The sequence below is a fragment of the Heptranchias perlo genome, chromosome 25 (genome assembly GCF_035084215.1).
Source record: "Heptranchias perlo isolate sHepPer1 chromosome 25, sHepPer1.hap1, whole genome shotgun sequence".
In the NCBI taxonomy this organism is placed as follows: Eukaryota; Metazoa; Chordata; class Chondrichthyes; order Hexanchiformes; family Hexanchidae; genus Heptranchias; species Heptranchias perlo.
In genome coordinates, this window is record NC_090349.1 from 31573564 (window position 1) to 32680144 (window position 1106581).

General features: G+C 42.8%; 6 protein-coding genes, 1 long non-coding RNA gene and 1 pseudogene across 13 annotated transcripts; 2 read left to right on the plus strand and 6 right to left on the minus strand.

Annotated features, from left to right (window-relative positions):
• Window positions 1-53190: 53190 nt before the first annotated feature.
• mn1b (meningioma 1b) lies at window positions 53191-150439 on the minus strand. 5 transcript variants are annotated; one of them, XR_010967212.1, is made up of 3 exons: window positions 149829-150439; window positions 125566-125730; window positions 121949-122032 (listed from the first exon to the last, which is right to left on the minus strand). XR_010967212.1 is itself a non-coding variant. In XM_068005924.1 (3 exons), exons 1-2 carry the CDS (start codon window positions 149588-149590, stop codon window positions 125705-125707), a joined length of 3681 nt encoding a protein of 1226 aa, XP_067862025.1. In that variant the 5' UTR covers window positions 149591-150439; the 3' UTR covers window positions 121949-122032; window positions 125566-125704. The 5 variants fall into 5 exon arrangements, 4 of the variants coding, with proteins under 4 accessions (XP_067862021.1, XP_067862022.1, XP_067862025.1 ...); XM_068005924.1 differs by having other exon boundaries at window positions 145936-150439; XM_068005920.1 differs by lacking the exons at window positions 121949-122032; window positions 125566-125730 and adding an exon at window positions 53191-54474 and having other exon boundaries at window positions 145936-150439.
• A 15359-nt stretch (window positions 150440-165798) lies between these two features.
• Window positions 165799-165968, minus strand: LOC137342456 (U2 spliceosomal RNA; annotated as a pseudogene).
• Window positions 165969-325763: 159795 nt separating this feature from the next.
• ttc28 (tetratricopeptide repeat domain 28) lies at window positions 325764-952670 on the minus strand. Of its 3 annotated transcripts, XM_068005925.1 has the most exons (23): window positions 952427-952670; window positions 917056-917340; window positions 579304-579451; window positions 577542-577814; window positions 562839-562969; window positions 519903-520410; window positions 486351-487692; window positions 476358-476881; window positions 474805-474914; window positions 473068-473197; window positions 471556-471774; window positions 465601-465766; window positions 428216-428359; window positions 400745-400889; window positions 378744-378923; window positions 376473-377193; window positions 370952-371076; window positions 361729-361960; window positions 354575-354651; window positions 350251-350274; window positions 342041-342170; window positions 336965-337072; window positions 325764-327773 (listed from the first exon to the last, which is right to left on the minus strand). In XM_068005925.1, the coding sequence occupies exons 1-23, from the start codon at window positions 952454-952456 to the stop codon at window positions 326107-326109; spliced, it is 7419 nt and encodes a 2472-aa protein (XP_067862026.1). In that variant the 5' UTR covers window positions 952457-952670; the 3' UTR covers window positions 325764-326106. The 3 variants fall into 3 exon arrangements, with proteins under 3 accessions (XP_067862026.1, XP_067862027.1, XP_067862028.1); XM_068005926.1 differs by lacking the exon at window positions 350251-350274; XM_068005927.1 differs by lacking the exons at window positions 917056-917340; window positions 952427-952670 and adding an exon at window positions 779699-780094.
• LOC137342394 (uncharacterized) lies at window positions 591415-617877 on the plus strand. Its single transcript, XR_010967249.1, has 3 exons — window positions 591415-591494; window positions 607440-607556; window positions 617615-617877. It is a non-coding gene; the product is annotated as an uncharacterized lncRNA (long non-coding RNA).
• A 7321-nt stretch (window positions 952671-959991) lies between the features above and the next one.
• Window positions 959992-987781, minus strand: tfip11 (tuftelin interacting protein 11). The gene is made up of 13 exons (XM_068005929.1): window positions 987625-987781; window positions 983019-983224; window positions 979761-979920; window positions 978504-978660; window positions 976621-976748; window positions 975459-975617; window positions 973267-973770; window positions 972571-972677; window positions 970648-970816; window positions 969815-970058; window positions 964348-964490; window positions 963158-963323; window positions 959992-960738 (listed from the first exon to the last, which is right to left on the minus strand). The coding sequence occupies exons 2-13, from the start codon at window positions 983216-983218 to the stop codon at window positions 960383-960385; spliced, it is 2493 nt and encodes an 830-aa protein (XP_067862030.1). The 5' UTR covers window positions 983219-983224; window positions 987625-987781; the 3' UTR covers window positions 959992-960382.
• srrd (SRR1 domain containing) lies at window positions 987586-994650 on the plus strand. Its single transcript, XM_068005930.1, has 7 exons — window positions 987586-988474; window positions 989699-989739; window positions 989814-990040; window positions 991103-991201; window positions 991453-991604; window positions 992119-992164; window positions 993660-994650. The coding sequence occupies exons 1-7, from the start codon at window positions 988311-988313 to the stop codon at window positions 993864-993866; spliced, it is 936 nt and encodes a 311-aa protein (XP_067862031.1). The 5' UTR covers window positions 987586-988310; the 3' UTR covers window positions 993867-994650.
• On the minus strand, window positions 994467-1065620 carry LOC137342180 (clustered mitochondria protein homolog). The gene is given in 27 exon segments (XM_068005928.1): window positions 994467-995842; window positions 995844-996017; window positions 998821-998894; window positions 999191-999325; window positions 1000360-1000453; window positions 1002569-1002690; window positions 1003765-1003890; window positions 1005434-1005514; window positions 1006325-1006464; window positions 1009881-1010034; window positions 1013344-1013428; window positions 1014125-1014363; window positions 1015744-1015806; window positions 1016728-1016880; window positions 1018531-1018631; window positions 1019382-1019486; window positions 1025003-1025100; window positions 1027187-1027881; window positions 1032997-1033089; window positions 1034606-1034753; window positions 1037197-1037322; window positions 1042802-1042956; window positions 1043423-1043568; window positions 1044186-1044329; window positions 1048221-1048392; window positions 1049287-1049465; window positions 1065460-1065620. Coding segments are annotated over 27 exon segments (3981 nt in total). The 5' UTR covers window positions 1065545-1065620; the 3' UTR covers window positions 994467-995748.
• Window positions 1065621-1076383: 10763 nt separating this feature from the next.
• Window positions 1076384-1077172, minus strand: LOC137342315 (testis-expressed protein 26-like). Its single transcript, XM_068006255.1, has one exon. The coding sequence runs from the start codon at window positions 1077170-1077172 to the stop codon at window positions 1076384-1076386; it is 789 nt and encodes a 262-aa protein (XP_067862356.1).
• Between the last annotated feature and the right edge of the window lie 29409 nt (window positions 1077173-1106581).

Below are 1106581 nucleotides of genomic sequence, written 5' to 3' on the forward strand. Positions count from 1 at the left end.
GGAATTCTCTCCCGCCCCTCTACCTCTCCCTCCTCCTTTAAGATGCTCCATACAACCTTTGACCAAGCTTTTGGTCAGCTGTCCTAATATCTCCTTGGACTCAATTTTGAAATGGTAGCGGGTTGACAGCGGGAGGGTAAAGGTGCGCGTGGCAAACCCGAATAAAAAAAACTTACTGTTTCCGACGCGATAGCAATGTAATTGATGGTGATTAAAGTTCTTTCGGGGTTTCGCGCCTGGCAGTCAACCTGATTGACAGACTGGCTGCCGACAGGAGCTACAATGCCAAGTCGGGGGGGAGAGAAAGAGAGAGAGAGAGAGAGACATCATCCGGTGCTGGAACGGAAGATCGGCAGGGGGAGAGTGGAAGATCAGGGGAGAGAGGGAAAGATCAGGAGGGAGAGGGGAAGATCAGGAGGGAGAGGGGAAGATTGGGGGAGAGGGGAAGATCGGGGGGAGAGTGGAAGATCAGGGGGAGAGGGGAAGATCGGGGAGAGAGGGGAAGATTCGGGGTGGAGAGGGGAAGATCGGGGGGGAGAGGGGAAGATCGGGGGGAGAGGGGAAGATCGGGGGGAAAAGGGAAGATCGGGGGTGGAGGGGGAAGATAGGGGAGGTGGAAGATCAGGGGGAGAAGGGAAGATTGGGGGGGAGGGGGAAGATCAGGGGAGGGGAAGATCGGAGGGACATGGGGGGGAGAGGGGAAGATCGGGGGGAAAGGGGAAGATTGGGGGACATTGGGGGGTGAAGAGGGGGAGATCGGGGGGACATCGGAGGGAAAGAGGGGGAGATCGGGGGACATCAGGGGGGTAAAGAGGGGGAGATCGGGGGACATCAGGGGGGTAAAGAGGGGGAGATCGGGGGGACATCAGTGGGGTAAAGAGGGGGAGATCAGGGGGGCATTGGGGGGGGAAGAGGGGGAGATCGGGAGGACATTGGTGGGGGGGAAGAGGGAGAGTTCCTAGAGGGAGACATCAGACATCGGAGCAGGGTGGAAAGGTAGGTTGATTTTGTGTTTTAACTTTGTGCAATGGTTTGTTATTTAATTTATTTTGTTTCTTTTTGCCTGATCTGGCCATTCACGTCTGGTGAAACCAGGCTTGAATCAGAAGCCGTGGGAAAGCCGCCCAGGTAAGTTAAAAATCGTTCGAACTACCTAATATATCACAAGTAAAGTGCCTTAAGCACCTCAATGTGGTACATTTGGCTCGTTAGCCATCATCCCACTGGCTTTAATTGCCAGCGGGCATTTCCGGATTCAGGAAGCGCACATGCACAGAGGTGCGTCTGTCGGGAACTCGGAAGTCGGTGGGTTGGAGCCGGCTTCCAAACCCGATCTGTATTTCTGTAATTTTCGCAGCCCCCCCCGCCCCGGCAATTTAAGTTTAAAATTGAGCCCCTTATGTGGCTCGGTGTCAAATTTTGTTTGATAATCGCTCCTGTGACGCGCCTTGGGATGTTTTACTATGATAAAGGCGCTATATAAATGCAAGGTGTTGTTGTTGAGACCAGCTAACACAGCAAGAACATTTCTGGTCTGTACGAGTTAGCAATAGTATGTGGTGCATTTCTAGACTAAGCCATCAAAGGTCGCTCACCCAATCAGCTTTTAATATGTGATATTTCATCTGTTGAAATGTTGAAACTCATTTCTTATATCAATATTTTCATCAATGTGTGAGTGTATCAATCATAGGGGGAATAGAGAGGAGCAGGTGTACAGTTTGCAGGAATTGCACTGAAAATCCAATCCAATTATAGGTTTACATTTGAAGAATCAGAAGCAGGAAGCCCACAGATTTAGGATGGTACAGAGCTCCATTGAGCCTGTCATGGAGTAGCAGGGCAGGAGTCTGTGCCCTCTGCCCTCTGCATGATAAGTTATTGATCCCAGAAGTACTTCCCTGCAAAAGCACCAGAGACCAGGCAAAATTGCAGGGAGAGTTACTCAACCTGCTCTCAGTTACCTCCTAGCGTCGGAAGAGGCCTGGGAATGAGTCTTGGCAAGGATCTGGAGTCCTTCATGCTTCATCAGGAGTTAGCTTCAAAGAGGCTGATCTCTGTCTCACTATCACCCCATTTTTTGGCAGGGAAAAGAGGCTGGTGACACCAAAATCATTGTGCAGTACTTAGGACTGCATTCTCACCACTGTCCAAACTGCTGCTATTTCTGGAGTGGGCCAGCAAATACTCCTCCAGCACTCCACCCTGAAACAGGCGGGAGAGAGTCTCATTAATCTATGCAAACTGAGGTCCTATGATGTACACTGGGCTCCGATGCAACTTTAATGTTCAAACAGGCTGCACACATGCTATGCAAGCCCCATCCTGTAGAACTTAATGTAGGGTGACCTAACAATGGTCCTTAAAGGGACTGCTGGAGCTCACTCCAAAAATGCCCCAGGTACATTATTTAGATGATTGTTGTGAAGATGGAAGAGCATGAATGTTCCTTCTGGTCTCACAAAAATCATCCTGCCTGCTGCCTGACCCTCTTCAACCCCTACCACCACCACCCCCATCCCAACCCACACGTGATCGCCAACCCCTCTTTCAATTATATACTGACGTTCATGTCTATAGCCACTGGACTTCCTGCAAACCCCCCCCCCCAGTCCCTCCAACCCTGATTGGCAAGTTGCATGTCAGTGCTCGGCAGCTTGCCGAGAATATTTTAATGAGGCACCGTTCAGGCCACCAACATAGTTCATGGGGCAGGCAGTAGGGTCACTCCACCCAGGAGGGTGACCTGATGAACAGGGTCACTTGAAAATTGACTGCAAACTGTCTTCTCCTGGTTTACTTACCCTTTTTAATACCAGTTAACACAAATCCAGTGTAAACAGGCTGTGAAAAACCATATTAATGATAGTCAGATAGGTTGCAAGTTCTTTCTTGTTAAGGAATGTCCTAGAGTGGAAAGGGTTAACCTTCAGCCTGAATGTCCTGGTTTGTACTGCATTAGGGCCTCTCAGAACTGCTGACAATGCAACCCCTTTTGGCCTCAGAAATACCCATGATATCACTTCATGCAGAGGGGAAAATTCCACATACTTCCAATGTTAAAATTAGCAGAAGTGCAAAAAGAAAGAACTGGGGACACCTCTGATGTCCTTCAGTTTGTGACTAATGTTGATTGGTTATGTTGTTTGCTGGGGAACTGTGGGGGAGGAGTGCTGTGCTTACCCTGTGCAGCAACACTGTTATTCCATTCATGAAGATTTCCTCTCGTTGCTATTTCTAGCAAAATTGTAAATACATTAAAACTACCAACTAGAAGAAATCTTCATCAACACATTTATCATATCACTACATATAGCGATGACAGCAGTTCTTCCCCTCAGCTATCTTATTACCCCTCTCTGTTACTACCATTAGACTTTGCTTAGGCACTACCCAGATGCTGGCTATAATTGTTCCTCACTTTAACCATTACCCCAGGGTTGGTTGACCATTACCTTATCTTTTGTTTAACTCGATCCTGGATCTTGATCTTGATCCAACTAATATCCATCAATGTATTAGATACCAATGGCCACCACCTCAATGTTGGCTGTACTGCCATTCTCCACCTACTCTACAATTTCTGTACCAAACACTGGACCTCTGTATCAGTGAATAATACAACTGGGATACAAAGAACGCTTGCATTTAAATAATGACTGATCATGTGGAAACATCTCAATTAACAATTTTTTTGAAGTACAAATGACTATTGTTGTGTAGGCAAACACAATAACCACTCTGCACCAGCACAACCGACAAGCAGCAGTTAGATGAATGCCAAGTTAATCTTTTCTTTTGGGGAGGTGTGCTATTGGTTGAGGGAGAAGTATTGATCAGGGCAACTCTCTGCTCCTCTTCAAATACTGCCAGATGTCAGCGTCTCATCCACATAGTCGCTCGATCCACCAACCTCACTCACGTTAACTCTCAAGCCCACCAATTTTGATTGTAATAACTCTCAAGCCATCTAGGTTCCACAATATTCATCTCAAGCCAACCAGCCTCAATTGCAATGGAAAAGCAATCAGTCTCCAAAAAGGTGAAAATTCAATCTCAGGGGGAAAAAAAACTGGCATTCTCGCCATTTCATCCTGACCATCAGACTGTACAAATCACAAAGTAACACCATCTGCAAACTAGATACATTAGGATCCAGCAAGCAAAAACTTTGTGAGATGTGCATGGTGGGGCAATGGAAGAAAAATAGAAAAGCAACAAAATGAGTTTATTTATTGAAAGATTGAAATGCCTTCTAAGATGTGTTTGTTTTATGGTTCTGAAATACAGCGAATGAAAAGCAATACACTGGCATGAAAACAAGAGTAATTATTTAACAACTTGTTGGCTGCAAGCACAGATTACATTTATCAATATAAATAGTCAATGTCAACACCAGGAAGAATTGGGCTGCTGTTCCTTCACTCCACCAATCTGAATTCAAACTCCTGCAATCTAAAAGAACACATATTTACTTATGGGGATGTGGCACCACAGAAATTGCATTGGCCTTATCAACAAGAACTTTCATACAAAACAATACACAGGCTTTGACATTTCCCAAAGGTATATGGTCTCTGTTACTGTCAGTTCAGTGTGCATCTCTTAGTTGGCATACAAATGGGACTGGGTTTCATCAAACAGAGCGAGGACTCATTAATCAATTCAAGATTAGTTCGGGCACAGTTTAAGTGCAGAGTAAAGCTTTGTCTGCACTGTCCCATTATGCACTCTCAGGTCAGATGTAGCACAGGTTAGATGCAGGGTACAGTTTTCTCTACCTTCCCCCAACCATCAACATTCACCCCAGTCTCACAAGAGCATCTTCTACTGCCCTCCGTGTCAATATAATTATTTATCGCAGTTTTCCTTGCGGCCTCTCTGAGTGCAATTGGCAATTTAGAGGTGATTTATACTGAAGCCTGGGCAGTTTAGTACTGTGGGCTCATGTCTACTAGAAACTGGGCTGAGAGCATCCAAGCTCATTTTACTTAGGACCCTTACAGCCAGCAGGCAGAGTCTCCATACCATCTTTCATACCATCAGTCTGAGTTGAATTGGCATTCAGGCTGTAGAAGGAAGAGGACAGTATGCTAACCAACCACTCCTGGCGCTAATTGACAACAACCTGACCTCTGACTGACTACACTCTAAATCCTGACTGACAACACCCCAATCCCTGACTGACAACACCCCAATCCCTGACTGACAACACCCCAATCTCTGACTGACAACACCCCAATCACTGACTGACAACACCCCAATTACTGATTGATTACACTCCAATCCCTGACTGCTTACATTACAATTACTGATTGATTACACCCCAATTCCTGACTGATTACACCCCAATCCCTGACTGCCTATATTCTAATTCCTGACTGATTACATCCCAATCCCTGACTCCCTACACTCCAATTACTGACTGATTACACCCCAATCCCTGACTGATTACACCCTAATTCCTGACTGATTACACCCCAATCCCTAACTAATTACACCCTAATTCCTGACTGATTACACTCCAATTACTGACTGCTTACACCCTAATTCCTGACTGATTACACCCCAATCCCTGGTACTGCCTACACCCCAATCCCTGACTGATTACACCCCAATCCCTGGTACTGCCTTGACTCTAATTACTGACTGATTACACCCAAATCGCTGACTGCCTAGACCCAAATGCCTAACTGACAACATACCAATCCCTCAAATGATTACACCCCGACCCTTCACTGGCGAACCCCAATCCCTGACTACCTACACACAATGCCTAATTGGCTACACCTCCAGTCCCCAACATGCTTAAGACACTTTACAGCTCCATGCTTGTTTTCTGATGGTGGACTTGTAATTTGTTGATTGTACACTTTCAGTCCAGCAACACATGGTGCAAAAGCTGGAAGCAAAACAGAAGAAAAATACCACTGGAACTTGGTATCCAAATTATTTGTGAAAATAATCATTACATTTTGAGGTAATTTTAGTGGTAAATTAATCTTTACATGTTTTTAAAATTGTGGTTACCAGCTGACTGTGCAATACAAGCAGAACTCAGATTAACCATGTGTAATTGGGTGTGTTGCTTCGTAAAACTCAGGTGCTCCCTTAAACATTTGAGCGCACTTTTCTCAGATGGCTCCTCTGTGCAGTTACCTGGATTTACCGTGCTGTTAAAGTCCTTCTTCACAGTTCCTTAATATAAATTTTTAAAATTGTAAATGTAGGGTGTGAAAAGGATCATGGTGAAGAATGAAGCGAAATATCTCTCCTAATTTACAGATTAATCTTCTACACTTGAGGACCTTAAGATTGTCGGATCCACTTGTTCCCCCTTATTTTACGAAGCTAGCAAATACTGGTGGCCTCATTCCTTTGAAATCCTATATTACCCACAGGAGGCCTGACCTGAGCTCTCACTCCCTTCCACCCCACCCCCATTCCTAGAGGCGGGCCTGCCAGCTCCATTGAACACGAAGTTAACAGCAGCATCTGGGAGCCATCAGTCTGGTACTATGGGAAAGGAGGACTGCAGAACCTGCTCACTCCCCCTGACCTGCCTATCATCAGTGCATTCCTCAGCCAAACTTCTAATCCAAACATATTTTCTAACTCTTTAAATAACATACTCCCATTCCCATGTGCTCTACAGTAACATTTAACTCCTTCAAGTCTCGTAGCTGCTTTAACCCCTTTAGTGCTTCTGCATGAACCAAGCTATCGTGGTTTGAAAAGATATTTTCAGAAGAGGCATCGAGACCTGAAATTCCTCTACACAAACAGTGTGCAGTCCGTGGGTATCACATAGCATCATTTTGTCATTTAAAAGCTTTAGATCAAAGATAGGCCCTGAATTTCTTCAGTGTCAATTATGCCATTGCTGCACCAGAAAGCTACGCTGTGGCAGTTACACACAAGTTTCCTGGGGTAAGTTTATGCACTGCTGCAACGTGAGTGTAGAAACTGTGTGAATTGCAACAATGGTGTAACTCTTCAAAAGCACTCCACAGACTCCCAACAACAGCAGAATCCTGTCCGACTGCAAGGTAAGCAGTCGACAAGTGGTTTTGCTGGCAATTTCCACCAAATCACTGGAATGCATCCCTTGCCCACAGCATCAGTCCAGATTGGCACCACCATGCCCACTTAGGTGAATTTGTGCCCACTGGTTACCATGCCAAGGCAGCGGGCAGAAGAAGCCCAACTGGCTTCTCCAATTTAAAAACCTCTGCACCCTCCTCCAAGAAGTACAAGACGGGAACTTCACACTCCAGGGTCTTCCTTTCATCAAACCTGACACCAACAGCAGTCGTTCTGCCTGCAGGGAGCTGGCACGGACACTGACTCCAAAACCCCTCACACCCAGGACTGATCAACAGTGATCACGAGGGCAGGTAAGGGCAGCATGTCGCCATGCTTGCCCTTTCCTCCCTGCCCACCTTGGGCACCGCCACAATCTTCACCCTCTTAAAGCAACACTCACACTATTAACCCTTCACACTACACTCTGGGTAATGGTCCCTACAACTCCCCTAACACACACCAACTGCCTTGCACAACCCCAAAAACATTCCTCCATTCTAACATCCTCACACTCCCACACTTCTCACTTCACCTCTCCCATCACAATTGCCGGACACTCCTTAATTGACAGCCTTGTCCTCACACACACACATTGAAAAACCTTCCATCCCCTTAGCTTGCAATAAAAGAAACGTTTGCTTTGAAATATACTGGGCACATGTCTTGTGATTTTTATTATTGATGAACACCACAGTAAGTCAGGAAATAAACCATGCAGGACATTAGGACTTCTTCACACAGGTGAAGATTCCTGGCAAGGTCCTGCTGGGTTAAAGAGATCTGCTTTGGTGTCATCTGGTAGAGTGTGTTGAAGAAGGTAGGGCTGAGGTGCTGCCACTCCAGTCAATGAAGATATCCTGCAAAATCTGTCCTCTGATACTCCTTGCAGCAGTGAGTGAGGACACAGGCTGGTTTGCAACACAGACGAGCTGGACCTCCTGGGAATGGAAGCCCTTCCTAGTCGCATACGTCAGCAGCTGCTTGGTTGGCGCCTTCTGTGCCACGTGCGTGCCATCCTGGCACCCTGCATTCGGGAATCCAGCTATCCTGTTCCTGGCCCTGTGCCTCTACTGTCTGGGGGGGTGATGTCGAAGAGCCTGATTCACACCCTGACAGTTCCTGGGTTAATGCTGCACGGATGCCCTGTGGCAGCCTGGAAGGATCTGAAGCCATAAAAGCTAAGGGCTGTTGTCACTCTAATTGCCACAGTTATGGCAGTGGACCAAGTCCATAAACCTTCATGCCAAAGCTGGCAGAGATGTCAAACGGCATCCTCGGAAAGACACAGCCATCGGATGCACAGCTCCTCAGAGAGGCCTTCATAGGACTGCTGCGGTCTGTACACACGTTGGTGGGGGTCGTACCTGGTGGGCTGCTCTCCCCAGCCATGATGTCTGATTCACCTAGCCTGGAGGTGCTGCTACTGCAATTCCTCCTCCATTACAATGGCATAGAGTGGTAGGCCAGCCTACAATGGCATAGAGTGGTAGGCCAGCCCTTGTCCAAAGTCAATCAGAGTGAGGGTTTGGAGGTGGGGAAAGTCGGACGACCCAAAATTTTATCCTGGGAAGAGAGGAAAGCACAACAGCAAAATGAAATCCAGGTGTCAGTGATTTTAAAAATGTGAAGGAAGGAATTAAAAAAAAAACAGTTCCTGGGAAGCCTGTAGGTGTAATCAGTAAGTGAAGTTGATGCCCTCTTCAATTCACCAGCTCCTCAATTACACTTGTCTGAAGGGCTAGGGGGAGCTGTTAGACCGTTTTTTTGGGGGGTGTAAAGTTACACTAATTGCAGAAGCAGCATAAACGCAGGAAACTTCCATGCACTTGAATACTGAAGCTATTCAAATGAATCCTGAGGGGTTTTGATGGGCGTAAGATTTGCACTCTTAAAAGATCAAGAAAATTTGAGTTTAGCACAATGGCTGCACGTAAGCGGTATAATGTGCTAAAACCCAAATTTCCTTGATCTTTTCGGCGTACAATGACTAAAGACAACCAGGAAATTTAGGGCATTATTTCACTGAATGGCCGGTTACAGGGTAATGAATATGCGAGCATGGAATTCCAATAGGCCAAATTCCTTTTCATTTGCACCCACTATATAGAATCTCAATGAACCAAACTCCCTCCCATTCACCCAATTGTATATAATTTTATTGGCTTAATGCTTTTGGCCAGCAATGCTCTGTTGTGAGTGCAAAGTCAGAAAATTACCCCTGTAGAGGACACATAGGGTAAAAGGAACAATTCATTCCTGCCTGGTTCCATACGGCTTGTATGTGTCCCACTTTATGCCCCTTTACATGTACAGTACACACTGAGCAAAAGGTCAGTTCATGTGTATCTCAGTGTCAGCTCCTATACATTTAGTATACACACTGGGTAAAAGACAACAATTTAATCCTCCGGTATTGAATGATGTGTGTGTGTATGTCACATCAGCTCCTGTATACGTATAGTACACACCAGGCAAAAGGTTATGATTTATTCCTGCCTGGTACTGTAACTCTCATGTATCTCAGTGTCAACTCTTGTATAAATGTACAGTACAGACAGGGTGAAAGGAAATGCTTCACTCCTGACTGGCTTGCATGTGTTTCAGTGTCAACTCCTTTATGTCACCTTCAGAAAAGATCCTTGGACTGTTAGTGTCAGTATATGCACTGTTATATGTCATTTTAAAGGTACTTCTCTAATTCATAAAGTTGTGACTAGAACCTAGAAATAAATGTCAGAAGTAGGGAGGACATGACCTTCAAAGCTCCTTAGATCTATTTCCTTACTCCAAGCCACTTAGTAGGCAGCAAAGTGGTTTGAAGGAGTGAGGAGATCTGCAGATTTTACTCAAGTGCTGACTGTGACATGGTCTGTTGCAAAATGTGTGAAAGTGGCAGAGGACGTGGGCAAAAAGCGTTTCGCTGAATCAACGTACTGGCAGCAACCAACAAGGGACCAAACTAGCACAGGTCCTTCGCACAGAAGCTATGACTCAGCCATTGCCGCCAACAGCTGCTCATTTCAGGAGTTTACTGACAAGCGCTGTCATTCCATCTGCTGCCACGGTCCAAAATGCTCTGTCGAAATGCGTATTTTGGCATCATAATTTTACTTAGAAACGCAAGGAAAGTCAGGGATGAGAAAGCAGCATGTAACGGCCCTAGGGATATTTGCACATGTTCATGGAGCAAGTGCTCCTCTCCCAGATCCAAATGATTGGAGGGAAAAAGCCTAGAAGTTCAGATCTGCTTTGGACGCAGAATTAGAACAATTTGGGTGGAGGGGGAGGAAATTGGGATGGACCATATTTCCACTCAGCTTCTGCACGTTTCCATGCACTCTTGACAAATTCTGACTAAGAGGAGTGGGCCATCCCTGTTGTGACATCATATTTGGAGGAGGGGCTGGAAAACCTGCTGCTTCTGCCCAGCATACATATGGCCCATTGAAAGGACAGCTGCGTGAAGCAAATCATAATGGAGCAGCCAGCAGTACAAATTTTGAAGTTCAGTTACTTAGGCCAGAATGGTCCATGCCCCCCTCCCCCGCCCTCCCTCCCTGAGAGAGCAGCAAGAGCCCAAGCAGCAGCATTAATGGCAGAGGTGCCCGCCCCTATTATGCAAATGAACCCATCCCTAGGATTTGGGAGAGCGTCGGGGCTTGGGCAGATGGGCAGGCGCAGGTGCCACCTCACCGCACTGGTAGCGGCAGAGCAGGGCTCTCAGTACGTTTCATTCTTTCCGTGCAACGTTATTCTCTACTACAACTGCTGCAACGCAGGACAAAGTGGAATGTAGAACTGTTATGGATAAACCACAAAGATCAGAGAAGGTTGGGAGCCATTCGAGAGCTGCTGTGTGTACACGTCAGAGTTCTTAGCATAGGCAGGGTGGGGGAGGGGTGTCTGTATTTTGGACTTAGTAGTTCTGTACTTTTATTTTTGTCAAAACTTTTTTTTAAAAATAGCAGAATTTGGAACAAAAATACTTTGTATGTTTAGAAGAACAGCGTTATTTGAAACCTTAAGCAGCTCACTGGGACTCCAGATAAGCGGAGGCAGCAGAGACATGAATCTAAAGGCTGGCCCCAGAAAGAAAATAAATACTTGGCCCTTCCAGAATGACTCGATAGGTAAATGTCCCACCAGGGTGAGCTGCACAAACCAGAGGTTTTCCAGGTTCGATTTCCAGTCTGCGCTGAGTTAGCCGATCTCAGCAAGGGCAACAATTGGGACACTACAATTGGCCTAAATACTCTCAGCCAGATAGTGGAATAAATCTGCAGCATTCCCAATCCTGCAGACTGAACGGACCGAAGTTCTTTTCTCTAAAAAAGAGAAAGCTGAGTGCTGTGGAGGCCAAGTCACTGAATATATTTAAGAAGGAGCTAGATAGATTTCTAGACACAAAAGGCATCAAAGGGCATGGGGAGAGAGCGGGAATACGATATTGAGAGAGAGGATCAGCCATGATCATATTGAATGGCGGAGCAGGCTCGAAGGGCCGAATGGCCTACTCCTGCTCCCATTTTCTATATTTCTATGTCTATGTTTCCATGTGACCTGATAGATGTCTTTAAAATAATGAAGAGGTTTGATAGGGTAGACATAGACAAGATGTTTCCACTTGTGGGGAATCCAAAACTAGGGCTCATAAGTATAAGATAGTCACTAATAAATCCAATAAGGAATTGAGGAGAAACTTCTTTACCCAGAGAGTTGTTAGAACGTGGAAAACACTACCACGTGGAGTAGTTGTGGCGACTAGCATAGATATATTTAAGAGGAAGCTAGATAAGTATATGAGGGAGAAAGGAATAGAAGGATATGCTGATAGGGTTCGATGAAGTAGGGTCGGAGAAGGCTCGTGTGGAGCATAAGCACCGGCATAGACCAGCTGGACCATGTGGCCTGTTTCTGTGCTGTAAATTCTATGTAATCCTGATCATTACACAGTGATCTCTGCTGGAAAGTGTGTGTGTGTGTGTGTGGCGATGTCAGGTGAGGACAGAATGTGCCTTTGCTATTATATCCCCCCACAGCCAAGTCCCACCTGATACTCCTCACAATGGTTTGTTGGATGAGGTAGTGGAGAGTGCACAGTGCCTGTGGAGCTGTACCCTGACAAGAGTCAGTACCTTCAGGTGAGCTGGGGAGAAAACAAAACTTGTTTCTAAAAGAAAAGCCTTTGGATCCTGGAAGAGCGGCAGCAGCTCATGGTGACTCTCCTGGCCTTTACAGCTCAGAGCCGTCAATAGCACTGCCCACGCGCGGCAAGCAGAAAAACATGCAAACATAGGTTCACAGCACCAACTGGCAGACAGCAGACTGGGCAGCACAGAGACTCCTGTGGTCCAGAGACTGGCTTCTTAACGAAGCAATTGAACGTCTTGAGGTAAAAAAAAACACTTTAACACACTTGTCACAAAGCCTCTGCTCGGGTCAAGATGGTCCTCGTTCCTAAGTGACAGGCCCCAGTCTTGTTTTCAGTGGGAGAACCACAAGTGGTTTCTGCCGATTAATTGCTGGCAGCACTCTCACCACAAACACCAGACACCTCAGTGACAGCCAGCTGATTTATTACAGCCCACAGCCACACAACAAAATCAATCAGCTCTTAGCTCACCGTCAGGCTCATCACCACCCCCCAACCAGGTTCCTAAAATAAAACACACGCGTGCAGACTCGCACACACACACACATATACAGAATAATAAATAGCTGCACACTTGTACTCACACTCACATACAGAGAACTGTTCAGGTACGATCACGAAGGGTAGCTCCATTGTAACCAAGATAAAGTGAGATAGAAAGGATATAGAACGTCAGAAATAAGCAGAAAATAAAAAAGATACTTTCATTTTTAATAGGAAATAATCGCCTAATCGCTCAGTGAGTAAATGCACTAAACGTGACACCGTGACACATAGAATGCAATTGAGTAGGAAAACAGTTAATGCAGGAAATACACAGCAGGTCAGGGGTGTGTGCGTGTATGTGTGGCTGTGTCTCTGTCTATGTGTTTGTTTCTCGTACACATTGGGGTAGATTTTCATCTTCCTGCCTGGGGGGTAATCTGGCGGAATGAATTGCTGTGTCGGAATGAGTTGCCGCCCATTATACAACCTGTTCTGATTTTAAGTTCCATTGAAATCAATGGAATGAAAATCAGGTGGGTTCTTTAAAGGTCAGGCGATCCACTCCCCAAGATCACTGCCCAGGAGCTGAAAACGAAAATCTACCCAACGCTCTGAGAGTGAAAAGGCAGCTAAACATTTCAACGAGGACCCTTCCCACATGGGACAGCACTGATCCTGCCCCAGACTCCTTTCACATAGCCAGCAGGAGCCCATTTCTCTCCCAGGTTCGTGTAAGGTTGGTGGGGTAGACTTCCACCTGTCCTGTGGCTCACCCAGGCCCCAGCGGTTCCCAGAAGGATTCCCTCGGGGAGCCCACCTTAGATGAGGGAACTTTGGGTCCTTGCTGCACGTTACTGAGCCAACTGCCTCCAGGGAGGCTGAAGAGCAGACTCCAATCTTTTTTTAAAAATTAAACGATTGTGGGTCTGAGAGAGTTTAAGCAATCCTCACTTGGGGGCTTCTAAATCCTCTCTATCCCACGTCATAGCTACTCTCCAGGAATGCATGGCATTCCTAGTGCCCAACGTCACCAAGGCGCAAATGAGGGGAAATATGTCGTACGCTTGCCAATATTTGTATGAAGGTTTTGTGTGCCCCATATCAATTCCAGCGGGAGATCGTGGATGTGGTGTTGGGTGCCGAGAGGTGCAAGAACTCCTCCCTGCCCAATTATCATCTCCTGCCTTCACCAGATACACTCAAAAGCAGGTGGGATGGGGCAGGAAAATCTGCCCCTCTCATCTCATCGGTCCGAGCTGAATTCAAACCCAGGTCCCAGGGGTGAAAAACCAGTGTCTAACCAGCTGTGCCCGCCTGTTTCTCATGAGCATTTAATGCAGTGTGTCATATCGAGGTTCCTAATTTTTTTTGTAAGCATCCATTGAGGACAGCCACTGAGTGCTGAGAGATCCACTGCAGACATGCGGTGATGAAATCTGTTTGTTAATGCTTGCTATAAATCACATTTTTGTTATCTAGTTAGGACAAAGAACAACAATAATGACTGATCGTTGCAACCCACAAGCAACCTGCACCCTGCAGTCAGTGCCATTTACACTTCAGTCATAGTCCCACGAAATGGGGGAACCCCAGTGAGGTGTTCCAGTGTCATCAGCGACACCAGCATTAAATGTCGGCATTATCCCGCCTCCCACATAATTCCAGGTATCATTTCAACCAAGAGTTTGAAATTTGCACTTGATATAAGCAAGCAATGCTCCTAATAAGGCTCACAGGCTATTTCTGGACCCACTTTCCCCTTACCTGTGGACTTGCTGCTCCGTGCATTTCTCAGCCTCCACTCCTGGTCTGGCCGATTGCAGGATGTTGACTGGTTCATTGCTGATCCCTCTCCTTTCCTTATTGCTCTTCAACAAAACAAGGAATGCTATTAGCAGGCAGGGTTACCTGAGGTTTCGTGCAACAAGTGAAAGGGCCCTCTTAAAATAGAACTATGAGACACATTGGTGCTGTAGATATTTCTCTTCCCACAGGAAGCAACTCTCCACAGTGCAATATTGAAATCAGGAATTCACAGTGTGGGGGATTCGCAGCCAGACCCGTGTCCCATCATTGTCTGGTGCACCATGTTGTAACATTCCTGATGGCAGATTGCTGCAATGATAGACATACCGTTATTCTAGCATTGATGGCACTCTATAATATCAAGTGGGAGGAACTCTGGAAATCCAACCACATTAGAGGCCCACATTCCCATGCATTGAAAAGGTAGTGCTTGGTCTCCTTCTACAACCTAATCTTAATTAGGATTGTGGCTCCCAACAAAAAGCTAACGAGTAACGTAACACTGCAATAAACACCATGCACATCTCGCATCTTGTGTGAAGCAAACTGTCACCAAAGCTGGACATTGGACATACGCACACAACTTTGCTCATGGTATTAATAATGCAAATTACTGATAAGAGCCACTCTCTGTATTCCACATGCAAGAAGCCCTCCATTCATAAGATAGTTCATGTTGAATGGATTTGATAGTTGATCTCGATTCCACACCACCTGAGAAAGGGGGAAGCCTCCGAAAGCTTGTGGGATTAAAAATAAAATTGTTGGACTATAACTTGGTGTTGTAAAATTGTTTACAATCGATTAAAGAAAGCAGATGGAAATAGAATCAACTGATTAGAATGAATCTGGATTAACTGCTTCATTACTGATCAGCTAGCCCAGGAGCATTGGTGCCAAATACAACACCACTACCAGCACATGAACTGAGATCAGACTGGGAATTCCACAACAGGTGACGGATTTAATAATTGAGCTCTCAGAGAAGTTCTTTATATAAAATCAGTTTACCAAATCTGTAATTATATAGCATGAGCATTATAATGGGAGGTCTCAATGTTTTGTATTAGTTTGGGTTTGCAATCTAGAAACAGTCTCTTAACACTCAGTATTTGACAATGCTTCAATTCAGCAATCAGTTAGACCCACACTGGCCAAGTCAAGCTGTCTGCACAATGGAGATTGTAAGCTACCAGAAGCTGTTGTAAGTATGGTTCTTTTAAAACTTAATAAAGCTCATCTTTTTCCATTCTACCTTGGATTATAATAGATTCTAAAACAAGTTCACCTTAATTCTATGATGGAATAATCTTACATGGATTCTTGATAGAATGGGTTTGATGAGTTGAATGTTTTTCTTGCTTTGAATTTTCTTATGTTCTTATTAGAATCACACAAAGTCCCTGTTTGAGACAGTGGTGGTTTTAAAATAAAAACATGGAGATAGCGATGTAGGAGAGTGGTGTAAATGTAACTACACTGAAATGACTGGTATGAATGAATCTATGGGTGGTGGTTTTATTGGCCAGTTAACATAAACAAGTATGACAGCAGAAGTGCGGGGGGTATTTTTTTTTGGAGAGATGATGTTTATTTTTGCACAGTTACTGAATACAGTACACATGACAAGACACTTGTGGGCACACTTACAGGATTGCCATTGGCTGTACGCAGAAAAGGACATCCTGTATTACAAACCCTCCCCATCCTCCATTTCTCCCAGTACAGTTATATTGGCTAATTAAATATACCTATTTAGCAATGAAGTAAGTTCCTCAAGTTACACAAGGCCTTGGTTCTTATGGAATCAACTGTCTGTTGTCATTGTAACACTATCATACCTAGAAAGGAGCAGGACCCTGCTCTCCGTTCGCAGCATTCCTTCCATGCCCAGTTTAATAGATAATAGCCAGGAATTTGCTCTGAGCAGTGAACGAACGGTGCCAGCCACTCATTAGATTTAAACTTGCCCACAAACGATCCACAGGCTTTAGTGCAGGAACTTCCTCTAATGGTGAGTTGCGAAAAGTGCAGCATCCTCTCCCGGGCATCTGTGAGCTGTGTGAGCCGGGAGAGGATTTCTCTGTCACCTCAACAATCAGACTGAAACATCCTTGGCAAGCCACGGAGAGTCAGAACCAGGAAGTATAAGCTACAACAGTTAATTCAATGTAAAATCAGTTAGAGAAAGTAAAATAAAGAGGGGAAGTAATATTGAATTAAAAGACAGAGATAAAAGTGACCAATAAAAAGCATAAAAATTAAAAATGTTTTTTTTAAATTTCCAACAATAATTGAAATCGGAAGGAATGTGTACTGTATCTGGGTTCCAGTTCAGGTTTATTTTACTATAGCTTAAACAGTGCATTAGGTCTGAATGATTGGAATATAAGGTTCTCCACAGTTCCAGTTATACCACACATTTTGCATTAATGCGAATTGATTTGCCTCGGCACCAATGTAAATTCACCAGTCGTGAATGGTGATGGGCAATTAAACAATTAACGGGAGGAGGAGGCTCTGTAAACCTCCCCATCCTCATTGATGGCAAGCTCCAGCACAAGAGTGCAAAAGACAAGGCTGAAGTGTTTGCAACCATCTTCAGCCAGAAGTGCCAAGTGGATGATCCATCTCAGCCTCCTCCCGATATCCCCACCATCACAGAAGCCAGTCTTCAGCCAATTCGATTGACTCCACAAGATATCAATAAACAGCTGAGTGCACTGGATATAACAAAGGCTATGGGCCCTGACAACATCCCGGCTGTAGTGCTGAAGACTTGTGCTCCAGAACTAGCCAGGCTTCTAGCCAAACTGTTCCAGCTACAACACTGGCAGCTACCTGACAATGTGGAAAATTGCCCAGGTATGTCCTGTCCACAAAAAGCAGGACAAATACAATCCGGCCAATTACCGCCCCATCAGTCTACTCTCAATCATCAGCAAAGTGATGGAAGGTGTTGTCAACAGTGCTATCAAGCGGCACTTAATCACCAATAACCTGCTCACCGATGCTCAGTTTGTGTTCCGCCAGGACCACTCGGCTCCAGACCTCATTACAGCGTTGGTCCAAACATGGACAAATGAGCTGAATTCCAGAGGTGAGGTGAGAGTGACTGCCCTTGACATCAAGACAGCATTTGACCAAGTGTGGCATCATGGATCCCTAGTAAAATTGAAGTCAATGGGACTCATGGGGAAAATTCTCCAGTGGCTGGAGTCATACCCAGCACAAAGGAAGATGGTAGCGGTTGTTGGAGGCCAATCATACCAGTCCCAGGACATTGCTGCAGGAGTTCCTCAGGGCAGTGTCCTAGGCCCAACCATCATCAAGCTTCATCAATGAGCTTCCCTCCATCATAAGGTCAGAAATGGAGATGTTCGCTGATGATTGCACAGTGTTCAGTTCCATGCGCAACCCCTCAAATAATGAAGCAGTCCGTGCCCGAATGCAGCAAGACCTGGACAACATCCAGACTTGGGCTGATAAGTGGCAAGTAACATTCCTGCCAGGCAAGTGCCAGGCAATGACCATCTCCAATAAGAGAGAGTCTAACCACCTCCCCTTGATATTCAACGGCATAACCATCGTCAAATCCCCCACCATCAACATCTTGGGGATCACCATTGACCAGAAACTTAACTGGACCAGCCACATAAATACTGTGGCTACAAGAGCAGGTCAGAGGCTGGGTATTCTGTGGTGAGTGACTCACCTCCTGACTCCCCAAAGCCTTTCCACAATCTACAAGGCACATGTCAGGAATGTGATGGAATACTCTCCACTTGCCTAGATGAGTGCAGCTCCAACAACACTCAAGAAGCTCGACGCCACCCGGGACAACGCAGCCTGCTTGATTGGCACCCCATCCACCACCATAAACATTCACTCCCTTCACCACCAGTGCACCATGGCTGCAGTGTGTACCACCTACAGGATGCACTGCAGCAACTCGCCATGGCTCCTTCGACAGCACCTCCCAAACCTGCAACCTCTACCACCTAGAAGGACAACGGCAGCAGACACATGGGACCAACACGTTCCCCTCCAAGTCACACACCATCCCGACTTGGAATATATTGCTGTTCCTTCATCGTCGCTGGGTCAAAATCCTGGAACTCCCTACCTAACAGCACTGTGGGAGAACCTTCACCACACGGACTGCAGCGGTTCAAGAAGGTAGCTCACCACCACCTTCTCAAGGGCAATTAGGGATGGATAATAAATGCTGGCCTTGCCAGCGACGCCCACATCCCATGAACGAATAATAAAAAAAATTGGGAGGTGCACTTCAGCTGTGAAGTTGCCCGAATCAAATTTAAGTAAGCAATGTGAGAGCACTCCCAGGAGGTAGTCACAGCACATGAACTTCATTGCGGTACAAGTGCGTCTGGTGCAAAGCCAGTTTTAAAGAGCTACCAGGCACTCCATTGGCAATGTTTTAAATTGAATTTATTAATCTTTTTACTATGAGTGGAGCTTCTGATGGGGGCGGGGCAGAGCGGTCAGCTTTGTAACACTAACGCCAGGGTTTTCCTTGGCAGTTCTCCCAGTCGGCCGCCCATAACTTCAGCAGAAGATGAGCGGAAACCCCATTTACACAATTCAGCGGGGGTTTCCGCCGGAGTTACAGTGGCTGATTGGTAGAACCTTCAAGGAAATTCCCAGTGTAAAACTTAAACCCTATTCACATTCAGGGAAGCAAATGTCTGATTCTGCATGTATGCACACTCCAAGTTCCCTAGCCAGAGAGCAAACCCAGCAGTATAACTCAGGTCTGCCGCCTTCCTCCCTCCCCTGTCAATCTAATCAGTTACCACTCTTAAACCAGTACCTGATTAGATCTGATTAATACCTAATAACAACCCCTTCACTTCAAATCTGAACAACATTTTAGTGCATGGCTCCCAACTCAGCTGGCAGTTCCCCGAGAGGTCACAGCATTAATTCATGAAAAGATTGAATTGTAATTTTTGGAAATATTCCAAAAAATGTTTTAGTAATCTGAAGAGTGCTTGTAGAGACATGTAAGGATTGTAGACAGACAGGGGATGATGGCTTGGGTCTGGAAACTTTTGTTTGTAAAGGAGCTATTGTACACAGTAGCCTACATTTTCCAATCGGTTACTCAGGCATAAAGAGGGCATAACCCATGAGAAAAAGAGAATCCATATTGTCGAACCTCTGCCCATTTAGTGCTTCGCACACATTTCTAGTGGGGGATTTAGTAGCATAGGAAGTTTTCGCTTGAAACAGAAGGGAGTTTCATTCCATATGTTAATAACATCAGGCCAGATTTTCCTCTGAAAGTAACAGCGAGGCGACCAGGGCTCACCGTTATTTCTGTGCATCCTGTACAGCAACTTCCGGTGACCGCACATGCGCAGTCAAAAGCAGAAATTCGGAAGTTGCTCTAACTGATGCCCTGCTCCTCCGTAAACTCTGCGAGAACGACATCTTGCCGGCTGATTCCCTATTCAATTGAATGGGACGGTGTGAAGTTCCTACAGTGCCCAGATGGATACGAACTAATCTCGCCAGAAAAAGGTACATCAAGTGATTTAAGCCTAATGACGTGGTACATTTTGGTTACTGCCAAACAACCTCTCTGGCACTGAAAATTAACTTTTACAACTATGGAGTCTCATTCCTTCAGATTTTAATTGTTGGTGGACATTTGAAAAAAAATGTATTTTTATTTTTTTACCTTTTCTTTCTGTCTCTTATCATAGTAGGTACAGGTACAGCACAGGAGCAGGCCATTCAGCCCATCATGCCTGTGCCAGCTCTTTGAAAGAGCTATCCAGTTAGTCCCATTCCCCTCAATCAAAAGCAAAATACTGCGGATGCTGGAAATCTGAAATAAAAACAGAGAAGGTTGGAGAAGCTCAGCAAGTCAGGCAGCATCTGTGGAGAAAGAAACGTTTCAGGTTGAAGGCCTTTCGTCACTTCTGACGAAAGGTCTTCGACCTGAAATTTTAACTCTGTTACTTTCTCCACAAATGCTGAGCTTCTCAAGTAGTCCCACTCCCCTGCTCTTTCCACATAGTCCTGTAATTTTTTTCCCTTGAAATATTTATCTAATTCCCTTTTGAAAGTTACTATTGAATCTACTTCCATCACCCTTTCAGGCCGTGCATTCCAGATCATTACAACTCGCTGCGTAACAAAATGTTTCCTCATGTCGCCTCTGGCTCTTTTGCTGATCACCTTAAATCTGTGACCTCTGGTTACTGACCCTTCTGCCACTGGAAACAGTTTCTCCTTATTTACTCTATCAAAACCTTTCATGATTTTGAACACCTCTATCAAATTTCCCCTTACCCTTCTCTGTTCTAAGGAGAATGATCCCAGCTTCTCCAGTCTCTCCACATAACTGAAGTCCCTCATCCCTGGTACCATTCTAGTAAATCTCCTCTGCACCCTTTCTAAGACTTTGACATCCTTCCTAAAGTGTGGTGCCCAGAATTGAACACACTACTCCAGCTGAGGCCTAACCAGTGTTTTACAAAGGTTTAGCATAACTTCCTTGCTTTTGCACTCTATGCCTCTATTTATAAAGCCCAGTATCCCATATGCTTTTTTAACAGCCTTGTCAACTTGTCCTGCCACCTTCAAAGATTTGTGTATGTGCACCCCCAGATCTCTCTGTTCCTGTACCCCCTTTAGAATTGTACCATTTAGTTTATATTGCCTCTCCTCATTGTTCCTACCATTGACGTGCATCATTTCTCACATCTCTGTGTTAAATTTCATCTGTCATGTCTCTGCCCATTTCACCAGTCTATGACCTCCTGAAGTCTGTTACTATCCTCCACCTTGTATACTATATTTCTTAGTTTCATGTCATCTCCAAAGTCTGAAATTAATCCCTCTATACCCAAGTCCAGGTTATTAATATATATCAAAAAGAGCAGTCCAATACTGACCCCTGGGGAACACCACTGTATACTTCCCTCCAATCTGAAAAACAACTGTTTGCCACTGCTCTCTGGCTCTCTGTCCCCTAGCCAATTTTGAATCCACGCTGCCACTGTCCCTTTAATCCCATGGGCTTCAATTTTGCTAACAAGTCCATTATGTAGTACTTTATCAAATGCCTTTTGAAAGTCCATATACACAACATCAACCGCACTGCCCTCATTAACCCTCTTCATTACTTCATCAAAGAACTCAATCAAGTTAGTCAAACACAATTTTCCTTTAACAAATCCATGCTGACTTTCATTTATTAGCCCATACTTTTCCAAGTGCCAATTCATTTTGTCCCGGATTATTGTCTAAGATCCCCCACCGACGTTAGGCTGACATCCCTGTAATTGCCGGGTTTATCCCTCTCCCCTTTTTTGAACAGGGATGTAACATTTGCAATCCTCCAGTCCTCCGGCACCGTCCCCATATCTAAAGGAGGATTGGAAGATTGTGGCGAAAGCCTCTACAATTTCCACCCTTACTTCCCTCAGTGACTTAAGATGCCTCCCATCAGGGCTGGGTGATTTTTCTACTTTACGTACTGCCAATCTTTTAAGTACCTCCTCTTTATCTATTTTTATCCTATCCAATATCATTACTATCTCCTCCTTTACTGCTACAATGGCATCATCCTCTTCTCTAATGAAGACAGATGCCAAGTATTCATTTAGTATCTCAGCTTTGCCCCCTGCCTCCACAAGAAGATCTCTTCTTTTGTCCTTAATTGGTGCCACCCTTCCTTTGACCACCTTTTACTATTTATATCTTTATAAAAGACCTTTGGATTCCCTTTTATGTTAGCCGCTAATCTATTCTCATACTCTCTCTTTGCCCTTCTTATTCCCTTTCTTAGATCTTCTCTGTATTTAATTCAATATTTCTTGCCCTCTCTTTATTTCGCTTTCTGTACCAGATCTGACATTGAATTCATTATTCTAACTTACACTTTCTGGTTCTGACTCTTCACTGCTCATCAGATGCTTTAATTTGATTGGTTAAGGGGATAGACAGTTGCTTGCCCCGATCACACAGGTCCCAGATGTCCGGGAGAGGGCATCGTTTTGGATTCAGCACCCCATGGGAGGAACCTGAAGCGAAAAAAACAAGAAAGGTTTGAGCAAGTGCAAGTCTAACGAATGCCGGGTGCTGTTCGTTCGCCACTCAGAGGAAAATCCGGGCCAGTATTCACACATCCAGGCAATTTCCCATTGTTCATGTGTGCCCAACACTAATTCATCTACCCATAAAATGAGCATCCAAGGTCCCACTTTAGACTGTCCTGATGGTCCTCACTCTTTTCTTTTCCATTTTTCTCTTCTTTTAGTCCCCCCTACCTCTAAAGCAGTTAACCCTTGCTGAAGGTGCCATTCCATGGGCATAGGCTACCCTCCGACATCTCACCAAAATGGCCATTCTTCATGTGTGATTGTAGATAGCAGGACAGCTGGTTAAGAATCACTACATTGGGCTCAGCATTCCTGGGCTAGACAGGGGAAAATGAGCGAGGGTTCCTGCTCCTGATCACTATCCAGTGACTCCTGCTAGAAAGTGTTTGTGTCTGGATTTCGAGAGAGACCAAGATTGGGCTCAATTGTGATGTCCTTCTGTCACTTTATGGTCTGTTGTATGAAGAAAGTCCACTTGGTTGAGGTGCCAGATGGTGACTGGCTCTTGTTGAACTTTATCCCGTCAGGAATTCTGCACTTTCAGGAGAGAGGAAAAAAATGGTGGAAAAAGGAAGAAAAAGGCAAGAGACGGTGTCAGCAAGTTATTCAACAACAACTTGCATTTATATAGCACCATTTAACATAGGAAAAGGTCCCAAGGCACTTCACCGGAGAGTAATCAGACATAAATTGACACCAAGCCAAAGAAGGTGATAATAAGTGTAGTGACTAAAAGCTCGGTCAAAGAGGTAGGTTTTAAGGAGCGTCTTAAAGGAAGAGAGAGGTGGCGAGGCGGAGAGGTTTAAGGAGAGAATTACAGAGCTTAGGGCCTAGACGGCTAAAGGCATGGCTAACAATGGTGGGGCTCAGGGAATGAGGCCAGAGTTGGAGGAATGCAGAGTTCTTGGAGGGTTGTAGGGCTGGAGGAGGTTACAGAGATAGGGAAGGGTGAGGCCATGGAGTGATTTGAACACGAAGATGAGAATTTGAAAATCGAGGAGTTGGTGGACCGGGAGCCAATGTCAGTGGCAATGGGTGAGTGGAACTTGGTGCTGGTTAGGATAGGGCAGCAGAGTTTAGGATGAGCTCAAGTTTATGGAGGGTAGAAGATGGGAGGCCAGCCAGGAGAGCATTGGAATAGTCGAGTCTGGAGGAAACAAAAGCATGGATGAGGGTTTCAGCAGCAGATGAGCTGAGGCGGGCAGTGGCAGGCGATGTTACAGAGGTGGAAGTAGATGGTCTTTGTGATGGAGAGGACATAGGGTTAGAAGCTCAGCTCAGAGTCAAATAGGATGCCAAGTTTGCGAACCGTCTGATTCAACCTGAGACAGGGGCCAAAGAGGGGGATGGAATCAATGGTGAGAGAACGGAGTTTGTGGCGGGGGCCAAAGATAATGGCTTCGGTCTTACCAATGTTTAACTGGAGGAAATTGCGGCTCACCAGAACTGGATGTCGGACAAGCAGTCCAACAACACAGAGGCAATGGAGGAGGATGATGAGATGGTGCTGAGGTAGAGTTGGGTGTCGTCAGAGTACATGTGGAACCATACGTCATGTCTTCAGATGTTGCTGAGAGGCAGCATATAGATGAGAAATAGGAGGGGGCCAAGGATAGGTACTTGGGGGACTCCAGAGGTAATGGTGCGGGTGGGAAGAGAAGAGATTCTCTTGCTACAACTGGATAGGTAAGAGTGAAAATAGGCGAGGGCAGTCCCATTCAGATGGACAACAGAGGAGAGACGTTGGAGAAGGATGATGTGGTCATCCATGTCAAATGCTGCAGAGAAGTTGAGAAGGGATAGGTTACCATGGCCACAAGCAAAGAGGATGTGATTTGTGATTTTGATTAGGGTCATTTCAATGCTGTGGCAGGGGCAAAAACACGACTGGAGAGATTCAAACTTGGAATTGCGGGAAAGATGGTTAAGGATTTGGGAGGGGATGACATGTTCAAGGACTTTGGAGAGGAAAGGGAGGTTGGAAATGGGGCGATAGTTTGCAAGGACAGACACATCAAGGATGGGTATTTTGAGGAGGGGGTGATGACAGCAGATTTGAAAGGGAGGGGGACAGTATCTGAGGCGAGGGAACCATTTTACGATATCAACTAGCATGGGGGCCAGGAAGGGAAGTTAGATGGTCAGCTGTTTAGTGGGAATAGGGTTGAGAGAGCAGGAGGTTAGTGGGGAAGGGGAGATGCAGCAGAGGCAGCTTAAGGATGGTCTTAATCTTAGTGACAAAAAAAGTCCATGAGCTCCTCGCACTTCTTGTTGGAGGTGAGAGTGGAGGGGACAGGGGATAGTGGTTTAAGGAAATGGCTGGTAATGGTGAAAAGAAGCCGGGGGTTATTTTTGTGTTCTAGGATGATCCTGGAGTAGTGAGCAGTTTTGGCAGAGGAGAACAGGGCCCAGCAGTGCTTGATGTGGTCCTGCCAGATCTGGAGATGAATGGCAAAACCACTGTGTGCCGTATACGTTCAAGTCTGCCCCCCTTGGACTTAAGGGAGCGAAGATGGAGGCCATACCATGGAGAACGACCAGTTTGGGTTTTGGGGTGGGGGGGAGATAAGGGCATTGAACGAAGAGGTGAGGGAGTGACTGAGCAGGTCAACAGCTGAAGAAGTATTGTGAAGAACAGAGGGCCAAAGACTGGACAGTTGGGATCTTGAAAGTGCCGTTGTAAGAATTCAAGCATGGGTAGTGGAGATCCAACCCTGATCCTGTCCTTATCCAATGTCCACACACACTTTCCAGCAGGAGTCACTGTATAGTGATTGGGGGAGGAGAATCCCTGGCTGAGGTTTATACCCCTTTCTAGCCCAGTGGTGAGAAGGGCAGCTGTACTGCCCAGACCATTACCCTGGCTGAGAAAAGCCAGCTGTGCACAGACCAAGATTGGTACCTGGGATCTCTCTGCATTATATCGCTCAGTTCCACACCAGGCAGTGCACTTACAAACTAAGCCATCAATGGAACTGCACTCACTCTTTAAAACAGATCCTGATCCAAAGACCTTCTCCCCCAAAGTCTCGGGTAAAGTAGAATTCTAGCACCCTCAATTTAGTAAATACACCGGCAACCTCATTTCACGCATTTCTTGCACGAACCCTCCAGTTACTCGTGCCATGAGCACATTAGCATGTGACTAGTCCTTGTCCAATGAGGGTAATTGTACCTGTTTTGTAGTCTTTCTGTGCTTCTCCTCTAATGACTTAACACATATCGGTCATATATCAGATTTCCATTTTGTCGCACTTTTGTTTTATTGTAGTCTGTATAAAGCGATTGTGAACCCGACGTTTGGCAGGGAGGAGTGAATCAGTGGTGGGTCTCCAGCCTCCCTCAGGATGTAATAACACTCCGTCTGTATTGAAAGAGGCCCACAACTTGTGATGGAGGAAGAGATTTACAGCACTTCACATTTTCTAACATGATGTGGTTCTGAGACCCGGGTTGAACTTTACTGAGCACAATAACATCCAATAACATCATTACCCAACGTAACAAAATCAGTTAGCGATTAAACAGAGTGGTAGCATTTTGACAGAAGCAGTCAATGAATGGACCTCTTGTACTGCACTCTCGAGAGAAAATTGGAGCTCTTGCAACACCAAGAAAGTCAAACAATAAAAGAACAGGAGAGCTGAGCAATTCCATGGAACTATGCTGTTCAGGAAGGGTCAGCACTGAGCTAACTATAGACATTTTGGAATAACTCTGTGGTTCTGAGTGTATGTGTGGGCTCACCCACTGTCTGTTACAGTGTAAGTGGTATTGCAGTGTGTTACTGCCTATGCATGTATTTCTCTCCATCACTGTGTGACTTTTTTGTGTCACAGCATGTCTGTTGCTGTTTTTCTCCTCTGTCACTGTCTATTTGTCTGTTACCTCTATGTCAAGGTATGTGTGCAGATCTGTGTACATATCATATCATAGTATCATAGTACGTACAGCACAAGAGGAGGCCATTAGGCCCATCGTGCCTGTGCCAGCTCTTTGAAAGAGCTATCCAATTAGTCCCATTCCCCTGCTCCTTCCCCATAGCCCTGTAATTTTTTTCCTTTCAAGTATTTATCTAATTCCCTTTTGAAAGTTACTTTGAATCTATTTCCACCACTCTTTCAGGCTGCCCATTCCTAATCATTACAACTCGCTGAGTAAAAGAATGTTTCCTCATGTTGCCTTTGGTTCTTTTGCCAATCACCTTAAATCTGTGTCCTCTGGTTACCGAACCTTCTGCCACTGGAAACAGTTTCTCCGTATTTACTCTATCAAAACCTTTCATGATTTTGAACACCTCTATTAAATCTCCCCTTAACCTTCTCTGTTCTAAGGAGAACAACCTCAGCTTCTCCAGTCACTCCACATAACTGAAGTCCCTCATCCCTGGCACCATTCTAGTAAATCTCTTCTGCACCCCTCTAAGGCCTTGACATCCTCCCTAAAGTGTGGTGCCCAGAATTGAACACAATAATCCAGCTGAGACCTAACCTGTGTTTTACAAAGGTTTAGCATAATTTTATGTGATAGTGATATTTCTGTCACTGTGGAAGGAAAATACAACCTGCTCTTGACTCTGGCCGATGACTTCGGGCACAATAGCCCGTGGTCAAGGGGTGGAGTGATGTGGGGTAATTTTCCATCTTCGCCTGCCGGGTGTGCATGACAAAATTTCGGGCACAATCTGGGAATGATTTCAGAATCGTTTAAAATGAACAGTCAGAAGATCATGCGCAGCACATGCCAGAATTTCCAATATGCTCTCCAGGTGGGTGAGGCTTCCCACCAGGAGAGCAACATCAAAACATTGCCTGTATGGTCTCTACACTCATTTACAACTGTACTAATCTGCAGGGCCAATATCCCGGCATAAGTTCCGGGATGCGTCTGCTCCTGACCCCACCACAGGATACAGGGTCAAGGGGAGGTAACTCTCTATTGCCCGTGGGCACTCAAGTCACATGGGGCACATCGTAGTCACCCACCTGACTGCGGAGGCCAGCAATTGTGGCTGAAGCTGGCTGCTCCAGGGAGGGTTCAAGGCCACCTCCCCAAAAAATGACTGCACCAAGTCCCTTTTAGAAGGGCTGACTGTGAAATGAAAGATGTGCTCACATTTTCGTCAAGGGTCCATCTACGACCCAGGACTGAACCCCCAGATGGGCCCAACTTGCACTCCTCCAGCAGCCAGTACTCCTTCTTTCACCCGACGCAATGGCCATCACTCATCCGCTGGGCCAGGGGTGAAGAAGCTCCCTCTGAACACGGGTGACCATGTCTGGAGCTGGCAGAGGTTCTGCTCCAAACAAGACCTCTGTCAAAGCAGAGGAAGGCGGCCAAGAAACAGTTTTTCTGGGTCCCAGCCTAGGTCTGGGTCTTCCATCGTATTCCTGAATTTCCATGATCCTTTTGGTGCAGGATTGTAAATTATCATCAAATGAACCCGAGACCTAAATTCCTGACTTTTTGGAATTAGGACTGCACTAACCCATGGTCAGTCTATCAGTCACACAGGGTCACTATCCTATGGTCATTCGCATTGCTGCATTACACTGCGGTCAGTCAGTCACACAGCAACAGGCACTATCATGTGGACAGTAACATAGAATCATATATCATAGAATGATACAGCACAGAAGGCCATTTGGCCCATCATGCCTGCGTTGGCTCTTTGAAAGAGCTATCCAATTGGTCCCATTCCCCTGCTATTTCCCCATGTTGCTGCAAATTTTTCCACTTCAAGTATTTATCCAATTGCCCTTTGAAAGTTATTATTAAATCTGCTTTCACCACCCTTTCAGGCATTGCATTCCAGATCATAACAACTCACTGTATAAAAATTTATTTTTTCATCTTCCCTCTGGTTCTTTTGCCATTTACCTTAAGTCTGTGTCCTCTAGTTACTGATGCTTCTGCCACTGGCAACAGTTTCTCTTTATTTACTCTATCAAAACCATTCATGATTTTGAACACCTCTATCAAATCTCCCCATAACCTTCTCTGCTCTATGGAGAACAACCCCAGTTTCTCCACTCTCTCCATGTAACTGAAGTCTTTCATCCCTGGTACCTTTCTAGTAAATCTCCTCTGCACTCTCTCTAAGGCCTTGACATCCTTCCTAAAGTCTGGTGCCCAGAATTGGACACAATACTCCTGCTGACGCCTAACCAGTGTTTTATAAAGGTTTAGCATAACTTCCTTGCTTTTGTACTCAATGCCTCTATTTATAAAGCCAAGAATCCCATATGGCTTTTGGACAGCCTTCTCAACTTGTCCTGCCATCTTCAAAGACTTGTGTACATATACCCCCAGATCTCTATGTTTGTGCACCCCCTTTAAAACTGTACCATTTAGTTTATATTTCCTCTCCTCATTCTTCCCACCAAAATGAATCACTTCACACTTCTCTGCGTTAAATTTCATCTGCCCATTTCACCAGTCCATCTATGTCCTCCTGAAGTCTATTACTATCCTCCACATTGTTTACAACATTTCTGAGTTTCATCTCATCTGCAAACTTTGAAATTATACCCTATGTACCCAAGTCCAGGTCATTAATATATATCAAAAAGAACAGTGGTCCCAGCACCTAACCCTGGGAGATACCACTGCACAATTCCCTCCAGTCTGAGAAACAACCATTCACCACTACTCTCTGCTTTCTGTCCCTTAGCCAATTTCGTATCCACCCAGCCACTGCCCCTTTAATCCCATGGGCTTCAATTTTATTAAGAAGTCTATTATGCAGTTACAGTGTGACTGACTGACGGACATTATGATAGTGCACACCTGTCTCTGAGTGACTGACTGACCGTAGGGTCATGCAGCCATGTGACTGACCATATGATAGTGACCCAGACCGACCACAGTCAAAATGGCTGCATTACCCTGCGGTTAGTCAGTCACACAGAGTCAGGTCTGCACGATCCTAGCTTCCATCAGTCAGTTACACAGTGATGGGGTTAAACTATTGTGAAGTCCTACAGTCACACGGTATCTCAATAAAATATCCGTTATGCAAATCACATGACTCTCATATTAGGTTCACTGCTCTGCCTGACATTAGCACTGGGCAAGAATAGAAGGTTCACTGACTATTTTCTGTGTCCCATTTGGCGTTTGCTTGTTAAGTTACAGCTCTGTCATTAGGCACGGTGATGCAATTACTACCTTTTTACTCAGACTCTTAGCCCTGCACCTCCATATAAGGGTCTGAGGAGAGATGGGCTTCCATTCCATCTGTGTTTTCAGCAGCTAGCTCCCTGCCAGCCTTGACATGAGCCCAGGCAGCCTATAATCCTGTGACAAAAATACACTTGCAAATCCCAGTCATAAAAATACCTGCAAAGTAACCGACACATGTTTGAGATAGCTTCCAGTGGGAATAAAAATGCTATAATAAGAGATGAGTTCAGAGTCCCTGACTCGGGGAGGAGGAGGGCAGGGGTGGGGGCTGGGAGAAGAGGAGGGGAGTATACATTATCATTCTTATAGCGATCAAACAGGAATAGCCTGTGCTTTAGCCAACCCTCAGAGCTCTGCATGACCCATTGTAATTATTTTTATACTGTGAGTGAGATTTAAACATTGGTCTATCTTCACAAAGCCATTGTAGATTCACCAAATGATGGGGTGGAAATTGGACCTTGTTGCACCCGCTTTTCGGAGGGGCTATCTCATCCGGTCCAAGGGAGCCTGAAATACCTCTGACACCATATTAGCTTGGGCAATATTCAGACGTCCCTGGTGGCCACCTGAAACAGGCATTGGGCCCTTTGCATAAGCTAATGAGGGTCTAACACCTATATAAGGACCCATATGGGAAATTGGTCAGTGGTGAGAGGGGCTGGGCCTGCTCCGCTTGTTTTTTTGGCTCCCTTCTGCAGCCTAACCAGCGGTCCTTAAAGGGACTGCTGGAGGCCGCCATCAAAAACATACTTTTTTTAAAAAACTTACCTTAATGTGGAGCCGAGGGAAGCAGGAGTGCTCCTCCTAGCACCACAGCACTGCTCTTGACTCTTCCTGTTCTACTTCCCCTCCCCCAGGACATGGCAACCAACCCAAATTGGAGCACTGGAGACTGGCGAAATGCCCCTGGAGACCTGAGAGGCGTCGCAGCTTGCCAGAAATTTTTAGATGAAGCCCAAGGCCCAATTTTGGATGAGCTTCAGGTCTCCGGATTCTGGCATCCGCTCTGAGTGCATCACCCATTCCACGCCCAAAAATGGGCCTAAACCAATTTCTAGACCTGTGACATTTGTGATTTTCTTTGTCAAATGACTATTTGCAGGAAACACTACAATTAATATGAGAATGTAGGAATTTATTGGCAACAGGAAAAACCCATCCTATCTCGATAGATCTCAACGCCCACCTGCCCACTTTCTCACCATCTCAAAAAAAGTTCTGCCTGACTTTCCTACTTATTCCTAATGCCCTAATTTTTAGTTTGTGCTCCTAGTATGCAAACTCTTCAACATTTTATTTTAAACAAGGGTAACATTTGGCTTGCTTTGAACATCCATTGCACCCACATTTATATAAACGGAAAGAATAAACAAGGCTAACAGCCCCATACCCCAAGGTGTGCAAACTATTATTCCACACATCTTACCATCATGCAGTTAGAGTGAGTAAGACACAGCTTGTAAAGAGTTAGTGAGGGAGGGGGGAGAGCAGTTGGTAGTGATACCCATCAGATCCAGAAGACCAGGGCATGGTGAGGAGAGGGCGGGGGTGGGGGAGTTGTTTGAGTGGATCAAGCAGGCTCCCTAGCAGTTTTTCTGTATACATCGGGCTTTACAGATTTTAACGTTTTTTGGGGCAGCTTTAAGGTCACAGTACTGTACTTGCTCGTTGGGGGAGCAATGCTGCGACATTTTCCATTCATGTGGATCATCTCTTCACAATCATTTAAACTAGTACTGCCGTCGCACACACTTTTACAAGATTAGTAATGCTGCTGAATAAAGTGAATTAATATCTAGTTAAGAATGGGACTGAAACTTGTGTTATTTAGGGAGGATTTGGGCTGAAGGTTGGATTATCTGGAGAGGAATAGGACTGAGAAGAGTACCTTATCATGTCTGTTGGAACCATCTCAAAACAATTGATCTTGAGATGTGGGCCATACCAGCAAAGCAGCATTTATTGCTCATTCTTGGTTACTCTTTAGATTCACCACGTCAGTGGGACTGGACTTGTTTGTAGGCCAGACCCGTAGGGGTGGCAGACTCCCTTCCCTGAAGGACATTAGTACACCAACTGGGTTTTTACAACAATCCAGCATGATGGCCAGATTTACTCAATTTCATAATTTACCATGGGAATGAACTCACGGTCTTAGGGTTCCTAGTCCACTAGCATAACCACTAGGCTACCGTACCCATTCTATGCCGACAATGAATTACCCTTAAGTGCAGTGACTGTTGTTACGTAGGCAAATGTGGCAGCCATTTTACATACAGCCCATGAATGAGGTCAAAATAGAAGTAAGTACTGCAACTTCCAGTGTCTCTTACTGATACCAATATCAACAAAATCCATTCTTTCACATAATGCATCAGCACTGAAGCATCAAATATTTAGGAAATGAGGAGACAGAGGAGTCACAGAGTACCAGGTATGTCAGAATACAGCAGTAAGTGAAAGTGATGCACCTTGGGGATAAGGGAATTTTCCTGTGTGGGACTTGTGTTTTGCTATGTTAATTCTAAAATGGAAATTGACTGCTTGCATCAAGTCAAAATGGACAGGAAGCATAAGTGATGAAATTAACTGTTTATTTTATGTCTTCAAATTAAAGTACAAAAATTAGTTGTATTTCCATTTTAAAAGTTGTAAAAGCAAAATTTTAAATAATATTTACTTTACCAATGAGTTAATTTATAAAACGCACTATGTACAATGGATATTGTGCCATCATTTTAATGTGATTCTGTGATAGGAAGCTTTAATGGGACAGTCTCAGAGCAAAGGAGCCCATCATTCACAATAGTACTCAACACTGTTGCCTTAATTCCACCTGATTAATCCACGTCAGATAACATCATAGTGCTTTATCCTGTGACGTCCCAAGACTGCATGTAGGAGAGTTTCTGGTTTCCCACTGAAATAGGTAACAGACTGATTACAGTATGACCATGAGAAGCTATGTGCTCCAGCCTTGTTGTATGATGTTGTATAATGCAGCTGTTCTAAGGTCAAGAGTTAGAACCTCAGCCCACCTGTCCCATGCTCAAGGACAGCTGAATATAGAGAGTGCCCCTATGACTTATTGAGACTAAGGAGCTCATCTATCCAGTCTCCATAGCTGTTGTCTCAGTTTCTTTTGTGCCAAGCTGATCAGCCAGTGCCCTATATGTTCCAGAAATGATCCAATGGAGATGCCTGCCCTGGCCATGTCTTCCTCCCAACATGCCCAGCTAACTCTTGGCTACGTATTCAAAACTTTCCACTTTCACAAAGTCTTCAGAATCCTCTTCCTCCTTCTCTTCAGGATATGCAATGGCTTCCTCACCAGAGGTAATTGCCCCTTGGAATGTAGTCAAATCTGCTGAGGAGATATTAACATCAAAATAATGAATTTATGGGTTTAGAGGTTTTATGAACTATGAACTTTTTAAGAGCATTTGATTTGAAAATCAATTACCTATTCAAATGTATTGACTGCAGATAGAACATGGGAAATAGCATAATATATTTTAAAATGTTGTCACTGTCTCAAGTTAAATAACTATCAAATGTCTGCAAAGAGTAATTGATGGAATATTCTATGTGTTTTGTAAATGGTTTTACAAAAAAAAGTTTGATGTTTGGCTTTCCTCTTTCACATAATGCGAAATATTACAGATAGTCTCTATTCAACTCATAATATTTTGGGGGGATGAGAAATGGGGCATAGCTAGATCCTTGGAGATTTTACCATTGCTGCAAGGGTACGGTAGTGTAGTGTTTATGTTGGACTAATAATCTGGAGAACATGAGTTCAAACCTACCATAGCAGTCCGAGAAGTTGAATTCAGTTTTTAAAAAAATCTGTAAGTAAAATGCTAGTATCTGTAAAAGTGACCATGAAGCTGTCAGATTGTTGTAATAACCCAACTAGTTCACTAAAGTCCTACGGGGAAGGAAATCTGCCGTCCTTATACAGTCTGGCCAATGTATGACTCCAGTCCCACACCAACGTGGTTGACTCTTAACTGCCCTCTGAAGTGGCCCGGCAAGCCACTCAGTTGTAACAAACTGTTCCACCACCTTGTCAGGGCAACTAGGAATGGGCAATAAATGCCAGACTTGCCAGTGACGCCCACATCCCGAGAATGAATTTTAGAAAATTGCTCAGTGCAAGCCAGCTCAGAAAAAACAGGTCAATTAAGCAATGTTTGCATTCTTCCGTATATCTGGGTGTGTGGGATACTCTGATGTCCTTCTTGCCACTTCTACGCAGGCTTTTTGACTCTCTGAAAAGATAGGAAGACCCAATAACCTGCTCTTAATGATGTTTGATAAATTCCGTCTCCAATATTTCAAAGGGCAGGCTTTGCTGTTCCTGCATCTGAGTGCAGTGCATAGAGGCAAATCCGTAAGGGAGTCACCCCGATTTCCATCGAAAATGATCCACTACTATGGGGAAGATTTCCTCGGTGGACTATATGTAACAACATTATGTAAACAGGGTTTTTGCTGCATTTCTGGTGAAATAATGCCAGCGGAGCAGGAACAACTCCGAGCTACCATTCAATCTGTATTCGTTGGCTCCTGAGATGGGTTTAAAATGTGCACTGGGCATTGACGGCTAGTTGCATAACTATGGTTGGATAGTTGCGCAAAAGACATGGATGGATAGCTGTGCAATGGGCATGGATGGCTCGTTGTGGTTTGGGCATGAATGGCTGGCTGTGAGATAGCCACAGGTCGGTAATGTATACTGCGCGTGGATAGCTGGAAATGAGGTAGGCATTTATGGCAAGTTGTGAACTGAGTATGGATGGTTATTTATATGCTGAGCATAAATGGCTAGCTGTGCAGTGTACATGGATGGCTGGTTCTGTGATGGCTATATACTACACATGGGTGACTGGCTGTAAGGTGGGCATAGATGACTGGATGTGCACTGGGTATGGATGGCTAACTCTGGGCTGGGCACGGATGGCTAACAGTGCAGTGGTCTGGCCACCAATCTATTTACCAGCTGGGGATTTTCTTCCGAACCTTTTATCACACTATTCTGTGCATCCTTCCCCAGGCAAGTGACCTACTCCCAGGTCTCATTTATTGATGTCTGACTTATCTGTTCCCCACTTTGGTGAAGCATCGGGCCTCTGCTCAAAATCTTTTCCAACAAGCACAGAAAGGCATACATGAGGAAGAAGGGAATAGATGGATATGGGACAGAGTGGGAAGGGTAATTAGAGTGGGAGGAGACTCTATCGGCATAGACCAGTAGGGCCAAATGGCCTGTTTCTGTGCTTTAGCTTCTATGTAATGCTGTGTAAAACTCACAGGTGTGGTCAGGATTTATGTAAAATAGCAGGTTTCTGCAGCAGAGCAATTTGATACCTATGTGATTTCTCTAAAGTGTCTGCAGATGAAGTGAGCACAGAAAGCTCTGTGATGGTACATAACCACTTTGGAATTCCCAAAGTGTAACAGAGACAATTACAAGATATAAGCCTTGAAATTAAAACAATTGTCGCAATAAAGTGTCACATGACAGAAAGGAGAATGTTACAAGGATGCTGACTATCTTCTATAGTAAAAGAAATGATCTTCCTACTTGCAGGCTTTTACTGTCATGTATTATTTTTGGTACAATGCATCTTTGAAAGGCCAGTGATATACGTAAATTAATATTAACAACCATAGCCTAACAAGGACCAAACAGTTAGACTTCTCTCACTTTTCTTCGTGATTAAACATTGTTCATTGAACCAGATAGAAATTTATGATGCTCTTTAAAATTTAACAGCTAACATTGTACTTTATTTTTATTTCATACTTTATGGTCGTGACACCCAATGGAATTAGGAAAAGAATTCCTTCTGTTGAAAGCGCACGAGGCCCATAAGTCATGCAAAAAGTGCAGTCAAGCAGATGAAATAGTTCTTAATGTAGTTTGGTAATTTATACCTATCTCTTTAGCTTCCCAATCTGCAGGAAACCTTTCAATGAGACTGTCTTTCTTCTGTCCCCACCCCCCAGCTCACAATTCATAGTGAATAAAGTGTTCCTCCAGCCAATTGTCCTCACTGGGCAATCGTCATCATCAGCACGTATAACAGGAGCACTATATTTGGCCTCAGTGCCCCACAGGTTAGGAAAGAGAGAAAAGCTGCCAGAGGTCTTGCCCTTGATCATTGTCCAGTGACGGCCTGCTGGAGGGTGCATGTGTGGATGCTAAATGGTGAAAAGTTTGGGTTCACCCCAAATTCAACAACAAGAACTTGAATTTATATAGCGCCTTTAATGTAGTAAAATGCCCCAAGCGCTTCATAGGAGATGATTATCAAACAAAATTTTACCCTGAGCCTCATAAGGAGATATTAGGACAGGTAACCAAAAGCTTGGTCAAGGAGATAAGTTTTAAGGAACATCTTAAAGGAGGAGAGAGAGGTGGAGAGGATTAGCGAGGGAATTCCAGAATTTGGTGCCTAGGCAGCTGAAGGCACAGCTGCCAATGGCGGAGTGATTAAAATTGGAGATGCGTAAGAGGCCAGAATTGGAAGAGCCCAGAGATCTCGGATGATTGTGGGACTGGAGGAGGTTACAGAGATAGGGAGGGGCCCATGGTCAAATAATTGCTAACGCCCAGTTGCTTTTTCACACACGAAGAATGCGGTTGGTCATCACCTATGGAGAGGAAGCGTAAGGGAGAAATGGAAAGAAAACAATGCATGTAGTGAACTCAGGTGGAATGAACATGTCCTGTTACCGCCTGAGAGCTAAAACATTAATTTGTCTCTACAGTCAGGTCCGCATTAGGTTGCAGTGCGTGAAGCTGTCTCATTACACTCCTTGGGGCTGTGTGTACCAAACAATCCATTGAACGACTCGTGGCCAGGTCTATGGGAGTTAAACTGTCCCATCGAACTCTTCAGGGAGGAACCATTGTTTGAGGCCCACAGGTGTCAGCACCTGAATGCGCCAGGAATTTTTTGACCAGGATGGTTGCTGAGAATGCCTCATGGTAGTGACACATATGAGAAAAAGAGAAAGAAAAAGCTCTTGAGTGCATTGTCTTGCCTTGTAACATGTAGAGAGAAGTCTACAGCACGTTCACCTGTAGCACCTGGCTGAAAGAGTTAGTGTGGAACTGGGAACTCTTCAGGGGGAAAATGGGAAGTGAGCAAACTATGGTTAACCAATCTCTCAGGATTAATGATTGTCAAGGCTGAGGTGAGCTAGATTTTAGAGCTGATCTGCTTATTCCTTATCATTAGATGCCAGTAATGCACATTTAATATTGTAAACTGCTCGCTAAACATAATGAAGGAGTTGGTGTACAAACTCTTTGCTTGAATCTCTCCAGTCAGGTTTCCACCCCTCCCATGGCACCGAAACAGTTCTAATCAAACTCACAATTTCTCTATGACATTGACCATGGTGCATAATCCCTCTTCAATTCTCAACCTCTCTGGAGCTTTTGAGATGGTTGACCACAAAATCCTTCTCCAATTCCTTTTCTCTGTTGTCCAGCTTGGTGGCTCTGCCATCATTAAATTCCACTCTAGCTTGTCCGATGCTAGCCAGAGGATCTCTAGCAATGGCTTCTCTTCCCATACTGTTAACTCAGGAGTCCCCCCAAAGATCCATCCTTGGCCACCTCCTCTTCAACTACACGCTGCCCCTTGGCAAAATCATCCACAGACATGAGGTCAGCTTCCACATGTTCACCCAGCTCTACCTCTCCATCACCTCTCTCAACCTCCCCTTCACTGCCCCTGAGTTGAACTTCCAACCCCAGATCATTTCCATCAGAGAGACTTCCTACTGCAACTCACACAACATCACCAGTCTCCACAACTGCCTCGGCCCATCTGCCACTGAAACCTTCTTGCCTCCATGCTTTTATTGTCTCCAGACTTAACTATTCCAATGCTTTGTTACCCAACCTTTTATCCTCAGCCCTCTGTAAACTTCAGCTCAGCCAAAACTCTCAAGTCCATATCCTATCCAGCACCAAGTCTTGCTCACCAATCACCTCTATCCTTGGTTCCTGTGGTCTCCCATTGCCTTAAGTTTAAAATTCTCATCCTCATGTTTAAATCCCTCCATGGCTTCACCCCTCCCTTCTCTGTAACCTCCTCCAGTCCTACAACCTCACCTCCGAACGCTGCATTCCTCTGACTCTGGCCTCGTGCATCCTCCCCACCCTTCGCTCCACTATTGACGGCCATGCCTTCAGCCGCCTTGGCTCCATGCTCTGAAATTTCATCCCTAAACCCCACTGTTTCTCCACCTCCCTCTCTTCATTTAAGATTCTCCTTAAAATCCACCTATTTGACCAAATTTGTTTGACCTTCAGATGTGTTACTCCTCCTAATATCTCCTTCTTTGACTTGATGTCCATTTTTTCTTTACACCTTTGTGAAACGCCTTAGAAATTTTTTCTATATTGAAGGGCTATTGAAATGCAAGTTGTTGTTGCACTCTTCAGAACAAAAACTGATTACAGTTTGAACAGTATATGAATTTTAAGCACCCCCAATAATCTAGGTATTTGCAAAGTAGCAGTCAAGTTGCTCTAATATTTGCTTTAGTTTCGGTGTGTGTGGGTGTTAGTCTCACACACAGTCAGTAACACATTACTATCTTACAGTTTATATATAAAAATCTATTTGCTGTTTTCCAATTTGATGTTACTTGCATTTAGTTTTGCAGAGCCAACCAGGTCATTTGGCTTAAGTTTTCGAAATGTCCTCCTAACCAACCTCCAGGAGGAAAAAAATGAAACAATGGTTTATTAGTGTTACAATGGAATCCGCAGAACCTTCATCATTATATTTGTTTAATGTATAGGGGAATCTGGATCAATGGGCATATAGTCCCAGCGCAAAATTCCCAGTGAACATTCCCGTCATAGGATGCTGATCCAAGCATAAAACTGAGACAAAAAAAGCATTATTGGCTGAAATTCAATCTATAACATCCCCACTGCCTTAAACTTAAACAAAATACTAAAGCTTCTATATTGTTAATGGCCCAGAGATTGCTGGAGCGAGGCATCTCACAGTGTGCCCCGTTTGTTAGATTTTTTTCCTCACCCTTCACCTGGACAGTTTTTTGCGCCGCAAATTGCTGGAAGTGCGAGCTGATAAGGACACGGCGAGGGCAACGGGGCATTTGGGATCTTGGTGAACGATGGGGCCAACAGTCTATCTCCTTAACCAAAGAGATTTAAGGATAGAGAAAGAAATGAAGGAGAAGGAAATAGGGTGAATTGGAGTCAAATTGGAAACAGAAAGAGAAATAAAGAGAGGGAAAGATTGGATTAAAAGAGAGAAAAAAGAGACAGAAAGGAAAAGTAAGAAAAATGTTTGAAAATTTTAGATCTTAAATACCTCCAGGAACAATATACCTGCAGGAATGAAACTCCACAGATTCAATTGTTCCCTTTCTGGGCTGGAGAGGTTGAGTGGCATTGCCGAGACATCAAACCCATCATTAAAAGAGTCCTTACATCATTAAATACCTCCCCTAACTTTCTGCAGCGTGTGTAATTCATTTTAACAGCACAAATGCAGCAATTTCTTGAAACTCATGAGGAGCTTGACGGTGAGCTCCTGTTTTCGCGAAGCTAACGGCACAAATCGTCCAGCAATTTGTGCCAATTCACAACTCACAGTGGATCTCTTCCTCGCCACAAATTGCTGTGTTATTTACACACTAATAATGGCGAGCACAATTAAACTTGCAAATTTCTGTGAAAATATTTAGAACTGAATCACTACTCGTCTCAAAATATCGGATAGTGGATTAGCTTGGTTAAGCGAATAACTGTTCCAGTCACAAATTAAGTAAATGTTCAATGGCATAACTACAGGAATCTTTGGTGATTATATTTTTTAGAAATACTAGTCGATCTGCCGTGGCATGACACGCAGGAAGTCGAGACCAAGGACAGTACTCATTTAAGCAGGGTTAAAGGACAGGGAGGATAATTGGACAAAGGCAGGGAAGGGGGATAAGAGAGGGAGGGAGCGGGCAGAGGGAGGTGGTAGGGGAAGGGAAGGAGGAAGAGGAGAAGGGTGGGTGAGAAGTGGGGGGGTGGGGTCATGAGAATTCAGTCAACAGGGGAGGGTTAGGCACAGGAAGCCAGCCAGCAGAGGCCGGGGGTGGGAGGGGGGGGAGAGGGAGGGTGATCAGGTTATCAGGAGGCGTCAAGTCATGGGAAATCCAGCCTGCAGGGGAGTGGGGTGCCAAGGAAAGGAAATTCAGATCAGCAGACGAGGGGATTGAGGGATGGGAAGCCCAGCTAGCAGAGGAGAGGGATGCCGAGGAAGGGGAATACAGGTCAGTGAAGGAGATGGGCGAGGCATGGGGAAAGTCAGTCAGTGAGGATTCAGGTCAGTGGGGAAAGAGGGGTCAAGGCAAGGGAAAGCTAGCCAGCAGGGATGGGGATATTTGCAATGAACGGGAAATCCAGCCAGCGGGGGATGGCAAATGAGATGCACCGAATGGGACATCAATCTCAAAGGAAGGCATAGGATATGAGATCAAAAATATGGAAGGGAGGGCAGCTCTGGTATGGACTGGTGGCTGAGGAGAGTGGAACAATGGCTTTTCTGAGGTGGGTATGGGGAGACTGACTTCGGGATCAGGAGCAAGAGTTGGGCAAGTCATGGCTGTCAAGAGAGTTGGGGGCTCCAGTGCTCCCATTAACTTTTCTACTGGACAGTCCCTCGTCATTGTTTACCATTTCATTAAGTCCCTGGGAAGGAGAGGATGCAAAAAGCAAAAAAACTGTTTTTAAATGACACAGAACATCAGAAGCTGATGGTCCGTCCCAGTCATTGTTAGTTTACCATGCTACTCACAACAAACTTTTCATATATATCAGGTAGTTTGGGATGTTGTTCGGAGATCAGCGATATTGCTCACTAGCACCAGCCGATTCACAAGGAAGCTGCTTGCTGTGTATCAGCAAAAGTGGAGGATCCAAAATGCCTGCACCACAGTATTGGGACATAATTGAGAACAGAGGTTTCTCTTAAGGGAATTGGAGAGCAGGGCAGCAAGGGAAATAGAGACAACTTGCATTTTAGCTTTCTAGTACTTTTTATGAAAACATAAGATAAGGAACTATATCACAGGTTATAAAAAATGACGGTCAACAAGGAATTGCGAAATACATTGTGATTTTGAATGTCTGGGTGGTACAGAGACCATCGGATTCTGTCACGTAACGTTAGGTGGTGTCCCACTCCAGTTAATGAGTCACATAATGTTACGCTCACAGCACCACCTATAGGCATACTACCATGAGAAATTTGAGACCACTCACCATTTTAAATATATAATAGATAATATATCATACTGTGAAAAATTATTCCAATATGACACACTCTCCTCCCACAAAGTGAAATTATTACTTCACATTTAGTGCTAAAGAACCATCATTGTTAAATTGGAGAGTTTCTGAGCTAGCTCAACTCCTCACAGAGGGTCCTCTGAAAATGTTCTCTTCAGAATGACTATGTTGGTTATCTGGAAAGGGCCATACTGCACTCAATGCCAAGTTATTGTTTGTATTAAAATATCAAAAAAATTATCCTCCAATACAATTTGTAGTGTAATATTACAAACGTACAATTGTATGTTTCTCTATTTACAAACCTGCAAAACCAGCTCAATTGACATGTCATCAGGATAATCAATTGCTTCCCCCATTTCTTTGCTAATTTTCTTCTCCCTCCTCTTCTGAATATATTGACTTTTGCTGGGGAATGGTTCCACAGGTGTCAGTCGCTCTCTGGTGTCTTGGTGAAGTGTCCATTCTTTATGTGTGAGCGTAGACAGTGCGTGTTGGCAGGCTACATAACTGGATGGTAGGGGGCAACACAATCAAACCCAATCCCTTCCTCACCTGATGTCCACACCTGCACACTTCCCAGCTGGGTTCATTGGATAATGATCAGGAGCAAAATCAGTTGCCCTCTCCAATCCCGACAATTGATATTTGTATAGCAGCTATGGGACATACAAGAAAACATTCCAAGGCAGTACTACAGAAGCAGTAATGAACACGAAGCAGGAAGTAGGAAAGAAAGCGTAGTCTAAGACATGGGTTTCTGAGGAAACTTTTGAAGGTCAAATAATTCCACCTTCTGACTGCAATCCTTCCCTTCTGAACACTGGAGCATTTGGAACAAATGACTGCATCTGGTAGAACATTTTCATGCTTTCCAGCCCGTGAATCTTTGAGACAAGAGCCATTCCGTCAGGTAGAAATCGAGGAACACAGAGAGATACAAACATCACACAATACATCAACATTGATGTTAACAACAATCAAATTAACCATTTAATTCACCTGAGAAGGAAACCACTTTGGTCTCAAAAGCACAAAAGCATGTGTATTACACGGACTGAAAATGTAATTAAAAGGCATCATTTTTTCTGTTAAATATATATTTTCTGGCTAACACTTAATTACAAAATGAATAAAATTAAACATATATTCATTTCCTTCATTCCAGACAGACCAACCCAGATTACTCTTGTAACTCTTCAGCGATTGGGTTCCAGCTTATGGTGTGGTATCTATTTTTTAATCAGATATACAACTCTACAAACATAGGTTGTTTTGTTTCATTGGCTGGTTAGTTAGTTCTGGTTTCATGGTCGGTTGCATGTTCATGGTTTCATTGGTTTGTTCTGGTTTGGTTAGCTGGTTTAGTTTGGTTACTTGGTTGGTTGCTTGGTTCTGATTTATTTGGTTACTTCTGGTTTGGCTAGTTACAGTTTGGTTAGTTAGTTGTTTGGTTCTGATTTGGTTGGTTAGTTATGGTTTGATCAGATAGTTACTTGGTTTTGATAAGATTGGCTGGTTAGTTGGTTGTGGTTTGGCTAGTTGGTTAGTTATGGGTTGGGTGGGTAGTTGTAGTTTAGTTGGTTTGGTTCAGTTCATTTAGTTGGATCATTAGTTAGTTGTGTTCTGGTTAGTTGGTTGATTGTTGATTGTTTATGGGTTGTTTGGTTGCTGGTAGGTTGTGATTTAATCGGTTCCTTGGATGTGGCTTCATTGATGGTAGTTTGTTTAGTTGGTTGTGACTTGTTTTGATGACAATGTTAAACCTGCATTTAATCAAAGCTCCATCTCTCTCCATTGGCTGACACGGTTTATTTGTTTTTCTGCTTCTTTAAAAAAAATCATTCATCAATTAAATTTACATCTCTTTACACAAGCTTGAGTCCTCATGAAATATTTACAGGATATTAGAAAAACTTAAAGTTCCATCAAAGTACATTTTTGACAATACTTATAAAATAAAATGGCTGCTAATTACTATTGTTTTAATTTTTCGGATTCATGGTAGTGCAATATCTTAAGAGACTGCACAGAACATTTTTGTAAATGAATTGTACCTCACATGCATGGTTTGGAGAAGCTAAAATCAAGGTAGGTCAGGAGCTGGATGTACTGAGACAATCCCATAATATCACTCTGGCAATGTACTTAACTTCTTCCAACAGCTTCTCAAACGTATTTTTGACAAAGAATTATATTGACCATAAAAAATGGACACATGGTGTGAAATCACTCTTGTTGATATTAGTATACAAATGTGTTAACATTCAAATAAATGGGTTAACGCCTCTGTTAAAATAGCAGGCAGAGGAATTTCATACAAGTATGTAAACGTGTTATACACTGATATTGCACAGCATGATTTCACCCCAACTGTCTTATTAACAATTGAGATTCCAAATCACTAATGTTTTGAGACCAAGCTAGGTCAAGAACTGTTTCTTAAGTTTACTGTAAGTGCCCTGAGGACTCAGCATGGGCCTCAGCGCGTGCTCAATCAATAAGGGCCTTGGAAAATGGGGCACATTGTTGGACACAGGATGGGTTCAGTGTGGGACTGAGCATTTCAGACCCAGGGGGTGATTTTAACTCTACCTGCCCAGCGGAAACCGGGCAGGTGGGCAGTTTAAATCCTCTATGGTCACTTATCCAGCCTGGAGCCACTGGGAGCTGTCCTGCTGAGATTTTCACCTCCACCAAGCAGGCGGCAAGAACACCTGCCCCAAGCCAGCTGTGTCCTTTCTAGCATAAGCATGTCGGATCCCAATCATGTTATCAGGACCCGACTGCAATATTTACTAGGAGGCCCGAGAAGGCCAACCCAGCGGGAGACCCACAGAAGAGGCCCATTAAGGTAAGTTTGAAATTAGGTTTTTTTATTTCCTTGAGCAGGAGTGCTCCTCCAGGCCCCACAAGGAAATTTTAGGCCCTTCCAGCCACAATCTCGCGCCCACCCCGATCGCTGAGACTCCGGCGGGACAGCCCAGCAGCCAATCCCACGGACTTACCTGCTCAGCAGGTGGCCTCCGGGCAGCACGAATTTGCACCGCTACCGGAACAGTTGGGAAGTCAGACAGAGCTAAAATACCCTGGGCCTCTTTTTTCTGGAGCAGATGAGTTTTGTATTGACATCAAAACTCACCTGCCAAAAACTGGCCGCCAGTTAAGATCGGGGCCTCAGTATGGGTTTCAGCAAGGACCGAAGCATAGGTCCCAGTGTGGAGAGACTTCAGTATAGGATTCGTCTTGAGGCACACTGAGGGCTTCATCGCAAGATTCAGTGCTGTTCCCAGTGTATGACTCAGCAAATTCCTCAAGGCAGGATTGACCACAGTCAGAGGCTGTGTGAGGGCTTCAGTGTGAGACTTACCCTGGGACTGAGCATCTCACAGCTACCCACAGCTTCCCTTCCCCTACTCAATTTTACCACGGTGGAACCACATTCCCATCATTCATGCTTCAATTGAACATGATCAGTAGATCAATGAGCATCTTTAAAGGCCCCATGAGCCTCGGTCTGAAGAAAGAAAAACAACAAAAATGATTCGAAACTGGAACTTCAGGATATATGTTATTCAGGAAGAATCAATCACAACTGAACACCAAACTTTAAAAACAAAATTTAAAAAAAAATAACAACAATTTCCTCAGTGGTTCATCCAATCGGCCTCCATAACTTCAGCGGAAGCCCCCCTTTACTCAGTTTATCCGGGGTTTATCCGAGGTTTCTGCCGATCTTCCGCCAAAGTTACGGAGGCCGATCGGGAGAAGCCCTGAGGAAATTCCCGGCGAAAGGCTGTATTGTCAATGTTTGGAAAAAAAAGACAAATTTTCGTTAAAACTTTGTTCTCAGCAGAAAAGCAGGTGTTAAAACATAAGAAACGACAATAGAGGTCATGTGTGGACACTGAAGGTCCAGATTCAATGACATCACAATGTATCACGTACAGTCATGGAGATGATCTCATACATCAGGTCACGCTATAAATGTCAGATTCCAAATGATGGTTAGATTGTTGCAATGCAAGTTTAGCTCATGTGCTTTTATTTTCATTTAACCAGGCCAAATTTTTACATCTAAAGGGAACTCAAGCAGCCAGTGAATGGCTTTAGTATTCAGTTGGTATCTGTGATGAAATACTCACATATACAATTTGAACCATTAAAAAAGGATTTGAATGAATGAGATTTACATACAAAATAATTTTTGGTTAAAATAACACACTTTCAAAAGGAAGGCCTGAACCATGATACCAAACCAAGCTCAATCATGCTGGGTCCGCCTTAACTGTGATGTGTAAGTCCCTATAGTAGGGATGCTTGGCTTCTTGAAAGTAGATTATGGCCTGATTCTCAATTTGTGTCTCAACAGTGACCCACCCCAAATAATGGTATTTCAACTGAATTATTCAATATTTTATGGTATTAAATGTAATTGGAATATCACCCATAAAGAAAAGAGAATTAAATTGGTGCAAAGAGGGATCCCATTGTTTTAAACATGCATATGACCTGCTAAAGGTGTTCCAGCGATGCATTTAAGATCATCCAATTAGGATGGCTCATTTTGGTAATGTCTAGCTTAGATAAGCATAATTAAGTCCAACTTGGTCAAGCATAGTCTGACCAGCCCAAATTTGGTTGGGCCCAATCTGATTAGGCCTGGTTTGGTTAGACCTAGTGTGGTTTTTCTTTGGCCCAGTTTGGTTAGGCTTGGTTTGGTTAGGTCGAGTGTGGTTAGGCTGAGTTTGGACCACAGTTTATTGACTTTTAATTTTTAAATCCAGCTGCAATATTCCTTTTTGGGACAACATTCTTAAATTCAATTTCAGCTGCTAATCAGAAGTCAACTTGACATCTTCGTCTGGAGCTCAGAACCTCAAATAGACGATTGGGAGCCACATTACCCACTCCACAGTGGAAAACAATGTTCACCATAGGACAAACAACATTCCAACAGCTGGCTGCATCAAGAGAGTGCAAATTCCAGCTCTGTCAGGAGAGGCCAAAGTAGAATTTGTCCACGTGTACTATTGCACAGCAAAGTCACAACAAATTAGTGTCACTTCCTGCCTCCTATTCATTTTTGAAGCATTTTTCAGACGTTTCCTAAGGGTAAATTCTGTTGTCAGGGCTGAACTCCATGGCAGCTTTCACACCTGAACCTTCTTAATGTAAAACACAGTTAAAAATCAATTTTGGAAAATAATGTTTGCACAGTCCCAATTTGATTTAGTTAGAAATGCTTTGGGAAGCTATCAATAAAGTTACAAAGGACACATTTTTTAAAAATTAATTCATAAAACTTTATGGAAATGATACCATGCTGTTAATGACCAGTGTGCAGTGCACAAATTTCACTGGCCCAGTTTATAACTCCATCATTAATTGGTGTCCTTGTGAAATACGCTAACCCTTACCCAGTTCTTACAAGACACCATCTAATGCCACTCTGGGACCATTAACTGCAGAACAAACTGCACCAATTAGTTGTTTTTAACTAAAAAGTCAGGACAATGCTCAACCCCTCTCTACTGACCAAATGTTCCTGTTGTGCTAGCTGTTGCCAAAATGCTTTTTTTTAACAGACATGTCGTTTTATTGTTATATGAGAAATTTGATTTTATTAACATATATTTATGACTCTCACTTAACTTTATTGAACGGTGCTCATTTCCATATGTGGCACACAAAGCATTGCCTTGCTGACATCAGATATCATAGTAGATATGATTTGAAAGTGAGTGATAATTTTTGACAGCATTCAGTTTCAAAATTTTTAATTGATTATTTTGATCGGAGAGCTTTGTTACACAGTCAACTTTGTGTTTTAAAAATGATCACAGATTAAAGAAAGAGTTAGAGTGCGTCCTGTGTAACTCTCCAAAGTCTGCTGTTTACTCCGAATGGTAAAGATTATTCACTATAACTATGCGGAGTTGCTGTTTATTCAGTGGGGTAAGGACTGGTCTCTGTATAACTATGTAATAAATGGAGTTGCTGTTTATTCAGAGGGTAAGGGTTACTCACTGTATAACTGTACAGAAATACTGTTTATTCAGCAAGATCAGGGTTACTCACTGTGTAAAAACAAAATGCAATTTTATAGCACCTTTAACATGGAAAAAATTCCCAAGAAGCTGATTAGATAGAAAAATAAAAAGGAATGGTTGCTGAGCCATGTTCGGAGAATTAGGGAGGGAACTGAAAGCTTAGTTGATAAGGTGTGTTTTGAGAAGGTTTTGAAAAGTGGGGAGAGAAGAGTAGCTGAAGGGTTTAGGGAAAAAGTTCTAGACAGTGGGCTGAGGTGGCTAAAGACTGTGCTACCGAGCACAGGAGCAAAAGGAGGACGGGGATGCACAGGCAGAATTGGAGGACCAAAGTTTGAAGGCAAGATATAGACTGCAACAGTAATCATAGAATCATAGAAAGTTATGGCACAGAAGGAGGCCATTCGACCCATTGTGTCTGTGCCGGCCGAAAAAGAGCTATCCAGCTTAATCCCACTTTCCAGCACTTGGTCCGTAGCCCTGTAGGTTACGGCACTTCAAGTGCTCATCCAAGTACTTTTTAAATGAGTTGAGGGTTTCTGCCTCTAGCACCCTTTCAAGCAGTGAGTTCCAGACCCCCACCACCCTCTGGGTGAAAAATTTCATCTCAGCTTCCCTCTAATCCTTCTACCAATTACTTTAAATCTATGACCCCTGGTCACTGACCCCTCTGCTAAGGGAAATAGGTCCTCCCTATCCACTCTATCTAGTCCCATCATAATTTTATAATGTGGAGATGCCGGTGATGGACTGGGGTTGACAATTGTAAACAATTTTACAACACCAAGTTATAGTCCAGCAATTTTATTTTAAATTCACAAGCTTTCGGAGGCTTCCCCCTTCCTCAGGTGAACGATGTGAAATGAAGTCCTCGAAATGAAATCGCATTTATAATTCACAGAACAATGCTTGGTGAGTACAGACAGTTTTTTCAACTGCCCGTTGCCAAGGCAATCAGTGTGCAGACAGACAGGTGTTACCTGCCAGGTCTCACAGAATATACAAATCACCAAAAAAAAACAAAAAACCAACAAACAAAAAAAAACAGAGATAGAGAGGTAGAAACATAGAAAAGACAGCAACTGACCCGTTATATTAAAAACAGATAACATTTGTTCGCTGGTGGGGTAACGTGTAGCGTGACATGAACCCAAGATCCCGGTTGAGGCCGTCCTCATGGGTGCGGAACTTGGCTATCAATTTCTGCTCGACGATTTTGCGTTGTCGTGTGTCTCGAAGGCCGCCTTGGAGAACGCTTACCCGAAGGTCGGTGGATGAATGTCCATGACTGCTGAAGTGTTCCCCGACTGGGAGGGAACCCTCCTGTTTGGCGATTGTTGCGCGGTGTCCGTTCATCCGTTGTCGCAGCGTCTGCATGGTCTCGCCAATGTACCATGCTCTGGGGCATCCTTTCCTGCAACGTATGAGGTAGACAACGTTGGCCGAGTCACAGGAGTATGAACCATGCACCTGGTGGGTGGTGTCCTCTCGTGTGATGGTGGTATCTGTGTCGATGATCTGGCATGTCTTGCAGAGGTTACCGTGGCAGGGTTGTGTGGTGTCGTGGACGCTGTTCTCTTGAAAGCTAGGTAATTTGCTGCGAACGATGGTCTGTTTGAGGTTGGGTGGCTGTTTAAAGGCGAGTAGTGGAGGTGTGGGGATGGCCATAGCGAGGTGTTTGTCCTCATTGATGACATGTTGAAGGCTGCGGAGAACATGGCGTAGTTTCTCCGCTCCGGGGAAGTACTGGACGACAAAGGGTACTCTGTTGGTTGCATCCCGTGTTAGTCTCCTGAGGAGGTCTATGCGATTTTTTGCTGTGGCCCGTCGGAACTGTCGACAGTTCCGACGGGCCACAGCAAAAAATCGCATAGACCTCCTCAGGAGACTAACACGGGATGCAACCAACAGAGTACCCTTTGTCGTCCAGTACTTCCCCGGAGCGGAGAAACTACGCCATGTTCTCCGCAGCCTTCAACATGTCATCAATGAGGACAAACACCTCGCTATGGCCATCCCCACACCTCCACTACTCGCCTTTAAACAGCCACCCAACCTCAAACAGACCATCGTTCGCAGCAAATTACCTAGCTTTCAAGAGAACAGCGTCCACGACACCACACAACCCTGCCACGGTAACCTCTGCAAGACATGCCAGATCATCGACACAGATACCACCATCACACGAGAGGACACCACCCACCAGGTGCATGGTTCATACTCCTGTGACTCGGCCAACGTTGTCTACCTCATACGTTGCAGGAAAGGATGCCCCAGAGCATGGTACATTGGCGAGACCATGCAGACGCTGCGACAACGGATGAACGGACACCGCGCAACAATCGCCAAACAGGAGGGTTCCCTCCCAGTCGGGGAACACTTCAGCAGTCATGGACATTCATCCACCGACCTTCGGGTAAGCGTTCTCCAAGGCGGCCTTCGAGACACACGACAACGCAAAATCGTCGAGCAGAAATTGATAGCCAAGTTCCGCACCCATGAGGACGGCCTCAACCGGGATCTTGGGTTCATGTCACGCTACACGTTACCCCACCAGCGAACAAATGTTATCTGTTTTTAATATAACGGGTCAGTTGCTGTCTTTTCTATGTTTCTACCTCTCTATCTCTGTTTTTTTTTGTTTGTTGGTTTTTTGTTTTTTTTTTTGGTGATTTGTATATTCTGTGAGACCTGGCAGGTAACACCTGTCTGTCTGCACACTGATTGCCTTGGCAACGGGCAGTTGAAAAAACTGTCTGTACTCACCAAGCATTGTTCTGTGAATTATAAACGAGATTTCATTTCGAGGACTTCATTTCACATCGTTCACCTGAGGAAGGGGGAAGCCTCCGAAAGCTTGTGAATTTAAAATAAAATTGCTGGACTATAACTTGGTGTTGTAAAATTGTTCATAATTTTATATACCTCAATTAAATCTCCAAAGAAAACAACCCCAGGCTATCCAATCTTTTCTCATAGCTAAAATTCTCCAGCCCTGGCAACAACCTCGTAAATCTCCTCTGTACCCTCTCTAGTGCAATCTCATCTTTCCTGTAATGTGGTGACCAGAACTGTATGCAGTACTCAAGCTGTGGCCTAACCAATGTTTTATACAGTTCTAGCATAACCTCCCTGCTCTTATATTCTATGCCTCGGCTAATAAAGGAAATTAACCGATATGCCATTTTAACCACCTTATCTACCTGACCTGCTACCTTCAGGGATCTGTAGACATGAACACCAAGGTCCCTTTGTTCCTCTACACCTCAGTATTCTCGCATTTATAGGGTATTCCCTTGCCTTGTTTGCCCTCCCCAAATGCATTACCTCACACTTCTCTGGACTAAATTCCATTTGTCACTTTTCTGCCCACATGAGCAGTCCATTGATATCTTCCTGCAGTCTACAGCTTTCCTCCTCACTATCAACCACACTGCCAATTTTTGTATCATCTGCAAACTTCTTGATTGAGCCCCCCACATTCAAGTCCAAATCATTAATATATAGCACAAAAAGCAAGGGACCTAGTACTGAGCCTTGCAGGACACCACTGGAAACAGCCTTCCAGTCACAAAAAAAGCCAGAGAAGTTTAAATTTAATGTATTGGGAACAATAGAATAGGAGCTCTGAGTGTGTGGAATTTAGTGCAGTACAGCTTACATTTGGCAGTGTTAGAGAAATCAAGTCCAGAGATGAGAAAAGTGTGGATAAGGCTTTTGACAGTAGAAGTGAGATAGGGTTGAGGTGGGTGATTTGGTGGAACAAAGTGGTCTTGATAGACAGGATATGAAATTCGAAACTCAAGCAGGATGGCAAAGTTTTGCATGGCCAGAATTAACCTGAGGAAGGGACCATAGATCGAGATAGAATCAGCAGCAAGTTTACGGCAGGGGCCAAAAATAATAGCTTTGATGTTCAGTTGGAGGAAAATTTTCACTCATTCACAACTTGAGGCCAGTCAGGCAATCTGACAGCACAGGCAGGGCTGGTAACTCAAGGTGAAAGTTGGAGAGGTAGAGCTGGGTGTTATCAACACGTGTATGGAAGCTGGCCCCATGCCTGCAAAAGACACCACCGAGAGGCAATATGTAGATGAAGAACAGAAGGGGATTGTGAGATGATTGTGCAGAGGTGGGAGGAGAGCCATTGCTGGGGATGCACTGGCTACATTGGGACAAGTAGGAGTGGAATGTCCAAAGGACAGTCCCATGGAGCTGGATAATAGAGGATGATACATTGGAGGATGATGACATGTTCAACCATGTGTAACACCACGGAGAGATCAAGGGGGGTTTAATCTACGGCGATTGTAGAGAGAGAATGTCATTTGTGATTTTGGCCAAGGTGGTCTTGTGCCGGAGGTAGGTAGAATCTGGACAGAAGGGGTCTAAACAGGGAGTTTTGAGAGAGATGTACATGGGGCTAGGAGGCAATAACACATTCAAGGACCTTAGAGATGAAAGAGATGTTAGAGATGGGACACGATCTGGAGAGGGTGGATGAATCAATGGTAGGCTATTTGAGGATGGGGGTGATGATGGTGGTTTTGAAAGAAAGGGGGATGGTGCCTGAGCAAAGGAAGCCATTAGCAATGTCGGCTAGCATGTGGGAGATGAAAGGTAGTTGAGTGGTCAGGAGTTGGGCAGGGAGCAGATTGAGGGAGCAGGAGATGGGTATCACGAAAGAGATAAGCTTGGAGAGGCAGGGCAGAAATTGAGGAGATCCTACAGAGTGATGGGATCAGGGGTAGGATGAGTGGAAAGTGGGGGGTAGTTTGATGCCACAGGGGAGAGGACATGGAAGTCGCAGCAGAGACAGCTACACAGATGGTCTGTCTTAGATACGAAGAAGTCTATGAGCTCCTCATACTTGGGGCTGGAGATAAGGGTCAATGGGGAAAAAAAATTGGGCACAGTGTAAAACAGGCTACCAATCCGATATCAGCACATTTTGCGGTACTGGCATTGACCAATTTTAACTCCACTGTCTGCAAAACAGGGTCAATAGATTCACCCATGGTGAAGTTTTGGGTGGTCAGGTCGTATCTATGGCTCAATGAATATTCTGGAGGATGGTACAGACTGTTAATTGTATCCATGTGATTTATATCAATTAGTGTTAATTGTATTCAGGTGGTGGGTATCAACTGGGGACTCTCTTGTATCCATTTATAGGAGGGTGCTTATCTAGATACTGCTGGGTGTGTAATGGGGATCTCTGAGAATAAAGGCGAGGAAGCAATTAAAAAACTAGGCTCTTGTATTCTATCCTTCACCACCTAGCTATCCAATTTATTATACAGACTAGGGAAGACTGGAAGAATCAGAAGGGAGGGCAGTGGAAAAGATAAAGGGGTGGGCTGAGTTTAAATAGACCAGTTCATGAAGTGTGAGCTGGGAGTAATGGTTATGGGGAAGAAAGGATGAGACATTTGAGTTTGCTACTTGCTCCCCATTGGCTGCTGCTCCTCTGGGAGAGACAGTGACAGGTACTGTGATGGCTGTTGCAGAGAATACCAAGAGAAAGGCAAAGGGAGGCTGTGGGCCTGTTCAAGAAAGAATCAAGCCTGGGACAGAAGGAAGAGAGAAGATATGTTGCAGAGTAGTGTCGAGTTCAAGAGCCGGAGAAGGGGAAACAAAACTGAAAACATGAAAAGACCAGAACAGGGCCAGGAAATGACTTAGTGCAGCTCGGGGAACTCAGGTCCAGAGCAGGAGGCAATATGCACATGTGAGTAGACAGAGGGAGACCTTTGATTACATGGAGCAGTGACAGAAAGCTAAGAATGGTAAAGAAGATTCTTAGGGTATGATCTTGATATAAGGGGGTAGCTAGCCCAATAGCTTGAGAGCCTGGCTAGAAGGGGAAGCTGAACTTTAAACAAAAAATAAATAAACAACAACTCTGGACAGTTGCTGGATAATTGTATAGAGCTGCAGTTTATTCAGCAGTGTAACTACACAGATGTTGTTTATTCAGCAGGATGCAGGTTACTCACTGAATAACTGTATGGGGTTCTTGTTTATTCTGCAGGGTGAGGGTTACTTGCTGTGTAACTATATGGAGTTATTCAGCAGATTAAGGGTAAGAGGAATATCACTGCTTAAAAAATTTAATATGAATTTTAAAGATGTTGTTTTAGCTGGCACAGCACTGAGACCCAACCATTGACCGTGAATTTCATCGGAGCTGCTCCTGCTCTGCTGCCATAACTTCGCTGGAAGTGCGGTGGAAATCCTGCTAGTTTCGATGGATTTGCAGAGTAGTTATGGTGGTGGAGCAGGAGCAGCTCCAAAGAAATTCCCAACCATTGTGATTGCTGCCTATATTCCTCTGCAGCAACAAGCTCCATCACCACAGCTCAGTCAAGATTTACTGGAGCCTCACCAATGAGGGCGCTAGAGCTCCAGTGTCAATCAAGACCTGTATTCAGACTGTTGGTCTTCTGTAGAGACCAATATTCCACCACAGCAACTGGGCGATGACTGGGAATTTTTTGAAATTTTTATAAATCCTTCAACTTAATAAGCTATCATCATTGGCGCAGCATTACTCTGCAGTCATCTTGCAAACTATTCCTTATTTACTGGCCTAACATCACATTTCTTTCAATGAGCAAGAATGAGACTGTCACAAATATCACTATTAATTAATCTCGACGTAGGCAGCATGGAATGATTGGAAAATGGCGACAGCCATTAGTGACCATTTCTTGTACTATGTTTACCAAGGATCTTATCTAATCACAGCTCATCTTGCTTGGGGGCTGGGATATCTAAATAGCAGATCATGCCACTGCAGACTGCAGTTATCCCACATAGGCCAAGTGTAAGGGATATTGCAGCTGTTATTCTCCAACTTCTCCAAACCAATTTAGAAGCATCACACCACTCACAACATTTATGACCAAGCACAGAAACGCACCCTATAAGACTTAAAAGATGTTAACGTAAAAGTCTTGTTGCCATGGTTTCAGTAACCCGTTTCCGGTCCGCCTAACAAACGTGGTCTCTTTCTCTCCCTTTCTCGATCGTCCATTTATATACAGGTCAATGCAGCTGCAAAGGTCCCAGCTCGGTAAGTGATGTCCGAATGTGATGCCATCCACGACTGCACGGGGCTCTGCGGCTTAGAGTCAATGAGGTCAGTACTGTGGACTGAAAGATGCTGAGAGTGGTTGCCAGCTGGGCCCATCGATGCCTTGCTTTGGGAATTGTCCTGGGCTGTAATGGGTTAATAAATATAATTAGCAAGACATACACACAAACACACACACAAACAGAAATCTCATTTTTATTCAAAGCACAAATTGTTTATTTTGATCACATAACTTTTTTGTGAATTTTGTGTTCATTGAGGTGAGGGATGTTAGTTTTGGCAAATGGTATACTTTCCATTCAGGCCGCCAGTGTCTCCACAAGCACTCCCAGGTCAGGTACAGCATAGGTTAGATGGAAGGTAAAGTTCCCTTTCTATTACCTCAACTAGTACTCCTTGGTATAGAGCAACAGGGCATGGATGCAAAGTAAAGCTCCTTTCACACTGTTCCATCGAGCACTCATAGGTTAGCCATAAAACAGGTTAAATGCAGAGAAAGCTCCCTCCACTCTGCCTCAACAATGTGCCTTGCTCCAACCTCAGAAGAGCACCTCTTACTGCATCAGTATGATATTATTCCACTGCTCACACTAAACATCTTGTGGCCTGTCTGAGTGAGATTGCCAATTAATACTAAAGTAGGTGTATTTTTGTGCTGTGGGACCGATGCCCACTAAGAATTTTATTGCCTAAACTCATTTCATGTTGGACACTTGCAGACAAAAGAGATTTTCATCCCATCAGTGTGGGCTAGGTTAACACATACTGTGGAAACAAGACCCAATCCACTCTCAGACAACACTTGCCACTCTTTCCAGCCATTAGATGTGCTATCTAAAAGCTCCAGCAGTTGAATGCTTCACTCCTGAGGCACAGAACGAACATTTAAATCCCAGGCTGTGACTGACATTCAAGCATGTCTGCCCCTTCCCTGAGTAAAGAGGAGAGCGGCTCAGTGTTTCACCAGCTTTCAGCTAAAGTAATTCAAAAGTACACAGCACAGCAACAAGAGCCTCCCGTAATGAGAGGAAGGGAAGGAAAAGTAACTGTCAGGAATCCCCACACTGGAGCTTCCTCATCAGCTTATACAAAAACAGCATTGATAGACCCATGTCGACATCTATAACCCAGGCTGTACCATTCTCCCCAGCAGAGGAAGCACAATGCTAGGGGTCTAAACAAAGAGGCTGTGGAGGAGCAATAATGAGGCATCATTTATTAAAAAGTAATGTTCATGTTTTTAAACAGTCTCATTGACCGCCTGAGGAACATACTTCTAAACATATTTGGGGGAAAAAAAAGCAAAGTAATTTTTGAGGTGGTTTCTCTGACAAGGCACTATTGTCGCAGGTTAGGAATGCGCAGACTACAGAACTACACACTGCTGCACAGCAGAGGAGCCCCACAGCTTCAACACTGATGTGTCAGACCCCCAGCTAGGGGCCCCTTGTGACGTCACTCAACTCTGCATCTTGGTGGATCAATCAATGAGCAGTACCTACAATCTGGGGGAAAAATAATGTTTAAAAAAAATAGAATCCAGAGGCATTTCCATGGAAACAATTGAGATAGTTTGTATAGAAATGCTAGCCTTGACAACGTGTCATATACCTTTGTTCTGTTAAAAGATTTAACATGACCTACTCTTCACTATCAACCTTCCCCTAACCTCTCCCACCAAACAGCACACCCACAAAACACCCCCCGCAGGCCAAAAGCACAGAGCAGTCAGCATAGGACCCCTGTGTCTTTATCAATCCATCATTTGGTGACAGGTCCCTCCAAGTCCCTGTTGTGGCCAGCAGCAACACCCCAGCTTTACACAGAGGAACCCTCTCTCTGCTGGCAAGGGGCATTCTCTTCTTACTAATTAGAAACCCAGATTACTTAGATGCACATCAATCAGCTCTGCATAATTATATTAGTACATAATAAACTTATATAATACTCAGACACATCAACTCTACATAATAAATAAATATATATATATATATATATCACAATTTTGTTATAAATTCTAAATAATAAAATACTCTTGTTATTAGAGAAATATAGATGCATTGACTGGACAATCAGGGCACATCTAATGCAGATCGACAGATGGGCAGATACAAAGATAGATAAACAGACAAATTGGATAAACAGATATGCACTGCCCCTGGGCTAGGAAGGAAAAAAATCAGCCAATGTTCCTGCTTCGGATCAAAGTTGGGTGAAGACAGGATTGAGTTGAGCTGTGATGTCCTCCCCAGTCAACCAGCCTGAAGACACTCACTATCTCAGCTCGCACAGGGTGAGTAGACAAATGGGCAGTGATATCAAAGTGCTGCCTACACCTGTTACCCCAGGAAGAGTCGGCACCTTCAGGAGAGGATGGGAGAAAACTGCAGGGACATAAAAGAAATCTAATCTTTAAGTACTTCCAACTTAGCAGCAACAACAACCTGGCAGCAGTTTGCAGCCTGCTGTCACCCTGAGCATGAGTGTTTAATTACAATTAGGAGGCCTGCTCCCTTTACCCATCAATCTGACATTTTATGAAAAGAATGATTTATGTTTTTCCAGAAAAAAGGGTACTATTATGAGTCAGACAATATTTCAATATTAAAGTGGAAAAAGGATAATTTATTTTTGCCTACTTTCAGCACAGACTGTTCTTGGCTGTTCTCGGGACTCTGTCCCTAGAAACAACATTATCCAACAGCACAGCATGTCCTGCTGAAGGTCTTCTTACCACTCGCACAGAGTCGGTGAGGAATTCAACAATACTGAGATGACAGGGCAGCAATTCACTCAACTAGGAACAGGCTTTACATCCGGAAATTAACTTGACTTCGTTGCTGGCACTGTTGCCTCAGAGTTGGAAGGTTGTTGGTTCAAGCTCCACTCGGAAACTTGAGTACACAAGCGAAGCTGACACTCCAGTGCAGTACTGAGTTAATACTGCAGTGTCTGAGTTGGTGTACCTGCAGATGAGATATAAAACCAAAATTGGTGCCAGTATCAGAGTGGGTCTCCTTCAGATAAGATATTAAACCAAGACCCCCTGCTCAAGTGCATGATAAAGATCCCATGACACTATTTGAGAAGACCTCAGAGCCTAGATAGTGTTCTCGCTGGAGATGTGTCTCAGCGAGGCTTTTGCCTGCCAGTGTGACCCGCTCTTACCCTGTCTTATTTTATTTGGTCAGGATCATTATTGTGTTCATGAGGCCTCCCCATGCTAACACCACTCACGTTGGGTGCTTACCTCAGGGTTGGCAAAAAATCAGCGATGCTGCAGCATGTAACTGGCTGCAGATGCTTAAAGGGGCAGGCCACCAATGCAACATCTTGGTAGATATGGATACAGGAGTGGGTGATTGCCTGATTAGTCTCATTGACTTGCATTTTTCCTCCTCAGCCTCCTCCTCCTCTTCTAAATAGCACCAATAGTGGAAAATCCCTAATAACACCATTACATCCTCTGATGAATGATGAAAGGTACAAAAGGGAAGCCCCAGAGCACAAGGAACAGTGATAAAACTAACAGTAAGTTCTAGATGAAATAAGAAATAATATTCCCAATGATTAATTGGAAATAAAGTTTTACCAATTTAAATATCCTGTGAAAGTTCCCTTTAATTGTAGTTCCACCTGTCTGCAGCTGCTTAGCAACACTGAACACCTCTTATACCAGCGTCTAAAGGGACCACGTGGGAAATTGGACAGTTGACATCACAGCAGCATTTAAATGCAATTTATATACAGTATTTGGACACGCGCTTCCAGCCACTCATCTCAATTGTGGAAGAAAATAGCGAGGGATGTTTTTAGGGGCAGAGATTCGGCAGAAGGCCTCACCGACCTATTTTCCTCTACCGGCTGCCCAAAACCACGTCAAGTCAGGCAGAGGAATTGTAGTCCCCCACCCACCCCTCAACCATGACAACCAAAATCAGATCAACTGGTCGTTCATCTTATTGTTTGGATCTTGCCGCGTGTAAAACTGCTGCCACGTTCCATTGCATTTGGTATTGCATGTGAAGTACTTTGAGATGTGAAATGGTGCTATGTAAATGAGGCAAAGTTTTGGTTGATTCCATTGGGTACGGTAGCATAGTGGTTATGATACTGGACTAGTAATCCAGAGGCCTGGACTAAAATCCAGAGTCATGAGTTCAAATCCCGCCACGGCAGCTGGCGAATTTAAATTCAATTAATTAAATAAAAATCTGGAATTAAAATACTAGTATCAATCAGTAATGATGGCCATGAAACTACCGGATTGTCGTAAAAACCCATCTGGTTTACTAATGTCCTTTAGGAAAGGAAACCTGCTGTCCTTACCCGGTCTGGCCTATATGTGACTCCAGACCCACAGCAATGTGGTTGATTCTTAATTGCCCTCTGAAATGGCCTAGCAAGCTACTCAGTTGTAAAATAACCTTCACCACACAGACTGCAGCGGTTCAAGAAGGTAGCTCACCACCACCACCTTCTCGAGGGCAATTAGGGATGGGCAATAAATGCCGGCCTTGCCAGCAATGCCCACATCCCATGAACGAATAAAAAAAAAATCTGGAAAAGAGCATTGCTTACATGGTATGTGGTATAAATTAGACACAGGAAGGGGATACACAGACTTCAGGGCCAGCATTAGGAATACAAAGAGTTAAGCCGTTTGTTACGAAGTCAGTATTACCCGATGTGCCCTGGTGCGGTTTCTGCACTATACCTCAGCCAGAGGATTGGGATTCTACAGACCAGACTTAATTTGAAAGGAATCCTGCTTTTACTCAATAAAGAACCATATGTTTGTCGTCAGTGTGTCCTTTAAAGATGGGTCACACATCCCTTGCTGCTTTATGCCAACAGACCCTTAGAAAGCCTACAGGACCTGACAGCACAGGCAGCTTTTTCAGGCTTCGCTGATAGGTTGGAGAAAGCACACAGAGGCTAACTCTGATGCAAAACACCTGACAAAAATAGGCTGGCAGCTTAAAGAGTACAAGAAATAGGAGCAATGTTAGTGTACTAGAGTACACCAATCACTACATCTGGGAGTAATGTACATAGTACTGTCCTTTCTATAGCACTCTCTCCTCTATAGTATATCCTTCTCTATAGCACTTCCTTCTCTGTGATCTGCTTATTGTAAGTATGCACTGAAGGTAGGGAGGTACCAAAGAGGTGTCCTGCACTTGCCTGAAAGGAGGCCTTCATGAAGGCCATGACACTGTGTGCATGGGTCTGGGTGTTCCCCAGACATTCACAAATAGGTGTTCGTGGTCTGCAGGAACATAGATAAGGCTAGATGTGGGCAGTCTACCTCGGTTGCAGTCGAAATTGCCTCACATCTATCTTTTCATTCCTCTTCTTCCTCCTCCAAATTCACTAAATAACACAGAGAATAATTCTCAAAGGAATAATTCCCATATCCCAATTTTTGATTGCAACAACTATACTAAAAATCCAAGCCAAAAAAATGCAAAAATAAAATGGGTGTAGGGTGGTGAATTAGGATGACAGTATCTCTCATCCACTTCCCTTTGAGAACGGCTCAATGTTGGGAGTTTGGGATTTACCTAAAACAGTTCAAAAAACTAAATGCAACTCTCAGTAATCCACTTTGAAAGTCTACTTTATGAAGTGACCATGGGTTAAATACAGTTGGTCCCCCTTTAAAGAGTGACTTTCTATTTGATCTCAATGGGCTTGACCCTCATTGCCTATTTCATCTGGGTGAACTGAGAGGACAGCACTCCTGCCCGCACTCATTTTACTGATATTAGCATACATTGTAAAATTAAAATAAAGCTCTCAAAGATTGCATCTGTGCAAAATGTGTGGGGGATCCAGTGATGTGGATCTCCACCTGATTTCTCGACCCTGCTCACCCACTCGACGATGGTATCATCGGCTATGTAGGATGGAAAGATTGTCCCATAGTTTTCTGTTTGCTCTGAACTCACTGTATGGGCATCTTTTGCAAACAGTGTTTATGCCTGCGAGGCAGAATGGTATCCAAGCCACAATAATTCAAAAAGTGTTGGCATCTTGCATTGTTACTTGAGCAATGAGCTTCACCTCAGGAGTGTTGGCCAACCACCTTTGACACAGTGCTTCTCATCTAGCCTATTGCCTGCGATAAACTACCATTAATAACACTTCTCTCATTTAAATTATAACCTCTTCCCACTCAATAAAGAAACCATTCGAGTTTTGTCAAAAACTCAAGTTCTTCCCAATAAATTAAGGAGCCGCTCAAGTCCCAGTCAGATTTCATCACATTTACGCATCTGCAGCACTCTCTAGCCAAGGGCAATACAGTAAATTAAGGGACTAACACAGATTCCATTGGGAAGCCGACATCTAATGAAATGAAGACTAAACTCCCAAAGGAGTTAGACTGGGCTGAAGATACCTCATATCTAATGAGCACAGAGCAGTTACCAGAAGCAACAGTACCAGGGCCACTGCTCCAGCATACATGATTTACATTTTTCCGTTTCATTTTCATTTGCTCCTCTGAATAAAAGTATCATTAGAACATTCCGTTACCTCAGAGAAACACACTCCCACCCCCAAAGCATCTCATTATTTACCGCAGTTATAAGTATTGAGTGTCTCATTTTGATAATCTTTGTCGGAGATGAGTCAATTACACACACACACACACACACACACACACACACACAATCACTCACCCTATCTGTAGTGAACAGATTGGATAGCCCTTACCCTGCTGAACAAATGGCAGCTCCACACAGTTACACAGCAAATAATTGTTACCCTGCTGAATTAGCAGGAACGCCACACATTTATACAGTTACACAGCAAGTTACCCTTACCCTGCTGAATAAACATTTAACAAACAGCAACACCATCTCCTAACTACAATGGGAGAAGATATCAGAAGCTCAGCTGGATCATCCTGTTAACATTCTCTCTGTAGAGCGGCATATCACAATTGCAATCTCTGGAATGTAAATGATCTGTGTTTAGGAGAGTTCTATCCAGCTGATGTAACTCATTCGCTGGTCGAAGTTGATTGCTGAGTATTTGCTCCGTATCTATCTTAGGAACGAGACTATTGACAGCCCCGGCTGTTTATACTGAGCCAAATTTAAGGAGCTGGATGCGAGTCTTTGAATATTTCTGTAACAATTCCAATATCCATGCAACTCATTATTTAAATAAACTGTAACTCTCCATGTTCCACTTTTAGGCTCCTCTACTGCATGAGATATGCTCCTATTAGTCCTCTTTTTTTCCCCCCATTTTCTCTGCTTTTTCTCCCCTCTTCTCCCAAAGGTACTGACATGCTGTGGCCATGGTTCCACAGTTCCATAGTGCCAAGAATTTTTCCTTCCCTCCCACCACCTTTGAACACCGTCAAGATGGGAGACTGTGCCTCGAGTCTCTTCGGCAGGACGGTAACAGGCAAAGGCTATTGGAATGACGAGCCCATTGCTTTTTACCCACGAAGCGCTCAGGCATTGTAACTAACTGACCATTCCCATTCCTTACTGCTATCCTCTCACCCCATATTGCGCCACTTGTTTCTGTAAATGCCAGTCAGTCCTCACAGGGTTAAAGTGGCAGAGAAAAAACAAATCAGCTGTGCATATCAAAGTTTTAATAGAAAATTTCACTCTGGTCGCAAACAATACAGAAGCCTAATATCACTGGGTTGCTGGCACCAGCATTCTACCCCGATTACACAACTGCCTGGTAAAGATGGAAAGGTCACCATGGGTCAAACTGCGTCTGGGTCAAACTGTGCCTCTGAAACTCTGCTGGAAGAATCTCAATCCCAGTTTTTTCTCACTGCAAACAGAACCCTCTCAGGTTCCTGAGATCTGAGAGTACATCAGTGCCAGTGGTGGGACTCAGCAGTAAGGCTAAGCAACCAATGCACTAGTGACCCCCATGGTTTGACATAGGGGGGGGTGGGGTCGTAATCTCATGAATGCCCAAGTTTAACGCATTGTAGCTAAGTAAGACATGATTTAAAGCTGTAAAAACATTTCAGTAAGTGCTTCTGCACTTTCTTTTGCCTCAACGCATGAGGAGACTGATAGTTATTTGGCACAATGGAGGGCCAGCTAACTTAAGTTAAGCGCCTTGGGACATTTTACTCCATTAAAGGCACTATATAAATGCAAATTGTTGTTGTGCAGCCCGACAACCCTCCGAGATCTCTGCACTCTTCCAATTCTGGCCTCCTGCGCATCAGATTTTAATCGCTCCACCATTGGCGGCCGTGCCTTCATTTGCCTAGATACTAAGCTCTGGAATTCTCTCCCTAAATCCCTTGGCTGCTCTACCTCTCTCTCCTCCTTTAAGATGCTCCTTAAAACCTACCTCTTTGACCAGACTTCTGGTCACCTGTCTTACTATCTCCTTATGTGGCTCAGTGTCAAATTTTGTTTGATAACGCTCCTGTGAAGCGCCTTGGGATGTTTTACAACATTAAAGGCGTTATTTAAATGCAAGTTGTTGTTAAGTTATGCTGGCAGCTTAATGCTGCTCCCTGTGCGGAAAGAGAGACTGCCTGAATGCCTTTCTGCTAATAGTAAAATGCTTAAAAATTGCACTTTGAAAGTTCCTAGACGTGTCTCATGATACCATGGGAGGTGAGGAGCTCGAGTGATGTGAGACTCCCTCCTGGAAGACTCTCACCCAGAAGTTGGCCCCTGTAAATATAGTGGCTGCCCGAGCATTGGCATTGATGGGGCGGCAAGTCTAGCGATCCCATTTTAAGGCCAGTAACAACAATTTCGGCAAGTTAAAATCGCCTTCGATGAAAAGTAAAATCGGGCGTGTTGTAAAACGGGCGCCCAACCTGATCCCATCAGTTTCCCCGCCGGGTGGGTTCGGTTAAAATGGATCCCCATCTTTCGTTGCATTTCATTGAAATTGCTGCAAATTGAAAAATCACAAAAGATGTAGCTTCCACTAAAAGCAGCAACTCCTGCTCATGCATGGTGCGATTCCTTTAGTTTTAGCCTTAGAAAAATTATTCTATTTAAACACAATTTGGCAAACATCAAGATGTCTGGAGTCAGTTTTTATAATAATGAATTCAAATTCACACTTAAATTCAACACCATTTCCTCTCTAGCTACCAGTTTAACATATCTGCAAATCCTGTAGTCACAGGGGGCCCCTGACTCAAGGGAGTCTGACAGAGCTTCAATGCAGTGTGTCTCACCAGATACGAATCCTGAGAAAAAAATGTTTTGTGAAATTGAGATGGGTCTCACCATACCACTGGGAACAGGGCGAAGGGGACTGTCTCACCATTCTTTTATTGCCACGGGCTATATACCATTCTCCTCTTCCCAGCCTCAACGGATCAGGATGAAATTGTCTACCGATGACAGCTCCTACTTTGCCAGACATCTGCTGACGCCAAAACCTTCTGGTATTCGCACACTATGGGGTCAATTTTGAGTGCCCTCGCCTGGCATTAACAAGGCGGTAACGGCCTCAAAATGGGGTAGTCGTCTTACTACCCCATTAACACCAGCAATGCGGCCGGCTCCATTTTAAAAGGGGCCTATGGCCGGGTGTCCAAAGCACCCGCCTGTTTCAGAATATGATGTAAATAGGACCCCAATTACCATTTTAGGTAGAAACTGGTCACCATTGTTAATGGTACAGAAAGGGAGAGTTAGACTTGGAAGCTTGAGTTTGATTCCTAGTATCAAGTGATATTCAAGGCAAGATTTTCCCAGGTAAAGGATTTGTGAGTGAAAGTCAGGTTATGTGCAAGTGGTGAGGGTAGAGGAAAAAGTAACTGGAGCAGATATCATTTGTCACAGCAGTCAAGCATACAGCCTGGTAGCTCATTAAAGAAGAGCAGGTAGCAGATTTAAGGAGGAGCAGTAATAAAATAAAACATTTTCAAAAATGAAATTAATATGATATCATCTAGTTCCTCCCAGGTTCTATGGTCCCCTAAATCATTGGGTTTAATGAGTATATCAGAGACTTGCAGTAGGAGTGGGGCATATCACAATGTCAAGGACGGTGTGGGGTATATCCGAGAGTGTTACAGTGAAGAGTGTGGAGTAAATTGATGACTGTTACAGTGAGGAATTTTTAGTATGTAACAGCGTTACAGTGAGGGGTGTGGGGTATATCAGAGAATGTTACCATGAGGGAGGTGGATTACCTCGGAGAGTGTTACAGTGAGCAATAATTGGATTAATCGATGACTATTATAATGAGGCAGACGTGGTATATCTAAGAGTGTTATAGTAAAGCCAGCATGGTATATCTAAGAGTGTAACAGTGAGGCCGATATGGTATATCTGAGAATGTTACAATGAGGGATGTTGATATATCAGAGAGTGTTACAGTGAGGGATATGGGTATATCAGCAGTGCGGAATAATCCCAGTGGTAGTTATTGGTATTATCACGTTGATGTGAAATTTTCTCAGTTGTTTCTTATTTTTCTCCTCACCACATTCCCTTTTAACTTATTTAGTCCACCAGGGTACAATGATGCCTTTTGCCCTGTTCTCGAATTTTGAAAGAAAAGTGCTGTCACTGTAAACTGACACTTGCTTTGTAAGGTCATTGTCACTGGGTGGAGCCTTTCTTCTGGGTTGTGTGGCCTGCCAGACATGTCAACACTGGGGAAGGTTGAGATTTGTGATCAAAAAGAGTGGAGGAAAATTGTAGGCACGACGAACACATGGAGCTTGGTTCTATTTTTAAGAGGGAGCACCTTTTTGAACCAAATGAATGAGTCTCAGTCCACATGAGTTAGCCTCAACTGGTCTGAGCCTCCATTCAGCCATCTAACCATAATTCCCAGCAGCAAAAAAATGCCATGGCAACCCAAGTCACTTTGACAAGCAAGCACACTTTGGCCTGGATAAATAAGAAACAGCTGAGAGAGATGTACAATCATAAAGTAGAAGGAACACTGAGTTATAGTATTATAGAATTACTTCACTGCTGAGCTCAGTTCACTCCCCTTCTAAAAGGAGGGAAGGGTGAGTAATACGATGGAAAGAATTACTTCACCCCTCCTGGAGTTCCATTTTCCTTGGAATTAGACTTTTGCATAGCCCTGCAGAGGGGACGGTGCCTCTCACACTCCACTGCTCTATCTTAAGAACAGCCAGAGCTTGAATTAGAAACTATCGTCTGGAAAGTTAGATTGAAGTGTTGCAGGAAAATATAACGTGGGGTCTCGGAAGCTTTAGGCTCTGATGCTGTTCAGCATTAATTAAAATGAGATGACAAGAAAATTATGAATGCCAGAAATCTGAACCTAGAAATTATTGAGTATGACATTAGTGTATGGACACTTAGGGGGTTCCTAAAGCATTAGTGTATGGGTATTTAGGGGGTTCCTAAGACATTAGTGTATGGGTATTTAGGGGGTTCCTAAGACATTAGTGTATGGGTATTTAGGGGGTTCCTAAGACATTAGTGTATGGGTATTTAGGGGTTCCCAAGACATCAGTGTATGGGTATTTAGGAAGTTCCTAAGCCATTAGTGTATAGGTATTTAGGGAGTTCCTAAGACATTCGTGTATGGGTACTTAGGGGGTTTTTAAGGCATTAGTGTATGGGTATTTAGGAGGTTCCTAACACATTAGTGTATGGGTATTTAGGGGTTCCTAAGACATTGTTTCTTTCTTCCATATGAGGAGAGGTTGAGTAGATTGGGACTCTACTCATTGGAGTTCAGAAGAATGAGAGGCGATCTTATTGAAACATATAAGATTGTGAAGGGTCTTGATCGGGTGGATGCAGTAAGGATGTTCCCAAAGATGGGTGAAACTAGAACTAGGGGGCATAATCTTAGAATAAGGGGCTGCTCTTTCAAAACTGAGATGAGGAGAAACTTCTTCACTCAGAGGGTGGTAGGTCTGTGGAATTTGCTGCCCCAGGAAGCTGTGGAAGCTACATCATTAGATAAATTTAAAACAGAAATAGACAGTTTCCTAGAAGTAAAGGGAATTAGGGGTTATGGGGAGCGGGCAGGAAATTGGACATGAAGCTGAGTTCGGATCGGTCAATGCCCTGTGGGTGGCGGAGAGGGCCCAGGGGCTGTGTGGCCGGGTCCTGCTCCGACTTCTTGTGTTCTTTAGATTTGTGGTTGGGATCAGATCAGCCATGATCTTATTGAATGGCGGAGCAGGCTCGAGGGGCCGATTGGCCTACTCCTGCTCCAATTTCTTATGTTCTTATGTTCTTATGTTCCCTTTTTTGTTGGCTGTTTCAATGGAGACATTAACCTCTTTATTTTATATGGGACAACACCCCCATTAAATAGATGATAAAGTAATGTTACATGAGCAGATTAAATGCTCATATTTTAATATCACACATCCGAAAGCGAAAAGATGGATTTGTATTTCTGAAATGATGAAGAGTTCTGTCTGAAATATTAACCTATCTTTCTCCTTTGAAATGCTGACTCACCTGCTGTGCATTCCCACCAATATCTGCTATAGTTTTCATTATTGTTTGATTGGCATTGATTACCCGCTACCTATAGCCAGACAACAATACGTAACGACATAATTTTCGTCCCTGGGTTATCTGTGCCCTCACAAACCCAGAAGTATCCTTGTTTTAAAAAAGTGCTGTGATAACCAGCCAACAAGCCAAGTCTCGAATGAGATATGACGGGAAAATCAAATCCCACACTTACATCCTTTTATAATTTCCTCATTTTCTGGATCTGCTGCTATCATTGTTGCTGACCAGTGAAGTTAGCTTTAATCTGGCATTGATGGGTTTATGGAGCCTGAATCAACACTGGTTAAAGAAAATAGTTGTTCCCTTCTTCTGACACTCTGAACTCGACTACAGAAAGGAATATTTTTAAAAACCACAGTACCACAGAGATTGCAACAAACTCGTAAAAAAATGTCTTTAAATTGTTTGTTACACATCCTTTCCTCTCAGTGCACACTCTTTCTGTGTAACGCAGCTTACAGGTATTATTTATGGTCAGTTGAGTGTCTGACACGTGCAAAAACCTATTATCATGCTTAAGGGACTCCAAACCAAACTCTTGAGAAATCTACATAAGAAGTCTTTTTGCCTCATACAGAGTGCAAATTCATTTCTCCCCAAAAGGGACATCCTACTCACCTGAGAACAGAAAATGTAGACACAGGTTGGCGAGAGCCAAGGCTTAGGGATCCCTAGAGTCACAGTAAACTTCCTGCTGCTTGTACAGTCTACCCATTAGGGCATTGGCTTGCATGGTTATAAGGAGCAATGTGGAAAGAATACCAGGCCCCAGTGACAGGACTAGCCCATTAATATATTTTGGCTGATCAATGGAGTATTGGGGACCTATCTGGCTCAGGTATCAATTACTAAATTTTCCACAGGGGATTGATGGTTCCAAACTCCCGTTGCCAATTGTGTCATCTTGAAGCCAGCTCGGCTCCCAATGGACCCTGTTCACCTTGTCACTAGTTAGTTGTTACACAATTGACAAGTGCAGACCTGATATTGGGCCTCGGGTCTCATTAACATCAGACCAGCAAGCTGCAGACACCTGCTGGGCATCCCCAGGCATCTCATCAAAATCCCACAGGATCTTTGCCTGGCAGTTATCAATTATATTAAAAGACTTTCCAAAGTATTAAGAATATAATCCACACACACCAGCTTCACCGTGTGGACATAGCCACCAGTGCTCCCAGTCATGATCAGTCATTTCACTTGAAGTGTCGATGTGGCAAAATCCATAGGGGCAGCATAGTGACAGCCTGGTATGGGCATGCTCTCCAGAGAAAGAGGGTAAGAGTGCCAGAACTCAATCACTCTTGCTATGATTGTGAATTTGTGTACTTTCGCAATGGTGAGGTCTGGGAAAAGACAATGTTAGGATGGTCCATGTCGAGCAATTGACCATACAAGCAGTCACATCTTTTATTTCTCTCCTCCTCTTTAAGTTCTTGCCCATACCATACATCATTACTTGATCCACCAACACTGGGTTCAAGCACCAGGAAACACAATCGAAGTTAGAAATTAGGAGACAGAAGCGAAGTCACTCTTTTCTCCCACGTATGTTTTTGGAATAAGTTACCAGGGAAGGCCATTGAGGGTAGCAGCATATATTCAAGAGACAATTAGATGTGTTTCTGGAGAGCAATAGTCAGAAGGTTGGTAGATGGGGTTGAGATCCATCAAAAAGGAGCAGGCTTTCAAGGCTAATAATATTTTCCTGGTCCTAAATATTCTTATGAGTTAACTTATCTGCTCATTCTCTCTTTTCTCTCTTCCCCCCTTCACTCTGGGAAAGTTTTGTTCTTCTGTATACCCCTTCCCCAGACTGACCCAACCACATGGAAAATCAAGCATACCAGAGCACTTGCTTTTCTCAATAAGGAATGTATTTTTTAAGCTTTAGTGAGATTCTGATAAACAATGGCTGGTTTGCCAAGAATTATTCTGCTTGGATCCAGATCTGTACAGAGTGTTTGTATAAAACACAGCAATGTGGAATATTTGTATCTCAGCCCAGTAATCATTCACTGCAATCTAGTCTAAATCAAAAACGTTATTGAACACAATGTGATCTTTCAAAGGAGAGTTGTTTTATTGTGAGAGAAAGGAACGGTGTGCAGCAGGAGACCAATATTCACTGCACTGAGCAAAGCAATAGCCAATCACTGGGAAACCTTTCCTGAAACAGGATCTAAGAATCATTTTTTGAGTGTAACAGGCTGTGTCTCCCCATATCTAGGTATTTTCTATATCTATGTGTATCAGTGTTTGTCTACATCTGTGTGTGTTGGGGTGTGTCTCTCGACATCTGTGTGTATTGATGAGGTGTCTCTCTATACCTATGTGTGTAAGGGTGTGTCTCTCTATCTGAGTGTGGAGTATATCTTTACATCTATGTATATGTCAGAGTGTCAGTGCATAGCTCTTGATTTATGTGTGTCAGGGTGTGTCGCTCTTGAGCTGTGTGTGTCAGGTGTGTTGCTGTAGATCTACTTGTGTCAGGAGTGTCGCTCCAGATCTATGTGTGTCGGAATGTGTCGCTCCAGATCTAGGTGTGTCAGGTCTGTTGCTCTAGATCTATGTATGTAGGGGTGTGTCTCTCTACAACTATATGTGTCAAGGTGTGTCACTCCAGATCTATGTGTGTCTCCATATCTATGTGTGTCGGGTGTGTCACTCTCTATAATCTATGGCCGGGAATTTTCGCAGGGCTGCTCCCTCTCCGCCACCATAATTTCGCCAGAAGTGCAGCGGAAACCCAGTTTACGGTGGTGGAGCAGGAACAACTCTGAAGAAATTCCCGGCCTATTTCTGTCAAACTGGGTCTCACTAATTGTGTGTGTGTGTAAGAAAATCCCTCTATGTATGCAGACGATTGTTAGAGGATTTTTTAAAATTTGTTCATGGGATGTGGGCACCGTTGGCAAGGCCAGCATTTATTGCCCATCCCTAATTGCCCTTGAGAAGTTGGTGGTAAGCTGCCACCTAGAACCGCTGCAGTCCATGTGGTGAAGGTTCTCCCACAGTGCTGTTAGGAAGGGAGTTCCAGGATTTTGACCCAGCGACAATGAAGTAACGGCAATATATTTCCAAGTTGGGATGGTGTGTGACTTGGAGGGGAACATGCAGGTGGTGTTGTTCCCATGTGCCTGCTGCCCTTGTCCTTCTAGGTGGTAGAAGTCGTGGGTTTGGGAGGTGCTGTCGAAGAAGCCTTGGGGAGTTGCTGCAGTGCATCCTGTGGATGGTACACACTGCAGCCACGGTGTGCCGGTGGTGAAGGGAGTGAATGTTTAGGGTGATGGATGGGTGCCAATCAAGCAGGCTGCTTTGTCCTGGATGGTGTCGAGCTTCTTGAGTGTTCTTGGAGCTGCACTCATCCAGGCAAGTGGAGAGTATTCCATCACATTCCTGACTTGTGTCCTGTAGATGGTGGAAAGGCTTTGGGAGTCAGGAGGTGAGTCACTCGCCGCAAAATACCCAGCCTCTGACCTGCTCTTGTAGCCACAGTATTTATGTGGCTGGTCCAGTTAAGTTTCTGGTCAATGGTGACCCCCAGGATGTTGATGGTGGGGGATTCGGCGATGGTACTGCCATTGAATGTGAAGGGGAGGTGGTTAGACTCTCTCTTGTTGAAGATGGTCATTGCCTGGCACTTGTCTGGAGTGAATGTTACTTGCCACTTATCAGCCCAAGCCTGGATGTTGACCAGGTCTTGCTGCATGTGGGCACGGACTGCTTCATTATCTGAGGGGTTGCGAATGGAACTGAACACTATGCAATCATCAGCGAACATCCCCATTTCTGACCTTATGATGGAGGGAAGGTCATTGATCAAGCAACTGAAGATGGTTGGGCCTAGGACACTGCCCTGAGGAACTCCTGCATCAATGTCCCGGGGCTGAGATGATTGGCCTCCAACAACCACTACCATCTTCCTTTGTGCTAGGTATGACTCCAGCCACTGGAGAGTTTTACCCCTGATTCCCATTGACTTCAATTTTACTAGGGCTCCTTGGTGCCACACACGGTCAAATGCTGCCTTGATGTCAAAAGCAGTCACTCTCACCTCACCTCTGGAATTCAGCTCTTTTGTCCATGTTTGGACCAAGGCTATAACAAGATCTGGAGCTGAGTCATCCTGGCGGGACCCCAAACTGAGCTGATGATTGAGAGTAGACTAATGGGGTGGTAATTGGCCGGATTGGATTTGTCCTGTTTTTTGTGGACAGGACATACCTGGGCAATTTTCCACATTGTTGAATAGATGCCAGTGTTGTAGCTGTACTGGAACAGTTTGGCTAGAGGCGCAGCTAGTTCTGAAGCACAAGTCTTCAGCACTACAGCCGAGATGTTGTTGGGGCCCATAGCCTTTGTTGTATCCAGTGCACTCAGCTGTTTCTTGATATCACATGGAGTGAATCGAATTGACTGAAGACTGGCTTCTGTGATGTTGGGGATATCAGGAGGAGGCCGAGATGGATCATCTACTCAGCACTTCAGGATGGAATGCTTTACTACAGATCTACGTGTGTCGCTCTGGATCTAGGTGTCAGGCTGTGTCGCTCCAGATCAAGGTGTGTTGGGTGTTTCTCTCTAGATCTATGTGTGTCAGCATGTGCCACTCCAGATCTATGTGTGTCAGGGTTTGTCGCTCCAGATCTACATGTGTCTCTCTAGATCTGTGTGTGTCAGGGTGTGTCTCTCTAGATCCATGTGTGTCATGGTGTGTCATTCTAGACCTATGTGTGCTGGGTGTGTCGCTCCAGATCTACATGTGTCTCTCCAGATCTGTGTGTGTCAGGGTGTGTCTCTCTAGATCCATCTGTGTCATGGTGTGTCGTTCTAGACCTATGTGTGCTGGGTGTGTCGCTCTAGATCTACGTGTGTCAGGGTATGTCTCCATATCTATGTGTGTCGGGTGTGTCTCTATAATCTATGGCCAGGAATTTTCGCAGGGCTGCTCCCTCTCTGCCACCGTAACTTCGCCAGAGGTGCAGTGGAAACCTCGTTTATGGCGGTGGAGCAGAAACAACTCTGAGGAAATTCCCGGCCCATGTCTGTCTCGCTGAGTCTCACTAATTGTGTTTGTGTGTAAAAAAAAAAAATCCCTCTATGTATGCAGACAATTGTTAGAGGATTGAATGCTTTTCCACAGGGAGTACTTGAGGCAGAGACTACTGCATCTTATAAAGGAAAATTGTATAAACATTCAAAGGAGAGGAAGATACACGGATGTAGGGAGAGAGCAGGGTAGTGGAATTTGCATTGCATTGCTCTAGCAAAGTGCCAGCACATTCATCATAGGCTGAATGGCTTCCTGCTGTGCTGCAAACTTTTATGGTTCCATATCTGAGAGTATTGATGTGTGCAGGTCAACATATGTCTCTGTGTATGAGAGTGTGGGTGTCTATCTCTGTATATCTGTTTGTGAATGCTGTCTCTGTGTATATCTGTGTGTGCGTGCTGTCTCTGTGTATATCTGTGTGTGGGTGCTGTCTCTGTGTATATCTGTAAGTGGATGCTGTCTCTGTGTATATCTGTGTGTGGGTGCTGTCTCTGTGTATATCTGTGTGTGGGTGCTGTCTCTGTGTATATCTGTGTGTGGGTGCTGTCTCTGTGTATATCTGTTTGTGGGTGCTGTCTCTGTGTATATCTGTGTGTGAATGCTGTCTCTGTGTATATCTGTGTGTGGGTGCTGTCTCTGTGTATATCTGTGTGGGGGTGCTGTCTCTGTGTATATCTGTTTGTGGGTGCTGTCTCTGTGTATATCTGTTTGTGAATGCTGTCTCTGTGTATATCTGTGTGTGGGTGCTGTCTCTGTGTATATCTGTTTGTGGGTGCTGTCTCTGTGTATATCTGTGTGTGGGTGCTGTCTCTGTGTATATCTGTGTGTGGGTGCTGTCTCTGTGTATATCTGTTTGTGGGTGCTGTCTCTGTGTATATCTGTTTGTGAATGCTGTCTCTGTGTATATCTGTGTGTGGGTGCTGTCTCTGTGTATATCTGTTTGTGAATGCTGTCTCTGTGTATATCTGTGTGTGGGTGCTGTCTCTGTGTATATCTGTGTGTGGGTGCTGTCTCTGTGTATATCTGTTTGTGGGTGCTGTCTCTGTGTATATCTGTTTGTGAATGCTGTCTCTGTGTATATCTGTGTGTGGATGCTGTCTCTGTGTATATCTGTTTGTGAATGCTGTCTCTGTGTATATCTGTGTGTGGGTGCTGTCTCTGTGTATATCTGTGTGTGGATGCTGTCTCTGTGTATATCTGTTTGTGAATGCTGTCTCTGTGTATATCTGTGTGTGAATGCTGTCTCTGTGTATATCTGTGTGTGGATGCTGTCTCTGTGTATATCTGTGTGTGGATGCTGTCTCTGTGTATATCTGTTTGTGAATGCTGTCTCTGTGTATATCTGTTTGTGGGTGCTGTCTCTGTGTATATCTGTGTGTGAATGCTGTCTCTGTGTATATTTGTGTGTGGGTGCTGTCTCCGTGTATATTTGTGTGTGGGTGCTGTCTCTGTGTATATCTGTGTGTGAATGCTGTCTCTGTGTATATCTGTGTGTGAATGCTGTCTCTGTGTATATTTGTGTGTGGGTGCTGTCTCCGTGTATATTTGTGTGTGGGTGCTGTCTCTGTGTATATCTGTGTGTGAATGCTGTCTCCGTGTATATCTGTGTGTGAGGCCTTTGTGTATATCAATGTCTATCTCTCTGTGCATCTGCCAGTCAATGTTTTCTGAGGTGTTTTCCCCGCATTTAACCCCATGCCACATGCAGCCTCACATTCACAGAAATAATTTGTTTTTGATGCCTCACAGTGAAGTGGCTGAACCTGTCCTGCACTGTGCACTGTTCCATCAGCTACAAGCTGTGAGAGAACCCTGCTTATTTGTTAAATTCTACCTGGGGATATCTTCATGCCATATGGAATTACACAAGACTGCTTCTATAACATCGCTGCATTTCTGAGGTCTGCTTTCTGGCATTTAGATTAATGCCAGTGACTGAAAGAGAGAAACCGAGATGTCTGACACATACTCCCTCTGCTCATCCTCAACAAACAGTGGGTAATAGACAAAGACTCCCACTTCAAAATGTGTTGCTTTAATTTTTCTTTCTTTCCTTCTCCAACTAAATGTCTTATTTGTGTTTTTTAAATGAAATGCTTGTGCGTCATCTCTCTCTGTACCTTTGTCTTACCCCCTATACCTCCAACAATAACTTTAATATACATAATGCATTTAACGTAGAAATACATTCCTTTCTCTCTCGCTCTCTCCTCTCTTTCACTTTCTCTCTGTCTCTGTCTCTTTCCCTCTCACCACCATCTTACTCATTCACTCTTCCCACTCTGCTACACAACAGGGATTGAAGGGAGAATCAGCTGGCTCTCCACCTCCCCAGACATGAAGGAAACTGATATACAAGAGCAAACGGATTTAGAAATCCAACACCAAAGATCAGATCACATATCCTCTATTGTCCTTTGGGAATCCGGAACAAATATTACAAGGGATCTACAGCCAGATGTCTAAATTCCTACAGATTTATTGGTAGGATAGCAAGACATGTTGGGAAGGAAGAAAAAGAGTTGTAAAAACAACGAGGGTCAGCTGGTTAGGCAACCCAATTACTTTGCTGCTCATCAATCTGTTTAACAGTAAATGTTTGTACTCATCAAAGTGAGAGATGGCAACATTTTCTCCAATTATGCTGCCACTCTCAGCATCAGGCACTCCCTGATCGGGTACAACACCGCTTAGATGTACAGTAAAGCTCACACTACACATCCCAACCAAGCACACAGAACAGGTACAGCACAGTAAAGGTGTATTGACATTGCTCCCTCTAGGGAGTCCCACTCCACTTTGCTCTGATTAAACTGGCATTGTAAATGCACCTCTGGCTGTAGAGCCAAGGGGGTAGAAATTAGTCTGGACCTGCTTTCATAAAACAGGCGCAAAGCATACCAATTTAGAGTGGGACAGCTTGTGCCCAATCGGTGCAGGTGTTGGTCCCATTGCTAAATTTGGGGCCCATTTTTTAGAGGCCCCCCCCCGACCCCGGGACGGAAGGAACCCTCTACAAAATTTGTTCCTGATGAGCGGGCCAGGCATCAGGCCTGCCCTACTCAGGATTCTTCAGCAGCCCCCGTGGCCGTCAGGTACAAATAAGCTATAAGGACCAAGAGTGCTCCCCCTCGAGCTGTCTGTGGAGGCGCGACAGGCACCTGATCATGCAGATGATGCCCGAGGCCCAATTTCGGGATAGCCTTGGGCCTCTGTGTTCGGGTGCTTACATCCAGACACACCAAACATCACACCCAGACACACCAAACGTCACACCCAGACACACCAAACGTCACACCCAGACACCAAAACGTTACACTCAGACACACCAAAACATCACACTCAGACACACCAAAACATCACACCCAGACACACCAAAACATCACACCCAGACACACCAAAACATCACACCCAGACACACCAAAACATCACACCCAGACACACCAAAACATCACACCCAGACACACCAAAACATCACACCCAGACACACCAAAACATCACACTCAGACACACCAAAACATCACACCCAGACACACCAAAACATCACACCCAGACACACCAAAACATCACACTCAGACACACCAAAACATCACACTCAGACACACCAAAACATCACACCCAGACACACCAAAACATCACACCCAGACACACCAAAACATCACACTCAGATGCACCAACACATCACACTCAGACGCACCAAACATCACACCCAGACACACCAAACATCACACCCAGACACACCAAACGTCACACCCAGACACACCAAACGTCACACCCAGACACCAAAACGTTACACTCAGACGCACCAAAACATCACACTCAGACGCACCAAAACATCACACCCAGACACACCAAAACATCACACCCAGACACACCAAAACATCACACTCAGACGCACCAAAACATCACACTCAGACACACCAAAACATCACACCCAGACGCACCAAAACATCACACCCAGACACACCAAACATTACTCCTGAGCACCCATGCAGCAATACCCATGCCAAAAACATCACACACAGAGAGCCACATAAACATGCCCACATCCACTCACACAGAAACACCCACCATCACCAAAACATTATGTTAAAGGTTCGTTGAGGGTATTTGAAATCCCATCAGTGGGGCCGCTCTCCTCGCCTGCCACTGATTGAAGAGAATCTCTGACGAGACACACACTAACTGACAGGGACTGCAATCCAAAGATGCTTCTCAGCCCTAAATGTCAAAGCAAGCTCCCTTCTGCCTGACCTCTTACTGAAGGAAAGCCTCCGGTGATAGGCCAAGCCAGGGCCATGCCTCTCCAATTATTGACATCACAGCTCAAGAGGAAGGAAAAGGCAAATTGTTGGATGACAGGCATGTTGTGTACTGCAGGTGCTACAGGCTGAGGGCCATACAAGTCTTCCATCTCAGAGCGCCAAAGATTCCACAATGACTTTTAATAGCATGACGAATCAGCATCGATCATCCTGTTAATACTTGAGGAATCCAGTGTTTCAACCACAGCGTTTAAAAAAAATACAAGGCTACAATTTTTTAAAAACTCTTTTATAAGGCCTACAATATTTCTCAAGGCACGGTGCCAATTTGTGTGTATCAGACTACATTAGAGTCAATTTTTTAAATGAGAGAGGTATATATCAATGAATTATTCAAATGAATTGTGATTGAGATGCTTAATGTTTGTACCGCATATGTTGTCTCTGCTTTATTTTGTGACTGCAGTCTTAGGGGGAAAGATCGTGAATGAGAAATGTGAAGCCTTTAAAACTAAAATACAATTGTTTAAACAGATATTATTTGATACTAAATGTGATGGTAATTTAAAATCCCCTCCACTGAGAGATAATAAACAGTAAAGGAGTAATCCCCCAAAAAACATCAGGCTGGATAAATAAGGGGCTGAGGATAGGGGAGGGGGGTGGGGATTAGGGTTACTCATACTTATGGGAGTTTGTTTTGCCCTTTTTCTCCCCTCCTCTCCTGAAGGCACTGATTTTGCTGGGATTACAGTTCCATGGGTGCCAATTGCCTCCTGCTTCCTTGTCCAAGTCATCATTCTTCACGTCCGATCTAAAGCTTGTGTTCTGATAGGCGATCCCTCTCATAGCTCCAGTCTCCAATCTCTCTGTCTCTCTCTAACTCGCAATGTTCCTCATGTCTCTCTATTTTATCAATTCTACAATGGTCAGTGTTCCCTGAACTTTCATCTCTTGTTCCACTATAACTCCAGGTAGGCCATACTAGACAGACTCTCTCCTTGCTGCATCCTCACTATATTGAAATCGAGATACATCAAACAGCCCACCCAGGTCCTCCAAACTCCAGAACTCCTTACTTCCTTTGGTCGTCCCTTCCTTCTTTAATCTACATACTTTTAAACCCCCAAACTCAATGTCGCCTAATCGTAAATTCACCTAATGATTTACCTCACCTTTTCTTTTACTCTTTTCAACGTGTGGAGATGCCAGTGCTCTCCTATACTTTAAACTTTGGTCTGTTCACCTTTCTCAATTTACAAAAAAAATCAGTGAATGCCAGGAGACTATTTAATTGTGGGCAGCATCACAGCCAAACCCAATTTTGTCCTCACCCAAAGTTCACGTAGGTGCACTTTCCACAGGATAGCAATCAGGAGCAGAAATCCTGAATGATTTTCTCCTCCCTGGTCCAGCGATACAAGGGCTAATTGTTGGTCCTCAACTGCTATCACAACTAAAATTAGCTAACTCAACATGAACCTGGGACTTGCCAGGAAGGTATGTCTCAGTACCATATCATGCAGTGCATTCACCAACTTAAGCACTGGGGACCTTGTCTTTAATTACCTCCTAACTTTGTCCCCTTATTCCCCAACCAAGAGCAAGCAACATGTGCTCCCTGGTGTCTACTCACCACCACATTGTAGCTCTGCATGTTAGGGCTCCAAAGCAGCCCTGATCCACTCAGCTTTTTCGGTTTCTTCTTTTTGCTTGAGGAGTAACTCTGCACCCCCCGCCATTCAAGGAGAGAAACCTCACTCGGGTGATTGCACAGGTTTGATGCAGGAACAGGGCAGGGTGCTGATTAAACCACAAGATCAGAGTGGAGAGCGTGAACCACTTCACACTCCCTTTATAATCAGAATAAAACCATTATCTTTTGACACTTTCTATACACGGTTTTCCACGACAATGTGTTTAAATGTGCACAATTATATCAATTTAAGTTTGACACGGACTCTCAGACTGTTTTGGCATTGACTGCCACTATTCAAAAGTGAAATTAATTGTACTAATCCATACAAACCAGGAGCTCCTGTGCTGTGTTGAGCTGCTGATCTCAGCCAGAGCAGCGGTTGGGGCACTACAATTGGCAACAGCTTCTCGGCCCAGAGAGAGGAAAAGTTACCAAGCTTCCGTGGATTGTAGTTCTGCTGAGTGCTATTTTTTGCGTGTTGGTTAACACACTCCTGTAAAATTATTGTGTCTGCTATTTTAGTGAAGCCACCAACCTGTTTATTTTAAATGGGTTAACCAGTGTGCTAAAAACAGCGGCCATTAGAATTTCAATCCCCCAATTGCCATTCAGTGACCCCCCTGCTGGGAAGTGCTTGTGTTTTGGGTATCAGACGCAGACAGGACCAAGCTCGGCTGTGATGCCTTCCATCGAACAGACTGCTGATACTCGGACCGTTTCAGCTCACACATGAAGAATGGTGAAGTACAGGAGGGTGGCCAATGGCCAGATAAAACATTGCGCATTCAGGTTAGCTTGGTGCATGTCTCCGTGAGGCTCCCTAACACAAACCGGATTAACAAGTTACCATAGTATTCGATTTCCTTCTCGTCTGTATTCTCTCTCCTCTTTTGTTCTCACAGAGAATTAGACAGGGAGCCTCACTGTCCTGAGCTGGTTAGTAATCTGACCTTCCAGCCCTGTTTCAATCTCCTGTTACAGCATAACCTGGCTCCTACCATTTCCACAGTCAAATTTGTTGTTGTGTTTATGTTTTTATTTATTAAAAATGTTTCCTGAGCTGGATGTTCTTGGCTGTGATTGTCCTGTATTTCCAGAATCCCACGAAGGCAGGGAATATTTTTCACCTCACATGATATGTTAGGTGAGATTAAACCATGTAAGCCCAAGAAGAAGGTTCAGGTATGTCGGTCCCTTTAAAAGGACAATTACTTTCTGTGGGTTCTTGATCTTTCCCAAAGATCTTTGTGTACACGGAGGCTGCATTATCTTTTAATATAACTGGTACCAAGGTCAATCTGGGTTGTTGTAAAATTAAAATATGCAAGTGGGGGCTTAACAAGCAATCACTTTCCAGGAGTTTTCCTCAATCATTTAAGAAGTGGTTAATGGGTCATAATGGGGGCTTTTACTGAGAAACCAAGGTGAAGGGCCATAATACAGGACAGCAACAAGGTTGGAAAGAGTAGATGAGAAGATAAGGCAAATCATGAAGTGGAGGTCAATGGCTGCTTATCCATGTTTGCAGATAACAGTTAGTGCCATTCCTGGCTCTGCCCCCTCAGGACCGATCCCAGCTCCTACTTGAAGCTACGCCAGGTGATGAAACTTTGCTGAGGGCAGGAATTCTTGCCACAGTTTTGTTAGATTAGGAATTCCCACCCACGATAGAGGTTCAACCCCACCCCCCCCACACAGCAGCAGCACCATCAGCTAGGAGCTGGGAATGGCACTGAGAGCAGGAGATCAGTACGCAGATAGAAATAGCAAGCACCTCAGCTGTGTTGGCTTGTGGAATTGCAAGGTTTAAGTCACCTAACACTGTGCGGAAGGGGAAATCCAGTCCTTAAAGTCGTAAACACTTCATGGTCATCAGATATAAAAATATGTTCACCCAATAAGTGGGTATTCCAAAGCCTTTCAACAATTTAATAATTTGGTTCTTCTCTACAACATAATGGAGGTAATTTTGACTTTGGGTGATAGTGTAAAATGGGCGATATTGATTCAGCCGTCCGTTATACATCTCTCCGATTTTCATTTCCATTGAAGTCAATAGAAATGTATAATGAGCAACTGAATCGATATCGATCGATTTACATTATCACCTGAAGTCAAAGTTATCCCCAATGAGTTTTATGTCTGCACTTCAGTAAGTTTCATCTCATCCATGTCTTTCGCCCATAGAAACTCCATTCTTAACCTATTTGCTATTCTTGTCAATATTTCTCTGAAGGAATTTTTTTTAAAGTTATGAATTAAAAGAGTGATTCTTGTAGTCTCTCTGTAGAATGGACAGCTTAGTATGATGTACGTGACAGACAATGGCCTCGTTATCACAGTGTATTCGGCAATCAGAGAACACAAGGATCACTTTTTTTTCAGTGTATAACAACTCAAAATTAAATAACAAGTTAAAAAATAAAAAGCAGTAGGAAACTCACCTGAAGTGAGGCTGGTCCCTCCCTCCGCCAGTTCAAACATGAACAAATATATATACATATGAAAGAACCAAACTATTTTTAAACCATCTAAGACAGCACACTTCACACTGCAACCTACTTTATTTCACTGGATGTATAAAAGATTTCAGGAAGATATATGTTAGCGGAACGGGCAAACAGATGGCAGATGCAATTCAATATAGGTATGAGGTAATACATTTTGGGAGGAATGGGAGTATACACTTAATGAAAAGGCACTGATGGGTGAGAATGAACAGACCTACAGGTTCAAATTAAATGCAGAGAAGTGTGAAGTGATTGATTTTGGTAATTGTAAACAATTTTACAACACCAAGTTATAGTCCAACAATTTTTATTTGAAATCTACAAGCTTTCGGAGGCTTCCTCCTTCGTCAGGTAAATGTTGGTAGGAAGAATGAAGAGACGCAATATAAACTAAATGGTACAATTTTAAAGGGGGTGCAAGAACAGAGAGACCTAGGGGTGTACGCACACAAGTCTTTGAAGGTGGCAGGGCAAGTTGACAAGGCTGTTAAAAAGGCATACAGAATCCTTGGCTTTATAAATAAAGGCATAGAGTACAAAAACAAGGAAGTTATGCTAAACCTTTATAAAACACTGGTTAGGCCCTTGCTGAAGAATTGTGGCCATTTCTGGGCACCATACTTTAGGAAGTATCTCAAAGCCTTAGAGAGGGTGCAGAAGAGATTTACTAGAATGGTACCAGGGATGAAAAACTTCAGTTACTAGAGAACTAGGGTTGTTTTCCTTTGAAGGTTATGGGGAGATCTGATAGAGGTGTTCAAAATCATGAAGGGTTTTGATAGAGTAAATAAGGAGAAACTGTTTCCAACGACAGAAGGGTCGGTAACCAGAGGACACAGATTTAAGATAATTGCCAAAAGAACCAGAGGCGACATGAGGAAACATTTTTTTATGCAGCGAGTTGTTATGATCTGGAATGCACTATATGAAAGGGTGGTGGAAACGGATTCAATAATAACTTTCAAAAGGCAATTGGATAAATACTTGAAGTGGAAAAATTTGCAGGACTATGGGGAGAGCGCAGTGGGATTAGTTTTGGATTGTTCAACAAAAAGCTGGCACAGACTCAGTGGGCCGAATGGCTCCCTTCTTTACTGTAAACATCTCTGGTTCTCCAGGAAAATATGCCTGCATTCCTGGGGAGGTGATACAGGTGCAGAGTTGAGGCATGGACAATGGTTGTGATGCACTGTATTTCCCCAACCCCCTCCTTTCCCTCCATATACACAAGGTACAAGTTTTGTCAGGAAAATATTTGTGCACAAAAGTATATCACAGAGAATACTTTTGTATCCTTTGCTTTCTTCTGCTTTATTAGTTTGGTACTTTATTAAAACGCAACACTGTGAAGTGATCCTAGCAGTCTTGATCAAACAGGATAGAGTTTTTGCATTGTCCTTAGCATGGCAGGAGATCAGTGCTCAAGTAGAATCCCACAGCCCACAATCTGTCTCTGTGTTTGTCTTGCAATGTGCTGCTGAACCTTTAAGAAGACATTGGAAGGCCCACAGGATAGGGGCCCAAATTTTATGCTGCCTCCAATGGCAGCTCTTGGGTTGCACTAAAATTCAGGTCCTAGACATCAGAGGCTTGGGTGATTTTGGTCTTCAGGTGAAAATCCGTTTTAATTTCCTTTGCTTTGCTTTAAGACCAGCCTGAATCTCGAGTGTCAATATCACTCGTTGTTACAGTCTAACTTCCTTTGCAAAATCATTCACAGCTAGGTGCAAACTCAGGTGGATGACACCACTAGTAGGACAGTGAAATTGGGTGTAAGTTAAATTTAAAGTGATGGCCACAATTAACGGAGAGTGTCACAAGAAGGGGGTCTAAAATTTAGAAAGCTTCTGGAAAGCATTAAAAGGCATGTCAACTAAACAGCAACCTTTGCTGAGATAAAGGAACAGGGGCTTAAGAAGTGGAAAGCCAAGATGAAGGAAGAGAGATATATAGATGCAGGCATGAGTCTGCAGACAAGTGACAACACAGCCCAGCACCTGGCATCCCCATTAATCGATGTTGAAATCAAGGTGGTGCTACATGGGATGCCAGTGCAGTGGGTTGCCCTCAGTGCCGATTAACAGCACCATCCTATAGGTCAGCACTGCAGCATGTTTGCAAGAAGGTGCCGCCAAACATTAGGCCCTAGCTGATCATCCTGGTCCTGCTAATGTGCAGGCCCTAAGCTGCACGCTAGCTGCAGGTGTCCTTGCAGCAGATGGCACAACTCAACATCTGCCTCTCTGCTGATCCAGACCCAGAAAAGGCAGGTTGCCGCAGACAATCCTAGGTAAGTTTTCCAAGTCAGAGGCATTTGCCTATTGTGGGCAGTACCCGTGCCATTTCTGGTACAACTGGAGCATTCCCCTGGGCTAGAGGGAGGGATGTTGCGGTGGCACTTTTGCTGCAGCATAAGCAGGCCTGAGGAGTCTGTGGGGGAATAAAAAATACTAAGTTCAAATGGCTACTTCTTGGTTTTGCCAGTTTCAGAAATGCAATCAATCTCAGTGCGTTCAATCGCACCGTTGAAAGCAGCCTTTTAAATTTTAAAACACCACTGCCAGAGCTTAGCAATGCTCGACACCATGAGGGTGCATCGGTATCCCATGCACCCACTGTTATTAGAGTGCAAACAAGGGTGTCATAATACGCCCACTCCCCAAGTGGCTGGAAATTCCAGCGGGCAGAGAAAGGAGCAGTAACTCAACATTACAGGGTTTCGTTCCAAATTCCACCCAGAAAATGATACCGGGCCTGAAATTCCGGAAGGCCCGATCCGTCGCCAGAAGTCTGTCCCGACCTCTGTCCTAAATCCAAGAAATGGAGTCATCTGCAAAAGTGGTTGGGCACCTGCACCATCTACAATACTCCCTGTGCGTACACAGGGCGGTCTGGAATATTGGAGCTTGCCACTGCTCTGGAGGTGGCGGGCTGTTCTGTCCCAAGATGGAAGATCTTTTTTGAAACAAATCTATTCCATGGTAGCTGTTTTCATAGTATTATATTGGGTGCAGCACAGGAGGAGGCCATTCGGCCCATCATGCCTGTGCTGGCTCTTTGAAAGAGTTATCCAATTAGTCCCATTCCCCCTGCTCTTTCCCCATAGCCCTGTAAATTATTTCCCTTCAAGTATTTATCCAATTCCCTTTTGAAAGTTACTATTAAATCTGTTTCCACCACCCTTTCAGGCCGAGCATTCCAGATCATTACAACTCGATGCATAAAAAAATGTTTCTTCATAATGCCTCTGGCTCTTTTGACATCATCTTAAATCTGTGTCCTTTGGTTACCGACCCTTCTGCCACTGGAAACAGTTTCTCCTTATTTACTCTATCAAAATCGTTCATGATTTTGAACACCTCTATCGAATCTCCCCATAACCTTTTCTGTTCTAAAGAGAACAACTCCAGCTTCTCCAATCTCTCCACATAACTGAAGTCCCTCATCCCTGATACCATTCTAGTAAATCTCTTCTGCGCCCTCTCTAAGGCCTTGACATCCTTCCTAAAGTGTGGTGACCAGAACTGACTCAATGCCCCAGCTGAGGCCTAACCAGTGTTTTATAAAGGTTTAGTATTACTTTCTTGCTTTTGTACTCCATACCTCTATTAATAAAGCCAAGGATCCCATATACTTTTTTAACAGCCTTCTCAACTTGACCTGCCACCTTCAAAGATTTGTGCATATGTGCCCCCAGGACTCTCTGTTCCTGCACCACCTTTCAACTTGTACCATTTAGTTTATATTGCCTCTCCTCATTCTTCCTACCAAAATGCATCACTTCACACTTCTCTGCGTTAAATTTAATCTGCCATGTGTCTGCCCATTTCACCAGTCTGTCTATGTCCCCCTGATGTCTGTTACTATCCTTCACATTGTTTACTACATTTCCGACTTTCGTGTCATCTGCAAACTTTGAAATCATACCCTCTATACACAAGTCAAGGTCATTAATGTACATCAAAAAGAGCAGTGGTTGCCTAAAGGTAGTCAATTGCTGTGTTATCAATTGTCATTAGGAAACCGGCATTGTGGGCCCCAATTTTGTCAGCACATCATCCAGGCATGTACCACACAGGCCTAGGCTGGCTGGGGGGCCAAAGGAAGCAGAACTGACAGGTTATCCCACCAGTCCTGCCTCCTCTTTTGACGTTATCACAGGGGAGGGGGGGCAGCGGCGGAAGCAAGAAACGCCCGCACCCATCTCCCTTCAGAATTTCTCACTGTGGGGAAAAAAGGGGAAGAGAGCCAGGTCCTGCCTAAAACTCCAGACTTACATTTTAGAAACATCATATTGGCCCAGGAATTTCAGCCCCTTCATGTACAGAGAAATATAGCCAGCCTGAAATAGAGTAGGAAAAAAATCTAGCACAGAAGGTTGGTGTCAAACACTGTTACTACAAACCACTCATAACAAACTGCTAAAACAAAGCTCATGATAGCAAGCTGCTTCATTACAAACTGAGATTACACAACGAGTGACTCTTACCCTGCTGAACAAGCAGCAACTTCATCAGTTACACAGTGAATACGGCAGAAAAAAAGAACTTGCATTTTTATAGCGCCTTATCATGTCTCTCAGAAACACCCCAACGTGCTTCACGTATAATGACTTACTTTGTAGTGCAGTCGCTGTTGTAATGGAGGCAAACTCTACACAGCTACACAGTGAGTAACCCTTACCCAGCTGAATAAATCGGAACTCTGCAGTTACACCGTGAGTAACCCTTATGCTGCTGAATAAACAGGAAGTCTATACAGTTACACAGTGAGTAACCCTTACCCTGCCGAAATATCAAGAACTCTGTACAGTTACACAGTGAGTAGCCCTCACCCTGCTGAATAAACAGGAACTCTGTACAGTTACACAGTGAGTAACCGTTATGCTGCTGAATAAACAAGAACTCTGTACAGTGAATGCTCCGCTTAATAAACAATGACTAAGGGGTTCCTTTTTGGAAGAGAGGATACACCCTTATCCTTTTTAATGTCATTGGCCTAAATTGATTTCTTTAAAATGTAATTTTCAGCTAATTTATTTAATTTCATCTTGGGAAGCCCGCTGCTTGTTTTCAGTGCCAATTTTTCTCTCCTCTCTCAAGCCACTAATTCATAACTGAAATACAGTCCCACAGGTGCTGACCACCCTCCGGTACCTTGTCTTGCCCAAATGGCAATTCTTCATGCATGAACCTAGGCCGTTGAGTGTCAGCGGAGCTGAATATGGGGGGAGGGATGGGATTGCAGTTTTCTTAAATGGCCTTCATGCTTCACTGTCATATAACTGCACTATAGCGTAACCTCCCGACTCTCAAAACTGTCTATTCAGAAAAACATAATTTTCTTTAATGTGCAAAGTTTTTTTTTGAAAAAAGTATCTAAGGAGCAGTGCTGTTGCTAGGTAACCGGCCCGCAGGAGCAGACGGCGGGGCCTTGCTTCGTGCTCTGGTGACTCGCACACATGACTTGATTTGGAGCCGCTCTGACCTGTCAGCTCGTCAGTGCGCTCACTGCTAATACGATCTTGTGTCAAGCACAACATAGGCGCCAAAACCCAATCGTGGGGAGGCTCAAGCTCATGTCCTGGCATTAGAGAAACTGTCAGTGATCTGAGCGGATGTCGAGAGACTGAGGAGAATCCGATCACAACAGGTCGGACTGGTCAAAACCAGCCAACACAAAGCCCCCCGCCAGCAATCAAAGGCTGCACTATCCTGGTTGCTGGGCCTATTGCATGCCTCTCCTGAAGAGGAATGTGAAATCAGACTACTCCCCTGTAGTATAATATATTTTCCCTGGAAAAAAAAATCCACAGCTTGCAAGTAAACAAAGGTGCTCCTTGCATACCCTAGGCTGCAACACAACTCAAGGCAGTTCCAATTTGCTCATGAACAGCTCTATATTTTTCTATGAATGCAAGCCCCAAAGAACAATTGTGTTCTCTTCAAAAAAGATATTATCGGAGGAATGATTGCAGCAGACCAGAATTCCCAGACTGGGCCTAATTGTAGATTCTACCTCTACCTGTCACAAACAACCCCCCACACAAGTCTGCCGCCCCCTCACTTTGGTCTAGATTTCATTGTGGTGCTCGCCAGGTTTTAAGGAAGAGTTCCAAGTCTGAACTGGCACGACGAACAGGACACATGAAAAGTCTGATCTCCACTCCAGGACCGAGGTTACCTGAGGCCTTGCTTATCACAGCGATGGTAACCCTGAACCTGGTGAATAAACACTAAACTGGTACATTTACACAGAGAGTGACCCTTATTCTGCTGAATAAACAGAAACTCTGTACAATTACATAGTGAGTAACCTTTACCCAGCTATATAAGGCCTCCAGTGTACCCCAATTCTGTGGCTGCGTAGTGTGATCTTCCCCATAAAACTCCCCCCACCCCCCAAATGGAAGCAGCATAATCAGGAGTAGGGAGAACCAACAGGAGCAGGTGGAAGCAGTGAAAGAAAACAATCAGCTTTAACAGTAAATTTCTTCGTTACTATAGAAGTCTTGCATGTATAAAGGCTTCAGTACTGAGTCAGTGAGTGCATCTTTTTTACGTCTTCCATTCCTGCTGGCTCTCTCCCGCTCCTGCTGGTTCTCTCACTCCTGCTGGCTCTCTCCCGCTCCGGCTGGCTCTCTCCCGCTCCTGTTGATTATGATGCTTCCAATTTTGTTGCTTCTGTTTCTATTATGATCCAGCTGCTTCTGTTCCCACATTCCAGGGTTCCTGAGCACCCTCCCATGTCTGCTGCTATCAGGATGGCTTCTAGTAGCATGTTTTTTTTGTGCTTGCTGGCTGTTCTGGACAGGTAAGCAGGCTGGCTGCTGGTAGCTGGCTGGCTGACTAGCTGCAGGTGAGGGAGCTGGATTCTAGTGGAGGGGGAGCTGGCTGGCTGGTTGCCTGCTGCTGACTGGTTTCTGGCTGTAGGCTTAACGGCTGCTCTGCTGCTCTGGTCTCCTCCCCTCCTCCTCCAGTATAGTAAGTTTATGGGGCCAATTTTCCTGACCCTCTCAACCTTGACAGGCACAATGTGCCCAGAGTGCGCTGCACCTGTCCAAGTCAGGCTGTGTCCAAATTTGATGGGCTGGTTCATTAATATGCTTTGGTCAGGCCTCCTGGGACAGGCCTGCCCCTCTGGCACCAGGAAGCGCAGCCCAAAAGAGAAGAACAGCTGTGAGCCTGCAGCTATGGGCCTGACTGTTAGCACTGCGGACCTCTCGTTGCTGTTGCAGAACAGCAGCCAGTAGATCTCCAGGCCTGAAAATCATCATGGCCCTGATAAGAAAACGGTTGCCTACCTTCTGGACCCTCCAGTCTGATAGTGGTCCCGGCTCAAGACCCACCACCAGGTTCTTGGGCATCCCCGAGGCTGCAATCACAGGACATGGAGGTGGGAAGCTGGAGCTATCCATTCCAGCCTCACTAACATGGGTATGCTGGGCCTGTGCCTATTAAAGGCACAAGCACAGGCCCTGTCTGTCCTTCAAGGAAAACACTGGAAAGCCTGGGGACAATGTAAAGAGGGCAGAGATATGGCGTAATGGATCTGCACCCCCTTTTTCTTCAACCTTTATGCCCAAAGATTAGGTGTTCCCTGGGAGAAAAAAGCCCTTATAATTGGCCTTTCACTAAACTTGTGCCGTTTTAAAATCTATAAACTGCTGCTTTTCGTAAGATAGAAATGTATGCGAACCACTTAGTAACGCAGTGCAGAAACTGAATAGAGTTGCCGCAAAATCGACATTCTCTTGCCACAGTATTTGGTTGGGTTTATCGCAGAAATTGTCCTTAAGGTACTGGAGAATTCCAAAGGCCTTGCCTTTAACTTGCTGAATAACCAGGAACTTCACACAATTGCATACTAAGTAATCCTTATCTTGCCGAACAACTTGCAGCTCTATACAATCACAGTGAATAACCCTTACATTACCGAATATAAACTTCAACTCCATACAGTGTTAACTGCTTCAAAGCCTGTGTGTATGACTCCCATAATGGATTGCACAAGATCGCCATGAAGTCCAAGTTCACACGACACCACAGAAACTGACTGCGGAATTCGCTATCACAAAAAGTAGTTGAGGCGACTAGCGATCCATTTAAGGGGAAGCTAGATAAACACATGAGGGAAAAAGGAATAAAAGGGCATGCTTACAGGGTTGGATGAAGTAGGGAGGGAGGAAACTTGTGTGGTGCATTAACGCCGGCACGGACCTGTTGGGCTGAATGGCCTGTTTCTGTGCTGTACATTCTATGTAATTCTATGTAACTTGCATCTATTCCCTACCCAGAATGGAAATCTAAACTAGCATATGGCCCTGATTTTATTGGTTCCAGTCTCAGGCAGTTTGGGACGGCTCTGAGGTTGTTACTCTTGGCACTGGATATCAGCTGGCTTTGGCACACACAAGGTTGCAGAAATGATGGTATAACTGGGATATCAAATACAGTTGAAAGGAACAGGTCAGAACAGAAGTCAGACCAAAACAATCCCAATCAATGGAATGTGTTGTTTAATTCAATACAGTGTTGACGCCCACCTAATGTTTCATGTTCAGGGTTATTAATTAAAGTTAGATTTGCTTTGTTGACACTTTCACTGAAACACTTCCCCATTGAAAAGTCAACTGAATCTCCTTCCACCATTTATAAGTGAGCAATTTTAGAAGTATCAGAATCACTTCCCCAATCACTCAGTAGATAAATACAACTCCTGCTGCGGTGCTGTATCATATGGACCAGGAAGATCATTAGATCCAATCCCTGGTCTGTGCAGTTAGCTGTTCTCAGTTAGGGCACAGTAGGCCCTGGACTCGGAAGGGAAAATCAGCCAGGGATCCTGTAGGCCCTGCCACAAGGTGCACACATGTAGATGGAGGGCAAGACCAGGATGGAATCCCATAACCAGGACCCAATATCCTGCCGACTCTCTGTGTATGGGCTCAGAAATGGCCACTTAGTTAAGGTAGCAAAACTGTACTCCAGCAAGAGAAACACAATGAATGACACAATGTGCCCTATCTTTATTCCAGAGAGCCACCAGGGTAGCTCCTTACCATCACAGTTTATAACTTTATCAGAATCTTTCAGACATGTGACAGCCTCATTACAAACTCGTGACCAATAAAACACCACAGACTTATGGTACAGCATTACAACATGGCTGACAATCTCCCCTGCCCCCAACCTCTGTACCTGGGCCCAATCCAGAGGTTCAAATCCCTGTCGTCCTGAGTTGAGGATAAAGGCTGTGTCATGCCTGCTGCTGTGTGTTCCTTACCTGTGCTGCACCTGTCCAGGGCAAGGATTGCCCATATCTGGTGGTGTAAGACATTAATATGTTTGGTCACAGCCCCGGCACAGGCCTGCCCCCCACCCTGGCAGGGTCTTGTGTCAGGAAACAAAAGCAGAAGCAGGACACCAGCTGCAGACCTATTACGGGTGCAGATCCTACTCCGCCTCTCGGGGGAAACCCTGGAAATGCTGGCATAACAAGTCTCTGCCACCATTTTCTTAAGTCTTGCCTCCAGAAAATAGGTGTTAACCAGGGGCAATGGTCAGGAAAATCAACCTGGGGTGTCATGCAGAGGCAGGATAGGATGTGTGTGTATCATTCTCTACAGCCTGCGCTACTGATCTTGGCCGAGGGCTGCAGGGACCGACGCGGACCCAGGGATTATCCTAGCATCGGATTACAGCGTGCCATTGGCCTGGAAGTCACCACCTGCAGTCTTAGCCTTAGTGCAGTGTCGGAACAGGGGAGGTATAGGGAGATGGTAAATCCACCCCGGTGCATATTTCCTGTCGAATCAATCACACCATGACTAATGTTTATTTGCACAGATGCCATGGCCTGAAATGTATTGAAGGGATGGAAATCGGGATTGCTGCTTGCATCCAGAGCACAGTTGCAGAACCAGCAAATCAATTGATTTCATCAGCTCTTGAGACTGGTGCACTGCTGCTGTGTTTGCCAGTGGCACTGTTTACAGCTGGAATGCCCCGATTAAAGCAGGACAGTCAAGAGGTATGTGCGCACGGGGCAGGCAAAATCAAAGTTCAGATCAGGACCACGCACACAAATCATGCAGAGCAAAATCACCAGGCCATAAAGTTACGCATGGGCAAATGGACTTCCAGACCTAGTAGTACCTGCACTCCTTGCCCTCTCCTACAGGAGGCTTATTAGTTACCTCACTGGGCACAAAATCATGAAAGGTTTTGATAGAGTAAATAAGGAGAAAGTGGATCCAGTGGCAGAAGGGTCAGTAACCCAAGGACACAGATTTAAGGTAATTGGTAAAGGAACCAGAGGCAAGATGAGGAGACTTTTTTTTACACAGCGAGTTGTTATGATCTGGAATGCGCTGCCTGAAAGGGTGGTGGAAGCAGATTCAATAGTAACTTTCAAAATGGAATTGGATAAATACTTGAAGGGAAAAAATTTGCAGGGCTGTGGGGAAAGAGCAGGGCAATAGGACTAATTGGATAGCTCTTTCAAAGAGCTGGCACAAGCACAATGGGCCAAATGGCCTCCTTCTGTGCTGTATCATTCTATGATCCTAGGAAAGGCATTTTTTTTAAATCAGTTCTAAAAACAGAATCCATCCTAGAGTGTTCTTTAAATCTCTCTGCAATGTTAGTGCAACACAGAGCGCCTGAGGTGGAGAGAGAGAGAGAGAGACCCACAGGCCAGGAAAACCGATATTTTTATCCAAGTTATGTTTTCCCTCAGGCACGACAAAAATTAATTTTGCAGCGGTTTTGCAGGCGGCGTGTGAGCAGCCAGTGTGGATTTACCAGATCAGCCTCCTGGCAGCCATTCCCATTTACTTACAGATAATCTAGCTCCTGAGATATTCTGGTCACTGCAAGAGGAAAGGAGCCACAGTTTGCTGTGATTATCTGCCAGTTCTCTTAATGATAAGGCAAGGGAAGCTGGTAAGGTAGCTCGGCCACAACACCACCTTACATTTATATGGCGCCTTTAACGTCTTAAAAAATCCCAAGGTGCTTCACAGGAGCGTAATTAGGCAAAAACTGACACCGAGCCAAAGAAGGAGACATTAGGACAGGTGACCAAAAGCTTGGTCAAAGAGGTAGTTTTTAGGAAGGTTCTTGAAGGAGGACAGACAGAGAGGTTATGGAAATTTATTCCAGACCTTAGCGCCTAGAAAACTAAAGTTACGGATGCCAATGGTGGTTTGAAGGAAGGGGGAGATGAACAAGAGGCCAGAGTTGGAGGAACGTAAAGTTCTCGGAAGGTTGTAGGGCTGGAGGAGGTTACAGAAATAGGGAGGGGCGAGGCCATGGAGTGATTTCAACATGGAGGTTCCAGGTTCCATTCCTGGTCTGTTTTGAGTTTACTGGTCTCCAACGAGGCAGCATTGAAGACACTAAGTTGGTCTCCATGCCCCTGAGTTTTCCACTCCTGATGACATCCAGTGACTTCTGCTGCTGGAAAGTGAGTGGGTGTTGGGGGAGTGCAGTTTTGGGCTTGGCTCTGTTGCCAACCTTGGATGATTGCAACTTTTGGTGCGATACCGAAGTGCTGCCAGAGCTCGTACAACCATATTCTCAGGTTTGGGAGAGGAAGGGAGAAAATAGGCAAAAAAAAATCAAAAAGGGATAAGGGAAGGTTTACAATGTGACCAGCATCAACTATCCTGACAGGTTGCAGGAACCAGGAGGATCGTGTGTAGGATGGTGTATTTGAACCTTAGAAGGAAGAAGAGAGGAAAGTTCACAGAAACACTGACCATAATATTCGCGACAAGAGGTCAATAAAGAGAACCGAGAAAGGTTGTGATGGAGAAGGAGAACAATCAGAAAATAGAGTGAAAAATGGATCTCCATACATGCCGCTACATTTTCCTGCGAGTTACTTGGAACTGGGTCTTCGCCCCGGTTTGGTGTACTGCTGGTTGCTTTCATCCATGTGACCACTTGGCCAACAATCTCATTGAAGTTTTGAGCCCAAGGGGTCAATAAAGAGCCCTGAACGCAAGGGGACTGACAGCAATAAGGATATTAATTACTTGAAACCTTTACTGCTTAAGAGCGTCCTTTGTTGCTGCAGTGAAGCTGATTTATAAGCAGGGTCATCAGTAAACACATTACTGCGCTGAGACGTAAATAATTTTTAAAAGGAAAGCTCCCTTGATCGAAGCTCCACTTCCCCAACATTTTTTTCCCTCAGGTACAGATTGATCCTATCAAACCTGACCTCTCATAAATATGTTTTTCTTGCTCCATTTTCTTTAGCTCCAACCTGTATATTGGATTTTTTTTAAAATTCATTTCACGACTGTACTGCGCCCTGGTAGCACAAGAGGAGCTCAGTTTGGTCGAATATTCTTTTGTTCGGTTCAAGTTTCTCATCTCTGCCTGAAAGGAGAGATGGTTTCATTAATGTTTATTGCAGCTCGCTCTCCCAATGGCTCGGTGAGTAACTGCTTCACCAAGTGTAGAATTGAGCCATTCAGATCAGGAAGGCCTCAGGTTCAATCCTTGATCTGCACTGAGTTGGCTGATCATCAACTGGGGCAGCGATGGCGGTGTGACAGTTCGGTCTTAGCAGGGATGAGGAAATTAGGCAGGATTCCCTCTGCTGATAGCTATCCAGTGACCCCTGATGGAAGGGTGAGCGAGTAGATTTTGGGCGGGTACTGGAACAGGCTCAGCCGTGGTGCAACCCACAATCCAGTAGCCTGCCCACAGTCACACGCACCAGTGTAGGCTGACACTTGCATGAGGTACCAGAGGGTGGCTGGTGCCTGTGGAGATGTTACCTCGGCAAGAATCAGAGGTGGGGAGAAAAATGAAAGGCAGGAGGAAAGTACATTTGGACTTGGAGCTTAAATGTGACAAGCTTAGGTGGGTTGGGCAGAGGAGCATTTTAAGCACATACTGAAGCACAACCTGAATCCGTGTGACATTGAGAAAAACAACTGGTGGGCTCTTGGAGCAGAGAGTCCAAGGCGATGTTTGGTACTCCAGCAAAGACAGCACTTTAACTGCAGCAAGAAGATTGGTTGCTGTGGATACAGCATCAACAGCATTGGAGCCAAGTGACCAAAATGGGGCATTTGTATACATACACTGCAGGAAGCACTCTGCCCGCAAAATAAAACTTGCACTTACATGGTACATTTACTGCAGTCAAACATCCAATACACTTCACGATGTCAGGGTAGGACTCGTTTAGGATTTGGTAGGGGTTAGGGAAGATGGTCAAAGACACAGTTGAAAGGGGAGGTTTTGAGATGGTTTATGAAGTGGGGAGAATTGTAGCATGGCAAGAGACTTCGGAAGAGCACAGCAGTAAGATGGCCAAAGGCTCTGCCATCAATGGTGGAGTAAAGGAAGCTTCATGGATGCACTTCAGTGCCTTGCAACATTCGGCAAACACAGAAAAAAAGAAGCCCTACCAATGTTAATTTATTAAAGGGAGTGACCTTTTAAATAGAGAGATCAGTGTTTTACACATCGCTCCTGCCCAGACGCAGAGCCCTGCTGCACATTATCTCTGAAAATGCTTCTCCTCCCACTAAAGGATTTCAGCTAACGGGCAGGAGCAGCAAAATCAATTTCACCGATAGTGCATCAGCAGGGCCGAGCGACCATGCAATCGACTGGCTCCCCCCCAGAGCGAGCACAAGATCGATCCGCCCTCAGAACAAGAGCTCCTGATCACTGCACAAAGCAGCCCTGAATGCATCAACACCCTTCTGTCTCTGCTCCTGTTCAATAGAGTTATATTTCAAATCTCAGCTCCCTGGTGCCTTAGTCAGTAGATGCACCACCCAATATGGTACTGAACTTATATGGATCAGGATGGTACGAGGTTCAATCCTCGATCTGTGCTGTTAGCTGATTTCAGCTGGCGCGCTTCAATTGGTGTCAGCACCCCTAGGTTAGGGAAAGAAATCAGCCAGAGCTCCTCTTCTTGATGGCTATCCAGTGACCCCTGATAGAAAGCCCAAATGCGGGATGTTGGGTAAGAACATCCTTTGTGTCTGTCTCTCTCCCTCTCCCCCTTTCTGTTTACGTTTCCCTGTCTTTCCTCTATCTGCCTCAATCTTTCAGATTGTTTGCAATCTCAGCATATTATTTGACTCTGAGCTGAGCTTCTAACCCAATATCCTCTATCATAAAGACTGCCTATTTCAACAATGTCTGCTCCCACCCCTACCTTTGCTGCTGAAACCCTCATCCATGTCGTTGTCACCTCCAGACTCCACTACTCCAATGCTCTCCTGGTCGTCCTCCCATCCTCCACCTCCATAAACTCCAGCTCATCCAAAACTCTGCTGCCTGTATCCTATCCTGCACCAAGTCTCACTCACCCATCACCCCTGTCCTCGCTGACCTACAGTGGTTCCCAGCCCCTCAACACCTCAAATTGAAAATTCTCATCCTCATGTTTAAATCCCTTCTGGGACTCGCCCCTCCCTATCTCTGTAACCTCCTCCAGCCCTATAATCCTCCCTCTCCAAACTCTCCATTTCACCGATTCTGGCTTCTTACACATTTCCCCCTTTCATTACCTAGGCCCCATGCTCTGGAATTCCCTCCCTAATCTCCTCTGCCTCTCCACCTCCCATTTCTTCTTTGAAACCCTCCTTAAAATCTATCTTTTTGACCAAGCTTTTGATCACCCCTAATTTTTTGGCTTGGCATCCATTTTTTGATTATGCCTCTACAAAGCGCTTTGAGATATTTTTCTATGTTGAAGGTGCTATATAAATGTAAGTAGTTGTCCTTTCTCAGTTTATGTCTCTCTCTTTCTCCCTCTCTATCTTTTTCTGTCATTCTTTCTATCTTTTACTCTTTATCTCTCTCCTCTGTCTCTGGCTCACTCTTTCTCTGTCTTTCCCCCTGTCTATCTGTCCATCACTGTAATTTTTTGTCTGTCCTACTTTGTTTCTTTTGCCCTTTGTTGCTCACTCTTTCTCTGCATTTCTCCCTCCTTCTCTATCTATCCATCTATTCCAGGTTCTATCTCTCACTCTGTCACTCTCTGTCTCTCACAGTTTGTTCATCTATCTTTCCTCACCCTTACTATCTCCCTATCTCTAACTGTCTATCTATGTTTTCTTCTCTCATCTTCTATCTCCCTAACTCCATCTCTTCTCAATCTCTCCTCTCTTTTATTGTCTCTTTCCCTCTCTCTGTCTCACTCTGCCTATTAATCTCTATCTCTATCTCTCCTCTCTCTCATACACACTAACTGTCTCAGTCATTCCCCTCTCCCTTATTAACTCTGGCTCTATCCCTCCCTCTCTCACTGTCTCTTTCTATCTCCATCTCTATGACTCTCATTAGTTCTATCTCTCCCACTCCCTCTCTCCAACTCTCACTTTCCTCTTCACTTTCTCACACTCTGTCTTTTCTCTCGCTCGCTGTCTCTTTCTGTTCTTCCATTTTGTTGCATTTGCTAACTGCCTTGACAGCAAACCGCACTGAAAAGGGTTAAATTATTGAAAAGCCTTCAGCCCTCTGGGTTCACTGATATTTTCTATCAATGAATTATGCAGAACTCACCAGATAATGACCCACCAGGCAGAGCTGTTTAACAAAACCAGAAAAACAAAAAAAAGTCAATCAATGCTGAGACTGAAATACTCCAGGGAAGCGATAGCAAGGCACAGCTTGAGAGAGAAAGAAGAAAGAATTGGGGGAGGGGGAGGAGGAGGAGGGAAAGCAGCATCCCTTAACCCCCTCTCAACGTGTGGTTTACAGCCAGAATTTATGAGTATAATTTAGATGGTAATTGAGTGCACTCAGTACCTACACCCCGTGAATTACACTATGTACTTGATCCGTGTTTTAGTAAAATCATTCCCCCACTTGTCCACACGTACAATCCCATATGCGCACACACACACACACACACACACGCACTCCCCTCCCTTCCAAGATCGTGCATAGCAGCTTTGGGCCCATTCGAATATTCAAAGAGGGAACAGCAACAGAAAGGAAATAATCGCAAGGTTAAACCATCGCTAACAGGATAAAAGAAATCAGGTATATTCCTTTGCCCATTTGGTGCTGTTCCAAATAACAAAGCTAAAAAGACAGAGGGAGAATATGAAGGATTCAGTATGTCAAGTGTGATTCACGTTAACCTATCTGGGCAGCAAGTGCATGTTAGGGGGACCGCCTGCTGGGCAAGACCATCTCGGGGGACTTTATAGATGGGACTTGAAGGGAGACCCCCACCAGCTCTGTCTGCGGACAAATGCCTCTGGCAGTCGAAGGGTTACATACGGGTTACTGCCCCAACACATTGATGTTGTTAAAGCCTCAGCGTCGCCGAGCTGCACAGCTCAGTGAAGGGGAGACAGAAAAACCTCTGTTCATTTTTGTCTTTCCCAATAAATGAAACTGCATCATCCAATGGTTCAGTGGGTAAAAGCACCACCTGGTGTGGCACTGAGCCACGTTAATCAGGAAGCTCCCATACTCAACCCCCAGCCCGTGCTGTTAGTTGATCTCATTCAGGGCAGCAGTGAAGGTGCTACTATTGGCCTCAGTGCTCCTGATTTACAGGAGCTGGGGAACTCATCCAGGCTTTTCATTCCTGATCACTATCCAGTGACACCGACTGGAAAGTGTAGCTTTGTTGGCTGTCAGGAAAGGACAGGATTGGGTCAGTCTGTGATGCCCTCCACCATGGAATACCTGGCAACACTTGCAGTCTAGGGTTGCTCATGAAGAATGGCCACTTCAGCAGATGTGAAGAATCTTACAACACCAGGTTATAGTCCAACAGTTTTATTTGAAAATCACAAGCTTTCGGAGGCTTTCTCCTTCGTCAGGTGAGAAAGCCTCCGAAAGCTTGTGATTTTCAAATAAAACTGTTGGACTATAACCTGGTGTTGTAAGATTCCTTACATTTGTCCACCCCAGTCCATCACTGGCATCTCCACATCATCACTTCAGCAGAGGTATTGGGGGGCAGCTGAAACCCATAGAACTGTATCCCAAAAGAGGCAGTACCTTCAGCAGAAGTGGGTAGAATATTGGATCAGGGCAAACTATTTTTTAAAAATGAAGGGACTCCCCCTAAAGACACACACAGGCTTTGGGAATGTAAACTGTTAACTTTCTGTGATCACCCACAGGTTCAAACACCTGGGTTAGTCAGCACCAACTCCCTAATGTTACAGGCCAACAGATCACGATGTCCCTGTCATTTCTTAATTCAGGAATCAATCCTCAATTGTGAGAGAACAGCTCTCACTGAGAACACCTGAGATTAGGTCAATTATAAGCCTTTCCTTCCCTCATTCAATTGATTAAAATACCCCCCAAAAAATAGAGAGTATTAACACTGTATCAAATCACCAATTAACAAAGAGTTTCCATTGATCGGTCCTGACATTGCCAATTAAGGTCTTGCCATTTTGGGCCCAACAAAACAGCCTTCTGTTCATCACGCTCCATGTAAAAGATCTGTACAGCACAGCTGTTGGGAGCTCTGCTCACTCAACAGATAAGTCCTGGGCCTGACTGTAGGAACAGGAACAAGACTGGTTAATAAAGCTATCCCAGATAACAGCCTAGGAGCAGAGATTGCTTTATTTTTCAAAAATATAATATCTTGGTAAATTAGTAAAATAAAAGGTGTCTGGTATTATACTGTCAGTGGCCAGACTCATTTTAAAAGGGCAAATCTCTGAATTTGAAATCTCAGTCTGTTTTCCTCTATGAAGGTGTCTCTCAATTCTGATGGCCCTTTTCCTGCTCCTGGATCGTACCCTACAGTTAAGTATGAACAACACAAGCTCCACCAATGTCTTAGGTGATAAATGCAGTCCCAGAGCAGTATTGACCCACTGAGACAAGGACCCAGATTAGATCCCCATTCTGGGTTAAGTTAGTTGGTCTAAGCGCTACAGAAAGGATGCAGCAATTGGCCTCTGTGCTCCTGGGTTAGGGAGGGGTGAAAAAGTGCAGAGTTCCCATCCCCAATCGACATCCTATTTGACCCTGAGCTAAGCTTCCAACCCCATATCCTCTTCATCACAAAGACTGCCAACTTCCACATTGACCATCCCCAACCCTGCCTCATCTCATCTTTTGCTGAAACATTTTTGTTTCCTCCAGAATTGACTATTCCAATGCTCTCTTGGTCTCCCATCTCCCACCCTTCATAAACTTGAGCTCGTCCAAAACTCTGCTGCCCGTATCCTAAACCGCACCAAGTCCCATTCACCCCTGTGCTCGCTGACCTTTATTAGCTCCCGGTCCACCAATGTCTTGATTTTAAAATTCTCATCCTTGTGTTCAAATCATTCACCCCTCCTTATCTCTAATCTTCTACAGCTCTGCAACCTTCCAAGAACTCTGTATTCCTCCTACTCTGCCCTTGTGCCCTCTCTCACTCCCTTTGCCCCACCATTGGCGGTCGTGCCTTCAGCTGTCCAGGCCCTATGCTCTGGTATTCCCTCCCTAAATCTCTCTGCCCCTCCACCTCTCTCTTCTCCTTTAACCAAGCTTTTAGTCACTCCTCCTAATATCTCCTTCTTTGGTTCGGTGTCAATTTTTGTCTGATTATGGTCTGTGAAGTGCCTTGGGACATTTTCCCACATTAAGGGCGCTATATAAATACAAGTTGTTGTTGAAGTGACAGCACTTCTTCTCTTACCAAGCTGGTCTGAGTTTCAACACTATCACTTCCCAACAAAAGCTCCAAGCACTCAAACATTTCCATAATTTCCTTTACAATTAAGCATTGCTGGCACAAAGTAATTATGTTGGGTGGATCCTCAAATAAATATGGCAGATGTTATATATTATTATATGTATCTTGCTCTCTCTCCACTCCATCCTTCCCTCTATTTCTTTCTCTATTCCCTCCTTTCCTATTCTTTTTGCTGTCTCTGCCCCTCTTCTCTCTCCTTTCTCCATTTTTCCTTCCCTTTTCTCCACTCCTTACTTCTGTCTCCTTTTTCTATTCGTTCCTTCCCACCCTCTGATCCTTGCTGCCTCTGCATCTCTTGCTCGCTCTCTATCCATTGCTTCCTTCCCTCTCTTTTCTCTCTCTCCTCTCTCCCTCTGCCTCCATTTCTCTCTTCCTCTCCAAACCTCTCTGTTTCTCCCCTTCCCCTCCCTCTCTTACCATTCCTTCATTTCATCTTTCTCTGTATCTCCCCTCTTTTCTCTCTCCAATCCTCCCTTCTCTCTCTCTCTCCCTTTCTCAATTGTTTCCTTCCCTCTATTTCTCCCTGCCTTCTGACCCCTCCTAACTATTTTCATTAAATGTCCACATCTAAATGAATCTATCAGATGCTGGATGTTCTTTCACTTCCTGTCAGTTCAAGACATCACAAAATACAAGGCTAGAGATTACCGTTGGTAATAATATGCATGCATCCAACATTCATCTGTCTGCCCTCTTAACAAAGGTGTTAACTCATTTATTTTAAATTAGCAGACAGAGGAATGTCATACAAACCCGTTAAGCATTCATCCACTAATGTCACCAAAAGCAATTTCTAACCTATAGTCTTCAGTCACTGCTGTCACCATCACCCATGAGAGGCGGGTTGTGGGAAGAAACCACTTGGACACAGGCAAATGAAAAGAAACTTTTTTCCTATTAAAATGATCTAAATATCTCTTGACCTTTTTAAAAAGTGGACAGCATGTACTAACTACCTGAAAGGACGGTGAGTGCGAGACAACTGTTGTAACAGTGCCAGGGCAGTCCAACTAACTTTGGCAAAGCTTCTAAAGATGCCTCGACCAGATTGAAGTGTTAATCGCAGGGAGGGGCTCTCAAAATCTAAACACTGCATGAAGTCAACAAGGGTTAAACAGCGCTTGAGCCTCTGGTAACCAAGCTCTCTCTGATCAAGCACAGAAAGAAAATTCGATTAAAACCCTTTTGCAGTCCCCCACCCCCCAGTTAATGGAAGGTACTCCTCTCATCAGAATGCCTATTCTTCCTCCTTACAGATTTACATTTCCACAGACCCGCTATCAAAGTGCCCATTGTCTGATGTGACCTATGGCATTTCCCAAGGGCACTGGGAACTGCTCTCTCTGATTTCTCCAAAGCCCCTCTGGTTCCTGAAGAGTAGGGAGGTCCCGAAAGACTAAAGGCGGAATACGATTACAAAAAGGAAAATAAAAGAATGAAACAAATTTGCAAGCCAATAACTCCATCATGGTTTGGACTGCAAAAGCGATCAGCCATTTTGCTGGGAGGCAAGGAGGGGTGGAGGGGGAGGGGTGACTGGGGTATAAGCGGTTTGCTATTACACTTTGTCATCACTCAAGCTGTAACTATTCACCGATCCATCATAGGATATATATGAATCAGAAGTTAAATACAGACAAGGAAGATCATTTGACGCATGTTAGCTTATCCATCCGGAGAGGAAAATTAGCAGATCCTATCACAGCATCCAACTAGTTTTTGAATGACCCACTACCCTACCCAAAGGTCTATTCCAAGTCTTGATTGCTGTTTACATAATAAATTTCTTGCTGCGATCAGTCCTAAATTCACCTTTTACCAGTGTGAAGCAGTATCACTTTTCTTACTGCCTTGGAAGATGTGTTTCAGATTTATGTCTGTTACACCATTTAATATCTTATATACTTCTAAATGTTCCCTGCCCTGCTTCCAGGGCTTGAACATTTCCTTTACATCCCACGAACTCGAGGTGCGTTCAAATCAGAGCTCTGTAGAGTTTCAGTGCGATATCCTTTGACTTGTACTCTACCCATTTGGCTATATATTCTGTTTGTTTTGTTGATTGCTGCTACAATGACTGGACATTTTTGGGAAGAATTTCCACAGGGTTGTCCCAATCTCCGGCCATAAATCCAGTGGAAGATCGTGGAAATTCCAGCGAAACAGCGTGAATGGCCGTTTTTTACCCATTTACACTGTTTCCCTGGGGGTTCCGCCAATGTCCTGCCGGAAAATGCTCACCAAAAGTTCTGAGTCTACTAATAACCGTGGATCTCTTCCAACCTCACCTTTACCTAGTTCTACATCATTCTTAGAGTATGTCACCCATTCTTTCTTCCAATGTGCAGTACCTTGGCACTTATATGTGTTGAATTTCATATTCTGCCGTTTATCTAGCTCCTTTTGTAAGTGCTTCGCTGCTTCCTCCAACTCAACTTCTACCTCTCCCCATTTGGTATCATTTGCGAACCTGACCAGTGCAAATCGTGATTGATATAAATTGGAAACAGGAGGAGTTCCAGAAAGAGGTGGAGATTGAGTGGGGGCAACTCAGGGCCCGAAATTATGAGCCAATCAGCCAATGGTTTGATGGAATTTGGGTGACGGGAAATTGTGTTGAATTTGCAGAAATATTTGAGCAATCAAATGGAGGATCAGGGAAAAGCTAACCTTTGCGGCTGCCTTCAAGTCAGAGCAGGGATTGTGATTTCAGCCATTTGGATCAGATCTGAAATTTGCATCAAATTCGATGGGAGGTTGTCTCCTCTTCTGCAAAAGAACTGTCTGCAAGAGATAGACAGGTGAATGTGGATGACCACCTTTTGCTGTACACCATTCAATAGAGTGAGCTGGATCTTGTGTCAGACAAGTGCTAAAAGCTTCATATGTAGTAGAGATTGTCTGTTCAACACGACATCAACTTCCAACATTGTTAGCAACACAAGGATAGCTTTTCTGATTGGTTCCGCCAATTCACAGGTACAAGGTTGGCGTGGCCAATCAGAAAAATGGGCGGAGGTCATTAGACTTCTGCCCATTTAGCAACACATTCAGTTTTCCGATCAGGTTTCAGGTCCCTCCCGAAACATCTCCACCTCTTCTCCTTCAAGACGCTCTTTAAAACCTACCTCTTTGACTAAGCTTTTAATCACCTATCCTTGTATCTCCTTACATGGCTCGCTGTCAAATTATGTCTGATAATGCTCCTGTGAATCACCTTGGGACGTTTTACTACGTTAAAGGTGATATAGAAATGCTAGTTGTTGTTTTGTACTTGCGCCAGAAACACCGACCAACTTTGTAATTTCAATTCCTATTTCCAAACAGAATATTCGCTGCCGATAACTGTATCATTTTAGCTGCAGAATCCTCTTACAGGCAGCTGCCACTTGTTTACAGATTTCCTGTGTTTGCAGGCAGTGATAAAGAATTCCTGTGTTTACAGGCAGTGATGTGCACTGATAATGCAGTAATGTCTGAAACGGTTAAAGATCTGTGCAAAACTGACTCCCTGGAAGCTTTCCCTGTGAATCCTGTGGTCAGTGAATAAGGTTCAATACAAAGCAACAACAGAGCAGTGCGTACAGACTGACAGCCGCAATCCCTCATGCACGGAGTTACTGATCCTAACTGTGTCCACTGGTGGATGAGCCAGGCAGTGATCGGAGGGTAGGAAACAGAGGGAGAGTTGCCTCGGGTGGCCACATTCTGAGTGGTATTGGCAGAGGCCTAAGAGCAAATCAGCCAGGAAACCACTCACCTGCAGGGGGTGTGAGAGTCAGAGAATCACAGAAAGGGAGAGGGAACAAATAAAACCGATACTTGAGAACTAGGGTTTCAAATGATCTACTTTATTCAACTGAGAAAATACAAGTATTTCGAAATAGAATAGGTTATGATCAAGAGTAGAAGAGGTCAAGTATGATCAATATCTCCACTCGTCGATCCTCAGTGTAACTTATTGATTGAAATATTTTGAAAATACATCCCGGAATCATGATTTGGCCACTATCTTTGTTTATAAAAGTGATGTTGGATCAGCTGTAACTGATTTTCCAATCTGCAAGCTTTAAATTCCCAATGGTATAGATTGAATATTCAAGCACATTTTGCTTTACTTACTGGGGTGGTGGAATTTTTATTTCTGCCGATTTTCTCCCCTCCCACCTCCTCTCCTGGTCCATTTCTGGGGTATCGTTCCACAGGCAGCTGGCACTTCCAGCACCCGGGCCTCAAATGGGCATATGTGAGCCTACGCAGTGAGAGTGGGCAGAATGTTCGACTGTGGAGGTCATCACAACCTGACATCCTTCCAGCAGGGATTGTTAATCAACAATGAGGAGTGAGAGCACTGGCTGATTCTTTCCACTGTCTGGAGGTGAGTTGAGCACCACTATCACCCACCCCAGGTAAAATCACCTTCAGCGAAAATGCACTATTTTGGTGAACAGCAACCATGCAAGACCCTTGCCACACACAAATATCCTCAATTACATTCTTACACTCACACATACTCTTACACACCAACTCACGCATGCACATTCACACAAATATCCTCAATCACATTCTTACACACACACAAATACAGACTCACACTCACACATACTCTTACACACCAACTCACACATGCACATTCACACAAATACAAACTCACACTTACACACACTCTTACACTTGCATACTCTGTTAACAGCAACTCAGACACAAGGAATTACAATTAAAATGTAAAATATTAACAAGACAATCAGAAAACAATACTGCCCTGCAAACCTTTATTTACTGTATAAGCTGTATTAATATGTCCCAGTTACTGGCACAGGAACTGCATAACAAATGTGTGCCAGGACTGCAAGCAGCCTGCTCTGTGGAATAATATCCAACTCAATATTAGTTTAAATAATCAATGTCTGATTACTCTTTGGTTCCCCCCATAAAACACAGGAAAGCTTATTTCTCTCTAAAAGCACAAACCTGTTCTTGCTAAAGGACAAGAAACAAAGCAACTTCCCCACTCACAAAACAAAAAAGAAAGCCTAGTATCAAAGACCCATTGAGGAGCAAGGGGTCCCTCATTCATTCATCTCAACGCCAGGGAACAAACGCTTTCTATTGGATTTCACTACAAGGTCAAAGTTCACTCCTCTTTCCCATTGAAAAAGAATGTGAATTTGATGATGGTTTTTTTTCTTTCTTTCTCTGTCTGTCCCCACCCCCCCTCTCTCTTTCTCTTTTATTTGCCTGGTCACTAAAGGAACAAAACACAACCAGGCAATGGGTTTCCTATTAAAGTCGAACAACTAGATAGACTATTGCAGGAAGAAGTAGTGTCAGCGCACTGTAGAAAGATGGACAAATGGCTAGTATAACATCAGCCCCTTTCCACTTGGCCTGAAGTCCCAACAGTAATATATCACTTATCTACAGGCAATGAGGGAGTTCTTCAAAGACAAATCCTGCTCATGTATGTACTCACATATAAAACCTGAAATTTAGGCTGCATTTTGGTTGAAGGTAGGGGTGGGGCCCTCCTACACACGTGTCATTGTGGTAGGTGATACTATAACTCACTTTGGGGAGTGCATTCACCTGTCTCCTGGCCCATTCCCACCCTAGTGTCTATTCTGAATTATCATGTGCCACTCACCTCTCTCCAACTTCTCGGGCTCAATGTTACCATGGTGGCGGGTTGGCAGCGGGGTGGGGGGTGGTGAAGGTGAGCGTGGCAAACCCGCATGAACCAAACTTACCGTTTCCGACGCGATCGCACGTTGATTGATAATGGTTAACGTCCTCTCCGGGGTTCGCGCCCTGCAGCTAGCCCGATTGACAGACTGGCTGCCATCAGGAGCTGCAACGCAAGATTGGGGGGGTGGTGGGGTGAGAAAGAGAGAGAGTGAGACGTCATCCGGCGCTGGAACGGAAGGAAGTGGGGGGGGGGGGGTAGGAGAATGGAAGATCCAGCGCTGGACTGGAAGACCGGTGAGAGGCGGAGAGGGGAAGATCGGGGGTGGGGGGGAAGATCGGGGGGGAGAGTGGAAGATCAGGGGGAGGGGGAAGATCAGGGGGGAGAGGGGAAGATCGGGGGGGGGACATCGGGGGAAGATCAGGGGGAGGGGGAAGATCGGGGGGAGGGGGAAGATCGGGGGGAGAGGGAAAGATCGGGGGGAGAGGGAAAGATCAGGGGGAGGGGGAAGATTGGGGGGGACATGAGGGGAAGATCGGGGGGGACATCGGGGAGGAGAGGGGAAGATCGGGGGGACATCGGGGGGAGATCGGGAGGGTGAAGAGGGGGACTTTGGGGGGACATCGGGAGGGTGAAGATGGGGCATTGGGGGGACATCGGGAAGGTGAAGAGGGGGACATCGGGAGGGCGAAGAGGGGGACATTGGGGGACATCGGGAAGGTGAAGAGGGGGACATCGGGAGGGCGAAGAGGGGGACATTGGGGGACATCGGGAAGGTGAAGGGGGGGACATCGGGAGGGTGAAGAGGGGGACATCGGGAGGGTGAAGAGGGGGACATTGGGGGACATCGGGAAGGTGAAGAGGGGGACATCGAGAGGGTGAAGAGGGGGACATCGGGACGGTGAAGAGGGGGACATCGGGGGACATCGGGAAGGTGAAGAGGGGGACATCGGGAGGGTGAAGAGGGGGACATCGGGGGACATCGGGAGGGTGAAGAGGGGGACATCGGGAAGGTGAAGAGGGGGACATCGGGAGGGTGAAGAGGGGGACATCAGAGCGGGAGACATCAGACATCGGAGCAGGTTTCAAAGGTAGCTTCATTTAGTGTTTTCACTTCCTTGCATGGTTTTTTATTTAATTTATTTAGTTTCTTTTTCCCCGATCCAGCCCGAATCAGAAGCAATGGGCAAGCCGCCCAGGTAAATTAAAAATCTTTCTAATCCCTTCATCTGTCACAGGTAAAGTGCCTTAAGTACCTCAATGAGGTACATTTGGCTCTTTAACTGTCATCCCACTGGCTTTAATTGCCGGCGGGACTTCTGTTTTCGAGTTGCCTGCGTGCACACGTGGGTCCCTGTGAAACTCGGAAGTCGGTGGGTTGGAGCCGGCTTCCGAACCCAAACGGGATTTCCGCGATTTTCAGAGCCCCCCCGCCCCCAATGCACCCACAATTGCCTCCTAAAATCAGCCCCCAGTCTCCCACTCCCCTCTCCCTTGCTCCCAGTCTTCTGCTCCCCTCTATCAGGCTCCTGGTCTCTTTACACAGCGGTGACAGCACATGAAACAGTCAGTGAATTTCCCGTACTCTGGGCAGCCATGGTTACTGTTGGGCGTTTTATATGTTGGTCATAGATTTTTTTTTCAGGTTCTTTTGGCTGGAAAGAAAGGAAGGTTATCTTATTCAAAGGGGTCCTGAGATTTCTGCGGGCTGAATCCACCAATATTAGTGCAGCAAAGCAGAACGCCCACCCACCCTACTCTAGGCCAGAGACCCAATCCCAACTCCCAGGGAATAGGGTGAAACGCCTCTGCCAGCAGAGGCACATCAGCAGCAGCTGCCCCGGCCTGAGGTGCTCCGCCCTTGTAAGGTGGAGCGGAGCCCTCTGAGATCCCCCCGAGGCTCAAGTGGGTAAAACATTTTTTTTCTCTCATTATTCAGCATCCACTGGAGCTATTCTGCCATTAGACGAGATAATCGATCCACTCTGAAGTTTCAGGGGCCTTCAGAAGGCCTCAAAGGGACTCACGCCAGGAATCAGAAGTTCTGTTGAGACTGTTTAAGGGCATAAAGGGAAGAATTACCTGACACACCCCCTTGGCATAGGAGGACAGCCACCCCCCCCCCCCCGCCTCAACTGGAATTTAAATGTCTGATCTAACTGAGTCTGAATCCCAGTGGAACTAGTTTCTCCCCCATATTCTGGGCTACCCGAACAGAAATTGGACTTGTATCCTCTCCCAACCCTGGAATTTTGGGGACAGGGTGTCTTACACATGAATATTTATAGTATACCAATCTCTGAAACTTACTAAAACTCGTGTCTAAGTTATTGAATTAACCAATGATTCCCAACATGTTGATATTGATTCCCACATCATCCTGCCAGAGGAAGATGCTGAGTTTACGTAAGGTGCTTGTGAAGTTTTGCAGACTGAGGGAGAAATCAGTGACTGCGTTACATCAATGCCATTCTCATGCATGACCAGTTCAAGGGGCCTAGTAGCATGGCACCAGTTTATTCTTTTAAACGGAGAATAGGACAGGACATGGGAGAAGAGATTACATAATCCTGAATAACATAAATATTCTTAGGCAGTAAAGTCCTGGGATCTCCCCCAGTGTTTCAGGTACTTGCACTACCCGGCGCGGTACTGAGCCATTCAGACCAGGTCTTAGGTTACACGCCACTCAGTGCTGAGTTCACTGAACCAAGCCAGGGCAGGTGTAGGAGTTTTACAATTGGTCTCAGTGTCCCCGAGGAGGAAAAATCAACAACAACAACTTGCATTTATATAGCGCCTTTAACGTAGTAAAATGTCCCAAGGAGTGATTATCAGAAAAAATTTGACACCGAGCCACATAAGGAGATATTAGGACAGGTGACCAAAAGCTTGGTCAAAGATGTAGGTTTTAAGGATCGACTTAAAGGAGGGGAGAGAAGCGGAGAGGTTTAGGGAAGGAATCCCAGAGCTTAAGGCCTCGGCAGCTGAAGGCACGGCCACCAATGGTGGAGCGATGAAAATTGAGGATGTGCAAGAGGTGAGAATTGGAGGAGCGCAGAGATCTCGGAGGGTTGTAGGTTTGGAGGAGGTTACAGAGATAGGGAGGAGAGAGGCGAGGGAGGGATTTGAACACAAGGATGAGATATTTAAAATTGAGGCGTTGCCAGACCGGGAGCCAATGTAGGTCAGAGAGGACAGGAGATTGCCATTCCTGAAACCTTGAAGCCAGTGGCTCCTGCTGAAAAGTGCACATGTGGGCGTTAGGTAACGACAGGATAGCGATCAACTGTGATGCATTGTTGAATAACCAGCGAACACTTACCGTTCAGGCTCACACAGGAAGAATGGCCACTTTGGCCAGGTACTGGAGGGCAACTAGTACCTGTGGAACCACAGCCCAGCAAAGGGTCAGCATCTTCAGGACAGCAAAATTACTATAGTGGGTTAAAACAGGAAGAGTCCAGGTATATATTAGATACTGACCACTTAGAGCAGGTGGCTGCTTAACTAAGGGCGATGCCACCAGGTCAGGCTGTGGAGATTCTGGTCTGTTTAGGATGAATGGAACGTTTGTGTAATTAATGATGGAGAGACATTTTACACTTTAAATTTTAATTGCTAATTGAAATGGTCGTTATGGACCATGGTGGACAGCACGTAATCAAGATTTGAAACAAGGATAATTTAAAGAATGTTGTATTCCTATACATGACACACATCTGCAGCATGTTAGCTGTCAGCCATCACCACACCAGCCTGCTCCAAAACAACTTCATATATCCCAGTCGGCCAGTGGTTCCAGTGTGTCAACACAAGCTCTCCAGAACATTATTTAATGCCCTCCTTTTTAAGGCATTCAGTAATCATTACACTGAATGATAAACTGACACAGCAATAATGAATTTATCCCTTTAAGGACTACTGGATGATATGACCCAAAAGGATCACTTGGCCCCCACCGCCATCAGCATCCGCAACAAATAAACATCTCATTTACAGAAAGGTGCGGGATACATCAGAGAATGTTACAGATAGGGGTTTAGGGTATATCAGATTTATAGTGAAGGAACTGTGGCATATTGGAGATTGTTATTGTGAGATGTGTGGGTAAGATTGTGAGGTGTGTCAGAGTGTATTACATCGTGAAGCATGTGTGGTATATCAGAGAGTGTTACAGTGATGTGGGGGTAAGACTGCGAGGTATGTCAGAGTATATTACATAGTGAAGCACGTGTTCTATATCAGAGAGTGTTACAGTGAGAGGTGTGGGTAAGATTATGAGGTATGTCAGAGTGTATTATAGTGATGGATGTGTGGTATATTGGAGAGTGTTATGATGAGGGGTGTGGGTAAGATTGTGAGGTGTGTCAGAGTATATTATAGTGATGAATGTGATATATCGGAGAGTGTTACAGTGAGAGGTGGCGGTGTATTAACATTCCAATCACTATGAAGTGACTGAGAGTCTCTGTCTGAAATGTTCCCCACTCCCCATCACACAGATTTCTGTTATCTTATCCCTGAGGTATAGTTTTGTTGTAAATCATGAGAAAAGCAATTGTATCTGCACTGCTCAAGTCTGTCAGCAGCCTATAATTAATCACTTCTGTAGTTATAGGAAACAGTGTGCAAACCCCATCAAGAAAATATCAATTTAGGAAAATGAGACTTCCCAGCTCAGCTTGGCTGCTGGCTGTCTGGGGTCACGTCTCCTCTCCACACTCCAACACCCCCAGATAGACCATCAAAGCTCCAATATCTAGATAATCTTTTCTAATCCAATACAAGATATATATCTTCTGATAAACATTTAATTTAGCACGGTAGGCAAAAGAGCCAAAAACATAATTGTCATTCAAATTACTAGATACCATGATAAGAGAATTAATGTACAAGAGTGATGAGCCTCAATGGGACAAATGCCATTTTCTCTTCCCTGGCTTTTCTTATATTTCAGCTAAGAGGCTCAGCACTAGAGCATCATCAAGACACATTTCCACGTGACCAGGACCAACAGTAGGCAGGGGCTGACTCTATGACATCACAGTCCACGTCTGAGAGACTCTATGACATAACTGTGCACTTCTCACCATGGCCTAGGTTGTATTGTCAGAAACCCTTTTCAGCACTCTGCATCAACCAAAGTATGACACATAGTAGACTGCAACTGTACGATGTCTGAATTTTAAAAAGAAATATATAGAATCTTAGAATACACTTCCCCTAAGGAGTACAGTTATCCTGTCAGGGGTGGGAGGAATGAGAACTAAATATAGTTATAGCCTAAATTCAACTGGAAGAGAATAGGGGGTGAGATTACAAAGGAGCATACCCTTCAGGGATTTATGAATGTAATGTCTTGAGGAATTGCTATCAATGGACAGCTGAGAGTTAATGTTTATAATATAATGACTCTGTCCTTTCTTTCCCCATTTTAATTGGCTTTTACACTTCAAAAGTAACTCATTGGCTATAAAGGATTTTGAGACGTCCTGAGGATGTGAAAGGCGCTATATAAATGCAAGTTCCTTCTTTTTTCTTTCTTTTGCACCCAAACTATGAATTGAATTTCAATGCTTTATTTGTAGTATGCCAGATACAATTAGAATTTTACAGTACAAAAGGAGGCCATTCAGCCAATCACGCCTGTGCCAGCTCACTGGAAGAACTATCCGCATAGGCCCAATTATTTGATCTTTCATATAACCTTCAAATCTTGCAGATCACTGGGATTAAAATATTAAAATTCCACCATTTCCTAATGCACACCAGTCCACTTTGACGCCAAACTCAAAACGGGTGACTGACTTCATCACATATCTATGGGCCCACAACAGCCTCAACCATGGTAAATCCCCACTGAGAAAATGATTATATAGTCTCAATCGGTAAGAAATTATTTTGACTTGTAAAATCACCCAACTTGCATTAAAAACAGGATTCACAGCAATCACAGTGTGGTTTAGAGAACAAACAAACAAACTTTTTGCCAACGCTTAATTCTGTAAACTGTGTCCCATGGGTTATCCTTTAATTTCTCCCTTGCTTTGCAGGGCTTCCCAAGTCAGAGCATGTGTCACAAAGTAATATTTTTTCTATTGTGACTGCTATAACATTATTTTACAATCTCAGTTTATCTGAGGGCTGTGAGAGATTCTAACAACCACACACAGGAGAAGCTGTATTGAGTTTGATATGCACTTGCCAATAAGAGACAAACAGACAAGAGACTAAGAGCAAGCAATCTTGACAGTGTAATAGGCCCACTGGGGTCTATCAGGACAGATTCGTAGGCCCAGCCATTGCAATGGGTCTCCCATTCTAATCTTTGCATCATAAATCATGAAAAGGACAGTTTCTAACAGGTCAAATTAAGATAAAATGCCTTTAATTATCAAAGCAACAGCTACTTGTCCCATCACAAGCTGTATTTCATCCCTGAAGAGAGACCAAGCCCCAGACTAGATGTGCTTATTGTGTTGCCGTGACACCAGGCAGGCTTCAGCTAGTTTCCTTTCAAGAGACGGAGAGGAAGGTGGCTTCCTCTCAACTGCCATTCAACTATTCCAAGAAAGGGAATTCTAAACAGTGGCTGGGGGAAGGGCACAAATCAAGAATGAATGTTCTCCGCCTCCCACCTCAGCCCACAGCTTAAGGCCTGCTGATTAGGCCAATTATCATTACTTAATGACTTTTCAATACCACTCTATTCAGACAGAACAAAAAAATTTAGTGACACCCACAAAGGACTCAAGAAACAACTGTTTGGATTCAAGTTTCCATTACGGAACCCAACCTGAAATTGGAGTCTCTGCCTAAATAAGCATCATTCGAGGACTGAGATATGTGAGAAAGTTGAGATAGTACAAATGTTGAGAGGAAAAGCCTTTTGTGTGTGTGGTATTTGGCCTCGACTCTCAGTGCCCCTGGTGGGTTTTTTTTGGCAGCCTTATGCTGAGGGTGTGTGTGTGTGTTTTTTTTTAATAAACTATTGATTAGGTTTGTTTGCTGGCTGGCTGGAGACTCATTAGCAAACAGCTGAGAAGCTGCTTTTTCAGGATTTTAATCCCCCAAATCTTTAGCCTCTGAAAAGGCTATTGGGCTGCCCCCCTGCTGCTTGAGCTCAACCCTGGCACCTGGGTCACTGTTCAGCCAGGCCCAACGTAAGCATTGTGATATTCGCACAGAACGCAATCCAACTCTAATCTTGACTTCGGTGGATTGAGTGCTGAGTGGATACCTAAAGAACGGCTGTAGTAACCACTTCATTAACCTGTTGTAACCTGCACTGTATCTGCCCCTGCAGTCGGGGACAGCCCAGTAAAGGTTTCATCTTTTCATTAAGGAGTTAACCAGCTTCTACAGGACCAGTCATATAACATTTGCTATTTATTTGGGGGGTGGGGGAAACTCACCGCCCCCCCCCCCCCCCATGATTCTAAAAGGGTTTTCTATTGTATTATTATCCTCAATTGTCCCCCCTCCTCTCCTGAAGACTCTTGCTGGGAACAGTTCCAGGGATACCGATCGCCATACAGAATCACAGCTGAGCCTAATCCTGCCCTCACGCAACATGTGATACTCACATGTAATGTCCAGCTGAGTCACTGGTTATTGAAGTGGCCCATTCCCGCACCCCCCACCTCGCCCCCACCCTCCCTAGCCCAGAGCACTGAGGCCAGTTGTGGTGCTCCCACTGCTGCGAATAAACCTGATGCCTCCATGGTCTGTATGGCTCAGTGTGATGCTGGCTGATGCATTTGCCCACTGAGTTTTTGGAGGGATGGGAATTGTGTTTTTAACGTACTGGGAGCAAATGAGTGATTGTGCAGATCTACTTTGAAACCGCCACAATTCAACATTCATAAACCTTAAGCAGAAACATTTTTTTGACTGGCTCTGGAAGGACCCATGCAGTAGCTCAGGGTCGGATTTTTCACTCCCAGCTCCCGCAGATCACAACAATAGTGAAACATGCAGCTTGCACCAGGCCCTATGTGCCTTGTGCTTCTCTGGAGTCCCCTGAGTGCCATTAGTTTCATAGAAGCATTGCTTTCATTTATTTGCACACACGGGAGTCTGCAGGCTGTGGCATGGCAATATAATTTTTCTTTGTTAAGTTGAATAAAAACAAAAGAGAGAAAAGAAACATGCTTCCCCCCCTTCCCCAGCCCAGTGAAAGACATGGCACAGAATAGACAGCAGTGCTTTCCCTGAAATGGAATCTCCCAAAAATAGTTTTCTGAAGCAGCACGAACACTTCCTACAACTCGATGGGCCATTTAGGAATGAAGAATGCACAAACTGGTAAGGGAAAACCAAAGAGAAAAGTGTCAGAGCTGCAGTGCAGCCAGTTTCTGTATCACAGAAATCGAACTGAGTTCACGCTGCACAGTCTGAGCAGTCTTGGGATTGAAAGCAGCCACAGGATAGGATCACGTACAGACAAATCTCCTTCAACAGCTTCAGAAATAAACGGTATCATTGCAATCAAGTTAGACCCTCAACACTTCTCTGATTGGACAATAACACGGGTCTAAACCCACTAAGAGGATTAAAGAAATAATCTGCATTTGTATATCGCCGTTGACACCTTCAGGGCATCCCAAAATGTTTTGCAGCCAATGAAGTACTTCAGTGTAGTCACTGAAATGATGCAGCCAAATGGCACACAGCAAGATCCCGCAAACAGCAGTGAGACAAATGACCTGAGGTAACCTATTTTAGTGATGTGTGAGGAATAAATGTTGGCCAGGTCACCAATAGAACTGCTCTGCTCCTTGAATGGTGCCATGGGATTTTTACATCCACCTGAGAGGGCAGGCGGGGCCTCGGCTTAACATCTCACCCAAAAGATGGCACCTCCGACAATGCACTAGTCTCAGCCTACATTACATGCTCAAGTCTCTGGAGTGGGGCTTGAAACAATATTTTTCTGTATTTTCAATGCGTCTCTTACCATTTAGGAAATTTCTGGCCATTTTTAACCATTTGCTCCCTCAAAAAAATGGGAGACAAACAGACAAAGCTGAGCGGTCCTCAGGGATTGGAAGATAGAGAATTAACATGGCAGCCAAGTGCTCCACTTTGCGAGTGGGAAATAGTATTGAAAAAACTGACTGCACTCAGTCCCAATCACATTGAGGTAAAGGTATGAGTCACTCAAATATACAGAACTGTATTCACTTATTTTTTTAAAGACATAGTTGTGTCCCCTCATTGGCCCAATAGGTAAATTCCATTTGGACCAGTGTAGTACTGAGCCAGATAAGACCGATAGGTCCCAGGTTCAATCCCTGATCAGTGCTGAATTAGTTAATCTCAGCGAGGTTAGTGCTGGGATGCTACAAATTGCTTCCTTGTCGCTGGCTAAGGAGGGGGGCGAAAAATCAGCCATGGATCCTGTTCCAGCTCTTGATCGTTATCCAGTGCTGAAAAGTGTGGGCATTGGATGGGATCGGGATTGGATTCAGCTTAAGTAATGCCCCACATGGTGGAATATCCTGCCGATAACCATTGCTGTAGGCTCATATACGCGAAGAACAAAACTTTGATTTTACTTCCAACTCAAAGCAAGCAAATCCAACTCAAGCAGGGGAAGGTGTCGTTGCCCGCAAATGGAAATGTCAGTTTGTAACCAAAGCCTATCCAAATGAGACAATCCCAGAAGATCTCTGTGTCTGAGTGTAACAGTGTTAGTAAAAACTCCAGCCCTGGTCCTTCTATGTTATCCAAAGTCATGAATTTATTGAAGAGTCTGTTACTGTGGCTCATCATTCTCTGGGTCAACCCTTTCAGTCCCCCCTCCCGTGTCCTACCGCTGAGTTTCCTCACTCCTAGCAAACACACAATACTATTTGAACAATGGATCCCTGCACACAAAAGGCAAGTTTGCCCAGTGAAGTTTCAGGTGTACACACAGATGGCAGTGGACTTAAAAACCAGTGAGGATGAGAACTGTTTTAGAACCAGTCAAAAAGGTAAAATGTCACCTGAGCTACTGAATTGGAATCTTCACCCAGGCAGAGAAGAAAGACTCTGAACAAGCTCCAAATTATCCCATTTAAAAGGAAAGCCTCGCGACCAGGACCCTTTTACTAAACATTGCCGGCACAGGATAGCACTCGCAACTGCATTTCACTGTAATTCATTGTCCAAAATGCTTTGACATGTTTTGACACAATCAGGAACTATACAAATGCAAGAGTTATCATTTTAAATGTGACTTCCCCCTCTTTCACCACCCCCCCGCCAATTTGCTGCATTTTCACTGGGTAGGTGGCACGTTTTGATGGATTGTTCCCTCTTGGTCAAACAAGGCCCCTATTGCACCAGCAGGTTACCTCCCTCCTGTGGCCTCTTAGAGCAAGACTAAATAATAGATTGCAGATGAATGTGGAGTAGTTTGGAGCTCAGTGGCTCTGTCTCAATATAGACTGAAACAGAATATTGTAGATGGACACTTTGTGGGCTATCACAGCCTAGCGTGATCCTGTCCTCACCCAATATCTGTACACACAGTTCCATCAGGGGTCACTGTATAGTAACCCTCCCTAGCCCAGGATATAGTATCCCCACTGCTTCCCTCACTGCTATCAGCTAACGCCGCTCAGAACAGGGGTTGGAGCTGTGATCCGTACATTGAGCAGTGCCTTTACACACTGAGCCATTAGAGCAGGTGCCAATATTTTTGAAAGAGCAAATCACCGAGCTATGGGTTACAGAGTGGAGTTGGAAGTGGGTTCACTGTGGGTCAACTGCCAGGAGTCTCAACTAAGGAATGATGCGGAAGAGCTGAAAGTAAAAGAGACTTGACTCAGAGCAGACAAGAGTTGTCACTTGCATTATATTTTATTCAGTTTCTTGAGTCTCATTAAAACATATGTATACATTAGGCATGAATACAGGCGAATGCACCTACAGTACATAGTCCATATTTTTTTTTTCTTCCTGTTTCCAAAAACTAAGTCCTGTCGCACTGAACGAGACAAAACACTCAAAAAACTGTGGGAACTGCTCCAGTCAGTCAACAGGGACCAAAGCAGCATTGTGTGAGAGACAGAGCGAAACAAAAACTTAAATTTCAAAATGGCAATAACAGGATTTGTCAAACCACACAGAAAGGAGTTACATGTGCAACTATGTTTAACCTGCAGCTAGAACAGAATTGGTGATGTTCCACCCCATCCCAATATCTTAATGGATCTTTTTGTTAATCAGCAGATCGTGGTCCATGATGTGACAGGGTACGCAGTAATATTTCACTGTACAGGCTATTCTGTTCCCCTCCCACCCAATATGTTTTTTACCTCTACTCTCAAGAATGCCCAAAATTAGCCACAATCATAAAATAAACATAGCAATCGTATCCTAATTCTCACACAGTAATTCAGTACCAGATGGAACAATGTTTTTTTTGTTTCAAGACTGGATGATTTAGACTGGTAGCACACTGATCTTTGACCGCTGAATGGGAATCTAGCCCAGATAGAGGGGATGAAGGTCTTTCTCTGATGGCGGCTAGGCTCTGCAGTGGATCAGACACTGTCCTTTCACCTCTTTACTCACTGTTTGAATCCCAGCCCAGAATGGCAGCCGTTAAGGGCCCTAAATTACAAGAGCTCACAGTGTAGACGCTGACAGACAGAAATCTGTGGCACAGTGAGCGCGTAATACTTAAAACCAAAATGCTAATTGTGAAGCTTCGAAAGTAATCTCGGATTTCGTTGGGACGGAGAGCTGGAGCGTGAAAATACAACAATGTCCATTTCTTAAAGCTTGTGGGATATCTGAAAAGAGTTTACAGTGGGAGAGGAGCACACTGAGTAAGGGACATGTTAAAAGAGGACTTTACTAAGACACAAAACAAGATGGATTTTCAGGAGGCTTTATCGAAGGAGGGAAAGGAGGTGGCAAGGCCAAATGACATAATGACGGGAGGTGGCAAGGCCAAATGACATAATGACGGGAGTGACAGCTGATGGGTGATTAGAAGGGGGAGGGACTGATCGCTCATCCTGAGTCGGAGAAGTGGAAGGCGCAGGCTTCATGTGGTTGAAGGAGATTTGCTGAAATAAGAAGGGGCGAGACAAGGGAGAGATGTGGATATGAGATGAAGAGAGCATTGTTCAAAAAAAAATTGTACCAAAGAACATTTTGAATTTTTACCCTTCTAAAGCAAGTTATCAATAAATGAGAGCCAGTCGGTGAGAGGTGAGGATGCAGGGTTTATGCAATACTTTACTGTGGGAACAAGAACATGTTACCAGAACACTTCGAAGTACCACTACAATGCTCACAAAGGCACTGAAATATCCAGTCACTATTAAGCTTGTCAGACAACTTCACCGCTGCATGCTGAACTCTGGGCAGAATCTGAGCTTGACATTACATAACACAGTTTACAGATCGAACAAAGCTACAGGCAGGGTAGTTCTGTGGTACGAGTTACAGCTTTTGGAATTCAAACGCTATGAATGGGACAGTTATTATGTTTTTTAACCTACTGGAATTGGACCACACCAAACGGTGCCAAGAGTGGGATGATCTTCATTCAACAGAGTGAATAACAGTGTGAGGAAGTATGTGCGTCAAGCAGATTCTATGATAGGCAACACATAACACTTGGCATAAGTCACCATTTACGTCGTGATAAGCTGTAAAGGCTTGCTGCCGTTATATGCACCAAAACCACAATAGCAAGGAAGAACAGGGAATGGAAATAGAAACCGCTGTGGACTAAAGTTCCTTCACACTGAACCAACCCCACAAGCTGTGAGCAACACAGGCCACAACTTTCCATTTACAAGTTTTCAAAGATTAAGAATCCAAATCCCAAAACCAGCAAACCATGAGTCCAAATATTTGAGATGGGAACTAGTGTCAACTGGAGCACCTTCTTTTTAATAATTAGATGCTTTGTTTTGCTGAATATTAACTTTTAAGACACTAATACAACTGCTCACTAGTGTGTAACTGCTCGTGTAAGCTAGTGATTAAGACTGTTACTTGGAAGTGTGGGGTGAGTGTAAGCTCCATGGAACAACCAGAAGGGATCAGTGACGCTTGTTGCTATGTATTAGCCACCTTGGTAAACGCAATGGGGAGATTTCCTCTGTTCACAATTTCCAACGAAATTAGGATGGCATTTCACAGGAAAACATTTATTATTTTGCTGGAAATGGCAATAAGAAATGTCCCCGCTGCATTCACTATGTTACTAATATATCGTGGCCAGAGGAAATCTTGCCCCAGATTCAGGAGTTTTTCATCAATTTTTGACCAGATATTCAGAATGTTACAGAGTCCTCTTGGAAACACAGTGGTTAGCTGACTCTTTCAAAGCAGCCTATGGTACTGCAGATTTCTTCAGCAACACCCTGGCTAAACTACCATCCATTTTGCCCGTCCAGAGGCATAAAGGAAACATTCTGCGCATGGTTTATTTTATTGCTTGTCTGGTCGGTATTTCCTTAAAGCAGGTGAAGTATCTCAGTGTAAAGTCACCTCCAATATAAAGGCTCATTGCACAATGCTTCAAAACAGGTTTAAGAATCAAAGGATATTCCTGAGAACAGTGAGACCAAAACATTGTGTAGAGGCAGAGCTGTGCACTGTAGCAATTAAAATAAACAACCTCCCAGACTGGCTGTTGGGAACTTTTAGTCCATTCAATGTTTTAACAGTGATAAATTCATCCATTTAAAACAAAGTGTCGAAAATAATTCAGAAAACAATAGGATTAAGTGTGCATGGCTTCACCCATTTCAAAATAGAAGATGGAAAGAAAGCCAACAGTTGGGTTGGACTTCTTAATATCTTAAGAGTTTAATTGATTTATTTCCTTCATCCCACCTAACCCCCGCCCCACCCAAGTTTGCTATAGCTTTTCAAAGATGGCAATATTGCGACAAGGAGGTATCAAGGAATGAACTTAAGATGGACAGTTCAAATTGTTTGAGCAGGAATGGAAATTATGAACTTAAAAATTCAAAAGCTACAGGTGAAACGGAAAACCGGGGAAAGAAACTACCAGAAATGGAGCCATTTACCGCGAAAGCTAAGTGGGTTACGTAGTCTGAGCACCAGGATTGTTTTTATGTAATCCATAAAAATCTCTCCCATTGTGGGTTATTTGCATTGTTCAGTCCATATAAACCAACTCAGGGGTTCCAAAAGATCAAACTATTTTCTAAAACTTTTTGTTGATAAACAATCAATCACTAACAATATAATTTCTGACAGGGGCACCAGATGCAGGCATAATCGGTAACTGAAAACCACTCACCAGAGTATCAGCTCGCTCTTCATCCCATTTATCACCTCATTTTTTTGGAGTGATATGGATTAGGTCTAGTGACGACCCGTGGGAGAAATAATCCACTGTGCAACCCCAACTTCTCTAACAGATAAAAGCAGAATCTAGGTACTTAACCCTCAGTTTGCACCAGGTGGTTCCATTGCACCAAGATCAATGTAATGACGGAGAGGACTGCTGGACCATAGCCTTGGGAATGAGTATAACATAACACAAAACATGATGCTAATAGTCCACCCATGGAGGAATGACCTACTGGAACCAGATAACCAGGACCCCCCCTCCCCCACCCCCCGCCCAATGCTTCCACTGTGCAAAGCACTTTCAATTACATGTGCAACACAAGAAGCATGGCATGAGGATCAGATAGCTGAGTCTTTGTCCACTTTATTCTGTTCCATCCAGCAGCCCTCCAATACCTTGCTCTAGTGGCCAGTCTTCGTACACGAACCTAGCCAGTAAACGTCAGCAGACCATGAAGGGGAACATCACAGCCAAGCTTAATCTTGTCCATATCCAATGCATGCACACTGGTATACATATTCCAGCAGGGAATCAGGAGCAGGAACTCTGGCTGATTTTGCCTGCTCACACTTCAAGGGCACTGAGGCCAATTTTAGCATCCCCCCTATTGCCTGCAGCTAAGCTCATCTAATTCAGGACAAGCCAGAGATGGGACCTTGGACCCTCCCAATCAGTACACTAGGTGAAGCGTTTACCAGTTATCTTCATAATTTCAACACACCCTGATAATCCACCTTGTGGATTCTCCGCTCTTGTTTTTACCTGGAAATGTATTATTGGCCGGTGCAACTGTAGACAGAATTACAGTGGAAGATTGAAATACACACACGCTCAACCAAGGGATGGACTCCAGTCTACACTCAGCCAATTGTTAGTTCCCTTTCACAGTGATGCACCAACACGAGGTGGCCAAACCTTGAACAGAATCAAGCCCCTGGCTTCACACCTTAAACGCGAGATTCAAAAGAAAAACTCAGTTCCCATAAATTCTGAAGCAGCTCAGACTCCCATGTAATGCCCCTGTGCAAACGGAGGGAGGGAGGAAACACAGCAAATCCTGAGCACAGGTCCGCAAGCACAAATGTCAGATTATAGTATCACGCCCATTATTGCCGTGATGTTACATCATGCGAATTGGACTTGTGTGTATATGTGTCACTTTAGGAGGCCTCTCACAAATTCATGGAAGAGCGAAATGGGAACCATCTGCCTCTCAGGTGAATGCTCAATAATTCTTTCTGAATTTTTAGTTTCCCCATGTTACTTGGCCGGAGTGACAGCGAGCACTGTGCCGTTCTGCTGTCTTCAAGAATGCCCACCCAGAATTTAAAAAATGAAGTGATAGATTGCTGGTCACAGACAAGGCATTGGGACAAAGCTATATCGAGGTGTAACTGGGCTTATCTATGCATGCATTTAGCCCACTGAGGTCAGAGAAAAATCAGAGCGGGGCGGGACGCACACAGGAAAAAAGACACTCGCTAATTTGAGAAGATGTGAAGGAGCGTGGAGAAGGCATAGCTTAAGGGAAGGATAAGAGGGATGTGTTGCCCTAATTTGTTTTTTGGCATGGGTTATGGCCCCTTCCATACTCCCAATACTGGAATTGCCCTTGATGTTCCCCCAACTCTTTACATGTGATGGTGCCTCAGGGGTGGGAGGGGGAGGGGGTTGGTTGCAAATTATATTGCACAGGCCAGGGAAAACTGAATCCACCTTGGGGAAAATCCCACCCTTATTGTTCATTCCTGCTGTACTTTGTAAACTTCATCACCTAACCCAGCCCTGCATTTTAAACATTTTCCAAGTGAAAGAAACATGGTTTTAAAAACAACACAGCGATTCATAGGTTATGGGAAGCAAGTGATTTTTTTTTTCTGTGTTTTCTTTTAATACATTTTTTATTGCAGAAATTCAAACATAACGAGCTCTGATTGATCCAGGACCTCTACAGCTGTATATAGCTTGGTGGAATAGATTGCTTCGAACCTAAGGCTGCCATCTGTCCATTTTGTTTGTCCGGAATTCAAAACTCTTGAGTTTCTATTAACCCACGTTTGCTTCTGTGTCCCGTGACGTGGAGCCATTAGTAACTGAGGTTATCAACAAATTGTCACATCGGCAAAGAAAAGCATCAGAACTCAAGCCACAATCCCACCCCTTAACCTGCTTCTCTCCTGTTCCCTGCTCGTTTTTGGTCAAGGTGACAACCCCACTTGAGCCAGTGTTTATTGAGATTTACACATAATAGACTTTGGATTCCTGGTGAACAGGATTGAAAAAAAATATTGCCAACAATGCCTTGTTTTTGACTCCGAGGTTGTTGCCTGGGAAGCCCGTGCCTGGGGTACGTGGGCGGGGGGGTGGAATCAGGTATAAGTGCAAGGAATCCAGTGAGGAGAGCGTCGTACAATTCCAATAGCAAATAGTCTGTTCAGCTCAGCTTAGGATCGGTCACTGCAGCTTTTTTGAGCAATCCAACGGACCTGGTATCAGGCAAGCGACTGTGGCAGAAACCAGGGAGGCGCAGGCTCAGAATTAACCCTTTCCAGGCCACCAGCCAGCGTCGCAGGTACTGGACCAAAGTGCCAGCAGGAGGTCTGGATCCTTTCATGACTATAACTTTTATTTGTTTTGATGGTCTGTCTGTCTGTCTGCCTGTCGCAATGCAGCAGCCGAGAGGAGGAAAACAACAAAATAAAGAGAAATCAAAAGAAAATTCATCTCTGTTCAGGTCAAAGCAGCCACGAATGTCCCAAATCGATTAGAGATGTCCGAATGCAAAGATCTCCAAGTTTGCATGGGGCTCCGGCCTTTAGAGTCAGTAAGGTCGTCTGTGCAGTGGACCGACAGGCACTGCAAATGGCTGCCAGTCTGGACTGATGAAGCCTTGTTCTGGGAAAGCTCGTGGGCTGGAAAGGGTTAATAAACAGAATAAGTTTTAGTTTTCTGGATTAAGGATCATTTCGCTTTCTCTTTTTCAAAACAATCTGATTTTTTTTTCTTGACCTAAAGCAAATCCTTGATCCAATAGCAGCCCCTGTCAACGCTCCTCCATAAAACCGCAGGGTTCAACCACTTGCAGTGGACACCCCCTCCTTTTCACATGAACTGTTCCACTCGACGATGTCATGAGTTGAACAGCAGAATGTGACCTCATCAATGGAACAACTAAACTCAGACCAAGAAATTACACTCAGGATTTTGAAACTTTGAGAATTATAATTTGAGTAAGGAATCACGTGTTAGTTGTGAATACTTTAGATGGAGGAAGTGGATTTACTTTAAGTGAACGACCCATCAATTATATTTAAAGGTGACCAAACAGATCAGATTGAACTAATTTTGAGAATCCTCCCTTTAGTATTTCTCTGTGATGAGACTTATATTTAGTTCTCTGAAATTGAAGTTGTAACATTTTTACTTAAAGCAGTAGGTCGTCATTCTGCTGCTGTCACCCTGATGTTGGTTTCCTGTCCCTGCCCAATTGGGTCCATTCCTCTTGCAACTCTGGAACCCTTGGCCATTGCAGAATTCCCCCTTGAGGAGGGGTCTCACTCTCAGCACATATGGGACAAGTCTCACACAAGGGATACATTTTAGAATTCTCTTCAGCAAAAGGTGAGAGTTTAACATTTGTTGCTTTCCTTCACATGAGGTAAATCATCCTGACATGAAGAAACAAGCAGCAAGAGGTCTGTTTTTTTAAATAATTAATTTTGGCCAAAAAGATTAAAGTGACGACATCAAAGGATTTGCTCTGTTAAAGGTGCACGGTCTTGCCTTCTTAACAGGGCAAGTCAAATCCAATGTTATTTGCTCAGTTGTCCTTTTCATACCACACAGCACAATTACACAATACTCAAAAAGACACCATGGGGGTGAAATCGGACTTGGGCGGTAGTGCAGAACAGGTGACAGCAAATCGCCAGCCCGGTTTACATTCCGCCCAATTTTCTTACAGATTTTCTATCTGTAAAAGGTCACACACTGCAAATTATTTGATTTTTTTTATACTTTAGTACGATCATTTTATTCTGCTTCTCTTCTTGTGAACGCAAGATTGCAGAGAATAGATTTTCATTCACTTCAATTCTCAGGAAATTCCACATGCGAAGGGTGCAGAGCTTTGATCCCTGGTCTTTGCTGAGTTAGTGGATATCAGCTGGTGCAGCAATGGAGGTGCTGCAATTGGTATAAGCACCCCTGAGCTAAGGAGGGTGAAAAATCTGCCAGAGTTCCCACTCCTGAACACGCGTGCATGTCGGACGATGGCAGGATTGGGTTTGGTTGTGATGCCTGGTGGTAGTATAGTCTATCGATGCACCGTGCCCATACATGAAAAATGGCACTTGAGCAAAGTACCCAAGGCCTACCATTGCCTGTGGAACAGTACCCAGCAACAGTCAGTGCTTACAGGAGAGGAGGGAAGAACATTTTGGAATTTAATAAGGTGCAGCTCTCCAGATGAAATGATAAAGCTCAACGCCATCTTTATTTAGAACTCCACTAACATTACTCATTGTGAGACAAGCCCAATTTTACAAAGAGTGTCGGCAACGTTTTTTAACTGGAAATGCTGAGGCAAAATTGACAAGAATTATTCTCTAGTCTACTTAAGGCCAGAAGAAAGAGATACCACCTCCTTTAATCAACCACATCTTTCACCTTTGCATCAACTTAAACCAATCTGAAAAAATGTAATTCTTCTGTCAAAAAATATAATCCCACTCCCTGTCCCCAGCTCCACTGCGTGCAGAGGTTTGAGATGGTGAGGGGAATTACACAGTTAATTTCTTTAAAAAGATGTCAACCTGCCCACCAAAACTGGGATCCAAACTGCACGATCCAGGAGATACAAAACAAGGAATAAAATATCAAAATAGCTTTGAGGCTTTATATTTAACACCAGTGTGAGATTATGAGTTAGACAGATTACGACAGGATTCAGCTCAGGCTCAGCTGCTTTACTAATAGGTCAACTCATGAATTTGAGGAGGTGTGTAGTAGCAGGAATTGTGACCACTGACTGACAAAAGGAGTTCGCATCTCCCATTTATCTATGCGCCTGACTGATCACATCAGAACCTCAAGTATCAGAACATCTTGGGACTGCAAGGGTGTCTGTTACACTAATGCACCTATAACTCTGAAGGGACTGTATACAAAGGGTGATTCGGTGATCCCACATTCCCAGCGAAAAGTTGCACTCAGAGGGAATGTGTCTTGAGGACTCAGAGTTACAATGTTGTGGCTCTATCACTGACCCATGCTCCCCGCAAGAATACGAGTACGGAAGCATCCCAATGGAACACATTAATGATGGAAATCTATTTTTTTAAGTTCAGTAAATGTTCAAATGTATCAAAATAACAACATATGTACACCACAGTAAACTTTAGAACAGTGGGACTCCTAACATGGCACGGGAGCCATATGCAGGCCACTGCCCCTTCATCTCGGTGCCAACCCTCCTGGATTGTCCTGGAGTCTCCAGGAATTCAAGACTAATTTCCTAGACACTACTGCGAGCAAACCGGAAAAGAAACATCATAGGGACATAAAAAAATATCAGAGACAGGAAGAAAGGCTGTTTGATTGACAGTCAAGAATTATCCAATCGGCTAACAAAGAGTCTGTTTGCTTTCCAATTGGCGTGGGATGGCAGTGTGCTGTGTGAATGGACACGTCGGGTAACCAATGGCTGGAGCGTGGGGGTGGGCAGTTGGAGGTCATGTGATGTATCCTCCTGGAACGCGTCCAATCAGAGTTGGCAACTCTACCTTCAACTGTGGCCCTCGGCTGGCTTGCTGCTCCCTGGGCCTTTGGGCCTCCATTCACGACCTACCCAACTGCAAACTGGACTGCGGTGCTATTCCCCATTCTTGTCCTCCAGCAAAACAAAGTAAGTGGATGGTATCAGGAGGCAGGGTCATCCCAGCTTCCATAGAGCAAGTGAAAGGACCCTTTTAAAATAGAACTATTTTATAGAAATATCGATGCTGTAGTTTTATCCTATTCTTGGGAGGTGGGAGTGAATGGCCTCCACTTGCCAATTGTCTGCAGTGCCATGACTGAGATCAGGAACTACCGAGTGAGGGAAAGACAGGCTAAGACTCACGTCCTGTTATCAATTGTGCAACATTTGAAGCATTCTCGAGAGTGGATCCTGAGCAAGATGTTGATCAGGATTGTGACCCCAACAAAAAGTAACCCCCTACCCTAGAAGATAGTACATTATTATAGGTTATTGTAAATGTTTACGAGGAAAACTGGGTCCTGTTACACAAAATGGTGGCTGTTCCAGCAAAGTGCGTGTATCTCTGAGTTGTACTGTATGGTATTTCAACCTAATACTCAACGTAATCTGCTGCACAATTAAATGGCTAATCAACATTCAGCTCTACTGATATCAGCACAACACATCCTGGTTAGAAATACGCACCGTGCTTTTTTTCGCGCGCTCGCGCGCCGATGTCACGCTGAACACCTCGAACAGCTTTACGTTTTTTTTCAGCCCATGCGCACGCCAACTGCCCAGCTACAGACTACAAGTAACACGTTTGCTTTATCGCAACATTGTGTCAGCTGTCCTCGTGGAGAACGGCATCTAAAAAAAATAAAGAGGGCGGTCAGACGTGTCATCAGAGCTATACTCCTCCATCCCCCCCTCCTCCCCCCCAAAAAAGTAGCGCATTCCATTACAAGACCACTCACGATTAAATCGCGAGCCTTTAACAACTACAACGTGAGTGTATCAAATCTCTCTTGCACCAATTTCCTCCCCTCATCTCCTGGAGTTGCTGAATTTTCCTGGGCTGAGGTCCCGTGAGGGTTACCCACCATGAAGAACCTCACTCAAGTAGCCGTTCATTGTGTGTGAGCCTGGACAATGACTATCAGCATGCTATTCTACCACTAGGGGCATCATGGCCAAACCTGATCTTGGCCTCACCCAACGTGCACACTTACACACTTTTCAGAGGGAGGTCACTGAACAGCAATCAGCTTACTTGTTGACATCCCAGAGCCCAGAGGTTCTGGGCCAAGTTGTAGCACCCCAGCATGCCAGGTGAGATCAGCCAACTCAACACAGTCCAGGAATTTAACCTAGAAATATATAAATGTCTTCTAGGGGTTGTATATAAGCAACACAATTTGACCTCATCCTTAAATTTTCATTTCTTCTCCTTCTCTACCCCTCACCTCCATATCAACCCAGCCAAACCAGGGCCCATGTTTCCACCACTCCAGGACATGTACCTGAACAAGCTGTGCCACTGCTCACCCCGAGTACCCTCACCCCTAGTACCCTCACCCCTAGTACCCTCACCCCTAGTACCATCACCCTAGTACCCTCACCCCTAGTACCCTCACCCCAGTACCCTCACCCCTAGTACCTTCACCCCTAGTACCCTCACCCCTAGTACCCTCACCCCTAGTACCATCACCCTAGTACCCTCACCCCTAGTACCCTCACCCCAGTACCCTCACCCCTAGTACCCTCACCCCTAGTACCTTCACCCCTAGTACCCACACCCCTAGTACCCTCACCCCCAGTACCCTCATCCCTAGTACCCTCCCCCTAGTATCCTCATCCCTAGTACCCTCCCCCTAGTATCCTCATCCCTAGTACCCTCCCCCTAGTATCCTCATCCCTAGTACCCTCCCCCTAGTATCCTCACCCCTAGTACTATCACCCTAGTACCCTCACCACTAGCACCTTCACCCCTAGTACCCTCGCCCCAGTACCCTCATCCCTAGTACCCTCACCACTAGTACCCTCACCCCTGGTACCCTCACCCCTGGTACCCCCACCCCTAGTACCATCACCCCTAGTACCATCACCCCTAGTACCCTCATCCCTAGTGCCCTCATCCCCAATACCCCACCCCTAGTACCATCACCCCCAGTACCCTCATCCCTAGTACCCTCACCACTAGTACCTTCACCTCTAGTACCCTCACCCCAGTACCCTCATCCCTAGTACTTTCACCCCTAGTACCTTCATCCCCAGTACCCTCATTCCTGGTACCCTCATCCCCAGTACCCTCACCCCTAGTACCCTCATCCCTAGTAGCTCATCCCTAGTACCCTCATCCTTAGTACCCTCATCCCCAGTACCCTCATTCCTAGTACCGTCATCCCTAGTACCATCACCCCAGTAACCTCGTACCCAGTACCCTCATCCCTAGTATCCTCACCCCAGTACCCTCATCCCCAGTACCCTCACCCCTAGTACCCTCATCCCCAGTACCCTCAAACCACGCACACACAGAAACCTTTTTTTGAATCTATCTGCATTTGTGATTGAAAAGTACTTTAGTTGAGAAAAAGAAGCAGCGTCATTACTAATAAAACGTCAGATTCTGCGGCAAGAAATCTGCAGTGCAACTACAAGGACACCAGCAGGCGTACTGAATGAACAGACTGGCAAGTACAAACGTAAAGCACGATGGCATCAGTGGCATTGAACACGGACTCCCGTCAGTAATACTGCGGCACTCCTGAGAAAGTGACAAACAAGAACAGTTTAAACTGTTCTTAAAATTATTTAAAATCGGAACAATGGAGTGAAACTCTAGCTCCATTCGAAAACAACCAACTGCTGCTTGTCTGCGCATGTATGAACCCTACTGTCTGCACAACACAAACATCTTACTTGATCATTCTGTATATACACAAGGCTGTGCATGGGCACAGATTGCACTCTATGTGCACACAGATCATACTGTATGCACACATACATGGCACTGTACACACACAGATCATACGGTATGCACATATATGGCACTGTACACAAGTTGTACTGTATGTACACATACAGGGCACTGTACACACACAGATCATACTGTATGCACACATAAAGGGCACTCTACACATACAGATTGTACTGTATGCACACATGCATGGCACTGGACACACAGATCAGACTCTATGTGCTCATGCATGGCATTGTGCAAAGAGATCATACTCTATGTGCACATACATGGCACTGTGCACACACAGATTGTAGTGTATGTGGACACGCAGCAATATACACACATACAGATCATACTGTATGCATATATACATAGCAATGTGCGTATGTACAGATCATACTGTACGTGCATATACATAGTGATGTGCACACATAAATCATACTGTACACGCACATCCATTGCAACGTAGACATGTACTGATCATATTGTACACATACCAGCTCCAGGAACAGAATAAACATATTTCTTTCATGTTAAATTTCTTTAATGGCAGGAAACTCCCCATTTTGGGGGAGAGACAAAACCCAGAAGAGCCACACAGCTGCTATTTTTGGGTAAGAATGACCATACACGATGAATGATATTTTCCAATGAATTTCATGCAAATATAGGTTATGGTATCATTTATTAACAAAAAGAACAGAGAATGTGCCACTGGTGAGGAATGAGGTCACTGAACAAGCATCCAGTGGTGCAAGAAAGGGAGCAAGTTACAAAGAGTAAGGCAATGTCGGAGCAGAGGGCTGGTGCTGGGACATCTGGCTGGAGAAGATCACTGAGGTAGGGTGAGGAGATATCATGGAGGAATTTGAAAACAAGGATCTTAAAAATCGATTCTCCAGGGCACTTTTAAGGAAAAATACCAGCAGCTATGGAAGTGTTTGCAAAAACACAGTGCACAAAAAACTCCAAACTGGGCAGCTCTCTAGTGGCTGACCCTGAATCCACAGCCGAATACCTAGCTGATACTCACTGTCTTAAAAATTTTAAAGCTCTCATCCTTGTTTTCCAATCTCTCCACGGCCTCGCCCCTCCCTATCTCTGTAACCTCCTCAATCCCTGTAACCCTCCGAGATCTCTGTGCTCCTCTAATTCTGACCTCTTGCACATCCCTGATTTTCTTCGCTCCACCATTGGTTTCAGCTGCCTAGGTCCTAAGCTCTGGAATTTCCTCCCAAAACCTCTGTGCCTCTCTCTCCTCCTTTAAGACACTCCTTAAAACCAAGCCATTTTTATTATTTGTTCATGGGATGTGGGCATCGCTGGCGAGGCCAGCATTTATTGCCCATCCCTAATTGCCCTTGAGAAGGTGGTGGTGAGCCGCCTTCTTGAACCACTGCAGTCCGTGTGGTGAAAGTTCTCCCACAGTGCTGTTAGGTAGGGAGTTCCAGGATTTTGACCCAGCGACAACGAAGGAACGACGATATATTTCCAAGTCAGCATGATGTGTGATTTATATTGCCTTATGTGGCTCGGTATCAAATTTTGTTTGATAATCGCTCCTGTGAAGCGCCTTGGGACGTTTTACTACATTAGAGGCGCTATACAAATGCAGGTTGTTGTTTTTGTTATTGTCTAGGCTTCACCCAAGATTGGCCACTTGGGTGAAATAATGGCGGACAGCTGACGCCTGCAAAACCACACCACAAGGAGAGTTAGTACCTTTCGGGGGCGAAGGGAGCAAACAGGGAAAGAAAATTTTCACCAAAAAAAATCCAGGCTGCACGAGTTCAAATCACAAAAAAATTCCGGTTACCCTTCTCCAAACTAGGAAAAGTAAGGGGGAGGGGGAGTCACATACAACAAAGAGGAAAAATAAATGGGCCTTTTAAATGCTGGATGCACATATTCCTGTGCTGCAAAAACAGTCAAGTGTGAAATCTAATTCCCAGCCCCCGCCCTACATCAAAATAATTAAATTGAGTAAGTGCCGAGCAACAATACATTATTCAATTTTATATTTCAATTCGTTTCATTAGAATCTTCACTTATCAGGTGGTTACAATCGGTGAAATTGAGCATGTAGGATTTGGTCCCTTTATTGGCTGGCATCCAACAGCGCATCTAAACTTAATGCCTCACACTCTATCTTTTTTCCATAAAAACAAAGATGCGTTTGCCTCTTACTTTAAAATACGCCTTGACTGCTTCCATACAGTTTCATAAGGATACAGACTTTAAAACAAGCACCAAACTCCAAGGATTTAAAACACAACCAGGAACCATTCCAACATAAACCACAAGTAGTGGCTTTACTACAGGGAGGCACGCTTTGTTTTACTGTGTGATATTGTGTGGGGTTTTTTTTGTTTCCTTTCCTTCTGTGCTGGAAAGTTATTTGAAATTGCAATCTGCCGAGGGTCACTCCTGAGAATCAGATGTACACTGTAGTTAAGCACAACTGGGAGATTTCAAGTGACAGGACAGAGTTTGAATATCTGCCGCAGCCTCCGGGCTTGTCCGTTTCACCCACTGGAGCGTGCTGACAAACTGCGAGCAACTGCTGCACGACTGCCCGAGTTCCATCCACCGAACACAGCATGAGCCCAGTCTGAAGACGACCGCTCTCAATGGCTAGCCAAGCATGAGACCCTGATCTGTCTCTCTCTCTCTCTCTCTGCCCGCTCTCTCAGAATACGTGCAATCCATTCACTTTCCGAGCTATTGCCTTGAATGGAAACAAAATGAAAATATACCACGTACTTAAACAATCAAAGAGTCAAGAATTGGGCCTTTCGTTTTAGCTGGGTTGAGTTTTTTTTTATTCTTTAACAAATAAACCGGTTGTTCCAGCTGCATGCTCTGAGCTGATTGGATACCAACAGCCTACAGAAACTGGTCTTTCTACTTGGCTGCCCCTGAAAGAGGCCCTGCCCTCCCTACCCTTCCTTTCCCATCTCAGGCAAGCTGAAGCTGAATGGGAAGATATAACCCAGGGTCAATTGTGGCAGGAAAAGGGGGAAAAAAAGTCCTTTCTTTCCCCCCTTCAAATCACACAATACCTCAAATCACCAACTTGCTTGATGGAATTTAGCTGTTTAAGAGACTGCAGCAGCCATTTCTTCCTCTGTACAAATGCAATCACCACAAAGCACTCACAACAAAGACAGGATCTTCGCTCTATGCATTTTCCAATTCTATAAGTTTATAATCATCACACAGTTCAAGTGGCTTTGTTTCCCTCTTTGTCGTCCCCATTTTAAAATTACTATTTGACTCCCAATGCCCATTCCAATATAGGGTTGCCGACTCTGGTTGGAGGTATTCCTGGAGGTTTCATCACGTGGCCTCCCACCTCCAACTGCCCCGCCCAGTCAAACAGCCTTTTTTCCCGATCTCCAATGTTTTTATAACTAATAATCAAAAGTGTTCAAAGAAAATGAAAAATAAAACATTTATTTTACTACCATTATGATTTTTCTCCTGGATTGCTTGCAGCAGTGTCCAAGAGATGAATCTTTAATTCCTGGAAACTCCAGGACAATCCTGGAGTGTCGGCAACCCTATTCCCATATCCTGCACCACTTTCAGTTCTGTGGGATGGGTTCACAGTTGGTTTGCTGTGGTAAGCCCCCTGATGTCGGGTACCTGGCTGTGTGTTTACTTTCTCTCCTCCCACTTCTTTTCTAACTGCAGGACTAGGTTCCTGATCTCACCCAATTCAACAAAGGCTGGGACCAGCCATCCCAATTTGGGATCAGTATACAACACCCCAGATCGGTAGTTTTAAATAGACAACAGTCCTTACTTGTAGCCAGAGCTATCAATGGAGGAGATGCTCTGATTTCCACAAACATTTCCCAGTTTCCACTGACACTCTGGCACCCCCAGGTGACAGGAGATATCCAATGTCTTATGTGGTTTCCTGCAAATAAGGAGCTAACTGATGGGAGAATGGGGAGTGGAACAGGAGCCTTACTCATCACTGAAGTGACTCTCCTACAGGGTCCAGCATTTATCAGGGTCTAAAGTACAGATCGTGCCACACTCAGAATCAGGAAAACTGAATGTGAAAGAGAGTGGAGAGGGAGGCAAGTGAAGGATGTCCTGATTGCTGCATCGTAATTGAACCGTCCAGTGTGATAATGAACCAGAGGCTCCTAGGTCTGCACAGAGTTCGGAGATCTGAGCCAGGTGAGCAGTGGGGCCACTAGAACTGATCCCATTGGCCCTGGGGTTCCTATTGCTGGTCACTATCAGATGATTCCTCTGGAAAATGTTTGCGTGTGAGAATTGGGGGAGGACAGGATCGAGGTGGCTGTAATGTTCCCCACATTCAAATATCTTGCTGACATTTACTACCTGGGCTCACGCACAAAGAATGCCCACTCGGCATTCCCAGGACCAGTCAGTACCTTCTGGAGACGGGGGGGGGGGGAATAAAAAGAAAATTAAATTCACACCTTGTTCCCACACATTTACTGTCAAAGCAGCAAAACCGAACACGTGCTGCCTGCTAAGAATCTACGTCTTTAAGAAAAAAATTTCTGTACCAAGCCACATATTATTCCCTACACAGGCAAGAGAGTTACCTGCTCCCAGGAAACTTTTTAATTCTTTTAGGAGGCCAAAGCTGTACAAGAAATGTCACATTTGTAAACACCTTGAAGGAGTCACCGTCAGGCTGTGCTGGTGTGAGTCCAGCTCCGCGGAATCAGTAGAATCACATACACCTCCCCACATGGCAGTAGGAAAGTGGTGCAATGAAGCTGATGCCAGAAACATGCTTGATGCGAGCAGCGCAACACACAAAGCATTTTACACCAGTTGGCGAATATCAAATGGGGCACAGAGCGCACAATTGAGGGTCACATCAAGCAGCTCTAATGGAAGCAAACTTAAAAAGAAAATCATTCTATCCACCAGCCTGTCCAATAAAATACACCAGACACCAACAGATATAAATCATTAAATATACAGACACCAAGATGTAGATTTTAAACAGGATAACACCGACATTAAGATAACACTGATTGGGAAATCTGGGCTAGACAGACAGACAGAGAGAGTCAGATACAGATAGGCAAACAAAGACAGACTGGTACAGTTAGACAGATACAGAGAGACAGACATAGATAGGCAAACAAAAACTGACACAGTTAGACAGATACAGAGAGACAGACATAGATAGGCAAAGAAAGACAGACAGACACAGTTAGTCAGATACAGAGAGACGGACAGAGAGACAGACACAGATAGGCAAACAAAAACAGTCAGATAGATAGACACAGATAGACAGCCATAGATGAATGGACATAAATAAACAGACACGGTTAGATGAACAAACATCGACAGACAAATAGATCGACACAAATAGACAGACAGACACAGACAGATGAACAAAGACAGACAAATACAGGCAGTCAGATACAGGTAGTTGATCACAGGCAGATGGACACATATATGCAAACCAAGACGGATGGACACAGAGACGGGCACAAATAGACAGACAGAGACAGTCACAGACACAGATGGACACAGATGCAGACAGACCTAGATGGACAAATGTAGACAAATGAAAACAGACGACACAGATAGCTAGACACAGACAGACAAACAGACACAAACACACAGGTGCAAATATATGGATACAGTGGTCGCAGATGGAAACAGATAAAGAACACAGATAGATAGACGAATATAGCAAGACAGACACAGAACAACAGATATAGGCAGATGGACAGGCACACATCATTATCCAGTATATCATATTCTGAGTTTCATAGAGTTGGCAGCAACTGCACCATCAAATCCAATATTAATATTTATACTCAGCAGTTATTCATTACCAGTTTAAAAATAAAAATACAACTGTGAGGGTATTCTGGACATGCTAGTCACAGATACAATCAACACACAACAATGAACAGAACTGTTGATTGCAGTGGGAGAGTTTTTTTTAAACTGAATTATGAGACTCAGGCACTGGAAGTATTTGCAGCATTTCATCTGTTAAAATTAAAAGCTCCACCAGCTTATAATTGTGTTCAGACAGTTCCTTGTTATCCACTCCAATTATTTTCCATCCTCTCCTGAAGGCACTGACTCTCACTGGGGCCTCCCTCTCCTGAAAGAACTAACTTTCACTGGGGTCTCTCCTCTCCTGAAGGCACTGACTCTCACTGGAGTCCCCCTCTCCTGAAGGCACTGCCTCTCACTGGGGTCTCTCCTCTCCTGAAGGCACTGACTCTCATTGGAGTCCCCCCCTCCTGAAGGCACTGACTCCCACTGGGGTCTCTCCTCTCCTGAAAGCATTGACTCTCACTGGAGTCTCCCTCTCCTGAAGGCACTGACTCTCACTGGGGTCCCCCTCTCCTGAAGGCACTGACTCTCACTGGGGTCCCCCTCTCCTGAAGGCACTGACTCTCACTGGGGTCCCCCTCTCCTGAAGGCACTGACTGTCACTGGAGTCCCCTCTCCTGAAGGCACTGACTCTCACTGGGGTCCCCCTCTCCTGAAGGCACTGACTCTCACTGGGGTCCCCCTCTCCTGAAGGCACTGACTCTCACTGGGGTCCCCCTCTCCTGAAGGCACTGACTGTCACTGGAGTCCCCTCTCCTGAAGGCACTGACTCTCACTGGGGTCCCCCTCTCCTGAAGGCACTGACTCTCACTGGAGTCCCCCTCTCCTGAAGGCACTGACTCTCACTGGAGTCCCCCTCTCCTGAAGGCACTGACTCTCACTGGAGTCTCCCTCTCCTGAAGGCACTGACTCTCACTGGAGTCCCCCTTTCCTGAAGGCAGTGACTCACGGTTCTACAGATGCCAACCACCCTCCACTACTTTGCCCAAATGATCGTTTTATGTTTGAACTCAATCAATGTCAGCAGGCTATTTGACCATGTGGGTATCACAAAGAAGCCCATTTCGATCCTCCACCAACCTCCCTACATATACACTTTCCACCAGGAGTCATTGGATAGAGAACCCTCCCTATCCTAAGAAACTGAGGCCAGTGGTAACACCCATACCACCACTCTGGCTGAGGTTAGTTAACTCAGTACAGACCAGGGATGGAATCTGGGATATTCCTGGTCTGTAAAGCTCAGTACCCTAACAGGTGGTATAGTTGTCTACTAAACCTTTGGGAAACCCAGAATTTTGTTTTCCAGCAATTTTCATTTTCTATGCTTCTGTTTACAAGTTAATGTGACCCCAGTCCCTGCTTCCTTCCATAGATCCAGGAAAGTGGAGGCAGTTCCAGCTATGCACTGACACTAAACTTGTGAAGTATAAATAGGGTATCAAGGCCCACAGCTAACTCCAGAGCTAAGCAAAATGAGACTACTTTCTCCACAGAGTCTCACCCCACTTCGTACAGGTGTGAGGTTTGGCCCTGAGTCCAGTTTCAGAATGTATTTATGTTGTAACTACAGTGTCAGCGTGAAGCAAGATCACTTATACAGATGTTAAATAAAGTACCAGAACATCCTGTATATTAGGTCGTATTCAGCAAATAAATAGTCTGTGACAGGACTAACAGTGTCTGTAACAGGACTGACAGTGTTTGTAAGAGGACTTACTGTATCCATAATATGACTGACAAGTGACTTTGATAAGGCTGACAGTGTTTCTAAGAGGACTGACTGTATTTGTAATATGACTGACAAGTGTCTGTGACAGGGCTGACAGTGTCTCCAAGAGGATTGACTGTATTTGTAATATGACTGACAAGTGTCTGTGACAGGGCTGACAGTGTGTGTAAGAGGACTGACTGTATTCATAAATAGACTGACAAGTGTCCATAACAGGGCTGACAGTGTCCGTAATATGACTGACAGTGCCTTTAACAGGACTGACTGTGTCCGTGACGGGACTGACAAGCCTAGATTTTCCAATAATTGTTATTTTAACGTCAGCAGTAAGTTAATTAAAATAAATGGGTTCCAGCAGGTGTTAAAATAATGTTGACCAGAAAATCTAGGCCATTTTGTCCTTAACAAGACTCACATGGGTAGTGTTTCAACTTGCTGCCTGGGCAGTAATCTGGCCACCCGATTTTCATTTCATTGAAATCAAGGAGAGGAAAATCGAGCCAGTTTTACAACGGGCGGGTGATCCGCTCCGCCAGATTACCACCCAGGCGGAGAAATTGAAAATTCCCCCCACGATGCTTGCAGGAGGATTGATAGCGTCTGCAACAGGACTGACTACGATTGTAGCAGTACTGCCTGTCCCCATGATGGACGGGCACAAGTATGCACATTTAAAGGGCAGAAGAATTTTAAGTGACATTCCTCACTCCTAAACACATTAATGATGTCACACTTACCCTTGTCTGCCGTTTCCCATGGAAATGAGCAAATGAGACCCAGTGACATCCTCACTGTTGCACTCATACACTGCCCACAGGGTGGGGGAGCAGGGTGAGGGGGGGGTACAAATGACCAGCATCTTGAAATAGTAATTGAAAGTGAGTGTGTCAGTGGTGAATCACACTTGCTGCACTCTCAGGAACACAATTCACTGTTTTTTTCCAATGGAATAAATGACTGATTCTCCCCCCACTCCAATTTTCTCTCTTCCTCTCCTTAAGGCACTGACATTTGCTGGGGTACAATTCCCTGACATCAACAACTTTCCAGTACCTTACCCAAATGGCTGTTCTTCATATGTGGACCTAGGCAGTGAGTTTCAGCAGGCTATTTGACTGAAGGGATAGGGACAGGGAAGGTTTCACAGATGATCTTCTCCTTATCACATATGCATGCATTTTCCAGCAGGGATTGCTGCACTGCGGTCAGGAGCAAGTACCCTGGCCCAGTGGTGCTGAGGCAAATTGCAGCACTTCGTCAGCTACCTCAATGCAGAGGGGGTTGTACCTGGGATCTTCCTGGTTCGTACAGTTCAATTAGCTCCTAGAATGAACTCATTGAGCCCTCAGGAAGCCTTTTACAGCCATGTTTAATCTCAACATATTAAATTCTTCAAATAATTCCTGACAGCCCCCTCCGATCCCTATGTCTCCATCAACTCTTAGACTCATGCATGATTCCTGACCTCTCAGTGCACAGAAAATAACAGGTGGAAACACTTCATTATTATATTTTTGAACAAGGGTTTTGTTTAAAAACAAACTAAGCCTGCTTTGGTTTCAAAATAATACCAAATAAAGTACTAATTGAATTGGTCTGTAATAGGCGAGCTATTTATGGCAGGAGTAATTAACACCTTCACTGCAGCCTTCCTCAGCTAAGACTGGAACAAGATATCCAGCTCAGAAATACAGTCCTCACAGAGGTGTCATTATCAGCCCCGAATCACTAATTTGCATTGAGGACAGCATTTAACTTACCACACCAATTTTAAGTTTGGAAAAAAATCTATAGATTAAAAAAATAGAATATAAAGAGCCCCCTTAGTTTTGCTAAATGTGCGACTTTGGATTAGTTACAGGTGATGGTCAGCTGTATTAGGGGCTGTGATCATCGATCTCCAGCTATCCACCGTCCCCAAAGCAACTTGATCCCTTTTTACCTGACAGTGTGCAGTTAGGATTAGAAGTGTCAGGATCGGGTGCTGTGGTGGCACAGGATATCAGTGCATGAAGGCATCACACCGCTAGCCAGCAGAGCAAGGGTTGCCCTTTAACCCCAAGCAGTTCCTCACACTTGCAGCTCTCAGTCTCACTTAGACCAACCATTGAGAAGAAACATCTCAAGAGAGAGGAGGGGTGGAATCTAAATTAAATTGTTAAAAATCCAAGCATAGGTCAGCTTACTGTAAAAGAAACATTGAGCTGATCGAATCAGAGTTCTGGCAAAAGAACCAGAGGGGAGATGAGGAGAATTTTTTTTTTTTACGCAGCTAGTTGTTATGATCTGGATTGCGCTGCCTGAAAGGGCGGTGGAAGCAGATTCAATCGTAACTTCCAAAAGGGAATTGGGTATATACTTGAAAAGGAAAAATTTGCGGGGATCTGGAGAAAGAGTGAGGGGAATGGGACTAATTGGATAACTCTTTCAAAGGCACAATGCTGCTGTAAGATTCTATGATTCTATGATTTACGATTACAAAGGAAACTGATGAAACTGATCCAGGCAAAGTGGTCACTCTAAACACCATGCACAAAAGTTAAAATAACGAGGAAGTTAGGAGTAAGAAGAAAATTCCCACAAAACTTTTTTCACACATAGACTAATAAAATTGTAGAATTAATTATCACTGAAGGGCACCAAAGCAGATAGTATAAACAATTGGATGAATTTCCAGAAACGAAATGGATTAAGGAATATGGTGAAAAGTGGGTAGGTGGGGTTGATCTATTAAAAAACAAGGATGGGCCTGTTGAGACTTTCCCTGTTCCTACTAATTCTTCTGTTCTCTCAGACTTACCACTGACCATGTCTGATTGGGATGTGCATTTGACTGACAGGAACACAAATCACGTTGGGCTGGAGGGGAGGAGGGAGTTTCCGGCTGGATTTAGATTAAATTAAAGATAACAGCAATATATTTTTTTAAATATTCGCACTAATAGCATGACGCAGATCTTGTTTTATGCTGTGTGAAGATTAGGGTATGAATGCTTAATGCCTTCTATGATATCCTCGTTGCAGTATTTTAATGGAGGTGTTAAGCATTTCTTTTAATTTATTTTAAAGGGGTTAATGCCTCGAATAAAGTAGCAAACAAAGGAATTTCGTGAAAATGTATAAAGCATTTGGATGCTAATCTTTGCATAAAGTAATTTCAAGGCCAAAGTGTACATATTTACAATGTTTTAATTCAACAGAAATATATTTTCTGATAGTAGCATCTTAGTGATAATACTTGGAAATTCAACAGAAATACTACTGTGCTAAATGAGAAAGTAAGTTTTCACCTGTAGTTTGATTTCTGATTTTACATGCATATTACAGGAGAGCGGGAGAATAGAAGAGCTTGCCCGAGAGCGGAATCAATTCACCAACATAGCACCTCAAACATTCTACACCAGGCAGATCCCACTACATATCTATTTAGTTTTAATAAATGTCATTCATGATCCCATTCTGTTAGCAGTAAACAAGTGATGGAAATACCCGAAGCTTTTATGAGCCGTTTGCAACATCAATTGATCAACATTGACAGAGTTTAATTACATAAGCTTTGCATTTTTGTTTTAAAAATGACTCTGTCGGTGTGAACCAAATTAATTAGAAAACCTAACCGAGAGCCACACTGACACAAACGATCAGCAAACCCTGTATCGAGCCCTGGGTGACTGCAAACAATTTCTGCAGATAAATACTCCTTTATTGTACAGAAAATCAAATATCCCCACAGACCATTTCTTGGGATCTCCTTTACCGCAACCGTTCAATAGATGAAAAGGTATTTAATATGAAGCTGAAAACACTCTTATTCCCATCGCTATTTAATGATTACCATTGTGTGAAGTGGGGTTTAAAGATTCCATTCCCGTGTCGCTCAGAAACAACTTGTTTGTCTCACCAATGTAGTCTCTCCCCATAAACATTATCGCTACTCCGCAGTCTTTTGCATTCTTTCCCAAACAGTCTCAACTGTTTGAGTTGTGTACATTGTACAATCGCATTGCAGTTTGTACAGATTGTAATTGCATTGAGTTAGAGTTTGAAGCAAATTAAAATACACAACTAATAGGGAAAATGAATAAACATTCACCGGAGATTAAATACAAAGGTGAGGTTATTCAGTTAAGAGAAGTAAAAGAGTATGATACTTTCAATTTCTGTTCACTTCAGCTCCCACGCGGAAAGAGAGCTTCACCATCCTGAAATAATTCCCGACTCCAGGATTTGAATTCACACCGTGAAATATATCTCCATTAAAGATAGCTGTGTGGGTGGGTGAGTGAGTGCAGGAGTGTCACTGACAGTGAGATTGTGTATGTTTAAGAATGAGATCTGTGTGTAAGTGTCTGTATGCGTGTTTGTGTCTACATTGGGGGCATGGATCGCACTGTCACTCTCGCTCACACATATATACATACATACATACACATACACTCACACACATACATATACACATACATACACACATGCATGCACACATACATACACTCATACACATACACTCACACACATACATATACACATACACACACACACATACACACATGCATGCACACATACATACATACATACATACACATACACTCACACACATACATATACACACACATACATACACACATACACTCATACACATACATGCATATATACACACACATACATGCACACATTCATACACACATACAGACACATACATACATTCACACACATACATACATTCACACACAGATACACACATAAATGCACACATACATACACTCACACACATAGATACATACACATACACATACATACACTCACACACATAGATACATACACATACACATACAAACACAGCCAACAACATGGCGAAATGTTGAGAGTGACATTCAGATCAATCAGAGTTACAAATTGCAAACAATCCCTTTAAACAGACGGAGCTGAGTTAGTTTAGGAGTGAAATCCATTCGAACATCTTACATTTAAACCAGAATGAGCGACTATCGCTCCCAGTGAGCACTCTTCAACGGTTTGGGTAAAGGAGAAGGCGAAGGCCCTGATAGGAACCAGCCCCGAGCCCTGTGCTCCCTTACCGGGATAAAATCCGCAGCGCGTCACGGGAGAGGCGGCCTCTAACCCGGCTACTGAGGACACAGAGGTTCGGGACAAACAGCCCAGTCCAGTTACATTCAAACAATTGCACCCAGCGGGAACCAAGCGCCCACGGAAAGTAATCACCCATTCTTACTGTCTTTTTATATCGAATCATTCCGAAAACACAGCAAATTGCAGGAAGCTGTTTTATATTGTTCTCCCTCTCATTAATCTGGGATTAGGTTTAATACAATAAATTCACCGATTTCATAGCAGGTAACATAAAGGCTCCTCGGATTTTTCAACTATGTATAAAGTTGATTAAAAGGCATGCCGTCCAACCTCAGTACACAATACCCAGGAAACCAGAGGCTCCGTGGAAAACCCAAACCCTGAATTCAATTACCAAAAAAGGTCATAATATTTAAATCTACAGAACCGCGTGATTATATCACTTCAAAATAACTAAATAAATTCATTAATTTTAGAGTTAATAAGTTATTAGTCATTTTTAATCAGTAATCCTGTTATTTGAAAGCCGATCCGTGCCATTATTCAAAGACAATTTTTAAACAAGAAGTTCACGGGGATCGCTGCAGCTAATATAGGGAATTTTCAGGGTTTTAAAACTAAAGTTGATTAAAAAGCTGATTTGGGTCTCGACTCTCCCGGTTGTTGGGAGAGATTCTGGATTCATGTTAAATCTAAAAATCCTACGCATATTCCCCCAGATGTTTAATTCACATTCTTTACTTGAATCTATTAACCCAGCGAAGGTTCTTCGCAAAATCCAAAACGCCAGCATAATTTAATAATTAAATGTGTTGTTCTAATAAGATTCATTTCTCTGTGTATCTGCTCTTTGCTCCTCTCCCAGTTCCCAGTTGTTTCATACTCCTTTTATTACTATAGGTTTGCCCGGAGCCCGGTCCCTAGACACTGTCTAGCACTGAAGCAGCTTTTAAGGTTAAAGTCTGGCAGTATTGTAAGGGTTACCCCTCCGAGGACTCCAGGAATGTTTCAGTTCCTGAGAAACAGATGTGTTTCCCATCATTCCATTGCCCGAAACAAAATCAACCGGTGCGGAATATCACACCTGGAATATCACACTGAATACTACATTAAACTAAATCACACATCGGTGTACAATAATCCAGTCTCACTACTGCTAACCTATAATACATCACAGTATACTCTGAATATCACACCTGGAATATCACACTGAATACTACATTAAACTAAATCACACATCAGTGTACAATAATCCAGTCTCACTACTAATAACCTATAATACATCACAGTATACTCTGAATATCACACCTGGAATATCACACTGAATACTACATTAAACTAAATCACACATCAGTGTACAATAATCCAGTCTCACTACTAATAACCTATAATACATCACAGTATACTCTGAATATCACACCTAGAATATCACACTGAATACTACATTTTAAACTAAATCACACATCCCTGTACTGTACCCCAGTTTTACTATTAGAAAATAGAACACATTACAGTACACCCTGAATATCACACCAAGAATATCACTCTCTGAGGACTAAATCAGACAGCCGTGTACTCCTAATACCATCAGTTAGTAAACTATACCACACTTACAATATACTCAGAATTTTACAATAAATTGAATCAGGTTACTGAATCTGACACTGCGGTTAACACTGAATATAACACTCTAATAACATATTATAGTACTCTATGAATGCCATCTATCACACTCTGAATCCTACACCACCTGACAAACTGTGGCTATCACTGTGCAGACACTGAGTGTGTTTCCAGTTCCAGTAAACTGTACGAAAAATGACAATGCCGGAGTCATACAGTTACTGCAAATAAACACAGAGCCTATCTCAGCCCAGGATCACAGCGGGTCGGACTGCCTGTCCATTCACTTCTATTGTACCGAGTACAGAATCCAGACACAACACAACTCCTAAGCCACACAAAGCAAGAATCCAGACAGAAACATTCCCCAATTATTCCCAATTCTATCACGAAGTATACCAAATGCTGTCCGTTCGACCAACCCAGCAATCACCCACACAAGTAACGACTCTCCTGCAAAGGTTTTACACTCATGATTAGTAAATAGTGAAAAGTTTCAACTCTTTCAACTCGAATACATTTTAATGTTTGGAAGAATTTTGGGAAGCGAGAGTAAAGGGGACAATCCTCCCGCAAACAGGTGCGGGTATGCGGTAAGCATTGGATCAGTAAATGTTTTCTGGTTAGAATAGGCAGTTGCTGCTAAAGTAACAGCAGGGCCCTGGTCGCTTTCTGTGTGAATTTTGATAAGAGGATGATTTGTTTTTTACGTGTGTCTTGTAGTTTGTTCCAAGTGTCTAAAGATAGTTTAGACTCCCAATTGAACAGTGGGCAGCAAAGTCTTTAATATAAAGTCGAATCGGTTTGGATTTTGATGGAAAACGTCACACCGTATATTGTACTATTGATTATATTGTCCCCTGCTTGTTTTCTGGCAATGTCAATCGTTTCTAAAACATCCATTACACTCTCATATAGAAATGTAAAGCTCCTTACGCACAAAGCACAAGGTACAAGCAACTGAGACTGAGCTGAAAAGACTGTAACAAACGCGGCCATCGGTTTCCAGCCCGATTAACCGGTTACATGGAAATCAACTTTTATTTAATACGTTTACAATACCAACTTTTCACTGAATAGTCTTCTATTAAAATCCCAAAAGACTCAATTCAGAAAAAAAACCCAGACCTTCCCCAACTGAAGTTTTGTTTTATTATTTAGAAGGTATGTTTCGTTAGTTAACAAAAGATTTATAATGTTTTAACACTTCAATATATCCGTGCTTGGACAGCATGTAACATTTCTGGAGTAGGATAGAAGAGGAGAAACTAAAGAAGTACAGAGCACACGATGTAGGAGGCGGTGCGGGTGTCTGAGTGTGATTATGTGTGTGTCTAAATGTGAATGCGTGCAACTGTATGAGTGTGTTTATCTGAATGTTTGCATTGTCATTGTGGGTGTTTGAATATGCACGGGTGTGTGTGTGTCTGAGTGAATATTTGTGTCTGAGTGTGTATGTATATGTATCTGTGAGTATGTGTGTGAATGGATGTGTATTTGAATGTGTATCTGTGAGTATATGTTTGAATGGATGTGTATTTGAATGTGTGTGTGTTTGTGAGTGTGTGTCTGTGTGTGTATGTATGTGTATCTGTGAGCACGTATGTGAATGGATGTGTATTTGAATTTGTGTGTCTGAGTGTGTATGTATGTGTATCTGTGAGCATGTATGTGAATGGATGTGTATTTGAATTTGTGTGTCTGAGTGTGTATGTATGTGTATCTGTGAGCATGTATGTGAGTGGACGTGTATTTGAATTTGTGTGTCTGAGTGTGTATGTATGTGTATCTGTGAGCATGTATGTGAGTGGACGTGTATTTGAATGGGTGTCTGTATGTGTGTCTGAGTGAATCGATGTGGGTGTATCTCTGAGTTTGTGTATATGTTTATATTTGTGAGTGTGTCAGAGAGGGTGTGTTAAACTGGGGAAACACAAAAACAAAGCAGTTCGTCAATAGTGAATGTTACAGGTCAATAAGTCCACATGATGAAGGTTTATTTCAAATACATTCCTCAGCCAAACCAAGAAGGCAGCTGTACAGGAATCTTGCTAACTAGCTATTGATCCAGTTGGCCTTAACTGTTGTGAACATGAAGGGCCAGGGAAGATGCCGTGCAACTACATTTAAAAATGGAAAGAAGGTTTTCAACAAATCAATTTATGTCCTTGCCCGCGCGAAGCTCCGAGAATGCTGATGCGCTTCTCGCCAACACAAGCTTTGCATGTTAAACACGCCAGCTCCAGATCCCAACCCTCCTGGGCTGAGTATTAAATAGAACAAAGGAACTATCAGCAGGGCTACCTTTACACTTCCATACAGAAGCAGGAATGCCAGTCGGACTGCGGCTATCAAATTATGCGTGTCTCTGTTCCAAACTTCTCCTGACCGCCCCCCCTCCCACACACAGACAACCCACTCTCCAATATCAGAACGAGAAGCCGAGTCAGGCCGAAATGGCTATGAATTAGAAGAGAGGTAGACAAACTACAGATGTGAGCAGAGAACTAATTCAAGCAAATAGCACACAGCTGCAAGAACCTGTTGTGTAGTTTCGCTGACAAGCTGGAGGTGGTCAGCTTTAAACCGAGGGAAGTGAAAATTTTTGAGAAACAAAACAAAAAAAACAAACCAACGCAGCTTTAGTTTCCAACATAAGATTTTTTTCCTCAAAAATTTATTAAATTAGAAAACAAACTTTCACAAAAAGATTCAAAAAGGTGAAATAGAAAATCATGATATATTAGTCCCAACGGGAGCAATTCTTGGGAAAGACTGAATGAATCATTTTCACAATGAGTGCCTTGAAGTTAAATGAACAGCTTTAAAACTCAGACCTTATCCGAGGATAAACATAATTTTATCCCAGTTTAAACGTATGCGCTCAGCTGATTAACAGTAACCCTTGAAGCCCAGGCAGCTCCCTGCACCCCTCGCCTCTCACACAGCATCCGCGCCAACCGTATTCTGGCGAATTTCTAATGAATATTTATGGAGGTAGAACTGGAGATGTGTGCAGGGGCATCGATCAGGTAAGTCGAGACCAATCTGAAGCAACCCCGTGTTCTCCTTCTGGCCTTGGGATTTGAAGCGAAACCCACTAGGGCAGTCGTTGAAGGGTTAATTTAATCAATGTGGAAAGCTCACAAAGCTGGGGGAATGGGAGATCTGTAGACCCACACGGATACAACCCCGAGTAACTCCCTTGCTTTTCTATATTTATAACATGTCTTACAAATTCCCACTCAATTTCATTTCATTCGGAAAATTCACTTTTTTGATTGTGAACATTTGCTTTTAAAGGATTTCATGGGGGAAAGTAATATTTTTGTTCGTAAATGAATCGAATTAATTCAGTTTGTAAGAAACTCGGTAATGGTCTTTTCACTGTTTCCCAAAAGGCAGTAGAACCTTACTGAAGAACCTTACTGAAATTGATCCACCAGCCCTAGGACCTGCCCCACTTCAATAAACAGAAACGTTGGCTTCTTGTTATTACAAGAATTGTTCTTCAACCTGAAAGTGTGTTCAAACCTCACTAACATGATAAACCCTCTCCGTTCTCCGCTCCACAACCACTTTCTGTTTACCGGCAAAGTTACCCTTTCAGAACGCATTCGGATGTCCTGTAACCACCTTCCCCAAAGGGGAAATAAGTCGCAATTGCTCCCTTTAAACGTTTCTTTTCTGATTTGCAGTGTGAACTAGACATTATTAGAACCTCAAAAGCTCTCATCAAACAAATTGCCGACTTAGGAAGTTATTGTGTGGTATGTAGATCCATGTAAAGGAGAAACAAGAAAGTTACCTTCTTTGTTGGTACTTGCAGGCTTGGCCTTTTCCCATGGTGCCATTTGCTTGTCTTCATCCTGTGGATCCATCATGGCCTTGTCGTTAGGCATGTACCAGGTAGAGTTATGCTCTGCCATCAATGACTCAATGTCTATAGTGCTCATGGCAGCTTTACTATTGTCCGTGCCACAAGCGGCCAGTTCTGTGTCCCCATTCTGGCCGGTGCATTCACCTTTTTTGTTCTTCGTGGCGAGAGGCTGATCTTCAGATATGCTGAACTGTTGCCGCTGTAGCTGAATCTGTGCTTGCAGGATCTCCAGCGGGTGGATCTCGTCCTGTGTTGACGTGCTGGTTGGAGTGCGAACCTGCTCCATGCCCGGTGTGCCCGGGTGCCCACTCCCAGTGCTGCTAAGCCCAAAGCCGTCAGTGACTGGCCCTGTGTTGGAGGTAGTGTTGCTGCTAGGGTGTGCATTAAGCATGCCGTGACCCATCTGTTTCTGGCTGCTCATCAGCTCGTGGTCAGCCCGCTGCAGTTTGCGGGAGCTAGTCACTAACCGGGTGGGCTTGGACATGTTGTCAGAGCTTGAAGACACCTCGTCCTCGTTCCCATAGTTGTTGCTGACATCGTCTGAAAAGTCGACTTGAGGTGAGCTGCCGTCTGATTTTGTCACACTTTGAATCCCGCTGTCTAGGGAGGACATGAGGTCAGGTTGGTCGGGAAGAAGGAGCTCATTCCCTTTCGCCCACGATGGAGAGGTGAGGGATTTATCCTGCGGGGTCCCACCTCGATCTCCAACATGCGTGGACTGACCCTGCTGCCCCGGACTGACCACCGGGTTCACATTCTCCGCTGAATATTTGTCAAAGAAATTCCCTGGGCTGACGTGACCACTGTCCCTTTTTCTCCTCCCTCTCCCTCTCCCCGTCTGTCCTTTGCTTTCACTTGGGACGGCTTCCAAGCCATAGTTTGGGGACAGGTTGCATTCCGGTTGGGACGGCTGGTTCTGCCCCTGCGTGCTGTTCTGGGCTGCAGGTGTAGCCAGCTTGCCGCTCCCGTTGCCAGAGACACCCATCTGGCTGTTTTGGGGAGTGTTGCCCTGGAAATATTCCGACCCGTTGCCATTGCTTCCAGTGGAGGCGCCGCCAACACTCCCACCTCCACCGCCACTGTTTGGCCCGCCACTGCTGCTCTCCTGCTCCGTTTGACTCAGTTTGCGTTTCCCTTCACTCTGGTTCTTTTTGTTAAAGGTGACATTGAGATTTGGAGCCCCTAAACTCGCAATCATGTTCTGACAGGCCGTAGAGAGAGCAGCCAAGCAGCTCTGTCCATAAATGGTATTATCCTTTGCACCAGGCTTGCTGAAGGAGCCCAGCGAGAGGGACCCTATCTTGCTCATTGAGGGGCGTTGGTTGGGCTGAAATTCGGACTGGGGCGGGTAGTTACCGGGAGATGGAGGCACTCCAGGGGGATTGTTGTGTGAGTTTGCCGGTCGGTTTGGTCCCCCAAACGGAAAGCCCGGCTGTCCGCCCATTTGGGGAGCTGGGAAATCAGGCCCGGGTCTTCGATCAGATGTGGTGTTGGGGAGGCCCATGCCCCCACTAGGAGACTGCATCTGAGTGACGTTGCCCATATTATTGCCAAATTGAGAGTGCATCCCAGGAGAGTGCAAACCCTGTACATGTCCGTCGCCAGGCATTCTCATTGGCTCTTGCATACCTAGTCCATTCCCACCTGGCCTAAAGAGCATACTTGACCCATTCTGCTGCAAGTTCATCTGGACAGATTCATGGGGGCTCCCTTCGGGGGGCACAACAGAACCACCCATCCTTCTCTGAAGCATATCTCCTGGTGGGTGGGGGCCTGTAAACCAGGAGTTTTCCTGACCCATCTGTGGATTCTGAGGATCAAAATTCGGCATCCTCCCACCGCTCTCCCTCTCAAAGTTTGGCTGTGACATATTTCCCACTTGGTTGCTGTGCACCAGGCTGTTTTGATTGACGTCTCCATGGTGACCTAGGTGCTGGAGATCAGGCTGCCTCATTCTGTGCCGCTGATTCCTCGATACCATTTGCTTAAACATCATCAGCATGTTTTGGCGCTGCTGCAGGGACTGTTGGTCCGTTCCTGGATGCTGCAAAGGTGGACCTGGGGGGAAGCCCTCTGGACCAGGAGGCGAAAACTCATTGGGAAGGCCGGGGTATGCAGAGGGCGATAAATGGTTTTCTAAACTTGCATTGTGCATACTATTACTACTCCAAGAAGCACAATTGTCCACGTTGTGGTTATTTGGAAAGTCAAACCTTGGCCGCTTTGCTACATTGAGATAAGGAGCATCAAAATGCTGTAGTCTCTGATTGGGCTGCTGTTGAATGCTGAACATTGGCTCGCTGTAAGGGTGCATATTTCTGTTCTCTAATCTTTGAATTGGATATTCAAAAGGAGCATGCTGATTCTGCATCATTGCCCCATTGTCCTGCAGACTGGAGTTAGGAGCCCCGGCCTCTGCTTGCTGTTGCCTAGGTATCGCTGGGGGACAAGAGTTCTGTCGAGCAAGCAAACCTGCCTGTTGCTGCATTAAAGGATTCCTGGCAGCGACCCCAGGCTCCATGCCCACAGACATCTTTCGAGCATTCCCAAACCTTTCGTAAAATACACCGTGCTGTTGCTGTGGGTGGACTTTGCCCATACTCACCAGGCCAGGCGTCCTGGGCATGGCAGGATTGGCAGGGAAGTTACTGCTGGGCACCTGCCTGCTGGTGCCATAGTGAGGGAGCTGGGCATTGGACTCTGAAGGGGAAAACACTGGCATGTCAAAGGGCCCTGAAGGGGGGTCATTCTGGTAGTTGTATTCCATTGAGTCCACTGGTGGCTGGTTCTGCAGACGTCTCTGCTCTAGTCCATGTGCATCGGATGAGGAAGAGGACGGAAGCCCATGAAAAGAGGCAGCTCGATTGGGAGACTGGTCCAGAGGGAGGCAAGGTGTGTGGTTAGATGACGGGGTATGATGTTGGTGGTATTCCGTAAGGTTAGTCGATCTCCCCGGTGGTGGCTGCTGCTGCTGTCCGAAGGCTTCACCTCCCCCTCCTCCTCCTCCTCCTTGATTCTCGGCCATGGGATCATAACTTTCTCCAAAAGCTTGCTGCTGCTGCTGCTGTCCACTCAAGGGGTTGCTGTTGTAGCCGGGAGTCCCCAGGAGACGCCCCCCGTGGAGGCAGGAAGGGCCGGGGTCAGATCCGCAGAAGCTGCCGCTGAAGTGGTGGTGGGCTTGCGGATGGTGGTGATGGTGCCCGTTGGGGAAATAGCCGTGAGCTGGCGGGGGCTGGGGCTGAGGTTGAGGCTGAGGGGGAGGAGGAGGAGGCGGCGGCTGCGGCTGGGGTTGCGGTTGGGACTGGGGAGGTGGCGGCTGCTGTTGCATGGCCCCTGCTCCGTGCATATCCGAGTGTCCCCGGGTGTGGAAGGCGTATTGCTCCCCGCCCAGAGCCGGGCTCATGCCCATCCCTAACATTGGGGGCTCGCTCAGGGGATTGATGCCCTGTTCGCCCATGGCATTGCCACTCCCGCCGGGGAAACTTGGGCTTTTGTAGTGCCCCGACATACCCAGGGTGGCCTGACCGAAGTTTCTCTCCCCTCCTTGTCCACCGCTCCTGCTGAATTGATCCAGCCCGAACATACTTCCCAAAGCCCCCGATCAATACGGCATGACAGCCAAGCCCCTGGAGCCAATCTTCTCAATCGCAAACACAGAAAAAAAAACAATATTTAAAAAGATGTGGGAAAACCCAAATCAAAATAAACAATAAAAGTAAATGAAAATAAAAATAAAGAAGCCGATTGCTTCAGTATCTAATGTCCAAAAAATATTTTAAAATTCTCAAACACAATGAGGAAGGTTTTGCAGAGAAACTCACCCTGCCAGGATCACATTGTGATTCCGCACTCGCTACAGTGTCACTTCAGCCTTCATATCATCATTTTTTGTTCTGTTGGGGTGTTTAAAAATTATTTCTTGGGTTCTATTATTTATTCTTAATTTCCTCTCTCTCTGTCCCTCCTTTTTGGTAAAAGAAAAGGAAATCTCCCAGCGCTTTTATAATCAGGAAGGGGGTTTGAGTTGTTCTACTGTCCAGCGATAGTCCAGAGAAAGGCGATGGGATGAGACCTGGCAGAAGGCGCTAGGACACTGCACCCGCTGCCCGCTTACACTGGCTCCAAACTTGCATCCATCCACTGACTTGAGATCCCCGGAGCAAACAATCCTGGCTGGAATATTTTAGTTGCAATTCTCGTTCCCTTTTAAAAACATCTTGATCCAACACATGTGAGTGACTGTAAGGTTAGCACTGTCTCTGTATCTGTGCGCCTCTCTCTCTCTGTCTCGATCACTAGTGCTGGCTAGAGGAACACAGCCTGATCTCATCCCCCGGAAAGCCAGCAACAAGTTTGCATACTGGTATCTGCAATCAATTTCAGCCATTATTCCTCCACCAATCATTGCTACGCATGCTCCTGGCCAGAAGGCGGGGCTTGGAGTTAAGGTGGACTGAGATGCCCCCTCCCCCCCTTAAAAAAGAGAAAGACAAAGAGGCAAACGCACAAAAAAAGAGAGGAAGAGAGAGAGAGAGGGGGACTACAAAGTACATGTATGGTCCAGACCGCGGATCTCATTGATAAGCGAGGGCTGATCTCTATGCATTTATAAATCATCTGCCTTTAGAAATTTATATTGCAATTGCATTCATGCTGGGTAGTGTTTTAACATTGAAACACCCTCTGCCAAGTTACAATATTTTTCGAAATCCGTTTATGAAAGAAGTTAAAGATTACTTCGAGAAAGGGCAGGATTGCTTCTTGTAGCTGGGAGTTTAGCAGACCTCTCCCGCTCTGATAACAGCTCATTTGCAAAAAAAAAAGCAGAAATTATATTCTGTTGTCTGTCGCGTTTCCCATGGAGTTGTAAAATGGTGAATTAAATAATGTCGGTACGCGTTAATATTGTAGAACTTTTACCGAGGAATTAATGTTCTCTCAGGAAGAGGGATGGGTATCGAGTGAATATACTTACTTATCTTCTCTATCTCAGTTTATTCAAGTTATCCCAAACCTTCCCCCGACCTTTTCCAGATTTCATTCCGATGGTGTTCACGAAGCAAAAAAAAAACCCCGATAAATATAAATGTACGAGTAAGAGGCTCGGGCACCGGCCAAGCCTCCTTAAACAACCCAATTAGTCTTCGGGGCTAACGAATGTAATTCTGTTGTGATGCTAAAATCAATAGTGCAATTTAATATCTCCTCCTCACTTTATGAAATATTTATGCCAATAATCTCCAGTTAAAATGTTTAAATCTTTATGTGATCTGGGCGCGGAGTGGCGGGGGCTGAAATTCATCCCGCAATTAGACACAAGGAAAGGGCTTCTCTTCCTCACCGGCAACCCGATCCTCCTCAGAGAGACACACAGACAGCAGCTTCATTGGGAATCGGGAACTTAAACACACCGATGATATCAAGGCGAAAAAGATCGGCATCAATGCAATAATGCCAGCTATTAATATAATAAAATAATATAGTCCTGATTTTAAATACTGTTCTGTTTATTTCATTTTTACACACACACACACACACGCAATCAATTCTCTACAATACGTGTTAATTTCAAGTCAGTTTCACCTCGGCTGTAAAAGAAAACCGATTTTTTAAAAAGTTTAGAAATGGGAGTTAAAATGACCTGAACGGTGTCCGAATGCGGGAGGCAAAGGCGGGGGGGGGGGGGGAATTAATGTATTGCAGTAGATTTTTTAAAAAAGAATCTGTGCTCTGGCTGTTATGGAATCCAAGAAGCTGGAGCTGGTGATTAAATATTGATTCTGTGTAATTAGTTTTCATGTGAGCCATCCGCGTGGTGATGTTTTTAGGTATTGAGTAACAGCGTCGAAATGAACTTCGACACTGAAATTATTAGTTAGGATGTGACAGGCTGGGAGAGATTTGAACGAATTTGCATTGTGATCTAAGAGAGAGAGAATAGAATGAAATCTTTCCGAAGGGGACAGAAATGAATCATTTTTACTCTAATTTATTTAGTGCTTAAACTTTAATAAAGTAGAGTGGCTTAAAATACTCTTCTGGGGCTTATGCTGAATAAATATATTTTATTATGAAATAATATTTATAGATAAATATATTATCAACACAATACCAAAATAAACAGCCAGACTGTGTTTATATATATCACAGGGTAACACCAGTCGTAAACCTCTAAAGTGAGATTTTTATTATTTTTAAAAATTAATTTATTGTAAAACAACCCCACCCCCTTCTGAGAAGTTTAACTGCAATTCCTAACCTCTCGATCAAAGTTCTTAATTCCCCAGTCATTCTGAATTGTCCTTTGCAGCGATTTCCCTGCGATTACCTGAAGTCCTTTCAGTCACTATTAACGCGCCAACCCTAGAATAGGGCTTGGGATGTTTCTCATGAAATGTAATAAACATAAATACGTGTATATTTCTGTGCATCTTTAGCCGGGAGACAATTATAGAACATAAAATATAATCTCTGTTCCTGAGTACAGACGCCGTTTTCTCTCCCTCCCCCTCCCTCTCTCACACACACACACACACACACACAAAGCGCTGGTTCTTTGTGGTTTGGGCACGGATGTGAAGGTTTGCACACGTGGACATTGCCATCTTGTGGCGTTGGTTGGAACAATCCGTAGAAAGAGTGCGGATATGATGTGTTAAACTCTATTTATTTTCCATGGAAATTTGTGAAGGCGAAAAAGGGAAAGAAAAATTACAGGATAGGACCAAGAAGATGATGTTTCATCATTTTTGTTCTCGTTAGTTGAAGGTGCCGTTCCGGGAGTTCCTGTAGCTTTACTCTGTTGTTTGCGCGGACAGGCGCGCACCTAGGGATCTTTTAAAAGGGACATTGCCCTCTTGCTGGGCAATGGATGTTACTGATAGCCCAACTTCCTGCAGTAGTTTGTCACCCAGAATCTGGTGCATGTGCTTGATTTTTTAACCCCCTTAACAAATCAGGCTAAACGGGCTTAAAATAAACAATTCCCCAGGGATAGATCGTATTTATCCCAGACTGCTGAGAGACTTAGGGAGGAGTTTTGTGAGGCACTGACAATCACGAGAGTGTCAATGAACACTGGGGGAGAGACGAGGAGATTGGAAACGGGTTAATGTGGTGCCTACATTCAAAAAAACGGTGACAAAACAATACTGGCTATTACAGACCCATTACTTCATTTCATGTAAAATAATGGAATTGATTATTAAAAGTATATTTGAGGATCATCCGTACAACAATAACCTAGTTAACAGCAGCCGTCACGGATTCAGACAGGTAAGAGCCTGCCTGACCAACCTCCTCCACCGAGGAAGTGACACCCGTTTTTGTCAAAGTTCCACAGGAAAGGCTGTTAATTGTGGGGATTCAGGGTAAACCCTAGGAATCGATAAGAAACTGGCTAGAAAATAGGAAACAATGAGAGTTATGTTAGAGTGGAGCTGGCAAGTACTGAGGGGGGCTACCTCCATGATTGATGATCTGGATTCAGAAACTCACTGGAAGGTGATCAGATTCACAGGTGATACAAAACTAGGAGGGGCAACAGAATCAGAAGAGGCAACTCAAAAACTATAGAATGAGTTGGACAAGATATGTAAATGGGAAGAACAATGGCAAATGCAATTTAATACAGACAATGCAAAGTCCTACACAGACGAAAATAAAATAGACGAAACATACGCCCATGAATGGTATTTAAATAGATAAAAGATGAAACTGAAAGAGATTTAGGAGTCTTACTAGACTCGAACCTAAACATGTCCAACCAAAGCAGAGCAGCAATCTACAAAACCAATAGGATGTTGAACACAGTAGAATATAAGTCAGAGTCAGTGGCAATCAAGCCTAATACGGCATTGAGTTCTGGTCATCAAGAAACAAGAGAGATATTGAAGCAATGGAGGCAATGCGGAGAAGTCACGAGACTGATTCCTAATATCAGGAGACTGAGTTATGAGGAGAGTTAGACTGTTTAAATCTATAAAATAGGCACCTGAGAGATAATGTTATCGAGGTATTTAGTATTGTTAAGGGTGTAGAAAAAGTTAACCCAAACTATTCCTTTAAATTAAACTAGGAGACATAGGTTCAAACTAATAAAAGGTCATTTTAGGACTGGTTATCAGGAAATTGTTCTTCACACAGAGTGATCAACATGTGGAATAAACTTCCAGATGGAGTAGTGGAGGCAAAGGGGTAAATGTTAACCCCCAAGAACGGGTGGGTCAGGGGCAGGTGGGCAGTGAAAATTGTTGGTTTTGGGAGCAGGACCGCATCCCGGTTCCAACCCGCTGACTTCCGGGTTTGACCCAGACACACCTGGGTGTGCACACATTTCTGAAACCCGGAAGTCCCGCTGGCACTTAAAGCCGGCGGGCTGATATTTAAAGGGACAATTAACACCGTTGAAGCAGTTAAGGGGATTACATTTTTGTGTATTCAGCCAGACAAACGATTTTAACTTTCCTTGAACATGTCTCCCTCGGTCCCTGAAACATGCCATGGGGTCGGAGGCGAGTTGCAGCAAGCACCCATTTGGACCTTTAAACCAGTGATTGACACGTGAAGAAAAGGTGAGATTTTGCAGCAGGTCAATCATTTCTCTCAGACAAACCTTTGGCTGGGAGTTCTTTGTGCTTAGTTTGAGATTTCTTCGTTCACACTCAGAATTCTTGTGTTCACACACATTTACCCACACGTGGACCCCCTCAAACTGACACCATCAGGATGGGGGGGTGCAATGGATTTATTCAGCAGTACCTCTGAGGAGGAGGCACATCGCCATCTGCAGCAAGCACGGCGTGCAATTCTGGGAGTTGCAACTCCGCAAGACAGATATGCACCACAAGGACCTGCAGAAGAGCAGTGAGGGGACCAACAGAGGGGCCGAGGTCGCAGGAGGCACTACCCAGGTGAGAGGGTCTAACGAGAGGCTGAGCTTCCTGGACCTCTCTGAGGAGCAGTGCCTACGAAGGGTCAGATTGAGTCGTCAGCTATCTGCAGGCTCCTCCATGCAGAGCTGCTCCCGACTGGGCCTGGTGGCCACACATTGCCCGTCACAGTTAAAGTCACCAACTGCTCTCAATTTCTTTGCCACTGGATCCTAGCAGAGCATCACTGGTGACATCACCAGGATCTCTCAGCCATCTGCATGTAAATGCATACGACAGGTCACAGATGGCTTGTTTGCCAGGGCATCCGACTACGTCAACTTCCCCATCAACGACATCAGCCAGACTGAGAGGGCAGTGGGTTTCCACTCTCTGGCTGGCTTTCCATGGGTACAAGGTGCAATTGATTGCACACACGTAGCAATCCGAGGATCTGCACTGTTCATCAACCAAAAGGGATATCACTCCATCAATGCACAGCTGGTTTGCGACCACGAGAAGAGGTTTCTGCAGGTGTGTGCCAAATTCCCTGGCAGCTGTCATGATTCCTTCATTTTGCACGAATCCAATATTCCGGCCCTCTTCCACGCACAAAACAGACTTAAGGGCTGGCTCCTTGGAGACAAGGGATACCCCCTGCAGATGTGGCTCATGACACCACCAGCGAGGCACAGCAGCGGTACAATGACAATCACTCACCACCAGGTCTGCCATTGAACAAGCCATAGGAATGCTCAAGCTGCGCTTCAGGTGCCTGGATCGATCTGGGGCATCACTTCAGTGCTCACCAACAAGGGTGTGTGGAATAATAGTCATGTGTTGCGTCCTGCACAACATTGCTCAACAGAGAGGGTTACAGTTGGATGAGGTCCCATGCGCTCCTGAAGCATCTGCACCTGCCATCTGGAGAGGAGGCAGCATTGTGGGTATCAGTTGTGGGAGTGGGGGGGGTAGGGGCTATAGAAACATATAGAAACATAGAAAATAGGAGCAAGAGTAGGCCATTCGGCCCTTCGGGCCTGCTTCGCCAATCAAAATGATCATGGCTGATCGTCTAACTCAGTACCTTGTTCCCGCTTTTTCCCCATATCCTTTGATCCCTTTAGCATTAAGAAATATATCTATTTCCATCTTGAATACATCTAATGACTTGGCCTCCACTGCCTTCTGTGGTAGAGAATTCCACAGGTTCATCACCCTCTGAGTGAAGAAATTTCTCCTCATCTCGGTTCTAAATGGCATACCCCATATCCTGAGACTGTGACCCCTGGTTCTGGACTCCCCAGTCATCGGGAACATCCCTGCATCTAGTCTGTCTAGTCCTGTTAGAATTTTATATGTTTCGATGAGATCACCTCTCATTCTTCTAAACTCTAGTGAATATAGGCCTAGTCGACCCAATCTCTCCTCATACGTCAGTCCTGCCATCCCAGGAATCAGTCTGGTAAACCTCCGTTGCACTACCTGCTTGGCAAGGACATCCTTCCTCAGATAAGGAGACCAAACCTGCACACAATACTCCAGATGCGGTCTCACCAAGGCCCTGTATAACTGCAGTAAAACATCCCTGCTCTTGTACTCAAATCCTCTTGCAATGAAGGCCAACATACCATTCGCCTTCCTAACTGCTTGCTGTACCTGAATGCTTTCAGCGACTGGTGTACAAGGACACCCAGGTCTCATTGCACCTCCCCTTTTCCCAATCTATCACCATTCAGATAATAATCTGCCTTTCTGTTTTTACAACCAAAGTGGATAACCTCACATTTATCCACGTTATACTGCATCTGCCATGTTCTTGCCCACTCACCCAACTTGTCTAAATCACATTGGAGCCTCTTTGCATCCTCCTCACAGCTCACATTTCAGCCCAGCTTTGTGTCGTCTGCAAACTTGGAAATGTTACATTTAGTTCCCTCATCCAAATCATTGATATATATTGTGAATAGCTGGGGCCCAAGCACTGATCCCTGCGGTACCCCACTAGTCACTGCCTGCCACCCAGAAAAAGACCCGTTTATTCCTACTCTCTGTTTCCTGTCTGTCAACCAATTCTCAGTCCATGCCAGTATATTCCCCCCAGTCCCATGTGCTTTAATTTTGCACACTAACCTCTTGTGTGGGACCTTATCAAAAGCCTTCTGAAAATCCAAGTATAACACATCCACTGGTTCTCCCCTATCTATTCTACTAGTTACATCCTCAAAAAACTCCAGTAGATTTGTTAAGCATGATTTCCCTTTCATAAACCCATGCTGACTTTGTCCAATCCCGTTAATGCCTTCCAAGTGTTCTGTTATCACATCTTTTATAATGGACTCTAGCATTTTCCCCACTATTGATGTTAGGCTAACTGGTCTGTAATTCCCTGTTTTTTCTCTCCCTCCTTTTTTAAATAGTGGGGTTACATTTGCCACCCTCCAATCTGTAGGAACTGTTCCAGAGTCTATAGAATTTTGGAAGATGATCACCAATGCATCTATTATTTCCAGGGCCACTTCCTTTAGTACTCTGGGATGTAGATTATCAGGCCCTGGGGATTTGTCAGCCTTTAGCCCCATTAATTTCCCTAGCACTATTTTTTTTTTACTAATACTGGTTTCCTTCAGTTCCTCCCTCTCACTAGACCCTTGGTTCCCTAACATTTCTGGCAGGTTATTTGTGTCCTCCTTTGTGAAGACAGAACCAAAGTATGTGTTTAGTTGTTCTGCCATTTCTTTGTTCCCCATTATAATTTCCCCCACTTCTGACTGTAAGGGACCTACATTGTCTTCACTAATCTTTTTCTCTTGACATATTTATAGAAGCTTTTACAGTCAGTTTTTATGTTCCCTGCTAGTTTACTCTCATTCTCTATTTTTCCCCTCTGATTCAATCTCTTTATCTTCCTTTGCTGAATTCTGAACTGCTCCCAATCCTCAGGCTTGCTGCTTTTCCTGGCACTTTTATATGTCTCCTCTTTGGATCTAATACTATCCCTAATTTCTTTTGTAAGCCACAGTTGAGCCACCTTTCCTGTTTTATTTTTGAATAATTGTTGTAATTCCTGCACACGTTCTTTAAATATTAGCCATTGCCTATCCACCGTCATCCCTTTTAGTAAAGTTCCCCAATCTATCATACCAACTCGCACCTCATACTTTCATAATTTCCTTTATTTAGATTTGGGTGAGACGTGGGAGAGCTTTGAGTGGAGTCCCCACTTCCATGTTCCCTTTTGCCATCATCCCTCTCCTGGGCTAGGGCCACATCACTTCTACAATCTGCTGGACAACAGCTTGGTGGACATGTGTGATGCCTTGTAAGGCCACTGCTAACGTATCTGTCTGCCTGTTTAAGGGGGCAGAACATTGGCCGCCCCGAGTCCACACAGCCATTGTCAGGGCCCAAATGGACTCAACTGTGAACCGTGCTTGAAGCGCCACGGAGGCCGCCATTCTCTCCATTGCAGACATTTCCGCACTTACCTGTGCCACCTGTCCACTAATGCTGGAGGTGGACTCTTCCATCCTCTCCGCTAGTGTGGAGATTGAGCGTGGCAAATCTTCCAATACATCGCAAAGGTGTATCTGTACTTCGATCATTTCCCTTTTCAGGGATGGCCCCGGGGTTCAGCAACTGTGTCCAGCTGAGCAGAGCTTGGAAAGGAATGCACGCACTAACGCAGACTCTCCACAGCTGCCCCTGCCACTAGTGTCTGCTCGTGCTCACCTGTGAGTGGTGACTCACCAGGTGACAACCCAACTAACTCTCTAATAGGACCCACCGATGTGTGAGTATCTGCACTGGTACATGGCTCACTATAATGTGACGGTGTGCCCTTAAAGGCATGGAGCTCCTCTGAGGAATCGCCCTCATCCACGTCGTGGGCCTCTTCAGCACTCCTTGAAGGCCCTGGAAGAGAACATACAGCAATATTATGAATCATCGCAGAAGTGATGTTGCGATGAGCATCCTGAGGTGTGCAACAACTCAATCATTAATAACTTCAATTCATGTTGTGTGTGAGGGATGTTAAAGTTCTGTTACCAGACGTTTGCGGGGTGCCAGTCTCAGCATCTCCGACGGCCAGGCATTCCTGCGTCCGGCTGAGTTCCAAGGCCTCCCCGTCCGCCTCTGTCAGGGCCACTATTTTTGATGGCCCCCTCTCCAGTCCTACTCCTCTCCCGTACATTTTGTGCTCTCTTCTCCTACAAGGAGGGAAAGAACAGATGTGTGAGTGAGTGAGTGCTTTGGGTGAGGCTGCCCATGAAAGTGATACATCAGAGTGTGACTATCAGACAGATTCATGACATTGCATGAAGATTGGGGTGAGTGGGAGTGGTGGGTTCGCAAATGGGGAGGTGAGGAAGTGCACAGAAAGTGAAGGTAAGTTGATGGTGAGACTTAAGTGGGTTTGGCCAGTGATGTGATGGAGTAAGCTTGGCAAGACAGAATGAGAGGAGGAGTCATGTACACCACATGATGTAGGTGAATCAGTAACTGTACTCACTTTTCCTGACCTGGTTAGGTCATTAAAACGCTGCCTGCACTGCGCCCACGATCTTGGCATGGTGCTCTTGCTGGTCACCTCCTCTGCCACCTCAAGCCAGGCCTTCTTGATGGCAGAGGCAGGGCGCTTCCTCCTATCCCCCGGGTATAGGACTTCCCTCATGGTCCTCACACCGGCCAGTGGCAACTCAAGTCAATAAAGTGGGGTGCTGGCTTTGTTCTTATGTTTTTCCATTTCTTTAAATTGCTCCTTTCTCCCTCAAAACCTATGGTTGCAATGGCCCTTTAAATTCTCCAGCTGCCAGCACGTCATTCGGGTGTGCAGTACACCCGCTGCGCAGCTTGGTGACACGAAACCTGGAAGTCACATTAAGGGCCATCAATTGAGTTGCGATCGTTCGAGAAAACGCGCAAAAACTTTCTCCTGGTTTCCCACCCGCCTATTGACCACCCCCTGACGAGATCCCGCCTCATTGTTAAAATTTACCCCAAAGACTCTGGAATTACTGAAGCAACTATTGGATCCTACAATAGGGAAACATTCGTTCTTCATTTGTAATTATTTGGGGTTTTTCAATTGCAAACTGCTCTTAACCATACACTAAAGCACTGGTATCAATGAGTGTTTAATGATCCATCATATGTGGAATGTCACATGTTGAAGAAGTGACTCACAAAATGGTTTACATGCCATTTAAAAACAGCTCTGATGGATATCTAGGTGTGGGATTCTGTACCTTGCTTCCCTATGCAGTGATTTATCAATTTTAGCCACATTACAGATCTCAGTAATATCTATGTTTCACACACACACCATGTTCTTCCCTCCACAAATAAAGGAGCTAACAATTGCTGAGGTACGGTTTCATATATGCTCGATGCCCTTAAGTTCCTTACCAATATAAGCCTAGAAGGCTATTCAACAATGGGGTGCACCACAGTTGAGCCCAATTCTGTCCGTTCTAGCTGAAGTCACGGAATAGCAATCAGGGGTAGAAGCCCTGGCTGATTTCTTATCCTCCCTCCCTAGCCCAAGGTCACCGAGGACAATTCTGGTGCTCCAACTACAGTCCCGGCTGAGATCAGTTAACACAGGTAGAGAGGGGGAATGAAACCTGGGATCTTCTTGGCCTGTGGCTCAGCAACACATTGGATAACTCACCGAGCTATCAGGCGAGGCATGGGCAAAGCATTTGACTGAGACTCTTATGTTTCCGCTCTTCCATAGTTCAAGATGGTAAGAGAAAGTTACAGTCTCAACAGAGAGGTAAGTAACTCAGTATGCTATTATTAAATTATGATTTTTAGTTTCCCTGCAGTGAGTTACACTCCTGAAAGCTCAGAGCCTAATAATAAGGAACAAACATAAATCCATTTAAGGGGAAGCTAGATAAACACAAGAGGGAGAAAGGAATAGAAGGACATGCTGATAGGGTTAGATGAAGTAGGGAGGGAGGAGGCTCATGTGGAGCATAAACACTAGCATGGACCTGTTGGGCCGAATGGCCTGTTTCTGTGCTGTACATTCTATGTAAAATTACACTCTCTCCCCCGGTCCCACTGTGTGTTATCTATTATATGTCCATGTGTGTATTGTTTTAAACCAAAGCAAAACAGATGTTGAATTTTTAAAACAGAATTTGCAGTGGTGACATTGAATCACTACTGTCCTTGTGAGAGGGAACTGCACACATCACTCACGCTGCCATCCTCGTGAGTGCACTGTCTCTCACATTCATCATTGAGAAGTGGCAGCATCAACACCAACACCTTATATTACTGTAGAATGCCTGGCGAGTCATAAGACAGTGAGTTTAATACAGTTTCACTGCTGTTCACTTCTTTTCCTGGAAAGAACAACTGGGAAAATAGCAATAAACTGAAGCCATCCAGGATGGTTCTTCAGAAATCATTAAGCAGTAAAACAAAATCCCAACAGCACAAGGAATTCAAGATATGAGCCAGAGCTTAGAGTAAATCTCATATAGTGCCAGGTGTCTGACGTCATTCCAGCTCTCAGAGCAGTTGTCATTCATTGCTCCAGCCAGTCAGCATCCAGATTACTCATCAGCAAGCCCACCGAATTATGGCTTTCATGGAAAAATGGGCAGAATCACAGCATTCGGTCGCCAAAACACTGGTAAAAATCCAAAAATCTTACGTAATAAAAATGGAATTTGACTTATTAGGTCATTGCTCCTCTGACCTCAGAGTTAACTCTGGATTTTTCTATTTCAAACTGAGCTTTGGTGTAAGTGCGTAATTGCTAAACATAAGAACAGAAAAATATGAGCGATGTAGTGTGTCGGAGTTTAACTCTCTGAGGCCTTAGCCTCAAATCCAAATTCATCAGTAACTTGCATGTGATTAATTCCCCCCTCCCTTTTTTCCTCCCCCCTGCTGTCCTGAAGTTGCTGACTGCTGCTGAGGATTTTCTTCCACAAGTACTGGTACCCCGCCCAAGTGGCCATTCTGCAGCGTGAGCCTTGACAATGAATGTCAGCAGCCTATTTGATCATGAGGGCATCAGTGTCAAGACTGATCCTCTCATCAGTTAACATCCACTTCAATCAGGTGTGAATAGATAGCAATTAGGTGAAAGCTGATAGTTCCCCTCCTTAGCCCAGGATCACTGAGGGCAATTATAATGGCCCCAACCGCTGTCCTGGATGATACCAGCTAACTAAATGTAAACCGGTGAATCAAGGATATATGAATGTAATGGATGAAAACAAGAACTAAATGTAACTTATGAAGCAATGACTTCAGATGTAGATTGGTTAACTGATGGAACAGAATGCTCACAGCACAATGGATGTAAAGCCAGCTGACTCACTAAAAAGGAATTGGACAGAATCCTGATTCAGTAGGTGGCAATAAGACCTAGGCTATGGAGGTGAGAGAGAGATAAAGCTGATCAAAATGGCTTTGAGCGAGGACCTAAATGATAGAGAAAGCCATGAATTAATATCCCAAACACTGAAAGGTCACAAAATCAAAATATTGAGCAGAAGGGTACATGCATTATTCCTACCTATCAAATGCTGGGCTCCTAAACGGAGGCCATGTAACAAGCCACCATGATCTAGGGACAGGAGTATGCCATTCAGCCCCTCGTGCTTGTTCCGCCATTCAATAAGATCATGGTTGATCTGTATCCTAATTGCATTTACGCACCTTGGCTCCATATCCCTTAGTACCCTTGACTAGCAAAAATCTATTGATCTCAGATTTAAAATGATTAATTGAGCTAGCATCTACTGCTTTTTGTGGGAGAGTTCCACACTTCTACTGCCCTTTGTGTGAAGAAGTGTTTCCTAACTTCTCTCCTGAATCACCTGGCTCTGATTTTAAGATTGTGTCCCCTTGACCTGGACTCCCCCACCAATGGAAAAAGTTTCTCTCTATCAATTCCTTTCAAGATCCTAAAAACCTCAATCAAATCACCCCTTAACCTTCTATATTCCAGGGAATACAAGCCTAGTTTATGTAATCTCTCCTCATAATTTAACCCTTGGAACCCTGGTAACATTCTGGTGAACCTGCACTGCACTCCTTCCAAGGCCCATATATCCTTTCTAAGATGTGGTGCCCAGAACTGTACACAGTACTCCAGGTGTGGTCTAACCAGGGCTTTGTATAGCTGTAGCAAAACTTCCTTCCCTTTATATTCCAGCCCTCTAAATATAAAGACTAACATTCCATTAGCCTTTTTGATTAATTTTTGTTCCTGACCACTACATTTTAGTGATCTGTGTACATGGACCCCTAAATCTCTTTGGATCTCCACTGTTCCTAGCTTTTCACCATTTGAAAAAACTCAGATCTATCCTTTTTTGGTCCAAAATGAATGAACTCACAAATACTTGCATTGAAATCCATCTGCCACTGTTTTGCCCGCTCAATTAATCTGTCAATGTCTCTTTGTAATTTTACGCTCCTGCCTACACTACTTGCTATGCCACCTATCTTTGTGTCATCGGCAAACTTGGATATATGGCTCTCTATTGGGTTATCTAAGTCACTAATAAATATAGTGAATAGTTGAGGCCCCAGCACAGATCCTTGTGGGACATCAATGCAATAGTCACTTCCTTCCGATTCGAGTACATACTCACCATCCCTATCCAATCTCCTAACTAGGTCAATAATTTGTCTTCAATTCCATGAGCTCTAATTTTAGCTAACAGTCTCATATGCGGACCCTTATCGAAAGCCTTCTGGAAGTCCATATAAACTACATCCAGAGACATTCCCCTGTCTACTAGTTACTTCCTCAAAAAATTCAATTAGATTTGTTAGACATGACCTGCCCTTTATAAATCCATGTTGGCTCTCTCTAATCAACTCAAATTTCTCCAAGTGCTCAGTCACACTGTCCTCAATTATAGATTCCAATAACGTTTTAATAATTTAGCTGTAAGAGCTCTGGTTCAGAGGTCACCATTCTAACATTTATTCTGTTCCTGTAGGTGTCTCTGAAGAAGCCACCCCAAACCCCAATGGTGTCCATGAAGCCAGCACCTCTCAGCACTCAGCACACCCACTCCACCCATAGAAAGCACCACACAGGTACATCCACCCTGGGAGATAGTCAGTTTGAACCGAGTGCTACATAGAGTATGACTGACCAGGAGGAGAGGTGATGGCAGAAGAGGAGCTGGAACCTGGTAGCTGAAGGACCAGCTTATGTTCTTCATCTGCCTTGGGATCCAGACCTCACAGGGTCCGCATTTAAAAGAAGGATGTTATCCAACATTCTCTGCAGTCATTAGAGCATATGCCTAGCACCGTGCAAGGTCTGAAGGCAACTGTGGAAGAATTTACATGTGCAGTCCAAAATGTCTGCTAATCTGGAATGTATTGCACTATGGAGCATTTGGCAACTCCAGGACCAACTGCAGTCAAGCCCCAAATGACAGAAGTCCTAAGCCCAGTCATGAATGCTCAGAGTGCAATAGAGTCATTAGATTCCAATCCCCAAAGGCTATCTTGTCTGACTTCAAGATGCTGTGAAATCCAATGGGTAGGGCAATTATTGCAGGGCTTCACTGCCCTCATTACTGCCTAGAGATCTGCTCCCAGATCAGGTGAGTGAGGCAGTGCCCAGCAATAGGGACATGGTTAGAATGGGGACAGGGTTGGGATGGGGACAGGTGAGGCTGCTGCCTCTCAGGGTGACATCATCAAACCCCTTCAGCCATCCTGCTCAAATAACAGTAGATGTGCCAGAAATTGAACAGCACCAGGCAGCCACCACAGCACATGCAACAGAGCCTGTTGTGGGACCATCTTATGACAAGTACTAGAGGGCCACCTCAATTGCAATAGGCTCAAAACAGACACCAAGAAGCCACCCACCTCAATTACTTTGGGGAGTACCTAGAAGGAGCACTAGGTTAGATTCACCACTCCCTGATCTGCCCAGACATCTGATGCTCTGCATCAAAAAGCCTCTCATGAGTTGGTCATTGCAATGTGCACATGCAGAGAACTGTTTCTGCATTGGGTGAACGGAGCACTTAAGTGAAGGTATTGCCAGGGAGTCGTTGCCGTATGGCTCTTGTTGCCTGCAGAAGTGATTCAGTAGGAATCTCTTCTGATTCTTCATCTTCATTTTGCCCTGTTTGGTAGCTGGGAGGGGTGCCTTCTTCCTCCGCCTGCTCTATTCTTATGCCTGTTTAGATGACAAAGTTGTGGAACATGCAAAAGATTCAGATGATCTTGGAGACCCTGGCAGGACTGTATTGTAGGATGCCACCAATCTGTCCAGGCATCCGAAGCACATTTTGTAATGATTCTGGTGGCTGCATGAGCTTCATTATATCTTCACTAAACTGCTGGTTGTAGCTATCTCAATAGTATCAGGAACCAAGGCTGAAAATGGTGGCATTGATCTCCTAGCTGTCATTCTTCTCGTTCCATTAGTTCTAGCACTGTGGATTGCCTTAAAATGAAGGCATAATGATTGCTGCCTGAGAAACCTATGGGTCCCCCACATAATTCCATTAATTAAGCCATGGACTTTGGAGAATCCTGTTATCCTGAGAAAATTGCAAAGCCCTTTCATTCTGCTACTGGCTGCTCACAGTGAAATTGAAAAAAATTGTTTGCCCTGCCAAACAGTGCCTCAGTCACCTGCTTGGTACATCAATAAGGTGCAAATTGACTGATATTGCTGATGCTTGGAATGAGCTATCTGCATAAAAGCTTAGGGCTGTGGTGACCTTAACTACAATTAGCAGTGCCCTCTCTGTGGTGGAGATTGGCTGGAGGTCAGATTTGGACACAACTCTCCCACTGTTTTTTTTGTAAGTACAATATATCAGCTTTATTCTCAGTAATAATACATACAGACGTACAGTGACGCTGGGAAAGACCTGTTTTTCCTTTTGAATATCTCCCCACAGGGAGGTGCACCGTTCCCAGAGACACTGCAATACTGGGTCGATGCGTGGAGTGGAAGGAGCAAGCCCTTATTCCATCTCCCTGTTCCAAAAATCAATTTATGGTCCCCAGATAGGGGACATATCTGATATTAAACTGATAGAGCAGATTTCTTTTTTTTTCAAAAAATATACTTTATTCATAAAATACAGTTGTCATATCACATTCCAAACATACACAATACAGATTATACAATTTGCAGGTTACATCAAGTACAGTTCAATGAACACATTGTACATAATTACAGTTCATGACACTCTAGGGTACCTCATTGCATTACATTCAATACAGATTATTGATTACAGATTCATTACAGATTCATTACAGGTAAATTACATCAATTTGAATTTTACATTCAGCCCGAGGGGGTCTTTCCCTGATTGCAGCCCCTCGGTATACAATGGCGGGAAGGCTCTAAACGGTTGCCTTTCCCCACAGAGTTTTTGCGGTGGCCGCACTCAGCTTCAATGCATTCCTGAGCACGTATTCCTGGACCTTGGAATGTGCCAGTCTGCAACACTCAGTTGAGGACAGCTCCTTGCATTGGAAGACCAGCAAGTTTCGGGCAGACCAAAGGGCGTCTTTCACCGAGTTGATGGTCTTCCAGCAGCAGTTGATGTCAGTCTCGGCGTGCGTCCCTGGGAACAGAGTCCTGTGTTACGGAACTGCTCGGGACGAACCTGGACAGATACCACTGCATCTCTCTCCAGACCTTCTTTGCAAAGGCACATTCCAGAAGGAGATGGCTGACGGTCTCGTCTCCACCGCAGCCTCCTCGGGGACAGTGCTCGGTGGCACTGAGACTCTGGAGTGCATGAAGGATCTGATGGGAAGGGCCCTTCTCACCATCAGCCAAGCTAGGTCTTGGTGCTTGTTTGACAGCTCTGGTGATGAGGCGTTCTGCCAAATGACATTGACAGTCTGCTCGGGGAACCAACTGACAGGATCCACCGTCTCCTTTTCCCGCAGGGTCTCGAGGACGTTACGTGCAGACCACTTGCTGATTGCCTTGTGGTCAAAGGTGTTTTTCTGCACAAACTTTTCCACAAAGGACAGGTGGGGCGGAACTTTCCAACTGGATGGAGTGTTCCGTGGCAGCGTGGCCAGGCCCATCCTTCGCAACACCGGGGACAGGTAGAACCTCAGCACGTAGTGACACTTTGTGTTTTCGTACCGAGGGTCTACGCACAGCTTGATGCAGCCGCACACAAAGGTGGCCATCAGAATGAGGGGGCACGTTGGGCACGCCTTTCCCCCCCTATCTCCGGAGATTTGTACATCGTGACCCTGCGGACACGGTCTATTTTTGATCTCCAGATAAAGTGGAAGATGGCTCGGGTGACAGTTACGGCGCAGGAGCGAGGTATGGGCCAGACCTGCGCCATGTACAGCAACACCGAGAGCACCTTGCACCTGATGACCAGGTTCTTGCCCACGATCGAGAGGGATCGTCGATCCCACAGTCCCAGTTTCTGCTTGACCTTGGCAATACGCTCCTCCCAGTTCTTGGTGCACGCCCCGGCCCCCCTGAACCAGATCCCCAGCACCTTCAGGTAATCCGACCTGACGGTGAAGGGGACAAAGGATCAGTCGGTCCAGTCCCCAAAGAACATGGCCTCGCTCTTGCTACGATTCACTCTGGCCCCAGAGGCCAGTTCGAACTGGTCGCAGAAGCTCATCAATCTGCGGACCGACAGCTGATCCGAGCAAGAGACGGCGACATTGTCCACGTACAGGGACGCCTTGACCTGAGTGCCTCCGCTGCCTGGGATCATCACCCCACTTCTGCCCGCATCCCTCCTGATGGACTTGGCAAGGGGTTCGATGCAACACACGAACAAGACAGAGGAGATAGGACAGCCCTGAAATGCCTGTTTCCTTTGGCATTCTGCTTGTTTGGTAAGGGCAGATGCAGGCAGTCCACTTCTGATACATTCTGATCTGCCTTATATCCTTTCATTCTCTTCTTCATCCTTCAAATAATACAAATTAGTGGAATCCCCATTTTCAAAATTATTATTGCAGCAACAAAAATGTAGCATCTGGAAACTCGAGGCAAAGACCTTTCTCTTTTCTTGAACAGGGGTGTTTAATTTGCAACTCTTCAATCCGTACAATTCGTATTTCCAAAGAATTATAGAAAATTATGGTTAGTACCTCTACTATTTCATCTCCCTCGGTATATTCAACTTAATATTTTGTGAAAGGCTATAGGCAAATAGATGCTATGCCCAGACCTGCCCTGTGCAGCTGTTTTATCAATGATGCTTTGTATTACCATCTTCTTTGTCTCTCTCCATTTAGTTTCAAGCTATGTCCTGTTGGCACAAATGTCCGCTGTCCAATTACAAACATGCAGCATTTCGATTTTACATCATGATGTATTTAAACTATTCAGACTCTAAATGAAGTGTTTTCACTGACAGTACTGTTCTGCATTGTGTAACAGACTGTCACATCAATGAGTGACACACCAACATCTTAATCAGAGATCAGCTGGGTTTAAATTATGATGAAAATGGTTTGAGGCCATTGTGAGATGAGCGGTGGCAGTAAGCTCTGATGTGGCTTTGAATGGGATGTTGCTCAGTATTAGTTGCTTACACTTGCCACCTTATATTGCCTTCAGCATGTTACAGTTTAAAAAAATCATAGATGATAGAAGAGTCAGCCTGAATATTAGCTCTCCAGATTATTCCATTTTTTTGTTTTCTACAATTTTCTTCCTTGTTTTTTTTCCCTTCTTTCCCTGAAAGTCAAGATCCATACTACATTGCAATTCAATGGGTGGCTGCCACCTCCAATACTTTGCCTAAGCGATCATTCTTCATTTGTGAACCTAGACAACAAGTGTCAACAAGATATTCGGATATTCACCATGAGATGCATCACAGCTGACCCTGCCCTTACCTGATAGATACACACACGCACTAATTTTCCAGCAAGAGTCACAGGATAATTAGAATTACAGTTGAGGCTTTCACCCAACACTTTTGTCCTGTGTTCATGGCTAGATGGCAGTTTTCATAAGACCGAGTCAACTAGGAACAGAAATGTATGTCCTTTTATGCGATGTATATGGAATACTGTATCTAGCTTCAACAATGAACCCCTAATTGCTCATTAATTAATGCATGGGAGTTCCACCAAGTTCTCCCATCCTTTTGAAAAGCAGAAAATATCATACCAATGCATTCAGTATAAAACCACTCAGACAGATTTATTTACTGGTTAAATGGAAGCAAAAAGACACCACAATACTTAAAAGCAATGAAACTGGATTCAGACCACAAGAGGTTAATACACCTTTTATAAAATGGTATTTCTTAGAGGGTCTAAAAAGCAACAGGTCTTTTGGATGAAACAAGCAGGATTTGTCGCTTCATACACTTTCAAGGATAAGATGTTGAACATGGGTAAACTGGAATTCATGTCACCTATGTAGTTCAATGTCTTTACCAGAACTAAAGCCTAAGCTCTGACTTGTGCCAATGGATTTCCTTATGTTACAGCCATTTGTTCTCAAGTAAACAAACAGAGTTTAGCAAATCTTAAATGTTGCAAGATAAGGTATTAGTATCTGGATAGTTGCCATCTTCTGTATATATTGCACCTAGATGAAATTTTGCCTCTATAATGGATTACCCTAATGGTTCAGTATTCAAAATGAATAGAGTTGTTCTACTCCATTGTCTGTCAATCTGCATACATTAACATTTCAAATAAGCTGTTCCAGCTACCAGAACAACTTTGATTTAATTGGTTTCTCAATAAAGCCACTCGATGCATTTTCATAGACAAAGAATCTGTGGTCCTCCTTATTGAATATGGGTGAAAAGGTACATCTTTCATTTCAATTATTTTAAAAAGTGCATGAGGTACTGACATGAAAATCCCTATGTGTCACAATCAGGAGCAAGAACTCAGGATATTTTTTTTTCCTTTCCCTAGCCAAAGGACACTGAGGTCAATTGTAGCCCCTACTGCTGTCCTGGCTGAGATCCGTTAGCTCAGCACAGATAGAGAGTTGAACCTGGAACCCTTCTGGCCTATATAGGTCATTTATCCATTGCATTAAACAGCTGAACCATCAAGGGAAGTGGCATTTCTTTCGATGTTTTCTTATATTTAAATATTAAACTGTACAGTTCTGACATATCAACTCCTAATAAAAAGCTAGCAGCCTCTTTATACATGGTAATGGATCCCATTAACTCTGCCCTGTCATTTATAATGAAGGCTGTTTAACTATCATGTGATCACTGGCCCAGCTCTGGACAAAACTGTTCTTTTAACGTGTGTTGCAGACAGTTCATGTACATGAGAGGCGACCTCAGACGATTAGGTTTCCACCTCATTTAAAATTTGTGGCTGAGACCATGGCAAACAACAAAACCTCCTTTGTTAACTTAAAAAAATCCCTGAAGATATGAACAAAGAGCTGAAATTCAAAATGTTAAATGATTTAAATGTTATTTAATGAACATACCTTAGATATAGATGTTAAAACACCTAATGGAGGAAACTATTTTGACAATTGTTGTTGCTATCACAGTTTGGTTTATAAAGCTAAATGAAATAGACAGCTTAATGTGCATGTCCACTTGTTGCATCTTTGCATGCCATATCCAGTTTTCTATCGTTGCAGTCCACTTGTGATTTCCTGATCTGACCCTCACCTGTGCCCTCCATCATCACCAGCCCCTGCAAATGCTGTTTGCCAGGACATTGATGTGAACAAATCTCTTCCCTCCTTGCCCTCATGATCTCACCCCCGCTGACTTACTCTCTGTTATCCTTTGACTTCTCCCCCTTATCTCCTTTATACTCTACACCTTCTCTCCTCATAACGTGACTGGAATTCCTGCAGGAGGAATTTCAAACAAAGATGTGCCCAACAGCTCCACAGGACAACGAGTTGGTGCGATGACAACTATGCCAATGGCCCATCTTGAGTAGGACATATCCAATTATGAGCTGGTTATCACTACTCATTGATTATGGCCCAGAAATCAGGTATGATTTCTGAAAGGACTGTCCGCAAATACATAAATGAAAACTAGATACCACACAACGTGGTTTTTAAAATATAGATCCATAATTTTCCACTTCTTATGATATGGACACAATGGGCAGAACTTTCAACTTTGGTGGGGGCATAAAATGAGCGGCAGCAGATCAGTTGTCCATTATACAACCCGCCCAGTTTTGCTTTCCATTGACTTCGACAGAAAGAAAATTTAGGCTGGGTGTATAATGGGTGGCAAGTCTACTACCACCCTTTTTACGCCATCGCAGAAGTTGAAAGTTCTGCCCATTGATTAACAATTTTCATCAACAAAGTGAGCATCAGAACTCAATCTTGTTTTGGATTTGAATCTGGAGACAGCCAAGAAAGTGGAATACTAGCTTTTCACTGCTAGGTGGATTCAAATGCAACCCAGAAAGAGGAGCCAAAGGTCTCCCCTCATGCTGAGGTATGGAGGAACGGAGGAAAATAGAGGATCGTCCACTTATTCTGAATTTTCTAATTGTGAAGTTCCAGCCAGTATAAAAGCAGGTTGGCATTGTTACGTTTTCTACCCTTCTTACTCTAAATTATTTTGGCTCTCATATCTTAGATCACGCTCATGGGCAAGCTCCAACTCCTCATGCATTCAATTATGTACATTCTAGCCTTACGATCTAGGTAGGCCATCAGTCGCATGTCCGTGATAATGGACAGCAAGCCCTATCTGATAACTAATTACTTTTAAGCTACTGGGGTTTATCCTATGCCTCCATAGATCTCTTTCCAGTCTATGAAAGTGATAAAACAAAGCCCGATGTGATGCTCTAAGTTTAAAATATTAAGCAAATTTGATGAACAAACAACTAATCCAATAATGATATATTACAATTCTATATTTACAGTAGAAAGTCTATTATTTAACTCAAGTGGAAAAAAGAATCGCAATCTAATGCTAAGCTTTTGTTCTATAAATAATTTTTCTGTACACCTAGACATTTTTCTTCTTGTAATCAGAAGCATTGGGCCAGAAATTGCTCGGAGGGCAAGGCAAAGCTCACCGCAGCTCCTGCAAATTAAATTAATGAAAATACTTACTGCGGGCTCTATGGCGCTGAATTGCTTGAATTTGAACCATTAAAAAAAAAGCTCTTACAATCTGTTTTAGTATTTCTTGCTAGTTTACTCTCATTCAATTTTCTCCCTCTATCAATTTCTTGGGTTATCCTTTGCTGATTTTTAAAACCCTCCCAATCCTTAGGCTTACTACTCTTTTTGGCAACATTGTAAGCCTCTTCTTTTAATCTAATACTATCCTTAAATTCTCTAGTTAGCCACAGGTGGGTCATCTTTCCCGTGGAGTTTTTATTCTTCAAAGGAATGTACATTCGTTGAGAATTATGAATTATTTCTTTAAATGTTCGCCATTGCTTATCTACCGTCAGATCTTTTAATCTAATTTCCCAATCTACCAACTCGCCAACTCGCCCCTCATACCTACATAATTGGCCTTGTTTAAATTTAAGACCCTAGTTTCAGACTTAACTACATCACTCTCAAACTCAATATGAAATTCTCTCATATTATGATCACTCTTCCCCAAGGATCCTTTTTTACAAGATTACTAATTAATCCTGTCTCATTACACAATGCTAGATCTAAAAATAGTCTGTTCCCTAGTTAGTTCCTTGACATATTGTTCTAGCAAACTGTCTCGGATGCATTCCATGAACTCCTCCTCCAAACAACTTTTGCCAATTTGGTTTGCCCAGTCTATATGAGATTAAAGTCCCCCATGATTATTGCATTATCCTTGTTACAAGCTCCTCTTATTTCCTGCTTTATACTCTGTCCAACACTATAACTACTGTTAGAGGGCCTGGAAACTACTCCCACTAGTGTTTTCTGCCCCTAGTTATTTCTTAGCTCCATCCACACTGATTCTACATCCTGATTTTCTGAGCGAAGATCTTCGCTCACTACTGTCTTTATCTCATCCTTTATTATCAGGGCTACTCCCCCTTCCCCTCCTCCTTTTCCATTTTGCCTATCTTTTCTAAAAGTCAAGCACCCTGGAATATTTAGTTCCCAACCTTGATCACCCTGCAACCACGCCTCACTAATGGTTACTAGATCAAACCCATTGACCTCTATTTGTGCCATGAATTCATCTATCATGTTACAAATGCTTCATGCATTCAGTTACAGCACTTTTAATTTTAACTTATTACTTTTTTCCCCTGATGTGACCTTAGTCACTAATGCCCTATTATCTTTATTAAACTCTCTGTCCCTTCCTGACACACAGTTTGTTTTTACCCAAGTCGTTACTCTGCTCTACAGCCTTGACTTTTCTTTTTAGACTGATAAAATTACCCTTACCTGAACTGCCCCTCCCCCCGTTTATTAGTTTAAAGCCCCATCAACCGCTCTAGTTATTCGATTCGCCAAGATACTGGTCCCAGCCTGGTTTAAGTGGAGCCTGTCCCAACAGAACAGTTCCCTCTTTCCCCAGTACTGGTGCCAGTGCCCCATGAATTGAAACCCCTGCTTCCCACACTACACTATCAGCCACGCATTTATCCATCTAATCTGTTTGTCCCTATACCAATTTGCACATGGCTCAGGTAACAATCATCCAGAGATTACCAACTTTGAGGTTCTGCTTTTTAATTTGGACCTTAGCTCCTCAAACTCCCTCAGCAGAACCTTATTCCTATTTCTACCTATATCGTTGGTTCCTACTTGGACCACGACAACTGGGTTCCCCCCCCCCACTCAAGTTCTTCTCCAGTCATGAAGAGATGTCCTTAAACCTGACACCGGACAGGCAGCACAGCCTTCAGGACTCCCGGTCAAGGCTGCAGAGAACAGTATCTATCCCCTTGACTATACAATCCCCTACGACTACCACATTCCTTTTTATTCCCCCCATTTGAATGGTCTTCTGTACCATGGTGCCGTGGTCAGTTTGCCCATCCTCCCTGCAGTCTTTGTTCTCATCCATACAGGTAGCAAGTACCCGTTGGACAAGATCAAAGGCTGACGCTCCTCCATCACTGCATCCTGGGTCCCCATACCTGCCTGACTTGCAGTCACATCCTCCTGTTCCTGACCACAGGACAAATCTAAACTACTACCTAACCTAAGGGGTGTGACTGCCTCCTGGATCAAAGTGTCCAGTTAACTCTCCCCCCTCCCTGATGCCTCGCAATGTCTGCAGCTCGGACTCAAGCTCAACAACTCTGAGCCGAAGTTCCTCAAGCTGAAGACACTTACTGCAGATGTGGCTACTAGGGATCTCGCTGGTGTCCAACAACATGCTGCTGCTACGACACACCACCTGCACTGCCACCTCTATCTAACCTTGTTTTATGTATTTAATTAGTTGAAGTTTTTATTCACTCGATATTTCTAGTTTTATTAACTAATTAGTTTATCTAGTTTAAGTTATTGATTTAATAAAGTAATAGTTATAGTTTCCCAGCTCTTTAGATTAAACCACCGCCCTAGCTTAGAGAGCAAAAGATGGTAATACCTGCTGTCCTGTGACGTCACACCTCGATTATTTTTTTCTCTTTCCCGCCCTCTCCACACCCGGCCGCTGTGGGGAATTCCCGCGCTCCCTCCACACTCTCTCCCCACCCGGCCGCTGTGGGGAATTCCCGCGCTCCCTCCCTACTCTCTCCCCACCCGGCCGCTGTGGGGAATTCCCGCGCTCCCTCCACACTCTCCCCCCACCCGGCCGCTGTGGGGAATTCCCGCGCTCCCTCCCTACTCTCTCCCCACCCGGCCGCTGTGGGGAATTCCCGCGCTCCCTCCACACTCTCTCCCCACCCGGCCGCTGTGGGGAATTCCCGCGCTCCCTCCACACTCTCTCCCCACCCGGCCGCTGTGGGGAATTCCCGCGTTCCCTCCCTACTCTCTCCATACCCAACCACTGTGGGGGATTCCTGCACTCTCTCCACACCCGGCCGCTGAGGGGGATTCCTGCGCTCTCTCCCCGTTCTCTTTATACCCGGCCACCGTGGGGGATTCCCGCACTCTCTCCATACCCAACCACTGTGGGGGATTCCCGCACTCTCTCCATACCCAACCACTGTGGGGGATTCCCGCAATCTCTCCCCGTTCTCTTTATACCCGGCCGCTGAGGGGGATCCCCGCACTCTCTTTATACCCGGCCACTGTGGGGGATCCCCGCACTCTCTCCCCACCCGGCCACTGAGGGGGATTCCCACACTCTCTCCCACGCTCTCTGCCCGCTCTCTCCACACCCAGCCGCTGTGGGGGATTCCTGCGCTCTCTCCCCGTTCTCTTTATACCCGGCCGCTGTGGGGGATTCCTGCGCTCTCTCCCCGTTCTCTTTATACCCGGCCATTGTGGGAGATTCCCGCGCTCTCTCCCCGTTCTCTTTATACCCGGCCGCTGTGGGGGATTCCCGCAATCTCTCCCCGTTCTCTTTATACCCGGCCGCTGTGGGGGATTCCCGCACTCTCGTTATACCCGGCCACTGTGGGGGATTCCCGTGCTCTCTCTCCGCCAGGAGATGGACGACGCTCTCACCCTCTCTGCAGCCTCGAGGGCAGTTTACGGTAGCGCTGAGATGCTGCGCGTGCAGGAACGACACTGGGAGGGCCCTTCTCAGCACCATCCAAGCTACATCCTAGTGCCTGTTGGTCAGGTCCGGCGACGAGAGGTTCTGTCAAGTGGCTTCGACCATCTGGTCGGGGAACTGCTTGATCGGATCCACCCTCTCCTTTCCTTGCAGGACCCCCAGAAGGTTCCATGCCAACCACTGTCTGACGACCTTGTGGCCAAAAAGGTTCCCCTTCAGGAACTTCTCTACCTGGGACAGGTGGCGGGGTACGGTCCAGCTGGACGGGGCATCCTGGGTCTGCTCGGCCAGACTCAACCTTCTCAGTGTGGTGGACAGGAAGAAACCCAGCACGTAGTGACACGAGTGTATAGGTGCCTTCCTTTTGTTTAGGATTTGGGGAAAGTTCTACTGAATTTCCTTGAGCAGGTTGGATTTCCACAAGTCCCCTATATGTTCTCACATTCTACGCACAATGACTTCGGAATCTAAAACAGGTTCAGTCTGCAAACTGAGCGGCAGGAATGTGAGAGAAAAGTTCCAATCTGCATCCACTTCTCACACTTCATACAAATTGTACACCATACATAACATTTTTGACTGAATTAAATTTAAAAATGGGAAAACTTATTTTTTTCTTTCTCCTCTAAATTTACAATATACACCAGCAAACACACCCAATATGCACCAGCATAGTTTTTTTTTAATTCGTTCATGGGATGTGGGCGTTGTTGGCAAAGCCAGCATTTATTGCCCATCCCTAATTGCCCTTGAGAAGGTGGTGGTAAGCCGCCTTCTTGAACCGCTGCAGTCCGTGTGGTGAAGGTTCTCCCACAGTGCTGTTAGGGAGTTCCAGGATTTTGACCCAGCGACGATGAAGGAATGGCGATATATTTCCAAGTCAGGATGGTGTGTGACTTGGAGGGGAACGTGCAGGTGGTGTTGTTCCCATGTGCCTGCTGCCCTTGTCCTTCTAGGTGGTAGAGGTCGCGGGTTTGGGAGGCGCTGTCTAAGAAGCCTTGGTGACACAAAATACACCAGCAAGTCCGCCCAATGTACACCAGCAAACTCACTTAATGTGCATTACCAAACCAACCAAAATACACTAGCACATCCACCCAGTATATACTAGCAAACCTACCAAATATGTACCAGCAAAGTGACAAAATACACCAGAAAACCCATCCAACATACACCAGTGAATCGACACAAAGTACACCAGTATGACCACATAAATATGCCAGCAAATCAACCCGAATAGCCAACGTAATCAAAGTTTTTTGAAGTGATGTTTCAGAGAAAAACGCTTATCAGGTCCATATTTTTTTTTTACTTCAGAGACACACTGCATTAATGACAGAGAAAGACAGACAGACAGATAGGGAGGAGTGGGTTGTTACAGTAACCTGTACTTTTGTTAATATGGAGAACTTGAAACAATCTTTGTTTGCATGAAGATTGGTTTATACAGATGCAGTCGAAAGGGAAACACAAATTATTTATTTTCTCGGAACCGCAAAAAAAAGCACTTGCTTCACGGTCTCTGCAGAACTCTTACAAACCTTTTTCTAAGCTCTTCCACTGGAAATGTTTCCCCACTTCCATACCTTAGTACTCACATGAGAACAACGTAAAGCATGAATTTTTGAATGTTTTATGAAGTAATCTTTGACATGTAAAAAATATGTACTAGGAGTTGTTTATATATGGATTTTACATTTATTAAAGCAGCTGTCTGGTTATTCAAAACATTTACTTCACTATCTCAAGGCAGATCTTTTACAACTTCTTTCAAAATTCTTTCTCCCCCATCCCCCCACCCTCACCCCAGTGATGCCAGACTCCAGGGACAATTCCATTTAGACCCAGACATCACACCCCAACTCTATGCAGTGCTGTCAAATCTCACAGCTCTTCCCCCTTTGAGGTCCCCAACCTCAGGACACCCTCCCTAAAAGGATTGTCATGGAGAAATGGGCAGAGTTGTGGATTTGATCCCCAAAGCACAGGTAAAAATCCCAGATCATGCAATTTTGAGTAAAATCCATTAAATTTTTTTAAAAACTTTTTCAACCACAATTTATTTAGCCTCACAAACTATACATGAGTAAAAAAAAATATTTTACACAAGAACATAATTAAATTTATCAATAAAATTGTCTTTTGTGTATTTCAGTACATTTGTTAACACATATACTCAGACACCTCAACCTTCTGACAAACCTAGGGCTCGAGCTGATATTGTTCCAAGAGCTATTACTCTGTCAGCTGAAGAGAGGTAACGACGATATCTGTGACTGCAATTCCCAAAATACTGGAGTCTGAGTGTGCGCAATGCAGAGAATCTTCCAGCATGCATCTGTATGATTCTCTCAGCTACGCTGTGCAGCAATATGAAGCATGTCTTTTCTCCAGCTATAATAGCAATTACGAGCTTGTGAACAGTACACCCGGTGAAACACACAGCACCAATGAGCAGGGGCAGGTGGAGGTGGCACAAGAGGCACAGGAAGCAGCTGGCTGTAGGGCGCGACTGCTTCCATCCACAACGGATGAGAACAGGTTTCTGATCTCTGGAACCCAGCTTTTAAAAATTGGATGCTTTCTGACTACAATAGATTGTTGGAGTCATTGGGGAGCGTACCAACCAGCTTTCATCACATTTTATGGTCAGTGTAGAGGATTCCACAACCAATAACCCTGCGGTCCACCTTGGACTACGAGATAACACCAGAGACCCCACAGAAGAAACCCTAATGACGGTCTTAGCATCTCTCATGAATATCTTTGAGCTGCACTGTAAGCTCCTTCTTGGATACGTTGGGTGATCAAATGGAAAGAGTCACTGATAGGAACTTCAAAAATGTCATAGCTGCCATGTGGGTCTGCTGGCCTGCAGATCAGCAGGCGCACATGTATTGCTCCTTGGACAACACACAATATGTCCACTGTTGCTGACACATGTGGTTGGATGGATAATGGTGGGTAGGAGCTCTCCATCTATAATAAAACCTGGCTTCCCTTCCATCTTCTTCCTCCAAGTAATGCAAATAAAGAGGGATTCTCATAGGGACACCGAGGGGGAGAAATTCATCTTGCTCCCAAAATGGGCACGAAGTCAGCGGAGCGGCTGCTCCATGCACATGTGCCAGCCTGAGGCCTGAGCCAAATTCGGCTTCAGGTCTAATTTAAATGCTGCTGGTGAGCTGCGGGTGTCAAACAAGCACGCTGCTGCAGCTCACCAGTCGGGGAGAGCAGGAAATCAGCTGGCTCTCATGTGGAACCAACAGGCAAGTTGGGTCTGGTGGGGTGGGGGGGAGTGGGGGGCGGGAAAAAAGGGGAGGTGATCCGCCGGGGGTCCTCAAACATGCCGGCAGCAGGCCGCAGTTTTTTTTGTGGGGTCCAGGAGAGGCACGCCTGCTTCTCCTGGGCCCACAAAAATAAAAACTGACAGTTTTTTGGGCCTTTCTTTGAGCGACCTCCTGCGGTCCCTTTAAGGACCGCTGGTTACACCTCTCAAGTCCTGGTACAGCTAGGTGCAAGCTCCGCCTATTTGTACCTGAATTTTGCATCTGGGGGTCCTACAACCGGCAAAGGACCTGATTTGCATATTTAAGGAGCCAAATGCCTCTTTTAGGTGGCTGTTCTGAACAACTTAAAGTCACTCCAGTCAATATGGTGCCCGGCACACATCCGGTCCAGATCAAGCACGACAGATCGCAACGCAAAATTCGGAGGCCTAACACCCATTTTACAGGCGCAAAATGGGAAGCCAGAAGATGAATTTCTTCCCCCTTGTGTGTGAAGGGCATCATAATGAATAACCCCAAAGCCACCCTACAAAGGCCTGTAACTCACAGTTATGCAGAAAGAAAAAAAAACGCAAAAAACTTACCCACCATTGAAGAAGCTAAATTTAAATTGTAAGTTGCTGGCTGCCCCTCTAACTAACTTTTTATGTGAAGACATTATTGAACAACTGTCAACAGCCAAATTTATATGAGCAAGTTTAGGAAAGTGGCCTAACAGCTGGAAAAAGATGAAGTCATAATAATATCACGTCCACAACGTTACAGTATGATGATTCCTGCACCTAGCACCAGTCCCATCTCAAGTCAGTGTAATGTTCAAAAGGGACGTTACAGGTCTCTGTCCTATTGTCACACTGGGCATAACCAACATGAAAATCAACCCCACTGTGTGTTACATATAGGATGGAAGATTAAATCTGTTTGTAGTACAGAAAGTTAAGTATCACACTTTAATGATTGTTATTTGAGCCAACTATTTGCGAAGTTAACCACGGACGTATGAACAGAAAGTCCATCGCACATTCTGGGAATAGCCAGCCTTGCTGCTAAACATAAAAATGAAATTCTGGAACATTAAAAATGTATACTGATTTTCTGATTGAGACAAACAGATTTTTTTCTCCCGCATACAGCCTTCTGATAGAGAAAGAATTCTCTCAGAAAAGCTGCTCTAATGGGATATCCACTCGTACTATTTTAAAAAGTTCTCCTTGAGTTGTCTGGGGTAACAGCAACAGTCGAATATGCCAGCAGAGCAATGAGCAACCAGACTGCAGGAAATTCCTTCACTAAATCGAAAAATCAAAACCAAGTCGAATCCTCTGCTTAATTTCCAGAATATGAAGAATTGAGAATATTAGCCTAGAAATGACTGTGTGCTTAATGCATTTATATAAATTACTTTGCTCACTGTTTTAAAGTAGGTTCTGGGCAGTTTATTTTAAATGGGTAATGTCATACAAACGTGTTAGGTGTTCGTAAACTACAATCTCAGAGTAATTTCTAAACTCATGAATTTTTTCAAATGGAACGCAGAATTAGCAACCTTCTGTCCCAATCAGCCAATTTGAAGTCTCCCCCAGAAAATGACTCCTTAACTCAGGCCTCCTTGTTTTGTGGAACTCATGGCATTAAAGAAAAGGAACCTGGAAATTTTAGAATTAGCGTAATGCTTTTCTCGCTGTTCAGGCTTTTTATTGACTTGTTACAGATGAGATTCTTATGTTTAAGAGGTAAGCTAATTTCTGCAAGGCCTCTCCAATTGTAATAAGACATTAGTCAGAAAGCGTGTGTGTGTGTGTGTGGGGGGGGTGGGCGGGGGTGGAGGGAGGTCAGTGGTTTCATTTTCCTTAAGTATAATGCATCAAATTAATCAGTGTTTGCTCCGACAGTACTTGTGAAGACAAGCACTCACATCTCATTTACGTCTCCCACCACAGTCTGGGATCTCTGAAGCTGACAGGTGGTGTCTTGAGCTTTGAGCAACTTGGAATGATGTAATCTTATCTGAAGGCAAGATGGGCCAAGTGGTACATGAGCTGAGACACAAATTAATAAGAGTTGTAGACATAGTCCAGAACCTATCGAACAGCTCCTGCAAAATCTTGCACTTTCCAGAGTCCCTCTTATTTTTGTATCCATGAGGTGAACAGCAACTCATCAAAAAGGTGTGTTGTGTTTTGCACCATAATCTAAACAGCGTCACAAGAATCCCAGGGAAGATTTTGTCTATGCACTACTTGTAACAAAATGACAAACCTATTTATAAAGAATGTGCTAATAAAGAATTTGCTACATATACAGGGGAGAGGAAAACTTGTCCCCAGAATCATAAACCAGTATAAAGAAAGACCTGCATTTATATAGCATCTTATCGTGGCTCGCAGAAACAGCTCAAAATATTTCACACGCAATTGCCTACTAGACTTCAATGTAAGAGCCAATTTTGTACATAAGATCCCACAAATGGAGTGGCGTTACACCTAGCCCAGGTTTGACGGCTGGATGCGTTGCTGTACAAGGTGGGTGTGAGGCAGATCGCTCCATTTAGTATTCCAGGGAACTCCCCTGAAGGATGGCATTGCACCTCGCCTGACTGGAGATGGTAGTCCAGAATCGAACTTCAGTATAGTACATGGAAGACCCAAAGATCTACCGCCAACAGGCACTCTTGCAAACCTAAGAAAAATTTAAGTTGATGCCCACTTTCCACATCGAAAGTGATGAACATGTAGCCTCTTGCAAACAAGATTTTCTTCTTCAATTACAGCAATAAACCAACGCAATCAACCGTGCTACTTTTAGAATTTTCCACTGGATGTGACGCTGGCATACAAGATGTCGACCCAAATATGGGCAGGCATATTATAATAAGATGTAAATGATGGGATGATGTCATTTGATATATTTCCCATCATGGTACATTCCTGGTGCCCTTCATTGTAATTGACAGCAGAGGGGAGGTAAATTTTAAAAGCCACTGCAATCCGGGGTGTCACTCAATTTACTTGGTGGGCCTGATCCGACATCCTGGCACTTGGCATGGGCCACATTCAGCAAAAGTTATTTGGACACATCGGGGGTAGAAATTGATGTGTTTTGCCCATTTTTTGGGCATAAAACAGGTTCAATATGTACCAATTTCTGGGCGTGAAATCTTGCACCTAATCTGCATGGCCGCCGCCATATTGGTCCTCACTTTTTTTAAAATTAAGGTATCCCTGGCGGCCAGCTGGAATCAGCGTTGGATTAATTTCAATAAGCAAAGAAGGGTCCTGCGCCTGTTTCAGAACCCTTCAGCAAAAGGAACCACTGGAGACCGCTAAAGAAATGGTAGGGAAAGTTTTTTTTTACTTCCCCTTCTGTGGAATGAGGCGGAGCAAGAGTGCTCCTCTCAACACCACAGCACTACTATGGGCCACTGCCGGCCATACTCGGCCCTCCTGCATCTCCTTCATGTACTGGAGCCTGTGATGTTCCCTGAGTGCAGTGAGAATCCTCAGTCTCTGTCCCCTTGTTCCCCATTTGTCCACCAGTGGAAACAATCATTCACTGTTTGCCCATAGTAAGGTCCCCAGGTTTCACTCACCCCTTTACTGGCTGCCCCTCTCTCAGTGCCGTTCCTCCTGCTGCTCCTGGCTCTGCAGGAGATGCTGGGCTGAGAGAAGCAGCGCCCAGGAGGTTAGTGTCCCATTTTGGGACACGTGCCAACGCAATGCGCAGGGCACGGCGGGCCGGATTAAGCTGTATGTTTGACATCCTGGTCTAGGCTCATACTTGAAGAATGGCCACTTTGGGTAATGAAGATACTGGAGGGCTGCTAGTGGCTGTACCTCAGCAAGATTCAGCACCTTCTGGAGATGAGGGAGGAAAATTGGTACGGAAAAAACATGTTTTATTAAGGAAAAAACAAACTAAAATGTCAATTGATTTGGACAAAGATCCTGCAGCCTTTGAGCACTGCTTGTAAGGGAGCGTAGATTTATTGAACTGCTGCCCACATGCAATAACTGTGCAGCAGCTAAAACATTAATAAAACTCTGCCTTTGTGACCTTCATAAAATCATGTTTTTACTGCAATCCTGCGGCTCTGCTAAGATGGCCATGTGTACAGTATTGCCTTGGACGGATTAGTGGTTTGTGTGGATGACATTTCTAAATCCTACAAAAGCATAATTGATAGGTCAGCAGTAATTGGGCATTAAAATTAAAACTGCAATCCGTGTCTCACTGACAAACTGTCCCTAATTACATCTTTCATTGCTCAGGGGATCGTATATAGAAGCCTCCTGGGGAGGGCATCTGATGTTTAAATAATTTTCACATGAATTGCTGGTGAGTGGGTCAGGAACAGGCCAGTTCACACAGAGAAAAGTGGAAGAACTGGGAGCTGAATGTGGCAATAAGTTAACTAGGTATTAAGGGTGCCCTCCATAGATCCTCTTTTCAGTCTGATTCTGTTGACAACTCCCGGAAAAATGAATTCCAAGAGCTGAGCAAGCCCTCTGAGTTCTTTTCTACAGTGTGTTAGGAAACAATATGGACCACTGAATCCAACTGAGACAGATGGAATGCAAATCTCTTTTGGGACTCCAGCAAGGCCAGTATGGCACTAAGCATCAGTCCAGAAGTTCCCAGGTTTTACTTGTGGTCAGTGTTCAGTTAGCTGATCTCAGCCAGGATGGCATTGGGGGGCAGGGGGGGGGGGTGGGAAATCACAATTGGGCCTCAATGATCTTAGTCGACTGTTATCCAGTTACCCCATGCTGGAAACTGTATGTACGTGGCTAGTGAGTAAGGGGAGCATCAGCAGTTCCCACAGTCGAATAGCCTGCTTACCATAGGAGGAGTGGCCATTTTATTGAGACACTGAAGTATGCCCGTACCCTGCAGTGAATACTCAGGATAAATTTTCCAATCAGTAAGGGGTGATTTTCAGTTGTAAAGTGCGTTCGAAAGTTCAAAAGATGGGGTGAAGATTTTTTTCCCAGGTGAGAGCATCTTTGTACTATTTAGATGAAGTTGCAATGATATTTTGACATGCATGCAATTTCCTGATATCCATGTGTGCATTACAATGAATGATCAACCCTCCCTCCCCTATATAAAGTGGGCATCCAGAGTTGCTAGGGACTGAGTCGGAACTGAGCTGTATCTTGAAAGAGCCCAAGAAGAAGATTCAGCGAAAACTTTTCAGACCATTTCTGCACTTTTTTTTCTCCATTTTCATTGAGGTTTTCAGGAGCCTTCACGGCAATTATTGTTTTGTGGTGTTTTCTCCACCGAATATTTCCAATAGCCCTGCAATGGTTTTTCCATGGGAATCCCTTTGTATCCGCATTTTATGGAGACAAAAGAGGACGGCCAAAGCAGCGTTGCCAGGCAAGTCAGCCTGCACCAGAAGCACTTTACACCAACCCGCCAGTACCCCGACACCAGAATCTATAGTGAGAGGCACACATACCTCCATTTGTTAGAGGTGCCTGTGGAGGCTGCAATTTACAAGGGGATACCACGACCGAGTTATGCCTCACATTCCAACCAGACCTATAGCCAAACGCTTTCATAGGCACGGCATTGCCGGTGGCTGTCAAGGTCACAACTACCTTTAACTTTTGTGATTCAGGATTGTTTCAGGCTCTCATTTGCGTCATCAGCAACAGAAGCCAATCAGCTGACCATAGATTTGTAAAGAAAGTAACTGATGCTTTAATTTGCTCGAGCAAGATATTTTATCTCCTTTCCTACGGACCAACCAACAGCAGCATGAGAGGGCTGTGCAATTACGTGCACTGACCAACTTCTGGTCAGGTTCACACTCAATCAGAAAATCTAAGCATGGAGTTTAAAAGAAAGTGTGGAGGATGGTAGGTTCTCCCCAAGTACCATGACTGCCATCAGTGCCACTCAGTGACTGGGTGGCAAGAGGCATATTTTGCAGCAACATAAAGAATGTATTTCTGGGGTGTTCCTCCACCCTTCGGAGACCGAACAAGTGGCGTTCTGCTTTGGCACTGCAGTGCGAACCGACTCTAGTGGAATAAAAGACATTTATTTCCTCCCCTCCCACCCACCCAATAAGCAAACAGACAGTTCATGTGACGAGGATACCTAATGGGTTTCAAACCTTATGCCATTTGGGAGGCAGGCACTCTGCTGGCTGCATCATCAAGGATGCCCCAAATATCCATACAGTATAATCTGCAGCTGTAGATTTACCGGTCACTTTATATGTAGACGGCATTGATAACATTGCTGAAGAGACAGAAGTGAGTCTTGAGGCAAACTCTGCAGCGTAAGCTCACTTTAATAATCAGCCAAGAGAAAGGCACACCACAGCTTTAACTGTGGTGCAAAGTTATTTATAAAGTTGGTGCAGACTCATTCTACCAGAGGAAGTGCACAATGCATTCAGTGAGATTAGATACCTTGTTATTTTTGGTTGATTGATGTCCAAGCGTATTTCCTGGTCACTGCATTGTGAGCGAGTGATTCGGTGAAATATTTCCGTATTCTTGTGGCAGGATCAGGAGCACAACATGTGACCACACCACATCGCAACATTATTTATTTGCTAAATTTGACAGATGTGCTTCAACCTTTGACTTCTCCTGTTGTAATTGCAGCCACTGATAATGTTTCTAAAAAATCTCATCAGCCAAACTTTGAGAGGTGAAAATTCAGAGGTTGCGCAAAGCTTTTTAAACAAATTTTCTTTTGGTCTACCACTCCTCCGACTGGGATAAGCTAACTCAGCACAGAAAATAATCTGAAGTGTGGACCTTCCTGGTCCATATGACTCAACTACTCAATACCATTACTCATTTGGGAGAGAGCCTGGGACGGTTGTCACATTGATTACAATGAAGCCAGTGACAGAAATATCATCTCATACTCATATTTGTGATATATATCACGAGTACATGTATTTAGCTAGTGATATTGTTGTGCATTAGGAAACTCACCTGCATTGGCAGTCATCACTGACAAGTTGAGCTTCCAGATGAGTCTGCCTTCCTCTTCTTTATGGTGTACAGCTGCTGGCCACTACTTTTCAAAGTGTGCCACTTCTTTCCGAATGACACACGGGGTTAGAAATTGGTCTAGGCCTGTCTTCCGACCTGAAATAGGCGGTGCGCTCCAAGGGCACACCAGAAGCTGGAGGCCCAAGGCTCGTCTCAAACTGGGCCGCATTAGAAACCAAACAACTGATCAGAGCAGGCCCGGTATCTGCTCCGCTGAGCATACATAAATTTCCGGGAAAGGTCCTTTAATGGGTGTTAGGTCCCTCATTAACATATTCAAGGAGCCTTATGCCTGTTTCAGACGGCTGCCAGGACACCTGCAAAGCAAAATTTACCAATATGGCGGTGCCTGTATCGCAGGCGCAGTTCGGGTGCAGGACGCTACGTCCCAAAATTGTTCCTTTCTGCCTGGAAAATGGATGCAACGAGGACCAATGTGTCTCCAATGGGCGCTATGACTCAGTAGTGTATTTAGCAAATTATCCATTTGGGGATCTCTCAACAGTACTTCACTCTTCACCGCCAACAGCCCCTTCTTTTTGTGTAACACCTTGTAATAATAGAAGTTGTATCGGACTCTCAAAACTATAGGATGCAATTTGCATTTATCAAAAACTTTGTTACAATCGAAAACAAACCAGCAACTGAGCAACAGAAAACTCGACCCAATATTTCACTGAACTACTGAAGTAACAATAATTAACTGCACAAAGCACAACATTTCCCTGTATCTCTAGACCAGGCAGATTGATTGAAGTGATAATAGTTAGTGAACAGTGAGGTCTTGTTGGTAAGATTAGTGATTAATAATAGGTAAATAAATGAACTCAGCATGGCTACAGGGGAAGGCCAATTACACTATACAATTTACATCAATGGAAGGTGGTTTCAGCTTCACAGTATAGTGTAATTCAGGTGACAACTCATCTGAAACACATTTTGGTGAGAGATAGTCTCCCCACTTCAACATTACCATTGCTGCTGTATTACTAGCACAAGCATGTCTAAAAAGCTCCCGGGTGTCTTATTGTGCAGCCTGGGATCTCTTGGAACATCATGTTGTATGTTTTTGTTAATCGAGAACTGAACCTTCCTCCAACTCTCTCCTAACATTAAGAGGCATATTTTCTGCCAGCAGGATTGGTCCCACCAGCACAGAACATGCACGCAGGTGCCAGGAAAGCAGGCAGGAAATCCCTTTCTTCAGATCCCTGCCTGATCACACAGTGCACGATCTTCCGGCTGGCCTAAAGCGTTTTCACGCTAGATCTGCAAGAGCTTAATTTAAATATGACTGTTCATTTAAATTGATGTAAGTAAAGCCGTGGTGTGATTTCCCGTCCATTTACTAAAGGATTATTATGCACTGAACTGGAGTGAACATAATGGGAAGCTCCATGTACAATGGAGCTCTCAAAGGACCTGACACCTTTTTCCATTTTTAGAACTCGTTTTCGCTTTATTTTGTATTTTAAAAGTTATTTGTATCAGAACATGGAGAGTAGGTTTAAATAAAAAGAGCCAAGTGTCTCCAATGTTGCTAGCTAGCCTACTGCAATTGAAACACTTATTAGACTTCAGCAGAACAGTAAGAGCCTTAAAAGGAGACACGTAAAGGTGCTCTAGCATTACAAACATTCACAAGAGTTCTGGTGACAAGGCAATTAAGTGCAAGCTGTAGAGTGCCATGGTGGTCAAAAATCTAAAGATAGATTTAGAAAGAAAGAAGAAAGAACTTGCATTTATACAATGCATTTCACAGCCTCAGGATGTCCCAAAGCACTTTGCAGCCAATGAAGTACTTTTGAAGTGTAGTCACTGTTGTAACGTAGGAAATGCAGGAGCCAATTTGCACACAGCAAAGTCCCACAAATAAGGAGAAACTGTTTCCAGTGGCAGTCGGTACCCAGAGGACACAGATTTAAGGTGATTGGCAAAAGAACGAAAGGCGACGAGGAAACATTATTTTTAAAACGCAGCAACTTGTTATGATCTGGAATGCACTGCCTGAAAAGGTGGTGGTAACAGATTCAATAGTAACTTTCAAAGGGGAATTGGATAAATACTTGAAGGGAAAAAATTTACAGGGCTATGGGGAAGAGCAGGTAAGTGGGACTAATTGGATAGCTCTTTCAAAGAGCTGGCACTGGCATGATGGGCCGAATGGCCTGCTTCTGTGCTGTACCATACTATGAAATTAACAATTTAGTGCCAAACGATGTCCAATTTTGTGCTGTGGACTTGCGCTTACTCGGAACTGGCTTAAGACTGCCCTAAACTTATTTAATTTAGAAACCTGTCTCCCAGTCTCTCACAACTAAACAAACATCAACACCATTTGAACATGAATTTGAATGGAACTCTTCGTGTGCATGGCTCTGTGTATTACCGAGGGTGAAAATAGTGCTCAGGAAAATTTGAGACACATTTGGGACAGCTCACTCCATTATATTAATGGAGGTGGGCAAAAGTTGGTGGGGGGGGGGGCGCAAATTGGGAATACAGCACCCTGCCTCCTGGTTCTGTCTCCTGTCACAAGATCCACAGAACAGGACTGGTGATCAGAGCACTTGATGACACTTGGCAGAAAGACACACAATAAAGTAATCTTCTCCGACCCTTCTGTCAACAGATTTGATTCTGTACAATTTTGGTGATGTAACCATGATGAAACTGTGTTGAGTTTCTCCTACCCCCTGCCTCCCCCCAGCTGAGAAAGACTCACTCTTCCACTTCCACTGAACTGACTCCATCCTTATATTCCCCACTTTCCTTAGCTGCATCTCCACAGTCCTTGACCAGCTCTGGTTGAGAGGGTGAGCAAGTGACCCTCCCCCCAGTTTCCGTCAATGCTGCTCCAAAAAAGTCACTGGGAGATGCAGGAGGATGGAGCCCAGGAAGGGTTAGGGGTTGACTGTTACTCCAGTTTTCCCTTTATCCTAGTGAAGCCACTCCTAATCTATGCTCAGCACCTTTCTCATGGCAGTGGAGATACAGGAATAAAAATTAAGGATGAGAAAGGCCATTTGACTTTCTGGCTTTCCCTATAATGCACCCAGCTCAACATCCATGTACATATTAAGTACTCTTACCGCCTGCTACCTTACCTGGTAAATCATTCCAAATGTTTTACACCCTTCCAGCAAGAAATTTATTTCTAATGTGCATCTTAAATTTAGTCTTTATTAATTTAAAATTATGTTCTCTTGTCCCACTGGCCTGAATCATCTAGAAGTAATATTCTGGGTTCACCTTATCCAGATCACTATGAAAAGTGGGTGCAAACTTATATCCTCATACTTTGCACTACAGCAGGTCTGATTGAAATACAATGGACCACAATGCGTTGCATTTCATACTCATAAATCAGCTTGGAGCCTGTACACAGGGTAATGCAGTCATTACAATGCCTCGTTATTATAATCAATCAACCAATGCCACTTTGTTTCTTCTGATGCAGTGTAGTGAGGCAACAATCATAGGAGCAAACGTCTTGTACTGGATTGTGTGGCAGTAAGCATAGATGGAGGAATTCTACTCCATGTTCCCACCCAATTTTGGGCAGGATCACGGCACAGAAAGTCGGAAAATTCAGGCAGCGAGTTCTATTGCCGTCTCACTGGCCCAACTTGGATTTCCCTCCCCTGTCGGGAACCGCCACTAGCCGCTCCTTTCCCACCTGTTGCATGCAAATGGCAGTGGGGCCCGGGTTCCGGGTAGATTTTCCTTCTTTCTGCTCCACTTACTGCTGCTTCCTGAGGCTGCCATGTGGAAAGTGGCGGTAGACCCTGGGAAGTGGCAGAAAAGACTCAGAGTTTCCCCCAGTGAAGGGAAAGGGTAGTGGTTTTTTCTCCCTCCACAGGTCCCCAGGATTGCGGAGCAATTTTCGGGTTGCTCCTACCCCATTAAGGTCCTTTGCCGCCTCTTCTGGTGCTGTAGCGGCGTTCCCTTGCTCACACCAGCAGGCTCTCTCGAGACCGAGAATCCCACTGTGTATACATAATGAGCCCCAACCCAGGAAAATAGGTCAGGGCTGGGGAGGGAGAGACAGGCTTAAATCCTGCCCCACCAAAACTCCATCCTGAAGAAGAGCATGCCCCCAGATAATGTATATAACAGAAGCAAATGCTATAATAAAGAATGGCCACATGTAAAATACTAAATAATGCTTATCCTGAACTAATAGGTGATAATTTTGATTTTCTGCGAGTATAAAATAGGTGTTAGCATATCAGCAGCCCGTTTAACATCTCTCCCGATTTTTTATTTCGGTTGAAGTCAATGGAGGGTCTTGAGGTCTGGCAACATTGGAGGTGGTGGTGTACAAAGATCTGTTAACACTGAAAAGGATGGGGGTGGGGGGCACTGAGCAGCAATGGAAATGTTACTAGAGTCTGGAGCACAGGGGAGTTGGAGGAGGATGGTTCCTGGGTATGCATGTACCAATTGGGGTGGGCTCCAGTGGCACTGGGGAGGGAGACCTTGGTCTGATAGTATGGAGGTATGTGAATATAGAAGTATTGGTCAGAAAGGATCCTGAATCTGGAAGCATTGGGGAGGGAGATCCCTGGAACTGAAAGCATTGCAGGTGGGCCCAATATCTGAGAGCACTGAGAGGGGGAAAACCAGGGAATATGTTTGTATGCTCATAATAGGATATTGGTGTCCAGGAGTGCATGGGAGAGGGGGGCTCTCAAGGTCCAGAAGCGGACCGGGATTTAGTGACATTGACAGAGGCTGGACCCTGGTAATATTGAAGGGGATCCTGGATTTGGGAGCACTGGGAAGCAGAGTCTAGGAGCACTGAGGGGGTGAGATCTGAACCCATGGATCTGACAGCAATGAAGGCCCAAGAAGAACATGAGCTGGGCTGACTGGACTGGCTCAGGTCAACCCACTCCTGGCCCATTCCAGACCAGTAGGCACCCTTACTCCAGCTTCCTGACCTGCAAGTCCAGTTCCTAGCTGGGTTTAAGGGTAAAATGCTTTAAATGCTACAGTTACTGACTGTATGTATGCCATGGCTAATACAGCAGTAAATAATTACAATGTTTACAATTGGATAACACAAGTGGTGCAATTTGTTTCTTAAAGTCAAAGGGCTAAATATAAATAAGCACAGGTGATGTAATTAGCTTCTCAAACACAAAGGTTGAAACACAGGTGATGTCAATAGCCTGCTCCGCCAAACTGAAAAACTTTCAAAATTTAATTTGTTTGCCTTTTAAGAAAAAAGCCCTCATAAATAAACTTTGGGGATAATAAACAAAGAAAAACTGCACATTTCATAATTACATGATTAAACCTGTCCTTTGATTTTCTCTCTCTCTTGGTCTCCCTAGCTCTACCTCTTCTTTCCCGATCTTTAACTTTCCCAAGTCAGATGAAAATTTAATAATAGTTTAAATGTGAAGGATTACCTGAATTTAATGATTAAAAGTTTTCCGAGTGGTTTTCAAGTAATTTTCAAACACAAAGAAACAGAACTTCTATCGGAGAATGAGGAGATAAAGCCTGTAGTTAGAAAATCCAGAGAGAAACTCATCAAGTACAAAATGCATATGCTCAAGTTTTACAGGTGTGGCAGGTAACTCCCTTTTATTGTTCTGTGGGGAAAATATCCACTTGAAGCCCAGGCTTTTGAGACAGGGTAAGGCCTTGAAGTAAAAACTTTAATAAAGATATTAAAACCCACAAAAAGGTGATTTTTAATGTAAATTTAATCATTGTTACTGTTGAAAAAATGGCACACAAAAAGACTTGGAATTTTTTTTTGAGCAATTTCATTGGTTCTCTATCATCTTTCTTTTATTGGTAGCTTATCCTGACTGGGCCTTTCAGTTGTTGGCTGTTTTCATAAGTCCTTAGCTGTTCTTATTGATAGTTTCCGACCCTCTTTCCTTGCTTTTGATTTGTACGTTTTCAGTATCTTCAGTCCTGATTTGTTTACTGTTGTACTTTGAGGTAATGAACAAAGTACAACAGAATAAAGTGTGATAGAAAGGGTGACAAGGACGTGTTACACTTACAGGAAGTGTGCACTATGAACAAGATTTTTAATATCTTATTTTCAGAGCGATTGGTTTGTGGTGATTCTGTAAGTCAAATTTAGTTTTTGCCCCATGGGGATTCCAGGACCTTTGCCAGTGTTTTAGGGATTGCAGTGTGTGATTCTTTCCAGTTTTCTCATGAAAAAGGTAAACCAGTAGCCCTGACTAGAACATACAAGGCTATTCCTCATAATCAGGACTACTCGTTTACGGTGACTAGAGTCAGTTTTGCAAAGCCTCGAGGGCATGGGTCAGGGAGCAACTTGCGTAAGTTCAGCCGTCCAATTCACAAGGCGCCCAATTTTCTGATGGGCGTTTTGAGCCTTTGTTGTGGGGTTGTGATGGGCGTTATTAATATATGCAAGTTATTTGAAATGGGACCCATGCTTAATCTCACGTTTTCATGTGAGGCTGCTCACGACAATAGCCAAAGCTCATAAAAACTGGCCACATGATTGCTGAGCAGGTGAGGCCTGTTTAGTAGCGTTTCTTAAAGGGAGCTTATGGTCTCGCAAGCTGTGTTTAAAGTTTCTATTTTTGGGGCTGGGTGCATTTTAGTACATTTTTAATTGAACATTTTGCAAAGTATTTTTTCATTCCCTAATGCTGCCTTTCTACACAATCTTTCATTTCACTTTGCTACATTTGCACTTCCTTTGTCACTATCCTTTTACCGTACAAGTAGCACCTAAGAAGGTTTGGAGGATGGGACGCGTCGTGTTTCATGATTTGGGTACAGACGATCATTTCATTAGACAGTGTGATCTATCTACAGGTGGATTGAAACCTCAGGCACTATGTGTGCTCCCGCCACTACTCCAGGATCCTTATTTACAGACCAGGCCACTCCTACCTGAGTTTGTCAGGTGAAACTCGTCTTCAGTGCCTTCGCTTCACAAGACAGGCTGCCACACAGTTGTACCAACCGCATGTTCCATGGGCTACGAGCAACATCTGGATCAGGGACAGCTCTTCCCATACAAGTGAAAGTTACCACAGCATGAAGCTACTAGATCCTTCCAAGCCCACCCAAAGGGACGTCTGCCACATTGGGCAGTCAGCACTGCAAACATATTATGCAACTGAAAAATGTTATGTTTGCAAGCAGCAGCAAATTCAACACTTTTCCTCTGGAAAAGAAACATCAGCTGGACCGATATCGCAGCTTTAACTGGGTGGCAAAGTTCCTGTGAGTGCAAAGAGTTACACATGGTGCCCATGGTAGATATGTGGGTTCTTCATGTCAACCCCATTGTCTTTGTGGGCATAAATGATGTGCACTCAATTATCATTCATATGGTATCTGACTACTGAAGCAATATTATGCATGTCAGTGGCCATTATCCAGGTAGTCCACATCTCTGCCAAGCCTACAATTTACAGTTTAATGATGATCTGTAACCCTTTAAGAGCTACTACCTTGCTGGATATTATGCTCCCCAATCAAGTGTGCAACAGGACGAGATCCTGCAGATACTTTAGCAGAATGATAGAGTGTTACAGCCTATCGCACCTGTGTCAGATCGCTGAGAAAAAGCTATCCATTTAGTCCTATGCTCTGATTTTTCCCCAAACCCCTTGAAATTTTTCTTTTTCAAATATCTATCCACTTCCCTTTTAAAAACAACTATGAATTCTGCTCCCACCACTGTTTCTGGTGGGGCATTTTATGTCCTAACTTCCCTTTGCATAAAATCATTTCTCCTAACCTCTCCCTTCATTCTTTTGGTGATGGTCTTGAATTTATGCCTTCGAGTTATCCACTCACTGACCAGTGGAAATACTTTTTCCCAATTTACCTTATTAAAACCCCTCATAACTTTGAATCCAATTGTCAGACCTCCTCGTGACCTTCCGTTCCTCTAATGAAAAGAGCCCCAATTTCTCTAGTCTTCCCTCAGAACTAAAGTCTCTCATCCCTGGTAACATTTCAGTGAATCTCTTTTCCATGCTCTACATGGGATTGACATGCTTGCTAAAGTAAGGCGCGATAACTGGACACAGTATTCTAACTGCGATCTAACCAATAATTTAGCATTACCTCTGCTTTTGCATCTATAACCTTATTTATAAAACATAGCATCTCTTATGCTTCTTTACAGCTTTAGTAATTTGTCCTTTCACTTTTAAAGATTTTTGAATCTGAACCCCAAAGCCTCTCTGCTCCTCTACTTCTTTTAAAGTTGAACTATTTAGTGTATGTTTGCTCTTCTTATTCGCCCTCCCTAAATGTATTATAACATTTTCTGTATTAAATTTCATCTGACAGCTACCTGCAAGATCTACTAACCTGACCACAATGCCTTGAAGCCATTTACAATCCTCTTCGCAGTTAACCATGCTTCCTATTTTTGTGTCATCTGCAAATTTTGAGATTATTGCCCCTAAATCCATCTAGCTCATTATAGGGCCGATTTTAACCCCCTGCGCCCTATGAGAACAAGGTGTGAGGAGGGTTAAAATAGAGGCAGCGTCCTTTCCTCCAGCTTGGTGCCACACACACGCCAATTGCTATTTTAACTCTTGGGTTTCAGGAGGCTGTACCACCTTAACTCTTATGTCTAGTCTGCACCTTAATCATCTCCTGGTTGAATGTTTCCCATTGTTTGTGTTCTATCTTATTTGCCAATTTGTCTTTCCAGTTTATTTAGGCTAGTTTGCTACTTATCTTGGCTTTCTTTTTCCAGTCAGACATTTTTATCTTTGACTGTTCTCCATTTCAATTGTTACATCAAACCTGGTCATGTTATGGTTTCTGTTTATGAGAAGTTCCCCTACCTTTACATTACTTATTTGCCCATTTCATTTCCTAGAACTATATCCAGCATTGCCTTTTTCCTAAAAATATACCAATCTAGAAAGCAGTCCTGGACACACTGTATAAAATCCTCCTCTTCTTTGATACTTACATTACTTTTAGCCCATCTGACAGTAGCCCAGTCAAATCAGGGAGAGGAACTCCCATCACAACATTTGGTACAGCCTGGACTCCATGCTACCAACACGGGCAATGCCCACATCACGGGTGTGTGCAGCCCTGACATTGCAGAGATCGCAGAACTGGTGTGAACGAGTCAAGTTCTATTTTGTTACATAGGATTCTTAAACTGGTATTTTGTAGATCATTTTCCACAGATCTATCCATTTTTCTATGGAAACCAATGGCCTTTATTATTTTGCTGTGATTTTTAATTTAATATTCTATTCATACTGTTATTATAAGTATTAATCTCGTTATTCATTTACTTCTGTGCTTATCTTAGAGGAAAAATCCTTAAATAAAAAGGTTAACAAAAACGGGGAGAAGGTAATAGCTATGAAACACAACCTCTGGAAAGACACTCTGCCACCTTAAACTGGGAAGACATTGCGTGAGAACCTTTCCAAACAGGAGGTTGTGTGATCAGTATTCTCTGAACTGTGAGCCCAGCCTACAAACTGATGCCCACAGGCCAGGCTTTTGTTTAGAAGCTGGGTTAACAAACACTGCAAGTCATTCTTCCTGTTCCACTTTCTGAAGCATGTCCTGTTATGCTGAGAGCAAGATATGCCGCTGGCTGCGATTAGCACCAAGTGTCACAATGCATTATACCAAGGTTACGTTCGAACTCAAGTAGGGATGTGCTTCTGAAGATTTTTTTTTAAAAAGGCAAAATATGGCTCTACTTACGAAAGCTGGATGGGAGATAACTCGCTGAATCATAGTTGATAACGTAATCTCTGTCATCACAGGGCTCCTGCTCCCACTGGCAGTTATTGTGGCAGAGCAGCCAGCTACTCTTTTGGAATATACAAGATTTATTATATGGTTGACCTGGTGATTTTTTTTTGTTGGAAGTATGGGATGTCCATGCTGGGGAATGGAAATTTTTTTTAAAATTCAGTATCAGCATTAAGCATAGGTTAGAAGCAAAATAAAGCTCCTCTCTACTGTCTCATGACACACTCCCCTGTCAGGTGAAGTACAGGTTGAAAGCAAAGTAAAGCTGTTCCAAGAAGCACTCCGGCATCAGATGTGGCAGGGGTTAGATTTTATTTTTATTGATTCTCAGGACGTGGGCAACGCTGGCAAGACCACATTTATTGTCCCTCCCTACCTGCCCTGAGAAGGTGGTAGTGGGGTCACTTTCTTGAGAAAAAGCAACAATCCAGCATCTTTCACAGTCGTTCTTTTCTGGTGCCAGCCCACAAATTACCAAAAATAACAAATTTAATGTCACAGTTTGTCCTGGTAGGGTTATGAACTCATCACCTCTGGATTACTAGTCCAGTACCACCACCACTACACTACCAGATCCAACAAAAAGTGAAGCTTCTCTACATTGTTCTATCAAACACTTCCAGGTCAGGTTAAGCATGGGGGTTCAGAGTAAAACTGTCTCTCACTATCCTTAAAATGTGCCTTGAGTCATCTGTAACTAACCCTAAACACCAGTCTGTTAGTCTTGGGACCATGGCCATCAGATAGAGATAAATGTTTAGATCGCCAGGAACTGCTTGATAATGGGTGGTGAAAACTGGTGTAAAGTTCATCAAGACCATGTGAAATAATGTAGTTAGAAAGATATAAAAATGGCGAAATTGTACTGTGAGGTTGAGAAATGAAGACCTGAGGCATCTGGAGGGCTGAACTCAACCGACTGCACCTTCCGCGGCAAAGCATCCTTTGTAATCTCGGTGTTGGCTGCGAGTATGTAACATTTAATCTTTAATAAGCTGCGAGTGTTTCGCTCAGTGTCCATGAACTCATTCTCGACATATAGGCAACACAGTATTACAAAAATACATTGCTAACAATAGCAACAACACAACACCTACCCCTTTAAGTTGGTGCAAAACATTAAATCCTGCAGCAGCACACAATTTCCCACTCCCCATCAGGTGAGTTCCCTATCACAGACATTTCTGACACCTGGAGGAACCCATAACAAGCATGATCAGAAAATCTAGGCTCCGGTTTCGGAAGAGCAACCTTTGTCGCATACTTTTGCACTCAAGTCAGGTGCCGATCACTGTAGGCATGCTGGATTCTGCTGGTGAATACAGAGACCTAGTGAGCAAAGATGTGGAACTGGCTTCCGGTGTTTACTGAAACAGGCATCCCTAACCTGAAGACAGACTTGAAGACCCACATCTTCGTGGATCTACAATGCTGGCAGTTCCTTGACCATTGGGTACATCTGGCTGGGTTCGGGCGAGACTCCGATGAAAGTTATGGCAATCCAGGCCCGGCCGTTACGATCGACCGGTCCTCCTGGCCCCCCTGGGTGGGCCATCCACTTAGAGGCTCATGTGCACCGTACCCACCCTCCTTTAAAATTGCGGCCGTACACACAGTGCAACATTGAACTTCTAACCAGTCGACTGATTTCAGCTTGGATTTCCTCGCAAGCAGCAGCCCCGAGTGCCCTGAGCATCAACTCCCACACTCCGTCAGTTATAATCACACTACCCAATCAACAATAGTGATATAATCACTTTGGGTTTAGAAATAATCAGTCAATTACCAAATTAAAAAATGTTGTCAGTCTATCTAGCAGTACAAACAGAGCACACAAACTGGGAGAAGATACAGTGAGGTACAACACATTGAACACACTGAGTAGAAATTCCTAACATGCTACAAGTCTTTATTCACAAACATTGCCTCTAGCCAAAGAAAATCGATGTGCACTGAAACCCACCATGCCAACCTTGTCATCCAGCTGCATGAAAGGACCCTCTTCACAGTCTAAAGATGCCTCGGAGGCAAGAGGGTTTCCAGTATTTTATAAGCCAGCAGCGTTAAAATCAGAAATCAGCGGGCAATGGAAGCACTCCATTTGAACTTGGTCTCAAGTCACATGGGCTGGAGGAAGCCATTCCACTGCATGCCTACACATGTTCTGAGCCATGAAGGAGAACTGTTTGGGCACATCTTGTACACATTAACCTATCTTAGGACATTGCTGTTATTGAAGACAAACAAAACCAAAGTACCCTTCATCCCTTCTCACGCTGAAGTTGGCACCCAGAAGGACCCCCACAAACTGATATAAGCAACTAGAACAAAAAACCCTTATAGTCTCTAATCAATAACTTTGGGATTCTCTCGAGCCATGCAAAGCTGTAATACTGCATTTAGGGGCATCCATTATGATATCCCACAGGTTAGCCCATTATTAAAGATGATAGGTAGAGTGAACTAGATTCCCAGGTAAATCTGCCAACCACGCAGTATCATCTGCAAAATGGGGGCAACAGTACTTACAGAAATGCTCAGAAGGAAGGACTTACATTTATATAACACCTTTCACGACAGTTCAAAGCATTTTACAGTCAATTAAGTACTTTTGAAGTGTAGTCACTGTTGTAATAGAGAGAAACATAGCAGCCGATTTGCACACAGCACAGTCCCACAAACAGCAATGAGATCCATGAACAGACAATTTGTTTTAATATTGTTTGAGGGCTAAATATTGGCCAGGGTAACAGGAGGACTCCCCTGCTCTTCTTCGAATAGTGCCATGGGATCCTATATGTCCACCTGTGAGGGCAGATGGGGCGTCGATTTAATGTCTCATCCAAAAGACTGTGCAGCACTCCCTCAGTACTGCACTGAAGTGTCAGCCTGGATGATCTGCTCAAGTCTTTGGAATGAGGCTTGAACTCACGACCTTCTGACTCAGAGGCAAGAGTGCTACCCACTGAGCCAAAGCAGACAGGACAAGGCAATCCGTTACGATGTCATCCAATGCAACATTGCTGAAGATATCAAATAGGAAAGGCTACAGTGGCCAATCTTGCCTCACATCTCTTCTGAGATAGATAGGTGAGTCTCCCATATGACTTTACATGGATCTTGAAACTGGAGTATAGATCTCAGATAAAATCTAAGATTTGGCCATGTACTCCTATAGATTCCAGTTTCTTCATGAGGATCACGTGAGGCACAAGGTCAAAGGCAGTTTGAGGTACTTACCAGACCCATGGCTCCATCATTTGTGTAAAACTGTCCTTTTAAAATGCGTTTATTTTACTTTAAAAGCTGCATATGCACTGAGATTTATCCACTTAAAACCCAGAGTTTTATTCTGATGGGGTTATTCATTTGCAGTTTTACTCCCCTGAGGAAGGAGGGTTAATGGGATACAAATCCAGAAGCATGGTGTGCATAGAGATGCAATCCAATTCGATTCAATTAACTAACATGATCAGCAGTCAAATAAAACCATTAAAGATTATTTCTTCCAAGCAGAATATTTCGATTTACAAAAATGTTTCAATTACCAGGGAAGTAATATGGTGCAATGCAGGTTAAAAACATTAGAATATTATCCTGCAATGTGCAAGGAAATCAATGGGCCGGTCAAAAGAGCAAGGAGCTCTGTCATCCTTGACTAGAGAGAGATGGGACGTAGCTCTTATTCAAACGATCCTGAGGAGCAGGAAGCTCAGGGAGACCTGTGCTGGGTGTGAGGGAGAGCTTTGAATTACAACACATACAGCACAGTGATTATATAGGGGCAAATATCTCTCAACATCCAACGATGCATCCAAAACAGATGGAAAAGTTAGAATAGTGGGGGCAATGGGTAAAACTGGAAATAAGTTTAATATCGCCAACATGAATGTCCCAATCAGAAACCAATATATTTTTCAGGGGTATCTTTCATATTCCGTCAACCACCCAACATGCAATGGATTGTGAGGTTGCCATAACAGTTTTCAACTCTACTATGACCACAGTGCTAAAGCTACAGCTGTAAACAGAAGTTGAAAAGATGAGATCTTGCACTCATTTCAACGAAAACAATTAAGAGTTCTTCTCTGGAGATTTCAGTAACCCTTTTCATGGGAAAGTCTGAAGGCAATCAGTTCCATCTACAGAAACACAAGTAATATATATCCTTGTTCCAGATAGAGTTTTTTTTTGGGGGGGGGAGGGGTGGCAGTGGTGGTGATGGTGGGAAAAGTACTTTTAAAACAGAAAGTGCTTATCTGAGACTTTCTCTCCCTGTCAAAGGAGGGGACGGTGAATTTCAGGAAGCATTATTTTATATACAGAGAACACCTTCAGAAATCTCCACACTGAAGAAGAACATGTCAAATTCGAGAGACACCATAGAATTCAAAGACCAGCTCCAATATGCAGGGCGGAAAAGGCAGGATTTTCACAATGACCTGGAAAACAGGGAAAAGCAGCACACTTGTTCAGTCATTAATGAAACTGGAGGCAATGGCTGCCATTCCAGCAGTAGACTAGTATTCTCAATACTGCACTGAATGTGAGCTTAGATTATGTGCTGAGGTTTTGGAGTGGGACTTTAGAATCCACAACATTCTGTCTCAAAAGCAAGAGAGCAATCAACCAAACCCAAGCTGACCTTTAATCAATTTTTTTGCTCCAAACTTCTTTAGATGGTGGCATTCCAGCAAAAGAATAGCTAATACCTAACTGTGCCTAGCCACTGCCTCATACACTTTTATCATTACTTCTTTACTCATGTACACTATGCCCTGATTTGTCCTCTTTTGGCCTCTTTTATGGCTTTATCTATTTCCAGTTTCTCTTTCAGGGAATTGTGCTTGAACCCCTAGGTCCCTGTTCACCACACCTTTCAGCGTCTTTCCATTGTATACACTACCATTCCTTGTTTTTCAAAATATATTACCTCCCATGTATCCACATTAAATTGCATCTTCCACCTGTCTTCCATTCCGCAAATCTATGTTCTGCAATCTTTTACAGTGTTCCTCGCTGTTTGCCGAACTCCCTATTTTTGTGTTATCAGCAAATTTTGAGATTATGCTTCCTATGCCCAAGTCCAAATAATCTCTAAATACCAAGAACTAAAACAGACCCAGCATTGAGTCTTGGGGTACACTACTTCCAACCATTTTTGAGTCTGAGCAACACCCATTAACCTAGTTTCCTACCTGTCAACCATCTTTGTGCCTGTGTTGCTACATTTCCTTTTACACCATACACCTGAATTTTTTTTTTGGAACAAGCCTCCTGTGATATTCCAACTGGCCTTGGGATCGATGTCCCTGGAATTTCCACACACTCCATGCTAGACTCCATACAGAGAAGTCTTGCTGCATAACTTGACTGCTGGGCTCATCCGGACTCCGTGCCTGATATTGAAGGGCATTTCAGACAGATTCAAGTGACTCATGTGGATGATCTTGCTTAGACAGAACCCTGCTCTACGCATATACCAACTCGTCAGGTGCTATTGCTTAAGCGCATTACCTACAATCTCCAGGTTAAGTGTAGCTGTGTTGGTCCTTGTAACAATTGGTGAGAATGTTAGAGTACTATGAGGTGCTGGCAAGCTGTTTGCCCAGGTCTATAAAAACAAAAAAGGTACACGTTATAATGCTGGAAACAAGAGATACCTTCAATCAGTGCTTACATTGCAATGTATTGTATGTGAAAAGGCATTGCCCATTGGTGAGAGTGAGAGATGAAGAGACAATACACAACAAAAGCAGGAGAAAAGCCCTGAGATTGGGGAATAGTTCTGGCTTGACCCTTTCTGCAGAGATGTGCAGCATGGCCTCCTCAAAGGAAATTTCTCCTCCATTCCAGATCTGTTCCCTTCTGTTATGCAAGATCTTGTCCTGCAACCAGAGAAATAATATTGGGATGTTGCAAATTTGAACACCACATAACCAGCACACAAGTTCCTTCATTTATATAGTCTATGAATATTAATTGTGCAGCAAGGTTATGTTAGAAGGATTGGCTGTATGAAACTTTTAAGATTTCAACATAAAGTTGCAACTCATATTTGTGCCTTGCTACAGTATGGTCATAAATGGTAAGCATTCAAAGGGTTGTGAGATTGTATGAATGCTTTGAATGATGCATCAGTAAAAGACTAACAGGTTATGCAGAAATACTTGTGGCATTCATTCCTAGGTATAGCAAGCTTTAATTCAGCCTTATTTTGGCAGCTTTTCTCTGCCATCATCTTATGCATTTGGAGCCAGATCCTTTGGCTGTTGCTGGCAGCATAAATCTATCTCAAGTCAACTCCTCCTCTTTCACCTCCCCACTTCACCAAGCAACATGATAAAGGCCAATGTTGAGTCAGGAATGCAGAGTAGCACAGAAGGTGCATCAATACACACATCTCACTCTTTATGGAGGGAGCTGGCGATATTATGATGGCCTTTTTAAAAACCTAACAATCACTGTGCCTCAAAATTCACTAGGAGCTTTGAGACATTGATGATGTACCAAGGCGCTATAGATATTCCAAGCTTTTTAAAAGAATGAATCCGGTTTCATTTGAAGCCTACTGTTTCTACAGACCAGGTCTATAAAGAGCAAATAAGCATAGAGTTCAAATGGTTTTAACCCTCAGCTTTAACAAAGAACATGATGATTTTCACCAAAAGGAAAAAGAGCTGATTACTTTATCTGTCGTTTTATCCCATTTCCCCTTTCTCTTTAGTAAGGGACACATTCATTTAGATTTAATGGCTTTGCTTATCTCTCATTTGTGCAGTGCTGTTCATTATTCAGATGTCAAAGGAACAGTTTTCTATTTACAAAAACTATATAACACACATCAACTCCACCAAAATGTGTTTTTAAAATTCAAAGTGCCTTTATAATTGATCACTCATTATTGCAGGAGCACAGTACTTCCAACAAGGTTTGAAGGTGAACTCTGAGCCTCCAGGACTCAACTTTTGTGGTTTCCAAGAGTGACTCTTGGAAAACATATGTCTTCTTTTGATTAGCCCGCCAATGAGACAATAGGGGCCAGCGGTAAAATAAAAAGGGGAGTGCAGCACTTGTAGATCAAGGATCTTGCTTGAGCATAATTCCGCTTACGACAACAAAAAAGTATCTTTAGAGGAATTAGATGAGTGACAGATTCTCATGCAAACGTTCGTGCCCGCACGCACACACAAAATGCCACTGGAGCGACAAACTCAATGTTGTTACACCATTGTCACAATCACGTGAAGAAAGGATAACAAAACATTACTTGGTATCATATTTATTAGATCTTTTCAGTTCAGTTCCATGGTCTACAATACAGCTGATATGAGAAAGCGCAGAAAAAAATTTAACAACATACACATTCACTACAACTCCCCCAGTTTCCAGAGTCAAAGTCAGACATTAAACAGCTGTAGTGTAAAGAAATCAGGATCATCAGCAATTCATGCAAAATTTTTTAAAAATCTATGTACAGCAAACCCCATAAGTCACAATTTACTGTACAGAATAAAGTAAACATTGATCTTGATATCAAGTAGACTCCAGATAAGTAGATAACAATACAACACTGCATCACTGTGACAACAGTACAAATGGGAAAAATGCCAGTAATATTTGACAGCTTATAGATAGATGCAAAATATAAGATTAGATATAAGATGCAGAGGTTTTTTTTTTAAAAAAGCAGAGAATGAGCAGGGGAAGAGAGGATTCAAAAGTTCAATAACTAGCACAACAGATTGCAATGCAAAACAAAAATCTCAGATCAAATCCAAAAATAAACTGTCACTGAATAAATTCAATAATGATTTTTCTACAGATGACATTTATCTTCTTCCTATACAGCAGTTATCCATCCTCCACCCTAAAATTACTCCATTTATTTATAATATTTCAACTTTAAAAGCCTGGGTACAATACTGTCAAATTATGTATATGTATATAAATATATAAATAAAATAATCAGTTGAAAAGTAATGCCAGATATGTTTTCGCTGGGTATTACCTCACTCCTAAGCAAGAGCACTCATTTCTCACAATTCACCTTTATTAAATAACTGTTGACTGAAGAAAAGAAAAATTAGATTCTTCCAGTAGAATTAAAGTGGCTGGTTGCTTTTGGCCTACATTTGAAAAAGATCTTTGAATAAATTCCGTCATGTTTGTACAATTCAGCTAGGAAAATTACAAGTCACAATGTGCTCCCTACTAATGTATTTTAAAGTTGATCCTTTAAAAACCTCAAATGTTTAAAATGCTGAATCAAAACTCTACATCTCAACAGCAAAATTACTCTAACCCACATCTCATATAGAACATTCCACAATGAGGATAAATACTAGAAGGGGAAAAATTTGCAGGACTATGGGGAAAGGGGAGGGGAATGGGACCAATTGGATAGCTCTTTCAAAAGAGCCGGCACAGGCATGATGGGCCGAATGGTTTTCTTCTGTGCAGTATCATTCTATGATTCTATGTGTTGAACAGAAAATGCAAAGAGCGCAAGACTCATCACACCGTAACCATATCTGCTCAATGGAACAGAATCAAGTTTAAAATGGGCAATAAAACTGAAGGTAGGGGTTTGTGGGTGTCAGGATCGTAAATACTGAAGATGTTAGTTTATAAATTTTCAAAAAAAATGCATTCCCATCATCTCAAGACTTCTGATTTTCACATTCCACCGCCAGAAATCTTCCACAAGCAACAGCGAGTGAGAAGAATGCAGACTCCTTCATGACAGCTACATTACAATCTTAATTGAACAAAAATTTTAGGAAGATAAAGTGACTAGGCCCTTTTCAGAGATCAACAAAACTCACCTGCCTTCTCACTATGTCTATATAACATTCGATTATACCGTCTCCTTCAATGGCCTTTATCGATAAATTATTCCACAACTATTACCCTTTGGGTGAAAACATTCCACCTGGCTTCCCTTCTTCCTAATGACCAAAATATTTTAACTTGTGTTCACTGGAATTTGAACTCTTCAACATAGTGAACAATTTGCCTGGATCAGTCAATTCCCTTCATATACAATCTTGAAAACGTAAATCCAATCATCTCAAAGTCTCTGCCAAAAAAAACAAGTCCAAATTCCTTAACCTTTCCTTAATATGAATTCTTTTATTAAACTCTAAGTGTGATATTGGTCTGTGATACAGCTCAAGGAAATCCAGGGTAGCAGCAGGTTTCAGCTGGCATATGACACAAATGATCGACTACAGCCAATTGCAATACTAAAGCAATGCTGTTAAGCTTAGGCTATTTTCACTCCAAATTTAAGACCAAATCGTACTGACGTTTATAATTGCAGTTAAAACTGACCGTTGTCTCAGTTTGAATTTTATAGGTTGCAATACACAAAGTACATATTAAAAGTAAGTGAAACCTTTTGAGTGCATCAATATAACTGACGCCTACCGTACCAAAGTGAGGCCAGCTGGAATAAAACAAGCAACAGATCAAACCTAATCTTTCAATTTCTCTCCCATTTAGCAAATGGAAAGCGCATACCAATGAAAATTATTGCCATTCATTCAGATTTTAATTTTTCCAGATCATTTATCAACTGCTGATACATTTCCCCCTTCAAAAAAAAAAAGCACAACTGGGGAGTGAATGGTATCAAGTCATTCCAATATCTTAGTTGCCCTCAAAACAAGCTCAACAAAATCAGTTATGTGGTTCCAATCGGTCTTTGTATTTTTTGTAAGGAATCTTACAACACCAGGTTATAGTCCAACTGTTTTATTTGAAAATCACAAGCTTTCGGAGGCTTTCTCCTTCGTCAGGTGAGTGTGGGATTCCATGGAAGGTTACCGCATTTATAGTCAGAGAACAATACCTGGTGATTACAGATAATCTTTCCAACTGCCCGTTGTCAAGGCAATCAAAGTGCTCAGACAGAGAGATGTTACCTACAGGACCACCAAATATACAAACGGCCAGAACAAAAGACAGAGAGAGAGAGAGAAACATCCGAAAGGAAGAGAAAGACAGAGAATGACCCGTTGTATTAAAAACAGATAACTTTTTTTCGCTGGTGGGGTTACGTGTAGCGTGACATGAACCCAAGATCCCGGTTGAGGCCGTCCTCATGGGTGCGGAAATTGGCTATCAATTTCTGCTCGACGATTTTGCGTTGTCGTGCGTCTCGAAGGCCGCCTTGGAGAACGCTTACCCGAAGATCGGTGGCTGAATGTCCTGGAAGTGCTAGTACACCCATTCTAAATTGTCAGCACCTGCTGTCCGAGAGAAAATGGAAGTAATTTGGGATGGGTGCATCAGCACCTCCGGTAACAGGGAAGGTTGTGGGCTGGTGCTTAGGATGGGGATCCTATGCGGCCTGGCCCGCTGATTCTTTCCAGCATTTTCTCGTTTTTATTTCAGATCTACAGCATCTGCAGTATTTTGCTTTTTGGGAAATTAAAAGAACTTCTTTGTCCACAGATGGTTATTAGGACATGGAATGTTATACCACAAATGGCTGTTGAGGCAAAGTAACATTTAACATGGAACTAGATAAGTATTTGAAAAGGAAAAATGTAAAAGATCACAAGGAAGAGTTGGGGAAATGAAATTGGATAGCTCCAATTGAAGAGAACAGAAGTGATGGGCCTAATAGCCTCCTCCCGTGCTATGAATTCTGTAATGGGTGCCTCTGCATTGGGGGTGTGAGGAAGTGGTAGGAAGGTGGGGAGGGGGAAACAAAGTGTCTTTATGACATTGAAGACTGTAGAAATAATGCATTTTAGCCAGAACACCAATAAATATCCACAATGGCCCACAATTTCTTTGCAAGAACCCATTAGTGAACCCATCTGGTTCACTAATGTCCTTCAGGGAAGGAAACCCACCGTCCTTACCCAATCTGGCCTATATGTGTCAGCAGATCCACAGCAATGTGGTTGATTCTTAACTGCCCTCTGAAATGGCCTAGCAAGCCACTCAGTTGTACAAACCCGCTACAAAAAGTCATAAGAATAAAACCGGATGGACCTCCCGTCATCGGACCACTAGGCACCGGACACAACAAAGGCAAAGGCAAACCAAGCCTAGCCGACCCTGCAAAGTCCCCCTCATATCTGGGAACTTGTGCCAAAATTGGGAGAGCTGTCCCACAGCCTAGTTAAGTAACAGCCTGATACAGCCATACTTACAGAATCTCTGAGTACCTTTCAGCCAACATCCCAGACTCCTCCATCATCATCTCTGGATATGTCCTGTCCCACCAGCAGGACAGACCCACCAGAGATGGCGGTACAATGATATACAGTTAGGAGGGAGTGGCCCTGGGAGTCCTCAACATTGACTTCGGACCCCATGAAGTCTCATGGCATCAGGTCAAACATGGGCAAGGAAACCTCATGCTGATTACCACCAACCGCCCTCCCTCAGCTGATGAATCAGTACTCCTCCATGTTGAGCACTACTTGGAGGAAGCACTGAGGGTAGCAAAGGCACAGAATGTACTCTGGGTGGGGGACTTCAACGACCATCACTAAGAGTGGCTCGGTAGCACCACTACTGACCAAGCTGGCCGAGTCCTGAAGGACATAGCTGCCAGACTGGGCCTGCGGCAGGTGGTGAGAGAACCAACACGAGGGAAAAATCTCGCCCTCACCAACCTACCTGTTGCAGATGCATCTGTCCATGACAGTATTGGTAGGAGTGACCACCGCACAGTCCTTGAGGTGACGAAGTCCTGTCTTCACACTGAGGACAACGTCCATTGTGTTGTGTGGCACTATTGTGAGGAGCAAATATGTAAGGAGATTACAGACAGCTGCAAGAAAAATAGGGTGGTAATAGTAGGGGACTTCAACTTTCCCAACATTGACTGGGACAGCCATAGCATTAGGGGCTTGGATGGAGAGAAATTTGTTGAGTGTATTCAGGAGGAATTTCTCATTCAGTATGTGGATGGCCCGACTAGAGAGGGGGCAAAACTTGACCTCCTCTTGGGAAATAAGGAAGGGCAGGTGACAGAAGTGTTAGTGAGGGATCACTTTGGGACCAGTGATCATAATTCCATTAGTTTTAAGATAGTTATGGAGAATGATAGGTCTGACCCAAAAGTTAAAATTCTAAATTGGGGAAAGGCCAATTTTGATGGTATTAGACAGGAACTTTCAGAAGCTGATTGGGAGAGTCTGTTGGCAGGCAAAGGGACGTCTGGTAAGTGGGAGGCTTTCAAAAGTGTGTTAACCAGGGTTCAGGGTAAGCACATTCCTTATAAAGTGAAGGGCAAGGCTGGTAGAAGTAGGGAACCTTGGATGACTCGGGAGATTGAGGTCCTAGTCAAAAAGAAGAAGGAGGCATATGACATGCATAGACAGCTGGGATCAAGTGGATCCCTTGAAGAGTATAGAGATTGCCGGAGTAGAGTTAAGAGAGAAATCAGGAGGGCAAAAAGGGGACATGAGATCGCTTTGGCAGATAAGGCAAAGGAGAATCCAAAGAGCTTCTACAAATACGTAAAGGGCAAAAGAGTAACTAGGAAGAGAGTAGGGCCTCTTAAGGATCAACAAGGTCATCTATGTGCGGAACCACAAGAGATGGGTGAGATCCTAAATGAATATTTCACATCGGTATTTACGGTTGAGAAAGGCATGGTGCCTGAAGATTGGAGGGTAGCAAATGTTGTGCCTTTGTTTAAGAAGGGCGGCAGGGAAAAGCCTGGGAACTACAGACCGGTGAGCCTGACATCTGTAGTGGGTAAGTTGTTAGAGGGTATTCTGAGAGACAGGATCTACAGGCATTTGGAGAGGCAGGGACTGATTAGGAACAGTCAGCATGGTTTTGTGAGAGGAAAATCATGTCTCACGAATTTGATTGAGTTTTTTGAAGGGGTAACCAAGAAGATGTCGGATGTTTCTCTCTCTCTCTCTGTCTTTTGTTCTGGCCGTTTGTATATTCGGTGGTCCTGTAGGTAACATCTCTCTGTCTGAACACTTTGATTGCCTTGACAACGGGCAGTTGGAAAGATTATCTGTAATCACCAGGTATTGTTCTCTGACTATAAATGCGGTAACCTTCCATGGAATCCCACACTCACCTGACGAAGGAGAAAGCCTCCGATAGCTTGTGATTTTCAAATAAAACAGTTGGACTATAACCTGGTGTTGAAAGATTCCTTACATTTTCAACCCCAGTCTATCACCGGCATCTCCACATCATTTGTATTTTTTCACAATGTAATTGCAGAAAATTCCCAACCTGTCACAAGGGTCTAAAATTTGACAACAGCCCTTGACTGATCCATTGAAGTGAAATCGGCTGCGCTGTCACCAGCACGATGGGCAGCAGTATCGCCAACTCTTGAAGTACATGCACATACCAGCCCAAAACAACTAGCAAATGTGGGCTAACCGCTACAGAAACGTCGTTAGCGCCAAAAATCACTGACAACTCAAAACATAGGTTTGCCACATACTGGAACATTCAAACTGTAGTGGGGTACAAGCATGCCCTGAGTTGAGCTTAAGGTATACCCAATTACTTGTTTGAGTAAACTATGGCAAAGATTGCAGGGATTTTCCTTTATTTCTTTTTTTACTATTCATTCATGGGATGTGGGCGTTGCTGGCAAGGCCAGCATTTATTGCCCATCCCTAATTGCCCTTGAGAAGGTGGTGGTGAGCCGCCTTCTTGAACCGCTGCAGTCTGTGTGGTGAAGGTTCTCCAACAGTGCTGTTAGGTAGGGAGTTCCAGGATTTTAACCCAGTGACAATGAAGGAACGGTGATATATTTCCAAGCCGGGATGGTGTGTGATTTGGAGGGGAACATGCAGGTGGTGGTGTTCCCATGTGCCTGTTGCCCTTGTCTTTCTAGATGGTACGGGTCGCAGTTTTGGGAGGTGCTGTCAAAGAAGCCTTGGCGAGTTGCTGCAGTGCATCTTGTAGATGGTACACACCTGCAGCCATGGTGTGCTGGCGGTGGAGGGAGTGAATGTTTAAGGTGGTGGATGGAGTGCCAATCAAGCGGGCTGCTTTGTCCTGGATCGTGTCGGGCTTCTTGAGTGTTGTTGGAGCTGCACTCATCCAGGCAAGTGGGGAGTATTCCATCACACACTTGACTTGTGCCTTGTAGATGGTGGAAAGGTTTTGGGGAGTCAGGAGGTGAGTCACTCCCCACAGAATACCCAGCCTCTGACCTGCTCTTGTAGCCACAGCATTTATGTGGCTGGTCCAGTTAAGTTTCTGGTCAATGGTAACCCCCAGGATGTTGATGGTGGGGGATTTGCGATGGTAATGCCGTTGAATGTCAAGAGGAGGTGGTTAGACTCTCTCTTGTTGGAGATGGTCATTGCCTGGCACTTGTCTGGTGCGAATGTTACTTGCTACTTATCAGCCCAAGCCTGGATGTTGTCCAGGTCTTGCTGCATGCGGGCACGGACTGCTTCATTATCTGAGGGGCTGTGAATGGAACTGTATACTGTGTAATCATCAGTGAACATCCCCACTTCTGATCTTATGATGGAGGGAAGGTCATTAATGAAGCAGCTGAAGATGGTTGGGCCTAGGAACTGCACTGAGGAACTCCTGCAGTGATGTCCTGGGGCTGAGATGGTTGGCCTCCAACAACCACTTCCATCTTCCTTTGTGCTAGGTATGACTTCAGCCACTGAAGAGTTTTCCCCTTGATTCCCATTGACTTCTATTTTACTAAGGCTCCTCAGTGCCACACTCGGTCCAATGCTGCCTTGATGTCAAGGGCAGTCATTCTCACCTCACCTCTGGAATTCAGCTCTTTTGTCCATGTTTGGACAAAGGCTGTAATGAGGTCTGGAGCCGAGTGGTTCTGGCGGAACCCAAACTGAGCTTCGGTGAGCAGGTTATTGGTGAGTAAGTGCCGTTTGATAGCACTGTCGACGACACCTTCCATCACTTTGCTGATGATTGAGAGTAGACTGATGGGGCGGTAATTGGCTGGTTTGGATTTGTCCTGCTTTTTGCGGACAGGACACACCTGGGCAATTTTCCACATTGTCGGATAGATGCCAGTGTTATAACTGTAATGGAACAGCTTGGCTACAGGTGCGGATAGTTCTGGAACACAAGTCTGCAGCACTACAGCCGGGATGTTGTTGGGGCTCATAGCCTTTGCTGTATCCACTGCACTCAGCCATTTCTTGATATCATGTGGAGTGAATCGAATTGGCTGAAGACTGGCTTCTGTGATGGTGGGGATCTTCAGCCTTGTCTTTTGCACTCACATGCTGGGCTTTGCCATCATTGAGGATAGGGGTGTTCATGGAACCTCCTCCTCGCGTCAGTTGTTCACTTGTCCACCACCATTCACGACTGGGTGTGGCAGGACTGCAGAGTTTTGATCTGATCCGTTGGTTGTGGGATTGCTTAGTTCTGCCTATAGCATGCAGCTTCCGCTGTTTAGCATGCATGTAGTCCTATGTTGTAGCTTCACCAGGTTTGCACTTCATTTTTAGGTACGCCTGGTGCTGCTCCTGGCATGCTCGACGACATTCTCCTCATTGAACCAGGGTTGATCCCCTGACTTGTTGGTAATGGTAGAGTGAGGGATATGCCAGGCCATGAAGTTACAGATTGTGCTGGAATACAATTCTGCTGCAGCTGATGGCCCACAGTGCTTCATGGATGCCCAGTTTGAGCTGCTAGTTGTATTCTGAATCTATCCCATTTAGCACAGTGATAGAATCATAGAATCATAGAAGTTACAACATGGAAACAGGCCCTTCAGCCCAACATGTCCATGTCGCCCAGTTTATACCACTAAGCTAGTCCCAATTGCCTGCACTTGGCCCATATCCCTATATACCCATCTTACCCATGTAACTGTTCAAATGCTTTTTAAAAGACAAAATTGTACCCGCCTCTACTGCTGCCTCTGGCAGCTCGTTCCAGACACTCACCACCCTTTGAGTGAAAAAATTGCCCCTCTGGACCCTTTTGTATCTCTCCCCTCTCACCTTAAATCTATGCCCCCTCGTTATAGAACCAGATGGGTTCACTAATGGGTTCTTGCAAAGAAATTGTGGGCCATTGTGGATATTTATTGGTGTTCTGGCTAAAATGCATTATTTCTACAGTCTTCAATGTCATAAAGACACTTTGTTTCCCCCTCCCCACCTTCCTACCACTTCCTCACACCCCCAATGCAGAGGCACCCATTACAGAATTCATAGCACGGGAGGAGGCTATTAGGCCCATCACTTCTGTGCTCTTCAATTGGAGCTATCCAATTTCATTTCCCCAACTCTTCCTCGTGATCTTTTACATTTTTCCTTTTCAAATACTTATCTAGTTCCATGTTAAATGTTACTTTGCCTCAACAGCCATTTGTGGTATAACATTCCATGTCCTAATAACCATCTGTGGACAAAGAAGTTCTTTTAATTTCCCAAAAAGCAAAATACTGCAGATGCTGTAGATCTGAAATAAAAACGAGAAAATGCTGGAAAGAATCAGCGGGCCAGGCCGCATAGGATCCCCATCCTAAGCACCAGCCCACAACCTTCCCTGTTACCGGAGGTGCTGATGCACCCATCCCAAATTACTTCCATTTTCTCTCGGACAGCAGGTGCTGACAATTTAGAATGGGTGTACTAGCACTTCCAGGAATGGGGGAGGTTGTGGACTGGTGATGGGATGTAGAGACCCAATCTGTCCGTGGCCGGCAGTGTGGTCTGCACCCCTGGTTTCTACCTGTCTTTTTCATCCACCACACTCCATTGGCATCTTCTCCGCTTTGCCAGATTTTCCATGCTTTCCTCATCCTCTGCTTTTCTGCTATAATCATTCACATATCCTCTGGGTCTCATAGGATATATATCTTCTATCATTTTTGTCTTACACCATTATCACTTCTGTCATTTAATCATCTCCTGTCCTCCACCTAATCACTTTACAGACCTCCTCTTTTTTTTTCTCCCTACCCACATTTCTCTAACTCGGTTCCACCTTATAAGCTATAAACAATTACATAGAATGTACTACACAGAAACAGGCCATTTGGCCCACCAGGTCCATGCCAGTGTTTGTGCTCCACATGAACCTCCTCCCTCCCTACTTCATCTAACCCTATCAGCGTATTGTTCTATTCCTTTCTCCCTCATGTTTTTATCTAGCTTCCCCTTAAATGTTTCTACACTAGTCACCTCAACTATTCCTTGTAGTCATGAGTTCCACATTCTTACCACTCTTTGGGTAAAGAAGTTTCTCCTGAATTCCATATTGAATTTATTATATCTTATATTTATGGCCTCTAATTCTGGTCTTCCCCACAAGTAGAAACATCTTCTCTACGTCTACCCTATCAAACCCTTTCATAATTTTAAAGACCTCTATCAGGTCACTCCTTTGTCTTCCCTTTTCTAAAGAAAAGAGCTCCAGCCTGCTCAACGTTTCCTGATAGGTATAACCTCTCAATTCTGGTATCATCCTAGTAAATCTTTTTTGCACCTTCTCCAGTGCCTTTATCCTTTTTATAATATGGAGACCAGAACTGTCCACAGTACTCCAAGTGGTCTAACCAAGGTTCTATACAAGTTTAAAATAACTTCTTTGCTATTCAGTTCTATAATAAGCTGTACATCTATCACATCTTCCAGTTCAAATTAAGGGTCATAGACCTGAAATGTTAACCCTCCTCAGCCTGGTCTGCTGAGTGTTTCCAGCATTTTCTGTTCTTCTAACTTCCCCATGGTTCTTCTAGTGATAATCCTGGGTCAGTGCCCCGATACCAATTTATCAACCAGTGGAAACAACCTTTCACTCAAAACTTTTCATCATTTTGAAAACCTCAGATTCTTCCCCCTTAACCTCATCTGTTCCAGAGAAATAAGCTCTAATTGTCAGCTTTTCTTTTTAACCTTAAGCTCACATTTCTGTTATCACTAGTGAATCTTCGCACATTCCCCTTCCATGGTTTTAATATCCTGCCTATGATATCCTTTAATTTCCTTCCTATGGGATTTCCAGAATTGCAAAAAATATTCCAGCTGTGGCATAACCAATGTCTTGTACAAATTCATAATTATTTCCTTTTTAAAATTCTAGAAGTTTATCCACAACTGAGGCAAGACTAATTGGCCTATAATTTCCTGGCTCATCCTTTTCTCCCTTCTTGAACAGTAGTGCAACATTTGTCACCGTCCAGTTCTTTGGAACTATTCCAAAGATTTTTGGAAAATTAGTTCAGTGCCTACACTATGTCTTCTCCAACCTCCTTCAATATTCTGGGATGCATTCCATCTGCAACATCTCTATTCAAGGACACTGTATTAAGAGAGTTAATGGGGCTAAAAATACTCATCTCCAGTGACTCTTCCATATCCTTCTCATGTATTCCACAGTGCTATATTCACCATCCTCTGAAAAAACCGATGCACAATATTTCAGCAACTCTGCCATTCCCTCACTCTCAAAAACAAGATGACCTCATGTATTCCCAAGTGGTTTCACCCCTACTTTAACTATCCTTTTACTTAGGTTTATAAAAGCCCTCTGCCTCTCTTTTTCATTCTGTATTATTCATATATTTATCATGTCTTTCTTTTTTAAACCTCATTTTTGCTCTAATCTCTGAAAGGAAACTCTTCCATTGAAATACTTCCTTTACTGTTCGCAGAATGCATTTAAACTGTACCTTATTTTTTAAATATCCTCCACTCTTGGTTTGCTGTGTCACCTATCACTTTTTCCATCCAGTTAATCTCGACAAGATTCACTTTCATCCCACTGAAATGAGCTAATTTTCAGTCCAGCTTTATCTTCGAATTGCTCTTTTTCTTTATTTTCAATATGAACCTATTTATGTTATGGTCACTATTTCCCAGGTGTTGTCCTACCTTCAGATCATTTATTTGTCCTCCTTCAAAAACCAGAATAGACCCAGCACTGCATCTTTCCTTCTTGGGCAAGCAACATACTGATTAAGGAACAAGTCCTAGAACCTCTTCTCATTTTAAAACACAAACTGCTGGCATGTTCCAGCCTACTTTAACACGTCAGATAGAAGTTTGCAGCACAGAAGCAGGCCATTCAGTCCATTGCTTATGCTGGCTCTTTGCTAGAACAAGAAGGATCAAATGCCACAGTTCTCCCCATAGCCCTGAATCATCATTTGCTTCAAAATGTTTATCTACTCCTCCCTTAAAAGATGCAATTGTCTGCACTTCAACTACTCAATGTGGCAAAACATTCCACACTTTAATACTCTGCATAAAAACATTCTCCTAACCTCTCTCCTCACTCTTAGTGATGAGAGGTCAATTTAAACTTGTCATCAACTCCCACATCAGTTCAGCAAAATTCCCACCACTGATTGCCTTCTTGCTCAGCAGGCTTCTTCCAACTTCTCCTCACTCTTCTCACCCCTCCCAACTCTTATATGCTGCTTTGCTTGGGGATCCTACTCTGCTGTGCACTCTATGGAGGAATTCCTAGTCTTGCAAAGCTAAAAAAACGTCCAGCCCTCTCAGTCTCTGATGTCAATGTTTACGTTATAATTTAGTGCAGGCAGATGCGTTACTTTCTTTCAACGTAACTTCTGGTTGCCATCTTTTGTTTCCAGTTACCATCAATCCCCATGCACAGCATCAGTTGAGAGCTGGGAGCAACTGAGAGGCGGAGCTGGGAGGGAGAAGGACCACTGCAACTAACCCACGGTGGTTCACAAGGTGACCTGTGCAGTTTGAGAAATTTTAAATATCTGCTGAGTTTTACCTGCAAATGCAGACATATTGGGTGCAAAATGGGTGGCAGGCATGCTCAGTTCCCAGCAGAGTTTATGAATTTGCTTGGTCAACAATTGCCAGACTATAAACATCCTAATCCAGAATATGCAAACAATTGTATAATTTTTTTAAAAACAATGCATTTAAACTATGCAACAGTACGAATCGGCTTGATGTTAAGCAGTTCTTCTGTTCCCAGAGAGTTCTGAGTCTCTGGAATGCGTTTTCGGCTTGTGTGGGGTGCGTTGACGTGCTGTGTGCTTTCAAAAAGGAAGCTGGACCGGTTCTTGGCTGGGACAGAGATCATATTATATAAAAGGTAAGTGATTTAATAGTTAACACACGCATAGTGAATGTGATCTGCTGGATTAATTTTGATCACCTGATGGGGAGGGGGGGTCGGAGAGAAATTTTGTAGATTTTTTTTCCTCTTTGGCTCTGGTTTTTTGCCTCTTCCGTGAGATTACATGGTTGCTTGGAGTGGCGCGGGGGGGGGGGACAGGTGGCAATAGGGAGTGTCTAGTCAGGATGTTCCAGGCATCATGAGCGAGGGGCAAGTTCGATGGACCAACTGGTCTTTTCCTGCACGTCATTTTCGTATGTTTGTAATGAGGAGATTGGACAAGATGCCTGCCAAAGGATTTTGTGTCACCAAGTTTCAGAATTAGTCAAGACCAGAGAATTTTCTGGATCTTAATTTCAATTTATTTATGGCCAGGAGTCCTTCTGTTGTACAAGTTACATTACCAAGGAAGTTACACTAGACAGATTTTGTCATTAGGTGCAGCTGCCTTGCCAGAGAATGTAGCACTCATTTGGAAATTTCAGACACTCTGCAGTTAGTCAGCTGGAACTAAACAGGGGATTGAGTTGCTGCCAAGCACAATTCACCTACCCTGTGCATGCAGGCATTTCCCTGCTACACATAAAAAGTGTCTGCAATTAACGTCATTTAAATCTGGGTAAGCAGAACGACCAAGTTGGGAGGAATTGCCTCCCCCTCTCTCTTTGGTTCCAGCTGTGTCCTCAGAACACTTGCATAATCTAGTGAATAGAAGAAAAAAAAATCTGGATTCCAAGAGTAATAGACAGTAATTTATTCATGATCAATTTTTTTTCCTAATGAAATTGGTCCAAATTATATACAGCAACTACTCAAATTACAAGCAGAATTCAGCAATTTTAAAAAACAAATAAATACAAATTATTCAGCACTGATGAATTAAAAGCATAGTCTCAGATGATTCCCTTTATTCACATTATTCCTAATAAAGATTTGAAAGTGACTTTGGGCCCTATTCTCATTACGTAATCAGAGCTGCATATAAAATTAAATATAGATTAGTAGATGCACGACAATAAACTTTACATATTCAACACCTATTCTATTTTCTGGGAGCTACACAGATATTTGGATTTTCCATGTATTTTGGAACATTTTGAGTTACTGATTATCTTCTAACAGCAATTTTCTGTATCCAGTCCTACAAAACTTGAATCCAAAGATCTTTGGATGGGTTTAATCACTAGATGAAGGCAATAGTATATTCCATTGAACTAACTGCTGGTGGTAAATTGCTCATCTTGGCCAGGTCAACAACTGGTACTCTCTTTCCTCCTTTACACCTCCCTTCTCCTCCAACACAAAAAGTCACAAATTTCAAGTCAATAATATAAGGGTATACTTTCCTGACCTTACAACACAGGCTGTTGCCTTGATTTGCAGCTCTCACAAGCTAGGAAAGGCTGCTACTGAATGATCTTAGGTTGGTCAAGTTGTACACACAATACTGTCCCCTTGCCTCATTTGGGCCTCTAGCCATGAATCTGTTCACTCAATTGGTAGGGGGAAGAAGAGGAGAATCCAGCGCAGCTGCAGCTCTTAAGAGGACGCAGCTGCCAATTGAAGGGAAGGTGACCACTAAAAAGAAAAAATAGCACCATGGACTTATTGTTGCCCGACAAAATAACGCTGATGGCAAAAAGGATCTGACACAACCCTGGATGGCCGCAAATTGGTGGAAACAAGAAAAGAGGTCTTGGTAATTGATGGAGTGGCCGAAGAACGGAGTCCCCCATTTGATGGCTGGCAAAGTTGAAGTGCTGCTGCATGAGTTGGGTAGGAGGACGGTGGTCTCGGTTAGCTCTTAAGGGCACTCTTCCCTGACCCCACCATCAAAAGGAAAGCAGTGCCGTATGTGCGGCAGGAGGCGTTTGCCAGTGTCAGTACTCTTTAAACTACTTACAGAACCATGGAACAGATGAGGAAAAATATGTAGGTCTTAAGGATGCTGTTACTTCAAGACTACCCTACAGTACCACATACCAGCAGATGACCCAAGTATGCATGACAAGATGTTGCCCATCAAGCATAGTGCTAGCCCATGCCAAGCCCTCAGACAACTTTGCACAGTATCTTCCCTGCTCCAGCAGAGCACACATTTAGCTGCTTACCTAGAGGATTATCTGTTTTCTCACCTCTCCCAGGAGATCACATGGTTTTGGTTGAGGTGGAGAGGTAATGCTGGACGGACCAGATGATCATTTCCTGTCCGTCATTGCTCGTATAGGATTGCCTTGAAGATTGCCTTGGGAAAGCAGTCATTTACCTGCTTGAGTCTGTGTTGCTCGTCACTGATCATCTGAACATTGATGGACTGGAACCCCTCATGGTCCATGAAAGGCATGCGATGATGCGCAGGGACCCAAAAGACCACGTGCATGCTATCAATACTACACAGGACTTCAAGGAAACCTGCCATGCAGAACAATTGCACATTGCTTTGTAGACGGAGGTCACACAACGGCAGTAGATGTCTTCCAAAATATACATCATAAGGGGTAGGCAAAACAACAACAAGGGAAACTTCTAGAACAGCAGCATTCCTATTCCTTCACTCAGGAAAAAAATCATTTTAAGTCTTTTTTGAAGTCCAGCTTGAGAATGATTTAATGGCTTCCATTTACTATACAGGATTTTTTTTTGGCCAAAGCAATCGGCAAAGGCAGGACAGGCAGAGATTCATATTTGCCAGACTCCCACGTGAGTAGCACAATGCTTAATCTTCTGGCCATCTTTTATGCGCAAAAGTTTCATTCATGTAGCTCAATAAAAGTTATATTTAAATGAGGCTGTGCATGATTCCCCAAATTATTTTTCCCCTCTATTTCCTTTTCTTTCTTGGGAATGCTCTGTGTACTCAGATCACCCATATGAAATGAGCAATAAAGGCCAGGCACTTCTGGACTTTGAGGAAGTTAGTTAAAGCTTGAACTGCAAGATTCTTTGTGGATTCTTTATAGTGGCATTTTTGATGGGATTGTTTTTTGGCTCCATTTTTGTTTTGGATTGCTACAATTAAAAGTCAGAATATGATAATTCCTAGGGGAAATGTTTCTTGGAAGCAAAAGAGTTTGCACCAGGAGGCAGACTGCCTGTACCTGCCCGTACACTTGCAACCTTGTGCACAGACATGCTGCACCTACTTGGGAATGTCTGAGGATCCCTCTTTTCCTGAGGGGGAGGGGGAAAAGAAATTACCTACTTGGTGCACAAAAGATCATCATTGCACCAATATGGAGAGACACGTATACCCATAGAAAAGAAAAAAAATACCATGACCCCAGACATCTCAACCCTCCACAAATTCTAAACCAAAATCTCAGTAATTAGAATTGTAAGCAGAACAGGTAAATTACTTCCCGCAGCGATTAGCAAAAAAGGGGTTATTTTTAGGGGGAAAAAACAATTACCACAGCCTGACTGAGGACTCATTTCTTCCATCATAGTTCCTCACATATTACCCTTGGGGACACCACTGTTTACATCTCTCCAGTCCAAAAACATCCATCAACTGAGTAGAGGCACAGAGGGATTCAGATCCAAAAAAAATGTTTAAAGTGTGTGGACAAGTTGATTAAAAATAATACATATGGGATCCTAGATTTTAAGAATGGGGCATAGATACAAAAGCAATGAGGTAATGCTAAACTGCAGTTACAAAATGGTGTCCAGTTTTGAGCACCCTACTTTAGGAAGGATGTCAAGGCCATGGAGCGAATTCAGAAGAGATTTACTAAGATAACACCAGGGATTAGAGGCTTTATATGAAGAAGGACTAGAGCAAATGGGCCTTTTTTAAAAAAGAGTGTAGAGAAGACTAAGAGCAGATTTGACAGAGTGCTTAAAATAACAAGGTTTTGATAAAACAAATCGGGAAAACTACTTCCACTGGTCAGCAAGTCTGTAACCAGAGATCACCAAAAGAATAAGGGAGAGATTAGGAGATTTTTTTTTAAATGAAGAGGGTTGTTAGTACACAAATGTCTTAGCAGAAACAGTGGTGGAAGCAGAATCTGTAATCATTTTTAAAAGGGAAGTGGATAAATATTTGATAAACAAATATTTGAAAGGGTATGGGACTAAATGGATACTGGAGAGTCAGAGCAGGCCTGATGAGCTGAGTGGCCTTCTGTGTTGTAAAATTCTATGATTCTAAAGTCAATTCCAAACTAGGACATGCACAAATAATTTTACAGAATCCATGGAAAATGTGCATTTTAAGTTAATTAGAATGATAGTGCGGTAAGAAAATATAGTTAGAAGAGACTTAAAAAGGTTGTATTCACAATATATTCAAAGGTACAGGGAAAGAGCAAGGAAATGGAATCGATAGCTCTGATGTGACACGAGAACAGGCATGATGGACTAAATGGCCTCCTCCGTGCTTCAATGTCTGATCCCATATACAATATGGTAACCCTAGTATCAATGGCCCAGATTTTGCAGTGGCAGGACTCTAACAGCGTCTGCCATTAGTTAGACCTGCCCTTGCCCGTTAAATTTTTTGCACGGCAAGTTGCTGAAAGTGCGAGCTGTTAAGGTCGCAGCGAGGGAAGCAGGGCATCTGGGACCTGAGTGAACAGGGCAAGCAACTGGGTATCTCCTTAATCAATCAGATTGAAGAATGTGAAATTAACAGCACAAGGGCTGAGAAGGACGCGTAAATTAGAGTGGGTGAACTCACCGTCAAATCAGGTACAGAAAGGTAAATAAAGAGAAGGAAAGAAAGATTGGATTAAGAGAGAGAAAAAAAGAGACAAAGAAGAAGTAAAAAAATAAATTTAAATTAAAAATTTTACATTTTTAAAATCTCCAACGACAATTAAAACCTGACGGGATGAGACTAACACGTGTAATAGTTAATTTTCAGTGCCAGAGCAGTTGATTGGCAGTAATTAACACTTAGCACATCATTAAAAGAATCTCTGATAGCTAAAAAGCTCCCTTTGTCTGAATCCAGGCTTAATTAAATGTGCACGGACCTTAAATCTGATCATCAAGATATGTGATTCATCAAACAAAGAACTATGATTCCAAATCCAGCCCCACTACACTGTGGTACATAGTATTGGTACAGACTTTACTAATCCACCTATAACGAATGCTCATAATGTCAATTCTAATCAGAAGTTGTCTATAGTGCCAGCAGGGAGGTAGTTGGAGAACCTGACAATTGAGGTTTAACTGAAAATGTTATAGTGAGATCTAAAAATATCTTGAAGCACAATTTATAAACATATATTCAGGCTGCAACATATTTGAGAAAAACTATGAACAAAAACATAAATGAAAAAGCTGTTGAGTACCAGAAACAGAGTATAAATACAGCGAACAGTTTAAAAAAAAACACATGGCCTAAATCAACACAGGAACTGTTCAACTATAGACTGGTAATGCATATGCTACACATGTATACATTAAAAGGACAAAGTCAAACAATGCATTTTAAGGTACTTTAACCAGTTCTAATACTAATTTGTTTGTGAGCCTTAAAGCTACATTGATAGAAAGTGGCAATTTGCACTATTTGGTGACTTTCTTTTATAAAAGCATAAAACAGATGTAAAATCACTGTAGATGTGAACTGGACCTGCTCTTCCATTCCCAGCCCTCAAGAAACAAAAGCTCGATTGTGTAGGGAGGGTTTCAGCACTGTCAAGCATTTGTAATATTCAAATTGCTTGAAGGCTTTCACAACATCCAGTGGATTTTTGGGTGATATGAGCTGCTCTTTTGTGTGCAACTTCTGATCCCAAACTCATCCACTTTAGAGGTGGAATATCAGACAGGCATTTTAAAGTTTGAGAGGACTGCACCATTTTCAAAAGTAAGTTTTAGAAGAGTACAACATAACTTAATTGCTCCAAAGAATGCTATTTGTTAAACACTGTGGACTACTGAACCATTAACCCAACCAGACCCACCTGTTTCTGCATCATGTAGACACATAAGGAATATTAACCTACATTAATTAGAGGCTGTGCCAACTGCAATGGTCATTTGCACAGTGTTACAACTGAGTGTTGCTAAGGCCCAGCTTCATTTTCCTTCCCATCTTATTGTATCGTTACACATCTATTGGGGCTTACTGACTAGCACAAGCTTTGGAGCCACCATTCCTAGTTTTCATCATCCACAGCTGGTATCAAAAACATGGCATGAATATTCCATTTCAGCATGTGCAGCTTTATCTTATGAACAAGCAGGAATGAATCGCTCCTCATTTGGTCAAACAATTTTTTTTTATGAAGCACTCAAAAGACCAGGGACCCAAGTCGCCAAAGTTCAAAGATATACTCTGCGATCCAACTACAGCCATTGTTGGTGTATGTTATACACTCCTCTTATTCTACCCCTCCACCACCTAGTTATTTTCCTTTATTCCATAATGTACTTTCTATGATTCTATTGTAGTTAGACTCACTATACAATGAGCACTGGTTTAAATCCATCAATGCACAACCACACAAAAAGGAGTCCAGGATTTTTGGAAATGTTTAGAAACAGAGCAAAACTTTTCAAACAAAAAAAAACATTCTTAAGTGATCAAAGTTGCAGAAACATCTAAAAGGTCAAACAGAAAAGGCATAATGTGTCAGATGTAATTAAAAACAAAGCATTTACCCTGAAAAACACAAAAGCCCCCACACTACATGTTAACATTTACTGCATTCCAATCCTGATAAATGCATAATGGAGTCTGCCAAGAAATGTTATGCTTCAATCAGTATTCCTTTAAACTGAAGTTAAACAAGATCCAATTTGTAACTTTCCCCATTTAATCATTGTATTTCAGCATAAATATAGGAAGTTCTGAACAAAAACATGCTGGAGAAAAGTTATTCAATTACTAAAATGTGGACACTGGGATCACTTTTGGGGTCAGTGAAGACTGTACAGATGGGATGGCCTTCATCTAAACCGGAGAGGCACTCATATCCTTGTGGAAAGGGTAAATAGGGAATAGATTTAAACTAGTTGGGGGATGTGGGTGGGGGAAATCCACACTAGGTTGACAAGTGTGAGAAAAAGACCAGCAGGACACATAGGCTTGATGGGGATAGTTACCCCAAGAAGAGTTCTGTACACAAATGCATGTAGCATAAGGAATAAAAGAAATGAGTTAGAAGCACAAAAATTCAGCTTAAAGGGTACAATGTAGTAGCTATTACAGAGACCTGGCTACAAGGGGGGGCATAAGTGGGAGCTGAATATTCCAGGCTATAGGATCTTTAGAAAGGACAGGGAAAATCGGGAAGAATGAGGAGTAGTAATATTGATAAAAGACACAATTGCAACAATAGAAAAAAAGGATTTCGGGTGAGGATGATCAGGCAGTGGAAACACTATGGGTAGAATTAAGGAACAGCAAAGGATACAAGACTCTGGGAGGAGTTATATAAATGCTATAAAATGGAAGTTGTTGTTGAGTTGTCTACAGGCATCTTGATAGCAGTGATGTAGTGGAGGGGGGGGGTTGTATAAATATGGAGATCAGGGAAGAATGTAACAAAAACAATTTGGTTATAATGGGAGATTTTAATTTTCGTGGACTGCGAAAAACAGAACAGTTCCAGTACTAAAGACAATGAATTTCTAGAATGTTTTCCAGGACAGTTTTCGAGAACAATCTTAAAATTAGAGCTAGGCCTATCAGGAGTGAAATCCGGAAGCTCTTTTTCACACTATGAGGTAGTGGAAATCTGGAACTTTCTCCCCCAAAAGGCTGTGAAGATGCTCAAGACTGAGATCGACAGATTGTTATTGAGTGAGGGTATCAAAGGATATGGATCAAAGGTGGGTAAATGGAGTTGAGGTACAGATCAGTTATGGTCCAATTGAATGATGGAACAGGCTCGAGGGGCTGTGTGGCCGACTTCTATTCTTATGTTCCTACGTAGAATCGCCAAGGGAACAAGCTACATTAGATTTAGTGATAAGTAACGAACCAGAATTAGTTTATTATCTGACGGTAAAGGAACACCTTGGGAATAGTGACCATAATATGAATGAATTTGATAGTAGGATTGAGAGGAGGAAGGGGATGACAAACCAGGGTTCTAAATTTAAGTAACGCAAACATCGAAGGGATGAGAAATTAAGTGACCACAGTAAACTGGGTAAACCTACAATCAGTGGGAAGTATTCACAGGATTTGGTAAAATACAAAACCAGCACATAATCCTAAAAAGCAAAGGCTCTACTTGTGTAGTTAAGCAACCATGGTCAACAAATGAGTTAAGAGATAGTATCATGCTAAAAGAAAAGGCTTACACAAGTGCAAGGAAAAGTGGAAATCCAACAGACTGGCAGAGCTATAAAAAGCAACAAAGGGATGCAACGAAAATAATAAGAGGTGCAAAAAGGGAATATGAAAAAAATTTGCAACGATATCAAAGCTAACGGCTAAAGTTTTTATAAATATATTAAGAGAAAGAAAACGGTAAAGAGGAATGTCAGCCCATTAAAGACTGATGCAGATGAGGCTATAATTGACAATAGGGAAATAGCAGACCTGTTAAATGAAAACTTTGTATCTGTTTTTACAGAGAAAGAGAACAAAACACCAGCAGTAGAAGGGAACCTAAAAATAACTCGGAGATCTTAGTGGATTTAACATAATTTTTAAAAATGGTAATGGACAAAATAATGGGACTTAAGATTGACAAATCTCTAGGACCTGATGGTTTCCACGCCAGGGTATTAAAAGAAATAGGGGAGGAAATTGCAGATGCATTAGTCATCATTTTCCAAATCTCTCTCTAGAGTTAGGAATTCTACCTATTGAATGAAAAACTGCCAATGTCACTTCATTATTAAAGAAGGGAAGGAGGGAGAAACTGGGAGTAAATTTTAACCCCCAAGAACGGGTGGGTCGAGGGCGGGTGAGGAGTAAAAATACCCTGTTTGCAGAGCGGTCGGCATCCTGGCTCCAACACGCCTGCTTCTGGGAATAAGGGGGAAAACTCTCCAGTGGCTGGAGTCATACCTAGCACAAGGAAGATGGTAGTGATTGTTGGAGGCCAATCGTCTCAGCCCCAGGACATTGCTGCAGGAGTTCCTCAGGGCAGTGTCCTAGGCCCAACCATCTTCAGCTGCTTCATTAATGACCTTCCCTCCATCATAAGGTCAGAAATGGGGATGTCCGCTGACGATTGCACAGTTCCATTCGCAACCCGTCAGATAATGAAGCAGTCCGTGCCTGCATGCAGCAAGACCTGGTCAACATCCAGGCTTGGGCTAATAAGTGGCAAGTAACATTCACGCCAGGCACGCGCCATCCTGACTTGGAAATATAGCGCGGTTCCTTCATCATCGCTGGGTCAAAATCCCGGAACTCCCTACCTAAAAGTGCTGTTGAGAACCTTCACCACAAGGACTGCAACGTTCAAGAAGGCTGCTCACCACCACCTTCTCAAGGGCAATTAGGGATGGGCAATAAATGCTGGCCTTGCCAGTGGCACCCACATCCCATGAACGAATAAAAAAAATAACCCAGGCAGGTTTGCCTGCGTGTGGAGAGCTGACACCAGGAAGTCCCACCCCTACTTAAATCCAGTGGGCTGATGCTTAAAAGGGCAATGCCTCATTGAGATACTTGAGGTACTTAATATTTTGTGTATTGGAATTTTACCTTACCTGTTCGGGTTTCCGATTGCTTCCCATTCAAATCAGATGAAAGCAGACAAGAAGGGCTGGATCCTTGAGGTGAGTGCCTTTATTGCATTGCTTGTGGGCCTGGAGGAGCAGGAGTGCTTCATCCAGGCCCAACAAGCTCAACTGGCTGACAGGACCACCGCGATCAGCCAACCCCCCCCTCCCCCCCACCACCGATGATGCCCCCACTCCATGGTGGACCCCACCCACCTCTGACTCTTCACCTGACCTTCAGCAACCTCCGATCTTCTTCTCAGCCCCCCGATCTTCTTCTCAGCAGCCCCCCCCCCACCCCGATCTTCCCCGGCCTATGATACCTCCTTCCCTCTGATCCCCGGTTGCGACTGCTGAAGCAGGCCTTCCTGGCTGACAGCTAGCCAACCTGTCAATCATTAAGGTCGTGATCTTCATCCACATACCTTCCAGGTTTTGCACCTGGAAAACGCCCCCCACCCCAGCTCCCTTCCCGGCTCTCAGTTAAAATTTACCCCCAGGTATCTACAGACCTGTCAGCTTAACATCAGTTGTGGGGAAGTCACTGGAATCTACTATCGAGGCAGTGACTGAGCACTTGGACAAGTATGAGCTAATTAAAGAGAGTTAGCGTGGATTTATGAAGGGTAGGTCATGTCTCACTAACAAAGATAATTTTTTTAGGTCACTGGCATGGTGGATATGTAAGTATTTATGGATGTTACCTACATGGACTTTCAGAAGAGATTTGAAAAGGTTCCAACCAGAGATTATTAAAAATATAAGTGCATGGAATTGACCCGAGTTGCTAATTGTTGGGAGGTAGGAGAGTAGGTATACAGCGAACGTTCTCTGATTGGTAGGATTAACAAGTGGCATTCCCCAGGGATCTATACTGGGGCCTCAGCTTTTCACCATATATATTAATGACTTGGATGAAGGAATAGAGTTGTATGTCCAAGTTTGCAGATGACACAAAGTTAAAAGGCACAGTAAGTTGTGGTATATGAGAGCAGGAAGTTACAAAGAGAGATAGACGGAATAAGTGAGTGGGTAAAACTATGGCAGAAGGAGTTCAACGTGGAGAAGTGTAAAGTTATCCACTCTGGATCTGAGAAAGACAAATCAGAGTATTTTCTTAATGGGGAGAGACGAGGAGCTGCAGAGGAGCAAAGGGATTTAGGTGTCCATGTAAACAAATCACTAAAAGCTAGTTCAGGTACAATAAGCAATTTTAAAGGCTAATGGAATGTTGGCCTTTATCTCAAGACTGCTGGAATACAAAACTGAGGAAGTGATGCTTCAGTTGTACATAGCCTTGATCAGACCCCACCTGGAGTACTGCTTTCAGTTTTAGGCACTGAACCTTAGGAAAGAAATATTGCCCGTGGAGGGGATAAAGTGCAGATTCAGCAGAATTATGCCATGGCTTGAAGGACCAAATTATGAGTACAGGTTGCATAAACTTGGTTTTTATTCCCTTAAGTTTAGAAGGTTGAGGAGTGATCTAATCGAGGTATTTAAAATAATAAAGGGATTCCATAGGGAAAATAGACAAACCATATCCTCTGGTGGGGAATCCAAAACAAGGGGGAATAATCTTAAAATTAGAGCTAGGCCAGTTAGGCGTGAAATCAGGAAGCATTTTTCACACAAAGAGGAGGGGGAAATCTGGAACTCTCCTCCACCAAAAAAGGTTGTGGATGCGGAGTGAATTTAAATTTTGAAGACAGATCGCTAGATTTTTGTTAGGTAAGGGTATCAAGGGATATGGAGCAGGGACAGGTAAATGGAGCTGACGTACAGGTCAGCCATGATCCAATAGAATGGTAGATCAGGCTCGAGGGGCTAAATGACAATCGGACTATTTGCTTCTGGATCAGAAATACGAATGGACTTTCTGCTGTCAAAACCCACTGCATAGACATAGACAGGCTGATGGAATAGTCGGACACATGGCAGATGAAATTTAATGCAGAGAAGTGCAAAGTGGTACATTTTAGCAGGAAGAACGAGGAGAGGCAATGTAAACTACACGGTACAATTCTAAAGTGGGTGCAGGAACAGAAAGACCTGGGGGTACATGTGCACAAATCTTTGAAGATGGCAGGACAGGTTGAGAAAGTGGTTAAAAAAGCATACGGGATCCTGGGCTTTATAAATAGAGGCATAGAGTACAAAAGCAAGGAAGTTATGTTGAACCTTTATAAAACACTGGTTCAGCCACAACTGGAGCATTGTGTCCAATTCTGGGCACCGCACTTTGGGAAGGATGGGAAGGCCGCAGAGGGGGTGCAGAAAAGATTTACTAGAATGGTTCCAGGGATGAGGGACTTCAGTTACATGGATAGACTGGAGAAGCTGGGGTTATTCTCCTTAGAGCAGAGAAGGTTGAGAGGAGATTTGATAGAAGTGTTCAAAATCATGACAGGTTTAGATAAAGTAAATAAAGAGAAACTGTTCCCATTGGCGGAAGGTCGAGAACCAGAGGACACAGATTTAAGGTGATTGGCAAAAGAACCAAAGTCGACATGAGGAAAAACTTTTTTACGCAGTGAGCAGTTATGTTCTGGATTGCGCTGCCTGAAAGGGTGGCAGAGACAGATTCAACCATGGCTTTCCAAAAGGAATTGGCTAAATATTTGAAGAGAAAAAATTTGCAGGGCTACGGGGAAAGAGTGGGGGAACGGGGCTAACTGGATTGCTCTTATAAAGAGCCGGCACAGGCTCGATGGGCCGAATGGCCTCCTTCTGCACTGTAACGATTCTATGGTTCTATGCAGGACACAACACGGAGCACTGCAAGAGTGCTGCACTGTTAGAGGTAGCATCCTTTGGATGTGACATTAAACTAAGGTTCTGCCCGCCTGTTCTAGTAGTTTAGGTGGACGGTAAACATCCCTCGGTGTTATTTGAAGAGGACCAGTGTCTGAGGCAACATTCCTTCCTCAACTAACACCATTAGACAAATTAACTCAGTTAGTCATCCCATTACTGTTGTGGGACCTTGCTGCATGTAAAATGCTTTGCCTGTTTGCCTACATGACAGACACTTGACTTTGAAATAATCCATTGTTTGTAAAGCACAGACATTTGGGGCTTGAGAAGGCATTGTATAAATTCAAGTAAAAAAGGAGTGAATTCTCTATACTTGGTCAGATACAAGTTTATCTAGTAACGATGAACATTTACAAAGATTTCCAACAAAATCAGTTTTACCTCGATGAGCTCTTTCTGAGTTTCATCCTCCACGGTCAGGTCAAACCACTTGTCAATCCAACAGAAAAGCTGATGGTGAAAATCTGCTTTTCTTCCTAAAATAAAACCACAGTTCGTTAAAGTATCCACCTTTAGAACATTAGTAGGCAAAAAACTTAAGATACCGGGGCACTGGAGAGGGGAGGAGAAAAAAAAACATGTTGGAAGACTGGGCTTATTATTACTAGAGCAAATATACTTCCCACTTTGTCTTCCCCCATCTTACCCGATTCCCCAGTTAATGGGGGTGAAATTGGCCTTGGGCAGTAGTGCAAAACAGGTGATAGTGAATCCGTAGCCCATTTCACATCCCGCTGATTTTCTTTTACACTGAAGTCAATAGAAAAGAAAATCAGGTGTGACGATAATGGGCTGCGATTCCATTTCGCCCATTTTCTGCGACCGCAACTCTTAGGTGAGATACAGCACTGATTAGATATGGACTAAAGCTTCATTGCCATTGCAAGCAATATTTTAACCCAGCCTCAGAACAGCAACCCCAAGTGCAATTCTTCCATTTTCCCTACCAGCTCCCCTGGGGATTTCTAGTTTAAACACCAATTAAAGACTTTTGTCTATTAGGAATTGCATGGGAACATAGGATCAGGAATAGGTCATTCAGCCACTCAGGCCTGTTCCACCATTCAATTAGATTATGGCTGATCTGTATCTTAACTCCATCTACCCGCCTTGGTTCCATAATCCTTAATATCCTTGCCCAGCAAAATTCTATCAATCTCAGTTTTAAAATTTTCAATTGACCCAGCCCAACAGCTTTTTTTTTGGGGGCGGGGGGTGGTAAGTGTTCCAGATTTCCACTACCCTTTGTGTAAAGAAGTGCTTCCTAACATCACCCCTGAACGGCTTAGCTCTAATCTTAAGGTTATGGCATCTCATTCTGGACACCCCCACCAAAGGAAATAGTTTCTCTCTATTTACCCTATCAACTCCTTTAATCATATGAAACACCTCTATTAGGTCACCTCTTAATCTTCTATACGCAAGGGAATACAAGCCTAGTCTGTGCAGCCTGTCCTCATAATTTAACCCTTTTGGCCCTGGTATCATTCTGGTGAATCTGCACTACACCAGACAGCCCAAATTGTTGCACTCTGGCCTCTTGCAGACTTGAAGCATTTATCCCATGTGAGGGATCAGGATTTTCTCCTGTGTCTGAAGCATGCAACCCAGCCTCCCAAATCCAACTTTAGCCGTATCCTTTTGCTTGGCTGAAAGCATAACACTTGACAGCTCTAATTTCAACTACGTTACTAGACAATGGCTAACAGAGACACTCAGTAAAGATCCTATGCTCAGAGGCGGCCCTGTAAAACTTCCAATAGCTGAAATCAAACTCTGTAAAAAAAGATCAACAACAATTTGCAATTATATAGTGCCTTTAACATAGAAAAATGTCCCAAGGTGCTTCACAGACGCATAGTCGTACAAAAATGCACGTGAGGCAAAGGAGAAGATAATTGGATGGGTGACCAAAAGCTTAGTCAAAGAGATGGGTTTTAAAGAGGGCAAAGAAGAAGAGGGAAGTGAGGAGGCAGAGGGGTTTTGGGAAGTAATTCCAGGACGCAGGGCCGAGATAGCTGAAGGCATGGACGCCAACGGTGTAGCAAAGGGATGAGGTGATGATTCTAAGTTGGAGGAATGGAGAGTTCGGGACGGTGGGGAGGTTTGGAGGAGTGGAGGTGGTTAGATATAGGGAGGGCTGGATGATGGACAAGCAGTCTGACAACATGGAGATAGTGGAATTGTTGAGAGAGGAGGTGGAGGGATAGGGCTGGGTGTCGCCAATGTGCATGTGGAAGCTGACCCAATGTCTGAGGAAGAGGAAGGGGCCAAGGACAGACCCATCCCCGATTACAGGCCATGGAACTCAAATGTTCTTGATGCTTTGCACTGAAAGCATTTCCTTTACTGTTACCTTCTCCTTCAATTCTTTTGGGAGGTTACTAATGAAACCTGAACTTTTACCACTTCAGAACTGATTCATTTACAAACATCACAAATTATGCGATAAAGTGCAGAGTAAAAATGAATTATGGACTTTGAATTGAGCCTTGCCATTCAATTCAGAAAATACGATCGTCAAAATGTTCCTAAATTGGCGTTTATACTATTTGATCAATTGCTTACGGTACTGCATTTTTAGACGAAGTGAAATTTGGGAAGGTGAGGGGTTGGATGTTCCAAAACCTTTTAGCAAGTTTGACAATCTTAATCTTTGTTGCTAAATCCAAGGCATAACTTGGTTAAATACTAAATTCAATTGCACACACTTCATGGCAAGCATTTAAATCATCTTTGTCTGGGAGCCCTGCTATTTACAAAAGATTCTTTTAGCAGCATAAAAGTGGGAATTGAAAGTTCTGTGATTGTGCCTTCAATTTGTCAAAGTAGTAAGTTCCTGATCTCCAATGAACTGCCAAGAACAATACTAAGCAGGAGTGAGGTAATTGATAGAGGAAAGGGAGGGAGGGACAGACAGATTCAGATTCATCATCTACAAGCAAGTCATTAGTAAACTCATGACCCTCCAAGCAGCCAGTTATGGAGCAGCATCAGCAGGGCCTCTGTTTAGGTCACATGCTTGCCACTGCACGGTTTAAGAACATATGTCCTCAAAGTTTAGCAATACCTTGTGAATAAAGTCTTCTATTTTGTTCTGCTAGATCAACCATTTTAATTCTGTGGTCACCCCATTTTGTACACACACATCCGAGGACGTTCGGGGTCATTGGCCAGTATAAAAAAACAAAAATAAAGAAGTGGATTAATCCAGTGGTCGCAAGTATCAGCGCCAGAAAAAAAAAATTAGAATGCAGTAGAACAAGAGAAAACCAAACTATATTTGTGGAATAGTTAGGTTGGAAATGCATCATATTATTAAAGCAAAAGGTGCAACTTCAGAGACTAGATTCCAGCAGCTGAAAGCTCCTTTGTACTTTAACACCAAAACCTACAATTTGCTGCATTTAAAAAAAAAATCACTAAATTCCCAGAGCACCAGTATTGAGTCTTGCACATCAAACTCAATTTATTTTCTTCTATTTTATTTTATTCCATCTGTACAAGTCCGAACTTCAAAGTACAGAATCAAGTTGCATACGGTACCTTTACAACTTCCCATTCCGTTTATCATTAAGTAATGCCACTCTTGTGCCTACAGTAAAACCTCTCAATCTTGATATTCTACAAAGTTACAAACAAACTCATTGCTTCTCAGGTTGCTTCTCTTCCTATTCTCTGTTGCTTAACACGTTCTTGTGGTAAGTTCCTCCGCCTCTCTCTGCCCCCTCTGCTTTCCTTCTATTGCCGCCCCAAATATTGTCAGAAGCAGCAACATAAACCTACTGATAATCTGATTCTCAGCTGTCATTTTAATAGTCTACGTGGCCCTTGCAAAGCCATTAGACCTGTTGCTCTCAGGAGTTCTGAAAGTACTACCTTCTGTTCAGGTAAACACATGAAATGCAGCAATTCCTATGCAGAGGTATTCCTTGTGGCAAACACAGGCAGTCAAATAATTCACTTAACATGACAGCAATGCTAACACTGAAATGGAAAGCAACTTAAACCCTTGAACACAATAAATCATTAAATGTTAAACAGCAGTCATTAACAGGTTGGTAATCTGTTTCCAATTTGTCTCTCCCACAAACTGTTCAGGGGAGTTTTTGTATTGGATTAAAACATGAAAAGCTAACTGGCAAAACAAGGTCCTGGTCGTCACGCATACTGCAATATTTCCTCCCTCGTCTGCCCATATCCATCTCCTGTGGATCTCCTTTCTGGGTGGCTGAATGCATAAGGTAGGTCACTGGTAAATTTGCACTTCCGATATCAATTTTCTGGTACAGTACAACCACCCACCCATTTGATTCCAATTCAATTCACTTCAACAACTTCCTTACATTCAATTAAAAATTACTCAAGTCGCCATCAGGCCTCACTCTCCTCTGCCAAAACCACCCACTACTCGAGGATCATTCTAGAGATAAAATATAACCCTTGACTTCTTTCCTCCAATACCAACTGACTCCTTAAACACCTCTCTCTTGTTTCCTCCACCCTCACCTCCAACAAGTGCAAGGTGCTCATGGACTTCTGTCACTAAGATTGAGATCAGTCATTTGGCTGCCTCTGCTGCATTCCCCCTTTCCCTTGCCTACCAAGCAAAACCTTCTCCCAGGTTCCCCCGTGCTCTAGCCCTCAGCCTGTGTATCACTAGTTTTTCTCCCATCTCGCCTCATGCCCTCCCTGCACTCATCTTGTCCAGGAGACCCATCTCGTGCTCCCTTGACCCCATTCACACTAAGCTAACCATCCAACTTCCCTTCCTGGCTTTTCAAAACTGCCATCATCACATTCCTCAAAAAAAACATTTTTGACCCTCTGTCCTTGCAAACTACCATTCCATCTCCATTCTCCTTTCCCTCTCCAAAGTCCTTGAACGTGCTGTTGCCTCCCAAATCCATCTTTCCTGCAAATCCCAATCAGAATTCTGCCCCTGCCACAGGACCAAGATGGCCCTAACCAGTCACAAATTACAGTCTCTGTGACTGTGATGCATTACCCCTCCTTATCCTCCCTGCAGCCATTGACACTACCACACTATCCTCCTCCAATGCCTCTCTCCTATTGTCCAGCTCAGTGGGACTGCCCTCACTTGGTTACCCTCTTAGCTATCTTGACCATTTCTAGAAATGACTTTCTTTTCCAGCCCTGCAACTTCCGGAATCGTCCACGGATCGATCCTTGGAACCCTCCTCTTCCTCATCTAAATACGTCCCCTTGGCAACATCATGATCATCCATATCTGGGCTCATCTTCCCTATATATGTTGACAATACCCAGCTCTACTTCTCTCAACTCCTCTACTGCCTCCATCTTGTCAGACTGCTTGACCATCATCCAGTCTTAGATAAGTGGCAATTTCCTCCACCTAAACTTTGGGAAGACCAAAGCTATTGTGTTTAGCTCCCACCACAAACTCTGCAGTCTTGCTACTGATTCCAGCACCCTCTCCAGTCACTCTCTCAGGCTGAACCAGACTGCTTGCAACATTGGTGACTTACTTAATCCTGTGCTGAGCTTCCGATCCCATATCCTCTCCATCACAAAGACCACCTACTTTCACTTCTAACATCGCCCACTTTCGCGCCTTCCTCAGCCCAACCTCAGCTAAAACCCTCATCCATGCCTTTGTCATCGCTAAATCCTACTATTTCAATGCTCTACTGGCTGGCTTCTCATCCTCCACCCTCCATAAACTTCAGTTCATCCAAAGCTCTGCTGCCCATATTCTATCCCGCACCAAGTCTCACTCACCCATCACAACTATCCTTGCTGAGCTACACTGGCTACCAGTCCCCCACACTCCTAATTTAAAATTCTCCTCTTATATAAATCTCGGCATGGCATCACTCCTACCCATCTCTAACCTACTCCAGACATAAACCCCCTCCCCCCAAACTCTGCCTTTTGTATATCCTGTCATCTCTTTGCCCTACCATTCACGGTTGTGCCTTCAGTCAACTAGGCCCTACACTCTCGAACTCCCTTTCTAAACTCCTTAGCCTCTCCACTTCCTTCTCCTCCAAGATCCTCCTTAAAACCCACTTCTTTGAAGCACCTTTGGATGGTTTTCTACATTAAAGGAACTGTAAAAATGTATGTCATTGTTAATTTGAATGCTTTTGGTCATCAGTGGAAAGCGAAACTACTTATTACAATAGTTTCCACTTAATCAAACCCACTTTATCCCAAGCATCATTTAACAATGGAATTATAAGAGTTTACCAGGAGGACCCTCATACTGAGCCATTCATCACTAGCTTTATTCAATGTATTGGTAGCAGTACACTTATAGGGAAAAAAATGTTTCCATTGCAATAATTTTTAGCTGCTTTTACACTAACGTGCAACCGATGGCAGATGCATGGTTTCCCACCATCTGCTGCAGTCCATAAAACCCAACATTCAGGAAACTGATGACTTAGTCACATAAAACTAAGAGTCTACCTATCTGCCATTGCATTAAGGCTCCTTGTTCTAGTAAAGTAAATGCAGGAGCCAGTCCCACAGGTATGCACTATGGGTCTCTGAATGCTTTAAAGAGTAAGATAACCACAGAGGGCACTTTAATCAATACAAATCAGTTCGGAGCATCCAGGCGACAACACTAAAAGAAATCTGCAATCGCAACTAGTCAATCGTAAAATCATTCAAAGCATTTCTAAATTAAATGAAATATTCACTGGCTTCTCAATAAATCAACAGCAGTGCTGAGCCCAGTATATTTAGAGGCAAAACCCTAAACAAACAGAGAGCAGCACGGGGAGTCCGTGCACCTGAAACAAATGCCCAATAAACGTTAAAGTGTCTTTATACACATAACCTCCCCCCTCCCAGCCGAGAACCCAGGGCTAAACAAGTTACCTCAGCCCCATCCCCTCCCTCCCTGAACCCTTATTGTTCTCAGTGTTAATGTGGTTGTACTAAATTGTTACATTTGTTCCAACAGGCATTGTGTAATCGGGATTTGCTGTGACTTCACTGTGTTTGGGAATGCACATTTTCACACAGCGTGTGTGAGAAAATGAACATCTAAATATTCAGTGGTCTCAAAATATATGAAAACGAATTAATGTGCATCTTTATGTATAACAGCATCATAAAATATAGTATTCATTCTCCATGCTCCTGTGGCATTGCACAGAGTCAAGAGAAAGTGCAGTCTTCGGGTAAAATGGGGGATAATTGGACCAAGGCGTGCAGACAGAATCCAGGCTCCATTTTAAAGTCATACATTCTGACTTAATACTTGGCCTTATTATTTACTAGTAAACCTGCCACAGTGTTCACATGGGCAGTCAAGAGCATTTTGAATTTTTCAGGTCAAGCAGAATTAGAAGGTAGGGGATAATAGAATCTATGTCAGGAAAAAGAGAGAGAAAAAAAGAAAGAGGAAAGGAATGTCCAGGAAGGGAAAATTCAGATCAGCAGGGGTTGGGGGGATTGAAGCATGGAACAGCCAGCCACTGGGGGCAGAGAGGAAAAGGACAAATACAGCCAGTGGGAGGGGATGTGTGCTGTAGATGGGATATGCACAGAATCACAAATTATCACAACATCTTCAATGATCATGGCAGATCTGTAACCACCAATAGTTCACCCCACCTCAAAATGCCCTCTCAGAAAAATCTTGGTGTTCTTCACAGTTGAAATGAGCATAGCATGAAAATTTTACATCCATTATGCTTTACTGAAATCCTCAAACACTGCAAACACTTAAATATTGCCAGTAAACGGGTTAAACAAATGGGTTTCTTATCCTCTCCTCATACCCACATATTCATATCCATAATTATATTGCTGTAAAAGCTTTGCCATGGCTTAAACCCAGTTATAAATTACCATCATTGCATGAGTGATATTTGCTGGGTGTTGTAATGCATCTGTTAGCCTGGAGTCACAAACCATCTCCAGGGTAAAGACCATTGATCCAGGTCCCCAAATCTAAGACTAAGGATCAAATATGCCCCCTACCCCCAAGTCTGTGTGGCTCAGTACCATTCCAGTTAATGTGCATGACTATGGCAATTGAGTCATTTCAACTGGGTACATATTAATTCACCTCCTTCAGAATGGGCTCATTACAGAGCAAAAAACACCAAAATGACACTGATGGTGTGGCAATCAAAAAGTGGGTCTCAAAGGAATCAATGGAAAAGGAAAAAAAAACAATTAAATTGTCACCTCAATAACAAAGCTACACGCTTAAAATTATATAAAATACAACCGGCACAACTTGTCCTTTTAAACCAAATTACAGCCAGGCATTCTCAGTTCACTGCCTTTCCGGGTGAACACTGCACTCCAGCATATTTCAGGAACAAGAAAGAAATCAAGTCTTAATGAGACATTTGTTACATTTTGCTAACCATGCTGTCACAGTTTACCTATTTATGTTGGTGTTTTATGAGAAATATTTTGCACCACAGGTATACTCTCATTGATAAAGTGGAAAAAAGGGCGGCACAGCCTAATTTCTGAAGGCGACAGACCATGAAAGGCTGCAAATTCATGACCAACATTCCCAATCTTGATCATGCTGTTGAGGGGGTTAAACAAAACCTAGGCACTTACCAAACACAAAAAAATAGAAAAGTCGACTCCCCACAGATTACTCTAGTGCACTGCTCACTAACAGATTAAATGCTCTTTTATCTCATTGTTGTTTGTGAGATCCTACTGTTCACAAAAATGCTTCAGGGTTTACCAACATAACAGCCAGTCTATTTAAGAAGCGATCACTAAACATGAAGCATGTCTAGATGTTCGAGAGATACGATAAGACACTATATAGAAAGCAAGCAAGCTTCTTTTGGCTACATTCAGCATTGGTCCAGACTTGGGACTGGTTACCTCCCCACCCACACTCACAGGATCCAGCAAAACAAGGGCAAAAATAAAAACTTGAGTGGCCCAAACATTATTTGGTACAGCTGTGAATGAAGTCCAAAGCAGAACCTACAATTGATGAAAGGTTAACTGTGGTATTAGAGTTTGAGGTTTATTAACTATCATCTGAAAATGTACAATTAGCAATTAAAAGTACATAACATCCTACAATCCATTTGATCAGTCCTTTCATTTCAGCTTAACAGTACAGAAAAAATACACACTAGCCGTATCACAATGACCTGTCTGAGCAAGCACTCCAAAGCAGTAAACCAACACAAATTCCAGACGTGGAAAGCACTTTGTACACTGTCCACACAACATCCTGTCCTGACTGCAGTCTTACGTCTACACCTTATCTGGCATTTAGCCAGCAAGAGACCCTGAGAAAAGCACAGCAAAATACAACAGACAGTTCCAATGGCTCCAGAATTTAATAAAGCAGAAATACTTAATTATCCTATGGGAAAAATCAGCTCCCATAGGGTCAGTGAGCAGGTTTAGCACACTATCAAGATATTTTTAAAACAAGAACGAATAAAATGATCTTAACTGAGGCACCCATTGCCTGGCACTGGCCCACTATTAATCCTGTGTCCATCATTAATTCGATGACTGCACTAAATCTGGTTGGGAAAGCAAGTGCCAAGCATTTTCTCATCTCTGAAAAACAAGCAAGCCTATTGCAGAAAATTGTGTTATAGGCACCAATATCAGGTTTTCCATAAGTCCGTTCATTCTCTTGATTATCTCTTCCGTCTTTTCCCCAACCCCTCATCCAACATGGTAAAGAAAGAACTTCCATTCATATGTTCACATCCTCAGGATGTCCCAAAATGCTTCACATGTCAATGAATTACTTTTGAAATGTAATCACTGCTATTGTGCAGGCAAACATAGCAGCTAATTAGCACGGAGCAAGATCCTGCAAATAATGGTGGAATGAATGACTAGTTGTTCTTGGTGGTGTTGTTTGGGGGATGAATGTTAGGTCTGAACTGAATCAGAGGACTCCCTGACCTCCATATTCAAATATTGTCATGGGATCAACCAGGGCAGGCCGATGAGACGGCCGATCTCATCCACATTATGGCACCTCCAAAATGCAGCACTCCCTCAGCAATGCAATAAAGTGCCAGCCTAAATTGTGCTCAAGTTCTGGAATGGGACTCAAACCCATAACTTTCTACCTCAGAGACAAGAGTACCACCGCTTTAGCCCAACAATGTCATCAATAGTGTTGTTCACTGATGCTTTTTTTATTGTGGCAATGGAGCTCCAGCAGTAATCTAGGATGTTATTTGCTCCAGATTCAAACTAGAATCAAATCCCCAAGAAATGCCATGTCCCAAAACATGGAAATGGATGCGAGAAATAGTTTTAAATGGTGTGATAGCAACACAGTCAACAAATACACGGCACAGATCTGTTTGAATGGTCCTTTGATGGATTTAGGAACATAGGAACAGGAGTAGGCCATTCAGCCCCTCGTGCCTGCTCCGCCATTTGATAAGATCATGGCTGATCTGTGATCTAACTCCATATACCTGCCTTTGGCCCATATCCCTTAATACCTTTGGTTGCCAAAAAGCTATCTATCTCAGATTTAAATTTAGCAATTGAGCTCATATCAATTGTCGTTTGCGGAAGAGAGTTCCAAACTTCTACCACCCTTTGTGTGTAGAAATGTTTTCTAATCTCGCTCCTGAAAGGTCTGGCTCTAATTTTTAGACTGTGCCCCCACTCCTAAAATCCCCAACCAGCGGAAATAGTTTCTCTCTATCCACCCTATCTGTTCCCCTTAATATCTTATAAACTTCGATCAGATCACCCCTTAACCTTCGAAACTCTAGAGAATACAACCCCAATTTGTGTAATCTCTCCTCGTAACTTAACTCTTGAAGTCCGGGTATCATTCTAGTAAACCTACGCTGCACTCCCTCAAAGGCCAATATGTCCTTCCGAAGGTGCGGTGCCCAGAACTGCTCACAGTACTCTAGGTGCGGTCTAACCAGGGTTTTGTATAGCCCATGTACAAAGATAAGGCTATTGTGAAGTACATGGGAAGGCATTATGTGGCAACAAATGCAATCTACCATAACTACATTACATCCACACAGAATAGGTTGCGGGTGAATTGTTAAAGCAGTTTCCTTTGCAGCAGTTTCAAGATAATTATACTGCAAATGATAAAGATTACAGGTATGATGGAGGACTAGATCTCTCCTTTGCAGTGATTTAACATTCCCAAACTGAAACTCATCTCAGTTTTCAGTACAAGTGCACTTTTGAGCTTTGTGCCCCAGACAGAGGGCAAAGCACCCCTAAAAGGGTCACACCTCCACTAGGTAATCAGATTGTTTCCTGCTATTTATGCCTCTCACTTTCACTTGGAATTCAAAGAAATGGTTCATGTTTTGATTTTACTGCAGGGATCATGTTGCTCAGAATAATATGAAAATAAGCCCCGAGCAAGAGAATGGACTTTCTGACAATGGCAAAACAGGAACAAAAAGACAGTCTGTTGTACTAGCAAGACAATCCATCCCCAGTCCTACCACATTATATTCTGTCCAGGTGTTCTCTCTGCCTTTCTTCCCTGCCCCCTTTTCCAGTTCTTGCTATGTGCCCATGTCTGCAATATCAGAACATGGATTAACTTTATAATTTTCATTATTACTCACAAGCTCTAAAGTTTTGATCTTCATCCAATTCTTCTTTCTAATATTTAAACAGGTTAACATTTAACATGCAGTCCGTGAATTTCCTGCAACATTTCAACATACCAACGGCGTAAGAGCAGAGTTCCACCATTATTTTTTCTCCGAGGAAATCCGTGCGTAACTGATTAGCGCCGGTCTTATGTGAAAACATTGCTATTTTATGAGTTTCTTCGATCGCTTGCACCACTTCCAAGATACGTTCGCCGAAACCCTCTGTCGTTCATTTACATGGCTCCATCCCCCATGCATAAAACCAGCTTGCACGTGTTTCCTGCATTTAAGCAAACAATATGCTGGTGTAAATTTATGCCCAAAGATTTAGACACAGCACAGCTCAAAGTCATCCTGATATTGGCATAACTAAGATTTCTGGATTTTGAAAGCAATTTTCTTTTGAAAATAAGTTTTCTTACCGAGACCTGCACTATACTTAACCAAAGTGCTATCTGTCTCAGTGCACCAAACTGTTTTCCGACTCTTCCTCTCTCTCCACCCCTCCCCAGGCATTCAGAAGAACTAAGCAGCTGGAATGGTCTTCCCAATGGGACTGTCCATGTTCTGCATAATAACGCAAGATGAAGAGGAGCAGCAGAGGCCAGAGACTCTTTGAGTGAGGCGCCATGGTAGAAGACAGCAGCCTGATATATTTCCCCTACTGGTGGCACTGCATTCGCACTTACTTTATGTCTGTTTTTACGTTCCTGCGTAGGCAAATGAGTTCCACAGGAAATTTGGGCATAAATTCCCATTGGCAAGAAGCCAGCATAAATTTAAGCGTACTTTCTGCGTAAGTGCGATCCAGGAATTTCTAGAATGCTGATACCATCCTACACACGCCTCATCCTCCTCCCTATAGCACCACTGTCTGGAAATCAAGGCTCATTACAATTTTCTCCTTTTTCTGAGGACCTCAAAACAGTGCAACTCAACATTAGTCAGTCTTTCCTTTCTCCTACATACGACTACATTTTAAACCTTGAGCCACCTTATCACTATTTCTCGATTTACCATCTCTTCTCTAATTTCTTGATGTCACTTGATAAGGTCAAGGCCGTCGTCCAGACACCAACATTGTGTTACATTTCAGGAGTTTCATTTTTCCCCAAAGAATTTTGGGGGGGAAATGTTACTTTTCAATGTTGAGTTTTTAAAGAAGAGTATATTCACATAAGTTAAAAAAGGCACCTCGATGATAATGGTTAAAATGATCATGAGCTAGATTTTTATGTTGCTTCCCCATTGACCATAAATAATAAGAAATTTGCTAGCTTGTCTCGGTAACCAATAAATACTTATACCCAGTGTATTGGTAAGTCTCTGGTCCCTTCTGGCTGTAACTAGAATCATAGAATTCTTAGAGCACAGAAGGAGGTTATTCGGCCCATTGTGCCTGTGCCGGCTCTTTGCAAGAGCTGTCCAATTTATTCCCACACCCCAGTTTTTTCCCCCATAACCCTGCAAATGAGTCCTCTTCAAGTACATGTCCGATTGGCTTTTGAAAGTTCCTGTAGAATCTGATTCCACCACCCTTTCAGGTAGTGCATTCCAGATCTTAACAATCCACTGTGAAAAAATTTCTCCTCTTGTTCTTCTGACAATTATTTTAAATCTATGTCCTCTGGTTACCGACCCTTTTGTCAGAGGAAACAATTTCTCCCCACTTGCTCTATCAAACCCCTCATAATTTTGAATACCTCAATTAGGTCTTCCCTTAACCTTCTCTGCTCTAAGGAGAACAATCCCACCTTCACCAATCTTTTCACATAACTGAAGTCCCTCATCCCTGGTATCATTCTAATATATCTCTTGTGCACCCTCTCCAAGGCCTTGACATCCTTACTAAAGTGTGATGCCCAGAATTGTACACAAAACTCCAGCTGAGGCCTAAACAGTGGTTTGTAAAGGTTTAGCATGACTTCCTTGTTTTTGTAATCAATGCCCCTATTTACATAGCCAAGTATCCCATACGCTTTATTAACCGCCTTATCAACTTGCCCAGCCACGTTCAAAGATTTGTGAATATGCACCCCAGGTCCCTCTGCTCTTGCGCCCACTCAAAATAGCACCATTTAGATTATACTGTCTCTCCATGTTGTTCCTCCTAAAGTGCATCACTTCACACTTATCCGCATTAAATTGCACCTGCCATGTGTCTGCCCATTTCACCTGTGTCTATGTTCTCCTGACGTCGCCTACTATCCTGCTCACTATTTACTATGTTGCCAAGTTTTGTATTATTCGCAAACTTCGAAATTGTATCCCCCATACCCGAGACCAGGTCACTTATATCTAACAGGAAAAGCAATGGTCCTAATACCGACCCCTGGGTGACCCCACTGCATACTTCTCTCCAGTCAGAAAAACACTCGTTCACCACTATTCTCTGCCTCCTATCCCTTAGCCAATTATGTACCCGAGTTACCGTCATCCCTTTAATGCCACATGCTTCTATTTTCTGAATAAGTCTGTCATGTGGTACTTTATCACAGAGGGTGATATTTTTTAAAATGACACCCACACAAACAGGCAGTCAAATCTTCAAACAGAAAGCTGCGAGGGCAAGTTCTCACCAGATTCAGGAGTTTAATACATGAGGGTAGTTACGAGTTATTTTGTTTAAAGCAAGACCACATACTGATGTGGGGAAGTGTAGTACATTAACTATTTTGTATTCTATGAAGACAAGTTGTACTGATTGAACTAAGTGAATCTGATCAAAGCTGTTGCTCTGTACGTTCACTTGCTCTAAAATAAAGCACCTCAACGATTTGTATTCAGCCTCAGTCTGATTTTGAAGAGTTGAGAGGCACAAGAGGACACATGCAAAGGACATGAATGTCTGCTTCAAATCACAAGGCGATATTACCGTTATACCTCAGGTTACACTATTGGGCAGTATGTGCACACCCCTAATCGCAAGGTGCTCAGACCACTTATGGGAGTTGCTGTACCCGAGAGAATATTAAAAAGCAAGACTCTAAATTTGACATCTTGGCTTTTCAAATTTAAAAACCTGAATAAAATACAAGTTTCCCCATCCCTGGTCTGGAAGGAGTACTCCAGTTTCCATCTTTTTCCTTCTCTTATTTCTCAATCTTCAAATTATTCTTCACACTCTCCCTTTCACAATTTATCTAAACAAATGGTTCAGAAAGACCACCCAAACCAGGATCAATATTAAGATTACAGATCAAATCCAGTCATGAGATGGCTTTTGAAAGCGAGCATGCAGATAACTGTACGTACCAGTATAGGACTCACAAACACTGCAAGGTAGATTTACACTTTGTGCAACAGTGTAAACAAGGTAATAGCATCTCCCCCAACTTTTATTTCCAGTGAAGTCAAGGCCTACCACTGTAGCTTAGCAAATTTAACACCTGGATGATAACCAGATTTTACAAGTAATACCCTTTCGGGTAAAGGGAATCTGCTAAGTGAATGCGTACAATTCCAAGCATGCTCATTTGAGTTCCAAATCTAAAGGCACAGTGCTGTACAGTCTTGCCTTAGAACAGGTTATAGTGAAACAACAACTCTTGTGGTTCAGAATCCTACAAACCTAATGAACCAATTAAAGCTTTGTTATGCAATCCAGAGATGCCACATAGCAAAAGAGCAGTTTCCCAAATAGGCTCCAAGTCACAAATCTCCATTACATCAATTTGGAAGCAAGTTTCACTCTTATAACTACCATAGAAATACTGTGTTCAGCTTTGGGCACCGCATCTCAGGAAGGATATACTGACCTTGAAGAGGGTGCAGCGCAAATTCACCAGAATGATACCGGGGCTTACAGGGTTAAATTATGAGCACTGATTGCATAAACTTGGCTTGTATTCCCTTGAGTATTGAAGATTGAGGGGTGACCTAATCAAGGTATTTAAATGTTAAAAGGATTCAATAGGGTAGATACAGAGAAACTATTTCCTCTAATAGGGAAATCAAGAATGAGGGGACATAATCTTAAAATTAGAGCGAGGCCATTTAGGAGGGAAATCAGGAAGCACTTTTTTCACACAAAGGGTAGTAGCAATCTGGAATTTTCTCCCCCAAAAGACTGTGGATGCAGAGTCAATTGAAACGTTCAAGACTGAGATCGATAGATTTTAGTTAGGTAAGGGCATCATGGGATATGGAGCTAAGGCGGGTAAATGGAGTTGAGGTACAAATCAGCCACAATCTAATTAAATGGCGGAGCAGGTTCGAGGGGCTGAATGGCCTACCCCTGACCCTATATTCCTAAATATGGCAATGCCTCAAATTGTACCAAGCCTACCATTTTGTGCACAACAGCTTTACTCTCTTGTTTTTTGGGGGAGGAGAAAGGAAGGAGGGAAAGTGGAGAAGGGGAAGGAAAATCAACCTACCTAGGATCACCATATTGGACTTGGGCAATACTCAGTAGATCATGGTTTTAACCATAAGTGTCATTTCTGGATGTTTGACAAATGACTGGAGCACATATTATTAAAATAACAAATCAAAATTGAGACAGAAATCTTTGTGGAGGTCCTTCCCAGAGTCTGTCAAGTTGGGTCCATCGGGTGGAATGGAACTTGTATTATTTTCAGGAAGGACCAAGAATGTTTTCTTTAAGCAAGAAGTAAACATGATGGAACAAATTCTAACATTTCGTGGCTTATCCTTAGAAGTATTTGCCTTTACATTGCATGCCTTTAATATGTTCCACTCCAGTGCTCGAACATTTGTTAAGCATACCTGGTGGGCGAGTGCATGAAGTCAGCAAATGGTTCCTGAACATTTAGGAGCATTGTAACTATTGTTAAATAAAGTTAAATTGAAGAGACATTATATCCTTGAAATTAACACCAGCTACAATTTTACTTTTTTCTCCCCCAGGTTGTCTGGTCCAGGCAAGTCTTCAAATTCATTCTTTGAATGGCTTCTTTCTGAAAAAAGTACATAAGCCCAAATTTTGCACTAAAACCAATTTCCAGTATTGCATGCATTTTTTCATCTTATATTTTCCCTCCACAAAGTTCATACCTTGCTCTGAACAATTGTTTGTAAGGGGGAACTTAGTGCAACTTCAGACTCTTAATGTATTTGTGTGTTAAAACCATGTGTGTAAAAGTGCTTGTGGTTTACTCTAATGCTATAAAGTGTTATTCCATTGTATTTTTGTTTGGTAATAGCTTTAAAATTTGTCTGCTCTCTTTCTTCAAGGAAATTAATCAGATATAAACAGGGAACATCTGTAAATTCCTTATTGGATTCTGAAAAGTGTTCACAGAAGGAGCCGTAAGGACCTGGCTCACATTTTAGGGGACGCTCTCCACTCGAGAGTCGTAGCTCGAGGTGTAGGGAATTCCTTATTTCCTGTGATTCTTGGACACTGGGCGAATAGTCAAGCAAAGAAAGTCACCCTCACTCACGGTAGTTTCGTTAATCAAAAGTAATTATTTAATGATGTTAGCATTTATACGAACGTTCATTGAAGCAAAATCAAACCATACACATGACTTTCTTCTATAAAATCCCATTATACACTTAATAATTTGCAACGTTATTATGTAATGACTTAACAATTCATACACACATCAGGCAAATCATTAATACATATACAACCTTTAAACCAAGGCTTTTGCTCATCGGGCCTGAAGGTTGATCAGCTCTTCAGAACTCAAGGTTCTCTTCTTCTTGCGTGATATTCAACTGCAGTGTGCATTCCTCGTGACTGCCGGATGGTGAAGAGGCTGTTCTTCTTTCAAAGTCTTTTTATATATTTTTTTAAACCAATAGGACATTGGATTGGGGAGAGTCATTCTTTTTGTCCAATCGCTCCCTGTTGTTATGCCTCATTCATTAACATACCTCACTTATTGACAGTTTAGGCTTTGATCATGTGACTGGAGACCCTTTGATGTAGAAAATAACACGTGCTCGAACCATGGACCGTAAAAGGCCCCTGTGTCTCTGTTTATGGCCTTTCATGTAGCGATAGCCCCTTTCATTTCTATGCGCAGACATTCTTAATGGTCCTGGTGTCTCCAATTTTGATTGCTTCACTGGTTTCAAATCCATTCCTTATACCATTTGACCACAGGCTGGATGCAGTACTACTTGACGTTTCACAACTCCCAGCTTTTTGAACAGACTACCAGATAGGAATGAAAGGGCCAATGCCTTTTCACACCTATCATTGCTTTCCCGATCCAAAGCTTTTGATGTATGCCTTTTCTTATATTACCCCCTGCTGTGTTGAAAAGCTTGTGTTTCCAAAAGTCTATGGGGATGGTTTTAGGAGGCAATTGCGGGTGAGTTGGTGGCGGGGGGGGGCTCTGAAAATCCCGTTTGGGTTCGGAAGCCGGCTCCAACCCACCAACTTCCGAGTTTCCCAGGAACCCACCTGTGTGCACGCGGGCAACCCGAAAACCAAAGTCCCGCTGGCAATTAAAGCCGGTGGGATAAAAGTTAAAGAGCCAAATGTACCTCACTGAGGTACTAAAGGCACTTTACCTGTGACAGATGAAGGGATTAGAAAGATTTTTTTTTGAACTTACCTGGGCAGCTTGCTCACCACTTCTGATTCACGTCTGGTGAAACCAGGCATGAAGGGCTGGATCAGGGAACAAGAAACTAAATAAATTAAATAAAAAACCATAGACGTAAGTGAAAACACTAAATGAACCTACCTTTGCATCCTGCTCCGATGTCCCCCGCTCCGACGTCCCGCTCTTCACTCCCCCCGATGTCCCCCTCTTCACCCCCCTGATCTTCCCCTCTCATCCCCTGATTTTCCTTTCTCCCCCACCCCGGTCTTCCAATCCAGTGCCGGATGACATCTCACTCTCTCTATTTCTCTCTTCCCCCCATCGCGTTGCAGCTCCTGACGGCAGCCAGCCGGTCAATCAGGCTGGCTGCCAGGCGCGAAACCCAGAGAAGACATTAATCATCACCAACCAACACGCGATCGCATCGGAAACGGTAAGTTTTGTTCATGCACGTACCTTCACCCCCCCCCCACCCCGCTGCCAACCCGCCACCGTTGTAAAAATCGAGCCCTATGTATTTTGAAAGCCTGACAATGCTTTAAGCTCAATATGATCTATCTAGCGTATTTAATAACCTAGATATTTATCCGCTGTACAATGTCTTTGATCCCGAAACTCATATTTCTCCAAAGCCATCAGTGTCACTGAGGCGAAAGCAGGATTTGCGAGAACACAGTTTACCAGATTACTGTGTTTGCAAGTTTTCAAATGTCTTTGTCTAAATGGAGTACAGTTAACACTTTCCTTCAAATGTCTTTTGTTAAAGAGGTTTTGAACCCCACAGAGACAACAATAACCAAGGGGCACAAAATGGCTCGACTGTTACTATTCACTGTGCCAGTTCCCAGAACCATGTTTCAATTCCGAGACATTATCCCAACTGCTGGCGATGGACTGGGGAGAGCTCCAGTGAATTATAGGTTATAAATCTTAGTTGCCTTGTACTGTAGAAGTCTAACTTGCTGTATTTTATAGCCATACATGATTTAATAAATAAATTGAGATTGTTTTTTTATGAAAATCAAATCTCTGGTCTGTGGGTAATATTTTGTCTACTTGGTGAGGTTAGGGCCCCAGCAACAGGCTACTCAATCCAGGAGCAGTATTACAAATTGGGATAACTGTGTTAATGCCAAGAGCCACGGGCTATCCAGGAGCAAAAAGCAAGAGCAGAAAGTAAAGCAGCAGATTTCAGATTGTAAGGAATGAATGTCTGTCAGTGGAAACTGTCAGACTGTTGAAGGAAAAACGATGCTGAACCAAAACCATAACCCTTGTTGATAGGTGTTGAAAAAATTTCACGTAAATGACATAAACAGAAGGAATCAGACTGCACAGCTGGAAATGTAACCGGACCAACTTTAAGATAGGTGCCTGACAGCAAAAGTAACTAGCACTGTTGCAGTACTATAATCCTCATGAAAGGATGCTAGCTACACCCATCACAATCATTTAGCAAACTACAGGTCAAGCAAGTGTCATCTCACACAGCCAGCTAGCTGTCAGAGCAGGTCGGTGCTGGCAGGGAAGGTATGTCAGGGTGTGGTGCTCACTGCAACAGGTCCCAACCCTGAGGGTTACGGAGATAATACCCATATGTATGGAACCCCAAGCCCAATGAAACCCAATACTTGTCACTGTCAAGAATTTGTAAAACTAGGTTATTGGAAGCAATTTTAAAAATTAAGTTACATTACAAAGCGTGATTCATCTAGTTTGGTTTACCAAGATCCTAGCTACTCACTCAATGTCTTGAACTCAACTTCAACTAATTATTACTTCCCCCCCCCCCCTCCCAGGTTAAGCACAAAGGTTTTAAATTACTCACATACAGGCACTTACAAAAAAAAAATCTATAACATAAGAAGTCTTGTGGATACACACACAGTGTTACTGTTTTGTCACACCTCACACTTTGGTCAAGCTTATCACACCTAAATAATGACTGCTGATAGTGCCACAGCATGTTGCAGCACAGAAGGAGGCCATTTGGTCCATCAAGCCTGTGCCAGCTCTTTAAAAGAACTATCCAATTATTCCCATTCCCCTGCTCTTTCCCCATAGTCCTGTAAATTATTTCCCTTCAAATATTTATGCAATTCCCTTTTGAAAGTTATTATCAAATCTGCTTCCACCACCCTTTCAGGCAGCGCATTCCAGATCATTACAACTCTGCATAAAAAAATGTTTCCTCATGGCGCCTCTGGTTCTTTTGCCAAACATCTTAAATCTGTGACCTCTGGTTACCGACCCTTCTGTCACTGGAAACAGTTTCTCCTTATTTAGTCTATAAAAGCCATTCATGATTTTGAACACAACAATCAAATCTCCTTTTAACCTTCTCTGCTCGAAGGAAAACAACCCCAGCTTCTCCAGTCTCTCCACCTAACAGAAGACCCTCATCCCTGGTACCATTCTGGTAAATCTCTTCTGCACTCTCTCTAAGGCCTTGACATCCTTCCTAAAGTGTGGTGCCCAGAATTGAGCACAATATTCCAGCTGAGGCCTAACCAGTGTTTTATAAAGGTTTAACATGACTTCCTTGCTTTTGTACTCTATGCCTCTATTAATAAAGCCCAGGATCCCTGCCACCTTCAAAGATTTGTGTACATACACCCCAGGACTATGTTCCTGCACTCCCTTTAAAATTGTACAATTTGGTTTATATTACCTCTCTTCATTCCTTCTACCAAAATGTATCACTTCACACTTCTCTGCGTTAATCTTCATCTGCCATGCGTCTGCCCGTTTCACCAGTCTGTCTATGTCCTCTGAAGTCCTTTACTATCCTCCACATTGTTAACTACATTTCCGAGTTTTGTGTCATCTGCAAACTTTAAAATTATACCCTGTAAACCCAAGTCCAGGTTATTAATATATATCAAAAAGAGCAGTGGTCCTAATACCGACCCCTGGGGGACACCACTGTATGCTTCCCTCTAGTGTGAAAAACCGTTCACCACTACTCTCTGCTTTCTGTCCCTTAGCCAATTTTGTATCCACGCTGCCACTGTCCCTTTAATCCCCTGAGCTTTAATTTTGCTTTCAAGTCTATTATGTGGCACATTATTAAATGCCTTTTGACAGTCCACATACACAACATCAACCGCACTACCCTCATCAACCTGCTCCATTGCTTCATCAAAGAACTCAATCAAGTTAGTCAAACACGATTTTCCATTCAATTATTAGCCCATTCTTTTCCAAGTGCCAGTTAATTTTTTCCTGGGTTATTGTCTCTAAAAGTTTCCCCACTTTTAGGGGTGAGAAAAAGAGACCGAGTAATTAAATGAATCCACCTAAATAAATTCAGATCGGGCCTCAGGGGGAGTGTGCTCCAGCCGGAAATTAAGGTGATAACAAAATCTGTCTTCAATAGATAGACTCGGGCTTCGGGGGAGCAGGGAAAAAGAGAGGAGGGAAGGAAAGAGAGGAACAGGCCAGCCAATTAATTAAATGTACCCTGAATAAGTGTTAATTTGCCTTCGGGGGTAGTGAGCCAGCCATATATTAATTAAACGAATGGCCAATGAATAGATGAAATTGGCTTCAGGGACAGCCAATTAATTAATTCTCTCATTCCTCACACCACCACCACATCACATACACTTCCTAATGAAACATTACTTCCACAGATTTCCCATCAGCAACATAACAGGTGATCAAAGATCATCTACTGTACATCAAAAGTCTTGCACATTTCCTGTAGGTACCACAATTACTTCCTGTAACGTTACACTTTTGCCACTGCTGATGGCTCTTCAGCTACCAACAGTACCTATTTGGTTGTTTTTCCAAGATTATTTGAATTAAACTTAGAGGAGAAATTTGAAAAACTTTGTGTGTAAATTTCTAGTGCACTTTTTAAAAAGACTGATAAGAGAAAGAGAAATAAACAGAAACCCACTTCAAATTGGACAGACAAGAATGATTACACACCTGTGGCAGCTTTGAATTTATGTTTGCATTCCAAAAAATATTTATTTACTCAGTAGAAAAGAGGAATTGTGTCTGTGCACAACAGCATTTCAGTTTGTGTGTTTTTGAAAATGAACATGGGCCACTGAAAGTGACAAAGATTCCGGCATGGGAGGTTTAAATGCCATTGAAAGTGCTCAAGTTTAAGGCACAGGGCAGGTGGTCGCTGAAAGTGGCAGATCTGAAAAGGAGATTTGGCAGCAGCCTGGCTAAAGAGGAAGGCAGCAAGTTGGGGAGTGAGACTACAGATCCAGAAACGCAGAAAGCAAACTGAAAATGTAACCTTTCTCCAATTAAGGTGGGAGGCAAATTTGCAACAGTAACAATGTTGCCGCTACAGGGAGGACTGAAAGCCAAGTTATTATGGTAAGCATAGATAGTTTAGCTTAGTATTTAGTATCTAAAAGTTGGCATTTAGAAAGTGTGACAGACGTGCAGAAATCATGACGCAGGATGCAAGTGTGACAACAGGAAACGCATGCAGTCACAAGACATTATTGATGGATACACGTACGTACAATATGTGCATGAGCATACAGACACACACTGAATAATCTGAAAACACACACCGTCTAGGCTGAAGAGAAGAATGAGCACGTGCCAAAGTATTTGAAAACTAGCAGCATCCATGGAACTGGACTCCAGCACGCAGTAACATAGTCAAGTGTGCAGGATATTTCAGTTTGTGTTATGGAATATATAAAAAGATACGGATATCACTAAAACTTTAATCTTTGAGATTTAAAAATGGATTTAGGTCCTCTGACCAGGTCATAGCTTCAGAGACAAAGTCTGATCAAAAAAACAACAGGCATCTTCAAGTTAAATAAAATGTTCTATAATTAAATTTTTTTTTTAAATTGTCTGTTTCCCACTGAAATGACTGAGAAGCTAAGTCTTGTAAAACATTTTCTCACTGGTTACGCAGACATTATCAGCCTGTGAAAGTCACCATTACATGGTACTGAACGAGGAGACTAAATTTTACACAGACATGCAAGCTTCAGACAGACGGATTTTCATAGCAAAGGTATTTAGTTCAGCACCTGCTTTTTGCAAGTTTACCGAAAAACCTTTTGCATTTAATCCCCTAAGACAGCCTACAATACCTCTGTATAATTCTGCCATTAATATACCACTTGCTCACCTCCCTCAACTGCAGACGGCAAGATTAATTAAACATTAAAAATGCTCGGTTTGGATAACTGCCAGGCCTCAAACACTTCATTTGACAAGGACTCTGTTTGAAGTTTCGATTAAAAAAAAAATTCTGCATCGTGCAGTAAATTTATCTACAATAAATAGAAAAAGAAATGGGCTTCAAAAAACCTCTGCTTCAAAACATTAACATTCTGACATTTTCGTTCAGTGAATGAATATTTCAGCAATTTGAAATATCTCCACTTATTTAAAAAAAAGTGTCTCAATGTCTTGTAAGATTTTGAAAGCCACACGGGAACCACAACTCAAAGACTAAGGCAATGTCATTTTTTGGACTTGGAAGCTTTATCTGCTAACAATGTAGTTCCAGCTGGCATGAAAGAGCAAAATTAGAGTTTTAACAGGCAAGGAAGTTTTTCTGTGACAGATTTTTTTTTGGTTTTGGTTCAGGTAGGAACACAAACATGTCACCTATCAGATTTCAACTCATCAGAGATGTCAAACAACAAGGATTCATTCCCAAATGTACTTGCAAAACAGTGTGGCAGCAGGTACTGACAACCTTTAAAAACAGTAGTGTGGGCATGGGGACAGAGCCGAGTATGAGGGAGTCAAAAATATTACCGTCCAGAGCGCATGATGGTACAAGGCACTAGTGCACAAAGGAGTAGGGCATGGGTCTGTCTTATTTCCAGCTAGTAGTGCACACAGAGTGGATACCTGGCATTCCCAATCGTTTGAGATAGGGGAGGAAGAGACTAACGGAAAAGGAGGAAGAAAGGTGAACAGGGCAAGTCCACTCATGGGATGCTCTTACATGTACTGGCTGACCCCAAGAGATAAAGGGAAACTTCTTAAATTGTGGCAAGGGGGAAGAAAGAGAAAAGCAATACATTGCCAAAATTTGCTGGGGTTTCCTTCCTATAATTATCCTCTTCTACCATTCAATCTGAATATGAAGGAAACTCCAGCTATTCAAACCAGTAGGAAGATCCACCTCCAGCTGAAGCTTCACATTCAGAGAAAGCTCACTGAACTTCTATGCAAAAGAAAGTCTGACTCGCATTTATATAGCACCTTTTATAACCTCAGGATGTCCCAAAGCACCTTACAGCCAATGAAGTACTTTTGAAGTGTAGTCACTGCTGTAATGTAAGAAGCACGGCAGCCAATTTGCACGCAGCAAGCTCCTACAAACAGCAATTAAATAAATGACTAGGTAATCTGTTTTTCAGGTGTTGGTTGAGGGATAAATGTGGCCAGGACACCGGGAGACCTCCCCTGCTCTTCTTCGAATAGTGCTGGTAGGATCTTTTACATCCACCCGAGAGGGCAGATAGGGCTTCCGTTTAATGTCTCATCTGAGATGACACCTCCGATAGTGTAGCACTCCCTCAATACTGCACTGGTGTGTCAGCCTTGGTTATGTGCTCAAGTCTCTGGACCCACAACCTCCTGATTCAGGCGACAGTGCTACCACTGAGCCCAGGCTGACACCTTGTAGGCTCTATGTAGACTTCCTTTAACTACTTAAAGCCCCACAAGTTGCTGGGGACTCTTCTTAAATGTACAGTACTGCAGTTTCTCCTCTTTTTCTCTCTCCTCAAGACTAAACAGTTTGCTTATGCACGCCTAGCCACCATAGATGTCATATTAATTCACTGTTGTGGTCTCTAGAGGAGTGTCAGGTAAGAACAAAGTATGGAACGATGAAGCCCCTTTGGCAGAGTTCGCTCTTTCCAACAAACCACACATAATTGCACCAGCAGACCCTCATGAACCTATTTGATCTTGACAGATGTGACTATCACAGGTAAAACCTGCAACAAAATTGAAATTTCTCTCCAACTTCAAAAAGACAAAAGCTGCAGGATACCAAACATCATAAAGTAGATTATTCAGCTCAGTTACATTCCACAAATACATTCCCATGATCCCAATGGAACTGAAGCTGCGTTTGATAAACATCCATACTTTTTCTATAGCATTCAATTCTTTTCATAACCAGATATTTCACCACAAGACAAAGTATTAACTATTTTTTAATGGAAGTATAACCACATATCCATTTGTTTGAAAAATGTTAATCCCTGGACTTTTGCTGATTTAAGTTCAAGTTCCAAATTAAATTTGTATCTCAGTTCTTTCCCCTCGGGACTACTTTTCTAGTACTGGTAAACCATGAGACCAAAGTGTTCAAATGTCACATATTAGAGGGCATAAAGAGTGTGGTTGGAGACAACTGCATCTAGGGTCATAGTGCAACCCGTGTTAAATGTTGCTAATATGCAATAAGCTACCAGAGAAAACAATGAAATGAACAGTATATACAAGTTTCAGGGCATTTGGCTGCATGTTAGAAGAGAAAAGGGATTGAGGAATAGGAGGAGGTAATGGGTTGGTGCAGCCGATCTATAAAAAGGGTTCAGCAACTTGGACCTAACAGCTTTTCCCTAATTTTTTTAAAAAGCTCTAACATTAGTTTAGAATATTCTCCTAGTTCAGTTTCATATTAATTTGAGGCACTATTTACACTGAGTTACATATATTTACCTATATTGCTAAAGAATGAAATCATCCCTTTGGTGATCATAGTGAACTCTCATTCTTTTTATCCAGTGGATGATTTGTCTACAACTTACTCTGAGGGGAAAAAACATTTGTGCAATACTTCACAACAGTCACAAGATGTCCTCAGTGTGCTTTATAATTACACCACTGCTTCAAGATTAGCAACACCGAGTGGCAGAAATTTATTACTGAACGACGTTTTAATTAACAGGGCTCTTAGAGGCCACTTTATGTAGTGATTGCAAGTGTTAAAGAGAAAGTTTGATAGAAATTGTCAAATTCCTTTCTGCACACAATTGCAATAGCACTGAAAGACCACTTAGTGTAGGGTCTGCATACTCTAAATCAGTGTTGTCGAAATTGATGACTAGCCACAGGTGTGGCTATGGTGACACCGTTTTAGCGATGTGCACTCATTTTAGTAGAAAGCGCCTTACATACACTCACAAAATACAGGTAAATGTGCTTCACATGTGTGCAGTTGCATAACAAACATCTACAACCATTCAGTGCAAAACATTGTATAAAGTCTCTCTTTTGCACGAAAGTTTGGAATTTTGCCATGAATTTATCAGGCACGCGCATCTTAATTGTAGCTTCTAGGTTTTAGTCCTGCAGTCGGAAGTGGTACTTTGACTTCCTCAGAGTGATTGCTGAGAATGTTGACTTACACAGCGAAACGCGCCAAGCTCGCCCCTGCTCTCCGTCCAGAACATGATTGGATGCAGCTTGCCCTTGGCCCTGACATGCCCTTTTAGAGCTGCTGGTTATTGGCTGGTCTTGCTTTCTTCGGCTGGCCTGGAGCAGTTATTCTGGTTGGTGGAGCTGATCACGATTACAGTTTCCCTTTCCATACCATGTTGTTTCCATGGTGCTGAAATCTGGCATTTTCACCCGTGTTACACACCATTTTAGCAACTAACCAATAAGCAGTAACCAAGGAAGTAAAGTACACACAATGATCAAGAAACATTTGCACGCTCTGCTTATCATCTTACCATTTTACCAACAAACGCACAAAAAGGTTAAAGTACACATGCATACTCCATGCAAATATGAGTATTGCGATCACATGCTCAATGATTGTGTCTATTACTCATTTTTAAAATTTACTAATCAAAATACAACTAGCCACATCTGCATTTCCTATTAGTCACATGTGGCTAGTGGCTAATGTATTGAAAAACACTGCTCCCAATGACAGTTTCCTACCAACATTGCCAGAAAAAGACATTCCAGTTTCAGAAAAAATATCAGGAATAATCTCTCTTCACAACACTTTTTATGTATCAGTTGATGCCACCCACATGTGCCCTATGCTCCCACGGTATAAAGGCTGTCCAATTGAACACCAGTTTATTTTGACCAGATTCCCGTACATTCCTTAGCAAGGGATTGAGCAGAGGCAGGTGTTTGGCATTATTATTTTTCAGATTCCTTACTGTCACCGTACACAGGGTTAAAATCAATATTGCTAGTTGTTCTCTGCAAGCTGGAGGGAATCTACATTACTGTCTGGTTAATATTTGCAGTTCAAGTCAAGGCAGAGATGTGTAGTTCTGGGAGCTCTTGGTATGCATGGGCTGATTGCTGTCTTTGTAATTAGATGGGAACCCAAACAGGTTGCCTGAATGCAATTTAATTGGGAGAAACTTTTTGAGGGTCTATTACTGGTTCCTGTTGAGCCTAAAGGTGGTTTTAATATATTAAAGTGTAGGTTGAATGCAGAGGCCTTGGGTTGTGCCCATTTTATAGTATCTTCAATGGATGGAACTTAATGCTTTGTCCACCCAGCCTCAGACATACCCCCTACGTAGTTGACAAGAGTGACTATTGTAATTAAAAGTGCTAGTTTCTTAATTTCTTTTCTTCTGACGTGTCTTCACAGGTTCTTGAACCAGTAGCTTCAAGTCACTTGGATCAGATATTCTGAAGTAGTGATTCTTGACTGGCCATGTCTGGAATGAAGATATGGATCAGCCTTGTAGGTAGGGTCTTGGCCAATGATTCATTGTAGTCACTTTGACAAACACTCCCTGGCAGGAGGTTTCCAATCACAGGGTTATGTTGGACCATCTATGCTTAGCTCTTCAGTCCACAATCAGAGAAACTGGGCTACTTTAACTCTGTGGCAGTGGCCATCGCAAAATAAATGAACATCCATTTTCAAGGTTCAGTATGCAGAGACACAGCTCAGGAAGAAGCACCTTTATGGTTTTGAAATGCATGTATTGTTAAAAATACTCACTGTGAATTATTTTGTGAATTACGGTAAGTATACTTCATTTACCTGTTTTATTCAAATAAATTACCCGATGGAGTTGAATCTATCTACCAAAGACAAGAAAAATCCTGTTGCAGTCAGCCAGCGTACAGTAGCTCGGGCTCTCTGTTCAACCCCTGGGACAAGCTATAGTTTACCTAGACACTGGGCAGGTAAAGACAACACTTCAGTTTGTAGCGAACTCAGTCTACTAATGGAAGAGGTCAGTGTTACTGATATCTAGTGTAAAATCCAAAGACGTTAACAGTAGTATATTTGCTCGAAGAACCAAGATGGTGCCCAAAAGGTGTGTAATCTTTGCGTTCTATTCCCAGCATCAATAATACTGATGGAAGCTTATCAATTTGTGTAGTCAAAGCACTGTAAGAGTTAATATTCCTGGTCACTAACTCAGGAAACAGTTAGAATCTTTTGAGGGTGTAACTAGCAGGATAGATAAGGAGGAACCAGTGGATGTAGTCTATTTGGATTTTCAAAAGGCATTCGATAAGGTGCCACACAAGAGGTTGTTACACAAGATTAGAACTCATGGGATTGGGGGTAATATATTAGCATGGATTGAGGATTGGTTGATGGACAGAAAACAGAGAATAGGAATAAATGGGTCATTTTCGGGTTGGCAGATTGTAACTAGTGGGGTGTTACAAGGATCAGTGCTTGGGCCTCAGCTATTTACAATCTATATCAATGACTTAGATGAGGGGACCGAGTTTGCTGATGATACAAAGCTAGGTGGGAAAGTAAGTTGTGAGGAGGATGCAAAGAGGCAATAGAGAAATATAGACAGGTTAAGTGAGTGGGCAAGAAGGTGGCAGATGGAGTCTAATGTGGGGAAATGTTAAATTATCTACTTTGGTAGGAAGAATAGAAAAGCAGAATATTTCTTAAAGGTGAGAGACCACCAAACATTGGTATTCAGAGGGATTTGGGTGTCCTTGTACATGAATCACAGAAAGCTGACACGCAGGTACAGCAAGCAATTAGGAAGTCAAGTGGTATGTTAGCCTTTATTGCAAGGGAATTGGAGTATTAGAGTATGAAAGTCTTGCTGCAATTATATAGGGCTCTGGTGAGACCACACCTTGAGTACTGTGTACAGTTTTGGTCTCCTTACCTAAGGAAGGATAAACTTGCCTTAGATGGGGTGCAACAAAGGTTCACTAGATTGATTCCTGGGATGAAAGGGTTGTCCTATGAGGACAGATTGAGTAGAATGGGCCTATATTCTCTGGAGTTTAGAAGAATGAGAGATGATCTCATTTAAATGTATAAAATTCTTAGAGGGCTCGATAGGGTGGATGCTGAGAGGATGTTTCCCCTGGATGGAGAGTCTAGATCTAGGGGACATAGTCTCAGGATAAGGGGTCGGCCATTTAGGACCGAGATGATGAAAAATTTCTTCACTCAGAGGATTGTGAATCTTTGGAATTCTCTACCCAGAGGGCTGTAGATGCTGAGTCGTTGAATATATTCAAGACTGAGATCGATGGATATTTGAACACTAAGGGAATCAAGGGATGTGGGGATAGGGCGGGAAAGTGGAGTTGAGGTAGAAGATCAACCATGATCTTATTAAATGGCGGAGCAGGCTCAAGGGGCCTTATGGCCTACTCCTGCTCTTATTCCTTATGTTCTTACATTCTTAGGAACCTACAAGTGGTCAGTTTGTGCCACACCCAAGTGTGGAGGTGCAACTTACAGTGGAGAGGATAAGCTTAGCTAATGTTTCCTGAGAGCTACCCACCTATTTTGATTTCCTAGTTTTCTATAAATTGCACGTAACAGTGTCCTACTTGGTGCTTGGCAGAGATAGGAGAAAGTAGTCCTGCGCACTGAAGAGGCCTTTGCTAAAGCTTCTATGGTAAAACCACAGTACAAAGCCAAGCACAGCCGTGTGACAGAATCCTTGGGCTATAGACTATACATATCGTTCAATGGGTCTATAAGAGACCTTGACAGGGTCTTGCAGATGCCTACGCAATAGATAGACTCTGGGAAATCTGCTCATAAGTGAAAATAGCCCAGTGGATAAGATGGCAGTTAACATGCTATTCATATTGAGGCCAATTGTTACACAATAAATTATTTGTCTGCAATTCAACGCATTAGGGCTCATGGTCTGGGTAAACAAACTTCACTTTTAGGGTTGTGGTCATTTCATGATGGTCCTGCACTTAGTAGGCTACTACTGAGTTAGCAACAGTAGAGTATAAAAAAGGTTAGGATGACTACTGTGGACCCTCTACATGCAATAAAGTCTGGCCTTGGGCTGCTTGTGCACACTAATATCCCCTTGGTCACAACTGAAAGGGAGAATGACAAAAAGGAAATCTGCAAGGGTCAATGAGGGCAATTTTTATTAGATTCAGAATCAAAGGCTCCATACTTGGACCTGTGCACCCACAGCTACCATATACAAGCTCTGGCCCACCCAATGAAGGGGTTGAATGTCCTCAAGGAAGGATCATGCAGGAGCTCATCTAAATGAGCTCAGATCAATTTAGAACCCCCCCCCCCCAGAGGTCAGAACAACTGAATCACCTCAGGAACCAAGATGGTTTCCAAGGCATCTAAATACCCTGGGTCTGGCTGAGCCCTTATAGCTTGGATGAATGCCAGCCTCTCCTAGTACTGGGGAAATGAGTCAGCCAATCACTTTGAAGCTGCAAGACTATACCGTGGTGGAGAGTACTCTGATGGTTCTGACATAAGAGGTAAGACTGGCTTCCAGGAACAGGGTTCACACTGCTGCTTAGTCCTTGGTGCAGCTAGCAAGCTACCAAACATAATCATAGAATCATAGTAGGAGGCTATTCTGCTCATCATTCCTGTGTCAGCTCTTTGAAAGAGCTAGCCTATTAGTCCCACTTCCCTGCTCTTTCCCCATTGCCCTACAAATTTTTCCCCTTCAAATATTTATCCAATTCCCTTTTGAAAGTTACTATTGCATCTGCTTTCACCACCCTTTCAGGCAGTGTATTCCAGATCGTAACAACGTGCTGCGTAAAAATGTCTTTCCTCATGCTGCCTCTGGTTCTTTTGCCAATCACCTTAGACCTGTGTCCTCTGGTTACCATCCCTTCTGCCACTGGAAACAGTTTTTCCTTATTTACTCTATCAAAACCATTCATGATTTTGAACACGTCTATCAAATCTCCCAATAACCTTCTCTGCTCTAAAGACAACAACCCCAGTTCCTCCAGTCTCTCCACATAACTGAAGACCCTCATCCCTGGTACCATTCTAGTAAATCTCTGCTGCACCTTCTCCAATTCACTGACATTCTTCCTAAAGTGTGGTGCCCAGAATTGAACACAATACTCCAGCTGGGGCCTAACCAGTGTTTTAGAAAGATTTAGCATAACTTCCTTGCTTTTGAACTCTATGCCTCTAATTATAAAGCCAAGGATCCCATATGCATTTTTAACAGCCTTTTCAACTTGTCCTGCCACCTTCAATGACTTTGTGTATGTACACCCCCAGTTCTCTCTGTTCCTGCACCTCCTTTAAAATTGTACCATTGAGTTTATGTTGCCTCTCTCCATTCTTCCTACCAAAATGAAACACTTCACACTTCTCTGCATTAAATTTCATCTGCCAAGTGTTTGCCCATTTCACCAGTCTGTCTATGTCCTCCTGAAGTCTGTTACTATCCTCCTCATTGTTTATTACATTTCCGAGTTTCGTGTTATCTGCAAACTTTTAAATTATACCCTGTATACCCAAGTCCAGGTCATTAATATATATCAAAAAGAGCAATGGTCCTAACACCGACCCCTGGGGGACACCACTGCATACTTCCCCTCCAGTCTGAAAAACAACCATTCACCACTACTCTCTACTTTCTGTCCCTTAGCCACAGCCCTTTAATCCCATGGTCTTCAATTTTGCTAACAAGCCTATTATGTGGTACTTTAACAAATGCCTTTTGAAATTCCATGTACACATTAACCACACTGCCCTCATCAACCCTCTCGGTTACTTCATCAAAGAACTCAATCAAGTCAATCAAACAAGGTTTGTCTTTAACAAATACATGCTGGCTTTCATTTATTAACCCATATTTTTCCAAGTGACAATTAATTTTGTCCCGGATTATTGTCTCTAAAAGTTTCCCTACCACCAATGTTACGCTGACTGGCCAGTAGTTCTCGGGTTTATCCCTCTCCCCTTTTATGAACAGGGGTGTAACATTTGTAATCCTCCAGTCCTCTGGCACCACTCCCATATCTAAGGAGGATTGGAAGATTGTGGCCAGAGCCTCTGCAATTTCAACCCTTACTTCCCTCAGCAATCTTGGATTCATCCCAAACGGACCGGGTGACTTTTCTACTTTGAGCACTGCCAACCTCCTTTATCTATTTTTATCCTATCCAATTTCTCTACTACCTCGTCCTTTACTGTGACATTGGCAGCATCCTCTTCTTTAGCAAAGACAGATGCAAAGTATTCATTTGGTACCTCACCAATGCCCTCTGCCTCCACAAGAAAATCACCTTTCTCGTCCCTAGTCAGCTCCACCCCTCCTTTTACTATTTATATGTTTATAAAAGACTTTTAGTTTCTCTTTTATGTTACCTGCTAATCTCTTCTCATACACTCTCTTTGCTCTTCTTATTTCCTTTTTCAGTTCTCCCCTGTACTTTTTGTATTCAGCCTGGTTCTCTACTGAATTATGAACCTGTCTTTGATCATAAGCCTCCTTTATCGATTTCATTTTAATCTCTATAACTTTAGTCATCCAGGGAGCTCTCATCCCGAGAGCTTTGGATGCCCTTCCTTTCCCCCTAGTGGGAACGTGTCTAGTCTGTACCCGAACTATCTCCTCTTTGAGGGCCTCCTAGTTAGCAGTACACAACTTGTGGATCAAAGCTTACTCTAGAGCTGACGCCATCAACCTCAACTACTGCTTAATTCTACTAACAACACAAAGCAATACGTGGCTTTTGATTTTGAATGCTCCTTTAACTTCTCTGGAAAGGATCACTTCCATGCATTAGAATCAGTTTTACTTAGTGCTGGTTAACACCACTCAAGTTTGGCTTCAAGTCATAGCAAGATGTCTGAGGCATCACTAATAATAACAAATGCCAAGGAACATTTGATGCTGTTTGAAACTTGCAGAGGCCATTATTAACCCACAAATTTGGCACCTGTTGAAGCAGTCAAAGCTATCAACGGCAAAAATCTTGAAAACATGTCTATTTTAGAAACTGATATCTACAAGAAAATAAACAGAAGTCGAATGCAACTGAAGAACTTTGAAAAACTGAAGTACAACTGGAGTTCTGATAGTTTCTACTTTTTTGGGGTGGGGTGGGATGGGGGGGTGGGGGGGAGGGCTATTCAAGTGGGGCACATACTATATAAAGAAAAAGGATCACATGAATAATAGTCCTTGACGACATCAAAAACATATCTTTAAAAACATCTCCTATATGTTCCACCCTAAAATTGAACATGCCTAGTCCAGACCACCTCATTGGTCTATGGATGATCTGAATAAAGAACCTCCAAATTCAGCTACGTTATCATAGGGACCAAAAAAAACCAGACATACTCATCACTAGGTTACTCATGTCTTCTGCTGCCAAGCCGACAGCAGTTTTGGAGGCAGCCTGGATGCAGATAACCCTTCCTCTCACCATTAGTGCATTGGGCCCAGGGCAAACAAATCACTTACTGCATGCACGAATGACAGGGCACATTGACCATTTGTACTAAACAGAGTCAAAAATCCCCACACACTTTGTCTAGAGTATGGGGCATGATTTTAACATTGAGAAACGGGTGGGTTGGGGCAGGGTGGCGGGCGGGTGACCAACCTGCTCCCAGGAGGCGGGTTGGTGACTAAAACCTTTCAAGGAGGCTGCGGGCCTCCATTTTTGCAGGATTTGCAATTTCAACCCCTGGGAGGCCTTCTCCTTCATGCCACATGAAAGGAGGCGAGAAGGCCTGAAGCTGCAGGTAAGTGCCTTTCTGGCTCAGCTAGTGGGCCTGGAGGAGCAGCTTCCCTCAGGCTCAACAAGCCTACCTACAATCACCCCCCACCAATAGCAAACATCCACCCCCCCACCACCCCCCCGATCTCCAACCACCCACCCCCACGATCGTGACCACCCCCACCAATCACGGTCCCCCGCAATGACCCCTGACCCCCCACAACGATCGCGGACCCCCGCGATGACCCCCCAATCCCAACAACCCCCCCCCCCCCCCCGTGACTGACTCCCGATCCCTAACCCCGTGACTGACTCCACCCCCATGCCCCCTGGTGCCCCCATGCTCATCAGTGCCCCCCCCATCCATACAGTCAAAGACTTACCTCAACATGTCCTCTCCCTGGCTGCTCTCCCATCCGACTGAGACCAGCCGGTCAATCAGGCCAGTCAGTCGGACGGCAAACCGACAAAAAAAGACGTTGTTATGACAAAATCGTAACCGTACTTACGGGTTTCCCATCGGCAATTTGACTCCCCCGCCTCCTTCCTGGCTCGGGGTCAAAATCATGCCCATGATCTCTGCATTACCAACACAAAAACTCCTGAAGTCGAAGTCTCTCCCCCACCCCCCCCAATCCTCCTCTCAACAGCCCCCCTCCTCCTCCCTCAGCATTCCTGTCTACTATTAATGCACTAAAGTTGTATCACAAAACCTTCCAGTCTGGCCCCAAATATCCTCTGCCAGTCTTCACTGACTTACATAATTGTGGGTCTTCGTCGGGTTTATAATCCTGTATAATGTAAAGGTGGGGGAGGAGAGGGGGGGGAAGGAAAGAGAAAAGAAAAAGAATTAGTGAAGCTATGAGAGGTAGCCTGTAATAGTCACCTGTCAGCAACTGTGCTTTGCTTCACAACTAGTTATTGATAAACATACACTTGAAAACAAGTGTCCTACAACCAGCCAAGGACATAATACTTCTTTATGTTTGACAGTTATAGTAAATGGAGATGCACCCAAACTCTCAATTATTACTGCGAATGAGCAGCAGTGCAAAATGAGGCAGCCTGCTGGCTTCTTTAACACTTATTCTCTGAGCGAACCCAAGGATCTAGGTGCTATCTGCCTGCGGCTCACGGTTCATCATGTCTGCCACCAGCTGCAGACTCCCCATCCTTTCTATCCCTCTCGGAGCTGCGGCAGAGGAGACAGCTGCAACATTTCCAACTCCTCAGCCAGCAAGTGCTCAGAGGCTAATGCACTGTGCGCTCTTGGTAACCCCAAGCAGAAAAGCAGCTGAGCTCGGTTACAGGACCACAACACAATATCATGCAGAGTCTTGAAAGCTATATTACAAACTGTATACATTAGGCAGTGCACTCTGGAATTATCCATGAAACAGATACATACTTATTTTCTTGTGCATTGTGCAAATGCCTCATTTTTCCACATTCCATAACCAGTTTCTGAATATGACAGGCCCCGCATTTTGGCTCAATTTGCCCAGTGTAACGTGCATATTTAAAATTTACATAACCCTTTATCAATAAATATTTCCAACAATCTTGATATCCAGTGCCTATCTTAAATATTTTCCCTCAACCCTTAGCTAGTAGTCCTCTGATTCTAATCTGCAGTGGGCAAGAAGAAAAACGTTAATGGTTCAAGTTCTCCGCCATTTTGTTAATTTAGCTGACGTCTTAGCCACAATTTGTTGTTCGATTCCCATTTGCTGCCCGCTAGCTCCATGCAGTTTTCTTTCAGCCTGGTAAGCAGGCAGCGTGGTCTACGTTAAACAGTTCTGCAGCAGCCAGCAATGCGTGTGCTACACCAGGACCAATATATTGCACTGCTCCAATGCCTAGCCCATCAGTTCAGTAACAAAGAGGATTTTATTGCAAACTGTACTCGACAATAAACCAGGTAGCAGAGAATGTCCCACTTCACATTTGAAAATCCAAGTCACACTACACTTGGGTTCTGACTTTACAATTATTAGTTGGATTTGTACATTCAGCAAGATGAAAGGCTTGCTGTTAAGTTCTATGGTTTTGTTATTGTGATGCCCACCTCCTTTGATTGTTTTGGTTGTCTCAAATTTCACTGGAACAATTTTATAACTTAGCTCATGTAGAAAGAGTTTCTTGAGGAGTAACTCCAATGATCTGCAGTCTCACACACTGGGCAGAACATTGGAGTTACTCCTCATGAAAGTCTTTCTACATGGGCTAAGTTATTCAATTGTTCCAGTGAAAACCAAAACAATCTATTGTAGCCAATGTAGATCAGCGAGCACAGGGGTGATGGGTGAAGGGTGAACGCGAGTTAGGATACGGGCAGCAGAGTTTTGGATGAGCTCAAGTTTATGGCAGGTGGAAGATGGGAGGCCAGCCAGGGGATCATCCTGAATTTGTTGCTTTAATGTGTTTTGTACTTCTGCATTCATAGCTTTCTAGTCATTTTTTTGGTTTTCGATTCATGTATCCCTCATCCGAGGTGTTTTGTGGCTCTGGTAAGCTTAAAATTTGAGCTAATTAGGAGGTGCAACACCCCAAATATGAAGTAACTGACAGGAAATGCAGATGTCGAAAATGTAAGATTGACATAAATAGACGGATGCAGATTTCTGTTGACACTTTAAAAAAAGAGTGCAAGAGACCCAATCCTCTACAGTGTACACAGGAACTCCTCCAGCAACATTAGATACCTTGACACAGGAGTTGGAATGCTTAGCCCTGATGGACCCTTAGCAAGCACACTTCTAAAAAAAAAAGTCAGGCATGCCATCCTGGGTTCTGACCTTCAACCTGAAATTTGCAAGAAACTTCCTATTTGAAAACTTTCCTCACCAAGTGCAATTAAACCGATTGCCCTTACGCTGTATTTAACAATTAGGCTTTGCAGTCTCAAAAGGAACAGCTTCACCTTAGCATAATGCATTCTACATTACATGGTATAAAGTTCCTGCCCTTGTATCATCCAACTTACCATGTTCAAAACCATAGAATATATATCTCCACATCCAGGTGTTCCTATTGCTTTTGTATTCAACTTGTTGGCTGTGAATTCCCCCTCGCCCCTCACCATGAAAACAGAGGAAAAAAAACTACACACAAATCAACTGATTTAGTTCTAATTTACATCTCTTGTAAACTGCTAAATTCATTGAAATATCGACGACAATCACTTCTAATCTGATCCTTATAATTGAACGCAAAAACACCAAAGTAAATGGTTTGAGAAAATATAATTTGATCCATGTAGCTGAATGATCACTACAAGTAATTATCAGTAAATCTGAATTCCACGGTATTTAGAACTTATTTACATATTTCCTTCTTCAAAAGATCAGTGCATTTAGCAGAACTAGTTAAACAATTTAAATTCAGAACTTAGTCAAAATTTCTGCACACTTGAACACTGATAATGATTGAGAAATTGCTATTCTGTTTGTGGTCATTGCTTGAGTTCTTGGTATAAACAAATAAAAAGGTGGCTGCTGTAACCATTTAGAATGCATGACAGAATAAAGATGCGACTTCGATATTGTTTAAAGTTTCATTTGTCACATGAAACCTGCTGCAAACAACCGTTTAAATATAGTAACCCAAGTAGAGTTTTTGTCAGGAAAATTACTTCAAAAAGTTAGAGTCCATGCGATACTTTGTGTTTGGAATTTGTTTTTTTTTTGTATGAAACAATCACTTTCACAATCTTAAAATGGCTTCTCTGGGATTTTCTTCAGTAATTTCCCATTGGAAGGTGTGGAATTTGCAAACAACAAACTAAATTTCCACTCTTGTTGCCAATCAGAAATTTCCAAAGCCCAGTTTCATGCTGGGAACTGTAGCCCACTAACATCAGTTTCCTCACCCCACAGTGAGGGGTCCAGGAGCTTGCATGAACTCAAGGCTCAGCTTCTCGCACAGGCACAGGCTTCAGCTTAAAAGCATCGTCACAGGCATGGTAAATATTGTTGTTACAATCCTCATTTCCTGTCACATGCACTCAGTTTAGTGGAGAAAGCAAGAGGATTTTCAAAGGCTATTTGATTGATTCAGCTTCTATTAATTTGTTGACTGCTCATACTTGATTTGCTGTTTCATTAAGTTCTCAGTAGTTCATTGGAGGTTTATCTACTTGCTTTCCTTATTTGCATGTTCAGTTCTGATTTATTGCGGTTTTATGAATAAGAACTTAAGCCCATTAACTGCACTAAAGTTGCATATGTACATGTGACACCTGAATAGAGTCATAAGAATTGTAGTGTGGCAGACAAAACATGCTAGATGCAACTATAATCACTAATAATCAAACCCCACAGTCAAATCGATTCAAAAATTTGCACTACAGCTTTTTGCAGTTGATTGGGTGTTCTGCAAGTTTATTCTACTGCAGCCAGATTTCCCGCAAGTGACCGGAGACCAAGGTAGAGTAGGCAAAAACATGGTGAGGCAGTGACTAAACAGGAAACGTGTGCCATATGCAAGTCACATACACATTTATAAATACGATAGGTAGAAATAGTTGATTAAATGCACTAGTGACAGAAAATCAGAACCGCACAAGTCATTGACAGGCTAACCTACTTAGGCAGCTTATAACATCAACTATAACTAGGCCACTTTAATAATATGTATGATGTGGAGATGCCGGTGATGGACTGGGGTGGACAAATGTACGGAGTCGTACAACACCAGGTTATAGTCCAACAGCTTTATTTCAAATGAAGCTGTTGGACTATAACCTGGTGTTGTACGACTCAGTACATTAATAATATGTGACGTGGAAAGGACTTAAAAAAGGAGAGAGAAAACATGGAGGAACAAAATGACTTGGTATTGACTAGTTTGTTTTGTCTGTTTATTTTTAAATCCAGTACTCCTCCTTAGGGGTAGAACGACTGAGTCACAGGCTGCAGGCTCTAATACTGTGCACGACAGACTTCAGCCCACAGGCAAAAATATACTCACTCTAAAAGACTTCCTCAGCCCAGTATCCACTTCAAATCTGGACAGCTAAAAGATCCCTGATGTGCGTCAGAATTGTGCCCACTCCTAAGTGGCTAAAAGTAGCCGTATGTTAACGCATAACTGGGACAGAGACGTGTATTAACGCAATCATTACCACGTTTGCATCATGAACAGCTGCTCCCACTTCTTCTGCAGCACTATTTTAGATGCAGACGTTTGCCCTGTTACGTGTATTTTTCCCCTCCCCCAGGCCACCCATCAGTCACTAACTAAGACAAATGGCAGGAAGACACTAGTCAGCCACTAGATGGACGCAAACAAACCAGTGGCAAGCTTGATTACTTCACCTTCCTGCTAGGAAAAGACTAGTCTCTGTTTAACAGTAAAATACCACCGACTTACATTATTTGAACTGAGGTAAGTTAAACTGCTCACTTAATACTCAAATATTGGATTTTACGAAGTCAGGCACAGCTTGACAGGGAGTTCTCACCAAAACAATATTTATTTTTACTTTTGGATTAGTCAACAGCTCTGAAAGACTGAAAAGATTGGCTTGGTTAGATTTGGTGGGCATGCCCATTCCTCACTATTTTCAATGCCAGTTGCTGCCCCAATGCCCATCTGAGAATCTATAGAGTCGATCTCCTATGGCATAGCTCATAGGTTTGATCTTTTTTAAAAAATGGAGCACATAAGTAAATGTGCACCTTATAAAAGAGAAAGAGAGACAGAAAGAGAGGAGGGGGGGATTTTAATCCCCCAGGATGGACGGGAGAGGAGCGGGGGGGCAGGGTTAAATTCTTAAAAATCTGAAACCCGACCCCAACACGCTGAAAACGCATCTATTTCCGGTTTAACCAGGGCGGACGGGTAACCTGATCTTAAGAGGCGGGTCATTAATTTGATTTAATGAGGCTGCAGGCCTCAGATTTTAGCAGCCTTTTAAATTTAATGGCTACAGGCCGGGTTTCCCAGGGCTCGGAAAACCTGGCAGCTAAAGGGAGGTGAGAACTGCCAGATCCAGCAGGTGAGTGCTTTTCCAGCACTGCTAGTGGACCAGGAGGTGCAGCAGTGCTTCTCCCTGGCCCCTCGAGCTAACGTGCTGCGATCGGCCTCCCTCTCCGCGATCCTCCAACCCCTCGCCCCCGGCAACTGATCTTCCTCCACCCCACAATCTCCAGGCCGACCCCTGATCTCCCCCCATGAGCGACCTCCACCCCCCCCCACCCCTGGTGATCTCTTCCCCGCCCCCCACGACCTGTCCCTCCCTCCACCCCACTCAGCCCCGCTCCGCTCCCCAGCTGCGGCCTTCTAGCGCAGGCCTTCCAACCAGACAGCCTCTCAATCTGGCCGACTGCCAGCCGGGAAAGGGAGAAAAAAATTTGAACAAGGTGCTGCCATTAAATCTGGCAGGACTTCCACGTTCCCCACATTTCTGGGTTTCCCGGTCACTACAAGTCCCTCCCCTCCCCCGTCCCCGTAAATAGGATATAGGAACAGCTGTAGGCCATTCAGCCCTTCGAGCCTGTTCTGCCATTCAATTAGATCATAGCTGATCTGTACCTCAACTCCATTTACCTGCCTTTGCTCCATAAGCTTTGATACCCTTACCTAGCAAAACTATCAATTTCAGTCTTGAACATTTCATTTGACCCAATATCCTTTTTGGGGCAGAGTTGCAGTTTTCTACTAGCCTTTGAGTGAAAAAGTGCTTCCAGATTTCACTCCTAAATGGCCTAGCTGTAATTTTAAGATTTTACCCCCAAGAACATGCATTTAAATAGCATGTTTCATGACTTCAGGATGCCCCAAAGTGTTTCACAGCCAATAAAGTACTTCTGAAGTGCAGCCATTGTTGTAATGTAAGGAAACATGGCAGCCAATTTGCGCACAGCAAGTTCCTACAAACAGCATGAGTTAAATGACTGAAAATCTTTCTAGCGATGTTGGTTGAGGGTTAAACATTGGCCAAGACACCTCAGAGGGCAGACATGGACTTGCTTTAAATGTCTCATCTGAAAGCTGGCACCTCTGAAACTGAGGGAGTTCTACACTACCACACTGAAGTGTCAGCCTAGATTAAGTGGTCAAATCTCCAGAGTGGAGCTTGAACCCATGATCTTCTGACTCTGAGGAGAGAGTGCTATCAGAGCCAAGGCTGACACAAGGCAGTCAGACAGAGAGAGAGAGAGAGAGAGAGAGAGAAAATCGGGGTTTGTGATACCACATCCTGAAATGGAGAAGGCATTGATGAATTGTTTATGTAGATATGTTTTGGTCCAAATTAGTTAGGGTGCATAGTTCAAAATGATGCCATACGCTCCTGTGGACATGCTTCGTTGCACTAGTTTCATCTCCAGTTCTATTTGCCCTTCTAAGCCACACAAGTAAAAGTATGAGTCATATCAATGTCTATTTGTAATACACTTAACTTAGATTTAAGTTTGTGTGTTTAATGTAAAATTGAAGCACAGTGATAGTCGTAATATGTAGATGTAATGGTATTCGTTGGCTCAAAACCATGAGTTTAGTGCCCATAGCACAATTACATTGTTGTAAATATCTCCAAAATAGACTGTACTCTAACCACCTTTGCAATTATTAAGAACAAACACTATTCAAATTGCCTTCAGACATCTAATGCAATAGAACAATTAAAGGAGGGGAAAAGAAAGTAAAGTGGAGCTTCTTTTGTCAATCTCATTGAAAAAACAATTATATTAATGGCCTCTTCCAGTGCATCAGGGAATAATTTTAAAAATCAATTTAAATAGGACTGATTCACTGTAGTCAAAGGCTTGAATATTGCTCCAATATCTCAGGAGCTTCATTCAGCTTTCCTTATGCTCCTGGGCAAAAATTCAGTTTGGCGATCCCTTCCTCACCTCTCCCACACCAGCTTCTAGTTTTCTCTCTTGTTCCTTTTAAGATCTACATAACCGATCCTACACACTCTTCCTAATTCCTCACTGTTGAAATCAGTCTCCTACTCTAACTCATCATTTCCAAGGGCCTTGAAAGTATGGAACTCCTTATCTCCCATCAGTTTTTCTTTCCTCCTACAATTACACATTTTAAAAATCCAAACGGTACCACCTAATCACTACTTCCCTTCTCTTAGTCTTTTCAGCCCTAGTGATGCACTATAGGTCTTGGCTTTCACTTGGATTTCTCAAAAACAGTACATATGATTTAACAGAAGAGCCTTGCAGGTGCCCTTCATATCAGTTTGCACTCTCAAAATGTAAGGGAGGGATATAGTGCTGGCAAAAGGAAAATTCTTCCCTTTTGCCATCCAGTGTCACAGCAAGCCCTCAGGTCAAAATATCCTCCCAGGCACCAGGCACTCCCAGAACACACAAGTTTATATAGTGCCTTATCACATCCTCAGGACATCTCAAAACCAATGCATTATTTTTGAAGTGCATTTACCTATGCAAAGAAATACAGCCATCAATTGGTGCACAGTAAGGTTCCACAAAAACAAATGAATGAATGACCAGATAATTTGTTATAACCTGGATCAGATCCTGCCCCCAAGAGTGGCTGAACCTCAGAACAGCATCAATCGCAATGTGAATCTGCGCTTTCCTGCACTTTTCATTCTTGTGGCCTGAACGAGAAAGAAGGAATTTACGGGCAGTTTTATGCTTGTAGATCTCGCATCAGAGAACTCAGCAGACACATTTCACTTACAACAGGTAACAACTTCTCTCATATCAGACTGTCCTGAATTACAGCTTGTTTCAAAAGACAGTGCACTAACCCACAGCACCAATTAGTCCCCCCTAAAAAAAATCCTGTTAGAAGAAGTAATGCAGCAGGAAAAGCCAACAAAATCCAAGTGTGCTGCAATTACAACCCTAGGCCACAGGCAATGCGCAAATCTAAGAATTCACACAACCATCTATACTTAGAGGAAAAGAAAGTGAGTGCTTCTTTCAAATTCCAAATGAAAAATACATTCCCCTTAAATGCTGGCGGTACCCAATTATTTTATGTATTGCATAATTTATTAGTGCGAGGCATATAATTACAATGCCTAAGGCTAAAACTTTACACACACTACAAAGACTGCAGATGCATTTTAATACAGCCTACCCACAGTGCACAGCATAATCTCAGAAGTCACTGGAGATGGATGGCTTAGAAGCTCCTGGTGTGGGCTAGGCTGGTCATACATCACCATGTCAAATAATTCTTTTATGCCTCCTTTAATTATGAGAGTGATGCAATATTTATGTAGAGACCAGTTTACAATCACCTACATTACATCACCCAGCAACTCTACTTTCACAATGACATTCCCCATTTTCTCCCATAATTCTTCTTCTCCTCATCTTTCTCACCCCCATGCCACATTCCTATTGTCTACTTCCTTGTCACCCTCTGCATTGTGCAATAGGCCTCTACCCGAGAATTAGCTGCTAGAAGTGTCATGAGTCGGAGAGTGACCCCCCTCCTTGGCAAGATTAATACAGAGGTGCCAGAAGATTCAGTCTTGCATTAACTGCTGGTTTGCAAATCATTAAATAATGCTAGAACTGGACCACCTTATATGAGCTTGAAGGTGCAGTCCATGCTAATTAAAATCAAATCAGCACCTGATTTTTCATTGCTGCACCATTGGTGGCCGTGCCTTCGGCTGTCTAGGCCCTAAGCTCTGGAATTGCCTGCCTATCCTAATATCTCACGTGGCTCGGTGTCAAATTTTGTGACGAGCCTTGGGATATTTTACTACTTTAAACATGCTGTGTAACTGCAAGTTGTTGCTGCTGTAAAGGACATTAGGACACATCAGGGCGGCAGTTAAATGTGTCTGTGTATCCTGTTTTTCTTGTTTGCAAGTAGGTCACTGGCTAAGAATTCACAGGATTTGAGATCAACGTGCAGGTTTGTTTTAAAAATTTGCCTAGATACCCAGACAGTTTCAGTACAACTCCATTTCAAACTTTTCTGTTGAACCAAATTTTAATTGAAGGTCATATTTTAGACATTTCTCACGGTTCAGCTCTGGCGAGCTGAGGTCTAAAAATAGCAGAGATCACTCAAAATAATGATGAACTTTCACTGGGGCAACTAAAGAAAACACAATGCTATTTAAGAACGAAATAGCTCGATATTCATTATTTAGAATGTTGTTTTTCCAAAATCTTAAATAACTTTCTACATTCCTTAAAATGTGGATTTTCAATTCGAGACCCAAGAAGGAATTCCAGGATGTCCTTCAAATCAAACTTCGATATCCTCCTGTACTGTTTAAACTTAAGCCATAAGCTATTAGCTTAATAAAAGGTATTCTGTGATAATCAATCTCTTCTCAGTTTGGTCAGCTGACAATGTCTCAGAAGTTAGGGTGGGGGGTCCCTGGAGTGCACCAGTACCGGGGAGGGAGAATCTCTTAGTTTGAAAAGTACTGTCCTAAAAAAAAAAATTCCAGTGATGAAGGGAAGTCTTCTAACACCACCTGTTTTTCTCTCTTTCTTTCCCCATCCACCTCAAACCTATTGCTGTACACTTCTGACAATTGGCTTCTGAGCATAAGCATTCTAGAAACCAAAACTATATTTAAAGAAGTACAGAGGACTGGATTCATACTGAAGGCCACTCTCAGAATTGAACAACCTACTCCCAATCAGCGCTGCCATTAGCACCCACCTTGAGGGACAAATCTAATGTTCTTGCTAATTTGTGCATATTCCTTAATATCATAAAGTGGCAGCTGGAATATCAAGCTAAAACCTCCAGGCATCTGTCTGCTGGTGCTCCCCCTCATGTCACAATTGACTGCCGGATTCTATTAAAAATGTACAGCAACTTCATAAAACATGCACATTACTCCAGAAAAAATGCCCTCCCTAAAAGTCTTAAAACTACGTGTCCCACATACACTTGTACAAGGTGTCAAGATGTGAGGTGCTACAGATTTCTTCCCCCAGTCTAACGTACTGGAGTTAGCAAGCATCATAAAAACAAAAACACTTAGCGTCGGAACATTTGAATGCTGAACCTGGATTCCAACAGGTGTTACTAGAAAAGCACAATATCGGAAAGCTGTCTCCCAAACAAAAGATTTTTGGAAAATTGAACAATTAATTCCTGCCATTTTCCCTTCCCCTAATTCTGAAAGGCTGAACAACACAATGAGATTTTAACAAGTTTACTCTCAATTAGCAGCTGCATTATGAGTTCCAAAAACATACAAATTAGACTCTGGCTACAGATTTGGACATTGTGGAAAGGGGTGAAGTAGTAACTGGAGCATTTAAAAGTCGTTCAGAACTGGAAAGGATTCACCAGTACATAATTCACAGCAGGAAATCAACAACTTCTTTTCCTAAAATGTGTTCTGTTGCATATTTGAGCTCTTAGAAGTGAAATTTGCTGTGAACTTTCACAATACTGCCTGTCTTTGTGTACATTTCTAATACATGAACCTCAATCTAACATCAAAACTAAATTCGTCAAAAAATAAATTTAATCCAGAAGTCCGACCAGGAAGGCCTAAAGGATTGATCCAATAAATTCGCTCCAGCGAATTGCAAGACAAAATGGTAGAAAAAGAAAATGCAAACTAAGCTTCCATGTGTGAAGTTATATGAATCCAAAAGCCACAGCACGACTCAATTCCGAACAGTAGATTTACAGAAGTTACCAAAGTTAGTCCAGGATGCTTCAGGATGATCAAGAAGCCAGGTTAGATGAGGCAGAATTTTTTTTTACAAGCAGCTTAATGACAGGCATGAATGAACCAAACTGTACTACCAGATATGACCACAAGGTGCGGCGCGTAGTATGAAATCTTCCATGCCAGCTGAAGTATCAGTCACTTCACTACCACAGACGGAAGGCTCAGTAAACGCAGTTGGACCAAGGCAGCAAAGTTTTTTTTAAAAGCCAGATTAATCACAGTCTTCCTACTGTATATGAAATGTGCACCTCCTCCAACTCTAAACAGTATTTTACTCTATTTCCATTAACTTCAGTATCGACTTATATACAGAGTTTCCCCAGCACACAGTCTATAGCCAGACTCCAACATATTGTGATTTTGCAGTTGCTGGAGAGTAAACTTGTTAAAATTTCACTGCATTGTGCAACCCTTCTGAATTAGGGAGGAGAAAAGAGCAGGAATTAAATAATTCACTTGTCCAATATCTTGCTTTGGATGAAAACTTTCCAATGTGTCAGTACTTTTCTCAAGACACCAGTTGTATGCCAAGCACAGGATTCAAATCTGCTTATTCCAGTTGACTAACTGTAAACCATTCTTGACATGTTTGGCACAAAGTGTAATTTGTTCTGGGTAATCTTTAAGCAGATAGAAGTGGCCAGAAGATCCCAGTGAGAGGACAGACACTAAGTAAAAATTAATGCTGGAGTTGAAGAAAAGGTCTAGATTGTCCTGCAATTTGAGCTAGTCAGGCTGACTGATAAGTGCAGATAGAAGAACAAGGAAGGTGCAGAAAGAAGGTACCAATTTAGATTTTACTCAGTTTGGAACTACATAGCATGTGATAATGGTTCTGATGAAAACCTCCATTCACTTGATAACTAATCTGAAGGCAATTACAACAGCACTCTGTGGTTGGTGGAGCATTATACTTACAGCTCAAAATTCTACACTCAAGACTGACAGGTAAGGAAGACCATCGTCCTATCCTAGCTAACCTGTCCAGATAACTGAAGAACTCATCAGTCCCAAATCTGCCTGGCCAATTTGAACCGGTGAGCCATTCCCCTATCATCAGTTTAACTTCATAGAATCATAGAAGTTACAACATGGAAACAGGCCCTTCGGCCCAACATGTCCATGTCGCCCAGTTTATACCACTAAGCTAGTCCCAATTGCCTGCACTTGGCCCATATCCCTCTATACCCATCTTACCCATGTAACTGTCCAAATGCTTTTTAAAAGACAAAATTGTACCCGCCTCTACTACTGCCTCTGGCAGCTCGTTCCAGACACTCACCACCCTTTGAGTGAAAAAATTGCCCCTCTGGACCCTTTTGTATCTCTCCCCTCTCACCTTAAATCTATGCCCCCTCGTTATAGACTCCCCTACCTTTGGGAAAAGATTTTGACTATCTACCTTATCTATGCCCCTCATTATTTTATAGACTTCTATAAGATCACCCCTTAACCTCCTACTCTCCAGGGAAAAAAGTCCCAGTCTGTCTAACCTCTCCCTAGAAGTCAAACCATCAAGTCCCGGTAGCATCCTAGTAAATCTTTTCTGCACTCTTTCTAGTTTAATAATATCCTTTCTATAATAGGGTGACCAGAACTGTACACAGTACTCCAAGTGTGGCCTCACCAATGCCCTGTACAACTTCAACAAGACATCCCAACTTGACAGAGCTCCAGATTTATCTCTTCTACCCAATTTACCATCTTCTATACTTACCTCTATCAGGTTTCCCCTTAGTTGCCTTCTTTCATGACTGAGAAGCCCAAGTTGCTCCAGTCATTCTTTGTAACTCAGTCCTCACATTCAGCATCAGTTTACTGGCTCTTCTCTGAACCCACGCCAGGACTTAAATATTTCCCCTTATGTCTCAGAGTCCAAACAAGGCACAGCTCAAAGCAGTGGCCTGATCAGAGCACTAAAATTTTAGTTTCACAGTCTCAAATGATTCTCTGATTTGGTTATTCCGTTCAGTATTCTATTGATTTATCATCCAGAAACATGGGCTCAACTTCTGCGTGTACACAGTCAACATCCAGCTTTACCTCTCCTGCTCTCCGTTGACATCAAGACCTGGATGAGCCAAAATTTCCTTCAGCTTCATGTTGGCAAGGGCCAAGCCACCCTCTTCAGTTACCATGAGCACCTACATGCCTCTGGTCTCAACTTCAACCTCCCGGTTGTTGCCTCAGGCCAAGTTCAGAGTGCAGAGATGCAGAACCTTGGCATTCTGTTCCACCCCAAGCTCAGCTTCCTTCCTCACATTTATTTTGTTACCAAAGACTACTTTCTTCCATCTCTAATGTTACCCATCTCTATCACAGCTATCTCACCACTGGTGATCTGCACATTGATCACCTTCAAACTCAACTTCCCCAACAACCTCTTGCCTGGTCCCCTCTTCCACAAACGGCAATTTGGCTGCCTATCTTCTCCTGCATTCCTATCATTCCTGCCCTTGCCAAGCTCAGGTTTGCTGTGGCCCAACATGATTTCAAGATCCTCGTGATCACTTCCAAATTGCTCATGACCATGACCAACCCCACCTCTGATCTCCTCCTGTGCTTTGAGACTTCTGTAGTGCTCCTGTACAGAAATACATTAAAAATTGTGCCTGGACAAGTTAAGCACAGAGCCTAAAACCCTATTTTTGATTAAAATTTTCCCCCCAGGAACAAAGATGAAGAGACAGCTTTAAAATTAAAACTCAAACTACTCTAAACACACATTAGGATTCAAAAGTATAAACAAAAAGAATCCTACCGCTTCATATTATAGAACCTCACCAGGAGGTGGCAACGCGGCAACACATTTTAAGCCAAAGAGAATCAGCCATGAACAGTACAAGTCAGTGTAGCGACCAGAGCAAAAACAGTCACACAGAACTGAACGCAAGTCAAAAAAGGAACAATTTAAGATGGGAAAAAAACACATGAATCACACTTGATTTCAGTGAACACCAATTACACTGTTGAAAAAAAGATGGCAATTGCAGGTCCTGGATCACAGTCAAGGTCAATATTAAAAAAAAAAATCACATTTGCTTTTTTTTCCACTTTAGCTGTTCTCAGTAACTAGGTCTGCCAGCTAATCTCTGTTCCAAAGTTTAACAAGTAATATATATTGGTCAAAATGTATGCCGACGTCCAACTTTTCCTCTCAACTATAACTGCTGCTCTGCTGTCTGACTGCCTTTGACATCAAGTTGTGGATAAGTCAGAACCTCCTCCAGCAAACCAATATTCTCTTCAGAAACTGGACACCCATGTCCCCAATTCTATCCTCTCTGCCTGCTTAGTCAGACTGAACCAGATATTGGACAGCCTTGGTGTCCTGTTCAAACCTTGCTTCAAAACCCACATCTAGTCCACCTTCTATCACTTCCAACCTCAAGTTTTCCAATGCCCTCACAGCCGACCTCTACCCTGTATAAACTCCAACTCATTCAGAGATCTTCCCTCCTTCACCTGAAAATAAAATGCTTGCAATACAGGCTCAGCTGCTAAAAAATCTTAACATCCTCACACAAAGGCTACTGACCTAAGGGGGGTCATCACAACACTTCGTTATACAACTATATACAGATGAAACTACAATCACAGAAGTACAATCCTTCAGTACTCAGCATATCCCACCTAGAGGAATGCACGTTTAATAGGTTTTACACTAAGGAAGTGCAGTCAACTGCTGATGTATGCCTCTGTCATTTTTTTTTATTCGTTCATGGGATGTGGGCGTCGCTGGCGAGGCCAGCATTTATTGCCCATCCCTAATTGCCCTTGAGAAGGTGGTGGTGAGCCGCCTTCTTGAGCCGCTGCATTCCGTATGGTGACGATTCTCCCACAGTGCTGTTAGGAAGGGAGTTCCAGGATTTTGACCCAGCGACAATGAAGGAACGGCGATATATTTCCAAGTCGGGATGGTGTGTGACTTGGAGGGGAACGTGCAGGTGGTGGTGTTCCCATGTGCCTGCTGCCCTTGTCCTTCTAGGTGGTAGAGGTCACGGGTTTGGGAGGTGCTGTCGAAGAAGCCTTGGCAAGTTGCTGCAGTGCATCCCGTGGATGGTACACACTGCAGCCACGGTGCACCGGTGGTGAAGGGAGTGAACATTTAGGGTGGTGGATGGGGTGCCAATCAAGGGGGCTGCTTTGTCCTGGATGGTGTCGAGCTTCTTGAGTGTTGTTGGAGCTGCACTCATCCAGACAAGTGGAGAGTATTCCATCATACTCCTGACTTGTGCCTTGTAGATGGTGGAAAGGCTTTGGGGAATCAGGAGGTGAGTCACTCGCCGCAGAATACCCAGCCTCTGACCTGCTCTTGTAGCCACAGTGTTTATATGGCTGGTCCATTTAAGTTTCTGGTCAATGGTGACCCCCAGGATGTTGATGGTGGGGGTTTCGGCGATGGTCATGCCGTTGAATGTCAAGGGGAGGTGGTTAGACGCTCTCTTGTTGGAGATGGTCATTGCCTGGCACGTGTCTGGTGCGAATGTTACTTGCCACTTATCAGCCCAAGTCTGGATGTTGTCCAGGTCTTGCTGCATGCAGGCACGGACTGCTTCATTATCTATGGGGTTGCGAATGGAACTGAACACTGTGCAATCATCAGCGAACATCCCCATTTCTGATCTTATGATGGAGGGAAGGTCATTGATGAAGCAGCTGGAGATGGTTGGGCCCAGGACACTGCCCTGAGGAACTCCTGCAGCAATGTCCTGGGGCTGAGATGATTGGCCTCCAATAACCACTACCATCTTCCTTTGTGCTGGGTATGACTCCAGCCACTGGAGAGTTTTGCCCTTGATTCCCATGGACTTCAATTTTACTAGGGCTCCTTGGTGCCACACTTGGTCAAATGCTGCCTTGATGTCAAGGGCTATAAATCTCACCTCACCTCTGGAATTCAGCTCTTTTGTCCATGTTTGGACCAAGGCTGTAATGAGGCCTGGAGGCGAGTGATCCTGGCAGAACCCAAACTGAGCATCGGTGAGCAGGTTATTGGTAAGTGCCGCTTGATAGCACTGTCGACGACACCTTCCATCACTTTGCTGATGACTGAGAGTAGACTGATGGGGTGGTAATTGGCCGGATTGGATTTGTCCTGCTTTTTGTGGACAGGACATACCTGGGCAATTTTCCACATTGTCGGGTAGATGCCAGTGTTGTAGCTGTACTGGAACTGCTTGGCTAGAGGCGTGGCTAGTTCTGGAGCACAAGACTTCAGCACTACAGCCGGGATGCTATCGGGCCCCTAGCCTTTGCTGTATCCAGCACATTCAGCCGTTTCTTGATAACATTTGGAGTGAAACGAATTGGCTGAAGACTGGCTTCTGTGATGGTGGGGATATCGGGAGGAGGCCAAGATGGATCATGCACTCGGCACTTCTGGCTGAAGATGGTTGCAAATGCTTCAGCCTTGCCTTTTGCACTCACAATCTGGACTCCGCCATCATTGAGACTAGGGATGTTTACAGAGCCTCCTCTTCCCGTTAGTTGTTCAATTGTCCACCACCATTCACGATTGGATGTGGCAGGACTGCAGAGCTTTGATCTGATCCGTTGGTTGTGGAATTGCTTAGCTCTGTCTATAGCATGTTGCTTCCGCTGTTTAGCATGCACGTAGTCCTGAGTTGTAGCTTCACCAGGTTGGCACCTCATTTTTAGGTATGCCTGGTGCTGCTCCTGGCATGCTCTTCTACACTTCTCATTGAACCAGGGTTGATCCCCTGGCTTGTTGGTAATGGTAGAGTGAGGAATATGCCGGGCCATGAAGTTACAGAATACAATTCTGCTGCTGCTGATGCCCCAGAGCGCCTCATGGATGCCCAGTTTTGAGCTGCGAGATCTGTTCTGAATCTATTCCATTTAGCATGGGGATAGTGCCACACAACACGTTGGATAGTGTCCTCAGTGCGAAAACGGGACTTTGTCTCCACGAGGACTGTGCGGTGGTCACTCCTACCAATACTGTCATGGACAGATGCATCTGCGACTGGTAGATTGGTGAGGACGAGGTCAAGTAGGTTTTTCCCTCGTGTTGGTTCACTCACCACCTGCCGCAGGCCCAGTCTGGCCGCTATGTCCTTCAGGACTTGGCCAGCTTGGTCAGTCGTGGTGTTACCGAGCCACTCTTGGTGATGGACATTGAAGTCCCTCACCCAGAGTACATTCTGTGCCCTTGCTACACTCAGTGCTTCCTCCAAGTGGTGCTCAACATGGAGAAGGACTGATTCATCCGCTGAGGGAGGACAGTAGGTGGTAATCAGCAGGAGGTTTCCTTGCCCATGTTTGACCTGATGCCATGAGATTTCATGAGGTCCGGAGTCAATGTTGAGGACTCCCAGGGCTACTCCCTCCTGACTGTATATCACTGTACACCACCTTTGGTGGGTCTGTCCTGCCGGTGGGACAGGACATACCCAGGGATGGTGATGGAAGAGTCTGGGATGTTGGCTGAAAGGTATGATTCTGTGAGTATGGCTATGTCAGGCTGTTACTTGACTAGTCTGTGGGACAGCTCTCCCAATTTTGGCACAATTCCCTTGATGTTAGTGAGGAGGACTTTGCAGGGTCGACTGGGCTTAGTTTGTCTTTGTCGTGGCCGGTGCCTAGTGGTTCGACGCCAGGTGGTCCGTCCGGTTTTTTTATTCTTATTATGACTTTTTTTTAAAACTGAGTGGCTTGCTAGGCCATTTCAGAGGACAATTAAGAATCAACCACATTGCTGTGGGTCTGGAGTCACATATAGGCCAGACTGGGTAAGGACAGCAGGTTTCCTTTCCTAAAGGACATTAGTGAACCAGATGGGTTTTTACGACAATCCGATAGTTTCATGGCCACCATTACTGATACTAGCTTTTTTAATTCCAGATTTTATTTAATTAATTGAATTTAAATTCCCCAGCTGCCATGGCGGGATTTGAACTCATGACTCCGGATTATTAGTCCAGGCCTCTGGATTACTAGTCCAGTAACATAACCACTATGCTGCCGTATGCTATCAGTATGCATTAATTACATTAAGGAATATGCTATCAGCAATACTCCTTACTGTAAATAAGCCCAGGTTCCAGGAATGGATAATATTGTAAACCTATGAAAATTCAGACCTAAACTTTCCTCCCGCTAAGGCCTGACCTTCAAATCTGAAACATCGCTGATATTTTACTATGTTATATGCACTATTGTCTGGAATCCTCTATCGGGATAAGGCTGCTGGTTCCTGTAATGTGAACATTCGGAGCCAATCTCGTGTTTGTTCTCTGGGTCTCTGTGTTAACAGTGGAGTCCAGTGCATCCAGCCACACTGGCTTACCATTTAGTGTAAAATCGCTAGAGTGGCACACGGAGGTTGCTCTCCCGACCAAAACAGGATACGCTATAGAGCCTGGTCCCTCATACTTGACATTTATATAAAACAGTTACCTTTGGGGCTACCCTTTAAGAGCAAACATACTGCAATTGCTGTTCAACATCTTTCCACAGCCCCTCCTACCGAGTCTCCCACTATATTCCCCAATCTCTGCACACGCCATTTTAAGCTATCCCAGCTCCCACCCTCTCTAGGAACAATACCGACAGCAGATTGCTCAGTGCAGCTGGATACAAGCCACATCAGTACCACTGGCAATACTCATCATCAAGGAAGTCTCTAACAGTTGGAGGATCAACTGTAAGTCAGTCAGTTTACTCTTTATTTATATCAGTTTACCGAATTGAAGTTTAACCCTTTTATTAGTTGATAAAAGGCATCTGTTGCCAACTACAAAAAATTGCTGCCTGCAAAACTTCATTTCAGAACAGCAGCAACTAATCTGGCTAAACAAAACCTGGGATAGCCGCCGAAGGATTAAAATAGCAGCACCCATCTGATGCTTTACCTTGAAGATGATGGAACACAACCTGCAGGAATGCAGAGGTGTCACTGAATCCGGTGGTTTAAGCACAGGGAATCCTTAGCCATCCAGGGTAAGAAGTACAAAAACTAGCACCAACCGAAGTCCAAGTGACTTTGAAAATGTTCAAATCAGAATTTTAGAAATTGATACAAGGACAATGCAAACTGCGCATAAGCTTTCAAATATCTGGGTGACCAGAACATTCAGGGGATCAAACACACCACATTTTAAAAGGTGATGTTCGACTTCAAGGGAAGCAACTGATTCCAACATACTATATTTTGAAGGGAAAAGGGCACACATTTGAAAAGCTGAAAATCCTTTAGTACTTAACCAGTTCATACACATGAGCTTTTGCACAGAAAAATTTAATTGCTAAAGCAACTGCTTTAAAAGTTTAATAAGCTGGTCCAGAGCCAGGCTGCCACAAAATTCATTAGTTGGTCAATGCAGGCTTATCTAGATAATTTGCAGTCATATTACTGAGAAATTCTGTAACCCATTACACATGCCCTTCTTCATATCCCATCCCTCCCAGGGTTGAAACATACTTACATTTTCTGTATTGCCCAAGTCCGGCTTGTGCAACGTCTCAATTTTAAATGAAGAAATTTTCCATCAAATACTCACTCTGCATTAAAAATAAAAAGAGCTATAGTGGAGTACAAGAAGCACTAAAAAGATAAGTCACATCACTGTCAGATTTTATATAAGACAGGCTGAGTTTACAGTGAGACCTGAATGCTTACTCACTTAGACCAAAAGTCGACCGAAATTGATACTTTTCAAATCTGTTGTAATGCAGGGTTACACCTGAAATGTTCACCCCTTACGGATGCTGAGTAACACATTTATCTCCAACATCCTCTAAATTCTATTTTCCTTCTCTCATTTGAAGATGTTTCCAGTATAAACGTTCAAAATTTTGCAGCGCACAACTAACAGTCACATTGCCTGAGTTTCCATTGGAATTACAGTACAAAGGAACACTGCAGCATTAAAATTAATTTAATCCAATTTTCTATACTACATATTTTTTTCAAATCATCTTCACGGAACACATTACGCACACCAATGGTAACAATGATTTAGATCCCACTGATATTTTGCAAACCGTTGCAAGCAAGTTATCAGGTCAGCCCACTTATGGGATACAATTCACATCCCACAGCTCTTTACAATTTATTTTCTAATCATTTAGGTATTCCTGAGGTTTGCAGTGCAGTTTACTACAGTAACAGCACAAGTAACGAATCCTATGTACAGAGTAACATTATTTTTTATCTGATCTTTCATAATATCAACTCAACAATTGGTGAACCTCACTTGCTATATTAGTTAGTTCTAACCTATTGAGGATGTTATTGCTGTCATTGCTATAATAAAAAACAAATGCTAGTACAGCCAAATATGGAAAGATTAAAAATTTGAACTCCTTCAAGTAGCAATGAATTTAATTTATCTGGGACAGTTTTATAGTCAATACACAACATAATCAGCAACAGCTGTGAGTAAAATAAAAATATAAATATGAGCCAGTTTTCAGACCTCACTAGACCATTTTGCCAAAATATGACATTATAACAGGAACAACACTCGCAACCAAATTCGAATAGGTTTAAAAAAGTACAACCCATCATTGGGGCTCCATTTGTTCTGCATTTCAAAGCTGGGGCAACTATACTGAGCTATTACATTGCCCTACACCAAATTATTCCCAGCCACTCAAACAGGGATCAATTCTGTGCTTCTATCCCATGACAACAGTCATAACCCATTCTCTGCATTCATTGTTTTATAAAAAAGCCCAAAGCACATTTATATCTTGCAGAGAGAGAGATGCTCGACAATTCCAAGGCCCATAATTAGTTGACTACAAGAATGAAGTCAGAGAAGACCACGGAGGAAGTGGAGGTGGTACCGATACCCATTTTCCACCACAAGAGAGGGGTTGGTTTCATACTTCTGCAACGATCTCTAGTATCACAAGCCAGATATCCGGGCATTAAAAACCACGCAAGGTCCTGAAAGCTTCAACATGGTCAGGTTTAGGACCAACGTCCCCAAGAATATTACCTATGAGAGACAACTCATTGTTATATCTTTATTTTGTCACTGCCAATTGAAAAACGCATTGTGGTATACACCAATCATGCACAGACGTAGAGAAGATTTTTCAATCAGAAGTTAATTTTTCAAATTTTACCTGCAGCGTATCTTTCTCTTCCTTTATCACCAGTCATAACTGTGTATTTATCATATCCAAATGTAAGTGACACCTATACTTTGAATCTAATAAATGCACAGGCAGGATTTTACACCAGTGCCAGATGAGCTTGTGCTGTACTGCAAGCAAAGGGTTTCTGTCCTCAATTTCCCGATGACAAGTTGCTGATCTCCAGCAGATTAAGGTGCCAAGCAAAGGCTAGTCACCTCTTTATAGGGCAGAAGAAAGCAGCAGATAGGACAATAACCCCAGAGCACTCCTGAGCACCTCCTAGCTGAGGACAAGAGTTGCACTGGCAGAGCCCCGAATACAAATTACATCTGCCCACTCAGACACTGCAACTTTAATAATGCAATGAATAGGAAGGAATGCATCAGTAAGAATTAAGGGAATATTAGGACTCAACTAAAAAGAGATTGATCAATCTGATCCTCCTGCAGTATGTGGCATGCTATAGGAACAATTTTACACATAGCTGGCTGAAATGCACACAGCTAAAGGAGCAGCAGAAACATTAGTAGATTTACAGTTATCACTGAATCAAATGAAGTTAGTTAATCCAACTACTCACCGCAGTAACTGCAGTAAATGGAATAAGCCTGCAAAAAAAAAATGTTGTAAATTTCAAACACAAGAAAGTTGTTACAATACTGACAGTGAGTTTTAAAAAAAAAACACAAGGTGCATAATTCAATTCATAATTTCAACAAGCAGAAAACTCCTCACAGCTAATCAAAGGGTAAATCAGTCTTAAAGGTCACTGTGCATGGAACAGGCGAGACTTTTGACTTGGAATAGCAGAATTTGTTTATTGTTCCAGTGAATTTTGAGCTCAACTTGATTCACGTGGTGAATAGGGCACTTGTCACTTCTCAACCTGGGAGAGCTCCAGAACGCAGAGGAAGCTTTGCACCTGGCTGTGCTGTAGCTGACCCGAGTAAAGTACAGTACGATATATTGGCAGAGTAGAGCTCTCTGAACACTGCTCCACTCAGTCTCAGCAGAGTACCTCTTACTGCAAGAGGCTGGGAGGGGGGGGGCTTACTGCAAGAGGCTGGGGTGGGGGGGGGGGGGGTAATGCTTTTTTCCCCCATTTGTCAAACACCCATCGAACCATGGCGACAGTGTCCTAGATCACCATGCACCCAATTGGTTCTGGTATTTTTAAACCAGGTGCTCCAGTCTCAAGCTCCCAGTTATCTAACTAATTTGTCAAACATCTTTCCACCGCCCCCATTATATGAGTTTACAAAATCTCAGATTAACCTTTCAACTTAATGGCCACTGAATTTTTTCCAATTACATATTTGCACTTCTTTTTAAATTATAGACATTACCAAACAGAATACAAAAAAAAAGTCTCCCCTGACAGCCACAGTGCATCCCCCTCCCACTCAATTACTGAAGGCAACTCTGTTCACTTGGACATTTCCACCCAGTCAAGGGTAGCCTACGAGGGCATCCACTTAAAATGTAATTGCATTCTACTCAAGTCACACAATTCTGAATGTTATAAATGGATCTTTTGCTTCTTTCACTCCCACTGGGCAGCAAAAATCAGCAGAGGTTGATGCGATTGGTGGGATATGACAAGTGGTGTCCCCCAGGGATCTGTACTGGGGCCATAGCTTTTCACCGTATACATTAATTATTTGGAAGAAGGAATAGAGAGTTGTATATCCAAAGCTGCAGATAACACTAAGTTAGGAGGTACATTAAGTTGTGAGAATGGGACCAGGAAGTTACAAAGGGATATAGACAGACTAAGTGAGTGGGCAAAACTATGTCAAATTGAGTCCCAATAGGGGGAAGCATGAGGTCATCCACTTTAGATCAAAGAAAGACAAATCAGCATATTTTCGAATGGTGGGAGACTAGGATCTGTGAAGAAGCAAAGGGATTTAGGTGTCCATGTATACAAATCACTAAAAAGGATAGTGCACAGGTACAAAAAGTAATCAGAAAGACTAATGGAATGTTGGCCTTTATCTCAAGGGGGTTGGAATACAAAAACTGAAGTGATGCTTCAGTTGTACAAAGCTTTGATCAGACCACATCTGGAGTAATGCATTCAGTTTTGGAGTATCCCATCTGGAGTACTCCCTTGAGTTTACAAGGTCGAGCGGTGATCTAATTGAGGTGTTTAAAATGATAAAAAAAGATTTGATAGTTTCTCTGCATCTACCCTAATTCTTCTGGCAGTGGAATCCAGAACAAAGGGGCATAATCTTAAAATTAGAGCTAAGTCATTTAGTAGTAAAATCAGGAATCAGGGCTTCACACTAAGGGGTAGTGGAAATCTGGAACACTCTTCGGCTGTGGATGCTGGGTCAATTGATAACTTTAAGACCAAGATCGATAAAAAGGATCTATCCTAGGTGGAAACCTAAAATGGAGGAACAGTGGTACCAGGAGGTAACTATAACATCATTGCCAAAGCAAGCGTACCAATGTAAAAGCTCCTAGAAATCACCGCGAGAAGAATTGAAGGCACAAACCCACAATCTACAACTCCACAGCATGGCCTCTTGAGTATATCAGCACACACCTCTAAACTACTACAATGCACAGTACTGAGGAGCAGCAAATACGTAGGGGAAAAAAAGTATTAAAACAAACAACCAAAATCTATAGTTTTATTCTAAAATGTTAATGTCAGTGTAAATAATTACATTCCAAAGTTACTTACTTGTTCTGCAGTAAGGATGTACATTCCAAGCTTCCTCATGGAACACAAAGTATAAACATCTGGAAATGCGATGGAATATTACTTTGGGAACAAGAACATCATTTGACATTTTTCCTAAAAATACAAGCCGTTTTAATTATCAGCCTATTATCTCATTAACATTGAGCAAGAAAAAAAACCCAAAAAGGAATTCTGACAACAATCTCCTTTGCCCTAGCCAGCTACATTTTTAACGTAAGCATTAACTGCAGCTCTAATACGAGGCGCTGCTAATGCCAGTGAAGCCAGTCATCATCGCTACACCGGTAACCGATGCAAACATGCACCACCACTAGCTATTGTTTTTTTGTGGTTGCAGGTGAGCTGAGTGCTCAGAGATACTGTTTTTTCAGAAGCTGGGTAAGCAACATAGAAACATAGAAAATAGGAGCAAGAGTAGGCCATTTGGCCGTTCGGGCCTGCTCCGCCATTCAAAAACTCCAGTAGATTTGTTAAGTGCCCTGTTCCCGCTTTTTCCCCATATCCCTTGATCCCTTTAGCATTAAGAAATATATCTATCTCCTTCTTGAATACATCTAATGACTTGGCCTCCACTGCCTTCTGTGCTACAGAATTCCACAGGTTCACCACCCTGAGTGAAGAAATTTCTCCTCATCTCGGTTCTAAATGGCATACCCCGCATCCTGAGACTGTGACCCCTGGTTCTGGACTCCCCAGCCATCGGGAACATCCTCCATGCATCTAGTCTGTCTAGTCCCGTTAGAATTTTATATGTTTCGATGAGATCACCTCTCATTCTTCTAAACTCTAGTGAATATAGGCCTAGTCGACCCAATCGCTCGTCATACGTCATTCCTGCCATCCCAGGAATCAGTCTGGTAAACCTTCGTTACACTCCCTGCATGACAAGGACATCCTTCCTCAGATAAGGAGACCAAAACTGCGCACAATACTCCAGATGTGGTCCCACCAACGCCCTGAATAACTACAGTAAGACATCCCTGCTCCTGTACTCAAATCCTCTTGCAATGAAGGCCAACATACCATTCGCCTTCCTAACTGCTTGCTGCACCTGAATGCTCGCTTTCAATGACTGGTGTACAAGGACACCCAGGTCTCGTTGCACCTCCCCTTTTCCCAATCTATCACCATTCAGATAATAATCTGCCTTTCTGTTTTTACAACCAAAGTGGGTAACCTCACACTTATCCACGTTATACTGCATCTGCCATGTTCTTGCCCACTCACCCAACTTGTCTAAATCACATTGGAGCCTCTTTGCATCCTCCTCACAGCTCACATTCCACCCAGCTTTGTGTCGTCTGCAAACTTGGAAATGTTACATTTAGTTCCCTCATCCAAATCATTGATATATATTGTGAATAGCTGGGGCCCATGCACCGATCCCTGCGGTACCCCACTAGTCACTGACTGCCACCCAGAAAAAGACCCGTTTATTCCTACTCTCTGTTTCCTGTCTGTCAACCAATTCTCAATCCATGCCGGTATATTCCCCCCAATCCCATGTGCTTTAATTTTGCACACTAACATCTCTTGTGGGACCTTATCAAAAGCCTTCTGAAAATCCAACTATACAACATCCTATCTATTCTACTAGTTACATCCTCAAAAAACTCCAGTAGATTTGTTAAGCATTATTTCCCTTTCATAAACGCATGCTGACTTTGTCCAATCCCGTTAATGCCTTCCAAGTGTTCTGTTATCACATCTCTTATAATAGACTCTAGCATTTTCCCCACTATTGATGTTTGGCTAACTGGTCTGTAATTCCCTGTTTTTTCTCTCCCTCCTTTTTTATATAGTGGGGTTACATTTGCCACCCTCCAATCTGTAGGAACTGTCCCAGAGTCTATAGAATTTTGGAAGATGATCACCAATGCATCCACTATTTCCAGGGCCACTTCCTTTAGAACTCTGGGATGTAGATTATCAGGCCCTGGGGATTTGTCAGCCTTTAGCCCCATTAATTTCCTGAGCACTATTTTTTTTCACTAATACTGGTTTCCTTCAGTTCCTCCCTCTCACTAGACCCTTGGTTCCCTAACATTTCTGGGAGGTTATTTGTGTCCTCCTTTGTGAAGACAGAACCAAAGTATGTGTTTAATTGTTCTGCCATTTCTTTGTTCCCCATTATAATTTCCCCCATTCCTGACTGTAAGGGACCTACATTTGTCTTCACTAATCTTTTTCTCTTGACATATTTATAGAAGCTTTTACAGTCAGTTTTTATGTTCCCTGCTAGTTTACTGTACAAACATCAGGGGAAAGGTCTGCAGCCAGAAAATAAAAGTCACAGTTGTGATTAAAACAGCTACATGTGCTGTTAGTCTCATCACTGGTATTGTGGAATCTGCTCAAACATAATGGAGCAGGTTTTACAGTACTGTCGCCAAGTTGAAGCAATCCTGCCTTATGAGGCTGGCATGAAGACAGACCATCCCAGTTAAATCACATAAATATCAGTTACACGTGTGTGAATTATTGTAATTAGTCAAATTCAGTGTTTATTTACCAAAGGTTACTGAAAAAGGAAGTGTCTACTCTTTCCAAAAACATTAAAAATGTATCCAAAATATGAAAAGTTTAAGATACATCTCGGTTCAAGAAACAACTAAGAGGGGCTACTGAGGCCAACAGTATGACAGAAAGGAATCAGTTAACTATTCATTAGATTAGACACCAGCCTCAAGTGTGCATTTAAGACTGCTCGAAGAGATGGTCAGCTTTAGTAATCACACCAGTTCCTTTGATGACACCAGCACTATTATTTTCCAAAAACAAAGCAGGTTTTAAACTTTTATGAAAAAGCAAAATTGATCATGAAGATGAAAAATGAAATTATGTACTTAGAGCAGAACACACAAAAAAAATTCAGGTTAAGTTTACTGGTTTGCATTTCTCCAATTCAAGCAAATTCCAAACTCAGATAAGCCAGCCATGGTGAAAGCACTTCTATCCAGCAGTCAGCTCATGAAATCAGGGGATGGGGATACAAAAACAAGAGGCTGTTAGATGTTCAAAGATTACTGTATCGTGCATTTTAGGAGACATTTCCTGCAACAGCATTAAAAACATTTTGCGATAAGTCAGCCAAGAACCAGCAAGTGGACATAACACAAGAAAAGTCAAGGATGAGAAAAAGGCTTTTGGCCAATCGAAGCTCGTCCTTCAAGCACATCAATTCCACTATGTGGATTTAATCCAATTGTAATCTTAACAATCCAGTGTTTTTGCCGCTATTTTGGAAGGAAATAAGCAGCCATCTTTTGCTAGAGATATCAAGATAACTGCAAAATGAAACCACAGGATCATCGCTATAACAGCTGAATCCTGCAGCTTTTTCCAGCAAAGTTTTATTCTCTCACAAAGGACTGAATGGCAGCAAGCGGTATACCCCTCTCTCTTCCCATACTGCGAGGAAGAATCCTGCAACTGTACAAGCTCAACTGAGGAAAACAATGGTTTGGTCAAAGGCATGGCTGGGATAAACAGCATAAACTAGGCAAACAGGCTCCGGCCGAGATCAGCAAAGTCAGCTCGGCCCTAGGATTGAACTTGGGACCTTATAGTCTTTCTACCACACCAGTATGTGCACGTAACTGTCCGACATCAAGTCACAGATGAGTCAGCACTTCCTCTAATTAAATAAGAAAGGCACTGCCATCTGTCGTCAGCAGAACCCTAGCCCTGATTCCATTTCGCTCATCCTCTCCCCAACGACAGTGAATCCAGGAATGTGCTTTAGCTCAGCTTTAAATCCCACATCCAGTCAGTTATCAGGTCCACCCATTTTCACCTCCGTAGATTGCCCACCTTTGTCTGTACCCACCCATCACCACTGAAACCCTCAGTCATGTGGCCACCTCGAGGTCCAACTTTTCCAAAAGCTTCCCACCTAACATTCAGTTGAACGGCACACAAAATCCAACTCATTCAGAACTCTGCTGCCAGCATCCTAGCCCACGTTAAGTTCTACTCGCCCATTACACCAGATCATCGTGGCCTCCACTAGCACGCCAACCACCGCAGCACCGATTTCAAAATTCTCATCTGCAAACCCCTCCCTAGCTTATTCCACCTCATCGTTGCAAGCTCCTTGAATCCAATTCCCAGCTCTCATACGTCACTCTTCAGAATCAGGACCATTGTGCATTCCCTCCCTCTGTTCCTTCCTTGGTGGGTGAGCATTCACCTATCGCCTTCCCATATTTCTACCCGCTTTCAAAGTCTCTTAATACCAACTTCTATCACATCATTAGTCATCTCCACTGATCTTCTCCCACTTCCTGCTCAGTGTCCAGTCTGCCTCTCTGACATTATACCATTTTAAAAAATACTATATAAAAAGAATAACTAAGTTTGCATCTAGCCCAAGCTATAATAAGGGGCCATCTGCATTGAGGTTGGAAAGGCCAGTAGAGTGTGTTGGGCAGACTGAAGGTCATAATGACCCAGATCAGAGGCTGTTGAATAGATTTCTGTTTCAGGCACACCGTTCATGTCCAGAACACAGTTTGGATCTACCTAGAGTGGTCCATAAAGTAGTTCATCAGATTTTTACAGTATTTAAGATGTCTTGAAAGCCCACAGAGTAATCAAAGGAACAAGCAAGAATTTACTTTTATTTCAACTTGGGATGTGGGTAACATGGACAAAGTCACATTTATTATCCATATCTAGTTGCCGGTAGTGGTGGGCCTTCTCCTTGAACCATTGCAGTCCTTTTGGTGCTGCTGTCCCCACGATGGTGTTACTACATTAAAGGCATCAATTTCCTCGCTCCTGCTTCACCTTCAGTGGTAGAATCTTCAGGCTTCTAAACTCCAAATCTGGATGCTCTGCTTAAACCTCTCCATCTTGCTATTTCCCTCCCCTCCTTCAAAAGCCGTCTCAAAACCTAACCCTGATCATGCCTTTGGTCACTTCCCTTAACTTTTCAACTATCTGGTGTCAATTTTCACTTATGACGCAACTTGGGACAGTTTGCTACATTTAAGGTATTATATAAATGTAAGTAGTCGATGATCAACTGTATTATATAATACATGATGTATTACATAGCATAATATATGTTATAAAGCACACATCCTCTGACTCACCCAGAGTAATACCACAGGAAATCAGTTAGTAATACAAGTCCAGAAATACATGCTCTTCCTGGCGTGTCAAAAAGAAACAGGTTTCCTCTTCAAATTCTACAGATAATTATTGCCAGAGCAAAGCTTTTTGTTGCCTGATTGACAGTGAATTAGTGAGCAGCAAAAGGAGGAATTGAAACCTGAAATTCATGATTACTCCTGAAGCAAATGAACAGGAAGCATGCAATTTTATGTGTGCTTGAATGCAAGGTTACAAAATAATCCGGCCAGTACTTTTTTTTGTTGCTAAATTTTGCAATTTAGATCCAAATCCAGAAAAGGTAGATCGCAGATTAGACTTCATATGTCTTTGTGTAATTTTTTTAAAATATAAAGTGAACAGTTTTGCATTGGCCATATTTACGCATGGCAAACAGTTAGGTATCTGCCATAGATACTTTCAGGAGTTCGGTGGCTGAGCACTCCCATATGCAGTGTGAATGTCTTTTATAGGAGTTGACTCATACTGCCCTATATCTATTTGTGCAATAGCATAACCTGGGAAGCTATAATAACATCCCCTTGTGATCTGGGCCAGATACTCATTTCTTTTGCACGCATTTTTCCTTCAATCTCTCCCAAGGCAAATGAATTCAGCACTCGATAAGCCAAAGTTTGGTTTGATCATAACTGCTTTATTCCACAGTAAAGGGAAACAGATAAAGCAATAGGTATGATCAAAATTGCTTAATCCAAAACAGTACAACTTCTTCTTGTGTAATGATACAAAAATATGGAAAAAGTAATGCTATTCCCACTTTGGTGGGTTGTCTTAAGTAGAATAATTCTTCTACATCCTATCATACCGCCTAGGGCAGAAGCCTTCTCCCTGCAGTCCCACGTTCTTCATAGCCTGTTACTGCACACCTAAAAGCTCAAATGCTTTGCTTGGTGCCTGCATTCTGTTCTGAAGAGCCTCTTTTCATCAAAAAGCCTGTCCCTCAGACCAGAGAACTAAGTTTTCCAAAACAGTGAGGTATCTTTCCAAATACTCAGATAAATTAACACAATCGCTTATTGGTTAAATCTCTAGGAGAAACAACTTCCAATTATCATATTAACCATCTTTCGTTTAAACTTGTGCAAATACACAATGTTTTTTTGAAAATTCAATTCTTTTCTGTGGGAAAAAATGGTCAAAAAATCCAGAAACATGACAGATTTACCTAGAATCAATTAAATTTGACGATGGTGGGTGTACAGGTGCATTATTCCATTCATTTGTACAATTTATTCATCTGCAAGATCTACTTTTTTTAAACCATAGTTCCATACCTCAAATTCATACCTACAAGTAAAAAAGTCTTTGTATGGGGGTGCACTTTTCCAACTAAAAACACAATTATCCTCACCCAATCTCCATTATTATCTTTGTCTCACATCAGGAGATTTTAAATCATGTCCTCTTCCAGTCACATGATCTTGTGCAAAGAAACACTCCTAATGCTAATCGGTACGCAGAAGCTTGCAAAGGAAAAGCTGAACAAAATTGGGAGTGTGTTCAAAGCTGATAAGCTCTTGAGATTTTGATGACTGCTTTCCACTCTTGTGATCTTTGCAATTTACTGTACCAGAACCTGTTTTAGATCCTTAAACACACAGCCAAGGTTCAGTCTCTAAGTGTAAATAGAAAAATGGATTTTCCTCAAACTATTTTAAATACTTAGAAGAGTTTCCTTTCTATAACCAATTGAAAAAAAAAGTACATGGCATACAAAGCATGTCCTGGTAGGGAAGGAGAGAAAAACTAAAAAGGAACTTCTGACCCTGGCTGTATCATAAACTTGTATTTAGATAGTGTCTTCAATATAGCAAAATGTCCCAAGATGTCTCACAAGAAGGGGGACAAGGCAAGAGGAACTGACACCAAGCATTAGAAGAATTAAGGGAGTGGGAATAAATAAGCATGATTTAGAGTAGTTTCGAAAAAGTTGGGGAGGGGGGATGCGGAGAGGTTAGAAAGAGAGGCATTTAAAGAGAATGCCCAGAATGCAAGGATATGATGGCTGGAAGTTCTGCCACTGAGTGAAATATGGGGTAGAATTTGCATGGGCTTTCCCTAATCTTCTGCCATATCGTCAATGGAAATAGCCATTTACATCAATTCTCCATGTCTCTGCTGATCTTCTGAAGTTACCCAGACAATGATGAGAACTAGTGTTTAATCACCAAAAAGATAATGACCCTATTTGGTAGGGGCAGGTAATTAGAGCATTAGTAACATGAGATTGCCATTTGTTTAGTAGAATAAAGGATTAAAAGAAAACACCGAGGCCCAACACAACTTGTATTTTACACAGTGCATCACTCCTATACAAAGCTCAAATTCATTTTCATCATATCTGCACACGAAAATAGAGTTACAGTAGATGTTTTCAGAAGTGACCACTAATTAGTGCGGAGAGGACTTTAATCAGATTGAAATGTCACACAAACCTAGGGATTCTGTATGCTTTAAAGCTGATCTTCAGTAGAAAACCTGCCAACACACAAAAAACTATTTCCCAAAAAAAAATCAGCGCTTAGAAAGTTTAAAAGCCCCACATCAACATTTTGTTATCTTAAAACAAGCAGTGGGACACCTGGTGACAGAAAACTAACAGTCACTACACAACAATTTGCTGCTCTAACTGAAAAACTAAAGTGAATTAGTGCCAAAAATTCGTCCTGTGAAAGAAGATGCTTTTATATGGAGTGCTCTTGAGTTCCAAGTGCAGCAGGTCTCACTTAGTCAACTGCAAACTGTAAATATAAACTTATCCACAAATCCCCCTTCAGCCTTGCTGCACTCTGCCTCTGGAATTCGCTACAGCTCTACATGCCAAATGCATCCTTCGTTCTATTAACTCCAGGCGACTCTGTATCCAACCCTTTCATCAGTGGCAGAACCTTCAGTCACCAAGAACTTTCTTCATAAACCCCTCTGCTTTACTACATCCTCTTTTTTGAAGCTCCAACATGTTTTGCTGCATTACCAGTAAAATACAAGTTGTTTTACATTGGATCATATCTTCAGTTGGATACTGATGGCTTTTGAAAATGCTTGCAGACTCCAGCATCCATCCTGCCAGCTGGGAGGGTGGATCATCTGGTCCATATACTTAACGTGTGTTATTTTAGAAGAAGGATAGATAAACATGATACGTGGAAGTCAGCAATGGCAGTGAAGGCCTTTGGCTCTGTGAAGACAATGCAGCTCAACTAACTGACTTGCGAAAAGGCATATACATTGCTGACTGATTACCAGGTCACTGTTTGAATCTGAAAAGGTGCCAGCAGCAAAGATGATGAGCACGGCAGCCATTTTCACAAATATTATCATGGTTGAAATATACAACTGATCAGAGTCTGACAGTAAATGCTATGAGCTCCTCAACCAACATTTACTCAAACCCAAGCAGCCTTAAGCAAAATCAGACTAAATCTGAAATGAGGAATGCAGGATCCTTCTTAGTGGGCTGCACTGCATCCAACCTACTACATAGATATAGCAGATCTCCGTGGTTGGTAATAAAAACTTGTATCTAAAAGAAAGTTTACTTTAAACAAGTACCGGCAGAATCTGAACTACATACACTCGATATAGCCCATTAAACTATTGCATATATGATGTATGTACATTTTACAATAAACAGAGGCTGAACTCAGATTCTGGAAATCCTATTCACCAGGGACATTCAATCACAGAGATATGCAAGCAGGAATCTTTAACCCCTCCCCCACACTGCACTGCAAGATGCACATTACTTTATTTTTCTGAATATGGCTGGGGGGGTGGGGGGGGGCAACTCTTACGGTCCCTGAGAACCAGGTGACAAAGTTTGAAACTGTAACCACAAAGTATACTCCCATTTATCCCATCAAGTCTTGTACGCTGCCAAACTGTCTCAGTTGTCCCGAATCTTCAATAGTTTTTCCTCTCTGCAATCCTTGCAGAGAGCAATTTTGGAAAGAAGAGGAAAAGAAAGCTGGAGGAACCCAATGTTCATTTAATATCTCTGGCATTTCTCCATTAGAAAATAAGCAAACTTTTTTTTTGGTACAAGGTTGGCCAAAAACAACACTAAAACCCAAGTGAAGACTATTCAGCAGAAGACTTGCGGAATGCAAAGTGCAGGATCAGTAGATCCTGATCGTTGCATCTTTAAGAAATCCAAACTTGCCTATATAAACAGTTATCTACTATTTTTAAATAAGAAGAACACATGGTAGCTATTTAAGCTGTTGTGAACAATGACCAAAAATCTTGACAAAAGCCAACTTACCTCCTTTGTATATAGGCAACGTACTCTGCACGAACAAAAAGCATCCAGGCTTGCTACACTCCTTCTGTACAATATATCCTACACACTATGTGAAAATATTGTGCACAATGAAGTGTGCCATTTGCACAGAGTTCAGCAGTTGAAAAGGAACAAATAGTTAGAGAAAACATTCTAGATTTAAATAACCCTAGACATTCACCTTCATTAATGTGAGCTATCCATAAGCTTTTGGGCAGTCAACACGCTCTTCAAAAAACTATCAACACGGACTGCAGCGGTTCAAGAAGGCGGCTCACCACCATCTTCTCAAGGGTAATTAGGAATGGGCAATAAATGCCGGCCTCGCCAGCGACGCCCACATCCCATGAACGAATATTTAAAAAAATATTCTTTAAAGCAAGCATGCAGCTTATATTGATGGAGTACAGAATCCCAATATAAAAATCCAGTCTTCCAACTTTTGTCTGCAAGTGTGTTCCAACATATCACACAAATCAGCTTTAATTAAATTCACTAAGACTGTCACAACAATAAACACCAACAACAAAAGTTCCACCGTGCAGAGGAGAGCTGGGGCACCAATTAGGCTCAACAACTAAATATCATTCATTTATTTCAGTACATCATTTTTGGCTCCACAAAAATCAGTCTGCACAAGACAATGACCAGTCAGATAAGAGCAGAAGCAATTTTTTTTTGCAGGGATAATTGTACAAAGCTATTTTATATATCCCCCATTTCCTAGACCCTTGTTCTATTCCTGTAGACAAGAAGAAAAATAACAGACCTACTATCCCTCTTCTGCTAATGCTACTCAATACCCAGCTCCAATCGTAATCATCTCATCATTACGGCGACTGATGTCTTATGGCCACTGCTATTTTCACACCCCCTGGTAAGTGTTTTATAGAATTACAGGACTCTCAGCAATTAAAATTGCACACAATTAAATGCAGAAGAGTTTGCTGGATGCTTCTGCAACGCCAACTCATTTATCTCACCCATTTCGCATCATTCGCTGGAGAAATCCCTAGCTCAGCGCACTTGCCTCCCTCTCCGTGCGCTCGCCTCCCTCCAATAGGAAGGAAATGCTCGTGGCACAGTTTAGATCAACTTCTCAAAATGGAGACTGATGGGTGAAAGGCTACATCATCTCCACAGCATCGTCCAATCCACCATTAGGAATCTCACAGCAATTGGTATCTCTCATTACATCCCGTAGCATAGCCTCAGTATCTATGAAATAGTAAATATCAGTGCAATTTAAAAATCTTTTCCTCACGACCTGATTTATAGAGGAACCACCGTTAGTGTAAGCACTTTCACCTTAGAATCAGAGGGTGGGTTCAAGCCTCAGTAAAACAAGCACAATCTAGACTGACTGGCGATATAGAGAAAACGCTTTATTGTCAGAGGTGCCAGCCTTTGGCTGAGATGTTAAACCAAGGCCTGGTTGTCTCTTCGGTGCTTCAGGTGGACACAACAGCAGGAGTTCTCCCAGCATCCTGGTAACATTCTTCCCGCAACCACCAGCACAAAAAAAAAATTATCTAGTCATTCATCTCTGGTATTTCTGCAGCCCCACTGTGTGCAAAGTGGATGCCACGTTTGCTTATTGTGTTTATTGTACATGAAGTGCTTGGAGATGTTTTCCTCAGACTTTCAATTACAGAGAAGACATTATACCAATAAAGGAAATTTTATATCAAGAACATGTCATCGGCAATAGGCAAGTGGTACTCCTGCCAGTATCCTATAAAGGCAACAGCTGCCCAGGTCCAACAACAAGGAGTAGTTGAGGTGAATAACATAGATGTATTTAAGGGGAAGCTAGGTAAGTACATGAGTGAGAAAGGAATAGAAGGATATGCTGATAGGGGTGAAGAGGGGTGGGGCGAGGCTTGTGTGGAGCATAAACACTGGCATAGACTAGTTGGGCTGAATGGCCTGTTTCTGTGCTGTAAATTCTATGTAATTTTCCTGGATCCCAGGAAGAAAGGTTGGAACAGAAGAAAATAAGTACCACTTTTTAGTGGCCCACAAATCATTACCAGTGGCACGCAAGTCCTGTAATAACACTAAAGTGCTGCTCACAGGTCATAGATCTCTGCTTAAACACGACTCTCTAAAGTCATGGCAGCACATAAAAACACCTCAAATGTAAATTACTGCCACAGGAAACAGTAGGAGAGCTCGAGGCAGTTGGACTGATGGTAGCCATGGTTTTTGGCAACCACTTTTCCCTCGCCTGGTAGTGAAGCTGCTCTGGAAATTTACAGAACTGCTTTTAGAATCTGCAGAGCACTATAAATTGTATATGAAATGACGTTGAACAGTTTTAGTCCAGCTCTTTGTGCATGTAGCTCCACAGCAGCAAACTGTTCATATTCCTGAGAAAGTCAGCGCAAAGGTGCCAGAGGCCACACTGCAGCTAATGTGGAAAACAACTGTTATACTGGCATAGTAGGGTGTGCTCCATTTGGATTGTAATTAATGTGCACTGCTGGAGGACAGGGCAAGGAGCTTTACCCTTACATCTAATCTGAAAATTAGAAATATCAAAACTATATCCCATCCCCTCACCCCCTCCCTCCCACCACCACCCACCATTTTTGGCACCAGCATCCTTAACATGATCAGCATAAAACAGACAGGAATTCATCCATTGACTAAATGGATATACTCCCACAGGAGCTTTCAGTCCCACCAGTAATCAGATTGCACATAATTTATACATGAAGCACACACAGATGTCTACAGGAGCTGATGCGCTCATTATGAACATTTGAGGGCTTACTGATGCTTCACTGGAACACCAACATATTTGCATGACTTCCTTTTTATCTTGGATAGAATCCAAACAGCTTTAGTTATAACACAATCTCATTTTAAAATGTGCAATAATTTCCTCATTGAATAAATTGCCCAGGGAGCAGACCACCATCACACACTTTAGCACCACCTCAAAAAAAGGTGCCTATTTTTGCGACCCTTTTTATCAATGGTCTACTAAATAAAAAAGTTAAAGCTACAGGCAGAGTGCCCAGGGTTACTGCCTTCAGGGTAGACAAGGATGAGCGTACAGGTCTGGTAAGCTACCAGCCAATAACAGAACAGTGACTAGCACAATAGACTCACCACACCTGCTTTCAATTTGGAGCAGGTGGAAAGAGGTAGGACTGGTTACGTTAAGACTGGGGGGGGGCGTGGAGGAAGAAGAGAATCAGTGCCTTTTTTTGTTGAGGGGGGGACTTCCACATGCATCGGTATCAAATCAGGCATATAGAGTGGCCAAGTTTAGCCAATATTAATTTTGGTGTTTCAGTTGTAATAGCAAAGCTTGGCATCACCTAAGCCATTTTCCAAATTATCCAGACTCCTCTTTTACATCGAGCATCATGGGCTTTGCCCTTCACATAACATTTCTCAAAAAAATGGGAACAGTATAGCACGGATTTCTATTCCAAATTTCAAATACAGCAAGTTCTAAAGCTCAACTGAGCCATAAGGGAATAAGTCTCGTCCAGGGGTCGAGGTGTTTCAATAATATCACCACAGATCCAAGACCGGATCACAGGCTCACCTTTTTTTGTCGGGGAAATGATGCAAGGGAAGGGAAGGGGAAAAGAAGCTCAAACAATTCAATCAGTGCAAAATGGTGATGATGGGAAGACTTGCAGTATTTCAGATCCTTTAAACTGCTGGAAAACAACTGCAAAAACAGTAGTTTCTGATTTACTTATTATGACATCTCATTTCGGAACTGCGAATAGAAGGATTCCCATTATCAACCACTTGCACTATAATCTGTTACGGTGCCAGCAGTCCCAATAATAAAATCAGAATACTGCAGATGTTGGAAATCTGAAATAAAAACAGAAAATGCTGGAAATACTCAGCAAGTCAGGCAGCATCTGTGGAGAAAGAAACAGAGTTAACGTTTCAGGTCAATGACCCTTCATCAGAACTGAATAAACTTTTTAAAGAATGTTCTGTTTTTATTTCGGTCCCAATAACATTTAACTTCAGGGTTGATCATTTTACTATAGGAAGGTAACAGAGCTCTAGAAATAGGAACTACTCTAATCAGATAACGTGACTGCACCCTTCGTATGGTGGTCTCAGTATACGTGAAATAGAGCATTTAGTAGCACAAGAAATCAAAGGCTTGAGCAGCCAGCCCAGATATTCAGGCATCCAAATCACCAAAGAAAGCAAGCTCATAATGAACAGTTTGGGGCTTTTCCCATAGCATAGTGTGTAAATACAGCACAGGTTACCACACCAAGCTACACAGACCAAGGCCCAATCCCGAGTCTGTGCATAGTTAGCTAACCTCCATTATGGTAATGGACGGCAGGAGGTAGCAACACAATTCATTTAAGTACCCTCGGGTAAGAGTCAAAAACAGACCTCATCTAAGTATACAGGCTACCAAGTGAGGACTGAACCAGACTGAACCATAATGTCACTCATGGTCTAATAGCCTGCAGATGCTCATCATCAAAGGCCAGCTCTACTTTAAGACTGGGCACTTAGGCAAGGCACTGGAGAATTACTGTTACCTATGGAACAATATTCCATTAAAAGGTCACCAGCAGAGAACGGAAGACAATGGGAGGGAGGAACAAAGGAGAAGAGAGAAACTGGGATTTGTAGCCATCGATTTATTTCCCTTCTTTTCCATCTTCATCTCTCCTCGAAGGAATTCTTCAGTGAAAGCCTTCACCCCTCAATATTTGACATTTAATATTTTCTTTTTAAAAAAAACGGTGGCACAACTGCTGTTCGTGGCCAATAGATTTTGAAAGTGTTTCCCTCTCCAAGTAAGCTTTCACTTCCATCTGTGGCAGTGCAACTTTAAGATTTAGCTTTATTTCCTACGCTAATATGATGCTTTAGGAACTATGTATACAAAATGGGATCAAAGGGTTAGTGCAACTAGACAGAGTCTGGTGGGGTGGAGGTTCCTCTTCTGACCCTTTCCCACAGTGTACCTGCTCCAAAGCTTTGTTCCACCCATCTTGTATTATACAAAATTTAAAAGATTTGAAACTACAAGTCCAATTATAAAAAGAGGTGTGGATTCCAATAATTCAACATTACATTGCCTGGGTTTATCCATCCACACATTTTCCTCATTTATTATAGACCAAAGTAATGGTAAGCAACCCTAGATTGTATCGGAGGATATAATTAAGAAATATCTGATCATGCGACAAGAATGCTCCCAAGGGACAGGTGTATTTACAACATCAGGAGATAACATTGCCCAGTTTCGAAGAAAACTTCTCATGCACACAAACATGTTAAAGAAACAAGATCATCAAGTCAGGCTCTCTAATCAGTACAACACAGATAGGTCCGTCTACCATCTAATCCTTGCTGTTCCAGTAAACCTGAATATTTGGTCGATATGATTAGATTACTGAATCAGCTCAAAAAAAGTAGGGACTTGAGTTTCACATTTATAAAAAAAATGTCTGTCCTCACTTTAAACTTCATCTTCTCCACCCTCCCCAACCCATGCACTTCTTACAATGTCACTATAGATTAGAGAGGACAACCCTAGTCTCTCCTCCAACTGCATATTCCAGATTTTTCAATTGACCCCATAACACTTGACTGCTCCACCTCTAATCCATCATAACTTTCCACTCACTTTATTGCTAAATGCATTATGCATCTTGTTTGGGCCAGTGTGTTCACTTGAACAAAAGCTTTAATTAGTTAGAACACTGCAGTTTTATATTTTCTACACTTCTGGTTTCACTGGAGCAACAGGTTAAAAGGGGACTATTAAAACAGAATGGATAATCCTAAGAACAGGAGTTTGCCATTTGGCTCATTAAACCTGCACCACCATTTCTGCCAGCCATGGAGGCACTAATTTTTTTTGTTAAAATCTGAAATGCTTGCTTTCTCCCCACATCTTTCAATAAACGTATTTCCCAACTAACAATCCATCTCCCTTTGAAACACCTCAATTGCCTTTGTATCTAAGGCTATCTGGGATTTGTGCAATCCCTCCCCCCACCTTCACTCCACCATCGGCGGCTGTGCCTTCAGCTGTCTAGGCCACATGGTCTGGAATTCCGTCCCTAAGCCTCTCCACCTCTCTCTCCTCCTTTAAGATCCACCTTAAAACCCACCTCTTTCACCAAGTTTTCGGTCACCCCTCCTTATATCTCCATTCTTTGGCTCGGTGCCCAGTTTTGCCTGATTCCACTTCTGAAGAGTCTTGGGATGTTTTTCTACATTAAAGGCATTATATAACTACAAGTTCCTGTTGTTTAGCATCACCTTTGCTTTTGTATACTCTTATTTAGTAAACCTAGGAACATAGAAAGAAGAATTTGCATTCATAGTGTACCTTTCACATAGTTGGGACATCCCACAGTGCTTTCCAGACAACTGACTACATTTAAAAATGTAGTCACTATTTTGCAGGCAAATGTAGCAGCCAATTTGGACACAGCAAGGCCCTACAGGCAACAATGAGATGAAGGACCAGTTAATCTGTTTCTGATGGTATTCGTTGAAGGATGAATGTTGGCCAGAACACCACATGAAGGAGCTTCAGTTTAACATTTCATGCAAAAGATGGAAACCTCCAACCATGCAGCGGTCCTTCAGTATTGCACGAAGTGTGGTTTACGTACCCAAGGCCTGGAGGAGGTCTTGAACCAAAAACCTTCTGACTGAGCCAAGCTGCTAGAATTTCTCAGGATGTGGGTGATGCTGGAAAAACTGCACTATTGACCATCCCTACTTGCCGAGAAAATGATGGTAGGCCTTCTTGAACCACTGTAGTTTTTATGCTGATGCTACTCCCACAGTAGCATTAGGTAGGGAATTCCAGGATTCTGATCCAGTGTCAAGACAGGCTCGTGCTTGACTTGGAGCTGGTGTCATTCATGATCTAGCTGCTTTTGTTCTTTTCTGTGGTGGAGATTGCAGTACTGGGAGATAATGTCAAAGTAAGCTTAAGGAGTTGCTGCAGTGCATCCTGTACATACCACGGTGTGGCAGTGGCGGAGGGTAGATATTGAGTTCAGTGGCAAGAGCAATGATCAAGTCATGTGGATGACCAAAATGACAAACCCAATGTCACTGGCAGTAGCCATTTATCCTTGCCACTAAAAACATCCAATCTTTTGAGAATTTTTATACTTGGTGACAATGGCACCAGGCTGTTTACAGTACAACGATATGACGATGCATCTGCCACCAGAGGCTACCCTATAAGGGAAATAGAGTATTAAGTTTTGAATCACTCACTTGCTATCAGACTCAGTGGCCTTGATATTTATAGGGAGGTGGGGAGGGAGTGAGGGGTGCAGCAACCGGGAAACCCAGAAATGCAGAAGTCCTGACAAATTTAACAGCAGGGCCTCATTTAATTTTTTTCCTTCCCTTTCCCAGCCAGCAGCCAGTCAGATTGAAAGGCTGGGGACCAGATAGGAGGGAGGGAAGGAGAGGATCGGAAAGGGTGGAGGGGCCAGGGGGAAAGAGATTGTGGATGGAAGGTTGGGAGATCGTGAGTCGGAGATCAGGCGGTGGGACGGGGTCGGAGATCGGGCGGGGGGCGGTCATCGGATTGCGGAGAGGGAAGCAGGTTAGCTTGAGGGGCCAGGGGGAAGCACTCCTGCTCTCCTGGCCCACAAGCAGTGCTGGAAAGGCATTTACCTGCTGGTTCCTGCCGTTCTCACCTCCCTTCAGCTGCCGGGTTTCCCGAGCCCTGGAAGATCAGGCCCGCAGTCGTTAAATTTAAAACTGTGGTAACATTTCAGCCATGCAGCCTCATTAAAATATTTACATTACTGACCCGCCTCTGGAGAGCAGGTTAGTCGCCCATCCCCCAACCCACCTCTGTTAAAACCGTAAGTTCGAAGCAGTTTGGGATCAGGTTTCCAATTTTTGAAATTTTAACTACCCCCCCACCCCTCGCTCTCCTGCCCACCCTGGGAGGTTAAAACTGCCCCCAGTATTTCTCACTCAACTAAACAGTGAAACTGGATATAGTCTCCAGGCGTTGTGTGTGAACAGGTTAAACTGACTCGATTTACTGCAGCCATTTGGGTATTCAAACTAGAACCCCCTATCCTCATCCAAGTGTTTATTGCTCAGTGAACGCCGCTGATCTATTGAATTAACATCTGGGCTTCTTCAACTTTTTATAGGCTGATTTTTTTGCACGTAAAGCCAGACAAGTGTTGACTTGCAGTGATAAATTTAGCACATGTAAGAGACGTACCTCCTCGACGGAGCAGGGCAACACCACACGGCTGCAAAGGAAGAAGGGGTGAAAAACACCATCAGCAGAGTCTGGAGTTTGAATTTAACACTGGTCACAAAGCTGGAAATTAGGGGGGGAAAAAACACAAAAACAAAGCTATGATATGTTTTTCAGAATCACTTACATGTTGAGTGGACACTCTAGTACCTCAAAACTTTTATATAGACAGAATATCAACATCTCTACACCGCCAAAAAGTTATTTCACATGTTAAAAGAAACAAAATGATGGCACACGGACTCAATTAACTTCTGACTCACTGGTTTGGTAACCTACCTATCGAAGATGTGCTATCATGCTCTGGAACACATTATACAATACTTAAGTGAACCATGGAAAGGTCACTTCTCATCGGCGCGAGGCCCCGAAACCTCCCTCGGGATCTTTCACCTCACAACTTAAGCCGTCTCTTGGAAATTCCCTCCGTGCCATTCCATTCTGCTCGGAGGGATTTCCTGTATGGGCTGCTCCTGCACACTCTCCACTTCCTCGCCCTCACCATCCATCTGGACACAGCCTGGCATTCCATCTTGCTGTCCGGTGGAGGCGGGTGCCCCCGGTGGAAGGCTCTCTTTGCGGGAGTCCTTCCCTGCACCATTGGGAATCTGGGGTGGGGAGTGTAGCACGGAGCAGTGTGACTGCCCATGGAACCCAGCCCGAGGGCACTGCCGGTAGTTAGAACTTTGCTGGGCAGTGAAACCTCAGACCTTTTCCAATAACACAACTGTATCACATTTGGTACGGAAGCATAGTGGTGATGGTATTGGAATTCAAATACCATCCTGTCAAATTGTGAAACCGAATTAAATAAATCTGGTAACGTGTGGGCTTGCTGGAGATCATCTCCAACTTCTTTGGTTTGACAATGCTGGCGCACATCACGCACGATAAAACCAGACACTTAAAAACCTCTGTGGAGCTTAATAAATTGAGGTATCGGTAATATCCCCACAAACAAAAAGTGAAAAGTTTAACAGACTGGAGCAGAGTTCTGTGTGCACATATTGAGCGCACATGTGCAGAACTATCTCCTGGACACAAAAGTAAATTCAGAGCCAAGCGGTATGAACAATGTTCTGCCTGGATGGAACTTATACTGTAACTTCAGGTCTGAATAATATAACTGCACTGCGAGATCCATTAGCTGGAGGAACTACCTTTCAACAACTTGCATAGTGCCCTTAATGTAATAAAGTTTCCCAACACACTTCACGAGAGATACGGACCAAGCATTTAGAATAGCTGACCAAAGACACAATCAAAAAGGCAAAAGTTTTTTTAAATCAAGAAGAGAAATTGCAAGGCCAAGAGGTTAGGATGCAAGCTGTAGACAGTGGGGCCAGGACGGCTGAAAGCTCTGCCACCAAGTTAGGAACAATGGAAAGAAAGGGGTAGGGAATAAACACACAGAAGCCCAGAGGCTTCAGACTGGAGGATACAAGCTGGTGGAGGTTGCAGGGGTAGGATGAGGTGAGGTCGTGGAGGGATATGCAAACTAGAATAAGGAATTAAGTGCAAGTGCCTTAACTTGTGCGATACCTGATTTGGGCGTGCTTGACGTTCTCCTTCTGCCAAAAATAGATAAATGTCTGAGGAAATCTCAAAAGATATTGGTGTAAATTATGTCTTATACCTACAACTTGATACTGTCATTGTTCAGATAATTATCACCCACATTAAAAACATATATCCTTACAATACGGTAGCAGCTTTTCTTAGTTCCCCCTGGTTTCATGTGCTGCAGATGCCCTCCTCCAAGACTGCCCACCAGAAAGCAGGCACCAGATCAGGGAGGATGCTCATATTTTACTCTACTTTGTGAGAAATCAACTTCACCTGGCACTTTATCACTGACGGAAAACAAGTAGAATAGCAGACCATGGAAATCGCAAGTGGTGATTGATGCCAAGCGTGGGTTTTAAAAGACTGTGCATTGCAAGAGAATGGGAACTTTGAATAATGTTGTGAAAATGAGTTAGAGTTGGAGAGAGCCTGGATTTTGATGCAGCAATAATGAAGAGAGAAGGGGCACACAAGCACCACTGAAATCAGGAATCTAAACTCCACTTCCACCGCTTTTGCCTGGGGCTAACAAAAAAAGGTTCCTTTGTGTGGTCAAATACGAGCCCTGTTCACACAGAGCCTACAGACCTACATCAAGTTATTTCAGACTAATAATCAGACTCATTTTTCCTGAAAATGCCCAACACTATCAGGAATTGCAAAATCTGGGCTCAAATCGGAGCAGTGTAGTTTCTAATTTCTTAGATTTTTAATTCATTCTTGTGATATGGGTGTCACTAGCAAGGCCAGCATTTATTACCCAGCCCTATTATTGTAGTTTAGTGCAGCTATTTGTTGTTTTCTACTTACTTGAGGAGATAGTTAAATTTAAATTACCACTGAAAAATTCTACATCGGGGCCTTGCTATTGTTTACTTACTGTTTAAGGAGTTTGCTTGGCAGTTAAAGTCTAAGTTATGGTCTAAAGGGGATGGGCAAGTGGAATAGGAAGAATGAAAAACTGCCAAAGTCAAGGAAGATTATGAGACAGCATGTGATAAAACCAGCTAGCCAAAATAAAATGGAGGGTATTCTGCTTGATCCCCAGGCCACACTAGAAAGTGAAAGCATTCTGCAGGACACACTAAGGAAAGGAATTCTACAGGAATCAATGATGCTGACCCCCAAAATTTTATTGAGAGTTTTTAAAAATTATATATATTTCAATTTTTCTGTTGAATCTTATTTGCAGAAAGGTTTGCAATGACCTCATTGGCATAGCTCATGATGTAACTCCTCTTCAGAATGCACTCAACTCTGAACAGCAGAAACACCCAAATACATAAAGACTTCACGGATCACATATTTAGAATGTTGACAATGTGCTTATACAATATGGCTCAAATGCAGAGTATTGCCATTTTCAGCAAAACGATACCTTCCAGGGGAGAGGGGACAGCTGTCTGTGGCCTTTGATGGTGCAGCTCTTGTCCAAAATGCCAGTGGTACCCAAGATATAACATTATATATTTTTTTGCAGAAGCGGCAATACTCAGGTGCCGTCTTAATGAAGGCAGGCATTCCCACATAAAATCTGAAACAGCTGTTCTGCATATTCTATCCAGAAGGCATTTATTAGTCGACATGGAACACTTCCCAGCTCATTACTACAAGTCGTTCTGTGTACTCATTTATAAGTACACACAATATAGGGCAATTATATTAGTGATGAAAATTTGGCTTAATGGCATTAAAAAAAGTAAAGGTTGATTTAGAAAGTTCACTCCCCACGATGCGAGCTGCTCCTACTCTGGCTTAAATGGAAAAGCATGCATAGGATACGGATAGATTAGACAAGTAATTGAAGTATGTATATAGTTCTAGCTCCAACACTGCAAAAGGGATATGGAAGGAATATGGAGAAAATGCAAAGAACAAGAACAACCCGCAAAGAAAGGTTTTAAAATGTTTACAGCTTCGAGAGAAGATGGTTGAGGGAGAAACTCATAAGGTAAATTCTGACTGCTTTAAAATTAGGTGCAATACAGGGAACAGAGATCACAAATATAAATTAATGAAAAACAAAGATCAGACAGCAAAAGGAACCTCATGTAAAGGTTGGTAAACATCTGGAATAATCTTCCAGGCAGGGTGGCAAAGACAGACTTGAAGTGCATTCAAAACAATTGAAATTTGGAAAACTAGAAGGACCAGTTTCAGTGGGACAGATTTTTCTTGTCTGCCTGATTTCTCCGAATGGATTCAAAGGTTCTACAAAGTCGAGAACAGGTCAGCAGGTGAAGAGCTCAGAACATGCACACGATCTGTACCGAAGTCACAGCAAATCATAGGAACACTTACAGAGATCCTACGTCTCTCAGATTATCTAATATAGAGGTGTTGAGGTGGTAGCCAATAAGTTGACCAAGGTGGTAACCAACATGGATCAAAGAAAAGGTATGGAGTAATTCTGAGAACATATTTGCATTTAAATTCAGTTTTATGAACAATATTACCCATCATCAACTTCCAAATAATACTGAACACACTTTTGTTATTTTTTTTTAAAAATAGTTTTAAGTAGCTCCATCTATTGTCTGATTATTGGAGGGTTTGACCATCATCAGTCACGTGGTTTATTAGTTTCAGCTTGGCTCCGTTGGTAGCATTAATCTCAGAGGGTCATGGATTCAAGTCCCTTCACTGTACAGTCAGGTATATAATCTAAGATGGCATTTCACTGTAGCATTGGGCCATCTTTTAGAGGAGATGTCCAACTGAGGCTCTATGTACCAACTCAAATGGGCATAAAGGTCGCATGGCACTATTTAAAGAGTCCTAAACAACAGCTTCCCTCAACGAACACCACCAAAAGACAGATTATCTCGTGCATTTGCTATTTGTGGGACCTTGCCTAAATTGATTGCCACGTTTACTGGCAAAACAAGAGTGACTACACTTCAAAAAGTAATCTATTGACTATAAAGCCACTTGGGACATCCTGACGCGGTGATAAGGCGCTCTATAAATGTAACAACCCGTTTAAGTGCATTTCCACAAGTTCCTTTGTAACTCAAAGGCAACTTTGTACTGCATTTGGAGACCTCAAACAAAATGCAGCCGCTACACTTGCATTGCATTCCTCCCGTCCACGATTACCAGCGATGAAACCCAGTAAAGTACGAACGCAATTAAAGCGGGTCTGGCCCCGCGGAGACTGGAATTAGTTGTACAATATAACCCTTCAACACCTGGGACCGCACAGCCACTTCTGACAGGTGCAGAGAAGCAGCTGGCCACAAGCGACCGATAAATAAAACCACATGCGGCTTATTTGGGACTTTACAACTGCAGGAGCGTCATTATTGTGAAGATTATTTGTTTTAAAAGAACCAGCGCCATAATATAAAGCGGGAGACCACAACAGCTGTAGCACTGGGGTGTCTCGACTGAGTGACTCCAACATAAACACAGTGAGCGACCTACATTTAAATAGTTTACACAAAAACATCAACACAACTGGAAAGAGGGCCAGAGTTTCAATTCTACACAGCATCAGCACTGTGAGGAAATTAAACTCTTATTACGACATGAACAAAGATATAAATAATCATACACAGAACAGTTAGATCACTGACATCGATTGCATTTGCAGGAGCGCCTGGTTTGTGATTTAGTTCAGGGCTGGTTTTGTGTTAACGGAAAGCACAAGTGCATTTCAGCCACCCGGGGGGGTTTCTGGATATTAAATCCATCTTAATCAGGCTGCCATCTGCAGGAAACAGGGTTCCCCCGGTGTAGAGAGACTCCAGTCTCATAACCAGGGGTGAAAGCGCCTCTCACACCCGCCGATGCCCTAAGCAACTGCGCCGACCCATCGCCCTTCGCCAGACCGGGAAACAACAGCGCAAGTTGGGGGGCGGCGCACCCTCCCACTGCCAGTCCGGCTCCACTTACTATTCCTTGATGAGCGCCGCTATACCGAACATACACGGAGCCCCTGCACACTGCCTGATGGCACCGCCAGCCAGCCGTAGGACCCTGTCTGGAGCAAACCAAGCCCAGCCCCAATATCGCTCTTTCGGCGATGATTGGCTTCTGAATTAGATTGAGATGAAGCAACATCCAGCTCTGACCAACCTTGTAGTTGAGAGAGAGGTGGGTCCGGGAATGAATTACTGTACATAGAATTTTACAGCACAGAAACAGGCCATTCGGCCCAACCAGTCTGCCAATGTTTATGCTCCACACCTGCCTCATCCCACGCTATTTACTTAATCTCACCCTATCAACATAGCCTTCTATTCCTTTCTCCCTCATGTACATATCTAGATTCGCCTAAACCACTCCATGAGGTTGAGTGAGTTCCACATTCTGACCACTCTGAGTAAAGAAGTTTCTCCTAAATTTTTTGTTGGATTTATTAGTGACCATCATATTTATGGCCTCCCCCACATGTGGAAACGTCTTCTCTACATCTGCCTGATTGACAAACTTTAAAAAGACCTATATCAGATCACCCCTCAGTCTTCTCTTTCTCCTAGCCTGTTCAGTCATCCCTGATAATTGTACCCTCACAGTTTTGGTATCATCCTTGTAAATCTTTTTTGCACTTTCCCCAATGATTCTGTATCCTTTTGTAATATGGAGACCATAACTGAGAACAGTACTCCAAGTGTAGTCTAACCAAGACCCCCGAGGAACACTGTATACTTCCCTTTAGCCTGAAAAACAATCATTCACCATTACCCTCTGCTTTCTGTCCCTTAACCAATTTTGTATTCACACAAGTTTAACAGTGGCAGTGTGAATACAAAATTGGTTAAGGGACAGAAAGCAGAGGGTAATGGTGAATGATTGTTTTTCAGGCTAAAGGGAAGTATACAGTGTTCCTCGGGGGTCTTTTTGATACGTATTAATGACCTGGACTTGGTTATAAAGGGTATAACTTCAAAGTTTGCAGATGACATGAAACCGGAAATGTAGTAAACAATGTGGAGGATAATAGACTTCAGGAGGACATTGACAGACTGATGAAATGGGCAGACACATGACAGATGAAATATAACACACAGAAGTGTGAAGTGATACATTTTGGTAGGAAGAATGAGGAGAAGCAATATAAACAAAATGGTACAATTTTAAAGGGAGTGCAGAAATAGAGAGACCTGGGGTGCACATACACAAATATTTGAAGGTGGCAGGACAAGTTGAGAAGGCTGTTAAAAAAGATCCTGGGCTTTACTAATAGAGGCATAGAGTACAAAAGCAAGGAAGTTATGCTAAATGTTTATAAAACACTGGTTAGGCCTCAATTCTGGGCACCACACTTTAGGAAGGATGTCAAGGCCTTAGAGAGAGTGCAGAAGAGATTTACTCGAATGGCACCAGGGATGAGGGACTTCAGTTATGTGGAGAGACTGGAGAAGCTGGGGTTGTTCTCCTTAGAAGGTTAAGGGAAGATTTGAAAGAGGTTTTCAAAATCATGAACGAGTAAATAAGGAGAAACTGTTTCCAGTGGCAAAAGGATTGGTAATCAGAGGACACAGATTTAAGGTGATCGGCAAAAGAGCCAGGAGCGACGTGAGGAAACATTTTTTTACTCAGCGAGTTGTAATGATCTGGAACGCAAGGCCTGAAAGGGTGGTGGAAGCAGATTCAATAGTAAGTTTCAAATGGGAATTGGATAAATACTTGAAGGGAAAAAAATTACAGGGCTGTGGGGAAAGAGCAGAGGAATGGATTGGAAACTTCTTTCAAAGTGCCAGCACAGGCACGATGGGTCGAATGGCCTCCTCCTGTTCTGTACCTATTATGATAACATAACTTCGCCGCTTTTGAATTCTTCCTCTAGAAATGAACCCCAGAGCTTTGTTTGCACTTTTTATGGTTTTGCTAACCTGCGGTGCTACTTTTAATGATTCGTGTCTCTTTACCCCTCGATCCCTTTGCACCTCTACCCCATTTAGACTCTTATTTTCCAAGGAGCAGGTGGCCTCCTTATTCCTCCTATAAAAATGCACTGCCTCACACTTACCTATATTGAAATTCATGAAGCCATGGGGAGCTGGTAGGAGTCCAGCTGGAGTTTATAACAAAAAGTAAAGCAACAATTTAATTCCAAATATGATGCATATTCTATTACCAGTCGTGCTTGGTCACTGTTTGATCACATCCCAGGTGGATGAAGCATTAACAGGAAGGCTGTCATTTGTCCCTGATTGGGTTTCCTTGGATTGTCAGGAGCCCTGGGAGGAGTGGCTGGGGTTACTTATGTAAAAAGTAGCCGAGCTCATGCTCATAGCTAATGCTCCTGGATAGGAGTTAAACAGATATATCAGCCACTGGAAACTGGGATCCTTCACATTGAGCTTCAGGTAACCCTGCAAGCTGATAACCTAATGGGATAGGATTACCCTGGTTGTACAAGCAACAGAAATTTAGCAGTACTTGGTGCTGATAAATTGTGCGGTACAGGCTGGTTAAACACCAGCAGTATACCTGGCTTTACCTCTTGTCAACCTCCTAAAGTAAATGACGGGTGTCCCTGAGGGAAGAGAGTGTAAATAAAAACAACAGATGTGGATTTTGCAGTAGTGTGGATTATTGACTGTCAAGAATGGTACTGGATTTTCATTTATGTCAGTCACCTGGCTAATCAAAAAAAAATTAAATGTTGTTATGTTTCCTAGGGGAACACAATTGAATCAAACAATAAGCTACAATCAGCACTAGAAGCTAAAAGAATGCATCACAAAGAGGCAGTGGCTTGCCTTGAACCTCCAAATTAAATTCAAGTCCGGAAACATTATTACCTCAAGGAGTTAACCTTTAGACAGCCAGTCAGTTGAGGGAAATACCAGTTTCATTACATGGCATTATGATCTCTGAATCTCCCATCAACAACATCATAGGGGTCACCACTGACCAGAAACTCAACTGGATCAGCCACATAAATGCCACGGCCACTAGAGCAGGTCAGAGGTTGGGTATTGTGAAGGGGCTTGATCGGGTGGATGCGGTAAGGATGTTCCCAAGGATGGGTGAAACTAGAACTAGGGGGCATAATCTTAGAATAAGGGGCTGCTCTTTCAAAACTGAGATGAGGAGAAACTTCTTCACTCAGAGGGTAGTAGGTCTGTGGAATTTGCTGCCCCAGGAAGCTGTGGAAGCTACATAATTAAATAAATTTAAAACAGAAATAGACAGTTTCCTAGAAGTAAAGGGAATTAGCGGTTACAGGGAGCGGGCAGGAAATTGGACATGAATTTAGATTTGAGGTTAGGATCAGATCAGCCATGATCTTATTGAATGGCGGAGCAGGCTCGAGGGGCCGATTGGCCTACTCCTGCTCCTATTTCTTATGTTCTTATTCTACAGTGAATGGTTCACCTCCTGACTCACCAAAGCCTCTTTACCACCTATAAGGCACAACTCAGGAGTGTGATGGAATACTTTCCACGTACCTGGATGGGTGCAGCTGCAACAACACTCAAGACGTTTGACACCATCGAGCACAAAGCAGCCCGCTTGATCAGCAGCCCATCCACCACCTTAAACATCCACTCCCTCCACCACCAGTGTACTGTGGCTCCAGTGTGTACTATCTACAAGATGCACTGCAGCAAATTGCCAAGGCTTCTCTCACAGCACCTCCCAAACCTGCGACCTCTACCACCTATGACAAGAACAGTAGACTTGTGGAATCACCTCCAGGTTCCCCTCCAAGTCACACACCATCCTGACTCAGACATATGCCGTTCCTTCATCATCGCTGGCTCAAAATCCTGGAACTCCCTACCTAACAGCGTATCAGCACACAGACTGCAGCGATTCAAGAAGGCGGCTCATCACCACCTTCTCAAGGGCAACTAAGGGTGAGCAATAAATGCCAGCTTTGCTAATGATGCCCAAATCCCAAGAATGAATAATAAAAAAGTCTCTTCAGCTCATGTTGCGATAGTGAAGCAAACACCATAACAGTAAAATATAAACTACTCAAATATTAAGAATTGTCTTATTACTGAAACATTGACCCTAAATTCCAAAAAACCCTTCAACCTGATTTTAAATCAAAGTAAACATAGATTTTGCTCACCCAATCATTCTTTTCCATTCTTTCTGTAATTTTTATTTTAAAAAATAATTTTGTTGCTTTCCACCCTTCTAAAGATGTAGTTTTGCTTTTTTTTTTATTCGTTCACGGGATGTGGGCGTCGCTGGCAAGGCCGGCATTTATTGCCCATCCCTAATTGCCCTTGAGAAGGTGGTGGTGAGCCGCCTTCTTGAACCGCTGCAGTCCGTGTGGTGACGGTTCTCCCACAGTGCTGTTAGGAAGGGAGTTCCAGGATTTTGACCCAGCGACAATGAAGGAACGGCGATATATTTCCAAGTCGGGATGGTGTGTGACTTGGAGGGGAACGTGCAGGTGGTGTTGTTCCCATGCGCCTGCTGCCCTTGTCCTTCTAGGTGGTAGAGGTCGCGGGTTTGGGAGGTGCTGTCGAAGAAGCCTTGGCGAGTTGCTGCAGTGCATCCTGTGGATGGTGCACACTGCAGCCACAGTGCGCCGGTGGTGAAGGGAGTGAATGTTTAGGGTGGTGGATGGGGTGCCAATCAAGCGGGCTGCTTTATCTTGGATGGTGTCGAGCTTCTTGAGTGTTGTTGGAGCTGCACGCATCCAGGCAAGTGGAGAGTATTCCATCACACTCCTGACTTGTGCCTTGTAGATGGTGGAAAGGCTTTGGGGAGTCAGGAGGTGAGTCACTCGCCGCAGAATACCCAGCCTCTGACCTGCTCTCGTAGCCACGGTATTTATATGGCTGGTCCAGTTAAGTTTCTGGTCAATGGTGACCCCCAGGATGTTGATGGTGGGGGATTCGGCGATGGTAATGCCGTTGAATGTCAAGGGGAGGTGGTTAGACTGTCTCTTGTTGGAGATTTTCATTGCCTGGCACTTATCTGGCGCGAATGTTACTTGCCACTTATCAGCCCAAGCCTGGATGTTGTCCAGGTCTTGCTGCATGCAGGCTCGGACTGCTTCATTATCTGAGGGGTTGCGAATGGAACTGAACACTGTGCAGTCATCAGCGAACATCCCCATTTCTGACCTTATGATGGAGGGAAGGTCATTGATGAAGCAGCTGAAGATGGTTGGGCCTAAGACACTGCCCTGAGGAACTCCTGCAGCAATGCCCTGGGGCTGAGATGATTGGCCTCCAACAACCACTACCATCTTCCTTTGTGCTAGGTATGACTCCAGCCACTGGAGAGTTTTCCCCCTGATTCCCATTGACTTCAATTTTACTAGGGCTCCTTGGTGCCACACTCGGTCAAATGCTGCCTTGATGTCAAGGGCAGTCACTCTCACCTCACCTCTGGAATTCAGCTCTTTTGTCCATGTTTGGACCAAGGCTGTAATGAGGTCTGGAGCCGAGTGGTCCTGGCGGAACCCAAACTGAGCATCGGTGAGCAGGTTATTGGTGAGTAAGTGCCGCTTGATAGCACTGTCGACGACACCTTCCATCACTTTGCTGATGATTGAGAGTAGACTGATGGGGCGGTAATTGGCCGGATTGGATTTGTCCTGCTTTTTGTGGACAGGACATACCTGGGCAATTTTCCACATTGTCGGGTGGATGCCAGTGTTGTAGCTGTACTGGAACAGCTTGGCTAGAGGCGCAGCTAGTTCTGGAGCACAAGTCTTCAGCACTACAGCTGGGATGTTGTCAGGGCCCATAGCCTTTGCTGTATCCAGTGCACTCAGCCGTTTCTTGATATCACATGGAGTAGTGTCAAAACACAACGGCAGGGCTGTCTTTGGGAATCATGGGAAAGGACATGGTTACATGGTAGGTCCCTTGTGTTTGCTGTATTCTATAATTGCGCAGGTACCACAGCCACCAGAACCTTTGAAAAGATGACACAGGGACAAACTCCTCCTGTAATGCATCTAAACATGCCAAAATAGTATTAATTATTTATCCTTTGCCACGATTGACCACATTTGGTGGCAACAGTGGAGATACTGAAGAACCGTAGGTGGTTTAATAACAGATAGTCTTTCTAAAAGGGGATTGTGTTGCATGGTTGGATATTTCTTTAGTTATGTTGTTTAGGAGGAAACACTGGTTATTGCACATGTGGATAATTGTCTAGATAGGGGACGAACAGTTTGTGTAAATGGTTGTGTACACAATTCTTGGAATAAACCATAAACTAAAGCATTTGTAATAGTGATGCTGCATTCTCATCCACTGAAACCCCTGACCTTTCTAATTGCCCCAAATCAGTTATCATGCTTTGGGAATTTTGATCATTTTTCCACAGAAAGGATTTGGAACCGAACAACAGTTAAATGTTGAGCCTTTAAAGTAAAATGTACTCACTCATGTTTTGGGAAAAAAACACTGAATCAAAAGGTGGTTAAAATGCTAATGACTTTGACATTGAATTTGTTTTCTCAAAGACCAATTTGTAAATCTGTCTCATTAAGCGATAAATATCTTGCACCCATGAAGTTGGGAAGTCTTTAGTCCTGGGCGTGAACACAGGGACATAACATAGGGACAGAAACACACACTGACAGTCAGGTTTTTAAAAACAAAGCTGCTAGGGCCAGGCATTCGCCCAGACTCAGAAGGTAGTTCGAAGTTAAGTCAAGCAAGACAAACCTGAGTATTGCCAGAGTATCACAATATTGGATTAAAAAGTTCCGGGCAATGAAAGTTTTGGTTTCTGAGCAGATCGTAGCAATAATAAATCATCTGCCCCAGTTATGAAGCACATCCACTCTTTTAATTTTAATAATTGTATAATATATTGCCAATCTCCTCCCAAACTTGAAAATGGTACAGGGAATGAGAATACCATGACGTGGTGATTTCACACCACTAGCCTAGACTGCAGTATAGCTGCAGGTCGTGAGATTGGAAGAAATTTTGGGCCACACTGTTTTGCATGGAAATGCAGGAGCTGTCACTGAAGGACACATATTTAAAGCCAGGCTTGACAGCAGTCTCTATAACCTGCTCTACATCTGTCACTGTGTAACCAAACATCTGCAGGACCACACTTTCACGCATATTTGGAGCTCCCAGGCCCATTTTCTGCACTAACCTCCAGAATAAAGCCTTGAGGGACACTGCCAGAATCTGCAGACTGACATGACAGTGCAGGAACAACAGAATAACTTTGCACTGAGTCCCCCTCACCTTTGAAAATGGGACTGATATCAACTGCACTAATAGGCAGACATATTCCTCCCCCCATAGGTTAATTTTGTGACATTGGTATATTCAAAATAATAATCATGAAATACAGTCTCAAGTAGCCAGTTTCAATGTGTTTATTTAGTAATAACTTTGTATTCCAAATTCTATTTCTGTAACATTTTTAATTGCATATTATAATTTATACTGTATACTGCATTACAAGAATGGGCGCTGTGTCAGCACGGTTAAATCGCCTTGCATAAAGTGTCTTGATCACCTTTGTTCTTTTTAAAATTCTTCCTAGGCAGTTTGTCAGGTGTGAAGCAAATCAAAAGGTACCCATTAAAATGCATCTGCTGTAAAAAATACTGAGATATGTACATATAAATAAACCATAAAAAGGAAGAGAATGGGTTTTAGCCAACCAGCTCATTCAAATAAAATCAGATATATACAAGTTTACAGTTTTTTTTATTATCTACAGTCTAGAGTTCCAAGGCTAGCATTGCAGTTCTATTCAGCATTACTTAGCAGGGAATGGTCTGGATTTTCTGCTTGGAAATGGTTAAGAAACTCAAAAAAAAGACAAAAAAAATCTGATCGCCTAAGTGTCAAATTTGTACATTGTTTTGGGTTTTATATTTAATTTGGTCGGGTTTCTATTACTGGTTGCATAGGAGAAACCAACTTTTAAACTGAATCGGGAGATGGTTCTGTCCCCTTGGAGTTGTTGCAAATTGCTTTCTGCATTTAAAGGGGAGACTTTAAAAATCACAATGGCTGAACAGATGTGTGGCAGTAATGGTGGAAGAGGCACTCCTATTAGGCAGCTCGGAAGCTCGAACCCTGAAATGCAAACTGCAACCCTGGGCCCATTGTATGAACATTCTGACAAAAGGTCTACACCTGAAATATTAACTCATCTTTTCTCTCTGAGATGCTGATGAACGCGCGGTGTTTTTCCAGCCTCTTCTGTTTTTATTTCAATTGCCATCATTTACAATTTTTTTCTGCCAATTTTTTTTTTTAGCAGTGGTGAGTTATCATTGGACTGGTGCTAGAAATCCTGCTTGATATACTGGATTTGGAAAAAAAACATTTGCCTCATGAACAAGTTACTGATTCTGCAGGTTTGTTTGTTGACAGGGTCAGGGTGTGGGGAGGAGGGGGGCAGGTTGGCCATGGGGCATTCTCAGTAAGATGGTGAGCATGCAACCTGTGAATGAGGTTCTGGTTTCAGCCAACGGGAGAGATATGACAGAAGGTTGGATATCCCCCTCCCCTGTGTGTGAAAATCACCAATTCTATTCAGTGCCTTTCATTGGAAATAAAAACAATTTTGAGTTCTCTGCTAATTGTAAATAAGTTGTTACTGTAACTAATATTACAAATGCTATATGTATGCACATTTTCTCACTAAAGATTCATGGCATGAACTCTGACCATTAATGTGTCAAAAACAGGCTTCAAAACTCCACTAGCTGGACTGCTTGTTTGGTAGATTACATCCTGCATCACATTTTAGCAGAAAATTATTTTCCAAATCACTGATCCTTCACTCTTTATTAATTCTTAAAATTGTATTTTCCTCTTATTTCACTCAACTCTTCTCTTTTGTTCACCCCCACCCCCAACAGAATTTCCTGGACTCTGGAAAAATCATCAAATTAGTGTCTGACTGAGCAAGGCTGTAATTACACTGCAGTTACTGATTTGAGACCAATCAATGGAGTGATGCTGCAGACTGACCTCAGTCTGACTGATACAAAGGTGCAATCACAATGGAGCTCTCTGTAAATGTTTCCATGCGCAGTCACAGCTCCAGTCCCCGGGCAATTCATTTTTAAGGCTAGAAGGATTGGTGGGCGCATCCACCTGGTTCCTACAATATAAAGATTGTATACAAAATTTTAAAAGTAATTGAGCCTTCACGCTGGATTGGAGGTAGACTGCAGCTGTTGCAAACTCAAACTGGTATGAGATGGCCTCCAGCTTTAGTGTGTTGAGTGTCAGATTGGAGCCTGGTTCCAGAGTTGTGTCAGTTTTTGTGTTGATGCACACATGGAACTGGTTTACATTGGTACAAAAAGCAAGTTTAAATGCACACCAAGATTTTCAGGGGGTGAATTTGAAAAAGATGCAAGAGCAACAATCACTAATACTTTTGTGATTGTATTTTTATCTGGTCCTTAATTACTCAAATTCCAAAACATCTTTATGAGATCAGTTTAAGTACATATTTCTGGGAATATTGTTTGGATAAAATTGCTGCTCAAATTTAGACCTATCATGATGCATACTGGGCAGTGTGACAGTACATCTCTTGTTGAGTCATGTCCCTCCTGAGCACACATGCAAATGTTTCCACATTGCACAGAGTGTCATGGGCTGCAATGAACTAAAACTATGGGCTCAACCCATAAATCCCAATAGAAATCTTAATAATGATTGGCATGCTCTAAAACTGTAAAGTGCAACAGCAGGCTTAGACTAGGTGTGAGGAAACGCCTCATTCCATGCACATGCAGTCCTATTGTAGCCTCTGCTCACAGCAACTCTCTTAATGAACAGAGCAAAAAAAAACTGGAGAATGCTGCCTTCAATCATCATGATAACTCTATAATATCAGTGATTCAAGCACAGAACTACAACAGAAAAATGATCTCTGATCAGAGATGAAAAGGATTAACGGCTTTCAAAATAAACTCAGGGCAGGAATCGCTCAGTGGGCTGGAATCATGCTTCATCACCCAAACACATTATCCATGAGAGTTTTCAAAACCTGCCCCCTGATGTTCCGGAGCAGAACCAAAACATTGACATGAAGAGAACATTCACCAGGATGAATCCAACTTTAACCTCCTCTGCCTTAACATTTGCCTGAGGAAGGAGAAAATCTCCGAAAGCTTGTGAATTTAAAATAAAATTGCTGGACTATAACTTGGTGTTGTAAAATTGTTTACAATTGTCAACCCCAGTCCATCACCGGCATCTCCACATCTTAACCCAAGCTGTTATTTGTATAAGTCATTGTATTTCACCAAGGTGCTGTGTCTGAGAGCTATCTTTGCTCTGCATCTGACATGATATAATGGGGTATATTTTCCTATAATTAAGGAAATTGTTTTACTAAATTGTCATTGGTTTAATAATGTCAGTTTAGCAACATTTTGTTTACGCACATGGAAGAAAATATACCTACAATTTGGGTTTAATAATATATATCGATTTCAAAATGTTTATGTACTCAATAAACATCCCATAAAAATGTGTTCTTAGAGATTGGCTTTAAGGTATGGGAGTGGTGTTGAACACTGAAATTTAGGATTAGTTCATCCAGATACACAGGCTCCAGGCCTGACTGCAGCACCGCGTACACAGGCTCCAGGCCTGACTGCATTGCCGAGTACACAGGGTCCAGGTCTGACTGCAGTGCTGAGTACACAGGGTCCATGTCTGACTGCAGCACCGCGTACACAGGGTCCAGGTCTGACTGCATTGCCGAGTACACAGGCTCCAGGCCTGACTGCAGCGCCGCGTACACAGGCTCCAGGCCTGACTTCAGTGCCGAGTACACAGGGTCCAGGTCTGACTGCAGTGCTGAGTACACAGGCTCCAGGCCTGACTTCAGTGCCGAGTACACAGGGTCCAGGTCTGACTTCAGTGCTGAGTACACAGGGTCCATGTCTGACTGCAGCACCGCGTACACAGGGTCCAGGCCTGACTTCAGTGCCGAGTACACAGGGTCCAGGTCTGACTGCAGTGCTGAGTACACAGGGTCCAGGTCTGACTGCAGTGCTGAGTATACAGGGTCCAGGCCTGACTGCAGTGCCGAGTACACAGGGTCCAGGCCTGACTGCAGTGCTGAGTACACAGGGTCCAGGCCTGACTTCAGTGCCGAGTACACAGGGTCCAGGCCTGACTGCAGCACCGCGTACACAGGGTCCAGGCCTGACTTCAGTGCCGAGTACACAGGGTCCAGGTCTGACTTCAGTGCTGAGTACACAGGGTCCAGGCCTGACTGCATTGCCAGGCTCTGCAAGTGCATGAAGTGCACATCTTACAGTAGTGGCAGGTTCAGTGTGTGCATTAGGCTCTGGATTTCACCACAGTTCCAAGCTGTCTGAGTGCAAGGGCTCTGGATCGGGCTTTAGTCTTGGGTTACCCAAATATATGTGGTTCCAGATCTGACTAGAGTGCCAGACTCCTTAGATGTAATTGCATTATGAATTCAGGCCATGAAATGGAGAAGCAACAATTCTGGCATCAATTGATCTGAGTACTTAACCTGTTGTCCACAGATTTTAAAACACAGTGCAGTCTACCTGATATTCTGGAATGTAGGCTGTAAAAAGAGGCTTTTACTCTGGAACAAACAGGAATATTCATCCCAGAAACATGACTCACAGGGACAGTCATGTTCATGGTCAAGGCATTCCAACTGAACATGGGAGTTTGCAGATCAAAGGCCCTTGAAGATGTTGACAATAGAGAAAGGGAAAGAGCTGGCAAATAGAGCGAACATCAAGGAATTCATGCCTGTACTAAAACACTTAAGTCATGCTGTGTTTTGTTTAAATACAGTTCTCTATTTATTTAAACACACAAAAAATGCAAAAGGCCAAGGTGGAGTGATTAAGGATGGGAACAGCATCAGCCAGCACAGCTGATGAATTACTTTTGAAGTCACTGTTATTATGTAGGCAAATGAGGCACCCGATTTGTGCACAGCAAGGTCCCACAAACAATTAAGGGTTAAATGTTGGTCAGGACACCAGGAAGATTTGCCTAGGACCTTTTACATCCACCTGAACAGGAAGACAGGGATTCAGTTTGGATGGCATGTCCAGCAATACAGCAAACCCTCAGAGCCAAACATATGTGCTTAAGTCCTGGAGTGGACTTGAACACACAAACTTCTCACTCAGAGGCAAGAATGCTACCACTGAACCAAACCAACATATGATAAAATAAATAATGTGCATATCAAGTGGGCAAACGTAACAGCATTTTCAGGGCCGTTCATGGGATCTGAACAAGGTGTGATACCTCAGTGATATCCAGCATTCATCCAACTCAAAAATAAAAACCTGCATTGCAACTTAAAAGCAGCTGACAAAATGATCTATTTCTCATGTGTGACGTGCTTTGAAATGTTAATATGCTTGTTCTAGTTTTTCCTTCTACGCTGTAAACCCTAAAATATACAGTTACCATGCTGACACTGAGAATTGGTTTTCTGTTCACACAATGTATTGTACCCGAGCAATTATCCTGGGAAAAGCACTTGCACTTAGAAACTTGGAGATGGACATAACAATAAGTGCTGGCATGAATGGGTAGAGGGACAGGGGGAAAACAAGAGGTGGGTGCAATAGCAAATGCTGGCATGAAGGGGTAGAGGGGCAGGGATTGCAAATACAATCCTCCCATACTGTATATGATCTTCAAACAGAAAAGACAAAAGATGCATTTACATTCTGGTTCAGTGCAGTCTGGGTCCTGGGAGTGTAATGCCAAATGATCTTCCTGCTGCTGGTCTCCTGCAAACCAATTGGATCCACAGAAGAGGTAGTTTCAACGGCAGATCTGGAAGCGCATGAACAAGTGGTTTCTGCAGCCGCTGAAAAAGGGAGCTCAGCTGATTTATACTGGGAAATGACATCAATGCAATATAATACAATAATATAAAACCACATCTACAACTGCATCAGGAATCCCAAGAATTATGGTTAAAATACTCATTATTTAAAAATCCAAGTAACAGAAACAATTCATGCTTAAGATAGCACCTTTAACGTAATGAAACGTCCCAAGGCACTTCAGAAAAAGCTGGGGGAGGCGGAGAAACGGACACCAGGGAGGAGTTGAGATTCAGAGTTGGGGAGGTAGCCGAAGGCATAGTCAAAGAGGTAGATTTTCAGGCGGCTTCTAAAGGTGGAAGAGATGCAGCAAAGCAGAATGAGTTGATAAAATTGAGCGACATAATGGTTTAAAGCTCTGCCACTGATGGTGGAGGAGAGGAAGGAGGGGCACACTGTCACAAGAGCAGAGCATGTGTGGTACCCGAGGGCCAGAGAGGGGTGCAAAGAATGGGAGGGGCCCCGGCCACAGAGGGATTTGTAGACAAGGATTTAGAAATTGAGGGATGAGAAGCCAGTGGATGTCACCAAGGGTGGGGGGAGGTAGATAGGTGACTGGGATTTAGTATGGAATAGGATGTAGGTAGCAGAATTTTAAACGAGTTTGAGTTTGTATAGGGTGAAGCTCAGGAGGCTGATGAGAATATTGGAGAAATTGAGCTTGGAGGCGTGGATGTGAGTTTCAGAGGTGGTGGGAGTGAGGTTGGGGCAGAGTCGGGCAATATTGTGGAGGTGGAACTTTGCAGTCTTAGCGATTGATACAGTGTGGTGTATGAAACTCAGCTCAGGGTCAGAAGGACACTGAGGATGCTCATTGAGGTTGTGCATATAAAACTTTCATAGAATATAAATGAAGAATGTGTCTCATGGAAATTTTACAAAAAACAAGAGAAAGGAGAGAAAATGTTAACATTGCAAGCCGCCGAAACAACCTACAGTAACTGACCTCGCAGTCGATGTTAAATCCTTATCAGAAGCACCAGGTGATAGTGGACTTTTACTGGAGTGATGGGACAAGCTGACAAAAATACTGCAATGCTGCCCCCTGGTGTACAGTACACATAATACATCTGAATTGAAAGGCTCTGATAATGGACCGGATTTTCCAGTGAGCGGTGACTTGCCCATAGGCTTTTCATGGGTTTTTGCACGGCATGTTCCTCTCATGGGGCGCTCTATCCAACGCAGCGCCCTCTCCCGGGCATCTGGGACCTGTGTGAACGGGGCAAGCAGCTGTGTATCCCCATAACCAATCAGATTGAAGCCTGTTAATAAGCAGCGCACAGTCAGAGCCAGGAAGTGTAAGTTAGAATAGTGAATTCAATGTCAGATCGGGCACAGAAAGCAAAATAAAGAGGGGGAAAGAAATACTGAATTAAGAGGCAGAGATAAAAGAGACAGAAAGAAAAAGTAAAAAAATAAAATTTAAAAATTGGTAAATGTCCAATAATTAAAATCTGAAGGAATCAGACTCCACACTTCTAAAAGTTAATTTTCAGTGCCAGAGAGGTTGTTTGGCAGTAATTAAGACTTACCACACCATTAAAAGGGTGCTTAGACTTGAAATGACTTGACGTACCTTTTTTTGCCGAGATTAGTTTGTATCCATCAGGTCAGTGCAGGAACTTTATGCTGTTCCATTCATTTGAATGGTGAGCCAGCTGGCGAGATGCCATTCTCATGGAGATTACGGAGGACGGTTGCATCTGGTACAGCAACTTCCAGAATTCCGCGCGTGACTGGGCATGTGCGGTTGCTGGGAGTCACTGTACCGGATGCATCGAAATAACGGTCAGCCCTGCTAGCCTCACCGTTACTTTCAGAGGAAAATCCGGCCCAATATTACCGAACACACAATGAAACAGTAAACTGCCACAGCATGGAATAAGCACACCAATAACTCTCTGGTTGCTACACCCAACACTTTTTTTTTGCTTACTTTAGAAATCGTAATATGACTTATTTTTTCCCTTGAATTCCCATAAAGAGTATATGTAACAGACACTCTAATATTTTTAGGCTTGAAAGTTTTAGGTAGCCTTTCCCTCCCCGATATGGATAAATGTAATCACACATCTCTATATATATATATATACACACACACGCACATACACACACGTACAATCATTTGCTAAATTTCGCATCATTCTGATAGCAATTTCTCCAAGCAGTCAAATAGTTTTCTACTGAGGCAACCTGGAGTTACAGAACTAGAGTTGTATATTTGCCATTTTATGTCAAGTCCAAAACAGCTGGAAGGACAGAGGGTGCAATAGGCCAGGGCAGAGAGCGGAGTCATTGTTCGGAATTCTGAGGTTTGTTTTGCTGCTTATAGTAATTAATTGAAAACCTTAATCACTAATGCTTTCACATCATAATATGCAAAAGTGTATTTCTGCTTTTAAAAATGGACTATTTGGTCCAAAATTGGATGGCTTGTGACCCTCGTTCATATCCCACTCCAGGTCTGGATCAGGAGTTCCACCTCCAGGGCACTGGATTCCTGACCGACAGCTTTGAATCTGTCTCAACTGACAGTTATACTCATCCAGTCTAAGTCTCATCAATTCACTTGAGACAACAAAACACCCACAAGGAATCCTCTCCCAAGTCAATGAAGTGCATTAAAGAAGGCCTGTGCAATGCACTGATACTGAATACAAAAATTTGCAGGGGTGGTTGGAATTATTGAGTAGATAAAATGGAGGTGCAGAGGAGAGGCTAGCGGAATGCCGTTATAACCATTAGGTGGAGGAATTTTTACAAGTAGTAATCTGAAGTGCATTATGAGACACTCCCCTGTTTGGGTTTCACCTATGCCAATTTTGTTAAGTCTCACCTTTGCTGGCTGAGCCACAGAGTGGCTGGTGATTGTGTTTAGAAGCCTTCGGAGGAAGCTCTATGATCTGAACGGGAATTACAGTTGCTCACCCTTCTTGCTGCAAGGGGACAGCACAAAAGACACCATTGAAATGCACCAAAAAATTTGACGAACACGGCACTAATTTAAAAGAAGGTCACTTTCAGTAAAAATTGGGTGCAACCTAAAACTGCCAAGCCTAGTTTATTTTGTTTTTTCAACAAATACTACTGACGACTGAGGATTGACATTCCAATGTGATTTTTGACATTTATAAACTGTTATCAACCATTAAATGACTAAGAAACGAGGCAAAATGCCATTTTTTGATTCAATAAAAATATGACATTTTTTTTACACAGTAGTTTTTTTTGCTTTTTTTTTCCTTTAACAGTATAAAAATGTTAGTACTGTTCACGCAACAAACGAGTTCAGTTTACAAATGGTGCATGTCCGACACAATTGGCTTGTACATGCTAGTCCCACAAGGTCACGTGGCAATGAAAAATCTGGTGACTGGTTGGGGTCGTTTCAGCACTTTGAGGTGGGAAAGAATTTTCTAGGAGACAGGAATTTATAACCATTCCCAGATGGGAATCTCAATGGACGCGCCTCTCTCTGAATGCTACTTGGTGGTTGCGTTGTTTCTGCTGGTTTACTGGTCTCCTGGCAACCACCACGTCCATTCTGGGTTTTCTTGTCTGCGTTCGGAAGCTTGGAAAATTCCTTAAGCTCAAATTTATCCTCTTTTCCTTCCTTCTTGCTGCGTCTGGCTGGTGAAAGATTCAAATAACTTAGAGCATCAGCTTTGGAACCCACGAGAGCCGGGTTGGATCGCAGAGCTCGAACAGGCCTGGACGAAGGCTGTGTAGCACTAGTCCAAAAGGTTTTGAGGTTGTGGACGGCCTTGACCTTCTCGTCAATGGCAGTCATTTTTAATCTGCTCAGGTCCGGGATGTCAGCCGGGCTCGAGCGTGCCGAGCCTGCGGATGAGTACGAGAGGGCGGGAGAAGGGTTACTCCCAGCTGGAGACTGTTGGCCTGAGCTTGGAGACCTGGAAATGTGAGCACTGTAAGGGGAGCTGGGATATTTGATCTTGATTGGAGATTGATCAGTTGAGGAACCAGGAGATTGACGTAACTCCGCAACAGGTGAAGATGGTGCTGTGGTTTGTCTACTGTCGCCCCCTTTAGAATAGCAGTCTCCTGCTGATTGACCTACCTCAGTAATTTCATTGGTAGGAGTGTTGTTTCCTGAGTTCACCTTCTGAAGTGATGAGCTCCGTGTTGGAGGCTTTGGTTTTGTGGTTATTGGGGAAGACTGCTTTTTCTGCCCAGTGCCATTCAGTGGTCTACTGAATGCACTTGTATCTGAAGATTTAAAAACTGAAGATCCATGAAGCCCTGTGATGCCATGGTCAGCATCAGCAGAATCTGTTTTGCCAACTGGTCCACTACTTTGATACAGTCGTTCAACAGCAAGCAAGTGGCTTTGAGTCTCCTCCAAAATCTTTTGTGCCAGCTCCTGAGGATTAAGTTTTGTCACTTTCTCCTCTTGGGATTTAACCGTGCTATCTGTCTCTGTACTGGACTGATCTGATTCTCCGGTGTCCGAACTCAGAAGTTTATTTCTGGATTCCACTTTTTGAAACGGTGAGTTTTGACTTGGAATGAGGGTTATTTTAGCGGGAGAAATGGAAGCACTAGCATTGCCTTTGAATGTTTGCCTGTCTCCAAGGTTATGGCTGTGTTCTACTCCTTCTGTAGTCCCCTCTTGTTTGTCTGGTGAGGCAGACACCCTGAGGGTGTCAGAGTAGACACTTAATGGCTCACTGCTAATAATGGAGAATCCATCGTACTCTTCCTCGTCTCTGCTTGTGTTGCTTGTCTGTGGAGAAGATCTACTTCGCAACATGGCGGCCTTGTGCGGGTAAATGTTCTTGGGCCTCTCATAGTCCTGTCGCCCCCTTTGGAGCATTCCTTCACCAGTGATGTCTGTCTTGGAAGCAAAGCTCATGGAGGAGGCGATGGAACTGAGGCTGTACACAGAGATGGCATCTGAAGCCATTGAATCTCCATAAGTGGGAGAAAATGGCGGATTTGGCTGTCCCGTTGGATTGGAAACAGACTGAGAGGAAGAGAGAGATTCCAGTGACGAAGAGCTGTCAAGACTGAGTCGTTTAGGCAATTCCGTGGAATCTGGAATAGAGTGAAACACTGTGAATTATTCATATGTTTATGGGAACAAACATTTACAAATATCTCATTTATGCTACAGATATGCCTCAGAGGGACCGAGGGACACATCTTTGCAAAGTCCAGGAAGAGGAAAGGTCATTCAGCCCATCAAAGTACATCCCACTCGTTAATCAATCCTCCCATCATGCATCTCACGCTATTTTGAATAATCCCAATGTTTTTCCCTCTTTTACTTTTCCTTTTCCCCAATTTCATCATTGATGGCACAGCCTTCAGCCAACACAGCCTTCAGCCAACACAGCCCTGCACGCTGCATTTCTCTTCCTTCTGTGGTAACGCGGCGATAGACCTTACAGCCCAATTTTGTACACTTTTCCATGGCTATCTTTCGGGTGGGATAGCGGAGGAAAATCAAGCTGCTGGACTCATGATTTAACGGTAACTAGATTGAAATCTCTTGCCATTTTCTATGTTTTTTGCTTCTAGGCTTAGCACAGAAAGACAAGCAAAAGTAGAAAATTGGGGGTCACTATGACAAGTGACATATGTTGCGTACCATTAAGTCCTGCTGCACTACTGACCAATGGGTCTCCTGCAGCAGGCTCAGCTACCTGATAATAGAGATGTGCCTAAGGAAATGAAGTTTGGCAGGAAGGCACTGACAAAGCTGTGCCGTCTTCTTTATGAAAACCTGCACATAACAGCCCAGATTTTGCTGACAAAATAACGGAGAGGCTAATGGCGCTTGCTGTTATTTATACACAAATGGTACAGCAACTTCAGGCAGATGTGCGGTTAAACACGGATATCCAAAAGCTGCTGTCTGAGATGTGCCGCTCCGCCGTTAGTTTCGCGAAAACGGCATCCTCGCTGTCAACCTCACCACTGAAATGGCGTAAAGTTGCTGTATTTTCGCGGTAGATATGAACTAAACTTGCCACAGAAACTTAAGTCTTGTCCATTCCAGTACCCTTTTAACAACATGATAATGTTAATTACTGCCAATCAACCTCTCTGGCAATGGAAGTTAACTATTACAAACATGGAGTCTCATTCCACGTTTGTAATAGTTCAATGTTGTTGGAGATTTTAAAAAGGTCAAATTTAATTTTTTTTTTACTTTTCCTTTCTCTCTCTCCAATCTTTCTTTCCCTCTCTTTATTTCTCTCTCTGTACCTGATTTGACATTGAATTCACCCTCTCTAATTTACACTTCCTTCTCAGTCCTTGTGCTGCTAATTTCACAATCGTTCAATCTGATTGGTTAAGATGGATTGGAAGATAGCAAATGTAACCCGCTATTCAAGAAAGGAGGGAGAGAGAAAACCGGAAACTACAGGCCAGTTAGCCTGACATCATTAGTAGGGAAAATGACAGGATCTGTTATTAAGGACATAGTAAAAGGGCACATAGAAAATCATAATATTTGATTTTCTAAGTGCCCTATTCATGCACAGTGTTCAGTTCCATTCGCAACCCCTCAGATAATGAAGCAGTCCGTGCCCGCATGCAGCAAGACCTGGACAACATCCAGGCTTGGGCTGATAAGTGGCAAGTAACATTCGCACCAGGCAATGACCATTTCCAACAGGAGAGAGTCTAACCACCTCCCCATGACATTCAATGGCATTACCATCGCCGAATCCCCAACCATCAACATCCTGGGGGGATCACCATTGACCAGAAACTAAACTGGACCAGCCATATAAATACTGTGGCAACAAGATCAGGTCAGAGGCTCGATATTCTGCAGCGAGTGACTCACCTCCTGACTCCCCAAAGCCTTTCCACCATCTACAAGGCACAAGTCAGGAGTGTGATGGAATACTCTCCACTTGCCTGAATGAGTGCAGCTCCAACAACACTCAAGGAGCTCGACACCATCCAGGACGAAGCAGCCCGCTTGATTGACACCCCATCCACCACCTTAAACATTCACTCCCTTCACCATCGGTGCACCATGGCTGCAGTGTGTACCATCTACAAGATGCACTGCAGCAACTCGCCAAGGCTCCTTCGACAGCAGCTCCCAAACCCGCGACCACTACCACCTGGAAGGACAAGGGCAGCAGGCACATGGGAACACCACCACCTGCATGTTCCCCTCCAAGTCACACACCATCCTGACCTGGAAATATATCATCGTTCCTTCATTGTCACTGGGTCAAAATCCTGGAACTCCCTACCTAACAGCACTGTGGGAGAACCTTCATCACATGGACTGCAGCAGCTCAAGAAGGAGCTCACCACCACCTTCTCAAGGCCAATTAGGGATGGGCAATAAATGCTGGCCTTGCCAACGACGCCCACATCCCATGAATGAATAAAAAAAAGTATGATTAGGCAGAGTCAATACGGTTTTGTGGAACGGAAATCATATTTGACAAATCTATTAGAGTTTTTAAGGGTGTAACTAGCAGGGTAGATAAGGGGGAATCCAGTGGATGTAGTATATTTGGATTTTCAAAAGGCATTCGATAAGGTGCCACACAAGAGGTTGTTACACAAGAGTAAGACTCATGGGATTGAGGGTAATATATTAATGTGGATTGAGGATTGGTTAACGGACAGAAAACAGAGAGTCGGAACAAATGGTTCATTTTCGGGTTGGCATGTTGTAACTAGTGGGGTGCCGCAAGGATCAGTGCTTGGGCCTCAGCTACTAACAATCTATATCAATGACTTAGATGGAGGGACCGAGTGTAATGTATCCAAGTTTGCTGACGGTACAAAGCTAGGTGGGAAAGTAAGCTGTGAGGAAGATGCAAAGAGGCTGCAAAGGGAGATAGACAGATTAAGTGAGTGGGCAGAAAGGTGGCAGATGGAGTATAATGTGGGGAAATGTGAAAATATCCGCTTTGGTAGGAAGAATAGAAAAGCAGAATATATTTTAAAAGGTGAGAGACTAAGAAATGCTGGTATTCAGAGGGATTTGGGTGTCCTTGTACATGAATCACAGAAAATTGACATGCAGGTACAGCATGCAATTAGGAAGGCAAATGGTACGTTAGCCTTTATTGCAAAGGGGTTGGAGTATAAGAGTAAGGAGGTCTTGCTGCAATTACATAGGGCTCTGGTGAGACCACACCTGGAGTACTGTGTACAGTTTTGGTCTCCTTACCGAAGGAAGTTTATACTTGCCTTAGAGGGGGGGTGCAACAAAGATTCAGAAGATTGATTCCTGGATGAGAGGGTTGTCGTATGAGGAGAGATTGAGTAAAATGGGCTTATATTCTCTGGAGTTTAGAAGAATGAGAGGTGATTCCTTTGAAATGTATAAAATTCTAAGAGGGCTTGACAGGGTAGATGCTGAGAGGCCGTTTCCCCTGGCTGGAGAGCTTAGAACTAGGAGTCATAGTCTCAAGATAAGAGGTTGGCTATTTAGGACTGAGCTGAGTGAAGAAATTTTTCCTCATAGGATTGTGAATCTTTGGAATTCTCTACCCCAGAGGGCTGTGGATGCTCAGTCATTGAGTATAGTCAAGACTGAGATTGATGGATATTTGGACACCAAGGGAATCAAAGGAAATGGGATACAGCGGGAAAGTGGAGTTGAGGTAGGTTAGCCGTGATCTTATTGAAAGGTGGAGCAGGCTCAAGGGGTAGTATGGCCCACTCCTGCTCCTATTTCTTATGTTCTTATACACAGTTGCTTGCCCTGTTCACTCAGTGCTATAAGTGCTGTAAGCTGCAGGGCTACGGACCGGGTGCTGGAAGGTGGGATTAGAATGGGCACCTGGTTGTTGTTCTTCGAGCCGGCGCGGACACGATGGGCCGAATGGCCCCTTTCTGTGCTGTATCTTTTCTATGGTTCTATGGTAGGTCCTAGGTGCCCTCTTTCCCTCGCTGCGACGTTATCAGCTCGCATTTTCAGCAACTTGCCACGCAAAAAATTTTACAAACTTAAATGTGCAAGGGCACGTCTAACGAATGGCACACGCAGTTAGATGCCCTGCTAAAGCAAAACTTGTCCCAACATGTGAGAACCATACAGCACTGTCAGCAGCCTTCAAAGTCAGCACGGCCCTCAATTTTTGTGTCATGCTCCTACCAGGCTAGCACTGGAGATATCTGCAATGTCAGCCTGTTTGCTACCTACATATGTATCACACGGGTCACATATCCAATATCTAAATATTGAGACGACCAAAGCTATGGTCCTCGGCACCCACCGCAAACTCCGTACCCTCACTCTCAAATCCATTCCTCTCTCTGGACATTGTCTCAGGCTGAACCAGACAGTTTGGAACCTCGGCATTCTACATGACACAGAGCTGAGCTTCCAACCTCATATCTTTTTCATCACGAAGATGGCCTTCGCCCATCACTGCCCATCTGCCAATGAAACAGTCATCCATGCCTTTGTCACCTCCAGATTCAACTATTCCAGTGCTCTCCTGGCCAGCTTCCCGTCCTCCATAGACTTCGGCTCATCCAAAACTTTGCCTCCCTTATCTTATCTCACAGCAGGACCGCTAGCCCATTACTCCTGTCTTTGCTGAACTACATCAGCTCCCAGTCCCCCAATGCCTCAAATTCTAAATTCTTGTCCCTGTAAATCCTGTCATGGCCTCGTCCCTCCCTATCTCTGTTGTCATGTTGTTTATTAATGTGTGTGGCTGCTCCTGATGTCCGCAACAGATTCAGCCCTCTGTCATTTAGCCCTACAAGCTCCGTGATCTCTCCGTTCCTCCGACTCTGTCCTCTTGTGCATCCCTGCTCCCTTTGCCTCACCGTTGGCAGACATGTCTTCAGCCGCCTGGGTCCCACACTCTGGAATTCCCTCCCTAAACCTCTTTGCCTCTCCACCTCCCTCTCCTCCTTTAAGACTCTCTTTAAGACTCAGTTCTTTGACCAAGCTTTTGGTCACCCATTCAAATATCTTCTTTGGCTCAGCATCCATTCTTTTCCTTACACCTCTGTGAAGCGCTTGGGATATTTTTCTTCTGTTGTTGTTTCAGTGGGGTGAACAACTTCATCTTTTGTGTCACTGGCCAGTAGCAACAGCTTGCGAGGACAAAACGATTGTACAAACTACTGGGTGTCCCAGAAGTTGTTCTGGGAGCTTATGCTAATTATTTAAATGATCTGACGCTGCAAAATTGCATGCATTGCTGTGGGCTAACTTCCCAGCACAGATTTTATTGGGAGCATAAAATTGGAACCGAAGCGTGGTCTGACCAGTGCATTGTAAAGCTTTAGGATAGCTTCTGTGGACATATATTCTACCATTATGTCTATATAAACTCCGCAGTGTTCAAAATATTCTGATGTGTTCTCATTAGAGGATAGGACATTTCCCCGAAAGAAAAAGTTCATTTGGCCCAACAAGCTCGACCATTTGAAGTTTACCTCACAGCGAACTCTTAATCTGATGAGGACCATAAGAATATATGCTGAAAAATGGCAAAACGCTTCCAGAAAAAGGGGAAAAGATTTGCCAGGTGGTGTCCCTCACTCAGCCTTTATCATACACACCCTAGCAGAAGCTACACACCTACTAGCAGCAGCTTTACAGTGCCTCTGGCACAGAGACCCTGGAACAGGTCACTCAATTTCCTGGCACCCTGGTTGAGAGGGAGGGAATGCCAAGAAATCAGGAGAAAATAACTGAAAAAACAAATGTAATAATAAATAATTTTATATCAAAATAAAATAGATGAACAATCTGTTGCAGGCATCAAGAGCAGCCACACACATTAATAAACAAGATGACAAAATAAATTATAATATTTCTGGTGGATACCCAAGAACACACTTCAAATATAATTCAGAATACGCAATGTGGTCCCATCTAATTATGCAGACACCTTCTTATTTAATTTATTTGGGGGCAGGTTACTCATCTGTTACAGAATTGAATGAACTGTACACAACACAAATGTGCAGTTCATATAATATACTATGTATCCCACTCCTCACCCTCTTTCTGTTGCCTACCAAAATCAGATTATAAATAATTATATAAAATAAATAAATAAGATCCTTCCATGCGTGCATAGTCTTCCAGAGATTACTATTATGAATCATTTTTGCCGAGTGTAATTCCATTAAAACTAATACTGCTTCTGCAAGATAATCTCCGTTAAAAGGTCAAGTGACACTTAAACAAAAAATAATTTACCTTATGAATCATGAATTTTTAAAAACTTTTTGACACCGTTAATTCAAGGCTTCCTTTGCAACCGAAATAGATAATCTTACTAAATGCTATTCAATAAACCTCATCAGCATGATCTGAGTTAATTGAATAAGAAGCATTTAATTTGAGAGCAAGAGGTGGAGCAACGTTAATTGAAGTTTTCAACCTGCTCCCCTCCTCTCCTCTCCTGAAGCTGCTGACTCTTTGTTGGGTTACAGTACCACAAGTACCAGCCACCCTCCAAAATCCCGCTCCAGTGTCCATTCTTCATGTGTAAGCCTAGACAATGAGTGTCAGCAGGTTACTGGAATATGGAAGGTATCACAGCCAAGCCCGGTCCTGTCCTCAACCGATATCCACACATGTGCTTTTCAACAGGGATCACTGAATAATGACCAGGAGCAGGAACTGTTCAGATCAGATAACTCCATGCAGATCAGGGACATTTCATGAGTCCTCTGGTCTGTATGCCTTAACACCACACCACAAAATATATTTACACGTTGAGCCATTGAGGGAGCTAGGTTACAATTAATTTTTAAGGAAGAAAGACTGGTATCTCTCAGAAATGTCTCAAAGTATTTCAGATACAATGAATTACTTTGAAATATAGGCAAACAAGGCAGCCATTTTGTGCATGGGAGGATGACAAACCAGCAATAAAATCAATGACCAGACAATACATTTTTGGTTGTACTGATTGGCCAGGACACAAGGAGAACTTCCTCGTCTTCCAATAGTGCCTTGAGGGTGGAAGAACTGCTCTGGTTGCAATGTGCAGCAACACTGTTAATACATTCAACAGAACACATTTACAGTTCAGCTGCATATTCTTCAACAGAGCAATTCTTCCTCGAGGATTTTGAATGTCCATTTGAACACTGGAACAAGTGCCGAGAGCCTCATTTAAATTTCATTCAAAAGGCAGTGCTTCTGACAGTGCAGCACTCCCGTCAGTATTGCACTTGATTGCCAGCACAGATTATGTGCTCACATACTGGATTGAGGCTTGAACTCATAACCTTCTGACTCAGAGTCAAGAATGCTACCAACTGAGCCAAGCTGATACTTTTAAAGCACCTATTAACGATTCTGAACATGTGTAAGAGTTTGTGGTTTTTGTACAGGAGCCAGAAGTTGTCAGAATCATTTGTGTGGTGCTGTTTGGAAATATTGGAGCAGATCATTTGGCCCATTGGCCCTGCTGTTTCATTTTATTGGTCATGGTAGCTCTATCTTCTGAATCCCAATTGCCCTTTCTCCATATATCCTTTAACATCCTTACTTCCCAAGTAAGTATCTATTTCCCTTTGGGACAAGTCAATTTATTTTGCATATGTACATGCTGAAATTCCATCAGGCCCATTTTGGGCCTGAAATGGGATATGCGCACATGGAGAATGCTCCAAATGGAAGGCTTGAAGCCTGAACAAAATTGGGCTTCTGATCTTAATGTTATTTGAGAGAGCTGCCTGCGCCTGCTGCGTCTCCACAGACAGCTCGCCTACTTTAAGAAGTTCAATGTTGGGTAAGTCCCGGGAGTAGGTTGGAGCAGCAACAGGAGAGGGGGGACGATCGGGATACAGTCAAGTCGGGAGAGCACTCCTGCTCCTCCTAGGTTTCACAGGAACCAATTTTGAAATGTTTCTAAAACAAAACTCACCTCTTGTTGGCAGCTGTTGCTTAGACAGCAGCAGCTGCTGAAGAATCCTGGGGGGAGCAGGCCTGGTTCCTGCTCCGCTTAACGGTATGCAACTTCACACATGTAAGGGGCCTAACCCCTACTTTGGGCGTCTGCTAGGGATGCCTGAAAAATGGTTTGACCCAATATTCGGTCGGATGTCTTTCAGGCGTACTTTACTGCGGGACATTAGTGCCCAAAAATGGCCCTCGTTGTGCCCATTTTACCCCCGCAAAACGGGCACAAGGTCCAATTTCTACCCCATAGTCTTTTGATGCAATGCATTCCATGTTTTCACAATCCTCTGTAAAAGAACTTTTTCCTGGATTCACTTTTTTTCCCTAATTTTAAAATTATGTCACCTTATTTTGGATTCATCTACTAGAGTAAGGAATCATTCTCATTTACCATGTCAATTCCTTTCATTATTTTAAGTACATTGATCAGATCACCCCTTATATTCCTCATTTCCAGGGAATAAACCCCAGTTTATCCAGTCTCTCATCACATCTCATCCCAGGGATCATGCTGGTAAATCATTGCTGGAATTTCTCCAAAGTCAATATATCCTTGTAGGCTGGGTTGCCCAATACAGCATATAGTTAGTACTCCAGATGAGTTCTGACCAGTACTCATATTTTACATCTGTACTGATGAAGCCCAGCATCCCATCTGGTTGCTTTTTGCAACTGCAAGTAAACATTTGATGACTTCTGTACCTGTACCCATCAATTCCTTTCTTAATCTATGATTTCCCCCCCTTGCTTCTTTATTTAGATGATATTTCTATCAGCCATTCTTACATCCAAGGTGTACTATCTCACACTTTACTGCTTTAAACTGCATCTGCCATTATTCCACTTGTTTAACCTATGTTCTTTTGCAATTTTCTGCTCTCTTCTTCGCAATTCACTATACTTCTAGCTTAGTATCATGTACAAACCTGTTATATTCCCCTCTATTGTCAAATCCAGGTCATTTATACAGAAGGGGTAATTCTATGATCCCTTTCTCCCAAATGGGGAGCCATGCTCACAGGAAACGCAAGTTGGAGAATCAAGGCTACAAATGTTGTAGTCCTATCTCCCACGCATGCTGCCTGCGAGTGCCCCGATAGAGTGAAGAGCTAGCATCCCAGCAGTGATCCCTGGATGACGGCAGTTGTCACTGCTTGCCATTCCGAGAATGTCTTTTTTATCTCTATTCTCCACCTCCTACCTTCCAACTAATCCATGTCATCGACTGCCTCCAATTCCATTCACCTCAGTTTTAGTTGGCTTGTACAGTATTGATCTAGATCGCTACTTAACGGTTCTCGGCATCTGCTTTTCAAACAGCTCAGTTGTAACAGCATGTTTCAAAACTCACCAAACAAAGCAAGCAGAGACTGGAGAGCAAAGTGCATGGTCTTTCTGTTCGCCTGCTTCCCCGTCTTCAACACCACTTCCTCTTGACCCACCTCACACAGATCAAAGCCTGGACAACAAGTTGCAAAAAGAATTGTTAGTTTGGGCCACAGTCTAGCAGTTTTTCTCTCTTTCATCTCCTTAGATGCCCCTCGTTCCACATCATATGCTCTTTATCTGACAATGCAGATGAGTGACCTACTCCCCGAACCCTGCAAATTCTGCTCTGTGATAAGGTGGTACCTAACTGCAGACACCAGGAAAGAACTCATTTATTCTGTGTCTCTGTTGGGAAGCACCTTCTCCTCACCATGTGGCTGAGATCGACTTGCCACTTGTGATGCAATGTTGTTAGTGCCCCAAACTGACCTAAAGGAATTTTCAATTAGTTTATTTTAGTGCACACAAGACTGAGTTGAGACAAATCTGGCCCTCAATTCTCTACATCCCCTCTCTCTGAACTCTCATTCCTTTACTCAGTGAGAACTGGAGACTCCAGTTCAAAGCCAGTGTACTTTGCTTTCAGCTCATTTTCCACTAATAATAGTGGTACAGTGCAGTAGACAGATAACTTATAGGACATCACAACAACTTGCATTTATAGAGCACCTTTAATGGCGTAAAACGTCCCAAGGTGCTTTGCAGGAACGTTATCAAACAAAATTTGACACCGATCCACATAAGGAGATATTAGGACAGGTGGAGGTAGGTTTTAAGGAGCGTCTTAAAGGAGGAGCGAGAGGTAGAAAGGCAGAGAGGTTTAAGCAGGGAATTCCAGAGCTCAGGGCCATCACAGGACTGCAATGTACAGATCAATGGATATAAAAGGAGATATTTCAGGACTATCTTTTCTTATATTTGTACATTTTATTATATTCATGGTTTTAATTGAAATATGTCAACTTTTACTTAGTTTGAATGAAGGATGGCAAATATATTGATGCTGACAACCTCAGTGTGATACTCATGCAAATATCCCTGTTGATAGCAATAACTTCTGAAACAGAAAACTGACCATTCCTTACTATTGGAATAAGTTGGAACATTGCAGGTGAGTGTGAAGAAAAAGGAGACGAAACTTTATTCAGCATCAAGATACTTTTAGATTGAAATTTGGCTGTGATATTTGTACCACACTGGTTAATAAGTTCTTAAGAAATTTAGCTGTTCATTACTTGTTGGGTCATCAATGTCATTAAAATAAGAAACAGAGGAATTTCATGAAAATGAATTAATCAATGTCTTACAAGTACCACACAGCTGAGTTTCAAACCATCTTTGTTGAACTATGCTCCCATTGAGAAAGGGGGGGGGATAGGAAGCTGTGTGATCATGGTGGTTAAAATGGAATGTGTTAAGAGGGGGTACTCTGGGTTTAAATGGACCAGACAGGCAAGGACAGTTGGACAGGGGTCTGTCCTAGGCATGAAATGAATTCATAACAAGGCAAGTGATGTCAATAATGGAAACTGGAACACTTTCTGTTTGGGCCCCCAGTGTCAGCATCCCAGATCAGGTTCAGTATGTTAAATACAGAGTAAAGCTCCATCTGCTCTGTTGTAACATTGGGGGTGATTTTAAACCCCAAGAATGGGTGGGTCGGGGGCATGTGGGAGTTGAAAACAGTTGTTTTTTCAGGTCGCAACCGCAAAATTTTTGGACTTGGCATTCCCAGTGGGAAGCCTGTACTTTTCCGCGCTGACGTTAAACCCGGAAATAAAGCTGGGTTGCGGTTGCGACCCAAAAAACAACTATTTTCAACTCCCACCCGCCCCCAACGCACCCGTTCTTGGGGTTTAAAATCACCCCCATTATGTCTCAGCCTCAACCTCAGAAGAGCATCCTTTACTGCACCGGTATGGCATTGTTCTACTGGCTATTCTGTGGCCTCCCTCAGTGAGGTTGCTAATTTACTGGTGGCCCATTAGGACCTGGATTGGTGCTGCCCAAACTCATTTCTTGTAGGACCCTATTCAGCTAGCTAACCGCGAACTTCATTCCATCTTTCTGGGTTGGATTTGAACTCAAGTCCCAGAAGTGAAAGACCACTGTCTAATCCACTACATTATCCATCCCTCTCAAAATGCAGTCTTCCATCCAACCAGTCGTTCATTCCTGATATTTCCTGTCAAATTTTAAACAATCATTTTTCTGAATAGAATTCTTCAAATATTTGCTGTGGAACACTTGCTCTTGTGGTGCCGTCTGTTTAATAGTCAAAGAAACACAATCAAATATCTATTTACTTTTGCTATCATTTATTCTAGATAGTTAAGAGGAAAAACGGGGAGCTTTCTATTGGCTGTGGTAGGCATTTAATGTAACCTGGGGAACAGGGCTGGCAGAAAATGATCCTTCTGGGACCCACTGGGCAAATTCTTAGAAAAGGTTAACAATACATCTTGCTTATCTCTGACTCAGAACATTCAAATTTAATCATAATTGTTCCTTCTCAGACCATTTGTAAGCAGTTTAACTGATGGATTACTGAACACAATTGAGAGCAAGAGAAGAAATCAGGTTCTTCAAGGCTCAATACCCAATTGTAATCCACAGCAAAATCTAAGGACATCTCAGCTTCTAAAATATAGTGATTTGCTCAAAACGCCACAGTGTACGGACACACAGGCCCCACAGTATAGGGGGCTAGTGACTGAGCTCTACTTGTGCTGCCTACAGTAGCACAAGCGAGATCAGTGACTCTGTCTGTAAGTACAGTAATCTTTAACCGTCTCCACAACAGACCCTCTGACCTGCTCCACAAAACAAATAAAACGTGGCAAATAGAGGACGGCAAAATAAGGCAAATTTTATTTGTATCAAAACGGTGAAACGAATGGAAAATGTCCAAAGTGTTGTAGCTGGGATTTTGTTTATTGGGAAAATGAATGGCAGAGTGTGTGAAGAAATATTAAACTTTTAGTGCATGAGTTATAAGGAAAGCATTGAAAAACTCAATCTCTACAGTTTGGAAAGGAACACAGTTAAGGTGATCTAACTGAGGTATACCAAATGGTGTAGATAAGGAAAACCCAGAATATTATTTGAAAATAAACCAGGAAAGTAGGACAAAATGGAAATTAGTCAAGATTAAATTTAAAATAGATATTATGAAGAACTTCTTTAATCTAAGAATGATAAACATATAATCTGCAGGTAGATGATAGTAGTGCGGAGGTTAAAAATGGGGGTGGATGCTATAATGAGAGCATCAGTGTACTATGGGGATAAGTGGGCTTGTCTGGTTTTTAACTTTCCTTGAGTTTCTCTGTAATACAGCAGCACAGAACATGGGCAGAGAGTCACCATGTGAACAAACTATTAATGATTATGGTGAAACCTGGTGATGAGACAAAGCCTCCACACTAACACAGTGGGACGGCATGTGCTTCACACAAGCATTTTCTCACATAATGTCAGGTATGCTACCAAAAGGCTACACTGTGTATAGTGATATTGGTCAGAAAAAAATCAAGTCTGGAATTGAACTCGAGAAAGTATCTATGGAAGACCTGAGTTTGTAACACATAGCAAGAGTCAATGTCTTCAGGAGAAGAAAAGGAGAGAGGAGAAAAGGGGAGAGTAAATAAGTGTTTGGCTGCCAGATTATTTAGGCAGTGCTGAGACCAACAGCCCATTAATTGTAGCAACATTAGGACTCTAAGACATAAAACATGTAATTATCAATCAACTCACATTGATTTAATTGTTCACCTATTAAAAGTAAATGAAGCTAAGGTTCCAAAATGAGAATAACCTACCATCACTACATCCAACTGGAAATTTGTAATACTTTTTTTCTCTTTAAAACATCAAGCTTTCATTTATTTATTACTGTCACAACCTGCACAGTGCTCAAACCAAAGGGAGAAATATATAATTTGGTCCTAATTTAGATTCAGGAGCCCACCCCGGAAATCTGACAGTTAACTAGCCTTTGCTTGTGTCACTGATAAGAGGAAAATGTGTCAGCGAAAGAAAGTGAAGGATGACAAAAGCAATTTCCTGTCCTGTCAGGAGTGATTTGGGATCTGATAAGTTTATTTAGAATAACTATTCAAATAACTTTCTCGTGAATTTGGATTTTCTGCAGACTGATATTTCGATACAATGCATTCTAAAGCATAGCAAATTAAACAGTATAAATGCACCGTTCCCAGGAAGGTGACTGCACAGAAGATAATTTTTTCAAAGTCACTTTAACATAATGGTTCGAATGATTTAGAACAGAGGAGTAATCAACCAGGCCTGACTGCTAGTCACTCGCTCATTTAAAAGCCAATTTTGAAATGGTGAAGGAATTTTCAACTTTCTACATCTTTCTCTGAATTAAAGAGGCAACGAGTGTCATTTTGATGTCTATTTAAAGCAATTAATTTCATTTTTTTTTAAAAAGAAAAAGTTAAAATATTCCATTTTAAACCCCAGAATCTTCTGACATGACTCTATCATCAGAACAAGTACAATTGTCATTTCAGAAATGAAAATGTTTTAAAAAGTTATTCACTGCATGGCAGGATGGATTAAATTAACTTATTTTCTATGTGTCTCCCCTTTTAATTTTCTCCTTTGCTCTCCTGAAAATGTAGCAGAATGTGTTGGCAGGCCATTTTACCATGGGGAGCATCACTCCCGAGCCCAACCTTGTCCGTAGCCATTTTGCTGGAAAGCTGATTTTTCTCGTTCAAGGCACAGAGGCCCAACTGTACCCCAACTGCTGCCCCGGCTGAGATCAGCTAACTCAGCACAGGCAGGGTCTGAACCTGGAACCTAAGGGGTCTGTACGGCACAGTATCATACGAGGGAGTGAGTTTACCAATTGAGCCAAAAGATGATTATGAAACAATTTCTTCAACTTCAAAAAAAGTAAGCTTGAATGCCTTTGGGATGGTTGAGGAGTTGGGAAGAAAAAGAGCTTCAGTAAGCCACAAAATCAGAGAAAGCAGCGGAGAATGAGTGCAAACTGAGGGAATAAGTTAGGCAAATCTCCATAAAACGATTAACTACCAAGTACTCTTTTGCATGAACTGCATCATACCTAATGCTGCTAGGAACTCATGACATCCAGGCAGTCGCCAGAGCTGCACGCTTATGGACACCTGGATAGGTGCAGAAGAAAAATCTTGTTCTTTCTCTCCAGTCTGAAGCTGAACAAGGACTTGATGGAGCTGTGCAAAAAAATAAGAGAAAATTGTAAAAATAACATTCTAGAGAAAATGACACAAGACAGGGGGAAGGTTGAGGTGGATTATGTGCTAAATGGGAATGTACTTGAGGTATCGGAGCAGGAGAGAAATCTTGGTGTTTTCATGGACCTGTCACTAAAATGATTAGCACAGTGTTCCCAGGCTGTTGATAAAGCAAACAGAATTTTGCAATGTATAGCAAGGGATTTAACATTTAAATCCAGAGAGGTCATTTTAAAACTGTATTTAGCCCTGGTGAGACCATGTCTGGAATACTGCATGCAGTTTTATATTCCCTATTTCAAAAAGATATTCAGTTATTGGAGGGGTACAGAGAAGGGCTACATGGTTGATTCCAGAACTTAAGGGAATAACATATGAGGAAAGATTGACTACCCTGGGTTTTTTTCTCTCTTGAAAAGAAGACTGAGAGGGGATATGACAGAAGTGTTTAACATTATGAAAGGTTTGGACAAATTGAATCCAAGTAAGCTTTCTTGCTCTTTACAGAATGTAAGCACAAGTTGTCATATTCATCAATTATGGACAACAAAAGAAAGTACGAAATGAAGGAGGAACTTTTTTTTTTAAATACTAAAAGGGTGGTAAGTATGTGGAACAGATTACCGGCACCAGTGGTGGAACAAGAAATCTTAATGGGTTCAAAGAAGGAACTAGACAGGTTATTGTCAACAAATGGGATTTAGGGTTAGGGTTAGGTTCAGTGGCCAGATGGACTAAAGGTCTTCTTCCTGACTGAAAACTGCTGCTATGGAGGAGATTTTAAGGCTTCCCGCCAGATGGAAACAGAATGGTATTGTCCCGAAAATGGTAGGGTATGAATTACCACTCTGTTTCTGCAGCTGGAGTGCCCACCCATCAGGCAGCGGGCCCTTTATAATATGCAAATCGCCATTTTAGGACTCAACTGGGCAGAGCATGCGCAGTACTTGCTCCGCACAGATTCAGCTGGCAGCCCAGCTGAAGAGGAGCCCAGAATGTGTTTTTATTTATTTTGTGGGGTTGAGTGGGGCAGGAGTGCTCCTCCGGGCTCCAAAAGAACAAACGGGGCCACTGTCATACGGGGTGCTAGACCGCCCCCCCCCACCCCACCTCCCCCTGGAGCTACCTTTTTCCAGGTCTGGAGTTGGTGGGATGCCCCAGGGTACTTGTTTTCTACCCGCGGCCCATAGGCCGTGTGTTAATGAAGCCTGGTCCTCAAAAAGGACTGGCAATATCGGGTGCCCGGCCAGCACACTCCATCTAGCTGGCTGCCTGATACCACGGAGGCAAAATCTATCCCCTTGTTATAAAGCAAATCCTGATTTTCAACTCTGAGTAAAGGAGGAAACCGAAGTATCATGTAACCTCACTGGTAGTAACCTTCAGAATGTATATACTACAAGAACATAGGTTCACATGAACAAAAAAAGATTGTAAGTTAAAGATGAAAAATTGGTAGTGCAGAAAATTGGAGGACCACCACATTACGTCACAGAATGGCGTTAACATCCCAATCTAACTCTGAGGATGAGTTCCCAACTCTGCCATGTCATGGAGGGAGTTGCTAAAATAACAGCTAGTTTCCCACAAGGAAGGAGGGAAATGAAACAAGTCAGAGGGAAAGTTCCCATTCCACATGGTTCTCATGCCAACAGTAAGATTGGGGCAGGCTTGCGAGAAGGTCACCTGTCAGCTAATCTCACTAAGAGAACGGTGCCTGCTCCGCAAAACCCTAAACCAAAGGGCAGTAAGAATAAACTTTAGATTCTTCATTAAAATATAGTAGAATGTGTTGAATTACTGTGTAGAAACAGATGTCCTCCTCATCACTCTGTTTCAGTGGCACTTTGATCCCTGATCAGACTGTCATCCCTTCTACCACAAAACCTCCCATTAGGTAGATTCAAAGCCAGTGCAAAAAGAATGGGATGAGGGATCCACTGTCATTTAAGAGAATATTTTTTTGTGACTTGCCCAATTTTCTCCTTATCCCATCCTTGCTGCACTAGTTTTGGATCTAATGATAATTTTTATTAGGTTATTTATTGAATTTAAGTTTACGGAAACCCGAGATTGGTTTTAAATGGAATTGGCTGCAGCATGTTCCAGACCAACCTGCAACCAAGTATGAAAACGGGAACATAGTTTTACTGACTTGATTTTAGAATCTAAAGGGACGCCTCGCCTGGCGGGAACGGGGCGGGTGTCTTTTAAAATGGTGATCAAGCACTTTCCGCTGCATTCCCGATGCACTTCCACCTATTACCATTTTAACCATGTAGTTTTTTGATTTAGGAGAGACGCTCATCATAAGGAGGTGTGGGCTTCATTAATATATTTAAATCGGGGTTCTATGACGTAATTAGGACCCAACCCCATTTAACTAACAATTGTGGAAGTGAAGCCCAGTGCCTGACCCGCCATTAAAACATGACGTGACTGGTATCATTGAATCTTATATAAAGGAGCACTCAGCCACAGGTCAGTGCATCATAGGATCTTGTTGTGGTCCTGTCTTCCATGAGAGTTTCAAACTGCCACATTGGTTGTTTACCATGCTTTTTTTTTAACCGTATCACCTTCAGTAAGCTTTCTGTGCTGGTCAAGGGTGCAATTACAGCTAGTTTCTTTTGCATGGAGGAGCATGTAGAGGACGAAGAGCAACAGCAGCCGCCTCAGCAGCCAGCACCAGCTGTGTGCATCAAAAGACAACAGATGAGGGTTGGCTGCTCATAGGCGGCCATTCACAGCACACCGCGTGTACAGGCCAAGAGTCAGTTTCTTGGACAGTGCCTCAGGGGGCTGTGTTTCTCCAGGCAGGCTATCGCAGATCTCTGCAACAGGACTTGCTACCTGCCAGACCAGAGGCATTCTTTGCCAGTGGCTGCCAAATTCATCACAGCTCCTAACTTCTTTGCTATTGGCTCCTTTCAGCCTGTTACAAGAGACTTCAGCCACACCTCCCAGTCTGCAATACAGAGCTGCATTAAGCAGGTCACAAACACCCTGTTCACCAAAACTCAGCAGTACATAACTTTCCCCATTGATTTGTTCGAATACTGATGCTGGCAATAAACTCAGGTGCTTCTTTCAACCGAACTACGTGTGACGGCCAGGAAAGACGACAGAAGCACTTTCCTTCAGTGTTTCTCATTTCCAAATGAATTCCGCAGCAAAATTAGTATATTATTTTCCCTCATTGCACTAAAGCAATCTAATTCAAAGTTTTTGTGAGTTTAATCCAAAAATTAAATTTTAATTTCTAGGGGAGGAAATTTTTTTTTAACGAGAGATGATGGGGTGAAATTGGACAAGGGCGGGGAGGCAAAACAGGCGGAATTGCATTTGCCGACCTCGATACCACACGCTCGACATTTAATGATATTGAAGTCAGTGGAACTGAATATCAAGCGGAGTGTCTAACAGGCGACCGATGCGACACTGTCCATTTTGCATCTCCGCCTATATCCGATTTCACTCCCGGTCTATATGGGGTAGATGGACAAGCAAGGTATTGAAAATTGCCTTTAAATCTAATTATGCTGTTACACTACCCAACTTGAGAGTTATTTGCATTTGTAATGGTGTGAATCTAGAATTAAATTGCATTTCTTGCCAGACCCTCAGAAAGTTAAGTATCTGCCTCTGTATCCGTTTTGTGTCACATAACAGACCACAGTCCTGATGCCCTTGATTGCCTCATACTCAAGAGTATGTGCAGGCTTGGTTGACTGCAGATGTGCTGTGGCAGTCAGAGTCTTGGAGGAATCCAGAGCATCAGATGGTAAAACATGGCAGGTGTTCATGATGTGGCATTATTTAGTATCACCTTACTCACACAGTATTGCCTTTGGACTGTTATATAATAGCAACAAAGGATTCTGAAACTGTTCGACTCCTAACTTCTTAATGCAGATTGGGAGATGTGGCTGAAGTCTCCTGTAACAGGCTGAAAGGAGACAATGGCAAAGAATTTAGGAGCTGTGATGAATTTGGCAGCCACTGGCCAAGAATGCCTCTGGTCTGGCAGGCAGCAGGTCCTGTTGCAGAGATCTGCGACAGCCTGCCTGGAGAAACACAGCCCCCTGAGACAATGTCCAAGAAACTGACTCTTGGCCTGTACACGCGGTGTCTGTGAATGGCCTCCTGTGAGCAGCCCACTCTCACCTGTTGTCTTCTGATGCATGCAGCTGGTGCTGGCTGCTAAGGCGGCTATTGTTGCTCCTCTTCCTCTACGTGTTTTGTGAATGTAGAATGCATTGGTGACATCTAGTGTAAAACATGAGCACCAAACTAGCCTTTACTTTTATTATTTTGACATCTGATTTGGATACTGTTGATGCTTTCTCATGTGTTCAGTCAGAATTTCAATTACCTAGTGAACACTGATGCTAACTATATCTAACCCTGAGAGTAAGGATTTCCATGGGGTGGGGGGAGGTGGAGCTGTAGTATTTGAGAATAGTACAAATGCTCTTTGTCATTAATTCTATGGCATCTTTTCTGCCCATTGGGACATGTGGCCCAATTTTTGGACGATGTCTTTTCCGAAAGACAAAGCCTCTGCCATTTTAATATTGCTATCGTGGAAAGGGACAACTGTTACAATGAGCATGGTCACCCAAGTTGGCCTTAAGCACCTAGGTTTTTGGAGCTGACAGAGGTTGTCAATCAGCACCACTATCTTAGATGACCATCGAAGTGAGGAACACAGTAATTTCCTAATTTTAAAAACTGAAAGTAGCTTCACCGATGGTTAGAGGGTAAAAGCACTGAGTACGATTAATCCGTATAGACCTGAAGGTCCACTTCCTGGTCTGCACTGAGTTATGTAAGGAATCTTACAACACCAGATTATAGTCCAACAATTTTATTTTAAAATTGATTTTAAAATTATTTTAAAACTGAGTTCGTTCAGGCAGCAGTTATGGATTCTATAATTAGCCTCTGTGCCTATGGGCTGGGAGGGGAAAATCAATCAGGATTTCTGCTTCTAATCATTATCCAGTGACTCTTGCTGGAAAGTGTAGATGCATGGATATTGGATGAGGATAGGATTGGGGTCATCCATGATAGCCCTAATAGTCAAATAGCCTGCCAACACTCACTGTCTAGACTCAGACAAAGAATTATCACTTGGGCAAGGCACCCATGGAACTATACCCCAGTAAGGAGTCAATGCCCTCAGCAGTAGAGAAGGAGAAACATTTGGGAGGAAAAGGTTAAAAAAACATATGATCATTATTTCATTAATTTCAGCTATTTTACAGACAAAGGTGCAATTGTCTCAATATTGCAGGGTTTACAAGGGGATAAACGTAAATGTTGAAGAGTCACAGTCACATTCATTGCAGTAGAAGGCAATTGTATCGAGGACAAATCTCTCAGCTTGAAAATATATGCAGTTTAATAAACAGAGAACTACAAAATGGATCAGAAATATAGCAGGGGTGGGGCGCAAGGGAAATAAATAATTCCTTTGTCTCCATCAGAAAGGATCTCATAAATAATACCCTTATCTGTAAGACAGGAAAGTCGTCATCCAAGATGAATAATAGGCACAAATTTATGGGATGAGATTGTCATTTTTAAAGGTTTTGATGACAATAGGATTTGAGCTTCTGGCATTGCAAACTTACACTCTTAATAATGTTTTGTAAAAATTAAATAGAGGCTCAGTTCCTGAGGGCTCCACTGGTTATTGCTCAGCTCATTTATATTTGTGACTTGCCTGAAATTGGCAGGTTGTTCATCAGGAGGAGGAAAAAAAATCAATATTGTACCACGACTGCCAGCTTTATTATACCTGGGCTCCCTCTACTGGTAGTAATACTGACAGGCCTGCAAGACTGCTGTCAGGAGTAAACTTTTAAAATACTTCAGAGGGGAGAACAAGGGTAAGGAAACATAGTGGAAGGTGAGAACAAAGGGATGATAGAGTATGATACTATGTGAGACTGTGAGACTGAGACAGGCTGTTGAGTGAGATACAGTGAAAAAGAGAAAAAGGAGACAAAAAACAGAGGCAGAAAGGAGGTGAAAATATGAATGAGAAAGGAGCATGACAGAGCGAGATATAGGTGAAGTTAGTGAGAGGAAGATAAAGGAAGGACTGATAGTGAGAGAAAGAAGAATGAGTTTTTTTGTGTGATGTGAGAGAAAGAGAAAGAGGACAATGAAAAGGAGTTCTACTGACTTGAGTGTGTGCGTGATAATAGGAATGCAGGGCCGTTGATCTAAGTGACATCAAAACTCAATGTGTTGAGACATAGGTTATTCAAATCTGCCTTTTGTGGAGGGGTTAGTTACCTTGTAAGATCACATTTCAGAATTACGGTTCAGGGCTGCCAAGTTGATTAAGAGGTACTAAAATTTATAGCAGTTGGGAATCGTTATCTCAGTCATAAACAAAATACAGGGAATATAAAGATAACACATTTTAAAGGACTGTGGCTTTTATAGTATACTGCAGTACTCCACACTTCAAAAGTCCTCACTACAGGATGTTATAGTTTTCTTAAAAGCTGCATGCCTCTGCAGTTTTATTTCCTATTTTAAATGTACTCATTTAAATGATCTCTTGAAATGAATTACTAAATGAGTTTTAGTTCTGAGGTTGAACTATAGATATATATATATATGTGCATACGTACAGTATATAAACACACACTTTGTGTATGTATACAGTGCTGTGATACTAGTTTATTGCCTAGAAATTTCATCACGGAGATAATCAGGTGCCCCCACACAGGCAGGGAGAGGAAGTTAGATGCAGGATCTCATGCATCACTCAGCAGCCACCTCAACAGTGATGATGGGGAGGAGCCATGGAGCCGATCATTGCCTGGTCCATTGGCCAGCACATGATATGTGCCACAGAGAGCACAGAAAAGGGAAAAAATGTCATAACTCACAGAAAGCACTTCCTCTCCTCCATAAGCTATTTTATTCATGCACCCTGTTGTTGCATACAATTGAGGATGCACAGCGCATCGAGCTCTGATTAAAAAACTACATTTTTATACAGGATATATTACAAACTGCTCCCATGTCTTTTTTCGGATATCCAGATTTGAAAGAATATTCCCGATTTTAATTTTAGTAACATACTGTAGGGAACTGGAGCTCTAAGTTCATTGATCCTTACTTTGTTGAATAAACTAGATGGGTAGAGCTAGTACCAATGCAGCGCCTGTTAACTGAAGACTTAAAACCCATTTAGAATTATTTCACTCGGAGAACTGCATCAAGTAGACATCACTACAGAAAAAGGTAGAGCCAAAAAGAACAAAAAACAGAAAATGTAGAAAATACAGAACAGGTCCATCAATACCTGTAAAGAGAAAAGATGGGTTAACATTTCAGATCCTTCTTCAGAACTGGCAAAGAGTTTACACCGAAACATTAACTTATCTCCTCTGCTGATGGAACCTCCTGTGTATTTTCAGCATTTTATTTTTTCCCCAACAGAGGAAGGTGTTTCACTGAAGGAAGTGCTAGAGAAATTGGTGCACAGAGTGAGACTCTGGGGTCTGGTTCATTGGGATACTAGTATTGTGGACCATGGAATTGTAGGGTGCCGGTTTGTACCTGATATTTACTGCAAAGCTGGGCTGTCAGGGAATGGGGGAGGAAGGTAGTAACTGGAAGTAGAGCGGTGTTTCCCCAAAGGGACGGAGGAGGAAACTGGAGGAGTGGAATGTGCTCTTTTATACCACCTAGTAACCGGTTACAGAGAGTCATTGTGAAAGGCCAGAGAGCCGCTATTTGCCAACTCTCTGGCAGGGAACAGAGCCTGGGACGATGGTACTTAAAAAGATAGGGTGAAAGTAACTAAAAACAGTGGCAGGAGGGAGAAGAGGGAAGAAATCAAAAACAAAGATCTGTTACTGAACGGAGGTCTCTGCAATACATTCGAGCTGTATAAAGAATGTGAATTTCAAAGGGAGCAATGCAAAAACAAGACTATCAGGAAACAATCTCTATGGATCAAAGAGCTAACATAGTTCAATGCAACATCCAATGTTTTAACTAGATCAATCCAGTTTGATGCACTTACCATTCCAACCATATTTTTAACAGCCTTCAAAGAGGGGATTAGGAGAAAGAAAAACAACAAGCTTTAGATTCATGCATAGGTGATATACAAGTGCAGTAAATTGAAACAGCAGTCACCAAACAGTAAAGCTTAAATAAATATACACACAGAGAGACACCAAGCAGGAGGAGTCTGGCACAACACTGTTAACTTGCATCAGACACACATTTATTTAATTAGGTTGGTTGAGAGTAATGAAGCCAGCTGCATAAAAGAGATATTAAAGGGAAGCAGACGGTTCAGATTTTTTAGGAGGTGTGTTTTCTATGATTTTAATATTTTTTGGTAAGTAATTTTCTTTATTTTATCCCTGGCCGTGAAGCCACCTTGCAGACCTGCTCCAGCTCTACCATATCCTGCCCTATGGTCAGCTGCTTGATATGTGAAAGTGACATGGGGTGACTTGGTATCTGATGTCCCCTCAATCCCTGTGGGAGTACTCTTGATCTCCATTTGGGGATTCATGGAAAAACCTTGTGTTTGACCAGAAGCATGTTGGAACATCTTACCATGTGTTTTTAACAAACAGATAAGGACGAGGGAAGAGGGCAGAAAGCTACAAACTAAAAATCTAAATCTGTATTGTTGAAGGGATGCAGGAGCTTTTAACTATCACTAGGTGTCTCTACTAATTTAGTGCTCCAATTACATTTGGTGGCAGCACTTCATTGCTGTTGATACTGTCATAGCTCATTAAAACAAAGTCTGGAAATTACGCTGTGGGATATTAGCTTATGACCATTTATTGCCTACATATCAAATTCTTTTGTCCACTATTTTAATGAAGATATTAACCTGTCAAGCTATCGGAAAGCAATTTGATATAAATATATTAAGTGTTCAAACAATATTATTACACAGCATAATTTCCAGGTTTAATTCTCACAACCATATATTTGCCAGTATTTCATTCATCTTTTGAATCTTGAATGGAGTCTCTCCATTGATTTAGTGTGTAATGGGTGCAAGAACTCTCAACCATTTTTCCTGAAATCCTTCTCAACTCTTGTGAAGTTATTTTTTTCTCTCTCTTCAGGATCCTTTCTCATAGCATGCACTATTCTCCTGCATGGTTGGCCATTTGGAAGTGAGTGACAGAGATGCAGTTTGTCCCCATCTCCACATCATCTCTTAATCCCCTGCAGCTCACTGAGACCAGGAACTAATGATTTGGGACAGAATTTGGTTGCCTAGGTGCACTATTTAATTTCACCAGGACACCAGGGAATATTTGTAATGGAGCCTTGTATTTCACCTAGCAGCAGATTCGAGCAGTAGCACGTTCCAGTGCTCCTGTAACCCCCATAATTCCAGGAGCATAGTCTTTCTACTCCTTACAATAATCTATCTAGAGTTCACAGCTCACTGAGGTAATTCAGAATTGACAAAAGTTGTTCTATTGCTAATCAATATCCAATAATGCTAGAAATGTATGTGTGTGGATGTTGAGTGAGGACAGGAAATGGCTGGTGAAATAGCCTGCCAGTATTCACCATCTAGGTTCAAGCTTGAAGTATAGCCACGAGAACAAAGCACCAAGAAGGAAGATATTCCAGAAAAATAGCTGAAAATATAGCAACCAATTCTTCCATCAACTTAAGTTTTGAGTGGAGAAATAGAGGGCATTGTACGAGGGGTGAGGCATTGTCAAGTCTACTTTATGTGTAAGACACACATAATTTACAAGCATCCCAGATGAGTTGACTATGCAATCCTTGTTGTGAGTGACATAAAAGCAGGACACACCACCAGCAGCACAATAAACTATTTGTTCTACATTTGTTGCTGTTTAGATATTAGAAAAGATTATTTTAAGTTTTTAAAATGAGATATTTTATTGAGCTACATTTTTAATTTTTGGCGATGAAGCTTCAGCATTGCTGCTGCTTCGTTGATAGCCAATCCTTCAGGATTCTGCAGCAGAGTTAATATTTACAAGGTTCTTTGCTTCTGTGAGATCAGGGTACTTGACAAATTTAAAGCGTTCAGGAACTCCTCTCACTTTCAGAACCCTTTCGTTAGACAAGGCTCTTTTAAGGAGCTGTATGCTATAGCTGGCTCTTTAAAAGGGTAGTTCCACTTCATTGATGCTCCTTAAAGCACTAGTGTCACCGCATTGGTGCTCTTTAAAGTGGTGGCCCATCGATAGAATTTTGTTCTATCCTCCAATTTTTCTCTCCCTATCCACTGAAGGTAGTGACTCTTTTGGAGTAGCTTCACTGATGTCAGTATCCTTCGGTACCCTTCCCAAAAGGTGTGAGTCTAGATAGAGAGCGCTGACAGGCTATTTGTTGGTGGGAGTTATCGAGGCTGAGCTTGATACTGTCCAGACCTTAACATCCCAGATGCACTTTCCTTCAAGTCTCACTGGATAGCAATCAGGGGCAGGATCCTTATCTAATTTTTCATCTCCCCAGTGCCATGCTGCTGCCTGGCTGAGATCAGTTAACTTGTCACATACCAGAGATTGAGTTCTGAAAATTGAATATTTTCACTCACATACCACATTATAATATGTACTGGATTTTTTGAGCTTCAATTTCATTCATTAAACACATTATTGAATATGGACTTAACCACTGCAAGTGTTTAACAGATTAAATCATAATGTGAGAAATATCTGCTATTGACAGTCGGTTACAGAAAAACTTTGTACTAACGTCACCATTCATCCCTTGGGATTCTGCAGCAGACAAGGTGTTTACAAGACTTTCTGCTTCAACATGATCAGAGAACTTGATGAATTCAGAGTGCAAAGTATTCTCATCTTTAGAACCCTTTCATTAAACACAGCTCTTTAAGGAGGCAGTATTATGCATTCGGCTCTCTAAAGGGTGATGTTACTAATTCAGCTCTTCAAAAGTTCAATGTTGCAGTATTTGTGTTTTCAGGCAGACTCATCCTGAAAATGTCAGGAAAAGCTCACTACTAAAACTTAACTGAAGCACAGATCACTTTGGCCGCTGTAGTACATTCCTACTGGAGCAGATGGATTATATGCATCTGGATATTTTCCATCCTTACCACGTGTCTTGCAATTGACTTTGCCAGACAATAATAGCTCTTTAGAGGGAAGGAGAAATGTTGCCTCAGTCTCTGTGATTTTCAAATTGGTTACAATTTACTTAAACCATGCATTTTTTTATTGCACAAATGGAAGAAAATTATCAGGATTAATAAAAAAGACAAAGGTATTTTCATTTCATTTATATTCATTAAAAAACAGCTTTTAAAAATTAATTCTGGCAAATTTAGAATCAATTTTCTTCTGTTTTCTGCTACTTTGCTTTGGCTGTGAAATCGAGTGTACGGTTTAAGTAAATTAACCATGTGATCTGCAATCTCATGGTACAGGGCAGAGACCAGCCTATTATTTTCAGCTCAGTCTGAGTATATGCAGATCATGGGGCGTGCATCATTAAATGGGATCTGTTCATTACATGATGGATTCTACAGTTTATCTGCTTAGTGATTCAGTTGTAACATATTATCTGCTCATCTTGGAATGTTTATATTATTGAGAGGTCAGGAGCTCTTGGCACTTTGCCAGGACTTCAAGTGAACTCTTCTATTTTGCCCTCACCTTACTTCAAAAAAATGTTTTCCTTAGTTTCCCTGTGTTCTCCTTCTCCAGTACATTATATACTCCTCAGTCATGAGAATGCAATGGTTTTTAAACTGCTCACAGTTGGCATCAATGTTGTTTCCCGGTTGCCATCACTGTTATCCCTTCTCTATTTAAAGCAACAATCTCGCCTCCCATCCCCTGCAACACCACCAACAGATCAAGCTGACGGTGGTGACACCAACCCACTCCCTTTTTTGGCGATGGCCTCAGCCATCGAGACTTGGAATTGAACTCGGGTCTCCCAGGTGGCGTTCAACATTCCAGTACCACAGTTACCAGGCTACTCATCTGCCCTTGAACCTTTTCACTATGTCCATCATACCCTAAGTTTTACTTGCTTTACTATTTCACAACAAATATATTGCACATTTCATCAAAGGTCAATCTCTGGCAAAATACATTTGTTCTGAGAATGAAAAAGAAACAAATTAATAGCCATTTAATGTCTGTCATTTCAGCCCCATCCCAAAAAGCTTATATAAATTAATTATGTTGTGCATTTAATTAGGAAGAAATAATTAGAATCTACAGCACGAGTCCAAATTCAAAGCACATCACTGTGTCCGGGAGAGCTGAAATGACGTGACACAGAGTGCAGCATCGCAACCTACTTTCTGTGTTGAAGGGCAAAATCTAGAGGTCAAAGTTTGTACTCACCCGATTAATGAGCTGTTCTCCCGTCTCTGAAGCTGTGATAAGTTTGCAGAGAGCCTGTAGTGCAGCATGGGGCAACCCTTTAACACAAGAAAAACACAGTTTTACATGTAAATATAGTACAGAAACATACAGCTCTGGAGTTTCCTCCCTAAACTTCTCTGCCTCTCCACCTCTCTCTCCTACTTTAAGATGCTCCTTAAAACCTACCTCTTTGACCAAAGTTTTAGTCACCCATCCTAATACCTCCTTCTTTGGCTTGGTGTCAATTTTTATCTGATTGTGCTTGTGTGACCCACTTTGGGATGTTTTACTACATTAAAGGCACTATATAAATGTAAGTGGTTGTTGTTGTTGAGATAGTGCCTGGTAGAAATGAGGGGGCCAAAGGTCATGGCCATAAACTTGCTGGGCGTAGCCAGCCACTGATGGGGTGTGAGCCCATCAGAATGTGGTCCGACAGCGGTCAGCTACCTCCAGCAAATTTATGGCCATGACCATCGGTCCACCCAACCTGTGACCTGAGAAACAGCAGTACTTTTGAGTTTGTGGGACTGGAAGTGCTCTACATTGGAACTGTGCATATGCATAGTGAGTGGGAGAGGGGTTTTGAGTGTGGGAGCAGCAAAAGGGCACCAGACTCTGGTAGGATTGCGAGAGGAGCATCTGAATGTTGGAATAGTGCAAGGAGAGTTCTATGAGAGAGGAGGTGGGATCTGGGAGCAGGTTTCCAAGATGTCTGTTGCAGCACAGTTCTGAGATATTGGAACATTTGTGGAGGGTCCAAGGGTTTGGGAAGATTGGGGATAATGGCTGTTGGTCTGTGTGCATTTTGGGCGTCCATGGATATGGGAGTAACAGGAGGCCTGTTGCAACGTTTGAAAGTACTGCAAATGGTATATAAAAGTATGGAAGTGGAGGGATAGTGGTTGTGGGATCTGAAAGAATTGAGAGAAGGATGGCATGGTTTAGGAGCAGCGGTGGAGATGTCAGAGTCTGGGGGCATTGGGAAAGGGGGATCCACGGGGTTGGGAGTGCCAAAGTCTGAGACTATTGCAGAAGGGTCCTGGGATCTGGGAGCAGCGGGGTGATCACGGGGTACTGGGATACTTCAGAGAAGAGGTCTGTTCAGATTAGAGACCCAGCAAGAAGGGAGGCAAGCAGGTATGGACGGGTGAGAAAGGAGGCAGCAGCAGTTGGGGCTGTTGATAACATTGCCTCTGTGAGTTGGGAGTCTGAATGACCACAGTGGTAGTGTGGAAAGAATGACCACAGTGGTAGATGGAAAGAATGAACCAATCACAGTTAAGTAAAGTAAACTGGGCTATAAATAGTAACTTTAAGTGCGACAGAGAAGTCTGATAAATGGCGGCAGAGAAGAGTGACATGTAATATTTAGAGGAATCAAGTATTATACTTTCAGGAAATACACAGTGTACATTAGACTTATTATGATACAGCATCATATAGAAATACTGTGGCATACAGAAACAGAGCAAAATATGTATCAGAAAGATGTAGAAATGCAGTGACATATATAAACATGGCAACATACACAAACACAGCAGAATGCAGAAACAGTGACAAACACCAGTATGAGGAAACATGGTGACACATGCATTAGCACAGCGACATGTCAAAACACACTTCATAGAAACATGCCAAAATATATAAATATAGCAGCATACACATTATATATATATGATGGGATAGATAAAAACAGTGATATTAGAAACAGAGCAATATGTACATAAACATGCAACATATAAACATGGCAGCATTTAACAAATACAAGAGTGACATAGGTAAATACAACAGCATACATGAATACGATGATATAAGTAAGTGTGTAGCTAAGGCTGGTGACATAGATAAGCATGCTGACATATATAAATGCAACATTATATACAAACACGGTGATATACAAACACAGCAATATACAAACAGCAATGTATAGAATTACAATGATAGACAATCTATAAATGCGGCAATGAATTTGTACAAGACAAGCCGATATAAATACACTGTCATTTATATAAATATGGGAATATTTATAAGCATGGCAGTATGTTAAACACAAAAACAACAACAACAAAAACTTGCACTTATATAGTGCCTTTAACGTAGTAAAACATCCAAGACGCTTCACAGGAGCTATTACCAAACAAAATTTGACACTGAGCCACATAAGGAGATATTAGGACAGGTGGCCAAAAGCTTTGTCAAAGAGGGAGGTTTTAAGGAGCATCTTAAAGGAGGAGAGAGGTGTAGAGAGGCGGAGCAGTTTAGGGAGGAAATTCCAGACTTAGGGCCAAGGCAGCTAAAGGCACAGCCGTCAATGGTGGAGCGATTAATATCGGGTATGCGCAAGAGGCCAGAATTGGAGGAGCGCAGAGATCTCAGAAGGTTGTAGGGTGGGAGGAGGTTACAGAGATAGGGAAGGGTGAGGCCATGGAGGGATTTGAAAACAAGGATGAAAATTTTAAAATCGAGGTGTTCCTGGACCGGGAGCCAATATAGGTCAGCGAGCACAGGGGTGATGGGTGAATGGGATTTGGTCTGATTTAGAATACGGGCAGCAGAGTTTTGGATGAACTCAAGTTTATGGAGGGTAGAAAATGGGAGGCCAGCCAGGAGAGCACTGGAATAGTCAAGTTTAGAGGTAACAAAGGCATGGATGAGGGTTTCAGCAGCAGTTGAGCTGAGGCAGGGGTGGAGACGCACGATATTACGGAGGTGGAAGTGGGCGGTCATATTGATGGAGCGGATATGTGGTCGGAAGCTCATCTCAGGGTCAAATAGGCCACCAAAGTTGCGAACAGTCTGGTTCCACCTCAGACAGTGGCCAAGGAGAGGGATAGAATCGGCCGCTAGGGAACGGAGTTTGTGGCAGGGATCGAGGACAATGGCTTCGATCTTCCCAATATTTAGTTGGAGGAAATTTTTGCTCATCCGGTATTGGATGTCAGACAAGCAGTGTGACAAATCAAAGACAGTGGAGGGGTTGAGGGAGGTGGTGGTGAGGTAGAGCTGGGTGTCGTCAACGTACATGTGGAACCTGACGTTGTGTTTTCGGATGATGTCGCGAGGGGTGGCACGTAAATGAGAAACAGGAGGGGGCCAAGGATAGATCCTTGGGGGACTCCAGAGGTAACGGTGCGGGAGTGGGAAGAGAAGCCATTGCAGATGATTTTCTGGCTGCGACTGGATAGATAAGAATGGAACTAGGTGCAGTCCCACCCAGTTGGACAACGGAGGAGAGGCATTGGTGGAGGATGGTGTGGTCAACCATGTCAAAGGCTGCAGACAGGTCGAGAAAGATGAGGAGGGATAGTTTACCACGGTCACAGTCACATAGGATGTCATTTGTGACTTTGATAAGGGCCATTTCAGTACTGCGGCAGGGGCAGAAACTTGATTGGAGGGATTCAAACATGGAGTTGCGGGAAAGATGGGCACGGATTTGGGAGGCGACAACATGTTCAAGGACTTTGGCGAGGAAAGGGAGGTTGGAGATGGGGTGGTAGTTTGCAAGGACAGAAGGTTAAAGGGTGGGTTTTTCGAGGAGGGGGGTGATGACGGTAGATTTGAAGGAGGAGAGAAGGGGGAACCATTGACAATATCAGCTAACGTGTGGGTCAGGAAGGGAAGCTGGGCGGTCAGCAGTTTGGTGGGAATAGGGTCGAGGGAGCAGGAGGTGGGGCTCGTGGTCAAGATGAGCTTGGAGAGAGCATAATAGGAGATAGGAGAGAAACTAGAGAAAGATGCAAGTTCAGGGTTAGGGCAGGGGGAACTGTAGGGGAAGTTTGGCTTGGTCAGCTGGGGGAAAGGAAGGAAGCAGCAGAAGCAACTGAATGGATGGTCTCAATCTTAATGACCAAGTAGTCCATGAGCTCCTCGCACTTATTGTTGGAGGTGAGGGTGGAGGAGGCAGGGGAGAGGGGTTTAAGAAGACGGTTTGTAAGCACAACCCACTTGCTTTTATCATCAATCTTTTTTTGTTACATCAGTTTTCTTTCTTCCTTGGAGAATGGATGAGGTATTTGTGTCTCCCACAGGGTCATTTGGCTAGAAGTGTAATAGTTTGATTGCCAGATTGCTCAGTAATTGTCAGTACTGCTACGCTGACAGGACACCGCAGGTAGGAGGCACACCTCCAACATACACTCAGCCAGCTAAGTAAGGTTTTATTTCTTTATAGAAGTTTTGGAGTGTAAAAAGGTTAAAATGGATGATTTCTTTAAAAATAATATATATATATATTAAAAAAAATATTAACTGCAATATGATTTTGCAGACATTCTCCAAAAGGCACTCATAATGTACTGTATTATTGACTGAAATCTCTACACATACTTCATTATCACTGATACTGTGACCTCTAAGGAATTCTCCACTGATGCAAATTTACAGCTGCATTATATATATACACATACAATATATATATATATTTTTTAAGTAAAGCACTTTTTGAAAGCAAACGTAATGAGCGGAAGCAACTGTCAGAAATGTCACCGTATCAGACAGCTGAGTGCATTTATAAATGTATAATACCACTGGGAGCATAATGACTCCACCAACAAGCACAGAGGATGGGATTTATTTTAACATATTATAATTAAAATTAAGTAATTCTATCAAAGAGCACTTTGGGAAATGCAATATACTAGATTAGCCACAACTGCAAACCATTCCCCACAGTGAGACTCCAGATCCCTTTACACTGCCTGCTGTTCCTCAACTAAGGCCCTTCTGCAAAACTCCCCAAACCTTAACAATGTGGCTATTTGATTCAGATACAGTAATACAAACATCATTGTTACTTCTATATCTGTCGACTTGTCTGCCAGCCATGTGGGCATGACATGAGCAACTTACCGTAAGTGACTAAAATTCTAGCACATAAACTCCTCTGATGGGTCAGCTTAGTAAACTAGAGAAGAGTTTAAGGTGTACAGACTTTGAGGGTTCCAGCTTTGATCATTGGTCTGCGCTAAGTTAGCTTGATTTTAACTGGATTTGTGGAGCGTTACAATTTATCCCAGCACTCCTGGATAAGGAGAGGAAAAAAATCAGCCTGTACCTGATGTATATCCAGAAACAGCTGCTAGAAAATGCACGTACGTGGACATTGGGTGAGGACACGATCAGGTTCACCTGTGAGGCCCCTCCCTGCTGTTGAATACCCTGCCAACATTCACTGACTGGCCTCAAATGTTAAGAATGGACACTTGGGTAAGGTACCAGAGGAACTGCACCTCAGCAAGGAGTCAATGTCTTCCAGAAAGATGGAGGAAAGAGAGAAAATTGGTGGAAAAAGGAAGAAAAAACACTCTGGGACAACTTTGCATTCCTGCCAGAAACTCATGGCATGGATGAGGATCTTGCTGAATTTTGCAATGGGGGTCCCCTTCCCTAATTTGAATAGGCTACTGGCACAGGAATAGTTTGCCCAGAGGGCTTGGCCTATATCACACTTTGCTGGGGGGTTCTTAAAGAGCTGCAGGTTGTCATAAAAACAGAAGTTAAGAGCAGTTATGGTGGTGACAGAAAAATAGACTCATTTCTCACAATAGCACAGTGGAGACTTTAGGGCAATACAGCTCCCTTTGATGCTAAAGGTTTGGGTGTCCTGCTGTAGAAGGTGTCCCAAAGGAGGGTGGCCCTAAGTGTCACAGAAGGTCACTCTCCATTAAAAGCACTGGTGTAAAAGCTGCATGGTGGGAGGTTGCCAACTAAATCAATACAGTTACTCACATCTCTCATACCTAGCTACAAATGAGAAACACATTTGCTGCCATCAAGAGCAAGGCAGAGGTGAAGAGGTTCTTCAGCTTTGCACACATTTCTTGTAACGGCCATGAAGCATGATACAAGTTGGGAACCCTCACACCCACTGGGAGGTACCCCTACTGTCTTTTCAACTATCAGATTGGGGTTCAACTTCAGCCCAGTCTGACAGATGGAAATCTCCCATTTCTGACATGAAATGAAATTGGGGCAATCCTAACTCAGTTGTTAGTTGCCATACATAAGCAGCACAAAACTATCCAAAATTTGGCAAAATTAGTAATAATCAGCACTACGAAGATGGTTTGTGTGGCAAAGGGAATTGTCACAAGGGAACTGTAGGAGGTGCACTCCTGGGGTTACACATCAAACACATTGCTTTGGTAGGGGGAGATTTACATTTTACCTGTGCAATACATGACTTGAAAGTGCTTGATGGCAACTATACAGGCAACTTTTCCCTCCATTTAACATGGGCTGTATTTGACCTTGGAGTGTTTGATTATCTTTAAGGGTGCAATATTTAATGTGGTAGTATGCACAATGTTTTGAATGCTATGCAATTTAAACTATTTTGGAAATATACTGTGATTTTCAATTTCAAGTTTTTTTTATTGTAAGTGTTTTTCTTCATCTTTCAAGTTATGCTAAACCTTTATAAAATACTGGTTAGGCCTCAGCTAGAGTATTGTGTTCAATTCTGGGCACCACAATTTAGGAAGGATGTCAAGGCCTTAGAGAGGGTGCAGAAGAGATTTACTAGAATGGTACCAGGGATGAGGGACTTCAGTTATGTGGAGAGACTGGAGAAGCTGGGGTTGTTCCCCTTACAGCAGAGAAGGTTAGGAGGAGATGTGTTCAAAATCATGAACGGTTTTGATAGAGTAAATAAGGAGAAACTGTTTCCAGTGGCAGAAGTGTGAGTAACCAGAGGATACAGATTTAAGGTGATTGGCAAAAGAGGTGACATGAGGAAAAATTGTTTTTTTTTTACTCAGCGAGTTGTTATGATCTGGAATGCACTGCCTGAAAGGGTGGTGGAAGCAGATTCAATAGTAACTTTCAAAAGGGAATTGGATAAATACTTGGAGGAAAAAAATGGACAGGGCTATGAAGAAAAAGCAGGCGAGTGGGACTAATTGGATAGCTCCACCAAAGAGCCGGCACAGGCACGATAGGCCGAATGGCGTCCTTCTGTGCTGTATCATTCTATGACTCTAAGCTGTGTTAAGAAATAAAAATAAATCCACAATTGCTGGGAATCTGAAATGGAAACAGAAAATGTTGGAAATGCACAGTGCCAGCTGAAAGAGAAAGGACAGGTTAACATATCAGATGAAACCCCCAATGCAGAGTGCCATCTTTACCTAGAAGTGACTGGAGCGTTGTGCTGCACTGTTGAAGCCGATCTCCGGGGTCTGACACTGGAAAGAAGACAGCTGCTGGAAGTCCACTGGCCGGAGGATCGAGCCGGAATCCTACTGCAGTGAGAAGCGACTGCCAACCTGGCACACCACCCACTTTGTTCTCTACACTGTGCTGGGAGGTGTACATGGAATTCCGTTGGCCATTCTGTATTCGCTGGAGTGACTTCTCCACCTGAGATAATAAAATCAGAACTGACTTTCCATTTCTCAATCGAGATCAACCATATTATTTATTGCCAGAAACCCCAAGACTATGTGACACTAGAAAATAAAGGTCTTGAAATTACGCTGTGCAACATCGTTTTATATTAAATGGGTCAATTAAAATACCAGATAGTGGAGACTCATAATTGTGTTAAGTGCTCATATTCTAATATCACATGGCACAATTCCAAAGCGGAAATTATGGGGCACCATTTTCTGAATTAAAAATACTTGCAGCAGTGCTCCCACTGCCTACCAAACCAATTAGACATACATGCGTGGAGATGGCACTGGAGGTCTAACCTGTGGCATGGAAGAGCAGAACATGGCTCCACACAGACAAACACCCACACAGGGGTATGATATCCCTTTGGCTATTATAAGTCACAAACGCAGAAGGTAAATTTCCTCTGATTGCTATTTCTATTGAAAACATGAGTGCATTCTCCTTAGAATGGTTTAAGAAGCATGCTGGAAATAACCAAATATAATCGTCCCACACAGCAAGTTCCTAATCCCTGCCGTGCTGCCATAAGGAGATCAAGCACTCCTCGTACAGGATGGGAGGCAGTCACGATAGAACTGCTGTAATGCAACATGTCCAGCTACAGAGCGGCATTGGCCAAAGCTGTAGAAGACATTGCACAAGAAAGGAGAAATAATGAAATAAATACAAAAGGAAATTGCTTTTGTATGTAAGTGGGTTCAGCAACATGCACTGAGCACTTCTGTCTACCCACAGCCTGGCCTCCTTTCCCAGGCAGGGGAGAGTGCATCAGCAGGCAGAACGTGTTCGCAATCAGGTCTATTGCTTCAACTGCTTTATTAGAAACAGGGTGATGGGGCTGTACCAACAGTTAACAAAAAGTTAAGAAAATTATATACAGAAACATCACTTCCAGAAGGATCACCACAAATTCTACACTTTATACTCATTTGTAAAAAGTCATTTAAAAACAAGGCATGCTGCTCCCTTTTACAATCCCTAACTGATTCATGAAATATGATTTCATAAATATAAGCATTTTATGTCAGCTTTAGGTCTAGGTACAGCCATTTGTTACAATCATGCTAACAATAATTAGAATGATTTAACAGTCTATCATCTCCAATTATGCCTCTCTATTTCATTGCAGTTCCACATAATTTACCAAGAAGAAGAAGAACAACAACATGTACTTTCATGTAATGAAACATCTCCAGGTGATTTACAAGGGATTGAGGGACCCAAGCAAGAAGAGACAAATTAGAGAAGGTGGTTGAAGGCATGGTCAAAAAGGTAGGTTTTGAGAAGGCTTTTGAAGGTGGTGGGAGAGGGAGTAAAGCGTAAGAGTTTAAGAGGAGAATTTCAGAATGCAGTGACACGATGGCTGCAGGATTTGCTACTGATAATGGATCACAGTGGGCCAGAATCGAGTGAGCAGAGGGTGCAGGGAAAGAATACAAGTCTGGAGAAGATTATAGAGGTAGGATGTGTCAAGGCCACGTAAAGACTTTGAAGAAATATTATACATATTTTATTTGTTTACTCTTCCCTCCAATTTTCCTGTCTTCTCCCCGTACACCTTTCTGCCTGAGTGGCCATTCTTCATGTGTGAGTCTAAGCAGTGAGCCAATATGGGCTAATCCAATCCTAGCTTCTCTTGCCATCCACGCATGTGCACTTCTGCAGGAGACGTTAGATAGCATCAGTAAAGAGAGTCCGGTTGTTATTTTTCTCCCTAGCCCAGGAACACCAAGGATACCCCCACTGCAGCACAGATCAAGGATGGAACCTGGGACCTTCCTGGTCTGTATGGATCAGTGCAATACCAGACAATGCCTGATGTTAGAGGAAAAAGCCCTGGTGAGGGTTGAGCTATGAACAACAACCAGACAAACTAGAGTTCTTCATTCTTAAAAAAGGATATCTCACAGGAACCTAGTAGAGGTAAATTAAGAAGAATGGTTGAGATCAGTACACCAGATTTGTTTAGGTAACTGCTCGATAATGTAATGCGAAGGTGGCTGGATTGATTTTCCAGAAGCATGAGATCAAAGGGGAGAGTGATAAACTTGGCAATTACAGGCCAGTCGGACTAACTTTGGTGAGGGGGAAACTTTTAGAGACAATAATCTAGGACAAAATTAATTGGCACGTGGAAAAGTATGGGCTAATAAATGAAAGTCAGCACAGATTTGTTAAAGGAAAATCGTGTTTGACTAACTTGATTGAGTTCTTTGATGAAGTAACGGAGAGGGTTGTTGAGGGTAGTGTGGTTGATGTTGTGTATATGGACTTTCAAAAGGCATTTGATAAAGTACCACATAATAGACTTGTTAGCAAAATTAAAGCCCATGGATATAAGGGACAGTGGCATTGTGGATACAAAATTGGCTAAGGGACAGAAAGCAGAGAGTAGTGATGAACGGTTATTTTTCAGACTGGAGGGAAGTATACAGTGGTGTTCCCCAGGGAATGTTATTAGGACCTCTGCTCTTTTTGATATATTTTAATGACCTGGACTTGGGGATAGAGGGTATAATTTCCAAGTTTGCAGATGACACGAAACTCGGTAGTAGGCAATGTGGAGGATAGTAACAGATTTCAGGAGGACATAGACAGACTGGTGAAATGGGCAGACACAAGGCGGATGAAATTTAAAGCAGAGGAGTGTAAAGTGATACATTTTTGTAGGAAGAATGAGGAGAGGCAATGTAAATTAAATGGTACAATTTTAAAGGTGATGCAGGAACAAAGAGACCCGGGGATGTTTGTACACAAGTGGAATCCTGGGTTTTATTAATAGAGGCATAGAGTACAAAAGCAAGGTAGGTATGCTAATCCATTATAAAACACTGGTTAGGCCACAGCTAGAGTATTGTGTTAAATTCTGGGTACCACACTTTAGGAAGGATGTCAAGACTTTAGAGAGGGTGCAGAAGAGATTTACTAGAATGGTACCAGGGATGAGGGACTTCAGTTATGTAGAGAGACTGGAGAAGCTGGGGTTGTTCTCCTTAGAGCAGAGAAGGTTAGGAGGAGATTTGATAGATGTGTTCAAAATCATGAACGGTTTTGATAGAGTAAATAAGGAGAAACTGTTTCCAGTGGCAGAAGTGTGAGTAACCAGAGGATACAGATTTAAGCTGATTGGCAAAAGAGGTGACATGAAGAAAAAATGTTTTTTTATGCAGCGAGTTGTAATGATCTGGACTGCACTGCCTGAAAGGGTGGTGGAAGCAAATTCAATAGTAACTTTCAAAAAGGAATTGGATAAATACTTGAAGAGAAAACATTTACAGGGCTATGGGGTATGGGGAAAGAGCAGGGGAATGGGACTAATTCAATTCAGCAAAGGAGGACAAAGAGATTGTTAAGAGGGGAAAAATAGAGTATGAGAGTAAACTAGCAGGGAACATAAAAACTGACTGTAAAAGCTTCTATAAATATGTCAAGAGAAAAAGATTAGTGAAGACAAATGTAGGTCCCTTACAGTCAGAAATGGGGGAAATTATAATAGGGAACAAAGAAATGGCAGAACAATTAAACACATACTTTGGTTCTGTCTTCACAAAGGAGGACACAAATAACCTCCCAGAAATGCTAGGGAACCAAGGGTCTAGTGACAGGGAGGAACTGAAGGAAACCAGTATAGACTCTGGAACAGTTCCTACAGATTGGAGGGTGGCAAATGTAACCCCACTATTTAAAAAAGGAGGGAGAAAAAACAGGGAATTACAGACCAGTTAGCCTAACATCAGTAGTGGGGAAAATGCTAGAGTCTATTATAAAAGATGTGATACCAGAACACTTGGAAGGCATTAATGGGATTGGACAAAGTCAGCATGGGTTTATGAAAGGGAAATCATGCTTAACGAATCTACTGGAGTTTTTTGAGGATGTAACTAGTAGAATAGATAGGGGAGAACCAGTGGATGTGGTGCATTTGGATTTTCAGAAGGCTTTTGATAAGGTCCCACACAAGAGGTTAGTGTGCAAAATTAAAGCACATGGGATTGGGGGGAATATACTGGCATGGATTGAGAATTGGTTGACAGATAGGAAACAGAGTAGGAATAAACGGGTCTTTTTCCGGGTGGCAGGCAGTGACTAGTGGGGTACCGCAGGGATCAGTGCTTGGTCCCCAGCTATTCACAATATATATCAATGATTTGGATGAGGGAACTAAATTAACATTTCCAAGTTTGCAGACGACACAAAGCTGGGTGGAATGTGAGCTGTGAGGAGGATGCAAAGAGGCTCCAATGGATTTACACAAGTTGGATGAGTGGGCAAGAACATGGTAGATGCAGTATAATGTGGATAAATGTGAGGTTATCCACTTTGGTTGTAAAAACAGAAAGGCAGATTATCATCTGAATGGCGATAGTTTGGGAAAAGGGGAGGTGCAACAAGACCTGGGTATCCTTGTACACCATTCGCTGAAAGCAAGCGTTCAGGTGCAGCAAGCAGTTAGGAAGACAAATGGTATGTTGGCCTTCATTGCAAGAGGATTTGAGTACAGGAGCAGGGATGTCTTACTGCAGTTATACAGGGCCTTGGTGAGACCACATCTGGAGTATTGTGTGCAGTTTTGGTCTCCTTATCTGAGGAAGGATGTCCTTGCCATGGAGAGAGTGCAACGAAGGTTTACCAGACTGATTCCCGGGATGGCAGAACTGCGTATGAGGAGAGATTGGGTCGACTAGGCCTATATTCACTAGAGTTTAGAAGAATGAGAAGTGATCTCATCGAAACATATAAAATTCTAACAGGACTAAACAGACTAGGTGCAGGGAGGATGTTCCCGATGGCTGGGGAGTCCAGAACCAGGGGGTCACAGTCTCAGGAAACGGGGTATGCCATTTAGAACCGAAACAAGGAGAAATTTCTTCACTCAGAGGGTGGTGAACCTGTGGAATTCTCTACCACAGAAGGCAGTGGAGGCCAAGTCATTAGATGTATTCAAGAAGGAGACAGATATATTTCTTAATGCTAAAGGGATCAAGGGATATGGGGAAAAAGCGGGAACAGGGTACTGAGTTAGACGATCAGCCATGATCATTTTGAATGGCGGAGCAGGCCCGAAGGGCCGAATGGCCTACTCTTGCTCCTACTTTCTATGTTTCTGTGGATAGCTCTTTTAAAGAGCCGGCACAGGCACGATGGGCCGAATGGCCTTCTCCTGTGCTGTACCTACTTTGATAATATGAAGAATCTTCAAGATCAAGATCTGGCCTTTTGATTTGAAGTACTGAACCACGTCTATAAATTTTAAGGTTTTGCATTATATAGTTAATAAAGATTATTTGTTATTATTCCTTGTCATTTAATCATTGCTACATTTGCTCCTTAGCTGCCATTTTAACTTCATTCCTTGAAGAATGCACTTCAATCCCCTGTATTTCTGTTCTATGATTCATACAGGAATTGCTCCCCCCTTCCCCCTAGACATTGAATTGAAAGAGTATGAATAAATTAAATTATACTTTAAACATTCATTCACACATCAGTTAGCTACAGGAAATAAGCTATGACATTTTCATTTATACAGCATAAATAATAGCGCATTGGATTCCACGGATGTAAAGTTTGCATCCATGACTTTTATGTCAAGTGGCTAAATGGCAAAAAGTTGTATGAATCAGTGCAAAAGTCACAACCCCATTTTGCAGTTTATAAAACATGTGTAAAGATGCGACTTGTGCATGGGAATTTATGGTGGAGGACACTGTCATATTTTGCTCTTCTACGTATCTTCCAGTACATAATGGGTATGTCCCTCCTAACTCTGGGTCCATGTGACGTTGAAGAATATTAATAATGAAACTATAATCCTAATTTTGTGAAAATGCAAAAATGTGGTTGAGCTGGCCCATGGTGCAGGCTCATCTTCACTGCCAGAGCATAGGACGAGGCCTGACGATTTCTGCAACGAGAGCCCCTCCTCTTAATTTGAATGGGCTACTGGCACATGAAATGCTTGCCCAGAGAGCTTGATCTGTAGCACACTTGGCTGGAGGGTGGTGTAAAATCCAGTAAGCCGGCAGCTCTTAAGGTGCTGCAGCTCACTACTAAAGGGTTAGTTGTGGTGGTGGCAGGGAAAATGGACTAATTATTCACAATAGCACTGCAGAGACATGTGGGCTACATTGCTCCCTTTGATGCTGAAGAATTGAAGATTCTGCTGCAGGAGGTCCATCAAAAATGGGTGGCTCAATTTGGGGCTAAGCTACATGAAGGAAGGTCCCCAACTGTCAGTGGTCCCTAGGTCCCTTACACCTGCCTGCAATTGAAGGAGATGGCTGGTTGTTGGGAGGAAGGCAAAAGTGAATGTGCTCCTCAGTTTTTCACACATTTCTTGTGGGGCCCATCAAGCATGGCAAAAACCGAAGTTGGGAATTACTACACTCTCTGCCCATTTGTACACACTCTTTCATTTTACGAAAGCAGGATGGTACACTTTTCTTGCAGGTTAAAGTTGTAGTAGAAGCAATAGCAAATAGATGTTTAGGGTTTCGGTCCAAGGTTCTCAGTGGGGTCATCAGCCATGGAGCAAAGGTTAGACTCAGTCTTTGAAGTGCAATCATCCATTGTCTCTTCTTCAAATAATACAGGCACCATGGACTGCTGCATAATGCAGGCATCATGGCCATCTCTTAGATATTGGCCATTAACGTGCATAATGGTATTTTTGTGGTCAGATACCACCTAAACATTAATTGAGTGCAAATCCTTCCAGTTCATGTAGGCCATGGGGTTGATATGAGGAGCCCCGATACCAAAATGGGTGGCATCTATGACACCCTGCACTCAAGAGAACCCTACCATCCTTTGAAAGCTTAGCTTCCTGTACAGCTACCGCTTCCTTTCCAAGTTGCAAACATAGGGTTTGTCACTTGTTTGATACAAATGTGTACTACAGACTGCTTCATGTGGCAAATGTCCCCTGAAGTGGTTGGAAGGATCTGGTAACATGAAAGTTTCATGCTGTGGCAACTTTTACTTGTTCAGGAACAGCTGTCCCTGTTCCAGATATTGTCTGCAGGTCACCCTGCCGCAGATGCTACAACTCTGACAGTTTCTCTTGTGAGGGAGGGGTGGTGAAGATAGATCTGCCCTAACTTGTCCCAGTACATGTGGCGAGATCTATAAACGCAGATTCTAGGTAGTGACAGGTGCGGACAAAGCACTTCCGGTGTCACTGTACCTATTTTGTTGTCCTCCTCTTGACCTTGTCTTCCTATCTCAATCATGTAGTGCTTTCCAAACCCTGTGGGAATTCCCATTTTCACCACTTTCTATGGTGGTATTTAAATGTGAGCAGCAACCAAGAATAATAAAGGACAGCAAGGAAAAAAAAACAAAAATGCAAAAGTGGTAGACTATCCAGAAAATCAACGAATGCATGAAGCAAAATGTAATTGCAAACACAAAATAAACAACTCAAAATGAACTCAACTCAAACAATAATCTTGCTTTATGAAGTGTGCTTGAGCAGGCCAAGTCCCAGGATTCCTAATATTATATTTTATATGACATGGGCAGACCCTCACCGAAAGTTGTGAAATTCGGTGTAGAATCTAATTCAAATGAAAGCTACATTTAAACAAAGCTTTCATTTGTCTGTACCAGAGCTTCATCTGTCCCCTGAAATCGAGCATCGCGAAACATTCAGGTTTATGACCCAAATCCACACCAGGTACATGATGCCTCATATAATCAGGGCTATGGAATAGAGACTATAAGTCGTTTATTCTATAGTAAACCACATGCAGAGCATCATGAAGCCTGTGTGAAAGAAAGACGTTTGTTTTGTGGGATGTGTGCATTAAATGGGAAGAAACCCTTCTGGCATAGCCTCAGCTTCACTCCGCTTTGTTAATTTTGGCCTGGAATTTCCTCGTAATTTTTGGTGCATCAATGGCATAAGAGCCATATTGCGCTGTTTTTTTCCGATGAAGTTCACGCAAAAGTGACTTACGCTGGTTTTACACCGGAACCTCGCTACGTACGAATTTCCTTGATCATTTGTGCCTCTTCCGAGTTACGTCCACTGTAACTTATTAACATAGTTCTGGCCCCCATGCAAAAGACTAGAGAAGGCGAGTTTCCTGCATTTAGTCCAGTTCTGAACAGGCATAAATTTAGGCTCAAAAATTTAGGCGCAGCGGGTCCTGAATCGACGTAACTGAGATTGCTGGAGTTTAATAACGATTCTCTGTGATTTTTAAAAACATTTCTTACTGTTTTGCACAATACTTAACCAAAGTGCTGTCAGTCTCAGTGCAGCTGAAACTTTTAAGACTCTGCCCACCAATGTGTTCTGAAGGACTAAATTGCTGGAATGGCTTTCCCAATGAGCATACCACTATTCTGCAAAATAATTGAAGAGTAGCAGCAGAAGCAAGAGGCTCTGAGAATGAGGCGCCATGGTAAAGGACAACATACATCTTTTTATACACAAACTATTACCTTTATTGGTGGCCCTGCATTTGGGCTTGTTGTATGCCAGTTTTTATGTCCATCATAGGCAAATGAGCTTCGCAGGAAATTTAGGCATAATTTTCCGTCGGCAAGATAGGTGTAAAAACCAGCTTAAATGGGATCGAGGAAATTACAGGCCTTTATGATTTTCTTAAATGTAATACTCATCTTTCCCTTGCTGGTTATACTTGGTTAACACTTCACTAGCTGGAAGAAGCAGTGTGATTCATCTAAGGTCAGTTGCTATTTTCTAGTTGTCTGTGGGATTTAAGTTTATAAACACCATTTTCTTTTACCCTTTTTATTTGAACCTACAACCATGTTTTGTGACTTCCAAACACTGTCAATATTTTCACTCCAGTATTGATATTACTCTTATTGGGGTTGAAATATTGGTATCAGGTTTCAAAGAAATCGATGCACCACCTCCCTCCTTTCCCCCCCTCACATAAAGAGATTGACTGAGTACTTCACAGATGTACAACATACCAAGTGCAGAAGAACACGCAGAGCATCTCGGGCACGATCAGGGTGCTGGAGGATTTCAGACAGAGCCTGACCAATAAGAGATGAGGGGCTGTTCAATTTAACATCATTTCCAATCAGTGTGAATCCTGCGAAAGAAGAACAGCTTTTACACAGCAGAATAATTAAATATATATAATTGCTGGAAGTTTTCAGTAACTATGAACAGACATTTGTAACCAGACAATAATGAAAATTCGTAGAAAATATCAGTGTACACAGTGATTGCATCATATACCTGTAAACCATGCATAATGCAGTGACTGAATCCCTGAATAATGTACAATAACTATAATCATAGAAAGGTTACAGCATGAAAGGAGGCCATTTGGCCCATCGAGTCCATGCCGGCTCTATGCAGGTGCAATCTAGCTAGTTCCACCCCCCACCACCCTATCCCCGTAGTCCTGCAATTTTTTTCCTTTAAAGTACTTATCCAGTTCCCTTTAAAGGCCACGATTGAATCTGCCTCCACCACCCCCTCGGGCAGTGCATTCCAGATCCTAACCATATGCTGTGTAAAAAAGTTTTTCCTCATGTCACCTTTGGTTCTTTTGCCAATCACCTTAAATCTATGTCCTTTGGTTCTTGACCCTTCCACCAATGGGAACAGTTTCTCTCTATCTACTCTGTCTAGACTCTTCATGATTTTGAATACCTCTATCAAATCTCCTCGCAACCATCTCTGTTCCAAGGAGAACAATCCCAGCTTCTCCAATCTATACACGTAATTAAAGTCCCTCATCCCTGGAATCATTCAAGTAAATCTTTTCTGCGGTCTCTCTAAGGCTTTCACATCTTTCCTAAAGTGTGCTGCCCAGAACTGGACACAATACTCCAGTTGTGGCCGAACCAGTGTTTTATAAAGGTTCCTCATGACCTCTATACTTTTGTACTCTATGCCTCTATTTATAAAGCCCAGGATCCTGTATGCTTTTTTAACTGCTTTCTCAACCTGCCCTACCACCTTCAACAATTTGTGCACATATACCCCCAGATCTCTCTGTTTCTATACCCCTCTTAGAGTTGTGCCCTCTAGTTTATATTGCCTCTCCTCGTTCTTCCTACCGAAATGTATCACTTCGCAATTTCATCTGCCACGTGTCCAACCATGCCACCAGCCTGTCTATATCCACCTGAAATCCATCACTATCCTCCTCACTGTTTACTACCCTTCCAAGTTTTGTGTCATCTGCAAATTTTGAAATTGTGCCCTGTACACCCAAGTCCAAGTCATTAATGTATATCAAGAAAAGCAGTGGACCCAGCACTGACCCCTGGGGAACACCACTGTACACCTCCCTCCAGTCCGCAAAACAACCGTTCACCACTACTCTCTGTTTCCTTCCCTTAGCCAATTCTGTATCCATGTTGCTACTGCCCCTTTTATTCCATGGGCCGCAATCTTGATCAAACGCCTTTTGGAAGTCCATATACACCACAGCAACTCATTGCCCTCATCTACCCTCTCTGTCACCTCATCAAAAAACTCTATCAGGTTAGTTAAACACGATTTGCCTTCAACAAATCCGTGCTGGCTTTCCCTGATCAATCCACACTCGTCCAAGTGACTGTTAATTCTGTCCCGGATTATCGTTTCTAAAAGTTTCCCCACCACTGAGGTTAAACTGACTGGCCTATAGTTGCTGGGTTTATCCTTACACCCTTTTTTGAACAGGGATATAATATTTTAATCGCTGTGTTATGGTGACCTGTAATCTCTATAATAAGCCATGACTGCAATTTCTGTACAACAGTCACTATATATTAACTGTAATCACTGTATAAAATAATGATTGTAATCCTTGTATTAATACTGTGACTGTAATCTGTATATAATGTACCATGACTGTAATCACTATATAAAAATGGCTGCAATCTCAGTATAATAGTGACTATATTTGACTCTTCCGACCACATAACCTCTCCATCACAAGACTGGCTACTTTCACCTCTATAACATGGCCCATCTCTGCCCCTGCCTCAGCTCATCTGCTACTGAAACCCTCATCCATTTCTTTGTTACCTCTAGACTTGACGATTCCAATGTTCTACTGGCCGGCCTCCCACCTTGCACCCTCTGTAAACTTGAGCTCGTCCAAAACTCTGCTGCCTGTATCCTAACTCGCACCAAGTCCTGTTCATCCATCACCCCCGTGCTTGCTGACCTACATTGGCTCCCGGACCGCAACACCTCGATTTTAAAATTCTCATCCTTGTCTTCAAATCCCTCCATTGCCTTGTCCCTCTCTAACGCAGTAACCTCCTCCAGCCCCACAATCCTACAATTCTGGCCTCTTGCGCATCCCCGATTTTAATCTCTCCACCATTGGCGGCCATGCCTTGAGCTGCCTAGGCCCTAAGCTCTGGAATTCTCCCCCTAAGCTTCTCTCTCCTCCTTTAAGACGCCCCTTAAAAGCTACTTTTTTGACCAAGCTTTTGGTCACCTGTCCTAATATCTCCTCTGTGGCTCGGGGTCAAATTTTGTTTGATAATGCTCCTGTGAAGCGCCTTGGGAGGTTTTACTACGTTGAAGGCGCTATATAAATGCAAGTAGTTGTTGTTGTTGTATTCTCTGTATAAAGTGTGTTGACTGTAATTTCTGTACAATATATCATGATTGAAATGTCTGTATAGCATATAGTGATTAATCATTGAATAATAGTGACTGTAATGACTGTCTGACTGTAATCTCTACAATATACCTTAGCTACAATCCATAATATATAATGACTGTATCAATATAGTGACTGCAATCCCTGTATTTATTGCGGCCATTGTAATCCTTGTATAATATATAGTGACTGTCATTTTCCAGTGTCACAGAAGCAAAATTGGTCACATCTCACCAGCTTTTTCTACACAGCCACAAAGTGTTATAACATCACAGTGTGATACAGCAAAGGAGGCCTTTCGGTCCATCGTACCTGTGCCGGCTCTTTAAAAGAGCTATCCAATTATTCCCACTCCCCTGCTCTTTCCCCATAGCTCAAGTATTTATCCAATTCCCTTTTGAAAATTACTATTGAATCTGCTTTCACCACCCTTTCATGCAGTGCATTCCAGATCATCACAACTCGCAGCGTAAAAAAATGTTTCCTCTTGGCACCTCTGGTTCTCTTGCCGATCACCTTAAATCTGTGTCCTCTGGTTACCCACCCTTCTGCCACTGGAAACAGTTTCTCCTTATTTACTCTATCAAAACCATTCATGATTTTGAACACCTCTATCAAACCTCCTCTTAACCTTCTCTGGACCAAGGAGAACAACCCCAGCTTCTCCAGTCTCTCCACATAACTGAAGTCCCTCATCCCTGGTACCATTCTAGTAAATCTCTTCTGCACCCTCTCTAAGGCCTTGACGTCCTTCCTAAAGTTTGGTGCCCAGAATTGATCACACTACCCCAGCTGAGGCCTAACCAGTGTTTTATAAAGGTTTAGCATAACTTCCTTGTTTCTGTACACTATGCCTCTATTAATAAAGCCCAGGATCCCATATGCTTTTTTTATCAGCCTTGTCAACCCTGCCACCTTCAAAGATTGATGTACATACACCCCCAGGTCTCGATGTTCCTGCACCCCCTTTAGAATTGCAACTTTTAGTTTATATTGCCTCTCCTTATTCTTCCTACCAAAGTCTATCACTTCACAATTCTCTGTGTTAAATTTCGTCGGCCACTGGTCTGCCCATTTCACCAGTCTGTTTATATCCTCCTGAAGTCTGTTACTATCCTTCACATTGTTTACTACATTTCCGAGTTTCATGTCATCTGCAAACTTTTAAATTATACCCTGTATACCCAAGTCCAGGTCATCAATATATATCATAAAGAGCAGTGGTCCTAATACCGACCCCTGGGGGACACCATTGTGTACTTCCCTTCAGTTTGAAAAACAACCGTTCACTACGACTCTCTGCTTTCTGTCCCTTAGCCAATGTATACTATGTCACAGTGTAACCAACCACTGTACTTCAATGTATACATAGTAACAGATGAATTAGAATAAATTGTGGGCTGCAAGGCATCCACAGGTTTAGTAGAGGGGTAGGATAATGCAGTGGGTATGATAATGGGCTATTAACCCAAAGTCAGAAGATCAAATCTCAACATGGCAAGCTGTGAAATTAAACTCAATAAATCTGGTAATTTGTAGACTATCACCAGGGGAAAAATGACCATGAAAGCTGCCAGATTGTTATAAAAAACCCAACTGGTTCACTAATGTTCTTCAGGGAAGGGAACTTGCTACCTCTACCTGATCCGGCCTATACACCGCCAATCCCACATTGTATGGTTGACCCTTAATGCTTAAAGAGAAACTAGGGATGGACTATAAATGCTGCTTTGCCAATGTCACCCACATCTCAAGAATATTTTTTTTAAAAGTTCATACTCATATTTAGATATTATGAATAGTCCTACTCCTACAACAGTCCTCAAACTCACACCAATCCAGCTTTTATTCTGGATATTGTACACAGAGCACCTGAGGCCTCAGCTGCAGATTTCCATTTTAAACTGAATCTAACAGATGTTCAGTAACATCCTGTGTGGTTATTCTCATGTCATTTTCTCACAAATTGGTTTCTGTATGAGATTCCAGTGGGGGGGGGGGGCGGAGATTGGTCTTCGGCAATAGCTTGAAACGGGCTCATCACGAATCAGCAGCCTGTTCTATACTGCGCCTGATTTTCTTTTCCACTGAAGTCAATCGAAAAGAAAATCGGGTGCAGTGTAAAACTGGCTGCCGATTCACTATGAGCCCGTTTCACGTTACTGGCGTAAATTAATTTCACCCTCATCTTTTTTAAGGTACCATCCCCTCATCTTCTTATAGTACGCACCATTAGTGGCAGAGAGATTCAATTCAGCTTGTTGGTTTCATGTCCCTTTCTCCTTAGTTAATTAATTTGATTTTCCTGCAACAAATGTCCTGATTCACCTCCACCCTCAGGCAGGTAATAGAAACTGACGGATAATCGAGGCTCCACTGGGACAAAGAGCACACTAATCAGCTGCTCAGGAGGGGTAGTGGAGCCTAATTTACATTGACCCTGGACTCCTGGACTGGTTCATTCCAACGTCAGTAAATGATGTGAAAAGAAATAATAAGAAAGGAGAGGCATACATAAGAGACTCCTCCAGATGACCAACAGCTTATCACTGTATTCCTTTCTCTCTCTGCTTCCTACAGCATAGTCCACTGGTTCCAACTCCCTGCAAAAAGGTGAGATCATGGGCAATGGGAGTGTGGATAATTGGGGTTCTACTGTATCAATTTTCTTTTTATGTTCACCTCGTCCCTTGTTTTCATTCAGTGAACCCAACAACACCAACAACTTGCATTTATATAGCCCCTTTAACATAACCTTCTTGGAGCTAGTCTTTTTGACTTCCCCACTCCCAGAACATATCAATGCTCAAAAACTGCCTGCTGATTGTTTTTCAGTTTTAGGTTGTACAGCCAGATGGATTTGAACAAACCTGCCCAGTTCGAAGGATGTGCAAACTGCTTGCTGCTCTGGACAATCTTCATGGCTTCCCCAAGTGCCGCACTGGATTTCATTCCGTTGAGCAGGGAGGAGTAGAAGGTATGCACAAACATCTTGGAAGCGGCCACAGGTACTGGCCAAAGGGAAACCAAAACACAGTGTGCTCCAGCAGCTAGGAAAGCCCGCGTCAGGCCAATAATACCGTCCGCTGTTACTTTGTTGTTGGACTCCTGGTAGGAGCCAAGAACTATTAGCTTGACAGGGAGATGTAAGTCTAGGATGTCAGCTGCTGTTAATAAGAACTCTTGCAGGGGAGGGCTGTCAGTTATGCTCTCCACATCACTAGCATCATCTTGCATCCTCAGCGATTCTGGAATGGTGTAGCTGTTTCCCAAAGAACTCTTTCCACTCATGGCGCTTCCTTCATTATTTGGCGTAAGGACTAAGGAAGCAAGTTTCCAGGAGATGTGGGTTGCAAAATGGACACACTCTGCCTGACTGAGCATGCTCATCACTCTTTCCTTGGTCGCAGCACTGCTAACCAGGGGCTGGCACCCCAGAAGCTCTGAAACCATGTAGGCCTCTTCCTCAGCAGAAGGCATGGGTCCCCAGAGCCACCGGTCCATTACTGCTGATGGGAGTTTGGGATTACCTATCACAGCTGCCATTGAGGTAGAGGAGCTGCACACAGATGTGCTCTTCCGAAGATGTGACTGTACAAAACAAGATACAAATATATATATTTAGTTTAATTGTTTCATGCAGCAAGTAGAAAAATTCCCCAACATTTAAAGCTATGTAAACCTCCTACGTTCTCCCCAATCCACCTGTTTTACGCACCTCCTGCAGCCAAGAGGGCTGGGCCTTCACCAATGCGTCTTTAGTGCAGACGCTAGGAATTATATAAGGGTGGCTAAGGGTGAATATTCCTATTATTTTCACTCCACAATATGGTCTCTGATTTTCTACATGAAGACAGTAATCCTAGCAGGGTTGGATAGGAATCATGAAGATAAGGTAAGGTTGATTGAGTGAAAAACAAGGGACAGAGAAAAGGAGATGGAGGAAACTTGGTCAAAGCCCTACTGGGAGGCAAAGTGGAGGTTGGGCAAGGTTGATTAGAAGGAGAGTTGACTGTACAGTCCTGTGGGATTGTACAGGAGTCTAGGGTCAAGGCAGTTCTGAAAGGTGAGTCATCGCCAGTTCCTGGAGTATGATACAGAAGTCCAGGCATGGTCAGTCCAGGGGATGATATAGATGTACAAGGCTGATGAGTCCTGGGGGGTTGGGACAGAACTCCATGTAGTGATAGTCCTTTGGGGGGTACAGGATGTACAATCAGCCTCAGTTCTTGGGTACAGGACCAGGCAGTGTCATTTAGGGGGTGGGGGCAAGCCACGGTACAGAAATACAGACAGAAGCTGTTGAGGGGGTTGTAGTGCAGATAGGGGGAATTAGTAGAAGAGGGGAGGAGGGAAAGGAAAGCAGACTTGGTCAGAGTGAGAGAATGCAGATTCAAGGAGATGGGCAGGAAAGAAAGGCGGAGAATGCCTGACTCAGCAATGAAGCCCTGCATCGTCATTAGGTTGAAGAGCTGTTTCTTACAGGATATAAAGTTCTTTTTGCTTTTCTGCCCCTCCCCTGGTATTAGTGACTTGCTGCTGTACAGTTTTACGCCCAAATGGCCGTTCTTCTTGTGTGCTTATACAGTGAGGGCCAACAGCCTCTTTAGTTGTGGGCAACCATAACAGCTGAGGCGAATGCTGCCCTCCCCCAGTGTCCACATACATGCACTTTTCAGCAGGAGTTACTGGAGAACAATAAAGATGAGGAACCCTGGCCATTTCCCCCTTCCTAGTGTAGGGCACTAAAGCCAATTGTAGAGCCCTGACTGCTACGATCAGCCACCTTAACGCACCTGGAACCATTGTGCTATGTTTGTTTTTGTATGGCATCAGATGGCACATTTAACCACTAAATAATTGGGAGAGTCCATAAGGCTTTTTTAAATATGGGATGGAAGCTTGGGAGAAATATATGAAAACTGGGACTTTTGGACAATGTAGTTGGTACATAAGAACATAAGAATTAGGAGGAGTAGGCCATACGGTCCCTTGAGCCTGCTCTGTACACATACAGTGGCATGAAACTTATACATAAATAGCTACTTTAAACACATCTATCTCATTACCCAACTTTTACAGAACAAGCCTTACTGACCTCCAGCACATGAAGGAGAAGCACAGTAAAAGTGAGTTCCTACCCTGGGGCTTGCTTGAAGGGCTCGGATTGAGGGAACGGCGATGATACTGAAACGTTCATAGAGGTACTCATTAGAGGAGCTTCCTTTCAGAAGAGCGAAGGGAATGAGGTACAATTCCCCTTCCAGGACTAACACGAGCTGACGGTGTCGGCCAACAGGTCCACTGGAATGCATTAATCCCTAAAGAATCAATTAAAAAAAGATTTTCTTTAACATAATATAACAATATAAAATGGCCCTTTCTTCGGTGAAACACCTGCTCATACTGGCAGTGTTGAAATCAGACATTCATAACACCTCCTAGTTAGATTGATTGTAGTTAACAACAGTTAGCTTTTCCTTCCTTCCCTGTCCACCATCCTATCAGGTGGAGCTCTCTGCCAGCAGTACAGCCAAGAACTGGCATAACTCACCCACCCAAGGTGGATTAAACTCAGAGTGCACAAGAGAGCTGGGACTAAAACTCATGACCATCATTGTTGTTGAGGTGCTTGGTCTCAGCAGATGCAAGCACAATTGTAGTTTCAAAGTTGCTGTGTTCTTCATTGAATCATAAGAAAAAACGCAAAATGCTAGTAAGTCATAGAAGTCAGTCAGCATCTGAAAAAATAAATTAATGTTTTGAATGCGACCCTTCTGGTATTGTTGAGTGGACTCCTTTATAAGATTGAGCAAATCAAATGGGGGAATGGAGATGAATAAGGAGGTCCAGAGTACTAGTTTGCTGATCACCTGCTGCGAATTTCCAGCACATTCCATTTTTATTTCAGATTTGCAGTGTCTGTAGCTTTTCTTTTTATATTTGATATCTTATTATTGTTCTGGCTGTATTGGTGTAGAAGCACTCAAAGAGTTAAAGGGTAACAGGATAGATTACAGAAGATGAGCACTTGGACAATTTCGAACACAATCCACAAGAGAGGGATCTGAATTTTTCTAAACTTAATTTGTCTGGTTAGCTGGTCACTGTACTGCCATACATTTAGCCTAATTGTAACTGTTTGACATATTTACAGCTATTGTTATTACACGCAGCTACTATACCGTATTAACACCTTGTGAGAACAGAAGAATGTAAAAAAAACCAACACCAGATGTTATTTTGCACACAATTTTCTTCATAATGTGCAAAAACCATGTACTTATTTTTGTTGTTAATCCATCATAAAGACGGGAGAACACAAGCACAATATCACTGCCACAATAAAAAGGCAAATAGTTGCCTTGTTTTTCCCAAGGAGGATTCTGAATACACCCACACATCATATTGGTGTGCTCATTACAGGCTGTGACACAGGGTCAGCAGCACTGACAAATACGTGCCCTGGGAGCCCAGCTTCTTGGACGACTCTTCTCCGTTTTGACATATTGTTTACAAGTACCAACAATTATTCTGGAGGGCTTCTCTCTGCCAACCGCCCACAGATGCCAGACTCGTATGTTGCGCTGCTAAATTTACCATCGCTGGGCAGTCTCAGTTCACTTTGCAGGCATGGAGGTGACAAGCAGCAGCACCTCACTGGAGGGCATGCTGTCTTCCAGAAACCAGCTTGTATAATTTCAGTCTACTTTCTACGCCAGCAGCAACAGCCATCAGCAACATAATGATGTTTAATCCCTAAAACACACTGACATGTGCCTGGTAGATTTCCCTGCGCATTAGATGTCCCCAGAGTTCCACATTTTCAATGATACTTTAATGCTTATAACCCATAAATAAAATGATACGGGCAATTTCCATTCGCATGCAGCTTTGAACTACGTGACTTCATCACACTAAGATACTCTGCTGCATTCAAGAATCATTACAGAATTAAATAAACAACATTATCGTCTTTCCCATGGCTATTATACACTTAACTATCCTCAAATATTGAGGAAGTAGCAATTGGTTTAGGGCCTTTAACAATTTTTTCTTTACAAAATAATACAGAAAAATGGACAGTCGAGTCGATTACATGGATATGCACGGTCCTGAGTTGGTTTATAGGCTGGCACGTGTATTTGCAACATCTCCACGAGCACACGTCAAACTCAGAAATAACAAGGGGCCTCCATTATATCTGTAATCAACTCTGATCATAAATTAATTTTTTATATTTTATAGAATTTTTAAAAAATTGTTTGTTATTTAATTCCTGACCCCTCAGCACCAGCACAGATAAACACATTATGGGAGAAGAACATAATGATGTTGAGGAGAAAGCATTGGGTGAGGCACTGGTGATTAAGGGATAGCAGTGATGGAGATTGATGAAGACCCATCTGGTACATGATGAAGATCCAGCATGCTGATCGTCTTTGCTGAGGTGCACAGATCTCAGTGGGCCCGCTTTCAATTAGAGGTTATTAAAACACAGGTCCTGTGATGAACATTTACCTGAAGTATCAGTTTGACTCAGTTTGGTAGCACTCTTGCCTGAGTCAGAACGTTGTGGGTTCAAGTCCCACTCCAGAGATTAGAGCACAAAGTCTAGGCTGATACTCCAGTGCAGTACCGAGGGAGCACTACATTGGTGGAGGTGTCATCTTTCGGATGAGATGTTAAACCGAGGCCCCGTCTGTCCTCTTAGGCGGACGTAAAAGATCCCATGGTACAATTTGAAGGAGAGTAGGGGAGTTCTCACTGGTGTCCTGGCCAAAATTTATCCCCCAACCATCTAAAACGGATTATCTGGTCATTTATCTCATTGCTGTTTGTGGGAACTTGCTGTCGCAAATAGGCTGCCGCATTTCCTACATTACAACAGAGGTTACACTTCAAAAGTACTTCATTATCTGTAAAGCGCTTTGGGACATCCAGAGGTTGTGAAAGACGCTACATAAATGCAAGTTCTTTCTTTTCTTATCAGAGGTGCTGTCTTTCAGATGAGACTTTAAAACAAGGCCCCATCTACCCGTTCAGGTGAACGCAAAAGATGCTACAACACTACTCAAAGAAGAGCAGGGAGCTCTCCTGACCAAATTTCCTCCCTTAACCAAAATTACCAAAGCCAGATTAACTGGACATTCTTCTCACTGTTCGTGGGACCTGCTATGCACAATTTGATAGATGCGTTTGCCTATAAAACTCTGCTGCTTTCCGCATAATGAAGATATGAGAGGCACTATATAAATATAAGTTCTTTCTTTACCTCTGTGCACAACACATTGAAAGGTGGCATTGTTAGACTGGACCAAAAATTGTCTGTACTGAAGTCTGTCATTCAGCATATAGCAACACTGGTGGTATCTGCAGTGGAGGCTTTGGGATCCAAAAATGTAAGGCAGTCATGACTGTTAACCATGAGAGAGGGATTGCAACACCTCATAATTGCTCACTGTTCTATGTTCACACAAATCAGTGAATATTCCTGCTTGCATACAGTAGTACAGCAGCAGCTAGTTAGTGCTCATGTCAGCAGCAGGTCTGAAATATTACATAAGAACCGGTAGGTGCCACTTCTGAAAGCAATGATCCCATGGTGACTTCAGCAAAGGAAACCCCCAGAACCGATGCAAGTGCATTTGTTCCAGATACTGGTGGTGGACCTACTGTATCCTCTGCATCTCACTGGTTGGCAATGCAGTCCTCCATAAGTATTATTCCTCATCTAGCAGTTGGGTGAGGAGGAAAGGATAGTCCAAGAGATCATGGAGAATGTACAACTTGCGGAAGCTATTACCCCAGGCCATGGGATTATGAGAACAGAGTCAAATACCTGGGCACAAGAGGAGCAGACTTCCCAGGGAGCCTGTGACTGACCCATCTAATCATGAAAAACTGTACTGTGTTCAGTACATCATTCAGGCAAACAGAAATTACTGCAAACAGCTTGGTCTGAGACTGGCGAAACCCACTCAACTATGGTAAGTTGGTTTCGGAAAGAGACAGCCATACGGCTGGAGCCAAGAAGTCAACCAAACAAGGCAAGTGGTCTCAAGAGTCATGCGGCCATTCATCTCAAACTTGCCATCTTCTTGTTGCTATTTCAAGCACTGAACTGATTGAGCTAATGGACTTCTTCACACATTCAAAATTCTTTCTAATTCTCCATTTACTTGACCTTGCAATTAGTTGACTTTTGGCACACATTAAAAAAAACTCTGATGGTATCAAAGCCACAAAAACATTTAAACTCTATGAAACATTTCAGTAATTAGGGGAAAAATTCCTTCTCACCATCCACCATGCCCCTAAAGACAGACAGCTGGTGAGCAATTGTCTTCATTTTTCTTCACTTTAATCAGTTCTTGATATGCCTGGTGTCCTTGTTCGGCATTTGTCCTCATTTGAATATTCCTGCAGATGTCTCAATCACCAGTAAATTAGAAGGCAGGCAAGGCACTTGCCTGTCCTCTTAATATCAGCGACAGGCTTCTTCCTATTTTTAATACCACCAGACTCATTTGCATTGGAAGTAAGCCATGTCCTATATTCAAACAACTCAATCTGTTTGTATTAATTATAAAGGCAAATTTAAAACCAATATGCTCGACTGACTCAAATTAGTGCATCATTTTGTTAATCGCACTCATATAAGGTGCAGCTTTCCTTGTCTCCTCAAGGAAGAGTAATTTAACTTGCAAATTTCTCACTTGAAAATAAAAGTTAATTCTATCATGGCTCCTCATGCATGATATTGCTCAAGCTTGGTTGCATCTCTTCAGGTGACGCCTGGGACTCATTTGTTTTCATTTACTAATAGCACAGCTGGAGATGACATTTATAAGATTAAGGACCCACAAAGCACAGAAATGTATCACTCAATGATTATATATATGTTTTATTGGGCTTTATAAAAAAGTTATTATTTTCCACAAACTAAAATACAGCTGGAAAACTGTGAGTTGAATCTCACTGATACCCCGAGGAATATAACCTAATTTTTCATCATCATTGTCTAACATTTTCAAGAATAATATATTAGTCTACCCTGCTTAAGTGTACGTCACTTAAAAATATACTTAACTTAAACATATAAACTTCCAAAGCCTAAATCATTTCTCCATTCATTTTCCGTCAAATCCAATTGAGTTGAGTGTACAAGCATTTTAGAATAGTTTTTTTTTAAAAGCAGCTGACATTAAACACTTAAACACTAGAACCGTCCATTACTTTGATACACTCCATCATCTAAAGGATCAGAGACTCTGGGTTACTGGAGAGTGGAGGCTGCTTTCGCCTTTTAACAAGTCCAAGCAGTGAAGCTGAATGCATATCAACAAACTCACAAGCCAGTTACTGTCAGCCTCATGAGTAGCAATAAACAGAGAATAAAATATTGTTGGGAGTGTGTTACAAGAAAATATTACACTCCGGGGGTTTACTGAAGTAGAGCTCGAGTGGTTTATTATCATTATCTGAACGTCACGGCTGTGAAAACATTTCAAACCCTGATCATCTGTATTTTGTCAATGATTTTATCTCTTCCTTTTTTCTCTGTAGTTCTCTCTGCACTGCACAAGCTCATCCACATACTGCAGACCTGCTCACAGCTCTCACCAATTTTGCATTATAACTAGAAGTTATAATCATTTTTGTAGTGATATTTTCGCACTCTCTGTCCACCGTCCCCTCATAACAGCCCAGCTGAGATTGGCAAGTCACCATGTAGGGAATGGCATGCTTAAATCCACGCTGAACCACTCAGTAACACATTGATTTAAATGGAAATGAAAATTGGGCAGTTTCTATAAAGAGCTGCCGATGTGCATAACAGTTTTACGCCTGGGCAGGTTGAAAATCTACCTTACAAAACTGTTGTTCCAATGCAATACACCAATGTACCACCCAAATGCTGTTTACTTTTACAACATATAATTTATTATAATTGACATATTAGGTCCTTCTCACTTGAATTTTAAAGTCAGAGTTCACATTCTCCATTACCATTGTTAAATGCCATAATTATCGTTCAGGAATTTTCTACGAGGCTTCATGTCATGTGACAAAGATTTTTTCTGCTACAATGTCATTCTAGACCAGCTGACAGGAATAGGGTTCTGCTATGAATATTTACTCTATGCTATCAGGATAAAACACTCCTGTACATGACGCAATGGGGTAGATTTTCACCCTCACCACTTGCGCAGTAATGTGGCAGAGCAGATCATCTGCCTGTTATTGGACCTGTCTGATTTTCATTGCACTGAAATCTGCGTGAGACTGAAAACCTATACTGTCCTGATCAAAATGGTATTCGTATTAAAGAAGCTGAACTCTCTTAATGTTTAAAATAAGGTTTAAATATAACAAAAAGATAAAAATATATATTGCACAATAACATTATTAAATTTATCCACTGAATAGTCTTTGTGTCTTTTACTACCTTAATTAATTTTTCTCCTTCAAGGTTGCGGCCTCTCTCAGCAGCCTGTGCTCAGTATGTTAGTTAAAGGGAGATCCTACAGTATGAATGGATTCAGTAGGCACAATTATCCAGGATGTAGGATTTTATCAGCCCAACTTGTGGAATAGCTGTCTTCAGTGTGTAGCATTATACATCTGGTTAATTATCCAAATTATTTGAAGAACAGTTAGAGTACAAATTTTAAAAGCTTTACTGAAGTAAAGCTAATGTTGAGGTTTTCTTTTTAATTACAAAGAAGTTGTCAAAGAAAGAGAGAGAGAGAGAGAGTCGGCACCTACAGAGACCACTTCACACGATAGGGATGATGCACAATGGAGTTGGTTTGTTCATCTCTAAATTCAAAACCAATCTATTATTTGTTTCTCTCAGTAGAAAATGCAAATTGTTTCTTTCTGTAGAGCAACATTTCTTGTGTTTTTGAAAATGATGTGAATAGAAATTGGATGAACAGTTTCAGTGAGTTTTAAATAAAAGCTATTAACTTCTTTCTTTATCACAAATTTTGAACACCTCCATTAAATCTCCCCTTAACCTTCTCTGCTCCAAGGAGAACAAGCCCAGCTTCTCTAGTCGCTCCACATATTTGAAGTCTCTTATCCCTGGTACCACTTTAGTACATCTCCTCTGCACCCTCCCCAAGGCCTTGACATCCTTCCTAAAGTGTGGTGCCCAGAATTGGACACAATACTCCAGCTGAGACCTAACCAGTGAATTATAAAGGTTAACTATGACTTCCTTGCTTTTGTACTCTATGCCTCTATTTATAAAGCCCAGAATCCCGTATGCTTTTTTAACAGCCTTCTCAACTTGTCCTGCCACCTTCAAAGATATGTGTATATGCACCCCCAGGTCTCTCTATTCCTGCACCCCTTTAAAATTGTACCATTTAGTTTATATTGCCTCTCCACATTCTTCCTTCCAAAATACATCACTTCACACATCTCTGCATTAAATTCAATCTGCCATGTGCCTGCCCATTTCACCAGATTGTCTAAGTCCTCCTGAAGTCTGCTACTATCCTCCTCACTGTTTACTACATTTGTGAATTTTGTGTCATCTGCAAACTTTGAAATGATGCCCTTTATACCCAAGTCAAGGTCATTAATATATATCAAAAAGAATAGTGGTCCTAATACTGACCCCTGGGAGACACCACTGTATTCTTCCCTTCAACCGTTCACCACTACTCTCTACTTTCTGTCACTTAGCCAATTTCGTATCAATGCTGGCACTGCCCCTTTAATTGGTCTTTAATTTTGCTAACATGTCTATTATGTGGCACTTTATCAAATGCCTTTTGAAAGTCCATATACACAATGAGTCAAGCTGAGAGAGAGAGCGAGAGAGAAGGGACAGTCAAACAGAGGCATTCGGGTTAATTTTAACTTCCAAGAACGGGTGGGTTGGGGGCGGGTGGGCAGTAAAAATAGTTGATTTTTGGAGCGGGGCCGCGTCCCGGCTCCAAAGTGCCCACTTCCAGGTTTAACCCAGGCGTGTTTGGATGTGCACGCGCGCAATAGAAACCGAGAAGTCCCATTCCCACTTAAAGCAGGCGGGCCGAAACTTAAAGGGGCAATGTACCTCATTGTGTTAGTTGAGGCACTTAGCTTTTTTGTGTATTACAATTGTAAAATGAATTTTACCTTACCTGTCTGGGTTTCCCATCGCTTCTGATGCACATCAGGTGAAAGTAGGCACGAAGGGCCAGATCTGTGAGATGAATGCCTTTATTGCACTGCTTGTGGGCCAGGAGGAGCAGGAGTGCTTCATCCAGGCCCAACAAGCTCATCTGGACGACAGGGCCCCCGCGATCGACCCCCACACCCCATGCTGGACCCTCCCCCCTGACCACCTACCACCAAACTTCTCCAAGGCCTACCCTATGTCAGCCTGTCAATCTGGCTGCCTGGCATGTGAGAAACATGGAAGCACAAATATTTACCTTCAATTGAGTTGCGATCACAGATAGCAATGCAATCATTTGGCTTCCGGATTCCCCACGCGAATATCGACGGACGCGCTGGGTTCCCGGCTCCGAGCTAAGATCATGCCCACTGTCCTCTCTATGGTTTACATTTAAAATTCCAAACCTCAGCACTGTTTACATAAGATTTGTTGATATAGCTGCAGTGTGAGAGTGGAACGTTAATTACTTCCGGTTGAATGAAAAAACTCTGAAACGTGTGAGGTAATTACTGTTCTTTGTCTGCCTGATGACAATATAAATAATTTTGCAATCAAGTTTTTTTTATTTAAAAAAAGTATGGAACTCTTATCTCAGGTAAATAATGTCTTCTGAAGTGAATTCTGGAACGGACTGGCCATTCAGAGAGAGTGCTCTTTATATGCCCTGCCTGCACCCACCCACTTTCTAAGAGATAGAGAAATTGCTGACAGATTTTTGCTGATTGAAAGTTAAAGCAACCATAACCATATTTCAGAGACACAAGGAGAGTGGAATCTTTATACTTAGTTATATGCAGCTATGGTATTTATTTAATCGAAGGAAAATATTTATTTATTTTCCAAAACAAATCAAAAATACTTAATTTGATGCCTCTGCAGAGATCTCTCACAAACGAACTATTGCTGTCAGATGTGGGACCCCCTCCAATGTTGTCAGATCCAGATTCGGATTCGGATCACCAAACCAGTGCTGTCGAAATCAGCATCCCCAGCCAAGTGCTGCCAAATCCCAGGACATTGCAGGACTAACAAAACACAGAATTGCCCGCCCCTACCCCCCACTGCTGCTAAACACCATGGTCTCCAAACTCCCAGTGCTACTAAACACCAGGGGCTCGATTTTGGCGTTGGGTTTCCGGCGGGTTTCCAGCGGGGGGGCCCGGAAAATCCCGATATCCGGTCACGTGACCGGATCGCGACGAAATCCCGGCCACTTCCGGGGACCGCGCTGACGTGCGGGGCTGCGCGCGCAAGCCCCGCTGGTGGGAATCCCGCAGGCAATTAAAGCCAGCGGGGTTCCACTTGAGAGTACTTAACTTGCTTGTTGAGGTCAGTTAATGAGCTGAATCAGCTGTCAAAAGAGGAAGTGTGGGATTTTAGGTTCAAGGCAGTGAGCTTCACACACTGGGGGAAACAGTCTCTCTCCAACCAGGCGTGTTGCAGCCAGCAGCCTGTGGCAGGTGCCAAGGTGCACTCCACGGGGGACACCCACGCAGGAGGCCACCGCGTCACATAGGGCAACCCCTGCCCCCCACCACCCCCCGCCAAGCCAGAGGACAGACCGACACGAAACCGCAGCCCCAGTCCGAGGAACCACCCACCTACCCTGCACAACCCCTCAGACCAACACCTGCCAGATGGGTGGTGTGTGGACACCCTCGGAGGATGAAGAGCATGACCAGCCCCAGCAGCCTCGCAGTCCACGCCGTCCGCCGCAGAGAGGTGGATCCCCCAAACACAGTGTTGTTGCACGCCCACCTGCACAGCAGGAGGGAGGGCTACCGCAGAGAGAGACGCGTCGCAGAGGGCACTACCCTCGCCACAGGGTCCACAGACCGAGGCGCAGCTCCCCGGACCTCTCCGAGCAGCAGTGCACAGGGAGGCGCAGATTCGCTCGACATGTAGTCGTGGAGATCTGCAGGCTCTTTCATGCCGAGCTGCTCCTGGCTGGCCCCAGCACCAACTGCTTACCTGTCGCTGTCAAAGTCACCACTGCCCTCCACACCTTCTCCTCCGCATCCGTCCAGGGTGCAGCCGGCTACACCGCCGATGTCTCTCAGTCGTCTGCGCGGACGAGCCCTGCAAATACACCTGCACCTACTCTGCAGTAACACGATGGGTGGCATCAGTGGTGGGTCCTCATAGTGATACCCAGGAGCGGGCATTATTGGACACAACGGACAGGATTCGCGGAGACATGGCAGTGGTGGTGTCAATATAATGTGTGCTGTTTGTTGCTCTGAAATTCAATATGGGTAACACCCATGACAAACCCTCAGACACCCTTGTGCACCCCCTTCATGCTCACGAAACGTTTGCCTTACGTTGCCTACTGCACATATGTGATGCATGCCCTGTGGCTGCAGCACAGGTGGTGGCAGGTTGAGTGAGGCTGGCCGTGAGGGAGATGCACGAGAGGGTGAGTATGGGATGGAGCAATGAGATTGTATGAGGATTGGGTTGCGTGTTAGTGGCAGGATGAGTACTGGCGAGGTGAGTAGGTGGAGGTAAGATGAGGATGGGGTTTGAGTGGGTATGAAGGGTGATATTACAGAATAGTGTTGGCGGTGCCGAAGGAGATGTGGGGTGGGGGCAGTGTTGTGGCAGACGGAGTGTAGGGGAAAGACTTCGTGTTCTCACTGCGGCTGACCTACTGCGGTCATTGCAGCGCCTCCTGCACTGTAAGCAGGTGGGCCATATGTTGGTGGCGCAGGTGACCCCCTCTGCCACCTCGAGCCAGGCCTTCTTGGTGGCAGAGGCAGGCCGCTTCCTCCCGCCCGCCGGGTGGAAGATCTGTGTCCTCCCCCTCCTCCTCACCCCATCTGATGATACCTGGGGTGAGGCATCATTAAACTGGGAGCTGCCTTCCCCCTGGGCTGCTCCATGCTGCAATTTGTTCCATTGGTTGCAGCATCTGTCAGTGGAGGACTGCCCCTTTAACTAGAGAGCCTCCAGCTGACAGATCGTACTGCGCATGCGCAGCCCGACCGACGCGCAGGCCAGCGCCGTGGACCCCGGAGGAGCAGGTAATTGATTCCTATTAGTGGGTTGCCTGCTACGATCGCGCGGGCAACCCACTAATTTCGCCGAGCGTGTTGACCACGCTCCCGGAGGACCACGCGCTGGGAACCCGCAGGCCTGCTAAATTCGAGCCCTAGGTCCCTGGGATTCCTGAATGTGGGAGGTCAGTACCAGGGCTCACACCAAGCATAGGGGCTGGAATTTTGGTGGGAACCAGTTCCTCCAGGTCTCTGCCCCTTTCTACCCAGAGTCAAAAACTCTGATGGGATGGGGAAAGACGCCTCCCCCTTCTGTCCTGACATTACTGAAAGAAGATAGCATCTCCAGCCACCTTGTTTCACCTTTCCTGTGGCCAATGCAAAGTATATCTGTATGATGCAGATGTATTTACAATGCAAACATGGAAAAGAGCTAAATGCCGGTTTCACATTGGCAACTGATTGCAGACTGATCAATTGTCATTGGGACAGTGGCAACAGCACAGTGGCAGTGATTTTTTAAAAATTCTATCTTCGGCTGCACTACCATGCCTCCTAACAGAATGGGAAGTTACCGCTCTGATATTCCTGGCTTCCAGTAAGGGGACGCCCAGTATGCATCATGAATGAGGTCAATGTCAGGTCAGACAGGCAGATGGAAGTCCCATCCTGTTTCACTTCCAGTGGTAGAGTGGGGCTCAAGGAACTTCAGGGCCAGGATACCTACCTCCAACCTGGTACATCTTGTGTACCATCTTGCTGAGTATTGCAGCTTTAAAAAAGGGATAGAAAATTATATATTTAGGTAATGGAGTAATCATCAAGGTGACTCATTTACAGTATTCTTAGAATAATGGACTAAATCAGGAAATTCTCTCCCAAAAAAACTGGAAAATCCCAGAATACGATTTGACATAAACTGGAATTTGATTCATTCAGTTACCGTAAATCATTGTATGTTACATGATGTATCATCCCTATTATAAAATGGAGAATCCTCTGACTTACCATGATCAACAGTATGGGCGATCTACTAGTAATATATTAAAAGTCTTGCAGAAAGCGCGTATTAGCTGAAAATGTAACACTTATTTCCTACATAATTTCCTGCCAGGCTTTTCCTGTCACACTTTGTTGATTGGCTCAAAGTACAACAGCAACAAATCAGAAATGAAGAGGTAAGAAATGCACAAATAAAATGTGAGGAAAGTAGCTACAAAACTAGCCATAAGTTTCCTAGTCATTTCGTTGTCCATTTTTTCCTTTGTACCTGAAATCTTAATGTTGAAAATAAGGTTTTAAACAAAATGAAAACATCAAAAAATTATATATTTCACAATAATATTATTAATGTATCTGTAGGATGGTGTCTTTTAATACTTTCATTTAAGTTATTATTTCAACACCTAAGTATCTCTTAAATGCCTGGGTTTTCAGTTCATATTATCCCACAGCATTCAATCTGTGCCTCCAATTTCTTGGGTGCTGCAGTCTGAACATGTGCAGAGTGCAGACTTTTCCAGTATGCAGCAGGATGATTCCATTACTTTAATGATTCTCTTCCCTCATGCTGTAGTAGGTTTTCTGGATTCCTTTCTTTTTCCAAATGATTTGAAAATTGGCTGAAGAGTGTATTTTAACAGTTATATTCAGGTAAAGTATTGCATTCAAACCATCATCAAGTCTTCGGGTTTATTTGAGAGAGAGACCCTGTGTGTCTGCACCTGCTGTTTTATACCCAGCTTCCTTGCAGCATAATAGAAGTGTGAAGTAATTTAATTTTCTTCCCTATCAAAACATAAGATAAGCTATTACCTTTAGGACCTTCATGTCAGAAAAATTCTATAAATTTTCATGATTAATAGCATGACTGGCCATTTAGAATGTGCTAGAAACAAGCTACAAATGAATTTTAAAAGCTTTCACCAGTAAGGAGTAAAGGAGTGAAAGTCCGAACTGTACTTTCTGATAATATTTAGAAAATTGTAAACAATTACTGTTTACAAAAAATGTATTTATATTTCTTAGTGCAAATGTCAAATTGTACTCAGTGTATAACTATTTCAATTGGTTGAGAGTAGCAGTGAACGATTGTTTTTCAGATTGGAGGGAAGTATACAGCGGTGTCTCCCAGGGGTCGGTATTAGGACCACTGCTCTTTTTGATATACATTAATGACCTGGACTTGGGTATAGTTTGAGGATGGCATAGAGCTTGGAAACGTAGTACACAGTGAGGAGGATAGTAGCAGACTTCAGGAGGACATAGAAAAACTGGTGAAATGGGCAGACACATGGCAGATGAAATTTAATGCAGCAAAGTGTGAAGTGATGCATTTTGGAAGGAAAACATACGAGAAGCAGTATAAACTAAATGGCGAAATTTTAAAGGGGTGCAGGAATAGATAGATCTGGGAGTTCACATACACAAATGTTTGAAGGTAGCAGGACAAGTCGTTAAGGCTGTTAATAAAGCATACAGGATTCTTAGGTTTATTAATAGAGGCACAGAGTACGAAAGCAAGGAAGCTATGGTAAACCTTTATAAATCACTGGTTAGACCTCAGCTCGAGTATTGTGTCCAATTCTGAGCACCACACTTCAGAAAGGATGTCAAGGCCTTGGAGAGGGTGCAGAGGAGATTTACCACAATGGTACCAAGGATGAGGGAATTCAGTTATATTGAGAGACTAAAGAAGCTGGGATTGTTCGCTTTAGAGCAAAGAAGGTTATGGGGAGAATTAATAGAGGTATTCAAAATTATGAAGAGTTTTGATAGGGTAGATAGGAAGAAAATGTTTCCATTGGGGGAAGGGTCAGTAACCAGTAGACACAGATTTAAGATAATTGGCAAAAATGCCAGTGGGGAGATGAGGAGAAATGTTTTTACTCAGTGAGTTGTTATGATGTGGAATGCATTGCCTGAAAGGGTGGTGGAATCAGATTCAATGGTAACTTTCAAAAGGGAATTGGATGTATACTTAAAAAGCAAAAATCAGCAGAGCTATGGGGAAAGAACAGGGGAGTGAAACTAATTGATAGCTTTTTCAGAGAGCCAGCACAGGCACAAAGGGCCGAATGGCCTCCTTCTGTGTTGTATGATTTTATGAATTTGTTTCTCCTTCTTGTCTCTCTACAACATTTGGCATGATTGGCCATTCCATTGTCTCTCCTCCTTGGCCCACCTTCATGATATTACTCTGGCTTGATTCCTTTCAAACCTGTCCCAACACAGGGAGTACATCTCCTGCAATAGTTGTTACTTCAGATCCCGTATGGTCACCTTGGGTGTACCCGAGATTACATCCTTGTCCTGCATTTTCCTCATCTACATGTTGGTCCTTGGCAACATCATTCATAGGCATGGTGTTATACGTTTACTGATGACTCTCAGCTCTACTCTCTACCACCAACCTTGATTCCATGACCACTATTGTACTTTTGTAAACAATTTTACAACACCAAGTTATAGTCCAACAATTTTATTTTAAAATCCACAAGCTTTCGGAGGCTTCCTCCTTCCTCAGGTGAATATGGAAATGAAATCCTCGAAACTATCGCATTTATAAATCACAGAACAATGCCTGGTGATTACATTAAGTCTTTTCAACTGCCCGTTGCCAAGGCAACCAAAGTGTTCAGACAGATAAGTGTTACCTACAGGGCCGCTGAATATACAAACGGCCAGAACTAAAAAAACTACTCGCCTTTAAACAGCCACCCAACCTCAAACAGACCATCGTTCGCAGCAAATTACCCAGCTTTCAGGAGAACAGCGTCCACGACACCACACAACCCTGCCACGGTAACCTCTGCAAGACATGCCAGATCATCGACACAGATACCACCATCACACGAGAGGACACCACCCACCAGGTACATGGTTCATACTCCTGTGACTCAGCCAATGTTGTCTACCTCATACGTTGCAGGAAAGGATGCCCCAGAGCATGGTACATTGGCGGGACCATGCAAACGCTGCGACAACGGATGAACGGACACCGCGCAACAATCGCCAGACAGGAGGGTTCCCTCCCAGTCGGGGAACACTTCAGCAGTCAAGGACATTCAGCCACCGACCTTCGGGTAAGCGTACTCCAAGGCGGACTTCGAGACACTCGACAACGCAAAATCGTCGAGCAGAAATTGATAGCCAAGTTCCGCACCCATGAGGACGGCCTCAACCGGGATCTTGGGTTCATGTCACGCTACACGTTACCCCACCAGCGAACAAATGTTATATGTTTTTAATATAACGGGTCAATTGCTGTCTTTTCCTTCCAGATGTTTCTATGTTTCTGCCTCTCTCGCTCTGTTTTTTTAATTGGCATCTCCACATCATCTGTTTTTTTAGTTCTGGCCGTTTGTATATTCGGCGGCCCTGTAGGTAACACCTATCTGTCTGAACACTTTGGTTGCCTTGGCAACGGGCAGTTGAAAAGACTTAATGTAATCACCAGGCATTGTTCTGTGATTTATAAATGCGATAGGTTCGAGGATTTCATTTCCACATTCACCTGAGGAAGGAGGAAGCCTCCGAAAGCTTGTGGATTTTAAAATAAAATTGTTGGACTATAACTTGGTGTTGTAAAATTGTTTACAATTGTCAACCCCAGTCCATCACCGGCATCTCCACATCATCACTATTGTACTGTTTGAAGGCTTATCCAACATCAATTTCAATGAGCAAGAAGTTTCTTAAATTAACTTCAACCAAACCAAAACTGTCCTGTACTGCTCCTCTACACTCTATACGATCATTCAATCACCCTCCCTAACTGCTCGCTCAAGCTGAACCCAATAATCCATAACTTCAGTTTTCTGTTTGATCCTGAACTTTAAAGTCCACATACTAGCCACAACCAAGACTGCTTATTTAAACCTGCACTATATGCCCCCTAGTTCTAGTTTCACCCATCCTTGGGAACATCCTTACCGCATCCACCCGATCAAGCCCCTTCACAATCTTATATGTTTCAATAAGATTGCCTCTCATTCTTCTGAACTCCAATGAGTAGAGTCCCAATCTACTCAACAAAGTAAGGAGGGGTGGGATTTTATTGACAACTGGGACTGTTTCCCACACTGGGGGAAACACTCCCAGTTGAAATGGACCTGTTGCAGCTGTCAGCCTGTGGCAGCTGCAAAGGTCCATTTGACAGGTGTTGGGGGAGACCCTCACTCATTGCAGGAGGCCACTCTGTCACTTGGGACAAAGTTTGGCCTCCACCACCCTCCTCCTGACAAGAAATTTCATTCCCACCACTGTCGAAATTCTCAGCAACAGCTCAGTTAACTCCAAGCTCAACTATTCAAATCTGCCCTCACTGGTCTACTGAATTCCACTCTGCATAAACTGTAACTTACCAAAGCATTACCCCCCTCATCCTATCCAGCAATAAGTCCCACTCCCCTATCTAGCCCAGTGCACTGAATCCGAAATCTTTGTCCTCCACAAGTCCCTTTGTGGCCTTGTTCCCCCCTCCCCCATATCTCTGCAAACTTCGCCAGCCTTATGTGCCCATGCCTTGTTCTCTACTGACGCAAGCCTCTTTTGCATCCCATTCTCTTCATTTCCACTTTGGTCACAAGACCTTCAGCTGTCTTGGCCCACACTCGGGAACTCTTTCAAGGAACCTTACTGCCTGTTACACTCTCCTTTCTTTCAACAGCCTCTTCAAAATCAACCTCCTCTCCCTTCACTGTTTGGTGTCTATTCTTGCCTCTGTGAACTGCTTTGGGATGTTTTATTACTTTAAGTGCATTATAAAAATGCAAGTAAATGCGAGCATTATGGCCAGTTTTATATTGTGGATATCTCATCCATCAGCGACTGGCTCGAGACTGCTTGAATCTTATTTCTCGTAGGACTCTTACAGCTGGCAGAAACTTTTAACCTATTAGATGAGGGTTGGATTACAATCCAGATCATAGAGCTAAATGGACAGTTTGGTAGCCCTCTGAATCTCTCGATCCAACTTAACCTGTCATTTTTTAAATGTTAGCATAGTTTCCAAAAAGATTTTTTTTTAAAAAGCCCTCCATAATTTTGGTAGGAAGAATGGGGAGAAGCAATATAAACTAAATGGTACAATTCTAAAGGGGGTGCAGGAACAAAGAGACCTGGGGGTATACGTACACAATTCTTTGATGGTGGCAGGACAGGTTGAGAAAGCGGTTAAAAAAGCATACGGGATCCTGGGCTTTATAAATAGAGGCATAGAGTACAAAAGCAAAGAAGTTATGATGAACCTTTATAAAACACTGGTTCGGGGCCACAACTGGAATACTGTGTCCAATTCTGGGCAGCGCACTTTAGGAAGGATGTGAAGGCCTTAGAGAGAGTTCAGAAAAGATTTACTAGAATGGTTCCAGGGATGAGGAACTTCAGTTACATGGATAGATTGGAGAAGCTGGGGTTGTTCTCCTTAGAGCAGAGAAGGTTAAGAGGAGATTTGATAGAAGTGTTCAAAATCATGAAAGGTTTAGATAAAGTAAATAAGAAGTATCTGTTCCCATTGGCAGAAGGGTCAAGAACCAGAGGACACAGATTTAAGGTGATTGGCAAAAGAACCAAAGGTGACTTGAGGAAAACTTTTTTACACAGAGAGTAGTTATGATCTGGAATGCACTGTTTTAAAGGTGGTGGAAGCAGATTCAATCGTGGCTTTCAAAAAGGAATTGGATAAATACTTGAAGGGAAAACATTTGCAGGGCTACAGGGAAAGAGCGGGGGAATGGGACTAACTGGATTGCTCTTACAAACAGCCGGCATGGGCTCACTGGGCCGAATGGCCTCCTTCTGTGCTGTAACCATTCTATGATTCTAATTGTTTATACATATTCTCCAATGCAATCTGGTATAAGGCTGAAGATGGAACTAGCGAGGTTCAAGAAGAGAGAGGAGAGAGAATAGAGAGCAGACTTGACAGACTTGATTTGAATGCTTCCCTAAAGATGAAAAAAATTGCGAGCAGCAGGTCAAAACTGGTGGAAGAAGCTTTACTGGCCTGCTTCCCTCTGCTTGATTAATGTATTGGATTTCTTAACCACCTCATCTAACGATTTAGTCTTCACTGTCCATTTACCTTTATGATTGCAATCTAATCGTGTACTATGTCAGCTTGGTTCTGTTGGGAGAACTATCACCTCTGGTGGTCAAAAGGTTATGGGTATAAGCCTCAATTCAGGACTTGAAATAAACTAGGCTGATACTCCAGTGAGGTATTGAGGTGTCGTTCTTCGGATGGTACATTAAACTGATACCCTGTCTTCCTTGTATTTATGTTCTGGTGGATGTTCAATATCCCATGGCATTATTCAAAGAGCAGGGAGTTCTCCCAGTGTCCCAGCCAATATTGCTCTTTCAACCACCAAAAGGGAGGTCATTCATTTTACTATGGTAGTGGTTGCTGGCATAGAATAACTCGTGTCTTTCTACACAGCAACAGTGTCTGCCCCTCAAAAGTAATTAATTGGCTGCGAAGCATTTTGAGATGTCCTGAGATGAAAGGATCTCAGTTTTTACTCTTTCTTTACATAACAACTGTCACCGCATTGCAATTGTGTGAAGTGCTTTGAGGTGTTTTAATAAAATAAAATGGTATTTAAATGCAAGTATTTCTTCTTTCTATTCTAGCAGATCTCCTGTGGCATTGCACACATTGGGTCAGAGATCATGTTGCTGCGAGGGGAGGTGTGTCCTGGGGTTTAGGAGGTCAATACAAGGAATTAGTATGAAGTTTGTGAGAAATGTGCTCAAAGACAGTGAAGTAACAATAACTTCTCTGGGTTTTAGATCCTACAGTCCTTTTCCTCCATCAGAAAGGAGGGGAGGGGAAAGATATAACAGGGCTTACAATCAGCAAGTCCTGACATGCTCTGTGAATGACCAGTTTTGCTGTCAAAAAATTCTGCTGTGTTTCACAATCTCCATTTACAAAATGTTGTAGCATCCATCAGACTCTGAAGGGAGGTAGCATTAGGCTGCAGAGTGACACTGGTGCAATTGTGGTGTTCTAGTCTGCTACATGGTTGAGTCTCTTGATTTAGCTGAAATAGTGATCGCTGTGGGAAGCAGTTGATTCCAAAGCAGCCATCAAAGAACCTTTATCCAGAAATTAGTTTTAATTCTGATACTCTAAAAATATTAACCATATGACTTAGCCCTATTATGACCACAGTGCCACATTTATAACAAGCAATTAATTAAAGTACAGGTTTATCAATTTTATTTTTGGAATACTAAAGAATATTTTGTGAAAGAGTAAATTCGTACAGGATGCCCTGATGGTGCGTCATTAAAGCATTAAACCTTTGAATTATTCTCATCCTCAGAATGTGAGTTCCTAATCCGATACATATTGTTGGAATTGGACTTTCTCTAAAATGGAGAGGGGGATAATTACAGACTGGGGGCCATTCGCACACACTTTCTACTGACCGGTGATAAAGTGGGACAATAGGTCCTCGGGAGCAGGCTCATTTTCTCTTCACTAAGGGTTTTTTTATGTGGTCCAGGGTAATCATACAAAAAAGAATAATACATTTATAAATTAGCACATTGGTGCAAGAACATCTTGCGGTTCAATAGATAAATTCACCAAAGCCTACTTCACAACATTCACAAAACATTACAACAATACTGAGAGATAAAATGTGCTTTTGAAAATGATGTACTGCAGTGTTATGCTGCCCCCTGTGGGTGATGTGGCTATACAGAAACTCTCAGTCGTACATCTCACAGACAAAAAGCATCAGGTTTCAGAAACTCAAAAGCAAACTTACAAATAGTATACTGATGGCGCCTCTCTGGCCCTCCCCCAGATGATGGAGGATCAAACACTTCCCATTGTGATAAAGATTTATATTTGGGCACTTTTCAACTCCCTCCCAGAGGGATACAAGGGGAAAAATAAGGAACCTGCAAAAAGTAACCAAGGGAAGGAGGAAATGGGCAGTCTGCAAATGGATGAGAATATGAAAAAGAAAATCTTGAGCCACAAAACAGTTGAATTTTTTTATAGAATGAAGTGTTCTGCAGGAAATGTAACATTGAAGAAATGTTATTTCTGATTGCACTGATGGAAAAGAATGGTTACAACATGGACATCTAGCACCCTCTGCAGGTTTAAATTGGAACACATAAGAATTTAAACTCACCACAAAATTCAGGGAAGTTGTTTATTTTTCATACCTTCACTCTTCCCTTATAGTGTGAAATAATGGAAGGATCCAAAGGCTGGTAGGCGACGTGAATGCTATTTCCATGGCCGTAACCATCTTTATACCAGCCAATATAGTGGTTAGTCCCATACAGCAGGTGGGTTTTATGGGATCACACAACCTATACATTGAGGAAGGGGGAGGGCACCCACATCCACCATACATGAGTATCCTGCTGGATGTCATCCAGAATTCAGAGATGGAGCTCTGGTCTCCACTCACCTAAACTGTCTGGAGTAGGGTTTGAACCCCTCACCTCCTGTCTCTGAGGAAGGAATGCTACCACTAAGCCAAAGGCTCACTCCTGGGAAGTTGTTAATCAATTGTTAAACTATCACACACAGCATTTTTACACAAGTGCATTAACCAGTGAGCTAATAATAGTGAAATTTTCAACTCCCTCATTTCCATATAAAACCGCAACTCAAGGCACTTTTGGAGCGAAGTCAGTGGCAAGCTTGCAGTACTCCCACCATCCACAGCATTCTCTAACAGGAAGCAGAGTACCTTGTAGTCCCGGTATAGAGACCCCCATTCTAATGGTTCCAGTGATACCATTTTATCTATTTATCCTGCTGTTCCCCAGGGTGTATCTTCTACATATCCTGTTGTTTCTCAGTGTGTATCCTCTGTATAATTCAAGTCTACATTTACTGTATGTTCCACTGCTCCCCAGTATTGTGGATAAACACCAGCAGCATTTAAATTTTGTTTGATAATGCTCCTGTGAAGCTCCTTGGGATGTTTTACTACGTTAAAGGTGCTATGTAAATGCAAGTTGTTGTTGTTACTGAGGAATAGAGGATGCATGTTGGGGAACAATGTGATATATAGAGGATGCACATAGAGAAATAGCAGGATATGTGTTAGGAAGCAAATTGTACATTCTATGTATCCTGCTGTTCCCCAATGTACATCTTCTATAGATCCAGCTGTTCCCCAGTGTTGTATTCTCTACAAATCCTGCCGTTTCATGCTATGCATCCTCTATACATCCCACCGTTCTTCATTCCACATCCTATATATCCCACCACTCTCCAGTGTGCACCAGTGTGTATATAAAAACAGAAATACAAAGAACTACTTGTTTCCTTTTTTAAGCACATAAATTACTCTTGTTCATTGATTCACCTTACTGACTTTGTTAAAATTGCACACATAGGAATTTCAATTCAGGATTTGTGCATTCTAAAAGTACACAATGAAGCAAATCAACATTAAATAGCACTCTCAAATATAAAGCAAGGGACCTCTCAATGGCACTGGACACATTTTCGAAGGTCCTCTAAGCTGCAATCCAGTCTATATATCCCTTTGTTTCCCAATGCATTTTCCACACATTTCTTACTATTCTGCTACTTCCCTTTATCTTTCCCACTGTTCCCTAGTGTATATTATCTTCGTTTCCTGCTGTTCCCCAATAACAATTATATATATATAACACACTGTTCCCCAATGTGCATCTTTATTATATATAACTGTTTCCTATTTTGCATCCTTCATATACCTTATTTTTTCCCAGTGTGCATCTATATATATCCCAATGTTCCCTAATGTACATCTTCCATGTGCTACAGCTGCCCAGTGCATTTTCTCTATATATATTTTTGTAGCCCAACATAATTAATTGAAGAAAATTGTGGGAATTTGTTGACTTCTTTTTACAATACTATATTTATGTGGGAATGTTCATAAAATGAATATAAAAATGTATTTAGCTCGGTCCTTTATTCACTTACCCCTTCCATAGGTGAGATGAGGAGGTCATAGAGGGCACGAAGAGGTTGTTTATTGACTGAGCTCTGTTTACGGGGGAGGGAGGAGGTGGAATCTTGAAGGCTTGACGTGTTGCTGCTGAATAGACTGCTCATACTTTGGCAGCTTCTGAAAGGACATAATAATAATATGCTCAAAACAAAATTTCCAGCTTCTACGTTATGCTTCTAGTAAGAAAAATTCACTGGAGGACAATGACCAGACTCAAACTGCTGTGTCAAACTTACCACAACATAATTTTTTTCTATGTGTGGAAACATAATTGTGCAGACATATTATTTTGAATTTCAAAAATATCACTTTTGTCACTGGCTTTCAATTCTATGTTCAAAACTGCTCAAGGCCATCTTTCCACAACATCCCACAATACACTGTAAAATTACCACGAGAAAATGCCAAAATCTTTGAATGCACATGCACCATCTCAAGCATTCATCTTCAGTTTCTTGCCCAGGCTCAGAAATCTCTCATGCAACTCTTGCTCTACATAATAAATAATGTCACAGCTCCCAACATATGAACTTTAATGTATGAATAAAGATAAGGCAATCCAAAGTCCATTCAGTCCCCTTCATCCAGAGTCCATGTATGATGATTCTATAATGGACTTACTTCCCACAAACACCATGCTGATTCCCTCCCTACCTACCTAGGAACAGAACCTACACCCCCTCCCATAAAAATAATCCAGTAATATCTGTATAACCCTCAATTCACCATAGAAAATATCAACTCAGGTTTCTTTTCAAGATGTCAACAAATTCCAAATCAACTATCCATTTGTTCACTATCCTGTGTGAGGGGAATAATTGTATGATCCTTAATCTTGTTCATGGTTTATGAATCTTGTACTTGTGTCCTCCAGTCTTCAGCTAATTTCCCAAGTTAAATAGCTTTATTAGTTTAAAGACCTGTATCCTATCTCCTCTCAGTCTTCTTTTGTCCAGTTAAAATAAATGTATTCACTTGAAGCTCTCTTTGTAAGTTCGCCCCATAAAGTCTAGAATCATCCCGGTCATTCTTCTATGAGCCTTTCCAACACGGTTTTATGAAAGGGAAATCATGTTTAACAAATCTATTAAGAGGTTTTTTTGAGGGTGTAACTATTAGGGCAGATAAGGGTTTACCAGTGGAGGTAGTATATTTGGATTTTCAAAAGGCATTCGATAAGGTACCACACAAGAGGTTGTTACACAAGATTAGGGCTCATGGGATTGGGGGTAATATATTAGCATGGATTGAAGATTGGTTGATGGGCAGAAAACAGAGAGTAGGAATAAACGGGTCATTTTCGGATTGGCAGGCTGTAACTAGTGGGGTGCCACAAGGATCAGTGCTTGGGCCTCAGCTATTTACAATCTATATCAATGACTCAGGTAAGGGGACCGAGTGTAATGTATCCAAGTTTTCTGATGATACAAAGCTAGGTGGAAAAGTAAGTTGTGAGGAGGACGTAAAGAGGCTACAAAGGGATATAGATAGGTTAAATGATTGGGCAAGAAGGTGGTGGATGGAGTATAATGTGAAAATATCCACTTTGATGGGAAGAATAGAAAAGCAGAATATTTTTTTTAAAAGGCAAGAGACTAGTAAATGTTGGTATTCAGAGGGATTTGGGTGCCCTTGTACACGAATCACAGAAAATTAATATGCAGATACAACAAGCAATTAGGAAAGCAAAGGGTATATTAGCCTTTATTGGAAGGGGGTTGGAGTGTAAGAGTAAGGAAGCGTTGCTGCAATTATATAGGGCTTTGGTGAGACTACACCTGGAGAACTGTGTACAGTTTTGGTCTCCTTACCTAAGAAAGGACATACTTGCCTGAGAGGGGGTGCAACAAAAGTTCACTAGATTGTTTCCTGGGATGAGAGGGTTGCCCTATGAGGAGAGATTGAGTAAAATGGGCCTACATTTTCTGGAATTTAAAAGAATGAGAGGTGATCTCATTGAAACGTATAAAATTCTTAGAGGGCTTGACAGGGTAGATGCTGAGAGGATGTTTCCCCTGGCTGGAGAGTCTAGAACTAGGGGTCATAGTCTCAGGATAAGAGGTCGCCTATTTAGGACCAAGATAAGGAAAATATTCTTAATTCAGAGGATTGTGAATCTTTGGGTTTCTCTACCCCAGAGGGCTATGGATGCTCAGTCATTGAGTATTTTCAAAACTGAGATCGATAGATTTTTGGACACTAAGGGAATGAAGCGATATGGGGATAGGGTGGGAAAGTGGAGTTGAGGTCGATCATCAGCCATGATCTTACTGAATGGCGGAGCTGGCTCAAGGGGCCGGATGGCTTACTCCTGCTCCTATTTCTTATGTTCTTAATACATCAATACTCTTTTTGAGACAGAATACCTAAAACTGCTTAGCGTACTCACATTGACCTCACCACTGATCGGTACAATGTCAATATAACTTTTTCTGACTTGTAACCTAATGCCCTCTGGATGCATCTCAGTACACAGTTTGCCTTATTGATAACAGCTGCACACTGATCAAGTGCATTTAACATATCATTAATGATCATTGCCAAATCTTTTCCCTTTTCAGTCTCTGACATAAAGGCCCCTTCATGTTATACAGATTTACTGTTACTTGTTCCTGTATGCATTACTCTTCACAGGACACACTGCAGTTCTGACAAAGGATCTGCATTTGAAACATAAACCTGTCTTTTCTCTTCACAAATGCTGATGAATCTGCTATGTATCTCCAGATTTTGAGTTATTTGTTTTTAATCACAGATTGGTAGTGCCTTTAAAATGTAAATTAGTGAACTGCTGATAACTTCGGCACTACGTGAAGACTACAATTGGTGTCCACTACTGTTCTGACTGAATTGTGAGTAAATAAATTACAGTTTTAAAATAATATACAGAAAATGAAATGATTTAAATGTCTAGTAATGGGGCTGTGCTTTTTCAAATAGAGTCTAAACATAGCCAATCACACTGACATTGAGAAGAAATTTGAGGTGAAGACAAGATCACAAGATGGATACAAATGAAGAAGAACATTCAGTACTTCCCAGCTCAAGTTCCAGAGAGAACTTACAGTATCCCCAACACAACATCCAGCTGTTTATTAAATGATTCCAGGGCTTTTGTCTCCACTACCCTACCTGGAAGTCTACCTCATATGTTAATCACGTTTTGTATGATAAGAATGTCCTGACATTAAGGTCCTAAATTTATAAACGACTTAGATGACGGCATAGAGAGCTACATATCCAAGTTTGCTGATGACACAAAGATAGGCAGCATTGTAAGCAGTATAGATGGAAGCATAAAATTATAGAGAGATATTAATAGATTAAGTGAATGGGCAAAACTGTGGCAAATGGATTTCAATGTAGACGAGTGTGAGGTCATCCAATTTGGACTTAAAAAGGATCAATCAGAGTACTTTCAACATGGTGAAAAGCTCAAAACAGTGGAGGTCCAAAGAGATATGGGGTCCACGTACATAGATCAGTAAAATGTCATGGACAGGTACAGAAAATAATCAAAAAGGCTAATGGAACGCTGGCCTTTATATCTAGAGGACTAGAATACAAGGGGGTAGAAGTTATGCTACAGCTATCCAAAGACCTGGTTAGATCACACCTGGAGTACTGTGATCTGTTCTGGGCACCGCACCTTAGGAAGGTTATATTAGCCTTGGAGGGATTGCAGCGTAGATTAACTAGAATGAAGGGCCTAGATAAAGTGGATAGGGAGGACCTATTTCCCTTAGCAGAGGGGTCAGTGACCAGGGGGCATAGATTTAAAGTAATTGGTAGAAGGTAGATAGTACTAACAGTGCTGAAATCACCAAAAACGAATCAGAGTGTTCATGAAATGGACAGAGCCCGCAGCAGTCACAAGTCACACTTCCTCTGACTGCATCTTTCACGCGTGATACTTCTGTGATGTCATTTCATATTGTGCGCGTAGTGCAAGCGCTGATCGAGGTCTCTGATCAGTGGCAGGAAGTTGAACTAGGCTGGTGACAGCTCTCCAATGTTATGCAACTCAGCTAAACTCCCACTAATCCAAACATTTGAGTCACTTAAATAACTAATATGATAGCTGAGAAACAAAATTCTGAAATTTTTACTATTGGTTTCCAAGTGTACGAAATGGCAGCTTTGACAATGAAAATTAATGGGGAATCTATGCAAGTCTTTTGTTATGATCTGACTGGAAATGTGGTCATTCCTTCCTTGCCTCCAAGCTAAATCTAAGCAATGGAAATTATGAGTTTTGCTTGATAATAATTTACCATTAATTGGAAATAAATTCAATTAACAAGGTTTGCTGGCTAAAGAAATTTGGTAAACTTTTAAAAAGTTGCTTTTCCCCCCTCACAATTGTGACATGATTCTGATCGCTATCAGCGCTTGCACCACACACAATATCTAATGACATCACAGACGTATCACGTGTAAACGGTGCAGTCAGAGGAAGGTTCTGTGACAGCTTCAGGATCTGTCCATCTCATGAATACTCAAATTCATTTTTGGTAATTTCATTGCTGATAGTATAATAAAACAGAATCTTTCTGCTCCCCAGCCTATTTTATATTTACTCCCTCTTACGGTTACACACTTACGGGACTGAGCTCTGTTAGACGTTGATCGAACAGTATTCTCGCAATAGATGGAACTGGAGATTACGAAGTGAACCCCTTTCCCTCCCCAAACCAATGGCTATGTTATCGTAAATAGAACTTAACTACAGAAATCAGGTTGCCTGTCAACACTAACTAGTTGAAATACAGAGAATTTCTTTGGTCAAACATAGATTTTTAATTGTATTTACAGTCAAATTTTGTTCGATGCAGTAAGTCTGGACAGAGGAAGAATTTGTTTAAATCTGGATTTGCATATCTTTACTGATTGTGTAAGAAGCATAAACTAACGTTTATATAACAGACTCTCCTTACACTGACCGTTGTATAACAGGATTGACCGATCCAGCATTGGCTGCTAAAGGATACAGCCAAGTTGGGAAGCGTAGCAGTTTTTGTCTAACAAAGGATGCATTCCACATTTGAAGGGGAGGTAGTTTGGGTGCAGCAGAGATCATTAGCCCATACTGGAACGGGTGGAAGTATGGGTAAAGCAGAAGATGCAGCATGCCCTGATGATCAGTGTGGGTATAGAAGAGGGTCCAACCTGCACTGTGGGTGAGGGGAGTGTACATTGCATAGCATACTGCCTGTGCTGTGGTGATGGGCAAAGTGGGTATAGAGATCCCCGTCTGCACTGAGTTGTGATAATTCTGTATATAACAAAGGGTATGTGCTGGATGCTGAGATGATGAATATTGCAGAGAATTCAGCCTACGCTGGGCCACGAGCTGTGTGGTTATAGCAGAGGGTACAGCCTCTACTGGGTGGTGAGATTTCTGGGTAGAGCAGAGGGACCACCCAGCACTAGGTGGTGATGTGTGACAGTACAGAAGAGGATCCAGCCTGTGCTGTGCAGTGAGTTGTGGGGCTTCAGCAGGTGGTACAGCCAGCAGTCGGCTGTGAATTTTGTGGGTAAAGCAGCGTTTGCAGTCGACACTGGGCTGTGAGCTGTGTGGGTACAGTGGAAGGTTAAGAGAATTTCAAAATGAATCAAGTTTGTTTCATACAGTACAGATAAAATATTAAGAAAAACAAAATTATTATTGACACAGATTGAAATAATTTTTTTAAAAATAGGTGAAAGATACCCAAAGGAAAAATTAAGTCCACAACTAAAGATGGGACGGTAACAAATGAAATTAAGACTGATTTGAAGACAAGATCAGAAGAATATGAGCAACAAATCCCCTTTTCCAAGACAATAACTCTGCAAAATGAAGTGAATTGGAAACTCATTGGAATGAAATAAAGAGACTGCGGTTTTTAAATGCTGGTGTGTTAAAATGTAATTTTACTACTAATTGCATAGCTGGCAGTGCCAATGCGATCGAAAGGCTGAGTGATTAGATTAGATGAGACATGTTGAGATAACTTCAACAGTTTTCTTTGTAGGATTTTATCCCTAATATATCTGGAGAAAAATATCAGGAACTGTTTGAATGATTGCTCATCTAGATGTGATTTAAATACTTCATTGGCTGCAAAGCACTTTGAGACGTCCTGAGGTCGTGAAAGGCACTATATAAATGCAAGTTCTTTCTTTCTTTAAATGGCATAGAACTGTGATGAGCATGCAGATCTTTTGAGTCTCACCCAGCTGGAATTAGACTCACCCATTTAGGTTTAGATATGTCACCAAATTTAATCCATCTCACTCTGAAAGATAAGCACTATTCTACCTGTTTCAAATGGTTTGAAATTAGTCTCACTCTTTCTAATAATAAATATCAATTGCCCAATGCCATAGCTCTTGGTAACACAAGAAACAAAATTCACCCCACAATGTATATTTACAATTTTAAAGGAAGCTTATATTTTATCAGATTCCCTTCTCTTTGGTGGGTTCAAATCATGCTGTGCAATATTAATAACGCATTCATAACAAATTCTTTTGTCCACTATTTGAACATAGGCCTTCCTTATTAAATTATCCCCACAGGTGCACACTAATCTCCTCGAGCCACCCACAGTACTTCAGGGTGTACACTACTCTCTCCACACTATTCACAGTACCCCATGGTGTACATTACTCTCTCCACATTATTCACAATACCCTAGGGTGTACGCCACTCTCTCCACACTATTCACAGTACCCCATGGTGTACATTACTCTCTCCACACAATTCACAATACCCTAGGGTGTACGCTACTCTCTCCACACTTTTCACAGTACCTCAGAGTGTACACTACTCTCTCCACATTATTCACAATACCCTAGGGTGTACGCTACTCTCTCCACACTATTCACAGTACCCCATGGTGTACATTACTCTCTCCACATTATTCACAATACCCTAGGGTGTACGCCACTCTCTCCACACTATTCACAGTACCTCAGAGTGTACACTACTCTCTCCACATTATTCACAATACCCTAGGGTGTACGCTACTCTCTCCACACTATTCACAGTACCCCATGGTGTACATTACTCTCTCCACACAATACCTCAGGGTGTACACTACTCTCTCCACACTATTCACAATACCTCAGGGTGTACACTACTCTCTCCACACAATACCTCAGGGTGTACACTACTCTCTCCACACTATTCACAATACCTCAGGGTGTACACTACTCTCTCCACACAATACCTCAGGGTGTACACTACTCTCTCCACACTATTCACAGTACCTCAGAGTGTACACTACTCTCTCCACACAATTCACAATACCTCAGGGTGCAGACTACTCTCTCCACACAATACCTCAGGGTGTACACTACTCTCTCCACACTATTCACAGTACCTCAGAGTGTACACTACTCTCTCCACACAATACCTCAGGGTGCAGACTACTCTCTCCACACTATTCACAGTACTCCAGGGTGTACACTACTCTCTCCACACTATTCACAGTACCTCATGATGTACACTACTCTCTCCACATGATTCACAATATCTCATGATGTACACTACTCTCTCCACATGATTCACAATATCTCAGGATGTACACTACCCGTCCTATGCTATTTACTGTACCTCAGGGTGCACACTGCTCTCCTCACATGATTCACACTATCTCAGGGTGTACACAAAATACTCCATCCCACTCAAAGTACCTCAGGGTGCACACTACCATTCCCAAATCCACTTGCAGTTCATCACAGTACAGCTACAGCACTGGCATCTGCCAGACAATGTGGAAAATTGCCCACAAAAAGCAGGACAAATCCAATCCGGCCAATTACCGCCCCATCAGTCTACTCTCAATCATCAGCAAAGTGATGGAAGGTGTCGTCGACAGTGCTATCAAGCGGCACTTACTCACCAATAACCTGTTCACTGATGCTCAGTTTGGGTTCCGCCAGGACCACTCGGCTCCAGACCTCATTACAGCCTTGGTCCAAACATGGACAAAAGAGCTGAATTCCAGAGGTGAGGTGAGAGTGACTGCCCTTGACATCAAGGCAGCATTTGACCGAGTGTGACACCAAGGAGCCCTAGTAAAACTGAAGTCAATGGGAATCAGGAGAAAAATTCTCCAGTGGCTGGAGTCATACCTAGCACAAAGGAAGATGGTAGTGGTTGTTGGAGGCCAATCATCTCAGCCCCAGGACATTGCTGCAGGAGTTCCTCAGGGCAGTGTCCTGGGCCCAACCATCTTCAGCTGCTTCATCAATGACCTTCCCTCCATCATAAGGTCAGAAAATGGAATGTTCGCTAATGATTGCAGTGTTCAGATCCATTCGCAACCTCTCAGATAATGAAGCAGTCCGAGCCCGCATGCAGCAAGACCTGGACAACATCCAGGGTTGGGCTGATAAATGGCAAGTAACATTCGGGCTAGACAAGTGCCAGGCAATGACCATCTTCAACAAGAGAGAGTCTAACCACCTCCCCATGACATTCAACGGCATTACCATCGCCAAATCCCCCACCATCAACGTCTTGGGGATCACCACTGACCAGAAACTTAACTGGACAAGCCACAATAAATATTGTGGCTACATGAGCAGGTCAGAGGCTGGGTATTCTGTGGCGAGTGACTCACCTCCTGAATCCCCAAAGCCTTTCCACCATCTACAAGGCACAAGTCAGGAATGTGATGGATTACTCTCCACTTGCCTGGATGAGCAGCTCCAACAACACTCAAGAAGCTCGACACCATCCAGGACAAAGCAGCCCGCTTGATTGGCACCCCATCCACCACCTGAAACATTCACTCTCTTCACCACTGGCGCACCGTGGCTGCAGTGTGTACCATCTACAGGATGTACTGCAGCAACTCGCCAAGGCTTCTTTGACAGCACCTCCCAAACCCTCGACCTCTACCGCCTAGAAGGACAAGAGCAGCGGGCACATGGGAACAACACCACCTGCACGTTCCCCTCCATGTCACACACCATCCCGACTTGGAAATATATCGCCGTTCCTTCATTGTCGCTGGGTCAAAATCCTGGAACTCCCTACCTAACAGCACTGTGGGAGAACCTTCACCACACAAACTGCAGTGGTTCAAGAAGGTGGCTCATCACCACCTTCTCAAGGACAATTAGGGATGGGCAATAAATGCTGGCCTCGCCAGTGACGCCCACATTCCATGAACGAATAATCAGGGTATATGTTACCATGCCCACAGTACCTTGGAGCATACATTAGCTTCTTTGCTCTACTCACAGTAGTTTGGGGTGTACATTATTCTTCTCACCCCACTTGTGGTACCTCAGGTGTACAGTACCGTCCAGAGCCTGCTTGCAGTAGCTCAGGGATATGCTATCCTTCCCTCTCCCATGTGTTGTACTTCAGCATATAGGCTACTATTCCCAAATTTATTGCGGTATCCTGAAGGTGTATGTTACCTTCCTTACCCCACCATGTATGTATTGACTGATGGTACTTTTTTGATGTTACCTCAAGGAGGAAGGAGAAAAGTGCCTCCAGTAAAGGAATTATCAGGTTCTTTCTCCTGAGGTTGGACTGTTCAATCCCAAAGCTGAATGGCAAGGAGCATGCTATATTTCTGCAAGTAAAGCGCACTGCCATAACTCATCAAATTAAGAAAAAAGTTAGACAATCACAGTGAAATGCAACCCTCCCTGCAGTGCTGACACCACCATCTGTAAACCTTGGGGCAGCCTCACTGTCATTTAGTGGCTGAAATCTAATGTTGATGGGTTACTTCCAATAAACTGTAGAGCCCACATGATTCACAATTGTGCAAAACATTCAAGGGATAGAATATCACTTGACATTGAAGAGTTCGTCAGCAAAATTTACCCATTCTCCGTTCGTAGCCAAACACAGATCAGAACTTGAGGGAGATACTGACGAGTTTGCTGACAGAATGGCCATAGATACTTCACATTAAGGCAACTCAACAGCCAGCCTCTGTTATTTGACACCAGTCACTCCTTCAATTGAATGGTGAGCTGTAAAATCTTACTTCTCTTAAGAACAGTCTAGAAATCATTTGGGAGATCTTTAAAAATTTAGTTTGCGATTGAAACACCACTGTTAACAGAGCTCTACAATGTACTCCTGCTCTTACTTGTGTTCTCAAAAGTGTTCCACAATATTCCGTTTAAGCTTGATAAATCTTTTTGGAATCAGGTCAGCTAAACAAAAAGTAATGAAACAAATCCCACATGATAGCTTTAGGGGGATTAAGGAAAAGAGTGTTTTGCAAAACTTAGCCAAAATATTTACAGAAATAAATTAGGAATGATTTTTTGAACTGCATCCAATTTGGCACTGCTTATTTATTTATCAACTGAAAATATTTTACTGGGACGAACAGATATGACCCTGGTTGGCAGAATACAGTCAATTCAAACAGCACAGGGGACAGAAACACAGATATATTTACAGCTGAATTAACTCCTGGGTGTTCATATCTGTCTGAGTAGGTTAACAATTACATTAGAACAGTGCACATAGGTATGTTACACAAGCGTGATAATCAGTGTGCTAAAGATAGCACTTACTGGAATTTCAAGCCCTTGGTTGCTATCCAGTGTGTTTGTGTGGACATCAAATAGAGACATGGTTAGGGTTGGCCTTGATGTCCTCCAGAGCCAGTACGATATTGATATTCGCACTGCAACTCACAGATGAAGAATGACCACTTGGATGAGGTACCAAAGGGTTGCCCCAACGTAAGCCACCATTTGAAGGAGAGAAGAGCTTAGAGGAAAAACTTTGACAAAATTGGAGGGGAAAAAAATCTTGATGTATAAAGATTGTGATGCTTACATAATTAGGAAGAAGTATGTTTATCACTGGACTGAATAGAGCAGGCAACAAAGGAGTGGGAGGATTATTCCAGCAGAGGGCAGTGAAGTATCAAAAAGGGAGTTTACCAAAGTTATTGGTGTTGAAAGTGTCGTGCAGCAGCTTCGTAGTCTTGAATGGAGAACTGATGTAAATTCATCTTCCAAAGTGGAGGCAAAACTAAATAGACTAAATATGATGTTGAAAGCTGCAAGTGAGAGAGAAGGGCAGAGAAGGGCCGAAAAGAGGCATGAGGAATAGGAAAGAGGGGAAAAGCAGGAATATAGAGGGAATTAGGAGAATGGGCAAAGTGCAAATAAATTGTTCGTCTCACTCAAAAGCCACAAAAATGGCCGGGGTGGGAAATTGGAGCATCCCACTGATGCATCGGGTGAGGAGTATTATTCTGAATTTGAAGTAAATTTTTGTTGGGACAGTGTAGAGGAAGTTTTATTTTGCATCTTTCTCAAGCTGGACTTGACTCATTCTCTACCAAGAACCGTTTCTTCTTCATTGTAATCTACAAGCTTTTATATCCCAAGTTTGCCATTATCTCATCTTTTTTGCTGTTTTCAGTCTTGGTGGCTCCCTGCACTGTGGACCTTAGGTTTCTTAATAATTAAAAATAATTCTATCTAATATATTCAAGTAACAATTGCTTTATAAAAATGTGTAGCAAATTTGACCAAAGCAGGGACCCACCATCTCAATGCAAACAAGGGATGTTAGTGAACCATCTGACGCCCGCACAACAAAATAGACTTTCATTTCACTGCATTGGATGAGGGAATAGCATAACCTGTCCACTTTATAAAACTGTAAAAGGTGCCAGTAAAAGGATGAATCGATGACAAAACGGAATTTAATTTTTCTTGCAGCACCAGGTTTGAGGACTAGGTAAATATTTGTCCCACGGGGCAGTGCTTGTGTTACAGCACCGTTCTGTATTGCTCATTTTCTTTAGTGTGGGGCGGGGGTGGCGGCCTACAAACTGAAATAGAAGCAATGCCCCTTTGTCACCACTTCTGTCCTTCTTTAAATTTACATAAAGCCCGCCCCTGATATCATTAGCCTGCCCAAAATACAAGCTTAGGAATACCATCGAAGAAGGTTAATGCCTGTTGAAAACTGGTGGAAGGCACGCTTGCTCCCTTCCACATTTGTGGGAGTGTTCCAAGTTCTGTTTTTCACCCTGGCCATTTTCCAGCTGATCACAGCTCTGACCTCAACTCTGTGCCCAAGTTTTTACGTGGTTTACATGGCAAAACAAACAGCCGTTTGTCAGAGTGACAGCCAGAGAATAAAAGAAAACGAGCAGAAATAAAGCACAAAACAAAATGAGAAGTAGCTGAAATGGAGCATTCCACTCAAGCCTATCGCTCCCTTTTCTCTGCTTTACAATATAACTGGCACGTAACTGACACAGAAAGGGCACGGTACACTCTATTAACTGAAAGCAGTAACAGCCCCATTTGTGTTCTCTGTAACAGATTTCCCTAGAAACAAAACTGAGATTCAAACACTTAATACATTGCTATTCACACTACTTTCAATGTTCTTAAAACTATTCATTTGCATTTTGTGAAGATTTTCTATTTTTATTCCTGCTAAAATTTGCTCCTCTTCTGTACCGGGGTGTAGTTCCACAAGTAACAGGTTTCCCCGGTACTTTGCCAATGTGGTCATTTTTCATGTGTGAGCCTAGCCAGTAAGTATTAGACGGCTTATTGAACTGCTATTGAATCATAGAGGTCATTGCAGCCGACCCAATCCTTTCCTTACCACACATACGCAGTTTCCAGAAAGGGTTGTTAAATAGTGATTAGGTGGAAGATCCCAGTACTGATTTCTGCTCCTTAGCCCAGGATTGCAATGCCCCTCAACAGCTCTCACAGAGATTGGCTAACTGAGTACATACTGTAGATCAACATTTTAAAAAAACACTCAGGTGGGTCCCACACATAAAAGAAGTACGTACAACCAAAACCTATCAGGCACTGACACAGCAGGTCAACACACACCACTTCCATTGTCACGTCCTGAATAATTCTACAGGATCATGCCAAAGAACTCAAAAGGGCTCACTAACTACTACAATGTAATTGCAGTAGTTAGTGAGCCCTCACACATGGCACCATAAACACCATATACTATATGAACATAATGGCCCGGAAATTGCTCATAAAATAATGGCGATGCTAACAGGACTCACTGATAATTCAGGGCAAATGGAAGAGCAAGTTCTGGTGAGCACACATGCACAGTCAAACGCGGAAATCCGGAAACTGCTCTACCATTTGCCCTGCTCGTTTGAAAGCTGCGCAGGAAGGACATCTCGCCGGATGAATGAATAGACCAGCGCGAACTTGCTCTCCTGCCCAGCTGGAAACGAATTAATCTCTCCATAAAAAAGGTATGCTGGGTTTTTTAGGTCTAAACTAACTTTTAATGGTGTGGTAAGTCTTAATGACTGCCAAACAACCTCTCTAGCACTGAAAATTAACTTTTAAAAACGTGGAGTCTCATTACTTCTGATTTTAATTTTTGTTGGACGTTTATAAAAAAAAATTTTTTTTAATTAAATTTTTTTAATTGAATTTATTATCGTAGCTTTCACTTCCTGGTTTTGACGGTGCGGCTTTTCAAGGATGCTTCAAGCTGATTGGTTGAGGGGTGAGAGCGATCCTTTCCCCACTCTCACAGCTTACAGTAGCACTGCACTTTTTGCAGCTCACCATTGAAGCAAATTGCCCCCAAAAGCCCTGTGAATAGTTTGTGAGTGCGTTTATAACTAACGAGTGGCGGGTGACGTTCGATCACTGCTCAGTGCAATTTGTAGGCCGATGTATGTCCATGTGTTGAAAGAAAAGAACAATCACGATAGGAAAAAAATCTTGATTCTACCAAGAAGTGTTTAGACCCGTTATACACAAGAATTGTATTTTTTTTAACTAAAATAAAGATTAAATAAATCATATATATGCATCCATTAAGGGGTCTATAAGTGTGACAATGGCGGTGGTTGGATTAGGCAGTCACTTTATACAGAGGCACTGAACTGCCTTGTTTTGACAAATGGTTAACAAATCAGCAAGTTACCTGTCACTAATCTGCTATCTAAATGCACTTTGTGAGTGTGAAGGACACTAAACCATACAGAGGTGAACGCTAATAAACACATAAGGAGACTCGCAGAAATGTTCCACTTCCATTAGGAGCTATAAAACTACAGATAAAAACAGCCACTTCGTAAATCTCTGTACCATAGTCTATTTACTCACTTATTCAGGTTAATTTAAACAAAAGTAACAGAAAATGTTTAACAAATAGCTCTTTATATAAAAAAGAAATTAAATTGATTAAATTTGCAGCAATTTGTGTCTGTGACAGCCTATGACAGTATACTCAGCATTAAAAACTGGTAAACATTTTAAAACTGCAATTAGAATTGTGCAATTAATTTTCATGACATCTGGAATTGTGTGCATAATGAATGGGAAGAATTGAACTATGTACAATAGAATTAGAAAGGGGTTAGTCCACTGACATTCCATATACCTCCAATGAATGGGAAGGAGTTAGTCCAGCAGAATTTTATATAACAGTGATTAACAGCACTCGTGTATGGCATTAATTTTGAAAACAATGCATGCACCTTTTCCTTGTTGCAACCCAGCTGTAGGGTGTCATGTTATAGCCTCCCACCAACAGTTCTCAGCACTACTGGAAACTAATCGGAACACTGAACACAGCCTTTATATAATTGTACTGAACGGGAAGTAGCTGGTTCACTGCAACTCTACATAATGAGAATGAATGGGAAGGAGTTAGTCCACTGGGATTCCAGCTGTGTGCGCGTCCACAGCCCTGAAGCCGAGGATGTGCCGCAGAAAAGAAGTCCAAGGGGTGATGCCAGAGTTTGCAGGGGCTGTAATTTTAACAAAGTAAGACACAGTGCAGGTGATTGTTGGTCCAGGGAAGTGTTCGGGTCCCAAGGAAGACTGTATCAGGCACCAAGAATACCAGGTGGGCCATAGCATGCTAGTATTACTGCCAGTGACACATAACAAATTACAGGCTTACTACATGGGTTAATACACAGTGGGGGGAAAGGAGCAACAAAATAGATTATGTAGTTGAGATGCCTAATCAACTAGGCGAACATGCTAAATCTCGCATACGTGGCCTATACATTATGGCCAGCCAGGTGAGGGGGGAGTAAAATGGCTCCTTTGGTGTATTAGATTACTCAATCAACTTAGTTATCTTCCACACAGAAATAGTTAGCAAGCAACATGCTGCTAGGATTTCAATTACTGCTCTTGGGTAGTCTGTGCAAAGCAAATGATGCATAAAGTAAACACAGGCACCTCAAATTAAGTCAAACAACATGCATACCCCATAGTGTGAAGGAATGCTTAGTTGGAGAAGTGTAGGAGAGGTTGGACCTGGGAGTAATGCTCCTGTCCCAGAGTCCATGGGCATTACCAGTGGTGCTGGTTCTTAAGAAGGACAAGATCACATAGTAATAAAAACAGAAAATGCTGGAAATACCCAGCAAGTCAGGCAGCATCTGTGGAGAAAGAAACAGAGTTAACATTTCAGGTCGATGCTGGCTATTATCGTAGGTTCATCCTCAACTGTAGCAATATAACGGTCTCATGAATTAATGTGACACAGATGTCAAAGTCCAATCAAATGATCTACTCTCTCAATGCAGAAAATTCTTTTATAAAGCTGAAAGATGATTTGTGTACAGGCCTCATGCTAGCTGGTCCAGATTATTCCTGAGGTTTTACAGTCCACACTGATGCACCAGAGGTGTGCTGAGCCAGGTGAACAACCACAGGGAAGAACACCCAGTCCTTTACCGGAGTCGTAAGCTACTGCCACGGAAATGGCTTATCCTGCAATTGAAAAACAATGCTTAAGTATCATCTGGGTGTTGCAGGAGCTACAACCATACTTCTACAGGACTGCGTTTGCTGTATATTCTGACCACAATCCCTTAGTGCAGTTATCTTCAACTTATGTCAAAAATGCTGCTTACTGCAATAGAGCATTGACCTGCAAAAGTAAAGGGGGCACAGAAGACTGGCGCAGGGTGAAAGAGTCATGGCATCTGTCGGGATAGCGGGCACAGACCTGCATGATGCGCTGTCTGTGGTCGCAAACCAGCTGTGCAGTGAGGGTGCAGAATCTCTTTCAATTGATAAAGATGTCAGGTTGCTGATAGGGATCACGTAAGGCAATGGGTGCCCGGTCAATGGCACCTTGCACCATGGGGAAGCTTGCTATGCATGCAAAACCTAGTGCTCTCTCATCCTGCTTCACTCTGTCAATAGGAAAAGTGATGTAGGATTGTCTCCTGGTGTAGAGAGCCTCGGTGACCTCCCTGATACATCAGTGTACTGCGAACTGTATGATGTTGCTGATGTCACCTGTTGCAGCCAGAAAGGAGCCCGTGGCATAAAAGTTGAGGGCGATGGTGACCTTGACAACCAAAGAGCAAGAATAGTGCAAAAGCAGCAAAACTTCTTCTGCGCAAAAAAAGTGAACTATTCCAATGAATCAACACAGCAAAAAATGCTTAGAAGTCAAGCAGTAGCCAGAAATACTAAGCCAGCAACTAGCCTGTAAGTATTGCATGATGCTTTTAAATAGCATTGGTGAGGGGGCCTTCATGCCGGTTCGTGCCACGTTATGCTGTGCGAGGTCAGCACGTGGCGATTGAAGCGCTGGGGCAGTCCAAAATTGAGAATGGGTCCTGTAAGAAGCGCAGTACCCTAATTTAAATATATTATTCTCTACTTAGAATGCAGCTGCTCTTGCTGCCAGCAGGCCCTCCTGTACCAATATGGCAGGCGGTGCATTTCTGGCCAGAAGTATGCATGCGCTTCCTGCCCGCCATATTGGGAACATAGTAGGTCCCTTAACACTCGAAAAACGGGTGCTCGCGGCTGAATCTCTAGGCCAGTGTGTTATATCAGGATACTTTTTGTGCTAAAAAAGGATTAACCGCACATTACTTGAACTTTCCAAGTGTAATTAAGCATGCTCATTAAGCTGCAATTGTACTGGGTAACTTGCATGCAATACAGCATTCACTATAACGAAAACACACCAGGACAGCAGAATGAGGTCCATTATCAAGGCCAGAACGTTTAAACAGAATTGGACAGTAAGTTAAACTCTGAAATAGTACTTGTGAATCCAGTGCAGTTGTTTATTCAGTAAATGATCTACAAAATGAAAGCTAGAAGGCAAAGAAAATCCAGATTCAGTGATCAGGCACTGGAACAGCAGCTTGAGGGAGTTAGAGAAAGGGGGGACAAAATATATGCCAGGGATGGCCACACAATCCCACCTCCTGAAAGTTTCTAGTGCAGGAGGCATGGAAGGAAATTACTGAAAGAGTCAATACTGTCCCCGAAATACACAAGGTCTTCCAGGCCACGGTAAAAAGATGACATCTCAAAAAACCTGCAAAGAGAAGTCAAACTATAATTCTGCATGACAAACATATGAGTGCTCTAGCAAAGCGCCAGCACTACATGACGGATCAATTGGCCTCCATCTGTGCTGTACACTTCTATGGGTCCAAGCACCTGCTGCAAGAAAATCAGCCCTGCCAAACTTCTACTCCTATTCTGTTTAAACTTGCAAAAGGATGTTAACCAATGCAGTACTGGCAAGGGAGAACCAGGGCTGAGCATGAATGGGTTTGGTAAAGACACATGTAGGAAATGCATGCACCAACTTGTGTACACAGCAACAAATTCAAAAAGGGTTCACAAAAGAAATGCTTGCCTGTCAATCTAGCAAGGTGACATCTGTTCAATTTGAAGCATGCAGTATGCGCTGAAGTTGTATAGCTGCATGAAACTATCAATGTGCTATGTATGTTCAATATCTCAATACTATTACGCTACTTGCATAACAAGATGGCCTTTAACCGACAAGCGCAGTGCCACACTGGTGGGGATCCCAAACAGTACAAGCTGCTGACCACATTTGAGGAAAAAATTCCAAACAGTACAAGCTATTTACTAAATTTAAGGAAGCAATCCTAGCCATTATCGAGAGAGAGAGCATTGAGATAGTGGAGGATAATAAAGCCAGAGGCTTCCCCTGAGCTCATGACACGTACCATAAGATTTATGTCATGTAATATTATCCTGCTGAGTAACTGCCTACACAGCCATACACTGAGCTTAAGTAACATCATAGAGTATAATGCAATGAATGTAATGCTGCAATGTGGTTTACTGAAGGAGTATTTGGAAATTTTACGATCTTATCTTTTCATGAGAACGGAGGAAGACCGTGAAGGCAGACAGCACCCTGCACCTCTGAACACCCTATATTGCAATCAGAGTCTCTCCCAAGCATCAGCATAGCCACGTATACCCTGCAGGGTATATAGTGATTGACGAGGAAGCACAGGGTAAGTCAAAGAGCATGGGAAAGGAAGAGCTAGTGATGTTCGCACCCAAGACCAGTCACCTCCCACCAGAGGTGATTGGCTCTGCTGCAACACCTGGGACTTCAGACTTCACAAGATCTGCTTTATGAATGAATATTGCTGTCTAAGTAGGATCTTCTACATGAGTCATTACGTCTGTGAAAACACAATGCAAGGTCTTGAGGAATATGGAGAAAAGGAAGAAAGACCATTTATATAGCGCCTTATCACATCCTCAGGACATCCAAAAGTTCTTCACAACCAATTAATTATTTTTGAAGTGCAGTAATTCATTGCGACAGCCAATTTCCATAAGATAATAAGATGAATTACTAGTTAATCTGCTTTTGGTAATGTTGATTAAGGGAAGAATATTGGGAGAACTCACTGCTTTTCTTTGAATACTGCCAGGGGATCTGTTACATCCACTGGATCAGGCAGTCAGGGCCTTGTTTTGACATCTCATCTGAAAGATGGCACCTCTGACAATGCAGCACACCTGCCTAGATTATGTGCTCAAATCCTGAATTGGGATTTGAACACATAACCTCTAACTTAGAAATGAGAGTAATTCACCCAAGCTGACACTTAATGAGTTCCTGATCTGGATCTGTGCAATACTGAATTAATGGTTGTCTCTACTGCAGTATGCCAGGAATGCATAGCAATTCCTGTGGTATCCCAGTGGAACCATCACTGGCACAGGTCATAGTAATATGAAATGCTCCTACTGTGCCTGTTATATGGACTTTGGATTCTAACATTAAAGATCTACTACTCTTTGCCTGCTTCAGCAAGCTAGGAGATAAGATACAGAGACTTAACCTTGAGCGAAGATCAACAGACCTTATAACTGTCTAAAGTTCTGCTCTTAGACAACTCAAGTGACATACCATGGGAATGCCTAACTTAGGAACAGGAGTTGGCCATTCAGGACCTCGAGCCTGTTCCACCAATCAACTAGATCATGGTTGATCTGTACCTCAACTCCATTTACCCACCTTTGTTCTATATCCCTTGATACACTTATCTAACAAAAATCTATCGATCTCAGTCTTGAAAATTTCAACTGACCAGTCTTTTGAGGCAGTGAGTTCCAGGTCGACTACCCATTGTATGAAAAAGTGCTTTCTGATTTCACTCCTAAATGGCATAGCTCTAATTTTAAGATAATGCCCCATTGTTCTGGATTCCCACACCAGTGGAAATAGTTTCTCTGTATCTACTCTATCAAATCCCTTTATCATTTTAAACACCTCGATTAAATCAATCCTGAACCTTCTAAACTCAAAGGAATACAAGCCAAATTTATACAACCTGCCCTTGTAATTTAACCCTGGTATCATTCTGGTGAATTTGTGCTGTACCCCTTCCAAGACCAATATACCTTTCCTGAGGATTGGTGCCCAAAACAGAATGCAGTACTCCAGGTGGGATCTGACCAAGGCTCTGGACACCAGAAACATCACTTCCTCACTTTTGAATTCCAAACCCCTTGAGATAAAGGCCAACATTCAATTAGCCTTTCTGATTACTTTTTGTACTTGTGAACTAGCTTTTAGTGATTTGTGTATATGGACACCTAAATCTCTTTGCTCCTCCACAGCTCCTAGTCTCTCACCATTAAGAAAATATGTCCATTGGTCTTTTTAAAATCTAAAGTGGATGACCTCACACATTGAACTCCATCTGCCACAGTTTTGCCACCTTACTTAATCTGTCTATGTCCCTTTGCAAGTTCCTGCTCCCGTCTACACAACTTACTGTGCCTCCTTAGTGTCATCTGCAAACTCAGATGATCAACTCTCTATTCCTTCATCGAAGCCATTAATATATATGGTGAAAAGCTGAAGCCCCAAAACAGATCCCTGGGGAACACCACTTGTCACATCCCGCCAATCAGAGAACAAACCATTTATCCCTACTCTCTATCTCCTACCCACCCCCCCTCCCCACCAAACCGATTGCCGACCCACGGCACAAGGTTACCTCCAATTCCGTGCGCAATGGCATGCTTGAGGTAATCACAGATGAGATGGCTCGCTCTCAAGACAATGCCACATCCAAGCCACAAGCATCCTTACACAAGTGACAGTCAGTGTGTAAGGAAACAAGCAGGACCAAGCATCTATTGGACTTTGTTCATTCAGATGCAGGGCATCAGAGTAAACATGGAGGTCTAGTGCCATTAGAATCCTGGCAGGCTGCCAGTGAAATCCCGGAGCCAGCAAGCTCATTTAATCCTTCTATACTAGTTGGATGTCATATGTTGGAAAAATACAACAAGCACAGAGTGAATCAGGCTTACAACATTCACAGAACATACAATGGATTAAATAGATGCAATGCACTTGATTCCTCTGGCGTGTTGTATCATTGGCTTGAATAAAGCAGGACCACATGAAAAGATGGGAACAGGTGGTATTGCACAGAAAAGTGTATGAGAAAGTGGGCTGGCAAAGCTTAGTTTGGATATATAGATTACAGGTTTAAGAAATGGGGCATCCCTTGCATTTTTTGGAAGGTGTCAGGTTAGTATCTGGTGCACCAGTCTTGCTGCACTGATGGTTCAACGGTTAGTTCATCATTGTTGTTTTTGTTTTCCTGCACTTTTAAGTGTATGGCTGTATCATCCATGTCACAAACACTTTGCATAACCTGGTGCAATATTAGCAAAAGTGCATGCCAAGTATCATAGTATCAAAGTAGGTACAGCACAGGAGGAGGCCATTTGGCCCATCGTGGCTGTGCCAGCTCTTTGAAAGAGCTATCCAATTAGTTCCATTCACCTGCTCTTTCCCCATAGTCCTGCAATTTTTTTACTTTCAAGTATTTATCTAATTCCTTTTTGAAAGTTACTATTGAATCTGCTTCCACCACCCTTTCAGGCAATGCATTTGAATCCATTACAACTCGCTGCGTAAAAAAATGTTTCCTCGTGTCACCTCTGGCTCTTTTGCCGATCACCTTAAATCTGTGTCCTCTGGTTACCGACCCTTCTGCCACTGGAAACAGTTTCTCCTTATTTACTCAATCAAAACAATTCATGATATTGAACACCTCTATTAAATCTCCCCTTAATCTTTTCTGTTCTAAGGAAAACAACCCCAGCTTCTCCAATCTCTCCACATAAGTGAAGTCCCTCATCCCTGATACCATTCTAGTAAATCTCCTCTGCACTCTCTCTCAGGCCTTGACATCCTTCCTAAACTGTGGTGCCCAGAATTGAACACAATACTCCAGCTGAGGCCTAACCAGTGTTTTATAAAGGTTTAGCATAACTTCCTTGCTTTTGTACTCTATGCCTCTATTAATAAAGCCCAGAATCCCATACGCTTTTTTTAACAGCCTTCTCAACTTGTCCTGCCATCTTCAAAGATTTGTGTACATACAACCCCAGGTCTCTCTGTTCCTGCACCCCCTTTAAAATTGTACCATCTAGTTTATATTGCCTCTCCTCATTTTTCCTGCCAAAATGCATCACTTCACATTCCTCTGCGTTAAATTTCATCTGCCATGTGTCTGCCCACTTCATCAGTCTGGCTATGTCCTCCTGAAGTCTGTTACTATCCTCCACATTGTTTACTACATTTCCGAGTTTCGTATCATTGAAATTATACCCCCTATCCCCAAGTCCAGGTCATTAATATATATCAAAAAGAGCAGTGGTTATAATACTGATCCCTGGGGAACATCACTGTACATTTCCCTCTAGTCTGAAAAACAACCATTCACTACTACTCTCTGCTTTCTGACCACTAGCCAATTTTATATCCACGCTGCCACTGTCCCTTTAATCCCATGGGTTTTAATTTTGCTAACAAGTCTATTATGTGGTACTTTATCAAATGCCTTTTGAAAGTCCATATACACAACACCAACCACACTACCCTCATCAACTCTCTCAGGTACTTCATTAAAGAATCAAGTTAGTCAAACACAATTTTCCTTCAACAAATCTGTGCTGACTTTCATTTATTAGCCCATACTTTTCCAAGTGCCAATTAATTTTGTCCTGAATTATTGTCTCTAAAAGTATCGACAGTACTTGAAAGTAAAAAATTTGCAGGGCTACAGGGATAGGACAGGGGAATGGGACTAGCTGGATTGCTCTTGCATAGAGTCGGCACAGAATCGCAGGCCTCCTTCCATGCTGTAACAGAAACTTTCAGATCTTTCACACCTGCACTTTCATGTCCATTTTAATGCAGAGTAAACTTTGTGGCTGCGCAATGAAAAATTATTCTAGTGTCATACATAATTTTTGCATCATGTGGCCACAATTAAACTGGCACTTGAAATTCCTTTACTGCTGCCCTGTTATGCAATCACACAAGGTAAGATATAGGCTGGGTACTGGAGTGGCACTCTGGTGTTCCAAATGCTAGCAGTATGATTAGTGTGATGTGGAGATGCCAGACTCGCTCACCTGACGAAGGAGAAAGCCTCCGAAAGCTTGTGATTTTCAAATAAAACAGCTGGACTATAACCTGGTGTTGTAAGATTCCTTACATTTATGATTAGTGTGGCTTTAAACGAGGAGAATGTCCACAACCTTAAGGAGACAAGAGCTGGTGGCAGCCCTCCCAACCTGAGAAGATTCAAGCAACTTGAGGACGTAGCCCTGCAAATAGTTCAAAGTGTGGTTGAAGGTGTGGGCCAAGCAGAGATTGTGGTAGTCCAGTAAAACTAGTGTCCTGTTTTACTTAATCTTCATATTTCCCTTTCAAACTCACTCATTGAAAGCCAGATAGATTCAGCACAATTAATGCATGGCACACAATTGGCAGAATTTTTACTTCGAGCTGGGAAGGGGGCGGGGGGAAGATTTTCGGGCGCAAAACCCGAAAGGTCAGTAAATTTTACTTCCGGGCTTCGCGCTCGGTAGCCAGCCTGATTGACAGGCAGGAAGACCTGCAGCAGCAGGCCACAACTGGGGATCAGAGAGAAGGAGGGAGGGAGGGATCATGGGCCGGGGAGGACATTGGAGGGCGAGGAAGAAGATTGGAGGGCTGGGGAGGACGTCAGATGAACTAGGGAGCTAATTGGAGGGCAGGGGAGGAGATTGGAGGGCAGTGGAGGAGATCGGAGGGGCCAGGGAAAAGATCGGTTGGGACGGGGAGGAGATCGAAGAGCTGGGGAGAAGATCAGAGGGCCGGGACTAGGAGATCGGAGCTCGCTGGAGGTCAGGTGAAGAGTTGGAGGTAGGTGGGGGTCCACATGGGGGGGGGGGCACTGTGGGTGGCCGATCGCAGGATTCCTGTCGGCCAGGTGAGCTTGTTGGGCCTGGATGAAGCATTCCTGCTCCTCTGGGCCCACAAGCATTGCAATGAAGTTCCTCATGGGTCCAGCCCTTCCCACCTGCTTTCACCTGACTTGAATCGGGAGCGGTGGGAAATCCGAACAGGTAAGGTTAAATTCATTTTAATTTTCCAATACACAAAATATACTCAGTATGCCCCAATACTCAAGTATTTCAATGAGGTATATTGCCCTTTTAAGTATCAGCCCGTCTACTTTAAGTGGGGCGGGACTTCCTGGTGTCTACTGTGCACACGCATCCAAACCTGCCTGGGTTAAACCCAGGAGTGGGCGAGTTGGAGCCAGGATGCGGTCCCTCTCCAAAAAGCTGTTATTTTAACCTCCCACCCGCCTCCAACCCATCTGTTCTTGGGGTTAAAATTACCCCCAATGCGTTTGCACTGGAGCTCTGTCCAAAGCCCCTTCATGCCTCATGCTAACACATGTTCTTTTTCTTCTTGTTTGGAGGTCTCAAAGATGTTGCAGCTGGCACCAGAGACACTCAGGAAGCCCGTTTATCTTATAAGGATCTATCACGCGCTGCTAATCATTCAGGAACAAGCTTAGATAGCGCCAGCTCTGAGGATTCAGCTAGCCACAGTAAGAAGTGCAGTCACGCAGTGATCTGTCTTGGGGCCTCAATTATTCACAATATTTATTAACGACTTAGATGAAGGCATAGAAAGTCTCATATCTAAGTTTGCCGATGACACAAAGATTGGTGGCATTGTAAGCAGTGTAGATGAAAACATAAAATTACAAAGCGATATTGATAGATTAGGTGAATGGGCAAAACTGTATCAAATGGCATTCAATGTAGACAAATGTGAGGTCATCAACTTTGGATCAAAAAAGGATAGAACAGGTTACTTTCTAAATGGTAAAAAGTTAAAAACAGTGGATGTCCAAAGGGACTTAGGGGTTCAGGTACATAGATCATTGAAGTGTCATGAACAGGTGCAGAAAATAATCAAGAAGGCTAATGGAATGCTGGCCTTTACATCTGGAGGACTAGAGTACAAGGGGGCAGAAGTTATGCTGCAGCTATACAAAACCCTGGTTAGACCGCACCTGGAGTACTGTGAGCAGTTCTGGGCACTGCACCTTCGGAAGGACATATTGGCCTTGGAGGGAATGCAGCGTAGGTTTACTAGAATGATACCCGGACTTCAAGGGTTAAGTTACGAGGAGAGATTACACAAATTGGGGTTGTATTCTCTAGAGTTTAGAAGGTTAAGGAGTGATCTGATCGAAGCTTATAAGATAATAAGGGGAACAGATAGGATGGATAGAGAGAAACTATTTCCGCTGGTTGGGGATTTTAGGAGTGGGGGCACAGTCTAAAAATTAGAGCCAGACCTTTCAGGAGCGAGATTAGAAAACATTTCTACACACAAAGGGTGGTAGAAGTTTGGAACTCTCTTCCGCAAACGGCAATTGATACCAGCTCAATTGCTAAATTTAAATCTGAGATAGATAGCTTTTTGGCAACCAAAGATATTAAGGGATATGGGCCAAAGGCAGGTATATGGAGTTAGATCACAGATCAGCCATGATCTTATCAAATGGCGGAGCAGGCACGAGGAGCTGAATGGCCTACTCCTGTTCCTATGTTCCTAAGAAGGTAGCGTATGGTGAAGCAAACAGAGCATGTGGTTGTAAGTGGAGGCGGCATCAAAGGAGTAGGAACCAGCTGAGTAGAGGCCCAGCCCCAGATGTTCCTCAGGGACAGCCGGAAAAGATTTTTACCCCACTGGGGCTGCCTTATAGAAGGGAGCATGTAATGAGCAGAAAAGTATCAAGTAGTCCTTTGAGATTGTTCGAAGCACCCAAAATGGTCAATTGGAAAATCTGCAAAAGTGAAACTCTGACATCAGTGCAACAATACAAGGGGGATTCAAAATTCCACATGGAGCAAGTAGCAACTTCACAGGTATCTGTAGGGAAACCCCCAAGGGCAGGGCACCAAAAGGTAAACACTGTTTGTCTTATGAATGCTGGCATTGTGGCTAATGAGACATGAGGCTCTGCATTGACAGGAGCAACCCAATTTTAACATGAGACTAGTTATTGTTGGGTGAGTAGTGGTGGGAGTTAGGCCAGAGTTATTTTAATTCCCGGGCCTCATTGAAATCCCGCTGGTCGACTTCCCATCCATTCCAAGCTCCTTGAACATCTCCATCCTCAATGATGACAGAGTCGAGCAAATGAGTGCAAAAAACAAGGCTGAAGCGTTTGCAACCATCTTGAGCCATAAGTGCCAAGTGAATGATACTTCTCAGCCTCCTCCTGAGCACCACATCACAGATGCCAGTCTTCAGCCAACTCAATTCACTCCACATAACATCAAGAAACGGCTGAGTGCACAGCAACGGCTATGGGCCCTGACAATATCCTGGCAGTAGTGCTAAAGACCAGTGGTCCAGAACTAGCCGTGCCCCTAGCCAAGCTGTTCCACTCCAGCTACAACACTGGCATTTAACCAATGTGGAAAAATGCCCAGGTATATGATGTCTACAAAAAGCAGGACAAATCCAACCCAGCCAGTTACCTACTGCCCTATCCGTCTACTCCCAATCATCAGCAAAGCAATGGAAGGAGTCATTGACCAGTGCTATTAAGCAGCACTTACTCACCAATAACCTGTTTACTGATGTTCAGTTTGGGCTCTGTCAGAACTGCTTGGCACCAGACCTCATTATAGCCTTGATCCAAATATGGACACAAGAGCTGAATTCCAGAGAAGAGGAGGTGAGAGTGACTGCTCTTGACATCAAGGCAGCATTTGACCAAGTTAGCACCAAGGAGCCCCAGTAAAATTGTAGTCAATGGATGATCAGGGGGAAAACTCTCCAACGGCTGGAGTAATAGCTGGCACAGAGGAAGATGGTTGTGATTGTTGGAGGCCAATCATCTCAGGACATCGCTGCAGGGGTTCCTCACGGCAGCATCCTAGACCCAACTATCTCCAGCCAGGTCAATGACCTTCACGCCATCATAAGGTCAGAAGTGGGGTTGTTTGCTGTTCAGCTCCATTTTCAATTCCTCAGATAATGAAGCAGTCCATATCCACATGCAGCAAGACCTGGACAGCATCCAGGCTTGGACTGATAAGTGGCAAGTAGCATTCACATCACAAAAGTACCAGGCAATCACCATCTCCAACAAGAGAGCGCCTGTTGCCAATATTGTGCTTTGACTATCTTTATTGAGAAAATACACTGTAGGATGGTGCACAGTACAAGCACACCTGCGCATTTCAGGAGTACGACTTGCTGAATCGGGTGAGCTGACCAGAGCGCCCGATTGACGAGGCGTCACATTCAGTGAGTCGAAGAGTTTCTGGAGGCCTCTCAACAAGTATGTAAGAGTCTCATTACAGCTTGTAGTTTAAGGCAATCTCATGAAAATTGGTCCAACACCAAAGTCATCAATCATCTTCATTTGTTCACTCCAATAGCACTTTTTACCCACATAAAATGGGAGCTGCTGGGCATTATTTCTCTGGCCTTTCGAAGTTTGCTTCTTAGAGGTGTATCGGCATTTCTACTCTACAGTGTGCTTATCAGGATAGTCACTCTCCTATCTACAATATAGTGTGTTATCAGAATAGTCACCCTCCAGTATGTTTAGTGTGTTTTATCAGAAATAGTCACTCTCTGATATGTAGTAGTGTCTTTTGTCAGAGTAGTCACTCTCCAGTACATAGTATTTTGCCAGGATAGTCACTGTCTGCCACCTACTACAGTGGTTTTGTGGGATAACTACTCTCCAGTGAGTTATATAGCAAGTTTCATTGGTGCAGTCACTCTCCAGTATAAGACCTTTGGAAACTGTCTGTACCTGTTGAAGAGGTTGTTCCTGCTGACCATCCTGAGAAATCCTGTCGGATCAGTGGTGGAAGTCAGTTTATTGTTCATCTCTTCAAACTGTTGATCAAGAAGGTCTCCAGCCTCACTCTCCGTCTCACTATTCGAACACATCCTTCTGAAACAAAGACACCCAAACCACATCAGCTGGTAACACCGCAAATGTACAATCAGCTCCTAAACATTCTTTACAAAACAGAAACACACAGATCCTACATAACTGTGAACCTTCTGTTTGAATAGAAGGATTTCCTGAAGTGCATAGCAAATCCATCTCATTTAGCATTTTTAAATAGTAGAACTGCCTTTTTAGTCACAAGGTTAAAGATAGCTGTTGGTAAAATATAAGGCAGACAAACAGTAAAGGCTCTATGTTTAGACTGCTGGAGTATGTTCTGTGGCTGTTATATTTGTGTCCCTGATGTGTGAAAGCAACTTATCATTAGGGGAGCTGAGTGAAACACACTGAGTGCCACATACACATGCTTAATCTGCATATATTCCTTTAAAACTCTGCTGTTTTCTGAAATACTGTGTGAACATTTTATACAACATAATAGTAATTTTTTAAAATCCAAAATTATATACGTTCATTAAAAATGCAAATTACCAAGCTCCCTAACTCTCTCAACTAGAAGTTTTAAGGATTTCCATTATTTTCAGTGTGAACTAACAGCCTGTTTCTGTGAATGTGACAAGCCATAATGCTCATAAATGTACTCAATCACTTACTACAAATTAATTGTTTCAGTAGCATGTAGCAAATTCGAATGGCACCCTTTTCACTTTTCTAAAGGCATTTACAACAAAAATGCAAGAAGGAGCCAGTCAAGATATAGAATCATAGAAGTTTACAACAAATATTTGCAATGAAACTATGAGAGATTTTGAATGAGACTCGAAGTTTTTGTTACTTCCGATACTACTTTTCCTCTCTTTTGTACAGTTTGTTCCTTTAATTAATTCTATAAAGACTCAAACACAATGCCAAGTCTGCTTGTGTTTATGTATTTATGCATACCGTATTGTTGTGTCTGTTTTGTATGTGTGAAAGTGTGTCCGTATATGTTTGTGAACATGTGCCTGTCTGTGTGTGTGTACTTGCATGTGTATGTCAGCCAATAACAGCTGCAGCCTCTCCACTACATGGACAGAATTCAGCAAACTGTTAGACAAACACAAATAAAAAAATCAAGTTCACATTTTGAAAGGCACTGATGCTAAGAACAGAGCACAATAAAAACTTTCAAAATGTTCACTATTTGCTCACACTGGCTTTACTGCTTATTCGAACATCCCGAGGCAGCCTTAGAAATTCAAATTGGAAAGACTTATGGCATCACTGGCTCAACAATAGTGACTCTATCGAATGCTGTCAGGTTGGCTTAAATATGAACCAAATAATACTTGGCCAGGCCGTTACAGCTTTCCTTCTTATTTTCCTTCCTCTCTCCTTTTCTTTCAATGATGAACACAAAAAGGTGGGCTGTAAACAAGACTATTTTAAAATAAATTAAATAAAACCTTTGAGGAGAAAGCATATTCTTCTAAATTGACCAATAATCATCGCATATGTTATAGAGATACTTATACTGTTAATGCAGCCTCTCAGTTTTCCGCTGTGTTTTATACTTTCGAACTGCTGGTGAGAGGCATTTTGACAGCAGAGATTTGCATACACCACCTCCTTATATAACATCATGATGTTTAATTCAATTGACATCACAAATAGGAACCTTGGTATTGGGGATTGCACTCCGCAGTCATGATGTTCCACAAAGGGAGTTTGATACAAAATGTCTGCTCCTAGATTGCCTCCGATTAGCACTTCAACATATCAATAAGCGGTGACTGAAAGACATTAAGAGTAAAGATATCTCCCTTTATAAATGAGGAATTGCAGGGCAATTCAGTAAAATATACTTGCCCTTTAAATGCAAGTAGCGTTCATGTGCGATGAATAAACAGCAAGCATGGCAATTACCAACACCCAGTATTGATAGTTTAAAAAATGTTACTTTATGTGAGCTTCCTATTCTGGGATGTTCTGAATTAATCCAAAATCATAGCTTTTATTCACGTCCACCATTTTGAAAAAAATTAAAACATTTGTTGCTAGTTAAAAAAATACATTTTCTTTTGGTTATTTTCTCTCCTGTATGCAAGTCCTCTGTCATTACCATTCTGGAAGAGGCAGGGGTGCAGTACATGGTGATTTGCTCTCCCTGTGAGACAGTACTCTGGTCTCCTTACAACACTCTGGACACCCTGGGCCAGATCAGGGACTCACTATGTGGACAACCACAGCCTTGAACTTTTGCACCTTCCAGTCTACCTGTATTTTTGCCATTACTGCTTATCTAAACTTAAGGCTAATTGTTTTTAGGTCGTTTAAGAACATAGAGTTACCAGCATCCTGGTCGATCTTCTCCCTCGACCAACACCACGAAAAAATACCTACTCATTCATCTGATTTCTATTTGCAGATGTTGCTAGTTCAGAATGGCTGACACATTTGACTACATAATAACAGTCACTATGCTCCAAAAGTATTTAATTGTGTGAAGTACTTTGAAACATTTCAACAAACATGAGAAGAATCTATGTAAATCATTATTATAAATTGGACAGCCTTGAATTTACATTAACATCCACATCAAGCTAATTCTGATACTAGTACGTTTCTGAAAGAATTTGGTTTTACTTCAGTCTACAAAAGCAAAAACTGGGGTGAAGGAAAGGGGAATGTGCAAGAGAACCAGAGGCAGAGGAATGGACAGCTCAGGGGGCTGGGTTGTTGGGCTGGAGGAGATAGGGAGGGCAAGGTCATGAAGAGATTTAAACACAAGGATGAGAATTTCAAGAATTTTACACATTGGGGGACTGGAGGCCAATATAGGTCAGCGAGGATAGGGGTGGTTGGTGAGCGAGACTTGGTACAGGATAGGATATGCGCAGCAGAGTTTTGGATGAGCTGAAGTTTTAGGAGGTGTGAAGTTGGGAAGCCAGCCAGGATAGCATTGAAATAGTCGAGTCTGTCAGTGACAAAGGAATGGATGATGGTTTCAGCAGCAGATGGGTTGAGGCAGAGGCAGAGGTAGTCAATGTTTCAGAGGTAGAAGTAGGGGGTGTTTGTGATGGGGAGGATACGGGGTTGTAAATTCAGCTCCCATAGGACATCGTGGTTGCGAACAGTCTGGTTTTTCCTGACACAGTCAGGGAGGCAGATGGAATCGGTGGTTAGGGTATGTAGTTTGTGGCAGGGGCCGAAGATGGCAGCTTCACTCTTCCCAATTTACTGGGAGGAAATTACGGGTCTTCCAAGAGTGGATGTCGGACAAGCAGTCTGACAACACAGAGGCAATGGAGGGGGTGAGAGAGGTGATGGAGGGGTAGAGATGAAGTTCCTTCATCTTCGCTGGGTCAAAATCCTGGCATTCCCTACCTAACAGCACTGTGGGAGAACCTTCACTACACGGACTGCAGTGGTTCAAGAAGGCGGCTCACCTTCTTAAGGGCAATTAGGTATGGGCAGTAAATGCTGGTCTTGCCAGCGAAGTCCACATCCCATGAACGAATAACAAAAAAAAAGCTGGGTGTCATAAGCATACATGTGGAACTTGAGCCCATGTCTGCTTCCAATGTCGCCAAAGTACAGCATATAGGTGAGGAAGAGAAAGGAGCCAAGGATAGATCAATGGGGACTCTAGAAGTAACATTGCTGGGGTAGAAAGAGAAGTTAAGGCTGGAGATAGTCTGATTGTGATCAGATAATTAAGAGTGTAGTCCCATTGAGCTGGACAACAGAGGGGAGGCATTGGAGGAGGATGGTGTGGTCGACCATGTCAAAGGCTGCAGAGATCGAGAAGGGACAACGCACCCAGCTCACAGTCACAGTAGATATCATTTGTGACTTTGATTAGGAATGTTTCGGTGCTATGTTGGGGTAGAAACCTGATTAGAGAGATTCAAACACAGAGATGCAGGAAAGATGGACATGGCTTTGGGAGGAAACAACACTTTCAAGGATTTTGGAGAGGAGATTTGAAATGGGGCAATAGTTTTCAATAACAGAGGGATCAAAGGTAGCTTTTTTGAGGAGGGTGTGATTACGGCAGTTTTGGAGCTAAGTTGACAGTACCTGAGGGAACCATTTACAACGTCAGCAAGCATAGGAACTAGGAAATGAAATTAGGTGGTCAGCAGTTTAGTCTAAAACAAATCTACCTTCTGATGTGTTCTAGCTCCTGACAGTTACATGCAATAGGATTCCCCTGAATATACAATTACATGTTGTTACTAAATTTAATATGGTGCTGGATTTTAAAAACTGTACTTAAATGCTTCATCTACTTTTTATTAGATTAACTGGATCTCACCACAGCTGCGTCACATCACTGTCAATCTGATGCCTCACATTAGTCAATACTTAAAAACAAAAATTAAAAAATAAATCTGTGGGACTATCTGCCTATTGTTTATTTATGCATTTTACTTTATACAATTCCACATCTGTTGGACTCTATAAACTGACTCACAGATGAACTTCCAGCGGCCACTCCAGCACTGCCATTAAGTGCTTGATGTGACCACTTGGGGCCTAACAGCTGCACTAGTATCCTGTGAAAATCTCAAATTAATCCATCAGTGATTATTTAAGGAGAGGTCACCCTAAGTTTATTTTATTTAAACACATATACTTAACCAGATATTAATGTTTATTTTATAAAGCCTTTCAGGTAAAAATATTGCTGTCAACCCTCGAAGGAAGAAAGGAGACATGCATTTATATAATGCCTTATCATGTCTCTCAAAGCATTTCACATACAATGAATTATTTTGAAATGCAGTGACTGTTGCTACGTCAACAAATGCAGCAGCCATTCTGCATAGGCAATGTCCTGTGGACTGTAATGAGATGAATGATCAATTAATCTGTCCTTAGTGATGTTGATTTAGGGAGAGGGGAGGAATATTGCCCAGTACACTGAGAACTCTGCTCTTCTTTAAATAGCATTTTATGGAATCTTTAACATCCACTTGAACAGGCAGACAAAGTCTTGATTTAATGGCCCCGATATTAGAATGGAGGCAGGATGGCAGCAGGGGGGGGGTTGATTTGGCGCATGGGTAACCCAACCAATAAAGAATGTCCGTTTCCCACGCGATCGCAATTCAATTGTTGCCACTTAATGTGGCTTCCGGGTTTGCCATCCAAAAGCTGCGCAGCAGGCGGACTGCATACCTGCATCACAAGCTGTCAGCTGGAGGAGCTCTATTTAAAGGGCCATTGCTCCAAAGGCGTGTAGAATTCAGTGAATTCCACCTTTTCCCTGAGTCTGTAAAATTTGGCCATTGACCAAAATTCTAAGATGGAAGGTGCAGTTGAAAGGTCACCAAACGAATCAACAAAACACAGTGGAATGTGGGCAAAAAACAAGGTTGAATTAAACAGCCACCACCCAGTGAATCACATCTCCAGACATGGTGGGGCCATGTCTTTGTTTTAAAGCAAAACCGATCAACACCTAGGACATTGGATACAAAAGGAGCCCTGTATAGCAGGTGATCAACAATCAGCATTAATTCGAAGAACAATAGCCCATCGAGAGAGGCAACTGCAGCAAGACGAGGGGCCATCGAAACAAATCAAGGACTTTTAAGAGGCTTCGAAAGAACTTCTAAACGAACATTGAAGTAACCTTGTCAACGTTAAAAATTATTGTAAGAGAGGGATATAAAAGTGGAAGCCCGAAACCCCCTTTTCTCTCTTTTATCTCTTGGATTCCTCATTTGTGCAACTCGGCCCTGACTTTTGGGCTGATTCCTCAGCCACCTGAGCTCTCCAGAGAGGAGAGCGGCTTCCAGCGAAACCAACGAACCATACGTGAGAGAACAGGTCAGCCAGAACTGCAAGTGTGCAAGGATTGGTGAGCCTCGACCACGTGTGTATGTGTGTGATAGGTGTCTCCAGGGTCCCCACCAACCTCTTAGTTTAGTGAGATAGTGTACGGTAGTGTGTGTGTAACCCAATGTACTGCGTAGGACCATTTTAATTGTAATTTTCTTCGCGTTGGCGGTACAATAAAACCAACCTTCCAATTCAAAAATCAAACACCGAGTTTGTGTGTTCTCTCTGTTATTCAGCTACTTGATCCATCACCAGGTGTGTTAGCATAAGTCCCGTTTTTCCTGGACCCCGATCCGTGAGGTATAGGTGTTCCTTGGCGAGACCGGGGACCCGATATCGGCACCGATCAATAGGATGAGAACACCCCCAAAACACCCTACAGGCATTTGCTGGAGCAAACACCCACAATGGAGCAGCACAAGGGCAAGGCTGCTCCAAGGTTTAACGATGCCTCACTCCAGGTGCTACTGGAGGGGGTGAGGAGGAGGAGGGATGTGTTTTACCCAGCGGATGGGAGGAAGTGGCCTGCCTCTGCCACCAAGAAGGCTTGGATCGAGGTGGCAGAGGAGATCACCAGCAGCAGCAACATCTCCCGCTCCTGGATCCAGTGCAGGAAGCGCTTCAATGACCTAACTAGGTCAGCTAAAGTAAGTACACTTACTGATTCTCCGACATTCAGTCCTGCACATCATCCCCCCATCCCATCTCATTCTGCACTGCCTAGACTACTCTATCACATCACTCCTCACACCCACTTTAGGCTCATCCTCAACTTACCTGCACTTCCTCACCTCCCCATTAGTCACCCCACCACTACCACTCAACTCAATCCTCATCCAATGTGATGGCTCTGTCTCATACTCACCCTCTGATGCATCTCTTTCACAGTCAGCCTCACCCAAAGCAATGCATTCATCGGTTGGCCACTTCACCATCACTCACACGTCTGTCTTTCTCCCCTTCTAGGAAAAGAGAGCGCAAAAGGGCGAGGACTGGAGAGGGGCCAAAACAAATACTGGTCCTCACAGATGCGGAGCAGGAGGTGCTGGAGCTGAGCCGCACCCTCGAGTGCCTATACGTCGGGGACGGTGAGACTGGCACCCCACAAACGTCTGGTGACACAACTTTAACATTCATCACACACAATATGAATTCACGTTAACATGCCCTGCCATCTTTAACACCTCAGTATGCTCATTGCAACATGACACATCTGTGATGATGCTTAATATTGCCTTCTGTTCTCTTACAGGGCCTTCAGCGACCGCAGTGACGCAGAGGGCAATTCCTCAGAGGACCTGCTGGCCTCTGAGGGTGCACCGTCACATCTTAGCGAGCCATCCACCAGCTCAGATACTCACACCTCAGTGGGTCCCAGTACTCAGTTAGTTGGGTTGGCACCTGGTGAGTCAGCACACACAAGTGAGCACGAGCAGACACTGGTGGCAGAGGCAGCTTTTGGAGAGTCCGCGTTGGTGGGAGCACTCTTCTCCAGGCTCTGCTCAGCTGGATGCAGATGCTGAACCCCGGGGGCATCCTTTAAAAGGAGAATAATCGAGGGACAGCAGCACATTTGCGAGGTACTGGAAAACGTGCCACATGCACTCTCCACAATAGCGCAGAGGATGGAGGAGTCCAACTCCTGCATGAGTGGAATGGTGGCACAGGCACGGAAGGGAATCTCTGAGATACTGTCAAAATGACATGAGCAACTCTCTGAGATAGCGTCACAGATAAGTACGGGAATATTTGCGATGGAGAGAAGGCTAGCCTCCATCGAGCTTCAAGCCCGGCTCACAAATAGGTCCATTCAGGCCCTAACAACGGTCGTTCGGACTCACAGTGAACTTAGTCAGGCAGACTAGCACTGGCCTTACAAGGCATCACACATGTCCTCCAAACTATTGTTCAGCAGAGTGGTAGAAGTGATGTGGCCCTGGCTCAGGGGAGGGATGATGGCGAAAGGGGAAATGGAAGTGGGGGTGCCACTCACAGCGCTCCCACGTCTCACCCGTGGCCCCCCTTTCAACCAGTACCTGCAATGCTGCTCCTCTCCAGGTGGTCAAGTCTGCCCCTGCACAGGTGCAGGTGGAGCAGTCTTTGGCAGGGCCCTCACGTGCTCCAAAACCCAGAGGGCATAGGCCCAAAGCATCTAAGCACTCAGGGCATGAACATGAGCAACCTGCCACTACATCTGCTGCAGACACAGGGGATACATCACATAGAAGTAGTCATAAGAGAAAGGCGAAGGTTTTGTGAGCACAAAGGGTATGCACAAGGGCGTTTAACAGACTGTCATGTCTTTCATTTATATTTACTTTTTGTTAAAGTGACATTAAATGTTATGATTGTCGCTACTACTGCCACGCCTTTCCCATTTTTCACTGGCTTTTGTGATAGGGCCCTTTCATGAAGTTCACCACGAACGGCGACACTTGATGCCACCCATTGGGTCACTTTACTGTAGGTGTATGTATAATCGCAGGACTGTTTTGTGCAGGGAGGGGTGGGTGGCCTGGTGTGGGCGCTGCTCTCTGCAGGTGGTGTGACGACTGGACTCTTCACACTTTCTGATGTCAGGAGAATTGTTCATATATCAGTGACTCCCTGGCCTCACAAGCAGCCAAGTGAGCCGGTGCTCTGACCACGGGTTCCATCTCCTCCTCTTCCTCCTCAATGTGGGTGGCAGATGTGGATGGGGCCTGCCTCAAACGGCACCCCTCTCTGTTGTGCCAAGGGCACAACACACCACTATGATGGCAAGGCCAGCATTTATTGCCCATTCCTAATTGCCCTTGAGAAGGTGGTGATGAGCTGCGATATATTTCCAAGTCGGGATGGTGTGGGACTTGGAGGGGAATGTGCAGGTGATGTTGTTCCCATGTACCTGCTGCCACTGTCCTTCTAGGTGTAGAGGTTGTGGGTTTGGGAGGTGCTGTCAAACAAGCCTTGGCAAGTTGCTGCAGTGCATCCTATAGATGGTACACACTGCAGCCATGGTGCGCCAGTGGCGAAGAGGGTGAATGTTTAGGATGGTGGATGGGGTGCCAATCAAGCGGGCTGCTTTGTCCTGGGTGGTGTCGAACTTCTTGAGTGTTGTTGGAGCTTCACTCATCCAGGCAAGTGGAGATTTGTGACACTCCTGACTTGTGCCTTGTAGATGGTAGAAAGGCTTTGGGGAGTCAGGAGGTGAATCACTCGCCGCAGAATACCCAGCCTCTGACCTGCTCTTCTCGCCACAGTATTTATGTGGCTGCTCCAGTTAAGTTTCTGGTCAATGGTGATGGGGCTCCATCATCCCTCCCCTGAGCCAGGGCCACATCACTCCTACCACTCTACTGGCACACATGAGCCATGTGTGCAGGGTGTATCCCTTGTCCCCGAGGAGCCAGCCCTTAAGGGTGTTCGGTGCATGGAAGAGGGGCGGGATGTTGGATTCCCGGAGGATGAAGGAAGGTGTGGCAGCTGCCAGGGAATCTGGCACACATGTGAAGGAATCTTTTGCAATGGTCACAAATGAGCTGAGTGTTGATGGAGTGATACCCCTTTCTGTTAATGAACAGTCCTGGCTCGTGTGGAGGTGCTCGTATTGCTATGTGGGTGCAATCGATTACAGCCTGCACCCATGGAAAGCCAGCCACAGAGTGGAATCCCACTGCCCTCTCCGTCTGGCTGAGATCGTCCGTGGGGAAGTTGACGTACTGCGAGGCTCTGCGAAACAAGCCGTCGGTGACCTGCCTTATGCACTTGTGTGCAGACGACAGAGACCCCGGAGGCACACTGAATGATCCGGAGGTGAAGAAGTTGAGGGCAGTGGTGACTTTGACAGCGACGGGTAATGAGATGCCACTCAGCCCAGTTGGGAGCGGCTCGGCATGAAGGAGGCTGCAGATGTCTGCGTCTATCTGGCGACTCACTTTGAGCCTCTGTATGCACTGCTCCTCAGAGAGGTCTAGGAAAATGAAGACCCTGTGGCGAGGGTAGTGCCTCCTGCGACGTCGCTCTCTCTGTTGTTGCCCTCTGTGCTCTTGTGCAGGTGCCTGTGGTGCAGCACTGTGCTGTGGAGCTGAAAGTGGCGGAAGGGCACGCCATGCCTGGTGAGACTGGTGATGTTGCTCGTCCTCGGATGTAGTGCCGAATGCAGCCATGCACTCCCCATCCTGATGGTGTGAGTTTGAGGGGGTCTGAAAATATGCTAAATATGTGTGAACAGAAGAATTATGAGTGGAAAGTAAGAATTTTCAGTGAAAACACAAAGATCTTGCAGCCAAAAGTTTGTGTGAAAGAATTGAGTGCCCTGCAGCAAGAACTCACCTTTTCTCTCCATCAGTCAAACAATCATTTGAATGTCCAACTGTCTGCTGGCTGAAACACGTCTGGTAAAACATGGAGTGTTTCCCACAGCACAGGAAACATGCTGAGGGTGTTTCAAAATCAGACCCCTGCCTTAATGTGGACAAAATTAAGTACTTCAAGTATGTACATAAGTCTCTTAAAGAGAGTCCAAGAGGTGAGCGCAGTATAAAAGGAGAGTTCCGAGAGGTGAGCGCAGTGTAAAAGGAGAGTCCCGAGAGCGGGAAGAGAGTTCGAGAGGTGAACGCAGTGTAAATCTATGGCAAGTCAATGCAGCACAGCTCGCACCCGTGATATGCTCCTCCTGCACTATGTGGGAAGTCATGGACACTACAGGTGTCCCTGGTAACCATGTGTGCAGAAAGTGTGTCCAGTTGCAGCTACAGGCTAACCGCATTTCAGAGCTGGAACTGCGGGTGGATTCACTGTGAAGCATCCGCGATGCTGAGATTATCGTGGATAGCACGTTCAGTGAGGTGGTCACACCACAGGTAAAGATTACCCAGGCAGAAAGGAAATGGGTGACCGCCAGGCAGAGTAAAAGGACTAGGCAGGTAGAGCAGGAGTCCCCTGGGGCCATCTACAAATACATAAAGGGCAAAAGAGTAACTAGGGAGAGAGTAGGGCCTCTTAAGGATCAACAAGGTCATCTATGTGCGGAACCACAAGAGATGGGTGAGATCCTGAATGAATATTTCACATCGGTATTTACGGTTGAGAAAGGCATGGATGTTAGGGAACTTGGGGAAATAAATAGTGATGTCTTGAGGAGTGTACATATTACAGAGAGGGAGGTGCTGGAAGTCTTAACGCGCATCAAGGTAGATAAATCTCCGGGACCTGATGAAATGAATCCCAGGATGTTATGGGAGGTTAGGGAGGAAATTGCGGGTCCCCTAGCAGAGATATTTGAATCATCCACCGCTACAGGTGAGGTGCCTGAAGATTGGAGGGTAGCAAATGTTGTGAATTTGTTTAAGAAGGGCGGCAGGGAAAAGCCTGGGAACTACAGACCGGTGAGTCTGACATCTGTAGTGGGTAAGTTGTTAGAGGGTATTCTGAGGGACAGGATCTATAGGCATTTGGAGAGGCAGGGACTAATTACGATCAGTCAGCATGGTTTTGTGAGAGGAAAATCATGTCTCACGAATTTGATTGAGTTTTTTGAAGGGGTAACCAAGAAGATAGATGAGGGCTGTGCAGTAGACGTGGTCTACATGGACTTCAGCAAAGCCTTTGACAAGGTACCGCATGGTAGGTTGTTACATAAGGTTAAATCTCATGGGATCAAAGGTGAGGTAGCCAATTGGATACAAAATTGGCTTGACGACAGAAGACAGAGGGTGGTTGTAGAGGGTTGTTTTTCAAACTGGATGCCTGTGTCCAGCGGTGTGCCTCAGGGATCGGTGCTGGGTCCGCTGTTATTTGTTATTTATATTAATGATTTGGATGAGAATTTAGGAGGCATGGTTAGTAAGTTTGCAGATGACACCAAGATTGGTGGCATTGTGGACAGTGAAGAAGGTTATCTAGGATTGCAATGGGATCTTGATAAATTGGGCCAGTGGGCCGATGAATGGCAGATGGAGTTTAATTTAGATAAATGTGAGGTGATGCATTTTGGTAGATCGAATCGGGCCAGGACCTACTCCGTTAATGGTAGGGCGTTGGGGAGAGTTATAGAACAAAGAGATCTAGGAGTACAGGTTCATAGCTCCTTGAAAGTGGAGTCACAGGTGGATAGGGTGGTGAAGAAGGCATTCGGCATGCTTGGTTTCATCGGTCAGAACACTGAATGCAGGAGTTGGGATGTCTTGTTGAAGTTGTACAGGGCATTGGTGAGGCCACACTTGGAGTACTGTGTACAGTTCTGGTCACCCTATTATAGAAAGGATATTATTAAACTAGAAAGAGTGCAAAAAAGATTTACTAGGATGCTACCGGGACTTGATGGTTTGACTTATAGGGAGAGGTTAGACAGACTGGGACTTTTTTCCCTGGAGAGTGGAAGGTTAAGGGGTGATCTTATAGAAGTCTATAAAATAATGAGGGGCATAGATAAGGTAGATAGTCAAAATCTTTTCCCAAAGGTAGGGGAGTCTATAACGAGGGGGCATAGATTTAAGGTGAGAGGGGAGAGATACAAAAGGGTCCAGAGGGGCAATTTTTTCACTCAAAGGGTGGTGAGTGTCTGGAACGAGCTGCCAGAGGCAGTAGTAGAGGCGGGTACAATTTTGTCTTTTAAAAAGCATTTGGACAGTTACATGGGTAAGGTGGGTATAGAGGGATATGGGCCAAGTGCAGGAAATTGGGACTAGCTTAGTGGTATAAACTGGGCGACATGGACATGTTGGGCCGAAGGGCCTGTTTCCATGTTGTAACTTCTATGATTCTATGATTCTATCTCCCTCTCAAACGGATACACGCTTTGGATACTGTTGGGGGAGATGGCTTATCAGAGGAAAGCAGCAAGAGCCAAGTTCGGGGCACCACGGGTGGCTTTGCTGCACAGGAGGGGAGGAAGAAGAGTGGCAGGGCTATATTGATAGGGGATTCAACTGTAAGGGGAACAGATAGGCGTTTCTGCGGCCGCAAACGTGACTCCAGGATGGTATGTTGCCTCCCTGGTGCTAGGTCATGGATGTCACGGAGCGGCTGCAGGGTATTCTGGAGGGGGAGGGTGAACAGCCAGTAGTCGTGGTCCATATCGGTACCAACGACATAGGTTAAAAATAGGGATGAGGTCCTGCAAGGTGGATTTAAGGAGTTAGGAGATAAATTAAAAAGCAGAACCTCAAAGGTAGTGATCTCAGGATTACTACCAGTGCCACATGCTAGTGAATATAGGAACAGGAGAATAGACCAGATGAATGCGTGGCTGCAAGGATGGTGTAGGAGGGAGGGATTTAGATTCCTGGGACATTGGGACCGGTTCTGGGGAAGGTGGGACCTGTACAAGCGGGACGGGTTAACCCGAGCAGGACCAGGACCGATGTCCTCGCGGGGGTGTTTGCTAGTGCTGTTGGGGAAGGTTTAAACTAGAATGGCAGGGGGATGGGAACCTGAGCAGGGAGACAGAGGAGGGGGAAACAAGGTTGGAAACAAAAGACAGAAAGGGAAGAAGCAATAGTGGAAGGCAGAGAAAACAAGGGCGAGAAACAAATCGGGCCATAGTGCAAAATAAAACTAAGATAACTAGCAATCTTAAAAACACAAGTCTAAAGGCATTGTGTCTTAATGCGCGGAGCATTCGCAATAAGCTAGATGAATTAACAGCTCAGATAGATATTAACGGTTATGATATAGTTGCGATTACGGAGACATGACTGCAGGGTGACCAAGGAAGGGAAATGAACATCCAGGGGTATTCAATATTTAGGAAGGACAGGCAAAAAGGGAAAGGAGGTGGGGTAGCATTGTTAGTAAAGGAGGAATTCAATGCAATAGTGAGGAAGGATATTGGCTCGGAAGATCACAATGTGGAATCTGTATGGGTGGAGCTAAGAAACACCAAGGTGCAGAAAACGTTGGTGGGGGTTGTCTATCGGCCCCCAAACAGTAGTGGAGATGTAGGGGAGGGCATTAAACAGGAAATTAGAGACGCATGCAAGAAGGGTACAACTATAATCATGGGTGACTTTAATCTACATATAGATTGGTCAAACCAAATTAGCAATAATACTGTGGGGGAGGAATTCCTGGAGTGTGTATGTGATGTTTTTCTAGACCAATACGTTGAGGAACCAACTAGAGAACAGGCGATCCTAGACTGGGTATTGTGCAATGAGAAAGGAATCGTTAACAATCTTGTTGTGCGGGGTCCCTTAGGGAAGAGCGACCATAACATGATAGAATTCCTCATTAAGATGGAGAGTGAAGTAGTTGAATCCGAAACTAGGGTCCTGAATCTAAATAAAGGAAATTACGAAATTGCGAGTTGGCTATGATAGATTGGGGAACTTTACTAAAAGGGATGACGCTGGATAGGCAATGGCTAATATTTAGAGAACATGTGCAGGAATTAAAACAATTATTCATTCCTGTCTGGCGCAAAAATAAAACAGGAAAGGTGGCTTAACCGTGGCTTACAAAAGAAATTAGGGATAGTATTAGACCCAAAGAGGCAAGCCCGAGGATTGGGAAAAGTTCAGAATTCAGCAAAGGAGGACAAAGAGATTGATTAACAGGGGAAAAATAGAGTATGAGAGTAAACTAGCAGGGAACATAAAAACTGACTGTAAAAGCCACTCTAAATATGTCACGAGAAAAAGATTAGTGAAGACAAATGTAGGTCCCTTACAGTCAGGAATGGGGGAAATTATAATGGGGAATAAAGAAATGGCAAAACGATTAAACACATACTTTGGTTCTGCCTTCACAAAGAAGGACACAAATAATCTGCCAGAAATGTTAGGGAACCAAGGGTCTAGTGAGAGGGAGGAACTGAAGGAAACCAGTATTAGTAAAAAAATAGTGCTAGGGAAATTAATGGGGCTAAAGGCTGACAAATCCCCAGGGCCTGATAATCTACATCCCAGAGTACTAAAGGAAGTGGCCCTGGAAATAGTGGATGCATTGGTGATCATCTTCCAAAATTCTACAGACTCTGGAACAGTTCCTACAGATTGGAGGATGGCAAATGTGACCCCACTATTTCAAAAAGGAGGGAGAGAAAAAACAGGGAATTACAGACCAGTTAGCCTAACATCAGTAGTGGGGAAAATGCTAGAGTCCATTATAAAAGATGTGATAACAGAACACTTGGAAGGCATTAACGGGATAGGACAAAGTCAGCATGCGTTTACGAAAGGGAAATCATGCTTAGCAAATCTACTGGAGTTTTTTGAGGAAGTAACTAGTAGGATAGGGGAGAACCAATGGGTGTGGTGTACTTGGATTTTCAGAAGGCATTTGATAAGGTCCCACACAAGAGGTTAGTGTGCAAAATTAAAGCACAGGAATGGATTGAGAATTGGTTGATAGACAGGAAACAGAGAGTAGGAATAAAGGGGTCTTTTTCCGGGTGGCAGGCAGTGACTAGTGGGGTACCGCAGGGATCAGTGCTTGGGCCCCAGCTATTCGCAATATATATCAATGATTTGGATGAGGGAACTAAATGTAACATTTCCAAGTTTGCAGACGACACAAAGCTGGGGTGGAATGTGAGCTGTGAGGAGGATGCAAAGAGGCTCCAATGTGATTTAGACAAGTTAGGTGAGTGGGCAAGAACATGGCAGATGCAGTATAATGTGGATAAATGTGAGGTTATCCACTTTAGTTGTAAAAACAGAAAGGCAGATTATTATCTGAATGGTGATAGATTGGGAAAAGGGGAGGTGCAACGAGACCTGAGTGTCCTTGTACACCAGTCGCTGAAAGCGAGCATTCAGATGCAGCAAGCAGTTTGGAAGGCAAATGGTACGTTGGCCTTCATTGTAAGAGGATTTGAGAACAGGAGTGGGGATGTCTTACTGCAGTTGTACAGGGCCTTGGTGAGACAACATCTGGAGTATTGTGTGCAGGTTTGGTCTCCTTATCTGAGGAAGGATGTCCTTGCCATGGATGGCGTGCAACGAAGGTTTACTGGACTGATTCCTGGGATGGCAGGAATGACGTATGACAAGAGATTGGGTCGACTTGGCCAATATTCACTTAAGTTTAGAAGAATGAGAGGTGATCTCATCGAAACGTATAAAATTCTAACAGGACTAGACAGACTAGATGCAGGAAGGATGTTCCCGATGGCTGGGGAGTCCAGAACCAGAGGACACAGTCTCAGGCTACGGGGTATGCCATTTAGAACAGAGATGAGGAGAAATTTCTTCACTCAGAGGGTGGTGAGCCTGTGGAATTCTCTACCACAGAAGGCAGTGGAGGCCAAGTCATTAGATGTATTCAAGAAGGAGATAGATATATTTCTTAATGCTAAAGGGATCAAGGGATATGGGGAAAAAGCGGGAACAGGGTACTGAGTTAGACGATCAGCCATGTTCATTTTGAATGGCGGAGCAGGCCCGAAGGGCTGAATGGCCTTCTCTTGCTCCTATTTTATATGTTAACTATCATCCCGCTGGCTTTAATTGCCGGTGGGACTTCTGCATTCGGGAGGCGCGCGTACACCCAGACGCATCAATGGGGAACCTGGAAGTCTGCAGGTTGGAGCTGGGTTCCGAACCCGCTCGGGATATCCGCGATTTTCGGAGCCCCTCCGCCCCCACTACCTCATTCCAAAATCGACTCCAATGTCCCATCTGAGGGGTGGTATCTCCCATAATTTAACACTCCGTTAGTACTGCACTGGAGTTTGAGCTCAAATTCTGGAGTGAGATTTGAATCCACCATCTTTACAATTTAAACCTTTTCAATATACAAAGTGTTGACAGCTCCAATTCATTTAAAAATCTACTCATTCTTTCTATTCCTACAATTTAAAACATGGTGGAAAGTAATTCTTGGGAATGGTGAAAAAGAGGCTGGAAAGAGTGCGAGAGCAAAACAGAAATTGAAATTGTGCATTGTTTCAAGAAAATGCAAAATCCTCATTGTACACTTTATTCCACAGTTCTGCTGAAGTCCAAGCCTAACGTGTGTGGGGGCCATCCTTTCCTGAGCTGGGACCTTATCATGCTATGTTGGTCAAGGCTAAAATGTTAAACAGAATAATCAATACAGATACAAAAACTTATATTTATATAGCACCTTGCAAGTAGAGAAAGATCCTAAAGTGCTTTTACAGGAGGAGTGGTGGACATTGAACAGGAAGTGGACGAAAGGTGAGGGGAAGTTACCAAAGGCGCAGTTGAAGAGACAAGTTTTGAGGAAGCCTTTGAAAGGGATGGTAGAGAAATCAATGCAGAGAGGTTTAGAAGGAGAATTCCAGAGTGCGGAGATGTGGCTAAAAACTCCAAGGCCAATTGTGAAGCGGGGAGGGCAGGGGGGTGCCCGGTTGACCAGAATTGGAAAAGTATACAATAGATATTAGAAATCGGAGAAGATTGTAGAGGTTGGGTGGGGTGAGGCCATGGAGAGATTTGAAAGAAAAGTGAAAAGATTTTGAAGTTTATGTGCTGTGGCTGTATGCAGGTTGGTGAGGACAGGAGTGATAGGTATGCATAACTAGAATTTATTATGGGAGAAGATATAAGTGGCAGAGATTTGGATGAGTTGGAGTTTATGTAGAGTGAAGCTAAAGAGGCCAATGAGAACATCCTTGTAGAAATCAAACCCTGAGATGACAAACGCTTAGATGAGGGTTTCAATGGAAGTGGGAATGAGATAGGGACATCGGCAGGAAAAGCTTAGAGGTAGAACTAGCTGACAGACAGGTTGTTGGACTTGAAACTATAGAAGCTTTGATTATTGGTTGGGGGAGGTGAGGGAGAGAATGTCTTAAGATTCTCATTGAAGTTATGTGCTTTAGGACGTCCTGATATCGTGAAAGGCCCTATATAAATGCAAGTCTTTCTTTTTTCAGACAGGATGTTCCTGTTCCAGTGATCCCGTGGCACTACTTGACGAACAGGTGATTTTTGGTGCCCTGACCAAGGTTCTTCACTTAACCGCCAAAAAGAGATAAACTATACATCATATTGCTGTTTATGGTATATTACCGTGTGCAAATGGTTGCTATGTTTGCTTGCATAACAACAGTCACTGTACTTCATTTGTTGTATATGAAGTACTGTTGTATGTTTCTGAGAGATGTGATAATGGACTGTATAAGTGTATAAAAGCAAGCCTTTCTTCTTTCTAATGTTGCATCTGACACAGAACAGAAGTGGAGCTTTTACCAAGATCAGTACAATTGAGGCATGCTATTCTGCTCATCTGGCTCATCCTTACTAAGAAATCCACACTCCTCCCATCACAGCATCAATCTCCTCTTTGATGATTCCAGAGTTTTTGCAACCACTGCATTTATCTGGTAGACAATCCAGGTATCACTCTTTGTGTGAAGAAGTTCTTCCTGACATTAGTCTTAAAATTGCCTTTTACCAGTTTGTACCTACATCCCCTTGATGGGCAGTCACGGATTAATGTGAAGTACTGTTCTGGATTACTATTTTCTATTCCACTGATTATCTTTTCTAACTCTCTGAGGTCTGTTCATTCACCTCCATTCAAGGTTGAAAAATCAAGCCTAAGTTTTTCTATCCTTTCCACATAATTTTTGCATAATAAAAGTGATTAACTTTATGGGCCTTCTCTGCACCATTTCAAGGGCCTCGAGGGTTCGTAGTCTTGAAGTCTGTTTTATTGATTAAGGATGAGGGTCACTGAAACATTTCTTTACCAATAAATTAAAATAGCATATCCCACTCCTTTAAACATGCATTTGCTAAAAAGAGAAAATGATTTTTCCAGGTTATTAACCAATGTGAGATATTAGTCACAACCAATTGATCACAGTGATTGTAACCTCTCCACCTATTGTGTTAAATCAGCCAAATTAGAATAAAGTGACAAAACGTGGATAATGAGACTGCTGCTTTATCAATTCTGTGAACCAATATCATAAAATTCAATTTAGAACAATGAAAATTAATGAAACTGAATGAAGATTTTTACAATAAACCTATTAGAATGGCTAATTTTTGGCTGAAGGCCTGAAACTAAGTGATCAAGAAAACCCCACCTCATATAACAATTGTTACAGGATAAATAACCAAAAAGGTTTATAAAAAAAACAAATCTCAAGACCAAAACTACACAAACTAAATACCTCCTTTAGGTATAAGCTATTTTGCCATTACTATTAAAGGAAACCCAGTTGGTTAAGTCAGAATAAACACATCAACTCTCTCGTGGCAGGTGCTGGACTCTGGTAAATGAACTCCAATTTACTATTAGAACCATGTTTAACGCAGCACAGGAACAAATTTTGTCTTTCAAAATAGCTGCTGAGCTTATTGGAGCTTGTGATGTGTCGAACAGTGGTAGGATACATTTGAACCCCACGATTCCATACACAATTGAGTTCTTAATCTTTTGAAAAGGTGGTGAGTCGAGGTCTGCTCCTTTCACCCCACACTGTAGGCAAGAAATTCAAAGGGAGAGTCCACTTTGGGATATTCTCTTAGCAGCTGCCCCCAGGAGTCAGCTGAGTCTTGATAATGGGGTTCTATGTCCAACCTGCTGGCCCATGTGAATTATAGCACAGGGGGAAGGAGAGAAAATGGTAAATTGGCTCATTTCCTGCTAGCCAAGACCTTCCAATTCCACATGAGAACTCTGATCCCATTTTAAAATCCAGATGACTTTCCCTTGTATGTGGGTGACCCTGAGAAGAGATGATGGCAGTGATTTCCCACAACCAGCTTGACACCGCTGACACTGTCTCTCATCCAATGATTTGGATCTTCACCTTGACATTCAATTATCCCAATGACCAAAGCCCCCTGCCAACACACAGTATGATTTCTTCAACATACAATGTTGTGTAAGTTACACAACTGTTTAAATAACTCAATTTATTTCTCTGCAAGTACTGTAGTCTCAATATATGACTGAACCATATATGTACGAAGCTGAAACGGAGGTGCTTCACTATGGTGCAAAGTGAGTCTGCTTAGCAGCAATGCGCTTATCTCCAATAACATTCAAACAAGGAGTAACAGAAGAAATTATGCAGATAACCAACTGCATCCACCTTTAAAAAAATTAACCCAATTTTTGCTCCAATCACTGCAATACAAACAGCTAGGATCAACTGCAGGGAAATACTTTCGAGCCAAGCAATACCAGTGACTTACTCCAATAATAGCTCCACAGTTAATTTCGGAGTCAACACCTGGACCCAATTAGGCCAACACATGGTCTTGTTTGTCTGCTGTAGCAATACCTCCTGAACACCAGTTGTTACCAAAGAGGCAGAAGCTCAGACATGGCGTGGCTCTATTAAAGAGAAATCTTTCTAAATCCATGGTGATACAGTGCATGTAAGTTGATGATTTCCATGAGTGTTAACTGTTAAATATTGGGATGGGAATGGGGGTGAGTGTACGCATACATCTATTATGTAGGCATGTGTTTGTGTCCGTATGTGCACAAGCCTATAAGTGTGCACATTTGCGTGTGTTTGTATCTGCTTGCGGATGGCACCTGATCGTGCACTGACATCCATTATAACCACTATGTACCAGCTTTCACATTCCTTAGGCAACGGAGTATTTCCAGATTCTGAGTAACTCAGATTTATTGCTTATAGTGTGTTTTTTTGCCTGTGTAATATCTCCTGTACCTGAATCCTGAAGGCATTTTTTCAGTTCCATAACACCCACATCTGCCTGGGGAAGATTACATGCAGCTGCAGGATCTGGCAGCCATTAGAAATGATAGATGTTTATATTATTGCTCTATCTGCAGGCTATTTCTAATGAACAGTGTGCACATTCAGCCTTTAAGTCAGTGTTTTACAGCAGATAGACAGGTTCAATGTATCAGATCAAAATAGATAGGCTTTTCATCTCTGCGGCCTGAAAATCAGCCAAAACTGCTAAATAAGTCTGCTCTTTTGGCGAAAAGGATCCTATATGAAATGGGTTTGAGGCATCCTCAACGTTGTTCATGATCAGTATGGGAAAATAGCACAAAACTGCCCCTAATTTAGCAATTATTGGCACTAAATTGGGAACTTCACTCAGAGGTTACAGGTTGGCTTCTGGAAAATGGGAAGGTGTCACTAATGCAGTAGGTGGTGCCCTTCTCTGACTGGGGCTCTGCATCTAACCTATGCTGTACCTAATTTGGAATGGTTGATTGGACAGTGTAAAAGGAACTTTACCCTGCTACACCTTAGAGTGTTTGATACAAAACTGAGGGCTCAAAAAGTGGAAATGTGTTTCGCTTCCCAGCACCAACATCCCTTACCTTAATAAACCCAAAAGGACCTGCCAGGCAGCATGGTAGCATGAGAGATATGCACTTCAACGGAATGCTCTATGGAGCTGTACAATACAGACGTGTGTTGGTATTCGTCAAAATTGGAAGTTAAAAGTTTCTGAGGACTATGAAAATCAGTGTTGCTAGTATTGGTTGGTCATATTGAGGCTGGAATACTTTGTGTTCATTAAGGTGAAAGACATATAGTGCTGGGAAATGGAACACATTCCCATTTTAATATATAAAAGTATACAATGAATGAAATAGAATTAGCACAGAGAGACAAAGAAAAGGACTTGGGAGTAATAGTAAGCTGGTCATTTTTAGTATCCAGATGTGGAAGCAATTAAAACAAACTAAGAAACTGTTGGTATTGTTTTAAATGGTTGGAAAATTGCACCCAAGTTTCAAATTTGTGCTTCTGGCAGATAAGGCTCTTTGCCATCAAAGCAAAGTCCAAAGATTACCCCTATAGAGAGAGTATGAGGTAGAAATAGGGCCAATTTCAGGGACCACCATCCTGTGTCCCAAGGACACACGAAAGATGTCCGACGTGATATTGGGTCAGGCCATTTTTCAGGCAACTGGCACAGCTGCCTAAAACAGGCATGAGGGCCCTAGCATTTCCTTATGAGGGGCCTAACACCCGATTTAGGACACCATCAGGGAAACTGGACTGCCCTGAGCAGAGCTGGTGTTGAATTTGCTGCACTCAGGTTTTCCAGGCATGGATGCAGCCTAGCAAGTGGCTGTCTCTAAAAAGGTACTTTTTTTTAGGTTTTGATGTGGAGCAATGAGGAGCAGGAATGCTCCTCCTGACTTCACAGCATTCCCGAGGCCCACTGCCGTCACGCAAACATCCCCTCCAGCCGCCCGATCCTGTTCTCTCTCCCTTCCCCCCCGCCCCAGTACTTAGCCTGCTCAAATAATGTTAATGAAGCCCAAGGCCCAATTTTGGGCAGCCTGAACCTCGCGACTGTGGCGTCTATTTCAGGCCTAAAAATGGGCCTAAAGGAATTTCCAGTCCTACAAATCTAGAGGTAATGCTGAAGCTTTATGACATACTGTTAAATCACAGCATGCCTCAAAAAGAACATACAAGCATTGACGAGGAATGTGCACCTTTATTGTACTCTCAAGGATGGAGAGCTTGTGATACTCCCTCAATAGCCTGTTGAATATAGTGCATCGCTCAGCATAGTACTAAGCCATGCCAAACAGATAGCTCTCAGGTTTGATTCCTGGGCTGCTGTGAGTTAACTGATCTCAGCCAAAGCAGCAGCTGGGGCACGACAATTGGCCTCACTATCCCTGAACTGAAGAGGGGGGAAATTAGACATAATTTTCATTCCTAATCACTATGCAATGGTTCCTATTGGGAAGTGTGCATGTATAAATATCAGATGAGGACAGGATTGGATTCTGTTATGGTGGCCTCCAGCCCGAACAGCTGTACTTATACATGAAGAATGGCCACTTGGATGAGGCACCAGAGAGCTGATGTTGCACTGGAGGGCTGATGTTCTCTGTGTAGCCATCCACCAGCAAGAGAAGAACATAAGAAATAGGAGGAGGTGTAGGCCATACGGCCCCGTGAGTCTAATCCGCCATTCAATAAGGTCATAGCTGATCTTTGGCCTCAACTCCACTTTCCTGCCCGATCCTAAGTGCCCTGTTACCACTTCCTTAATAATGGATTCCAGCATTTTCCCGACAACTGATGTCAGGCTAACTGGCCTGTAGTTCCCTGTTTTCTCTCTCCCTTCTTTCTTGAACAGCAAGGTTACATTTGCTAACTTCCAATCTGCTGGGACCATTCTAGAATCTAGGGAATTTTGGAAGATCATAACCAATGCAACCACTATCTTTGCAGCCACCTCTTTTAGAACCCATGGATGTCGGCCATCAGGTCCAGGGGACTTGTCGGCTTTTAGTCCATTACCTTCTCAAGTACTTTTTCGCTACTGATATTAATTACTTTAAGTTCCTCACTCTCATTAGCCCCTTGGGGTTCCCCACTATTTCTGGTATGCTTTTTGTGTCTTCTACTGTGAAGACAGAAACAAAATATTTGTTTAACGCATCTGCCATTTCCTGATTGATCATTATTATTTCTCCTGTCTCAGCCTCCAAGGGACCAATGTTTACTTTTGCTTCACTCTTCCTTTTTACATACTTGTAGAAGCTCTTACAATCTGTTTTTATATTTCTTGCATTTATTTTTACATTCTATTTTCTCCCTTTTTTATCAATTTTCTGGTTGTCCTTTGCTGGTTTCTAAAACTCTCCCAATCCTCAGGCTTACTACTCTTCCGGACAACATTATAGGCCTCTTCTTTCAATCTAATACTATCCTTAACTTCTTTAGTTAGCCATGGATGGATCACTTTTCCTGTGGAGTTTTTATTTCTCAATGGAATGTGTATTTGTTGAGAATATTGAAATATTTATTTGAGTGTTTGCCATTGCTTATCAACCATCATACCCTTTAATCTAATTTCCCAATCTACCTTAGCCAACTCACCCCTCATACCTATGTAATTGGCTTTATTTAAGTTTAAGACTCTAGTTTCTGATTTAAGCAGGCCACAAGAACAAAGCAGCCCACTTGATTGGCACCCCACCCACCACCCTAAACATTCACTCCCTTCACCACCGGCGCACTGTGGCTGCAGTGGGTACCATCCACAGGATGCACTGCAGCAACTCGCCAAGGCTTCTTCAACAGCACCTCCCAAACTTGCGACCTCTACCACCTAGAAGGACAAGAGCAGCAGGCACATGGGAACAACACCACCTGCACGTTCCCCTCCAAGTCACACACCATCCCGATTTGGAAATATATCGCCATTCCTTCATCGTCACTGGGTCAAAATCTTGGAACTCCCTTCCTAACAGCACTGTAGGAGAACCTTCACCACACAGACTGCCACGGTTCAAGAAGGCGGTTCACCACCACCTTCTCAAGGGCAATTAGGGATGGGCAATAAATGCTGGCCTTTCCAGTGACGCCCACATCCTATGAACGAATACAAAAAAAAGGAAGAAAATAAGGAAAAAATGCAACATGGTAAAACATGGTATCCAAGGGATAAAATGGCTGCATGTACTGAATCACAAAGGAAAAGCACAGATCTAAACTACAAAAAGACTTTTTTGCAGAAAGTAAAGAGAAGAAGCCAAATAGACAAAGGCTCACTCGTGACACTCTTTTATTGGTGCAACCTCAGCTGCTGATGTGAAAAGATTCTGAATGATGTCGCATCTCAGAACAGGGTGAAGAAATGATCCTTTAATACCATACGATTAGGGTGGTCTTCATTTTGAAATTCAACCATTTTCATTAATGCGTGCTCTCCTGAAGAATTTTCATGTATGACAATACAGAGGGGGTTAAATTCGATAACCCTCGAATCTGGGCGCAGAGATCACGGTGCACGATTAACCTGAGCCCGGTCATTGAATGGCAGGCAGCACGTGAGATTCATGCTGCCTGGTCATTTACCTGATTCCGGTGAGCAGTCAGGCCTACTGCAATGTTGAATGACTTCTCACCAGCAGGGGGGCCCAATATCGCGTGAGTGGCTCGCACCTCTTTAGGCAGCCTGCATCTCTTATGTGCAAAATATAAGATGCGGGTCTGCACGAAGTCTGAACGGAGATCAGACATCGTACACGTAAAATATTATGAGTTATGTTAAAACATTGAATAAAGGTTGCGCATTACTAAATCCCACATCCTCCAAACTGCACCCCAGACCTCACCAATCTGCTGATCTGAGTTTGTACCAGGCGTACGAGAGAGCATGCACTGTTAGTGACACAGAAAGGATCTCTGCTGATGCACTAGAGGCCTTGGTGCAAGAGATGGACAGAAGGAGGGGTATCCTATATCCGCAGTGGAGGCAAGAGGCCCTCCATGCTCAAGAGGTAGTGGGAGGCAATAGAGGACAAAGTCAATGCCAGGCGCATAGCACCACAAACATGGGTGCAGTGCAGGAAGAAGTTCAATGCTTTGACACGACTGGTCAAGGTGAGTGAAGTCAACTGTCAAGTGGTATCTCCTACCAACTGCACCACCAGTCGCATCCACTGCTCCATGCACTACACCCCCGATTACCCACGTACCAACAAACTCTTTTAATCAGTACTCAACTCTTCCAATCAGGTGCTTCCTCTCACCCTCACACATTACCACTCTTGCAAGCTGTACACCCACAACTCACAGGCCACACAGACTGGCAGCTATTCAACCATGATAGGCACATCACCCAAACATCCTTCAGGACACTCACCGACACACATCCCGCTTTCTTTCAGGAGAAGGTGGCGCATAACAGGAGACAGCAAGTGGCAGTGCCATTTAGCCCCTCGAGCCATTCAATGAGATCATGGTTGATCTGTGACCTAACTCCATATACCCGCCTCAGCCCCATATCCTTTAATACCCTTGGTTAACAAAAATCTAGCAATCTCAGGTTCAAAATAAACAATTCAGCTAGTATCAACTGCCATTTGCAGAAGAGCGTTCCAAACTTCTACCACCCTTTGCGCGTAGAAGCATTTCCTAACTTCACTCCTGCAAGTCCTGGCTCTAAATTTTAGGCTTTGTCCCCCAGACCTAGTATTCAAGTATAGGAAACCGCCACAAACAAGTACAAATGCATCAGCAGCCAGAAGCAAAATTCCAGCAACTAACCTGTAAATCTTGCATGGGGGGTCCTCCAGGCCATCTACAACATATACAACTGTTCATGGTTAAGACAGTGTGTTGGCTGGAGCGTTGAGTGCCAAAATGGTATCTATGTCTTTAAAATCAACGTTGCACTTTTGGGACTTTAGGAGGCCACGTAGCGCCTGCAAAACGGGCGCTGCATGGCCGAATTTATAGCCCAGAGAGTTTAACCTCTTGTGCACCATACAAAAAAACCTATCAAATTAAAAGGATCTTCAGCGTCAATAAAAGTAAACTGCTCTCAAGTGAGGTCCAGTGAAGTAATGCTTAAACAATTTTTTTGCCAATTTTCTCCCTCTTCCTTCTCTTGAAAATGCAGACTCTTGCTGGAGCATGGTTCCACCAGCATCAGATGCTCTCTGTTAGCTCATCCAAGGGCCCATTCTCCATATGTGGATAGTGGGTGTTGATAGACATTTCAACTGTGGGGAACATTACAGTCAAGTCTGATCTCATCCTCATCCAAGGTCAGCATCTCATCGCCCAGGGCAAGATTTCCTTCCCCTCGTCCCTGGTCACTACTTTGCTCTGACAACCCCCACCCAAGCTGCATTCCCTCTGGTTCTATTCCAGTTGTGATCTCTCCTTGGGCTCCACTGTAATTCTCTCAAGCTTCAACTTGCTTTTCTTTAGGCCCAAGTGGCCTCCTCCTACTGGAGCATCTGATGCTTCAAATCTCTCGAACGAGGCACTGACAAAATAAAAAAGTTTTTACTGAAGGACGTAACAATATTGATTGGAACAATGATGCACTATACCAGCTAGGGGTGAGCTCTAGGTTCATGTCCACAATGCCCCACATAGTGAGTTTTAATGCACTGTGCTGTCACTGGGAGGCACTGAGCAGAGACCAAGGAGGAATACTGGAAGATATAGTTACCCCAGAACCGGCTTTGTGCAGCTCATAATAGGTATCGCTGGCAGTTGGCTAGCTGCAGGTCACTTGTACCCTCCTCTCTGCCACCCCCCACCTTCCCCACCTTTCAGGGACATTACTTGACAAAAGGAGTTGCACAAAATGAGAAAGGGATTAGACCAGAAAACAACTTATCCTCCCCTTAAAAAATGGTCTCAGCGCTGAAAACGTTTAAATAGTAGTCAAAGATGGAGGAAAGTCTGGAAGTGCTTACTTTTGTTATAGAAAAAAAATCATACTTATGAAAATAAATGTCAATTCTCTTACTGACACAGAAACACTTGAATTGGGATTCTGTCTGCCAGGCCATCCCAGTCGTGTCACTGAGAGGGAGGGTCTCCATAGATAACAGCAGGAGCACAGTTTCTGAATGGCCCCAGGAAGTCGTGTGAACAGCTGAGAAATCTGCATCTCTAGCCAGTAGCATGGTTTGCTGGGGTTGGGCAGCTCCTGAGCAGCTATCAGCGCAGTCCAAATTTGCAAACCTGCTGTTTACCATAGAACTGCTCTGGATTACATGTGGTGCTTTCTGTTAGTGACATAATCTGAGCACAAAAAAATCAAATAAAATATCAATGAGCATATTACTTTTTTTTATATAGAGAATGCCGTGAGCAAAATATACCCCTCCTCAATTAGCACATTTTAAATGAACCTTCCCAGGGTGTGGGGCTGGGGGTAGTGCAGGAAGGTTGGTACAGATATTTATTCCAGTTGAAGCTGAAAAGAGTCTGCAGCCTAGCAGTTTGCATGACTGCATTTTCCAGCTGAGTATTCATGTATATTTATTAAGTGTCTGTAGTCTACAGTACAGCAGATTTTTTTCTGAATCGTATCAATAAACATGACATAGCTGCCAGTTATCAGATTATCCAAAAGGCTCTGTGTATTCTGCACTTTATAATTCATCAGCTTGACTTATATGAAAAAAAATGTATTATTTTCCACTTGCCGAGTGTCAAGCTTTGCAGCTGAAAGCTACATTTTCTGCATGCTAAGCTGTGGCTAAGAAACCATTCAGATTTCCCAACTACACTGCCATTGGCAGCAGGTTCTATGCTGACATAGCTGATACAGAGAGCTGTTCACCTTGTACTTTTAAGCAGCCCACAATCCCATGTTCCTGTACTGAATGTGCTGGAAACTGAACTGAAGCAATTAATAAATTTATCCTCCGCATTAATGCTGTCAAAATCAAGTACCATTGTTCTACCATGACACTTAATCAGAGATGAGTACTTACTGGCCTGTCAATCATTAATGCACCAGGCAGGAAACAGCTATAAATAAAAACAATACCCATCATTGCAATAGATGAGCAACAAACAATAATATTGATGCATAAAAGACAGACAAGCATGTATATAAAGGTCTTGCATCTATCGTGTATCAGATATGCTTCAGATAGCTGAAAATATTATTAAAGAGAAAAGAATGGTCATTCTCTCACTGGTTTCTTCTAATCTGATGCTGAAAATTTACCTGCCAATCTGCAAACCTTTCTCACCAACAGCAATTAATGTCCGATTGATTTCAGAATTTACAGCAATTAGCCTTGACAGCTTTAAAAGGACTGGCCGCTTAAACACAGATCCACCTTAGCAGCAAAACAAATACATTGTATGATACTTGGGTCATCGCTCCTGTTATTGTAAAACAGTGCACCAGCTGACTTATTGAAAGCAATGCCATGAGAGATCCACTAATATTCTTAATAAAAAAGAAAGTAGGAACAAGAAAAAGCAATTCAGCCCACACAACTTGTCCTATAATTTAGGTCTGTGTTCAGGACTCACTCAGACTATTTTGATCTCCCTCCTGCCTTGGGACCATGAATTATGAACCTGTCCATTCCTGTAATTTAAGTCATTTAAACTTGATACGCATTGACTATTTTGCACATACCTCAAGCATGAAGGCTTTCTACACATATGAACCTGCTCATTTATCCCTGAACATGTCAGGCCGTAAGATATTGTAAAAGCAACGTCTCTAAACATTGTGCACAGCATGCTTTGTCTCCCTTTTTGTTTTTGAGACCGTGAGTTGCATTAGCTTGCTACAAACTTTAATGAGTGCTTATCTTCCATCAGACCCCACTCAGTCAGTAATCAGACCCTCATTCAGGGAGTGCATAGCTTCCAACAGACCCTCCATTTAGGGAATACTTAGCTTTTATAAGACCCCCAGTCAATGAACACTTGGCTTCTATCAGAATTGGACACGCTTGAGTGCCGAGCATTCACCAGGATTCTTAATGGCAGGAGACTAGGAACTGTACAGAAGCAAATGGATGTGTGTGTCCAGGTACACAAATCACTAAAAGCTAGTGCACAGGTACAAAAAGTAATCAAAAAGGTTAATGGAATGTTGGCCTTTATCTCAAGGGGGCTGGAATACAAAAGTAAGGATGATATGCTTCAGTTGTACAGAGCCTTGCTCAGACCCCACCTGGAGTACTGTGTTCAATTTTGGGCACCTAACCTCAGAAAGGACTTATTGTCCTTGGAGAGGGTACTGCACTGATTCACCTGAATGATGCCAGGGCTTAAAAGGTTAAATTATAATGACAGGTTGCATAAATTTGGCTTGTAGTCCCTTCAGTTTAGACAGTTGAGAGGTGATCCAACTGAGGTGTTTAAAATGTAAAGCAATTTGAGAGGGTAGATACAGAGAAACTATTTCCTCTGGTGGGGGAATCCAGAACAAGGAAGCACAATCTTAAAATTAGAGCTAGGCCATTCAGGAGTGAAATCAGGAAGCACTTCTTCAAACAAAGGGTAGTGCAAATCTTGAACACTCTCCCCCAAAAGGCTGTGGATGCTGGGTCAATTAAAATTTTCAAGACATAGATTTTTGTTAGGTATCGAGGGATATGGATCAAAGACGGGTAAATGGGAGTTGAGCTACAGATCAGCAATGATCTAAAAGAATGAACGAACAGGCTCAAGGAGCTGAATGGCCTACTCCTATAGTCGTACACCCATCGAGTCCTTAACTTCCACCAGCTGGGCTCAATGGTGGCATACCTCCCTGAGTTAGAAGGTTGTTACTTCAAGCTCCACTCCAGGACTTGAGCACATAATCTGACACTGAAGGAGTGCTGCATTTTGGGGTATTTAGCTTCCATCAGATTCCCATTCAATGAACACTTACAATGCTAAAGCCTCCTACTCCCACTTCACAATCTATATCAATGATTTGGATGAGGGGACCAAATGTAATATTTCCAAGTTTGCTGATGACACAAAACTAGGTGGGAATTTGAGTTGTGAGGAGGATGCAATGAGGCTTCAAGGGGATATAGACAGGCTAAGTGAGTGGGCAAGAACATGGCAGATGGAAGATAATGTGGAAAAATGTGAAGTTATCCACTTTGATAGGAAAAACAGAAATGTAGAGTATTTTTTAAAATGGTGAGAGATTGGGAACTGTTGATGTTCAAAGGGACCTGGGTGTCCTTGTACATGAGTGACTGAAAGCTAATATGCAGGTGCAGCAAGCAATTAGGAAGGCAAATGGTATGTTGGCCTTTATTACAAGAGGATTTGAGTACAGGAGTAAAGATGTCTTACTGCAATTATATAGGGCCTTGGTGAGACTGCACCTGGAGTATTGTGTACAATTCTGGTCTCCTTACCGAAGAAAGAATATACTTGCCATAGAGGGAGTGCAACGAAGGTTCACCAGACTGATTCTTGGGATGGCGGGACTGACATATGAGGAGAGATTGAGTAGACTAGGCCTGTATTCTCTCGAGTTTAGAAGAATGAGAGATCATCTCATTGAAACATACAAAATTCTTAGAGCTCAACAGGGTAGATGCAGAGAGGATGTTTCCCCTAGCTGGCAAGTCTAGAACCAGGGGTCACAGTCTCAGAATAAGGGGTAGGTGATTTAGGACTGAGATGAGGAGAAATTTCTTCACTCAGAGGGTGGTAAATCTTTGGAATTCTCTACCCCACAGGGCTGTGGAGGCTCAGTCATTGAGTACATTCAAAACAGAGATCAATAGATTTCTAGATATTAAAGGCATCAAGGGATATGGGGATAGTGCAGGAAAATGGCATTGAGGTAGAAGTTCAGCCATGATCTTGTTGCATGGCGGAGCAGGCTCGAGGGGCCGGATGGCCTACTCCTGCTCCTATTTCTTATGTTCTTATGTTCACTCAGTGTGCGTTGTCTCCATCAGACCTCCACTTAGTGAGTTCATAGCTTCCATAAGACCTCCACTCAACGAGCACTAAGTTTCCAACAGATTCCTATTTAGTGAGTAGGCCATTCACTTAGCCTACTGCAGACCCCAAATCAGTGAATATTTAGCTACCATCAGATCTCCATCCAACGAGCACTTAGCCTGCCATAGCCTTCCACTCCATAAACTTACAAGAGGTGACAAAGTTTATTGGAAACTTATTACTTATTTGCTGGCCTCGAAGGAATGTGCACCTAAGCATATCCAGACGCTATAGCTGTATGCTGCTTACCCACTAGTGTATGCGACGCTGTGTCAGTGAAATGTAGTTTTAAAATTGGGATGTCCGATTATCTTAAGCCATCGCATAAATAGTCTGCACAGTATCCATTATTTCATTGTTCAGCTTCTCTGTACCCATGTTCAGCCAATTTGGGTCTTTTTCCGATCTAACCTATTACAACACTGTATGCTAAACAATTAAAGCTCAGCGGAAAATGATCTCATCACTTCCAATGTGATTTATTAAAAAAAAATAGACAGACGCTGTCAAATTTTTTAAAAAACACAATAAAAGCAAAATTACAATTTGAACAAAAATCCCATTTGATGACCAACATTGCCCTTTATCCTCTAAACCAAGTTCTTGATCTCCCTAAGACACTAGTAGCCCATTTCTATAAAGCGTCGTAACGTGCTCTAATTCTGTTAAGTATGTGGTCAGTTGCTAAAGTAGATTAAATATCGAGACATAAATTGAATTGAAACACTGCAGAACCGTGTAATGTTTTTTTTATTAGTCTCCTGACAATCACAGCTAACAAGATAGGAATATATGAGTCGGCTAAGATGCCTGGGAGGCAAGCCCCATGTGGATGCATAATTTATTTCTTTGAACTTTCGGTGGGGGCTTTGGCAAGAGATTGATACCTGAAGAACAATGAAACTGCTGCATTCCGCACTCATTCCTTGCTGTTCAGTGCAATCCCTCCACTCCTCACCGCCACCCCCCTCCCCAAGTTTATCATATACCAGCATGTCTGCTACTACAAAGATTTTACTGCAGAAAGATTCCAGAACAAGAAATTAAAGGATCTGTCAGAATCCTACAACTTCTGATACTGAGCAGCCAAAAGTACTCAATTAGAGGCTTCATATTCAGATTTTGGGCCAGGGTGTTGATGGCAGGAAAGAGTCATAACTTTGCCACAGAGTGGTGGGAAACGGATTTAATCCCCTGTTCTACTGAGCTGCTGATTTCAACCAGTCTGAGTTGGACCCCTCTCCCCCTATGATTCATCGCACTGTTTTTTCACATAAATGAACAGGCATCAGTTTCCCAGGTCACCTAATGAGTTAAAGCATTGCCTGGTGTAGCACTATACAGAGCAGAAAATCCAAGATTCAATTACATGTCTGTGCTGAGTTAGCTGAACTGAGCCAGGGCAGCAGTTAGTGCACTACAACCAGTCTAAGCACCCCTGAGCTAGGGAGACGAAAATTGCTACACTGTGAATCCTGCTAAAAAGTGCAAGGACCTCAGGTGAGGACATGTTAAAGCTCAGCTGAGCTTTTACTGTGATGCCCAACACAGTAAATTACCCAGCCAACACTCACTGTCCAGGCTCAGACATAAAGGGCCCGATGTTAGCAGGGCTGCGGGTTCTCGGCGGGGGGGCTATCGGGCGCGTGGGTAACGCACCCGGTGAAATTAGTCAGCTTCCCGCGCGATTGTAGCAGACAATCCACTAATTGGATCCACTTACCTGCTCCTCCGGGTTCCCCACTGCTGATCTGCGCGTCGGACGGGCTGCGCATGCGCAGTGAGATCTGTCAGCTGGAGGCGCTCTATTTAAAGGGGCAGTCCTCCACTGACAGATGCTGCAACAAATAGCAAAAATTACAGCATGGAGCAGCCCAGGGGGAAGGCTGCTCCCAGTTTAATGATGCCTCACTCCAGGTATCAATACATGGGGTGAGGAGGAGGGGGAGGACAGAGATCTTCCCCCCCGGCGGGCGGGAGGAAGCGGCCTGCCTCTGCCACCAGGAAGGCCTGGCTCGAGGTGGCAGAGGAGGTCACCAGCGCAACCAACATATCGCCCACCTGCATACAGTGCAGGAGGTGCTCCAATGACCGCAGTAGGTCAGCCAAAGTGAATACACGTAGTCTTTCCCCTACACTCCGTCTGGAACATCACTGCCCCCACCCCACATCTCCTTCAGCACTGCCAATACTACTCTGTCACATCACCCCTCATACCCACTCAAACCTCATCCTCATCTTACCTGCACCTACTCACCTCGCCAGTACTCATCCCGCCACTACCACTCAACCCAATCCTCATACAATCTCATGGCTCTATCTCATACTCACCCTCTCGTGCATCTCTTTCACGGCCAGCCTCACTCAACCTGCCACTACCTGTGCTGCAGCCACAGGGCATGCATCACATATGTGCAGTAGGCAGCGTAACGCAAACGTGTCGTGAGCATGAAGGGGATGCACAAGGGTGTTTGAGGGTTTGTCATGGGTGTTACTTATATTGAATTTCTGAACAACTCACATTACATATTATATTGGCACCACTACTGCCATGTCTTTGCGAATCTTGTCTGGTTTGTGCAATAATGCCCGCTCCTTAGGATCACTATGAGGACCCACAACTGATGCCACACATTGTGTCACTGCAGAGTGGGTGTAGGTGTATTTGCAGGGCTCTTCTGCGCAGACGACTGAGAGACATCGGCGATGTCCCCGGTTGCGGAGGAGAAGTTGTTGAGGGCAGTGGTGACTTTGACAGCGACAGGTAAGAAGATGGTGCTCGGGCCAGCCGGGAGCAGCTCAGCATGAAAGAGGCTGCAGATGTCCACGACTACATGTCGAGTGACTCTGAGCCTCCATGTGCACTGCTGCTCAGAGAGGTCCAGGAGGCTGAGCCTCAGTCTGTGGACCCTGTGGCGAGGGTAGTGCCCTCTGCGACGCATCTCTCTCTGCGGCAGCCCTCCCTCCTGCTGTACAGGTGGATGTGTCACAGCACTCTGTTGTGGAACTCCACGTATCAGAGGTGGACGGCGTGGATGGCGAGGCTGGTGATGCTGTTCACCCTCCGAGGAGGTCATGACTGCAGCTAGGGCTGCCCCCATCCGCAAGACGTACATCTGAGGGGGTCCGCAAGGTAGGTACATGTCTCCGGACCCCGGGGTAAGTGTGCAGGTTGGTGACTTTGACTGTCAGGAGGAGGGTGGTGGAGGCCAAACTTGGTCCCAAGTGACAGAGTGGCCTCCTGCAATGGGTGAGGGTCTCCCCCCAAGCCCCCACCTGTCAAATGGACCTTTGCAGCTGCCACAGGCTGACAGCTGTAACACGTCCATTTGACCTGGGAGTGTTTCCCCCATTGTGGGAAACAGTCCCAGTTTGTTCTAAAATCCCACCCCTCCTCACATAATCCCTTAATCAGGTCAGTTAATGACCTGAAATACCTAAATAAATACTTTCAAGTGGCATCCCGCTGGCTTTAATTGCCTGCGGGATTCCCACCAGCGGGGGCTGCGCGCGCACGCCGGCGCGTCAGTGGGGAACCTGGAAGTGCGCGGGTTCGGAGCGGGCTCCGGTCCAGCTCCGGGATTCTCCGATTTTCGGAGCCCCCCCGCCAGGAACGCACCCGATAGCGGGTGCTAAAATGACGCCCAAAGAGTCTGGGTGGGGTAACTGAGAGTAGGCACCAAGGTTCAGTGCCTTCATGGTGGGAAGGAGAAAATGGTAGAAAACTGAAAAACAAATAAACAGATACTTGAATTTTCTATCCAGAGTCACAGGAAATTAAGCATAGCATGTAGTTAATGAGGTGATTATAATATTCCAACATGTCCAGTGCCTGGTTTGCCCATTGTTGATGTTACTGATGTGCAATCAAAGTGGAGGCGATTCCGAGCAAATAAAGGTCCACTGTTCAGCTGATTGTATCAACTGACAATATTTTGTTTTCCCTTTCTCTTCTCTTGAATGTTTCTACACCTTGCTGGGATATTATTCCAAGGGTAGCAGGCACCCTCTGATACCTTGCACATTTTTCATGCGATTCCTAGGTTATTCAGCTGTGGGATACAGATCCAATTCTGCCCTCATCTCACATCCATACACATGCACTTCAACAGAATAATGATCAGGACTGGGAAACTTGGCTGATTTTCTCCCCCCATCCCAACGTGCTCACGGCAGTTGAGAGATGTTTCTGCAGACTGGCTATCCCCCCTTAGAAACAGAAGCTCAGAAAGAAAAGCAGGAAATTTCTGGCTTGCTTTCTTTCTTGTGCTTTTCTTTAATAAAAAGAAGCTATTTGTTCGTTAGTAGGTTTCCATTCTATTTCATGAATACACTTGAGCCAATCAGGTACAGTGTAACCCACACTTTTCATGTGTGACACACTCAAGTGTGACAGATACACCAGATGATGATGACAGCAACGACAACTTGCAATTATATAGCCCTTCAACGTAGAAAACGATCAACAGGTAATTCACAGAGGCATAAAGAAAATGGATGCCAAGCCAAGGATCACCAAAAGCCTTGTCAAGAGGTGAGTTTTAAGGAGGGTCTTACAGGAGGAGAGGAAGGCAGAGAGGCAGAAGAATTTAGAAAGGATATTTAATAGACTGGTATTTAGGCAGCTGAAGGCACAACCACAAATAGTGGGGCAAAAGGAGGGGGGTATGTACAAAAGGTTGGAGTCAAAGGAATGGTGAGTATACGGGGGGGTGGGTGCAGGAGTGTTGTAAGGCTGGAAGCAGAAATAATCTCAATACTGCACTGAAATGATGGCCTAGATTATGTGCTCAAATCCCTGACTTGGGCTTGAACCCATGATCTTCTGACTCAGAGACGAATGCTACCACTGAGTCAAGGCTGACATCTATGCTTTCTTTCACTCTCCTCATGCTCTCATTTACTTTTCTCTTCGAACTCGCACTCTTCTCCTTCACACCTTGGTGAGCCAGGAGGCACCTTGGGCATGGAAGACAGGGAGCACTTGGGATGGGCAGGCTGTAAAGTAGTCAGGCTTGGTGGGTGAACAAGCAGGTGGGCTGGTAGGGACTTGGGGCAGAAGGATGAACAAGCAGGCATGTTCAGATGCACTCAGGGTTCATGGAAGATTGAGCAGACAGAGTACGATACACTTAGGGCGGGCGGGTGGGCAGGCAGGCAGGTAGGAAAGGAGCACTTGGGATACATGCACAAGTTCATGGACTAAGAAATACGCAGAGCAGATGGGCTGAGAGCATCTCGGGCTAAGCAGGAAAGGAGAACAGGAAGAATGGAAAATACTCGGTAAGTGAATTGGCCGGCTGGGGTGCTCTCAGGTGGGCAAGCAAGATGGCAAGCATTTCCAAACACATGCTCAAATCACACATGTACAAGACATAAAGGTATCAACACCATTTTGTTGGTAGTGGTCTATAATGACATATTAATTAACAGAAACTCTTTGATAAGGCTTCCTTTTTGCAGTGACTGAATAGATCAAATTCTGTTTTTATTACATAGGGTTCTGGGATTTTTACCTGTGTTTTGGGGATCAAATTCTACAGTATGTCCATTTATAATTAGGTCACTAGTTTATGGTGGCTAAATAAGTCAAATTCTGTTTTTATTACATGGGATTTTTAGCTGTGTTTTGGGGATCAAATTCCACAGTATGTCCATTTATAATTAGGCCCACTAGTTTATGGTGGCTAAATAGATCAAATTCTGTTTTTATTACATAAGAATAAGGAATTTTCCAAGATTTTACCAGTGTCTTGGGGATTGTATTCCACAATTTCATCCATTTTACTGTGAAAACTGCAAATCAGTGGCTTTATCTTTAATATATCAACAAAAATATGGCATTTCTTTATCCGATTTAGTTAAAAGGATCATATTTCAAATTCAACGTTGTAAGGTTCCTAGAAGCATGTAGAAGGATTGGGAAGCTCAGCTATATAGGTACAGTTTATGGACCTAAACTGCAGGGTGAGGCAGATAAACAACAGATTTTTTTTCACTCCTCTGCTCTTCTGCTTTTATTGAGCTTTAATATTTAATTCTTCATGAAAAAGAAACTCAACCAAACCATAACATATGGACGAGAAATGTAAAGGCTGAATCAAATGCCAGTGTTACAATGCATTACAGCAGTAACTGCAAAGGCCTGTCACTCACTAATTTTAATGATCTCAAGTACAATCTCAGTCTGTAATAAAGCACGTTGTGTCTGCCTATAATCTTCAATCTGTCTCTGTAAGAAGCAAAGCAATGCAGGAATGACTTTTTAAAACAGAGAGAGGATATCAAATTCAGTAATAATCCTTCAAAGAAATGAAAAGTTTACCTGGTATAGTAGGAGTCAACGCCAAGTGCTTCTCGAACATTAGCCACATACTGCTCGAGAGTAGAGAAACTGGATGTCTGCAAGTTGATGCTGCTTGTTTCATTAAAATCACTGCTGTTTTCTGCCAGACCATCACCTAAATAGCACTCGTGAAACTTTAATATTCCTACAAGAAGACAGAGAGAGAGGAAGACATGTAGGGTATTACTGCAGGTATCAGAAAGCTGGAATCATTAATTATACTGGCAGGAGCATGCACGCTCAGACTCCTTCAATCCAAGTGTTTGGGACAAGCATCAACATTCAGGAAAACTTCAACACTTAATGGTTACATTTACTTTTTTTGTTTCGGGCAAGTAGCCATGCTGTTGCTAATTTTTAAATTATTTTTAAAATCTATCTGACTGACATTATTTCACACACATCTAATTTATTTACAGCGGTCTTACCAACAAGACACCTATAAAAGAGCCAAATCTCACTATAAAGTCCCCTACAAAAGAGGCACCTCACCATCAAGATCTCTTCCATAGAAGGAACCTTGGAATCAGGAGCCCCCTTGCAAACAAGACCCGTACTCTATCAAATCACCACAAAGAGATATTTGTCATGTTACCCACATCCCTGGCTAAGCTATCTCCATCGGTTTGAAACTGGACAATCCAGTTTCAATTGTGCTTGGTAATTTTGATCATTCAAAACTGAACAGGAAAAGCACAGTTGTTGATTAATGGCTAAAAATGTGAGTTTTGTTTGAAACATTTCACTGGTTAGTACAGATTTGCTAAACAGAGATTTTCACACAGCCTTTCTAGGTTATAATAGTACAAGCACAGAACAATAACTTAATGCTAGTGTAAAGACTCTTCTACCTTAACAATGTCCCCCAGCTCCAACCTCAAAACAGCACATCCCCCACTGCATCAGTATTTTTTTATTCATTCTTGGGACGTGGACATCGCTGGCAAGGCCAGCATTTATTGCCCATCCCTGATATAAATGAGTGACTTGCTAGGCCACTTCAGAGGGCAGTTATATGTCAAGCATGTTGATAAGGGGACTGGAGTCACAGATAGGCCAGACCGGGTAAGGACGGCAGGTTTCCCTCCCCAGGGGACATTGGTGAACCAATTGGGTTTTTACAACAATCCAATAGCTTCAAGGTCACTTTTACTGATACTATCTTTTTTAATTCCAGATTTTTTTTAAATGGAATTCAAATTCTCAAACTATTGTAACCTGAGAGGGCTTGTATGAAAACCTCTGTTTATGCTACTAAATCGAATGCTCCAAACAAAACTTCCATTGCCTGATGGGACATTTGAAATAAGAACACAACAAAGCATATAGTGAGGAAAGGCCCAATTTCAAAACCAGCATCCTGTGATCTCTCTAAATGAGATTGCCAATTTAGTGTTAATGGCCCCGAAATTCAGCGTGGCAATTTGCACTGGATTTGCGCCAATGAGTCGGGATTTATACTGTCAAACCTCTGCACAGCTGAATCTGACAAAATTTCCTGGGACAGTGCTCCAGCAAAACTACCATATAATCCTGGAGTACTGTGCTGGGGATGCTTGGAAATTAGAGTGCAGCCTTTGAAAAGTCAAGTCGGGCAGATTGCAGCATCTAAGTAGGAAAGTGTTTGGCTAACTGAGTTAACTCTCAGGTAGCTGCACTGGATTGTTCATGAATGATTTTGTCTCACTTTCCAAAAATGTCTTCCACTAAATGATTTGGTACAGACAGCTGAAGAAGAGACAAAGGCATTGCAAAGAAGAACAAAGGGGAGCAAACAAGTTTAGTGAGAGCAAAGGAGGAATTAAGGTATTGGTGATAAAAGGTATATGGTTAAACGGAAGAGAAGACTTCAACAGTCAGTTGTGCTCTGATCACCTTGCAGCAGTCACTGAAGAGTCCTTGGAGTAATAGTCATTGTGATACTTTTCTTCATGTACTTCTGCCTTTAAAGCAGCTGGGGCCATCTCCCCAGGAATGTCCAAGTCTAAGCCCTTTTGGAAGTTGTGCAGAGCACAGAAGGCTACGACTATGTGGAACACAAGAGCTTCAGCATATTGCAGAGCTTCTTCTGGCCTGTCATGGCAACGAAAGTCAGTTACCCCATCCAACTGGATGACCCTATATCACTACTGTTTTGCTAAATCAGGTGAATTCCCCAGCTCTCCTGAAAAGTGTCAGTCACCTGATGAATACATGTACGAATGGCTCTCTGGCTGATATGGTACAGATCCCTCGTGGCTGCATGAAATGAGCCTGTTCAATAAAGTTGAGTGCAGTCGTCACCTTCATAGATACAGAGCACTGTGGTCAGATTACTGTGGCTGCAGGTCCTTTTGAGTATTTGGCACACTTCCACAATTGCCTTTTTGTTAAGTGCACTCTTCTGATCCATATCTCCTCCCTAAGGTCTTTATAGGACCTCGGTTACCTCCACATTGTTTGAGAGGGGCAATATCTTTTGATGTTTATCCTGCTTAACTGCTACCTCACTCTTCTTTCCTCTATCCTCTTGCTCCTCCTCCTACATGATAATGGCCTACAAAGATATGCCCATAGGGAATGGCATACCTGCTGCTGAGAGGCTCTCATTGTGTCTATGTGTGTGTTTTTGTTTGTGGGGGAGGGGGAGGGGATTGGGGTTGGGGGAATCAAAATCTCTCAGTAGTCTCACACTTACAGGCAGTCAGAAGCAAGTTCAAGGCTGTCTAGGCTCAATGCCAAAAAAGAAATTGCTCCAAAAGGTTGTTCCCAACTGCAGTAATTCAAACTTTCAGCAGTCATCAGGCTCAAAAACTCCTTACTTCAGCTAGTCTCAGCTGATCCTGAAAACAGCTGTGCCATATATTGCTCATTCTAACCAACCCCTTATGCATTGCCAACATAAATATAGGAAATTAAGGGTTGCACTGCTAGTCGCCCTCATTTTAATACACATTAATTAGGTGCATGAGGGCTCAAGAGGTGGAAATTTATGTACTGCATTTTTGACACAGAAAACCAGCAGAAATGGCTTCAGCCCCAATTTGCTGGCCAGTCAAATGAGTTTCCCATTCTAAATGCCAAAAATAATGTAGAATTTTGGAGCCAATTGGAAACTAGGAGTTTCAAGCTGTGGGCCAAATCGACTAGGTACTGGGTTGAGTCTACCCAAACTCATTTCATATTGAACTCTTACAACCAGCACATAGAGGAGAGTTTCATCTCGTCAATCCGATCTGGATTTTAATGCAGGTTTCAGAGCTGAGGAAAGTGACCTTGATAATAGGGATTGAATAGAAGGGATACTTTGCCTGCCTTAGGAGATGTACTTCCATTCAAAAGTTTGGATCACATGATGCAGTGCAGCCTGTCGCTGTGGTAAACCTCCAATCTCAGTTGTGCCAACAGATGGAGCCACTGAGCAGTGACAGCCAGCCTCACCAAGGGAAGGAGAAATGATTGGAGGTGTTGTCAATCCCACCCCAGGGCTGCTCTCAAACACCTGGCTGGTCATAGGCCAACACTGGCAAAGGCTCTGGTGAATGGCACAGGAAACAAAATATAAAATAGCATATACACGCTGAGGAAGAGTGGTTTCTATTACATGCTGCAGAATCGCTCTGATTTTGGTTGAGTTTTGCAAACACAAAATGAATCAGATTATAAGAGGCTATAATTGTTGCATTTTTCCCTTCAATTAATCAATTACATTTTGAAACACTGCATTGTTGTTTTACATAAGTCGGTTCATTGTCTGAAGCAAAACAGTTTCTAGTGTGAAGTCTTAGGGCAGAACTGATTCCCACATCTTACAAAGAATGTTGCCTAACTTATTTTCTCATTTGGACAGGAATGAAGAGCTCAGACCTCTGCAGTCTCCAGTGGGTAGGAGCTGCAACCACATTTATACTGAATCAGCGTCTGCACTGCTACACTGTGATCCACATCATTCTGTGCTGCACCCCCCCCCCCCCACCCCCGCATTCCAGTCCACCAGATACAGCACAATGTACAGTATATGCTGAGTAAAAGTGCAGCAATTCACCCATTTAGTACAGTTTGACTAGTCCAGTGGCTATATATGTAAAGTAGGCACCGGGAAAAAGGGGGCAATTCATATCCATCTGCAGTTACTGCATGACTGGTACATATTCCTGTACATATAAAAAACATAAGAACATTTTATGAACAAGCCTGTATCCTTTGTCAGAGATTTACTCACCCTACCTGCCTTCTGGGGTAGAATTTCTGCAGGATTTCTTCGATCTGCCAATGTAATGTCAGCAGAAACCCCAGAGAACTGGTGGAAAGAGCCATTTATGCTGTTTCTCCGGGGTTTCTGCCGATCTTCCACCAAAGATATTTTGATAATGATCCAAAAACCCCCCGTGGAAATTGTACCCCCATATGTCTTTTTCCCTTCTCTCTTTAGAAACCAATCTAATTGTCTCTTAAACCCATTTATACTGTCACCTTCAGCGGCCTTTTATGGTAACTTATTTCACTTTGGATGACAAAAATGCTGCCCGACTTCTCTTTAACTAAGTAATTTGAATACCCGTCACAAAACAGAAGCCAATTGATTCTGGGAAAATTGGAGCAAGAGATTAAATCTGTTATTCAACCCTGCAATAATATAGTATTAGTTGCTAGTGCTGGTGAGTAAATTAATAACATTTTATCACATTTACAAAGAGTTAAATTCCACTTCAAAAGAAGTGGGAGAAGGCATTAAAAATGTTATTGATTTTTGTAAAAGAAAATCAATAGGGACATCTTTCCTGCTGTTTCTTGCCTTTGGAGTATTTTGAATTTTTCTTTTATTTCCCACACTTGTGCCTGACTTCTTATTCTGAGCCACCAATTTTCCAACACAGACCCCACTCTGATTAAGCAGTAGTGCTCCAGTACGACAATGTAGCACCTAACACCATCTCACACATCTGCCTCAATATCGGTTACAGAATGTCCGCTGAGCTAATCACCACATAAGAAATGGATCACAGAATTAGTTGATCTCATTTCCTGCATTTGACTGTGAAGTGTAGCATTGTCTAACAGTGAATGGAAAATCCTCATGTATCCAATTGCCTTTCTAGGTTAAATCACATCACCATTAGCCTATTGTTGCTCAACTCCATTTGCATTTTTTTCCTCATTCAAACAAAGTAACCGCTCAATGGACCACCTTAACTGTACTGAGGTTAATTGGACACTTAAATGTGAATTGAAAGTTAAGTTCTTAAAAATCTCTGTAAACCTTATCCGTGTCATAAATATTAATCAGTAAATTACTACTGATTTAAAGCAAGGGTGACTCCATGAACAAGATTTATTATTGTTTGGAGAGGGAAAAGAGCCAGGATAATCATTTTTGTTACAATTACATCATGGCTAAAGCTACAGTGAAATGTTTGGACACATTATGTCATCCGATTGCATGTTTGTAAAGGAAAGGAAAAGGTTTGCATTTATATTGTGCCTTTCATGACCTCAGGACGTTCCAAAGTGCTTTAAAACCAATTAAGTACTTTTTGAAGTGCCATCACTCTTGTAACGTAGGAAAACGCGAAGCCAATTTGCACACAGTAAGGTGCCACAAAGAGCAATGAGATACGTAACCAGATAATCTGTTTTAGTGATGTTGTTTGAGGGATATGTATTGGCCAGGACACCAGGAGAACTCCCTTGCTCTTCTTCGAATCGTTTCATTGGATCTTTTAATAGTCAGCAGAGACAAATTTAAAATTAAAATAACGACTCTAATACAAATGTACAAAAGGCACGCCAAATCCCGTTTCAGATAATGTCCCAATGCCAGAACCAGTGTTACAATATACATGCGACACCGTCCACGTTACATTACCAAGACGGACATCAACAAATTCAATAACTGCTCTAAGTGCAAGAATCGGGGTTACATTTCACTCGTGAAACTTCAACATGTTCCAGTACCTGCTCCTGGTGCTAGTAACCAGCTGTAGAGGTATCCAGCTGCTTGTGAGTAGTACAGCACCAGACTACGTTGATTATTGATGGCCTCCAGAATCTGGTCAATGGTGACTGGAGTGAATGGGTCAGAATCTTGCTGTCCAGTTTGCCGTTCTACCAAGAGATCAGCAAATGCCCTTGTTCTTCCCCTCTCTGCTACTGCCAATGCCTCATCGTGGCGGCCTAACAACAAGATTACAAAAGAACAAAAATTGAGATGAAGGGTGGGATGCTTGACTAGCAATTTATTTATTAAAAAATATATATCTCGCCTAACTTAAAAAAAAAATCAGACTATATTTTCACATGGAACAAGGCCATTATCCCTGTGTCCTCCTGTAAGAATTTTTGAGCTTGCATATAAAGTTTTGTTAAACAAGACCCTTCACCATTCCTGATTCACTCAATTCCATTTATATGAATATCTACATAAATACTTTCTATAAAATTATATTATATAAATGCCATTTGATTTACTTCTATTAACTGAATATTTTGAGCTGGAGATTCCCAGATTATTTATTATCATATTTACACCTTAAATTAGTCACCTTCAGTTGCTTCACAACTTTTATTACATTTGTTATCTACAAAACTGCAGCAAGATAAACTAAAAACTGTAAACCCATTTACATTTGGAAAAACACATAAATGAAATTTTGGAAACAACTTTTTATTTGCTGAATTCATATGCTATATGTGCCCACCAAGGTGATAATGCTACTGCCAGGGAATGGAAACCATTCTATTTCAGAATCATACACTCCCAGGTCAGGTATAGCATGTTTAGATACATAACTAAGCTCCTTGTACTTAACATAAACCCCAGAAGAGAATCCTGTGCTGCACCAATATGACATTTTTCATTTATTCACAGCAGCTATATCCGAGTGAGATTGCCAATTAAAGAACAAAGATCTTGCATTTATATGGTGCCTTTCACATACCTAAGGCCCTCCAAAAGTGCTTTACTGCCAATTAATTGCTATTTGAAGTGTAATCATTGTTGCTTGTAGGCTACGATGACAGCCAATTTGCACACAGCAAGGTTCCACAAACACCAGTGAAATGAATGACCAGATAATCTTTTTTTAGTGGTGTTGGTTCCCAGAGATCTCTTAATAAGGATAGCACAGCAGAGCCCTAACTGGAGTTATCAACATATGTTGGATTTAGCAACATATGTGGATTTATCTCCTGGTCACCAGCTCCCAATCTTAGCTGAGTTGTAGAGTGCAGATCAATACTTGCTCATTGGATGGAATAGAAAATCATAGAGAGCACTGTCCTGGTCCAACAAGGGCAAACCAACAACGGCAGAGGCCTGGCCACAGATCAGCTACCTACCCTCTTACCAACTGTTGTCTATTGCCCGAAAAGAAAAAGAGGAAAAGAAAGTTGTTGGGAAAAAAAACTGTTTTTTTGACAGGAATTGACTGTGTTCAGACTATTGCCCTGTTCTGGAACTCTGCTTACCCAGGCTGACCAAAACACGCTGTAAAGCTTGATAGGAGGACGTCTGAAGGTCAAACAGTGAAAGTTTATAATCAGTGCTATGCTGTGCTTCATGGCGGATCGTTTCAAATAAAGCAGATGCTCTGTAAAGCTGAAATGGAAAAAAAAGTAATAATTTTTAATGAATATTATAAATAGTCCACCATGTGCAGTATTCTTCTGCAATGGAACAGTCTTCAGTGGGGTACACAACCAAGTTTGTTTCACTAAATAATTATGAATTCAATTCAGCACTGCACAAAGTGACTCTTGAGAGTCACAAAGCCAAAATATCTGATGCCTGAAGTCAGTATCACCATATCACTTACTGTATATGCATCATAAAGTAGAGCCAATATTTGCTTTATTTCACTATTTTGCCACAAAAACTTCAATTAAATTCCAATATTTTATTTAATTACTTGCTTCCCTCTTTTGGGCCTCCTCTATACTAACATGACTTCCCCAGCTGTCATTGCACCTAGGCACACTCCTCCAAGGCCTCTCTCAATGCTGCTCTGTAAGAGACTATTTGGAAGTGTGAAAGTGTTACCCAAAGTGAGCCACCATCATGTTTTCCTTTTCTCCCTGTACAAAAGTGGCAGGTCTCTGCTCAGCAATTCAATGAACGTGGAATAGCAGCATTCCACTAATTGTGTACTGCACATTCCGTGCACAGAGTATTGCACATTCTGTGCACAGCGTACTGCACATTGTATGCACGGTGCATTATGTGTTACATACACAGCATATGGCACATTCTGTGCATAGTGCATTGCACATTCCATGCACAGTGCATTGCACATTCCATGCACACTGTACTGCACATCCCGTGAACTGTACATTCATTCCATGCACAGCGTACTGCACATTCCATACCCAGTGCACTGCAGCACCAATGCATCAAGTCACATCAATGTTTGCAATGCTATTGTAATCCATTAAAATAAATTAATCTGACTCCACCACTCTCTGAATATACAGCAATAAGATGTGGTTGTGACTTGCAGCACTTTCAAAAGATTATCAGTGGCCAATAGTTATTACTTGTACAGTCTAATTGTTTCACACAACCATAAGCACTGGGGAGAATTGTGAATTATTGTTAAAAACGTTCTTCCTTTCTTGGACTGAGGGTTGCGCTGTGCCAAAGGAACTATTTAATAGAATCTAAAAAGGCATTGCTGGACTATGAATAAGGTTCTTTTTTTTAAAACCAATGTTAGAATTATTCCTTGTGCGTTTCTATTGATTTTCACCTGATTTGCTCATCAGTACAATTTTCTGAGGTCTTACGATTGTTGTGAGCTTTGAGATTTGCGTGCCTCTTTCAGTTGCATATGCAGATAGCACCTGGTGCAGTCTGTAGTGCTTTCCCGTGTCTTGTTTCCAGTGCACCATTAAAAAGTATTAAAATATTTGTATAAGGTAAAAAGAATACAATTTGCAATATATTTTTTAAAACCCCAAGAGAGGCAGATGGCATAAATATTTGTTGAGTTTTTGTAGCATTGAATTCCCCCCATCTGGTTGTAAAACATTCATTTTTGCCCTAATTTTACTCAGAATTATTCTTTTTATAAAGTAAAAAATCTATAGGAATGAAAAGTAAATCGGGACTTTTGAAGATATAACACTCAGTCCAATGGATCCCCAGCTAAGTGTTATCACCCATCTTTGCTGCAAGGTATTTGCTGCGTTTGATTCTTAGTCAGGTACCTGGTGTTGTGCCTCTTCGAGGTTTCTACTGACCCACAGCGAAAGTCCCAGTCGATGTCTGATTTTAGCCTCGTCTTCTCTGCGGCCAAGCTGCTCTGCTAGCCTCAGCCCTGAGCAACAAAGATAAAACCCAAATGAAACACCACCAAAGGATTCACCAAAAAGTGGTGGAAAATTTTAACTTGAGGGAGGAATTACAAAAGAAAGTAGATTTTAAAATATGTCACATTTGTGCCAGAGTAAATTCAACTCAAACATGGAAGAAAATCAAAGACTTGCATTTCTATATCAACAAACATGGACTTGGATTTTGAGAGTACTGTGCTATGAAAAGAAAGAAAGGAAACTAGATTGGCGTTTATTGAAGAGAAAAACATAACTGAAATCTTTAAAATAGCTCAGACACTAGGGATAAAGCCTTCACTTTCTACTGGCTATTAACACTTTTAAATGATCAGGCTTGGGCTGTCTCACTCTAGTTTGTAATTGGTGCAGGCCCAAAGCAGCAACTGCCCTCATTCAGTATTCCTCAGGAAGCCCACATGTTGGGATGGAAAAACAAAAGTCAATCTATGGCTGAGCAGGAACTCTTCTGATACTGGAGCAAAGTCACATTGTTCGAGGGAGGCAAACAGTGACTTGGAATTTCCAGCATCTCATTTTCGCCAAAATTACAACAAAATTTACATCGGTTTGTATGCTGATCTTGCTGATGGGAATTTACACAGAAATTTCCGGCAGAGCTCATCTGCTGAATATGAAAACCGGCATAAAACAAAGACAAAGTCAGTGTAACCAATAAGGGCACAAGGAAACTCGGGCAGAATGCTATTAAGGTGCAGAAAATACAACATTCCTCAGAGTGAGGCTTGGGAGTCGAAGGTCAGTGTCAGATTGCTTCTCTCTTTAATTTGTTTTTAAGTTTCTTTTTTTATTGTATTTTCAATGTCTCAAAAGTATTGCCTTTATCACAGAGATACCTACAGAAGAGAGAAGTAGGAGGAGATAGAGGTCAGGCAGGACCGGGCCCTGGGATCCAAGCAGGCCAAGCCGATTCGAATAGTGAGATGAGAAGCCTGGATTACACATTACTGGCGTAAATGCAGGAAACTCTCATAACTAGTGTTTTGCAGCGTGGCAGAGCTATGTAAATAAGCAGCAGAGGGTTTTGATGGATATATCTCAGAAACAGCACAAACGTTCAATGAAAGTCACGCATACTGCTGTTTCAGCATAAAACTGGTGTAAATCAGTTATGCACAAATTTCCTCGCAAACAAAATCGGCACTACACCGCTCTTATGCCGTAGTTACGCCGAAACGTTCCAGGACAACATGGATTGTACTCTAAACTGCACCTAATCTGCTCTATGGTTGATGAGTCACTACTTGTTGAGATAAGAGGCAGTTTTGTATTTTCTTCAATTGTGGTGGAGCTAAAAGCAATGGGTATTGTACCAGGCATTGTAGTTTATTAGTGTCTTGGAAGGAGAAGAGAGATGTTAAAAAGAAAACATCAGAGATCACAGTATATTAATGCAAAGAACCACATACCTTCCTGTAAATACATGACTGCCTGCGAGTAGTTCTGTAAGGCATGATGTGTTCTCCCTAAGCTGCTGTATGCAATAGTTTTAGCCACCAAGTCATTCATCTGGGCAGCAATACTCAGGTGCTGTTCCTGGTACATTACAGCTCGTTCATAATTTCCCAAAGATTCATAGGTCAATCCCAGGTTACCATATGCACGACCCTGACACGTAGGGTTATTGGTTTCCTCTGCAATCTCTAAATCGAGCTGATGGTACTGCAGTGAAGTTTCATATTCTCCCATCTGTTGGTAAACTCCGCCGAGGCCACAGGCTGCATCACTCTCCAGTATCCGATTCTTCATCTCACGGGCAATGTTTAGTTGACGCTCAAGGCAAGATATTGCCTGTTCATAGTTTCCCAGCTGGCTATGTAAGCTTCCAAGCTCCCCGTATGCCTGGGCTTTGTTGGATGATTCTCCAAGTTCATGGGCTACTACCAGTCTCTTTTCAAAGCACACAAGAGCTTGCTGCAAGTTCCCCATTGCCCTGTACAAACAAACAAGCTCAGTTTATCTCAAGTTAAACACCATGCAAACAACATCTGGGATTATAAAAGAGTTTAAACTAGAATTTTGAAATAGCATTTTTTGTAATTTAGAGCATTCTTTCCATTTCTGTAGTCTCTCTACATCACATGCCTTTACCAACCAGGAGAATGGGCAATGAAGTATGGGCAATGAGCAATGAGCGTGAAGGAGGCACAAAAATACAATGGGTGCTCGAGAGAGGTAAAAAACACAGGGGATGTGTGATAGATGTAACCAAGTGCACAGGATGTGTAACATCAGAAATACAGAAAATAATGGCAGAAAGTTGTTTCTTGTTTGCCTGTGTAGCAGAAATGTAAATGTCTTTCTAACAAATAGGCATATGATTTTGTTACATCTAGTGCAGAGGAAATCTTGCCCTGATATGTAACTTCTGCATTCCCAACTCATAAAATATCAAGCTGTAAAATATATCAGATACCAAATTTCCTAGTGATCCACTGAAAGTTATTTCTTGACATATCTGCAGTAATAACATCAGTAACATCTTTAAACTCCTGTTATCTCCACTGTAGTCTACCTCAAAACCTTGAATGGGTTTAATATCAAGCACTCGGTATTCAGATGAGACAGATGGTATTCAGAAATCACTCCAGTTTTGCTCTTATGGTGTATGACATCATTATGTGAAGTTTAACATGAAATGAAAGGCTTGCTATACGGCGATTATTTTCTATGTATTACATGGCTATGTACAATCACATCCAATAAATCATAAAATGGTTACAGCACATTATTTCAGGGCACTCTGAGGTCCTTGTCTTCCTTCTCCTTGGTCTATTAAAATCCCCTTGGCACAGTCAAGCTCCACCACATTCAAAAAAATGCATTAATCCAATAAATCCTTTTATAACAATCAAGTGATATAGACAAGAGCAGCAAACAGGTGATCATTCCGTCTCATTATATTTGCATTCAAAAGTAGTCAACTTTTTGTTTGTCCCGTAATAACATCCATTCCATTGTGGAATTTCCCAATAGCTCTTTATGTTTGACAGAATTGTTAAAGATGAATAATGATTGGTCAGAAACAAAAAGAACAAACAGGAAGACAAGGTAATGAAAAGTAATGGGTGTACTTGAGTACTGGAATAATTAACAGGCAGACAGCTACTTTTTATTGAGTTGGACTTCCTCTTTTGAATTTTTTTTCCATTTCCCATTTGCTGGATCACACCATGCCACTGCCACCTTGATGGGAGAGTGGGCAGGTTAGCTGATCTCATGCCTCCAGAAAACTGCTGGTGACAGTAGGCACTAGTAGGTCCGCAGGCTTGAGGGTTTTCGTGGTCTCGATCCACCATTTTCATCATGCTTGCACTGGGACACTGGCAGACTGAGGCTTACAAATGTACCATAAACAGTGTTCCCTTTCCATTAACTGAGTGAGCTTCTATTCAGTGTCTCCCTCAGAACCACATCCTACCACTCGGTGGCATGTCTTCGGTGGTTTACTGATACTCTGCATCATCTGGATGTGCATCATTAACTGTACACCTACAGCAAACATCAGCCCAAAAAGCCCAGTCAGGTAGACACACTGCACTGACCACAACATACTTATAACACAGTACTGTGTGGACAGGTCATATTACTTGCTGGTCAATGGGGAGATTCCTGTGCAGCTCATGGTCTGAACCGTGTGAAAGTAGAAAACAGGGAGAACAGAGTCTGGAGTATTACTGGAAGCTGCTCAGCCTGAGCATGCTTTGTACATCTGGAGGTTATCAGAAGGTTGTGACAAATAAAAGGAACTTAGTCCGGATTTCAGTTTGGTAAATTTAGTCTAAGAAGATCACTGCTCTTTGAACTTCTTGAGGATTAGCTCACGGCAAACCCTTTGATATAAAATTCAATCATTCTACACCAGCAAGCACGGTCATGAATCATTCTGACCTTTTCTTTTAATAACAATTATTCAGTTACAGTTGGATACTCGATATTTTCCCCAAGCTCTGCTTCACTCAGCACTATATCTTAATAATCATTTATAAATGCCAGTCACCAGAGATTAATTTTTAAGTAGTGACTCAAGTAACTCACAGCACATTAACTGACGTCATGTATGGCAGAGATGTCATTCTTTTATAAAACTGCATAAATTATTTTTTCAAAATTAAATGATCACAATTAAATAGAACTGTTATATTATAGAGAAATAAATAACTTATTGTGAATGAAAGCTTTTGAATTTATTATTTAAATTACAGATCTGCATCAATGCCACCAATATGAGATCTAGATTATATTTAGTAAATGGCTTGAGACACTCTGGCTCAGTCTTTAAGCTAGAGTGCGAGTTAGAGGCACTCTGACACATAAGGGAGGGGGAGGTGGAGAAGGAGGTCCCGCACTCACTGGTCCTATCCAACAAATAAATAACCAGGTTTGAAGTAATGGGATGTGCAAAAATTATTCACATTGGTGTCTTTGTTATCAGAGCGCCAGTCTGTCACACTACAACAGGGCTGCGCTGTCAATTGGTCACACAGTGACACAATGCTGTTGTGGTGTCAGTCAATCAATTATGGGGCTGTAATATCATGAGGTCAGTCAGCCAGTCATGCAGTGACAGAACTGCACTATTGTGGGCAGTCAGCCACACAGTGGCATGGCTGCACTATTATGGGTCAATCAGTCACAGTGACAGCGCTGCACTATTATGGGATCAGTCAATAAGTTAAGTCTGCTAACTCGTGACAGGGCTTTGTTGCTGAGGTGTGTCATTGAGTCACACAGCAACAGACTGTATGACCGTGAGGTCAATCAGTCACATAATAACAAGACTGTATTGTACAAAATCTCAAAACAATAAACTCCAAGTCAGTGCAATTGATGGATCACATGCTACTACAATCCTATCGACTACACTGTGCTTCATGAGCTATGTACAGCTGTATTGTGCAGAAATACAGCCCCAATTGTTTTACTTCTTCCTGCTGGCTTCATTGTTCAGAGACTTCCCAGTAAAAAATGGCCCAGGTGGGAAATATTACTCACAGGAATTACAAAATACCAGTGTAATCAAATACTTCAAATAATGCGTCCCAGCTGGGACCATCCTTACTGGGTAAACGCTCAAATTGTAGAGTAGAGCTGTGCAACAATTAGGACAGGACTCCCACTCTTTTCTACTTCCTCTCAATTAAGTTACGTATTGTAGAATAACCCAACTTCATGCTAACATGTGAAATTTAAAGATGATTAGGTTGCAAATACATTGGATCTGCAACAGGGAATTTGGTGAGTGAGAGAATTAGGTGCATAGGGGGAAGGAGGTGCAAAGTGATTTAAACCAAGAGACTGTAAACTAATCTATCAACTTTTAAAACTTACATAAAAAATACATAAAATTTTTAAAAAGACTAAGAAATAGTAATGACTAATTATTTTGAAATCAAGCTAAATCCATTTACTAACTTTAATCTAGATCTAAAGTGATTCTATTAGTTCTAGAAATAAACTGCTGATTAAATAAATAAAAACTAGGGATGGCAGTACAGACTGTGTGTCGGAACTGTAATGTGTGAGAGTTTGTGGACAGCGAGACGGTCCAAGATTGCCATATCTGCAGTAAATATCTCTAGTTTGAGACACTTTGGCTCAGTCTTTGAGCTGGAGTGCGAGTTAGAGACACTCTAACACATAAGGGAGGGGGAGATAGAGGAGGCGGTTTCGCAGACACTCGTCCTATCCAACAGGTACAAGGTACCTGATATCTGTGAGGATAAAGATGAAGGCTGCAGGGAGGATGCCCAGAATGCTACCATTGCACCGTGCAGCATGAGGCAGTCCAAGGCGGTGGGGGGGCGGGGGGGCAAATGATCAGAATAGAAAGGTTGTAGTCAAAGGGGATTCTACAATCAGGGGGATAGATAGCGTCCTCTGCAGTAGTGATCGAGGGTCCAGGAGGGTGTGTTGCCTACCTGGTGCAAGGGTAAAGGACATCTCGGAGTAAATGGAGAGGAACTTGAAAGGGAGGGGGCGGATCCAGCTGTCGTGGTCCATGTCGACACCAATAACTTTTTGAAGAACCAGGAGGAGGGTCCTACTAAGGGAATATCAGAAGCTGGGAACTAAATTAAAAAGCAGGACCTAACCAATCTCAGGATTACTGCCCGAGCTACGTGCTAATTGACATAGGGATAGGCAGATCAGAAAGGTGAATGCGTGGCTGAAAGAGTGGTGTGGGAGGGAGGGGTTCCATTTCATGGGACACTGACACCGGTACTGGGACAGGAAGGAGTTGTACTGCTGGGATGGGCTCCACCTGAACCGCAATGGGACCAGAGTCCTAGCGGAAAGGATAAATAGGGCAGGGCATAAGGCTTTAAACTAGCAAGATGGGGGAGGGATCGGGTAACAATAACAATAGCTTAAAGATAAAAGAAACAGGAGATGAGGTCAGACTTGAGTAAGGAATAGAGATAACATAAACGGTCAAGGAACAATACAGATATAAAACGGAAATATTAAAGGATTGTTCAAAATAAAGTAAAAGAACTATTAAAGATGAATTAATCTGTCTATACAGCATTGTACACAGCGTTCAAAATAAAACGGGGAAACTAGAGGCAATAATCCGTAGTGAGGATCCAGATGCAGTAGGGATAACTAGATAGGGCCACGAAGGGATACACACGATAAACTCACAGGTAATGACAGAGAAATTATTAATTAATTACTTTGCCTCAGTATTTACCAGGGAGACTAACATGGTGGGCATGACAATTGAATAAGAGATCAAAAAAGATATAAAAACATTTAAGATAGAAAGGGGGGAGATAATTGATAAACCAATCAAAGTTAAGAGAGGATAAAACCCCAGGTCTGGATGGATTGCATCTGTGCATACTAAAAATAGTTAGGGAAGAGAAAGTAGAGGCACTATTACATATATATATAAAAATTCATTAGAAAAGGGAACAGCGCCAGAGGACTGGCGGACAGTTAATGTGATTCCCATATTTAAAAAGGGAGATAGAACCAGTCCAGGGAATTATAGACCAATTAGCTTAACGTGGTGGTAGGAAAGATAATGAAATCCTTACTCAACGATGTAATAGAAAAATATCTAGAAACCGAAAATATAATTAAAAACTGTCAACACAGATTTCAAAAGGGACGGTCATGCTTGATCAACCTTATTGAATTCTTTGAAGAAGTAACAGAAAGGCTAGACAGGGGTAATGCAGTAGATGTCATATATTTGGATTTTCAAAAGGCTTTCGATAAGGTACCACATGGTACACTCATAACTAAGGTCAGAGCATGTGGAGTCAGGGGACAAGTAGCAGAAGGGATAGCAAGCTGGCTAAAACAGAAAACAGAGAGTAGGGATTAAAGGTAGTTATTCAGACTGGCAAAAGGTAGGAAGTGGCGTTCCACAAGGATTGGTCCTGGGACCACTGTTGTTCACTATTTACATAAATGATTCACGGACTCGGGAATTGGAAATACAATTTCAAAATTTGCAGACGACACCAAATTGGGGGATATAGTTAACACCAAGGAGAACTGTAACAAAATACAGGAAGACATTAATAAACTTGCAGAATGGGCGTGTAATTGGGAAGTGAATTTCAATATAGGTAAATGTGAGGTATTACATTTTGGTAGGAAGAATAAGGGGGCCACATACTGCTTGGATAATAAGAGTTTAAATGGGGCAGAGGAGCAGAGGGATCTGGGGGTACAGATTCACAAATCACTAAAAGTAGTGACACAGGCCATAAAAAAGGCAAACCAAGCACTGGGATTCATATCTAGAGGGACAGAACTGAAAAGCAGAGAAATTATGTTAAACTTGTATAGCACCTTGATTAGACCACACTTGGAGTACTGTGAACAGTTTTGGTCTCCTTATTATAAAAAGGATATAGATACTGGAGAAGGTGCAAAAAAGATTTATCAGAATGATACCATAATTGAGAGGTTATACCTATCAGGAAAAATTGAGCAGGCTGGAGCTCTTTTCTCTAGAAAAGAGAAGACTGAGGGGTGACCTGATAGAGGTCTTGATAGAGGTCTTTAAGATTACGAAAGGGTTTGATAGGGTAGACGTGGAGAAGATGTTTCCACTTGTGGGGGAGACCAGAACTAGGGACCATAAATATAACATAGTCACTAATAAATCCAATAGGGAATTCAGGAGAAACTTCTTTACCCAGAGAGTGGCAAGAACGTGAAACTCACTACCACAAGGAGTAGTTGAGGAAACTAGCATAGATGCATTTAAGGGGAAGCTAGATAAACACATGAGGGAGAAAGGAATAGAAGGGTATACTGACAGGGTTAGATGAAGTAGGGAGGGAGGAGGCTCATGTGGAGCATAAACACGGTATGGACCTGTTCGGTGAATGGCCTGTTTCTGTGCTGTACATTCTATGTAATTCTACGTACAAGTGTACCGACTTTTCTCCAGAAGTATCATGTGCTAAAACCGTCCTGTCTTAAATATTTAAATCGACTTGTGTGGGTGCAAATGCTGCTGAATCTGGTTTCTTATTATTAGGCTTTAAAGGATTGACTATCCCAGTATTGACCCAGTCAGGAATGAGTCTTTAACAGGACTGGCTATCCCGGTACTGGCCTAGTCAGAAACATGTCTATAACAACTAATCTTTCCTTCTCACTTCTGTGCTGTTAGCAAGGCTGTTTTCTCCCATCTCCAATGACATAACCTGCCTCCACTCCTGGCTCTCCCCCACAGCAGCTAGATTCCTAACCCCCCTTTTATCACCTTGAGGCTCAATTTCTCTAATGCCTTCCTAACCAACCTTCCAGTTTTCACTCTCTATCAATGGCAACTCACTCAGAATGCCACAGCCCTAGTCCTCACCCACACAAAGCTCCACTAGTTCCCATGCCCTGGCAAACTGACTTCAAGGTCCTTTCAAATCCCTCTACAGCCTCACTCGGCCCTATCTCAGCAATCTCATCCAGCTGTATCTCCCCTGCACACACGCTCAGTTCCTCCATAGAAACATAGAAAATAGGAGCAGGAATAGGCCATTCAGCCCTTCGAGCCTGCTCCGCCATTCAATATGATCATGGCTGATCCTCTATATCAGTACCATATTCCCGCTCTCTCCCCTTGATGTCTTTTGTGTCTAGAAATCTATCGAGCTCCTTCTTAAATATATTCAGTGACTTGGCCTCCACAGCCTACTGTGGTTGAGAATTCCACAGGTTCACCACCCTCTCAGTGAAGAAATTTCTCCTCATCTCAGTCCTAAATGTCCTACCCCATATCCTGAGACTGTGACCCCTCGTTCTGGACCCCTCAGCCAGGGAAAACATCCTCCCTGCATCCAATCTATCTAGCCCTGTCAGAATTTTATATGCTTCAATGAGATCCCCTCTCATTCTTCTAAACTTGAGTGAATACAGGCCGAGTCAACCCAATCTCTCCTCATACGACAGTCCTGCTATCCCAGGAATCAATCTGGTGAACCTTCGCTGCACTCTCTCTATGGCAAGTATATCCTTTCTTAGGTAAAGAGACCAAAACTGCACACAATACTCCAGGCGTGGTCTCAACAAGGCTCTGTATAACTGCAGTAAGACATCCTTGCTCCTGTACTCAAATCCTCTTGCAGTGAAGGCCAACATACCATTTGCCTTCCTAACCTCTTGCTGCACCTGTATGTTTGCTTTCAGTGACTGGTGTACAAGGACACCCAGGTCCCTTTGTACATCAACATTTCCCAATCTATCACCATTTAAATAATACTCTGCCTTTCTGTTTTTCCTTCCCAAGTGGATAACTTCACATTTATCCACATTATACTGCATCCGCCATGTATTTGCCCACTCACTCAACTTGTCCAAATCGCCTTGAAGCCTCTTTGCACCCTCCTCACAACTTACAATCCCACCTTGTTTTGTGTCGTCAGCAACCTTGGAAATATTACATTTGGTTCCCTCATCCAAATTATTGATATATATTGTGAATATCTGGGGCCCAAGCACTGATCCCTGCGGTACCCCACCAGTCACTGCCTGCCACCCCAAAAAAGAAACATTTATTCCTACTCTCTGTTTCCTGTCTGCTAACTAATTTTCAATCCATGCCAGTATAACACCCCCAATCCCATGTGCTTTAATTTTGCACACTAACCTCTTATGTGGGACTTTATCAAAAGCCTTCTGAAAATCCAAATAAACCACATCCACTGGTTCTCCCTTATCTATTCTACCAGTTACATCCTCAAAAAACTCCAGTAGGTTTGTCAAACACGATTTCTCTTTCATAAATCCATGTTGACTTTGTCTAATCCTGTTGATATTTTCTAAATGTCCTGTTATCACATCCTTTATAATAGACTCTAGCATTTTCCCTACTACTGATGTTAGGCTTACCGGTCTGTAGTTCTCTATTCTCTCTCCCTCCTTTTTTAAATAGTGGGGTTACATTTGCCACCCTCCAATCTGCAGGAACTGTTCCATAATCAATAGAATTTTAGACGATGACAACTAATGCATCCACTATTTCCATGACTACCTCCTTTAGTACTCTGGGATGCAGATTATCAGTTTACTTCTTGTTCCGTTCTCTCCTCTCCACCATCAAGAGTGCTCTTTCAGCCATTATACTGCTGCCTGTGGAACTCCAGCCTCATATCCCACCACTTTGACACCTTCCTTTCTAATTGCAAAAGTCCCCTTAAAGGCTTTTCTCTTGGACCAGGCTTTCAGCCACTGGACCCCCGGCCACCACCTTCCTGCCACCTAGCTTTTATCTACTTTCCCTTTTTCTTTCTTCTTTTGCATCAAAACTTCAACAGCACCCTGTAAAATGCTTTGAGATGCCTTTCTGTACATGAGGAATACTATGGAAATGTAAACTGTTCTTGTTATTACTGTTACGCCAGGACTGATACAGTCAAAATGTCTCTGTCTGTGTGGACTCCATACTCTAGATGGCAGAAGCATTTCAAATATTGGCATTTTCATTTGCCCACATCGATTCCTCTCCAACAGTGTAAAAATATTCTATAATGGCAGGCATATGCTGTTGAGAGGATTTAATTAAAGCCTGAGGAATAGCAGCACTACAAGTATATCAATATAATATACTAACTACGGGATAATAGGATATAAAGGTCTATTAGCTTTCCTTTGATCTGACTCCACATTTACTGTATCTAGATGATTAGCACAGACGCTTATTCACTGAATTTTGTAGCTGAATTAATTTGCTTGTACAGATGGTCTGAAACAAACTGGATTTAGAGCCATTACATATAATTTAGGAAATCTTATCAACCTCAAGTGTGTTTTATCCCCCCAGTGATTAAACAGTTATGGCTGTTGTGTGCAGAGGGGAGGGAAAGATGCATATATGCAAACACACACAGTGAGACATACTTAGAGATATAGATTGGATTCAGCTTAGTACTTACCGATGCCCATTTCCAAGTCCACGATAGGCTTTGGCTTGCTCTTGCATCCGATTTAAACTCTGAGCCACTGATAAATACTGTTCATGATATTTTACAGCTTCTTCATAATCTCCTAATGCCTCATAGCAGTCTCCCAGATTTCCATACGCCTGCCCTCTGTCCAGGACTGCATCATTGCCGTTCAACTGCTGCAGCGTGGCTAGCTGCTGTTCAAAGTAGCCAATAGCATCCTCCATTACATTCATGTTCATTTTGGTGATTCCCATGTTGCCATAAACTTGTGCCTCAATATTGGGATTTTTTAGCTTCTGTCCCAAATCCAACTGTTCTTCGTAACATTTGAAGGCCATGGTGTATTTGCCAAGGGCCATGTAGACTGCTGCAAGATGGCCATGTGCTTTACATTCTCCCAGCAAGTCACCCAGTTCTTGATAAACCTCAAGCTCTTGTGTGTGATATCCTAATGCTTTGTCGTATTTCTGTATTAGTCGATATGCAGTGCCCAGAGCGGCATAAGCACTGGCTTCAAGCTTCCGGTCTTTAACCTGATGAGCCAAAGTCAGCTGCTGTTCGTAGAACTTAACAGCACCGTTCACATCTTTCTTGCACACAAAAATATCACCAAGGTTGCCTAAAGCTCTAAATTTGGCTTGTGCGTTGTTCAGGGACTGGGCTAATGATAGAACATATTTTTGACATTCTTCTGCTTTAGTATAGTTACCAAGGGCCTTAAACGCTAGGCCCAAGTTGCAGTAGGCCTTTGCCTGACTAAGTTTATCGTGCAAGTCCTTGGCTAGAGCTAAGTCTTGTTCATAATATTTCACAGCCTCTTGGTAGTTTCCCAGACAGTAATGGGCATAGCCAAGGTTATGACATACTTTTCCCTCACCCTCCATATCTTGTAGGTCAGGAGACAAGCGTAAATACTGTTCATAATATGGAACGGCCTGAATGAACTCCCCTCTTGAACAGTGGAAGTTACCTAGGTTACTAAGCGCCCGGGCCTCACTTTGTATATCCCGTAGCTCTCGTGCTATGTTTAGATGGTTTTGGTAGTGCTGCAAGGCCCTATCATGAGCACCCAGAGCCTGGTAGGCCACAGCAAGATTACCATGGGTTGATGCTTGTGATGCTCGGTCATTTACTTCCATGGAGATCTGTAGCTCTTGACGGTGGTATTTTACTGCTTGGTCATACATACCCAGGGCATTATAGGCATTGCCCATATTCCCATAGGCTCTTCCCTGTGCAGCATAGTCACTGAGTTCCTGAGCAATAGAGAGATGAGTCTTGTGGAGTTTCAGCGCAGTTTCGTAATCCCCTTTCATCTGGTGAATTATACCTAATTAACAAAAGCACAAATAAGAGTGATTAGCTGCTAATGAAGTTCAAACAACTAAGACATTCAGTCATCATTTTTTAAATGCAGGACACGGTTCACCATCTAATCTAAGCATGAACTTCGATCCACTGCTTTGCAATTCACCTGTTTCACAATTTATGATTGTCAGTTGTACTTCCTCACATGTGGACTCCATTGTCCTTCACAATTACCACCACAAACTTTATTTATCTGCCCCCCCCCCCTTTTATACAGTTAGAATCATAACATTTACAGGTCAGAAGGAGGCTATTTGGAGTTAATATTGTTTAGTACCATTGGCTGTTTAGTCATACTGTAGATAACCATGATAACATGTTTATGATTATGTATCATTGATATAATTGAGAAAGTGAGCTTCCGGCCCCATGTCCGGTCCATCACAAAGAATGCTTACTTCCACCTATGCAACATCGCCCGTCTCCGCCACTGGTTCAGCCCATCTGCTACTACAACCCTCATCCAAGCTTTTGTTACCTCCAGATCTCACTACTCCAACACTCTCATGGCTGGCCTCCTATCTGCTGCCCTCCATAAACTTGAGCTCCTCCAAAACTCTGCTGCCGCATCCTAACCCGCACCAAGTCCCGCTCACCCATCACTCCTGTGTTCACTGACCGACACTAGCTCCCGGTCCACTAGTGCCTCAACTTTAAAATTCTCATTGTGATCAAGTTCCTCCGTGGCCTCGTCCCTCCCTATCTCTGTAACCTCCAGCCCAAAACCCTCCTCCAACTCTGGACTCTCATGCATCCCCCAACTCCCTTCACCCCACCATTGGAGGCCGATCGTTCAGCCGTATAGGCCCTTTGCTCTAGAAATCTTTCCCAAAACTTCTCTGACCCTCCACCTCTCTCTCCTCTTTTAAGGTACTCCTTAAAACCTACGTTTTTGACCAAGCTTATGGTCAGCCCTCCTAATAGCTCCTTCTTTGGCTCAGTGTCAATTTTTGTCTGATTACGCTCCTTTGAAGCACCTTGGGATGTTTTCCTGCATTAAAAGCGTTATATAATTGTAAGTTTTTGTTGCTGTTGAATATAAAAACAAACACACATTTTTAATCTAAAAGTTCAAAATTTCTCCAGGGGAGCATGCCCCAGGACCCTCCACATAGAAATGCACCACCAATTTTATGCCTTCAACATTTGGGCTTCCCCTTCAAGCTTTCATGTACTTATGTTTTTCATTTGTCCACCACAAGTTTCAGTTATAAAGCCCATGTAACTACTTGCTTTCACATCATGATCGTTTTTGAGTTGTCAGCTTTTTTGAAATTGTTGGTCTGCTTTTGCTAATTTTCTAGGTTGACGTACATATAAAGCACATTTCTAGGAGTTGATGGAACAACACAGGTGAGTCATACCATACCTGACATAAGTGAACTGTTACCCTTTCATCCAGTGTAATGACAAAAGTGATACTGTACAGTCCTTAAGCTTTTAAGAGCAAGTCAGGCTTAATTAAAACCCCGAGGCAGCTGAATTTCTGGCTGTAGAGTCACTCTGTCTCACTCTGGACAGTAGTCCTAACCTCCTGTCATGATCACCTCCACCATGAATTAAAGAAATCCCCAGTCCAGGATGTGCATGGGACAGGAAATTCCTGTCCACAATGGTCTCACCACAGAGGCTCGACTCTCTCTGGCACATGTTAATTTTTCTGTTACTGCAACAAAATTTTCCAAGTTAAAAAAAACAGAAATCTGGGTGTCAAAACAAAACATCAGTTTCAGATTAAGATTCAGATTGTGGACAAAAAGAAAAACTTAAGAAATCTGAAAAACAAACAGAAAATGCTGGAAATGCTCAACAGGTCAGTGAGCATTTTAAAAAGGACATACAGGTTAATGTTTTCAAATGGAGACTTACACAAGGAACATCAACCTGTCTTTCTTCAGATGTTGAATGGCCTGCTATGCATTTCCAACCTTTTCCATTACTATACACCAGCCTTTCCCATGTAGACAGACTGTTGTTGTAAATAATACCAACAGTTCTTGCCAAATAAAGGATTTTTCTTAAAAGCGGCTCAGTTAGGCCCAAATTGCTCAGGCCCAACTTCTTTAAAAGGGCAGCGTCACACTATCTGAGAATTTTTTCCCTCCCCTCTTAAAGGTGCTTTGGTGCTGTTTCACAGACGCCCTCCAGTAACTTACCCAAGGGGCCATTCTTCCTAACAGAGCCTAGACAATGAATGCCGACAGGTCATTCAATTGTGGAGGGCCAACACAACTGAACCAAATCACGTCCTGACCCAAATGCCACACACATTTTTCCCAGCAGGGCTCACTGGATAGCACTCAGGAGTGGGAACCCTGCTTGATTTTTCCTGCCTGTAGCCTAGCTGCACTGAAACCGGATGCAGTGGCCCTCCCATCTCCCCAGCTGACTCAGTACAGACAGTTGGTTAAATCTCTGATCTTCTGGTACGTATGGATTAATATAACACTGAGCGATGAATTTACCATCTGGACCATCAGAAGAGCTGAAGTTGGGAATCAGCAGCAAGATTATTTTTCTGGAACAGGCTCCTCTGGAAGCTCTAGTAGATATTGAATGTCAAGTTCACAATGCAGCACAGGCAGTGCAAACCCTTTTATTATAGCATCAACACTATTGCCTCTGTTTTCATGAAGACACATTAAAATATACACGTGTGGCTCTCTCAATAGCTTGGTTGGTAAAGGCAAGTTATAACTGAGCTTATAACAAAAAGTCCCAAGTTTGATTGCCAGTCTGTGATGGATTAGTGGATCTCAGCTGGGGTGCGTGAGGGTAACTTTACACAAAAATGCCGGGGTAGCATTCTTCAAGAAAGTAAGTAGCTCTTGGACATGATAGTCCAGACGTAGTCAATTTCGAAGTGGAAATTTGGAGCTGCATGTGGGTTCCACTTTGTTGCTGGAGGAGAGGGGAGTCATGTTCAACGGAGTTACGACTACCTGGCTGTGTAAGGGCAGATGGATTTAAAACTGAATTCCTATTCCTATTAAAGTGCAGTCAATCTTCAGAATTCATGAAAACCAAAGATACTGACAATCAAAAGCTTTATCTGTATTCATCACAGTGGGGCAAAATGTCTACACTGGTATAGGCTAACACATTCACAAGACAGTACCATAGTATGAACAAAAAACATAAAGATAACAGCCATGTACCACAGTGGGAGTTTCCTTTCAATAACTGGGTATCATAATGCAGCTCCACGTAAATAACTGCATATTACATCAAGGAATTCCACGTAAATAACCGCATACTGAGCAGGGAGTGCTATAGAAGATCACATCAAGAGCGAGAAAATAAATCAGCAAGTGATCCTGACTACTGTTGATGAACTCTGCAGGCAAAAGTGAATGGCATTCAGTCAAGTACCTGACATAAGATTATCACCTTTTGCTCAATCCAAAACCAGATAGAGACAGTGCATTTTTAAAAAAAGCACACTGTATATTTGCAAAACCACATAGCATTTTATTTATCGTTTGGTTTTTGATTAGCAAAATTATCCAAGTGGCCTTCCCTGAAGCCAGACTGTCGAGCTTCAAAACTCAGAAACTCTCGGGATAAGAATTTGATAACTGAACATCTTTTGTCACTAAAAATGAAAGTTGTAGGCAACATACCGCAGCACCATAAAGTGCTGAACTGCGCCTTTAAGCATCCACAGTTCTCTCGTGGACTTGCATTGGTTCTGTATATTTATTCAGACTGAGGCCTAGCTGGATTAATCTAATCAGCAATGTAGCTTTAAACCAAAGGAGGCAAATTACAGTATTTAAAAAAAAACAGAATTTTGGCATGTCTTTTCAAATTTGACCCTGGTCGGATGATTTATAACCGCAATCTCTACTGCCTGTTATCTGAATTCTGCCTTAGTGGGGGGAGTCAGAGTAAAGCCATCTTTTATATGGATTGTACAGTAGGTATGTGATGGCACATGCTTATGGGGCCTCCGTAATACAGTCAGCATTAGACAGCTGCTATCAATTTAGCAGCCTTTCGCCCACATTACAGTCCCATTTTCAAGTTTCTGGAAATCCGAGCCACTCAGGTCCGTTTTATCCCCTGGCCATGCTGATTTTACTGTTTGGTCTTTAATTTTCCGAAAAAGCAGAAAGAAATTTGAGCTTTTTTAAAAACAAAAAATAGCATAGGATCTCTCTCCAGGCTCAAGACTGTTTAACAGCTGAATGTTACAGCATCGAGAGCTTAAGAAAACCAAGGAAACCTTGGTGAAAAACGGATATTCCCTAATGCACAGTGTGCTGCAGAAGCAACACAAAAACAGACAAAAAATTGTGCTGGAATCCTTGATTGGCAAACCCTGTAGGAGGCTTCCTCACATGTGCAATAAACTGGATACTCCACAGTTCCCCGCTTTGCATTATATTTATATGGCTGCTATGAGGATAACTTTATTACAAGTTTTAGTTTTAACAATGATCGGTATAGGTGCAAAGGACCCATGGAAACTCCCTATTACGCTTCAAGTCTACAGTCTTCAGAAGCAAGTGGCCACCATTGAAAGGATAAAAACCACAGGGGCCATTTTGGCCAGGAACACAATCTCTTTCACCATGAGTCATGACACTACTGTGAATATTTGGTTCCATGATTCAACAAATAGAAGGAAAAAACATATTTATCAGTCAGGGCAGAAAAAAATCTTGTTACTTTAATTCAGCATTACCTGTCAGAACTTGGAGTACCAAGGTACAGCTGATTCAGAACAGCAGCCAGGGGGAGAATATTCAGGTGGAATATTAACATACAGTGGGATGAATTTCACATAACACTGGAGTGTGAGCCCATTTTTTTTATTCAAAAGGATTGGTCACTGTGTTTGTTATATAGCTCTTACATCTCAGCTACGTTTGTCTTATCCTCAGCATCTCTCTTTATTGACTAATGTCATTATCTTTTTTTATTGAATGTAAAAGGTAAGTAAAGGTCTTACATCTGTGGTGTCACACCTCAAAAGCACCACAATCTGTAGGGCAAAACTTAACTGGGCTGATTGACTCCAATGTCACATTAACCAAATGGGAACCAGTCAAAAATAGTTTCATTCACTAGATAGGTAGGAAAACCCAGCAAACAACCATCAACCATCACAAAATGAACCATTCAAAACTGCTCAAATTGTTTTTAAAGCTGCCATTCACAGTCAGCAAGTAGCGCAAAATAAATTACTCAATTTTCTTCAAGTTCTTTAGGCAGCAATGTAACTTCCTCACACACCCGATTACATAAGTGTCAAACTATCATAAAAACATTAAACATGACATCATTCTGAAAAACAGTTTACACTTGTCCACAGGGGTGAGAAATTTGTGAGGGGCTTTTCTGCTGAGGTGACGCATTGCTGTCGCAGTCAATCAGCCATGGACAATGGCAAATAACTACCTGTTCAAGGACCTGTCAGTTTTGAAGGGAAAAAAACAATATGTTCCTTTCAGGCCTTTCAATTTTTCAGATCACAACGAATAGTCTCCTTACTCCATTCAGTCCTATTAATAATCCACTACTAATATTTGCTCAATAGGTTACTGAACTATATCATATACTTGGTGTGGGTCTCATTCTCACCTCACACTAAACCCTGCCAGCTGCCTTGGCAGGAATATGATACATAGCGGGTTGAGAGACACCTATGGGGGAAGAGGAAATATTTTAATACTGAACGAAGAAAAATAGCCAAGTGGGTCATGTCACCCCAGGAAGGTGGACAAAGTGAGCAATTGTGGCAACAGCTTGTGTGAGCCTAAGCAATGACTTAACAGCAAACATGCTTGCTGAGCTGGGTACAGATCAGCACAGGACATACAGCCTGCAATGTACATTTCAACTCAATGCTTCAAATAGTTCAGCCCTTAGACTGTACAGCAGCTTTTGTATAAAGTTTGCATCATGGAAAATGCTTCTCAGCAGAAATGTGGTGCGGTGAAGGGCTCACTGGTGCAAAGCTCAGGAAAAGGGAGCAAATAAAGAGATTTGACATTCTGGCAAAGAATGAGTAAATAAAATGCTTCATAAGCAGCAGCATTAAGTTGTTCAACAGCCCTCTTCTGCCCCCAACCCCCCCTGGATTTTTCTGGAAATTCATAAACACACATCCCCTGTAATTTAGGTTCTGGCTATATCTCACACCATCTGACCTAATTGTAACATGATATGAAGTTTTAACATTTTTCTGTATTAGACAAATCGGAAACCATTTGTGTGCAAGCTGTAAATGTCATCTTGGCCCTCATCTCTAAAGGTAGAAGGTTGTGAGTTCAAGCCCAACTCCAGGACTTCAACACTAAATCTAGAGAGAGGGAATGCTACTGAGAGAATGCCGCACAGTTGGAGGTGCTGTCCTTCAGATGAGACGTCAAAATGGGATTTAACTGCCTGTTCAGGTGGATGTTAAAAATCCAATGACACTACCCAAAAAGAGAATCAAGTTCCCCTAGTATCCTGACCAATATTCTTTCCCCAACCATCAACATCAAAAACTTATCTCATTGCTGTTTATGGGACCTTGCTGTGCACAAAATGGCTGTCACGTTCACCTACATAGAAACAACAACTGTACTTCAATTGTATATAAAACACCTTGGGATGTCCTCAGAAATGTAATAAGGTGCTATATAAATGCAAGTTCTTTCTTTGCTGTGTTAGCTCAATCAGAGCAGCAGTTGTGGCACCCTTGGAATAAGAATGGAAAATCAGCAAGAGTTCCTGCTCTTGAACAACAGCCAATGATGCTGCTGAAAAGTGCATGTATGCATTCAGCTGTGATGTCCTCTATGGTTAAGTAGCCCACTGACACTCATTTGGGTGATAGAGCAGAGAGCTGCTAACACCCATCCAACCATATCCCAGCAAAGATCCATCCCCTACATGGGACCTGTTTTGGTCAGTCAGATATCTGACGCATGTGGAAACCTATCACTATGGTGAAGTCTCCAAACTAAGCTACTGCGAAATCCAGGCTGGTAGAATTTCTGTTTGCCCAATATGGAGTGCACACGCTCTTCTCTTAGGGAATACATCCTACTTGCCTAATTCTACACAGCTTCTTTTTTATTTGTTCATGGTATGTGGGCGTCACTGGCAAGGCCAGCATTTATTGCCCATCCCTAACTGCCCTTGAGAAGGTGGTGGTGAGCCGCCTTCCTGAACCGCTGCAGTCCGTGTGTTGAAGGTTTTCCACAGTGCTGTTAGATAGGGAGTTCCAGGATTTTGACCCAGCGACAATGAAGGAATGGCGATATGTTTCCAAGTTGGGATGGTGTGTGACTTGGAGGGGAACGTGCAGGTGGTGTTGTTCTCATGTGCCTGCTGCCCTTGTCCTTCTAGGTGGTAGAGGTCGCGGGTTTGGGAGGTGCTGTCGAAGAAGCCTTGGCGAGTTGCTGCAGTGCATCCTGTGGATGGTACACACTGCAGCCACGATGTGCCAGTAGTGAAGGGAGTGAATATTTCGGGGGGTGGATGGGGTGCCAATCAAGCAGGCTGCTTTGTCCTTGATGGTGTCAAGCTTCTTGAGCGTTGTTGGAGCTACAATCATCCAGGCAAGTGGAGAGTACTTAATCACACACCTGACTTGTGCCTTGTAGGTGATGAAAAGGCTTTGGAGTGTCAGGAGATGAGTCACTCGCTGCAGAATACCCAGCCTCTGACCTGCTCTTGTAGCCACAGTATTTATGTGGTTGGTCCAGTTAAGTTTCCGGTCAATGGTGACCCCCAGGATGTTGATGGTAGGGGATTCGGCGATGGTAATGCCGTTGAATGTCAAGGGGAGGTGGTTAGACTCTCTCTTGTTGGAGATATTCATTGCCTGGAAATTTGTCTGGCGCGAATGTTACTTGCCACAAGCCTGGATGTTGTCCAGATCTTGCTGTATGCGGGCACGGACAGCTTCATTATCTGAGGGGTTGCGAATGGAACTGAACACTGTGCAATCATCAGTGAACATCCCCATTTCTGACCTTATGATGGAGGAAAGGTCATTGATGAAGCAGCTGAAGATGGTTGGGCCTAGGACATTGCCCTGAGGAACTCCTGCAGCAATGTCCTGGGGCAGAGATGATTGGCCTCCAACAACCACTACCATCTTTCTTTGTTGTGGAGATGCCGCTGATGGACTGGGGTGGACAAATGTAAGGAGACGCACAACACCAGGTAATAGTCCAACAGCTTTATTTGAAATCACAAGCTTTCGGAGCTTTGCTGCTCTTGTAGCCACCTGACAAAGGAGCAAAGCTCCGAAAGCTTGTGATTTCAAATAAAGCTGTTGGACTATAACCGGGTGTTGTGCGTCTCCTTACATCTTTCTTTGTGCTAGGTATGACTCCAGCCACTGGAGAGTTTTCCCCCTGATTCCTTGGTGCCACACTCGGTCAAATGCTGCCTTGATGTCAAGGGCAGTCACTCTCACCTCACCTCTGGAATTCAGCTCTTTTGTCCATGCTTGGACCAAGGCTGTAAAGAGGTCTGGAGCTGAGTGGTGCTGGCGGCACCCAAACTGAGCATCGGCGTGCAGGTTATTGGTGGAGTAAGTGCTGCTTGATAGCACTGTCAACGACACCTTCCATCACTTTGCTGATGATTGAGAGTAGACTGATGGAGCAGTAATTGGTCGCAGGTTGGAAACAACCAAGACTTAGGGACCCACACCTGTGTGCAGGGATACTGCTGGTGTTTAATTAGCCAAAACCATTACAACATACCAACACAAAACACTGTAGCCTTCCAGTTACTTGTACTGCCTGATTCATGGTAACCTAATCCTAGTCTCAGTGCCAAGTCTACCTTGACCATTAATTTGCTAGGCTGACTGAGCTTTCAACAACAGTGCCCAGGAGTATTGCAGATTGGCCTGCCTGGATTATCAAGGCTGCCACAGAGGGTTGACTTAGTTTCAATCTCCCATCTCCAAGCGTTTCATTTTGGAGCCATCTCAAATCCAGCTTGCCTCCTCACAAGGAGAATAGTCACTAGTTGGTCATTATTCACCTAATAAGTACAGGTTGGGGCTCTGCTTAAGTGGACAACAAGTGACAGGAACTCATCAAATGCAGTATGGTGAGCAGCCCATAAAATGTGTGAGTGCACTGTCAACATCCTCCTGGCCTCAGCATGGAACAGTAAGCCATTGAACAATGGTACCACCAGTTGAAAATGTGGAACTTCGGCAGCAGCTGCTTGTCTCTCTCTAACCACGGCATGGTAGGCATTGAACCCTGGATTTATGATGTTCATCGCCTTACCCAGCCTCCAGGTAATACCTTCCAGCAGCTGCTGTCCTAAGGTTTCATCATCTACCTCCAGGAAAAGACAAAAAGTGCCATGTGCCTTGATATTCTAGATGTCCAAGTCCAAAGCCCGTTTTAGGCTTAATCCAGGTCCGCATTTGAGAGGCTTTGGCAAAAGGTTGTTGCAGCCGTGAGGCTGGCACCCCCAGCAGGGTGCTCAATGACAGATTGGTATAGACTAGAGCCCTCTTTCCTTGCAACCATTCATTCTTTTGGCATACATCCACCTCACATCTTGGTCCTGGATCTTGCACATAGACTGAAGAAGTTCTGAACATGAAACAAATGAGTGAAGAAAAGTGGCTAAAAATAAATACAAATTATCAAACATACATGGGCAGATATTGCATTCAGTTGCACTGGTGCAGAATGGCTCCCGGGGGATTGGGCGAGCAAGCCTTGGCGTCTTTTGTGCCCAATTCCTTCTGCACGTGATTTTCCAGCTAGCTTCATTTTGTGTGCTATAGTGATTCTCCACATTCCATTCTATAGGCGCATTAAGAATGCAAGTAAAAATATTTAAATGAACACCAAACCCAATATTCTAATATTCATTCCAGGAGTGCACTTCGTCTTCAAAGATACACTTTAAACGGGAGCGTGGCAAGTTCCATGTGCGATGGATCATTTAATGGAAACAGGCTGTGGAATTTTTTTTTTCTAGTTTGGTGACAAGGTTTACAATACCTTTTAAGTACTGTGTGGCTTATATTACAGGTTTTTAATTAAATTTTTTTGTTATGAATTTTTCATTATTTTGTGTATTTGGAATAATTTTTATTTACTCATTACAGTAAGCTTGCGTATAAATGTCATTTACAGGACTTTAACAGAACAGCAACAAATGACAGGAGTTCTTCCAGTACCAGATTTCACAGGAGCTCTGGGAACCACAAGGTATCTAGTTGCAGGCTGCAGAGTCCTGTAATAATGGTAAGTGAAGGTAAAGTTGGTAATATTAGTTGGTTTGGATGCACCCCAATGCAGTGCTTTATGTGTTCAAGAGGAACAAAATGACAGAAGGCATGTCACGGAAGACAGCTGACACCTGAGCTGCATGAGCCAGACCTGCTATTATGCCATCAACCATATCTGCATGTCTTTGTACACCTATCTGCCAACGAACAAGGACAACTGTCTCCACAGACTGCAGTACAACAGGGAGCCAGTTTCAGAGTTTTGCCATCGGATGCAAGGACACCTGCAGCCAATCTACAGCATTTTTTAGTATTTATTCTTGATATGTGGGCGACACTGGCAAGGGCACATTTATTATCCATCTCTAGTTGCTCTGAGGTGGTGGTGGTGGTGGTGAACCTTCTCCTTCCCCTTTGGATCTGAGATTTTGATGGTGGTGGACCCTGTGATGGTGGGGGCGGCTAGCTCTGGTGCACAGGTCTTCAGCACTACAACTGGGATGTTATCATGGCCCACAGTCATTTCTGTATCTAATGTACCTCAGCCACTTTTTAATGTCATTGGAGCCAACCGAATTGGGTGGACACTAAAATCTATGATGGTGGGACCTAGGGAGGAGGCAGAATGGATCATCCACTCTGCACTTTTGGCTGAAGTCACTTGCAAATATTTCAGTCTTGTCTCTTGTACTCACATGCTGGGTTCCACTATGGTTGAGGGTGGGGTTGTTCATGGAGCGTCCTCCTCCTGTTAGTTGCCTGGTTGTCCACTACCACACTCAACTAGATGTGGTACGACTACAGATCTTTGCTTTAATCTGTTGGTTGTGCGACTGCTTACCTCTGTGTATAGCCTGCTGCTTTTGTCGTAGCCTCAGTAAATTCGTACCTTATTTTAAGGTATGCCATGTGCTACTCTTGGCAACGAACTGCAACCTCAGGGATGTGTGTAGTTGTGCTGTTGCTTGCAAACATTGAGGAGAAGGATTCAGTGTGCTGCTTCATTGTTCCGCATCTGCAGTGCTGGCAGTCTGCCCTTACAGGCCTACAGTTACAGGACAGGAGCAAATGTCAGAAAATAGAGTGCAAGTGATACTCCCAGATAGAGCTTCCACTGCAAGAAAGCATGTGTGATGTTTTTGTGGTTGTGTGTATGCCTGTAATGTAGTATGTAGGGGGACAAGACTTAACAATGGTACCAGAAATGTGATTGGGAGGCATGCAGTTTCATAAGGACATAAGAAGTAGGAGCAGGAGTAGGCCATATGGCCCCTTGAGCTTGCTTCATCATTCAATAAGATCATGGCTGATCTTCAACCCAATCTCCACTTTCCTGCCCGATCCCCATATCCCTTGATTCCCTTAGACTCCAAAAATCGATCACAGTTTTCAATATACTCAATGACTGAGCATCCACAGCCCTCTGGGGTAAAGAATTCCAAAGATTCACGACCCTCTGAGTGAAGAAATTTCTCCTCATCTCAGTCCTAAATGCCCGACCCCTTACCCCAAGACTATGCCCCCTAGTTCTAGACTCTCCAGCCAGGGGAAACAGCCTCTCAGCATCTACCCCGTTAAGCCCTCTAAGAATGTTATATGTTTGAAAGAGATCACCTCTCATTCTACTAAACCTGGTACGTGGTCCTGTTGGATGGACTCATCTTGCCAGGTTCTTTAAAGTATGCCATGTCCTCCCAGATCTGTTCCCAGTTCCTGCAGATACTATACACTGTGTTGAGCCTGGCCACCACAACTTTTCTAGGCAGGTACACTGCTGTTTTGTAAGAAAGGTTCTCTGGAGTGCCAAAAATGGCAACCCTTTTCATGCAGCAGTAGGTTCACTTTGCCAGCAAGTAAACTGGGAATGGGATACTGCATCACTCCACCATGTGCCTGCAGAGTCCGTTTCATTGGATTTGCCTTTGCTTGCTTTTTAATATGAAAATTCTTTACCCCACTGCCTTTGGAAATATTCAACAAACATTTTCAGTCCTTAGAAAGGCTGAAATAATTTTTACTTGCATATCCAGCCATTTACGTTTAAGTTGCTGCAACTCTTTAAATGTTCCCAATAGCCCTATAAGAGCTGCTAGGTCACACCAGATATTCTGCTCCCTACACCTGGTCATTGTGCAAAGGGACCGTATTCTAAATATGATAATGAGCATGTTTTGGAAAGGAAGTGATATAAGCTCTTGATACTACTAGCATGCCATGCACATACCACATAGTGGTTCCACCAGTAATGCAATGGGACTGCATAATCACCCCCGGGCCTGTTCAAATTAAACTATAAGCAAGTATTTTTCAAGTCTGTTATTGAGCAAGAAAAGTTTAATTTTTTCCCTCATTAATAATTTACCAGTCTGTGTTCTATATGAATAGTCTCAAATCACTTAGTGTTTTTGCAGTTGCTCTTGGCAACCATACAATCCTTGAACAGAAACATGCCATTCTAGACATGAAGGTCATCCAGCCTTTTCTTAGCATTTTAAAACTCTGGACTGTTCTGCTCCTCTGTAAAACAATGTAAATATTTAGCGTTGTTACTGCCCAGTATTAAGTACCCTTGTAAAAGCCATGTTCTCACTCAGTAAACACAAAAACAATTATTTTTTTGTTCCTCCTTTCCCCTTCCCCCCCAAGTGCTGACAAATGTAAACTGCGCTGCCAAAGCTGAAGTGAACAGCTCATATTTGGCAGCAGACTGGTTTTATAAATCACCGCTTTATTATTTTTTAATGAGCAGCCTGAGTGTTATTGAAATATCGGATTCAGGGTTGCCACGGTGAAGGAATACTGCAATTAACACCTCCCAATAATTTCCTGCATCAGGATGTGTCAGTTCCCCTTGCTATATGTTCTCATCACTTTCACTCCTGCATCAGTTTTCACAACAGTCTGGAATCTTCTGGCTGAACTTCTGAGGTGACAGCCACATCGGATGATTCAGTACAGATTAAAACAACCTTGTCACTATATACCTATATCTCTTCTGAAGAGAAGCTTTTTATAAGTCCTTTTAACGCTGGCACTGTTTCAAATGTAATACATTCAAATTCAGAAAAAGTAATGAATGGTGAATTTGGACTTGTAACTCCAGCACCAACAGGAAATACAAATCCCTGACCCCAGGTGATCATGCTGTTATAAGAATGAACGAGCTGCCTGAGCACGTGTGTGCAATATACACAGGGATCTGCCAACTTTGGGATTGCTGCATAAAGAGGGTTAATAGGGGAAGGAATGAACCCATACCCTTGCAACATATAATTCGGTCCACAAAGGTTGGGTTCATGAAATTAACTGAAAATTCAGTTAAAAAAATCACATCGGGACATGTGGCTAATGTTATGCAAACAGAAAATTGTGCTGACATGTGTAGAAAAATATGGTCAACTGATTGAAGAATCTCTCTACTTAATTAGTTCTTATGTTCCTAGAACCAAGAATCAAACTATTTGATAGATACTCTGGGCTGTGTCACCTTTTGGGATTTTTTGAGCATTATTCCACAGAAATTGCTTAGAAAAGAACTACATTTAAATGTTGGGTTTTTACAGCAAAGTGTATTCATGGACATCTTTTTCTAAAGCACCGAAACGAAAGGTAATTAAAATACTAATGAACTAGTCATTGCAGTTGTTTCCCCAAAGGCCAAAAACAGTAATTAATTTATTGGCCTATCTCAGTTATCAATGAACACCTCATAGCCGTTGTGTTGGGAAGTTCTGGGCACTTTACAGGGCTTGTCCGGCATTGCCCCTCCCCTCTGGTTGTGAACAAAGGGAGATTAAATAGTGACAAAAACACAGTAACAGGTTTTTAAAAAGAGGGTACGATTTTAAATACTACCCAACAAGGTAGTGAGCTTAAGAACAGGAGTAGGCCATTAAGCCCCTCAAGCATATTCCATTCAATTAGATCATGGCTGATGTGTACCTCAACTCCATTTACCCGTCTTTGATCCATATCCTTGATACCCTTACCTAACAATAATCTATTGATCTCAGTCTTGAAAATTTCAATTAACCCAGTATCCACAGCCTTTTGGGGAGAAAGAATTCCATATTTCCACTACCCTTTGTGTGAAAAGTTATTCTTGATTTCACTCCTGAATGGCCTAGCTCTAATTTTAAGATTGTGCCCCCTTGTTCTGGATTCCCCCAACAGAGAAAATAGCCTCTCTGTATCTACTTTATCGAATCCTTTTATCACGTTGAACACCTCAATTAGATCATCCCTCAACCGTCTAAATTCAAGGGAATACAAGCCATGTTTATGTAGCCTGTCCTCATAATTTATCCCTTTAAGCCCTGGTAACAGTCTGGTGAATCTGCACTGCGCTGTACCCACTTCAAGACCAACATATCCTTCCTGAGGTTCGGTGTCCAAAGCTGAACACAGCACTCCAGATCTGATACAGCTGAAGCATCCAACCCCTTTGAGATAAAGGCCAACATTCCATTAATCTTTTTGATTACTTTTTGTACCTGTGCACTTGCTTATTTGTGTAGCCAGACACCCAAATCCCTTTGCTCCTCCACAGTTTCTAGTCTGTCACCATTAAGAAAATATTCTGATTTTTCTTTCTTGGATTCAAAGTGGATAACCTCACACTTCCCCATATTGAACACCATCTGCCACAGTTTTACCCACTCACTTAATCTGTCTATATTCCTTCATAACTTCCTGTTCCCTTCTACACGACTCACTGTGCCTCCTAACTTAGTGTCATCTGAAAGCTTGGACATACAACTATCTATTCCTTCATCCAAATCATTGACATATTTATGGTGAAAAGCTGAGGCCCCAGTATAGATTCCAGGGGAACGCAACTTGTCACATCCCGCCAATTAAAGTACATTCCCTTTATGCCTACTCTCTGTCTCCTACCTCCCAACCAATTACTAAAACAGTAACAGAAAATACCAGCATTATTTGGAAAGGGGTAATGGTGTTTATTTCTTTCCATTCTTTAGATGGTGTGCCACATCAGGTGACTCTTAAATCTAGGAGCCAGCTATGCAATGCAACAGACTGCAGTTCCATTGGAAATGCCATGGATCAGCATTTGGGATTGTTTCACAAACTCAGCATCGCTGCAAGACTTCCAATGAAACTACTTGCTAATAGGTCTTTTCACCAGCAGCACAGCACTTCCACAATTGGAATCAGCACTGATACCAGGAAAAACACCATTCCCAGTTACAGATAAAATGTGCTGCATATATTACTTGGTAAACCTTCATTGGTCAGGACAGCCAACATGGAAGGAGCACGTCTACATAATGTTTTTCTTCATTGTATTTATTGGGAGGGGGGAAGGGCAGGAAGGTACTCCAGTACTTCCTCTAGCATATTGTTCCTCCTTCAATTACACAGTGAGGAGTGCAGGGCACCATGCTTGCAACTTTTATTGGAAACTGGTCACAGTAAAAAAAAAACTTATAAAGATTAAATTGTACTGTTGGCAATATTCCAAGAAATGTTTTAGTAATCTTAAGTGCGCTTGTATAGATGTGTAAGTGTTGTAGACAGAGAAAGGATGATGATTTGGGTCTGGAAACTTTTGTTTCTAGAGGAGCTGTTGCACAAAAAAAGAGGTAATTGTGGAGGAGCTCGAATGAAGAGACTCAGAGTGTGTTTCACTGATTATTACAATATTTTCAGCTAAACTGACACCAATCAATGAAAATTAATATTCCACACAACAATAACACACACACACACACACACACACATAGTACCTGCACATAAAGATTACAAAGGTGTCAGATTTGGCACCTTGTCCATGTCTAACTAGTTGACCTTGGTCAAGGCAATGTTGAGGAGCAACAATCATCCACAGTGAGACTGGATCAAGGATGGAAAAATCAGCCAATTAACCTGTCTCTCTCTATACAGTACACTGGGTTAAAATAGCGTGCATTGGTTTAGGTTAGTTTGGCTATGGTAACCACCATAATAAAAATAGTCTGCTGACACTCACTCTCCAGGCTGCTGACACAAAAAGAAAAAAAGGCATGCATTTATATGGGACTTCATGCAAATAATTAAATTGAACTGCAGTGACTATATTATATAGACAAGCGCAGCAGCCACATAATTCCACAAACAGCAATAAAATGAAAGACAAGCAAAATCCGTTTTTTTGCTATTTCCCAGCTCGTATTCAAATAACATGATGGGATCTTTAAATTGGAATTCGGGTTCCTGTCAGGCAGATCCGCATTTACAGGGCCTGCCTCCTGTCTGGCTGGAACTTTAACTATCTTGTTTAGTAGAGAGCTCTGTGCCCGCCTGGATACACTGATGCAGAGAACTCTCTCCCAGCAGGGAAGGGAGAATCACTTCTCTAAACATTTAAATTGAGTTAAGATTTGACACTGCAATGGATTTACATTGTATGCAGTGTCAAGTCCAAGTGGTGTGAGACGACCTCCTCCATTACTCCACTTCATTTCAGAGTAAATATTGATATTGCTTTGCACAGATGCTAAACTAATAGTGTAAATACACCCTCAATGTACATCAGAACAGGTGGACATGGCCTCCGTTTCAACTCTCATCTTAAGGACAGCACCTTCAACAGTGCAGCACTCCCTCTGTAATGCATTAAAGTGTCACTATCAGCCTAGATTATGTACTCGTGTCCTGGCTTGAACCCACAATCTTCTAACTCAGGTGCAAGAGTGCTACCAACCAAACCAAGCTAGAGCTAGACAGACAGCTTAGGAGAGATCCAGACGGCCTACCATCACTTGTGGAACTATACCTTGCAAGACAATTGTAGAAAATGTTGCCTTTTATCCTCTCAGTCTAAAAATATGATCTCACACACTAAGTAACATACCAAAAATATCAAGATTGATGCAACACTCACTCACTGAAATGACATGCTAATGGGCAGCATAAGTAACACTAACTATAGAAGGAACCAGAATTAATCACAAATACAACACCAAACTCGGCAGCATAATTGGTTTAAATAGCACCCTAAAAACACCAGTTTTCAAGGCTCAGAACATCACATCACAACCATAATTAGTCTTGTTGGCAATGTTTCCTTCTATTGATCTTAAAAATCACTCTGGTTTTTCTGACTAAAATATGTTGGATCTTAATCAGTAGCTTGCATTTATCAGCAGTGTATGACATCATTTTTTTCCATGTTAAAAAAAAGCTTCATCTAATGGCTATAGTGAGCTAGAAAACTTGAGTACGTCTGTGCATTTATCATGACAATGCTTGTTTTATAGTTCAGCTTTGTTTTGTGCCAATACATTCAGTACTGCAGTAAAGCCCATGTTAATACCCGGACCTTCCTGTTGATGACTGGGCTTCCTTTTCTTCCAAGGAAAAACAATTGTCCGGACCTTTGCTTCTGCAACACATCCATGACAGAAGCTAATGAGATCTCTTTGCCTTTTTCTCCTTTATGTACCTAGTTGGGGATCTGTCATGTTTTCCCTGCTTTGCATTACTGTGGTCATTTGGCAGAGTGACTACTCAGTCACAGATAAAGGGACTAGTAGAGTTTCCAACTCTGGTTGGAGGTACTCTTGAAAAGTTGATCACATAAGGTCAGATCACCTGATGCTTAATCAGATGACATCTGATCATGTGACACTTGTCCACAGTTTACAAATATTGTTGCATTTACTGTAAAAAGTTTGGATCCCCTGTAGTCAAGTATCTTTGGTCGCAGTTGCACACAGGCAACTGTTGTGCAAGAAGTTCCAAGAACGAGGAGGCCACCTGTGAGCAGGCAAAGACAGCATACAGGCGCAAACCACAAGTGCAAACTATGATTGCAAAGAGCGAACTCTTCTTTTCCCGGGTTGCGAGCAGCAGTGCTCGGGAGATTCGTCTTCCATTCTGAGAGACTTCTGGATAATGAGGAAGGGTTGGCAATCCTATTAATAAAGACCCCAGCAATGATCCCTGGTCACCCTCTCAGCACGTGACCCCACATCACTCCACTATCAAGTACCCACTGCTTCCTTCCCTTCAGCCAAATTCTTATTCATCCCCTGCTTTTATCTTCGATACCCACCTTTAAAAATGGTCAAATTAAAACTGAAAGTGATTAAAAGCAAAAAATTTCAAATGTGAGTTGATTTGAATTTAATGAATGAAGTGCCCGGCCGAGGTCAATAATATTCCCAGTTCCCAGCGGTACCAAAATCAGCAGTCGTCTCTCCTCCATCTCTCCACTTTGGTCCCTACACTGAGTGATGCGCAGCTATAACCCTCATTTGGACTGATCATCTGATCGACTGATCTGGTCCGCCGAAGATATTTGTTCCCAATCAATTTGCAACTTCAATCGGCATCTATGAAAAGTAAACAGGTGAATTCCAGAACTGAATCAAGCAAGACCGAGACTTCGGGGATCTGAAAGGTGATGGACAAAATTGCACAAGTGACAAAAGAGACCACTTCCAGCATGATATTCAGATCCACAAAGAGAAGAAACTGGAGAGGGGGAAGGAAGTACGCAGGTGCAAACCACTCATGTAAAGTCTTACTTTTCTCCCGGGGAGGGTTAGTTACCATGGGTATGATACAGCACAGGAGGAGGCCATTCAGCCTATCATGCCTGTGCTAGCTCTTTGGTAGTGCTATCCATTTAGTCCCATTTCCCTGCTCTTTCCCCTTGGCCTATACATTTTTTCCCTTCAAGTATTTATCCAGTTACCCTTTTGAAAGTTATTATTGAATCTGCTTCCACCACTCTTTCAGGCAGTGCATTCCAAATCATAACAATTCACCGCGTTAAAAAAAGTTTCCTCTGGTTCTTTTGCCAATCACTTTAAATGTGTCCTCTGGTTACCGACCCTTCTGCCACTGGAAACAGTTTCTCCTTATTTACTCCATCAAAACCTTTCATGATTTTGAACATTTCTATCAAATCACCTCTTAACCTTCTCTGCTCTAAGGAGAACAACTCCAGCCTCTCCACATAACTGAAGTCTCTTATCCCTGGTAACATTCCAATAAATTTCTTCTGCACCATCTCTAAGGCCTTGACATCCTTCCTAAAGTGTGGTGCCCAAAATTGAACACAATACTCCAGCTGAGGCCTAACCAGTGTTTTATAAAGGTTTAGCATACCTTCCTTGCTTTTGTACTCTATGGGCTCGATTTTAGCACCCGCGAACGGGTGCGTTCCTGGCGGGGGGGGCTACGAAAATCGGGGATTCCCGGGGCGGGGCGGGGCGGGAGCCCAGCTCCAACCCACCCCATTTTCGGGTTCCCCACTGACGCGCTGACATGCGTGCACAGCCCCCGCAATGGGGAACTCCTGCCGGTAATTAAAGCCGGCAGGGTGCAACTTAAGGTATTTATTTAGGTATTTCAGGTCGTTTAGAGACCTGATTAACATGATATTTTAGGAGGGGTGGGATTTTGCAAATAACTGGGACTGTTTCCCGTACTGGGGGAAACACTCCCAGTTCAAATGGACGTGTTGCAGCCATCAGCCTGTGGCAGCTGCAAAGGTCCATTTGACAGGTGGTGGGGAGGGAGACCTTCACTCATTGCAGGATGCCACTCTGTCACCTTGGACAAAGTTTAGCCTCCACCACCCTCCTCCTAACAATAAAATTCACAAACTTGCACGCTTACCCCGGTGTCCAGACACATGTACCTACCTTGCGGACCCCCTCAGATGTGCATCTTCCGGATGGGGGCCGCCGAAGCTGCAGTCATGACCTCCTCGGAGGGCGAACAGCATCACCAGCCTCGCCGTCCACCTCTGACACATGGAGCTCCACAACACAGTGCTGTGACACATCCACCTGCAGAGCAGGAGGGAGGGCAACCGCAGAGAGAGATGTGTCGCAGAAGGCACTACCCTCACCACAGGGTCCACAGACCGAGGCTCAGCTTCCTGGACCTCTCTGAGCAGCAGTGCACATGGAGGCTCAGAGTCACTCGACATGTAGTCGTGGACATCTGCAGCCTCCTTCATGCCGAGCTGCTCCCGGCTGGCCCGAGCACCATCTTCTTACCTGTCGCTGTCAAAGTCACCACTGCCCTCAACAACTTCTCCTCCGCACCCTCCCAGGGTGCCACCAGGGATATCGCCGACATCTCTGTCGTCTGCACAAAAGAGCCCTGCAAATACACCTACACCCACTCTGCAGTGACACAATGGGTGGCATCAGTTGTGGGTCTTCATTGTGATCCTCAGGAAAGGACATTATTGCACAAACCAGACAAGATTCGCAAAGACGTGGCAGTAGTGGTGCCAATATATGTAATGTGAGTTGATCAGAAATTAAATATAAGTAAAAACCATGACAAACCCTCAAACACCCTTGTGCATCCCCTTCATGCTCACGACATGTTTGCCTTACGCTGCCTACTGCACATATGTGATGCATGCCCTGTGGCTGCAGCACAGGTAGTGGCAGGTTGAGTGAGGCTGACCGTCAAAGAGATGCATGAGAGGGTGAGTATGAGATAGAGCCATGAGATTGTATGAGGATTGGGTTGAGTGGTAGTGGCGGGATGAGTACTGGCGAGGTGAATAAGTGCAGGTAAGATGAGGATGAGGTTTGAGTGGGTGTGAGGAGTGATGTGACAGAGTAGTGTCGGCTGTGCAGAAGGAGATGTGGGGTGGGGGCAGTGATGTGGCAGATGGAGTGTAGGGGAATGAGTAAGTGTACTCACTTTGGCTGACCTACTTAGGTAATTGCAGCGCCTCCTGCACTGTATGCAGGTGGGCGATATGTTGGTGGTGCAGGTGACCTCCTCTGCCACCTCGAGCCAGGCCTTCTGGGTGGCAGAGGCAGGCCGCTTCCTCCTGCCCGCCGGGGGGAAGATCTCTGTCCTCCCCCTCCTCCTCACCCTATTCAATAAGAGCTGGAGTCAGGCAAGATTAACCTGGGAGCAGCGTTCTCCCTGGGCTGCTCCATGCTGTAATTTTTCCTATTTCTTGCAGCATCAGTCAATGGAGGTCTGCCCCTTTAAATAGAGCTCCTCCAGCTGACAGACCTTACTGCGCATGCGCAGTCCGCCCGCCGCGCAGATCAGCAGCGGGGAACCCGGAACAACAGGTAAGTGGATCCATGGTAATATTGGGCCCTATGCCTCTATTAATAAAGCCCAGGATCCCATATGCTTTTTTAACAACCTTCTCAACTTGTCCTGCCACCTTCAAAAGATTTGTGTACCTACACCCCCTTTAAAATCGCATCATTTAGTTGATATTGCCTGTCCTCATTCTTCCTACCAAAATGTACCACTTCACACTTCTCTGCATTAAATTTCATCTGCCATGTGTCTGCCCATTTCACCAATCTGTCTATGTCCTCCTGAAGTCTGTTACTATCCTCCACATTGTTTACTACATTTCCGAGTTGCGTGTCAACTGCAAACTTTGAAATTATACCCTGTATATCCAAGTCCAGGTCATTAACATATATCAAAAACAGCAGTGGTCCTAATACCGACCCCTGGGGGACACCGCTGTATACTTCCCTCCAGTATGAAAAACAACCGTTTTCTGCTTTCTGTCCTTTAGCCAATTTTGTATTCACATTGCCACTGTCCCTTTAATCCCGTGGGCTTTGATTTTGCTTACAAGTCTATTATGTGGCACTTTATCAAATGCCTTGTGGAAGTCCATATACACGACATCAACCACACCACCCTCATCAACCCTCTCCGTTACTTCACACATGCAGTTCTGAACTGCACAATCCTGTTTCGCGAGTGACTACAAACATTTCTGACAAAAAATTAGACAGCAAATGGTGTGTAAACACTAGTTTTGCATTCACATATGCAAAGGGCTTTGTTTCACACAAGCGCAATTGGATCAATGCACACATGTACGCACTGGATTCTAAAGGTCCCACTCCCATCAAAGCTTGGACTGGCGAAAGGGTGGCAAACACAGTCATATCCAATAATAATCCTCTTTTGTGTTTTATGCTTCATTTACAATGCAGTTCTGTGCACTAAATACTACTGATTACATCTCATTAAGGGGAGAATAAAATAAATAGGAAACAAGGGCAAATAAAAGACTATCAGCATTGCATAAATGCACTAAAAAACTCATACGGATTTGCAATTTAGATCTTTCAGGGTTAATTTGAATCTAAAATTATGTCATGGAATTTTAAAATACCAGCTGTTTTGTTAACGGAGTTCTTTGCTCTGCTGGCTTAAAGCCAATCTATCTGCTTATTTGGACGCTGATAACTGGTAATTTTATTTCAGGAGATGTTGGACAATTGCCAAGAATCAAGGCAAATCCTCTCCATACAATAATGCAGGCAGCTGTGGTGTGTCATTGTCTGGCACCACTTTACTCCAAACTGGACAGGTAATAGAGGGGAGTGGATGCCTTCAAGGAAATAGAATCAGTTAATAAAATTAATTGGTTTTTGTCAAGTTATCGACTACCTTAAGATTTTACGCAAATGCGTTTCCCTTCGATGAGCCTCGCTCTGTCGTTGGAATTTAAACAAACAATTTTGAATTCACAAATATTCTGGTATCAGCGGAAGAAGTGGACCAATGGTGGTGGTGGGGGGAGTTTAAACTGCCAGCGGTGTGTTTCTCACATGATAAACGGGTGACTGGCAGAGAGAAATCTGGTGGGGACCTTGGACACCCATATGTCGACTTGATTCAATTTTCAATGGGTCCCCAGAACTCCTACGCAAAACAGCCGGGAGTCTGCTTAAATATGCAAATCGGGATCCTATGCCCAATTGCAATTTTCATAGAGAAATGGGTGGAGTGTGCAAAGTGCTCTAGCTCCAGTTTTTTCTGGCATAGAGCGGCCTAACCAGTGGTCGTTAAAGGGGGTCACAGTGAAAAATTAAGTTTTTCTTTTTTTTTTAAAAAGATTTTTGCAGGACCAGGAGGACCTTCCTGGTCTCACAAAAATCTTCTTACCCACTGCCGGCCCGTTCTCACTCCTCCAGGGATCCCGCTCCCACCCAACTGGCCCTACCTGCCAGGCTCAGTGCAGAAACTGGCCGATTTTCCACACCACCAGACCAATGAGCTGCAGTGCAGTGCGCATTCAGCACCTGCAGCTTGTGATTAAAATTTTTAGGTTCAGACCTACCGACTCTTTTTACTATGTTGAAGGCGTTATATAAATGCAACTGCACATTGTTGGACACTGGGATCCACCGTCGATATTGGGCCCATTTTGGGCCTGAACCAAAAACCACCCCCATGTTCTCTAGAAATTCAGACAATTAGAATTGCACAATTATTGAGTGCCATGTAAATAAGGCAGAAGGACCCTCAGCCAACTGAGCCATCCTATGTTATAAATATTACTTACATATGGGTCATATTTAGGGGGACAGAAATTCAATATGGCAGCTAGAGACACTTTGCAAAAATAAATTGAGTGATGTGATTAGTTCAAATTTCAGAGTTTGAATTGGTTGATTTTCTGGGGAACTTCCCAGATCTTTATTTCTCAACAATGGTTCAGTTCCACATTTGAGCCAATCAGAAAAAATGTGCAAAAAAAAAGCTAAGGAAATTAAATAGAGGTTTTTTTAAAATTATGAAGGGATTTGATCGGGGGAATAGTGACGACAGGTCATCATTTAAAATTGTCACTAAAAAAATGAGGAGCGGGATTAGGAGAAATTTATTTAAGCAGAGGGTTGTTGGACCATGGATTCTTTGCCATAAGGAGTGGTTGAGGCAGAGACCACTGTATCCTTTAAGGGAAAATTTGATAAATATTTGAAGCAGAGGAAAATATAGGGCTATGGAAAGAAAGCAGGGCAGTGGGATTCATTTTGGAATTCTCTAGCAAAGAGCCGACACAGACAGTGTGTTGTAAACATATATGGTTCTAACTCAACAAAATTACACCTGTGTGATGTGTTGATTTTGTGGAAGGAATCGGAATGTCATTGGAATCCACACACTGTTCTTTGGGGAGGAAAAGAAAACTTCATTGGAGGTTAACCTACTCTTAGCACAATGTGTATTAAATGAGATGATGTGGAGATGCCGGTGATGGACTGGGGTGGACAAATGTAAGGAGTCTTTCAACACCAGGTTATAGTCCAACAGATTTATTTAAAATCACAAGCTTTCGGAGGCTTCCTCCTATTTCCCTTAGCAGAGAGGACAATAGCCAGGGGGCACAGACTTAAAGTGATTGGTAAGCCTCCGAAAGCTTGTGATTTTAAATAAATCTGTTGGACTATAACCTGGTGTTGTAAGACTCCTTACATTTATTAAATGAGAGTTTTAGCACACTTGCAAGAATGCATAGGTTAATCACAGCTCATTCTTAGAGCTAGAATATATTACAACTAGTATGCAACTTAGCAGAAAATCAAAAAAGAACTGCAATTATGATGCTAAATCACCCATTAGCCCCGTTAATAGGCATACAAGTGCTAGAAATAAGGCTCAATTCATCAATTCAGTTGGGGAGTATGCAAATTAGAACATTGATGGACGGTGTAAGGTGCAGAAGGCCTGCTTTACTAATAAGGCCCAGTAAATTATTGTGAATTACAAAAGGGAATAAAGAAATGTCCTCTAAGTGATGGCTTGCTCTTCGGACCCAAAGAAAAAGGTCCAGAAATTTGGGAGGCAATCATGTGGAAAGCCAACTCAATCTCAACTGGTACGCTTGGAGGTAACAAGGATCATGGTCAATTATTTCACTCAATATGGGTATGAGTGCCAATTGTCTTACATTCATAAAAATGCTCAGCCAAAGAGGTTGTGGATGTCGGCCATGTCTTTCCTTTATTAGTCGAGGCATAGAATATAAGAGCAGGAAGGTTATGCTAGAACTGTATAAAAAACTAGTTAGGCCACAGCTTGAGTACTGTGTACAGTTCTGGTCACCACATTACAGGAAGGATGTAACTGCACTAGAGAGGGTACAAAGGAGATTTACGAAGATGTTGCCAGGACTGGAGAATTTTAGCTATGAGAAAAGGTTGGATAGGCTGGGGTTGTTTTCTTTGGAACTGAGGAGGCTGAGGGGTGATTTAATTCAGGTGTAAAAAATTATGAGGGGCCTAGATAGAGTAGATAGGAAAGACCTATTTCCCTTAGCAGAGAGGTCAATAGCCAGGGGGCATAGATTTAAAGTGATTGGTAAGAAAGATTAGAGGGGAGCTGAGGAAAACAAATTTCACTCAGAGGGTGGTGGGGGTCTGGAACTCACTGCCTGAAAGGGTGGCAGAGGCAAAAAGCCTCATCACATTTAAAAAGTACTTGGATATGCACTTGAAGTGCCGTAACCTACAAGGCTACGGACCAAGTGCTGGAAAGTGGGATTAGGCTGGGTGGCTCATTTTCAGCCGGCGCAGACACGATGGGCCAAATGGCCTCCTTCTGTGCCTTAAATTTTCTATGATTCTATGTTTTGCCGGAACAGTTTCACACAAGAGTATTGTTAACCCGAATGTAACTGGTATCTTGCCTGAAATAAAACAGAAAAGCGAGGCAATGCGAATATTTCAAAACTATTTAAAGGACTAGAAAAGGCAGACCTGCTCAGTAACAACTGAGAAAGATTGTTCACTAATTATCCTTGTGAACAGATTGAGCTGACTATACAAAAGTACTTACTGCTTTTCCATCTTCAGCTAGTAAAATACACCCTGTTATGCAACCTTTGCTTCTCTGCGTAAAGTGACATCAAGCAATGGAGATGAAAATAGCCTTCAACAGGCGCCATGGCACTCAAAACAGACAAAAACCCTTTCCCTCTTTGATTAGGTCATTATAGACATCATAGGTTGGAGAGCTGTACAATGTCTGGAGGACACTAAAGTTTGTGAAGATAACAATGCTTCTGGTTAATGGAATGATAATCACAGATTAACTGTGGCAACGATTTTCATTTTCATCACATCATCATATTCAAAGCAATGTTCGAGCTCAATTGAGAAACCTAGCATATATTGTAATTGCTAATAATATGCAGAACAATTTGCATGCACTCATCCTTGGCCTTTTTTAAGCAAAAATGGCACAAACTCAAAAGGTGGCTAGTACTGTGAGACCATCATGCACACTTCAACATAATATATCATCCACATCAACAAAAGAGGCGTCAGCCCAGATAGAAACACTTCTGAGGGGATTAGTGAGCTTGACAAAGCCACACAGGGCTGTTCACAAGTAAATATAGGCAAAGGTGGTAAATTGAAAAGGACAAGATGTTGCTATGCGGTGATTCCAACCTTACCGATGAAATGGAAAGTCCTTCACAAGCATGAATTGAGAAACGTCTCTCAGGTATACTCCTGTTGATGATGTTGAGGTGTTTTAACATCAGGTCAATGTCTTAATGTGCATTAGGAATACATACTCACAGGAGCAAATTTAGGAGATGGGACAAAAGTTACCTTCAATTAATGTATAATCACAAAATTACAATCCCTTAACACAAAATTAGCACATATGTTAACTTTACTGCAAATGAAACCCCATTAAATTACAGATTTGTTTTCTCTAAGGAAGACAATTGGCACATCTTGCCTTTATCTCGACTCTGGGATTTTTAATCAGCTTCACTCATCCCCTACACAAACACTCTAAGATTAAGGGAACGCAAAGTGACTTCCAGTCCAGTTTTCCTGTGATAATCACTGCAATAGTACTCCTCCATTATTATCTAACACACCTGAAAACAGTCCTTTAATACCACAGAAGCTGAACAAAAACAGCTCATTCCATAGCTGCCTGCTGGAGCCAGTCACATCTCTTTTGGTTCACTGCCACTGTTTGCCCATAAATTCTCTCAGTTCCAGCTGCATGCACACTTGTAAATTATGCATCATGTCCTCAGGGGCTGTTGTGCAGCACTGTACAGTTACTTTATTACTTCCATTGTAATATTAAAAAAGAATTGACATCTGTGAGGTTTCATTTCTTCCTTCCATGCTGTTTCAATTTTCTTTCTACACCTGGCTGTGTACATTGAGTGAATGCTAAAAATGGAATGGAAATGTTCAATGGAATTCATTTGTATTCTGACCTTCAACAAACAACCAATCAAGAAAGGAGCATTTTACCTGCAGACTATTTTTTCCCACACAATATATTTGGACACCTCATTCTGACAACTTGAGGTATGAAGGGATCCATTAGCATTACATAGTATTACAAATTATGTAATACATGAAGGTTGCAATTGTTTTTATTAAACATGTACAAACCATTGTTCTATAAACTAGAAGTAGTTACGTCACAACTGTTAATAATTCAGTGTGCATATAATCACAAATCATTGACATTGAGCACTCTGGCTAGTAGTACCTGCCACTCTACAAGGAGGTGCTGACAGGTTTCAGGCCACAGCTAACTGTTATTGTCCCTGCATGTGCAAACCCTTTGTTGCAATGCAGTCGCAGGTGTCTTTATAGCAAATGGTACATGTTGGCATCTAAGTGTACCAGTGCCTGCAAAAATGGTTGATGGCATCTTATCAGTTGTGGGCAATCAGAGAATATTGGCTCTTATCACTCTAGCATTCTTTCTTGTAGTACCACCTAAAACATTACATGCTGTATTGGGGTGCTTCTGAAGAACTATAGAATATATCAGCTTGTCAGGCATTCAAAAATCTTAGTGCTGCAATTGGGGTCAGTTGTTGCTGTTTTGTCAAAGGTAATTTTCCCTTTGTCTGCAGATGCAGGTGTGCGGGTGCCAGCTGGAGGGCACAGAGTATTCAGTCCGAATCGTCTGGGAACCTTCCGTGTAACCTTCAAAAAATTTGCCTTGGTAAAATTTGCCTAGATTTAACTTCAAATTAAGTATGACTGAAATTGTGACACCGGAAGTGTCTTGCTACAGATAGGAAATGCACACTAAACATTTCATTTTATTATAGTAACTACTAGTAGATCTCCTCGGCATCACCACAATAAGTCAGAACAAAAACACTGCTTTATATGGAAACTTTGGATATTGGAACATGCTTGTTACTTTCAGGCTGCAGTTCGAAGCATGCAGCATTTTAGGATTGTTTTGCATCTGTACCAAAATGTGGCACTCTACACACTGTTTTTTAATATATGACTAATCGATCTGCCTTGGTACTGCATACAGTGAGAGAATATGGTCACTCTATTACCTGTCTCTGATATCTTTATGTTGCTCCTCTTGTGTTTATCTTTTTCTTTCTCTTCTTTCTCTGTCCTTTTCTGCTTCTCGCTGTCTTTTTCTTTTCTTCTTTCCTTTTGAGTGGGAGGTAATGGGTAGTATGGCGTGGTATGGTGGGAAAAGGAGCCACACATGATGCAGGCTGCTTTTGGGGTGGGAGTTGCATAGAAAATGTGGTCCCAGCCTCTCCTCCAGTCAATACTGCATCCTCCATCCCTCGCTCCCATCACATCCCCTATCCTCTCACCTTTCCATGACTCACTCCTCTTCCTACCACCCCCTCATTCCCAACAACAGCCCAACTCGTTTCCTTTGAACTACCCACTTAGCCCTGTATCCTCCCCTCCATCTTGCTCAGCTGTCAGTCAACTTCATCTTTAACCCTTCATCTGCTCGCCTCCACTCCCCCCCAAAGCTGGATGTTGAGAGACCAGAGGTCCCCTCGCCTGCAACTAATTTCCTTTATCCCTTGCCATTCCTACGCTCCCTTCCTGTCCTCAAAGAAGCTTTATTTGCTTTCAAAATCCAACTAGCTTTTTAAAGAAAGAATTCAAATTAGAATAAGGAAAAAAGCAGCCTATTTGCCTTTCTCTCTATTTATGTCTTTTTTCCCACCTGTCTAACTGTCTCTCTCTCTCCTCCTATCTATCTCACAGGTGCTAAAAATTAGAATTTCTAGCACCATGATTAGGCCAGGCAAAGTAAGACCCACTCACTCCAATGGAAAATTACTGCAGAGAAAAACCCCAGGGAAAAGTACCCAGAACTTTGTTTGTGTTAAACATCAGAACAAGGTAAGGCATGAACTTCAATTTTTTCTGAGATGGCATTTGAGACTAAAAATATATATTGGAAACATGAGTTTCCATGAGTAGGCCATTCAGCCCCTCATGCCCGTTCTGCCATTTAATTAGATCATGGCCGATCTATTCTTAACTCCATATTGCTTTTGCTCCATATCCCCAGATACCCTTATCTAACAAAAAACAATCTCAGTCTTGGAAATTGCAATTTTCTCAGCCTTTGGGGGAGAGTGTTCCAGATTTCTACTATCCTTTGTGTAGAAAAGTACTTTTTGATTACGTTCCTAAATGGCCTAGCTCTAATTTTAAGATTATACCACTTTGTTCTGGATTCCCCCACCAGAGGAAATAATTTCCCTGTTTCTACCCTATCGAATTTCTTTATCATTTTAAACACCTCAATTAGATCACCCTTCAATCTTCTAAACTCAAGGAAATACAAATCAAGTTTATGCTTCCTGTCCTCATAATTCAATCCTTTAAACCCCAGAATTATTCTGGTGAATCTGTGCTATACCCCCTCCAAGGCCAATATGTATCTTTCCTGAGGTTTGGTGCCCAAATCTGAAGCAATACTCCAGATGGGGTGTGACTGACATTCTATTCAACTGAAGCATCGCTTCCTCATTTTTGTATTCCAAATCCCTTGAGATAAGGGCCAACTTTCCATGAGCCTTTTTGATTATTTTTGTGCCTGTGCACTAACTTTTGGTGATCTGTGCACTTGAGCACCCAAATCCCTTTGCTCCTCCACAGTTCCTAGTCTCTCACCATTAACTGGCCATGCATTTAATTGTCATTTATGGATAGCCGTGTGTAAATTTGTTGCCACATCTGCCTACATAACAACAGTCACTGCACTTCAAAATTAATTAATTGTATGTGAAGTGCTTTCCGATATATGCAAGAGATGCAATAAAGTTTTTAAAAATTTGTTCCCTGGATATGGATGAAACTGGCAAGACCGCATTTATTGCTCATCTTTAGTTACCCTGAGAAGGTGGTGGTGGGTCTTTTCCTTGAACCGTTGCAGTTCTTGTGATGATGTTGCTCTATAAATGCAAGTCTTTCTTTCTGTATGACATCTTTTGAACCTTCAATCAGATCACTATCTTCTAATTATTCAGGTATGTTTATATATATTACATGCTGAGGAGATTTGTATTATGGAATATTCTGTCTGTTAGTAATTGTGATCTAAAGCAATCATCAATGGCTGCTTTAATAAGGAGCAACTTAGGAACCCTTCAGTCCAGTCTAGGACAGTGTAAAATATAGGTCCATGGACTGTAATGTAATATCATAAGTGCATGCTTTATAGTGCATGCTTTAATATGAAAGATTGCTAGGGACCTTTTACTCCAGGAAAAAAAGCTGAAATAATAGTTTTTTGACTGTTATCCAATACCATCATCAGTGCACACTTCAATATGGAAGAATACTAGTCGTTCTTCCCTCCAGCAGGAAAATCTAAGATAATATTTTTTCACTCAATAACTGCAATTGTAACTACATTCAGTTTTATTGATTGGTTTCTGCCTTTCTCTGTAGACTGCTGTGCGCTTAATGGACACTTACCTGCTGGATCGTTCAGAAAAGGAGATATGTATGCATTAGTAGTCCTGCAGTTTAAAAGGCTTGCTGATTTCTTTCAAACAACAATGAATTTCTTAGATACCGAAACATCGATTTTAAAAAACACAATAAAACTTCCATCTTTAATTTGCAACAGTCTTGTTGGATTCTTGCATAAAACTCAACCCCACCACATGGAGATTAAAATGTTTAGATGCAAAATACTGTACAATTTTGAATTCCTGTTATAAATGAAAAATCACTTTGTTCTTTGGGCAGGAGAAGAATACACAGACTGTTTGATACTCCTTCCTATAGAAGAGTGTCCCCATGTCCACATATTTTGAACAGTTTATCCCAAAATATTCAACGGAACAATGCCACACGGTACTATCCCTACGTAATATGCTCTTTGGATTAGCTTGAAAAGTCAATTTGCATATGGACTAATTAGTTGTATCTAATAAACATGCAATTAGGAAAATTAACACAATTTATATTCCTAATAGTAACATTTCAGAAAATTTGGACTTACTATTATTTACTTTCAAGTGCTAGGAGGATATTTTCAAATAATTCTCATTTCAATGCACCTCTCCATCTTCTGGGACTCAAGCATCTACTTTTTTCATTTGCTCTTGAGACGTGGTTGAAACTGGCAAGGCAGTATTTATTACCCATTCCTAGTGGGCCCAAGGGCATTAAGAGTCAACCACATAGTGTGGGACTGGGGTTGTAGGTAGGCCAAACCAGGTAGTGGTGGCAGGTTCCCTTCCCTGAAAGACATCAGTGAACCAGTTGTCTTTTTCTGACAATCCGGAACTTTTCATAGTAATTCCCATTCCTCCTCCAAGCCACAATGAGGAAAATGCATGTTGCTGGATATTCTGAATTAGATATTTGAGGCCTCCAGTAAGTTCAAGATCTAAAATTGTGTATTTAAAAATTCTTGTCTAAATTCTTGTAGAATAAAGTGAATATGTAAGTGGCTCACATAAGAAACACACTGTACAAAACTCAGAACAAAGACCCAGACAATTCTGTCGTGAGAAGGCCCAGTTGTTGTCAAAACCGTACGATTATAAAATTGGGGGGTGTGAGCAGGAAGAGGGGCCTCAGATTATTTCTCATTAAGAATTTATCTCATGAGAGTTCCTTTATTTACTTAATGTATCATCAGCTAGAATCAGGGAGAAGGACAGTTAAAACAAGAGGTTTGTAATAACAGAACTTGTTCTAATGAAGTTTGACTGTAATTGCTTTGATTTCCAGAGGTCCATAAAACATGCACATCGCATTAAAACTTCACTAGAAATCTGGGTTGTGTGTGCTCTGCTAATCCTCAAAGTAGTTATAGTTTTGACTGTTGGCAAGTTGTAATAAATATTTTTTTTAAATGATACCTATCCCCTACTGGAAGAGGTTCTTTCTTACCAAGATTGGAGGAGGCCCGTCCCTCTGCTGCACGGTCCTTCAGGTTCTCTGCTATGCTCAACTGTTGCTCGTGGTACTGCTTTGCTCTCTCCAGATCCTGCATGCAGCGTGCTGCATGACCCAGCCCTGCATATGCTCTCATCTCAATTGCCTTCTCGCCTAGTTCCTGTGCTAGCTCTAGCACGTGGTTGTGGTAGGACATTGCTTTGTCAAAGTTCCTCCTGTAGTGATAGGCACTGCCAAGATTACTGTAGGCCCGTGCTTCCTCTCGCTTGTTCCCCAGTTCCTTCGCAATTCTGAGGTGCTGTTCGTGGCACTGTACTGCATTTTCAAAGTCGCCCATTGCAATGTAAACAGCTCCCATATTGCCTAGTTCTCTGGCTTCCGAGAGTTCGTCTTTGGATTGTTTAGCTAGAAGGACACACTGTTTGTGACTGGCCAGTGCATTAGGGTAGTCTCCAATGGCTGTGTAGACATGTCCTAGACTGCTCAATGCTGAAGAGGCTGCCTGCAATGTAGGAAAAAAAAAGTTATTTTAAAAGCACGCAAGTCCACTAAAAGAGGCTTCTTATAGTGTACTACAAGCAACCAACACATAGGAAACAAGCCAGTCTAGTGCCAGTATATGGTAATAGATAAATGTTTTTGCTAAGATAATGTTATAAAATCTCTCAATTTCTTGCTGCAGCTTGAAGTTAATGGAGAAGAAAAGTCTAGGATACATATATATGAATGTTAAGTTCGTACTCCAAGATGTATTCCAAATAGTTATTTTTTAAATATACACCAGTCACATTCTGCTGGGAGTTTGTAGAGCGTGCTGATTGTTGGGGGAAAAGCATGTTTTTTTTGTTCTAAAGCTGAGAATCTAAGGAACAGGTTTTCGAATTGGGGTACATATACCCTACAGCAGCAGCATCCAAAGTTTTGACTTCAAGGGTTGATTAGGTATATAGCATGCAGCCTTATGCCCCATATGGGAGAGAGTAGGGCCTCTAGGGAGAGAGTAGGGCCTCTTAAGGATCAACAAGGTCATCTATGTGCGGAACCACAAGAGATGGGTGAGATCCTGAATGAATATTTCACATCGGTATTTACGGTTGAGAAAGGCATGGATGTTAGGGAACTTGGGGAAATAAATAGTGATGTCTTGAGGAGTGTACATATTACAGAGAGGGAGGTGCTGGAAGTCTTAACGCGCATCAAGGTAGATAAATCTCCGGGACCTGATGAAATGTATCCCAGGACGTTATGGGAGGTTAGGGAGGAAATTGCGGGTCCCCTAGCAGAGATATTTGAATCATCCACCGCTACAGGTGAGGTGCCTGAAGATTGGAGGGTAGCAAATGTTGTGCCTTTGTTTAAGAAGGGCGGCAGGGAAAAGCCTGGGAACTACAGACCAGTGAGCCTGACATCTGTAGTGGGTAAGTTGTTAGAGGGTATTCTGAGGGACAGAATCTACAGGCATTTGGAGAGGCAGGGACTAATTAGGAACAGTCAGCATGGTTTTGTGAGAGGAAAATCATGTCTCACGAATTTGATTGAGTTTTTTGAAGGGGTAACCAAGAAGATAGATGAGGGCTGTGCAGTAGACGTGGTCTACATGGACTTCAGCAAAGCATTTGACAAGGTACCGCATGGTAGGTTGTTACATAAGGTTAAATCTCATGGGATCCAAGGTGAGGTAGCCAATTGGATACAAAATTGGCTTGACGACAGAAGACAGAGGGTGGTTGTCGAGGGTTGTTTTTCAAACTGGATGCCTGTGTCCAGCGGTGTGCCTCAGGGATCGGTGCTGGGTCCGCTGTTATTTGTTATTTATATTAATGATTTGGATGAGAATTTAGGAGGCATGGTTAGTAAGTTTGCAGATGACACCAAGATTGGTGGCATTGTGGACAGTGAAGAAGGTTATCTAGGATTGCAACGGGATCTTGATAAATTGGGCCAGTGGGCCGATGAATGGCAGATGGAGTTTAATTTAGATAAATGTGAGGTGATGCATTTTGGTAGATCGAATCGGGCCAGGACCTACTCCGTTAATGGTAGGGCGTTGGGGAGAGTTATAGAACAAAGAGATCTAGGAGTACAGATTCATAGCTCCTTGAAAGTGGAGTCACAGGTGGATAGGGTGGTGAAGAAGGCATTCAGCATGCTTGGTTTCATTGGTCAGAACATTGAATGCAGGAGTTGGGATGTCTTGTTGAAGTTGTACAGGGCATTGGTGAGGCCACACTTGGAGTACTGTGTACAGTTCTGGTCACCCTATTATAGAAAGGATATTATTAAACTAGAAAGAGTGCAGAAAAGATTTACTAGGATGCTACCGGGACTTGATGGTTTGACTTACAGGGAGAGGTTAGACAGACTGGGACTTTATTCCCTGGAGAGTAGGAGGTTAAGGGGTGATCTTATAGAAGTCTATAAAATAATGAGGGGCATAGATAAGGTCGATAGTCAAAATCTTTTCCCAAAGGTAGGGGAGTCTATAACGAGGGGGCACAGATTTAAGGTGAGAGGGGAGAGATACAAAAGGATCCAGAGGGGCAATTTTTTCACTCAAAGGGTGGTGAGTGTCTGGAACGAGCTGCCAGAGGCAGTAGTAGAGGCGGGTACAATTTTGTCTTTTAAAAAGCATTTGGACAGTTACATGGGGAAGATGGGTATCGAGGGATATGGGCCAAGTGCAGGCAATTGGGACTAGCTTAGTGGTATAAACTGGGCGACATGGACATGTTGGGCCGAAGGGCCTGTTTCCATGTTGTAACTTCTATGATTCTATGATTCTATGTAAAGTTTAAATGAATGTTTCCATTAATTTGTATATACCTCAAGTTGCAGATATTGACAAATCTTGTTCAGATTTAGAATTTATCCACCAATAAGTAAACTGTGCGAAGTACAGCCCTTTCCAACCCTCCAAATTCAAACACAACAAACCAGCAAACAAGAAATACAAGTGCAAATATAAGTTACCTGGGCTTCATGAATCAGATTGCCAGGGGTCATAGGCAGAAGGTGGACACCAGTGCCTACGGGGTTTGCGGCAGGATCCCAGGGTCTGTGAGATCAGTGGTCTGGAGTTGGGTGTACCCTGTGTCATGAGCAGTGTCCATGAATTTTGTATTTCATATTTTTTCTGTTTTTTTTTAACTTATTAGCACCTTATTTAATGTTGCTGTAAGCAACAAAAATATTTTCTGCAATGACAGAATTATTTACTTTGGGTTGCTAACGATGACTTTTAGAAGTTAGGATGGGGGCCATGTCAATATTTGAAGGGTCCCTTGACCTAAAAGCAAATTCACAAAGGCAGATAAATATTCATTTTATTTCTGGAGTCCAGAATTGTCTTTTAATGTTGCCCCAATAATTGGATATTTCTGCCTGATATTTAATACTGATAACGTGGATGTCTCATTGATGACCATCAAGGACAGAACTCAGCTAATTTTAAGCTGCATTCTTAAGCAAGCTTTAAGGCCTTGAAAATCCTAGTGCATCTTGTGGAGGATGAGGGAGGGAGAACGATCATATTGGCAGTTGAACTCTACCGTGAGCATGCCATCTGTTGACCACTGGCAAAGCAGCACAGGCAACAGTCCCAAAGATGTCCATAGCACGGATAGCCCCATAGCCTTAGTTGAAGCTGTCTGTATAACATGCAGCAGGCGGCTATATGGGAAGAATTTAAATACGTGGGAAGATTGGTTTAACAATTGTCATACGGAAGACAAACTCTTTTAGCATTGGCATCTCCAGACAAATATGATCTGTACCTAATTTAATTTTGACTCAAACCATTTTCAATTCAATCCACTGTATAGAAATTCAATGAACAAAGCCCATTCTTATGGACTTACACTGTATAAATTTGCAACGTACTCTTACTCCCAATCATTCCCATGTAATACAATTCCTGATCCATGCTTGATACTTAAATATAAAAATCTAGATTCAAGAATAAACACCATCCAATTATCTTTTTTTAATATTTAATGCATTGCCAAATACCCCTTAGAAACAGCAGCACAATTTAGAAATCTAGTCACATTATTGTTCACAATAGATTTATCTTGAGTTTTTTTTTGTTGTTTTTGTTTAGATTTGATTGTTGTACTTTATAGTAAGGAGCTGATATACCTGTAGATTACAGAAATTTTGAATCAAGTCTAAGGTTATTTCTGAGTAAACTAGGTATGTATGTCAAGGCTTAATTGCATCAGCTAGGGGACTGGAATCTGCTAGCAGCAGTTGATGTTTAAATGCTGGCAAGCCTAATGGTGCCACAATCATACTGGTGGTTATTGTAGATAGGATATTTGATGCAATATGACAGGCCATATGGCAATACACTAGATTACAACTAACATGAATATATAACATTAGCATGTACAGATGAATTCCACAAGACATATATGTATCTCCAATGAACTAAACATATTTCTCACGGATATTTGGAATTCTGTAGCTCCTAAATTTCTCAATTTGCATTGGTCTTGTTGTATTTGGCAGAGCATCATGGAACTCAAGGAACTTGAATACACTGTACAGTTTCTGGCAAGGATGAACATTACCTGGGGGGTGGGGGCTGTAGTGAGCCCCCCCTAATTACGTGATCCATCATACTAAATGAAACCAGGTGAGTACTGCAGCATACAAATCCCTCTCCATAAAACAGATCAGTATCAGAAAAAGGAATTCTCCTTGAAAAGGAGGATTTTACTTAAAAAAATTAAAAGTTGTCTTTTTTCTGCCAAGTTTTACCTCTCACTTTCTTCTCTCCTAAAGGTACTGCCTCGTGCTAGTACACGGTTCTACCAGACCTCCTCCTCTTCCTCACCAACTGACCATTCCTTGTGTGCTAGCAAGTGAGCATCAGCAAGCTATTCGATTTTAGGGGGCAACACAGCCGCACCCTATCCTGTCCTCATCCGATGTCCACACACACATGCTAGCACGTGTGCGCACAAACATGCACAATTTCCAACAGCTTCATCGCAATAAGGACCCTGGATAATTTCTCGCTTCCTAGCTCAGGGACGCTGGCCAACTGTAGTGTTCCTACCACTACTCCAACTGGAATCATCTAACTCAACATAGGCCAGGGATTGAAGCTGGTTTGTTTTCCTCGTCTGTACGGCTCAATTACTCACTGTCTCAACCATCCAGGGAGAGAAAATTATTTAATGATCACTTACAGCCCATTTTACATCCTTGTATGAATATATAAGTATCAGCTTGGCTCAGTTGGTAGCACTCTCCCCCATGCATCAGAGAGTTATGGGTTCAAGCCCCATTATGGACTTCGGCACATCATCTAGGCTGGCACCTTGTGTAGTATTGAGGGAGTGCGCATTGTTGGAGATGCCGTCTTTCGGATGAGATGTTAAACAGTGATCCTCTCTGCCTACTCAGCTTGAGATAAAACAGGGATGTACAATCTTTTAGAGTTAGTAACCAGATACTCATGTAAAAACAAATGGGCCACTTGAATAAGCAGAAATTTGAGTCCCAATATGCAGAAAAATCATACATGACTATATACATAAAAGCCAAATTTAAATACAAAAGTAAAGCACCCCTCCCACAAAAAAAGCCAGACCTACCCCACCCAACACAAAAAAGTGATGTCCTTGTACACAAAAATGTGAGACCCCCATACACAATACAAGTGAGACCCCCTCCTTCTTACCCCCAACTTCTCACTCCCATCCTTCTCTTCCCCCAAAGCTTGAAAACTGGGAAGTGTCAGTCCCGCCTCTTTAAACTTGCCCAGCTGGAGAACTGACTCATGCCAAAAAGGTTGCTCTAAATCTACAAACAGCCTTTTCTCATCCTCCAGGCCCAGGAAATTTAAAAGGTTTCAGCTGAGCTGTTTATCCAACCCCTGCTTCTTCTTATATTGAGTCAGAAGGTTAGGGATTCAAGTCCCACTCCAGAGATTTGAGCATATAATCTAAGCTGATACTTCAGTGCAATACTGAGACAGTGCTGCACTGTTAGAAGTGCCATCTTCAGATGCGCCTTTAAACCAAGCCCCCATATGCTCTCTCGGGTGGATATAAAAGATCCCATGGCACTATTTCGAAGAAGAGCGGGGGAGTTCTAACCCATATCCTGGCCAATATTTATTTCTCAAACAGAACAAACAGATTACCTGGTCATGTATCTCATTGCTATTTGTGGGACCTTGCTGTGCACAAATTGGCTGATGCATTTCCTACATTACAACAGTGACTACACTTCAGAAGTACTTCATTGGCTGTAAAGTACTTTGGGACATCCTGAGGTGAAATGTGCTTTATAAATGCAAGTTAGTCCTTTCTTTCTTCGCGTTAAGAGCCAATTTCAAACACTGTTAGATTTAGCGTCCAATAAACTGTAGCTGAAATCAGTTTTGCGCACTTAATATGAGAAGAAGCTGGGGTCAGGTGAAAGGAATTCACCCGCTTGTTGGACATGCCCGATGGAAAAGATCCTATGCCATTATTCAAAGAAAAACACGGAGTTCTTCTGCTATCTTGGCCACACTTCTCCCTCAATCAACACTACCAAAAGAACAGGTTATCTGGTCATTCATTCATTCATTTGTTGTTTGTGGGATCTTGCAGTGGACAACCTGGCCACCATTTTTGCCTGCATAAGAACAGTGACTGCACTGCGAAAACAACACATTGGGCTCGAATTTAGCAGGCCTGCGGGTTCCCAGCGGGTGGTCCTCCGGGAGCGTCGAAAACGCGGACGGCGAAATTAGTGGGTTGCCCACGCGATCGTAGCAGGCAACACACTAATCGGAATCAATTACCTGCTCCTCCGGGGTCCACGGCGCTGGCCTGCGCGTCGGTCGGGCTGCGCATGCGCAGTACGATCTGTCAGCTGGAGGCTCTCTAGTTAAAGGGGCAGTCCTCCACTGACAGATGCTGCAACCAATGGGACAAATTGCAGCATGGAGCAGCCCAGGGGGAAGGCTGCTCCCAGTTTAATGATGCCTCACCCAAGCTATCATCAGATGGGGTGAGGAGGAGGGGGAGGACACAGATCTTCCCCCCGGCGGGCGGGAGGAAGCGGCCTGCCTCTGCCACCAAGAAGGCCTGGCTCGAGGTGGCAGAGGGGGTCACCTGCGCCACCAACATATGGCCCACCTGCATACAGTGCAGGAGGCGCTGCAATGACCGCAGTAGGTCCGCCACAGTGAGAACACAAAGTCTTTCCCCTACACTCCGTCTGCCACAACACTGCCCCCACCCCACATCTCCTTCGGCACCGCCAACACTATTCTGTCACATCACCCTTCATACCCACTCACACCCCGTCCTCATCTTACCTCCACCTACTCACCTCGCCAGTACTCACCCTGCCACTAACACGCAACCCACTCCTCATACAATCTCATTGCTCCATCCCATACTCACCCTCTCGTGCATCTCCCTCACGGCCAGCCTCACTCAACCTGCCACCACCTGTGCTGCAGCCACAGGGCATGCATCACATATGTGCAGTAGGCAGCGTAAGGCAAACGTCTCGTCAGCATGAAGGGGGTGCACAAGTGTGTCTGAGGGTTTGTCATGGGTGTTACCCATATTGAATTTCAGAGCAACAAACAGCATACATTATATTGACACCACCACTGCCATGTCTCCGCGAATCCTGTCCGTTGTGTCCAATAATGCCCGCTCCTGGGTATCACTATGAGGACCCACCACTGATGCCACCCATCGTGTTACTGCAGAGTAGGTGCAGGTGTATTTGCAGGGCTCGTCCGCGCAGACGACTGAGAGACATCGGCGGTGTAGCCGGCTGCACCCTGGAAGGATGCGGAGGAGAAGGTGTGGAGGGCAGTGGTGACTTTGCCAGCGACAGGTAAGCAGTTGGTGCTGGGGCCAGCCAGGAGCAGCTCGGCATGAAAGAGGCTGCAGATCTCCACGACTACATGTCGAGCGAATCTGCGCCTCCCTGTGCACTGCTGCTCGGAGAGGTCCGGGGAGCTGCGCCTCGGTCTGTGGACCCTGTGGCGAGGGTAGTGCCCTCTGCGACGCGTCTCTCTCTGCGGTAGCCCTCCCTCCTGCTGTGCAGGTGGGCGTGCAACAACACCGTGTTGGGGGGATCCACGTCTCTGCGGCGGACGGCGTGGACTGCGAGGCTGCTGGTGCTGGTCATGCTCTTCGTCCTCCGAGGGTGTCCACACACCACCCAACTGGCAGGTGTTGGTCTGAGGGGTTGTGCAGGGTAGGTGTGTGGTTCCTCGGACTGGGGCTGCGGTTTCGTGTCGGTCTGTCCTCTGGCTTGGCGGGGGGTGGTGGAGGGCAGGGGTTGCCCTATGTGACGCGGTGGTCTCCTGCGTGGGTGAGGGCTGTCACCCGTGGAGCGCACCTTGGCACCTGCCACAGGCTGCTGGGTGCAACACGCCTGGTTGGAGGGAGTCTGTTTCCCCCAGTGTGGGAAACTCACTGCCTTGAACCTAAAATCCCACACTTCCTCTTTTGACAGCTGCTTCAGCTCATTAACTGACCACAACGAGCAAGTTAAGTACTCTCAAGTGGAACCCCGCTGGCTTTAATTGCCTGCGGGATTCCCACCAGCGGGGCTTGCGCGCGCAGCCCCGCACGTCAGCGCGGTACCCGGAAGTGGCCGGGATTTCGTCGCGATCCGGTCACGTGACCGGAGATCGGGATTTTCGGGGCCACCCCGCTGGTAACCCGCCGGAAACCCGACCCTAAAATCGAGCCCATTGATTGTAAAGAGCTTTGTGCTATCTTGAATGTATGATAAGAAGCTATATAAATGAGAGTTTGTTCTTTATTTTGTATCCTTCATTCCTATTACAATGGTTTTCTATATCATATATAATAGAAATAATGTTATCTTCGGCTCTCCCTATGCCAACATCACAATTGGACGGACAGTTACATCATTTCCGGGTCGCTGCCAATGTCAGTCTCGATGTTTTTCTCTTAAAAACTGCAGCTATTAGTAAATGTTTTGTCACTATCTTTTGCAATAACAACAATAGGAACATGCATTTATATAGCACTTTTAACATAGTAAAATGTCCCAAAGATGCCTCACAGGAGCTTAATCAGACAAAGTTTGACACCAAGCCACAAAAGGAAATGTTAGGACAGGTGATCAAAAGCTTGGTCAAAGAGGTGGGTTTTAAGGAGCGTCTTAAAGATGGAGAGTAAGGCAGAGGGGTTTGGGAGGGAATTCCAGAACTTAGGCCTAGACAGCTGGAGGAACGGGCGCCAATGAAAGAGCGAAGGAACCACATGAGGCCAGAAATAGAGGAACGCAGAGTTCTCAGAGGGCTGTAGGTTGGAGGAGGTTACAGATATAGAGATGGGCAAGGCCATGGAGAGATTTGAACACAAGGATGAGAATTTTAAATTTGAGGCGTTGCTGGAACGGGAGCCAATGTAGGTCAGCGAGCACAGGGGTGATGGGTGAACGGGACTTGGTGCGAGTCAGGATACAGGCAGCAGAGCTTTGGATGAGCTGAAGTTTGCAGAGGATGGAAGATGAGAGGCCGACCAGGAGAGCATTAGAATAGTTGAGTCTGGAGGTAACAAAAGCATGGATGAGGGTTTCAGCAGCAGACGGACTAAGGCAAGAGCGGAGACGGGCGATGTTACGGAGGTGGAAGTAGGAGGTCTTGGTGATATGGAGAATTGAAGATAACATTATTTCTGTTATATATGAGATAGAAAACCATTGCAAAAGGGAATGAAGGATACAAAATAAAGAAAGAACTTTCATTTATATAGCTTCTTATCATACATTCAAGATACCACAAAGCACTTTACATCTGCTGCAGTTAGAAATATATGCAGCCTGACTTAGCTTGTTGCGGCAGTGGTGGATACCCACTTTTTGTAGGCCTTACAAACTGTAGTATCTGAGGGAGAGGAGTGCTGGATGCAAATGTAAGTCATAAAGATAAGTACAGACGAAGCAGGCCATTTGGCCCATCCAGCTCATTCTTTAATTGACAAGCAGAAACCATCAACACAGCATCTAGCTAAGTCTTAAATGATTCCAAGTGCCCTACCTGGAAGACCATTTCAAGTATTGATTACATCGAGTGGCGGCCTGACCAGAAGTTAATGCAATGTTCAAACAGCATCCTGACTAGAGCATTAAACAGCTTATCATTTAGTTTGCTTAGTTGATTGCTGCCACATAATGACTGATGTAAGGAATCTTACAACACCAGGTTATAGTCCAACAAATTTATTTTAAAATCACAAGCTTTCGGAGATTATCCCCTTCGTGAGATGAATGAGGGAAAAGGTTCTCAAATCGCATATCTTATACTAGGCTGGGACAGCATCACACCAATCAAAAGCCTCAGTACTCAACACCAACAACAGCCAATCTCCAGACGCCATCATACAACTCATCCGCTTCATCCTGGATCACAATGTCTTCATCTTCGATAACCAGTTCTTTACCCAAACACACGGAACAGCCATGGGGACCAAATTCGCACCCCAATACGCCAACATTTTCATGCACAAGTTCGAGCACGACTTCTTCACTGCACAGGACCTCCAACCAACGCTATACACCAGATACATCGATGACATTTTCTTCCTATGGACCCACGGCGAAGAATCACTGAAGAGACTACACGATAACATCAACAAGTTCCATCCCACCATCAAACTCACCATGGACTACTCCTCAGAATCGGTTTCTTTCTTGGACACACAAATCTCCATCAAAGACGGGCACCTCAGCACCTCACTCTACCGCAAGCCCACGGACAACCTCACAATGCTCCACTTTTCCAGCTTCCACCCCAACCACGTCAAAGAGGCCATCCCCTATGGAAAGGCCCTACGAATACACAGGATCTGCTCAGACGAGGAGGAACGCGATGGACGCCTACAGACGCTGAAAGACGCCCTCGTAAGAACGGGATATGACGCTCGACTTGTCGATCGACAGTTCCGACGGGCCACAGCGAAGAATCGCATAGACCTCCTCAGAAGACTAACACGGGACGCAACCAACAGAGTACCCTTCGTCGTCCAGTACTTCCCTGGAGCGGAGAAACTACACCATGTTCTCCGCAGCCTTCAACATGTCATCGATGACGATGAACACCTCGCTAAGGCCATCCCCACGCCTCCACTACTCGCCTTGAAACAGCCACCCAACCTCAAACAGACCATCGTTCACAGCAAGTTACCCAGTTTTCAGGAGAACAGCGTCCACGACACCACACAACCCTGCCACGGCAACCTCTGCAAGACATGCCAGATCATCGACACGGATACCACCATCACACGAGAGGACACCACCCACCAGGTACATGGTTCATACTCCTGTGACTCGGCCAACGTTGTCTACCTCATACGTTGCAGGAAAGGATGCCCCGGAGCATGGTACATTGGCGAGACCATGCAGACGCTGCGACAACGGATGAACGGACACCGCGCAACAATCGCCAGACAGGAGGGTTCCCTCCCAGTCGGGGAACACTTTAGCAGTCAAGGACATTCAGCCACCGATCTTCGAGTAAGCGTTCTCCAAGGCGGCCTTCGAGACACACGACAACGCAAAATCGTCGAGCAGAAGTTGATAGCCAAGTTCCGCACCCATGAGGACGGCCTCAACCGGGATCTTGGGTTCATGTCACGCTACACGTAACCCCACCAGCAAAAAAAAAGGGAAAAAAAAAAATTATGTTTTTTAATATTCTCTCTCTCTCTCTGCCATTTTGGGTTTCTTTCTGCCTGTCTGTGTAATTGACACAATGTATATCCAGTGTACTGGGACGTGCTGTTCTCCGTGACTGGCCTGTTTGAATAACAACGACACCTTTTGATTGGTGTGATGCTGTCCCAGCCTAGTATAAGATATGCGATTTGAGAACCTTTTCACTCATTCATCTGACGAAGGGGATAATCTCCGAAAGCTTGTGATTTTAAAATAAATTTGTTGGACTATAACCTGGTGTTGTAAGATTCCTTACATTTGTCCACCCCAGTCCATCACCGGCATCTCCACAACATAATGACTGGACGTGGTAAGTGTTGATGGTAACTCCCAGATCTCTTTCAGCCTCATCTCTGATGTGGAGATGCCGGTGATGGACTGGGGTGTACAAATGTAAGAAATCTTACAACACCAGGTTATAGTCCAACAGTTTTATTTGAAAATCACAAGCTTTCGGAGGCTTTCTCCTTCGTCAGCATCTCTAGCTGATATAACAATATTCACTGAGTAAACAGTGGTCTTCTTGGTTGTAGGCCTTCGTGAATCTTGGCACATTTACTTTCAGGTTGCAGACAGCTGTGCGTGACCGCCCGTTAGGAGCCAGGCCACAGGCATGGATCTTATCGCAGTATAAAAACAACTTCCAGAACAGAGGCATTTTAAAAAGAAATCAAGGAGAAGGATTTCTCCTCCTTCTAAAACCATTAGGTTACCTTCCGTTAGGTGCTCCTCAGTTTTGTTCCTAAAGACTGATTCCATTACCTTGCCAATTTTTGATGCAAGACTAATGGACCTGTAATTAGCTGTTTATTTAAAAAATAGGCACCTTGTTTTCCAAACAGTGGAACCTCCTCTGTATTCATTAACACCCTCTTGATCATCAGCACTTTGCAGATTTCGTTCCTAATCTCTCTTAGTGCCCTTGAGTACGTACCATTTGCCCGTGAGAATTTATTAGTTATGTGCTCTTTGAACCTATCTTAGAACTCCTTGCATGTCAGTAAATTCAGTTGCTGAGCCTTCTATGATAGAAGCATAATACCATGGTCTTCACTGGCGAATACTTCCAGGCTGTGGGAGAGAGTGATGCTAGGATGCTGGTATAGAACTGCTCTCCTGAAACAGATACTGTACCGCCAATGAAGTAATTTTTCTTTGTAAATTTCTACATCAGAATAATTCAGGCCAAAATGAGGGAACATGCAGAACTACTGAAGCTTGAAATCAACAGAACCTCTAAAAATAAGCCACAGTTCCAGTAAAGACCACCATTGGTTATAAATCCATTTTATTCAGTTGATATTAAAACGAGCATTTAGCTAAAATCAAATTTAAAGCAGTTGTTTATTTTCATGCTAATCATACTCCATTGCATCAACATCATCATCAACCTGTACATCAGAGGGAAATCAGAAACAACAGCATTTTTGGTTTTTCACTCAATACAACAACAATTTGAGATTTTTTGTGAGATCTCGGAGTAGGATTACAGCAGGAGGTGATGAGTAACTGCAGTTTGGGAGCAAAGCTTTGAAGCTCAGAAAAGCCCTGGGGCAGACCTGGAGTGAACTGCAATGTTTTCAGATTGTTAGTTTTGTAGCTTTTAGTATTAGTTTCTCTCTCAATGATCTCACAGCAGTTCCTATATGTTGACATTTGCCATCTACAATCCAGACAGTACCTATTCTATACTCTGCACTTCCAGAGGTGTCGACTCAAGAAGCGAGCAATTACCTCATTTGTGATAACCTGCTTACTGGGTTTACTGTAGTTTTACAATGAAATTCACTTTGAAATGGTGAATATTATCACAAAGACCAGAGATTTACAGACTAAAGTGACTAGTACCCTCATTTACAACCGAATAGCAAAATGAAGCATAACAAACAGCAAATATTAAATTCCAATTGGCTATGTGTAGCAAACACAATATGAGTATTCATAATGGCTTAATTAGTATTAATGAGCACAGCTTTTGCTTTAGTTCAAATGCCTTTGTTAAATTTACATAGGAATGTTTCAGGTAAGAGAAGAACATTGGTCCATCTAGACTACCCTTCCAAAGCTCCCATCAGTTTCCTTACTTTGATTCTGGAAGTAATAGTCCTGTGGCCCCTTTCCCAATATGAATTCATTCAAGCATTTTTAAAAACTTGCCATGGCTTTCTACACTACCACCATCACCTTATACTAAATCAAAATGGCTAATTTCCTTTTATCTTTTCACACACTGAGTTTTAAATGGTGTCCCCTAGTCCTTGAATCCTGTGTCTGACAGAAGAACACTTCTAGATCCAAATTCTCCACATCAATGAAAATCTTAAAGTCCTCTTACAAGTCCCCCCTCAGCCTCCCCTTCTCCAGAGAGTAAAGTCCCAGGGTAGACAATCTTTTCTCATAACTCAACCTTTTAGGTTCAGGAATTAGCCTCATAGTCAGTCTCCTCTGGACTCCCTCTAATAAGTCTAAATCTTTCCTGTAACACAGAAACCCAAACTAAAAACAGTGCCCCAGATGCAGTCTCACCCAGGCCAGATACAACTTCTAATTCACATCCTTTGTCTTTTAAATGACAACCTTAACCATGTTACCAGATTCCAATGATCTTTGAAAGATAAAGGTGATGGGATTTGTAATTTCCTCAGGCATCTCCATATTTTATTTGCTTTCTTCAATGCCTGCAAACACTGAACCAACAGTTTTAACCAAAACCCCCAGATCTCTTTGCTGCTTTGTTACATCAAGAACCTTGTCATTTAATATGTAATCTACACTCTGACTTCTACCTAATCTCACGGTTTTGCACTTGTCTGCGTTGAACTCCATCTATCACTTCCCTGCCCACTGACCTAACCTGGCCAGATCCCATTGGAATAGCACACGCTGGTTAGCATCATTGGGCCACTGCATCCAACTAGATGTCATCCACAAATTTGGGCACCTTGTATAATATTCTGTCCTCCGTTTTTATAAAAGTTACAAACCATGACCCCAACATTGATCCCCTGTAGGACTTTACTGGCAACAGATGTCTACTCTGACATCTGCCCACACAATACCACCCTTTGTCATTTACTTTTCAACCACACATCATTCCAGCCTAACATCTATTCCGTGGGCATACATGAATCAGTGTGTTATGTGAGACAGTGTCAAATACCTTCTTGGGAGTTTAAAAGTGCAGTTGTAAATGACTTAGGGGGAGTTTACTCCAGGTGCAGACACAGAAGGAAGTGGGTGGGGTATGTGGATGGTGAGGGATACAAGGGAGTAGTCAGAGATGGCCTGGGAGCCTAAGGCCAGGAATTTCCTCAGAGCTGCTATGTTCCATGGACGAAACATTACCGAAAGTGCGGCGGGGCTTCCACTACACCTCCAGCAAAGTTACAGTGGCAGAGCAGGAGCAGCTCCAAGGAAATTCCTGGCTTATGTCTTGATCCAAGGCCCAAATTCACGGAGGTAAACATGGTGTATAGGCTGGGGATGTGACAATGCGGGTCTGCAGAGGAAGAGTTGTCTCATATCAAATTTTTGAAGTATTGCTGGGTTCTGGAGCTAACACTGTTGTTTATGCTGGGTGGGGGTGAAAATTGTCAATTAATTGATAGAAGGGCATAATTTGGCCTTCATGGAGGAGTTGGCTTAGTTTGGTGACCTCACTGTCATGCCAGGCTTTGAATCCACTTGAGGCATCTGCTTGTGATCTCCCATATGCTTCTCTTTGGGAAGAGAGCTTAAAGACCCAAAGGGTTGTTTAAGGGTGTGCAGGACCGTCATCAAGCGGAGAGTTTAGAACAACAATGAGGATGTCCTGTACCTTCTCGGTCTGTTCTGAGAGTCTATGAAGGGTAGCTGTGTAGAAAAGCTAGCAGGGAGACTTGACTACTCTACATTCCTAGCCATGGGTTTTGCTGGGAGGCAGAGGATCAAACCAATTTCCTTGGGGCAAGGCTACCCAGTAATAGTATATGGGGCCTGGAATCTTGAGACACACTTCTTGTTTTGGGAGCTAAATATGCTTGTGGCCTCTTATGCGCCCAAAGGAACTTGGAGACCCACTGTCCAGGTCCTGGAATTGTTGGGCAGGGATTGATTGGCAACATTTGGAACTGACAGGAAGTGAGGCAAGATATTCATCATTGCTGTGTTCACCCTATTAGAAGCAGTATGGGAAGATTATTGCATCCAGTTAGGGGTAAAGTGACCTATTTTGGTGTGACTTGAAAGCCAAGGTACCTAAGCCAGTCACTGATTATGCAACAGGCTAGGACTACCATATGTGTATGGGACATCTTGAATGATGGACATGCCTGTTATGTTTTGGAATAGTCAAGTCTGTATACCTCTCTAAATATTTTTTGAACTGTCAGGCAACAAATTAAACAAAACGTTCCATCTCTAGCTTTTTCTTCCCCTTTTAAGTTGCCACCAAAATTTCCTCAACAAGTAACCACCAGCACATTTACTCAGGATAACCAAAAGCTCTCCATATATGGCTTCGCATCAATTCTTGATTCGTAAAATATAATTTTATAAACCCCACTGCGCCCAGATAAAATTAATCTTCAGATACTAGGAATTCCTAGGTTCCGTCCCCCCACCCAACCAAAGAACATTTTAATTGTTTTTGACCAAATCAGTATTCCACAACACACAGCCCAAAATAAAATTATTCCACAATATACAGCCAAAATAAAATTATTTATGAAACCATGGTTTGACTCCTGTAGTTAGCCACCAAAAATGTAGGTGAGCTGCCAGAAGCAACCATACTTCATCTGGAAGCCACTAAGCCAAACCCGATTAAGTGCAGAGTCATGTCATATGGTGCCCTTTCAGCAGGCTGTATGAACTTTGATGACCAGATAATTACATGACTGTTGACAGAAGAAGCTTTAGTAAAAATTGGCAAGACATTTGTGCTATAGGTGACTATTGGGGAGCATGGGTAGAAGAGAACACTCACACTGCAGCCATTTCTGCTCTCTGGTTAAACTCTTAAGCTCACTCATTCTTTTTGTCAATTTCCTTAAATAAGACAGGGTCCTATTTCTCACCTAGGTTAGTGGCTAGATTTAAAAGTCTCTCTTATATATCCTGCCTCGGATCCATAGGAATGGTGTTCACAAGATAGTGAGCAGACCGTGGATGAGCAAGGACAAAGTAGTGACAAAGACTGCTGCAGCTCTGTGCTTTGACATGCGATGTATGTCTGCTGATCAAATACAATTAAGTTAACAAGCATGCCATTTTTGAAGAATCTGCCTTGTTAATACTAGTCCAGAGCAAATGCTGTTAGTTGTTACTCAAGCTCCTGAACAGAGATGAAAACAGTCTAAAAGGCCTACAGAGTGGTTTCATTTTCAATAAGGATGTAAATAACATCTCTGAACAAGCCGGGGCTCTTGTCTCTAGAAAAGGTCAAGGGGTGGCCTATTAGAGGTTTTTAAAATTATGAACGGGTTTGATTAGGGTAGATGTAGAGAAGCTGTTTCCACTTGTGGGGGAGTCCAAATCTAGAGGTCATAATTATAAGATAGTCACGAATAAATCCAAAAGGAATTCAGGAGAAACTTCTTTACCCAGAGAGTGGTTAGAATGGGGAACTTGCTACCTCGTGGAGTAGTTGAGTGGCATTGATGCATTTAAGGAGATAAGTACATGATGGAGAAAGGAATAGAAGGATATGCTAATAGTTAGATGAGGTAGTGTAGGAAATAGGATTTAAGTAGATAGCACCTATTGAAGAGTTAACTAGAAGGTTGAATGGCTTCTCTTTGCCAGTTTATTATGCCAGTTTCTCAAGATTTTCACCTGAGAGATGAGCCAATGATGGAATCAAGGGATTCGACGGCTGGTGAGGTAAACTGCTTTTGCAGAGAGAAAGGTCAGAAGGTGAACCAACCCACTCAACTCTGAGTATTCAATCAGTGCGAGAGATAAGCAGACAGGGCATCTCCCTGCCCTTTCACTTCAGGTATGATGGAGCAGACATGGAGAAATGGACAAGGTAGGAAATTTTAAAATGGAGGGAGTACATAAATTTTAAAAAACTCTCTAAAGGAGGTCTTCACGATCAGTCATGCAACATGGTAAGCTGGCAGTCACCAAGTCTCTTTTTTAAATTATATGTTCTTGGCTGGCATCTTTTTTTCCCCATCTTCCCCCACGAAATCTAGGACTCTTCTTTCAGTACAGATCCACAGACCACAGTGACACTATGGGCCTACACCCAGGTTGTTATTCTCCATTTTTAAGCTTAGATTTTGAGATTCATTCAATGTATCATCATATCCAAACCCTATCTTGTCCTCACCTAATGTTTTCACATACATCCCTACTACTGGCTGGCTCAGAGAAGCACTGATGAAGGTTTGGACCAAGTTAGATGCCTTTCAGGATGTGTGCAAGAGGACAACAGCAGACTGAGAAAAAAAGTGATCATTATTACATTACTGAAGTATTAAAAACCTGATGATCAATATGTTGGACTCCCCAACTCAATCATCTCCTTAACAAGTTCAACCACAAAAAAAAATGTGTAATAAATACTGAAAATCTGTCATATTCTCCACCCATCAGATGTTAACAAAGACTTTGAAAGAACACTTGAATGTAATTCTTCTATAAAATTCTAATATATATTTTTGGTCAGCCAAAAGTCATCCACAGGCTCCAAACCACAAAATGAGAAATCCACACAAATATCCTGTTTGGCTCATATGGAGAGTAGCATCTCTCCTCTTTGGAGCACACCACACTTACATAAGTCAAATAAGCTCAAGCAAAAGTTGGCAACAATTAAGGTTTAGGAACCTCAATGCATTCGCAGGGGTTCTGCTGGATTTTAACCAGCCAAAACCGTGCAGACCAATATTACGTTTCTCACTGTTTGTCCAGGTAGGGCTGAATGGGAAGAATCCCAGCTTACAGTCACAGATCTACTCCTTCAGGTCCCATTAATGAATCTAGTTCACTGGCCAATTATCAACAGCACTCAAGACTACTCTAATACTGTGTACCTGTCTGGCTCAGACATATAATTACTGAGTCTGCCACAAAGAATTGACTGAGTTCCCAATCTTCCATTACCAGGCAGGTCAAGCTGAAGCCAACTTGGCCCCAAAGAGTTGGACCATTTTTCCAAGACATTTATAAACAAATTTACTGCAATTAAATTTGTGCTTATTGTAATTTGTATTCCAAAAACATATCAATAAAAAAATTCAGAAATATTGAATAAGTAATGAAGGACAATATAAAAAACAAAGTCTGTTCTCCTTTAAGAGCTTCATTGCCAATGGAGTTTTTCCTTGCACCCATTCAAAATTGGCTTTGAAAGAAAAATATGCAATCCTGATTCAAAAGCCAGGAAATTGTGCCAGGTATTCATTTACATATTTTTATATGAATTCTGGGACCTTATTTAGGCTTTGAGCATCAGAGGTGTGCAAGTACTCTAGTGCACAAAATGTAACTGGCTAGAAAACGTGGACAGAAGGAATTGAATTGGATCCCCTGTGCCCATTTTGCACCTTAGTTACTGGCACTGAACAGAAAATCTACATTTATGTTTTGGAAAAAACATTCATACAACAGTATAGCCTGGAAACAATAACAGAGTTAAAAAAAATACAGAAACGCAATTGGTTTGAACGGTTTTGTTGCCAAACAAAGGACAGATTCACCTCGGATTAGTTGAGTTGGCAGGTACTGGGCACTTAATTACAGCAGCATGTGCTGGCACTGAACACTGACCATCAAGGACGAAACTTCCTCTATAACTTTAAATATGGGGCTGTAATCAGCAAGTTAACTTTAGCATACCAAAGGCTGTTCTGTAAACCCTTGGCACCTCTCCCCTCTTAATGGTATTCTTTATGACAATATTATTTATGTTTCCCCTCTCCAATAAGAAAACAGTTAAACCACAATGCTATAATGTGGCTGTCTCGCTGCAATTTCTCTTGATATACCTCTCACACCTGTCACTGTAATACTGTCTGGTATATTCCAACCTGTCCAGAAAACACATTCCAATACACTCCATACCTCTTATTTCGTAGTCTCATTTAACCCACACAACTCACTGTAACACTCTCTGATATACTTCACACTGTCACTGTAACTCTTTGATATACACTATGCTCTTCTGTTAACATTCTATGATGATACGCCCCTCAGTATAACAATCCTCAATATATCCCACACTCTTCACTGATGCAATATTTATTGATAGTAAATAGCAATAACATTATTGCATGTATTCTGAAACAGAAATATTCTACACATAAACTATCCAAACCTTCTGATTAGATCCCAGCCTATAACCCACTGCTGGGTATCCATTATTCTGTACCGAAAACAATACTGATTAGAAGCCACATTGGGTTAACTGCTTAGCTCTATATTCAAACAATATGACTCATTCATTATTTTCACTGAACCATCACAGTTTTCTTGTTGCCAATATATTACATGCAGCTGCCCATAAACAACATGTGCAACAAGGGGCTTCATTACAAGGGTAACTAGAGGCCATTCAGGGGGAAGAGGGGTGATTGTAAAATATTTCCTTTCATTTATTCAAAACTATAAAGTTTATAAACAATTTAAAAGAGCTTTTGATTTTCTTCTGATGAATATTCTGTTCACCACTTCCGTTTTACTGAGAATTAAGCTGAAGACTTTATGGTGTGCAATTTGAAGCCTTTTAACTCGCTGATCCATGACAGGGCCTTTTAATTTTCTGACAACTAATGGGGGCCTCATGAAAACCCAGTGTTCAACATTCAAAGCTCTCAATACGCATATTAAAATTTTATTGCCAAATTATGTAGCTCCCCTCTTTCTGAGTGAACTTTTCCACTGAATGACTCATATATGAAACACGGTCAAGATTCAAACATATTACATCATTCACAGAACTCTCCACAGAGAATGGATAGGGGAGGAAAAAGAATAGCAACTTGGCATAATACCGAAACTGTAAGTGCAGTATGTTAATATTTTTTAAATAAGGGTTCCATTATTTGTAATAACTGTAAATGCTTATTGTAAGTAAATTAACTCAGAGATTTGCTTTAGGTTATCAAGTCTTTTCTAGATTATTCAAAATATATACATACAGTCTTCTTGTAAATCTACTAATAAGCTATTAGCACAGTATCTTAGGGTGGGTGAATTTGTGTTTAGGAAATTAATTATATCCCTTTAATAAGGCAAGTTGCCACTTTTGTAGTAACTGCCGGATTTTCCGCAGTGCTGCTCATAGCAAGTCACAGGAGATATTGGTCTTGAAGGTCCTCACTATCTTCAGAACGTGTGCCATTATTCAGCTTAAAAAAATCCAGAAACTTGTTTTTAGCGCATTATGCCGCTTATGCAAGTTTTCCCGATCTTGTTAGCAGCTTTGGCGTTCCATCCCTGCAGGGCTCATTTGCACAGGAGTGCCACTCATCTGATGGCGCTGTTCCTGGGAATTTCCTGCTTTTATGACACGATTGTGCTCTGGGAAAATTAGACTCATGTAAAATAGGCGCAGCTGTTCCCCCAGTTATTAACTCAGGTGGAAGTGAGGAGCTTGAGAGATTTGAAAAGTCTCCAAACTTTGCTTGATGATTTCTGGCTTCACACACTCTTTTTTCAACCTTTTTTTCCCCCCAGTTTTGCTCACTACAACTTAAATTTGACTCCTCTCCCCCACAGTGCTACAGTCTCACCCCACCCCTTCATCTTTTAACCCCTGCCTTTGCTCTGGCCTCCACACATACTCAAAATGACTCTGGAGAAGGTATGGCATTCCCACTGGACATATCTCTCTTGCCATCCTTATGAAGGAGGACAAACAGCAACACATGGAGGCGAGGAGAATAAAGCAGCATGGCTGAAGGCAGCAATCCACAAGGCACTACCATTTACAGTGCGTCTATAGGCAGCACGGATGCTTCACGGACCAGAGGAGGTCTGTGTTCGAAAAGTGCAATTGTCTAAGGAGCTCCCAAATGCAATTTTAACCCCCTCAACTGCCCCGTTCCGCTGGGTGTGCAGCTGTTTAAAATCGGCCTTATGGTGTTTTCTTATAGGTAAATGAATTTGTTCCTCACATACCGCACTTAAATAAACAAATCTCTGCATGTAATATGCAGTTCCTCACCTTAACTGTCCATCTGCTTAAGGTGTGGTTTTTATAACAAAGGTCAAGAAATAAATTAAGAAATTTTAAAAATTAAATCAATTTACATTTTTCCTTCTTTACCAAATATCTGTGGCACAGTACTCAGAGTTACCAAATGATTTTATTTAAATGGGACTTCAATTCAGAACCACTGTCCAAACTTTAATAATGGCACAGTCCTTCTATCCATTGCTGCTGTTTATATATTAATCATTTTGTTTTTGCTGTTTGTATATGAGTCCTGACAAAAAAAATAAAAGGAATGCAGTTGTTGTAAGCACTTAAAAACATTACAAAGTTTAAACAGTCAAAATTCAAAGTAAAATGTTTCCTGCGTCACACATATACAATGCTGTAAACTACCCCTTGGATATAGCAAGCTATACTTTTTTTCCAGGAAAATTACTTGAGAAAAAGTTGAAAAGTTCATGCTTTACCCTGTTTTCACATTTCATACAAAAATAAATCTGGTTTCTTTCACCGCTCTTAAAAATAGTTTTCTTAAAACATCAAGTCCTGGCGCACTATTTGAATGGTCAGTCCTGCTGTTAATTAAATTCTGGGAGTTGTAGGCAGAGATGTATACTGAGCCGTAGTCTATTATCTTCCTGAATCTATTGAACCGATGCAGTGATAGCTCTTGGAACTCCCTTGAACTCAAACAATAGGCTTCTCAGAGAGATAAGGCCTCTGACAGAAAATGTTATTCAAGACAATTTAAACACACGAGATGTTATGGTGTAGATAAGTTATAATTGGTATTTTTGTTTTGTTGTAAAATTTGCACATTTTAGTGAGTTTTTTTCCAGAAATTGGACAGAGTTTTTTTTCTGTTTTCTCACCTCCCTCAGTATTATATAGGGTAAGCATTCATAGGCCTGATGTTGTTTTCCTACCTGTTTTCTGTGCGTTTGTAATTTTACGTAAAACTAGGGGAAAGTCGCATTCGCAGTCTGCTTACACACACACACAAAGTGAATACCTAATCAGGAATGAGTGAACAGAACAAACTGCTGCAAAATAAGTAAATCTGACCCACCATTTACAACGTCTCAGTGTCAGAGAAACAGGACTTCAGTGTTACCTATTGTACAAAACACTTACATACTGAGAATAACTATAATCAATTGTACATACCACAGTGTCAGCAATATTCCAAACTGCTGAAACAAATAGATCTAGCTATTTAAACAGAAATAAGTTTGCAACAGGAATTAAGTGCTTGAAAATGAGTGAACAACAACAACCAACAACTTGCATTCATACAGTGCCTTTAACGTAGTAAAACGTCCCAAGGCGCTTCACAGGAGCGATTATCAAACAAAATTTGACACCGAGCCACATAAGGAGATATTAGGACCAAAAGCTTGGTCGAAGAGGTAGGTTTGAAGGAGCATCTTAAAGGAGAGGTTGAGAGGCGGTGAGGTTTAGGGAGGGAATTCCAGAGCTTAGTGCCTAGGCAGCTGGTGAAGGCACGGCCTCCAATGGTGGAACAATTAAAATCGGGGATGCGCAAGAGGCAAGAATTGGAGGAGCGCAGAGATCTCAGAGGGTTGTAGAGCTGGAGGAGGTTACAGAGATAAGGAGGGTGAGGCCATGGAGGGATCTGAAAACAAGGGTGAGAATTTTAAAATCGAGGCGTTCCCAGACTGGGAGCCAATGTAGGTCAGCGAGCACAGGGGTGATGGGTGAATAGGACTTGGTGCGAGTTAGGATACGGGCAGCAGAGTTTTGGATGAGCTCAAGTTTCTGGAGGGTGGAAGATGGGAGGCCGGCCAGGAGAGCATTGGAATAGTCAAGTCTAGAGGTAACAAAGGCATGGATGAGGGTTGCAGCAGCAGATGAGCTGAGGCAGGGGCGGAGATGGGCTATGTTTCGGAGGTGGAAGTAGGCGGCCTTGGTGATGGAGCAGATATGTGGTCGGAAGCTCATCTCGGAGTCAAATAGGACGCCAAGGTTGCGAATGGTTTAGTTCAGCCTCAGACAGTGGCCAGGGAGAGGGACGGATTCAGTGGCTAGGGAACAGAGTTTGTGGTGTGGACTAAAGACAATGGCTTCGGTCTTGCCAATATTTAGTTGGAGGAAAGTTTTGCTCATCCAGTGTCGGACAACCAGTGCAACAAATCAGAGATAGAGGGGTCGAGGGAGGTGGTGGTGAGGTAGAGCTGGGTGTCGTCAGCATACACGTGGAATCTGACATTGTGTTTTTGGATGATGTCGCCGAGGGGCAGCATGTAGATGAGAAATAGGAAGAGGCCAAGGATAAATTCTTGGGGGACTCCAGAGGTAACGGTGCAGGAGTGGGAAAAGAAGCCATTACAGGTGATTCTCTGGCTGCAACTGGATAGATAGGAATGGAACCAGGCGAGCGCAGTCCCACCCAGCTGAACAATGGAGGAGAGGAGTTGGAGAAGGATGGTGCAGTCAACCATGTCAAAGGCTGCAGACAGATCGAGAAGGATGAGGAGGGATAGTTTACCACGGTCGCAGTCACATAGAATGTCATTTGTAACTTTGATAAGGGCCGTTTCAGGACTATGACAGAGTGAAGAATGTTACCATTCCATCGAATGTTTATTCTACTTTTTTAATTGTAGTTCCTGCTCAGTTACTATGTGTGATTCTTTTAAGGTCAGTAACAGCACATGGCACCCAGCAGTTTTGCCTTGCCTCCACAGCATGTGGTTAAAAAGTACATGATTAAACTCATGCCGTCAGTTCATCAAGGAGCTGTAACACAGAGCTGTGAAATATGTGTTCTATCCTCTCCTTTCCCCGCATCAGAAGTTCCAATCTTGGATTTTGTTTGGCTGGATAAGGTGTAAAGGGAGAAGAGGAGGAAATGTGAAATTTAAAAAAAATCCCTTTCTTACCTTTTGGAACTTTCGGGAGAGATTTGGCCAGTCTTTTAGTCAAGAAATAGTTAATTGTCAGGGAAGGAGACAAAGGGGAGAGAAAGGTTCATGATTGAATCAGCAGAAAATAGCAACAATTTGCAATTAAAACTTTACAATAGCAAAATATCTCAAGGCATATCACTGGTGGGGGGGGGGAATTGGGAGAAATCAGAAGTTGGGAGAAGATTTAGGGGAAGTGACTAAAAACATGGTCAAAAAGATAAGGTTCTTGAAAGTTAGGCAGATGTAGCAAGGCAGTCAGATGGAACAAAGCAGCGAGGTTTAGGAAGAGAATTTCTGAATGCAGGGACATGAACGATGGCTGAAGGTTTTACCACTGATGTGGAGCAGAAAGGAGGACACAGTCGAGTCTACATAAAAATAAAAAAATAAAACAGCCAAGCAAGAGATACTTCGCCACCATTTTGTAGCTTTTTTTAACTAATCAATCACTGAACTTACAAAAATGAGAGACAGGAAAAGGCCAGCTGGCCCATTGCATCTCCTGGGAGAGGCAAAAAAAAGATTTTTAAAACAAAACCCTCGGGCAGTTGAGGGGGAAGGAAATCTGGAAAGTTCCTTTCTGACTCCTGAAGGCAATCAAAACGAGTTCCAGGAGATCAGAGTCATCATGACTCACATTGCCCAATACCCCACCTATCTTTTCTATGCTGTGAGATTAACCACAGATAGGAACTCGTTCAACTCCTTTTTGAATGTTTGCAGTGAATTATTATTCACTGCACAGGCTGAAAACTTCTTCCAAAGTTTGATGACCTGCAAAAAGAAAAACTTCCTGACGTATATCCTAGTTCTGTGCTTACGTAATATATGCTTTGGGAATTGTAACCAAGGGAGTTAGGACCAGAAGGAGTTGTAGCAACCTATCTTGCACATTTCAGATTGCTGCTTTCTTGTTGTGTTCTTCTACCCAGAAGGGAGGAGACCATCACCGGTGCAAAGTGTGCTCCATGTTCACCTTTAAGGTAACCTCGAGGGGAATTTTAAACCCCTCCCCACGACAGGTGGGAGAGGGGTTAAATTGTTAAAAATTTGAAACCCAACCACAACCTGCCGTGAACGCACCTACTTCCGGTTTTACCACTGCAGGTTTGGGGGCGGCCGAGTAACCCGCTCTGGAGAGGCAGGTCAGTGATTTTAATATTTAAATGAGGGTTGCGTTCCTCAGATTTTGGCAGCCATTTGAATTTAACGGCTGCGGGTCGAGTTTCCAAGGGCTCGGGAAACCCGACAGCTGAAGGGAGATGGGAGCTGCCGGCTTCAGCAGGTATGAGCTTTCCCAACATTGTGGACAAAAAGGAGCAGTAATGTTTCTCCCGGCCCCTCAAGCAAACCTTCAGTCGTGATCTCTCCCTCCCCGCGATTGGTTGACTCACCTTGCGATTGGCTGACAGGCACCACCCCCCCCACCAACCCCACCTCGCGATCTCTCCCTCCCTCCTCACTGCCGCGCTCCAAGCTCCCGTACCACCAACCGCCCGATCTTCTCCAACCATCTCCGGCTGCTGCCTTCCACAGCAGACTTTCCCGCCTGGCAGCTGACCAGCCTCACTCAATGTGGCTGGCTGCCGGGCGGGAAACAGAGTAAAAAAATTCTAGAGGTCCTGCCGTTAAATTCGTCAGGACCTCTGCCTTCCCGGTATTTCTGGGTTTCCCAGCCGCTGGCACGTGCCCCCTCTCCCTCTCCCCATAAATATCAGAACCCTTGAGCAAGAAAGGTGTCGAGAGCAGACACTGTAGTAGTTCTACATGCAGTAAATGTATCAAAATGCTTCTCAAACAGGAGATATGCTGCCTTAGGAAGCAGACAAAAGACTTTGATGGCTTTCTGAACAGGGCAACAAGCAAGTCATTATCTCCAATAGAGGTAACAGGCTCATTCTCTGATGTTGCTTTTACTTTTGCATCTGTTAATAGATTTGCCATGCTCAGCAACTTGGAGGACACTCCCATCATCGATACCAGCACTACGGGTACACACATCAGATCAATCCATCCACCCAGGAATGGTAAAGCAATACAAAAGGAGAGGACTACTAAGAAGAAGGAAAAGACAAACGACAACCCAGTAAGGCAGCAGGTGATGTAGGTGAACACACTGCAGGGACGTCCTTGACATCACCTTCGTGCACTGGTTTAAAGCCGCTGAAAAGAAAAGATGTAAATTTTCCTTGACGCTTTTGTTGAGTACAAATAGTTTTTGATGTTATTTGAATAAATAAAATACACACCTATGTGATCTCTGTATAAGTACTTACCCATGAAATGTCCTTTTCTCTTATAAAATTTACTAATTGATAGCATTGATAGTGATAGTATAGAATGCAACGAATCCTGGCATTTTATTCCACACTGGAATAAAATGCCCGACTAAGTGCTATAAAAGGTTTTCTTAGAATTGTAACCATTACTTCGTGCTGATCCATCGCTGTGTGTGTTTGTTGTGATTTATGACTGCAGTATATTCTTCTTTTTCAGCACTTTAAGGAAGTTGTAGCAAAAACCTTTGTTATCATTTTGAATTAGAATTTCTCAAAGTGGATCATTAGGTGACGTAGCAGGCCAGTGCAATCCTCTAAAAGTAAACTCCCCAGAGGTGAACAAACTGCTTATAACCAATTATAGACTGCCACAGGTTTTACAGCCAGATAGTGGTGTATAAGAATAGAGACCATAAGGGAGGGAGCAAAGAAGGGCAAGCAGAACAACAAAATAGCTTCATTTCTTTTTCCTCAATTTGTACCCCCCCCCCCCACCCACTTCATCCTCCTCCCATCTCTCCTGAAAGTTCTGACTCATGCTGGGGTAAGACTGCACAGGCACTAGGCAGTGTCTAGTATCTCCCCATGCGTGAATCCAGAGTGCGAAAGTAAGCAGGCCACTGAACCACGGGAGGAGGTCCATCACAGTTGGGCACAATCATGCCCAAATGCGATGTCCACCGACATGCACTGACAGTTTTGAAGGTAATCACCCATAATGTGCAACTCTGCAGCAGTGATCATCACATCAGGTGACTTTTATTCAACCCTATTGTTGCCTTACCTAAGTGAGAGAATTTCACCAATCTTGGGCAGATTATCTGAAAAACAGAGGAAATACAGGTTGCCCAAGAAGCACCATTATTAATGTCCTCATGGAAATTTCTGCTGTGAATGATCATCTGTCCTCTCAATTGAACAAGACAGTTTACATGTGGTTGGGGGAGTAGAGAAAAAAGAGAAGGGGAAAACAACATGAAAAAGTCTATTAATGCTTTAATTCCTGATGCCACACATTAGACTTTGTAAGACATATTAACTTGAGAGTTGAACATTCAGACCAAGGCCTCCAATGGTCAAGGTTAGTCTATCTTTCCCAAAACTCCCTGTTTGAATCTCTCGAGCCTTTCTCACAGCAGCAAAACATCTCTAGGTAAAGTCATGACATCCTTTGTGACTACGGTGCATTATCCCATCTTGACCTTTCTGAAGCATTTGATAGAGTTAACCATGCTTTGCTCCTCCAATGCACCTCCTCCGTAGGACTGCCCTCCATGGCTCCATTCCTACCTATCCAAATACAGTCAATGCATCTGGAGTAATGGTTATTTTTCCTTCCCATGTACCATGACCTGAGGGCCTCCAGAGATCTACTCTCGGGCCCTCATCTTCTTTATCTAAATGTTGCCCTTCAACAACATCATCCACAGGCATGGAGTCAGCTTTCATATGTGTGCAGATGATACCCAGCTCTACCTCTCCTCCATCTCTCTCGACTCCTTGACTTTCTACGCACTATCAGACTGCCATCGTCTTCGGTCCCCTTCACAAACTGCACTCTCTTGCTGTTGATTCCATCCCCCTTCCTGACCATTCTCTCAGGCTCTTCACAATCTTGCTATCCCATTCACCCCTGAACTGAGCTTTGACTCGCAACTCCTATCCATCACAAAAGTTCCTTACTTGCACCTGCACAACACTGCCTGCCTCTGCCTCAGCTGCTAAAACCCTTAAATATGCCTGTAGCATTTTGGGACTTTTATCTCGCCTGGAAGGGATTTTGTCTTAATACATGTTACGACATTGCTATAAAAGATTAAATTCAGCTTACAAAGGGTTAACTCCCAGAGGTAGAACATTTTTTTGACAAATTTAAGGCCATTTAGAATGTTAATTAGAATGTGCTCCCGGGTGGGATCCCAGATAGAACAGCCATCAAATTGTGCACTTTTGCCTGTTAGGTTAAGCTTGGAGGTTTGGTCCTCGGTACTTCTTACCATTATGATAGAATGGTTTTCATTCAACACACCCAGGAAGTTCAACAGACAAACAGGTCCCATCAATGGATTGGTATATCATTCAGGGTGATAACTTTGATTGGCAGTTTGGTGGGTCGATCCTTGACACACGGAATTAAGGGAGGAGGTCAGGGGACTGCCTTTGCTTCTCTCTTTTTGGCCTAGAACTGGAATCCCGCATCCGCTGAACGGTCCAATATGGAATGTGGTGGTCGCGCGGTCATTCCATGCCAGATATGCATTGCACGCCATATTGGTTAGGGTGCCCTGTAGTCATTCAGCATGTGGCAATCAGTTTTCTCAAGCGCAGAGCTGCCAAACCAGCAGTCTTTTAAGGGACCGCTGGAGGTTGCCACTAAAAAGGTAAGTAAAAAGTACTTACTTCAATGTGAAGCCAGAAGGAGCAAGAATGCACCTTTCGGCTCCACATTAAAATTGTGGGCTGGACTCACGGATGCTCTGGTGCCAGTGTCCCTTCTTCATGACCCTCCTTAAACTCAATCTTATGCAAATCTCTGGTGCATGCATCCTGCACTGCACTACATCCTGCTAATCCATCGCCCCCATTCTCACTAACCTAAACTAACTCACTGTCCTTCAACACATAAAACACACAAGACCTATACTGCTTCCTACCTGTTCCTCCTGCCCCCCACCCAACAACAAAAACTTTTACTTTGGGAAAAACAAGCAATTCTCACATTTTAATCTGGCATTCATTTTTCATGAGAAAAAACATGATTAAGCACAGAATATATTCTATGATACTCGACAATATATTAAAAGCATTGTGACTAATTTTATACAGTGCACTTAGACACTGGCAAATTAATCTCTGTAAAGACTAAGCCCACAGTCTATGAAACCACACATCATTTAACTTTATACTTCAAATCAAGAATATCCCTTGAAACTGTGGTAACAAGTAAATTGCTCTCCTTCAAAAAATTCTCGAGGAGTATTTTTGTAACTTAATAAGGACTTGTGGTTGTGAACTGTACTGTAATTACTTGTGAAATAAAACCCTTGGGTCAACAGAAACCTGTCGTATTCCACTGCAGTCACGCAATATCGGAGACATGGAAAAATCAAACCATGCGGAGAGGGCCGTCAGTGTGCATTTTAATTAAGTGCTGAGACAAAACTGCACAATTAAGAATTTACATATTTTAGAGTTAAAGATTCAAAACTTTTGTAAAGCTGACTGCAGTTCAGACTTGCTCTCTGTTGTGATTTTTCCCCTCCCCCCAAAAAACCACATCCTGAATTGATTCCATCAACCCCCCACCAGCCTTAGCATCTGTCAGTGTGGCACTGAATCCAATAATAAAGCAGGCTGGTGATAGAATTCCTAGCATCTGGAAGACACTACTGTATAATGCATTCTAACAGGAAAGAATGACATAAAAGTGGGCACCATTAACAATGAGAAATTCTTAAAAAGGGGAAAATTCTTTGTCGTTTTTTTTAATTCACAAATTTCAGTAATGCTACTTAACCTTCAAACATATACCATTAATGGTTGGAGTGAGGAGGAGAAACAAAGGCCAGGGCAGGGCTTCCAGGTCTGAGCTACAATCGTGCACAATCAGCAATGTGACATCAGAGTGACTTTGGAAAGTGCTGTGATTAGCAGTGATTAACACCATACCGTAAGTGCGAGAGATGCACAGATTGTATGAATCCCAGCACAGGCTAACACTTAAACCTGCATTTGTGGTCACTAATCTGCAGCGTACACAGATATGTTCCGTTTCAGGCTACATTTCGACAGTTTAACAGATTTTGGCCTTTCTCTGGGTTTACTTAAACCACTAAAATTCATTCCTCAGCTATCATGTACACTGAAAGCAGGATTGCCCCAGAAATCAAATGCTGATTATTTCTAAGTGATGATATCACAATCATTCATCTTCTGGCACATGAACCTTGCCAGCATTTGCCACTGACACCAGAAACAGAAACAACACTTACAAAAACTAGTAGACTTTTGCAAAAAGAGTTTCATCATCATGGTTCCTTTTAATGATGGAGTGTTCTGAGCTTCATTGATCGGTGAATGCAATGCTTGGTGCGGTATCGAGGCCCATAGGCCTACATCCATCACCCGTCTGGGCTGAATTACCTACCTCAGCCAAAGCAGCATTAGGGACATTAGGTAATGGTGCCCCTGGACAAGGATGGGGGGAAAAAAAATCAGCCAGACTTCCCTCTGCTGATCACTATCCACAAGCTGAAAAGTGTAACACCAGGACTTCACTGTGATGCCCCATAGCCAAATAGTTTACAAAAACTACTGAGAGAGATTCTGAGGCCTCTGAAGCAGAGCAGCAGCATCCTAAAAATAGTGGGCAATGTTTTGCTACCCCATTCCCACTGACGGTGTGGCCCTACCTATCTTCCCCATTTCCACATTGTTCACCTGAGGAAGGAGGTAGCCTCCGAAAGCTTGTGAATTTAAAATAAAATTGCTGGACTATAACTTGGTGTTGTAAAATTGTTTACAATTATCTTCCCCAAGGCAGACTGCTGGGTGGCTGCTAGGCTATTTTAATATGATGTGCACAGGACTCCGGCTGCCGTTTTCGAACAGTACCGGGTAGACTGTGCACCCTGTAAGCTCGGCATAGTATCGGCATAGTATAACCAGGGCTGTTACTGCACCAGACTTCATCCCCCACCCCCTCAAGAATGGACCCCTTTTCCCTGGATCTACTTTTCCTGACCCGAAGCCCTGGAGCACTTGTTTTCCATTCACAGCCCACTGGCCCTACATAAACGAGGCCCTGCCCTCAAAATACACTGTTGCTCCCGTTGAGTCTATCGACCACCTGAAACTCGCCCGTAGTCAAAATCTACTCTAGGGCTTGGGAAACCTGGCAGCTGAAGTGAGATGGGAGCTGCCGGCTCCGGCAGGTAAATACTTTTCCAGCACCGCTTAGGAATGCTTCCCCCCGACCCCTCAAGCAAACCTGGTGCCACACTCTCTCCCTCCCCATGATCTTCAGACAGCCCCCTCCATCCACCCCGTCGCGATCTCTCCCTCCCCTTGATTGTCCGATCCCTCATCCGCAATCTCCATCTCTCCCCCCCTGCGACCTCTATCTATCTCCCCACCACGATCTCTATTTATCTCCCCACCGCAATCTCTATCTCTCCCCCTCTCCGCGATTTCCATCTCTCCCCCGCCTGCGATCTCTACCTCCATTCCCTTCGCTCTGAACCCTCCACCCCCACCAACCCTCGATTGTCGGGGATCGTCCCCAGTGGTCTACAGCAGGCTTTCCCACCCAGCAGCTGAGCAGCCTCTCAATCTGGCCAGCTGCTAGGCAGGAAACAGAGTAAGAAAATTCGGCAGGATCTCCACCTTCCCAGTATTTCCTGGCCGCTGACACGTGTCCCCGCTCTCTCCCCACCTCCCCATAAATATCGGGGCTGAAGTCTTTCCATCAGCATTTTTAAAAATCACTGATCAGGAATGAACACTCTGAGTTAACTTTTAGCTCTTTTTATGTCTGTTAAGATTTTTCTCCCTAGCAGTGAGGACTGAATTACATAGAATCTGCAGCACAGAGACAAGCCATGCAGCCCAACTGGTTTATGCCAATGTTTATACCCAACATGAGCCTTCTCCCACTCTAATTACCTCTTCCCACCTTTCCCCCATATCTCGCTATTCCCTTCTCACTCATGTATCAAGCATCCCCTTAAATGTTATTAATGCTATCCGCTTCAACCCCTCCACATGGCAGCGAGTTCCACATTCTCACCATTCTGTGTAAAGAAAATTCTCCTAAATTCTTTATCTGATCTATTAGTGGCTACCTTATATTTATACCCCCTTGTTCTGGACTCACCCACAGGTGGAAACAGTTTCTCCACATCCACCCTATCGAACCCCTTCATAATTTTAAAGACCTCTATCAAGTCTCCTTGTAGTCTTTTATCCAGAGAAAAGAGCCCCAACCTGCTCAATTCTTTCCAATAGTTGCATCCTCTCAATTCTGGTAACATCTTTGTATATATTTCTGCACCTTTCCCAGTGCTTCAATATCCCATTTAATTTTTTACCTTCCAAAGAATAAGTGGCCTCCTTATTCCTCCTACCAAAATGAACCACCTCACGCTTCGCTATATTGAATTTCGTTTGCCATTTATCTGTCCTCTCTACAAGTCTGTTTATGTCTTACTGAATTTTGGTGCAGTCCTCCATATTATTAACTGTACCCACCAATTTCGTACAATTTGCAAATTTCGACACCAGATCTCCGATTTGAGTCCAGATCATCTGAGGAACTGGCCAGGTGGAGTTACTGTATCTTATGTTGAATTACTGTGTGTAGTTCTAGTGACCAAATCCTTGAATTTTCTTGGATTAATGACTGAAACTTTACTGATAATTCTACTTTACTCTACAGGAGAGGAATGCTCAGTTTTTATGTTGTACCATGAAATGTTGGCTGAATAATAGGCTCTCTTTAGAAACAGGAAAGGCCTCCACTGGGACAAAGAGCTAAATAAACATGATTTGAATCTCTGTAATCATTTTATTGTTACTAATAGATAGTTAATCTTGCTCCATTAAAATCCATGGGTATGACTCTATTAGGTTTTGGATGCTTTTATTTAGTTAGTTAGTGGCTACTTACCAGGCAGAGGCAGGATGTTTTATTTTACAAACTATCACTAATTCACCAATCTTGCTCGTAAGAAGAATACAAAAATAAAGCATGCAATAAGCCTTCTATCTGAACTCCAAGTTGAGGCATAATGTTAATGCATATGACATATTCAACACTGCACTCACCCATATTATTCCTGACCTATTTTGCATGGTCAATGGCCCCCTTATATTTACAGCGACTGTTAAACCCAATAAATGCACCAATGCATCACACCCTCCATTACATTTGTAAGTGTACTTGACTGAGACTTTCCTAAAATGCCACATTACCTGAGTAAGCATCGCCAGCTACAATAATACTATCACTTCCTGATTTCTGTAGATCAACAGCCATGGCCTAAGATAAAATGTTCCATTGGCACTTCTAAGCTCTGAGATACATCCCAGCCCTCCTTATAATAACATTACCACTGAGCCTGGTGTCTTAATTAGTTTCCACTGATACAAACCAAATACTCCCTTTGTGAGATTTAATGTTCCTCTAAATAAGGAGAATTCTATTCAGGAACAACCTTATAAATCTATTACCTCATCATTGGGAAGTATTAGGTTCACCCCAAAATGTATATTTGCATCCTTATGCTTGGTCCAACATAAACCTACTTTACAAGCAGCTCAGGACACATTCCAACAATAATAGTTTGATATTGGACAGTGCGTTTTTAAGGAAATTTGGTGCACAGATGATGTCACCAGCAAGTCTAAATTAATTTCCTGTGGTTGATCTAATTCACATGGGAGATCAAAACACATCCTCCCTCTTAAAGCACTAAGGATCTTGGTAGAAAAATTAATTGTTTTTCAGTTTTATCTTTTGTGAGGTAATAATATGTGTAAATATTTCAATGAGATATGAATTCTTTGCATACTTTTTTCTGTTTTATATCTCATTGTACTAAGTTAGTCACCATTTCCCTTGGTCAGGGCAATTAGATATTCTTGCCCATCGTAACACTGCTGCTTGAGGGACACAGAAAGGCCAAATCTACCCACCAATTCAAGCTGATGAAACCAACCACCTGAAGCCTGGATGTGTCAGTTAAGAGTAGTATGCAAAACTCAGGTATCCTGGGTGCGAATTACACTTACAGTAAAAATGTTAATGTCATATGAACTCCCCATATATAATCTTACTGGATGATGTGCAGTCATGGCAGAGTGTGTTAATACTTTATGGTGTTATACTACTGAATGATAGGATAGGGATTTATAACCATGACAGTGCACAACCCAAGATTCCTAATGCGCTAAGCTTCAGATTGAAGGTACGGCGGTTTGTCAAAAGAGAGGGAGGGAAGAATGAGAAAATTAATGGCCCCAGGTCCCACACAGATTCCCTGCAGCTAGTGAAAGAAGCTGAGGCAGGGGCCAGGGAGTAGGCTATCGGCTCGCTGGGCTCAAGGAAATGTAGTGACAGCCTGAAAATAAAATGGGAATGAAATTCTGCAAGGCAATAATAAATGTACCAGACTGAAATATACTACAACCTTATATATCACCACAGGGTGAAATCCACTTTCTAATAATGCAAACCAGTTAGACAGAATGAACCCTCACAACTCCACATTTACCTCTGACTGGTCCATAGGTTCCCAGTTGTAAGAAATATGCCATCTCACTGAGCTATCATGATAAATAGTCAAAACATGAGAACATGTTACTCTTGAGGTAACACGCATCGTCAAAAAACTCACAGATTTGTGTAATATCAATGTTTTCACCAGAAATTGCAAATTTCGAGTTGCTGAATCGAAGAAAGTGTTCCTGTTATGGCTAACTATGTTAATTAGGATATTCAGGGGAGATTTTTCTTTTTCCTGGGAAATCTAGTTTCTATTGTTTTCATTTATTACAGTAGTATTTTAAAACCTGAAGAAAAAGTTAACAAGTTGTTACACTGTTGAGATGTTACACCAGATATTTTGCTCAGGTTCAACTTTACAGACTATTCCCATGACCAAGTCTGTGCTCGGTACAACCTAAAATGTTTTTTTAATTGCCAATATCTTTGTTATGATGTTTCAGTTTATTGCATATATCACACACCACCATGTGATTTCTCTAAGTTCAGACGGTGGAAGAATAAACACCATCAGGCCATGACTTATGCTGCAAATTACTAATCATTTATTGAACAGAAAACAGATAAATGAACAATATTAATTACATTTACAGTAATTACAGTCTTGACTATTCCTCGAAGCATATCAAAAAAAAATAAAAGCTCTTCTCCTGCACTGACACACAACATAAAACTGACCTTTCTACCCCAGTCCCTTACATCTTACATGGTTATTTGCTACCATGGAGCCTCTGGCCTGCCCTATTGCTGTTGGCTTCAAAAGGACTTCTGACTTAGAATATATTCCAAGATATTGCTACAAATTCCTTTGAAGATCATCCAGAACAAGGCGCTAACACATGTAATTCTCCAACACAGGTAGAATTGCCAATCAAACACATACTTTAAAAAGATCCATAGGATCTGAAACACAGATTTGCTGGTCAGAGAAATTTCTAGCACCCTTTGAAACTCGAGATATGTAATTGCAGGATATTTACACCTAACCAGGTTTCAGCTTGTGTCAGTGGTAGCACTCTCACCTCTCAGTCAGAAGGCCTCTCAGTCACAAGGCCTCTCAGTCAGAAGGCCGCTCAGTCAGAAGGTTGAGGATTCAAGTTCCACTCCAGGCTTTGAGCAATAATCTAGGCTGACACTTCAATGTAGTACTGAGGGAGGCATGCCTTATCAGAGGTGCTGACTTTCATAGAATCATAGAAAGTTACAGCACAGAAGGAGACCATTCAGCCCATCGTGTCCGTGCCGGCCGAAAAAGAGCTATCCAGCTTAATCTTACTTTCCAGCACTTGGTCCATAGCCCTGAAGGTTACGGCATTTCAAGTGCACTTTTTAAATGAGTTGAGGGTTTCTGCCTCTACCAGCCCTTCAGGCAGTGAGTTCCAGACCCCCACCACCCTCTGAGTGAAAAAAATTCTCCTCAGCTCCTCACTAATCCTTCTACCAATTTCTTCAAATCTATGCCCCCTGGTCACTGATCCTTCTGCTAAGGGAAATAGGTCCTCCCTATCCACTCTATCTAGGCCCCTCATAATTTTATAAACCTCAATTAAATCTCCCCTCATCCTCCTATGTTCCAAAGAAAACAACCCCAACCTATCCAATCTTTTCTCATAGCTAAAATTCTCCAGCCCTGGCAACATCCTCATAGATCTCCTCCGTAACCTCTCTAGTGCAATCACATCGTTCCTGTAATGTGGTGACCAGAACTGTACACAGAACTCAAGCTGTGGCCTAACCAATGTTTTATACAGTTCTAGCATAACCTTCCTGCTCTGATATTCTATGCCTCGGCTAATAAAGGAAAGTATCCCGTATGCCTTTTTAACCACCTTATCTACCTGTCCTGCTACCTTCAGGGATCTGTGGACATGCACACCAAGGTCCCTCTCTTCCTCTACACCTCTCAGATTCCTCCCTTTTATTGTGCACTCCCTTGCCTTGTTTGCTTTACCCAAATGCATTACCTCACACTTCTCCGGATTGAATTCCATTTGCCACTTTTCTGCCTACTGACCAGTCCATTGTTATCTTCCTGCAGTCTACAGCTTTTCTCCTCACGATCAACCACACGGCCAATTTTTGTATCATCTGCAAACTTCTTGATCATGCTCCCTACATTCAAGGCTAAATCATTAATATATACCACAAAAAGCAAGGGACCTAGTACTGAGTCCTGTGGAACCCCACTGGAAACAGCCTTCCAGTCACAAAAACACCCGTTGACCATTACCCTCTGCTTCCTGCCACTGAGCCAATTTTGGATCCAACTAGCCACTTTCCCTGGGATCCCATGGGCTTGTACTTTTTTGACCAGTCTGCCATGTGGGACCTTGTCAAAATCCTTGCTAAAATCCATGTAGACCCTCATCGACTCTCCTGTTACCGCCTCATAAAATTCAATCAAGTTAGTCAGACATGACCTTCCCGTAACAAATCCATGCTGACTGTCCTTGATTAACCAGTGCCTTTCCAAATGACGATTTACGCTGTCCCTCAGAATTGATTCCAATAATTTGCCCAACACCGAGGTTAGACTGACTGGCCTATAATTACTCGGTCTATCCCTTTCTCCCTTTTTAAACAACAGTACAACGTTAGCAGTTCTCCAATCCTCCAGCACCACGCCTGTAGCCAGGGAGGATTAGAAAATGATGGTCAGAGCCTCCGCTATTTCCTCCCTTGCTTCTCTTAACAGCCTGGGATACATTTCATCTGTGCCTGGCAATTTATCTACGTTCAAAGATGCTAAACCCCTTAATATTTCCTCTCTCTCTATGTTTATCCCATCCAATATTTCACACTACTCCTCAACTATAAGCTCTGCATCGTCCCCCTCTTCTGTGAAGACAGATGCAAAGTATTCATTAAGAACCATACCCACATCTTCCACCTCCTCACATGGGTTACCTTTTTGGTTTCTAATAGGCCCTACTCTTTCCTTAGTTATTCTCTTGCTCTTTATGTATTTATAAATCGAGGTTTTCTTTGATTTTACTTGCCAGTATTTTTTCATGCCCTCTCTTTCCTTTCCTAATTTCCTTTTTAATTTCACCCCTGTACTTTCTATAGTCTTCAAGGCTTTCTGCAGTATTGAACTCTCGGGATTTGACATAAGCTTCCTTTTTTTGCCTTATCTTACCCTGTATGCTCCTTGTCACCCAGGGGGCTCTAGATTTGGCAGTCCCACCCTGTTTCTTTGTGGGAACATGTTTGTTCTGAACCCTCACTATCTCTCCCTTGAATGCCTCCCACTGCTCTGACACTAATTTACCATCAAGTAGCTGTTTCCAGTCCACTTTTGGTAAATCACTTCTCAGCTTAGTAAAATTGGCCTATCCCCAATTGAGAACTTTTACTCCTGTTATATCTTTGTCCTTGTCCATAACTATGCTAAATCTAACTGAATTATGATCACTACCAGCAAAAAGCTCTCCCATTGATACTCCTTCCACCTGCCCAGCTTCATTCCTTAAATTGTAAACAATTTTACAACACCAAGTTATAGTCCAGCAATTTTATTTTAAATTCACAAGCTTTCGGAGACTTCCTCCTTCCTCAGGTAAATGAGGAAGGAGGAAGTCTCCGAAAGCTTGTGAATTTAAAATAAAATTGCTGGACTATAACTTGGTGTTGTAAAATTGTTTACAATTGTCAACCCCAGTCCATCACCGGCATCTCCACATCATTCCTTAAAGAGGAAGGTCCAAAACTGCACCACCCCCCCTCTTGTTGGGCTTGCTGCATACTGGCTAAAAAAGTTCTCCTGAATGTAATTTAAGAATTCTGCACCCTCTATACCTTTTACATTGATTGTATCCCAGTTAATATTAGGGTAGTTGAAATCCCCGACTATTACGGCCCTATTGTTTTTGCACTTCTCAGAAATTTGCCTACATATTTGTTTATCTATCTCCCTCTGACTGTTTGGGGGTCTATAGTACATTCCCGGCAGTACGATTGCCCCTTTTTTGTTCTTTAGCTCAACCTATACAGCCTCATTTGATGATCCTTCTAACATATTATCCCTGCTCACAGCCGCAATTGTTTCTTTAACCAATATTGCCAACCCCCTCCTTTTTTATCCCCCTCTCTATCTCGTGGAACCTTGCGCTGCCAATGTTGTCCCTCTTTAAGCTATGTTTCAGTAATAGTTGAGATATCATTCTTCCACGGGTTTATATGTGCCCTTAGCTCTTCTGCCTTATTCACTAGACTCCTTGCATTGAAGTATATACCATTAAGTACTGCCAAATTCTTTTGTTGTCTATTTTCTAACCTTTGTTTCCTCTGCCTTCCAAACTCGCTTACTAATTTTTTGTCTTCCATTTCCAGCTCTGCTTCTCTCCCTTCTGAATCTACGCTCAGGTTCCCATCACTGCGAAGCTAGTTTAAACTCTCCCCAATTGCACTAGCAAATCTCCCCGCGAGGATATCGGTCCCGGCCCTGTTGAGATGCAACCCGTCTGGCTTGTACAGGTCCCACCTCACCCAAAACCAGTCCCAGGAATCTAAAGCCCTCCCTATTGCACCACATCTTCAGCCATGCATTTATCTGCTCTATCCGCCTATTTCTATACTCGCTAGAGCGTGGCATCGGTGGAGATTACTGCCTTTGAGGTCCTGCTTATTAATTTCTTTCCTAGCTCTTTAAAATCTGTCTGCAGGATCTCATCCCTCTTTCTACCGATGTCATTGGTACCAATATGGACCACGACCTCTGGCTGTTCACCCTCCCCCTTCAGAATGTTCTGCAGTCGCGCAGTGACATCCTTGATCCGTGCACCAGGGGGGCAACATACCATCCTGCAATCGCGTCTGCGGCTGCATAACACCTGTCGGTTCCCGTAACGATTGAATCCCCTACCACTATTGCTTTCCAGACTTTCCTCCTCCCCCCCCCCCCCGTACAGCTGAGCCACCCATGGTGCTGTGGACTTGGCTCTAGCTGCACTCCCCAGAGGAACCCTCTCCCTCAACAGTATTCAGATGCACTCGGGGGACACCTGAACTACCTGCCTGGTCCTCCTGGTCTGTCTGGTGGTCACCTATTCTCTCTCTGCCTGCACTCTCTTAAGCTGCAAGGTGACCACCTCCTTAAACATGCTATCCATGTAGCTGTCAACCACGCGGATGCAGTGCAGTGACGTCAGCTGCTGCTCAAGCTCCAAAACATGGGAAGCGTCCTGGACTTCCCACATGGCACAGGATGTGCATTCGATGAGACCAAGGTGCCCTGCCATGCAACTCTTTATTCGACTTAACAGAAATACACTTAACGGATCAGATCAAAGCTCTGCAGTCCTGCCACATCCAGTCATGAATGGTGGTGGACAATTAAACAACTAACAGAAGTAGGGTCCGTGAACATCCCCATCCTCAATGATGGCAGAGTCCAGCACATGAGTGCAAAAGACAAGGCTGAAGCGTTTGCAACCATCTTCGGCCAGAAGTGCCGAGTGGATGATCCATCTCGGCCTCCTCCAGATATCCCAACCTCCTCCAGATATCCCAACCATCACAGAAGCCAGTCTTCAGCCAATTCGATTCACTCCACGTGATATCAAGAAACGCTGAGTGCACTATGGGCCCCGACAGCATCCCGGCTGTAGTGCTGAAGGCTTGTGCTCCAGAACTAGCCGTACCTCTAGCCAAGCTGTTCCAGTCCAGCTACAATACTGGCATCTACCCGACAATGTGGAAAATTGCCCAGGTATGTCCTGTCCACAAAAAGCAGGACAAATCCAATCCGGCCAATTACCACTCCATCAGTCTACTCTCAATCATCAGCAAAGTGATGGAAGGTGTCGTTGACAGTGCTATCAAGTGGCACTTACTCACCAATAACCTGCTCACCGATGTTCAGTTTGGGTTCCACATGGAACAATCGGCTCCAGACTTCATTACAGCCTTGGTCCAAACATGGACAAAAGAGCTGAATTCCAGAGGTGAGGTGAGAGTGATGCCTCGACATCAAGGCAACATTTGACCAAGTGTGGCACCAAGAAGCCCTAGTAAAATTGAAGTCAATGGGAAGCAGGGGGAAATCTCTCCAGTCGCTGGAGTCACACCTAGCACAAAGGAAGATGGCAGCGGTTGTTGGAGGCCCATCATCTCAGCCCCAGGACATTGCTGCAGGAGTTCCTCAGGGCAGTGTCCTAGGCCCAACCATCTTCAGCTGCTTCATCAAGGAACTTCCCTCCATCATAAGGTCAGAAGTGGGGATATTTGCTGATGATTGCACAGTGTTCAGTTCCATTCGCAACCTCTCAGATAATTAAATAGTCCATGCCCGCATACAGCAAGACCTGGACAACATCCAGACTTGAGCTGATAAGTGGCAAGTAACATTTGCGCCAGACAAGTGCCAGGCAATGACCATCTCCAACAAGAGAGAGTCTAACCACCTCCCCTTGACATTCAACAGCATTACCATCGCCGAATCCCCCACCATCAACATCCTGGGGGTCACCATTGACCAGAAACTTAACTGGACCAGCCACATAAATACTGTGGCTACAAGAGCAGGTCAGAGGCTGGGTATTCTGTGGCGAGTGACTCACCTCCTGACTCCCCAAAGCCCTTCCACCATCTACAAGGCACAAGTCAGGAGTGTGATGAAATACTCTCCACTTGCCTGGGTGAGTGCAGCTCCAACAACACTCAAGAAGCTCGACACCATCCAGGACAAAGCAGCCCGCTTGATTGGCACCCCATCCACCACTCTAAACATTCACTCCCTTCACCACTGGCACACCGTGGTTGCAGTGTCAACCATCTACAGGATGCACTGCAGCAACTCGCCAAGGCTTCTTTGACAACACCTCCCAAACCCACGACCTCTACCACCTAGAAGGTCAAGGGCAGCAGGCACATGGGAACAACATCACCTGCACGTTCCCCTCCAAGTCACACACCACCCTGACTTGGAAATATATTGACGTTCCTTCATCGTCACTGGGCCAAAATCCTTGAACTCCCTACCTAACAGTACTATGGGAGAACCTTCACCACACGGACTGCAGCGGTTCAAGGCGGCGGCTCACTACCACCTTCTCAAGGGCAATTAGGGATGGGCAATAAATGCTGGCCTTGCCATTGACGCCCACATCCCATGAACGAATAAAAAAAAAGCCTGCAGAAATAGCTTAGCAGTAACTCACATTTCATGTGACAGCCAGACTACCTTGCAAAGATATTAAAATATATAGGCTTTCCTATTATTAGAAAATGATCAAAACTCCTTATTCATCACAGAGGCCAAGATTTCTCAACCTTTAGAAACCTTCCCAAACTTGGGTAAGAAACATTTTTTGGCAACAACGGAGAGGAGACTGTTTAGCACACATTGATCACATTTTACTTAATGGATGACGTACCTTGCAACTAGAAACCAAGGTTCTTTTCTCCTATATGGGCATGGGTAGAAGGGACCAACAGTGCAGACATACAATCAAAACAGGTATCTTCTTGATTGAGAGAACATTACATCGCCTGCTGACATCATGTTCTATTGATAGACACTCATCTGAATCTGTGACTGTTTTAATAAAATAAATTCCATGAATTACCCACCTCACGATCTTTTAGCTTCATGGCCAGCACTAGCTGGAGACGGTGGTTGTTTAGGGCCTCTCGGTAGTTGCCGCTGGAGAAGAATGCCGATCCCAGATTACCATGGGCTCGGCACTCGCCCGTATGGTCACCTAAGGAAAGGGAAGGAGGAAAGAAAAAAAATCTTAGCTCCATTTTGTTTAATACAAAAGGCCATTTGAAGACCTTCTTTAGATGAATGATTTATCTCGATCAACTTTGCTTTCTCAAACTGCTCGTTTAAACTAGATTATAAGGAAGTAACTACAGAAATTAATAATTTAAAATGTCCTTTTCCCCAATTTTCGATCCTCTTCGCCTGAAGGTGTTGATGCACTCTCCGATACAGTCCCACAGGTGCTAGGTACCTCGCCAAAGTCACTGATCTCATGCATGAGTTTAGACAGCAAGTGTTGATAGGCTATTTGGCCATGGAAGATGTCACAGTTGAGCCAACTCTTGTTCTCGCCTAATATCTACCGACCCGCACATTTTACCATGCGTCACTGCATGGTGATCAGAAGCAAGAACCCTGACTCTCCGTATCTACCCTATCAAATCTGTTTATCATTTTAAACATCGCAATTAGATCACCCCTCAACCTTCCAAACTCAAGGAAATAAAAGCCAAGTTTATGCAACCTCATAATTTAACCCTTTAAGCTTTGGTATCATTCTGGTAAATCAGTGCTGTACCCCCTCGAAGGCCAACGTATCCTTCCTCAAATGCTGTGCCCAAAACTGAACGCAGTATTCCAGGTGGGGTCTAACCAAGGCTCCATACAACTGAAGCATCCCTTCCTCCCCTTTGTATTCTAATCCCCTAGAGATAAAGACCAACATTCCCTTTTGATTACTTTTGGTACCTATGAACTAGCTTTCAGTGATTTTTGAACACGGACACCCAAATCTCTTTTCTCCTCCACAGTTCTTAATCTCTCGCAATTAATAAAATATTCTGATTAGTCTTTCTTGGATTCAAAGTAGATGACCTCACACTTCCTCATATTGAACTCCATCTGCCATAGTTTTGTCCACTCACTTAGTTTGTCTATGCCCTTTTGTTACTTCCTACTCCCATCTACACAACTTACTGTGCCTCGTAACTTAATATCATCTGCAAACTTGGACATTCAACTCTATTCCTTCATTTAAATCACTGATATATATGGTGAAAAGCTGAGGCCCTTGTATAGATTCCTGGGAAACACTACATGTCCCGTCTCGCTGATCTGAGTACATTTTCTTTATCCCTACTTTCTGTCTTCTACTTCTCAACCAATTACCAATTCATATCACAAGGTTACCTCCAATTCTGAGAGATTTTATTTTTGCTAATAATCTTTCATACCTTATCAATTGCCTTCTGGAAGTCCATTTCGACAGCATCCATAGACACTCCCCTATCCACCATGTTAGTGACCTCTTCAAAAAATTTAGCTAGATTAGTCAGGCATAACCGAATCTTCATAAATCCATGCTGATTCTCTTTGATCAGCTCATATTTGTCCAAGTGCTCAGTCACTCTGTCCCTGATGAGAGATTCCAGTAACTTCCCCACAACTGATGTTAAACTGGCCAGTCTGTAGTTTCCTGGTTTCTCCCTCCATCCTTTCTTAAATAACGGAGTGACATTTGTAATTTTCCAATCCAAAGGCACAATTCTCAAATCTCAAGAGCTTTGGAAAATTATGACCAACGCATCTGCAATTTCCTTCCCGATTTCTTTTAATATCCTGGGGTGGAAACCATCAGGTCCTGGAGATTTTTCTATCTTAAATCCCATTACCATTTTTTTAAAAACTTATATTAAATCCATGAAGTTCCTTCCCTTGACTGGTTTTTAGGTTCTCTTGTGCCACTGCTATTTTGTCCTCCTGCTCTACTGTGAAAACAAGTACAAAGTACGCATTTAACAAGTCTGCCATTTCCTTTTTGTGGATTATAGTCTCGTCTGCATCTACCTTTAATGGACCCATTCTTTTTCTCTTAATGTATTTGTAATACATTTTACTGTTTGCTTTGATACCCCTTGCAAGATTTTTTCATATTCCTTTTTTATACCACTCATTACTTTCTTTGTTCCTTTCATACCTCTACCAGTCTGCTAGATCGCCTCTTTTCCTTGCATTTGTATAAGCCTTTTCTTTTAGCTTCAGATCCTCTCTTACTTAATTTATTGACCATGTTTGCTTAATTACACAAGTGAGGCTTGGAATCGAGCCCGAGTATTTCTGATCTGTGTTGCTAAGTGTTACGCTGGGCTATGCCTTCACCCACCAAGCCAATGAAGGAGCAGAAATTAATAATTTTGCTAAATTTACGTTGCTGCCCTTGTCATTTACCAATTACGTCACTTGGTTGAATACACAACGTAAAGAGTAAGGTGGAGATTCAAACTATGAGATCATTACTGTAACATCCTATTGAGAAGGCAGACAATATTAAGCCAGGAAATAAAATTTATAAGATTTTTAAATCTTTGAAAATTAGAAATTCAATAGATGATCCTGTATTTGTCAGAGGTAATGCGGTTAGCATTTGAACAGAATGTTAATGTTTGAGGGTCAGCACTATTTATGATAAGTAATTAACCCTGGATTCCTGCAGATCTATTTAATTAGAAGTTTTGTATCATCCATCACACATTTCAAAGGCATCACACCCCAGAAGTGACACACTTCAGAGTTTCACACCTCAAAATGTCATATGTCTACAGGACAGAAATTAATGATTGGCTGAAATAAGTACATATCTGTTAATTTATAAAATGTCTAATTGACTAAATATGAACAAATCAAAAAGCTAAAAGGACCAACAAGAAATCATTTTTTCGAAGCTACCATTCACAAACTAACAAGTATCACAAACCTGACCAAATTGTTCAAATAATTTCTTATTGGAATTTTTAGCTCCCAATTTGCTTCTTCACTTACAACTAGAAATACATTTATAAAAAACAGATATAAAAAATACAAAGCTCTGAAGAACAATCTAAACAAAATGGATCATTTAACATTAAAAATTACGGCAAAAAATTTCACAAGATAATTAACGATGAAGGCTGCCATTCATCCAACCAGAAGCACCTCACAGTCTTTACCCATTGCAGTATCCAATTGTTTCTTAAATGATTCCAGGGTTTTTGCCTTTACTGTTCTATCTGGGAGTCTGTTCATATGTTGAACTTTGTGCAAAGAAGGATCAATACTAAATTTGATTTTTTATAAGTTTGAACCTGTATTTCTTTGTCCTACTCTTGAAATTTAATTTGAAATATTACCTTTTCCATATTCTTAACTATTTAGTATACCTCTAGAAGATCAACTATCAGATGCCTCATTTCCAGGCTGAAAAGCTCATATTTCTCCAGTCTTTCCTCATAACTCAGAACTCCAACACTAAGGATTAGCCTCATGGTCCTTCTCTGCACTGCCTCCAATGCTTGAATGTCTCCCTTGTGTTTCAGTACTCAAGTATTCAAGGTGTGATCTGACGAAAACTGTACAGTTTGATCACGATGTCTTCTGACTTATATTCAACTGCTTTAGCTATGTAGCTCAACATTTTATTGGCTTTGTTGATTGCTGCTCTGCATTGGGATGGACATGTTTAGAGTCAAGTCTACATAAGAACATAAGAAATAGGAGCAGCAGTAGACTCTACGGCTCCACCATTCAGTAAGATCATGGCTGATCTTCAACTTCAACTCCACTTTCCTGCCTGATCCCCATGACCCTTGATTCCCCTAGAGTCCAAAAATTTATCTATCTCAGCCTTGAATACTCAACGACTTAGTATCCACAGCCCTCTAGGGTAGAGAATTCCAAAGATTGACAACTCTCTGAGTGAAGAACTGCCTTCTCATCTCAGTCTTAAATGGCCGACCCCGTATCCTGCAACTATGCCCTCTAGTTCTAGACTCTCCAGCCAAGGGAAACAACCTCTCAGCATCTACCCTGTCAACCCTCCTCAGAATCTTATATGTTTCAATGAGATCACCTCTCATTATTCTAAACTGCAGAGAGTATAGGCCCATTCTACTCAAGCTCTCCTAATAGGACAACCCTCTCATCTCAGGAATTAATCTAGTGAGCCTTCGTTGCACCGCCTCGAAGGCAAGTATATCCTTCCATAAAAAAGGAGACCAAAACTGTACGTAGTACTCCAGGTGAGGTCTCACCAAAGCCCTGTACAATAGTAGTAAGACTTTCTTACTCTTGTACTCCAACCCCCTTGCAATAAAGGCCAACATGCCATTTGCCTTCCTAATTGCTTGCTGTACCTGCATGCTAACTTTTTGTGTTTCTTGTACCAGGACACCCAAGCCTCTCTGGACACCAACATTTAATATTTTTTAAATGATGAGAAACTATTCTGTTTTTCTATTCTTCCTACAAAGTGAATAGCCTCACACTTCCCCACATTATACTCCATCTGCCACCTTTTTGTCCACTCTCTTAACCTGTCTATATCCCTTTGCAGCCTCCTTGCATCCTCCTCACAGGTTATTTTCCCACCTAGCTTTGTATCATCAGCAAATTTGGATACAGTACACTCGGTTCCTTCATCCAAGTCATTAATATAGATTCCAAGTCATTAACATAGATGACTACTAAGACTCAGGTCTCTTTCAGCTTCGTTCTTAACTACTTGAACACCAGAGTATCTGTTCCAATGTGAGGTATGTTGCAGTTATCTGTATTAAATTTCATCTTCCATTGTTCTACCCACATACTTATTTTGTCCAAATCATTCTGTAACTTCCGAGCTGCTTCCTTCAATTCCATTGGACCAGTTTGCTTTGAGTTTGTGTGTCCATTTATAAAAAAATGAGGAGGAAAGACTCCACAAAAAGGGTGAACCAACCGTGGCTAACTAAGGAAGTAAAGGATGGTATCAGGTTAAAAGAAAAAGCATACAACATGGCAAAGATTACTGGCAAGCCTGAAGATTGGGAAAACTATAGGCCCCCTAACAGTAGCTACACTGTAGGGCAAAATATTAATCAGGAAATAAGGGGGGCTTGTAAAAAAGGTAATGCAATAATCATGGGCGATTTTAACTTTCACATAGATTGGACAAATCAAATTGGCAAAAATAGCCCTGAGGAGGAATTCATAGAGCGTATTAGGGACTGTTTCTTAGACCAATACGTCGGGGAACCAACCAGGGAACAGGCCATTTTGGATCTGGTAATGGGTAACGAAACAGGATTAATTAATGATCTCAAAGTAAAGGATCCCTTGGGAAGCAGTGATCATAACATGATGGAATTTCACATCCAGTTTGAGAGCAAGGATCTTGGGTCTGAAACTACTATATTAAACTTAAATAAGGGCAATTATAAAGGAATGAGGGCAGAACTGGCTAAAGTGGACTGGGTAAACAGATGCAGTGGCAAACATTTAAAAAGATATTTTATGACTCGCAACAAAAATATATCCCTGTGAGGAGGAAAGACGCCACAAAAAGGGTGAACCAACCATGGCTAACTAAGGAAGTCAAGGATGGTATCAGGTTAAAAGAAAAAGCATACAACATGGTAAAGATTACTGGTAAGCCCGAATATTGGGAAAACATGAAAAACCAGCAAAGGATGACTAAAAGAATAATAGAGGGAGAAAATAAATTGAGAGTAAACTAGCAAGAAATATAAAAACTGACAGTAAAAGCTTCTACAAGTATATAAAAAGGAAGAGGGTAGCTAAAGTAAACATTGGTCCCTTAGAGGATGAGACTGGGGAAATAATAATGGAAAACAAGGAAATGGCAGAGGAATTGAACAGATATTTTGTATCTGTCTTCACAGTAGAAGACACTAATAATATACCAATAATAGTAGAAAAGCAAGGAGCAAAGGGGAGGGAGGAACGAAAAACAATCACTATCACTAGAGAAAAAGTACTAGGTAAACTAATGGGTCTAAAGGTTGACAAGTCCCCTGGACCTGATGGCTTGCATCCGAGGGTCTTAAAGGAAATGGTTACAGAGATAGTGGATGATGTGGAGATGCCGGTGATGGACTGGGGTTGACAAATGTAAACAATCTTACAACACCAGGTTATAGTCCAACAATTTTATTTGAAAATCACAAGCTTTCGGAGGCTTCCTCCTTCGTCAGAGATAGTGGATGCATTGGTTGTAATCTTCCAGAATTCACTAGATTCTGGAAAGGTCCCAGCGGATTGGAAAACTGCAAATGTAACACCCCTATTCAAGAAGGGAGTGAGGCAGAAAGCAGGTAACTATAGACCAGTTAGCCTAACATCTGTCATTGGGAAAATGCTAGAATCCATTATTAAGGAAGTAGTAGCAGGACATTTGGAGAGTCATAATACAATCAAGGAGAGTCAACATGACTTTATGAAGGGGAAATTGTGTCAGACAAATTTAGTGGAGTTCTTTGAGGAAGTAACGGGCAGGGTGGATAATGGGGAACGAATGAATGCAGTACATTTGGATTTCCGAAAGGCATTCGATAAGGTCCCACATAAAAGATTACTGCACAAGATAAGAGCTCATGGTGTTGGGGGTAATATACTGGCATGGATAGAGGATTGGCTAACTAGCAGAAAACAAAGAGTCGGGATAAAAGGGTCATTTTCAAACTGGCAATCTGTAACTAGTGGGGTGCCGCAGGGCTCAGTGCTGGGGCCTCAACTATTTACAATATATATCAATGACTTGGATGAAGGGACAGAGTGTCTTGTGGCCAAATTTGCTGATGATACAAAGATAGGTGGAAAAGCAAGTTGTGATGAGGACACAAAGTGTCTGCAAAGGGATATTGACAGTTTAAGCGAATGGGCAAATATTTGGCAGATGGAATATAATGTGGGAAAATGTGAAGTCATCCACTTTGGGAGGAAAAATAAAAAAGCAAAATATTATTTGAATGGAGAAATACTACACAATGCTGTGGTACAGAGGGATCTGGATGTCCTCGTACATGAAACACAAAAAATCAACATACAGGTGCAGCAGGTAATCCGGAAGGCAAACTGAATATTGGCCTTTATTTCTAGGGAGATGGAGTATAAAAGCAGGGAAGTCATGCTACAACTGTACAGGGTGCTGGTGAGACCACACCTGGAGTACTACGTACAGTTCTGGTGCCTTTATTTAAGGAAGGACAGACTTGCATTGGAGGCGGTTCAGAGAAGATTCACTAGGTTGATTCCGGGTATGGAAGGGTTGTCTTATGAGGAAAGATTGAACAGGTTGGGTCTATACTCATTGGAGTTTAAAAGAATGAGAGGAGATCTTATTGAAACATACAAGATTCTGAGGGGACTCGATAGGGTAGATGCTGAGAGGATGTTACCCCTCATGGGGGAATCTAAAACTAAGGGGCATAGTCTCAGAATAAGGGGTTGCCCATTTAAGACGGAAATGAGAAGGAATTTCTTCTCCCAGATTGACGTGAATCTTTGGAATTTTTTACCATAAAAAGCTGTGGCGGCTGAGTCATTGAATACATTCAAGGCTGAGTTAGACAAATTTTTGATCAGCAAGGGAGTCAAAGGATTATGGGGAAAGGGCGGGAAAGTGGAGTTGAGCTAAAAATCAGATCGGCCATGATCTCATTGAATGGCGGAGCAGGCTCGAGGGGCCGAAAGGCCTACTCCTGCTTCTATCTCTTATGGTCTTATAGTAAACGGTACTAGTCCCAACATCGAGGCCTGTGACATCACACTCAGAACTTTTGCGGCACCATCCGAACATAACTCCCCTAATGAGTACTCATTGTTTTCTATCCTTCAGCCAGTTTCTTATCCATTCCCAGGGTTAACCTGAATCTCCACAGCTTTGAGTTTTGACTGATAGCCAATTATCTGGAACTTTCTCAAATGCTTTTTAGAAGTTTGGTACAATATGTCGTATGGCTTTCCACAGTTTCACTTGGGTTGGTCAGACAAGATTTTTCCCTTTTGAATTCTTGTTGGCTATTTACTATATTATTGTACAAATAATCATCCTCATTTTTAATCCTGATACTGAATTACATTAATTTACACGGAATGAAAGTAAGACGATTGAATCTGTAGTTGCCTGTGCCTGTTCGATCGCTCTTTTTAAACATGACATCATATAGGCCTGTTTCCAAACTAATGGTTACTTCGTGTCTAGTGACTCCCACTTAATGGCCCTTAGTGCTTCACAAATCCCCTCTCTAGTGTTTGTCAGTATTCTGGGATAAATACCATCTATCCAAGGGGATTTCTTTATTTTGAGCCCTTTTAGCCTGCTTAGGACACGGACATCCATCTCATTTATATCAAAATATTTGATTTTGACTTCCATCTTATTTATATTAAAAATAATTGATTTTACTTTGATTATCTCTGTTTTGGGAAGGCATCTTATCCATTTCTTCCCTTGTGAATATTTAGAGGACCTAGTCTTTCAAAATATTAACTATTATATGCTCATCCTCAGTTTTAATTCTGTTTGCATCTTTTATGAATTTGACCTCTTCTCTGACTGCCATCTTACTGACGTATTACTGTAAGAAAATTTTTACTGTTACACTTAGCCTCTGCTGTTATGCTTTTTTGCTGTGTTTCTCTTTGCCCCTCTGCTCACCCTTTTAATATACGTCTGCATGTTTTTATGTTTATTCCAGTGAACTTCTTTTTTCTCCCCTGTATGCTTTGTGGAGGTGATTTGTTCTCTTTAAATCATTTTTAATTTGTTTGTTAATGCATTTTGGGTCTATTTTTTTTAGTTTGAGTTTGTTGATTTATGGTATGTATTTATCCTGCATGCTCAGCATTATGCATTTAAAGGTATTCCACTTTCCCTCCACTGAAGTGTTGTCAAATTATTTGTTTTATTTGTTCCCTTATTTCATTGAATGTATCCCCCTTTAAAGTCATATCCCAGGCTCTTGGTCGTGGGCACTTCTGACTTCCAGATTGTTAAACTTGATCATTCTGTGATTGCTGTCACCCCAGGGATGCTTCAACTTCCACCTCCTGTACGTTATCTCAACCATTTACAAATACCAGGTTAAGATGAGCACTCAGTCTTGTTGCTTCTCTGACACACTGGGTCATAAAGCTGTATGCACTGCAATTACCATCTCTGATACTAAAACACCTGAGCTGGTTTTCTCAGTTGATAGTTGGTTGATCCCCAAGATGGGCCTGCACTTGTATCTGGAAGCTGAGTTCAAAAAAGCAGCTGGGGAGCTACTAATTTCTATCTGCTATGGAAAGATTGTATGTGAATGTGAGTGATTGTGTGGTTGGGGGGGGAGGGGGAAGATGAGAGATGCATTGTGGGAATTGACATTTTCATTCTGCTGCTGTGTGACTGCAAAGCCCAGGGTGCACCATGATAAGCCAAGTCACATAACAACCCGGTAGAAAAGCACCTGAAAATTCTAGTTCCTGTGGAAAAATTGTGTACGTGAGAGATAAGGACATAGCATGGGAGTTGTATTTTTCATCTTGCTCCAATGGAACTACAATACCTATACTGTGACGAGAAGGTAGAAGTTTTACAAACAACTGTGATATGAGCGGGGAAAAAAAACATCAAAAATAAAAAGATCACTGGACAGTGCTACAGCAGTGACATGTTCAAAAAGAACCCCAAATCTTGTGTGGGAGGTAGAACAAAAAAATAATATAAATAATTGAATAAGAGGTTTGAGAAAGGAAGACAACCAAAAGTCACCTGCAACTTAAGTCTTGCAGAGTAGTAGGTAAATAGTACTACAAATATTATATCTGTGAACCCTATATCTTTCAGGAGCAGAAAGGTATATAAAAATGTTATCTTATCTCAGACATGTGATACATTGCTTCAGTAAATTTGTTGTATTATAGTGATGGGCAAAGTACTAGAGCATTTAGGCTACAGTAGGACCTCAGTAAATATCAAAACCTGTGCTTCAGGTTCTGAACTATCTATGAGCAACATACTTACATTTATTTTTTAAGCATTTATATAGTTTAAATTATCCCATTTACAATTCTCCTGTGTGGAGCTCTCTGTTCATCTATTTCAGAAGGCAATGAGTAGAGCAGACATACTGGGACAATGCAGGTCAAAGAAAATCTCCACGGAATGCAAGAGCTTCCAAACATCATTATTGGGAGTGGTCTGTCTCAAGTCTCACCGTGGTCTACATGTTTTTCCAATCTCTAAGGAGTATTTACATGGCTTTAGCTGCCACTATGGAGATGGAAGGGTGGGATGAAAAGAACATTGCTCTCACTCTGTCTCTGAACAAATAGGTCTTATTGAAACTGATGTTCAAGAACAATTGCACTCCAAAGGGACTCTTTTGGCCTATGTCAACCCAGTGTGCTACCTTCATTGAAATGGGGGAATACAGTGCAGTTATTTACATTGTGCTAGTTTAAGAAGTTATTTTCTCACATCAAAAAAATAGCTGAATAGGACTGATCTGAGGCAAGTAGTTACCACTCATGGGTCTGCTGCCTTCAGTTTCCTTTGGTGATCAGTTAAAACCTCTCTGCTTCTCTCATTTCTTTTTGATAAAGCCTCTGTGAAGCATTTTGGGTCATTTTTCTATGTTACATAGGATTATATAGAATTTACAGCACAGAAACAGGCTATTCGTCCTAACTGGTCTATGCAGGTGTTTATGCTCTTCACAAGCTACCTCCCACTCTACATCATCTAACCCTATCAGCATATCCTTCTATTCCCTTCACCCTCATGTACTTAACTAGCTTATTCTTTACGGAATCTATGCTATTTGCCTCAACTACTCCATGTAGCAGCAAATTCCACATTCTAACCACTCTCTGGGTAAAGAAGTTTCTCCTGAATCTGTGCTCCTTAATTCTTTATTTAATTTATTAGTGACTATCATATGGCCCTTAGTTTTGGACTCCCCCCATAAGTGGAGTACCTAACCAATAGCGCTGAAGGGAAAGGCTAGATTAATAGCTAAATGTTATAACTGTGCATCTCTATGTCTACCGGTCAAACCCCTTCATAATTTTAAAGACCTTAAATGGATCACCTTCAGCCTTCTCTTTTCTAGAGAAAAGCGCCCCAGCCTATTCAGGCTTTCCTGATTGTTACAGAAATGCAATTTGTTGTTGTAAATATCTCAAACCATTTTACATTGCATGCCCAAGCACTTATTGAACCTTCATTTTTCTGGAGCCATAAAATCCATTTGAAATAATGGGGATTCTACTGAGGCCTTTGGGAGTCATGTTATAATCAGCTGGCACTTTGTCAATCAGCAATAATCATTTTCATGGCCCTAAGTGAAGCATTGGAACCACTTTCAAGGCATCAAATTGTTACTAAAAGGAGTAAAAGAAGCAAATAAGAGTTCTGAATAAATCCCAAGTATAATTGACACAATCCCAGTGAAACATGGTGTGTTTTCAGTGAAATCTCTTTTTCCTGTTTTATAGTACTATTACCAGGAGTACTTTCATCACTTTTCAATTTAATTATTTTAATTTCATTCAACCTCACAGATTTCAATGAATCCATGTTTAGTCTGCATTTGCTTAACTTTCTGCGCTCACTTAAACCACTCCAACAAGGACTCTGTGACTGCCAAAGCTCATTTCATTTTATTTAAATGCCTTTATTAACCTAACACACACAGAATAATGGATCATCAGAAGTGAGTTACAGATCAGAATCTAATCGAGGTAGTTCAGATGGTTTATATATAGAACTGGCTAATTTTCCATGGCATTGCTCACAGGCAGTGGGAAGCACAGTTATAATGTTTAGCTGCTAATCTAGCCTTTCCCTTCAGGTTAGGTATTGGTTAGGTACTCCATGTAAGAACATGGTCTAAATAGGCACACCCTGAGGTCAATTACTGGCTAATTACAGTTAAAACAATTTCCAGATTGAGAGCTGTTTAGTTCTTCCCCTTGGGGAAGAGCCAGATTATCTCAATGTCAGAAAAACCAACAGGAAACAACAGGCTTTATTTCTCTGTATTTTTTTTTAAAAGAATACTCAGCTGTGATGTGTTGGTATTTTATACAAAGTGTGATGCCTGAAGTCTGATGGGCACATCTCAAAAAACACCCATATATAAATCTATAGGCCAGGATCTTCTGCTTCTGCACTCATCATCCACCCATTCTTTTTGGTGGAAGGAAAAGCACATCTGGCAAGTGCTGAAGTGGATAATCCTAGCCATAATGTTTATATATTACCTCTGAAAGGATCTGGAAAATAGCTTCTGAGAAGTGTACCCCTAGACAGTGCAGTAAATGTTTTTTTGATTGGTTCTTGAAAAATGTCAGAGAACCAGGAATTTTCTGTAACCAACACACACTAGTTACAAGACTATATTTTTTATATATATACATATTTGATCTCTCATATCATTGCTTACTTAAAATAAATTGAATATGTAAATAGTACTTTCCTCAACCACTGTAGATAGAGAAATAAAGGAGTTTGTTCCCCTCAGATAGCACAATTCCATAAATAAATTTCTGCACGTGCTAACAAACAACCCTTGAATATAATTCATCAAATCATTTTTCTTTAATGTGTTGATGATTTGATACAGAAAATAATTCACAGTTACTATCACTGTCCTAATAATGGCTTCCTGGCTTTTAGTGCTGTCATTTCTCAGTCTTTTTCCATCGCTTGAGGGGGAGGAGGTCAGGCCTATAAACAGAATATTCTGACATGCTCTCTGGATGGCCAATTTTGTAAGTCATAAAAAAAAATCCTGGTCTGTTATGTGTCCCCCTCGCCAGCTCCAAAATTTGGTGCTGTTCATTAGACTCAAAAGGGAGGTAACTCAAATTATATTCTGGGAATTGCAGTACATTGATTGCTTGCACAGAGGGCCATTCTGAGAGTTGTAGTTGGCTATTTGGTTGAGTTTCTTCATTTAAATGACAGATTGACAGCTCAGGGAAGCACCAGGAATTCTCACCATAGAATTCTGAGAGAAAGAGAGTCAGAGCCCTGATGCAAAATATTGTTATTGCCATTTCAAACCTATAAAAGGCAACTGTATAAATAAGTTTAATCATTTTCTTGTGAATTTTGTAATTTTAAAAAATTTTCAAATCTTATTGTCATTAGTAAGTTCACTGATGGCAATCACATGGATTTTCAAACAAATATTTGAAGTGATTTAATTCTTGTCCCATCTCCTTTCTTTTATTGGCAGATTTTGCTGACTGCTCATGCTTGATTCATTGCTTTCATTATGTCTGTAGTAGTTCCTCACTGGTAGCTCTGGATTTTGACCTGCTTTCCTTATATTTGATTCATATTTTGTTGCTGTTTTATGAATACAAAATTTAGACCAGCCAACTGCATGTGTGACGCAGAAATCTTTTGAGTTACACTGTAATGGGAAAATACGTGATAAACACAAGATTTTTATATAATATAGATATAGATAGATAGTGGATACCTGGCAGTGAATTACAGACTGGAATTGAATTGAGGAATTCAGATGATTTATATTCAGATGTCCTCTGATAACTACCTGTAACAACATTCTAAATGAGTTCTTGAAGATTTCTCTGTTCAGTAATGCGAGCGAAATTGGAAACATGCTCTATAAGTACTGGTTACAATTTCACAAAAAGTACCAAACAGAGAAAATCTTCACAAATGCATCAGCAATATTGCTATAGAGAGCAGCTAGAAGAAATCTTAATAATAAATTCCTTGGAGTGAGTTACAGGCTGGAATCTAATCAAGGGGGTTTATATATAGAATAATGGTATCTAGGAACTCAACATGAATTGTAGCCTTCAACCCACATCCCAGCATTTCACTGCACTGCACTACGTCATTGCATCACACATTTTTTTTCCCTCTGGGGCTCCATTATTTAACACCTCTCTCCAGTCAAGGAATTACCAATATGGCGGCCAGAATTGTAACGTAGGGGGAAGAGGGGCTAAGAACATTGTTTTAGCTGTGGTATTTGAACAACTTCTGTTCTGTGGAATTAAAGGCCACACAAGTGGCATAAAAAGTAAAACAAAAAATTCTGAATAAATGCACTCCACCCCCAAAAAGATAATTAATAGTAACATAGTCGGTATCCACATGCAATCTCATAATTATCACTTGGACACAAGTTACTTAATGAGTATTGGCTCACTTGTCTGCAATTCTATGCCAGGGCAGCCATGCAAAATTGGTGTCAGATTTTAACATTTTGGAAAAAGAAACAAATGCTCAATCACTGTGGAGACTGAACTGCAAAGTCAATCAAATGGGATCTGTTCTTGTATCACCTTTTCCAAATTCTAATTAAGAAGGCTGCTGTGCTGTTGCATCCCTGTGTTACATTACAGCTGCTTAGAGACATGACAGGATGCACCTGCTCGAGCAACACACTGCCTCCTATCCCCCCATAAAATTCCCAAACCGAACAAGTATAAGTGGATGAAGTGATCACTAACACTACAATTTCCAATATTTGGTGCTAGTCTGGAGACAATTCAACATCTGCAGGCAAAGCAGTTTTCCATTTAATTTTAATTTGAAATCAATCTTTAACAAAAATCATTTTATATCTTTCTATCTAAATTTAATGAATAATAACCCAAACTTCTTCAGAATGTCTGGATTTATTTTCTGTGGTGCTGTTAAATTAAGTTAGAAGTCTTATAGCATTCAAACTTTTTAGAACCCCTAATCAATTCATAAGTAAGATAATTGCATGGTTTACCTAAAGTCTTGGCTACATCGAAGTCCTGCTGCATATAGCCAATACTCTTCTCTGTATTCCCTAATGCCCAGTAAGCACTGCTTAGGGCAGAGAACACTGACCCACGAAGTTTCAAGCTGCATGTTCCAATTTTCAAGGCAGCCTCCAGAACAACTACAGAGGCACCGTGGTGTCCTGCTGTCAGAAGCTCTTGGCCAATGACAGATACGACCACAAAGGGGCTTTTGTCCAGCTTCATTTTCTGTAGCTTCTGATAGGTCGGTTCCAGGGATTCTATAAGACAAATCATACATTATAATCAATTAATTTTATTGAAACTATGCAAAAACTGATGGCCATTAATTTATATCAGTATGATAATTAGCTGGTACCACTAAACCTTGGTATCCTACCATATAATGAAAGTTACAGATTGGTGCTCACTGCCCGATGGAGTGTTAAAAAAAATGTTGTTTTAAATAAAACCCATGCCGTAAAGCCAGGAGGAGCAGGGGTGGAAGAGATTCAAGCATGGTATTTCAGGAAAGATGAGCACGAATTTGAGTGGCAACAACACGTTCAAGGACTTTGGAGAGAAAGGGGAGGTTGGAGATGGGGTGATAGTTTGTAAGGACAGAGGGATTGAGGGTGCATTTTTGAGGCAGGGTAATGATGCCTGTTTGTAATGAGGGGACAGTACCAGTAGAGAATCATTTATGTCAGCTAGCGTGGGGGCTAGGAAGGAAAACTGGGTGGTCAGCAGTTAAGTGGGAATGTGGTCAAGGGAACAAGAGGTGGGTTTCATGGACAAGTTGAGTTTAGAGAGGTAATCAGGGGAGATAGAAGTGAAACTAGAGAATGACATAGGATCAGAGCTAGAAAAAAGGTTGGAGCCCGGGGTGGGGGGGGGGCGGCTGGATGGCTTGGCGGGCAAGGGGAAGCAGCAGAACAGATTGTCTCAATCTTTGTGACAAAGATGTCTATGAGCTCCTCGAATTTGTTGTAGGAGTTGAGGGTGGAGGGAACAGAGGAGAGAGGTTTAAAGAGACAGTTGGTAGTACAGAAAAGAAGTTGGGAGCTATCTCTGCACTACAGGAAGATCCTGGAGCAATGCACAGTTCTGGCAGAGGAGAGTAAGGCCTGATGAGAAGAAACCATCATTGCTCACAGGCAATAAGTTGTACATAAGGTGAGTCCCTCACTAACACAGCAATAAACTGCACGGATATTGCATTGTTGCATTGTGCATAAGCTCTTCTAGTTTATCAGTCAAATGTTATAAGAAAATTAAACTTTCTCTTTCGGCAAGCATATCAATGGCTCACCAATGCAGATGTATATCCATGGTTTGCCACGAATGTTTGCCCATGGCTCGCCAAATCACTTGTTTATATCCATGATTTGGCAAAGCGGGTGTGGATCCATGATTTGGCAAAGCGGGTGTGGATCCACGATTTGGCAAAGCAGGTGTGTATGCGTAGTTTGCCATGGGTGTGTACATCCATGTTTCACCAAGGCAGATGTATATTCATGGTTCAGCAAGGCAAGTGTATTGTTTCGTTCAAATAAACAAACCTTGCTTCAAATTAAAAATGACAATCACAGGAGCAGGAACAAGAGCTGCAGAGAGTGGAACTGAAATTCAAATTTAAGGTTCTACGTAAGGGTGTGGGGGGGTTGGTGGGTTGGGGGGGTTTACTGCACTAGGATAGCTAAATGCAATCTTGTTATTGTCTCACCGGTGATCTAATAATTACTTGAACAGCATTTTGCGTGACCATACCTCGTAGTGGAGACTTCATGGCAGCTTCCACCATCCCGACCAGCAGCTGCAAGCTTTTGGGATCTTGGGCCAGCCCAGATGCAAATGCAGCCAGCGCATCTGCATGGCGGCCGAGATACTGGAGAGCAACACCCTGTCGGAAGTATGCCTGCAAAGAAGGACAAAGACAATGTAAGTGGCAGTTTTCACCCCTATTTTGTTCCTGAGGCTCTATCTATAAAATTATTCACAGTGAGATTAATGCATCATTTATTTAATAGTTAATAATTAATTATTAATTATGTTTGTCCATGGACTCGTGCATTCCACCGAGGATAATATTTTCAGGGAGCTCACTCCTCTTTTTTCCCCTTAAGCATATTTTATTTTTATTTCCCCAGCCATTTTGTCTGAGTTAGTGAGATTGTCTTTCTTTATCTTGGCCTAAATCACATACTGTGCCTGGACTGTGATGGCACAGGAATTGGTTATAATCCTTTGGATCCTTTGGGTAACAACACAATCAGTTGTATTCACAGAATCATTATCCACTGGACCCTGGGATAGCTCAGCTTCCACATAATACACAAGCAGGCACCATAGCTGATGTACAGCATTTAATTCAATTTATTTTTTAAAAATGAGTAAATTAATTCACAAAATGTTTCTTTCTGCAAGAACACAAACACATATAGTTTAAAAGGGTACATGATTGATACATTTTGAATCACTAAAGACCCAAAAGATATAAGAACATAAAATATTGAATAAGGAAAGGTTATTTGGCTATCAAACCTTTCTCTTTCACAGGCCATTAATAAACTATCCCGACATGGACTCTACCCAAACACTTAACCTCCTGATGGAAACGTCAGCATGAATACTTTCCGAAGCCCAAAGCAACCCTGGCTGGCTACCCATCATAGACATCTTCCCACCTCCATCAGCACTAGAATTGTGGAGTATCTAAGTTGTTACTACAACCATCAATCCTGTTCCTAAACTTATTTTTATCTATCTCTTTTTGAAGGCATGATGTGAAGATGCCGGTGATGGACTGGGGTGGACAAATGTAAGGAGTCATTCAACACCAGGTCATAGTCCAACAGCTTTATTTGAAATCACAAGCTTTCGGAGCTTTCCTCCTTCGTCAGGTAAGTCACCTGACGAAGGGGGAAAGCTCCGAAAGCCTGTGATTTCAAATAAAGCTGTTGGACTATAACCTGGTGTTGTACGACTCCTTTCTTTTTGAAGGAGTATATTGATATGGCATTAATTGCCTTTGCTGGGTGTCCACTGCAAACATCCATTTCTTTTTTGGGGAGACAGTTTCTTCTAAAGGTACATTTTCCACTGTTCATTAATTATAGCCCAAAGTAGAGACAGGTATAGAGTGGGTAATCTCTATTTTTTTCTTGAAAATTAATCAGCAGCGGAAAATACGCTCCCAAATGTCTAGTTTCACTTGCGGCTTGTTAATTTTGAATCTTTGCCCTCAAGTTCTCTGCTTACAATCTAAATAACCTGCTTCCATCTGCATATGTAACTCTCAGCACTTTCAAGACCTGGATCGTATTCTCTTCATCTTTTTTTCCCAGTGAAATCAAGTTCAATTCTGCACATCTGCCCTTATGATTTGGGAGCCATAATTCCAGGAATCATCACTGTCACTTTTCACTAAACCCTCTGCAATACATCATGTCCCTTTGAAGGTAATGATCAAAAACGCACTTAATACTCCAAATTTGCTCCACACAAGGTTAGAGTAACTTGCTTCAACTTGGGCCATGCATTCCTCTCTCTCTATCTTTTTATTTGGGTTAAAATGCCTTTTTTTAAATAGAATTTAAGTGTCAGTTCAGTACGATTTGCCCAGAGGGGGATTTCATAAAACTTAATTTCATTGAAAGGAATGAGAAACCAACCAATCATGACACACCTGTAATAATACTCCTTTCACACTTATTAAGCGGCTAAATGACCACTTTACCGGTATAACTGAGAAAAAGCTGGCTAATCCTGCTGCGCAGCATGTAATATTTAAGCATAATGGCACCACAAAAATGGGGGAAAAAAGCTCTGTTTACCTGCAAGGCACAGCAGTGGCAAGAGTTTCAATTTTGAGAATCTACCTTTCTTTCGAATAACCTGCCTGACTTTTTGAGCCACTTTTATTCTTAGTAAGTACATTCAGCCCAGTGAGAGGTTTCAGATGTTTGGATGGAAGGAAGGATGGATAGATAGATGGATGGAAGGAAGGAAGGAAAGAATGAAAGAAAGAAAGAAAGAAAGACATGCATTTGCATAGCACCTTGTTACATCTCTGAAACATGTGGTCAATGTGTTTCATATGCAATGAGTTACTTTGAAATGCAGTGACTGTTGTTATGTAGGCAAACACGCTAGCCATTTATCACACAGCAACATTCCAAAAATATCAATGAGGCAAATGGCCAGTTAATTTGGTTGAGGGAGGAATGTGGGCATGGACAGCAAAAGAGCTTTTTACGCTTCTTCAAATAGTGCTATAAGTTCCTTAACAGCCACCCAACACACATCTCCTTGGCTGATGTTACAGTGGTCTCCAGTGCCTGACTGGGAGGAACGGCAGCTGTAATAATTGACGGCCGTCATCACCTTCATTGCCAATGACAAGGTCCTGTGGGAGGTGTTAGGTCTTCATGGAGCATCCCACAGAGGTGGCCAATTGCTTCTTTGGTGAAGCACAGTCTGTGCATGCACAGCTCCTCTGACAGCACCTCAGATGACTTTTGTTCCCTGTACATTCTTGGTGGGGGGGGGTTAGAGGGAAGGTGGTGGTAGCGGGATCGGTTCAGTCTCTGGCCATGGAACCTCAAGCGACACCATGGGGTTCCTGAAATTAATTGTCTTCAGACACTAACTGGTCTCTGGATGAGAAAACTGGCAAGAAAAGATTGCTAAAACTGAGAGAATTAGAGAAAGAATGCTCTGAGAACAATTTTCAGATTCCTGTAGTGAGGCTCCATAGCTTTAATGGTCCCTCTCACATCATGTATCTAAAATCTGATGATCTTAACCCAGAACTTTATTTTTTATTTTTTTAAAATTGCACTTTGCTTTCTGAGAGACTTTTTAAAGCTGCGCATGATCAAGCACGAGCATCAACACGCCTGTCAAGTAGAAAGGAAAGCAGATCATTTTTGACGTACTACTTAATATTCAAGCTGAGAGTCATGTGAGGACCATAAAGCACATCAATACCAGGTTACTCACACCATTATTTTTCAGCCTTAAAGGATGCGGCGCAGATAATGGCGTGAATCCAGCAAATTGATGATCGCCCTTGACTGCAATGGTGGGCTGAGCAAGAAGAACAAACTTTTATCAGCTTAGGCGAAGCTATTGGCGGTGCTGCACACATGTCCCGGTAAATTATTGTGCAACGCAAGTAATGGCATAACTCACTCCATTTTTCCAGGAACATTTTACGTATTAATAATGGGGCACACTGTTAATGTGTCATTACTATGGTGCAAGTTTCCAGCAAATTCAGGCCTAAGAAATAGGAAAGGAGGAAATAGAAGGGTCTAATTGTGTGTTCAGGCTGATTTTGTGAGGTCTGATTTTGTGTACTGCAGAAGGAAGGCTAAGCGGAAAATAAATAGAACTTTTTAAAATTATGAAGCGATTTGATAGGGTGAATAGGGAAAGACTATTTCCTCAGATTGGGACATCAGTGATGAGGGATCATCAGTTTACATTCTCAATGAGAGTAAGGAGAAAGATTCGCAGAAATTTCTTTACATGGAGAGTTGTTGGAGCATGGAATGCTTTACTACAGGAGTGGTTGAGGGAGAGACCATTGCATCTTTGAAGGGAAAATTGGATAAATATTTGAAGCAGAGAAAGATGCTGGGCTATGAGCAGAGAGCAAGACAATGGGATTAATTTTGGATTGCTCTAGCAAAAAGCCGGCACAGACACAATGGACCGAATCACCACCTTCTGTGCTGTAAACTTTTATAGTTCTATAGAAGAGAGAGAAGCTGAGAGAGGGGAAACACGGAGAGGAGAGAAAGAGACGCAAGAGAGGAGAGCCCAAGCCAACCAGAAGAGGACAGAAAGCAAATCAGATCAAAAGAAAAACAAACCAAAAAGAGAGCTAAAGTAAACCAGGTAAGAAAAATGAACCAGAAAAGGAAACAGCGCAAACCAGAAAAGGAGAGAAAAAGAGGAACAGAAAACAAGGAGAGCAAGCAAACTAGAAAAGGCGAGCAAAAGAACACACCAGAAAAGGAAAGAGCAAATCAGAAAAAGAGAGTGAAAGCAAAATGTGGAGTGGGAGGGGGGAGAGGGAGAAAGAGAAAAACAGAGAATGAAATGTAAGGGAAGAGTGATAAACAGAAGAGAGGAGAAAGAAAAAGGTGAAAAGGGAAAGAGAACAGAGAGACAGAGGGAAGGAGGAGAAAGAGAACGAAGGGACGGAGACGGTGAAGGAAGGGAAGAAGAGAGAAAAAGTAGGGAAGGAGAGAGAGGGACATAAGGTAAGGCAAAGAGAGTCACACAGCAGGGAAGACGGAATGATAAACATGTATAGAAAAGGGGAGAGATATTGATAGGAAGGAAAGAGAAAGACATAAGGGACAGGAGAGACACCACAGAGATGAAGGAAAGAGAGACACACAAATACAGAAAAGAGAAAGAAAAAAGAGGCTGATGGGAAGGTAAGAAACAGAAGGGAAGAAGCAGAGAGATAAAGAGAAAGACAGAAGGAACAAAGTGGAAAAAGGCATAGAGCAAAAGGAGGTGAGAGAGTTGGAAGAGAAGGAGCATAGAGACAGAGAGAGACAGACAGACAGACAGAAGAGAGAGTACAGAGATACAGCAGGGATTGAGGCGATATACTAGGGAAGGTACAGAGAAAGAGGCACACAGTGAGAAGAGATGGAGTTGAGAGAAGAAGGGAGGCAGGTGAAAAAGTGATAAAGTACAGAAAATGAGAGATATACGGAGGTGAGGAGAAAGACACAGAAGGGAAGGAGAGAAATACAGGGAATAAGGGAACAACCTTATTAATACCTGTATCCTTAGTTACATGGGTGTGAGAGGTTGAGATTTTTTTTTGGTGGAGTTGGTTGTAAAAAGTTTTCAGAATCTTTATTTTTGCATTTATTGTCAAGGTATAATGCGTTGTGTGAACGAGCCACAAGGAAAACACATCCTTAAAAATAAAATATTTTTGCTCCAGAACTTCAGGATTTTGCTTCAACAAAATTAAGCATGTCACCTCTGTCTTTGTTGGTAACAGCTTCATATTGGCTGAAAACTTGCAGTAACTTATCAGTAATTACACTCAGATCCTTTGCTCATAGATACCCCTTCATCTTTTACATGTTTCACAGTTCCTGCTCCAGCATGCATCACCTTACATTTATCTGCATTAGAATCCCTATCTGCTCTAAAAGATAGCTTTGTATCATCAGCAAATATTACAAGTAGCGCTCTCTTCTTCATATCAATTATGAATAGCATAAGCAGCAGGAAACCACTAACATTGTCCTAAGGATCTCTACTGGACACTGCTCTCGAGAGTTTTTTCCCCTAATTATCATCACATTTTGCTTCCTATGGTCAAGCCAATTTTCAATCCAGCAGCTAATCTGTCATTAATTCTGTCAATTTCAATCTTCTTTATAAGTGTGGAACACTATCAAATGCCTTCTGAAAATCAAAATAAATTACATTCATTGGATGAATAGACCCTAATTCACTAATGTTCTCATCAATTAATTTAAAATAAGCAGGTTAATGCTTGCCTTAAGATAACACTGCCAGTCATTTGACGCATGTGCTGAAATGCTCACACCAAAAGATCACCAATCAGAAAAGTTCCCCTATCGTTTCTAGATCCAGACTGACTACTCCTTATATCCTTTGTGCTTGTGAGATGAGAATTGACAGCATCTAATATTGGGCTGTTAAGCATTTTCCTCACTACAGATGTTGGGATTAAGTGGTCTGTGATTTCTAGGCTCACGTCTTTTTCTTTTTTTGAGTATCAGAATAGCTTTAATTATCATTAAAATGCTATGTTAAACCAAACCACCTCTTCTGGTAAATGGAAGTTAAAGATGCAACAGCCCTATTCAAACAAGAACAGGGAGTTTTCCCAGTGTTTTGACCAACATTTCTCTGTCAACCAACAAGGGCAAAAACAGATTCACTAATTATTCACCTCACTGTTATTTGTGGATCCTGCTGTGCAAAATGGCTGCCATATTTATCTGCATAATAGTCTTTGCACGTCAAAGAAATTAATTATATGTGAAACATTTCGAGACATTTTGAAGAGATGTGACAAGGGACTATTTAAAATGTAAGTCTTTATTTTTTTGTTTTTATTCGTTCATGGGATGTGGACGTCGCTGGCAAGGCCAGCATTTATTGCCCATCCCTAATTGCCCTTGAGAAGGTGGTGGTGAGCCGCCTTCTTGAACCGCTGCAGTCCGTGTGGTGAAGGTTCTCCCATAATGCTGTTAGGTAGGGAGTTCCAGGATTTTGACCCAGTGACGATGAAGGAACGGAGATATATTTCCAAGTCGGGATGGTGTGTGACTTGGAGGGGAACGTGCAGTCTTCAGATGTAGTTAAGCTCTTTGTTTAACCAAAGCCTTGCTTATTTCTTTTCTGAAGACCCTGAAGGATACATATGCTCCATGCAAACTATTTATATGATTTCATAAATAGTGTTTAAAACCCAAAAAGACCGCCAGAGGTTGTATTCCCTTCTGGTAGATCCAACTCTTCAACTAATTCCATTCAGACTCCCTCTTATACAGGCTTCTTGTACTCTGGAATAATTCAAGACGCAGTTAGATGTTGCCATGGGGTGACTGCATGTTTCTATCAAGGTTAGATGGGTCGAATCTATACGTTTCTTTGTGATCCTGAAAAAGAGGGGAGGCCCTTTAACACACCTCTCAAAACCATCTCCCGGCAGACTGGCCACAGAACATGACTGACTTCTTCATGAAGATGTCTGAAAACAGTCTGTCCTCATCCTTCTCAACGAGAATAGCATAATGTCAGTGTGGCACTCTCACCTCTGAGTCAGAAGGTTGTGAGTTCAAGTCCCACTCCAGAGTCTAGAGTACATAATCTAGGCTGACATTACTGTGTGGTACTTAGGGAGTGCTGCACTGTTGGAGGTGCTGCCTTTCAGATGAGACGTTAAACCAAGGCTCTGTCTTCTATCTCAGATGGATGGATAAGATCCCTCGGCACTATTTTCGAAGAAGAGCAGAGTAGTTCTCCCAATGTCTTGGCCAACATTTATCCTTCAATCAACACCTAAAATAGATGATCTGGTCATTTATTTCATTGCTGTTTGCAATTTTGGCTGCCACGTTTCCTACATTACAACAGTGACTACACTTCAAAAGTACTTAATTCGTTGTAAAGCGCTTTGAGATGTCCTGAGGTCATGAAAGGCATGATGTAAATTGCAAGGTCTTTCTTTACTTTCTTTATAAGTACTGGGGGCAGTGAGAAGTAGTGAAAACTGGATAGAAAAAATTAGGCTTTCTGTTGGACCATTTGAACATCATTTCAAACAAGATATTTGAGCATAGAATAGAATCTCAGCACCTCACCAGGAGTACAATTACAGTATAAATGTCTGCGTTATATGACCATGATTGCTGGCCTCTATAACAATGTCAGACAATGTTATCTGGCCAGTGCAGCTGAAAACTGAACATTCAGCACTAATACCAGGCTGCTAATGAACTGATTTGACAGTGTTAATAACTACTACCGATGAAAATGGGAAGAAAAGCATACCATTACCATCAACTTTAATTATTAATATCGCTTTAATGCAACATTTTTGTTCTCATTAGTGTTTACAATGTGTATTCCCCATTTTAAAACACATTCCTCTAAAGTATATAAATTACTTTTTTTTTAAATGAGAAAGTAAACTGTTCCTTCATTTATTTGTAAACGAATTTATTCATGTAAGTGTATAATTATAAGGGATAACTCTTTTGAGTTAACCCTAGGGGTATCATTTACTGCTTTATCTAAATACATTATTGTTCTTGTGAAAAAAATACAAATATGAAAATTGAAAATATGCAAAGTTTTTACCAGTTCAATCTAAGCAAAAAATTGATAATTGAAGAGGCAAGGCCAACATTGCAGAACACAACTAAGGATAAAAAGAGTAAGAGAGAAGATAAAATCAAGATGGAGCCTCACTTTAATGCCTCATCCAAAAGATGGCACCTCTGACAGTGCAGCACTCCCTCAGTACTGCCTAGAACAGCCTAGATTATGTGTTCAAGCCTCTGGAGTGGACTTAAATGCAAAATCTCACTCAGAGGCGAGTGCTACCATTGAGCCAAACTGACACAAGAAAGAGAAATAAGCAGAGAGAGAGAGATAAAGGGGGGGGAGAGAGAGAGAGAGATAAGGGGGAGAGAAAGAGAGGGGGAGGAGAGGAGAAGAGTGAGGAAAGAGAAGAGAGAGCGGGGAAGGGAAAGAGGGGGACGGGGAGAGGGAAGGGAAAGAGGGGGACGGGGAGAGGGAAGGGAAAGAGGGGGACGGGGAGAGGGAAGGAAAGAGGGGGATGGGGAGAGGGAAGGGAAAGAGGGGGATGGGGAGAGGGAAGGGAAAGAGGGGGAGAGAAGTTTGTAAGGCAAGCCTGACTAGAAGAAAAGCTCAGTGGCATTTTAAGACTGAGGTTAAATTTAATTTGGCAGCTGGTGGGCTGAGCGGTGGTGTTGAAGAATAGGTGCAGCTTTATACCAATTCACCATTCTCAGCCATGCAGCATGGAACAGGAGGCAGTGGGCAAATCCACTCTCTTCACCACAGGGAAGGGAAGAGTAGAGAAAATAAAATCCGAGGAGGAGCCACCCCGGGCTGTTCTTGGATGTTTTATTTGTACCAATTACAAAGCTGCAGTGGCGAAGCCATTTGTTTACTGGCCCTGCACATGGTGTGGAGTGACCTAAAGAGGGAAAAGGGAAAAATAATAGTTTAATGGTAATTCTGAAAAATACTCTGGAATACCAGGGAAATTTTAACATATTGTTGATTTACTGGGAAGAGAAAGATATGTGCCTTTTATAGTAATAGATTACTTCAACTTATTAAAGGATGTGTAGGAGTACAGTACCATAGTTTGCAAAGGAAGACAGGCAGTTTGATTAAGGTCGACAGCATCAGGCACCGTGCTTCAATCAACTCAATCCTCAATTATAACAACTTAGAGCACTTAATTATTAACTCATGCTAATCGTATTTTAAATTAAACATTATAGTTATGTTTTTTTAAAAAGCTTTCTTTCACTATCTGTGGGAGAGTTAAGTAATCGTAAAATCCTGGGAGCTTTCAAACCTTTGAATAATCTCCTCTTCCTCCTCATTAAGATGACACCCTATTACTACAAAATCACTGGTCACTATTTTCAAGGATGATTTTCATCCTTGGAGCAGTATAAGACTGTAAAGTATGAAAACAAAGGACAGAGGCCTCGATTTTAACTCTCCCCTTCCCCCAACTGGCAGAAGGCAGGCGGGGAGGGGGGAGCAGTTAAAATGAAGCAGGGGACTTACCCGGGGGACGGAGGCAAGGATTGGGTAGAGGAGAGAGGAGTTTAAGGAGATGGTTGGTCGTGGGGAAAAGACTGGGGTTATCTTTTCTCTCCTGGAGCAATGAGCGGATTTGGCAGAGGGAAGTGAGGCCTGCTGGCCCTTGATGTCGTCCAACCAGATCTGATGATGGATTGCTAAACCAGTTCAGTGCCAGATTTGCTCAATTCTGCAGCCCTAGGACTTGAGGAAGCAAAGATGGAAGTCATACCAGGGAGGTTGACCAGGATAAGGGTCAGTAAAGGTTTTACAGGACAAAAGGGCATCAAAAGTGGTGAGCAAATTGACGGGTGCAGAAGTATTTGGGGAAATTGAGGGCCAAAGGCTACAGTGCTGCTGGGAGCTTGAAAGTGTGTTTGTGTGACTTCAGGGAGAGTTTTTTCCCGAGGCGGATGCAGAAGGAAGTGGGGTTGAAAAGGGGTAGGGCTTGTAGGTGGTGAGCGATACAAGGAAGTGGTCAGAGATGGCCTTGTCTGTGATCTATACCATGGGAGTAGAGAGACCATGGGAAATGGCAAGGTCAAAGTGATGGAGGTGAATATGTGTAGGCGAGTTCATGTGGAGGGAGAGGTTTTGAGAGGGCAGTAGAGCTTGATAGCATATAATTTAAATAAGATAACTTTTAAGTTTATAACAAAGAAAGAAATATGCAGCAATATATGCACACACAAGTATGTTTTCTTGGGGCAATATCAATGTTGCCACCCCATCAGAACAAAACTGGATCTCAACTTCCAGTGCATGAAATGACAGCAAAACCTGATTGGATATGGAGATTTGCCTGTTCATTGTAATATTTTCGAATGTAGCATTGTACATTGGTGCCATCGATAATACAAATTTTAAAGTAATTCTATCAAGACACGATGGGCCGAATGGCCCCCTTCTGTGCCATAGCTTTCCATGATTCTACGACGACGTACAGAATAAGTATCATTATTGTTTGGCCTAATGGATTTGTTCATCTTTCCCACTACAGATGTTAAACTATAATTTCTAGGCTCATGTTTCACACTTATTTTGAATACTGGGAGTAACATTCGCTACACTCTTGTTCAGGTACGGTTTCTGTGCTTAATAATTGCCTAAATATATTAACCAGGCCATCACTTGTTTCATCTTTCAATACCCTATAGAATATAGTAACTCTAAGCAATCTGCCTACAGAATACAGTAATTCTATGCAAACTGCCTACAGAATACAGTAATTCTATGCAAACTGCCTACAGAATACAGTAACTCTATGCAAACTGCCTACAGGACACGATGACATTTTTCAAAACCTAAAACAATCCCATAGATAGGCTGAAGTAAAGAGATCTCTTGGAAGTTTTACTCATCTGTCTGAAATGTGGAGTCAGCTGTTAGTTACTGATCAATGGCAGACACAATGGAGCAGGGGTTGGGGTGGGGAGGGGGGCTTAGATTATTGCTCACATTCAAGCCCCATCCGATTAATTTTGTTCGAATGCACACATGACTGAAGGATACTCTTTAATTCAGGTAACACTAGTAACAGTCTTGAGTGACCCCCATTGAATTCTCCCTTATGGAGATTGGAGCTTTTATCATAATTGAAATCGGCCCGGAAATTGCTCATGAAATAACGGCACGGCCAACAGGGTTCACTGTTATTTCAGAGCGAATGGAAGAGCAATTGCACGTGCGCAGTCAAATGCAATAATCTGGAAATTGCTCTACCATTTGCCCTGCTCATTTGAAAGCTGCGTAGGGAGGACAGCTTGCCAGATGAATGAATAGACCAGTGCGAATTTGCTGCACAGAACAGCTGGAAACTAACTAATCTCTCCAGAAAAAAAGGAAGGCTGAGTTTTATCAGGTCTAAACTAACTTTTAACGGCATTATAAATTTTAATGACTGCCAAACAACCTCTCTGGCACTGAAAATTAACTTCTAAAAATGTGGAGTCGCATTCCCCCTGATATTAATTGTTGTTGGACATTTTTTTTAAAAATTGAATTTAATTTTTTTTTAAACATTCTGTCTCTTTTGTCTGTCTTTTAATCTTACCCTCTCTTTATTTTGCTTTCTCTAACTGATGTTATAGTGAATTTACTAATCTTTCTGACACTTCCTGGTTCTTAGCCTGCACGGCTTGTAAAGGATGCTTTACTTCCTGGTTCTGACTATGCAGCTTGTCCAGGATGCTTCAAGCTGATTGGTTGAGGGGAGACAGCGATCCTTCCCTTGCTCTCACAGCTCACAGAAGCCCGGGAATGACCGCTGAACTTTTTGCGGTGCACTGAAGCATGTTGGTGCCCAGAAACCTGCAGTTTGTGGGTGAGTTAATAACTAACAAGCGGCAGGCGACATTTGTTCGCCGCTTAGCACAATTTCCAGGCCATTAAGTACAGAAAAAACAAGGTGCCCTGACTGACTATCATCATAAAAGCATTTATAGTGTGGCATAAAGTCTACCATTAATTACCATACAACATGCAGCTAATTCTATTTGTATCACAACTGCCAAGACAACAAGTCAATTTGAAGGTCAGAGGAAAGGATTTCCCCCCTTTATGCCGAACCTGGGGGTTCCTTATTATACAAGGTATGGCATATACATTATTGTCAGTCCTTTAAAAATAACACAATTAGTTCAATACAAATCACAATTTGATAATTATGAAGTATTTAGAGTTTGAACATTTCACTTTGTTAGCACAGTTAATGCGACCTGTCATGTGAGGTGTTATGTTGCTGCTATAACCGTCTAGAGTAAGAGACTAAGAATCCTGGAGTTGTCTCTAATATGTTTTTAAAATTTTTATTAACTGTTCCAAAGTGGGGTGAGTGAAAACTGCATCAGACCCACCTCAACTTATTGAATTCAGTTGGACATGAATCAGATTCCATGGGCTCGAATTTAGCAGGCCTGCGGGTTCCCAGCGGGTGGTCCTCCGGGAGCGTGGTCAACACGCTCTGCGAAATTAGTGGGTTGCCCGCGCGATCGTAGCAGACAACACACTAATAGGAATCAATTACCTGCTCCTCCGGGGTCCACGCTGCTGGTCTGCGCGTCGGGCGGGCTGCGCATGCGCAGTACGATCTGTCAGCTGGAGGCTCTCTAGTTAAAGGGGCAGTCCTCCACTGACAGATGCTGCAACCAATGGGACAAATTGCAGCATGGAGCAGCCCAGGGGGAAGGCTGCTCCCAGTTTAATGATGCCTCACCCCAGGTATCATCAGATGGGGTGAGGAGGAGGGGGAGGACACAGATCTTCCACCCGGCGGGCGGGAGGAAGCGGCCTGCCTCTGCCACCAAGAAGGCCTGGCTCGAGGTGGCAGAGGGGGTCACCTGCGCCACCAACATATCGCCCACCTGCATACAGTGCAGGAGGCGCTGCAATGACCGCAGTAGGTCAGCCACAGTGAGAACACGAAGTCTTTCCCCTACACTCCGTCTGCCACAACACTGCCCCCACCCCACATCTCCTTCGGCACCGCCAACACTACTCTGTCACATCACCCTTCATACCCACTCAAACCCCATCCTCATCTTACCTCCACCTACTCACCTCGCCAGTACTCATCCTGCCACTAACACGCGACCCAATCCTCATACAATCTCATTGCTCCATCCCATACTCAACCTCTCGTGCATCTCCCTCACGGCCAGCCTCACTCAACCTGCCACCACCTGTGCTGCAGCCACAGGGCATGCATCACATATGTGCAGTAGGCAGCGTAAGGCAAACGTGTCGTGAGCATGAAGGGGGTGCACAAGGGTGTCTGAGGGTTTGTCCTGGGTGTTACCTATATTGAATTTCAGAGCAACAAACAGCACACATTATATTGACACCACCACTGCCATGTCTCCGCGAATCCTGTCCGTTGTGTCCAATAATGCCCGCTCCTGGGTATCACTATGAGGACCCACCACTGATGCCACCCATCGTGTTACTGCAGAGTAGGTGCAGGTGTATTTGCAGGGCTCTTCCGCGCAGACGACTGAGAGACATCGGTGGTGTAGCCGGCTGCACCCTGGAAGGATGCGGAGGAGAAGTTGTGGAGGGCAGTGGTGACTTTGACAGCGACAGGTAAGCAGTTGGTGCTGGGGCCAGCCAGGAGCAGCTCGGCATGAAAGAGCCTGCAGATCTCCACGACTACATGTCGAGCGAATCTGCGCCTCCCTGTGCACTGCTGCTCGGAGAGGTCCGGGGAGCTGCGCCTCGGTCTGTGGACCCTGCGGTGAGGGTAGTGCCCTCTGCGATGCGTCTCTCCCTGCGGTAGCCCTCCCTCCTGCTGTGCAGGTGGGCGTGCAACAACACCGTGTTGGGGGGCTCCACGTCTCTGCGGCGGACGGCGTGGACTGCGAGGCTGCTGGGGCTGGTCATGCTGTTCGTCCTCCGAGGGTGTCCACGCACCACCCATCTGGCAGGTGTTGGTCTGAGGGGTTGTGCAGGGTAGGTGGGTGGTTCCTTGCACTAGGGCTGCGGTTTCGTGTCGGTCTGTCCTCTGGCTTGGCGGGGGGTGGTGGAGGGCAGGGGTTGCCCTATGTGACGCGGTGGCCTCCTGCGTGGGTGAGGGCTCTCCCCCGTGGAGTGCACCTTGGCACCTGCCACAGGCTGCTGGCTGCAACACGCCTGGTTGGAGAGAGACTGTTTCCCCCAGAGTGGGAAACTCACTGCCTTGAACCCAAAATACCACACTTCCTCTTTTGACAGCTGCTTCAGCTCATTAACTGACCTCAACAAGCAAGGTAAGTACTCTCAAGTGGAACCCCGCTGGCTTTAATTGCCTGCGGGATTCCCACCAGCGGGGCTTGCGCGCGCAGCCCCGCACGTCAGCGCGGTACCCGGAAGTGGGCGGGATTTCGGCGCAATCCGGTCATGTGACCGGATATCGGGATTTTTGGGGGCCCCCCCCGCTGGAAACCCGCAGGTAACCCGACGCGAAAATCGAGCCCCATAAAACAAGTTTGGAATCTTCTACTCTAGAATAATTGTGAACGCCAACAGGCAACTAAGTCATGTGTTCTCTTGTACTATCTGTGACTTAGCAATGTCACAGCGTGTGATCAAAGTTCAATGGACCAGGATCAGATCAGTACTACTGATCATTACTGTAGTTTATTTCTCAATTTAACACACAGGAATCAGTACAATTAACACTCTTGTCTGGTAATGCATTCTGAATGGAACAACCTACATATGTCATAACACTCCAGTTTTCTCCCCTTTATTTATAATATTTAATTCTTCACGTGGATAGAATTTGTGCTCTCGATCCAGTAAAAGATGCGGACAATCTACTTTGAGTTATTGCATACAGCATAAAATTCCCCGTGCAACTGAGTAAGCAACCCAGCCTGCTGCCTTAATGTCAATCCAGCACGAGAAGCCCTTATTGCTTTATACCGTTCTCTGAATTACTGAAAAACCTACTGCCTGAATCACTTAAGCAAACTTCTGGTACTTTTTCCTCTAGGTGCTTTTGATCCCTGGAGCTGGGTATAAAGCATGTTAAATATTTTCCCCCCATGATATTATTGACACGAGCAGACAAAACTATCCTGCTCTGCACCTGAGACTCTAGAGACACTGATACCTGCCCTCTTAGCCAGAGACAACATCATGATATGTAGAGGAACACAAGTACATACAAAAGGTGCACACGTACAAAGGCGTATAGGGACAAAGACACACAAAGAAACACAGGTACAAAGACAAACTCCTCTTCCCCTCACAGAATACTATAGATAATAAACTTCAAAAGGCACTAAAATGCTGAAACATGCTTACTATAAACAGTAAATTATTTGACAGCACAGTACCCAGAGACTCATTAAATATACTGAAGACTCAGCCACTCTTACTGCTGAGACCATCATATCCAGTCTATTTTTAGTTCCACCACAGAACTGAGTCGATTTTTTTTTCTTTCATGCCATCCCTTGCTAGCCCTCACAAATTCACAAGATCTTTAAATATGAAAATCCACTTATCTCCAGCCAAATCACTTGAATATAGCTAAACCAATATTCAAGCACATTAATGACATTTTTTGGAACAGTTTCTAATTAAATGGAATATGGCTGTAATTAATACTCAACAACGTTTCTCATTATAGCTTTCAGGGTCCTTATAAGTAAACCAGCCATGAAGAGAATGATATAAACAAAACCTGATGTGACACTGAAAATTCATGTTCATGAATATTTAATTCCCTTCTTTATTGGGTAATCTTGATTATGAACCTATTGTTAATGGAGTTTATTATAAACCATTTATTAAAATGAAGGAACTATATGTGCTGGCACTGAACCACACAGGATTTGGTGGCAGAAAACATTATTTAATGTTAATTAGACTTCACACAAATCTGTACTATTAAAGAACTGCAATGATGAATAATCATCATTGCCTTTTATAAAAGAGTAAACAATCAATTCCTGAACGACTTTCTGAGGCAGAGTAATTAGATCTTTTCTTCTTAAACTCGAGATTGAATTTACACATAATTCACAAAACATGATGATATATGAAAAACATTCGTGTTGTTCTCAATTTTTTTTCAGTCTAACCTCGGTGGTGGGCAAATTATTGGAATCGATTCTGAGGGGCAGCATAAATTGTCATTTAGAAAGGCACAGGTTAATCGAGGACAGTCAGCATGGATTTGTTACGGGAAGGTCGTGTCTGACTAACTTGATTTAATTTTTTAAGCAGGTAACAAGGAGAGATGATGAGGGTAACATGTTTGATGTAGTCTACATGGATTTTAGTAAGGCTTTTGACAAGTTCCCATATGGCAGATTGGTCAAAAAATTAAAAGCCCATGGGATCCAAGGGAACGTGGCTGGTTAAATCCAAAATTGGCTCAGCGGCAGGAAGCAGAGGGTATTGGTTGACAGGTATTTTTGCTACTGGAAGGCTGTTTCCAGTGGGGTCCTGCAAGGCTCAGTACTAGGTCCCTTGCTTTTTGTGGTATATATTAATGATTTGGACTTGAATGTGGGAAGCTTGATCAAGAAGTTTGCAGACGATACAAAAATTGGCCGCTTGGTTGATAGTGAGGAGGAAAGCTGTAGACTGCAGGAAGACATCAATGGACTAGTCAGGTGGACAGAAAAGTGACAAATGGAATTTAATCCGGAGAAGTGTGAGGTAATGCATTTGGGGAGAGCAAACAAGGCAAGGGTGTACGCAATAAATGGGAGGATACTGAGAAGTGTAGAGGAACCAAGGGACCTTGGTGTGCATGTCCACAGATCCGTGAAGGTAGCAGGACAGATAGATAAGGTGGTTAAAAAGGCATACAGGATTCTTTCCTTTATTAGCCGAGGCATAGAATATAAGAGCAGGGAAGTTATGCTAGAACTATATAAATCATTGGTTAGGCCACAGCTTGAGTACTGCCTACAGTTCTGGTCACCACATTACAGGAAAGATATGATTGCACTAGAGAGGGTAAAGAGGAGATTTACAAGGATGTTGCCAAGGTTTGAGAATTTTAGCTATGAGAAAAGATTGTATAGGCTGGGGTTGTTTTCTTTGGAACAAAGAAGGATGAGGTGAAATGTAATTGAGGTATATAAAATTATGACGGGACTAGATAGAGTGGATAGGGAGGACCCATTTCCCTCAGCAGAGGGGTCAGTGACCGGGGGCATAGATTTATAGTAATTGGTAGAAGGATTAGAGGGGAGCTGAGGAGAAATTTTTTCACCCAGAGGGTGGTGGGGGTCTGCAACTCACTGCCTGAAAGGGTGGTAGAGGTAGAAACCCTCAACTCATTTAAAAAGTATTTGGATGTACACTTGAAGTGCCGTAACCTACAGGGCTACGGACCAAGTGCTGGAAAGTGGGATTAAGCTGGATAGCTCTTTTTTGGTGGGCACAGACACGATGGGCCAAATGGCCTCCTTCTGTGCCATAACTTTCTATGATTTATTAGAAACGCCACTAAGGATATTTTTAAATTATATTTTTTGTAAAAGGTGCTTCTGATAATAGTGCAACTTACAAAAAGCACTGCGTACTATACCAAACTCAATCTGAAAAGGTTTTTTTTTCTTTCTGCTCTCCTCTCCGAAGGCTTGGACTCATGCTCATATATATACATGAGTTTAAACTGTGTTTGTCAAGAGGCTATTTGATCACTGGGGCCCAAATCTTTTCCTTATTCAGTGACCACACACGTAAACTTTCCAGGAGAGATAACTAGACAGCAATCAGGACAGGACCTGGCTGCGTTTGTCCTTGCCTAAGGCAGACCCACTGAGGTCAGTTGCAGGGTCTCTATCATCACAATAGCTGGGATTAGATAACTTGTCATAGACCAAGTATCAACCCTAGAATCTTCTTTGTCTGTATAGCTCAATACTACACTGCATCATGCATTTAGCCACTGAGCCATGGAATACTCTGGATGAATTAATATAAATAACAAATTTTTCCAGAATGGAGTCTCTTCCATTTTGTTTCCTGATCCTGTTGTCAGATGACCAACATGCAAAAACAGCTATGTCAGGAATTTCCTTGGGGTTTTTCCCACTGAGAAAGTCACCATTATTTTTGGAAAAATACTTATAAGAAACAATGCAATACTTAATAAAATGGCTGCTTGTAATCTGTACAGGGCCAATCTTCATAACCTGGGTCAGCCACCAATTAGAAAACAGGATTCAAATGTTAAGTGATAACTTTACATCTCATTGACGGTCAGCATTCTGAACTGATACAGTATTTCTGCAGTGGATCTGAAAAACATTCAGAGAAAACAGAAATACAAATGCACAAACACTGAATTGCAAGGTAGCCCAGTATGCTTTTCCTTACTACAGTACTTGCTATAGACACAGGCTAGAATGCTCCCCTTTCCAAAATTACAGTATAGCTAGAGAATACACAGCCACAGACAAAGGTGTCTATAATTTTAATTACTCTGGGGTGTCAATACAATAATTGGGATGTATAATTATAATGTGGAATTGTGATCAGTGGAGCGTTGAGTTACATGGTAGTTCACAATTTTGAAAGAATTCTGTGTCACAGAATGGTAAATTGTGCACCAGCATCAATGATTGGCCACACTGATCTCTGTTATGTAGAGTGGAGGGTTTGGTGACTCCCTATGGGGGAAAAAAACAAATGAACTATCACTCTGCCCACGGCCCCCCCCCCCACCCCCATGCTGCTATCCTGCAGCTTAGGTTGAAAGCAACAACAACATGGGAGCAGGTCACCTGCATGTCCACCATATAAAGTGGCTAGATCTAGATTAGAGAAATGAAGACAGGAAAACAGGGAAAAATAAGTTACATAAAAAGTAAATTCAGTATAAATTGCAATATCATGTCCATGTAATAAGCCCACCATATCTGAAAAGGAAGGGCTTACTGCATTTTTGATCTGGTTAATTGTACTATTGCTCAAATAGTGAGTGGTTAATATTTAATAGTCACAAAATACAAAAACATCTGAAAAAAAACAAATGCTGCATAAAAAATTGATACTTTTTTTAAAAATACATTTCACAGACAGCCTATTTGCAATCCTCGCCATATGGAGAATAAATGCAGTGATGAGAATGATGTGTTGAAATAACATTGCTCCTTCTACGGTCTCACAGTGTTAAAAACATTGCTGTTGATATCACACTCGAGAGAGAGCACAAAGGAAGGTAAGCTGACACTGGAGTCAAACCCATGGCAAACAGTTTCAATCCCACCAGTCTCATTGGGAATTTGGCTATTCTGGGTCTTAATTACCAGGTTGGCTCAGATGCTGGCACTCTCGCCTCTGAATCAGAAGGTTGCAGTTTTAAGTCCCCATTCAACACATAATTTAGGCTGACACTTCAGTGCTGAACAGAGAGAGTTCTCCATTGATGGAGTGTGCCTTCTTTCAGATGAAGTATTAAACCAAGGCCCCCAAATATCTGTTCCAGTGGTTCAAGTGGATGTAAAAGATCTTATGGCAGTATTCAAAGAGAAGCAAGGAGTTTAAATTTTTCCTTCTATCAACACCAGCAAAAATAAATTGACTGGTAATTCATCTCAACTGCTGTTTGTTGGACTTTGTTATACATAAATTGGCTGCCACATTTGCCTACATAAAAACTGTGACTACTCTTAAGAAGTAATTAAAAGAACTTGAACTTATATAGCACCTTTCACATTCTCAGGACGTCCCAAAACACTTCACAACCAATGAAGTATTTTTGAAGTGTCATCACTGTTGAGGTTGAGGTTGTTTCCCATGGCTGGAGAATCTAGAACTAGGGGGGCATAGTCACAGGAAAAGGGGTCAGCCATTTAAGACTGAGATGAGGAGGAATTTCTTCACTCAAACAGTTGTGAATCTTTGGAATTCTCTACCCCAGAGGGCTGTTGATGTTGAGTTGTTGATTATATTCAATGCCAAGATAGACAGATTTCTGGATTATAGGGGAATCAAGGAATATGGGGATCGGGCAGCAAAATGGAGTTGAAGTCAAAGATCAGCCATGATCTGATTGAATTGCGGAGCAGGCTCGAGGAGCCATGTGGCCTACTCCTGCTTCTATTTCTTATGTTCTTATGTAATGTAGGATAATGCAGCAGCAAAATTTGCATACAACAAGGTCCCTTAAACAGCAATGAGGTAAATGCTCAAATAATCTGTTTCTGATGGTGCTGGTTGAAGGATAAATATTGGCCAGGACAACGGGAGAACTCCTCTGCTCTTTTTCAAATCATGCCATGGGATCATTTACATCCATCCGAGAGGGCCTGTTATAAATTGGATAGCCAGGTGGTGAAGGATAGAATACTAGAGCCTGAGCTTTAGTTGCTTCCAAGCCTTTATTCACAGAGATCCACATTACTCACACCACACCGTAGATCAGCTCTCTTATAAATGGATACGAGAGTTCCCAATTGATATGCACCACCTGAACACAATTAACACTAAAATGATATAAATCACATGGATACAATTAACAGGGCAGACATCTCTGTTTAACGTCTCATCCAAAAGATGGCACCTCCGATAATGCAGCACTTCCTCAGTACTTGAATGTACAACATTCTGACTCACAGGCAAGAGTGCTACCACTGAGACAAGTCTAACATCAATTGTCAGCCAAAGTAACAGCTTTGGCTCAGCATTAACATTCTTGCTTCTTGAGTCAAAAGGTTGTGGGTTCAAGCCCCACTCCAGGACTTGAACATATAATCCAGGCTGATATTTCAGTGTGGCACTGAGGGAGTGCTGCACTGTCAGAGGTAATATCTTTCGGATGCAACATTAAACCGAGACCCCGTCTGCCTTCTCAGGTGCATGTAAAAGAACTGAATTAGCTGCCATGATTCTTCTACATTACATGTGACTACACTTAAAAAATACTTCATTACTTGTTATGCGCTTTGGGACATCCTGCGGACTTGATAAAATGCTATTAAAATGCAAGTTCTTTCTTTCTTAAATCAAATGCATTGAGTATCGGGGAGGCAAACTGACTGAGTCTTCTCTCTCAGAAGGTCTGTATGTGCATTCATAGAAGAATGCCACATACTGCAAGGAAAGTGGCAGCAGCAAAAAGAATATGTAAATCACACTAAAATAATACATAACTTGCCAAATCTCTATTCTAATGCTAGTACTAAAGGACTGTGAAAAAACTAATCACCCTGCATAAAGCTAAGGAAAGTCATTTATAGGATTGATAGTACCAAAGAAGGGATAGTATGAAAAAAAATCATGGTACATTACTTGCACTGTGTTCCAGATTTTAAGTCTTAACTTAACGTGTGCTCAAGTCTCCAAATGGACTGTTTAGTATTGGAAGACTGAACAAATAAATATCAAAGATACGTGTATTGGTATAAAAGAGATGCTGTGCTGTTTAAATTTCCGATACAGGCCCCACAGATTTTGTTTTACATTTTCTGCAAGTTTCAATCCAAATAAAGGAGGTCAGGACTTCCACAGAAATGAGATCCACAATTTACCAGAGACAGGGAAAAAATACATTTTAATAAACGGGAGTGGAAGGGAAGGAGAGAAGGAACGAATAGAAAACATGTCTATAAACTGATCGGCACAAAGTTAATCCAGCATGGCAAGATTTCACTCACTGCATTACCACCATCAGGGTCATACAACAAACCAATTCCATCTAAAAGCTTTTTGCAGCGCTTTCATTAAATACAGGACATCAGAGTACAATCAAATGATCTAATTATGAGACCCACTGCCCAAGTGTAAAAGGCCAATCATTTAGTAGCGATTAAGTCATGAATGAATTATATATGCTTTTCATACAGATGGTGTACTCTGGTCAATAAAGCTTTTAAAGTTTTTTTTTGCTTAAGTATTCATTTTTTATTAATGGTGACGGGCTAACAATAGAAATTACAAAGTCTGCACAGGCAGGTTTTGATGGGATTTATTTGACTGGTATAATCATTTTAAAAGCATTTTAATAATCCAAATAATCTTATAATATACAATACATTACAACAGACAAAACAAAATAAAAATGTGACTTATTACTAGATATGTACGGATGCCAGAATTAAATCGGGAACAAATCGGGTAAATGTAAACATTAGACTTGTGATTCTGATTCAGAACTCAGCATCCACAGCAAATATCCTCAACTCACCGTGCCACACCTTTATATGGATTCAGATTTTGAAGCCGCAATAATTTGCTGCATTTAACAAAGCAAATGTTCCAAGGCACTTCACAAGGAGGAATCGGATGCCAGGCAACAGTTGGGAGAAAACTTGGAGAGGTGACAGAAGCACGGTGAAATAAATAGGTTTGAGAGGCTTTTAAAATTGCAAAATGATGTACCAAGGATGATGGATTTAAGTCGAGAATTCCAAAGTATAAGGGGAGTGATGGCTAAAGGCTCTGCAGCACTAATGCTCATTTCTTGTCAACAGCCAACTCCAGATAAATAGAGTATAAATATTCCACTATTACAAACCACAATCTATTCATTCCTACTGTATGCAGTTCCAATTCATCAAGCTCATTCACTGCCATCATATAGAATTTTAATGGACCAAACACCCTCCCTTCCACTCTAATTATACTCAGTTTCTTAAGCAAACAATCATTTCCCAATTATCCTTTCTCTCCCCATAATGAGGCAATTTGGTGCAATAAGGTGCAACACAGGCCAAAATTTGTTCTTGGAACCAGAAACAACCTGCTCCAAAACATCCACTACAGAGCCCCATATTAGACTATACAGCAGAGTTTCTATCTGCTATGGTGAAAGCTCTTTTCCATGTGTTTTTTTTTCATCTGAAAGATTAAACTGGTAGTTTCAGGCACAATTGTGTCATAGCATTTCAGGGTGTACACTCCTTTGTGTATAAATGTGGTGAAGTGTCTTGCTAGACACACTGCTGAGTTTCCACATTGAATTGTGCAGCAGGCTCTAAGCAATCTGGCTAGCCTGCGCTCTCAAAAGCAGGTTTTCTGTAGTATGAAGAAAATCTACAAGGAGAGGAAAATAAAGAAGGAAATGCCTCATAAGGAAATAACATATTAAAAATATTCAGTGACAACATAGGTACCTTTAGAATATTTTATTAATAATGAACACATGTACAAAGGAGTTCATATTGGATCAACACAACGTAGTGCCTTTCCAAAAAAAAAAGTAAAAAAAACAAAACCTAGAAATGAAAGAAAAGTTTGAAGCTGCAAATATCATACCAAAACCAACTGCCTCAGAATGAAATCTATTAAAAAGGTGAAAATGAATAATAGGGCAGCCTGGTGCAGCAGTAATTCCCTTTACATCACAAGATTCCTTGTGGGGAGGAAGAGGAGGATTGCTAAACAGAGTGCAGCTGGTGCCCCAGAGGAAAAGAGGACAAAAGGAGGGCAAGTAATGCAGGAGCGTTCTCAAGCACTAATGTCTAGAGGGAACAAGCACTCTTGATAAGTGCAGCTGTAGAGGATGGCTGAAAATTGGGGCAAATACAGTAGAACAAAATACTATTGTGTTCTTTTGTTAAGATGACGAGACAATTTTGAGGTCTCTTGTGCAAGCATGCAAAATCATCTAAGCAAAGATTTATGCAGTTAGTGCAAAGCACCATTGTCAGCAAACCATACTGCAATTAGTTTAAATAACTTCAAACCAATAAGATGACCTTATTACAGCAACTCAGAGGTGGAGGCAATGTAGAATCACAGGTGAGGCAAAAGCACTTCCCAGAATAAGGCAGTTTCATATTATTGCCAGTGCTCTGGAAAGCAGTGCTCAAGCAAGGATTTGTGATCACTGAGCTCCATTTTTCCCTTTTTATTGCAGGTTTGTGCCACTGGTTCTTTTTAAAATGAGGCCTGTGCTTTCCACACGTATGATCTCCGCTCTTGCTTCAAAAGCACTGTTAGGCGAATTCGGGTTTGCTTCCTTCATATGATAATATGCCATTAATACTCACCCGCTGTCAACGTCACACTATTAATGTGAAAGCACCAACAGATATCATTAGTTTTCAAGTTCTAGGCCTGCTACTTACAGAAAACTTTCTGCCCCAGTCTAGAATGAGTTTCAACCATTCCTGGCTAGGATCACTAAACAGAACACCTCATCATGACAGAATTGTCTCCCATCTTATGGTGTGGTCTCCCAGTGTAAGCCCATTTCCCACCATTAGCCACTAACAGAGCAGTACAGTATGATGCTGACCTCAGGCGAGGTTGTTCCAAGCCAACAGAGTTGCTAGTGAATAAGCCAAACCTCCATGTTTGTGACAGGAGCACAAGAACTGCTGCAGCTACATGTCAACATTCTGTAAAAGTCTGGACAGAATATCAGCAGTGAAGCTTCACGCACCACTTCTCCTGGACAGTGTCATCATCTGGAACTCTGCCACTATACAAATAAGTGCAAATGCAGAATAAATCATCACTTGCTGAACAAAGGGTGCTGAAGCATGCAATAGTACCTGGGAAACCTGGTTTGCCCATTGTCAGTATATTTTTTCAAGGTCCTTCTAACCAATAGAGTCAAGTTTGACAAATGAATGTGCTTGTTGTAAATGCATCTCCAGCATAACTCTGATACAGATGACCTAATAAACCAAATAGAAAAGCAGTTCCTCAGGGAGAAAAGTGGAAGGTGAAGAGAAAACATGGAAGGAAACAGGAGGTGCAATAAAAGATGTGGGTCTGTTGCTCTAAATTCCAATAAATGCTTGCTGGTAAGTTGCAGGAAAAGGAATGCTGCAACTGCTATAATCAGTCTGTCATTAGTGACCTTTCTTACAATTATTTGATACATGCCTCTCAAATCTGAAATCACGCAGTGCACTTCAGTTAGCTGGCTATCACTCAACTATCCCTGAATGCAATAATTGCCTTTTGGTCAATCAAAGTAGCTCCCAGGCAGATCCACTTTCGCTATAAGTACAGAACAATCTTCAGCAATCACTTGCCAACAAGACAAAATGGAGCGGGGGGTGGGTGGGAGAGAAGATAATTCATGCCACACTCGCTACATTGTGTGAAAACAGCTGAGGTTTTAGACATGATCAGGGTGGGGGGGAGGAGTATACTAGTTTAATTATTTGCATATGGGTATGCAGCTCTCTGAAGTCACCTTGTAACAAAGCACCGACTATACTTGAGTTTTCAACAGGCACGATTCATTCTTTTTTTTAGCAAGAAGATACTTTACTGGGAAAAGGAGTTGAATCCATTTCATGCAAAGTTAAATGCTTTACTGAAAACCCAGGAGAGATCAGTAAATTGAAGTGTTAAGACTATTTCTGCACTGTGTTACAGTATGACAAGGTCACACACTTCTTTCCCCATAAGGTCCTTCTTTTAAGCAACTGTGTTATTTGAATAAAGGCAAAGATACTAGAGTGCTCTTTGCCTTGGGGATTACGATGCACACCTCAGACAATATTTATTAAGTGAGTCAGTGATGATGTTCTCCGGCTGAATCCTGATGCATAATGTAAATTGATGCCAATATCGGGATCAGAACTTCTGTACAATTGGAACAGAAATAGTACATGAGAATTCTGTGCTTTGTCTTTTTGCATGTTTACCTAGATTCCACTGTATAAAGTATAATATTTCCTGAGCAGTTTGACTGATTATGTCCTCCCCACACTCAAAACTGTTCAGGAAACACTCAAAGGTTTTAGGAGTGCGACTAATGTATCCTTTTCCATACAAGTACATGTGTCATACACACTGCCAATTACAGTAATACAGTAGAATCTTCTCTCGCCCCACTCCCAGCTTTCAAGGAGAGCTAAAATATATTGAATAATCAGAAAAGTGGCTAATGCATCCTGTGCTACGCAGCACAGAATGTCATGTGCGCTGTCAATTACAGTAATGAATAATGACATTTTGCAAAGACCAGCTTTTCAGCCTCCTCTCGTCATAAATGTCTAAAATGATGCAGAAATCGCAAACATTTGAACTCTCGTAACAGTATTATTGAATCCACTTACCAATGACTACTCTGCTTCTTAAGTGTATACGTGGTTATATGTATAATATTTTAAAAGCCTAGTTTCCCAGGAGAAACACAATGGTACAGTGTAAAAGAAGCACAAAGTCTTTCCCTCCAAATTTTTCCCTCATTTCCTGCAGTAAAAAATCTGACCTTTGTTCTGCACCACCCCTCAAGGAAATGGCTTCGGTTCGTAACTCACTCTGTGCAGGATTGGATATGTTGGGCCTAATGGCCTGTTTCTGTGCTGTACATTCTATGTAATTCTAAACAATTTTACAACACCAAGTTATAGTCCAGCAATTTTATTTTAAATTCACAAGCTTTCGGAGGCTTCCCCCTTTGTCAGGTGAACGATGTGAAACCTGACAAAGGGGGAAGCCTCCGAAAGCTTGTGAATTTAAAATAAAATTGCTGGACTATAACTTGGTGTTGTAAAATTGTTTACAATTGTCAACCCCAGTCCATCACCGGCATCTCCACATTATGTAATTCTAGGTAAAGTAAGCTCGTATGATCCCATTCCATTGCATAGTGCTTTGGAGCTCCAATGTACTGCACACACTCAGAATATGATTTCTTTTCACTCGTTAGACTTTGGGTTCAGATCCTGCACAGACTAACAGAATGAAAGTTTCCTCTCTCCTCCTGTCAGCTCTATGATGGCTAAGCAAGACAAGTCTGAGGCAATCTCAATGGGGTTCCAATTGAATGCAAATACAAAGCAAAAAGCTGTCTGCAATTTGACACTAATGACTTTGTTTCAGAGATGGCACCTATATGGATAAATAAAAAAATTCACACAGGTGCGGGGGGAGGGAGGGGGAGGGAGGGGGTGGGTGGGGTCGTTGTTCTGAGGTTACGGTTGAGAGCTAGTGAAAAGGAGATTTATCTTGCATCAAACTTGACATATCTGACCTGAGAGCATTTAACATCATCACTGGCAACCGAAAATATATCATGTTCCATTCATTGCTGCTAACATTCTCCACTTTCATAACTGTTCCTGATAAGACCATCTCTGCCCAACTAGAAATCTGGACATTTAAGCAAGTATTGAAATTAGGAACTAATATTATTTATAATCTAACAAGAAGCTTTGGTCCTCCACATAGAATAAAGAAGTATCATCTTCTGCTTAATATATCTCATTTTTGGTTCTTGATGGTGATGCATGCCTTTCAGAATGGCAATAATTGCATCACATGACTGGGTTAGGGGTACAATAATAGTTATAACAAAAGTTTTCTGGTTTATCACGTGATTACATTGCTGGAAAAGTCATTATATGAGTGGATTACATGGTCACTGTATATCAGACAAAATTAAACAAAGCATTGCATAGTTGGAATATAATGGACAGAGGATTGCATGATCATTGTATATTCTATATATAGAGACTCCATACTTAGCACATACATTTGAGAATGGTGCAGTTTGAAGCCAATATTAGTTTTATACCACTGTAAGCCAATGAGATCTTTTCATACCAGAAGCACAGAGCTATGCTTACCTCTCCTATTAATTGCTTGATGTTTCCCATGTAACGAATTATTTCACTTTTGTCCCAGAATTGCAGCACATCTTTTATTAAGCCAGGGCTTTTAGCTACTGCCAATACATAACTGTTTGGATAGGACGTGGCACTTACCAAAATTAAATATTAGCTGCTCAGTCTCAGCCCATACAAAGAAGGGATATTTTGTCTGGTGGATAGGATGGCAATCTGAGGCAGTGACTTTCTGCTAAAAGTTCTTCCAATTAGCCCCGTCGCATAGGCAAATTTTGTGCTTGGTTTTCCTTTCAAGGTATCAACAAAAGGGCACTTGAATGCAGACCAAGTGATAGACATTGTTCCCTGATGAATGCTTTCAAGTGACCAGGGGAATTAGTAAATGCTAAATCCAAGTAAACAATGCCTCAGTTAGAGAGCAAACAAGTTGGGCAAGGTCATTAGTGGCTTTTTTATTAATCCTTGTAATGGTAATATAAGTTGTTAATCAGTACAATATTGCACCTGACAGTAAATAATTAAACTCTGTTGATTGCATCTGAAATGTAGGTGAACGCAGAAACACCGAAGGATGCTGAACTGTTGCCAGAAGAACCTTCCTCTCCCTAAGGAGTACTTCTATCCAAAGCAGTCGTGTTTGGAATGGGAAACATAGAATGTTCAAAGGTACATTCCAAGTCTTGCCCGTGGGAAGCTGACAATTTATGCAGGATAGTTCTGCCACCATCTGTGCCATGGTCATCCCAAAGGTGATCACAGCCAGGGAAGGACGCAGTCTCATTCTTTATCTGGTGTGATAAGAATGATTCACAGATAGCATGATGTCAGAATTATCAGAACTGCAACACCAGAGAGATATGACAGGCTTACAGGTCACAAATGTTGTATAATGTAAATTCACAATCCAGGGCCACAAATAAATTCCAGTTGTCAAAAAAAAAATAGCAATTCATATTTGAGTTCTGCCCCAAATTCAACAACACAGAGGCCCTAGGTCAACTCATTTTTACTATGCTACAGCTAGAGAACTTGGAATCTGAAGTTGCAGCAGCGTTTTAACAGTATCCACACACTCTATGTTTCTCATTCTAACCACTACTGCTCCTGAAAAAGGTTTCCCTATAGCAGACTAGCCTAATGGGTTTGAGACTGGTAAGCTTTGCATTTCCCAGTGGGAGAGAAGGCAGCTGGTCTCAGCAAGAAACTTAATGAGGTTCATGCAGACTACCCATTTCACCTGCTGTCACATCACAATCATGACACCTATGGTACAATCTCACTATTCCACTGTCACCAGCCTAATAAGGAGATCTGCTAAACTACTCCAAATCTAAAGTATGCAATCACCGTTCATATAATAGATATCATGTAGACAGAAAATATTACATTTCTATATTAATTTATTGCTCTCAGATCTTAATATATTGCAGAAGGTAGAAGATGGTCAGAGGTTGGGAATGGGATTATTGTGCTGGGCACAGTGGAGGTGGGAGGTTTTAGATTTCAGCCAAAGGAGGAGAACACTTGACATAGGGGAGGGGGAGGGCAGGGCCAGTAAAATCTAACTTCATATCTTCATGTAACTCAGGAAGTGAAATCAGAATTTTAAACCCTCTTCCTCAGGCCCTCATCAACTGACACCACTTTATTAGAGATATATGTATATAGATATATGTGCCTGGGCCACAGCAAAATAAAAAAAATGCTTTCTGATTTAGATACATATAAAATGTTTTATATATGATAGGAAAGTAAATTTGGAGAGACAGTGCCTATTAATATATTACAATACAGAGTACAATAGTATAGTGGTTATGTTATTGGATTAGTAACCCAGAGAGCTGGACTTATAATCCAGAAAATGCAAGTTCAAATCCCACCATGGCAGTTTGAGAATTTGAATTCAGTTTTTTTTAAATCTGGAAATAAAAACTGGCCTTGAGAGTTAAATTATGAGGGCAGGTTGCATAAACATGGCTTGCATTCCCTTGAGTGTAGAAGATTGAGGGGTGATTCGATCGAGGTGTTTAAAATGTCAAAAAGATTCGATAGGGTAGTTACAGTGGGGCACAGTGGGGGTGAGGGGCCTTAGATATGCCAGTGGTCAGGCTACTGCGCTAGCAACACAGAGCGTGCAAGTTCAAGTTCTACCATGGGAAGTTGTGAAAATTAATTAATGCTACCGTGAAAATTGCCGATTGTCCTAAAAACCAAAATGGTTCACTAATGTAAACCTACCACTTCCGTCCAGTCTTGTTTACATGTAACTACATGGTTGAAGCTTAATACCCTAGCAAGCCGCTCAATTGCACAATTGCTATTTAGCAACATTACCACAAGGGCTGCAGATAGTCAAGAAAAAGGCCACCACCCTTTTAGGCAAATAGGTAGGGGCAATAAATGCAGCCTTGCCACTGTCCCCCACATCCCGAGATAAAAACAGTTTTCTAAGTTCTCGCAGGGAAGTGAAGCCAAGTCCTCCATCTTGGGGGGGGAGGGGTGGGGAAGGGTTCAATGTGTTCAGGGACAGGGAAAAAAGGAAAACTTAATATGGGCCCAAAACTTGATGTCAAAAAATGGGTAAATGTATGTTTTTCTCCGTAGTTAACAGATCTATTAAAATATAATGGGAACATGCAGCTTTAAAATATGTGATTTCTGAGAGAATAATTTAATTAATTCATTAATGGGCAGACACATGGCAGATGAGATTTAACGCAGAGAAGTGTGAAGTGATACATTTTGCTAGAAAGAATGAGGGGAGGCAATATAAGCTAAATGGTACAATTTTAAAGGTACAGAGAGTTCTGGGGGTGTAGGTACACAAATCTTTGAAGATAGCAGGGCAAGTTGAGAAGGCTGTTAAAAAGTCATATGGGATCTTTGACTTTACAAATAGAGGCAAAGAGCACAAAAGCAAGGAAGTTATGCTCAACCTTTATAAAATACTGGTTAGGCCCCAGCTGGATTATTGCGGCCAATTCTGGGCACCACACTTTAGAAAAGATGTCAAGGCCTTAGAGAGCGTGCAGAAGAGATTTACTACAATGGAACCAGGGATGAGGGACTTCAGTTACGTGGAAAGACTGGAGAAGCTGGGGTTGTTCTCCTTAGAGCAGAGAAGATTAAGAAGAGATTTGATAGAGGTGTTCAAAATCATGAAATGTTTTTGATATAGTAAATAGGGAGAAACTGTTTCCAGTGACAGAAGGGTCAGTAACCAGAGGATACAGATTTAAGAGCCAGAAGCAACATGAGGAAAACATTTTTTACACAGCGAGTTGTTATGATCTGGAATGCACTGCCTGAAAGGGTGATGGAAGCAGATTTAATAGTAATTTTCAAAAGGGAATTGGATAAATACTTGAAGGTGAAAAATTTGCAGGGCTATGGAGAAAGAGCAGAGGTATGGGACTAATTGGATAGCTCTTCCAAAGAGCTGGCACAGACACGATGAGCTGAATGACTTCCTTCTGTGCTATACTCATTCTATGAATTATGGGGAAAAAAGCATACTCTCATTTTTCATTAAAAGAGGAATTTCAGGATATGGCTCATTTCACTTCAACTGAACCAGCCAGAGAATGGCATTTGTACAAACATGTGTGTGGCACAGTCGTGCTCTTCCCAGCAGCTGGAACCTAAACAGTGATAAATAGATGTCCTGTATTTAAAGCTAAAAAGCATAGAGAGAAAAAAATCAACTGTTTGATGTTACATTTCCATTCTTTTCACACGGAATACTACTGTATCAAAATTGAAGCTGCCAGATTAATGTCAACTTTTGACATGATGGTCAACAATACACTAACCAGAATTGTCATGAACTTGATCTGGGCACATCCTTTTTGGTAATTTTTTTGTGTCAAAATCTCCTGGGACCATTTTTTTAAATTTAAAATAACAGTAAACATATAGCAGGAAGCTGTGTCTGAGACCTAAACTCAATCAACTTTATATTCTTTGAGGTACAGTACTCATTGCCAGCACTTGCTAATAATGGTCCTTTTCATGTACAACTTTGTGTGAATAAATTGCATCAGACAATCTTTACAAATGAAACTGGCAAGAATGAAGGAACGTTCATACGTGAGGGCTCATAAATTATTATTATGGTCTATGCAGACAGTATCCTTTCTTGTTGACCAGCCTAGGATTAAGTTCAAGATGATTCCATTTAATGTATCTTCTAACATATTCCAGCACCTTGCCAAAGAACCTACTGTATGTTTAAACAGTATCCTGCAAAGTTATTATTTTATAGACCTAAAATAAATAAGGTAGTTGAATGCTGCAATAGAACTGTCATCATATTTGACTGAACTATTTTAAACTACTGTAAAATTTATTACAGGCAGACAGCATGTATTTGACAGTGTTAGATTCCAGCCTCCAGTACAGTATTTACTATAGCAAAGGAGTCATATTCTCTTGCAGTACTGTATAAACAAGTACAAGCTACAAACAACACTACCAACTCCCAAACTTACTGCCATCGATTAAAAAGAAATTACTCAGCTACACATTATAGGAAATGTTAGGGTTCTGAGTGAGAACCATGGTTTTGAGAGACATGAGAATTAGACCCAGCAATTAGAAATACAATCATTTTATTTAAATAAAAAAACACATAATCTAAAAATGGAAACATCAAGATTAATGAACTAGAAAAGGTCATTTTGCACATCCATATCAACAAACTCAATGAAGAGATCACCACTTTGCTTTTTTGCTTTAGTTTCTCTATAGCACAGCAATATTAGATCTCAGTTCTGTCTAAATTCATCTTGGTCTGTGGTGTGCTAAAATTCCATGGCGCACACATAAACAAAGGACAGGTCGCTACTCACTGAAGTCAATAATTAGCAACACAGGCTACTTGCTTTAATTCAGGGAATTACTGCAAAGCAAATTAAGTACAGATAGGACACTAAAAGGAAACATCCCAAGAACTAAAAGTAGTTCCCCTACAAAATTTCTAGTAAGAACAAAACTCGGACATCTTATTTTAATGTAGAGAAACTCAAGTTGTGAGCATCCGCCTAATTGTGCACTGATAGGGCTTTAAATTTAGATACATTTTTTCGTGCCAACTATTTTCTATTAAGAGTAAAATTGTGATTTTATCCTCAAAATGGTTACAAATAGTAAACACTAAAGTGCCCAAAGCTCCACAAAAGGTATCAGATCACAGTGATTCAGAAAATCTTGAAATATGTTAGATATCAGAAATCGGCACCAGTAACCATTACAGATCAGAAATAAGGAAAAAATGACTTCACGCTGGCTAATCAATAAGTAGTCGGCGCCAATAATCAAGGAGGAGAAGGTCGATGATCCTAAGAATTGATTAAGTGACAAATTCTAAATTATAACCAGCGTCAACTACATCGAGTTAGGTCTTCCTAGCTCAAATACAGATTAAGGTATCACTCAACCAGAAATACAGCCCCACACATCACTCAGCTATCCACATTATTGATCTTCATACTGACTGAAGAGCATAGCAGTTTATGCAAGCTAGACCAACACATTTCAGAAACAGCAACATCTACACATTAACCAGGACTTCATGCAGGCATCTAAGTTGTTTCTATCTTCATCTCTAGAAATATAAAGGAACATTAAATGGGTTGGAAAGGTTAGAGTATTATTTGTATTAGTCTGAGGAACTTTGATAGATTTTTTTTTCAAAAAAAGATCTATCTACCTGCAGACTCAAGTCATATTTACATCTCCTTTAGAGCTTTTCAGTAACATCACCAATGGGAACGTCCCTGTGTATCCTGGGACAGCTATATTGTAATTAACAGACTACAACTTTTTATTCTTTCCTGATAGTAGGACTTCTGGGTCCCAGAGCCCTGGAGTGGTTCTCGGGTCAGTTCACAAAGCAATATGACATTAAATTCCACATTAAAACATGGGAGACAATTTATGCCTTTGTGACGCATACCAACATTTTTCGAGGGATTGGCTACCTCAAAGTTAAACTGCTTGAAACTTTAGTAACCTGAAAATGACCAATTCAGGCAGCTTTAGACTTCCACACCAAGGGTAACCTCATACCAGCAGTACTTGGAAGCTTCATTTATTTAATGGGATTCTTTGTTCAAAAATCAGGCTTGAAGCTTTGTTGCCATTCCCAATTTCCATTTTCCTGTCTTTGATCGTACTTTTTCTACCCATCCAAATGCACCAAAAGATACAAAGTTGGAAGTCCAAACAAATGTTACATGTTTCCCAGCATGCGCACATTTGTACACCATCCTTGTATTATTGCCAAAAATGTCAGATAGGCATAAACTGATTCATATAGTGTTCTCTCCTTCCAAAGTGCAGTCTTCCTATCAATCCCTCCCATAAGACAGATGAGCAACGGAAGAGTCAACAGAAACCACGGGATTGGGGAGTGTAAGATTGTGTAACAAACTCACCAGTGCCACTAGAATAGATTGCAACATTATGCAATTTTGTATCTGTGTTCATCATTGCCCTCCTGTGCTTTGCTGCACTCAGCATGTGTATGAGTATATTTTTTTTTATTTTCCTTCAACTAAGCCAAGCTGACACTTCCTTTTTCCTATGGCAATGCAATCTGCTTGTTGCAAAATTAATTATGTTGCTACCCCAACCATATAAACTCTGAAAATCAAATTGAAAAAAGAACCATATCCAAGAGCAGTGACTGGTAATGACAGCAAAGGGGAACTTTGTTTTCTGTAAGATTAGTGTTAAAGTTGAGGCAATGCAAGGAAACATTACTACTGTGACGTGCGATACCTAACCCAGGAATTCTTGTTGCTGTCACCGTGCATCAAGTCACAAGTCTCCACCACCACAATCCTTCACCTTTATGAGCACAAGGAAAAAAGAAAGAATGCCACACGGGAGATGACAAATTATCTTGTAAAAAGTTCATACCTGTCAACAATCTTAATGTTTGCTGGCAGGACCATTTTCATTATTCCCAATTCTAACAGATCCCTCTTCACAGACCTTGGCTGTCCAACAAATCTCATTGCACTACACGTCTAGAAATCTCCAGAGGCAACAGCAACAGCAGCGTCACACTCCGTGATGCTAGAATGCTTTCTTTATCATAGGAAGTTTCAACTGTGAAATTACCTTTTTTCCACATTAAGACATCAGAAACTCAAAGACAGCATGAAAACAGAAAGCACCAAATCAGAAAGACACAGCACAGGCTCTAGACAGACAGACTGGATATAAGCAGATTTATACTATAGATACATTACCAGATACTGCAGATACAATGAGTAACTTTATGCAGTGACAACACTGTTGGGGGAGAATTGCTGAACATTACATGCAGTAGTCTGTTGATGCTGACTATAAATTAAAGTTCTGTTAATTCATCCAAGGCACATTACAGACAAATAAATCTAATTACACACCAATCAATAGAACATACACTGGGCATCCGTGGAGATGCTATCTTTCTGATGATACGTTACACTGAGGCACCATCTGCCTGCTTAGTTGGAAGTAAAAGATCATATGGCACTATTTAAACAGGAGGAGGGAGTTCTTCCAGTGTCCTAATCAACATTCCTCCCTCACGAATATTATCAAAATAAAACAGATTATCATAAAACAGGTTATCTGGTCATTTATTCATTTGCTGTTTGTGAGACCTTGTTGTGCAGAATTTAGCTGCCATGTTTGCTAGCTAATAACAGTGACTTCATTTAAAAAAAAGAAATCCATTAATTGTAAAGCGCTTTGGGGCATCCTGTGATAAAACTCTGTACATAAATCCAAGATCTTTCTTTCCCATTCTAATGGAGGCTCATAACAATATCTCAGTAATATAACGGAAACATCAATCTTATGGACTCTTTCAGTATATTATCTGGGTAACTAACATACAATATAGTATGTGTTAGCTTAAAACAAGTCTTGATTAACAAACTGGTGCTTTCAGCATGACATGAACATATTATACAAGACACTGAACTCCTAATCAACCAATAATCATTACAGGTATGGATTAGGGCATCAGAATCTTTGATTTCGGTTGTCAAAATCTAAAATCATATCAGTTCTGGTTTGAAACAAAACAATTATTACACTTAGAGTACATAAAGGTGTGTCATATACAGCATTCCTCTCATGTAGGATAATATCCCAGACCACTTCACAATAAGAGAAAGAAATAAAGACTTGCAATTATATAGCACCTTGCATGACCTCAGGACGTCCCAAAGTGCTTTGCAGACAATGAAGTACTCTTGAAGTGTAGTCTCTGTGGTAAGGCCAATTTGCGCATAGCAAGCTCCCACAAACAGCAATGAAATAAATGACCAGATGTTTTTGGTGTTAGTTGAGGGATAAATGTTGGACCGAACACTGTTCTTCTCCAAATAGTGCTGTGTGATCTTTTGGGTACACCTGAGAGAGCAGACGGGGCCTCGGTTTAAGGTCTCATCTGAAAGACGGCATCTCCGACAGTGCCGCACTTCATCAGTACTGCGCTGAAGTGTCAGCCTAGATTACGTGTCTCTGGAGTGGGGCTTAAACCCACAATCTTCACGTTCAGATGTGAAAGTGCTACCACTGAGCCAAGATGGACTTCCAAGAAGGAAAGGGATAAGGTGAACATCTTGCATAGGGAAAGAGGATAGAAATGGAAAGGCTAGGATGGGAAACAGAAGGCACCATTAAAGAGGAGGGGCTTCAGTAGGCTTCTGAAAGCAGGGAGAGAGGTGGCAGAGGGACTTGGGGGGAGAATTCTAGAGGGCAGAAGTGTAGCAGCTGAATGGATTGCCACCGACGGTGAAGCAAAGGGAGAAAGGAGATGTGCAATGGTACAGAAGTAGAGAGTAGGTGCAGGGATGTAAAAGCAAGAGGCGATAAGAAGATTGACTATCCAAACACTGGAACGGTTCACTGAGTGACCAAATGCAACACGCGCACTTGAAACTGTGTCCAAGTTTCACTTAAACACAGGGAATTTTGAAAAATATGCAATGGGACCTCTGCAATGTGGTGTGAAGATAAAAACTTGGATTACATGACGAATGGATGTAGCTTAGAGTAATTTAAAACAGGTGTTATGTCTCTATAAATATCTCCTTCATACCATATTAGTTACACTAATGTTTTCATTCAATTGTAACCTGCACAGATGTACATCGCTTGTTAATGATGTGAATCTAAATGGAAAGTTAACATTCCATTACATGAGGGCTGAAGTTCCCTCCAGGGTAGTAAACAATTTATTTTGCTGTGACTGAAAGACAGGAGGAGTCAATTTGTTTACTTTCATGTGCAGATGTTTCCTTTCTCTTCATCCCCTGACATTGTAAATGCATGTACATACCAACTGTGTACACAGTCGATAAATACATTTGCTTGAGTATTTTAATCTATGGCTCCTGTACGGCTGTATGAATTCTTGCATACATGCAGTATACACCAGGTAAAAAGGAAAAATTCATTCCTTTCTAAAACTATTGTAAACAATTTTACAACACCAAGTTATAGTCCAGCAATTTTATTTTAAATTCACAAGCTTTCGGAGGCTTCCCCCTTCGTCAGGTGAACCATTTCACATCGTTCACCTGACGAAGGGGGAAGCCTCCGAAAGCTTGTGAATTTAAAATAAAATTGCTGGACTATAACTTGGTGTTGTAAAATTGTTTACAATTGTCAACCCCAGTCCATCACCGGCATCTCCACATCATTTCTAAAACTATACAGACATGTGTCTCAGTCTCAGCTCCTGCACACAGACAGTGCACACAGGATAGAAGAGAACAGTTCACTCATATCTGGGAGTGTCCAGCTTGTGTGTGCCTCAGTATCAGCTTCTGTATGTGCACACTGTAAATTGGGAACACTGTATGTCCAAAGAGGTGCAGACATATGAGCAAGTCAAGCTGTGCTAGTGATGGAGGAGCTGATATTCATTTGTTTACAGCAGTACATAACGATCAGGATTCCCAGAATTCTGCGGCATCTCAAAACCAATTTTTGTAGCAAGAGAATGTAGATTCTGCAACAGGTCTATCACCGCAAGTGCAGAACTGTCTCCCAAAAGCTAGAAATTTAAATATTTACAGAGCCTGGAGAGGAAAATCCCTGCTGTTAAACATTTAAATCAAAGTCAGGTAGGTATCCCATAATGTCCAGGGTGTCCTACTCTATACTGCTTCGGAGCCAAGTCAAGCCCTGCCAGACTTGATTTACACTGCCAGTTTAGTACCAGTGAAGAATGTATGCTAAAGTTGTAATGTAAATACACTCAAACAGCAAACAACCAGTAAACTCAATTCCTGTTAAAGAATTATAAGAAACAAAAAAAACTTCAAACACGATAGGGCTGATTTTGCAAGGCTTCATTCCTGGCACAGATTCTCACTCTAACTGAGTCCAGATGAGAGAGTTGGATGCTACGGTGATTAAACCAAGGCTCTGTCAGCCTGTTCCATTGGTTCAGGGGACTCAAAGATCCCACGGCAGGAAGTTCTCCAGCGGTCCTGATCAATACTCCTCCCTGAACCAACAATACCAACAACAGAATAACCGGTCATTCATTTCATTGTTGTTCATGGTATCTGAGTGTACACAAAAATGCTACTGCATTTACCCACACAACAGTAACTTCAAAATGATTTATTGTACATAAAGGGATTTGGGATATTTCTGAGAGCCTTGGTAAAGTGCCACATAAAATTCTTTTCTTTCTTTGTCTTAAGGTCTTCCTGCATTACACACTATTCATCAGCCGAGAGAGTGGTTGGGAGCCTTACGACCTGTGCTCTGCCAGTGCCACTCTGTGCCAATTGGACGATAATCAGTAAATACAGGCCAGAATGACACATCTTCCTGTTTTTCCTTTCCTCACTTAAGGGAAGTGGCTACCTTCTGATGGCACCGCCACTTGATCGCATAGCTGACAACAGGAATTCATGTGATGAATCACTGATTTCAACCCAGGTTTGACTATGCTGGGATACAACACATATGCATAATATAGCTTATTATATGCAATGGCTGTGAAATCTGTAATTGTGCAATCTTTAAATAAAACATACCAACTTACCAACTACGCGTGACTGGGCAGTCTCTCTCTATAATCTATATTATATTTTACATAAGTCCGAAACTAGAGTCCTAAGTCCGAAAGTAGAGTCTTAAACTTAAACAAAGCCAAAGGTATGAGGGGCGAGTTGGCTAAGGTTGATTGGGAAATTAGATTAAAAGATATTACAGTAGATAAGCAAAGGCGGACATTTAAAGAAATATTTCATAATTCTCAACGAATATACATTCCCTTGAGAAATAAAAACTTCATGAGAAAAGTGATCCATCCATGGCAAACTAAAGAGGTTAAGGATAGTACTGGGTTAAAAGAAGAGGCTTATAATGTTGCCAAGAAGAGTAGTAAGCCTGAGGATTGGGAGGGTTTTAGAAACCAGCAAAAGACAACCAAAAAATTGATAAAGAGCAAGAAATATAAAAACAGATTGTAAGAGTTTCTACAAGTATGTAAAAAGGAAGAGAGTAGCGAAAGTAAATGTGAGTCCCTTAGAGGCTGAGAAAGGAGAAGTTATAATGGGGAATAAGGAAATGGCAGAGGCGGTAATCAAATATTTTGTATCTGACTTCACAGTAGAAGGCACAAAAAACATACCAGAAATAGTGGGGAAACAAGGACCTAATAAGAGTGAGGAACTTTAAGTAATTAATGTTAGTTAACAAAAAGTACTGGAGAAATGAATGGGACAAAAAGCCAACAAATCCCCTGGACGTGATGGCCTACATCCTAGGGTTCTAAAAGAGGTGGCTGCAGAGTTAGTAGATGCATTGGTTGTGATTTTCCAAAATTCCCTAGATTCTAGAAATGTCCCAGTGGATTGGAAGGTAGCAAATGCCAGACTGCTATTCAAGAAAGGAGGGAGAGAGAAAACCGGGAACTACAGGTCAGCTAGTCTGACATCAGTCATCGGGAAAATGCTGGAATTCATTATTAAGGACGTGGTAACAGGGCACTTAGAAAATCATAATATGATTAGGCAGAGTCAACATGGCTTTATGAAAGGGAAATAGTGTTTAACAAATTTATTAGCGTTCTTTGAGTATGTAACTAGCAGGGTAGATAAAGGGGAACCAGTGGATGTAGTATATTTGGATTTTCAAAAGGCATTCAATAAGGTGCCAGACAAAAGATTGTTACACAAGCTAACGGCTCATGGGGCTGGGGGTAATATATTAGCATGGATAGAGGATTGGTTAACGGACAGAAAACAGTGAGCAGTAATAAATGGGTCATTTTCAGGTTGTCAGGTTATAACTAATGGAGTTCCGCAAGGATCGGTGCTGTGGCCTCAGCTATTTACAATCTATATTAATGACTTAGATGAAGGGACCGAGTGATATGTATCCAAGTTTACTGACGATACAAAGCTAGGTGAGAAAGTAAGCTGTGAGGAGGACACAAAGAGTCTGCGATGGGATAGAGACAAGTTAGATGAGTGGGCAAGGTGGTGGCAGATGGAGTATAATGTGGGGAAATGTGAGATTATTCACTTTGGTAGGAGAATAGAAAAACAGAATATTTTTTAAATGGTGAGAAACTATTAAATGTTGGTGTTCAGAGGGATTTGGGTGTCCTTGTACTCAAAACACAGAAAGTTAACATGCAGGTACAGCAAGCAATTAGGACAGCAAATGGTATGTTGGCCTTTATTGCAAGGAGGTTGGAGTACAAGAGTAAGGAAGTCTTGCTGCAATTTTACAGGGCTTTGGTAAGACCACACCTGGAGTACTGTGTATAGTTTTGGTCTCCTTACCTAAGGAAGGATATACTTGCCTTAGAGGTGGTACAACGAAGGTTCACCCGATTGATTCCTGGGATGAGAGATTGTGCTATGAAGAGAGATTGAGTAGAATGGTACTATACTCTGGAGTTTAGAAGAATGAGAAGTGACCTCATTGAAACATGTAAAATTCTTAGAGGTCTGGACAGGGTAGATGCTGAGAGGCTGTTTCCCCTGGCTGGAGAGTCTAGAAGTAGGGGGCATAGTATCAGGATAAGGGGTCGGCCATTTAGGACTGAGATGAGGATGAATTTTTGCACTTAGAGGGTTGTGAATCTTTGGAATTCTCTACCCAGAGGGCTGTGGATGCTCAGTCGTTGAGTATGTTCAAGGCTGAGATCAGGGATATGGAGATCGGGCGGGAAAGTGGAGTTGAGGTCGAATATCAGCCATGATCTTATTGAATGGTGGAGCAGGCTCAGAGGCCATATAGCCTACTCCTGCTCCTATTTCTTATGTTCTTAAAACATCTGTAATCCCTAGATTGCAAACAGTAACTATGCAATCTCTATTTTACAGTGACTATATTCTACTCTTAATAAAGTTAATTTTAGCTGATTTCCCATGGGTAGTCTTGGGTCTGCGACATGGTTTTGATATTTAGCTGCTAAGATGGAGCTGTGTTTAACCTGTCCTGTGTCTTTGAAGTACTCTCATTGGAAAAGTGGTCAATCGCAGGCCAATTGCTGAGGGAAGTTTCTGTAGATTGGCAGTTACTTGTGATTCCCTGGCTCCAGCTCTTGGAGAGGCATTAGGTTATGAAGGTCAGAAAATCCAGCAGAAAATTAATGTTTTTTCTTTTTACTACTGTGATGTCTAAAGTGTGAAAGACGCATGCTCTATACACGTACATATTAGTGAATCTCCTGTGGAGGTGCTCATGGTAAATTAGAGATTGCTTTTTTTTAAAAATAAGGACAGAAATGTTCCAACATGTATTAGTGTAGGTGTATTTCCCTTTACAGCTATAAAGTCAAATTGATGTTAAGTAAATACTAAGCAAATTCATTCAAACGTTAATTGTTATTTAAGGTGGAGATCAAAACTCTGGCGTTGGCTGTAGGACGGTTAATTAAAAGCCTGCAGACATTATGGGCCCGATATTAGGAGGGAGGCGGGTTGGCAGCGGGGGGTCGACTTGGCGCATGGGTAAATCGGGGCGCCCAGTGAAATCGGGGTGCTCCGCACGCAATCGCAGCTTGATTGAAGGTACTTACCTTTGCTTCCGGGTTTCGCGCTGGAAAGCTGCGCAGCGGGCGGACTGCGCAGGCGCATCATAGGCTGACAGCTGGAGGAGCCCTATTTAAAGGGGCAGTCCTCCACTGACTGATGCTGCAGAAAATAGGCAAAATTACAGCATGGAGCAGCCCAGGGGAAAGGCTGCACCCAGGTTTAATGATGCCTCACTCCAGGTATCATTGGATGGGGTGAGGAGGAGGGGGAGGACAGAGATCTTCTCCCCGGCGGACGGGAGGAAGTGGCCTGCCTCTGCCACCAAGAAGGCCTGGTTCGAGGTGGCAGAGGAGGTCACCTGCACCACCAACATATCGCGCACCTGCATACAGTGCAGGAGGCGCTTCAATGACCTAAGTAGGTCGGCCGAAGTGAGTACACTTACTCTGTCTGCCACATCACCACCCCCACCCCACATCTCCTTCTGCACTGCCAACACTACTCTATCACATCACTCCTCACACTCACTCAAAGCTCATCCTCATCTTACCTGCACTTACTCACCTCACCAGTACTCATCCCACCACTACCACTCAACCCAATCCTCATACAATCTCATGGCTCTATCTCATACTCACCCTCTCATGCATCTCTTTGACGGTCAGCCTCACCCAACCTGCCACTACCTGTGCTGCAGCCACAGGGCATGCATCACATATGTGCAGTAGGAAGCGTAAGGCAAACGTGTCGTGAGCATGAAGGGGATGCTCAAGGGTGTTTGAGGGTTTGTCATGGTTTTTACTTATATTTAATTTCTGATCAACTCAAATTACATATTATATTGTCACCACTACTGCCACGTCTTTGCGAACCTTGTCTGGTTTGTGCAATAATGCCCTTTCCTGAGGATCATTATGAAGACCCACAACTGATGCCACCCATTGTGTCACTGCAGAGTGGGTGTAGGTGTATTTGCAGGGCTCTTTTGTGCAGACGACTGAGAGACGTCGGCGATGTCCCTGGTGGCACCCTGGAAGGATGCGAAGGAGAAGTTGTTGAGGGCAGTGGTGACTTTGACAACGACAGGTAAGAAGATGGTGCTCGGGCCAGCCGGGAGCAGCTCGGCATGAAGGAGGCTGCAGATATCCACACCTACATGTCGAGTGACTCTGAGCCTCCGTGTGCACTGCTCCTCAGAGAGGTCCAGGAAGCTGAGCCTCGGTCTGTAAACCCTGTGGTGAGGGTAGTGCCTTCTGCGACGCATCTCTCTCTGCCGTTGCCCTCACTCCTGCTGCGCAGGTGGATGTGTCACAGCACTCTGTTGTGGAGCTCCACGTGTCAGAGGTGGACGGCGTGGCCGGCGAGGCTGGTGATGAGGCTGGAGGTCATGACTGCAGCTACGGCGGCCCCATCGGGAAGATGTACGTTTGAGGGGGTCCGCAAGATAGGTACATGTGTCTGCACACCGGGGTAAGTGTGCAAGTTTGTGAATTTTATTGTTAGGAGGAGGGTGGTGGTGGCCAAACTTTATCCAAAGTGACAGGGTAGCCTCCTGCAATGAGTGAGGGTCTCCCCTCCCCCCAACCTGTCAAATGGACCTTTGCAGCTGCCACAGGCTGGTGGCTGCAACACGTCCATTTCAACTGGGAGTGCTTCCCCCAGTACGGGAAACAGTCTCAGTTGAAATGAAAATCCCACCCCTCCTAAAATATCATGTCAATCAGGTCTGCTAACGACCTGAAGTATCAAAATAATTACCTTAAGTGGCACCCTGCCGGCAATTAAAGCCGGCGGGAGTCCCACCTGCGGGGGCTGCGCGCGCACGTGAGCGCGTCACTGGGGAACCCAGAAGTGGGAGGGTTGGAGCCAGGCTCCAGACCCGCCCCGGGAATCCCCGATTTTCGGAACCCTCCCCGCCACAAACCCGCCGGCTCGGGAGTCCGAAATCGAGCCCTATGACTCTTATTTTCTGTGCCTGAAGAGTTTTTCTGAAAATTCAGACAGTGCATGACGTCAGATGTACGACAAACATGAAGTGCATGCATAATTGAAGTGTGTTATACAACTATATATATATATATATATATATATATATACACACACACGTGACTCACCGATGCCATTGCTCACGTTGAGTTGAAGGATACATTGTTTTATAACCACAGTTTTTATGACATGTAATATCCAATGTATTATATGATGCAGCTGATCTCCTGTGTTATTGCTCCAGGAGGAAAATAAAAACTAAATTGTGCTTTTTCTTAAACTTTCTCTTACAATTTCAGAAGGTGGCTTCTTCACCGTGTTTCCATTCTCTTCAATATCTCACCCAATCCATCTTTCTAGCTCTCATACATTAATCTTTACCTATGTACTCAATGTTTGCTGTTTGCCTTTTTTGAAAGCCCAGAACACATAGCAAGGTCATAGGCAACATCTAGCATGTAAGTATGGAGATCAGGCAGGGTGAAGTTGGTGGAACATACACAGCGAAAGGGAAAGTGGTGGCTGGAAACTACTATATATTATGTATAAAATATCCTAACTGGCATAAATTACATTATTAAAGTAGTGTGAGATGTCATTTTGTATTTGTGACCTAGCTACTTATACAGTTATATCAATAACATTTATAAGATAACAAGCCCATAAAAATGAATCTGAAAACACCAGAATTATATCTGCCATTTTATATTAATACCCCCTCCAAAAAGTTTCTCCTGCACAGACTCTGCTGAAACGTAAAACAAAATCTTGAATGTAACAATGAACTGAATGTACAATATTCCTGCTTTTGGTTTCATGTTACGTTATCATGCTCCCTAGTAAATATACAATTCATGATGACAGACTGACCATAGTGAGCTGTGGTGTAAACAAGGAGAACCTACATTGAGGTTAGATTCTATTAGGATGCTACAATCAGTACAAGATCCAATATAAATTAGGCACAGACTGGGAAACCATCATATGGATTATCCTGTGTACAGCAAATTGAAGACACACTGTCCCCAGGGAGGAAGTCACGCATCTGCACGTGCTCCTTCAATGAAATACTATTTAGCTTAGAACTGGCAAGTGAAGGTCAACCTGCTGAAAAGTCTTTAAAAAAGCAATTAGTGAGGCTGTGTCAAGAGAAGGTCAAAAATGAGGCAGCTTTTCCAGATTTGCAGAGCAAAATACATTTAGATATTTTTAAAATGTTGCTGTAATGAAGGAGTTTAACTCTAGTTCTCTGGAGGTCATTCTCTACCTGCCACTGCGGTGCTTATTCAGCATTTAACGGGAACCTAAACACCTATTGTTCCACTGAGACAGGCCACGCAGCACAGAAGCCTGCAGGGCCCATATTAGGAGAGGCAGAATGAAAACTCTCACTGTCTCCCAGTTTCAAAGCTATTCTTTATTAAAGACACTGCATCCATTTTGTTGACCCTTACTGACTGGTGTTTTTGGCACTAATCATCGAACCTACACAATTCTGATCTGAAGAAGGCAGCTTCAACTTGATATTTTTTTAAAATCTGCAACATTTCTGACAAAGGATATCTGATGAACAGCTTCAACAAATATTATCCTTTAAAAGTGTATTATAAATAGGATATTGGACAGTAAGGAAAGATTTATAAGGCTGTGACAATTGAGAATTTGGGTAACTCCACAAATCTGAACTCAAAGATCACATTGGAAAATTGAAGTACACTTCTATACAATTTCCACCATGTATAAATACATTCAAAAATTCTGTATTTGATTGAGAAAGAAATTCTGAAGCATAATCTGCCAGCAACTGGATGTCAGCTTTCTCCTCAGTATGTTTCTACCATCCTTCTATCCCATTCATTTAATTCCTGTCAGCCTCAAGATCAAAATAAATCTATTTATATTTCAATTATTTTTCCCAAACTTTGAAATTGGTCAATCAATTACACATCAGACAAAATGTCATCTGGAAGTACTTGAGTGTTAAAAAACAGAAAAGGATTCTCATGCCAACATGAAGTGGCATTTGTGTGCCTTGTTTAGGGTATTGGAGATTCTTGTACTGTAGCTTGACATCATGGCTCAGGCCACATATATTATGTTGGAGCCTTACACCGTTCAGTTTTTAAATTATTCAGTCGCTCAGCGGTGGTCATCCATTTAGTTTTTTGGAGGGGTGATTTTTTTTTCAATTTTCCCCTAATGCTTGGGTATAGTTCATGGGTGATAGCTGTGGGTTGCAGTAGGCTATTCGACTGTGAGGCACATCATAGCCAAGGCTGACTTTGTTTCACCTAATGTTCACAAACATACATTTCTATTAGGTGTCACTGGGTAGCAATCAAGCACATGAATCCTGACCAATGTTTCCTCTCCCCTAACCTTCAGATGCTGATGTCAACTGCAACATCCTCAGCACCACCCTGGTTAAGATAAATAAATGCTTTGGTTCATCAGAGGGATATCAGAGCTGCAGAATGGAACATTTTTCCACTTTTGTCACCCAATGTTAACATCCATCATTCTGAAGTCGGGTATAGCATAGCCAGAGAGAAAGTAAAACTCCCTCTGCACTGCCTTAATCCCATCCTCAGAACAGTACTTTCTTCACCACCAGTCTGTCACACAGACATCCTGTTACAAGAAAGTTGAGCAGGTAGAGAAAGTAGAAAAGAAAGATTTCATACATACCAAAAACCACACAATGATCTCTCCAAACGTTCAATTTACTCTGTAAATATTGAAGGTCTCATTAGCAAACAGGAGGTGACAGTCCTTTTCCCAGTATGAATCTATTATCTCATAAAAGGAGATTCAGTATGATTCCCCATTAGGTCTACTTTCAATGGCCCTCAAGTTCAGTACAACATATCTATAAAAGTAATGGGCCCTTAGTACAATTTCCAATTACTAGGGATATCAAATCGCTTCAAACCATAAAACAGACAGTAGAAATTTATTATCCGTAACTGAGCACACTGCTTGTGTTGATTACAGAGTTTATTGTCTTTTAACCTTATTCATAACTACAATGAAGCACCTTCTAGACTGTGAAAATAAATACCCATAGTCTGTTTCTAAAAATCATTTCATTGTTGCTCCTGACCTAATTCATTGTAATGTACACAGCACATAATTTTTTTGTAATATCACCCTGGGAAACTTTTTCCTCCACCTCCAGCACCTTCTTGACAGATAATGCAACATACGGCTGAGTTCTTTTGATAGAATAGCTGTGTGGCTCTTCTTCCTATTGTGTATTGCAAAAAGTGCAAAACAAGATCATGAAGACAGCATCAACATCACCATCAACATCACCCACTTGTGAAATGATTACATGGGCTGTTACTACTTCAGATGATCTCCCAGCTCTATGACTCATTTCAACGCAGCATGGTAGCAAAGTGACCTGCACCCACGAAGCTATGTCTGCATACTAGGAAGTACACAAGGGCAGCCAAGGGCTTGGCTTGCTACCTCCTCTCATAGACGCCTCAAATTCACCACAGGTAGAGGCCAATAGACAGAAAGAAAGAACTTAAATTTATATAGTACTTTTCACAACATCAGGACATCCCAAAGCATTTCATAGTCATTCACTTTTGAAAGGTAGTCACTGTTGTTTTGTAGGCCAACACACCAGCCAATTTGCACAAAATAAGGACCTACAAACTGCAGTGAGACGAATGACCATTTAATCTGTTTTGGTGGTACTGGTTGAGGGATGAATGTTGCCCAGGATACTAGGAGAACTCCATGCTCTTCTTCAAAAATATGCCACAGGATCTTTTACGCCCTCCTGAATAGGCAGGCACTCGAGTCTCATCTGAAAGATGACTCATCCAAAAATGCAGCACTCACTCTGTACTGCACTGAAGTCAGTCTAGACTATGTGTGCAAGTCCTGGGTTGCTTTCAGATTCAGAAGCAATAGCATTACCACTGAACAAAGCTGACATTATACGTTACACATGTATTTACATTAAATTGGGTATGTGCATAATGAGATGCAATTTTAGGGTTCTGATACTATGCAAATCATCTAGTTATCCTAACACATCTCGACCCAATTGTTATTCTGTATGTATTGAAGAAAAAGTTCATTCATCTACACTGCCACATGAGAATATAAATGCTATAAAGAGATATAACTGTATAGTTACTGGGATTTTGGCATTTCCCTGTTCCCATGTTTTCAGGTGTCAAATCTGCTGCTTAGAGGTTGTCCTTGAGTAATAGTCTTGTGTAATAAATTCCCCAACAATGACAACACCAGTGAAGAGCACTGTTCACTGCTATCTATCTCCACAATGCCAAACCTTTAGTCCCAATCACTGCAAGAAAACTTTCTGTGTTACATAGTCACTGTAGCTGGAGATAGAAACAAGGGGATCTGAATAACTTGCACTACTAGAGGGAAGACAGCATGTGGCGGTAGATTTAAAGATGTGGGTGGCCGACTGGTGGAGCTTAATGGCCATCCAATAATGCCAACGGGAGGCCTGGACCAGTTTGAGGGCCAGGCCTTACTAATCTTCAGCTGGCAGGCTGCAGGTGGAAAACAAGCACCCAGGGTCAGTCCGACAGCTGCAGGCCATCACAATAATGGCAGCCTGGCCAGCCTCCAGGCCGGAAATAATAATAAATAATGTGTCTATTTTGTCTCCCGGCCCAACAAAATAAACACAAACTTACCTGTCAGTTCCTCTTTGGCTGAACCGATAGCTGATACTGGGCGTAGCATGCACTTCGCCCAGTTCTGTCCTAAAATGGAAAACGGGGTCCTAAGTGCATCATAGGACACCAATTTGCATTTAAAAGAGCCTACTGCCTGACTCAGAATAATATAGAAAGTGAGAATGTTTACCATATAAAATTTAACATTACCTTCTTACAGGGTTTACTATCCTGGGATTGTTCACCCAGTCAAACAATGTGAGGAAATCACTGTGTATTTTGCGGCACAGAAATTATAGCTTTAGCTGTCTGTGGCTTTTCTTCAACCCTGAAACAATTAAGATGATTTTGCTGCTTGTAACTTCATTCTCATTGACAACTGAAAATAAGCTTGTTTGGATCCCTTAGCCACAAACCAGTTTTGTTTTAATGCTTTGAACTATTGTATGTCAATTATGTTCATTTTTTTAGTTTCTATCTGTCAAGGGTTCAAAATAAAAATTTGTAAAACTATTACATTTTTATTCCCAGTTTACTACCACCAGGTAGAATTAATGTCACAATCAGGAGGCTTACACAATTCAGTGGTACGTTACTATCATAGCGTATTTAATTCTCTCCATTAGTGGTGCACTGCTAGGCTGTGACAAATTAAGGGGCTGAAGGAGAGGAAAAATGAACAGCAGACTAATAGTCACTAATATGCCATGGCAGTCATTACTTCTGAGGCAACAAATGGCATCTGTGCAACTGGGTGGCTGACAACGTGACTTCAGAGGTATGAGCAATGCCGTTACATCCTCAATATATATTACATCAGGCCAGGATTTCAAATCACCTATTGTTCTTTTGTTAGCGATAAAAAAAATTAAATCAATTCTTTGGCCATTTTATTTTACTGTGCCCTTCCTGCCCAAAACTCCAGAGACACTAATGTGAAAGAAAAAGCCAGACTAAACAAATATTCAGATGAATCCAGATCTGCACTATGAGAATGTACTCAAAATCTGTCTCACAGACACACACAAAAAATTGTGGAAATCAAACAAGTTGAATAGCTGATATGGCCCATTAGCTTGACATCAGTAATAGGGAAGATATTTGAGGGAATCATTAGGGATGCAATATATGACTTCTTAGATAGATGAGAACATATCAGGGACACCCAACATGGCTTCAAAAAACGGGAGGTCCTGCAGTACTAATTTGATTGTATTTTTTGAAGACGTCACCGAGGTGGTGTGATGAGGGAAACCTGGTAGAGGCTGTCTACCTAGACTTCCAAAAAGCTTTTGATAAGGTACCTCATCAGCGGCTTCTCTGCAAGATCGAAGCCTCAGGTATTAGTGGCAATCTACTGCGCTGGGTTGAGAACTGTCTGAAAGCCCATAGGCAGAAAGTGGTTGTAAATGGATTTGGATTTGCTTGGAGACTGGATACTAGTGGTGTCCCACAGGGATCGGTATTAAGAATGTTACTGTTTACTATTTTCATTAAAGATCTAAATGTAGGCGTTGGGAGAATGATCTGCAAGTTTGCAGATGATACCAAAATATGTGCGAGAGTCAGGACCGTTGATGGATGTCCATAATTGGGAACAACTTGCTCAAGATAAGAAAGCCTGGCGAAAAATCATCCACGAAGGCACCTCCCTACTATGAGGCCCGTCACATTACTGATGTTGAATGTAAATGCCAGCTGAGGAAGTCTCGTTTGAAAAATCAAGATTCCCAACCTGATGTATCCAGGATCCACTGTTCAATCTGCAGACGCTCATTCAGAGCAAAAATAGGTCTCATCCGTCACCAAAGAACTCAATGTAAAAAAATGAGAAGTTATTCTGTCTGTTTTCTTCAATATTGAAGGACTTACGAATGACCACTACAGGCAGATCAAGATGCATTGGCGGATTGGGCTCGTGACTGGCAAATGATGTTTAACTTAGAAAAGTTCAGTGTTATGCAAATGGGTAAGGCAAATGCTGAACATATGTACACCCTTCAGGGAAAAGTACTAAAACCAATGGAGAAAGAGAGATCTGGGCATTCTAGTGCATAGATCTCTAAAGACGAATGAATGCAGTGAAGAAATAACTAGAGCAAATAGGGTGCTAGGGTGTGTTTACAGGACAATTCATTGTAAAATGACACATATTATTTTGTCTTTTTTCAAGACTTCGGTTAGGCCTCAGTTAGAATACTGTGTCCAGTTTTAGTCACTTCACATGTTTGGTGATATTGAGGCTTTGGAAAGGGTGCAGAGGAGGGTCACAAGATTAATTCCCAGTTTTAGTTACCAAGATAGGCTCAAGGAGGTGGGATTCTACACTTTAGAGAAGCGTAGACTTAAGGGTGATTTGATCAAGGTTTACAAGATGATTAAGGAACTTGATTGTGATTGTGTAGACAGTTTGTTTCAACTAAATAAGTTAGGGAGGACCAGGGATCACAATCTCAAGTTGTATAGGAACAGGAGTAGGCCATTCAGCCCCTCGTGCTTGCTCCACCATTTGACAAGATCATGGCTGACCTGTGATCTAGCTCCATATACCTGCCTTTGGCCCATATCCCTTAATACCTTTGATTGCCAAAAAGCTATCTATCTCACATTTAAATTTAGCAATTGAGCTAGTATCAATTGCCATTTGCGGAAGAGAGGTCCAAACTTCTACCACCCTTTGTGTGTAGAAATGTTTTCTAATCTCACTCCTGAAAGGTCTGGCTCTAATTTTTAGACTGTGCCCCCTACTCCTAAAATCCCCAACCAGCGGAAATAGTTTCTCTCTATCCACCCTACCTGTTTCCCTTAATATCTTATAAGCTTCGATCAGATCACCCCTTAACCTTCTAAACTCTAGAGAATACAACCCCAATTTGTGTAATCTCTCCTCGTAACTTAACCCTTGAAGTCCGGGTATCATTCTAGTAAACCTACGCTGCACTCCCTCCAAGGCCAATATGTCCTTCCGAAGGTGCGGTGCCCAGAACTGCTCAAAGTACTCCAGGTGAGGTCTAACCAGGGTTTTGTTTGGCTGCAGCATAACTTCTGCCCCCTTGTACTCTAGTCCTCCAGATATAAAGGCCAGCATTCCATTTGCCTTATTGATTATTTTCTGCACCTGTTCATGACACTTCAATGATCCATGTACCTGAACCCCTAAGTCCCTTTGGACATCCATTGTTTTTAACTTTTTACCATTTAGAAAGTACCCTGTTCTATCCTTTTTTGATCCAAAGTGGATGACCTTACATTTGTCTACATTGAATTCCATTTGCCACAGTTTTGCCCATTCACCTAATCTATCAATATCCCTTTGTAATTTTATGTTTTCATCTACACTGCTTACAATGCCACCAAACTTTGTATGATCGGCAAACTTAGATATGAGACTTTCTATGCCTTCATCTAAGTAGATATTAAATATTGTGAATAATTGAGGCCCCAAGACAGATCCCTGCGGGACTCCACTAGTCACATCCTGCCAATGTGAGTACCTACCAGTATCCCTACTCTCTGTCGCCTTTCGCTCAGCCAATTTCCTAACCAAGTTTGTACTTTTCCCTCGATTCCATGGGCTTCTATCTTAGCTAACAGTCTCTTATGTGGGACCTTATCAAATGCCTTCTGGAAGTCCATATAAATAACATCCATTGATGTTCCCCTGTCCACTACTTTAGTCACCTCTTCAAAAAATTCAATCAGGTTTGTCAGGCACGACCTACCTTTCACAAATCTATGCTGGCTCTCTCTGATTAACTGAAAATTCTCGAGGTGTTCAGTCACCCTATCTTTAATTATAGACTCCAGCATTTTCTCCACAACAGATGTTAGGCTAACTGGTCTATAATTCCCCGGTTTCCCTCTCCTTTCTTAAAAAGCGGGGTGACACGTGCAATTTTCCAATCTAGAGGGACAGTTCCTGAATCTAGAGAACTTTGAAAGATTATATAAAGGCAGAACTAGGTCAGATGTTAGGAGGTGGTTCGTTTCCCAGAGAATAGTGGACCTGTGGAACAGACTGCTGACTTGTGCAATGAACACTGAATTCCTTCAAGCGAGGGCTGGACCCATTTCTGGCTAGGGCAGAGATCACCACATACAAAAGATAGGAACTGTATAACATTAATCAGGGCCAGAGTGATTTCCTGGACTAGTTTTGATTACCTGAGGGGGTCGGAGAAGAATTTTCCAGGTTTCCCCCCCCCCAATTGACCTGGGGTTTTATCTGGTTTTTCGCCTCTCCCAGGAGATTGCATGGCTTTCGGGTGGGGTGGGGAGTGTATATATTGTGATGCACAAAGCATCGCAGTTGTGCGGATGGACCAGTGGGTCTTTTCCTGTCCGTCACTGTTTGTATGTCCGTAAATCCTTACATCAATTTTCCCAACTGATACACCAAGTGAGATATTCATCATCAAAAACTCTGGCAGACGAAACAAGGTACCACTCCTTACAGCAAGCCAACCTCTGAAACCAATGTTAATAAGTGATGTAAAAGAGACGCAATGCCTCAAAATGAATGTACCAAGGAACTTGAGAAGCTTATAGAAGTTGTCAGTGTTCAGCCAACAGTGAAAACAACAGCAGTGTTCAGCCAACATAAATGTAACAGCAAGTGGATAGCTAATCCTACAATGCAAGAATTGAAGATGGTAAGGTATTTGAGAGGAACCAGAATAACTTGAGGAAAACAGAACCATCATTTGTGGAGCAACCCGAGAATTTGGTTACATGTTCTGTAACACAAGTGGACCTACCTAGCCAATCAACAGTAAGCAAACCAATGCCCTAACATCAGAAAGCAACAGAAGACTGTGACGATAATCCAACAAAACGGTGAGCCAGCACATCTGGAACTCTAATGAAAACGGCTCCCATTGACATTACGAATAGCAAGGCCACTATTCTAATAAGAGAACCATGTAACACTGATTTTATCTAATTGGTAACTATATATGAACTACTAGAATTGGACTTTATAATTAATATAGATTTTATCATTGTTGATGAAGTGATTTCATTTAAAAGTATATTTTCTTTTAATGAGAGAGATCTATCGATATTGGATAACTGTATCTGTAGCCAAGTTCAAGCTGTTCCTTGTCTGTTCTCACCAATTTCGAAACGTTTGTATGATTAATGGCTGCATGTAGTTAATTAAGTTGGCTGAGCAATAAAGCCCATATTTGTTGCTGACTGAATTTAATAGCAAATGCTATGGAGAGGAATTCATTATGTGAGTGAAAAGTCATCTGCTACATTTCTGTGGAAGAACATTGTGCCAGCCCAATCATGCCAACCGTTCAGAACAAAAACAAGTGTTTGATGAGAGGAAATCAACAACTTTCATGGGTTCTTCACAATCTGCCTGAACCACCAGACAAGGCCGTAGTTTAACGTCTCATTCAAAGGACAGCACCTCCAACAATATAGCACTGTCCCAGTATGGTACAGGAGTGCAGGCATAGATTATATGCTCAATACCTGGAGTCGGATTTGAATCATCAGGAGGTGAGAACGCTACCAACTGAGCAAAGCTGACACTCCACAACATGGTAGTATGTCAGTACAGTTTTCAAAGCTGTGCAAAAATAAATACTGCCTAAAATCATTGCCTTTAAAATAACTGGAAGTTTATACTTCACATGAAGGACGAGACATCACCAAAAACACCGCTTACCATTTATGTCAGCGGAAAAAAAGTTTCTGAATAAAGAATCTGTATTCTCCACATTTTGTTCCCTGCGCCAACCTTAATCAGGTGCAATGGTATTCTAGGATTAGAAGACCGCCACAAGCACTGTCAATGCTACTTCATCATCACATAGCAAAAGGCACAATTGGTGCGAAGTATCTACTTCAATCACCCCATCCTCTCCCTCCATAAGTCTGTGTGTCAGACAGCCCAGGACTTGACCCCTGACCTTTCCAGCTGTAAGTCAAGCAGTCACCTGCATGAGCTGCTACACCACCTTGGACATTTGCTACATTGCACATTTTTTGTAAATGCAAAACCAGTTTGAGCAAAATCCCATGATCAGAATAAACCAATTTACAGTGATTACACCTCTGCGAAATGCCTTGGGACATTTTACTGTGTTAAATGTGCTATATAAATGTTAGTTGTTGACAATGTGTGCTGCTTTTGTCTTACTCTCATTCAAACTACATGGCTTCTTATGAATGTTTACGTACTGTAATGCAATTAAAACATTACACATAGGCTGGCGCAGTGTGATGGAACATAGATTTAAAATATTAATGCACAGGGTGGTGCAGGAAGAATATACCAGGACACCAATACAATTAAAATGCCACTTAATTAAAGACAGAATTTGTAATTAATTTCAAAGGTAATACAGACAAACATCTGAGTTGGGGAACTTTTTATTGCAGAATGCTTGTAACTGCCCCTTACTCACATGCAACTCCCCACTTCTTGTTCTTCATCAGAATGAATAAAGTGTGGACTTTCAAATGAAGTTTCTCCAAATCCAACAAAGTATGAAAACTGCAGAATCAAGATTTTTACACATATAATGGTACAAAAATTGAAGTCTCCATTTCTCCAGAGCATTTTATTCACTGAAATCTGAAAATCAACTCAAAGGTCACATACTGTAAACATCATGAAACCCAAGTCCCACAGGCTTCCTGCATACCATAAATCTACTACAGTTTAAAAGAAGTTTTTAAAATGAGCACACCATTAAAAATATGATTTTTAATGTTTCTGCATCTTGCATGTCTTTTTCTTGGCCTCCTCAAATTGAATTCCAGCTCCATCACTAGCAGACAGCAGCCTTGCATTTATGAGGCAGTACAATAATTGCTAGAGGCAGCCCAGATGATGGCTTCGGACAACTCTGCAGTAAGACTCATACACCCATTTCCTTTCCTTTCTTGGCAGATGCTAAAATGAGTTAATCCATGGATTCAAAGTTTGAGCAAAATGTCACGTCGATGACACAGACCTTTGCACTGTACCTTACTGTTATCTTTCTTCATAGCCTGATATATATAGCATGATGTGACATTATCTAAATGGGATGTGAATCAAACCACCACTATTAAAATAACTGTTCTAAATATACATATTGTAGCACTCCTCTCCTCTGGGCCTTATGACCACATTGTCTAACTCAGCAGAAACTCCTTCCTTTTTAAAAAAAAATTGAACATTATATAATCAGCAATTAATACAGTTGCTTTGTCCTCAGTGATGAGAGTGCTACAGGCATTGATTACAAGTTTCAGGTTTGTTTTAGATAATCTCTAGGGTACAGTGTGTCTATATTGTCCAATGTCTGATTATCTGATAGCGTTACTTAGAGGTGTAACAATAGGAGCCCCTTGTGATCTTAACTGGATTTCATATTTTTCCTCATTCCCTCGCATATACTTGCTGACGATACAAAACTAGGTGGGATTGTGAATTGTGAGGAGGATGCAAAGAGGCTTCAAGGCGATTTAGACAAGTTAAGTGAGTGGGCAAATACATGGCAGATGCAGTATAATGTGGATAAATGTGAAGTTATCCACTTCGGAAGGAAAAACAGAAAGGCAGAGTATTATTTAAATGGTGATAGATTGGGAAATGTTGATGCACAAAGGGACCTGGGTGTCCTTGTACACCAGTCACTGAAAGCAAACATGCAGGTGCAGCAAGCAGTTAGGAAGCCAAATGGTATGTTGGCCTTCATTGCAAGAGGATTTGAGTACAGAAGCAAGGATGTCTTACTGCAGTTATACAGGGCCTTTGTGAGACCACACCTGGAGTATAGTGTGCAGTTTTTGTCTCCGTACCTAAGAAAGGATATACTTGCCATAGGGGGAATGCAGCGAAGGTTCACCAGACTGATTCCTGGGATGGCAGAACTGTTGTATGAGGAGAGATTGGGTCGACTAGGCCTGTATTCACTTGAGTTTAGAAGAATGAGAGGGAATCTCATTGAAACGTATAAAATTCTGACAGGGCTAGACAGACTGGAAGCAGGGAGGATATTTCCCCTGGCTGGGGTCACAATCTCAGGATATGGGGTAGGACATTTAGGACTGAGATGAGGAGAAATTTCTTCACTCAGAGGGTGGTGAACCTGTGGAATTCTCTACCACAGAAGGCTGTGGAGGCCAAGTCACTGAATATATTTAAGAAGGAGCTAGATAGATTTCTAGACACAAAAGGCATCAGGGATATGGGGAGAGAGCGGGAATATGGTATTGAGATAGAGGATTAGCCATGATCATACTGAATGGCGCAGCAGGCTCGAAGGGCCGAATGGCCTACTCCTATTCCTAGTTTCTATGTTTCTCCAATATTTTCGAAGGCTGACTGAGGAACAGTAGGTAAGATGAGGCCAGATACAAATCGTTCAGCTGCTTTATTTCACAGTCAGCAAGTGAACATACAGAGAAACAGGCAAAGCAAATTCCACTTAAATCAATCTTGTTTCTCTCCTGGAAAACATATGGAAAAATAATAACCACATGCCCTGTCCTTTTCATGGGCTGGCTGATTTGTTTTTGGCATTAGTTTTCTTTCTATACTAATTTAAACTATAATTTTGACCTCCTGCATTTTAGCTTCCAGCTCCGGGCCCGTGTCCCTTTGTCCTTTTCTCTCTCTGTTCCCAACCAAGGAGAGGCCTGTGACACTGACTTCCTCCATTGTCAGTGATTCACCGGTAGGGTTGTGTCCTACCCTCCTTGGGGAAAACATCTCCTGCTGTTCTCAAAATGAATGGGGGGGTCTTCCTGACTAATGGGCCTGGGATGAGATAATTGTCCCTCACTGTATCAGTTTGGAACAGACTGAGCTGTGTTCCAATTTAGCTACAAGTAATGTTTGGAAATCTTCCCCTGTGGTTTCAAGAAAGTCAGACAAAGCAGTTACAATTGCACAATTATGGGGAAGGTGAGGAGTGGTCCAGTAACTCGAGGTGTGATACTTACTGGTGCCAAATAGCTCACATATGTTGTGATATCACTGGAGAAACCACTTCAAAATATGAAAGGAACAAAGGTATCTCAGTCCACACTTTCATCTCCCTCCTCCCTGTGCCCACATACCCTTGTTGTTGCAGAAATAGAGCATCCTCCTTTGTGAATGCTTCAAATGCGTTAGCATTCAATGCTTTAAATGGTGATGTATTCCAAATTGTCACTATAAATCAAATGATTCATGCCACAATGCAGTTCCCAGCATAAAACTGCCTGTAACTTAACACAAATTGGCACTAAATTGTCAATGTCACTCAGAAAGGGCATAATAATTGGGGTGAGAAATGAAATTGTCATAGTGGAATTGTACGAATAGTTTTTTTTATTCGTTCATGGGATGTGGGCGTCGCTGGCGAGGCCAGCATTTATTGCCCATCCCTAATTGCCCTTGAGAAGGTGGTGGTGAGCCGCCTTCTTGAACCACTGCAGTCCGTGTGGTGAAGGTTCTCCCACAGTGCTGTTAGGAAGTGAGTTCCAGGATTTTGACCCAGCGACGATGAAGGAACGGCGATATATTTCCAAGTCGGGGTGGTGTGAGACTTGGAGGGGAACGTGCAGGTGGTGTTGTTCCCATGTGCCTGCTGCTCTTGTCCTTCCAAGTGGTAGAGGTCGCGGGTTTGGGAGGTGCTGTCGAAGAGACAAGGGTTAAGACACATTGTTGGAGCAATATAAAAGGAATCCAACTCTATTTAATTAATAGTATATATGACCTACCAAGGGTCGATGATGACACTGAGCACGAGAAATAGAAAAATTCTCTATTCCTCAGCAATGACATCCCTCAGCTTGATGAGCAACATTTCTTTTTAAAAAAGCAGAGGTTGTACTAACCAACATAGTCAAGCGTAATTCCACTAGGGACCCTCAAAAGCAGACAGACTGAAAATATCACCCATAAAACACTGCCAGCAACAACATACCAGAGCATTTTGAAAAAAATTCCTCAGCTTTTTTTGAAATCTGTAAAACTGTTTTTAATAGCATGTTTTACTTGACCTGCAGACCCCTACCTGAAATGGTGTGATTTTTTAAAATGTTCTTTTAACACAGACAGTTTTAACGAGTTGAAGTGTATTTCAGGAATTGGCTTACATAAGATTGTGAACGTTCAACGATTTTTAAAGAACAGAATTATTCAATAGATGGCAGAATGACAGCTGCAAATCAAACCACTGGACTCTTAGCCCAGTCACCGAACTTCAAGTACTGTTTTTGGTCGATAGTCATGGTTTGGTTCCACTCCCAAAGTAGAATGTGTCAATCTTGCCTGTGTTGACCAAAGAGAGGCAGAAGGACAACAATAAAACCTTGCATTAAATAGCTCCTTCAATGTAAGGGCAGGGGGGGTGGGGAGAGTGTCCATGGGGGCAGTAGTAGGTGGCATGAGTGGGATGGGAAGAAGGTTAACCCCCAGCATGCATGTTGGGTGGGAAGTGAGACGAGAGGAGGATGGGACGAGTGAGATTGTTCCTTGTAAGGAGGAAGCAACGAGTGCTTCGTTGGGCCCTATGGTGAGTGCCAAGAGAGAACTGAGGGTAACTGTAGACTTATTCAGAGGGGATTCAAACCTGCAACAGCAGCAGGAGAGCAGGAAGGCAGAGAAGTATTGATGGGTTGGGGTGGGGGCAAAGTATTCGAGGGGGGAAATGAATGAAGGCATGACTGGGTGACAGGAAGGGGTGGAGATAGGGGAGATGGGCCTGAGAGGGGCAGAGATGGGCCTGAGAGGGGCAAAGAGAAAAAAAAAGTAATAGAAATTCTCCTTAGAGCAGAGAAGGTTAAGGGGAGATTTGATAGAGGTGTTCAAAATCATGAACGGCTTTGATAGAGTAAATGGGGAGAAACTGTTTCCAGTGGCAGAAGGGTCGGTAACCAGAGGACACAGATTTAAGGTAATTGCCAAAAGAACCAGAGGCGACATGAGGAAAAAAAAATTTACACAGATAAATACTTGAAGAGGAAAAATGTACAGGGCTATGGGGAAAGAGCAGGGGAATGGGACTAATTGAATAGCTCTTTCAAAGAGCCGGCAACTGCACAATGGGCCAAATGGTCTCCTTCTGTGCTCGATGATTCTATGAAATAATGGGCTTGCGTCCATAGCAGCAGCCAAAATGCAATCGCAAATGGACAAGTGGACAGAATCCTTCTTCTCATATTGTTCAAGCTGGAGCAGGAACTTCCAAATGTAAGGAGAGTCACAGCCATTGAAGCCATGGTCAGGAATAGCCTGTAGTCAGATGTCCTAACTTTATTTTTCCCCAAAAAAACACTATAATCAACCAATGAGTGTTGTAGCGCATTCTAATTCAAGAACATAGCCTGAAACCCATCTCTTAAGCTGAGTAGAGTTTAGATTAAAACTGCCTAATGTTTTAAATCTTGCAATTCACAAGTGAAATGTGTTCAGAGTAGTGTCTAGGTGAGCAAATGATAAATATTCAAATGCATCCCATGATGTTCTAGTAAGAGCAAGGGTTTTACCTCACCCAGCTTAAGCATGCCTACCAGTGGCTCCATTTGGGAGCATTATTAATGTTATCCATAAAGAAGTTCATGGATTTAACTATCGCAGTTTACTAACCGTGGAAGATCGTTTGGAAAATGGGAGATTATTTGCAACCAGGGAAACAATGAGGAGGGATTTAGAAAACAGAATTAAAAGGTTTAGGACTGACTGACTGAAAAGAAGATAAATCTAACTCACACTTCAGTGCAGTAATGAAGGAGTGCTATATAGTCAGAGGTGCTGCCATTTGGATGAGGCATTTAACCGAGGTCCTGTCCGCCTGTTCCAAAGTTTTGGTGGATGCTAAAGGTCTCAAGGCACTAATCGAAGTGGAGCATGTGATTTTCCCGGTGTCCGGACCAACACTGGTCTCTTAATCACACCATCAAAAGTAGATTAACTGGTAATTCATTTCATTGTTGTTTTGTGGAATGTTGCTATGTTTTTTTTATTCTGGGGAAGGCCAGAGTTTATTGTCCATCCCTAGATGCCCTTGAAAAAATGATGGTGGACTTTCTACTTGAACTGCTACAGTCCACGTGGTGAAGGTACTCCCACAATGCTGTTAGGTAGCGAGTTCCAGGATTTTGACCCAGCGACAACGAAGGAACGGTGATATATTTCCAAGTCAGGATGGTGTGTGTATTGGAAGGGAACTTGGAGGTGATGATGTTCCCGTGTACCTGCTGCCCTTGTCCTTCTAGACGGTGGAGGCTGCGGGTTTGGGAGGTGCTGCCGAAGAAGCCTTTGTGAGTTGCTGCAGTGTATCCTGTAGATAGTACACACTACAGCCACGGTATGTCAATGGTGGAGAGAGTGGATGTTTAAGCCAGAGGATGGGTTGCTGATCAAGCGGACTGCTTTGTTCTGGTTAGTGTCGAGCTTTTTGAGAGTTGTTGGAGCTTCCCCATTCAGGCTAGTGGAGAGTATTCCATCACACACTTGACTTGTACCTTGTAGGTGGTGGAGAGGCTTTGGGAGTCAGGTGAGCCACTCTCCGCAGAATACTCAGCCTCTGACCTGCTCTAGTAGCTATGGTATTCATGTGGCTGGTCTCGTTCAGTTTCTGGTCAATGGTAACCCCCAGGATGTTGCTGGTGGGGGACTCTTCGACAGTAATGCTGATGTATGTCATGGGGAGGTGGTTATGCTCTCTCATGTTGAAGATGCCTGACACTTGTGTGTCATGAATGTTACTTGCAACTTATCAGCCCAAGCCTGGATGTTGTCCAGGCCTTGCTGGATGCAGGCACGGATTATTGCATTTTCCTATATAACAGCAGTGACTGCGCTCCAAAGTAATTTATTGCAGGTGAAGTGCTTTGAGATATTTGAGATAGAGGATAAGGTGCTTGTAACATGATTTCAGCCAGGGTAGTGGAAGGACTTCTACAATTGGTCTCTGGGCTAAGGAGGGGGAAAAAGCTCTTGGGCTCCTGCTGTTGATCACTGTCCAGCACCACTGCTGGAGGTGCACATGTAGCCAGTGGGTGAAGACAGAATCGGGCCAGCTTTTCTCCCTCCACCCTGCAGTTGACAACCAAATGATACTCGTCATCAAGGCTCACTTGAGTAACTGCCACCTGGATGTAGTACGAAAGGACAACCATAACCAATGGAATCATACCCTAATTAAGAATACCTGTAGGAAAGGATGTGTGGATAAAATGAGAACTTTTAAAAAAAAACTTATTTACAATACTTATTGATCCAAAAATAGTTAAGAAATGTATTTTGTTAATGAAAAAATGGAACTCTGTGCCACCATCAGGAACTCCCAGGTCAGGTACAGGACAAATCAGATGCAGGGTAAAGCTCTCTCTACAAAATCTCAAGGTCAGGTACAGCATAGGTTAATGGTCCTTGTATACAATGGCCCCTGATAAGGGAACACGACCTTCACAAAACAATTGTTTATTTAAGGAACTGTGGGAATGAAAAGAACATAAGAACATAAGAACATAAGAAATTGGAGCAGGAGTAGGCCAATCGGCCCCTCGAGCCTGCTCCGCCATTCAATAAGATCATGGCTGATCTGATCCCAACCACAAATCTAAAGAACACAAGAAGTCGGAGCAGGACCCGGCCACATAGCCCCTGGGCCCTCTCCGCCACCCACAGGGCATTGACCGATCCGAACTCAGCTTCATGTCCAATTTCCTGCCCGCTCCCCATAACCCCTAATTCCCTTTACTTCTAGGAAACTGTCTATTTCTGTTTTAAATTTATCTAATGATGTAGCTTCCACAGCTTCCTGGGGCAGCAAATTCCACAGACCTACCACCCTCTGAGTGAAGAAGTTTCTCCTCATCTCAGTTTTGAAAGAGCAGCCCCTTATTCTAAGATTATGCCCCCTAGTTCTAGTTTCACCCATCTTTGGGAACATCCTTACTGCATCCACCCGATCAAGACCCTTCACAATCTTATATGTTTCAATAAGATCGCCTCTCATTCTTCTGAACTCCAATGAGTAGAGTCCCAATCTACTCAACCTCTCCTCATATGTCCGCCCCCTCATCCCCGGGATTAACCGAGTGAACCTTCTTTGTACTGCCTCGAGAGCAAGTATGTCTTTTCTTAAGTATGGAGACCAAAACTGTATGCAGTATTCCAGGTGCGGTCTCACCAATACCTTATATAACTGCAGCAATACCTCCTTGTTTTTATATTCTATCCCCCTAGCAATAAAAGCCAACATTCCGTTGGCTTTCTTGATCACCTGCTGCACCTGCATACCAACTTTTTGATTTTCTTGCACTAGGACCCCCAGATCCCTTTGTACTGCAGTACTTTCCAGTCTCTCGCCATTAAGAAAATAACTTGCTCTCTGATTTTTCCTGCCAAAGTGCATAACCTCACATTTTCCAATATTATATTGCATCTGCCAAATCTCCGCCCACTCACCCAGCCTGTCTATATCCCCTTGCAGGTTTTTTATGTCCTCCTCACTCTCTACTTTCCCTCCCATCTTTGTATCATCTGCAAATTTTGATATGTTGCACTCGGTCCCCTCCTCCAAATCGTTAATATAGATTGTAAAGAGTTGGGGACCCAGCACCGACCCCTGTGGAACACCACTGGTTACTGGTTGCCAGTCCGAAAATGAACCATTTATCCCAACTCTCTGCTTCCTGTTCGATAACCAATCCTCCACCCATGCCAGAATATTACCCCCAATCCCGTGATTTTTTATCTTAAGTAATAATCTTTTATGTGGCACCTTGTCGAATGCCTTCTGGAAGTCTAAATACACTATGTCCACTGGTTCCCCTTTATCCACCCTGTACGTTATATCCTCGAAGAACTCAAGCAAATTTGTCAGACATGACTTCCCCTTCATAAAGCCATGCTGACTTTGTCCTATTAAATTATGCTTATCTAAATGTTCCGTTACTGTCTCCTTAATAATAGACTCCAAAATTTTACCCACCACAGATGTTAAGCTAACTGGCCTATAATTTCCAGCCTTCTGCCTACTACCCTTTTTAAATAACGGTGTTACATTAGCAGTTTTCCAATCTGCCGGGACCTCTCCTGAGTCCAGGGAATTTTGGAAAACTATCACCAAAGCATCCACAATCCCTACTGCCACTTCCCTCAAGACCCTAGGATGGAAGCCATCAGGTCCAGGGGATTTATCCGCCTTGAGTCCCATTATTTTACTGAGTACCATCTCCTGAGTGATTTTAATCGTATTTAGCTCCTCCCCCCCGAGAGTCCCCTGTTTGTCCAGTGTTGGGATATTCTTAGTGTCCTCTACTGTAAAGACTGAAACAAAATATTTGTTCAGCATTTTTGCCATCTCCATGTTTCCCACCATTAATTTCCCGGTCTCATCCTCTAAGGGACCTATGTTTGCCTTAGCCACCCTTTTTCTTTTTATATAACTATAGAAACTCTTGCTATCTGTTTTTATATTTTTTGCTAATTTCTTTTCATAATCTAACTTCCCTTTCTTAATCAATCCTTTAGTTACTTTTTGCTGTCTTTTGAAGAATTCCCAATCTTCTATCCTCCCACTAAGTTTGGCTACCTTATATGTCCTTGTTTTTAGTCGGATACTATCCTTGATTTCTTTACTTAGCCACGGATGGCTGTCATTTCTTTTACACCCTTTTTTCCTCAGTGGAATATATTTATTTTGAAAGTTGTAAAATAACTCCCTAAATGAACACCACTGCTCATGTACCGTCTTACCCTTTAATCTATTTTCCCAGTCCACTTTAATCAATTCCGCTCTCATACCATCATAGTCTCCTTTATTCAAGCTCAGTACGCTTGTTTGAGAATCAACCTTCTCACCCTCTAATTGGATATGGAATTCAACCATGTTGTGGTCGCTCGTTCCAAGGGGATCCTTAACTAGCCCATGGTCCTTAACATCCATTTTGTGATTTCTTTAACTAGGCAATGAAAATTAAAATTCATCCGCAACACCAGCTTTATGCTTGGGCGGCACGTTGAAAATCTACCCCTGGAATGATCACCTCCCAATTCATAAATAAAGAATCAAGCTATTCATACTCCCCTCATTAAGAAAGTTACAATCAAGATGGTTCAACAGTCTTTCTGGAGGACACTCGATTAAAATCGTTCATACTGGGATCCAATTGCTATAAAAACAGAGCTCCCTCTGTGCAAGTACAGAATTCCAGGTAATTCTATTGCTGTTCACTGCATCTTCCCACAGCTTAAAAACACTGTTCCCAATTAGCTGAGCACTCCACACCAATTTGTAATACTGTTAGGAATCAACAGAAAACTATTTTGTGCAGACATTACGTATATGTTGAAAACTGTAATGGACATTCAGTCCCCAGAGGGGCAATAGCTAAATTGTAAAATCCGTTCGCTCCATGACCTTAGTTTGTATAAAAACTGAGCTTTTAAACAGTATCAGTTAAGCCTAAGGAAATTACAGGGAAGATATATCATTATTTGGGAAAATTCTACGAAGCACTAAAATAGCTGATGTGAAGTTGTGATACAACAATATTGTCACCAACAAAAAATTCTACACCATATGTTTACCATAACAAAATGCATGAGAAGACATTGATACAGACATATGACCCTTCTTTGATTGATTTCAATGCACCGATTCAACAATAACGTGCTTCTATAGTGCTCACGTGCAGGAAGGCACCTTATTCCTTTCCTCAGAAAAAAGTAATTTCCGATGAAGCTGTAAATGCCATCAGGAAGAATTTTAACATCTTTTCACTCATTTTTGGGCAAAAAAATGAAGGACAGGGGGCAAGTTTTGGGTCTCAATCTCCCACGCCCAATCTCCCCCAGTAGGGGAGATGAAAAGAGGGGTGAGGGAGGTGAAGTGAAAAAGGGGACAGGTGAGGGGAATGGAGTAGTGGAGAGGGAAAGGAAAAGAGAAAGATGGGAGGATAAGGGTAAGTTAGGGAGGAAATGCAACAGAGATGGGGGAAGGGAGAGGTGGGAGAGGCAGTGGGGAGGCGAGGGATGGGGGGAGAGCAGTGGGGGGCATTCCAGGCAAATTCTTGGGTTGAGGGGTCGTCCCCAGTCAATTGTCCCAGCGGGGGGGTGGGGGGGGGGGGGTGCGTGTAATGCTCAATGTCATGTAAAAATGCTTGGGGGGGCGCGCAGGGGGTCGGCAGTATTAATCAGCAGAGAGATTCCAGTCGGGACAGAAAAATAGTCAGCTGAAGATTCTCACTTTCCTGGCTTCTGTTCCAACAGGTGTGCTTCTCCTCATCATCACCAGTCTTCAGCCCTTGGCCGATTCCTCTTCAGCGATCAATCTACTCAATTTGGAATACAAGAACAGAACAGGGCTAGAGGCCTGAAAATATTTGACAGGCAGCTGAGGGCCCGGTCCAGAGCCCAACCTGCTAGAGAGGGGTGGGAGATCATTAGCACAGAAAAAAAATAACTAAGGGCAAGGAATAGATTGGTGGTATGGGGAGCTCACTGAAGGGAGTAGGTGATAATTACATAGAGTTACATTGAGTCAACTGCACAGAAACAAACCATTTGGCCCAACTGGTCTATGCCAGCGTTTATGCTCCACGCAAGCCTCCTCCCACCCCTCTTCATCTAACCGTCAGTACATCCTTCTATTCCTTTCTCCCTCATGTGCTTATCTAGCTTCCCCTTAAATGCATCTATGTCATTTGCCTCCACTACTCCTTGTGGTAGCAAGTTCCACATTCGGACCACTCTTTCGGTGAAGAATTTTCTCCTGAATTCCCAATTCGATTTATTGGTAACCATCTTATATTTATGGTCACTAGTTTTGGTCTCCCCCACAAGTGGAAACATCTCTACATCTATCCTATCAAACCCTTTCAAAATCTTAAAGACCTCTATCAGGTCTGCCCTCACCTTCTCCTTTCTAGAGAAAAGAGCCCCAGCCTATTCAGCCTTTCCTGATAAAGTATATCCTCTCAGTCCTGGTATCCACCCTTGTGAATCTTTTTTTCACTTTATTCAGTGCCTCTACATCCTTTCAATAATATGGAGACCAAAACTATGCACAGTACTCCAAATGTGGTCTAATCAAGGTTCCATACAAATTAACATAACTTCTCTGCTTTTTAATTCCATCCCTCTAGATATGAATCCCAGTGCTTGGTTTGCCTTTTTTATGGCCTTATTAACCCGTGTCGATACTTTTAGTGATTTGCTCCTCTACCCCATTTGGACTCTTATTATCCAAGCAATGACCTGCAAATTTAATTAGTGTGGGAGGGTTCGGGGCTGTTCCATAAGATTAAAAAGTGTAATGCTCCTGTGATAAATCATGCTGCAAACAGGCCTGAAATGGGGGAACAGACTGCAACAATGGTAGGCTGACAAGATAAAGTCACCAAGGGCTTGGAGATTTCCTCACACTTATATTTGACAACGTACTGCTGTATAGTCACCCAATGTCTTGGGAATAGAATCGCAAGGTCACTTATAAACCTGTAATACTGCTGCAGCAACTGATTTTTGATTTGAAGTTACATAACCTTTTAACATGGCAGAGCCCTATCAGAACACCACCAAAATGTATAACTGGTACTGCGGCTAGATATTGAAACTTTTAAATTGGATTTTGCCATAGAGAGCCTGACATATAGTTCTCAGTGCATTTTAAAACGGAATGTTGCGACCTACTTATCGATTTTAATTTATAATTTATTTTAAATACATGGTGGGGCAGGGGAGGAGCATGATCGATAAGACTTGGAAAGCTCTCACTACATTGAAACCTGGAGCAACCTGTTCTGCAAAATTCTGCTTTGTTGACATTATAGTATCTGTTCTGACTTATTAAAGAAGGAAAGGAATGGAAGTGAACAGAGTAGAAGGGAGAGGTGAAGAGTAGAAGGGAGAGGTGAAGAGTAGAAGGGAGAGGTGAAGAGTAGAAGGGAGAGGTGAAGAGGAGACAGGAGTGGGAAAGAGAATGTAAAGGACAGGTGGGAGAATTTACCACCACTTATTTTTAACAAACCCCTGGCTTAACATCTACAAACCTCTAAAACCATAAGCTATTTATAATGAAAAAATATACACGCAGCAAGGCCAAATGAATTTCACACGTATTGGAATGTTCTAGCAATTAAAACATTCAGCTCCTGGAAGTCTCCCGGGACAGTTTTAAAATGACACAGGGTATGAAATAGGAACATTAGGTTGGATCTGAATATAATCCTGCTTTAAGTATTTGTTTACCTTTCCTGTCATCTCCTTTAAACTTAGCTCCAGAGTTTTTTTTGAGGATAGTCTAACTGGGTCAGCGGACCATACCTTTTTTGACACCTGGCCAGCCAGCTGTCTATGTTCCTAACAAGGTTACTAGCACAGTGACAACCAATTCACTCCATCATGTTTGATCAATGCTATGTAATTGATTTTCTTTTCAAATGGCTAGATATTGTCAAAACAAATCAATCTGGACAATTCTTAAATTTTTTTGGAAAAGCATTTATTAAATACCATAACAAAGAAGATCATTTCACAACAAGCTCCTGATGTCAGCTGGAGTTGCCCACTTCTTTCCGAGAAACTATGAGAATAGCAGAGGGCAAGTCAAGCTTACCCGTTTTTGTCTTTTCACCAACTGCATCAGCAAAGACACGGCAGCAGGCCTTAAATGGGATGTTGAATGATGCATCACATGCTGCCATCAGTAGGATTTTGTTTATGTAAAAAATATTATTTTTGTGGAATTTATTTCAGGATATAGCTCAAAATTCATTAGGTATCACCAAAATATTTTAATGCAAATGTATTCCACTCCTTCTGCAACACATATCAAACACAAATAAGGGGAGGTAAAGAACAGGGAAGCATTCAGCTTTACCATGTAACTTAGCAGTCAGGACATAAATTTAAACAAAACAAAATCCGACATACACAGCAGTGTCGTACACTTTACGTATAATCATACCCTACTGCTTACCCTTTCCTCTTTCTACATTGTATTTTCCCACTTGCCTTCTTTTCAGTTTCCCCTATCACTCACCAATGCTGCTCTAAAACTGGCCTCCACATGATATACAAGAGTGGAACCAGGGATCATTTTCTCTCTTCCCCAATGGGAATGCATCAGGACTGCGCTCAGCACCTCCCTCTGATGAAAAAGATTTGAAACACAAAACAGGCCTGATTTTCCTTTTCATTGCGCCTGGGGAATACTCAGGTCCTACATGTAGCGAAGAAGACAGAGGGTAGAGGCCTGGTATATCAGGTCACAGCCCCCTCAATGCAGCTCTGGGATTTCCAGGGCTCCCCCAAACTGGCATATCTGTGTCAGTGCCTGCAATAAGCACAGGCCCAATGTAAGGATGTTAAAGAAGTGGGCGGGGACATTTCTGGTCACCCCACCTCACTTTCTTCTGTGGGGACTCCCAACTGGAGGGGCACCTCAAAAAAACTGGCAGTGGGGAGCAGATTGGAAGGTTTGCAAGGGGGGTGGGCATCAGGATGCAGCAGCAGAGAGGAGAGGCAAGGTGCACAGAAAACTAGGAGTGACAAACAGCAACAGAAAAAAGAATAGTGTAGAAAGAGAAAGAATTAGATGGAGGAAAAAAGCAAAGCCAACTAGCATGGTGTTGCAATGCATGTGTGTTAATGCGAGCAGTGTTTCAAATAAGGTTGATGAGCTACAGATGGAAGTTGCCACATGGGGTTGTGATATCGTGGCTATAATGGAGACCTGGCTTAAACATGCGCAGGAATGGGAGCTAAACATTCCTGGCTACAATGTATTCAGTAGGTATAGGGAAGGCAAAAAAGACAGGAGGAGAGGTGGTAGTATTGATCAAGGATAATGTTACAGTTCTGCAGAAGGACGATATACTAGAGGGTTCAAAGACTGAATCTATTTGGTTAGAGTTGAAGAACAGAAAAGGAGCTGTTATATTGCTGGATGTTTACTATAGACCCCCAAATAACGAGAAGGAGATCGAGGAGCAAATCTGTAGGCAAATTTCAGAGAAACATAAAAATAATAGAGCAGTAATAGTAGGGGACTTCAATCACCCTAATATAGGAACAGGAGTAGGCCATTCAACCTCTGGTGCCTGCTCCGCCATTTGATAAGATCATGGCTAATCTGTGATCTAGCTCCATATACCTGCCTTTGGCCCATATCCCTTAATACCTTTGGTTGCCAAAAAGCTATCGATCTCATATTTAATTTTAGCAATTGAGCTAGTATCAATTGCCATTTGCGGAAGAGGGTTCCAAACTTCTACCACCCTTTGTGTGTAGAAATGTTTTCTAATCTCACTCCAGAAAGGTCTGGCTCTAATTTTTAGATTGTGCCCCCTACTCCTAAAATCCCCAACCAGCAGAAATAGTTTCTCTCTATCCACCCTATCTGTTCCCCTTAATATCTTATAAACTTCGATCAGATCACCCCTTAACCTTCTAAACACCAGAGAATACAACCCCAATTTGTGTAATCTCTCCTCGTAACTTAACCCTTGAAGTCCGGGTATCATTCTAGTAAACCTACGCTGCACTCCCTCCAAGGCCAATACGTCCTTCCGAAGATGCGGTGCCCAGAACTGCTCAAAGTACTCCAGGTGAGGTCTAACCAGGGTTTTGTATAGCTGCAGCATTACTTCTGCCCCTTTGTACTCTAGTCCTCTAGATATAAAGGCCAGCATTCCATTAGCCTTATTGATTATTTTCTTCACCTGTTCATGACACTTCAATGATCCATGTACCTGTACCCCTAAGTCCCTTTGGACATCCATTGTTTTTAACTTTTTACCATTTAGAAAGTACCCTGTTCTATCCTTTTTTTGATCCAAAGTGGATGACCTCACATTTGTCGACACTGAATTCCATTTGCCACAGTTTTGCCCATTCACCTAATCTATCAATATCGCTTTGTAATTTTATGTTTTCATCTACATTGCTTACAATGCCACCAATCTTTGTGTCAGATATGAGACTTTCTATGCCTTCATCTAAGTTGTTGATAAATATTGTGAATAATTGAGGCCCCAAGACAGATCCCTGCGGGACTCCACTAGTCACATCCTGCCAATGTGAGTACCTACCATTATCCCTACTCTCTGTCGCCTTTCGCTCAGCCAACTTCCTAACCAAATCCGTACTTTTCCCTCGATTTCATGGGCTTCTATCTTAGCTAACAGTCTCTTATGTGGGACCTTATCAAATGCCTTCTGGAAGTCCATATAAATAATATCCATTGACATTCCCCTGTCCACTACTTTAGTCACCTCTTCAAAAAATTCAATCAGGTTTGTCTGGCACGACCTACCTTTCACAAATCCATGAAGGTCGTGGGTTCAAGTCCCACTCCAGAGACTTGAGCACAAAATCCAGGCTGACATTCCAAATATAGACTGGGAAAAAAAAAGAGTAACGGGCAAGGAGGGTGAAGAATTCCTAAAATGTGTACAGGAGAACTTTCTTAAACAGTATATTTCTAGCCCAACGAGGAAGGAAGCAGTGCTGGATCTAGTTCTGGGGAATGAAGTAGGGCAAGTGGAACGAGTTTCAGTGGGAGAACATCTGGGTAATATGATCATAATATAATTAGGTTAAAGTAGTTATGGAAAGCGGCAAAGAAAAATCATAGGTGAAAACGCAACTGTAAGAGAGCCAATTTCAGTGATTTGAGAAGGGATCTAGCACAGGTGGACTGGAAACAAAGACTGGCCAAGAAAACAGTAAATGAGCAATGGCAGGCCTTCAAGGCAGAGATAGTTCGGGTACAAACCAATATTCCCATAAGGTGGAAAGATGGGGCATCCAAAGCTAGAGGTCCTTGGCTGACAAAGGAAATAAAGGTTAAAATAAAACAGAAAAAGGTTTATGACAAATGTCAGGTACAGAATACAATTGAAAACCAGGGCAAGATACAGAGAATGCAGGGGGAAATTGAAAATGGCTATAAGAAGGCCAAAGACTGAGTTTGAGAAAAGATTAGCGGGTGACATAAAAGGAAGCCCAAAAATCTTTAATAAACATATAAAAAGTAAAAGATTAGGGACAAAAACGGAAATCTTCTTGTGGAGGCAGAAGGCATGGCTGAGGTACTGAATGAGTACTTTGCATCTGTCTTCACAAAAGAAGATGAAGTTAGTATCACAGTAGAGGAGGGGAGAATAGAGCTATTGAATAGGATAAAAAGGTGCTAAATAGGTTGGCATCATTCAATGTTAACAAGTCACCAGGTCCAGATGGGATACATCCTGGGTTGTTGAGGAAAGCTAGGGTGAAGTAGCAGAAGCTCTGACCACAATCTTTCAATCCTCCTTGGATAGGGAGTGGTGCCAGAGGACTGGAGGGTTGCAAATGTTACACCTCTATTCAAAGAGAGGGATAAACCTGGTAACTACAGGCCAATCAATCTAACATCAGTGGTGGGAAAATTATAAGAGAACATTGTGAAGGACTAAATTAATTCTGACTTGGAGAAGCACGGGTTAATAAAGGACAGCCAACACAGATTTGTTAAAGGCAAATTGTGTCTGAATAACCTGATTGAGTTCTTTGATGACGTATCAGAGAGGCTTGATGAGGGTAGTGTAGTAGATGTTGTATATGTGGACTTTCAAAAGGCATTTGATAAAGTACTACAAAACAAACTTATTTGGAAAATAGAAGCACATGGGATTAAAGGGATGCTAGTAAGTTGGGTGTGTAATTGGATAAGGGATAGGAGGCAGAGAGTAATGGTGAACGGGTCTTTTTCTGACTGAAGAGAAGTATGCTGTGGGGTCCCCCAGGGTTCGGTATTAACAGAATTGCTTTTTTGCTTTTCTTGTTATATATAAATGACCTGGACTAGGATATAGGGAGTGTAATTTAGAAATTTGCAGAAGATACAAAACTTGTCAACTTGTAAGTAGGGAGCTGGATAGTAGTAGATGTCAGGAGGACATAGATAGATTGGTGAAATGGCCAGACACATGGTAGATACAATTTAATGTGGATAAGTGTAAAGTGATGCACTTTGGGAGGAACAACATGGAGAGGCAGTATAATCTAAATGGTGCTATTTTGAGGGGGGTGCAAGAGGAGAGGGATCTAGGGGTGCATATTCACAGATCTTTGAAGGTGGCAGGGCAAGTTGATAAGGCAGTTAACAAAGCATATAGGATACTTGGCTTTGTAAATACGGGCACTGACTACAAAAACAAGGAAGTCATGCTAAACCTTTACAAATCACTGGTTAGGCTTCAGCTGGAGTATTGTATGCAATTCTGGGCACCACACTTTAGGAAGGATGTCAGGGACCTGGAGAGGGTACAGAGGAGGTTTACCAGGATGATACCAAGGATGAGGGATTTCAGTTATGTGGAGAGATTGAAAAAGCCGGGAGTGTTCTCCTTAGAGCAGAAAAGGTTAAAGAGAGACCTAATAGAGGTCTCTCCTTAACCTTTGAGGGGTTTTGATAAGAGCAAGTAGGGAGAAACTGTTTCCTCTGGCAAGTGGGTCGGTAACCAAAGGTCACAGATTTAAAATAATTGACAAAAGAACTAGAGGGGAAATGAGGAGAAATTTTTTCACAGAGGGTTGTTAAGATCGGCAGCACTACCTGAAATGGTAATGGAATCAGATTCCATAGGAACTTTCAAAAGGCAACTGGACATGTACTTGAAGAGGACTAATTTGCAGGGTTATGGGGAAAAAGCTAGGGTGTGGGACTAAATTGGACAGCTCTTTCAAAGAGCCAGCAAAGGCATGACGGGCTGAATGGCCTCCTTCGGTGCTGCAAAATTCTATGATTCTATGAAGGGCCCTTGGAGAAGTTGGCATAAGTCAAATATTCCTCCCAACGATCTTTGGGCCTCTCCAGTAGAATCCAGAAACTCACGATGCTGTGATGAGGAGTTCAACTGCAGGCCACTCACATCTCCAATCATAATGCAAGGCCGTGCCTGGATTATGCATCTCTGGTACTCTGCACCTGTCAATTTCCCAGCAAGGGTCCAGAAAGGAAAATCAACCCTTAAATGTTGAACAAATCTAATTAGGTGGAAGGAGAGAATAACTTCCCACTTTATGAACATATGAATTAAGAGGAGTAGGCCATTCGGCCCCTCGAGCCTACTCTGCCATTTGATAAGATCATGGCTGATCTGATTGCGACCTCAACCCTACTTTCCCATCTACCGACTATAACCTTTGACTCCCTTGTTAATCAGGATTCTATCTAACTCAGCCTTAAAAATATTCAATGACCCTGCCTCCACCACTCTCTGGGGAAGGGAGTTCCACAGACTCACGACCCTCAGAGAAAAAATTTCTCCTCATCTCAGTCTTAAATGGGAGACCCCTTATTTTAAACTGTGGCCCCTACTTCTAGTCTCTCCCACAAGGGGAAACATCCTCTCAGCATCTACCCCTTCTAGTGCCCTCAGGGTTGAGATTGGTAACACATAGCACAATAACCCAAACAAATCCCATCAGTGCACTATAAATATACTGTATTGCTGAGTTGACTATAAATTAAATTCTGCCCCCATATGACAAAAATGGAAGTCTGGACTTAGCCTCTTTAATTTTCTGGCACAGTACTTCTTCGAAAGGAACCATGTATTTTGACATGCAAATATTTTGATTGCGAAGTTAAGAGTTGTATCACATACTTTCTGTTGCTTTCATATGAGTTACCCATTAATTGAATTTGCTAAACTGTACCTTTTACCTTGTTGGATTGTTTTGTAAATAGTACATTCGCTCTGTAATCTCATTAGGAATGGCTGCTCAGAATTATCTAAAATGAAACTGCTTTTAGATCAAAATGGAATCATGTACATAAATGTTAAAGAATTGCTAACTTTGATTTAGTTAAGTTTGCCTTGGCATGACACATGGGGACCAATTAAGGCCTAATAATGAACAGTTATGTAACTCTTACAACGATTGTATTCTGTTTTCGCTTAAGAACAAGAATGCTAATTTCCTTCGAAGGAGTACTTCATCTCAAGCTCTTTAAGAATCCAAAGAACTTGCATGATTGCCATTTTGATTGACCCCTTGAAATCTTTCTCCAGACTCCTAGTGATATTATCCTGCTAAAGTTAAATTAAATGGAATGGAATCCTATATCCTATCCAGTAGCAGGTTTACAATAAAAGTATGGATTTCTTGCCCTGTGTCATGCTATTTCCCACGTACTACATGCATAATGTTAAGTATCAGATTACAAGAAGTGCAAGCTCACCTATGGAAACTGTGTTTTGTGATGAAAGCAAGAAAAAAAGTATTGGGAGCAAGCCTAAAGCTTGATGACATATACATAATATCTTTCTTGAACGGAAAAGACTTCACAATATGTTAACCTGCAGCAGCATCAATCAAAAGTGAAGGATGATATGGAATTATTCAAAGGGGAGCCACAGCTCCTCAAGGAAAACTGTGAGAGAGAGAGAACTGGAGCTATTGGAAACAGATGGTCAAAGCTCAGGTGCACAGCAATGCACACCATCTCCTGCATTATGGGATCACCCAGCACAACCACCCTGGCATACATGTGCATTAACACATTCAGATGAAATTTCTTCGTCTGCTATATCACACAGCATGATTTCACTCGAAAAGTTTCTCAACCACTGATGACAGATTGGCTGGCCATTTGCCATATGCAGTCAGTGTGTAAAAATAACCTGATATCGATAGCCTATTAAGACCATCAATATTTCTGCTGGGATAGCTCTCTAAGCAGCTAAATGTTGTCCCGTGTTCCAGCAGATCAGTTCAGTTACCATTGCTCATACTGCCTCCTGTATTAGAAGGTCCCATAATTTTGTTAATGGCCCTTTTAGGAGGGCTTCAACACAGTGGTCCCCATATTAAGGGAGCCCTTCCCCCCTTGGGGGAAAGACTAAGTGGTTATCAGGATAAAACACTGCTTAAAGCCCAGGGCATCCTGAACCTACACTGCTCCCATTCTCTACCATTTCACGCTCTGTAGATGCTGTGAGACAACCAACTCCAGGCTTCCCTAGCCCAGTGGCGGAGGAGGGGGCAAGAGGGGTGATGAATTGCCGGTGACTAGCAACATTCTGTAGATGAACAGACTTATTCCATTCATCAATCCAGTTGGTTTCATTGCTGCCATTTTTCCTCAAGCTAAGAACCTTGAATACTTCTACCACGAGCCTTCTCTTCTCTGGTCCATCTACTTTAGTAGGGTCTTCATTGCAGGTGGCTGGGGAAGGGGAGGGTGGTGGTGTTAAAGTCAATCAAGGGAACTGAGTTTATGGACTCTTCCCAATGTTGAGTTGGAGGAAATTTTGCCTCATCCAAGACTTGACATTAGAGCTGGGTGGATTCTGACCTCATTCCTGTGGATGATATCACCAAGTGGCAGCATGTAGATAAGTGAAAGAAGGTGCCAAAGATAGATCTTTGAGGGACTCCAAAGGTGAAGGTGCTGGGATGGGAAGAGAAGCCATTAATAGAGATGTGCTGGCTATGCTCAGACTGGTAAGAGTGGAAACATGTGAGGATAGTCCCACAGAGCTGGACTGGAGAGATGATGGAGTAGAATGAGGTGGTTAACTGTACCAAACATAGTAAAGAGGTCGAGCAGTCTAGGAAGGAATAAGGCATTGTAGTCACGGAGTATGTAATTCATGACTTTGGCCAGGGCAGTCTTGATTCTATAAGCATGGAACAAACCAGAATGAAAGAATTTTAGCAGGGAGTTTTGAGAGAGAGATGGGCACAAAGCTGGGAAACAATGCACATTCCGGGGCCTTAGACAGGAAAAGTGATTAGAAATTGAGCTGTAGTTGGACAAGACGAAAAGGCTGAGGGTAGACTTTTTGGGGAGAATTATGATGGATGTTTTGAGAGAGGGAGCAAGCATGAGGGTCAGGAGTTGTGTGAAGAGCAGGTCAAGGGCGTAGAAGGTGTGTCTTATGGAAGAGATGAACTTGGGGGAGGAATGGGAAAAAAATCTGAAGTTACGGTGGCCTCTATGGTAGGATGGATGGGTAACTGGGAGAGGCCCAGTCGAAGAAGGTGCACTAACAATCTCAATCGTATAGATGATGAAATCCATGAGTTCTTCATGTTTAGTACTGGAGGAGAAGGCAGCAAAAAGGGGTCTGAGGAGGCAATTCCTCAAAGAAACTGAGCTTTTGGTTGAGTTTGCCCTCCAGGATGCTCCTGGAGTAGTGGCAGAATTTGGCTGAGGAAGCAAGACATGGGAATGCTTAAGCCAGATCTGGCAATTAAGGATTAGATCAGTTAGGTGAGAATGCAGGGCTTGGACTCAAAGAACTGAAGATGGTGACAATGATTTGGTGCAAAAAAGAACATCAAAAGTAGAGGCAAGGAAGCAGCTGAATAGCAGCAGAGGCATCATGATTGATGGAATGCCAGAGAAGAGGGTATTGGGAAATTGACAGTGAATTAGTGAAGGGGCTGTGGAAAACAGTTTTTTCCAGGGGTGGATGGTGAGGGTGGTGGGGGTAGATAATAGGGAGAGGGAATTGTAAGGGAGATGAGAAAATGGTCAGAGATATTCTTGTCAGTGATTGCGATCTCAGAGGTTGAGCATTCATGAGAGATAGAAAACTTGAGGGGCAGGCAGTGAGTGTGGGTGGGAGAGTTTACATGAAAGGCAAGACCGAGTGAAGATAGGAAGGCAGGGAAATCTGAGAAGGGGCTGGTGAGTTTAGGTGTAGGTTGAAATCACTGACAATGAGGAGTCGCTTGGTACAAAGGTGAATGGAGGAGATCTCAGTGAGGGCTTGGAGGAGTGGTACTCAATTACTATTTTAAATGAGAGATGGGCGACATGGAAGACAGTGAGGCACTTGAAGGAGACAAAGGTATCAGAGAAGTAGGGGGGAGGTGCCAAGATGGATTTGGCAATAAGTACTACACGACTGATGCAGCAGCTTGGATGGAATAAGTCGTGGAATGTGTAGCCAGGTGGGGAGACTTCAGTAAGGGTGATAGAGTCACCACCTGTAAGCCAGGTTTCTGTCTGTGCAGGTTATCTATAAATTTCCAGTGTACATATCATCTGTAAACAGGTTTATTGTTCATCCTGGACACATTATCTCTCAGACTGTTTTGCACATAAGCTTACATTTCAGTTCCTAGGAGGCTTGAATTTGCCTGTGGAAGTGGTCTTCTACCCTGGGCATGATAAAAAGTATCTGGAGAGCATCTAATTGTAACAGCTATGTCACACGAGGAAGTTACACTAAAACTAAAGCCTCATTCCAATAGGTCCGATGAACTTTGTTTTGTTAGTGTAGTGTCAATTCCTCAATCCCAGGGTTTTGAAGCTGTGAATTCCAGGATTTCAAAGCTATGAATCTCTGGATTTTGGTGCCATACGATTGGCCAGAGTCTCCAGGATTGCAATCCCCAGTTTGGAGCTGTTTCAAAGTAACCCAAGGCGCTGCTATTATCAATGGTCCTCAAGGACCAGTTCCCGTTTAATGCAACATACAAATTGAATCCATATGCAATCCTAACTTAAGAAAATATTTACTGTATCCAATTTGTTTTCATTTGATGCAATAAAGCGTGCTAATAGACACACCTGTAAAATACATATTACTCATTGTAATAAGGATTGGTATTAGACACACCCGTAATATACATGATCCTGACAGTAACTTGTGTGTTTCCTGTCCTGGCATATTATGTACAACAAGGTCTCTTATATATGTCATATCAATATACATATCAACAGCACATTGTGCTCACAAGAAAACTCTCTGTGCGGCACTATGGGAGGTTTCTATTTGACTGATATAAAAGTCATGTTTTAAGTTTGCTTATTTGACTGAATATTTAAAATAATTGTGTTTTTACTTAAGTACATTTTCAATGCATGTCTTTTATTAGAAGAATGTTCTGCAGATGTGAAACCGTATGGATCATATAAAAATGTTTTTTTTTCAAAAAAAAAGCAGGGAAAATTGAACTGTAGGTTAATGCCACCCTGAGGATGTGTGTTCAGACCACGCTATTGTTTTGTGTCAGCAAACTGGCCAACGTTCACCATCAAAGCAATTTAACAATGTGAACAAGTAGTAACTTTAGAATCTGTTACAAATCAGTTGCATAGAATGATCATTGACTTGAGCATATTTTTTAAGTTTCTTTTTTCAATATTTGGGGCCACTGATGGCAAGGGAGGTAGTTGAAGCTAATAAAAGCCTTGTTTTACTGACTATCTGATGCTAATCCAGTTCCCTAACTCATTAGCTCCTCCCAGCCAGCATCCTATGTTACTGACTATCTCTAAGGATGTTAATACAGCTATCAAGCTCTCCAACTCTTCCAGTCTCTAATATCATCAATAATTGCTATTGAACTAAAACTGTTCAAGCAATTACCAACAGAAATAATGAAAAGGATGTTAAAATTAATGGTGATTCTTCATAACTGAATCTTAAATTGGAGGCGGGGATGATGGTGACCCTCCAGTCGTTTACATATTTATGGAGCAGGCAGTAGATGTTATTAGGCCATAAATACAATTTCTGAACGACTTTACACATTGTAACAAAAGTGAACAGTTGCCTTTCACAAAAATTCTAATAAAAGCAGTAATATGAAATTTTGGTCATTTCCTGACTATTTCTGGTATTTTATAACAAAATCAGCTGTCAGGATTTAAAGTAACTTTTATTCATCAAATTACATGGCATGTTCTTCAATTCCTTGAGCTAGCTCTGTGCACTGAATTCCATTTCAGAGTTAAACATGCATGTCTCCCAAGAGGCACCAAGAATGGCAACCTCTGACCCCAGTTTGTTCATCTGGCAAACATCTGCAAAACAGGGTGAATGGGTGTGTTTAGGCCTAAATTCATACAATGTCACAGCTCAACAGAGCAGAATCTAATCATGCACCAATCCATGCAATCTTGCAAACTGCTATGTTCTCTGATTTAAGCTCTCACTGTGTTCCATAGGAGCTGGACAGCAGTTCAACAGGGTATAATGACTACGAAGATTTACACAAATAACACAATAAATTGAAGCACAGTATTACTGAGATTTTTGTCCATTAATATTTATACTAGTATATTAGGTAACAAATCTTGTACACAGGAGAATATCAAAATGTTAAATATGCACACCTTCAAGCATCGATAAAGAATGAAAAAATGTAAACAGTAAAGCATCTCCTCATCTTTACAATGCTTATAAATACAGCAGATATAATTTAATTGAACAATCATTTCAGTTTTTACTGTAATATTTAGATGAATGCAAATATAGGGATTAGCTTTCATGGGCTTAATAATGTTTTCTCATCACTGGCTTTTCTTATGTTCCTGATTCACTGCAGATTAATTTTGTGTCAATTTTGCAGTAATTATGTTAAAAATTGAGCCCTTCGACTAGTATTTATTATTTGTGACCTTATTGTTGATTTCCCATCATGTTGCACATGGAAAGTCATGACTAAGTCCAGTATTTAGGACAAGTAGATTAGAAAGCGATGAGATAACTGGACCCATCATTTTGCTACTCTTCCCAAGTTTTCTGCACAACACAGTTGGGAAAAATTAGGTATTTTGATTAGAAACTGTATCTTTATTACTGCTAAAAGATTATAATTGTATGAATTCATCTGTCAAATTGAGTGTAAATTTGATTTTGAAATCTATGAAATTGAAGAAATTAACTTAACCTACAGAAAAAGGAAAACATACCCCTTTGTTTTTGCAAATCCACTTGGAGTGGAAGGGAATTTAAAATGGCCATCTGTTGGAGCACAATAAATCTGGCAACCGCCACATTAGTTTATACTGAGTAGGCTGCTTCTGCTGGTTCGAGGGACAAAGCCTGTCCATGAAATTCTCCCAAGCTGAAGAAATTGGTCCTTTAAAAGGCGATCAGAGCCAGCAGGAGCATCCTACAAGAAAAGAAAATGCCACTAAAAATCCACAAATACAGCACAGAGTAATGCAGACAGCGTTTACGAGTTGCATAATGATACGCCTCATTAATTGCATAACTGCTGGAAAATGCATTATCGGTAACACCAAAAGGCCAGGGACTCAAACTAAGGCACCTCCCAGGGCCTGCATCTGCAGCTCCTGCCACATTCAATCTTTTATGGAGTAGTGTCAAAATGCTCAAGCCCACAGAAGCAGCAGACACCATTAGTTGAGTTTGAAAACAGAAAGTATTGGAAATGCACAACAGGTCAGTCAGCATGTGAAAGAAAAAGACAGATTAATGTTTCTGGTGGGACCTTTCATCAGAACTGGGCACATTTCCACCCAAAATGTTATCTTTCTGCTTCAGATGCTGACTACCCTTGGATGCTTATTTGAGATTGCCAGCATTTATGGTTTTCTTTTATCCCTACTTGTGGAAGTGCCATAATCAATATATACAGAGACACACATCAAAGCACCAACAAACAGCATTCTCTACCATTTGATGTGCCTGAAATTCCAGGCACTTTCAGCCCCAAATTTTTCTATAAATTTTAAATGTCCATTTGATTTGGTCACAATAAAAGGCATTAGTCTCATCTTTGGCCTACAGTTGGAGCACAATTACCTGGCAACTATAACATCAGTTTTCAGGAACAAAGCCTGTCCATGAAATTCTCCCAAGCTGAAATGATGTGGAGATGCCGGTGATGGACTGGGATGGACAAATGTAAGGACTTGCACAACACCAGGTTATAGTCCAACAGTTTTATTTTAAATCACAAGCTTTCGGAGCTTACCTCCTTCGTCAGGTGAGTTATTCTGAGGTCTACATGTATTTATCATCAATACTAAATAGTCAAGAAATTAAAACCAGATCTACATGTATTTAAAACCAATATTAAATAGTCAAAAAATTAAAACCACCTATGTCACAACACCTGTAAAACCTTTACGCAGTCACTGATATATTACATCCAGATTTGTTCAACATTTATTACAACTGAATTTTTAGGATGTGACATCAGCTGTGTCCCCTGCAGAATTCAATGTAAGGCAATCATCAGTATGAAGGAACATTTAGGGTTCATCACTCAAGAGCAGCCTTGGTTTGACTCATGCCTTCAGTTTTTCCTTTTCTCTCCATATCATGAAGTGCCTGGTCTGTACTCAGTGTTTCCTCTTGATAACTCTTCTTACCACTCCATGGGTTAGCACGTTACAAAATTGAACCATTCCCCAAAGGACAGAATCAGCCCCAAGTGTTGGTACATCCATTTTTTTAAAGAAAGACAGCAAACACAGACAATCTGGCTTTGAACCAACATGGCCTCAATGATCAGCAGAATGAAATGCCATGCTGCAAGGGTAAAATTACCATTCACATTATTAGTGGACACTTGACATGTTATATGACATTACTCATTTAAAATAAACAAGTTAATGCCTGTTAAAGTGGACAGAGGTGTGTCATAAGAATGTGTTAAGTCTATAGGACACACTTTGAACTTTTACAGATTCAAGTTATAGGACAGCATAGTTTACTTCAAAAGGGGCAGAACGTTGGTAATTTGAAGCAAGGATGAATTTGCCCTCAACTGTGAATAATTATTGAAATATCTGTTTCATATAATTGTGCTGCTAAAATTATGCACACATTATTTGTAAAAATGCAAACAAAATTCTGTTCTAAGAGTTAAATGAAAGGAATGAACTGCTGTCCTATTCACTACATGCCTCCTTTTACAGATCCTTACCAGTGCACCATTATTTATCCACAGTTTGTATATAGCCTCAGAGCAAAGCTCAGCTTAACCCTAAGGGACCACCATTACCCGAAGGCAAACATATCTGATTTCTGGATCCTTCAAGAACCTGACTAAAGCTTCTGCCATATTTAAATGTTACTGGTGCAGCAGGTAAACGCTGGTTCCTAAACACTACATTGTTAGTGCTATGTTATCTCTAGCTTTTCCAGACAGCAAATAGTGGCTTAAACCTGACTTAGAATTTTTCCATCTTTTAATGTATAAATCAATTAAAAAGAGATACAGGGAATCTGATATTGCAGTAAGTTATAGAAAACCAAAATTTATCAGATTGTAACTGATGAAAATTCTTTATTTAGACAATTTACAATTCTAAAGAAAGGTGTATATTTTAAAAAGCTCGATAGATCTTTCTCAGGTGTGAAGGCACTTATCCCAGTACTACCTGGAACATTGGACTTCAGATGAGAAGCATCATCCTTGCATAGCGCCACAGCAAATAGTGTAAGAGATTTTACAGGGTCGTGAATAATATCAGCAATCAGTGATATGGAGTCATCTGGATAAAGCTTAGAAGTAGCAGTTCAGGGCTGGTCAGTCATAAGACCATAAAGCAAACACAAACTCAGAAACTGTACATTTTTTAACTACACTATATGCAACTAATTAACATCCTCATCTGTTCATCAGAAGCATTTTGTAGCTGTTAATTTTCCAGATATAAGTGACTGAGGAAATTCGATGGGATAGAGTGGAAGAAGACAACCTAAGAATTCATAGGAGCTCACCAGCCCCGTAATGAAACCAGGTCGGTCACTATCTTGGAGAAGTGAATTCATGACTAACAGCATTCGTACTGGAGATGCTGGTATCCCGTTTCATATGTGCCTTGGGAATTCGGACATAGTGTGCTAATACGGATGACTAACAACTAGAAACAGAGGAAAAGGGTGCACAATGGAGATTTTTACTTAGAATTTTACAGCACAGATACAGGTCATTCGGCCCAACAGGTCTATGCCAGTGTTTATGCTCCACAAGAGCATTCTCCCACCTTACTTCATCTCACCCTATCAACATATCCTTCTATTCCTTTCTCCCTCATGTACTTATCTTTCTTCTCCTTATTATTGATATTTGAAATCCCACTTTTAAGATACCCCTTCTCCATATGCACGCCGTTCTTCCTCCCTCAGACATATACCTTTCTTTTCCCACTTTCCATACGATTCATTTTGCTCAATTTTCAAAGTGAAAAACAGGTGGGTTGGGGGCGGGGGGACATTGAAAATTGCCACCATTTCAGACCCGCCTCCAACCCACCCATTTCCGTTTCTCACTGGGGCGGGCGACCAACCTGCTCCCTGGAGGGAGGTTGGGCCTTAAAACCTTTCAAGGAGGCTTCCGGCCTCCATTTTTCTAGACTTCCCGATTTCAATCCCGGGGGGCCGGGATTGCCGGGCCTTCTGTTTTATGCCCCACCTCGACCCCCATCCTCCCCCAGTCCGATCCTCTGACCCCCGACCCTCCCCTCCCCCTCAACGATCGCGGACTTCCGCGATGACCCCCGATCCTGACACCCGATCCTGACATCCCCCCTCCCGTGACTGACCCCCGATTCCTCCCCCATCTCACGACCGTGCCAATCTATGCCCACCCATGCCCTGCCCCCATCATCCATACAAACAAAGACTTACCTGCAAACTTACCTGAACACATTCTCTCCCTGGCTGGTCTCCCGTCCGACTGAGACCAGCCTGTCAATCAGGTCGGTCAGACGGGAAACCGACAAAAAAAAGACATCCTTACATCAGAATCGTAAGGACATCCGGGAAACCTGTACTAGTGGGTTTCCCGTCCTCAATTTGACCCCCCCCCCCCCCCCCCAACCCCGCTCCCTTCCCGGCTCAGTTTTAAAATTGAGCCCACTGTCTTCCCCCCTCCGATTCTCAGTGTACTCTTTAGGCAGCCATTTGGAGATGCACAATGTAGTACAGACCTTCTCTCCATTCCCTGTCCTTCCCTTTCAATTCTACAAAATATATTAAGCAATGACAAAAGCCATTTTGGAGTAAGAAGCAGTGGGTCACCATTTGAAGTGAACAAATGTTCTTTATCCTTTCCCCCTCTGTCCCCAAAATACAATTGTAAACAATTTTACAACACCAAGTTATAGTCCAACGATTTTATTTGAAATTTACAAGCTTTCGGAGGCTTTCTCCTTCCTCAGGTAAATGTCATTTACCTGAGGAAGGAGGAAGAAGCCTCTGAAAGCTTGTAAATTTCAAATAAAATCGTTGGACTATAACTTGGTGTTGTAAAATTGTTTACAATTGTCAATCCCAGTCCATCACCGGCATCTCCACATCACCCAAAATACAAAGTATGGTATAATACCTGTAAACAGCAATTGCTAGAAATCCACAGGTAACATTATAGGGACTATGTAACTTGCAGGCTCTTCTGATTGATGGATCTTAGTTACTAGTTATTTTTCTGCCAGCTCCTGCTCGTCGTTTATCCTCAACGTACCTTCGCTTTAAAGTATGGGAATAACCTAAAACCAAAAACATGTTCCCTTTGCTCCATTGGGGCTCTTAAAACACACAGACAGATGCATGCTTAAAACATAACGCATGCAATATGCATGAACACATACCTACAAAAACATGAATACACACATACATGAATATAAATATGCACACAAATATACACATACATGTATATATTGTTAAACAATTTAGTAAAATATTTGGACTTTTTTTTCCAACAGCCAGAGTAGTTTTTGACTTCATCTCCACTAGCGTACCTACGCTGGGATATTTGGCTCCAGTCTCAGCCAATCCTTGGTTATCACAATGCTGTCTCTCAGCCTGCAGATGTATTGCTTTGCAACACCAGGTATCAACACTGCAAAAGTACCAATAGTCTTCAGCAACCATCCACAGGGAGCTGACTATGAACTATACTAATGTCAGGCAAATCATGGAATTTTCATTTAGTTTCTTGTTTAAAATCACATTTGAGTCCATATGCACACACATCTTTGGGACATTTCCATGTTCATAATGCATTCAAGACTATAGGGTGAGTAACAGCCAGAAGGTTGACAATTGCTGGCATAAGGGTTACAACCTGTTTACACCAATTACACAAACACCAAATTAGACAGCAATTGCTCTTAATTAGAACTTTACTGGTATCTGAAGCTGACACAAGCTGAGTAAACAGATGAAGTAGCTCAATTACTTCACCCTCTCTGTTGGTTCAGTATGTTGTCTGCGTTAACTGTTGCCCAGTTTTGCTACTCCTGTGTTACTAATGCCACAACCTGTCTTTTTCTAAATCTCCACCCTCCCCCTACTTAATCTTCCTTACTCTGCTTATCCTTCACTCTGCTTCCTGATTTAAGACTGCAGGCAAGTGACCTCCTCTAAGCACTCTACCAATATTAATCTGTGATCAGTCACTAGAAATGCATGGGAGTGCTTTGTCCATTGATCTTCCTTCCCTCACTCTAAAACTGTCTGGCCTCTGCTCTGCACCATTCACTTCAACCTCATCCCAGTGACCAAGTCAGATAAACGGAACACAAATTAAGGAAACCATTCAAACTTCTATTTCGGACACTAATGAGACAATGTGATTTTTTGTGTTTTTATATTGTACTTAAAGCATTCCCAGGTTTTCCTTTTATCCCAGAATATGGGGATATGGATAGCGTGCCAAATCTGGTGCCTCAGTTTATAAACAAGGACATATTATGATACTCCCTTTTTCATTCCACTTAGACTATTGCAATTCTTTTTTGATTCAATGAGAGCTAATCATCCTGTGGGAGATCCTTTTTGAAAAGGGAAGCAATACTCTCTGTGGGGGAGAAATTTTTTTAAAAATACTTCCAACATAAAGCCTTCTCCCTAAAAAAAACAATTTTCTAAAAAACGCTAGAAATTAAAATAGTGGGCAAAGTGATTTTGTACAAACGTGTTTGTACGATATCAGACTGTATAATTTCTAGGCTGTCACCTGAAGATATTCTGCATTTTGCTACTAATAAAAAAGACTTCTGGAGACATGCCAGATTGGGTATCCAAAACAGAACAGATCTGCTTGAATGATGTTCCAGTGGCTCTGTTTTCAGCTGACTATCAGTATGGTGAGCAGGGACTGACATTGTTCCCACTTCTCAAAAGGGATCCCATTGCACAAAGACTGCCAAAAAGGTTCAGTAAAACTGAGGTGAAATTAAAAGTACTCCCATCCTCTCCCTGCCAGAGAATTATTATTGGGCCTAATCTTAACATTTGTACTGTCAGTTAAAGCAAAACGAGAAATATATTCTTCACACAAACGTTTGTGTGACTATGAAATGCAGTGCCCCAGAGGATGACAGGTGCAGAATCAATTGGGATACGTACTTGGGAAGTAAGAGAATTAACAAGTATGGAGAAAGGGCAGGGAACTGTGAATAAAAAGATAGAGCTACATGGTTAATAAAGTGGTGGAGTGGGCTTGATGGGACAAATAGCCTACTCAGGTTTTTCTTTAATGATAAGGACTTGTGACAGTTTTGCCTGATGGTTCAAGGAGTAGATACATTATTCGGTATGATACTGAGCTATACAGAATAAGATCATCCTAGGTTAGAGCACTGGTTTGTGCTGAGTTTGGCGATCTAAACTCGGCCTGCAGTGAAGGCAGTACAGTTGGAGTCGGTATCCCCTGATGGGGAGCATAAAAATCAACAGGATTCCTGCTTCCAATTACTATCCAGTGATCTCTGCTGGAAAGTGTATTTGTGTGTGGACATCAGGTAAGAACAGTATCAGGCTCTGCTGTAGTGCTCCTCGTGGTGGAATAGTGTGCCAACATATTCAGTCCAGGCTCACACATTTAAGCCTGGCCACATTACCAGAAGGATGCCAGTATAACTGCGCCCTGCATGCAACAGTACCCAACATAGGTCACCACCTTCTGAAGAACAATCCATCATAACTTCAAATCTGTTACGTTGGCTGGTCAAAATTTAGTCGCTAGTGAAAAATAACATTCTGTAAATGAAGAAAATTCAGGTCTGAATTTTGTGATTGCTTCAACTATTTTCAGATTTTAAAGAGGTGGGAACTAGTTACTGTTAGAATGAGTGAGACTGCCATTGCAACTCTAATAAATAATTAATGGCCATGGAGATTTGCAGATAGAAATAAGGACCACGAGAAGCAAAGGATCATCAGACTTATTCGGAAAATAGAAGCACATGGTATTAAAGGGACAGTGGTAACTTGTGTATATAATTGGCTAAGGGATAGGAGGCAGAGAGTAGTGGTAAAAGGGTGTTTTTCTGACTGGAGAGAAGTATGCAGTGGGGTCCCCCAGGGGTCGGTTTTAGGACCATTGCTTTTCTTGTTATATATAAATGACCTGGACTTCGGTATAGGGAGTACAATTTCGAAGTTTTCGGATCATACAAAACTTGGCAACATTGTAAATAGTGAGGAGGATAGTAACAGACATCAGGAGGACACAGAGCAGATGCAATTTAATGCGGATAAGTGTGAAGTGATGCACTTTGGGAGGAAAAACAGGAGAGGCAGCATAATCTAAATGGTTAAAAGCAAAATACTGCGGATGCTGGAAATCTGAAATAAAGACAGAAAATGCTGGAAATACTCAGCAGGCCAGGCAATATCTGTGGAGAGAGAAACAGAGTTAGCGTTTCAGGTCGATGACCATTCGTACTACTTTCAGTTTAGTATACTCTATTCGCTGCTCACAATGCAGTCTCCTCTACGTTGTGGAGACCAAACGCAAATTGGGTGATCGCTTTGCTGAACACTTCTGTTCAGTCGGCAAGAGTGATCCTAAGCTTGCCATTTTAATTCTCTGTCCCACTCTGACCTCGGTCTTCTACGCTGTTCCAATGAAACTCAACAGAAGCTCGAGGAACAGCACGTCATCTTTCGATTAGGCACTTTACAACCTTCCGGACTCAACAATGATTACAATAACTTTGGATCATAACCACTGCTCCCATTTTTTTGGACAGCAGATGCTGGTAATGGTTTTGCTGTTGTCATTTACAGCTCCTCGAGACACATCTTTTGTGTTCTTCGCTTGTCCCGCTAACACCCACTTTGCCTTGCACCATTATTCCTTTCATCAATTAATCATTTGTGCCCTCTACCCTATCACACACACCCCCTTTTCCTGGTTCTGTACTTGCTTAAAAACTGTTAAATCTTGCCTTCTTCCAATTCTAACAAAAGGTCATGACCTGAAACGTTAACTCTGTTTCTCTCTCCACAGATGCTGCCTGACCTGCTGAGTATTCCTAATATTTTCTGTTTTTACAATCTAAATGGTGCTATTTTGAGAGGGGTGCGAGAGGAGAGGGACCTGGCCGTGCATATTCACAAATCTTTGAAGGTGGCAGGGCAAGTTGGTAAGGTGATTAAGAAAACATATGGGATACTTGGCTTTGTAAATAAAAACAAGGAAGTCATGCTAAACCTTTACAAACCAATGGTTAGGCCTCAGCTGGAGTGTTGCATGCAATTCTGGGCACCACACTTTAGGAAGGATGTCAAGGCCTTGGCGAGGGTACTGAGGAGATTTACCAGGATGAGGCACTTCAGTTATGTAGAGAGACTGGAGAAGCTGAGATTGTTCTCCTTAGAACACAGAAGGTTAAGGGGAGACCTAATAGAGGTATTCAAAATTATGAGGGGTTTTAATAGAGCAAGTAAGGAGAGACTGTTTCCTCTGGCAAGTGGGTCAGTAACCAGAGGTCATAGATTTAAAATAATTGACAAAAGAACTAGAGGTGAAATGAGGAGAATTTTTTTTCAATCAGAGGGTTGTTAAGATCTGGAATGCACTATCTGAAAGGGTGATGTAATCAGATTCCACAGGAACTTTCAAAAGGCAATTGGACATGTACTTGAAGAGAACTAATTTGTAGGGTTATGGGGAAAAGGCTGGGGTGTGGGACTAAATTGTACAGCTCTTTCAAAGAGCCAGCACAGGCACGATGGGCCGAATGGATCAGAAGTCAACAAAATCAGGCTTAAGAAAACTTTGGCCCTGATTTTAACTCCAAGTGGATTTTGCATGGGTGAATTGGAAACTCACCTGCTGCTCCAGAAATGAGGCCCAGGCTATTTTAACTCCATTTTGGGCAGGTAGTCGGCAGAAAGCGACAGAAAGTCCCGTTGCCCAGAAGCCACCCACAAGGTAGGTGCATGGGATTAGCTTCCAGGACTGTCTTGTGGGGTTTCATTGGGTGGGGGGGGGGGGGGGGAAGTCCATAGTAGGGGAGGACTAAGCTTTCCTTGTGGGGCCTGGAAGAGCACCTGGCCCCACAAGGAAATGTTTAAAAAAAAATACCTGTTTCGGCCTCTTCTGGCCACAGCTCCTCTTCCCGCTGTCTTCACCCGGGGGAAAAGCCACAATGGTGTCCCCGTTCAGGCCACCAGATAAAATTGCAGTTGGGTTCCAATGACATCATATATATGTAAAGAAGGGCCCCAAAAGTTTTGGGCAAGTGTCCCTGCCGCCTGCTCAGTGGAGCAGATTACAATTTGGAACACTGAGTTCCTACTGACTTTCTGGCGGGTAAGTAACCTGGGGGATTTTAACTGCACACCTGTCCAGATTCCACCGGGCAGGTAAGGTTAGAATCACTCTCTTTGTTTCTCTAAGAAGCAACACACATCAGCTTCAAAGGAAATCCTAAGCTCTAGCCCATTCATGTCCCATACCAGGTTTCTGCTGTCTAATTGGTTTGGTTTGCACAAAAAGTTTCAAGAGCATTTGTGGTTTACACAACAAACTTTTGACATTGGCCCCGATATTTACAGGGAGGTGGGGAGGGAGCGCGACTTGTAGCGGCCAGGAAACCTGGAAATGCGGGGAACCCGGAGGTCCTGCCGAATTTAACGGCGGGACCTCATTTGAATTTTTTTCCTGTTTCCCAGCCGATAGCCAGCCAGATTGAGGGGCTGTCTGGCTGATGGGCGGGAAGGCCTGCAAGACAAGGTCACAGTTGGGGCCCAGAGAGGATGGAGGGAAAGATCGCGGGGCTGGAGATCGCAAAAGGGTTGCGGGGTGGTCGGCTTGGTAATCGCAGGAGGGGGGGGTTCAGTCTCGAGATTGCATTTGGTTTGTCCTCGAGATCGCAGGTGGACGGGGGACATTGGCGGATCACGGGGAGTGAGGCAGAATAGCTTGAGCGGCAGGGGGAGGCACTACTGCTGCTCCTCCTCGCTCACAAGTAGTGCTATAAAATGCACTTACCTGCTGGATCCGGCCGTTCACGCCTCCCATCAGCTGTCGGGTTTCCTGAGCCCTGAGAAACCTGGCCTGCAGCTGTTAAATCTAAATAGCTGCTAAAATCTGAGGCATGCCACCTCATTAACATGTTTAAATTACTGACCCACCTCTCGAGAGCAGTTACTTGCCCGCCCTCCAACCCGCCCCAGTTAAACAGGAAGTAGGCGCGGCCGGTTGGGGCAGGTACCAGGTTTTTTTTAAGAATTTAAACCTCCGCCCCTCTCCCGCCCGTACTGGGGGTTAAAATTTCCCCCATCGTGTTTGCACAAACCCATGGGGGTAACTTGTGACTTGCCATCCGGGTGTAAAACTGGTGTTGCAGATCGGCCACCGATAGAAACCACCCGACTTTCAAATTAAAATAGGTTGGTTTCCGTGACAGGCAGTGCAACACACACCAGTTTTATGCCTGGGTGGAAAGTCGAAAATTATCCCCATAGACATTCCTCCAGAACCTGGAACTCTGATTGTAAGATAATTAGTTCATTAACTGGTTAGGAGTTCATCAGCAGATGACATCTTTAGCTTGCCTAATAAACTTCACCCATCTCGTGCTTAATTGTCCAGACAAAGGTCTAGATAGTATAACCTTCTACTAAAGGCACAGAAGCATCAAGAATCAGCCACAATGCAGCTACAAAAGTGCTTTAGTCCTCAAAGGGCTTACACATAGCACTTGTCCACATTGCTGAAGCCTTATCCGCATTAATGGTGCAGACTCTTTGAAGGTTTAAAACACAAATGTAAAATTTGCACTGTTAGAAATGGTCAAATGGGATCTGGGCTCTCAGGATCCCTGCTGCTGCCTCTAATCTTCTTCACATGAGACAGATGAGCATTATTAAGCTGGCAATCATCTCCCGCAGGTTCTGTTTAGCTATCTCTGAATGAACTTTCTCGTCAGCCCTCTGAAGAACATACAGTAGCATGTCTGCACTTTGTAACACAATAGGACAAGCCTCAATGTACAGTGCTTCATCTAAATTGATGCCTTTAACTCCTTTGTCAGCTCTACTGTGTTTATACAAAAGCTATAATTACAGGTACAGAAGTCTGCAGCTCAATTTTTTTTTTAAACTTTGCCTTTTTTTTTGACTGATACATTTGCTCATGCACAAGACATGGAAGAACCAATTGGCAGCAACTTTGGTGGCTAGCATTAGCACTGATAGTGACAATATTTTAGTTCTATTAAGCAGTTACTCATTTATGAATAGCTTGAGAATTAATAAATTCACATAACAGAAATTAGATTCACCCAAAATATATCTTACGAAAGGAACTCGCTCCACTAAGAAACCCGCCTTTCTCAGCATATATACCAAAATTATGTTGTCTTCTACTTCCTACTCCTAGGTAGACAAGATTACAGACAAGGTCTAATTTTGACATATTCTGCTGCATCAAGCTCCCCTGCTGAACCAATAACCAGTCCTCATGATAAACTGATCCTGTGGGCTCCGACTATGCTGTGAGATCAGTACTCTCCACCGAGCTCTACACAACACACTGAAACTATACTAGAGATTATATGGTAGATTTTTGTCTTTACTGCTTGAGCATTAAGCATCGCCTGGGCAAAGCACAGAAAGAAAGATCTTGCAGGAAGGATCGCATACCAGAACACAACCTGACGTTATTTGAAGGAAAATCAAATAATGGAATGAAAATCCAGTGGGTTCTTTAAGGGCCATTCAACTGTACCACCAAATTTTTCGCTCTGCACTCCACCAAGGTGGTAAAGCTGAAAATCTACCCATGTATCTACCAGTTTTACTCAGCTTAAGCTCTCCAGGCTCATCTGGATAGCCATATACTGCATGACTTCATATCTCTCTGCACACCTCAGTTGTGCTTGGAGTTATCGCCGCATTGTTTTGGATTTGTTTTCCTGCCCTAGATCTTCTCCAAATAACTCCACCAGCAATTAATATTTTAATCATTCTCTAAAGGTGTATCATACGGCAACGTCACTAAGACTCCTTCTTGGCATTCACCCGCCCAGAACTCTGGCCATGGGTACTTTCTTAACTCCCAAAATACCATCAATACCTATTCTCTAGAAACTGATCACTCCACACTAGGTGTGGGCATAACAGCATTAGATGGAATCCTTCTGGTTCATGGTTGGAGGAACAAAGAGTTCTTGGGAGGGTTGTAGGGCTGAAGGAGGTTACCAAGATCAGGAGGGGCAAGGCCATGGAAGGATTTGAACATGAGGATGTGAATTTTAAAATAAAGGCGTCAGTGGACCAGGAGCCAAGGTAGGTTAACTAGCACAGGGGTGATGGGTGAACGGGACTTAGTTCAAGTTGGGATTATGGGCAGCAGTCTTGGATGAGCTCATGTTTAAGGAGGTTGGAAGATGGGAGGCCGGCCAGGAGAGCATTGGAATAGTCCTGCCGGGTTACAGGAGGCCATTCTAAGTGGGCGGAGTAAAAAGGAATGTGGTAGTGGTAGGGGATAGTATTGTCAGGGGGATAGATACTGTTCTCTGCAGTTGCGAGCGGGAGTCCTGAAGGCTGTGTTGCCTGCCCGGTGCCAGGGTTGAGGACATCTTCTCGCAGCCGGAAAAGGACTTGGAGCATGAGGGGAAGGATCCAGTTGTCATGTTCCACATGGGAACCAATGACATAGGTAGAACTAGGAATGATGTTCTGCTGAGGGTGTTTGAGGAGCTTGGGTCCAAATTAAAAAGCAGAACCTCAAAAGGTAATAATCTCTGGATTACTATCTGAGCCTCGCGCAAATTGGTATAGGGACAAACAAATTAGACGGATAAATGCGTGGCTGAAAGTGTAGTGTGGGAAGCAGGGGTTTCAATTCATGGGGCACTGGCACCAGTACTGCGAAAAGGAGCTGTTCCGTTAGTACCGGCTCCACTTAAACCGAGCTGGGACCAGTGTCCTGGCGAATCGAATAACTAGGGCAGTAGATAGGGCTTTCAATTAATAAGAGGGGGGGAGGGTTCAGGTAAGTGTAAACTTATCAGTCTAAAAAGAAAAGTCAAGGCTGTAGAGCAGAGTAGCGATTTGGGTAAAAACAGTGTGTCAGGAAGGGACAGGGTTTAACAAAGGTAATAGGGCATTAGTGACTAAGGTCACATCAAGGAAAAAAATGTAAGAAGTTCAAATTAAAAGCACTGTATCTGAATGCACGAAGCATTCGTTACAAGATAGATGAATTAATGGCACAAATAGAGATAAATGAGTTCGACCTAGTAGCCATTACAGAGGCGTGGTTGCAGGGTGACCAAGGTTGGGAACTAAATATTCTAGGGTACTTGACTTTTAGAAAAGATAGTCAAATTAGAAAAGGAGGGGGTAGCCCTGATAATAAAGGATGAGATAAAGACAGTAGTGAGAAAGGATCTCAGTTCAGAAAATCAGGATGTAGAATCAGTATGGGCAGAGTTAAGAAATAACAAGGGGCAGAAAACACTGGTGGGAGTGGTTTACAGGCCCCCTAACAGTAGTTATAGTGTTGGACAGAGTATAAATCAGGAAATTAGAGGAGCATGTAACAAGGGTAATGCAATCATGGGGGACTTTAATCTTCATGTAGACTGGGCAAACCAAATTCACAAAAATAGTTTGGAGAACGAGTTCATGGAATGCATCCGAGACAGTGTTCCAGAACAATATGTCACAGAATCAACTAGGGAACAGGTTATTTTAGATCTAGTATTGTGTAAAGAGCAGGATTAATTAGTAATTGTATAATAAAGGATCCTTTGGGGAAGAGTGATCATATTATGATAGAATTTCATATTGAATTTGAGAGTGATGTATTTAAGTCCGAAACTAGGGTCTTAAATTTAAAACAAGGCCAATTATGTAAGTATGAGAGGCGAGTTGGCTAAGGTAGAGTGGGAAATTAGATTAAAAGATATGATAGTAGATAAGCAATGGTGAACATTTAAAGAAATAATTCATAATTCTCAATGAATATACATACCCTTGAGAAATAAAAACTCCACAGGAAAAATGATCCAACCTTGGCTAACTAGAGAAGTTGAGGGTAGTATTAGATTAAAAGAAGAGGCTTACAATGTTGCCAACAAGAGTAGTAAGCCTGAGGATTGGGAGGATTTTGGAAATCAACAAAGAAAACCAAGAAATTGATAAAGAGGGAGAAAATTGAATATGAGAGTAAACTAGCAAGAAATATAAAAACAGATTGTGTGCTTCTACAATTATATAAAAGGAACAGATTAGCTAAAGTAAACGTGGGTCCCTTAGAGGCAGAAACAGGAGAAATTATAATGGAGAATAAGGAAATGCCAGAGACCTGAAACAAATATTTTATATCTGTCTTCACAGTAAAAGACACAAAAAACATATCAGAAATAGTAGGGAAACCAAGTCTAATGCGAAGGCAAAATTTAAAGTAATTAAGATTAGTAAAGAAACAGTTTTAGAAAAATTAATGGGACTAAAAGCCAACAAATCCCCTGGACCTGATGGCCTACATCCTAGGGCTTTAAAAGAGGTGACTGCAGAGATAGTGGATACATTGGTTTTGATCTTCCAGAATTCCCTAGATTCTAGATCGGTCCCTGTGGATTGGAAGGTAGCAAATGTAACCCTGCTATTCAAGAATGGAGGGAGAGAGAAAACAGGGAACTATAGGTCAGTCAGCCTGACATCAGTGGTGGGGAAAATATTGAATCAATTATCAAGGACGAAGTAACAGGGCACTTAGAAAATCATAATATGATTAGGCAGAGTCAACACAGTTTTATGAAAGGGAAATCATGTTTGACACAGATTTGTGAAGGTGTAACTAGCATGGTAGATAAGGGGGAACCAGTGGATATAGCATGTTTGGATTTCCAAAAGGCATTCGATAAGGTGCCACGTAAGAGGCTGTTACACAAGATTACGGCTTATGGGATTGGGGGTAATATATTAGCATGGATTGAGGATTGGTTGATGGACAGAAAATGAAGAGTAGGAATAAACAGGTCATTTTTGGGTTGGCAGGCTGTAACTAGTGAGGTGCCGGAGGGATCGGTGCTTGGGCCTCAGCTATTTACGATCTATATTAATGACTGGGATGAAGGGACCAAGTGTGATGTATACAATTTGATGACAATACAAAGCTAGGTAGAAAAGTAAGCTGTGAGTAGGATGCAAAGAGTCTGCAACAGGATATTGACAGGTTAAGTGAGTGGCTAAGAAGGTGGCAGATGGAGTATAATGTGGGGAAGGGTGAGATAGGAAAAATAGAAAAACAGAATATTTTTTAAATGGTGAGAAACTATTAAATGTTGGTGTTCAGAGGGATTTGGGTGTCCTTGTACATGAAACACAGAAAGTTAACATGCAGGTACAGCAAGCAATTAGGAAGGCAAATGGTATGTTGGCCTTTATTGCATTGGGGTTGGAGTACAGGAGTAAGGAAGTCTTGCTGCAATTGTACAAAGCTTTGCTGAGACCACATCTGGAGTACTGTGTGCAGTTTCGGTCTCCTTACCTAAGGAGGGATATACTTGCCCGAGAGGGGGTGCAATGAAAGTTCACTAGATTGATTCCTGGGATGAGAGGATTATCTTGTGAGGAAAGATTGAGTAGAATGGGCCTATACTCTCTGGAATTTAGAAGAATGAGGTGATCTCATTGAAACATATAAAATCCTAAGAGGGCATGACAGGGTAGATGCTGAGAGGATATTTCCCCTGGCTGGAGGGTCTAGAACTAGAGGACATAGTCTCAGGATAAGGGGTTGGACATTTAGGACTGAGATGAAGAGGAACTTCTTCACTCAGAGGGTCGTGAATATTTGCGATTCTCTACCCCAGAGGGCTGTGGATGCTCAGTCGTCGAGTATATTCAAGACCGTGATCGATAGATATTTGGACACTAAGGGAATCAAGGGATATGGGGATCGGGTGGGAAAGTGGAGTTGGGTCCAGGATCAGCCATGATCTTATTGAATGGCGGAGTAGGCTCGAGGGGCCGAATGGCCTACTCCGACTCCTATTTCTTACGTTCTTATAGTCGAGTCTGCTGGTAACAAAAGCATGAGGGTTTCAGCTGCAGATGTGGTGAGGAAGGGGTGGAGATGGGCGATATTATGGAGGTGGAAGTTGCCCCTATTTCTTATGTTATCTGTGTGATAACATAAGAAATAGGGGCAGGCGTAGGCCAGATGGCCCCTTGAGCCTGCCCCGCTATTCAGTAAGATCATGACTGATCTTCAACCTCAACTCCACTTTCCCGCTCGATCCCCATATCCTTTGATTCCCTTATAATCCGAAAATCTATCGATCTCAGTCTTGAATATACTCAATGACTGAGCATCCACAGCCCTCTGGGGAAGAGAATTCCAAAGAGTCACAACTCTGAATGAAGAAATTTTTCCACATCTTGTCCGAAATAGCCGACCTCTTATATTGAGACTACGACCCCTAGTTCTAGACTCTCCAGCCAGGGGAAACAGACTCTCAGCATCTATCCTGTCAAGCCCTCTAAGAATTTTATACGTTTCAATGAGGTCACCTCACATTCTTCTAAACTCCAGAGAATATAGGCCAATTTTACTCACACTCTCCTCATATTCCTCTCGTTCCAGGAATCATTCTAGTAAACCTTCATTGCACCCCCTCTAAAACAACTCTATCCTTCCTTAGATAAGGAGAGCAAAACTATACACAGTACTCCAGGTGTGGTCTCACCAGAATCCTGTACAATTGCAGCAAGGCCTCATTACTCTTATACCCCAACCCCCTTCCAATAAAGGCTAATATACCATTTTCCTTCCTAATTGCTTGCTGTACCTGCATGTTAACTTTCTGTGATTCGTGTACAAGGACACCCAAATCCCTCTGAATACCAACATTTCTTAGTCTCTCACCTTTTAAAAAATATTCTGCTTTTCTATTCTTATTACCAAAGTGGATAGTTTCACATTTCCCCACATTATACTCCATCTGCCACCTTCTCGCCCACTATCTATATCCCTTTGCAGCCTCTTTGCGTCCTCCTCACAGCTTACTTTCCCACCTAGCTTTGTACTGTCAACAAACATGGATACATTAGACTAGGTCCCCTCATCTAAAACATTGATATAGATTGTAAACAACTGAGGCCCAAGCACTGATCCTTGCGGGACCCCACTAGTTACAACCTGCTAACCCGAAAATGACCCGTTTATTCCTACTCTCTGTTTTCTATTCATTAACCAATCCTCAATCTATGTTAATATATTACTCACAATCCCATGAGCCCTAATCTTGTGTATCACCCTCTTGTGTGGCACCTTATCGAATGCCTTTTGAAAATCCAAATATACTACATCTGGTTCCCCCTTATCTACCCTGCTAGTTACACCGTCAAAAAATTCTAATAGATTTGTCAATCATGCTTTTCCTTACATAAAACCAGGTTGACTTTGCCTAATCATATTATGATTTTCTAAGTGCCCTGTTACTACGTCCTTAATAATAGATTCTAGCATTTTCCCTACTACTGATGTTAGGCTAATTGGCCTATAGTTCCCTGTTTTCTCTCTCCCTCCTTTCTTGAATAGCGGGGTTACATTTCCTACCTTCCAACCCATGGAGACCGTTCTATAATCAAGAGAATTCTGGAAGATCAAAGCCAATGCACCCACTATCTCTGCAGCCACCTCTTTTGATATCCTAGGATGTCGGCCATCAGGTCCAGAGGATTTGTCGGCTTCTAATCCCATAAATTTATCCAGTACTTTTTCTTTGCTAATCTTAATTACTTTAAGTTCTTCATTCTCACTGGACCCTTGGTTCCCCACTATATCTGGTATGTTTTTTGTGTCTTCTACTTTGAAGACAGATACAAAATAGATGAGGGCTGTGCAGTAGACATGGTCTACATGGACTTCAGCAAAGCCTTTGACAAGGTGTTACATAAGGTTGTTACATAAGGTTAAATCTCACGGGATCCAAGATGAGGTAGCCAATTGGATACAAAATTGGCTTGACGACAGAAGACAGAGGGTGGTTGTAGAGGGTTGTTTTTCAAACTGGAGGCCTGTGTCCAGCGGTGTGCCTCAGGGATCGGTGCTGGGTCCGCTGTTATTTGTTATTTATATTAATGATTTGGATGAGAATTTAGGAGGCATGGTTAGTAAGTTTGCAGATGACACCAAGATTGGTGGCATTGTGGACAGTGAAGAAGGTTATCTAGGATTGCAACGGGATCTTGATAAATTGGGCCAGTGGGCCGATGAATGGCAGATGGAGTTTAATTTAGATAAATGTGAGGTGATGCATTTTGGTAGATCGAATCGGGCCAGGACCTACTTCGTTAATGGTAGGGCGTTGGGGAGAGTTATAGAACAAAGAGATCTAGGAGTACAGGTTCATAGCTCCTTGAAAGTGGAGTCACAGGTGGATAGGGTGGTGAAGAAGGCATTCGGCATGCTTGGTTTCATTGGTCAGAACATTGAATACAGGAGTTGGGCTGTCTTGTTGAAGTTGTACAAGACATTAGTAAGGCCACACTTGGAATACTGTGTACAGTTCTGATCACCCTATTATAGAAAGGATATTATTAAACTAGAAAGAGTGCAGAAAAGATTTACTAGGATGCTACCGGGACTTGATGGTTTGACTTATAGGGAGAGGTTAGACAGACTGGGACTTTTTTTCCTGGAGAGTAGGAGGTTTCGGGGTGATCTTATAGAAGTCTATAAAATATTGAGGGGCATAGATAAGGTAGATAGTCAAAATCTTTTCCCAAAGGTAGGGGAGTCTGTAACGAGGGGGCATAGATTTAAGGTGAGAGGGGAGAGATACAAAAGGGTCCAGAGGGGCAATTTTTTCACTCAAAGGGTGGTGAGTGTCTGGAACGAGCTGCCAGAGGCAGTAGTAGAGGCGGGTACAATTTTTTCTTTTAAAAAGCATTTGGACAGTTACATGGGTAAGATGGGTATAGAGGGATATGGGCCAAGTGCAGGCAATTGGGACTAGCTTAGTGGTATAAACTGGGTGATATGGACATGTTGGGCTGAAGGGCCTGTTTCCATGTTGTAACTTCTATGATTCTATGAAAATATTTGTTTAACGTCTCTGCCATTTCCATTGATGGAGAGGATATGGGGTTGGGCGCTCAGCTCAGGGTCAAATAGGACTCCGAGGCTGCAAACAATCTAGTTCAGTCTGAGACAGTGGCCAAGGAGGGGGATGGAATGGGGTGGCTAGGGAACTGAGATTGAGGCGCAGACTGAAAATAATGGCTTTCTATGATGGTTTGTTAATAATTCGAATGACCTTAAGTATTTACCCATGTCATCCCCTTCCTTATAATTTGGGCTAAGGTTAAATATAAAGTTGTGTACAGAATTATGGGCTGAATCAATAGGACCCTCATGCACCAACGTGGTGGTTAGCACACCTTTATTTGCTAATTCGAGTGCATTTGAATGCTGCTTCTCATTTTTGTCAGCCTCCTGCCTGCACTGTCAGTCACTTGTTTTCTTCCTCCTTGTGTTTACTTGGTCAACCTCATATTTTCTTCACCCTTGTGCCAGCGCAGTTTCTTTCCCTCCTCCATTGCCAATTATACATTTTAACTTCACGTCAATGCTAACTCTCCTCCACCACAGCCTGGACAATTCTAGCTCTTTTTTTTGGGCTCTTGTATCCATATTACAAATAAGCACAAAATGATCCTCATTGTTTGAATTTAATGTTCAGTGCACCAAATGCAGTCTGTCCACAGCCAGATTTCAGACATGATGTGGAGATGCCGGTGATGGACTGGGGTTGACAATTGTAAACAATTTCCAACAACGTTCACCTGAGGAAGGAGGAAGCCTCCGAAAGCTTGTGAATTTAAAATAAAATTGCTGGACTATAACTTGGTGTTGTAAAATTGTTTACAGATTTCAGACAGACAGATATCAAGTCATTTCTGACTAAACATATTTTCTGTTCAGTGTTTTCTGTTTATTTGAGTAAGATAGAGTTGTGGACTGAATGAGTGGTACTCAGAAGAAAACTCTCCCATTTTTAATCTGCAGTTTACAGATTAAGACTGATAGGTAAACAAACTGCATTTATCTGCAGTCAACAATGTAATATTACTTGGTCCTTTGTACAGGACAACTGTCAGTTTAACACTGGGTTTGGGTCACTAGCCAGGTTTGCTTATGCCAGTAAATTTATGTTATTGTATCCCCTGAACTAAAGAATTGGCAGACCAGATTTTTTATTTTAAATCAGAGTGTAATGTTTCATCATTCCTGTGGCGTTTAACTTTAAACCATTTTTAAAAAATAAATGTGGTTATAAATTTGACACTACTATTTGTAAGAAGTGCAGAAGGATTTGAGAGAAATTGCATTGGGTATCAACAGGCCAGTCAGGGATTTTCTACAGCCAACTGCATAATCCAGTAATCTTGGATCAGCAGATAACTGGATACAAGGAGCAAAGTTTCAGGTGATGAGAGTTCCAGAGTCAGAAGTGGTGCACAAGGCTTTGTTGCTAACATTCTGTGCTGACATTCTGTTGCACCTGCAGCAGATCTTGTATTCCCGAAATAAATAATAGTAACTTTTGCACGTAGAGCACAGACATTCCAAACAAACCCCTGTTATTGTAGATTGCGGACTCAACATCTAGTCTACTGTTGTGCTCAGCTATGGAGACCAATGGGCAAGAGATGGGTTTTCTCTACAGTGATAATATTGTATCACTGGCCAGTTATTGGCTTTGTATTGTAGCACACTGAAGTCACTGAGAGCGACAAGTAGGGAATAATCAGATTTAATACATTGTAGTGGTGTTTTGAAATTGAAATTCTCCACTAAGATCAACTCAGAACTTTCAGTATTTCATGGTATTGCAGTGTTGGGTACAAGCTCACCTATACCAATATCATCTTTGTTCATATTCCACTCAGTAAAAATAGCTGTGCCACACTCTCAACTGCGATACACGCTACAAGTTACGCACCTGCGTCTCGTGATGATTCTAGCTGGATAAGATGAAGCAGGAGAATCAGCAATCCATGACAGACTGAGCTGCTTCTCCAAGCTCTGATCCATTATCAGAGTAACTGTAATTTCTGTCCATACCAACTCTCGCTGGTAACACACATATAGTTAACAGTTAAAAACCTCTCCTGTTTATACTTCACTTAAAACAATCCTGTTACTTTTGTCAGTTGCTCACCAGTTAGACGGAATATCAGATTTATGATTTTATATGGTCTGATCCTGGACATGTCAAATAAGTCATCTTAATTAACTCCCGATAAACAGCATTGGGCATGCAGTTTTTGCAAGAATATCTTTTCCTTTGTGTAGCTAGGAGCTAAACAAACTGGTCCATAACAAAAAAAACTCCTGTGCCCATCTGTGGTGCGGTCTGTCAAGTTTTCACGGTGAAGCTTTACTTAAGCAGTACATGCTTTGTGTACTCACACTGCTGACCTCCACTCTGCTAGAGTGCTCTGAGAAATCAACCACCATTACAAAAACTTGAAATAGCTTTGTAAATGAGTACTAGCAACACAATTTTAAAAAAATAAGTCGGCTTTTTCAACTTCTCCTACACATCAAAAATAGACATGTCTCACCAACCATTGGGCACTGAAGCATGAACGGTTTGCTCAAAATAAATTGAAGTAGATAAATTTTATCCCCCTATGCTCAACCTATATCTGGTAACACAGCAACTATAAAAATGTTGTTACACCATAATTATTCTAATTATAAAACTTGTAATTAGTTAGAAAGAATATTCAGCATTCAGCAGCTTTTCAGATATAAAAAGCCTATAATACGTGGTTCTGACAGTTACAACATTGTACGCTGCTGTTAATTAACACTATAGCCACCAGCACAAGTGAGCTACCCTTTGAAACTAATTAACTACAAGTCTTGTTCAACGAATAAATTATTAATGACATCAACTGGATTCTGTCAGTGCATCAACAGTCCCTCTCAGATTTGATAGGGCAAAACACAACACCTTGTTTTACATCATGTCAACCGCCTCTGCCAATAAGCCTGTGAGCAGACCTTCCTTTTTTCTCCTGTACTGCAGGTGAACCCATTAAAATACAACATTGAAATGAGTGCTACTCTTTCACTGTGTCTCTATTCAAAGCACAAACATATATATGAAGTAACATGTGGTGTTGATCAGGAACACCATTTTGGAATTACATTCCAGTATTGTCATTTCAATGCAGGCAGCCAAAAAGGTAATCAGACACAATTGCTGCTGGAACCCCAACCAATGACCGGAGAGAAATAAAAAAAGGGAACGTTTTTGCTTAGCAACATGAAACTCAACCTTGATTTGCATTTCCCTTCATCTCGATTCACAAATCCCCCCCACCCCCACTCCCATCAGATGTTCTGTTATTTTCACTCTTTAGATCCTTCCAACCACATAACATTCACAGACTAAAAGAAGATGGGCAAACAATCTGCTCAAAGTTCCACAAAAGCTTTACTATTTTATTTTTGCAATGGATGTACTGCACAGTCATCAGTTTTTGCGAATAACAGATACCAATACTACAAAAAAAACTATTCCTTTTTAATTGCCGGTTTGGTATTCTGTGATGAATTCTGAGACAAGGGAGATTCCCACTGATACAGAGATTGATCCCAGACATTCTGGCACATCTCCTTGTGTGCTGCTACATAGAAGCCTTGGCAGAGTCATACGAGCAGGTCGCCCTCTTGCCTGTGTATAGTACATGATACACAGAGAAAAATATTGTGGGAAAAATAAACTAACAGTAGAACTGCCTCTCCTGTTTTGGATGCAAAGCTGTAATGTATATATGGAATTTAAGGTATATAACAATTCTTAAAATAAAAAGATTGTTTGTATCAAAATGCAAGGAAAAAATATTCCCATGCAGCACATCAATCTTTAAAAGGAACTTTAATTGTCACACCAGGATAATGACTCACCACCTGTCATAACTAATTGGTATCCGCTTCATCCTTTAAATTGCACCAGAACTGCTGAGAACCTCTAGTCTCCCTGGGGCCCTTTCTCACAATGCCTACAGTGTCCCACTGGATACACAATATTAACCCTGGCATAGGAGCTGCTGTGGAATGACACTCTAGTGCTGTAACACCACTCTGCACAGACAGGTACTCAGTTCCTTTGTAGCCGCATCTGATGATATAGATCTTCCTATAAACTCACAGCTCCCAGAATATGAATATCTGCTTTCTTTAAGAAAAGAAATCACACCACCACCACCAACTTGCATTTATACATCATTGTTAACGTAGAAAATTATCCAAGATGCTTCACAGAGTGGTAATAATGTGGAACTCGCTACCACAAGTAGTTGAAGCGAATAGCTCAGATGCAGTTTAGGGGAAGTTGGATAAGCACATGAGGGAGAAAGAAATAGAAGGATATGCAGATGGGGTTAGATGTAGAGGGGTGGGAGGAGGCTCGTGTGGAAAATAAACACTAGCATCGATCAGTTGGGCCGAATGGCCTGTTTCTATGCAAGAAGCAGTCGCAGATATGAGGTCAGCTTCCACATGTAAGCTGACAGCACCCTGTTTTACCTCTCCACACCTTTCTTGATACCTCCACTGCCTCTGTACCGTCAGACTGCTTGTCCGACATCCAGTCTTGAATGAGCCTTAATTTCCTCCAGTTAAACATTGGGAAGACCAAAGCCATCATCTTCGGCCTCCGCTACAAATCCTGTACCCTCACCACTGATTCCATTCCCCTCACCGCCACTGTCTCAGGTTGAACCAGACTGTTTGCATCCTCGGCATCCTATTTGACCTTGAGCTGAGCTTCTGACTTCATATCCGCTCACCTCCACTTCAGCCCATTTGCTGCTGAAACTGTCAGTTGTCACTTCGAGACTCGATTATTCCAATACTGTCCTGGCTGGCCTCCTATCCTGAACACTCTGTAAACTTCAGATCATCCAAAGTTAAACTTATCTATCACACTCGTCCTTGCTGACCTACTTTGCTTCCTAGTCCTCAATGCCGCAAATTTAAAATTCTCATCCCCGCGTTTAAATCCCTTCATGTCCCTGCCTCTCCTTATTTCTCCAACCTCCTTCAGCCTTCAGCCTTATAATCCTCCATCCCCGAAACTCTCCATTCCTCCAACTTTTACCTTTTGTGCAACCTTCCTCCCTTCGCCCCACCATTAGCGGCTGTGCTTTATGCTGTCTAGACCCCAAGCTATAGAACCCTTTCCCTAAATCCCACCGCTCCTCCTTAATGAACCTCCTTAAAACCCACCTCTCTGATCAAGCTTTTGGTCACCCCTCCCATTATCTCCTTTTGTGGCTCGGCATCTGTTTTTATCTGATTGTACCTCTGTGAAGCAACTTAGGACATTTTTCTATGTTAAAGATACTGTATAAATGCAAGTTGATGTTGTTATTAAAGTGGGGAATCATATGCTCCCATTACCTGGGGGAAAGAAACTGCGTACTCCGCCTCCCTGGCAAAGTGACATACCCAAGGGCAATAGTATTCCCAATGTTTTCAACAGTGGATGAAATCACAACGGGAACAGAAAAAGAGAAAATGCTAGAAATACATTGGTCAATCAGCATTTGTAAAGAGAAAAGACAAGTTATTGATATTTTGCGTGTGTAAATCTTCATCAGAACATCTGTAGTTTTTTCTCTTTTTAAACATGAGCAATCCTGTGTGACAAACTACTGAATCCGCAAAATAAATTGCTCCCAAAAATACTGATGAACAGTTTAAATTTCATCAACTTAAACATAAAACACCAGAAATTCATTGTAGGTCAGTCAGCATCAGAAACAGAAAAACAGGTGCACATTTCTGAAGATTTCTGCCTGAAAATGTCAACCTGTCTTCCCTCTTTCAGATGCTAACTGATCTTTGTGTATTTCTAGCAATTTCTGTTTTTATTTCACATTTCCAGCATTTACAGTTTCTTATCTTTACCGAAGAATTCACAAATGTTACTATAAACATTCAGCAGCTGTAAACATTTTATTTGGGGATGACTTGTAAATTGCCTGCTCATAAAATTGCATGTTTATCAATTACTGTTATTGTTGCATGAGATTGGGAGCGAAATAGCCATTAGAAACATTGAAAAATTTACAGCACAGAAGGCGGCTATTTGGCCCATCATGTCTGTGCTGGTCGAAAAAGAGCTACCCAGCCTAATCCCACTTTCAGCGCTTGGTCTTGTAGGTTATGGCTCTTCAAGTGCACATCCAAGTACTTTTTAAATGCGATGAGCTCTGCCTCTACCCCCCCTTTCAAGTAGTGAGTTCCAGACCCCTAACACCCTCTGGGTGAAAAAAAATTTCCTCAGCTCCCCTCTAATCCTTCTACCAATTACTTTAAATCTATGCCCCCTGGTTATTGACCTCTCTGCTAAAGGAAATAGGACCCTCCTGTCCACTCTATCTAGGCCCCTCATAATTTTATACACGTCAATTAAATCACCCCTCAGCCTCCTCTGTTCCAAAGTGTGCATGATGCCTATGACTTTGCAGAGCTGCTGAGTGCCCTCTGTTCCTCGTGCATGGATGCAGTCACACATCAATTACAGCACCATTAGCGCAAAAGCAGTCTGAATCCAGAGGCAGGACCTGACCTGATACCAGAGCAAAAGGAACAAAACTTCCTGGTAGATTCATTCCAGTTCACTTCAGAGTCAGTTTGGTCTTTGACACCCAATTTATACTCCACAAGTTTAGTGTCAGCACAAATCTGAAACAAGTTCACACAGATGATAAATTTGCAATACTGTAACAAAGCTTCTGGAAAAAATGTACAACACTGAACACTTCATGTTTGCACTTGCTGGAGTAGCTGTGCGCATGATGCTTGTGACTTCGCAGAGCTGCTAAATGCCCTCTGTGAGGTATTTGGCATGTGGATGACAGGAAGGAGGTTCTGGGGAAGTTCTTCACCCTCTTGTGAAGTGTGAGTAACCTTCCTGCATTCTGCCTATTAATTGATGTTCCTCCCTGGGTAAATTATATTAGGTAATGTGACTGTCCCACCGCCCTTTCCGCTTCTTTTCTGACCTTCTGTAGCAGGGTTTGTGTAACAATCAAACAAGACCCACTCTTTCCACTCATTAAGAGATGACCCTAAACCATTGCAAGTATCGTTTCTTGCAAATACATCAGCATGTTTGCAGCCACACAACACCTCAAACTATAACAAACACTTAATTTACTGTATCAAGATGTTGATTTGTGTTCTTACTATTTTTGCTAAATTCTAAAATAAACATTCATTATATAATAAAAGACCACAAACCGCATAGTCCACTATTCAGAAAAAAATACTCTTGATAAAAAGGTCATTATATTTTTACAAGAGTTATTTAAAAATTAACAGACATTGCAAATTGCAGTATATTAAAAAATATGAAATTTCTCAGATAGTCAAGCTACTGAAGACTGTTTGAAAGGTACAATTAAATAAATGCAGGTCAAACAAAAAATGTTGACAAAGAAGTTACTTTAAATCAATGAAATATAAATTGGGTTAGGCTGGCACAGCATGTTACAGATTTCTGTACTGTGCTACCGAGTGGTAAAAACCAAGATCACCACATGAAATTATTTGTATGTTCCGTGGACACGGTCATCATAATGGACTCAGTTTCAAAATCCTCAATCTACCCTGCAGTACATAATCGCATGTCATATGTCCTCAACTCATGAACAATAGCATTCATCTCTTTCACACCCTCTTAGTCCAAAGGAAATATAAAGCAGTCTTACCATACAATGAAGGAGAGGTTTACTGTATAACAGTTTTTTGGGGGAGAGGAAGGAATTTATGTGAATGCACTCATGAGGGAAATTACTGCAACAGAAGTCAACTCCTGTTACTTGTGCTGCGTTGAGACAGACGGTATTGTGTCAAGTCAGTCTGACATAACTGTCTGCAGTCAGTCAGTCACACACTGTTAATGTGCCTGTCCAAACATTTCTGCTGTTACTGTGCGAGCAAACATTTCATTTCAATGAGTGTTATTGCACAGACCATCTAAGGGGCAAATCAACAAGAAAACTAGTCCCAGTAACGCGCATATAAAATATTTCATAACTACAAAAATATTTACAGCATCAGCATTAACACTGACTGCAGCTTTATTGTTCATATGCTTGTTATTTGACTTAAAAGGATATTTTCTTTCAAAAATGTAATTACTGATCATATCAGCACAATTTCTGGATTAATAATTCACTTCAGTAACCATGACTATGCTTTTATTCCAGTAGAGATGGGATTTTTGAGTCAAATAGCTCTAACAAATTTATAGTATATGAAACTCACAGTTAAGAATCTCATCTGTCAATACTAGTTCACTTGTTCGGTATTGGAAGGAACTCTGGGAATTACGAACACAATCAGTAATTTTACTGATAAAGCATTTTTTCTGCTAGCTTGGTGGAAGAAGTCAAGTCTATACAATCAAATTGGAGGATCAGCAGTCAGAGCTCCAGGACTCTGGAATTTCAAAATTGCATTTAAACCCAGACACAAAAATAAAATTTACAAAATGTTCTTCTATCCATTTATTTTAAAGAGATACAGCTCTATGACTAAAGTGCTTAGTCTCCAGACCCCATGCTTTGTGCACTCACACTGCTGACCTCTGGCTCTTTGTACTTAGGTCTTAGTTCTGTCATCTAAAACACTGTTGCCTATATCCTAACTCGCACCAAGTTTCGTTCACCCATCATCCCAGCACTCGCTGACCTACATTGGCTCCTGATCCAGCAAAGCCTACAATTTAAAATTCTCATCCTTGTGTTCAAATCCCTCCATGGCCTCATCCCTCCCTATCTCTGTAACCTCCTCCAGCCCCACAATCCTTCAAGAACTCTGCGTTCCACCAATTCTGGCCTTTTGAGCAGCCCCAATTTCCTTCGCCCCACCACTGGCGGCTGTGCCTTTAGTTGTTTGAAGGCTGCCCTAAGTTCTGGAATTCCCTCCCTAAACCTCTCCGCCTCGCTATCTCTCTCTCCTCCTTTAAGACACTCCTTAAAACCTACTTCTTTGACCACCTGTCCTAATACCTCCTTATGTGTCAAATTTTCACTGAATGCTCCTGTGAAGCGCCTTGGGCTGTTTTACTACGTTAAGGGCACTATATAAATGCAAGCTGTTGTTGTTGCATTGGTAGTAATCCAGTGAGTGAGAAACAGAGGCCAGCGGCGTCATAACTCATATGACCAGGTTTTCTAGTCAGAAAATCCTCTTTGAAATCAACCTATTTTTTTTCCCCACTGTGTTTAATTCAGTAAACTTTATACCTTAATTTTAACAATAAAACATATTTTCCCAAGTGCTGCTTGCACATGTATTGTAGGTGTTTCACTGTGGAAATCAGCAGCATAGACCCTAGGACAGTTTTTAGCAATTTAGTTGATTCAATGATGTGGTGCCTATAATATAACTACAAACATGCATGCCCAACTATCTGTCTGCCTCTCTCGCTGGGTATGTTTATGTTGCTCGTTCTCTTTCTCTTCAAAAGCATATTCACCTGTAGTGTACACAGTGAGACTACTCAGTGAAAAATTGAAACAAAATTAAATGGCTACTCCACAGCACTTCATTTATTATACAGCACAATAACATTATTTACTTTCTTAACAGTCTAACCACCTGCAATACATCTGCAAGCAGCACTTGGGAAAATATATGTTGTTTTTAAATATTAAGAAACAAAGTTTACTGAATTGAATTTACAATGGATAGGTTGCATTTTCAAAGAGGATTTTCTGACTTGCAAACCTGGGAATACGACTTACGACATCAGTGACTGGTGGCCACTGACCTTTTCTTCTCACTCACGGGGATTATTTTAACCCCCAGGGGGATGGTGGGTAGTCAAAATAGTTGAATTCTTCAGAGGGACTGCATCCTGGCTTCATGCGCCCATTTCTGGGTTTAACCCGGGTGCATTAGGATGCCTGCGCACAACAGAAACCTGGAAGTCCCGTCCTCACTTAAAGCCGGCGGACCGATTCTTAGAGGCAACGTAAGTCATTGTGATAGTTGAGGCACTTAATTTTTTAGTGTATTAGAAATGTCAAACGAATTTAGCCTTACCTGTTCGGGTTTCCCAATGCTTCTGATTCTCATCTGGTGAAAGCAGGTGAAAAGGGCGGATCCATGAGGTGAGTGCCTTTATTGCACTGCTCGTGGGCCAGGATGAGCAGGAGTGCTTCATCCAGGACCAACAGGCTCACCTGGCGCGATTGGACCCCCGCGATCGGCCGACTCTTCCCCCCACTCCCCCGATGGCTGAGACCCCTCCATACCTCTGATCATCCGGTGACGTCCTCCAATCTTCTGGTGATTTAATCCCTTCCTGGCCCACAATGTCCCCCACAGCCACTGCCAACCCCCCACCCCAATGTCCTCCACGGCCCACGATCTCTCCCTCCCTCCTCTCCAATTCCTGCAGCCAGCCAGCCAGTCTGTCAATCATGCTGGCTGCCGGGCGCAAAACCCAGAAGTAAAATTTATTGCCTTCTTTAAGGTCACGATCACAACTTTACTTCCGGGTTTCGCATTCTATTATCTTCCCCCCGCTCCTTTCCCACATCCGTGTAAAAATCATGCTGATTGGGTGTGTGTATATATAAGTTCAAAGGATTATGGGAAGGTTTAATACATGCATCTGTATGTGTATATATACATACATAAAATGTGTATGTGTATACGTATAATGCATTTGGACAAGTATATATACACACACATTTTATGTATGTACATACACACACGTACAAATGCATTATATTAAAGCTTCCCATAATCCTTTGAACTTAGATGTTACACAAAGATAACGTTGCAGCAGACACACTGATCTGTAACCACTCAGTCCTCCAAAATTCATTACATCTGCTGCTTTCAGCTGTGAGTAATTATATTATGCCATTATCCCCTGTGATCTATAAACAGAACATTTAGAAGGAAAAAAAACATACAGCAAAAAAGCTGATTTAAAGCAATTACCACAACTCCCACTAATCTGATAAATAATGACAGTCTGGGAGGATAGTAATTAAAAGAGCAGAGTTTCTGTTGACCTAAAGGAGGCTACATTCGCTAAACAAGAAATCAGGTTTCTGTGTTAATACAGTGACAGAACTACTCAAACTGCGCACATGCTGATGGCATCATCCTCTATATTCTATGAATTGTAAACTGTTCCAAATCAGAATCTGACTGCAGAAGACAACATGGCAACCTATTGTGAAGGGAGAATATTGGCCTAAGAAAGCATGTGATTATTCTCAAGGCTATTCCAGTTACTTCTTGAGGCATACATGAGTATGATTAACAAAGAACGTGGTTAAATTATAGTTTTAAAGCAGATTTAACAGGTACAAGCCCTATTTTGCTTCCTTCCCAGCCATGTTTTCATTTCTCTCAGCCCACAGCATGATTCTTACAGTCCTCATTTCACTCCCACCAGCAATAGTTTCTTTACCTGGTGTTGTTCATACTCTCCTGGCTTCTCATCTCTATTTGGCTTCCTCTAGGACTGACTTTGCTTTCCAAGCTTCAATCACACCTAAAGCCTCTTGGCAGACTATTTGGCAGGAAACACAATCGTTGGTACAGTGATGTCACAGCACACTGGTGGTACAACACAATGTACCACACTGTGGTGGGACGCAGGCTTGTATAGACCATTGTACAATGTCAAGTTCTCAATCTTGGCTGTGCCATTGGAAGCAAAGTTTAAGTGGAGGCTAAGGGTTACCTTCAGTCTCAGTAGTACAAGGAGGGGACATAAGGAATGGAAGAAAACAAAATACCTTAACGAATGGAGGGGAACAAATGCCTGCATTCTCCACCCTATCATCCAATGAGCAGTAAACATAACTTCTGAATCCCAAATGTATCCAAATTTTGTTGCTCTATATTACTTGGCTAACAAGCCTTAATGATTCAAATTATCAATGATATATAGCATTTCTCTTACTTCAAAGCCCTCTCAAAGTAGTAGGGACAAATGAAGCAACAATCAAAGAACATGTGAGGATGATCTTTATAACTTGTTCAATCACACTCCATCATATCATAGGAACATAGGAACAGAAGTAGGCCATTCAGCCCTTCAAGCAGATCATGGCTGATCCGAACATCAACTCCATTTACCCGCCTTTGTTCCATATCCCTCGATACCCTTACCTAACAAAAATCTATTGACCTCAGTCTTGGAAATTTCAATTGACCCAGCATCCACAGCCTTTTGGGGGAGTTTTCCAGATTTTCACTAACCTTTGTGAGTAAAAGTGCTTCCTGATTTCACTCCCTCTAATTTTAAGATTGTTGTAGATTCTCCCACCAGAGGAAATAGTTTCTCTGTATCTACCCTATTGAATCCTTTTGTCATTTTAATCATCTTGATTAGATCACCCCTCAACCTTCCAAACTCACCTCAATTTGGCTCACCTCAAAGTAAATCCATCACACATATAGAATGTACTTTGAGAAACCTCAAACTGATCTGATCATAGAAACTGTCAAAGCCAGATTCAGTCACACACATTGTGCTCAAATGAGACTGTAACTGTCTGAATTACAGTTGACAGTTGAAAGCAACCCAGATTTAAGTAAGCATAAAGTCATTATGATATGCCACCCAGTCCATCAACAGATAAAGAAAACCTTCAACCCTCCCCATCTATTCCATCACCTCCACCCGCTGGATTCAAACTCAAGTCCCAGAAACAAATGACTAACACTCCAACAAAATCTACCATTCATTCACAAGATCCTTCACCAGATAACAGTCAGATAGATAGTATGGAATCTGCTGGGATTCTTACTTCATAAACAAGATCATACAGTAGACTGGATGAGTAACAAATGAGACAAGGAAATACTAACATAAACAGCGTTCACAACCTGATGAAAGGTCATTGACCTGAAATGTTAACACTGTTTCTCGCTCCACAGATGCTGTCTGACCTGCTGAATATTTCCATCATTTTCTGTTTTTATTTCAGTGTTCACAACCTTATCACTGAGCTGATTTAAAAACATTCCTACCTCCAGAACAAGAAAAAGAAAATTCAGAATTGGGGGAGGATCCAAGTTCCCAACATGATTCCCCAAATGGTGAGATTCTAAACTTAGTCATCAATAGTGGGGAAGCACTGAGGGGTTAGGAGAAATTAGAAATTACCACTGGCTACTCCTGTGCACTATTTAGTATTCAGTATAAGGCCAGTCTTGGTGGGTACTTGGAAACTAACTGCCTATTAGCTCAGCAATGTGTGATATGTGTCAATGTTAAGTGTAGGGCAGGAAATGTTCCAAAATGGCGCAACATAAAAAGGGAAACAACCTAAAAATTCACACAAATCACTTTCCTCGATGCAAATAGACATTCAACAGGATGCATTATAAAAACATTACTAATTATTGCAAATGTCAGTTTAAATTGCTAATGACTGTATTGTTGGAAACAGCAGGAGTTCCAATTCTTGAACAAGTAAATGGAGGTTCCATTGTGTTGGTCTACTAACTGAGTGAAGCTTTGCAGACGAAAAAGTATTTTAGCTTCTATTGGACTGTGTGTTTAACTAAATATTGCAGGAAGCTGTTCGCATTTTTGAAGTGTAATATCATTAATCATTTCTGTTTGCCTGGAATTATATTATATGCTCCTGCAGGGAAAGGAAACATTTGAGATTTCCCAGGATGTATTGCGCTAACAAGCTAAAAACAGCAAAGTTCTTCAATTCAGCAGTTCAATGTTTTTGGACGTTTGGTCAGATAAGAGTCCTCTAACATAAGGCTTATATTACACACATCACAATTTAACTCTAATTGACATGAAGAGGGTCAAAAAAAGACTGACTTCACAAATCAAGAAACTTCATTACTATCCAAAAAGTTCTCAAAAAAGGGTAATGAGCCTATATTGAATTTTGTATTTTTATATTCAATAGTATTTGGAGAAGTCGTGTGCTTTTTTTAAAAATTGAAAAAAAAGTTCCTTCAGCCTGTAAAAACTCTAGTATGTACAATTCCGCCATTTCTGAAGAAAGCGTGCAGAACAGTATGACACTAAGTTTAATATTGCATGTGGAGTAACTGCTAATGCTTGGAGTGACAATTCTGCAAGGTAGGATTACTGAAAAGTTACAGCTTCTGGATTATAAGAGGACAAGGTTTGCTTACAGGGGTCAACTATGAAACCATTGAAAAAGAAAGCAGTCCTATAAAATATCCAGAATTGTAACACCAACCACAATATTCTCATGGGAATTTCTTCTGTAATGAGTTAGAACTCTACAGTCACATCCAGACAAAACACACATCCGATTCAAGCACAGACTTCCACCGGACCAAATTACTTCCAGTTTTCTCCCATTATACAGAACTGCTGATCTCGCCACAGCATGGAAATCCTACTCCATCACTCAGCTGATATTTCCCCAGTTATTTCCACATCATTGCTCGGTGTGTTGAATAATGAAAATCCATTGGTGAATTTTGAGAAACTGTACGTTAATCAAGATGAGGGATAATGGGTTGAAGGAAAACTAATTTCTTGTCCTGCCCTTTGGCATCAAGCATTCCTTTGTCAAATATATGGGGGGTTAGATCCAGTGCAGATGTCCCTCCAAATAGACTCCTCCCTCACATTATACCTGAAACATAGCTTTAGTATAGAATACTCCCCATTGCTACCGAGGATAGAGAGTGGCAGTTCAATCTCCTGCTAGTTTTTGACTTTTACTGTCCAAAACAAGTACCAAATTACAGGTAGTTTTTTGGGCTGTGGATTTCCCTCACTTGAGAACTAAACTGAGGTCACCCAAATTCATTAACAACCTCGATAACCTGGATATTAGGTATCAAATAAAGTTAACATTTAAATCCAGGTTCCAGAGACAAAAGAAAAGTTGCATTTAAACACATACAACACCCATCCCACCAGCTGCACACAAGTCTAACTTCATTCACTTAATTCTTGTAAAAATTCATTCTGGTTAATTTATCACAATAATACAGTAGTGATGCTTATCCCTTTCATTTCCATTTAGATTAAGTTGAATGACTAATGGGTTCTGGTACAAACACAAGAAACTGTTCTTTAATGAAAACATCCAGTCTATGTAAATTCCAACTGAATCACAACCTCATCCAAGCCAACCAGAAATGTACAAGAATTCAATTGCATAACATCAACAGGCCAAGAGCATACACAGCAGAAATAAAATGTCAAATATAGCCTCACCTTCACTGAAGTTTGAAAAAAATTAACCCACATGGCAAGACAAAATAAATAAAACCCATGTTTTATATCCATTGGAGGATTATTGCTGTAGAAACATCGGGCCGGAACTTGCTCCAACCGACAGGGCAAGGCTGTCTGTACAACCTGCGGACAAAGAATGAAAAAAACTTACCTCATGGTCTCCGACGTTCACTTGCTCCCTTTTCAATTTTTTTTCAGTTCAGCGCTGTGTTTTCAGCGCAGGTTCCTTCCTATCGATAGAGTCTGTGGGAATGGAAGCCACGCCCACAGAATCTGTCAAGAGGAGTCACACCCACAAGCAGGCAAGTACAAATCATTCATTTAATAAACTTCTGTATGTTAGTTTAAATAAAAATTTAACATATCTTACTATAAAAAGCCAAGCAAATGATTTAATTTAATGAAACTTAGAAATTAAAAGTAAAAATTTTTTTAAAAAAATTTTAATGATCAAAAAATATTAAAATGAGTAATTTGACATTCCACATTTTTAAAATTTAATTTTTTGTTGTTTCGCCATCATTAACTGTCACCGTGCATTTAAATAGTAGTGTAGGGCTGGTATTTTTCAGTGTACCTTTTGGTGGCATAAGTGTCTCCGTTCCAGCTGGGCAGATGGGTAAGTTTACGATTGTTTAATGATTTCAATGATTTTAGCGTACCACGTCCCTTTAATTTGAAACTGTCAAACCACCGGCGAACAAATGGGAGCAAGTTCATGATTTTGGAGTTTTACTGCACATTCGCGAACTTACACAATCGATTCGCCGGCAAAGAGACAGGACGCCATTCGGGGATGGCGTCTGTGGGTGAGTAATTTCTGGGGCATTACGTACGTCACTTTTCTGTAGAACTCAGACTGTCAGTTTTCCTGCAATTAACACACAAGTCCTTGGGGTAGAGTTTCCGCTCGTTTACGCTAGTAATATCAGCGCAATCCGGGCACAATCGTTGGATCCAGCGTAAAAGATCGGGGAATTTTAAACGTAAGTGAGTTACAGCCAAAACCACTTACATTCTTGTTTCCTGCGATCTTTTAAGTTGGTTTAAGATTCAATTCGCCCACAAAACTGGCCATGCCCCAGATTGACATTGCGAGTTTCCGCCGATTGCGCTGGTTAGGGAAGGCTTTTCAAATTACGTTCATTTGTAGACGCACAGGCACTAGTAGGCACGTTTTAGACGTTTTTTCATATCACAAAATATTTAATTTTGTAACTGACCAGGATACACCAATGAAAGTAGTAAATGGTTCAGTATAATTTTTTAAAAGTCATTTTCAGTGATTTTAAATCACGTTACTCACAGGTGTAGGACTGGACACCCTTATTAAAAATGCTTATTTTTGGTGGTAAACCCATTTTCAGCTGTATTAATAAAACGGCACCAGGTTACCACTCGTAAATACTTCAAGGAATACTTATTAATGGAAAGAAAAAATAATAATTACGTTCTATTACGCTGCCCAATTGCACTGGTTCATGGAAGATTTTACGTTTGTGCTTATGCAAATAAATTTTATGGGAAACTTGAACTGTAACCTAACCAGTGCAATTTTGAGCGCATTTTGGGCACAATTTCCTGACTGCGCCGAAGCGGAAACTCTACCTCCTGGGTGTGAGATCAGACAGAAAGATTATCGGTGAATGTGTGGGCAGGAATGAGTATTTATTTATAGGCGAGTCTGTGCAGTTAGCAATGAACAGTAGGGTTGTGTGAATGTGTTCAGTGTAAGTCACAATGAGACAAGGAGTACTGAATACATAACAGAGTTTAGTCTCCTAGAGGCAAGAACCCATCTAGTTGCTATGTGCAGCAACATTGTGAATGAATTTTATTGTTATTTTTAAAAGAATGCATTTACAATTTCACTAGAAATACACAACATGCAAGTCATCACACACACTTTTATAATATCATTACACATAGCAACTAACAGAAATCTCACCTTTTTTTTTGGGGGGGAGGAGCGGGTTTCATGTATTTTCTTCCCCTCTCGGCCAGGGCGGACAGGTGTCTGCCACTCACAGGCAAGCTAATAAGAGACTCCCTGTGGTGAGTCCCTCCGATTTTCCACAGCCAAATGCATTAGCATCTCCCCACACTTACAATTGGGAATTCACTGCATGTGGATTAATGCACACAAACCTGTATGCTACCATTCCAGAGCAGTGTGCACTAATGCACCTTCACACTCTGCTACCAGAGCACAACACTCAATAAATCTCTACGTTAACATGGAGTTAAGGGTTATATTTGGTAAAGTGTTGCTTTTCAGAACTCATCTGCCATCATTATAAATACATTAACTCATATCAAAGAAAATGTATTCAAAAAATAAGAGCTATTGTCGTTTACTGCAGAATATACAGAGGAAATAAAGAACATATTCTCCCTAAATGAAGCCTTTTTGCACACAAGGGAAAAAAAACATTGCATGAAATTTATGTTTGCATCTTTTGCACTTGTGTGGGCTTTTTTTTTAAATATAAATTTTGAATTTATAAAAGACTGTCTTTTCTGTTTGAAAATGAAATATAATTTAACACATGAAAATGCACAACAATTTGATATGGAACATCAATGAAAACTGAACGAGCAGGAAATATGTAATTTACAAATCAAAAGGCTGCGGAGTGTGACGCTGAAGTGTTGTGACACATACAGTAATAGCATTTAGAAATTAAATGTAGGGATTTATATGCTCACAGCAACTTCTTCACCTTCCATTCCTGCAGTTCCATACTTTTAAGTGTACATTTACCAAGCAAGTCACATCTATTCATTTTTTTCTATTTTGCTAAATTGTTTATCTTTATATGCAACCCACAACAAATAATCTTCTGTTACATAGGTTTTTATGCCATTGACATGTATTTTATAAGGAATTGTTGTCATAAAATTCTGTACTTAAGTATTTTATTGCCCTCACCAGCAATGGAACAGCTCTTGTAAACTCCCTCCTATTTTTCCAAAAAAACACAGAACTTTACAGCATAGGAGACCATTCAACCCTCTCTGAAAGAGCTATCCACTTACTCCCATTCCCCTGCCATTTCCCAATACCTTTTTTAAGATTATCTTTTTCAAATATTTATCCACACTCCTGTATACAGTGACCCTTGAAAGGTCGTTAGCCAGTATTTTAATATTTACTTTTTCAATTTTATGGCAGGCTCAGTACTCTCTGCACATCAGATAAGCGAGATTCAGTCGTGAAATGATCTCTGCAAGACATAATTTTCCAACTGGGGTCTGTGGACAAGGTGAACAGATGTCTTTCTGGCTGGGGCTGGGCATACCATGCACTGCGAATAAAGTTTCTCAAGAGTTCTGCATTCTCCATTTTTTCGTATCTTTATACATCTATTGATTCATCAGCACCTGGTTTCTGTTGCTGTACCTATAAATTAAATATACCATGCATGTTGTACACTTCATATTTGGGCAACACCATCATGATAACAGTCACCCAGCTACACTAGATGGCGCTTCAAATGCTCCCCATAGCTATCTCACCATTGTACAGGTTCCGAACAGTTACAGCTCTAGGTCGCAGCCGACCTTGCAGCTTCTTTGGCTGGATACTAGTGGTAAGTTTACTTTTTTATTTTTATGTATTATAGATCATTTTCTCCCTGTTTTAATTACTAGCCCCCTCCCCCACCCCACCGTGATGGGACCTCCAGACGCAACCTGGCACCAGTTCCTGCTTAAGTCAGCTCCCAAGATCAGAGCTCCAAAGCCCTCCCTGCTGCTTCTTTGGCCATTCCCCATTTACATTTTATGAACAGAACTATTTTTTTGCTACTTTCCTATAATATTTTATATTTTTTCACCATTTCTTAAGGCTTCAATTCTCTCTCATAACTTCTCCACATCAAGATCATTCTTTTCAAATTTCCAATCAATATTAATACGTATATTATTTTAAATTTCAATATAAATACTCTTACATCCAATTCATTTTTTAAAAATTACATTTCCTTCAATTCCATTACTCATTTTAATATTTTACTATCTCACATGCATAGCATCAATTATGACTAATATTTTTATTAGTAGGATTAGCTAAACTGAGCTAAATTGTAATCTCAACTTTTATTCTTTTATCATGATGATATCTTTCATTATTTATAGCATTTTGAAATTTTGCTAATTAACAGTAAGTTAGCATATTCAAGTTTATGATCCAATAGGAGACTGTCGCAGGCAAATTATACAATAATACTATCAGCCATGGCACAATACAAGTAGACAATGTCACCATCTACATCTCCACCCAGACATCAGCTCTATGTGAGTGACAGAATCTATCCTATGACTCACAGTGGACTTCACCATGGGAGTTCTACCAAAATAGTAAAACTGCAACGATAGTACTAATTTCCTTTAACTGTCACTTTATTCGGAGGTTAGGAGAGGGAGTTCACAGAAATATTTGAAGGAAGTCCTAGGAGTATACCAATATTGGCAGGAGGGTTTTCTGGGAGTGTGCCAATATTTGTGTGGGGTTCCCCACAAACAAAAAAGTTTGAAAATTACTGTCGGAGGCATTAGCTAGAAATGAGCCTCAAGCTGTTCTGATCAAATACTATAGATCTGGTAGAGTAACGGGCATTCCAATTCTTATGAATTTTGAAAGAAAATGACAAGAACTTGAAAAGATATACACTTACTACCATTAACAAACTGTCAAATTAATCACGGTGCTGCTGATTTTACTGATTAAAATAGGCGTATTTAATGCAATCATGTCTCCACTCACTAAGAATGTCTAATGCTAGCTATTACTATAAATTCTTGCCAATAGCTCATAGCTTGTATTAAACCTGAAATTTACACCATGAAGAACAAAAATATTAATTTCAAAGTTATCTAAATAAAATACAAAAGAAGAATTAGACCACAAGAAAGGACTTGCCCACTAAAGAGTTTGAGTTAAACAGGTGTGGAAGCCTGACACAAATCTTTAGACAGATTCACCCTGCCTTTCCTTCTCAAACTCAGTTTTTTTTTAAAATGTCTGACTTTTGTAAACATCACACTGCACAGCCAGTCAGGCAGCAAAATGCTGCGAGAAGGATGAGGCACTGGATAGAGGAATTAGAAAATCAGTTTTAAGTCAAGCTAGATGACCCAATGAAGTGGGGTTAGTGTAGCGTATTCTTTATTTTTATATAGTTGCACTAAGACAAGTTGTATTGATGGAAAATAAGTTGATCTGATCATAACTATTATTCTGCATGTCTACTGCTAGGAAATAAAGCAGTTTATCAATTCACATCAAGTCTTATCTCACTGAGTTTGCTCGATCCATCTTCAGAAAGATTGAAGAAATATATTTGCAAAAGGCATGAGTATCTGGTCCACATCACAAGGGGGTACTGGTGTTACATTCCTGGGTTATGCTATTGTACAAATAGACATCAAGCAGTGTTGGTCGAGAACCAAAGAAGTAAAATGCTGAGGCCACTTAAGAGAATGACTGATGCCACTGACTCAGAAGGTATGTACGGTAAACCCAAATTCATAACACTAACCTAAAGCACCATTAAGTGTCCCACACAACCTTTGTTTACTAACTTGATGAGCTTTCCTTTAAAATACAGCTTCCAGGCCTACAGGATGATCCATCAACTGCAGAAATAGGGCAACATTGTTCTAAGCAAAAGGACAAATAAGGGGGTTACAAGGCACTGTTCCATCTGGACAAGTACGTGTTGTTTTAGGAAATGCTTGATTGTATGTGTTTTACTGGAGTTTCGTTCTTTTGGATATAATTGGAGGGGTCTGAAACTTTGTTGAGTGTAGAAGCGAGGGGACGAGAGGCAATAGAAGCCAGAGGAGCTTAAAGTGGACACACCTTCTACCCAGGACGGAACGAGTAATATAATTCTTGTTTTGTACTGATAACTACTGCTTAGACACTTGCATGTGTTGATCTTTGTGTGAAGTTAATAAAGTATCACTATATCCAATTGGAGGCAGATGAAATCTTTATTAAGACAATGTCACAAAGAGCAAACTTTATTTCATTCAGTAATGTCAGAAAAACTTTGCACCCATTACATATATCAGAACATAAATCAATCTCTGCAGAGAGGACTTTAGAAGTAGGAGGTCCAATTAGCTCCTATCCAGGCACTATTTTGGTGACGATTGATAATTTATAATAAAGAGAGGAAAATGGTAATTCATAAGAAATATTATACATCAGTTCACTAGTACAAGGGCTATTGCTGACCCGAAACAGTTTTTGTTTTACAAAATAAAAGTCAGATCAGTGATTATTAAATAAATAATAATTAATTAAAACAATAAATATAGAAAAATATTAAAAGGTTTATACAGGTACAAATTTCATAATTTATGTTCATTTTTAGCTCAGTACAATAATAACCTTCATTGCTGCTATTTTGCTAAAACACTCGTTGGTTCTGAATCTTGTTAAAGCAATTCAGACCTAATCAGATTTTTCCATCCTGCTTGGATAGATTCAGAGTTCAGGCAATTTTGAATTCTAAGCTCAACTTTTCAGACTCCTGTGTTCAAAGATCAGATTCAAATCACGTGAAGTCTGGCCAAATCCAAAGTCTGAATAAATCCAAATGATTGGTCATCTCTTTTAATTTTTCAGCACGCATATAATCAAACACACATTCCCTGAGGAACTGCTCCCAAATCTCTGCCAAATTTTACTTCGGAAATCAGCAATGTGGATGCATCTAGTTTGACAGAGATCAATGAGAGATGGGTTATATTACATTTGCTGAGATCAAAGAGATGCAAATTATCATCCAATACCTTATATTAGAATAGCTACTTCCATAAATAAGATGGGTCCTCAATTCATGTAAGCCTTCTTTGTTTATTTTACTATGTAGATATAATGATGACTAGAAGTACAATGGTCTACCTCTTCCATAAACCCTATATATGCATTAATATGGTATAGTTACCAGATATACTGTTTGTATCATTTGAAATGAGTCTTCTGTATGATACACACTTGCTGCAAGTGTCCCACTTTGTTCCTGTAACATTTCCATCACACTTTGTTGATAATAGCCTATTGTTATAAAACAGTGCATCTCCTGAGATAATCAATATCCTGTGGTGTAGTACACAGGGAATCAAGACCAAGTGCATTATTCAGGTCAAACAGGGTTAGAAGGCTGGGGGAGTAATTGGACCAAATGGGGTAGGGGGAAGAGGCAGATGGGAATTGGGAGGGAGGAGAGGGGATAAGGGAGGGGAATGGAAAGAAGAGAGAGGGGACAGGTAGAGCAAAAGCTCAAAAACTCCCTCAGTTGAGATGAGGCGGGGGGGGGGGGGGGGGGAGAAGGGGGACACAACCAATCTCAGTGACTGAATTTAACTTATTTTGAAGCTAAAGCTAAGACATATCTTATTTGGGGTTCAAAGGAGAAAAACAGGTCATTCGCAGCCACACAGCTGCTTTGCAGTGGAACTGCCTGCTGCCTGTTAACACTATTACTTTACCAGTACTGGTTTTCCAGAACTGACATTACGTGGCTGTTTTTTTAAACATTGTAAAGATCAATCACAGTGCCGCCTAAGGAATTAGCTGATACTGCAGATATATGTAGACATTTTGAAAATTTATTTTCCCATAGAGTTTGCTTGACAAAGGAGTTTTCAATGCATTCTGAAATGTCATGTTGGGATCCTCCCATATTAATGTATTGATATACAATACATTTATATCAATCTCACATGGTGTTGCAGATGGCCAGTTAAGACTAAATGCACTGTTCGGGTGAAGTGGAGATAGAGGGCGGTAGATAATTGGACTAGAGGATGCTGATGTAATTCAGCCGCCATTTTAGTCACATATTCTATCTTTTGTTTTTACTACGAGTAAATCTCTCACAGTAAGGACAGTATAGTTTCTCTCTTACCTGAATGCTGTTCCTCTTTGTCTCTCATATTCTGCTTCTATCCTTCCTTCTTAACTCTTCTGCTTGTCTCTCTGTCTTTTTTTCCTTTCAGGTGGAAGTTGGCGGATGCATGGTGTAGTGAAGAGTAGCCAACAATGGCTGCATTTAAGGTGAGGAGTGCAAAGAAAATGTGGACCGCAACAGCTCCCTTCCCCCTCCCCTTCCTCCATTCCCTCACTCCCATAGTTATCCCTACTTCTACCCCTTGAGTCGCTCAAGCCCTCTGTTCTCCCACCCTTAATCCTCCATCCGCTTGTTTCCCTTCCCTTTAATTACTGAAAAAAAAGTGCCATATCAAAAGTTTTCAGTAGGAATGTGAGTGAAATTTGGGGGAAAGCCACCTAGTGACCAAACATTGCAATTACAGGGTAACATTTATACATATGAACATACGAAATTGACGGGCAGGAAAAGGCCAGCTGGTCTATCAAGTCTGCCCCATACCATGATGGCTGGACCATCACGGCTAAACACCTCTCCCTCCCCCAACCTGCCCCCCTCGCACCCACCCCCGCAGCCATGTAATCTCCTGGGAGAGGCAAAAAACAGAAACAACCCAGAGTCAATAAGGCAATAAATACTCTCAAATTCCTCTCCGCCCCCCTCAGGCAATCAAAACCAGTCCAGGAGATCACATGGATCAAGTATTATCTATAAAGACACTTACTTTCTATATGATGCGATCTCTGCCCCAGTCAAGAACTGGTCCAGCTCCCTCTTGAAGGCATGCAGAGAGTCAGCACCCACCACACCAGCCAGCAATGTATTCTAGAGGCTCACTATAGTTTAAACTCGTGTCCCCGGTCCTCCCCAACCTTTTAAACTGGAATAATCTATCAAAATGATGTCCTTCAATTTATACTGAACGGTTCTATTAACACAACCCAATACCTGGTTAGCGTTAGCTACAGTTTCTTTACATTGGTCATGAATCTTTAGTGATCTGTGCACAATAACACAAAGATTTTGTTGTCACTCAACCTCTTTCAGTATTGTTTCCTGCAAATGATATGTGTATTCTGTGTTGGCCCTATCAACATGCATGACACTACACTTATCTAAATTAAACACCTTTTGCTAATGTGTGGCCCACTCCCCTAGCACATCTAAATCTTTTTGGATTTGATTGCACTCCTCTATCATCTTAACCCTTGCACAGATTTTGGTGTCATCTGCAAACTTACTAACCATACTCCCATCACCACTGTCCAGGTCGTTAATAAAGACCGTGAAGAGTAGCGGGCCTAGGACTGATCCCTGGGGGACACCACTAGCAACATGTCTCCAGGCTGAACAACATCAGTTAACTGCAACTTTTTGCGTTGTCAAATTTCTACTGATACCATAAGATTCTATCTTGTGAAGTAACCTGGTGTGAAGTACCTTATCAAAGGCTTTCTGAAAGTCCAGGTAGACAATGTCTACCGGATTACCCCCATCCACTACCCTAGTGACTTCCTCAAAAAATTCTATCAAATATTTTAGGCACGACCTATTTTTTCAGAACCCATGTTGTGTATTTCTAATGGCCCCTTCCCTTTCCCAGTGATCATAAAGGACATCTCTTACAGTCCCTTCTATCATCTTCCCAATAATTGATGTCAGGCCGATAGGACATTAGTTCCCCGGCTCCGATTTGTCCCCTTTTCAACATAGGCAATTTCCATTATAAATATGGACATAGGAATTTATAATGGCAAAAAGCTGGCATAACAACGACAACTTGCATTTATACAGTACCTTTAACCTAAGTAAGCGTCCCAAGGCGCTTCTCAGGAGCATTATCAAACAAAATTTGACACCACCCACGCAAGGAGATATTAGGACACGTGGAGGTAGGTTTTAAGTAGCGTCTTGAAGAAGGAGAGGTAGGGAGGTGGAGAGGTTTAGGGAGGGAATTCCAGAGCTTAGGGCCGCTAGTAGTGGAGCGATTAAAATTGGGGATGCGCAAGAGACCAAAATTGGAGGAGCACAGAGATCTGAGAGGGTTGTAGGGCTGGAGGAGGTTACAGAGAAAGAGAGAGGCGAGGCCATGGAGGGATTTGAAAACAAGGATGAGTGTTTTAAAATTGAGGCGTTGCCAGACCGGGAGCCAATGTAGGTCAGCGAGCACAAGAGTGATGGGTGAACAGGACTTGGTGCGAGTTAGGATATGGGCAGCAGAGTTTTGGATGAGCTCAAGTTTATGGAGGGTGGAAGATGGGAGGCTGGCCAGGAGAGCATTGGAATAGTCAAGTCTAGAGGTAACAAAGGCATGGATGCGGGTTTCAGGAGCAGATGAGATGAGGCAGGGATGGAGACGGGCGATGTTAGAGGTGAAGTAGGCGATCTTGGTGATGGAGCGGAGCGGATATGTGGTCGGAAGCTCATCTCAGGGTCAAATAGGACGGCAAGGTTGCAACGCTCGGGTTCAGCCTCAGACAGTAGGCAGGGAGAGGGATAAAGTCGGTGGTCAGGGAACGGAATTTGTGGCGGGGATCGAAGACAAAGGCTTCGGTCTTCCCAATATTTAGTTGGAGGAAATTTCTGCTCATCCAGTACTGAATGTCGGACAAGGGGTGTGACAAATCAGAGACAGTGGAGGGGTCAAGAGAGGTGGTGGTGAGTTAGAGCTGGGTGTTGTTAGCATATACATGTGGAACCTGACGTGTTTTCGGATAATGTCGCCAAGGGGCAGTATGTAGATGAGAAATAGGAAATAAAGCTGTGATGAAGAAAAGAGTGACAACAGAAAGTATAGTTTTATAGACAGGGAGTGTGTGCCGACATAAAATTTTGAATAAGATAGGTAGATATGATTTTATATTTAGCTAAATAGCAAACATACGTCAATTTGGGAAACAGAGAAGAAGAGTTGGTTGAAACACTGCAGTTTCTCTGCAGTACAGGCTGAGCAACTGGGATTCACAACAGTGTCACCACTGACAGGAAAATGTAATTACAGTGTGATAAGTTTACATAAGCAGTTTCTATCTGAATGTGGACACAGGAATTTATAATGAAAAAAGTTGACAGGAAGTATGTGTAGATGCAAGATATGTGCACCTACACAAACACAATATACAACATTCATTAAATTTTACAGAAGGAAAGAACATGAATTTACAATGCCCCTTTCAAGTCCTAAAGCGAAGCACAGCCAATGAATTACTTTTGAAGTGAAATCACTATTGTTATAGAGGCAGCCAATTTGAACACAAGGTCCCACAAACACTAATAAGATAAACAACCAGTTAATCTGTTTTGGTGGTGTTGGTTAGGATGCGGAGGGAACTGCCCTGCTGTTTCTCAGATAGTTCATAGGATCTTTTATGTGCACCTGAACAGGCAGATGGGGCCTTGGCTTAACATCTCATCCTAAAGAGGATGCATCAGACAATGCAGCACTCCTTCAGTACGGCACTGAAGTGCCAGTCTAGACACCCTGCAGTGGGGTTTGAATCCATGACCTTCTGACTCAGAGGCGTGAGTGCTACCGCTGAGCCACACTGACACTTATACGGACAGATATATTCATACTTTAGATATATTTTGTATGCACTGTGTATGAATACAAACTAGGTCCTCAATTTATGCAAGCTCATTTGTAGCAATTTTAAATATTAATTCAAATTAGTTTGTCATTACGTAAATGAATACCACACGCCTTTTGATTCAATACCATTTTTATACAAGGAGTTTGCCCCACTTAACAGTTCCACTTTGTGTAAATGTCACACTGGAAAATGTATGGTATCCTCTCTGCTGACTGTACACCAGATATGAGGGTATTATCTTAGTATTCACACGATGTGTTGTTTATCTCTCACCTTTAGCAAAGACTGTGACTGAGCCCTTCAAATGAAAAATGAAGCAGTAAATCAGTCCAGCCTACAAGTTTACATTTCAGTAATTCCACCCCCAACAACCCCCCCCCACCCAACCTTGACCTCTGGCTCAAATTCCTGAAGGAATCCCTGCTTCAAAGCAGCAGTATTCTGAGCACCTGAATCAATATAAAACCTTCTCTTATATAAATTCATTGAGGGGCTACACTCAATTGGTTTTGAATTACAGAAAAAATGTTTTATTCTGCAGGTATTTTCTAGAACATTTCGCTTAGAACAATTTTTCAGAATAATATGTTTCACTGCCATCTCTGACCTGAAAGGCAGGAAAATGATTCCTGCAGTATCTCCTCAGAATTCCACAATGAAATTGTTATAAATCGGAATGCCTAGCAAGATGAAAAAATCTCCAATTAGTTAAAAATTGCTTCTCAATGCAGAAATGTGAAAAAAGGATGTTAAAATATAACAAATTCTCAATAGCTGAAGTCATGATACCTGTACATGAAAATCCTTTCCTGAAAAACAAAAACAGAAAATACTGGAAACAACACAGCACGTCAGTCAGCTCCTATCTGATGTGTTTTTCTATTATTTTCAGTAATTATTTTGTATGAACAGGATGACGTCTCGGGCAGAGTCTGAAGAAAGGTCCTGCCCAAAATGTCATCCCATCTTTTCTCTCCACAAATGCTGACTGATCTGTCCTGTGTTTCCATCAATTTTTGATTGTTTTCAGATTTCCAATATTTGCAGGGGGTTTTTTTAAGCCAAAAATGTGCTCAATTTTCCAAAAGCAAACACTGTATTTTCTTTCTTTCAATGCTGCTGACTCCTACTTCTCTTTCCTCCTTCCTCCCCTGCCCTCATACACCATTTAACCAGGGAATGCTGTGAGTAGATGAACAGTTTCAAGGCCTCTCTCTATGCTACTCCTGAGCCAAACTACTACAAGTGTCAAATGGAAGCAATGTCACTCACTCACACACACACACACACACACACACACACACAGTCTTTACTGGCCACATGCTGCAGTAGATCTGACTGGGTGTGTTCTCAGGGGACAGTTATATACCAATATTCCTGGAACCAGTATATACACTGTACCTATATATGAAAATGAAGACTAAACAGAACAAATATCTGTTCAGTTACCCTGAGACTCTGGAAATCAATTTACCAGTATTTCAGCAGGGGTCCCTCAGGAGAGGAAGCCAGTACCTCATTTCCAAAAAGGCACTGCTGTCTACCCTCTGTGCTCGGTTTCCTTTCTCTCCAGAGAAGAATCGCAGGAACTGACTGCACACCATATATACAATTTAAATGGCTCCAGGCTGGTACAGACTTATGTTGTGTTGGAATCCTCTGAACTAAAACACAATATTGTTAGAAACTCAGAGGGGACTGGCAAAGTAGTTCTCAGTATTAGCAACTACAACTCCCAAAGGTCTCATACTAAAAGACTGACTGCTTTTGGTTGATTTGATGCACAAATTGGATAAAACTTTGGGCTTATTTATTATCTCTTGTCAAATTGCTGAAATCCTCAATTGGAAGCACCAACATTTACCAGGTTAGATGAACACTACATCCTACTTCTTATTCCAATACAGAACTCACTGCTGATGCTAAAGTCTCTATGATAGTCCTTGTAAGTTTAGTTCCAAATTTTGAAACCATGTGCAGATCATGTCCACTGTGTCCTCTGGGTATAACCACTGAGTCTACCTCACCAGACTTAATTCCCCCAAAATAACCATAAGTTGCCATCCAACTACCAGCTTTGTTACAATGAATTAAACAGGGCTTTGATGGTTGAAGCTTTACTGCACTTAACTGTTGAAAAATTATTAATGAAGTTCACGCAGGCAGCAGTGATCCATAAGGGGTAAGCCATTTCCTTTGGCAGGGCAATATTTTTAAAAATGCTTCTATACCTATGTTATAGTAAAAAAATCTTGTGTATGATATTCACTTTCTGTACATAATTCTTACTTCCTGTTGTCAGGATTTCGAGTAATTCTTTGAATTTGAACATTTAACATTGAAAATCCCTAAATGAACACTTAGAATGCAAAAATCCTCTCTAAAGATGTTAACATTTCCTTCATTATCATGGTTTATTGATGAACCAATGAAATCCTTCAGCATGCTTTTCAAAAAAATTTCTGTTGCCATTTTCTCATCTCCATATCAGAAATTTCTAATGCCTATAATATTCTTAAGCAAAGCAAAAATTCAAAACATGCTACATACTTCCAAATAATATCATTAAATTTACCCACTGAGTTGTCTTTTAATACCTTGATTAAAGATTTTAATTCAGGGCCACAGTCTATCTCAAAAACTTGGGCTTCAGCTGGATATTTTTGCCTCAACTTAGAAAGAGCTTTCAACCACATTTGTGCATTCTAAGCACGAGCAGAATTTCCCAGCATGCAAATTGTAAATTACCAGGAGTTGAAAATTGAAAGGGTTGTGTCTCCTCATTTTGTGAGGATTTGAGAGTTTTACTGCATTTTCTAAAAGACTTTGAAATAAGTTGGAGATCAAATTCTCAAAGCTTTATTTCAGGCACGTTGATTAAGAAATGTGGTTTTCTATTATCAAACAGACAACACCTGCAAGAGACAAGACCAGAGAATAACAACATCTGTGATCATCATTTGACAGTTATAAAAGTAGAAATTCTTTTATCGAGAATGGATTGCTGTTCTTGGTGTTGAAAATTCAGTTAAAAAAATTTTTTTGGAACCATTTTATTAGTCTGAAGGAATTACTTTAATACAGACTCTTGGAAATTGTGAAAACGATAAACATTTGAACATTTTATGAGCTATTCTTAAGGAAATCTATTTTTATTAAATCCTGTATAAGTTAGCAAACTCACTAATAGTGAATTAAAGGGCAATTTTTCTGCTTCTGCACTCCTAGTGGAGCGCATATTGGGAAATTGTGCATCTGCAGCCTGTAATTTTCTGTTCACTAATCTTAAAAAGAAGAAACCTCAATGCCTTAAGGCAAGAATGTAAAGACAGGTAAAGGGAGGACAGGTTGGAAGAGGAGGGGGATGGACAAAAACACGGAAGGGGTTGTCTGGCAGGCCTCTCCTTCCAGCTGTGAACACAGGGAGATTAAAATAGCAACAAAGACGTGGAAAATAAGTCAGGTTTTCAAAAACAGACAACTGTGAGGGCAAGTTCTGGCAAGACCCAGACGCAGCATGCAGGAGGACAGTTAGGAGTTATTTCAAAGCAAGTAAAATAGCCAACTGATGTGGGGAAATATAGCATATTTATTATTTTATATTATTACAAAAGGACAAGCTGTACAGATTGAATTAAGTGAGTCTGATCATTACTGTTGCTCTATACATTCACGTACTGTAAAATAAAGCAACTTAGTGATTCACATATGGCCTTGTCATACCAGGTGCTTTCTTGGTCCACCTTTGAGAAGAGTAGAGGGGCATGTGGGAGTACATGCAAAAGACATGACTATGTGGTTCACATCACAAGGGAGTACAACTGCTATTGCCCTGGGTTATACCATCATAAAGGTAGATATTGAGAGTTTACACTGGCACATAAGGGACATGGTATCCACTTTCAGAAGCAACTGATGCAACTATACCCAAGAAGGTATCTACAACAGAACGTAAACATGGAACATTCTTGTTTCCAAAATATATGGCCTCATATTAAACTGCATCTGCCACTTTTCTGCCCAATCTCTTAGCTGGTTTATGTTCCGTATTCCGGCAATTTACTCTTCCTCCCAGTTTGTCATGATCAGCAAACTTTGACATCCACCCTTTTATATCAAAATCCATTTATATAAGGAGAACAAAAGTGGTCCCAACACTGATCCCTGAAACACCCCATTAACCACTCCCCCCCACCCCCCACCCCCACTTCTTGCCTTCCTTCCTGATGGTCATCCATTCCCCTGCTTCCCTATTCTCTCAACTTGTAGGATAACTGCCTTCTGGAGTATATATTCCAGGGACCAATCCTCCCTGTATATTCTCAATATTACCTTTAAATACCAAGGAACCAGTACTGCTAACACAGCTGAATTTGCGGTATTCAGACAAACAATCCTAAAGAAATGACCAACTGTCTCTACTATATGCAATGTGTACAATATGATTAAGCGTCATTCACCTTCATGAAACATTGCGCTTCTGAAATATTAATGCACACTATTCGGAAAGCATGCACAGAACTACGATAGACAAAGACTACTGAATATTTCAGAGGAGCTGAGTAAGAACCAAGCACATAGCCCAGATGCAGTGAATGAAAACCTGGTTCCAGAACCCCGGTGCTGTTTAACAAGGAGGTATCATCAGGAGCCTAAAGCCGGGTATTAGCATTGGAATTCTTTGCAGGAGTTAATATGGATTCCAGTGCATTTGAGACCCAATTTGAGTGGGAGCCAAATTTAACTTTTTCCTGAAGAGGGTCCATCAATTCTGAACGAAGAGTAATTAGCCCTTATGCTCCCCTTTATTTTCAATCAGGTGGCGAATGCAGAGTTTGGACTTTCTTTTTGTTATTCTTGGCTCAGTTAGCAAATTACCAGCCATTACTGTACACGTAGAAGAAGTATGTTGGAAATCATTTCTGTTTATCAGATGATGGAGTGAAATGCTATAACACGTGGTATACAGTACAGCAAAGCAAAATAGCCAAGGGAGCCTCTGTTCTATTACCAAACAGCATCTAACCCATATTTAAATATCTTTGCTTAAAGTAAGAGGAGTGGGTCCTATGGATGGCATGGCAGCATAGGATGCTTGGGTCACTAACTCGCCACAACTGGAATAGTATGGTGCATGTTGCTCTCTCTCACACACACAAAGAAAGCTCCCGATCTCAGTCGATTACTAAAAGGTGTCACTCAAAACAAAATTAAGAACTTCCCCCACAGGACAAGGCATGGAGAGGAGATCATTCACAATGTTCTCACAAATATCCAGACATCAGTCTCAGAGTAGGTCTTTCGTTTAAAGAGTATGTGGTATAGGGGAGACAAAATGAGAATGAGACAGGAGGTGACAATCTGCAAAATTGTTGTGGAGGGTCGGTCAATACTGTTGACCATGCTACCCAAAGGTCAGAGTACACAATGACCCTGATATCAAAAATAACTTCAATCACACAGAGGTCCGTTCAGAACCTTCTATATATATTCTCTCCACTTTGTTCTATTCAAGTTACCATTGACTCCAGAGTGTTCAGAGAACTCAGTGAAATTCTTTGACAATTTCTATAGTACCTTATAAGCAGGTTTCTGCAGCATTGAAGCTTCCTCAGTACTCATGCACAATGATTATAGGAACATATGAACAGTAAGCCATTTAGTCCCTCAAATCTGTTATGCCATTCTATTAGATCATTGCTGATCTGTATCTCAACTGCCTTTCCCTGCCGTTGTTCCATATCCTTAGATACATTTACCTAACAAAAATCTATTGATCGCAGTCTTGAAAATTTCAATTGACCCAACATCCAAGCCTTTAGGGGAGCGAGTTCCAGATTTCCACTACCCTTTGCATGAAAAAGTGCTTCCTGATTTCACTACTATATGGCCTGGCTCTAATTTTAAAATTGTGCCCCCTTGTTCTGGATTCCCCCACCAGGGGAAGCAGTTTCTCTTCATCCACCCTATCGAATCCCTTAATCATTTTAAATAGCTTGATCAGATCACCCCTCAACCTTTCAAATTCAAGGGAATACAAGCCAGGTTTATGCAACTGGCACTTCTAATTTAACCCTTTAAGCCCTGGCATCATTCCTTCCAAGGCCAATATGTCTTTCCAGAGATTCAGTGCCCAAAGCTGAACGCAATACTCCAGGTGGGGTCTGGCCAACCGAAGCATCAGTTCCTCACTTTTGTATTCCAACCCTCTTGAGATAAAGGCCAACATTCCATTAGTGTTTTTGACTACATTTTGTACCTATGTACCAGCTTTTAGTGATTTATGTACATGGACACCCTGTGCTCCTCCACAGTTCCTAGTCGCTCACCATTAAGAAAATATTCAGATTTGTTTTTCTCAGATCCAAAGTGGATGACCTCACACTTCCCCACGTTGAACCCCATCTGCCATAGTTTTGCGCACTCACTTGGACTGTCAATGTCCCTTTGTAACTTCCTGCTCCCACCACACAACATACTGTGCCCCCTAACTTTAGTGTCATCTGCAGACTTGGATATACAACTCTCTAATTCTTCATCCAAGTCATTAATATATATGGTGAAAGGCTGAAGCCCCAGTACAGATCCCTGGGAAACACCACTTGTAACAACCAATCACCCCTCTCAATAAAGCCACAGCAATGTCTCAGTGGTTTAATGTCACATTTCACATATACACATAAAAATGAAGCTACTTTTTGTCAGCTTCTTTTAAACAGCAACAGTTCATTCTGCCAGCTGCAACTAACCCAGCTTTTGAGAAGTAAAAGATCTGAACTCTCACTGGACCACACCTGCCCCCTGGCTTTGAAATATGAGATCTCAGGTCTTCATTTTGAAGTTCTGAGATATTTAATGCTAAATTTTGGTCCAAGTGTTTGAAATTCAGAAAAATTTTACAACAACAACAAGTACATGCAATTTTAGAGTGCCTTCACAGGAGAGTTATCAGATAAAATGTGAACCAAGCCACATAAGGAGACATTAGGGCAGGTGGCCAAAAGCTTGTTCAAATTAAGGAGTGTCTTAAAGGAGAGAGAAGTAGAAAGACAGAGGGGTTTAGGGAGGGAACTCCAGTGCTTAGGGCCTAGACAGCTGAAGGCACGGCCACCAGTGGTGGGGCGAAGGAAACCGGGGATGCACAGGAGGCCAGAATTGGAGGAACGTAAAGTTCTTGAAGGATTGTACGGCTGGAGGGAAGAAGATCAGGGCCAGAAGATGTGCAAACAGGTAAGTTATTTTAATTTTCTGGAGGCCAAGAGGAGCAGGACGCCCCACAAGGGCAGCTGAAGCCTTCCCTGCCGTGGACTCGTCCCCCCTTCCCGATCGCAAGACTCCCACATATTTGGTGTCGACAGGCGGCCTGCGAGCCACGTGATTTTCTGCTTCTTCCCGTTGGAACAGGTGGGAAGTCGGCCGGTGGGATCTAAATGAGGCCGGAGTTAAAATACCTTGGGTCTCGTTTCTGGAGCAACAGGAGAGTTTCTATCTCACACGCTACCCACCTGGCCAAAACTCACCCAGTTAGAACTGGGCTTCAAGACTTCTGGTTTTGTTAATCCTATGTTCAAATTTTCATTACAGTTGAGTTAGTGGAGGGAAGTTGGAGCCCTAGTTACAAAAGGAGCCAGTGTACAGAACCAGCACAACCTTGTTAGCATAACTGACACAAAATGATGGATGTCCTTAGCCATCAAGACTCTCAGGAATAATAAAAGCAATTAGTTAGATAGTTGTGGGCTTTGGAGGGTTATTTAATTGCATTGGGAGGACTGAAAGAGATTAATCAGTCATTGGGAGATTGAAGGGAAGTGACTAATAGGTCTGGGAGGGTTGGAGGGGGTTAATTAATTGGAAGGGAAGATGGATGGGGAAATCGGAGGGAGACGGACGGGGCAGAGGGCGGACAGACGGGGCGGACGGACGGGGCGGCCGGGCAGGGGGACGGACAGGCGGGGCGGCCGGGCAGGGGGACGGACGGGGAGGGGGGCGGATAGGGATTCGGGAAGGGTAGGTAGATAGTGTAAATTTCCATTCGTCGTACCCTTCTTGATATTTTAGTTACTGTATCTCACTCTTTTCAAAGTCTCAATCTCCTATGGTGCATTATTCACCAGACAATAAGCAATCTGGACCACAACAAACCAATACCACCCAAAAAGGTGCATTTTTAATGATTGTTATCGAAATCAAGCATCATGGACCTTACAAAGAGCTAAAAGGCTAAGTACAGGAATCAGTAATTTACTTTTTAAACCTCCTCCAATCAGTATGAGCAATTCTTTGCAAGACTGTAATATATAGCAATGCCTCAGCACTAACCGTTGAAGATTGAAGCAGACAAATGTTTCTGCTGTTTGAGGGTTGTGGCTGTGGTAGGAAGTGTGTGCTCGGACAATCAGGTCCAATCTTCATATACAATTCTTTAATAAACACCAGTCACGGCTAAATTTCAGCTGAACGTCAAGTCGTCTCGTCTGCATAACGGAGCAATGCATTGAACTGTTGTGTAGGGAAAGGAACTAGCCACAAGCAGTCCCATTTCAGTGACTCACATTCCAATTATGTTTTCATCAGCAAAACAAGAAAAAAAATGTTTCTTAGCTACTAAAGACCCATTGCTGTGGTGTTGGTGCCTTCCGGGTAACATTTTTGTTTTAAATTGGTTAGGAATACAATTTCCAAAATGTGCAATAGTCTCCAAAAAAAGCATTTTTAAAAAAATAACCTTGTTTTGAGTAACCTGATTGATCCTACAGTAACATAACTGCATTCAATGATTACATGCCTAGCTTACAATCAATTTATTATAGTTAATAACAACAAATGTGAAGATGTGGGTTCAACAAAATGGAAATGAGAAGATGCAGCATAATGACATAAAACATTCAATCATCAATGCAAGTAACAGAACAAAGTCAATAGAGAGTTCCCAATCTAAAGTTCTGCCACCACAATGAGACCAAACATAGGCCAGATCTCTTTCCAGAAGAGATAATCAGACAACACACACACACACCCCCCTATACTTATACATAATAGTGAATCTTCATGGTAGTGCTTGTGGAGTGAGGCAGAAGAGCCTGAACCGGGTAACATTTTTGTTTTAAATTGTACCTGGCAGGATTGGGTATCAAGTGTGCGAAAGGCAAAACCAGATGGATGGTTGAGACCAGCAGAGGGCTTGGGGTGAGGATGGGTGCTGGAGAGGCAGGTTGATTTTAGAAAAGAAACTGAAGTAAATAACAAGAAAGTTGAGTATGGAAGGGGAGCACTACCAGGTGACCTCACTTAAGAGTTTGAGGTTTGTGTTGGTAGGGGTATCCACCTCAGTATATTCTAAATAATGTTGCAGTTATTTGCTGATAATCTCTGCCGTTTTACACCTTGCAACATATGATAAATCCACTCACCTCAGAATTGGCAACATTTAAAGCAACGCTATTGTCAAAAGTTTACCTCTAAGTCTAAACCAGAGATTCATTGTGCCTGTATCATGGGGGAATTTGGTTTTTATCGTGTAATTGGGTAACATTTTTTTGGTAGAATATGACTGGGGAGAAAGAATTTTTATAATATGATCAATGAATAACAGAAGAAGAAAAACAGTTAATCACAACCAATACGAAAGAAAAAAAAATTGACAAACAGCTCAATGTCTGCAACATAGATAACAACCTTGACAGATTCAATGTACATAACGGCCAAGTTTCAGTATTCCTGATTATGCCTTCAAAGGTGTAATACATGTTAAAAATGCTACCACTGAACTAAAACTTAGCCCTCAAGAGGTTACATTTTCAGGACAGCCGGGGTGGGAAATGTAGATTGCTCTATGAGGAGAGATTGAGTAGAATGGGCCTATATTCTCTGGAGTTTAGAAGAATGAGAGGTGGTCTAATTAAAACATACAAGATTCTGAGGGGGCTTGATAGGGTAGATGTTGAGAGGTTGTTTCCCCTGGCTGGAGAGTCTAGAACTAGGGGGCATAGTCTCAGGATAAGGGGTCAGCCATTTAAGACTGAGATGAGGAGAAATTTCTTCACACAGAGGGTTGTGAATCTTTGGCATTCTCTACCCCAGAGGGCTGTGAATGCTGAGTCGTTGAGTGTGTTCACGGCTGAGATAGATAGATTTTTGGACTCTAGGGGAATGAAGGAATATGGGGATCGGGCAGGAAAGTGGCGTTGAGGTCGAAGATTAGCCATGATCGTATTGAATGGCGGAGCAGGCTTGAGGGGCCGTATTTCCGCTCCTGCTCCTATTTCTTATGTTCTTATCTTATGTTCTAGTTTAAGATGCAGATGCCCTATCTGAACCAGCACGTTGAAGACAATTAAAGATAATAACATTCCAGTGATTCTTCACACTCTGCTTCTGTAACAACTCTATTCATTTGAATTTAGCTGGGGTCATTGCCAAGTTAGGCTGGTTGATTCTGCTCTTGGATGAGGAGTATTCAGTTTAAATAAAAGCTGACACTATAGTCAGGCTGACAGAACAAAAGACAGGAGACTGTATGGAGAGGAGCTTTGCTTTCTGTCCTTTAGCCTAGGGCCAAAGATTTATTCCTTTTATGTCAAGTAAGACAACCCACTGATGTGGGGAAGCATAGTATGCTCATTAATTTTTTATTATTGCACAAAGACAAGTGGTATTGATTGAGACATGTGAACCCAGTCATAACTGTTTCGCTGTAGGCACATGTACTGTGAAATAAAACATTTTTCATCAAACCTCTTCTCACCAAGTGTTCACTTGGCCTGCCTTCATAGAGATTGAAGAAGTACATGTCCAAAAGGCATGAATATCTGGTTCAGGTCACATGGGGTACCATTGTTATATCTGTAGGACACACGATTGCAGGCCAACCATTGCATCTGCAGGGCATCACCACAGAGATTCCTCAGGGAATCATCCTCAGCTGCTTCATCAATAACTTCTCTTTCATAAGGTTTGGAATGGGGCTGATAACTGACTATTCTGCAGTGTTCAGCAACATTCACAACTCCTTTGATAATCAAGCACCCTATGCCAGCCTACAACAGAACCTGGGTAACATCCATGCTTGAGCTGATAAATGGCATGTAACATTCACATCACACATGTGCCAGGTAATGACAATCTTGAACAACAGAAAGCATAGATATTGCCCCTGTTCTTCAATGGCAGCATCATCACCAAGTCCCCCACCATGCCAATCTTGGGAGTCAGCACTGACCAGAAGCTGAATTGGACCAACCACCATGGCGACGAGGCTGAGTAATCTACAACAAGTGGCTTACTTCCTGACCTCTCAATGTCTCATCACCATCTACGTGGCTCAAATCAGGAGTGTGGTTGTATACAACCACTCATCTGGCTATGTGCAGCCATAACACCACTCAAGAAGCTCTATATTATTCAGGACAGAGCAGTTGGTATCCACCCCCTCTATCACCAGTGAATTATGGCTGCAGTATGCACCAACGCATGTACTGCAGCAATTCACCAAGGTTACTTCGACGGCACCTCCCTCCTCGAGACCTCGACCACCAAGGATAACAGCAGCAATACAGTGAGAATACCATCACCTCCAAGTTCCCCTCCAAGTCAATCATCAACCCGACTTGGACATATATCGCTGCGTCTTCGTCGTTGTTTGGTCAGTACCCTGGAATACCCTATCTAATAGCATTTTCGGAGCACCACCATAAGAACTGCAGCAGTTCAAGGAAAAGGCACAGCCCCACCTTCTCAGGACAACTAGGGATGGGCAATATGTGCGGCCTTGATGACATCGCCCAGATCCAGAGAACAAATTAAAATAAAAAGCAGTTATAGAGTGGCACAAGTCATCTTCCACAACAGTAAGATGCACGGAGGATTTATGGAAGTAAATGATGCCACAGTACCCGTGAAGGTATCTATGGCAGATCTGAATTTGTAACAGTGACAGCACAAGAAATTTTAGTCTAAAGATTAAGAGCTCAGATTGGGATGCTTTTATTCTGCTTTCAGTCCAAAACGAAGGATTTAATGACTGTAATGATCACTGTGACAACTCTCAAACATCTATTAAAACAGAATAATTTTCTTCAGGCCCTGAACCATTTATATAAATTCAGGATGAAGTATCCCATAACCTTCTTTTCAAAAGTTTACACTTTTCTTCTAAAGGAAAAAAAAAGCTTATTTGTAATATATGTCACTGCATATTTTAAAATGTCAATCAATTTTGTTGGGGCATGTTTTTCAGATTAGTTTGACTACAGGTACTGCAATGATTAGCCAGTCACAGCATCCTTACAATTACTTCCATAAAAAGCATCTAAGACCTATAGTTAGGTCATATAGAACAGCACGCAGGTACAAGTGGTCTTGCTCCAAAATATCTGCTTCCATCTGTACAGCACTTAGGTCTTTGAAAGTAGGCTCTATAGGAAATACAGTCGAATTCAGTGCCTCTCAGCCCATACCTCAGTTTGTTTAAATCAGTTTGCCATCTGTCTCACTTTTATTTTTCTGAATAAATAGAAATCCCAGAAAGTGCCTACTCCTCAGCTTCTCTGGAAAGGGGTCGGTCTTTTTAGAGAATCAGGTGTGAATTGATAAACTAATAAAAATAATCACAATTACTGAAGTATTAAATTTTTATTTCAATATATGGCTGATAAATATCTACTATTGACACACCAACTTTTCCAGCCTGACTTCACATTACAAGGCCAAAGGTTAATCCCATCCATTTACTTACAACATAACAAGTGGCTTATGAAATGTTCCTTTTGTGAGCCCATCCGCTTCTCTGTTGGATCCAGATATTCAAAGCTAATTATCTGATTAGGCTGGGCTTAAAATCAGGTCTGTAAATGTATGTTGAAAATGTTTAAACCAAAAATTGCACAGGTTCTTTGTATCAGGGCATTTTTGCTTATTTGGCTAAGAATTAGTATTTCAAAGTATTCAACAGTTAAACAGCAACCCATAGCACAACAGGACGTAAAATGTTTTTTTTTGCTGTGGCTGACACACCTCTTCAAATTAGATCTTCCCTTCTGTATTAACAAGTTATATATAGGTAATACACATTGCCACTTCTGCTCTGAATTTCCCGTGTACAAACCTTTCCATCAACAGGGATAGTGCACTTAATCAAAACTCAAAACTGTAATTAAAAATTCATGATCGATTAATTTAAAAAGTCAACCCACCCACAATTTCTTTTTGCAGGAGTTTACTATACATTTCTCCACAGCAAATCACTCGGATGATTTTACATACCACCTGTGAGTTGGCTGAAAAATAGCTGCTGAAAGATGCTTCGGTACAGATAAATTGCTTGTTCTCCAGATCAGGAAAAATTCAAAAACTTACGTAAGTGGTAAACAAAATTACAAATAGCAATGTGTATCTACTTGAATAAAGCTCTGTATTTGCTATAGGAAAGGTCGTTACATTTCCCCCCTCCTATATGTTTATCTATAACCACATATTTACTGTGGGCAAGATTTAAACACCTGTTTCTACAAGTATTTTAAGACGTTGTTATCAACCTATCAGATTTGAAAACCCTCAAAGCAGTCAACTTCAAGTGCTGACTTTCAAGCACTGTGTGCACATGTTTTTAATAATAGCTCTAAATATGGGGAGTGACTTGTACACCAATGGGAATTGTACAGTAGATTTTACAATACTATATATTGCACACAGTACTATGAGAATACAGTTAATCCTAGTCAGATGTTATTCCATTCTACAATTTATTCTTTAAGTGTTTACTGTTCTGTGTAATGCACACCCAACTTTACAGTTTTGATTCTTCCCTTCGACAAAGCTGCACTATTTAAAACCTGGATGGACCACAGCAAAATGCAGCTGCAATTGAACACATGCATGACAGTGCAAATGTTTGTGATCCCATCATGCATTCACATTAACTGACAGTGAAGACAGTGATAGGAATTCATCTCATCAGGAGCTGCATAACATTGTGCATGCACTTGCACTTGCATTGCTTCCAATGAGAGAACAAAGCAACAATACGAGCCAGTGAAACAACAGGGCTTTCTCATAACTCAATGAAATACCAAACCATACTTAAGTGAAAAGGATTTTAGGCCCTTCAGTAGATTTTTGTTGGTGCACTAAGGCTTTACATCAGCCTGTCATTCAATTATTAAACGGTTATCACTTATGAAAAATATTATGTTTGATGGTTATTACCTAGATAATATGACACTTAATCACACAACTGGGTGAGTAACGTAATAATTATCCGAGATTAATAACATCAATGTTTGATATTAGATATTTACGCAGGATGGCTTTGAGTACCTTGGCACAGAATGTTCTCTTTCTCATGTAGGGCAGGCACCAAGCAGAGGCAAGAACAGAGGGAAAAAATATCAGGCATGAGTCATGCACTTCCTCGTGGCCAATTAAAATTGACAATGGCAGAGGTCAGAGAACAAAATGTCTTCCTTTTGATGAACTGCATTGCACGGAGGGCAAGAAAAAGTGAATGCATACTTATACCTAACATTAGCACATAATAACCTAGCTTAGCTTCAAAAGTTGATTACAACAAGCTCTTGTACAATTGACACAGCACATTGCTCAAGTCAGCGTAGAAAGGGCATAACTCAACATGATTCATTTAGTGCTTCTATCATTCTATAATGTAAATCTCTTCTTTTAAATGTACTCTCAGCAGTGAAGCAATCATTCATTATGAGACAACAAAACTTCGGACAAAAATAGGATTTCATCCTAATCCCATTCTAATCTACTCCACAAAGCAACATAGAAGACCAATCAGGGAATTCTTAAGCAATATGGTAGGGGGAAAACGAGAGACAAAGCCAAAATAGTATGTGTGTCAGAGGGAAGAGAATGGGAGACACTAAACATATAAAAAGGTTTTATATTTTTTCTTGTAACAGTTGCTTTCTGAAATGTTCCTACAGGTATGAAGATCTTTGTACTCAAACATTAAGAATGACATAATAGTTTGGCACTCTTAAACATAATGGGGTAGAGTTTCCGCTTTGGGCGCAATCGGGAAATTGCGCCCAAAGCTCAAAATGGCGCTGGTTAGGTTACAATTACAAACGTAAAATCTTCTATGAACCAACGCAATTGGGCAGCGTAATAAAACAATCACTTTGGGTTATTTTTCTTTCCATTAAAAAGTATTCCTTGATTTATTTAAGAGTGGTAACCTGGTCTACTTTTATTAATACAGCTGAAAATGGGTTTATCACCAAAAATGAGCATTTTTAATAAGTAACCAGTCCTTCACTTGTGAGTAATCTGATTTAAAATCACTGAAAATGTCTTTAAAAAACTATACTGAACCATTTGCTACTTTCATTGGTGTATACTAGTCAGTTGCTTAGTAATGAAATAGTTTGTGATATGAAAAAAAAACTGTAAAAACGTGCCTACTAGTGCCTGTGCGCCTAAGAAAATTAATGCAAATTTGAAGAGCCTTCCCTAACCAGTGCAATCGGCGGAATCGCACAGTGTCGACCTGGGCATGGCCAGTTTTGTAGGCAGGGCCTGATCCAGCCAACTGAATCTTAAACCAGCGGAAAAGATCGCAGAAAACATGAACATAAGTGGTTTTGGGTGCAACTCACACACATTTAAAATTACCCGATCTTCTTAGCTGGTACAGCCGATTCCGCCCGGATTGCACTATGTTACCAGCATAAAGGAGCGGAAACTCTACCCCAATATATTACAGTCTGTTTGAGGACATTTACATTTCATATTGTCTGGATACAGCACACACACACACACACATTTTTCCATACAGTCTACATTTTTACAACCTACATACACACATACAGTGTGAGCATTTTTGACAGACAGACAGAATTGCTTGTCACAGTACTGACTGCCTGCAATACACAACAGTCTATCCTCAGACTGTCTGTATATTGACTCTAAGTAGAACAGGACCAACTGTGTTTGCCCTGGACTGACTGTCCTAGTGCTAACTGTGTATAGAAAATGAACAATTATGTATGCAACAAGAACTGATAATATAGAACAAAGCACACATAATTCCACACTTGTCATACATGGTCCAGTCCACCGTGCTGTCTCTGCGGCTCAACATGAGTATCAGATGAAAATAGCACCATTTTATCACTACAGCAGGCCCTCGGTTTCTTGAATGCAGTTTGATGTTTAATGTAAGAGACTTGATACGCTTTGGAAAATTAAAAATGAATCAAAATGGATTTGCTTTCTGGAATGATTTTCAGCATATCAATTAGGCAGTGCATTCACAAAAAACATAACATTCATTTTTCCACCTAAAATCTTAGTTTCTTTTCTGCCTCTCTACACACAGTTTTCCCCACTACCAGGCTGCCTCCCCGACAGTCGGGTGACTGAGATGCTTTCACATAACTTCTCCACAATCTCAGTCAATGCTAATCTGACCGGAGGTGCACATACACTGCAGCACAACAATTATTCAGGTAGCCTCGAGGACTCCCTCAAATGCTGGATTACATAGAGAGTAGCTTAGTGATAGACACCAAGAAAATCCCTGGTTTGATTACATTTCATGCTAAGTTAGCTGATCTCAGCTGAGACAATGATGGACAAACTACAACTGGTCACAGCAACCTTAGATTAGGGAGGGGAAATATTGACCGGCTCACCCACTCTTAATTGCTATCCAACAATCCCCGTTGGAAATGCACACGTTGCTATCTGGTGAGGACAGGACTGGTCTCAGCTATGATGTACCCCTCGCCAAAAGTCGAATCGTACGTCTGCACATACCATTATGGCTCATAAATGAATAATGGCCACTTGGACATGGTATGGGAGAGTAACCAGTGCTTGTGGATCTGTACCCCAGCAAGATCAGGGAAGCAGAAAAAAATGACTGAAGAAAAAAAATCCAGGTAGCTTTAACTAGGGTTCAGTGTTCACCAGCTCCAGTTTGATAGCAACTTGTGTGGTCCTAGTTGCACTTATAGTATATACTGCATGGGTACTGTATGTTATTTATACTAGAGCGGTCACCATCTATATGGGATATATATACATCATCAAATAGTTTTTGCATTTGAGAAACTAGAAAAATGAACAGAGTATAATTTATTCAAATCTCAAGACTGATTTGCCCTATGAAAAATGCACTTCCTTTCTCACCAACTCCATGCCCCGCTCCGCCCCCTCGCTCTTAGGTCACATGTGCATGAGTTAATTGGGGCCATCTTCATAAGAAATTGCTTAACAAACCATCTTTGTTTATAAACACAGCATAAATCAATGTCACTTGTATGTAACATCATTAAGACTATATGTAAATTATACATGGCTCATTATTGGGTCAAAGTACTTAAATCACGTTATACCTGAAAAGAGACCGTTTGCTTCTTATAATGAGTAAAAAAAAGTTGTAAAATTTATCAATTCATCAGTACTGACACTCCTCACATTAATGAGCACAAAGTTCATCCACTTTTTAAAAATATAAAGAAAATGTTATAGTTAAAAGAGTTAACCAAACCTTCTAAATAAATAAAGACCTTAATGCAATGCAAACTCAATTTCCCTTCCTCACAAGATAGCCCTTCTGACATCTCAGCATCCAGTTGCTGCTTGCTAAGTGCTTTCAGAAAATCTTGTTCTACAAGGGAGTACCTGAGTTCAGGACCAGAAATAGATTGTGTGTGCAACAGAATAGCTAACATTAGAAGGCTCTCCTTTTTATTCTGTTATTTTGCCAACAGTGATTGCTGTAGAAATGATAGAAAGCTTTAGCAACACAAACATACTTGAGACACTGTTACTGGGGCAGAAGCACCTCAGTAAAGTTCTATGAAAAAATAATAACCACAGTCACATTGATTCAGTAATGACTGTCATTCAGTACTATTAACCTGACACTCTGGTGATTAATGCTGGAGAGACCACAGCTAAACAAGAGTGTTTTCATTTACCTTGGCTGTGCTTTTCATTACTCACCCTTTAGACTGGTCTGTAACACAATTCAAAATCTTAAACCACCTTCTCGAAGGCTAGATTACATTTATGAGTAAAATGCAATAATTTCTTCACATAATCAATAGCAGCTAAAGCATCTGAAAAACCAGTGGCAAATAGAACAATCTTTAAGCTGTATTATACAGTTACAAAAAGGCATTTGAAACTGCACTACATATTACAGTATAATATTTAGTGAACTAAAGCTAGCTAAAGTATGTATTATATTTTAGATTTGTGTTTACACATCAAAATCAATATGAAAATCACTCTGGCGAACTGGGTAGTGGAGTGGGTTAGAAATTTTAGCTCTAGATTCAACCCATATCCAGAGTGCACCATGTCCCATTCACCCATCATCCCTGAGTTCACTGACCTACAATGGCTCCTGGTCCACCAATGCCTTGATTTTAAAATTCTCATACTCATGTTCAAATCCCTCCATGGCCTCGCCCCTCCCTATCTCTGTAATCTCCTCCAGCCAATAACCCTCCAAGAACTCTGCGTTCCTCCAACTCTGGCCTCTTGTGCATCCCCCCACTTCCTTTGCCCCACCATTGGCGGCCGTGCCTTCAGCCGCCTTGGCCCTAAGCTCTGAAATTTCGCCCCCCCCTCCCGCAAACCTCTTCGCCTCTCCATCTCCCTTTCCTCCTTTAAGATGGTGCTTAAAACCTACCTCTTTAACCAAGCAATTGGTCACCTGTCCTAATGTCTCCTTCTTTCGTTCAGTGTCAATTTCTGTCTGATTAGGCTCCTGTGAAGCACCTTGGAATACATACAACCTTAAAGGCGCCATATAAATGCAAGTTGTTATTGTTGTTGACTGCTAGGATGAACGTCTTCTCTTAATACTGATGTAAGGTTCCTACATCAAATGAGATTGGGAAGTCCCAACCCAGTTCCAAATGGACATTAGGCTAAAACATAAAACTGCCCCTAATTTGACATCATCCATACGGGATACAAATGTAATTCATACGACTATTTGAGAAGCTAGAAAAATGAACACTTCTATCAGGGCTTCTATCCACAAAAAGTAAATGTGGGATGGCAGTCCGCTACAATTACACTTTTTAGCAATCAGGCCCCCGTGGTAATAAAGAGACGGACACCGTACTGAAATGCATAAGAGGGCTTTGTGGCAGAATGAGATCACTTTTCTGAGAGAGAAAAAATTTCTCCAGGTATGTGTAAAAGTTCATAGAGAAATTTGTGAAAAAAAGTGACAAAATATAGGACTCTGAGCTTCATTTATTAAGCAGCCACCATTAGTTCTCAAACAAAATTATTTAGTCACCAAAGCTTTTAGTTTGTGGAAGCTTGAGATGCTAACCACAGGAGCCAAACAATATCTGCACAGCTTTTTAAAAAAAACTTGCTCTGTGTATCCTGTAACCCAAACTTAGCAATACCTTTTCATTCATTTTAAAATAGTATTCTTATGGATCACAATTAATACCCTAACAAATGTAAAATAATGTCTACAGCTAATGATTTACATGTCCCAGGATATCATGGCATCTCTAATTAAAAACAATCACCAGTGGGAGGAAACAGTCTCATTTTTCACTTAAGAACCTGGTGTTGAACAGATACTGATGCTTCTTAGCAGATACTTTCAATGTTACTCCTGCTGTCAGCTCCAGCGAAAAATTCTAAGCTGAAAAACTCATGGGAATAAAGCTTAGCTCCCAGTGCAAGTACATAAATTCAAATGATGAACTCTAGACTTTGTACACCATGTCTCCTCTCTCTAAAGGCTGTTAATGGGCTTCAGAAAGTAACAAACTTGACCTGTTTCAACCAAGTCCCCTGTGAATCAAACTCCTTTGCATAAAATTTCCTACAGTTGAATATTAATTGGGCAATCTTGCTTAGAGAGGCCCAAAACAATGGCATGTATGGTAAACTGAAATAGCACACAGGGTGAAACAACAGGGCAGGGGAAATTGTTATACGGTTGGGGATTAAGGCATGTTTTCATTTACTCTTCACCTAACCCACACTGTACCTGACCTATGAATGCATGCAGCGGGTAACAGCTGCAAAAATAGAAAGTTTTCCATTCTTCAGTACCGTCAATCACGTACCTAGCAAAAATGAATACAATCAGTACAATAATCCTTCTCCCCTTACCTCTCTTGACACATATAAACCTGAGCCTTGTACAGGTTTAATGTAATTAAAGCAAACATCTATTTTTATTCATTTTGCTTTGCAACTCAATAAGCACCTGTAAGAGTGGGTAGGAACTGCTGCCATGTCCTGTTCTGCTGGTCAATCTCTACAACATATAGCACATTGATACTAGAAAATCAGAACTAATATTTGAAAAGAACAAGTACATCCCACCTGCAACAAAAACGTACCTTATGAAATGTTCCACTGGATAATGTCTTGGCAATGAACAGATACTGTGATGCACCCAGGTAAGACTCAACCCATTATATCATTTAGCAGTGCTCATCAGAATGTTTTTAAAGAGTTTGCTGTTACAGTGCACTTTCTGGTTGGTTGTTAATAGAGGCGGGTACAATTTTGTCTTTTAAAAAGCATTTGGACAGTTACATGGGTAAGATGGGTATAGAGGGATATGGGCCAAGTGCAGGCAATTGGGACTAGCTTAGTGGTATAAACTGAGCGACATGGACATGTTGGGCCGAAGGGCCTGTTTCCATGTTGTAAACTTCTATGATTCTACTTAGCGAGCAGGGCAGAAAGAGAAGAAATTTGACAAAATTAAACATACTGTGCACATTCAGCTTTAAAAATCTTTTCACTGGAAGGAGGAATGCAGTGCTCATCAGAATGTTTTTAAAGAATTTGCTGTTACAGTGCACCTTCTGGTTGGTTGTTAATTAACTTGAATGAGCTCCTGCACTCTCACAAGGAAGGCCAGCAATGATTGAATTGTGCCCTGTTTTAGAGATACTCAGCAACAACAACATTCTGAAAATAATAAAAAGAGCATGTGAATAGGTGGATCAAAGGCGATTTCCTTTTACTTTTGTGCTGTAGGGTCTCCTAAGAGCCGAATCAGAGACATTCTTATGAATGGCTATAATGCTACATTTCTCCAGGCCAGCTATTGCCTGTAATATGACAGAATTTATTGATCTATTTGCTTATTAATTAGAACTGCAGTTGAGGGTTCAAGAATCCTGTAATAACAGAGGAATGCTGTGCTGAAACTGCTATTATTACCGTAAAAAGTTCTTTTGCAAGATGGAAGGGAAGGACCATGACCAAGTATTAATTTTACATTTATAAAACAGAACAGTATTACAATCTTCGAGGGTTTAAGATACTTACAATGAATATGAAGTTTAATATCTATACATATTCAAAATATAGAATCTAATCAAAATATAGAATACGAATATCTTTGTATTGGCAAGTAGTAATCAGTATTCAGCTCAAAATACAAAAGCCATTACAGATTACATCAATAGCTTTCATACTCAATTCAATAAATAGTACCTTCTTCCCAAATACATTTCATTTGAAAAACAAACATAAATGTACTTCAATTGATCACCATTTGGTATAACACCTTGCTTTGTTCTGCAAATAGTCCACTAAGGCAAAAGAGGGCCGACTTTTTGCTCAATTCTGCCCGATTTTGGGTGGGTCTGGAGCACCTGTTCTGTTTGCTCCTGCCACTTCCTGGATTTTCTGCCACGCGATGATGGCACTAAATGCCTTCACCCAAATATGGACAGGTATATTCAAGATGGGTGGTAATGACAGAATACAATGTATTTCGCGTAAATACCAACATAGCAATGTTACTGGTGTCCAGTGTTGCTATGGTGAGCAGAAATCTCCCCTCCCCAAAAGTGTAATCAATCATGCAGCATTTAAAAACAACCTAAAACTTGACTCCTCTACAGCTGCCCCAGAAGTAGCTGGTCCCATTCCACAGGCCTGAAGCAGCAACTTCACTTCCTCCTTCCCTCCGAGACAGGCCCTTGCTGGGAGCCCACCGAAGTTATAGGGCCAGAAATCGCTCCCGAAATAATGGAGGAGCTCAACAGCACTCTCAATTTTTAGTGGCGAATTGAAGGAGCAAGTTCCTACATTTGCACATTCACAGTGAAACACGGAAATCCAGAACCTGGTCCTAGTGGTTCGCCGGCGATATGACATCTTTGAATTAAAGGGCCATCCCAGGCTGAAATCAGAGAAATCGTTGAAAAAGCACCAACTTGCTTATCTGCACAGCTGGAAAGTATCTAATTACACCAAAAAACAGGTACACTTAAAAATACCAGGTCTAATCTAAGTTTTAAGAGCGGGGTTAGTCTTAATGACTACCAAACAACTAAAAATTAACTTTTAAAAATGTGCAGTCTCATATTACTCCTTCATTTAATAGTTCTTGGTCATTAAAAAAAAATTTTAATTAAAAAATTAAACTTTTTTTCACTTTTCCTTTCTGGCTCTAATTTAATTCAATTACTTCTTTGGCTTTTTATTTTTAAAAAATTTTTTTTTTATTTACAATGACATACAGAATACTAACTTTAAATGAACGAAGTCTGCTTGAACAATGCAGCCTGATTCTGTGGACGTGACTTCTCTTCCTGACAGATTTTATGGGTATGTCTTCTCCTCACAGACTTTTCCAGCTGCGTGGCAACTCACGCTGCTCAGAGGCTGTGTTGATAGCGCACATTTTGTTTGAAGTTCAAATTCAAGCAATTCGACGCTACAGAGCCCGCAATAAGTATTTTCGTTAATTTAATTCGCAAGAGCTGCAGTGAGCATTGCCTCACCGCTCTGCATGATTTCTGGCCCATTTTAATTAAATTAAATTGGGAAATTAGCTGGGGTCAGCACTGAGACAAATGGGTGGGTGGAAGACCCACCTCTCTACATATATAGCAGGATTCTGCCAAAGCAGAAAATCCCAGCTAAGGCATTCTGCAGTCAGGTGACAAATGGATTTGGATATGACACATATATTAGATGGACACTGCAGTTAGTATTCGCTGGAAATGCAGACATTCTCTGTGCCTTTAAGTATATATTTGATTCAATTTTAAAAAGGTACATTTTGAGTTTCTTTGTTCCTGGTTGAAGTTCAATGGCATATCTCAAGGTGCATGTACCCATTTCATTAGTTCTTCTGATGGCATCAACAGAATGATATGAAGCTCCATGGGTAAAAGGCTAAGAAACTCTCAAAGTTTTTGATGAAGGACACTATCTTAGGTCCTGTGTTACTAAGAGTATCAACGGAGGGCCATTTTTGTTTATTGTTTTTTTTGTGTTCAAGAAGAAATAGATATTTCCTATAAACTATTGTGATCAGCTGTATTAACTTTGCTACTGCTCATCTTTAATCAAAAAACATGTTCTGTAGTTTAAAGCTTAAGTCAGATACCCTTGAGAATATAATCTACTATCTCAAATTGGAAGAAAGCCCATGAGATATCTAGTCAGTTAAATACCATGTAAAAGTTTCTGTTGGATCCCTTTACATTAACAAATTCTGGTGGTGTAATAGCACCCTCTTGTTTGCAGAGAGCTAGGGCTCATTTACGGGTGAAATTATCAATGATCAATTATCAACAAGAGAATTATGTGAATGAAAGATCCAAAGAGTAACAGTACTATTAGCCAAACATCCTATAGGCATTCCACTGGTAGGGCCAACAATTTTTTTGTTTTTGTCAGGGAATTCTCTGTTCAGCCCAAATAGAAACGTGGTTTTAGTTGGGCAATGAGATATTTATGAAATTGTGTAATCTATACAATACAAAAGAGTCACAATTAAACATCAAATTATTCATAAATAAAAAGAGACAAAACGTATGAGCTCCTTTTCCATGCTACACAATGACTGTCAATCTCCTCCTCACACCTGGTGCACATATCATTCGTACATGTGAACTGGATAAATTCGATAGATACAAGAGCTGGACCTCCTAAGATACAAGAGCATGATACGTCAAGTTAGTGATCAAACAGGAAGATTCTAATTGCAATATCATTGTGAAATATGGTTTAAGTCTGGCAAAATAGCTTTAGACAGACTATTATTCAAAGGGCCATTTGTGTTAAGTTGTACAACAGTAAAAACACAAATTGCAAATCAGGTACACAGCCGAAGAACTGTTAACATTGGAAAACTAATAATAATAGCTGGTTTTATACAGCATGTTATAAGCCCGTCAATCAATCAAGCCCAGTAGTCATAAAATGTTACAGCATAGAACAGGCCATTCAGCCATTAAGTCTGGACCAATGTTTTTCTCCCAAAGCCACCTGGACTAATCCCACACTCTTGCTCATTCCTTCAACTGTTCTCTTTTTCAAGCAACTTTCTGATTCCTTTTACAAGTATTTAAATATGCACTCTGCTTTATCAATGGTTTATAGCAGACAATTCCATATTCTAACCACCGTCTGTTTAAAAGGATTTTTTCTAATTTCCCCTTCAATTTTTTTTGATTATTTTAAATTTGTACCCTTTATATACTGCCTCACCAACTAGTGGATATAAGCTATTATTTAACATATCATAACCCTACTGACACACTGCACCTTCTCCATTCCTTTTATATCCTTCCTATTATTGAGTGCCCAAAACTGTTCATGGTAGTCCAACTGTGGCCTAACCAAGGTTTTGTATAAGTTCAACATTACCTCATGGATTTGTAATCTATGCCTGTAGATGAAAAACTAAGGATTTAATTTACCTTTTTATGGCCTTAACTACTTGTACTGTAACCTTTAACAACCAGTGTATCTGCGCATCAAAGTCCCTCTGCTCTGCTTCATTTAAAATCTTATCATTTAAGGTGGTTTCCTTCCTGTACTTTAGCTTCCAATATGTATTCCTTCATATTTCTCTACATAGTTCGCAAATGCAGTTCAATCTTCCCATCCTGCTAACCTACACATGTCCTCCTGCGATCTGTCACAATCTGCAAACCTCCAGTTTGGTGTCATCAGAAAATTTCTATATTATCCATTACTCCTGTCCTCGCTGACCTATACTGACTCTCCGTCCTCTAACATCTCAAATTTAAAATTATTACCCTTGTGTTTAATCCATCCATGGCCTCACCCCTCCCTATCTCTGTAACTGCCTCCAGCCCTACAACCCCCAATTCTCTATTCCTGATTCCAACCTCTTGTGCATACTCTCTCCCTTCACCCCACCATTGGTGGCAATGGCATCAGCTGCCTAGACCCCACGCTCTGGAATTGCATCCCTAAACCCCTCTGCCTCTCCACCATCTTCTGCTCTTTTAAGATCCGCTATGATCAAGTTTTTGGCTATCCTTCTTAATCGTTCTTTGGTTTGGTGTCCATTTTTCCTTAGGCCGCCGTGAAGCACCTTGGGACATTTTTCTACTTTAAAGGCATGATATAAATGCAAGTTGTTGCTGTTGTCTTTCTCAGAATCTCCCTCTCACTAGAGGCAGCCAACAACTGGTCAGACTGCATGAGTATAAGCCAGAAATCTGTTTGGGTGCTGGTAGGCTGGGAGATGTAAGAAACAGGTTGCAACAGATCACACTCTGTTTCTCTCTCACATACACACAAACCATTATCAGTCAAAAAAAACCTAAAACTTACCTCAGAACCCTCAGGTAAAAGATCCATGCTTGATGGATCACATCTTTTCATGTTTATATCCTGAAAGTTCAATTATTTCACAATCTTACAGGTTATTTTTCTCCACTGAGTGTTCAATTGACTGAAAAGGTGAAAAGATGAAAACACTCTTAACTGTTCATGAAGACAAAATGAATACGGAAGGAACTTTCCAGAGAAAAAAAATTAATGAATTCATTGTTTGCCTTTAAGTATGAATAAAAGAAAGGACAGCTGCTGTTCATCTGTCTCTCTCGGGTCACTGTGTTTTGGAATAGGAAGGAAGAAAGGCAGATAGGACAAAAAGTGGTGAGAAAATCTTACTGATTGTTGGGTGGGAAATTATGTACCCTGCGCAGGGTGCAGTATCTCTCTAAAGTTAGCGCAGTAGCAACTGAGGACAATCTATCAATTTCAATCCCAGATTTGTAAAAGACAAAATACAATTCTCTCCGTAAATTTAATTTGTTAATGTAACATATGCAATTTTTTAGATTTTTTTGTTTTGCTTAAATCCCTATTTTTGATGCTAGAAGTTTCAATTACTTAGAAAAAAAATGTTGAACAAAACGAGTTCGGGGCAGGTTAGGACAGTAGTCAAAGTTCAGGAAAGGAGGAGACCTAGCACTGAGAGTGGGACAACAGCAGATGGATCCACTATGGAGAGAGAGGTACAGGTATAGGCCTGAATGAGAGAGTGCAGAAGTTCATTGCAAGATGGGGGCTAAAACTGAGGAGGTAGAGAGTGATGGAAATATGGCACATTTGCAAATGTACAGAAATTCTTTGTGACATGAAGGTAGAGAGTGGAAATTAAGGTATAAGAATAAAAATTGGATAGAACGGTTAGCAAATGGAGCATCAATACAAAATAAAGTATCAGGCGTGTGAGATAGGCAAAGGCCTCATAAGAGCAATGTTCATGAACTGACAAAGAAGAAAAGAAACTGTAGAGATAAGCTTAAAGATATTTTCATGAATTATGTAAATTTCTATGTTTTTAAGTTTAAAATCTTATTTTGAACATTAGAAATTTCTAGTTAATAAAAAATGGCATGCCAAAGGCAAGGAGTTTTTGAACAATTTGGCTGGTTCACACGGTAGCCTTCCCCTGTCCAACTTGTGAATGATAATGAATAAATTTGCATATTAACCAAACATCTGCAATAAATTTGTATTAAGCTGAAATAAATTAACTTGAACTTGATCAGCCAATTTGCACTGCAAAAATTTCCATATAATAAATTTGCATTCAAGAATGCAACAGGAGTGTTATAGGAAGTATGATGATAAACATGGGAGAAAGTATAATATAACAAGCAATAGATAAAACATTCTTACAGGATTTCATACAACTCCCAGCCAGTCACACATTAAAATTGTGATTGGCCCATTTCAAAGGGACTCCTGTGTTCTGCATGTAGTAATTGATTTTCCTGAGCAAACTGCATACCCATCAATTGTGTTTGCTGTAAATATAGTTTGAATTGATTATGCCATTGTTTGCATGAGAAAATGAAATGATTTACTTACACTGTCAGTACAGTAAATATAGTTGCTTTGAGCTCTGCCATTGCCTTATTTCCTATGTTTCATAACACTATTTAATAACTTTCTAAATAAACTTTTATTAGTTTTGGGTTATAAAGCCTCCAGTTTGTACTTAATTTTCTACCAATCCAAAATGAGTATAATAGTTGAGCACAAGATTATATTTAATCTATTTAAAGATTACTTAAATGTGATAGTTGTTAGTCCCCGGATCCATGCAAATCTGCAAGGGCAAAAAGTGAAAAACCATAGCTTCTAGATCATGGAAAAATAAAGTCCACTCACAGTGGTCAAGCAGTTGAACAAGGAAATTGCAAAAGTACCTAAAACTGTAACAAAGATAGCAGTGTTTGAAAATCCTGCCACCATAACTAACTTTACAATTCAGAGGTTCATATAAATGTCAATGGAAGTCATGCATCGTCTACAATCAATCCAATATTAGATTCAGAATTAACTTGGGGAAGCAAAGCTTAGCTACATCATAAACATCTAAATTGAGATGATTTCTAGATCAGTATATGTGAACCAACTATAATACTTCAGCCACTTCAAATGAGAGTGGTTTGGACATACTGGGGTTAATTTTCATCTTCAGCATACAATAGACGAGTGCCTGATGTTGCTAGCAAAGCTTGAACCATTTTGATGGTCAGTCCTCATTTGCATTCTATTGATGAGCTGCTCACACATTTCCAGTGCCGATAGGCAACTCACCGTTTTGGGAGAGTGGGAAAAACTGCAGGGACCGTTACAGAGCCTTAAAGGGGTGGGCTGTGCAGACAGGGAGTCGTGACAGAGGGTATCAATAAAGGGGTCAAGGACTTTGCAGAAGAAGTAGGGAGAGCAATTAAGCTCATCCCTAAGAGACTGAACACTTGTCCATGCATACATTTTTTATATTGCCAAGCCTGCTTCTAGCAATTACTTTAAGTGATGCTGGTCCTGTCCATTTTCCACCCGATGCCACCACCCAGGTTTCCCCGAGCGGGTGTTATGCTGATGATGACCAAAATAGGATCAGGGTCCTAATTACATCATAGGGCCCTGATTAGCATAGCAAATGAGGCCCCACTCTGGGTCCGGCAGGAGCGCCAGCTACCGAAATCAAGGCTCGCTCAACAATCGCGGAGTGCTGGCCTTGAGCTGGAAGTCAGCAGTAAGAGCTTTTTAAAAAAAATTAGTCTCGCTACTGGCCCATTCCTGCTTAAAAAAAACAGGGTGTGTCTCTGTGACATTGGAAAGAAAACTTGGATATTAAGAGAAATATTAATCGTGACTATGAATTTGACATTTGATTGCTGAGATGAACTCCACAGGATCAGTGGTTGGAATAAATGACCAACAATAAAAGTCAAGTACCCACAGGGACAAGAGCCATAGAGCATGCAAGGCTTCCACACTTCAAACATGCGAGTTGGATATTAATATCAACTGCTATGAATAATCCTTAGTTGAGTACCAAATTATGTTGCAGGAAACGTTGCTGCATTGATGTGGTTATGAAAAAAGATAAGTCATCTGGAGGGGACCCTGGATGAATCCAAACTCTTGGCAGTGGATCAGACAATTTAAGGAAAACTTGCCAACTAACCAGGGGCAAGCTACTGTATGCAACTAAAGGGGGAAATCAAAGCAACTAGCGAGCTTCCAAAAATCTGTGCTTATCCTCCATATCCAGACCTTTAGCTTTATACTTTGGAAAGACATCTTTATGTCTGGGAGACGTATACAAAATAATAAATCCCAGAACACAAAGTTTGTAAAGAAACCTGGTGTTTGATCCAGGCAGTTACAAAGTTTAGAAAAATCTGGCAAACTAATCATCATTTCTTACCGATATGAAGATAGGACATTTGGACCGTGCTAGAATGCCCATTTTATAAGGAATCTATAACTTGATGAATAGTAGGTTTTTAAATTTAAAAAATTGAACACATTTTTATTCTCTCTGTGTCATGTGCCAGTTTCTTGTCCCAGAGGACAAGCAGGTAACTTACCTGGTTTCAGATAATCCTGTTTGTGAACTGATGGCTAGAGGGGAAGAGCAAGAATGGCCCAGTGTGACTAGCTCTGAATTTTTCCCTCGGAATCGGGGGGGGGCGGGAAATGAGAGAGAGACTGGGAAATGGGATCGGGAACTAAAATGGCCCCCAAAAATTTTGCTCTATAAAATGGAAGAGCGCTTTAAACAAAAAGTACTTTCCCTGTGGAATGGATGTACGCTGTAAATTCTGCATCACGGCCCTATTTCTAACAATATAATTCGACACTAGTTTCACATAACTGGCCTACAACAAATACTTAATTTTTGTTTTCACTAATATTTTGTGATTGGAGATCTAGTCAAAGTAGTAGCAAAAAAAGACAAATAATCCATCAATACTTTTTATAGTCTTGTAACCCTGTTTACATACACCTACATTTTCCATTAAAAAAATAATTCCCAGAGGAAAATGCAGTACTCAAATCAAAGCAATCCAGTCCTTATTTCTTATCACAACTCCACCAGTTCAAGCACTACTACTGCACAACACCCTGCAAGACTCAATAGTGCCATCAAACAACACCTACTCACAAATAACCTGCTCAATGGCATTGGGTTTGGGTTTGGGTTATACCAGAACACTTGGCTGCTGAGCTCGTCGGAGCCTTGATCCAGACATGGACGCAAGAGGAGAGGAGAGGTGAGAGTAGGATGCTCTTGACATCAAGGTAGCATTCAACAAATTTGGCATCGAAGAACTGTAGCAAAACTAAGGTCAATGGGAAAACCTGACACACAGGAAAATAGCCATGGTTGTCAGAAGCCAATCATTGCAGTGCCAGGACATCGCTGTTGGAGTTCCTCAGGGCTGCATCCTTGGCCCAACCATCTTCAGCTGCTTGAACAATGAATGACCTTCCCTCCATAATAAGGTCAGCAGTGGGGCTAGTCACTGAATGTTTACAGTGTTTAACTCCACACACAATTCCTCCAAGAATAGAGCAGCCCATGCCAAACTACAGCAGGATCTGGGCAACATCCAGGCTTGAGCTGACCAGTGGCAGGTAACATTTGCACCACTTAAGTAATGACCATCAACAATAAGAAAAATCCCAACTACCTCCCCCTGACCTTCAACAGCTTCATCATCAAGTCCCCCACCATCAACATTCACTGACTAGAAGCTTAACTGGACCAGCCACATCAACACCACGGCTATAGAGCAGAGGCTGGGTGTGCTGCAAAAAACCTGTTGACCCCTCAATGTTTCTCCACCATTACCAGGCTCAAGTCAGGAGCTTGATGGAATATTCTACCTTGCCTGGATGGGTGCAGCTGCAACAACACAAGAAGCTCGACAACATCCAGGACAGAGCTAGAGGGAAGGAGAGAGTGCCCCTGAATTCAATATCAATATCCATCCTCTCCACTACCAATGCACTGTTGCTGCAGCACGTACAACCTACAGGATACACTGCAACAACATGCTAAGACTACTTCAAAAGTACCTCCCAGCCACGTGATCTCCACCACCAAGTAGCAACTTTATGGGAAGACCATCCCCTGCGAGTTTCCCTCTAAGTCATACACCATCCTGACTTGGACATCTATCACTGTTTCATTGTCACTGGGGAAAATTCCTGGATTTCCCTACTCATCACCATCGTGAAAGCAGCACCATCAGAAGAACTGCAGCAGCTTAAAGAGAAGATTCACCACCACTTATTCTGGGCAACTAGGGATGGACAATAGGTGCAGACTTTCAGGCGCCCCCCACATCAAGTGCATAATGAAACACGTTCACCAGAACTGTGCATGTTGTGTCTAGTTTAATTCTACAAACAAAACATCTCTTGGAAAGAGCTTGCACAGCAACAGATTAAAGTAGTAATCTTTCCCAGCTCCCCAGAAGCAATCATAGTCACTTCATAGCACATGCTGTTCCAGAATTGAGCCTTCTGGTGAAATTCTCCAAAATGGCATTACCACCCCTATCAATTAGGTATATTGGTACATTTAGTCAAACAAATTGGCAGCAGTCAACTGTTGAACAGAATTATACTGCAGGCTTCCAAGGTCAATTTTTAAGTAACAATTTGGTTTTAATTATGTTTTACTTTACAAGCATGCTTACTTATTTAACTATTGTTGCAATGTACATATTTTACTCATTGTGCACGCAGACTCCTCGAACCTGGTCTCGATAGGAATTGGCTCACTTGTAAATGGCCAACTCTGCATTCCCACTGGACTCAGTTACAAAGTGCTCCAGTTCACTTCTTGATTCAGTAACAAGTCTGGGATCCGTTACCAAGCTATGTCATTTCCTCTCTCTTTCCCTCAGGCATACTTTCTGAGGGAAAACAGGTCTGGTTACAGTACATCAAATGAACTTAATGGAGGTACTGTACAGCTGAACTGACCTCAAAGGCAGTGGGAATGCTTCCAACCTGGCCCCAAAGCTGTTACAACTCAGAACCAGATTAATTTAGAAAGCAACTCAAGAGTGTACAGAAATAAAATTCCCCTTTTAGTTTGGTATATGAAACAATTTTGTTATTTTTGCATTTTAGGTTCAGGTTTGAAATGAGGGTTACTGTAACTTCCAAGAGATTAACTGACAGCATTTCGCATCAAATCTGTTATTTTCTGTAGTTGCACTCATCTATATTATTTTTGTCTGCCAATACCCTGACTTCTCCAGACCCTCAAAACCCACGCTTTTTAAAGTTTGTTTTGAAGTTGAGAGTCTGGCACCTAGTGACAAACATTAACAATTTCAAAACAAGACTAGGCTGTCACTAACCCATAAGTCCCCCTTCCATAGTTACGTTGTTGAAATTCCTGACAGCACTACTGCCTTCCTTATAGTCTTTTCAAATCAAAGCAACAGTAAAGAGAAAAGTAATTTATTCACTGGGTAGACATACTTAAGTCACTAAAATAGTAGGCAACATATAAAACATAGAGAAAGGAGGTCATAACCTTCCAATGAGAAACTAATAGAGTCATACAAAAACAGGCAATCCAGTATGAGCAGTTCTCAAAATCCACTAATTAGAAAAAGTGAGGATGAACCAACGAAATTGCTCAAAATAATTTTTGAAAACTTTCACTCACTATCTTGGACTCTCACCAAGATTATAGTACTGGGAATAAGGTCCAATACACAATAAGGACATTAAAAATACAATATACTCAAGATAATTATTAAACTTACTTCGGATTTGAGAGCACTGGGAGGGAAGACTTACCTTGAGCTTTGCCACTGGAGATCAGCTAGTTGTGAAGAGAAATGCTCCTCCTGTTACTTAGACATAGAGTGCCCATATAGCTGAATCCTGAACATACAACTGCAGTTTGCCAAGAAATGTTATGCTTGTATCTGCTCATAAAAAATAATTATGAAAAAAAATTGCTTCAGCCCATTTAATTTCTCAACTGAATCTAATGTCAAACAATATAGGTTGATAGTTTAGGAAAGATGGCAAGTGCATGCTGGAATAACAACATACAGTGTTAGGCAGTGAAAACACAAATAATGTGGGTACATATTATTCTTCATTCAGGCAGGATTTACTTTGATAATTTTACTTTAATATACATTCCCCCCCAGCACCAGCCCCCCACCACTTTGGCACCCAACCTCTCCTCCCCATGAACTACTGCCAAAAGTACTGGCAATCTACTCCTGGGACTCCAATTATGCCAAGTTAGAGACAGATGCGAATGGTCTGGGTTGACTTACTTGTCAATTTTGCCTCCTTCCCTGAAGGGATGGTGGCCAGCTTCCACTCGATGCCTTCTCTGAGCAACATGACAGAATTTGGAAAACGAACACGCGATGTAGGGAATTACAAGCACAAAATTGTGAGAAATTACTCCATGTATAATGGTGCCACAGTCTAAACATAACTTCCTGTTATTTCAACTTTTGAATGAATTGTTGAATGAATAATTAAATAAGCTGTGGCATAAAGGTCCACAAAGCTGCAGCTTTTATCTGCAGTTTATAAAATCTCAATCCATCCATAAAATCCAAAGTAGTCGAGCATCTATTGAAATTCATCAGCACTGTGTTGGAGGTATTTTGATTTTTCACTCAAATTTGTCACCGTGTAAAATCATACACTGTAAGTCACTAACAATCAGGATAATTGATAGTTGATCAAGCCAGCACATACCTTGCCACTCATACTTTCCTGTTAAATGCTTTGATATATGCACTTAAATATTGGTGTTTCAAATACCAATATTTTAGAAGATAAATCCTGAAAATGTCTAAAAATATAAGTACAATTCCAGACTGCTGATAACTATGTCTGGGGGTGTGTGGAAGAAATCAATATCATCCTTAATAGGCATTTACTTGACGTTAGATGCCTCAATGGAGACAAGTCAGCAGGTTCAATCACTACCATTTATCTCTAGAGGGGCTGGGTTTGAACATCCTCAGGGATAATGGCTCAAAAGATCATTTCTATCAGTTGGTTAAGGGTCACATCTTTGATGAGTTCTGACAGCCTTAGGCCAATCCCTGGAGTAGACACGTCCACAGTACAATGCTGCTCCAATTAAGCAGTTTTATTTATAAAACACCTGGGTTAAAAGGATAAGGAATGCAAATGTTGTCCTGCACAGGGGAAAAAAAAGGTACTTGTCCAATATCAGTTTTAACAGCTCACACAGTATGCACAGGGTTCAAGATTACAAGCCGTCTGACAGCTGAGTGACCCGAGTTGAGAAGGAATTGCTCCTGTACATGGGTGGAAATTCCACTTGCTGGTTAACCAAGAGTTTACTGGTAACTACCAGCTTTGACAAGGCTGGAAAACAAACCAACTTGCCAGCTGATATGTCTCAGTTTGTCACAGGGCACATTTAGCATATATTGATATTAATATGCAAATACAAAAATTATACTTAAGCCAGTGCGCTTTAATTTTGAGATACACTCTTAATTCTTCACATTAAACTGATCCTATTAGTAAATGACCATTCTCAAAATAAACTTCCATCCTCAAAATATCGAAGTTCAAAAAGACATACAATTTCATAGTATTCATGAGTGTTTTTCATAGTATGAAAATTTCAGATAGCTACCATCACATTTTACTGAATTCTTCATGATAGTCTCTTTGGTGTGCTTCTCCATCCATCTCCAATTCATTTTTTATTTTTCTGCTTTTTTCCCTGTGATTTATCCTGTAATGTAATCATTTCTTATTGTGGGGATTGCTATTTTGCAGAGTATAACCCATTTCTTTTGTTCCAAATGCTTGAAACAGATTGGAAGTTGTTCATTACTTAATGGATATCAACAAGCAGACACTCTTTGTTTAAATTGTGCATGTATGAAATCCATATTATTGACAGCTCTACATTGTAGGCAAAACACTTGCTACTTTAAAACTAGAATAAGCTTTATCTAGTCAAAGACTTAGATGGTTATCAGAACTGCGAACCCTGATTAATTTTCCCTCTTCTTCCCTGCCATGAGTAAGCATAGATAAAGACATCATGTTAGGACATTAAAGGTCAGCCGCAATGCCCCCTCCAGTGAAAGTGTGCCAACCCTCAATGTCTAGGCTCACACATAAAGAACTGCCACTTTGGGGGTGGGGGGGTAGGGGGAGGAGGCGGGGGCGGTATTGGAGGGCAGCCAACAACCTCAAAACCCAGAACCATAGCCCGGCAACATGTGAACACCTTCATGGGAAGAAGTGGAAAGGGGAAGACTGGCAGAAAAAGTGAAGACGGCAAAAGCAAATATACATTTTAAAAATCAGACATTCCCAGTAATGTTTCAATGCTCAAATAGACATACACACACACACACACACACACACACACAATTTTCCACAAGACAAGATTTTAATTTCATAGCTCAGGATCAAGAGAAGAGAACTGCAAAAAAAACTTTCAAAATCAGAGTTCAGATGCCATGTTGCCAGTAATTTAAAAACCAGAGTTATCACTTACAGACCAAATGGTAATGGAAGATATTAGTGCATCTTTAAAATTGAGCTGTAGGCTAAAAATCATCCTTGATACTTATCTGAACATTGTGGAGGCAACTTTATCCTGCACCTAATCTAAACTATACTTGACTCTGAAATGCTCAACGGACCAGTGTAAAAGCTTTATTCTGCATCTAACCCATGCTGTACCATCCCAGGAGTGTCTGATGGGACAGAGTACATGCAGGTATACTCTCCATCTAACCTGAGTTATACCTGATTGGGCTGTTGTAGAAAGAGTTTTCCTTTGCACTTCCCTATGCAGTATCTGATCTGTAAGTGTTTCGTGGAACAATGTAGAAGGAGCTTTAATCTATACTATAGCTGAACTGGGAGTTCTGATTAGTGACAATGGAAACAAAAATTGTAAAGTGTTCTATTCCCCAGGGTAACGTTTCTCATATCCCAACAAGCAAAAATTCACTAAAAAACACAAAATGCTTCACATCTCAAGAATAAAAATGGCCACCCCCAACCTATCAATTTCCACAATACAGACTAAAGAAACAGGCTATGTAGGAGTGTGATCGATTGATGTAGTCTAGGATTGTACTTCTTTCCTAGGCTGCTATAAGAGAACCAGCTAGGAGGGATTGAAAATTGTGTGTTGGCAACTAAATCAGCTTACACACTGAGAGTTGGCCCCTTTAAAAAGGGGACACATTTATTTGGCTTTTAGTTGATGACACTAGGGCAACCCAGTGTTTCCTTATTGGTTTGTATATTCGGAGACCTTGCAGGTAACACCTGTCTGTCTGCACACTGATTGCCTTGGCAACGGGCAGTTGAAAAAACTGTCTGTAATCACCAAGCATTGTTCTGTGAATTATAAATGCGATTTCATTTCAAGGATTTCATTTCCAATAAACGTTCACCTGAGGAAGGAGGAAGCCTCCGAAAGCTTGTGAATTTAAAATAAAATTGCTGGACTATAACTTGGTGTTGTAAAATTGTTTACAATTGTCAACCCCAGTCCATCACCGGCATCTCCACATCCTTATTGGTTATTCTAGAAAAGGCATGCTGATAATTGGTGGGGGGGGGGGGGGGGGGAAGTGGCTAAATATCCATGCATAAATTAGATCTGAAATTGACAAGCAATTCATTGAAAAGCAAATGTTCTGCTTTCCAAAGCAGGCATCTGATTTCCATAACTGGTTATTGTCAGTAAACATCTTATGGAAACAACACTTTCCATTCTTGTGAACTAAGTCTTCTATCTTTTGGGGCCACATCAACATTTCTACACAAATACTCTCTAATTTACTCAGACAGTCTGGGAATTAGGAACTATTCTTCAATTCTGTAAAATTCCTCTAATTCAACATCACAAAGTTCAGCACTGGAAATACAGGCAGATATTTCCACAGAGGTTATTGTAACTGAAAACATATGTATAACTTAAAAGTGACAAAGAATATTGAACAGTCAGGTTATTAATTGCCTTTATTAATTGAGCTTTAACAAGATGACAGTACAGTTTAAAATAAGAATTCTTCTAGGTCCCTTGCTCAAAAGCACTTTACTGCTCCTATGTACAACTGAGTGTAGAGTATACTCTTAGTAACAGGACTATGTGCATTACAGAATGAATATATTACCCTTGTGCAAAGTACAGAATAAGTACATTAGCACAGCCTCATGTTCAGCACAGTATAAGTATATTAGGCCTTTACTCCTTATAATGTTGCTTCTCTACTCTTAATGAGGAAAGTGTATATTATCCATTGCTTATAAACTGCACCAGCTTACCAATATAGATAAAGAGTATATTACCTGAGTGCTACTGTGTACTACGTACAAAATTTTTAAAAATACCTTTTTGCTCCTAATAATGCTATTTTTGAATGTAGGATTGTATAGTAAAAGAACATGTATCTGCTTAAGAAAAACAGTTCAAAAATATCTAACTTACACAAAAACAACTATAATATGCAATCTGCATTAACTGTAGAACAGAACCAATGTGCTATTTGCCGAGCGTGACTGCAGTGACCCAGCAGGCATTCCTTTTTAAGATTCCTATACAACATATTACAGCTGTCCAGATGGCTGATGGTCATACTGTGTCACAGTTCTGCCTGCCTGCCTGCAGCCCCCTCCTCTCCATCCATCAGGAATTCAGTCCCTAAACCACCATGTAATTAGCTGCAGAGAAAAATCCTGAAAGGTTTAAATCACAAAGCCATACCAAATTAAATACAAAGTGTCCAGAAAATGACCCACAGCGGCAGCTGCTGAATGATTTTGCACATCACAGTGCACAGGAATAGTAACTAGTGAAGTGTCAGGGCCACATAATGAAGAAGCAGCACTAAGCTGTTGCAAAACTCAATATCTATGAAACAAATCAGACCCAAACAATCTTTAAAAAAATTATATAAAATAGCCAATAATTTTCTGCTGGTTTCTTCTGAGCTTTATAACCTGGCTGCTCATCAAGGGGGAGAGCCAGGAATTTACAAGCAGCTGCCAATCTGGAGAAATTTCCCTCAGCAACAGCAATTAGCCTCTAAAGTGACAGGCCACATTAAAAACTGCTCCATCTCAGCATCTCGCATTATAACTGTTCTCAGCACTTTAATACCATCTGTCACAAGAGATCAGATGGTATTAAATTATATACACAATAATGTATTTGCAGGGGTATTATACACTGCGTTGCTAGGTATAACACTCCTGTATATATTATACTTGGTGTGGCTGAGGGTGAATTCAGCTGTCTTCTTCAATTGGACAGGTGTGTCAGAAGAGAGCCGTGTAACCAATGGGAACAGAGAATTGGTAACGCTGGAGGAGTTATAAAGTTAAAAAGGGGCAATGCCATGCAGGTGTTTAAAAATGAGGATAAGAATTTTAAATTGGAGTCGAGCGATGGGCGAGCAGGACAATGCGGGATAGGATACAGGCAGCAGAGTTTTGGACGAGTTGAAGTTTAGGGAGGGTGGAGGATACCGGCCTGGAGAGCATTGAAATAGTTGTGTCTGTAGGTAACAAAGGCATGGATGAGGCTTTCTGCAGCAGATGGGCTGAGGTAGGGGCGGAGACGGCCGATGGTGTGGAGGTGGAAGTAGGTGATCTTTGTGATAGAGAGATATGCAGTTAGAAACTCAACTCAGGTTGAATAGGACACCAAGCAGGCAAACAGCCTGATTCAGCACGAGACTGGTCAGGGAGGGGGATGGAATCAGTGGCAAGGGTAAAGGGTTTGTGGTGGGGGCCAACAATGGCTTTTGTCTTCCCAATGATTAGCTGGAGGAAATTGCAACTCATCCAAGACTGGATGTTAGACAAGCAACCTGACAGCACAGAGACATTGGAGGTGTTGAGAGGTGACGGAGAGGTAGAGCTGGATATCAACATGTGGAGTTGACCCCATGTGTGCGGATGATGTCACCAAGGGACAGTGTATAAACTACTGTCAGCAGTACCTTGGCATAGAAACTTTAGCATGAACCAATTTTGGTGACCATCAGTTGGGTGGAACAGGGATTCCGGTTTCATTGCATGTGGACTCTGGAGCAAATGTACCGATCTGGGGTTTGGAATAAAATATGAGCGATGCTGATTATTCATAACTCATTCAATGTCAGTCTTATCTCAGTGGCAGCACTCTAGCTTCTGAGTCAGAAGGTCATGGGTTCAAACTCCACTCCAGAGCTTGAGCATGTAAGCTAGGTTGACATTTCATTGCACTACTGAGGGAGTGTTGCACTGTTGGAGGCACCATCTTTTGGATAAAATTTAAACTGAGGTTCCATCTGCCCTCTCAGGTGGATGTAAAAGATCTCATGGCACTATTTAAAGAGAAGGGGAGTTGTCCTGGTGATCTGGCCAACATTTATCCCTCAACTACCATCATCAGAACAGATTATCTAGTCATTTATCTCATTGCTGTTAGTGAGACCTTGCTGCGTGCAACTTGAATGCATCGTTTCCCTATATTACAATAGTGATTACACTTCAAAAATAATTCAATGGCTGTGAAATGCTTTAGGACATCCTAAGGTCGTGAAAGACGCTTCAAAAATGCAAGTTGTTTCTTCCTTTCATGCTTATGTTCTAGTCCCAGGAAGAGCCAAGCTTACAACTCAAACCAGAATCAGGCCTAGACTAGCTCACTTTAGGACTCCTTTCTTCATGTGCTTTTGGTTCAGAGGGATCGATGAATCCTGATTTTCAAACGATTTAGCGTTTATCGGATTTTATCTCGTTTGTGTTGCCAATACTGCTTATTTTGTAATCACAGCTGTTGTAACCATTTACGAATCATTGCTGATTTATCATGTTTTTGTGTTTTCTTCTGATTTGTATAGCCTAAACTTCAATTGGACATTTGTGAAACATTTAAAATAAAAAATATTTAAAAGCTACAAACAGAAAGCTGTGCATGCAATGAAAAATTATTAAAAGAACAAGATAAAATAAAAACTAATTCAGAAAAACAAAATATAAGTCACCATTTTATTGCAGATTACAACAAAGAAACTGCTTAAATGTATAGTTGACAAAATTTGCTGGAATATGTGGATGATTTTCTGTTTATTAAGTGTTTTGAATTGTGCAAGAATGCAATCTTAAAAACACAAACACACACACTGGCAATAACAGCACTGAGATAGAGTTTTCAACTGCAGTGTGCTTTCAGCAGGTGCCACAAAAAAAAAAATCAAACAATACTCCATTCTTCAGCATCATTAACAAAATAAGTTCCAAGTTAATGTTCCTAATTATACGGTAACTGGTTCCAAGGTTCTATCAGCCCACCAACCCCAGCTGTCTTTAACTAGCTCACCAAAATTAAACTACATAAAAATGGCAGGGAATTTGTTCTTGTTGTGTAATTAGTAATACAGAAATCAGATGCCAGGCAGGACAGCTCCCACATGTAACACTTTTCAGTCCGTACAGCTTTGTTCTGTGTAACACATTCAAGACATCACTGCACTGGCTGATGGACTGCCTACTGTATATTCTTATTTGACTTTTTCCAAATCCAGCCATCATCATGAGAGTGGTTTACACTTGGTGACATAGTGCGCACGTCAAACTGCAAGATCTGTTTCATCAGGGCTACTATGGTCAGTGCTCCTCCAAGCTTTCCTCTCTTGTTCCTCCCTTCTTACAGGCTCACTGTGTTGAAATCAAGATTCAATTCATAGTCTCCAGGTCCAATTTATTATTTTCCAGGATCTCAGAACTGTGGAACGCTTTGCCTATTTCAATCTTCCCTTCCTCCTGAAATCTTCAGGCTTTTAAAACCATGGCTTGGCACCAGTTGTTAACAACTTCCTGATTTATTTTGTCATCATCTTTATTCCGTTCAACCAGGCAGTGTCCTGTATTATGGGCCTTGGACCTTCACTTTGGTTTTTCAATGAAAGAGGACCCCTTTTGTTCCACCATATTGGAGTCTGTAGCAATAATTGTTTTATGCGACAACCTGCAGAAGCAGACCAGCTTTATATCTTACTTTTCTCCCCTCCTCTTCTGTAGGTCATGACCCATACTGGCCTGCCATTTCACTGGTGCTATCAGCTCTCCAGTATTTCACCCCAAGTTGCCATTCTTCACATGAGCTCGGAAGGTGAATGTCACAGGATATTCGACCACTTAGTCTTCCCCATCAAAACACAATGGAGATCAGGAAAACTATCCAAGGCCTGACAAACCTTTTTATAAAACTAAACATTAGACGACTTGCTAATAGTCTATTTACTGAAAGAGATTGTTAGCATAATACATGCCATCACAATAATGGGCAAGACAGGCTGAAGTCATTTTTTTTAAGAAGTTGGTACAACTTGCATCTTATAGCATAAACTGCCCACATACAGCGCTGGCATGCACCAAGCCCTTCCTCATGCAGTACTGACAAGCATTGAGACCTTATATTACTTCCTGGGACATAACACACTTCAAACTTGCCTGCGGAGTTTTGTTTAGCTAAAACTGTCAAAATATTTTGTCAAAAGTTACTCAAAATGGTTCAAAGCAAATCACAGATGGGCAGAACGGCTATGTAAACTCATTCTACCTCACTGGTATGTGTAATTCAAGCAAAACTGACCAGTACCTTGTTCTGTATGTAATTCTGCCAAATATTACTGAAGTCAGACTGACACACTAATATTTCCCAATTACTGCAGCCCTTGTAAGCTGCTTCAGATGGAAGAAGCAATACATTTTGGAAGGAACATGAAAGGGGATTGAGATAAATTCTTCATTCTTGGGAAGATACGAAAGGAAATAAAAAGGTTCATAAGAAGTTACCCCGGCTAATCAGGCTTCCAAACTCAGCTCCATTCAGTTACAAAAAGCCAACAGAATATTTTTCATCACATCCTCTTGACATGCTTGATGTTTGGGAGGAAAGGATGTGCCTCCAGGGACTGCTGCTCTATAGTAACAGGGAGAAACTAATGGCCACTGCTGCACTCCATTAACAAACAGCTTCTTTGCAACCTACATCAAATCAATATGAATCAAATACTTAGAACTGCCATTTAAAAGCTCTGGCCTCCGTGAAAACCTTTATCTAAATGCACAAGTAGCAACACTAATAAAATCAAACCAGTTTTCAGCCGTCCAGCTAGAATACTAAAAGTGTTGGGTGTTCCATCTAAAAGAACATAAGAAATAGGAGCAGGAGTAGGCCATACGGCCCTTCGAGCCTGCTCCGCCATTCAATAAGATCATGGCTGATCTTCTACCTCAGCTCCACTTCCTCGACTTATCCCCATATCCCTTGATTTGAGTTTCACTTCCAAATTCAGACTGATATTCATACTCGTTCTTTCCAAGGACAGGATGGAAGGAAAGAGTATTATGCAAGAGGGGGAGAAACAATTTGGCAGTGAAAGGATCTTTTCCCATAGTCCTCAAGTGCATATAAATACTGTGGCTACAAGTGCAGGTCAGAGGCTGGGTATTCTGTGGCGAGTGACTCACCTCCTGAATCCCTAAAGCCTTTCTACCATCTACAAGGCACAAGTCAGGAGTGTGATGGAATACTCTCCACTTGCCTGGATGAGTGCAGCTCCAACAACACTCAAGAAGCTTGACACCATCCAGGACAAAGCAGTCTGCTTGATTGGCACCCCATCCATCACCCTAAACATTCACTCCCTTCACCACTGGCGCACTGTGGCTGCTATGTGTATCATCCACAGGATGCACTGCAGCAACTCGCCAAGGCTTCTTCAACAGCACCTTCCAAACCCGCGACCTTACCATCTAGAAGGACAAGGGCAGCAGGCACATGGGAACAACACCACCTGCACGTTCCCCTCGAAGTCACACACCATCCCGACTTGGAAATATATCGCCGTTCCTTCATCGTCACTGGGTCAAAATCCTGGAACGCCCTTCCTAACAGCACTTTGGGAGAACCTTCACCACACGGACTGCAGCAGTTCAAGAAGGCAACTCACCACCACCTTCTCAAGGGCAATTAGGGATGGGCAATAAATGCTGGCCTCGCCAGAGACGCCCTCATCCCATGAACGAATTAAAAAAAATCTCCTGGTGGGTGTAGAAAGGAACAGCATTGATGATATGTGTCAGGTCGTTAGCAGGCTGAACTGTCCCACCCTCCCAACCAATGATATCAGCATAAAGGGATTATGAAGCTGGGAGTTATAGCACCTAGACATTTAAAAAAAACATTTTTTTCAAATGTAAAAATATTAAAAATTATCAGTAATTGTTTTCAGCTGGTCATTTGAGGGTGTTGAATAAATGTATTAATTTATTCCTTAACTATTATCTCAAGCTACTTCCTTTTAACCAGCTCCAGCTGCCAGGAAAGACAGCCAAAATATTTGGGGAGGAAAGTTGGGCATAACCAACAACCTTTAACCTATCTTTTATACTATGTCATGGTCAACTGCTTTATCGAATCATAGAATGATACAGCATAGAAGGAGGCCATTCGGTCTATCATGCCTGTGCCGGCTCTTTGGTAGAGCCATCCAATTAGTCCCACTCCCCTGCTATTTCCCATAGCTCTCTAATTTTTTCCCTTCAAGTATTTATCCAATTCTCTTTTGAAAGTTACTGTTGAATTTTCTTCCACCACCCTTTCAAGCAGTGCATTCCAGATCACAACAACTCGCTGCGTAAAACATTTTTCTCTCATGTCTCCTCTGGTCCTTTTGCCAATCACCTTAAATTTGTGTCTTCTGGTTACCAGCCTTCTGCCACTGGAAACAGTTTCTCCTTATTTACTCCATCAAAACCGTTCATGATTTTGAACACCTCTATCAAATCTCCTCTTAACCTTCTCTGCTCGAAGGAGAACAACCCAACTTCTCCAGTCTCTCCACATAACTGAAGTCCCTCATCCTTGGTACCATTCTAGTAAATCTCTTCTGTACCCTCTCTAAGGCTTTGACATCCTTTCTAAAGTGTGGTGGCCAGAATTGAACACAACACTCCAGCTGAGGCCTAACCAATTGTTTATAAAGGTTTAGCATAACTTCCTTGCTTTTGTTCTCTCTGCCTCTATTAATAAAGCCAAAGATTCCAAATGCTTTTATAACAGCCTTCTCAACTTGTCCTGCCCCCTTCAAGGATTTGTGTACATACACCCCAGGTGTCTCTGTACCTACACCCCCTTTAAAATTGTACCATTTAGTTTATATTGCCTCCTCATTCCTCTTACCAAAATGTATCACTTCACACTTCTCTGCGTTAAATTTCATCTGTCATGTGTCTGCCCATTTCACCAGTCTGGATACGTTCTCCTGAAGTCTGTTACTATCCTCCACATTGTTTATTACATTTCCGAGTTTAGTGTCATCTGCAAACTTTGAAATTATACCCTGTATACCCAAGTCCAGGCCAATAATATATATCAAAAAGAGCAGTGGTCCTAGTACTGAACCCTGGGGAACACCACTGTTTACTCCCCTCCAATCTGAAAAACAACTAATTAGCACTACTCTCTGCTTTTTGTCCCTTAACAAATTTTGTGTCCACACTACCATTGCCCCTTTAATCCCACGGACTTTAATTGTGTTAACAAGTCTATTATGTGTTACTTTATCAAACACCTTTTGAAAGTCCATATACACAATATCAACCGCACTACCGTAAATCAACCCTCTCCGTTACTTCATTAAAGAACTCAATCAAGTTAGTCAAACACGATTTGCCTTTAACAAATCCATGCTGACTTTCACTTATTAGCTCATACTTTTCCAAGTGCCGATTAATTTTGTCCCAGATAGTTTTAGGATACAGAGCACACCGAAGCACATGGGAAACAAATAAGCCAGAATAAATGAAACTGGCTCAGAGTGCCAGCAAAGTGGCAGAGCAGAAGCTTTTCAGACTTTATTTTTATGTAATTTTTTTTTTTAAGTGTCTATTTTAGCAATATAATATTAAATGACTATGATAAGGATACTCCTCATAGCTGTTGCCTAAGCTGGAATCTTAAACTAGGGAGCCCATATTTTTCTTGAACCACCAGCAGTCTAAAAATTAAAACAATAACTGCTAGAAATAAACAAAGCATGTGAAACTATCCTCTAATGGGACATAAGGAACCAAAAAGAAATTCCGCCAACACCGGACTCTTAATTCAATAAAATTAAGAGAAAGGCAAGTTGTTGTTTAATTCCTTTTTTCTATACTCATTCACCAGGTCCCTTGCTGTTCTGTGGAAACTGCAGTGGAATTTCTCCCTGCCACTTTTTCCTTCCGGTTTAGCAGGTGAAGTGTGCCACATATGCAATATAAATGGATTAATAAACTGCAAATCAAAGGTCATTTGACACGATTTGAATTAAAAACACATGCTACTGTATTACCGGGTATTGGTTACCTGCTAAACAAGTGAAGTGTGAAAAGTGAGAAATGCATGGGGACTATCTAATCCCATTGATTAGGTAGTTTTACAGAAACTAAATCCAGCCTCTGAGCCCATCATGGTAGATTGAGGCTTTGTGTTTTAAATATTTAAACTGTACTTACAAATTATGTCTCCTAGAATGATGGACTTAGCATTAGGTTTTCTCATTTAAAGTTATAATAATGTACTCCATCTCCTAGTTTGCTTAATGTATTTGTGAGCCAAGCAGACATTACTGAATGTAACGCCTACTGATTACTTTATTTGTCAATAACAACTGCTGGGCTGACCACCAGTTTAAACATAGTGGGACAGGCAATGCTGCAATTTTACTAATTTGAAACAGGAAAAACCCAGTTTGAATTGTATTCTTAATGCTTAGGCTCTGCTCGCCACACTAGAAGATACATAGCTATAAATACCGACAATCAAAAATGTTAGTTTAGCTAGCTGTCACTCAACCCCTAGGTGCACTTAACATCTAACCATTTCATTTGGCTAGGTGAAAAGTCAGGTGAGACAGGTAGACGTTGATTGTCAGATATTACGAAAAGCAGCTGAACAGTACATTGGGACTCAGGGTAAGCACAGTAAACTATTTTTGAACATGCTTGATTTTTATAACCAAAAAGGTCATCAGTTTAATACTATTTGTACAACATTTTAAATTATGTTATATTGACTAGCCCATTTAAAAATACTGTATTGAAATTGAGATGTTTCCCAACCCTGGGCAGGCTTACTACAAAATCTTTATACATATGCCACAGAATGCAGTTAGGCTTGCCACGGAAATTGGTCTTCAGGTGATGCAGAATTCTAGAGCCATGATTCTGACTAAATTTGGACATTATATTTCTAAGAGAACCACAATAGCAGGTCAGAATACTAACACACTGCAACAGCAATAGAGAAACACAGATTCAATCTTCCCATTCCATTAAGCTCCCATTGTTAGCCATGTTTTTCATCAAAATCACATGGGAAAGGGGAAGTGGAGATTAAAATGGGGAGACAGCCATTTTCATGCATGTCCTGAAGGCTGTCGGAAGATAGTATATGCAGACTCTCAGGAGAAGGTTACCCAGCTGCCCTCTCGGCTTTTATTCATAGCCTCAGAGGGAAAAAAGTGATTCAACATCTCAAAAATAAATACAAATTGCCAAGATCATGGTCATTCCTTGTCAAGCACTCAAGTCACAAAAGGCACAGGTGAGGAGTTTCACTACATGCTGGATTTTTTATAAAAATTCGTTCATGGGATGTGGGCGTCACTGGCAAGACCAGCATTTATTGCCCATCCCTAACTGCCCTTGAGAAGGTGGTGGTGAACCACCTTCTCCAACTGCTGCAGTCCGTGTGGTGAAGGTCCTCCCACAGTGCTGTTAGGAAGGGAGTTCCAGGATTTTGACCCAGCGACGATGAAGGAACAGCGATATATTTCCAAGTCGGGATTGTGTGTAACTTGGAGGGGAACATGCAGGTGGTGGTGTTCCCGTGTGCCTACTGCCCTTGTCCTTCTAGGTGGTAGAGGTCGCAGGTTTGGGAAGTGCTGTCGAAGAAGCCTTGGCGAGTTGCTACAGTGCATCCTGTAGATGGTAAGCATTGCAACCACAGTGCACCAGTGGTGAAGGGAGTGAATGTTTAGGGTGGTGAATGGGGTGCCAATCAAGCGGGCTGCTTTGTCCTGGATGGAGTTGAGCTTCTTGAGTGTTGTTGGAGCTGCACTTATCCAGGCAAGTGGAGAGTATTCCATCACACTCCTGACTTGTACCTTGTAGTTGGTGGAAAGGCTTTGGGGATTCAGGAGGGGAGTCACTCACTGCAGAATACCCAGCCTCTGACCTGCTCTTGTAGCCACAGTATTTACATGGCTGTTCGAGTTAAGTTTCTGGTTAATGGTGACCCCCGGGATGTTGATGGTAGGGGGTTCGGCGATGGTAATGCTGTTGAATGTCAAGGGGAAGTGGTTGGACCCTCTCTTATTGGAAATGGTCATTGCCTGGCACTTGTCTGGCACGAATGTTACTTGCCACTTACCAGCCCAATACAATGCTTGGCATCTTTTTTATTTATTCGTTCATGGGATGTGGGCGTCGCTGGCGAGGCTGGCATTTATTGCCCATCCCTAATTGCCCTTGAGAAAGTGGTGGTGAGTCACCTTCTTGAACCGCTGCAGTCTGTGTGGTGAAGATTCTCCCACACTGCTGTTAGGAAAGGAGTTCCAGGATTTTGACTCAGCGACGATGAAGGAACGGAGATATATTTCCAAGTCGGGATGGTGTGTGACTTGGAGGGGAACGTGCAGGTGGTGGTGTTCCCATGTACCTGCTGCTCCTGTGCTTCTAGGTGGTGGAGGTCGCGGGTTTTGGAGGTGCTGTCGAAGAAGCCTTGGTGAGTTGCTGCAGTGCATCCTGTGGATGGTACACACTGCAGCCACTGTGCGCCAGGGGTGAAGGGAGTGAATGTTTAGGGTGGTGGATGGGGTAGCAGTCAAGCGGGCTGCTTTGTCCTGGATGGTATTGAGCTTCTTGAGTGTTGTTGGAGCTGCACTCATCCAGGCAAGTGAAGAGTATTCCATCACACTCCTGACTTGTGCCTTGTAGATGGTGGAAAGGCTTCTGAGGTAGGTGAGCGGTTTGATGGGTTCAGGAGCAAGCCTTGACCGCCTTTAGGAGTCGGGGCTTAGTGTAGCTAAGGGGTGTACTTGCAGGAAGGGCACCCACGCCCCCTTGTGTTTTGCTCGTGCCAGCCACAGTTTGTGCATCACTTGCTCAGCTTGACAGGGGTTCTGGAGGTTTTTTTCATCCACATTTGAGGGACACAGCATCAGGTTGTGCCAGAGCTGAGGGATGCAGTCGTTTGCTACTTAGAGTTAAAGCTGGACAAACCAGTGAGCAACACGAGTTCCTTGCCTCACTGGTAGTAAGCCAAGGAGGTGTGGGGTCAGATTTAGTCAGAATGGTAAGGTCAGTCATGATTTTGGTAGCCTCCAGAACTGCCTCCCAGTAGGGTACACGGTGGGGCCAGGATCAGGACGTGTAATGAACTGTGCCCTGTACAAGGAGAGACGTGCGCAGTAGAGAATTACGGTCAGCTTAATGCCTCCCTCATTGCTTCCCTGAGAGTGGTCAGTTACGAGTGATGTAGACTTATATCCTAAATTTGCTGATGACACAAATGTCGGTAGGAAAGTAAGTTGTCAAGAGGACATAAGGAGTCTGCAAAGGGATCTAGATAGGTTAAATGAGTGGGCAAAAATTTGCAGATGGAGTACAATGTGGGAAAATGTGAACTTGCCCACTTTGGAATAGAAAAGCAGCATATAATTTAAATGGAGAGAGAATGCAGAACTCTGAGGTACAGAGGGATCTGGGTGTCCTAGTACATGAATCACAAAAAATTAGTATGCAGGTACAGCAAGTGATTAGGAAGGCAAATGGAATGTTGTCATTTATTGCAAGGGGCATGGAATATAAAAGTAGAGATGTTCTGCTACTGTTGTACAGGGCATTGGTAAGACCACATCTAGGATACTGTGTGCAGTTTTGGTCGACTTATTTAAGAAAGGACAAAATTGCTTTAGAGGCGGTTCAGAGAAGGTTCACTCGATTGATTCCTGGGATGAGGGGGTTATCCTTTGAGGAAAGATTGGACAAGTTGGGCCTGTATACACTGGAGTTTAGAAGAATGAGAGGTGATTTTATTGAAACATATAAGATCCTGAGGGGACTTGAAGGGGTAGATGCTGAGAGGATATTTCCCCTTGTGGGAGACTAGAACTAGGGTTCAGAGTTTAAAAATAAGGGGTCTCCCATTTAAGATGGAGATGAGGAGAATTTTTTTCTCTCAGAGGGTCGTGAGACTATGGAACTCCCTTCCCCAGAGAGCGGTGGAGGCAGGGTCATTGAGTATTTTTAAGGCTGAGTTAGATAGATTCCTGATTAACAAGGGAGTCAAAGGTTATAGTAGGTAGATGGGAAAGTAGGTTTGAGGTCACGATCAGATCAGCCATGATCTTATCAAATGGCAGAGCAGGCTCGAGGGGCCGAATGGCCTTCTCCTGCTCTTAATTATAGGGCCTTAGTAAGGCCGCACCTGGAGTATTGTGCACAATTTTGGTCTCCTTACGAAGAAAGGATATATTTGCCATAGAGGGAGTGCAACGAAGGTTCACCAGACAGATTCTTGGGATCGCGGGATTGTCGTATGAGGAGAGATTGAGCAGACTAGGCCTGTATTCTCTAGAGTTAAGAAGAATGAAAGGTGATCTCATTGAAACATACAAAATTCTTACAGGGCTCAACAGGGTAGATGCAAGGAGGATGTTTCCCCTGGCTGGGGAATCTAAAACCAGGAGTCACAGTATGAAGGGTAGGCCATTTAGGACTGAGATGAGGAGAAATTTCTTCACAGAGAGGATGGTGAATCTTTGGAATTCTCTACCACAGAGGGCTGTGGAGGCTCAGTCATTGAGTACATTCAAAACAGAGATCAATAGATTTCTACATATTAAAGGCATCAAGGGATATGGGGATGGTGTAGGAAAATGGTGTTGAGGTAGAAGATAAGCCATGATCTTGTTGAATGGCGGAGCAGGCTCGAGGGGCCGGATGACTAACTCCTGCTCCTATTTCTTATGCTCTTATGTTCTAATTCGTATGTTTGGCCCATCCCAAATTGCCCTTGAGAAGGTGGTGAGCCGCCTTCTTGAACCGCTGCAGTCCGTGTGGTGAAGGTTCTCCCAAATTGCTGTTAGGAAGGGAGTTCCAAGATTTTGACCCAGCGACAATGAAGGAACAGCGATATATTTCCAAGTCGGGATGGTGTGTGACTTCAAGGGGAACGTGCAGATGGTGTTGTTCCCATGTGCCTGCTACTCTCGTCCTTCTAGGTGATAGAGGTCGCGGGTTTGTGAGGTGCTGTCGAAGAAGCCTTGGCGAGTTGCTACAGTGCATCCTGTGGATGGTACACACTGCAGCCACAGTGCGCCGGTGGTAAAGGGAGTGAATGTTTAGGGTGGTGGAAGGGGTGCCAATCAAGCGGGCTGCTTTGTCCTGGATGGTGTCGAGCTTCTTGAGTGTTGTTGGAGCTCCACTCATCCAGGCAAGTGGAGAGTATTCCATCACACGCCTGACTTGTGCCTTGTAGATGGTGGAAAGGCTTTGGGGAGTCAGGAGATGAGTCACTCGCTGCAGAATACTGCTCTTGTAGCCACAGTATTTATATGGCTGGTCCAGTTAAGTTTCTGGTCAATGGTGACCCCCAGGATGTTGATGGTGGGGGGATTCGGCGATGGTAATGCCGTTGAATGTCAAGGGGAGGTGGTTAGACTCTCTCTTGTTGGAGATGGTCATTGCCTGGCACTTATCTGGCCCGAATGTTATTTGCCACTTATCAACCCAAGCCTGGATGTTGTCCAGGTCCTGCTGCTTGCGGGTACGGACTGCTTCATTATCTGAGGGGTTGTGAATGGAACTGAACACTGTGCAATCATCAGCGAACATCCCCATTTCTGGCCTTATGATGGAGGGAAGGTCATTGATGAAGCAGCTGAAGATGGTTGCGCCTAGGACACTGCCCTGAGAAACTCCTGCAGCAATGTCCTGGGGCAAAGATGATTGGCCTCCAACAACCACTACCATCTTCCTTTGTGGTAGGTATGACTCCAGCCACTGGAGAGTTTTCCCCCTGATTCCCATTGACTTCAATTTTACAGGGCTCTTTGGTGCCACACTCTGTCAGATGCTGCCTTGATGGCCATGAAACTACCGGATTGTCGTAAAAACCCATCTGGTTCACTAATGTCCTTTAGGGAAGGAAGCCTGCCGCCCGTACCCGGTCTGGCCTATATGTGACTCCAGACCCACAGCAATGTGGTTGATTTTTAATTGCCCTCTGAAATGGCCTAGCAAGCCACTCAGTTGTAAAATCTCGCTACGAAAAGTCATAATAAGAATAAAACCGGACGGACCACCCGGCATCGGACCACTAGGCACCGGACACGACAACGGCAAAACACCAAGCCCAGTCGACCCTGCAAGGTCCTCCTTACTAACATCTGGGGACTTGTGCCAGAATTGGGAGAGCTGTCCCACAGACTAGTCAAGCAACAGCCTGACATAGCCATACTCACAAAATCATATCTTTCAGCCAACGTCCCAGACTCTTCCATCACCATCCCTGGGTATGTCCTGTCCCACCGGCAGGACAGACCCACCAGAGGTGGCGGTACAGTGATATACAGTCAGGAGGGAGTGGCCCTGGGAGTCCTCAACATTGACTCTGGACCCCATGAAATCTCATGGCATCAGGTCAAACATGGGCAAGGAAACCTCCTGCTGATTACCACCTACCGTCCTCCCTCAGCTGATGAATCAGTCCTCCTCCATGTTGAACACCACTTGGAGGAAGCACTGAGGGTAGCAAGGGCACAAAATGTACTCTGGGTGGGGGACTTCAATGTCCATCACCAAGAGTGGCTCGGTAGCACCACTACTGACCGAGCTGGCCGAGTCCTGAAGGACATAGCTGCCAGACTGGGCCTGCGGCAGGTGGTGAGCGAACCAATACGAGGGAAAAACTTACTTGACCTCGTCCTCACCAATCTACCTGTCGCAAATGCATCTGTCCATGACAGTATTGGTAGGAGTGACCACCGCACAGTCCTCGTGGAGATGAAATCCCGTCTTCGCACTGAGGACACCATCCAACGTGTTGTGTGGCACTACCACCGTGCTAAATGGGATAGATTCAGAACAGATCTAGCAGCTCAAAACTGGGCATCCATGAGGCGCTGTGGGCCATCAGCAGCAGCAGAATTGTATTCCACAACAATCTGTAACCTCATGGCCCGGCATATTCCTCACTCTACCATTACCAACAAGCCAGGGGATCAACCCTGGTTCAATGAGGAGTGTAGAAGAGCATGCCAGGAGCAGCACCAGGCGTACCTAAAAATGAGGTGCCAACCTGGTGAAGCTACAACTCAGGACGACATGCATGCTAAACAGCGGAAGCAACATGCTATAGACAGAGCTAAGCGATTCCACAACCAACGGATCAGATCAAAGCTCTGCAGTCCTGCCACATCCAGTCGTGAATGGTGGTGGACAATTAAACAACTAACGGGAGGAGGAGGCTCTGCAAACATCCCCATTCTCAATGATGGCGGAGTCCAGCACGTGAGTGCAAAAGACAAGGCTGAAGCGTTTGCAACCATCTTCAGCCAGAAGTGCTGAGTGGATAATCCATCTCAGCCTCCTCCCGATATCCCCACCATCACAGAAGCCAGTCTTCAGCCAATTCGATTCACTCCACGTGATATCAAGAAACGGCTGAGTGCACTGGATACAGCAAAGGCTATGGGCCCCGACAACATCCCAGCTGCAGTGCTGAAGTCTTGTGCTCCAGAACTAGCTGCGCCTCTAGCCAAGCTGTTCCAGTACAGCTACAACACTGGCATCCACCCGACAATGTGGAAAATTGCCCAGGTATGTCCTGTCCACAAAAAGCAGGACAAATCCAATCCGGCCAATTACCGCCCCATCAGTCGACTCTCAATCATCAGCAAAGTGATGGAAGGTGTCGTCGACAGTGCTATCAAGCGGCACTTACTCACCAATAACCTGCTCACCGATGCTCAGTTTGGGTTCCGCCAGGACCACTCGGCTCCAGACCTCATTACAGCCTTGGTCCAAACATGGACAAAGGAGCTGAATTCCAGAGGTGAGGTGAGAGTGACTGCCCTTGACATCAAGGCAGCATTTGACCGAATGTGGCACCAAGGAGCCCGAAAAAATTGAAGTCCATGGGAATCAGGGGGAAAACTCTCCAGTGGCTGGAGTCATACCTCGCACAAAGGAAGATGGTCGTGGTTGTTGGAGGCCAATCATCTCAGCCCCAGGGCATTGCTGCAGGAGTTCCTCAGGGCAGTGTCCTAGGCCCAACCATCTTCAGCAGCTTCATCAATGACCTTCCCTCCATCATAAGGTCAGAAATGGGGATGTTCGCTGATGACTGCACAGTGTTCAGTTCCATTCGCAACCCCTCAGATAATGAAGCAGTCCGAGCCTGCATGCAGCAAGACCTGGACAACATCCAGGCTTGGGCTCATAAGTGGCAAGTAACATTCGCGCCAGATAAGTGCCAGGCAATGACCATCTCCAACAAGAGAGAGTCTAACCACCTCCCCTTGACATTCAACGGCATTACCATCGCCGAATCCCCCACCATCAACATCCTGGGGGTCATCATTGACCAGAAACTTAACTGGACCAGCCATATAAATACTGTGGCTGCGAGAGCAGGTCAGAGGCTGGGTATTCTGCGGCGAGTGACTCACCTCCTGACTCCCCAAAGCCTTTCCACCATCTACAAGGCACAAGTCAGGAGTGTGATGGAATACTCTCCACTTGCCTGGATGAGTGCAGCTCCAACAACACTCAAGAAGCTCGACACCATCCAAGATAAAGCAGCCCGCTTGATTGGCACCCCATCCACCACCCTAAACATTCACTCCCTTCACCACCGGCGCACTGTGGCTGCAGTGTGTACCATCCACAGGATGCACTGCAGCAACTCGCCAAGGCTTCTTCAACAGCACCTCCCAAACCCGCGACCTCTACCACCTAGAAGGACAAGGGCAGCAGGCGCATGGGAACAACACCATCTGCACGTTCCCCTCCAAGTCACACACCATCCCGACTTGGAAATATATCGCCGTTCCTTCATTGTCGCTGGGTCAAAATCCTGGAACTCCCTTCCGAACAGCACTGTGGGAGAACCGTCACCACACGGACTGCAGCGGTTCAAGAAGGCGGCTCACCACCACCTTCTCGAGGGCAATTAGGGATGGGCAATAAATGCCGGCCTTGCCAGCGACGCACACATCCCGTGAACGAATAAAAAAAAAACCTCACCTCTGGAATTCAGCTCTTCTGTCCATGTTTGGACCAAGGCTGTAATGAGTTCTGGAGCCAAGTGGTCCTGGCAGAACCCAAACTGAGCATTGGTGAGCGGGTTATTGGTGAGTAAGTGCCGCTTGATAGCAATGCCGACGACAGCTTCCATCACTTTGCTGATGATTGAGAGTGGACTGATGGGGCGGTAATTGGCCGGATTGGATTTGTCCTGCTTTTTTTTGTGGAGAGGACATACCTGGGCAATATTCCACATTGTCGGGTAGATGCCAGTGTTGTAGCTTGGCTCGAGACGCAGCTCGTTCTGGAGCACAAGTCTTCAGCACTACAACCGGGATGTTGTCGGGGCCCATAGCCTTTGCTGTATCCAGTGCACTCAGCCGTTTCTTGATATCACATGGAGTGAATCGAATTGGCTGAAGACTGGCTTCTGTGATGGTGGGGATACTGGGAGAAGGCAGAGATGGATCATCCACTCGACACTTCTGGCTGAAGATGGTTGCAAACGCTTTAGCCTTGTCTTTTGCACTCACGTGCTGGACTCTGCCATCAGAGGATGGGGATGTTTACAGAGCCTCCTCCTCCCGTTACTTGTTTAATTGTCCACGACCATTCACGACTGGATGTGGTAGGACTGCAGAGCTTTGATCTGATCCGTTGGTGGTTGAATCACTTAGCTCTATCTATATCACGTTGCTTCCACTGTTTAGCATGCAAGTAGTCAAAGAATAGAAGTTACAACATGGAAACAGGCCCTTCGGCCCAACATGTCCATGTCGCCCAGTTTCTACCACTAAGCTAGTCCCAATTGCCTGCACTTGGCCCATATCCCTCTATACCCACCTTACCCATGTAACTGTCCAAATGCTTTTTAAAAGACAAAATTGTACCCGCCTCTACTGCTGCCTCTGGCAGCTCGTTCCAGACACTCACCACCCTTTGAGTGAAAAAATTGCCCCTCTGGACCCTTTTGTATCTCTCCCCTCTCACCTTAAATCTATGCCCCCTCGTTATAGACTCCCCTACCTTTGGGAAGAGATTTTGACTATCTACCTTATCTATGCCCCTCATTATTTTATAGACTTCTATAAGATCACCCCGAAACCTCCTACTCTCCAGGGAAAAAAGCCCCAGTCTATCTAACCTCTCCCTATAAGTCAAACCATCAAGTCCCGGTAGCATCCTAGTAAATCTTTTCTGCACTCTTTCTAGTTTAATAATATCCTTTCTATAATAGGGTGACCAGAACTGTGCACAGTACGCCAAGTGTGGCCTCACCAATGCCCTGTACAACTTCAACAAGACATCCCAACTCCTGCATTCAATGTTCTGACCAATGAAACCAAGCATGCCGAATGCCTTCTTCACCACCCTATCCACCTGTGACTCCACTTTCAAGGAGCTATGAACCTGTACTCCTAGATCTCTTTGTTCTATAACTCTACCCAACGCCCTACCATTAACGAAGTAGGTCCTGGCCCGATTCGATCTACCAAAATGCATCACCTCACATTTATCTAAATTAAACTCCATCTGCCATTCATCGGCCCACTGGCCCAATTTATCAAGATCCCGTTGCAATCCGAGATAACCTTCTTCACTGTCCACAATGCCACCAATCTTGGTGTCATCTGCAAACTTACCAACCGTGCCTCCTAAATTCTCAGCCAAATCATTAATATAAATAACAAATAACAGTGGACCCAGCACCGATCCCTGAGGCACACCGCTGGACACAGGCATCCAGTTTGAAAAACAACCCTCTACAACCACCCTCTGTCTTCTGTCGTCAAGCCAATTTTGTATCCAATTGGCTACCTCACCTTGGATCCCGTGAGATCTAACTTTACGTAACAACCTACCAAGCGGTACCTTGTCAAAGGCTTTGCTCAAGTCCATGTAGACCACGTCTACTGCACAGCCCCCATCTATCTTCTTGGTTACCCCTTCAAAAAACTCAATCAAATTCGTGAGACATGATTTTCCTCTCACAAAACAATGCTGACTGTTCCTAATCAGTCCCTGCCTCTCCAAATGCCTGTAGATCCTGTCCCTCAGAATACCCTCTAACAACTTGCCCACTACAGATGTCAGGCTCACCGGTCTGTAGTTCCCAGGCTTTTCCCTGCCGCCCTTCTTAAACAAAGGCACAACATTTGCTACCCTCCAATCTTCAGGCACCTCACCTGTAGCTGTCGATGATTCAAATATCTCTGCTAGGGGACCCGCAATTTCCTCCCTAACCTCCCATAACGTCCTGGGATACATTTCATCAGGTCCCGGAGATTTATCTACCTTGATGTGCGTTAAGACTTCCAGCACCTCCCTCTCTGTAATATGTACACTCCTCCAGACATCACTATTTATTTCCCCAAGTTCCCTAACATCCATGCCTTTCTCAACCGTAAATACCGATGTGAAATATTCATTCAGGATCTCACCCATCTCTTGTGGTTCCGCACATAGATGACCTCGTTGATCCTTAAGAGGCCCTACTCTCTCCCTAGTTACTCTTTTGCCCTTTACGTATTTGTAGAAGCTCTTTGGATTCTCCTTTGCCTTATCTGCCAAAGCAATCTCATGTCCCCTTTTTGCCCTCCTGATTTCTCTCTTAACTCTACTCTGTCAATCTCTATACTCTTCAAGGGATCCACTTGATCCCAGCTGCCTATGCATGTCATATGCCTCCTTCTTCTTTTTGACTAGGACCTCAATCTCCCGAGTCATCCAAGGTTCCCTACTTCTACCAGCCTTGCCCTTCACTTTATAAGGAATGTGCTTACCCTGAACCCTGGTTAACACACTTTTGAAAGCCTCCCACTTACCAGACGTCCCTTTGCCTGCGAACAGACTCTCTCAATCAACTTCTGAAAGTTCCTGTCTAATACCATCAAAATTGGCCTTTCCCCAATTTAGAATTTTAACTTTTGGGCCAGACCTATCCTTCTCCATAGCTATCTTAAAACTAATGGAATTATGATCACTGGTCCCAAAGTGATCCCTCACTAACACTTCTGTCACCTGCTCTTCCTTATTTCCCAAGAGGAGGTCAAGTTTTGCCCCCTCTCTAGTCGGGCCATCCACATACTGAATGAGAAATTCCTCCTGAATACACTCAACAAATTTCTCTCCATCCAAACCCCTAATGCTATGGCTGTCCCAGTCAATGTTGGGAAAGTTAAAGCCCCCTACTATTACCACCCTATTTTTCTTGCAGCTGTCTGTAATCTCCTTACATATTTGCTCCTCAATTTCCCGTTGACTATTTGGGGGTCTGTAGTACAATCCTATCAAAGTGATCTCTGCCTTCTTATTTTTCAGTTCTACCCATATAGACTCAGTGGGCGAACCCTCGGATATATCCCCTCTCACTACTGCCGTGATGTTCTCCCTCATCAAGAACGCAACTCCTCCTCCTCTCTTACCTCCTGCTCTATCTTTCCTATAGCATCTGTACCCTGGAACATTGAGCTGCCAGTCCTGCCCCTCCCTTAGCCATGTTTCAGTAATAGCTATAACATCCCAGTCCCATGTACCCATCCATGCCCTGAGTTCATCTGCCTTGCCCATCAGACTTCTTGCATTGAAATAAATGCAGTTTAATCTAGACTTCCCTTGGTCTTTGCCCTGCTTTCTCAGACCATCTGTCCGGTCATGTTTTGTACACTCTCCCTTACTGCCTTTTGTTTCTGTCACCACTTTACTTCCCACTGACTTCCTGCATAGTCCTGAGTTGTAGCTTCACCAGGCTGGCACCTCATTTTTAGGTACACCTGGTGCTGCTCCTGGCATGCTCTTCTACACTCCTAATTGAACCAGGGTTGATCCCCCAGCTTGTAGGTAATGGTACAGTGAGGAATATGCTGGGCCATGAGGTTACAGATTGTGCTGGAATACAATTCTGCTGCTGTTGATGGCCCATAGCGCCTCATGGATGTCCAGTTTTGAGCTGTCAGATCTGTTCTGAATCTATCCCATTTAGCCTGGTGATAGTGCCACACAACACGTTGGATGGTGTCCTCAGTGTGAAGACAGGACTTTGTCTCCACAAAGACTGTGCGGTGGTCACTCCTACCAATACTGCCATGGACAGATGCATTTGCGACAGGTAGATTGGTGAAGACGAGGTTAAGTAAGTTTTTCCCCTCGTGTTGGTTCGCTCACCCCGCCGCAGGCCCAGTCTGGCAGCTCTGTCCTTCAGGACTCGGCCAGCAGTGGTGCTACCAAGCCACTCTTGGTGATGGACATTGAAGTCCCCCCCACCCAGAGTACATTCTGTACCCTTGCTACCTTCAGTGCTTCCTCCAAGTGGTGTTCAACATGGAGGAGGACTGATTCATCAGCTGAGGGAGGGGGATAGGTGGTAATCAGCAGGTGGTTTCCTTGCCCATGTTTGACCTGATGCCATGAGATTTCATGGGGTCCAGAGTCAATGTTGAGGACTCCCAGGGCCACTCCCTCCTGACTGTATATCACTGTCCCGCCACCTCTGGTGGGTCTGTCCTGCCGGTGGGACAGGACATACCCAGGGATGGTGATGGAAGAGTCTGGGATGTTGGCTGAAAGGTATGATTCTGTGAGTATGGCTAAGTCAGGCTGTTGCTTGACTAGTCTGCGGGACAGCTCTCCCAATTTTGGCACAAGTCCCCAGATGTTCGTGAGGAGGACTTTGCAGGGTCGACTGGGCTTGGTTTGCTTTGGTCGTGTCCGGTGCCCAGTGGTCCGATGCTGGGTGGTCTGTCCGGTTTTATTCTTATGGCTTTTTTTAAGCGAGATTTTACAACTGAGTGGCTTGCTAGGCCATTTCAGAGCGCAATTAAGAATGTGGATCTGGAGTCACATCTAGGCCAGACCATGTTTGTATCCTCTGATAACATAGAGGACTGCATTGAGTAGAAGAGGCATACCTGCCAGAGGGCCATATTGAGTTGAACTTTAGGAAGCATGGCTACATTTTGGAGGTAGTACCGGATTTGGCCATATGACCCTGCCAAATAGTAATTCTACCTATGGGTAAAGAAACGTATAACTCTAAAGGACCCTCAATATATGTATCAGGCTGCACTTTGTTATTTGATTTTCTGTTATCTAAGGAGTATTACATAGTGATAACCAAACAAAGTTTCTGGCAGGGGGGAAAAAATTAAAACGGCATCAAAAATGAAGACTATTGGAACCCAATACCATAAGTCTCTTATTAACTACAGCTTTCCATCCCTGGCATCATCATGGTTAAACTATGCTGCATGTTCCCTATGGCTTTAATGGCCATTCTATAATGGGATACCCTAAACTACACACAGTCCTCAAAGTGTGGTCTAATAATGCCTTATACAAAAGTATTAGTTTGTGCATGTGATTTGTTTGGATCAGGAATTCTACAGAAGGGGAGGGAGTTGAAAGGGGTTTAGCACACTGGTATATATTTATCTGGAGTCAACAGGTAGAGCATTTGGCTGTAAAATGTTACTCCGCAGTGCAGCTGCCACACACAAGCTCTCCCTGCACTATATAATATTCAGCATTTATGTTTAATATCAGTTTAGAAAATAAGGGCGTGCATAACCTATTCTTTCTTTTTCCAAAAACAAAGCTTCAATATTTCTGCAGTTCCTCCTCAGTAAGAAGTTACAATAAATACTTGAGTTAACCAAGTGGAAAAATACCAAATAGAAAAAAATACAGATGGTGTCTGACCTGCTGAGTATTTCCAGCATTTTCTATTTTTATTTCAGATTTCCAGCATCTGCAGTATTTTGCTTTTGGAAAAATAATATTGTGGTCATGGAGCATGCATTTTTCTGCTTGACTGACAAAAATTTTATTAACTGAATAAAAATTTCATGATCGTTCACTGCATCCTTTTTTCCTTGTACTGTACTGTAATCTACAGTTCTGGGCACAATTTTTCTTATTCTTCCAGCTATGCAGTATTCCAGTTTGATCAAGTAGCTAAATTTGCACAGAGATGCCTCGAAGACAGCTCTTGATCTTGATGGTCCCTGAGAGGTCAGATGGTTAATCAATTTGTCAACAGTTCCTGTTCTGCGGAAATATGGTGGAATATTTCATAGGCTTTAAGACCGACCAAAAAAAATGTTACGTCTTTCTAGACTGGGCAGTATAAAAATATCATTTTATTTGATATTATCTTTTATCATATAATGAATGTGGAAAGTAAATTTATCATTTAACGTTTTTCGACATTGAGGATTTACCTTATCTGTAGCTAATGGATTTGTTTGGGGTTAAGAGTTCATGACCCTAGAAGTTTGATTAGTGGTATGGGGTCACTGAATCCAGTTTTAAATTGACCTATTTAAATATTAGTCTTTCTGAAATGTTTCTCACAACGTGGCATTTAAATGAGTACTGGAGGCTATAACTTCGTGTTTTAAAAATATTCTATATTGTTCTATCTGACAAATTCTATATATGTTTCCTTGCACTCTTAATGCAGATTTTGCTTCATTAGTGGATTATCCAGTTTATTAGCTGGAGCTTATTTCGGCCAAATTGGTAGCAGTTGACATTATGGAAAAGAGCACTAGGAGGGTCTGAGCAAACCACAGACTTGGAAAGGGAGAAAATAATAAAATAAAAATTCACTTATTTGATTCAATTACACACATTACTGCACTGACATATGGATTACAGAACTGTAACATGGCTTCCACTACTAAACACTTCAGTGTCTGTACATTCAATTTAGCACAGGGGATGAAATTCTTTCCGTTTTATTGTAAGGCAGTTATTGATGTTTCCCAGTACTTTCAAGACAAAGAAATAACAGATATTCAACATAAATAGAACCGATGGGAAGTTTAAGACCACGGACAAAAGGGAGTGAAGAAGAATTGGTATGGTAGGCTGATAATTACTGCAACACTTTGGCTCCAGCAGAAATGTGGGGTACTACAGAAATTGCAGTGCTGTCAGTTACCTGCTAGCACAAGGATTGTTCCTGATACCAAGACAGATAGCCAGAAGGATCTTTCATATTGTTCTTTTAATTCAGGTGCCAGGGGCTCAGCATCCATAAACTGGCCTCTAGCATTTACACTGTTAAAATCCATTTTCCATTGACTGGAGGTATATTTGTAATTCCAAGCAAAGAATGAATAAACTTGCATTTATACGGTGATTTGATGCCTTCTGGACATCTGAAACTGCTTCAAACAAGTTGTTGTTTGTGGGACCTTACTGTGGCCAAAATGGCTGCTATATTTATCTATACAACAACAGTGCAGGCACTTTAAAAGTAATTCATTATATGCAAAGCACTGGGGACATCCTACAAATGTGATAAGGAGCAATATATTCTACATGCCAGCTCTTTCAGTTTTTGTAAGCAGCTTTGTGGGGAAGTGGAAAATCAATAAGTAACTTTCATTTTCCTGCCTGCGTACAAGTGAAGTAAATTAAATGCTAGCAATTAGATGCAGAAGGTGGGAAAGATAAAGGCAAAATTTCAGTGAGTCATGCTGCACATGGGTAATGCCTACTACTTGACTTTATAAGATAACAATTCGATTCGTTCAGAGATAGATTAACAGAAACATACAAAAAGGACACTTGCATTTATTTCACCTTTCATTTTATATAGATATACAAACACATATATTCAAAAATATCAACAATTTTTTTTAAAATTCTAATTCTTCCTAACTGATTTTTAGTAGAGATTAGGTAAAGTTTTTGTCACTGTTTAAAGAATTAACATTCCTATTACTGAGGATATAATTATTGACATTACAATTCAGTCGCCAACAATATAGGATTAAAATAGACTCTCTTATTAAACTGATTTTAGAGTAACATTTCCACTACTATGTCAGGGATGCCATTATAAACCTGGTTGACTGCCTACATTCTAGTTGCCTGTTGTCTACCTGCAGCTTTTGCAGATATACAGGCAACTACAATGTAGGCAGTCAACCTAGCTTTAAAATAGCAGCCCTAGCATTGTAATGGGATGCTACTCTGAAATTAGTGATGGACATGCATCACTAATATGCATCTAATGCTTATTGTGTTTTGCTTCCAAAATGCATCTGAATACCAAACCTAGAAGAGCACTCTTTGTTCAACAGTACTGAATTTTCACTATCGACACCAGCCATCCAAATACCCTCTATTATTGCCAATTTGTTTTGAAGTATGAGCAGCTTTTTTCTGTGGACTACTGCCCAGTGGGCTGGCACTGTCCATCAAATTTCACACAAGATTCTTTCAACCAGCTGGCAGAGGAGACCTTTATCCCATCAGTCCTTGGCTCTCAAAGTTGAAGGGACAGTATGCTGATCCACTGCCCCAACCTATTTCACATTCATTTCTATATTCCTATTCTTCTCTGATGTACAGATAGAAAAGTGTGCAAGAAATCTCATTGGTTGGTGTAGTGAGAAAAATAAAGTTAGGCAAGATACTTCCACTGCAATGAAAGGAAATCTGAAAAACTAACATTTCCAATAAAGTGATAAACATCGCAAATATTCATCCTTATACTTCTACATTCCGAATGATGTGTGACACATTGGAGATCAGGGGTCTTCAGTGAGAAAACAGAACAGCCAGGTGGAGCAACTTATTCTGTGTACAGGTGCTTTGTTTTTATATTACTGTCCAGTAATTAGTCAGCTGGACTGGAAATTTGCAGTGCCTCACACTTGGGAAAGAACAATGGCAACATGTCCATCACTCGTGCAACATATGAACCAGTATTTAACAACCAACATAAACAATCCATATCCTTAGATATGGAGGGCTGGAGGATTGCAAATGTTACACCCCTGTTCAAAAAAGGGGAGAGGAATAAACCCAGCAATTACAGGCCAGTCAGCACAACAGTGGTGGTGTGGAAACTTTTAGAGACAATAATCCAGACCAAAATTAATTGGCACTTGGAAAAGTATGGGCTAATAAATGAAAGTCAGCTCAGATTTGTTAAAGGAAAATCATGTTTGACTAACTTGATTGAGTTCATTAATGAAGTAACGGAGAGGGTTCATGTGTATATGGACTTTCAAAAAGAATTTGAGAATGCTCCACATAATAGACTTGTCAGCAAAATTAAAGCTCGTGATTAAAGGGACAGTGGTAGCGTGGATACAAAATTGGCTAAGGGACAGAAAGCAGAGAACAGTGGTGAACAGTTGTTTTTCAGACTGGAGGGATGTATACAGTGATGTCCCCCAGGAGCCAGTATTAGGATCACTGCTCTTTTTGATATATATTCATGACCTGGACTTGGGTATACAGGGTATAATTTCAAAGTTTGCAGATGACATGAAACTCAGAAATGTAGTAAACAATGTGGAGGATAGTAGCAGACTTCAGGAGGATATAAACAGACAGGTGAAATGGGCAGGCAATGCAGAGAAGTGTGAATTGATACATTTTGGTAGGAAAAATGAGGAAAGGCAATTATAAACTAAATGTTAATATTTTAAAGGGGGTCTTGGAACAGAGTCCTGGGGGTGCACATACACAAATCTTTGAAGGTGGCAGGACAAGTTGAGAAGGCTGTTAAAAAAAGCATATGGGATACTGGGCTTTATTAATGGAGGCATAGAGTACAAAAGCAAGGAAGTTTATTCTAAACCTTTATAAAACACTGGTTAGGCTTCAGCTGGAGTATTCTGTTCAATTCTGGGCACCACACTTTATGAAGGATGCCAAAGCCTTAGAGAGGGTGCAGAAGAGATTTACTAGAATGGTACCGGGGATGATGGACTTCAGTCATGTGAAGAGACTGTAGAAGCTGGTGTTGTTCTCCTTCGAGCAGAAAAGGTTAAGGGGAGATTAGGCGAGTTCAAAATCATGAACGTTTTTGATAGAGTAAATAAGGAGAAAACCGTTTCCAGTGGCAGAAGGGTCGGTAACCAGAGGACACAGATTTACAGTGATCGGCAAAAGAGCCAGAGGCTACATGAAGAAACAATTTTTTAAAAACGCAACGAGTTGTAATGATCTGCCTGAAAAGGTGATGGAAGCAGATTCAATAGTAACTTTCAAAAGGGAATTGGATAAATACTTGAAGGGGAAAAAAAATATCGGAGCTATGGGGAAAGAGCAGGGCAATGGGACTAATTGGATAGCTCTTTCAAAAGGCCGACACAGGCACGATGGGCCGAATGGCCTCCTCCTGTGCTTCATCTACTATGATACTATGAACTGGAATTTTTAACCCAGCAGCTATTTGTCTAAACTGATCAAACCAGGTTATGTTTAGTCCTTCAGTGCAATTCACTGAATGCATCCACTGTACTGAATTTTAAGCATTACTTTCAATTATTTATTTTGTTAGCTTACATATCACATTAAACAGCAAAAAAAATAGGCAAGTTGCTCGTTCCCTCAGAGACCAAGTTAGCTAATGCTCAATGGAATCTTTGGGGAAAAAATAGAAAGCTCACCCTGATCAGTCTCTAATGAGACTGCTGCAAAATGAAAATGCTCAACAGGATTCCAGTATGTCCACCCCATGGAGAAGTAACGATAATTCCCCCAAAAAATGTTTTAAATTATCTACCATCAAAGAGAAATCTTGTAGTTAAGAAACAATTAGTGATAATACTTAGCTGCAGTTGCCGTCCTCTTTACTGAATGTTGTGACTATGATAAACTGGAATTCAGGGAACATATGGAGCCAGACAGCAATTCAATGTTCACAATAGCCTGTGAGTAAGGTTTAAACATATGTTACATTCATATTTTTGCAGCTAAAGTTTCTCAAAGCATTTATGGGCTTTTGAATCCAGATGCTGAGGTCACAAGAGATGTTGAATTTACCCCTTTATTTCAGCCCGAGGTACAATACTAAATTGGGAATCTCTTAGTCTAATGCTATCCCTCTATACAGAATGAAGAGTATCATACACCTTTACTCGTGATAATGTCATTGTTGAGACAAGAAAAAAATGATACCCGAATCCCAACAAAACAAAAGCGTTTTGTCTGACTGTGACCAGGAGCAATGGTTTAATCCAGCTGCATAGTTGTTTCAGTATTGGAAAGGAATGGTATCACATAGCAATTTCCCATGCAAAAATAGAAATCCACTTACTGTGACACAATTTTAAACATCTGCAGCAAAAAAAGTGATTCAAATTAATTTCCGTGTCTCAGAACTTCAACAGCACGTGACAAATTGCTACACAAAGCCATTTAACTGCCAGACATTTTCAGAATTGTATAACAGTTTTTTTAATAATCAAATTTTGGGGTCATTTCCATCCCTGCATTTACAGCTAAGAAGCTATTTCCAAGTGACAATGGCTCATGCTAACAAATAGATGCTGTGTTTCTGTGAGCCACCTCATTCATGGTTTATTCAATAACGCTGCAAGTGTTAGGGTGATTTCCTATAGTTCTAAAAAAAATCCACGGTTTTCAGCAGATAGCTATCTATAAAATTATTTCAGGAACAGGATTATATTAGATTATAGCTATCTATAGGATCACTGAAGTTCTATTGTTGCAAGAGATATATACGCATCCATTATATTGATAGCTAGCTGCAACTGAAGTGAGGCTACATTATCATAAATGCAGGAAATTTATTTCAATTGCAGATTTACTGGGTGAATTTATAGATGAATTTTAATTCTATTGTAAAACTGTACCTACTGTCACTGAAGATCCCATTTAATTCAAATGATAGAATACTGCATACCGATACCCCTGCTGTGGTGGTGTATCTTCTACAGGAGGCCACCTGCCAATATACTTTACTGAATCATAACGGGAAAAACCTACAGTACAAAAGTTTCACATGCCCACAATTATATTTTACTGATATCACAGTGACAACACCGAGTTATCGAATGTAAATTGCTGCCCATCCAAGGAGGATTTTTTTAAAAATCTGCAGGTGTTGTTTGTATTCTAAGGGTCAATAAGATGGAAAGTCCATTCCTCAGAAATTAGGCTGCAGTAATACTGCATCTCAACAGCAAAACTTAAGTTGTAGATCTGGCTGGAAGAGAGCTCTGTGCATGCTTGCTTACATACATATGCAGAGCCCTGATTCCCAAAATATTGTTTTAATAGAAACAGAAAATGCTAGAGATACTCAGCAATTCAGGCAGCATCATCAAGAAAACACAAAACAGTTGACATTTCTTCAATAATGAAAAATATTACAGATGAACAACATTTAAGAAGGAATAGAAGGGAAAGGGGCACACACACACCCCAGAAAAAAAACAAAGAATGATCTGTAAAGTGCTACAGTGGCAATGAGGAAATGGTTAAATGGCAGAAGTGATATGCACAGGAGACAAAAGGAAGCATAATGTGAGAAATGGAAGAAACAGGAGAGATGTAAAAGACAAGTGCGAGAAGAACGAAAGAGGGATACTAAGTAGAATGGGAAGTATGAAAAACTGGTACAGTGGAGCAGGCTCCAGTAGCCTAAAAATCTAGATTTGGTGGGGTGGGGGAGGGGGGGGCGTCGGGGAAAGAGTGCAGACCACCCCACCAGCAGAGTGTTCCAACAACAGGGTTCGGAGTCCCACCACAGCATCAACCTGCTCGCCTCAATCACGCTGGAAACGCCAGTATACACCCATTCCACATTGTCAGCACCTACTGCCAGAGAGAAAATGGGAACTTTAGTTCTGGTCTACAGTTGTTAAAGTCAGTATTAAGTCAAGAGGGCTGCAAAATACCTAGTACAAAGATAATATGCTATTCCTCAAGCTGGAGTTGAACTTCATTGGAACAGCGTAGAAGACAGAGAGATCAGAGTGGGAGTGGGGCGAATAATTGAAGTGGCAAGCAACAGGAAACTCAGGGTCATACATGTGGACAGAACAGAGGTGTTCAGCAAAGTGATTACCTAAACTGCATTTGGTCTCTCCAATGTAGAGGTAACCGCACAGTAAGCAGCGAATACAGTATACTAGGTTGGAGGAGGTACATGTAAATCGCTGTCTCACACAGAAGAAGTGTTGTGGGAGGTAGTGAATGGACAGGTGTTGCATTTCTTGTATTTGCATGGGAATGTGCCAGGGGAAAGAGAGCAGGTGGTGTGGGTGATGAGAGTGAACCAGGGATCTGTCCCTTCGGAAAGCTCAGAGGTGAGGGATGGGGATATAAATATGTGTTTGATGGTGGAATCGTGTTGGAGGTGGCAGAAATAGCAGAAGATAATCTGTTGAATGCAGAGGCTGGTGAGGTGGAAGGTGAGGACAAGGGGGACCCTATCATAGCTTACCTGTATGCTTTTTTGAAAAATATTAGAAAGGGACGGGTGGCAGAGCCCTGGATTTTCCTAACATGAAAAGTAATTGTTTATAGAGTGCCCAGGAGATCCAACCACCTAAGCACTTTTTAAACTGCTTCACAATGGACTGGAGTTGTACTTCAAACAGTGTCAAACTCTAGCAGTGTGAGTAGCCGCTTGACTTTACTGCATTCCAGAGTAAGATCGATTCCTGACTCCAGCAATATGCTATCACTCTTATATTGATACACATCCAAAACTGCTCTGTATCAGCATGAAAAGATTGTAATAACTGCAGACTTCAAGTAGATAAATTAAAAGTACTTCAAGTAAATAAAATAATTTAAAGTCTTGCTTTGTGCCTGCAATTCCTCCACACAATGAGTTCCTGATTTTTCTGTGACATCAGGAAGAAGTGCTTCACAGTGAAGGGAATAAATAATCTAAAAGGAGTCAGCACAGGCCAGTCTCATACATTTCACAGCAATCAATTCAAGAGCAGCATTCACAAAGACCTGGATATAGGTTACCTAACCTCTTGACATTGAGCAACTTGGAAATTAATAAATACGTGAAGGTTAATTCAAAGTTGTGTTGCCATAACCTCTACCTTGTGATTCTGTTTCAATACTGGTATCCACCCAAATATTTTGTGGTTGGGAATTTGGACCAGGATCTGTCCGATGCCAGCTAACAAATCGGAACCTTCCAACTGAGTGTTTTGCTTCTTTTTAATGTTCTTCCAATGTAAATATGTAACATATTATACAAATAGTAATTTTAAAACAAAGATGGAATAAAAACACAGCAAAATGTCAACTCACACCACAGGCAATCACGATACAAAACATCCAGATATAGTGATAGGTCGGGAATGTACTTGGTTACCAGTGAAGGCCTATTTTAGAATTCCAAATAAGGATTCCTTTACACCCCATTTACCGCAACGTCTACAAAAGGCATGAGATGGAAGGGGGAGGGACTCCAATTCTTTTTGTTTCTCTCTTGTATGTTAAGAACACTGTTCTTCAATTTCAATCTACCTTTCCAAAAGATAAGGCACTTTCCTGCCTAACAGACCATGTGTGGAGCTATATTTTGCTCAAAAAATAATTGGCTCATATGCAACATACCATTCTGCCAGTTTTTACAGTGCAGCAAAGAACACAGGAACAGGAGTAGGCCATTCAGCCCCTCGAGCCTGTTCTGCCATTCAATAAAATCATGGCTGATCTGTATCCTAACTCCATTTACCCGCCTTGGCTCCATATCTCTTAATAATCTTGACTAGCAAAAATCGATTGATCTCAGATTTAAAACTATTAATTGAGCTAGCATCTAGCAGGGATGAACGAGGAAAAATAAGAAAATATTTCTCCACCTACCTAAACATCACAAACTGTATTAAAGAAAATGGTTTATCCTCCTCTCTAAAATGACTTTGCCTTACTCCATTCCTCCAAACTTTACTTCCAGCCTAAAAAGACAACATGATGCAATAAATTCACAATTATTGCTTAATTAAATGGTTTTGAAAGAGAGACTTCTGATGCATATTACTATAATACACAACATGTTGGTGAGAACTGGTTAATACCTGCAACTCCCCACAGTTAATTCCCAATCCCAGTTAGGTATCAGGGAAGGTCAAGCAGAGATGAAGCACTTCCCCACAAGGGATGGAGGAGGAAATCTGAGTGTAGGCAAAATTTTCATACCAAGCTACGCCCATTTCACACTGGCAGGGCGGAGCATTGGGTAGGGACCGGATCCTCGCCCATTTGTACTACCATATCTTCCAGTGTCATTTGTGCTGGATGCCAGAAGTTATTAGAATGAAGCAGTAATGATGGAATTCTGTCATTTTCACATTAGAGATCAATATCACCTTGGCGATGCTCAGCACTACTTACAATAGCATTTAACAGGAGCCCATCATTAAGGGCAGCGAAAAGGTGGAAAAAATTTCAAAAGCCAAAAATTTTGGCTGAGTTAATCAGGCAGGCACAAAGCCTGGCTACCAGATTTAAACCACAGATTGGACCACAGAACAAAATCTCAGCCAGTGACTCATGATGCTTCCACACATCTTGTAATTCCTGGCTCAAGAGTAGCACAGTTGGAAGTCTGACACCCCTTCCCCTTCTTAGCCAGGAAATATGGAATGACATTAGAACACTAAGAGGGGGGAGTAAAAGAAAGAACTTACATTTATACAGCATCTTTCACGACCACAGGACGTCCTATAGGGCTTCAAAACAATTACTTTTTAATTGTAGTCACTTGTAATGTAGGAAACATGCAGCCAATTTGCACACAGCAAGGACCCACCAACAGAGTTAAATGACCAATGATCTGCTGTAATGTTGGTTGAGGGAGAAATGTTGGCCAGGGCACCAGGAAAAGTCCCCTGCTCCTCTTCGAATAGTGCCATGAGATCTTTTATGTAAATCTGAGAAGGCAGACTTTTTCAGTTTAATGTCTCATCCAAAAGACGGCAGCTCTGACAATGCAGCACTCCCTCAGTACTGCACTGAATTATCAGCATAGATTATATGCTCCAGCTCTGAAATGGGGCTTGAACCCATGACTTTCTGACTCAGAGGCTAGAGCGCTTCGTTACCTCAGAGTCAAATTTGACATGTTGGATTACAATCACTTCAAAAATTTCACCCACCCCACCTAAAACATACACTGGTGGCCAAAAAGTCTGAACTTTCCTAAATGATACACAAATATCCCAGATGCAACTATAAACTCCAACAGGAACCCCTATTTTACACTTCCAAGTACAGTTGCTCAATGCACCTCCTCTACTAAAGATCCATGGTCCACTACAAAAGTACTGTACCACAAAGCTTCCAGTAGGTTACTGGAACTGAGCACTCATGACACTCGCATTTGCAAGAATTCCCCAATATTCAAGCTCTTTTCATATGTGGGTTAGCTCAATGATAATGCAGTAATATTACATTGTTGTTGTTGCCACCTCCCCTCCCCCCCCACCCACTCACTCACTCACTAATCCCCACAGAAGACCGCAGATCTAAAAATTGCAGTTCGGCTATGAATACCATAAGTTGCAGTGTAGTGTTAATTCACAAAATTTAGAACCTCTAGTGGCTGAAAAGGTGTTGTGGACTAAAGATAAACCCTAATGTCACGCTGGGTCAATATTTAAATTGTACTATTGTCTTACAAAGCTAATCCTAATGCCAGAGAAATGACATCTGTGGAACTTGAAACTGCCATATTGTTGTCCTACCTCGTGATTAAACAAAATGCATCTCAACTTGACACACTGCAACCAAGCTAAGAAAAAGATGGAGGCTGGGAAACTCTTCAGCATTAAAATATTTACACGTTAAATTTTATACAATTTGTCTCAGTTTTTAGTACAGATCTTTCTTAATCACTAATCCTCCAGTGTGAAAATCACAAGATATGAACGGCATGGACTGTACTGGTCATCATCACAGCAATACCATCTGCGGACACAAACAAATCCAAAACTGAATGATTGAAACACATAGACAGTCAAAAGCACTGATTATATAAAAAAAGATAGTTTTGGAAGTTCAGCTGATTATAAACCATCCCAGCTTTACGCTCACAATTTATGATGTCATCCAAATTCCTCAATTACAATGCTCTCTTATAATTACTCCCAGCTGTCCATGATTCTTTGTATAAACCATCTGATTACATTAGTCTGTCACTCAGTCACAGGTATCCATTATTTTCTACATTAAACGGGAACAACTGTATTGTAATTAAGAATGAATTTACAAAATCACCCTACAATAAGGAGCGTGGATTTCCGATACACATCCCAACACACCTCTGACGTGAAGCAATTAAGTGGCAGGACAACTGATAAGCTATACTCCGACTCAACATGTGCCTGTGTGAAAGATGAATAGTCAGATCTCAGCTAAGCTTCTAACTGCAGGTTCATTGGAGAAGGGAAAATCCACCCATTTCATCTTATAATGCATGAAGCAACATTGCTATTGGAAACCACGGCATTACCAATGGTTGTTCACTTGAGCACATAATCTCAGCTAACATTTCTATGCAGTCCGTCAGATGAGACTTAAAGTGAAGCCATATTTGCCTGTTCAACGGTCCAGATGAACACATATGAGATCCCATGGCACTATACAAGGAAAAGCAGAGTGTTTTCCTGGTGCCCTGGCCTACATTTCTGCCTCAACCACCACCTTCAACAACAAACAAGTTAACGAGTCATTTATCCCATTTACTTTTTGTGCATCCTTGATTGTGCAAGTTGACTGTTGCATTAGCCTACATAACAGTGACTGCACTTTAAAAGTGATTTATTGGTTGTGAAGCAATTAGAGATGTCCTGAGGAAGAAACATCAATGCAAATTTTGTTTTTCTGCAATCCCAATGAGAGGTGACTGGGAGCAAAAGAAAGGTAATGACAATAGAGGGAATAAAATCATTGAAAATGTGTAGTAAAATTGATAAGAAAACATGTTTGAAATAAAATGTCAAAATGGCTGATGAGACCTCCCATATTGGTTGTACAGCTCATAACTGCATTAGAGACAGTGGATGCATACCAATACTGCACAATCTACCCCGTTTTAATTTTAAATAAATGAAGTTTTCAGTACAAGGACACAGTGAAGGGACTGTGGCAAAAACCCTGAATAATCTTCTCCATGTGACATTTATTACAAGCAAGAGTTTAAGCTTCAGTTTAAATTATAGATAAATGGAAAAAAAAACTGATCTAAAACTTTGCTGCCAATATCCTATCTTGCACCAAATCCCATTTAACCATCACCCCCATTCTTGCTGACCTATGTTGACTCCTGAACAACCACCGCCTTAAATTTAAATCTTATCCTTGTCTTTCAATCTCTCCGAGGTGTCATCCCCATCTATCTCGGTAACCTGCAACCTCTGCCCCCAAAACTCTCCATTCCTCTGCCTCTTGTGCATCCTCCCCTTTCAACCCACCATTGGGAGCTATGCATTCAGCTCCCTTCCTAAACCCTTCAGCCTTTTCACCTTTCTTTCCTCCTTTACAATCATCCTAAAAACCCATCTCTCTAACCAATCTTTTGGTCTCTCCTACTTTGGTTCGCCATCCATTTTTCCCTCACATCTCCGTGAAGTGCCTGGGACATTTTTCTACATTACATTGCACTTTATCAGTGCAAAGTGCTGTTTTTTGGCCCAACATGTGTTGTGATACTGAATTTATTTTAAAAAATTAACCAAAGACCATGTGTACATTTTAAAATTTAAATTACAGCACCTTTTCCACAGGAAGGAGGGACATCATCAATCTTTTGTTTTGAAAGCAGTGAAGTCCATTCAAAGCTCTCCATTCTTGCTTCGTTTTTAATGTGGCATCGTAAATTTCAGCTCAGCACCTCCTCACTCCCAGGAGCCATTTTTCAATAACATGGTCTGAACCTGAATACTTGAGCATCCAGCCATTTCCCGCTGAACAATTCCCCCACAGTAAACATGCCAAAACTTTCTAAACAGCTGATCTCTATTAAATACGTCACACTTTAACCTTCTGATCTTAACCCTTTGGGGCACCTTTCCTTTTTTAAAAAAACAATACTACAGCACCAACAGCATTCAATGGGCAATATGCCATAGTTATGATGCTTTAAAGTTGCAAATCATGCCAAGAATTTAGAAAACCCTTACTACCAAGATATTTTAATGTTGGGATAAGGGGAATGGAAAGAAAGAGGCCAGCAAATCATTAATCTACTGAATACTTAGGATACTGAGTGAAGGACATTTCCACCCTCTGTCCACTTTTCATCATTATTCATTTTCCTCATGATTATGTAGAGAAAACCACAATATTTATTGTGCTATTTGTTGAAGGCACAATCTGCTAAACTGAAAGCCTGCTGAATAATCACAAAAAAGGCACAATCAAGACTTCCCAACTGGGTAAGGAAATAACTGATAGTGTTCTAGTACCATTTATTCCTTTTGTTAATGTATAGAATTAGTCATAATGTCTTTTGCACAATTAACTCCCCCCCCCCCTCCGCCCAACTATACAAACACAAACTGTGCCCATCAAATAAACACTGTGGATTATCTAACATCTGTTTTAACAATGGTTGCCAAGTTTTGCTAGATTTCCATCCCAGAATTATAGCAGTAATCTGCTCTGGATGTTAGTTAATCACACAATAGGTGATGTGAAACATCTGACACGTTTTCCCCCTTGAATGTCTTTCAATGAACTACATCGTTGTAATTAAACATTTTAATTAACACTGCATCTCTTTAAAGTGTAGTTGTTTTTAATGTTGTACTTTTGCCGACCCTGGTTTAAAAACTTCATTACGCCCCCCAGTGGGACCGACACATAACTCACAATATATCAATTCTTGGAAACGCAAGCGCCACAGCCTGATGTGCAAGATATTCCTGCGTCCTATAAAATGTCGATTTTATGTTAATTCATTTTCAAAAAAATCAGTACGAAATTTTCACACGATTTTCTTTCCAATGCACAATGCGACTGCAAGTCACACCCATTTACAATATTCCAAACTGAGAATGGTACGGTGTAAAAATGTTAAAAATTTTGAAAAACTACATAAATAAACACGACAATTCCATTCGGAGTTTAAGGAGACTGGTAACGATATTTCCACACAACCCTAATAGCAACATTCAGTACAAATGTGCATTTTTTTCACTTACATGTGGTTCTAGTCACTTTTGCATATACATTTATACATACTCAAAATAACATCTCGATATATTAATCATATACATAAATCACATCCGACAACACTTCATTAATAATTAGCCCATTGCCTTCAACTGGCTGTGTGCAGAAGTCTTGCAAATATTGATTTTACACACATTAAACGCGTGAATAGGACTGCACAGTAAACACAATTAAATCCATCAATGCGAACGCTATTTAATTGCTGCACACCTGAATATTTTCACAAGAAAAGGCACCATGAAAAAAATAAAAAGGCAAAGTTTTCCGCAGCATTAGATCACAGGCGTGCAAATCATTAAGAGTGGCATGTAATCATTAAACGAAAAGCAAGCACATTCCATGGCATCCTTGCTTTGGGAAAAGTGACAAGACACTAGTACCCGCCTTGGCAAACTGGAATTTGACATGATTTTTTTTTTCTCTCTCTCTCAAAGTCTCTCACCTTCTTCCGGGGCTGCCATTTCATCATATTTGTAAAGCAGAAATGTAGACAGCATCAAGAGGTTGGCTGGGAACCTGGTGTAGATTTACAGCAGTGGCCGCACATACTGACAGGCTGCCTCTCGCCTTCTCTCAGGATAGCAGCATGTTTCAGAAAAAGATCCCGAAAGCAGTAATATCCCAGGGAAAAAAAAAAGGCTTCAGCAGTTCCTCGTCCTCAAACCAGTGCAGGGCCAAGGGTGACACATAATTCTAGCTGCAGCTCACAACATATATCTGTTTCGTTTTTTTTTTAAAACAAAATCTTGTTTCTTTTCTCTCTCTTTCCCTTTTTTTTAAAAAAAAAGCTGTTAGGAGGCGGGGGAATGTTCCTTTCCTGCCGCTCCAGAGCTCAGCTCCGTACCGTTAGCGCTAAACTAATTGAAAGGGAGAGATTTTCTGGAGAAGCGCAGCCTCCTCTGGCAGTTGCAGGGCGTGCAGCGCGCGTGACGCCCGCGCCCCCGCCCGCGCCCCCGCCCGCCGGCCCGCGAGCCATCCGCCCGCCCCCTTTCTGCCTGGCCCGCGCAGCGCGCGTCCGGTTCACATCCCCATCACATTCCAGCTGGGAGACAGGGCACAGGGGACAGGCTACCTTTTCTTGTGGAGGTGAAAGGGGTATTAGAGTTTGTGAAGAGAAACAAAAGCGTCTGCATGACCCATAAAGCAACGTCGCGGAATTAAATCCACCCCTTCCCCTCCACAAAAGAATAACTCGATTTTACTTCAGAATTTAAAACTCTGAACTTTAGACCAGTTGGGCCGAATGGCCTGTTTCTGTGCTGTAAATTCTATGTAAAATTTCCCCATTTTAGAGTTAGGCTGTCATTATTTGGGACAGGAACCTTATTTTGTTCAAGTGGAGAGTTCATATTGAACTCCAGGATGATTTTGTAGAGCGGCTAATCTGTTGAGAATAGCGGATATATTTTGTGAGATCAACAGGTAAGACCAGCCACATACTCGATGGGCTGAATAGCCTCTGTGCTGTAAACTTATAAAGGTTTGATGGCCAGTGAAACTGAACTGCACAAGCGGGTGGTACTGAGAACATTCTGCAGGATTTTTGGCACTTGGAATTTCAGATTGGCCATTGGATCGCATGCATGACTGTTGGGCGCTGAGAGTGTGAGGTGCAGGTCTGCGAGAGACTCGGGGGAATCCAATAGAACAAGCAACATGCCCAGAACATTATTGGCTGTCGTTAACGTTATTATGGGAGAGGCTAAAACTCAAGTCAGGGACTTGTAAAGCAATATTTTTAATAGAAATGAGATGCAGCAAGCCATTCCATGCCCCTTAAACCAGGGTACAAATAATGCTTCATGGTCTTAGCAGCTATCCTAATATTGTTTGATGGTCAGTATTTGGATGAACGAATAGAAGGATATGTCGATAGGGTGAGATGAAGTAAATAGAGAGGGAGGAGGCTTGTGTGGAGCATAAACACCGGTATAGAATCATAGAAAGTTATGGCACAGAAGGAGACCATTCGGCCCATCGTGTCTGTGCCGGCTGAAAAAGAGCTATCCAGTTTAATCCCACTTTACCATATTTGGTCCATAGCCCTGTAGGTTATTGCACTTCAAGTGCTCATCCAAGTGCTTTTTAAATGAATTGAGGGTTTCTGCCTCTACCACCCTTTCAGGCAGTGAGTTCCAGACCCCCACCACCCTCTGGGTGAAAACATTTCTCCTCAGCTCCCCTCTAATCCTTCTACCAATTACTTTAAATCTATGCCCCTGGTCACTGACCCCTCTGCTAAGGGAAATAGAGTGGATAGGGAGGACCTATCTAGTCCCGTCATAATTTTATATACTTCAATTAAATCTCCCCTCAGCCTCCTTTGTTCCAAAGAAAACAACCCCAGCCTATCCAATCTTTTCTCATAGCTAAAATTCTCCAGCCTTGGCAACATCCTCGTAAATCTCTGTATTCTCCCTAGTGCAATCACATCTTTCCTGTAATGTGGTGACCAGAACTGTACGCAGTACTCAAACTGTGGCCTAACCAATTTTTATACAGTTCTAGCATAACATCCCTTATAGTCTATGCCTCGGCTAATAAGGGAGAGTATCCTGTATGCCTTTTTAACCACCTTATCTACCTGACCTGCCACCTTCAGGGATCTGTGGACATGCACTCCAAGGTCCCTTTGTTCCTCTACACCTCTCAGTATCCTCCCATTTATTGTGTATTCCCTTGCCTTGTTTGCCCTCCCCAAATGCATTACCTCACACTTCTCTGGATTGAATTCCATTTGCCACTTTTCTGTTCACCTGACCAGTCCATTGATATCCTCCTGCAGTCTACAGCTTTCCTCCTCACTATCAACCACACGGCCAATTTTTATATCATCTGCAAACTTCTTGATCAAGCCCCCCACGTTCATGTGCAAGTCATTAATAAAAACCACAAAAAGCAAGGGACCTAGTACTGAGCCTTGCAGGACCCCACTGGAAACAGCCTTCCAGTCGCAAAAACACCAGTCAACCATTACACTGTAATTCCTGCCACTGAGCCAATTTTGGATCTAACTCGCCACTTTCCTTTGGATCCCATGGGCTTTTACTTCTTTGACCAGTCTGCCATGTGGGACCTTGTCAAAAGCCTTGCTAAAATCCATGTAGACTACATCAAACGCATTACCCTCATCGATCCTCCTTGTTACCTGCTCAAAAAATTCAATCAAGTTAGTCCGACACAACCTTCCCTTAACAAATCCATGCTGACCGGCATAGTCCGAGTTGGGCTGAATGGCCTGTTTCTGTGCTGTGAATTTTATGTAATTCTATGAATTAGGACTGATGAAAATGCAAGAAGAATTCTCCAATTTAATATAATGTTAAGATGAATAGATCGTTTAACCCAGTATAGAAGGGGCCTCATTTACTGAAGACAACCCTTATAGCTCTGGGACTTGATCAATTGTATAAGCTCCATGGTGTATGATAAGTGGTTATTCCCAAACTGTATCTATATCAACACTTCAAAGCCTTTCTTTGTCTTATACATAAGAACATAAGAAATAGGAATAGGAGTAGGCCAATCGGCCCCTCGAGCCTGCTCCACCATTCAATAAGATCATGGCTGATCTGATCCTAACCTCAAATCTAAAGAACACAAGAAGTAGGAACAGGACCCGGCCACTCAGCCCCCGGGCCCGCTCCGCCACCCACAGGGCCTTGACCGATCCGAACTCAGCTTCATGTCCAATTTCCTGCCCGCTCCCTGTAACCCCTAATTCCCTTTACTTCTAGGAAACTGTCTCTTTCTGTTTTAAATATAAATATATACCTCAACCAATATGTCACCATCAGCTGCAGTAACTCCATCTCTGACAGTAAATCTCTAATATTTGCAATACCAATCCATGCCATAATTTTGACCCAACATCCATGATTATAATCCACTCACCAGACATGATTTTGATCTCAGTGGCAGCTGAAGCACTGATATGATTACTGCTGTAAACCCAAAATCGGGGTTGTTGGAATCCTACTTCAAACACAGCTGTCGAGCTCAGCTGTTTTAACAAAATAGTGACTGGAACAGTCTTTTCTTGATTTCCCCCACAGGTACAAAGCATTTTAGTATGTTCACCTCTATCATCCAATATGTGTTTTAGAGTTTTCTGACAAAAGTCAGACTACTATCACAAGATACTCAGGAAATTGCATCCTAAGCATATTGCTTCTTCAAACATGGAGTTTTTAAACTCACTGATGGTCCACCATCACTTATACCTGTAAATCTGATGAGTTCAACAGAAAGCATTCAATATCCCCAAATGGACACATTTAGACCCATCAGGTGACCATCAGTCAAAAAGAACTTAGTGCACACTCAACACTTAGTGAACAACCAAATAACGTACGTGTGTGTGTGTGTGTGTGTGTGTATACCCAGTTAAACTTAAAAGGCCTAGTTTTACCTATTTTTCGTTCTGTTTATAAGCATATGGGGGACAACAACACTTGCATTATGAAAGCTCATAACTAGAAGTTTGGGGACTTGCACTTTAAAATAAACCTTCAGTATTGCCCAATAGTGGGTGGCAGGCATTATGGAGGCCTCCAGTGTCAACCCACAACAGCAACTGTAAACAAAGTTTGGGCTAACAACATTCACACCACATAAATGCCAGGTAATGACCATCTCCAACAAGTAAAAGGCTAACACAACTCCCTCTGATCTTCAATGGCACCACCATAGCCAAATCCCTCACCATAAACATCCAAGGAATTTTAAAAAAGGATTTATGGCAAAGGTTGATTTTGAGAGTCTTATTGTGCCTAAAACTCAAATCCGAGCTTTCAATGGAAGAGACAGGAGTCTACATCTGGTTGCTACCTCATTCTAACAACCTAGCCACATATTAGGCCTAGAAGAAACTATTGGATAAAATTTCTTTCCAGCTGCTCTAACAAACAATAGCCTGGAAATTGTACAAATGGTAAATATATTTGTATGCAATTCCTTTGTCTGCTATTTTAAAAAGACATTACCCATTTAAAAACAGGTCAATATCTCAGTTAAAATAATGAACAGCGGAATTAGATACGAATGCAATAAGTGTTCATATGACAACATCACTAAGGGTAATTTCCAGACTAAGATAGATTACAGAACCCTTAAAGGCATATTGCTCTGAAAGTTTCTGTTTGCAATCCATGGAAACTTGGCTGTAAACAAAAAAAAAATTACAATTATACATTCTAAGCCACACTGGTTTTAATCGCCATTAGTGCTGCTCTAATGTGTCAGCCTGAATTTGTGATTAACCCACAAACTTCTGACTCAGAGGCTAGAGCGCAACTGATCCAAGCCAATACTTACAAAGGTTAGGAAAGTTCAGCTAGAATTGTAGCATGCTTGGTGAATTCAGTAGGTACTATCTCCATTTCTAAAATTTTATACAAGACGTATATTATTAAGCATATCCCCATATGTCCAAAGTGCTTTTAATTGTTGTTTTATTGTGGCTGGAATATATAATTATGACAAAGGGATTACTGTAACAAACTCCCCAGATCTGCATATTTCTGAACAGGATGTCACACGCCATTAGGTTTGCGAGATCGTGTAAGGCTTAAGAAAATAGAGCCGAACAGTATTACTGGCTGGTTGCAAAGCTGCTTGTTGGTTGAATAGCTAGACCTGGCACCTATTGAGCCTCAGTCATGGCACAATGTGCAGGAAAGAAAACAGCACCAAATGACATTCGACAGTCAGATGGTGTGTTTTTCAACTAATTGCCACTTAACAAGTGTTTTGCAAATAAGAATGAAGAACATGTGAAATTAGTGTGGTTTCAGTACAATCCTATGAAGGATCCCCCCCACACCAGGAATATGCTGACTGAGTTGGGTCTTGTGAGTTAATGGCATTCAAGTGATTAAAACTGTGTCCAAGACAAACCTGCTGATCATCATCAGGAACCTAGTAAAATAAATCCTGTTGCCTCCACCCCCCACACCACCAAATAAAGAAGTTTTACACTAGCGGTGAATCTAGACAGGGGGGGAAGTTTCCATACTGTCATAAGAAAATAAATCCCACATAGTCAACAATTCAAAATTTTTTAGTGCTAGCTGTTGTTTTTAAAAGTACAATAAAATGATCAATTTGCTAATTAGCTTAATTCATATTGTTTTTCATTCTTGTTTTGTTTTTCTCCCGTTCCCTAGAATGTGCACCATGTTCCATATCAAAGCAACTACGTGGATCTAGGAGATGCTGCTAATGTTTCAAGCTGGATAACCCGGTGAGGATAGAATGCTAGAGCCTGGACTTGAGTTGCTTCCAAGCCTTTATTCACAGAGCTCCACATTACCCCAACACCACACCCTAGATCAGCTCTCATATAAATGGATACAAGAGAGTTCCCAATTGATACACATCACCTGAATACAATTAACACTAATTGATATAAATCACATGGATACAATTAAAAGCTATTGTTGTTATAATACTATTGAAATTTTCCTTTTCGCTAAGCTCACTGGCATCAGGTATGATCTGGACTAAAAATTCACTTTTCACTTCAACTGTGCAGTTGCAGAATGCTATTTATCAATGCCCTTAACAAGCCCCATGCAAGCAAAAATCAACAACGTTCAGTAATGTTCATTAATCCAATTTTGTAGTGATCAAAATGGTCAGCATATCACTAAACATCGACAAATGGTATATTATACCAACCACCACTTCCAAGTAGCTATAAGGAGACTCCAATGACAGGTAATCCAGGGATTCGGTCCCAAGACCATTTATTTGACTGGAAGTAAGATACTCTGCCACACGTGCCACCAGTGAGCCTCAAAGGTGCCTAACAAAGAGTGCATTCCACCTGTAGTCAGCCAAATTTTACTCAGATCTACTTATCACTAAAATTGAAAGACAGGAATTTTGATCGCAAAGGTATTTTTTCCCCCCAGGTATTCATAGAATCATAGAATCATAGAAGTTACAACATGGAAACAGGCCCTTCGGCCCAACATGTCCATGTCGCCCAGTTTCTACCACGAAGCTGGTCCCAATTGCCTGCACTTGGCCCATATCCCTCTATACCCATCTTACCCATGTAACTGTCCAAATGCTTTTTAAAAGACAAAATTGTACCCGCCTCTACTGCTGCCTCTGGCAGCTCGTTCCAGACACTCACCACCCTTTGAGTGAAAAAATTGCCCCTCTGGACCCTTTTGTATCTCTCCCCTCTCACCTTAAATCTATGCCCCCTCGTTATAGACTCCCCTACCTTTGGGAAAAGATTTTGACGATCTACCTTATCTATGCCCCTCATTATTTTATAGACTTCTATAAGATCACCCCTTAACCTCCTACTCTCCAGGGAAAAAAGTCCCAGTCTGTCTAACCTCTCCCTATAAGTCAAACCATCAAGTCCCGGTAGCATCCTAGTAAATCTTTTTTGCACTCTTTCTAGTTTAATAATATCCTTTCTATAATAGGGTGACCAGAACTGTACACAGTACTCCAAGTGTGGCCTCACCAATGCCCCGTACAACTTCAACAAGACATCCCAACTCCTGCATTCAATGTTCTGACCAATGAAACCAAGCATGCCGAATGCCTTCTTCACCACCCTATCCACCTGTGACTCCACTTTCAAGGAGCTATGAACCTGTACTCCTAGATCTCGTTGTTCTATAACTCTACCCAATGCCCTACCATTAACGGAGTAGGTCCTGGCCCGATTCGATCTACCAAAATGCATCACCTCACATTTATCTAAATTAAACTCCATCTGCCATTCATCGGCCCACTGGCCCAATTTATCAAGATCCCGTTGCAATCCGAGATAACCTTCTTCACTGTCCACAATGCCACCAATCTTGGTGTCATCTGCAAACTTACTAACCATGCCTCCTAAATTCTCATCCAAATCATTAATATAAATAACAAATAATAGCGGACCCAGCACCGATCCCTGAGGCACACCGCTGGACACAGGCATCCAGTTTGAAAAACAACCCTCTACAACCACCCTCTGTCTTCTGTCGTCAAGCCAATTTTGTATCCAATTGGCTACCTCACCTTGGATCCCATGAGATTTAACCTTATGCAACAACCTACCATGCGGTACCTTGTCAAAGGCTTTGCTGAAGTCCATGTAGACCACGTCTACTGCACAGCCCTCATCTATCTTCTTGGTTACCCCTTCAAAAAACTCAATCAAATTCGTGAGACATGATTTTCCTCTCAAAACCATGCTGACTGTTCCTAATCAGTCCCTGCCTCTCCAAATGCCTGTAGATCCTGTCCCTCAGAATACCCTCTAACAACTTGCCCACTACAGATGTCAGGCTCACCGGTCTGTAGTTCCCAGCCTTTTCCCTGCCTCCCTTCTTAAACAAAGGCACAACATTTGCTACCCTCCAATCTTCAGGCACCTCACCTGTAGCGGTGGATGATTCAAATATCTCTGCTAGGGGACCCGCAATTTCCTCCCTAACCTCCCATAACGTCCTGGGATACATTTCATCAGGTCCCGGAGATTTATCTACCTTGATGCGCGTTAAGACTTCCAGCACCTCCCTCTCTGTAATATGTACACTCCTCAAGACATCACTATTTATTTCCCCAAGTTCCCTAACATCCATGCCTTTCTCAACCGTAAATACCGATGTGAAATATTCATTCAGGATCTCACCCATCTCTTGTGGTTCCGCACATAGATGACCTTGTTGATCCTTAAGAGGCCCTACTCTCTCCCTAGTTACTCTTTTGCCCTTTATGTACTTGTAGAAGCTCTTTGGATTCTCCTTTGCCTTATCTGCCAAAGCAATCTCATGTCCCCTTTTTGCCCTCCTGATTTCTCTCTTAACTCTACTCCAGCAATCTCTATACTCTTCAAGCTGCCTATGCATGTATTAGGTGGGAGCAATTTATACTGACCACAGGCAAAACTCAGTGCTTCCATGAATGCCATTATTAAGTATTATAAAGCAACTATCTGACTAACATGCACTTGCTAAGATTATTATGTCTGTATTTTTTAAACCTATTTTTTTGGGATGGGGAGTTCACTAATGCTGTCAGATATTGTTACACATCTTCCTTCAGCTGGGATGGAGGGATGGTTTAGCTCACAGTCTTCTCCACAGCTACCATCAATGCCACTCTGTGATCACTTCAAAGTAAGTGTGCTTCTGTTGGATGGAACTGGTGCATCTATCAGCATCACTGTTAACAGTGACACTCACTTCCAAGTAGTTGCAGGAAGACTCCCAGTGACAGACAGGCCTGAGATTCAGTCCTGAGACCATCTGTTTTGTTGGAAAGAAGGCGCTCCACCATCTGTGCCACCGGAGAACTTCCCAAGTACATTAGTTATTGTTTTAGAATTTTTATACTCTTATCAATCAAAATCTAAAAATTGTTGTTGCTTAGTCACAAAGAAAAGATTGAAAACTATGGTATGGCAGGATTCTTTTTCATATAAAGTTTAATTGAGGTTAAAAAAAATGATCTGCAATCAAGATTTTGAGTCACCCATTATTCTTTGTAGTGCCATTAACTTGTCTTGGTAGGTTCCCAGATGGATCAGTGAGTTTATACCTGAGCCTCACTACATACTTGAAAGTTCCAGGTTTGATTCCTAGTTTGTGCTGAGTTAGCTAATCTCACCCTGAACTAGGATTGGGGGCATTAAAATAGGTTGCAGTGATCTTTGTTTGGGGGAGGGAGGAGTGAGCCAGGGTATGGGCATCGAGTCAAGCTAGATTTGGGCTTGGCTGTGATGCCCCTGCAGCTGAATGGCTTACCAACTCACCAGCCGGTCTCACGCATGAAAAATGGGCAAGTGGCTATGGTGCTGGCGGGCGGGGGGGGGGGGGGGTAATGACCCTATGGAACTGTATTCTAGCAAGAAGCCATGTCTTCAGGAGAGGAGAGGAAGAGACAAAATTGAAAAAGAAACTTAACTTGCCGATAGTAAATATGTTATGGTTCTAATCACAAAAAGTACGAATGAGATAACTGTTGTCCCTCAAGTGCTCCTATGAAAGTAAGGCATGCAATCTCACTGAGTTACCATAGCTTTACATTTAAATATAAATAAATGCTGGTTCAAAAATTAAATACTTTTTCTAAACAACACTGTTTTCTCAGGCTATTGGCATCACATACTTGATACATTCGTCGATTTTCATATAATGAAGTCATCTCTCTGGTTCCAAAAACCTGTTGAAAAATAAATCTGCTATGCAATGGTTAGCTGGATTAAAACGTATCATGCTAATTATTATCTTTCAAAGCATTAATAAGGCCAATAGCTTTTAAAGGAGCAGTCTCAATAGTTTGGGGAGTTTTGTCGGTAAATTCAGTTCTTGGAAAAGTAGCAAAAATGCCCATGGCAAAATTCCTCTGCACTGACCAGTTAAAGTGGAACTTTATTATAAGCTTTTTTAACAACTGCAGGACACCATAGGGAAAGCAGTTTTTTTCATTTTCCCACTCAGTATTTGCCATGCTGTGTGGATTTCTTCCAAGATACTTGACAATAGGATAGATGAATACACTGAAACAGTAAAGTTAAGCAAAAAAGACTTTTCAGCTACGTTGAAATAATACTGCATAGATTTTACTGGACAAGATATACGTACAACCAAACCACTTCCTTATAGAGTAATAGATTCCTGGGAGTGATTACAATACAATAATTTAATAAAGGTGTTTGGATGACATCATCAACCATAAAAACTAAGCTCGTGTTACTTAAAGCTGTCATCTGAACTCCGGGGTTAGATAATTGCTTTGAAGTCACTCCAAGGCAATTTTTTTGGTAATATATGTTTAAAGCTCATTTTATGTAGTCACTATGGATACTAACTGCTGGTGTATTTTTTGATATTGATGTGCAATCAATTATGAGGCCATTACAGGAACATCATAATTTTATTTTAAAATAATACTGGTGGAGGATATTGATGTACCAGTGTGCAATAAAATGAAGTCGTGGAATGTTGATTTGCACTCAATACTTCACATGCTAAGTTCCCAATCTCAGCCATGTCACTGTGTGGAAGCAATGGGAAGATGTCAGTTTCTTCTGCACAAAAAGGGAGAGGAAAAATCAGAAATAGAACCATCCTTCAACTATTTGCATACATCTCCCGGAAGCTGGCTTCAGACCAGCAAAGATCTGGGAACAAAGCAAAGACCTAGGAACTAATTGCCTACCCTCACAATCATGAATGACGGCCAGGGAAAGAGGAAAATAACTTTTATTTTTATTTGGGCGTGATTAGGGTTGCCAATCCTCCAGGATTGTCCTGGAGTTTCCAGGAATTAAAGAGTAATTGCCAGGACACTGCTGCGAGCAAACCTGGAAGAAAAATTGTAGGGGCATTTTTAAAAAATGGTGCTTTTTTTCATTTTCTTTGAACACTTTAATTCATTAGTTATAAAAATATTAGACATGGGAAAAAAGGTTGTTTGCCCGACAGTCAAGAATGAAGAGTCTGTTCACTTTCCAATTAATGGGGGATGGCGATGTCCTGTGAGGACGGACTTGTCGGGTGACCAATGGTGGGAGTGAGGCCATTGGAGGCAGGATGTCCTGGAACCTCCAGGAATACATCCAACCAGAGTTGGCAACCCTGAATGATGGCTCACAAAAACAAATTCTACCCTGACAAGCACAGGGGCCAAGAAGAAACTGATATTTTTGTAGCGGAACTGACAGTCTCACATGGTTGCATGCTCTGTCCTTAGCTTAAAAGAAATTTATAAGCTTGCCACCAAAAAGAAATAAACGTCTCTGGCTTTTACTGAGAAAACAATCAAAGCAACATTAGCATATCACCATTTGTACAAAAACACCCCAGGCCACTATTAGATGCATACACACTAAGAGAAATCACCATTTCCTCTTGCAGTGATTTGAAGGAAACAGAGTAATGGGTGGAATGCTGGCAGTAAGCAACTCAGTCTTGACGCAACGCTGTTAAAGCAAGGCCTAACTATAAAACAGCATGTCCCCCGAAGCTATAACCACTCCTCCAGCTTTAGTAACATGCTTCTTATGGTGCTACTGAAAAGTCGCCTTGACTCATTCTTGCATTCCTCCCATCAACCAATCTTAAGAGGGCCATTGACAGGCTCCCTAATGGAGCAGGGAAAAAAAAAAGAGACAAAATAGGGGGAGAATTTTTTTCTTTCAACATGGTGAAATAGAGTAGCTCCCACTTTAATCATTCCCATTATTTCCTCTGTAAACACACTTAATTGAATACATTTACTTGCATTAACCGCTTACTTGCATAAAATTTTGGTCTTCAGATGGTTTTTCAGTTCCTTATTTTTGTACTTCATCACAGTTTGGTTTTCAGAACTAACAAGCATCGTTCTAGTTAACAATGAGAAAAATTGGGGAGTAAAATCACTTGAAAATTGTATCAGTTGTTTCAATGCGTGAACTGTTTTCTTCAAATTTTTTAGAAATTACAGCCTGAATATAAAAAAGTAAATATTTGCACTGAATGATTGCGATATGTGGTTTATTCTTTATCTTTGACAATGGAGATTGCTTCAATACTCAGTTCCGTCCCAACATTAGGAAGTGCTAGAAGTAAAAGTAATAAAATTAAATAAATCATGAAGTTGTACAAATACAGCACAAGTGAAGTAGATAAATACTAGTGATTTTCTTTTTGCATCTTTGAAAAATTGCAGGTAGTCAGGTTTGACCGCAGTATTCTACTGAGCAATCTCCAATTGATTTTGGCAATTTCTGGGAGCCAGTCAACCATAAGGATACACATATCAGGCTAGATTGGAAGATCAGGGTATTAGTAATTGTTTAGTGCATACATCAGTCTTTGCTGTTAAGATTTTCAAGTTACAGTATTTAATTACATGACATTTTTTTTTAGTAACCGAGAACCAAAGACATTGTTAATGGTGAGCTTCAAATATGAATGAACTGGAAAATAACTAATTCTGGTTATACTAGTAATTTGAAAAATGAAAACACAGCCAGTCTGAAGAACATGAGAAATACGAGCAGGAGTAGACCATAGCGCCCCTCGAGCCTGCTCCGCCATTCAATAAGATCATGGCTGATCTTCGACCTCAACTCCACTTTCACGCCCGATCTCCATATCCCTTGATTCCCTAGAGTCCAAAAATCTATCGATCTCGGTCTTGAATATATTCAACAACTGAGCATCTACAGCCCTCTGGGGTAGAGAATTCCAAAGATTCGCAACCCTCTGAGTGAAGAAATTCCTCCTCATCTCAGTCCTAAATGTCCAACTCCTTATCCTGAGACCGTGTACCTTAGTTCTAGACTCTCCAGCCAGAGGAAAAATCCTCTCAGAATCTTATATGTTTCAATGAGATCACCTCTCATTCTTGTAAACTCCAGAGAGTATAGGCCCATTCTGCTCAATCTTTCCGCATAGGACAACCCTCTCATCCCAGGAATTAATCCAGTGAACCTTCGTTGCACCACCTCTAAGGCAAGTATATCCTGCCTTAGGTAAGGAGACCAAAACTGTACACACCACTCCAAGGTGGTCTCACCAAAGCCCTGTACAATAGCAGCAATGCTTCCTTACTCTTGTACTCCAACCCCCTTGCAATAAAGGTCAACATACCATTTGCCTTCCTAATTGCTTGCTGTACCTGCATGTTAACTTTCTGTGTTTCGAGTAAAGGACACCCAAATCCCAATGAACACCAACATTTAATAGTTCCTCACCATTTAAAAAATATTCAGTTTTTCTATTTTTCCTACCAAAGTGAATAATCTCACATTTTCCCACAATGTACTCCATCTGCCACCTTCTTGCCCATTCATGTAACCTGTCGATATCCCTTTTCAGACTCTTTGCGCCCTCCTCACAACTTACTTTCCCACCTAGCTCAGTAAACTTGGATACATTACACTCGGTCCCTTCATCTAAGTCATTAATATAGATTGTAAATAGCTGAGGCCCAAGCACCGTGGTATCCTTGCGGCACCCCACTAGTTATAACCTGCCAACCCGAAAATGATCCGTTTATTCCTACTCTCTGTTTTCTGTCCGTTAACTAATCCTCTATCCATGCTAATATATTACCCCCAATCCCAAGAGCCCTAATCTTGTGTAACAACCTCTTGTGTGGCACCTTATCGAGTGCCTTTTGAAATCTCAAATATACGACATTCACTGGTTCCCCCTTATCTACCCTGCTAGTTACACCCTCAAAAAACTCTAATAAATTTATCAAACACGATCTCCCTTTCATAAAACCATGTTGACTCTGTCTAATCATATTATGATTTTCTAAGTGCCCTGTCACTACGTTCTTGATAATAGATTCTAGCATTTTCCCCACAACTGATGTCAGGCTAACTGACCGAAAGTTCCTGGTTTACTGTCTCTCTCCTTTCTTGAATAGCAGGGTTACATTTGCTACCTTCGGATCCACGAGGACTGTTCCAGAATCTAGGGAATCTGGAAGATCAAAACCAATGCATCCACATCTTTTAAAACCCTAGGATGTAGGCCATCATGTCAAGGGAATTTGTCAGCTTTCAGTCCCATTAATTTTTCTAATACTTTTTCTTTTCTAATCTTGATTGCTTTAACTTCCTCCCTCTCATTAGACCCTTGGTTCCCCACTATTTCCAGTATGTTTTCCCACTAAGAACTATCCAGGCAAACTTGCTGTTTGACCATGGTGGCATGACAACTGAGACAATTCTGATCCTCACCTGACATCCAGTTGTAGACAAGGTTGAGTTTGGATGTGATGCTTCGATGATAAAATCACTTAATGATACTCATTATACAGTTGTGATGTACTGGCTATGATGCCACACAGTCAAATAGCTTGCTGACACTCTGTAGTACAATTCACAGACAAAAGAGGAATCATTCTATTAAATTCAACAAATTTGGCAGTTTCATTCAGTTGTAGAAATCATAAAATTCGCTCCCACAATGACTCAATTAGTAAATGCACCATATAGTGCACTACAGTATTGAATCATAAAGGCCAAGAAGCTTCCAACTACAATCCTTAGTCTGTGCTTAGTTAGCCGATTTTAGTTGAGCTGGTGTTGGGGGGTGGGGGGGGGCTCCATATTTGAGCTAGGGAGGTGAAAATGTAGTCAAGGTTCCCATTCCTGATCACCATCCAGCAAGTCCTGATATTTGATTGGGAGCACTGTAACCAAGGCCAATCTAGTTTTCTTCGTCTGACATTTTTTTTTAATTCGTTCATGGGATGTGGGTGTCACTGGCAAGGCCAGCATTTATTGCTTATCCTTAATTGCCCTTGAGAAGGTGGTGGTGAGCCGCCTTCTTGAACCGCTGCAGTCCGTGTGGTGAAGGTTCTTCCATAGTGCTGTTAGGAAGGGAGTTCCAGGATTTTGACCCAGCAACAATGAAGGAACGGAGATATATTTCCAAGTCAGGATGGTGTGTGACTTGGAGGGGAACGTGCAGGTGGTGTTGTTCCCATGTGCCTGCTGCCCTTGTCCTTGTCCTTCTAGGTGGTAGAGGTCGCGGGTTTGGGAGGTGCTGTCGAAGAAGCCTTGGCGAGTTGCTGCAGTGCATCCTGTAGATGGTACACATTGCAGCCACGGTACATCGGTGGTGAAGGGAATGAATGTTTAGGGTGGTGGATGGGATGCCAATCAAGTGGGCTGCTTTGTCCTGGATGGCGTCGAGCTTTTTGAGTGTTGTTGGAGCTGCACTCATCCAAGCAAGTGGAGAGTATTCCATCACACTCCTGACTTGTGCCTTGTAGATGGTGGAAAAGTTTTGGGGAGTCAGGAAGTGAGTCACTCCCTGCAGAATACCCAGCCTCTAATGCTCTTGTAGCCACAATATTTATGTGGCTGGTCCAGTTAAGTTTCTGGTCATTAGTGACCCCCAGGATGTTAATGATGGGGGATTCAGCGATGGTAATGCCTTTGAATGTCATGGGGAGATGGTGGGGGATTCAGCGATGGTAATGCCACTGAATGTCAAGGGGAGGTGGTTAGACTCTCTCTTGTTGAAGATGGTCATTGCCTGGCACGAATGTTACTTGCCACTTATCAGCCCAAGCCTGGATGTTGTCCAGGTCTTGCTGCATGTGGGCACGGACTGCTTCATTATCTGAGGGATTGTGAATGGAACTGAACACTGTGCAATCAGCGAACATCCCCATTTCTGGCCTTATGATGGAGGGAAGGTCATTGATGAAGCAGCTGAAGATGGTTGGGCCTAGGACACTGCCCTGAGAAACTCCTGCAGCAATGTCCTGGGGCAGAGATGATTGGCCTCCAACAACCACTGCCATCTCCCTTTGTGCTAGGTATGACTCCAGCCACTGGAGAGTTTTCCCCAATTCCCATTGACTTCAATTTTACTAGGGCTCCTTGGTGCCACACTCGATCAAATGTTGCCTTGATGTCGAGGGCAGTCACTCTCACCTCACCTCTGGAATTCAGTTCTTTTGTCCATTTTTGGATTAAGGCTGTAATGAGGTCTGGAGCTGAGTGGTCCTGGTGGAACCCAAACTGAGCATCGGTGAGCAGGTTATTGGTGAGTAAGTGCCACTTGATAGCACTGTCAACGACACCTTCCATCACTTTGCTGATGATTGAGAGTAGACTGATGGGGTGGTAAATGGCCGGATTGAATTTGGCCTGCTTTTTGTGGACAGGACATACCTCGGCAATTTTCCACATTGTCGGGTAGATGCCAGTGTGTAGCTTTACTGGAACAGCTTAGCTGGAGGTGCGGCTAGGTCTGGAGCACAAGTCTTCAGCACTACAGCCGGGATGTTGTCAGGGCCCTTAGCCTTTGATCCAGTGCACTCAGCCGTTTCTTGATATCATATGGAGTGAATCGAAATGGCTGGAGACTGGCTTCTGTGATGGTGGGAATATCGGGAGGAGGCCAAGATGGATCATCCACTCAGCACTTCTGGCTGAAGATGGTTGTAATATGCTTCAGCCTTGTCTTTTGCACTCACGTGCTGGACTCTGCCATTTTGAAGATGGGGATGTTCAAGGAGCCCTCTCCTCCCGTTAGTTGTTTAATTGTCCACCACCATTCACGATTGGATGTAGCAGGATTGCAGAGCTTTGATCTGATCCGTTGGTTGTGGAATCGCTTAGCTCTGCCTATAGCATGCAGCTTCCGCTGTTCAGCATGCATGTAGTCCTGTGTTGTAACTTCACCAGATTGGCACCTCATTTTTTGGTAAGCCTGGTGCTGCTCCTGGCATGCTCTTCATTGAACCAGGGTTGATCCCCTGGCTTGTTGGTAATGGTAGAGTGAGGAATATGCCGGGCCATGAGGTTACAGATTGTGGTGGAATACAATTCTGCTGCTGCTGATAGCCCACAGCGCCTCATGAATGCCCAGTTTTGATCTTCTAGATCTGTTCTGAATCTATCCCATTTAGCATGGTGGTAGTGCCACACAACACGTTGGATGGTGCCCTCAGTGCAAAGACGGGGCTTCGTCTCCTCTAGGACTGTGCGGTGGTCACTCCTACCAATACTGTCATGGACAGATGCATCTGCGACAGATAGATTGGTGAGGACGAGGTCAAGTAGGTTTTTCCCTCGTGTTGGTTCGCTCACCACCTGCTGCAGGCCCAGTCTGGCAGCTATGTCCTTCAGGACTCGGCCAGCTCGGTCAGTAGCGGTGCTACCGAGCCACTATTAGTGATGGACATTGAAGTCCCCCACCCAGAGTACATTTTGTGCCCTTGCTACCCTCAGTGCTTCCTCCAAGTGGTTGTCAACATGGAGGAGGACTGATTCATCAGCTGAGGGAGGACGGTAGGTGGTAATCAGCAGAAGGTTTCCTTGTCCATGTTTGACCTGATGCCATGAGATTTCATGGGGTCCGGAGTCAATGTTGAGGACTCCCAGGGCCACACCCTCCTGACTGTATACCACTGTCCCGCCACCTCTGGTGGGTCTGTCCTGCCGGCGGGACAGGACATACCCAGGGATGGTGATGGAAGAGTCTGGGACGTTGGCTGAAAGATATGATTCTGTGAGTATGGCTATGTCAGGCTGTTGCTTGACTAGTCTGTGGGACAGCTCTCCCAATTTTGGCACAAGTCCCCAGATGTTAGGAGAAGGACTTTGCAGGGTCGACTGGGCTTGGTTTGCCTTTGTTGTGTCCGGTGCCCGGTGGTCCATTCGGTTTTATTTTTATTGTGACTTTCTGAAGCAAGATTGTACAACTGAGTGGTTGCGAGGCCATTTCAGGGGGCGATTAAGAATCAACCACATTGCTGTGGGTCTGGAGTCACATATAGGCCAGACTGGGTAAGGACGGCAGGTTTCCTTCCCTAAAGGACATTAGTGAACCAAAAAGGACATTAGGTTTTTATGACAGGTAGTTTCATAGCCACCATTACTGACATTAGTTTTTTTTTATTCCAGATTTTATTAATTGAATTAAATTCCCTGTGGCAGGATTTGAACTCATGACTCCAGATTACTAGTACAGTAACTTAACCACTATGCTACCGCACCCATGCATACATACAATGTGGATGTCAGTTGAGGATACGACTAAGCTTGGTTGTGATTCCTCCATGGTCAAAAAAGCTTGCTTTCATGTTCTATGTTCACATATGAAGCATGGACACTTGAAGTACCAAATGCTGCCAAAGCCCATAGAACCATATCCCAGAATCAATCATTGCCTTCACCAGAAAAGGTGAAAAAACTAAGGGGAGAAAACTTATGAAACCTAATAGTCATTAAGGATAAAAGTTATTTCTGTGCAACAGTTTCTCTTTTTTACAGTACTGTGTATGTAAATTGTTCTATTTTGAGCATATTCTATAAAGTTTATTAGCCACGAGGTTGGGGGGGCTGTGGTTGTTGAAGATAGTAAATTGGAAATAGTTATGTCCAAATAAGATTTAGCAGTACATTTTGGTGTAAACTTCCTGTCCTCAACTGATGTTGCACAACTGCACCTCGAACAGAGATCATTGGTTAGCTATCAGGACCAAGAACCCTCCCCAATTTTCTCCTCCATATCCAGGGCCCTGAGGCCAACTGTAGTTGCAGTTAATGTAACAAACCTTCGATAAGTTGTTCGGATGCAAGCAATAACCTACCATTAAATTAGTGTATTTGTTACATTCACAACGAATATCCTGTATATCAATCATACTAAGTGCACAAGTCACCACTAGGTGTGTAAGACATTACCAACATGAAAGTTTGACATACTCATTGTTTTTTCAGTAGTTTCAACTAAAGGTTAGCAAGGAATTGGACTGGTTAATCAGGAGGACAGACAGTGTAATATTTTCAGTGATAGCCATGTTAAAAGCTGAAAGCACATTGATTGCCTGAATTCATCTTGTTCCAATTTCTGTCCGAATAGGGAGATAAACCACAGGGGAGGGAGGAAATGAGTGCTCCCAATGAAATCCATAAAATTGCCCATATCTACATACCAAAGTTTACCGTAGGTGCCTAAACTAGTAATAGCAAACTTTATAAATTCAAGGCTCACTGAATCCCTTATTAGTGTTCAAGGATTTAAAACCATGAATGTATATGTTCTGTTTCATTGTCAAAATTGCAATGTTCTCAGCTCTAAATGGATTGCTTCATTAATGATGGAATTTGTTGAATTTCAAACATGGTGATCTGTTCAACCGTGACAATGTCCATTGAAAAAATCATCTGGAGAGAATGCAGTATAATGTTGGCAACAAAGTGCAAGGTGTAAATTAAGGATTTAGATTTTTGAGCTCTGGATGTTCGAAAGGTTTGTTGCATTGGCGAATTTCTCAAATTTACAGAAGTATCCTATAGGTGGGGCTGCTGTACAGGTTGGAAACACTGCAACCTGAGTTCTTGAAGTGTGAATGTTAGCAGACCATGACTTATAACAGGGGGCTGCTGTTCCTAGCATCTACTAATCTATCCTTTCCCAACTTTACACTGTCCACAGTGATAAACACATAGCAATACCCAAGTTCGAAACAAACACAAAAATATATAAATTTTATCCCAGGGATAAAATTGAGAGGGATCATGATTTGACCCTTCCTCTCACTCGGATGAGTATCTTTGGTGGAATGGCAATGTGCTACACAAGTCATTCCTTACGCCACACTTCAATAGAAATTTTATTTCTGTAACTGGCCAATCCATTAGAAAATAAAAGGGGCGGAATAATCAGGAAATTATGATTTGAAAACAAGTGCAAATTGTGATATTCATGGATCTCAGACTCAACCCATTTAATCAAAAGAATAAAAGAGAAAGGAATTTGAAGTCTGTTGGGTAGTGTAAACTCAGACCAGCACGACATGTGCCTCTGAGCATAGTAACACGATATTTCAAAATTACATATTACCATACATTCTCTATGTGTTTAAATTCCATTCCCAGGGCTGTATCCAACTGCTATTACTGTCAACAATTCAATGCTCTGATGAGAGAATCCATGCCAACACATATTATGATGAAACGGAAATTCCTCCATCATCCCAAAAATTAAATATTTGTGGATGATACTGGCTGTAGATAACATTTTAAGTTCTATTTAGTTTGTAGAAAAAGTCTTAGACAGAAATGTCAAGAAATCAGCAATCTGTTTGCTTTACCTTCCTTAGAACAGGGAAAGGGTTAGCCTCTCCTTAGATCTTAGGTGTCTGGATGATGTTTCCGTTTAACTATTCAATCTAATTTGACTGATTGTTCTGTCATGGCTTTCACCATTGACTTTGGATCTAGTCTTCAAAGGTCACAGGTTAAATTTTGTCTTCAATGGTCACCAATACTTTTATTCAAAGGCTTTTTCGGAAGGTCAGAGGAAATTGCAAACAAAATTTGCATTTTCTTTTAAATTGAGGATATGAGATAAATTTACATTATTTTGCATTCCCTATTTATACAAGACTGGTGTCAATCTAGAATTTGATTGTGTCATGTTTTTCTAATCTTTGAGCCTGCTACATTGACACTTTTGAATTTTATATGTTATATTACTTATTTCTCTGTCCATCAGGGTTGATGTTCAGTTCTCTGCAAAATAAACTTCAGAATTAACAAAAATTATTCACCAGGGACAAAGTGGTACAGTCTGTTAGAATTATGAACGTTCACCCTCTGGGATCCAAGCTTGCAATCTAGTAGAGATAAGATGAAAGTACCATTTCTCTTTGATGGCTGATAATTTTTCCTAAGTGAAATGAATTTGGGCAGTCTTAATTCAGCTCCCAGTGGGCACAAGCTCACAGCAGAAAATTTCCCTCAACAATTGGCATTAATTGATTACAATCTGGACCACAGCCAGGCTGTAGTGAGGGCTAACTTGCACTGTCAGAGTCTCCATCTGTCTATTTACCTCTTTTGCTCCTGTACGTGTCATTTCTTTGCTCCAGTGTATTGCAGTCAGGATCATTTATTTACTTTGCTGAGGATGATACCTTTTCTCCGAAGTATTTTCCCCTCCTTTTCATTGGATAGATAGGTTATATTCTCTGAAGCTGATTGTTGGTGTGCAGATTTTATTTCCCTTCCCTGGAGGGAAGCACCTGCTCCCTATTGCTGTTTCTCCAAATATAGTAATGATCAATATGCTGACTTCTAGGTATTTTGCATTTATTTAAAACTTTGCCAACTAGCCCTCATAAAAAGCATAAAAAATAAAAAGTTAGGTGAAGGAATATAAATAAAATAATGGTCACTACTTTACGACTTTCACAAATAATGGACAGAGTTGCGGAATTCAAACACAAAAGCACCAGTAAAAAAATCCCAGAATACAACTTAATAAAAAGGGAATTTGAGTTATTCAGTAACTCTAAATCAGTGGCCCAAATGTAATCCCCTACATGGCATAAACAACCCTATTGTTATAAAATAGCAAATCCTCTGACTCACCCTAACTAGTGCCACAGGAGATTTACGAGCACATGTTAAATATCTGTATAACTCACCAGTAGATCGCCCGCGACATGGTTTATGGCGAGTTGGAAGAAATGCTGGTTCCTTTACACAATTTTTAGCTCGTTCTTTTTAAAGCACACAACACAGTAGGCTAGATGCACCAGGTTAGAGGTAGGTGCTTGGTGCTTAGCAGCATTGGAGGGAGGGTTCTTAGGTTTTAGAATGAATGAGGAGCCTGGATTTTGATAGCACTGGTGGGTGGTCATGGAGTTTGGCAGAACTGCAGTGGGCATCCTGATGTTTGCAGTACTTTGGTGGAGCTGCGGTGGTTTTGCAGCACAATGGACAGTACTATGCAGCATGGGGTGGGGAGGGTCTGGCGACACTGAGTAGAGGGACCCCGGGTCCGTCAGTCATGGCGAGAGGTGCCTGGGCTGCGGCAGCAATGGGGAGTAGTCCTAATCTTTGTTGGCACTAGTGAGTAGGCTCCTAGAGTTGGCAGCACTGGGATCACTCCTAGGGTCTGGCAGAGTTGTGAGCTAAAAACACTTTAAAAACAAACAGCTAGTTTTTCAGCTCAGTGCTAGGAAAACGACCAAGAGGAGACAGGACAGACTCAAGTGAGGTGGAGCTGGGGATGGGGCAAATAATAATGGTGGTGGGAACAGGCGGCAGGAATAGTGGGTGGGCAGCAGGATTTAGTAGGAGGCCCATTTAAAAATTTTAAATGATTTTTGAGTTACTGAAAATTTTAAGTTAAAATAAAAAGATTACCTGAAATTATGAAAACCTCAGGCAAGTGCCCACAGCGCCTCCTAGGTTGGAGATGGGCCCTGTAAGTAACCAACAGTGCCACCTACCTTGGAGACCAAGCATGGAGGACTCAATTGAGATAAGTAAAGTCAACAGGACCATATTAGCATAATGGAAATAACATGACAAGAACGGTTTTACTGGAAGTAAGTGTTACAGTTTCAGGAAGTACATGAACATTAAAGACTTTTAATTTTTACATATTTTATTTCATGGCATAAAATGCTTGTTATTTATAAATTGTCTATCTAGTTGTCACAATACATTCTGGTATTGTCATTCCTTAAGAGCAAAGTGAAATCCATAACTCCCATGATGCATCACACACAAAATTTCTCCACCACAGCTCGAACTTAACATAAGAACATAAGAAATAATAGCAGGAGTAGGCTATATGGCCCCTTGAGCCTGCTCTGCCACTCAATAAGATTATGGCTGATCTTTGACCTCAACTCTACTTTCCCACCCGATCCCCATATCCCTCGATTGCCTTAGAGTCCAAAAATCTAATCGATCTCAGCCTTGAATATACTCAATGGCTGAGCATCCACAGCCCTCTGGAGTAGAGAATTCCAAAGATTCACAACCCTCTGAGAGAAGAAATTTCTCCTCATCTCAGTCTAAATGATCAACCTCTTATCCTGAGACTATGCCCCCTCGTTCTAGACTCTCCAGCCTCTCAGAATCTACCCTGTAAAGCCCTCTCAGAATCTTATATGTTTCAATAAAATACTTCCCTGTTCTTTTCTAGCTGGTGTCATGTGATGTGGGTTGCCATGGAGCACTCTGGGTAATGTTGTTCTACAGGAGTGGGAAAAGACTCCCATAATGCGTCTATTTCTCTCTCTCTCTCTTTCACTCACATGGACATGAAATTTGTCCACAGCAGCTGGAAATCCTCAATACCCATATGAAATTTCTAACGTAAGCTCTAGGCTTCAGCCAAGCCTATGTGGGGGGAGGGAGGGGGGCACATTTGTGAGCAGTTAGTGACTTTTTCCAGAATTGCATAATTTTTTATGTTGTTACAAATGTTATTTCTAGCTGTATACACTGATCTGAGTGAAGAGAAATAGCAGCTGAAAGCACTGTCAAGAAATTACTTAAGCAGTTTGATTAGTTGGTTTTGTGGTACTTGTTGGCTTGTGGCAGCTTTGAAACGAAACGGAGGGATTCAATTGCTCAGTTTTCAGCTGGTTACTCCATCCTAATTGGTATTTTTGATACATTCAAAACATTTCTACGAGCTCAATACCACATCCTACATTATAACAGTGACTACACTTCTAAAGCACTTAATTGGCTGTATAGCACTTTCACAGTTGTGAAAGGGGCTATATAAATGCAAGTTTTTCTTTTTTTCTTTTAGTAAGAGAGGTATTTTACATTTGCTGCAAAACTAAAGTATATCACGGTCAACTGACAGGACAGAATATTTTACTGATGAGCAAACTCTTTTGATGGGTTGACATTCCTATACATATTTATTAATGCATCTTTGTGCTTTTGAAATGTACAGCTTTCCTACAATCGGTTTTCTCAGAAATGATCTGTACCACAGTATGCTTGCTCTATTGTTGGCTATGAGGAAATTAGGTTACACATGGCATCCTGAAGATTTTGCTATTTATTTAGCATTTGAATCAGAGATGTAAAATTATTTATAACGTGTAACATGAAAGTCTAAAATCCTACAGTCTTTCATTGAATGAGTAACATAATATATATGGAATCAGATAACATAAGTTCAGTTCTGGTTGCTGCCTCGATTATTCAGTGCTGAATTAACCTGCCTTTTTCTCCGATAAAATCAGGTTAACCAATCATAATGAACATTTAACTTTTTTGTGAATGATTTCTTCTATACTATTATATAAGTGTAATTCTGGAACACTTTTTTCTCCCCCTCTGCATGCAGAAACATTGAGGACCTCAGATACAGCATGGGTTATTTGAAATGTACAGCCTTCCTGTATTCCCCTTTCCCTAACTATTTCAACATTTATACACAGTGGCTTCATCAATTTTACTTCAAAGTTGATAAAGTTTTATTGCCCTGAGGTATATTTTCCTCCAGTTGCTAATGTAAGTGGAAAGGTCAGTGCGAGTATAAAACAGGTTTATATTTGCAAATGTAAGCATTGATCTTCATGAAATTGGTTATTTTAAAGCCTAACTATTCTGCAATCAAAAAATTTGCCTGGCATCATGCATGTTGGAGAGTCACAGGCAACATGCCCAAAGTTTTCTAACGTGCTGGCAGCAGTAGAGGCTGCTCACTCAACGCGTACTTGGAAATTTCTCCTTAACTGCATTTTTGTCTGTGCTATTAAGAGGCCTCAAATAATGTTTAACCCAAAGATGTGCCCTGGTTAAATGTTTTTAAATAGTGGACAGTGGAATTTTATTGAAAGATATTAGCACATTCATTACTAACACTGCACAATGCAAGTTCAACCCAAAAAGCTCCCACTACACTAGTACAACATTTTCATTCTCTGGCACGTTCATGTATGGTCATTCCGAGCCAGGATGCGTTGAAAGGCAGCACTGATTTGCTTCAACATCCACTTAGGTAAGTACAGCTAAAATATCATTGGCTTACCAGACATAGCTATCACAGCTTGCCAGATCAGTTACAAATTCTGTTTATAAAAACACACTATTGGGAGTGAGGAGTAAGCTCCTCACCAAATGGATCGTCCCCCATGTTATTGATATTTCAATATGAGCTCATGTCAACTGAATGAAGTGTGGTTTTTTCACTTTAACAGCAATCATGTGTATTAGCTACAGTCTGGATGCACGCTAGTAAAAGTCTCAGACAGCTAATACTATTATCTCTTTCATTGACCATCTGAAACTGCAAGCACTCAAGTGTGCAGAATCTCTAGATTATTCCACTGATTACTCTTGAGTTTAAATGAAGGACGTTCCACAGTTGTGCACATCTTTGCTCTGCAGTGAATAAGAGGAGCTGGTATTAACATATCAGCATAATGACGTGTCCATTCCAATACAGCATGGTTTGCACAGCTTTCTACTGGTTTATAGCCACATTAGCATATCCTTTATGAATCCAGACAATGTCATATTGTAATCCATTCTTACACAATGTTTTCTAATTTTTCATTTACTTCACAATTAGCCTTTTCTAATCATAATTTTGACCCCTACAAATTAGATTTGGTAGTTTCATATTCTCATTATGTAGAAAGTCACAATTGAGAAAATTAGAACCTGAGTTTTATAGCAGTTAACAAAATAAGTGATGCACAACACATACAGTTTTAAATAAGAGGGCACTGCAAAGACCTAATAAAAACAAGATTCCCAAACTAAAAAAGCACCAACCTGAAAACAATAAAAATGTGAATTTGAAGAATAGCTTGCATGAGAAATTAGGAAATGCTTTGTGGTTTTGTACATTGTAGTACTCCTTGAATTGTAGTATTCAGCAAACTGAAATTACATGAAAACAAAAACCATAATTTTTCCAGATGTTCATTGATGAAGAATGTTCATATTTTAAAACCTCTGAATAATATTCTCAGGGATTAATATGAACCCCCTCCAAGAAAGGCACTAATACAAAGAAAATGACAAATTTCTTACAATTCCTTATAGTTTATCATAAGAAAAATGATTATTAAGCTCTTAAAAGAAATAAAAGGATATTTTTAAAATTAATCTTTCCATGCATACTACATGAATGCAATGAATATGCCCATAAAAATTCCAATCATATTCTGCATTTTCAAAGAATAATAGATACCTGAAATAGTTATGGATACAAGAAACCTTGGACTGTTCAGTGCATCAAGCCTGTTTTTCCAGTGCTTCAATTATGTTTTTTTCATTATCTGACCTCAACAAAAGATCTTTACACTCTCTTCCTTATTCCCATGTGAATGAAACAGGTGACTTTTGGATGATTGTCAATCTCTAACAATCCTGTGCCGATACCAAAAGAGTGGCAATAAAAAATACCTGGTCTGAAATCAGAACAACAGACATGATAGGATACTGATTCAATGACTGGGCTACAAAAAATACTGCATCAATTTTTTTTTTAAATCACATGTTAGAAACAGGACATGTCTTGGGCAGTCCTGTGATGTAAATTTTCCACTAATGAAGTTATGCATATTCCATTGACGAGTTGTGTGATCACCCTTGCTCATGGAAATCTTTATTACATCTTATTGCTGCTTGTGATTAATCCTCCATATATCAGAGGAGAAACCTTATTTCTATTTTAAATTTGAGTTTGATTGCAAAGCAATGATCTAATTGATGGGTTCAAATGACATTGTACACAACAGGAGTGAATCTCACATGGTTTGTACACTTTCTGAACCAGAGATTAAATGACACTTTTTTTAAACATTCACTTGCATTTTTGCTTTTGGGCTGAACTTGACTACCTGTTCTGATGCAGTTTACTCCTTGTAGTTCGTGCACAACACATTGAATGGCCATAATTACAACATGATCACTGGAGAGAGAAAGGATTGGGGATGTGATGAGAATGTCAGTAGGTGGGGTCAATCTATCAAAAAATACGTTTCGAGAAATAACAACTTACACCCTACTAGGAAATTCTACAGCCAGTGTATAATTATATCCCTAGAATGTTTTTTATCTATCTGTATAGTGTGTTTTAATGTTAAAATATGTAAATTATTTCCTGTGATTTTGCACCTCCGACATCAAATACCCATTGCTACATGTCCCACATCACATGCCAATTGCTCTCAATTGGCCTCTTCAGCTTTGCAAGATACCACTCATTTTTCACAAAGAGTGAGAAGAAGAAAATAAAAGGCACAACAGGGAATTCCTCAGCTTAGATTACCCCAGCTCTGCTAAGAAATTGTACAGGGCTCCATGGAGAAGCTCTATAAACTTCTCCTTTAATCAAATAGCTATCTGGGATTCAACTAGGATTAAGTGTGCAGCATCAGGCATCATGTTCACAATTCAGCTGGTCTGATCTAAATCTGTTGGACTGAATACATACAAAACTAACTATTACACATTCAAATTGTGTACAAGCACAGAACATGCTCTAGCCGATTGCACACTGAATCCCATGAGTTGAGAATAAATCAGTTTAGCCATGATGATAAGGTGGTCAATAATAGTTAATTTTTCATTTTTATACATGAAGCCACTGTTAAGGACATTCAGAAAGAACAATGATAGCATCGGTATCTGTACATTATACATTATACACAAGGTAAAAGCTGACAAGTCATTCTGCCACTGTATGGATGATGTGTATCTCTGTGAAACCTGCTGTACCCATATGGTGTAAATTGGGTAAACTGAATATCTGCTAAAGCAAACCAGCTGAGTATTTGAGAGCAGACAAGCTGTGCTGCTGGCGAGTCAGTGTGAATTTGTTTAGCATCTTGGATAGGTATACAGCAGTCAAGTCAATGGCATATCTCTCCTGTAGAAAGGATGTCATGATTCTTGTACAAATTGAATTACATAGAATCTACAACACAGAAACAGGCCACTCGGCTTCATTAAATATGCATATGAAATGTACACTAGGGTCAGATTTTTATGCTTTATTTGCTATATGATTTTTTTTTACAGCAGAAGGATTCAAATCTTACCGTGCCATATAATCAGTATACCTTCATGATCACATACACTGCATCTGGTTTCAAAAATAGAAATTAATTTTAAAGAAGCTCACTCACGCAGAGAAAAACCAGTTCCCTGGGCTTTGAACTGAAGCTTCTATTTTGAAAAAAGCAGGATGGGAGGAAACGCTGATAGTCTTATCTAGAAAATTCTGCAGCTGACAGCAATGGGCAGAGAATACTGATCTCTTAACACTAATTAGGGAGTTGTATTGCCGTTGACTTCAAAGAATGACAGAGTGACCCAAATCAGAGATAACATAAATGCCTAATACATTCGTCATTTAAAAAGATTCACCCGATCTGAGAATGTGTGAAAGCCAGTCATACATGGAGGATTATCTCAGGACTGCAGGTGCTAAACCCTAATTACAAAGGCTTCCTTTGTACTACACTTTGATCAAATAGGTTAATACAGGATTAGGGTTAATCACATTGTTGTACAAAATAACCCGTATACTTACAACTGTGCTTTACACTGAGTGCAGATTAGAAACGGAACTTATATTCCATTATTCAATTACAGAGGAATAACAACTGAATTCCAAAATACAGTTAATTCCATTTAAAAGACACAGGGATTTTTAAAAAATAAATATCCAGTTAGGCTGCTAGATGCTGGGAGGGAGATTTCAAACTGGCACGGTCAGCCATCACTGCTGAAATTGCAGCTCCTGTTTGGTATTGGTGCCATCAGGGAACAGTCTGTGGACCCAGGCCATCCTGCTCCCCACCTTCTGAAGCCGCCATCAACAGTTTATGCAGGCAGATAAAGGTGGGGGGAATAAAAGCCATTTTAAAATAATTACAGAGGGGGCAGGGACTACATTTCAATGAATTACAACTCAGTAAATCCAATCAAGAGGTTCCAATGTCATCGTAAATCGTGAGATGAGCTCATCTTGAGATTAGATTACTGTCGTCAATTCACTGGAGAGGTCCTGTTATAAATTGTACGAACACCATTGGGAATTTTCTTTACAATTCTTATTCTTACCATTGTGGTGCTGTGTTTTGTTGGCACTCAAAGACACCACAGATGGCGAAAGAATATTACATTTAAAAAGCAGGGCCTGAAAGAATACTGAACTTCTGACCATGTAGACCTTCAGTTTACAAGAAAATGTACTGCTTTGTAAATATTATAAGCTGGCAAATCAATATATCTCCTTTGTTCATTCCTTCAGATACTAATGCGTGAAATTGTGTTGTGTGATATGAGCACATGAATACCTAATGTACTCATCTGCAATTTCTGTGTTATTTTAACAGAGTCATAAACCCATTTAAAATATCTCAGCACAATTTCACCACGCAAGTTTTCTGTGAGATCCTTGTCCTTTTAAAGTGGTCACATTTTGCAACATACTCTGCATGTTTAATGTCCCTATTGACTGCTCATGCCTATCTCTCTCCTGCCCTGTTGACTTCACATGAGCTTCTTCAGTTAGGATAACTAAGTACCCCAACCAATGAAGCATCTTACAACTGGTGCTAATGATACTTTGGAATTGATGGTCAAAAGATGAGCTCATGGTAACAGCCATTTTAAAAACTGCTTTTCCATTATTAGAATATATTTAAGCATTTTTAATATTCTTCAGAATCCTCAAACCTCATGTATCTGGACTGAAACACAATCTTTTCTGCAAGACATGCCCCATTCACAAAGAGTGGACAGATCATCTGCTCACATTAAAAATTCCAACTGTTATACATTTGGAATGGTCTGCACAAATGAATTGGCTGGGGAAGGGCTGAATACAGACTTTTAAGCACAATACAGAATACACACTGAAGTGGGACAGGCTGGACCCTTGAAGCCAATTAATTGGAATACGCTGATGAAAATAAAAAATAGCTTAGTCCTGACAAACACACATCTAGTTTGCAAGTACTGACAGGATCAGGGTTCTGTAAATTGCAGATAAAAATAGACTATTTAAAACTCTTTGTACCACATCCTATTAAATTGTGTATTAAGCAACTCCATCTGTACAAAACCAATACAAAACAATTCACAGAAACATGTATTTTATTACATAATAATTAATAGGGCTTTGAAAATGTGCTTGGTGACAATTGACAGCAGCTGACTACATTAAAACTCATATAATTGGAGCACATGTTATGCTTGCATCATGAATTTTATACCAGTGCTTTGGGTTCCAGTGTATTCGTATACAATGAAAATAGTTTGGTTCATTAGAATTCTGTACAATGGAAAATGAATGAGCCAACATTTCTTTATGCTCAATGTTGACCAAACCAAAGCTATTCTTTTTGGCTCCTGCCAGCACCAACATGTCTGGCTCCAGCTCTAAATCTTCCACACTGCCTGTTCAGACTGAACCAAGTATTGTGAAACCTCAGCGTTTTGCTTGACCCCAAGATGTCCTTCTTACCCCACATTCAGTCACTTGCCAAAACTACATTCCTCCACCACTGGCACATTGCCTGCTTCAGCACATGCCTCTCACTTTGCTGCTGAAACCCTAATCCATGAGTTCATCACTTTAGAATTGGTTTCTCAAGTCCCCTCCTTTGACCTTCACAATCTCCAGTTAATCCAGAACTCTATAGCTCAAATCCTCTTGCAGAAAGTCCCACATTTCCCAACACCCTGGCCTTGACAATCTCCACTGAATTTACATCCCCACTACACCAACTTCAAGGTCTTACTTTTTAAATCCTTCACCCCATTCTATCTGAGCAATCTTCTCTATTTTTACACATCCTCTGTTCCCCCAGCCTCTATCAGAAAACAATTTTTAATGTCACTATGGTCCTGCATTGGAACTCTCCATTTCTCACTTCACCTTGCTATCTCAGCCCTGTCCTTCAAAACAGTCTTAAAACATATCTCCTTGATGCGCGTTCGGATCCCCCAACTTAATCTTTCTTGTTTCCTACTTGGCGGCATCTTCTCATTATTGTAAAGATCTCTGAGATGTTCCTCTGCATGAGGGACACTATATAAATATACGTTGTTGCTATTGGTTTAATTCATTGGCGTTCCATACACTGTAAATGGGTTGCTCCAATGGAATTTCATGGCTGCATGAAGATTGCATTTACGGATGGTATTCCATCTACCTAGTTAACCAGTGTGTCATTAACAACGGTCAACAACACTGGCATCTGAGTCTGACTTGCTTCCACATTCAGTGAGGTTATACTGGTGATTAATCTGTCTCGGTACAGAGAATCGTTAGCAGTAATTATAGAATGTCACTTACAGTCAGTGAGTGAGAAAACAGAAATGAGTTGCAAAGGTCAAGCTCACAAACGAAATAAAATTATTCAAGATTTACTAAGTGTTGTATTTAAACTACTTGTTTAATTCGGTTTTAAAAATAGTATTAAAATTGCTTTTGTTTGAATTTTAGTCGCTCTGAAGGCACAACTGTATTTTAATATTTCCCACAATACATCACTTCTCTTCAGAGACTGTGTTCCACAATATTGGAAATCCTTTAATCAACAACTTGGGTAAAAATAGCTTACAGCTTTTATACATAAGGTTACTGATCTTAATACAATTGGCTCCATAAGTAAATATTAGGTCACATTTCTCTGCGTGACGTTAATGTTGTGAATGGTAACATTGTTTTTAAACTGCAGCCCATGTGCATTTTGGAACAACATTGAAAGCAGAATTTTTTTTTATATATAAGAATGCAACTTTTAGGTAAATATTTTTCCCCCCGTTTCCCTCTTCTTTACTATATAGTCACAAGCTTTGAAATTACATAATACTTAATGCATTCATATGAAATTCCTTCCTTTGCTATTTTGATCGAGTTAAATTGGTTAATGTCACCATTATCATATTAAGAAGGAAATTGATACCAATTCATTGAGCATTCATTAGAATCATATCCAATGTGTAATTTAAGGCCAAACATTTTTTTTAAGAAACACCTTCATAACCAACTATAAAAATATTTCAGATTTCAACCTTTTCATTGTTATGGTGCATTTTGCTAGAGTTTTAACTCTCCTTCATTTTGGTTGATATTCTGGCTGACTCAGTAAATGTATCTGCTAAAATTAAAGAACTCGTGTATTTAAGTTTCATCCATTCAGTATTTTACAATAAATTGGCACTAATTGAGGAGTCTGCAAAATCTATACATAATTCAGGGAATTATGTAGACTTATATTTTAACTGGACTCTGAAAGAAAACCTCAACAAAGAGAAGAAACGTAAGAATAGTGGAAGAGTACATTTTATATCCCTAGAACAGGCTCACTGATAACTTATGAGCAACAGTACCCAGTGAGCTATGGTCAGCTGCATGGTAAATTATCTATCCTCATTACAATACACTTTAGCTAAAAAAATTTAAACTATAGAAGAATGAGATTGAAATATAAATTTAAAGTACAAGCTAGTTTTGTGTGTTAGCGTGGCTCAGTTATAACCAATCTTGGCTCTGAGTCAGAAGGTTGTGAGTTCAAACCCCACTCCAGGATTTGAGCACATAATCTAGGCTGGCACTCCAGTACAGTAATGAGGGATTGCTGCATTGATGGAGGCATAATCCTTTGGATAAGATGTAAAACCAAGAGATGATTTCAAATTCTAGTTTATCGGTAAAAACAGACTGGAACAAGTTCCTAGAATTGATCAACGAAAAGTAAAAAAACAAGATGATAATTTTGTAAAAGGTTTAAATTTATTTCACAAGAGTTTAATTGATAACCTGGGGCCCCTTTTCCTAGTACAATTACTGATGGGCAAATTAGATACAGCCCCCTCAGTGATCCCCTAAAACATACAGCACCACAAAAACAACTGCACAGTGTTAAATGTCAGCCGTGTATCATCCTAATCTTCCGGACGTGATGTTTAATTAGATATTAAGCTTTGAGTCCCTCCTGATGCCTGGCCACCAGGGCTTTTAAGTAAAGATGGATCTCCACTGCCATGTTCAATGAATATTTCATGTCAAGAATGAAATATCACTTTTATTCCTTTAAAAGAGGCAAGCAGATAAAATTGAAGAGCTGGAACTTCACAAAGGATTATCAGATCGGATGATTGATAAATCATTGCCATGCTAAGAGTTCAAGCAATAGAACTTGAACAAAATACTTCATTGTTTCTAAGCTTGTAAAAATCGCTTTCCATTCTTTACTCAGATATCAAGGAATCTGGGCATGTTGTTCATGTCCAGTAATGTAACAATGTGCAATTCCACCAGGCAGTCACTACACAAGGCTGGAGTGAGATTTCAAGCCACCCCCTTTCATCCCTTTCCTGGGTTTGTACCTTCTTGCTTGCCAGCCTGGAGATAGGGTTTGGTAATCACTGCAGTGTTACTTGGAGCTACATTGAGTCTACAGCACACCGTTTAGCCCAACTGGTCAATGCCGGCGTTTATGCTCCACATGAGCCTCCTCCCTCCCTATTTCATCTACCCTTATCAGCACACCCTTCTATTCCTTTCTCCTTTGTGTGCTTATCTAGCTTCCCCTTAAAAGCATCTATGCTATTTGCTTCAATTACTCCTTGTGGCAGCACGTTCCACATTCTTACCACCCTGTGGGTAAAGAAGTTTCTCCTGAATTCCCTATTGGATTTATTAGTGACTATCTTAAACTCTAGTTTTGAACTCCCCCCACAAGTGGAAACATTTTCTCTACATCTACCCTATCAAACCCTTTCATTATCTTAAAGATCTCTAGCAGGTCACCCCTTAGCCTTCTCTTTTCTAAAGAAAAGACCCCAACCTTTTGTGTATTTCCTGATAAGTATATCCTCTCAGTTCTGGTATTATCCTTGTGAATTTTTTTTTACACCTTCTCCAATGCCTCTATATCCTTTTTATAATATGGAGGCCAGAACTACGCACAGAACTCCAAGTGTGGTCTAACCAAGGTTCTATACAAGTTTAACATAACTTCTCTGCTTTTCAAATCTGTCCCTCTAGAAGTGAACCCCAGTGCTTAGTTTGGCTTTAAGGCTTATTAACCTGCGTTGCTACTTTGAGTGATTTGTGTATCTGTACCCCGAGATCCCTTTGCTCCTCTACCCTATGTGCTATGTGTTTTGTCATTGCTAGTAAAAACAGCCTAGATGAGTGTTACTAACTTTTTCATGAGGGCCATAATCCCAATATCTATTATATATATATATATATATATATATATATACATACAAATACATATAAAATCAATGGCATCCCAGAATGAGGGAGCTGTGACGAAAGGACTCCTTCCTCACTGCATATTCCTCACACTTGGCTTTCCATTTATCACCTCTCCATCCTTGTTCCATCTGGCTTCTTCTCCAGATCTCAGCACATATACTATATGCATAAGCCCTACACATCACTACTTTCCTTTTCAACAGCTACTCACTAACTCTCATCCTCATTCTGTAGGACAAGACAGTGCCTAATGAGAGGGAAAAGCACCCAACATCATAGCCCTCACTCAAGCAGAGCATGAAGTCATGGAGATTAGTGGCCCAGGTTAAGCCATGAGCCTTGGGGTAGGTGAGGCTGGCAGCTTATCCGAGTATGGTGTCTATGTATTACCTGTAACCCTTCATTCACCTCCACAAATATTCAGCATGCTTCACAACTTGCAGCCCCATTCTGAAAACTGTCATCTGCTAATGTCCAGCCTCTCAGTGCCATCCTAACTCTCCCTTTTCTCTTTCCTCTAGGTCCTTCTCCCTCGACTCCATTGAAGAAGATGCTTCTGAGGAAGACAAACCTCCTGAGGATGCACCATCACACCCTCCATCCCTCTAATGCACCAGCACTGACATTGGCATTCCGCATAGATTAGACAGTGAGCTGGAGGAGTCTGTACTGGTGAAACACCCAGCATGAGTGAGCAGCAGCAGATACTGGTGGCAGGGCAGCCCAGGAGACAGTTCGCCTGATGGCGAGATCCTCTCCCAGTTCTGCTGAGCATGAGAGATAAGGGGGGTTAAATTGGTTAACCCCTGAAAACAGGCACTGGGATCGCGGTGCGTAGTTAACACGTGCTCGTTGGTTGCGATGCAGGCAGCACGTAACATTCGTGCTGCCTGTTGATTTAAATGATTGCTGCGTGCAGCCAGCGCTACCTGTGCTGTTGATTGGCTGCATGCACCAGCAGGGGGCTCCCGATATTGGGAGTGACTAGCACTATTTAAAGGCATCCTGCACCTCTTAGAGGGGAGGTGCATTGTGGCTGCAGGAAGAGCTGGAAATCGTTCGGCAACTAACTGCACTGCAGGATAGCGAGGAATGGCTGCGTCTTTGAGAGAGCGTGCACCAAGGTTCTCAGATGATGCACTAGAGACTCTGGTGGAACAGGTGGATACACTGGGGGGTATCCTTTATCTGCAGGGGGGCAGGAGGCCCTACTGACATATGCTCAAGAGGCAGTGGGAGGAAGTCACGCACAAGTTAAATGCCAGGAGCATCGCACCACGCACATGGAAGCAGTGCAGGAAGAAATTCAATGATTTGACATGAATGGTCACGGTGAGTGAGTTCAACTGTCACATGGCATATCCTACCAACTGCACCACTAGCCTCATCCACTGCTCTACGCACTACATCCCCCCGTCACCCACCTACTAACAAACTCTTTCAAATCATTACGTAACTCTTCAAATCAGGTGCTTCATCTCACCCTCACACATTACCACTCTTGCTAGCTGCACAACCACAACTCACAGGTCACACACACTGGCAGCTATTCAACCATGACAGCCACATCACCCAAACATCTTGTAGGACACTCACTGACACACTTCCCTCTTTTTTTGCAGGAGAAGGTGTCGCACAAAAGCAGGCAACGGGAAAGAACTGGGGAGGACAGGCACGCCTACACGTCCTCACCCCCATGGAGGACATATTGCTGTCTATCATTGGACAGGCTGTCGCTGTGGCCATGGCCACTGGCAGTGCTGATGATGATGAGGGTCTCTGCATACTTAATCCTCCTTCTCGCTTCCCACTTCTCCCTCATCCCATAATCTTTTATGACTCACGTGCTGCAGATGGTGTCAGCATGCATGTCTTACTTTCTCCTCTCTCTGCATCACAACTCAACGCGTGCCCCTTGTCATTTCAGATACCCAAGTACTGGAACTGGCACCATCAGAGGAGACTGAGGAAGATGACAGTGATGATGCAGATACACAATCACTCGATCTTACATTCGCAGCCACCAGATTGACACTGCGCATACTATAGAGGCTAGTTTAGGAGGAGGGATCTGCACGTGGTACGACACCGGGCACAAGTGCGCAGAAGCCAAGGCAGGGGGAATGGATACTGCAGGTGCCAGCTGGCCGAAGGATTCTGGTTCTGCTGCAGAGTCGTCAGATGATGACTTTGATGGGCCAGGCTACAGAAGAAGGCTGATAGGCGTACACAACCAAGTGCTTGGTGCACTGGAAAGCCTGCACACAATGTCAAGGGGCATGGAGAGTCCAGCTCCAACTTGGCACTGGACTTTGCGCAGGGCTTGGAGCCCATCCTTTTCCAGATGGAATGGGTGGTCACCTCCATCAGCACACCTGTGGAACCCACCATGATACAGCGTCTGATGACCGATGTCACAGCTTCCATTGCAACACAAACAGCTGCCATCCAAGGTCTGCATGCTGAATTTGGAGTTCAGACTGCTGCTTTGGAAGCTCAGACTACTGCGTTATAAGATCAGACTGCTGCTATCATGGCTCTACGTACCACTGTGGAACAAGGCTTCATAGCATCACAGCACTCCAGCAGATCACCGGTAGTACTGAGGCGCTGCCCTGGGAGAGTGGCAGTAGCACCAGGGAAGACAAACCTGGTGTCCTCTCTCAGGATGACAGCATTCCTGCTCCCACCCCTGCCACTCTGCCAGTGCCCTTGCTGTTGCCTGTCAGCCAGCCAGGCCAGACTGCTGCAGCGCAGGCTAAGATAGTGCAGTCGGAAGCCGGGCCCTCCCGGCCCAGAGCTGCTCGAGGTCATCCTCCAAGGCCATCTGCACTCTCCTCAATTGCAGGTCAGCAGCCTTCCACTACCCATGCTCCAGCCACTGCGGGTGCACTTCGTAGCAGCACTAGGAAAGGCAAAGGTACATAAACGACAGGCACTAAGGGAATGCACAAGGGTGAATAGTCTCAGTTTGTTTGAATCACTTGATGTGTAAATCTATAAGTGTGGTTATGAATTTGTATTTGGTGGTGGTTTTCATTTCTGCGATGAGCTGAGGGAGGAAGCAATGTGTAATCATAAGGAGGACGATCTGATGATTATGTGGGAGTGGAAAGGTAAGGAATGGGGAGGTTTCACTCTTGCTCAGGTTCTTGCCAAATAGGCAGTGGCAAGGGCTGTCCCCTCAATGGTGAGATTGTGCAGCATACAACGACAACTCTTGATACCCGCTCAACTGAGTATTGCAGGGCTCCCCCAGAGCAGTCCAGGCAGCTGAAACGTTGCTTCAGGACGCCTGTGGTATGCTCTATGATATTCCGTGCGGCAGCATTGCTCTCATTGTACACCTGCTCTGCACATGTGTGCACACTCCGGACCAGAATCATGAGGGATAACTCTGGTCACCCAGTAGCCAGCCTTTGACTTGCCGTGCCGGTTGAAATATAGGTGGCACATTGGACTGCCGCAGAATGAAGGAATCATGACTACTGCCAGGATAACGGGCATTGAACTGCATGATCCGCTGCCTGTGGTTGCACACCAGCTGCACACTGAGGGAGTAGAGCCCCTTTCCGTTCATGAACATGGCCAAGTGCAGATGTGGAGCACGTGTGGTAATATGTGTGGCACCCTGCAACATGGGTAAGCCTGAAATGCGAGCAAACCCTAGTGCTCGCTCATGTTGCTTGTCTCCGTCAAGAGGGAATGTGATGAGTTTATTTCTGAGTGCATACGGAGCCTCAGTGACCTCCCTTATACAGCAATGCGATCTGCAAGAGGTTGCTTATATCTCCAGCAACAGCCTGAAAGGAGCCAGAGCTGTAAAAATTAAGGTCCACGGTTACCTTGACATCCACCGGCAATGGATTCTTGCCCTGCTCCGAGGCTGCAGTTGTAGCTGCAGCATTTGACAAATCTCAGCCACGACCTCTTTAGTGAATCACAGCCGTCGGATGCACTAGGGGTCCCTGAAGTTGAGCTGAAGGCCCTCTTTGGATATGGCCTCCTGCTGAGTACCCTGCGCCTCCTCCTCCCTCTTCTGGCAGCTTGCCCTGCTCTGCGTAGCCTCTCTGCATGATCCCAGTCATGTTCAATTCCCAGAGGAAGCCCTAGCAGGCCACCCATGTCTGGAAGCAACCTTGTTCAGCACACTATTTTAAATGCCACTAACAGTACTGCAAGACCACCCAAAATATTGCAACTTTCTCCAAGTATAGGAAACTTACACAAACAGCCACAATTGTACCAGCAGCCAGAATAACTAATCCAGCAACTAACCTGTATCTCTTGCATGCTCCCTTTAAATAGCGCTGATGGATGGGGGCGGGGGGCCTTCATGCACTTTAAAGCAAAGTTGCACACTGATTTACATCATAATCTCCCTACCTTACATGCTTCCAGCATTTGTTAGGTGCGCGTGCGCAACCGCCTTTACCAAGATGGCGTCCTGCGCACATCACGCCAGAAGTTTGCGCAAGCATCTTGGACGCCATTTTAGGGGCTTAGGTGCCGGCGTAGCTATGTGGCCCAATTTAGCCCCCAAGGACTTCACGGGCCCATCTCTGAAAAGAAAACTGCTTTCCTCTCACAAGCAATTATACCAGGTGTTGGAAGGCCTGCCAAGGAGTTTCAGCACTATGGCTGAAAATTATGGAGAAGCCCACATCTTGCTTGAGGGGTGTCATCTCACTTGGCACCCGTGGTCTGCATTCAAGAGTGTGGCCACCTCCAGGGATGCTGCAGCCGGGCCCTCACAAAGGAACAATGTCACCAGCATTTGCAGCCTTGGTGGAAGCTCAAATGGCTGCCATGCAGGCTCTGGGCTCCACATTAGAGAGGCAGGTGTCCACCTTGGACAGATTAGTGGATTGATCAGATAGAGGACTCCAAGGTGTCACTCATCATCTTCAGTCTGTTCTCCCACAGATCAGTGGAAATGATGAGCCCCAGTCCCACAGGAAGGAGCTTTACTCTGCATTTAGCCAAGTTATACCTGACCCGAGTGTACTAGATTCCAATACCAGGCGTTCAAAATGAGAAAGTGTTCCATGCCCCAGTACTAACATCTTTCACCTTGATGAGCACAAAAATTCCCCTTAAAAACATAATGGGCCAGAATTTTCTGCTAAATTAACAGCAAGTTTGATGCGCACACCGTTATTAAATATGTAAATCGAGAGATACCCCATGAATTTCGAATCGCCACAAGTTGCTGGAAGGTTTGTGCCGCTCTGCCGTTAGCCTTCCGAAAACGGTAGCGCGCCCTCAACCTCCCCGTGAGTTTCAAGAAATTGCTGCATTTGCACATTAATTGCCAATTAAACTCGCTGCAGAAAGTTAGGGCTGTTACTTAACAGCGTATGTGCCTTTTTAATGACGAGATTTATGTTCCTGCAATGCCACTCAACCTCTGGCCCAGAAAGGGAACAAATGAAACTGTGGAGTCTCATTCCTACAGGTAGTACATTGTTAGAAATTTCTTTTAAATTTAAAAATTAAATTTTTAATTTTTTTATTGTCACTTTTCCTTTTTTTTTTAAACTCTCTCTTTTAATCCAATCTTCCTTTCCCTCTCTTTATTTTTCTTTCTGTACCTGATTTGACTCCAATTCACCCTATTTCCTTCGCTGTCCTTCCTCTGTTTCTTTCTCAATCCTTAAATCTCATTGGTTAAGAAGAGAGACTGTTGGTCCCATCATTCACCAAGGTCCCAGGATGAGAAAAAAGGTCTAACTAATGGGATATGCTCCAGCAAAATCTGGGCCATTATATCAATGTCTCATAGTGCTAACAGCATTTTAAAAAGAAAACCGTTTTAGCTCCCTTAAGATGATAATCTTTACTGACTACAATAAATAGACTGTTATGTTATGATGTCATAGATGGAATCTCAGCCAACTTCATTATCTCCAATTTGTGACATCACTCAATGGAAGGGTTTATTCAAGAAGCATGGAAAAAGTGAGATGTAAATACAAGATTTTTTAACTTTCAATAAGTTGGAAGGGGATGAAATGTGGAAACAAAAATAAAAACAGTTGTCACTAAGCAAATGAAATCTGGTTTCATACTGTGTGCAGTCATGGATTTTAAACAGAGATTAGAACCAGTGCCACCCAACCACTTATAATTTCCATCACCTCTGTCTCCAAGCAAATTGTGCTATCTAACCTCAGCTTCGCCTTGCCACTTATTTACCCTTTCATGAAATAGATAATTATTTAAGCCAGAGTTGCACATTAGGCCAGCTTTAGCACTTTGGAGACGACAACAGAATTTAATTTATTCCTGTTAACACCTAATGAAAACTGACAGAATGATTTCTGCCCTTTTGTCCTTTCTCATTTCAGAATTAGAGTTGTACAGAATACAGGGAATGATTAGCACAGATGATATTCTGTAGCAAACATGATTATATTTAAAAGCTACAAGCGTTGAGGGGTTAGGAGAATCCTAATGATTTAAAAAGCCAGCGATAGCACTAGTGTGAGCTCAGCTTGAATATGGTCACTTCACCATGTATTGGCTTTCTTTCCCGCTGCGCTCTTTAAACACTGTCCGAATAACATCCATGACCTGAGCACACAATCCTTTCATCAGGCTGTATTCCATGAACGATCCTGTTATTTCTACTTCGTAATCCTTTACAGAACGTAAAATAAAGATGAATAACCAACATTTCTTTTTCAATTTGTCAATGCTGCATTGCATTATTTACCCCTGCTGCACACATCATTATTTTTAAAAATTAGGCTTGGTGAAGATGTGCCAGTCCCAATCCCTCTCTCCTATATTCTTATTTTCCTCTACAGGAGGTAAAAAAAAAATTCTGATAACTATTTTCCCTCTTTTATAGATCCATCAGCACTTCACAGTAGACACCACCCTGGAGGGTTGACTGCCATCTTTAATTCAGTCAATCCTGCTCTGCAACCAGCCACTAAAAGGTGGCATGACCCGTGTGCCAAATTTTACCTTTCCCCACAGGCAAGGAAGGAAAGTATCACTTCAGAGCCTCCAGAAAATACCGAACCAAGATTAGGGATGCCCCATGTTAGAATCATTTGTGTCCTAACAAATCATGTTGAGGCACATTGATATATCAATTCAGTGGGTCATCAGGCTCCTTCACGCATATTATTGAAGAAAATTGTTTATTTAGTAGATTATTTGAAACAGATCACAGTGCTGTGCAAAGGCAATCCAGTAAACGCTTTCTGTTACAGACAATGTTGCACAAATAAACAGACAGGGGCAGCTCAGTAGGATTCCATTAAGGCCTCACTATTAGACATAATGAGGTGCAGATAGCTGCTCAAAAGAAGCTCAGTTGGGATGCCTTTCAAGTCTCACTCCAACTCTTCCGTCAACCAACTTGGACTGTCAGTAAGAGGAAATCTAGTAACCAACCATCCTGCAGCTGTACTGAAATAATCTAAAATGTGAAATGCAAACCATGCATAACCACAGAAATATTTTGGCCTTCAAACTGCAAGATTTTTCTGCCTTTTGCACGAGATGATATCAAGGAACAAACAAGCCTCCCAAAATGATGTAACTGTTTACAATAGTCCAATGTGAGAAGTAAAAAAAATGAAACCCCATGAAATGCACACCATGTACTGTTTGTATTTAACATGTTAATGTCAAGACGTTGTGCGTTCAAGTCCCACTTGACTTGAACACATAATTTAAGCTGACATCCCAGTACATTACTGAGGGAGTACTGCATTGACGGTGGTGCCATTCTTCAGCTGAGACATTAAACCAAGGTACCACCTGCCAGTTCTGTTGATTCAGGATGACTTTAAAGATCCCATGACACTAATTGAAGTGCAGTATGGAGCTATCCCTTGGCCCTGGCTAATATTCTTCCCTCAACTGACACCACTAAAAGAATACCTTGCGATTCAACTCATTACCATTAGTGGAATCTTGCTGTGCACAAAATGGTTGCTGTGTTTGCTTTCACAACAACAGTCACCTTCATTTCCAAGTTATTTATTTATTAGATGTGTAGCACTTTTAGTTGTTCGAGAGACGTGATAAGGCGCTACATAAATGCAAAACCTCCTTTATTTTAATATTCACTAAACACCAAAATGTCATGTATTCACAGAATCACAGAAAGGTTACAGCACGGATGGAGGCCATTCAGCCCATCGAGTCCATGCCAGCTCTATTCAAGACTAATCCAGCTAGTCCCACTCCCCTGCCCTATCCCCGTAGCCCTGCAAGTTTTTTCCTTTCAAGTACTTATCCAGTTCCCTTTTGAAAGCCACAATTGAATCTGCTTCCACCACCCCCTCAGGCACTGCATTCCAGATCACAACCACTTGCTGCGTAAAAAAGTTTTTCCTCATGTCACCTTTGGCTCTTTTGCCAATCACCTTAAATCTATGTCCTCTGAGCTTGACCCTTCCACCATGGGAACAGTTTCTCTCTATCCACTATGACTAGACCCTTCATGATTTTAAATCCCTCTATCAAATCTCCTCTCAACCATCTCTATTCCAAGGAGAACAACCCCAGCTTCTCCAGTCTATCCATGTAACTAAAGTCCCTCATTCCTGGAATCATTCCAGTAAATCTTTTCTGCACCCTCTCTAAGGCCTTCTCATCTTTCCTAAAGTGCAGTGCCCAGAACTGGACACAATACTCCAGTTGTGGTTGAACCTGTGTTTTATAAAGCTTCATCATGACTTCCTTGCTTTTGTACTCTATGCCTCTATTTATAAAGCCCAATATCCCATATGCTTTTTTAACTGCTTTCTTAACCTGCCCTGCCATTTTCAACTATTTGTGCACATATACCACCGGATCTCTCTGTTTCTGTATCCCTTTTAGATATTGTGCACTCTAGTTTATATTACCTCTCCTCATTCTTCCTACCGAAATGTATCACTGCATTTTTCTCCGTTAAATTTCATTTGTCACATGTCCGCCCATTCCACCAGCCGGTCTATATCCTTTTGAAGTCTATCAGAGGATGTTTCACTGGAGCCTGGCATAAACTACGGTAAAAGCAGGCATTCAAACATCTACAAAAATTATAACCAGAAACTCAAAAGAAAAAATATATCAAACAATCAATTCTCAACCAATGGATCAAACTGCTTCGTTTCAACATGGGTATTAAGCATTTTAATACCATTAACATTTTATTGGGCGGATTTATGAGAAAGGGGATTGTAAATGTGATTTTATAATGCAAAAAATATGTAGAAAACTCACTCATGTTACAGAGAAGAATGGCAGTTCTGAGACAGTGTAAAATCAATAAAACCAATTGAAAGAAGACTGCAGCTTCAAATGCACATTTCATCCGGCAAGCTGAAAGTTATTTGCTTTATTTCCGACTCATATGAAGTCAGTCTGTTTATCATACGTTTTTGGTCATGCGAGTTGACAGATTGAACATTTTTTCTAAAAAAACAACTGGTATTACATTTTTCCGTGACTGAACAAGTCAGTGTGCCTACTGAAGCTGAGGGTTTTTCTGGTGACTCCATTTTTTTACAGAACCATTAATCATTTTTTTTTCTGAAGGTTTATGAAGGGTGACTTTAATAAGATTTCTTGACTTTGCTGCCAAAAGCTGCATTCGATCTGTGCGAGGTCAGTGGCAGCTGAAAATTCGAAACCTCATTCTTTTTAATTTTGAGATCAAAAAGCAAGCATTTCCTGTGTGTGTCTCTCTCTTTTTTACAGAACTAATGGATAAACCATATACATAAATAAATCTCCAACTTACATAAAAAGGGGTCATTCCCTTTTGAATCTCTGCCATTTAACCATATTACCCTGATTAATTGTCTATTTTAAACAATTTAGTAAGTGACAGTGGTTAAGCCAGTTAAGGATACATGCATATGGCAGATAGTAAGTCAGTATGTCCATTTGATGTGTTAGCGTCTTGCAGCTATGGTTAACTATGCTGATGAACATTCCAGCCCATTTTATGCCAGTGTAGGGGGACTGAGATGCAGCCTGATATTAAAAAATATGATGTAACATTTTTTACCATTGGTAGATAGCAACCATATTAGAAATACAGGCTTCTGTCACACAACAAATTGACAGTCTGGGATAAACCCCATCAATGATCTTATCCTTGAGCATTGCAACAATAAATAAACCCTTGACATTATAAAAAATGGAAGTTTAAAAAATATTAAACTTTTGGCACAGAAACATGAGGTTCCTCTGCTAACTCCAAGCTCCCAGCTCCAATCTCCTTCCCTCCCTCCCTTCCCCCCTCCACAACTCCTGCCCCAGTTAGTCATTGTTTTGTTTAATCCAATGTGTGTTGCTATATAAAATAGGCAGGTATGGGTTCTCACTCCTCCTTCAACAACTATGGTAAAAAATTGATAAAACATCTTTCTTTTTGAAAAAGGTTCATGGGAAGTTGCATCATTTCTTGCAAGCAAACAAATGGTATATGCCAATGGGATATATGAAACCACTACCAAAAGGAAGCTATGATGAAGGGAGAACTTTATTGGAAGTCATTCCTCACTCATTGCAGGAGGCCACTCTGTCACTTGGGACAAAGTTTGGCTTCCACCACCCTCCTCCTAACAATAAAATTCACAAACTTGCACACTTACCCCCGTGTCCAGACACATGTACCTACCTTGCGGACCCCTCAGATGTATATCTTCCGGATGAGGGCCGCCGTAGCTGCAGCCATGACCTCCTCGGAGGGCGAACAGCATCACCAGCCTCGCCAGCCACCTCTGCCGGGGGGGAAGATCTCTGTCCTCCCCCTCCTCCTCACCCCATCCAATAAGAGCTGGAGTGAGGCATCATTAAACCTGGAAGCAGCCTTCCCCCTGGGCTGCTCCATGCTGTAATTTTTCCTATTTCTTGCAGCGTCAGTGGAGGACTGCCCCTTTAAATAAAGCTCCTCCAGCTGACAGACCTTACTGCGCATGCGCAATCCGTTCAGCGGGGAACCCGGAAGAACAGATAAGTGGCTCCAATTATCCTGCGATTGCGTGCGGAGCAGACTGATTTCACCAGGCGCATTACCCACGTGCCCAATCAACCCCCCTGCCGAGAACCCGCCGCCATGGTAATATCAGGCCCTGGGTGTCCCTAGCCCCACCAACATTACTCTGATAACTCTGAACAGCCTCCGGCCTGCTTCAACCTGGCAGGAAAGTCACAACCACTTCCCCACCCAAGGCAACATTAAAATGGCAGTGGGTCCTGATGGCATCATTGGGATCCGATCTGCATATTTAAAGAAGGATCCTGCTAGCTTTGGGCAGGTGTTCTTGATGCCTGCAATTTAAAATTGCACTTGGTGGGAGGCCAGTTGGTAAGTCTTTTGCTCCATTTTAACTGCCCCCCCTCCCCCCCACACACACAATTTTTGTTTAGAAACGTTCTAGAAAGATTGCATTTGCAGTGGTTAAAATGGAGTCCTGATTTTGAGGCTCCCTGTTTACAAAAATCTGCTTCACAGATGTGACAGCACCTGCAATTCAAGTTTTCACTATTTAATGGGTATTACCAGAAGAAAAGTCAAATCAAACGTAATGGCTACCATAACAATCTGTCTGGGACATTACATCACTTCCTCATATTGCTTCCTGCTTGAAATGTAATAGCGCTGTCCTTACTGCAGCGTCCTCACATCACTATAACAGAAACAGTCAGAAATGTAACTCAGGAGCTCTGCTTGCCTCACGTCTCACAATGACCGATGGGGCCTTGTAAGACAGGAGTATTTCTCACCGGCCGTTATCGGTTTTGTTTCGTAAACAGTGACTCTGGATGCTATTGTTAGTAAAATGTTGCTTTTATTCTCGGTCTTGTAAAATTCCTCTTAAAACAATGATTACTAAGTGCTTGTCAAAGAAGCGTGATAAGTTCACTTCATCCCCTGCCAAGTAATCGCACCACAGCACCTGCCTCCTCCGGGAGCTCACAGCAGCAGGGCAGTGAGCCAGCACATTGCAGGGTATCAAACAATATAGACCAAAAAAAAGCATGACTCTATATTGAACAATAACACATAAGAGCCCCTGAGTTGAACAACAGCCCTATTATCTCCCTTCTACAGGTGCAACGAAACAGTACAACAACAGCAGAACTGTGACAAGCTCACTCATTACAGGTCTGCAACCAAAGAAAGCTACAGCATGTACAGCAGTTCATGGTCTGCACACACATCTTGCAAAAGAGGAATGCCATTTGCACAGAAGTGGTACAGCAGATTTTTTTTAAAAAGCACCTGTTGTACTTATTGCGGATGCCGATTGTCCATTGTCAACACAGCTTGTACTGCTCAGGGAAATCAGCCCCTCTGCAATGGTGGTGGTGTGGCATTTGGTTTACCCAGTTTGCAGTATATATGTACAAGAGTACAATGAGACAAGCGCACACCACATAGTACTACTGGGGAAAGAATTATTCTATTTTACAAACTAAGCTTCCAGAAATGAGCCAATCTGACGTGGAAGAAAATAGGTCAAAGTATTAGGCTTTCTCTAACTCACAGCAGAAAAATATCTGGGGGTAGGTGCCCAAAGACAACCTTAAGATGCCAAGTAACCAAAAACAGCTAACACATATTACTTGTGTTATTAGAACCCTGGGGAGCCAAGTACTTTGAATTACATAGCACATTGAGGACAAAAAAAAGCCAGAGGCGACATTATGCAGCGAGTTGTAATGATCTGGAATGCACTGCGGGAAAGGGTGGTGGAAGCAGATTCAATAGGGAATTTCAAAAAGGGAATTGGATAAATACTTGAAGGGAAAAAAATTTACAGGGCTATGGGGAAAGAGCAGGGGAATGGGACTAATTGGATAGCTGGATCGCTCTTTCAAAGAGCCAGCACAGGCATGATGGGCCAAATGGCCTCCTGTGCTGTACCTACTATGATACTATGAAGTCATCATGGTGGACACTCTGGAATTCATTTCCTAAATCCTATCAAATTTCTGCATCTCTTTCTATTTTCAGAAACTTCCTCAAAACCTTTCTCTTCATCTTTGCATTTGGTTATCTTTTCTAACTATTCTCCCAATTTCTGAATGGCACATATAGCTGTGGAAGGCAATGGAAAAGACAGAGAGAACACCACAGGATTGGAAACCCCACTAGAGGTTGTATGGGATCATCAAGGCAGCATTTGACCGAGTGTGGCACCAAGGAGCCCGAGTAAAATTGAAGTCAATGGGAATCAGGGGGAAAACTTTCCAGTAGCTGGAGTCATACCTAGCACAAAGGAAGATGGTAGTGGTTGTTGGAGGCCAATCATCTCTGCCCCAGGACATTGCTGCAGGAGTTCCTCAGGGCAGTGTCCTAGGCCCAACCATCTTCAGCTGCTTCATCAATGAACTTCCCTCCATCATAAGGTCAGAAATGGGGATGTTCGCTGATGATTGCACAGTGTTCAGTTCTATTCGCAACCCCTCAGATAATGAAGCTGTCCGTGCCCGCATGCAGCAAGACCTGGACAACATCCAGGCTTGGGCTCATAAGTGGCAAGTAACATTCCTGCCAGACAAGTGCCAGGCAATGACTATCTCCAACAAGAGAGAGTCTAATCACCTCCCCATGACATTCAATAGCATTTACCATCACCAAATCACCCAACATCCTGGGGGTCACCATTGCCCAGAAGCTTAACTGGACCAGCCACATAAATACTGTGGCTACAAAGGCAGGTCAGAGGCTGGGTATTCTGCAGCGAGTGACTCACCTCCTGACTCCCCAAAGCCTTTCCACCATCAACAAAGCACAAGTCAGGAGCGTGATGGAATATTCTCCACTTGCCTGGATGAGTGCAGCTCCAACAACAATCAAGAAGCTCGACACGATCCAGGACAAAGCAGCCCGCTTGATTGGCACCCCATCCACCACCCTAAACATTCACTTCCTTCACCACCGGCGCACCGTGGCTGCAGTGTATACCATTTACAGGATGCAATGCAGCAACTCGCCAAGGCTTCTTCGACCACACCTCCCAAACCGGGACCTCTTCATCTTTGGTTTGGTGAGAGAGCGATTGGTTGATTGTACAGGGAATGTCACATAATTGCATCAAGTGAAACATGAAAAAGAGGCAAGCAAAGCCCAGCAGTGCTAAAACTGAATGTCACAACTAATGCACTGTAGGGAACAAGGGTGGTTTACAACAGAGAGTGAGTGTTAGAGCTGGGGCTCTTACAACAAGGGTGGTGGAACAAGGTTTTATAACTGAGACCCCTATAATGGAGGCAGGATGTACCAGAGATCACATTACAACTGGGAGCCTTTTGCAAAAACTTGCACTTTCCAGTGCCTTTAAAGTAGCAAGATGCCCCAACAGAAATTGGGAGAATAGTTAGAAAAAATACCAAATGCAAAGATGATGAAGAGATAGGTTTTGAGAATGCTTTGAAAATAGGAAGAGATACAGAAAGGTGGAAGAATTTAGGAAAAGAATTCCAGAGTGTCTACCATGATGGCTCAAGACTGCCACCAATGGTGGAGCAGGGAGATACGCAGTATCCAGACTCAGAAGAGCAGAGGATGGAATTAGAGTTGGAGGACATAACATAGATAATATGAAGCAAAGCAATAGATAGAATGTAAATGAAGGTGAGTATTTTGAAATCAATGTGTTGGAGGATGGGGAGCCAGTGAAGGTCAATGAGTACAAGGGTGATAAATGACCAGGACTTGATTTGGGACGATGTATATTTTCTTTTCCATCTCCTCACCAATGTTCTCTCCTCTCCTGAAGGTGATGGCTAATGCTGGAGTACAATCCCATGGCACTGTATGTCTTCTAGTATTTATCCAAGCCCATTCTCCATGCGCCATCCTAGACAGCGAGTACTGGCAGGGAGTGGAAGGTCAAAGCAACCAAATCTGATTCTGACCTCACCAGACATCCACACATGCACATATCCCTGCAGTAGTTGCTGGATGGAACCATAGCTGATTTTCCCCTCTTTATCCCACCAGTACCGAGGCCATATATAACCTATTGCCTTGGTTGAGATTAGCTAGCTCAGCACAGACTGAGGAATTAAACCTCGGACCTTCCTGGTCCGAATGACTCAGCTACGCATTGGATAAACCTGCTGAGTCAGCATGAAAATGTAAATATTCTCTTCTCATCACTGTGGACAATCTTTCCCGTACTTACCTGTGGGGTGCTGGGAGGAAGATAACAGCTCCTTGGAAAAGTATTGAGGACATTTACTCATCCACAATCAGAGTATTTTGCATGTGTGTCTGGACATCCCAGAATTCCATATGAATACTCTGAGGCTATTTGAAGGCACACGTTGAACTGACTGTTGTACCAGTAGGAGACACTAATATGTATACTGCGTTGACAGGACAGGTTTGATAGGCAACCTCATTATGCTGCCCCAGGAACTTCTCTTGCAGATGTCCTATGGGATTTTTAGCCCTTTGCTCCTTTTAAATGCAAACTTAATTTTTTAAACAAACTAAAAATAACTAGTCTTCTATTCTCTATTTTTTTTTTAAATGGAGGCATTGCGGCTGAATCTACAAATTCAAAGATTTACAGTTTCCTGACAGAACCAGCAAGGCTATATCAAGGCACAAGCTGTTATCAGTCCCCCTGTGGCTGAGCATTAATCAAAGGCAGCAAGAAAGGAACCAAAAAAAAATCTTGGCTGCTCAATTAATCCCCAGTGGCTAAGGTGTCTGCATTAAAAGCTGCTTAAAGTTTGTTGACAGTAACAACATGAGAGCCCCTGAGATACATGACTTGAAAAATGCAGCTTAGTTGCAATTAATTTTTTTTTATATTCGTTCATGGGATATGGGTGTTACTGGCAAGGCCAGCATTTATTGCCCATCCCTAATTACCCTTGAGAAGGTGGTGTTGAGCTGCCTTCTTGAACAACTGAGTGGCTTGCTAGGCCATTTCAGAGGGTGATTAAGAATTGACCACATTGCTGTAGGTCTGGAGTCATATATAGGCCAGACTGGGTAAGGACGGCAGGTTTCCTTCCCTAAAGAACATTAGTGAACCAGTTGGATTTTTACAACAATCTGGTAGTTTCATGGCCACCATTACTGATATCAGTTTTTTTTTATTACAGATTTTATTTAATTGAATTTAAATTACCTAGCTGCTGTGATGGGATTTGAACTCATAACTCCAGATTATTAGTCCAGGCTTCTGGATTACTAGTCCAGTAACATAACCACTATGCTACTGTACCCCTGATAAAATGACAGAAAGGTGGATGTTAAATGATTTGGATTAATTGTAATTATTCATCCATTGGAACTGTAAGCTTCCAAAATGCAACATAACCTTTATTGCAATGCAACTTAGATACATCATGATTTTTCTTCAAACAGAACACTATCCAGTTGAACCTCATTTTTATAAACTATGAGGAAGTTGGCACTAGAGTTTTCATTGAGGGCAGACAGATCTTATTGAGGTACTTGACTAAATTTAATTAAACTTAGCTGGCAGTATATAGTATATATAAAAATACACACGCATATATGTACACATAATACTTGCAACAGTTCAACCATGTTTGGGTAAATTCTGTCTATTTACATGGATTCAAAATCTGGCAACCAATTCTATGTCAACATTAGGTTGATGACAAATTTCAGGATAATTAAGTTTTTTTTTAAAATACTTGACATCTACCATACAGAAGAATCCAGAAGTCCAGCAATAAATGTCTGTCACAAACAGAATTTGTCAATTGGTTTAGCAAATAGTTTTCAGGATTTGGTGGCATAACGTAAAGACAAGAGCCATTTTTTAGATGGCCAACAATATTCAGTTCTATCGAGCACTTGCACATACAATGCAGAATACCTCAGACATGATGCAGAGCACCTTCTATCAGACTCTGCCAATGTGTATGGACCTAAACCAGATACTGCATGAGCACATACAACCAACTGACATCATTGATTTTCCAAACACTTCATGGTCTTCATGACAGACTGCTAAATTTACTGCTAATCAGTGCAGTTTTGTGCTGTGAGCCCTTGCCCACTGGGAACTGGACTCACCCCTCCCAACTCATTTCCCTTATCTGAATACCACTACAGTCAAAGGAGACTTCCATCTCTTCAGGCCAGGCTGGATTTTAATACAGGTGCACCACCCAGTGAAATTCTCTGGCAACTTCTCATCCTTTGATCACCTCATCTTTTTCCACCCTGTTGCCTCTCCAATTTTCCCCCAAGCTGAGCTTCTGAATTCATATCCTCTCCATCACAAAGACCGTCCACTTCTACCTCTGTATCATCGTCTATCGCCACCCTTACTTCAGCCCATCTGCTACTGAAACTGCCATCCAAGCTTTTGCCACCTTTAGACTTGACTATTCCCATACTCTCCTGGCTTCCCCCTACCGCACACCCCACCCCCCCACATAAATTTCAGTTCATCCAAAACTCTGTTGCCCGTATCCTAACCCGCAACAAGTCCCATCACCTCTGTGCTCACTGACCTACATTGGCTCGTCCACCAATGTCTCAATTTTAAAATTCTTATCCTCGTGTTCAAATCCCTCCATGGCCTCGCCTCGCCTCTCCCTATCTCTAATCTCCTTCAGCCCTACAACCCTCTGAGAATTCTTGTGTTCCTCCTACTCTGGCATCATACGCATCCTCAACTCCTTTACTCCACCGCTGGCAGCCGTCTACCTTTAGAATTCTTGTCCTAAATCTGTCCAGCTCTCTACGTCTGTCTCTTCCTTTAAGATCTTCCTTAAAACCTACCTCTTTGACTGAGCTTTTTAGTCACCTCTCTTAATATCTCCTTATTTGGTCTGTTTCAATTTACATTTATGTGAGGCGCCTAGGGACATTTTCCGACATAAAAGGTGCTATATAAATACAAGTTGTTGTTTAAATTGATCCCACATTAAAAAGGTAATATTCTGTATGTCATGGTGGCATATTATATTCGGGTATGCTGTGAGTTAGGGCTCTAGGCCCAACGATAATAAAAGCTAGGAACATACCCACAAGATACAATGAAGATAATTGAGAGGTACAGTCACACAGATTGCTTCTGCACAGCCCACTTACACAGAAACATTATCATGCACCTTATAACAGGACTCTGGACATTTATTTTGAGTTAAAGTGTAAGGTAACAGAGATCCAACTACCCAATCCTGTCCTTCCAGCGTGACAATGAAGGAGGAGGAAAGGCAGTGAAATAAGTAAAATGATTACTTCAAAAAGTGAAATTCCCAATGTTATTGTCAATTTTACATTCTTCCCTACTCTCAATGGCCTTTTCCCCAGATGTTCATGTGGGTTAAATATGAACAGTGCTCCATGCAGCTGTTCATCTTTCTGTGTTACATTTTGTATGACTTTAGATAAATATCAACTTCTGCCAGCTCTACCTCCGGACAAAGTCCATTGTTTCTATAGCAATGGTGACTGGCTGCACAATCAGACCATGGCAGTTAGATATCTGACCTGGATGGATTTTATTTGTTTATGTCAACACCTCTGTTCAGAAATTAATTAAGTTAAAAGTTACTTGATGGCTAGGACTGTACGTTTAAAAGGTTAACAAAATGTAGGTTAATTGACCGAGGAACAGACAAATTCAATTACTCTGATTGGGCAACCATTAAAACATGCTGTTTTCAGGAAGACGGCAATACCACAACATTAACTAGGTGTTAAAGCTGACTTCAAAGGCATAGTTGTAACTTAAAAAGGTTCCCATTTATAAATCATATCTCTGATTACTCAGCTTTAGTTCTGTCTGAAGATCTTAACTCTATGGATTAGAAATTTGTGTCATCCACATATACAATTGCATCATGAAGGTTTACTAAAGATACTTTCACCCCAAAGTCCTGCCAATGATCAAGCTTTGTATGAAATCCACTTAAGGATATTTTAACCCCTTGCGGGTTAATTCTACCTTTATGTAATCTATGTATCTTTACAATGTCTTTTTTCTTCTGTGTATTACTCAACACATAAATAAATATTGCTATTAGTTTTAGCTTGAATACTTCAATCTGAGTGTGGTATTTGCCTCCTTTTTGGAGATCAGAGAACATAGTGGACATCCGACATTAGGGTTAGTGCACTGTATATCATAACTAGAAGATAACTTTTAACCATATGGCATTCAATCCCATTCTGGGCAGGTTTCAGTTCAAAGGAGACTCTGCTTATGGAAATATATTTTTGACATGAGCACAAAAATAATTCTCAAACTGCAACAGCAAACATTAAAACTATAATTACGATTTTTAGCTTTTGAATTTTAATGAGGGGCACGTCAGCTGTTAGAATTTAGTAAATGTGCTGTTAGATCAGAGACTTGCTTTCATCCTGCTGAAAAGACACATGTGCTGATTTTAACTTGCCGAAAATGGCATTAATGGGGCAGTAACAGCCTCGAAATGGATGTTCGATGCCAACAGTCTGGCCGCTGCCACTTTTCCAGGGGCTTATAGCTGGGCGCTGATGTACCCGCCTGTTCCAGTCAGCAGATCCCTTTTAAGATGCAAATCGGAGTCCCATGATATACATAGAATCCCAATTACCATTTTAGGACAGAACTGGTCAGAGAGTGCACCGTGCACCCTCCAACCGGTTTTACTGGCAACACAGCTGAAGAGACCCCAAAAAGGTTGCCTTATTTATTTATTTTTGGGGGGGCCAGGAGGAGCAGGATATTGTGCCGGTCTGAATCCGGTGAGCTGCATAGGGGCACCCATTTGGGACGGGCAGCTTGCTGGTTCTATTTGAAGGAGGCCTGGGCCTTAAAATGGCTCTGGCCTCTTCGCTGTCAGAACGGGCGGCCGGCTGGCACTCAAAATCTACCCCACAACTCAAAACAAATACTGTTCTATAGTGAGTGTGGAATACTGTTATGGTACTGCAGGGATGAGCATGTGCAGGTTGCATACAATGATGATGTGTACAGTCAAAGTTAAGTTCCACGACGGTTGATTTTGCACGTGTGGTTGCTGTGTGTTGAAGTTAGGAGAAAAAGCGTTTTGTTCTGCAGCAAGTCTTTGATTACTCCGGCAGCACTAATACACTACAGTGAGTAACATTTACCTGCTGAACAGGAACTCCATGCAGTTACACAGCAACTAACCTTTACCCTGCTGAATAAGCAACAACTTTGTACAAATTAGTTAACACACAAGTGTATAGGGTTAAAATACTGAATTCCAAAGAACTTTTGATCTGTCTAAGTGCGTCACAGCAAAAGCTACAAAGATTTATTGCTTCTACCTGATTGACCAGTCTCTCTTTTAATGGTTCACCATTTAATAGATGCCATTTGGTGTTCATGCCCACGAAGAAACCATAAGTAAGAAAATTCCCCAACTATCATTCCTATGTGTCAACATCAGCTATCATTGGATTAACTCTTCCCCAGTGGGTGTGGGTTGATAAAATCATTTCAAATTGCCACATAGGAATGCAGCTTCAAATCCTCTAATATCCTACAAATAACCATCTACAAATAGAGTACTGCTGTGATGATAACAGGCATGATCATCAGGTTTTGTGAACCATATCATCAGCTGTGAGAGTCACTGTGCCGATGAAGGGAGTGCTTCCAGGAGAGCAGCACACTAGCATAACACTTTAGTGAACAACACATTGTTCCACGGTAGAAGTACACTGGTTCACACAATTCTTCACAAATCTGATCTTGTCTGCATTGTCTTAGCTGATGGGATCAGGTCCAAAGAAGTCAATGAACAGTAAAATTGTGTACAGTGTAAAACCAATGTTAGAACCAATCCTGTCAGGTTCCTGCCGGGCGAGTTAGGTTAAAATTACACCCACCGTCACATGCACACAAAGAAAAATCATTGAATGTTGCAGTATAGAACAGGTTGGCCTATCAAACCCACATTAGTGCTTTTCTCAATATGAGCCACCTAGTCTAATCTCATTCTCCTGCTTACTCGTAATGCCATTTGATATTCTTCTTCTTCAAGCAACCATCTCCAAGATATAGAGTAGTGATAACTGGGGTCTTCAACTTTCCTAATATAGACTGGGATAACAATAATAATAAGGGGCACAGAGGGGGAGGAATTTTTGAAATGTGATCCGGACAACTTTCTTAACCAGTACGTTTCCAGCACAACGAGGAAGGAGGCAATGCTGGATTTGGTTCTAGGGAAATAGGTTCTGAGGTGGGCCAAGTGGAGCAAGTGTCAGCAAGGGAGCAGTTACAGAGCAGCGATCATAGTATCATAAGATTTAGAATAGCTATGGAAAAGGACACGGCCCACGCTAAAGTAAAAATACTCAATTGGAGGAGGGCTAATTTCAATGGGATGAGAACAGAGCTGGCCCGGGTAAATTGGAATCAAAGATTGGCAGGCAAAACTGTAATCGGCCTTTAAGGAGGAGATGGTTCGGGTACAGTCTAGGCACATTCCCACGAGGCAGAAAGGTAGGGCAACTAAAGCCAGAGCTCCCTGGATGACATAAGAGATAGTGAGCAAGATGAAATGGAAAATAAGGGCGTATGACAGATGTCAGGTTGATAACACAAGTGAGAACTAGCCAGAATATAGAAAGCTCAGAGGGGAAGCGAAAAAGGAAATAAGAGGGGCAAAGAGAGAGTATGAGAATAGACTGGCGACCAACATAAAAGGGAATCCAAAAGTCTTCTACAGGCATATAAACAATAAATGGATAATAAGAGGATGGGTGGGCCCCATTATGTCCAATAAAGGAGAACTACTCGTGGACGCAGAGGGAATGGCCGAGGTGCTGAATGAGTACTTTGCATCTGTCTTTACCAAGGAAGAAGATGCTGCCAGAGTCCCAGTAAAAGAAGATATAGTTAAGATACTGGATGGGCTAAAAATTGATGAAGAAGAGGTACTTGAAAGGCTACCTGTACTTAAAGTAGATAAGTCACTCGGTCCAGATGGGATGCATCCTAGGTTGCTAAGGGAAGTAAGGGTGGAAATTGCGGAAGTACTGGCCATAATCTTCCAAACATCTGTAGATACGAGGGTGGTGCCAGAGGACTGGAGAATTCCAAATGTTACACCCTTGTTTAAAAAAGGGTGTAAGGATAAACCCAGCAAATATAGGCCAGTCAGTTTAACCTCAGCGGTGGGGACAGTCACTTGGACAAGTGTGGATTGATTAGGGAAAGCCAGCACGGATTTGTTAAAGGCAAATCATGTTTAACTAACCTGAGAGAGTTTTTTGATGAGGTAACAGAGAGGGTAGATCAGGGCAATGCAGTTGATGTGGTGTAAATGGACTTTCAAAAGGTGTTTGATAAAGTGGCGCATGGTAGGCTTATCATCAAGATTGCGGCCCATGGGATAAAGGGGGAAGTAGCAACGTGGATACAGAATTGGCTAAGGGACAAGAAAGAGTAGTGGTGAACGGCTGTTTTTCGGACTGGAGGGAGGTGTACAGTAGTGTTTCCCAGGGTCCAGTGCTGGGACCATTGCTTTTCTACAGAGCACAATTTCAAAATTTGCAGATTTCACAAAACTTGGAAGGGTAGTAAACAGTGAGGAGGATAGTGAAAGACTTCAAGAGGATATAGACAGGCTGGTGGAATGGGCGGACACGTTGCAGATGAAATTTAACGCAGGAAAATGCGAAGTGATACATTTTGGTAGGAAGAATGAGAGGCAATATAAACTAGAGGGCTCAACTCTAAAAGGGGTATAGGAACAGAGATCTGGGGTATATGTGCACAAATCGTTGAAGGTGGCAGGACAGGTTGAGAAAGTGGTTAAAAAAGCATACGGCTTTATAAATAGAGGCATGGAGTACAAAAGTATGAAAGTCATGTTGAACCTTTATAAAACACTGGTTCGGCCACAACTGGAGTATTGTGTCCAGTTCCAGGCACCGCACTTTAGGAAAGATGTGAAGGCCTCAGAGAGGGTGCAGAAGAGATTTACTTGAATGATTCCAGGGATGAGGGACTTTAGTTACATGGATAGACTGGAGAAGCTGGGGTTGTTCTCCTTGGAACAGAGACGGTTGCGAGGAGATTTGATAGAGGTATTCAAAATCATGAAGGGTCTGGACAGTGTAAATAAAGAGAAACTGTTCCCATTGGTGGAAGGATCAAGGACCAGAGAACATAGATTTAAGGTGATTGACAAAAGAACCAAAGGTGACATGAGGAAAAACCTTTTTACACAGCGAGTGGTTAGGATCTGGAATGCACTGCCCGAGGAGGTGGTGGAAGCTGATTCAATCATGGCCTTCAAAAGGGAACTGGATAAGTACTTGAAAAGGAAAAAAATTTGCAGGGGAAAGGGCGGAGGAGTGGGATTAGCTGGGTTGCTCTTGCATAGAGCCGGCGCATACTCGATGGGCCGAATGGCCTCCTTCCGTGCTATAACCTTTCTATGATTCTATCTAGTTCCCTTTGAAAATCCCTTTGGAATCTACTTCGATATGGTTTGTGGCATAGAATCCCATAATCTAACCACCCTCCTATGTAAAGAATTTTTTCTAAATTTGCATACTCTCATCACTGTGTTATTAACCAATGGAAACAATTTATCACTATTTACCTCATCATAACCCTTGCCTGGCTTATTCCAGTCTCCTATTCTGAAGTAGGGGCGGGGGGGTGTCATCAAATTTGACACCCTCTAGTATTCTGGCACAGATTTCCTCCCCACAGGTTTCTGGAAAATTATAGGCAGAGCGTCTGCTACTTCTTTCCTTGCTTCCATAAGTCCCAGTGATTTATCTGCCTTAACTTTGAGTAACTACTTTAGTACCATTTTTCTTTGAATAATAGCCTCCATTAATAGTTCCAAAACCATCTTTGGTGGTTCTACAGTTCCAGTATCCACCTTCTCTGTAAAAACTGAAACATGGTACGTGCTTATCTCTGCCATTCCCTGAGTCTCCACTACAAACTCGCCTCCTCCATCTCTCACCACCTTACTGCTACTTTGATTATGCTTTTTATACTGATGTGCCTAAGCCTTTGTAATCTTTTTTTTATTTGTTAATTTTTTCGCATACTCTCTAAATCGTATTTTGTAGCTTTCCTATATTAATATTTGTCTTGACTTTCTTTTTATCATCTGCCCTGTTAAGTGCTAAATACTTTTTACAATTTCAAATTTGATCCAATCACCCTTTATACCCATGGAACCCCGGCCTTCAATACACTCCCTATTTTCCCTTGCTGGAATTTACTTGATTTCTGCCCTTTTTACCTACTATTTGAAAATTTCATTCAAGTTTTCCTTCCTGCTGACAGCAATATGCTTCTACTACTGTGACTGAACCCCTTCTACTGCTCAGATCATTGCACTAAAATTCACTCTTTCCCCTCCTCCCTTTATCTCCTGGCTGGGGTATGTTTTTTTTTTATTATTCGTTCATGGGATGTCGGCGTCGCTGGCAAGGCCAGCATTTATTGCCCATCTTGTAGCCACAGTATTTATGTGTCTGGTCCAGTTAAGTTTCTAGTCAATGGTGACCCCCAGGATGTTGATGGTGGGGATTTCGGCGATGGTAATGCCGTTGAATGTCAAGGGGAGGTGGTTAGACTCTCTCTTCTTGGAGATGGTCATTGCCTGGCACTTGTCTGGTGCAAATGTCACTTGATTTCAAAGGCACTAGGTGGTCTTTAGTAGCTTGTGTAAGTGGCCATTATTCACATGTGATCCTTAACAGTAGGTGCTGGCAGGCTGCTCACTAACAGGGGACAATACAGTCAATCTGATCCTGCTCTCATCTGATGTCCATACACAGGCATTTTCCAGCAAGACCACTCTTGGCTGAGATTAGAAACTGAGCACAGACTAGGGATTGTGAAACTCAGAACTTCCTGGTCTGCATGGTTCAGCTACCCACTTGCTAAACCTGCTGAGCCATCAGTGGAACCTTATAATCAATTCATAACCTAAATGAAAGAACCCAACATAAACACATAGTGATGTGACCCATAAGAAACACAAAGGATTTCTTCAAGAATCATGTATAAACGCACTGCACTTCAATCTATGGACATATTCTGAATCAGCACCAAAAGGGTTAACTACCGCTCTCTTGGGTTTGCATTAGTGCTGTGGTTTGCTATTAAAATGTAAAATGTGAATCCTTCTTTCATTTATTCTGCAATGCTGGCTAATGAGAGCTAATTAACTTATACAAACATATGAATATTACAACCAGGCACACCAAATCTCTCAAAGGACACTTAAATCCCATCATATTTATAGCAACCTCTTTTTGTAATTATTTATTTAAAATTTCTTATTAATATGCAGGGACATTTCAAAGCAACTGACTTGCAGAGTACTCCGAGATAACAATCTTGTGGCAAGAGCAAATTCTGTTCTATTTGATGAACACACCAATTAAGAAAATGTTCAGGATAATGGCAGTGAAGAGCAGGTCTGCAAAGCACAAGCTGTGTGTGTTTGCATTTCGACTGGGAGAAATGAAGCCAATGACCCCCGAGAGGTTCTGCCAGCAAAATCTGTTTTTTCCAGCTCAGTGCCAGCTGAATCGATCTTCTATTTCCCTATCTCTCTCCTACAGAGGGTAGAAGCAAAGTACAAGACCAGTGCCGTTCATCATCAAGTGAACACAGTGTGTGGTCACAAGGTTAGCCATGCCACCCCAGGATGGCGGGAGATGACATGGCAAATGGTATCACTTGGGGACTTATTATTTCAGGAAATAAAAACCCTATTAGGCAGTGTTGTGATGGATTTAACAAATTAGCAGCACTTCTGTAGCTCTAACTATTGCTTTTGTCTGGCTACCTGGTTGCAGGAACCTTTTAAAGTGGAACATTATTTGGATTCTCTCAACAGATGAAATTTAGTTTGCTTGATTGTTTGTGTGTAGTGTAGATTTCTAAAGAAGACGGGGCAGCTGCATTGCCTCTCATACACAGTCCTGAAGGGCTCAATGGAACAGTTTATTGCAACAGATATGAGACTTGCTATCAAAGCTAGATTACTGACTTTATAGTTCTTGAGAATTTACAAGATGCGCTCCTGCCAATCCACATGCACTTTTAGTGGTGATCAGTTGCCATAGGGAAAAGATTCTATGTCATGGCTGTGATCTTAAGATCTTAAGAGTCTTGTAGGGATCACAATTTCTTTTTTCAAATTGACTGGTTACCCACACATGGCATTTTGTTGCTAAATTTGAAAAATCACATCATCATATTTAGGTTAAAAAAAACTGTGACAACAGTTTTGCTTTCACTATCATTTAACTGTCTTCCCCAGCTAGGGAACAAAACAAGTTGCCCAACTAGGTTTTTAAACATTCAAGCTGTTGTGCTGTGAATCATATTTTGGTGGCTCTGGGATGAACTTCAACCCCAGCTTCCATTTTCCTGAAAAAGCATATTAGTGATAAGTACTGTTCCTATTAAATATTTTTCAGTGACTGGCTATGCATTTGGATTTCTAACCTCCGCAGTGCTCCTGCATCCAGGCCCCAGTAGGGTTTCAGACATAAAGGATTATTACTATATACAGCAGCCGCTGATATGATTTAAATTACCCATGCAGCTTTAATGGCAGGAAAACTTGCTGGCAAAGCTCTGCTCTATGAAACCCATCACAGTGAGGATGAGCTCCAGACTGAACCAGAATTCTGAAGTGACCAGATCAAGCAGTGTGTATGCAAATCCCGTCCCCCAAATAATAATAAACCCTAATATAATCACATTGGCACAACAGACTGATTTTCCAATTTTAGCAGAAAGCAGCCATGTTTATCCAGATGCAGTTGCAATGCACGGATGATACTTCCAACAAGCTGGACCAGTAACAGTCTGTGGTGACACCCTTCTTTGCGGAACCCATTTATATCCCCTTAGTAATAAACAAGTGGCGACCGGGTGCTGGCAAACTATTTCTGTAGGTCACATTTACAATGCTGCAAACTCTCTCTCACACTATGTATGTACCTTTCATTCTCACATTCTATAATTGTGTGCCTGTCTCTCTCGGAGTCCTGTTCCTATGTTCCATATCATTTGTGCGTTCACATATTTCTCTCTGTTAGGGAGGAAGTTCCAGGATTTTGAGCCGGTGACAATGAAGTAATGACGATACATGTCCAAGTCAGGATGGAGGGGAACTCAGAGGTGATGGTGTTCCCTCGACATTCCTGCTCTTATCCTTCTCTGTAGTAGAAGTTGCAGGGAGAAAAGTTCTATTGAAGTAAAACTTGGTGACTTGCTGAAGTGCATCCTGTAGAGTACATACTACAGTCATAGTGCACTGATGGTGGAGGGGGTAAATATTGAGTCCAGCAGTAAGGACAACAATCAAGCAGACTACCCTCTCCTGGATGGTGTTGAGCTTACTTGAGTGTTTTTGCAGCTGAACCTATCCGGGGACAGAGACTCCTGACTTGATGGTGGAGTGGCTTTGAGGATCTAGGAGGTGAGCCACTTGACACAGTCTCTGCCCTGCTCTTGTAGGCAGTGACAGTACGGTTGGTCCAGTTAAGCTTTTGATCAATGATGATCTCTCAATATTGATAGTGGGGATTTAGTGATGGTGGTGCCATTGAAGGTCAAGGGAATGTGGTTGGGTTTTTTCTGTTTGGAGATAGTCACTGCCTGCCACTTGTACAGCATAAATATTACTTGCCACTTGCTTGCCTACATAAGTGTTATGCAGGCAAATGTGGCAGCTATGTTTCCACAAACAGCAATGAAATGAATGAGCAGATAAACTGTCTTTTAGTACTGTTGTCTGAGGGAGGAATGCTAGCCACGACACCAAGAGAACTCCCTGTTTTAAAGGATCATGAGGTTGCAGTTCTACACCTAAAACATACATCTCCAACGGATTGATTTGTGAGTCATTTAGACTCCAATCTACGCTGCGGCTCCCTCATGCCCTTTCCACCAGTTTAATCACAGGCTATTTCGGCAGTTTCCACAGGCGTACAAATTGGCTTTTTCTCCCGACTCTGCCCAGAGTGTGCAGTTACATAATGATACACTGCAGGATCCCAGTGCTCCTTCAGCTCATATTTCTCTCCTTCCATTCAGGCAGTATATACAACTTCTCTGGCACCAGTGTCTCATTTGTACAATTGTGGAAATGTTGAAAATGGAACCCGTGCACAGTCAACAGAGTGGTACTGAAGATTTAATTGTCCCTCTGACTACTGGAGTCCTAGGTTCAACTGGAGTATTTAACCTTTTAGTGAGAGACTCGTACTTAGATTGATAATATCAAACAATGCTCCCCCAATGGCTCAGAAAGTTTATCCAGTAAGCAACTGAGTCAAACAGGGGGTTTGGTTGTGTAGTTGTTATGTTACTGGACTAGAAATGCAGAGGCTGCAAGTTCAAATCCAACCATGGCAGCTTGAGAATTTGAATTCAGTTTTTAAAAATCTGGAAATAAAAGTGACAATGAATTTTTTTTTATTCGTTCAAGGGATGTGGGCATCGCTGGCAAGGCATGGCTGCCCATCCCTAATTGCCCTTGACAAGCTGGCGGTGAGCTGCCTTCTTGAACCGCTGCAGTCCGTGTGGTGAAGGTTCTCCCACAGTGCTGTTAGGTAGGGAGTTCCAGGATTTTGTCCCAGCGACGATGAAGGGATGGCGATATATTTCCAAGTCGGGATGGTGTGTGACTTGGAGGGGAACATGCAGGTGGTGTTGGAGCTGCACTCATCCAGGCAAGTGGAGAGTATTCCATCACACTCCTGACTTGTGCCTTGTAGATGGTGGAAAGGCTTTGGGGAGTCAGGAGGTGAGTCACTCGCCACAGAATACCCAACGTCTGACCTGCTCTTGTAGCCACAATATTTATATGGCTGGTCCAGTTAAGTTTCTGGTCTGAATGAATGTATTGGATTGTCATTAAAAACACAACTGGTTCACTAACATCCTTTCGGGAAGGAAATCTGCCATCCTTACCTGATCTGGCCTATATGTGACTCTAGTACCACACCAACATGGTTGACTCTTGACTAACCTAGCAATCCACTCAAATGTATCAAACCGCTACAAAGGGCTGCAGCGATTCAAGAAGAAGGCCCATCACCACCTTCTCAGGACAACTAGGGATTGCAATAAATTCCGACGTTGCCAGCGTCGCCCATATCCAGAGAATGAATTTTTTTTAAAAAAAAGATCAGGAAGGTCTCAGATTTGACTCATGGTCTATTGCTGAAACAGCTGTTCTCTAACTGTAGGGTAACTGCAATTGGCCTCATACCCTGAGTTTGAAAGAGGAAAATCAGACAAGGTTCCCATAGGTATCCATCTGGAAAGTGCACTTGCAGACACTGGACAAGGTCAGAATCAGGTTCAGCTGAGATACCATCCATGAACGAATAGCCTTCGGCACTCATGAAGCGTGGTTATTAGGGTGAGGTAGCAGATGATGATCATTACCTGTGAAATCGGACCCCAGGAAGGAGTTAGTGCCTTCAAGAGAAAAAATATCAAACCACATCATTACATTTTTGATTCTAAACTTTTAAAAATTATTTGCTTTCCTTCACATCCTCGCAAGGCACACATCCTGGACTCCAGCTCAAACTCCTTGCTAATGCCGATCTCCATAACCAGCCAGACAAGGAGTGCTAAAATAAGTCCTGAATTGGGATCCCCTTCTTCCTCCACCAGTCTCCTCTCCGTTCTATCACCTAGGTACCTGCTTCTCAACATTATTCTTGACCAACAGGCTAAGACCTATAACTTGTTAACCTTGGTAGCCCAGGTACGAATGCTGGTATGAATGTTATTGGTAAATCGCATAAACATGCTGTGTCATATTCCGATCCATTGATAGATAATGAAAATCTAGTCAAAAGGTTCCACATACAATAACAGGTTAGACTGTTTTGGAGTAGAGGCAGATAGAATGAATGAGACTGGGGACGACAGCAATGATCTGTCACCTAGGTTCAAATGCAGTTAAGGCAGTAGCAAAAAAAAAAGTCTCCTCTCCTTGATGACGGTTATAAACAAGTCACTAAAGTAACAAGAGTCAAATTTTTGACAACATATGGATCCCTTATACAAAATAATATCGGCATTCAAGAGGTTATAGTTTGGAATCCACACCTTCCAAATTTTAGTTCAGAATTAGTGCTGCTCCCCCGGTATAAACTGTTTTACTGAATGATATCACGGGTTGAACAGGTAATTGGAGAAGTGTGTCAGGTGATCAACTTGTGGCATCATCAGTGGAAAATGCATCGAGAATGGGAAATGAGAATATTTGGCAATAAAAACGAATGGATAGATTGCATAGTTCAAGAATTTAAACCTTTCAATAATTTAATTTGAATAAGAGATCCATTACTTCACCACGGTTTAACTGTTTGCCATTAGTAATTATCCAAGGATTTAAGTCTGTTTGAGTGATAGCTAGTCTATTACCTAAAGGACCATAACCCGCAGCACAAAACTGCCCACAATATATAGTTTTATATTATTTAATCTCAAGAGTGGCCTGGAAGAGGGGGGAGTGGAGAGAGAGAATGGAAATGAACAGCAGGGGAAATCCTCTGTGCTGGAGATGGGGGGGCGGAGAAGAGAGAGAGGCTAAGACAAGCCCGAGGTTGGCCTGGGTACAAAATGGAACATTATGTCATTCCCCAGCATTCTCATCCCTCACCTCGATGAGCAACAATTTCAGCTAAAAGAAAGCTATTTTAAAATTTCATTACCTAGAAAGAAAAAGCGCAGTAATTTCCGATCATTTAAAATTCAGCCCGAGTAGGCCTCCAAATATATGAGTAATATTTCCTAAAGACAGGTTTGAATGAGAAATGCTGCAGTTAGGATTAATGAACTACACAGTATCGTAGGTGTCACTCCCCTGACAGATGCAGCGCTTTTAAAATGTCACACCAACACTGAGAGGCAAACACATTTTTTTTTTAAATCTATGTTGTAAAATATATTCGCTTCACATAGAGGCTGTACCACTGAGACAGGAATAGATTTCACAGTAATCTATACTTCACATTTCAGGACAGTGCTTATTACCCCATGGAAATCCATACCGTTATAAAGAATCAGATCATGTACAGCCCATATTACACAGACTGCTATAAAACATTTCAAGCCTGAGGCCTTCCCTCCCACATAACTCATAAGCAGAAGGCTTCCTTGCATGCAGAATGGCTACTACAACAGGGACACAAATATTAGATCAAGATGGAGGAATGCCAACCACTGCATTTTCATTACAAGTGACGTGCTGCCAGGAACCTAGAGAGTAAATACAGTAAATAAAGCCTTCAGGTTTGACTGCTCACTGAGAAACAGCAGAGTTCATAGACCTTTGACTTTTGCCTTCTGTTCATCTTTTCAGGATCCAGACGGGCCTTGACTTATTTAATGCAGCTTGCTCACCCCACTGTTCTTAAAATAACATTCAAAGGAATTCACAAAAACAGCCACAACTGAACAAAATCAATCAATCCATGTATTTCCATCTAGATTAAGATACAACCATGTGTAATTTGCACTTTACAGTTAAAGCAGCAATCCAACCACATGGATGGGACTTTAGGACCACAGACTCCAGTGTAGAAGACTAACCACACCCACATAGCTGACTGACAGCCTAGAAGATCATATTGTCCAACAAGGATGCAGAATTGGAAGCAGTTGAGGAAGTGCAATTTTTGTATTTTAAGCTGGGTTTGCCTCTTTAATTGAAGTAAGAGCCTTATTTCATTGGGGAGCTAAAAGGTTAGATCAGTCCCATGAACAGCTCATTTCACGTGTTGCTGGGGCAGGAGATAAGAATCACTTGGTGAATCAGACAATATAACCTAAAAATTACTGTAGGTGGTATTCGCATTTAACCTGTTTGTATGATATCCCTCTGTCTGCTATTGCTGGTTGAAAAATACAGCCCAATAAAAAAAAAACATATAACCTAGACTGACACTTCAGTGCTACATCAAGGAGGTGCTGCATTGTTGGAGGTGTCACCCCGAGGCCTATCTGCCTATTTTAGTGGTTCAGGTGCCATTAAAGATGTCACGGTGCTATTCTAATAAGAGTAGAAAATTTTCCTAGTACTTTGGCCAACATTCGTGCCTCAAAAAAAAATGAACTGGTCATTGATCTCATTACTGTTTGTAGAACTTTGTTGATGCAGAATGGTTTGTGCATTCAGTCACTGCAATTCAAGAAATTAATTTGTGTCAAATGTTTTGAGATGTTTCAATGAAAAAGAAAGACAAACTTGCATTTAATAAAGCATCTTTCACGGCCTCAGGCCGTCCCAAAATGCCTTACAGTCAATTATGTACTTTTGAAGTGTAGTCACTGTCATAATGTAGGAAACGTGGCATCCAATCTGCACTCAGTAAGGTCCCACGAACAGCAATGTGATAAACAACCAGATAATCTGTTTTAATGATGCTGGTTAAAGGATAAATATTGGCTAGGACACCTGGGAGAACTCCCCTGCTCTTCTTCAAAACAGTGAGGGGGCAGACAGGGTCTCGGTTTAATGTCTCATCCGAAAGACAGCACCTCCTACAGTGCAGCACTCTCTCATTACTGCACTGCAGGGTCAGCCTGGATTATGTCCTCAAGTTGTTTTAAATGGAAAGCCATCTGGTGAAGGATAGAATACTAGAACCTGGTCTTTAGTTGTTTCCAAGCTTTTATTCATAGAGATTCCCCTTACACACACACCACACCCTAGATAACCTCCCATATAAAAAAGCTACAGGAGATTCCCCAATTGATACCCACTATCTGAATACAATCAACACAAGTCTCTAGCGTGGGACTTGAACCCACAACCTTCTGATTCAAAGGTGAGAGTGCTGCCACTGAGCCACAGCTAACATCTTTACAATAACTTGCTAGATAAGTGAAAATATTAATTTATTGACATAATTAAAAATCACTGATGTCAGATTTCTGAATATTCTGACCTGATTTAAGTGAAATGAGGTACAGTGCATTGGGGAAAACAGCTTCTGCACTGTAGGAGCATTGCTGGCCTAATTACCCCAAGTACTGCAGACCATACCAAATGGAAGGAAAGTAAATAAGTGATATTAGGAGCAAGAGAACATAAGTAAATAAAAAGCAAGAGGGGGCCAGCAGGAACCATTCCAGTACGGCAATATAATTGACCTTGACGAGAACTTCAATTTATTTTTATAAACAGACATATCTCCTAAGGTGCTTCACAGGGGTGTGGACACTGAGCAGGGGTTGAGAATAGATTTGCAAATGACAAAGCACGGTTGAAATGGCAGGTTTTGAAAGTGTGAAGAGAGGCAAGCAAGGTGAAGCTTAGGAAGAGAATTCTAGAGTGCAGGAAGAGAATTTCAGAGTTCAGGGCCATGATGGTGTACTCAATTTAGCCATCTTGCTTTTTCCACATGAATAGCTGAATTTGGATCAGAACAAGTAATGGCATTTTAATGTGCCTGTGCTTTCATTTAAAAAAAACAAGCAGCAAACCCTTCCCTCCATAGGTCTAAACTATCATTCTCATCGCCATGCCATTACCTGTCACTACAGTGACCAGTGGCTAAAGCCAAAGCACTACAGATGGAAGGTGCCTTTTTGCCCCCCTAAAAGATAATTAATCTGTTTGGGTGGGTATCCTTTCTTTGTTCCATTGCTCGAGTCAATGTCCAATCCCTAGCAGTAACTACCACAGCATGTGTCCAATTCCAAGTGTCCTACTGGTAGAACACTTGTCCAATCTCTGGCTACCTACTGCATCAGCAAATGTCCAATCCCAGGTAATCTATTGTCATGGCAGGTGCCCAATCACTGGATACCTATCAGCAAAGCCTGTATCCAGTTCCTGGGGATCTTCTTGGAAAGCACACACCCAATATCTAGGCTTCTATTGGGGATGTTATGTGTCCAATCTCCATCAACGTACTGAGGATGCATGTGTCAAATCCCTTGGGATCTATTGGGGGGGCTTTATAGCCAATCCCTGGAGATCTATTGGTAAAGCATGTATCCAATCCTTCAGGATCTATTGAGTGAATTTTCATCCAATCCCTGAGCATCAAGTTCTGGTTTTGGACTTTGAGAGGATAACATTACAAAGTTGTTGAAGCCAATCACTTGTTGCTACTGCCTATTGTGTTGATCCAGTCTGTCTGCATGGTAATGACAAGTGAAATAACTTGGGAATAGCTGCATAGAACCTCACTAAATGTTACAAGCACATTTCAGAAGAAGCAGTGTCTTTTCTTTGCAAATAGATTTAGTAAAAAATCAAGAGGAAGTTTAAATCATCATCACAATAATTTATCACTTTGACCTTAGAAAATGGGAAACTGGTGTTGCTCGGAGTACAGGAGAACAGCCAGGAACTGTACCAGTGAACTGAGTTTAGGATATATTAAAAGTCAAGATGGTCATCTCTTTCCCTTCAATCAAATTCTCTTCACTGAATGCATGCTGCAGTGCATAGGCACTGTGTGCTGCTATTTACATTTAAAAATTCTAATTGCTTTACGATGTTTAGGAGATAGCTGCATGCTGGGATTTTTAAGATTTCATGCCAGCTACCTGTTCAACCTTTCAACACTCAATGAAATACAAGTTGGCCCTCAACCTATTTAATCAGAAAAAAAAGCACTAAGATAAGTTTTTTTTTAAACTATCATAATTGGAAGCACCTTGCAAGGGCCAATACACTGTAGTCCTGTAAGTCGGTGTGACTCATCTGCTATCACTCTTGCCTCAAATCAAAAGGATATGGGTTTGAGACTGTTACAAATTTTGAATCTGCATTAAATATTGTTTTGGTTTCAGAGTGACTGGTTAATTACAACTTTCTTCATGACATTCCTTGTAATGTTGAAAATAACAAAGCACACCATACTGCCCCTGTTAACGAGCTACAACTCTTCAGACTCGCAGCCTCATTGAAACCTTGTACTTCTGCAGAGAGCTTTCTGTCTTTACGTCTGGCTTCCTTACCAGATCTCAGACCATCTTTATTTTTTAGATGGACAGGAAGCCGACGGCTTAACCCTTGACTCACCCCAGCTCTCCATATCCAGGGATTGATCAGTTCAGCTGCCAATCAAACTGGCTATTGCTCTCCTAGGTGACAGTTCCCTAGCAGCTCCCCTTTCTCGGCTTAAATAAGTCGAACCATCCCAATATAATGTGTGAACATTTACTGGAATGCCTAAACAAACTTCCACTGTTTCAAGTTGAAGTGGTGTACACGACTTCATCAGCCAGCTCGTCTAGATCGAATCTGCATTTCCAGTACATCATTGCTCTGTGGATTTAATCTGTTGTAAGCTAAATTTAACTTAATAGTAACATATTAAGGTCAATTACACTAAAATCCTCCTGTGGTCAAACAGTCAAAATCACGAAACATGACAGGGACCCAAACTGAGATTTGAACACTTGGAAATATATCGTCGTTCCTTCATCGTCGCTGGGTCAAAATCCTGGAACTCCCTACCTAACAGCACTGTGCGGACTGCAGCAATTCAAGAAGGCAGCTCACCACCACCTTCTCAAGGGCAATTAGGGATGGGCAATAAATTCTGGCCTTGCCAGCGACGCTCACATCCCATGAACGAATAAAAAAAAAATCCAGACCGATTCTGCAGTGTAGTATTGAGAGAATGTTGCATTGTCAGAGGTGCTGACATTAAAGATCCTACAGCACGATTCACAGAAGAGTAGCGAGCTCTTCTAAATGTCCAGGAAAACATTTCTTCCCAGTGACCTTCAACAGAAACTGATTAAGTGGTCATTCATCACATTGCTGTTTCTATGATCTTGCTGTGTTCAAAATGTTTGTCATATTCACCTACAGAGCAACAGTCACTGCACTTCAAAGTAAGGAGATGTGATAAGGCACTGTATAAGTGCAAGTATTTCCTTTTGCACTGCTACTGACCTACTGGGATATGAGTCCCTAGGCTTCAATCACCCTCTGGTACTTGGTCCAAATAACCATTCTTCTTGTGTGAGAGGAGACAACGAATGTCCACACTTGTACTTTTTAAATCAGTAGTCACTAGGTCAGAAGAGAGAACAGTGGCTGATTTTCCTCTTTCCCTAGCCCTGGGCACTGAGGTAATTGTAGCATCTCTGCTATCATTCTGGCTGAAATCAGCTCACTTAGCTCAGACCAAGGATTGAACCTGGACCTTCCTGGTCTGTATAGGCCAGTACTATACCTAGCCATGTATTTCATCCTCGAGACATTGGAGAAACACTTAATTTAAGACGACTAAAAAGATTCAGTTAGCTCCTCAGATAGCTCAGTGGTTAAGTTCACCACTCACTGTGGTATTGAGCCATGCAGATACTGAAGGCCCCAGGTTAACACCCCCTCCCCCACCCCGAGCAGAACTGATCTGGGCAGCAGTACGTAACTACAGTTGGCATGTCCCCCAGGGCTAAGGAGGGAGAAAGCTCAGCTCGGGTGCCTGCTGTTGATCACTGCAGTCACCCCTGCTGGACAGTGCAAGTATGTGGATGCCAATAGTCCCGGTTCCTGCTCAGGCCTTCACAGAATATTCATGTCGGGGTTTAAACAGTTTTATGTTGTCATATCAAAAACTAAACTTAGTGCAAAACAAGTACAGGAATATCATAGTTGTGATGCTACTGTAACACTGTTTTATACACATTTAAATACTGCTCCATAGTTATTCACAGTTAAATTTATACTGGAAAAACACCACCTTACATGCCATGTTGCAGCTCACTGCTCCTGATTTAGAGACCTGGTAACAGAGGGGACTGACTTAAACTGGTGAAGGGCTTCTCCGAGTGCAGTTGAAGGTGCATTTTCCTGTATATACACCAAAATCATCTAGTATCCTGGGTGTCCCAGGACCCTGGGTGAAGAAAGAAGCAGGCTCAGCTGTGTTGACTACAATGGTCAACTAGTCTACTTATAATAACTAGCTCGCTCACATTCACTGCCCTGACCTGCACACAAAGAACGGCCACTGGACAGAGGTAACAGAGGGCTGGGGTCAGCACCTGTAGAACTGTACCTAGCAAGAGTCACTGCATTGTGGAGAGGGGTGGGGACATGGTTAGTGTTTTAGAAAGTCACATTTCCCCGTTCTCCAAACCTTTCAGGTCTCTCGCACCTAGAATTGAATGGTTTGTGTCTGACTCAGGGACGCAAACTGCATATGTATCCTGCAAACTTTGTAAAACATACAGGCACTATAGCAGAGGAGTTGGTAACAGAGTAGGACAAGCTGTGCTGAAATGGAGGAGACATTATGAATTTGTTTGGTCTAGGTACAGCAGGATATAAATGGTGCAAATAGTTGATGCAAGTGATTTACACTCCTGGTACCATATGGTGACCATCTTTTGCAAGATAATAATTCTATGGCTGGAACTTTTCAAACTGCATTCAGACAAGAGAAATGATAGAGCTCTTTCCTTGCACCATCCCTCTGATCCAGCCTCAACAACAGCAAACGATACTGCAAACTAAACAGGTCCCCCACCTCCACCCATTTAAACTGCTTTGCGTGACAGTGTGCAAACAGACAGCACTCACTAAAATCGATAAAATCGTTAAAACAGCCCAATTAATCCATTAACTGTTGCGTCTAGGCGAAAGGTAATCACATTTTGTTTAGCAGACAGTTGTGCTGTTAGTGTTCAAAACAATGTTTAAACATCTTTGAATTGTATTGAATGGAAGAAACAAAGTGACAGATGAAGCTTAAGTGATAGCACATGTCAGCTCCACACATCTTGGCCTGTGAATAATTATTTCACTGTCAGGGCAATACAAAACACTCTGGGCAACATTTCCTGCAGCATTTCATTTTGAAGAGTTGAATGTGGACTGGGAACACCAGCAGGTAATGCACTCAATCCCATTAGGAGTACGTTGGCAGACTTTGAAAGCAGCCTGGACATAGACAGCCTTGCATCAGAAGGCACAGTTTTGGCATCACTAGCCTCGCTTGCATTCCTGTTTGAGAGGGCAAGTGGAAGAGAGCGAATTGCCACCTCTCGCAGATGATGATTTACGGTATTTATATCAAAATGAGAATTCAGCAGTGATGCTCATGGATGCCAAGTCCTATGTTTGCACTGGCACCCTCAACAGCTTCCCAAACGTCAATATTAAGCACTCCAATGCCCCCAATCTGAGTTGTGTATTTTGCCTTGCTAAGGGTTGTCTCACTGCCAGAAAATCCCAACAGCAGCTGCTTGTTCATGTTTGCAGCTGGTTAAATCAGGGATTCAAGTTTCCCACCATCTGCAGAGATGCAGCAACTTCTGGGAGGATTTCTTGTCTCCCGGAAAATTTGAATTCCCTGATCTAACCGCAAAAGCAGAATATTATGGACAAACAACTGTGTTGTTCTACGAAAGACTACAAAAATACCTAATTTTATTTGCTTCTTTAATTTAAAGATAATATTATTCCCTCCTCTTCCAATTCTCCCCACTACTGCCGCCACTCGGAACAAGTTCTGGCAAGGAGCCGATCCCAAACAAAGCCAAGGAAATCACATCGCGGGAGAGAAACAACTTTTTTTTTTAAAAACCTGAAGGGATTACGAGAAATTGAATGCACACTGTGCTTCAGTTCTGCTCCCCAAAGTCTTGAAATTCCTTCTTTGTTATGAAAAATAAGACATGCCATGTTCAGATCACATTCAGTATGGATACTGCCATTAAATCCACCTCTTGCCAAAATTTGCTGACATACAGTTTGTAATTGCATCCTACTATGTTCAGGGTTTAATATTGATCTCTAGTGTGTGTAGGATCTACATGTACAAAGTCACTCTTTACCAGTCAACAACAAAATGTACCTGGGGGAAACTCTGCAGACAAGGTTCCAGCATGGTTAGTTGTACAATCAATGGTGTGATTCATTCATATTTCTTCTGGGTAACACTTGTGATTTGTCAGATGCAGAACTGTTTTGGAGGAGGAGCTGTTCTCACAAGGCCAGCCCAACTCAAAGGTATTTCCACAATTTAAAAGTAAGGAAACCTATGGGGGATAAGTGACTGTAAAATTATCAAATTTAAGATCATTTGGCGCCAACGAGGCCTAAGACAGAAGTATATAATTTCAAGAAGCTAAACTTACCGGGACCCAGGCTCTGAAATTCCCTCCCTAAACACCTCTGCCTCTCTACCTCCCTCTCATCCTTTAAGGTCTGCTTTATAATCCGCCTCTTTGATCAAGCTTTTAGTCATCCCTCCTAATATCTCCTTCTTTGGCTTGGCGTCCATTTCTTTCACTATGCCTCTATGAAATGCCTTAGGACACTTTTCTACATTAAAAAGGGACTATATAAATGCGAGCTGTTGTTGTTGTATTTCAGCCACACTTAAGTAGTGTGTGTAATTTTTGCTGCCATACTTCAACAGGGAGAATCGTGCACTGAGGAAGGTGCAGAGGAAAGCAACAAGAATGATTCAGCTGTAAAGGTGGTAAGCTATGAGGAAAAATTACATGGGGCTTAAGCTCTGTGGTCTAAAGAGAAGGTTAAGGGGAGGGGGAGGCTTCAATGAGGAATATAAAACTATACATTGCACACACTCGCTCACCTGACGAAGGAGAAAGCCTCCAAAAGCTTGTGATTTTCAAATAAAACAGTTGGACTATAACCTGGTGTTGTAAGACTCCTTACATTTGTCAACCCCAGTCCATCACCGGCATCTCCACATCAATTAGATAACACCTTAATCTTCTATATTCAAGGGAATACAAGCCTAGTCTATGCAACCTGTTCTCATAATTTAACCCTCTAAGCCCCAGTATCATTCTGGTGAATCTGCGCAGCACCCCCTCCAAGGCCAATATATCCTTCTTGAGGCGCAGTGCCCAGAACTGAATGCATATGTAGACATCGGCTGAGGACAGGATTAGGCCTGGCTATGATGCCCCCAATGATTAAATAACCTGTTAATGCTCACCATCTAGGCTCACATATGAAAATGGTCACTTGGCTAAGGTATTGCAGGACAGCCATGAATCCGTAGTCCAGCATGAGCCTTCAGGAAACGAAGGAAGAAAGATCAATGAGAAACTGGAAAGGGGGGGGCGGGGGGAAGGAGCAGTTTACATTTATAGAAATCTTTTCTTGGATTAAATAATTTGTTAGGAACTGTACAACCCTAACCCTAACACAGAAAAATCCTACGATATTTCATTGTTGAATCCCAAAATGCCAAGAATCACATTCAGAAAACATGAGGAACTGACTGCCTGATTTCACTGAAAACATATTGAGAGAAAGAGACCAAAATAAAAACAATGAGTCAAAGGTTCCGATTTGAACCTACTCTCTGCTGCGGTACATTGACAATAATCAATACTGTTTAATATTGCAGCTTCCAGGCTCCTAATACTGGTCCCTAATACTGCCACAATGAGACCAAAATAGAGTTTCCCACATCTTTCTGCTCTGTCTGACCTTCATTATTTCAGCTTGGTAATTTAATTTCCCACCAGGATTGTAGTTTAAAGCCTGGTCATTCTTCCGTGAATCAAGTTCTATTAAATCATTCCTCCCTCTTTTTAAAGAATATAATTAACTTTTCAAAACGCTGCCTTCATCGACCTGAGCTGTTAGACCTTTTGAACCCCGAGGTTGCTCCGGCAACTGAAGCTTCTGCTGCCTTTTCTGACCCTGTTAATTAGAGGACCCTGGACTGGGAGGGGATGGATCAGTGGACTACGAGCCGCAATATTGAGAGTGATAGCAGACCATCGCTGTGCTGCTGCCACAGTCCAGTTTCTGCTTTCTTTATTAGAAAATATACCTCTTGACCCACAAAGTTAAAACATCGTGACCTCCTGCCCTTTGGCCTCCGGCCTCTGTCTACCCCATCTCAATATCATCAGGAAATTTTGAGATCGATATTGATCAAGTTAAAACATTTCACCATCCCGGGTTCCTAACCCAAAGAGTATTAGTCATGTGTACAGACAAAGGAACAGGGCAAGGGCTATATTGAAAAATTGACATCAATAGTTCCAAATCAAATTGACTTCGATTGTGTAATCCTGCAGCAACAATCAATAGACTTATATTCACAGCAATTCACGGCAGATTCAGTTAGGACTCAACTCCATTAAATTGGATTTTTCTCCCAAAACATACACGGTAATTTTGAAATGGAATGGAATGGATAAAATCCCACATTCACTGGTTGTAAAATAGCAAACAGCGAAGTACTCTAAGCAACTGTACAGAAAAGAGTAGAGGAAGCCAGCATATCACAAGCTTCTCCCATGGCCATCAATGCTGGAGGATCACCATGAAGCTAAAGGCCAAAGCTGTAGCATCCTCTTTTATTCATTCTCTGCACTTCTAAAAGAATAGTCATTGATTAAAATGAATCTCAAAGTACATTGTAATCAATGGAAATGAAGATCAGGTAGTTTCTATAAAGGGCGGCCCATAAATGCTAGTCATACGCCCAGGCAGTAATTTGAAAATCTACCCAGTTATTCAAGGAGTGAGGTAGAAGGAAGTTTACTGTAAATATATGACTTTGTTATGTGTCATATTAATTGGTATCTTCTTAATCTTTGGTAAAATATATCCGCTTGATATTTTAAATTTCAAATGAGATCTCATAAGATGCTGTACTGCTGTTGAAGACTGGTGTAAAATCCAATGGAGGCATAAGATACATCCAAGTAGCTAAAAGCATTTCACCAGACAAGTTTGCTGTTCTGGGGCATATTACTGAAAGCTTATCTGGATCTTAAGGCAAAAAGAGACACTCTAAAGATATGGGGAGTTGGGAGATTGATCTAAGAGAGCCAAAATAATAAGATAAGAAGGTTAGAAAAGACCCAGAAACACAAGTCTTTACAAATGACTACTGGAAAATGGCAGGGTTGGAGTGGGAGGCATGGAAGATAAGAGTTTCCTATGCTAGTTACTAGCATTATTCCTTATTTCTAAATGAAAGAAACCTATACAACATAGGGAGTCGCACAACACCAGGTTATAGTCCAACAGCTTTATTTGAAATCACAAGCTTTTGGAGTTTTGCTCCTTCGTCAGGTGCTCCGAAAGCTTGTGATTTCAAATAAAGCTGTTGGACTATAACCTGGTGTTGTGCGACTCCTTACATTTGTCCACCCCAGTCCATCACCGGCATCTCCACATCATGTATACAATTTAGCAACTTATTGTGCCATCAAAGGAACATGGGTCTCTTTCTATCAACAACTGAAACATAATTTACTTCAAAAATACTAAATATCTGAGGCAGAGGGTCAGTACAGAGAGGAGAGTCTGAGCTTGCAAATCTCTGTACACTTACTGGATTGTTTCTTGTTGGTCACAACACCCACAAGGTGCAAGGTGCATGGAATATATATTATGGTCTGTTGACCCTAGGCTACTGCATAGGCATTCATATGTGCTTGTAGATTGTTCTTCTGGAACAAAAGGTAATTTAATATGCTAATTTCTGTTAAGTGCAGACCCTGAACACTATTCCGCCTCGCAGTGTCCCTGATAACTGTCTGGGATTGTTAATATCTTACCATCGCAGGTTGTTCAAAGAGGTTGGAAAATATTAATGGGTTTCTCAAGAGAGGGGTCAAGCCATTTGGTTCAAAAATAAGCATCCTGTGAATAGCTGACTACCCAATAGTAGTTATGAAAAATAACATTTTTCAAAGAAATGTTGAGCTATATCTTGGTGGTAATGCATGAGGACAGCAGTCAATTTAAAGGCAATAATGATAGGACAAATCAATGACTCTGTGGTAGCAGTCACATAAAGGAATCATGTTGCAAAGGTCAGTTTTGTGTGATCGGGTAAAGTGCCCTCAATAGTAAAGCTTGTCAATTGCGATAAATCTACTGCTTGTGCTCAGTTCTGTTTATTTACCTGTGTTCATGTTCAACAAATTTGTCCAGTGGTTCACAGTCTGAGCCATGATCCGTTAGAATGCATAGTCTTCTGCTGCCGAAGAAAAGAGCATGTCATAGGATATATCAGCAGGTACAGTGACGAGGGTTTCCCTGGGTCTCACTACATTTACCTAGATATTAGGCGGTAAAGACATACTCTCGTTCATAGATGATCCTGAGGTCTGCTTTCGTGACTGGCCAGTGACACGAAACCCAAGATCATATCTTGTGTAAAAACCCAAACACGTAGCAAACCTAACAACAGTCATGCCAGGGAAGGGGTGGGGCGGAAGGGATGGGGGAAGAGTGTGAAGGCAGGGAGACACAGGGGCGTGTCAGCTGAGGAATGGCGGGTAATACAGGGGGACTCATGAGAGGGGGAAAAAGACAGAAAGAAGATAGTTTGGTCCTAGTTACCACCGTTGTCCCTATATAAAAAAAACATTTAAACTGTGCACAAATTAAAACTTCAAAAACAGGATTTGCAGGGTGAAATTATATTATGCAATATTAGAAAAATAGCTAAAGATTTGAAAGAAATTGCTTTGTCCACTATTTTAACAGGATGTTTATTTTTCATGGGTTAATGTCTCTGTTAAAAAAGCTGGCAAAGGAATTTCATACAACTGCATTAAGTGTTCATGTGCTTATACTGTGTATTGTAATTTCATCCCATTAGAGCTGAAGGATTTCAGGCATACTTAATCCCCAAACCAGAGCTGTCAATCTAGGGCAAATGTTAGGAATGAGATTTATATGATCAAAAGGAGTACAAACCAATTCAAGCACAGAAAACTAGAAATTACTGTTAGCGATATTAGTGGACAAATGATTAACATTATTTGTTATTTTAGTGGAGGAGTTAATCTATTGTTAAAAAAAGGGTTATTACTTGCATTAAAATAGCAGTTAAAGGAATGTCATACAAATGTGTTGAGCATTCAGCAGTTAATATTGGCAAGTCATTTCCAGGCTTTGCAGTTGTGTTTATTTTTAAGAGTGGAGTACATTAAATAGGTAACACTTTTTAACCAAAATGAGTGTTATTTGATAGAGATTACTGTACACTGAATCTAAGCCAATCCTTTCATGTTATATCTGTAAAGTATCTATATAGAGAGAAGTCCGGAATTTCAGTGAAAAAACACCAACTCTCAGCATGATGCAGTTCTGGCTGTGCAACCAGGACCCGAAGGGTTAAAACTCACTTCTTCCATGTTTCTCCATTAATTACAATGAGACCTACAAGGTCTGGTGGCAGAGCTGCATCAATCAATCGGAAAACAGCTGTTCCACGCCATCAATTGAAGCTATGCAGATAGCACTTCCCAATCTGCTATTGGCAGATAAAATCAAATGGTTTGCAGGCCAGATTGAATTTCAACAGTACAGGCAGTTTATGTAAGCAATTCAAATGGAGAAAATTAATTGTACGAGATTTACTGACAGCGCTGTATGAACCAGTGCTGCCTCCTCTGAAGCTCAGTTACTTCAGGAATGAATTTCGGTGAACTCAGCAGGCTACAGCAGTGTTTCTGGCTGAACTCCAGTACCACAGAATAGACTGCAGCCTTATCACAAGAAGGACAAACAATGGACGCTTGGTGCTTGCATGACTAATATTTTTGCACCAGGTTAGTGTCCTCCTACCCTTGCTAGTTCCTATTCCCTAAACGGAGGACTGGTAAGTGAATTCCTCTAATGCCAATGTTTAACCAGCTGCTGGGGAAATGGCTCACATTGTCCCTGGCGTCAAATTTCCCTTCCTCCAGGAAAGCAATGCAGCAGCTTAAGACTAGGAGTTCTGAATATGTGAAAATTCACAGATACAAACTCACATCCTACCTATCTGTGCCACAACACATTGATCTGCCAAGACATCTTGCCAGTGAGCTTCTCTACAGGGAGTTTCTTTCTCACTAACTTATTGATCTGCTGTTGATCCGGATCTCCTTTTACAGACTAGTTACTTTGCACTTATTGCAGAGTCAACATTCAAACATTAGTGCCTGGTCGACGAGCAAACAAACCACTTTGCAAGTGGATGATGCCCTCAACGTGCATCTAGGATGTCAGAATCCCAACAGCACAGCATATTCACCATAGGAATGGGATCAAAGTTTATAAATACATTTTACATTTTAAATTTGAAATTTCAAACTAGGCAGTGCCTCAAACTGGTGACTCAGCTTACCCATCAAGTCATAGGATCACAGAAAGGTTACAGCACGGAAGGAGGCCATTCGGCCCATCGAGTGCGCGCCGGCTCTACGCAAGAGAAATCCAGCTAGTGCCACTCCCCCCGCAGTCCTGCAAATTTTTTCCTTTCAAGTACTTATCCAGTTCCTTTTTGAAGGCCATGATGAATCTGCCTCCACCACCCCCTCGAGCAGTGCATTCCAGATCCTAACCACTCACTGTGTAAAAAAAGTTTTTCCTCATGTCACCTTTGGTTCTTTTGCCAATCACCTTAAATCTATGTCCTCTGGTTCTTGACCCTTCCGCTAATGGGAACAGTTTCTCTCTATACCCTTCATGATTTTGAATAACTATCAAATCTCCTCTCAACCGTCTTTGTTCCAAGGAGAACAACACCAGCATCTCCAGTCTATCCACGTTACTAAAGTCCCTCCTCATCCCTGGAATCATTCTTGTAAATCTCTTCTGCACCATCTCTAAGGCCTTCACATCTTTCCGAAAGTGCGGTCCCCAGAACTGGACACAACACTCCAGTTGTGGCCGAACCAGTGTTTTATAAAGGTTCATCATGACTTCCATACTTTTGTACTCTATGCCTCTATTTATAAAGCCCAGGATCCCGTATGCTTTTTTAACCGCTTTCTCCACTTGCCCTGCCACCTTCAACGATTTGAGCACATATACCCCCAGATCTCCCTGTTCCTGTACCCCTTTTAGAGTTGTGCCCTCTAGTTTATATTACCTCTCCTTGTTCTTCCTACCGAAATGTATCACTTCGCATTTTTCTGTGTTAAATTTCATCTGCCACGTGTCCGCCCATGCCTCCAGCCTGTCTATATCCTCTTGAAGTCTATCACTATCCTCCTCACTGTTTACTACCCTTCCAAGTTTTGTGTCATCTACAAATTTTGAAATTGTGCCCTGTACACCCAAGTCCAAGTCATTAATATAGATCAAGAAAAGCAGTGGTCCCAGCACCGACCCCTGGGGAACACCAGTGTACACCTCCCTCCAGTCCGAAAAATAACCGTTCACCACTACTCTGTTTCCTGTCCCTTATCTAATTCTGTATCCATGTTGCTTCTATCCCCTTTATTCCATAGACCGCAATCTTGATATGACTAACATGCGGCACTTTATCAAATGCCTTTTGAAAGGCCATATACACTACCTCAAGTGCATTTCCCTCCCTTACCCTCTCTGTTCCTCATCAAAAAACTCTATCAGGTTAGTTAAACACAACGCCTTTAACAAATCCGTGCTGGCTTTCCCTAATCAATCCACACTCGTCCAAGTAACTGTTAATTCTGTCCAGATTATCGTTTCTAAAAGTTTCTCCACCACTGAGGTTAAACTGACTGGCCTATAGTTGCTGGGTTTATCCTTACACCCTTTTTTGAACAAGGGTGTAATATTTGCAATTCTCCAGTCCTCTGGCACCACCCTCGAATCTACGGATGTTTGGAAGATTATGGCCAGTAACTCTGCAATTTCCACTCTTACTTCCCTTAGCAACCTAGGATGCATCCCATCCGGACTGAGTGACTTATCTACGTTGAGTACAGCTAGCCTTTCAAGTACCTCTTCTTTATCAATTTTTAGCCCATTCAGTATCTTAACTATATCTTCCTTTACTGGGACTCTGGCATCATCTTCTTCCTTGGTAAAGACAGATGCAAAGTACTCATTCAGTACCTCAGCCATCCCCTCTGCCTCCGTGAGTAGATCTCCTTTATCGGAGATAATTGGCCCCACCCCTCCTCTATCTGTTTACATGCCTGTAGAAGATTTTTGGATTCCCTTTTATGTTGGCCACCAGTCTATTCTCATACTCTCTCTTTGCCCCTCTTATTTCCTTTATCACTTCCCCTCTGAACTTTCTATATTCTGCCTGGTTCTCACTTGTGTTATCAACCTGACGTCTGTCATATGCCCCTTTTTTCCGTTTCATCTTACTCACTATCTCTTTTGTCATCCAGGGGTACGATTCCATGAATATCAACAGCCTTCTGGTATATCACCCAAGTGGCCATTCTTCATGTGTGAACTTAATACAGTACCAGCTGGTTATTTAATCATAGGAAGCATCACAACGGCCCTGATCCTGTCCTCACCCAATATTCACAGATGTTCACTTCCCAACAGGAATCATTAGAAACTTATTAGGAGCAGGAACCCGGGCAGATTTTGCTAAGCCTCCACCCCCTCCTAGTTTTAAGATATTGAGCCAAACTGTAGTGCTCCAACCATTGGCCTAGCTAAGATTAGCAATGCAGTACAGATTGGGACCTTTCATTTTGATTAACAACTATAGATTCAGGCCTCCTGCAAACACTCTGTGATCCAAGTGTCTGCTCCTTACATCTGACAGCAATCTATCAGCAGAATAGAGTGCTTCTGTTTATTTACTACAGTTATCAGGTTTAGAATGATTATCACAAGATACTCAGCAACACTCATGCTAACAGTCTGAGCTGTTAAGCAACTCTGAACCCTGTTAATTTATTTTTTCAACAGTAGCGGGTGTCAGGCTGAGTTATGTTGCCTTTTAAAAAACACATCCCACACTTTGGTATGTACAGACAATAAGTCTTATCACTTTCTCTGTTCTCAAGACCAAGGATGAGTTTCTTAGAACAGTCTGCACAAAGAACCAGCAATACTCATTATGTGGCCAAAGTTGGCACTTCAAACCATGCTGGGTTGAAACATCTACTCCTCGGCAACTGGGTATGAAATCATTAGCCTTTCAAATTGAAAAGAAAACTGGCTACATTTCACAAAGGGGACCTTTCTTTGCCAGAGGAACTTATCTTACTTGCGTCTTCCAAAAGGGTGGTGAAATGGTGGCTACAACCAAACAGTTGAAATCCAACTCAACCTGTGCAAATGGCCAACTAATTTGGTGTAAACCAGGTTAAAGCATTCACATATCTGTGGAGCCAGTGGGAAGTCTCTACTGAATGAAATATATATTCGCCAAAGTAAAGCCAGTAGGACAAAAGAAAAACAACAGGTAAGGTATCCACAGCTAGACACAAATGCAGCAACTTAGGAGCAGCCGGAGAACAACTGCTCCCCCAGTGTACCCCCAAATGAAAAAATTGAGACCAGTCACCTTGGGCTTTTTGCTAGCCCCCCAGATTTCTAGTATATACAGCAGCATTCACAAAGTGGAATTTCAGGTGGTGTTAACTGACTTTTCATAAACCCCTTCAAAGGAGGGGCAATTTTGATCGGCATGTGGCAGCTGTAACTTCATAAATGATTGACAGTTTTTACTACAGAAAGGATATTGCAGCACTGCAGAAAGTGTAGAAAAGGTTTATCAGAATGTTACCTGAATTGAGAGGATGCAACTATCAGGAAAGATTGAGCAGGCTAGTGTTACTTTCTCTGGAAAAGAGGAGACCTGATAGAGGTCTTTGAAATTATGAAGGGGTTCGATAGGGTGGACATGGAGAAAATGTTTCCACTTGTGCACCAATCCAGAAAAAGGGGACATAAATATAAGGTAGTCCCTAACAAATCAAATAAAATAATTGGAGGAATTCCTTTAGAAAGAGAGTGGTGAAAATATGGAGCACACTGCCACATGGAGTGGTTGAAGCAGATAGCATTGATGTATTTACGGGGAGGCTTGATACATACATGAGGGAGAGGAATATGTGGGATATGTGGGGGGAGTGTGGGAAGTGGGAATTAGAGTGGGAAGAGGCTTGTGTGGTGTATAAACACCGGCATAAACTAGTTGGGTTGAATGGCCTGTTTCTGTGTTATAAATGCTATGTAAAGGTAAATTTATTCTCAAAATCCAAATAGAATTACATATAATCTACAGCACAGAAACAGGCCATTCAACCCAACAGGTCTATGCCCATGTTTATGCTTCACATGAGTCTCCTCCCACCTTAATTCATCTCACCCTATCAACTGCTGTAAATACTATGTAATATCATGTAATATCCTACTATTCCTTTCTCCCTCATGTAGTTATTTAGCTTCCCCTTAAATGCATTGTCAGGCATCAGTTTTTCATCTCCAATCTTCTCTCTCCTTTACTGAAAGCAGTGACTGAGGCTGGGATACAGTTCCACAAGTGCTGGCAGTCCTCTAATACCTCATCCAAGTGATCATTAATAGAGACACAAAATATTTGATACACAGGCATACACGTACCAGCAGGGATCACTGGACAGCAATCGGGAGCCGGAACCTTGGTTGATTGGATGATGTTCCCCTCCCTAGTCCAGGAGAATGGAGGTGATTGTAACATTCCTCGTCAGACTGAGATCAGCAAACTCGGCACAGATCGGGGATCGAGCCTCAGCCCTGTGTTTTGCTCACCACCACACCAGGCAGTGCATTTAACCAATAAGCTTTAAAAAAAGAAATTAATCAAAGGAGTGCTATGTCATGCAAAAGGAATAAACATTATTTAAAGGGGCAATGACTTGTTGTCCCTTAAAGAAGAAATCAAACTCTTTATTTCTAGTTGACTCTTACACCGCTAGTTTCAGTGCAGGAAAGGTCATCCACTGGCATATGTGGGCTGCAGATGGTATATTGAGACCAAGAGGAGAAAGCGGTGGTGTGTGTCTTTTGGGGGGGGGGGGGGGAAAGAGAAGAGAAAAGGGGATTCGGACACTCAGAGTAAGAGAAAAACAGGAGCAGAAGGTATACAGTATTGTGGCATGTTCTGAAATGGTACTCTTTTGTGTTAAAGATCAAGTCTTGAGAGCAATATCCTTTTAAGACTGATGGCAAAGCAGCCCATTGTTCTTATAATAAAAAGGTTTGCAAAGCCAGCTGCTTTGATTTAGCTATAGATAAATGCTACAGAATTCTTCAATTGCTGCACAAATCAGAGCAACTTCGATGTTCAGCAACATGGGGCGACTGAAGAATTCATGTTGACCAGTAACATGGGGCGACTGAAGAATTCATGTTGACCAGTAACATGGGGCGATTGAAGAATTCATGTTGACCAGTAACATGGGGCGACTGAAGAATTCATGTTGACCAGTAACATGGGGCGATTGAAGAATTCATGTTGACCAGTAACATGGGGCGACTGAAGGATTCATGTTGACCAGTAACATGGGACGACTGAAGAATTTATGTTGACCAGTAACATGGGGCGACTGAAGAATTTATGTTGACCAGTAACATGGGGCGACTGAAGAATTCATGTTGACCAGAAACATGGGGCGGCTGAAGAATTCATGTTGATCAGCAAAAGATGTAAGGAGAAAAATAAAATTAACCTCAGATCGGCTCCTATAAACAGCAACATATTGGGAAACAGATGGCTATTGCTTTAGTGCTGTGATGGATGTGTAAGAAAATGAAAAAGGTTAAATTCTGTCTGTCACCTTTTCAGAAAATATGTTGGAAGAACAAAAGCATTTAAGCATCTTTGAGAAAGTGGAGACTTAATGATGAAAATTCAAAAGAAACAGCAGCAAACATGTCACTAACGTACACCTTGATCAAGTCAACTCACTTGTCACTATGTTCCTAGATAGTACAACATTCGTTTAAAATAAACATGATTTTAAGTCATTTCTATTTTGTTTTGGAAGGATTCTGTAATTAAAATGGCCTTACATTCCAAACAGAGCTCCTTTGCCCTCGGTTCCAGCCTCAACTTAGCAGTTTGTGCTGCAATCTGTGTTTTCCTTTAAAAAATGTTCTTGAGATGTGAAGGCTGGCAAGGCTGCCATTTATTGTCCATCCCTATTGCTCTGAGAAGTTGGTGGTGGGTCTTCTTGAACTGCTGCAGTTCTTGCACTAATGGTGCACCAACGATGGTGTTAGGTACGGAATTCCAGGATTTTGACCCAGCAACAAAGAAACAGCAATAACTGTCCAAATCAGGATGGCTTGGAGGGGAACATGGAAGTGGCAGTATTCCCATGGAGTTGCTGCTCATGTCCTTCTCTGTGGTAGAGGTCGCAGGAGTGGAGGTACCGTCAAAGTAAGCTTGGCAAGATGTTGCAGTGCAACCTGTAGATACTGCAGCCACAGTGCTCGAGAGGGTGGATATTGATTTCAGTGGCAGATGCACCAATGAAACAAACTGCTCTGTCTTGGACAGTGTCGAGCTTCAAGTGTTGTTGCAGCTGCACCCATCCAGGCTCCTGACTTAAGCCTTGTAAGATGGTGAATAAACTATGAGGGGTCAGGAGGTGTGCCACTCATCACAGAGTACCTGGCCTCTGCCCTGCTATTGTAGCCATGCTGTACATAAAGCAGGTCCAGTTAAGCTTTTGGTCAGTGATGAGCCCCAAGATATTTATGGTAAGGATTTGGCATTGGTGGTGCCATTGAAGGTCAAGGGGAGATGGCTGGGCATTATCTTGTTTGAGATAGTCATTACCTGGCACGTATTAGCCCAAGCCTGGATGTTATCCAGGTAAAACTGTAGGCTGACATAGGCTGTTTCATTATCAGAGAGTTGGTGACTAATGCTAAACGGTGTAGAATCGTCAACAAACTACCAATGATCTCAGTTTTTTTAGGGCTCTTTGGTGCCATTCTAGGTCGAATGCAACCACTCTCAACTGTCCTCTGACATTCATCTCTAGCGGCCATGTCTGGATCAGGGCTGTGATGAGGTATGGAGATGAGTGGTTCCGCCAGAACCTGAAATGAGTGTCAGCGAACAGGTTATTGGTGAGTAGATGCCGTTTGAGGGCACTACTGACTCCTTCTTTCACTTTGTTATTGATTGGGAGAAGGCCGATAAGATTGTAACTGGTCCGGTTAGATTTGTTGTTCTTTGTGGGTAGGACATATCTAGACAATTTTTTCACATTACTGGGCAAGTATCATAGCTACACTGGAACAGCTTGGCAGATCAGAAAACGGTGACTGATCATGAGGGAAATCACAGGCAAAATCTCCATCTTGCCATGGGACAGCAAGTTGTAACAACCTGTGCCGCCATAACAGCTGCTATGTCGTTTCTGGAATCTAGGAACACATTCCAATAGTGAAAATCTGTCACGGACCATTGATTTCCCTGAGCTCCAGTCTCCTTTGGTTTTGTGTGCACTGTGCATTGGAAGGTATTAATACCACTATGTAATGAATATTGCTGGGTAATTCATTCTGTCATGTAATAAATTTCCAATGGGTTCTCCACCATCCTGAATTCAATGATGTACATGTGGAATTTGCAGGTCAATATACAGCATTAAAAATGGCATATGTGTTCAAAAGTTTTTCTGTAAAGCCAACATTTTTGAAACTGGTTGAAAACAACATTATTGAAAAAAACTTTAGTGGTCTTGAAATCCAGCTGCCACTTAACACACTGGCAGATTCTATATAGTGAATACAGCCTACAGAGACCACCTGAACAGCAAGGCCAACAACAACTTGCATTTATATAGCGTATTTAATGTAGAAAAAACATCCCTAGGCGCTTCGCAGAACCACCCATTGTCAGTTCCAACAATGCAAGGGACCGGAACTTAATCAAACGTGGTCGTCAAAAAGTGATTTCATGGTACAGCAATCCTTACAGATGATTTTCAACCATACATCTTCTAAGGAGTGCCTCAAACAGTACTGTGTGCACTTCTCCAATTAATAAGAATCTTGGGTCTCATCCCAACAGGATACGCTACGCTGTCTGCGGCACTGAACCGTTCCAGCCAGGATTTGTTCGCTGGTACATTTCTAATTGTTACCAACATTCTATTTTGGACGGAATGTGTCAGACATGATAACTTGCCTCAATATTCTCCTCCCCTTTCCTTGAGGATCTGATCCTTCCCTATTTTATTGTACAACATTTGCAGAACTGTCAGGAGGGAGGTTATTAAGCAGATTTGGAGGAGCGCACCTTGAATTAATGCTTAGAGTCGATTATGGGGGTGAAATTCAACTTGGGTGAGGATGCTAAACGAGTGGTATCGCATGGGCCGCCTGTTATATGCCCCGTTTGATATTCAGTTCGACTGATGTCTGTTTGCATTCAAGACGAATCCCTATACCTTCCCAGCATCTTTTGGTGACTTACTTTCATCTCTACCTCTCTTTTTCTCTCTACCTCCCCAGTACTACACCACAAGCTAACACCCCAAACCTACCATCATTACAACGCATGAATTTCTTCCAATTAGTAACGGTGAGAATTTGATTTCCTTCAACATTCACATTTAATTCACCAAAGCAGGTTATTACCATCTGGATATTTATCACAGTTTTCACCCGTATTCCATGGACTGGATGGAAAGAACATCACTACAGGTCCACCCTTCCCACACCCAAACAGGCTGCACCAGGGTTTCAGGGGATTTTGTTCATTAGTTTAATACTAATTTGGTGCTCTTCTCTCCACTGAATGGCCATTTTCTATTTCAAATAATTATCTATCTTGCTCTGGGTTCTGTTGCTTGCTCACCAACTTTTTATTTCCAGGTTTGTTTGAAACTGAATTCAGGGATATTATCAGTAAAAGTGATCATGAAGCAGTCGGATTGTCATAAAAACCCAACTGATTCATTAATGTCCTTTAGGAAAGAAACCTGCCGTCCTTATCCAGTCTGGCCCATATGTCACTCCAGTCCCACACCAACATGGTTGACACTTAAATGTCCTCTGAAGTGGCCCAACACGCTGCTCAGTTATATAAAGCCACTACAAAACAGACTGCCAATGGTTCAATAAGCCACCTTCTGAGGGCAACTAGGGATGGGCAACAAATGCCAGCCTTGCCAGTGACGCCCAAATCCCAAGAATGAATTTTTTTTTAAATAAACAAACAGTGGGGAAATTTATAGGAGGATACACAAATGTTCGGGAGCAGAGTCTTCAAAAATGATTAGTACTTTTTTTTAAAAAAGGTTCTTTCACACTCATTAAATTAACATCTTTTACAAAAATCACTTTTCTCTACCTAGAAGAACTGAATGATTTTCTTGATTGGCTTACATTGTTCAATTCCCAAATCCCAGCACCACTGCTGGAACCCAATAAAGTGCTTTCACTTGCTTCATGTTAAACCTTTGCACAGTCTATTCACAACAGTTCCAGCAACAGACGCTGTCCTACAGAAGTCCCCTGGTAACAACACAGCTTTGAGCTTTAATGTAATTTCAGAATACCAAAGCAATACCGAGATCCGTCCCGTACCACCACTGTGCACGGCCAAAATGTGTGTCTGCTTCAGTAAGTGCAGAAAACCAATGGCTGTGAGAGCTTGCTGTTGTACATTTAATAGATGAGCATTTCTCATACATGACTTTGAAGGATCGGTGTGACCCATATTGGCCTTTGTTAAAATCAAGGTGTTACAGTTCATGATAGAGCAATCCATCACCTAACAGCTGAATGGACTATACAGCATTCTGTCCCTATTCACCAACACACGGCTGTCCTAGTAGTTCTAACAGTCATCATACCACCAGCACAGTAGAACTGGCAAGGCTCCATTCCTTATTGGTTTCTTTTTGACATATAGACTCCAGAGAGTCTATACAGTAAATCCCCAGAGAAATCAGGAGCAGTTGGCAGTAAATGATCATCAATGTCCCATTGTATGGAATCCAAGAACATTTAAAGGGGCAACATCCTACTGATCTAAAATCTTCCCAAGGTAACTTGGCCAGGAACCCACTCCATGTCCTCAATTATGTCTTAGCATTGCTGAGTGCATGCATTTTGGTAACGATAAAGTTAAATTCACTAACATAGGTTTTAAAATGGCTGGTGAAAAAAAATCTTACTGCAGGAAACCCTTTTATTCACAGGGAGTAGTGTCTGGATAGTATGTAAACAAGTTGTTCCTATAACTGGGCATACCAGTAAAACTTCCCAAAAAGATAACACAATCCCTCTTAAGTTATGCCTTTTTTTTAAAAAAAGAATGAAACGGTGACCATTTTATCTTAAATTTCCTGTTGATTACTCAGGAACAATATCTTCTGCCAAGTGTTTTGAAAAATAAGCTGCTCAGCTGTAGAGAAATTCAGCCTATACCATTACTTATTTTCACTGCTATGGTAACATCATGGCTCCTTCAATTAACAGTGCATTCTGGGGAGGATTCTGCTCATAAAAATTTAACTTTTCCCAGGGAATTTTGATTAACAAATGGAACTGCTAACTATTTTGTTAGGTCATCTTAAAATTTGTCTTTGAAATTTTCTAATAACTCTAATGATGTTCTGATTCCAGTTCTGATGAAAGGTCGTTGAGCTGAAACATTGGCCCCAATATTTACAGGGAGGCGGGAAGGGGGTGGAGGTGTCTGAAAACGGACAAAGAACCCAGCAAGGCCGGGGACGCGGAGGTCCTGCTAAACTTATCGTTTATTTTCTTCCATTCCTCCCGGCTGCCTGTCTGATTAACAGCCTGGCCAGCAGCTGGGGGGAGAACACCAGAAGCAGGAGGCCGCAGCCAAAGACCCTTGGGGATAGACCCTGGCAATCGGCGAGTGCGGCATGGAGGTGTCGGCGATCGGGGCTTGGGGCGGCGTGAGATAGAGGACATCGCGGGGGTGGGGGAAAGAGAGAGGCCACGATCAGCAGGGGGAAGCCCAAGGCTTCCTTGAGGGGTTAGGGGGAGCTGTTTCTCTCTCCACAGATGCTGCCAGACCTGCTGAGCGTTCCCAGCATTTTCTGTTTTTAATTCAGATTTCCAGCAACCGCAGTATTTTGCTTTTGTTATAATGATGTTATCCTTCCCAAAATGCACGCCATAAAAGAAAAATAAATTCTTCCCCTCACCAATGACAAAAAGCAGTATTACAAACTCAGGGGGTTGAATTGGACAAGGCCAATAATGGGGTACGGGTAGCGCGATCCGCGACTGACTTGCACCCGGTGCTTCCTGCGCAGGCAGGACGAGACATTTGTCCAGCCTAAGCACTTATCTACAAGCAGCGTTAAAAACCAGGCCTGACACAGGATTCAAGAAAATGCGCACTTTCCACCAGCAGGGGAAGCCCGAATCTCAAAGGGAGGATGTCTCTTAAAATCTCTTAAAAGGTAGCCGGTACTTGTCATTTGTTGAAAATAACAGTCTGTTGTCTGCACGGAGATCAGACATCGCACACGTAAAACAGAGATACAGGTCCCGTCCCTATGTTTACAAATTGTTGAGTTATAATAAAACATTGAATAAAGGTTGCGCACTACTAAATCCTACATCCTCCAATCTGCTGATCTGAGTGTGTACCAGGCCTGTGAGAGAGCGTGCACCAAGGTTTGCTGCTGATGCACTAGAGGCCTTGGTGCAAGAGGTGGACAGAAGGAGGGGCATCCTATATCCGCAGGGGGGCAAGAGGCTCTCCAGAAATATGTTCAAAAGGCAGTGGGAGGCAGCAGAGGACGAAGTCAATGCCAGGCGCATAGCACCACGAACATGGATGCAGTGCAGGAAGAATTTCAATGCTTTGTCAAGAGAGGTCAAGGTGAGCGAGGTCAACTGTCAAGTGGCATCTCCTACCAACTGTACCAACAGCCGCATCCACTGCTCCATGCACTACACCCCCCCCCCGCACCCCCCCACCCCCCATCACCCACCTACCAACAAACTCTTCCCATCAGTACTAAACTCTTCCAATCAGATGCTTCCTCTCACCCTTACACATTACAACTGTTGCAAGCCGCCCACCCACAACTCACAGGCCACACACACTGGCAGCTATTCAACCGTAACAGGCACATCACCCAGACACGTTCTGCTTGCTTTCAGGAGAAGGTGGCTCATAACAGTGGCAGTGGCATTTAGCCCCTTGAGCCTGTTCCGCCATTCAATGAGATCATGGTTGACCTGTGACCTAACTCCATATACCCACCTTAGCCCCATATCACTTAATACCCTTGGTTCACAGAAATCTATCAATCTCAGATTTAAAATTCACAATTGAGCTAGCATCAACTGCTATCTGCAGAAGAACGTTCCAAACTTCTCCCACCCTTTGCATTTCCTAACTTCACTCCTGCACGTCCTGGCTCTAAATGTTAGGCCACGTCCCCTCTTCCTACGATTCAAGTATAGGAGCCCTCCAAAAACAGTTACAAATGCATCAGCAGCCAGAAGCAATAATCCAGCAACTAACCTGTAAATCCTGCATGGTGTCTTTAAATAGCATTGGTGGGAGGTCTTCCAGGCACTCAGACATGTTCAGATGGTCGTGGTTAAGACTGTGTGTTGAGTGGGGCGTTAGACGCCATTTTGGAACTTATCACTTCAAATCAGCATTGCACACTGATTGTATCCATTTTCTCCTTACTTTACATGCTGCCGGCGTTCGTTATTTGCGCATGCGCTAATATCTCTGCTAAGATGGCATCCAGCGCACGTCACGCTAGAAACGTGCGTGTGCAGCGAAGACGCCATCTTGACACTTCCAAAGGCCGCAAAGCACCAAAACAACGGGCACTAGATGGCACAGTTTCTAGCTCGATGTTTCTCCACAGCAGAATACAAGATAGGATCATTTAAAGGAAAAAGAAAACTTGTATTTATATAGCACCTTGACATGTCAAAATATCTCATTCAATCAATTACTTTTGGAATGCGGTGACCGTTATTTGGTAGGCAAACACAGCAGCTAATTCTTTGCCAGCAATGTCCCACAAAGAACAATGAGGTGAATGAGCAGGTTAATCTGGCCTTGGTTGAGTAAGAAATGTTGGCCAGAACTTCTGCTCTTCTTTGAATTGTACCATAGAAGCATTAACATCCATCTAAATCATCAGAACAGCCAGTCAGAGCCTCTGTATAGCGTCTTACCTGAAGGACAATAAGACTTACAATGAAGCAGTCCCTCAATACTACACTGCAGTTACAGCTAAATTACGAACTCAAATCCTGGTCCTTGAACACGCAACCTTCTGACCCAAAGGAGAGAGTACTACCAACTGAGCCAAGCTGACACTCAAATAAGGAGACATTGTTTTGAGGGAAAAGGTAGCATTTCTTCTTTAAGAATAAGAAAGTTGTTGATTTTGTATTTGTGACCATTTATAGGTACATCAGCATAAAGTGTTCAAACACCTGCAATATACTGCAGAATTACCACATCTGTACTGCGACCCAGAGCGATCACACTTGTATTGTACTCCAGAGTAACCACAACCTGTCAGAAGAAGGACTGCAGTATATAGCAGGTTTCATTCCACAACAACAGGACCATTTGGCTGGGGTCTGTCTTGGCATTAGTGATCACACACTATAGTGAAAACCTTTCAGTACTGCAGCGCTCCAGAAAATCACAAGGGGATATGACAAAGAGTATATATGGCAGGAATAGTCTTTAAAGTAATAAGGACTGATTAAACAATTCATGTTTCGAATTTTTTTTTCTTTGGCATCTTAAGGCAGGCTGCCAAGAGACTTTAACAGATTAAAAAAAAGACATCGCATTAAACAGCTTAAAAAACAAGCAAACGGTCATGCATCGTAGGCTCTGAATGAGGTGCAGCAGGCCAGTTACGTTAACGTGTAGCTCAAGCACGAGTGCGAGCAGATGGACCTCAAAGCAAGAACTGGCGGCAAGTGAATAAGCAGCACAGGTTGCTAAGCGATATTGTATTGTTTAATCAGAAACAGAAATAAAATACATCTAAATATAGATTGCAGAATGATTGGGAGAGAGTTACAAGGTGCCTGTAGCCCTAAGTTGGATTTTGGCCAGTGTACTTAGACTCAAGCCACAAGAAACCTGCCTTCTAAACCAGAATAATTTCTCTCTTAGACATCTGTTATCATTTATGCATGGTCCTTGCTTTAGTTTTGCAACTATTTTTAAATTACGGTTTTGTAATTTCCAACCCCCCCCCCCCTTGATTTTTCTTGTATTCTCCTTGATTAAGAGGGCGGTACAGGCTAGTGCAGACAGTCTTAACAGACACCACCAACAATGTTTTCAATGTCAATCCATCAAGAGGCTCCACTCTTCTTCAGAGCTCCTCCATCACCCTTTGCTAGACTGGTTCCTCAAGCTCCTGACGATTGAACTGACATCTGGCTTTGACGGAAACCTGACTCATTGGTGGCGCCACTTTGCCCTTTACTGAAGCCTCCTCACCTGGTTAAGCTTTCCACCACCTGTCCCATCCTTATCATCAAGTCACAGTTTGGTTTTGCCCCCTACTGCTCTCGCATCTTATCCTCCTTTGAGTGCATCACCCGGTTCCACCCTCTCACCTCTCCTTTAAAATCCTCATGGTCTACCATACCCCCCAGCCATACTCAGAGTTTCTCCGATATTCTCCCTCCTTTTCTCCTCATCCTGGGTGATTTCAATCTCCATCTCGGCTTCTCTTGCCCTCTCTCCTCTCAATTCACTATCATGTTGTCCTTGCTAAACTTCTCCTTCCATATACATATAAACTCTCAGCCATATCCACCCTCTACCTTGCCATCTCCTGTGACCTTGACTTCAGTGGTCTCGATCACTGACAAGGCTATCTCTCATCAACCACACTCCAAACCCACCACCTTTTGCATCCACCCCTGGAGAAATGCTCCCAAAGTCACTTACAACTGCACTTTCAAACTCCCACTGCCTAGCCTTTGGCCCTCCCTATTCCCCACGAGACCTCCGCAGCTGTCAATTTGCTCAATCACTCCCTCACCTCCTCCTTTAATGCCCTTTTCCCCAGCTAATCTTTCACTATCTCCCACTCCCCTGGAATGGCCACCTTCGCTCCCTCAAGTACAAGGGGTGCAGACTTGAGTGTATCTAATGCACAACTGTCTTAGCCATCCATTGTCAGATCTGATTGGACCACATCAAGCTCTACTGGGCCTCATTATCCTGTCCACAACTCTGGGATCATTCTGAGAGCAAAGATAATCCCCAGTTTCTATTCACTACCATAATCCATCTCCTTAAAACCCTTTCCCCATCCCCTCCATCCTCACGCCTAACAATAAGTGCGAGGAATTCTTTGTCACCAAGATAAAGACCATCCATTCAGTTGCCTCTGCTACATCATTCCCTTCCCCTTGTTCATGAAGACAAACTTCCTCCCAGAGCCCCCCATCCTAGCCATGATGTGCCATCTCTCTCAAGTTTCTCTTCCATCTCCTTCCAATAGCAAATGCCACACCGCTATTCAAGAAAGGAAGGATGAGAGAAAACTGGGAACCACAGGCCAGTTAGCTTGACATCAGTCATCAGGAAAATGCTGGAATCCATTATTAAGGAAGTAGTAACAGGGCACTTAGAAAATCATAATATGATTAGGCAGAGTCAACATGGTTTTATGAAAGGGAAATAGTGTTTAACAAATTTATTAGAATTCTTTGAGGATGTAACTAGCAGGGTAGATAAAGGGGAACCAGTGGATGTAGTTTATTTGGATTTCCAAAAGGCATTCGTTAAGATGCCACATAAAAGGTTGCTACGCAAGATAAGGGCTCATAGGGTTGGGGTTACTATATTAGCATGGATAGAGATTTGGTTAACTGTCAGAAAGCAGAGACTAGGGATAAATGGGTCATTTTCAGGTTGGCAGGCTGCCGCAAGGATCAGTGCTGGGGCCTAAGCTATTTACAATCTATATTAATGACTTAGATGAAAGGATCCAGTGTGATGTATCCAAGTTTGTTGACAATACAAAGGTAGGTGGGAAAGTAAGCTGTGAGGAGGACACAAAGAGTCTGCAAAGGGATAAAGACAGGTTAAGTGAGTGGGCAAGAAGGTGGCAGATGGAGCATAATGTGGGGAAATGTGACATTATCCACTTTGGTAGGAAGAATAGAAAAGCAGAATATTTTTTAAAATGCTGAGAAATTATTAAATGTTGGTGTTCAGAGAGATCTGGGTGTCCTCGTACAAGAAACACAGAAAGTTAGCATGCAGTTACAGGAAGGCAAATGGCATAATGGCCTTTATTGCAAGGGGGTTGGAGTACAAGAGTAAGGAAGTCTTGCTACAATTGTACAGGGCTTTGGTGAGATCACACCCGGAGTACTGCGTACAGTTTTGGTCTCCTTACCTAAGGAAGGATATACTTGCTTTGGAGGTAGTGCAACGAAGGTTCACTAGATTGATTCCTGGGATGAGAGGGTTGTCTTATGAGGAGAGGTTGAGTAGAATGGGCCCATACTCTCCGGAGTTTAGAAGAATGAGAGGTGATCTCATTGAAACATATAAGATTCTGAGAAGGCTTGACAGGGTAGATGCTGTGAGGTTGTTTCCCCTGGCAAGTCGAGAACTAGGGGGCATAGTCTCAGGATATGGGGTCGGCCATTTATGACTGAGATCAGGAGGAATTTCTTCACCTAGAGGGTTGTGAATCTTTGGAATTCTCTACCCCAGAGGGCTGTGGATGCTGAGTCATTGGGGGTGATTTTAACCCCCAAGAACGGGTGGGTGGGAGTTGAAATTGTTGTTTTTTGGGTCGTGACTGCAACCCGGCTTCACTTCCGGGTTTAACGTGGGTGCGTAAAAATACAGGCTTCCCAGTGGGAATGCAAAGTTCGAAAATTTTGCAGTTGCAACCCAAAAAAACAACTATTTTCAACTCGCACTCGCTGCCAACCCACCCGTTCTTGGGGGTTAAAATTACCCCCATTGAATATATTCAAGGCTGAGATAGATAGATTTTTGGACTCCAGGGGAATAAAGGGATATGGGGATCGGGCAGGAAAGTGGAGTTGAGGCCAAAGATCAGCCATGATCTTATTGAATGGCGGAGCAGGCTCGAGGGGCCGTATGGCCTACTCCTGCTTCTATTTCTTATGTTCTTATAACTCCTTTCCCATCTCATCTCATCCATGAAACATATCTCCTGCTCCTTTGACTCTATTCTCACTAAACTCCTGACCACCCAACTTCCCTTCCTGGCTCCCATGTTAACTAACACTGTAAATGGTTACTCCTCCTCCGGCGCTGTACCCTCTCTTTCAAAACAGTCATCACTCTGTCCTCAAAAAACCCACCCTGACTCTTCTCTTCTTACAAACTACCGTCCCATCTCCAACTTCTCTTTCTTCTCCAAAGTCCTTGAACATGTTATTGCCTCCCAAATTTGTGCCCTTGCAACTCCCTATTGGAATCTCTCATATTAGGTTCTGCCCCTCTTACTACTGAAATGCCTCTAACAAAAGTCCAAATGACATTCTCTATGACTGTGACCTGATACATTATCCCTCCATGAACCCTCTGCAGCCTTTTACATCCTCCTCCTCCAGCACCTCTGCTCCATTCTCCAGCTTGGTGTGATTGAACTCACTTGGTTCCACTCCTAGCCAGAGGGTCGCTACCAATGGCTTCTCTTCCCATCCCACACTGTCATCTCAGGGGTCCCCCAAGGATCCATACTTGGCTCCTTCCTCCTCATCATCATCTACATGCTGCCCCTTGCAACATCATCCAGAGACATGGTGTCAGCTTTCAAAAGAATGCTGATGACATCTATATCTACCTCTCAATCACCTCTCATGACCCCTACGATACCTCTTTGCTGTAAAACTGCTTATCCTTCAGAGGCATTAAAATCAGGTAGAAGGGCAGGTTCCTTTCCCTGAAAGGCTAGTTAGATTTTTTTTTTATTCGTTCATGGAATGTGGGCGTCGCTGGCAAGGCCGGTATTTATTGCCCATCCCTAATTGCCCTCGAGAAGGTGATGGTGAGCCGCCTTCTTGAACCACTGCAGTCCGTGTGGTGAAGGTTCTCCCACAGTGCTGTTAGGAAGGGAGTTCCAGAATTTTGATCCAGCGACGATGAAGGAACGGCGATATATTTCCAAGTCGGGATGGTGTGTGACTTGGAGGGGAACGTGCAGGTGGTGTTGTTCCCATGTGTCTGCTGCTCTTGTCCTTCTAGGTGGTAGAGGTCGCGGGTTTGGGAGGTGCTGTCAAAGAAGCCTTAGCGAGTTGCTGCAGTGCATCCTGTGGATGATACACACTGCAGCCACTGTGCGCCGGTGGTGAAGGGAATGAATGTTTAGGGTGGTGGAAGGGGTGCCAATCAAACGGGCTGCTTTGTCCAGGATGGTGTCGAGCTTCTTGAGTATTGTTGGAGCTGCACTCATCCAGGCAAGTGGAGAGTATTCCATCACACTCCTGACTTGTGCCTTGTAGATGGTGGAAAGGCTTTGGGGAGTCAGGAGGTGAGTCACTCGCCGCAGAATACCCAGCCTCTGACCTGCTCTTGTAGCCACAGTATTTATATGGCTGGTCCAGTTAAGTTTCTGGTCAATGGTGACCCCCAGGATGTTGATGGTGGGGGATTCGGCGATGGTAATGCCGTTGAATGTCAAGGGGAGGTGGTTAAACTCTCTCTTGTTGGAGATGGTCATTGCCTGGCACTTGTCTGGCACGAATGTTACTTGCCACTTATCAGCCCAAGTCTGGATGTTGTCCAGGTCTTGCTGCATGCAGGCTCGGACTGCTTCATTATCTGAGGGGTTGCAAATGGAACTGAACACTGTGCAATCATCAGCAAACATCCCCATTTCTGACCTTATGATGGAGGGAAGGTCATTGATGAAGCAGCTGAAGATGGTTGGGCCTAGGACACTGCCTTGAGGAACTCCTGCAGCAATGTCCTGGGGCTGAGATGATTGGCCACCAACAACCACTATAATACAACAATTCAGCAGTTTTGATGGTCATTTTTACCTGGTGCTAGTCTACAAGTAACAGTGGGATTTGAAATCACAACCTCTGGGTTGCTAGTCCAGTACCATGACCACTACACAGCCAAAAATGTGATGCTTATGTTTCTGTAACAGTAGCAACAACGGATTTCTTTATTAAATGGATTAAAAATAAACTCATCTGGGTTCCCCCGATGGTTCAACAGGTTTATCTAGCAGAGGCTTACAAATCAGGAATGGCACATGTTTGACCCTCATTCAGCCAGGGTGGCAGTAGAGTCATGGCAATTGGACTCTTACTTGGATTAGGGAACTAAAGACTGGCCAGTGTCAGTGCAGAAAGCTAAATATAGTTTCTCTATTACATTACATATTCTGCACACAAAATTGAAGTTGTTTAATGTTGCATTGGGAAATTTAGATGTGTGCCCATAGTGCTGGACTTCACCAAGGTTAGAAAGAATAGGACAGAAGATGAGGTACATGAGAAAGTAGAGTTAGGTGTTGTCAGCTTGGGTTTGAAAAGAAAGAAGGTTCTCGGAGGATGGAAAATCAAGGGAATGAGGAGTTTCACAGTTCTGACATTGTGTTTTGAGTGGGAGTGTCTCTATTTCAACAGTGAGGATGTAGAGAGGAGCAGAAGTATTCAACCATCCATTTGGAGTTTAGAAGGAACAAGGGAGGAACGTTCAAAGCAAGAGCAACTACAGCAGTAGGAATATAATGTAAACCAGAAAAACTACGACACAGAGAGAGAAAGTGAGCAAGGAGGTCGGAGGCTATCTGACTGAATCTATTCAAAGAAAAGTTTCAATGGAACACAATTTTAGTTCGTTCCTTTTGTTCTTTAAAGGATCTGATGTAGGCCTGCTCTGCTGCTTGTATGAAATATCAGTCTAAGTACTTTGAACATTTTTCCTGTTTTAAATTTCACACTGATGGGGCACTGCAGGTTTAACAAAGCACTGTAATGAAATCTGTCTGTATGCAGCTTAATGAACCTGTCTGGCATTTGGAAACAGTATGGAATTCTGTTCCACAAACTCACGAGTAAAGCTGCTTAAAGGCTGAAGAAAACTACTGGCCAAATTGAAACATCGCTGACAGGCAGAGACGATAGCCTCAAACTTTTTCTGTCTGTTTTTATTTTAATTGGTATCTGAGAAAACCTCTCTGTAATGATCTGCCCAACCTGGCCTTGAACAGCCATGAATGATCAATGTGGCGATCACTGCATTAGAAAAAGGGCTGATTGACTAAGTTATAAATTGCAGGAAGATCTCTGGTTCGATGGCTGGTTGTGCTGAGTCAGCTAATCTCAGGTCAGAGCAACAGTAGGAGTACTGCAATTAGCCTCAGTGCTCCAGGCAGGAAGGAGGAAAAGAAAGAAAAAAAAAATCAGCCTGGGTTTCTGTTCTTGATCACTGTACAGTGACTCCTGCCCGAAAGTACATGTTGGATGAGGGCAGGATCAAGGCCTAGTATTGTCCTTGGCAATTTAATCACCCGCCCGTACTGCAAGGCTGGCTTTTCCAATTGACGTTATTTTAGCACCAGTGGTAACTCCCTACACGGATCAGGAAATCTATACTTCACCATCTAGCTTCACACATGAAAAATAAGCACAAAACAAGGTACTGCAGTCTTGCCAGCGCCTGAGGAAGCAACTCCGTCACCAGTCAGCATTTGCAGGAAAGGGGAGAAAACTGGAGAAGAAAAGAAGATTTGATACGCTGACTGCTGAACAAGACAGATCTTTTTTGCCAGGGTTAATTAGCAGCAGTAATTCAAGTAAAAATAATTGATTACTTGCGTAGTTTAATATTGGCTGCAGAAATCACTGTGCTCCCAGGAGCAGAGGCTAAATGATTAGTTAATTAATCAATCACTAGTGAAGCAGAGCTGCGCTAGATTTCAGCTTTTATGATCATTCAATCATAAAGATAATTGGTGTCATTTCCCTGGTGAACCGTCTTCTTTCCAGTTGGTCTTAATGGTGCCACACCTCTTCATTATAGATACCAGATGCCTGTCTTTTTCTGCCTCCCATCCCCCTCCCCCACCATTTTAACTTTTTTTTGCACATCCTCATCCCCCCACCCATCCATAGACCCCAACCACATGCTTTCAAACCCTCCCAGGGCTTCACCAATGTCACCCTTTACCTGGCTGTCCAGGCTCACTCAAGAGAAAGTGGCTCAATACAGCTGATGCTTGTCTGTCAGTATCTGCTCTTGTACATGTACACACCAGGTGTAAAGGGAATAACTCACTTCTGTCCAGTACTGTACAGTTTGTGCGCGTCTTACTGTCAGCTCCTAGACATATACAGCACACACCAGGTGCAAGGGAAATAATTCACCCCCTGACAGCCCCTTCTTGATGTCAGACATGTTGCTGGAGGGGTGAGTCATCTACCTGTACAGGTAAGTGTAAAAGATCCCATGGAACTTTTTCAAAGAACAGCAGGAGTTCTTCTGGTGTCCTGGCCAACATTCACTCCTTAAGCACCATCACCAAAACAAATTAATTGATCATTCATCTCATTGGTGTTAGTGGGGTTTTGAAAAATGGCTGCTGTTTTTGTATACAAACTATACTTTAAAAGTAATTCATTGGCTATCAAGTGCTTTGGTACGTCCTGAGGATCTGAAAGACACTACACCTGGATTGTAACATGAGGATTCAAATCCTAAAAAAACAATTAAAATCTAATTTCAGGATCAAGGAGGAGTTAGTGGGGGGGAAGGGGGAGCTGCAAGACTTGGAGGCAGCAACAAGACGCAAACAATAGAGGCAACACTTCTTAACCAGGCAGTGATAGTGCCAGGAATGTGCTCATCACTCTCGGTCATCCGGTTCTGCCTGCTTCCACTGAAAATGTTTGAGCAATTCTTGGGCCATAATCACAGGATCGAACAGAGCCTCTCTTTTGCTCCCACCTATCCTGAAGGCACTGGGGTTATGGTTCAACGGGTAGTGTCAACTGTCCAGTGCCTTGCCCAAGTGACCATTCTTCTTGTGTGAAGAAGCATCAGTGGACATAAAGGGAAGACCAAAAGACTGAAACAGGCACAGAGAAGGCTCCAGCAGCTAAAAAGGGAATACCCCAAACGCCGGCAGCTAAAAGGAGAAGGGCAGCCACAAGTTTGGCCTCAATGCCTCAGTGGCTATAATGGAAAAGGCAGGCACAGTTAAAGTAGATTGAAAAGTCTCTTCTGATTGCTATCATAGCATTTCCTTAGTGACCAATTACAGAATAACATCGACCTCCCCTTTGGCAGAGCATGGTGTCTGGTGTAGACATGACAGTAGAAAGCCAGAAAATAAACAAATAATTGAAATTGTAAAATAAAATATAATCTATACACACACAACTTAAAGCTAAACTCATTATTGTTAGGTGTAAGTTATAATCCTACTCACTTGATAAAAATGGAGGCATTTTGGCAAGCTGGAGCCAACCAGTGGAGCCAGTGGCTGGTCTCCATGATCCCCAAGAATGTAAATTTATGATTTCAGCAATACCACGATAGGGAGACATTGAACACGGGCCAGGGCTGATGGGGTGGGGGGAGGGGGAAGGGAATTGAGTAAGCAAAGACTGCAGAGTGGGAGCCAGATGTTGAGTTGGGGCCTGGCACTGAACCACAGGAAAAGGGGACAACTCAGAGGGAGAGTAACTCGGGAAAATCCTCAATTGTGTCTGTGAAAACCTTCCCTTCTTGCACTTGAAACAGTTGCAAAAACTTTCTGGTATTTCATTGTGGAATGACTCACCCTCCTCACCCCCCTCTCTAATTCTTCCCAGAGGTAGTCTGGCTCTATCTATAAGCCCACACACACTGCACTCTCATTTCAACTGCGTTGCGTGGCAGGGCACATGGTCACAATAGAACACCACGTCGCCATGAAGCTGATGTGATATCAGGCAGAAGATTGTGGGGCAGGACAGGCATCAGGTCGAGGATCCTGGTGCAGTTGGGGGTTTTTTTTTTGAGTTGCAGCTGTGCTTTCTGATCCCTTCTGGTGGGCTCTTGTCATTTTATTTTTCCCCAGCACTGATGAACTCCATCTGCCTCATGTGTTTCTCATTGATTCAGTGCCACATTAAGGAGGACAGACTGCAGCAAAGAGACACAAACCTATTTATAAATATACCGCTTGTTGATACATGTTTGTAGTCTTCACGCTACTGCAGAAACAAACAATTTTTGCTTGTTTTAGAGCATAAATTTTATCGTAGTTGGCCACAATATCTAGGAGGGAAAGATTGGACTGGATTTTCTTTTTGGGAAAGGAGGTAAAGAGAGGGTGTTATCCTGTCAGATTGATCAAATCGCTTTTGTTGGGGTGGCAGAGGATAATGTCTACAGGCTAGAATGTCCAACCCTCTAGATGGAGGATGTGGCCTGGGTTGGGAGAGAGAAAGAGGGGACTCATGGTGGTCCATACATCACCTTCTTTAAATCGTTGCTCAGGAAGGCAATGACTCCTCTCACGTAGCGGAAACATGTTTGAAGGCTCAAAAAAATGGAATCCCAAATTCTAATTGAATGCTTCATCCCTGGTTGTTTATTTTACTGTATTGTTTAAAAGGAACATAAGGGATGTGCAAGACCAGAAAGGACCACTGCAATCCATCTGGAGGTGCCAGTGTCTATGATCACCTCGCTGCCTGCAGCCTCATAACAGATCAAAAGTTACTGCGATTATAATAGGAAAAAAAATGCAAATCTGAAATAAAAATGCTGGTAATGTACATCAGGCCCACTACCATTTGAAGGAGAAAAAAACAGGTTAATCCTTTAGATGAAAACCTTGCAACAGTACTTTTCCCAAAATGCTGACCCGTTATTTCTCTTTACAGGTGCTGATGGGCCAGCTGTTGCATTTCCAACATTTTCTATTTCTGAATCAAGAATTACTCTAGAATTTCACAGTCAGGCCACCTAGAAGGTATTCAATGCTCACGAACAATGGATAGCAGAACCCACCACAAACAGTGGTATACTGCACCAACACAGCACAGTATCCCCAGCACTATCACACTCTTCTCACTTTCTCCTTCCTGCAGTCCAGAGGCACATTCTTTGGAAGCGTAGCAATGTTGCAATCCTGAGGTTCTCTGTTGAGGCTTCTTTGGGAACTATGAACGACTGTAACCGCAATAACCTTTACAGGACACAGCGTGCCTGGAAAAATACACTGCATCATTACTGCAATTGAAAGCAGAAATCATAGGTTATGTAAATTATAAAACCAAGTATGAATTACAGCTGGCAAACTTCATAATCCTGGAGCTGAGGTTGGATCTTGAAGGCTGTGATTTCATCCAGAAACAGCAACAGAGTGCCAGCTTACAGTGACGAGGCCTTGTGGTGTTTCACTTACTCAACTGTGCATAGCAAATCCAGACAGACTCATGCACTCCAATAATCCCCAACTGCCCTGGAGGCATCAACCAGTCCTGAACCACATATAACACACTCTGAAATACCCCACACCCCTCACTATAACACTGAAAAATCCACACTCTTCACCATAACACTCTCCGTAAATTCCAAACCTTTCACCGTTACACTCCCATAAGAACGGCTCACCTCACTGTAACATCCTCTGATATACCTCACAATAACATGGGTGTCCAAAGTGCAGTCTACAGGTTATATCCAACAGTAGCCAAATCATGCTACATTGTCAAAAGTCAGACTAGCCATCACTCACACTGATCTCTGCAGTGTATGATCAGCCTAATCGTTACTCGTACACATTCCATTTCCAGGGTTTGTAGCTCTCTGAATTATCAGAGTAACAGTGGAGCTGGAACGACATGAACAGTAACCCAGCAATACAAAAGCTCTGGGACGGGCTCCCCGACATCAAGCTGCGGTAACAGAGACAACATATTGGAAACTAAACTGAAGGAGCCCATTACTAAAATGAACATTTAGGAGACGAGATATTGGAGGGAAAGCCCAGAGCTGAGGCCTACTTGGATGATGTTAAGGATTTTACTTTTGGATACTGGCACCATCTCTCCAAACAGTCTTGAAGGATAACAGGTCAGACCTGTATAAATACAGGAAAGATTGTACACACACCAAGGGATTTCTTGTGGTCTTCCTCAAGATGAGTCAGAGAATACTCGTCTAGTGTGGCTCCAACCGCACCTATCTTTCACAGACGCACACGAACATTGTCATCAGTCTCTGTCTCTCTGACACACACATCTACCTTTCTCTGGCAGACACACACAGCTCAAGCTAGATGTAGATGTACGCACAAACACGTCTCACTCTCATACACAAAAGACAAGGCTGAAGAGTTTGCAACCATCTTCAGCCAGAAGTGCCGAGTGGATGATCCATCTCAGCCTCCTCCCGATATCCCCACCATCACAGAAGCCAGTCTTCAGCCAATTCGATTCACTCCACGTGATATCAAGAAACGGCTGAGTGCACTGGATACAGCAAAGGCTATGGGCCCCAACAACATCCCGGCTATAGTGCTGAAGACTTGTGCTCCAGAACTAGCTGCGCCTCTAGCCAAGCTGTTCCAATACAGCTACAACACTGGCATGTACCTGACAATGTGGAAAATTGCCCAGGTATGTCCTGTCCACAAAAAGCAGGACAAATCCAATCCGGCAAATTACCGCCCCATCAGTCTACTCTCAATCATCAGCAAAAAGTGATGGAAGGTGTCGTCAACAGTGCTATCAAGCGGCACTTACTCACCAATAACCTGCTCACCGATGCGCAGTTTGGGTTCCGCCAGGACCACTCGGCTCCAGACCTCATTACGGCCTTGGTCCAAACATGGACAAAGGAGCTGAATTCCAGAAGTGAGGTGAGAGTGACTGCCTTTGACATCAAGGCAGCATTTGACAGAGTGTGGCACCAAGGAGCCCTAGTAAAATTGAAGTCAATGGGAATCAGGGGGAAAACTCTCCAGTGGTTGGAGTCATACCTAGCACAAAGGAAGATGGTAGTGGTTGTTGGAGGCCAATCATCTCAGCCCCAGGACATTGCTGCAGGAGTTCCTCAGGGCAGTGTCCAAGGCCCAGCCATCTTCAGCTGCTTCATCAATGACCTTCCCTCCATCATAAGGTCAGAAATGGGGATGTTCACTGATGATTGCACAGTGTTCAGTTCCATTCGCAACGCCTCAAATAATGAAGCAGTCCGAGTCCGCATGCAGCAAGACCTGGACAACATCCAGGCTTGGGCTCATAAGTGGCAAGTAACATTCGTGCCAGACAAGTGCCAGGCAATGACCATCTCCAACAAGAGAGAGTCTAACCACCTCCCCTTGACAATCAACGGCATTACCATCGCGGAATCCCCCACCATCAACATCCTGGGGGTCACCATTGACCAGAAACTTAACTGGACCAGTCACATAAATACTGTGGCTACAAGAGCAGGTCAGAGGCTGGGTATTCTGCGGCGAGTGACTCACCCATAGCCTTTCCACCATCTACAAGGCACAAGTCAGGAGTGTGATGGAATACTCTCCACTTGCCTCGATGACTGCAGCTCCAACAACACTCAAGAAGCTCGACACCATCCAGGACAAAGCAGCCCACTTGGTTGGCACCCCATCCACCACCCTAAACATTCACTCCCTTTACCACCGGCGCACTGTGGCTACAGTGTGTACCATTCACAGGATGCACTGCAGCAACTCGCCAAGGCTTCTTCGACAGCACCTCTCAAACCCGCGACCTCTACCACCTAGAAGGACAAGAGCAGCAGGTACATGGGAACACCACCACCTGCACGTTCCCCTCCAAGTCACACACCATCCTGACTTGGAAATATATCGCCGTTCCTTCATCATCGCTGGGTCAAATTCCTGGAACTCCCTGCCTAACAGCAATGTGGGAGAACCTTCACCACACGGACTGCAGCGGTTCAAGAAGGTGGCTCACCACCACCTTCTCAAAGGCAATTAGGGATGGGCAATAAATGCCGGCCTCGCCAGCGACGCCCACATCCCATGAACGAATAAAAAAAATGCCAATTCTAACCCATACACGTTTCTCTCAGATGCACATACAGCTCACTCTCACACGCTCTCTGACATGCGCACATCTCTGATTCAGAAAAATAAACATGTCTCATGTCTGTCTCACTGCTGCACATAGGTTGCACTCGCATCGTTCTGGCTGACACATACATGTGCTTTCTTTCTTCGATTTATATAGACGTCTCTATTACACATACATGCCACAAGTCCTCTGACACACAGGTTACTCTGAAACACACACACACACACACACACACATACACGTCATGCTCTCTCCAACACGTATACATGGGTTACTCTGATATGTACACATATTGCTTTCTGATGCACATATGGCATTGTAACAGACGTCATAGTTTTTCACATGTACGTTGCTCTCTCCCAGGCATCTCGATCTCTGATCGACAAACAGATTTCAGAACTGTATGTCTTGATGTTTCTCTGACACATCGCTCTCAGGCATTCACCCGCCTCAATCTCTGTCAGGTGCACGCACACACACAGACACAGACACAAACAAACACAGTCTCTAAATCTGTAGCCACTGTGTTGACTGTCAGCTGTTTTCTGCTGCCTTTTTTCATAGTCTCAGTTCAGATGACACGATTATCAATCCAATATGGGGCTGACTGACCTTGGGGACTAACCTTCCAATTACAGAACACTTCTTTTCTCTTTGTTCAATACATACTCATTACAGCAGCAGAGCTCCTTCTGCAGGTCTGGTTGTGAAAAGTATTCTTTAGCCATTATTTTTATTAAATGACCCGTACTTGCTCTCAGTGTGCTTTTTAATTTAATCAGAGGCTGCACCCAACAGAAGAAATCGCCCTACTTACATGGCCAAGTCTGTTAGTGTGCAAACTCACAGCGCTGGGAGCTAATAAAAACCTCCTCACACTTGCAGTACCACAGGTGAGGGAGGTATTGATCTGGGTTGGTGTAAGCCCTTCGAGAGGCACACTCCAATCTCAAAGCATGAAGATGTCAGGCAAGTAGAATAAATCCAGTCGGATTGCAACGCCGGTCAGCTAGCAATCAACCGTCAGTCACACTAACATGCAACACGCTGCGGCACTTCCATTTCCAGCCTGGGTGGCGTGCAACTGTCACACACTCACGCGACTAAATATTCAATGCCACGTCCTGTGCTGCAAATTGCAATGTAAAATTGGACCAATCGATGCAACTAGTGGTCTCAGGGTGCCATTGGACAGCTTGTCTATACAGCACCATCAATGTAAACCAGGTGCTCGTCATTGTACTTCGACAGGCACAGTCAGTCAAAGTGGAGCCTTCATCAATAAATCTCATCAATTAATCAGTTTCATTTCAAGGGCATTTGGCTATAAGTTAAAAAAGTTCTTCCAACCTTGAATAGCTCACTGGTGAAAATACACTGGTAATTCTGGGTGCTGTTTTAGATACCTTACATTCACAAAAGGCGCACTGTAATAGGTTGAGGGACGATCGACAAAGGTGATTTCAGGAGTTAGGGCAGAGTTATAAGATGCCAGTCATGCAATCACATACACCATTCACCCACTCTTTAACTACACAATCTCCTAGGACAGGCAAAAAAAAGGGGGGAAAAACTGCAGCGAATTTAGGAAAAACTCTGGGAAATTCCTTTCCGACCCTCTAAAGGCAATCAAGCAAGGCTCTAGGAGACCATGGCAGCCCATTACTGATCATCAGGCCATGGGGCTGTTCAGGAAGCACAAATAAACAGAGATTGCATCAGGGTCAGCTGATCACACAGGCAAGGATGATCAGAGAGACAACCTCAAGACACCAGAAAGATACAGAAAAATATGAATGCACCTTCTGACATCAGTAAATGCAAAAGTACAAGGTTATTGTCTTCCTTAGGAGAGGCCAGGAGGGTGCCCTGAGGGTGATGTATCAACGCTGGATGTTACAATAAACTTTTCCAGACAAAGATATTAACTTTGTGAAGTCTGGAAAAAAAAAAGGCCCGTCGTTTCTGCACTGAAGAAACCCAGACAGACCCAAGGATATCTTCAATCAACACCAGCCTTCCACGGAAAGGAGCTCTGCTAAACTGGTTACTGTTTTGCTCATTTAAAGACACAGTACACTGATGTCTATTTAAAGGGATGGTGTATTGAGTTAAGGCCTCAGCTGCGTACCAATTCAGAGCCAAGCTGCTGTCTCTCCTGCTGCAGCTGTTGCGAGCGCTCCATTCAGGCCCCGTACGTGGAATCCTAAAATTTCCAACAAGGTGCTTTTGCAGCTCCCGGAGAACCTATCCCTTAAATCAATCTAGAAAACTTTTACCATTTTTAAAGCTTATTCTGTGAAACATATGGTCATTCCCAAACTTATTATAAACAGCAATTTGATGGAATGTTTATTTCAACACTAAAAGAAAGGTTTGGGGGGAGGGGGTGGTGCGGGGAAGTCAGTTTTCTGACAGAAAAACAGGTTTCAGCCTCCTGAGATTCTGGAGGTGTCACTTTATTTTTTTTTTGAAACCCAGCCAAAGGAGGGGTGGTGTGGGGGACACGAGTCCATTGGTCCATTACCACAGAACAATTGTTCAGGTTTCCACATCAGTTATGTGGGAACCTCGATTTGCACAGGTGCATGCAGCGACACAACAGGAAGTGACCTCTTATCTGACAGGAAGTCAGCTCATAGGCCGGAGGGGGGGGGGGAAGGCCTCTCAATTGAGCACATTTGAGCAGGCCTCCTGTTTAACCTTCACATTTCACTCCTCATTATTCTGTCAGGAAGTCTCCAGTCTGATCTTTGCTGGCAGAGGAAGTTTGGGAATTTTAGAACCTGGCAAGGGCCCCAGCAGAGACACACTCTGCTTCCTGAGATGGAAATTAAACTAAATTATTCAGGGAAAGGAAAGAAAACATGAGCGCCAATGGCAGCCATCCCTCTTGGCTTGTTTTTCTTTTCTGCACAAACAGGAACACTGTGATTGTTCCGAGAGTGTTTTTCCAGCTGGTGGAAAGGATTTAAGGGACAGAGAGGTCGCACGGTGATAACACAGCCAGCACAAAGCAGACAATCAGCCTCACAGTAACACTGGCTTATCACACAGGATCCGACCCGCTACCCTATGCACTGATTTCCTGCCTCAAATCCACAAAAAAACCCTTGCCAAAAAAAGTGGGAAAGCAAAACTCCCAGTTGTAAAATTCCCACCCCCGTCTTTCTCTCCCTCTCTCCTTGAGATGCTTACTCTTGCTGGGGACAGTTTCACAGCCACATATGGGAATGCATGCAGCGCTTCTAATATACTTCAGTCAAGGTGTCATTTTTCATGTGTGAACCAAGATGTTGAGTGTTGGCAGACAGTTGGGGGGAGGGGGGCATCGCAACTAAGCAAAATTCTGTCCTCTTCCAACATTTGCACACACACTCACTTTGCAGATGTCACTGGATAATGATCAGGAGGAGGATCCCTGGATTTCCTCTTCTTGGCCCAAGGCACTAAAGGAAATTGTAGCACCTACAAATGCTGACTGGGCTGAGATCATCAGAGGCCAGTCATCAGACCCAGCATCTTCCTGTCTGTTTGACTAACACAGCAGAGGAGGAACTCAGATGTACAATTTGAAAGTTCCTATTGTAGCAGATCAAGTCGGGGGGGGGAAATATCAGAATCCGAACTTTAAGCACAGACCCTATTCACATTACCGCCTGATTTTGTACATCGAGCGTCAGCAGTGAACCTGTTAGAGGTTCAGCTTTATGGATCTTCCAACAGGTGAGCAGGACCTGGCTAGAACCAAATAAAGAAAATAAATAAAATGGCACGTTTGGGAAAGTATGTTGAAAGCTGGCCTGCTGTGGCGAATATTTCAGTATAAAACACAGCCGCCTCCTCACCACCGGAGGAAGGAAAAATTCATCAAAAGAGTGGAGGAGATGCACTTTGGATCAGCTGCGCTTTTCAAACACTGGAAATTTAAGACCCAGATCTGAGGTTGATTCACAGGATTTGCAATACTATTTCATTTAAAGTTAACCCTCGCACAATGCAGAATATTATCTTGAAGCAGCATCATGGTGTCCATGTTTTCAACAGATGGATAGATACTTTTGGGCGTTGTTGCTGGCCAGGCCTCATCTGTTGGGCTGTGGTTTAAATGAAACGCTCGTTTCTCCCATCCCGTCCCTCCCTCCCCCACTCCGCTTGTCGCTGTCCTGAGGAACTCTCCAAGTGACCCTAGATTTTCCGATCCTGTCAGAGAAACCCCAACAGACTCGTGAGGCTGTTCCCGGCAGGACTCCCGAGAACGCCCCTCAGTCATGCCAGTCACACTGACCTGCTGCTCAACTTACTTCCTTAGAAACGCAGCTTCCCTGTTAAAGGCAGCGGGTCCTCGGCCTGAACAATTGGCCTGGTTTGTGTTACTAAGCAGTGTGGCAGAAACGCAGGAGCTCCACAGTTTAAAACATTTCCAAAGTGTGATCTAAATATAAAGTGAGAAGCAGGCCTCTGGCATTCTGCAGAAATATCACGAAACAAAAGCAATCTCATCAGGCTGACATCAGTGCTGCCATCTTCCATTGCATGGACTATACCTACAGTCTCCATTTAAGCTCTTCTGATGACTGTACTTACTCTATGGGGTGCACAACACAATTTAAAAAGGAGTTTTAGTGTCCAGGGGAGCTAATTGCAAGAGATCCCATCAGTCTGCAAATTGAGGGACGCACCCTGGTGTCACCAATTGTGTAACCGCTAATGTAAAAAAATGAAAAGACATAAAAATCAAATGAGTCAGATGTGATTACAACAAAGCAAAATATTAAAATCACGAATAAATAGCAACTTTTACAGATGTTTGCAAATAGAAATATTCACAAGAACATAAAGTATGGAATGTAAAAAGGCCATTCAGCCCATTACACCCACTGATTTCACAGACCATGTACAATCTATCTTAATGTGCACCCTACCCCATCCATTTAATCTCCTGAGGGAAAATGATGCTTAAATACTCTCCGACTCCCAAAGGCGACTGAGAAAAACTCAAGAATATTCGACTCCCACATCTCCACTATTAAAACATTTGTTGTTCTGCAGACAACGTAACTACCCCTCCCTCACAGAACAAGAATCGTAGTGTCCTGTGGGGTACTTGATCATCTCAGTCTATACCCAACACCTCTCATTCTCATCTAGATATTTATCCAGCTCCTTGTTTTGAAGCCATCAATCAACTCAACAGGAGCGGCTTGTGCTGGGATTCTGTTCCAGAGCCACTACTCTGGACGGCAGGGATGTGAGAGTGTCTTTTGGCTTGTTCCGAACTTGAGGCTTGCTCATCGAAAATCTGTGTCGTCTAGTTCTGCGTTCTGTGTCTAAAAGCATCTCAAACACGGATCACATCCTCCTCTATCTTCTGTTCCTGGAACATTTGTTCCTTTTACTCTTTGAAGTTGTTTTTATTTAATTTCCTTTAATTTTCCTCGGATTTCACCTGTAATCCTGCAGTGAGTCTTACGTTTAAATTGTAAGCACTTGATCACCCACGATAGCCAGCTCCGGGAAACCTGTCACAGAAAGCACATTGTCCAGGGACCAGTTTCCATTATTTCGGAACTCGAACGTGTTCCCAGGACACCTGTTCAATAGTCTCGCTATGAGCTGCCATCCTCTAAGGGTCATCAGTGTCAGAAATCACTCAAAGGGTGGGGAGGGGCTTTGTCCTGATACAGTCAGTGCTCTAATCTCATTGTAAGAGAGGGTGGAAGCATCAACAACACTAGTGCGACTGGCAGCGTGAAACACTTCTCCAGCACCACTCCCCACCCAACACAAGCTGACAGTCTTAATCTACAGGTAAAAGCTCAATGTAATCACAGGGCAGGGCGAGTGAGAAGCAAGCATAAAGAACATACCAAAAATAGAGTCACACCTTTAACACCCAGCAAATTCTCCGTTGTTTTCAGACCGCAAATGTCTAGAACAGTAAGATCAATGAACAAGGAATAATAGACACCAGCCGCCCTTCACACACTCTGTGTTCTCTCGCCCTTCCTCCTCCCACATACACATACTTCACTGGGCCGGCCCTGCCCCCATGTTCAAACGCTGCTACTCCCCCCTCCTACAAAACCACACTCACGCACTCCTCTCTCCAATCTCCAGACTATTACCCTCAGCCCCACAATAACTGCACCTCTCAAAAAGTTTTTAAAAAAAAACGGCATCTGGAAATTTGAACAAGGAATTACAAATTCATTATTTCCTTTTACCACTTTTCATTCTTCGCGTCTCTCCACCTTTCTCCTACCCTCTCCCTCTGCTCCTCTCCATCCAGCTCCTTCTCTGCTTCTCTTCACCTACTCCCACTCTGCTCCTCTCCGTCCCTCTCCCACCTCTTCTACTCCCGCTCTGCTCCTCTCCGTCCCTCTCCCACTCTGCTCCTCTCCGTCCCTCTCCGCTTTGATCTTTTTGAAAGGTCACAATCTCTCTCCCACCCACATGTGCTCCCACCCACACCTCCTCTCTTTGTTCCCTTCTCAGTAGATTCAGATATTCTTGTTATTGCATTGGAGTTATGAATTGCACCCAATGATGGAATTGGCTTGTGGGAGTGCTTGTTTGGATCCATTTCCATTGAACCAACACAAAACCCATTGACAATAAAAATCAAACTCATACTGTACTTTCTGAATTGGAAAATGAGTGGACTCTGTCTCCCTCTGCTGTTGCACATAGGTTACTTCTCCCCCTAGTATGCTGAGTGGTTAATAGTGATATTCTATACTACTGTCAATCTATGCTTAAATTCGACCCAACAACGCAGCTGATCAAATACTGTTTATTAAGATGATTGCCAGTGTAGTTTTGAATCAGATTCTCCAGTTTGGCCACCTGGTGATTTACATAATTAAAAACAAGTCAGTAAAAGTAAATTCTTGGCCTGCATTTCGAAAAACAGTTGTTCCACCCATGGACTGCTCTGAAGCAGTCAACTTTGACCCAAAGATCTGTGGTGTCCTCCGCAGAGCATCTGTACTGTTCTGTACTCACAGCTCCTTCTACTAATAAGTCAAGTGCCAGTCTGCACCGGGGCCAAAATCTTGCCCTGTTCTGTCCCAAAGTCTTAGACAATATGCTGGGTTAAAAAATATTGCTTAAATATCTCATATCAGTGTCAGCTGTGGCTCAATGGTAGCACTCTCACCTCTGAGTCAGAAGATTATGGGTTCAAGTCCTGCTCCAGAAACCTGAACTCAAAATCTAGGCTGACATTCCAGTGCAGTACTGAGGGAGTGCTGCACTGTCTGAGGTGCCGTCTTTCGGATAAGATGTTAAACCGATGTTTGTCCTCTCGGGTGAACGCAAAAGATCCCATGGTATTATTTCTAAGAAGAACAGGACAGTTCTCCCCAGTGTCCAGGCCAACATTTATCCCTCAACCAATGTCACTAAAATAGATTATCTGGTCATTATTTCATTGCTGTTTGTGGGATCTTGCTGTGCGCAAATGGGTGCCGCGTTTCCTACATTATAAAAGAGTGACTTCACTTCAAAAGTACTTAATTGGCTGTAAAGTACTTTGGGATACCCCGAGGTCGCGAAAGGCACTATATAAATCCAAGTCTTCTTTCATAGTGTTATATCCCTCGGGGCACTGATAACACAGCACATGGAACACTCAGTGGCTCGTGTGGGAGTGAGTGCTGACCTCTCAACTTGAGCAGTCGCAGGAGGAGGTCAATGAGTGGCGAGAACGGAATGAGAGTTTCTAATCAGGAACTTGGAGCAGGACTGCAGTAGACAGCAGAAAGTGCCGTGAGCAACGCCACAGGAGATTTCCGAGTGTTGTTAGATGAGCCTTCGACTGATGCTGGACTTTGGGAAACTGAGAAATTTGGAGCTAGAGGAGGATTTTAAAACTTCCAAATGCTCTTATTTTATGGACAATTCCCATTCTGCTTGTGTGTGTTATTTAACTTTACCTGCTCATGTAGTTTAGGTACCGCAGGGCTCAGTACTTGGTCCCTTGCTTTTTGTGGTATAAATCACTGATCTAGACTTAAATGTAGGGGGCATGATTAAGAAGTTTGCAGATGTTATAAAAGTTAGCTGTGTGGTTGATAGTGAGGAGGAAAGCTGTAGACTGCAGAAAGGTATCAATAGACTGGTCAGGTGGGCAGAAAAGTAGCAAATGGAATTCAATCCAGAGAGGTGTGAGGTAATGCATTTGGGGAAAGCAAACAACAAGGGAGTACACACTAAATGGTAGGATGCTGAAAACTGTAGAGGGACAGAGGGAGCTTGGAGTGCATGTCCACAGATCCCTGAAGGAGCAGAACAAGTAGATAAGGTGGTTAAAAAGGCATACGGGATAATTTCCTTTATTAGCCGAGGCATAGAATATAAGAGCAGGGAGATTATGCTAGAACTGTTTAAAACTTTGGTTAGGCCACAGCTTGAGTGCTGCATACAATTCTGGTCTCCACATTACAGGAAAAAGATGTGATTGCACTAGAGAGGGTACAGAGGAGATTTACGAGGATGTTGCCAGGACTGGAGAATTTTAGTTATGAGGAAAGATTGGATAGGCTGGGGTTATGTTCTTTGGAACAGAGAGGCTGAGGGAGATTTAATTGAGGTGTATAAAATTACAGGGGGCCTAGATACAGCGGATAGGGAGGACCTATTGCCCTTAGCAGAGAGGTCAATAACCAGGGGGCATAGATTTAAAGTAATTGGTAGAAGGATTAGAGGGGAGCTGAGGAGAGATTTTTTCACCCAGAGGGTGGTGGGGGTCTGGAACTCACTGCCTGAAAGGGTGGTAGAGGCAGAAATCCTAATCACATTTAAAAAGTACTTGGATATGCACTTGAAGTGCGGTAACCTACAGGGCTACGGACCAAGTGCTGGCAAGTGGGATTAGGCTGGGTAGCCCTTTTTCAGCCGGCACGAACACGATGGGCCGGCTGGCCTCCTTGTGTGCTGTAAATTTCTATGATATAAAGATGGAGAAAGAAAGCATGAGTCTTGGTCTTCTTGAACTGGCGATCCTGGACAATTTGAGTTTTTACTTTTTTTAAAAATTAGCAGATCTTCTATGGCATTATTAAGTCAGATGATAGGATGTGGCAGGAATTATACTGTGGAAGGTACAGTGCATTATTCTGCTTCGTAGGTGGAACTGTGTTTAATCTGTCCTGTTCCTTTAAGCCCTCAAAAGTGTAACTGTTGCAAGACTAGGGTCAATTAGAGTTTAATTGCTGTTTGGTGAGAGAAGTTTACAGATTGGAGGGTGCTTATAAATGTACAATTCCAGGACAGAGAAATCTGGCTATCTTTCTTCATCTTCAGCAACATACTTTTTCACATAATGTTCTTTTTCCTTAAAATATAAATGAAAGTACCTTTCCTTCCTTGGGACTGCTCAGGGTAGGTCAGGGGGTTACACTGGTTTACACAGGACCATCCCTGGTTTATATTATTTTGCTGCCAAAATGCAGGCGTGTGTAATGTGGAGTGTCCATTTGAGGCCACATAGTGTCATAGCTGTGGCCTTCTTCAGCTCAATGCACTAGGCATATCCTTACATCAATTAGCAATTAAACTGCATTTTTAAAAAATAAAGTGTGAGGCACAAATTTGCACGTGTGACTCGTGACGGGCACATTAGAAAACTTGTACATACTAGTGGATCATCTGTGGTGGTCTCACAGCAAGTTGGCCGATACTGTTTTACTAGGTGTATTACACCGGGCACAGCGTATTATTCTGCTGCTGAGTTGGAGCAGTGTTATTTTACTCAAGTACAATTATACTTGTGGCCTTAAACAGAATCTCAGGTCACTCAGAGTTTAATTGTTTCGTGAAGGAACTATGCAGGCTGAGGTCAATTAATTTTAATTGAGTCTTCAGGCTGCAAGTCAGAACCTAGGCTGAAATAAATGTTAGGCTTTTTAAAAAAAAAATTTAAAAAAAGCCTATCAAAAGAAAGATTGATAAAGTTAACTTTTAAGTCATACACTTGCAAATATTCACGTTCGGGTATTTTCTGTTGCTGAGGGAGTTTCTCAGAATATTCCAAATAACTGTCTTATTTTTTTTTAATTGTTGGATTGAAATTTTCACATCAGCTGCACGAATTCTGCCTCAAATTAAGTGCAACGTAGAACGTTTGATGGGATGGACAGAAATACAGACGCTTTTCTATAACAGCATTGCTTATGGTGTGTCAGTGAACACTACTGTAGTGGGGAGAGGATTTTGCAGTGCTCAGAAGAGAGGGGGTTTTGCAGTTTTGTGCCCTGAAAGGGGAGGAAGTTGGTATTTGGTAGCAATGGAGAGGGAGAGATCGTCAGACTTTTGTATCGTGAAATAGCTATCACAGCTGGATAGTTAAATCTTTATTTTAACAATAATTGTTTTGAATTCTACCAGTTACTTAAATAAATCTGTGTTATATCGACTACTGTTCAAATTTTCAGTATAAACAGCAAGCAGCTTCAAAGTTTTGCATAAGGCACACACTTCCTATGTGGATCAGTGTCACAATCTTGTGCCTTGCCTATTTTTGTCACACTTATCTGTCATGTTTTAATACACTTAATTTAAATGCGTTTTTGCAGCATTTTAGATATGGTCATTTCTAACCTGCTATTCTGGCCATACGACCAATTCAGCGCTTACTCATCCTACAACTCCATCTCTCCGCTCCATTCAGACAGATTGGGGGTGATTTTAAACCCCAAAAACGGGCGGGTTGGGGGCGGGTGGGAGTCGCAACCACAAAATCTTTGGACTCGGCCTTCCCAGTGGGAAGCCTGTACTTTTACACGTTAAACCCGGAAATAAAGCCGGGTTGCGGTCGCGACCCAAAAGACAACTATTTTCAACTCCCACCCGCCCTCAACCCACCCGTTTTTGGGTTTTAAAATCACCCCCATTGAATTGGTGGTATCAGTTGGTAAGGTTTTATTTCTTACAATTTTAAAATCTTATTTTTTATTTTAAAAATAATTTAAAGCTTTGTTCCTTCTGGTTAATCTCCATTTTAATTGGCTCTAATCAGTTAATTCATCAGTCATTCCCAACAAGTTGCTGTCACGGTTGATTTTTCAGCACCACACTTTTTCACATAATGTTCTTTTTTCTTAAATATAAATTAAAGCACCTTTCCTTTCTTTTATTTCTCCAATGCCCAAGAACCCCACTTTACTGCCAAACTGCCTGCTATTTAATTATATTTACTGCCTCATTCTGTGCCACTGTTTGCCAGCTATTTAATTCGTTCATTGCCCATTCCCTGTTGCAGTTTATTTGATTAAAATTCTTCTGTCCTTCTGTTTATCCTCCTTTCCTCTGTTCGAGAAGCCCACAGCAGACAAGCTCCCTTTGTTGCCACCACTATTGATTCACTGCCGTTGCCAAGAGATGCGCTATTTATTTAATTTACTTATTGCCCGGTTTCATTCCCCAGTTCAAATATGCTGAGGGCGACTATTTAATTTATTTATTTATTAACTCGTTGTGTTCCCCCAGTTTGTCTATGCTGAGAGTGTTATTTAATTAATTTATTGCTGTGTTCATTTATCTACCACCGTCGTCATAGCTGAAAGACCCACTGTTTTAAATTTATTTTCTGCCCCACTCAGAGGCTTGCTATAAATCAAAAAGTGTGTGTATGGCACGCACTTCCTGTAAGTATCACATTTTCCTCCGGTCATATCTTCCCCATGATATCATCCAGTCACACTCTGCTGATAATGCTCATTGTTAAAAAAATATATATATCCGACTCGCCCAAATCCCCCGACTCACCATGAGATCTGCTAATTATTAAATAGAAAGATTCCACTCACTGGCTGTAAAAATAAGTCTTTGAAATAGTTTCCCTATCAAAACTCACCTCAAAATGGGTCCCAAAGTTCGTGCTCTCTTAACTTTTCCCCCAATTTGTTCTTGGGATGTGGACGATGCTGGGAAGGCCGCATTCATCGCCAATCACTAGCTACCCTAGGAAGGTGATTGGCCTTCTTCTTGAACCACTGGACAACAACAACTTGCATTTATATAGCGCCTTTAACGTAGTAAAACGTCCCAAGGCACTTCACAGGAGCAATTTTCAAACAAAATTTGATACAGAGCCACATAAGGAGATATTAGGACAGATGACCAAAAGCTTGGTCAAAGAGGGAAGCTTTAAGGGCCATCTTAAAGGAGGAGAGAGAGGTAGAGAGGCGGAGAGGTTTAGGGATGGAATTCCAGAGCTTAGGGCCTAGACAGCTGAAGGCACGGCCGCCAATGGTGGGAGCGATTAAAATCAGGGATGCGCAAGAGGCAAGAATTGGAGGAGCGCAGAGATCTCAGAGGGTTGTAGGACTGGAAGAGGTTACAGAGATAGGGAGGGGCGAGGCCATGGAGGGATTTGACAACAAGGATGAGAATTTTAAAATCAAGGCGTTCCCAGACCGGGAGCCAATGTAGGTCAGCGAGTACAGGGGTGATGGGTGAACGGGACTTGGTGTGAGTTAGTGACGGTGCTCCCATAATTGTGTTAGGTACAGAATTCTGACTCTGGTGATGAAGGAATTTCCTCACTGAGGAAAAAAAGGTGGCTGAAAGATTACGGTTTTAATTTGATCGATTCGATTTCTGCTTTTTTTTTTAAAACTGGTAGGTAGATTTTTCTCAATGATCATAGTTAGATCTCTGATTTGTCAACAGTTTTGTGAATCTGAAATTTGAGCCAAACAACTGAAAGTGTAACACAGAAATGTGCATAAAATGGTGTGATATTTAAGTGTAATACAAGAGGTGTGATGGACAACAGGAAATAAGCTGCCATAAAAGGACCACCAGTGACACTCATGTTGATGTTCCCTTCTTCCCCATGTGGAGGAGACTGTACACAGCTCTGGGATACCTGGAGCAGAAATGTACTTCTCATCTGGACTCTGTGATATTACCAAGTCATTGGAACAGGAGCAGCCATTCAGCCCCTCGAGACTGTTCCGCCATTCAATTAGATCACGACTGATCTGTATCTGATTGGGAGAGGATCGCCTCGCTCAGAAACGTTGCGAGCAGGTCACCTACCAGAAAGCAAGACTGGACCAGTAATGGTTCTGGTTGACCGTGACACAGAGTTGGCTAATTTGGGTGTTAGACTGAGCAATAAAGATGTTTATGTTTACCCCTACAGCTCAATGGACCATCAATATCTGGAGAGGTTCCTGATGGGTCATTAGTGAAAGCAGGTCCGTGTGGAAATTGTGATCAAATCCACATTAACCAATATTGTGTATTGCGTAACCTAGCGTTGTTCTTTGCAAAAACAGCTGGTCCAAACACCTGTACCGCACCACTGAAGGTCTCAGCGCAGCAAATGCCTGGGAAGGGATTTATTTCAAGTGCTTTAGGTGAACAAAGTTAAAATTTTTAAAAATAGATTTCTGAAACATGCAACACAGAATACTGGGAGCAGGTTTCCCACTCTCCCTCTTGACAGGGTTCCTATTCCTCAGAAGTTATCAAGTAATCCTGCCACCGCGCCCCCCGCCCCCTGCCCCACTACCAATTAAATATCATGGCTCAGTGGTAGCACTCTCACCTCTAAGTCAGAAGGTTATGGGTTCGAGTCCCACTCCAAAGACCTGAGCACAAAATCTAGGCTGACACTCCAATGCTGTACTGAGGGAGTGCTGCATTGTCAGAGGTGCTGTTTTTCGGATGAGACGTTAAACCGAGGCTCCGTCTACCCTCCCAAGTGGATGTAAAAGATCCCATGGCACTATTTCGAAGAAGCCTGGGGGAGTTCTCCCTGGTGTCCTGGCCAATGTTTATCCCTAAAACACATTAACTGGTCATTATCACATTGCTGTGTGCAAATTGGATGCCGTGTTTGCCTACAGTACAACAGTGACTACACTTCAAAGTACTTAAGTGGCTGTAAAACACTTTGGGATGTCCTGAGGTCGTGAATGGCGCTCTATAATATGGCAAGTCCTTTCTCTTTCTTTGCTGATCAACCAAGCAATCTTCAGGCAGAGGATGCAGTGCACTGATTGCACCAATAGGTCTCCTCATATAGCAGCAGATAAATCAGCTGTAGTGTTGAGTATTGCTAAGCAGGTAAGTGTCTACATTAATGACTGTGCCTGGTTTAATTGATCTCAATTTAGGTTAAGATCATTTACTTAAGTGGTCTGATGAAAGGACTATTCCGAAACATTAACTCTCCATTCTGATGTTGACCGACCCGCTGCACATTTCCAGCATTTTCTGGTTTTATGTCGGACTCTGATATTTTCTTTTATCTGCATTTATTGGATTATTTTTCCACTCTGCAAAATCCCTAGGATTTTCTCACTGATCCCTAGGATTTTCTAGACAATTGGGAGCTTTAAAGGGCATCGCAATCTGCAATGGTTTTCTCTACACAGTTAATCGTCAGTGTCCTGATCACGCCCACAACACTTTTTGAGGGAACAAGCCAAACTGAACTGTCGCAACCTGGAGATAGTCATTCTGAAACCCGACAGCAGAGGGCGCTGCTGTACAGGTCAGCACAACTCACACTGCAAGGAACTCAGCAGATGTAAAATACCAGGCGCAGTGTGGGAGCAACACTCCATAGTTACAACAGACCAGCCAGTGTTAACTGATCAAGATACAGCGCATTGGGCAGCACTGTGGGACAGTGTACTGCAGCTCCCATGGCTGTCCCAGGGAGCAGGATGCAGGTTCCCAACCACGATTCTCCACCCAGATTAGTTACCAATCTCATCGAATGAGCAGAGAGACGACAAAAGGAAGCAGGGAATTTTCACACAGGCAGAGAGAAAGGGGGTGGGGAGAATAGCAAAGGGAGAGTGCCTTCTTCTGGCCTTTCTCATCCACTTCCCTTCAGCCAGGTACAGAGCCTGAAACCAGCAAGTCCACATAACCAACGGGGAAATGGAAACAGGAGAGAACATTTTTACAAATCCTTTTTTTTTCCCAAGCTAGTTACATCAGTGTGTGAGTTGTGCGTTTGTATATAGTGCTGTTATAATAGTTGTACCAAGCCAGATGTTGGTTTAATCAAAGCCCAGTGACAGGTTAATAAATGTCACTGCGTGAGATGGGCTTTACAGACCAACATTCCAGCTGTTCATTTGGCATTGCGCCAGATATCAGGTGGTCTCCATTGGATAGTAAAATGCCACCAGCTTTCACAGCAATCCTGCTGCCAGCAAAATAAAACAAAAAGGTGACTAACTGATTAACAAAAATCACTACCACAGACTCCATATTTGATATTATTCAAAACACAGGTACCCAGTCTGTCAAAATTCAGGCCTGCTCCGTGGTTAACTGGCCTTCTCGTTGAGATCAGTAACTCCCACAGCTGTCAAAATCAGACAAGCCCTAAGGGCAAGATTTTTAGTCATGAGTTATATGTCCAAATCCATCAAAAATCAGGTTAAAAGCAGCAAACTATGTTTGTCACATGGGCTGCATCCTCCTCCTTCCCATCTTTTCCCTGCCTTTCTCTCTCTTTTCACGTCGTCTCCCTTTTTTTTCCACCTTCATTTTCCTCTTCACAGCTTACCCAACTCTGCAATTTAGAAGGATTTCTTGTGCTTCTCTGGCTGAAAGGCGATGGAAGGAAGGAAGGGTGGCCGTCCCAACATTCATAGTGGTAGCGAAAGCCGCCTAATAAAACTATATAGCCCTACAGATTCAATAGAATGCTTTCACATTTGCTGTAAATACAGGGGAGGCCCTGAATTCATAGTGATTTCTCAGAGAAACACTGGGAACGAACTACCAGCACAGTGCATGCAGGAGATGGTAATCCTACGGTGAAGGAGCAGAATGTTACGGGTGAGATACCTGCCGAATGCGGGAGAACTGATAGGCTTGTGCTGTGAGCAAGTAGTGGCTACAATGTCCATCACAGTGAGCTACATGAAGGCCGGAGATGGTTTGGAGCTGCTCTGAGCTGGACTGACAGCCGCACCGATTGATTATAAATTTAGGAAGCGCGAATCTCATTATTCTTCCAGTCCTGTTTCCATACAAGAAAATCCAGGAGAAATGGAAATTTATTTTTTAATTTGCTATATTGAGGCTTACATGAGACCAAGACAAATCGAACACAGAAACGCAGGGCAAGCGCAGTGTAAAACCAGAAGCTTCGCCTCAGAGAACCTGGTGCATAAGCGATGGTAACAATGAGACGGAGTGCTCATCAATAATTTCAATCCATGAATCCGCTTGCATTCCAACAGGGTAAGCAGAGCCTTGCCTACCAGTCTGTCTCCATGAACTTCTGGAATTTGAATCCACCATTCTGAGCGTCCTGACTGGTATCCAACTTCCTGGCACTCCAAGTTTATTAGGCCACATGAAACCAATCTTTAGTTTCCTGCATTTCTCAGTCAGTGGTGACACAGTATGAAGTGCTATATAAATTGCTGCTGGCCTCTCTCTCTCTCTCTCCTTCCCACACTATTTACAGGCCACTTAAAGACATTTTAATGAAAAACATGAAAGTCACCTTTACGGATTCTTAACAGCCAGAGAACAATAACGTACATCGTCAGTCGTTCACACGCACACACTCCCTACGGATACACGGGGCAGACAGATTCCCAGTTACAGCTGTGACCAGTAACCCCTTTAAAGGGGCGGAGATGATTAAATTCTCATACAAGATATGATTATTTTGCTGGTGGGGTGGGTTGAATGATGGACATGCAAGGATGGATGAATATTCTGGAGGGTTGCCCTTTAGCTTTTGATAATCAAAGAATATTTTTGTAGAACTTTCCCTCGGGAGATTAAGGTGGGGGGGGGGTGGAGAAAGAGATTCCATTGTGGAGGAAGTGGATTGGATTAGATTGAGCAAATGGCCTTTTCTTTTTGGTTAGTTGGTTTCAGGCCTCATCTGGTTCAGAAACAGTCGTTTTCAAATGTCCAATCTCCGTTCACTTTGCCTCCACCACAGGGTAAAGAGATTAATAGCGACCCCACTGAGCTCAAGTTACAACACATCGACATAGAGCAGCCGCGAGCTGAGATGCAACGTCACTTCTTGGCCAGGTATGTTGGGGAAACTGGCCCTGGAACACAAATGTCAACGATCTGAGCCTGAATCCCCAATTATCCGGTGCTATTTATATCATAGTATCACAGAAAGTTATGGCACAGAAGGAGGCCATTCGGCCCATCGTGTCACTGCCGGCTGAAAAAGCTTAATCCCACTTTCCAGCACTTGGTCTGTAGCCCTGTAGGTTACGGCACTTCAAGTGTACATCCAAGTACTTTTTAAATGAGTTGAGGGTTTCTGTCTCTACCACCCTTTCATGCAGTGAGTTCCAGACCCCCACCACTCTCTGGGTGAAAAAATTCTCCTCAGCTCCCCTCAAATCCTTCTGCCAATTACTTTAAATCAATGCCCCCTGGTTACTGACCCCTCTGCTAAGGGAAATATTCTATCTAAGCCCCATATAATTTTATGCATCTCAATTAAATCTCCCCTCAGCTTCCTTTGTTCCAAGGAAAACAATGCCAGCCTATCCAATTTTTTCTCATAGCTAAAATTCTCCAGCCCCGGCAACATCCTCATAAATCTCCTCTGTACCCTCTCTAATGCAATCACATCTTTCCTGTAATGTGGTGACCAGAATTGTACTCAAGCTGTGGCCTAACCAATGTTTTATACAGTTCTAGCATAACCTCCCTGCTCTTATATTCTAATAAAGGAAAGTATCCCATATGCCTTTTTAACCACCTTATTTCCTGTCCTGCTACCTTCAGGGATCTGTGGACATGCACTCCAAGGTCCCTTTGTTCCTCTCCATCTCCCAGTATCCTCCCATTTATTGTGTACTCCCTTGCCTTTTTTGCCTTCCCCAAATGCATTACCTCACATTTCTCTGGATTGAATTCCATTGGCCACTTTTCTGCCCACCCGCGCAGTCCATTGATATCTTCCTGCAGTCTACAGCTTTCCTCCTCACTATCAACCACACAGCCAATTTTTGTATCATCTGCAAACTTATTGATCAAGCCCCCGGGTGTATCATGGGGAAAGATGACAAAAGGTGTAAATAGTCATTGTTTATCGTTATTAAATGAAGCCAAGATGTTTACTAAACGCTTGGCAATGTAAAAGGAACCCTTACATGGATCATCCCCACGACACCTGGGAAGTAATGGCAGCCGTCAGTCAAGCCCAGCAGTGACTTGTAACTGGGGCTGATCTCAATGACAAAAGGAACAAAGCTGCCTCCAGGAGAGAAAAGACTTGGACTCTGTGCTCCTGCCAACATTCACAAAACAAATTTCAGTGACTTCTTCTGCACAGAACCTCCATCCCACTTTCAGACTGTCTTCTGCACAAAATAGGAACGCGAGCCACCCCATACAGTCAGGGTCAGCGAGGAGCTGTTGCATCTGGCTTTAGACTTCTACAGGAGGAAATGCTTCTCACGTCACTCTGAACACCTCTAAGAATAACCATGTAACTCGAGCATTGACCTATAGCAGTGAATCCTAGTGAGATGCACCTGTCTGTCCCATTCAAATCAGAAGTCCAATGAAAAACATGAAAGTCACCTTTATGGATTCTTCACAGCAAGGGAACAATAATGTACATAGTCAGTCATTCACACGCGCACACTCCCTATGGATACACTGGGCAGACAGATGCCCAGCTGTGACCAGTGACCCCTTTAAAAAGGGGCGGAGATTATTATTCTTGTGCTGGTGGGGTGGATTGAATGATGGACATGCAAGGATGGATGAATATTCTGGAGGTTTGCCCTTTTGTCTTTGTGGTCTATGTCCAGACCAGGCCAGTCTGGCCATATTAAACGTAGAGTAACAGAGACCCAAATTATGAGGGTCTAAATCTAATTGAGAGTCCGAATTCCAAGGCTGAATAAGAACATTGAAATTACTCCTGTATAGTTTTTAGCAGACTGGCCAATTTTTCAATCCGTCATGGGTCTGTGAGAAAACCTGGCAGGTCAGTGTAAATGTCACGGAAGAGGATTACAGATGTTTGCGATGTCTGTACTGCAGATAAATCTCTCAAAGTTAATTAGCGTGAATCCGAGTGTCAGTGTGAGGCCCTATCATCAGCTCACTCAATTCGCCAGCTACCACTCAGGGTGTTAAGACAGGATGTTCCAGTACGAAAAGGGACTCAGAACAAAAATCCGCTGGCTGGGAGGAATGGAAAAAGATAGTTTGATAAAATGTATCCACGTCAGAGGTCGGCAAGCTAAATGGCACGAGTCCAATGAGACAATATAGAATCAGAGTGAGGGGGGAAATGGGCTGGTGGAGCATTTCAGAGCATCACCGCTGATCGGAGGCAAGATTCCTGATTGAGTCACCGGACATTTCACGAGTGTGGAATCCTCTGAAGTTAAGGAGCTTGTTCTAACAAGGCTGCATGTTGTGCCATGGGGCTCACCAACCCACGACCACTCAGTACACTGCATCTGACACCAACATTGTTTCATACTCAGTGAGAGCCCCCAATGTGAACTTGAGTAGAGCAAGCTCGATAGGACACAGCGCTTTGTACACTCTAGGCCTTTCCAGCTAGACGATCCAATAAAATTGCTGTGTGTAAAATACCTCACACTGACCTCTCCAAATAAACCGAATCCACCTGACTCTAGAATTACCCATGGTTCTGACCAAGTGTCTCTACCCAGAACATTACCTCATCTCTTATTTCAGACCTAGAAATTACCAGTATTTTCTGTTCTAAATTCTAGAATTATCACTACCTTCTGAAATACACTACGGAGGTACTGGGTCCAGAACACTGAAAACGAGCAAGAGTGGAAGTTAGGCAGTAAAGTGGAATTTGTATAAAAAGTTCCGGAGAGGTCAGGGTGAGGACTCTGATCTTTCACCTGTGGCTTGGGTTTAGATCCTCCCCAGATTGATGGGATGAAAATCTCACCTCTCTGCTGGAGATAACCACGACATGAACGAGACTTTCAACGGTAGATGTCGGATTTCAGGGCGGAGACTGGCAATGTTATGGAGTTGGAAGTATCCAGTCTTTGCGATAATGAGGATATAAATGGTTGGAAAATCATCTCAGCCTCAAACAGGGCACTGAGGTTACGAACAGTCTGGTTCAGTCTGAAACTGTGGACGGGGGCGATGGAGTTGATGGCAAGGCACAGAGTTTGCTTAAGGGGCCGAAGAGATTAGTTTAGGTCTTCCCAATATTTAGTTGGAAGAAGTTACAGCTAATCCAAGACTGGATTTGGGACAAACTATCTGACAGCACAGAGATAATGGAGGGATGCAGAGAGACGGTGGAGATATACAACCGGGTGCCATCACCATACCTGCAGAAGCTGACCTCACGTCTGGAGATGATGGTTGTCAAGGAGTAGCACGCAGAAGAAGTGGGGGCCAAGAATGGACTCCTGAGGTGATTCTGCTGGGGTGGGAAGAAAAACTGTTGCTAGAAATGCTGAGGCGAGGGGTTGAGGAGGATGGTGTGGGCGACCACGTCAAAGGCTGCAGAGGTCAAGGAGCGACAGTGCACCAAGGTCGCAATCACAGAGAATGTCGTTCGTGACTTTGGTGCTGTGGGAAAGGCAGAAACCTGATTGGAGAGATTCAAACAGGGATTTGCAGAAGAGGTGGGCACAGGTTTGGGAGGTAACAACATGTTCAAGGACCTTGGAGAGGAAAGGAAGGTTGGAGATGGGCCAGAAGTTGTCAAGGACAGAGTATTCCACAGTGAACGCTGTGTGAAATCCACATTTACTCACCCCAACGACAATATCCAGTAAAGCTCAAAATCGGTACAATCCTGACCTGTCTCAGCCCAAGATGCTACATTTAGCATCAGCAACCCCAGACTATGGGGGGGGGGGGGGGGGCGAAGAGTTCAGCCATATTTCCTGCTCCTGACTGTTATTCGGTGGTTGGCAGTGTGCACCTGTGGACATCAGGTGAGGACAGGGTTGAGCTTGTTGGTGATGCCCCCACAGTCAATTAGCCAGTCAACAATCACTCTCTAGGCACATACTTGAAGAATGACCACTTGGGCGATGTACCAGAGGGCAACAAATGACCAAGGAACTGTACCCCATCAAGTTAGCGTTTTTAGGAGAGGAACAAACACACAGACATTATTTGATAGAACAGTAAGAGTGTCCAGCACTTTACCACAATTCCCACTGTCAGAGGGAGTGGTTGTGAAATACTTCTCAGTGAGGGAAAACAACACACCAAATATTTTATTTGTCTGTGAGAAAACCCCTGTACATCGAGAAACACAGAGGCAAAGAAAGAGAAATGTGATAGAGAGAGAGAAAAAACACACACACACACACACACACACACACGATGATGGAATGTTAACTCTGGGAAATGTATGGAAGTTATTACTGGAAAAGTAAATGTGAGAAGCTGAAATCAGACAGCTGCAGAGTTAATAATCCCTGCTCAGAATAAAATGAAAAAACAATACAATCACTCAGCAAACAGAAACAGTGACATTTTGGGAAATTACTGTCATTTTTAGGGAGGACTGTGAGGACTCAATTTACACTTCAATTATCTGCTAGGCATGAAAAACCCAACTCACAAACTAAATAAAGGACAGCTTAAATAGACAGAATATAACCTGCAGGAAGAAGTGGGTGTTCTATGAGTTAGTCACTGTCCTGTCCTTTCACTTCCAAGGTTGGGTTTAAATTCACCCCAGACTGACTGGACCATTGTCTCTTTCTCTCTGCTGGCTGTGAGAGTATGGATCAGACTTAGCCAGTTTCTAAAGAATGCAGTAATATCGCAGGCAGCAGGGCTCCATCTGCTTTCAGTTTCATTCACACTCCAGCGTGCCAACACTTGCCTTCAGTCCGTTTCTCTCTATTTCACCAGCCAGAGTTACAGGTGAAAGCCCGAAGCACAAAGACTGTCCATGAATTTGGGACAAGACAGTCTCGGAGCCACAGGGATGAGATAGTGTGGGAAATGGAAACATTCACACTGGTACAGTGGCGGCGATGGGGGAGGAAAGGGTTCCCTTCATCGGTTAGCATGAATAATAGTTAGTCTTGATAAAACACAGCCACTCCCACTCCACCGAGATTATACAGCAATTACGTCACCAGTGGATTCCTGGACAGGCTGCAGTAAAACAGGGAACTGCAGTAAAACTCTGGAACGAGTCACCAGGAATACTGCTGCACAGCAGATGTGGAGAGATAGCACTGATTCCTGGGAGAACAGGAAACCCTTCCAACCACACCCAGCCTGTAAACAAGAGGGAAAAAGGAAAGAAAGGGCAGGTTTGCATTTATAGAGCACATCATTCAGTGGCATCTCAAACTGCACCACATTTAATAAATTTACTTTGAAATACAGTGACTCGTTATTGTAGGCAAACATGGCAGACATTTTTCACACAGCAAGATCCCACAAACAACGATGTGACGAATGACCAGTTAACAGGTTCTTGTTTTTGTGGTGCTGGCTGAAGGAGGAACGTTGACCAGGAAACCAGGAGAACGCCCTGCTCTTTGTCAACCTGAACACGAACCATTAGCACAGCCAGACACACCCTCGGCTCATCATTTTATTTAAAGCACAGCAAATCCAACAATCAACTCACATTACAAGCTCAAACTGTGACATGGGATAGGAAAGCACAACCTTCTGACTCAAAGGCAAGAGTAACACCAACTGAGCAAAATTAACACCTTCAACTACATTAAACAACCGTCAAAGATTCTTTTTTATGAATTAAGTGGTAAACAAAAATCTGCTAAAGTTACAATGTGGTGCCACCAGGCTGAGGTAAGTAAAATCTGAAAGTTTTACCTAAAAGAAAAGTAATTGTGGCTGCAGCACATTTCCTCCTCCAGATTGTGACTTCTTTCTTTCCCCCCTAGTGGAGATTGGGAACTCACAAGCATTCCCTCTGCAGTTTGAGAACATTTTCTACTCTTGAGTTTGGCCCTCTGCCCAGAGGATTGACAGGGGACCCAGGGGGGAGGTCAGCAGTGAAAGGTCACAAAAACACACAATTCCGCTCGGGGGAGAAAACGAAAGAGACATGGATCACGGAGAAAGGAGTCACATCGCAAACATCTGTTTTTCTCCCAGTTAATTTCCTATTTATATGTGGATGAATCATTGGCAAGGAGGCAATTCTGTGTGATGCACCTTAAGGAAATAAAACCTTGGCAAAATCCCAGACAATCACCGGGGTAGAGTCTCAAAGATCCCATTCTGAAGGATCTATGGCTGAATGTGTCTTGGAACAAAGATGATATTCTGCCCTAAACTTCTCTCAGCAGGTTCTTGAAATATTATACATTCTTTAAAAGCAGCAGGACTTACAGGTGTCTCCATCTCAGTCCGATCCTGTCTTCCCTGCTGTACTTGTTTTCTCTGTCGCACACTCTCTAACTCAGGCTGGCTTTGCTCATACTCACATTCTAGGGGTAACAGAGAGAGGAGACAGCTGCTCCTTGGTGCCCCTGTTGATGGGAACAATGTAGTTCTGCTCTCAACCCTTGGGACTTTCGGCTCGAGAGCCAAGAGCCATAGGTGACAGAACTCTGGCTGGCAGAGGTCAGATTTGCTGTTCCCGTACACAGTTGCAGTTCTCAATATACCAGGGATATGGAAACAATTCTTGAGGTGTCACCATTACCTCAATAATGTTACTATACAAAAATTAAAAAATGCATTTTATTACCTTTGTATGGGTGGGAGGGGGGAGCGGGGGAGAAGAGGGGGGCGGGGTAGAAGAGGGGGGCGGGGACAGCATTTTTTGTCACCAGGAAGGTGATGGGAAGTAAACCGTTTTACCATTAATGTCCCATCAAGAACTCTCAAGTCACATACAGCACAGGTTAGATGCAGCATAAACTTCCCTGCACACTATCCAAGCAACCTGTCTCAGCCCCAATCTAGGTCCCCCCCTATTGTACTAATGTGATATTTTCTACTTACCACACCTATGGCTCGAGTGACAATTGTCAACATTGCTGAATTAGGGGCCACTTTGTGCAGTGGGCACATGACCAGTACAGCTGGGATTGAGGTTGGAATTGAATTTAGCTCCCAAAAGCTGAAAGGTCAAAGTGCAAACCAGTTCCTGTTGGTTTGGTGCTCGTGTATCGTGATGCCAGGTGTTCACCCAGTACCTGAGCTATCAGTCTGTGCACCAACACCATAAAGCACTTCTTCCCCTTTTATAGACATCACTGTGATTTTAGTACAAACCCAGGGTTAGGGTTACAAGCCCATCGGTCACCTCAGACTGAAGAACACCACTTGACTCCCAGCTGCACAGTAATTGGTTGTTAATCAGATTATGCACTACTCAGTGCATTCGGCTCCAATAGTATTAGCATTAATACGCCATTTTGACCTTTCGTCTCAAGCCACCAGCAAACAACCTTAAAAACTGGTCACTCTCAAAGTAGCACCAAATAGCTCAAACAACCAGCTGGAAGCAGGCTGGTAACGATCTTCGAACGAGATGTTAAACCGTAGACCTTGCCTGCCTGTTTCAGTGGATATTAAAGGTCCAATGGCATAATTCAAAAGAGAAGCAGGGAGGGGAGGGGAGCAAGGGCGCGAGCGCCGACGGGGAGGGGGGCAAGAGCGAACAAGGGTGGGGGTAAGGGAGGAGAGGGAGAGAGGGTGGGGGTAAGGGAGGAGAGGGAGAGAGGGTGGGGGTAAGGGAGGAGAGGGAGAGAGGGTGGGGGTAAGGGAGGAGAGGGAGAGAGGGTGGGGGTAAGGGAGGAGAGGGAGAGAGGGTGGGGGTAAGGGAGGAGAGGGAGAGAGGGTGGGGGTAAGGGAGGAGAGGGAGAGAGGGTGGGGGTAAGGGAGGGAGGGAGAGAGGATGGGGGTAAGGGAGGGAGAGAGGGTGGGGGTAAGGGAGATAAAAATGGGAGGGTTGCATTTTTTTTTTAAAAAACAGGTTTATTTTCTTCTCAAATGAGGCTTGTGGTGTTGTCATTCTGGGGCCATCTTGGAGCTTGGCTCTATGAGGAACACGAAATTCCAGGATGATTTTTGTGTGCAGTTAGCAGGAAACAATGTTCTTTCAATAGTGTAATCTGTAATGTAATATGCAGTGTGTCCCCCTGCAATGTGCAAGTAGGATGAAAAAAGCTGGAGAAGCTTGTTGGCCTGACACTAAAAAAAAACTTGAGTGTTGGAGATTAAAGAATCAGTTCAGTGGCCTTGGCAAGTCCTAACACTGTTGGAACAGTCAATCAAGACAACATTCTCTCGATGCAGACTTTTTATATTAAAATAACAACGAAAGAAGAAAATAAACGGAAAACAAGCAGCAAATTATTGGAGATTGCACACGGCCACATTTCCATCATCTCGATTACAGCGCTGAAGGTGACAGGCTTCTCTTCTGAAGCAACAGAGCAAGCGTCCCACCGAGAGCTGTCAGCGGCCCCTGCCCTGCACCCGAGGGGCTGATCTCGCCTGAGCGGAGCTGCAGAGACCGCACGCACTTACCGCAGCTCATTTGTTTCTTGTCATTCAGTGAGGGCAGCCTGTGGACGGGGTCCCTGATTTAATCATTTCAAGACCGCCCAAGTCCATTTTGACCTTGTCACTGCGGAGGGCTTAACTTGCTTGTTGCTGGAGGGGACGGGGGGGCGGAGAGAGGTAGGTAGAGAGAGTGTTGAATCGGTATCCGAAGAAGATGCCCAAACCCCCTCTCGCCTGCCAGAAATCTCCATTAAAAAAACAACAATTTATTTTTGTTGCTCAGGGCACAGAATTTACTGTAGCAGGGCAACGAACTGCATCCGCCGTTAGTTAGACTTGCCCTTGCCTGTTTAATCTCTATGATATTTTGCGTGGTAAGTTGCTGAAAGTGAGAGCTGATAAGGTCACAGCGAGGGAAACAGGGCATCTGTGACCTGAGTGAACAGGGCAAGCAACAGGTTATCTCCTTAATCAATCAGATTGAAGGAATGTGAAATTAACAGCGCAAGGACTGAGAATAGAAACTTTGTGGTGAAATATATTATTTTGTTTTTGAGAGCGATGGTGAATCAGAACAAAATGGACGATGTTCTTTTCCAATTTTAAAGTGGAGGTTCAGAAAGGTTCTTTTCATTAAGACTTCATTCGATAAAGGCTTTTTTGATCCAGACTGTGACTGGAAACAATGTCCTTAAAATTCAAATAAAGATTGCAAGGTGTCAGCATCTGAGCAAACCTCTGACAAGTTACTCAGCACTGTACAGCTAATATTTAGCATCACTGTATTTTAAAAAGGTCTATTTCAGCAATCTAGTGCAAATAGCCCTTGTAATATTGTATATTAATCTTGGGGAAGTATGGAGAGCCTGCACTTTGCCACGTATTAAAATAGTGACGTTGTCTCGATCATGATTGATTCTACCTCCAAAAAGGAAATTTGGCTTTCTGAGCTGGAAGGTTGCGGAGGAGGATCACGAGGCTCGAGGTTCTTTTCAAAGTTCTGGAAGATTCCCAGAAACTTGAATTTGATGCAGAAGGGTGTTTTGAAGAGACACAGAGAACTATAGAAAATTGTTTTCTGCTAAAGGAAAAAAGTGGTCAAAGCAGACTGACATTATAATGGACTGTTAACAATATTGCCCTATGCGGTGTACTGTAATACTTAGTTCTGAAGTTTCAAATGTTTTTTTTTTACAAATTAAACAATCATAATTGTAGCCTATACAAGTCTAGTCTGGCATGCAATGTTCCGCATTCAAATTGATGGACGTCATGGGAATCTTATGTAAATTACAGTGCGCAGTTACTGCAAAACAGGGTAATTGTCAACTCTGGGATTCACAACCTAAGATGTATATTCCCAGATCACAAGAGACGTGGTTCACTCATCTGGTATAACCAGCAAGAGAAAAAGAGTATTTAAAAGCCTAAACTGCAACATCCTCTGTCTGGCTGCTGATAATGTGGCCGCCAACCACATACCAGGAGACACATTACAGCGACCCAGAGATGACTCTTCCTGATCCAGGACCTGCCACTTCATGGCTCCAACATGCCCCTTAAACTATCTAAAACAGGCTTCTAGTTCTCCACCCCCCCCCCCCCCCACCCCTGCTTTATTAATTCATCTATTTAATGCATCCTTTAAATCTCTCCAACACTGCTCACCACTCCCTCACCAAGAGAACAGGTAAATTACTTGAAACCGCGACTAAGAGTTGCTAGCTCCCTGTGAGGAGACTGGAATTTGCAGGAGCAAACGAGCAAGTCGCTAATTTAAGTCAGGTCATCAGATGGAAGAGTGAACAGAGGCAAAAAGAGAGAGAAAATACACTACCATCAATCAATTGATCCTCAGGGACAATAATTACATAACGTTCATGCAATACAGAGTTCCTACCACTAGAGGGTACTGATAGCCTCAGAAACACTGTCCAGCAGAGGATTTACAGCATACACTGGGGACATCTAGTGGTAGTGATGGGTATTTGATAAACTATTTCCTAAGGGGAGATGTCAAGGCCTTAATGTGCAACTGTTAGAGACCCCCTAAGGAATGAGAATAGGAGAAAATAATCTGAGAAAAGTCCTGGACTGGAACTCCAATACACTCAGAAGATTGAATGAAACTTGATGCTGCAACAAGCAGGAACTGAAATTTAACACAGGCATGGCAACAAATTAAGCAAAGGATTCGAGCTGGGTTTAAGCTCAGCCTGACTGACAGAATGACAAACCTTGACAGTTCTCAATCTTACAGAACAGTCACCACACTCCAAAAATAATTCGCTGCATGAAACGCTTTGAGACATTTTGACAATGTGGTAAGGCGCTAAATAAATGCAAATATTTTCTTGTTCAATCCGAAAGGATGCAGATCCACATCACCACATCAAAAGACAGTGGGTATACGCGCTGAGCATCACAATTCTGTTTTGAGATGAGACCTGCCAATTTCCAACAGTCTTCCAGAGAAGGAGGAAAATATAAGATTTCTGGTCACTGACTGTACTGTTCAATGATCTCTCCTCTCCCACCCTGAGGTGATATGATAATGCCTCACACTGAAGATTACCCCTTCTCAGCAACAGTGCTGATACAACATTTCCTTCATACTAATAGTCACTGCATTTCAAAATAGTTGAGTATATGTGAATACTTAGGGATGTTTCTGAGATGTTAAAAGATACTAATATAAAAGCAAGTCCTTCTATCTTTCATTTAGTGCATCCATCATAAACACTGTCAAATTCAAATCAGCTGATGCTGCTTTCCATTTACTTATCATAGAAAGGTTACAACGCGGAAGGAGGCCATTCAGCCCATCGAGTCCGTGCCGGCTCTATGCAAGAGCAATCCCGCTTTTTTTTTTTTAAATGGCCCCTAGTTTTGGTCTCCCCCACAAGTGGAAACATTTTCTTTATGTCTACCCTATCAAATCCCTTCATAATTTTAAAGACTTCGATCAGATCATGATTCTGGTGACTTCTTGAGTACCTAAAATTATCAGAGGAGTCAAACTGAATCTTAATAAAGATGAATGTGCATTTGCCCAGGCAAGATGAAAGTCTCAGCGATTGTGTTCATGGCACATTCAATAGAAGGGTGTGTAAAGACTCCGAGATATATTAAGTTACCTGGATATATTCATATCAATTGGAAAAAGTGGCACCTCTTAGAAAATGTTAGAAAAATCTGGGGAATGGTGTTGGGACTTATACACAGGAAGAAACACGCACGGACTGGTTCTGAAGTTCCAAGGTCCTGAAAGACTAAGAAAAATTTCAGCTGATTCATCACAGCTGGATATGGGGCTGAGCTCCTATATAAATATGATAAATGGTGGTAACCTGTTATATATGCATCACCTTCATTGACTGATGCAGAGACTCAATAAGTGCAGATGATGCATTATGCTTCCTTGTGAAAGTTTCACTAAGTTTGTACTGTTGGGGCTGAATCTGACCACAATCTTCATTTGTGAAATTGTTGTCCATTATGAATACAAAGAATGATGATGAGGCTACAGGACTATGACCAGACACACCGGGCACATTTATGCACACAGTTGATGAGAGAGCAATGGGCCAGAATGAAAAAGATGAGGAGATATTCAAGCTTACAATGACATGGTTATTGTGGCTGTAGCAGAATCTGCCCAGGAGATAAGGTTAATCAGAACTGAAGCAGAAACGGATGAGACTTTGTGATTCTCAAAGAAACTACAAATGGAGGGATGTCTAGAAGGTAAACCAAGACGCTCGCTAGAAATACAACAGCAGTGGAACTGTGGAGAGGAATTAACAGTAGTAGATGAAACCGTGCACAAAAGGGAAGAAAATTGTAATTCTCAACAATTTACACAAATTCACATAGCAAAAGATTTATACAGGCTAAATTAGCATAGAGAAATGTAAAGAAATGTATCGACCAGAACAAATCACAACACTGTTCACAGAATTGTTCATCCTGCTCAAATGCAAGAACAAGCCAATCACCAAATGAAATTCCTGCAAGAAAATCTGAGTTGAAATGTCCAGTGACACTCAAAACACAAAGGCTAAAGTTATGAAAACAATCATACACGGTTCATTACTGCTTTCAAGTATAAGTCTATTTTATTCCAGGGTCACTAAGAATGGATGTAATTGAAAAATGGTAAGGGAACCAACCTGGATAAAATAAGTTGCAAATATGTCTGATGTAATGATACATTACGAGCATTCACAGATGCTTCTTTGGTTCAGCAAGTGTCAATATTTCATATCATTTTGAGTATGAAAGTTAGGCATACAAAGTTAAGTGCAGATGGAGGAGGCCACTTGTTGTATCCAGCTCATCCTTCCATAGAAACCTACAGTTCCACCATCACAGCTTCCAAGTGGCTCTTTTGCAATTCCAGAGTTTTACCTCCAATTCTCCACCCACACCATTCCCAGTATTGATGATACTTTGCATGAAGAAGTGCGTCCTGACATTAGTCCTAATATTGCCTTTTACCTGCTTGTGTCCCCTTATACTGCAGCTGTGTTTTAATTTGAACCAGTGCTGAGAATTAACCTTTTCTATTCCACATAGTACCCCACTACAAAATCCCTTTTTATTCACCTGCTTTCAATGTTGAAGGGTCCAATTTTTATAGTCTTTCCTAACACTAGGAATTAACCTCGTGGGCCTCCTCTGCACCACTGATGTTTTCCTTGTGCCTTGTTGACCAGAACTGAACGCGGAATTCAAGAGGCAGCCTGACCAGGGCATCACACAGCTTTAGCACTTTTTCTGTACTTTCCTGATTTAAAAATCGGTGGGGGCTGGGGTGGGGAGGAGCGCACAAAGGAGGAGTATGAGCAGCAATAACATTCTCGACTTGTGGCCTTGTAGTATTTATGAATCTTGTTTTGAAACGGAGCCTCATGCTGACTTGAGACACAGGGGATTGATCAGAACACTAGGATTAGCCTGTGTGTGTTTAATTGCACATTTTATACAACTTGTCAACCTCTTGGTGACTTATTTGCATTTTGATGGTTGAAATCTCCCCTGACGCAATCCTGTGCTGTGCCCTGCTGCTGGAAACATGCAGCTGATCGAATCACCCACCGTATCACTCCACAGACAGGGTGCTAAACGTGCACAACTGCATTACTTCAAACTGTGGAGATAGCCAGAAATCACAGGTCACGTATACTATAGGAAGAGAATATGCAACAGAGGCACTGCGTGTATATGAATACTCAGAAAATATCAAAAGGTTAAATAAATATAATAATCGGTTAAATGGACATGCTGGTGAAACCTAAATTGTACACAGGCTGAACAGATGTAAGCAGGACTGTTAATTTACTCCTAAATTTATCGTAAGTACTCAATTCTGCCTCCACTCGAATAGAATCTGGACAGTCCTGCCTTTCCCCGTGTGCTTTAAGCAACTCTCCATCCCCGGTCACTGTGGTATTAAAACACCCAATAGCCTCCATCATGACCCAGTGATGTGCAACAGTCTCTCATTTCCAAGGGATTTTTCAATCAATTAGAGAATTAGCCCCAAGTATAGTAACTCCTGCATTCTTCCCAACATCCCTTCCCTAAAAGCTGCCTCGCTGCCCGATAACCATAAAGTACAGATTTCAAAATATCAGTCATTATCTGCACAAGAACACCAATAGTTCTTATTCTCCTGGCCCGATATCTGTGTGATTCAGCAGTGCCCAGGTCAAATTTCCTGATTGTTTCCAGCACTCATGATATCACAAGTGTCACCACCATACATCGCAGGTCCTCTTGTTTTCTGGCCACAGCACAAGTGGTGAATTACGTGTAAAGCCACAACACAAACATCGAATGGCATGTTATTTATATTCAGTCATCCACCAACATTCTGACGTAAATACGATAAATGAGACTTTGTTTGGGTCAACAAGCGACTTGATGTAACAGTGGGATTGGTCAGTCCACACTTACAGATTCAGACTAACAAGGCGTCAGTCACACAGTGACAGGGCTGCAGCATCTGGTAAAAAGACCTGAAAAGAAAAATGATTTTACAACAGCAGAGCGGTCTCGCCTGCTCAGTTACGAGTGACGCCACCTATTCCAAAAATCGAGGGAAGTATCCTACCTTTGACCACTTGGGATTTAAGAGACGCGCTTTAACTGCATCGTCCAGGGCCTTCTCGTACTCATTCAGTTTCACCAGGACGGCCGATCGGTTGCTGTACAGGATGCAGTTCTGAGGGTCAGCTGCAATGGCTTCAGTGTAGAGCTGGACGCCGGTGGTGAAATCGCCGCTCTGACATGCTGCGTTGCTCTCCCGGACTTTCTCGACGAAAGCTGCTTTGCTGAGTGTGTGCACGCTGCTACTACCAGAGATTCTGCGCATTAAGCTTTCTTCAAAGACGGAACTCTGCAACAAAACAAAATTCAACATTTTCTTTTTGAACGTTTCCTTTCCTACGGTGTCAGCTCTTGCTGGGATACAATCCCATGGCCATCCTTCAGTCCCTTGCCCAAATGGCTGTTCTTCGTATGTGAGCATAGACAGGGGTTATTGGGGCAACCATCACAAACAAGCTCTACCCTGTCCTCACCCAAGAGTCCACAAGTGTGCTTTCGAGAAGAAGGTCAGGAGAATGGTCAATGGACAATGGTCAGGAGTACAAATCCAGGTTGATCTTTCCCTGCTCCCACACTCATGACCATTGAAGTCCAGATGAGATCAGCTAACACAGCAGATACCAGCGATCGACCGAAGGACCTTCCCAGCTTGTACAACTTAATATCTAACCTGGCAGTGACTTCACCAACTGAGCCACTAGGAGAGCGACTCTATAAAAATATACATTCCCCCACACACAAGTTGCATTTATATAGTGCCTTTAACATAGTAAACTGTCCCAAGGCGCTTCATAGGAATGATAATCAAACAAAATTTGACACCGAGCCACATAAGGAGGTATTAGGACAGGTGATCAAAAGCTTGGTCAAAGAGGTGGGTTTTAAAAAGCGTCTTAAAAGGAGCAGAGAGAGGTAAAGAGGTGGAGGATTAGGGAGGGAATTTTAGAGCTTAGGACCTAGGCAGCTAAAGGCAAGGCCACCAATGGTGGAGCGAAGAAAATCGGGCATGAGGTCAGAATTGGAGGAGCGCAGAGATCTCAGTTGTAGGGCTGGAGAGATTACAGAGATAGGGAGGGGCGAGGCCATGGAGGCATTTTTTAAAAAAGGATGAGAATTTTAAAAATCGAGGCCTTGCCGGACCGGGAGCCAATGTAGGTCAGCGAGCACAGGGGTGATGGGTGAAAAGGGACTTGGTGCAAGTTAGGATACAGGCAGCAGAGTTACATACTCCCATTATCAGTCTCTCAGCTAAAACTTTCTTCCAGTCACCCTTCACCTATAACAAAGCTCTAGAAAGGGGAAGACATTAAACTGTCCTGTATATGTATTGGGAGACATAGGTTAATAATGCCTTTTAAATCAGCTTAAAAAGACACGCTCCCTATTAGAATAATAAAATGTAGATATAAGTGAGCCATTTTCAGTCCCAGATCTCAGTTTTAATTTTTTTTAAAATCTATAGCAAACTCCATTTTCCTAGAATTTAAACTTTCACCTTAGACAGTGCCAAATGTAATAATGTCAAACAGATAGCTCTGTACCCTCATTCCTCTAGATTTTAGACACTGAGTGGACATGGGCCACTGATATGGGCGGGTTTAAACAGAGCTGAGTGGAATTAAGAATCCACTTGAAAATTAAGAATCAATAATAATGAGGTTAACTGGACCTTGTGAAGTTCCATTGAAGCCTACTTGATGTTCCTATCTAAAAGCCCTTCAGCCCTTCCAAGATCATTTTTTTGGCTTGAAAGACAGAACTGTAGTAGAATTCAAAATTCTGGAATTCAAAATGCAAAGAAAAATGTCAAAATCAAAGTTTTCCCCAGACGAAAACAAATCTCAAGCTATGAGTACAGATATTCCCTTTTCAGCCCCTTTCCTGCAGTACTCCCACATCCAAAATGACAGCAAGAGTGCTGGAATGTTGGGTATAAGAACATAAGAAATAGAAGCAGGAGTAGGCCATACAGCCCCTCGAGCCTGCTCCACCATTCAATAAGATCATGGCTGACCTTAGACAACAATTCCACTTTCCCACCCTATCCCCATATACCTCGATTCCCCTAGAGTCCAAAAATCTATCGATCTCAGTCTTGAATACACTCCACAGCCCTCTGGGGCAGAGAATTCCAAAGATTCACAACCATCTGAGTGAAGACATTTCTCTTCGTCTCAGTCCTAAATGGCCGACCTTTTATCCTGAGACTATGCCCCCTAGTTCTAGACTCTCCAGCCAGGGGAAAAAGCCTCTCAGCATCTACCCTGTCAGTCCTCTACAGTTTACGTTATAACATGCCTGTGTTCCACTGCACTTTCAATACAATTACTTGTTCCCCAACGTCATAGACTTACATCTTCAGGGCCATTTTTGAGTAGTCAGGTTTTGAAGAGTTTGGTCAGCTATTGTTCATTTTCCAGGTTGGCACGTATGGCTAGTTTCCTCCAACGTGGAGCTTGGCACTTCACCTAAGTTTTGCAATTAATATGTCTTTTCTCCTCTTCGCAGTCGTTCCTAGCCTACATCACATGCTGTGCTGAGAAGTCAGTGACCTTCTCCTGGTCTCCAGTGACCCCACCCTGGAGCAGACTACACGGAGGTGCACGAGCCAGTGGCCAGTGTTGCCTTTTCGCTCCAATTTTCCCTCTAGCCCTCGACTCTGCCTGCTACCTCTCAGCAACCTGCCCAAGTACCTCAGAACAAGATCTGATCATGTGAGAAACTGCAAACTTGAACTGACATTCTTTCGAGTTAGTATTGTTCCTAAATGTTTCCTTTTGAAAACTCGCCATCCACCACAAGGCACGCTACGCCCCTTTTCCCGGCTCCAGCTTTCTCTGCCCATGATAATCAGACGATATGTTTATTTCATTCAGACATGGTGACATAGATCTTCAGAAGGAAGGAACTGGCACAAGATCACAATCCACAGGCTATTTTTGGAGATCTGATTTGATTTTTGGTTTTACAGCTCTCTGTGACCACAAAATCAGACAACTTTAACACAAACAGTCAGTGACAGCCACTCAAGAGTTGAGAGCACTTTAGGACCTGAAGCAGATAAGTTATTCCTCTCTTTAATTTAAAAGATATGCAGCATTACCAATTACATTGCGGAAATGCTATAGCAACCGAATGTCAACACCATAACAACTAAGCCACGTCCCCAGCAACATCAGGTGGTCCCACTTCGAGCTGAGACAGTCTTTCGCAGAACATGCTGGAGTGCCGAGAAAGTGAACTTTCACCCTTTCAGCTGTAGCCGATTCTTTTGCTTTGATGTACTCACCCTCCCTCTTGACAAAAATCAAGAGGACAATTTACAGTAATTGCAAAGAATTCTTTCACTTTTTACACTGAGCTCATAATGCAAAACTACATAAATGCACAGATCTGCAAAGCAGCATGCTTCCAAACATTTTTTTTTAAATGCACTTAAATAGCACCTTATCATGTTGAAACACTTCAAAAGCACTTCATACAATGAACTACTGTACTTTCGAAATGCAGTGATTGTTATGTAGACAAAAACAACCACCACTTTGTGCCCTCCAACATCCCAGAGACAGCGAAGATTACACATGTTTTACAAATGATCTATTCAACAGTAGGTAATGCAGCTTTCATTTGAATGTGATTCTGATGTGCGTTCAACATCCTAGCCACATATGGACTGGGTAAAGTCGAGGATTTATTATACATAAGGCAATGGTTTTAGAATCGTTGGCTTGGGTTTTCCAGGTTTTTTTTTGCAAATCATTGCGCCACAATGCATCATGGCAATTTTAAATAAAACTGGCTTTAATTTTCACCCCACCTTTTTTGTTTCCATGTGCTGTCTGCCGGTTAACAAGGTAGAAATGTCACCTGCTCCCAAACCCATTAATACCACTGGGAGGTAGACGTGCGCAGCATGGGCCTCCTCATGGGGAAGTGCCCGAGCTCCACTCAGTGCCTCTTCCTGACATTAATCAGCAAAGGACATTAATCCCGTCTACATGCAGAGTCTGAGCGCATCATCAGTCCCATTGTGCTGATGGTCTTAGGTCGACGCTACCTTGACTAAAGATGTTGTAAACATACAGCAATGCAGGTGTACAACAAACCCACCACATTTGCTGTATTCGTGGTGGGCTCGTACATTAAGAATGGCTACCAGGTGAGGAACCCAAAGACTGCATCCTCTTGGACCAAATAGCAACTGCCACACCACAGGCATCTGACCCAAGGGTCTACTACCCAGCACACTTTAAATCCACCACACAGGACCAGAACTCTTACCAATGTAAGTTTCTTTTTAATCCTCAAATCACTTCACACATAAGTATACTTTGTATCTGTGCTAGATAGGACCTAGTCAACATTACAGCAGATATTTCAACTGAAAACATTTTTCTCTAAGAACAGTGAGCTGAGTTTCTTTCTAGAGATGTTCATCTGTATAAGCCCAAGAGCCACTTCTCGCTCTTAACACTGAGTATTCTTACGTGTTTGTGTTAAGTGGAAGTCGCTATCTCTATTTTACAAATTCATACGTGGACATTACAAACAGGCTTGATGGCCATGATAAAAATGTAACTTAATTGTATAGAAACTACTCAGAACATCAAGGATGAGAAAAAAAGGTCAAATAACCCATCAAAGCTCCTCCCTCTAGTACACTAACCATTCCAGCCTGGCATCCAACTGCCTTTGTTGCCTCCAATGTCCTAGCCTGCCTCACCGATCATTTCAAACATTTAGCACCCCTGCAGTGGAAAAAAAACATTATGAAAACAAATCCCTTTTCTAGGCCACTCACGTCTCAGGAAACCAAGTGGGAAGAAAATAGAGAAAAAAGAAAAGTTGGGAGCAAGAGGCCGAAGGCACAGTTTAAGAATTCCTAAGGAGGCTTCCGGAGGCAGGAGACGGAAGGCAGGATGATGAGATGTTGAGAGAGAATCTCAAACAGCAGGCAGATAGTGACTCAAAGACTGGCTCCTGATGGTGGAGCGGAAAGGGAGCAGGAATCTAGCGTTGGAGGAGCAGAGAGTACGTGCAAGGATGTACACTTGAAGATTGCTCAGATATAAAAGGGAAGACAAAGATTCTTATGTCAACTCGTTGGGAATGCCAGTGGAGCTTGGTGGGAATGATTTGACTGAATCCTGTGGTGGGGGAAGAGGGGATAAAATTAAAATAATACAAGTCGATAATTCTCAATGCATTTGTGTGGTCAGACCATTTGTAAGTACTTTCCTCAACACCCTTCTCAGTACATTTCAAGGGTATACTAACCATGTGCTGACAACTGCACACCTTCCTCACAGTAGGAACACCCAAAAAAAAAGATTTTTGCTCATCCATCCCCTTACACAGTAGTACTTGGCATATGTCTAGAACTTGATCATACATCATCCAGTTGCAGTGAGGAAATGCTGTAAACAAGTATCCCTGGTTCACTGTAAATCAAAATGATTTGTGTTGATCATGAAGTTGTGTATTACACTGGTCTAATCTCACTGATGAAACACTAGAATATTTATATAAAATATAAAATATTGTGTGGAACAAACACCGGCATGGACCAGTTGGGCCGAATGGCCTGTTTCTGTGCTGTAAATTCTATGTACATGTAAAATTGCCATAATTCCCAGAATCTAATGCGGGAAGTCACTGACGATAGCAGATGAAATTCCAATAAAACTGAGTTTTTGAAGTGAAATTATTCACAACCAGACGGAGACAGGCGGAGAGAGCACACTGTAAACAGATCACCTACTTATCCCCAGAAACAGGCAGTGGGGACAACATAAAAATCAAAAACTTCTGATCTGGTTTAATAAAAATCTGCTTTCGATTCAAACACCTGAATTTAATTTTTTTTTTTAAAAAGTCACCAGTCCCAATATTTCAGCGATTTTTTAACATTTGTATCATTTTCCTTTTCCTCAAGTTATTTTTGGCAGGTGACCTGAATCTATTAACCATCACTAGGAGAGGAACGAGAATAGTATGAAGTGAATCAGCCATCTCTTTGGGATGGCGGGGGTGAGGGGGGGGGCTGGAAGAGAGACCGGGCCTATGCTATCCCCCTGCCCCAGCTGCAAAATCAAAATCCAAATCCAGAATTATGCAAGTTGAGGAAGCAAGGCCATAAACTTCACAATGCACAGTGCCCTGCATAAGAACACAAGTAAATGCTCCAACCCTTCCGGCTTAGAAAGGGAACCTCACTACCAAGTTCCTTCCTTTTAAAAACAGAAGGTGTGAGAATTATCTGAGGATGAGGCTCCCTCTGTAAACGTGATCCTGATGTGAGGCCGTCCTTGTTCACATCGATTGCCACTATTTCAGTTACACCCCAACTATGTTATAAAGCCTGAACTCTCCTGCTATGTAGAGCATCATTGGCTCTACATAGTAGATCTATTAATGCACAAAAAGACATGTGTCTAGGGCACATCCATCACACTTTACACACCACATTTCAAAGTGTCAAAGTATACACAAAAAAAGGCCTGCCATTTCCTGTTGGTTTTTCTGACATTGAAACCTGACTTCTCTCCAAGGGCAAGAGCCAGGGATCAGCAAACAGCTTCCCATCTGCAACAACTTCCCTCAACAATTGTCCTCTAATTGAATTCAGGACATACCTATTTAAACCACTTCCCTACAGGGAGTACCCAGAATAGTGCCCATATAAGAACAGGCCAGGTTAAATATAGCTCTGTCTTCGCAGCTGAACATCACAATTATACTCCAGACAGTCCATGAGCAATGCAGCAGGAGATCAGCTAGTATCATAAATAACACTGAATAAGAGAGGCTAGACAGAGCTATTGCACTCAGGACAAAGCCATAGTAAAGAGTCTAAATACAACACAGTACAAAAACCTGCCACCTGTGGATGTGTGTATCTCCTGACTTGTAGAATTTTCCAATGCCGGGTCACATTGGATCTATATCACAGCATCCGTCTCCAGAAACATCTTCAGTACAGGCCAATAAACATAAAACTACTACAGTAACAGGATAGGTTTGCGATGATGCAATACACTCTCCAAACAACTGTCAATGAGGCTTTATTCACCCCAGGCAGATAGTTTTCCTACTCCTTTGTCCTCTCTTGGGGACTTACTCTTTATGGGGCTACACTGCCACAGCTGCTGGCAGCACCCCCCCCCCCCCCCCCCAGTATCTCCCCCAAGTGGCCATCCTTCATTTGTGAGTCTAGATAGTGAGGGGGTGGGAATTCTCCTCTGCGATCCCGGCCAAAATCAGAGGCCAGCACTGGAGGAGCAGACAACAGACTGGAGGAGGTTACAAAGATAGGGTGAGGTGAGGCCATGGACGCATTTTTAAACAAGAATGCCGATTTTAAAATCAATACTCTTGGGGGAATGGGGAGCCAGTAGAGGTTAGCAAGAACAGGGGCAATAGATGAGCTGGCTTTAATGTGGGTTAGGACACAGGCAGTGGAGTTTTGAACAAATTGGAGTTTATGAAGGATGGAGGCCAACGAGCAGGGTGTTGGAGAAGTGGGCTTGGAGGAGATGAAGGTTAGGTGAGAGGATGGGGTTGGAGGTGGGCAATGTTAGAGAGGTGGAAATAGATGTATTGGTGAAGGACAGGATATGGGATTTGAAGCACAGCTCAGGGTCAAACAGGACACAGAGGTTATACATTGTCAAGTTCAGTCCGAGTGAGCAGCTGGGGAGGGGAAGGAAAGTCAACAGGTTACTCGGCCATAAAAGGCATCATAAAAGACCCAGCTGAGTCCAAACCTGTCCTTAGCTGATTTTCGTCCCTTCTAGTGAGGGTATGCTGAAGCCAACTGTCGTGGCTGACTGATGTACTCAATTTTGATATTAAGAAAGTGCTGGCTTTTCAAGCGCTGTGTCCTAGGACTTATAAATTAAATTGAAAAGGGACAATCAACAACTTTCTCAATTTATCTAATTACCAAACATGATTGAAAGACAGATTACATTTATATAGCGCCTTTCACAACCTCTGGACGTTCCAAAATGCCTTGCAACCAATGAAGTACTTTGAGGTGTAGTCACTGTTGCAATGTAGGAAACGCAGGAGCCAATTTGCGCACAGTAAGCTCCCACAAACAGCAACAAAATAAATGACCAGATAATCTGTTTTGGGTATTGGTTGAGGGATAAATGTTGGCCAGGATGTGCTCATGGGGTTTTAAGCCATAATTGCCATTGCTGATGAAGATAGAGATAATCTTGTGATTCTACCATGGATAGTGTGGCAGTGCATGCAACACCCAACTAAGGTGGATGTTACATTCAGTAGTTTAATGTTTAATTCCACACAATAGTTTGATATTGAGAATCCTGTAAGGACACATATGCACACCAGTTATCGCAGAGAAAACGTTCCATTAAATTCCAGTCAGAAACTGAATCAAGTAAGGAGTCTCTTCTGTGACTGATCTCCCAAACTGCAGTGGATTCAGCTTCGCTCAGTACAGCTATTGCCCAATTTTGCAAAATAAGCACTTGAGAAAGAGCAGGTTCTGGCTCCACACTGCTCCACTCCAAACCCATCTCCAGCACAGGAGCAAGAGCCATCACTGGATTCTAGGAATTCCATCTGCTATAATCACTTCCAGCTGCACAAGGAAACCTGCACTGACTAATGTGAACCTGGAGCCGGAGTCAGGAATCAGCACAGCTCTGCTTATTACCAATAGTTATCTTTATTTCCAATTTTCTCCCCTACTCTCTTGTTCTGAAGGCACTGATTCTCGTTGGTATACAACTCCACAAGCACTGGGTGCTCTCCGTTACCTCAAGTGGCCAATTTTTGTGCGTCAGCCTAGGCTGCATAGAGCAACACAGCTGAACCCAATCTATCTTCACCCAACATCCACACATGTGCACTTCCCAACAGGATCACTGAAAGCAATCAACAGTGAAAACCCTGACTTAGAATTCTTTTAGATGTTGGAGATTGTGGAGAAAGGGAACTCCAGGGATATTGTTTACCTAGACCTTAACAAAACTTTGGATACAATACCATGTAGGAGACTGATTCATAAAGTAGAAGAGCAAGGAATAGGAGAGTCATGGCAACTGGCTGTATCAAAGGAGACAGAGGGCAGTCGTGCGTGGAATTGCTCTGGGGGTGGCTGGAAGTGACTTGCGTGGTGCCCGACTGATCAGTGCTTTTCTATTCACATTGTATATCAATGATTTTGAAGTGTGGGAATAGGGATAAATCTGTCAAAATATGCTGATGACACCAAGATGTGGAGTTGCAAACAACTGAAAGCAGATTGATCAGGTGCAGAGGGATCTGGATAGATTGGGAAATTAGGGTGAGAAATGGCAAATGAAATTGGCTGTCGACAAGTGCACAGAGATGAGACTCGGCAATAAGAATAAACATTAGAACTATAAGCTAAATGCCATTAGTCTATAGGATACAGCACAGGAAACGGATCCAGGATAATGGTGGACATTACACAAATCACTAAAAGTAGCGACGCGGGTTAATAAGGTCATAAAAAAAGGCAAACCAAGCATTGGAGTTCATTTCTAGGAAGACAGAATTGCAAAGCAGAGAAGTTATGTTAAACTTGTGTAGAACCTTGGTTAGACCACACTTGGAATACTATGCACAATTCTGCTCTCCATATTATAGAAAGGATATAGAGGCATTGGAAAAGTGCAAAATGATTCACAAAGATGATACCAGAACTGAGAGGATATACTTATCAGGAAAGGCTGAACAGGCTGGGGCTCCTTTCTCTACAAAAAAGGCTGAGGGGTGACCTGATAGAGGTCTTTAAGATAATGAAAGGGTTTGATAGGGTAGACGTGGAGAAAATGTTTCCACTTGTGGGGGAGTCCAAAACTAGAAGGTATAAATATAAAATAGTTGCTAATAAATCCAATAGGGAATTCAGGAGAAACCTCTTTACCCAAAGAGTGGTAAGAATGTGGAATGGGCTACCACAAGGAGTAGTTGAGGCAAATAGCATAGATGCATTTAAAGGGAAGCTAGATAAGCACGTGAGGGAGAAAGGAATAGAAGGATATGCTGATAAGGTTAGATGAAATAGGGAGGGAGGAGGCTTGTTGGGCCTGGCAGCCTTTCCCTGTTCCTGAAAATTCTTACATTCACAATGTCCTTATCTGCATCTATAACCACATTCCCTCCACGACCTCTCACCTTCTGCTAGCTGCCACCAACAGGCCGAGGTATCTTGGTTACACGAGATTGACTCCCGAGCATCAGCTCAGTGCTCATGTAACCTTGACTTAATTGGCTCAGTTGGGAATGCTGGACGAACACGCAAGATTAATTGGCTCAGTTGGGAATGCTGGACGAACACAAATGGCTAGTTATTCCTCTATCCGCAGTTTGGTAGAAAGCTTTGGCCAGGCGGGAAGGTTTGTATTCCACCATATGTAGGCTGACTTTAAAAATAATTTTAAGACCATAATTTTGCAGTCAGGTGGTTTAGAGCATATTTCACTTCCCAGTCTGTAGGAAAAGAATTACAGTATTTGTAGAAATTATAGTGAAAAAGAGCATTGCTTTGGAGAAGCTTGGATTTGCTTTCTACTCATTGGCATGGTTTCTCTCTTCTCCCCTGGTTATCCTCTCTTGGCACCAGCCAGTAAAATCTGAGCCATCAACTTCATGGGCATTCCTCTTCTCAAAAACAAAAGAATTTTCACCAACAATTTTCGTCCTTTCACTCCTGAAAGGACTGATTCTAGCCATGATACAGTTCGCCTTTTTTCAGAAGAGGGGGGAGGCTCAGCCAAGAGTGTGGCACTCAAGTTTATCACTGATTGAGTCTCCAAACTAAGCCACTGAGAAATCCACACAGATAAGATTTCTGTTTGCTCGATATGGAGTCCACACTCTCTCCTCAGAGACATAGGTTAGCAAAGATAAGACTTAGGAGGCCCCAAATTGTGCGCAGGGGTTCTGCTGGAATTTAACCAGCTAAAACTATGCAGTCTGGCAGAACAAAGTACTGGTTAGCTTCCCCCTGCTTGTCCAGCCAGGATTACCCTACCAACTAGGGCACTAACTTGCAGGTTATCTGGAGCCACATGGGAAGAATCCATTGACAGGTCACCCCTTCAGCTTCCATTAGTGAGCCAGGTTGGCTGGTCAATCATCAAGTGTCCTAGATTATTATCGATTTGTTTGGCACAGGTCTCAGATTACCCACACACAGAGCTGACTTTGTTTTGACTTGGCATCTTGGAGCCACCATAACCCCAAAGAGACTCCACATATACTAGCCTCCAGCCTCTCCCCTCTGTTGGAGAACAGCCATAGACTGATGATCAGACAACTGGCAAGCACAGACTTGAGCAAATGCTAGGCAGACAGCAGATACCAAAAGTTCCTCACAAGTGGGATGGTGAGCAGCAATAATCACCGTAAAGTGTGAGTGCACTGGCACCATCTTCCTGTCCACAGCATGGAGACACACCACATTGCATTGGTGGTTCCACAAGCTGGAAGTGTAGAGCTTCAGCAGCAGCTGCCTGCATCTCTGCAACCCAATCACCGTAGGCACCAGTTATATGCGTGTCTGTACTTATACTAGCCTCCAGGTACTGCGTTCCAGCAACTACTGTTCTAAGTTTCAGTTACCCTATAAGCTGTATGATGGACATCTGCTTTCAGTGTGAAGGACCGACAAAGCTCGCAGCATGCCATCCACTTTGATGTTCTAGATGTCCAAATCCATGCCACACCAGGCTAACTCATCACTCACTGCTTAATCTACGTCCTTACATAAAGGGCTTTGGCAAAGAGGTGTGCCCACTGTGACACCGATTCCCTCTCCAGTTCTACGAGCACCGGTGGACTTTCTGTACCTTTCCGAAGTGACTATTTTTCTTATGTAAGCATAGACATGGGGACACTAGATAATGATCAGGAGTAGGAATCCAGGCTTTTCTCCCCTTCTCTTTCTTTGCCCTGAGGCCATTTATAGATTCCAAAATATTAGCCTGGTTAAAATCAACAAACTCAGAATAGATTGGGATAGCAAACCTGCCACCTGACTATGCCTCAGTCCCACATTGGGTGGTGTATTCTATCAACTGGGTCATCAAGTGAGCTATGACCAACTTGGTGAACTGGCCAGTGCCCTGCTAGAAGGTCCAACTTGGGAGTGCATGGGCTGAGGCTATACAGCTGTAGCCCATGGATCCAATCCCTTAACTTCACTTTTAATTCCTTGCACACTAAAGAATCCACTCGCTCTCCTTCGAACCGTGCAGCCAAAGTGGGATACACCACCACCCACAGACTGCGATTCTAAAGAGCCTATAAATCCAGGGATATCTGGTGATCGGTCACCGCACTGCGATAATTTAATGCTGAATATTTGTTTCTGTTTTAAGAGCATGTCATTGGAACAATGAATTCTTTGATGTGCACAGTAACTGGTGGGGTCTGTCAGACAGCCCGACATTCATTTCCAGGCGTTTCTGTTAGTTATGGATGGGAGCCAGCAGTCAAATGGGAAGAATTTCACCCACAGCATTGACTGTAATTAGGAGGCGCATTTTTCAAAAGAAAAACTTTGTTAACCGGCATTTACAGTGAGTTTCATTTTAAGAACTTTCACGGACAAGAAAAGGATATTTGGCCAACAATACTCAACTTTCTTATTACGTTAACTTTCCTGTCATAGTTGTGATATAAACGGAGCTCAGTCATGCCACTTCAAGTGTGTTTATTTCATATGATCTCACCCAGGCAAAATATTGTGAATATAAATTTGATTTCAGTTACTTATATTTTGAAAACAATGTGTGTGTGTGTGTGTGTGTGTGTGTGTGTGTGTGTGTGCGCGTGCGTGTGTAAAAAACAAACATAATAAAGTTCTAGAGAATATCTACATTTCTACAGGACTGTCTAGTCCAGCTGGTTTCATGGAGTGATGGCGATGCATGCATTCACAAGTTAATAGCATCAGAAATTCCCTCACATTTTAAAAATGGTAATGCATCAAGCCTGCAAACTCATAACGGACATTGAAGAGGTTATTCTCTGGGCCAAGCTAACTATAGGAGAACAGCAAAACTTCTTTTTTTAAAAAATAAGTCACGAGGGTGAAATTCCACATTAAAATTGATATTTAAATGCCGCAATCTGGGGTGGAAATTGGGCCAGGATGTGGTCATGCCAGGTGCCCACCCCTTTGCCTATCAGTCAGAATTTCCGTATTATTGGCAGTGGGAGTACAGTATGTCTGCCCACGTTTGAGCAGGTGTATTTAAACACCATACCAATAAAATTAAGACATCATGATGCATTTTGAGCCATTAACACCCTAACAAAGCAAAGGACAACAGTGTCAAGGTATTTAAACCTTTAAAAGACTAGTTCCTTTACTGCAATCGATTGCAAAGTGATCAGTTGCAGTGCTAAAACTGACCTATTTTTTAAAAAAAGCACTTTCTTGTGTTGTTTTTCACTTCTTCCCAAGATTACTTGCTCTGTGGCAAGATTGCAGTGAATTTCCTCCCCCCGCACCCCACTCCAATTTGAGGCAGATGCGGTGCCCATGTTGTGCCACGAATGGTACTGACGCCCACCCAAAATATATAAATGCCCTGAAGCTGGAAAGTGGGCCAAGCTCAGGGGTGCAAAAAGTGGTGTGCAGAATGAACAGCACAGGGTGCAAAAGAATTCAAAAAGTAGTAACTGTCATACAGGGTTTTCCACTTAATCATGAGGTTTCTGATTTCCCTCCATGTTACAGCAGTGAGAGGGGCTCCAGGGAGATCAGAGACACAGTTAAAAGATTCTGGACTAAGCTGCTAAGATGTTAGACTCTATTATTTTGGAGAAGTTTAATTATGTACATCAAATACTGCTGGTTATTTGTAGGTTTTTTGCATCTTTGTAATTACATTCCTTTCAAATAAATGTCTCTATTACCTTTAGCCTGAATAATATGGTCTGACACCTTTCAGAGTGAACAGGAGCATATGGTGGTCAACTCACATGGGTTTCCAGTGCTTAACACTGTGATAAAAGAGCACTTGTTAATTGTGTATCACGCTACCCCCTTCATGGCATGCATATGGGTGAGAGTTGCTGGTCATAGGAGACACGGGCCTGCTTATGAAACTGTCTTTTACTTTATATATGAATAAAGTGTTTTATGAGGGCCGAAATTGTAACAATAGAATCCAGCTGTATTTTGAATGCCCTAATATCTTTGTCTCTATTACCCTGTCTGACAGATTATCCCAAACATTCATCACCCCCAGTGAGTGAAGAAGTTATTCCTAATATCAGTTTTAAATTTACTTTGCAGTAATTTAAATTTATGTCCTCTGGCCCTACTAACCTGACTTCCTTCGAAATAATATTTCAGGCTTACTTTACCATTTAACATTTTTTTATACCGCATCAAGGTTCCTCCCTCAACCTTCTTTTCTTTAGACTATAGACATTAAGCTTCCCTAATATTTCCTTTTAGCACCTCTCCTTTACATTTATGATCAATCTTGTTCTTCTCTGCACCCTCTCAAGTGCACTTATGGCATTACTGTACCAGATTGACCAGTATTGAACATATTGAGGCAGGAAGCCCTCTGTCGATATGTGTAATATCACTGTATATGTGCTAGTAATGATTTCCTTCTATTGGATATTTCCAGTGAAATCTTAAAAAGACATTCTCTTACAATGGATTTATGATTTTGCTGAAATACCGGAGAAAAAATCTTCACAAACACATTTACTATGTTGCTATACATAGTGACTAGAATCCTTATCCCAATATCCTGTGTGGCCTGACCCATGCATTATAAAGCCTTAGTTATACACTTGTAGATTTGTATTCTACTGATCTGTCGTTTCTATCCCAACACTCCCATTTGTTTTTTTATTACTTGCCTCCATGTGTTGTCTCACTGAAAGCAGGAAGTCCATTAACCATTAAATATTATTTACTATTTATCTGGCCACCAGCATGACTTGTCCCCAAAAGTTCTCCTACTATGACACTGAAGGAAGCTGTTTCAAAAAATATTACAAAAGCTGAGCAGAATGAGAAGCAGGGCAAAAAAGTTAAATAGAATATGAAAGGATATGGGAAGGGAAAAGTTACAAGTCATGTTCCTTTTTTGATATCTGATCCAGATATTGTTGATAATTGACCAGCCAGCCTGATTCATTGATGGATAGACATGTCATGGGGCACTAGGATTCTTTCTACTTGGCTCCAGGCAACCCTGCAAGCAATGATCTAACAGATGGGTCAGTCCCAGCTGACCATTGTTCTGTGCTGGTAGGCGGAGCAGTTTTAGCTTGTTAAAGTACTGCTGCACCCTTATGGACATGGTCCCTGCCAAATGGCTGCATCTAACTTTTCTGGGTTTAGGGGAGTGGGAAAGAGAGTATGTACTCTGTATCAAGCAAACAGAAACTCTACTTAAAAGCAAAATACTGCGGGTGCTGGAAATCTGAACTAAAAACAGAAAATGCTGGAGAAGCTCAGCAAGTCAGGCAGCATCTGTGGAGAAAGAAACAGAGTTAATGTTTCAGGTCGAAGACCTTTCGTCAGAACTGGAAGATGTTAAAAGAGTTAAAGTTTTTGAGCAAGTACAAACTCTACTTATGTGAATTTTTCAATACTTTAGAGACTCAGGATGGTGATAGATTTATTTTACTGTCTGCAAATTTGACAAGCTTATAATTGCTTTCACCATTCCAATTTATGTACATCAGAAACAACAGGGGCCCACTGATCCCTGCAGGAGTCTTCCTCACTGACTCACAGTCCAACCCTACACCTCTCAGAAGTACATTCCGTACCCTATTTTTTTAAAACCAGTCTCTTATTCAGTTCCATGTACCATCCTTGCTTTTACTTTGAATAGGAATCTTTAAGGAGGAACTCTGTCAAAAGCTTTCTCAAAGTCCAAATTAACTACATCACATTGAGTTCCAGTATCTATTTTATTTGCAATGTTCTCAAAGAAATTGAGAAGATTTGTTAGACAGGAACCGCCTCCTTCTAAATCCATGCTGATTGATTCTTATTAAACTGCTTTAAATGTGCTGCTCCAGGCTGCCCCTTACAGCAGATCACATTACTTTATCCGTTTCTGATGTTAGGCTAATAGGTCTTTCATTGCCCGAGTCAGATTTTCACCCTTTCTAAATATAGGTACTAAAGTTGCCTGTTTCAGTCCTGCAGAGCCTCACCAGTGTGCAATCATTCCTCCATGGTGATAGACAGTACTCCATAAACGTCCTCCCTGGTCTCAGGCCCAGGGGATTCATCAGTCTTCAGTCCGTAAGATTCTCTGTCACATTGACTTCAAAACCCTCCAGCACATTGGGTGCACTACACAGATTTGACAGCAAGTTAATGTTACCCTCTTTAGTAAATATTCATTAAGTATTTGACACTTTTCCTAATTTCACTGACACTTTTGTCCTTTCGAATTTCAACCTACTCTCAACTACTATTTGACTGTTCTTTGCTGATCTCTCATGGCATTGCTCAAGGGTAATCTGGGGTCGTGGGTACAGTTGCGACGTGGGGCTGTATTTAACCTGGACTAACGCTTTAAGCCCACCGCTGTGGGGGAAGTGGTCTAAATAAGCACATCTTAAAGTCAATTAGAAGACAATTACTGAGGGAAATTTCTGTAGATTCTGCAGTTCAAGGGAAAGATTTGTAAAGGATGAAAGTGGTAGTGAAATGAGGGAAAAAAAAACAAGTCAAAATACCTCATGAATATTTACTAAACAGGGTAACACTAACCTGTAAAACAGGAAATAACTGGTGCTTACTATCTAATCACTATTTCTCAATTTATCTCATCTTCTCCCCTACTCTTTTCAACCTTAATGGTGTTTTATACTGTGGGCCATGGCCGTGCACCTCGACTTCTTTATATATAAAACAAAAATCTATGGGATGGCCTCGACGAAGTGGTAACTGAACAACCAGAAACAGAGGCAGTGCATTTTACAACTCTGGGTAGCTGTTTCGTCCTCCTTCCCGCCCAGTGAGGGCAATGGTCCTTGCTCCTTCCCCACAGACAGCTCCCCACTCTTAACCCTTCCATGTCTTCCACAAAAGAGCAGACCTGAAGAATATCGAGTTATATCGGTTTCAAAGGAATAGTGGCGCACTACAACCTAGATTACTGAGAAATTTCACGAGCTTGTGTGAATTACCTGCTCTTCTACAATTAACTTAACAGCATTTCATCTAATTTGAATAGTTTTGGCCAGCGAACACCACCATGGTAAGTGAGAATGGGCAACAAGGCACCATTGACAAAATGTCTCTTTTTGAGAGAACTGAGAGGAACCTAACAAAGCAAAGTAATTTGGAAAGGATTATAGTGACTGAAAGATTAGCCTCTGTTGATGGAAAGGAGGATACGAGTTGTAATGTAACAGACAGCAGAGGGTGAGGGCTAGGTTGTTTGGCTGGGAAAATCACTCTGGGAGAATTTGTTTTTTTTAAAATACCATGAGAAATTGTTGAAAATATGATCATCAATGTTCAGTTAAAACCAGGAGTGACTGCTTTCAGAAGGGGAATGTTTAGCCAAACAAAATCCCACCGTGCTTCTAAAAAGTCTTGTTCTCCTCACCCCTCCAGCCCCCCAGATTTTCACTGTACCTATCATGAAGGCTCTGACTTTTGGTGGGTTACAGTTCCATGAGCACTGACAAGCCTCTAGTACCTCACTCAGATGGCCTTTCTTTAGGTGTGAGCAATGAGAGCGTCAGTCACTGTTCAATAGTGAGGGCACCATAGCCGAGCCCAATTCTGTCCTCGCCTGACAAGCCCTCACACACATTCCAGCAATCAAGTGGGAACCCTGGCTGATTTCCCTACTTCTTAGCCCAGCAATACTGAGCACCATTTCCTGGACTGAGACCTGATATCTCAGCACAAACCAGAGTCAAAAGGGTGCTGCTTTTAAAGAAGATAGTCACTGGTAGCAGTGAGTTGGAGCAAAAATGGGGGCACCATAGAACCTTGGGGGTCACTTTTTCCTGACCTCTGCCATGATATTGGAGGGTGGAACAAAGAAGAGGTCATTCCCACGAGTGAAAAAGAGAAATCAGTGAGGGATGGACGGGGAGGAGGTAGTAGGGACAAGAGCTTGTCCCCCAGTTGCATGTGTGTCCACATCAGCCAGCTCGGAGAAGCACATGTAAAGGCTTAACAATAGATTGGGCACCAAGCCTTTGCAGCCATAGTTGGTGGAAGGCCGAAGGACGCCTAAAGAGAAATAGATGGAGTCTACTCTAAAACGGATGAAAAGATAGACACGGTGGAGAAAGTATCTTTCGTGTTAACATGTTGATTCCCGACAGCCGAGAACATTGAAACAAGGGAAATTGGGTAGAGTTGGTGGTACAGGCTCGAGAGGCTGAATGGCCTACTCCTGTTCCTATGTTCCAGTACAGATGAAGATAAGAGAGAGCGAGAGAGAAAATGAGAGCAAGCATCGGATCAATTTACTTCACAATTAAGTGAAGGAAGCCTGCGTGGTGGGGTGCAGAGCGTTGCAAGGTAAGATCATGAAAGAAGGAGTTGGAACAAAGGCCTGCAAGGTTTTTTTTGTTCTTACTAATTTCCTGCTCCTCACTCCTTTTCTGCAGGAATTGACTAGTTGCTAGGGTAACAGTCCTGCCAGCATCATCCAGTATCTTACCCAAGTGTGCCCAGACAGTATCAGCAGGCTATTCAACCATGAAGAGCAGCACAACTCCACCCACTCCTGTCCTTGGTCAATGTCTATGCATTCATACGCTTAGCTAGAAAAGCTTTCATTTTCATTATAAAATCAGGTACTGAAACACTGGAAAATTAATCCTCAATTCTGATTTTTGTTTTTTTGAGGAAAAAAAATGAAATAAAATCAAAATAGATTCTAATTTGAGGATACAGCTGTGGAATATTTCGAGGGACAAGCCCCATTTTTATATGTCTGGCTCTAAATTCTAAAAAAAAATCTTTTTCTGACCTCTGAGAAAAAAAATTCCTGAAATGAGCAGATTTGCTCGGAGTGGGGAAGTTATTTTTGGCAGAGTCGCAGGGATGTCCAGGTAAGGAGGAATTCCGACAGCCTGAGGAATGCACAGAGAGCTCGGGATCAAGTAACTGCGTCACCCAGGGCACTTGCAGCACTTTAAAAGCAGTCTTGGAGTTGGTTGCTATGGTAACCGAAGGTGGAATGCCATAACTCTGCCTGCTCAGGCTTCATTACCAGAAACAAGGCTTAATGAATAAAAATATCCTGATCTGACTCTGGTTTCTTATCCTAAGTTTAATGACCTGGTTTCTTTTCCAGTGGTTGCATTTGTACAGGTCAGAAAGAGTGACATGTTGAGGGACGGAGGGATGAAGCAAAGCCCTCTTTCCGTTCCAAAATTAATCACAAAAACCAGGTCTCCATTTGCTATCTTTTGGAGCCATAATTATCACCTTATAAAACTGTCACCAGTCAAGCCCTGCAACGAAAGCCTCCTGCCTTTCTCAGGCTCAATTTAACATCAAGAGCTCGCTCTGTAGAGCTTAATTGGAAGCTGGGAGTGCAAGTTTGGCAGAGTTTAACTGTCTGCCACTCTTGACTTTTCTCTCACACACATCCGCACGCTTTTATCCCTTTCTGTTGGCCCACACAGAGTCTTCACTATTGTATTCAGCCCTGACTAGGATAAAGTGAGAAGCCAAGCATTCCATATTGAATAAAAACGCTGAATCAATGTTTAATTAATTCGACAAGCTGAGCCATGCCTTGCAGGCAGCAAAGTTGGTATGAAAGCTCTTCTCTGTCTGACTTTGTACAACAAGTGCATTTTGGACAGCGTTGTCCTCAATGCTCAAGAGCTCCAAATCAGATTAGTTCAAGTTTGGTCCAGACAGCAACCAACTGTAAGAGAAGTCCCTGTCCTGCCTCACAAAACAACATCTGGTCTGCAATTCGGCTCAACCTGAAATGGGCAAAGCCCCTACACATAAACACAAGCATGTCTTGAATAGGTATTTGTACTACACTGTTTTCATTAACAGCAGTAGAAAGACAATTCCAGTGGATCTCCACCAGGGCAATTGTAACAGCAGTATTACAATTGCCTCAACATCAACCCCCGCCCCTCCACCCCCCAGCTCCTGATCTCTAGTTGGAAAGTGCAGCTGCGAGGATGTTGAGTGAGGATTGTATCAGGCTCAGTTCCAAAGCTCTCCACTGCTGAATAGCTAAACAACACTCACCATCTAAGCTCATACAGGAAGAAGGACCACAGTGTGAAGTGCTGGCAATTTGCTGATGCCCATGGGACTGTATCCAAGCAAGGATCAGCTCCTTTCAGACAGAAGGGGAGAAAATTGAAGAAGAGTAAAAGAATACACAGATATTTCTCTCTTTTCTTGTCAGTCTCACCCTGTAGACATGCCGAGGGCAACAGATATACATTTGGGTTTACATCATTCATCGCGCTTTGTGTTTAAATGGATTTGCAATCTGTCTCACTCGTATTGATCATAAATGTCAGTCTTAACAACGTACACCATTTGTAACCAAAAGGATGTGTGGCATGACAGAATACAAGGACGTAAATTCAACTGTCCGTTATGTCAAGTTTCCAAACTCTTACATTCATGAAAATGGAGAAAGAGACAAAACTTGCATATGGTGTCTGATACAATGTCCCAGAAATGTCTTCACACAATGAAGTACTTTGAAGTACAGCAACTATTATATCGGCAAATGTAGATTTTGCAGATCAAGATCCCACAAGCATCGGACGACAGGAGTGACCAGTTCATCTGTTTTTGCTGGTATTGGTTGAGGGAGGAAATGTTGGCTATGGTATCCTTAATGCCCATCTCAACAGGCAAATGGAGCCTCAATTTAATGGAGCCATTCAAACTGCAAGCCCGCTTCCAAAGGGCTGAATAGAACAGGAATTGGAGCTGACAAGGCAGAGGGAGTTTAAAGTCCTGCTTTATTCCCAATCTCAGCTACACTGAGTGAAGAGATACCAGAAAAGATAGCAAGATCCTGCAGGGAGTGTTAACTGTGCCCAGATAGTCCTTGGTGCCAAATGGCACTCAGTTACAGGGGGCACTGGCACTGAAACTCTGGTTCAGAAAAACTTAACTAAATATCCCCACAAAAATAAAGATCAAAAAATATTCAGAAACAGCCCACGTACTTTACCTGCCAAATTCCAGCTCATCCAGCTGTCCAACCCGGCCACAGTCTGACAACTGGATGCATACCTGGCCATTACCACTTAATGAGACTGAAGATGTAGATGGGCATTTTGTCAATTTGCAGTGTGGAAGTGGGATTTCATTATGCATTTTATATACTTGCTTCACTGATATGTCCAATCTGAATTTTGTGGGACCTATGGGTTTGGAAATGAAAAAGCAGGGCCACAAACAGGCCCACAAAGTGGAACAAGAATAGTAGCAGCCAGCAACCCGCAGAGGACAAGTCTGAAGCAACCAGGAATGCGACAAGTGCGGGTTGGGAACAGTTTTACATAAAGCATTAAACAGAGACACAACACAGACACACACACAGAAAGAGAAAGACGGACACAGACAGAGACACAGGCAGGCAGACAATCAAGGTCGGGGGGCAGGCTGCAAATTGGGGGTTGGGGGTGTCGGTGGGGGGGAAGAGAGTGGCAATCGGGAGCTGCAGAATGGAGGTTGCGGAGGGGCGCTGATCGCAGGGCAGCCACTTACCTTCTGGAGCTGGCAGCTCCCACCTCCCTTTCGTTGCTGGGTTTCCCGAGCCCTGGGAAACATGGCTGGCAGCTGTTAAATTTAAATCAGGCTCCCAAAAGCACTGTGGGAGCCTGATTTAAATATGTTAATGAAATGTCCCGCCTCTCCAAGGCGGGACACTCGCACAGCTCGCTACCTATTGCTGTACATACATGGGGGGTTGGGGTCGCATTCCCCCTTTTTTAGGGTTTAAACCCGCCCCCCAACTGCCTCCCGCCCATCGTGGGGGGGGTTAATATCGAGGCCAATATTTCAGGTCGATGACCTTTCATCAGAACATGTGAAGGTGGGTTTACAGAAAAAATAAACGTATATAATCTTGCTCCAGAGTTTTTACATTTGTACATTGTACCGTTGTCTAAAAAGAGAGAAAGAGATAGACAGAGTAATTATAGGCCAGTCAGTCTAACCTGAGTGGTGGGCAAATTATTGAAATCAATTCTGAGGGACAGCATAAATCGTCACTTAGAAAGGCAAGGGTTAATTAAGGACAGTCAGCATGGATTTGTTAAGGGAAGGTCGTGTCTGACACTCTTGGTTGAATTTTTTGAGGAGGTAACAAGGAGAATCAATGATGGTAACGAGTTTGATGTAGTCTACATGGATTTTAACAAGGCTAGTCTGGTCAAAAAAGTAAAAGCCCATGGGATCCAAGGGAAAGTGGCTAGTTGGATCCAAAATTGGCTCAGTGACAGGAAGCAAAGGGTAATGGTTGATGGGTGTTTGAGATTGGAAGGCTATTTCCAGTGGAGTTCCGCAAGGCTCAGTACTAGGTCCCTTGCTTTTTGTGGTATACGTTAATAATTTGGAATTGAATGTGGGGGGCTTGATTAAGATGTTTGCAGATGATACAAAAATTGGCTGTATGTTTGATAGTGAGGAGGAAAGCTGCAGACTGCAGGAAGATATCAATGGACTGCTCAGGTGGGCAGAAAAGTGGCAAACGGAATTCAATCCGGAGAAGTGTGAGGTAATGCATTTGGGGAGGGCAAACAAGGCAAGGGAGTACACAATAAATGGGAGGATAGTGAGAGGTAGAGAGGAACAAAGGGATCTTGGAGTGCATGTCCACAGATCCCTGAAGGTAGCAGGACAGGTAGGTAAGGTGGTTAAAAAGGCATCCGGGATACTTCCCTTTATTAGCCAAGGCATAGAATATAAGAGCAGGGAGGTTATGCTAGAACTGTATAAAAAACATTGGTTAGGCCACAGCTTGAGTACAGCCTACAGTTCTGGTCACCACATTACAGGAAAGATGTGATTGCACTAGAGAGGGTACAGAAGAGATTTACAAGGATGTTGCCAGGGCTGGAGAATTTTAGCTATGAGAAAAGATTGGATAGGCTGGGGTTGTTTTCCTTGGACCAAAGGAGGCGGAGGGGAGATTTAATTAAGGTATATAAAAATGATGACGGGACTAGATAGAGTGGATAGGGAGGACCTATTTCCCTTAGCAGAGGAGTCAGTGACCAGGGGGTATAGAGTTAAAGTAATTTGGAGAAGAATTAGAGGAGAGCCGAGGAGAATTTTTTTCACCCAGAGTGGTGGGGGTCTGGAACTCACTGCCTGAAAGAGTGGTAGAGACAGAAACCCTCAACTCACGTACTTGGATGTGCACTTGAAGTGCCGTAACCTACAGGGCTACAGACCAAGTGCTGGAAAATGGGATTAAGCTGGGTAGCTCTTTTTCGGCCTGCACGGACACAATGGGTAGAATGGCCTCCTTCTGTGCCGTAGCTTTCTATGATTTTCCTGCAATACAGTTAAGTGTAGCCACCCCAACAGATCTTTAAATGTTCAGTTTCAATGTTCTCCAGCTAAAAGCTCAGGATACAGCCTGGTTATCCATGCATTTGTAAGGTCACTACATCTCTGGGATGAACTTCTTGCTGGGACACAAGACCAAACTGTTTGGGAGAGGCAGGCAGCAGTGTCCTTATTCAGTCAATACACAGTACAACCAACCTCAATACAGCAACTAAAGACTACTTAGCATTTGCAATGTTATGAAATCTACTGACCTGCAATAACTACCATGATTATCCAGTCAGATAACCTCTGACATCACGTGCTATCAAATCTAAAGCTAAATGAGATACAGGTCACTTTAATGAGGATTAAACTGTGACCTCAAATTAATCCCTCACTGTGTATTTTAAATCCTGACAACCAACACATTCTTTACTCAAAGCAGGCAACTGTTATATGTATTCCCACAAAATGTTGCTACTCTCCTCTTTTCTTCTCTCTTCAGCCAATCCATTCGATGAGGCTGAACCAATAATGCAAGGAGCCTGGCAGGTTATGGGGCATCATCAGTGACAGACAATGAGGAGTGTGGTGCAGGAAACATAAAATTGACAATGAAATTTACTTTCTTTTTGGATTTTAAACCTTAGAAGTTTTTTTAAAAATAAGGGCTCCATTACCAGTCAGATATTCCTAAGTTTGTCATTGGCATCAGTAAGATCTTATTCAAAGCATAGGACAAGATGTATTGGAGAAGGTGGCGTGAAGGGGAGGTAGCAGCAGGTTTGGGTTCAAGTTTCCATGCCCAGCAAGGCTTCAGGTCTCAGTTGTGCTGCAGATATGGCCAAGCATATGCTTGATCCTTGAATACTTCAGAGACTTGCTTGGGATGCACAACCCTCCACTGAAAGCAGTAACGTGGTCCATCATGAAGAAGAAACGGGTGACACTCTCAAACAAAAGTTTTAATCCAAGCAGGAACGTACACTAGACACTTGGAAAAGGTTCTCCTCATACCCAAGTTGGGCCTAAAGAAAGCATTTTCCTCAGGATGTCAGTTAATCTGAGCCAACAGGTGCTCCCTGTCTTCCATGGAGCATGTGACAATCGCCATGGACACTGCAGCCGGGCTCCCACACCAGGAGTCCATGTCACCAGCTATTGCAGCTTCAATGGAAGCTCAAACTTCTGCCATCCAGACTCTGAGCTCCAACATATGCTACACCTTGGAGAGACTGGTGGACCACATTGTAAGGGGCTGTAAAGGCATCCCTGATCTCAAGTCTGCTATCCCGCAGATCAGTAGGTGTGATGAGGCGCAGCCTTATTGGAGGGACAGTGCCGCAATGGGAGCGGCACATGATGCCCTCTCTCAGCGTGTTGTTTATGACTAATGTTAGAGTAGTACTGTCAGCTTGGAGTGATGATTCCTGGCACAGAAACAAAGGTTCTAAATGCAGAGTCTTGAACTACCCGATACTATTTTTTATGTCCTCCATCGGTACAGCATTGGAGATTTGAGCTGATTTGTTGACATTCTACTGGTTCAACAGATTCTGCAAAACTGTCTTTTGATTACAAATGGAGTTCTGAACATAAAACGGATTCTTTAATAAAACCTTTCCTGCTAGCGTGCCTAACGATGTCAGTACATCTACTCCCTCAACACCTGATTCTAGAAGACATCTCAGACACCCAAAAAAAGCGCACCGTTAATAGAGCGATGGGTGGGAATCGAGCAGAAACAAGGCAATGTCTTTCCACAAGAGTTTTAACTGCGCATCCACCCCGTTCCTGCCGGACAGGAGGGTTAAAATTCCCCCCTAAACTCTGGGAGGCATGATGGCAGATAGAATATTTTTTAAAACACAAAATAGGAGCTCACCTCTAGCGCAAAGACAATAATTGTATTAAACTAAACAGGAGCTCCACAAAGGCGAGGCGCTATAGCTCTAGCAACAAATTCCTAAAGTGGTGCAAACGTGAAAGAATTGTAGGAATTTTCAGAGTTATGGCAGGAGAGCAGGAGAACCCTCATGAAATTTCAGGGCCGTAAAGTCTAAAATGACACAAGAACTGAGCATTCCCTGGGTTAAAGGGGCAGTACTGTCATGTGCAGGGAGAAGCAGTGACATGTTCTGGTAGACTCAGATCCTGGAATGGGCAGCAAAGCATGATCTGGAAATTCTGCTGTAACACTGCCATGTCAGACAAAACCATGACATCACATGCATCAAATGGTAATATAAATGCCTTGCCCATCATGTCTCTACACCCTCTGTGCATAAAGTGAAGATTCCCATGCGACAATTTCCTTTTATATGCTTAGGCTAATCTGAGCCACCTGATGGTATAAGCTCTCTTATGCCATCAGGTGGCACAGTTACTACACTGTCTACTACTGCACTAAAGAACTCAACGACACTCACTGCTTCAATGCAATTAAAAAACACACACATTTTAAAGTTAATCTTAATTCTTAACAGCTTTTTCTTTTTAAGAATGTGAACTGTCTTATGTCAGGAACAAGGAACCTGAGAATTGATTCATTCTTAGGCCAACCGCCCCTCACAAAATTTTTTTAAAAATCAAAAGGCAAGTTACCCAGGCTGCTCATGCTCCAGGAAGCTGGTTTAAAATGGCTCCTTCTTCCTCTATTAACATTTTTGATTTCACTCTCTCCTTTGAGCTCAAATCTCACAACTCCTCCGAGCTCAAATCTCAAACTCCTCCTTTGCTAAAACTGCTTCCAAGAAGCTCAGTTTCTCTTTCATACTGAATACCTGATTTCCCCTCAACTATGAACTCTCTATAAAGCTCAAGTCCATCCAAGACTTGAATACTGCTCCCATACCTGGGGAATTCCTCCATCACCTCTCTTGCACTCCCAGTCAGGAAACAGTAAAAAAAAAATCATCAACTGACCAACAATCCTTTGCTCCCAATCACAATCTTTCTTGTTTTTCCCTATTTTATCAATACTACAGTAGAAGTTGCTCCATTTATATAGACGTGGATATAGTGCACAACTGTTTACACTGGACAAACTTTGAATACCAAACTAAACCCAGAGAATTCAACAGTAAAATGTATGTAAATAGCGCTCCTCTCTTAGAACAATGTCCCAGAGCACTTTACAAAAGGTACTTCAAACTGGAAATGGAAAACCACGGGGAGCATGCTCAAAAAAATTACTTTTTTTTTAATTTAAAAAGGGTTTTTGAAGGAAAGGTAGCAAGGTGAAGTGGTTGTGGGAAGAAGTGCTGAAGGACAACCTCCAATAATGGAGTGGGGGGCAGGCAGTAATATAGAGTTGGGGGAATGGAAGGTGACAACCAGGTGGAAGAAACCACACTCTAAGGGTGCTGCAAAGCTGTGGAAAGATTTGAAAACAAACAGCTCAGTGCTCGGAGGGAGAGGGAACCAGCTGCCTTAATAAGACAATTAGCATTCATTACAAGCGATTGACTTGGTTTGAAGTTTTGTGAAGACAGATGCAAAGTACTCAATGAGTACCTCGGCCACGCCCTCTGCCTCCACAAGATGATCTCCTTCTTGGTCCCTTATTGGCCCCACCCTGCCTTTGACTCTTCTTTTATTATTTATAGGTTTATAAAAGACTTTAATGTTCCCTTTTATGTTACCCGTTAATCATTTCTCATACACTCTCTTCCGTTTTCCAGTTCTCCTCTTTACTTTCTGTATTCTGCTGGATTCTCTACTGATTAAAACTGTGCAACACCCATGTTTATTGTAGACTCCAGATACTGAAAAATGTACCAAATAGTGTCAAAAATCAAAATTTTCCAGGTGTGGATGCTCGCAAGATCTCCTCCCGCCAAGAAAATAAACTTTGTGCCTTCAACAATTTTATATCCCCCCTTTCAGGCTTTGATGTAACTATGTTCCTTTGAAGGAATGTTGGGCATACTGCAGCTTGTATTACAAACCAATGTCCAATTGCACTTTCAGTGCAATTACTTGTTTTTGAATTGTCAGTTTTTTTGGGGGATGAGTCAGTTTTTTTTGAAGTTATTGGTTAGCTTTTCCTATTCCACTCATTTTGTCCAAGTTATTTTATAGTTCTGGAGCCATCTCCTCAGAATCAACTGCCCTTGCCAGTTTGTTATCATCTGCAAATTTGACCAAATTGCATTGTTTCTGAAACCAAGTCATTTATTTATATTATGGATTGCAACACTGCTTTCTGGGGTATCTCACCCACCCCCACTCAGACACAACTTCTCTAACAAGTACCAGCTGCTTTCTACCCTTTAAGGGACAGACAGTTTGTAGCCATTAAAAGCCTGCAATAAGAACTAAACAATATTCATGTGCAAGATGTTGGTGTCTGAAATATCTAGCCTAATGAATTTAAATCTGGCAGCGAGCTTGTGAAAGAAGGCAGTTCAGTGGTAATAACAGTGTCAATCTTGATGTCACTGGCCTATCACCAAGCCTGAACAATAGCAGCATCATGAACCATAGCTGTGGTTTCTCATTGTGTATATCAAGGACATTAGATTCATAAATAACAATTACGTCAGAGACAGCAGGTCTGTACCTTTAATACAGAGAACTGCAGCAGTAATGCTGAAAACAAAAACTTGGTATAAGGTACTAGAATCTCCTCTGAAAAACAAACCATACCTAGCTCCAATTAACTGTCTCAGACTCAAGTGGCATTGCAGGCTTGCCAGAGAATTGCTGGGAAGTTGCCTCCTGAACATGCAAAGGACTTCAAGCATGGAAAATTCAAGAGTCTGTAATTCTCTGTATTAAAGTGTATGTAGCCTACATCCAAGATCGCATGTGGCTCAAAGAACTACGTCACAAACCCCCCAAAAAAACAGGCTTTGCCTGTCAGCTTTAAAATTTAAAACAAAATTGGATAGCCACTTAAAAAAAAAGACTGTCCAGCCAAAATAAAGAGGCAACCTTACTCAAGGAGGTCAAAAAACTGTGCTCTCAGTTAGAGAACAGCACAGAGCGAGAATCGACAGAGAGAGAGAAAGAGAAAAAGAGGGAGAGAAATGAAATATCCAGCTTGGGGGTGCAAGAGAGAAAAACCAAAGCAGGACTCCGACCTTGATGAGGATTCTCATGCCCGTCCCTGGAATTTTATAAAAGTGGGGTTTCGATGTCACTTTCCTACAGAATTTGAGATTTTTGTCAAATTAAATATGGAATAAATACAATACCAGTAAAATAGTTGGAATTCTTTTTATAGAAGCTGAACAGCATCTTTTTGCAAGGGTGATTTCAGCATTTCTTTTCCCAGCAGGTTTAATATATACTCTTCGATTAGCGCAGCACCGCAGGAAGACCTTACACTTAATTACCATAGCAACGCAGGAGCGTTCAAGGCTCCATGACTCATTTACTGTTTTCTGATAAAATCAGGATTTCTAACTATGGGGGGGTGCAGCCTCCCCCTCTGTCGCCTCTTCTCTCTCCTGCCGTCTTCTCCCCTCTCCTGCTCCTCCTGGCTCCTTTCCATCTCCCTTTCCTACCCCTTTCTCTGTAATGAACCTGTCAAAAAGTATCACATCACAATCCTTTTCACTCAAATCCAGATTATTTCAATACTTCCACACTCACTTTGATTTGCTGATCCTTTGCAAGGTTGTGGTACTTTAATTGCTTGCCATTTGGGACATAATTTGGAAGAAAAATAACATTAACATAATTAAAACGTTGTGTCCGCTGTTGCCGTTGTTAATTTTCTTCTTCGCAGCTTAAGTGTTTAAGGGTGCAGTCGCACACACCATCTTTAGCATTGCTGCAACACTAAAGATGGTATACAATCAGGGTCAACGGTTGATTAAATTGATCTGCAGACTCGACTGTCAACCCCCAGCATCTGGTCATTTCAGACTGCTGTGTAAATGTTTGAGTCCCAAAGGGATAGGAATGGTCAGGGTAGGGAGGATTTTTTTTTTTAAAAATCCCTGAAATCATTGCTCAATTGATTTTCCTTCCGAGGTAAAGTTAAAAATAATTTTAATGCCTCCCAAAGTTACCTGTTTGGTGACCATGCATTGTAATGTGACATCACTGCCAAACAAATACCCACATGCACAGATCAGATTTTGGAGGTCCTGTGTGAATGAGACCTTCAAACCTGAAATGATCCCAGGAGTAATTTGCTCCGAGTTTCAACCACAGTGGGAAGGGGGAGGGGCGAGCGGAAGAAGAGAGAAGAAAGTTGTCTGGAAATATATGTCGTTCAAGTGGTCATTTACTCCACCAATCATTAGTTATTTTGCAACTAATGACTGGAATTACCTTGTTTTTATGCATCGCTCTCTTGACTGTTAACACCCACATCTCAGAAAAATGGAGGTCATATATTTGGAACAATCTTATTCAGATCATAATCTGAATTCCAAGGTAAACATATGGATATATGGATATTTAGAATGAAACAGGGCGACCTAAATTGATTGTTGGCAATTGTGATGCTACAGTGCATTTATGAGCACATGCACCTGGCAGGATGCAGGCCTGATATAGCAGCACTGCTAAAATCAGGAGCATAAAAGTGTGGGTACAAGAAAAAAAAACACACATTGTAGTGGCAAGAAGCACAACTCCACCACTGATGACACTCGTGTACCTTCTGGTGCCTGGTACCAACTCAAGTGAAGTTCTGCTACTCTGTGACCTGCCCCTGGTTTCAAGTAGAGAAGGAAGAGCTGGGTGAGACACAAATTAACTTATAATAGGGTGAGCCTTACCTTCAGAGAAAACTGTAATCAATTTTACAACACCAAGTTATAGTCCAGCAATTTTATTTTAAATTCACAAGCTTTCGGAGGCTTCCTCCTTCGTCAGGTGAACGATGTGAAAATGAAATGATTTCATTTTCACATCGTTCACCTGACGAAGGAGGAAGCCTCCGAAAGCTTGTGAATTTAAAATAAAATTGCTGGACTATAACTTGGTGTTGTAAAATTGTTTACAATTGTCAACCCCAGTCCATCACCGGCATCTCCACATTCAGAGAAAATGGTATACATTTCCACTTTATTAAAAAAATTAAATTTAAAAGTAATATATATTCTCAAACTCTTATGATTGTCAACAAAGGAGGACAGGCATGGTCAGGCCAGGTTGGGGGCAAATAAGACTAAATAATCCCAAAAACATCTAGAATGATGTGGCAACAGAGCTGATGTACGTACAGTTGAGGCCTAAAGGGCCGGGACATTGAAAGCAAGGTGATTGGTAGAGTACAGATGAGGAAACAATGAAGGAAATTGGCCAAAGTCACATAATGATTGAGCAGAGGGAGCCCAAGAGTCAGTAGCAGGCTGAGAGGAGGAGGAAGGGAGCAGTCTGAGAAAATCATGAGAGAAGGAGTCAGGGCCAAAGCCTGCGGTTTCATTTTCCCCTTTCTTGCCCAATTCCTCCCCTCCCATCCTCTGCTGAAGATTCTAACTTCTCTCTAAGGTACGATTCCATGGGCACCCACTGGTACCTTACCCGAATGATCACTGTCCATGTGTGAACATAGGCAATGAGTATTGTCAGGCTATTTAGTCACAGCTGGGGGGGGGGGGGGGCCCATTACTACGTCCAATTTGTGACCATACATGTGTATTTCCAGTAGGGAATGGTGATCAGGAACTCTGGCTGATTTTCCCTTCACTAACGCAAGGACGCTGAGGTATATCGTTGCACCCCTATCACAACCCCAGCTGACACCAACTAATTCGGCACAGATGGGAGATTGAACCTGGTCTGTATGTCGCAGCTGCTCACTGAATAGACGCACTAACCCATCAGGGTTGCAGTAATTTAAGAGAATTGGTGGATGTTGGGTTGGGGGTGCACTTAGAGGGTTCATAGAAAGGTACATGTTTATAAAGCTCAAAACACAACCATGATTTGATCGGGAATGGCACATGGCTAACTCTAACACACAAAGGTTTGTAAATGATTGTGTATTTGCCACAGTTTGAAAAACACAAAGTCGGGTCATACAGAAGCAGCATCTGGTTTCCATCTTAGTTACAGATCATCTAGCATCACGATAACGAGCGCATAACAGCAACAAGAACAACTGGTCCTTGAGGTGCAGCAATGTTACAACTGAAGCAAACGCCAAGCAAGGGAACAACACAGAGCTGCTTGAGAAACAGGAAGCAGCCCGCAACAATACATTATAGGTACAGCCTCTACACCTACAGTGACAATTAAAAGTAATTTGTCTGAAAATTAAGTCTTAAGTTTTCAGATTGGAATTCCCTTGCTGTTCAATTGATAGTCCCACGGGCAAGCTTGCCAATCAATGACGCAGTTTGAAAGTTTCATTTTGCATGTTGTAACCTCCCTATAACCACAAAGAGCAATACTTGACATATTGTGTGCCAAGACAGAACAAAATGGTGTACAAGAAGGAAGTACACAATCACCCAAATCCCAACCCACCAATGACTTCTTCCCTTCGCCCCAGAAATGCTTAAATGAAAACTTGAGAAACTGCAATGAAGTGAAAGGCAATCACAGACCACCCACAACAGTCATAACACAGGGTAGCTTCACCTGTAAAATTAACTCCAAACGCATGGAATAAATTGAATCCTGGAATGTGTAGACAATCAAAAGACATTAGTGGTAAAGTCCTGAGATTGCATAGGTTTCATGTACAGTCGTTAAACATTCCCAATCAAAATCATGGTGTTTGCATGGTGCAGAATGGTTGCTGTGTTTGCCTACATCAAGTCATTACACTTCAAAAGCAATTCATTATGTAAAGCACTTTGATGTGATAGGATGCTATATAAATTCCAGTATTACTGTAAAATCAAAAAACAATAAGGATGAAGCTTTTTATTCTCCCTTCTCTCCCCTTCACTGTTAAAAGGTCAAAGGTTGACATTTGAACTTTGACTCAAAGATGTCAGGAAAAAGTCTGTCTTCAGCAAGTGACATCCAAGGACATCAGATTTCTGATCATCTGCTGCTGACATCGCACAGCACACACCTTCAAAAAAAATGAATATAAAAGGTTCATCAATCAAAACTAAATACTGACCATGGTCTGAAAGGTACAAGTGGTAAATGAATGCCCTTCAGGTCTCAGGAGAGCCAGAGTGTATTCTGATGCCTAAAGCAGGGGAGCAGCAATCTAACCCTAAACCTCTCAACTGCAAATGGATGTTTGTCATTTTTAAATTTTCCATCTATTAGATACAGATTGGACACAAAATCACACCACAGTCAGCTGAAAATAATTTAGCTATAACATCACAAATGAGTTTAACATCCTTCAGGGAATGCCACAATTCTGTTTACTGCAAAAATTGAAAACTCAGCTGGAACCAGGAAAAAAAGCAACTTCAATTAGGCACAAAAATATGCAGTTGTTTTATTAATAAATGGAGTGAAATACCAGCATAACCTAATGGTGAAGGTCATCTAAACCCCTTAGTTATATTGCCGTCTGTAATACAGCTCCTCTTCTCATGTATGTTAATGTTTATACAATACATACAGATGATAGATCTGCATTCAAATAAAATTCTCATCTATGCAATTCCAACATGCACAAGATTTTAACTGTCGCAAGTTTAGTGGTACCCCTTTGCACAGTGTGCTCACACTATATTGAGAGATAATTGGAGCAACTTCCATCATCAGCGCCCCACATGACAAGTTCCTGATTTCGGAAATCTGCTCTTGCCAGCTTCCTAGCAATAGAGATCAGAAAACAGGTATCAATGCCCACTAACCTCTCAGTTGAAATATTGCGAGTGGTGTTGGAAGAAGGGATGGCATTTAAGGAGACCCAATATGGCAGGTGGAACCCAAAGTGGGTGACATTTTTGTATTGTTTCCACTTGGACTGTGCAAAAAAAAACGGCAGTACAAGTTGAATCTGTATTTGCAAACTTGGGTTTTGCCTGGAGAGTGTATGTTGAGCTGTAAAACACTAGGGTAAAATACTGGTGGTTACAGGTCTGTCACTGGTGGTAGGAGTAATTTGAGGTAATGAATTAAGGGCATCACACAACATTAAGTTATTTGGTTTATGTAAGTTTTCACAAAACATTTCAGTGCTAATATGCTAAATAAATCTTCCGATAGCATTGTCAAACACATTCTGAAGTGGGTCTCTGTGTAAAGGAATTTCTACGTGCAATGAGACAATGTCCATCAGTGTAGTCGAAAGATTTGACTGACCTGTGAAAGGTCAGAAACACAGCTTTAAAACACAACTATAGCAAATGGCAGGACTACTGACCAGGTTCTGCACATGTGGAAATCAAACCATACTATGGGGGAGGTGGGGAATCTGAGAATCACATTATAGTCCAACACTTTATATAAAGAAAAGTACACAAAGTTAATAAATCCAGCCTTTAAACAGATTACATGCCTCATCTGTTTAAACACAAATTCCAAGTGATGCAAAGGTTTGTTTTATTTTTTCAAGATCCTCAACAGCTGGGTAGGAGGAGGTTTTTTTTATGTATAACACATGATAGCTAAGTTATTTCCTGTAATCTTGCAGTGATTGCATCATTTCTTTTATTGGTAGTTCCCCTCCCACCCCCCAGGTTAGTGTCCCTATTTTTCAGTCTGCCCAGCCTTGACGTTATTTACCATGGAGAGTCAGCGACCTATTCCCAGAGCTCAACCAACGATGGAAGAAGTCTTAAGATACAGCGCAGCCTGGGTTATACTCTGATCTCTCTGCTTGTTGCATGGCCTGCAATCAATGCCTCTCTGCTCAGCACAGTTCAGATCATGAACTGAGCAGGGTAAGGGTTTGAACCTACACCTTCTCACCCCATGGCCAATGCCAGCCTAATCCTTAAATGGGGATACCATCAAGTGTCAGCTACATGGAGCATCCTCACCACCACTGCCCACCACACTACCCATCACAAAGAAGTAAACATGAAGTAAAGACAAAATAAAAGTTTAAAAAAACACACAGTATGATGATTTGAGGGCAATAGTTTCCTTTTGATGATCAGATGATAGTTATAAACCTGAATTTTACATACAGTAAACAGACACCAGTACAACGGAGGCCCTTGGATTGGTTGCTCATGGACCCTTGTTTTTCCTGCTCCTTCGGTCACTGATTTGTAAAAACAAAGCAAGCTCCAAGACAGGAGATTACATGTCCAAAATAGAGTGAAAAATAAACTATAACGCCAGTTATTGGAGTGAAGGTGGATTTGAATGCGCTGCTTTGATCGTTTGTCGCTTTTTTCACTTTTGAAAGCACACATTCCTGTCTTCAAAAATAAGAAACCGTTAGAAAGTTGCCCCTCGTCTTTCCTTCCCTAAAAACTTTCTTCGCTGGAACATATGGTCAGATTCGGGGATCTCACACATAGTGAGGGGGGGGGGGGTTTAACCAGGTACATGATGGGGTAAAACTAATCACTTCATTAGTAACATTAGTTGGGGATTGGAAGAGGGCGATGGCAGGAATCTTGCACTCACTGCTCACAGGCCCGAGACTCCTTAAAACTATGTTAGGAAGGAAAAAAAGTTGGGTCCTGAAAGAAGAATTTCTGTGGTTTATTATTTAGAGATTAACTGGAGATTAAATGCGTCTTCAGATGCGGTTCATTTTAATTTAAATCTCGTGGAAAATTCACAGATGTAGAATCGAACTGAATTTCTTTTTTTAAAAAAAAACACATTAATCACAGTCCGAGAAGGGACAAAAGTTGAGATCTCTTTGCCCCACCCCTCTGTCAACATTTCTTCTAATTCAAAAGAAAATCGAGGAATGGGGAGGGGGGGGGGCAAGAGAATGACCTCTTCAAAAATAATAATTAGTTGAAGAAAGAGTTTGGGGAGTGCTCACCTTCTCCCTTCTTTTGCTGTCTGCTTCCATGGTGCTGCTGTTCTCTGCTCCGTCTCGGTCTCGGCTCACTGGCCGGTCCCAGCACAGGCGAATATCGCCATCGACTCCGACAAAAGCTTCTTATGCTGGGCTCCCGCTCCCCCGATTCTCTCTCCTCTCTCTGATCCTTTCTCCGTTTATTAAAAGTTCGCCATGTTGTTCCACATACTTTCCCTTTGGCACCAGGATCCGTCCTCCCTTCTGGAGCGCTGCGATATAACGGATATGGCTGCGGGATCCCGAGTTACAAGCGCTCAGCGCTGCCAGACCAGACCCCCAGCGAACACATCCCAATCCAATCAGCCCCGCATTAAACCCCCGTCCCCCCCAAAACAACCTCAACCCCAATCAAATACCCCCACAACCCCCACAACAACCCCCACCCCGGACATAGCCATACCCCCCCCATCAAATACCCCAATCCCCTAATCAAATATCTCACCTCCCCATCAAATACCCCAACCCCCTAATGAAATACCTCAGCCCCCATCAAATACCCCAATCCCTTAATCAAATACCTCACCCCTCCATCAAATACCCCAACCCCCTAATCAAATACCTCACCCCCCCCCCATCAAATACCCCAACCCCCTAATCAAATACCTCAGCCCCCATCAAATACCTTACACCCCCCAATCAAATACACCAGCCCCCCAATCAAATACCCCAACCGACTATCCCCATCAGCCTCCACACCCGCATTAAACCCCTCAACTAGACCCTGGATTCATATCAAACACTCCAGACCTCCCAATTAATGCACTAGATGCCCAGACTCAATAAACGCTGAAATATGCCAGATCCCTATTACTTTCTAACGGGTTTTCAGATTCTTATTTTTAGATCCCTGTTAAACCCTTTCATAAGGATATCCCAGGTGAGACCCCATCCCCATCAAATTTCTTTTAGGGTAAATTTACATAACGTGAGCACTGGTGCAAAGCAGTTATTCCTCCTCTTGACACTAAAGTTATAGTGTGAATGCAGAACCAAATGCAGTGAGAACCCTTGTATTGTTGTTTTCAAGTAAAACCACTCTGCACCATAATATTGTTGTGTTATAAAAGCACTCTAAGGTCAACTGCTTTTAAACTTCCGAATACTGTATTGCCACACTCCCCAAGATACCATACAAATGTTGATACACTCACCGAGACCCCCTGCAATGTTGACATACTCCCCAAGACCCCCTGACAGGCTCCCCCAGGCCACCTGAAAATGTTGACACACTCACCAAGACCCCCTGCAAATGTTGACACACTTCCGGAGACCCCCTGCAAATATTGGCACACTCACCGAGACTTCCTGCAAATATTGGCACACTCACCGAGACTCCCTGCAAATGTTGACACACTTCCAGAGACTCCCTACGATGTTGACACACTCCTGGGGTTCGTCCTAACTTCTTAAAACAGTATCAGCAACCCAAAGAAACACTTATTATGGTGGAAAATGTTTTCTATTAGCATGCAGCAGCATAAATAATTTGCTATTAAGTCAGTAAAAACAGAAATCTGATGACAAGTGGCCAGACATCAAATGGCCTTTTGGATCCTTGGGACATCTGCAGAAATCCCCATGGGTTCCGGGTCCCCAGTTTGAAAATCCATGCCTTCGAATGTTCAAACCTCCACTGTGTTATCAGATCCCATCAATTCCTGTCCCAAACTCCCCATCAGATTTCCTATCTGATCCCCAAACTTCTCTATCAGACCCCACACTTTAATATCAACCACTAATTAAGTTTATTTTTCGCTCCCATTCCATCCTGCGAGTTACAGTGCAATTTGTACATATGGTCCCCTTCATAGAATGTTCACCCCTTTACTACAGGTAATTTTCATGGTCCTGAATTTTATTGTAAAATGTAACTTTAAATTTGTATTAAAGTCAGTAGTATATAATATTCTCCATTAAGTGGTTATGTGTACTTCATGTTACAACCACTTCATTTAGCTACAGTGTGCAAAATGGCAGCAAACTTTTGCTACACAAATAGTGCTTTTTAGATGGTAACTTTAAAACAATTTTGATATATTAATGGTATATAATAACCCACAATTTTGCACCCGTTACAGTTGCTAAACATAACTTGATGCACCTTCCGCACTGCCATATCATGTTTGCTGCTCTCAGTCTGGTGTACATATGGCTAGTGTGTAAAACACAAGATAGTTTTTGAAACTCCAGGAATGTCATAGCCAAGAGATCCAGGAGAGTTATTAATTAATAAATGCAGACATGTTCTGGAACTGCCAGTGACAGAAAGGAATAACAGGAAATTTGAAGGAATAGGGAGAGTCACAAATCCAGCAAATCATTTTAAAGGGTGAGGAGATTCATGCCTTGTTTGAAGAGAGGGTTCCAAACAACTACAAAGACAAAGCACATCATATAGACAATGAGCATGTTGGTGTGGAAATAGTTCCAGGTTGCTGGGCTCAAAAACTGCTGGAACCACAAGGGCAAGAAAGGGCTCTTAAAATCGTTACGCAAGTAGGGAACAATCAATTCAAATTTTCCAATAACTAGTTGGACTATTTCAAGAAATATCAAGCCTTTCTTGCATTTACCATAAGTAGCATATCAGAGAAAGGTGTGACTGAACGTAGAGAGAAATTGCAAGTGGTTAAGATCCTTGTGATTTTTTTAACATAGATGAAATGGTGTGTTTTTTGTATGCTCCCAGATAAAAACTTAACTTTTAAAAGGGAAACATGGCAAAGATGGGGGGAGGGGGGGAAGAAATGCTTAACAATAGCACTCCTGTGTAATGTCACAGAGGGAAGGTATAGGCTATCATCAATGAAAATCCAAAAATCCTCACTGCTTCAAAATATCTGACACAAGAATCATCTGGTGGCCTACTACACACACAGGAAAGAATGGATGACTGTAAAAATCTATACCCAGGAATTCAAGGACTATGATGGCAAAATAATTGGACAGAAACAAGTTCTCCCATGATAATGTTGGTTGCCACCCTGTGACACTTAAACTTCAGAATATCAGAATCAAATTCACCCCAGCGAACACTATTTCAAAATATCCACTGGACTTACACCTCATAAAGTGTGTGAAGTTGTTTTCCAGTAAATTCCTGTTGCAGTCAATGATTCCAAGGTGGGCACCAATGAGTGTTGCAATTGTGCTGAAGTCATAGTTTTTGATGCAATCAACTGTATAAAGCAACCGTGGGGTCAAATAAAACCAGAGACCACCATCAAGTGCTTTAAGTGAATCAGAATTCCCAGTTAATGTAGAGAACAACACTACTCCAAGATAGCAAATAACAATCATGAGTTGTAGAAATTGGTAAATTAAGCTGTCAGAACACTTCAATGAATGAGACCTTTTCAATCGATTTGTATGTATAGCTTGATTCCGATGCACTAACTACAGATGATTGGAAAAATGACCTTGCGGATAACCCTTGCATGAATAAACAGTCAATGTTCGAGCTGATAGTTAATTAATGCAAAAGTATCATCAATGAATGTACATAAGTTTCTGAGGCAGACTGTGATCTCATACGATTGAATCACTGAAAGAATTTGTGATGGAACAGGATGAAACTAAAATGCTGTCAATTGTTACGGAACTCAACTCAGTTCACCAGCAAAAATACAGCTAGCAGCCTTGAAGAGTTTACATTGGACACTTTATTTGAAAACACTCAATATAATTGATCGTTTAGTGTTTTCAGTGTTTTTTGGTTCAGTAGTGTTAAATTAATAGTTATATGCTTCAATGAGGGAGCAATGCTAGGAACAGATGTTTCCAAACTGCAGTACAACCACAAACAGGTGTATCCAGCCAGCAGCATATAAAAAAAATTGACAGACAGAGTGAGTCACTGACTGTTGTGTTCTCCTGGACTTATTCCACACTTTGCTTCTTTCCTCACACGCTCATACACCTGTGCATGGAGGAAGTTACCAGTTGGTGTTACTCAACACATTCTCCATTCACTGACATTTCAAGCATTTAGAACTCACATTCTAAACAGAAGCATGTTTAAAGTGTCAGTGAGCAGATTTTATGTTTTCTGTAAGACTAGCAGGTAATTCCCTCCATGGGTAGGTGGGATGAGGTAGGAGGACTATTACTTAGTCCTGCATCGCAGTCTTGCTGTCCCAATCTTTGTTTGGCACAAATCAATGTTTATACCCAAACCCCTCAATTAGCTCCAGACTGCCATTCATTCCTGGGTGTCTATTATTCTATGCGTAAATCAGCTGAAGCTCTTGATTAGATTGGAGCTTCTAATTCAATCCCAGGTATGTTATTATCTATAAAATATGTACACTGTACTGAACAAATCAGTATCACTATAAAATAACAGCAACCCCTATAGGTAGCATGGTAATGCAAGATGTTGGCTGTCCAATGTGCTGCACTTTGGAACTATTTACAAACACAGTGGCCCACACAAGCTGCCAATTTAACCACAAAGCTGCAGGTTGGTGACCAGAGGATGGGGGGAAAATTCACGGGAAAAGTCACCTAAGGTAAGGCATTTTCTTGCCGCAGAGTAGCAACGATAAAGCCAAAGAAGAGACTTTTAGACCCTGCTCATCCAGGAAAAAAAAATATAAGGCAGGGGCCAAACACTCAGTTCAAATACATTTTCATTAAATGTTTGATTAGCAGTTCTATTTAAAATTTTCTTTTGTCCTAGTAAAATTTTCAAAAGTATCTAAGCCTATCCATTTCCAGCCATCAGAGAGATGGAGATAGACCTGGGACTCTGTAGGTCAGAAGTGTGCCACCGTGCCAGGCTAACATGCAGCACAGCAGACACAACCGTTATTTTCTATCATTCCAAGGATGAATAGGGTTAAGCCTATAATTACTGTAAAATCTAGTATGTCATTGCTTCTGTTCACTCATACATTTACTGTTTAATAAATATAGTTGGCAATTTTATTCTACTGCCTTCTAAAAGTCGAGGAAGATCAGGTAAGCTGAAATACAATGATGAGGGTTCTCTATTCAACTCCTGGACTCACTGCACATTACCTGGACACTGGGCAGGTAAAGGTACACACAAGTCCATAGGGAGCAAAGGGGTGGCTTAAGGGAATGGTCTCAGCCCAAGAAAAATATCTGGAGTCATTGAGCCAGAGAAAAGGATCGGGAGCAAAAACTCACAAATGTAACTGAAGATTCACATTTCCTGTGTAAAACCCGCCCTATGACATCATTTTTGTTTAAGCAGCAAAACAGCTGTCATAGCAGAGATCCATAATTACATACCAATACAATACTAAGCAGCAAAGGGAGAACATGGTGAGCTGGAGGAACTAAATAAGTGAATATAGAATATTCTGACCAAAGAATAAGAAAAGGCTCAATTCCTGGTTAGAAGAAAAGTCTTGTCTGATAATCAATCCCTTCTTTCACTTCCCTCCTCCAAACTCTCAATTTCTGTCTTCAAACTTTCTTCTCTATTTCAATTGATAACTCTGGTAAATTTCTCCTCTTAATTTTGGTCTCTATTTCCTTTACATACACCATTCTACACACTTCTCACCTCATCTGTAGAACAGTACATTTTGCACAGAGCCCCCATAGTTCTGTGAAATCAGGGGAATCCAATGTATGCCATAGCAGTCTACTATAATCTATATGGAACACTTGGAATAGATTGGGCCCTCTCCCTCTCAACTTCACAGCATCAGAAACTCTGCGGAAAAAATGCACTCTGCAAAACTTATTGCTCATCACATGGTCTCCTCAAATAAAACCAGAAAATGTTGGAAATATACAGCATCTGCAAACAGGAAAAGACAAGTTAACGATTCACACGTACAGCTTCATCAGAACTAAAAAGATATGCAAACATTTTAAGAAGGTTAGAAAAAAAATTGAGGGAAAAGGGTGAACTGGATACTCCAATCACAGAGATGGAGTTAAAGAATTGAATGACCTAAAGACAGTTTAATAGAATACTGATAAATTATATAAAATGGAGGCAATGGAAAGACATTAAAGAAACGTGCAAATAGTTAAGAGGGTGGCAAGATGAGAGAAAATGGAAGAGAAAAAATTGTAAATGCAGGAGTCTGGTGAAAACAGAAATGCTGAAAAAACATATTTTTCATCAAACTCTCTCTAGGATCACCATCTCCTACTCGTTCTTTCCCAGGACTCGTGAGCTGTGAAACTCCCACAAAGTAGACTTTTAAAACCCAAGCTTAGTATTACTTTGGAGCAGCAGGTTTTTCTGGAGGGTTCCTGCTGGCAATTAAAAAAAGCAAATGAAAAGCTGTAAAGAACCTTTTAGTATTAGGGGCAAAGAAAGTTTAAAGCTAAACGTTCCAAGATATTGTTATAAATACATTTATGGGCAACAAGAATGTTTATTATGAAGATAGAATTTATTTTTAAACTAGTGGACCTCCGTGTGGTTGCTAATTGGAGAAGTTTGTGATAGGGTGAAGTAAAGTAAGTTGCTAATGTTTTCTGACTGGCAATCAATTAGAAAAGCTGAGATTTTTGTGCTATGGACAGGTTTAAAGTGTGACACATGCTATCTGCAAGACTTTTAATACATTGTCAGACTTTCTGTGGCATTGCTATGATAAGTTGGAGGATATGCTGTTCTATAATGCTCGGAGCAACATACCATGCAATACATAACGTATTATTATGCTGCTAAAGTGAAATGATGTTTTATCTAACCTCTCACTAGTCGAATACCTGAAGTCAATTACACACTAATTGTAATTGCTGAGGAAAGTTTGTAGGTTGCAAGCTATTTGTAAATCCATTGCTCCTCACCTTAGGGAGAGGCCAACTTATCACGATTAAAGGAACTAGCAAGGAAATAACAGCTTTCTTTTTTCTCAAAGATGCCACTTGTTCATTGGTAGGTTCTTTATCTGTTGAGATTTGTTGCTGTTTTATGAATGATGCAAGTGTGACACGTTCAAGTACGACTGACGCACGAGATGCAAGACTTTTATTTATGCAGATTATGTAGCTTTACAACTGTTTATTGGAAATTACACTGTGACCAGGACAGAATGCAGGACTGGCATTGCTTGATTACTGATCTCAGCTATATGGTGTGTGGGGGAAGGAGGGTTACGATCTCAGTGGGCTGCAGCTTTCACCCCCCACTTCACTGGGCTATATCTTCAGCTATTGCTGTCGTAAAGTGATCTGAGGGAAGGGCTGGTCCTTCTCTACGTGATGCAGGGATGGAGAATTGGGGGCAGAACTGTCCATTACACATAATCAATCAGTTTGCAGTGGCACTGAAGCTGGCCTGGTACATCATCTGTCCATCGACTTGATTTTTGTCTCTAGTTTATAGCTAGTGTATGGCCTAGGGAGAGCAAATAAGGAAAAACAAAGCAAGTTTATCCTCAAATAATAATAAAGACACCAACATTGTTTCGGTGAGCATGGTTCCTGATGTTAGGAGACAGACAGTCCATTGGTTCCAACAAGAACTGACTCTGGCTTAATGATGATCTGATCATTTTACTGAGATTAAAACATTGATATTGATACTGTTATGACATCAGAACCCTGGGTTTATTGTTCATAAATAAAAAGATATTAAAATAAACAGAGAGTGTTACATGTTTAAAAAATACAACAGGTAACAAAGTGGGACTGTACTTGACTCATTAAGTACCAAATGTTAGTCAGTCAGTGAGTAAGGATTTCACCCAGGGACCAAGAGCCAAATAAACACAGAGAGTGGTGAAAGTCACTCTTCCACCTACCCCACCCTCTCCCCGAACAAACTGATGAAAGTCTTCCCTCTATCAGTGATTACGGTTAAAAGACTTCAAAAAGAATTAATAGGGGCAGGAGACTAAACAACACACAACTTCTTGTATAACTACAGTCACTGGAATGAAAGAACAGCAAGTTTCTGCATCTCCTCATTATATTATATTATTTAGCCATGTCAATGAGGCTCTGAAGTGATGTTGGCACCCAAGTTTTCTCCCCCTGTACAAACACAACCCCTCTGTCAATGTAAATGACTATCCGTCCAAAGGTGTAGAGCTGTTTTCCCTCGTGGCGCTTGCCCATCAAAGGCATGAAGACGATATTGTGCTCTTCGGCCTTGGCCTGGATCAAGTCCTTGAAGTTCATTGGTATAGAGGTGGAGCTGACTCCGATGCCGCGGTGTGCCATGTTCTCAGCCTCGCGGCGCTCCTGCATTGCCTCATACTGAAAGTCCCTCCGACGCTCTGTGTGGGTCAGGTAAGCGATGTTTTCCCGAGCTCCTGGCTGCATGTAACCACCTGTTTGAAAGAAAAACAATTAAAAAAAACTTCCATTTTCCAGGCAAGGATGATAAAATTGCTCTGGGCTAATTGCACACTATTGTGAAGGTTTGAAATATCTAGGCATACACATTAAAATTAGGAAGTTAGTAGTAAGACAGGAAGAGGAGGACTTTTTTTTTCTACCCAGAGGCGGAAAGAGCTGGGAATATGTTACCAGGGAATGACATTGAAGTGAACAGTACAAATTGGTTCAAGGGACAATTAGATGAGTTTCTGCAGGGCAAAAAGCCTGAGAAACATAGTGAAAAGATGGATGGAATTAACAGGTTCCAATTTTTACCCTTCTTGCTGGAGTACAGTTTCACTGGTTCTAACAGCCTTCTAGTAACTCAAAAAGTAGCAATTCTTCATGTGTAAGCCTCAACAATTAAGTGTTAGTAAGCTATTCCATCATAGGCAGCTTTACATATCCTGACTTTCCCCACAGCAGGGACCACTGGACAGTGATCAGGATCACGCACAATGGTCAATTTCTTTTTGACCCTCTCACTAATCTATGGACATTTAGGCCAACTGTAGCATCCATAATGTGACCCTGGTTGAGACCAGCTAACTCAGCCCAGAACAGGGATAAAATCTGGGACCTTATTGGTCTGCATGGCTCAGCAGCTTATTGAATAAACCCCTTACTAATACCACAGGAGATGACATATGTCTATAATATATTATGATGTGGAGATGCCGGTGATGGACTGGGGTGGACAAATGTAAGGAGTCGCACAACACCAGGTTATAGTCCAACAGCTTTATTTGAAATCACAAGCTTTCGGAGCTTTGCTCCTTCGTCAATAAAGCTGTTGGACTATAACCTGATGTTGTGCGACTCCTTACATTTATAATATATTAAAATTCTTAAATCTGTGCACACTTTTTCCATTATAAATTTCTTCATCCCCATTATAATGGAAGCTTCCTATGTAAACTTGTCATGCTGTAATTATACCTTCCCGCTAGTGGAGGCGCAGAGGATACAGAATGATGGTAGGGAGGGTGTTCTAGGATGCAGGTAGGTTGCAACTACAGCATACTGCAGTATTGGGGAGTGGGCAATGGCTTTGGGAGATTGATCTTGAGGTGTAGCAGCACTGGAAGGGGCAATGCAGGTGTGGTAGTAGTGGAGTGTAGTCATGAGGCGTGGGAGCACTGGAACGGCGGCAGGAGGTGGTTTTACCAGTATTGTTTGGCATTCTCCAACTAGCATGAGAAATCCCCTTAAGGAATCCCACCTCTGTATGAAGAAGATCCATGTTCCAAGTGGTAACTGGGAAGCTTTAAATTGATTCAGTGTCTTTAGAAGTGTTTATGATGCATTTTAAAAGCACTAAAGGGGCGTAGCCAAGCTAATATTTATCCCTCAACCAACATCACAGCAAAAACAGATTATCTGGTCATGTATCTCATTGCTATTTGTGGGACCTTGTTGTACACAAATTGGTTGCTGCGTTTCCCTACATTATAACAGTGACTACACTTCAAAAGTACTTCATTGGCTATAAAGTGCTTTAGGATGTCCAGAGGCCGCGAAAGGTGCTAATTAAGAGCAAATCCTTTTCTTTCATTTTAAAATTGGTTCCTGGTAACTGTTGGGAAAGTGGCTTTACTTCATGCAGAAGAGGATTCCCTAAAAGGGGTTCCCTATGTTCGCTTGGAAACCCCCTATTATTTCTAAGTGGGACTGGAGCTCGGGTTGGGGGTCTGTGTGGGTAGCAGCAGGGACTGGAGCTAGAGGGAACCAGGAGAGGTAAGAGGCCAACTTAGCTTCACACGCCACAGTGCCATCTATCTTGGAGATAAGAGCTGGAAGGACCCAAAAAGCTAAATATATGTTAAGTAAAGATATGTATAGTTTAAGAAAGACAGAAATAGAATGCTTACAGGAAGTGCCTGTATGCAAAATACTTTTGATGCATTATACATTTATCTATAGATTATAGGATATTGTAAGTTTAGCATACATTTCCTGTCCAGCACACTTATCTTTAACACTCAAGTGTTTGTATCACATTTCAAAAGTAAAGGATAAGTAGGAACTCTCCAGGAATATAAAATATTGGAACACCACAGATCTTTAAGTAAACATTAGATGATTTTATCCAACTGTCAATTAACAGCCATTAAACTTTGTAACGGGTGATTTGCTAATAATACAATCCAGATAAAAAAAGACAAGTACTTTAAATATTCTGCAACATCCTTTTCAAAAGATTTCAAAATACTTGCTTTTCCTTTCTTGATCTCTGATACACAAAGTCACATTATTTTTTCCTTTCCTATCTTCCATTTCTCCTTCCTTTGCTCCCTTCCCAAATATTTGCTCTTCCCACCTCCATCTTTTGGAGAATGTCCAGCAGAAATAAAACCAAGAGTCACTTACCAACTGTGGAGGTGACAGCCCGGTTCATAATGTCCAGGGCTTCATTAAACTTCTCCTTGATCGTTGGGTGGGCCAACACCTGGTCAGAAAACATGGACTTCCAGCCCAGGTACCATTTAGTGATCTCCTCGTAATTGGGGCTGTTACTGAGCCACGAACATAGTACCTAGACAGTAGAGAAGGGTAATTTGGGGAATTCAGAGGAGAATAAAGGTTACATATTACCCCAGTTGTAATAAGCAGTAAAAAAAAATGTAAGTTGTAAATGAGGCTGTAATAAGACTGCATGACAAGGTATTGTATAAACCGCTTTCTCCTCATTGCATACAATTCTAATGGATTAAACCATGCCCATTCACTCCAATGGACAGCAAACAAAGTTTGTAATCACAGAGCCAGAATTACATCGAAACTACAGCACAGAAACAGGCCATTCGGCCCAACTGGTCTGTGCTGCATTTATGCTCCACACGAGCTTCCATCCTCTCTCCCTAATTCATCTAACCCTAACAGCATATCCTTCTATTCTTTTCTCCCTCAAATGCTTATCTAGCTTCTCCTTAAATGCATCTATGCTATTTGCCTGAACTACTCCTTGTGGTAGCGCGTTCCTCATTCTTACCACTCTTTGGGTAAAGAAGTTTCTCCTGAATTCCCTATTGGGTTTATTAGCAACTATTTTATATTTATACCTTCTAGTTTTGGACTCCCCCACAAGTAGAAATATTTTCTCTACATCTACCCTATCAAACCTTTTCATTATCTTAAAGACCTCTATCAGGTCACCCCTCAGTCTTTTTTTTTCTGGAGAGAAGAGCCCCAGCCTGTTCAGCCTTTCCTGGCAAGTATATCCTCTAAGTTCTGTTATCATCTTTTGTGAATCTTTTTTGCACCCTCTCCAATGCATCTATATCCTTTCTATAATATGGAGACCAGAACTGTGCACAGTACTCCAAGTGTGGTCTAACCAAGGTTCTACACAAGTTTAACATAACTTCTCTGCTTTTCAATTCTATCCCTCTAGAAATGAACCTCAGTGCTTGATTTGCCTTTTTTATGGCCTTGATAACCTTCGTCGTGACTTTTAGTGATTTGTGTATCTTATCTCTAGATCCCATTGCTCTTCTATCTATAGGTAAGCAGGAATTTAATGGATATTAGCTCAATCATCAAAAGGCTTTTAAACTTACCTGCAACCATTTTGCAAAAAAATGTTTCTCAAGCACTCCAATGAGGCTGGAGGGTGAGATCATCTCCTCCCAGTCCATCACCCAGTGGAAGGTGTCCATGTGTTGCTGGTGAGGATTGATCACAAACTCTGTCAAACACATCCCTGTCAGGGGTCAGATACAAACACAGTGTCAAATATATCCCTGTTAGGGGTCAGATACAAACACATCGTCAAATATATCCCTGTTAGGGGTCAGATACAAACACATCGTCAAATATATCCCTGTTAGGGGTCAGATACAAACACATCGTCAAATATATCCCTGTTAGGGTTAGTTACAACCACTCACAGTATCAAATTTCCAATTGGATGGGCTCTCTTCTAAACCATCTTAATTTTTTTTATTATTAATAATCACCTAAAAGAATGAGAAAATTAAGATGGATAGGAGATTGGTGTTAAGTTTGGATATTTAGCTACAGTGACAGCACTCACACACATACAGGCCTAAAACCAAAAATGGTGCTGTCCGCAAATGCAGGGGTACGGTAGTACAGTGGTTACGGTACTAGACTAGATATCCAGTGTCCTGAACTAATAATCCAGAGGATTCTCAAATCCCAGTTTGAGAATTTGAATTCATTTTTTAAAAATCTGGCAATAAAAAGCTGGGATCAGTAAAAGTGACCATGAAGCTGTTGGATTATTATAAAAATCCAACTGGTTCACTAATGTTCTTTAGGAAAGGAAACCTGCTGTCCTTACCCATTCTGGCCTACGTGTAACCTAGCCCCACACAAAACCAACAAAAGTGGTTGACTCTTAACAGCCCTCTATTCAAGAAAGGAGAGAGAGAGAAAACAGGGAACTACAGGTCAGTTAGCCTGACATCAGTCGTCGGGAAAATGCTGGAATCCATTATTAAGGAAGTGGTAACAGGGCGTTTAGAAAATCATGATTAGGCACAGTCAACATGGTTTTAGAATCATAGAATCATAGAAGTTACAACATGGAAACAGGCCCTTCGGCCCAACATGTCCATGTCGCCCAGTTTATACCACTAAGCTAGTCCCAATTGCCTGCACTTGGCCCATATCCCTCGATACCCATCTTCCCCATGTAACTGTCCAAATGCTTTTTAAAAGACAAAATTGTACCCGCCTCTACTACTGCCTCTGGCAGCTCGTTCCAGACACTCACCACCATTTGAGTGAAAAAATTGCCCCTCTGGATCCTTTTGTATCTCTCCCCTCTCACCTTAAATCTATGCCCCCTCGTTATAGACTCCCCTACCTTTGGGAAAAGATTTTGACTATCGACCTTATCTATGCCCCTCATTATTTTATAGACTTCTATAAGATCACCCCTTAACCTCCTACTCTCCAGGGAATAAAGTCCCAGTCTGTCTAACCTCTCCCTGTAAGTCAAACCATCAAGTCCCGGTAGCATCCTAGTAAATCTTTTCTGCACTCTTTCTAGTTTAATAATATCCTTTCTATAATAGGGTGACCAGAACTGTACACAGTACTCCAAGTGTGGCCTCACCAATGCCCTGTACAACTTCAACAAGACATCCCAACTCCTGCATTCAATGTTCTGACCAATGAAACCAAGCATGCTGAATGCCTTCTTCACCACCCTATCCACCTGTGACTCCACTTTCAAGGAGCTATGAATCTGTACTCCTAGATCTCTTTGTTCTATAACTCTCCCCAACGCCCTACCATTAACGGAGTAGGTCCTGGCCCGATTCGATCTACCAAAATGCATCACCTCACATTTATCTAAATTAAACTCCATCTGCCATTCATCGGCCCACTGGCCCAATTTATCAAGATCCCGTTGCAATCCTAGATAACCTTCTTCACTGTCCACAATGCCACCAATCTTGGTGTCATCTGCAAACTTACTAACCATGCCTCCTAAATTCTCATCCAAATCATTAATATAAATAACAAATAACAGCGGACCCAGCACCGATCCCTGAGGCACACCGCTGGACACAGGCATCCAGTTTGAAAAACAACCCTCGACAACCACCCTCTGTCTTCTGTCGTCAAGCCAATTTTGTATCCAATTGGCTACCTCACCTTGGATCCCATGAGATTTAACCTTATGTAACAACCTACCATGCGGTACCTTGTCAAATGCTTTGCTGAAGTCCATGTAGACCACGTCTACTGCACAGCCCTCATCTATCTTCTTGGTTACCCCTTCAAAAAACTCAATCAAATTCGTGAGACATGATTTTCCTCTCACAAAACCATGCTGACTGTTCCTAATTAGTCCCTGCCTCTCCAAATGCCTGTAGATTCTGTCCCTCAGAATACCCTCTAACAACTTACCCACTACAGATGTCAGGCTCACTGGTCTGTAGTTCCCAGGCTTTTCCCTGCCGCCCTTCTTAAACAAAGGCACAACATTTGCTACCCTCCAATCTTCAGGCACCTCACCTGTAGCGGTGGATGATTCAAATATCTCTGCTAGGGGACCCGCAATTTCCTCCCTTATGAAAGGGAAATCGTGTTTGACAAATCTATTAGAGTTTTTTGAGGATGTAACTAGCAGGGTAAATAAAGGGGGGCCAGTGGATGTAGTATATTTGGATTTTCAAAAGGCATTCGATATGGTGCCACACAAAAGGTTGTTACACAAGATAGGAGCTCATGGTGTTGGGGGTTATATATGCATGAATAAAGGATTGGTTAATAGACAGAAAACAGAGAGTAGGAATAAACGGGTCATTTTCAGGTTGGCAGGCTGTAACAAGGATCAATGCTTGTGCAACAGCTATTTACAATCTATATGAATGGCTTAGATGAAGGGGCCGAGAGTAATGTATCCAATTTTGCTGACGATACAAAGCTAGGTGGGAAAGTAAGCTGTGAGGAGGACAAGAGTCTGCAAAGGGATTTAGACAGGTTAAGTGAGTGGGCAAGAAGGTGGCAGATGGAGTATAATGTAGGGAAATGTGAGGTTATTCACTTTGATAGGAAGGATAGTAAAACAGAATATTTTTTAAATGGTGAGAAACTATTAAATGTTGGTGTTGAGAGAGATTTGGGTGTCATTGTCCACGAAACACAGAAAGTTAACATGCAGGTACAGTTGGCAATTAGGAAGGCAAGGGTGTTGGAGTACAAGAGTAAGGAAGTCTTGCTACAATTGTACAGGGCTTTGATGAGACCACATCTGGAGTACGGTGTACAGTTTTGGTCTCCTTACGTAAGGGAGGATATACTTGCTTTAGAGGCGGTGCAACAAAGGTTCACTAGATTGATTCCTGGGATGAGAGGGTTGTCCTATGAGGAGAGATTGAGTAGAATGGGCCTATTCTCTCTGGAGTTTAGAAGAACGAGAGGCGATCTCGTTGAAACGAACAACATTCTTAGAGGGCTCAACAGGTTAGATGCAGAGAGGCTGTTTCCCCTGGCTGGAGAGTCTAGAACTAGAGGGCATAGTCTCAGGATAAGGGTTGGCTGATTTAGGACTGAGATGAGGAGGAATTTCTTCACTCAGAGGGTGGTGAATCTTTGGAATTCTCTATCCCAGGGGGCTGTGGATGCTCAGTCGTTAAGTATATTCAAGACTGAGATCAATAGATTTTTGGACTCTAAGGGAATCAAGGGATATGGGGATCGGGCGGGAAATTGGAGTTGAGGTTGAAGATCAGCCATGATCTTATTGACTGGCGGAGCAGGCTCGAGGGGCCATATGGCCTACTCCTGCTCCTGCTGCTTATGTTCTGAGATGGCCTAGCAAACCACTCAGTGGTATCAGGCTGCTAGAAGGCAGTCCATCACGACATTCTCAGGGCAACTACGGATGGGCAATAAATGCTGGCCTTGCCACCAACACGCACATCCCGAGAATGAATTAAAATAAAGTTACCCATCCAGAATTAAAATATTTCAAGTTAGAGTCTCACCACCAGGACTTCAAAAAAAATCAAATAGTTACAAGGAATTTTGATGAACAAGAGTACTTTAAAGACCTTCTGACTGTGACAAATTAACAGTGGAATGTACGCGAATATTTTCCTAAAGCAGCATCTCTTCAACCAAACAAGGAAGTAGGTGATCCTCAAATTAGTTGCAACAAATAATTGAGAGACTGTTTCCACTGGCAGGAGGGTCAGTGACCAGAGGACACAGATTTAAGATAATTGGCAAAAGAACCAGAGGGGAAATGAGAATTTTTTTTTTACACAGCGAGTTGTTGTGATCTGGATTGCACTGCCTGGAAGAAAATTCAATGGTAACTTTCAAAAGGGAATTGGGTAGATACTTGAAAAGGAAAAAATTTGTAGGGCTATGGGAAAAGAGCAGGGCAGTGGGACAAATTGGAGAGTTCTTTCAAAGAGCAGGCACAAGCATGATGGGTCAAATGGCCTCCCTTTGTGCTGTATGATTCTATTCTGTGATTCTTGGGAATAATGATCATGTTATGGTTGAATTCGCAATCAAAATTGATGGGAAGAAAGGAGGGTCACAAATGAAGAATGTAGAGCTCCACATACATAGTCTTTAAAAGCTAGCTTGCAGGTACAAAAAGTGATCAAAAAGGCTAATGGGATGCTGGGCTTCATAACAAGGGGTATAAAAAGAAAGGAAACCACCCTGCATGCTGGTCGGTTCTCATTTGAAATATTGCCTGCAATTTTGGTCACCTTATCTTGGGAGAAGTAAACTGACCTTGTGGAAGTCCAGTGATGATTTACCAAGATAATACCCGGGATGAAGAGAATGAACGATGATGAGAGACTAGGTAAACCTAAGTTATACTACCTGGAGATAAAGAAATTTAAGGGGTGATCTGATAGAGGTGTTTGAAATAATGAAGGAAATTAACTGAGTAGGTAGGGAACAATTCTTCCCTCTTAAGGGAATTCAGAATGAAGGACTAAACCAGTTAAAAGTGAATCCAGGAAGAACTTCTTCACACAAAAGGTTGTGACAATTTGGAACAGCTGTCATAATTGCAAATCAATAGGAGAAATTTAAAAGGGCGATAGATACTGATTTGCGAAGTAACGATATTAAGGGATTATGGAGAAAAGGCACGGAAATGGGATGAAAAAGACAGCTGTCATGGCCAACTAAATGGCTGAGTAGGCTTGATGGGCCAAATGGTCTATTCCTAGTCACAAGTTCCTATGGCATCCCTAGGTTAAGGGCAAAAAAATCAGCTTGGGTTCCCATTCAGTTCTCTATCTAATGACCTCTGCTGGAAAGTACGCATTTGTGGATGTCGGGTCAGGACAGAAAAGGACTTGGTTGTGATGTTCCCTGATAATCAAATAACCTGCTGAAACTCAACGTCTTGGCTCACACATGAATACTAGTAAAATTGAGCGAGGTACTGGAGAGCAACTGGTATCTGTGGAGCCGTACACTACCGGGAGCCAGTACCTTCAGAAGAGGGGATAAAACTGAAAAACAAATTGTTCCAGTTGCAATATAGATTATGTTCATGTACTTTCTCACCTAACTTTGGAACAATATTTTTCGACATGAAGGCTTCCCAGGATCCTGGGGTGAACACATCCTTCCAGGGCAACAGGATCAGTTTTGCAGATGAGTCACTGGGATGCCACTTCTGCAACGCATTGGCAAGCTTGTTGCGGATCGGTGAATACAGGGGTTCCAGGCGCATCTGCATCAGTGGCAGCCATGGGTGAATCCAGGCGTGGATTGGGACAGTGTCCGTCAGCGGGTTCCAGTTCTCAACCTAAAAAGAACACAAAGGGGTTTGTGTTGAAGAGTCAGAGTGGCTGAAATTACTTTTGTTCTTATATTTCTCCTTTCTTGACTGCTGCATTAGAGCTTTTCCAGGCCTTGGTAGGCCAATCGTTCTTGCATTCCCCAGTATTTCCTCCCTCCCCTGCACCCCTTGGCAACCTGATCAAGAGTATCCTTATTAGCACTTTTCCCTTTGCAGTGCTTCGTTTCTGTTTGGCTCTTCTGTTTGGTCCCAATGAATGGCAGAACAGGCTCGAGGGCTTAAATGGCCTACTCCTGTTACTATGTCCTGTGTTCCTACTTCATTTCCGTTCCTTCAGTTTGGATGTTTCAGACATTTCCTTTGATCTCTACTCCATCTTCTTTCCCCATTCATTTTCTTTTCCTTCTTTTGGTTAGTGATTTGTTCTTTGTTAAACTCAATGAAAATTTTGAATGTTAAAAGTCAATGTGCAAAGGTGCCTCGTACAATCAGCAAAATATTATGAACGATCTTTAATGTGCTGCTGATTCCCAGAATTTATCAGACCGAGTGACTATCACATCTTTCTCAAATGGTACTAAGAGGAGGCTCCTACCTCACGCTGTAACTTAGGAAAGATGAGTTGTTCAAGAATATTGTCCAATATCCAGAGAGGGATCACAGGCATCCAGTTCTCCAAGAAATCTACCATAGGAGCACAATTCCGGGGCGGCCACTGGGAAACAACATTACGGACATATGGCATCCATACCTCCCAGATCAACCTGGGAATGTGAAGAGAAAAAAAAATTAAGTACAAAAGAAATAGGAGCAGGAGTAGGCCACACAGCCCCTCCAGCGTGCTCCGCCATTCAATAAGATCATGGCCGAGTAGGAACCGAGAATAGTTCATTCAGCCCATCAAAGCCCAAGTTTTCCAACACACTGTAAAGAATTTACATTGTCAGACTCTCCCCAATTTTAGCCTATTTTCCCTCCTTTCCTCTCTCTCACACACACAAAGATGCCAGCTCTTATGTGATGAAAGCAGTTTTAACCTTGTGTCAAATAGAGAAAACATCCTGTGTTTTATGTTAGACAATTTTGAAACAACTAGCAATAAGGTGGAAGCTAAGTTCACTTGATCACATTTTAAATCAGAGACTGAAGCTCAGGTGTCTGTAAAACGCTGGTTGGTTCTCTGATCTGTATATGGGCCAGGATACGGAAGTTTGGTTCCAGGTGCTAATCAAATTGTTGGTCATCTGAAGGACAACTGGTATTTGACAATTAAACTCCAGGCATCAGTCGAAGGTGTAGTTTTAATTGCAGGCAAGTATTAAAGTCTATGAGCTTACACAGTATTTCATTACATTTTAAATGGCTGAAGCATCAAGGAAGCTTTGATCCAAGAAGAGTTCAGATTGTACATTATTTAAAAGAATTGACAGGCACGCAGGAAGAGAACAAGATGCGATTTCAACGGCCAGCAAGTATGAACAGCAAATGAACCATGAAGGGAACATAAAAATGTGCAAGAATGGAAAAGACCATTTGTCTCATCTGGTTGGCCCTCAAGCGTTCAAAAGCAGAATACACAATTCACTCTCTATATTCCTCAAATGATTTTCTGGCCAGGGTCGCCCAAGTTAATTTATAAGTCTTCCAATGTCTTTTAGTTCCGTGCTTTGCACTGTCTAAGCCATTGGTGGCTAAGAGGGGTTTCACATGAGTCATCTCTTGCGTAATGTCTAACAGGATCTGTCAAAAACTACTGAAAAGAACAAGAATTTCAGACTGCCTCTTGTTTTGAATCAGTTTATGTATTGTGTAAGTCAAGTAGTGTACTAATAGTTTCTTGCTGTGTCGTTCTGATTCTGTATCACATCTTGTAAATAAGTCTATTAGTTTTATCCTGAATCTAACAGTCTGATGCGTGACATTTAGTGCCTTTCAGAGTAGACAGGAAAATGGGTAACTGTTCGTTCTGTAGCACTATTCCACAGATAATGGTGCAGTTTCTGTTTGTAGGACTTGATCTGCTTATGGAAACTGCCTTTTGATATGAACACAAGTTAAAAGTGTTGAGAGAAATGCCAAATCATAACATCTGGCTAAAGTATGGTTTCTCCAGCAGCTTTCCCAAGTCATTATGCTTAATGTGTTAGCCTACTGTCAGCAGGTTATTTGAATCTGAGGGGCACCACAACAGAGCCCAAACCTGATGGACTTTTCAGTATGTCTCAATAGGAATAGGAGCCATGGCTGATTTATCTCCTCCCTAGCTCAGGAACACTGAAGCCAATTGTAGCAGCCCAACTACACACAGAGCGGGGAATCAAACCTGGAACAATCTGATTTGTGCTAATTAGGGGAGTTGCTCACCCTTCAATTCTGATCTTAATTAATAAGTCTTGAACGGGCTGAAATGAGGAGTATGTGAAGTCCTGGTGATCTTCAGGTGCAAATCTGGTCCATAATCTGGAGGTCGCTGTCAATTCTAATTACCAATCTAAAAGTTTTGATTATTCATTCTTACCTGTGGTAGGGGTCCAAAGACAACATATCACACCCTCCATGTTGCAGCTGGTCTCGTTCTAGAAGTTTCCTCCACATGGACATGACCTCTAAGCCATATGTGTTATCCTAAATGAAGAAAAGAAACAAAACTGTTTACTCCATCTTCTGCCCATCTTGTGCCCAGCTTGTCAATATGAGGGATGGGTCCCTCCCATCACAGACTACATCAAGAAACCCTGACAAGTCAGGTACTGTGTATTGCATAACCCCTCTGTTGGAGCTGCAACTGAACCTAGGCATTAGAATTAAGTTTTAATGCATTAAATTACCCAGTCCTCAAAGAGAGGAAAGAGGCTGAATGGAATTTGTCATATTCAGTCTGACATTCATTATACTTGGTAAGGTATTGGATGTTGCTGGAATATGGACTCACATGTGGCAGCATTCCTCTGTTGTCTCACTTAACTGATCTGCCTTCATGCGTGAATCTTGATGGTAAGTGTTGGCAGGTTTTTCGACCATGGAGACTGATACTGTCCTCACTCAACATCAGCATATACACATCTTCCACCAGGAGACACTGGATAGCAATCAGAAGTGTGAACACTGGCTAATTTCCCCCTCATTAGCCCATAGGCACTGCGATCATCCTAGTGTGCATGACCCAGTACCATAATGGACGTGGCAATTACTCACTTATAGCGGTGGTCTTTACCTGCAAAGGATTCCAGGCCTTAAAGAATTCTCTCAGCAGTGGAAATACGATGGCGATGGAGAGTTCTGCCAGGTCAAACATTTTGTACTCCTCAAAGTATTTCTCCTGCAGCATCTCAAAGATTTTTGCACACTCTTCCATGGTCAATGGATTTTCACAGTTGGGCTGCAGTCTCTTCTCGCAGTCCTCCACAATCTGCAAGATGTGGCTGAGCTTGTGTATGATCTTATCCTCATGGGCGAGGATTTCAGAGAGCTTCTCGTTTTCATGGGAGATATTGACCACCATGTCCCTCTCGTACTGCAGCTGTCGGTCATTCTGGATGATCTCCTGCTCAGTCATTTCAATGAGCAGCTGCAGATTGTGTTCCAGCTCTGGGAGGGCAAAGCCCTCTGACTTGGCATCTTTGACTGGAGACTGCGTGTCATCAGGAATATCATGCTTCTGGTTCATCTGGCTGTAACTGTAATAGACTCTCTGCTCCTTTCCAGTCATGTCTATAACCTACGTGGTGAATTAGATAGTTAGAAATTGAGACATTGTGATTTTCTATCAAAGTCATCACCCAACTAATCAGCTGTCAGCTAATTTGGAAACTAGTTTTACTACTTCTAACCTCAATACTCAAATTTTCTGATGCAATTACACAGGCCAGTGTATTCAATAACTAGTAGTTAAAAGTTGTCCACTATGTTTTAGTCATCTTAACCTGGTATCATGGTAATATTAGGACTAGATTAGTTTATTGCTATTTATGTGTTTTAGGTGCTCATAGAATTGACAGCATATGTTGCTTGAGGTGTGTCGACTTGCCTTTTAACACCTGCCAACTCCAAGCTTTATAGGCACATTTGATAAGAAAAACATTCAGAATTAGTGGCCACCTCAGAAATAGTTAACATTTCTTATTGTGTTAAAGTTTTAGTAGCTATAAGTTAGGGGAGACAAGTGCAAGTTCTACTTCTGTTGAGCAGGTCAGTCATTGACAGATTAGCTGTCTGAAAACCTTCATACACTGAGCTCTAGTGGAAAGTTTTGAAAGGGATTGTTAAAATGACGATTGCTAGAAGGAACAGAACACTGAGAAACAATCAGCGCGCTCAATTTTAAATAGTAACTGATCTCCCATGGCATTGCTCGTTTGGGGTCTGGAGCACGGTTATGATGTCTGGCTGTTAAGCTTGCATGGTTCTATAAGGCCACTGCTCAGGTTGTGTGTGGAGAAATGGTATAAATAGGTCCTGAAGGCAATCAGAGTTTAATGTGTGGTTTGGTGAAGAAAGTTTGCAGATTGACAGGCTAGAAAGAAAAAACAGCACAGCTTTAATTTTTTTAATATGTTTGACACTTTGGATAGTAACGTCTGAAGTGCAATGGATGCTGTCATTACTTTTATTTTGATGGACAGAATAGCAGCTTTCCCGTGGCATTGCTCACACTGAGTCAGAAGTTATGTTGTTGCAAGGAGATGCTGGAGTGTGCAAGTGGGAGAGGAGTTCAAAACTGCACTGAAGAATTTGGAAACTGTTTTTAAGAAACCCCCAAAGAGATGGTTAAATGTATATTTTTTGATGAATATTCTGGAAAATAAATACATGGTATTTTCCCTACCGACTGTTGGGTGATAAATAAATAACTTTGTTCCCCTTATTACAATTCAGACGACTCACAAAATTCTTTATTCGTGCTCTCTGCAAAAATCAGTTTCCATGGGCAAGCCCGCGCTTCCTATGAACCAAAACCTGACTTCACATGCAAAATATCTGGGACAGTGGGTCGCAGGTCAAGCAGTGAATCCTTATACCATTGAAATATGCATCTTGTCACAATAAATAGTGAGGGGCATAGTTTTATGTTGCAGTAAAGACGTCCCGAAAACAAAAATTAGTTTCTGCTCACCTTCTTCTGAAAGCCCCGATAGTCAGTCAGTCAGACAGGTTAAAAGTCACTGGGTACCAGTTGGTAAATCAGCCACAACATTAACATTTTATTTTGGAAACCTACATTTTTAATCTGACACTGTCAAGAGTTTTACTAATCCCATGATGTGATGGTTTTGTATTGTGTGGCAATTACCCAGCCAGCCCTAATTCAATGAGCAGTGCTTTTAACGACAAAGAGTATTGATTTCAAAATTGTATCTGGAAATTTCTAAATGTCTGCAGATGAGGGGAAAACCCTGCCCCACGCACCTTGACCTGTGAGAGTTCTGTCTGTGGGGCAGCCATTTTTCTGCCCAGACTCGTTGCTCCCTTTGCCTTAAGCTCCTCCACGGTCCTGTAGGTGTACTTGGGTTTCTTCTTCCCACCTGTGGGATCCTTCCGCCACTGGCTCATCTCCTTCTGAAACTCCTGAACACAGATGGTTAATCAGTCTGCTAGCAGTCACTCGGTACTGACTGCCCCCATTATTTACAGACTATATAACAGGCCTTCCACTGTCTTCAACCTCAGAGATCCACTCATGTGAATCCCAGCTCTATGAACTCCAACATTCATCTGGGGAGGACACACTGAACAGAGGCTCAACATGCCATGAGGCAGACAATCAAATTGGGGATGGGGAAAGGGTATACAATCTGACACTGGCAGAAGACCAGGAGCAGGTTGCCAGCCAATGCTCTCGGCAGGGAGACCAGGGTGGAGGGAAGAAAATAAAATAAATTCACCTTTCCCAAAACAAATTAGTAACGGTTGTGAAACACAGGATCTGGCAACTCAGCAGTGCATAATCCTTCTAGAAAAGGGAAGCATGAATTTTGCAGGCAATGTAAAAGGGATAATGCAACTCTTCTCATGCAGGGTTTCTGTGGCCACACTTCTCCCTTCAGTCAATAGTCTGAGCTATGGCTTCTGAAAGCAGATACGAATGTTGTTCAGTAGTTAGCTGACAAAAAATGAGCATCTAAGGGAGACACTGCTCCAACTATTTTCCCCCAATGTTCCACCTGAAGTTACTTTATTGGGATAGGGGTGACACTTTGGTCCAACTGACAATATTAAGGGAAGTACTGTGTCCCATTATAAGTAGTCCCTTTACTCACTAATGTAGCACTGAGCATACAGACCAAAAGAAGTTTGATTCTCAGCCAAGATAGTTATAGAGGTGCTACAACTGGTCTTCAATGCTTCTGGGCTGGGGGAGGCGCGTCAGACATCGTTCAGGGTTTCTTATCCTAATTACTTTCCAGTGACCCATGCTCAGAAGTGCATGTGCGTGAATGGAGGCAAGATTAGGATTGAAATAAACATCTGCTGAACCATGCCCCAGCTAGAACAGTACCTTCAGAAGAGGGGGTAGAAAAGGGAAAAGATGTGGGTAGCGTGTTTAAAAAAAACCAAGTATGTTCCAAACCTCGTCAGCATCTTCATCCGAGTCAACGACGGGGAAGTCCTTCAGTGACTGTTCCGTTCGCTCAGACCCATAAGCACCGATTGCTCCTTTTCCCTTTCTCATCTTTGCCTCAATTGGTGCCACAATGCCTGCACAGTAATAGAAACAACGTTACCACAGACATGACTAATCACCTTCTGAACATACAAACTGCAGTAAAAGATGGAATAGGATGGTTCCTGAGCTACTGAAACTATGGAATTGTTGTGCCAAGGAAAGCAACTTGTTTAGGATGTACAATGAAGGATACAAGGTTAGATTGGGGGGGGGGGGGGGGGCGCGGAGAGGGAGGGGAGCTGCCGGGACGAACTTAACCTTTTCTCAGGAGATTAAATAGATGGAGCCATAATGGAGTAGGTAGTACACTGTTAAAAATACATACTTGAAGATGCATGTTACGCACGTACTGGATGTTCTTGAGTGGATTTCTCATGGCTACTCAACCCATCACAATCTGTTCTAGTACAGATTTTGGTACCCATATATGAGAGTTTGTACGGGACTCCTGTGTTTAGAAATTTATCCAAAAATTCCTGATGTTCTTCCAGAACTTGAGGTTGATTTTCAACAGCAACACAAATTCACAGAACAGTCACCCTGCTCTACGTTAAAACACAAATCTTCATCATGTGGGGCCTTCTGATTGTAACCATGTACTGCCATCTGTACTCACTATTACCCACTGCCTGCCACAAGAGGGAGCACCAGCTTTAAGGTAGCTCACTCAGGACATAGGAACAGGAGTAGGCCATTCAGCCCCTCAAGCCTGTTCCGCCATTCAATTAGACCATGGCTGATCTGTACCTCAATTCTATTTACCCGCCTTTAATCCATATCCATCTTACCCAGTTTGTCATCCAGTCCCAAAGTCGCTGCCTTCTCTTGTGGGGTCTACAAATCCTAGAAACTGATCACTAAACTCATCCACACATTTCGATTGATTGCAGACATAGGTTGACAGATTTTCTGGATTAGACGTGGACCTCTGACCTCTAGGACCTGGGATTGGATCCTGCCAGATGGTTGGGATGAAAGTCTCCTCTGTCTGCTAGCTGTAAGGGTCCAATGTGAAATGAGTGTGGGCAGGGTGATTTTTGTTTGGTAAGGGTATCAAGGGATATGGAGCAAAGGCAGCTAAACAGAATTGAGGTACAGAGGCAGACCACAGGGTAGATTTTCAACTTGCTGCCCAGGTGTAAAATAGGCGTTACAGATTGGCCAACTGTTATAGAAACCACCCAATTGACATCCATTGATTTCACTGATCCCTGTTGTCTGGAAATTCTAGAAACTGTCAACATTGATGGACATTTGTCTCTTTCACCTATTGTTAACTTGTAAAATTATTTACAATTTAATATACCAACACCAAGTTATAGTCCAGCAATTTTATTTTAAATTCACAAGCTTTCGGAGGCTTCCTCCTTCCTCAGGTGAATGTTGTTCCAACAACGTTTCCAACAACGTTCACCTGAGGAAGGAGGAAGCCTCCGAAAGCTTGTGAATTTAAAATAAAATTGCTGGACTATAACTTGGTGTTGTAAAATTGTTTACAATTGTCAACCCCAGTCCATCACCGGCATCTCCACATCATGGTATACTAAACAGTGACTGTTCATAAATAGGTCATCCCTGAGTGCAAACTATCAATCGTGTAACTATTCCCGGCTCCACTGGATTACCGGCTTTCATCAGAAGAACAGCACATATTCACACATAGCGACCTGCATGGCAGCCCAAAGGATGAGTTCAGCCCTTGCCAGTGAACTCAATACCTTTTGCAGAATTAGTTACTTAAAGAAAATTGTCATTAACATTAGTAGTAAATGTTCTGCTAACTGTACCTTGTGCGTTCTTCCCAAGACCTCGCCCATGTACATAACCCATCTTCTGTAGCAGTTTCTGTCCGATCCCCTTGGTATGTTTTTCCCAGGTGCCAATTTCCTGGTTTGTTCGATGTCCTCCTGTGAATCCTTTTGAATTAGATTTGAAAAAGCCACCCTGTGAATATAAAATAATTACTGCATAAAGAAAAACTGATGTCTCCAAACCATATCTGGAGGTAAAGTTAGCATCAATCAGTGTTTATAGCGGGGTGGGTAGGGGGGGAGGTGGAGAAGAAATGTTGGAAGTGGGGAAGAATACACATCTCCAGTGAAATAATTTGAAAAGAAGTGTACAAAACCTCTGCCCAAATGTACAAAAACACATATATTTGCTTGGTTCCTGGAAAATAAGTATTTAATGTTTTACTCAACTACTGCAGCTGGATAAATAGCTAGTCAGGATATATAACTAACTATTTCTGTAAACAATAATGGTTTCCAAATTCTCAATAAAACCAAATAAAGCACAAATGGTATTATAATTTCTCAGATGTAAAAGAAAAACTGACAATAGTTTTCATGTGAAACTGTGTCTCAAAAAACTTCTTAAATTTATTGTTTTGGAAAAACAAACTCAAATACTGTTATAGCCTGTCCAAACACACACTTTGATTTTTATATAGAAAAGTGCATACATTTCCTGTTAAAAAAATCATTGTTTTTGAATTCTCAGTATAAACAAAACAATGCACAGGTCCTCTAATCACCCCATCTCCCTTTCTCCTGATTGAAGTAAAAATTGAACAGTTAATAATTTAGATGCAAAACTTTACTGGGAAGGCACAATAATACATTGTGCATTAAATGGTATGTGCATTAGATGGTATAACATTCCTGTTATGGTTACTCTAGGTATCTGTAAAAATAGAATAGCTGCATAGAATTATCAGGGCAAGAATAACATTAATCACACTGGCATATCAAGGAAGATGCTTAGAATTCACAGAATTTGCTGTGAAATTTTCCTTGCCCTTTAAATACATACTTTAAAAAAATGTTTTTTCCAACTGTAAATGTTCAGTTAACATAAAACCGTTGAGGAAAGTATCACTGAATCCTCCTGCCTGAGCCACAAGATGTTGGCTAACCCATCGCTTCCATCATGTTTCTTAATAAAAGGGTGGCTCCTTGGTTTGGGTCGGATGCTTCAACGGTGCATAGTAACTGTTCAGAGTCAAGACCCAGACCCTTGCTAAATATTGAATGAATACTTACAGTTTTCAGTTTCTTTGGCGCAAAGTCTTTTGGAAACTCTTCTCGTTTAACTTTCTCTTCATCAGAACCATCAGAGTCCCTCTCTTCCTCATTTTCCTCAGCAGCAGGTCTACGGATTCCAGCACTGATGAAGCTAACTGGAGCAGTGTAATCTTTGGAACTATGGAAACAGCACAGATATCACCAGGTTTAGAAACAGCAACAAAGTTATTGTACAGCTGTATTCAAAAAGCTAACTGCAGTCATTAACTCCAATGTACAGCTAGCAGGTCTTTGGCGATGAGAACACAGGAGAATCACGGTAGCAAAAAAAACAAGAACCTGAACAAAGGTTCTACATAAATATTGCCTGGCTCCCAAAAGATTAATCAACTGAATTTCTGAATAATTATCCAAGCTGCCATTGTATCCGTCTAGCAGGCCTGCTGGTGACCAGTACTGAACACATTCTGACCAGTGAATGGACATCTAGGTATCACCCATTCCAAGAGAGCTGTTTATTGAGTTAGCTAGTTGTCAAAAACCCACGAGCCATTATAAATGGATTACTGAGGTCTTACTGTCCTCACCAGTAACAAAGACCACCGTTGCTGCTGGCTCTTTACTCTACCACAACACACCATACATGATTGTTCCATTAGCAAATCGCACTGGTGCGGTGACAAGTGATGCCAGTGAGTGGTGGAGCACAGCTTTGCACCCAAGATTCTCCATATGGCCATCTCTTGATCTTGGCCAGCGAGAAAAACAGTGAACCTAGGTTCCAACACAGACAGTGGCAAAATATTTTAAATAAAATATTTCAAATGGTGGCCAAGTCAATTGGGATGCTTCAACCCCTCATAGCTGCTGGTGATAAAGTAGTACGGATGGATGTCTGGAACAGATCACCCGAACAGCCTCTTAACAAGGAAATAGATTCCCCTATCCATGTCTTGCACTAAAAGGTAACAAAATAATCAGACAAATGCGCTGGCTACGTTAGCTGATGTCAGCCAGGACAGGAGCCGTTGCATTCATTTCTTACACAGCAGGGTTATTGAGTGCATCGATGTAACTCAGCAAGGAACTTGAGGTGTATACATAAGTTGTCTAAGCTCTCCTAAGAGCAGTGAGTAGCTAAGCCATACAGCCCAGGAAAGTCCAAGGTTTGATCACTGATCTGTGCTGATTTAATACAGATTAAATCCTAGGCTGTGCCTAATTCACATGGTGAACATCTGCCCACATTGGCTGCACCCGATGGCGTTGATTTCAGCTAAACCGCAAAGCACGACAGTTCGCCCCTTAAATATGAGAAATAACTAGAGAGATTGATCCACCCTGGACAAGCTCACACAGCTGCCAGCAGCTGGGATTACAGAGTACCATTCGCAAAGAGTGTGGCAACGGGTCAGCATCCACCATCCCATAAAATGGTGCTTGGTTCACGGGGATACCGTTTTTTAAAAAAAGGGGCAAATATTATCACAATAACTGCGTAATTTCACAAACCAGTCAGCACAGCGGTTGCGACAGCATTACAAAGTCAGAATTTTGCTCCCATCTTTCTCAACAGTGAGTATCTGGGCCATTCAGATCAGAAAGGTCCTAGTTTCGATTCCGTATTTGTGTTGAGTTAGCTCATCTCAGCTGGGGTGGCAGCAGACGCCCTATATTTGACCTTCGTGCCCCCCAGGGGGAGTTGGGAGAAGAAAATCAGCCAGTGTTACGTAGGAATATGAGTAGGCTACATAATCCAAGAGTCTGCTCCACTCTTATTAGCCATGGCGGCTCTCTCTTTTAAATCCCAATTCTCTGCTCTTTCAGTATTCCTAAGTATTTATTTCCCTTTCAAACAATTGATTCTTCATATAAGGTCTTCTGGAGCAGTGCATTCCACATTCTCATAATTGTCCATGTAGTTTTTCTCTGGACTCACTTTTATCTATCTTAGTTCTAATTTAAGATTATATGTTCTTGCTCTAGATTCCCCTATAAAAGGGAGGAGTCATTCCCTAGCTACACTGCCAATCTCTTACCTTATTATTAGCCACTTATTCCCCTTATCCCTAGGGAATATAACCCAAACTTACCCAGTCTCTCATCACAGTTACGTCTCTTCACCCAAGCGTTCACTCTGATGAATTATTAATGGACTTTCTCCAAGACCAGTATACTCTTTCTAAAGTGGGGTGCTCAAACTGAACACAATATTCCAAATGAGGTCTGACCAGTGCAGTAGCACTTCCTTGCTTTTACATTTTACACCACTTGTGATGCCCATCACCCCAGTGACCTTTTTGATTTCTCCCGCCCCATCGTAGTCAATTCCTTCCTCATCCCTTCAACATCCAAAACCTTGATCTTCCCTTTAAGTCTGACAGTGAATTCAACCATATTACAGTCAGTATTCCCAAGTTGCTCTCTTACCATAATATTACTATCCCCCATCTATTGCTCCCCTTGCCTCTGTTAATTTACCATCTTATTTAACTTCCAACATGCACTACCCCAACATTTTCTCTCTCCCATGCTATCTATTTTAGTAGTCTTGATTGGCCTCTTCTCCTCCCCTGCCTAATTGCTATTCAGTTCCCTTACTTGAAAATGCAGTGTGTGGACATTAGGAAACGATTGGATCAGGCTCAGTTGTGATGCCCCATATGGTCAAATAACCTTTCAAACTCACTACCCAGGCACATACATGAAGAATGGCTGCCTCAGTGAGGTACTGGAAGGTGCCCAGCACCAGTGGAATCGCATCCCAATAAAAGTCAGCACCTTCAAGAGAGAAGTGGGGAGCAAATTGGCAAAAAAGTCAGGTCTCCACTCCCCGTAAATGGCTCAGTGGGTAAATACAGCATGCGGTGGTGTACTGAGCCCCACAGACTGTCAGTCTGTGATGAATTAGCTGACCTCAAGGGGCTGTAATACGGGCACTACAACTGGTCTCAGCACTTAGGGTTATGGAAGAGCATTCAGGCAAGATTCAAACTGCTGTCCAGTGACGCTCACTGAAAAGTGAGTGCATGTGGGATGTTATGTGAAGACAGAGTCGTGCACTCCAAAGATGAGAATCCTACCGACCCTCACTGTCCAGGATCACACATGGAGGAACAGCCACTTATTCAAGTTAGCAGAAAGCAGATGGTGCCCATAAAACAGCACCCAGGAATATTCAGTTCCTTCAGGAGGCAAGGGGAGAAAAAAAAGGCTACATCATCATTTGCTGACAAACAAATGTTGGCGGTTACTACATCCAATGCGCTGGATTACCGTTTGCCACCAAAGCTTGGCCTCTCATCATCAGAGTCATTCTCAGCCCACATTCCATAGATTGCATCCTCTTTTGTCTGTCGGTGGCGCACACGGTCTGGGTTGAACTCGTTTTCCAAGTCCCAGTCTGAAATCTCAAACCGCTCCATCTCCACCTCATCGTCATCATTGTCTTTCCCGTACAGATGTGACATTGACATTTTGGCCTGCAAGATAATAAAAAGTAGAACAGGGTAACAATAAACTTGGTGGTAACAAGGGTTCAATCACAAAAAACACCTGCACATCCAAATCTACCGATATCAGCTCAAACTTCCCTCTTGCTGTAATATTTGAAGCCCGAAACTGATCATTTTTTGCTATTCAAAAATACTGTCCGATATTTATAAAAATAAAAAGCAAATCCTGAATGGTTGTAATCTGAAATAAAAACAGAATTTATTGGAAATGCAATGCTGATCATTCAGCATTTGAGGCTGAGATAGGTTGATAATTTAGGTTCTGATGAAGAGTTTCAACCTGAGATGTTGTCTTTCTTTCTGTTTTAGATGCCAACCAACCTGATGTCCTCCATTTCCTGATATTTATTATGTTTTGCTGAGTTTTTTTAATCACAGACCTCATAATAAAAGGAGCTCCTTGGTTAGGAGTTGCGAGCAGTGCTATTACGAAGTCACGTTCAGTGACGAATTAAAAGAAAGTTCACTCCCAGCTATGTTTAATCATCCCCTTGCTGGAAACACAGAGAAAAAAGAAAAAAGGATAAAGGGATACATGGGCAGTCAGGTTTTAAAGAAGATAGTGTAAGGGATAGGCCTGGAGCTATCATTAGCCTAGAAAGAAATGCAATGCCAAAAATAAGTCACCCAGCCTCTGGAAGGGAAAGGGTGCATGGTTTATTATTTATACCCCATGTTTTTGAGTGATGGCTGGTGGGGGGGGAAGATTGAGTCAAGTAAGTGCAATTTGCGTTGACAGTTCTCCTGTATGTTCGCTTGCCGAGTGTGAAATAAAGCAGGTTCATCATTTCTAACTAGCCTTGTCTCACCAGGTGTTTCCATCTGCTTTTGAAAAGATTGGGGATGGCACATGAGAAAGAGATATAAGTGCAGATCACGAGGGGCCACAATTATTACACGCCAAGGTTATGCTATTGTATAAGTACACATTGGGCAGGATGGCCACACTCCTGTACATAAGACGCTCTGACCACTTACAGAAGTGGCCAGCATCATTAAATGGAGGGATATTTAAAGCAGACTTCTAACAGTGTCACGAGATCTTTTACATCCATCTTAACCACAGGAACAGGCAAATGGGATTTCGGTTTAATTCAGGTTGGGGTGGGCACAGATCGGGTGTGGTGATCGCAGGTCGCGGTTGGGGGGGGTGATCACGGGTCGCGGTTGGGGGAGGGGATGATCACGGGTCGCGGTTGGGGGAGGGGATGATCACGGGTCGCGGTTGGGGGAGGGGATGATCACGGGTCGCGGTTGGGGGAGGGGATGATCACGGGTCGCGGTTGGGGGAGGGGATGATCACGGGTCGCGGTTGGGGGAGGGGATGATCACGGGTCGCGGTTGGGGGAGGGGATGATCACGGGTCGCGGTTGGGGGAGGGGATGATCACGGGTCGCGGTTGGGGGAGGGGATGATCACGGGTCGCGGTTGGGGGAGGGGATGATCACGGGTCGCGGTTGGGGGAGGGGATGATCACGGGTCGCGGTTGGGGGAGGGGATGATCACGGGTCGCGGTTGGGGGAGGGGATGATCACGGGTCGCGGTTGGGGGAGGGGATGATCACGGGTCGCGGTTGGGGGAGGGGATGATCACGGGTCGCGGTTGGGGGAGGGGATGATCACGGGTCGCGGTTGGGGGAGGGGATGATCACGGGTCGCGGTTGGGGGAGGGGATGATCACGGGTCGCGGTTGGGGGAGGGGATGATCACGGGTCGCGGTTGGGGGAGGGGATGATCACGGGTCGCGGTTGGGGGAGGGGATGATCACGGGTCGCGGTTGGGGGAGGGGATGATCACGGGTCGCGGTTGGGGGAGGGGATGATCACGGGTCGCGGTTGGGGGAGGGGATGATCACGGGTCGCGGTTGGGGGAGGGGATGATCACGGGTCGCGGTTGGGGGAGGGGATGATCACGGGTCGCGGTTGGGGGAGGGGATGATCACGGGTCGCGGTTGGGGGAGGGGATGATCACGGGTCGCGGTTGGGGGAGGGGATGATCACGGGTCGCGGTTGGGGGAGGGGATGATCGCGGGTCGCGGTTGGGGGAGGGGATGATCGCGGGTCGCGGTTGGGGGAGGGGATGATCACGGGTCGCGGTTGGGGGGGGGTGATCACGGGTCGCGGTTGGGGGAGGGGATGATCAAGGGTCGCGGTTGGGGGAGGGGATGATCAAGGGTCGCGGTTGGGGGAGGGGATGATCAAGGGTCGCGGTTGGGGGAGGGGATGATCAAGGGTCGCGGTTGGGGGAGGGGATGATCAAGGGTCGCGGTTGGGGGAGGGGATGATCAAGGGTCGCGGTTGGGGGAGGGGATGATCAAGGGTCGCAGTGGGGGGAGGGGATGATCAAGGGTCGCGGTGGGGGGGGGGATGATCACGGGTCGGGCTGCGGGGGGGGATGATCACGGGTCGGGCTGCGGGGGGGGGATGATCACGGGTCGGGCTGCGGGGGGGGATGATCACGGGTCGGGCTGCGCGGGGGGATGATCACGGGTCGGGCTGCGGGGGGGGATGATCACGGGTCGGGCTGCGGGGGGGGATGATCACGGGTCGGGCTGCGGGGGGGGATGATCACGGGTCGGGCTGCGGGGGGGGGATGATCACGGGTCGGGCTGCGGGGGGGGATGATCACGGGTCGGGCTGCGGGGATGATCATGGGTCGGGCTGCGGGGGGGGGGGGGGGGGGATGATCACGGGTCGGGCTGCGGCGGGGGGGGGATGATCACGGGTCGGGCTGCGGGGGGGGGGATCACGGGTCGGGCTGCGGGGGGGGATGATCACGGGTCGGGCTGCGGGGGGGGGATGATCACGGGTCGGGCTGCGGGGGGGGATGATCACGGGTCGGGCTGCGGGGATGATCATGGGTCGGGCTGCGGGGGGGGGGATGATCACGGGTCGGGCTGCGGGGGGGGGGGATGATCACGGGTCGGGCTGCGGGGGGGGGGGATCACGGGTCGGGCTGCGGGGGGGGGATGATCACGGGTCGGGCTGCGGGGGGGATGATCACGGGTCGGGCTGCGGGGGGGATGATCACGGGTCGGGCTGCGGGGGGGATGATCACGGGTCGGGCTGCGGGGGGGGGGGGGATGATCACGGGTCGGGCTGCGGGGGGGATGATCACGGGTCGGGCTGCGGGGGGGATGATCACGGGTCGGGCTGGGGCAGGGGGGGGGATGATCACGGGTCGGGCTGGGGCAGGGGGGGGGATGATCACGGGTCGGGCTGGGGCGGGGGATGATCACGGGTCGGGCTGGGGCGGGGGATGATCACGGGTCGGGCTGGGGGGGGGGGGATGATCACGGGTCGGGCTGGGGGGGGGGGGGATGATCACGGGTCGGGCTGGGGGGGGGGGGGATGATCACGGGTCGGGCTGGGGGGGGGGGGGATGATCACGGGTCGGGCTGGGGGGGGGGATGATCACGGGTCGGGCTGGGGGGGGGGGATGATCACGGGTCGGGCTGGGGGGGGGGGAAGATCACGGGTCGGGCTGGGGGGTGGGGATGATCACGGGTCGGGCTGGGGGGGGGGGATGATCACGGGTCGGGCTGGGGGGGGGGATGATCACGGGTCGGGCTGGGGGGGGGGATGATCACGGGTCGGGCTGGGGGGGGGGATGATCACGGGTCGGGCTGGGGGGGGGGATGATCACGGGTCGGGCTGGGGAGGGGGATGATCACGGGTCGGGCTGGGGGAGGGGATGATCACGGGTCGCGGTTGGGGGAGGGGATGATCACGGGTCGCGGTTGGGGGAGGGGATGATCACGGGTCGCGGTTGGGGGAGGGGATGATCACGGGTCGCGGTTGGGGGAGGGGATGATCACGGGTCGGGCTGGGGGGGTGGATGATCACGGGTCGGGCTGGGGGGGGGTATGATCACGGGTCGGGCTGGGGGGGGGGGATGATCACGGGTCGGGCTGGGGGGGGATGATCACGGGTCGGGCTGGGGGGGGGGATGATCACGGGTTGGGCTGGGGGGGGGGGGGATGATCACGGGTCGGGCTGGGGGGGGGGGATGATCACGGGTCGGGCTGGGGGGGGGGGGAAGATCACGGGTCGGGCTGGGGGGTGGGGATGATCACGGGTCGGGCTGGGGGGGGGGATGATCACGGGTCGGGCTGGGGGGGGGGGGATGATCACGGGTCGGGCTGGGGGGGGGGGATGATCACGGGTCGGGCTGGGGGGGGGGGGGGATGATCACGGGTCGGGCTGGGGGGGGGGGATGATCACGGGTCGGGCTGGGGGGGGGGGGGATGAACGGAAAGGAGGGGGCCGCCACCTGAATTGAACCGCGGGGAAGGAGACAACCCGTGTGGTTTAGGGATCCTCGAAGAATCGATTTCAATGAAAACCGTGGGGAAGCGCCGGGACTCACCGCACTGATCCTCTCGGCCCCACAGCCGCTGTTTTCTTTGGTTCAAAGCCGATTTTCGTGAACCTGAATTTTAAAGCATCACCGCCATCTTGTGAGGTCCCGGCGCGAGGTCCCCGTTGGCGGGAAACACCGACCGCGCACAAAGGTTCCGCCTTGGAGCTGAACTGAGCGAGTGGGTAAACGGACAGTGAGGCTTTCGGGCGGACAGTTATACGAGCGGCACCTCGGCGCGTGTCGCAAGAGATCGAATTTGCAGCGAGGAACCGGAGAGACTGACAGAGAAAATCAGACATCAAACAACAGGGAACAGCTCGGCCCCCGCCGCCACCAGACAGCCCGGCTCGGGCCTGTGTTTGAGCGCCTGGACCCTGCGGCCTGAGAGAAGGAGACGCGGAGAAGCTGTTCATTTGGGGGCAGATTTAAAGTTTACCCGCCTTCTCCTCTCTGACGGATCTACTCTGAATTTTCCAGGGTTATTTTTGCAGATTAAAAGTTTTGCCCTTAACATGCAAACTGTGACCCAATAAACTCAAACTCTCCCCTGGATCCTGACAGTGACCCAGAGCTCAGGAGATCTGATCAACGTCCTTATCTGGTCGATTACTGCGACAGAGACACAAACAGAAACAATGCGGTTTTGTCTGTTTTTCTTCAACTTTAATCTGAATTAGTGGTCACAGAGAGACATGTCTGCCCATCCAACAGAGGGGGGATGGAAAACAGTCAGCAAGAAGAAGGGAGTGAAGAAAAGGAGAGATAATGTCAAAGGCGGAAAGGGCATGCCGCATGAGGTAGAGTTTCTGAGTGTGGCTGAGGGGGAGAGAATCCAACAGAAAATAAAGGAAGCAGTGTAAGTTAATTTGAATTTTTGTCAGTACATATGTTTCTCCCTAGCGCCCTAATCTTCCCAAGCTGTGCACCACCTGAAGGTGTGGGGCTCGCTTTGCTGTTGTGGAGGAGCTGGAGGATATGTGGTTGTGGCTCGGTGATTTCCTCTCTCGGCAGAGAAGCATCTCGCCTCTCCTCAGCACCACAATAGAGACAACATTGGGAACTTAGCAATATGTGAGAATTGTGGGCACAAACATACGTCGAGTGATTCTGCGCATCAATGCTCAGTGATAGAACAGCAAAGAACAAAATTAATAAAACATCAACTTTAGGAAGTCTCTGAAAATGGAAGTAAGCCAATCTGGGTTACACACTGCACGATAAGGCACTGGACGTAGAACTGAACAAGTCTTGACATTTTCAGCTCACTTTTTATGGCTAGTACGATCTGTGGGTCAGTCAATCCATTTTTATTATTCCGTAACAATAACTTTTTTGGTGGCAAAGGGAGGAAGAAACTTTTTGGTTTATATTGCGACCTGATAAGATCATAAGATAGTGACAAGAGGAGATTTTTTAGCTATCCAATTCATCCCGCTGACTAAGTTCACCTAAGTGACCTGATTAGCCTGTATCCATCTCCCTCTTGCCCAGCCCATGTCCCTCCGCTCTGTGTTGAATTGGAATTCTGCTGTTACATTATACTTTACTGAATCACATTCCCAGCATTAGGAACATTGGAACAGGAGTAGGCCATTCAGCCCCTCATGCCTGCTCTGCCATTTGATAAGATCATGGCTGATCTGTGATCTAGCTCCATATACCTGCCTTTGGCCCATATCCCTTAATACCTTTGGTTGCCAAAAAGCTATCTATCTCACATTTAAATTTAGCAATTGAGTAGGATCAATTGCCGTTTGCGGAAGAGAGTTCCAAACTTCTACCACCCTTTGTGTGTAGAAATGTTTTCTAATCTCACTCCTGAAAGGACTGTCTCTAATTTTTAGACTGTGCCCCCTACTCCTAGATCAGAATTATTAATTTGTGAAGAAACTAAATATGAAGTCTTAATCCTTAAATTCCATTTAGTTCATTCTCAAGGAATTTCCCATTCTTTTCAAAATAAGTTTATTTTTAACTGTCCCATTTACTCTTCACTGGCTTTGCCCCTGAAGATCTAACACCTACAAAATAACCAAAGCTTCCAATGACTGAAAACTGACCTTTGAACTTCCCGTTACAGAGAGGAGCTGCGTAGTTCAGAGTTCTGGACTGATTGCCTTGGTGAGTTGGAAGATTATTTGAAATTTTTGAGCGTTTCAATCTGCTTTCATGATCATTGTGACAATTCGTTTCAGAAACAATTCGAAGAGCTGTGAATAAATATTGTACAATTCCGCTGGCATCTCCTTCGGGGCCCTTCCTGGGTAGTGGAGCTGCAGAGTCCCTTGAATACAAAAAGGACGGTGTAGACCATTGTGGAAGCACACTGGACTCTGTGTGTTACGGAATCGGAAACTTTTCTAGTTCTGTATCATCTCGCTATCAGCTGGCCCTGCTGTTCCTGATGCTAGAGACTCTACAGGTAATAGTAGTCAAGTGACGTTATGATGAGGACACGGGAGAAAAAGAAACCAGTGAGTGATGTCAGGCCGCATTATCCCTGAATGCTTACATTCATGCTGTTGCAGGAACAGGGTTCAACTTAACTTGTCAAAACTGTGAATATGGTATCTCATAAGGTGAGGTTTTGATCTCATCCCTACCATTGTGGCAAAACATGCTGCTTCTCCATGGAGGAGGAAATAACCTGCCTTAGCCCCAAGTGGTGAACCAGCTGGCCCCACAACTTACTGCAATGTGCATCTCCCACTCATCTATTGCCTAGTGCTTTAATAAGGTTCGTGTAGAACCCAGTCAGTGTCACGCAGCCACATTTAAAAGGATAATGGACTACTGCAATGTTATAAGTGGACACTACAAAAACCGCAGACTGTCCATCCTGAACAGTCTGGCCTGTCCATCCTGAACAGTCTGGCCTGTCCATACAATATATAAAAAGTGTCAAAGTTCTACCACTAGGGTCACTAATGTGCACAATAAATACTGTTTCAAATCATAGTTACAAAGCAAGCGGTGGGGGAATTGAGCATCGTTATGACATCTTGCTGGGACAGTTTAGAGGGAGCTTTACTTTGGATCCAACTCATGTCATAACTGACCCAGGAGTACTTGATGGGAATCACAAATTAAATCATTTTTATTTTTATGCACATGGCTTGCTTCAGGGTTTTTGCTATATGCTTCTGTACTGGGCACCAGAATATAGCCTGGAGAGATTCTCCCTCTGATCTTCACTTCAATTTCGTAGAATGCAGCTGGCCTCCATGTGGACCTTCTCTGTGACAGCAAGGCTGTGATAGTTAATTCACTGCACGGGGAAAGCGTTGGGGGTCGGGGGGTTAAAAGAGGCAGGTACCCTGCCTTATACACTGCAGCAGCTATGTACAATTAGAATGGAACAGACTAGAAACATTTAACATTTGAATCTCACCAAGAACACAGCACTGCACTAAGTTTCCTGCCTTAGTAAGTTGTGATTTCACTTCATGTAAAGTTTTAAATTTCATGTCCTTGTTTCCAACAGATCCCTCGAGCTTGCTGCCTTCTCTTTGATCCTCTATTTACAGACTGGGAGAAGAGATTCTTGAGGGAGTGTGGGATGGTGGTGATCAAAGAAAACGAGGTGAAAGGAACTGACATGTTTGTTTTGATTCATGCATTATGTTCCAGGTGAAGTCTGTCTGACAAAAATGAAGCAGTTCTGCCTTGTTTTTGCTTTCTAGAGATTCCTTTTATTCAGTCCCTAGTCATAAGTAATTTTACATAGAGCCATAAGATAATTCCAATAGCAAACTGTGTACCTGTCAATATGATCCAAAGTGTTTTTTTTTGTATCCAGCGATGCTATTAGCAATTTTTTTATAAATCTATTAGGAAGGGAAGCGGTCCATCGACAGGCCAACTCTCTTCTACATGATTCATTGTGGCAAAGCTCTCTACAACAACCTCCTGTGGAGAAACTGGTCACCACAAGAACTTGCCCAAACCATTCTCATTGGAAACAGTTTTAAAGGGATAGAGGAGAGGTAAGAAAATGCTGCTCCTGTTCATCCTTCACAACTGAAAAAAAGTCAGAGGGGAGGTGGGATAACAATAGAGAGGGAGGAAAAATAGAAAAACAATGACAGATTATGCTTTGAACCCTCTCAGGCAGGTTTATAGATTGGATGGAACAATGGTACTGTGGGAGGAGATGATTCCAGGGATCAGGATTTAAATTATAAGGAACGGTTTTCTTGGTAAAAGAGAAGACTTTAAGGTGATCAAATTTGAGGAATTGACAAAGTTCATCCATGCTTCACTGTGTTGAAAGGTTGAAGGACAAGCTAAAAATTTGAAGGGAAGTCAAGTGAAACGTTTTCAACGAAAGGGTAATAGAGCTGTGGAATAAGGTACCAGGAACAGCCATTGAAGTGGATATTATAAATGGGTTCTCGAAACATCTACATGTGTTTCTGAAAAGAGATTGAAGGGAGTGATGAGAAGATGGTTTTGAGATCAAATAAGTTTGGACTTAATGTTTTTTTTAATATATTGCAGGTTGCCAGCTCGAGTGCTGCAGAGGGACTACACGTACATTAGTCGCGTATCCTTCAGTAATTTCAGTCAGTGATTCAAAGAAAATTATAGTAGAAATTAGACGGGTACTAACCATTCCTTGTTTATAAAGCTCCAGTACCCCTCAAGAGTCCACACAACAAACATTGCCTATCATAATTATTTCTAGTTTTCACATATTGGCTGCTCTATCATGGAGAGTGCCCACTGTACCTGGTTCATGCCACTGTACACATTCACATAACTTTTAAATTCAGAGGTTTCCTAATTCTACAGTGAGAACATTTACCAAAAAGCACTCATTAGTGGTCAGTTTTTTCTCCTTGCTCCTACCCTTGAACCCCCTGACTCTCACAGAGAGGGGTTAGGATCCAAGAGTGGCAGCAGTAGTCATTCTCCTGTACCTTGATAAAAATGGTCACTCGTCATATGAGCCTGAACAGTGAGTTGTGAATACTGGACTCTAGGTGCCATCACAGCCATGCCCAATCTTGTTCTCAACTATGTCCATTCCTTCCAGCAGGACTAACAGGATAGCAATCAGGCTCAGGAATGCTGGCTGATTTTCTCTCCACCTCCCCAATTCCAGGGACTTTGAAGCCAATTGTAGCACCCACAAGCATCCATTATTCAACGATCTAATTCATTACAGAGCAGGGATCAAACCTGAGCACCAGTAGGAACCTCCTGCACTAATTTTAAGAGCTGGTTTGTGGTGACTATAAGTTGCCCAGAGAGATTCAAATCTGCGACTTACCAGGACACAGAGTCCAGGTACGTATATCTGTGCTATTGGGAGCCATGACACAATGTGGGGAGGAAAATATTCTAAGCACGAGACACCCTTATCGCTCATATACCTTCAGACAATGCAGTTACTGACTAGCAATTATGTACATTAACAGACCTCCCGCAGCATTATTCACGGCGAGTCTCGACGTGTGATATGGAAAGTATTGCAGAAAGTTCAGCTTAGATTCACCAGAATGGGAAACTATAGTTATGAGGATAGACTGGTACACTGGGAGAATTTCCACTGGAGCAGAGATAGCTATGATGTTTTTCAGAATTATCAAAGGTTCTGATAGAGTGAATAGGAAAAGACCATTTATTTTGATATGGGGGGGGGGCATCATCAATTTAGAATTGCCACTCAGCTTGTGAGAGGGGTTAAGAAACATTTCTTTATGCACAGCACTATGAAATTTTTCCACAGGGAGTAGATGCGGCAGAGACCATTGCATCTGGTTATGGGAAGATTGGATAAATATTTGAAGCAGATGATAATCCAGGGCTATTGGGAGGGAACAGAAGAGTGGATTTAGAGTTGGATTGCTCTCGCAAGAGCCAGTACAACATGGGCCAAATGGCACATTCAGTGCTATAAATGTCTATGATTCTAGGTTTGACACTTAAAAGTCTTGTATATAGCTTGCATTTCCTTTAAGAATAGATCACTGCATTGAAGGCAAAACCTGGAAACTTTTGTCCTTTATATTTTGACCCTTAACCACACTCATCAGATATTGGCAGTAACTGAAGAAGCAGCATTCCCCTCTAGTGGTAGATACATGGATGTATTTAATGACACCTCCATTCATCAGTTTCCCAGAAAAAAACTGGATGCAAAGCCTACAGAATTCTGGGATAGTCCTGCTGAACCCAGATACCAGCAGTGTGAGGACTTGGAAATAATCCAGAAGGGCATGGAATGTTTTTCAGTTTCATAAACTGGAAAAAAAATGGGAGTGAAACAAACTTCATAGTCTGCATCCATGGAATTAAAATTGGTCGTAAGTTGCAGCTTTAGGATTTCCACGCTGCAAACAGGGAGTGCAGACACTGGCCTCCATTTAGCAGTATTCATGCATTTTTATGAGGGTCTTTGTTTAGATTATGTGATTGGGAGATTGAACCCCCTCCCCAGCTGGGCCATTTATAAATTATGTGGTTCCTGACTGAGATGAAAGTGTCTGTGCACAGCTTACCTGTAGAGTTATCAATCTCACTCCTTCAGGACAGTAATGTTCTGAAGTCCAAGTCTAGTTGCCTTGGTACAGAATACTTTCAAGGGGGAATTTTAACTCCCTCCACCTGTCAGAAACTGGGCAGAATGGGAGTTAAAATCGAGCGGCTCTATTTGTCACTCCATTCCCACTCTGGACTGCTGTTTTTGCCTGTGGCTGAGGCACCCGCCTAACTAGGGCAGGAGCCTCATTTACATGCTAACCGGTGGGTAGCCCCGATAGTATTTTTAATGGTGTATTGAGTGGGGCAACTGGCAACCTGTAACCTGTTGCAGAAGAAGTGGAAGCCTTAGAAGGTAAGTTTTGCACATTTTATTACTGAAATAACTGATCACAGTATTACAATATTCAATAAAAACTTATAAAAATCACCCTACAGTGAAGGAATATTTCAGTTACAGTCAGATTGTCAAAATGCCTTCACCTGACTTGTGAAGTATGGTCTAACACTTGAATGAAAGCAAAAATAAAGCCTCTTAACCTATAAGCAGATTTTCTGATTTTGTACATGTATTCAACATTGGGGAGAGTTAAAGAAAGTTTTGAACATATGGTCAGCTGCAAACAGTTGGCAGGCTAAAGGTGAATTTAAAGTAGTAAGACTTGGACAGTTGGATTTATTTATGATACAGGTCATTATGATGCTGAGGGGACCTTGCAGTCAGTCAAAGCTGAAGAGCACATTTGAACTGTCAGAACTAGTCTACCAAACTCTCACCAGGAATTTACCAAGATCATTAATATTAAATTGTTTGACCCCGGAAAGCTTTCTGAACGTCTATATATAAAAAAGAACATTTGAGTCTAAAGAAAAACAGGAAACTACCAGTTTAGTTCTGTTTCAAAGCTATCATGTGGAGAGTTAAGAGCTGAATTTGACCTTTCTCCAGAAACATAACCTGTTTAGCGATAGCAATTTTGGCAACAGTAAGGTAATTTCCGCCCCCCCATCATGTTGCTGTGTGCTTTATCATGCTACAATAGTGTGAAAGAGATAAGAGAGCACCATAAACCATGTGGGGTATACCAGAAAACATCACAATGACAGGTCTAGGGTACATGAGAAAGTGTGGCAGTGAGAGGCATGGCTATATCAATATCATAATGAGGGGTATAATATAGAGGAAGTTCTATATAGTTGTTTTTCTATTTTATGCTGTTCTATTCAATGTCCTGGTATTTGACAGCACCACAGCTACTCAGCCCAGTTTATAAGGACCAGTGGTTGGACAAGGACTGGCCAGCCACATGGTTGCAACAAAAGGCTGGAATTCATAACTACATCCAATCAGGAACAGCAAAAGTACAATCTGATTTTAATGGAATAATTATTGAATAGATCTTAACATCTGGTAATTTAAAAAGGAAAAAAAAATTGTGTTCCAATTGTAATACAGACCATGACCCACAATTATGCCACCTAATTCCCACCTTGTGATGCACCCTAAACACCAACTGCCAAAGAGTATGTTGCATTTATAGGGATCTCATTTTACAGCCGCCCCCTCCAGCCGTGCCTGGGATATGAATGAGTCTGTTGAGAAGGGGGCATTAATGTCGGTTTCACGGATTGAATCTTTTCTAATTACGTGTCCTTATCGAATGCTGACAAACAGAGATACGCAGAATCCCCTGATGCCACACAGTCAGTGTCTGCTTTGCTATTAGTCACTGTTTTCTTCAGCCAGATTCCCTGCACCATTCGTGAATTCACCTGGAGCTGCAGTGCCATTGACCAGTATCTGATCATCTATCCCAATATCAGCCAAGGCCTTGGTCAGTCTCTGAGATGCCTGGATATCGGCCAGGATTAGTTTATGCATTCTTTCCGTTGCTTTTTCCAGGGCAGATTTTCTGAAAAGAACAATAAAGTTGACTAGTGAGAGCAGGTGGGAAAAGGCACAGCAAGTCATTGCTGGTGAAGTATGCAGGTGGCAAGAGGGGCAGTGGGTCAACTTCTGGAGAATTGGGGATTTATAACAGGTTGAAGTAAACTAGCTTTGGAGCAGGCTCGAGGGGGCATGTGGCCTACTCCTGCTACTATTTATTATGATTACACCACAAAGTTCCAAACAGAATCAAAATAAACCATGAACATGACACTTGGCATCAAGGTGCATGTGTATATCCCACATCGACATTACACAGTCTGCAATCTCAGGTATTGGGAAGAGACACCTCAAGAGCTAGACAGCAAACCCTTGGAATCTGGGGATGAGGGGGTGGGATTTGTGCTTTCCAGGGCATAGAGTGGCACTGGTACTTAGGTCAGACCGGTTTTGACTGCACAGGGGTCAGTGATGCAGATCCCATGGCATCCACTCACCTCACCGCGAGGCTTTTCCAATTGCTGTGCGTAGCATCCATCAATTGTAGAGATATTAGCAAGTAATTAATACCACAGGTGAAATAGATTTGTATCTTTTGGTTATCAATCTGCCGCACACCCTCAGAATAAGCAAGAAGAAAGACAGGTTTGCACTTAAATTTCACCTTTCACATCCTCGGGATGTTCCAAAGGTTCACGGCCAGTGAATTGCTTTTGAAGTGTAGTCATTGATATTCTGAGGCAGCCAGTTTGCATACAGCAATTTCCCACAACCAGAAGAATGAACAGTACCACAGGTATGGATTTCGAGGAACACATATCTCTCATGCATTTTCTAGCATTTCTTCTCTCTTCGACAGAGGCCGACTCCTTGCTGGATATAGTTCTACTATAGTCCTAGGAGCTCATGGATTTCTTTGTCACTGAGATTGAGATTGAGATGATACATTCAGCTGCCTCTGCCACTTCCCTCCCTTCCTCTAGCCAAACTTCCCCTAAGGTTTCCCCCTGCTCTAACCCTGAATTCGCATCTTTCTCTAGTTTCTCTCCCATTTTCCCATACGCCCCCTCCGGCCTCATCTTGTCCATGAGACCCACCTCCTGCTACCTGGACCCTATTCCCACCAAACTGCTGACCAACCAACTTCCCTTCCTGGCCCCCATGTTAGCTGATTTTGTCAACTATTCCCTCTCCTCAGGTACTGTCCCCTTCCCCTTCAAATCTGCCATCATTACCCCCCCTCCTCAAAAAACTCACCCTAACCCTTCTGTCCTTGAAAACTACCACCCTATCTCCAACATCCTTGAACGTGTTGTCACCTCCCAAATTTGTACCCATCTTTCCCCCAACTCCATGTTCAATCAGCACTGAAACGGCCCTTATCAAAAATCACAAATGACATCCTATGTGATGGTGACCGTGGTGAACTATCCCTCCTCATCCTTCTCGACCTGTCTGCAGCCTTTGACACTGTTGACCACACCATCCGTTGTTCAGCTGGGTGGGACTGCACTCACCTGGTTCCATTCCTATTTATCCAGTCGTAGCCAGAGAATCACCCTGAATGGCTTCTCTTCCCACTCCTGAACCAAGATTGCACACTTCCACCTCCGTAACATCGCCAGTCTCTGCTCCTGCCTCAGCTCATCTGCTGCTGAAATCCTCATTCATGCCTGTGTTACCTCTAGACTTGACTATTTCAATGCTATCCTAGCCGGCCTCCCATTTTCCATCCTCTGTAAACTTGAGCTTATCCAAAACTCTGCTGCCCGTATCCTAACTCAAACCAAGGCCTATTCACCAATCACCCCTGCGCTCGCTGACCTACATTGACTTTGGTCCAGTAACGCCTCAATTTTAAAATTCTCATCCTTGTTTTCATATCCCACCATGGCCCCACCCCTCCCCATCTCTGTAGCCTCCTCCATCCCAACAACCCTCCGAGATCTCTGCTCCTCCAATTCTAGCCTCTTGTGCATCCCCAATTTTCATTGCTCTAACATTGGCAGCCATACTTTCAGCTGCCTAGGCCCTAAGCTCTGGAATTCCCTCCCTAAACCTCTCCGCCTCTCGATCTCTCTTTCCTCCTTTAAAATACTTCTTAAAACATACCTCTTTGACCAAGCTTTTGGTCAGCTGGCCTAATATCTCCTTTATGTGGCTCGGTGTCAAATTTTGTATGATAATTGCTGTGAAGTGCTTTGGGACATTTTACCATGTTAAAGGCGCTATATAAATGCAAGTTGTACACTAATTGGCTGCCCACTGGCACGTGGCCCAAGTGGCTTCTTCATATGTGAGCCAAGAATTCAGGCTATTTGACAGTGAAGGCATCACAGCGAAGATTGCTTCTGACTTCAACACAGGCAGACTTCCAAAAAGAGTCACAAGATCGTGATCATGAACAAAAACAAGGCATGATTTTCCCCTTCCTTACCCAGAGGTGGGGAGGCCAATTGAAGCACTGTAACTGTTGCCCTCACTGAGATCAGCTAACTCACCACAGGCTAGGGATCTTCTGGTTAATAAGGCTCAGCAATACTCTTGCCAGCAAACACCAAATGAGCCACCTGGGAGCAAAGTAAAGTGCTTTCACACCTCAATGCCACTCACATCTGAGACAGATTTAAATTTCATAGGAAGGTCAAGCATTCCCAGTCCTTGATATAATTATCCATATCAATCTCAGCCAGTATTTATAGCTCGATGTTTGAATGTTCTTGCATTGATATAGTTCCCAGCTGCTAAATGACATTAATTCAGAATGGAGTAATCTCCCAGGGGGAAAACATGGCACTAATTCACAGATACAAACAGGGTAGGGTTACCTGGTATTGGTGTGGAGAATCCCGTTGATCATGTTGAGCTGCTCCAGCCTCATTTTGTTACTGAGGGGCATTGTCTGAGAACAGAAATGGGTAAGGTGTCAAATATTGTCCCCTCTGCAAACGGATATTCATTTAAAACTGGCAGATAATCCTGCATAGCCAACTAATTAGCATCAACTGCCCATTCCCTGGATTTCAGCTTACAGAATAGTGACATGGAGTACATCTGTTGATGATGACCTACCAGGTTCTGAGTCCTTACCAAGACACACCCCCACCCCAGGAACAGGTTATTCACCTGGCAAGATCCATACTATAGGAAACAGGAGGAAAGAGCTACTTTATCCTCTTGTATGTAAGGGGTACTGACCTGTACTGGAGGAAGATTGACATTTGATCCATTCTTGTAAATCTCATTCATGGTTCTCTGTAGGTTCACCGCCTGCTGAGTGACATGCTTCAGGAACTCGGAGCTCCCATTTGTCTTTTGGTGATTCTCCCCCAGCTATGTTGGAAATAAAAGTACAAGAAAAATAATCTCATTTAGTACTGCCACATTTCTGAACATGATGTGAAGATGGATTTTACAACACCAAGTTATAGTCCAACAAATTTATTTTAAATTCCACAAGCTTTCGGAAAAAACACCATTCACCTGAGGAAGGAGGAAGCCTCCGAAAGCTTGTGGAATTTAAAATAAATTTGTTGGACTATAACTTGGTGTTGTAAAATTGTTTACATTTCTGAACAGTTAATATTCTGGAATTCTGCTCAAGTACCTTCAGAAGCAGGAATATTTATTTAGGCCTTTCTCTTGGGAGATTAAATGGGTGGGGCAGAATGCATATGGTCTGTGGACGGAGAGGGCTTAATGGGCCAAATAGCCTTTTCTCATTACATACTTTCTTGTGTTCTGGCAGGTGCCAAAATATAGAGTTGTATAAAAACTCTTTGTTACCAGCATTAGAATCAAGGGGCTAACAACACTATTGCCACATGGTACCACTGCTTCTAAGAGAGGTATCCATTGTTACCATAGTGCAGGATTCCCATTTTGTCTATGCACTGGAACAGTATAATGTGGATTCTTCATTCCACTTCCTCCACGCTAAGATCTTGATCTATAGTACCATCTGGGAGGGAGAAACAAATTACCATGTGCATCTTGTCACGGCACTCACCTAACATTAGAGTCAGGGAATCGGGTGAGCAAGAAATGGGTGACTTGGACTAAGAAAATTAACCATCCTCCTGGAATGCAACTCACTGTCAAAATCTTTCAATGATTGCATCACAGATTGTAATATAAAACAATTTAAAAGTTACTCACTATGTAATTCAATAGAGTTCTTTATTTAGCAAGGTAAACATTACTTGCTGTGCAACTGCAGGGATTTGCTGTTTATTCAGCAGATTAAGGATTACCTTGTAATTAATTGAGTGTATTATGCTAAGGTAGCTCTCAAAAGATTCATTAAAGGTTGGCTTGTGAGCCGAAGCCCTACAACACAGGGATGAAGCGACTTTGGAATAACTGACCTGAGCTCTGTAGATGGTGTATGCTTCCTTCTCATGCTGCATAGCTGTTCGGAACTCTGCCTTGCTTGCGTAGACTTGGGCCATGAGGTGATAGCTGTACAGTTAAAACAAAAAACTAATCAGACATAAGTAGAGTTCAACTCATGACCTCTATCTTTCATGTGGGCCTTTGAGCATGGGTCCATTCTCCTATGAGGCACCAGTGGACTCCCTGCAATGTGGAACCTCCCTCTAACATACTTTCTCAGCAGCTCCTAAAAACTAGGTTCCATCTGGGGTGAGGGGTTAGTTGTGGGCTATTAAATGAACAGGTTACAAATCATGCACGTCACATATGGAGATGAAACATCCTTTTAAATTTCAAATCAGATGTCAGATTTTGTTACGGCTGAATTTTCAAACTGCATGATCAGAACTATTGCCAAATTAAGGAGCTGTGTGGCACAGTGCATTCTTAAATAAAAAGGAATTTATAGAAATGTTTATAATAATTTAGCACAAGTTACAACGAAGTGAACAAACTTCAATTAAGAGGAAAACAGCCAAATACATCACAATGAACCCGTTGCAGCCTAACAGGTAACTGTTAACTATAACGGCCAAGGCACACGAGTGTAACGTCACATTCTGAGATTCATCAGCAATCAGACCACTGTGCACTAGCAGGGCAAAGAACACATTGCAGTATTTATTTCTGTCTATAAACATGGTTTAAGAGTTTTGTGCTTTTCAAGCTGAGGGATGTTAGTGCTGGACAGTGGAACACTGTCATTTAGGGCAGCTGTGAGCCAGTCCATGAACCTTAGCAGTCAAATTACATCAAAACTACAGCACAGAAACAGGTCATTTGGCCCAGCTGGACTATGCCGGTGTGTATGCTCCACACAAGCCTCCCCCCTCCTTACATCATGTAACCCTATCCTTGCGTTCTGGTTTGTCTTGTTTGAATTCCTTGGGCCTGCAGGTTTACAAAGGGCTGTCCTTAGCACAGTTCCCCCGTTGATAAATAAATCCTCAAACTAAAATCTGTTAGGAGCAGCAGCTTGGGATATTTGTAAATGAATGGAAATGTTGACTTCAACTTTATATATAGCCTGTGAGCTCCATGGTATGCACCTGTGTGGCCCACAAAGACAAAAGTCTTTGGACACTGCTGATTTAGGGTATGCAGTGTTAGCATCAACTATTCCCAGGTCAGGTAAAAGTTAGATGCAAGCTTTTACTTCCTGTTCTCTCCCTCACTCTCCCTTGAAGAAGAGCAAGGGAGTTCTCCTGGTCAATATTTATCCCTCAACTAACACCACTAAACAACAAATTATCTGGTCATATAGCTCATTGCTGTTGTGGGACTTTACTGTGCGCAAACTGTCTGCCACGTTTCCCTACATCACAACGGTGGCTACACTTCAAAAGTACTTCATTGGCTGTAAAGCATTTGGGACATCTTGGTCATGAAACCCCTATATAAAGAACATAAGAAATAGGAGCAGGAGTGGGCCACACGGCCCCTCGAGCCTGCTCCACCATTCAATAAAATCATGGCTGATCTTTGACCTCAACTCCATTTTCCCACCCAATCCCCATATCCCTTGATTCCCCTAGAGTCCAAAAATCTATCTATCTCAGCCTTGAACATACTCAACGACTCAGCATCCACAGCCCTCTGGGGTAGAGGATTCCAAAGATTCACAGCCCTCTGAATGAATGAAGAAATTCCTCCTCATTTCAGTCTTAAATGGCTGACCCCTTATCCCCATAGTTCTAGACTCTCCAGCCAGGGGAAAATGCAAATCTTTTCCTTTAAAGCTCACTGTACTCAGCATCAACCCCAATCTCTGAACAGCATGCTAATGAATCAGTGTGACATTTGTATAGCCATTCTGTGGCCTGAGTGAGACTGCCAATTAGGGGGAGCCTTGTTCTGTAGGCCCCTGTCCTCCAGGAACTAGACTGTGATCACCCAAACTCATTTTATGTGGGATCCTTGCAGCCAGTCGACAAGAACCTGTCATCTCATCAATCTGGGCTGGATTTGAACTCAGGTTCCAGAGACGAAAGGTCTGCATGTAAAGCATTTCGTTTTTAATAGGAACTTGTAGCTGTTTTGAGATAGGAACGCTTACAAATTCTTTTACAAAAAAAATTTACACAGCTGACATTGAGATTCTGAGTTAAGTTTATCAGGTACAGGTGGAGTGTTGAGCCATACCTTAGAGCAGTCTCTAGAGCCTGGGTCCCATAATATTTGAGGTTTAATTCCAAAGCTTTCTGCAAGAATCGAATTGCAAGGTCGCAATCCAACGCAGCTTGGAGCATTAGACCGATGTTACTCTGTGGTTGGGGGGGTGGAGGGGAAGACAAAGTTAATTTCACATTGACCAAGTCCGAGCTCCACCGCCAGACACTCTCCTTTAAGATAGTGAAGCCTCTACATTGACAGACCCTTCCCTTTCCGACCCCATATCCTCTCCATCATCAAGACCACCTACTTCCACCTCTAACATCACCTGTTTCCGCCCCTGCCTCCGTCCATCTCCTGCCGAGATCCTCATCCATGCTTTTGTTACCTCTGGACTCGACTATTCCAATGCTCTCCTGGTCGGCTTTCCATCCTCCACCCTTGATAACCCACAGCTCATCCAAAACTCTGTTGCCTGTATCCCAAACCGGAACTCAAGTCGCAATCACCCATTAACCCTGTGCTCGTTGACTTACATTGACTCCCTGTCCCCCAACACGTCCAATTTAAAATTCCCATCCTTATACATAAGAACAACGATGGACAGGAAAATACCCTCGGGTCCATCCAGTTGTATCACAATTTATACACTCCCACCCCATCCAAAACCATGTGAATTTCCTGGGAGAGGTTTGTGTTCAAATCACTTCATGACCTCACCTCTCCCTATCTCTGTAACCTCCTCCAACACGAGGACTCTGCATTCCTCCAATGCTGGCCTATTGTGCATCCTCCTCTTCCTTCACTCCATCGTTGGTGGCCATCTAGGCCCTAAGCTCTGGAATTCCCTCCCTAAACCTTTCTGCTTCCCTCTCCTCCTTTAAAACACGCCTTTTTGACCACTTTGACCAAGCTTGTGGTCACCCCTCCTGATTATCTCCTCCTTTGTCTCAGTGTCAATTTTTATCTCATTACGCTTCTATGAAGTGTCTTGGGACTTTTCTTTCCTACAGTAAAGGTGCTATTTAAATGTAAGTCACACCACTTTCCAGTCATGGAGTTGGTAAAATGCCTCTTTGGTACCCAAATCAGGCAACTACCACCTTTAATGAGTTTTAACCTGGATTCCACCACCCCCCCCCAACCCACCCACAAAAAGACACACCAGGGATCAGTGCATTAAAACTCATTCCATCCCCAAGGAAAACTGTCATTTACACACTTACATCAAGAACAGCTATTTCCGGGTGGTCTTCTCCATGGATAGTGAGCATTAGGTGGCGGGCGCGGTATAGCAGCCTCAGCGCTGTTGAGACCTGGTTGTTCGCGAAGCAGTAGAGGCCCAGCCTGGCCTGTGAATGAACAACAATGGAAGGCAGTGATGAGCGTAACGGAGCAACAGTTCCACCTATGCAAGGTACAAGCTCCTTATTTCAAATCCAAAGTAACCAACCGTATGCTGAAGCTGTACTGGTGACGGAGTGATGCATTGGCCATGGCAAGGATCAAGAGCTCGTTACGCAGAGTTTAACAACGGAATGTATAATAATGAGGTTTGGCTACAACATGTAGAATAATGGAATTACTGGAGCCCTAAGATGTTAATTGCTGTATTTGCCAGTTCTTTACATTGTAATAGCTTTATCAACAGGAGCTTCTTGCCTCCAAGTCCTACAGAAGATGAATTAAATTGCCAAACAAAATCAAGTAGCAAGATACTGATACTGTTCATGGGATGTTGGTGTCTTAATGGAATATCTTAACTCCAATGCACGTGATCATGTCAGTGGAACCTCCTCATGTCAAGAGGTTCCACTGACATGATCCCTGGGGGTTTCACGAGACAGAAATTCTACGCACTCACCTTGGCGATTTTACTGGCAATATAATTTCATAAGTCTGTCTTTGCTGAATACAATGGAAACACAATCATCATACCCCCATTTCCAGCAATTTCACCAGAAAAGGGAATTGTACATAAACATCCCCAGCGATTCCACAGGCTACCGATCACATGCAGGTGTCTTTCGTAACTTCACCAGAAACACTGCTATACAGACTACGGAAGTCCCAGGTTCAATTCCCATTCTCTGCTGAATTAGCTGATTTTAGCATGGTGGCAGTAAGAGTGCTACAACTGGCTTCAGCTCCCCTGGGTTAGCAGGGGAAAACTGGCCATAATTCCCGTTGCTGATCGCTATCTAGTAAAAATGCATGTATGTGGATGTTAGCTAGGGCAGAGCTCAGCTGTGTTGATGTCATGGTGAATTAGGGTGCCACACTAACTGTCTAGGTTGACACAAAGAATGGCAGTTGGTCAAGGGCACCTGCATGTGAAAGCAAACCCCAGCATAAGTTGGTGCCTAGACCAGTGTCAGCTGTGGCTCAGTTGGTAGCACTCTCACCTCTGAGTCAGAAGGTTGTGGGTTCAAGTCCCACTCTGGAGACTTGAGCACAAAATTTAGGCTCACACTCTAGGGCATCACCGAGGGAGTTTGAGGTGTTGTCTTTTGGATGAGACACTAAATTGAGGCCCCATCTGCCCTCTCAGGTGGACGTAGAAGATCCCATGGAAGAGCAGAGGAGTTCTCCCCGGTGTCCTAGCCAATATTTATCCTGCAACCAACGTCAGTAAAACAGATTATCTGGTCATTTGTGGGACCTTACTGTGCGCAAATTGGATGCCGCGTTGCCTACATTACAACAGTGACTACACTTCAAAAGTACTTCATTGGTTGTAAAGCGCTCTGGGACATTCTGAGGTTGTGAAAGGCACTATAAAAATGCAAGTCTTTCTTTTCTTCAAGTGAAAAAGAGGGGGTAGAAAGTTAATGGAAAAAGGTGGGGGGGTGGGGGGGGAGAAAAAGAGAGAAAAAAAAACAAGAGATTACTCACATATTCACGGATGGTGCTGGGATGGTCAAAGCCGAGGATCCGCTCGCTGATTATTACAGCTTTCTGCTGGTTTTTTATAGCCTGTGTAAAAACGAAGGATAAACATCAGCATACATCATAATTGAGAGATGCAGCAGCATTTGGAGGAAATCACCTCCATCCGTGAAGAGTCTTCGCAACGTATGGTCTCCCTGACAAAGTCCACGATGGCAATGACTTGTCACCCTGTGACTGGACAGAGGTAGCTAACTCTGGACAGACAAGATCATGGATGTTGCTTCTGTGACCACAAGTCGCAGGATCTGATTTGCATTGAACACAACGGCTCCTGCAGGAACCTGTCCTATACTATTGTACATGCTGTATTATTCGGTGTCTCCCAATGTCAGAGCCTAACTTAATAAATGCTTTTCTTCTAATACCAATGAAGACAGACTACATACAGGCTCAGGGCTAAGGAGAAAACATAACAATGACATAAAACGAATAATGCACAGCGACAGGGACTCCAATTACCAGCCTGTCGATTCTCTTACGAGGGACCAACGACACGGAGTGACTAGACACTCCAGCTACAGTTGGGATGGCCACAGACACAAGCCTATTGTGTAAATGAGTAATATTGCATACTGTGCATGATATCCAGACTGAGGCAGAAAAGATAGTCACTCGAGGCCACCGCTTCACACGCATTATAGCGTGAAGGATCATTTAATTATTCAGATTCCCCTTCTGTTAAAAGCTCAGCTTGGCACCTCGTAAGATCAGGATCAGACGGTGTAGGGAATAGCAAAACAGCCATATTCTAATGGTGTGGGATGATTAAGACTTCAGGCACAGAACTCCCATCACATGCTTACCCAGCAGTCCGAACCTGGAATTGCTGCTCACCTTTGGGATGTCATCCATGATGTAATTGAGCCGTGCAAGGAGGTGCAAACAACCACAGATGTCGGGGTGCAAGGCTCCATACACATTGTTGAATAGGTTTAAAGCCTCATTGAGCAACTCAAAACCTTTCTTAAGATTTCCTGGAAACATAAAAACATTAACAGTCAAAGCTACAAAGGAGGGAGGAGATAAAAGGAGAAAAAAACATCATGGTTTCTGTTCCTGATCACTGTCAATATTAGACACTGAATGATTACTTGGGAAAAGCATCTCCAGGTTCCCAAAACTCAAACTTCAGCAAGAATTGATACCTTTAGGAAAAGGCGGTATGAAAACTGGGTGGACAAGTTACATTATGTTGTACATCCCCCAAGCACTTTCACACTTGATACAAAGCTAACTAGTATTATATATTGTGCTATATAATGTGCAGATGTGGGTACACACCCATAATTCCCCCCTGGCAAGCTTCTAGTCTTGATCGTGTAGTCAGGCGGGGAGACCGTGCAAAAGCCAAAGCTTCCCCATGAAGGCAGAGAAGAGAAAAAAAAATGTATTTTAAAACTAGACTGCAGGTCAATCTCACTGCTATTATGTGTCTCTCCAGAGACCAGTTACAGAGCATCATTGGCAGAGTCCAGGGAGGAGATCAACTGGCTGTCTTCACTGTTTAAGGCATAAAGGGGCTAATTTGGTTGATGTCCAAAATAAATAAAGTCCAACTGTCTGACACATGGCTGTTGTTGATTTTCATATCCTCATGACCCCCTTTTAGTACATAATAATTTTGAGCAGGAAAATGCTATTAGGGATTTCAAACCAATCTCTTTTGCAGGGATCAACCCCATAAGAACATAAGAAATAGGAGCAGGAGTAGGCCAATCGGCCCTTTGAGCCTGCTCCGCCATTTAATAAGATCATGGCTGATCTGATCCTAACCTCAAATCTAAATTCATGTCCAATTTCCTGCCCGCTCCCCGTAACCCCTAATTCCCTTTACTTCTAGGAAACTGTCTATTTCTGTTTTAAATTTATTCAATGATGTAGCTTCCACAGCTTCCTGGGGCAGCAAATTCCACAGACCTACCACCCTCCGAGTGAAGAAGTTTCTCCTCATCTCAGTTTTGAACGAGCAGCCCCTTATTCTAAGATTATGCCCCCTAGTTCTAGTTTCACCCATCCTTGGGAACATCCTTACTGCATCCACCCGATCAAGCCCCTTCACAATCTTATATGCCTCTCATTCTTCTGAACTCCAATGAGTAGAGTCCCAATCTACTCAACCTCTCCTCATATGTCCGCCCCCTCATCCCTGGGATTAACCGAGTGAACCTTCTTTGTACTGCCTCGAGAGCAAGTATGTCTTTTCTTAAGTATGGACACCAAAACTGTATGCAGTATTCCAGGTGCGGTCTCACCAATACCTTATACAACTGCAGCAATACCTCCCTGTTTTAATACTCTATCCCCCTAGCAATAAACGCCAACATTCCGTTGGCCTTCTTGATCACCTGCTGCACCTGCATACTAACTTTTTGATTTTCTTGCACTAGGACCCCCAGATCCCTTTGTACTGCAGTACTTTCCAGTCTCTTGCCATTGAGATAATAACTTGCTCTCTGATTTTTCCTGCCAAAGTGCATAACCTCACATTTTCCAATATTGTATTGCATCTGCCAAATCTCCGCCCACTCACCCAGCCTGTCTATATCCCCTTGTAGGTTTTTTATGTCCTCCTCACTCTCCACTTTCCCTCCCATCTTTGTATCATCTGCAAACTTTGATACGTTACACTCGGTCCCCTCCTCCAAATTGTTAATATAGATTGTAAAGAGTTGGGAACCCAGCACCGACCCCTGCGGAACACCACTGACCACTGGTTGCCAGTCCGAGAATGAACCATTTATCCCAACTCTCTGCTTCCTGTTCGATAACCAATCCTCCACCCATGCCAGAATATTAACCCCAATCCAGTGATTCTTTATCTTGAGCAATAATCTTTTATGTGGCACCTTGTCGAATGCCTTCTGGAAGTCTAAATACACTACGTCCACTGGTTCCCCTTTATCCATCCTGTACGTTACGTCCTCAAAGAACTCAAGCAGATTTGTCAGACATGACTTCCCCTTCGTAAAGCCATGCTGACTTTGTCCTATTAAATTATATTTATCCAAATGTTCCGCTACTGTCTCCTTAATAATAGAGTCCAAAATTTTACCCACCACAGATGTTAGGCTAACTGGTCTATAATTTCCAGCCTTCTGCCTTTTTAAATAACGGTGTTACATTAGCAGTTTTCCAATCTGCTGGGACCTTTGCCGAGTCCAGAGAATTTTGGAAAATTATTACCAAAGCATCCACAATCCCTACTGCCACTTCCCTCAAGACCCTGGGATGTAAGCCATCAGGTCCAGGGGATTTATCCGCCTCGAGTCCCATTAATTTACTGAGTACCAATTCCTTAGTGATTTTAATCGTATTTAGCTCCTCCCCCCCAGAGCCCCCTGTTTGTCCAGTGTTGGGATATTCTTAGTGTCCTCTACCGTAAAGACTGAAACAAAATATTTGTTCAGCATTTTTGCCATCTCCATGTTTCCCACCATTAATTTCCCGGTCTCATCCTCTAAGGGACCTACGTTTGCCTTAGCCACCCTTTTTCTTTTTATATAACTATAGAATCTCTTGCTATCTGTTTTTATATTTTTTACTAATTTATTTTCATAATCTATCTTCCCTTTCTTAATCAATCCTTTAGTTACTTTTTGCTGTCTTTTGAAGACTTCCCAATCTTCTATCCTCCCACTAAGTTTGGCTACCATATATGTCCTTGTTTTTAGTCGGATACTATCCTTAATTTCTTTACCTAGCCACGGATGGCTGTCATTTCTTTTACACCCTTTTTTCCATCTACCCACCTGGTCACCATATCCCCCATCGGTGTGGGTAGTGTGTCCCTCATCACCAAGTCACACCTTGGTCTCTCTCCCCCCTACTCTTCTGGCATCTTCTCTTCCTTTGAGCATCTTTGCCAACCGTTTTGCCTCCCTTTCAAAATCCCCGCTATAGTCATTGAATTTTAGGAATAGTCCTCCACTTGAGTATGATCAGCACCACAGAAGTGAACAAAAACAGCACTTGGAGCCTGTGTTATAAAGGGAGTGATGACATGTTGGGGGAGCTGAATTTCTCCTACTGAATCAACATGTATTCCCAAGTCAGGTGCAGCACAAGTTAGATGCAGAGTAAAACTCCCTCTACACTGTCCCAAACATATGCCTAAAATCTCAGCCCCAGAAAGAGTGCCCCTAGCTGTACCATCGTGACATTTCCCAGAGTAGCCTTTCCTCTTTTACTCACTCAATGCTGAGCAGTTCGGGGCGTGAATGCATGCTCAGTGAGATTTGCTTCATCTGATCTAATTTTATGCTGGACCCTTAACATCATCTACAGGAAATGTCGTATTCTTTCTGTTTGAGCCCATTGGCGAAAGGGCGTCAATCTTATCCAACGTTCCACCCAATCACACGGACACTGTCCCCTCGACATAACTACGTACCTTTCTGAATTTTAGTTTGTGCGTTCTGATAAACCTTGTCAGCATCTGTTGCCTTCACAACGATGTGCTTGAACACAGGGAAAGTGTTGAGAATATCATCCTCTGTGAAGGTGGGCTTGTGACGACTGTCAAAGTTATATTCTCGCAGCAGAATCTGAGAGAAAATATTCAAGAATGTATGAACAGGTCACAACAAAGCAAAAAAGGGTTGGCTCAGCAAGTTTATTCTGAGAGTGAGTCACACAGACCAGAAAAATCCCACGTTTGATCCTTCATTTGTGTTAGGTAACTGATTTCAGCTGGGGCAGCTGAAGTGCTAGAATTGACTTAAATGCTCTTGGGATGGAAGGGATGGAATTGAATAAGCCATGGTTCCTGCTGCTGGTCAATATCCAGTGACCTTTACTGGAAAGGGCATGTGTGTGAATTTCAGGCAAGAACAGGATCAGGATTAGCCATGATCCATCAATGCCACACTACCATAGCTTGTTCATACTCACTGTCAAGATGCAAACGTTAAGAATAGACAATAAGGGTGAGGTATCGGAGAGTGACTGGCAATGTGGCACCAAACACCATTAGGAATTAATGTCTTCAAGGGAGGAAACTTTCCAGAAAAGCCCCCCAAAAATGCAACTGCAGCAGAGCTCCTGGAGATAAAGGAAACTTTCTAAATGGTAAAAAGTTAAAAACAGTGGATGTCCAAAGGCACTTAGGGGTTCAGGTACATAGATCATTGAAGTGTCATGAACAGGTGCAGAAAATAATCAAGAAGGCTAATGGAATGCTGGCCTTTATATCTAGAGGATGAGAGTACAAGGGGGCAGAAGTTATGCTGCAGCTATACAAAACCCTGGTTAGACCGCACCTGGAGTACTGTGAGCAGTTCTGGGCACCGCACCTTCGGAAGGACATATTGGCCTTGGAGGGAGTGCAGCGTAGGTTTACTAGAATGATACCCGGACTTCAAGGGTTAAGTTACGAGGAGAGATTACACAAATTGGGGTTGTATTCTCTGGAGTTTCGAAGGTTAAGTGGTGATCTGATCGAAGTTTATAACATATTAAGGGGAACAGATAGGGTGGATAGAGAGAAACTATTTCCGCTGGTTGGGGATTTTAGGAGTAGGGGGCACAGTTTAAAAATTAGAGCCAGACCTTTCAGGAGCGAGATTAGAAAACATTTCTACACACAAAGGGTGGTAGAAGTTTGGAACTCTCTTCCGCAAACGGCAATTGATACTAGCTCAATTGCTAAATTTAAATTTGAGAGAGATAGCTTTTTGGCAACCAAAGGTATTAAGGGATATGGGCCAAAGGCAGGTATATGGAGTTAGATCACAGATCAGCCATGATCTTATCAAATGGCGGAGCAGGCACGAGGGGCTGAATGGCCTACTCCTGTTCCTATGAAACTCACTGTTAGGAGCCTGTCTCCAGGGCTTGTCTAAGGAGACTGAAGAAGGGACAGGAGGAATTTGTTTGTCGAGCTGCTAGTGCCCGTCGTGCCTCCACAGGCAGCTTGCCCATCTCGGATAACAAATTTCGGACTACCTGCCTTGCCGGCAGTGGCCCTCAGATAAGTGCAGGGGAGGAGAGGGTCGTGAGTGGGGGTGGGTAAATCCTGGCCAACAGCAGTGCTATGGAGCCAGGTGCAGCACTCCTGCTCCCCCCTGCTCCACATGAATTTTTACAAAGTGAAACCTACCTTTTGGGTGGCAACAGATTGCTAGGCTGCATCCACGTCTTAGGGCAGCCCAATTTCCCTGAGGAGCCCTAAACACAGGCATCAGGCCCCTCATTAGCATATGCTAGAGGCCTAGTGCCTGCTTTAGGCGGCCGTCTTGAACTTCTGAAAATCATCCAACGTCAATTTAGCATTGGATGTTTTTCAGTAATCCTTGGGGAACAGGGCATAGGACCTTCGAAATTGGTCATTTTGCCCCCATTTTCTGTCTGGAAAACAGGTACAATGATGACTAATTTCTACCCCATTGACACTTGCTGGGATACAATTTCACAGGTGTCAGCGGCTCTCCAATACTTTGCAGAATGATCAATCTATGCAAGCCTGGACCCTAAGTGTTAGCAGGCTATTTGAGCACTGAGGAGACGTCATAACTGATGAGCTCTTGCTTTTACCCAATATCCACACAAATGCATTTTGCATCAAGAAGGTGGGTAGAGATCAGGAGCAGCAATTAGGCTGGGTTTTTCCTCCTCCCATGTCCAGGAGCACCGAGGTCAGTTGTATCACCCATCTTTGCTCTGACTGATATTTGCAAACTTTTTAAAGTTACTCTACCTTCACAGGTCCTGATCTTTCCAATCTCCCCTCAAACAGTAGATGGGCTCCTGACATCATTTGGTGCCAAGTGTCTGATTTCAGAGACTGAAAAACACTGGCTCAGAATCTACTCTGTAAAATTCTACGAACAACACTATTTGATATCTCGTGGGACAAAATACATTTAGCTGAAAACACAGCTTCATTACTGACTGAATCAGTGCTGGGGTGGATTTTTAGACATTAGTGAAGCACAGATGTGTGGTAGCCGCAGTCACTGAAATAATAGCATTCACTTCTAATCAAATCCAGTTTGTGGTATAAGTTTTGAAATTCCCAAATTATTCCTAGCAGCCACTAAGTAAGTTCAGAACGTGTAAGCAGACCCTGCTAGTATATCAGTAAACAGGCTTCTACCGAACTGAAGAGCTCTGTGCGAGGACATGTTCTTTGTTTTTCTCCTCCTATTATTCTCCCTTTACTTCTATGAAAAGCGTGACTCATATTCAGTAAATGTAAGGAAGCTTACTCTGTGCACTACACGCAGTGAAAGAACGTATTTAAATCTCTCCTCCCCAACTTTCACAAGCAGCAGCAGCCGCCTTCCACGCCCAAGGGGGCATTCTTCATGTGTGAGCCCAGACAGCGGAGTGGGAAGGGAATGACAGCTGATCCTGATGCTGCCTTCAATCAGTGCGCGCGCACACACACACACACACACACACACACACTCTCTCTCTCTCTCTCTCTAAGCAGGGGTACCTGGGCAGTGAACAGAAGTGGGAACTGATTAATTTTTCCTCTTCCTAATCTCCCCATTTACTCTGCAGTTGAGATCAGTGAACACAGCAAAACCAGAAATCAAACCTGGGACTTTTCTGATCTGCCTGGCTCAATCCCACATGGGACAGTGCAATTAAGCCACTTGGCCATCCTGTCCAATATTTTCTTACTGTACTCTAAACTTTAGTCAATTTTACATCTATTGTAAGGTTTCACTCAGCAAATTGGATTTGTAAACAAATTAGCTTCCCTATTTACTGGGATACCTGCATGGTGAACCAACTCAAGCAAAGCAATGGCACAGCTGTTAAGAGTAATATGCAGATGAGGGTGTCACGCAGTAATGACAGATCACGTGTATGCTGCATAATTATAGTGGAAGGATTGGCAGTACCTGAATTCCAGCCTTTATACAGAACTCACGCAGCAGGGACACCTTCTGCAGACCAAACCGCTCCACCGCTTGATCAACCCCGTCACTGAAACACATCAATCACACAAATATCAGCTAACAGCAGGAGGAGAGCGCCCAGGGAGTTTAAATAACTAAAGAAAAACTAAACAGCGGATAGAAAACATAGTTTCTCCCTTCCCACTCACCCAAGGAATCATCAGATTTTCATCTTTCTGCCTAAAAGTTGTGTTTTATTTTTTAAGGTTGGCTGCATATCAAGCCTATATTGTGTTCCCAGGGCCAAGTGGCACCGGACCTGCTCCGAGACCATGCCAGTCACAGCCCCTATGCAATGAATGGAACTACTCCAGTTCAGGAATCTCAATGGGGTGGCCTGCAAGTAAGAAGATCCACCATGGTGGGGTTTTGATGGAGTCACTGACCCACCTCGAACTAATGGAATGGTCATCAACCCATTCTGAAGTAGAAACCAACGTTTCTTTGTAACCAGGGAGTAGGAAGATGTCCATGACTATATAGGTTGGCTCTCCTTTTCCTTTTCAGCAATCTTTCAGGACCGCGTGCTGGTCTGTACTTTGCACCACCCCAGAGTGTTCGAGTGGAGGCCCAGATGTGAAGCAGGAGCAGTTCCACTCCACACATCAATACACCCGACAAGATTAAAAACAAGTCATTGGAGGAATTCCTTTAGCTATAGCAATGGATGATGTAGAAAGTGACTGAGAAATAAGTATGTTCAAGTGTCAGTGCCACTACATACCAGGCCAACGCGTAGTCGAAGCTCTCACCAGCCTCACTGTTAATCTGTTTCCACAGCTCAGTGGGTGTCAGGCTGGCCCATGCTGTGTCATTCCCAGGAATCCTTATCTTTCGCTTGCTCTTTTTCCTGCGTGATACAAGTTCATCCAGAAGCAAATGTGCAACAGGATTGGGGTAGGAGCTCAGCAAGCAGTTCAGAAAGTGACTAATGGCAGATGAGAGTGCTGATATCTCCACACCCTGGGAGAAAAAGGAAAAAGAAACCTGAACTGAAGAACTTGCGAGAGTTATGAAGAATGGTAAATCCCTTATTAAAGCTAAGGGTCACATGTCCAAAATCCTGAACCAAAGCTTTATATTGTATTTGTCAAGGTGCATGGTTCCTTCTTTTCAAATAAGCTGTTTGAGTGGATGATGCTATGAGTAGAGTGGTTGGGATTCAACCCATGGCCTAATCACTGGCGTGGGCCAGTGAGAGCAAAGAGAGAGCAATATAAACCAATAATGTCAAAGTTTAACTCCACACAATCCAGCCAGCTTCCAGTAAACAGCACAAAGTGCCTCTGAATAAAGCATCACCCTTGCACATTTTTCCCCTTTTCTCTAATGCTGTCTGTACTTTCCTCTCGATCCCTTGGCCCACCAACCTAGACTTAGTTGAGAAGGTAAAGGGATGCCAAACCAATCCAGCTGTTGCTATCCAACTGTTAGGGGGTTGAGTGCACCCAGGGGTGACTCTCCCTGTGGAGAAGTGTGCGACTTCCATCCAGTGCTTCCCCATAGTGACATGTGCTGACACTGGGAACCCAGCAGTGCAGATCCATGGCCCACCATTCTGGATCAATGCATTGGTGCTTCAATGTGACACTGCCTCTCGTAAGGAGAATTTTAATGTAATGTTGTTTGCCAGCTCCGCAAATACCCAGTCCATCTGCCTCATCTCACCAGCTCATGGACCAGCTTTTTCCAATGTATGTGCTGATAGGAGATGCTGAAAATATAGATCTAGGACAAATATTTGCCCAGAGCAACAATGCAAATACAGGTCTGAGATCTAATCCACACATTTCAGCTGCACTCGTCAATTACTTCAACTTCCATGAACACAGAGAAAATTATACAGCCTGCCAATGAAAAGGTACCCAGCAACATGCAGGGTCAGAGAGCAGGGTGGGGAAAATGGCTGACGCTCTCCTCAAAACAGCCAAACACAGAAATATTCTTACATTTCTTCCAGTTACCTTGAATTTTCTCCCCATCCTTCCTGAAGGTGCTAACTCATGCTAGAAAACAGCTGTTGAGTTTTGCAAAGGGCAATAAGCAATGCCTGCTCCTTTCCTCACACATGTACTTTCCAGCATACATCACTGGATAACGACCAGGAGCAGTGATCCTGGCTCTTTTATCCCCCCCTCACTAACTCAAAAGGCACCATGGCCAATTTCAACACTGCTACTGCCCTGACTGAGACCAGCTAATTCAGCACAGAACAGGAACTGAACCTGGGGCATTCCTGCTCTGTTGGAGGAGCACATGAAGGTGTTACCTCCCCACCCTCCCCTCCAAGTCATGGTTAATGGAAGAAAATAATGAGTTTAATCTGTGAGTTGAGGGGATTACCTGGAGGTAGAGGACTATGATGTGCTTTGCCGCCCGAGTGATGATTTCACTGATTAGCAGTCTCTGCAGAAATACAAACACACAATCTTAGATGCTGACCAGCTACTCAAGGTCTAGGATTAGAATCCAAATGAGCAAACTCAGTTACTGGATTAAACCTTACAGGTATCAACCCCAGTGACCCCCTTCAGGAATGTAACTAAATCCCATACTGTCAACACTAGAGATTTAATGCTGCTTCAAAGAGATAAACCACCACATCAGATGGAAAAGGTTAATACCATAGAATTAGACCATTGCATGCTTATTACAAAAAATTGTCCAGGAGATAACTGTTTGTTCCATTACAGATCATCTCTTTCCCATCACCAAGATATCACTAGATACCCACGACGCATCTACTCTACGTTGTCATGTATGCGAGTACATATCCCAAATATTTCACCACCTCTAATTTTCTCCCCATCTCTCCTGAATGTGATGACTTGTGCTGAGGTATAGTCCTACAAGTACCAGTCACCCTTTGGTACATTGTGTGAGTGGCCCTTTTTCATGTGTAATATCAGCGAGGGGAGCATCTCAGCTGAACCCAATACGGTCCTCGCTCAAAGTGTGCACGTGCGTATGCTCTCGCACACTCCAGCAAGAGATCACTGGATAATGATCAAGTTTGGGAACCTTGCCTGATTTTTGTTCCACTTCTCCCACCCAGGGATGTCAAGGCTAATTCTAGGGCCCCACTGCCACCTTGGCTGAGATTAGCTAACTCAGCACAGGCTAGGGATCAAATTTGGAATTCCCTGTTCTGTACGTCTCAGTTCCACACTATGCAGTGCAATTATTAACTGAGCCATTGGGAGACTCCATCATGTGCAAACTCAGGATTATCAATTATGGCTGATGACATTTTAAAACCATATATTTACACAGTTTGATAATCAGTCCTCCCCCACAAAGTGATCTTTCTCTTAGCTGAATACATACCCAGATGTGATCCAGGTATTGCTTGTCTTCTGACTGGCTTATCAGCTGTGTTATTTTACCAATGTACCGAATATTGATTCCGTGTTGGTGCAGGGCATCTGTCATTGTGGTGCCATCGGCAGGCACAGTGACATGATTTACACAGTCTTTGATCTGGAAATCAAGAAGAGGGAGAGAATTCAATCTGTATGCCAGACACCATATACTTGACATCTTCGAACAGCCATTTCTCCTCCGCATCACCTCCTCCATAATCAGTTAATGACAACAAAAACAACTTGCATTTATTTAGTGCCTTTAACGTAGTAAAATCGTCCCAAGGCGCTTCACAGGAGCGATTATCAAACAAAATTTGACACCGAGCCATATAAGGAGATATTAAAGGCAGGTGGTCAAAAGCTTGGTCAAACTAGGTTTTAAAGAGCGTCTTAAAGGAGGAGAAGGGTGGAGAGGCGGAGAGATTTAGGGAGAGAATTCCAGAGTTTAGGGCATAGGCAGCTGAAGGCACGGCCGTGAATGGTGGAACGGTTAAAATCGAGGATGCACAAGAGGCAAAAATTGGAGGAGTGCAGAGATCTCAGAGAGTTGTTGGGCTGGAGGAAGTTACAGAGATAGAGGGGCGAGGCCACGGAGGGATTTGAAAACGAGGATGAGAATTTTAAAATCGACACATTGCCAGACCTGGAGCCAATGTAGGTCAGCGAGTACAGGGGCGATGGGAGAACGGGATTTGGTGCGATTAGGATACCGGCAGCAGAGTTTTAGATGAGCTCAAGTTTATGGAGGATGGAAGATGGGAGGCCGGCCAGGAGAGCATTGGAATAATCAAGTCTAGAGGTAACAAAGGCAAGGATGAGGGTTTCAGCAGATGAGCTGAGGCAGGGGCGGAGATGGGCCACATTACAGAGGTGGAAGTAGGCAGTCTTGGTGATGGAGTGACTATGCGGTTGGAAGCTCAGCTCAGGGTCAAATAGGACGCCAAGGTTGCAAACGGTCTGTTTTAGCCTGGGAGAGGGATGGAGTTGGTGGCTAGGGAATGGAGTTTGTGCGGGGACCAAAGACAATGGCGTCCTTCTGCCCAATATTTAGTTGGAGGAAATTTTTCCTCATCCGGTACTGGATGTCGGACAAGCCGTGTGACAAATCAGAGACAATAGAGGGGTCGCGAGATGTGGCGGTGAGGTAGAGTTGGGTGTCGTCAGCGTACGGTGGAACCCGACGTCGTGTTTTCGGGTGATATTGCCGAGGGGCAGCATATAGATGAGGAATAGGAGGGGGCTAAGGATAGATCCTTGGGGACTCCAGAGGTAACGGCTCAAACAAACAACAGCTGTGAAAACATTCCATCCAAAAGTGCTCATTTGTTTTCAAATTTAGTGAGGTCTGAGGCTTGCAATCAGAATTATCTACTCTAATCCCATTTTCTTGCTCTTTCTCCACAGCCTTTAATATTTTCCTTTAAGCTTTTATCTAATTCCTCCTTAAATGTCATTTTAGACTCAGTTCAGTAGCTACTTATGATAAAGCATTCGATATCCCAATAAACATTTGCATTAAAACATTCCTTCTAACCTTTCCCTTTATACTTCTATTACTAATAAGTGGGTGATCTTTGTTACCAATTCACCAGCCAGTGGAATTATTTTTTCACAAACCCTTTCACAATTTCGAACACTTAAATTAAATTCCTCTTAAAAAAAAAACACTAAAGCATTAAAGGTTAAGTTTGTCACGGTAATGATATTTTCTCATCCCAAATCTCATTCTTGTAAATCTAAATATGTCTTTTTCCGTAAAACTTACAAAACTGGGAATCTGCACAGACACAAGGAAGGTTGCAACGTCCTTCATCAATCGCTTCTGAAGTTGCAGAGACGCCTGTTCAGACTCAGGAAATCTTACATCTGCAACAAAAATTAAATTCTGATTAGAACAACCCATCTCAGCAGAGAAGTCCACCAGTTGTTACATGTTGCACCACGCGATTAAAAACAGCACCAACCACATAACGCACAACATGCTCATACCCAATTATTTACAATGCATTCACAACAAGCCAACTATCTACAACGCACTCACGATAAGCCAGTTACCTACAACGTGATTGTAATAATCATAAAATAGATTATTTGGCTTATTACATATGATGGAAAAGCAGGCCGGTTTAATGGAAACCATTGGGTTTTCAAAATGGTGCTAATGGTGAATTGTACCTTCCAATATTAGTACCAATGACTGCGCTTTCTTTGGTGAATAACTCAGAAGATGCTACTATTAGCTATTAATCTGTTACGCAGGCCCATGAATCAGCATAAATTAGGTCTGCCTACATATCTGTTCTAAACTTTTGGCGAGTCAGTGACATTTTTGCACCAAAAAATGACTGGTTTACTCCAAGTACAGAACATGTTCCAACAAGAAAAGACGAGACCCTCCCAATATTATTTGCTGGGAATGCACTAAAGACTTTCCGAGGTGATACTTCCCACCTTAATACGGGGAATTAACAGCAGCAATTGCAATTTCTTAAACCCATCAATGCTCCTGTCAGCATCTTAAAATTCAACAGTTAATCCCACTGTGCAATACTTGGGCTGAAATATTCATAGACATGTTTTTATTAATGAATAATGCTGTGCCAAGCGCTACGTTACCTGGTGAATAAACATTCGGATTGAAACGAATGTCAAAGATGGTATCATTGATGGAGCCCACCTCCTGACATACTGCTTTCATTTCTTCAACATCCCTCATATAACCTATGGAGAGAAAAAAAATAAAAGACTACAGTGCAAGTTAGGTCAAGATCTCGAGACATCCAGAGCATGACCCTCCATTATACAAGAGCATTTAAAAGACAGCTGAGCGATAGGTTAGAAAAGCTTGAACATTAAAAAGACAAGCTTCGGTGTCTCCTCTACTTTTCTTGTGTTACTATATTACAGTGCACAGGTCCTATTAAAAGCTGTAAAAAAACATTAGTGCACATTTACAGATGTGCCATCATGACATCTGGTACAAAGCAGACTCAAGTTGCGGATGACAAATCAGTCCGAACGGTATGTATGAAAGATACTGTCTTTGCTAACACCCTGCAGGCAAAGTTGGCTGAATAATTGGATGCTGGACTTCAAGTGCCTAGGGTTGCCAACTCTGGTTGGACGTATTCCTGGATGTTTAATCACATGACCTCTTGCCTCGAACCGCCCTGCCCAAACAGCCTATTTTCCCATCTGCAATATTTTTACAACTAATAAAAGGAAAAGTGTTCAATGAAAAAAAACACTATTGTTTTTAATGCCCCTATGATTTTTCTCCTGGGTTGCTCGCAGCAGTGCCCAGGAGATTAATCTTTAATGCCTAGTGTCGAGGACAATCCTGGAGGGTTAGCAACGCTACGTGTGCCCGATTCCTACTGCGCCTAATATTATGCTGTAGGATTGCAGCCATTTCAAAAGAGGCAGCACCACTGGCAGGCACAGACCTCCTTTACATATGTAAATTAATAAAATATGATTAGTTATAATGCCCAGTTTTTTTCAAATTTGTTCATGGGATGTGGGCATCACTGGCGAGGCCAGCATTTATTGCCCATCCCTAATCGCCCTCGAGAAGGTGGTGGTGAGCTGCCTTCTTGAACCGCTGCAGTCCGTGTGGTGAAGGTTCTCTCACAGTGCTGTTAGGAAGGGAGTTCAAGGATTTTGACCCAGCGACAACGAAGGAACGGCGATATATTTCCACGTCGGGATGGTGTGTGACTTGGAGGGGAACGTGCAGGTGGTGTTGTTCCCATGTGCTTGCTGCTCTCGTCCTTCTAGGTGGTAGAGGTCGCGGGTTTGGGAGGTGCTGTCGAAGAAGCCTTGGCGAGTTGCTGCAGTGCATCCTGTGGATGGTACACACTGCAGCCACTGTGCACCGGTGGTGAAGGGAGTGAATGTTTAGGATGGTGGATGGGGTGCCAATCAAGCGGGCTGCTTTGTCCTGGATGGTGTTGGGCTTCTTGAGTGTTGTTGGAGCTGCACTCATCCAGGCAAGTGGAGAGTATTCCATCACACTCCTGACTTGTGCCTTGTAAATGGTGGAAAGGCTTTGGGGAGTCAGGAGGTGAGTCACTCGCCACAGAATACCCAGCCTCTGACCTGCTCTTGCAGCCACAGTATGTGTGTGGCTGGGCCAGTTAAATTTCTGGTCAATGGTGACCCCCAGGATGTTGATGGTGGGGGATTCAGCAATGGTAATGCCGTTGAATGTCAAGGGGAGGTGGTTAGACTCTCTCTACTTGGAAATGGTCATTGCCTGGCGCGAATGTTACCGACCACTTATCAGCCCAAGCCTGGACGTCGTCCAGGTCGTGCTGCATGTGGGCTCGGACTGCTTCATTTTCTGAGGGGTTGCGAATGGAACTGAACACTGTGCAATCATCAGCGAACATCCCCATTTCTGACCTTATGGTGGAGGGAAGGTCATTGATGAAGCAGCTGAAGATGGTTGTGCATAGGACACTGCCCTGAGGAACTCCTGCAGCAATGTCCTGGGGCTGAGATGATTGGCCTCCAACAACTAGTACCATCTTCCTTTGTGCTAAGTATGACTCCAGCCACTGGAGAGTTTTCCCGATTCCCATTGATTTCAATTTTACTAGAGCTCCTTGGTGCCACACTCGGTCAAATGCTGCCTTGATGTCAAGGGCAGTCACTCTCGCCTCACCTCTGGAATTCAGCTCTTTTGTCCATGTTTGGACCAAGGCTGTAATGAGGTCTGGAGCCGAGTGGTCCTGGCGGAACCCAAACTGAGCACCGGTGAGCAGGTTATTGGTGAGTAAGTGCCGCTTGATAGTACTGTCAATGACACCTTCCATCACTTTGCTGATGATTGAGAGTAGACTGATGGGGCGGTAATTGGCCGGATTGGATTTGTCCTGCTTTTTGTGGACAGGACATGCCTGGGCAATTTTCCACATTGTCGGGTACATGCCAGTGTTGTAGCTGTACTGGAACAGCTTGGCTAGAGGCACGGCTAGTTCTGGAGCACAAGTCTTCAGCACTACAGCCGGGATGTTGTTGGGGCCCGTAGCCTTTGCTGTATCCAGTGCACTCAGCCGTTTCTTGATATCACATGGAGTGAATCGAATTGGCTGAAGACTGGCTTCTGTGATGGTGGGGATATCGGGAGGAGGCCGAGATGGATCATCCACTCGGCACTTCTGGCTGAAGATGGTTGCAAACGCTTCAGCCTTGTCTTTTGCACTCACGTGCTGGACTCTGCCATCAGAGGATGGGGATGTTTACAGAGCCTCATCCTCCCGTTAGTTGTTTAATTGTCCACCACCATTCACGACTGGGTGTGGCAGGACTGCAGAGCTTTGATCTGATCCGTTGGCTGTGGAATCGCTTAGCTCGGTCTATAGCATGTTGCTTCCGCTGTTTAGCATGCATGCAGTCCTGAGTTATAGCTTCACCAGGTTGGCACCTCATTTTTAGGTACGCCTGGTGCTGCTCCTGGCATGCTCTTCTACACTCCTCATTGAACCAGAGTTGATCCCCTGGCTTGTTGGTAATGGTAGTGTGAGGAATATGCCGGGCCATGAGGTTACAGATTGTGCTGGAATACAATTCTGCTGCTGCTGATGGCCCACAGCACCTCATGGATGCCCAGTTTTGAGCAGCTAGATCTGTTTTGAATCTATCCCATTTAGCACAGTGGTAGTTCAGGCGAGGTTCCACCTATAGTGTGAGCCTCGTCCGTAAAAAGTGGTCGCACAGAAGTCCTGCACAGTTTGCTTACTGTAGCAGGCCTCTTAAAGCAAGAAGGCAATTTATTTTTAAAAAATTTTGCATGGGTTCCTCTTTCTTTTGCTGCAATTTGCTCCATGCATTAGCTGGTTTTGCTGGGAAGGCCTCCATTTTTGCATTTTTGCCTGCTAACATGCTTTTTGTCTTCCATTCTTGCAGCTTTGAAGTGAAAACTTAAAAAGGAGGCGCGGATGCATATTCATTTGTGGGTTCCATACATGCTGCATAAATAAGTAGAGCAAGTGGAGCTCGTGGAGGACCAACAAATGCGGGTGCAACAACCCAGAGACATTCTGGCCACACCAGTCACTACTCCAGGACCTACACCGGAACACATCAGAGAATAGCCATTTTCACCACCTGCACTTCACATATGTCTGCTGCCCAATAAACTGCATGCATCAGGATCAAGGATGGCTTTTCCCATTGTAGTGAAGATTACCACAGCATGAGGTTTTCATGCTACCTCTCCTTCCAAGCAACCCCAGCATTCATCTGCCACATCAAACAGTCGACAGTGCATCAGGAAAGTGAACATTGCAACGTTTGATAGGACCACCTTTCCTGTGCTAAGAGACATTGGCTGGACAGCCTCAGGACTTTCCTCAAGTCCAGAATCACACACGATTACCCACATAGGCAGCAGGGCTCTTCATTATCTGAACCCTGTGAACTTCATCAAAAGAAAGGATCTGCATTCGATTAATGTTCATTTGGTATGTAGTCAAAGAAATAACATTGTGCACATCAGTGGCCATTATCCAGGAAGCAGTTGTAATGCCTTCATTGTATGGCATGTCAGTGTCTGTATTTTATGTAGGAGAAGAAACACTACGTGGATGGCTCGGAGGAAAACAAGGCTATCCTCTACATCTCCAGCTGCAGACTCCCGAGAAAGCTTCTAGAGCTGAGGAGCACCTCGGCATCTGTTTGCTGATCTTCGAATGCCACCTCCACCTAAAATCAAAAATGCGCATCGCAGCTTAGGCACAATGAAACAGCGTGTGCATAAGGGCAATGGCTATGCATATTGCTTGAAATGGTACATCCCAGAGGGTGGAGCAGTTCCCAGCTTAGGTACGTGCCAGTCTTGTGGGCTCGCACAAAAAATGTGTGCAACAGTGGTAAGTACACTAGCCTTTGCCTTTCTTCTGTTACCAGTCCACTTCTTCATTTGCTGGCAGGTATGAGACACCTGGATAACTGCACAGACCAGGGCAGAGACCTCCCTCTATGCAGCAGACACTTGTGCTTTTACTGGAAAGCAGCCTTCAGCCCCATTTCGGGTCATCTTCCTTTAGTGCTCCAGGATCTCCAATGCTTCAGCATCATAGAGAGCAGTTTTACCCAAATGTTCCCGGTGTTTCATTGTGAACAATTACTCCACTTTTCTGTTACCACCACAACTTCCCCTTCAATGGCAAGCTGCGACCTTTTAAGATTTTGCGCTCCACAACCAAGTGCGCTTTGTGCCACACTCTCCAGGCAAACGTTTCCTATGCCTGTACTCTGTTCAAAACAAGGCACATGGCTTACAATCACAAAATTGTCATAGCATCCCGTGCTATGGTGCAGGTGCACCTGCATCACTGATATACAGAGATTCAATTATTTTCCATTATAAAGAAAGAACTTACATTCTTTTGAAGTGCAGTCATTTGTTTTGTAGGCAAACGCAGCAGCTAATTTGCGCACAGCAAGGTCCCATGAACAGCAAGTGAGATAAATGACCAGTTAATCTGTTTTGGTTGTCTTTTTGAGGGACATGTGTTGGCTAGGACTCAGGGACATCTCCTGGTCTTCTTCAAATGGTGCTATGTATCCACTGGACAGGCAGACGAGGCCTCAGTGTAAGAGCAAAAACACAGTATTACAACACTGCAGCACTCCCTCGTTACTGCACTAACGTGTAGGCCTCGATCATGTGCTCAAGTGCTGGAGCAGGGCTTGAAATCATAACCTTCTGACTCAGAGGAAAGATTGCTACCACTGAGCAATGCTGACAATTATCATAAAATCTGGGCTATTATCTATTTGCTGTATTGATAGCTAACTACATTCCAGAACTTTATTCTCAAGCAATAGAGAGTGCAGCGTGTGGGGGATGGGTTCAATCCTGAGCATACCCATACCCCACATCAACCCTCCCAATATCAGTAATGAGTTATCTCAGTACCCACCCTATCATGGGAGTGTGCTTTTTTTTAAAATTAGAATTCAACTCAATTGCAGCGTGCTGGAACTGTGATTTGTGATCCTAGGACTCCAACAGTATCCTAGAATTTAGATTTCACTTGCATTTCCCACACACCAGCACTGCTTTTTTTTTACATGCTACATGCACTGCTCTCCACCAATCTAGAAATAGCCTCCGATACCTGCTCCAAAACTCTCCCATCAACCACAGCTGTTGAAAGCTGTTGCATTCCCCCCACCCCCATTCCCACCCTCAGCTAACTTCTGCAAGCACTGGACTCCCTTACCATCATTTTCTGTTGCACTCTCTCCATCCTCCATTAAACTCTTGCTTCTGTCACTTCTGCGCATTTTCTCCTTCAAGAGCTTTGCAAACTGCGTGTGCCTAAAGTATGAAAAACAGCCCAACGTAACACGAGCAGAGATGGTAAGTTGGTGGTTAGCAGCAGCAGCAGCATCAATATTATAGAACATGGGTTTCTTATTGTACGTTCAAGAAACAAACCGTCCTGTTGGGAGATATAATTTCAAAATCTAGACGGATTTGGCGCATTGGCGTTGCAAAGCAATAAACTGCGCAGTAACATGTCTTTCAAATATATCTGCACATGGCACATCCCCATTTGTACCTGCACCAATAGAAAATGCCAAGTGGCGGATGGGTGCACTGCGCCAAGTGATGAGGTAGGAACCAGAGGACAAATCTCCTGGTCTACGCACGGCATCTCATGGCTTTGGCAGAGGCCTGGGAGTAGGTTATCTGGTCACTCCGAGAAATCAGAACAATTGAAGGACACAGTTTAACCTGTGTGGGAGCTATGAGATCTTCCTCACATGTGGGATGAGCATCACGGTTTCATACGGTATACTATATTTATACCTCTCAAAATTTTAAACACAAGCAAGTTTCAAATATCTTAGAAAAGAAAACGGTTATCAAAAAGTTTGTAAATTTTAAACCATGTCCTCCAAGTCTGTGCTCCGAGTCTAAGTAAAATAGCCTGCTTTCATCTACCCAATCCAGTCACTCTGTATTTGAGAAAGATTGATCTAACTACACATCTAGTGTTGCTTGAATAAAAATATTACCCCACAATGCAGAACTTTTGTTCCAACTGCCACATATTTGTGTTGTACCTACCTCATGGTTTGTCCAGGCAATAAACAAAGCTGGGTCACCATACTCAGTTTATGATTTCAGTTGTATTACCATTGAATGACAATGGGCCAGGGACTTTCCTATTGGGGGGGGGGGGGGGGGGGTGGAGGGTGGAAAGGAGGAAGAGAAAAAAGAGAAAGAAAGAGAGAGAGAGAGAAAGAAAACAATAAAGCGAAGAGCCACACCATACCGTGCTAACATACCTCCCAGCAGATGGTTACTCAGCAGCATTGACAGAAGTACAGTATATGCCTTGGGGAGACAATCTAAAACAAAAAGGCAAGTTTCTGCACAATGCAAGTCTGCTGACAGAGCAACATTATAATGAGACTTTGCGATATCTTTTCGGAGTTATCTGATCTCAGCCCCAGTGCACATTTATAGATGTCAGGTGATAACAGGATCTGGCTTAGTTTTGATGCACTCCCCATACATTTGTTGGCTGGATTCACACAGGTAGGACAGCCACTTGGGGCCAGGTACCCAAGGTCAGCTGGTGCCATTGAGGTCAGATTGAACCGTAGCCCTGAAAGGAGTAAGTAACAAGATGTTTGAAGAAACAAGCGAATGGATAAAGGAAATGCAGTAGATATGGCTTACATGGATTTTCAAAAAGCATTGATAAAAAGAGACTTATGATAAAAATAACGACACATGGAAATGAGCAGGATGTGGCCTTACAAATAGAGAGATGGATGGAGGATAGAAAGCAAAGGGTAGGGGTGAAAGAAAGATTCTCAGGCTAGAAAGAGGTGTTAAGGGGTGTTCCACAGGGATCCAAGTTGGGGCTTCTTACATGTACTATATACACAAATAATCTGGACTATTATTTATACATAAATTGAATATTGGAATTTGCCGATAACAAAATGGGATGAGGATTATGAAAGACTGCAGGAGGACATGAATAGCTTAGTATGTAGGTGACAGATGCAGTTCAACATTGAAAAATGTGAAATAAGAACAGGAAAGGAAATACACCTCAAATTTTAAAATGAAGCAGAGGAGCAGAAGAACCTTGGTAAACAGCTTTATGGGTTGTTATAAGGTGGTAGTGCAAGTAGATAAAGACGTTAAAAGAAAAACAAAATCAAGGATTCTGCTTTGTCTCATATAGGCTCAGGAAATAAAAGAAAGGGAATTAAATAGTTGCTTTAAAAAGAGATGCAAGCAGTAGAGTGGGATAAGACGAGGAGGTTTATGTGGAGAAATACACCAGCACAGATTTGATTGACCAAAAGACCTGATTCTGTTCTATAACATTCTATGATCTTCTACACATTACTACAAATTACATTAGATAAAACATTACTTTTGCTGGATGAAATTCTCCACCAGCTCTGGTCGTAGGCAACACAGTTTATGTCGATATTCCTTCGGGAATCCTAATCTTCGACATTCCTCTTGCAACTCTTCACCAACTACTGGCAGAAAGTTCAGATCTGAGGGGAAGGTCCGGAACAGGTCCAGAAGATAGTGTCGCCCATCATTGCCCACAATCCCTTTGCAATCCACAGAGGAGCACAGGAGGACAGGCTGGTCCATTTCATTCAGGACCAGATGCTTGTGAATCCGAAGGGACTTGGAAGTTTTTAGCAACAGGCCGATGTACTCATGATTAGAAGTGACAGTTTTCCCAAAATCTATCGATCCATAAACCACATTCTGCTCCTGCTCCCTTTCCAGAATTCCAGGGATAATGGACTGCGCAATTACCCGATAACCCCGGTAATCCACTATTACGGTCCCCAGCACGTACAGACCCTCCACATCCAGGTTACCGTAAGCTTGGACCCCTTTCAAATCATTGCTGGACGCGGCGTAGGCAGCGTGATCCCCACCAGACTCTTTGTAGTTGTCCCGGATGTCGAATCCAAAACTAAAGAAAATATTGTTCCAGATGAACATCTGCATTTTGGTATATTCTCCTGGGTTGATGGCCATGATGTTGCCATCCACGACCGCCATCGCCCCACGGGTGGCAGCGGCAACAAAATCACTGTTCACCTAGTTGGAAACAAAAATGGCATCTTAATTGGTTACTTGGTTTAGAGGACAGTCTGATTGAGGGACCATCTTTCAATGCAGTGAAAGTCATCTGCAAGCTACATGTACCCAGCACGTAGCCCAGGTCTACGTTCAGGTATTAAATTCTGGCAGACAAGGCTAAGAGTCCCACCAACAAGGGCCCCGAAACACCAGGAACAGCTGGGGAAATTTGGGAAGGGGGCAGAGCAAGGCCACAAGATCCGTATTGAAAGGGCTAAGTTAAAGGGCTGAGCAGCCTTTTGGAAGAGGGGATGAAATGGCTGGAGCTGAAAAAGAGAGGAAACGGTGAGCATCTAACTTCCATGAGGCTGATGTGGATGTGCTGCTGGTCCAAATTAGAGAAAGGAGGGATGCAATCACTGGAGTACCTGGGAAGAAGCCAACATGGGCCTTACGAAAGGAGGTAGCTATGAATAGCACCTCATAACCCCAAGGACACCCCCCACCCCCTCCAACCACCACCCCACCCTGCAGTGTTGGAAGTTGTTTAGTGACCTTACTAGGTCAGCAAAGTTAAGAGTATTTTCAGATGAACAACTGGGAAGATGAATAGAGAAGCATGTTGGTATTCCCTAGAATCATCATCATTGTCCTTTGGGGTATCACACAGCACCATATTCCTTATCCCAGAAGCAAAATCATTTGGCAGCATTCATATAGTGTCTCACATCCTGTAATGCATGCTAGCATGTTGACATCTCACATATTAGGTTCTTGCTCTATTACACCTACCCTTGCTATCAGCCATTCAAGATTCCTTATTGATTGTGTCTGGAGGACCTGGAGACTGCAGCAACCAATTAACACTGAGCTTTCCTCCTGCAGGAGAAGGCAGCACACAATGCCAAGCCACTGAAGGAGGACATGTCAACATCAAGCATTTAACAGCAATGGCCATAATAGGTTTTAATTCTGACCTGGCAGTTGGGGACAGAAATGTGGTAGTCTCTGTACCTCAGTGGGTTCGTAAAAACCTATGTTTTCTTAGATGATGATTCTATATATTCTTCAATTTCTTCACCAGCTACCACTGGGTCTTTTAAAGATAGAATGCTGCTCCAGCACGTCAAAGTGAACAGTACTGTTTTTCCCTCAAGAGGCTATAAGCCTGGATACAGCAGGGAACATTGCTGAAGAGTAAGTCCTGGCAGTTTCCTCGAGCCCTGGCAACATTGGCGACAACTCACCCACCCCATCATTCATCCTCTCCCTTGCACTCAGCAGCCCAGAGACACCCACACAAGGGGTACAAATAGCAATGAGGAATTGGCAAGTGGTGAAAAGAAGTTTCGTGACTTCACTAGGTCAGCAAAGTTAAGAGTATTTTCAGATGAACAACAGGGGAAGATAACAGAATCATAGAGAAGCACCTAGCACAGAGCACAAGGAAACCACAAGATGCAGATGTGGAAGTGGAGCTTGATGTAGTTGAGCAGAGGTGCAAGACATGTTAGCCCCTGGCTGCAGAGCAAATGGATGATGATCGACAGTCCTGCCACGAAGAGAAGGATGCTAGTAGAGAATCAGAGTCTCTGGGCGGCCCCTCTCAAGATGTGCAGCAAATGGATAGGATAGCAGTGGAGTCCATTACCCTCCTGTGCTCCAACATGCGAGAGGGATTCAACTCATTGCTGGGCAGCCGGGAGAAAGATACAGGAGCATCTGCAAACCTTCCCCTGCTTTATGGGAGATCCAAGCAAGTCAGTCAATTCAATGTGGAGGCCCTAAACGAAGGACTGCAACTCAAGGGACTGTTTGCCTAGGTTGATGTCAACTTGCAAAGGATACAGGGCAGTATCTCAGAGGGACTAAATGATATTTTGTTCACCTCCTCAGGGATTTAAAAGGATCTTTCTGATTCCATGAGGTCCACTCTTCCACTGATCACTGGTTACTAGAATCCTGTTCCTATGACAAAGAGTCAGCCTGTCCTGCGTTTATCCTGGAACTTGGAGCCCTGCGAGAAGGACCAACTCCATCCTAAGAGGAACAGCCATCTATATCTCAGACCCCAGGCGGCACAGAGAAGTGTTAGTGTAGGGCAGAGAAAGTAATGCTTTTGTAAATTGTTACAATAAAACACTGGAATATTTGATGTAAGGACTGATTAGTGTCTGGTTCTCTTGTCTGACAATGGGGAACAGGTAATGTGCTGATGTTGAGGCCAAGGATGTGATGGCTAGCTGTGAGGAGCAATGATTTTACTTAGACCATGCGAGCTTGGTGAGAGAAGGCAGATTGTTGATGGGCTGACACATCCAAATAATAGCACTCTATTCATCTGTGAAAGTGTGTCAAATGAGTCTGTCTCTCAGCTCTCGAGGAACCACTGCCACTGAACTGGTTTCCTATTCTTCATGGGCTGGGTCTTCAGAATCAGCAGTGTCATCATCAGGCTGTCTGGCATCTTCAGACATCTACAATCAGTCCTTTCCTCACTGCAATGTGAGAAGCATCCATCATGCAACCACACAGCGAGAAGGTGCTGGGCACATACTGCAAGACACCCCAGACCTATTCAGACACTGGAACCTTCGAATGGTGAGCTCTATTCTTATCCTTGTCTTCATGTGTGCTTCATTGTAACGTGCTTCTGCAGCACTGATGGTCTTCTGAAGAGGTGTTGTGAGGCATGGGAGTAGAAGGTATCCCTGGTCACCTAACAGCCAACCCGGCCCCTGTCCCCGCTGTTGAAATCGAGCTGAGACAACAGGCTGACAAAGTATTAAAGCATAAGAACATAAGAAATAGGAGCAGGAGTAGGCCAATCGGCCCCTCGAGCCTGCTCCACCATTCAATAAGATCATGGCTGATCTGATCCTAACCTCAAATCTAAATTCATGTCCAATTTCCTGCCCGCTCCCCGTAACCCCTAATTCCCTTTACTTCTAGGAAACTGTATTTCTGTTTTAAATTTATTTAATGATGTAGCTTCCAGAGCTTCCTGGGGCAGCAAATTCCACAGACCTACTACCCTGTGAGGGAAGAAGTTTCTCCTCATCTCAGTTTTGAACGAGCAGCCCCTTATTCTAAGATTATGCCCCCTAGTTCTAGTTTCACCCATCCTTGGGAACATCCTTACCGCATCCACCCGATCAAGCCCCTTCACAATCTTATATGTTTCAATAAGATCGCCTCTCATTCTTCTGAACTCCAATGAGTAGAGTCCCAATCTACTCAACCTCTCCTCATATGTCCGCCCCCTCATCCCCGGGATTAACCGAGTGAACCTTCTTTGTACTGCCTCGAGAGCAAGTATGTCTTTTCTTAAGTACGGAGACCAAAACTGTATGCAGTATTCCAGGTGCGGTCTCACCAATACCTTATATAACTGCAGCAATACCTCCCTGTTTTTATATTCTATCCCCCTAGCAATAAAAGCCAACATTCCGTTGGCCTTCTTGATCACCTGCTGCACCTGCATACTAACTTTTTGATTTTCTTGCACTAGGACCCCCAGATCCCTTTGAACTGCAGTACTTTCCAGTTTCTCGCCATTAAGATAACAACTTGCTCTCTGATTTTTCCTGCCAAAGTGCATAACCTCACATTTTCCAATATAAGCATCATAACAGCTCCCAGCACGTTGTGAATTCACATGCAGGAATCTGCAAATGAACTGCACATTTAGGAAATGTAAGCCTTTACAGTTCATATAAATATGGGGGGTTACATTTGGGGCATGTAATGCCACATAGTTGCAATCAGTGGCCCCAACAATCCTGGAAAATCCAGTAGTTCTGAAAAATGTGATGGCCCTCTCAGTCATCTATGTAAGAACACTGTCAAATTGTGTAAATTGAGCTGCCTGCGCAAAGAGGACACTTGCCTTATAGCGGAGTGCACAGCAAATTGGCTGATATAGCTACCTGGAATAAGCCAGTGGCATACAAGTTCAGAGCTGTGGTCACTTTCTCAGCCACAGTGTGAGCTGTGGATTTTGGTTGCAGATTTGCCTGCAGCAAAGGACAGAGTTGCTCCAAAGCTTCAGGACTGAAGTACAACCTCCTGAGATACCGCCTAGAAAAGGTCTCAGTAAATGCAGCTGGGTCTACATGGCACGCTGGATGGGTAGTACTGGGATGCTGGATTAATCTGGCTTCACTTACAGCCTCTTGCTGCTCTTCTTCTCCAGCATATAGGTCCTGTAAAGTGAGATTCTCATTGGGAAGGCCATTGTGCTCAATAATGGTCTTGAAATATATAGAGTGCTTTCCAAGGGTAATGCAAAATGTACGAGAAGGCTTCCTGAGTTTTAGAGTGAACATTATTTTTTCCCATATCGGCTGTGAACCCCAAGATATGGCCAAAAGTCTCCACAAGCAATCTTAGTTGAGCAGTGTCCCTTTAACCAAGTACTTCCACCTTGACGAACAGGTCCTGGCAAACTGTGCCTTTTAAACAGTGGTGCACGTTCTCTAAGGTGGATGGAAAGGTGGAAAGTGACAGAAGTGAGTACAGGTACGTGGTTGCCACTGGGAAGGTGGGCACTTCAACAGAACTCTGCTGTACATCGGCCCCGTCAGAAATAATTAGCCCCCAAAAGGTGCAATTGCCAACTTACGCTCTTCCCCCAACCCAGAAATTATGCTGCCCTAGTTTTATTTACATTTAATTCCTATCACAAGTTCCAGGAGGCATACAAAACTCCAGTGTGCCCTGCTAGCTAGAGGCTCACCCCCATGTTTTGCCACACACTGAGGCCACTGTTCTTAACCCTGCCACCGTGGAAACCAATTTCAGAGGCTGATTCTATCCCTCCCTTTGGATAAGATTCACTCTATGCTGCTCTCACATGATAGTGGCTGGATATACGTCAGTGCTGCTGAAGAACCAGAAAGTGAGTATTTAGGCTGAATTATCCGTCAGAGAAGGCATGGGAAAATAGGGAATGTGTGTGTGTGATCCCAGTCACTGCTGAAAAGAGTTACATGACTATAATATATCTATCTATCTATCTATCTATATATTATAATGTGATTCCTGCCACTGGCGGAAGGGCTACATTGCGTGGTGGTGGAATGCAATAGAGACGTCATGGGGATTGTTTGAAGAGGTGTCTCTGTTCCTCACCTTAAAGATTGTTCGTTCCCTCAACAACCGCTGCATCAGGTCCTGACAGGGCAACTCGCGTGTCATCTGCAGCTCCTCATTCCAGTCTCTGGTCTTAGAAAGAAAAGAAGCAGCAAGTCATTCAATAAAAAAAGAGGCTGAGCAATCACAATGTATTTCTCACCACTCCTTACATTTTAGAGTTATAGTTTATTTGGTTACTAAAAAAAATTTCACAATTTTTGGAAAACATTTTTTAAAAATATGAACTGTCAAATCCTTGCTGCCCCAATGCTCAATGAGGAAACTCAACATGCTGTTGAGCCCCACAGACTGAAGGTGGTGCCAGACTGAATGAGCACTATACTAAGTAACACATGACTCTGGTAGGTCCACATTTTTAAGTATCGTGTCCAATTTTAGTCCCTGCACATGATGAAAGATATCAGGGCTCTGGAGAAGGTGCGCAGGAGGCCGACTAAAATGAAACAAAATTAGACTCTTAATTATGAAGGTGGACTCTAAGAACTGCATTATTTACTTTGGAGAAATGCAGGCCTGGAGGGGATACAATTGTGGTTTTTAAAATTAAGGGATTAGGCTCAATGCATTTAGACAGGTTATTTGAACTAAAGGTCATGCATATAAGATCCATGGGCCAAGAGTTAGGTTAGATTCCAGGAATTATTTCTGGTCACAGAAAGTCATTGCCCCCTGGAACAAACTGCTAAAACATGTGGTTGGTAAGAAGTTCTTTACAAGGGAACTTGACAAGCTCCTGAGAAGAGGGCATTTCCAATTATACAGGGCAAGTTGCTAATTAGTTATGATTATGAGGAGTCATGAGCTATCACTGTATCTTGGGAGGTTCCATGGTTACTGAAGAGAGTGAGAGAGAAATTTCCCAGAGTTAATCCTGAATTGGCAGCAGGTTTTTTCTCAAGTTGTTTTGCCTCTCCATGGGCATAGTATAGTTGAGGTGGGTGAACGGCGTACAAGGATACATAAGAATGTAAGAAATAGGAGGAGTAGGCCATACAGCCCCTCAAGCCTGCTCTGCCATTCAATAAGATCATGGCTGATCTTGAGACAAGTTACACTGATGTCTGCATGCTTTGACGGTCTGATGGTCTTTTCTCACCCTTTTCAAACGTTTCTATAATTTGTGCAATTAGCTGATCCCAACCAGGATTGTGCTGGGGCATTACCATTAGCCAGTGTCCCTGGGCAAGGGAGAAGGAAACAAATAGTAAAAATAAAATCAGCCAACATTCCTGCTGGATAGTGACTGCTGCTAAAAACTGTCTTCATTGGATGAGGACAGAATTGGGCTCAGCCTTAATGGTGGCACAGTCAAATAGCCTGCAAACATGCTACCGTCTAAGCTTACACATGAAGAATGTTCATTTGGTCAAGGTACTGGAGGGCAGCTAATGCCCAAGTAACTGTACTCCATGAGTCAGCAGCTTCAGGAGAGGAGGAAAAAAGTTATGAAATTCCTGTTGTGCAACCAACTACTGGAATAGAATTTAAACCTTGCCTTTCCCCAAAGATTTTTTCCAGACACTCTCCCTCCTCCATAGAGCTTAACAAAGACCTCTACACCAGAACATTGTTGCCTGCCTCTCACCTGCCCAGGGATATGCTCCTCATACCCAAGACGAGAGGTATATGCATCCTCTGCCCTTATGCAGTCGATGGTGTGCTGTCTGTGTGGGATGGTCCAGCTATAGGTCTGGAATGGTGTGGCAATCCTTTCTAATGGGTGACGGTTCACCCTAGAAATAAAGAACTAAAATCACAAAAAGGCACTACAGCTGTCACATAATCAGAATCTTACAGGTGCCCTACAAAATGACAATGGAAAAAGTCCAGCTACACATTGAAACAAAGCAAACTGGTTTTGGAGGTTGACAAAAAGCAGTTGGTGGATCACACAGAAGGTAGAACATCCCAGGATCAAGACAGCATAATGACCAGCAACTTCTATAGGTATCGAGGAAAAATACTCCTGACTGCCACAGAAGTACCATAAAGCTGGAGTCAGCAAGTTCAAATCACAATGGCCCTCAAATTTAGAATTAACTGGTAATCACACTCAATAAGGCCAGCAAAACAAAAGTATGCCAAATGCAAATGTTACATAAGAGGAGGGACAGACTATTTGGGGGGGGGGGGGGGGGGGAAGAGGAGGGAGGGAGAAGAGAAAGAGAAAGAATGGGTTAGAGGGCCAGAGATACTGAGGGGAGGGGAGTTGGAGATGGGGAGGGGGGTTGGCCGATCGCGTATGGGATCGCGGCAGGTAGGCTTGTTGGGCCTGGAGGAAACACCCCCGCTCTTCCTGGCCCACAAACAGTGCAATAAAGACACTTACCTGTTGATCTTGGCCTTCTCGCCTCCTCTTACGTGGCTTGAAGCAAAAGGCCCGCATGCAGCAAGACCTGGACAACATCCAGGCTTGGGCTAATAAGTGGCAAGTAACGTTCGCGCCAGACAAGTTGGAGATGGTCATTGCCTGGCACAAGAGAGAGTCTAACCACCTCCCTTTGACATTCAACGGCATTACAATCGCTGAATCCCCCACCATCAACATCCTGGGGGTCACCATTGACCAGAAACTTAACTGGACCAGCCACATAAATACTGTGGCTACAAGAGCAGGTCAGAGGCTGGGTATTCTGCGGCAAATGACTCACCTCCTGACTCCCCAAAGCCTTTCCACCATCGACAAGGCACAAGTCAGGAGTGTGATGGAATACTCTCCACTTGCCTGGATGAGTGCAGCTCCAACACCACTCAAGAAGCTTGACACCATCCAGGACAAAGCAGCCCGCTTGATTGGCACCCCATCCACCATCCTAAACATTCACTCCCTTCACCACTTGCGCACAGTGGCTGCAGTGTGGATCATCCACAGGATGCACTGCAGCAACTCGCCAAGGCTTCTCAGACAGCACCTCCCAAACCCACGACCTCTACCACCTAAAAGGACAAGAGCAGCAGGGACATGGGAACACCACCACCTGCACGTTCCCCTCCAAGTCACACGCCATCCCGACTTGGAAATATATCGCTGTTCCTTCATCGTCGCTGGGTCAAAATCCTGGAACTCCCTTCCTAACAGCACTGTGGGAGAACCTTCACCACTCAGACTGCAGCAGATCAAGAAGGCGGCTCACCACCACCTTCTCAAGGGCAATTAGGGATGGGCAATAAATGTCGGCCTTGCCAGCGCGCCCACATCCCACGAATGAATTTTTAAAAATCCCGGCCACCAGGAGTTAAAAATTAAAAACCTATTGTTAAAATGGAGGCCAGCAGCCTCCTTAAAGGATTTCACTGACCGCCCCGTCTCCTGAGAGCGGGTTGGTTGCCCACCCCTTGACCTGCCTGTGTTAAAACCGGGTGGAGGTCGGGTTTTACTTTTTTTTTACGATTTTTACCTTCCCATCTGCCCCTAACCCAGCCATTCATGGGGTTAAAATTTATCCCCAGACTTCTGTAGTTCAGTCTGGGTGAAGCCACATACTGTAAATATTCTAAGTCCCTGGAGTTCTGTTGTAGTGTCATCCCTGTATGAATGTGGATTTCATGGTTCAACTGGAAGGGTAAGGATTAAAAAAGATCTGTCTTGGGATCACAGCGGCAATCCCCCTTACTCGCCTATTAAATAACTGTTTATGCAGGGATAAAGGGATGATTGCCATTTTGATATGGGTTTATACTGTTTCAACAATTTGCACAGAACAAAACGTTCTTTTACAAAAAATGAAAGGAAGACCGCAATGCTCTAGTCAGATTAGGGGTGGGGAACACAGAGTGGGCTGTTATTCGATCTGATCAGAAAAACACCAACAACATTTTTTTTAAATGTTAGAGACCCGACATTGGCTCAAATTCAAACCTGCATTTTGCAGAGCTCTTGAACTGTGCTCCATCACATTCCAAAGGTACCAAGTACAAGCTGGACACGTTCCAGGGGTGGGGGAGGGGGTAAATTAAAACCAGCCTCATGTCAGCTCAGTGACATCATTGCAACATTATGAGGAGGGGTGACTGGCTGGCTTCTTCATGCATGGACTTGGGGGCGGGGGTGGGGTGGAACATCTGAAAACTGAGTTTTAGGCATTTTGGCCACAGGTACAAAGATCTTTGAAGTGTGGTACAACTGGAAAGTTCCTGCCCTCCCTATTAGACACTGCTCGTTAGCTCCATTCATACCTTTTCTTCTGCAAAGCTGCAAAGTTCTTCTTGAACATCAGGCTAATTTGATTCAGAAGATCCACCAGTGAGTGGCACAGCAGGCTCGGACTGGCCGGTTTTGGGTTAAACACATCCACAGTCGATCTAATTTAGAATAGAATACAAGAGAAACAGCTTTTACCATAGGGTATAGAAAGGAAGCAGGACTGGTACCGTTAATCCATGAATGTTGCACTAACAGGCTAGTTGTTAGATGACACTTTCTTCAAACTCTGGTTCCCTTCCACTGGATGCAACAAGATGCAAGTGGCATGAGATTTTTCTCCTTCTCCCTAGCACCAAACTCCCTCATACTATACACCGGAGATTGCATGCTTGCCAGGATCAATCTGGAGTCAGAGAAAATGTAATCAAACTCCTTTGGGGAAGAGGTGTTAGATATAAATCTCCCTCCACCCACCATAGTCAGATGTATGCCAAGATGTACAGATATTCTTAGTCACCAATAACGCTAAGACGGCAACGGCAGGGAATACATCGTAGGATGTTTCTAGTCACCGATGCGTCACTTAACTACACCCATCCACATTACCACCAACGTAATCAGCAGCTCCTGTCACTTCTGGTGGAAAATCCCACAAGTGTCAGTAGGCCACAGGAAGTCAGCAAAAATGGCTCCCTTCCCAACCTCCTGGTCCCACCCCACTGGGAAAATCTCCCCTAGTTAATTAATCGCACAGGGATAGCGCTGCACTATCGTGGGATACAATGATGGGGTAGGAACAACATTAACCGACAGGACGCACTATGAAGACTTGTGTTGTGGGCTGGCCTGGCAATAGGCAAGCAATCGTTAATCGGCTGAAGTAGAAGGGATGAGTGGTGTACCATATTGCTTCGTGGACTGAGGTTGCTTTTAGTGTAGCATTGCGACAATTGGCCTATCATAATCTAGGAAAGGGAAAAAAATTTAACAGCCAGGGTTTCTGTTCCTGGTTATTATCCAGCAATTCCAGCTAAAAGGTGCATGTGTGCGGGCATTGGGTGAGGACAGGAATCGAGCGCAGCTGTGATTCCCCCAGGGATAGCCTGCCATTCTCGCTGTTTTAGCACACATACACACGCAATTTAAGCAAGGTACTGGAGGTTTGCTGGTGGCTGTGCAACTGCATGCTCAGCAAGAGTCAGCATTTTCTGCAAAAAAGTTTAAAAAAACACAAGAAAAAGAAAATGGATCAAGAGTGAGACAAAGAATACAAGATCTGACAGGTCCTATTTAGAGGGTAGCTGCACAGAATTTTGGTTGGTCACACCCAGATAACCATAGCTGAACATTTTTGTCCTGTACATTGCGCTCTCAGATATTTACTCTGTACTCACAGTAACCAAGCAACCAGCTATCAGTGGGCTATTTTTAGTGTCACAAACCCAGTTGGCATTTTTTGTATTAAGCTACGCTGGTGCAACAAGAAAAATCCGTTCTTATCTAGGATTACATTTTTATCAATGAGTTTTACGCTTTTTAAACATCTGGAAATGCTTAGTGGTCTTATGTTATAACCAAAGTACGGGACTCAAGGGTCTACTTTGGGAAAACCTGAATAAGAGAGCCTTTTGTACTACAAGCCAAGTGCTGGGAGAATGGCTCAAGAGCACCACGTTCCTGAATTTATCTTGCAAATCATGCTGCGGTTCTGTGTGAAACAGCAGCAACGTGCAGTCCAGGGGTGGGGGGTGGGGGGTGGGGGGGGGACGAGGACGGGGACGGAGACGGACGCACACACAGGCCACCTCACATGCAACAAAAATCACATCATAATGGCAGTCACCATGAGATGAGCATCGCCATGTTGACACGATATTGTGACATCAGTCGGGGGTGGGGGGGAAAGGATACTTAAAATTCACGAAGATCATGCCGCTGTTAGTGCAGTGCCTTTACTGGCCAATATTAGACCGGCGACAGAAACTGAAATCAAAAGAGGAAAAAAAAATGGATCTTTCCGGCTATCAGTTTAACAAATTCTGGCCTGTTTAATCTCAATCTTCTTGCTGGCTATGGGAGACCTGAGATAGAGGAGCCTAAGATCAATACAAAAGCAGTTAGAAATTTGAGTGGGCTACAGTGATCATAGTATAAGGTTTAGATTAGCTATGGAAAAGGACAAGGAGCAATCTAGAGTAAAAATAGAAGGAGGGCCAATTTTAATGGGATGAGAACGGATCTGGCCCGGGTAAACTGGAATCAAAGACTGGCAGGCAAAACTGTAATCGAACAACGGGTGGTCTTTAAAGAGGAGATGGTTCGGGTACAGTTGAGGTACATTCCCAGGAGGGGGACAGGTAGGGCAACCAAAGCCAGAGCTTCCGGGATGACAAGAGGTAGAGAGTAAGATGAAGCAGAAAAAGAGGGCGTATGACAAATGTCAGGTTGATAATACAAGTGTGAACCAAGCTGAATATAGAAAGTTCAGAGGGGAGTGAAAAAGGAAATAAGGGCAAAGAGAGAGTACGAGAATAGACTGGCAACTAACAAAAAAGGGAATCCAAAAGTCTTCTATATGCATATAAATAGTGAACGGGTAGTAAGGGGAGGGGTGGGCTGATTAGGGACCAAAAAGGAGACACTCATGCAGACAGGGAACATGGCTGAGATACTAAATTAGCACTTTGCACCTGTCTTTACCAAGGAAGAAGATGCCGCCAAAGTCACAGTAATAGAGCAGGTAGTTGAGATACTGGATGGGCTAAAAATTGATAAAGAGGTGGTACTAAAAAGGCTGGTTGTAATTAAAGTAGCTAAGTCACCAGGTCCGGATGGGATGCCATCCTAGGTTGCTGAGGGAAGCAAGGACAGAAATTGCGGAGATACTGGCCATAATCTTCCAATCATCCTTAGATACGGGGGTGGTGCCAGGCGACTGAAGAATTGCAAATGTTACACCCTTGGTCAAAAAAGGGTCTAAGGATAAACCCGGCAACTACAGGCCAGTCAGTTAACCTCAGTGGTGGGGAAGCTTTTAGAAACAATAATCCGGGACAAAGTTAATAGTCACTTGGACAAGTGTGGATTAATTAAGGAAAGCCAGCACAGATTTGTTAAAGGCAAATCGTGTTTAACTAACTTGATTAAGTGTTTTGATGAGGTAACAGAGAGGGTCGATGAGGGGCAATGCAGTTGACACGGCGCATATAGACTCCCAAAAGGCGTTTGATAAAGTGCCGCGTAATAGGCTTGTCATCAAAGTTGAAGCCCATGGAATAAAAGGGGCAGTGGCAGCATAGATATGAAATTGGCTAAGCGACAGGAAACAGACGTAGCGGTGAACAGTTGTTTTTCGGTGGGAGGTATACAGTGGTGTTCCCCAGGGGTCGATACTAGGACCACTGCTTTTCTTGATATATATTAATGACTTGGATTTGGGTGTACAGGGCACAATTTCAAAATTTGCAGAGGACACAAAACTTGGAAGTGTAGTAAACAGTGAGAAGGATAGTGATAGACTTCAAGAGGACATAAACAGGCTGGTGGAATGGGCGGATACGTGGCAGATGAAATTTAGGAAGAACGAGGAAAGGCAATATAAACTAAAGGGTACATTTCTAAAAGGGGCACAGGAACAGAGATGTGGGGGTATATGTGCACAGGTCATTGAAGGTGGCAGGGCAGATTGAGAAAGCGGTTTATTAAGCATATGGGATCCTGGGCTTTATAAATAAAGGCATAGAGTACAAAAGCAAGGAGGTTATAAACCACTGGTTCGGCCACAACTGGAGTATTGTGACCAATTCTAGGCACCGCACTTTAGGAAGGATGTGAAGGCCTTAGAGAGGGTACAGAAAAGATTTACTGGAATGGTTCCAGGGATGAGGGACTTCAGTTACATGGGTAGACTGGAGAAGCTGGGGTTGTTCTCCTTGGAACAGAGAAGATTGAGAGGAGATTTAATGGAGGTGTACAAAATCATGAGGGGTCTAGATAGAGAGAAACTCTTCCCATTGGCGGAAGGGTCAAGAACCAAAGCACACGTACTTAAGGTGATTGGCAAAAGAACCAAAAGCGACATGAGGAAAAACTTTTTTATGCAGCGAGTGATTATGATCTGGAATGCACTGCCTGAAAGGGTGGTGGAGGCAGATGCAATCATGGCTTTCAAAAGGGAATTGAATAAGTACTTGAAGTGAAAAAAACCTGCAGGGCTATGGGGAAAGAGCAGGGGAGTGGGACTAACTTGATTACTTTTGCAGAGAGCTGGCACGGACTTGACGGGCCGAATGGCCTCCTTCTGTGCTGTAACCATTCTATGATTAAGTCAACTAATTAGGCAATCCAGTTGGCTACTAGTTGGGTGGCAAGGGAAAAAAAGGGGTAATTAAAAAATGATCGGTTTCCCCATAAGAATCTCATCAATGCTTTTCTCCCCACCCCTCCCCTCCCTGGATTCCCATGAATGTTTCAATTACTACGAAGTACCCAGCACTAACAGAGTATCAGTACACCTGTTGTACCTCTGCTTAGTTGGAGGTGAATGAATAAGAGGTTTTTTTTAAAAATAAAGGGGGCCAGGAGAGAAGAAAACCTTTGGGAAGGGGAAGGGTTCCACGGCACAGTTGGGAAAAATGGATAGGATAAATGCTTGAAGCAGATGAAGGCATGGGTTTCAGCAGCAAGCAGGACTGTGGGATTAGATTTGACTTGCTTTTGAAAACAGCCAGCACAAATATAATGCTGTTGCAGAGAGCCGACACGGACTCAACGGGCCAAATGGCCTCCTTCTGTGCTGTAACCATTCTATTCTATTCTATTCTAATGGGCTGAATAGCTTCAACCATATTTCAGACTTTTATAGTGCATCTCTGGAACATATTTCAGAAGCCCATCCAGATGGATCAGATAGATGTCTCTCTGCTGGATGTAAGGATCCATATAAAATTAGTTTGGGTAGTCTGAACTCAGTTCCTAGTGATTATGGACCCACAGCACAAAACTACCCCTAAGTTAGCACAAATTCTCATTAAAATGCAGACAGAGTCATACAAGGACAGCTGGCATGGAAAACCGTAAAGCTGCAGTAGTGTAGGAGGCGTACCCTTTGTAGCTCGGGGGAAAATACTGTTAAAGATAGTGTAGAGGAATCTACATCCCTAATTAAAATCATGCTTGTTCCACCGTCATGTAATATCACTGACCCCAAAGGAGATTAACAATTTATACAAATTAACATTGATTTAAATATCCATACAGAAAGCAGCTATGGTTATCGCACAAAGAACAGTTCTTCACCTGGGAGTATGTCAGGAGTTACAAAATACCATCTTTAAGGTTCTAAGGATTCTAATTTCAGAACCTCAGCCACAATAAAACCCTGCAGCAATCTCCATGCCTCCCACTAGTGTACAAATCTCTCCTGCAATGATGCTAATCTGTGAATCTAGTCCATAAATTTCATAAAATGCCCCCAGTGACTGATTTTAATATTTCATGTTCGAATACATTGGATAACATCTTGACGATTAAATCATCTGAAATCTCATGGGGTCCAATTTTGCCTCACATTTTTTAAAAGAGTCTTCCTGCATGAACACGTCCATTAGAAATATTGAGCATAGGGCCTGCACTCACTGGTTGATGTAGAATCCTCTTGTTGATGCAGTGATGCTGACAGGACGATCCTCCATGGTGATGACGTTGAGATACATCAAATCCCCACGCATTTTACGGTTACCAGGAGGAGGGTTCCATCCACTCATCATCAGAGACTTCAGGCACTGCAGGAGCTACAGAGAAGGAATCTATTAGCAAACTCCACCTCATCACTGAATCCAGAGAAAGAACGAACCAGATAAGGCAGTGAGTACCTGGAATCAGGATTTCTATCCACTTCTGGCTAAAAGAATGTGTGTTAGGATACGGACACTACAATCAACTTGATTTCTCAATTGAAAGAATAATCAGGAAGAACGGAAACAAGTTGTTAAATCTATAATTCAGCAATACTAGAACTACAATACTGTTCAGAGGACAGTTATTGTGAACATTACACTGGCTTCATATGACAGCCTTGTTTCTGAAACATCACATCCTCTGATCCCACCCAACCTTATTTAACCAGAAATTTCTCAACAGCGTGCTTCCTCAAAAACAAAGGTAACAGAACATTTCTGAACATAGCAGCTGATTCTGTTTTAATACACAAACATTATTTCATTCTGCTACGGGTACAGTATTTTCCTCATAACGCACCTTAGTTTCCACGTTTAGTGGCTGTAGGAGAGAGATGGGTCGATCTTTGGATCCTGGCAAGATATATTCTGGAGGAGAACAGTCAATAGCCTCAAGCGGCTGATCCGAAACAGAGCGTCTTTTCCTCTTTCCAGATGCAGACATATCTAGAGGAAACAAATTGTATTCAAATTTTTTCACCGGGTGGCAGGGCATGTTCACTTAAAAGAATGAGAACCTGATGTCGGGCCTTAGGAAACAAAATAAGTTAATGCTGTTTAAAATTACCTAGCGTGGATCACGTGATCACAGTGAATTATTCACCAATTCATTTATGCTCAGTTGAAAATAAGAGCCAGTCACCATATCATCTGAGGGAACCATCAACACTGATTTGTTCATACAAAGAATGCTCTAGCATGCAGCTTTCAACATGAGCAAAATGTACTTATAATACGTGCATGTTTGCCAAGTCCCTTGTATTTATAAAAGTTATAGCGCACATAAATCAAAGCTTCACCAGCAATCTCGTGGCCTTTGAGTGAGATTGCAAATTTAGTGCCAAAATGGGGTACAGTAGCTTGTGCCGTGGGCCACGTGCTTACTCGGAATTGGTTTGAGACTGCCCAAAGTCATCTCACAATGCAAGAGAGGAGACTTTCATCCCATCAATCTAAGCTGGATCTAATCCCATGTTGCAGAAGATCACTGTTGTGCTAACTCACTGCACCATCCAGTCTCCTCTTGGATTCTAATCTTAACCAAATATCTGTGCAGATCATACCTCCAATATCTCCTTCAGAGATGCTGCTCAAGAAAGAAAGGGAGTTACAGTCAACGCCATTATAGGCATCAGTGGGGTCTAGACTCTTCAACAGATCCCGAATGTGGCGGATATGAAACCGAGCCTCTCGGACAGTGTATGGTTCTGTAAAAAAAAACAGAAAGGAAGTCACTTCGGCGTTGTACCAGATCATAACGTGGCTCTGCCTTAAAGCTGCAGAACTCCTGAAAAAAGAAACATTCTATTCACACAAAGGGTAGTGGAAATCTGGAACACTTCCCCAAAAAGCTGGTGAGGCTGGGGGTAAATTGAAAATTTCAAATTGATAGATTTTTGTTAGACAAGGGTATTAAGGGTTACAGAACCAAGGCTGAACAGGCTCGAGGGACTGAATGCCCTACTCCTGTTGCTATGTTCAAAATCAAAAGCTTGGTCACAATCCCTACAGTTTATTCACAGAACTTTTCACCTTGATGATCAACCCGCTAATTAAAAAAGGTCAAACAAACATTAATCTTTTCTTGGAAGAACTCATCACGGGAACAGGGAGAGAGGCATTTAAGCACAATACTAAGATTTACCATGCCCATTTCAAAAAATGGGATTAAAAACCTCGGGGTAGGGCTTCCCTCCAGTCAATGTGTGGTTAAATGTATGGTACTGAGCCATACAGACTAGGAAGGTCCTAAGTTCCAGCCTGGTCTGTGCTGATTCTAGATTTGGCAGTGGTGATGGTGCTACAAATGGCCTCAACGTCCCTGTAACAAAGTGCATGTAAGTGAAGCAGCTGTGATGCTCTCCTCATGGTTTAATCGTATAACAACACTCACCATGAAAAACAACCACTACTGGCGTAGTTTACACCCCAATGGCTTTCGGTAGATTTTAGGAAGGCTAAATTAGAAGTGTGCTGTTTACACACAATTTTCTGAGAGTCGCATAGTTTCAGGTGCAGATTAGGATTTGTTTAGAGAGCAAACTGGTGGTGGAAAATTGCACACAAGTGAAATATAAGGGAGACAATTAAACGCAAGTGTCAGAATAGGGTTACAATAATTCTACAGGCATCTGGAGAGCCTTAAATAGCATGTCAACCCATTACCAATCTACCAAAGCTCATGGGACAGGTAACTAAAGAAAACGAAACCCAAGACACAGATATGAGTCTGCAGGGAAATGACTGAGCTGCTCACCCTGTTTGATGGCCCCAACTGAAGGTGATGTTACAAGGATTGTAGTCCTCTGTGCTACTGCACAGCACTATCCTCATAGCTAGCATTACAACATACCTGCAAGCAGGTAGAGCCATGTTTCAAGTCACCGCTGACCCTTACAGTTACTGCATGTGCCATCCCTGTGCTGCATGGTAGGTAGTATCCTTGCATCAAATGGCATAGCTCTGAAGCTTGCTTGCTACTGACAGTTCTCACTGACCACTGACAGCTTGGTGTGCCCAAGCCTGCAGATATGGTTTGTGGCATTTTGCTATGTGTGGCAAATGAGGTAATGCTAGTTGTTGATCACCCTGGGATACCTTCTTTCTTGCAGTGCCACTGAAAGCATGACATTCTGTGATTGGAGTGCTTCTGAAGTATCCCAGATTACAGTTGGTCAGGCACTCGCATATTCTAGTGGTGGCACTGGACTGCTGTCCCAGCTTCCTTCAGGAATAGAGCCTCCAGTTGCAATCATCTGCCAAAGCGAGTTACGTTCACCTCTATCCGGTCATGTATCCTGAACTGTCTGGCAATGCTCCATTGGTGGTCGTCTATCTCCTCCAAACACCTTCAGAGAGGGAGATTCCTACAGGGAACCTCAACTGTGGCAGTAATGTCACAGTGGATGAAAAAAATAAATTTGCAATAATTGGCACAAAGACTTGAGAACCTAAGTGCCAGCAGGAGAAAAACAAAAAAAAAGAGAATCTGTTAAGTCATCACTGAATTACATTTCCAGTTTGGCTCAGTAGTAGCACTCTTGACTTTGAGTCAGAAGTTAGTAATTTCAAGCCCCACTCCAGGACTTCAGCACATAATCTAGGCTCCCACTTCTGTGCAGTACCGAGGGAGTATTACACTGTCATGAAGTGCTGTTTTTCAGATGAGACCTTAAGCCGAGCTGTTCCGATGGATGCCAATGATCGCATGGCACTAAATCAAGCAGGGTGTTGTGGTCAACATTGATTCTTCAACTAACATCCCCAAAACAGATTAACTGGCCATTTTTCTCATTTATTGTTTGGGGATCTTGCTGTGCACAAATTGACAGCTCAAAGAGGGGTTATTTTTCTTGCTACCAATAACTTCAAGATTGATATTACTTTTTCTGGTAGGTTTGGCAGTTGTCATAGAAATCAAGACTAAGCAATAAAATAATGTATGATGGTAGAACGTACATACTTTTTAACAAAACAAGAAGATTCATAAAGACTTTCACGTATTACTAGTCTATCTCCTGTGATGCTGCATATAGGGAGTCAAAATCAAGTGCAGTCTTCAGGTTAAGAAGGCGAGGGGAAAAGGCAGATGATACGGGCAGAGGGAGGGAGTAGGGAAGGGTGAAGGACGGGGAAGTGGACAACAAGTGAGAGACTGGATGAGGGAAGAGAAGAGGAGGAGCGGGAGAAAACAGGGAGCCAAATAGGATTGGGTGGCAGGCCTGATTTTGTTTTCAGTTGGACGGCAGTGCAATGGCATTTTCACAGTGGAATGGGGACAGGGAGAGGACGGAAAAAAGGAAGGTGCAGCAGGAATAGCAGATGGGACAGTGGTGGCACAGAGTCAGGTTCCTTCTCAGTGACTAGGTGGAGAGGGGGAAACATGAGAAAGGAGTTGCTGCAGTGGGCCAGGGCCTAATTTCCACCTCCACAGGACTGGTTTTCTTCTCCATGGGGGGAGGCAGAGACTCTGTTCAGCTTTGTTTGGGGGGGGGGGAAAAAAGAGAAAGGGGGAGGGTTTGAGATTCATTCTTGGCATGAGGGAGGTGTTGGGACCGGCAACTATTGAAGTGCGTTCATTATTTATGATTAGCAATTGAGAGACTGCATTCCATTATAGGGACTGTCTTATTTCATTGTATGCTTTATCTTCACTTTCCTAGAACAAAACTAATGATTTCCAGTGGCTACTTTCTTGGACGGTCTTCCCATCCTCAGCTGCAGTTGAGTTTTGCCATTTTCTCTGTTTTCATCTTTGGCTCATTTTGCATCCCTCTTACATTTTCCATCCAAAATTTCAAGTTTTACTTTGATTCTGTGTTGCGAGGCTGGCATTCGGGAATTCTCCGGTGTTCTTGGACATATGTGCTTTCACATCAGATTTTCAAAAGAACAGAAATCGATTTCCAAATGCACCTGTTGATTTCTGATGTATTCAACGGCTTCTGGGAGGCCACTGCCACTATTTATGTTCAGAAAGGAATTAATTGGGATTACTCCACATTTGGGGCAGTCACATTAACATTACATTTAGAGCACTACCTATTGGCGCAATACCTTTGGCATCTTGAAACCACTCACCATTTTTATTATATAAGTATCTACAAACATCATAAAAATACAGACAATCTTGCTATTCAATCACAACTCATTCGAGTTCTCCGCCTCACTTTTAACTTCTCCATATATTTTGGTTCTGTACCAAAAATTAACCCACAAGATTCCTGCCCCATCTCAGACTTCTTTGATCTGCATATACCATGCACTATCTCAGGCTGAGAACATGGGCAGGTAACCTGTATCCAGGCTTTTCTAATACTTGCAGCTAGGAATTACACTACAGTGACCAGAGTGACTCTCACTCCCTCTGAGAAAGCCTTCACCCATCTATTCCTAGTAATGGCACAGCCAAGGTTAGACATTCAACAGGTGAGGAAAGATGGATACAAACCAATCTACAACATGGCATGTTGAAACTCCTACCCTTATATCTTTAATGATTCAATATAAATTGTTCAAGGTAGCACCTGGGTATCAAATAAGTTTGTAGAAAATCTAGCTAAGACACCAAGACCCTTCAACAGAGTGCCTCTCTTTACCTTCTACCACTCTGAGAATCGATCCATCCTTCAGTCCTTCTATACTTTTCAACTCCGCAAAGTTATCCAGAATGTTACCATCGTGCTGAAGTGAGAAGCAGGTCCGATGGCACATGTCTTCTCGTTCCATCAGAACCTGGATAATCTCCTGGACCATCTCTTGGGGAGATACCTAGAGAAAGGGCATAAGAATATTTGTATTGAGTTACATTCAGTGAAACAAACACCTGTATCAAATGGTCACTCTCTGAGCAAACTGCTTAAAATAATTGGGTGCTCATCATGTCAAATGGACATTTTCAAAACTGTAGTTAAAGTGTACACTGTGAACATATTTTATTGGTCTTCTTTGGGTGACAGTCTGGATGGTCAGTTCCTTTGAAGCCTCCAAAAGCCAGTCTGAGCCAGAGGGCTATGGGTTCTCCAAAGTGGCCAACCTGTTGCTGAAATCCTCATCCATGCCTCTGTCACCTCTATACTAGACTATTCCAAATGCTCTCGTAGCCAACCTCCCATCCTCCATAAACATCACTTCATCCAAAACCCTTCATATCCTATTGTGCACTCACCCATCACCCCTGTCCTCAATGACCTACATTGGCTGCCAGTCTCTCAATGTCTGAATTTTAAAATTCTCATCCTAGTGTTTAAATCTCTCTATCACTTCGCCCCTCCCTATCTCTGCAAGCTCTTCCTGTGCTACAATCCCCCATCGAACTCTCTATTCCTCTGACTCTGGCCCCTTTTGCAACTCCTCCTTCCTTCCCCCCACCATTGGCGGTCATGCCTTCGCCATCTAGGCCCCACTCTCTGGATCTCCCCCCAAACTTCTCTACCTATCCTTGAAGACCTTCCTTAAAACCCACCTCTTTGATCAAGCTTTTGGTCACCGCTTCTAATATATCCTTGTGCGGTTCCGCATGCATTTCTTTTTTGGTTACACTTCTGTGCAGCACCTTGGGACATCTTTCCACGTTAAAGGCGCTATAAAAAATGCTGCTGTTGTTGCTGAGAGTTGGTGACAGGAGACCCAACTGGCAAGAGGAGAAAATAACTAATAACCTACTTGCAAGTCAATGGTGTCACTTCCGGTCACCTGGATCTTGATATGAAGCGTGTCCTGAATGGGAATGACCTCCATATCACCATTTGTATGCACATCATCTGCAGCTGTGATCAGACTATTCATTGGCAGAGTCATCTCTGAGTCTTTGCCACTGGGCAGAGCTTCAACACCCTCAGAATCTGCAATGAGAGAATGAAAAATAAGCATTTAAGAAGCAGTGCCTAGGAACCGTTACTATTAAATTTTAATGTGAATGATTGTACATTGGAACAGAAAACATGAATACATAATTTACAGCTGCTATTTAGGAACCACTGGGGATTAACCTGGATCTAAGCCAGAGGTGCTGGATCATAACAGCTTAGCGGTGGTGGTGTTGACATCTGCTCGATCAGTGATAATTATACATCAATAAATAATGTATCTGAAATAAAGCCAGCTCCAGGGAGTGGAGTGTGGGTCTTATACTTGTCTTTGCAGAAAACAATGTTCCCTAGGTTTCCGCTCCCCATTGTTTTGCCCCAGAGATTCCTGGAGCCTTCCAATGTTGCAAAACTGTGTCTGCACCTGTAGTAGCTGCAGGCCCAGCCTTGGTATTGTAAGGAGGCAGGAAGGGATGTTCTCACGCTCTCGCCTCAATTTCCTTAGGATCAGCTCACTGGGGCACTCCAGTGCAGGGGTGCCCGAATGAAAACTTGACGTCATAGCTTGTCCCTGGACCCACACCGACAGGAAGGTCTGAGGTCAGGCTGAAGATTTGGGGGCAAGGTAACATTTTGTACTTTGGAACTCCACCCCTTAGGGTCCTAGCACTTGGGACCTTCTGGTTGCTGATCTCCAAGAGCAGCCAAAAGGACTCAGTCTTGGAAGCCTGGACGAACAAAGGTTATGAGCTCATCTATAGATTAGCAAGGGTTGTGAGCTAGAGTTTATTTTTAAATAATTTCAAAAGCATACAAAGCATTGTGTGCTATATACATACAAGTAAACACATTGTGCCAAGATATCCAGATGCACACAGACTTCAGCTCCACAAAAGCCATAACAATCCCACATAAAATAAGATCAATTGCATCTTAGGTGGGGAGGTATGCCTTCAAGCCACCTATGGGTTTCCAATTTCACCACCTTCAAACTCACGATAACCCAACCTTGTTCCCAACAATGATCAAAAGTGGAAACCAGGCAGAGAGGCACCTGACTTGGTCTAAATCAATTATAAGCACATGTTTTCTGCCCATATTACTTTAAAACAATTCGATCCATGTCAGTTGTGAACTGACACCACTTTAAAAGATATTCTATGGCTTGCCAAAAATGTTGAGAAACTTGTGGTGAAAACTTGCACCAGTTCTCCAAATTGGAGGAGCAAATAAAGAAAGTCAAATATCCTTTGCCACATGGATGAACAATGTGGTCAGAAGGAGTTAAATGGGAAGACTGGTTTTGTGGTTTCATATTTCACTACTGCATTCTGCCAAACCTGTCTGATTAGAAATATTCTGGGTGTGTCTGTCACACTCGAGACTGCAGTAACCTGAAACAATGCTTTGCAATACAGGCTGCAACACATCTCTGTGCATTCAGCTCAGCTAAGTCCTGCAAGGCCACGAGATCCAGCTCATTTCAGAGAGTCAGTAACACAAAATAATTACAATATAACATTCTCTTCCCTTACTCTTTTTTTGTATCGCCAATATCATATTCCACACCACAGCTCAAGGGCAGGGACAACCTCTTCCCAAGCCTTTGTCAATTTCACTCCCCAAATGACAATGGAGCCACACCTCAAACAGCAGTTCTTCCTCCTCGCCTGTCATGGGCCTCAGAGAAGACAGTAGGATAAAGATGTGTGGCTAACAGAGGTGGACCATGATAAAAGATCCATAGTTGGAAACACCTTGAGGTTGTTTGCATCATCCTTGTCTCCCTCACCATATGACAAGTTGCTCTTGCATGGGAGGCATGAAGAAATTCATCAGCGATGCTGTGAGGCAACTGGGCCCAGGTTAACTGAAGAACATACCACACCAAAGCCACACTGGGGAGATTTATCTACATTCACCATGGGCGATGTAGAAAGTGTCCATGAGTAATCATATAAATAGGAATCCCTTTACGAAATTTAAAAGTAAAATCCTCCATTTTTTTGGGGGGTGGGGAAAACTATAATAATAAAGTCAAATTGAGTGCAGGCCTCATCACTCAATGGTTATAGAAGTATTAAATTAAAAGAAAGACTTGAATTTATGACCTTTCATGATCTCAGGATATCCGAAAGTGCTTTACAGTCAATGAAGTACTGATTGAAGTGTTGTCACTGTTTTAAATGTAGGAAACATTAGGGTTTACTAATTACCTGTTGTTCCGGGGTCTCCTATGGTATGTAAATACAGAACAGTGGGGTTGTGGAGAACAGCATCGAAACAATAAAAGAACAAAGGAAAATCTACAAAGTACTAGCTGAGCATTTATGGTGCAACATATGGATTTGGAAATGGGGTCAGCTTATTTACATACCCACCTGCTGTTGACTGAGCATAACTCGTGTAACACAGGAGTACAACACTTGAGGGGGGTGGAAATTTCAGGTGCAGCCTTTAAACAGCCAGAAGCGACTGAACATTTCAGCAGCAGGTAAGTAGTGAACCTACTGCAAGAGTCAATTGATTGGATAGAGGCAGCTGTAATAGATGACTCATGTGAAAACTTGTGGCACATTTAAAGAATGTGTAAATGAAGAAGCACCCAAAGAAGGATGCTGGGCATTGGAAGGAGGCAAAGAAGAGCTCAAAGGTTTAGAGGCCAATCTTCAGACACTCCTTTTGTTGCATTCAGCCAGGAGAGACATATTACTCATGGGAGGAAACATCAAAAAAGTGTCTTGCATGCCATGTGGAGGGAGGTGGCAGTGGCACTGAATGCCATCTCTTGCACCCAGAGCTGCAGAGCAATGCTGAAAAAAGGTCAATGACCTGATAAGGATATCAGGATAAGGTAAAAGACAGTCATTTTTCTTTCATAGGCATCTTTGAAATCAATAGCTCCAAAAGTCAGCCTTCACACTGCACTAACTCTGTATTTTACCATAGGCAATGCCAACTACCTTAACAGGAACTAATTGCATGCAAAATCTTAAAACCCGTTCCTCCACTTTAACATGGTGCTCCCAGCAGCTCAATTACATATTCTGTGTCATGCCATCTAAGAGACATTCCTTAAATGCTAGACTTAACCTCATTCACTCAAATTTGCTACAAGAGAAACTTGCACACCATGCCCTTGAAAGGCAGTGGACTGGAGTGGGGCATACAATCCCCACCATTTACAGCGGGCACGTTGATGTTTACGCGATTTGCCCGCCATTGGCGGTGGACGTTAAAACAAGTAGCAGGAAGGCAGGAGGCAGCTGTGTGACTAACTATACCTGTTCCAGGTCACAGGTCTACAGCCGCAATTCCACTGCTCCTGACTTCAACCTTACAATTTAGGACCATTAAAAATCTACTTTAAAATAGAGTTACAGCTGTATTTGACTGCATGGAAGAGACCCTTGATGCAACCAAACGGGAGAGGACCGAAATGGCAGAGCAAGAAAGGAAAGCAAATGACAAAGTCTGCCCGAAATAGCCAGTATGGTTAATACGTTTTAAGCAGCGCCTTTGTAATTGACTCCAATGGAAATAACAAATGGTTAGCGGCATTTGCCCGATATAGGCAGCTGTCTGTGATAAGCGTGGATAGTGAGAGTGATGTGGACTGTCCTAGACATTAGCGAGCTGAGCCCCTATGAGGGGCAGGCTATAGAGCTGCTGGACAGGCACAACCATGGGAGACGGTGAGATTGGCAGCACGGTGCAGGCTGCAGTCAGTGGGTGCAGACTTAGACAATTGCGAAGGCAATCCTATGAAGCACCAGACCACCAGAAGCTTTCAGACACTTTACTGTCGCCTTAATCTCAAAGGGTTACGTTCACCCATAATTAAATTACATCCTCCTTTGCAGCCAATGCATCACAGTAACAGGGAGTGGGGTGGGGGGGGAGGGGTAGGGGATGACAAAGTGGAGGAAGATGAGGAGAGAAGGAATTTCTTCCTGATGGGCTATAATGAGAATGATGGAGAAGGTGAATGATGAGGACCAGGCCGCAAGAGTCAATGCAACAAGAAACAGTGCATGTTCCTCTGAGCCAGCCCCCTCAATGTCACGTGCTGTGTTACTGGCTTCCTCCCTCCCATGCACTCGGATACTTTCACCTGGGAGAGGGAGGAGAGAGTAGATGGTGTAAGTGAGAATGGGGCACCAGGTGAGAGAATGAGCCAGTTAAAAAGGAGAAGTGGGTAAGGATTTGCCACCGTCCCAGCGGAGGATATGGAGAAGACAGCCCTGGGCTTCAGAGCTATAGGACCCAGGTCTCATGGGCACTCATCTGAAATGAAAAATATTCAAGCAATATCACACTCACGTGGAGGCTCTGAGGTTAGTCTGTGAAGATGTGCAGCAACCAACAGGTGAGATTGTTGAGCCTACGGACATAATTTGTGATAACATCAGGGAAGTGTTTTGCTTGTTACAGGCATCATTGGAGTCTGCAACAGTCCCCGATCTCAGAAGTAGCCTCCTCCTCCATGGAAGCACAAACTGCAGCCCTAATGGCTCTGATTAGATAGGACCCTCCAAACCTTCTTTCCGACACTTGGGACCAGGGTAGAGGCAGCTATCTCCTCAGCACTTTCAGGATCTGATGCTGTCCAGTCTTATAGAAGCGATCAGTGGACAAACTGATCCAGTAGAATGGCAACAGCTGAAGTGGACATGCCTATGGCTGACCTATCCCCTCAGAGCAAGTGGCATACGAGTGGTGGTACTGGGCTGCCCAGGCAGAAACTCGAGATGCAGCCAGCAACCACTTGAAGTGAGTCAGCATCACTGTCACAGTTACAAGGCAGGGCTGCCCTGGCAGATGATCTTGGCTGCAGGTCTTCTTGCTGTAGCTCCACAGCCTCTTTGGTGAAGCACACTCTTGTCACACACAGCTCCTCACTAGATCTTCAGGAGATCTGCGTGGCCTATAAATTCTTCGGGGAAAATGGGTTACGATCTTGTCAGACACATCATCCTTCAATGCTGCCTCACTCTTTCCTCCATCCTGTACTAGTCTTCCACCTCCCCCTCCATTAAAACAGAGAACAAGGGAATGTTCATTGGGAAGTAACAGTTACTCAGACATATTGCTGTGGATGCAGGGGTGGGGGAAATTTCCAGTGGTCTCACGGGTCCTCAGAGGCAAGGTCAGCTCTGTCCAGATGCAATTCACCAAAAAAAGACACTCCGAAATATCTCCTGTATCTCAAGCAATAACTCTTCAAAACAGCTCCAGGCTGCAGGTTCCAAAGTAAGGCACTTACGCACACAATCGGCTGATGCTGGCAACAGGTATACCTCTTTTCATTTGTTCTAAGCTAGTCACGGCTTTTGGCCAGTCATCCTCACTTACACATGTTAAAATGAGCTTCCAGCAGCATCGGCGCATACAGACATGGGAGTCCCCAGACCTGAACAGAAACTGTAATGCAGCCATTACAGGGCAGAAACAGGTCCCATCCCAAAGAAATGCCAGCACACTATACTTACACCCCAAACCCACTGCAAAACACTAGTAAATTCTTGCCTTTTGTTTTTATATTTTTAAGCCCACTCACAACCAATTCATGCAACATGTCCACCTTTGACAGTATATGTCACCAAAAACTATCTAATTCAGTAGTTCTCAACTTATTTCAGCCAGGCCTCAGCAAAAAGCTTTTAAGCTTTGGATACTGGTACTGAAGAGACCAAAGGCAGTGGTTTCTTTTTCTCTCCACCTTCTTCACTTTCATTTATCTTCTCCAGCCATGTCTTTCTCCCTCTCTCATAATTTTTGTCTCTCTTTTCTACTTCATTTCTTACTCTCTTCTGCATTTGGAGAATGTGGGTGAGCAAGCCAGCGTGGATGCACTTGGGTCCAGCAGGACAGGAAGCAATGTGTTTTGCTCCTGCAATTTACTTGCCAACTATAGTTGTAATGTTGTGTTCTACAAGTATAGTGTGGGAGCTGAACATAGCCTGAGCACGAGAAAAAGCAGAGAGTGAGAGGACTTTGGGTGGGGTGGGATGTGGCAGAACAGGGCAGGCCAAGCAGGTCTCAGGTTATTGCATAGAAGGCTGGTTAGCACTTTGGATGGGAGGACAGCCAAGCAAGCAAGAGCATATGGAACACTCAGTGGGCAAACAAACAAGCCAGCCAAGATACTTGGGCTGTGGGAGCACTAGCGTGAGTGGGCTGATGGGCAAGTACACCAGGAAGCATGCAGGGCATGTCGGAAGCACTTTGTAGGCTAGAAAGCATTCCAGATAGGCAGTGTAGCAGGTGGAAAATACTTGGGCAGGGTAGGGCAGAGCAGAGCAAGGAAGGGCGGGGAGCACTCGACCAGGCGGGCTGTGACTCATCTTATTCAACTCCCACGCTATACGCTGACTTTACTATAAAATGCTGTGTTTGACAAGTACAGTGAGGGAGCCAAACACATTTATAGAAAAAGATAATGGTGAATGGGGAAGGGCTCCGGGGAGGGGAGGGTTGGGCCAAGCTGCAGAGAGCAGGTTGTCAAAACTTCAGCAAAAAAAACATGCAGCCAAAGCAAAGAGTGGAGGGGCTTACGGTGGTTGCCAAGAACAGAAACCAATCGGGAGAATCTAAGCATCAGCAGAGAGAAAAAGCAACAAAGCCCAACCCGATAACTGAATCACTAGGCAAGTACTCCAAACTGAACCCCAGGCTCCTGACATAGCAATAGGCTTCTACCGACTGAAAAATTAAACAGAGTTCCAACAATGTACAAGCAATTCAGAGTAAGAATAAATATTTTATTCTGTACTGTTTGAGTTTCTTATGTTATAAATGTTACTTACATGGGTAAATGTTCATGCATTTTTTTAAAAATGTTCAGTTCATGGAGTGAAGCAAAATCAAAATGGTAACTCAGACGAGTTCACAAAATTACTTGAGAGATTTGGTTGACTGGGTTTCTGCTACTTGTCAGTTCAAGGTTGGCAGCTTTGAAAAAAAAATTAATGTTTCTGCTATTGGTGCTTACTGACTAAATCTAATTGCTTTTGATTTATTCATTTTTTTTCAATTGGAAATTAACAGGTAAAGTACTTATTCCAGCCAATTTCCAATTTTTTGCCCAATGGATTGCAACAACCTGACTTAGAAAATTTGAGATTTGCTGTGTCCCAGGCCAGATTTTAAGGTGGAACACGATGGATAGGATTAGACACAAGGGGGTAGAGTTTCCGCATGTTTACGCGACTAATATCAGCGCAACCCAAGCAAAATCAGCCGAACCAGCGCAAATGGACGAGGGTTTGATTTTAAATGTGAATTACGCCCAAAACCACTTAGGTTTGTGTTTTCACCGATCTTTAACGCTGGTGATTCAATTCGCCCCGATCAGGCCCCGCCCACAAAACTGGACACGCCCCCAGGTCAAAATTGCGAGATTCCGCCAACTGAGCTGATATGGGAAGGCACGTTTTAAAAGTTTTTTCGTATCAAAAATTATTTAATTTACTAAGAAACTGACTAGTCTACACCAATGAATCTGTTAAATGGCTCAGTATAGTTTTAGTTAAAAAGTCATTTTCAGTGATTTTAAATCAGGTTACTCAGGCAGAGGATTTTTAAAAAAATTTGTTCATGGGATGTGGGCCAGCATTTATTGCCCATCCTTAATTGCCCTTGAGAAGGTGGTGGTGAGCCGCCTTCTTGAACCGCGGCAGTCCATGTGGTGAAGGTTCCCCCACAGTGCTGTTAGGTAGGAAGTTTCAGGATTTTGACCCAGTGACGATGAAGGAACGGCGATATATTTCCAAGCTGGGATGGCGTATGAATTGAAGGGGAACGTGCAGGTGGTGTTGTTCCCATGTGCTTGCTGCCCTTGTCCTTGTCCTTCCAGGTGGTAGAGGTTGCGGGTTTGGGAGATGCTGTCGAAGAAGCCTTGGCAAGTTGCCGCAGTGCATCTTGTGGATGGTACACACTGCAGCCACAGTGCGCCGATGGTGAAGGGAGTGAATGTTTAGGGTGGCGGAAAGGGTGCCAATCAAGCGGGATGCTTTGTACTGGATGGTGTCGAGCTTCTTGAGTGTTGTTGGAGCTGCACTCATCCAGGCAAGTGGAGAGTATTCCATCACACTCCTGACTTGTGCCTTGTAGATGGTGGAAAGGCTTTGGGGAGTCAGGAGGTGAGTCACTCGCCACAGAATACCCAGCCTCTGACCTGCTCTTGCAGCCACAGTATATATGTGGCTGGTCCAGTTAAGTTTCTGGTCAATGGTGACCCCCAGGACGTTGATGGTGGGGGATTCGGCGATGGTAATGCCGTTGAATGTCAAGGAGAGGTGGTTAGACTCTCTCTTGTTGGAGATGGTCATTGCCTGGCACTTGTCTGGCGCAAAGGTTACTTGCCACTTATCAGCCCAAGCCTGGATGTCGTCCAGGTCTAGCTGCATGCGGGCATGGACTGCTTCATTATCTGAGAGGTTGCGAATGGAACTGAACCCTGTGCAATCATCAGCGAACATCCCCATTTCTGACCTTATGATGGAGGGAAGGTCATTGATGAAGCAGCTGAAGATGGTTGGGCCTAGGACACTGCCCTGAGGAACTCCTGCAGCAATGTCCTGGGGCTGAGATGATTGACCGCCAACAACCACTTCCATCTTCCTTTGTGCTAGGTATGACTCCAGCCACTGGAGAGTTTTCCCCGATTCCCAATGACTTCAATTTTACTAGGGCTCCTTGGTGCCACACTCGGTCAAATGCTGCCTTGATGTCAAGGGCAGTCACTCTCGCCTCACCTCTGGAATTCAGCTCTTTTGTCCATGTTTGGACCAAGGCTGTAATGAGGTCTGGAGCAGAGTGGTCCTGGCGGAACCCAAACTGAGCATCGGAGTGCAGGTTATTGGTGAGTAAATGCCGCTTGATAGCACTGTCGACGACACCTTTCATCACTTTGCTGATGATTGAGAGTAGACTGATGGGGCGGTAATTGGCCGGATTGGATTTGTCCTGCTTTTTGTGGATAGGGCATACTTGGGCAATTTTCCACCTTGTCGGGTAGATGCCAGTGTTGTAGCTGTACTGGAACAGTTTGCTGGAGGCGCGGCTAGTCTGGAGCACAAGTCTTCAGCACTACAGCCGGGATGTTGTCGGGGCCCATAGCCTTTGTTGTATCCAGTGCACTCAGCCGTTTCTTGATATCACGTGGAGTGAATCGAATTGGCTGAAGACTGGCTTCTGTGATGGTGGGGATATCGGGATGAGGCAGAGATGGATCATCTACTCGGCACTTTTGCTGAAGATGGTTGCAAACGCTTCAGCCTTGTCTTTTACACTCATGTGCTGGACTCCGCCATCATTGAGGATGGGGATGTTTACAGAGCCTCCTCCTCCCGTTAGTTGTTTAATTTGTACCACCATTCACGACTGGATGTGGCAGGACTGCAGAGCTTTCATCTGATCCATTGGTTGTGGAATCACTTAGCTCTGTCTTAGCATGTTGCTTCTGCTGTTTAGCATGCATGTAGTCCTGTGTTGTAGCTTCACCAGGTTAGCACCTCATTTTTAGGTACACCTGGTGCTGCTCCTGGCATGCTCTTCTACACTCCTCATTGAACCAGGGTTGATCCCCTGGCTTGTTAGTAATGGTAGAGTGAGGAATATGCCGGGCCATGAAGTCACAGATTGTGCTGGAATACAAATCTGCTGCTGCTGATGGCCCACAATGCCTCATGGATGCCCAGTTTTGAGCTGCTAGATCTGTTCTGAATCTATCCCATTTAGCACGGTGGTAGTGCCACACAACACATTGGATGGTGTCCTCAGTGCGAAGATGGGACTTCGTCTCCATGGGGACTATGCGGTGGTCACTCCTACCAATATTGTCATGGACAGATGCATCTGCGACAGGTAGACTGGTGAGGATGAGGTCAAGTAGGTTTTTCCCTCGTGTTGGTTCGCTCACCACCTGCCGCAGGCCCAGTCTGGCAGCTATGTCCTTCAGGACTCGGCCAGCTCAGTCAGTCATGATGCTACCGAGCCACTCTTGGTGATGGACATTGAAGTCCCCCACCCAAAGTACATTCTGTGCCCTTGCTACCCTCAGTGCTTCCTCCAAGTGGTGCTCAACATGGAGGAGGACTGATTCATCAGCTGAGGGAGGGTGGTGGGTAGGTGGTAAACAGCAGGAAGCTTCCTTGCCCATGTTTGACCTGATGCCATGAGATTTCATGGGGTCTGGAGTCAATGTTGAGGATTCCCAGAGCCACTCCCTACTGACTGTATATCACTGTACCGCCACCTCTGGTGGGTCTATCCTGCCGGTGGGACAGAACATACCCAGGGATGGTGATGGAAGAGTCTGGGACATTGGCTGAAAGGTAAGATTCTGTGAGTATGGCTGTGTCAGGCTGTTGCTTGACTAGTCTGTGGGACAGCTCTCCCAATTTTGGCACAAATCCCCAGATGTTAGTGACAAGGACTTTGCTGGGTCTACTGGGCTTGGTTTGCCGTTGTCGTATCCGATGCCGGGTGGTCCGTCCGGTTTTATTCTTATGACTTTTCGTAGTGAGATTTTACAACTGAGTGGCTTGCGAGGCCATTTCAGAGGACGATTAAGAATCAACCACATTGCCGTGAGTCTGGAGTCACATATAGGCCAGACCGGGTAAGGACGACAGGTTTCTCTAAAAGGACATTAGTGAACCAGATGGATTTTTACGACAATCCAGTAGTTTCATGGCCACCATTACTGATACGAGTTTTTTTTTAAATTCCAGATTTTTATTTAATTAATTGAATTTAAATTCCCCAGCTGCCATGGTGGGATTTGAACTCATGACTCTGGATTATTAGTCTCGTGACATAACCACTATGTTAATAAAAATATTTAATTTTTTGCGATAAGCCCATTTTCACCTGTATTAATAAAACTTTTAAATAAATACTTTTTAATGGAAAGAAAAATAAATGATTACATTCTATAACGCTGCCCAATTGTGCTGGTTCATGGAAGATTTTATGTTTGTAATTATGCAAATGAATTTTATCGGAAACTTGAACTATAACCTAACCAGTGCACTGCCAGATTGCGCCCAAAGCGGAAACTCTACCCCACTATTTAATTACATAGATTCGTATTTTATGTTAAATAGTTACCTTCACCAGTTGTGCTCTCTGGTGTAGTAACATTTTTTAAGTGGGGTCACATGATCAAGCTTCAGAGAGCATATTTTGAATTCCAAAGCCTTTAAATGTTGGCTGCATGAATCAACCACAGAGGATTTTGCACAGTAACTGTGATGGTAATAAAATGGGGATGGGACAAAACTGGGTGCTTCTGGCTAAGGTCTTCTTAAAAAAAATTATAAAACACACAAGAGCCAGTAAACATGAAGAGATCAACATTTCTGTTGGTATTGATTCAGAGACAGTGCAGTATAAACAATGACTGCATTTAAAGCTATATATGCCCTCATTTTGTCCAACCTTTCACCCTGCTAAAAAATATTTTATTCTCAAACAATATGTAGGCATGGATTTAAAAAAAAATTATGATCATGGAGCTGCCCCACTAGCAATCAGCAGCCTGGAGCACTGAAGTGGAAGGTCTGAATCATAGTGTAATTAATAAATACCACATGCAAAAGTCCAACGGTTCTCACCAGGAAATTCACTGTCTGCACTGGAGGCAAGTAATCTAATATTTCCCAGCACAGTCAGCATCTCTTGCTACAAACCCGAAGGAAAGGAGTCGGGTAATTTACTGAGACCAACTTGTATACAAAATGCATATCACACAACCTCTTCATCGTTACTGCTACAAATAACTTCCAGTGCTACTGTCAATAACAGCGTTGACCTTAGGTGCAGCGTGGCAGAGGAAGCCAGATACCCGGATACCTCTAGAGGGTCCGAAACCCACCAAAGAGAGTTGGTTACTGCAGGTCTTTGGAAGCAGTGCTGCCTTGATGACAATATAAATGTGCTTCTATGTAATACAAGTGCAGTTGATGTGATATGTGCAATTCTTCCACCAATGGTTGCACTTGGAAATATAAAATGGCCAACTTACTTTGTTCTCTTTTTATTGGTCTTATGAACTGCTGTCAGATTCTCCTGCTCTATTTCTGCCTGGCACACTATCAGCTGGAAAAGTAAATGGGGCAGAATGGCAGTATATCTCCATTCTCCTGAAACCTCCCAACGTAAAAGCACCATTAATGTTGTCGAGGGGCAACCATATTTTCTAACTGATAAGCCATTGAGGAACGTGCTGTGATCAAATCATTGCTATAAAAATAATTGCATCTGCTGTTCTACCTATTGTCAAAGCCATTCAGCAATAGAAATGGAGTGGCTCCATTGCACCAGGATCTGGGGAGGGGGATACTGCAGAACGGCTTCTAGCAGTGTTTTTCTGTATATAAATGTGCTACAAAAGAAACTTGGGGGGCCAGAGTTTCTGACCTTTTGCTTTGTTGAATGCACTTGCTGTTTGTCATCACCAGAATAGCTGTAGGCTGGATAATGTGACTCACAGCAGCCAGGCATTTGCAGTGATCTGTACATTCCTGGCAGCGGTGAGTTCTCTGTACTGGTGAGCCAACAGTCCCACAAAGTACAAAGTTTAGTCAATAACTAATTGTTAACGTACAAAAGTAGGTGTGGTATCCACTGTTCAAATCACCAACATGTGAAAACAAGAAATTTCCTTCTGTGGCATTATGTTAATTTTCACTCAAACTGTGTGTGATTGCACTTTGACTCTGAGCTGAATACTCCCTGTTCCCACACCTCCCCTTTGAGTATCTAAGAATCAACTGCTTAAATTCAGGAACGTTCATAAGCAGCTCTGATGTAACATTCCACTCATAGCACTAGCAACCTCCTTACACATTTAATTTAAAAAAAAATGAAAAACACTTCAGAGACACAACATTTTTCTCTTCCCAATCAGTAACAGTCACCATTTCACATACGGTAGATTGTTGCAGGGCTAAAGTCACAAAATATTCACCGAACCTCTCCCCTCAGCCCTAGATGTCTAAAAACCTTCTGGACGCAGCCTTCTCCACCCATTCCAATGGTCTAGTCATTCTATTAATCTGGCAGAGAGACAAAGAAAAATCTGCAAATGTTGGGAAAACCCAGATTTGTCAGCACCCAAGAGAAAAAAAGACAGTTAATGTTTTGGGTAGGACCCTTCCTTAGAATAGAAGCTAAATTCTCCTCGTCGCTCTGTACATTTTAGTGAAGAGTTTCTAACCAAAATGTTAACCTTTTAATCATGCTTACCGTGTCCCCATATATGTATTCACTTTTCCCTTTTCTTAAAAGATGCAGTGGTCTCCACCTCAACCATTCCCTGTGGCAAGCATTCTAAACTCTGAGAACTCCATGCATAAAGAAATTTTTCCTAACTTCTCTCCACACTCTCAAATACAGTTTTAAATTGATGACAATGCATCACTGACTCACCATCCAGAGGATATAATCGTTCCCTATTCACTATCAAAACACTTCACAATTTTTAAAAACCTGCCTTAAATCTCCTTTTAGCCTTCTCCATTCCAGCCTGAACGTACAGTGTGTAAGGGGTGAAAAGGTTGGGGATTATATAAACCCATGGATTTCAACTCCTTATGCAGGCTTTTCAGAAGCAGAGTCAAATTTAGCAGCTAAATGTGCAAGATGTGAAATACATGCAGATTAACAAAATATAAACTGGTATTAAATACCACTTACATTCATACACCAGGTACTGGTACAGTCCCCAACATTTATACCACCCATGCTTATGGAAGGTAACAGACTATACTGGGTAATTAGCAATAACTATTTTCCATCACTATAGAAAATCAATTACAAAGGCACCACTTACAACATATTAAGAGTGCCAGCTATTGCAGGCAATTTACAGACAAACAGATTTGTATTTATATAGCGCCTTTCCCGACCACAGGATGTCCCAAAGCGCTTTACAGTCAATTGAGCAATTTTGAAGTGTAGTCATTGTTGGAAACACGGCAGCCAATTTGCACACAGCAAACTCCCGCAAACAGCAATGAAATAAATGACCAGATCATCAGTAAGCTCTTCGCACCTTCGTTGCTCTGTGTAAAGTAAAACTGTGCCAGAGGATTCGATGGCAGCAAATGTGACAAAAAAGGAGAAAAATAAGCCAGGGAATTACAAGCCAGTTTGTCTTACTTCAGTTGATGCTAAATTACTAGAGGCCACAATACAGGATGAAGTTACTAAGTACTTTGAGAAACATGAGCTAATCAGGGTTAGTCAGGATGGATTTGCAAAAGTCAAGTTGCGTACGACGAACCTTATGGAATACTTTGAAGAAATAAGAGGGAGGATAGATAAAAGAAATACAGTGGATATGGTTTACAATTTTCAAGAAGCATTTGACAAGGTGCTAAGAAATTTATGATAAAGGTAATAGCATTTGGATTAAGGGAAACGTGGCCATGTTGATAGAGAGATGGTTGGAATGCAGAAAACCAAAGGTGTTGTTGGAATGGCTCTTAATTATTACATACATATAAGTGATCTGGACTTAGGGGTTTAAGAGAACAATATTGAAATTTGCTGATGACACCAAACTGAGAGATGTGGAAAATGGTAAAAGATTTTGAAAGGCTGCAGAAGGACATAGATAGGCTAGCAGGATGGGCAGATTGGTGGTAGGTGCAGTACAGTGTACAGAAGTGTGAAGTAATACATTTTGGAAATAAGAATAGCAAAGATTTAATGGTAAGATTTTAAATGGAGTAGAGGAACAGAGGGACTTTCGTGTGCAGATGTATAGGTCATTACAAGTGGCAGCATAAGCAGAGATGGTCATAAGACCAAACAAATCCTTGGGTTTGTATCTGGAGTATAGAATGCACAAGCAAGGAATTAATGTGGAACTTGTACAAGACATAATTGAGCCAGAGTTGCACAGTATTGTGTACAGTTTTGGGCACCTAATTATAACAAAGACATAAAAGCAACAAAAAAAGTGCAGCATAGATTTGCCACAATGTTACTAGGGATGAAGAGTTGCAGTTATGAAGAAAGACTTGAGGAGTTTGGACATTTTTCACTAGAGCTGGGAAGATTAAGGGGTGGTCTGATAAGGTTCAAGATTATGATAAATAGTTTGGTTCTACTGGTTGACAAGACAGTAAAGATAATCACAAACAAAATTAAAGGAAAGTTAGAAAAAAATGGCTTTACAAAGAGGTGGTTAGAATGTGGAATTTACTGCCAGAAACCATTGTTGAAGCAGAACCCAATAATTATTTTAAGAATTAGGTAATTGCTTGAAAAATAGAATGGGAGGGGGGGAATGAGCAGGAGAGTCGGTTTAAACTATATGGCTCAAGTTGAGAAAAACACTGGTCGTTTCTGTGCTGTAACATTCTACAGTTCTATTTGACCCGAGGGAGGATTCAGTTAACCCCAATCCTGATCTCATACGATAGCCACACACACACACACCCATTCTCCAGCATGAGTCACCAAATACTGATCAGGAGCAGAAACCACGACTGACTTTCCTCTCCCCAGGTATGCTGAGGCGAATTGTTGCACCTATGCTGTTTCCTAGTCAACAGCTAACTCTCCCAGACTGGGGATTGAACCTGCGACCTTTCTGGTCTGTACCTCTTTGTACCACTGTGAATGGAAAATACTTACTCCAGGTCTGCATTCAGTGGTGCTCTCTAAACAACTGACAGTGTACAGTTTAAGTGGAGTTGAATGTGCAGTGTTAACTTTTCCAACTCTCCTGCCCTACCCCCAACTATCCGGAGAGGTCTGTAACCAAGGTTCCTACTCACCCTCACTATGTCTTCCATTCTTTCGCCCTCTTTTATTCCCTCTCCTCTCCCTCGTCTTTCCCCTTTTGTTTTAAACTGCCGGGCACAGCCCTGTTTGTTAGTTATTTTCTCGCCGTGTTTTTTTTAAACTTCCTCTCACACAGTGTGTCCCTCTTGCCCGGGGTGTTCTGGGTCCTGTACTCTGACTTTCAGCTGCCTTACGCAGGTATATATCGGATCCATGTTCTCACCTGCTCCGCTCCCTGGTGTTTCCTTCTCGGGGCGTCTGCTGGCTGTTTCCCCCACTTCAGTCCCCACGTGTTTACTCACCATCATGCCTCTCTTTCTTTTTCCTTCTCTTACTCAAACTATCTCTCTATGTACAGGTAACTTGCGTCGCGTGTGTATTAGGCTGGTGTTAAAGGGAGGAGGGTGACGCCCAGTCCCCAAATATGGTCATATTTCCATATGTGGAAAGCGGGCGGGGTGGTAGGGTATCTCCCGGAGTGAGACACTAGAATGAAACCTAAGCAAATAATACCGCCGGGAGGATTATAAAGGGAACAGAGTCTTGCAAATAAATAGGAATAGTATAACGTTTAAACGAAAACACATTAATTAAACCAAAGAGAGAAGTGTATTCGTAGTCAATGCAAAGTGCTCCATCTGCCTTACTACCGAGAAGGTGTTTAGAAAAAATAATCAGTAGAAGTTTAACTTAAAGACGTTTCACATGCGAGTACAAACCACAAAAAAATTGCAAACTGGTTACTACTTACACCGAGGAGCGCAACAATTAGCTGTGGCGTCCCTTGAAATCTGAGTTTACAAACAATGGTAATGTTACAGTTGGGTTTTTTCCCAACGGCTTTTCTCGTATAAACATGATGTGGAGATGCCGGTGATGGACTGGGGTTGACAATTGTAAACAATTTTACAACACCAAGTTATAGTCCAACAATTTTATTTTTAATCCCACAAGCAATCGGGGGCTTCCCCCTTCCTCAGGCGGTGTGGAAAAAGTGGGATTAAAAATAAAATTGTTGGACTATAACTTGGTGTTGTAAAATTGTTTACACTCGTATAAACAGTTTGACAACACTTTCCATCAGTAGACTGAGGTTTGAAACCTGCAAATTTAATTCTCTGCAGTAGTTGAACAAGTGCAGTGCAGGTCTAATAATTAATCTCAATCGTAGCAAAATACCTACCGGAGAGTCCGTAGAATGCCCACTACAACACCTGTCTAACAATTAACCACAATAGGAGCAAAATGCTTGCTGGTAAATATATAGGGTACCCACTATATCTCCTGTCAATCTGGATGATGGAAAATATCACATCATTGCACTACTTTATATAGACTGTTCCAATTTATTTACAAATAAAATCATACACTAAAGCAGTAAGACATATTAAACAACAGAATACTTAATTGAGAGATGTGGAATCAGTCTACAAAGGGGTTATTATAATCTCCCTGGAAAGCTTCCTTTTTAAAGTTTCTTGGAATGTAACTGTTCCTTTAGACAAGTTGGCTGAACCTATTTCCTAATTATAAAGTCACAGTTTCAAAGTGTATCTTTTTGGGATAAGATGCTACATGTAAAATATGTGAGTATGCAGTATCCATAGAGCCTGGTCCATTATTGCCAGAATTGGGATATTTATCCTGGACTTCCTTTGATGCAAAGCTATTTTTTTTGTTGAAGCATTTAAGCAAACAAATGTTAAATGCTAGACAATGGGATAATGGCCTATATTGCCCCCAGGCTATTTTCACATGATTGCAATCTGTAAATTAAATAACCATAAAGCTATACCTATTAACATTTTAAATATGATTCTGTTATTCTGTACACCATTCCTAATCAATGCACAAATCACCCACACTTATCTAATCAGATAAAATGATTTTTTTTAGTTCTTAAATTTAAAAAAACCCTATTTACTTTAACCTAGGTCCAATTTTTAAAATTTAAATCAGCAAGTTTTTTGACAAACAGTCTTTAAAAGCAGCTCTAGGCCTCTCAAATACACCGGGCACTGAGAGGTGAAGAAACTCCAATGTTGAATCCCCTCAAGTTATGTGCTCTTGGTCTGCCTTCACAGCGGGACAGTATCATCTAAAGTTCCACAAACCACCCGCAGCAGATATAAATTATTTAAGAAATCAGAACATTTTTTTTACAAGGACCTAACTGCACTGTAGCCACTCTATCTACATTTATCAGCAGGCTGGGGAGTGGGCTTTGCATACGGGGTACAGTAGCCTAATGGTTACGAAACTGGACTAGCAAATCCCACTATGTGGCAACTTGTGAAATTGTATTCAATAAATATGATACTTTGTGGGCTAGCATGAGAAAAAAGACTATGAAACCTGTCAGATTATTATAAAAACCCAACTGGCTCACTAATGTCCTGAAGGACCCTTCCTATCTGGCGTACATGTGACTCCAGTCACACACAATGTAGTTGACGCTTAATGCCCTCAGGGCAACTGGAGATGGGCAACAAATACTGGCTTACCAGTGTTGCCCACATCACAAGAACAAACAAAAGAAAGGGGTCCCACCTTAGCTACAACTTTCACAGATACCTAAAACAGGCTTCAGTTGTGTTCAGGCACATTTGAGCAGTGCAGAGGGAACAAAATAGAAACTGAACATATCAGCACAAAGGACAGAGTTTCAACAGCTTACAAGACAACAGAAACAGCCAGGAGCACATACAGTAATATACACCCAGGGCTTACTAATTACAGGTCTTATATACAAGTCGATGATCCTGCATGCCATGCCTGCTCTGAGATTGCTTCATTGGGTAGTGCAAAGGGAGCTTTATCCTGTATATAACTCATCCTGTACCTAACCTGGAAGTACTTGATGGGGCAGTCCAGAGGAAACTATTCTCTGCAACTAACCACACTGTACCTGATTTGGGAGAGTTTGACTGAATATTGTGTGCCACTCACCTTAATGAGGCAAAATTTATTAATAAATTGGTAATTTAGTTGAATACACTCCCTTTTAATGGATGGAAAGATCCAGAGAATGATATTCCCAAATCAAGTGTTTTATTTGCATTTGTGTTATGTGCCCAAACTTTTGTTGTAATTTGACTGTTTGTTAAATCTTTTAAGTTACCTTGGCTGCTCGCCCTTCAGTCAGCATCCTTTCACTACTTCAGGGGTCGAGACACTCAGCAAGAATCATATGTGTCACCTCAGTGGAACAAAAGAGAGTAAACAGCAAGTCATACCATCAGGAGCCCTTTAAGAACTGAAATGGTTACTGTTACAAATTTGGGCCTGGCATAGATACACAGGAAAAGAAAAGGCAACTGGAAGAGGAGGAAAACAACAAACAGCTAATTTTTCAGAGGCTGATGCTGAAATTCTGTCACCAGAAATAGGACAGAGAAAGGATGCCATAGTTGGAATGGTTGGGAAGAAAACACTAAATGCAGCAGCAGAGGTGATATGGAGGGAAGTGGCTGTGGTGGTGAGTAGCATCCCCTCCTTTCAATTGTGGAAGAAGTTTGATGATCTCACAAGGTCAGCAAAGGTAAGTGAGCTGGCTGCTGAATGACAGGACAGTTTGGCGAAACAAAGAGAGGCAAATTGGCGCCCCATGTCCAAGTATTCAAGCAGTGCCCAATAACGATGGGTTTCTGCATGTGTCAGATATATTTCTCATCAAAAAACTTGCAGAATTGAACCACAAATTTTCATCCAATGTTGAATGAATCAGAATGGGGTCAATCTGAGTCTATGGATAGAGCTAACATATTTCCCAGCATTTGGCCATGTTCAGATGTGAATAACACTTATGACCAGTTACATACAGACAAGTATTGAACTGAATTTAGAATTCAAAGCAACCAGATCTGGTCCATTTCCAGCCTTTTAAGGCACCTAAACATGAATCATTTTCGGGTTGAGTTGGTCCATACTTTAAAAAAATTGCTAACAGATAAGTGCAAAGGGACCTAGTGAAGATGCTGCCATCCCATCATTACATTCCAGCTATTTGTGAGGTTGGTGGGTCAGTTGCTGCTGACAACAGCAACAGCAAAAAAGGTTGTTTTTATAAAAACATATGAATTTTTGAAAGTATTTTATTAATTATCTCTTATCTCTGGCAGTGTAGAGAAAAGGTATGTTTGTTTTCCCTGACAGGGGAAGAATGCATTAGTGTTCCCTGACAGTATAGGGATTTATGTTGAATCTGATTAGATTTAATCCCTGACAGGCTTTGAAGCTCCCTTGTTGACAGTGTGGTACTAAGCAAAAAAGGAAGGTCCTCGGTTCATCCTCAATCTGTGCTGACCTGAGCCAACAGAGAACATAAGAAAAGTGAGGGATTAGAAAGGCCATTCCACCGATCAGTATTAATGGGCATGATTTTAGCTCGGAGCTAGGAACCCAACGTGTTTGTAGATACTCGCGTGGGGAACTCGGAAGCCAAATGAGTGCGAGGCAATCTGCGATTGCAACTCATTTGAAGGTAAGTATTTGTGCTTCCAGGTTTCCCATGCATCAGGCAGCCAGATTGACAGGCTGGCTGCCTGTCGGAAAGGAAAGGAACCACGAATTGGAGAGGGGGAGGGAGGGAGAGAAAGATCGTGGCTGTGGGAGAAATCAGAGGTGGGGGAAGTGGACGACATCGGGTGGGCCTTGGAGAAGATCAGGGGGGTCCACCATCGGGAGGGTCCAGCATTTGGAGGGGGGGGGGGGGGGAGGGTCGGCCGATCGCATTGGTCCGATCATGCCAGGTGAGTTTGTTGGGCCTGGATGAAGCACTCCAGCTCCTCCTGGCCCACAAGCAGTGCAATAAAGGCACTCACCTCATGGATCTGGTCCTTCCGTCTGCTTTCACCTGACGTGAATCGGAAGCGATGGGAAACCCGAACAGGTAAGGTTAAATTTGTTTGGCGTTTCTAACACACAAAAAAATTAAGAGCCTCAACTATCGCAGTGAGGTACATTGCCCCTTTAAGTATCCGCCCACGGGCTTTAAGTGGTCCTGCTCCAAAAATTCACTATTTTTACTGCCCACCTGCCCCCAACCCACCCATTGTTGGGGGTTAAAATTACTCCCCATATCTCCAATGCATAAACACTCCCATCTTTACATCTCATTGTACTTTGAATAATTCCCCAATTTTTTTTGTCTCCATTACCCTGTTTGGTAGGTTACTCCAAACATTTATCACTCTAAGTGAAGAAATTTCTCTTGATGTATAAATTTAGTTTTCGCAAATACCCATTTACGTCCACTTTACCTTACCATTTAATATTTGTATACTTTGATGAAGTCCTCCTTTAACCACCTTCTTTCTAGACTGTAAAGTGTAAGCTTTTCTAATCTTTTGTCATAACTCATTCCATTTACATTTGCTGTCAGTATTGTTGTGTTTCTATGTACCCTTTTTAATGCATTTATTTTTCTTTGTTTCATGATGACCAAAACTGAACATACTACTCTATATTTGGTCTGACCAGTGCATTGGACAGCCTTAGCATAACTTTTATAGACTTATATGCCTGATAATGCAGACAGGTACTAGGACTGATGGTCTTCGGTTACTGTGGGCACATTGAACTGATCTTGCACCATAATCTGAGGTTAGTTTATTAACATATTATCACAGTGCTCCTGGGGTACAGTGCATGATGTACTTGGAGCACATGAGCATCAAGGAGCAGGTAAGCTGGCACCAGCAGCTAAGGCAAAATAGTGAAATGGGTCATTTCAAGATGCACCTTTAGAGCTCCTGCTCCAGAATGTATTGGCCAACTGTGTGGTCTTCTTTGCGGGTAAGGGACATCCTGCTGTGAAGAGCAGCGCAAGAGTGCTGTGAACAAATGTGGCAAAAAGCGTTAATGTTGTTTCACATGTCCACCAAATGTGGAAGCTGGTGCACAAGATCTTTATAGATCTCTGATAAGTTGCCAAGGTAAGTGTTATCACGCTTTGCTAAATTTAACAATTGCTGTCTTACCAAGTGTGCTTACAGAACATTACCATTAGCTTGGTGCAGCATCACACTGGCAGCTGTTCAACTACTTCCTAAATATGCATGCCCATGTTTTTGCTGTTCACGCTGTACTGCTACTATGCCAATCTGTTTGCCCTGTGGCCCATGAAATGTGGCAAATAGCAAGTACCCTGCCAATAAAAGCTATCTGCATGTTATGGGACTCACATAAGTTAGAAGCTGGACTGTGCCCTTGGCCGACACACATCTTTTCACATCTTCCTCATCCCAACACATGTCCCTTTTTTAATCTACTTGCAGGAGAAGGCCACAGATAACAGCAACTGAAAACAGGAGGGGACACAGCAAGAATAAGACGCTTGATCCCCTAGAAGGAAAAAGACCAGTAGATTGCGGATCTGGAAGCAATTGAGCGTGTGGGGAAAGGAGAGGAAAGAGACCTCCCTGCAGCTCAGGGCTAGTATGATCCTTTGTTTTTTATTCTTTCTTCCCCTGCTTGCTTACTCATTCATTGAAACACAGGCATACAATTGGCCTCAGCATCTCTGAGTTAGCAATAAAAAGGACATGCACATTTTATAGCCGGTTCGGTTGTGACACCCTCTCATAGATGAACTGCCTATTGGTACTGTCAAGGTGAAAATTGGCCACTTGAGTAAGGTACTGGAGCAGCCAGTGCCTGTGTGCCCCAGTGAGAGTTAATACCTTCAGAGACAAGGGGAACAAACTGCTGGGTTCTGAGCCCAGTGTTTACCATGCTAACACACCCAAGTTTACACTGTAAAATCCAGACGTGAAGTTCTGCTTCAAAAGTTCAAATAATGGAATTACTGAATCTGGTTTAATCAGGATTCCCCCTGAGGTTCTCAAGTACAATAAGCTACAGCAGAGATAAAATTAAACATTCCTGATTCAGTGAGGACTGTGTTTGATGTGTGTGTGTGTGTGTGTGTGTGTGTACATGCATATATTGGCCAGGGGCTATCACATTTGAGACTTTCTGACCACAGGTTTCTATTAGTTGAGGTATTGTGAGAGTAGATGGGGTGACTGGTTCTGTATCAGCATACTAGGGTATTTCAAACTCATCTTTAAGCACAAAAGAAGTGTCTAAAAATAGCTCTACACATTTTAACTAACTTGTCATGCAGACAGGCACAGTGTAGCAGGAGTAAGTGACATTCAGCTGAAAGATATGTGCCTGGGACAGGATTTGCTATTGGCAGATGCAGTTGCCTAGGTAAAGGCAAATATTTATGCAGCAGCTATGGTTCATGAAATGACAGTTCATTCAAAACATGAAAATAGGTGACAGGTGGTTTTATTGCTACATAGGAGCTGTTCAAAGATAAAATGGAACATGGTCTCAATTTGAGGTGCATATCACACCGAGTCATAAATAAATGTAATCTGTGGTGTCAACAGGAGATTGTAAATAATGTCACTGTTTGCTGGTTAAATGTAAAGTGTTGAGTCTTTATCATGGCTGTGGGATGCACCAACAGACGCATCCTTGGGCCAACTAGAAAGAACCACGGGGTGAACAAGACTGACTGCTGTCAGTTGGGATTTATACAACAGCAATGAAGCTTGATTTTGCCAGTGATTTTCCTCTTCATTCAAGGAAAAGCCCAGCTAGTGCGCACATCCACTAGTGCATCCTAACAGAAGAACTTGGATTAGGGATCTAATGCATGTGAGCTGTAGCAGAGAATCCAGCGGCATTGGCTATAGTACATCTGAAACGCCTTTGTTGGCACCTATGCACACTAATAGCTTTCAGGTGTACTCTTAAAACTTTCCACTTTGAGTTCTGGGCAATGCAATGGTTCAGATTTGTGGCCATAAACCCACCATATGTCAAGAAGTCCATGCTGCAATGGGCTGCACTACCACTGTTAACCTTACTTCCTTCCTGAGGTAGTAACTGCAAGTTACAACATGACTGCTGCCAACCTTTCTCTGAATTGGCACTGATTACTGCTCCTTGAGTCACAGATTCCACACCTGATTCAATCATAAAAAGGCTGCAAGGAACATTAAAGGCAAAGTTTCACATCATCACCCATCTCCCAGTGGAAATCTCTTACAATGTCGACTCCGCAAACTCCGTCCCTTCTGTGCAGAAGTTCAAATGAAGAATGAACCATCATTTGCTGAACCAAAGAGAATTAAAGAGGTTAGGAATAAAATCTTCACACAGAGGGTGGTTAGAATATGGAATTCTCTGTCACAAACTGTTGTTGAAGCAGAGATTATACATTTTTAAGTTGCTTGAAAGAAAGGAAAATTAAAGGCATGGAATTAGACTAGGCAGCTCCTATGGATAAAAATACCAGTGGAGACAATGGGCCGAATGGCCTATTTATGTGCTATAACATTCTATGATTCCATTCTATAGCCAGCATTGTGGGAAATCTAATGTTTGCTCACTTGTATCCAGTACAATTTCTCCAAGTCCTTCCATGCTACTGGGGTTAATTTCATGAGACCTCATGTTGGTTACAGTCATCTTTGGGTAGAAATTGGACCTTGTGCATGTAAAACGGGCACAACGAAGGCAAATTCTGGAGCACACCCGATCTATGCCAGGGGTACAGTCGCCACCATATGGGCATAGGCGGCTGTCCAGGCATCCGCCTGAAATAGGCATCAGGCCACTTACGTCTATAAATGAGGGGATAACGCCTGTTTCAGTTGGTGGGCAATGTGCGGAGCGGGCCTGTTCTGCTCAGGATTCTTCAGCAGTCGCTGCATCCTAAAAACCATTCCTGCGGAGCCGGGAGGCGCACTACACCATCCTGAGAATTGCTACGAGCTTGTGATCGGTCCCTTCCCATTGTTCTTCCATTCCCCCTCCCAAGACTTACCTTAGGACTGCTGCCGGCGAGGCAGGTGGCCCAAAATTCACATCTTTACAATGGGCAAGCTTCCTCTGGAGACATGATAAGCATCAGCAGCTTGTCCAAATTAATACAATGAGGCCCGAGGCCCAATTACAGGCAAGCCTCGGGCATCCAGGTTGGGGCATGCGCTGTCTGCGGCTATTGACTATGCATCCAAAGATGAGCCATAACCAATTTTTACCCCACTATGTTGTTATACACTAAACACTCTTTAGTGATGGGCAAATGTTTGAAATGTTCCTCACCTCAGACTAGTTTACAACTCCTACCAGCAATTCTATATCGCTATCTTCATTGTCACAGTCTCCATACGGTTCCCAAAGAGGGTTAATGGTTAGTTGTAGCAACTCACTGAAGTTCTAACGTGTTTACCTTTTAGCTGGGTCACACCCATGCAGAGATTCTGGATGTGTTGCATTAATTAACAAATCCTGGACGTTGATGCTCCTTTCAGTTTGATTCAATTCTTCAGTGAGGGTCTCAAGAAACCTTTGAAACTTTCTCTAACTTTTTCAACGCCACTTGATTATGACAAGGGAATGGTCCATAAATGCCTTCCAGCAGTCCGAATATCATAGAGAATGACTGTCTGCTTATTTAGGCTGGAAGAGCAGAGAAATTATTCTTTTCAGCACAAAATCTCCTTGCAAAAACTGATTTAGGAATTGCTGAGCATTAACCTGTGGGCTTGGTTTGTGGGTCAGCAGCAGTCTTAGAATTCTGTGAGTGACATGAGGATTTTTTTTCCTTTTGGGTCAGTATAAGGAAAGTGCATTCAACCTAGAAAAGTTCTGGCATTCCTGCTCATACGAAGTATTAAAGATTAGTAATACAGAAAAGTTCAATGGGAAATCTTATTACATGTGTACAATGATGTGAATGATAAAAGTAACTTGCTAAAATACATATCTATTGTTACGGTAATGGTAAAACACCAACTGTGGCTGTACATGTTTACCGTCACCAGAGCAGCTACGTATGATTCAGTAAAAATTGACCCTGTCTATGGCCAGGGAAGGATTATTCCCCCTTGTACCTGTCAAAAATCCAATTGGAAGAGTTCATTTGTCTCTTGCAATATATCTTTTCAATGCTATGCTGAAGAGGCTCACCTCACTCATACAAATTGAGTCTTCCATTTGACACGTGACTTCAGCTAATGATCTTGGTCAATAAATAAAATCATGTTCCGTTGTAATGCCACAGCTTTTGGACTCTTCTGGAAAATCTAGTCCTGTTTTTGAATCAGTGACTGCATCCTCTTATTCCACTCGTCATTTCCAACCCTTTCCTTGCTAATTGTCTTCAAATTGTTTTCTGGCAAGTACAGGAATCCAACCCAATACATTGTCGTTATAGCTCCATACTTTCAGTATGTCTGTCAATGACACTTCTGTGAATAAACTATATGGATCAAACTCTTAATAGCATTTATTCAGTCATTAAGCTGTACTTGGGAAGTGCATATAACAATTTTTCGCAGGAGCAGGAGTTCAACAGTTTAGTCTCTGACTGGAAAAGCCTATGTAGTTACACATGACACACTCCCTGTAGGTATCAACAATTCACTTGATTTAAATGGAGTGGTTGAAGCAGATAGCATTGATTCACTTAAGGGGAGCCTTTATACATATATGAGGGTAAGATGGGAATAGAGGGATATGAGGGCAAGATGGGAAGAGGTAATTCAAATGGGAGGAGGCTCGTTTGGAGTATGAACGTTGGCATAGACCAGTTGGGCCGAATGGCCTGTTTCTCTGCTGTAGATAGAATGTAATTCATTTCTCTTGCCTGATCACGGACTATTTAAAGTATTTTTTTTATTTTTCATTGCTGAATGAAATTCTTGGAGAATAACCTTTGCAAATAAGCAGTGATTTGGAATTGATAACTGTTGTCTGAAAGGAAGGGCAGAGGACACTCAGCTTAGAATATTTTAGGGATAGCACCTGGGTAAGGCAGCTTGGAAGAAAATTTTGCTATTTTAGGCAGGATCATTGAACTCAGTAGCAAACTGGCCCTGAAAAAGTATATACTAATCAACCTCTGGCAAAATAGTGAAGATAAATTACAAACAGTTAGCTGCTTTAATAGGTTGTAACATTTTTACTGAAATTTAAATATACCCAAGATGGCTGGATTTTGTTATTGATCCCATAGTACCATGTTGTAAATTGCAGCTCTACGAGATTCTGTTCCCTTGGTTACTGTCATTCTTAAAGCTTTTGTTAAGCAGGCAGTTGTCTTGGACATGTTGCGTGGATTAGCAGATCTTTGACTTCATTGGCTTAATGATACAGGCTTTAGTCACACTTTCCAGAAACCTTCTCAGTGCTTTTCTCTCTTTTGGATCTGAATTTTGCAGTTCTCTTTCAATTCCTTGAATGTCCATGGACTTCAAGATTGAGGCAAGGCCATCATAGACATTCCCATAATCCTCCTTATAAGTGGTCACCTTCTTCCTGTTCTCCTCATTTCTGATGTGAGCATATGTCACAGCTGGAATTATTCCTTTTGGAGGAATATCCCGGATGGCATTGCTACCATTACGAGCAGTGTTAATCATAACGTCATTGTTTAAGAATGGTAAACGGTACTGATCTTGGAATTCTGTGATCAATGGATGAGAGATTTGCTTTTTCTGCTCAACTGGTCTAGGAAGAATGGGTTTTGACACGAGTCCTTCTTTCCGTGCTGAAAATTTTTCCTGATATTCAGTGCTGAAATCCCCACTAAGTATCTTGCGTATTTCTTTTTCAGAAGGCCGTCTTTTCCAATACAGGAAAGGGGTGGGGACCCTTTTGGCTTCTTTTCGGCTCAGATGGTGCACCATGAATATTTCATCAGGGTGGGGATTATTCCTCTTACCTTCATACCAGGATCCTACGCGGAAAGATTCTGCTTTCAAATAGGTTTGAGGAACATAATCCTGCCTGTATACCGACTTATATGGATTAAAAGGTATTGTAACTGCTGGACAATCTTGTCTCTCCTTTGACTTAGTGTTTCTATCACTTCTTCCATTATTCCTCTTGATGCGTTCTTTTTCCATTGTCTTTTTAGAAGTGACTCAGGGCCTCCCTTTCTAACATTCTGCATCAATTCCTGATGGCATCTAAGTTCATAATTGACTTTATCGCCTAGATCTTTTCCTCTGCATCTGGAGAAGTTTCCCAATGATGATTTTTGCACTTTTAAGGCAGTATCTTAAATATCTGTGGGTTTTATAATGAACTAAATGATTGTGACATCACAACAATGGTATTACCTCATGACGACACTGTGCCAAATGCTGATATCTACTGATGAGTTAAAATTGGTGCTTAAATTCTGAAAAGTATTAAGACAATAAGAAGCACAAATCCCTATCTTTGGTAATATTAGTAAAATGGTTGACATGAGTAAAAAGTGGTATTTTGTCCTTATGAGAAACTGCGGATCTCAAACCAGACTTGTCATTGGTATCTAGAGGGAACTATATATTAAATTACCTGATGGTAGTAACATAACACACTTTTTTACTAATATCTACATTTCCAATAAAATTAGCAAAGACAGGATTTCTGGCTCAGATTATTTGAAACCAGACAAAAGCATAAAACAAATGTTTTCTGTTATTTTGTTACCCTTATGTCTTATCAATAAGTGCTAAAATCACCAGGCAATTAACATAGAGTATGCACATAGTCCAGGATTACTAAATTTTGTGATGTTAAGTATTTTATATTAGTTGATTTCCTGTGGTATATCAATTGGTACGCTGTTTTGTAATGACAAGAGCATTATACTGTTATACACGCCAACAAACTAGCAACAGTTGACCAAGAAGTTGAAGAAAAAAAATGGACACGGTCCTCCAAACAACTGACAACTCAAGAATGGAACTAATAATAAGGCCAGGACATGTAGAAACAAGTAGGGATGGAAATTCATCTGAGCCTATTTCCTGGCCCAGAAGAAGATGCTGCGCAGAGAAGCATCCTGCACCTCTTTTAAAGACGGCCTGCACATCTTGAAGGGGTGGAGCACGGTGTGCAGGCAACTTGCATTCAATTCAACTTGCAGAACTGGCAGGTAGAGGAGAAACTGCAAGGGTCCCTCCGGTTTTTAGACGCTGCATTGGAAGTGTTGGTTGAGGAGTTGGGCAGGGGGAGGCATGTCTTCTTCCCATCAGGCAGTGGGAAGATCTTGAGGCAAGCTACTCGGCATCAGTGGGCAGAGGTGGCAGAGTGGCTGAGCGCCAGGAGCATCGCCCCATAGACCTGGCTGTAATGCTGCAAGTAGTTTAATGACCTGACTAGGGTTGCTAAGGTAAGACTCCGTACTCAGACCTTACATTACTCTGTGTTTAACCCTGCACTATCCATAGCCCCAGCACTCACAACCCTCCCCTCAATTATCAGCATTCTTTTCCAATTACTGCAGCACACTTCACTCCACCACTTTCTGCTCCTAATGCCCCCACACTCTGGACCTGCTACTCTGCTCACTACTACTTCCCTCCCCTCCTCACACCATCCTTCACACACCATCACCACTATTCAACTTGACATGCACATCCTCAAAGCAGCTCACCACCGCTAACATTTTCCCTTCTTTGTTGTAAGGAAGCTCGCAAGCAATAAAAGGGAGTAGGCAACACTTCCAATGCAGCATCTAAAAACCAGAAGGGCCCTTGCCGCTTCTCCATTTATATCCTCTCCTCAGTTGAGGAGGTGGTCATGGAGATCGCAAGGATGTAGGGTCGACGTATTCCTGGAGATCTGATCACATGACATCTGTCTGCTGTTAGCAAATGTTATTGCATTATCGCTCCACAGTTTTTAATGCAACCTTCACAAGTAGATGATGCATATAATTTTTAAAACTTGGATTGTAGTTTAATCTATGTTTCAGCATTCAAAACTCAGACATTGATTACACACGAGAGTAAATACTTGAGGTCTAGCACCTGAGATAATAAAATTGTCTTTCAAAATCAGAGAAACAGTGTTGTCAGTTAATCAGGCTGTTTAATTCCAATGCTATGCTTAACTTATTTCCTGCTATTCAGAGCAGGATTAACATTCTTGGCCAACACTTTAATAGTTAAGTGGCCATCAAACCACTTGAGAAGTGCAAAATGAGGGTTATTCTGGATGAGTCCTGATTGGCCAGATTTCCGATGGTAAAGCTGAAGAAGTCCTATAGTCTAGACCAAACTTACCCAGCAGAAACTGAAGTAGTTAGCATTTGTATCAGTTATCATTAAAATAAAATAAAAGTGGCAAGATTAACATCCTGATTTCTAAAGCATCCTGGTAAACTGCCAATCAAATTTCAACATAACAGCATGTTCAAAGATTGGGCCTTTCTCTCCCACAGCTTCCTCTCACAAAGTCAATCACTGTGGCAACAGAAGAGGGCTCAGAAAAAATCAACAGTCAGCTTTATCATGCAGGTATCACAGCACCAAGAACAACAGTCTGACCTTTCCTAAATGCCTGCTAGTTACCCATTGATGTCATTAGCAGTCTCTTGAAAAAAACCTCTGCCTCCTTTTTCCAAGAGTAAACTTAAATGCCCCTTCAATTTTGAAATTCTCTTTTTTGATATGTAACATTTCATATGACTTTATATTATGAGTGCATTCGGTGGATTTTTTAATATGTAAGTATTCAACTGACTACTTAGTCAACAGAGTGGCTATTGAATGAAGAAAAGCAATTTACCAAATTCACTAGCCGACATACAAATTCCCCCTTCTGCGGCTGTGTGTGGTTTTTACTCTAAATTTGATTGGGTGTATTCTAGCACGCAGTGCATTCTTGGTAGGGATGTCCGCCATTATGGCCCAGAATTGCAGAACAGATCCTATGAAAGTCGAAGCCGAGGAGAATCACATTTGGAGCAGGGAATCAATAAATTGAATTAATTATTACTGTGAATTCCCTAGCTGCAGATTGGGCCGTCTCCGTCCCGCGAGAAGTGAAGTGCACAGGTGCAAACCGTGAATGCAATGTATTTTTCTCCCTGGTTGCCAGCAGCAGTGTCTGGGAGAGCAATCTTCCATTCCGGGAGATCCGGGAGGGTTGACAATCTTACACGGAAATAACAGGGTTGCCAAGTCTGGTTGGATGTATTCCTGGAGATTTGATCATGCAACATTTGATCGTGTTGATCACCACGTCCAAGACCATCCCGTTTATAATCAGTATATAAAAAAAATCTTCTGCAGGAAACACGGCTCCGGCCCACAAACTTTACTTTCTGTTGTCCAAATTTTGGGTCACACATTTCTGTTCATGCTTGTACTTCAGTAAATGTTCGCTCTGTTGCTCTTTCATAGTGTTCTTGCACCTTTGCTAGAAATAGCAGAGGGGTGGATAATTGTAAACAATTTTATAACACCAAGTTATAGACCAACAATTTTATTTGAAATTCACAAGCTTTCGGAGGCTTCCTCCTTCCTCAGGTGAATGTTGTGGAAATGAAATCCTCGAACCCTTCGCATTTATAAATCACAGAACAATACCTGGTGATTACAGATAGTCTTTCCAACTGCCCGTTGCCAAGGCAATCACAGTGTGCAGACAGAGAGGTGTTACCTAAAAGGCCACCGAATATACAAACCACCAAAAAAAAGAGGCAGAAACATAGAAAAGACAGCAAATGACCCGTTATATTAAAAACAGGTAACATTTGTTCGCTGTTGGGGTTACGTGTAGCGTGACATGAACCCAAGATCCCGGTTGAGGCCGTCCTCATGGGTGCGGAACTTGGCTATCAATTTCTGCTCGACGATTTTGCGTTGTCGTGTGTCTCGAAGGCCGCCTTGGAGTACGCTTACCCGAAGGTCGGTGGCTGAATGTCCTTGACTGCTGAAGTGTTCCCCGACTGGGAGGGAACCCTCCTGTCTGGCGATTATTGCGTGGTGTCCGTTCATCCGTTGTCGCAGCGTCTGCATGGTCTCGCCAATGTACCATGCTCTGGGGCATCCTTTCCTGCAACGTATGAGGTAGACAACGTTGGCCGAGTCACAGGAGTATGAACCATGCACCTGGTGGGTGGTGTCCTCTCGTGTGATGGTGGTATCTGTGTCGATGATCTGGCATGTCTTGCAGAGGTTACCGTGGCAGGGTTGTGTGGTGTGGTGGACGCTGTTCTCCTGAAAGCTGGGTAATTTGCTGCGAACGATGGTCTGTTTGAGGTTGGGTGGCTGTTTATAGGCGAGTAGTAGAGGTGTGGGGATGGCCATAGCGAGGTGCTCGTCGTCACCTTTGATAACCAGTTCTTTACCCAAACACACGGAACAGCCATGGGGACCAAATTCGCACCCCAATACGCCAACATTTTCATGCACAAGTTCGAGCAGGACTTCTTCACTGCACAGGACCTCCAACCAACACTATACACCAGATACATCGACGACATTTTCTTTCTATGGACCCACGGCGAGGAATCACTAAAGAGACTACACGATAACATCAACAAGTTCCATCCCACCATCAAGCTCACCATGGACTACTCCTCAGAATCAGTTTCTTACTTGGACACACGAATCTCCATCAAAGACGGGCACCTCAGCACCTCACTCTACCGCAAGCCCACGGACAACCTCACGATGCTCCACTTTTCCAGCTTCCACCCTAACCACGTCAAAGAGGCCATCCCCTATGGGCAGGCCCTGCGAATACACAGGGTCTGCTCAGACGAGGAGGAACGCGATGGACACCTACAGACGCTGAAAGACACCCTAGTAAGAACGGGATATGACGCTCGACTCATCGATCGACAGTTCCGACGGGCCACAGTGAAAAATCGCATAGACCTCCTCAGAAAACTAACACGGGACGCAACCAACAGAGTACCCTTCGTCGTCCAGTACTTCCCCGGAGCGGAGAAACTACGCAATGTTCTCCGCAGCCTTCAACATGTCATCAATGACGACGAACACCTCGCTATGGCCATCCCCACACCTCCACTACTCGCCTATAAACAGCCACCCAACCTCAAACAGACCATCGTTTGCAGCAAATTACCCAGCTTTCAGGAGAACAGCGTCCACAACACCACACAACCCTGCCACGGTAACCTCTGCAAGACATGCCAGATCATCGACACAGATACCACCATCACACGAGAGGACACCACCCACCAGGTGCATGGTTCATACTCCTGTGACTCGGCCAACGTTGTCTACCTCATACGTTGCAGGAAAGGATGCCCCAGAGCATGGTACATTGGCGAGACCATGCAGACGCTGCGACAACGGATGAACGGACACCGCGCAACAATCGCCAGACAGGAGGGTTCCCTCCCAGTCGGGGAACACTTCAGCAGTCAAGGACATTCAGCCACCGACCTTCAGGTAAGCATACTCCAAGGTGGCCTTCGAGACACACGACAGAAATTGATAGCCAAGTTCCGCACCCATGAGGACGGCCTCAACCGGGATCTTGGGTTCATGTCACGCTACACGTAACCCCACCAGCGAACAAATGTTATCTGTTTTTAATATAACGGGTCATTTGCTGTCTTTTCTATATTTCTGCCTCTCTCTCTTTTTTTTTGGTGGTTTGTATATTCGGTGGCCTTTTAGGTAACACCTCTCTGTCTGCACACTGTGATTGCCTTGGCAACGGGCAGTTGGAAAGACTATCTGTAATCACCAGGTATTGTTCTGTGATTTATAAATGCGAAGGGTTCGAGGATTTCATTTCCACACCATTCACCTGAGGAAGGAGGAAGCTTACGAAAGCTTGTGAATTTCAAATAAAATTGTTGGACTATAACTTGGTGTTGTAAAATTGTTTACAATTGTCAACCCCAGTCCATCACCGGCATCTCCACATCAGAGGGGTGGATAGACTGGAGAAGCTGTGGTTGTTCCCCTTGGAACAGAGAAGGTTGAGAGGAGATTTGATAGAGGTATTCAAAATCATGAAGGTTCTCGACAGAGTAGATAGAGAGAAACTGTTCCTATTGGCAGAAGGATCAAGAACCAGAGGACATAGATTTCAGGTGATTGGCAAAAGAACCAAAGATGACATGAGGAAAAACATTTTTACACAGCGAGTGGTTAGGATCTGGCATGCACTGCCAGCGGGGGTGGTGGAGACAGATTCGATCATGGCCTTCAAAAGGGAACTGGATAAGTACTTGAAAGAAAAAATTTGCAGGGCTATGGGGCTAAGGTGGGGGAGTGGGACTAGCTGGATTGCTTTGCATCGAGCCGGCACGGACTCAAAGGGCCAAATGGCCTCCTTCCGTGCAGTAACCTTTCTACGATTCTATAAGTTTTCATAAACCCATTTAAGATTTTGCTGCACATAACCATTAGAGGAATTCTTTCCCACTGTGATTTTCCTTGTGACTCAGTACTGTCTCCCCAAATGTTTCTTGTGCAAATAAGTAACTTTGTACATAAAATAAACAGCATTTTTTAAGACTCTTGGGAAGGCTCAATATGTAACATTGTAAACAGGATCACATTGTTCTAACATAAAACAAAAATACTGAGGATGCTGGAAATCTGAAATAAAAACAGAAAATGCTGGAAGCACTCAGCAGGTCAGGCAGCATCTGTAGTGAGAGAAAGTGAGCTAATGTTTCAGGTCGATGACCTTTCATCAGAACTGGAAGAAGTTAGAGATTTAAGCAAGTACAGAGCCAGGGAAAGGAGGGGAGGGGAGGTGGGGGGAGGAAAGAACAAGGAAAGGTCTGTGATAGGGTGGAGGGAAGGAGTGATTTAATGGTAAAAGGGATGATGGTGCAAGGCAAAAGGGGTGGTAATGGGACAAATAAATAAACAAAAGATGGGTCCAGAGGAGGTGCAAATGATAATAGCAGAACCATTACCAGCACTTGCTGTTTGAAAAATTGGGAGCGGTGGTTATGTTCTGAAGTTGTTGAACTCAATTGTTGAGTCCGGAAGGTTATAAAGTGCCTAATTGAAAGATGAGGTGCTGTTCCTCGAACTTCCGTTGAGCTTCATTGGAACAGTGTAGGAGGCTCAGGTCAGAATGGGAATGGGATGAAGAATTAAAATGGCAAGTGACCAGAAGCTCAGGGTCACACTTGCGGAATGAATGGAAGTGTTCATCAAAGCGATCACCCAATCTGTGTTTGGTCTCCCCAATATAGAGGAGACCATATTGTGAGCAGCGAATACAGTATATTAAATTGAAAAAAGTACAAGTAAATCACTGTTTCACCTGGAAGGAGTGTTTGGGGCCCTGGATGGTGGGAAGGGAGTAGGTGTAAGCACAGATGTTGCATCTCCTGCGCTAGCATGGAAAGGCGCCGTGGGAAGGGGAGCAGGTGTTGGGGGTGATGGAAGAGTGGATTAGGGTGTCGCGGAGGGAACGGTCCCTTGAAAGGGGAAGGGCGGGGAAGAAGTGTTTGGTGGTGGCATCGCACTGGAGGTGGCGGAAATGGTGGAAGATGATCCATTGAATGTGGAGGCTGGTGGGGAGGAAGGTGAGGACAAGGGGGATCCTAGCACGGTTCTGGGAGGGAGTGGAAGGGGTGTTGGCAGAAGTGTGGGAAATGGGCCGGACACAGTCGAGGGCCCTGTCAACCACAGTGGAGGGAATCTTCAGTTGAGGAAAAAGGAAGACATATTGGAAGCACTGGTGTGGAAAGTGACATCATCAGAACAGATGCGATGGAGACGGAGAAACTGGGAGAATGGAATAGAGTCCTTGCAAGAAGCGGGGTGGGAGGAAGTGTAATCAAGGTAGCTATGGGAGTCGGTGGGCTTGTAGTAGATATTGGTGGACAGCCTCATTCTTGGGAGACTCCCTGTCAATCCGGGAGGGTTGGCAACCCTAAACCATAAAGACCATAGGGTCCTAGGTTCAATGCCTGGGCTGGGCATTGGAGCAGCAGCTGGGGTGCTACACTTGCCTGACTACTGGGTTAGGAAGCGGAAAAATTAGAAACAATGGAGAGCCATTATCTAATGGCTTGGAAGTTTTATTTTTTTTTCCAGAGGAGCAGCACTTTGGAGGTGCTGGTGAGGACTGACTCCTTACAGTCGCTCAAAAGGGCATTTTTAGAAATCTATGAGACTGTGACAGAAGGAAGGTAAGATTTTGGGTAATAACCAACGGGTGAGGCTTCCTGGGATTTGCCTCATTGCCTTTGAGGGGACAAAAGAAGAATTTTTGACAAGAGGCTCCTGAATTCTATAAGTCTTTGGTTTTATTTTGCTTCTTGTGGGCAAGTTCAGATGGGCCTGATGGCTTTTTCTTGTCCTGTATATAACATAACAAATAAGTGAATGCTCAATGTCACAAAATTACTTTGAAGTGTGCAAAGAGTAAACATAATGACAGCTTCACTACATCATCAGAAGCTGAAGTGGCATCACTGCCATTATTATGATATCATAATGGGAGATCTTTAAGTATTAATAATTAAAATAGTGGAGATGACCACAACAGGTGCAGTATTAATGGTTGCTCATGCGGTGAGTAGCTTCCTGTGGAATGCAGTATTTATACTATGTTTCGTGGCTCTATAAGTTGTGCAATGAAGGTACAGTAAGTATTGTACAACATCAGGTGGTTGAGTTGTGATATGATAGCTTGGAGTAAAAACATGCTCTATTTTTCAAGTCTGAATGTTTGAGCCAGAGCAGGAATGTCCAAGGCCCGATCCTCAGTCTCTGAGGAGCAGCAATGGGACACTAAAGATGTTCGTAGCACATCCACGGTAAAGAGAGGAAAAATCAACCTGCTCTCCTGCTCCTCTTCACTTTCAAGTAACCCCTGCTGGAAAGTGTGTTAACAGAAACTGCAAGTCAGTGGCAGTTAACAGTCAACAGTCAATCAGCTGTAAGTGACTGCCTGATTGGAGGGTAATTACTGTGAGCTGGAAGCTGATTGAGCAGTTGTACCTGCTGTTATCAAAAAGGTGTATAAAGTAGGTGGTTATCTACTGAAGCACAGAGCAGGCATTGCGAAGAGAGTGGATTGTGAACGGAGTGGGAACTTGAGAATTTGGTAAGAGTGGGAATTAGGTGTAGAGGGGGAAAGAAGGTGCTAAACTTTTTTTAAAAAGTGAAAAAAAAAGATTAAAAGGTAATTATCTATAAAGAAATAGATAATTTATCTAGATAAGCGGCACTGAGCACCAGGGGAGGAGCCAGGCGGCAGAATGTTGTTCACCGTGAGTCCAAACGGCATTGTCAGGGCCTGAATGGACTCATTTGTGAGCCGTGCTTGAAGCTCAATGGAGGCTAGCCTCGTCTCCATCGCAGACATTTCAGTAGTTACATATGACACTATCTCAGACAGTTCCTCATTTCCCTGTGGCACTATCTCAGAGATTCCCTCACGTATTTGTGCCATCACTAATGCAGGAGTTGGACTCCTCCATTCTCTGCGCTATTGTGGAGAGTGTGCGTAGCACTTGTTCCAGTACCTCACAAATGTGCTGCTGTCCCTTGAACATTCTCCTTTTAAAGGATGGCCCCCGCATCTGCGTCCAGCTGAGCAGACCCTGGAGAGGAGTGCGCCCACCGACGCGGACTCTCCATAGCTGCCCCTGCCACCAGTGTCTGCTTGTGCTCACTTGTGTGTGGTGACTCAACAGGAGCCAACCCAACTAACTGACTGCTAGGACCACTGAGGTGTGAATATCTGCACTGGTGGATGACTGACTAAGATGTGACGGTGCACCCTCAGAGGCCGGGAGCTCCTCTGAGGAATTGCCCTCTCCCGTCACTGCCTGAAGGGCCTGTAAGAAAACAGAAGGCAATATTAAGCATCATCACAGATGTGTCATGTTGCGATTGGCATGTTGAACACCTCAGTATGCTCGTCATTTTTAACATCAATTCATGTTGTGTGTGATGAATGTTAAAGTTGTGTCACCAGACGTTTGAGGGGTGCCAGTCTCAGCGTCCCCAACGGACAGGCACTCAAGGGGGCGGCTGATCTCCAGGGCCTCCTCCTCTGCCTCTGTGAAGACCACTATTTGTTGTGCCACCCCCCCCCCCCCCACTCCAGTCCTCACCCTTTTGCATGTGTTTTGCACTTCTCCGAGAAGGGGAGAAAGTACAGGGGTGTGAGTGAGTGATGGTGAAGTGGTCAGCCAATTAATGCATTGCTTTGGGTGAGGCTGACTGTGAAAGAGGTGCATCAGAGGGTGTGTATCAGACAGAGACATCACATTGTATCAGGAATGGGGTGAGTGGTAGTGGTGGGGTGACAAATGGGGAGGTGAGGAAGTGCTTAGGGAGTGAAGGTGAGTTGAGGATGAGCCCTAAGTGGGTGTAAGGAATGATGTAATGGAGTAGTCTTGGCAGTGCAGAATGAGTTGGGGGGTGGGGGGTGATGTGCGACAGCAAGGGTACGCACTTTTATTGACCTAGTTAGGTCATTGAAAAACTTCCTTGCACTGGACCCAAGGTATGTTGCTCCTGCTTATGACCTCCTCTGCCACCTCGAACCAGGTCTTCTTGGTGGCAGAGGCAGGGTGCTTCCTCCTGTCGGCTGGGTAAAATAGTACCCTTCTCCTCTTCACCCCATCCAGCAGCACCTTAAGTGAGGCATCGCTGAATCTTGGAGCAGCCTTGCCCCTGTGCTGCTCCATTGGGTCTTCTTGCTCCAGCAAAATCTATTGGAGCAATGGCCCTTTAAATCTAGATGCTGCAGCTGACAGCCTGTCATGCGGGTGTGCAGTCTGCCCGCTGCACAGCTTTCGGATGGCAAACCTGGAAACAAGATTAATGGACATCAATTAAGTCGCAATCACATGGGGAACGGTAAGTTTTTATTATTCGTGTTTGCTGCGTGCCCACTGACCCTCCCGCTGCCATCCCACCGCCTTATTAAAATTGTGCCCAAGGCATTCAGGAAAGGTAAGGAAGGAAGAAAAGGAGGAGGAGTGGCAGTATTGATTAAGGAGAATAATGCAGTGCTGAAGAAAGAGAGAGTGTCCTTGCAAGGTCAAGGACAGAATCCATTTGGTTAGAGTTAAGAAACAATAGAGGTGCCATTGCACTACTGGGTATATTCTATAGGCCACCAACTAGTGGGAAGGATATAGAGGAGCAAATTTGCAGGGAAATTACAGAGAGGTGCAAAAACTATAGAGTGGTGATAATAGGGGATTTCAATTATCCTAATATAGACTGGGGTAGTAATAGTGTAAATGGCAAAGAGGGGTTGGAATTTCTGAAGTGTATTCAGCAGAACTTTCTTGATCAGTATGTTTCTGGCCCAACGAGGCAGGAGGTATTGCTGGATCTAGTTCTGGGGAATGAAGTGGAGCAAGTGTCAGTGGGGGAACATTTAGGGTGCAGTGATCATACAATCATAAGGTTTAGATTAGTTTTGGAAAAGGACAAGGAGCGATCTAGAGTAAAAATATTTAATTGGAGGAGAGCCAATTTCAGTGGGTTGAGAACGGATCTGGCACAGGTAAATTGGAATCAAAGATTGGCAGGCAAAACTGTAATCGAACAATGGGCGGCCTTTAAAGAGGAGATAGTTCGGTACGGTTTAGGTACATTCCCATGGCGGCGAGAGGTAGGGCAACCAAAGCCAAAGCTCCCTGGATGACAAAAGAGATAGAGAGTAAGATGAAACAGAAAAAGGGGGCTTATGACATATATCAGGTTAATACAAGTGAGAACCAGGCTGAAGTCAAAAAGGAAATAAGGGCAAAGAGAGAGTATGAGAATAGACTGGTGACTAACATAAAAGGGAATCCAAAAGTCTTCTATAGGCAAATAAATAGTAAACGGGTAATAAGAGGACGGGTGGGGCCAATGAGGGACCAAAAAGGAGATCTACACATGGAGGCAGAGGGCATGGCTGAGGTACTAAATGAGTACTTTGCATCTGTCCTTACCAAGGTAAAGGATGCTGCCAAAGTCACAGTAAAAGAGGAGGTAATTGAGATACTGGATGGGCTAAAAATTGATAGAGGAAGTACTAGAAAGGTTGGTTGCTTTTAAAGTAGTTAAGTCACCGGTCCAGATGGGACGCATCCTAGGTTGCTGAGGGAAGTAAGGATGGAAATTGCAGAGGTGCTGGCCATAATCTTCCAATCCTCTTTGGATATGGGGTGGTGCCAAAGGACTCAAGAATTGCAAATGTTACACCCTTGTTCAAAAAAGAGTGTAAGGATAAACCCGGCAACTACAGGCCAGTCAGTTTAACCTCGGTGGTGGGGAAGTTTATAGAAACTAAAATCCGGGACAAAATTAATAGTCACTTGGACAAGTGTAGATTAATAAAGGAAAGCCAGCATGGATTTGTTAAAGGCAAATCATGTTCAATTAACTTGATTGAGTTTTTTGACGACGTAACAGAGGGCTGATGAGGGCAATGCGGTTGATGTTGTGTATATGGACTTTCAAAAGGCGTTTGATAAAGTGCCACATAATAGGTTTGTCAGTAAAATTGAAGCCCATGAAATAAAAGAGGCAGTGGCAGCATGGATACGAAATTGGCTAAGTGACAGGAAACAGAGAGTAGTGGTGAACAGTTGTTTTTCGGACTGGAGGAAGGTATACAGTGGTGTTCCCCACGGGTCGGTACTAGGGCCACTGCTTTTTTTGATATATATTTCAAAATTTGCAGATGACACAAAACTTGGAAGTGTAGTAAACAGTGAGGAGGATAGTAATAGACTTCAAGAGGACATAGACAGGCTGGTGGAATGGGCGGACACATGGCAGATGAAATTTAACGCAGAGAAGTGTGAAGTGATAGCTTTTGGTAGGAAGAATGAGGAGAGGCAATATAAACTAAATGGTACAATTCTAAAGGGGATGCAGGAACAGAGAGAGCTGGGGGTATATGTGTACAAATCTTTGAAGGTGGCAGGACAGGTTGAGAAAGCGGTTAAAAAAGCATACGGGATCCTAGGCTTTATTTGAGGCATAGAGTACAAAAGCAAGGAAGTTATGTTGAACTTTTATAAAACACAGGTTCGGCCACAAATGGAGTATTGTATCCAATTCTGGGTACCACATTTTAGGAAGGTGTGAAGGTCTTAAAGAGGGTGCAGAAAAGATTTACTAGAATGGTTCCCGGGATGAGGGACTTCAGTTACATGGGTAGACTGGAGAAGCTGGGGTTGTTCTTAGAGCAGAGAAGGTTAAGAGGAGATTTGATCGAAGTGTTCAAAATCATGAAGGGTTTAGATAAAGTAAATAAAGAAAAACTGTTCTCATTGGCGGAAGGATCGAGAACCAGAGGACACAGATTTAAGGTGATTGGCAAAAGAACCAAAAGCGACATGAGGAAAAACTGTTCTACGCAGCAAATAGTTATGATCTGGAATGTGCTGCCTGAAAGGGAAGCAGATTCAATCGTGGCTTTCAAAAAGGAATTGGATCAATATTTGAAAGGAAAAAATTTGCAGGGCTATGGGGAAAGGGAGGGGGGTGGATAGGACTAATTGGATTGCCCTTACAAAGAGCCAGCATAGGCTCGATGGACCGAATGGCCTCTTTCTGTGCTGTAACCATTCTATGATTCTAACTGTTATGTGAGGAGATTCAGATTTGCTGCGATCTTCTCCAAGATCAAATAGCCTGCCAACATTGTACTGAAAGGCTGTCAGGGCCCAAACAACTGTCGCCCAACCTAAGTCAGCATCTTTAGAGACGAGGTAAGGAAATTGGGGAAAAAAAATCTATATATTTAATGATCAAATTCTGATAAATTTACAGAACACCATCAGAAATTACTGTTGGTGATGTTCACGTATGAACCTCACGTATTAATGTCCCCATATCAAATTCCTCTGCTATTTTAACCTGTATCTTTTAAATACATTAACACCTCTGTTTAAATAGAAGAGAGGAATCATAGAAATTTATGGCACAGATGGAGGCCATTCGGCCCATCGTGTCTGTGCTGGCCGAAAAAGAACCATCCAGCCCATTTCCACTTTCCAGCTCTTGGTCTGTAGCCTTGTAGGTTGCGAATCCTGGACATTCATATAATATCACCAATATTAATTTCTATCCTTCTATTACTATATTTTCTTACATACATATATATATGCGTGCACCCTGATTTATATATTGAGCAATTAAAATGAATTATGGTTATCCTTAATGTTCATTTTCATTTTAAAAAAATTTAAGCCACATATGGGTAGGTGTTTGAGAGTAATCACTAGCCACAATTTTAACTCGAGACGAGAGGTCAGCATGGGGCTGGCAGGGCGAGCGGCAGGCTCACCCCAACTCGCCAATGGAAATGAAGGGAAAAAAAAATCTATGTATTTAAATGATCAAATTTTCTGTCGCACGTTCGGCACCAAGTGATGACCTTGCCAGGCCATTTTAACTCCCAGGCCTCATTGACAAAGTCCAGGCCCAGTGGGAATGAGGCTGGCGGGTGGGAGCGGGGCAAGCATGGCAGGAGGATGCCCTTAGGGACCCGAGAGACAGTCTCCCGCAGTCAGGCAAGTGGATTGGGGATGGGGGGGTGGGGAGGGGGTTCTCTGGACGTGATCACGGTCGGGAAAGGAGTGGAAGCCCAGGGCAGGGGAGACAGAGGTTTCCTTACAGGGCCTGGAGGTGCACTCCTGCTCCTTCTGTCCCCCAAAAAACCCTAAAAAAATTTTTGAAGCTTTACCTTTCCGGCACTGTTCTGGGCTTGCTGCCTCTTGGTACCTGATGGGCCTGTTGAGGTCATCACTTGGTGCTGAACGTGCGACAGAAAGTAAAAAAGCGTTAGGGTCCGAATGAGCCCAACTATTGAATCTCAATGAGGCCCTCACCTGCTTGGACCAAGGGCATCACACACTGACCAACATGTGTCTTTTAAAATAGAATCTGGCACAAGGTCTTCGAGAAGACGGTGAATGGCAGCTGCCGCGATTTTAAACCCCCCTGTTTTTATTGGGTGCGAGGGGGTTAAAATCAGGGCTACTGAATCTGACCATTTCAGAGAACAGAATTACTATCTTTACCCCAGGAGGTGCTCATTGGATTTCAAGGAGATTTTATCCTGATGGAGTGCAATCAAGTGCCAAACATAAATGACCTGAGCTCCAGAGAATCATCAGTAGTGCAGATCCAAGATATTTAGAGGTTTTGTGATTTGTTGTCTAATTATCCTCTCATCTTCTGACTAGTTAAATAAGCTGAGCTGGTTCAGTCTGTCAGTGGGCTTTCATCAAGATGTGAGTTATTGTAATGACGTAAGCATGCTGGTGCACAGAACTGGCTCAGTAACATGGGTCCATTGTATGTATCAAGACATCAGAATGTACAATTATGCATGTGCAGAATAAGAACACTTCATACAAACACTCAAGAACAGAGCTCTATTTTCTGAATCGATGGTCAACAGGTCTATGGAGAGTGGAGACAGGTGAATGGCTCATACGGACTCCAAAGGGACCTGATTGTAAAGCTTAAAAAGGCTGTTAATCATTACAACTGTGCATATGCTAATCTAATTCCTTCTCTGTTAGGCTCAACCCCTCCTAGACAGCACAGTGTTACTGACTGTATGGTCTAGATTCAGCTGCAAGTTGTTGCAGCATAAACTGGATCAGAAATTGGCTCAATTGCTAGTAATGGAAAATACCCTCATCCAGCCCCATCAACTTGCAGCTGCCCACATTAAATAACATCTGCCACTTGTCAGACCAATCCCCCCATCTATCCAGAGACCTCTGCATTTAATCTGCTTGTTCTCCATTATTTGCAGCTGCCCCCAATGCTGTATCAGCAATTGTTTATCATTTTGTTTCTTCAAAATCATTTCTGTATAATGTAAACAATAATGCCCAATCACTGACTCCAGAGAAAACATGATTCTGATGTACAATTGAGCCAATTTCTGATCCATAAATTCCTAGTGTTTTCTGCCCTTGTGGACCAATTTCACCTAAAGGTCCATTCTTTGTGTGAGCCTAAACAGTCATATGTTGACAGGCTAATTCAGCTGCAGGGTCAGCATAGCCAAGCTTGATCCTGCTTTCACCTCCAAGTCTTCACACGCGCTCTTCCAGTATGGATTATGAATATTGATTAGGAATTCCAGCCAATGTTATCCTCCCCAGTCCTGTGCTGCTCCATCTAATTGTAGCACCTCCAACTGCTGCTCTGACTGAGATCAGCACAGACTGACAATCTGTATTTTATGAGTATGTGATTGGAATCTTAATTTTATTGTGCCAAATTAAACAATGTGAAAAATGTTTTGTCTATTAACTTATCTTTACTGTCTACAAAGAACTCAACAAAAGACCATGTCTCTGTTCTTAATCACATATTACAATGCCGAGATTCTTACTGATACACTGCCTTTTGCTTGACTGTTTTATGTCCTCGTGTATGGTGCCTTAAAACAATCATTCTCTATGCATTGCTCTGAGTCTTCTAGGTGTAATTGGTCCTCGCAGATTGCCACTATAGACTGCACCCATGGCATCAGAAAAGCCTTCTTGAATCATTTTCAGTAAGAGCCTGAAGGTATCTGTCAATTTCTTTGCGTTGCATGGGTTTTACAAAGGGACAAAGTTTGATACAAGAGTTCTCATCATCCACTTGATATGAGAATGGATTTCTGCCATCCTGGTTTTCCATGTGAAAATTCTTCCTTGTGGGGACTTTTTCCATTGGAAGGCGATTCAGATACTGTGAAGTGCTGCCCCCAAGTTCCTGTTTGGAGTTTGGTCTGCAGCAATTATCTTGGTATTGAGCAAGTGGCGGAGTAAATTCAGGAAGGATCATTTTTTTGTTGTAATATTTTGAGCTTTCCAGGTTTTTTTTTTGGTTTGTGCCCTGAAACAGTGTGTGAATCATTTTTGTTACCAATTCATCACAGTATCGATTCGCCCAGGATGTCTGTTGGTTGCAAGACGTCTCTGTGTTCTTCTCACGAAGCTCATTGTTACTGGCTGGGTTCCAGAATGAACCAAACCTATTACTATTAATCGGTATCAGCTCTGAATATGTCGGCCAGCACATCCGTGTAGACCTGCAGGGGTATGCACAATCTTTAGCGAGATTTGGATGGGTCACCTTAGTAGGTCTATAGATTGATCCAGCAGCTCCACCATATCCTCCATTGCCGTGTCTCTCAGAATTCTGTTTCTCCATTGTCCTTTCAAAAAGTGAGCTAGCAAACTTAGGGCTTCCTCTGTCTCAGTCACCCTTTCTTGATGTTATTTGAGCTTTTCAATCACTTTGATGACACATTTAATTTGCAGTTCCTCTAGTACTTGCATTCTATAATGTGTTGGATAACTGTAACATCAACTATTGATGGTTTTATAGCACAATTTAAGCCTTATTAACCATTTCCAAGTTCATATAGTATATACATTATGTCACCTAAGCTGAGTACATGGATTAACATGACATCACACTGATTTTACACATCACAACACTTTGGTTACTGCCTTATTAGTGGCACTTTGGGCCCAAAGTCAAATCCTGCTTTTGGTCCTTTTATGCTCTGACCTAGGTCTCAGACTGCCATGATAAAGGGCACAGGATGCCTGTCAATACATATCTGGGTGTAAGTTACAGATTGGAAACTGATGAAAGATGCAGATGGTTTATATATAGAATAATGGATAACTGGGAGGGAGTTACAGGCTGGAAACTAATTGAGGTGTCTGAATGGTTTGTATGTATAAGATAACGGAAAGTAAGTTACAGGTAAGAAAATAATCATGGGGTTTAGAATGGCTTATATAGACAACGGAACCTTGATTACATGTTATAATGGCAGATAAGAGGTTCCATTATAGGTTATTGTGATGCAGAGCCAAAACTGAGATGAACAGCATAGTCATTGGTAGATTACTACCTGTGCCTGTATTAAGTAGTGATACTGTTTAAAATTGTGAGTATGGTTGGATTTCAATTTTATAATTTGAGAATATGTCACCCAAGAGCCCAGCCACATTGGACAGTTCTATATGCAGGCTAGGTTCCTGACAGCCAGTAATAGTTCTGTAAATGCCACTGCTGCTGAATGCAATGGTTGCAAATCAGAATGATTCTAATTAGTCAACCACCATTACAACTCAGAGCTAGTTGTAACTCAGACCTGAAAAAAATTTTGTGGATTAGTAGATAAATGGGTAAAAGGAGGGCACGATTAATTGAGAGTGTAGTATAATTAATAGATAACTGGATGTGAGTTACAGACTGAATTTTTTTAACTGAATAATTTTTTCAAACTTTTTTTTAGGAATCATGAATCACAATGAGAAACATTTAATAGCAATATAAGCTGACAACTTAGGCTAACATGCAAAACATCAACATCAAAAAGTGTGGCACAAATATTCTAATCAACCCCAATCTCTCCAGTTTCATATTCATGAGGACTACATTCACCTAGTGGGACTATGTAGGAGGGCCGTGCTAAGACAACGAGACTCTTTGTCAACAATGCCAATAGAATCATTCTGTGTATACACTGTGAAGCTTTTGCCTCTGAGAATCTCAACAAAAATATTTTAGAATCTAATAATTAGAGTCGAGCATTGCAAACAAGAAGACGTCAACAACAACAACAACTTGGTTCAGCCTTTGGAGAGTTTAAGAAACAAGGATTTGGTCCAGACCACAAGGGATGTTATTATATCCCTGGGTTACACTGGTATACATGATGATAACGGGCAATGTGAGTCAACTCCCATAAAAGTAAAATGCGTAGACTGCATAAGGTTGCGACTAATGCCACTTAACCCTGACTCAAATTTGTAACAGCTACTCTCATACCTGTCTCTGCTGTCTTTATGTTGCAGTTTATCTTGCTCTTTTCTCCTCTGGTTCTGTCCATCTCTTTGCTCTTCTGCTTCTCTCCCCATAGTTCTTCTTTTTGCTTCTCTCATTGTCTTTTTTTTTTCTTTTCGGGTGGAAGGTGGTGGGGAGAGGAACCACCAATAGCTGCGGGCTGCATTTGGGGTGGAGCTTGCAGGGAAAATGTGGCCTTCAGCGGCTCCCTTCACATTCCCTCCATCACTTCCTCTATTCCCTTGCTTGTATTGAGGCCCATATCCCTTCACCTTTCCATTACCTATTCCTCTTGCTACCAGACCCTCACTCCCATCACTAACTCTTCCTCTTGAAACTGACCCGTTCAACCCTTTTATCCCCATGCTCCTCTGTCATTCGCACTCACCCTTAATACTCCATCCACACACCCAACTCCCAGGGGCAGGTAGCCAGGGGGCCCTCACCCTCAACCAGTTTTCCTCCTTCTCTTCCCTCTCCTACCCTAGCTTTGTATCTGTTTCCCTCAAAGAGGCCTTGTTTGCTTCCAAATTTCAACTTTAAAAAACAAATCAAATTAGAATGACGAAAAAACTGCCTGTCCGCTTTTCTCTCAATTTGTGTCTTTCTCTATCTCTCCCTCTTCCTCTATCTCATGTGTATTAGAAAATAGAATCTTTAGGGTCGATTTTACCCCTGCCCGCCTGGCGAGAACAGGGCAGGCAAGAGGTTAAAATCGCTGCAGCATACATTACAGTCTGTTCCCAGCAGTTATCAGTCAGCCAAGGCTCCCACCAGAGACAGGCAGGAGCCTAATGAATATTTTCAAATAGGAGTCCTATGATGCAATTAGGACCCCAATGCCATTTTAATATGAAATCACGTTAAGTCCTGCCCAGCGCCCAACTGCCAGTAAATCCTAGCGGGATTGGTCTTTCAGAGCCACTGAAGCAGTATTTAGAAGGGCATTCACATGCAGGTATTGGATCACAAGATGTGTGTATCAGTGTGCTGTTTAGATTGCCAGGACAGCTTCCAGTTTCCAAATTGCTTCTTTCTCACTTTTTTTTTTGCCTTACTTACCCTCATCGATCTGTATCTGCTTATCATGGATGATATTATTGCCAGTCTCATTTGGGTGAAGGAACGGTTGGGAGGATGAGAAGCAGGAGCAGCAGTTTCAGCAACCAGCAGGTGAGCAGGGTGCTTGTAGGAGGCCATACCCAGCACACACCAAGGCCTAGAAATTTGGTCGCGTCACACCTGTTATGCACGTGTAAAGCGGGCGCCTAAGGGCCCAATAATGGAGGGCGACATACAAGCGGCAGTCCTGCGCCGCTGAATTGGCATCCAGGGCGTGCCCTCAAAGCATTCGAATATTAACATATTTAAATACGGGTCCTACACTTGTAGGACCTGTGAAATTGGTCTGCCCCAGTGCCTGACTCACCATGTGATAAACTCGCCCAGCAACTTATGGTGCTTACAGTCAGGAAGGATCCTGCAGCAACGCTATTTAAAAGGCTCATCTACTACATACAGGTTAGTTGCCGGTTTGTCCTCTTCAGCTGCTGGTTAATTTCTGAATGTTTTAAAAATATTTCCTGCCTTCTATGACTGATTTCTAACTTCTGCCAAGTTTTTGCTAATGTTGGACTGCTTTGGAATGAGTTTATTCTAGTCATGGGTAGTGTGGTAGGTCTGACTTAGGGGCTGGAGGACGAGGGGGAATAGCGAAGAAGCCAAAAGAGAGCAGGAGAAGAGAGAGGGAGGTCATAGTCATAGTAGGTCTTCAGGGATCACTTCTCATACCTCAACTTCACCAAGGAGCAATCCATGAGGCAGGCGCTTCACCAAGGAAGCTGTCACGGAGCTATGTCATGGGGCAGTGCAACATGCACGACTGTGCCTGGTTTCCTGGCAGCGGTCAAGTTTTATTCATCCTGTGCCAGTTCTCTGTGCTTTATTCTAATCAAGCTGTCAGGTCACAGGCTGGCTACTTGGTGACAGGGGATATCCTCTCCGAACATGGCTGAATCATGTCACAGACTCAGACGCAGAACGTGTTTATAACGAGAGCCACAGTGCCACCAGAAATATAATTAAGCAGGCCATCGGCGTGCTCAAGCAATACTTCCGCAGCCTGGAACGTTTGGGAGGAGCTCTGCAGTACACCCCTGACCGTGTTTCCAGATTTGTGGTTGTTTGCTGCATGCTGCATAATTTTGTCACACTGAGGGACCAGCCCTGACCTGGGTGGCATGAAGTGGAGGAGGAGGGAGAGCAGCACAAAGAGGAAGAGCAGACCAAGGGCTCGATTTTAGCACCCGCGATCGAGTGCGTTGGTGGCGGGGGGGCTACGAAAATCGGGGATTCCCGGGGCGGGTCGGGAGCCCGGCTCCAACCTGCCCCATTTCCGGGTTCACCACTGACGCGCTGACATGCGCGCGCAGCCCCCGCATGTGGGACTCCCGCCAGCAATTAAAGCTGGCGGGGTGCCACTTAAAGTAATTGAACAGGTACTTCAGGTTGTTTACAGACCTGATTGACCTGTTATTTTAGCAGGGATGGGATATTGCAACTGACTGGGACTGTTTCCCATACTGGGGGAAACACTCCCAGTTCAAATGGACATGTTGCAGCCATCAGCCTGTGGCAGCTGCAAAGGTCCATTTGACAGGTGGTGGGGGGAGACCCTCACTCATTGCAGGAAGCCACTCTGTCACTTGGGACAAAGTTTGGCCTCCTCCTAACAATAAAATTCACAAAGATGCACACTTACCCCAGTGTCCAGACACATGTACCTACCTTGCGGACCCCCTCAGATGTACATCTTCCGGATGAGGGCCGCCATAGCTGCAGTCATGACCTCCTCGGAGGGCGAACAGTTTCACCAGCCTCGCCGTCCACCTCTGACACGTGGAGCTCCACAACACAGTGCTGTGACACATCCACCTGCGCAGCAGGAGGGAGGGCTACCGCAGAGAGATGCGTCGCAGAGGGCACTACCCTCGCCACAGGGTCCACAGACCGAGGCTCAGCTTCCTGGACCTCTCTGTGGACATGGAGGCTCAGAGGCACTCGACATGTAGTCGTGGACATCTGCAGCCTCCTTCATGCCGAGCTGCTCCCGGCTGGCCCGAGCACCATCTTCTTACCTGTCACTGTCAAAGTCACCACTGCCCTCAACAACTTCTCCTCCGCATCCATCCAGGGTGCCACCGGGGACATCGCCGACGTCTCCCAGTCGTCTGCACAAAAGAGCCCTGCAAATACACCTACACCCACTCTGCACCCACAATGGGTGGCATCAGTTGTGGGTCTTCATTGTGATCCTCAGGAAAGGGCATTATTGCACAAACCAGACAAGATTCGCAAAGACGTGGCAGTAGTGGTGCCAATATAATATGTAATGTGCGTTGATCAGAAATTAAATATAAGTAAAAACCATGACAAACCCTCAAACACCCTTGTGCAGCCCCTTCATGCTCACGACATGTTTGCCTTACGCTGCCTACTGCACATATGTGATGCATGCCCTGTGGCTGCAGCACAGGTAGTGGCAGGTTGAGTGAGGCTGGCCGTGAAAGAGATGCATGAGAGGGTGAGTATGAGATAGAGCCATGAGATTGTATGAGGATTGGGTTGAGTGGTAGTGGCGGGATGAGTACTGGCGAGGTGAGTAAGTGCAGGTAAGATGAGGATGAGGTTTGAATGGGTATGAGGGGTGATGTGACAGAGTAGTGTTGGCTGTGCAGAAGGAGATGTGGGGTGGGGGCGGTGATGTGGCAGATGGAGTGTAGGGGAATGAGTAAGTGTACTCACTTTGGCTGACCTACTTAGGTCATTGCAGCGCCTCCTGCACTGTATGCAGGTGGGCGATATGTTGGTGGTGCAGGTGACCTCCTCTGCCACCTCGAGCCAGGCCTTCTTGGTGGCAGAGGCAGGCCGCTTCCGCCTGCCCGCTGAGGGGAAGATCTCTGTCCTCCCCCTCCTCCTCACCCCATCCAATAAGAGCTGGAGTGAGGCATCAATAAACCTGGGAGCAGCCTTCCCCCTGGGCTGCTCCATGCTGTAATTTTTCCTATTTCTTGCAGCATCAGTCAGTGGAGGACTGCCCCTTAAATAGAGCTCCTCCAGCTGACAGACCTTACTGCGCATGCGCAGTCCGCCCGCCGCGCAGCTTAGCAGCGGGGAATCCGGAAGAACAGGTAAGTGGATCCAATCAGCCTGTGATTGCGCGCGGAGCAGACTGATTTCACCGGGCGCGTTACCCACGCGCCCAATCGACCCCCTGCCACAAATCCACCGCCATGGTAATATCGGGCCCCAAGTGTCTCTAGCTGCCAGAGTTCTGAGAGAGCAACTGATTCAAGAGCACTTCATCTGAACCATCCCTCTCATCCCCAATACACCAAAAGTCCCACAATCATTTTCACCACCGTCCTCACTAGCACCATTAGATTACCTTCCTTCAGTCCAGCATCATAGGTCTTAGCCTCAACTGACTACAAATATGAACACCAACACCAAATCCAGAAATAATAACCGTTACTTCAACAACTCAATTCAGATTTGAATAATAGTTAACTGGGGTAATTAATCAGCCTTGTGCAAACCCCCAGTGCCAGTCGAGTGTTCAATTACCTATCCTAGTGCTCCTATGAGGTGTATCCTCAGTGACTACAGCTTGGGAGATGGAAGGCTGCTGAACTTCCATTGAGGACATTTCATGGCTGTGGTGGGCAATCTCGAACAGCTCTGGGCCTTGAGGGCCTGGCTGCAGACTTCAGCATCTCAGTGTGGGATGGGGCAGTCTGGGCCCAATTAGCCATGTAGCACTGATAAGGGCACTGGTGCATTGGGTGGCGAGGGTGCAGTCATGCTGATGTCCTGAAAGTGAACAGTAGCTGCCTCTCCCATAGAGAGGAGGCCACAGCATTCTGTGAGAATGCTGCGCCTCAGCATTCCTCCAGCTCTGTATGAGTACAGAGCACAGGAGTGATGTGACACTCTGGAAGCCCCCGTCAATGCTGGCATCCAGAGCCAAGATGGTAGCAGTTTAAGCTTGCATGGCAGCAGTGTGAGTTGTCCAGCGGCCTAAACAGCGGTCCTTAAACGAACTACTGAAGAAATGGTTGGGAAAGTTTTTATTACTTTCCCTTCTGTGGAGTGTGGAGGAGCAGGACAGCTCCACAGCACTACTAAATACAGTTGCTGTTGGTAGGGTTGGTTTTACTCTGGCGCTTGCCATGATGGATATCAAGAGGCAGCAGACTTCTGTGATCAAAACAGTTAATTTGCAGTGAAACTGTATTACCATATGATTGAACAGTGAAAACAGATTTTATTCATCACATTAACAATAGATTCACTCTATATGGGCTAACACAGGTTGAAATGTGTTGCAAGACAGTAATACATGAAGGTGCTCAAATGGCATCATAAACTGCAACAGTAAAGATCAAAGTAAGCAGCATTTGAACAAAGTGATAGAACTCTTATTAGGATTATCACTCCCATGCATGTGTTGCAGCTCCTCACCAATTTACTCACACACCTTCAAAGCTTTTTAGACAATTTGAGTCACTCCATATATCTCTAACATACAGAATTTAAACAGCAACAGGAAAGGCTACAACCCTATGCTTAACCCATCATAATTCACTTGAAGTGGCAATTCTAATAACCAACTAACATAGTTAAACACAGTACCAGAGCTAACAACCTGATCCCGAGGAAAGCAGACACATTGTTAAAGCCTTAGATTTTGTTTCATCCACTTTTACTTGCTTAAGGTGAGAAAGATTATCTTAACTAGCTTGAATAAATGATTCTTTGACACAGATGCTTTAAATTATGAAACTCAAATGACACTTAAGTTTCCAGCAGTAATTTGGTGTTGTGGTTCACAGCTGATCTCCTCTCCCATTTTTTTAATTCTAACTGTTGAGGATAATCATCAATTTATGCTTACACCAAATTTTCATTAAAATTAGCAAATGCGGGAATTTCATCCCTCTGTTTTTAAGGTTTTTTGCTTTTCTAATTTCTACCTGTTCTTGGCCTCTCTGTGTTACGTTGTCACGAGTCTTACTGTGTTCTAGGGGAATCTCAGTCTCTGATGTCATTGCCAAGTTCAAATGGAGTGCTGGACGTAGCTGTATCACAAACAAAAGCAGTTTACAACAACGCAACACATAAAAAGAAAAAAGTGCAAATACTGGAAATCTGAAATAGCAGAAATACTGGAAATCCACCAGCATCTGAAAGAGACTCCCAATTTAGGTAGAGACCCTTGATTAGGCCTGACAAAGGAGAGTATTGCCTGATTTTCGGATGTACAGTGGGTGTTACTGATTGTCCTGTGCCCATTTTGCATAGCACGTGCATTTGCTATGCTAAATTAATTGGGGGGCAGGAAGCAATTGCCTGAAACAAGTGGCAACTTCTTTGTAATATTTAAATGAAGTTATGACGACATTATTTTAATGTGCACACAACTTCCCGATGTTTGTGCATGTATTATACTGAGTGACCTACCTGCCCATATAAAATGCGTGTCCAGTGTTGCTAGGGATTAATTTGTATGCAAGTTCATTTAAAGAGGTACGTAATAATCAGTGAGCAATTTTCAGGCATTGTTTTTCTTAATTTTTTTTCCTGTTGTCACTTAGGTTTCTACGGGGCTATAGACAGTACCCACATGGCCTTGTATGCTCCCTCACACTATGTCAATACCTATACAAATAAGAAGGAATTTCAAGCTTTCAATTTTTAGCTCATTTACAACTATTAGCACCAGATTATGCAAGTCAATGATTGCTTTCCAGGCAGCTTTCATGCTGCCTTAATTTTAAGGCAGCCTATGGTGCCACCAGCATTTGAGCCACAAAATCTGAGGATGGCACTTGGGTGATGAAGGCTAACCTCTGGAAGCTGTCAGGTTTCCCAGGGTATCAGTTGAGCACAGGCCCAATGAGGTGCTGTTACCCACCACAGCAATCAAAGAGCACACCACTGGCATGCTGAAGCAGTGACCAGAGGTATCCTGCAATTCATCCCAGTGAAGGTTTCACGGCTTATTGTTGTATGCTGCAAACTGCACAACTTCACCCGAAACATTAACCTACCTTTTTTTATTTTCAGAAGTGATTAATGTTTTCCACCCAAAACATTAACCTGTCTTTTACCTTTCAGATGCTGATGAACCTGCTGAGCGTTCCCAGCATTCTATTTTTATTTCAGATATACTCACTTCCCTCATTTTAAAACCATGTGTTATGAGATTAGACATTGGCTCCAACTTTTTAGTTTTAGTGTAGGTTAGATTGAGTACTTACGGGATTAGTTATACATTTTCCTCTTGGTCTGTGACCTGACTAGTAAGATGCATAAAGTGGGAGGAATAATAATCCCTGGACTGCATCTTATGGCCGAGATGGCATTTCCGGTCACTGTTTGTCCATTCTGCCAATTAATCTTTGGTGCAGCCCCATCAATGACAAGACTGTTGGTTTTTCAAAAATTCCACTGCCATGGCAAAGTGGGGGGGTCAATTCCAGAATAGGAGAGGAAATTCATTTGAGACAACCCAATACTGAAAGCTTCTATATTTTAAAATATTTTACTTCTTACAATCTTGAGACCTTTTTGGAACGTCATGAGAACATAAAAAGCATTATATAAATGCAAGTTATTTTTTTTTCTAGAAATTTAAGTTTACATATGCACCTTTAACCTTCCAGGACTCTGCCAATGTTGGCATTGATTGCAAGGTGATGATTGAAGTTTGGTAATGATTGTCCTCCAGTTTTCTTAACTTGTGGGGAAGAAGTTGGTGTCCACTGAGATAGGGAAGCACAACAATGATCCCATGCCATTATTCCACGGCACAGGACGTTGTATCTCAAACTGATTGAATCTCCCATTTCGTGGACCTGATGTGAGTGACACCAGCTGTGGGAACATGGAGCTCAGTGCTTAGCCATCCCAATGCAGTTTCAGGTGAGGGGTACCAAAGGACTTCATTCAAAGCCTGTTGGTGTATATTCCAGGAGCAAAGATTTATTCGGGCACGCAGCATTTTAAAGGTTATGGAGTTCCAATCTTTTCCTCCTTAGATTGAATCCATAGCCTGAAATTTATGGAATCTTGCAATCAACATACGTTGGAACTGTAAAGGCTGGCTGGTTAATGATATTATTTGGTGGACACTATCTTGTTACTGTATGAAGATTATCCTGATATTGATGGAATTTTGCAATCAATATACATGAGACACAAGGGGTAGCTGTTTTATAATCATATTTTGGTGGGTCCTATCACTCTTCCATACCAAGGATTGAAATTCACAATAACTCAATATCAAGATTACAAATTATGAGTCAAACTGTTAAATTAAAAAAATTGAAAGCTTAGATGGTTACTTCAGTTGCTGTGTTGACCACAAATAAATGTCCTTACACCTCTGAAGCACGTTTTCCATGTTAAAGGTGCTATATAAGCACAAGTTGTTATTGTAATGAGCTTTTGACAGAAAAAAACTCACCTCATCACCACTGGCTCTGAGAAATTTGGAAACTCATTAGTACATTCATCACTACATCCAAAGGGAAGCGATCTTGATTGAAATTATATGAAGACGCTCTTAACTGCAATAAGTTTTAACATTCAAGAACTGAGACAATTTCAGCTTTAAAAATCAACAACCGTTTTCATATAAGGTTTTGTGCTTCAATGTATTCTTAAAATAAACACTTAAAAAAAATCTTGTATTTTGGTATTGAACAACTATTGTAGTCCACAATGAGTTAACAAAATAAAGCACCTCAGTCACACAATAACAGGGTGTGCTCTGCCGCTCCCAAAATTCAATTTCCCCACCCTTCCCATCCATTTGGCACTAGTGAGTTTAAAAAAAATGTAGCACACAATTGTTGGTTGTGCAGCCTGCCAGTTAAGGAGTCCATGTGTGGTGCTGTGGAATCACTACATTGTTTTATAAGATGTGATTCAGGCAGACTGTTCACCATGTGAATGGTTCAAACCATCAGGAGACACCAGCTAACAATTAGTAAATTATGATTAAGAAGGGAAGACCAAAAGAGCTTTTTTTACACCATTGGTGGAGTTATGGAGTAATTTACTAGGGAAAGGGCATTGAAGCAAATGTTATAAGTAGGTCGAAGAGGCAACTCTTGATTTGTGGAGAGATGGATGGGATTGAGCAATATGGTGACGGGGGGGGGGGGGGGGGGGGGAAACGACCTCAACAGTATGCACTGCAGTTGAAGAACTGCAACTGGGACAAATTGGGCATAATGCATCTCCACCAATTTTCTAATTGAGAATGTCCATTTTACGCCCCAAAAAATCTACCCTGCACTCTCTAAGTTAATAGGTTCCACTGGAGCTTGGAGTATGGTTTAAGAACATAAAGTATGAGCAAAAGTCAATTAGTCCATTGGGCTCTTCCACACACAATGTACAATTTGACTTACCATGGACTTGTCCCTACTGGGCCGCCTTGATCAGAAAACTGGTGGAGATATATTATGCTGGACTTCTGCTCATCTTGAGCTTTTGAATTGGAGTAGTTTGTGGATGGATGAGTGTTAATTGGTAGAAAGTAATGTAATCATGTAATATGCACAACTTTCTTTCAATTCTGCCCATTTAGCATCAATTCCTTTACTCATCTGGGTAAACTGGTCTGTGCTTGGTGCTGTGCTTCATTTAGTTAATTGCTTACGGGAGGTGAAGCTTCCAAGAAGATATAAATTTCTGGGACTTATTTTCCCTAAGGTAATCATAGAAAGGTAATCCAGTGAATCTGAACAATGCCAGCCTAACATTACAACCAACACTGCTGAACCTTGGCCAGTTACATTCCACATAGAACATTTCCAGCTCTAGCAGTAGTGATAACATTGTGTTACATAAAATATTTGATTAATTATATATACACTAAATCCCTTATTTATGGGATGAGAAGATAAGGTAGTGCTACAGGAGAATATAGAGCACCAACTGGCTACTGGGGTTATGAAACTATGTTCATTGAGTCAAGCTTGCTCTACAAGTATTTCATCACACCCAAACATCCAGTGATTGGGACGTGGGCGTTAAATAAGCTATTTTAAACCTCAGGCAAATAAGCAAGTACTGTCAAATCTGGTACATTGGTCACAGTAGCGTAAAAGCAGACCAAGGATTTTTACTTCCCCATAACTGGCAGAATCTCTAGATTGTACTATCATTCTTACAGGTCATAAAAACTCATAAAAGCATAACCTATAAATTTGACTACATAGTAAATCATGGCATGTCAGAAAGGTACACTGGATATCTGTTGGGCTGTGCCACTGAGTGGCTGGACATGGGTTTGTGTCCATTAGATTATCAAAGCACAGCTGAGATTGGGAGCACATCATTAGGGGTTCCTCACAACAAATGATGGAAAACTGGAGGGTTGCCCTGAACTACTTCCTAGTAGCATTGTTAGAAAGGAGTGTGGAGAGGCAAAATAATTAAAAATAAACAAGAAGTAGTTGGGACTCAGTCCAAGTATAAGGTTAAAAAGTCTAAATAGTTCCTCCCCCGCCCCCGACCAATTTGTTAAGAATGACAATTGGGTTGAACCCATGGGGTATTATCAGGGCATGTGTATGAGTGGGCTTTCAGTATCCCTCGATCATTTCGTTGATGGTTGCACCTGTGTGATGAGGAGATGGGAGAGCTATTTACACAAGT

Coding starts and splice junctions, on each gene's coding strand:
- ttc28 (XM_068005925.1), bottom strand. CDS start 952,456: ATGGAAGCAGACAGCAAAAGAAGGGAGAAG. Junction 476,882..486,350: donor GGACTTGGAAATGGGCATCG/GTAAGTACTAAG, acceptor TTGTTTGTACAG/GGCAATGGGGAACTTGCAGC. Junction 337,073..342,040: donor TGAGTTCCTAGCAGCATTAG/GTATGATGCAGT, acceptor CTTGTTGTCCAG/GCTTTGATCTGTGTGAGGTG.
- srrd (XM_068005930.1), top strand. CDS start 988,311: ATGTCTGCCCATCCAACAGAGGGGGGATGGAAAACAGTCAGCAAGAAG. Junction 990,041..991,102: donor TGATGCTAGAGACTCTACAG/GTAATAGTAGTC, acceptor TGTTTCCAACAG/ATCCCTCGAGCTTGCTGCCT. Junction 991,605..992,118: donor TTTAAAGGGATAGAGGAGAG/GTAAGAAAATGC, acceptor AATATATTGCAG/GTTGCCAGCTCGAGTGCTGC.
- LOC137342315 (XM_068006255.1), bottom strand. CDS start 1,077,172: ATGGAAAAAGAACGCATCAAGAGGAATAATGGAAGAAGTGATAGAAAC.
- tfip11 (XM_068005929.1), bottom strand. CDS start 983,218: ATGTCAATGTCACATCTGTACGGGAAAGACAATGATGACGATGAGGTG. Junction 978,661..979,760: donor CGCCAAAGAAACTGAAAACT/GTAAGTATTCAT, acceptor TTATATTCACAG/GGTGGCTTTTTCAAATCTAA. Junction 960,739..963,157: donor GGCTGTCACCTCCACAGTTG/GTAAGTGACTCT, acceptor TCTTTCAAACAG/GTGGTTACATGCAGCCAGGA.
- mn1b (XM_068005920.1), bottom strand. CDS start 149,590: ATGTTCGGGCTGGATCAATTCAGCAGGAGCGGTGGACAAGGAGGGGAG. Junction 54,475..145,935: donor TGCAAGTACCAACAAAGAAG/GTAACTTTCTTG, acceptor AACCCATTACAG/CCCAGGACAATTCCCAAAGC.